Genomic DNA, 1,031,304 nt, shown 5'->3' with positions numbered 1-1,031,304 from the left:
TAAAATAGTATTAAGAGACTGCTAACATACTTTCATCAGCATTTGACAGTTAAATGTCAGCTGTAAGTATGCCTATCCAGTATCTAAAAAGAATCAAAAGGAAGATGCTGATGACAGTGAACATTTTAGGGATGCTTACTGTGTGGCAGGCACTATTCTAAGCTCTTCATGTATTATCACATTGAGTCCTCAGAACAGTCTTAAGATGTGGGGATACTATTGTCTTCATAGTCAGCATGAAATAGACTCAGCACAAAAGTAAAAAATATAATGAATGCACTTTGCTTACATTCTGAACTCTAACTTCAAGCAGTGAATATAGTTTTAAAGGGTCAGAAAACATGTAACAAATTAGTCATTTGTTGGACCTTATAAAACCTCAGTAGGCCAGGTGCAGTGGCTTACGCCTGTAATCCTAGCAATTTTGGAGGCTGAGGTGGCTGAATCACCTAAGTTCAAGACCAGCCTGGCCAACATGGTGAAACCCCGTCTCTACTAAAAATACCAAAAAAATTAGTCGGGTGTAGTGGCGCGTGCCTTTAACCCCAGCTACTCAGGAGGCTGAGGCAGGAGAATTGCTTGAACCTGGGAGGCGGAGGTTACAGTGAGCCAATATCACATCATTGCACCCCAGCCTGGGTGACAGGGCAAGCTCCATCTCAAAACAAACAAACAACAACAACAACAACTCAGTAAATCCTCTGGTCTTCTATCACCTTCTAAGAAATAATGGAGCGCATACCAAGTTCTGGACCACATGTAAAACTAGAAATAAATTACTGGGACAGACACTCTGAAATATTCCAGTTATACCTTTTTATATTGTTTGAATCTTGCACAATATGTATGTATTCTATAGTCATAAAATGACTAGTTAAAATAATAAAAAGAACTTTTTTGTGTGTGTGAGGATATAGAAACCAGCCCTAATACATCCGAAAATAAAAGGACCCTTGAGTAAGTGGGGACCTATCCCTGTAAGAATTTTGGGGTAATATATGGAGTTGAGGGAAGATCTCTTCCCCAGCCCCAAGTGATCAAAATCAGATTAGAGGCTGATTGACTCTGGGCCCTGTGCTCACATGGATCCTCTGTGTTAACTGGAATATGCAATGTTACTGCGCCCTGTGCCCTCTCTGTGGCCAGCAGGGTAAAGACTTGTGATTGCCAGTCTCACCAGATCAAGATCTAGAGGAGAAGCAGATCTGTAAGGGAGGAGGTAGTGTATAGCACAAACACCTGATGCCCACCACACGGTATGGGGTAGGGGGAGGCGGTGGTGGGGAGGGGAGAACAAAGCCAGGTGAACTCGCACAAAGGTGCAAGGCCAGAGACCATGTTATTTTAGAAGCATGCCCTGTGGCATCCAACCTGGAATTATGAGTATAATAAAAGAAACAAAGGCTAGAAATTAATCTTGCCAGAAGCTAGCCTGTGGAAAATTCTTCCTCATCTTACAGTTCATACACAAAAACAAACAAAACAAAAAACTTGAGGTTGTTTTTTAACATTTGACAAAAAGTTTAAAACTTTACATTATGTTACCAATAACAAGTTGTGAAAAAAAAACCTGTTTATCAATAATTAAAAACACCCTTTGAGTACCATCCTAGAGGAAAACTGAATAAATTTCCAATACACCATATGTAGAAAGATCGTATAAAATTGTCATATGAAGACTAATCAAATAGTGTGCAACTAAAAAAAGGTAGAAAAATAGTATAAGGGAATATTAGGTAATTCGTTAATTATGTTATTTTTCTGGATTTTTTCATGAGTGTGGGTTTTTTCAAGTTGTAATTTGTTGTGAATTTATATTCTAAATCACTTTCATATCGAATTTTGGTTTCTCATTTTCTTTTTAAAAATATTCTAAATCACTTTCATATTGAATTTTGGTTTCGCTTTTTCTTTTTTAAAATTTTTATTTATTATATTTTAAGTTCTGGGATACATGTGCAGAACGTGCAGATTTGTTGTATAGGTATACACGTGCCATGGTGGTTTGCTGCATCCATTAGCCTGTCATCTACATTAGATAAAAAGTGTTCACAGAGTTGTTTAAGATTCAAGCCCCACACATCCTAGCTCTGCCCATGCATTGAGGCCTGGCATCCCTGGCTACTTGGATGGAGTGAAGTGGAGCAGGAAGTAGCTTTTCAGCATCTCACCTTCCCTGAAGACGCTGATGCTGGGGCTGAGACCCAAAGGAGAAAGCTGGAGTATAGCTAATAGGGAAATAACTATCACCTGTTTGAGATTTTTTCAGTTTGTAGAACTAACTGAGGTTATTCCTTATTTATCCAAGAGATGATAAGTTATGTAAATTTTCTCTACCAGGACTTAGGGGTGATGAAGAGGATAAGAGGTGAGGGAGAGGGATTAATCAAATCCCAGTGAGCATAAGTAGCTGAGAAACACTGGTCTCTGAACCTGAAGCCTTTCCTTGGTGTTGGTGTACTTGGTGACCACATGGAGGATTTAATGTCCCTAAGGCAGTTGTCCTCCATGAGAGTGACACCCCTTCTTAAAGGGAATCTTCCTGTTACCAATATCATGTAACAAACCATCCCCACATTTAGTGGGTTAGAATAACAGCAATTCATGGTTGTAGTCAGATGGAGGCTGGAGCTGGAGTAGTTGGGCTAGCCAGGCATCTCTCTCCCTTCAGATCATCTCAGGGCCTCTCCATGTTGGCTGTTTGGGCTTCCTCACAGCATGGCCACCTATGGCAGTGAGACTGCTTACATGGCAGGTCCTGGCTCCAGCGTGAGTATTCCACCAAGCGAGGTGGAAATTGCATGGCTTTTTCTGACTTAGTCTCATAAGTCAAACAACTTCACTTTTCCCACATTCCATTGGTAACAAACTAGATACAAACTCACACAGATGCAAGGAGTGGGAGGACTAGGCTCCAAATCTTGACAAAGGAGCAACAGTTCTGGAAGATGGTGTGGGACAGGAGATATTCTATGGCAATCTTTGGAAAAGAGAATCTGCTACACTGTGTTTCCAAATCCTTATGGTAAAAAGGAGGGATTGGTTCTGAGAACCCTTGTCACAGCCCTGAATACATTTCAGATGGAGCCAAGCACTAATTGACAGGATTAAAATCAGAGCGCTTTACAGCAGGTCTTGCTCCGGTGCTTGACTTGCAGTTGTCATCCTGCTCCCACCTCATGTGGGCATGACAGAAATGAGGCTGCCAAATCACAAGTTAGAAACCTCTGGAGATGGACACAGGTTGGTCCCGTGTAAAAAGTCAGAGGGAAAGTTCTGGATTCTGGACTTTTTTTCTGATAACTTTTAAAGCTGTAATAATGTTCTGAGAAACCTCAGGTCTGGCTTACCATTGTTTCAGTTATTCTAAGACACACATTTTAAAAATCTCTGAAATAGGAATGAGTCTTACAATTGATGCTAGGTTTCGTTCTTGACATAGTTGGTATCTGCTGCATACAGCTTTAAAAGTTTTAGAAGAAATGTCAGCAGCTTGGGAAGAAATCCAAGAGATGAATGTGGGGAACTCTTAAGAAATGTTGCAAATCATGGCTCCTAATTGCACAGAGGATGATGTTTTATAGAAAGACATGGACAACCTATGATCTCAATTTGAAGTGATTCAAAGATATGGATGCTGTGTAGAAGTTTTAGAAATACTAAATCATTTTATTTTGCATATATTTCCTTTCTACATATGTAAAAAAGTGATCTATAATAAAAATTCATGTGTCAATATGTCTGAAAGGTCTTTTTTAATGTGCAGAAAAAATTTTAAATACCTTCTAATTGGCAAGAAAGCAACAGATATGGCCCCATGGCAGTATTTTTCTTTCTTAATGGTACCTAAAATATTAAGGCATGTTGCAAGTAATGGTTTCTCAGAGTGGGTGAAACACAGGAGGTAGGCCTCATTTTCACCTCAGAGGCAGCCGAAATCCTGAGAGACTTCTAAGAAAGAGCCCACCGTATGCAGTGATGTCTGAGAGGCCAGGAGTCAGAAATGTCCATGATGTGTACACCCATCCCCCATCTGAGAGTCCAACACCTTGTACCTTAAGATCTGTTCAAATATTGGCTTCACTACCTCATTTCTCAAACTAAGGTCTGTGGTCTGCCAATTTTTAGGACAAAGAAGCTGAATGTTTAAAACTGGACACATGGTCTCCATAGGTATCAGGCATGTTGCTCTCAGACACTACTGAGAACATGTCAGTCCTCTTTTTAGTAACATTAATCACATTAAGTGCAACTCACATGCTGTTTAGTCCTGGAATGTCCCACTTTCCCCAAGTCCCTGTAATGTCTGACTTGTCCTTCAAAATTCATAATCCCTTTAGGGCAGCTTTCGCCCCCTCTGTTCTAGGCTACCATGGCAACCGGAGTATGCCTCTGCAATAGTACATATGCCATTGCCCAGGATTCTGTCTTTAAATTGCTTTTGGCCCTACTAGAACACGACTCTGTTTCCCCAGCATCTGGTATGTTTCTTATGAAGTAAACCCAATAAGCACTCAGTAAAATGCTTATTGAACATATGCTTCATGAGAAGTCTTTGCTCTTATGGAAGTTAAAGAAGCCGCCAAATAGAAGTTCATTTGGAATGTTACTTTATATTAACCTTTGTCAAGAGTCCAGTGTGGCACACAGCACTGGACTAAGATTGAAGTCTCTTTTACAAAGTCATATGACCTTGGGTAACTTCCCTAACCTTGCTGGGGCTTGGTCTCCCCGTCTTCTGTGAACCTCTCAAGGGTAACCTATTTTCCATTATTTAGCACAGTGCCTGACACATAGAATGTGCTCAATAAATATTGACTTTAATAATGTAATCTGTAAAACAAATGAAGATATTGGACAAATTATCTCAAAGGGTGCTCTTTGGCTTCTTCATAATGCAAATAAACACTTTTCCTCCCCTCATCCAATCAAAACACTTAATAATTCTTAATTCATATGATATAGTTTAACAAAGCAAACTTATAAGGCTGCTCAGAGGTATTTCAGCAACTTATCATCATCCTAGCAACGTAATACCATTACACTCAAATGATGGGTAGAGAACACATAAATTTACCCAAGGTACATGTTGAAGTTTGGAACTTAGGCCATTCTTATTGATTACCATAAGAAACAGTAATTAGGTTTATTGGTCCCTAGAGACACTCCCCAGACCCTCTTCCACCTATTGGCTGATACCTGAAATTCTACCATTCATCTTCTTAGTGTGAAGGTCTTTCTGCTTTAAAAAAAAAACATAAAATATTCATAATTTTTTCGATAGTGCTCAATACTAGAATAAATGTCTTTATGTATTAGCTACATGGAGCTTTTAAAGATAACATTGGTGAGTTGAGAAGTAATATTGTTCCTGTTTCATGATACTATCATATATATATCATATATATAATATATCATACATATATATAATATACATACATATATATCATATATATAAAATCTATATATATACACACACATATACATATATATATATATACATATATATAAAAGATGGTCTATCTATCTATCATCTATCTATAGAGGCTCTCACTCTGTCACCCAGGCTGTGATATGATCACAGCTCACTGCAGCCTTGACCTCCCTGGGTTCAGGTGACCTATCTACCTCAGCCCCTCAAAAGTAGCTGAGACTATAGGCATTTGCCACCACACCTGGCTAATTTTTTTGTATATACATATATTTTTTGGTAGAGACACAGTTTTGCTACATTGCCCAGGCTGGTCTTGAACTCCTGTGTTCAAGCCATTCACCTGCTTCAGCCTCCCAAAGTGCTGAGTTTACAGGCATGAGCCACCACACTCAGCCCATTATAACATTTTAAGGGAATTCCACACTCGGCCCATTAAATTTAATTACCTTAAAATGTTATAATGGGCCAAGTGTGGTGGCTCATGCCTGTAATCTCAGCATGAGATAAACTAAATTAGTAAATCATCACTACAGATCTGCTAGTATGACAGCTGGTGACAGTTTGTCATACGTTGGTTGTAGTGGGCAGGTTAAGCCTGCAAGTTCATATGTTATAGCCAGTGATATAACAAAAGTCTTTGCTAAAAATCTTAGGCAGATCTTGGATGTCTAGGTATTAAGTCAGTATCACTCATTTATATCAATGAATGAAGAAAGGTCTGGAAGTGCACTCTTTAAGTGGGGAAAAAGCACAAAGTTTCAAGGATAAAAAATGGAGTGACAAAGGCATTACTAAAATGGAAACCAAATTATGTTCAGAAGGAGCCATGAGGCATACCCTGGATTTCATTAAATAACAATTATTGACACTCCATTAATTAACAATTACCACAATAATGCTCTATAACAACCACACAATCTCAGCAGTGAGAAACATAATCATCTATTTAGCTTGTGTGCCCACAACCCTCCAGCTGGCCTGGAGTTTAGCTCTTCTGGGTTGGGCTTGGCTGGGACTGACTCTGCTCCATGTGTTTCTCAACCTCCTCCTGGGACCAGAGGGCTAAATCAAGATGTTCATCTCTTGGTTACAGCAGTGAAGCAAGGAGCAATTACACAAGTGCTTTTCCAGCCGTTGGTGATACCACACTCACTAACATTCCATTGGTGAAAGCAAGTCTCATGGCTGAACCCAAAGTTAAGAGGCAGGGAAATATATTCTGCCTCTTATTAAGAGGAACTTCAAAGTCACATGGTAACAGGTGGAAACAGATACAAGGAGAGGTAGAGAATTAAAACTATTCATGCCACTGGGCACTCACGCCTGTAATTCCAGCAATTTGGGAGGTCAAGGTGGGTGGATCACTTGAGGTCGGGAGTTGGAAAGCAGCCTGATCAACATGGTGAAACCCCGACTCTACTAAAAATACAAAATTACTCAGGCATGGTGGCATACTCCCATAATCCCAGCTACTTGGGAGGCTGAGGCCAGAGAATCCCTTGAACCCAGGAAGCAGAAATTGCAGTGAGCTGAGATGGCGCCATTACAATCCATCCTGGTCAGTGAAAGTGAAACTTTGTCTCAAACAAACAAACAAACAAAAAAACTATTTATGCAATTTACCCCATATACTAAGATGTAAATTATTTACAGCAGATGTTATTTCCAGTAAATCAAGCCCATTAGAAGACTGGTGGATTTTTCAAGTATCATTAAATTTGGCTGAAAACCTCCCAGCTCTGCTTGTGATCTGCAACCTTGCCATTCCCAATTAGAACATTCTGGGCTGTCAAAAAACAGATCATTAAAAACTGGTAGAACTATCCAATTGTCCCTGTATTTTTATTTATTTTTAATTGAAATGTGGGCATCTAGGTGGTTTTGACTGAATTTCTTACTAGGAGAGGAACACCTGTTTCATAGCTTTATATCAGGAGCATGTATAAATAAATGCTGCCTACTAATTATGGAAGACCAAACAAAATGGACAGGAAGAAAAGGGTGGGTAAGTTCACTAACCAACTTCATCCCAAACTTCCTTAAACAAGCCCATCTGCTCTTTCTTGTTGACAAAGCAAGCAAGAAAACTGATCTTCTGAAGTTAACCCTGTAGAAGTATTGGCACTCACCCTTAATTTCTACTGACCCATTCACTGGCTAATGGAGGTTAAGATGTTTTGCCTGTCTGGTTGCCTCAATGATGTTGGACCTATCAGGTGGGTGCCAGATCTAATTCTGATGCTGCATGACTTTCTGAGCTGTAACTGCTTAATCACTACTCATGAAGGTAGCCATAATGACTAGAACTCCATAGCTCAAATTCAGTGCTCATGTACAAACAAGTTGCAAGTCTGGGACTCAAGTTCTACTTCCGATGTGAAGAAAAATCATTTTGCTTAAGTAAGCCTATCTCCCTTTATTATACATGCCACTACAGGGAGTTGTGCGCTAAGCTCCCTGTCACAGAATGTAGGAAATATAATATAGTTTTGGAAATGCAAACACATTTTCATTTGCTGATGGACATGTATTATGTATTATTTATGAAGTCATTGGTTGTAAGTAACAGACGATCCAATTTAAACATTTTTGTTTCATATACTGGAAAATCTCAGAGGAATATGGGTTTCAGAAGAATTTGATCTAGGAGCTTGATAATTCAGTTCTCTCTCACTAGACTAATATGTGCAGTGAGGGCTCCATTGCAAAGCTGGTTCTCCTTACTTGAATCTAAGGGAGAGTTCTTATGTTTGCAATGATGGGTCTACCCTGAACCAATCCATGTGGTCAGAGGAAGGGAATGAGCTGGTGGACTGAGACCCCGGCAACCTAAAGCAGTCACTATGCCAAGAGAAATAGGATCAAATTTCATGGCTGCCATTCAATGAGCAGGGAAAGAGAACCACAATGTCCAAATAATGGTGTTATGGAAGGCAGAACTCCGTCTCCAAATTAAGTGCATGATTTTTTTTCATATACTTATTTTCAATAAGTATTGAAGTCTAAAAGGGTCACAAATGAAGCCTGTATTGTTCTGCCTGATTTCAAACAATTCCCTGGAATTGAAGGATTTATATGAAATTGTTGGTTCTCCTTGACAGCCTCCCCTCTTCCACCCCATATGTGATAAGAGAAAGAGACCAAAGTCAGAAATGGATTGTGCAGCTTACATACTGTGGTAACTAAAAACATAGCTTTTAGTTATGTCCATAGCTTGTGCTGTGAATGCTTGGCAGAGATAAAAGGGTCAAATGGGCTCTTGTCTAGCTGGCATAACTGTTCCACTTTAAGTCAAAGCTGAATATTCAAGCATCAGCAGCCATATCTCAAATGGTCAACCTAAGAAAAAACTTCACTTCCAAATTAGCTCGTTCTTCAAAGGGTATTTCAAAACGTTTATTTGCTTAAGCAACTAAAAACTTAGTTATCTGGTTAGGACTCGAAGTAATGGGCTAGTGCAGGTTTGTCAGTTTATATGCTCCACTTGGCCACATGTTTTTTGCATTAATTTGTGTCATCCTTAAAGCCAATATGTTTTCAAGCCTTTAACAACTGACAAAGTAGCATACTTCTTCCTCGTGGGGATATGAAAGCATGTTATAAATGCTATTACCCTAGAAGCCCTTAAGATTGCATGTGTGTGTGTGTGTGTGTGTGTGTGTGTGCATGCATGCACGTGCATGTGTGCATGTGTACACATAGGTATGTACTATGTGTGGCCCCATATGAACAGATAATTGAGTGTCTATTCTGTACAAGGTATGTCATACAAATCACCTTATTTAATTTGCAGAATCACCGCATTTAATTTAAGTCCCATTGTACAGATGATAAAACTGAGTCTTGGAAAGGTTAAGTAATTTTTTCAGTAGTCATAGAGTTGCTGAGTTAGCAAAACCTGAGTTGAACTCAAATCTGACTGTGGTCACAGCTCATCTGATTCACCAACTTTCACTGCCTCAGCCCCTCTCTAAGATTTGAATTAACTCACATTTCTCATTTTGCTTTTTTGCTTTGCCTCCTTCCCTGCCCACCTCTCCCCTGCTGAACTCCATAGTCATTGACTCACTAAATATTGATTGAGTACCTCTTATATGCCAGACACTGTTTTAGGTACTAGAGATGCAACAGTGAAGAAACTAGACAAAAATCCCTGCCCTCATGGAGCTTACAATTTCAGTTGGAATGGTTCAGTCAACTGTGTCTTGATTGCCCAGATTTCCATCCTAAATACCTTTTTCTTCTGATCATTCAACAAACTTCAGACCTCTCCCCAAAATTTTACTTGTCCTGAAAGATAACTCCATATGTCAAATTCCTAAGGATGGTGGCAATTTTCCTTTATTCTGATCCAAGCCACTCTTTGCTGCCCCATTGCTTCAGCTTCAGAGAAGGTGGCCAATCTCTGCATTGACTGCTTGCCAATTTGCACCTGGATATATGGGCACTGAGGCATCCAGTGGGTCCAGAGATGGGAGTCATAGGTCCAGTTTCCAGGAGAGCAGCTTCTGAGGCTCAGATGTGCAGTCAAGGAGTTTGCTGATAAATGCTCTCAGGCACATACTGGGCAGACAGAAATGTTGAACCTACCACAGAGGCCTGGAGCTACAATAGCCTTCAGAAACATGCCCAACTGGTGTCAGAGGGTGAGGCCTTTGTACTGCCACTTCAGCTGTTAGATGTAGGCTGCCCTGGGAAGAGAATGAGTTTGGGGGAGGTAGCTCTCTCTAGCCATGAGAAACTCCCAGATAGGGTCTTACCTAAGTATTCACCATCAACACACCTAGAACCTGGAGGTCCTAGAGTGGAGTGTCCAGGAAACAAACCACAGTCTCCACTGCAAGGGGCTTCTGCACGTGTTAGCAGAGTGGCATCTCCTCCCTGCCCTCCCTAGCTAGAACATTCTTATGGGCTCCTCAAGTCTAGATATTACTTCAGCAAGATTCTGAAGAAAGTCAGAAGTCCCAAAAACATGAAATTCAAATTTCAGTACCCTTAGATTCACCACAGGAATACTACAGGAAACTGGGCAAAGCTGTAAGTTTGAGCTACCATTGATCAAATCTGCTACTTACCCCTAAACTGGCTTTTCCATTTTGGTAACACCAGAAACATTCATTTGACTGGCTTTTGTTTTATTTAGTTCCTTTTGCTCTTAAGCACTATGATAGTGTTTTGTTTAGTTATAGTTAACACTTCTTGGGTCAAACCTAAAGTTACACAGGTTATCTCATTTAATCCTCAAAACAATCCAATGAAATAAGCATCACTATTATCCCACTAAACAGATAAGGATATTGTGAGGCACAGTGAGGTTAGTTAGGGAGTTTCCACATGGTCACGCTAAGTGGCAGCTGATATAAGAACCCAAGTCTACCTGACATTGCTTGAGCTCTTCTTACCCCTGTACTTCACTGCTTCTATCCCTTTCACAGGGTTATCCTGGGTTTCCTTTAAATTTAGTATTAAGACATACTCTTGGATTGTCTATGTCCCACTGACTTATTGATTGAATCATTAAACAAACATACCATATTCTAGATAGTATCCAAGCCACTGAAGCTGTGATACACAAGACGGGCACATTTATTGCTCTCAAAAATTCTCACAGGATGGTGTGAAGCATCAGAGAAGTAAACAGGCACTCACAAGACAGAGGGATACATGATAAGCTATGTGTCTTAGTCCATTTATGTTGCTATAAAGGAATATTTGAGGCTGGGTAAGTTATTTAAAAAAAGAGGTTTATTTGACTCACAGTTCTGCAGGCTGTACAAGAAGCATGGTGCCAGCATCTGCTGTTGACAGAAGCCTGAAGCTGCTTCCACTCACGGCAGAAGGCAAAGGGGAGCCAGTGTGTCACATTGTAAGAGAGGGAGCACGAGATGGGGGAGGTAGGTGCCAGGCTCTTTTCAATGGGTTCTGATTGGAACAAAGAAGGAGGACTCACTCCCAGTGCAGATGGTATCATAAGCTGTTCATAAGGGGTCCACCCCCGTGACCCAAACACCTCCCACCAGGCTCCACCTCCAACACTGGGGATCGAATTTCAACATGAGACTTGTGGGGTCAAATAAACTACACCCAAGTCATAGCAATATGGGAAGCCCAGAGTACCGTAGGTGCACATAAGAGGGACTACACCCAGTCATGGGGAGGGACAGATGGTCAGTGAAACCTTCATGGAAAGGCTATCTAAGCAGAATCCTAAAGCAATTATCCAGGTTTATGTGTATATGTATGTGTAGGGGTGGAGCATGGAAAAAAAATGTTGCAACAAGCAAAAGAATGCAAATGCTTGGAGGCAGATCTAAGAATTGAAAGAAATTAGGATGTCTAGGGCTCCTATTTGAGAATCTGAATATGGAAAAGATGTATTGAGTAGGGACCAGATCATGCAAGCTTTCCAAGCCACATTCTAAAGACTGGATTTTATCCTAAGACAATTGGGAAACCATTGAAGAGTGTTAAATAGGGTGACATTGTCAGATTTGCATTTTATCTTGTGAATAAGTTTTTAGTTTTTAACAGCTTCATTAAAGTATACTTTGCATAAAATAAACTGCATATATTTAAAGTGTACAATTTAATAAATTTTCACATATGTATATACCTCACATATGTATATATGTACATTCTTTTCCTGCTTCAGATTGCTAATACCTTCTCACTTTAAGTTATATGTGTTATGTTTATTTAAGCTCTTGCTCTATAAGTTCCAGTCAATGTTTGTTGTCTATAGCAGGCAGTTATTTTGCCCTGGGAAATCATGTTTCTGTTTTAATCTACTATGCCTGGTAATGTGTTTTAAGCAGGAGCTGAATCCCTCCATGTGAGTTTAAGAACAGAGAAGGAATACACCCCAGAGCTGGATGCTCCAGATACCACAGAATTTGATAGGCTACTATTTTTGGTACCACTCTGCTAGGCAACTCCTGTGGGCAATAGTTGCCTAGATTAAAATCTGCCATCCTAGGGAGTTTGATGTGGAAGAGGTGGATGAGTGGATGTTAAATATCAGCTGGCCAGTCCTGTTTTAATCAACCCTCATCCCAACAGGGGTTTTGCAGTACTTTTATGCACCCTGACAACACAAGCAGCCTGGGTTGTTGCTGCCAGTTTCAATGGCAAAGGAACCAGCAAGGATTCATTTAAAGCCAGGCAGTGAAGAGGAAAAGGCAGAACCCAGAGGCCTTCCTCCATTAATCCCTCTGCCTGCTGCACCTGCCCAGCTGTCTGCCCCAGACTGCCACCACTCATCCCCCACACTCATACTCTAGACAGCCTTCTGTCTTCCCAGGACATTCTCACCCTTTTGGGTGTCACTGATAATTTCCTCAGAGCTTTGATTGCATCTGCTTCTGGAGCTAACTGGGGTAAATTCTGGAGGAAGGAACCAGCATCCCATGCTAGTATACCACCTTAACAGAAAGAGGAAGAGGCCTGAACACAAATGTTCCTGACAGATACAATGCACCTTGGAGTCTACTTCCCCCATTAAAAGAGTGATAGAGAGGGTCACCCACAGAGGCCTGGTCAAGGACCAGCACTTCTTAAAGGAGAAGAAAATATATTAAATCCTAGCCTTCTATTTTCCTCTCAAAGTAAACCTAAGTTAAAATTTTAAGGTAATGACTCAGAAACTCTGAAAAGCGTTTAATAATAGCTCTTGATGATTCATATGAATATTTTACTCTAAAGTTGCTTGTCTTGGAGGAATGTTGGTGTGAAACTTTTGCTTCTAGGAAGTATAAGTGAAAGTCTGAGTACCTATTGCTTTGTGAAGTGGTTATGATAATAGTAATTAATAGCCGTGTTTCTCTATGCACTGCCAAAGAATTGGGCATTGCAAAAACACTCTAGAATAAAGCGATAAATGAATGGAGTAGCTGAAGACATTAATTAAGCTGTTTAAAACAAAGTACTGTTTCATTCCTTTTTAACCCCCATATCTACAAACTTTACAAAAGAATCATTGAACTAATTGCTTGGGTAGATGCAAAAGATTATAATTTGCAGAACTCTATTGTTAGATAAAAATAAAACTCCAAGTTTCAAAAATGCATTTGATATCATTGCTTAAGTTTGAGACCAAACCTCTTCTAAATGGTAGAACTGAGAGGGTTCTTCACCTGGCAATCTTGCCTGGTCTACCACCAAGTGCCTGTGTGACCTAGGCCAAGTCACTTATCTCTCTCACCTGAGGGCCTTAGTTTCCTCATCTATTTCACTTCACTGAAATAGACCTCTAGGCTAGTCCACCATTGTCTTCACTTTCATGAAATCTATCCTTTCTGATATATTGCATGCTTTAGCAGATTCATCCCTGGAAAACTGTATATAAAAATTGCTTATTTTTTCCCATGGGCTGGGGCCAGAGCTTTCTGAGGGGTACCTAGCACACTGGTGAACCAGGAAAGTGATACAGATGGCAACATCATTGATGCCCTCAGTGTTCAGGGTGGCTAGGCTAGAGTCCCCAAGACACCTCAGGATCTGCAGTAACCTCACATACTGAACAAATACAATTTTTATGAGTGCTTAGGTGTGAAAAATTTTGGAAAACCCTGTCTTTGGTTTATGAAGTAAGAGAAACATCCCTCAGAGGAAGAGAAATTAAGATGTTACGGAATGATTCTTAAGATTTCAGCAAAACTTAAACAAATATGTGCATACAAGCAGTACATTTAAATAAAAACTTTCAGATAAATAAGGATAATCCTAAATATATGTTATAGTAATTCAGAAGAAAAGACTATAAGAACCCTAGTAACTTTCATGGCAGATATGGAAGAGCCAACCAGGAGTTCTTCCCCCTTACCTCTGAGTATGGCTGAAATGAAAAAAGCTGTCATGTTCCAAAAATCTTTTATAGAAACGAAGTCTACCTCTTTTTCGGTCCCTTTTCTTACCTCAAGGCCCCTCTTTCTCTCCCTTTTAAAAATAGTCTAGTCCATTTCAGAGAGGACAAGGTAACTGGCTTTGGGGTCTGGAGAGAGAGGGTCTTTTCTCAATTCTAATAACCAACAGTATAACACTGAGAAGTTATTTTAAAGGAAGAAATAAAAATTCCTATACAAATGTTTACCTTGTCCATTTCTAAATTCAAATGTTGGGGTGACTTAAGATAAAATAATCATTTTTCAGCATAATTATGGGATCTTCTTGTTTCTTTGTTTCAAGTCATGCCAACCACAGAGGTGATCAGAGAATGTGATACTTTATAGCCATCAACATCCTGAGAGTTCACCTGATTCAACGCTTTGATTTCAGACAAGAAAACAAGGTTTACAAGAGCAGGTTACCTCTAAAAAATATTTAATGAGTCCAGAATCCAGGTCTACTTAAAACTTTCACATTAGTTCCCCTTTCTCCCCAGGCTTTCCCTAGCGTAAATGGCATTTATAGTACATTTTAAAAATCTTTTGCTTTTGGTTGTCCAGCACCTGAAGTCCTTTTTTATTTGCAGGAAGCTCCCAAGTTATGGTCACCTTCCCAACAGAAGCTGAAAGTGTTAGAATAGGGCTTGCTTGCCCAGACTGCCTTGCAGCTACAGCACAGGCATGTGATCTATGCTCTGCCAATCTGATACACCAGCAAAGACTTTTACTCTGGAATAGAAGGAATCAGTTGCTTTCAGACAACATTGGCATCAGTGGCTTCCTTACCAGAACCAGTGATGAGATAGCATTTGGGATCTGCCCTTTGGCCTTGAACTTGGTCCTCCAGACAGATCAACATTTTTGTGAACTCACCAGTATCTATTCAGTAAATTCCTTAGCCAGAATCTTCTATTCCTTGCAACTAAGACCCTTAACAAGTACAACCAAGAAAATTTGTATATTTTTTCGATGCTTCTCAATCATATTTAAGTTTTTATTTTTTTTATTTTTAATTGCATTTTAGATTTTGGGGTACATGTGAAGAACATGCAAGATAGTTGCATAGGTACACATGTGGCAGTGTGATTTGCTGCCTTCCTTCCCTTCACCTATATCTGGCATTTCTCCCCATGCTATCTCTCCCCAACTCCCCACCCCCCACTGTCCCTCTCCTGTTCCCCCCAACAGACCCCAGTGCATAGTGCTCCCTCCCTGGGTCCATGTGTTCTCATTGTTCAACACCCGCCTATGAGTGAGAACATGCAGTGCTTCATTTTCTGTTCTTGTGTCAACCCTAGAAGAAAATCTAGGCAAAACCATTCAGGACATAAGAGTAGGCAAGGACTTCATGACCAAAACACCAAAAGCATTGGCAACAAAAGCCAAAATAGACAAATGGGACCTAATCAAACTCCACAGCTTCTGCACAGCCAAAGAAACCGTCATTAGAGTGAATCGACAACCAACAGAATGGGAAAAAATTTTTGCAGAAAATTTATATTTTTAAATCTCATCAAACACTTGCCATGTGCTAGATATTGCTCTAAGTACTTACAAGTATACATTCATTTAATCCTCATGATCATCCCATGAGATAGGTATCATGATTATGTCCATTTTACTGGTGAGAAAACTGAGGCACAGTGAGGGAAATAATTTCAGATTAAAAAATTTCTCAAAATTTTAAGCAATGAAGAAGGAGGGCTAGGATTTGAACCAGGCTGTTTGGATCTAACTCTGAGCTCTTAATCACTACACACACTAATTCTCCCTCATTTTTTCTGATTACATAATTAATAACTATAGAAATGTTTAAATACCATAGAAGAGCAGAAGAAAGAAAATACAAATAAACCACAATTCTACTGCTTATAGAAAACTATTGTCTATAATAGTTAAACTATTTAAGTTTAAATAGCCAGTACAGTACAATTCACTTCCTTGGTTGCACCAACCACATTCCAAGTGCTCAGCAGCTCAGCAGCCTCATGGCTACTGCTTTGGACAGTGCAGATGTAGCACATTTCCGTCCTCTTAGAAAGTGCAAGTGGATGATGCTGGAGAGTCTGCTGGCATTCTCTCTTCATAGCTCTCTGTGGCTATGTACAGACACACACATAATTTTACATAAATGGTAAAAAGCTTAGATAAAAGCGAATAAAGAAGAGCCCTACAATGAAAAAAAACAGCTTGCAAAATATTATTTCTCTTCTTTTGGGCTTTCCCCTGTCTTCTCTCTAATAAACCAAGAGGGCATGACTCCTTTGATTCATAAAAATGTTTCTTTTTATAGGCTCTTACAACTACATAAAGTCACATATTCACAGGTATAAGGCCTTGTTGTTGTTGAACAAACACTTTTAGCCTGCTTTCTTTTTTCAGTTATTAAACATTATGGAAATCATTCTAAGTTGGCCAGTACCAATCTAATTGATTAGTGTCTGTGTGGAATTCCACGGTTCAGACCTATGACAGTATTTCTAATCTTCCCTTACTGATGTGCTTCTTTCCATTTTTTCTATCATAAGCAATGCCCAATAAACATTACTGGCCATAGATCCTTGTAAACGAAGACTTCTATTTCTACAGAATTTATTCCCAGGAGTAGGATTGTTGGATTAAAAAGAATGTTTATGTTTAATTTTAATAGTTATTGCCAAATTCTATCCCAAGGGCTAGAATGATCCCCATGTCCTCCAGCAATGCCTGAGTCCACTGTATTCTGCCCTCTCTTTTCCTCTTCTGTCTCTCCCTACTCCAGACACCCCCAACTGGTCAAAACTGCATGCTATCACATCTTTCAATGACTGTCAGAATTATTAATGAACCAAATGTCTGTCAATATTAGCATACCAATGGTGGAATGGTGAGAGGAGCTGCCCAAGGTATAAACAGTAAAAGGTCACACTGTATGTAGAGGATGCAAAAACAATAATAAAACGGACTTAAAGTTGGTTTGCCTTTTATTATCACCAGATACTGGCCATGCTAAACACTGTTATTGGTAACATATCCCTCCCCTCAAAATCTTTCATTGGCCTAAATTCTAGGCAATTTCTGTGGCTACTGTTGAGTCTTAAGAGTAGACATGCGAAGCTTCAAATTCTAGTTCTGTACTTGGCCTCAAACACACATGGACTCAGCCACACATGTTTGTTTCAAGAGTAATATATGAGGTTCTCAAAAATTTTCTCTAACTTCAGCTGTGGTTTATGTATGCAGCCATTGTGGCACCTCATATTTTTGGGCTTAAACAGGATATTCAAAATAAACCATGGTAGCTGAATGTAATTTTTCTTTTCTGAGATTCAAAAAAAAACCAAAAATATTTCCAAACAGAATCAGTTTTGAATACTATACTCTGAAGATACATTAGCACCAGGCTTTAATTTTTTTTTCTTTTTTGAGAGAAGGAAAGAAAAAAAAAGGAGTGAAGGAGAGGAAGAAAGAGGAAGAAAAAGAGGGAGCGATAACGGAAATGTTGCTTTATTCTAAAAAATGGGTATTAATAATGGCCAATCAATATTTCATTTAAACCTATGAGTAGGTGTGATGTGGTATTGACAAGAATGTATATTTTGTGTATTTAAAGTGGAGAGCTCTATAAATATTTATTAAGTTTACTTGTTTTAAAGCACCAGGCTTTAAAATTGTTCCTTGAAGTTTGGTGCACAGAAATGGTGGAGAAGGCCATGAACAATGCAACAACCATAAAAAATAAGGAAATAAATAATTCCATAGAAAACATAATCAAATGTTGAAGAAGAGTGCAGGAAAAATGGTAAAATGTGCTAGTCTTGCACTTCCAAGAAATCACAAGGACAATATTTGAACACCTTGATCATTTACACCGATTTTCCAAAATGTAATAGAAACTTACAATAAATTTTCTGGCAAAAATATTTTAGTGGAAGTGTTTCGACTACAGAGACATTTGAAATCCACTGAGCTCAATCCTGAAGAAACAAAGATGTGAACAATCGTGCAATTTTGGGAATTTATTTCGAAATGTGATTTTTATTAATCTCTACATATCTTATCTTTATGGTTAAGACTTTTTCTAAAGATTTGTCTGCTGCTTTGTGTTTAAAAACTTTCAAAATTAAAAGTAATAATGGATTTTTAATGAACAGTGAGTAAAGACAGGTGGACAAATCTGGCTGTTTCTTAGCATGAATATGCAAATGTTGACCAAATCACTGACATTTACAGAAGTTAAAGCTCAAAATCAAGAAATATAACGTTTTCAGAGGAAAATGGTGGATAGGACTCAGGACTAACTTGCGGCTCTCACTCGGATAGACAGAGCAGCATGTGGAGACGCACATCGTGAACCTTTGCTCCAAGAACCACAACAGGAACATACCAGGAAAGCCAAGAGAGTCTGCAGACTCTTTGGAGGAGGTGGATTGCCACTGCAGGCTCCGTGGGACAGCCGAGGAACTCCGAAGATAAAGGAGATGATCTCTTGGGAGCTCTATGGCCCAGCACACCACCTGACCTAGGGCAAGCTTGTATCCTCCCTGTCCTCCGGCAGCTGATGCACTCTTAAAGCACCACCTCCTGGCTGGAGGCCAACTAACACAAAACCAGTGCACTTAACAAAAATACAACCAAGGACCCTCACAGAGTCCATTTCACTCCTCTGCTACCCCCACAGGAGCAGGTGCTGGTATCCACAGCTGACAGACCAGAAGACAAGTCTCATAAAAAAACTCCTTGTAGACACTTTCCAGTACCACCCTGGAACCTGGTAGTTCTGCTGAGTGGCTAGATCCAGAAGAGAAATAACAATCACTGCACTTTGGCTCTCAGGAAGCCCCATCTCTAGGGGAAGAGGGAGAGGACTACATCAAGGGAGCACCACTGTGGAGCCAAAGAATCTGTACAGCAACTCTTAAATCCCATGTCTTCCCTCTGACACAGTCTACCCAAATGAGAAGAAACCAGAAAAACAATCCTAGTAATATGATAAAACAAGGTTTTTTAACACCATCAAAAGATCACACTAGCTCACCACCAATGAATCCCTACCAAGATGAAATCTCTGAATTGCTAGAGAAAAATGCCAGAAAAAGAAATAAGAAAGTTGATTATTAAGATAATAAAGGAGGCACCAGAGAAAGGTGAAGTCCAACTTAAAGAATAAAAAAAAGTGATGCAGGATATGAATGGAAAATTCTCCAGTGAAATAGGCAGCATAAATAAAAAACAATCACAACTTCTGAAGATGAAGGACACAGAGAAATGCAAAAAGCACTGGAAAGTCTCAGCAGTAAAATCAAACAAGTAGAAGAAAGAACTTCAGAGCTCAAATACAAGGCTTTCAAATTAACCCAAACCAACAAAGACAAAGAAAAAAAAATTTTTAAAAATGAACGAAGCCTCCAAGAAGTCTGTAATCCCTCCAAGATGGGATTACATTAAATTACCAAACCTAAGAATAATATATGTTCCAAGAAAGAAGAGAAATCTTAAAGTTTAGAAAACATATTTAAGGGAATAATTTAGAAAAACATCTCTGACCTCGTTAGAGATCTAGACATCCAAAACCAAGACCCTCAAAGAATGTCTGGGAAATTCATCACAATAAAAATCCCTACCTCAGAACATAGTCATCAGATGACCTAAAGTCAAGACAAAAGAAAGAATTTTAAGAACTGTGAGGCAAAAGCTCAGGTAACCTATAAAGGAAAATCTATCAGATTAACAGCAGATCTCTCAGCAGAAACCCTACAAACTAGAAGGGATTGGGGTCCTATCTTTAGCCTTCTTAAGCAAAACAATTATCAGTCAATAATTTTGTCTCCTGTGAAACCAAGCTTCATAAATGAAGGAAAGATGCAGTCTTTTTCAGACAAGCAAGTGCTGAGAGAATTCACCACTACCAAGCCAGCAGTACAAGAACTGCTAAAAGGAGTTCTAAATCTTGAAATAAATCCTCAAAATACACTAAAATATAATCTCCTTAAAGCATAAATCTGACAGGACCTATATAACAATGACATGATGAAAAAACACAAGATATTCAGGCAACAAACAGCACAAAACAAAATAGTACCTCACATCTCAATACTAACAATGAATGTAAATGGGCTAAATGCTTTACTTAAAAGATACAGAATGCCAGAAAAAATTCGCCAACCAAGTATCTGCTGTCTTCAAGAGACTCTCCTGACACATAAGGATTCATATAAACTTAAGGTAAAGGGGTGGTAAAAGATATTCCATGAAAATGGACATCAAAAGTGAGCAGCAGTAGCTATTCTTACATCAGAGAAAACAAAATTTAAAGGAACAGCAGTTAAAAGAAGACAAAGAGGAATATTATATAATGATAAAAGGACTAGTCCAACAGAAAATATCACAATCCTAAATATATATGCACCTGACACTGACACTCTCAAATTTATAAAACAATACTAGGCCGAAGAAATGAGATAGACAGCAACACAATAATAGTGGGAAACACTATAATAGTGGGAAACACAATAATAGTGGGAAACTTTGGTACTCCACTGACAGCATGAGACAGGTCATCAAGACAGAATGTCAACAAAGAAACAATGGACTTGAACTATAACCTGAAACAAGTGAATGTAACAGATATTTACAGAACATTCTACCCAACATCTGTAGAATATACATTCAATTCATCAGCACATGGAACATTCTCCAAGACAGTCCATATCATAGGTCACAAAACAAGTCTCAACAAATTTAAGAAAATTGAAATTATATCAAGTACTCTGTCAGATCACAGGGGAATAAAATTGGAAATCAATTCCAAATGGAACCCTCAAAACCATGCAAATACATGGAAATTAAATAATCTACTTCTGAATGATTGTTGGGTCAGCAATGAAATCAAGACAGCAATTAAAATTTCTTTGAATTAAACAATATGAGTGACACAACCTATCCAAACCTCTGGGATACAGCAAAAGCAGTGCTAAGAGGAAAGTTTGTAGCATTAAATGCCTATGCCAAAAAGTCTGAAAGAGCACAAATAGAAAATCTAAGGTCACATCTCAAGAAACTACAAAAACAAGAACAAACCAGACACAAACCCAGCAGAAGAAAATAAATAGCAAAGATCAGAGCATAACTAAATGAAATTGAAACAAAAAAATTACAAAAGATAAATGAAATGAAAAGCTGGTTCTTTGTAAAGATAAATAAAGTTGATAGACCGTTCATGAGACTAACCAAAAAAGAAAAGAGAGAGAGAGAAGATCCAAATAAGCTCAGTTAGAAAAGAAATGGGAGATTTTACAACTGACACCACAGAAATACAAGAGATCACTCAAGGCTACTATGAACACCTTTACGTGCATAAACTAGAAAATCTAGAGGAGATGGATAAATTCCTGGAAATATACAACCCTCCTAGATTAAACCAGGAAGAAATAGAAACTCTGAACAGACAAATAACAAGCAGCAAGATTGAAATGGTAATTTAATAATTGCCAACAAAAAAAGTCCAGGACCAGATGGATTCACAGCTGAATTCTAACAGACATTCAAAGAAAAACTGGTACCAATCCTATTGACACTATTACAAAAGACAGAGAAGGAGGAATCCCCTTCCTAAATTATGCTATGAAGCCAGTATCACCCTAACACCAAAACCAGGAAAGGACATAACAAAACAAGAAAACTACAGGCCAATATCCCTGAGGAGCATACGTGCAAAAATCCTCAACAAAATGCTAGCTAATCGAATCTGGCAGCATAGCAAAAAAGATAATCCACCATGATCAAGTGGGTTTCATGCCAAGAATACAGGATGCTTTAACATATGCAAGTCAATAAATGTGATATACCACATAAATATAATTAAAAACAAAAATCTCATGATCATCTCAATAGATGCAGAAAAAGCTTTTGACAAAATCCAGCACCGCTTTATGATTAAAACCCTCAGCAAAATCAGCATACAAGGGACTTACCTCAATGTAATAAAAGCTATCTATGACAAACCCACAGTCAACATTAAACATAATGAGGAAAAGCTGAAAGCATTTCCCCTGAGAACTGAAACAAGACAAGGATGCCTGCTTTCACCATTTCTATTCAACATAGTACTGGAAGTCCTAGCCAGGGCAATCAGACAAGAGAAAGAAATAAAGAATAACCAAATCGGTAAAGAGGAAGTCAAACTGTCACTGTTTGCTGATGATATGATTGTATACCTAGAAAACCCTAAAGACTCATCCAAAAATCTCCTTGAACTGCTAAACGAATTCAGCAAAGTTTCAGTGTGTAAAATTAATATGCCCAGATGAGTAGCTCTGCTACACACCAACAGTGAGCAAGCTGAGAATCTGACCCCTTGAACTCAAACTGTTTTACAATAGCTGCAAAAAAAATTAAAATACTTTGGAATATACTTAATCAAGGAAGTAAAAGACTGCTACAAGAAAAACTACTAAAGAAATCATAGATAACACAAACAAATGGAAACACATTTGATGCTCATCAAATGGGTAGGGAGGGTAGAATCAATATTGTAAAAATGACCATATTGCTAAAAGCAATCTACAAATTCAATGCAATTTTCATCAAAATACCACCATCATTCTTCACAGAACTACAAAAGAAAAAATCCTAAAATTAATATGCAACCGAAAAAGAACCCACATAGCCAAAGCAAGACTAAGAAAAAGAAAAAATCTGGGGGCATCACATTATCTGATCTCAAACCATACTGTAAGGCCATTGTCACTGTTAATCCTGAGTGTCAACTTGAACGGACTGAAAGATGCAACGTAATTATCCTGGGTGCGTCTGTGAGGGTGTTGCCAAAGGAGATTAACATTTGAGTCAATGGGCTGGGAAAGGTAAACCCACCCTTAATCTGGGTAGCCAGCATCTAATCAGCTGCCAGCACAGTTAGAATATAAAGCAGGCAGAAAAACATGGAAAGACTAGACTGGTATAACCTCCCAGCCTACATCTTCCTCCCATGCTGGATGCCTCCTTCCCTTGAATACTGGACTCCAAGTTCTTCAGTTTTGGGACTCAGACTGGCTTTCTTTGCTCCTCAGCTTGCAGACTGCCTATTGTGGGACCTTGTGATGTTGTGAGCTAATACTCAATAAACTCATATATATATATATACATATACATAAAATACTCAATAAACTCATATATATATAGAATATACATAGTAACTAATAATATATATATTCTTTCTATATTATATATATAGGATATATGTATTTTATATATATATATATATTCTATATAGATATCCTATTAGTTGTGTCCCTCTAGAGAACCCTGACTAATACAGTCACCAAAGCAGCATGATACTGGTATAAAAATAGCCATATGGACCAATGGAACAGAATAGAGATCTCAGAAATAAAGCCAAATACTTACAGCTGACTGATCTTTGGCAAAGCAAACAAAAACATAAAGTGGGAAAAGGACACCCTATTCAACAAAAAATGCTGGGATAACTGGCTAGCCATATGTAGAAGAACAAAACTGGATCCCTCATCTCTCACCTTATGTAAAAGTCAACTCAGGATGGATCAGAGACTTATATCTAAGACCTGAAACCATAAAAATTCTAGAAGATAACTTTGGAGAGACCCTTCTAGCCATTGGCTTAGACAAAGACTTCATGACCAAGAACCCAAAAGCAAATGCAACAAAAACCAAGATAAATAGATGGGACTTAATTAAACTAAAAAGCTTCTGTGCAGACAAAGAAATAATCAGCAGAGTTAACAGACAACCCGAAGGGTGGGAGAAAAGCTTTGCAATCTATATATCTGACAGAGGACTAATATCCAGGATCTACCAGGACCTCAAACAAATCAGCAGGAACAAAACAAACAATGCCATCAAAAAGTGGACTAAGGACATGAATAAACAATTCTCAAAAGAAGATACGCCAATGACCAACAAACATGAAAAAATTCTCAACATCACTAATTATTACAAAAATGCAAATCAAAACCACAATGTGATATCATCTTACTCCTGCAAGAATGGCCATAATAAAAAAATCAAAAAAATGGTTGACGTTGGTGTGAATGTGGTGAAAAGGGAACGCTTTTACCCTGTTGGTGGGAATGTAAACTAGTACAACCACTATGGAAAACAGTGTGGAGATTCCTTAAAGAGCCAAAAGTAGATCTACCATTTGATCCAGCAATCCCACTACTGGGTACCTATCCACAGGAAAAGAAGTCATTATACAAAAACGATACTTGCACACAGATGTTTATGACAGCACAATTCATAATTGCAAAAATATGGAACCAGCCCAAATTCCTATCAGTCAAAGAAACTGTGGTGTATGTATATATATACACCACACCATGGATACTACTCAGCTGTAAAAAGGAAAGAAAGAATGGCATTTGCAGCAACCTGGATGGAACTGGAGACCATTTTTCTAAGTGAAGTAACTTAGAAATGGAAAACCAAACATCATATGTCCTCACCCATCTGTGGGAGATAAGCTATGAGGAAGCAAAGGCATAAGAATTATACAATGGACTTTGGGGACTTGGGGGAAAGAGTGAGAAGGTGGGTGAGGGATAAAAGACTTCACATTGGGCATAGTGTACACTGCTTGGATAATGAGTGCCAAATTTTGGAAATCACTACTAAAGAACTTACACATGTAACCAAACACTACCTGTTCCACCAAAAACAACTGAAATATGAAAATACTTTAAAAACAGAAATATAATGTTTTCATTACTGAGATAAAGTAGGTAATTTTTAAAAATCACATTAGTATAATTTTAAAACCTTAATAATTATTTTTCCTTTTTTGTAATATAGCATTTGTTTAATTTTTAAAATTTATTTTTTGGCATAATTATGCATATATAATACAATAATAGAAATATTCTCCATCTGCATTTCTTTTCTTATCTTCGTTATGATTAGTTTCATTCCATGATTATTACTGAAAATCTTTTTGCAGTAGAGAGGACAGGGTGTTATAAAACCATTAAAAAGACACACAAATGGTTTTAAACAGCTAGAATTTGCCTTGAACATTGTACTCTGTAGCACTGAGCTTTAAACTTGTTCCTTGAAGGTTGGTGCACAGAAATTGTGACACCATTGAGCACATGTCAGCATGTCTCAGCTCTAGAACTACCACAGACATCCCCGAAAGAGAAAAGTGACTGGCTAAAGGATCCATCAATGATTTAATGAGCCATTTACAGTTTCACTGTACCCGCCATGTGCACCTAGACATGCATGGCTTAATCCTTCTGACAAGCCCATTTCTTTCATTTACATTTCCCTGACTGCAGGAAAGCCGAGCATCTTTTCATGTTTTTGGACGTCTGACTGCCTGCTAGAATTCATTCGGTCCTCTCTGGGATAATGATGCCCAGCCTGCTTGGGTCAGAAATGTCTTTGAAAATATGAAGAAGCCTATGGATTTGTTCCCGAGAAAACAGCCCACATTTTCATTGGTACAGACCCTTGCACCCAAGTTCAGGGGACTCAGAAATCACCCCGTCCTCATTCTACAGTTACAGAAACTCAGGCCCATGATCTTGGACTAAAATAGAGCAAGCTCCATGCCATTTGAGACTTGTTTTTCCATCTGCAGAATAGAACAATCACACCTAACCTCATAGGATGAATGTAAGGATTAAGTGAGTTAAGATCTGAGCATACAGGCTAAACAACATAGAGTTTCTTAAAGTTTCAGTTGATTTCCAATATTTAAAAATGAAGAGATCTCACACTTTTTGAAAAATCCACATTGTTTGGCTTCTCATAGAAAGCCAGGAACCAGCAATCATGCACTTACCTTGTCATGAGCTAGCAATGGGCTGGGCTAGGAAAATTGCTGTTTCCAGAGGCAGCCTTGATTTGCAGATCCCCATTGTTCTCAGCACTCCTCGTGTTGCCTGGCAACAGTGTTGACTGCTGTTTATTCTTTTCCAAGTAGGGTGGCTTCACTCATTTACTTTACCTGCCAGGCCAGGAAGGCCCTTAGGGTGGGATTCCCGTGAACCTGTCAGTGTCAAGTCAGTCACCAAAAGGTGACAAGGCTAGATGAGGATTGAGACAGAGCTATCTTTCTCTGGGAGATTTGCATTCTATTTAGGGAAGGGTCTTCTTATAATCCTGTCACCCTGATCATGAGAAATCCTAGTAATTATTTGAGAACTGTTTTCCAACCTACTTAAAGGACTAAAGTTGAAATTGCAGTTGATTTTATCTCCAAACTCTGGCAATTCAGTTGATTTCTCTCTCTCTCTACTGTCACAACCCTAGTTCAAGCCACCATCACCTATCAGATTCTTGTGGGACCAAGAAAAAGCATTCGAATACCTTATTTTTCTTCATTTCCTTTAGATCATACTTGTTTTTGATAAACTCTCAAATTTTAGAGGTAATAAATTCACAATTGCTGATTATTTCTCTGTTGGCTCTTGTTCATTTCAGGAATGCAAGGGGCATGAAGACAAATCATTGTACAGAAGATGAGGGGTGAGGGTTCAGCTGAGCTACAATGATATTCGTCAACAAATTAGTAACCTGAAGTCAAATATTGTGGGCATTAACTTCTCAGAGAAGTAGTTTGTACCAGCAGCAAGGAGAATCAAAAGAGGAGCTTGGACAGGGATATCCCAAAGTTTGGAGCTGATACTGTCCAAACACCAGTCTTGGGAATTAGGAACTTGCAGTTTTGAAATCTGATTACTGAAAAGCCCAGCTTAACCACCATGAAAAGAAAAGAAACTATGCAAAGCCAGCTGTCTTGGGAGCACATACGTGGTTAGCAGGCTGACAGAGTCCTCTGTCTTCTGTGCCTGCAAGGTAGCACATTCCTCTCCATACATTTTCTTCTATTTTAATCAGGCACCATATGGCCTTGGTAAAACCACACAGGTATCTCTTTCTGAGGCAAATTTCTGCAATGCCCATGTCTTATTTAGTGTTACTGGATGCTTAGCAACACTTTGAGAAATAGGGATGTCCCAGTACTTCAGGTGGGGTTCTGACATGTAACAGCACACCTTGGGGTGCTGGCTGGAAATTCAGTAACCTAAGTCTCAGGCCAGGACTCCTAAATCAGAGTCTCCTACAGGGTAGGTTTGGGGACCCTGTATTTTAAACTAATCAGATCCCATATCCTCCACACTTAATATCCTCCAATCACTTTCCGTTGCTTTTAGAAAAAACAAACAAACTCTGTGTGTTTCCATGTCCTATGAGGTCCTACATGGTCTAGACCCTGCCTGTTTATCTCCCATGAGACTGCCCCTCCACTTCTGAGCTCATAACCCAAATGGCCTCTTGTCTGTCCCTCATGGCGAGCTCTCTCCTTCCACAGGACATTTTCACATGCTCTTACCCCTGTGTGAAATGAATTTTTCTTTCCATTTCACCTGGCTAGCAACAAATCATCATTTAGTTAAGTCTCAGCTTAGGAGTCTCCTGCTGGGTCATATCTCTTATTACTGCTTCTCATAATATTTGTCCCCTATTCAGTGACATGAATAAATTCCAGTAGCAAGGTCTCAAAACTGCAACTAAAAAAAAATTTATCATGGCAGGAACATTTTAACATGAGATCCAACCTCTTAACAAATGTGTTTAAAATGTACAATACAGTACTGTTAACACATACAAGACACTTCTCAATGGTAGGCTAGTGTCTATGTCTTCTTCCACTAAATCTACAAAGCTTACATTATGCCTGGCACATAGTAAGTGCTCAATTCATATTGAGTAAAAGAAACGGTGTTTCCCAGTGTGATATTATCCAGTGTCATGACTTTAAGTCCCATCTACTAGTTGGTGATTCCCAAATTTATACCTTCAACTATAACCTCAAAATGTCTAAAATTCAACTCTTAATCCAGTCTTTACCATCTTGGAAAATGGTATCATCATTTACCCAGTTGCTTAGGGTCTAAAACTTGGTATCATCCTTATCTTTCTCTCACCACATATTTGATCCATCAGCAACTCCTACAGCTTCCTTTCAAAACATTTTCAGAAACCTCCAGTTCTCCCCTGCTACCAGAAGCAAACCACCTCTCAACAAAACTTACTTCTGTAGTCCTTTTTACAGGGAAACCCTTGGGTTTGTAGAAATAAATGAAGACCACGCTAATGAAAATAAACAGAAACTATGTATTCAGAGTTGGCTATAGCAAAAGAGTCCGCCTCTGTTCCTTTTGTTTGGCACAGACTCAAAGGCAAGCAGGGGAGTGTGAATGATTTGTAGTGTGAAAAGGAAAGTCATCAAGTTTGCTGGATTGGAAATTGTTGGTATGGGGAAGCAAGCAATCGGTAACCAGAAGCAAAGCATCCTACATGATTGGGTTGGGGAGCATATTCGGCTTTCTCTGGTGAGTTCTGAGTTGGCAGCTGGCAGTCACTGACCAAGTTGTGACTATTTTAAACCAATTGCTGCAGAAGTGGTTTGGCTTTCTGGATTGGTTGCTGTGACACTGTGGATCAGAGTTCTATTTTTATATGGTGTGACCTCCCTCTGTTTGTTTATTCCATCTCTTGAATTGATGGGATCTTCTGTGGCCACTTGGGTATTCTCCCTTTAGTGGGTATCAGAGAATATTTGCCATAAGTTTTGAGCATGGGAGAGTAGACAGGTAAGACCATACAGAGGCATGTGGCTACTAAGGCAGTAAGGCTAATAATTTAGTACCCTTTTAAGTAGCCTTAAGATATGCATGCATTCAGCTGAAAGCTGGGAGATTGAGGCAGGGGTAAGGGCAGAGGTGGGAAATGCTGGAGGCAGGGCTCAGTGTCACACTTAGTGTTCCCAAACAGTTCAGCTTTGGCTCTTAAGTCCTGAGTTCCAAGGCCCACCTTCCTTAGAAGAAATCGAGTGTTTCTTGAGGGAGAGTGCAACAAAATGGCAACATATTCCTCCCATCCCAAAATGCGTGATTCTTTGCCACTCCTTCCACCAGCAGGTGGATCTGTTTCCTCCCCCTTTGAATCTGAGCTAGCTTTGTGACGTGCTTTGACCAATATAAAATGGCAGAAGTGTTGTTTATCAACTTTTGAGACTGGGCTTAAGAGACACTTCATGTTTTCCTTTGTACAATGCCCAGAGACCAACATGTAAGAAAGCCAGTCTGGCTCCAGGACCATAAACAACAACGTGGGGAGAATTGAGGTGACCCAGACAAAAGCCACTACCAAAGATGGGAAGCCATCTCTGCTTCAAAACCCAACCAAACCAGCTGATACAGCCACGTGAATGAGGCCCAGTAAGACTAGAAGAAATTTGAGAATCACCAACTAATAGAAGAGGAATTGTCCAGTCAAACCACAGAATCATGAGAAATAATAGATTTTGATGCTTTGGATCACTAAGTTTTGGGTGGTTTGTTATGTGACAATAGACAATTTGAAAGCATTTCTAAATTATGCACGTTGAGACTCAAACATCAACGAATTATCTGAGTATTTCTTTCAATCATATTCCACTTTCTCTTTGAGAGGAGTTCTAGTAAATATGTTCTTCCTACCTAGATACATAGTTATTAGCTAGATGTGCTGGCCAACTGGCCCCAACCCTTTATCTAGTTGTAGGGAAACAATGGTAGGTCTAGTGTTCAAAAGAACTGCTTTGCCTAAGGAAACTGCCTCAGAATCACAGAAGTGGTTCAGCTAGTCATTGTCTTCCCCAAGAAAGGGCAGACCCTACAGGTAGAAGAGTGTAGACTTGGAAAAACCAGCTTCTCCTAGTGCACAGAGTAGAGACTCTCACCTACAGGGCATGCCTGGCCCTGTGCTGGACTCTGAAGAGACAAGCCAACAAAGGCCCACTCTGCCTGAGGATTTCCCAGTCTTCTATCAGGAGTGTCGCTCCTTACTCGGTCCCGGGAGACTTTGGTTTGGCCTCCTCTTTTCCCAAGGCTCACGAACTTCATTGGGAAGGGAGGCCCATGTCTATTTCCTTCAAAGTTTTAACTTCATTCAATCTCTGTGTGAGGAATCTGTGGTGATTTCAAAGCATCTTTGCAAATTCTTTGACACTCCTGTTTGTAAGAGATGGACTTTAATTTCTCTCCCCTTTCAGACAGGCCTTAATGTAAAAGTGATGCTGTGTGATTTCCACGTTTAGGTCATGAAAAGTGACAGAGCTTCTGTTTGGGTCTCTCTTTGGAACATGCACCTTTGTTTCTCTCAGCCATCATGTAAAAAATAGGTCCACTCTGAAGCTGCTGTACTGGGGACCAGATGCAGATACCATGTTGAGAGCAGAGAGATGTCTGAGCAGCCCCAGCTGTCACAGCTCCCAGCTGCTTGAGTCTGCCTAATCCAGGTATCAGACATGTGGATGAAGAAACCTTTGAGACGATGCCAGCCACCATCTGAATACAAAGAAATGTATGAGAGACCCAGAGTAAGAACCACCTAGCTGAGCTTAGTGAGCCCTCAGACCTATGAAAGATCTAATAATAGTTGACAGTTTCTGTTGACACCACTAAGGTTGGGCTATTTTGTTACACAGCAATAGATGACTGCTAAAAAATCCTTAAGCACTGCTTAGATGAGGACGGCTCAGGCCAGAGGAGCTATGGAGATTGGCCACCATCTATGTGGGACCTCACTGCCAGTCATATCTGCAGCCTCGCTGAGGGGAAGGTCACTCCTCTGCCCCTGGCCTGGGAGGATCAGCCTGGCATTCTTCAAATGTAAATGTCACCAAAATATAGTACTACATTCTGATAATTAATACAAGAATAACCTTCGAATTACACATCCTAGGAAGGGAGAAATTTCAATGACATTTGGTTACATGTGGTTAAAATTCTAATTCAGTCAGAAATACTAGGTGTGGAGATTTTTTTTTTCCTTCCCTAGGAAACTATCTCATCTTTTCTTTCCTTGTGAATACAATATTTTTCAGGAATTTCTACTAGTTAGAAAAATAAGCCATGGTAAATTATGGGACCTTCAAGATTATTTAGTCCAACTCTCATTGTTACTGATAAGAAAATTGACTCTCAAAGAAGTGAAGGAATGCCCCTGAGTTAATAGATGGCAAGCAGTGGCTAGAGTTTAGGATTTTAGACTTCTAGTCCAGTGTGCATTTCAAGTCATGAATGCTGTTTTATATATGTAACAAATGCTTACACAAGCACTTATGGGCCAACACTAAGTACTGCACAAGTATTAACATATTTAATTCTCAGCATGACCCTAGGAGGTAAGTGCTATTTTTATTTGCCTTTTATAGTGAAAAGAGACAACTGAGTACAGAGAGGTAAGTAACTGGCCCAAAGTCAGTAACCCCTTTAGACTTGAACAACAGGAACCCTGGGCCCTAGGCTTTGGAGGGCCCCATTCTGGTCTCCTCTTGCCTATGTGGGATGAGGAATTAATGAGACCAAGATGCTTGCTTAACTAGAGGCTCTGTTATACTTTCTAGACCACAGCTATGTGCCCTAGAATTCCCTGCCCAAACAGCCCTGAGAACACTTCCAGGTCTTGTGCAGGCATTTTCCTCCAGGGCTGGCCTCCTGAGTGTGGACCTCCCCTCACATGTGTGTACCCTTGGGCCGGAGGGATGGCCAAGGAGCAGCTATTTTTATTGTGAGGTTTGGGGGCAGCTTGAGTGTGTAGCATGGGGAGTCCTCACGTGGTAAGGGATGAATGGGGGCAGGGTGGAAAGAGAAGGGAAATAGAGGCTGGCTCTTCCTTCACTGCCACCTAACACAAAACTCTGAAGAGCTTTAGAATTCTAAATTTAAAAATAGCACTCCAGAGCTGAGTACAACAGTGTGCACCTGTAGTCCCAGCTACTTGGGAAGCCTGAGGCAGGAGGAACCACTGAGTCCAGCTATTCCAGTGCAGCCTGGGTAATACAGTGAGACTTGGTCTCAAAAAAAAAAAAAAAAAAAAGCACCCCAGGTTATTATGAAGACATATTTGTCAAGGTAGAAGATAGAATAATTCTATGTGACAGTTTGCTAGAATAATCTATAACTTTTAAATATTTGGATGTATATATGTGAATCTTTATACACTTATTCTGAGCCCCATAAATGTTAGCAGTGAGCAGTGGTGTGCTGGTAGATGTTTAACAACCAGCTCAGTGGGGTGGCAGCAGTGTGGAGGAAGCCCTGATCTGTAGTAGGTTTCCATGATGTGAACCGACCTACTATGGCTGATGTCAATCCACCAACAGAATATCACTGAGTAGGGAGCTGGGAAAAGATATGCATAATCAGCTCTCGGGAACCAGACAAGGCAGCTCCAGCACATAATTCAGGGCAGGCCAATGTCACACAGCTAGTAAGTGGCAGAGATGGAATTTGAACAAAGGCGGTTTGGTTTCAGAATCGGGACTCCTGATTGCTATGTTGCTTCCCAGCCCTCTCTTTTCCAGACCCACATTATTAGCCCCTGTAAAGTATTGAGGATTGTTGTCCTAACCTGTACTTTGAGTCCTGGACCCAGGAGTGCGTAAGCTGATGCTAAAAATAACCACAGACAGAGAGAAGACTTTCTGCCAGAAGCAAGGAGGCCATATCTTCCCTCATTTTCAAAATCTCTTGCCTATGCTGTGTCATTCTTACCTTTGGAGTTTATTCCAGCCTCTGGGAACTCCTACTCCTGGCTCTTGCCTGATCGCCTCGCCCTAACGCCTATCTCAGCCTGATCACTCTTACTCCTTAGTCCCTGTGGCCTGCCTGACCATGACCCACTGGGCCTCTAACTGCTGAGCCTGGACTGCAGTTCCAAGCTGGGGACATTAGGTGTTAGGTTTTTTTAAAGGGACAGTTATTTTTCCATTTAATAGGTGCTCACATGGAAGCAAACATGGAAAATATTCTGACCATATAAAGAAATTCTACTTTTGGAAAATTTAAGAACTACGCCTTTTCCTTGACCACTCAGACTTTCTGACTATTCTAGGAGAATATAAAATCCAAATTCCTAAAGGATCCATTAAGTATAATGAATTGGGATACAGGGCTCTAATTTTCAAAGGTGCTACTTTTTTTTTTTTTTCTAGTTGTGACCTAAAGGCTGTCCTTGAAGTCGTAACACTAAGCGAAAGGATTTATGACTGGCCCAGTGGATCGTGCCTGTAATTCCAGCACTTTGGGAGGCCAATGCAGGTGGATTGCTTGAACACAGGAGTTTGAGACTAGCCTGGGCAACATGGCAAATCCTTGTCTCTAACATCAACAACAAAAGAAACAAAACATAAATTAGCCTGGTGTGGTGGTGCATGCCTAGTCCCAGATACTCGGGAGGCTGAGGTCAGAGGATTGCTTGAGCCTAAGAGATTCAGGCTACAGTGATCTGTGATCCTGTCACTGCACTCCAGCCTGAGTGACAGAGTGAGACCATGTCTCAAACAAACAAACAAACAAAAACAGAAAGAAAAGAAAAGAAAGGAAAACAAAAGAAAGACCATCTTGGTCAACATGGTGAAACCCCGTCTCTACTAAAAATTACAAAAAATTAGCTGGGCACGGTGGTGCGTGCCTGTAATCCCAGCTACTCGGGAGGCTGAGGCAGGAGAATTGCCTGAACACAGGAGGCGGAGGTTGCGGTGAGCCGAGATTGCGCCATTGCACTCCAGCCTGGGTCACAAGAGTGAAACTCCGTCTCAAAAAAAAAAAAAAAAGAAAGGACCAGGGAAACAGAGTGACACAACTACTTAGCCAGAAGACCCCAGTCCCAAATTCTATTAAATTCAGCTGGTTCATGGTCCATGATAATCTCTAGACTTGATTCCTGATATATATACTTTTTTTTCCCATATGTAGAGCAGTCATATTTATACCAGATAGTTATTTGGCTTTTTGGGAGAGATCTAATGAAAAGAATGCATCTGGGTTCTCAAAAACAATCCACAAGCTTTTAGGAGAAACCAAAATGTAGATCATTGGTGGGTCAGATAATTTTTGAGGTCTTTCTGATGTAAATCACAAAAATCAGAAGCCGAGCATGGAATGTTCTGATATTTTCAGCCTAAAGTTGAGCTAAGTGACATGCATGGGTTTTTGGAGTATGTGCTATATTTTCACCAGTTCTGTAAAGATGTTTGGTGGCTCTGAAGATCTGTTTCCAGTTGCTACTCTTTCTAGAGCAGTAGTTTTCAAAGCATGAACTTTGGACCAGCAGTATCGCATCACATGGAAACTTGTTACAGTTATAAATTCACCCCAGACCTGCTGAATTGGAAACTCTGGAGTATATGCTAGCAATCCGTGTTTTAACAAGTCTCCTAGGTGATGCTGACATGAATGAAGCTTGAGAACCACCGTTCTTGAGTATAACTACAAATCTGAACATGCCTCTAAGAACACCCGAACCATGGAGAGAGAAGCAGCATGCTGGAAATGGGGAAGAGAGACAAAGGGAAGTGGTAGTGGACTACCAGCTTGGTGCACAAATTAATGGGCTGTGGTGTTTCTCCAGGTGCAATTATCCACTCTGAACTGACAAGCAGTCTTCTACCAGTACAGCAGCATATAGGTGGTTAAATTTTGTCACCAATTAAAATGTCTCATGACCCACTGGGTTCCCAAATCTGTGTTCCATTCTAGTTTCCATTCCAGAGGTGATCAGATGGTTTCCTGTGATTGCTTTTCAAGCACCCCTTGGAGAGGGATATGAACCTCTCTCCTCTCTTTCCTTATTTGCATGTACGGTATCTTTTAATAAGGATGATTCAGATTTCTAGCATTTGGCCTTTCCTCCTCCCTCTGCTTCCCAGCATTGTAAACTGTATGCTAAACAGAGCTCAGAGGGAGCACATTAAATGCACAGAAGAGTAATGACATAAAGGCAAGCAGGAATCTCAACCAACCTCATCTTGCTTGTAATTGATACATTATACAATCTTAAGAAAAACTGCAGACATCTAGTTTCCTTTATGGCCAAACATTAATGAGTCCTGACTCCTGAGACCCTTCAATATATTCCAAAGCCATAATGCTAAGTCTAGGACTCCGATGGAACCCTGCAGTGTTGGAGTATAATCAGAAAAAAAAATCATCTTTGGACACACAGAGAGATGGTGGGAGAATGGAACTTGTCTTTTCTCTTTAGCTGGAGGACATACCTAGAGTTACTTAGCAGGGAGCTTCTCCAGTATTATAGTACAAGCTGTAGATGCCTCAGCCACATTCCCTCAGCACACTGATGGTTGCATGCTGCAAACACCATTGACTCTCAGCTTGAGGGTTTTTGTCTGGCCAAGGGAGTATGCTTGGCCTGTGTGCAGGGTAAGCTAGAAGTTTCAGGAGATAAGATCCCTAGAAGCAACACTCACCCAACTGGTAGATAAATACGGCCTCAGAGTCCTCACCTTTTGGTTCGGACAGCTCTGAAGAGGGTCTTGCATTACCCCCTAGATCACCCCAGTAGAACTTAGCTCCTGTTGCTCATGGTGGGAATTGGCTTAATAACATACCCCCTTTTGCCTCTTTCTTTGCCCTGACTGACTCTCCTACTCCTTTGCTGGTATATTTTTGGATAACCTCTTAAATAAACTACTTGTACTTGAATCCTTGTCTTCTGAAATAAGTCAGATTAAGACAAGGATGATAAGAAAATATTTAACGTGATACACCCAATAAGGGTAAGGAATAGCTTTCATTCTTTCTTAAAAACAAAAAGCAAATTTTTACATTTAGATAAATGGTATAATGAATTCATTCATTCATTCATTATCAATGTTTATTGGGTACCTAGTGTATGCATAATATTGGACTAGGCACTGTCCTGAAAGAATTTTAAGCATTTAAATCTAGTTTTGACTGTAAGACCAACATGAAATGTGATGAAAGGATATTCAAATCAAAGGACTGTGGGAGTAGAGAAGAGAGAATAACTCCTCATGGTCAGGGGGTATTTGATAAAAGCTTTGCAAGCAGGATGGAAGAAGATTTAACCAGAGGCCATTCTATGCAGAGAAAACAATAAGAGTAATTGTGAGGAGGTGAGAGAGTAAAAGATGTCTGAAGAATTCTGTGTGCCTGGAGCCCAGGGTAGATGTAGAGAGGCTGGCGTAGGATGGTAAGAGGACTTGAATACCAGCCATCTTGAATCCAGAGGAAGGGGCTATTGAAATGTTTTGAGCAAGGGAGTGACGTAGTCAGAGCTGGGCACTGGTAAGCTTAATCTGGTTGTATAGTATAACCTGGATGGGAAGACTGGGCTTTAGAGGCACATTACAAAAGTGCTGGAATATTTATAGTGTAGATGCTAAAGAATACTTTTCAAAAAGTTACATAAATGACTTTCATACAAGTAGAAAATGAATATGTCAAAGATTAGGAATCTCAAATTGAACTTGGAAAAGTCTCTATTTTCTTTCCTGCCCCAATACTTGGAAACAGAGCCCAATAAACTCTTTCTACCATATATGACCTGGAGAACCATAAATTTGGTGAGTTCCTATTGTCTTGATGTCTACCCAATTTTTTAAAGTTCCTGGCCTTCCAGGAAATGACCTTTCTTACCACCTGTGAGGCTGATAACTCATTAGTAAGGTAGCAGACTAGTTTCATAGGAGAGCTTTACAGACATTGGCTCATATATAAAGTCACACTCTTAATACAGGGTTTGTTGTACGTGACTGGGCACAGAAATGGTTTCCAAGTATACTGAGGTGATAATTCTTGTGCAATAAGCAATCAGTATACCTAGAAGTCATTTTTACATCCTCACATATAAAACATACCTCAAAATCCTCCACTGCATATGTAAAAGGAACTGGATAATTTGTTAATTCAAGAACAATTCTGAAATCCTACATAGCTTCACAAATAAGGAGCACTAAAGATGAAAGAAACTTTTTAGAGCTATCCATAATGATAGCAGGCTAGGCATAGTATCTCATGCTTGTAATTCCAGCACTTTGGGAGGCCAAGGCAAAAGGATTGCTTGAACTCAGGAGTTTGAAATCGGTGTGGGCAACATAGAAAGACCTCGTCTCTACAAAAAATAAAAATAAAAAATTACCCTGGTATGGTGGCACACATCTGTAGTTCCAGCTACTGAGGAGGCTGAGGTGGGAAGATTTCTTGAGCCCAGGAGATCTAGGCTGCAGTGAGCTATTATGCCACTGCACTTGAGGTTGGGCAACTGGGCAAGACCTTGCTTCAAATAAAATAAAAATAACAGAGGCAAGATAGCCAAATAGAACCTTCCAGTGTAGATCCTACAGGAATACCACATTGAACAACTATCCACACAAGAAAGCACCTCCATAAGAACCCCAATCAGGGGACTGATCAAAGTACTTGGTTTTAACATCGTATGAAGGAAACAGGCACTGAAGAGGGTAGGAAAGAGAGTCCTGAATTACTAAAACACCCCTCCTCCATGATGGGCCACAGAATGTGGAGGAGAAAATCTGTGTACTCTTGGGAGGGACAGGGCAGTGATTGTGGACTCGTATTGAAATTCAGTGCTGCCCTGTTACAGCAGAAAGCAACACAGGGCAGAATTCAGCTGGCACCCATGGAGGGAGCATTTAGACTAGTCTTAGCCAGAGGCGAATCATCTCTTCCAGCAATTGAAACCTGAGTTCTAGCTAATCCCATCACCATGGGCTAAAGTGTTCTGGGGTTCTAAATAAACTTGAAAGGTATTCTAGATCACAAGGACTGCATATTGTAATCAAGTCCTGGGGTCGCTGGGCTTTGAATCCAGTGGACTTGGGGTATGCATGCCCTAGTGGGACACCAACTGTGGCAACCAAGTGTGTGCTTGTGTCATCCCTTCCCCAACCCCTCAATGCCAGGCACTGTAACTCAGATTCTGGGACAGATGCCTTCCTTCCACTTAAGGAGAGAAGAGGGGAGAGTAAGGAGGATGTTGTCTTGCAATGTGGATACTGGCTTAACCATGGTATAATTTAGAAAACCATTCCAGTCCCTAGCTCCTGGATGACATTTCTACACACACCCTGGGCCAGAAGGGGAACCCACTGCCTTGAAGGGAAGAACCCAGTCTTGGCAAGATTCACCACCTGCTGACTAAAGAACTCTCAGCCTTGAATAAACACCAGTGGTAGCCACGTAGTACTCTCTGTGGGCCTCAGGTGAGACTTAGTGCTGTGCTGGTTTCAGGGGAGACCCAACATATTCAGACCTGTGGGGGCCACAAGGAGAGACTTCTGCTGTTTAAGGAAAGCAGAAGGAAGAATAAGAGACCTTTATCTTGCAGCTTAGGTATCAGCTTGACCCACAGTGGGATAAGCACCAAACTGGCCCCTGAGGTACCCAGTTCCAGGCCTTGGCTCTTAAACAGCATTTCTGAACTTGTCCTGGGCCAGAGGGGAGCCCATTTCCCTGAAAGCAGAGACCCAGGCCTTGTGGCATTCACCACAAGCTTATTGAAGAGTACTCAGGCCTTGAATAAACATCAGTGGTAACCAAGTAGTACTCCCCACAGGCCTGAGGTGGTGGGGGCTGTGAAGACTCCTTCAGGTTGAGGAAATGAGAGGGAAGAGTGAGAAGGACTTTGTCTTGCCACTTTGGTGCCAACTCAGCCACCTGCTGACTGAAGAGCCCGGGGCCTTGAGTGAACATCAGCACTAGCCAGGCAGAGATCACTGTGGGTTTCTGGTGAGACCCATGCTTCACTGGCTTCAAGTCTGACCCAGTGCAGACCCATTGGTGGGGGCCACAGGGGCACTTGTGTCACCTCTCCTCTAGTTCCAGCCAGCTCAACACAGAGAGAGACTCTGTTTGGGGGAAAGTAAGAGAAGAGAACAAGAGTTTTGAATCTTACCCAAGGCCACCAAGGCAGTACCTATACAAGTCTGCAAGAGTCACAGCATTACTGGGCTTGGGGTGTCTCCTAATGCAGATATACCTACAGTGACAAAAGGCTCAAATCACAATGCTCAAGTCCCTATGAATACTCAGAAAATCTTCTAAAGAAGGACAGGTACAAACAAGCCCAGACTGCAAAGACTATAATAAATATGTATCTCTTCAATGCCCAGACATCAGTGAATATCCACAAGCATTGAGCCGTCCAGAAAAACAAGACCTTACCAAACCTAATAAATAAGGCACCAGTGACCAATCCTAGAGCCACAAAGATATGTGACATTTCAGACAGAAAATTTAAAATAGCTGTTTTGAGGAAGCTCAATGAAATTCAAGGTAACACAGAGAAACATTTCAGAATCCTAGCAAATAAACTCAACAAAGAGATTGAAATAATTTTTTAAAATCAGACAGAAATTCTAGAGGTGACAAACACAATTGACATACTGAAGAATGAGTCAGGGCCTCTCAACAGCAGAATTGATCAAGTGAAAGACAGGATTAGTGAGCTTGGAGACAGGCTATTTGAAAATATACAGTGAGAGAAGACAAAAGAAAGAAAGAATAAAAGAGAAGAAACATGGCCGGGCGCAGTGACTCACTCCTGTAATCCCAGCACTTTGGGAGGCCAAGGCGGGTGGATCACGAGGTCAAGAGATCAAGACCATTCTGGTTAAGATGATGAAACCCCATCTCTACTAAAAATACAAAAAATTAGCTGGGCATGGTGGCGCGTGCCTGTAATCCAGGCTAATCAGGAGGCTGAGGTGGGAGAATTGCCTGAACCCAGGAGGCGGAGGTTGCTGTGAGCCGAGATCGTGCCATTGCACTCCAGCCTGGGTAACAAGAGTGAAACTCCATCTCAAAAAAAAAAAAAAAGAGAGAAGAAAGATGAATAGAAGATGCAGAAAACTAGAGGATAGCCTCAAAAGGGAAAATAGCCTCAAAAGGGAAAAATCTAAGAATTATTGAAACTAGAGGATATAGAAAATAGCCTCAAAATCTACGAGGTATTGGTCTTAAAGAGGAGATAAAAAGAGAGAGATCAGTGTAGAAAGTTTATTCAAACAGATAAACTTTCTAAACCTAGAGAAAGATATTAATATTTAAATCCAAGAAGTTTATAGAACACCCAGCAGATTTAAATAAAATAAGACTACCTCAAAGCACTTAATAATCAAAGTCCCAAAGATCAAAGATAAAGGAAAACCCTAAAGGCAGCAAGAGAAAAGAAATAAATAACACACAAAGGAGCTCCAAAACATCTGGCAGTGGAATTCTCAGTGGAAACCTTACAGTCCAGGAGAGAGTGGCACTTAAAGAGCTGAAGGAAACAAACTATTATTCTAGAATAGCATACCCAGTGAAAAATATCCTTTAAACATGAAGAAGAAATAAAAAATATCCCAGACAAACAAAAGCTGATGGATTTCATCAACACCAGGTCTGTCCCACAAGAATTGCTAAAGGCAGTTCTTCAATCTGAAAGAAAAAAATGTTAATGAGCCATAAGACATCATCTGAAGGTACAAAACTCACCCATAATAGTAAGTACACAGAAAAACAGACTATTATAACACTGTAATTGTAGTGTGTAAGCTACTCCTATGTTGAATAGAAAGACTAAAAGATGAACCTATCAAAAATAATAACTACAGAAACTTTTCAAGACAGTACAATAAGCCATAAATGGAAACAAACAGTTAAAAAGCAGGGGAAATGAAATTAAAGTGTAGAGTTTTTATTAATTTTCTCTCTACATCTTCATTAGTTTTTGCAGTCAATGGTAAGTTGTCATTAGTTTAAAATAACGGGTTATAAGATGTTATTTTTAAGCCTTGTGGTAACCTTAAATCAAGAAACCTATAACAGATGCAAAAAAATTTTAAAAAGCAAGACATTAAAACCTACCACCAGAGAAAAATCACCTTCACAAGAAAGGAAAGAAGGATGGAGGGAGGAAGGAAGGAAGAAAAGAAGGAGGGAAGGAAAGAAGGAAGGAAGGGAAGGAGGGAGGGAGGAAGGGAGGAAGGGAGACAAAACAACCAGAAAACACATAAGTAACTGGCTGTATAAAGTCCTTATCTATTACTAATAATATTGAATATAAATGGGCTAATCTTTCCAATCAAAAGACATAGGGTGTGGGCTAGGCACAGTGGCTCATCCCTATAATCTCAGTACTTTGGGAGGCAGAGGTGGGAGAATTGCTTGAGCCCAGAATTTTAAGACCAGCCTGGACAACATAGTGAGATCTCATCTCTACAAAAAATAAAATTAGCCAGGTGTGGTGGTGCATACTTGTAGTCCCAGCTACTCAGAAAAATGAGGTGGGAGGATTGCTTGAACCCAGCAGTTTAAGGTTACAATGAGTTATAATTGTCCGCCACTGCATGCCTGCCTGGGCAACAGAGTGAGTCCCAGTCTCTAAAAACAAACAAATGACAACAACAAAAAGAGAGTGGCTAAACTGATTAAAAATAAGACCCAACAATCTGTTGCCTGCAAGAAACATACTACACCTATAAAGACACACACAGACTAAAAATAAAGGGATAGAAAAAATTGTTCCATGAAAATGGAAGCCAAAAAGGAGTAGGAGCAGCTGTTTGAAATTTATTTCAATACAAAATTTCAAACAAAACTGTTAAATTTCAAAACAAAACTATTAAAAAGAAAAGAAGGTCATTATATGACAATAAGGTAGCCAATTCAGCAAGAAGATATTGTAAACATATATGCACCCAACACTAAGGCACCCAGATATATAAAATAAATATTATTAGAGCTAAAGAGAGAGATAGAACCCAATATAATAATAGCTGGAGACTTTAGCAGCCCACTTTCAGCATTGGACAGATCTTCAGACAGAATATCAACAAAGAAATATCGGCTTAATCTGCATTATAGATCAAATAGATCTAATAGATACTTGTAAAACATTTCAGCCAACGGCTGCAGAATATATATTCTTTTCCTCAGCACGTGGATCATTCTCAGGGATAGACCATATGTTAGGCCATAAAACAAGTCTTAATTTTTTTAAATGAAAACTTTATCAAGTATCTTCTCTGACCACAAATAAATAAAACTAGAAATGGACAACAAGAGGAAATTCAGAAACTATATAAACACATGAAAATTAAACAATATGCTCCTGAATGAGCAGTAGATCAATGAAGAAATAAAAAAGGAAAATTTTAAATGTCTTGAAACCAATGAAAATGGTAACACAACATATCAAAACATGGGACTCAGTGAAAACAGTAGTAAGGAAAAGTTTATAGCAAAAATTACCTAAATCAAAAATTTAGAAAAACTTCCAATGAACAACACAACAAGAAACTAAAAGAGCAAGAGCAAAGCAAACTCAAAATTAGTAAATGAAAATAAATATCAAGCAGAAATAAATTAATCTGAAATAAAAAAGAGAAAAGAACAACAAAATAAAAAATTGATTTTTTTTGAAAAGATAAAATTGACAAATATTTATGCTAAGAAGAAAAGACAGAACACTCAAAATCAGAGATGAAAAAGGAGACATTACAAATGGTATTGCAAAAATTCACAGGAGCATTAGAGACGACTATATGGCAGCAAACTGAAAACCTTGAAGAAACAGATGAATTCCTGGACACATACTATCTACCAAGATCGAACCATAAAAAAATCCAAAACCTCAAAAGACCAGTAGCAAGTAATGAGATCAAAGCCATAACAAAAAGTCTTCCAGCCAAGAAAAGCTTAAACCTGATGACTTTACTGCTGAATTCTACTAAGTATTTAAAGAAGAATGAAAACAAATCCTCAAACTCAAATAATAAGTGAAGGAAGGACTACTTCCAAACTCATTATATAAGGCCAGAATTACCCTGATACCCAGACCAGACTAAGTTGTATTTTAAAAAAACCAACTATAGGCTAATATCCCTCATGAATATTGATGCAAAAATCTTCAACAAAATACTAGTAAACCAAAATTAACAACATATTAAAAAAAATCATTCATCGTGACCAAGTGAGATTTATCCCAGGAATGCAAAGATAAACACACACAAATCAATAAATGTGATATATCATGTCAACAGAATAAAGGATAAAAACCATATGATCATTTCAGTTATGCTAAAAAGTATTTAGTAAAATTCAACATTTCTTCATGATAAAAACCATAAAAATCTGGGTCTAGAAGGAACATATCTCAAACAATAAAAGCCATGTATGACAGACCCACAACTAGTATCATACTGAATGGAAAAAAATGGAAAGCTTTTCCTCTAAGATCTGGAACACAACAAGGATGCCCACTGTCATCATTCTTATTCAACATAATACTGGAAGTCTTAGGGCAATTAAGCAAAGAGTTCTTGAGTAATGTCCCACAAGCACAGGCAACGAAAGCTAAAATGGAAAAAAGGGATAACATCAAGTTAAAAAGCTTCTGTGCAGTAAATCAACAAAGTGAAGAGACAACTCACAGTGTGGGAGAAAGTAGTTGCAAACTATTCATCTGACAAAGGATTAATAACTAGAATACATAAGGAGCTCAAATAACCCTTTAGGAAAAAATACGAGAATTTAAAAACGGGCAGATCTGAATAGACATTTCTCAAAAGAAGACATACAAATGGCAAACAGGTGTATGAAAAGGTGTTCAACATCACTGACCATCAGAGAAATGCAAATCAAAACTGCAATGATATATTATCTCTCTGCAGTAAAAATGGCTTTTATGCAAAGAGAGGCAATAACAAATGCTGGCAAGGATGTGGAGAAAAGGAAACCCTCATACATTGTTGGTGAGAATGTAAGTTAGTACAGCCAGTATGGAAAACAATTTGGACGTTCCTCAAAAAGCTAAAACAGAAGTACCATATGATCCAGGAATTTTACTGCTAGGTATATATCCCAAAGAAAGGAAATTAGCATATCAAAGAGATATGCACTCCTATGTTGATTGCAGCACTATTCACAATAGCCAAGATTTAGAAGCAACCTAAGTGTCCATCAACAGACAATGGATAAGGAAAAAGTAGTACATATACACAGTGGAGTATTATTCAGCCATAAAAAAGTATCAGATTTTTTCATTTGCAACAACATGGATGGAATCGGAGGACATTATGTTAAGTGAAATAAGCCAGGTACAGAAAGACAATTTAATATAGTCTCACTCATGTGTGGAAGCTAAAAATTAAAACAACTGAATTCATGGAGATAGAAAGTATTAATAGAATGATGGTTACCAGAGGCTGGAAAGGGTAGTGGGGGTGGAAAAAAAGTGGGGGTGGTTAATGGATACAAAAATATAGTTAGATAGAATTAAAAAAATCTATGTGGGAGGCTAATGCAGGCAGATCACTTGGGGTCAGGAGTTCAAGACCAGCCTGGCCAATATGATGAAACTCTGTTTCTACTAAAAATAGAAATATTAGCTGGGTATCATGGCACGTGCCTGTAATCCCAGCTAATCAGGAGGCTGAGGCAGGAGAATCTCTTGAACCTGGGAAGCAGAGGTTGCAGAGAGCCAAGATCCTGCCACTGCACTCCAGCCAAAGCAATAGAGCAAGACTCTGTCTTAAAAACAAAACAAAACAAAAAAAATGAAAAAGATCTAGTATTTGATAGCAAAACATGGTGGCTACAGACAACAGTAATTTATTGTACATTTTAAAATAACTAAAAGAGCCTAATTCAATTATTTGTAACACAAAGAAAAGTTGAATGCTTAAGGTGATGGATACCCCATTTACCCTGATGTGATTATTATATTGATTATTATATGCCTCTATCAAAAAATGTCATGTACCACATAAATATATACCTATGTGCTCATAACAATTAAAAACAAAATAAATAAAAAATAAAACAAAGCAATAAGAATTTCAATTTCAATCAGTCATGATAGAGAATATACGATCTTTCCATTTTCTCTATATACTTTCTATAAAGTAATGTTACAGAACTTTCATATGAAAAAAGAAATAAAAGAGTTTACAACCAAAAATACAGAGAAAAAAGCAGTATAGAGGTATGGTCGGCAGTTAATTAATCAAACTATCACTTTTTTTTCTGGATTTTGTGATGCATGTGGTTTTTGTTAAAACGGTTTAATTTTTCATTTGTTGCAATCTTTTTTTTTACTCTAAATATTAACACTGGTGCCTTATTCTGTGTAAATTCCTTAAAGGGAATTCTCCAGAAGTTTTGGGCCCCTAAACCTGGGTCTCTTCCTGGTGAGTGCACCACACACCTGCCCCTCTGGAGGGTCCTTTCCAAAGGTGTTGCCACAAACCAGGCTGTGGGCCTGGGCTTATAGGTCTTTCATTTTCTTCTCTGCCTCAGGGGAAGTCTCTCTCCCTGCTCCTTTTCTAGGGATTTTGTCCTCTTCTCTGCCCATCTCAGATTGAGCTCTTTGTTGAGGTCAAGTGTTTCACAGAAATCAAGATGTGCTTTCAACTGTAAGCATCTTCTATTATTTCCTCTACAAGAATCCCCAAGGCAAGGAAATAGGAACCTGAATACCAGTTTAGGACTTGAGGAGAGAGGGTTGTGGAAATCCACAAATTGATTTCTCAGTAAATGATCCTGCTGCATGAGCTAATATAATTATATTATTTTAACATTCCTATTAATGTCTGTCTTCAATAAATGTTCAAGATGACATTTATATAAAAATTAAATAATAATATAAAGCATATCTTGAGTCAATTGAGGGGAAAGAATGTTCCTCTAGAGTTGTAGAGTGACCCCAGCAATTGCACATATGAGACATTCTAGTTTTTGTTATACAGTCTGAGGAAGCAATCAGAACTTCAGCAAGTTCTGAGGCTTCTCCCACATCACTGCCATATGCTCGCAGATGGGAACATAAATAAGCAATGAAAAGGGAGTGTTGAAATGAGATATCTAATAACAGGTCATCTTTAAAGACAGAGCAAAGACTTGTAGCCATTTTCCAGCAATTTCACAACTACTACTGAAATCAGCATAACATTTGCAACCTGGCCTCTGTTAGGAAAAAAAGGTGTGTAATTAGACCATCAACAGAATTTTGGTTTGAATTCTATCTGAATGTGTGTTTATTTCTCTTTTATTCCAGCTGCATCTGTACCTACCTTGCTGTGAAACAGCATAATTAACCAGTAGGTTTCAGGGAGAGGTGATAATTTTGAGCTTATTCTAGGTCATTTTCAGTCAAAATTTTAGCTTGAAAATGCCTTTCCTTCTCCCTTCGGCAGCAGCTCTCAGATGTGGGTTTTGGTGAAGCCTTCTATTTTCATCACTGATTGCTTTATTTATGCTACAAATCACTGATTTGGTGTTTAGGAAATTGTCATGTTTGGGCAGCTAAGCTTTTTAGTTAATGGATTGAGGAGTTCTAAACTTGTTTATAAAATGCATGTATTTTTAAAAGGCCCATAAAATTCCAACTCATCATTCATTATATTCAGGATAGTGATTCACAGTAAGTTCTTTTACCATTTACTTCAACTCTTCCTGTCAAATCAACACTGAAGAATAAATTGATCTAAACTTAAGAGTATCTTGGTACTTGTCTTAATAAGTAGGTTGGATAAATCAGTCTTTTCTTTAAACAAAACTCTTAGCACTTTCTTCCCTGAACATCTAATCTTGTTGAATAGAATCCTTCAGGGAAGTAGAAAGCCTGGAAAGACAGCGTTGCTACGACACTTCCCATCTGGAAAATGACTAGGAACACCTCTATTGAAATGACAACAGTAAACGATATAGAGTAATAGATGCATAGGCCATAGGTTTTGGAATTAAGTAGAAATCAATGTTATGTGCTCGTCTTGGCTCTGCCATGACTTGGTTATGTCACTGTCTTACCTTTCATGCTTGATTAAGAAAGTTGGATTAGACTATTACTTTATAATTTGTTGTTTATAATTCTTTTGTTTTAAGCAAGAGTTTTTCAAAAGAAAATTTACTTGAAATTCAGATTTATAATGCAATATGTTGGTTTTCCATTGCTGTATAACAAATCTCCCCAAAACTTAGTACATTAAAGCAAAGGTAGTAATTTATTACTCTCTTACAGTTCCAAGGGTTGGGAAATTGAGATTGACTTCGCTATGTTACCAAAGTGACCTTGGGTCTACTTGCCCTATGTGCAGAAAAAGCCAAACACTAATATTAAGATTTATAGCAAGAGAAATCAATGCATTTATTGTAGGCTGCCAAGCAAGGAGAATCAGGCAGCTAATGCTTAAGACCTGAACTCTCCGACATCTTACAAGCAAGGGTTTTAAAAGTCAGGGGTATATTTTAAGAAAGCAGAAGTTACAGGTAAAATCATAGGTAAATACATGGAGGTTATACATTGGTTTGGCCCAAAAAGGTAGGATATCTTGAAGTGGGAACTTATAAGTCATAGGTGGATTCAGAGATTCTTTGACTTTGCAATTGGTCAAGGAAGCAAGGATTTTGCTGAAGACATAGAACATAATTTTGTTTTACATGTTTCTGTTTAAAGAAATCTAATATTTTGTTGATTCATTAATACTTAACTCATGGCCAACTGCACTGTAACTCATGCCTGAATGAAGCTCATCTAACACATGGTATTTTTTTCACATCTCAGCTTTCTTGCATTTGGGATCACTGAACACTAATTCAGCCTCATCCTTGGGGCCAGTTTAAACAGACCTTAACAAAAAGCACAAAAATGGGAAAAATGGAACACAAAATAGACTGCAAATAAAGACCCTTCTTTACAGTATGAGAGCTGAAACAAGGAAGCAGAGTAACCCCTTGTTTGATCTCAGGTATCGCTCTAGGAAGGCGTGTATCAGGAAGCTCAAATTTTTCACTGCCCTGCCTATGTCAGCAAATGACCACGAAAGCCTGTGGTCATTGATCTGGGTGTTACAAAGAAAGTTTATTGGGCATGCAAATTTGAAAATAACAGAATCCATGAATAATGAGAATCCACTGTATAAGGTCTGAGCTTCCACCTTGGACACTTTGACATCCTAATTAGCACCATTTATCCCAATAGAGCTTGAGTTTGTTTCCACAGTTTATACCATGTTCAGTCCCTTCCTCCTAATTTATTTTCCCTATAATGTCTTTGCCTTGACTGGAAGTCAGAAAACAGCTGTGAAGTGGTCAACCAAGAGCTTGGTAAGTCAGAACTCAGCTCTCCTAGATGGAGTAGGAGCACTGTGTGTAGATAATGCTGGAAGTCAGGTTTTTATTTTTGTTTTTCAGAAGAAAATATATATTCATATTTCCTGTAAGTTAAATGACTATATAGGCATAAGAAATGTCCAAGCTATAACATTAAGGGAAAAAAGAATATACAGAATGTATTAATTCACCTATCAATCCAATTAATTCATTTCACACATATTTGTTAGTGGTGCCAGGCACTCATCTAGGTACTGGGTACAATATGGGGTGAATCACAAAGACAAAGTCCTCATGGAACTAATGGGAGAAACATTCAACAGACAAGGAAACAATAACAGAACAGCTAAGTCCTGATAGTGGTAAGGGCCGTGATGAAAATAAAGGGTAAGGTGATGGACAGCCATGAGGGAGGGGCCCTTTCAGATTGGGTAGTCCGGGGTACACTCTCTACAAAAGGAGGATTTGAGACTGATAGTTCTTTCTCATTACAGCTTTCTACAACCAAGGAAAAAGGGTTGGAAGAATGACTTTGAAACCCTAACAGTGGGTGAGTGCATTAGAGCAATGGATATCTGATTTTTTTCTCTCCCTTCTTTCTCTATTTTGCAAATACTATGTAATATTTTAATTATAAACAATAACTTTATTTAAAAGAGGAAGAACTGTTAACCTAACAGTCCAGAGACTCCTTTTGGGCACACCACAGCTTTCACTCTCTGGGAGAGTTTTATACGGTTTTGTTTTTCTATTCACACTAGCCTAGCGAAGCAGCATCTCTCATAGGCTAGAAATACTTTCATTCAGTTGAAAGTTTGGTTTCCAGGTACCTGTTGGACAACACTGGAATTGGGTAAACTGAGTGATCATTTCAGAAAATAGAAGGGTTTTCTGAAAAGGTTTCAGCCCCTCGTGTTTCCAGCCTAAAAAACAGCTGCAGTGTCAACTTATTGGGCATTCGTCTGCCGCCAGCCCCCATGTTTACCTAACCAAATACTGAAGTTTGGATGGACCATGACATTTCAGGAAAGGTCACCCACCCTGAAGGCATTCCTTAAAGCTTTTCCTACTCCAAAAATGATTCTTCCCAAGAAATACTGGTTTGTAGCTGAGGGCTTCTGAGTCTATTAAAAGCCATGGACAGAGACCCTCAAAACCAAGGATAGGGCCAGGAGAAGACATATGGGAAGTATGGACAAGAGTTTGGCTGGATCAGCCTTGCTGCTCTACAGTGATTCGTCTTTCTGTGTTGGGCCCCCAGCTGTGCACTCCAGCACAGGCTGCTCACCAGCTCTCTCAAACTTTTGACCCACGGGCAAAGATGTTTCTGTTTTGCCTTCTACCTGTGCAAGAGAAAGGTGTGAATCTCCCTGATTAGTTTCCTAGGGCTGTTGTAACAAATAACCACATACCTGGTGGTTTAAACAAATAAAATTTATTCTCTCATAGTCTAGGAGGCAGAACTCTAAATAAAGATATTGACAGAACTGTGCTCCCTCTGAAAACTCTAGGAGAGAATCTATTCCTTGCCTCTTCTGGCTTCTAGGGGCTATCAGCATTCCTTGGCTTGTGGCTGTGTCACTCCAATTCTCCCTCTGTGGTCACATTGCCTTCTCCTCCTTTGTCAGCTCTCTCTCTGTCTCCCTCTTAGAAGGACACATGTGATTGCATTTAGGGCCCACCAGAATAATCCAAGGATAATCTCCCTACCTTAAGATCATTTACTTAATCACATCTGCAAAATCTTTTATTTTTTTGCATATCAGGTAACATTAATGGGTTCTAGGAATTAGGCCATGTATATCTTTTGGGGGTCATTATTCATCCAACCATGATATGGTTTGGCTGTGTTCCCACCCAGATCTCATCTTGAATTCTCACCTGATGTGGGAAGGACCTGGAGGGAGGTAATCGAATCATGGGGGCAGGTCCTTCCCGTGCTGTTCTTGTGATAGTGCGTAAGTCTCACAAGATCTGATGGTTTTGAAAAACAGGAGTCCCTCTGCACAAGCGCTCTCTCTTTGTCTGCTACCATCCACATAAGTTGTGATTAGCTCTTTCTTGCCTTCCACCATTAAACCTCTTTCTTTTGTAAATTGCCCAATCTCGGATATTTCATCTTTATCAGAAGCATGAAAACAGACGAACACAAACCATGATCTCCAAGAAAGAATTTCTGCCTATTGCTTTGTGGGAGCATTGGCACTAGATTCTCTGAAACTTTGACTTCAGCACAGAGGCTCCCCTTATTAACACTAATGATAAATTTGGGAAAAAGTTAGGTGATTGGGGAGTTCAAAGGGCATCTCTAGGGATGAGATTCTAGAATGGCCCAAAATAGGAGAAGCAAAAGATCTTTTAGGTCTTAAGAGAGATGAGAGCAGAGGACAGACTAAAGGATGAGGTAGAGAGGCTGTGGGCTGGGGAGTGGGAAGAGTCCATGCTCATTTAACAATCTGGGGTCATACCATAATGATGGTAATATTCACAGAATTGGCCACTGTGAGTATTATTATGGGAATTTTCTGTCTCTGCATGCAAAGTTAGCTGGCATTGCTTTTTTGTTAAATAAACCCCTTTGAAAATGTAACAGGGCTTATGAATAAGGTGACTCAGATTTGAGGAATGGGGGCCAGGTGCAGGCTCATGCCTGTAATCCCAACACTTTGGGATGCCGAAGTGGATGGATCTCCTGAGGTCAGGAGTTTGAGACCAGCCTGGCCAACATGGTGAAACCCTGTCTCTACTAAAAATACAAAAATTAGCCAGGTGTGATGGCAGGCACCTGTAATCCCAGCTACTTGGGAGGCTGAGACAGGAGGATTGCTTGAACCCAGGAGGCAGAGGTTGCAGTGAGCCAAGATCGCACCGCTACTCTCCAGCCTCGATAAGAAGAGCAAAACTCCATCTCAAAAAAAAAAAAAAAAAAAAATTGAGGAGTTGGGAGTAAAGAATAGTGTCCTAAAAAGAAATTTGTTACTTTGTATTCCAGAGACATTTAAATGCCACTTTCTTCCATCAGAAGCCAATGCTTCCTAAAGCGACATTCTCTACTCCTCTTAGTAGTTTTTCTTTTTTTTCTCCATCACACCTTCAGTTCCATCTCAAATTTCTCTTCCTTCCCCAGATTTTAACACTGTTCAACATCACCACCAGGAAAATTTCCTGCATCATCTGTCCTACAAGCCCCACAATATGTGTGAGCAGTTTGATACCCACCAAGTTCATGAACCTAAAGTGGTATGATTTTTCTCCAGCAATGTTCAGCAGCTGAGGCCAGGCCTGGAGAAGACAAAAAGCCAGGCTTTGCTTTCAATAAGATGAGTGCATATGAGAAAAGGCAGACGAGCTAGAACAGAAAATAGTGGTCAGAGAAAGGAGTAGATGAAATCAAGAATTTGGAGTTGTATTCAACAATTCTATGGTGAGTGGCCATTATGTGCCAGGAGAATTCTATGATTAAGTTACTTAGTTAATCTTGTCTAGCAGGAGAGAAGAGACCAAGGCTAAAGTTGGAAGTGTCGAAGAAGCAGAAGTCACTCCTATTAGCTAGAATGTGGGATGTTGGGTTATTTTTTTGATTTGGACAATGTTCATGCTTTGTGTTCAGACGTGGTAACAGAGTAGTCTTGTTTTGTTTTGATCCATCAGGGTCACAGAGGGGCCTTCCCTTATGTTGTTTTTCTGTGAAAGTGTTGTGTTTGACAGAACACCAAGGCCCACCTGATAGTACCAGGCCAGCTTCCAGGTGTCAAGGACTGCTTTTCTCTTTTGTCACCCCTTAGAATTAACCACACATTAAGAGAATGAAAACTCCAGTTTTAAATAAACTGACTTTGCTATTCTGACATTCAGGAGAAACACAAAAGGCAGGATTAACATATTCTTCAAGCTCCTGACAGTGGAATGCTTTTGAATATGAATTAAAATTTGAATTCAAAAATAACAAAATTTGCATTCAAACTATTTGAATGCAAGAGCAATGAAACCATTTGAGTTTTACTTATTATAGGTGCAGTCTAGAGACACATAGTCCCAATCTGACCTACTTTAAAACTGTGATAATCTTTGGAGAATTAACTCGTGGATGCTAAATAAGTTCCTTTTAAATTCCATTATATTTGCTGTGGTTTTAAAAATAACAACATACTTTGTATTTTCATGACCCGTATATTGGTTTTCCTTCCTCCCCCAAAACCATACCTGCTATTTTAGCAAATACATTGTCTAGAAACAATATATGATTCCCCAAATCATAATATTCAGGGGAAAATAAAATAAAATGTTAATGCTGGAAGGAAGATATCAGGATCCCAACCATCACCAAAGTCACCAAGCTAGAGCAGAAGCATAGAGTTGATCCTAAGTCTCTAGACTCCTTGCTTTTTAGTTGGACAGCCTGATATTTGGGTAAGCAATTTTCTGTCTGGTTACTATTGGATTCCCAGTGCCTAGGATATTGCTGGATAAATTATAGGTGCTCAATAGATGAATACATAACAAGTTTTGATAAATAAACAAAGCCCCTTCCTTGAAAGTCAGTGATTCGAAGCTGTAAGGTCCTTTAGATTCTGTTATTCAAAATATGCTCTGTTGGCCAGCAGCATCAGCATCACCTGCTAAATGGTTAGAAAAGTGGAATCTCAACCTCCACCCAAAATTACTGAATCGGAATCTGTATTTTGACAAGTGATAAATAGGGATGTGAAGGTTTGAGAAGTATTGCTATTAACATCATCTATGTTTCTCAATCTTGGCTGCATATCACTGTAAGGAGCTTCTAATATATACGAATACTTAGGCCCTATCTCCAAAGAATGTGATGTTCAGCCAGGTCTGAGGACCACTGCCTGTAGCCCGATATCCTGTGTAACCGAGTTGCTTAACGTTCTGTGACTGTTTTCCTATGTGTTAAATGGAGCTACCAATATCTTCTAGCCAAGACCATAGGAATAACTGTAACTAAATAGTTCCTCAGTGGCTTGCTGCAGTAAGGAAAATAGCAAAAGAGGCCATGAGGCATTTCAGAAACAATGTGCTGGGGGAAGGTTATGAACTCGTGATAGGTGACGCGGGAGAGAATTCAAAGTGTGGTTTTGCTCTGAATTGAGTGCTCTCTAGAAGTGGGAGCAATTTTATTACATCTTAATAATTTTTACATAGGAAATGAGAGGAACAGAGCAAGTGAAAGTCTGTAATTTATAAAGAACTAGTCACTCATATTAGCGAGAAGAGGGGGATATTTGGTCATTTTTAGTGGGTTAGATTGTTCTTGATTTATCTGTGGAATTTCAGAGGGACAGACATTGTTTTTGTCTTGCTCCATCATGGTCACAGAGCAGCCTAGTTGGCTGTTGGTGTATGTGAAATTGTTTGTGTCCAACGTATAATACTATAAAAATTGTTAATAAAATATTTTACTTTTTTTTTTTTTAAGGGACAGGGTCTCACTCTGTTGCTCAGGCTGGAATATGGTGACATGATCATAGCTCACTGTAACCTCAAACTCTTGGGCTAAAGTGATCCTCCCACCTCAACCTCCCAAGTAGCTAAGACTACAGGTGCATGCCCCCATGCCCAGCTTATTTATTTTTTTAGTAGAGATGGGGGTCTTGCTATATTGCCCAGGCTAGTCTTAAACTCCTGGGCTTAAGTATCCTCCCACTTTGGCTTCTAAAAGTACTGGGATTACTGGCATGAGTCATTGCACCCAGCCCTTTTTTTCCCCTTTGTGTTATTATTTAGGGTTCCTCCTTATCTCCACTAATAGTGTTTGCTTGAATTTGACATTGTCTGATTGATATCAATATTGCTACAACCAGCTTTCTTTTGTTAATACTTTATTGGAAAACATAGTTTTCCTTTCAAAATATTTTACACCTTTCTTTGTGGTTTTAGGAGAGCAATAATGACACCTAGCTGGTATTTCTTTAATCTCCCAATCTCTATCTTTTATAGGTAAATTTAATCTATTTATGTGTATTATAGTTTGTATGACTTTCTCAGTACTATATTCTGCTTTCTTAATTCTCCTTTTAGTCATCCAGAGTTTTTATTAGATATCAAGTTTTTTCATTTCTAGCATTTTAACTTCTTCATAGAAATTCATTCTTATTTCCTATCTGGCTATTTTTATTTTGTAATTCCTTGCTATGTTGAATAAAATTTAGTTTTATTTACCTCTTTGAGCACCTGCTTTAGTTCACTCCAACTGCTATAAAAATATCTCAGATTGGGTAATTTATAAAGAACAGAAATTAATTTTTTTCACAGTTCTGGAGGCTGAACAGTTCAAAATCAATATGTCTGCAGATTTGCTGTCTAGTGAGGGCTGCTCTCTGCTTCTAAGATATCACTTTTTGCTGTGTCTTCACATGGAAAAAAGGGCAAACAACTCCCTCGCACCTCTTTTATAAGGGTGCTTATCCTGTTCGTGAGGGCTTTGTTCTTATCACTTAACTCCTGAAGGTCCTACCTCTTAATATCATCACATTGGCAGCTAAGTTTCAATGTATTAATTTTAGGAGGGCATATTCAGACCATAGCAGCATCCTAAACATATTAAGATTTTTACTGAACTCTTGCATAAATTAATTTATATGGAAGACATTTGTTCTGTTGTTTTTTGTTTTGTTTTTGTTTTTTTGAGATGGAGTCTTGCTCTGTCACTCAGGCTGGCACGCAATGGGGCAATCTCTGCTCACTGCAATCTCAGCCTTCCAGGTTCAAGCTATTCTCCTGCTTCAGCCGCCTGCGTAGCTGGGATTACAGGTGCTCACCACCACACACAGCTAATTTTTGTATTTTTAGTAGAAATAGGGTTTCACCATGTTGGCCAGGCTGGTCTTGAGCTCCTGACAAGTGATCCGCCCACCTCAGTCTCCCAGAGTGCTGGGATTATAGGCATGAGCCACCGCTCCTGGCTCATATTGGCTCTTTCTTTGCATTTAATTTTTTATGTTTTAGAATCTGGCTTTTGAATAGGAGATATATTATTTCCTCTGAAAAATGTATTTTCTATTTGTCTTTTCATTTCAATGCTCATCTGTTCTTATCTGATGTTTGCATAGTTGCTTCTATCTGGCTTCTGAGCCCACAGTAAAAATGGCTTCAAGGGATCCTGACCTTTGGTTATACTTTACTTAGCCAATGAAAGTTTAATTTATCTCTTAGGGGTCATAAAATTTCAAAGGTGATCTCCCACATCCCCAGGCAAGCAAATGCCATAGGCAGCAGTACAGTTTTTCTTTCTTGTCTTCATTTGATGCAGATGGTGGAGTGGTGAAATTCCTACCAAGCCTCTGGCTTCATGCAACAAGTCTGGCTTTGGTCTCTCCTCTTGGGTGAAGCATTTTGGTCCCCTTAAATCCCACTGCTACCATTTTTCTTCTTACCTATGTTCTAAGAGTCTTGTTCTTCAGTTTATTCTCTGCTTTATGTTTTCCTTTTTGTGGTTTATCTTGTTGTGAAACATAGCTATGTCTATTTTTATATTTAATCTATCACTGCTATATTTTGAAGCAGAGGAGGTGCAAAAAAAAGAATGATCTCATTTCACTTTGTTTACCAGAAGTCCCAACTTGCCATTCTGAATATTACTCTGTTATGTAATTCCAGGAGTATATAAGCCCCTGGAGGGCAGGGGCTATGAGCTCCACATCATGGTATTCCCAGAGTTAGCACAATGTCCAGGACATGGGAGAGGCTCCTCCATTAATGCTGGAATATGTTTACTTGGTAGGTGCCATCCTTTAATCGAAGCCTCATGTTTTGAGAATCTATCACTACAGTCCTTTTTAAAAGCCTCCTCTCAGAGAGAGATGTTCATTCATTTATCTTATAGACGTAATTTTTTAGTTCTATATTTGTACATTAAATAGAAGACCAAACTAGTCCCAAACAAAGGCCTCACAACCCTAAAAGCTTTCATAAATGGTCAAAGAAGATACATTTGGAAGAAGTATGCTGTATATTTCTTTCCTTTAACTTCTAAATTTCCTTTCAAATCCTAGCTCAAGTCTCCTGGATATCTTTCCTAACCAACTCTTCTGACAATCCTTCTCTGACTTAGAATCCCTTCAGCAATGGTGGGTAAAGGTATGTTATTGTTATTATATTGTGCATGGTTCCATGGTACTTTAAAATAGTTGTTTCATCTATAAAGTTCTTTTTTTCAATTTATTTTTATTTTCTTTTTCTTTTTTACTTTAGATGCATACTATATCTGACATTTCTCCCCATGTTATCCCTCCCCACCTTCCCCACCCTCTCCAACCCCCACTGTCTTTCCCCTACCCCCCCAACTGTCCCCAGTATGTGATGCTCCTCTCCCTAAGTCCACGTGTTCTCATTGTTCAACACCCACCTATGAGTGAGAACATGTGGTGTTTGGCTTTCTGTTCTTGTGTCAGTTTGCTGAGAATGATGGTTTCCAGATTCATCCAAGTCCCTACAAAGGACATAAACTCATCGTTTTATATGGCTGCATAGTATTCCATGGTGTATATGTACCACATTTTCTTTCTCCAATCTATCATTGAGGGGCATTTGGGTTGGTTCCAGGTCTTTGCTATTGTACATAGGACTGCAGCGAACATATGTGTGCATGTGTTTTTATAGTAGAACGATATATAGTCCTTTGAGTATATACCCAGTAATGGGATTGCTGGGTCAAATGGAATTTCTATTTCTAAGGCCTTGAGGAATCGCCACACTGTCTTCCACAATGATTGAACTAATTTACACTCCCATCAACTGTGTAAAATTGTTCCTGTTTCTCCACATCCTCTCCAGCATCTGTTGTCTCCAGATTTTTTAATGATCGCCATTCTAACTGGCATGAGATAGTATCTCAATGTGGTTTTGATTTGCATTTCTCTAATGACCAGTGATGATGAGCATTTTTTCATATGTTAGTTGGCCTCATATATGTCTTCTTTTGAAAAGTGTCTGTTCATATTTTTTGCCCACTTTTGAATGGGTTTTTTTTTTTCTTGTATATCTGTTTTAGTTCTTTGTAGATTCTGGATATTAGGCCTTTGTCAGATGGGTACATTGCAAAAATTTTTTCCCATTCTCTTGATTGCCAGTTCACTCTAATGATTGTTTCTTTTGCTGTACAGAAGCTCTGAATTTTAATTAGATCCCATTTGTCTATTTTGGATTTTGTTGCCATTGCTTTTGGTGTTTTAGTCATGAAGTCCTTGCCTATACCTATGTCATGAACAGTTTTGCCTATGTTTTCTTCTAATGTTTTTATGGTGTTAGGTTTTATGTTTAAATTTTTAATCCATCTGGAGTAAATTTTAGTGTAAGGTGACAGGTAGGGGTCCAGTTTCTGCTTTCTGCACATTGCTAGCCAGTTTCCCAACATCATTTATTAAACATGGAGTCCTTTTCCCATTGCTTTTTTGTCAGGTTTATCAAAGATCACATGGTTGTAGATGTGTGGTGTTGCTTCTAGGGCCTCTGTTCTGTTCCATGAGACCAACATCATCCTGATACTAAAACCAGACAGAGACTCAACTAAAAAATAAAGCTTCAGGCCAATATCCATGATGAACACTGATGCAAAAGTCTTCAATAAAATACTGGCAAACAGATTGCAACAGCACATCAAGAAGCTTATCCGTCACGATCAAGTAGGCTTTATTCTGGGATGCAAGGCTGGTTCAACATACACAAATCCATAAATGTAATCCATCACATAAACAGAACCAAAGACAAAAACCACATGATTATCTCAATAGATGCAGAGAAGGCCTTCGACAGAATTCAACAGCCCTTCATGCTAAAAATTCTCAATAAACTAGGCATCGACGGAACATATCATAAATGATAAAAGCTATATATGACAAACCTACAGCCAATATCATACTGAATAGGCAAAAGCTGAAAGAATTCCCTTTGAAATCAGGCACTAGAAAAGGATGCCCTCTCTCACCACTCCTATTCAATATAGTACTGGAAGTTCTAGCCAGAGCAATCAGGCAAGAAAAGGAAATAAAGGGTATTCAATTAGGAAAGAAGGAAGTCAAACTCTCTCTATTTGTAGATGACATGATTGTATATCTAGAAGACCCCATCATCTCAGCTCAAAATCTTCTCAAACTCATAAGCAACTTCAGCAATACAAAACTTCACAGGATATAAAATCAATGTACAGAAATCACAAGCATTCCTATATGCCAGTAACAGACAAACAGAGAGGCAAATCAAGAGTGAACTTCCATTCGCAATTGCTACAAGAGAATAAAATACCTAGGAATACAACTAACAAAGGATGTAAAGGACCTCTTTGAGGAGAACTACAAACCACTGCTCAACGAAATGAGAGAGGACAAAAACAGATAGAAAAACATTCCATGCTCATGGTTAGGAAGAATCAATATTGTGAAAATGGCCATACTGCCCAAAGTAATCTACAGATTCAATGCTATCCCCATCAAGCTCCCCATGACCTTCTTCACAGAACTGGAAAAAACCACTTTAAACTTGATATGGAACCACAAGAGAGCTCGCATAGCCAAGACAATCCTAAGCAGAAAGAACAAAACTGGAGGCATCACACTGCCAGACTTCAAACTATACTACAAGGCTACAGTAATCAAAACAGCATGGTGCTGGTACATCTATAAAGTTCTGAGGCAAATTTTGAAGTTTTCTTTGGCACCATTCTATTACTCACTTTTGATCCCATCTGACAGCCACTTCATTATACCCCTCACTTTCCATTTCCACCCTTCCATACATGACTTGCTCTTAACAATTAGTAAAAAAGAAAAAACAATTAAATTAATTTTGAATTCAGGTATAGCACATATACATGTTTAAGTTTTAAGTGAACTCAATAAAATTTTGTGTTTAAACATATACACTCATGTAGCCATTACCAATAGAGGTACAAAGCATGTCCAACATCACAGATAGCTCCTGTGAGCGCCTTCCCAGTCAATATCCTCTCCTCTCTTTTATGGAAGTAACTTGTCAATTTCAGTTGTGATCTCTAGTATTACATATTAGTTTTGCCTATTCTTGAACTTCATATAAATGGAACCATAACTATGTATTCTTAAACTTACTTAAAAATAATTTCAAACTTCCACATAAGTTGCAATAACAGTACAGTGCATCCATATGACTTTTGCCCAGATTTACATATTGGTAATATTTTGCCTCTATTTGCTTTATTATTTACTTTACTATCTACCTACCTAACTATATATTTCTATCATCCACCTAAATATTTTTTTCTGAGCCTCTTCTTGAACATTTAAGAGTAACTAAGTTGTATATCCTATAGCTGTTGACCTCTATATACCTTCAGTGTACATTTTCTAAAAGCAAGAATTTCTCTTGTATTACCACAGTAAGGTTATCAAGTAAATTTAACATTAACACCATGTTTTTATCTAAAGTACATATTCTAGTTTTACCCATTGATTCAATACAGGATTCAGTCTAGCATCAGGGATTACATTTAGCTGCCATGGCTCTCTAATCTCTTTTAATCTGGTATATATAGTCTTTTGTTTGGTCTTTTGTGACATTTAACGTTTTTGAAGAAATTTTCCTTTTTTCTTTTAGCAGGATTTGCCTGATGTGTCTTAATGATTAGATCTGGGTTATGCATTCCCAGCTGGGATATTACATAAGTGATGTTATGTCTTTGGTTTCTCATATCCGGTGACACATGATGTTCATCTGTCCATTTGACATATTAATTTTGATCAAATGATAATCACTGTATAGTTAGAATTTTCCTCTTTCAACTAATAAGCAAGCTATGGGGAGACACTTTAAGACCATACAAATATCATGCGCCCCAACAAAATGTATTCCTCCCGAACTCCAGATTTAATGTCCATTGATAATTCTTAACCAAACCAATCTTTATCATGATGGTTGCAAAATGATAAGCTTAATAATAAAGTTGAATTTTCCAACTGACACCCTTACCATATTTATTAGTTGGTACTCAACATTCTACTGTCATTGACGGTCCTCCCTTTTCTCTTGTTTATTTATTATTATTGGTATAAACTCTGGATGCCTGTTTTCCAATAGTTTAAAATTAGTGAACTGACCTTTAAAAGTCTTTCTCTGTATTTGTTCTATTTTTTAAATCTACTTATTGTTGTGCCAGTACCACATGCACTTTGTTCATTCTTAAGACAGAGTGTATGGTTTAGAGTCTGGAAAGATAAATCTTTCCCGTATTTCATATTATTCTGGATAAATTTTAGAACCACGTTTACAAAATTATACCCCACATGCCTTTTCTACTCATGGCTCCCCTCAACACTGGTGAAATATGGCACTGTGTTGAACCTACAAATTAACTTAGAATTTTTAGGGAATATCGTGGTATGCAGTCTTTTCATCAGCAACAGCTCTGCTCTCCATTAATTAAAGTTTTAATCTGACTGACATTTCTAATAAGTGTATCTTCTGTAATATGCATAGGGAACTTGTATGTGTGATTGCTTTGTAAGATTCTAAAATGATCTTAAACTTTTATAAGAATATTACTATGGTACTGAAGTCATCCAAGAGAAGAGCAGATAAAATAATCAAGGAAATAAATGAATGGGTGCAATGTGCAGGCTGCTCCCTTCTTTAGCCTTTAACATCTTCTTAGGAGTCTGTCATCTGTTTAGAAACATCAGTCTGTGTTACTAAAAGCACTGGCAGAATCAGAGACCCTGGGATGTGACCTAGATCACTTGTCTGTCGGATTAGGCTTCAACCCTCAGATGCAAGCATCATTCATAGTGGGGAGAAATGGCTGGCATAACTGCTCTGCAGTGCTAATTCTAGCTCTAGGCTCTCTCTGTAGTTTAAAGAGATATTCCCAGGCACTACTTATTTCTCCTTCTTTTCTTCTTCCTTCCTTCCCACAAGGCAGTATTGGAAAACATGACCTCAAGTATTTTCCTAACTCCTGAATTTAAGTCTTAATAAATGAAGATTCAATGAACATCTGTCATGTCTAACTCCTGGATAAATGGAGGAAATACATTTAAGTAAACTAAAGTGGAACTTAAGACTTACAGTTCCAGGTTTAAGTCAGCCACTTGCAAAAGCCTCTGGTTGCTCTCCTTTTTTTCCTTCCCGTCTTCTTTTCTTTATTTTGAGAGAGGGTTAAAGGCACGCCACCGAGCCTGCCTTTCCACGCTTTTAAAAGGTGGTTTGATTTGCCGTAAAAGACACATATTTGACACATCTGGAGAATACATTCTCTTCTCTCGTTTTTGAGCTGTCAAGAAGGGGTCAAGGTCAGGGGGTGGGTGACTTCTGGGGATGTATGCACTTGAGGCCACTGAGGAGCATGGATAAATACATTTTTTCTTTCGGTGGGATTTGTGTAATATTTCTTAATGATTAGATCCAGGTTTATGCATTCTAAGGTGGGAAATTACATAATTAATTTTATGCTTTCAGGGCAACACACGTTCAGACACTTTTCTGCTTAATGGTAAGAGAAAGGATCACTAGATTTCTTAAAGTTGGCCAGATCAACCTAATCAGGTTGATTAGGTCAACCTAATTTATCGAGTAAAGAAGAAAAATGACTCACCCATGGATATTCTTTCTGGTCTGTCTGTCCATGAAGAGACACACAGAAGTCAAAGGTGCCTCTCTGTTCTGTCCAATGTACCTCACTACGTTTGTTAGGTGGAGAGAAAATTGGAACACCATCCTTAAAGAGCTGCAAGAACTCTCTTTAATTAAATTTTGAATCAAGCCTTAGATAACTGAGCAGTTTTGGCTTATATGACTTCTTTGATATCCTGGAAACCAAGAATATGTCTTTTAAAGAAAGTCTCGAGAAGGCCATGTGAAAACAGCCACAAGTCAAAGAAAGCCTGGAGTCCCCAAAAGCTGAAAGAGGCAATAGAGAAGCTTCCCCTAAAATCTCCAGCTGTAACTCTGTAGTACTAATAAGGAAAAATTTCCAAGATTAAAAAAATAAGTTTCACATGTTTTACTGCTCGAAGCTATTTCCAGGTCTAATCAGCATCTGTTAGGCCCAGGACCCTTGCTCAAGTTTAATTTCAGAGTTGACAGGGTAATATGACCATCTTGCTTAGCAACCTGGAGTGAAAGGGCAAATGTTTTCCTTATTGTTATCAACAGCACTCAACCCCTCCAGTACATACTCAACCCTTTTCCCCTTTGAGGATGATGAAGACAACCCTGAAAAATACACAAGTTCACTCAAATATGAATAGGAATGGCAGTACCCAGAGTTCCACTGTCCAGTAGTGAGTTAGCCCATACTCATTCAAGCTCTGGCAATCTTTCAACTGCCTTCCCAGCTCAGGTGATGGGAGAAGAGAGAAGTGGAGAACTTAAAGGATACAATGCACACTTTTTCTTTCGGATACACGGGAGAAAGTGCCTCCCAGAAAATTTGTCTACGCCATGTGGTCAGCTACAACACAGGGGAGGAGGACTCATATCTCCCCAGAGCTTAAGAGAGGGCTTATGCGGTGGCAACCAGAATGGCTAGGAAACGGGTGACGGAAGTTGGGGCTCTTCCCAGAATGAATGACTTGGAGCGCAGAGGCAACCTTTAGTTCTTGCCTTACATTAGCCACTCACTAGATATTTGACTCAGAAAAGTTACATAATCTCTGAGTCAAAGTTCTCATCTATGAAGCAAAGATAACTACCTGGCAGGGTGGTTGAGGATTAGATGAGAGACTATGTGTAAAACATGACAGTGGGTGTTCAATAAATGCCATGTAATTTTGTCTCACAACTTCAGGTATTAAGAGAGAGTGGCTCTGAGGAGGCCTGGGAAGGATTCATTGATTACTAAGTCAACCATTAGGAAGCTGCTGGTGCAACGTCACCCTATTCTCAAGATTATCCATCTCCACACCAGTTTCTCTGGAATTGCATGAAAAAATTCAGCCACAAAAAGAAAATAAGTCTCAATCTATCCCAGTTTGTAAAAACAGAAACTAAGTTAATGGATAAAATTTTCTTCATTCTCAATTTTTCCTCTCAGTACTCTTTCTTAAACCTTGATACTTGGTGCAGATGTAGGACAACCCTAACTTGAAAACTTTAGACAAGACTGACAGCTTGTTTCACTTGTGATTGTAGTTATTGATCCGAGATACTAAAGTAACACATTTCTAAAGCAACCTAAAAGAATTCATTATTTATGTGTGAGGCCAATCACAATTCATAACAGACTAAACCAAATATGTCAGTATTTTACAACATTCTTCAAAGGAAATCATGATTCTCAGGATAGAGGAAGGAATGTAGGAAAGTGTCCAGTGCCCCAATTTTGGGCTCCGCCAGCCACTTGTTTAGTGAGATCCCAAATAAGTCCTAGACTTGCACTCTGCTTTTTTTCTCAATTATAACACAGGATTGATGATATCTAACATTTGCGCATTTTTACAAGATGCCAAGCATTTTCCTAAGAGAGTATCCTTAGGAAAAACAACATAAAATATAAAATACCATACATATATAAAATATCACTTTTACATTTTTACAGAATTATCTGCAATTTGAATTGCTTTAGGGAGATGACCACTTAACTGGCCCAAGTTCCACAATCCACACATCATGTTGCCTGTCCACACATCATGTTGTTTTAGGTCGGTAGTTCTTAAACTCAGCTTATCTGCCCCTCTTCAAACAGGGGAGTTAAATATTTAACTGGGAAGCTTTAAAAACCACTGATACTGGGTCTCCTCCTCTCTCCTGCCCCCAAATTTAAAGAATATTGGACTGGGAATTTTAAAATCTCTTCTGTGAGGATCTAACATGCAGCCAGTGTGGAGAGCTACTGTGTTAGGTGAAGGTAGACTTGCCTTTGTGAGCCACTGTGAAAATTACCTGTGCCTGGCATGCCCCCTTCTTGTATTCCCTTGTGTCTGGGTGGACTTTGTCATAAATACTTACCTCAATGACTCCTGAGCCACAGAACCTTGGGCCTCCCTTTATGGCTAAGTGGTGTCTAAAAATGGGCTTTGGATCATTAAATCACAAAATTACACCTTCTTCCCATGGCAGGCATCATCACTGCTTACTGGCTAAAGAAAATTTCCACGCAAGCAGGGAGACGCCGCCTGTCCCAATATTATAGATTTTTCCTTTATTTGCTTCCTATCAGTACCTTTGTCTACTCCTTCAGCTTTATGTTTTCCCAAATATCCATTTCTTCTGTTCTGTCATTGATGATATTTTAGCAGCATGCTGGCTGTTATCAGCAATGTGCCAAACTCTAGGGGTGGGGAAGATAAGCACACCATTCCCTGACAAGGTAGGGCATCAGATTCAGTGCTTCTGTAGTTAACAGAATAAAAGGGACAGTCAGCCAACAGCTCCAATGCCATCATTGCTTCGTCATTTAAACAAATCACTATTTTAGATAAGGAAATTTATGCCATTGATTATTATTCAGACACAGTCTTGTTAATATAGCTGTCCATGCATCTTTGTCAGAACTTCTGTGATGATGTTCAGTTAGTTACTTTTGAAATAAAGCAGATTTGGTGCAGTATCAGAACTTGATAGGTGTCTTATCCTCATTTGCTCAAACCACAAACTTTCTAAATGACCTAAAATATACTTGGTGCTCATATAGTCCGCTTTTGGAGAATCAAAATCACAACTCTCATTTTCACTCTCTAGTCAAATGCCAAAAAGCAACAATTATGCACCAAGACTGTCCAGTTGAGTTAAAATCATTTTTTTGCTTTTGTGGTGCTATGAACTGCATTCATTGAGATTAATATAGCCTGTCTAACTTGAAGAGGCCACCTTATTAATCTAAAAATAATAAAAAATGTGACATGGACTGCTGTTGTTTGCAAACATTAAAAAGCAGAAAAGCAAATGATGAAATTGGGGGTGACAACCCTGCACGCTCAGGACTAGCTGTTTTCTGGAGAATGATACTGAGTCCTCTCATTCCAGGGAATTCTAGGTAATTGCCGGAGGCAAAATCTCTGATGGAAGTCTTCATTTGTCTGGTAGGGCATGCTTTGAGAGACCACCATTACTTATGGGGACAAGCTGGTGGATGCTGTGTTCTAGCAGAAATAGCAATAGAACTGAAAACTGACGAAATGTCTGTTGTTAAAGTCAACTTTATGGAAAGTCCCTGAAGAGAGTAGAAACCTTATCTGTCACTAGTAAAATAAACTCTCATGTGAAGAACTTCTTTCTATATAGAAAACAGGTAGCCATGAAGTAACATGATTATAAAGCTACTGAAGACCTTTGCCCAGGTTGGCCTCATTGCCTGGTGACTTGCTTCTGTCTGCCTGTCTTCACTCTCTTTATTCAGCAGTTCAGTAGAACAGTTATCAGCAACATGCCCGACTTCATCACTAAAGCGCTCCACTATAAAACTATTCATAAAAGCATGAAAAGCAGTGCCACAATAAGTACCATGATAGAAACATAACATTCTTCTTGCAATAATTCCTGCAAAAGTGGGGGAAACTTCCCAAGTGGTGACCTTCAGGCAAAACAGGCATATTTAGAATAACACACAACCTACCAGGGCCATAGAAAAACAAATAATGTAGCTAGTAGTAGCACATCACACTGCAGGCTAGAAAACAATTTTGCAAGACTCACTGCCACAGGAAGCCCTCACTGTGTTTCTACTCTGACAAAAATGAGGAATACGAACATTTAAATGCATTCATCCCAGAGGTCCAAATAGCAGATTCAGCGTCAGCAATCTGAATGCTGCTCTTTCCTCCCGTAATGGGTTTTCACTGTGAACAGCCAACAGTCTCTCTCTGGGCAACGGTTTAGGGTGTAGGTTCAATTTTGCTGGAATCAGGAGAGAAGTCACTCTGACACATTCTTTCTAAAAGAATGTTTTGTTTTGATTAGTAAAACAAAATTAGCTGCTGGTTGTAAGGCAAGTAATCCTGTAGCCTAACAGAATTCATTCTGCATGAGGAACCCTGAGTACGAATTCAGCTTCCATCTGTGTGACTGTGTTCTAATGCTCTTTACCCTAGAAAAACAGGCCATAGTTCTATACACATTTCTCTATATCTGCTGAAACATGGTCAAGTCTCATTTGTAAATTTACCTTTGGAAATTAGCTGTAAAAATCATCCTTATATTCCACCCCTTGGGAAAAGTTGAAAAGCATATTTGTACTTCACCATTAAAGACTGCAAAAGCACTACTGACTCTGAAATGCTTAATACTCTTGTAAAGTATATCCGTATACTTGCTGTGAGAAATACTTTCATTTATAGCTTAATGTTTGACAGCTGGCATCATCCAATCTACCCATGCCAGGGGCCACTGTGGAATTAGGACTAATTAATATTTGCATTTCAGCTTGGGCTACCCTAGCAGGTAGGGTAAAGGTCTTGGAAAGGAAAGAGGATGACTAGTAGTGTAACTCTTAAAGTACCCCTTAATCTGCTGGCCTTTCTAAGGCTTACAGAATTATACAAGGTTCAGTATTTCCTATTTTATCACTAACAGCTAGTACCAAGTATGCTGGAACAAATGTCTAATTTGAATGAAGTCTAATTCCAAAAAGTTTCTCCATTTCAAGACAAAATCTAAAACAGCAAACCAAACTCAAGCTCAACTCAAGCCTACGATGGCTCCACTGCTGAGAACTGAATTGCCAATGTTATTTGTCCAGTGGTCAGCACTGCTCAAGAGCAGTCTTCTAGTACTGCCTGGGATCCAGAGAGGTGAGCAGGCAAGTACTGGGACCACATACTCACTATTTGTAGTAGGCAGATCTCCATTTCTGAGCTGAACACTTGAGGACAGCTGCTGAGGCAAAATGCTTGCGCTGTAGCCGGAAATTGTAACCCTAGGGTTCTTGGGAAAACACATTTGGTAGTGTTGGACTAGGCAGATGTGTTTAGGAATTCCACAATTGGAGAACACGGTTCTGGCCACTTAGTTTGCCAGAATGGCGTCCACATCCTCTTCAAAGATGCACCTGTAGAAGCTGCTGGCAGTGGGGACTGGTTGGGGTTGGGGGTGAGAGTGAAAAGTTTTACTCCCTGATTCTAGAAGACAGGAATCACACTTGTAATCCCAAAAGGTGATCAGAAATGTTATTTTAAAATTCGAAAACAGATCCACAGAACACTGACTCTAGTGACAGGTGTTAGGTTTGGGGCAGGCTCTTTAAGTGGAGAAGGTTCCCTGCCTTCATCAAAACATCTTATATCTAGGCAACTGGCTGCCAAACTGCTCCTTGCTCTCCTGTCATTTGGCTACCTTCATATGCCGATTCTTTTCTTTTCACAAAGAATGCAGGAAAAATATATTATGTTCTCCCAGAAACATCTGTCCATTTGTCTCACAAGGTAACAGCTCACTGACAACACACCTAAGTTAGCCAAGAGCTCTGATGAAGATGTTCAAGAATAATGTTGTTTCTATGCCTGCTAACATATCTGTTCTGTAGTCCATGGATAAATGTGCAGTTGCGACTTTTAAACTCAAATCATTTAAGTAACAGTTGGAGATTCTGCCAAGATGGCCAAATAGGAACAGCTCTGGAGCACAGCTCCCAGTGAGAGACACAGAAGGTGAGTGATCTCCACATTTCCAACCAAGGTACCAGGTTAATTTCAGTGGGACTGGTTGGACAGTGGGTGTATCCCAGTGAGAGCAAACTGTGCCGCGGCGGGACACTCCTTCACCCAGGAAGTGAAAATGACCAGAGGACCAGGGACTTCCCCTGCCCCTGGCACTCTGGTTCAGACACTATGCTTCTCCCATGCCCTCTGCAACCCACAGACCAGGAAATCCCCACTGGGCTGAAAAGCAAAGCAAGTTGCCAACACAGATATGAGCAGTAGCTCTGGCAGACGCTAAAGGTTGTTGGCACAGATCTAGGTGAACATTTTGACTAGCACCAAGAGCGCCTGCAGGACGGAGTTACCTACTCCCCAGAAAGTGGGGAAGCTGAAAGCAGGGAGACAGGTGATATGGCTGGGCAGGTCCCACCCCCAAAAAGACCAGCAAATTGAAGCCCTCTTGCTTCAGTTTCACATCTAGCACATCAGTTCAAGCTTGACCCGTAACAACTGAGCTTGTGGGGGGAAGGGCGTCCACCATTGCTAAGCCAGGTCCAAACCTACCTGTGTAAACAAAAGCCAGAGGAAGCTTACAAAGCAGCGGAACTAAGTCTGTGACAGCCCAGCAGCACTTCTTCAAGAAAAGGGAGAGACTGCCTCCTCAAGCAGCTCACTGACCCCTGTATAACCAAAAAGATGCCTTACAAATAATGAGATTTGCTCCCACTTTCCAATTTATCTCATTACTTTTACTTGTCTTTAATGCACTGGCTAGGACATCCAAGAATACTGTTGAATATAAGTTGTAGAGGGTATCCTTGTTTGATCCATCAAAACAATTCTTCTAGCACTGTACCCTTGTATATGATGATTGCTAGAGATAACTTTAAACAAGTTAAAAATTTCTAGTTTGGTAAGTTATTTTTTTTTTAACCAAACATAGTACGGTGGTTTTAAGTGTAATCTACTTCAGCTAAAGACCATGAGTCTATTATTATCACGATTCAAACTCATTAATAACAAACAGTATGTAACAAATCAGTTTTATGTTCTACTTTAGCACCCAGGAAGCTCAAAACCAAACCATCTAAATGTAACAACTCTACACACCATAGCCTGCTCATCTATGTGACACTGACACCATTATGTCCCCCAACATACCACCGACTCTTATTTTTCTATTTTATTGAATGGACTTCCTATCAATTGCCATAAATTTTTAATGGAGTAAGATAAAGTAAGAATAAAAACTTTAAAAAAATGTAGCTGCATTTGGACTTAAAGTGAAAAATGTGATACAACCAGGATAGTATATCACATGGAGATCTAAGACTATGACTAACAAACCTCCTAGGTGATGCGAATTAAGAATCTGGTTCAGAGGAAATCAAGTATTTAAATTGAGGTTGCTTATACACATAATTAAGCTTATTTGTCATGAGTAGCCATTAGTAAATACAGGTTAATTTCATACAATTAAAAAGAAACCCCAAAAGCCATTAGCATTTTGAGTAATACATAATTAATAAAAGTTTGCTGAACATACAATCTTAGGTCCTTATAAATTCTTTTTGAAAGGTAGGTTGGGCCCAGTGGCTCACACCTGTAATCCTAACACTTCGGGAGGCCATGGAAGGTGAAAAGCTTGAGATGAGAAATTCGAGACCAGCCTGGGCAACAGAGTGGGACCCTATTTTTACAAAAAATAAAAAAAATTGGCCAGGCACAGTGGTGGGCACCTATAGTCCAAGCTACTTAGGAGGCTGAGGTGGAAAGATCACTTGAGCCCAGGAGGTCAAGGCTGCAGTGAGCCAAGATCATGCCATTGCACTTCAATCTGGGCAACAGAGAAAGATCCTGTTTCCAAAAAAAAAAAAAAATGTATCAATGAGAAATGAAAATAATCACATGGATCTTATAACTGAGTGATACAACTTAAAACGTAATCACTCCTCCCAACAAAAATGTAAACAAGATGCATAATTTATGATTTTATTGTCTTTCCTTTGGCCTTTAACATCTATGTTTCTGTAATTTAAATAAAAATCTATTTACTTTCTCCATTTTAGCAAATGGTTTCTTTACCCAAATAGGTTGCACCAAAGTCCCCATATGGTTTTCTACTGTTCCACAACCAGTTTCACAAAGATTGACCAAACTTTAATGAAAGTTAAATTTATAGGCATCTTAAGATAACTTGGGAAATATGTAGTTAAAAAGAATAAAGTCCACAAATTATGAGTATTTTGCTAATATGCCAAACACCAATTTCAGGAAATCCAATCAACTTAACTCATATGTTTAATGTGGTAATTTTTTTAACAAAATGTAATGGGGGTATAAAGGATACATTTATGCCCTTGACAAAGATGACAAGTGTGATTTTGTTGTGACTAAGGAGAGTATGATTTCTGGTGGTTATAATATCACTCCAGCTCTTCAAAGCTCAGAGAATGTGTAAGGTTCTGCCACAGCCAGTGATGTTAGGCAAATGTAATAGAAGGTTCACTGGGCTGATACACATTTTCATCATACAAATCTTCTGGTAGTTCCTCTTCGTCTGCATCAGGAAAATATGTAGGGAATGGTAGATTTTTACAGAGATCCTTATAGGCAGGCAGTTTAGAATCTCTGACCTGTGAGAGGGCAAAAATCTTATATTAGTGATGCCAGTTGTTATTTAAAGGCAGGCTTTTCAGCTATTATTCATAATCAAAGAAATATCCGATACTATATTTTCTAATGCAAATAACATAACTGTTACATTATAGAGTAAAAAGAATTCAGTCAATGCTTTCCTTTAATTCTAAAAAATAACAGAAACTCAAGCAGCTATAAGAATAAAATCACCAATTATTACTTTATATCTTAACTTATAAGCATCTGTAGGACTGCCCCACAGGATAAAATCACATTCTAAAATTACTACTTGAATATCATTTATATGATTCATTTCAAATAAAATGACCTGACAAACTAGCATTTTTGTTAGTCTTAACTCTAAGAGCACGTAATTAAAAATATCATCTCTTACTACAAAAATTAGCTCACATTTTTCTTCCCCTGCCAAAAGTGTCATTTCTCCAGCAAACAAAACAAACAAACAAGATTGTATTTCTATGTCACATAGTCAAAAAAAAAGTCTTGTATTGATGGAAGATTTAAAGACAATTATTCAGCATTTTCAAACCTGAGTGAGGGCCTTTATGTTGAGACTACTTTATATCTGGTCCTGTGTTCACCAGAATGAAAATGATCATCCTTGGTTTAGCACCCAATTACTCCCATGGCCTTAGCACATTTTCTGCTTATAGATGTAACAACCAATCCTATATTCATATACAATAAATGCAGCCCGATATATGTCAGAGCATATATTCTTATTGAGAAGTTAAAGACAGACTAGTATTTAGCAAAAACAATAAAAGACCACTGAGTCTTGATAAGAGCTCTGTTAACTCTTTATGTTCTAAAAAATTCTGTGAATTCACAGACTGAACAATTTTAGTATTGATACTGATGTGATCTAAAATGTTGATTTTTATTTTCAGAAAACATTATTGGATTCTTCAGAGCTTCTGGCTCATTCTACAGCTTTCATTCGTAAGTAAATTAAAAAAAAATTTACATGTAATTATATACACAGAACAAAATGAGGCATAATTACTTTAGCAATAAGAAGTGAATAATTTGGTTGAAATAAAGTACACAGCTGCTAGAAACAGCTTAGTACAGAAAAACAGATCTACTTTAATCCCTCTTGTTAAAATTGTTTCAAGAAATTATCAGTAAATGACCTAGAAGAAAAAAAACTTGTTTTTTTCCCCCAATCCATTAATCTTGGGTTGAACTTTAAAAAGGGAAAATGCCATATTCTTACCAATTTAAACTTACTCAGTATTTAGGATTGAAAAGAAAACCCAAGCAAAAAACCTAATAAAACTAATCACAACAAAACTTTCTGTGCTAATTTGAGATATAAAAATTTAGTCATCAATGACCCAAAGAAATAATTCTCAGTTGCTTTCATACTTTTATAGATTATAACTGAGAAATATTTTCGACAAAGAATCAACGTTTATAAAGTCTAAACATTATAATTCAAGGATGTGAAATGTAAATGACATCTCATCTCAACCATTTTTGCCTCGATAGTGCAAAAGTTGTGGGTTGCAGGCCTGTAGCCCATCTTTAACAAATGTATAAACGTATATGTATTTTTGTGTATTTAATCTCACCCCAGGTTTATTATTTTTCTGCCTGTACCATGACTCCCTCAATTATCTACCTCATTCTTTTTATGTCTACCAGCAAACCAGTTCAAATCTTTTAAGAAAATGTGGGAAAAGGACAAAAACCAGGCAAATCTGAAAATACATTATATATTACATAGGAATGAACACAAATGAACAGTATAACATGCATTTATACCTCTTATGCTGTAAACAATAGTTCTTCAGTTTTCCTTAATACATTTAGTGATTCCAAATAGCAAAACAAAAAGCTCATGTCTGTTAAACAAGTTGGTCATCTCTAAGACTACCTTTACTAACTTTAGAATATTAAAAAAATATATAATATTGGTTCCCCTGTACTCTGAGGAAACAAAAGCTCCCAAGAGGTGAGTGGATGTTAATAAAGTTGACTGCCCACTAGGGAGTGGCTCAAAGCCTGTGGGCAAGGAACGCCTAGTTTGCCTACTATGGAATCATTGGAGGAACAGAAATAATGGAGTGAAAGGACATACCAAGGTTTTATCATTTAAAACTTACAAAATGTTCCCCAAATTCACACCTTAATTAATGCCTGGGCAGATACTTATGGTTACAAAAGAAAGTTATTTAAGCACCATATTCCAAAGATTATTTTTTAAGGATGAGTTTTTTTTGAGACAGAGTCTCACTCTGTCGCCAGGCTGGAGTGCAGTGGTGTGATCTTGGCTCACTGTAATCTTCGCCTCTGGGTTCAAGTGATTCCCCTGCCTCAGCCTCTTAAGTAGGTGGGACTACAGGTATCTGCCACCACACCTGGCTAATTTTTTATATTTTAGTAGAGATAGGGTTTCACCACATTGGCCAGGATGGTCTCGATCTCCTGACCTCATGATCCACCTGTGTTGGCTTCCCAAAGTACTAGAATTACAGGCGTGAGCCACCATGGCTGGCCAGGATGAGTTCTTTTATTATCCAAAACACTTGCTGGAAATATATTCACTAGTGTGTTAATAGTTCTAAGGGGACTAGACATTGTTCTGATGCCAGTTTCTCAAAATGTATTTAGACTCCTTTTTCAGAACTCTTTGGTACACCTTCTGAGTATCTTCAGTGATGGCAAACTATTACTGGTTATGACAGTGAATAAAGTTTTTGGACGCAATCTTTTATTGAAGTAGGGGATAAACATGAGTCATAAATGTTACTGGTTATAAACTATTTATAACTACATCAGAATGTCATTGTATGTACTAGTTTTTCAAGATAACTGACTATCCCTGCTGGTGACAGGGAAGTTGTAGAAATACTTGAGAAGATGCTGTAGTAGTACTTGAGAAGTCACGGCAAACAATGGTAAGGTTTGGCTAGAAAACCAGCCTAGAATCATGTATGTTGAAAAATGGGCAGAAAAGGAGGATCTGACATTTAAAACTTAATCTGCTGTCCAGTATAATTCTAGTATAAAAAATAATCCTCCTTTATTTGGTTGTGCTATTTATAACCTGTAATCTGGAACGTGGGGTCAGGGATGTGAAGATATATTTTCATATGAATTATGAAGACAAAATATTATGAGAAGTACAATGATAATCCTCTGGTTTCAACTACCTGTCATTGTAAGTATGACTGCCTTACTAGGAGAAATCTGCAAACTTAAGGAAAAAAACAAAACTTACAAAAATTCATCAAATGCATCTTTCTTTCTCTCCTTCCCTCTCTCTCTCTCTCTCTTTCTTTCAATAGTAGCAAGGTCCCACTCTGTTGCCCAGGCTAGAATGTTGTGGTGTGATCACAGCTCACTGTACCCTCCAACTCTTGAGCCAATGTGATCCTATCCTCCCACTTCAGCGTCCTGAGTAGCTGGAATTACAGATGCAAGCCACCAGCCCTGGCTTAAATGCATTTTTTTTCTTTAAGAAAAATGAGATTAATCCAGTCAGTAAGCAAGGTGTCCCAGAAAGGTAACTTTAAAAAATAAAACTCTTATTCCTTGAAAGATTTCAAAAAATTATTCCTTATGTTAGTAATGGAACCTAGACATAAGAAAAATACATAAGAAACACTGAATTTAAAAAATCAGAGGTTTAAGTTTCAATATTTCTTTGCTGCTTTCATTGGAAAATCAATGAAGAATATACTTTGGAGAATAGCTGACATCACTTCTAATAAAAATTTATTTTCAAAATGGAAGAGTCAAAACTCAGAGGTAAGAAAATTTGCATTGCTGGAATAAACCCCAGGCAGAATGTTTATTCTGATTTTATGGAAGTTAGTCAGTTTTTGAGAACTTGAAGAGTTTTTCTTAAAATGTATCTGATCTCTCTGTACATAGTTTTTATTTTTATTTTATTTTTTAAGAAAAACACTTAAAGATGTAATCAGAGCATAGTACTAGTGATAATAAGAAAGCTCCTACTCAAATGTCTACCTTTAACCACTTTTTTTTTTATGACTCTAATTTTTACCTTATGTATTTCTGGTTTGCCAAAGTAACCCTTTTAAAAGCTAAAAAAAAATTTTGGTGGGTGGGAGCAGGGTTTACTTATAATTGACACATAATTGCAAATATATATGGTATACACTGTGATGTCTCAATACATATATATATATATTGTATAATGATCATAGGGTAATTAGCATATCCATCACTTTAAACATGTATCATTTCTTTGTGATAACATTCAAAATCCTCTCTTCTAGCTATATTCAAATATGCATTATTATTAGCTATAGTCAGTCACCCTACTATGTAATAGAACACCAGATGTATTCTTCCTGACTGTAACTCTGTGCTTGTAGACCACCTCTCCCACTCCTCCTCCCCAATATCTTCCCCCAGCCTCTGTTAAAACCATTCTCCTCTCTACTTCTATGAAATCAACTTTTTTAGATTCCACATAAAAGTGAGATCATGCAATATTTGTCTTTCTGTGTCTAACTTATTACACTTAACATAATGTCCTCCAGGTTTATCTGTGTCACCACAAACAGCAGCAATTACTTCTGCTTTATGGCTGAAGAATATTCTAGTGTGTGTGCATTCTCTAGAACATTCTTCAGCCATATATATTAAATATATATACACACATAGGCATGGTGGTACATGCCTGTAGTCCCAGCTACTTGGGAGGCTGAGACACAAGAATCACTTGAATGTGGGAGGCAGAGGTTAGCGCAAGTAGAGATTGCACCACTGCACTCCATCCTGGGTGACAGACTGCAGTACAAGACTCTGTCTCAAACACACATATACCACATTTTCTTTATCCATTCACTTGTAGATGGGGCACTTTAAAAAGCTAACATGTTCCTTTTGGAAGGACAGAGATACACTAGTATTTTGGCAATCGTTATCCAAATATATGTCTCATATTCCTGAACATCTTTCTGCTTACTGGCCTGACACGGTTTGAATTTGTGTCCCTGTCCAAATCTCATGTCAAATTGTAATCCCCAATGTTGGAAGAGGGGCCTGATGGGAAGTAAATGGATCATGAGGGCAGACTTCCCCCTTGCTGTTCTAGTGATAGTGAGTTCTCATAAGATCTTGTTGTTTAAAAGTGTGTAGCACCTCCCCCTTCCCTCTCTTCCTCCTGCTCCAGCTATGTAACACATGCCTGCCTCTCCTTCCCCTTTTCCTATGATTTTAAGTTTCCTGAGACCTCCCTAGCCATGCTCCCTGTACAACCTGTGGAACTATGAGCCAATTAAACTCCTTTTCTTTATAAATTACCTAATTTCAGGTATTTCTTTGTAGGAGTCCATCCATTCTATTAGGATGGACTAATACATGGCCTTAACCTTTTTACAGGTTCTTGGTTTTATAGGAATATAACATACGTCACCTTGTGCATGTTTTTCACTCAGGTGCTACCAAAAAGCAGACAGATTCAGAAGAGAACATATGGAAAAGCAGCCATTTATTTATAAGTCACATATATGAGTCAAAGGAGACTTTATGGTAAATATCCCCATATATGACCAACAAAAAATAATAGTAACTTGTTAGCTTGCGAGTAAGAAACCAAAAAGAAAATGGAGAAAAAAGAAGACAGTTATACTTACCTTTACTAAGCAATTTTTATGTCCAGGTACAGAGCCATTTACATAGATTATGTTGTGCTTTGTGTTTATTCTCCACACCTAAAGCATGAAAGAAAACCAAACTTTAAGAGTCAAAAATTTTAGGATATACTTGTGTTAAAACAATGTTACTAAAAGCTGAGGATGTAAATTGCTTGTAAAGTAATAATCTTATCAGTACTTCAGAAGGTCGAATAAGAATTGAAAAACTGCAAGTCCTATAGATGACTTGTAAGAGAAGACCACAACAGATGTATCTTAGGAAAGTAGTAGAAAACTCATTTTAAATAGAGATGTGACTGAATGATCAAGTCTACCTGGATATCTGAATGGACTCTGTTGGTACCATTAACAAAAACAAGCAGAAATTAATCTTATTTTTAGTTAATACTAGCCTGCTGTAACTAGAGGCTAGAGAAGCCACAACCTCACTGATTCTAATTTCTAAAGTAAGCGGGCTGAGTAGATGATCCTCAAAAGATCTTCATGTGGAGAAAAAACTTATATAAATAGGAAAAGAATGACTGGTCAAAAAATGGTATTGAGAAAATAAACTATTTAGAGAAGAAATCGAGTTTGACCCATGGCTCCTATTTAATAATGAATAATTTTAAATATTACAGAAATTGAAATCACACACAGGAAGAAAATATAGCAAACAGATGGTATCTGATGAGTAAAAATGTAATAGAACGGGTAAAAAAAATCTTAGGTCTAATTATATAAAATTAGAAAACTTCTCCTGGTCAAAATTTATATATAAAATGTATCCAGAATAGAGACTGGGAAAATATGCACCAATATGTTTCCAGTGATTGTCTTTGGGTATTGTTCTTATGGGTAGCTTACTTACTTCTCTGTGCTTTCTACACTTTAAAACATACATGCAAACAAATAAAAACATTAGCTGTTTAACAGAAATATAATTACACAGCATCCTTTACAGTATAACTCATTTTTACTTACATACATTTCTCATGGGTAGAGAATGAATTCAACTTCTCTTTTAAATATAGAAACATCTTTTTTATAAGAACGATGTATATCACGATCCTTTTGTAGTGCTATTCTGTCCTTCTATTTTGATTGTCTTCCTCTTTTTTCTTACGTACATCCACTTCTACACACACACATGATAAATAATCCAAGATAACCTGGTATATGCCCTTCCACTGTTCTGTGATTATATAATGGCACAGCAACATACATATGTAGAGAGCTTTTGTTCCATCTTTTACTCAAATAGGAGTATTACACATAATGCTCTGAATCTTACTTTTTCATGCAACTGTATCTTCTAAAAATCTAGGTCCAAGAGTAGACTACTAATTTTGTCTCTTTAATGACTGTGCTTTTCATGGCTTGGAATATACACTACCATTACTACTGCTATGACTACAGCTAGAGCATACACACACACACAATTCATATATCCTCTTTTCCTCAATAACTTTAAAGTCTATTAGAACAATGGTACACAGACACACATTAAACACATATTCTGCTGCCTTTGAATTTAAACAATTTAACTGTTCCTAGAAAGAACCACTTGTAAAACTTACTTTTAGTCCATGTACTGTCCTATCTATGTTTCCCATTTGTCCAGGCAATTTAGTTCCAGGCCAGACTCTGGCAACATCCTAAATGAGAAAACTAAAGTTAATACTTTTAAGTACTATCAATTTTAAACAGCACTGATCAAACCACAATGCAAACTAAGAATAAAAATTATTAAAATGTTTTATTTTTCCCCTATTCGGCTAGGTCCCAGTAAGGAACTAAATATGGATTTAGACATGTTTCCTCCTAGAGGATTTCCTTTCTAAATCAGACTAGACTCTTAGGATAAATACAGAATACAAAACAGATTCAGGAGAAAAACTCAGTAACAAGTGACCTAATACTGGTTAAGAACTAAAAAAGGACAAGGGTGTACAGACACAGGACACCATCATTCAAAGAAAAACACAGACTGCAGGCCTGCTTTAAACTAATCTTCTGTATTAACTAACTTCATGGACTTCATTCCTACCACTGGTGCTAGAATGGTCCTACTCTTCCTTGCTTTAGATGTTATGTTCCTTGACCAAAATTATTAAAGGACAGTTATTAAAACAGTCAGTTTGTCTAGCCCTCGTTTTCTCTGATTTACATAAATCTAACAGCTTCACACAGTCCCTGATTTTGGCTCTGATAATGGATGATAGTTCTACATGTGAAGAAGCAAATCTGAATTACAGCTAAAATAGGACATCTTACAACACATGAATTCTCAGAATATAAACCCTTTTCCATCAGCTGCTCTCACATTAACTGGTGAAACTCCTAGAGGAAGTACCGCATCATGGCATTAGATATGTTTAACATGTAACCAACAGGCTTAAAAGACAACTGTGAGGCCGGGCACGGCGGCTCAAGCCTGTAATCCCAGCACTTTGGGAGGCCGAGGCGGGTGGATTACAAGGTCAAGAGCTCGAGACCATCCTGGTCAATGTGGTGAAACCCCGTCTCTACTAAAAATACAAAAAATTAGCTGGGCATGGTGGCGCATGCCTGTAATCCCAGCTGCTCAGGAGGCTGAGGCAGGAGAATTGCCTGAACCCAGGAGGCAGAGATTGCGGTGAGCCGAGATCGCGCCATTGCACTCCAGCCTGGGTAACAAGAGTGAACCGAACCTCCGTCTCAAAAAAAAAAAAAAAAAAAAAAAGACAACTTTGAGTATTATAGACTAAATATCACTCTTATTCTTCTGCAAAAATATATTCTGTTATACATGACTACAATGTTCCAGTAGACAGAGCTGAGACATAATAAGCACACACGCACTGCTCCATTTCTGTGTGCTACATTTTTTCCTTGTGTGCATGGATGCACTCCTTTCCCTCACCAAACAGTAAATGCATACTTAAAATTTGAATTCAACACTACAGAGTTCATTTTAATTTTCCCATTTTCATATTTCAGTGCCCTTTCCCAATAGAGAGAAGCCTAGCTCCCATTATCAATATATTTACTTATCTGCTCAATCCTACGATTCACAAAAAATTATTTCAGAATTGCTAACTGATACTAATTCAAAAGACAAACCTACTAGGATTCAACATTTGCACAAAGTACATTTTAAACTTAGACTTAGGGTATATACAGCCAAACTTTAGATGCTCAACTAACGATGCGGAATATAACTAATTCTAGTGTGGCTCTGGGAAATGAGTGAGGCAAGGATCCATAAAAGGGTGACCAGTACTTGGACCCCCGCTCTGGGGTCAGACTAAAATTATGTCACTTTATATCAAGGATGGACTGAGGGCTACATGTGCAGAAGCTGAATATTTAGCACTAAAAAGAGCTTCACTAGTTATACTCACACCAGTTGAAATAGCTCCAGGTCTTCTGTGGGTTTTCGTCTGACCATGTGTAGCAGGTTGGCCTTTAAATCCCCATCTTTTCATGACACCTTGAAAACCTTTACCAATGCTGAACAAAACAAACGTTAGAATTTACATAATGAAAAGAGCATAGAATATTCCCACTTGTACACTTTCTAGTACCAAGTGTATGCTTTCTTGTTAGAGTTTTAACAAAGCTTCTTATCTAAATAACTAGAAAAGGCTATACAAGTAAAACGGCAAATAAACATTCCTTTATCTCTGCCCTGGTCTGCACCCCTTCCTGGAGTCTAATTCTATATAAAATGATTAATTCAAGATTGTGAGACACCAGTAAGCTAAGCACAGGGAATTTTATCTGAACAGGGAGTTTTATCATCCTAATCCTGTGAAGATGACACAGTAAAAATGAGAAAGCTCGAGAAGTTTCAAAGTACTTAGATATGGCAGGCAGCCATTAAGATGGAAACCAAAGACCACCACCTCCTGGTACTCAGGCTCTTGCTTAATTCCCTCCCCTTGAGTCTGGGTGAACCTAGTGCCTTGTTTCTAACGAATAAAATACGGCAAAAATGATGAGATGTCACTTCTGAGATTTGGTTACAAAGAGACTGTAACTTCCATCTTGGTACTCTCTTGCTTGCTAGGCTCTGAAGGAAGCCAACTTAGTGTAAGCTGGATGCCTCCAGCCATTAACCAAGGACCTGAGGTCTGTCAATGGCTTATTAGTGGGTAAGGTAGCAGATTCTCCTTAGAACCCTGACATGACTGTAACCCTGGCTATGCCTTGACTGCAGCCTTGGGAGAGACCCCAAGTCAGAGGCATCCAGGTAAATTATACTGGGATTTCTGAGCACAGAAACTGAGGTAATAAATTTTTGTTATTTTAAGTTATTAAGTTAGTAAGTTTTAGGCAGCAATAGATACTAGAACAATAGAGGAATAAACGGGAAAAAAATGCTTTAACCCAACTAAAAACTAAGCAAAACATCTTAACACATTCCTCAAAAGGAGACAAAGAAATGGGCAAGAAGTATACAAAAAATGTTCATAGCCACTAATTATCAGGGAAATGCAAATCAAAACCACAATAAGATACCATTTCATTCCAGTTACAATGGCTACTATCAAAATGACAAAAGAAAACACGTTGGTGAGAATGTGGACAAAAGAGAACACGTATACCATTGGCTGGGATATAAATTAGTATAGAAAACAGTATGGAAGCATCCCTCAAAACATTAAAAATACGACTACCATATGATCCAGCAATCCCACCAAAGGGTAGATAGCCAAAGGACATGAAATCAGCATGTTGAAGAAACACCTTATATTTACTGAGCACTATTCTCAATAGCCAAGATACAGAATCAACCTACGTATCCAACAACAGACAAATGGATAAAAATGTGGCACATATACACAATGGAATATGATTGTCATAAAAAATAAAATCCTGTCATTTGCAACAACATGAATGAAACTGCAGGACATTCTGTTAAGTGAAATATGCCAGACACAGAAAGACATACGGTATGATTTCACTCACACGTGGAATCTAAAAAATGCTGCTATCATAGAAGTAGAGACTATAACAGTGGTTACCCAGAAACTGGGGAAAGGATGAGGATGGGAATGAGGAGGATGGGGAGAGGTTGGTTAATGGGTATCAAACTACAATTAGATAGAAGGAATGAGTTCTGGTGTCCTATCATACAGTAGGCTATCTATGGTTAACAGTAAATTATTATATACTGTAATAGGAAGGTTTTTGAATGTTCTCACCACAAAAAAATGATAAATGCACAAAGTAACAGGTATAGTAACTACCCTGATTCGATCATTATACAATATAAACATTTCTTTTAATTTGAATATAACATTTATTTTTTTAAATTTTGACTGCTTTAACAATGAAATTTAAATTGACATATTCTTCTTTTCTATGAACTTTTTAAAAATTGTACGTTAAGTTCTGGGGTACATGTGCAGATCTTGCAGGATTGTTGCATAGGTACACACATGTAATGGTGGTTTGCTGCCTTCATTCCCCCCATCACCTACATCAGCCATTTCTCCCAATGTTATCCCTCCCCAACCTCCCCACCCCCTTCTGCCCCTCCCATAGCCTCCCATCCCTAACAGACCCCAGTGTGTGATGTTCCCCTCCACGTGCCCATGGATTCTCCTTAACACCTGCCTACGAGTTAGAACATGTGGTGTTTGGTTTTCTGTTCTTGTGTCAGTTTGCTGAGAACGATGGTTTCCAGATTCATCCATATCCCTACAAAGAATGTGAAGTCATTCTTTTTTATGGCTGCATAATATTCCATGGTGTCTATGTGCCACATTTTCCCAATCCAGTCTATCATCATTGGGCATTTGGGTTGATTCCAGGTCTTTGCTATTGTAAACAGTGCTGCAATGAATATTTGTGTGCATGTATCCTTATAGTAGAACAATTTATAGTCCTTTGGATATATACCCAGTAATGGGATTGCTGGGTCAAAAGGAATTTCTATTTCTAGATCCTTGAGGAATTGCCACACTGTCTTCCACAATGGTTGAACTAATTTATACTCCCACCAACAGTCTAAAGGTGTTCCTATTTCTCCACATCCTCTCCAGCATCTGTTGTCTCCTGATCTTTTAATGATCTCCATTCTAACTGGCGTGAGATGGTATCTCAATGTGGTTTTGATTTGCATTTCTCTAATGCCTAGTGATGTTGAGTATTTTTTCATGTTGGTTGGCCTCATAAATGTCTTCCTTTGTAAACTGTTCATATCCTTCGCCCACTTTTGAATGGGTTTGCTTGTTTTTTTCTTGTACATCTGTTTTAGTTCTTTGTAGATTCTGGATATCAGCCCTTTGTCAGATGGGTAGATTGCAAATATTTTTTCCCATTCTGTTGGTTGCTGGTTCACTCTACTGATAGTTATTTTGCTGTGCAAAACTCAGGTTTAATTAGATCCCATTTGTCTATTTTGGCTTTTGTTGTCATAGCTTTTGGTACTGCAGTCACGAAGTCCTTGCCTATGCCTATGTCCTGAATGGTTTTGCCTAGGTTTTCTTCTAGGGTTTTTATGGTGTTAGGTCTTATGTTTAAATCTTTTTTTTTTTTTTGAGACGGAGTTTCGCTCGTTACCCAGGCTGGGGTGCAATGGCGCGATCTCGGCTCACCGCAACCTCCACTTCCTGAGTTTGAACAATTCTCCTGCCTCAGCCTCCCAAGTAGCTGGGACTACAGGCACGTACCACCATGCCCAGCTAATTTTTTTGGGTGTTTTTAGTAGAGACGGGGTTTCACCATGCCAGGCTGGTCTCAATCTGTTGACCTCGTGATCCACCCACCTCGGCCTCCCAAAGTGCTGGGATTACAAGCTTGAGCCACCGCGCCCGGCCCATGTTTAAATCTTTAATCCATCTTGAGTTAGTTTTAGTGTAAGGTGTAAGGAAGGGGTCCAGTTTCAGCTTTCTGCAGATAGCTAGCCAGTTTTCCCAACACCATTTATGAAACAGGGAATCTTATCCCCATTGCTTGTTTTTGTCAGGTTTTCAAAACCTACAATCAGATGGTTGTAGATGTGTGGCATTACTTCCGAGGCCTCTGAACAATATAAACATTTTAAGACATCAACTTGTACCCCATAAATACAACTGCAATGTGTCAATTAAAAATAAAATTTGTCTTTGAATGTATCAGTACAAATGATACAATGAAAGGACTGGAAAAAATTTTAAGACTGTACTAAACTTTTTTTTTTTTTTTTAGACAGGATTTTACTTTGTCCACCAGGCTGGAGTGCAGTGGTACACTGATAACTCACTGCAGTCTTAAACTCCTGGCCTCAAGCAATCCTCCCGTCTCAGCCTCATGAGTAGTTACAACTACAGACTACAGTTGCATGCTACCACACTCAGCTAATTTTTAATTATTTTGGTAGAGACAGGGATCTTGCTTTGTTGCTTAGGCTGGTCTCGAAATTCTAGCCCTGGGTGAGCCTCCCACCTAGGCCTCCCAAAGTGTTGAGATAACAGGTATGAGCCACCATGCCAGGCATGTGACATTATTTTTATATACTCTTAAAATGAAGATTTTTTTCACCTTTCACTAGATAATAAATCAACATATTTTTAAGAGTGTTCCCTAACTCCGCCAATGTTAGCTATCATTATATAGTGTACTGCATCAGGCCATTTACTAAGAAGACAAAAAGAAAAATATAAAACCAGCTTCCACAAGGACTTGCTATGTATTTAACAAATAATTATCAGAGAGCAATGGACCGAAGAAAGCCTATATAAATAACAAAGTTTGTTTTAGATACATCAAAAATCCACTCTAAAAATAAGGATAAGGCTGAGTGTGGCGGCACATGCCTGTAATCCCAGCACTTTGGGAAGTTGATGTAGGAGGGCTGCTTGAGGTTAGGGGAGGCCAGCCCGGCCAACAGGCCAACAGTTACAAACCGCAAATTTGAAAACAAAAATTAAAACAGAATGATACATGTACAACCTAACAGCTGAATACTATCAAATTATAGGTCAAAAGTTACTTTTATAAGAATAATTCAATGTAGCTTATACCACATTCTTCACATTAAGCATGTGAACAGTGTGTATATAATTTTTTTGATGTGAAAACTCAAAATGTTTATACCCGATCAAAGGGCTAAAACATAACACATACTAAAAACTCACTAGTTATGTAAACTGTTAACATCTAAGAAGAGAACAATCAAATATTTTACTGATACTATGCTTCAGAAAGCTAACAAATGCTTCCATTTAACACTGAATTTTAGAACATAATTGGAAAGTACAGTGCTTGGCAATTTAAAAATGAAAAAGAAATACCTAAAGAGTAATTTGAATTTACCATATCATTTGGCAAACGACACTTCAAAGAAGAAAGGAGAGAGAGAGACTAGCAACACTAATCTAAATGAACACGTTACACTGGTAATTCTTGGTAGAAAGTTTATCGGTACTTCTGTGTTATTAAACTGATGATGTCTTACTTAAAAAGAGAGTGTGAGTGCATGCACCAACAGAACACATGCCAGGTGAACTACAGAAGATAATTTAGCTCATTTTAAGAGGAAATAATTATAAGATAAAAGTAGTATCCTGAAAGTGCTAATTATCTGTTGGCTAATTACAGACTGCTTTTCAATCTGGCTCTAGAATACATCATGTAGTTATACTGTGTACAACAGGAACCTCTTCAGTAACCTTTAAACAAAAGAATAAAACACAAATGACATGACAAATTATTGGCTGAATTCAGACATAGGGAGAACAGAATGTACCTGCTGATCCATGGGGGGGTACAGGTGTTTATACTACTCTCAGCCGTTACTCAACTTGAGAACAAAAATAAAACAAAAGCAAGAAATGAACTAATCTATACTTAGCACAGCCAGATACATTTCAAATATAAGGTTGCCACAGGTCACAATCCCTCACCCCTTTCTGCTACAGTTTTTAATGATGGTAGAAGAAAATCAAATAAAATAAAGCTCAAAGGGGAAAGAACATAGAGATCCCAGTTTTAGTGAGATATATTTGAAAATTAAGAAGACATAAAAGATGTATTTTATTTATAGCACCTATACTAAAATACAGAAATTCAGAAGTATCATTTAATCCAGGAAACACTAATGTCTTTGCTTCTTAGTCCATTTCCCCTTAGCACCAAGGGTAGCACCACTTTCAGTGCACCAAGGGTAGAAATTGCTTATTATTTAGCCCTAGTGCTCAGTCTAGAGAAGTCAGAGCAAAATTTGTTACTGGCTATAGCTGTGTCCTGGGAAGACAGGGGATTAAGTCTTCTTTCTTCTGTCCTATAGTTTCCCATTGTTGTATAATGGGCATGCCTTTTAGTTTGAAGAGATGGTTTGAAGAAAACGAGAGGAGAAGCTTAAAGGTACGACTAACAATCCTGCAGAAGGAAATGCACAATTTAATGTTTCATTGAATTCTATAAATCTCTAGATATTCTTACTGAGAATTTCATTCCCTTGCTATACTGTGACAAATGCCCAAACATCTACAAGCAGACACACAGGTTTTAATATAGATCCACCATATATTTCTTTACTTTGTGGGAAACTGCCTTTCATTGCATGATTCTGGATTTATTTGTCTATGGGAATAAAATGAAATGTCCGTAAGGTGAAGAGCGACCATATACCTGCTTTTAAACCCATCCATTCTGTGTCCTCTGAGAACTTCCTCTAAAATTCCCATCCCCTTAGTCTCTCTCTACCCCTTACGAAGCCACTGGATTCTCTTACCTTCTTTTCCCTTCATATCCCTCCGTCTCTTCACTAGGACCCAAACTCCTTCTCTCATCTACCATCCACCCTCTGCAATCCATCTTCCTCTCCAATCACTCTTTGGAACTCATTCTGAGGTTAACCCCCAAGTCTTTTACTAAAACAACTTTTATTATGGAAGTTTTAAGGAATATTCAGGAGCAGAGAGATTAATAACTCAATAAATCCCTATGTATCTATCACTCAGCGTTGAACAAATATTGACTTGAGGCCTATGTTTTTTCAGCTGTTCCTCTCCTGTGACGACTCCAGTAGATTATTGCAAAGCAAACTCCAAATACCCTATCACTTCATTCACAAATATTTCAGTACAGATTTCTAAACAATAAGAATACCTTAAAAGAACAAAACCACAATACCATTAACACAACCCCCAAAATTTAATTTCTTAACATCAGTGTTTAGATTTCTACAGGCTCTTTTAAAATAGAATCTCTCCACAGGGTTTTCCTCTATCCCTTCATGTCCCGCCCCTTTCCACTGTCACTATTTCCTCCCTATTTTTGTGCTTCCATAATATTCTTTCAGAAATCTCTTTCCTCTTGCTGCCTCTGATTCTCTTCTCATTAAAGTTTAAAAGCGGGGTTGGCAAACTGGCCTGTGATGGCAGTATGTTTTCATAAATAAAATTTTTATTGGAACAGTCATGCACATTCATTTACATATTGCCTAACTCTACTTTAGAGCTGCCATGTAAGAATAAGTTAGTTCTCTCATGGGCAAGAGAGAACATAATGTCTGCAAACCTAAGATATTTGCTATCCTGTAGGTTGAGAAAAAGTTTTTTTGATCCCTTATGATCCAATTGGAAGTGCCTCAGCCATTCGATTACAGTGTTTCAGAAAGAAACTATCACTCCTCCTTCAAGTTATTCTTCATAGCCACTAGAACAAAATTCCTAAGATGATAATCTAAATCACACAAATTTGTGCTGCTTTAAAAAACAAAAACAAGCAAACAAACTAAACCACAAACTTAGGTGGTTCCCCAGTAATATTTTTAGCTTTAACATATGTTTTTTTTTTTAATAACTGGATCCAACCTGACTTCCAAACACTGAAAACTCCTAGTCATAGCACATTACTCCATATAAGCCATTCTTCCATGCCTTTGTTCCTTCTGCCTCAAACGCCCTTCCTACGACACTGTCTATCTTTCCACTATTGCCATAAAAAAACAACCAAGTATTTATTATTAAGTTGCAGCACCTGTTAAAAAAAACTTTTTTTTTTTTTTTGAGACAAACTCTCACTCTGTTGACCAGGCTGGAGTACAGTAGTGTGATCTTGGCTCACTGTAACCCCTCCTCCCAGGTTCAAGCAATTCTCATGCCTCATCCTCCCAAGTAGCACCTGCTACCACGTTAAAATGCATACTCCAAGTAGAGGTTTTTCCATTAGAACCATTCCCAAATTAAGTTTTCTTTTTTTTTTTCCTTCTTCAGGGAAATGTTAAGAGTCCTGCAATTTATCTAGCCACTGATGAAGCTGGTTGGAGCTGGCAGGAACTCCTAATTATTCTTGCATACACTGTCCCCGCTGCCTGGCTATGAGCATAGTCAGGCAAGGTCTACATGTATGCCCTCCAAATTAAGTTTTAACTTTCTCTCTTCACGCTGTAAGAAGTTTAAGCGACTTGTATATGTATCACTCAAAAAACTAGTAACTGTGTACAGAATGGAGAAAGGACTCCTGCTTAAGTATACAACCAAACCAGGCTATATTTTAAAAAGTTAATAAAAAGAAGTGGGGATGGGAAGGTGAAGAAGTTACTGGTGTAAAAATCAGCTTCTGTCACAGTAAAACATTACATTTGAAAACAGGAAAATGGAGATTCACCTGGGTTTCTAGCTGAAATCAAGACTGAGCTGAAATGAATCACTAAAACACATTACAGTTATGATACAATCTTTTAACTGTGATAACGTATTACTGAATATAAAAGCAAAGTCTCTATATCAACATCAAAAGAATATCTGGTAGGATATAATAATCACTTTACTATGCTTTAGATTCAAAATATACAAATGCTCTTAGTTTTAAAGCAAACAAATTTCCAATAAGCAAAAAAGAATATTTTTTGCCCAAATATATTACACGTATATAAAAGGCTTATTATTAGCTAGTTGACAGTCTCCCTTAGGATTGGCTTTTAACTCATGATGAATTAATATGGCACAAACATTTTACTCTTTTGCTATAGGCCTCTCCTCATTTCAGCAAACTCACCCAGATGTTACCTACTTACTTACATTTCCACACAGCATCTCTACTGAAGATCCCTGTGAAGTCTTGGAGTCAATTTTTACCCAATTCAGCATTGCTGTCTAAACCTACTTGATCAGTGATGAACAGCTGCTGAGTCCACAAGTCAGTCATGGTGGAATTTTCCAGTTGCTTTGTGTTCCATTCACATATAGTTTAGAAGGTGGCATGGAGTATCAGTAGAGCTATATAACTCTTTAGGATGAATTTGTGACAGCATAACCTGAAATGCAGGTATATGATTTCTGTCTAAAAATCACAAACCTCCCATCAGTATCTGGGAACATGTTTATCAACAAGAGTGCGAGGAGTGCTTTTCTGACATCAAATCTAGCTTATTCAATAGTACAAAGAGCCAAATGTGGAGTGATTCCTTCAATTTCTCAAATGCACTAAATAAACCCAGAACACCACATTTGCTGTCCTGGGCACACTCTGTTGTTCTCAAAAAAGGAAACACAAATAACCAATTCTGCATATCATGAAAGGACATAAATTTTCTGAAGGTCTTCAGCCATATAACGTTCTTCAATAGACTAGAAAGCCAAATTGCCATGAGCTATGAATCTACTGTTGTGTATTATTTCTTAATTATTAGATAAGGGTGAGTTGTGCCACCTGGAAAACTGAGGAATTATTTTTTGGAAACAGATTTTTAGAACTGAAAGAAACCTTAGAAACCATTTAGCCTCAGACCCTCCAGGTTAAAGGTAATGAAATATAAATCCCCACAAATTAAGCCACTTGCCCAAAATCGAACTGCTAGTAAATGGAACCATCTGGTCACGCTTTCAACTCAGGTCATAGTGCCTCTTGAGAAACAGATTAGAGGAAAAATATAAAAATACTCTAGCAAATCGGAGAGGCATGAAGCCACTTCAAGGGCATTCTCATTACTCAGTAAATTCCAAATATAGTAGAAAGTATGTGATCTTAAAATCATCTAGAGTGTTTTGTAAAGCTACTTTGTTACATAAAATATGAGGCAGCAAAACTTAATGTATTAGAAAACACCAGAATTGAATTCCTAATAATGTCATGTCCTCTATTCATTTTGAAAGATACTTTCTATTCAGGAAAACATGGATCTTTCTTTTTAAAATTTAAACAAATTACAAAGCAGCAACATCAATAATAGTGATAGCAGCCAATAATCCTGAGCATTTATTATGTGCCAGGCATTGAGCTAAGAGCTTTCTATGCACTGTATTCCATCCTTCTAACATGGCTATGAAGTACATTTACAATTCTAGGTCACAGAGCTATTGAAAGGCCATGCTTTCAGCCACCACCCTAGACTGCCTGTTATTAGGCCTTAATTTTGCTGAGATTGAGTTAAAAGATGCTGCTTTGTAAATAGGGAGGCAATTATAGATGACCACTAATAAAATTTTTAAAGCAAAAAAAACAACTAAATATAACTATCAATACACCACTCTCCCAATCAGACCTTCATTTTGATAAACTGATTTAAGGGGAATTAATTTTTACAAAGATTATTTCTGTCTATATTTAATCACTCATCTTGAAAACTGTTTCACTAATACATTAAACATATTGCTTCGAATGTCTAGTATATAAAGTTACTTTTTAAAAATGAAATAAAATTGAAAGTGTATAGGACAGCACAGCAACTATATCCTGAAGGCAGCACATACCTTGCTTTCTCCTTCCAGAGTTTACAATAAACATCTACCAGTTAGAACAATGAGCCCGTGGGCAGAGTTTCTGACCATGTGTAGACATTCTTCCCTGAATAGGACATTCTTCCCTGAATAGTGTACAGGGCTAGGCATACAGCCCACAGAATCTTTACTCATTCTTTTTAAGAACCCACGTGACATTTCAAACACCTTTAGGACTCTGATAGAAAACAATACTGCTTTACACATTTTGGTATTTCAATGAAAGAATCAAACTAACTAAATCTAGTAAAGGTGCTCCAATACCTAATCTCCTCCATTCTACTCCCCTTAATTTTTATTACTAATGATAACATTATCAAGTATTTATTTTTCTGTTTGGAGACCAAAAGGTAGCAAGAATTTAAAGGGCACCAACAACTTTGAATTAGTAAGATTATTCCTGAAAACGAGTTGTTTTCATCAGTCCAGACTTGTAGACAAGATTTTTAAAGTATCCTTCTTTCAGAAAGAAAAAAATATTTTAAGTACTTGAAATCTTCTGACTTCAAATTTTAAGTAAATAAATAAATTCCAGATAGCCAGAAGAAAAATTACCTCAGGTATGCCCTGTCATGAATTCAAAGTTTAGCAAGACACCTCAAAGGAAAGGGTCTCTCCATGCCACTATGAATGCATCATTACCATCACTGCCCTTCAAGTCCTTTCAGAGAGATACCTAACACTGCTCCCTAAACAGCAAAATGCATCTTTAGTTTTCTTTTTGTTGTTTCATGCTTTTCTCATTCCTTCCTTTTTTCTTTTTTACAAGTTATAATAAGCACCACTAGAATTCAACAGAAAAAGAATGGGCTAAACATCCTACGCTGAGGATAGACTCAATAGTCATATCTCAGCTTACTATTTATACATTATCTATAGTTGTTTCCTCTTCAAAACTGAGACTGAAAGAATGGGAAAACGTCAGACTCTAAACCACCATCTATTAAAAGTTACAATGGAATATAATTGCTACTACAGAATAAGAACATAAACTTTAAAAATGTACCAGGGTAGGGGCAAGGACAAAAGACATCATTATACATGCTAGTTTAAAGATTTTATTTGGAATGAGTTACATAAATGCCATATTTTTAAGACTGGGCTTAATTATCTATTGATACCACAATAAAACTATGTAAAATTGTCGTGCTAGGCAGTTTTATTCATCAGATGTAAAAATATTTCCCATACAATCTAAATGAAATTTGTATTCTACCATCCTTTTGATGAAAAACTATTGCTGGTATTAAGAGTAAAAATTAAAATGCTTTCTGGTAAATTATATATTCACCTCACACACTATGGAAAATTTACCTATTCATCTAGAGAATTATAACAAACATCAGAATATGTAAACACAATATATCTTTAATGTAAGCAAGTTTCCTATGGCAATTTTATTTTAAAAGGAACATTTAAAAATTGTTAAGTATGTTCTCACTTGTAAGTGGGTGTTAAACAATGAGAACACATGGACACAGGGAGGGGAACATCACACAGGCCCCCTGGGGCCTGTCAGGGGGTGGGGTGCTAGAGAGGGATAACGGGGGAGAGGGGCAGGGAGGGACAGCATTAGGAGAAATACCCAATGCAGGTGACAGGGTAATGGATGCAGCAAACCACCAAGGCATGTGTATACCTACGTAACAAACCTACATGTTCTGCACATGTACCCCAGAACTTAAAGTATAATAATAATTTTTAAAAAATTGTAAGTATGTCTTCAAGAAGCTGTTACTGTTGATTACAGGTCACTTTTTAAAAAATTGTCTGCAGACAATTTCATTCCTGAGGTAGACAGATTCTACTAACAGTTTTCTTGAAATGCAGACAATGTTTGTTCCTTTTAAAAATTTTCTAGTTATTTCTAAAGCACATTTAACTCAGCAATTAAAGCTAAAGGTATAAGGTAAAAAAATATTGAAATCTAGTACTAAAAATATAAAATTATTACATCATGAGAAAAATATGAAATTAAGAGATTGAGATTTTTTTCTTTTCAAACAAAAGATAACAAAGCCAATTATAAATAGACTAGTTTTCAGTTTTATACTAACTAAAATGTAATAGGCCAACTTTTATTGGCAATGTTGTTTTAATTACATTAAATTTGTTTGCTTTGAAACAGATGTTTATATGTTATAATTCGACCAGAGTTAAGAAAGGCATTCTGAATTCTGTGCTAGGAAGAGGAGTGAGGACAAAAAGTGGTTTAACTGATGACCTTCTATTTTCCAGTCCAGTGGTTCTCAATGTGTGTTTCTGGACCAGCAGCATCTATATCATGTGGAAACTTGGTAGAAATGCAAATTCTCAGGTATTAACCCAACACCTACAGAATCAGAAGCTCCATGGGTGGGGCCCATCAATCTGTGCTCAACTAACCCTTCAGGAGAATATAAAGCCCACTCAGGCATGAGAACCACTGCTGCAGCCTGTAAATCCATGTCCTTTCATCATCCCCTTAACCATGTCACTGCACATATTTTTCCCCTAGTGTTCACACTTTTAACAGGGTTAATATCCAGAAGATAGAGCCCCAGAGTTCCAAAATGCATTAAGGAAAGAAGATAGAAGAGTTTAAAAAGGAAAAAAAGTTAAACGAATGCATGCACATGTATGTGTACATGTACACACATATGACAACACCAGGAAGTCAGTGGCAGAGAGAAGAGGCAGCAGCAACTAGGACTATATGCAGCTGGAAATACAATGCGGCACTCAGAGGAAATTCAAAACAGCTCCAGATGAGAAGGACAACGAATCCTATAAATCTACAAGCATTTAAAAGTACCTTACAGCAGTAACAACATGTCAGCTACAAGAGCTACAGTTATTGGTAACATTTAGCAAAAGGTCAAATAAAGTCCAATTCCTTCTCATGTTAAGTTGTAAATACCACATGAAGGTATGCACACACATGCAAGGTAAACTCTGTCCCACTGTTAATACAGTAAAAGTTAAACAGAATACTGTGTAGTAGCTCATATAATAGTAGTGGTGATCTTCTCAAATGGAGGTCCTCACTTCTCCAGAGTTGATGGTCACTACTTTAAATCCCAGGGCTAGTTATTCCCCCAACTCTTATCAGCTACTTAATCCTAAAGCTGGTGCATGGCTTTATACAATCTTGTTTTCTATGAAAATGATCTTATAAAAAACCAAAAAACAAGTTTTCTTCTTTTACTTTACACTTACAAGAAGGTAGCTAAAGTTTAAAAAATCACTTTTAAGAAGCCAAGGAAACCAAACAGAAGCATATGAGATGAAAGTATTTACTGAAGCTAGATAGGCATTTGAAAACTTAGGCTCTAATACAAATTAGTCACAAGTCCAGCCACAAGGCAAATGTTAATAAAGGTTTCTGACTTTGAATGGATTCTTAGAATATCCCGTTTGTTGTATAAAATACATAATGGAATTCACACATTAACTGTGTTTAAATTAGTAAAATTACTATGTGGTATTTTATATGTAATAATTCAAAAAGTAACAAAATAATCTGATTTCCAACACACATACTTCCCCAACTAACCAAATCAAGCTTTTAAGCTCCAATATTTTGAGTTCTTGCTAAAGGAAAGCAAAACAGAGTTACCAAGGAACCAGTGATTTCAGGGGTTCTTGTAACTAGGAAGGAGTCCACGATAATCAAGAAGCAGGAAAAAAAAAAGGGGGGATAGGTTTACAATCTCTTTAAGAAGAAGACCGACCTTACTACCAATCTCTATCCCACATTTCATGTCAAAATAGCGAAATAAAGGTTATTAAAGCAGCTAGCAGCTTTTACAATGGCCTATGTTTGAAACTAGAAAGAATGCATCTTAACTGTGTGAGGGAGAGTGATACTAGCACTCACCCAGTTTCTTTTGATAAAAGCTGCTCTGGGCCGGGCACGGTGGCTCATGCCTGTAATCCCAGCACTTTGGGAGGCCAAGGTGGGTGGATTACAAGATCAAGAGATCGAGACCATCCTGGTCAATATGGTGAAACCCCGCCTCTACTTAAAATACAAAAAATTAGCTGGGCACGGTGGCACGTGCCTGTAATCCCAGCTACTCGGGAGGCTGAGGCAAGAGAATTGCCTGAACCCAGGAGGTGGAGGTTGCGGTGAGCCGAGATCATTACATTGTGCTCCAGCCTGGGTAACAAGAGCGAAACTCCATCCCCCCGCTCCTCCCCCCCAAAAAAAGCTGCTCTGGCTCAGTCTCTGTGATTATAAACCTATCCCAGAGCACCTGTAAACAATGGCTTATTTTTCAGAGGATTCCCATAATCCCTGCAGCATCATCATACAACAAAAAGCAGAAAACCGAAGCATCAAGAGAAATGAAATTATCATTTATGTAGAAGAAACAAGATAAATGAACAACAGCTGATATTTGGAGTTTTGTTTAGCCTAGGTCCAATGGATTCCAATAATCTATACTGAACAGTTTCTATGTAACAAGAGCTTGGCTATTTCATTCTATACTGAGGTGACCTAAACAAGTATTTGAAAAATGACTTCTTTAAGATGTAAATGTTTTCTAGATATTACATAGCCAGTACTGAACTGACCTAGGCTATTTGATACAAATGGTGAGGTATGAAAAAGCTACAGTACCAAAATAGCACTACCCCATCTTAATATCCCCCAAGTCAGCAATTCTGATAAAGTGACAACTCAATGTTGCTTCTACCATTAAACCCTTAAGTGTTAAAAGGAAGTTTTATGGGAGAAGTCTCATTTACACAGTACTGAGAAATCATGTCATGCTACTGAAGAGAAGTAAGGTATGACATTATTTCTTATTCCAACTTCTGATAGGCTTTTTAGTGTTACAAAAACCTTTAACATTACTTTGGGGAAACCTTAAACACAACAGCCACTGTCACAAATACTATGTTTATAATTTAACTGTTACCTAGAATTAGAAAGAACAACCAATAACTAGACTACACAATAATCTCAAAAGAACGTAATCAGTATTGCTAACGTATTTTTCACTGAACTGTATGTTGTCTTTGGTCTTCAAAACAGAATTAGGTCCAACTTCTGAAGAATCTGAATAATGTGACCTTTCTTTTAGCCCCATTTCAAGAAGCATATATCTCAATTTAAAAGCTATAACCTAATGTGAACTCTTTAAATACAACTAATTTGGCACAATTTAAAATCCAGTATGGTAGGTAGCATTAAAGAGCTGAATAAAGAATGAAAAGTATATCTATCCATTATTCACTGACTTGAAAGTCTGTACTTCTTTCACTTACTCTGTTCTCTCTTAATCGAGGAAAACAAAAGGAAAAGATAACTTGCTATGAGGACCTACGTTTTGGCTGTGACGTCCACATACTGTCCAGGACGAAAATGAGCAGCATAGAGAGGAGTGCCTAATGAAAAGAAAATGAAAAATCAATATGAAATTTCACAGCACAGAAACAACTTTATTCAACATAAACTATATCCAGGAAGGCTTCTAGCTATCTGATTTCAAAAACAGTTAAGAGATTCTCTTCTGCAATTAGAAACATCCAAACAATGAAATTATTCAACAAACTTGTCTTTTGAATGACGATGTATGGGTCAGAACAATATGGCCCAGTACAAGGCACACAGTGCTAGGTCGAAGGCACCGGACCATACCTGACTGACCGACTGGTGCCTTCACAGAGACCAAAAGTGGTGCTAGTTCGAAATGAGTGATTCCCATGACAGCACAATGTTCTTGCTGTTAAACAGAAATCTGATGATTCTTGGTTGTTTTGCTGAACAACGGTATACTGAATTAAGATATATGTCTTGTTTTCACATAGGGAAAACAAAAACAACTAAAACATGTTGGGGCTTGATGAAATATCTTGCACCCATTGGAGAAACAGAAAACAATTACTTGTACCCAAGTCCCTCATATGCTGGGTAATGATCCTGGTATGTATGGCATCTATATAAAGCCTCTAGATACCAGATTTTGGGTGAACTACTTACTCATTGTACCAGTAAAATATAGTCCTCCAGTTCATGCCTAGATATTTAGAATAGCAAAAAATTGTCTTTATACTCTTAATTTTATATGGAAACATTTACAAAACTAGTTGTATGCAAATAAAGTCTTACCTTAAATGTACTTGGGAGATATTATTTTAAAAAATTTTAAATTTTGTGATAAATCAAAGCCCTTCATAATATTGTTTACATAAACTTGAAACTAACACTTATGAGAACTATTTGGCAATTCATTAGCAAACATCTATAGGACACTAACAAATATGTGGAGCTACAAATTCAAGAATGTAAGACACGGCCCCTGACAGCGAGAAATATGTTATCTTGGTGAAGAATAAACATTTACATCTTTAAATAAGATACACTTTCTTTTTAAATGCCAGAAATCAATGTAGTAGAGAATGTAACTGAAATCTGATTACAGTTATAGTTTATTTAATATAAGCAATAAAGGGCTGTAGGATTTCAGGGGGGAACCTCCTTTAATTTAGGACCCAACCTGGAATTATATAGGCAGAGAAAAACCTTGAATGAATATAGAGATTTAATCATTCCACATATTATCAAAACATCACACTATTACCCCATATGTATATATAATTATGATTTGACAATCAGAAATAGTATTAATTTTTAAAAAAGAAATTAAAAGTGACCTTTTATGAGGCTGAATTGCTGATTTCTGACTCACAAAAAAATTAACAAAAGTTAATGGGGGCTTAATTTTATCTTTATGATAAACATAAAGAGTTTAAGAAAGTTAAATGTGTTAATACCAACAAGAATATTAAAAAGTGCTTCAGAACTGTCTATATAGCCAAATATTTTAGAATTATCTCTTTATATTTAAAGTATTCCCATTATAAACTATTCTAATATACAATGAATTAAGTACCTCTACTAATTTTTATATTTAATTCCCTTTACTTTGCCTTAAAATTGCAAAACCTTAACCTCAAAGAATACTTTTAATTCTACCTTATATCAAGGCTGATCCTCTGTCACACCAATAAGAGCCTACTGCAACTATATTTTACTTTAAGCAGTTCAGTTCAGATATTAAATACCAAATCTTAAAACAGCATTCTACTACTATCTTCTTGTCAGAACTCGAGTTCAGAGATCAGGGAGCTTTTCTGAAGTTCAGACATCAAAATGTTTTATTTTGCTAATCATATGAGCCAATGTAATCATAGGACTAATCTTTACTCTTTGACATTCCTTGGATTAGGCAAAATACCTTGGAATTTTTAAGTAAGAATCTTTACATTGAGGTGTTATGGTAGGTCCTTTCTGTTGTTATATTTTCTTGAGTTCTATCTAAGCAAGAGCCTATTTTTTAGGAATGCCAGCCTGTGAACAGTAATCTTTGAATTTTAAAAGTTGGTGTATTTCTTTGAGGTGGCTTTTTAAAATGTTAAATTCTCTCTACATTAAAAACCAAAGTGGGGGCCAGGTGCAGTGGCTCACGCCTATAATCCCAACACTTTGGGAGGCCGAGGTGGGTGGATCACAAGGTCAAGAGATCGAGACCATCCTGGTCAATGTGGTGAAGCCCCATCTCTATTAAAAATACAGAAAATTAGCTGGGCATGGTGGCGCGTGCCTGTAATCCCAGCTACTCAGGAGGCTGAGGCAGAAGAATTGCCTGAACCCAGGAGGCGGAGGCAGAAGAATTGCCTGAACCCAGGAAGCGGAGGTTGCGGTGAGCTGAGATCCCGCCATTGCACTCCAGCCTGGGTAACAAGAGTGAAACTCCGTCTCAAAAACACAAAAACAAAAAACAAAAAAAACAAAACCAAAGTGTTCCTCCCTCTTTCACAGAAAGCAAAGAGTTCTCTACAGGTTTTTCTACTTAAAAAAAAAAAAGACTTGTTTGCTCCCAGTGATTAAATCAGATATGGCTTTTTTTATGTAAAAACAAGTGTTTGAGACTATGCATTTTAGATGTAGCTTTACTGAAAGGGCTGACATTAAACAAATCTCATATTTGGGTATTTTTACCTCCCTCCTCTCCTTGACCTCAGATTACCTGGTTTAAGTGCAGCATTATCTGTTATACGAAAGATTTTAACTTTCTGTTTTGGCGGCAATCCAAGTTCTCGGTAAAATTCCAATATCTGTGTAGATTTCTAGAGGAAAAGCAGCACATTGAAAATAAAGGTGGAATTGAATGCATAGAGCTCTAAACCAAGTTATTAATATCCCAGAAAATAAATCAAAGCATACCTTATTCCTTAATGAACAAAGGACACCCAATTTCCCTTGTTTATGGTAGGTGAGATTTTATAGCTATATGTTATTACATCTCCGTGAATAATCTTACTACTTAGATTTCAACCATGTACATAGTGTTCAAATATAGTACACTAGGAAAGACCTCTGTTCTGCAGAAAAATAAAGAGTTGTGCTCATATTTAAATTCCGACTGGAGACTGTCTGTATCAAGAACCTCAACCCCGAAAAACCAACTCTGCCTATTCTGCATTTATTCTCAACTGAAAGAAAATATGGTATGTTATATTTAAATGTTATGTCCACAAACTTGAGAATCTCAAATGTGGCCTGGCCAATCTACCTATCTCTGGTTAAATCATTTTCACATTCTCTAGGGAAACTATGTCACATCCTTTTCTAAAATCTTCAGCCGTTTCCTCTTCCTCCTTGAGTTCATCAAGTGAAAGAATTAAGAGAACTTCCCCACGCTCTTACCAAATCAAACTGTCTATACCAGCACTCATATATTAATACCATTATCCTCCCACCCTACTCTAGGTTACAAGAGATGCATATGAAGAGGTTTTAGAAAATGCCAATGCCAAGGGCACTCTCTTAGAGACTGTAACTTCACTGTCTGGTGTGGGGTCCAGGCATTGCTAATTTTCAAGCACCTGACATGATTTCTATGTCAAAATGGGGTTGGAAATCATGCTGCTAGATGAACTGTCCATACTTCTATTAAAAGCACTAATTCTTCAGACTGCATTCTAGCCTAGGCAATAAAGCAACACTCCTGTTCTCTCTCCCTCTTTCTCTATTTTTTTAAATTTTTCTTTCTCTCTTTCTTTTTTTTCTTAAAAATAAATAAATAAATAAATAAAAGCACTAATTCCTTCACACCTTTCAGTGGTTTCCTCCTGAAATTGTCCCCACTCTCTTCTAAAGAAATTTTCCTTTTTTCCCCTTTCTATTGGAACTTTCCTATCACTATATAAACATGTCACAATAATTCACATATTAAAACCAACTTTTTCTTGACCACATAATCTTTAGCTAATTTTTCTGCTCCCCCTTACAGCAAAGCTCCTTGAAAGACTTGATGAGTCTACTCTCTCCTCCCATTCTGTGAACCCAGTTTAATCAGGCGCTTTCAGCCCCTAGCACTCAATGGAAGTGCTTGTCATCCACCAAGGATCTCCATATGGTCAACCACACTGGTTGATACTCACTTTACTGAATCTAACAGCAATGCTTATAACACAGGTCACCCGCTATCTCTACGTAAGACTTTCTCTTGGCTTCCAGTTACCACTCTTTCAGTTCTCATATATGTGAATATCCCCACATTTCTAACTTCAATTCCAAATTCTACTTTGAACTATAATTTATATGTCCAACTGCCAAGTCATTATCTCCATTTCAATGTCATACAGAAACTTAAGCTTAACATGTCTAAAACTGAACTCAACTCCCTTCACCAAGCCAGCCCTTCCCTGGCCTTCCAAATTTCAATAAAAAAGGCAACTCTATAATGCTTCTGTTTAGGGCAAAAATTTTGTAGTCACCCTTGATTCTTTTCTTCTTCACATTCCACGTCCCATTCATCAGCAATTCCTCCAGATTATTTAAAAATACAGTCCACACCAACCACTTACCATCCCACCCAATGTCAACCCTCATCTACTGTCTTCTGCCTGGATATATATATATTTTTTGAGACGGAGTTTCACTCTTGTTACCCAGGCTGGAGTGCAATGGCGCGATCTCGGCTCACTGCAACCTCCGCCTCCTGGGTTCAGGCAATTCTCCTGCCTCAGCCTCCTGAGTAGCTGGGATTACAGGCACGCGCCACCATGCCCAGCTAATTTTTTGTATTTTTAGTAGAGACGGGGTTTCACCATGTTGACCAGGATGGTCTCGATCTGCTGACCTCGTGATCCACCTGCCTCGGCCTCCCAAAGTGCTGGGATTACAGGCTTGAGCCACCGCGCCTGGCCCTGCCTAGATAATTTAAACAGCCTCCTAACTGGTCTCCAAAATTCCAAACTCCTGACTTTCTAGTCTGTTCTCAATTCACAGGCTGGCATTATCATTTTAAAACTTGAGCTGTATCATATTTATACAGTGGCTTCTACCTCTTGCAGAATCAAGTTCTAAGTCCTTATCATGGTTTAAAAGGTTCTACACAATCTGACCTCATCTTTCACTCTACTCTTGAATCACCCTGCTTTAGAAAAAATGCACTCCCGTATTGGCCCAAGAACACATCAAACACAGGCCTCAAGACCTTTGCACATCCTATTGCCTCTGCCTAGAATGCTTTTCTGCCCTATTTTTGCATGACTAGCTCCCATACATAAATTCAGGTATCCATCAAAATATCACCTTATATAATTAATCTGAAATAGCACCATTTTTTGTCACTTATCCCCTCAAACTTATTATTTTATTAAGAAATATTACTTTATTAATATCAGTTTTTTAAGCATACCAGGAAACTTCTGAAAAGTCCTTTACATTTTTAGTACCACCCTTCAAAGCACTTATCTTCATGTCATGATACACATTTTTTACTGTTTCTATGTCTTCAATGACAGCAGTGTCCAACCTTTTTGGTACCAGGGACTGGTTTAATGGAAGACAATTTATCCACAGACCAGTGGAGGCAGCACGAAAAGTAGCTTCAGAATGAAACTGTTCCACCTCAGATTATCCGGCATTAGAGTCTCATAAGGAGCATGCAACCTAGATCCCTTTCATGCACAGTTCACAGGAGGGTTCATGCTCACATGAGAATCTAACACTGCCACTGATCTGACAGGAGGTTGAGCTCAGGTATTAACGAATGCTCACCCATCTGCCGTTCACCTCCTGCTGTGCAGTCTCCGGTTCCTAACAGGCTACAAAGCAGTCTGCAGCCCAGCAGTTGGGGACCCCTGTTCTATGCAACAGCCTCCCCATTTCACCCCCAAACTTACCTAAATGTAAACTTCCTGAAAGCAAAGACCTACTTTAGTTGCTGCTATATCCCAAGCTCCTGGTAGATCCTGCTGTCTGCTCTCCACCCCTGCCTTCTGTCCTGCTATTGTAAATATCACTACAACCAGTGTCATTAAAAACAAAACCTATGGACATCTTATTTTCTTATAATTCCTGGGTCTTCCCCCATCTTAATTCTTACGACTTGATATAGATTGCTACAGGACTTGACAAAAAAGTTATACCCCTTTATATTTCCTGATGTAAAGAGTGCCTCTTTCATCACAATATAACTAACATAGGTATATCTGTTTTCCTGCTCTTCCTTCTCTCTCTACTGTCTAACCATAAAGAAACTGCAGGCCTCCAGTGGCTATGGTACTCTATGTATGCTTACCTGGATCTATCTGCGCCACTCTCTTTAGCTGTGATTTCCTCCCTAACCCTGCATCTCCAAAGCTTCAAAGTTGAGGAAGAGGGAACAGCAGGTAGATATATCTGTGTTGGTTTTATTCTGGTGAAAGAGGCACTCTTCACATTGGGAAATATAAATGCATGTCTTTAATACTAAATTCCGTTATATTTCCTATCTAGACCCCTCTCTGAGCAGCCTTACGAGAGCACATTGCTCCTTTGTCTGTAACAACACTAGACACTGAATGTATCTCAATTATTGCCCGTATCACAAATACTTATCCACTCACATGTTGGTCAGCATGCTGACCTGTGAGCACCTAGATAGCAGAGGCTGTTTTTTATTCATCTGTGTCTCTAGCTTTATAGCTAAGTACAGTAGCAGGGACGAATGGTAAAAACAAACAGAAGATAAAGGACAGGCATCCATCTGGGTATAAAGTTTGTCTAACTCCTCCCACTTTTCTATTCTGCTGCATCAGTTCTTGGAACAAGACATTACTGTGTTTGTGGTCTCTATCTTCAGGTCTAGTTACTGTAAAATTATAAGCCTAAAATATGTATCATGACTTACTCTGAGGATGAACAAATCGGCAAGAAGCTAAACTATTAGAAAACCAAACCAACACTTACTCATAATTTTAAACCAGGAATAAAAAAACCCTAACTCACTCAAGATGACACTGATAATAACAAAGTGTCCTCCCCCCAAATTCCAATGGAGTGCTTGTATGGTCAGACTTCTTTGTAGAACATGTGAATATTCAGTAACCTTTAGTTACTTGCTCAGTTTAAAATGTAAACCATTAGTACCCCTTTATAACTTACTCAGTTGCCTATAGGTGAAAAGAAATTGGGTGGCACTGGCCTGTAAGCACAGAACTTTAATTTTTCTATCAATCTACAACTTAATAAGAATCTCCCTGGAGCTCTCCAGTGGAGCCATACAACAAATGCCAAGAAGCTCTACTTTGATGTCCACTGAAGACTATTTTATATATCATAGAGTTCTCCCAAGAAGCTAACTTTTCCTCCACAAGAGTAACACAAATTCATCCCAATCATTCTCTATGGTTTTATTTCCCACATGCTGAAATCTAACACTAACACCCAACACCACAATTACCAAGTCCCCTGCTTTTCATCTTCAATCATACTCACTTCTGCAACAACAGCAAACACAAAATTTTCATTTAAGAGTATAGATCCTTGAAATTATTTTCCTGATGTATCAATTTCAGATTTATTAAATTTTGGAATAGTCTTCAAGCTTATTTTTGACATTCACATATTCACATGATTTTAAAAGCATATTATTATTTTGTTAATGCCAAGTTTAAGAATATCTGGAGGCTTCTGAGAAAAACCCTTTACTTCTTTAGTAATACAAAACAGACAATATAAACATCTCAACCTAAGTAACTTTTTAGACTAAACCATAAAGAACCCAGGTATAACATACTTCTTAATTATCATCCAATTTCACTAATAGTGAGTACTTTTTTCTTTTAAAATCAAAATATTATAAAACTAATTAGGTCTCAGTCAGGAGGAAAACCAAATGCTCAAGTAGAGTTAAAACCAGAAGCAGTGTAAAAGGCTTTTTTTTTTCAAGCTTCTAAATACGTAAATGACTTCAAAAGGCAATTTAAAAGACTGACAGTATTGTCACACTTGGATAATCCCATCTATGAGTTTGCATTCTTTTCCCCCACTTCAAAGTTCTCTGCAATTATCCTTCCCACAATGCAAATGCCTCTGCTCCTAAGATGAATTGATTTAATCAATGTTTAGGACCACTTGACTTACTCATTCAAAAACACTATGTACCACATCAGTTTTTATTTATAATAAGGCACAAAATAAAAAAGGCAATGTAGTCTAATTCCTTGGAGGCATAAATTCTTTACAGATCAAAAAAAAAGTACTAACACTATCATAAAAAAACTGATTTAATTATTTCCAAATGTTAACATACAAAATTTTATATTCATAGGTCTTCATTTTTAAAAAAATCCTCTATAATGAATCTACTTGCATTTTCTCTGAGAGCTATAATATGGAAGTCTGTATACTTTTAGTTTCAAAAATCTTTTTCATTTTCAAACAAAAATGCTTTACTTACAAAGTAAAACTTCATTTTCACATTTCATTCTGAATAAAGGTCAGTTTATAGACAAGGCTTTTTCTTGATACTGTAATAAATGTTATCTGGACTCAGAAATTTTGTATCTTGAAGAAATCACACAAGGAGGGCCTTTGCAGTACTTTCTATGCTAGATAAGTGAAATTTATGTAAATTAAGTGGGTCAAAATCCACTGCAACATTAGAACACAACATCCAAATCACCCTGCTGTGCTATATAACCACTGAGGAGAATAAAGCTATCAGAATAAGCTAAAGAGAAAATGTATGAATGGCTTCAAATATGAAAATGTAGTACCTAACATTTCTATAATTTTTAAATTATTATTACTAAGCTATAGTAATACTGTTAAGTATTTTCATAAAATTTGATTATAACACATCTTCATCACTAAGTAAAATAGAGTAAACAGCTCCCATGTACTTTTTTCCCCCACAGTTGTTCTGGAGAATTAAAATCTTCAGAGTACCAAATGTGAGACTTTCAGAACTAAAAGATAATTTAGAGACCATCAAGTCCTATTCCCTTTTTTTATGAGTAAGAAAATAGATTTTCAAAAGGTGAGTAAAGGGGACCTAAAGGTAGAAATCAGGATTAGAACTCAACTCCTCTGATCCCACATCACTGGTTTTCTCACCAACTCATATTTCAGAGGGAGCAATCTTTACAGACCTGCTGGGAATGGATTACCCTAGCATGCTTGATTTAGAAATATCAAGGTCATGAAGTCATCAATTTACGAAACTGGTAATGAAAATGAAGATGATCACACTAGTCATCACAAAAACACAGAAGTACAGTCAATTAGAAAACAGTGGCTTCTATCAAACCAAAGAATTATTCATATGAAGGCTGGTACATATTAACACATTTTTAAAAAGTGAAACACTTGATTTTTTTTTAAAGTTCCCATAACTATCTCATTGTACTTTATAATTACTAGGGAGTTATTTGAAACCTAAGTTTGTTAGTCAATAAACTGTCAAGGATGGCAGGATAGATATTACTATAAAGCTTTAAAAAAACATAAATGGACTATACTACCATAATATTCAAAATAGCTAACTTTTCTAACACAAAACAAAATAAACCATGTCACAGATTCCAATGACTTCCACCACCACTCATTGACCAATCAATATTTCTCACCATTTATAGAACTAAGATTTCCTGTGAACACCTCAAACAACTCTTGCCTCCAAAGCTTCCCTTCTTTGTTCCTATCCCAGGGTATGGCATCGGCATTGACCTAGCTGGATCCTCCCACCCATTCCTTTCCAATCCCTGCACCTTCCACTCTCAACACAACTGGGCTTGCTTCTAAAGGTTCTTATCAACTCTCCCCTGGTCTCTTAAAACAATCTCCTAAAAAGTCTTCCCTCCTATCAGATTTTTTAAATTTTAGTTAATTAATTTAACAATTTGAACAACTTACTGACCTAGTTTAAGAATTTAGAAAGCTCCTCAAAGTCTACAAGATGAAGTATGAACTCCTTCACACACCACCTTGACAGCTGCAGCTTCACGACCCTCCCCCAGCTGGCTCAGGCCTGCACACTAAAATGCAGCCACATCACACTTCTCTTCCCAAACACACATGCTCTTGCATGTTGTCTCTGCTTTTGCAGAGGCAATTCTCTCTGGCACGCCTGTAACACCCATTTTCCTTTCTGTTCTCCCTGTGAAACCTCCTGGGATTTTCCCTAGCAGAACTGGCTGTCTCTGGTTCTATGCTCCTTGGATTTATAGTATTGTACTGGGATGGCTGGTTTATTTCCTCACTAGCCTATGAGTTCCCAGTGGGTAGATATCAAGACACCATTAAGTAAGGCTCTGAAGTCTGTCACTCTGTCTCTTCTTACCAGGGGTTGACTTTGAATGAGTTTGGTAACTGTGTTAGCCTCAGAGGCTGAAAACTTTACGTAAGGAAACAAATGAAAAAGGTCTAATGCTTATGCACCTGACATTCAATAAAAGTTAACTATGATAAGAAAGTAGAGTAGTCAGTAGGCACACAATAACAATCTGATAGTTTTGACAGTCAGAGAGTATGGGTTGTATCCTAATTTCTGCCATGTTCATTTCGTAAACAATTTACAATGACAAAAACAAGCAACGTGTTCTAGTAAACTGAAAGGTGTTTAGTGAAAACCATCACCATTTCAAGAAAGATTTTCTGGTTTTAGTTATTCAGTACAGGATACTCAATGGGCAGCTTTTCCAAACTTAAAACTACAAACTCAGTACTCTTCTCAGAAAAAAAATGCTTGATTAAAAAATCTGATGTGGGTTCATATACAGCTTTCTCTCAAAAACTGAAAGCTCCTTCTAGAATATACGAAACTAATTTCCACATGTTCTTTGTGTCAAGCATTAAGACAATTTTCCATAGGAAGAAAGTGAAATAAAACATAATAACAAAATAACCAAATCTACTGTCTACTATATTCCAGGCACATCTGAAAAGCCTAATTTAATCCTTGTGATAAACCTATTAGGGAAGTAATATTTTTATTCCCATTGTACAGATATACAAACACTACAGCTTTGAGAGGTAAAATTACCTGTTCCAGATACAGGGAGAAGTATTATAACAAACTCAAAAGTCTCCCAGACTCCTGGGCAAAATGGCTGGGCCAGACTGCCTCCCCCAAATACATAATTTACCTCACAAATAAATGCAAGTTTGTGGCTGTGGAACAATCTTGAAACATAAACTCATCCAGATTTGAAACTAATGAAAAAATGCAGTATTCTAGCTATGAAAATACGTCCTTACATGAAAACGTGATACAGTTTTTCCTCCGACAGACAGAGCTGCCATTTTTCCATCATGGTTTTCCTTTGAAATATATTTTAGGACATGACAGTCTCGTACCTAAAAATAAATAAATAAATAAACAAAGAAACAATTGTGCCAATATATATTTTAACATCACAAACCAGCCACATTGAGACCTTAGGACGAATAGGAATTCCCTACAGTTACTTACCTCATCTTTCCTCTAACACCAACCACAATCTTAAAAACATAAATCTTTAAAGGAAATGATTAAATACAACATACAGAAAAGAACATAAATATATGACAAAATGAGTATAAACAAAATGTACAATGTAACCACTACCCAGTTCAAGAATTAAAATCCCAAAAGCCGGTGTGTGTCTCTCCCCAATCACCAACTCATGTTTTTATCCCAGAGCAGGAGTTCTCAAAGTATAGTCACTAGACAAGCAGTGTTAGGATCCCCTGAAAACTTAATAAAGATGCCGATTCTCAGGCCTCAATTCAGACCTAATGAATCAGAATCTTTGTGTTTTAGAAGACCTCTAAGTGATTCTGAGGTTCACTAAAGTTTGAGAAGCACTGCCCTAGAAATAACTCTTGACATTTATGGTAACAATTTACTTTTTCAAATAATTACTATATGTGAAAGTATCGCTTAATAACACATTTAGAATTGCCTGCTTTAAACTTTATGTAAATGGAATCAGATTTTACCTACTCTTCCATGTCTTACTTCACTCAACGTATTTGTAAGGTTCATCTATACTTTGCTCTATTCTGTTCATTTTCATTGCTGTACAGCATTTCACTATGTGAATATAACATGAGTTGTTTACTTGTTCCACTGTGGACAGACACTTGGGTTATTTCCAGTTTGTTGGGATTAAGCGTGATGCTACTGTTATCTAGTAATACTTGGGAGTGGAATTGCTAGACTACAAAGCTTACCTGTCTCAATTTTGCCACATAATGCTAACATGTTTTCCAAAATGGTTTTGTACCAATTTACAATCTCACCAGCCATTCCTGAAAGCACCCCCAATTTCTTCAGAGTTCACAAAACTATTATCTTATACTTGATCATTGAGAGCCAATAATAATTTGCAAAGGGTCTACAGATTCTTTGTGCCTTTTTAGCACTCCAAAGCACTTAGGTGCGTGAGCTCTTAAATAATCATCACCTGTATCATTACTTGCCTAAGACTAAGCCCCAAGGATCAACTGAGTTGTTCAAAGTGATTTGGAAGTGATAATCTCTTATCAGTGATCTTTCTACAACAACAATAACAATAATAAAGACAATATTAGCTAATATTCAGCGGACACTTAACATTGTTTCAAGTGCCTGACATTTATCATCTTGTGCAATCTATACAACAACCTTTTGAGGTAGGTCATAATTATTTCTTTTACAGAATAGAGTATCTTTTACAGATGAGGCGCAGTATTCTAAGGAACACAGCCAGCAAGTGGCAAAATCAGGACTGCAACTCAGGTATTCTGGTCTCAGGACTCACATTCTTATCTGATAGAGTATAGCTTATTTTAGCAAACAAAATACATCTTCACCAGACAAGAGTATTATATTCTGTTAGCAAAAAGATCAAAACTGTAATTTGGAGTTAAAAGAACTCCATAAAAGAATATAAAATGGGAGTGAGATTTTTTCCTATTATAAAGTAAACAAGTGGATCTGTAAAAAGCTAGGTTATACTTAAAAAAACAATTCATTGCTCCAGTTATCCCAACACCAGTATCAGAAGGTCATTGCTCAGGCAAGGGTCAGAACACTCGTGAAACCATCGTTAAGTTCTTTAATACTACTTATGTTCAACATTACCCCTTTCTCCACCATACAGTTCCATGTTTCAGGATACAAATGCTTGTTGAGGTTTACACAAACAGATCTTGGAACACATAGATATCCCTTACATTCTTTCTTACCTGAAGTAACGTGACCACGTGCCTCTGACCATCCTTAGTCCACAAAGGCATCATGCCCAGCTTCACGGCAACAAGGCCAACTCTAGAGGAACCTGGCAATTAAAACCAAAGCAATGTGAACAAAAGCTTTGTCAACATTTGCCAACATGATGAAATCGTTTTTCCTAAAACAGGTTTCACCATGAGGAGCAGGCATGTAAGAAATACACTAATATATTCACAGAGTAAAACAGGACTGTTCTACTGGCATGACACTGGTACTCAACGAATATTTGTAAAACGAACAAATATAAATGTATGAAATAAAGAAAATAGATAAGTTAGAAATAATAGCATTCATATAGGGCATGATAAATGCATCATTTTGCTTTCCTACTATCAATTCTTATCCAACTTTATTCACTGGAAAACATCTATCACTCATACCCTAAGAAGCCAGCTGAGGCTATAGAGATGCCACAACTGGTCATATATTGCTAAAATGTCAGTCTACAACAAGACACTTAGATTTCTTGCATAAATTGGTAAAGTTGCCAAAGAAGTTTTGTTAAGTATCCAATTCAACTGTCACAATAAATCCTAACCAGGAACCACACACTCAATAGAAAAGGCCTTATTCTTCTTGGTCTGGCCACACATGGGTTTAGCAACCTACTGGACACAAAGAGCGGATTCAGGGGTTATGCTTGCCCAAGCTACAGTGCTAGAGCATCCCAACTGAACATCCAAGCAATGCATTACAATTTACATCATACTCTTCCAGCCTTTCTTTCCCGACTTATATTCTTTTCAGCTGAGGTAAACAAAAGAATGTATGCAGAATGATTCCCCTTTCACCTATAAAACAGCTTCTCAAGGAGATCTTTATTAATCACCAGACATTCACTAAAATTACACTAGGAAGTTGGAAATAAACTTGCAAAACCAAACCACAATAAAACAGACATAGCACATGAAAAATAAATTCAAGAAATGATAAATTTATCAAGCAGTCACTAGATTTTAAATGTGTCCAGCCACACAATAATTAGGAAACGAGAGCTCATCAAATACAAAATAATCACCTGGTTCCCAAGGATGTATAGGCCATGGTTCATCTTTCAGAGGACACAGTTTACTTGCTAACTGGGCTTTATCTTCATCAGAGACCAATTGCTTAATGAATGGGACATTTTCTTCAGAAAGATGCTCATCCCACCAAGTAACACTCTTTCCATGAAGACTTCTAACAAAAAGCCAGAGGTGTGTTCTACAAAAAAGGAAAAAAAAAAATAAATAACCAAACCACAATTTAAAAAGTTCCTCCATTTAATACAGAAAAGGGAAGTCACAAATTCGAAAGTGTAGTCAGGGCCTTAGGAAAGGGCTTGGATTCTGTACACCTTCTTTCCATCCTTCCAAACTCTCCCTCACCGCCCCCAACATTCCTTCTGATAAGGCTCACATTTAAACTGTTAGTGGTTACCCTGGAGAAAAAAAATTTTCTCCTCGCAGATAAACAGATGCCCCCCTCCATTTCCGCCGAAAAACCCAGTCCTACCTTCAGAAATGAGAAGCCACTGAGCCATGTGAACATGTACCTAACAGTTTTACTTTCAGTGGAGGTGGGAGGATGTGGCATACTGATCGTCGTGTAATAAGCTCACCTCCTCCCTGCAATAACACGGCCTAGGTTCAAAGAAGTGAAGAAACTGGGTGTGCAAAGTTCAAAGATACAAAAAAGGCATAACCTACGAATAGGTAAACGTACCAAGAAAGACCTTAGTGAGTGGAGGTCAGGAAGGAGTTTAATTCTTGCATGGAGGGTAAAAACAGAAGTAAAGTTTTCTGCAGTCGACTCTCCTTTTGTAGTTGGGTAAATTTAGGTTAGATTCCCAAGTTTCCACTTACTAGTTTGAGTGGCTTTTGGCGCATTAACTCCCCTCTCTAACCTTCAGTTTTATCTGTAAACCTTAGTTTGCAGACGTGAGGCTACATGAGATAAGGTACCTAATACACATAGCAAGGTGCTTAGTACCTAGCAAACACTCACTAATTGGAAGATATGATTGGTACTATTAGCATTTGTTGCTAGTGGCTGGCTCATAAGCGTTTTTCAAAAATCACCACTTCAATCCCTTAGAACGTGCTTCCTTAGATTAGCGGCCTTTACTGCTCGGTGTCCCACGTCTGAACAGAGCCCCTTCCTCCTCCACCCAAGGGAGCCCCAACTGCACCAGGCCACTCCACTGCTCCAGGACGCGGCTGTGCACGTAGGAGACTCTCACACACCTTCCTACCTGTTCCCCGGGCCCAGAGCAGCACCCAGGCCGTCCCCGACTCGACCCAACACCTGGGCGCCGACCTGCGTCAGCAGCCTCCAACCCGGCATGGACTAGCTGAGGAGGACGACTTCCAGGCGCCCAGCCGCTTTGCTTTCAGGGTGTCCCCACACCACAGCCACGCGGACGCAGCTGCCGTAGGGGAGTCGTCGCAAAGGCTGCCAGCAAATGCCCTCCGCGACGGAAAGAGAGCCTCCGAACCCACTTCCGTTCCGTTTTACAATGAACTCCGGGCACTGGAATCACTCCCCGGAAACTAGAGTTCCGCTTCCACTGTAGTCCTACTTTGGATCTGAGTTGGAGTAGGTAGGGTGGGCAGGGACTGACTTGCCTCTCCAGGGGTAAAATAAAAAAGGATGTTCAGAGTTTACATTTTAGAAGAATAAGGACAGACTTCCTGAGGACGCTAAGGAAAATGAGAACACTTCTAAATAGTGCCCATTGTGGGGCAATTCATTATGCTAAGCAACTTTTGATAATTCTGTATTTCTTAATCATAAAAAATGGTCCTGAAAGGAAGTAGTTATTTTTCTATTACAAATGAAGAAACGGACTTGGAATTTAGGTGTGGTCCAAAACAACACATCTGGCAGAGGAGCAGAGTTGGCCCTGAAACAGGGTTGGCATGTATTAGCAATAGACTACAGCCATAGAAATAATGTATGACTTCCAGGGCTGGATCATAAAACATACTGTTACTTCAGATTTTGTCTCTTGTATTGCTCCCTATGGTGAAAACTAGCCATCATTTCTTGCAGACATTTAAACAGCTCTGCAGAGAGGACCATATAAAGAGAAATCAACTAGCAGCAATGACTGAGTCATCTAGGAAGTGGATCTCCCAGCCCTAGGCAACCTTTCAAATGTCTGCAACTCATGAAGATGTTAAGAAGCCAGGCAATTTATGAATTCCTGACCAGGAGAAATTACTAGAAAAAATAAATGATTAATGTTTTTTTGAGTCATTAAACTTTATGGTAATTTGTGATGCAGCAATGGATAGCTAATACACCTTCCGTACAAACAATCTCCTATCCTGGGTTCCAGTTCCAGCCTAATCACCATGTATGAGACTAGGACATTTATTCTTCTACTAATTCCCTTATTTGTCAGATTAGTGTTTGTAGACATTTGGAAATAAGAACTTAAAAGTGTAGCTATTTGAACCCTCTCTTTTTACTAGAGGTCTGGCTATCCTGGCTTAACAGGTCTAGGCAATAGTCAATTTCTGACCATTACTTGGACTTTAGTAGGCTAAAAAGCCTTTGCTTTGCTTGTCCAATCATTCCATTCATTGCTTTTATAGTTACCTTAGACACTTTTCATTAACATTTTAGACCTTGAAGGAAAAATGACATCTCTTTATTCTAACCATGCTGCCTTTCTTCCCAGATACTTAAAGATGGCTCTTCATTGAACAAACATGTTTTGAGGTGTGCTACATGCAATAAATTGAGAATAAGAAGATTTCCATACTATTGCAAATAGCTAACATTTTTGTGCATATAGTGTGCTAGAGTATGTGCTTAGTATTGTGGAAGCCCATCAGCCAAGATTACTAGGAGAAAACGTGAACTCATACAAAGTTGAGTTTAATTAGTTCGATGCAGCAAGAGGCAGCATATGTCTGAGGATGTTTTCAAAAGAGTGACCTGGGAGGGGCTTAAAATGAAATTTGGACTTAATGCTGAGTGATTTTAAGGTGGCATCAGAGAAGCAGGAACTTGTTTTGGAATGGATGCTGTCAAGAAGAAAGGACAGTTGAGAAATTGGACATATTGACAATCTTTTTTCTGGAGAAAGGAAGAACAGAGCAGGAGTGGGCATGATGTTTGTAAGAAAGCAGCAATCACTCAGAATAAGACTGTTAGTCATTTTGCAGCAGTGGGTGTGGTCTACAGTATGGTCTGTTAGAAGAATTGTATTGATGTTCTGCTATAAAAACTGCAGTCCAGTTACTAATAGTATTCATTTTTACTCTCTCAGTATATTTTTTTACTTAATGTTTATAACAATCTGCTATGACAATACTATTATTATCTGGATTTTACAGTCGAGAAAATAGGCATACAGAGATTATATAATTTACATAAGTCACCCAGTTATTAACTGGTACAGCCAAAGACTGTGACCATAGAGCTTATGCTTTTAGACATTTGGTTTCTTTGGCTTTCTATGAGAAACATGAAATCCCTTTAAGGCTAAAGAGGAAATTGGGAAGTGAATATATCACACACAATGGTCAGTGAGGATTGAGGAGTTAGCCATATGGTCTCACCTTACCCCATAGTATCAAATATCTTCTAATCCAGAAGGAGGACCTGGACTCAATAAAACCCTCAGTGGCACCACTGCTGAACTGAATCAAAGTAAAACACGTGTCTCCTGATTGCCAGCTAGGGTTGAGCAGTGTCATACTTGATTTAGTCACTGCAGTATGCTGCTAATTGACAATTACCAGTCCCAGTTCTCAAGGGACCCAGCCTAGACTTTTCTAGGGTAGTCAGGCACTGACCTAGAGCTTCCTGTTATTTCTGATGTTATCCTTCAGAAACTGCCTTAGACTCTGAAACTGTAATGACACTTTGCCTCTCTGCACCTTCAATTTCTCATTGGAACAAAGATTATTTGCACTATCTCTTTTTAGTATTACAGTTCTATAATTCTTACTCCACTAATTCAGACCAACAGATGATATCATAAACCTTCTCCTAATAAATAAAACCTAGGAATAGATTCATTTTGAATCGCTAAAGCCATGTTCAATGTTCTGTTGCCTGCTGGAATTTTGAAAGGCCATATTGCAAAATCCACAGATACTCATTCAATAAGAATGAATTCTGCTTCAGTGTCTTTCAGTAAGGCCGAATCACAATTTGTAACTTTAATATATTGGTTTTAAAACATGACTTTTACTTGTAAATTCCCAAAGAAGCCCACAGACTGTAGGGTTCCAAGAGATGATCAGAATCAAAATACATTTGTCTTGAAGAAAGCTTAAAAAACTGTTTTAAAGGCAGTATGGCCATGTAGTAATCTGGGTTTAAAGTTTCAAAACTTAATGTAATTATACCAATGTGCGTTTTTTAAAGTTCTTTGATTACTTAGCAAAAATATTAGAAACAACATAGCACCACATTCCAGGGAAACAATCCTTTTCAAAAGGACATCTCTTCCTCCCTGGTCTTCCTCCCAATGCCAGTGGAGTTCTGGTAGCTAGAGTGTAGCTCTAGACCAGTGAATACTCTGGTCACCTAGAATCATAATCAGGATTACCCCTCTGAGCCATGCAGATACGGAATTGGAGAAATTCTAGAGACTGAGTTCATTTAGGATTTTGATTCCACTTGGAAGAGTCCGAGGGGTTCCCAGAAAAATGATAAATATTAACATTTGCATTGCTTTTGCTAAGCGGCAGACATTGTTCTAAGTGTTTTCCATATATTAACTTACTTAATCTTCCCCTGTGAAGTGGGTACTGTTAGTCTCATCCCTATTTTACAAATATGGAAACTGAGGCACAGAGAAGATGAGCAGGCATTCAAGCACACAAACTTTGCATTTGTTAAATAAATGGTGGAGCCAGGAGTTGATGCCAGGCAGGCTGTCTACAGAGTCCAAGTGCTTAATGGCTCTGCTGTACTGCCTCTTTCCCTAGAATAGAAAGCTGCATAGCACATTATTGGAACACTCAGCTCAGCATCCAGAGGTTGCCCCAGACCAGGAAAGATTGATAATGATAGTGCTAAGCTGGCTTCTTTAGGAGTCTGATCAGTCTGTAGCAGAATCAGTTTGTCTCAAGAGAAAGTGATGAGTCTGAGCTGCTTGAGATATTCAATCATTCAATTCCTGTGCAACCTCCTTGGAGGCTTTTCAGAGCCCACATGATGGTGTAGGCCAGTGATTCTCAACCCTGAATTTACCTGGGAATCTTGCTAAAATGCATAACCTGATTCATTAGGTCTAAGGTGGGATCTGAGAGTCTGATTTCTAACAAGCTCAAGATGCTGTCGATGTTGACCACATATTGGGTAGCAGCATTTTAAAGAGGGCTGTGAACTCAGAGTCAAGAGACTTGGGATTCAATCTCAGCCCTAAACTTAACTTAGTAGTGTGACACAGAGAAAATCACTTCCTCTCTCTGTCTCTTCATCTGGGTGATGGCAGAAAGCATGGTTTGTCCAGCTAAAGCCCTGTCCAGTCTTCCTTCTGGAAAGTAAAAAACAATAGTCCCATTATTCTAAATATTCATGTCCTAATCCTTGAAATCTGTAAATGTGCTTTATTATATGACAAAAGGGGCTTTGCTGCTGTAATTAAGGTTTTGAACCTTGAGATGTGGAGATTACACTAGATTATCTGGGTGGGCCCAATCTAATTACATGAGTCCTTAAAATCTGAGGACATTTCTGGGTGGTGAGAGATGTAACAATGGAGGAAGAGTAAGATAAATGCAATGTAAAAAGAATCAAACTAACAGTGTTTGCTTGGACGATGGAGGAAGGGGTCCACAAGCCAAGGAATTCAGTGACTTCTAGAAGCTAGTAAAAGCAAGGAAATAGATTCTCCCATCGGGCCTCCAGAATAGAATGCAACTGTGCAGACACCTTCATAGTAGCCCTATGAGACTTGCATAAAACTTTTGACCCCTAGAATTGTAAGATAATAAATTTGTGTTGCTTAAGCCATTTCGCTTTGGGTGCTTTGTTATAGCAGAAATAGAAAACTACTATAGGCCATTAAGCCCAAAGTTCAAAATGCTGGTAACTCATAGAACAAACAGAAATCGATTTTGAAATATTTTGAGATATAACATCAAGATTTAAAAGAAAGCTGTTGTATTTTATTTATTTTTATTTATTCATTTAGTTTGAGAGATGGAGTTTTGCTCTGTCACCTAGGCTGGAGTGCACTAACATGATATGGCTCACTGCAGCCTCAAACTTGTGAGCTCAGGTGATCCTCCTGCCTCCGCCTCCTGAGTAACTAGGACTACAGGTGTATGCTACCATGCCTGGCTAAATTTTGTAGAGACTGGGTCTTGCTGTGTTGCCCAGGCTAAAATCAAACTGCTGGCCTCATGTAATCCTCCTGCCTTAGCCTACCAAAGGGCTGGGATTACAGGTATGAGCCATCACACCCAGCCAGTATTCTATTTTCTAGTTTTTTTTTTGAGGTCTAAAAAAGTTATTAGTATTAGTAACATCCCAAAAGCAAACAAAACAAACATAAAAATAAATAAATGGGATGTAATTTAACTAAAAGGCTTCTGTACAGCAAGAAAAGTAATCATCAAAGTAAACAGACAGCGTACAGATGGGAGAAAATATTGGCAAACCATGCATCTGATAAAGGACTAATAGCCATAATCTACAAGAAACTCAAATCATCAAGAAAGAAAAAACAATGGATAATCCCATCAAAAAGTGGGCAAATGACATAAAGAGACATTTCTCAAAGGAAGATATACAAATGGCCAAAAAAAGATGAAAATATGTTTAACATCACTAATCATCAGATAAATGCAAATGAAAACCACAACAAGATATCTCCATATCCCTGCCAGAGTGGCCATTATTAAAAAGTCAAAAAACCAGTACATATTGGCATGGATATGATGAAAAGTGAATATTTATACACTACTGGTGGGAATGTAAACTAGTACAACTATGGAAAACGGTATGGAGAATTCTAAAGAACTAAAAATAGATCTACTATTTAATCCAGCAATCCCACAACTGGGTATCTACCCAAGAGAGAAGAAGTCATTATATCAATGAGACATCTGCCTGCATATGCTTATTGTGGCACAATTCACAATTGCAATTATGAACCAATGAGCGGATTAATAAAATTTAGTATATATGCACCATGAAATACTACTCAGACATTTAATAATGTCTTTTGCAGAAACTTGGATGGAGCTGTCGGTCATAATTCTAAGTGAAGTAACCCAGGAATAGAAAACCAAATACTGTATGTTCTTACTTATAAGTGGGAACTAAGCTATGGGTACACAAAGGCAGACAGAAGGTATAATGAATTTTGTGAGCTCAGAAGGGAGAGGGTGAGTCGGTGATGAGGGATAAAAAAACTACACATTGGTTAGAATGTTCACGACTCAGGGGAAGGATGTGCTAAACTCTCAGACTTTATCACTCTACAGTTTATCCACGTAACCAAAAACCACTGGTACCCCACAAGCTGTTGAAATTAAAAAAGTAATTATTGGTAAGAAGGCTTGTATCCTTTAAAAATCCAAACTCATGATCAGTTGCATTATTTTGTACATCCATATATTAAAAATATTTGATTGAATATCAACTGAAATATATAGTTCTTAGTAGTAGGTATGTAACAAATATTGTTTAAATAATCAAATGAATTTGAATCACACTTCACTCCATGTAGAAGATAAAATGACAATGATAATACCTGTTATTTATTGGACATTTTGTATGTCAGGTAATTGTCTTGGAATAGACACCATCAAAGTTTCTCCTGACAATAATGAAAGATATATTCACCATTTTACATATGTGATTGCATGTCAGATAAAGAGTAAGCAACTTACCCACTTAGCTAATAGGTAGCACAGTAGAAATTCAAAACTAGGTTTGTCTGGATCTAAAACCTCTAATCACTCTGCCATTTTTCTTCTACTCTAGAACATCAAGATAAAAACCTCAGTCCTTGAGAAACTCACAGTGTAGCAGGGAAGATAACGGAGGTAAACAGAGGAGGTAAATGCCAAAGTAGAGATGTATGCACGAAGTACCTGGACTGGAAATGCATAGGGGAGTTAACATCTCAATTATTTCTTAAGTGAAGAGTTAGACTGCCCAGGAATAGAGAAAGAGCACTAGAAATAAAAGGAACACAATTCTAGCAACTATTACTAGGTAATAAACTGCCCAAACTTTTTGGTGTGAAGAAACTGTCACTTTATTATTTGTATGGCTTCTCTTAACCAGGAATTCAGAAAGGACACAGTGAGGACAGCTGCCTCTGCCTCACGAAGTCTGAGGCCTCAGCTATGATGACATATAAACTGGGGGTGTATCAGCTGGAGGTTGAAACCACCTGCAGCCTCATTTACTCCATGCCTGCTGGTAGATGCTGGCTATGAAGTGGGACCTCAGCTGGGCTGTGAACTGGAATAACTATATGCTTGGGCTTTTTCAAAATTTGGTGATTGGGTTCCCAGGGCAAGCATGCCAAGAGAGCCAGATTACCTTTTATGTGACCTCACCTTGAAAGTCACACAGTATCACTTGACTTCAGTCCCGAGCTGGACCATATTTAAGGGGAAGAAACATAGACCCACCCCTGAATGTGAACATGGCAAAGCCACATTGTAAGAAGAACATGTGGGTGGAAGATATTGTTGCAGCTATCTCTAGAACCACAAGCACCATGTATATGTCCATGTGAAATAGTGAAGTCGCATCTAGGTAGTTGCAGGGATTGATTCATTCTGAATATCATGACAGAGTTACCTTGTGAAAAAGCTTCAGGTTATATTTCGCTGGCTTACAGGAGAAAAAAATGAGCTTTATTCCGTATTTTTCTTGTGCTACCCAGTGTAGCTTTTGGATAAATACCTAGTGTCTCCTCCATTCAAAGGCCAGGCTTGAAGAATTATGGATGCCCAAGAGGATATGAGGACTTGACTATGACTGAGCTTCAACAGCCCAGTGAGGGACAGAAGGGGAGATTTACCATCAAACAGGACCAGCTGTTGACCTTAAGCTCCTTTTCTACTTGCCACTGTGCTGTGGCCCCCAGTGGCAAGAACTGGGCAGCTGAGGTGGGTCCAGTAGAAGGAATGGACAAACTGCTAGGGGAAGAAAGGGCACTGCCAGCTTGCTCAGGGGTCATGCAGTGACAGTGGTCTTTCCATTTGTGGTATTAGACTCCAACCAGGCCTTTCACGATTGTCATGGCAACTTGCCCGTCTGTGCCGCTGAGCTGAGATGAGACAGGATTCCCTTAGTAACCAAGGAACCTGGGAGATGATGGTTAAAATAATCCTTTTTAGTCCAGCAGAAAGAAATGCCTTTGCAGTTTTAGTAACCATGAAGCATCATGGGGCATGACTTTCACTGTCCCTTTGTTTCAAAATGGAACAAAATGGCTTTTTAAAGCTGGAATTTCCAACCCAGAGCCAAATGTATCCTTGATTCACAAAGCATACATCCCACTGAAGCCAAATAAGCATCACACCTGAGCTTCTGAGATGAGCTTCTAGTCATGATTATATAAATTACCTTCAAATAGACCAGGCACTCTCTGGCTGAAATCACTGCGCTTCATCTAATCTCTTTTTTATTTTCTATTGAAGTCTCAGCCAGTCTCTCAGTAGGGCACACAGTTACACTTGGCAAGAGTTTAACACTTGAACCATTTAGCCTGAGTTCCTTGCATCTGATAGCCCTCCCTGCTTACACCACCTCTCCTATTCTACCTCATCTGCAAGGTCAGCCTTAGGACTTTCTCATAATCAATAGACCCGGCTGTTAGCTCCCCTCTTCTCTTAACAATTCCGGTGCGGGATGTGTGTGTGTGTGTAATATATATGTTTATATTCTTGCATGGTATCATTCTCTTTTATTATAAGCACTGAGAAGCCTCAAGCTTCTAAATCATGCCTTCTCATTTAAATTGCAAGCTCTTTACAGGCAGGGTCATAGGATATGGTTGCTTGGCTCTTCCAGAAACCACATATTTATAATAAGAGTTCCTGAAACACTTGGAAATCGTAGAAGTGATGGTTGCAGATGTGTGAACTTTGTGCATGTACTTACAACAGAACTGTGCATGTTGAAAGGGGGACTTTCATGCTATGTGAATGATACTTGAATAACAAAAAATTCAAAAGTATGTGGAAATCTGGTGTGTAATACTGGGCGAGTAGCCAGAATTACCAAAGCTGCAGAAGCAGAGGCAACCCCAGAACCATGGCTGGGTGAAAGAGCCTGAAATTGAGTTACCAAACATCTAGCAAAAGGAAAAGCTTCTCTTGGCCCATCTGCATGCTTCTGCCTCCTCCACCAGCAACATTAGCACAAGCAGAGGAATTAATATTGATAACTCATATAATAGCCAGGAGCATGTTTTTTAAAGAAATGTCAGGTCTGGGTTCAAATCCTGTTTCATCACTATTTCTATGCATTTAGGTGAATCCCTTAGTGTCTCTGAGCTTCCTCATCTTTAAAGTATGATAAAAACAAATTTCCTTCAGAAGGTAACCTACAGATTAAAGGAACTGATGTATGTAAAGTGTTCAAGACAGTAACTGGTACCTAGTAAGAACTAAAATAATGCTGACTATAATTATTCATAATGATATTTATAATCACTTTTGTTAGGTATTATAATTATAAAAAATCTCAATTCATCCTTTTCTAACTTTCTCATTGGTGTTTTTAGCATGAATAGTTCATCTTGATGTGATCACGCAAGACTCTTAAGAAGAAGTTAGGACACCCCAAGTCATTCTTTTGGCCGCTAGTGTCCTGTATTTCCTACTTTTGCTGACTTCCTTTTACTAATATGGAAATACAATATTATGCAAAAGTAGTGTTTTCACTGTTTAAAATCATTGCCAGCAGCATTAACAGTACCAGGAAACCGTGGCTCCTCTCTGGATGAGGCACATTTGCCTCTCTTCCTTCCATCTGTTTCTTGCTTCTTGAAGTTCACAATCAATCTCCAGTCCAGGAGCATTGCAGAGAATGCCAGGTGTGGGTCTGCAGACTTTACTTAAGAAACGACTTCCTTGGAGTGAGTTCATCGTGATGGGAACAGTAATTTGTTTGAGAGAATGTATGTTCTTTGACAAAGGAACTGCTGTTAAACCATAACAGTAGCAATAGCAGTGATAAAAATATCAATAATAAATTTATTTTTTAAGCCATTTATGTAGGGTCTGGTGTTATAGTAAATGTTTTGCAAATATTATTTTATATATATTTCCTTCCAACAACAATGTATGAGGAAAGTACAGTGGCTAGAGAGGTTAGGTAAATTGTCCAGGACAACGTATCTATCCCTCGTGAAGCCGTTTACCTAGTACAACCTGGTTTAGACCCAAGGTCTCCTAATTCACATTCTTATCATTTCCACTTTATGTGATCCTCAGCCTTTGGGCTTACTGTTTTGGGGGACTGAAAGTAGAATGAATTATTTACAAAATGTCTCCTTGCTTAAGTTTGGGCCATAAAGAAAGGGAAAATAATTTTAAAAATGAAGCATCAACTAGATTGGAAATGTTCACATGTAAAATGTCATTATGAGTAGACAAATCCTTTGCAAAAGGAAGCTTGTGACTTGGTCAGAGAAGAAAATAATACATACCAACCTTGATTCTTAGGGAAATAGACTTTGTCATCTGAATTGGACATTTACTTCCATGAGCACCAGGGAATGTGCCAACAATGGGCAATGGGAGGTCTCAGGCAGAAAAAAGTGCTGGTCATAATGGATACTTTACTGGATTTTAAAGCACAGTGGTCTTCTGAGGAGGAAGATGAAGCCAGCCTGGGCAGCAAGGAGCCATTCTCCCTCAAGCCCTCAGTTCCCCCATCAAAATTCCAGTAAATTTAGAAACCACTGTAGTCACTGTGTCCTTCCCGCTTCCAGGGATATGAGAAAAATTTTATTTTATTGCCTCCATTGTATTACGCATATAAGTGTGAATCATCTTATTCCAAATCCTGAAATAAAAAAATGTAATGAGCCATCATATAATGCACACCAGGGGAATAGTAAGGAGTGGTCAATAGAGAATACTGGGAAGAAGATACACAGTGGGTTTCCCAGAGATGGAGGAGAGGAGGGTACTATCATGGTCCATCAGCTTGCTTTATTTATTTACGTATTGCCAAGCTTTTGCCTTCTAGGCTGTACAACTTGCCTGTTATGCTATAAATAATGATTCACAGACCTATATGCCGTACACTGATATAACACTTTAAAGATATTATCTTCTTAAGTACTCACAAGCACTCTAAGAGGTAGATAATATTGTCTTCATTTTACAAATAAGAAACTTTAAGATCAGAGAGGATAACTACATTTACATTCTCTGGGGAATCTGTTTTTGCTTGACACCAAAACTCTTGCTCATAGCCATAACAATTCTGCCTTCTTTTGGAGGATCAGATCAGCTTGTTACCCATGCTTGCTAGAATAGACAAATGTTCTTTCTAGGATGGGCTGAGATCTGCAGGAAAAAAAAAAAAGACTAAATCCCATGGGCAGGGCAGCTCAGGTGGGGCAGCTCAGGTAAGCTCATTTTGATCCTGAAGATGCTAAAAACAAAACAGACAGAGAATAGGGTGGTAATTTCTGAGCTGTGGCTGTAATTTAATGATATTTTTAGTCACTTTCAATTCATGTGCTTAATATTAAAGTCTAAATGAATTAGTTTAGATTATGAAATTATTTTCTCAGCCTAATTCAGTTCCTGTGGGTGTACATATTTGTAATATCCTACACTCCATTCCACCTGGGTTTGACATTTGGGGCTCTGATTGCTTTCCATGATGCAGGGATTGCAATCCCAGTGGATCCCAGCGTTGCCAAGGATTTACCTCTGGGTTGTTAATGAATGTAGGCAAGTCCTTTTTAGCATTTTTATGTTGCTTGGAAAAAATCATTCATTATGCAAGAGGGAAGAAAAATATCTTTCTTTTGAAATACACAAAACTTTTCATCACCAATAAAAGAAATTCCTGTCTTAGAAACTCCTCTGGCAGTCAGGATGGGAACATTAATGGGGAAGAGGTGTCTGCCCACCTTAGAGTAAGCCCTGCCAAACTCAGGCATACTGTTGTTAAATTTTATAAAAGTGAAGGCTAATATATGTATACATATATATTTATATGCATGTATGTTCCATATACCTAAAAGAACCATGTATGCTATAAGATACCATTATATTTTTAAATCTTTTTTTTTCCCTCATAAATTCCTGGGCAACATTAGAGAAATATTTCAGAGCTTGAAGCCATGTTTGGTTTTTGGAAAAAGCATTTTTTGTTCTATCAACAAGGCTGCAGTTTTAGAATCCTGCTATGTTCTCAGGAGTCACAAACAGGAATGGAATGGCAGCCTAGTGCTCCTTTATGAATGCACACTGGGGTTTTAAAATTAGAAAACACTGTAAGTTTAATAAAATAAGAAATGCCTACAAAACATCAGTGCTTCTGAGTAAGCTTCATTATTATATTATACATACTAAAGACCCAAAAAGGTCAGGATCCCACACACTGTTATGAATACCAGCATTTTTTATGATGCTCCGTGTAACTGCAAATGGCAGAAGAACATTTAAATTAACAATATGAAGAAGGCTTAGATGCAATTTGACACTGAAGAAGAAAGGATATGAAATCGCAGGGATAAAACTGTGTTATTATTGACAACTAAGAAATTTTTTAAATGAAACTTTTGTAAATGTTTAATGAGATTTTTCTTTTTCTCCTGAGTTATTAAATTAGCAATATATTTTATAGCCCATGACTTCTTACAGCAAACACAGGATTCAGTCTTATGTTTATCCCTTTTGCATCATAGTTTCCTTTGTTCACTTCAAGTTTTCAGGAAAGCTTTGCTAAATACTATTTTCTGTTCTTGGTTGTACTTTGGGGGATTAAGCAAGGAAAACGTGTCCATAGCGGTGTCAGGGGTGGTGAGTGTGGGGTATGAGTTAAAGAAAAATTCAGCCATTTAGAAATGTGTTAATGTGATGCAAGGGCAGGGAGTAATTAGCAGAGGAACCTGGAACCACATCCAAAGCGAGACATGAGGATGGGTTTGGGAGGGGAACCAGATGAGTGACTGGATAGCTTGCTAATCTAATCCTCTGGGGTAGTAGAACATTTTATTGTGTGTCATTTTAGTTAATGTAAAAGTCACATAACATAACCTATATAACATAAAATTAGTCATTTCAAAGAGTACAATTTAGTGACATTTAGTACATTCAAAATGTTGTAAACCACCACCGCTATCTAGTTCCAACAAAACACAGGTGATGACATTCCTGTTGGGGTATTTTGTTGGAAGGCTGGAGAAATTTGGGGGACATCTGAATTATGTAAGTATATTACATAAACCTTGGGAAACTGGTCACATTCTCTTGTATTATAAGTTTGATGTACTTAATAATGTTTGCCTGAAAATCTTAGTGCTAAACTGAGAATTTTGCTGTAATACAAGTGAATGCACCAGAATTTGATTTGTGCTTGCCATCTATATTTCTTAAAAGACTGCACTGAGGGTCTATTGTAAGTGGTTCCCCTCCCTTCAGAAGGGCAACTCCTCTTACAGATTTATTCCTGTATGCTCTAATCATGTATTGGGCACTAAATAGGGTCTCAGTTTAAAGATAAGACAGGACTCTGCTCTCTGGGAGAAACTAAGGTACTACGTGGGGAAAAAGGTTCTGACAGAGGTATGCACAGGTTTAGGAGGGCTTCTTGGCTTCTTCTTCTTCTTTTTTTTTTTTTAGATAGAGTCTTGCTCTGTCACCCAGGCTGGAGTGCAGTGGCATGATCTTGGCTCACTGCAACCTCTGCCTTCCAGGTTCAAGCGATTTTCTCACTTCAGCCTCCTGAGTAACTGGGATTATAGGTGTGCGCCACCATGCCCAGCTAATTTTTGTATTTTTTAGTAGAGGCGGGGTTTCATCATGTTGGCCAGGCTGGTCTCGATCTCCTGCCCTCAGGTGATCTGCCTGCCTTGGCCTCCCAGAGTGCTGGGATTATAGGCTTGAGCCACTGCTCCAGGCCTAGGAGGGCTTCTGAGAGTAATTAACATGTGAGCTGCGTCTTCCAAGGTAAGTAGACATTAACTGGGTGAAGGGGTGGGATGGGGAAGCTTCAACAAGCCAATGGGAAGAGTTTATGAGCAGTGTAGGGTGGGTTGGGGTGGCTAGAAGTAGGCCGAAAAACTGTGCAGGGATCATGATGAAAGTCAGATGCATGTTATGTTCAAGGTCATATTCAAAAGTTAAGATTTCATTCTGAAGTTGGTGGGGAGCCACTGAAGTATTTTAGGCAGGGCAATGAGATGCTCAGATTTATTTCATAACTACCGCTGTGGCGGAAGTATGAATGTGGATTACAGAAACCAGTTAGGAAAATCTTTTACCTCCTAGACAAGAGGGGATAGGGTTAGAATAAGTCAGGAACAGTGGCTATACAAACAAGTTAAAAATGATGGCAATAATAGCAAAGGTCACAATATATTGAGGACTGTGCCAAACGCCAGGTGTCATAGATGCTGTGCTTTGCAACCCAGATCTCCCCTTCAGGATTCAGAATTTATTCTTGCTGAGACCCAGAAGCTCAACATTTCTGAAATTTCCTTAGTTGAAAAGAGATGTTTTGATCAAAACCAACGCTTCTTTTGAGGCATCTGCTGGCTTTATCTGTGATGGAATTTAAAGGCCAGGCCCTTGGGGATCAATTCAAAGGGCTGCCCTCTGCAAAGTTTCCTATGGGATCACAGTCTCACGTTCCCTTTCCTTCTGCAGTTCACAAGCCTGATAATACTCCCTTAATAGTCTACCACCTTCTAATTTTGATCTTAGAGTTTACTTTTCAGGGAATCCAACCTCCAGATACAGTTCTAAGGTGCTTGCAAACATCTTCAGTTCTCAAATTGTAGCAATCTATCAAAGTAGGAATTGTTCTCCCTATTCTACAGATGGGAAAGTTGAGGCTCAGAGATATCATCCCACTCTTAAGTAGCAGAGATTGAATTTGAATTCTTGTTGCTTTGGCTTGAAAACACCAGGTACTTTCACTGTACTATGCTCAAGAGGAAGGCACTGAGTCTAGACAGAATTGAAAAGCAGAATGCTTTTAAGGATGAATTTGTCTATTTCACGTGGAGGGCAAGGCAGGAAATGATGAAAAAAATAGTTGACTGGCTTGATTGTTCTCACCTGTGTCCTTACCGCTCTTCCTACACCACTACTCTATTCTCAGTGTTGGAGAATATCTTCATGAGAAAGCCCTCAGATAGTAAATGTCTTAATTGTTCAGGCATGTATGTCTAATGGGATCCCAAAGTCCTAGGATCAGAGGGCAGCTCTAGGCTGTGAGCTCCTCCAGGAGTAGGGACTATATTTTTTTTATCTCTGCCTCTCTAACTCGCATCCCCCATTTCTCACCCACGAGGTCAGTGCAAGCAAGGTTGTTGCTTAACAAGTGCTGTGTAGACTGAAAAAAGGGAGGTATTCAAGCAGATTTAGAATAAGCTCTCCTGGGCAAGGTCTAGAATCAGCAGGTATTTTTAACACCACTCCTTGACTTGGTCTATATTTTTCTTCTATTTCCATGGGAAGCCTTTTTACAGTTCTTGAACAGCCCACATTTACTTTAAGAATCATCTAGTAATGTTTTGCATTTCTTTTGTGGTAGGCAGAATGGGCCCCCAAATAAGTCCAAGCCCTAGTCCCTGGAACCCATAAACGTGTTCTGTTTAGGGGGTTATGACTTTGGCAATGTAATTACTGCTATAGAGCTTAGGATCTTGGATCGTCTGGGTTGGCCAATCTAATCATAAACCCTTGAAAGCAGAAAACTTTCTTTGGCTGGAGTCAGTGAAATACAGCAGAAAAAGAAATTAGATTCAGTGTTTGAGGAGGACACACCAGTGCTGGAGAGGGCCACATGGAGAGCATAAGATGGAACATGAGAAGCCTTTCAGAGTCAAGATTGTGTCTGCTCCCACCCCACCATCCCTGACACTGCCCTCCCCACTACTTCCTTGCTCAGCTGATCGCCAGCAAGAAAACAGGGACTTCTTCAGTTTTACAACTGAAACCAACAACCCAAGTGAGCTTGGCAGATTCTTGCTGGAGCCGTCTAGTAAGGAACACAACCCCATTGACACCTTGATTTTAGCCTTGTAAGACTTTAAGCTGAGGATGGACCTAAGTCTTCTTGAATTTCTGACCTATAGAAACACTGAGATAATATGTGTTGTTTTAAACACTAAGTTTGTGGATGTGTTATGCAGAAATAGCAAACAAATACAACTTTGGCAAGTAGCCTATGGAAAGCAGTTCTCAGACTGAGATTCCTGAGACCCTTTCAGGGAGTCTGTGAGGTAAAAACTATTTTCATAATAACATTAAAATGTTGTTCATCTTTTTCGCTATATTGACATTTGCATGAGGGGTGCAAAAGCGATGGTGGGTAAAACCGTTGGGGCCATAGCTCACATCAAGAAAGTGGCACCACATGATACTAGTGTTCCCTGAATTTTTTACCATCACACACTTGAAGAAAAAACATAGTTTCACTTAACAATGTTCCTGATGCAGTAGGAAAATTATCATTTTTATTAAATCTTGACCTGTGAGTCCACGTCTCAAATGCTGGGAGACCAATTGCAAAGCACCAGAAAGTGCTTTTGCTGCATTTAACCTAAAATGGTTGCCTCAAGGAAAAACACACATGCCACTGTGTTTGGAGCTGATTTAGCTGCTTTTCTTTCTCATAGAACATTATTTTTACTTGTAAAGAGACTGACAGATAAACCAGAGTTATTCAGACTTGGGAGATATTTTCTTAAAAATGATCGAAGTTAGCTTGTCACTTCGGGAAAAACAACTGACAGCATTTATTGGCAATGATGACATTTGAGCTTTCTAGCAAAGATGAGAGATTTGGAAAGCCTGAACCTGCCACCATAATTTGACAGATTTTCCATACTTAAAGATTGTCTGGTGAAATCAGCAGTGATACTGTATAGCAATAGAAAATGTAGGGGTTTTTTGATATTATAAAACAAACTGTGCAAGCATTTGGAACCTCTAAATAGCTGAGTGGATCAATATTTCTCAGTGATCAGTGCATGATGCTACAAAGCCATGCATGGGTAAAAGAACCATTGAAAATGCTAGGACAGTTTTATTGATAAGATTTCATATTCTACACTGCAACTATCCTTTAAAACACTACCACTTTTTGAGTTTGGATGTGGTAAAAAGAAAAAGCTAAAAATAGCTCTCCCCTTTCCAACTACACGTCCATGTGAGGCCAGGTTTCCAACATTGTACTTCAACCAAAACATTTTTCACAACACGTTGAATACAGAAGCAGATATAAGAATCTAGCAATCTTTTATTAAACAGGACCCTGGAAGATTCGAAAACATTGTAAAACAGTGCCGCTCTTCTCACTGACTATTTTTTGGTTTTGAAAATGTAGTTTGTTATGAAAGTATTTTATTTATGTTATGTAATGGGTCTATTATTGTTTATATAAATTAATAAATATATTACATTTTCAGTTTCAATTCCTAATATAGCAAATATTAATCAATATAAGCCACAGAAATAAAACCTCTTTAGGGTCTTCAGGAATTTTAAAGTGTGTATATTATCTTTTGAGACCCAGTGGAGAGCAGGCCATACACAGAAATAACTCAGTGGTTCCAAATTTGCATACAGAGCCAACATAAGCCCAGGTATTTTTCATTTGACTTGCACAGATTGGTTCTTGTAGTCTTTTTTTTTTAGACCAAGTCTTGCTCTATTATCCAGGCTGGAGTGCAGTGGTGCAATCTCAGCTCACTGCAACCTCTGCCTCATCTGCAAAGTAAGATTATTAATACTACCTAGCTCACAAGGATGTTGGGAGGAATAAATGAGATAGTACATGACAAGCACTTAGAACAGTGCCTGGCACACGGTAACCTTTTGTTATGGACTGAAAATTAGTGTCTCTCCAAAATTTATACATGAAGGCCTACATCTCAATGTGATAGTATGAAGAGGTGGGGACTTTTGGAGATAATTAGACTTAGATGAGATCATGAGGGTGGGATCCTTGTGAGGAGATTAGTGCCCTTATAAGAAGAGACCAGAAAGCCAACTCGCTCTCTCTATCATGATAGGACATAGTAAGAAGATGGCTATCTCCAAGCCAGAAGTGAGCCCTGGAGCCAAATTGACTTGTACTTTTCTTGGACTCGCCAGACTTCAGAACTGTGAAAAGTAAATATCTGTTGTTTAATCTACCCAGTTTATGGCATTTTGTTATAGCAACTTGACCTGAAAAGACACCCTTCAATAACTCGTAGGTATTGTTTTTACTATTCTTTTGAGATGAACTGTGAAAAGGAAAGTAAACTGCCTTAAGGTTCTGCCAGGCCATCCACACTCTATTCTCTCCGCCGCATCTCACAGACTCCAGGAATCCTGATGTGAGTGTAGAAATCCCAGTCGATCGTTGTGAATAAAATGGTGCATCATTTGATTGATAGATACGACACTGAACTTACCTGTTAAATCTACAATGGATTAAAGATTGATCATAAGGCATATCAACAAGTCTATTCATTCATTCATTTATTAGTCATCTCTGTATTTATTAAATGTCTATTGAGCATTCACTATGTTCCAGGTACATAGACATGGAAGTTCATGTCTTGGTTTGGGAATAGAAATAATCGCCAGATATTTCTGTAATATAGTTCCTAAATATTTTAATTTCTTGTTTATTAGAAGCAGCAATCCATGTTTCCACTGGACTATGAAAGAGCTACTTCTAATCTGAGACCACATTATCTACATAAAATAAATTACTGTTATGAAGTTGCCTTGAAAAGAGAAACAAGACCACAACTCTTAGAAGAATTCTGTAAGTACCCAATTTATTAATAAAACAATATCATTTAAATATTTATGATGTTTTTCAGTTATACAATTAAACCATCATTCTCAAAATGTTGTGCTTTTGCTTAACATGTATTTGCAAGATTAGGTTCTATAATTGCAACTATGGAAATCATACAAGGCATTTTATTTGCTTGTTAATACTGCTCCCCCCTTCAAACAAACAACAAATTTTGCCTCATGATTTACTTATTCATCTCTCTGACCAAAAATATATTCCACTTTTTGCCATTTATGCTTGCAAAAACACTTGTCTGTTTCTCTGCAAGAAGATCATACAAGTTAAACATTCATTCTTTTGGCTCCAGACTGGCCAGCTTATTATATTGAAACAAAACACCTCCACCCCAAACAATAATTCCAGGGATTTCTGCTGATAGAGTTTGCTCTCAGAAGTGATAGAAAGGAGAAAGAAGTTCCCACACTAAGCTCAAAGGTCAACATAATGGACCAGATGTCGGGAGATGTACTGCATGGCCATTTGCCATGGGTAAGTTTCTATTGTTGTGGTTCCAGTGAAGACTCTTTGAGGTCACTTCTATGGATTGACACCATCCATGCAGTGGTGTGTGATGCCACTTTGAAGAGGGCAGACACTGGCCAGGAAGAGCAAGCCCTTTCTAGTCTTGTCTAGGGAAGTGGTGTGAGTATAAAGCAGAGAGACTGATGTGAGGTGTGCAGCTTCTGGAGTCAGTCTTACTACTTTCTACCACCTCGGAGACAGGCAGGACTTTTATGCTACCGTCAGGAAGAGGTGCGGTTTTCAAGCAGACTAGAAGCTGCCCTGGTTTTGATAGTCTCCATCATGACACCCTAAAGTCTAGAACCTCACTCCTCTTGATGTAGTCCAGGGACTGCATTAACATCACCTGGGACTTTGCTAAAGATGCAAAATCTTGAGCCCCACAGAGACTTACTGGATCACAATCTGAATTTTAAAAAGACTGTCAGGTGATTTGTGTGCACAGTAACGTGTGAGAGGTACTGGGCCAGATGACTCAGACCTACTTCAAAGAGACCCACCTCAAAAAGAAGAGGTGTATAAACCTCTTCTTTAGTAGACAGACCATTCTCAGTAGGGAGGAATTAGAGATAACAACTGCAAAAACAGTGTGGGTTTTTCTTTTTTTATTTTAAACATGCAAAATACAATCCATGCATCTGCCATTTTAAAAAGTCTCTCATCCTATAGCAGATAAAACCAAGTATATTTTGGCTATCAACATTCAATAAATGTTTCAAAATGCTTTAGAGTGTAAAGATAAGAAATTTAGCAAAATTTCAACAAACCTGTATAAAAAATGGATACAGATACCATTATATTTCAAGGCAACATGCTGTAATGTAAATAGTAAGTTATTATTATCTGTATTTCTTTGTAAAAATTTAACCATACAAGGGTTTAACAGATCCAGGCCTCAGGGCTACACATGCAAAAAAAAAAAATGTCAGATAGTTAAAAATCACCAAAACGTGCTATTTTTAAATGTGTATGTGTTGTTTTCTTTTTAAAGTATAGAATTATTAAATATGAAATATTAGCAGGAGTAGTATTTCAGAACTCTGTAAAACTGTGTGGGAGTTCATGGTGCTAGTGTTCTGGAAGAATCATACATTTCTGATGAACATTTTGGTTTAATTCCTTTGCCATTGTAATAGTCCACAACTTGGTTTGGGACTTCAGCCAACACGCTCTTTGCCAGGGCAGCTGGAGATGCCTGTAGGGAAGAAGAAATCACCATGACTTTGGCTTACAGTCCAAGGAACCAGACTCAGCCCAAAAGATTTGAGTCCTGCTCGGAGCAACTAAATTTCATTCACTTTCATTCATTCATTGTTTGTCAAGGGTCTACTTCAAGCAAGAGTTATCAGATTATTGGAAAATGAACCTTTAATTTCATTAGTATCTATTTTATGCCTGTCTCAAACTATGAAACGATTTACATCTGATGATGAGTAAAAATTGGATGGAAGAATGAATTGTTCTGCAGTTTTATTTCTAATTGGCAGTCAATTTTAGGCACTTATTTATGTTCCAGGTGCCTCATTAGGGTTTAAGGGTCTATCCTACGGTTCTTGCCTCAGGAAGGTTGTAATCACATAAGGGGAGCTAGGCATGGCCATTATTAACCCCACTATGGGGTAGAATATGAAATATGCTGTAGAGCATCAGTGTCACATCACATGGGAGCTTATTAGCAATGTAGACTGTCAGACCCAACTCAGAGCTAGTGATTCATATGCCTGTTAAAATTTGAGAAGCACTTCTCTAGACAGTCACAAACAGTGAGGTCAGGGCATAAAAAGCAAAGAGACTAACTTATCTTGGAAGCTTCCAAGAGGAGGTGGCTTTTAAGCTGAGCATATTTTAACACATAGAGAAGGGGTAGGGGAATGGCATTTGACCATTCTAGTGACACGGAGTTATCTGACGGAGCTACAGGAAGTGTGTATGGTGGGTTGTGGGGGAGGGGGCTGTTGGGGAGATGCAGGGTTGGTTGGGAATTTGGTTGGAAAATTGGCTTGACACCAGGTGATGGAGAGTCTTGAATACCACACTAATTCATTTAGCTTTTTTTCTATCAGCCTTGTGGATCTACTGCATGGTTTGGGGGCAGGGGCACAGGAGGACCATGTGATTTATGGTGATTCTGCAGCAGAGAAAGGTTGAGGCTGATATCATACTTAGTACTAACTGTACAACCCCTGGGCAAGCAGCTTCAATGGCCTGAGCCTCATTATTAGCTATTATTGAAGGAATTGAAAACTTGAGGCACACTTAACAAATGTTTGAGATTCCAAAAGAAAAAGGGCTGGACTAAATACAGTGTAACCTGGTTTTCAGTTCTTTCTTTCCTGTGTGGCTTGCCACTTGGCCATTAAACTTTGCTAAAGCCCAGTGTACTTAGAGGCAAAAGAGAAAAAACGATTCACTTTATATCACAGAGTCTCAAAATAAGAGACCTATGTCTTTAAAGCAATCTGAAAACACTGTAAAGAGTTCCTTAAAGTGATCTTTCACATTTTGAAGATACCATAGCATGATGGACATTTGTGATCTACAGGTGTCCCTTAATTTTATGAACAACTTCAGGGTTGTGTGTCAGATCATGGTCCATGTGAATACTGGGGCAGATGCAAAAGTCATTTATACCTTTTCTCCCTGGCTATTTCTCATACAAAGGTTAGAAAGTCAAATCCTTGATTTTCCAGCTTCCTTTACATCTAGGGATGACCATATGACCCAATTCTATCCTTTGAGATATAAGGGAAAATTTCCTGGGGAAGGATTTTTGGAAAGCTTTTCTTTACTGGTGAAAAGTTAAGACCTTTTCCTTGTAAAAAGTCTTTAACAGTACAAGAGTTTAATAGATTCTGGCCTCAGGGCTACACATACAAAAAAATTGTCAGATAGTTAAAAATCACCAAAACATGCTATTTTTAAAGGTGTATGTGTTGTTTTTTTTAAAGTACAGGAGTAGAAGTATTAAATATGAAATATAGGAGTAATATTTTGAACTCTGTAAAAGTATGTGGCGGTCATGGTGCTAGTATTCTGGAAGATTTGTACATTTCTTTCTCTTTCTTTCTTTTTTTTGAGATGGAGTTTCACTTCTGTTGCCCAGGCTGGAATGCAGTGGCATGATCTCGGCTCACTGCAACCTCCTCCACCTCCCTGATTCAAGCGATTCTCCTGCCTTAGCCTCCCAAGTAGCCGGGATTACAGGCACCTGCCACCACATCTGGCTTTTTGTATTTTCAGTAGAGACAGGGTTTCACGATGTTGGCCAGGCTGCTCCTGAACTCCTGACCTCAGGTGATCCACTGCATTGGCCTCCTGAAGTGCTGGGATTACAGACATGAGCCACTGAGCTCGGCCTTGAAGACTTGTAAATTTGTGATGAACATTTCTCTTTAATCCCTTTGCCATTGTTGTAATAGTCCACAACTTGGTTTGGGATTTCAGCCAACATGCTCTAGACACAGTTGACTCTATGTTTCTCTCCTCTTCCTTTCTATCTTGAAAAAGAATGTGATTCCTGGAGTTATAGCAACCACTTTATCATTACATAGGAAGAGCAAAGAGAATCACAAAGGGTTGGCTCTCGCACTGTTGTATCACTGATGTCAGCAGCAGTGAGCCCCTAACTTTTAGCTACGTGAGAAAAATATGTTCTATTTGTGTATTTCAGGGTTTCTCAATCTTGACACTATTGACATTTGTGGCTAACAATTCTTTGTGTGGGGGACTGTCTGGTGCATTGTAGCAGCATCACTGGCCTCTACCCACTCTGAATAGTGCCCCATATTTGTCACCATCAAAAATGTCTTCAGATATTGGAGCATAATGTTATCCTTGGTTAAGAACCATTTATGTAATCCTTGTAAGATGGATTTACTGTTGCTTGCAGTAAAAAATATTCTTAGGCCAGGCTGTCAAATATATCTTCCTCTGATGATGGTAACATTCTATATCTGTGCTGTCTGATATGGGAGTTCTTAGCCTCATGTAACTATTGAGTCCTTGACATAAGGCAAGTCTGACTGAGAAACTGAGTTTGAAATTTTATTTTCTTTTTATGAATTTAAATGTAAATAGTTACATGTGGTTAGCGGCTACCATATTGGAAAGTATTGCTCCCAAAGGATTCCCCCATCCCCTTGCATATTTGTGCGGGCAAGGAAATAAGGCTTTTGGGACATGTATTGGGTGGGAAAGGGTCAAGAATATGAATGAAGCTGGTAACAATAGTAATAAAAACTCTATTTATTAACCACCTACATGGACCAGGCACTGTCTTAAGCTTTATGTAGACAGCACCTTATATTTGCAATGGATGTATCATTTACCTCATTTTATAGATCAAAGTCTGTGGCATGAAGAGGTTAAATAACTTGCCCAGAATCACATAGCTTAAAGCATACATAGTTTGAGTGTGTCTCCTAAATTAATGTGCTGGAAACTTAATTTTCAATGCAACAGTGTTGGGAAGTGGGGCCTAATAAGAGGTCAGTATCATGGGAGCAGGTTAGTTATCATGAAAGTGGGTTGTTGCAAAAGAGAGTCTGTCCCTTGTGCTTTCTTTCTCTCTGTGTCTTCCATGTTTGCTTGTGCCTTCCATCCTTCTGCCATGAGATGACCCTTGCAGATGCTGGTGCTCTTGGACTTCCCAGACTCCAGAACTATGAGCTAACTAGACTTCTGTTGTTTATAAATTACCCAGTCTGTGATATTCTGTTACACAAGCCAGAAAAAAAGACCGTAACTTCACTTGGGCCCTGTAAACTCTAAAGCTCTGAGTTATCATGCAGAGCAGAAAAAGAGAGGCAATTCATGAGTTAATGGCTTACATAAAATGATTTAAGCTGCTACCTTCCCTTTTATTTATGGCTCATTGAATACAAAGTAGATTAGTTTGGGTAATGAAATGGCTTTCAAGATTTAATTTGAAATCCGTGAAGATGAGATGGGTAAGTACGCTCCTGGCATTCTTCCTTGGTCATTCACAGAGCTGCCAGAGACTCTGTGTAGCACAGAGACTGTGAGCAGCACCATACTTCCTTGCTCTGCCCTGAGCATTGCTCTTGTTGCCAATGCCCCTGAAATTCCCTGCTCTTCATGGCTCTGTCTTTCCTCAAATATATAACTTAAGCTGTAAGCCTTTTTCCATGGCTACTTCTCTCTGCTTTGAAGTCCTGTAGCAACATTTTAATTCTTCTCAATCATCCACAGGTTGCTCAGCATGTGATTTTCTGCTGACACCTGTGTCCCCGTCATGCAATTCTCCAGTAAATATCTTGAGGCCTGGATCCATGGTTTTATTACTTCATTGTGGTCCTAGAGCCTAGCATGTACCTTGCACAGAACAAGCATTCTATGAGTGTTTGGGGGAAGAGGAGGAGGCTTGAGGGTAGAGGTTAGAACCTTTCATAGTTCAGTGACACTGTGTTAGCACACAAGTGTGTGTGGGGAGGTAGGGAAGTGGGGGATGCAGAGGGGAGAGACAGAGAGGGTGATTTGGAGAAATTCATGAACCTCCTAGAGTGAAGTCTTTGATCCTGCTTCACTAGGCAAAGTTATTGGTATTCAGTGATGTGGACCCATTTGTGTGGATGAAGAGAGAATAGCATTAAACTCAGGAAGAACTCCTTTCCTCTAGATTAGACACCTTGGGTGGAACTAGCTTCATTAATGAACATAACGGCAGCAAATTTAGTCTGCTCTAGCTCATCCCTCTTTGTAAAGAACACAACTTATTTTTGACTCTACTCCTTGCTGTCCATAGGCAGACAACTTGAGGGCTTAGTGCATCTCTTTCGTTAATGAGTACCTTTATTTGAAAATCTCTTCCTAGGGAAACTTGAAGATGGGATATAACAACAAAATTACCCCTTATCCACATGCATTGCCCTGGGAGCTTGTGGGAAGATTGATTGCTGCTGCTGCTGCTACTTGGAAAGTCTCTCTGTACTCAACTCTGTAGCCAAGGATTGATTTTCTGCACCTTTAATGATTTTAATTACACTGCAGCTCTCCTCAGAAGTAAAGTAGCAATTATGTGGCAGTACAGTTATGAACAATATCTCATCATCCAAGGAGCCCTGGAATGTGCAGTTTCTTCCCCATGAAGTCTGGGCAGGTCATGAAATGTAGGGTTCACCTGAGGCTGCTGAGCTGGTGATTTATCTGAATTCTCACTTGAAAGCCTGTCCAAAGAAGGTGGCAGAGCAAATAGCAATTCCTGAAGAGCATATGCTAAAGGCTCTCTCACTAGGACTGGTACCAGAATTACAGTCCGGTATGTATGGGGGTGGGAGGATGAATGGATCATTGTTTGATGATCCATTTATCTTTCCACCTCTCATCTATAATTTCCTTACACAATGTAGGTGAGATTCCAGTGTGAACTTAAATTGGGAGTCAGATGTGCCTGGACATAACTGATAAACTCACTATGAAGAATGTCAGGAAGTCATCCGAATGAAAGGTTTTGACTGGAGGAGAAAAGCTTGACCAAATAAGCTTCAAGTGGATGGGACGGCATCCTGGCTGACCTAAATAACTGATTTGAGCCCTATGGAGAAAGGGACTGCAGTGGAAGCTAATAAAGATGTTTTCCAGCAGGGATCCTTACGATGTGGAGACACAGACTTCACTGCATTAATGGCTCAAGTGACAGAGGGGACTCTGTAGCATGGAAAGGAGAGGATTCTCTTCTTTTCCAAGGAGACTGTGGATATAAGCTTCAGGGTACTGAAGATTCTGGAGATTCCCTCCTGCCAGGGCAGCTCAAGTTTAGTCACCTGCCCCAGTGAGTGGTATTGTTGGCATCTGCAGCAGTGCAGAGGGCGAGGCCTCAGAGGAAAGCAGGAGCTGGGCATATGCTCTGCTTTTGGGTGGCTTTCACAAGAAGCACAAAACAAAAAACACAAATGCTATCCAGGAATACCCAAGTTACCCCCACAGATGCCAAGACACAGTTAGGATACTCTAGAGGGGTCTTCAGGACTGCCATTAGCCCTGAGGAAGCCTCTATGAATTCAAGATGTCCTTCTGGGTGATTATAGCTCAGTAGGTGCAGGGGTTTATGGAAATTAAAAAAGTTCTCCTTCCTCCATGGACACAATATATCAAAACTTGGGAATGTGAAAAAATTGTCACTGAGCATTTTTTCCATGTCATACTGGAGCATTATCTAATGGTTCAGCCTCAAGGTTCTTGGGGAATGTAATGCTGCTTAACTGACTTACTATTTCTTATTGATATGAGCCCAAGACTAAAGTTAGGTGTTAATTTATAGAAAAGTGATAGCATGCAAACTATTTCTGTCCCAATTCAAGGATTACTTTCTTTTTAACCTTCTTGGTCATTAATCAGTTTTCAATCTACCTTAGCCAACTTATTCAGCACTTTAACTGGCTTATATACTCTTTTTTTTTTTTTTAGATGGAGTCACTCTCGTCATCCAGGCTGGAGTGCAGTGGTGCAATCTTGGCTCACTGCAACCTCTGCCTCCCCGGTTCAAGAGATTCCCCTGCCTCAGCCTCCCAAGTAGCTGGGATTAAGGCATCTGCCACCATACCCAGCTAATTTTTGTATTTTTAGTAGAGATGGAGTTTCACCATATTGGCCAGGCTGGCCTTGAACTCCTGAACTCAGGTGATCCACTTGCCTTGGCCTTCCAAAGTGCTGGGATTATAAGGGTGAGCCACCGCACCCAGCCTTATAAACTCTTTTGAACTAATTTTATTATCTTGTTTTGAAGGGGTTAAATAAACCTTTGATGCCGCTTACTATATTTTTATAGAGGATGAGGATTTAGGTTTCTATCATTTTGGAAATATACTTTGCCAAGGCAAACACAGATTTCTGCCAGGGCACATGGCTTGATAAGCAAAACACAGGCTGCTTTTCAGCTTCTCCTTGGTACTTCGGGTAGGTACCTCTGGGCAGGGAACAAGCTGCTCAACTGTATATGCCAGTCCTGGGTGCACTAGAGATCCTAAATTATATGAATTATAGGGCAAGCATCAGTGAAACTTTGCCTACAATAGTTAGCATGACTCCTGGTCTATAACTCAATTTATAATTTTTTTTCTTGAAAGAGTCATGCTCTACATATCCTCGTTGTGGGAGCTGACATTGCCCAGGAAGGGATAGCTAAGCCAGGCCATCTCCCACAGCAGGGCTATGTAGAACATAGCTGGTGTTGCTTCAAGAATAGGTAGATCACTATAAACATTGGTGGACAAATGTGGAAGGTGAGCATGCTTTGGTTCTGCTCTTCCATGGAAAGTGCCCCAGTATGTATATGCATACGTGTTTGAAGTTCCTGAAGGGCACGAACTGGACGATGTCTCGAAGAACAGGCTCTCCCTTGGGTGACCTCAGAATCCCATCATCACCATCCAGCATCTGCATGTCACTGAAGTCGGCGTTTCCGACTCCCACGATGATGACTGACATGGGGAGGTGGGAGGCGTGGACAATGGCCTCCCGGGTATCGGCCATGTCTGTGATGACACCGTCTGTCAGGATCAGCAGGATGAAGTATTGCTGCAGTCACATGATGCCCAATGACGACAGGGGATGAAGAGGTGAGGGAAGACAAGGGACAATACAATACCAGTTAGACACACAGGTAGCTTCACTGCCCACTGAGCAAAGCAACAGTGCTGACAGACATTTTTTGAGCTTCTGTGCTGACAGTCCTAAAGGCTTAGGTTTTTGGTGAATGGAGCTTAAAGGTAGGCACAGTAATTATAACTTAATTATAATAAGTACCTGACTCACAGTTACAAAGAAAGAGCAGCAGACCAAGAGTTAGGAGGACTGGCTTCAGAGCTTCATCCTGTGAGAACCTGGGACAACCCCTTAATTCCTCTGTGTCTCAGCCTCTTCATTTCTCAAAGTGGGGCTGGGACTCAACAATTTAGATAATTCCCTTTGCTTGAAGATATTTAAAAATCTAAAGCTGTACATCCAATACAATGACGGCTAGTCCCATGAGACTACTCAGCCCTTGGAAATGTGGCTTGAGCAAGTGAGGAACTCAATTTTATATTTTATTTAATTGTAATGAGTTTAAATTTAACGTTAAAAATGGATAACCAATTCAGTTATTAGAAACATTTTAAGTATATTTGGAACAACTTAAGTACATGAATCTACTTTTTCAACTATCTATGAAATCTAAACAAAGATCAAGTCTTTATGATGAAAACTTAGCATCCAAGTTGAGACGCTGTAAGTATAAAATACATGTAGGTTTTGAAGACTTAGCCCACAAAATAGAATGCAGATGATTTCATTAATAATTTTTATATGGAATACATGCTAAAATGGCAATATTTTGGTCATATTGGGTTAAATAAAATATATAATTAAAATGGCTTTCTCGGTTTTTTACTTTTTAAAACGCAGTTACTGAAGAATTTAAAATTGTGTACATAACTGGTGTTATATTTCCACTGGATGGCACTCGTCTAAAGTCCTGCTATAAGACAGTCAGGGTGCAGTCTCTCCCTCTGAAGACCATGTGCCACGAAAGTGGCAGCCCTTCTCCAGGCATTCTTGCAGAAGCTCGCAGTGCTCCTGTGGCTTCCTGCTTTAAGTCCTGACTTCTGCCTGCAGCCTGCCTGGCCCCTTTCCACCTGGAAAGCTGGAAGATGACTCAGCTGAGATGGGACTTGGAGGAAAGGTGCTATACTCAGCAGCAGAGGGAAGCCTTGGGAAGTGCTTTGGGGTGTGGAGAATGATGACCCATTGGAGGTCATCACTGTTGTTAGTCAACATGAGGGGGACCATGGTGGCCTTTACTGGTAAGAGGAGAGAGAAGCAGATTAGTCAGATGTAGCTCAGGCTAAACAGAAAAGAACTTTCAACATAATCCTTCCAGATGCCCAACATTTATGGGGATGTGAGATTAAGCCATTCCGAGTTGCCATATTTCAAAGGAGAAAGACTGGATGGAAGAGTGACATTTTGAAAACATCTCGTTTTGAGACTCATATACTTAAGGTTGCAAGTAGTTGTGTCATGCTAAAGAGTGTCACTCATTTTTTTTTTCTATGAGCCTGAAAAAATGTTTTAAACAAAAAAAAAAATATGAGCTGGAGACAGGTGAACTTCATGCTATTATGAAGATAGCCACATGTTCTGAATGCTTTTCATACAGTCTAATGTAAAGGCCAATTCTGTTCCATGTCCATTAACTAACCACTCACCCCTAGTCCTAGCTGAAACCCCAGTTTGGTTTGAAGATTCATTCAAGTTGTATATTTCCATTGATGTCTATACTTTCTGAGTTTTATATGTTCCCAGGAAGTTGGCTTGAGAGTTTAGAGAAGGATCTCAGTAGGATGAAGTGATGAAGGAGGCAGGAAGGTGCAGAGACAAGAGGCAGAAAGAGGCAACACTGGTGGTATGGGGAAGGAGGGAAGGAGTATAGAATGTACCAGAATCAAGCCCAGAGGAGCTGAAGATGATAATGAAATGCAGGGAAGGGCCAGTGGACTGAACCAAAGGCATGCAGTGACTGTCATTCTCTCCAGAGACCTTGGGAAGTCTGATCTTTTCAAGTAGAAGAGACTTCAAATTATAATTAAAACAGGAATACTTTATTTTCTGGTGTATAAGATGTGCAATATTTAAGATATACACCAATTTTACAAAAGAAAATTTAAAGCATTTTTCATCATATACATACGAAAAATAGAGTGGTTTCATATGCATTTTTTAAATAAGTATTTATTGAGTGTGCACTATGTGCATGCACTGTTTTGTGTGTTAGGGATATACTAGTGAACAAGTCTTCTTATTGTAAAGTTTCCATATAAAATAGAGAGACACGGCTGGATGCAGTGGCTCATGCCTGTAATCCCAGCACTTTGGGAGGCCGAGGCGGGCAGATCACGAGGCCAGGAGTTTGAGACTAGCCTGGCTGACATGGTGAAACTATGTCTCTATTAAAAATGCAAAAATTAGCTGGGTGTGGTGGTGGGCATCTGTAATCCCAGTTATTTGGGAGACTGAGCCAGGAGAATCACTTGAACCTGGGAGGCAGAGGTTGCAATGAGCCAAGATTGCCCCACGCACTCCAGCCTGGGTGACAGAGCAAGACTCTATCTCAAAAAAAAAAAAAAAAAAAAAAGAAAGTAGAGAGACATAAAGTTAGTAGATGCACCTAAAGTATTTCAGATGATGATAACTACTAAGAAGAAAGTAAAGCTGAGACATGGTGTGGGTGGGTGGGTTGGCTATTTTAGATAAGGTAACCAGGGGGAATTTTAGATAAGGTAACCAGGGGGAACTTTCAGAGGAGTTGAGAGTTGAGTAGAGATGTTAACACAGTCAGAGAATGGATCATATGGAGGTTTGGGTGAGAGAAACCCTGGCAGGGGAACAGTAAGTGAAAAGGCCTGGAGGTGGGAATATATTTGGTGCCTTTGTGGAACAGCAAGGAGGTCAGTGCGGCTGAAATCTAGGGAGCAAAAGAGAAACTGATAAGGATTAAGATCAGAGAGGTAGGCAGAGATTAGACCCTATAGCGTCTTCTAAGTTACATCAGGGAATTTAGTTTTTACTCCAAGTATGATAAGAAGTATTGGAGGATTCAGAACAAAGGAATGATGTGATACTAATTACATTTTTAAAAGACTAATCTGGTTTCTGCGTGGAGTGCAGATTGTAAGTGGAAAAAAGTTAAGGAAGTAGCTAAAGGGTAAAGCAGAGTCAAGGGGGAGATTTTAACTTAAGACTGGAGATATTATAGAATGAGTGTAATGGGAATGAGTCTTCAGTACAAAGGAGAACAATAGATAGAAAGGAGAACAATAGATGATAGGAGAAAGAGCAAAAATATAACTGCAGAATCGAAGTTCCTAGGTAATTCAAGAGATGTGCTCAAGTACACAGAAGAAGATGGTGATGTGAGGTAGGAGCACAGTCCTCCAGCTATTCTAACATGAAGAAAGGCCGAGAACATGCATATAGTGCAAGAGGTTAGGTGAACTGATGTCAGAATATAGTGGAGTAGTGTTTTTTTAAATAAAAACTCAGTACCCAGGATAAAATTACAGAGCAAAGTTCAGACCTTGGTAATATTCTACTAAATCTGAAAAAAATCATAAAGCTAAAAACACATGTATTCATGTTATTAAAATAAATACAGAAGTCATGATGGTAATATATTTACTTCTAGAAGATTAGAGGCAAAACTCAAACTCTGGTCTTGGTTTGCATTTTTCTTAAGAAAAGCAATAGAATGTGAAACAAATTTTTGCTGTGATGTTTTGTGCTGTTGCGCTTCACCACCAGGAGGCAGAATCATCCATTGTTTTACTTCCTTGGTGCTTTGCTTCCATCTGCAGTATGGGTACCTTGAAAAACAAGCTTATTTTTAAAACTTTTTTTTTTCTTTCCAAGGACAGGAGGTGGGTATGACACACTTTAGCGAATATAGTAGCTTCCATTGTTAAGTCGCTTTTGTGTTCAGACAACGTGGTAGACATTTGACATGTGTCCTCTCTCAGCCTCACAACCCAGCAAAGATGGTTTTGATTGTCCCCATGTTTTAGATGGCAAGACTGAGACTAGGGGGAGGTTAAGTCACTTGTTCAAATTCACACAGGTAGAAACATTGGAATTTATTGTCAGAGTGAGATGGGTGTGTTGGCCAATATCCAGATGAGGAAGAATGAGCTCCCTTTAGGAGGTAAATAGCCCCCTTCTTACCGATGCCTCCTTGGTGTTAGTTTCCTCTGACGCTGACTTGGCAACCTTCTGGATAATGGGGGCTATGTTGGTGGGACCGTAGAGTTGGAGCTTAGGAAGACAGCTCTGATAGGCTTCCACAACTCCTTGAATTCCTGAGGTGAAATTGGCAAAGATCAACAGTTCCAGACTCCCTCCAAATAGATTCATAGCCAACCCACACACAAAGGTAAAGCACTACCTTTCCCAAATAGTCCTTATCAACTCACATTTATGTTCTTAAGATAAAAAGGAACACTACATCGCTAGTGTTGCTGCCTCCTTCCCCACTGAAATCATTCTTTTCTTTAAAAGCTGAAGTCAAATGAAATAATTTCCACAAAACTTTTTCTAATATCCCGCGTTATACATAAGAATTCATTCAATCCTCATGGCATAATGAAATAGATGTTATACCCATTTTATAAGTGAAAAAACAGAGGCTTAGATCTGTTAAATGATCTGCCCTGGGTCACACAGCAAGTGTATTTAAGACTCGGGATTTAAACTTGGGTTTGCCTGGCTCTAAGCACTGTGTTCTTACCCACGAGCAAGCCGGCTTCAGTGCTGCACTTTTCCCACACCATCTCGTTGCCTCTATTAGATACTGCCTGTGCCCCTATAACAGTCAGGAGTTCCCATGACCATCTCTCCAGACGTTATACTCTCTGCGGGCAGGAATCGTGACTTACTTATTTTTTTGTATTTCCCCAAAGAGGTTGAGGCACTATCGAGCACTCACCAAGTGTGTGATGAATTAGCAGAGTGGCTGATATACTTATCTCCTGGGAGCTGAGGACAGATGAGTGATGGTTATCCTCAGGGACAACCCCTCCTTTAAAGGGGGCTTCCATTTTGAGGCCATATGAGCCCAGGAAATAGAAAAGGATGGGACTCTGCTAGGAGAGGCAGTTCTATCTGTGCAGCTTATTACAGCACTTGATACATCTTGACTGTACATTTCATGTTACCATTCTAAGCCCACAGTAATAATCTCATTACACATTACAAATGATTTTTATTCAGATGGCTCCTCTTGTCTGTGCCTGTTATCTTTTGTCTTCCCCTATTTTAGCTCTTTTTTTTTTTTTTTTTTTTTTTGAGATGGAGTCTTGCTCAGTTGCCAGGCTGGAGTGCAATAGCATCATCTTGACTCACTGCAACCTCCTCCCCCCGGGTTCAAGCGATTCTCCTGCCTCAGCCTCCCAAGTAGCTGGGACTATAGGTGCATATCACCACACCCAGCTAATTTTTATATTTTTAGTAGAGATGGGGTTTCACCATGTTGGCCAGGATGGTCTCAATCTCTTGACCTCTTAGTCTGCCCACCTCGGCCTCCCAAAGTACTGGGATTACAGGCATGAGCCACTGCATCCAGAAATTCAGCTCATCCTTCTATCCCTTTCTATTCTGAAACAGCACGGTAGTCCTATTTGGCCAGAGGGATCCACACAATCCCCTTCTGAGATTGTTCTCCATAACCACCATGCACTGCAAAATTGCTCTTGGGTATTTTGGATGAGCAAGTTCTGTTCTATTCTGCTCTTACATACATGCTTCCAATCTCATTGACAATTCTGCACCCACTTGGCCTTGCCCCAAAATCTATCATTCTAAAGACAGATGCCAAGTCATTTTGCAGTCTGGTTCTGAAGTTAAATGATGCTGAATAGAATCTTTTTTTTGGTTCTTAAGTTTTTGCCTATGATAAGCAAGTTTGATTTCCTCAGAAATATCAGGCAGATGAATTCTAAAAGTATGAAATAAGTGAATAACAGGGTTTATATTTCATTCTGCTGCAGGGGAAACCACTCTTATTGTTTCAGAATGGGGGAAGTTGGGCATGAGGAAATTCTAAACCATAATAAATTGAGGGTGGAGAATACATTAGTGGAAAAAATGGAGAAATGGAGATTGGGTCTTGGAGGTTACCATGTTCAGACTCAGTGGTATTGATACTATATTCTTGGCCATTAACTGCTAGATGCCTTATATACTCTACTGGATCTGAATGAATCCTGATTTAGCCTCCTTCCTCCTTGACAAGAAGGAAGAGAGAGAGAGGAATATTTCTAGTACAAAGAATGTCTTATGATCTTCATTGTAACATACGTATTTGGCTCTGTTACTTAGAAAACAGAAAAAAATCATTCTAGAACAAAATTTATTGTAATAAATATCACCATAGTTGCAGCATCATTATTTTGTGAAAATGCGTTGGAGAATTGTGGCTGGAAACAATGGAATGTGAACCAGAACTTTTGAGCAGGCTTTCACCGGCACAAAGCCGCAATGCTACTTGTTCAAACTCACTGAGGCCATGTCCTTGGCTAGTATGCTGAAAGTGGGAAATGATTTCCACGTTTACCCCTCTCCTTATACCTGCTCAGAGATGAAGGTGTAGATGAAAATTTGAAAAGCGGAAAGAGGGATATTGCATCACTGCCTACTAGTGAAGTTTCCTTTATTACTATTATCCCTGGATTGGGATCGATATTATTGCTGTCAACTCAAGACCTCTTCTGCATTCTGTCTTTTCCAGTTCTTATTTTCCTGCTCTGTTATGTTATCATGTCTCTCTCTTGCCTTTGGAGTAGCATGGTTTATGTGGATCCAGAAAGCCTGCTTCTCTGCTGTGGACAATTGTAACTCACATGCGACACCAGTGGAGAGAAACTAAAAGGGGAAAGGTGCGAAGGGAAGGACTGTGACACTGGCTTTTTCCCATGTTTTGCTTTACCTGCACATTCTGGGTTGTCTTCATTAAAGTTGATTGCAAAGTCATGAGAGACCTAGATACCAATTAAAATTTAAAAAACAGGAAGAAAGGAGAATTACAACTTTAATCCAGTAAGAAGGCACTGGGGTTTAGAGTTTGCAAACAAATGCCCATTACATTCATTATGTCTTAAGCAGTAGGAACCATTTCAAGCCTTTATACAGTCAATCTGAGATGGAGGGTGAATTCTAAGCTCCCTGTGGAGTTGAGGTGACAGGAAGATTTTCTAGAATCAGATAAATGCTGTCAGAAGGGGAGAGTCAGGCTTTTAAAAACTCCAAGAAAAGATTTCAGAAAGATAACTTCAAATAACTGCTAGATAGAACTGGCCACAGACTGGAGGGTTAGATTTGGCAGAGCTCTATTTGGATCCAGTGATTAAAAACAACAACAACAACAATAAAACAAAAACAAAAACTCAATAACTCAAGCTGTCTGCTCAACACAGCGATGGTTATAAAGGTTTCAGCTAAGTAGATGACACTTAAGGATTATTAACATGATATGCAGAACTACAGTGCAGTAGGATTTTCACATGCGTACAGGTCAAACAGACTGCATTCTACTTTTGGAAACATAATAAAATAATATACCTTGTAATCTTCCAGTACAAATTCCTCTACCTGGCAGAACCTATGCACCAGGTCAAATAACATATTGTTTACTTTTTTCTTTCCAAAAACCTGATAAAACAAGATGGATGTTCTGGCATCTGGACATTTTTATTGAATCATCTGGTATTTTATGGAGAATTCCATTTCAAAGGACATTTCCAAGCTCTGACTCTTTTGGATATCTGTAAAATAGGTCCCTATGTTAAAAGACATCTCCTTTCTTTGTGGGAGGTGATTAGTGATTCTCTTGGTGCTAACCTTGTATTTCTTTTCTCTTAGCAGTTCCAGGTAAGCCAGTTAACTTTCAATCATCTTATTGGCTTTAAGTTTTTTTCTGGTCTTCAGGGACTACCTTGCTTGCCCAAGTGACAAGCTAAAAGTGACTGTCAAGAGTAATCAGCAATTAACAGGAGATGATGTATACATACCCCAGCTCCCTTATCCCTTGGGGTCTGTGCTGTACATTGTCCCCTAGGGTTCTTGAGCAGAGTTAAGCACTAGTTGCCAACAGCAGTAACTGACTTGATGATATACTCTCTGCTGACTTCCACTTACCAACCTCTATTGAGGTTTCCTCTACCTTTCAAATAAACTACTTACATCCAAATCCTTATCTCAAGATCCTTTTCTGAGAAAGTACAAACTAAGACAGAGGTGCTTGTGTTTCAGTTTTAATGCATACTCTGAGATTTTGTCCTAAGAAGTAAATTGTGGCAACCTTGTAAACTCTCCGGGGACACCTGAGCTGCACAAATCATCAGTGCTTGTCGAGAAAAGGGGAAAATTAGGCATGGAAAAGGGGTATTTAAATATATTTGGGGACCAGAAATGGGGAAATATGAGAGATGCCTATTGAAACAGGAAAAGCCAGGGGATTTTGCTGACAGGAAGGATGGAGTTAGGAGATCAAGTGAGCAAGGGGACTTCAGCACACAGCCAAAGTTACTCCAGGAAAGGAACCAGGAAGATGTTGTTAATGAGAAAAAGGTATGCTGCACAGTTCTCCCCTCAGCCCTGTTGGGCCAACTTGAGGCTGGGAGACCACCTGGTGGGGATGTGATAAAAACTCAAGAATCCCTGGGTAGTCAGCAGCTCTAAGAAAGTGGACACTCACCTGTTTACATTCCAGATTTGAAGGGATCTATATCTCCTCAGCTCCAGCTTATTCTTGTATAGATTATTTTTTAATCTTAGTGTTGCCAGGCCTTTCAGGTTTTCAAGAGAAGCCAGAAATCTGACATTTCATATGAAATTGCTGAATTGGTCTTTTAAAAGTGTGTCAAATATAATACATTTGTGGCCTGTGTAATGTCTAAAGGCCACCAGTCAATAACTCTTGTTCTATATTCTTTCTCGCCACAAGCTCTGTTTCCAATAAATGCTTCTAGAATTATGTAGCTATGCCCAGCAGGAAGGCCAGTGTGGAATACAAGGCAAAAAAGAAAGAGAACAGGTCTTGGAGACATGCCATTCCGTCCACTGTTCACTCTAGGAGTGACAGGGAGATTGATTTCCTCTTTCAAAAAGGACACATAAGGGGAAAGCCCTTATGTGATGTCTCTAGTGAGGGAGCAAATGTCAGCATCTACCTCTTGACCTGTGGCTCAGATGCAGCTAGCAAAAGAGAAATTCAGGATTGGGTGGTGTGGTTTGTACTTAGCTCAGGCCTCAGAAGCACTGGTAAGGTGGAGGCTGGGCAGGTACCCTGCTGTTTCTCCAAGGCTCTCCCCACCTAGTGAGCATGAGTTCTCTGTGGAGAATGTCCTATAGGAGCATCTAGAATATCACAGTAGTGTCTTAGCCTCATCACAATGCAAATTTATCTACACACAATCTTTGACTTTTTTCTGTCACGAGAAATCATTATCAAAAACAAATAGAATTCCAATGTCATCATAAGAACATTTCAGCTTCCCAATTCTCTAAGTCATAATAGTTCTTTCTTCACAACTTTTCTGTGTCTCCCATACCAGATTTGGACTAGAAGTGTTGGGATAAGGAATCTTGTAGACTCCACTGTCATGGACTTTCCCAGTTGGCATTGCCAATAGAATTCTGTTTCCCAGGGGATATATGAATGGATAGATTCTGAGCCCCTGGAGATCAATTTCCTGAGTGTTTCCTCAGACCATGATCACATTTTTAAGAAACGAAACCATCAAATTCTTCATCTGGACCTCTGAGAAGATCCATCCAAAATACCAGGAGATAGGGTTTCATCAAGAGACAGGTTCTGGGGAGTTAATCTCACTGATTCCAAAGACCATTTCTGACTCTTTTGGTCCTACTGACATGGTTATGTTAGAGTCAAGAGAGTGAGGCTGCTGCAAAGAAAACCCAAGTTATCCTTTGACCAAAGCAAAGTGAAAGAAGATGTCATCTTTACTCACTCACCGTGTACTCTGGAGGTATCCTGGCGCCAAACCCAAAAGCAGGGAACATTTTATCACTGAAACCAAAATGAAAAAAAGAAAAAAGAAGTTGCTTCATTTATTCATTTAATGAGGAAGAAAAATCATAAACCTGCATTTCCTTGCTAGGCCATGTTGCTACGCCAGTGCTGACTCATGCTTCTTGATTATCCGTGGTGATGAGGGGTAGCAATAGCATAGATAATTGCAATCAAGAAATAACCCCCTAAGTTCATCACAGTTATTAGTCTACAACTTCTTCCTTAATTATTTTGCTAGATTCTATACGAAAGAAACTGGCTCTACAGTTTCACCAATGGCCCCCCCCACTCCAACTTTCTGTTTTTTTTGAAAAGGGACCATGAACTAGGTAACTAGGTGACTGTGTTAGAACATTTTATATGTATTATCTTTTAAAATACTTACAGTAAGAGATTGTTATTCCTCTTCTACAGGTGAGGAAATGCCTTGAAAGGTAAAGTGACTTGCCTAAGATCATGCTGCTAATTACAGCTAGAGTTCAAATACAGACAAGACTGAATCTAAGTGGATATTACAAAGCAATGGGGCCAGGTGCAGTGGCTCATGCCTGTAATTCTAGAACTTTAGGAGGCCGAGGTGGGTAGATCACTTGAAGCCCAGAGTTCAAGACCAGACCGGCCAACATGGAGAAATCCCATCTCTAATAAAAATACAACAATTAGCCAGGCATGATGGCACACTCCTGTGATCTCAGCTACTTGGGAGGCTGAGGCATAAGAATTGTTTGACCCCTAAGGTGGAGGTTGCAGTGAGCCATGATGGCGCCACTGCACTCCAGCCTGTGCAACAGAGCAAGACTCCATCTCAAAATAAAAACAAAAATAAAGCAGCAGAAAGCTTGTAAGATTGGCTAATTTGACAGAGCCTGTCCCTTTACATGACTCATTGTGCCCATCACCTCATCACATGCAGTGATAAGCTGTTTACATGTCTTGTTTTTTGAACTCAAAGAGACCCTGTCTTTTGTATTAAAATCTTTATATCTCCACTTTCCTCTGTCTCAACTGCCCCCTGCCCTATCCTTTATTATAGTACTTGTCATAGAATGTGTGCTGAATAAATAGTTAATGAATACATAATCCATGAATTTTAATTATGAAAATGTAGCCACATTCTATGAAAAGAAGGGAGAATTCTCGTGAAAACCCAAGAGTCACTTATATAGTTTTTGGTTTGAGTTATCTTATGCACACTGGAGTTTCTCTCTTAATTATTCATTCACATATTTTAGATTGTAACTCTAACTTTATTGTACTATGGTTGATAGAATGGGGATGAGAATAATTATCATTTGTTGATGCATACAATGGACAAAGCCCCTGATAAATGATGTACATACTTACTAAATTCTCACACAATCCTGGAAGCTTCACCTACTTATTATTCCCATTTTACAGGTAAATAAAACCTCAGAAAGGCTACATGGCCTGTGGTGATTACCAAGGAAAATTATGTGATTTCAAAGCCCATGCCTTTTCTGTTATGCCATTATAATTTAATGATTTTGTATAGTATTAAACGTGATTTCCTACTGTTACTTCCAGTAATCTGTCCCCCTGACTAGACAACAAATAAGATCCTCTTTAATCAAATACTGTGCTGTCAGGTGGCTATTGCCACAGGGCTCTTGGCAAAGGTATGTCCTTCTCATGTTATCTACCTTTTATTTCTTCTCCCATTAAGAACATAACTGAGATTCGTTTTACATTTTCTTCATTTCTCTGTTCTTGGTATATTCAGTCAATTCAGGTTAAGGCTCACTGTTCTAAACGTCTGTAAGCAAAAGGGGATGAGCCCCACCAATCCACAGGCTGACAGAGAAGTCAAAGCAGCAAAGCCAGATTCTCCCTTATCGCCACCTAACCGACTTAGAGGCCATTACTAGCCAATGATGGTTTTGACAAAACTTTACCAAAACATAGTCCACTGGATCAAATTTGAGGTTAGGGGTTGGGAGAAAAAAGGAAGGCAGAATTCTTTGAAATCAAAGTGTACATTCTCTAGAAAAATCACCAACTCCCGTTTCTCCTCACTGTTGGGTCAATTCAGGCTTTGTGGTGCATTGCGTCTCCAGGTATTAGAGAAGGCATTGATGTGGGTAAATAGAGACTCAACACAGCTTATGAAGGATTAGCTACAGGTAGGAGAAAATATGCTTCTGGTCCTTGGACATACTGAAATACTTTGTCTCAGCAATTCCTCCTTAAACAAAACAAGCATGGGCGGTGTGAGAAGAGATCTGTGAGGGGGATTTTAGGGTACTTTCTAGTTAAGTCTGAAATGAGGCTTTCCTGGGTGGAGGATGGATCATGGTCTCGAAGATGACTCAGAAGTCAAAATAGAGAAACTGGGAGTCTCAACATTCATTCTTTTCTTTTCTTTCTTTCTTTCTTTTTTTTTTTTTGATGAGTTTAGGAGGGGCAAGCTCTAATATCCATCCATTTCTAATCCCTATGGTGTTGTAGCGTTAATGATATTCCTTTTATACTTTCTAAGCCACCCTTGGGGATTCAAAGTTTGCTGAGCATGATGCACTGTTATGTAATTAAGTTTCAAGAGTAGGAAGGTAGGGAAAATGCCTCACCTACAAGGGGAATAATTAATGAACCAGGAGGGATAAATTGTCTGAACTTAGCCACCAGAAAGCCTCCAACTAATAAACATTCTAAAGAAAAAGCTTTAAGCCTAAGTACAATGGATTTGAACATCCATTATTTCTGTTTTAAAATAAAACTAGGCAGAGAAGAGTCTTCTTATACAACAAGCAAAAGAAGGCAAGTTGAGCACAAAAGAAAGTGTATCCTAACACTTTAAGAACTCAAGATTGGATCCACTCAGCACCCAGCAAAGGGCCATTTAGCAACTGATGGGAAAATGATTGGCAAAGATGGACAATCTGGAAAAGTAGGGGTCTGTTACCACATGGGTAAAGGCAATATTTCTTATAAACAGAATAAAATAGTATAATACACAATAAAAAAGCCCAATTTCTTCAGTGGTAATGAATAAGCTGTCCTGACCTTTTTAGGGAATGACTATTGTCAAATGACCTTCAGAGGGAAGATTGATTTTTAACCACTATTTTCTCTTTTTGCTCAGGAAGATATTAAGATTAATCAAAACATTAATAAACATAAAGAAAAATTACTATATCCACAAGGAAATGAAATTCAGAGCAATATGGCATTTCAGAGCACTTAGACGTTTAATGAAAACTGTTCTCTAAAGCAGAGGTCTTAAAACTGGGATACCTGGAAATGCAAAGCACTTCTGGGGATATGAGAACATGACTTTTTTTTTTTTTTAAAGGGAAATCAGTATTCAGGTCCTCCTCATCCATATGTATTTTTTGCTGAAACTGATCTTCTGGGAATGCCTGTGATGGAGAGACCTGTTCTCCATTCATACCTTTCCTTTCACTTATCCTTCTTTTTTACGTATTCTGAATCTTAACCATCATAGTCCATTGCTCCAGAGTGTAAAAACTCTGTAGCAACATAGACAAGAATAATTCTAAATGTGAATGTTTCACTAGGAAAAAACATCCTTTTGCAAGTCAGGTAGTTGCCAAGTTTTGCTTTAAATAAATTTTGGCAAGTGCTGATGTCAGCTGGTAGATCATTGAAGAAAACATTTTGATGATTGGCCATTATGTAACTTTTTTGGTATATAACTTGAAAGAATTGAGTAATACTGCTAGTCAAATTACTTATTTTCATATACTTATTTATAAGAACATGTTTTCTTAGAATTTACATTGATAAGAGCAAAAAATTGAGTTAGAATCGATGCTCGACTCTCCCATTCTAGCACTGGGTAGCACTTATCAGAAGCTCTATATACTAATTGGAAAAATGACCCATTGTCTGTTTCAGTAAGAGCTGATTTCTGATAGGTATTTATAGAAAAAATTTATACTGAAATTCTGTTTATGTTCTTTTGATCAATTATGCACTAGTAATAATTGTAATAAAACCCAGATATTCTTTACTTTAAATTTTTTCATCTTAGAAATTTTTAGAAACTAAAAAATTTTAAATTTAAATTTTGATTACAGAAATATACAGTGATCATAACAATGTCAAACGAAATATATTAAGATATATTAGGATAAAATTCTTAGGGGAAGGGAATGGAAATATAAGTTAGTGAAAAGGAAGGAACAATTACAATTCTCAACTCACATTGAAGAGCTTGCTCATTTTTTACAAAGTGGATGATGGTGGTTATCAAAGAGTTATGGCATTTAGATTCTACTTGACACAGTCACAAGAGTTACATAAGAGTTTTATTATTAGATGTCCAAATTTACAATACACTAGTATTTTCATTCTTTGTCACTATATAAACTCATGATGAAAAAAATGTTAGACTTTAGTAAAAAATGTGACAGCTATACATTTTTATAAAATTCTTTTTAAAAGTATGTGAGCAAAAATATTTTAAAGATCATTGGTCCAAAGTGAACTTTAGAATGGACTCTATAGTTCCATCCCCCTTTGTGTTCAGATCATTTTTGAAATATAAGTCTAGGGTATTAACAATAATAGCCCCTGTCATTTACTGAGTATTTATGAGAGATGGAACCTGTGTTAACTAGCTGCTTTATATCTAATCCTTATAACTGCTCTGCAAGGGAAGTGAGATACATCTTCAATTTACAATAAAGAAAACCAAAGTCCATAGAATGTAAATCTATGACAACAAAGGTAGCAGAGCTGGGGTCTGAACCTAGGTCTACCCGTCACCAGTTCCCCATGCTCTATCATCCCCATTGACTCTGTCCTCATAGAAGGTTTGTCTGGTAGAATTATTCAGAATAAGGAGAATAAATCCATCCACATTCTAGTAACAACAAATCTGAAGGCCAAATTCTGATCAGCCCAGAAATTATCATCCCCAGAACTCCCTCCTTGAACACCCCTCTTCCCACAAAGGATAGAGTTAGCCCTTCCCACTTTTATACAGTTCCCATCCCTATACAAGGTAACACTTCCCTGGCCATGCTGGGCTATAATTTACACAAGTTTCTCCTCAATGAGATTGTGGGCTACTTGGGGAAAAACTGTGCTTCATTAAATATTCTGTCTTTACAGCTCCCCATGAGGTGTTTGGTGCTTAAGTAGATGCGGCATTGGACCTTAGCCATTGCATCTGACCCATCTCTCACGATTTAACACTGGGTCTCAACCCTGGGTACCTAGCTGGATAAAAAAATTCTAATTTACAGGATGTACACCAACAATTTAATCAGAGATTCTGGGGTGGGGTTCAGGCATCAGTACATTTTAAAGCTTTTCAAATGGCTTCAATGTGTGGCCAAGGCTGAGAACCACTGACTGACAATAGGTGGAAAAGGTAACACTGTGATTTGAACTGTCTTCTCATCCTAAACAAGTGCTTACACTTGAAAATACCTGTCAGATTGGGTGTCAGTTCTAACTTTGTCTCCTTGTACCATAACCACCACACCATGGAGAAACCATGCTTTGGTTTCTGAAATCTGTCTCATTCTGGGGTAGACACGTCTATAAAATGGCAATTGGTATTTCCAAGAAATGTACATGGTCAGTTTCTGTACTGTCTTGACAGCAGATAGGCCATGCTTTTTATTAGAGAACATGTCAGGTTTTCACAGACTGGTATTCCTGCTGGCCCTGAAGAGAAGATGTCTCCCTTGAGCTGTCTAGGGAGACCAGGATACAGAAGCTAGAGAAGTGCTACAACTTGAACTTGTGAGGGTCTGTGTATGTGTGCATATGCATGCATGTGTGTTTTTGTGTGTGTGCACAAATAGTTATGCTAGGGTGGGTGGTCAAGGCAGAGGGAATGCGCAGTATCGTCTCTTTCAGAGGCTGAAGGATAGAACAGGCAGGCAGGCAGGCAGCTGTCTGCGGAAACTTCCCTTCAAGTCCATTCTGAGAAGAGTTTTATCCATCTCTCAAGCTGTTCTACTTCATGGATCACCTCATAATGACCTGGTAGCAATGACTGTACAAGGCAGAAAGAAAACTCTTGGCTGCTAGGGGCTGGGAGGAATTTCTAAGGCTCATGGGGATTAGAAACCTCTGTGTCACTGCAGGAGGGGGAACAATGCCTTCTGTCAGTTTTTATTCAAGTGTTTCTCTTTGAGCACCAACCTCACTGACTTTGATGTGAGAATAAATTAATTCCAGAGCCCCGACTTGAAATTTCCTGACTCTGCCTGTCTATTGTCTATCCACCCACACAAAGGAGAAACAGCGGAACCTTGTCAGTTTTCAAGCGAGCAGCTTGCAATACACATTCTTCTACGGAGCTTCTTTAAAGGAGCACTGGAGTTTTTCAGTCCTCCTTTTTCTTCCTTAAGGATTTGCCCATTTTAATGTTGAGCTGCTTTCTATATATGGAAAAAATAATTGTTCCATTGAGCTGTAGAAACTATATTTTCTTGGCCAGTTGGGAATGATAACGTCAATCTTACTCTATTAAAACATTTTCAACAATAATTTATGATTCTTCATGTAACTCCTAAGGTCTCATATCTTATTTTTATATTGAATCTGCATTTTTGAGGGAACAAAAAATGCTCCCCAGACTTCGTCTGGCTCACAGAGGGATAAAAGCTTTACAAGATATACATGTCACTCTGACTATAGTCTGCATTTTGCATGTGAGGCAATCAGGAAATGGAGATGTTCAGCAGCTTCTTTGCGATTATCCACTAAATCTGCTGCAGTAAGGGCTCTGAGGCCTAGTATCTTAATTTCTGGAAAACCCATCAGTCTTCTCTTTGCACTTTATTAGACTGCCTTCTTCCCTGCAGATTCAGAGTTGACTTTTTAATTAAGCATCTACTGTTTGAGATATGTGTTAAGTGCATTTACCTACTTTTTCTTTGCAAGCATTTTGGGATTGAAAAGTTATGAATCCTGAAGATACTCTCCTGCTTCTTGCCTCTCAACATATTCACACATTATTATACTAGATTATTAATGTGTGTTTGATACAAAGAAGGAAGAAAATTATTGGCTTTGTGTCTTGGGGAAGTTTAGAGACGTTTCCAATGTAGTGGATACAATTGGCCTATCTTTTCTCTCCCTGGTGTAAATACTCATATGACACAAACCTCTCTAGGAACCCCCCCACCACCACACCACCTGCACTGGGGCTTGAAGAAATCAGTGTTGAAATTCAAGTTATCTCAAGTTAACTCAAGGAAGTTTTTCACTGTCAATACCTCAAGATTAAGTATAAGAGGTGTTTTTCCAACAAGGTAATTTAAAATAATAATTGACTTATTTCCTAGATGTACAGGAGAGGAAGTGTCTGCAAGGGCCTGAGTGTTTAAAGCTTTTTGATTTTACTGGACCTGTTTTTTCTCGAACTGCCTTTGCACTACATTTGAGTTACTGGTGATGACCAAGCTTAATCCAGAGACACAGGCAGGCAGGAGACTGACTGCACCTTTCCCATTACCCTGTTCTATTAGTTTCTCTGTACATTCTAGTCATGAGAATGTGTCATTTCCTGTGATGTGGAGGATAACAGGTTTTATGATTATCACCAATATCATTTTGATGATATTTTTAATATCATTATGACACTAGAAGGAAAAGAAATCAAGCTATCTTACAAAATTCATCTGAAACCTAAAGGACAGAGTTGCTTTCTTTATTTTCCTTGTCTGAAATGTCAATTTGTTGCTGCTCATTACTAACTAGCTTTGGTTTACAATCACACCAGGGAGTTAACTGAGATTTACACATATTTATATTTACACTGGTTTCACTTCAAAAAGCTTTCCTTAAGAAAACATCTAAATTCCTTGAATTTATTCTAAAACTACTGGAAAGGCAGAATACATTCAGTTTAATGTAATTTATGTAAGATACTCCTTATTTTTATCATCAGGTAAAAATACATAGAATATCGATCTGATGTTAAATCACGTTTTCTATACATGCACATGCAAACATACATACTCATCTGGCTACACACATGTACCACACCCTCTGCTGAAGTTACCAATGGCTTTTGAGGTCAGTGAAGCATAGTGATTATAGACTTAAGCTTTGGAGTGGGTAGACCTGGGTTCAAGTCCTGTCTCTGGCTAAGTGATAGTGCACAAATTACTTAACCACCTGTACGGTATTCCCTTCTTCTAAGGAATACACACTATATAAGGGTTAATGTGAAGATTAGATGCGGCAATGTCTAATAGACCTGTGCTTCTACAACTCTAAAGTATACACAAATCATCTGGGGAGCTTGTTAAATGCAGTTTCAAATTCAGCAGGTCTAGAATGTTTCTAGAACAAACAACTTTGAGTAGCAAGGCACATGCTAAGACTTCACAAAATGGAAACCAAAATTGCTATCTAATTGTCTTGCAAGCCAACTAAGAGAAGAAAACTGAGAAAGGCTTTTGTTTGGTGACCAAAGTGAGCTAGGTACAAACTTAGTTTTTCTAGTATGGAGAGGATAAAGCTAGTTTTTCTAGCATGGAGAGGATGAAGCTTTTGCAGCCACTGCGTAAGAAGTTACTTGACTTAATTTCCACTTTCTGCCCATGATCAGTCAAAGACCATCTCACCCACATGAGAGATGAGAAGGCTCCAAATGCCCTGAAGTCTCTTACCTGTCATAGTCTTGGCAAATCTCCCCTACAGCTACCAAGGCTTTCAGATACTCATTGGGTTGGTAAGGGTGGATGTAATGCAAGGAACAGCTGTTTCTGGGGTCCCCATTTGAGGCAGTGAAATCTATAGCTACCTAAAAGAGAAAAATACAAGAAAAGGTAAATTTAAAGTGAATGCATCCCCTAGGAATTGTAATCAGCCATGAGAGAGACATGACCTCAGGTGAAAAATAGCACATTACATATTCTGCCAATAAAGAAAGAGCATAAATTAATTAGCTTGAAAACCTAGTTATTAATTTGGTTGAGACCATTTCTGCAGTCTTCAATCTCCCTCCCAACCAGTCCCCTATATTCTCCCTGTTTAAATAGGAACTTGAGCTTGACATATATAGATCAGAAAGCCCAGATGCTGTTGATCCATCTCACCAGGCAGCAACAGTAACAATAGAATATCTGCCCTCCAATTTCACAATTCACTAAGAAAAGACTTCTGTGCTCCCTGGGTAGAACAGTTCCATCTATGGGGCATAGGTAAGATCCCTTAAAACCAAATTCTGTGTTAAATATACAGTTTTCATAACAAAGCCATTGTTATATTTCCATGAGTGGCCAGATGCAGAGAGATTTGTTAGAGTGGTTATAACACATTTTCTGCAAGGAGCAGCTCTGCGTAAAGGCATTCATCATTTTGGTTCCCATTCAAGTAAGAACTCCTGCCTACAACAAAGCGGATGCCTGAATGTTATCGCATTGTGCGTGGAAACTGGAGAAGGGAAACCTGTCTTGTCACCAACTAGTCATTTATCCTCCAACTTCTTGAATTTCTTCTGACCCCCAGTATCATAATCATGTAAGTACAAGTTGACTCATGGAACACTTCTTTATAACAAGAAAGAACAATAAATGCTTAAGCCTGAGGATTTTAACATGAGAAGAAACACTTCTTCTAATTTCCAACATCACCACCATCTAAATAAAATTTAACCCAGCAAAAATCTCTTTAAAATGCTGCTTAAGCTTCAAGGGAAGAAGGTTAAAAAAAAAGTCATAGGGGAAGAAAGAAATGTTTGTGTTGCATAATTTCATTTCCTTCCTGGGTACGGTAGAATGCACTCATTGACTTACTATGGCTGAAAGGCTCTATTTTCTCATATGATCCTGGGGATCATAATGGGAAATGTTATTTGTAAATTCCATTATAACAAATAACTGGAATACCATTGGAAGTATGAAAGTTGGACCTTATTTCTAAAGGAACAGAGAAAACCTGCCATGTGTTTGTGCTTCTTAACATATAAGTTAATGGGGAAAGAATGTTATTCACATCTGATATTATACCCCGTAATCAAATCAGGGTGACTAGGAAAGAAAAGCATAGGCTAACTAACAGTATTTCTTTTATGACCTTTTTTATTTTCTTTCATGAAATTACTTTTTCCCATCCAAGTACTAACCAGGCCTGACCCTGCTTAGCTTCCGAGATCAGACGAAATTACTTTTTCATCTCTGTTATTTATTTATTTTTTTTCTTTTTCTTCCTTGCCTCTCCACAGGACTATGTAAAAAATAAAGTCAGTTAGGATTCAAACTCTGTTTTCAGAATACCCAGATTTTTTTTAAAATTAGGGGATGCCTACTGATAAATTCTGTTTGCAGAATACCCAGATTTTTTAAAGATCAGGGGATGCCTACTGATAAATGCTAGTACTAAGAGATGCTAAAAAAAAAAAAAAAAAAAAAGATTATGTGAAGAGAAATTGCAGTTTCTCCCTGACCCTTAGATGTCCTTACTTTGAATAACAAAGGAAAGAAGAGAGAAGTCATCTCTGTGCCAGGCACTGTGCTGTGTGTGACACAGAGGGCATGATATTACTTCATTTTCATGTGACATAGGGGAAGAGGGCCTGGAGTTGGGTTTATATTCAAGCCTATATGGTTCTTTTCTACCTTTCTCCATTCTGCCATCATACATCCAGGAGAACATGTACGTCTATGACCAAAACACCAAGACTTCTCATGGGCATAACTATTCCAATAAAAAATGGAGGAGATTTGGCCTGGACGTAGGGAGATTAGCTAGGAGGCAATCACAGTAATTCGGGGAAGAGTTTCCTTGAATAAACTCTTTGTTATCAAAAGAGTCGTAAAAGTTAAGAAAAGGAAAATTGAAATATGTGTGTATGTATGTTTGTACACACAATAGTGGGAGAATTGTTGCTGAGGATGACTGGAGGTAACCCAGGAGGACCAATAAAGTCCAGTGTCTTTTGAGATGGGTTTATCCTGAGGGTGAGAGCCAACCCACTGGAAAAAAGAAACAAAGACCTTAGGTGACATCCTTTTAATCAAGGACTATGATGAAAAGCTGGTGGGAGGGAGAAACCTATATGGATTTTCTGAATGAGAAGGAAGGGAAAAGCACCCCAGGATCTGCCCATGAGGCCTCAACAAGACAGAGATCCAAACACATGCAGATAATTCCAGGGAAATTTCTGAGAGGAGTGCTCCAGAGATGTTTGAGAGACAATGTTTGAGAAAATCATATTTTCGGGGGCCTCCTGGGTTTACCAAGCTCAACTCACAGATGCCATTCTCTGCCTTTACTCCTAATGGGACATGTTTAATGGATGATGGCACTTTGCACAGGTATAGGTAGTGTTTAAAAGGTTAAAGTAAAAATAAATAAATAAAAACAAAACAAAAAAGTAAAAGCAGTGCTGGAAAGGCCAGATATAAAGCCCCTTCTTTTCCACTGAGGAAAGCATGTTAGTACTTCAGGAATTCAAGAGAGTGTGAAGATGTTGTTATGGCGATTCCCTTGATTCTGCTTTAATTTATCTAAAACGTGAATCGCTGACAGGTGTTAATACTTTACCATTAATAACAAGCACCCCGTGGCCCACCTCACTTCTGTTCATGGTATCTTTCATCATGGATCACCACCTTCTCACCACTGTCATGCTTCTGCCTCTTGATACTGAAGTTAACAATCTCCCATGTGCTGGCTGCCTGACTGAGACTCCTAGAGTGTTAATGGTGTTCTGTGATGACAAAAACATGCTGGTGTCTTGATATAAAACCAGAAAATGAAATCAGGTTGTAACAGGCCAGAGGAAAAAAATCCATAACGAAAAATGGCTGCTCAAGAAACATTCCTAGGCACTGACAAAATACTCGACGTATGCAGGCACCCAGTGGCAGCATCTGAGCCTGAGTATATCACCTGGATGAATTTGTTATATCTAGACAAGCATGCGTAATGTCTGGACAAGCATACATAAGTTTTGGCAACAGTAATAGAAAAACACATATCATAGAGCTGGGGATGGGGTGAGGCAAAAAGAAGTACCTAGTTTGTAAAACCCAAGGAGGCACTCACTCTCAGCGGACCCTACACCTGTAAAATCCGCAGATGAGAGTCTCCTTAAATTTTGCATCCCAGGTGCTCTCTTGCTTTACCTCTGTCCTGGCCCTACTATGTCATTTTCATTCCCATCAACTCTTATCATCAGGCTTGGAATAATTTTCTTACGCTTAACTAGGGTAGGGCAGAGATGATGGTGAGAAGGGAAGAGTGACTGAAGAAAGTAAGGGTAGAAAACGAATAGGGTTTAGTAACCAGTTGAATGTGGAGTTGGATGTCAGTTAGGGAAAGGAAATGGCTAGATTTTTAGGTGACAGAGGAGGATAAGATATTTTGAAGATAATGAAACAATGTACAGGCTAATGCTAGAAGTTTAGTATTGGGCTGCCTGTTCTTGGTGGTACCATGCAAACATTCAAACATGCCCCGTGGAAATTTTACTATTTCCTTTCAGGCAGGCCTCTAGGGTTTCCACTTTTCCCATGGCAATGGTCCCTATGTCTATGAAATGAGAGAGGCCACTTCACCTCAGGAAATTCTCATATAGCTGTGGGGGTGGCCATGAACTTAAAAATTAACTGATGAAAAAGGAAATAGGCTTATGATTCTTTCTCATTCTATAGTTCTCATGGATCAACACAAAATATTTTATCATGCGACTAGAGAGCAGTGGACAGTCTTAAGTATGAGTCAGCTAAAATATTTTTATTTATTTTAAAGAAAAGTGGTGGTTTCTTTTTTTTTTTTTTTTAAGTGAGACAGAGTCCCTGGGCTGGAGTACAGTGGTGTGATCTCGGCTCACTGCAACCTTTTGTCTCCCAGGTTCAACCCTATTCTTCTGCCTCAGCCTCCTGAGTAGCTGGGATTACAGGTGTTCGCCACCATGCTCAGCCAATTTTCTGTATTTTAGTAGAGACAGGGTTTCACCGTGTTGGCCAGGCTGGTCTCAAACTCCTGACCTTGTGATTCACCTGCCTCGGCCTCCCAAAGTGCTGGGATTACAGGCGTGAGCCCCCATGCTTGACCAAAAGTGGTGGTTTCTAAAGCCTCTTTTCTGAAGCTGGAGATACATTATCTATCTTCAGGGGGTGGTCTTCCACCAAGAATTCTCTGTGTTCTTTAAAGTTAGCATTAGTGGAAAGAAAACAGAATGAAAAGTTAGGTTTATTTTAGGAAGCAACAGGGAGGCAGTGAAAGATGGAATTAAGTTGAGAAATAAAAGCAAGAAAATGACTGAAAAATGCCAGTTTGTGGAGGTGGCTACTGATGCCTGGTTTTCTGAATGCCGGCGAGCTCATAGAACCACCACATTTTCATTTCCTGATACGAAGCATTTATGGAGACCTGTGGTTCTGATATGTGCTCCAATCTTCGTGGCAGGCAGCACGAGAAGAGGCACCCAGTGCTTGTTCCTTCTGCCTAGGACGCCACTGCTCATTATTAAGCAGAGCTGTGGAGCAGCTTTGCAAAGCCTTGTAAAGTAAGAGTGCAAAATGCTCCCTCCGTGATACCAGTGTGTGGAATTGTTCCTGGGAAAAGGCTGGTTGCAAATGATGAGCATCTTTCTTTGGGCATTTTTAGATTCTTACATGAAACAACTCCGCTCCTCAGATCCCTTCCCTTCATCTGACAAATGGGTCATTTGTGAACATTGTCGACATTTTCTAAGGGAGGCTGCTGTGTAACAACCTCTGGTTAGCTGTACCTGCAGTGTACCTTTGAGATCATATTCTTGGGCAGCTTTTTTTTTCCTTTTCTTTTTAAATATCTGCATACAATTTGGGCCTATACAATGAATCTTGTAGGTGGAGATACTGTTTAGTCTGGACCATTTCTTAAATAATAGGTTACATTTTTATTCTTTTCTATTTTCAGAAAACTTTCTAAGAGTGTCCGTTAAATAGGAAAATAGGGAAAGATGCCTAAGCTTACTTGGCTCATTTTTTGGAAATGGCAAAGCATTTGGCTCTTTAACCGATTGTACCCTGGCTTTGCATAAATTCAGTAAGCAGGGCTCACTAAGTAGTAAGTAGACTCAAAGGTCTACACCAGAGTAGATCAGTGTTTAATCTGGGATGTACAATAAAGATTTAAACATATAAACTGGGCCACAGTGTGCACATAGAATGCCCTAAATGTTTTAGGGTTAGAAGAGATTTCCTGAGGCTGAGCATGGTTACTCACACTTATAATCCCAGTGCTTTGGGAGGCTGAGATGAAAGGATAGGTTGAGGCCAGGAGTTTAAGACCAGCCTGGGCAACGTCGCTAGACTCTGTCTCTACAAAAATATGTTTTAAAAAGCAGCCAGTGTGGTAGCACATGGTAGTAGTCGGAGCTACTTAGGAGGCTGAGACAAGAGCATCACTTCAGCTGAGGAGTTTAAGGTTACAGTGAGCTGCCAGAGTGCCACTGTACTCCAGACTGGGCAACAGAGTGAGTCTTTAAAAAAAAAAAAAAGAAGAAAAGATTTCCTGAGAGAACCTTTAACAAGTGATCTAAGTTTTTAGGCTTGAAGGTCATTCTGGGAGACGTTCCATTCAGCTTATTGTATTATTAAAATGTAAACAATAGTCAGAGGAAAGAAAAAGCAACCTTATCTTCAATTTTTAAAAATGACACAAAAGAAAATGTCCATTTAAACATAATAAGATAAAAAATCACTCACTGTTCTGCTAGGCTGGTAAATCATATTTTATTTTTCTTTTCCTCTTTAGGTATTTTATATATGTAGTTGTAATCATAGAGTAACTCTGCTTTATATATATATATTTTTTGAGACGGAGTTTTGCTCTTGTTACCCAGGCTGGAGTGCAATGGTGCGATCTCCGCTCACTGCAAGCTCCGCCTCCTGGGTTCAGCCAATTCTCCTGCCTCAGCCTCCTGAGTAGCTGGGATTACAGGCACGCGCCACCGTGCCCAGCTAATTTTTTGTATTTTTAGTAGAGACGGGGTTTCACCATGTTGACCAGGATGGTCTCGATCTCTTGACCTCGTGATCCACCCGCCTCGGCCTCCCAAAGTGCTGGGATTACAGGCTTGAGCCACCGCTTATAACAATATGTCATAAACATGACCTCGTGTTATGATCTAAACCTTAGAATTACAATTTAAATTGGCTTTATCATAGTCAATACTAAATACTATGATACTAAATAACATAGTATTTAAAGGAGTACTGTAATTTACATAGCCATTATCTTATTATTAGGCACTTAGGTTGCTGACAGCTTATCTGCGTAAAAATCTGTGTTACAATGAACATTTTTGAGCATACAAAAAAGCAATAACTTTCAAAAAGACCTTTGCTTTTTCTACCATTTTTTTGTTTTCCAATAGCTTACGGCATCTGTCTGTCTTACGCTATCCAGAACTTTGTATGTTGTGTGTGAAATTCTATTATCTGGTTTTATTTTTAGCTGCTCTACCATGGGCCGAACTCAATCTCTCACCCTGTGGTCTCTGTGTCACCTCCACCCACCTCCTCAAAGACTGTGATGCTACAGTTGCTCTAAGGTTCTTATGATTCAAGGATTCATGTGAGGTACAAGATTTGTCTTCAGGGGTGCCCTTGACCTCCCAAAATTGCATGCAAAATTGGATGTGTGCACTTACCAGTAAGAGGCTATAGATCATGTATCAGATTCTCAAGTGGTTCAGGTGACCAAAAAAAGAATAAGAATCACTGACTGTCTAGGACTCTTTTTAGCATCATTTATCTCTTTCCTTTCACTGGGCTATTGCCTCTGCTTATTCAGATTCTAGCCTAAAATCTCTTCTCTTTTAATCTTTAAATTGCCATCTTCCTCATACCTCCGGCCTTCCCGTCACTGTCAACTTTCTTGAATGAAGACTTATACCTGCTCTGTTCACTTCTTTACCTTCTGTTTACACTCTAACTCCTGGGTCTCACCTACTTGTTCTGCTGAAGTTGCTCTTTTGAAGATGATATACGCCTACTCATCGTGTGGTCTTCACCTTCTGACTTCTCTTTACTGTGCAAGATTGTCACCCTTGATCTTAAGCTTACCTTTTTCTTCCTGGGCAACTGAACTGCTGCCTCCTCTTGAGCCTTCCTCTCCTTTGGCATTTCTTCTCTCCACTGTTTGCCCCTCTTTCCTCTGCAGCCAGATAGAGTTCTCTACAATTTCTTGTCATCAGGCCCCTTTTCCTTCTATATTTTTCTCTTGGGACATCTCATCCAGACCTACATACATGAAGCTCCTGACTCTTTCCTGAAACCAGGTCCATATTTATAAGTACCATCTCCACTGAGATACCTGAAAGTACTGCCAACGTGTCCAAAGCCAAATTCATCATCTTGCCTGCAGCTGCTCTTGACTTGCATATTTCCTTCCCTGACCAGAACCACCATGCTCTGTCAGTCAGGCACAAAAGCTTTGATTGCTTTCAGTCTTCTCATCGTATCCCAGGCGGAGGCTTAGTGCTGTTCTTCCCACAGTACCTGTCCAGCTGCTGCCACTATTGTTTAGCCTCTTTTTACCTGGCACCAGGCCTGTGTCAATGGGTTTCCATCTTTCCTTGCTTCATCTCTCATTCTCCCTTCACCATCAAACACTCCCAGCCTTTACTCGTCTAAAGCATGTGCCTGTTGCTTCAATGCTGTCCTCATTGTCCTTTTGAACATGCATTATCCACCAAATTATCTAAAAATTCAAAGCCCTTCAAGTTCCGATTCCAACCTCGTCCCCTACACTTCCCAAAATACATCCTGCTTATTCATATTAACCTAAGTAAGGTTTTAGTATTTATAATTAGAATATAGGGATATACAAATATTTAAGTTTATGGGGGATGCTTTTTAAAGCAAAACCCCATTATCATAGTTATTTATCCAATTTGTTCTCTTTTCTAAATTTTACCTCCCTTTGAAGGTTAAGGTTTCAATTTATTACAATTCAACAGAAGTATTTTGAGCAGCTCAGCAGCTGAGGAGAAAGATGCCCCATCATTAACACTTTTGAGATTGAACAAGAAACACCAGCATCTATGGAAGATGCAAAGGCTTTCTCCCAGCCCCTGCTTATATTTTGTATTTGTCAGAGCTACTACAGGAAACAAAAATCTACCCAAAAGGTGTTTGAGCAAGTTTAACAAAGGGAAAATTTCAGAACATGTGGAAAAGATTAATGGAAACTGACCAGAAAGAGTGGGAGGGAGCAGTTACTAGAATTCAGTAAGAGGAGTATCTTCAGAACATTCTGTCAGGAACAAGGTTGCTGCCAAACCACAGCCTGGCAGGCAGACAGCTGGAGAAATAAATGTTCCAAGTTCTCTCTCCTCCTATTCTTTGATCTCTGATGGATGCCTCTCGTTGGACAAACTCAACCAAAATTTTAAGAGCTGGAGAGCTTGGATAGTGCATCTAAGGAGGCTGGCTTCCTGGGGCACAGAAGGGAGAGTGGAGGAGGATGAAAAGTGGCTCTAGGGAAGGAAATGGGGAACATCTAGAACTTTGTGTCACCTCTGGTGCTTGAAGGCCTTTCTCCAGGGAGACAAAAAGTTTGTGTTGACTAAAGCTCCTGGTTGCTCAGGAGCCAAGGGTTACATAACGTGCCAATTTGGATTTCTGCCTCTGAAAGCCTCTGAGGTGTAATTACTGCAATGAAATACCCTTTCTCTCTCTCTCCTCTGCCCATCCCCATGCCAGGAAGCCTTCCTCTCTTCACTTCTCATCTCTCTGCCACTTCCTATTCATGTTGCCAGATAATTTCAGTAAAATAACCAGGCATATAATAATCACAGACCAAATTAAATAAGACAGGATGCTTTTTCTTAACAATTTGCATTACAGCTTATAATTTACATTAAGTTGCACCACTTGAGCAATAAAAATTTATAATGAGAAAGCCAATTTAATTTTGGAAGAAAATCACAGAGAAGTGACTGGTATGTTTCCTTTGGTAGAACACTGGGAGTAGAATACCTAGCAATTCTCTTCTGAGTCTCCAACCTGAAGCCCTGTAGAAGGAAGGGCTTTGTGGAGGAACTATTGCTGGCTGCCTCCTTCTCTTTGGCTCTCATCTGTACATTCTCCTCTTCTTATTCCTGGCTCCAGACTGCTCTCCTCACTCGCACCTCCCACAGGTCTATCAGTTGACACTGCAGGGCATGGGAAGCTGCAGCTGGGGTGTTTTTGGTGACAAACACTGAAGTGGTACTCCCAGTGGGGGAAGGTCAGCAGGCTGAGACAGGAGGGGAGAACAAAGCAGGACACAAGGACATCTGAAGTCAGGATGTGGAGCTGGGAACCCTTTGGGTTGGAGTTCAGCTCCTGATTTTTGTTGGGGCAAAAATTCCTTGCAGCACAATTTGAAGGGCAAAGCAAGCCCCTGAAGGTTGAATACAGATTTGTTCAAGAGCATGGGACCTACAAAATCTAAACCAGACTGAAATCAATAGAGCTTTCCCTTGAAAAACCTCTAAATAGTTTCCTGAAATCACTTTTTTTTTTTTTGCCTAAGATCTTGGGAAACTATTTCCCATAGCTCTCCTTTATGACATTGCTTGCTTCCATACTTCCATTTGGGTATGCTCAGAGCAGCAATAAGCCTACAGGACAGCTAGAGTTAGATGTGTACCCTCAGTGAACAGCACATGCTTGTTACCTTCTGTATGTGACAGTGTGAATGTAGGAAGGCTTGCTGGCTGTGCGTCAGAGAATCTTAGACTTTAAAGAGGTGAACAAACTCTAAAATTAGCACCTGTAAGTGTTCAGAGATAAATGCACAATATCCCAAGTTTAGGCAGGACATAAGTAAACCTCCCTGAGATTAGTGCAGAGGACACTTCCCTAGTTAAGGAGAGGCTGGTTTAGTTAATGGCCATTTATCTCATTCCTTTGAGACCCCTTTGAGTCCTTTGAGTACCATATCCCTGGTTCCAGGAATATATTGGTCCTGTCTATCCTCTTGGGTCCAAAGCTGGACTAAAAACTCAAATCCATTTTCTTTTTTTTTTTCACATGACTGAGCCAGTCAGGGAGCTGAACAAGGCTGAGCTTCATTAGTACACTTCTGTAAGATGAGAAAGAAATGCTGTACAAATTGTATCTCTTTTGTTTACATCCACATTGCTTTCTAAAGGGTTCTAGCACATCTGTCTTTTGCCATCTGGAGATACTCTTTCTGGAAGTCACATTTGACCAAACCTAGGAGGATTATATTAAGTCAGTGAAAGCCAGTTGTTCCAGTGCAGATGGACTCACAACCTTGACCTATGTAGGCGTTTTAAAAAGACTCAGCCTACCCAGTCAAATATACATCAGGGGTGTGTAAATCCCAAGGGCACACAAATTACATACAGGGAATGATCCTCGATCCACCCACTGAGTCTAAACACCCACTCTACTTCTCAACCTGGACCTCGGCCTGGTCCTCCAGTCTTTGGAATTCATCTTTTTATTGCTGTATGGCTTACTCTTGGTACTGACCACTGGGTATGACACTGGTGCTTGTGGTCATATGACCACTGGTCACATGAACGTAACCATGGTATCTTCCTTGGCTCAGTGAACTTACTGCATGGCTTACTTTCTTCCACTTTTTCTCACCAGGTGATGAAATCTGAAAGGCTATACTGCTTTGTGCCTCACATAGTTACTGAAGAAGTGGGAAGCATTAGGAGGGTTCCCCAGACCACCAGAGGTTGAGTGGCATATATTTCCTGATATGATGCTGAAAACTCTACTTACTAAACAGAAGTGTGAACACATTTCAAAAACATGATACCATACAACGTTTCAACAGTGGGACTTGAACAAAGCCCACTGAAGGTTTTGCTAAGCTTTTGTCACCTTATCCCCCAAACCCAGTGCCACTCCTCATCTCTTGCTTCCTGAATAAGAACAAACATGGAAACAACTTACTGTAAACTGGATTTGGCAGCCGCCCATGATGTAGTCCAAGAAGGAGTGCATCTTGTGGATCTGCAGAGGAGGGGAGAGGAAACTGGGTTAATAACAGCACAGTCTATTTCCTGATATATCAGAGGCCTAACAGTTGGTGACTGTTAGGCTGCTAAACCAGAGGAAAGGGCAGACAGACATAGTCAGAAAATGATGGGTCATTAAGTTTGTTCTGTTAAAGGGGAGAAGGAAAGCAATATCAATACAGATGAGCCTGTGAGGGCTGCCAATATCCATCCCTTGCTCCCCTCTATTATGGTTTATACAAATTTTAATCAGCTTCTGCCGCTGAGATGAGACTAAAACTATATTTTCAAATGTCACTACTGTTTTGAAATCAATAATGTCTCACACTTGACTTCAGTCTTGCCTCCCTGTGTCTAAGTCCCAGTCCTGGTGACATCTTTAATATGCACGTGATTTTGATAGGCAGTTTGAAGAAATCATTAGCTGAGAAGGTAATCTACTAACAATTTCCAGTTAGTTAAACCCTTCCCCTGCCATGAACAACAATGACTAATCTTTATTGGGCATTGCTGAATGCCACGTACTTAGCATCTTTCATCTCATTTAATTCTCAGAGCAACCGTATGAAGGTGGTACAACTATTATTATTGTACCCTCATTATAGATGAAGAAATTAAGGTCAAGATCACAATGCTAATAAATGATAGAGTTGAGACTCAAATCATGCAAGTCTGGGTTACATACTCTATCTTTTTGACCTCTATGCTGGAAGTCAGTATGGTTGTTGCATTATGCCAACTGCCATCATCTGTGTTCTCAGGTGCCTTAGGGATTTCTGGTCTTAATTCACATTTCTTTGTGATGCTGCTTGGCTTGGCTCTTGGTGATATTCATGCATTCATTGATTCAACAATTATTTATTGAACAGTCACTATGTACTAGAATCTAGGGATATAGTAATTAGAGAAACATACAGTACTTGCAGTCATGGAGCTTACAGTCTGGATCCTTCTACCTGGATGGTCAGTAACTGTAATTTTTGACTCTCACTTCTCAGATTCCATCTATTGCTCAGGAAGCTTCTTTTTTTCAGGGGCGGGGGGATGAAGTCTCACTCTGTTGCCCAGGCTGGAGTACACTGGCACAATCTTGGCTCACTGCAACCTCTGCTTCCCGGTTTCAAGCAATTCTCTGCTTCAGCCTCCTGAGTAGCTGGGATTACAGGCACCTGCCACCATGTCCAGGTAATTTTTTTTTTTGTATTTTTAGTAAAGACAGGGTTTCACCATTTTGACCAGGCTGGTCTTGAACTCCTGACCTTGTGATCTACCCGCCTTGAACTCCTGACTTGGTGATCCACCCACCTTGGTCTCCCAAAGTGCTGGGATTACAGGTGTGAGCCACTGCACCTGGCCTCAGGAAGCTTCTTAGAGACCGATGCTAAAAATCACTGTTTGCCTCTCTAGATACCATCTCCAGGTGACACACTTCTATTGGCATACTTTTCTTAGGATTGATGTTCACTTGGCCTCTAAATAATGCTTGCTTTTGGCTTCCTGCTGGCAATGTTTTGCCTGATAGTTGGGATGCTGTGCTCCTGTGTCTGTATATCAAATAAGAACTTGAAAGTGAGCAAAATAACAGTGGTTTTTGAGTACTGTACTATAAGATCAACTCATGGAAGAACAAAAACAATTGTGTGCATAGTCGCCTTAAGGGGAAATATAACCGTTGCATCTAGATCTTTTCTCCTGTTTCTTTGGGCACAGGGATAGTCACGTGACTATTTAGAATATACCCAGGATTTGATTTGTACAGTTACAATAAGATGCTTGACATGGAGACAGCTGTCTCTGTAAGAAGAGTTTATTGCTCACAGTTCCTCAAAGGATAGGAGGCATGTTATGCCACATAGGAAGGTCACATGGGACCAGGATAGTTCAGGAAACAAAAGCAATGAGGGGAAAGCATGGGAAAAGCATTTATTGTGGTTTTTCACAGGAAGGAGTAGGTGAGGCAGGGTAAGCTGCTAAGGAGGCCTAGAGTTGGATAGTTTGAATAATTTCAGCAGGTTCTGAAATCTGTTAGAACCATAGGAATGGTTTCTAGTTAAATGATACCTGGCCTTGGGGTCATATAAGGTGGGAGAACATTGGCTTGGTGTGTGAGAGTTTGGTAAGGCAGGTGATTGGGGATTTGAACTAAAAAACGAGTGGTCTGCATATCAAAGGCACACTAGAAGGCAAGTTGTTTGCTGTCTTTAGGAACTAGCCGACATTGGGAGAGTAGTCGCTCCTGGGCTCATAAGGCCCAAAGTTGTAAAAGCATCGAAATATATTGAAAAAAAAAAAAAGATTAATACAATGACCCCAGTTGGCCAATCATAAGACATTATGCCCTAGTCCCAGTGATTGGTTTAAAAAGTAGGGATGTGACCCAAAGCAGATCAATTACTCTTTTGTTTCACTATTTTATTATGTAAGGATATGATCCTGCATATATACATATTAGGTTCCTTCTAGGAAACATATATCTATGTATGTATACACACATACACACGTGTATACATATACACAATCATGTGCCATTTAATGATGGAGATACATTCTTAGAAACACATTATTAGGTGATTTTATTATTGCATGAACATCATTGAATATACTTACACAAACCTAGATGGTATATTCCACTATACACCTAGGCTATTTGGTATAGCCTATTGTTCCTAGGCCACAAGCCTGTACATCATGTTATTGTACTGAATATTGTAAGCAATTGTAACACAATTATAAGTCTTTGTGTATCTAAACATAAAAAGGAACAATCAAAATCTGGTATAAAATATAATAAATGGCACACCTGTATAGGGAACTTTCCGTGAATGGAGCCTGCAGGACTAGAAGTTGCTCTGAGTGAGTCAGTGAGTGAGAGGTGAGTGAAGGTGAAGGCCCAGAATATTACTATACTCCATTGTAGACTTTATAAACACTTAGGCTACACTAAATTTATTTAAAAAATAAAGTAATTATGTTGCAATGTTACAATGATTACAAGTCACTAGGTGATAGGAATTTTTCACCTCCATTATAATCTTATGAGACTACCATCATATCTGTGGTCCATCATTGGCAAAATATTATTATGCAGAACATGACTATATATATATACACATATACACGTATGTACAGTGGCTTCTGGACTTACAATGAGGTTATATACTAATAGGTCCATTATAAAGTCAAAAAATTACAAATTAGGGACCATGACCCTCTCTGTGTGTGTATATACACATACACACACATATATGTATAGGTGTATCTTTTATTGTGTCTCACTTTGTTCAGCTTTGTATTTTTTACAGATCGAAGGTCTCTGACAACATTGCATTGAGCAAGACTATTGGTGCCATTTTCCAACAGCATGTGCTCGCTTTCTGTCTGTGTCACATTTTGGTAATTGTTGTAATATTTCCAGCTTTTTCATTATTATTATATCTATTACAGTGATCTGTAATCATTTATCTTTGATGTTACTACTGTAATTATTTTGGGATGCTGTGAACCAAGCCCATATAAGATGGCGAACTTAATTGATAACTGTTGTGTGTGTTCTCACTGCTCCACTGACTGGCCATTCCTTCATCTATCTTCCTCTCCTTGAGTATCCCTATCACCCGAAACACTACTCTACTGAAATGAGGCCAGTTAATAACTCTACAATGGCCTCTAAGTGTTTAAGTGGAAGGAAGAGTCACATATCTCTTACTTAAAATTAAAAGCTAGAGATGATTAAACTTAGTGAGGAAGGCATGTCTATAGCTGAGCTAGGCCCAGAGTTAGGCCTCTTGCACTGAACAGTCAAGTTGTGAATGCAAAGTAATCATTCTTGAAATTAAAACAGTGAACATACCAATGATAAGAAAGTGAAGCAGGCTTTTTGCTTATGTAAAGAAAGTTTTAGTGGTTTGGATAAAAGATCAAGTTAGATACATCATTTCCTTAAGCTAAAACCTAATCCAGTACAAGGACCTAACTCTCTTAAATCTATGAAAGCTGAGAGAGGTAAGGCAGATGCAGAAAAAAAGTTTTAAGTTAGCAGAGGAGGTTGGTTTATGAGGTGTAAGGAAAGAAGCTGTTTCCATAACATAAGTGTAAAGTAAAGCAGCAAATGCTGTTGGAGAAGTTGCCACAAGTTATCCAGAAGAGCCAGTTAAAATCATTTGATGATGGTTACTACATTAAACAACAGATTTTCATTGTAGATGAAACAGCCTTATATTGGAAGAAGATGCCATCTAGGACTTCCCTGGCTAGAGAGAAGTCACTGCCTGGCTTCCAATCTTCAAAGGGCAGGCTTACTCTCTTGTTAGGGGCCAATGCAGCTGGTGACTTTAAGTGGAAGCCAATGCTCATTTACCATTTCAAAAATTCTAGGGCCCTTAACAATTATACTAAATCTACTCTGCCTGTGCTCTATAAATGGAACAACAAAGCCTGGATGGTATCACATCTGTTTACAGCATGGTTTACTGAATATTTCAAGCCTACCGTTGAGGTTGAGACCTACTGCTCAGAAAAAAGATTCCTTTCAAAATATTACAGCTTGTCAACACTAGACCTAGTTACACAAAATCTCTGATGGAGATATGCAAGGAGTTTTATTGTTGTTTTCATGTCTGCTAACACAATATCCTAATCTGCACCCCATGCATCTAAGGGAAATTTTGACTTTCAAGTCTTCTTATTTAAGAAATATATTTCATAAGGTTATAACTATCATTACAGTAGTTTTTCTGATGCATCTGAGAAAAGTAAATTGAAAACTTTCTGGAAAAGATTCATGATTCTAGATGCCACTAAGAGCATTCATGATTCATGGGAGGAGGTCGAAATATCAAAATTAACGGGAGTTTGGGAGAAGTTCATTTTAACCCTCTAGGATGACCTTGAGTTCAGAACTTCAGTGGTGGAAGAAACTGCAGATGGGGTAGAAACAGCAAGGGAACTGGAATTATAAGTGGAGCCTGAAGATGTGTCTGAATTGCTACAATTGATAAAACTTGAATGATGAGGAGTTACTTCTCATGGATAAACAAAGAAGGTAGTTTCTTGAATCTACTCCTGGTGAAGATGCTGTGAACACTGTTGAAATGACAGCAAAGAATTTAGAACATTCCCTAAATTTAGTTGATAAAGCAGTGGCAGGGTTTGAGAGGATTAACTCCAATTTTGAAAGAAGTTCTACTGTGGGTAAAATGCTATCAGACAGCATCACATGCTACACAGAAATCTTTCATGAAAGGAGGAGTCAATTAATGAGAAACATCATTGTTGTCTTACTTTTAAAAGTTACCTCACCCACCCCAACTTTCAGCAATTACTACCCTGATCAGTCAGCAACTATCAATATCCAGATAAAATCCTCCACCAGCAAAAGGATTATTACTCAAGGCTCAGATGACTGTTGTATTCTTTTTAGCAATAAGCTATTTTTAAATTAAAGTATGTAAATTTTTAGACATAATGCCATTGCATACTTAATAGACTATTGGATAGCGTAAACATAACTTTTATATGCACTGGGAAATGAAAGAATGTGTATGACTTGCTTTATTGCATTGGTTTGGAATGGAATCCAGAATATCTCTGACATAGACCTTTGTACATACACATATATGTACATATGCCTGTACACACACACACACACACACACACACACACACTCTCTCTCTCTCTCTCAACATGAACACACATCTATCATCTGAATAGCAACTGAGTCCTGTATGATGGAGTCAGAAACACATGGGTTAAAATCTCAGCTCTTAAATTTACTACTTGTGTGATCTGAGCCAGGTACATAGCCTCAATTGAAAGTGGACATCTCAGAGTTGTGGTAAGAGTTAAAGACAGTTTATTGTAGCTATTCTTGCATAGTAAGTACTCAACTAGTGGTAGCATCACTCCCGGCTTTGCGTTAAGAAGTTTAATTATTACCACATGTGATTCTTTACAAAGCTGTAGCCCCTCTGGAAGGAATTCCTAAGACCTTTAATCTTCTGTTTTCAGATTTTTATGGTATCCTTTTAGTATGAGTAAGGTACCACATACAAAGAACTGGACAGGCCAGGCGCAGTGGCTCACACCTGTAATTCCAGCACTTTGGGAGGCTGAGACAGGTGGATCATGAGGTCAGGAGATCAAGACCATTCTGGCAAACATGGTGAAACCCTGTCTCTACTAAAAATACAAAAAATTAGAGGGGCGTGGTGGCACGTGCCTGTAGTCCCAGCTACTCAGGAGGCTGACCGAAAAGAATCGCTTGAACCCAAGAGGCAGAGGTTGCAATGAGCTGAGATGGTGCTACTGCACTCCAGCCTGGGCGACAGAGTAAGACTCTGTCTCAAATAAATAAATAAATAAATAAATAAATAAATAAATAAATAAATAAATAAATCACAACCACAACAAAAAAACCACTGGACACCATGAATGGCACATAGTAGGTGTTTTAGAAATGTTGGCTTCGCCATTTGGAGATCTCCCTCTGGCACTGCTCTGGGCAGAGAAGATCCTGAACTATCAGCAGACCTCTCTTGTCTTTGGGGCAGGATAGTCCCTGGGGAGAGGATGGTGGCACTGGGCTGCCACAGCTCCATGACAACCCATGCTTACACTTCTCATTTTATGTTCCTTAATACATGACATTTTTGATTTTTGTTTTAGAAGATCACATCTTTTTGACACTCTTTTCCTCTGACCACACCACTTGAACTCTTCCTCTCAGAAGCTAGTTCCCTAGCTTTATACTCCTGGAAGAGAGGGCTGCATACATACCTTGCACAGATTCAGAATCACCGTGCCTGAGTTCTTGTAATTCTTCTTCTTGGCTTTATACTTGGGATTGATGCACTCCCACTGCACCTGAAAGAAGGGTCACAGTATGAGAATCTGCTTAGGAAAAAGCTGAGTCATTAAATAGGGCCAAGGTCCTAAGGTGCTGAGGACAAATTGAACTGGAGAGCTGACAAATGGTCTGTAGGTGGTAACTCTTTCATTTACAGGAGCAATAAGGGGAGTGGCTGAGGGTGAGACTCTGCTGTCAGACTTCTAGGTTTGAAACCCAGCAACTCCACTTCCCTACTGTGTGACTTTTGGCAGATTACTTGTTTGCTCTATGTCTTGGATATCTCCTTTGCATAATGGAGCTTATATCTATCTCATAGCATATTGTGAAGACTGATTAATCCATGTAATAAATTTAGAATAGTACCTGGCACATATCAATGCTTACTATTAATATGGTCAAATCAAGCAGTAGAGGGAAGAAGAAATCTGCAGGAATACAGTTGAGTGACACCCAGGTACTAAGACAAACTGCCTGAGAATTGACTCAAAAGGTAGAAAAATTTAGGAATAGTGAATGCTCAGTACAGAAATTTCGTAGGGACAGTAATAAATTTACATAGAACTTAACAAAGAACTAAAATAATAGATTGACATATGTCCCAACAATGACACAATAGATCTCCAGAGGGGCCTTTTTGAGGGATAAGATCAGAGCTATAGGAGTGGCTGGATATTGAAGAGTCCGCTGAGAGCTAAAGGGCTGACTAGGAGAAAAGGTTTCCAGCCTACGGAAGATTTAATGAGACAAAATCAATTGTGAATAAAATATCCAAGAGTTGTTGCGTATTCCTCCCCACCATCCTATGAAAGATGAATCTCTGGATTTCTACTCAAGAGAAAGAATTTCCCTCCCTGAGAATTAGAAGTGTCTGAAACTGAAGTAGTTTCTGAGGCAGATGCAAATGGATAGACCGATATAGCAGTGGCCTCCAATAATCTATTCCTCTCGGTGCATTTATGTAGCTCCCTCCCACAAGGATGCGGCATTTAATCACATGACTTGTTTTGGCCAATGGGACATTAGCAAATGTGATATTAGCAGAGTCTTGAAAAGCACCTGTGTAAGCCTACAATGGTCTCCCAGAGGTTAAAAGTACACCTGGCTCGGGACGGTAGAGGCCGTGTAGCGTCGCCGTTACACCGAGGAGAGATTAGTCGGTAGAGAAGTCGAGGTTAGAGAGGACTGGGAGGCACTTTGCTGTCTTCAATCGAAGTTGAGGGTGCAAAAATGCAGAGTAATAAAACTTTTAACTTGGAGAAGCAAAACCATACTCCAAGAAAGCATCATCAACATCACCACCAGCAGCAGCACCACCAGCAGCAACAGCAGCAGCCACCACCACCGCCAATACCTGCAAATGGGCAACAGGCCAGCAGCCAAAATGAAGGCTTGACTATTGACCTGAAGAATTTTAGGAAACCAGGAGAGAAGACCTTTACCCAACAAAGCCGTCTCTTTGTGGGAAATCTTCCTCCCGACATCACTGAGGAAGAAATGAGGAAACTGTTTGAGAAATATGGAAAAGCAGGCGAAGTCTTCATTCATAAGGATAAAGGATTTGGCTTTATCTGCTTGGAAACACGAACCCTAGCGGAGATTGCCAAAGTGGAGCTGGACAATATGCCACTCCGTGGAAAGCAGCTGCGTGTGCGCTTTGCCTGCCATAGTGCATCCCTTACAGTTCGAAACCTTCCTCAGTATGTGTCCAACGAACTTCTGGAAGAAGCTTTTTCTGTGTTTGGCCAGGTGGAAAGGGCTGTAGTGATTGTGGATGATTGAGGAAGGCCCTCGGGAAAAGGCATTGTTGAGTTCTCAGGGAAGCCAGCTGCTCGGAAAGCTCTGGACGGATGCAGTGAAGGCTCCTTCCTGCTAACCACATTTCCTCGTCCTGTGACTGTGGAGCCTATGGACCAGTTAGATGATGAAGAGGGACTTCCAGAGAAGCTGGTTATAAAGAACCAGCAATTTCACAAGGAACGAGAGCAGCCACCCAGGAGCACAGCCTGGCTCCTTTGAGTATGAGTATGCCATGCGCTGGAAGGCACTCATTGAGATGGAGAAGCAGCAGCAGGACCAAGTGGACCGCAACATCAAGGAGGCTCGTGAGAAGCTAGAGATGGAGATGGAAGCTGCACGCCATGAGCATCAGGTCATGCTAATGAGACAGGATTTGATGAGGCGCCAAGAAGAACTTCGGAGGGTGGAAGAGCTGCATAACCAAGAGGTGCAAAAACGAAAGCAGCTGGAGCTCAGGCAGGAGGAAGAGCACCGTGAAGAAGAGATGCGGCGACAGCAAGAAGAAATGATGCGGCGACAGCAGGAAGGATTCAAGGGAACCTTCCCTGATGCGAGAGAGCAGGAGATTCGGATGGGTCAGATGGCTATGGGAGGTGCTATGGGCATAAACAACAGAGGTGCCATGCCCCCTGCTCCTGTGCCAGCTGGTACCCCAGCTCCTCCAAGGACCTGCCACTATGATGCCGGATGGAACTTTGGGATTGACCCCACCAACAACTGAACGCTTTGGTCAGGCTGCTACAATGGAAGGAATTGGGGCAATTGGTGGAACTCCTCCTGCATTCCACCGTGCAGCTCCTGGAGCTGAATTCGCTCCAAACAAACGTCGCAGATACTAATAAAGTTGCAGTGTCTAGTTTCTCAAAACCCTTAAAAGAGGGACCCTTTTTGGACTAGCCAGAATTCTACCCTGGAAAAGTGTTAGGGATTCCTTACAATAGTTAGATCTACCCTACCTGTACTATAGGGAGTATGCTGGGCAAGGGAGTGGTGGTATAAACAAATAATGTGTCGTATAATGTTTATTCAGTTCTGTGTGGTGCATTCCTGAAGTCTCAAATGTGATTGTTGAGCGCCTGGGGAAATCATTGCAAAGTGGATCCAGTTAGAGCTCATTAATCTTGATCATTCCGGGTTTTTTGTTTTGTTTTTGTCCATCTTGTTTCATTTGCTTGCTTCCCACCCACCCGGAGACAGAGTTTCTCTGTCACCCAGTCTGGAGTGCAGTGGTGCAATCTTGGTTCGCTGCAACCTCCGCCTCCCGAGTTCGTTTGTCCAGGCTGGTCTTGAACTCCTGACCTCGTGATCCACCTTCCTCAGCCTCCCAAAGTGCTGGGATTTCAGGCGCAAGCTACTGTGCCCAGCCTCATTTGCTTTCTTATCCTTAATACTCCCCCAGCCCCAGAGAAACTGCCACATACACCACAGAAACCAAACCTCCCCCAATGACCTTAGCCCCATTGCTCCATTCACTCCCAGGTGAGAATTCAGGCAGTCCACAAAGGTCACAGGCAACGAACATACGGTTGTGTTATATCCCATATATTACCCCTTCATGACCTAAAGAAGACATTTTCTCTTAGAGATTTTCATTTTAGTATATCTTTAAAAAAAAAAATCTTGTGTTAACTTGCCTCTATCTTTTTCTTGGGTGAGGATTCTAGGAATGACCCTTTTGTGTCTATAATGTTACTGTTCACAGTTTTTCTTGATAGGCCTAGTACAATCTTGGGAACAGGGTTGCTGTATACTGGAAGTCTGACAGTAGCTCTTAGATTTGCCTATCTTAGGTAGTCACGCTGTGCATTTTTTTCATCAGTGTACCGTGTTTGATTTGTCTGATAAATTTGGAGTTTTTCTGAGAAATGGAGCAGTAATGCAACATCAACTTATTAAAATACATTTTAAGCCTTTAAAAAAAAAAAAAGTACACCTGGAGAACTATCCTGGCCATCCTAGCTGCTGAGGCACAAATGCATGAGTGAGTTCTGTTGGCATCACGTGGAGCACTATGGGGAGCAGAGAAGATTTAAGCTAAAATTGCCAACCCAGAGAATGGTGAGTACATAGTGATTGGTGTTTTCAGCCAGGAAGTTTTGAGCGAATTTTTCACTCAGCAACCGATAACTGATACTGTAGTTTCTCATCACTGGGAAGGTGTCAGCAGGACTGGGCAACTACATAGATTTGGAAGAGGGAGGTCTTATACCAGGGAAGGGTTCTCTATGACTCCTTCCAAATATGGGATTCTTGGGTGAAAGAAAGAAAGAAGAAAACATTCAAAGCAGAATCTAAAATCAGATCCCTAACCTTGTTTTTTTCACTTAAAGGCCTAATCTCTTAATCTGTCCATAATGAATGTTGCCTTTCATTCCTCCCTTTTTCTTTTCATTTACTCTCCAGGTGGGTAGAACCTGATAAACAAGAATTACAGTGCATCTGAAAGTAGATTTAGTATTTCTAGACAAAAGAGCCCAAGTTCCTCCCAAACCCATCAAAACTGAAATCGTCTTTTCCCCCAAAACTTCCTCTAATATTTCAGTAAAACAGGTGGCTTAGGGATTTACCTAACAGTTGGAAAGAAAAGATACTAAAATTAGCTGTGCTACTTTTTGTTATTCTCAATTATTTCTGTTAATCTCAATTTCTTCCATCAGGCAGGATATACCGAGTTAAAGATTTGGAATTCTATTAAAAGTTATAGTGATCATCCATGAAAAGTCTACTTACTTCCTTCTCAGGCTAAGATGAGGAAGTCCGGTTGGCTTAATCAGGAGAGGGCTCCAAGGAAGTTGAATCAAACCTGTTGATACTTGGGGTCCTTGTGCTTGTTAGGTGGGTAGGGGGTCCTGATGGACCAGATCTAAATATTTTGCGTCTGTCTTGGAATGAAGTTGGCATATAACTATGGGCTATACACTCTGCTTTCCCAATCCCATTTAACTCTCCCCACAGCCCACTTTGACAGATGGAAGATGAGGCTCGGAGAAGAGAAGGGACTTGCCCACGTCATACAGGTAGTAATTGATAGACCTGGGATTCACACCCACATCAGTCTCATTCCTAAGCCTGGACTATTAACCACAATGCCTTCTTCTAGGAAGGTCTTGGAGTAGCTCTCCTATTCTTGCTAGCTTCCCCTTTGGCCACCCCAAACTAAGGATGCTTATAAATGTTATTCAGGAAATAATCAAGGTTAATTAAGAATTTACCCTGTACCTATAGAATCATAACTCCCACAGGAAAAGGAAAGTTGAAAGATGCTGTCTCTCTTCTCTCTGATGCTACATACTGAGTTTCCTCAGGATTTCAGTTTTCTCTATCCTTTCTTCAATCCCTTCTCCCTAGGTGTACTCATCCATTCTCTTGATTTTAAATATCCTCTCTTAGTTGATGGCTCCTAAAATACATTTACAGGTTAATGTCTCCTCTGAGTGCCAGTTTTTGAAACCAGATTTTGAAAACTTCCTCATAAACTGGACCTCCCTGCCATAATTATTCCTCATCTCAGAAAATGGCACCATCCATCCTTGAGTCGTCCTTTTGCTCCTTCCCTATATCCAAGCCTTCAACAAACCTTGTAGCTCCTAGTTCCAAAAATATGTCTTAAGTCTATCCAATTTATCTATCTCTATATTTCCTTAACCCAAGTCATTATCACCTCTTATCTAAACAGTAGCCTCCTAACAGATCTCCTGTGTCTCTCTTTAATTATCTGCACAGTAGCAAAAGTAATCTTTTTAAAAATTACAACCAATCATTCTCTAGCTAGAACCCTTTGCAGCACTGTCCAGTAGAATTTTCTCAATGATTGGAATATTCTGAATCTGGACCAGCCATATCAGAATATTGAGCATTTGAAATGTGGATAGCATGACCAAAGAACTTAATTTGTTACTTAATTTTATTTTAATTAATTTAAAAATTTAAATAGCCATATGTAGCTAGTGGCTACTGCATAGGAAAGCACAGCTTCCACATGCTCTTGGCACATTTAAAAGAATCTGCCTTTCCTGGCCTCTGGCCTTGTTTCTCACCACACCCTATGAATGGTCTCTTCACTCTCTGCTTCAGATACACTGGTCTCTTTCCAGGTCCTCCACCACACCAAGCTCATTCCTGCCTCTGCACTTTGCAATATGATTTCTTTTGGTTCAAAGGCTTTTTTCTCACTCATTACATGTTAGCTTCTTTTTAATCCTTAAGGGGCCTCAACTTAAAGGCCAGATTATCTTTTTTATATACACACTTTTAGAATTAAACTGGTTCTGTTTTGTGACAACATTTGTCACAAATTGTAGATGCATTTTCATTTTTTTGTTTATTTGTTTTCTATTCTATCCTGACTTTCACCTATCTGTAAGCTTCAGGAGACCAGGGACCATGTCAGCATTGATAATTGTAGCGCATTTAGAGCCTGGCATAGTGCTTGGGATTTAATAGGTGCTACTCGATAAATATTGTAGAATTAATAAATAAGAGACTATTTCCCACTGTATAAATAACACCAAAATGGGGCTGGGTAGTTGAACTAAAGTTTTTCTGGTATCTCAGTGATACGGAAAAGCACAATAGCATATGGTCCATTTCCTCAGTGGAACTTAAAAGATTTCTCTCTGCTTGACAGCGTTAGGTTTGGTATATTTCATTTATGGTGTGTGTTACGTTCTTATTTTTAATATACTTTGAGGAGCCTAAGATGAAATATTTCCTATATTTACTGCTTGGGGTATTTCTATTCCTAGAAGCAGATGAGGCAACGCTTTATAAAACTCTTTAGAACTCTAGCAAGTGGTATGCATGCTGTCATTGATTTATTAGCTACATAGGCCTAGTTCTGCATATCCAATGGAACAACAGTTTCTCTAGCTGTAGTCCTTGTTATCTCGGGAATGACTTTGGTTATGATTTGGTGTGGTTTTAACTGTGGCTCTGAAACTCTGCATCCTGGCTAGTGGGTGAAGGTCTCTGTGCATTTGACAAGTTTCTTGTAATGCTGAGTACCTAATAGAGCATTTACAGCAGGTTTTGCAGTAGCTAAGTAGAAAGCTGTCAGTTTCCATTGAGTTTCCAGACCAAGGGTATGTGTTCAATAAATGGTCTGATTCAGATTATGTTTCTATGTCTAAAAAAATGTTAGTTCATTTCCATCCAGTTTGATTATATCCTGACCTTACATATGAGAGAGTTGAAAAACGAGTTGGGGCATCTTTAATCAGCACTTCCGACCAGAACAGGCACAGAGTATTATCTCTAAAGAAAAAGACTTTCTCAGCCAAGTGCAGTGGCTCACACCTGTAATCTCAGCACTTTGGGAGGCTGAAGTAGGCAGATCACAAGGTTAGGAGATCTAGACCATCCTGTCCAACATGGTAAAACCCTTTCTCTACTAAAAATACAAAAATTAGTCAGGCATGGCACACACATGCAGTCCCAGCTACTCAGAAGGCGGAGGCAGAAGCATCACTTGAACCCAGGAGGTAGAAGCTGCAGTGAGCTGAGATTGTGCCACCACACTCCAGCCTATGTAACAGGGCAAGACTCTGTCTCAAAAAAAAAAAAAAAAAGAAAGAAAGAAAGAAAGAAAGAAAGAAAAGAAGAAGACTTTCTCAAAAGCACTGAGCCCTCAACTTTCACTCCTTTCTGCTCCAGAAGGAGAATGAACTCCAGAGTAAGAATGGCAGGTATCTTGGGTTGAGTTCCTCAAGAAGCAAACTTTGAGGCAAGAATATTAAAGTAAGTATTCCATCTGGGAGGTGATACCAGGAAGTATGAATAGAAGGATGGGGAATTAGATAGAGGAGGCATCCCCAAAAGGGTGCATTATCAAGTCAGTTACCACTGTGGACAACTAGGGCCTGATGGGGAACTCTGGAAAATCGTATAGAGAACATAACTCAGAGTTTTGCTAGCTGAAGGGCAAGGGAGCTGAGGTATCTATACACCAACTTCCATTAGTTATTTGTTGGGGGCTACCTCCTGGAAGGTGTTACATCTCCATCCACACTTCTAGCCTGCTTTGGGCATGGATAAAACAGGCTCCAGCAGCTAGAGAAAGCCCTCAGGCCAAGAGGTGCTGCAGCTGGACATTGGGCAAGTGAACAATAAACACGTAAAAAGAGAAGTTTCATGAATAGGGCTCAGATGACTTCTTGATCAATATATCTGCCTGCCTGCCTACCTACCTACCTACCTACCTAGATATATGATATATGATATATGATATATGATATGACATGAAAGTGTGTGTATCTGAGGAAAACACAGAAGGGGTTTGGGTTTCTGTGTGGGACAATGTGTCTTTGTGGCATGTGGTAGTGTTTAGGTACAGGTCTTGGCATCAAGCGTGTAAGAGTAAAATGATGGCACTAGAAGAAAACCTGGTACCCCTACGAAAATTTAGAGAATTCAAGTAATTTCTCTGAAGCATTAAATTGTTGTTAATGTCACCAAGTCATAGAAATATAGACCTAGAAAGAATATTACTGTTAATAGCAGATATTTTGAAAATGCTAGCTATGTGCTAGGTGCTCTGTTAGCACATAGGATTATCTCATTTATTCTTCACAAAATTCTATGAGGTAGGTGCAATTATCACTCTTATATTTTAGGTGAGAAAAATGACGCATGGAGAGATTAAGATACTTTTTCAAGGCTACACAGCTAAAGGAGATTAGAAATACTTTCATCTAACCTTTCCATTTTACTAATGGAGAAACTGTAACGTTTGGGGTCAGTGTCTTTTCCAAGGACACATAATCACTTTGGGTTGGGCTAGTTCTCGAATCTAGGAACTCACATCCCATGATGCTCCCTTCTTATCACACGTAATCATACATTGATATTTTGCCTCTCACTGTTTCCTTTGTAGCTGGGTGCTAAGATGTAACATAGAGACTGCCTGGAGGCAAAAACCCACACAAGTGGTTGACCATGTACCTGTTTCCCTTCCATTGCTCCTCTCATCTCCTTGAATGTCGAGGTGAATTCGCCAATGAAGTCATGCTTGCCATTGGAGTCCCAGTCCCATACGATACACTGTAAGAGAAAACAATGATCTTTCTTAAAAGATTAAGAATGTAGCCACAGCAGCTGAAGACATTGTAAACTTTATGACAAAGAGCTGATGAAAGATGTTTGGTCTGGAACCAAAGCCTGGGAGTCTAAGATTGGAGCATGTAGGATGTCATTCTGCTTTCTATAGCCCTTTGTTTGGACTTTTTGCCTCAATCTGCAAATGGCCCCGTGATGCAGCAGTGTCTACAGTGATGTGCCCATTTTTCAGATAAGGCCAGCAAGACCCAAAGGAGGTAAGTGGTTTGCCAAAGGGACCTTCTAGTGAATGAAAACCTGGGACTTGAAGGCAGATGTCCTGCTGTCAATTTCAGTACTTCTTTATGCATAGCAGGTAAACTCCCTGGTGTGCACTAGAATCAAATGCCTGAGTCCATGTATGTAGCTTCCACAATGGCGGCTCCTGCTTCATGATTTGAATGGGGCCATATTAATGACATTTTTCTTTTTCTATTTTTTTCTGAAGTCCAAAGAGCAGTAACAGCAAAAATTATTAAGAAGGCAAAAAAGTGAAATATTTAAATGTACCTATGTGAAAAATAGTTGGAAAATAGTGGACACACAATATCAGATATTTACCACGCTGGTAAATATTATGCACCCATTACACAAAGGTGCAACCATTCCCTTCTAACAAAAGAGCTCCTTATAATGATATTAAGGATAAATCCTGGGCTCCCAAGTGATACTTTTTAAAGTGACTAGATTGAATCAGCAGCAATCCCTCTGCTTGGTCACATGTCTAAGTGAAGAGGAAGGTCTCCATGTCTTCCCAGGGTGGAGGCTGTACTGGTGTCTTAGCTTACTTTAGATATCAGTTCTATATCTTAAGTTAAAGATTTGCAGCAAAGAATCTCAGATCTCAAATAAAATCAAGGCAGCAAAGGGGACCTTTTGCTCAAAGGTTTTCCTTGTAATATTGGGGGTCAAAGAGACAGCTTAGTCCTTCTTCAGGATGCAGATCCCACTGGCCAGTCTTGCCTGAAAAAATATGACTTGGTAATCTGCAGATGCCTCACAAATCTACAACATGATCTGTCTAAAATGAAACATAATTTCCCCCTAAATTTATTCCTACTCATTTATTTTCTGTCACAGTGAATTGCACCAACACTTATATAGTTGCTAGAAACAGAAAACTGGGCATCATTCCTGATATTCCTGTCTCCACTCACCCTCCCACATCGGGTCCTTGCCATTCTGTTTCCTAACTATGGCTTGACTCCAGCACTTCTCTCCATTCCTACTGCTCCTTCTCATCTGCATTCCTACAACAGTCTCCCAGCTTGTCTTCTTATGGCACTTATACTCTCATACTCCTTATAACCCACTAGTTATGTTAATTCCCTGCTTAAAATCAAAATGTATATAGGCTAGCAAGTTCCAAGGTCTTTCATGATCTGACTTCCTCAATACTCCCAAATTCACCCTTTATGATCCATGCTTACTGTTTTAGTCAGGGTTCTCCAGAGGGACAGAATAGGATATATGTACATACGAAAGGAAGTTTATTGAGGAGAATTGGGTCACATGATTACAAGGCGAAGTCCCAGCATGTTAGGCTGTCTGCAAGCTGGGAAGAGAGAAGCCAGTAGTGGCTCAGTCCAAGTCCGAAAGCCTCAGAACCAGGGAAGCTGACAGTGCAGCCTTTAGTCTGTGGCCGAAGGTCTGAGAGCCCTCAGGAAGGCACAAGCACAAGTCCCAGAGTCCAAAGGCCAAAGAACCTGGAGTCTGATGTCCAAGGGCAGGAAGAGTGGAAGGAAGCATCCAGCATGGGAAAAAGAAGAAAGTCAGAAGACTCGGCAAGCAAGGTTACACCGCCTCTTCCACCTACTTTGTTCTAGCTGTGCTAGCAGCTGATTGGAGAGTGCCCACCATATTGAGGGTGAGTCTTCCTCTCTTGGTCCACTGACTCAAATGTCAGTCTCCTCTGACAATACCCTCAAAGACACACCCAGAAACAAGACTTTTCCAGCCACCTAGGCATCCTTTTTTCTAATCAGGTTGACCCCCTAATATTAACCATCACACTTACATTCTGAAAGTTTCTCTAAAATGGAGTTGGTAGGAATGAAAAACATTTGCAATGACCTTTTTAAGACATAAGGAAAAACTGATTCCTTAGCTCCTGTTCTCTCTTTAAGTTTGGAGGATTTTGCAGATAATTATTTTGCCTAAGAAATATTAAGAAGCCCTTTGGTTAGGAAGGAGAATGCATTAGAATAAATAAGAATGGAAGAAATTAAGACAAAAGGAGCTAAATTTATCTGCTGAAAAAAGTAATGGTCAAGTTGAATTTTCTCTTTGACAACAACTAGAGACACTGAGGTGAGTAATTCCAAGACATGCGAATTGAGAAGAAATTAGGGTAGGTTTCCTCAGAGGGCTGAAGATGGACCCAAGTTTGGGGTAGGAGAAGGGGAGAGACAGGTAAGGATGTTTAAAAACTGTGATGTCTAATTTTCAAGGTGAGATTATTCATATATGTCAGCTTTCTATTCCCCCACTCCCAACTTGCCCTTCTTCCATAACCCCAAGATTCCAGCAAATCTGCTACCCATAACATCACTATGCTGATGATGACTTGGAGAATAAAGAAGAGGGGCTGTGTTCATATAGTTGGGGATAAAGCAGACCAGAAAGTAGTGTGAGATGGCCCACAACAATGACTGAGAACTGAGTCGGGGGCAGGACAGTGGAGAGACAGTTTGCGGAAGGTTGTTGGCTGTTCTTCCAACCTGGGTCCCTAAGTGAGGGTCGTGCAGAACTCCCAGATGACCTATGTGTAGGTAAGAAATAAACCTTTGTTGTTTTCAGCCACTGAGATTACTGTGGCATAACGTAGTCTAAGAACCATCTAAGTACTTAAAGTACTGTCACAGGAAAAGTTATGACAATTTATTTTTTCTCATTCCAAAAGTGGGATAAATGGAATTTTAAGAGGTTACAAAGAACTAACAAAGGAAGCATTTTCCAATAAACCTGTGCCAAACAAAATAATCTATTTGCAAAAAACTGTTTTATTGCTAGAAATGTTCGAGCAGAAACTGCAGGAACACATGCAAAAAATGTAGCAGAGAAAATCAAGCAGAGAGTTATGGAAAAATCGGTGGGATGTTTTTGAACTTTCTTCTAATTCAGAGATGCTAAGAATAGTCCTAGTTGCACAGGATGCAAAACGAAGTCAATGAAAGGCTTAGCTCATTCTGCTTGAAATGCTATGCAATGCAATGTAGCTTTGATAAGAGTGATGGGAACCCCTTTAATTCAAGGTAGGATGAAGTTTTACCTCATTTTTCCAATGAACAGTGGAACAAATAAATGATTCAGTCATTTGGAAAAATTGCTCAGGGTGGGCAGTGTGATCATCACAATGTGGAACACTGAATTGATCCACTGGCTGTTAGAATCAGGTGTTTTACTCTCTGTGTGCCAGCCCCTCCTTATTGACCCTGACACTCACACACTCCTCACCTGGAGAAAGGAGCAGAAGAAAGTTTGCTGGGCCTAGACATAGAAAGAAGAAGAAGGGTGGTTCCTGGGACCTTGTATTTGAGGCTCATAACTGACTGATAGTAAGTATAGCCCACTGAATGCCCGCATCTGACACTCGGATAATTACTCTCTTATCTTTGGAAGGAGCAAATAAAAAGGCAAAGGAGGCAGAAGCAAGTTAAAGAAGTGGGAGCAGCCTTTTTAGCATTCTCCTGAATTGGGAAAGAGCAGGAATCCCCTTCTTTAGAGACAGGGCACACACCCCATTCACCCCTTCTTTGCCCTCTCTTAGATTTCCCATAATGCTTTGGTGAATTGCTGTCCCCCCTTAACCTGCCAACCACAAGCCTTTAAGATGTTTGCAATGTGCTCTCTGGCTGGGGCAGAAAGGGAGTGACCACCAGGCCTCCCTGAACTGGAGGATGAGTCAGGCTCGACAGAACTCCACGGGGGGCCTCTCAGCAGCAGCAGTGCTGCTTACAGGGGCCTGTTCCTTCAATCAGCTGGTGTTCCTCATCAGGGCATTTGTAGAATTTTATTTTGACCTTTCTGAGAAGGGATTGCAAAGGAAGACACAGTGAAGCAGACAAATAAAAACACTGTCATTCCTTCTCTCTGGCATGAAGCTGGCTTATGACAGCTCTGATGCAGCTGACAGAGGAACACATCTTGGTGAAAAGTAGACAGATCAACCACCTGCAGAAAACCTGAGACAGAGGCAGAGTCTTTGGTGTGAATCAGTAAGAAGGCCTTGACACATCTGTGAGAGCATAGCACCTTCAAACTATCTACAAGTCAGAAAACCTTCTCAGGTTCTTCATCTCACAGAGCAGTTTAGGAATAAAATCTTGTAAAACATGTAAGCTTGACAGATGGCCTAGTTAACTCCTTCCTCTTACAGAAAAGAAAATGGATGGTAGATAAGTGACTTATGCAAGTTCACCCAGTGCAGGGTGGACTAAAATCCAGTTTGTGTACCTCCCTAATTTCATCACTACCACACAAGCACAAATGATAATAGCTAAAACGTATGCAGTGTATACCATGTGCCAGACATTGTTCGGAGCACTTCATACATGTTGACTCGCTTAATCCACGGAACAACTTATTGTATGCTTATTTCACAGATGAGGAAACTGAGGCACAGAAAGATGAAGGAACTTTCCGGAAACTACACAACTAACACTAGGTAATAATTGAACTAAAGGAAGTTTAGCATCATAGCTTGTCTTAACTGAGCATCTTTTATAAAGCCAGGCCATTTGTGTGTATGGTCTTAAATTCTTTACAATAACCATAGGTTAACTGCCATTCACAGGTGCCATTTACATGCTTGGAGAGGGAATGTGATTAGATACCTGGTAAGTGACAAAGGTGGAGCTGAACCCAGTATTTAATGTCACAGTTGATATTTTTTGTTACGCCATGATGCCTCTTAATAGAAGCAAGAACTTAGAATCAAGGTGAGTCTGCTCTGTGTAAAATCCCCATTATTCTGTAAACTACTAGAATTCTCTATGGTTTAGTGAGCACACTAAGCAATGCAGAGAAAGAACCTGCTCACTGCTTCCCCACAAAAGGATGCAAGGACAAGTAGTATGCGCATTGTCCCTGGGGTTCTCAGCTCTGTCTGCAGAATGCATAGATAAGTGTGTCTGAGAGATCGGGTTACTCCCTCCTACTCTTGTTTTGCAATTGCCTCGAACCCATTAAAAGAAAGGTTCTACGCCAACTTATTGTACATTAGCTTTTTGTGATGGTCAGCTTCATGCATCAACAAGGCTAACTGGCTAACAGTCCCCAGTTACTCAATCAAACAAAAATCTATTTTACAGATGTGGTTGAACAGTTTATAATCAGTTTACTTTAAAGTAAAGGAGTTTTTGTGGTTTATTTGAATTTTAGGATTGCTTTTTCCACTTTTGTAAAAAATGCCCTTGAGATTTTAATGGAGATAACTTCAAATCTATAGATTATTTTTGCAGTATGGACAGTGGAACATTAAGCCTTTCAATTCATGAACATGAAATGTCTTTCCATTCATTTGTGTCTTCTTTAATTTTGTCCATCAGTATTTTAGTAGTTTTCAGAATAGTTTTCAATTCTTTGGTTAAGTTTATCCCTAAGTATTTTACTGTTCTTGATGCTATTGTAAAAGGAAGTATTTTCTTAATTTCCTTTTCAGATCATTCATTGTAAATGTATAGAAATGTTACTAATTCTTGTATGTGGATTTTGTGTCCTGCAACTTTATTTTATCCTGAATTCCTTTATTAGATCCAACAGTTTGTTTTCGTGAAGCCTTTTGGGTTTTGTACATATAGGATTATATCATTTGTAAACAGAGATAACTTTACTTTTTCTTTCTCATTTCTTTGCCTTTTATTTCATCTTCCCTAATTGCTCTGGCTACAATTTCCAGGACAATGTTAAATGGAAATGATGAAAGTGGACATACTTGTCTTCTTGCTGATCTTAGAGAAAAGCTTTTAATTTTTCACCATTAAGTATGAAGTTAGCTGTGAGCTTGTCATAGATGGTCTTTATTATATTAAGGTACATTTCTTCTATACTTCATTTGTTGAGTGACTTTATCACGAAAATTTGTTAAATTTTGTCAACCCAGAATAGCCAGAATGATCTTGGGAAAGAAGAACAAATCTGGTGGCAGCACATTTCCTGATTTACAAATATACTACAAAGCTACAATAATTAAAATAGTGTTTATTCACATAAAGATAGGCAAATAGACAAATAGAACAGAATAAAGAGGCCAAAAACAAAACCATGTGTATATATTTGACTGAACTTTGAGAAGGGTGTCAATAATACCCAATGGGGAAATGATAGCTCTTTAACAAATTATGTTGGGAAAACTGGATATTCATATAAAAATATAATTAGACCTATACCTTATATCATATACACAAATCAGCTCAAAATGGATTAAAGACTGAACATAAAACCTGAAATTATAAAGCTCCTAGAAGAATGCATAAGGATAAAGTCTTGACATTGGTCTTGGCAGTTATTTCTTGGATATAACGATAAAAGCACAGGTTAAAAAGAAGCAAAATAGACAGGTAGGACTACATCAAACTAAAAAGCTTCTGCGCAGCAAAGGAAATAATCAACAGAATTAAAGGGCAATCTATGGAATGGGTTAAAATATTTGCAAACCAGGTATCTCATAAAGGGTTAAGTTTCTAAATAAATAAGACACTCCTACAATTTAATAGCAAAATGAACAACTCAATTAAAAATTGATATAAAACATGGATAGGCATTTCTTACAGAAGACATATAAATGGCCAAACAAGTGTATACAAAGATGCTTGGCATCATTAATTATCAGGAAAATGCAAATCAAACTCCAACAAGATACCCCCTTACACCTGCTAGAGTGGCTATTATTTTTAAAAATGCACACACACAAAAGATAACAAGTACTGGTGATGATGTGGAAAAAATGGAACCTTTGTACATTGTTAGGAATATAAAATGGTGCAGCAGCTATGGAAAACAATAAGAAGGTTCTTCCAAAAATTCAAAATAGAATTACCATTTGATCCAGCAATCCCACATCTGGGTATATATATATATATAAAAGAAGTAAAATCAGGATCTTGAACGGTATGTCTGCACTCTCATTGCATCATTGTTTACAATCACCAAGATACAGTAATAACCTAAGTATTCATTGATGAATGAATGGATAAAGAAAATGGGGTACATATACCTACAACGAAATATTATTCACCCTTAGAAAAGAAGGAAATCTTGCCATTTGTGACAACTGCAACTGTGTTAGTCTGTTTTTACATCATTATAAAGGAATATTTGAGGCTGGGTAATTTACAAAGAAAAGAGGTTTAAGTTGGCTCATGGTTCTGCAAGCTGTACAGAAAGCATGGTGCTGGCATCTGCTTCTGGTGAGGGCCTCAGGAAGCTTGCAATCATGGTGCAAGGTGAAGGGGAGCCAGCATGTAATGTGGTGAGAGCAGGCGCATGAGAGAGTGAGAGAGGAGCCAGGTTCTTAAACAAGCAGCTCTTGTATGAACTCAAGGCAAGAACTCACTCATTACAGCAAGAAGGGCACCAAGCCATTTGGGAAGACTCTACCCCCCTGACCCCAAAACCTCCCACCATGCCCCATCTGCAACATTGGGAATCACATTTCAACATGAGATTTGGAAAGGACAAATATCCAAACCATATCAGGCATGAGTGTGAATACTATGTTAATGAACTAAACCTGTCACAGAAGGACAAATACTGCATGATTCCACTTAGATGAAGCACATGCAATTGTCAAACTGATAGAAGCAGAGAATACAATAGTGGTTGCCAGGGGCTGGAAGGTGGGGAACTAGGGAGTTGTTGTTCAATAAGTACAAAGTTTTAGTCATGTTAGATGAGTAAGTTCTAGAGAGGTAATGTATAACATAGTGGTTATAATGAACAGTGTAGTATTGTGCACGTTGCAATTTGTTAATTGAGTAGATCTTATGTTCAGTTTTCTAACAAACAAACAAACAATAAGTAAATGGATACAAGGAAACTTTTGGAAGTGTTGAGTGTGTCAATCAGCTTGTGATGGTATCACAGGTATTTGCATATGTCCAAAGTAATTAAATTATGCACATTTATTACGCGCAATTCTTTATATGCCAATTATTTTTCAAAAAAGCTGTTACAAATTAAGTAAAGCAAAATTTTTCTAATAATATGGGTGGGCCTGATACAATCGGTCGAAAAGCCTTAAAAGCAGCACTGAGGCATTTCTGAAGGAGAAATTCTGCCTGTGGACAGGACCTTTAGCTCCTGCCCTAGAATTTCCAATCTGCCCTTCCTGATGGCCTAATATACAGATTTTGGACTTGCCTAGCCAGCCTCCACAATTACATTAGCCAATTCCTCACAATAAATGTCTTCATACATGTACATTCTTATGGTTCTGTTTCTTAGGTGGAACTCTGACGGTTACAACTTTCTTTACCTATTCCCTGGTTTTCATGTAGTAACATTCTGAAATGAGTCTTCAGTGACACACAATTGGTCCTCTCATACTGCAATGCCAACATTTACTGAACACCCACTTTGTCCCAGGTGTTGTTGTAAGCATTTGTCATGCTCTGACTCATTTAATCTTCACAGTAATCGTCTCAGTGAGACACTATTATTATCATTCCCACTGGATAGAGGATGAAACTAAGAAACAGAGGGGTTAACCAACTGCTGCTGTTATAGAATATCCAGGGTGTTGAAAGTATGACTACTTTGACATCAGAGTTCAAAGGTTCTGAATCTGATTCAGTTTCTGGTGGACAGAAACCAGCTGTCCAACCTGGGATCATCAAGTAACATAACTGCTGCTGATCAAGGTACAATTCTTGTAGTTAAAGGAAATGTGTTCTTTTTCTCTTGGCTTTAAAATTTTTAATGTTTTAAGGTCACAACTTGTCACTGATTTACGGGCTAATACAAGGAAAGTGAAGAAGGGCCCTTAGCTATTATTAGCTTCAAGGTTAGTACAAGCAGGAGATAACGCACAGGTGAAGTATACGGCATGATCCATGCCATGAAATAGCCAAGCGATCTGTAGAAGAACATGTCCAAAGACCTGTTTGACATTTGCAAGGAAATAATTGAAGGGCTGACTTTAAAGTGGGAGGGGAATCAGAAGTCTGCTTTACTTGATGGAACAAGGCCAAGTAAAATGCAGAACTTTCCACCAGCCTTTGTTTGAAGATCTATTTTAAATATTGGGCGTGCCACCAGGAACAGGCCCCATACATGAGTTTGTGCACAGTCATCCACCGCTCATTTTCCCTGCCCAGACTGTTCTCCCACTCTGACCCCAGCCTCTAGAGGAAATGTGGAGCATCTAGGGCATAAAATCTGCGTGGGGTGCTCTGTGCTGTTTTGGGGTTATACCACCTTCCTCGTTAGCACCATGTGTCCAGACTAATGAGGCTTCCTCTAATCCTGAAACTCAGACCTTATATTTAGTAAAAGGGGCATCTTAAAGCACAAACTTCTTTTACAGACTTTGATGGCACCATTTACCTCTATGTGCTCGTTATATCTTGCTCTCTGATTCTGGACTCTCTGGCTGTGGACTTTCCTACTTTTCTTTTTCTTTTAAATCTGTTCCCAGTTTACATTTTGCATTTGTCTCACTACATTTTCATTAATGGGGCAAAACTTCCTTTTCCAAAATCAGAGAATTGGTTAAAGAAGTCAATACTTTCAATGGGGAGTGGCTCACACCTGTAATCCCAGCACTTCGGGAGGCCGAGGCAGGCAGATCACGAGGTCAGGAGTTCAAGACCAGCCTGACCAGCATGGTAAAACCCCATCTCTACTAATAAAAACAAAATACAAAAATTAGCCAAGTGTGGTGGCATGCACCTGTAATCCCAGCTACTCAGGAAGCTGAGGCAGAAGAATTGCTTGAATTCAAGAGGCGGAGGTTGTAGTGAGCCGAGATCGTACCACTGCACTCCAATCTGGGTGACGCAGTGAGCTGAGGTCGTACCACTGTACTCCAATCTGGGTGACACAGTGAGTCTCTGTCTCAAAAAAAAAAAGTCAATACTTTCAGGAGAGAGAACACTTTGATGGTGAAAGGGAACTTGGCTGTGCCCTGGTATGGTGGAAACAGCAGCATTCTTGGGGTCATGCAGAATTCAGTTCAAATCTCCTCTGCTTGACTGGACAACTATGTAATCATCCTCATACCGCTTTGCCTTTGTCTACCCAGTTTATTCATCTTTACAGTGGGAATTAGTTTTTGTTCTATTTGCTAGGCTTTATTACACGCTATTTTTCTTTTAAAATCAACTACAATAGACTAGGAATCGAGCTGGCAATGAGGATAAAAAAATGAAAGACAGCTCCATCCCTCAAGATGTTGATGAGATAGTGCAGGTGATGGATGTGCAAATAAGTAATAGTGATGCAGTGGAGGTGGCAAAAATGGAGCGTTGCACCAAGGGTTGCCTGGGAGTGTTCACTGCAGATAGAGAGGGCTTCCAGGAGCAAGTAAAAACCAGGTAGTACCTGGCAAACAGCATATGCAAGTATAACATTTCTTTATCTTATTTATATAGAAGAACAAATTACTAATATTAGATCCTCTCCTAAGCACAAGGTAAAGAAAGGCAGAACAGAAAAATATTCTGGGAGCCTGAAGGGACAACTGATGGTGCAGAGATACTTTCTCTACTCTCTTGTTTACATGAGAGGCTGCTAAAAATTGGAATGTAATCTGTCCAGTTAAGACTCTCCTCTTCCCTCAGATTACATGCCCCAGAGACGGTGCAAGCATCTCAAAGCCCTTCTCTACAGGACTTGTGCTATGCTCTGGCAAATGTCTTATGAGATGAGGAGGATGTTGTAGAGCATCAAGGACAGACCTGGGAAGGCACAGACTTCGGTCCCAGTGTGGTCTTCAATGTTTACCAGCTGTGAGACTTTGGGCAGGTCATTCTATTCCTCTGGGCCTCAGTCTTCATCTGTTAAAACACTAATTTGCATTGGAGAAACGGCAATAAAAAGTTTTTATGTCTAAGAATTTAGTATGCCTAAGAAGAGCTTGTTAAATTTCAGATTTCCAGGCTTTACCTCTAGAGATTCTGATTAACTTGACTGGAGTGGGTTACAAGGATCTGCCTTTGAAGCAAGCAATTTGCCAATTTGGATGCATGTGGTCTCTCAACATACTCAGAGAATACCCAGGAGTCTGTGGTTTGTGACTATTGTGGCAATTATATCCTGGCTCACACTGTATTCTTCAACTTAACAACAACATAGACAGAAAACAGCAATCGAGGGCCATCCTGGTTCCTTAAGATAATTCACTTGCTATAAGTAGGAAAATACAGTCCTAAAATGTTACCACATTCATAAAAGCCAGACTCAGAAATGAACAGGAAGGGAGGGAAGGGCAATGGGTATGTTGGCTTTATCTTGTCAGTTCACACATGTCTGCTCTTCTGGATTGCAGCCAAGCTTGGGGACATTCTACAAGAAGTGTCACTCTTGGAAGCTTTCATTGGAGATTTATAGCCTTGGGAGGCTTGATTAGCTCAGATAAGACTCAGAGGCTCCCAAATGCTTGTCCAAACCTTTTTAACTTTACACCTCACTACTCTTTAGGAGGATTGAAACTCCCATGGTTGTGTGGGCAGAGTGAAGAGACAGGCTTTGACAGTGATTTATGCCCCAGGCTTTCAACGAGAACTCTATCTTCATTATCAGAGTCACTCTGCACTGGTTCAACCTGTACCACTCTCTTCTACCCAATTTACAGGTGTAAGATCTATTTGAGAACCAGATATTTTATTTGGGGACTGACGGGTGATTGGATTCAGGAAACTTTATTATGTGAATTGCAAATACGAACACAATTCCTAATAATGCACAGATACTCAATAATACAGGACAGTCCAGTTGGCTGTTGGGGTACGATACACCCTACTTTTAACATCTGATGAAACACTACTATGAAAAGTATTGAAATTATGTCTCTCATTTATCTTCTTTTGTTTTTTTATCTGTCTCTCTGTCTCTATCTCCATCTATTTCCTAGACCTCCTTTGGATGAGTTGGATCTGTTTTATAGCAGGAAGCACAAAAAGTGATTGTGAATTTTTTTCCTATTTGATGGTTTATTTTGATCCCTTATCAAGTCTTCAGTGAGTACCTAAACTGTGTTGGGGAAATGATATAGCTACAGTATACAGAACACCAAAAATTATATATAAGTGCAGTAAAACAGCAATAAAGATGGGAAGATAGACGGATTCATCTTTACCTATATAAAGCTTATAGTCTAGTCATAAAAACAGACATTAATTATGTGTGAAAAAAATATAAAATTAAAGTGGGTACCTAATAGAGACTCTGTTAAGTGTTGCTTGGATGAATGAATGAGTGAACAAAAGCAAAATATGAGGGATTTTTTAATGCAAGAATCTTGGAGCACTTTTTACAAATGCTAAGTAAGTACTAAATCTTTTCAAATGTTTTAGAGTATCAGTAGGAACTGATATAGAAAACAGTATTTTATTTAGAATTTAGGTTAGGTACACAATTTGTAACTTCATAACTTTACAACCTCAGGGTTATAAGACAGAAAGGCTGTGCTAGTTCCAGAGCTCGAGAGGTTAAGCCACAGTATCTGTCATATGTGCTATGAAAACAAACAGAAATCTGTCCACATCTCACAGTGGAGAGATACCATGAGGAGACAGGCATTTTAGAAAAACAGCATTCTGAAAAGATTTGCCTTTCAAATCCAATCAGGATTTACAAAAACAATTGTTCTGCATAGTCCTCAGTGGAAGAAGCATTGGTCAGATAATGGCCATTACCTTTTTAAAACAGGATTCTTCATCTTCCAGGAGCTAAAGTCTATCTTATCTGGAGAAAGAACTGCACTCAATTTTCCTTAAATTCTTTTCCAATTCTTAAAATGATTTAGAAATCTAAGGATTTCCCTTTTCTTCACTAGTGTCATTTTTACCTATCAGTGGGATCATATTTGGTCAACTTTGGAAGAGTAATTGCATCATATTTCTTATTAATAGAGCCCTGCACTTCCAGATTTCTGTTCTATGTCACTGCATCCATTCTAGATGGTAATGGCTCACCAAAGACAAATCTAACAGAAGGCAATTTTAGAAGGTGAACTCCAAAATCATTCATTTCTACTTAATATAGCTCTAACTCCAACAGATGTTGATCTTTCCACTGGAACATCAAACTCAACTTTTAAAATTGCAAAATCTTTATTTGATATGGGGGAAAGATTCCTAATCTTATTGAAAAAGGTGAATTCCAGTTGCATGATGAGCCCTGAGTAAATGCCTTTTGATTGACTGATTAGGGGTTGCAAGGGTTAATACGGAGTGTCAACTTGTTTGGATTGAAGGATACAAAGCATTGAATCTGGGTGTGTCTGTGAGGTGTGTCATTGATTCTGGGTGTGTCTGTTGCCAAAGGAGTTTAACATTTGAGTCAGTGGGCTGGGAAAGGCAGATCCACCCTTAGTCTGGGTGGGCACCATCTAATCGGCTGCCAGAAAATATAAAGCAGGCAGAAAAACATGAAAAGAGAGACTGGCCTAGCGTCCAAGCCTACATCTTTCTCCTATGCTGGATGCTTCCCGACCTCTTAAATTATTTCAGTGTGCCAATAAGTCATTGGCTAAGTCCTCCAAGTACATCTCATTTGATCCTAATGGTGTTGGTAACCACATTTTGAAGGACACTGAAGCCCAGTGCTAGGTAATGTTCTTGAGATTATTAAGCTAGAAAGTGTTGAAATTAGGATTTAAATCTTAGTCTTTTACATGGCCCATTTATTCTTCATTGAATGAATATTCAATAAATGTTGCCTATTACTTGAATGAATATTTTTTGAATATTAAAATGCATATATTTTATGTGACTTTCTGGGCATTGATTATATGAGGCTGAGATGGAATGAGATTTTATTATTTTTTAATAATTTCAACTTCTGATTTAGGTGCAGCTTTGTTACATGGGGTGTGAATGATTCCGTCATCCAGGTGTAAGCACGGTACCTAATACGTAGTTTTTCAGCCCTTATCCTCTTCCTTCTCTCTCGCGAGTAGTCTCCAGTGTCTATTGTTCCCATCTTTTAATCTATGTATTTCACTATTTTTATAAAGTCAATCCACTCCAGTATTTACTAAACCTTAGAGCATGAATTTACTAAACCATAGAATTCTTTGGTCAGAGTAACTCTCTGCAGGCAATTCAGTGTGAAATATTTTGAACAGAGAAATGACATGATCAGAGTAGCAATTCAGAAATATCATTCTGGCTGTTCAGTAGAGAATGAATGAAGTGGGAAGGAAATAAAAGTCCAATGAGAGGTTAAAGTAAATCTGCAACACTGGAAAGATTATAAAGATATTAAGGAAGTAGAAACTATAAGTCTCAATATCTATGTAGATGTGGGAGTTGAGGGAGAAGAAAAGGAGGAAGAAGTTAAAGATTACTCCCCAAATTTTGGTTTGTGTCATTGGGCATACCATTCACCTACATGTGAATCACAGCAAGAACAGGTTTGAGGGCAAAGGAATAGTTTAGTATTTGGCCATGAAAAGCCTCACATTCTTTAACTTCTAATAAGTACCATAATTCTCTGAATCCATGACATGTAATCATTGTTTCTTCTAGCAAAATGCCTGTGTCTCTGTCTCTAAATGAGCCATGCTGCTCATGGTGGTTTATTGATTGCTGTAATTTGATGCTGGAGGCAACTTTCCATTGGATCCCTGAAGAGGAAAAGGTGCTTGAAGACCAAAAAAGAATAGATGATTCCATTTGTATGGCTTAATCAGTCTGGAAACCACAAATAGGCAATGTGGGATTTACTGACAGATAGGCGGAAGTTTTGGCACAGCCAGGCAACTTTATTACTATGTATTTCAAACTCATTTACTTGCTTCTCTTGTTTAATTGTTGCCTAATGCAACCATCATAGGTGTTCAGGACTTGAATTTTTGTTTTAGGATAAGAGAACAATACAGATTCCAAAAGCATGGAAAAATTAGCCACTTCTAACCCATCATACAAGAATGATCCACACAAAATAGTTTTGCTACTGCTATGTCCAGGTCAATTCTGGATGTTTATAATAGATTGGACTGACCACCCTCAGACAAGGAAAAGACACTCAGGCATCCAGCCAGATTCACACACATGGTTCTGGACCTCTGTTTTATCACTACCCCTGGTCTTGGTCTCTGCTCTGGTCTAGTGTCCACAACATTTCTTTGGCTTACGTGGGCCAAATGTCTAGTTTATCCCTGAACACAAAAGCATCAGGACATTTTAGGGCCTTGCCAATCCTCGGGATTCTCTCACCCTTGGCTCTTTGGGGTAACCATCACATCTGACCTGGGTCTGGATCCTGGGTTCTCCTCACTCAGGAACCCAGTGCTGGCTGAACCTTATGTAGACTTACTCCAGCCACCCTCTAAATATCTAGAAACCAAGTTTAAGACACTACAATATTTATCTTTTTTCCTGAAATTTTGTTTAGTTATTAGTGACAGGGTCTTTCAGTCTCCAGAAGCTTATTTTCTACATCACTTAGCCTTTCTGCATAGATTCAGCCATTCCTGGCCAATGTTTTCCTCATTCAGTTATGATGCTTAATTATCTAGTGTGAGGAAAAGTGTGGAAGTTCTCGATGAAATGAGGAAACCAACAATTTGTACTAAGCTGTTAGCCTAACATTGCTACTGCTGAAATTCTGTTTGTCAAAGGGAATCAGTTCTCCTCTTTTATACAATTATTATAGACAGACTTTTGGGTGGATCACTTTCCTGGGAGATAAAATGACTTGGCTCTTTGAGTCAGCCAGGAAGATATTTTATTCCTTTCACTGAGACAGAGTCAGACACACATTTGCAAGATGGACAAGCAGAGAGCTGAGATTTTGACACTGTTAAGCAGGGCCACTGACCTATCTTATCAGGCTTATTTCCAAAGTAATTGAACTTTTCTTCTCATTTCATCCTATCACTGGACAGACCAATAGCTTTATTTGTCTTTGGAGAGATAAAACAGGACTTCTTTACCTGGAAGTGTAAACTCATCCATTCACTGATGGGAATGGCCCTCCTTTTAAAGTGGTCTCATCTTTAACTACTTTGAGAGACCAGCAACATTATTGGAAGGTAATAAGAAATTTCTTCTGGCTATCATAACATTCAATGTATTTTCAAAGGTATTTTGATAAATGGACCCATGTTTCTATCTAAATTCCATTTTCCACATCAAGGTTATCATTAGAAAAAGCAGACATCAATATATATTAATCCATGTAGTAGCAAAGCATTTTAGAAGTTCATTTAAAGGAGCATCAGTACTATGGGAGGTTAATAGGTATTAATAAAAAATTAAAAAGGGCTGAATTTTCAAATAATTTTGGATTACCCTGAGATAATAGAAGTTAAACCATTTTTGCTACTGCAGAAACCCTCAGAGCCTTTGAAATACCAAGGTGACGGGGAGGATCAAAAATGGCTGAATAGAAACACCTCCAGAGTGTGGTTCCCAGCAAGAACAATGCAGAGGGTGAGTGCCCACTGCATTTCCAAACAAATTTTCACTGCCCATAGACCAGGAGATACTCAGGCTGAAAAGCACCATGAGTTTTTAGCACAGCAGTTTCAGCTGGTGCTGGGTTGGCACACAGAAACTTACACAAATCTGGGTGGCCATTTCAACTGGCACATGGAATGCCTGGAAGACAGAGCTGCCCATTCAATTGAAAGGGAGGGGGCAGAGACAGGGAACCGGGTGATTTGGCTCAGTGGGTACCACTCCCACAAAACAAGCAATCTGAAATGCTCTGGATTAAGAGTTTTATAGCAAGCGCAGCTGGACCCAAGACGGTCCAGCTCAGTGTAGGGAAGGGTGACCACCACTACCGAGGCAGTCTGCCACTACTGAGGCAGTTCACACAGCAGCTGATCAGAGCCTGCGGCAGCTTAGCAACACCTCTGCTGGCAAACTGTGACTAGACTACTCTGGGCGGGGCATGGCATCTATGAAAAAAGGCAGCAGCATGACAGGAACTTATAAATAAAGCTGACCTTCCTAGAACAGAGCACCTGGGAAAAGAGGTGGCTATGAGTTCTGCTGCAGCAGACTTAAAAGTACCCACCCAGCACCTCTGCATGGAAAAATGGAGCTCCCAGCACAGCACTTGAGCTCCTATAAGGGACAGACTGTCTCTTCAAGCAGCTCCCCAACCCCCATATACCCAAAGAGACACCTCATAAGGGAGAGCTCAGGCCAACATGTAGAAGGTACCCTTCTGAGACAAAGATAACAAAGAAGAAACTAGCAGCAACCCTTACTGTTCTGCAGCCCCCATGACTGATCCCCAGGGAAGCAAGGTCTGGAGGGGACCTCCAGCAGTCCTGCAGCAGAGGGGCCTGATTGTTAGAAGAAAAACTAACAAACAGAAAGAAATAACTTCATCATCAACAAAAAGGACATCCACTCAGAGATGCCATCTGAAAGTCACCAACTACAAAGACCACAGGTACTAAGATGGGAAGAAACTGGCACAAAAAAAGGATAAAAACACTGAAAACCAGAATGCCTCTCCTCCAAAGGATCACAACTCCTCACCAGCTAGGGATCAAAGATAGATGGAGAATGAATCTGATGAATTAACAGAAACAGGCTTCAGAAGGTGGGTAATAACAAATTTCTCAGAGCTAAAAGAGCATGTGCTAACCCAATGCAAAGACACTAAACCTAGAAAAAAGGTTAGATGAGATGCTAACTAGAATAAACAGCCTAGAGAAGAATATAAATGACTTGATGGAGCTGAAAAACACAGCATGAGAACTTTGAGAAGCATACACAAGTTTCAATAGCCGACGACCAAGCAGAAGAAAGGATATCAGAGATGGAAGATCAACTCAATGAAATAAAGCGAGAATGCAAGAATAGAGAAAAAAGAGTGAAAAGAAATGAACGAAGCCTCCAAGAAATGTGGGATTATGTGAAAAGTCCTAATCTGTGTTTGATAGGTGCACCTGAATGTGACGGAGAGAATGAATCCAAGCTGGAAAATGCTCTTCAGGATATTATCCAGGAGAATTTCCCCAACCTAGCAAGCCAGGCCACCATTCAAATCCAGGAGATACAGAGAACACCATAAAGACATTCCTCAAGAAGAGCAACTCCAAGGCACATAATCATCAGATTCACCAGGGTTGAAATGAAGGAAAAAATGCTAAGGGCAGCCAGAGAGAAAGGGAAGCCCAGCAGACTCACAGTGGATGTCTCCACAGAAACCTTACACGCTAGAAGAGAGTGGGGGCCAATATTCAACAGCCTTAAAGAAAAGAACTTTCAACCCAGAATTTCATATCCAGCCAAACTAAGTTTCACAAGTAAAGGAGAAAGAAAATCCTTTATGGATAAGCAATTGCTGAGAGATTTCCTCACCACCAGGATATCCAGGACTTGAACACAGATCTGGACCAAGGGGACCTAACAGACATCTACAGAAATCCCCACCCCAAATCCACAGAATATACATTCTCCTCAGCACCACATTGTACTGACTCTAAAATTGACCACATAATTGGAAGTAAATCACTCCTCAGCAAATGCAAAAGAATGGAAATCATAAACAGTCTCTTAGACCACAGGACAATCAAATTAGAACTCAGAATTAAGAAACTAACTCAGAACCGCACAGCTTCATGGAAACTGAACAACTAGCTCCTGAATGTCAACTGGATAAACAATGCAATGAAGGCAGAAATAAAGATGTTCTTTGAAACCAACAAGAATGAAGACACAATGTACCAGAATCTCTGGGACACATTTAAAGTAGTGTTGAGAGAGAAATTTATAGCAGTAAATGCCCGTGTGAGAAGCAAGAAAAGATCTAAAATCGACACTCTAGCATCAAAATTGAAAGAGCTAGAAGAGCAAGATCAAAAAACTCAAAAGCTAGCAGAAGACAAGAAATAACTAAGATCAGAGTAGAACTGAAGGAGATAGAGACACAAAAAACCCTTCAAAAAAAAAATCAATAAATCCAGGAGCTGGTTTTTTGAAAAGATCAGCAAAATAGATAGACTGCTAGTCAGATTAACAAAAAAGAAAAAGGAGAAGAGTCAAATAGATGCAATGAAAAATCATAAAGGGGAAATCACCACTGATTCCACTGAAATACAAACTACAATCAGAGATTACTACAAACAACTCTATGCACATAAACCAATAAACCTGGAAGAAATGGATAAATTCATGGACACTTGCACCCTCCCAAGCCTAAACCAGGAAGAAGTTGAAACCTTGAATAGACCAACAACAAGGTCTGAAGTTGAGGCAGCAATTAATCAAAAAAAGTCCAGGTCCAGATGGGTTCACAGCCGAATTATACCAGACATACACAGAGGACCTGATACCATTCCTTCTAAAATGATTCCAAACAATTCAAAAAGAGGGAATCCTTCCCAAATCATTTTATGAGACCAACATCATCCTGATACCAAAACCCACAACAGTCAACAAAAAAAGAAAACTTCAAGCCAATATCCATGATGAACTTTGATGCAAAAATCTTCAACAAAATACTGGCAAACTGATTGCAACAGCATATCAAAAAGTTTATCCATCACAATCAAGTAGGCTTCATCCCAGGGATGCAAGGCTGGTTCAACATACAGAAGTCTATAAATGTAATAGAACCAAAGACAAAAACCATATGATTATCTCAATAGATGCAGAGAAGGCCTTCGACAAAATTCAACAGCCCTTCATGCTAAAAACTCTCAAAAAACTAGGTACCTAAGGAACATATCTCAAAACAATAAAAGCTATATATGACAAACCTACAGCCAATATCATACTGAATGGGCTAAAACTGGAAGCATTCCCTTTGAAATCTAGCACTAGACAAGGATGCCCTCTCACTACTCCTGTTCAATGTAGTATTGGAAGTTCTAGCCAGAGAAATCAGGCAAGAAAAAGACATAAAGGATATCCAATTAGGAAAGGAGGAAGTCAAATGGTCTCTATTTGCAGATGACATGATTGTATATCTAGAAGACTCCATTGTCTCAGCCCAAAATCTCCTGAAACTGATAAGCAACTTCAGCAAAGTCTTAGGATAAAAAATCAATGTGCAGAAATCACAAGCATTTCTATGCACCAATAACAGACTAACAGAGAGCTAAATCATGAGCAAACTCCCATTCAGAATTGCCACACACAGAATAAAATACTGAGGAATACAACTAACAAAGGATTTAAAGGACCTCTTCAAGGAGAACTACAAACCACTGCTAGAGGAAATAAGAGAGGACACAAACAGATGGAGAAACATTCCATGCTCATGGTTAGGAAGAATTGATATTGTGAAAATGGCCATACTGCCCAAAGTAATTTATAGATTCGGTGCTATCCCCATCAAGCTACCAATAACCTTCTTCACAGAACTGGAAAAAAACCACTTTAAACTTCATATGGAACCAAAAGAGAGCCTGCATAGTCAAGATAATCCTAAACAAAAGAACAAAGCTGGAGGCATCATGCTATCTGATTTTAAACTATACTACAAGGCTACAGTAATCAAAATGGTACTGGTACCAAAACAGAGATATAGACCAATGGAACAGAACAGAGGCCCTAGAGGCAATGCCAGACATCTACAACCATCTGATCTTTGACAAAACTGACAAAAACAGGCAATGGGGAAAGGATTCCCTGTTTAATAAATGGTCTTGGGAAAACTGGCTAGCCATCTGCAGAAAGCAGAAACTGAACCCCTTCCTGACACCTCGCACTAAAATTAACTCCAGATGGATTAAAGATTTAAACATAAGACCTAACACCATAAAAACCCTAGAAGAAAATCTAGGCAAAACCATTCAGGACATAGGCATAGGCAAGGACTTCATGACTAAAACACCAAAAGCTATGTCAACAAAAGCCAAAATAGACAAATGGGACCTAATTAATCTTCAGAGCTTCTGTACAGTAAAAGAAACAATCGTTAGAGTGAACCGGCAACCAACAGAATGGGAAAAAATTTTTACAATCTACCCATCTGACAAAGGGCTAATATCCAGAATCTACAAAGAACTAAAACATATATACAAGAAAAAAAATCCCATCCAAAAGTGGGCGAAGGATATGAACACTTTTCAAAAAAAGACATATACGAGGCCAACAAACATATGAAAAAATGCTCATCATCACTGATTATTAGAGAAATTCAAATCAAAACCACATTGAGATACCATCTCATGCCAGTTAGAACGGCGATTATTAAAAAATCTGGAGACAACAGATGCTGGAGAGAATGTGGAGAAATAGGAACAGTTTTACACAGTTGGTGGGAGTGTAAACTAGTTCAACCATTGTGGAAGACAGGGTGGTGCTTCCTCAAGGACCTAGAAATAGAAATTCCATTTGACCCAGCAATCCCATTACTGGGTATATACCCAAAGGATTATAAATCATTCTTTTATAAAGACACATGCACACGTGTGTTCATTTTTGCATTGTTTACAACAGCAAAGACCTGGAACCAACCCAAATGCCCATCAATGAAAGACTGGACAAGGCAAATGTGGCACATATACACCATGGACTACTATGCAGCCATAAAAAATGAGTTTGTGTCCTTTGTAGGGACATGGATGAATCTGCAAACCATAATTCTCAGCAAACTGATACAAGAACAGAAAATCAAACACCACAAGTTCTCACCCATTGGTGGGTGTTGAACAATGAGAACACATAGGCACAGGGAGGGGAGCATCCTACACTGGAATCTGTTGTGAGGGGCAAGGGAGGGACAGTTGGCGGGGTGGGGAGGTTGGGAGGGATAACATGGGGAGAAATGCCACATGTAGGTGTTGGAGGGATGGGGGCAGCAAACCATATTGCCATGTATGTACCTATGCAACAATCCTGCATGATCACCACATGTACCCTAGAATCTAAAGTACAATAAAAAAAAGGAAATGTCAAGGTGCAATGCCTATTACTAGAAGGAGGTAGACCAGCCACCAAGGGCACAAAATTTAGGAAAGCATTCATTCTCAGGGCATTTCAAGTGCAGGGTTGGCGCCTGCATTAGGCTGACAGCAGCTGCTTCCTTAAATTTTGAACTCTATACATCTGTTACGTTGTGAATAATTGTTAAGATTAGGGCATAATACACAATCATCCCCAACTTATTTGACCAAGAAAGGAACTTGTTTCTGTATTTAAATTTAGGTAAAACTTGTAGTGAAATTAGTGTTTTGAGAAATAATTTTTTACATTCAATTAATACTATCTTTTCAGTGCTTCAATGCTTCTATGTACCAGAAAATGAAAACAAAAATTAAAAGAATCCCTTTCTTTAAAAACTTGGAACATACTAGGGAAAATCAGTTCAGATAAACCAACTATACAATTTAATAAGTGCTATGCTAGAGGTGCATTTAATGTGGAGTATAGTGGGTATGGAGTGGATAGCATCTCACTCAGCCAGGAGTTTGAGGAAAGCCAGAGAAAAACTTTCAGTAGAACTGAGTAGGGATGCTGAGTTATGAAGGATGAATGCAATTAAGTCTGTAGTATGATAGGATGTGAGCCTTCTAGGTACAAGGAACAACAAGTGTGTTCTAAGTGTACAGAGGTATGAGAATCCAGTGTGCCTGGGGCACCGCACAGTGTTTAAATGGAGCCATGGGGAGGAAGACAACTTTCATTGAAATCAACTACCCTTAAAGAAAGGATACTCTAGGAGGTTGATGATAGTGGAGAGTTGAGAGGAAGTGCAAGAACAGTGTAGGTTTATATGAATATATGTATATAAACCACCTTCATAAACCAATGTGTGACTAGACCGGTATAGTCACACAAGAATCAACAGAACTAGGAAGACTAAAATCCCCATCACAGCTCATAGAGCCCTGAAGGTCTCTGCCTACTTCTCTAGCCTCACTCCACAACACTCCCCCCAGCCCCATGTCCCCCACTTTCCCTCTCACTCTCAGAGCTTCAACCACACAGGCATTCTTTCCTGCTTATGTCAGGGCCTTGGCACATGCTCTTCCTTCTGCCTGGAATGTTTTTCTCTCCAACTTTTTCTAGATACTCCTCAAATTTCAGATATCAGCCCAAATGTTCCTTCCTTGGGTACTCAGGCCAGGTTTAGCTTGTTACAAACTTTATTCTATCCCCGAACCTTTCCTTCATTGCACATTTGAGATCATATGTTTTCATGATTACTTGATTAATGTATATTTACCCACCAAACTGTAAGCTAGCTCCATGGGGCTGCAACCAGTTCTATTTAACTTACCATTTTATTCCTAACAGCTAACAAGGAACTTCATATATTTTAGGTGCTTTACAAGCATTTGTTGAATGACTGACATGATTGGTTAGCTATCCATCAGATATGTGCGCTCCCTTTCCACAGTGCAGAGTTGTTGATGGATGGATACATTTCCTAGCCATTTGACTAGACACCATCAAGGAAATGTGATGCGTTTCACTTCTGGACTAAAGCAGTTAAGAATGAGGTGTGCGTTCTCCATTCTCTTTTCCCATCCACCAGCTGGAGGTATGAGACTTTAAGGCTTTAGGAGAAGGTGGGATGATAAAGCCACAGGTGTATAAAACCAGCGTGCCTGAATCACTGAAGGCTGCCCATGAAAAACTTATTAGTTTTTTTGACTAAGAAACAAATCTTCATTTTACTAAGCGACTGAAAATTTAGTTTTTAAAAAATAACATGCAATTGACATATGTAAAGGAATACATGAAAGGTTAAAACATAAACTACATGTGATTGGAATGGAGCTGGTTCTTTAGCCCATACTAGTTAAGAGTTTTCAACAACATTTAAGCTGTGAATTAATATGAACGTTATTGTTGCCATATTTGTGTTTGCTCAGGTTGGCCAACAATAATGTTCATTTTCATTCCCAGCTTGTTTCGTGATTCTCCCCTCATCTAGTTGCTGTAAGAGCCCCTACTGCACTGTTACAAATGAACTCTTGGGCTGAATGGACAATATCCAACTTTGAGAGCCAAGATTTTCATGCTCTGAATAAGTAAAATAAGTTTGCATAATTCCTTTAAGAATGTTTTACCAAGATTCATTTTTGTTTGAGTGTGTAATACATTACACTAGTATAATATTTCCATCAAACCAACTTCCCCTCTCCTTTCCTTTTTCCCTCCTTTCGGGCCAGGTACTGTGCTAGTCACAGTAGATAACATGATGAACAAGGCAGTCATGGCTTTTGCCATCATGATGCCTACAATCTAGCAAGAAAGATAATTAACTAAGGAACTACAATGCAGCATGGTAAATGCTATCTTAGATGTTCAGGGAGCTACAGGAACATTGCAGGGCCAGCGTAGCAGATACTATTAATATTCCTACCCATGTCACATTGAATTACTTTACCGTTTTGAGGCACACTAGAGTTCCTGATGTCTTTTCTTTCTCCACACTCAGCACCTCTGCCTATTTGCTGGAGGACTGTCCTGAGGCTGCTAGCTTGTTCTTGAGTGTGCAGTACTGGAAGTGCTTGGAAAAATCCTTACCAGTGACTGACACACATCCAGGTTTAAATGTCTTTGATTGAGACAACTCTGAGACATGACTACACCGTTTTTAGATATCCCTGGCAGGACTGAGCCAAAATTCTCCTTGAGATTTTGCTTTATATCCTACTTTTGCCTGCCTGCTTCTCCTCTCTGGTCCTAATTGTCTACTCTCCTATCGGTTATTTCTGGAAACGCTTTCACATGAATCCTTATCTCAGGGTTGCTTCTGAAAGGTCTGACCTAAGAATGGCATCTTACTCAGTCCAGAAGGTCAGGGAAGACTTCTTGGAAGATATCTATCTAAAACGATGACTGATGGAGGAATGGAGTTATCCAAGTGTACGGGAATGGATGGAAGACAAGAGGGTTCTGGGCAGGTTGACTGGACATCTAAAGGCTCCCCCTGGAGAGGCCACAGTTAGGTGCAAGTTACCTCTTCAAAATCCATCTAAATTTTCCATTTCGGCAACTTTGATGGTGAGCTCACATTTTATTTAACCTTTATGTCTGTGATATAAAATTCCTGTTTTCTTATGATCAGCATTTATCAGGAGTCTTTTTTTAAAAAAACACAAAACAAAATATATTTGTTCTTCCTTTACTAATAGATTAATTGCCTGTAACTGTAAATAATGTGTTGGCCAAAGGAGAAAGAGATAGCCCATTACACTTATTGATATAAATTATCCTTGATGAAGAAGGTCCATCTTCATCAATACTGATATGACTGTGTCATCAATTTAATAGCCGAATGCTAAGGACCATTAAATTTATCACTATTTGCCATACCCTTATTTATAATAGTGCCCAAGAGAAATACATAATTAACTTAATAACTGATGGATAAAGTAAACTGCAGGGTAATCAGTCATATTGTATAAATGCTTGTCACTGGGCTACGTGTGGAATATGGAGGTTGATTTGTGATGTTTCAGCACTTCCCTGTCTTGATTATTGCTCTTGGCTTTTGTGAGGCCCAACACTTACAGGGACTTTAGATCTAGATTTAAGCTGGTTGCTGCACCTTGAGATTCAGTCCAATCTTGCTGTCTAGCATAATCTATTACCGATGTCCTTTGTGTGGGCATATGAAGGGCCTCTCCATTCCTCTTGATCTGGAATGTCTTTTTTTAGGTCTTCCTGATTCACAACTGTTTTCCTTTGCACACCAGCCACTGCTTTCATTTAGTCTTTCTTCTGACCTTAGTATTTAAAACTAGCAATGTGCACTCTCCTGCAATAGTTTCCTTTTACTGAAGCCATTTTGTAACTCTTTCTCCTCTCTCAGCTTGCCAGAAATGAGAAATGCCTATAAACTTCACTATGAGCGATGGTAAATGAGCCCAAATCGGGTTTTCTCTCCAAGTATGGACTGTTTTGCAATACTTACAGTGACCCAGAAGGGTCAGTTGCTTTGCCTGTGATAGCTATTTGTAACTTCAGAAACTCCAGGTTTCATGTGGCCAAAAGGAAGACTAAGACAACTGTCATAATTCATTCCAGGAAGAAAAATGGGCTGGGTGTGGTGGCTCACACCTGTAATTTCAGCACGTTGGGAGGTTGAGGTAGGCAGATTACTTGAGGTCAGGAGTTCCAGACCAGCCTGGACAACATGTGAAACCCCATCTCTGCTAGAAATACAAAATTTGGCTAGGCATGGTGGCCGGCACCTGTAATCTCAGCTACTCAGGAGGCTGAAGCAGGAGAATTGCTTGAAGCCAGAAGGTGGAGGTTGCAGAGAGCTGAGATTAAGCCACTGCACTCCAGTTTTGGCAACAGAGTGTCAAAAGAAAAAGTCTAATGGAAAGATATGCATCCCTACTAGTGTTTCTTTTGTGTGAATATTGAAGCTACTATGCAATTGTCTAACATAGTTACCCACGGAAATTGGGCCTCTGTGGTTAGGTAAGGTTCTCCCTGTAGTGGGGAGGCTTTAATTCACATATCTGTCATAGAAGAGGAGTCAGATCCATAAATTGGTGAAAGAGAAGATCCTCTACCTCTCTCAGGATCTCTCTCTTAGATCTACACAAGGATGGCAAATACCAGGCACAGGCATTGTTACTCATTCCCCCACTACTCCCTCTGTATCCTCTTATCTTCAACCATTGCAAGACATTCATAATCCATCATATAATTGCTTCACTGAGCAGAGATAAAACCTACCTTTGACTCCTCCTCAATCCAGCACGGCAGTTAGTTGCTGTCTGTTGATCACAGTTGAAATATAAGATTAAAACCCATTTCCTATTGTTGGTCCTCAGACTGCTGAGTCAGGATGCATGTGTGTCTAGAACACACTGATGGTAGGATGTGTGCTAGGAGGAAAAGAACCACCTGAACGTCATCACCTTAGTCACCTCTTCAGCAAGCCCAGAAGAGGAAGTCCTATCTTGTAAATCAGACCATTCTAGTTTCATACACTTCCTAGATTTATTTTCTCTTTGTTATCTTCTCCTGTCCTTTAGTGACATTTGGTTTGAATGATCTGGTCTTGTCACAGCGTGGCCACAGAGTACCCAGAGGAGTCCATGGTTGGATCAGAGTTAAATGGGAAGCTGAGTTACCTTGAAACAGAGTAGTACATCTGAGGCTGCTAATTAGTGAATAGCCTTATGAATTCTAGGTCTATAGTTCAGCTGCTTTTTCTTACCAGAGATTCTTCCTCCTACTGACATCCTTAGAGCCAGAGTGAGACTACCATCCCATCTCTCTTTTTCACAAAAATATGTATTTAGCATGTCAAATCCCTCTAGTTTTATATTTCACTAAAGCCCCAAGATCAAGTAGCAGGTACCAAAGTCTTCTGATGACTCAAGACCCCAACATCCTATGAATAAAATGGTGATGATTTTCTCAGCATGAGTTTCTAAGAGAGCCACAGGAATCTTGCCTTATTTTCCGTCTGTCTTAACCTAGAAGTTTAGTTCTTATGATGCCCTCTGCATCTTTGTTCTATACAGGAGCAAACTGGCAAATATGAGCCTTGCAAAATGTTGTTGATATTTGCAAATAGCCACCTGGCAGGCAGGTATGTGCTCTGTAAACCTAAGTATTGCTTTGGCATGTGTGTCAAAAGGGAATTTGTAAGCAACCTTTAGGCAGTTGCTTTTGGAGGATACGGCTTGGCACGTAACCTAGTTCAGCTGAAAAATTTGGACACCTCATCACTGCTAAACAGACCATCACTCTTCTTTGTGTCTTTCCGGTCATGTACAAATCATTTATTTGGCAGGTTCTTTCTAATTCCACTAATTGATGGCATCCAATTCATCCTTTTGGCCCCGAGTCAGGATTCTACAAGATATTTTTTTAAGCCCAAACATCAATCCAACCGAAAGAAGGGGTACTAAAGAACAGTATTTAAGATTTATTTTTTAAACTTAATTAAGAGTTTGGCGAATGGTCATTTGGCCCAGTGGCTCGCCTGGCACTTGTTTGGATTCCTTGCCAGCCCAGCATAGAGAAACATGAATCCACTTTTAGGCAAATGTGTTGTCTTGAGGATTTTATTGGTTTCATAGTCCATCAGTGGGTAAAGGGTGGATCAAAAGGCAGAGAAATAAAAGACAGTGAAACTTACTGTGAAGGTATAGGATCCATTCTGCACATGTCTATACTATTGTTTCGTGATCTCATTTATTAAACCCAACAACATGCCCCCAACATGTTCTTAGTAGGCTGTCAGGAAACATACTGTATACAAGTGAGTTTAACATCATGGTCACTGCCCTCAAGAAACTTGTCATCCAGCAGGGAAGATAAATATATGCTGGAAGAAACTGAAAACCAAAGTGAAATTATGTGATAACTTACTAGGAACTGCAGAGAAAGGTTTGAGTGAAAGCAAAGGAGAGGAGGGATTTGTTGTGCATCCTTATTGGACATGAGAACAGTGTTGGATACTCATTTGTCTCTAACTTGTGCCAGAAAAAAAAGTAGGCATTAAATAAATGTTTAATGAATGTAATTGAGAGACAATATAGACAGTTTCCTGTAGGATGTCATTTTTGAAGTAGGTTGAAAGGTAATGTGGACTTTGGGTTGACAGAAGAAGTAGGAGAAAATTCTATGCAGGAAACTGAAGATTAGAAATGAGGTGGGGTGGGGCAGCCTGCTGAAGCAGAAGGGAAGGACAGAGAATGTATATGGCATTCATCCTTAGTTTGGGCTTCCTCCCAGATTTGACCCTCACTCAGAATTAACTAGAGATACAATGATTATCTTGTTTTTAATACTTGTTCCTAATATCTTGTTCAAGATATCTTCATAGCTTGTTCTTTATACTCTTATTCTTAGCCAAGTTCTGGGTACATTGCCTTGTTCTCAGGGGAAATAGAGCCTCCCTGATGTCTTGGGAAGCTCACACCGGCACCGTACATCACTATTCTTAGACTTTAGTATGCACACAGATCACCTGGAGGGCTTGTTAAAGCACAGATTTCTGGGCCCACCCACGATGTTTGTGAATCAGTAAGTCTGGGGTAAGGCCTGAGAATCTGCATTTTGAACCATCTCAGATGATGATGATATGCTAGTTCTAGGACCATAGTTTGAGAACCACTGTCTTAGATAACTATACACTTTCCTTTCCTTCATATCTGCACTGTTTACGAAGACATGGAGAGAATCAAACACCATAAGATGGCTGTGATGAGAACCTTTAAAAATGTTTGCTGAATGCAGCTGATTCAAAGGTGCTGGCATCAGGCGATATGAGATTCATAGAGTAAAACTGCATTAATTTTCAATATTTAAATAATTATACTCCGGATGTTTCTCTGGTAAATTAGGTGTTTGAAATTCAGAACGCTATTTTCCTTAGAGAATTAACACTGCTGTAAATAGAGTTTAGGTCTCCAGCTCACATAAAAGTCCAGGTCTTGTGGAATATATCTAAAGCACTCAGTTCTACAATAGATTATCACAGAAAATAACACCATAGCAATACCACTAGTTAAATAAAATGCATCCTTGAACACACTTCACTCTAACAGATGATGCTTAGAAGTTATGTGACCACTAAATTTTCACAAATTGTATTTTAACACAATAGGAACCTCACTAACTCAAGGACCCTTAATCAACGAATAATAGAGTGGTATAGAATGCATTGTAAAATAATAACATGGTGCATAAAGTGTTCTTAAAACCTTTGTTTATGTGCTCTTTGAGTTGGAATTTATTTTTACAGATCATAGTTTTTTTATGGGAAGAGAAGTTTGGTTTATATAGGCATCTCAGGCTCTATTATGACACTGACTTTAAACACTTTACTGGGCAGTCTAGGCTTTAGAACATCTGCTGCCCCCACAGTCCCCTTCTGAGGGGTTCTCTCCATGTAACTTGCCATAATGGTCTCATGCCCATGCTCCCCTGGCCACAGACGAAAGATGAGAAGTGGGTACCTTGTTTAAGGACAGCCAAGCTGTAGGTTGACCAGAGCCTATGAGGTGACTTGGTGTAGAAGTTTTACTCATCATAAACAATGGAGATTAACAGGACCAATCAGAACTTAAGACAGAGAGAAAGAATAAAGCAATTAGCTGTGGAAGTAGGAGTACCGAATAGTGAGAACAATGTGAATAGCTGGGTTGCCATAATGGTGGGGCATGAGAATAAATGTGAACCTCTGCTGCTTAGGAGTTTAACCAGATGACCCAGTTGTTAGGGCTGCTCTGAATTCTGAAAGATTTTCTGAGTCTTGGGCTATTTAATAAGGCCTGTTAAGCCCTGGCTGTTCAGCTCTTCCTGAAATCCTTGGAGTGTGGCCAGATTTCCCTGTCTTTCCATTTTTTTTCTCCAGGTGAATGATTATAAAATATTCCCAAACTAGAGGTAACCCAAATTCCTTTTGACAAAAATAGCCCAACTAACATAAATTCCCATGAAAAGTCCCTAGTGATAGATTTGGTACATGGATGACGCTTCTTGGTCCCATTACTCTCAAACCTTCATTTCAGGTCTCTGAGCTCAATTTCGATGTGCAGAATTGGTATAGTATTTCTCTCCTCTTGTTGATTCCTCTCAACTGATGAATCAGTGTGGTAAAATCTGTACAGCTTTGAATTCATCAGAACTGAAGGCACATAAAAATTCAAGGAATTAAAGAACAGACAGAACATGAAAGAAAAAGGTATAGCGTGAGAGTCAAGGAGATCAGCCCTCACCACAAAGGAAAGCTCAAAGCCTTTGGTAAGCTGCATCTATAAATATTAGCTCTGACAATGACGGTAAGGCTTTGGCCAGGCCCATCAGGGATAATGAGGGCTAGGGACATGATGCTAACAAGCACAGCTGTAACATAGGCTCGAGGACGATGTGCCTCCAAGTCTCACTTGTATGATGTAGATTTATAGGACCTGAGCTCTATTCTGATGAATGCCCCAAGGAAGCCGGTATTCTTTGATTCGTTAAATGGGAACTTACCTTGCCTTCTCTCCATGTGGTCATAGGAATCATTATATCTTAGGTTCAGTGGTAATTTGGGGATTATTTGACTCTTACCCTCTAATTTTAAGGATCAGAAGACTGAGGTTGTGAAAGGGGAGATTATTTAACCAAGACCACACAATTTATTCATGATAGTATTGCTTTTAAAGCCTTGCTCTGCCTGCTCTTAGACCAGAGGCAGTAACATTTCATCTTCCTGACCTGTTCAATCACTTATTCTGTGGGCCTGTTTCTAATAGCTCCAGTGCTGTGTCATCTCTTTCTTCTTTGATCCTCCCAACAACCCAGGCAGATGGGTAGAGGTATTTTCATTTTACAGGTGAAGAAGCTAAAGCTCAGAGGTGGGCCCCTTTTCTGGAAACTCAGATACTCTGACCTCTAATACAGACGCCTTTTCAATAAATAATTTATTTGAAAACAATGTGTGGATTACAATTTGTGATAGAAATGCTGGTCTTTATCATAACCCTCACTTTCATCCCATGCTACATTCCCTGTGCTATAGCAGAAGTTTATCCTTAAGGACAAAGTCTTCATTGTGTCTTCAGTTTTCTGCACAACACATTGCTATTCTAGGAATTCTCTTCAAATGAAGTCATAATTTCCACTGGGTTTTACATGGGGTACATTTGGATGGTGATAACTTCCTTTATTTCCAAAAAACCATTTTCTCCATGCAGGGAAAGACTTTAATTCTGAGTCTTTGGTTGGTCACTGTAACCATTTTCTTCAGAGGGTTCTGTTTGACACCAATAGTAACTCACTACCAGTTAAGGCATTAATTAATTAACTATTTCCTATATATTCCATTTCCAGGGCAGATGTGTGACAGATACTGAGTTAAATGCCAAAGACATACAGATAAAAATATGTAGTACCTGTTTTCCAGAAACTTACAATTTAGTGTATATGGGGAGGGGAGGTCAGGGTATGGGAGACATCACTTTAGAATTAGAAGACCTGAGCTCAGAGACCTAAAATGAAGGTTTGAGAGTTATGAGACCAAGAGACATCACTTTGGAAATGGAGATGTAGAGAATGTTTCAAGGGATTCCTAGTGGGAGACTTTGGCTGACTACTCAGGGTGTGGGGGAGTGAATACTGAGGTGATTTGGGAGGGCAGAGGCAACTCTAAAAGCATAGAAATGGATGCTTAACTGATTTTAAAATGTATTTTTAATTGACAAATAATAATTGTGTACATTTATGAGGTATATTGTGATGATTTGATCTATGTATACAATGTAGAAAGATTCAAACTAAGTAACATATTCATCACCTTATGACTTTTTATGGTGAGAATGTTAAATCAATTCTTTTAGCAATTTTGAAGTATACAACACATTACTATTAGCTGTGGATGCAACTTATTTTCTTGCTTACTATCCTATGTGCTACTGGGAACTGTATTAGTCTTTCAGTTTTCTACCTGTATGTTCCATACTATTGGGGCTTTCTTGCAGCATTTCTAAAATATTTGTGGAAAGAAAGTACTGTTTAAGGTAGAATGTGTTTTCTCTGCATTTGCTCTGACCATCCAGAAACCTGTTCCATTGCCACTGGATGTTAGGTGTCCAAGCCTGAAGTATTTGTTAGAGAAGGCATTTCACAGTGCCTGGAATATCTGTAAAATCCATGTGTGTTTGTAGAGCAAACGCTGTTGAGGTAGGGGAAGCAGAAGTCCCTACTACCAAGGAGAGAGACAGCATTGGCCCATGACTGCTGGCTGACTGAGCAACATCGAGTGGTTCATATTTAAGGACTTGTGTGTAACTCAGGATTTAAGGACAACCTATATTCAGGGGGGCGTTAGTCTGCAGATATTGTGGAAGGTTTTATGGAAAGCAATAGGATGTGAGCTTTGAAGAACAGTGTGGCAGGTGAACAGGCAGAAAGCATTGTGGAAAAAGTTGTAATATTGTTACCCATAGAGTAAGAGAAAAATGACCTGGTCAGGCAGGGAGTGCTTACAAGGAAGCAATTGTTGGGGAAGGGGGTATGATTGTAGGTAAAATTGGGAGGCAGATAAGGATATCTAGTTTGAAGACCTTTGGAAAGGACAACCACAGAGGACTGGAAAAATCCTAAATCCCCGTGATACTGCACAAGGTCTCACATGACTAAGCCCACCATCAATTACCTGACAACATCACCTACCATCCTTCTCCTCATTCATTCTGTCCCATATATGGTGGCCTTCTTACTCTTCCTCGAATTTGTCTGGAATGTGCCCAAGTCAGAGACTTTGTACTTGTGTTTGCTCTGCCCAAAATGCTTTTCCCACAGATTCTGGCATGGCTTGCTCCCTTCTTTCCTTCTGGTTTGCATTAATATTTCACCTTCTTAAGAGGCCTTTCTTAACCATTCTATTGTAAACTGCATTCCTCTCTGCTTTATTTCTTTATCTTATGTGAGTTATTTTTCTTGTCACCATTGGTCATGGCATGTATTCTACTTAATTGTCTCTGTCTGTCTCTCTTACTAGAATTCAAGAATTATGAAAGGGGAAGGATTTTTGTCTGTTTTATTAACTGCTATATCCCTAGTGTTTACAAAAATGACTGTCCTTCGTATGTTTCCAACAAAAATTTGCTGATCAAAAGAAGAAAGGAAGGAAGAAAAGAGGAAAGGAAGAAAAGGAAGGAAAGAAAGAAAGAAAGAAAGAAAGAAAGAAAGAAAGAAAGAAAGAAAGAAAGAAAGAAAGAAAAAGGAAGAAAGGCAATGCTCACTTTCACATGTAAGAGAGATTAACAAGGAAAAGTCATGAGACATGAACCTCTGTGATAGAGGTTAATATGTTAATTGCTGGCAGAAAGCTACAAGGGTGAAAATTGTGATAGAGTTCAAGAGACAGAACAATGGAGAGAAGAAGGAGGAGAAAAGGGAAAGAACATTAGTTATTCCGGGAAGAATATTAGACATAATTTCTAGATTTAAGTTGAAGCTCTGTCACTCACCAGCTGTGTGACTTTTAACAAGTCACTTCATTTCTCTGGGCTCTCAATCTCCTCAACTATAAAATGAAGCCATCGTGGCCCATGTCAGGTGAGGTTTTATGGAGTACTTATGCTGATACCTTCTCTTTTATGACCTTCATAGCTCATATCAACAATCTTTCATGGAGTCTTTACTCATTAAACTTGGACTTGACCTTAGAAAATTGCTCAACATGGTAGTCAGCTATTAATGGCTAGTCCTACTGTTAATGACTCACAACTCTCACAACTGAGATGACATCACTGCTAACCTTGGCTTAGGTGATCCCTCAGGTGACTTCCAGTTTATTGAGTTCATTAAAATTCAAAGTTTGAGAGAAGTAGTGTGGAGAATGACATAGTTACTTGATGTTCATGGGGATGGGGAGAAGAAAATAAGAGGGAAAAGAGAATAAAATGAAGTAAGTTGGCATAGAGGATTTCTAAGCATTCTATAGATAGATCGGCAGTATTCTAAGCGATTAAAACTTGAATAATGGCGAGGTTGCTTTTAGGAGATGGTTGAAAGATAGAAAAAATAAATATAATGCAATAAATCTCAAACTGAATCAACTAAACCTTTAAAATGCGGATTCCTAGGCCCCAGTATATCTTGGGTTTAGCCCAAGAATTTGCATCTCTTACAAGTGTTCAGCTGATACTGGTGGTTTGGGAACCATACTTCGACAGTTTGTCAGAAGTAGGGGATGTATTAAAAAAAAGGATCACAATAGTTTGGGCAAAAATTGTCTCTAACAATATCTAGTAAAGAACCTAATTATTATTCTGAACCCACTGTCATCACATCAAGGAGAAAAAGAGGGTTGGGACAAATAGTAAAGAAAGAGGAGGATAAAATAGAGCATGAGTCACAATATACTCCCAAGATTCTTTGAAGCCACTAAAAAATAGAATTGCTTCCTAGTTCATGTTGAGCCTAAAACTGCCAAAAAGAAAATGGAGATGTCTTTAAAATTTAGCTAGTCCCACAGCAGGTGCTAAATATATACAATAGCATGCAGCATGTCACATGTGACATGAATTTCTGTGGTTGCTCTGCTGCAGGGAGAACTTGAAAGTGTTTACAGGAGCTCTCTGGCTAGCAGCATCCCTGCCCAAGATCCATTTGTAATCTCAACCTGCTGGGTAGTAAAATTGTCAAGCTTTTCTTCCCTTGGAGAATAAAAGTCAGTCACTTACTGGAGACACTTCCTAGAACACAATTGACACAGCTGTGGGGGATGATTAGCTTTCTTTGTGCAACTGGGTCCTCTGAAGAAAGGGGACATTTTCTTATGAATGAGAGGAAGCTGTGTGGCAGGGAGAGCCCTGAAAACCCATGTAATTACACGATGAAGTTGACAACTGGACAAATAGGGAAGATCCTGGCAGAGGACTTAGACAGGTGTTTCTGGTTCTTTCTGTGACATTTGCAGAGTCAGTCAGCATCTTTCAGCTGTGAAAACTGTAATATGACAGGTATTATAATAAAGCGAGAGACATGAAGAGTGGGAAGAGAAGATAATTCACAGTTATTGGACTCTGTGCTTTTTGTGCAGTGAAATGCAAACATGATTCCATTCAACTCTCCAAATAACCAATGAATTCTTCACTGTACAGGATCAGAGCAGCTAAGTAACTTTTCCAAGTTCATTGGCTTGAAAAATGTTCAAACAAAGGTGTACCTGATTTATAAACCCATCCTATTTCATCATGTCAGTCTTGCCCATCCTAGCCTAATAATAAGAGTCACTTTGGAGTATTTATTACACACTTAGTGTCCAAAGTCCCTGCCAAGATACAGAATAAGAATTTTAAGTGAGGTTCCTAGGAATCTGTGTATTTAATATACACCCTAGATGGTTAATAGGATTAAGTCATTTTGGGGAATTCCTGCAAAGTGTCACACTGCCTTGACGAAAAGCATAAGGTTGGAGAGGAAAGAAGGGAGGGATGGAGAGATTAAGGAGGTAGAATTGACAGGACTTGACTGTGATTGCAGGATAAGTGAAGTCTTTAGTCTCTGATTAGCATTTTTGTCCAAAGTTTTGTTGGTGTAAGCCCCTACCTTGCAACAAAACCCTCCTCTAATTTGGGCAAAAGTAGTGAGTGGCCATGCTCCTTTGGGTGTGAGCATCCCAGGAGAGTTTTAGCCAGGACACAGCAACATGCAAGTGCACTGCTCTGGTTGCATCTGTTGGAGATGATTTTCATAATACTCACAGGCAAAAAGAAATGCAAAAGGTCTCTGGGAGAGAAGCCAACTGTCATGTTCCTGTTTTCAGAACACAAAAATTGCTGTAATTGTTTGGTTCATTTAAAAAATAATGATGATGTATTGCAAGAAAATGACTTAAGGAGAGAGTTTCTTGGAGCAAGAAATGATGTTAAGTGTTTAAAGGTTGTAAATGGACAAACTAGGCTAGAATAAATCCTTTTACTTTTGGAACAGTGAGCCATTTTTCTTGAGCTCTTTGGGTCCTGGGTTACTCACATGTTCAGCATACATAAATGCTAATTTTTTGTTGTTCAGTGAAGACACTGCCTATGGTAGACAGAATATTGGTTCCTCAAATATGTCCATATCCTAATCCCTGGAACCTGTGAATATGTTACTTTAAATAGCAAAAGGAACTTAACAAATAGAATTAAGTATTTTGAGACAAGAAGAGAATCCCAGATTATCCAGGTGGGCCCAATATAATTACAAGAGTCCTTATAATAGGGAGCAGGTGAGTAAGAATCAAAGAAAGAGATGCAATAATGAAAGCAGAGGTCAGCATGCTATGAATGCTAGAATGAAGTCACAGGCTATGAAACGCAGGTAGCCTCTAGTAGCTAGAAAAGTCACAGAAATGGATTCTTTCCTAGAGTCTCCAGGAGTGCAGCTCTGCTGACACCATTTTAGCCTAGAGAGAAACTCAAAATTATTTGTTTCTAATCTCCAGAACGCTAAGATAATACATTTGCATGGCTTTAAGCTGACAATTTTGTGGTCATTTTGTTACAGTAGAATAGGAAACTCATAACACCATCATCAAGTGGCTTTTGTCTGTTATTTCCACCATGAGTAGAAAGGCTCTTGTATACAAAAGGGATCCTTAGCAAAAACCAGCATGGTTTTTAAATTAAAACTCTGGGAGGTAAAATTAAGACCCAAGTTCAAAGTTGATTGTGTTGACCTTGACTTAGAACCATCATTGGGCAAATAAGCCTAATTTCTTCCTTTGACTCTGAGATCCATGGAGTTTCTGTTCCTAACTACCACTGACAGTGTTCCACTGCACCGTGCCTTTCTTATGGTCATTTGCTCTTTTGCAGACAGTGTCTCTTACTGTCATCCAGGCTGGAAGGCAGTGCCACAATCATGGCTCACTGCAGCCTCAAACTCCTGGGCTCAAGTGATCCTCCTGCCTCAGCCTCTGGACTAACAGGACCACAAATGTGTACCACCATACATTGCTAATTAAAAAACATTTGTTTTTTTTTTTTTTTTTAGAGACAGGACCTTGCTATATTGCCCGGGCTGGTCTTGAACTCCTGGCCTGAAGCAATCCTCCTGCCTAAGCCTCCCAAAGCACTGGGATTACAAGCATGAGCCACCATGCTTGTAAGAAGTAAGCCCTCTCTTAATTCTCTTAATGCTACCATGTCAGATGTCCTCTAGGCCATTATCTTTCAGATATTGCAGCTTTTAGTGCCAGCTTCAGAGACTCTTCCCCATGACCTTTTTAGTCCATAAATCCTATTCTGAGGAAGTTACAATAATGTTTCCTAAAAATTATTCCATTAAATGGAATGAATGTAGGCCAGGCACGGTAGCTCACACCTGTAATTTCAGCACTTTTGGAGGCCAAGGTGGGCAGATTGCTTGAGTTCAGGAGTTCGAAACCAGCCTGGGAAGCATGGCAAAATCCCATCTCTACAAAAAGTATGAAAATCAAGGAGCTCAGCGTGGTGGTACACGCCTGTAGTTCCAGCTGCTTAGGAGGCTGAGGTGGAAGAATGGCTTGAGCCCCAGAGGCAAAGATTACAGTGAGCCAAGATTGCACCATTGCACTCCCACCTGGGCAACAGAGCCAGACCCTGTCTTTGAAAAAATAAAAAAAGGAATGTTCTTAGCTGTCACATTCCAATGCGTCTTTCCCTAATTATAATCAATCAGTTTCCCAAGCACATGCCTGCTGAGTCTCTGTAACTCAGAGGTTTATTATTTGTAAGCATTGGCCCCATATAAGGATAGACCACTGGCTGTGGTCTGTTGTCTGTTTTCATCAACCTCAGGAACCTCCTTTACCTCATTTCTTTACTCTCAATTTTGATTTTAGGAAATGAAGTTAATCACCTGCTGCAAACATGATATCATTTGCTATAATACACTAGGAAGAATAGCAACTTAAGTTTGCTTGGTTTGTCAGTAAATTAGAATCTTGATGATTCACACATGACCTTAAGATTGTTATACTATGAAACATATTGTGAATCCTATCCTAAAGTGTGCCTCATTTAAAAGTCTTGAAGGCTACGGCCTAGACTTACAAACATGAACAGATGTAGGTTGACAGCCAATAGTTGAGAGACACATACTGAAGCAGAGTAGGCACTCAATGTGAAACAGACAAGGAGCTAGAGGTACATCCTGGAAAGCTTGTTTAATATATGGGTGCCTAATTCTAGGAATACATAGGCAACACCTGCATATGGGAAAAAGACTATGTTGGCTTGTATGTATATGCATAATAGGGAATAGTCCTATAATATAGGGAAGGGGGAAATAATTTACAGGAGAGGCTGGACACTTAGAGCAGATCAAAAATGGTTTTCCTTTGCACCGTGGCAAGAAAGAGATGGCTGCAAGGCCCATACTGAAATCAAAGAGATCTCTCGCCACAGGAGTTTGCCTCTGTCCACGGTTCTGAAAGTGCTGCCCTAGAATACACAAGTTTATCATAGCTCAAGTTGGGTTGCATTAGGTTTTTTTTTTGTTTTGTTTTGTTTTGTTGCTTAATAGCCAGAGACATCAATAGGTATCTAGAAGAGACAGAAGCATGATGCAAATTTTCCTTAAATGCAGACCACATGCTATTTAGTTCATAGAGGACAGTAAGTACAAGGACTAATTTAATAGGAGACTACAAAGAGTTAATGTGATAATTCTGTATGCAATGTCTATAAAGTCTCCATTTCTACCTTTTGCTACACCATCAACTCTATTTTTATCTCATCTTTTTATGTCACTAAACTCTACTGTAGTGACATACTTAAACTGAAAAAAAAAAAAAAAACCTGAACTTTTATTTTTATGCAACAAGACAGATGGAGTGTGCTGAAATGAAATCCATCATTGGGTGATGATTTTTGTTCAGGTTATGAAAACTTGTGATGACTCCTGTGAATAAGCAATTTTAAACATTACTCCTCCCCTCCCTACTCAAAAACAAAAAAGTCCTGCATGTGCAATTCTGGCTACCCAGTTCTCCTCTTGCTGCGGTAGGAGCTGTCCGCAGTCACAAGAGAGTTTCTGAAATCAGTCCTCTTGAGAACTGTCATTCTCGGCTAGACTTCACTTCCTTACTCCTGGCAGGTGCTTTATTTATTTCTACTTGCAGTCCTCCCTCCTGAAATTGATTTATGCCTTAACAAAAAGCTAGTTCAAGCTTCTGCAACAAGGCTTTTGTCACTCAAATCCTGGTGTGGATCAGTGTGATCTATCGATCAGCAGCATAGCAGTCACAACATTATTAAAATGCATATTTCCAGGTCTAATCCCAGATTTATTGAACCAAAATCTGCATTTAAACAAAATCACCAGGTGATTTTATGCATATTAAAATTTAAGAAGCACTGGTTTAAGTGATAGCTAAACCAGTTGGCTGAACTAGGAAGGGCTGTTTCCAACTAAATCTGCTTCTTGGGCCTGTGTATTCATTCAATAGGTAATGGGTATCTACTCTGTATTAGGCATTACCCAAGGTTCTATGGGTAAAACATAAAGAGAGTACCTCGCCTTTTCTCCTTATTTGTCATGGCAGTTGTTTACCACCTTGCCCTACCCTTTGGCTCTGGAAGGTCTTAGCCTTCTCACCATCCTCCTTAGTTTTGGGTACCTGGCCTTGCTTTACTCTCTGCTCTTGTTGTCTTTCTGAGTTTTGTCGGTGAGTCTGGATATTGTTTCCTTTTGTTCTGCTATGATTCTGCCTGGGTTTTCTGAGTCTGACTTGGCTATCTTTCTGACCATTGCTTATCTCACACATCAAGTTTTCTGAGGCTGCTCAGATCCTGGCTCTCTTCCTTGTGACTGTGTCCCATTGCTACATATGCCCTTAGAACACAGCTTTCTCATTTTAGCCATGGGGTACATGTTGTCTTAAGTGCTGATATCTAGGTCCAGGTTTCTAGGAATTGTGGCTTTCACCAGAAGCTACCAGGGTCATACCTTAGGGAGAAGTAACCTGTCTTGCACCAAAAAACACAGGGCTTTATTTTCTTACCATGAAAAGTATATCCCTTTCCCCAGAGCCTTTTTGTTCCTTCCTCAATTTAACTATTTTTTTTTTTCCGAGACAGAGTTTCACTCTTGTTACCCAGGCTGGAGTGCAATGGCACGATCTTGGCTCACTGTAACCTCCACCTCCTGGGTTCAGGCAATTTTCTTGCCTCAGCCTCCTGAGCAGCTGGGATTACAGGCACGTACCACCATGCCCAGCTAATTTTTTGTATTTTTAGTAGAGACGGTGTTTCACTATGTTGACCAGGATTGTCTTGATCTCTTGACCTCGTGATCTACCCACCTTGGCCTCCCAAAGTGCTGGGATTACAGGCTTAACTCTTTTTTGTTTTTTTTTTTTTTTTACATAGAAGAACAATGAATCACAGTTGGAATAACAAATGACTATATTTTCTACAAAGCCTATTAACTTTCCATATTCTTTTCATTATCTTTTATCACTAATAGAACATACTAAACATTGAGTTTCAGCCCAAATCCAAGTAGATTCAACTAATTTGAGAGATCTAGGACCTATAAATCTTAATGTGGAGTAATTTTTTGGGAGCAAACACTGCCTGTGCTTTCTAGTTTCTTCAGTGGAATAACATTTCTCCTTAGATTGTTTCTGTTTAAAACATGCTCTTTCCCTACACTCACACAGCACTTTACCAGGCGACTTTTATCTGATTGGATGTGACAAAAACTGTAAGGTCTCATAGGGATGCATCATTGTTGCCTTGACCCCAGAGCTGCATTTCTCATGCACAGACGCTCATAGAGATATTTTCGAAATGGTGTCTTTAGCTTCTGGTCCTTACTCTGTGCAAACAGAGCTCTAGTTTGGTTCATAAAACCAGGCCATGGCAGGCGCTATTCCATCCATCTAGGTTTGCCATATTTCCTGCCAGAACTCTGACTGACACATCAATTGTTAAGCCTTTCTCTCTCTCTTTGCACCTTGGCAGTCTCATATATACCCCCTTCTCCAATTCCTCCTTTTCTCGGCTAAACAAAATTAACAGTACAGTTAACCACACTCCACCCCACAAACATCTATGGGGTCAGGGAACTACTATTCAGAAACATCTAAACTCTATGGCCCAACTGGTCCTTTCATCCCTTCTCCATTTTCTTTAAACATTTATTAGGCTTCTATTATGTATCATAAATTGTATTACCATATTTTATTGGCTTCAAGTCATTATTGATTAAAGGAAGCACCATTATTTTAGGTTCTACTATAACATTAAAAGCATCCAGAATTAGGATTTTAACAGAAGACTTCTGCCTAATTCTGGGATGTTACAGATTTACCCTTTAGGGTCAGAGTAAATGAGAAAAAAAGCTCACTCTTCAGAAAGAGGCAGTAAGAAAATGTACATATATCAACTTTGGAACTGGCTAGAGATAGAAAAAAAAATCTCTTCCAAAAATTTGAACCAAATTTGGTAGAGTAGTGCCCATTTATCCGCGAAGGATATGTTCTAAGACTTCCAGTGAATACCTGAAGCCATGGATAGTATTAAACCTTATATATGCTATGATTTTCTTTATAGGTACCTAGAGGTTAATTTATAAACAGGCACAGTAAGAGATGACCAACAATAATCAATTCAGTATACCTTGTTTTGTTTTTCTTCTCAGATACTACATTTTTTTGAAGTTGAAGGTTTGCAGCCACCCTGTTTTGATTAACTCTATCAGTGTCATTCTTCCAACAGGATGTGCTACTTCATGTCTCTGCATCACATGTTAAAAATTATTTCAATATTTCAAACTTTTCAGTTATTATTATATCTACTATGGTGATCTGTGATCAGTGATTTTTAATGCTACTATTGTAATTGTTCTGAGGCACCACAAACTGTGCCCCTATAAGACAGTGAACTTAAACAATAAATGTGTGGGTTCTGACCTCTCCATTAACTGGCCATTCCCCCTTCTGTCCCTCTCTTTGGGCCTTCCTGTTTCCTTAGATACAACAATACTGAAATTAGGTCAGTTAATAACTCTTTTTTTTTTTTTAATTGAGATGGAGTTTTGCTCTTGGTACCCAGGCTGGAGTGCAATGGCACCATCTCGGCTCACCTCAACCTCCGCCCCCTGGGTTCAGGAAATTCTCCTGCCTCAGCCTCCCGTAACACTTAAGTGTTATTAACTGTTCAAGTGAATAACAGTTCTAAATGTTCAAGTGAAAGGAAGAGTCATATGTCTCTCACTTTAAATCAAAAGCTGGAAATGATTAAATTTGGTGGGGAAGGCATGTGAAAAGCCTAAATAGGCCAATAGTTAGGTCTATTGCAACAAACGTTTAGTCAAGTTGTGAATACTTGAAGAGTATTCACAAATTCTTGAAGAAAATTAAAAGTACTACTCTAGTGAACACATCGATAAGAAAGAAAATAGGACTTTTTGCTGAGATGAAGAAAGTTTTAGTGGTTTGGATAAAAGATCAAACCAGTGACAACATTCTGTTGAGACAAAGCCTAAGTCAGAGTAAGTCTTCTAATTCTCTTCAACTCTGTGAAGGCTGAGAGAAGTGAGGAAGCTGCGTAAGAAAAGCTTGAAGCTAGCAGAATTTGGTTCATGAGGTTTAAGGAAGGAAGCTGTCTCCATAAAATAAAAGTATAAGGTAAAGCAGCAAGTGCTGATGGAGAAGCTATAGCATGTAATCCAGAAGATCCAGCTATGATCATTGATGAAGATGGCTATGCTGAACAATACATTTTCAATTTAGACAGAATAGCCTTAAATTAGAAGAAGATGCCCTCTAGGACTTCCTTGGCTATAGAGGAGAAGCAATGTCTGGCTTCAGATCTTTGAAGGACAGGCTGACTCACCTGGTGACTCTAAGTTGAAGTCCATGCTCATTGGCCACGCTGAAAATCTTAGGTCCCTTAAGAATTGTGCTAAATATACTCTATCTGTGCTCTATAAATGTAAGAATAAGGCCTGAATGGCATCATATCTGTTTTTTATAGCATAGCTTTCTGAATATTTAAAGTCCACTGTGAGAGCTGTTGTTCATACGTAGAGTCCTGTCAAGATATTACTGCTCACTGAAAATATCCCTAGTCACCCAAAAGCCCTGATGAAGATGTACAAGAAGATTCATTGTTTTTATGTCTGCTAACACAACAACCATTCTGCAGCCCATGGATCAAGGTGTAATCTTGACTTTCTGGTCCTCTTATTTAGGGAGTTCATTTTGTAAGGCTATACCTGCTGTAGATAGTGATTCCTATGATGGATCTGGGCAAAGTAAATTGAAAATAGTTTGGAAAAATTCATGACTCTAGAAACCTTAAGAACATACATGATTCATGGGAGGAGGTCAAACTACAACATTAATAGGAGTTTGGAAGTTGATTTTAATGTTCGGGGATGACTCTGAGGAATTCAAGACTTCAGTGGAGGAAGAAGTTGCAGATGTGGTAGAAAATAGATGTGGTGGAAATAGCAAGAGAACTAGAAATAGAAGTAGAGCCTGAAGATATGTTTGAATTGCCGCAATTTCATGATAAAACGAATGGATGAGGAATTATTTCTTGTGAATGATCAAATAAAGTGGTTTCTTGAGATGAAATCTACTCCTGGTGAAGATGCTGTAAACACTGTTGATATGACAACAAGGAATTTAGAATATTACATAAAATTAGTTGATAAAACAGTGACAGGGTTTGAGAGGATTAACTCCAATTTTGAAAGAAATTCAGGCACGGGTAAAATGCTGTCAAACAGCATCACATGGTACAAAAAAAAAAATCTTTCATGAAAGAAAGAGTCAACAAGGCAAACTTAATTGTTATCTTAAGAAACTGCCACAGCCACCCCAATCTTAAGCAACCACCATCATGATCATCAGCAGCCATCAACATTAAGGCAACATCCTAACACCCTCTGTATTAGTCCATATGCATGCTGCTGATAAAGATGTACCCAATACTGAGAAGAAAAAGGGGTTTAATTGGACTTACAATTTCACATGGCTGAGGCCTCAGAATCATGGCGGGAGGCAAAAGGCACTTTTTACATGGTGGTAGCAAGAGAAAATGAGAGAAAAGGAAAAGCAGAAACCCTTGATAAACCCATCAGATCTTGCGAGACTTATCCACTATCATGAGAATAGCACAGCAAGACCAGCCCCATGATTCCCCTTGGGTCCCTCCCACAACATGTGGGAATTCTGGAAGATACAATTCAAGTTTAGATTTAGGTAGGGACACAGTCAAACCATATCACCCTCCACCAGCAAAAATATATATGACTCACTGAAGGCTTACATTATTATTAGCAATTTTTAGCAAGAGTATTTTCAAATTAAGGTATATACATCTTCTTTTTAGATATGCTGTTGCACACTTAGAACAGGATAGTGTAAACATAACTTTTTTTTTTTTTTTTTGACACAGAGTCTGACTCTGTTGCCCAGGCTGGAGTGCAGTGGTGTGATCTTGGCTTGCTGCTACCCAGGTTCAAGCAGTTCTCATGCCTCAGTGTCTCAAGTAGCTGAGATCACAGGCATGTGCCACCAAATTTTTGTACTTTTAGTAGAGACAGGGTTTTACCATATTGGCTAGGCTAGTCTTGAACTTCTGGCCTCAAGTGATCTACCCACCTTGGCATCTCCAAGTGCTAGGATTACAGGTGTGAGCCACCATACCTGGTCAATAGTGTAAACATAACTTTTATATGCACTGGAAAACCCCCAAATCTATTTGACTCTCATTATGATATTCACTTTATTGCAATAGTTTGGAACCAAACCCACAACATCTCTGAAGTATGCCTATAATAGGCACTTGTGAATGTGATCCCCCCTTTCCCTCCACGTTTCAAAATATCTTATTGAACTGTACTCATCCTTCTTCTTGTGATGATGTGAGATGATAAAATTGCTGTATGATTAGATGAAGTGAGGTGAATGATGTAGGCATCATGATGTAAATGAAAAATGATAGAAAAAAAGCAATTCATAAGTTTTAAATTGCATGTGTTCTATCACATGATGAAATCTTATGCTGTCCTGCTGTGTTCCATGCCAAACACGAATCATCCCTTTTGTCTATTCCACCTGCCAGTTAGTCACTTAGTAGCCATCTTGATGATCATATTTACTGTCACAGTATCACACTGTTTTTGTTCAAGTAACTATTATTTTACTTACTCATAGTCCCAAAGGGCAAGAGTAGTGATGTAATATTTTCAGACTGTGGCTGACCAATGGCAACTGACACTCTGGAAAGAGAAACTACAGATAAGGGGGGAATTACTGTACTCAGGGCCTCAGTCTGAACTCACTACTGATGCAGTGAAGAAACGTCAAACAGAGAATTTAATTTAAAGGAGCTCAAGTTGTTCATTTCTCAGGTGAGTGGAAGAAATAAAGTTAAATGCTTCCTGTAAGAATTTGACTTGCACATGTGATGTCCATTAGGGCCACCACTAGACACATGTGGCTATTTACATTTTAAACGATGAAAATTAAATACAATTAAAAATTTACCTCTTTAGTTGCACCAACCACATTTCAAGTGCTCAAGAGACAAGTGTGGCTGGGGTGACCATATTGAATGGAACAGTGTAGAATATTTCCATCACAAAGTGTTCTTCTGGACAGACTGACCAACAGCAATAGATTCTAAGATAAAGCCTGATTTCCAAGACATAAGACAAATGCAAATAAGATGTGTGTCTTAGACTCAATGAAATATAGTAGATGTAGAGATAGGGAGATGAAAACCTCTCTTTGGGGACTCAGCAGATAGGAGAATCAGGCTGTTGATTATGAATAAATCAGGGTACCCAGAAGTTCTAAATCATGGAGAATCCGTCTCCAGCCATCTCAGCTTCAAGAGAACTCTGAAGCCACTTGGACTGCGTGCTCACTGTTTGTGACTAACTGGGGAATTAGCACAAAATCTCATTACTTGGATGACCTCCCAGGCCTTTACTTCTCTGAAAATTAGAATTGCATGCAGAATGACATATTTTCAGATATCCGTTTTCTCAGAATATGGCTACCTTTGACCTTTTAAAATTAAATCCATTTTTTATAGTCACCATAAAATCATTAAAGTTAATATAATCACTTCCTAAATCCCAAGAGAAGACAAAACCAGTTGAAATTTCAAAGTAAAATATTTTAAAGAGCAATTTTCCACTTCTCTAACTTTCCCCAGTCCCCATCCTCCAACATATCTCCAGGGATTTTTGGTTTTGATTAAAAGTTTAGTATACAGTAGTTTTACATGGGAAAGATATATGGAACTTCAATAGGCCTAGAAAACGAGCTACTGGTTTAAGTTTGCACAGTTTCAAACTGAGAAATGTCTTAATAAATAATTCAGTTTAACAACGAAATATTTAATTTAATGAGAAATTATTTTGCGACTCTGTATTTTTAAATTTCTACCTGTTTTTCTCCTAGTCCAATGTACCACCTTATACAGAAAAACTAAAATCATTAACATTTTTCTTTTTCTTCAGTTAATGATAAGGGGTCATTGAAATATGGTCCCCATCATAAAGTGTATTTTAATGAGAGAATTGTCTCCTATAATACTAAATAGTTCCTGGAATGTGATAAAACATCAAAGTATCAGTTTTTGTGTGTCGGGGGGCAGGTGGAAGTGGTTTGCAGGAGAAGAGAGATGAGATGAATGGGAGAGTTGTAGAAGGAGACTTTAGATTTTTTGAGGGCCTACTCTGTGCCAGTTCTGTGATAGGTGCTTTGCATATACATTATTCCCATTTTTTCTTTTTGTTTGTTTGGGTTTTTTTGTGTTTTTTTTGAGACAGAGTCTCGGTATGTCACCCAATGCACTCTGTTGCTCACTCGCTGGAGTGTGATGGCAGCATCTTGGCTCACTGCAGCCTCCACCTCCTGGGCTCAAGAGAGTCTCCTGCCTCAGCTTCCCAAGTAGCTGGGGTTACAGGCGCACACCACTATGCCTGGCTAATTTTTGTATTTTTAGTAGAGATGGGGTTTCACCATGTTGGCCAGGCTAGTCTCGAACTCCTGACCTCAGGTGATCTGCCCACCTCGGCTTCCCAAAGTGTTGGGATTACAGGCATGAGCCACTGCACTCCACCGCATGATTCCTATTATCTTATGCAACCCTATGAAGTAGATTATTACCTTCATCTTATGAGGGAGGAAACTAAAACTCAGAGAGGCTGAGTACCTTGCCCAAAGTCACTCAGTCAGTAACAGAGCAAGACTTTTGCCAACACCACTCTATTGAAATTACTCTTGTTAATATGGGGGTCTTTTCAATTACCCCACAATGGTAAATTCAATGAGCAATTTTCAGTCCTCATCTCTGTTGACCTATCAACAGCATTTGACAAGGCTGATCAATTCCTCCTCAATACACTCTAAATACTTGCCTTTCAGGACATAAGACTATCTTATTTTTTTCCCCAATATTACTAGAAACTTTGCATATGCTGAGCATTTATTCACTGACTTCTAATAAGTTTAGAATATATAAATGCAAAGATTGGCAAATATTTTGCCAAGGTTTACCCACAGGAAATCTAAATTAGAAATAATACTTGACTTTGAATAATTTCTTCAGGTATAGCTGTCAGAATCAATGAAGAAAGTAAGTAATCAAACACATTTATCATCACAATCCAATTTTGCAGAATGTCAGCCAGCAAAACAATTCTAGAGACAATTAAACCTAGGTCTCCAGTTTAGGGGCCAGTAATATCCAGTAACTTCATAGTCAGTTCTCATTTGCTTCCCACCATTCTTGAGATGAATATTTTAGATTGGGTAAATATGATTACTTTCACCTTGAACCTACCCAGACCTTCAATATTGTCATTCTTGAGCCTGACAATATCTCATAACTGGAAAGGAGATTAAGGGAAAAGAAGGTAAAATTTGAAGCAATGTTCTTTCAGAATTCATGTGAGAAACTGTAAAGCTTAAGAAATTTTCAGCTGTGTTTTAAGAGAGACTCTCAGAGGACTTATGTCATTACTTCATAAGCTGAAGTCATCCTAAGTGGAAAATGGGGAGATTCAGTGTCTTTCCTTTTGGCCCAGGAAATTTTCAAACACTCAAAAACATCTGAAAAAAATCAATCAATTAATAACACATCAAATGGTACTCAGATGCAGTCACACACGAACTTTTAAAATTCAAGCTCCTTCATTTGTAGCTTATCCCTTTGAAACTTGATTATGACAGGTCTTTAATCAGTGACTTATTGCTCAATCATAAGAATCAAAAATAAATTTTAATTTTTGGAATGGCTTTGCATAATTTCTGTAGAAGAACATTTGTGCTTTCCATGATTTTTCTCAAATTTGGGTTCAGTAACCTCCTCCCATTTAAAATAAATTTCCAAGAGCTGGATTTGTAAAAAGTCTCAGAAAACCTGCTGGTCATAGAATGACTGAACACCCACCATAAACAAAAGCTCCTAAATTTGTCAAACTATTCTAATAAATGATTTAGACATAATCACTTTTGGAGTGGCCCTAAAAGTACCCCACTAATTTTTATAAAGACTATCCTAGGTTATCAATCTGTAAGTTTTCAAAATACTATTCAAAAGTGTATAATTATCTTTCTACTTAATCAACTATTGGGTAAAGTATTAGATCAATATATCTATTCCTATGCTGTCTAATAGGTTAGCCACTAGCCACCTGTTGCTCTTTAAATGTAAATTCATAAAAATTAAATAAAATAAAAACTCAATTCCTCTGCTTCCACTAGCCATATTTCAAGTACTGAATAGCATCACATGTCTTGTGGATGTGCCACTATTGAACATTCTGTTGCACGCAGAATAGGACATCACAAAAGATCTACTACATAGTGTTATCTAAGATGCATCAATCTAATATCCTACGTAAAGGCTAAATTGGGGGAGAGGGATTGTGATGGCAGATAGGAAGCAGGACTAACTTGCATCTCCTGCTTGGAGGGACAGTGCAGCCTGTGGAGACTCACACCGTGAACTTTTGCTCCAAGAACTACTGTGGGAATATACCATTAAAGCCAAGAGACTCCACAGACCCTTTGAAGGAACTGGATCACTGCTGCAGGCTCCCTGAGATACCAGAGAAACTGTGACTCTGCTTGCTTATTGGCAGAGAAGCTCGTGGTCTGGAGCAAATTCTCAGCCCTGGTCACTGACTGCCTGGAAATAGACTTGGTGCTGTTGAGGATGGGGGTGCATTGTAAGAGTGAATCTGGCCTTTAGGATTGCAGGCTGCATGGAAGTAAGGTGGGGCCTGTGACTGCTGCCTTTCCCCCACTCCCCTGGTGACCTGTATGACTCAGCAGAGGCAGCCATAATCCCCCTGGGAATACAACTCCAATGGACTGGGAACCACACTTCCAATCACCCACAGCCACAGCAGAAGCCCTGCCCAAAGAGAGGCTGAACTCAGACACACCTATCCCTGCCTGCAACTGGTGGTCTTACTTTACCTGCCCTGGTAGCTGAAGACAAAGGTCATAATCTCTTGGGCGCTCTGTGGCCTGGTGTACCACCTAAGAACCCTGAATACTTAACCAGGTGTCCCTAGGGCAAGTCTGCATCCTCCCTATAGGACCACAGCTGATGTGCTCTTGAAAGTGCCACCTCTTGGCTGGGGGCCAATCAACACAAAACCAGTGCACTAAACAAAAACACAACCAAGGACCTTCATAGAGTCCACTTCTCTCCCCTGCTACCTCCACCAGAGCAGGTGCTAGTATCCATGGCTGAAAGACCTGAGGATGGATCACATCACAGGATTCTTTGCAGATACTCCCCAGTACCAGTCAAGAGCCTGGGAGCTCTGCTGGGCAGTTAGACCCAGAAAAACAAACACAATCACTATAGTTCAGCTCTCAGGAAGCTCCATTCCTAGGGGGAAGGGGGAGAACACCACATCAAGGGAGCACCCAGTGGAACAAAAGAATCTGAACAGCAGCCCTTGAATCCCACATCTTCCCTCTGACATAATCTACCCAAATGAGAAGGAACCAGGAAAACAATTCTGGCAATATGACAAAACAAGGTTCTTTAACACCCCTAACGGATCATACCAGTTCACCAGCAATGGGTTCAAACCAAGGCAAAAATCTCTGGACTGCCAGATAAAGAATTCAGAAGGTTAATTACTGAGCTAATCAAAGAGGCACCAGAGAAAGGCAAAATCAAACTTAAAGAAATAAAAAACATGATACAGGATATGAAAGGAAAATTCTTCAGTGAAATAGCATAAATAAAAAAATCACAACTTCTGGAAATCAATGGCACACTTAGAGTAAAGCAAAATGCGATAAATCTCAGCAAGAGAATCAAATGAGCAGAGGAAAGAATTTCAGAGCTCAAACACAAGGCTTTCAAACTAACCCAGTCCAACAAAGACAAAGAAAAAAATTTGTTAATGAACAAAGCCTACAAGAAGTTTGGAACTATGTTAAATGTCCAAACCCAAGAATAACTGGTGCTCCCAAGGAAGAAGAGAAATCTAAAATTTTAGAAAATGTATCTGAGGGAATCATTGAGAAAAATTTTCCAAGTTGTGCTAGAGATCTAGACATCCAAATACAAGAAACTGAGAGAACACCTGGAAAATTCATCACAAAAAGATAATCACCTAGGTACAAAGTCATCAGGTTATCTAAAGAGGTCAAGATGAAGGAAAGAATCTTAAGAGCTGAGAGGCAAAAGCGTCATATAATCTATAAAGGAAATCTTATCAGATTAAGAGCAAATTTCTCAGCAGAAACCCTACAAGCTAGAAGGGACTGGGGTCCTATTCTTAGCCTCCTTAAACAAAACAATTATCTGCCAGTAATTTTGTATCCAGTGAAACTAAGCTTAATAAATGAAGGAAAGATACAGTCTTTTCCAGACAGACAAATGCTGAACTAATTTGCCACTACGAAGCCAGCACTACAGAACTAAGGAAGTTCTAAATCTTGAAACAAATCCTTGAAATACACCAAAAAAGAAACTCCTTAAAGCATAAATCTCACAGGACCTATATAACAATAACACAATGAAAAAAATACCAAACAAGGCATTCAGGCAACAAATAGCATGATGAATAGAATAGCCCCTCACATCTCAATACTAATATTGAATATAAATTGCTCTACTTAAAAATGCAGAATGGATAAGAATTAACCAAGTTTCTGCTGTCTTCAGGAGGCTCACATAACACAGAAGGACTCCCATAAACTTAAGGTAAAGGGGTGGAAAAAGATATTCCATGCAAATTGGACACCAAAAGTGAGCAGGAGTAGCTATTCTTTTTTTTTTTTTTTTTTTTTTTGAGACGGCGTTTCACTCGTTACCCAGGCTGGAGTGCAATGGCGCGATCTCGGCTCACCGCAACCTCCGCCTCCTGGGTTCAGGCAATTCTCCTGCCTCAGCCTCCTGAGTAGCTGGGATTACAGGCACACGCCACCATGCTCAGCTAATTTTTTGTATTTTTAGTAGAGGCGGGGTTTCACCATGTTGACCAGGATGGTGTGGATCTCTTGACATCGTGATCCACCCACCTCGGCCTCCCAAAGTGCTGGGATTACAGGCTTGAGCCACCGCGCCTGTCCAGGAGTAGCTATTCTTATATCAGACAAAACAAACTTGAAAGCAGGAGCAGTTAAAAAAGACAAAGAGGGGCATTATAAAATAATAAAAGGACTAGTCTAAGAGGCAAATATCACAATCCTAAATATTTATGCACCTCACACTGGAGGTCCCAAAGTTATAAAATAATTACTTATATTAGACCTAAGAAGTGAGATAGATGGCAACATATAGTGAGGACTTCAATACTCTAAGGTGTCACTAGACAGGTCATCAAGACAGAAAGTCAACAAAGGAACAATAAACTTAAACCATACCCTGCAACAAGTATGCCTAACAGATATTTACAGAACTTTCTACCCAACAACTGCAGAGTATACGTTCCATTCATCAGCACATGGAACATTCTCCAAGATAGACCATATGATAGGCCATTAAACAAGTCTCAGTAAACTTAAGAAAATCAAAATTATATCAAGTACTTTCTCAGACCACAATGGAATAAAATAGGAAATGAACTCCAAAAGAAACTCTCAAAACCATGCAAATACATGGAGATTAAATAGCCTGTTCCTGAATGATCAACAATGAAATCAAGATGGAATTTAAAAATTCCTTGAACTGAACAATAATAGTGACACAACCTATCAAAGCCTCTGGGATACAGCAAAAGCAACGCTAAGAGGAAAGTTCATAGCATTAAATGCCTACATTGAAAAGTCTGAAAGAGTACAAATAGACAATCGAAGGTCACAGCACATGGAATTGGAGAAACAAGAACAATCCAAACCCAAACCCAGCAGAAGATAAAAAATAAGGAAAATCGAGCACAACTAAATAAAATTGAAACAAACAAAAACAATACAAAAGATAAATGAAACAAAAAGTTAGTTCTTTGAAAAGATAAATAAAACTGATAGACCATTAGTAAGATTAACCAAGAAAAGAAGAGAAAAGACCCAAATAAGCTCAATTAGAAAACAAAATGGTAGCTATTACAACTGATACCACATAAATACAAAAGATTATTCAAGGCTACTACGAACACCTTTACATGCATAAACTAGTAAAACTAGAGGATATGGATAAATTTCTGTATATATACAACCCTCCTAGATTAAACCAGGATAACATATAATCTCTGAACAGACCAATAACAAGCAGCGAGACTGAAATGGTAATAAAAAATTGCCAATAGAAAAGTCCAGGACCAGATAGATTTAGTGCTAAATTCTATCATACATCCAAAGAAGAATTGGTACCAGTACTATTGACACTATACCAATACATAGAGAAAGAAAGAATCCTCCCTAAATCATTCTATGAAGCCAGTATCACCCTAATGCCAAAACCAGGGAAGGACATAACAAAAAAGGAAGACTACGGGCCAATATCCCTGATGAACATAGATGCAAAAATCTTCAACAAAATACTAGTGAACCAAATCCAACAGCATATCAAAAAAAGATAATTCACCATGGTCAAGTGAGTTTCATACCAGGGATACAGAGATGGTTTAACATATGTAAGAAAATAAATGTGATACACCACATGAACAGAATTAAAAACAAAAATTACATGATCATCTCAATAGATGCAGAAAAAGCATTTGACAAAATTTAGCATCCCTTTATGATTAAAACCCTCAGCAAAATCAGCATAGAAGGGACATACCTCAAGGTAATATAAGCTATCTATGACAAACCCATGGCCAACATTTTACTGAACAGGGAAATGTTGAAAGCATTTTCCCTGGGAACTGAAACAAGACAAGGATGCCCACTTTCACCACTTCTATTCAACATAGCACTGGAAGTCTTAGAGCAATCAGACAAGAGAAAGAAATAAAGGGAATCCAAATCAGTAAAGAGGAAGTCAGACTGTCACTGTTTGCAGATGAGTCAAACTGTCACTATTTGCAGATGATATGATCGTATACCTAGAAAACCCTAAAGACTCGTTCAGAAAGCTCCTAGAACTGGTAAATAAATTTAACAAAGTTTCAGAATACAAAACTAATGTACAAAAATCAGTAGCTCTGCTATATACTAACAAGGACCAAGCTGAGAATCAAATAAAGCACTCAACCCCTTTCACAATAACTGGAAAAAATAAAATACTTAGGAATATACCTAACCAAGGACATGAAAGACCTCTACAAGGAAAACTACAAAACTGCTGAAAGAAATCATAGATGACACAAACAAATGGAAGCACATCCAATGCTCTTGGATGGGTAGAATCAATATTGGGAAAAGGACCATACTGCTAAAAGCAATCTATAAATTCAGTGCAATTCCCATCAAAACACCACCATCATTCTTCACAAAACTAGAAAAAACAATCCTAAAATTCATATAGAACCAAAAAAAGAGCCTGCATAGCCAAAACAAGACTAAGGGAGAAGAACAAATTGGGAGGCATCATATTAGCTGAGCTCAAAGTATACTACATGGCCATAGCCACCAAAACAGCATGGTACTGGGATTAAAAACAGGCTACATAGACCAATGGAATAGCATAGAGAACCCAGAAATAAAGCCATATATTTACAGCTAACTGATCTTTGACAAAGCAAACAAAAAACATAAAATGGGGAAAGGGCATTTTATTCAACAAATGGTGCTGGGATAATTGGCAAGCCACATATAGAAGAATGAAATTGGATTCTCCTCTCACCTTATATGAAAATCAACTCAAGATGGATTAAAGACTGAAAACTAAGACCTGAACCCATAAGGATTATAGAAGATAACACCAGGAAAACTCTTCTAGACATTGGCTTAGGTAAAGGCTTATGACCAATAACTAAAAAGCAAATGCAACAAAAACAAAGATAAATAGATGGGACTTAATTAAAGGACATATTGGCTTCCCCTTCTGCCATAATTCTAAGTTTCCTAAGGCCTCTCAAGCCCTGCAGAACTGTGAGTCAATTAAACCTCTTTCCTTATAAATTACCCAATCTTGATATTTCTTCATAGCAGTGTGACAATGGGCTAATACAGTACCCATTTAATAGCCTTTTATAATTAAGGTACATACTTTTGGCAGAGTCTGTACCATTGGGTCTCAAATTTTAGCATGCATCAGTATCACCCAGAGGGCTTGATTTTCTGCTTTGGTAGGACTTAGGTGGAGCTTGATTGACAATTTATACTTTTAACAAGTTCCCAAGTGATGCTGACACTTTGAAAAATACTACTTTATGTTCTTGCTAATAGTTCTTTTCAGCTTAGTCCATTTTCCATGTCCAGATTTTAGATGTGAATCACATTTATGCTTATACAAGAAGGGGCCATCCATACAAGAAGTGAAAAGATCACAGAATTGGGAATTAGAAGATCTTGCCTGTTATCTCAAGTCACTGATTGATTCTGTGACCTCAAGCAAGTCAGTGTCATCCTCTGGGACTTACAGGAATGGAAAAGGTCTAAGAATACTCTGGACTCTAGATAATATTAGCAGTTACATACGAGGAGCATAATCAAGGAAGGTGAAGGAAAGCTGGGCATAATCTGAAGTCCAGATGGCTTTCCAGTAGTGATCAGAAGCAAAGAAACAGCAAGCAGTTATTCCAACTGTAGAAAATTTAATTATAGGTCAACAAAAGAGTTTTCAGATAAGGAAGAGGAGAACAAGAGTAATGTCATACAAACAAAAAGCCTCTGATGAACTGGAACTAGGAATTTACTGCCAACAGAGATGCTGGAGGTACCAAACCATTGCTGCCTAGAAATGAAAAACAGGAAAAACTTGGAAGGCTAAAATGGTTCTGCAAATTGAAAGGATACAGGATGTCTTGAATTACATCTCTGTTATTGCCACTATCCATTTGTGATGTCAAGACTAACACTGTACCTACCTTGAAACGGGACTAGTCTTTTACAACAAAGAGCTGGAGTTATATATTTAGAAGACTTCATTATACCTAGTTACAGATAATATCTGCACATCTTTTATGTTTGCCTTTTTTTTTTTTCTCGGAAACTCTGACTCTCTATAGGATGGGCTGGTGCCTCAGAGAACACAAGTATGTTTCATTGAAATTTCATTTGAAATTTCAAATGAAATTTGGTTGATGTATGACCAACAAAACATCCTAATGAATTACCTGTCATAACATCTAATACAGGTCACTTTGCCCATGCTTTTTGACCGTTTATTATATGCCGAGTGTGTTGTTTTAATTTCCTCCTTTAATTCTTACAACAACTCTTTGAGACAGGTACTATTTATGCCCATTTTACTAATGATGGAGGTCCAGAGAAGGAAAGTATCTTACCCAGAGTCATATATAAATTTTAAAAGAGCCAAAGTTTCAAATACAGAGTTTTGATAAAGTAAGCAATTTATTGATTTTTTATTCTTTGAAGTCTCAAGAGCCTTTGTGGCAAATATGTGACTGCCCTGATTATGTGGCCCTGAGTCCCAATAATGGATTTCTAAAATAACAGGCCCCTGAGAGGAATCCAAAGTCCTTTTCAGATTTTCTCACTTACTCAAAAAAGGTCACTGAGAAGTGGGCGGGGGCAGGCATTACCATCTTTGTAGGTAATACAAGTTAAGCACAGGAAGGTTATTTGTCTAAAGTCACAAAGAGGAGTTTCAGAATTGTGAGTGGAACTCTCACCTTGACCTTGGAGAAAGACTCAGGAGGCTCAAGAACCTATGCATGAAAGGCCTTTCTTTTCAACAGTTTCATAGTAACCAATTTCTAATGCAGGGGTTACTTTGTTCAGAAAGTGCTTAGAATCTTACTCTGTGATTCACTAAAGACACAAACTGCTGAAAAAAAGTGACAAACTATACACAGATAGAAGGAAAATAATAGAAAATCTGTCATTTCATTCAGTATAGGACACTGGAGGGTTCTAGTTACATTTCTTTTCAAATATACAATATGCCAAGAATTAAGAGTTAGGCCAAAGGGTATGTTCCCTCCCATAGCAACATTTTTTTTTAATTTCTTCCTCTTCTGTAAAATGAATCAATATAAGAATATAATTTCCTTTTTTATAGCTTTCATTGAAATGACCTACTACTCTGTGAAACAAAGGAAATCCTTCTCCCTACATATAGGAAAGATACACACATATAGCTGAAAACTATATCGTTTTCTTACTATAGTGAGGAAAATCTCACTATATATAGCAGAAAAACACAAGGTTGAATTGTGTCCTCTGGAAACCTCAAAAAACCACCATGTTTCTAAGATCCAACACATGTTGTGAAGCTAAATTCAGAAAGATAGTCCTGCTGAGGACAGTCTCAGTGGACATTCTAAAATAAAGAATGTAATTGGAGTGTTTGTAACTCAAAGGGTAAATGCTTGAGGGGATGAATACCCCATTCTCCATGATGCGTTTATATCACACTGCATGCCTGTATCAAAATATTTCATGAACCCCATAAATATTTACACCTGCTATATACCCACAAAAATTAAAAATAAAAAACAATGCTAGAAAACTGTCTCAACTCTGGGCCTTTGGTAGTCTTTGAAATACTTTTTGGCAATTTAGAACAAAAGTAAATAAACTGGTCGAAGAAAAAGAGATACATAAGATTGTCAGGATGAGGAAAAGTTCTAGGCATCCAGTGAGTACAGGTAGGTACCATCTCTGGGCTCTGTTGCTGCTAGGGAACATCTTTGTTATCTTGGAAATCAGTACAGATCATGCAGAACATTTGCTCACAGATGGTACCATTCTGTCATTTGAACAACCAGCCTCTAGTCTTGGGGAGCAGAGCCTCAAAGAAGAGAAAGGGGAAGAGGGGCTTTCTACTGTGCCCACAGCTGTCTTATAGTTGTGCAGATTCAGAGGTAACTCTGAGGGGTAAAATAACTCCTATCCACTGTCAAGATACTGCTTTGGCCAGGGGCCACCCTAGGGTGTGAGCATCACAATTGAAGTGTAGGAAGAAAATATAAGAACCTTCATTTATATTATTTTTAACCATATCATTTTAAAATTCTATTATTGCAAAAAATGTAAAATATACATACTATATTAGTATAATAATAAATATTTCCAATTAGTAAAATGTGTCTATCTTCAAGGGTGCTTTTATTGATAGAAATGCATAGTAAAGAAAAATTGTAAACCATTTCAAACATCTTTTTCACACTTTCTCTTTCCACCTTTGCTAGTTATCCATGATATCCTGTGTCAATTACTTAATCTATGTCTCACTTTATTCATCTGTAAAATGGGAATATTAATTCCTGTGCTATTTTCTAGCTGAAGCTCTGAAGAGAAAATGTTGGGTAAGCATTAGAAAATAGATACAGTATATACAATGTAGGCAGAAAGGCAAAAGATAGTTTTTATTACTTCTGATTTTAGACTCAGAAAAGCAAGAAAGAATTGTTCAAAGGGCCTTCCCCTTTCTTCCCATACATAATTTCGCCCACATATATGCAGGGTCCTCCTGAGATATTTTAAACACTATGGGGCTCTCTGAGCTTTTATTAAAAGCTTAGAAAAACCCTTGAGCCCTCTTTTTCCAGATTGTCTACACCTAAGCACACTTCCCGTGAAATGTGTTGGGTGATACTAAGTCTCAGCAAAGCCATTATGTCTCCTCTTCCTTTATCCTTTAATCACTGAAGATGATAGATAAACAAATATACCATTTTGTTCTTCTCCTGCCTTAGGAGATCAGTTTCCTCATTTCGCCTACACGTCAGAATGGTAATTTTGAAGAAGTTAGTACGGCCTGATAGAAGAAACACACGCTTTAGGAAACCTTAGGAGAAAGGACTTTACAGTCAACCAGACCTGGGCTTCAGGTTTTTCCTTGCAATTTTGTTGTGAGGACAGAGGGGATGGAATGTGGGGTAGTACCTGGCACAGTTCCTGGCACAAAGTAGTTACACAATACTGTATTAATGCTCTTTTTCCTTCGGGAAGTCCAGATCCAAGTTTTAGTCTGGTTTCTAACAAGCTGTGTGGTCCAGGGGAAGTAATTTCTCCTTTCTGGTTCTCGGTTTATTTCCCTGGGATGATAAGGTGGTTGGAATCCCTTGAGGTCTCTATCACATGATTCTAAGGAGTACTTGGCTTTAAATCCTAACACTGCCCAATTCCACAGGATCCAGAACTTACATAGGCTTCTCCCATGTTCTCTTCTGCACTCAGATTGAGGATTGCTGTCATCATTTCTAGCTTACTGGATTTAATGAACAGTTGATGAAATCACTGGCCATGTGCTTTCTAGAGAAGTTAGGTACAGCTGCTAAATCTCAAATATGTACTTAATTGCTGTGTAGTATAGGTTGTCATTGCAGAATGAACAACACAGCAAAGTAGCATGTGATAATCTCATTTTGGAAAGCCAATAAAAATGTAGAAGGACAGCAGCCTTCTCTATTAGTTTAGTTCATATCACCAAGCAATTGTCCTATTGTAAGGTTACTTTAAGCTTAAGTAGATGCTGGTATTTAAGAGGAGTATGTCACCCAGGTACTAACCAAAGGAACCTGTAGTCTATTTCCTAATGTTGCATAATGTCACTATACAAAAATAGAATACACTTGCCCAACACTGGGAAAACTCTCTGGGACTTTAAAAAATAATTATTTCCATTTTGAATTTTTAAATAGGAACTAGAAAGGTCTAAGCAAATATAACAAATTGGCATGGATGTTAAAAATGTGTGTATGAATTTTAAACTAGTATTTTATTTTTCCTTTTGGCAATATAATACATTATTAAGGTAGAAAATTAAAAGCCTATTTTAAAAAATAAATGGCTTTATGATTTAGCTACTGAGAAGTGTATACTGTGATTAGTTTGGTGTTTTCCCTTGTAGTCACACACACATGAGTGTTTCCATGCATGTACACACACACAATTGCCATATATTTACTGACAACTCATATTTCTGTCCCAGCTCTCTCTGAGAATCAAACTTAGGCAGTCAACTGCCATGTTGCCCACTTGTTCTGGTTCACCCAGGACTGAGTGGTTTCCTGGGATGTGAGACTTTCAGTGCTAAATCTGATACAATTCTGGGCTAACTGCCCACTCTATGGTCTGTAGACACCTTAGGCTCAGAAATTACAAAACTGAATTCATCTTTCTCATCCCAAACCTGTTGTTCCTTCAGTGGTCTGATCTTAAGGTGTGGTACCATTTTTCATCCATGTGACCAACCCAAGAATTAGGGTTAAGTCTTTTGCTTCCACTCTCTATCCCCAAAAGTGATCCGGTACCAAGTTCTGGTCATCCCTGTCTAGTAATTAACTCACCTGGATTACGGATGTGACTTCTAACCAGACCTCCTGCCTCCAGTCTTGCCCTCATGCAATCCCAATTCTATGAAATAGGCAGAGTCCTAATCCCAGAAATTCAAATATGACCACATCACTCTTCTGCATAGAGGCCCTCAGTGCCTCTCATTGCTCTCAGAATAGAAATTAAAAGTCCTTAACATGCTCCAAATGTTCTGTTTACCTCACTAGCCTGTCATCTCTTATCTTGCCCTAGGGTCTTCTCCCAAACATGTTGAAATGCTGCAGCACTGAGCCTATTAACCACAAACTTCCAGGTCTTTGCACATATGTTCAAGTTCCTGGCTTAGACACCAAATTCTCCCAGGAAGCCTTCTCTGAAGCCCATAGATATTTCATGGTCTTTCTATTGTGTTTATGTAACTTACACATCAGCAGAATTTTGTGACTGAAAAAGTCTTAAGAAACACTGAGAGATCTTGTATCAGACTAGGGCTGTCTTCTTAACACCCTAAAGAAAAATCCAACGAAGGATTTAATGTTCCCAGTCTGTTAAGTTAAGCAGTGGTTTTTTCCTTTGACTGCACATTATAATCACCTTGGCAGCTCTTTAAAACATTTCTGACGTTTTGGCCTTTATACTCAGAAATTCTATTTAATAGGTCTGAGGTGGGATTTAGGAACCAGTGGTTTTTAAAGCTCCTCAAGTGATTCTAATATGAATCCAAAGTTGAGATCCACTGTCTTAGTTTTGCCACTGCAGTCTCACCTGGTATTTACATATTTCTTTAGCTATGGGCTTGCTCTCCTATTGTTTTTCTTTTTTTTAATCTTTTATTTTAGGTTCATGGGTATGGGTGTGTTTTTATATAGGCAAACTTGTGTCATGGGTTTTTTTGGTACAGATTATTTTTTCACCCAGGTACTAAGCCTAGTACCCAGTAGTTTTATTTATTTTTTATTTTTTTCTGCTCGTCTACCCTCCACCCTCAGGTAGGCCATAGTGTCTGTTGTTCCCCTCTTGTGTCCACGTGTTCTCATGATTTAGCTTCCACTTATAAGAGAGAACATGTAGTGTTTGGTTTTCTGTTCCTGTGTTAGTTTAAGGCCAGAGTTCATTCACTATTGTTAATCACAACCTAAGCATCTCCCAGGAAAAGCATTCCTACTTGTGCACTGGGGCCAGCTTTAGTAGCAGTTACATTTTATTCTGATGGCCATGTTTTTGAGTTCTCTTTTTATATCTCAACTGGCCCAAACCCAGGAAAACATGCAATGAATTTTCACCTTTAAATCCCAACAAAGAGGGAGAGAGTAAAGATACAATTGATTAGAGTTTTGGTTCTCGACAAGGTGATTTGGCAGTTTCTGGAAACATTTTTGGTTATAACCACTGAGTCGGGTGGGGGAGTGCCACTTGCAACTAGTGGACAGAAGCTCACTAAACATCCTTCAAGACCCAGTCCAGTCCCCCACTGCATACAATTATCCAACTCCAAATGTTAGTAGTGTTGATTTAAGAAGCAACAATTGAGAGATGACTCCAAAGCTTCCTTCTAGCTTTAAAATACTCTGGGAAAGAGTCTTTGAGTAATACGATGGGATTGGAGTGAAGTGGGCAGATAACCTAGTTTTCACAAAAAAGAAACAGTGGATGCAGATACAGAGAAATTTTAGGTGGAGATGGGTGAATTGAGGGAAATGTATTGTTGAAACTGCCTCTTGACTCCTATATGAGTGATTTTCTACATATGAACTCTGAACCAGCACCATCAGCATCATCTGGGAACTTGTTGGAAATGCAGATTCTTGGGCCCCACCCCAGACCTACTGAATCAGAGACTCTGGGGTTAGGACCCAACGATGTATGTTTCAACAAGCCTTCCTGGAGATTCTGATGTTGCTAAAGTTTGACAATATTATTCTAGATCATATGCTGACCTTGTCCTAAGTTCTGTTGTGCTTTGTTACATCATATGCCTTCAAGAGTCAGTTTGATTACTGGGAGTAGCAGGGGTGATTGCATTGTAAGAGAGTTTATGAAGAAGGCCAGCTGGTCTGCAGGGGAGATGAGCTGGAGGTAATTCTTCCTGACAAGTCCATTTAGTGATTTTACTCTTCCATGGGATAGCTGCCATGAAGTGTTTTAAATACCAGTGCAATCAGGCATGCTGGGTGCTCAGCACAATGTTTGAATAAAGGCTTAATTGCTACTGGCAATGAAAGCAAAGTTGGGGGGCAGATGGGTGGAGCCAAGTAGATTGTAAAAAAAGTTCTGAGGATCAGAATCCAAAGGATGCTCTTTCTCTTCTCACCCACTCTAAGATTTAATTGAATCCTGTTTGTTTCACTCACCCTACATCCCTCTCCTGATTTATTCCATTAAAAATCTCATTGCTTAAAGGTAAGGTAGGATTTATCATTGTTAGTACTAGACTTGGTCCTTGCTATTCTAGGAACTGTTCAAAGAAGCAAAGTACTATACCATAAAATATGCTGGTGAAATAAAAAGGACCTGAAATTTAGAAAATCCACAAGGCTACTTCACCATCCTTTTCTAAGATTTTAGGACTCTTTCTCCTCCAAAAGCTATGCTGTGAGAGCCAGATGTGGCCACAATACTGTTTCTTCATTTTGTGACTTGCATTCCAGCCCCTCATTCCTGAAGGACCTTTTCTCTTTTGGCTGCTTCATCCTCCAGACTCTTCCTTTCTTTCCTTTCCTTCTTCTAACTCCCTAATGGCTAGTGGAGGGAAAGATATGTTTAAATTTAAGGGAAAAACTGTTAAGAGAAAATACGGTGATAAATGAATGGCAATGGGGTTTTCTCTGAGACGTGACAATGAGGAAAGAAAACTTCCATGATGAATTTAGATGTGTTAAATTAAAGGAAGTGTCTGAGGTCATAACTGATATGATGGAAACATAAACCTAATTAACCTAATTACAAGCATCAATATATGTGGAAATAAGAGTGAGTAGATAAGAGAGTTTTTCTTGGTGTCTTTAAAAGGTGAGACCAAATAGCAAAAATCTGGTACAATGTCATAAATGGTATTGAGCTAGTGTAACTATGGGCTTCTGCGTGTATCCATCCATCTGTCCAACCATCCATCCATCCATCCATTAAGCATATATTTATTAAGAATCTACTGTACGCCAAGCACTGTTTTAGGGGCTTAGGATATAGAGGTGAATTAGATAGTCCAGCTCCTTTCTCATGGACCTTGGCACTTATATTTCAGTAGAGGACTCGAACTATAAACATATAAACAAATAAACAACATAATCACAGATGGTGGTAAGTACCATGAGGAAGATTACTATGGTGATGAGATGAAGAGTAACTGAAGGAATGTATGCATGAACAACATAGTCTGGGAAGGCATCTCTGAGTGCTTCAGTTTTGAGTTGACACCTGAAGATTAAGAACGTGCCAGCTATTCAGAGATACGGAGGCAATGAAGAAGGACAGATGGGAATTTCAGGCATATATCATGATCTTCTAGAAATCTGAACTCAGGAGCTACTTGAGTCTGTTAAGAAAAATTATCCACAACCTGAAAACAAGTCCAACAGTGTGACTGTAAGCCCTTATAATGCCCCACTTAATCATAATTTAACAGGCTTATCCAAGGATGATATATTTTCCTATAAGAATTTACCATTGTTTGTTTCTGCTGTTTACTATTTATTCTTAATAATTGAGGGTTCAGACTCTGGAAGGTTATATATGTTAAACTTTTATACGATGCAATGATTTCTTTCTGGTGTAAAGATGACCTTGAAGTTTATGGTTTATTGCCATAATGAATTTTGTATCTAGAAATCTTAGTCCTGTTTAAAGAAAAAGACTATGCAAACTATATTCCCCAAAATGCTCTTGGAGGAGTTTTATCTTTTTATTAGTTACCTTATTAATTAATGAGTTGGATGCAATTTTTGATACATATTCATTTTGATAGTTCAATGAGAGTCATACTTTTAACTTCTTGAAAATTATACATTGACAAGACATGCTGTGGCTTACTTCAGAAGCCGGGAGTCAGAGATAGCTTTAATGAGTACATGAAAGCCTAGAATTATCGGTATTTTTAAGACCAAGCACCTTATTAACTTAGCAGACTCTTCAGACATTTGAGTATTTGAGTCATAACTGCTGACCAAAGTAGACTCTCTCCAGACTCCTCATGTGTCCTCGCCTTGATTTTTCTATGCTCACCAGATAACATATTTTGGTTGCTAATTCTGCCTCATGAGTATTCAGGTATCAGGAAAGAGGTCCCCTGTATGGAGCTTGATAATTATAGTTCTTGCCAAATTTATTTTTTTTATATTTTATTAAATTTTTAATAAATTATTATGTTGGCCTCCTGATTTATGCATCTGCCTTTTGCATGAGTCAATTCTTCCAGGTCCCACTAAGTCTGAGTGATTGGACAAAGCTGAGTTTCTGTACCAGCAAAGAAGCTGGAGACTAGACCCAGTCAGATGGGGTCCCTGACTGGAGCCACACAGCATGAGGGGCCTCCACAGGCAACATGAGGAGGCATCTCTTCATCTCTAGCTGGTTTTTCTCTAAATTGCATGGATGGTGGTGGGGGTGATGGTCATTCTAACTTTCTTTTCTGCTGTTTCTTGATATTTGTTTTGTGTGCTTCACACAAAGTCCTGGCCTTCCTTAATCTTTTTGGTAAGTACAAACACTGCAGACAGGTGGAATCTTACAAGCGCCATATCTTTGAGGATATGCTGATACCGCCTCCAGTTCCTGAGAAGGAAGGCCTATGGGATTGTTCTGCCAAGCATCTAAGAAAGGGCCATTTCCCTTTGCTTCAAGGACTCTTTCTTATGAAAGCTGACCTTCTTCCTAAGAGACAGGTCTCTTCATGTTTTATTGGATGATTCTACTGACAATACTTTCCAGAAAAAAAAGCCCAGGATGGCCGCAGATTGTGATGTTTTCTTCTTTTTTAAACAACATTCTGGTTTAATGTTTAAAATGTGGGAGAGAAGTTGAATGCCCTACAGAAGCTAACTCAATGAAAAGGCCTCTTGGGATGTCAACCCAGTTTGTGAGAACCTTCCTATTGACAAGGCTAGGTTAAAAACAACATTTTCAAATGTGCAAAAATAAAAATCGACATCTTGAGGCAACTTTTTCAGTCTCTGTGTGAACAAAGTAGTGCAATAAACTACAGAGTAAGTCATATTAAAAATATTTCTAACTAAATAAACAATTAACTAAGAGCAACTAGCATAACCAGTGTTACCAGAACACAGCATTATTTAGACAGATCAGTGAGTCCCATTAGTTTGAATTCTGACACAAAATTGCATTGAGGGCTTCTCAGAATTTCTACTCAGAATAATCCTTCCCTTCATCATTAAGGAACTTTATTCAGGTCCCAGTTTTCCTCAGGTATCTTCCCAGTGACTGGTTAGCTATCCATTTTCAGTGCAGAAAGGGATGCAGATGGATTAAATAATGTGAGGAAACTACTTCCAGTTGCAGCAATTGCAATTTATTTAGATGTAACTGCTCACTAGCAGGGAAGTGTTCCCCCAGATAATAAGAGGGCCACCTCTTTACTTTCAACTAGAGACTTCATCGGGGCACTGAATAGCATTCGATGCTTTTAGTTCAGACTTGCAACATGTTTTCCAAAGATGACTTTTTTAAAAACATTTTTTTAAAAATCAAAGACAGAGCAGAACCATGGACAATTTTCCCAATAAAACAGTTTGGCCAAGTTGTGTTGCCTCTTTTTGCTTCTTCCCTCGTAATGGTTGGGCAAGGAAGGACCTCACCCTTCCCACAAAGGTTTCCAAAAGGGAGGAATTTGGGAGTCAGAAAGAATCACTTAGGAGCTGCCATACCCTCAACCCAGATTGCTGAGAGCGAGCAAGAGCCATTACAGGTAAGGTACGCCAGCTTTAGGCGAGAGTTAAACACACTTCAGTACAATAATGTCACGCAGTTGTTTCACAAGGAGCAGGTTCAAAGTCATGTGAATAGGAAAAAGATTTTTTCTAAATTTAACTTTTGTTGTGTTAAAAGATATATAACATAAAATTTGCCATTTATTTTTAAATGTACAGCTTTTTGGCATTACCTATATTCACATTGTAATGCAATGATTACCACCATCTTTGTTCAGACTTTTCTTTTTTCACCACTGAAACACTAACTCCCAAGATTCTTTTTTATGTAAGACCAGTTTATATGGTTTCTTGAAAAAAAACAAACAAACCAGCACTTGATTTGGCAAGGTAGGCTCTCTTTTTACATAGTGAGGAAATCAGACCTAATTCTCACTAATGAAAAAATTATTTTGACATTGAAGCACCAAGTGTTGACCCCATTTCTAGAAGAGCCCATTCCTTCCCATTTGGAGTCACGAAAGACTGGTCAGAGGAGGGGTCCCATTAGCAGCAGAGGCTTGACAGATGAATGGGCAAAATTTTCTCCTTGGTGGATGGGAAGAATGATGTTTTTTGAAGAAAAGGGGATGGGATACCAGAATGGGAAAACTAAAAATAAGAAGGAGGCTTGAAGAGAAGGAGAGGAGAGGTTGGGAAAGAATTGCTTTGGCCACATGTGTGTAGTGGCTACTCTTTTGAACAGTACAGTATAGAATATTTCCATTGTCACAGAAAATTTTATTAGTCTTTAGGTTCTGGTATGGCGTTTAGGTTCCAGAGTCATAAAGACTTGATTCTTTCAATGCCACTCACTAGCTCTGTGAAGTTAGGCTAGTTATTTAATCTTTATTAGTCTCAGTTTTCCCATTTGCAAAATGAGGATAATAAGAGTATCTCCCTGTGGAAGAGCCAGCCAATTCACTAAAAATCTGTTTTCTTCTATTTCTAGGCATCCTACTAGGCCACATTTCCCACTTTCTCTTGCAGTTTACTGTGGCTATGTGACTAAATTCTACTCATTGAAGACGTTGTTTTCAGTTAAAACTTTTGGAGAGAGCCCTCTTCACATTTTTCCCCTTCTGCCTGTTGGATGCAAACAAAAATAATTCCCTAAGATATGGATGTGCCACAAGATAGAAGCAACCTGAGTTATTGAATTACTTCATGAAAGAGAGGCAAACATTGATATGAAAGTTTTACTTCTGATTGTTTTGTGAGCAAGAAATTAACTTCTATTACACAGGGGCTCTTTGTTACTGTAGCATTGCTTAACCTATGATAATTACAGGGTTCAATGAGAAAATTTGATCAAAGTGTCCATTACAGTATCTGATACCTGGTAAATGCTCAGTAAATATTAGCTGTTTTTAAAATAGTGAAGAGCAGATATTATAGAGCAGAAGACACCCAGGTTTAAACTAAGGCGGTACAGACTAAGCTCTGTAAGTATAAGCAATTTGCTAAAACACAGATTCTTAATTTCCTCATCTGTAAAATAAGATGATAACATTAATGGAAAGAAAGAATTATTAAAGTTGACAGAATATGTAGTTTTTCTCTCAATTCAGAAGCCTCTTGATTCCGGCATGATTTAACACTATTTGAGCTGGCAGCTGCATTTTCATGCTGCAGTATTGATTTCCGATTTCAGTAGAGGCAGTCTGCTGTGCTCAGGGGTGCCATTTAGTTAAGTGAACTCAAGAATTCCTGTGCTATGGCTGATCCAATATAGAGACACCTTGATGAGTCTGCAATCAGGAAATTCCAGGACATTTAGGTAGAATGAACTATTGACAGGCACAAAACCAGCAGCCCTCGAGTCCAGAAGGCTATAAAGAAAGCACTTGAATCTGACCAGATCTCAAGAAAACTCAAGAGGACCATGAGCCATCCAAGGATTTTTTTTCCCTTATAAATATAAGGCATATAGAGAAGAAGGTGAGATTGCTTCCAATTGCCTAAAAATGCCAGGGTCTTTGTTCCAGGTGCTTCCAACAATACTGAACATAGAAGTGGATTTCTCAATTCCAACTGCCTGTGTTTTACACTAATAGTCATGAAATGTTTATGTAATTTAAGGGGTATCTAATGATTAAAGCCCTTTCTGTTGGTTTGGGGGAAATTAAGGGGCTAAATTGGGCCAATGTCAAGGATTCAGATCTGGGGGTTGGAACTTGTCTCTTCCTTTCCAAGCAGTAAGAGCTAGAAGGTTTGTTAGAAAAAAAAAATCAGCATGAAACAGAAAGAAAATGAACATGCAATTAATTCTAAAAGATTAGAGATAAAATAAGAGGTAAGTAGGGACCCAGGGGTTAAGAGTCACATGGGGATGGGAATAAAGGGGGAAGTCCCAAGGCAAACTCTGTGAATGGACTCAAATCCATTTGGCAGCAGTGTGTCAGTCTGGCTCAGAGAGGACAAAACAAAGGCAGTTAATTTGTGGAGAAAATACCACTTCAATTGAGATGGCCTGGTCACTCATGAAATGAGAAAGATATGAATAGTTGGATGCAATCAAAAGATGTTAAGGATTTCCTACAGAAGGAAGAACAGAATGTACCCATATACATATACATATACATATACATATACATATACATATACATATACATATACACTCAGCTTCATAGTAAGGCATCAGAAACAGTGCTTAACTACATAAGGGTAGTGCCTGTAGCGAGTCAGCTAGGTTTAGAGAATCGATAGAAAGACAGTATTTCTCTTTTTGCAATCTAACCATCTGACAAAGGGCTAATATCCAGAATCTATAAGGAACTTAAACAAATTTACAAGAGAAAAACAACCCCATCCAAAAGTGGGCAAAGGATATGAACAGACACTTCTCCCAAGAAGGCATTTATGCAGCCAACAAACATGAAAAAAAGCTCATCATCACTGCTCAGTAGAGAAATGCAAATCAAAAGCACAATGAGATACCATCTCATGCCAGTTAGAATGTGATTATTAAAAAGTCAGGAAACAACAGATGCTGGTGACATTGTGGAGAAATAGAAATGCTTTTATACTCTTGGTGGGAGTGTAAATTAGTCCAGCCATTGTGGAAGACAGTGTGGTGATTCCTCAAGGATCTCGAACCAGAAATACCATTTGACCCAGCAATCCCATTACAGGCATATACCTAAAGGATTATAAATCATTATACTACAAAGAAAGATGCACACATACATTTATCACGGGTCTATTTACAACAGCAAAAACTTGGAACCAACCCAAATGCCCATTAATGATAGACTGGATAAAGAAAATGTGGCACATTTACACCATGGAATACTATGCAGCCATTAAAAACAAAGAGTTCATGTCCTTTGCAGGGACATGAATGAATCCGGAAGCCATCATTCTCAGCAAGCTAACACAAGAACAGAAAACCAAATACCACATGTTCTCACTCGTAAGTGGGAGTGGAACAATGAGAAGACATGGACACAGGGAGGGAACGTCACCCACTGGGACCTGTTGGGAGGTGGGAGGCAAGGGGAGGGAGAGCATCAGGATAAATACCTAATGCATGTGGGGCTTAAAACCTAGATGATGGGTTGATAGGTACAGCAAACCACCATGGCACATGTATACCTATGTAACAAACCTGCATGTTCTGCACATGTATCCTAGAACTTAAAAAAAAAAATTCTCAATGTGTGCTTGGCCAATGGCTTGTACCAGCATTATTTATGAAAATTGTTAAATGAAGACTCCAGGACCCCTGAGTGTGGGATTCTGATTTAATAGAACACTTTTCTGATTGGGAATCCAACTTTGGAGGTGTGAGAAGGCAACTCAAGAACATGGGTCTTTTAAATCAACTAGGTGTGGCAGCCTAAGACAGAGAGTGCAAAGAACAAGTGAGATGAATTATGGGTGAAATGTTACTCAGCGGTTGCTTTAGACTTGTATTTGGGCCTTTCACCCCTTAGTGGGTTCCTGTGTCTTACTCATTTCTACTTGGACTTTTGGGACCTGCTTCTCCTCCTCTTCTGCTATTTCCTTTGCTGTGCCATGGCCTCAGTTAATAACCCGGGCCTCTCTCCTACATAAGGCATGGGGCGAATTGATCCAGAAACAACTGGTGCTATCACCTTAGTTTCCCCTTCAAGGCAAATAGCTCCTATCAACCATACTCTGAATGCCTGATGAACTTTGCATAGGGGAAATATCCATGTTACTTGTGTGGTCTAAAAATTAGAGAAACAGATAGAAGATGGCCCTGTAATAAAAGTGATTAAATAGTCTCAGGGTGCTTATATGGTGTTTGTCAAGATTGTTCTGGCATGACGTTTTTCCACAGTGCTAGGCATAATTGGGTTGTGAATAAGTACTCGCTGACAGTACCCTCTCACCTTTTTTCTTCCTAAACACTGTAAGAATCTATTCAGCATTGCCTCCCAAAGAAGATGTTCTGGGTATTAACCATATGTTAATCCAGTCAAAGAAAATGATTAATGCCATATTTCCTAGAATCAAAAGGCACATTCTTTCGCAAAATCATACATTGATAAGTAAGCACCATGTTATAGTTTTACTGAGACCTTCCTTTAGTGTCTCACTTTATGAAATGTTACATACAGACAAATATTACTTCTGTTAACTATTAAATAATATAAATAAATCATTCTGGTTGAAAAGGTCAAGAATTATGCTTATCAGGATGATTTACTTTCTAACAAGCATAATACAATAAAATAGAGGCAGTGCAATCTGATTAAAATGACATTGAATTTGACATTTAACAACATGGGTTTTTGAGCCCCAGTTTTCTCATCTGTAAAATGAAGACTGGAAACTGTCTCACAATGTGGTTAGAAGTAAATAAAATTATGACTTTGGTAAGGGCTTTATAAACTCTAATATGCTGTAGAAATAATATATATTGGGTCTTTTTATCCTAGAATATGACATGTCTAGGATGCCATAGAAAGTGGTAGTGTAATGTCTTTTATACTGTTCAGAAGACATTTTAACATGTTGTGGTGTTGTCTCTGGGGTTACCATAATAGTAAGAATATTATCTGAATACTTAAGGTATTTAATTGTATTCAATATCATAGGCATTTAAAGTTCAGTAGATATGGCTGAGAAAGCACTGACTATCTGATACCTTTAGAGTTACATTAAAAAATGAATCCCAGCTGGGTGCAGTGGCTCATACATGAAATCCCGGTACTTTAGGAGGCTGAGGGAGAGGACTGCTTGAGCCCAGAAGCTTGAGACCAGCTTGGGCAACATAGCAAGGCTCTGTCTCTACAAAAAAATTAATATCTGTCAAAATTAATGGAGAAACACTGTGGAATTTTCTACTATGTTCATGTATAAGACAAGGAGGCCCTCTACCTCGACTGCCATCTGTCACATTGAGGGTACTAGAAGAAAAAAAGGGGTACAGATAAAAACTATCTGCATTTTCAAGTAGTATGATTATATATTTGGGAAAAAAACAGGTTAGGCACAGTGGTTCACACCTGTAATCCCAGAACTTTGGGAGGCCGATGTGGGTGAATCACTTGAGGTCAGGAATGTGAGACCACCCTGGCCAACATGGTGAAAACACCATCTCTACTAAAAATATAAAAATTAGCTGGGCGTGGTGGCACATGCCTGTAATCCCAGCTACTTAGGAGGCCAAGGCAGGAGAATGACTTGAAACTGGGAGGCAGAGGTTGCAGCAAGCCTAGATCATGCCACTGTACTCCAGCCTGGGCGACAGGGCAAGACTCTGTCTCAGACAAAAAAAAAAAAAAAAAAAAAAAAGGAAAAGGAAAAGAAAAAAACAAAGTTAATAGAGAAATTATTATAAACAATAAGAGAACTTAAAAATAGTAGTTTAAGAAAAAATGTGATGACCTTCATATATACAGACAATAGTCAGAAGTTCTAATAGGTACATAGAAAAAAGAGAAAAAACATTAAGCACTCCTGCAGAACACAGGAGACTTGAATGAATGAAAATACGCGCCACAGTCTAGGATAGGAAGACTCAATATTATAAAGAGAAAATTCTGCCTAATTCACAAGTTAAATGCAATCTCAATAAAATATTATCAAGTTTTGGGTTTTCTTTTTCTGGTATTAAATAAGTTGTTTATAAAGCTCAATGAAAAAAACAGGTAACACATCCAGGAAAACCTTTAAAAAGACAAGAAATACAGAGGTGGGTATGGCTTGCTCTACCAGGTATTAAAATATGCTACAAAATGTAACATACAAGATATTCTGCAAAATGAGGGTAAGAGGTAAAGAGACAGGAGTGGCAGCTAATCTTTTGAGAATATACCTTGTTTAGCAGTTTTAACTTTGGAACCATGTAAACCTTTAATATAAGATAAAATTAAATTTGAAAAAAAATCTAAAAATTGAAAACAAAGTAAAACAAATGAACCTGACTGTTCCAAGGGCTAGAGGTCTGACAAGGGAGAGGGATGATTTCAAGAGACATTAAAAGATGGCTCTGCTATGTAATAAAGAAAAGGACTGTAACATTAATTTAGTTTAAGAAAAATTCATTTCAGAAAGCAAAGATGCTATTAAACATTACTAAGTTCACATTAAAATAATTCAACAGGCAACCTGAAAAAAGTTTTTATTGACCAAATATGGGACAACTTAAGATTGCAAAGGAATTATAATAACTGAAATAGATAGAAACACTCAAATATCTCAAAAATGCATACATTTTTAATAATACTGGGGCATTTTTACCAGAAAACAGACCCTGAAATCTGATCAAGTTCCAAATACCCATTTATAAGAAACACAGAAAGTGAGAAATGCTATTGGGACAAACCAGCCTGATTTCTTCGCTAAGTAAATTACAAGGGGAACAAAATAGAGGGACTGAGAACAAACTGATTAAAGGAGGCTTCAGAGACATCTCAGTCAAATGCAGTGCTCAGACCTTGTTTAAACCTTCATTTAAAAACAAACGAATAGAAACAATTGTTTAATAAATGAGAGGCTCTGGCAAATATAAACAATGACAGGATATTTGATGGCATTAAGGAAGTATAGTGCTCTCAAGAAGAATGTTTTGTAGTTTTAATAGTGGAAAGATTTATTATCTGTTAGCAATACATACTGAAATATTTCTGCTGAGATGATACGGTGTTTGGGATAGGAACACAGTGTGACTTCATGGGCCCAGGCACTTTTGCTTTCATGGGCCCCTCAACACAACAGATTTTCATGAACTCTAAAAAGTTCATTGCTTTCTGATACAAGAAAAAAAAATTAGAATATTTTAGTTAATCTTACATGTCCATTCTCTTCTTCTGATTTAAAAAAAGAATTAAAACATTTTTATAGGTCCTTGAGGGTTTAACAAGGCTCCCAGGTGACTCTAATGTATAATAAGTTTGATGTACCATACCAGTAGTTCTTAACTGGGAGTGATTTTACCCTCCAGAGAACATTTGGCAATGTCTGAATACACTTTTGGTTGTTAGACTGACACAAGAAGCAGGGGTGTGTGTGTGTGTGTGTGTGTGTGTGTGTGTGATGGGGGTGGAATACTACTGGCATCTAGTAGCTAAGGTTGCAGTTAAGGATCCTACAATGCACAGGACAGCTCCCCAAAGCAAAATCCAAATGTCAATAGTGCATGTGTGGAGAAACCCTGATCTTTCCCTCCCCACTCCCTTTCTTCTTCCCTTCTTCTTTTCTTCTATTCTTCCTTTCTCTCGTTCTCTTTCCTCTATTGTCTCTCTGTCTGCCTGTCTGTCTGTCTGTCTATCGTCTATCTGCCTCCTTAGCTCCCACGTATTTCTCTACAGGTATCAGAGCACTCAAAAAGCCACCAAGTGTTCCTTTTTGCATTTTTATTTGTTCAATTACAGATGACTCTCTCCTTTTATCTATTTAATAACTCCTCATAAAAAGTTGATATATAGCTAAAAGAACTATTATTTCTGGCCCCAAAAGGGTTAATTATCTCCATGGCAATAGGAGGGTGCTATCGAATTGTAGGTAATAACTGCCATCCTATGCCTGAAGTTACAGCTCTTGGCCATTCTGCATAGGAGCTTCCACATGAAGGACCAAATAGCCTGGAATCTTGATTTTGGCTTGAAAGTTTCCAGTGGGGTTGAGGCTTGAAAATATTTTGGTTTTTACAGGAGATATCAGGTACAACTCTGAGTTGCTTCTCAAGAACATGCAAGTGAACATGTCTGCTAAGAGTTCAACTGCAAACCTCATATATAATGGGTTTAAGCAAAGACATATAAAGCCAGCTTAAAGAGCTTGGGATTAGCCAATCAGATGGGATTCTAACCTGACTGATCATATCAATGAATCAAAAAATGATATCTGTCAGAAGGTTTGTGGGGCAAAAGTAGTGAGGAAAATGTAAAGCTACTAAGGCAAACATCATCAGTGCCCAGCTAACACTTTCCAGGGGATTGGTTGCCCAGAAAAGTCAACGTGAATGTTTAGTCTGCCTGATGGACCATTACTTCTACACTGGAGGCACTCCTGGTTTTCAGAGTCTGAAGTCATTAACTGTCTCGGTTATCCAGCTGTGATTCAGGCAATCACAGCAACCTTCTGATGACTGTCTTCTCTGTGGTTTGCCCACAAGAAAATGCCCTGGTGAAGCTGATATGACTGCCAAGTCTGCTTGATAGTTGTGTTTTTCACTGAATATTCATCAAGTGGCCTTTTAGCTTATAGGCACCAGTCGCCGGTAAATTTGCTTAGTTATCCTTAATTGGTTGAATCAACTCTGGGCCACTGACAACACAGAACTTCTAGACTTTCAAGGTAGAGGAAAGGCCAGAACATGGACTATAAAAAACATCTCCTGCAGTCTGCTTCTGGCATTCAGCCTATTGTCTTCCTTTGATTATTCTGAATATGTATTTTCTTCCAACTTTTACATTCCCAAGGTGCCCAAAAAGCCTTTGTGATAAACAGAAAAAGTGGCCACCATACTTTGCAGCTTCTCTCAGAGACATGCAGTCTATCTCCTCTCCCTTTAAATCTGCGATGACCGTGTGACTGCGGAGGAAGTGACCTATGTGAGTCCTAAGCCTAGGCTGTAAAGAGGTCTTATGGGGTTCCAGTCCTGCATTCTTTAAACCCTAAGATTCACTGTGTGTGTAAGTCCAAGCTGGCCTGCTGGATGATGATAGCCATATGGCCCCACCCCTCCTCTCATTCCAGATGACAGCCAGCCAACCCCTAGAAGAACCACTCTGCTCTTGTAGAGTAGCTGACCACAAATGCTTGAGAAGGTCCAGGCAAGACCAACAGAAGAACTACCTAGATTAGTTCAGACCAACTTGCCAGTACTCAGAATCATAAGCTAAATAAATGCTTCTTGTTTTAAGCAACTAAACTTTGCATTATTCGGCTATGCAATAGTAGATAATTGATATGACACTATTTTCATTTGTATAAGTCTCAATTATACCTTGAACTTACTGCCATAGTTTTGTCTTTCAGAAGACACAGGTTTTGCTCCTTGACATATGCAGTTGGAATTTATTTTGGACTTTCATATAAGCTTCAATGGCTCCAGCAGAAGAACTAGCCCTAGTTTCTTCCATTAAGATGGTAAAAGATGAGAGGGTTGGGTACATTGTAAAGAAAATTTGGGATTTGTCAATATTATTTTGAAAAGGAAGAGGAGGATTAAGTGCATTTTTTAAAAAAATCACATTTTTTGGACACAGATTTCTGACCTTTAGCCGGCGGTCTGGGTCTCCGCTGCATAGAGAATTTACGGATACTTTGAATGATTTCCAGGCTGGGCTTAAGTTATTCATCACAACCTGGGAAAAGAAAGAGAGGAGTGGTGAGTGGGGGAGAAATGCTTGACATTTTCACATTTCCACATTAAAACTGCTTGAGGAAACCATTGTGATGCCTATGAAAAGAACAATAGCTTGGAAAAGGTGCCTTAATAAAAACCTGATGCAGTAAATCTTTTAAGGGTGCCCACTAAGCAGGTCATTATGAGCAGAACTCCTGTGGTCACTATCCTGGCTGTTGTTTCATGAATAATGCCAATAATATTTCCCAGTATGTGGATGCTGAGAATAATCCCTTCTTTATCAAAAGGGGATGAAATTAAGGAGGTAGGGTTGCCTCTGGCCATTGATAGAGGACTCTCAGTTCTGTAGGACTGTCAGTCTTATGGTACAAATTCTCTTCTTTTGGGGTCAGCAAAGGTAAAGACTCTTAGCAGGGGTGAAGGGTACAGCAAGACAATTCTGCTGCTAAATAATTGCATGGTCTGGTAATCTGTAACCTTGGGTCACATCAGATTGCAAGTCAAAAGAAGTTTCTATAATAAAAATCCCAGGACCATACTTATACCAGCTTATTTCCAACTCGATTAGAATATCCTGGAAAGGCAGGACAGAGCAGATCTTAAGATTATAAACTATGTCTATAACATAGGAAAACCCTTTTAAAACCACTTACTAACCACAAACCTGGCTAATACTAGCCTAAGAATCTATATTAGTCAAATCTTATCCTGCTATCCCTATGGTTTGAATAATTTAATTTGGTTCAGAATGTACGAGTAGTTGCTCTGTGCCTAGCATTGTACTGTGTACTTGAGGGCAGGGGTTCCCAAAGTGTGGTTCCTGGACCAGCAGGAGCTGTATCACCTGAAAACTTCTTAAAAACACAAATTTCTAGGCTCCACCCAGACCTACTGACAGACACTCTGGAGGTAGGCCTCCTAGGTGATTCTGAGGCACAAAGTTTCAGAACCACTGCTCTAGGAGATATACAAATAAAGTTAAATGGAATTCTGTCATATTGATTTTTCTACTTAGGAAGACTTTAGTTAGTGGAAGTCCTAGAGTTATTATTGTTATTATTTTTTGAGATGGATTTTCACTCTTGTTGCTCAGGCTGGAGTGCAATGGCATGATCTCGGCTCACTGCACCCTATGCCTCCTGGGTTCAAGCAATTCTCCTGCCTTAGCCTCTGAAGTAGCTAGGGTTACAGGCATGTGCCACCATACCCAGCTAATTTTGTAGTTTTAGTAGAGATGGGATTTCACCATGTTGGTCAGGCTGGTCTTGAATTCCTGACCTCAGGTGATCCATCCACTTCAGCCTCCCAAAGTGCTGGGATTACAGGTATGAGCCACTGCGCCCAGCCGGGATGTTGAATTTTATCAAATGCTTCTTCAGTATTAATTGAAATGAACATATGAGTTTTGTCCTTTATTCTGTTAATATGATGCCTCACATTGATTGATTTGCATATATTAAACCATCCTTGCATGCCTGGTATAAATCCCACTTGGTCATGATGCATGATCTTTTAAATGTGTTGAATTCAGTTTACCAGTATTTTGATGAGGATTTTTTTCCTCAATGTTCATCAGGGATATTGGCCTGTAGTTTTCTTTTTTGATGTATCTTTGTATGGTTTTGATATCAGGGCAATATTAGACTCATAGAATGAATTTGGAAGTATTCTTTCCTCCTTTCTTTTTTGAAATAGTTCAGGTAGGATTGGTATTAGTTCTTCTTTAAATGTGTGGTAGAATTCTTATCTTTTACCCTTTCTACACAAAATATTGGTAGTTTACACGCCACAATTACAGCATTATGATATTCTGTGTTTTTCTGTGTAGTTGATATTACCAGTGTATTTTGAACCTTCTGATAACTTCTTATTACTCATTAATGTTGTGTTGTTTCAGAATTAAAGAACTTCCTTTCTTAGTAATTGTAGGATAGTTCTGGTATTAACAAAATCCCTCAGCTTTTATTTGTCTAGGAAAGTATTTCTCCTTCATATTGAATAATTATTTTGCTGAATATGCTATTCTAAGATACAAGTCTTTTCCTTCAGCACTTTACATATGTTATACCACTCTCTAGGTTTTTACTGAGCATTCTGTGGTCAGATGTGTTAGAGCTGTATTGTGTGTAATTTTTCTTTTCTCTTGTTCCTTTTAAGATTCTTTTCTTTAGACCTTTGGGTTTGATTATTAGCTGTCTTGAAGTCATCTTATTTGGGTTATATCTGCTTGTTGTTCTATAACCTTCCTGTACTTGAATGTTGTTATCTTTCTCCAAGTTTAGGATGTTCTCTCTTCCTACCCCTTCGAATAAACTTTCCACCCTTATTTCTTTTTCTCCTTCTTCTTTATGGCTGACAACTCTTAGATTTGTCCTTTTCAGGCTATTTTCTTGATCCTGTAGACATGCTTCATTTTTTAAAATTCCTTTTTCTCTGATCTCTGATTGTATATTCTCAAATAGCCTATCTTCAGGCTCACTAATTCTTTCTTCTGCTAGACCAATTCTTCTGTTAAGAGACTCTGATGCCTTACTTAGTATGGCATTTGCATTTTTCAACTCCAGAACTTCCACTTGATTTCTTACAATTATTTCAATCACTTTGTTAAATTTATTTGATAGGATTCTGAATTCCTTCTCTGTGTTATCTTGAATTTCATTAAGTTTCCTCAAAATAGCTATTTTGAATTCTCTATCTGAAAGGTCACATACCTCTTTTGTCCCAAGATTGATCGCTGGTGCCTTATTTAGTTTGTTAAGGGTGTGTTTTTGTGGATGGTTTGCTGCTTGTAGGTATTCACCAGTATCTGGGCATTGAAGAGTTATATATGTATTATAGTCTTGGCAGTCTGGGCTTGTTTGTATTCATCCTTCTTGGGAAGGCTTTCCAGGTAATCAAAGGGATTTGGGTGTTGTGGGGTGTTTTTGGTCACTGTGACTGTATCTGCATTAGGGGGCATCCCAAGCCCAGTGATGCTGAGCCCTTTCAGACTTATAGAGGTACAATGGCGGTCTTGGATAAGAACTGGAAGAATTCCCTGGATTACCAGGTGGAAATCCTTCTCCTCTTCCTTTACTTTCTCCCAAACAAATGGAGTCTCTCTGTAATAAGCTGCCTGGAGTTAAAGACACAAGCACCCCTGTGGCTGCCACTACTGGACTGTGCTGGGTCAGATGTGAAGCTTGCACAGCACTGAGTCTCACCCAAGGCCTGAGGTAACCACTGCTTGGTTACCACCTATGTTGACTCAAGGTACTCTACAGTCAGGAGGTGGCAGTACCAGCCAGGCTGTGTTCTTCCTTTCAGAGTAGTGAGTTCCTCCCAGTCCTAGGCAGGTCCAGAAATGCCATCTGGGCACCAGGGCTTGGAGTCGAAAACCTTAGAACTCCACCTCATGCTCTATTCTACTGTGCTTCAGCTAGCACCCAAGCCATAAGACAAAGTTTTTCCCACTCTTCCCTCCCCTTTCCACAAGCAGAGGAGCTTCTCCCTTGGCCACCACCACCCTAGGACCACAGCAAGTACTGCCTGCCTACCACCAATGTTCACTCAAGGCCCAAATATTCTTTAGTCAGTCTGTGGTAAGTGCTGCCAGGCCTAGGACTCTCTCTTTAGGGAAAAGGACTCCCCTCTCACCCAAAGGAAGTCCAGAAGTTCTATCCAAGAGCCAAAGCCTGTAATCAGGGATCCCAAGAGCCCAACTGCTGCTCTACCTCACTGTGGCTGAGCTGGTACCTAAGTTGCAAAACAAAACCCCCTTTACTCCTCCGTGTCCTTTGCTCAAGCAGAAAGAATATCTCCAGTAACCACCATAGCTGGGAATGCACTGTATCACATCTAAAGCCAGCATGTCTCTGTGTCTTACCCAAGGCCTGGCGAGTACTGCCTGGCTACAATTGCTGATTATTTGTGGCTCAGGAGATTTTTATTGAGCAGGTAATGGATCCTGCTTCCCTTCAAGGCAGTAGGCTTCCTTCCGGCCCAGAGTTTATTTAGAAATGTCATCTGGGAGCTAGGGCCTGGAATGGACCTCAGGACTCTGTCTGGTGCCTTATTCTATTGTGGCTAAGATGGTATCCAAGGTGCAAGACGAAGTTCTCTTTACACTTTCCTCTCCTCTCCGCAAGTGGGAGGAAGGAGTGGAGTGCCTCCTGGACCTGTATGCTGCACTGCCTGGCATGTGGGATATGCATTCCCTGGTGGTGGGGCAGGCATTCCCTTGGTGACTTTGCCTGGTGTCTCACTAGGTTCCAAGCCCACTGGCTATGCGCCCAGCAAAGCACCAGTACTTGCCCAGAAACTGCAGTATGTGGGGCTCAGACTGCCTTTCAGCTTTATTTAGGACCCCAAAGTCCTTCAGCCTGCAGTGTCAAGGCTTGCCAGAATTCAGGTTTCTGCTACTGAGATGGGTGATTCCCTCTGGCTAGGACTGGTTTAAATTCTTCCTGTATGGGCACAGGATGAGTTATGCCCAGTATTGCTTTCTGCTGAGATGAGGCAGCACTGAGTTCCAGTGCAAGGTCTCATAATCACTGCACAGTCTCTTCCCCAAGCACACAGATTCTCTATCTTCACCATGCAGCCACTGCCAAGGGGATGAGGGAGAAGTGGTTAAGCAATTCAAGACTATCTTTCCTATGGCCTTCAGTGCCTCTTTCGGTGATATGATGTTAAAACCAAGTACTGGCTTATTTACCTGATGTTTGGTTCTTATGAAGGTGCTTTTTGTGTGTGTGGAGAGTTGTTTAATTTGGTGTTCCTATGGGGAGGATGATTACAGGATGATTAGTGGAGGCTTCTATTTGGCCATCTTGCTCCACTTCCCTCAAAATAAGTTTGTTTCATCTAAGGAAACGTAATGGGTGAAAAACTCCTTTTGGTGGTGGTGATGAGATGACACTCAGGGCAACTGTGCTAGCTGCACCTCAATTTATTCTTCAGAGATTAAGTTCCAAAGAATTACACTGTTCTGTAGCATGGAATAGACATTCTGTTTATATTGAACACAATTTGTTAATTCTTTCATTAAACATATTTTATTTATTTTCAGTCAAATTTTTTCTTAAAAAAAAGCAGATAAACATTACAATTCTATAATTTAAATATGCACTTGACAATGAAGCATATCTGAGTATGGAGTGACAAAGGTTTTCCAAAAAACCATCAACTATATGATCTCCAAATACCCAAATAACAAATCACTTCTGCAGGCCTTCTGTTAAGTGGAATCATAAACAAAGAACTGAAGATTTATTGCTGTGAAAACAAATCTGTGGTACAGTAGTATGAATCTTAGGTATTAAGCATAATCAGGTGGGTCAAGAAGTTGAAAATGGGATAAGAAATTTGTGTGTGTGTATGTGCACTCATAAATCTGTAAGCCAGTTGACCCAAGAGCAACTGAAACATCTGACTTGTTCAATTGAGACCGGACATTATGTTAAATTCTGAAGGCAATTAAAAATTACAAATCCAAATTTCAGCCCAGAACCCAAACAAACAAAAAAATACTGTGGAGAGAAATTAAAACTATATTCAAAGAGTCCTTTTTTTTTTTTCAGCTCAATTTCAACACCCCGAGGAAAATAAAAGCGTCCATGACTATCACAGATGAAAACAAAATGAATGTCATAGGAATCAGTTATTTTTCCCCACTGAGGTATAAAATCTATATAGAAATTTGATACTACACTATAACAAATTTTACTTCTCATAGTTCTGTTTTAACTTCCTTTAAACCCTGTTTAATTTGTTGTTGTTGTAAAAATCTTGTTTTTGTGGTTCTGCATCTGGTTCCAGTTCCTTTATTTCAATATCAATATTTAATATACTGGCTACCAGTTCTAATCAGGAAAGAAAATCTTGGAAATCTCTTCATCATGACAGCACATTCAGCAGAAATTACTGATGTGCAAGCAAACCATAAAAGGTACAGTTCTCCAGAAAGCATATTTTGTTGATTTTTTTCATTGTCTCAATATTCTTTAGCATGATTCTTTTAATCTTGTAAACATCAGTGTGCACAGTCTCATTACTATGCAGTTTCACGTCAGTGGACAGGAAGGCTGGTTCACAGCTAGTGAAAAGCTAGAGAAGTTTAAGTTTTAATGGCTGATAAACCTTACATCCTGCAGAGGAAGAAAGCACTTTTCCTTTTTTGCTACTTAAGAATGTGGCAGAAATGTATGCTGAGGTAGCCCAGTCAATCCTTATTTCTTTTTTTGTTTTTTGTAAATTTTGTCTCAGAATATTTCTGGCAGGGTGACATTTCAAAGAAGCCACTGCTGGGACCGACTTCCATTGCAGTCTCTAATGCTGGGCACCTGGCTATCCTCTTCTGTGGCTTTACCTAGGTACTGATTACTGTTCACATGCTGCAGGGTTAATTTCACTGGGTCATACTTCCACAGTTGGTTGCCTTTTAGGGGGTGGCATTTGAGCATTGTAACTGGGCCATTAAGTTTGGAGACATCCAAGCAAAGGTCATCTGTTCTAATTTCTTTGTTGGCAATGTAAGAGAAAACCTGATTACCCCCCATAGCATGGCAATTAAAAATTCCAACTTTTTCTTTCTCTTTTCTGGTCATGTTATCTAGACACTGATTTGTTTCCACGTTTCATATCTCTCCCAATGAGAAATAGTGACATGGAATTTGAGAATCAGGGTAAATATTTTCTAGGTACCAATAAAAAGGTTTGCATTGTAGTTTGTGTCTTAGACCAACTCTTGATGATATATCTCCATAATCTACCTTTGCAACACCTGGAGAAATTATATAGAAGAAATTCTTGAATTCATCCATCCACACTTCTGCAAGTCGTCTGTTATTTTTATTGATAATCTGCCCTGTACCTCCTGGAAACGTGTAAGGTGTAGCTTTCCGAAACACATGTCCAACATGTGAGCATGTAGCAATTTCCAAAGTTCCTCCACACTGCCAAATCCTAAAGGAAATTTCTAGGTTTTCTCCTCCCCAAATATCCATTCTAGCATCATATGTTCCAATTTCCTGAAAGTAATCTCTGTCTATTGAAAAAAAGGCCTCCTGCCATGGTAGGTGTTCTGACAGGAAGAGTCTGATCACCTTTCCTTCTGTCCATTTCTCTTTGGGTAACAGGATACCAGCAAAAATTGAGCTTCCAGTTGAACCCGCCATAGGTTATATCAGAGCCTGCCATGTACTCAAAAGTATCATCACTGATCACATCGATGATAGGACACCCATTGTTTTCCTGTCATGTTTGATCCTGGCCAAGAGAGGTTCCAGCCATCCCATTGTACGCTCACAATGAGCACCCAGGAAGGTGATCACTTGGCCTTTAGAAACTGCAGCTCCTTTTAATCTAGTTCTGGTCAATCCAGAACATTGTTCCATTTGAATTACATGAACTGGTACTTTCAGTTTTTTCACATAACTCTCTGAAGACCTTTTCAAAAAGTCTCTTTCACTGGCATCACCTACTAGAACAATTTCTTCTATCATGTGTCTTGGTGAGCAATTAATGACACTATGGACAGTTTGCAGAAGTGTGCTCCAAGCCTCATTGTGGAAAACAATCACCACACCTGTTGTAGGAAGATTATCTGGCTATACCTTTGTTTTACACCCTTCTAACCTAACATCTGGTAAAGATCTATTGAGTGCAATCATCTCACTTGCCATTAAATTGAACTGATTGATTTTAAATATCTCTTTCATCTTTTCTTGATCCTCTTTAGGAATGACGACTGGTTTCCCCATTTCTCCAGGACCTTCATGAGGCTTTTGTACTGGCTCTAGACCATCCCCAGCAGGAAGTCCTCTCTCCTTTTTTTCATCACATTTGTTGCATTCACTGAAGTAAAGCAGCAGAAACATATCCAAGAGTACGCAAATCAAGGAGGTGGTTAGGACCACCTTGCAGTATGCAAATTTTCTCATGGCACTTTAAGTCAAATGCAAAATTAAAAAAATATATATATAAATATATATACACAAAGATAATGAAAATTATTCCAATCCAGTTTCATCAGAAATCACGTTCATACCCCAAAAGTGGTTTCTCAAATGAATTCATATCCCAAATCCACGTCTCACATCTCACAATAAATGGATGTATGATTTAGACCAGGGCTGTTCAACTGTAGCAGAGAACCACATTTAGCTATGAACACTTGAAATGTGGCTAGTGTGACTGAGGAGTTGAATTTTTAAATTTTAATTTTAATAGCCACAGGTGGTTAGTAGTTACCACGCTGCACAGTCCAGGTCCAGACACAGATGTGATGTAAAGAGGACTGGACTAACAAGGTCTAGGTTTGAATTCCAACTCTGCTGCTCAGCTTGTGACCTGAAAAGTTGCAACTTCTTAGGGCCTTCACTTCTTCATCTCGCTCCGGCGTGCAGTAGCGTGGCAGTAGGTGCTCTTCGGGGCCGGCCCGGGCAGTCGCGGCACCGTCCCGCGGGCCGCAGCGCGGGCGCTTAAACACATTTTATTAGGTATCAACTTTGTATCAGATGATATTCACAACTGGCCCATCCAAGACTATCTAACTTTTGTCTACCATAACAAGGATGTGAAACATTCCCCTAACAACACCTGCAACTCTGTCACTTCCAGAAACTGGATTTCCAATGTGATGCTGTGGGAACATGGTAACTACTCCATCACCTTATGAAAGTCCTGGGGGTTTCTTCTTTTTTTACTCTGCAACTGGTATGCAAGCATAACTGGATCTTCTCTCAGCTCCAAGTCATTCAGCACAAATATACCACTTCCTCCTTATCAATGTACTTTACTACTACAGAATCCCTTTACAAGTAAAATAGAATGAAAAATGGAGATTGTGGTTAGTTGTTGAATGTGTGTGTGGTAGTGGGTAATAGGGTAATAAGAGATAAAGTTGGGGCTACTTGGAGAAAGAAGAGGAATAGTGTGAAGGAGATACAGATAGACCAAGTGGCTGCTAAGAAAGGTCAGGTATTCATATGGTAGGACTGACATCAGTCCAATGTATGTACTTTCTCTAGGGAGGCAGATTGACTTCCCAAATTACCCCGAAGTTGAGTCAAACAACCTCAACTGAAACCTCAGCTCCACCCTTTGCTAGTTTTGAGACCTGGGAAAGTGACTTAACCTCCTTAAAGTTCAGTTCCTTCAATGGTAAAATGAGGGTCATCATGATCATCATGATCATCATGTATAAGGAATTTTTGTGAAAAATAAAATGATGTATGTAAATAACAGTCTAATGCTTGGCACCTAGACATCCTAATTAAATGTTAGCTATTTATACTTTTACTATGAATAAAGTCAACAATATAAATTGGGGTTAGAAAGGCTCTTCTGACAACTAAATTGAGGATTAAATGTGAAAAAAAACACCAAGCTAAAAATAGCAGAACCCTCCTGAGGACATTGAAGACTTCAGGTCTAAGTGTGTATCTATAGCCATTAAAAAATAAAAGGAGTTTCTCAAAACAGGTCAATGTATCGTCTTAGGAGACAAGATGGCACAGCTGAAGGTGACTCTTTTTTTTTTTTTTTGCAAATTTTGTCTTATTTATTTATTTTTATTGCATTTCAGGTTTTGGGGTACATGTGCAGAACATGCAAGATAGTTGCATAGGTACACATGGCAGTGTGATTCGCTGCCTTCCTCCCCTTCACCCACATCTGGCATTTCTCCCCATGCTATCCCTCCCCATGAAGGTGACTCTTCTTACCTCAGTTCGATGCACCAGCTGCTGAGTTGCATCATCATTCATACGAAAAATTTCCAGAAATGGGTCAGATTTACTGAAGAAATCCTAAAATGCATAAACATCAATGAATTGTTTTTCCTCCTGCATTTGATCTAGTCCTGATCAATAAGGAATATTTAATCAACGGGAAAACGCTCTTGATTTCCTATTGTCCCTATGTGGAAGGGAGGCCATGCTTGTCCTCTCTTGCTGCCCAATTCCACCCAAACTCTCTTCTCTTTACCTGTGATGATGTGCCTCGCCCTTTCTTTCTTTGTTCCTCATCCCTGTGATCCAGCCTTGGCTAGAGTGAACTGCATCCTAATGCTAAGTTCTTTGTAAAGTCAGTACATGGTGAGTTGAAATTCAAAGTATCATTCAAAGATCAATTCAACTTCCAGTTCTTTGAAAAATCACTGTATCTGTTGTCTTAAATAGGTTCATTATAGTTACTGTAAAGCCTCTTGAATGACTACAATGTCTGGGTCACCTACAGGTCTGTTTTTATTATCTCTTTCTTGGTTCCACCTCTTGGTATGCTTATTAATTTTTTATTAAATAGTAGACAATGTGTAATGGAGATCATGAAGGTTTTTACATCAGTCTTTAGCTTCTAGCAAGTGATTAGAATGGGAGGAATCTCCTGAATCCAATTAGGATTCAGCTATTTAGAGGTTGAGTTTCTTCAAAGGACTTTAAAGCCCCAGTCATTTTCTGATTCCCTTTACTCCTTGGGTATAATCCTTAAAGGACCCTAACTGAAAACCTGCGTGTTCATGAGAGGTGCTTTTCCTTGACAAGTGTTCAATGTCATTTTTTATTTGTGAGACTCTCAAAGGCTCTGTTTATCTATTTCTTGGCTCCAGGTTTTTATTCAGTTTGTCTCTATGCTGCTTCTGCTAAGTGAAGGTCTTGAGATGATAAGCCACTCGGACTGTTGGACTACTTCTCTGACACATCTATGAGTCTTTATCCCTTGCTCTCTCAACAGCCCTGAACTTCAGTTTTTCTTCCCAGTCTCATGAGACCACCAAAAGCTTTGGTTCTACGAAGAAGCAGAACCAAAAGAAGTTCTGCTTCTTCGTAGCTTTTTTTCTCTAGACTTCCCAGCCTTTCTATCCACACTATTTTAGGAATCAGCCTTGAGGAATTCCATTGAGTGGAAAATCTGCACAGAATGTCTTAATCCCCTCCATGGGTTTCTCTTCTGCCCAGTTTCTTGACCCGTCAAATCTTCAGTGCCTCAGGACTCTCAAATACATGTCTCTGGTATCTTTTCTAGTGTTTTGTTTGTTTTAAGAGAGAGAATGATGTAAAATAAATAAATGCCTCATTGTTGGAAACGGAACCTATCTCTATCCCTTTCAAAAACTTGATTTTTACCCCAGTAGATTATAAAGTCTCAAAGAGGAAGAACTTTATTTTCCTTTATATTTCTACTATTTCCTCAATGTTTTCCATAGTGTCTAGATTTTAGTTGTACACAATGTTTATTGAATGAATACCTGATATAGAATAGGAGGTTATCTGAGCAGTAACCGTTTTCATCACATTTTTACTGTATATGTCACCAGGTAATTTTTTATTTTCAAAAATCTAGACTTTAGCAAAGCAGAATTAAGCCGATGTTAGTCTTAAAAAAGTCATTTTTTATTCCTAAAATTTAGCAAGCCAGAGTCAAACTCATTACTTTCCTTTGGTCTCTATTTCTAAATTTTTCCTTACTGTCAATGTCTTTACCAACCATCCCAGTCTTCAGCTCAGCAAAATATTTGTAGGGCATATACTTATCATAGAGCTTTTGTGCTTGATGTTAAGATATAAGGACAGATAGAACCTGATCTCAGTCTTCCAAAGTACCATATAGATTGCTGGTAAGAAAAGTATACAAATAAATATGATTCAGGTCTAGATATAAATGAGTGAATGAATGAATAAATGAATGAAGGTACAAGGAGTATTAAGGGAAAAGAGGAAGAGTTGATGAATTTTGAACAGACATAGAGGGGGATATCCCAAGTAATTTAATTAGACTGTAGCTTAAGGAAGCACAGGGGAGGAGTTGGCAACAATGCTGGCAAAGTTGGCTCCATCATGTAAAGGGTCTTCAATGCTCATTTGAAGTCTTTGCACTGGTCTGGAGAGGCAGGGGGGAAGCACTGAAGGATTTTGAGCAGAAAAGTAAAATATAGTTGGCTCTGTAGTGAAGAATGTCAGTCTAGAATCTTTGTAGGATGAAAGAGGAGATGAGAAGTGGGAATAACTATCTTACCCTTTGCTCTCCTCCCCACCCAACCAGGAACCAAACGCCACACTCTGCAACACCCAGAGTCTGGAACATCCCCTACTATTCTATTTTTGAAGGTTATCAGATTACCACAGCCTTCATCTTGTCAAGAACCCAGAATGGTGGCTTTCATCATCATCTTGCCCTTCAAACATTATCTATCCCTCAAAATGGCCCATTTCTCTTTCAGACACCCTTCTAGCTGATTCCCACCTCTATCCATTTACTCAAGACATTTGCCCTTTAGGCCTGCTTTTGCTTCTATAGGCTTCTTAAAAATCAAAACCTCTCTCTTCTCTGTTTCCCTATGGATGTGGGCTACATTAGCTTGTTCCTATGTGCCCTTGGGCTCCTCTTGTAACTTCATGCTTTGTCTCTTTAAATAGATTGTTGGTCCCTCAGGGGATGTTCTTATGATTCTAATTGCTAACTACAATGTAAGAACTTTCTCATTTTTTTCCTTTTTACTGATAATTTAAAACTTTTGTTACCATCACTTTTATTTAAAAGTGAAAAATACAGAAAAAGAGATTACAAAAATAAAAAGAAGGAAAAAAGCCATCAATAGTATTTTGGTAAATCTTTTTCTAGACTCTAAATATACTTTTCTTTCTTTTAAAAAATGTGGTAATCATGATCTATATACAATTTAGAACTCTATTTCTTTTGCTTGTATATTTATTTGTTACATATTACAATGCTTTTTCTATTTTATTTCACATTCTTTTTAAATACCATGAATGAATTAAGCAAAACGTTATTGTCAGGAGGGCATGTAATAAAGTCAAAGAAAGAAAGGTCAGGTACAGTCTCTGTCTACAAGTAACTGAAAATCTATATGCAGCACACTGGCTTTAGCATTGCATTCAGAGCTCAACTCTACCATATATAATCTGAATAACTGTGAACAAAATATTTAATTTCTCCAGGGTTTAGTTTGCCATTCATAATGGAAGGGGTATCACCCTTTGCCTCATAGGGACATAGGAGAATTAGAGGTGCTGGTGCATGGGAAATGTTGAGTCCAGTGTCTGATACATGGTGAGGAAAAATGTTAGCTGCAAAAATCCTCAACAAAATACCAGCAACCCAAATCCAGTGGCATAACACAATTTAATCTATCACAATGAAGTATGCTTTATTCCTGGGAAGCAAGGTTGGTTCAACATACACATATCAAAACCCATATGATCATCTCAGTAGATGTAGAAAAAAAGGTTTTGATAAAATCCAACATCCCTTCATGATAAAAACCCTCAACAAACTAGGCAGTGAAAGGATATACCTGAAAATAATAAGTGCCATTTATGACAAACCAATAGCCAGGAGCAAAAGCTTGGCTTTTGGTTTGTCATAGATGGCACTTATTATTTTTTTGCCAGTACTTAAAGGGCAAAAGCTTGAAGCATTCTGCTTAAGAGCAGGAACAAGACAAGCATGTTGACTCTCATCATTCCTATTCAATATAGTACCACAAGTCCTTGCCAGTGCACCCAGGCAGGAGAAAGAAATAAAAGGCATCCAAATAGGAAAAGAAGTCCAATCATCTTTCATTGCTGATGATATCATTCTATGCCTAGAAAACCCTAAAGACTATGCCAAAAGATTCCTAGAACTGACCTTCAGCAAAGTTTGAGAATGCAAAGTCAATGTACAAAAGTCAGTAGCATTTCTGTGCAAGGTGAGAGCTCCATCAAGAACACAATCCCATTTACAATACTACAAAAAAATGAAATGTCTAGGAATACATCTAACCAAATAAGTAAAAGATCTCTGCAAGGAGAACTACAAAACTCTGGTGAAAGAAATCATAAATGACACAAACAAATGGAAAAACATTCCACGCTCATGGATCGGAAGAATCAATATCGTTAAAATGGCCATACTGCCCAAAGCAATCTACGGATTCAATGCTATTTATATCAAGCTACAAACATCATTTTTCACTGAATTAGAAAAAGCAATGTAAAATTCATATGAAACAAAAAAAGCCTGAATCGACAAAGTAATCCTAAACAGAAGGAACAAAGCCAGAGGCATCACATTACCCAACTTCAAACTACACTATAAGAATGCAATAACCAAAGCGGCATGGTACTGGTACAAAAACAGACACCTAAGACCATGGGACAGGATAGAGAACCCAGAAATAAAGCCACATACCTACTGCCATCTCATCTTCAACAAAGTTGACAAAAATAAGAAATGAAGAAAGGGCTCCCTGCTCAATAAATAATGCTGAGATAACTGGCTAGCAATATGCAGAAGAATGAAACTGGACCCTTACATTTTACCATACACAAAATTTAATTTAAGATTGAATAAAGCTTAAAGTATAACACCTCAAACTATAAAAATCCTAGAAAAGAACCTATGAAATATCCTTCTGGATGTTGGCCTTGGCAAATAATTTATGGTTAAGTACTCAAAAGCAACAAAAACAAATTGCAACAACAACAACAAAAAATACTGACAAGTAGGACCTAATTAAACTAAGGAGCTTCTGCACAGTTAAAAAAAAACAAAGCAATTATTAACAGAGTAAACAGGTGGTCTATAGAATGAGAGAAAATATTACCCAAAGATCTAATATTCAGAATCTAAAAGGAACATAAACAATTCAACAAGCAGAAAAATAAATAAATAACCCAATTAAAAATTGGGCAAAGGACATGAGCAGACACTTCTCAAAAGACAACATACCAGTGGTGAATGTACATATGAACAAATGTTCAGTGTCACTGATTGTGAGAGAAATGCAAAATCAAAACCACAATGAGATACCATCTCACACCAGTCAGAATACCTATCACTGAAAAGTCAAAAAATAGCAGATGTTGGTGAGGCTGTGGGGAAAAGGAAATACTTATATACTGTTTGTAAGAATGTAAATTAGTTCAGCCACTGTGGAAAGCAGTTTGGAGACTTCTTAAAGAACTTAAAACAGAACTACCATTCAACCCAGTCATACTATTATTACTGGTATATACCCAAAAGGAAAGAAACCATTCTGCCAAAAGGGTGTATGCACTCGTGTGTTCATCACAGCACTATTCACAATAGCAAAGGCATATAATCAATCTAGGTGCCAATCAATAGTGAATTGGATAAGGGAAATTTGGTACTTATATACCATAGAATACTACAAAGCTATAAAAAAATAATAATGTTGTTTGTAACACTGTGGATGCAGCTGAAGGCCATTATCCTAAGGAAATTAACAGAGCAACAGAAAATCAAATACCACATGTTCTCACTTGTAAGTGAGAGCTAAACATTAGGTATGCATGGACATAAAGATGGGAACAATGGACAATGGTGACAACTGGAGCAGGGAGAAAGGGAGGGGAACAAGAGCTGAAAACCTACCTATGGGGTGTTATGCTTACTACCTGGGTAGTGCGATCATTTGTACTCCAAACCTCGCTGTCATGCAATATACTCATGTAACAAACCTGCACATGTAACCCCTGAACCTAAAATAAAAGTTGAAATCTTAAAAAGAAAAAAAGTTGGCTGCTATGATGATTATCAGTAGAAGAGAAAATTCATGAAGACTCTTTGTAAAACATGATACGAGTATCATGGATGATTACTATTAAGAAGGCATCTGATTCATGGAAATGAAATAATTCATAAGCACCTCAGTATCTCAAGTGCACACTCAGAAATTCATAGCTTCAAAACACCAACTCGGGTCTAATTGTGTGGTCACATTAATGAGGAATTTTCAGCTTTGTTAACTTGATTATCAGCACTGAGATGGCCACTGGGAGAGTTCAGTGCAATAAAGATGAATGAATTGGGCATTTTACTGAAGTTTTGCTGTGGTAAAATTCTTTAATCACACAGAGACCATATCATTCTGCTTTCTTAGTTCAACATAAAAGAAATTTAGCTAAGTGAGAGGGTGATAAGCAATTAGGAAGCAATGTATATGTATAACAGTGATCTTGTAAACAGAATATTGGACCTAGAAGAAATTATCTGAAAGATGCAGGCATATCCAGGCTGTATGGCTTACTAATTTTGTGACTCTGAGAAATGTCTGAACTGAGTGTGCTTTGTCTGTAAAATAGAAATAAAGATACTAACTTTTGGGAATATGCTTATGAGTTTTGGGGATAACGTAGGTTAGACACCTGACACTTGGCACATTATAGATGCTCAATAGTTACAAGTTTTCTATCAGTAATGCAGACTAGATTACAGTTTCTAGCAGGCATACTTAAACAGTAAAATCACAGCACATTAGGGAGAGATTTTACATTGTTTTAGAGTAGGGGTCAGCAAAGTATGGCACATGAGCCAAATCTGGCTTCCTGTTTGTTTTTGTGAATCAAGTTTTACTGGAACACTGCCACACTCATTCAGTTTTGCATTGTCTATGGCTGTTTTCATGTTTTAAAGGAAGAGCTCAGTAGTGAGGACAGAGATCTCGTGTCCTGCAAAATCTTTTTACCATGTAGTCCTTTATTAAAGGTTGGATAACCTCTACTTTAGAGACAGATGTGTTTACTTATGTATATGTATGCAGCCCATCAAACTAGCATCATGAGAACACTTAAAATGCAGTCTGTAATTATTACTATTACCACAAGTGTGAGATTTAGTTCCAATGCACCAATATGAATACTTTCTCAAGAATGGGAAGAGGAAGAATCTTTTGTCAGCTTGAATGTTGCAAAGTGATTATTACATTTCTGCCTCTACTTACTTGTTAGATTAACTGCCAACTAGTTGCTAATGTAACAAATGTGTTTTAGAAGTTAGAAAGTCCCTTTCTTTCTTTTTTTTCCTTCAATTTTTTTATTGCATTTTAGGTTTTGGGATACATGTGAAGAACATGCAAGTTTGTTGCATAGGTACACACATGGCAGTGTGATGTGCTGCCTTCCTCCCCATCGCCTGTATCTGGCATTTCTCCCCATGCTATCTCTCCCCAACCCCCCAACTCCACTTTCTTTACTAAGTGAATTGCATTAACATTAGATAAATAAGTTACTTCTCACAAACCTAAGCTATTTTATGTGCTCTCATTGAAGTGTGAGGAGATGATTGCTAGTCTGCTGAAAGACAAATTAAAAATGACTATTTCTGTCAAAAAGAATGGTGCATTTCTCTGTCACTATGGTTTGCAAAAGTACTTAATGGTTTCCCATACATCCTGTAACGGGGTTCTCAAACTTTTGGTCTTAAGACCCCTTTACATTCTTAAAAATTATTGGGGCTCCCAAAGAGCTTTTGTTTATGAAGGTTACGTGTATTAATATTTATCATATTATAAAACTGTTGAATTGTTACAATATTTGTTATATTATTTTAAAGATAATAAACCTACTACATCATAACAAAAATAGTATTTTAATGGAAATATTTATCATAATTATATTTTCCAAACTTAAAAAATAATGAGAAGAATGGCATTAGTTTACATTTTTGCAAACCAATTTAATGATTAGCTTAATGGAATGCAGCAGAATCCTCATATTTGTGCTGTATTCAATCTATTGTGATATGAGGCAACATACAGCCTCTGGAAAACTCCACTGTACATGCATAAGAGAATGAGGGTGAATAACGAAAATTACGTCTGAGCATTATTATGAAAATGGTATTGACCTCATGGATTCCCTGCAAAGGTACTGGGATCATGCATCACACTTGGAGGACTGCTGCCTGACCTTCCCTCTTACCTCCCCTCTTCCTGGCTTCCTACTTCCCTGAAATACATGAAAGCATTTCCAAGTCTCTCATATTCTGAGACCAAACCACCTTCTATTCATTAACTCTCTTCTCCAAAAGACTTAGATTTTGTCAGGCAATTTGACTGAGTCCCTCTCCTGCACTGATTTCTTTTATGAGTGTGTGCCTGTGTGGCTTTCGGTAAGTCATTTTATATCTCTGAAACACAAAACTTGCATCTATAAAATAAGGCAGTTGGATCACACAGTGGCTTTTTGCCTGAAGTGTGTGGACTCCTGGGGGCTACCAGAGTTACTGCCACGGGACTGCAGATCCAGATGTCCTACAACCATTGTCTGAAGTATTATTTTCCTACATATTCATACCTTAATTTTTAAATGTATGTAGAAACTAGTTACTTTTGTGATACTCATCAATACAATAAAAATTAGGAGGATTATTTTATAGTGACTTTTAGTCATACAACAAGTTTAACTAGATACAGTAAGTTTTAATAGCTATAATAAAAATTTTTTAATGCTAAACGCTAGAAAAGAGTCCTCCTTGAGAGCATCTGGAAACTATTTTTCCAGCTGTGACATGAAATAATTGTACTATTTTATTCTATTTCTATCACAAAAATATTGTGGCAGATTGCATTTTGTAAACTTGACCACCGCAAGTTCATAGTCCATATGCTTTTTCTACAGTATGATTTTGCCACTGCCCCAGCATGGTGTGGAGTCCTAGAATCTGGGCTGGCCTTACGACTCACTTGTAACCAGAAGAATGCAGAAGTGATGACAATGACTTCCAAGGCCAGAAAGGGTGAGAAAAGGCTATGGAGCATCTCCCTCATTCTCTTGAGATGCTCTTTCTGGGAGAAGCCAGATACCCTAAGGGAAGTGTGACTACGCAGGACCACCGTGTAGGCACTCTGGTGGACTGTTCCAGCTAAGCGCAGCCAGCCATCTCATATACCAGGCCTGTGGGTAGAGCCAGTGTGGACCATCCGGATAAGCTCATCTACCAGGTGAATACGACGGAGTGACTTGCATCAACATCATAGACAGCAGAACTGCTCAATTGAACCCTGATTGAATTTCTGGCCCTCTAAATCATTCACTATAACAGAATAGCTCTTCATTTAAGTTGCCAGGTTTGAGATGGTTTACCATGCAGCAATAAAACACCAGAGTGGTAGTATTGTGTCTTTGAGTAAATCATTGTAACTTGCTGAGCCCTTGTTTCCTGAAGATGTTGTGTGAAATGGTCTTTATGGTATCATCTAACTCCTCAATTCTTTTTTTTTTTTAGATCTGATTTTTATTTATTTATTTTAATTGGATTTTAGGTTTTGGGGTACATGTGCAGATCATGCAAGATAGTTGCATAGGTACACACATGGCAGTGTGTTTTGCTGCCGTCTTCCCCTTCACCCACATTTGGCATTTGTCCCCAGGCTATCCCTCCCCCCTTCCCCCCAATAGACCCCAGTGTGTAGTACTCCCTTCCCTGTGTCCATGTGTTCTCTTTTTTTCATCACTCACCTATGAGCGAGAATATGCGGTATTTCATTTTCTGTTCTTGTGTCAGTTTGCTGAGAATGATGTTCTCCAAATTCATCCATGTCCCTACAAAGGACACAAACTCATCCTTTTTGATTGCTGCATAATATTCCATGGTGTATATGTGCCACATTTTCCCAATCCAGTCTATCGTGGATGGGCATTTGGGTTGGTTCCAGGTCTTTGCTATTGTAAACTGCTGCAATGAACATTTGTGTGCATGTGTCCTTATAGTAGAATAATTTATAATTTTTTGGATATATACCCAGTAATGGGATTGCTGGGTCAAGTGGAATTTCTATTTCTAAGGCCTTGAGGAATCGCCACGCTGTCTTCCACAATGGTTGAACTAATTTACACTCCCACCAACAGTGTCAAAGAGTTCCTATTCCTCCACATCCTCTCTAGCATCTGTTGTCTCCAAATTTTTTAATGATCTCCATTCTAACTGGCGTGAGATAGTATCTCAATGTAGTTTTGATTTGCATCTCTCTAATGACCAGTGATGATGAGCATTTTTTCATATGTTTGTTGGCCTCATGTATGTCTTCTTTTGAAAAGTATCTGTTCATATCCTTTGCCCATTTTTGAGTGGGCTTGTTTTTTTCCTGTAAATCTGTTTGAGTTCTTTGTAAATTCTGGATATCAGCCCTTTGTCAGATGGGTACACTGCAAAAATTTTTTCCCATTCTGTTGTTTGCCGATTCACTCTAGTGACTGTTTCTTTTGCTGTGCAGAAGCTGTGGAGTTTGATTAGGTCCCATTTGTCTATTTTGACTTTTGTTGCCAACGCTTTTGGTGTTTTGAAGTCATGAAGTCCTTGCCTACTCCTATGTCCTGAATGGTTTTGCCTAGATTTTCCTCTAGGGTTTTTATGGTGTCAGGTCTTATATTTAAGTCTTTAATCCATCTGGTAACTCCTCAATTCTACAGCTTTGCCCTCTTTCCATTGGAGACCATTTACCTCCCAGTCCAAACTAGAGCAAATGCCTCTGATTTGTTCTCTGAATTACTAAGGATCTGGACATGTAGCCACATTTGAAGGAACTGGGGTCTCCAGGACTGGGGAAGTGAGGCTCAGCAATGACCAGGGCCCTGGACGATCAGTACAGCCAAAAGTGGAAATAGCCATTTAGAAGCATTTTAAATGCTTCACGGGGCTTTTTCAGTTTTATGAGCAAGTGTTCATTTGACTAAAGGGAAACTGCTCAAACACTTCAAAGCTAACTGGTCCAAGAAACCTCCAAGTCCCGTTTTACCATAACATAAATCAGTTAGAGGAAAAATTAGAGGTACTTAAGAGCCTACTAAGCATAGAGAAACCATTATAAGCCATTAAGCAAGTGGCTTTAAACTGCTATACACTGACCCAAAGGCTTATAATAGCACCGGGAAGATACTACAAAGTGTTTTGTGAGTTCCCCTGAAACTTGGGGAGATGATAAAGGGGAAGGAGTACAACCGCTGTGAAAAGGTGAAGTTAAAGCTTGCTCCCAACTGACATCAATGCACACTGCAGTTTCCAGCACCTAGTTCATGCTAATGTTAAAAAGGTAGCAGTTCGTGATGGTTTCACATAATCTACTCAAGATACTTTTAAAATCCAAATATAATTAGTTTGTAAAGATAAAGTATTTCTTGTTGTCTCCAGGTAGAATAAGTTGGCCTTACTAGGACACACTATTATATATCACTTATCACATTCTATTATGGTTATGGTATTACTATATCATTGTTTTTTAGATGTATGTTTCACTTCAATGATGAATTCCAGGTTGCAGATATGAGAGTGGAATGTCTATTTTGGATATGTCTTTTTTTCCAGAACCTCGTGCATAGCAAGCACCCAGCAAAGGTTTGGAAAATGAATGACGAATGAGTGAACAAATGAACAAATATAAGAGTGAACCAGTGAATACATAAATGGGCTGAGTATTAATATCTAATAAATAGGAGCTGTACAATGAATAAATGTGATACTGCATAAAAAGGTCTTAACCCTGTACTCGGCAAACATACGTGCTTAATAAATGTCATTTTTCTTCCCTCTCACATCTTCTCCTCTCTCTTAGAATGTCCCTAGAAATGGAGTTAAATAATCTTCACCTGTGCACATCTGACCTGCGGCATTTGGAAACAGTCTTGGTGTAATAAAATTGTCTTGTTTTAATTACAGTCCCTTCCCCTTCTCATTAATCGTTTCTTAGTTTGGGGGAAACCTTACTTTGTAGACCTCTCTGAATTTTTGGATCTGTTTGATAATGTGGGTGAAAAGGAAAAAACAGCTGCAGGGGGATGTCTGATTAAACTGTGTGCTAGCTTTATTACTTCCTTCAATAAGGTTAATGCCGAACACTTTACCTTGTCATCTAATTTTCGTGCATTGAATGCAAGCTCCACGTAGTCGTCATTGCCAGATAATTCTTCAGCAATCACCTAAAGGAAAAAGCACACATCAGCTACAATACAGGGTGGATTCCTCAACTCCAAAACCCATGAGCAAATTTAGCTCCTGTTTGGTTCAAAACTCAACAGAGACAAATGTTGGGCAAGGAGTTTTTTCACAACTCTAGTGACTATAGCACAGCAATTCTAGATATTCAAGGGAACTCCCTGGAATAGACAATGTTGAATAACTAGACACCATTTATGCTGAGCATGAGAACATAAGAGATGGGACCCAAGCTGGAGGAAAAAATAGAAGAGCAGTTTGGAAGAGCTTCTTTCTTTAAAGGTCACATTATATTGGATAGTATTTCTATAATTAACTAAAATTTTTCCCCTTTGGTAAGTTATAGAGAAGGAAGAACAATAATATTTCTTTACTGTTTTGAGACCAACAAGAAATGGTGGAATAAACTAACTTCTATGTCGAACTTTTCTAATTCCTATTTTTCAAAAGACTGTCCCTGGGTTTTCTGAGATGAGGGTGTGTGTATATGTAAGGATCTAAGCCCTAATACCCAAGTACAGATCATTCCTGACAAAGATTTTGGTATAAGAAATCACTGACCAAAGGCTTTCTCATAACAGGTAAATTTCCAATACTTAATAGTCAGTGACTCTCAACAAAGTCTTGGAAGGGAAATTGGAGAAAGTCAGGAGAAAAATAATGACAACGAAAACAACAAAAATCTAGGGGTCAGTTGAGTTGCATATAAGTTAAAACCTTTATAAATAATGTTAGGATTTACCAGGTATTCTCTGGCCCTCCTTATCCTTTACCCTGAGAAGCACATGGATACACTTATCAAATTGCTTATGTCAAGAAACTGAGATTTAATTCAATTTTGCCTCTTTTCTATCTGAGCTCAACAATTCCATTACGAGTTGGGTCCATATGCTCTCAATAGTCACTGGTAGTATTCCAAATATTTTGGAAAATTTAAGTTATTTTCATCTAATCTTAAAGCCAAGATGGTTGCCTTAAGAAAGATAGACCCAAAAATGTATGGGCAACTGAGAGTAGAGAATGTGAGTCCAGGTATACAGGAAAAACTCCAGAAGTGCTTGATAACCCAAGAACTATCATATTTGTATTTTTCATTTGATCCTCTTTCATCCCTTACCACCTTAATGACTCTTTTTTTTTTTTTTTCTTAATGCCTCTTATACTTCATTTGAGTGCTGACCCTTAACTATTTTGTGGTCACAGACACCTTTGGAAAACTGATGGAAGTTCTGATTTTCTCCATCTGCAGAGACCTAGAAAATTTCACACACTTTTTCAAGTGTTTCTAGAAGCTATTAAAGCCAATGTTTTGATCTAAAGACCCAAAATTAAGGGAGTATTTAAATATTTAAAATTAAGAAGAAGATCATACTTTTCTGGGATGTGTAGAGGTAGAAAATCTCAGAGAAAATATGGCAAGATGAGATTTTGTTCTGGGAAAGAACCATAGCAAACTCATACCTGAATCTACTGGGTTTGTGGGCTTTGGGAGTGAACCCATGGGTCCACGGCTCTTTAGAGCACCATTAAGGTCTTCAAAGACCACTTGACCCATGGCTGAAGATGAAAAAGCTTTAACATGGCAGTGTCATTTAAAATATGCAAGCAATAAACTCAGGTAAGTTACTGTGAGAATGGCGACAACTTTCACTGAGAATCCTTTTGAATTTTTTCCTGTGCTTAAAAAAAAAAAAAAGTTCAGGGCCGGGTGTGGTGGCTTATGCCTGTAATCCCAGCACTTTGGGAGGCCAAGGTGGGTGGATCATGAGGTCAGGAGTTTGAGACCAGCCTGGCCAACATGGTGAAACCCCGTCTCTACTAAAAACACAAAAATTAGCTGGGTATGGTTGTGGGCATCTGCAATCCCAGTTACTCTGGAGGCTGAGGCAGGAGAATCATTTGAACCTGGGAGGTAGAGGTTGTAGTGAGCCAAAATCACATCACTGCATTCCAGCCTGGATGACAGGATGAGACTCCATCCCCCCCCAACCAAAAAAAATCAGTTTCTCTCTAGTTAAAAAGGAACGTTCAAAAAAACTCAAGAGGTTTGCTTCCTGGCATTTGCCTCTCTAGCAATTCAGAATTTCCTTGTAGTTTTTTTCTACCTTTTTTTTTTTTTTTTTTTTGCTTGTATTTTATACATCCAAATGGTTGGACCACATTCTCTACCTTTCTCAAGAGGTAGGGAATGTCTAAGACATCTCTAATAGAAGATGCCAAAGTTCCAAATACCAGGAGTTCTATTTGAAAATTTAAACTCTTATTTAGAAATACTTCTAGCATTACTCAGTAGAACATTCTGGAATTACAGAAATGTTTTATAATCAGCACTATCCCATATAGTAGCTGCTAAACACTTGTAACTATTGAGTACTTGATATATGACCAGTGCGATTAAGAAACTGAATATTTACTTTAATTTTAAATAAAATTAAAATTTTCTTTAAAATGTAATTCATCACATGTGGCTAGTGGCTACTGAATCACACAGTAAACCTCCAAACTACTATATCAAAGAGGAGAGTTAAATGTTGAGCTCTTTGTTTCTTAGGCAACAAACAAAACGTTAAAGTAAATGCCATCAAAGCAAAGTTTTAATTCTCAAAATAAATGAGAGACAAGGACAAGTATTTCTGATGATCTGGAAATGTTAGACAATTCCATATTCTTACTGTGCTTGGCAACTACATCTTGCTCCTCCACTAAAATCTGTTTTGCAATTACAGAAATACCTACTAGAATGAAATAACCTTAGTTCCAAATGCTTTTTCTTTATCATTTTTCCTAGAGGTAGAAGGATCAAAATTGTATTGTCAGGAAAGAGAAGGAAAGAAAAATAAAGGAGTGATTTCAGTAGTTCAGTAGTTATGAGACCAACTCCCAATATCAGAAAGTCAGCTTCCCAATTGTCTGGTTGGGCGGCCAGTCCGCCCAGGCTCCCCACTCAGGCAGATGGCTGCTCAGGGAGGGCTTGCTTACCGTGATGGAGGATTTTCCTGCTGTGTTCCCATGCTTCAGCAAAGATTTGGACAGCTTTCTCTGGGAAACAATCTGCCAACGAGGAAACAAAAGGTAGAGATACCAGTCATTTAACTGCAGATCTTTTTTTTTTAAACAAAACTCTGCATTCACATTTGTGTCAATTTATATTTCAAAGTTTGTCAATGAGCTTCTTCTAATACAGGTTATTCCCTTTTTCTTCATATGGTGTGTGATATAAGAGAGGGAGTGAATATGTAGTCAATTGGGAGGTGACTTAATTGTTGAAGGATTTATATCAAAATTAGACAGATAACTTTGTATATGTACGTTAAGACAAAGCAGATAAAGTTTCAAAATGATCTCAAACTTAGCATTAAGCCTCCAGGCAAAGTGGGGTATGGGATACAGGGAGGGAAAGGAACTAAAGGGCTAAATATAACCTCTAGACTTCTATTTTTAATATATTCATTAGGAAGCCATAAAGTAAGTCATTAGAAAACTGATGCTCAGACAAGCCAATAGGAGCAATTGGGGTTCTCTTCATGATTCAATGCCAATGCACCTGCGCAATGACAATTAAAATCATCATCATATTGAAAGCTATTCCGAGGAGAACATGCCCCATTCTGTTTTTCCTCTTTCTTCCTTTTTTGAAAAAGAAGTTTGACAAGGGATTGAGGCCATGATTGGTTGGCAACCCATGAGTCTCAAAGAAGAAAAGGTTAAAAGGACCAAGTTAAAGCTACGCTCATGCTTAGAGGGAACATCATCCATTGTGGCTGGAAGCTTCTATTTAACATGGTCTACAACGATCCTAGCTTCCTAGTATTCCTGCTATTGTGTAATATTCTCCCCTCGAATGTGGGATAGACCCAGTGATTTGCCTCTAAAAACTAGAATAATACAAAAGTGATGGGATATAACTTCTGAGATTAGGTTACAAAAAGACTGTGACTTCTTATCTTTTATCACTATCTTAAGTTAGATGATATTTTCTATCTTACCAATATCTCTCATTCTTTCTGTCTTTCAGAGCCTTTGCTCTGAAGGAAGCTAGCTGACAGACTGTAAGTAGTCCTATAGACAGACCCATGTGGCAAGAAACTAAAGTCTCTGGCTAACAGCCAGGAGCATAAGCCTGGAAGAAGATTCTCCTCTAAGTTGAGCCTTGAGATAACTGCATCTTGACTGCAGCTTCATGAGAGACCCTAATCCAGAGGATGCAGAAAAGCTGTACCCTGATTTCTATTATACAGAAACTGAGATAAGTATTCTGTTTTTTAAGCTCTCAAGTTTTGAGTAATTTTTTATTAGCAGAGAGCAACGATATCCATATATTATTCACAGAAAAACAGGAAAGGAGATCACCACAAGAAGCCAGTAGATAAACTCATTCTTTGAAATCTTCATATATTTTTGTCTCTGTGTTACAGCAATGAAAATACCAAGTCTTTACTTGTGCCAAATGCAAGAAGTCCAGAGAACTTCCCTAGGACAAGGAGATTTAAAGATCCTGACGTTCAGACTGCTACATTCTGAAGAGAAAATATTTCTGTAAAAAAATCACCTGGTGATGATGATGATGATGGTGATCATGATTGTGATGATGATGACAATGATGACTACAATGATGACGACAATGATGACAGCAACGTAGCAATGGAAACTCCCACTTATGGAGTACATATTATGTGGCAGATGCCTTATTCATTCCACAAATATTTATTTGGCCCCCACTGTATGCTAGACTTGGTGGTAGGCACTAAGAATAGAGTGGTAAGTAAAATCAGATGCAATGTCTAATCTCATGGAGCTTACAGTTACTCTGCAGGTTTTTTTCCCCCAGCAAGTGAAGTGGAGAACACATGAGTAAATAACAAAATAAGGGTCATCTGTAACCAGTAGCCAGGTCAACACTTGACTAAGGAAAGGCAACATATCCCATTTCCCAAACAAATCTGGTCTCAGAAATACTACTGTCCACTGTCATTGTGTTTCATCCACATTGGTCACCTACTCCCTTGACACCAGGAGACCCTAACAACCCTCTTGGCATTATACTAACCCACACATTGCATTAGCAGGTGTGGCAGACCATTTTTTACAGACAGTGTTTTATAAGATTCACAGTATCTTTATTCAAGGAAGAGAAGAGAAGACTTAGCTAAAGAGAGCCTGGATAGCCATAGTTTTTCTCCTTGCTTTTAACTTATCTAGAAATACCAATGTTTCCATTTGCAGGGAATGAAGAAAATGCTACTATATACCAGCTTATATGTTTTGCAAACACTAGGGAGATAAGCAATTTCCCAGGAAATATCCCATCTTAGGAAATGGGCATTTGGGTATACAAGTGGCTAACCAAGAATAAAAAAAAAACAACAAACTTGTTTTACAGCCTGCAGATTTCCATCTCAGCGCCAAAGAATGAGTAATAATCAGGGTTTAAAATTTTTCATTGTAATAATGATGGACAAGCAATGAGTTGCCACTGATGTTGCCATTCTCAGGATAGTTTGGCAAAAACAGCAGGGAAGCTCAGCTCAAGCAGTGATCTGTAGAGAAAAGCCTTTTTATTGCAAATCCCACTCACCATGTATACTCTGTTGCAGCTGCAACAATTGCACCCAGCTCCAAAATGCTTTAGGTGTTGACAGAAGATGAGAAAGTCAGAGTGGCAAGGACTTTGACCCTGGCTTCAGCTGACATTTGAGGCCAACAAATAGCAAGCTCTGCCCAACATCAAGGTTAAAAGGGGCGCACTTGTCAGAAGTTCCTTAATTTGATTATTTATACCCTATGATGGGGTCACAGCTGCAAACCTTAGTATTCAATAAAAGGGTGAAGTGTAGAGGCAGGAAATAGAAGTTGAAACACTGTTGAGCAAGGTTGGACCAGAGATACCTTAGTACCATTAGGTCTCTTATCTACATCCGCACATAGATCCGGGGAGAAGTGCTTCTTCTCTAGTAAAGTAGACAATGGCTTCTCACAGCATGGGTCTTCAATTTTAGAAAAATGCACTGTTTCATTAAGTGAATGGGAACAAAGCCAGGAGAATAAAAATCTGGTCAGTATTTCAACAAGTGTCTATTCAGCTGAACTTTATTCCAAAGTCTTTCAAAACAATCATTTTGGGAACTAGACAGTCATTTTTCATGAGGCTGCTTTTATTGAAAATATCTTCAGAATTATTTTTTGATATTCTTTAAAACAGTTGCAATAACAAATATGTATTGAATACTTTCTATGTACCAGTTACTATCCGTAGGCTACAATGGTGAATAGAAACAGATTAAACACATCTTACAATATAGTGAAATCTCTACTAGCCTTAATTTGATAGCCCCAAAACATGCATTATGGAACTTTTATTCCTTAAAAGGTAAATACATATTATATGAAAAACTGTTTGTGTAAGTAACACATTTATAGGATTATACAAAGTTTAACATTTCAACTTCAGGACATCAACAGAGCGTTAGTTGTGAATCCCATGAAACAAGTATTCATTACACTTGTTTGGTCCTAGAATTCTTTGGTACAACTGTGTCTCTAGTGTTTTGCAAACTACCAGCACAATAACCAGGACCAACCAGTACAAAGAACTAAGGTTTCCAGGCGTCTCACTGTAGCAGACAAGAAAAACCTTCCCAGAACTACTCAAGTCTCCCTCTTGTAGAGCTGGTCAGGCTTCCAACAGCCATGTCAGGCATCTCTTTGCCCAAAGGTTTCCTCTGGTATCCATGGTTGCCATCCACAAGCACAGAAAGATGGAAGTGGGGAGGTAGGCATCCCATGGGAGCCGATCTCAACCAATGACTGATGGCCTTTGGTACATAAATATCTCGACTCCTTTGCCTCAGTAGTGAGGGCTGATTCTGGGTGTTTGTTCATCATGGGTGCCTGACTTTTCCCAGTGAAATGAAGCTCCAGTTTCTCCCAGTGGTGATTTGTTACCTAACGCACCCTTTATTTTATTGGTCGTTTATTTAATTGGTCTCAATTCTGTTTCTCTCCTGCTGTTTCCTTTACCTCACAAATAATCTACTTACCCTCCAATGCTTGACTGTGTCTGGAGGAACACAACCAAGACACTTATTCTATGACAGATAATATGTGGAACACTTAATACAGTTATCACATTTCTTGTCATTTAATGATCAAACTCTTTCTTGTCTCTAAGCAATTGAGATGAAGGAACCAAGTCTTAGAGAAAAGGAGTTTATCTAAGGTCACTTAGTGTTATGGATGAAACTGTGTACCCAATGTTAAAGCTGTAACCCCCAGTGACATTGTATTTGGAAATAAAAGCTTTAAGGAGATAATTAAGGTCAAATGAGGTCATAAGGGTAGGGCCCCAATCTGATAGGACTGGTGTCCTTATAAGAAGAGACACCTGATCATGCACATACACTCACTCACAAACATTCTCTCTCTCACTCCCTCCCTCCCTCCCCTCTTCCCTTTCCTTCCACTTTTCCCTTCTTCCTCTACTCTTCCTCCTCACTCCCTCTTCTCTCCCTTCAACTGGAAATTTTTATTCATTTTTCAAGATCTACATTAGAAGTTTGGAATCATTGCTGTGGTAGGAGGACAGTGAAGTCACTTGTGGGACCAAGAAAAACTTTATCTTTGCTACTCACATTGCGTACCATTCCCCCATCTCATCCTCTCCAACAGCAGCAGCAAGGCTGGAGAGCTTGCTAGAAATGCTACATCCAGACCCATTTCACATGCAAGGATACACAAAGACTCAAAACAAAGGGATGGAGAAAGATTTACCAACCAAATGGAGAGCAAAAATAAATAAATATATAAAAAGCAGGAGTTGCAATTCTCATATCTGATAAAATAGATTTTAAAGCAACAAAGATATAGTGGTAAAAGGATCAATGCAACAATAAGAGCTAATGATCCTAACACCCAGATACATAGAGACTTAGACTCAATGAGACAGAAAATTAATAAGGATATCAAGGACTCGAACTCAGATCCGGAACAAGTAAACTTAATAAATATTTATAGAGCTCTCCACTTCAAATACACAAAATATACATTCTTGTCAATACCACATCACACCTACTCATAGGTTTAAATGAAAAATGATTGGCCATTATTAATACCCATTTTTTTTAGAATAAAGCAACATTTCCGTTCTCTCTCCCTCTTTTTCTTCCTCTCCCTCACTCCTTTTTTTTCTTTCCTTCTCTCAAAAAAAAAAAAGTAAAAGAAAAGAAAGGCAGAATCTCAGCCAACTGCAGACCCACTGAATCCAAATCTGCATTTTAAGGAGACCCTCAGGTGCTCTGCAGGCACATTAAACTTGAGAAACACTGAGCTAGAAAGGGAGAATTGCATGAGAAAAACAGTTTAAATATAATATGCTCAGATTTTTAAAATTTATCTTTGGAAGAGCTTTTACATTAATCTGTTTTGCTGATTTGGACTTTCATTCCTGGGTAAAAAGTTGTAGAAACAGGAAGGCACTGTGCTGATGCTTTCTTGGCCACTCTGGGCAAAGGAAGGGTGATGTGTATGTGGGTTTCTACATTTTATGCAAATTCAGTGCAATCTTCAGCTCTCTGGTGGAGACCTACAAAAGGACCAAGCTAGGGAAGATGATTCAGAACAAAAAGAACAATAGGTATTCTATTAGTCTGGGCTTCCTGTCTTAAGCTTTCTATTTCACAGTGTTCTAATTATTTCAAGTGTAATTACAGGCTTTTACCCTATCTCTGACATCATTAGCAAGGGAAGAAATGGAGGGAGGGTTTCAGAGAGAGATTTAAGGACTGCTTGTGTATTAATTATACACCTTTGCCTCATCTCTTGGGTAATGCCTCGTCATCATTACAAATGACCCAGCTCAGTCATTAGTCCTCTGACTAATAACTGCCATCTGCCCCTCACTTCACCCCCACCTCCACTTCTCATTTCCCTCCCCCAGCCATAGCAGGTAGCAGTCAGGAAAAAGAGGAAAGGACCACATTCCCTAGCACCTAATGTCCCAGCCAGAGCATTTTGTCGGGTCAAGGGCATGTGGTATCTTTTCAATTGCTGCCTTTGGTGGGTTGTGAGTTGTCCTCAGTGAGGCTGGAAACTCTAATATTAGCAGTTCATAACGCAGAAGAAGGTTGAGGAAATTCTTTGACCATTTTTAAAGTGAAAGAAGCAAACTCCAACTTTAAGATACTATAGTTAGACTAAGTATTTTTGTTATTGCCAGTTAACAGGGGAAAAGACCACAGGCTCAAAAATAACTAAGGTCACACAACTATTAAAGGGTCATAATAAACACTACTTTGAAGTCACTGATTATGTGATAGCTACAGTCATAAAATGCCTTGTGTATGTTGATTCATTTCATTCTCATGACAGCTCTGTGAGGTAAGCATTATAAGCTTACATATGGATGGGAAAATTGAGGTCCATAGAATTGTAAAACAAAAAAAAAATTCTAAGCCCCCTAACCATCTGAATGAATTCCTCCTCTTGGCCAAGGGCATTCCAAAGTTAACCTAAAAAAGAAAACTAGTTTAGGCTATGATAGGAAGGGGGAGTCAGACATGCCTCATTATATTTTCCTCCCTTTTGGAATTCAGGCCCAGGTGACCAGCATTAACAACAACACAGACTTTAAGACTGATAGAACAGACTCTTTAAGTCTGATAAGAAATATTAACAATCTTTTCTTTGAAGACTGCTACCTGGATGCTTCATCTGCATGATAAAACCTTGGTCTCAGCAACCCCTTATCATAACTCAGGCATTCTTTTCTATTGATTCCAAGTCTTTAGACAATAACTTAACTTTTTCAGCCTATTGCCAACCAGAAAGTTTTGAAACTACCTATGACCTGGATGTTCCCCATCCTACTTCCAGTAGTCACAGAGCCCCTCCTCCAGGAGCTCTGGTGGGAATTCAGGGGACAAAAGCCCTACCCGGCTTTCCCGTGCCCAGGAAGACCACCTTTTCAGACTGAACCAATGTACGTCTTTCATGTATTGGTTAATGTCTATGTCTCCCTAAAATGTTGTAGTCTGACCACCTTGGGCTAATGTTCTCAGGTTTTCCTGAAGGATGTGTCATGGGCCATTGGGCAGTCATATTTGGCTTAGAATAAATCCCTTCAAATATTTTACAGAGTTTGACTCTTTTCATTGACCAAATATATTCATTTGCTAGGACCTTCATAACAAATGACCATAAACTTTGTGTTTTAAAACAACAGAAATGTGCTCCTGGCTCTGGAGGGAAAAAGTTTGAAATCAAGGTATTGGCAGAACCACACTTTCCAGAGGCTTGAAGGGAGATTCTGCTTCTTGTCTCTTGTAGCTTCTGGTGGCTGCTATGGCTCCTTAGCTTGTGGCTGCCTCACTCTTCCCCCTTCCTCAGATGGCCCATTTCTCTTCTGTCTCTCCTCTGTGTCACTAGAATTGGGGCCCACCTGGTAATCCAGGATGACCTTCTCATCTTGATTCTTTACTTAATTAGATCTGCAAAGGCTCTTTCAAGTAAATTCACATTCACAGGATTTAGGACTCAGGGCATGGACATACCTTTTTTGGGGGGGCCACTGTTTAGCACACTACAGAGAGAGTAAGTAACTTGCTCAAGGTTCCATAGCTAGTGTTTACCAGAGCTGGGGTTTAAATCCAAACAGTACAGTTCCAGAGTTCATTCCCTTAACTAATAAACTCTCCTGTCTTTGATAAATGACAGAAGCAGGACTTGATCAGGCCCTAAGCTAAATCCTATGAAATACACAAAGTAATTCACACTTACTCTTTATCCTCAAGGAGCTTACCATTGAGGAGAGTTCCCTCTTACTCAAACCACTACAAGGGCCACTGAACCAGCCCCCTACCTTCATTCTTGCTAGATAATGGTAGAGCAAGCATCACACATAAGGCTCCAAATACTCTCCCTGCTATGGAACCTTGGTAGGTTAACCTCTCTGAGCCTCAGTTTCTTCATTTGTGAAATGGTAGTATTTTCTACTTCATGGGTTTATTGTATATCTAATGAGCATTAACAAAGTCCCAGTATCAGGCATATACAGATGCTTGGGAAATGCTATTTCCCTTTTCTTTTCTCTGCTATTCAATAAATCCCCACATAGAGATAACTATAGTCATCTATTGGCTTGAACTGGGGTCCTGGCTATGGAAGGGGTGACAAGGGGTGAATAGTAGAGATATTTGGGACACTGAATTGATGGGCCTTCATGCCCGATTGATGGGCTGTGGGGTAGAAAGTGAGTGAGAGGGATGAGGGAAGGCTCCTAGGCTCTGGGCCTCTGGGTCCTGGGAAGAAAAAGGAGCTATTGAGTGAGCAGGACACATTAGAGGATTGGGAAGTTGGCAAAGGGTGTGGAGAGGGCAAGAGGAGATGGAGAGTTTGGTTTTGGTCTGCTGAGTTTGAGATGTCTGTGAGTCATACAAATGGAATTAATATTTAGAGACTGCTGAATACATGAGTCTGGGCTCAAAGAAGAGTCCTGAGCTAAGAGTCTCCAAGTATAGATAATAAGTGGAAGAGCAGGAGCTGATGGAGGAATATATAAAGAAAGAAAATAGTGTGAGAGTGAGGAAGTCTTTCAAGCTGAGAACCATGGTGATGTCTCCTGTCTTCACTGTACCCTCAGCCTCTGGATAAACATAAACCTTCTCGGGGACCAGCCTCCAAGACCAAGGGGGAGATGAGGGATGGATGACACACTCTCCTCTGTGTCTTCTCTGCTCAGGCTGGAGCTTGCAAAGGCTCTGCGGGGAGACATTCAACTAGGACAGAGGTTCTTTCCTTGTTTTTATGTAGACAGAAGCTTCAAAAGAAAGGAAGTGAAAAGTTGGAGGTATTATTGAGGATGCCAGAAAAAAGGCACATTTGTGCACTAAAAGGGGCAGTGTAAATTGCTACAGTTTTTCTTTGAGGATATTTGGCAGTTTATAACAAGGACCTGAAAATGTATCCTCAAATATTACACTGTTACTAATTCAGTCCGAAAAATCAGTGTCTGAAGGCATAAAGACACACATACACACACACACGCATCTATATATGTGTATATATATGTGTGTGTCTGTGTGTTTATGTGTGTGTGTGTGTGTATCACACACACACACATATATGTGATATACTTTTCTGGATGTCTTTGCATGGCTTATGCCCACAATTTTACACTTTATTCTGGACTCTGCTCAGAAAGGGATTCCCTGACATTCCTACCTAAATTGGCACCCACTCCCTTCCCACCACCCTCTATTTCTTATCCCATGTGTGCTTTCTTTCATGAGAGCAGTATTCTCTGTTACTGTATCATGTAGGAACAGGTAAGCTCCATGAGGCAGGGCTTTGCCCCCTTTGTTCACAGCTGAATCTGCAGTGCCTAGAAGAGTATCTGGCACATAGTAAGTGCTAATAAGTGGATGAAAGAAGGCATACTTATTTATTTGAATAAGTGAATATATGTATATTAGCTTATTATTATTGTTAGCGTTAGATAGATGCATTATTCATTGAATAAATGAATACATATCAGTAATTTTCAGATTGTTATTACCCTTAACTGCCATATATAAAATAGATCCATGTCAAGGGAAAGATGAAAAGATGAGGTGTAACTGCTACACATTTCTTAGACCTTTTGGTCCAAGAGTATTTCAGTGGTGTGTCCATTTGCAGAAGATGTTACAGGTCTGCCTGAGCTGGGAAAAAGATTTTTTAAATATAGGAATCAATTTATCAACTTGTGAGGAAGGACACTTTTATCCTTACTCTGTGAGCAGTTATACAGTAACAGCATTTGGGAAGAACTGCTACTCTACTTTTTCAAATTTGTACAGGGTTGTGGAAATTGAAAGCGGTTTAGTAGGCAAGGTGGTATAAAAAGGCAGGTAATGAAATCAGAACAACTTAGGTCTAAAATTTCGCTCTACAACTTACTGTCAGTGTATTATTCGGTGAGTTAATTGAGCTCCTAGAGCCTAATTCATAATTTATCAAGTGGGACTGGCCTCACATAAAACAATACATGAGATATAACAAGACCCCTTGAAAATCAGTTTCTTCCCTTTTCACAACTGAGGAGGAAGTCAGAGGAAAGACCTGGGGGATTCATCAAGGGATACCAATGTTTTTCTCATTACATTTATAAAATAAAAGCTCAGAGGTAACGTAGCTTAGGGGTAAGGGAACGTAGTAGTACTCTGACTGAATCCAAATGTCGGGTGCTTTGCCACTTAGGGAGACATGTTATCTTGGCCCAGTGATGATGACGATGATGATAGTGTTGACAGCAGCACGCTCATGAACGCCTACCATGTGATCAGCTCTCAGTAAATATGAGCTATGAAAATGATTTATTATCATCGAGTGGTCATAAAATATATTATCCAAATTGGGACACTTTTGAAAGTGAAAAGGGAGAGTGTTAATAATTTAGCCATGATAGTAAGTGTAAACCAGAGTGGCAGGGGCAGACTGAGACATAAGTTACAGTCATTCTCACAATACCTGATATGTAAAAGTGAATTCCCCCTTAAAAAGTATTTAAGCAGGGCTGAGTGCAGTGGCTCACACCTGTAATCCTAGCACTTTGGGAGCCCAAGGCAGGTGGATCACAAGGTCAAGGGATCAAGACCATCCTGGTCAACATGATGAAAGCCTGTCTCTACTAAAAATACAAAAATTAGCTGGGCATGGTGGTGCGTGCCTGTAATCCCAGCTACTTGGGAGGCTGAGGCAGGAGAATCACTTGAACCCAGGAGGCGGAGGTTACAGTGAGCCAAGATCACGTGACTGACTGGACTTCAGCCTGGCAACAGAGCAAGACTCTGTCTTTAAAAAAAAAAAAAAACCAAAACCAAAACAAAACAAAAAACCAGAGTATTTAAGCATTGTTCAGGAGCACCAGAGAGCAACAGCCATACTGACTAAACTCAGCACTGCTTTTGTCTTCTCAATTTTAAACTTTTCTGATTCAGTCTTGCTGGCTGGTGCCCTGTCAGCACATTAACTGTAATACCAGTTTTCCTGGTTTGAATCTCACTGGGAAGAGAGAAATCTGGGGAACATGTGTTCCTTTGTTTCTGATAACTAGCTTGAAAACATGCACTGGCCTGAGCCTCTTGATGAGCAGATGCTGAGGAAGAGTGAGGGAAGCACGAGTAATCAGCCCACCTGGGCCTTACCTGGCGATCAGGCCCAGGAACATGCACCTTTGCTGACCTGCGCTCACACGGGAAGAGCCCTGAATGGCTCATGTTCTATGCAAAACAAAGCTAATTCATACCCGGCCTCATTTTGTCCTTCAATCTGAAACCAAGGCTCGTGGGAATGCTTTTGTAAACCAAACAGTTATTGTTTTCCTCTCCCACAACTTTATTAGGTTGATTTAAAACTATTCTCTTTCCCAAATAATGTTTGAAATAAAGAGTCTAGACTTTACAGGAATCTCAGAGCCTCGTTTTCAGTTCCAGTGATGTTCCTTAAGTTATCTTTTAAAACTATCTTTGAAATTAAATAGAGTTGCCTTCCTGGGGGATACCAGGTAGGTAGAATGATACCATCTATGACTGAATGACATCTATGACTTTGCGTGAGGTAAATACCTCATGCTAATGAGATGAGATGAGAAAGGGTAGTGGAAGGGGGAGAGATGCAGGGAGAGATGCTGAATTGCAAAAACAAAAAAAGAAAAGAGATGAATGAGAATCATTGACTATTAGAACTGGAAGGAACTTAGAGATGAATCAGTGCAAAACCTTTTTTTTTATAGATGTGGTCACTACATCAAAGAAAAGTTGAGCAAACTGCCCAAGGCCATATAGAGAGTTGATGGCAGATCAAGACAGGACTCATGCCTCCAGTCCAGGACACTAAAGAAGATTTAAAAGTATAAAAGGAAGACTCCAGAGAAAGCAGAGGGATGTTTCTAGGATCTAAAGTTATGATTCCTTGCCTGTTTAGAAGTTAGAAGAAAAGAGCAAGAATCAATTATATTCTTCCTGTAGAACCGGGGCCTTTCTCACCCACAACCACCCTATTTCAATCCCAGCTGCCTATGAGCAGAACAGACAGCACTAAAAAAAACAGCACTACTTCCCGGGGTTTCTTAGCTAGTCCATGGGAGCTGAAGTGATGTGATTACTTATGACATAATTCATCACTCACTTGGCTTCCACTTGCAGTAATTCTGCAAAGTAAGGGCAAGCTTTTCACGTGAGAAGCAGAAGGAGAATGACTTGCCTGCTGTAATGTGTAAATTTGACCTCCCAGGTCATCAGTTTTATACCAGGAGGATATTAGATGTTGTGCAACAAAATGCTAACCTGTGGAATCTTGCTGTGGGCATCACAGTGAGTTTGGATGGCACCCTCAGCATGATGGTAACAGCCAGGGTTCAGTAATCAGGCTCAGCCCAACGCTAAACCTAATACCCATTGATCAACAGCTTGTGGTCTGCCCACTCTTTCAGGGACCACTGTGGCTGACATAATCATAACATTCACTTATGTCAGGAAGGAAACCAATGGTGAATAGGTCCATTTAACTGCTTTTAATGAATAGGAGAAAAAACTTCGGTGCTGAAAATCTTTACCAAGAGCATAAATTGCAAGCTGTATGCCTTTTTCGTACTGTAAATTTTACAAAGCATTTTTTTTTCTGGTCACCAGATGTTTTCTGTGTCCTATTTAATTTTTCTAGATAATTACCCAAAACATTGGTTCCTTTCTTATTGAAACTAGTGACATAGTGTCCAAGACTCATTAGCATCCTCTTACATGAGACATTGAGGCAGGGCTTCTCAAAGTGTGATGGCTGGACCTGCAGAATAAGCATCACCTGGGAACTTAGAAAATGCAGATTACTGAATCTCTCACTAGATCTTTTGAATTGTAACTTTCGGGGTGAGACCTGGAAATGTGTATTTTAATACACCTCCTGGTGATTCTGCCACACGCTCAAGTTTGAGAACCACTGCCCTGAGGGAAGATGGTATATAATCTCTCTCATGAATAGGGATCAGAGGACTCCTGACAGCCTGAGACTTTTTCAAGGTGTCACGAATTTTTCTGCTTCACTTATGATGACAGAAAGCAGGAAGTTCTTGGATTTACCAGATGTCCTCTAAACTTTTGGGGAAGAAATACACTGAAGAACAGCCACACAACAATGAGGAAAAAATGACTTCATACAGTTGGAACTGTCCTCCAAGCCACTAAGAAGAAAAAATACCTACAAGAAAAGCAATGATGAAACCCACGTGCAACCACTAAATTTTGATAAGTGATCTTTCAATCATGGTTGAAAGTGAAAGGAAGGCCAGAGCAATGTACTTTTTGGGCGCTGAATTTATAAGATTCTGGTTTTTGGGGGTTGATGCATTGACATATTTTAAGAAACTATATCATATTTAAAGTAAATTCAGTAGACAAATCCAGAGGGAAAATGACCAAGCTTATTTTTCTGCAAAGGGTTTCCTAGTCTGTCTCTATCAGCTCTGTGTTAAGACAAATAAACTTGAAACAAGACCCTAAAAACTAGCCAGGTCAGCTCCAACGTGGCTTTGCATTCATAGATGCTACTTGGCCATTTATACTAGTTAGTGGCAAGCTATAAGAATAGATGGAAAAGATCATAAAAAGCTTTGGAGCTAAGGAGATTGACATCTTGCTGTGTGACCTTGGATAACTTACCTAGCTTTACTCAGTCTCAGTTTCCTCAGCTGTAACATGGTGATAATGGTAGTACCTACCTCCCAGAGATGTGCTGATTAAATTAAGTGCAGTATAGCAACCACATCACCCAGGGCCTACTAATAAAAGCGCCTGGAGTTAAAACAATGTTTTAAAAATTATTTTTCTTATTTATGACTCAGTTTCACTGTCTTTGGTGCATGAAGTGGGAAAACATGAGGATGAATGAATGAGTTAATAAGCAGTGAAAGAGAAAATAAAGGCATCACATGAAAGAAGGTCAGCTTGCTGTTCTAAGCAGTGAAAGATCACATCTCTCTTTGGCATACCCACTATTGGATGGAGCAGAAGAGCAGCTTAGCTCTTTGATTTCTTTTGGGCAACAGAAATCAAAGGAAGGTCTCCAAATGTACCCAAAAGAAAGCAGCTTCTGAGCACCCTATGTCCTCCTGATGCATCCCCCTCATCCATCTGTCAAGATTGGTCAATTCTGCCTTGAGTTTCCCTGAGGACCTGAGCCGTCGTTTGCTTTATTTGGCATTTTTGCTCAGCGTGAAATCACTTGCTGTGCTTGTACTCAACTTCATGACCAATGCCAGTTTCTAGCATGCTTAAAGCTGCTATTTTCCTTTCCTAAAGGCCAGGAATCCTGCTGTTTCACAAGGCAGAGTGAGAACGTGGCAAACTCAGCCAGACAGTGAGTACTACAGAAGCCTTCAGGACACAGACTCTGAATGTGTGTAACTTCCTGCATGGCTTTGGAGAAGTCACTTTATCCTTTAGGGCCTGAACTGTGGCAATCCCTGTGTTGCCACTGTTAAGCCCCAAATTATAGTAACTGTCCAAATTACTTAAATTAGAGACCTAATTTAAAACAATTTTTACTTAAAAATAGTATCAGAATAAATACACATGCCTGTGTTCACACACACAATATTCAAAATTCTTCAACTAAGTGAAATATTTCACAAACCTGAGGCAATGTAAGTTCAGTTGGACTATTATAATTGCCCAGGACATAGGTGCTCTCTCACAATGTTTATACCCTTTATGTTTCCCCCTTTGTTCTGAAAACAATGTTGGTCTCTATAAGCATTGCCTTTTCCCATCATTTCCTAGATTCATGCCACGTTAATAACAGCTTCCCCATCCCGAGTACTTCCTCCATACCAGGGACTCTGTTAAGCACTTTATGACTTTATGTGCATTTGTGAATTATTCCTTTTTTTTTTGAGATGGAGTCTTGCTCTGTTGTCAGGCTGGAGTACAATGGGATGATCTTGGCTCACTGCAACCTCAGCCTTCCAGATTCAAGCGATTCTCCTGCCTCAGCCTCCTGAGTAGCTGGGACTACAGGTGTGTGCCACCACGCCAAGCTAATTTTTGTATTTTTAGTAGAAACAGGTTTTCACCATGTTGGCCAGGATGGTCTCCATCTCTTGACCTCGTGATCTGCCTGCCCTGGCCTCCCAAAGTGCTGGGATTACAGGCGTGAGCCACCGTGCCCAGCCTTATGTGCATAATTTTACTTGATCCTGTAATATTTCTTGAAGTCAGCACTATGATTATTCTCATTTTTCAAATGAAGAAACCGAGGTTTAAGTGACTGCAGTAATTTTCCTCTCGACAAACAAGTTGAGAGCAGCTGAGCTGGGATTTGACCCCAGACCATCAGGCCCCATACCATGTGCTCATGAGCACTATGAAACAGTGCCTCAGACTCTGACCCTGCCCTGTCTGAGGGTGGCTAACATTTGCATCTAGCCATTCCCTGCCTATCTAAGCAGAACACAGGAAAAGGAATCTTCTTTTAACTCTGGAGTTTTAAAGAAGGAAAATGCTGATTTTTTTTTTTTTTTTTTCTGTTTGCTTGATCATACTGGAGAGGAGCAATTTAGCAGAAAGAGCAAAACTCTCATTCACACCAAAGTGTCACAACCTATGAACCCATGAAGGGTAAAGGAGTTCTTCCCATCCTTCACAAATCTCTTGGTACAGATGCATTTGTCTGGCATATCGCTCCACATGTAAAAAACACTCAACAGAGATTTTTTTAAAAGACAATATCAAGTTCATACTTTTATCTGAAAGATAATGGAAAGAGATGCCCTTACATATGCCTTGATGTTTTTAATCCTTTATTATTTGTTTATTTGGCATGTGTAAATTATTTATATGGCATGTTCAAAAAATTTTCTTTCAAAAATAAAGATAAAACAGCCTCTTCGAAGAATCTCATCTAGTCTAACATTAGCAGCTCTCACCTATAGGAATTAAGCTCCCAAATCTATATCGTCTATTCTATATCAGCTGCCAATTATCGTCTATTCTGTGTCAGCTGCCAATTGTCAAGCTCCTCTGAGTTCTCCACAGACATCTGCAGTTAACAGGTCAGCATCATGTTACATTCCTCACCCCACTCCTGGGCATGATTGATTTCCCCTTAAAGACAGACAAATCGCTCTCCCAGTTACCTAAGTCAGACACCTGCAAAGTCTTCCTCCCTCACCTCATTCCCAAGGCTTGTTGATTCTGCTCTTCAACAGGCTTTCTTCTGGGCCCCTTTTTTTAGTTTCCATAACTACAGCCATCTGCATTTCCTTCCTGCGATTGCACTAGTATCCTAATTGGTTTCCCTGCCATCCACCCTTTATGGAATGCCAAAGTGGTTTTTTTTTAAATGGAGTATCGCACTGTCACCCGGGCTAGAGTGCAGTAGCACAATCTCAACTCACTGCAACCTCCACCTCCTGGGTTCAAGCAATTCCCCTGCCTCACCTTCCCAAGTAGCTGGGACAACAGATGCCTGCCACCATGGCCACCATGCCCAGCTAATTTTTTTGTATTTTTAGTACAGCCGGGGTTTCACTATGTTGGCCAGGCTGGTCTCAAACTCTTGACCTTGTGATCTGCCTGCCTCGGGCTCCTACAAAGCTGGGATTACAGGCGTGAGCCACCAAGCCCAGCTGAAGTGATCTTTCTAATACACACATCCAATCTTGTCCTTCCCCCAGTTACTAGGACCTTAATGCTTCAAGTCCAGGCTCTCCAGAGTTTAGAGGAAAGCACTTAAAACCATCAGGACCAGGCCGTTTCTTTTCCGTCTGGCATCCTCTACCCTTTTCACATCCTCACTTGACTGCTCAGCCATGCTGATTCACTTAGGAGTTCTCTGTCACTCCCTTTGTGCTGCTGTGTCTTTTCATGTACCAGTCATTTTGTCCCAAGAGTCCTTATTTCTTTTCTCTGTTGGTGAATTCCTACTATCCTTAGGGATTTAGGTACAGAGTCACCTTTCTTGTGAGATTCCCCTGCTTTGCTTTAGGGAGAGGTCTTTTCCCCTACAGCTTCTGGAACATATTTCTATTGTAGTGCTTAGTAATATGCATTCTGATTACTTATTTACCAGTCTGTGTCTCTCAGATAATTAAAAGCTTTTCTGAGGCAGGCAGGGCCTCTGTCTTTCTTTTTCTTCTCTGTGTCTCCAGCATCTAGCACAAATAAACTCGGCATATCCAGGGTACTTGCTAAAATCTTGTTATGAAAGCTTGGCATGCAATTGCTATGCCATTAACATAAGAAATAAATGAATGTCTGAAACTTACAGTGTTAAAAAAGTCACCATGACTTTCCTTCAACCAATCACTGTGGCCAGACAAATATAATACTCTGAGTCATTTAAGCCAATTAGTGCCCACCCCACAAGCATGGGAAAGGCTAAGCCCACCAATTACATGGCTGACAATATAAGAGGGTGGGTGCCAATCAACATGCAAGATATCCAGAAAGGCCAGCATGCCACCTGAAAGTGGATCAGCACAACTTGGGAAACATGGTTTAGAGCCACACTGAACAAGTCACCTGCTGCTCATTGCTTCATCTAGGCCACGATCTCCAGAGTTCTAGAACAGGTAGCCTCCGCTCATTATCCTTCCCTAGGCCATGCCAAAGAAAGCTCTGGATTAAGAATCTGAAGCTCCTGACTTCTGCTTTGGGCTCTGTCAAGACATTAAATCTTTCCGATCTTCAGTTTTCTCAACTATAAAATGTACATAATGACTTCCGTCCTTCTATACTGTCAAGAGGGTCAAATGAAATAATCAGTATATAAGTTCTTTCAAAAGTATCAAAAACATCTTGAAAGGACTATTTGTAACTGCATTCTCAGTGCTCACTTCTACACATTCCTTCTTTTGAGAGATTAAGAAAATTCATCCAACACAACCCCCTAGTTTCCCTTTGTTCACCCCACTCCAGCCAGCCTTATCTTCTTTTTAGTTCCTCATATGTGCTATATCAATCATGATTATTTTAGTTCAAAGAATAAAAAATCCCATCCCAAAGAGCTTCAATGACAGGACATTTTATTCTCCCATAATAAGGCATCCATAGATAGAGTGGGTCCCAGGTAAAGAATGTTAGTTAGCCCCAAGCTTCACCTCTTTTGGCTCTGACCTCCCCTAAGGGTCGCTCTCATCCTCAGCCTTGCTGCAAGATGGCTGTTATGATTCCAGGAATCACAGGAAAAGAGGAACTGTTTCTTCATGCGTGTCTCTTATTTTAGGTTAGGAAACCTTTCCAAGAAAAATCCACAGGTCTTACTGGACACATGCCTACCTCTAAACCAAACTCTTGCAAGTGGGGGATGAGATTCATGTGATTAGCTGAAATTACTCAGGATTCACTCTTAAGATATGGATAGGGCTCTTTTCTACATGGCTACATGATATAAAATGATCAGAAAGTGATCGGGGTCAACAGCTAAAAGAGTGGGTGATAGGGTATTAAATAGGCAATCCACAGAGGCTGTCAGCACCCCGCTCATATTCCCAGGCCTTGTGATTTGAGTGCCTATCACTGACTTCGACCTCCTGCATCTGTATTTCTTTGCTTGTGAGCTCTTTGTGATATTTGAAATTTGCTACCTGCACAGTAGGCCAGAAATATCAGAGGATTAATGTTCGTTCCCACCTTAGGAATGGTTCTTAACAACTGATGTGAGTATATACACACGGGGTGTACAAATGTCCCAATTCCCTCATCCCTAGGATGAAATATCTCTAATGTTTGCATTACACTGCTCTCAGAATTTCCCAGCAGAATTAAGCTCCAGGTACCTATGGTGTAGCTACCCGGCCACTTTCCTTTGTAGACTCCTTCTTCTGTCTCACTTTTTCTCTCCACTGTGGTGTTTCCTTCACCTCCCTTGACTTCCTACCTCAGAGTTGCCTTCTTGGAAAAACTAAATGAAGATTCTCTACACCATATGCCACTCTCCTTCCTGAATGCAGAGGCTTTGTGTATAATGTTCCCATCTGCTGAGAATGTGTTTCCTCTTTCTTCTCACCTGAGGCACTCTCATTCTCTCTTCGAGTCAGTGTAAATGTCACTTCTTTTAGAAAGCCTTCTTTGATCCCTCTCCACCTGATGGCAGTCTCCCAATGCTTGCTCTCTTATTCTGCACTTCTCTGTAACAAAGCTTATAATGGTTGCCATTTAATTAACTGTTGTGTAATTATTTTCATTCCATCTTTATCCCCAACTAAACTGCTGTTAGAAGGAAAGGACTATGTTTTTGGCTCACCAAGGTGTCACTGGCACCTAGCACAATGCCTGTCTTACTTGCAAGGTAGAGGGTTAAGGACTTACTGGCTTTTAAAAGACAAGCATTGTGAGAGACTAAAGATATAGGTTTGAGGGTCATTCAAATAGACAAAATTATTAAAGCTTCGGACCAGAAAAAAAAGACCTTTTGTCCATATGGATTCCCACATGGATCTACCTTTATTTCTTGTGACAGAATATGACATTTATGTACAGGAGGGATGCCCATTGTTTAAGGGAGAATCTTCACATGGCTCACATATCTATAAAATATGCCATTTTAATCAATTTTAAGTAGAAACAGGATTTTGTCTTAAATCCACAGTGTATTCATTCATTTAATACCTACTTACTGGACATTGCATCTGGCAAGATCCTAGAACTATCTGCCATCAACTTTTCAAAAGTCATTAGAGAACATACATTAATGGAGAATATTTCAGATTCTCTCTCTGCCTTCCCTCCACTGTATTTCAATATTGGGCTTTTGACTTTCATTAAATGAATAAGAAAATTTATCACTGTATTTTCTGGAAAAGGGTAACTGAGGACACTGTCTATTTTGTCTCTTAGTGCTCACTGGGAGAAATTTATTTTAGTGATAAGTGGCATGAAACAAGGTAAGCACAATGCTTGCCATCTCTTTGTCAGGTAGACTCTTCCTGACAAATCCTTAAACCTGACCCTTACCTTGACAGGAGGTGAACCTAGGTTTTGTGAGTCTTAGACATATAATTTGAAATCTCTCTTTGAGAAAAAAGTAAAAAATAAAAATGTGACACAGAGCCTTGGAAGGGGCCCACATGAGAGACAGGATCTGAAGTTTAAACTTCATCAGTTTCACAGTAAATGAGCACCTGACCTTGACTCAGTCAGGGAGAATGGTCTCTTCCAGCTCCATACCCCTCCGCATTTGTTCTGACCCTATGAGTTGCTCATATTGCTTTCTTACTTGAAAGGCCCCCTCCTCTTTCTTCTGCAATCCCTAGACCATGTGTTTTTCAGAGTTTGGTCCCACAGTGCCTTCTTTGACTCCACCCAGTAGAGAGAAGCTCTCTCTTCCTTGAGGGTCCATCACCTTATATAGAAAGCCCAGGGTATTTTGTAATTAACTGCTCTATTTGAAGTGCATATTACTATGTCTTCTCCAGTAAGATTATCCACTATCCAGGCACAGGGACTGTTTATTTTATTTTATTTTATTTTTGTTGTTGTTCATTTAGACTCACCACATTTCTGTAGACAACAGAAAGGGAAGGAAAAAAGGAAAGGTATTATAGAAGCAAAACGATGAAGTTTAGAGCCAGGAAGGCCTAGTAGGGTCCTAACACTGCCACTTATTAGGGTGGAGTCTTCATCAAACCACTTAACCTCTCTGAGTCTCAGTTTTCCCACTGATAAAATGGATATAATAGTGATACTTATTTCACATTATTATTGGGAGAATGAAGAGCTTTATTCATCTATTTAGCCCCTGCCTTGGGCTATTTTTGGTACCAGAGATGTGGAGTAAATGTGAATGAGAAATACTTTCTGCATGGGGGTTCTCACAGCTGAGTTGGAGATGGAAATTTATAATGGAACAGGATAAGCCTATAGCAAACACATGAACAGAGCATAGAGCCGGACACATACGTGCTCAATAATAGCTGCTGAATAAATGACTGACACAGTGGGGGAATCAAGAAGAGAAAATTACCAATTTTTCAAAGTAAGAAATTGTACAGACTTGCAGAATCATCTCTACATAAACATAATGGATATGATACCACCTGGGAAGTCATAAAACGCTACATGTTAAAGAAAATACAATCAACAGGAAAAAGCAAGAATTAGATAAGGGGAGAGAGGGCAAAGGGGAAGGAAGAAAGGCCCTAAGGTGTCAAGGAAAAGGAAGGGATGTCTGTTGACCTACCTGGCCAAGTGTGCACTCCATGCCACCAAGGAAGTCGGCCTCCTTCAGCCCATTGTGGTTGCTGCTGATGTCATGGACTTCAAACCGCAGGCGCTGAACCTCCTCAAAGTAAAAGTCCACAGTAAACAGTTTCGAGTACACTGGGTTTATGCAGGTGCGAATCACCTCAGTCCTGTCAACCTGCAAGGAGAGAGAAAGAGATTAGAACTTTTTTCGATTATTACCCTTCAAGCAAATTCACCTCAGGCCGCTTCTCTTCTTCCCAACCATAAATGTTCCCCACCAAGTCATCAGGTAGGCAGTCTGAAAGTGCAAAGGACAGGCAATATCTTCAGAGAATGAGTTGAGTTTTAGGGAAGAAAATAATATTAGACATGTAAATAACTTGAAGATTTAGAGCTCATTGTATGAGTTTGTATTATACAAAATTGTATCATTATATTATTGTGTCATGTTGTTGATGAGAAAACTGAGGTCCAGGGAATTGAAATGAGTGGGTGAACATTATGCACAGTAAAAAATTTTGAGTACACTGGATTTATGCAGGTGCATAAATGATTGATTGATGCATTTCATGATTGATTCAACCTTGCCCTGCCTAATGTGCCTGAGGTCACATCTAGGCTCAGGAGGAAAGAAATCTGTAATTGATTAGTGATGTTTGATGGGCACAGTAATGGAGAAACTGCTATGTAGGTGTCTCATTTTAGGCAACTCTACCCTGAGTTTCCTCACCATGATATCCAGCATAATGAAGTAGAAAAACCGTGAGAATAGATAAGATGATAACTGCCTTTCATCTCAAGCATGCCCTTTATTAAGTGTATAGTGTTCACCCATTCATTTCAATTCCCTGGGCCTCAGTTTTCTCATCAACCCATGAAAGATTAGATTAGAGAATAAAAAGTTCCTTTCTGCTCTAACATTCAATGAGCTATGATTTCCTTTGTCTTCCGTGATAATAGTTTTTCAGTTGTCCCCCTCTCTCAGATATTTATACATCTCTGACATTTTCTGCACTATTCTGTGACATGTGAAGCTGATGTCATAGATTGATTTTCCTGGCACCCTTACGCTCTGGGTTCTGGTTGGAGTCAGCCAAATGGAGAACTTGGCAGGAGATCAGAGAATGAGGGAACAGAGAGGTGCAGGCAGGTCTCTACCCACACACACTGTGCTAGCAGACTTCCTTCTGCACAGGGAGCTTTTGCTGGGATTTGGTAACACAGTCCCTCTCTCTTGACCCTGCACATTGAGGAGTAGTAATGGCTTCCTGTTGTTGTTATCTCTGATGTCCCGGATGCCTCACTTTCTTTGTTGGCTCTTCTAACCCTGCCCATTTCCCTGTAAAGAGTTTAGCCCTTTAGGTTAAACTGTCTCGGTATGCCATTTGTTTTCTGCTAGGATCCTTATAACTAAGCTTCTTTTCCTATATACTTGTCACAAGTAAAAATATACAAAACCATTTATATTCTGTGAAGCCTTTCAAGACTAAGTTACAGCTAGCCTAAGATTCTATAGCTTCTCTGTACTGGAGATACTCATCCTTCCTATTTTACAAATCAACTGGAGCCTCTATATACTGTCAGCTTTCAAATAGAAACATGGTTTATTGGATGCTTTCTGATATTTTTTAGCACAAACGATGAAAAACATTTACCTCACTTTCATATGAGTAAAGGAAAACAGTCTCTCAATAAAGGGAGAGCAGTTCTTAACCATATTATGCGTGTCTACGTTACCTAGCAAAGAAAATTTGATATTTGTTCTAGTCACCTGACATTCTTCATTTCAGTGCTTTGTCTCCAGCCCTAGCCCTTCCTATGCAGGGATATGTGCGAGAGAAAAAAGTCCTTTAAGGAACACTGCCTGCCATTACTGGTTGGATGGAAAATATGGGTTGGAAGGAAAAGATTGTCATTCTGATTATGTCCCTGTCCAATAAATAGGTATACAGAAAACCAATCTCCAGCCCATTGCTGATTAAAAGTTCACAAGTTATTGTTCACACCAATGGTTATCTGACTGTTCCAGCTTCACAAGGAAGACCCAGCTTCCATTTGAGCTAAATTTTATATTCTTATGCAATGTTTATTCAGAGGGCGATGAGACTGATTATGCCACTGGATGATTGTACAGGTACAAGAATTCACTCTATCAGCATAATTTTTTCTGTTGTTCAGGGATAATAGTTTTGAGTAACGGAAATTCAAGATCACAGACTGGCAGTCTGCAAGCGTAAGCCGACTTGAAGGTATTTTATTTGTCCTACCCAAAGTGTTTTTCCCTGCATTTTCCCACTTAATAAGGTGGCTTTTTTATTAGCCTTCCTTTAGAAAACAATTGGGATATCTGGCAACCGTGGGCCACATTTCTTCGTGGCAACAATTGGAGACTATTCCATCCAGACAAAGCATTTACTCTTTGCTTCTCACAGCAACTTCCAGGCCCTTCTTCCTCATTGAACTTCTCTGCCTGGCCCCTAGAGGCATTTTTGCAACATCTGGTCCAAATTCATGGAATAATGAACCATATGATAAGAGGTTTAATTACATTCATTTTGTATCTTCTGATAGAGGATTTGGAAATAACCCCCAAGAAGTATGTTGTGGGTGAGTTTGACATCCTCAAGACACAGAAAAGGCACCTTCACTCCATGTTGGAAGGGAGTGCTGAGTAGGGTTAGATGATAGAAGACAGGTGATGGAAACTCTAGTCTTTGTTATTCTCCTTTCACCACCCCAAAGAGCACAAATAAGTGATGTGCACCAAATCTGGTACTTTTCTTCTCACTTCTTGATTTTCCAATGGCATTCTCTTATAGATATAAAGTCATGTTGGCATCAAGCCACACACCTCAGACACACTATGCAAGGTAAGCTGCCAGCACTGAGAGACTTGGTTTTTTGAGGGAAATGACAAGATGGAAAGACATTAAGTGATAAATATTTGCATTAGCAAGACAGATAATTTCCAAGGATAATCAGAAAGCCAGTAAGAATCCTGAATATAACTGCTCAGGAAAATGATGATAAGGGAAGTGCTTGCAATAATAAATGCATATTCAAAAGATGTTTTAGAATATTTTGCATTTCCAGTTATTATGGAAAATTATTTTTTCTGGTGGCTAAATCCAGGTTTCACATGAGCAAGAGGGCCTAGGATTGTTTGTTTCTCATTGAGAGGCATTAGGGTCAAGACAGTTTTTTCCAAAACATCATTTGCTTACCGGTGGAATGATCAGCTGGATCCTAATCAACTGGGAGAACTTTCTTTAAAATTCAGATTCCTGTTTCCTAACCCCAGGTGATTCTGATTTCATCACTATAGGGTAGGACCCAGATATCTACTTTTAAAAAAAATGTTGTAGAGAATTTCCATCTAGGGGAAATGAGGAGATGTAGGGTCTAGCTTGTGCTCTCGTGTGAGGTCAAGTTTTATTTTAATCTTGCTTATCCTCTTTTATCCAGTCTGCAAAATGTGAATGCTTATCTTATCTCTTCCCCAGTTGTAATGACGGATATATTCACATTGCTTTATAGTTTACAGAACATGCTCACATCCATTTTTAAAATTTGATTCTTATAGCAATCATGTGATGTAGATGTATACTATTTTACAAATGATAAAAGTCAAAGCTAAATATCAGCACAAGGTACTGAACGTCAGAGTGGGCACTTGAACTCATGCCTTCTGACCTAAAAGTCCGGACTACTTTCCTCAATTCATGAGCATCCTTAGAAGGAAAGGAAAAAGGCAGCTGGATTACAGTGTGATGGTGAGAGTCAATCATTGACTATTGCTTCTGATGAGAAGCTTTTAAAAAATATCATCTAAAACATTTTTAGCCTATCATAAAGTCAGTAACAACTAACACTTTTGGAAGGCCTGCTGTATCGTGGTGCTCATTTTAAAAAACAGAATTATTAAGGCACAATTGGCATATAACAAACCACATCTATTTAAAGTGTGTAATTCAATATGTTCTGACGTGTATATTTGTGAAAACACCACCACAATCAAGAGAGTGAGCCTATCTATGCACCCAAAGTTTCCTTACACTCTGTGTTACCTCATGCTCTCAACCTTCCCTCTTCCATTCCCAATAAACTACTAATCAGCTTTCTGAAACTATAGTCTAGTTTGTATTCTTCATAATGTTATATAAATGTATATTATACAATCTATGGTCTTTATTCTTTCACATAACTATTTTCATATTTATTCATGTAGTTGTATCAGTGGTTTATCCTTTTATTGTCCCCAGTCAATTACTGATGGACATTTGAATTGTTTATAGTTTTTGGCTATTACATATAAAACTGCATGATATATTCATGTACAAGCCCTTGTGTGGGAATGTATTTCCTCTCCTTTGGGGTAAATACGTAGGAGTAAAAGAGTATTTTGTTTAACTTTTTAAGTTCTAGTAGGTGTGGTCTCTCATTGTGGTTTCAATTTTCATTTTCCTAAAACTAATGATGCTGAGGCTCTTTTTGTACACTTACTTGCCACCTGTGTATCTTCTTTGATGAAGTAGCTTTTCAAATCTTTTGACAAGCACTCTCTTTTCATTCTTATGGTAACACTATGAGGTAGGTACTGTTATTATTCCCTCTTAGTGGGAGATACAGAGACCCCCATAACTTTTCCAATTTTATACAACTTGCAGGGAGCAGAGGTGGGATGTGAACCGATGTAGTTAAGCTCCAGAGTCTGCATGTTTTACCTCTATGCTACATAGTTATGTAAATTTGAAGCTTTTTTTTTTTCATAAATCCTGTTGCTGAAAGTAATGCATCAGCCAGACAACCAACATATAATGTGAAACCACTAGGGAGTCAATGATTGAGACTGCAGTTGTGTCTCTGGAGATCTGGTTTATGCACTGAACATATTCAAGATGCAGTGGGGCCCCTGAATACTGTCCATAGAAATTGGATTGTGTGGGGGACAAGGTCAATTGTCATCAACAAACAATTCAAGACTATTTGTGCAATGGCCATCTATTCTGTGGGACTTCCAAGGGCTGGAACTGCCACAGGCAAAGTTGCAGGAGAGGTGAGAGCTAAATTGTGTGATGCTTCCAGTGGCAAGGAGGTGAAGGCAGGAGCCCAGATTATTGCCAGTCACTGAATGCTCTAAGGTTTCCTGGAGAAATCCAGGCTCTTATCATCCCATGGGTAATAGGTCTTGGTAAAGAATACATCATAGGCCAGAAAGAGACAAGACGGCCTCAGGGCAGGCTTATAATTAGGTATTCCTTCAAACTGATATTATTTAAATATTTTCTCTAATATTTTAAACTAATTTTCTCTGAATAAAGAATGGCTAATTTTCTTTATGTTTAAAAATAAAGAATTTATTACAGGCAATTTTTCAAACCATATAATTTCTAAGGAAACATATTAAACCACATGAAAGTTAGATAATAAAATGAATCACCAAGCCACCAGAAATAGCATTATTCAATTTCAGGATTTCAGCTGCTTGTGACTGCTGATTTCAAGTGACTGGCCTCAGAGTTAGTGGCTTGCCCTGTAGCTGTGACAAACAAGTTGTGGGTCTCAAAATCACTCAACAGAGACAGGTTGGTGCTGATGAGACATGGTTTTAATTTTCAATTTAAATGGCTTTTCTGCTTTGATAGGATTAAAACTCTTTAACAGTTTGCTGATTGTGTGAAGAGTCACATGTGGAAACTTGAATTGACTTGTGCCATTTCTGTGTGATATGTCTACATACTGAGGTTGCATCATTTCTGGCTGTCTGGCTGACCTGTCACATGGACCAGGGGTTCCTGCTCACTAGTTCTAGGACTAAAATATGCCTGAGTCTTTGACAGCCTTTGTTTCTCCTTAACAACTTGGGTGGAAGCTGACTCCTGTCTAGTAAATTATTAAATTCCTTCTTGAAATGGATGGCAAATCACGTGTTGACCGACAGTGACGGTAACTTTTCTGCTCAGGCAGAAAGCACTTGCGTGTTATCTTCTTCAAGCCTTACCCTCAACAACTTTAAAACACTTTCATTCCACAGTTCGATATGTTTGAGATTGGCATGCGTGTTTTAACTAATGATATGCCATTGTTGAATCGGAATATCTCTGAAAGTGAAATGCATGTTATAATTAATGACATGCCATTGTTTAATTGGAATATCTCTGAAATTGGGATGCATGTTATAATTGATGACACACCATTGTTTAATTTGAATATCTTTTAAATTGGGGTGCATATTATAATTGATGATATGCCATTGTATAATAGGAAACAATTTTTTCTTTCCTAGGGATACATAAAGTAATGGTTTATTTCAACACTGATTTATCATTTTACAAATGATCCTATTAAATAAATCATTCTAATGTTGGAAATGATAAAATAAAACTGTGCATCAGAAAAGTAGTGGCAAAAGTAAGACTCAAATCTAGTCTTTTTCACTCTAGAATATATGCTCTTTCTACTATATATCCATCATTTGTTATAGGTAAGTTTTGTCCCTCAAAATTCATATACCAGCATCTAAGAATGTGACTTCATATGGAAATAGGATTGAGGCAGAAGGAATTAAGTTAGGATAAGGTCATACTGAAGTATCTATCGTAGGCTCCTGATTTGATATGACTAATGTCCTTATAAAAGTAGAAATTTTGACACAGACATGAACACAGACATGAATGCCATGTGAACACAAAGGAAGAGATCAGAGTAGCGAAATCTCTTGTTCCTCATCACCAGCCAAGAAATGCCAAAGATTTCCAGCAAAACTACCAAAAGCCAGGAGGGGGCGTTAAGCAATTTTTTCTAGTAACCTCAGAGACAACCAACCCTGCGACATGCTGACATCTTGATCTTGGACTTCTACTTTCCAGAACTGTGAAGGAATACATTTCTGTTGTTTAAGCCACCCCATTTGTGGTCCTTTGCTATGGCAATGCTAGCAAACAAATACAACATCCTACCTCTCTTAAGAAACATTGAGACTGGCAGCACCACTTAATGGATATATCTTCAAAAAAGCACTCTTCACCCACCAACCAATAAATCCTTCTAACACTCTAGATTAAACTGAACAAGTGATCCAGCATGACAAGCATCTTCCTCCCACTCTCAATCCATTGAACCCTCCTTCCTCCTGCCATGCACTTATTCTGGTTCTCAAGTAACAGGCCCTCTGGTGCACACTGGGTCCTGTTTATGGAGCCCTGGGGGATGAACATGCTGGAGGACCTAGAGCTAGACTTTTCTTTCATGAGTAGACATAGCCTGGTACTTATGCTATTCAAAGCAGACAGCAGGGTTGCATCACTTTGCTCAGGAATGTGGCTCAGAAGTAAAAGAAGTGAGTATCACCCTGTAGGCACCATCAGAGAGGTCTCAAGCGCTAATGTTGTGATCTGGGTCTTCCTCTTCCTTGGTTGCCCTTTTCAGTCCCTCCAATGTACTGGCTCCATCCACACAGAGGCTGAGCCAATCCTGCCTGGTTTGCCAAACAAGCATAGATCTCAGATACGTCTTCCAGTGCCAAATGCCTCATGTCCACCATAGCTGTTCCCTTTCCCCAGTGTGAGTGCCCAGTTTGTGGGGCTCAGTTTTCTGGTTTCTCAGTTTTTATGCCTCATTGTCTTTTGCCCCAGTCCACTTAGCTTGAGGGGCTAGTCACTGTCCATGTGGACAGTACTGCTCTAGCCTGTGCCAGCTCTGTCTCCCTGTAGATTAGTGAAATCCTGTATGATACACATTTAATTGGTCTGGAGATTCCCAGGTGATGTCAACATATATACTAGTAATTCTCAAATTTTTCGTGCATTGAAACCACCTGGGGATCTCCAAACCAATTAATTTGAAAACTGCGGTCATGGGGGAACCTAAGCATCAGCCATTTAAAAATCTACCCAGGTGATTCCAATGCAAAGTTAAGTTTTAGAACCAATGATATTATATTCCAACTGTTATGGCTCAGCTGCAAAGTGGATGACGACCAGGAACCAGGACTATTGTGTGATCTGCTCTGAATACCACACCTCAGCCTCTGGATCAGACTTTGTATGTTAACACTTTTTTGCTTCTTTGGAAGCTGCCATTTGACTGCTGCTTCTGTCACTACAGGACATGAGGACTGAGTGAAAGAAATAATCACATCATGGGGAAAGTTGGCTTATTTGGATGTTTTATCCAATCGAGCACTCCATTAACTGACACATTCCCTATTCGTTAAACAAGAGTTAGTGAATATGGTATCCATTCTCCTTTACATCCCCAGGTCTCTCTGCTCTGCTGTGTCCCAGGACACCAGCCCACATGTGGATTGTTTCATTCAGGTTTCTTTGCCAGCTCGCCTTCTTTCAGCCAGTGGGAAGCACCAGTAGGAGACTGGAAGACAGGAGGAACCCATGGTGTACCCTCTGCCTGGCTGCCTTTTCTGCAAAGCTCCAGCTCTCCCTGGGTTCCAGTAACACTGCCACCTCTGCCTGCTCACCAATTCTGTCTAATAGTAGCTTCCGATCATTGCTAGTCCCAGGGCATCTCACAATTTATTGCTGGTTCCTTTAACCTCGCCCACACATCTCAAAGGGGTCCCTCCATGAATATCTCTTTTTCCACTGAAACTTTGGCTCCTTGATGCTCTTAAAAATGTCTCCAGATATTACAGAACCTGGAAGAGCTTCTAAATCTCAAGGGCAGGTGAAACTTTGTCCATTCTGGTGGTTCATGATTAATGAATTATGGGCTTTTAAAACTAAAAACCGGTTATCCATGTGATTCTTGTGGTAACTTCCCATTAGCGACAACACCATAGTTCCCAATGTTATTCAACAAGGGATCACAAGAAGCATTTGCTGAGCAACAGGTGTGCACCAAGCGTTATTTGAACAACCTTACATACCTTATTCCACTTAATCATTCCAACAACCACATATTACTACTTACCGTTTTACACATGAGGAAACTTAGAATCAAAAAGGTTAACTTGCCTAAGATCACACAGCTGTTGAGTGATGGAACTACTTGAAATTTCCCTTAAAGCTGTTTCCCTTGACATAGCACTTTTCTTGAAGAAGACGAATCTGTTCAGGTACCACAACCATAGCAATTTTTCAAGTAGGGCCATTCTGAATGCTCAGTGCTCCAAACACCGTCGTTGGGATGACAAACCCTGAAAAGTCTCTTCAGTGTGACTGTTGAATGTCTACTATACTGAGCACAGTGTTTCCCAATCTTCAAATGTTTTCTTCCTCCTCTTGTTACATTTTGCTCTTCAAGTTCCTTCCACTTAGCTAAAGCCCCTCTAGAAGAGCTCAGGAGAAATCAAAATATTCTAGGCCAGAGGACAAGATATGATTCTATGACATAAAAGACACTTTTCAGTCCTAAATCAACCGTCTTATACCCCCCCACTCCAGCTGTAAGCTGGCACATAAATATCAAGCAATTAGAAACTGCCTCACAAAATTCATACCGGTCTGCTAAAAGCAGGCAGAGCCTGCCAAGATTGGGAGCAGGAAGGTGTTGGATTGCAGTCACTCGAAGTTGCAGTGACTGTCAGATCCTCAGTTTATAGAAGCTTGGAGACTAATCCCATACAAGTGTAAAGCAATTTTCACTTCACTCAGATGTTGGTTATTAACAGGATGTTCCCACCATCTCATTTCTGTCACAGCTGTGGAGTCCTCCAGAGAGGTCATCCAAGGATGGAGAGCCTTGGTTTTCTTATTAATTGATGTTTGAAAATAGTGAAGAGAAAGTCATCTGTGGGATGCTGCATATGCACCCCAAGTCTGACATGCTCAGCAGACAGCAGATTGGGAAGGTGGCCTTGCTGAGGCCTGCCTCAACCCTCCTCACGACAGGTGTTCTAAGGCAGGGTGAAGTGATGGGGGTTGCCCTGCAGCTTGGGATCAGCTTCCCTGGGTTCCAACTCCCCCTCCACACCAACTCCTTTAAAATAATAAATATTTGTCCTGCTTCTTAGTCAATTCCCAATTGCCCAAGATGTGAATTAGTCCGCTGATCCAAGTGGACCTTCTCCAAATGCCACTGGTTAGGGAGGAGCCCATCACCCTTATGCTCACTGCTCTTTCCCTTGGCACTCTGTTGTAAATCCGGAGGCACTCACCCCTTCCTAATACTCTGTTCTTACAATGGAAAAGATAGGATTGTAAATGTATATTGTTGATAGCAGTAACCTTGGATCTTAAATTCTTAGAATTCATTAAGGATGGGAATGGCGGTGGGTTTCATCCTGTCTTTCAATTCTGAGGGATTGGTGGAAATGTGGTATGGGGAACATATCTGAAGCTGTCTCTGAATTTAGGGAGAAAAATGATCACTTAGCATTACCCGCCTTGAATATAGAAGTAGGAGTCTCTCCTATGTCACACATATGTCATTCTTCATCTATTCCTATGGTTTAATTTTTAGTAAAGGAAACTGAGGTCCATAGATATTAAAATGACACTCTCAGTCCAGGATCACACCTGTAATCCCAGTACTTTGAGAGGAAGGCAGGCAGATTCCTTGAACCCAGAAGTTTAAGACCAGCCTGGGCAAATAGTAAGACCTTGTCTCTACTAGAAATGTGATATGGAAAATTAGCCAGGCATGGTGGCACACTTTTGTAGTCCCAGCTACTCAGGAGGCTGAGGTGGAAGAATCACCTGAGCCCAGGAAGTTGAGGCTGCAGTGAGCCATGAACGCACTGTAGCACTCCAGCCTAGGTGATGAGAGTGAAACCCTGTCCCTTCCTAAGCCCGCCCCCCCCGAAAAAAGACACTCTCAGATTTCTGTAACTATACTGTAGCAGTGAAGCTATGAACCCAGCTACATCACCTGACTCCTGGTGCAATTCTCATCTCACCACACCAAACTGCTTCACAGCTTCTTGAACATGGTGCCTACGAGGTCTAGGGCGCAACACTTCAGCATCAAGGTTTAAACATAAACATACACATACACACATTCAGCCTTTCATTGTGGTTTTGTCAGTAAGGCCTATCCCTCACAACGTCTGAAACAAGATCTAAAAAAAAAAGTTTCCTAAAAAAGCAACCCTATGGAACTAGGCCACGCCAGGAAATGAAGTAGAGCTCAGGAACCCTACTGCACAAACGTCAGTCAGAGAGGACCTCACACCTTTCCAGATGGAGTCGGTGGGCTCACATAGCAGAGCATCATCATCAGATGTTGATGGCCTCTAAATGGGATGATTAATACTTTACAGCAGTATTTCCTGAAGTGTGTCTCATGAACACTAGCTCTACAGGCAGCTCCAGAAAATAAATTGTTCTGCAATCCTATAAGGTTTGAGAACGCTTCCCACTAGACCCTTTCCTTAATAACTCATCATGCAGAACACATTTTAAAGGGTATCAGAGAGTTCTGTGGCAAATAAATGTGTTAAGTTTTCTAATATTTTCCAAACTTACTTAGCCCTCTCTTTCTCTCTCATGAAATACATATATTAATATCCAGCCAAAGGCATTTTAAGATGCTTGCATTGAGCATTAAGAAAATAGACATCTCTATTATAAGTCTTAGAGGCATTTTCTCTAAGAGCAAAGAAGTAAAACACAAGTAGGGCAAGTTGACTTCATACTCCATACTTGGTAAAGTGCCAACAACATACTGTTTGCTCAGGATTTATTATTATATTAAATTAATAAACAAGACACCTATGAATGCATTTGGCACTTTGCACAATTTCCATAGGCCCTCCCTCTATTCTTCTCTGATGTCACTCTCAACCAGCTTCTCTCCCCTACCTCCTCATAACATGTTAAGCCTCTATCTGAAGCCAAATCCAAGTTATTACAAATTCTTATCATCATGAAGCCGGCTCAGAAGTTAGAGAGGCAGAGACATCTGTGTTTCTGCACAGCCTGGGGCACATTTCAATATGTGCCACAGGTCCCCCTGCCTCCTCCCCACAGTCAAGTAAGGCCACACAGCTTTGTTCAGGCATGAGTCTCAGGCCCTGCCCAGTGACAAATCCAGGGTAGTGCCTGTGTGGCAGTAACTAACTTCATACCTGGACTTTTTTTCCACAGTAGCCTACTAACTGCCATCCACTCCTGTCCCATTTTCATATATATCACTTTTTGTTTTACTAGTTTCTGAAAGACTGCCTCCTGAAATCAAAGAGTTTGCAACATTTTACTACAGTTGTTAATGTAAGAGTTAAAGTTGCTTACGCAAGGGTTGACAGAAAGTAGGGTGAGGTGGACACCCAGAGTTTAGGGATCATATTCTCTCTTTGAACCCGGAGTGTCTGGGCCTTGTCTCTGCCCTGCCATAGGATGAGTACTAGAATGTTCTAGACTGTAACAGATGATATCAACTTCTTTTCTACCCTGGAAGATTCAAGCTACTTCCCATACCACAAAGCTCTCCAAATGCAGATTTTTTTCCTCCTATTTCTGTTTTTGATAAATAAAAAGGATTGGTAACCAGGAAATTAATCTCAATGAATCTTCAATTCACTACCAACCACTTGGGTTGAATGAATCATTATGGAAATTACCCTAAGACGGTTGCCAGGTAATTTCTTTATCAGAAGAGCTACAAATCCTTGTCTTCCTTTTCTCCTTCCCATTCTAAAACTTCTGCTTCCCCTGTCTTTAAGTACATACAATGGTTCTTTTTATGAAGTATCATGTCTCTTTTAGAGGCACCTCCCACTAATGCTCTGGCATCACTCTTACTCACTTGTCATTAATTATGTTGATACAATGAAGAGATGACATTGTCGTGTCCTTCATACGGTGAAAGAAATATTAGTGAGTGGGGCCAGATCTTAAGTGATTTTCCCATCACACTATCATCACTGTCCGCATCATTAAAATGATCAAGTTATTGATGTTTATTGCATGCCTACATTTTATAAGCACAGGGCTGGGCACTCTCAGGACCACAAAGAAGCAGCAAATCAACAATAGATAGAGGGCTTCAAGAGTTTATCATGAGCTCTGTGCTAAGTCCCCAGTGTTCATTATCTTTCGAAGCTACATAATAGTCCTTCTATGCTGGCCCCTTGCTTAACAGGGTAGAAGGCTGAGGAAATGTAACCCAAAGTATACTGTTTTCTTATGACAACATCAATCATTTCAGTGCATAAATTCAGCCTCCTAGAGGACTTTAAAAAAAATAACAACCAAAACCTTCTTTTAAAATGTCTTACCTATTCACCTAAAGCAAATTCTTTCAAAATGATTCCAATTAGCAATTTTTACTCAATTCCATGCATTTACTCAAAGACGATTGAATGAGTGCATATGATTTTTTCAGCACTGGGACCTAGGGATTCAGCATTAAGCCAGATACATCTCCAGCCATCCTAAAGCAAAGGTCGCATTCATTCTGCTGAAATCCTTGAATGCACAGGAAAGATATTCTATGTGGCAGCAGTTATTGGCCACACTCTGTGGTGTCTTGCAGTGGAGGCATTCCTGCCCCAACTCAAAGAAAGGCAGAGAATAAATTATCATAAGTAGCATCTTCGGCTATACAGTACATGTGACAAATACAAGTGGCTCTTCGTTGTGGTAGTAAGAGCAGTTCTGCAATCCCATTACACACATCTTATCTGATCTGGCAGTTATGCTTGTTGCTGAGCTGAATGTTTTTTGTATTTATACAGCAAGACATCAGGCTTCCAAGAATAAACAAGCGGGCGACCAAAGGATGCACATTTTGGCCTCATAAAGAGAAGGCCATTCATACTATCAGAAAAACCCAAAGATACCACTTAATAGGCATGAAGAAAAAAAATTAAGCAACAGATGGGGGAAGGGAGGAGGAATGAACTAATTCTTAAGGTTTCTTCCAACCCTGGAATTCTAATTCTATGCCTAGTTTTAAATATGGGGTTTTTGTTGTTGTTGTTTTTTAAACTGGCTTTGATAGCCTGAGACTGGATAGCTTTTAATTACCTAGAGGATATGTGTAGTGGTTATGGATTATCCATGGTTCATTTGCAATTTCTTGATTTTGCTTAATCCAATGAGGTCATTTTTCATGATTCAATGCAAATGCACAAACATGTAAACAAAACAGAATGTGGACATATGCATCATTTCCTCCCTCTCTCCCTCCTTCCTTCCGATGGAGTTTTGCTCTCATCACCTATGCTGGAGTGCAATGGCACAATCTCGGCTCACTGCAAACTCTTCTCCCCAGGGTCAAGCAATTCTCCTGCCTCAGCCTCCCAAGAAGCTGGGATTACAGGTGCCCGCCACCACACAAGGCTAATTTTTCTATTTTTAGTAGAGACAGGGTTTTACCATGTTGACCAGGCTGCTTTTTTATTTTCTATATTTTTATACTTTCAAGTCATGGAACCTGCTAACCCTGGAGGGCTCAGTCCTCTGGAAGCTAGTTAATTCTTGGAGATAGTAAAAGCTCACCTGCAGAGACTTTCGTACACAAACAAACTAGTCCAGAGCCCCTGCCTTCAACCATCTTTTTTACTCAGTTTTTATACTCTGGGCCATTCCCCTGCCCTAATCACCAAGTACAGCTAGAGACAGTTCTTCTGCCTCAGAGGCTACTGAAATGAAACTGCCAATCCTACACCCGCCTATCCTTCCTTGCCACTTCTTGCTCACAGAGAAAAGGCTCTTGTCTACATTTTTCCCTCACTCCCTCTGCCTCCTGACCAATGCCACTGTTTCCCCTGTGGCTGTGCCTCCTGTTTCTAAGGAACTGTGAGTATAAACGTCTTCTTCCAGGACAGTCATTTCTGTGTCTGCACATCTTACCATACCTGATTAAAACAAATCCTGGGTAACCTTAAAACAGTATGACCACAGGAAAGTAGACAGTTTGGTAGAGAAGAAACAACTGACATGGAAATTTAAGGATTATTTTGTGGATTTAAACAGCTTCTCCCTGGCCACTATGTTCAGTAAAGGAAAGAAGATGACATTTCCTGAATATCTACTTGCTATTGAACTTACACACCACCAGCATTGCAAGGTTGATACAATCAATATCGTCTCTTTATAGGTGAGGAAACTGACACCTGAGGAAGTTTAGTAACTTGTCCAAGATCACACATTTTGCCCCTGGCAATGCTGAACACAAAGCCAGGTTTTCTGTTCCAGGTTTTTACTTGTTTGATTTTATTTGCTTTTTTTTCCCCACATCATGTCCCAGTTACCTCTCTCTATACCATACATGAATGTCAAAGCAACTTGCCCTGATTCTTCTGCAAGAATAGCAAGCACAGAATGGGAAGAAATACTTCCTATCTTTTACCCACAGAACCAATTGGTTTCTTGAGACAATGCATACACTAGACCTCAAGGATGAAAGAAGCAAGTTTATAACCAGGTAAGATGGGTATGGGATATGGTTTTATATAAGGCACTAAGGCTCAAACTGTCACTGTGCCTTCAGATGGAGCTGGCCTGTGGCTGACAGAGCTGGGTATTTCCTAGTCTTGTCTCAGGTAGGAACTCCTTATCTATGCATAAGGAAATGTCTGTGCTTAGTATTGTCGTGATCAAAGGCTTAATTCTCTAGACTGGCTCCCTAGGTCATCTTACACAATCTCATGGTTTTAAATAAAATATATAAACAGATATCTCAGGCCCAGATGTCTCCCCTGAACATTTTTGAGGCAGCTCAAACTTTGCATGTCTATGGAGTTCCTAATAACTACTTCCCTCCCATGCCGTTCTTCTAGATGCTCAAGCAAAAACCTTAGGGTCATACCAAATGCATCCTTTCCTCATATTCTCATAACCAACACACCAGCAAAGCCTGTTATCTTACCTTTAAAATAGATACTGGATCTCACTGCTTCTCAACCTTCCCAACTGTGGCCACTTTACGTTAAGCCACTGTTCTCTCTTCTCTTGGATTATTAGGATACTGTCTTAACTAGTTCTTCGTCACCTCCCTTGTCCTCTTTAATCTAGTCTCAATGGAGAAATCATATTACAATGCAAGTTAGATGATACAATTCCTCTGCTAAAAACCTTCCAAAAACTCCCCATTTCACTCAAAGTTTTCATTGTAATCTTTAAAGTCTGACTCCCTGCCCACAAGCACTTCATTACCATTCTTATCTCATATAATACCACTCCACCCTTTACTCTGGCCTCTCTGCTCTTCCTTTAAACATCCTAGGCATATTCTTATGTCAGGGCCTTTGCCTTTGCTGTCACCTCTGCCAGAATGCTCTTCCTGTAAATATCCACATGGCTCTTTCTCTTTTTTCCTTTTGTCTGTACTTAAATGTCTTCTCACTGAATCTTTTATTGCACCCTATCTATAACATTAATAACTCCCTCTAACATTACCTATTTCCATTTGCTGCTTTTTCTCCTTAGCACTTTTTACTGTCTAACGTACTATAAATTGTACTCTGTTTTCCTGGTTCATTATTTGTTTATCCCAGTAGAATGTAAAGTACATGACAATAGTATTTAAAATATTTAACAACTGATTCAGTGAAGGCGTCATCCAAGCAGAGCAAATGCAGGCCTGGTCAGCATGGAAGATTGTTGTAAACAGCCAACATAGGTATACCAGTATGAACTGACTACTTATCAGGTCCACGATGATATCTAATGAGATAAAGCTAGACAGTCTGAGAATGTGCTGGGAAAGGACTCTCTAATAGAAGGGCCAATCTGTTAAGGGAATTCTCATGATAGTCTAGAATTAAAAATAATAAGCCACCTCAGAAAAACCTAATGATGGAATGGAATGGGGTAGGGTGAGAATTGGGGGCAAGGTGTTTCAAAGTTCTCATATGAAGTAGAAAGAAAAAGTCAGAGAAATAAGTTTTCTGAAAAAATCTTATGTTACTGAAACAGGGGACACAGAAAGCACCTTGGCGCAGGAGAGAGTTGGTACTTTGATTATAATTATAATACTAGAGAAAGAAATGTCTTGCTATGAAAGCAGGAAAGAGGTTTGGCAGACAGCTTTGCCAAAACAGCTGTGACAGACACAACCATTTTATCATTCTCCTTACTAGTGAGCCAACCATAGAGGCTGAAAATGCCAGAAGCTCACTATCTTGGCCTCCCCTGTAGCCAGAGTCTGCTCATGTAGCCTAATTCCCATCCTGGCCAATGCAATTAGAGAAAATAGCTATTGAAAGCATCTAGAAATATATGTGTCCTTCCCTCATGAAAAGAAATGTGCAGGAATGAACATCTTTGCCCTCTATTCCTTCTTTTTCACATTGTCTTTGTCATGCGAGGATGTGATGTCTGAAGTTGAAGGGCCTCTCTTGCAACCCATCTTGCAACCATGAAGGGTGTGATGTTTAATTTTATGTGTCAAGTTAACTGGGCTAGATATTTGCTCAGATATTTGGTTAAATGTTATCCTGGGTGTGTCTGTGGGGGTAAGTAAAGCCAATTGCCTTCTCCAGTGGGGGCAGGCCTTATTCAACTCATTGAAGGCCTGAATACAACAATAAGGCTGGGTAAGGGAAAATTTACTCTCTCTGCCTGTCTTGAATCTGGGACACTGGTCTTCTCCTGGCTTTGGACTAAGACATCGACTGTAATTTACACCATTGGCTCTCCTTTGTCTAAGGCCTTTAGACTGGGATTGGAAGTATACCATCAGCTCTCCTGGGTTTCCAGCTGCCAACTGCAGATCTTTAGGACTTCTTAGGCTCCATAGTTGCATGAGCCAATTCTTAATAAGTCTTTCTGTGCATGTGTGTGTACACATATATACATATATACGCATATATAATTGCATGTATACATGTATGTAAACCTTACTTTCATTGAGTGGGAGACTATGCTTTTTTCTCTTATGTCTATGGAACATTTATGTAAATTGGCTTAATAATTAGTCAATAAGTAAACATCAGTAAAGTTAAAACCAGACACAATACTTGCTCTGAACAAAATCCAATAAAAATAAAAATAAAGAATTAAAAGTGACTAAAAATCCTGTTTACTTTGAAATTTAAAGACAAAATTCCTAGAAATTCTTGTATTAAAAGAGAAATAAAAATAGATATTTCAAACACCTGAGGAAGCAACTGAAAAAACACTTCCCACCAAAACCTATGGGAATCAGTGATATTTTTATTATTTGGGAGAAGTATATCCTTAAATGCCTTTACTACTAAAGGAGGAAGACTAAAAATATAGAAACTTAATATTCATCTTAAGAAACAAGAAAAATAATAAATCAGAAGAAACTAGAAAGATAAATTAGCAAAGATAAAGATGCACATCAACAAAACTGAAGACAAAAAAATATTAGAATAAGTAAGTTCAGGAGGCGTTTCTTTAAAAAAATTAAAAAGACCAACCACTAGCACTCTGATTATAGGTACAAGAGAAGTAATAATCACAGATTCAGGAAGGATTAAAATAATATCATATGTATTTCTTTTACCAGGAGAAATAAATTTTTAGCAAAATATGAATGACTCAAAGTTATCTAAGAGGCAGTGGAAAACTTGAATAGAAAAAAACTGTGGGCCATCCTGTGAAGGTATTAGATCTACCATTGAAAAGGGCACTAGGACCAGATGGGTTCACAGCTGAGATTTATCTAACCTTTACAAAATAGATAATTATGATGTAACTTCAACTGTTCCAGGCTACAAAGAAAGCTAGACAGCTCACCAATTTATTTCATGGTACAAGCATAAATTTAATACCAAAACCCAATAAAGCAGAAAAATAGAAAAGTACATACCAAACTCATTTAAGAATGTAAATGTGAAAATTCTAAGTAAAACTTTGGCAAAAGAATACAGCAGTGCACACAAAAATACACTAAGATCCATTAGTTTATTCCAGTGATGCAAAGAGAGTTAACTATCGGGAAATTCATCAACATAATTAATCACATCAATACATTAAAAGAGGGAAACACATGATTATATTTATAGTTGCTAAAAACAATACTAAGTAAAATAGGAATGCCTGGAAATTGTTTAAAATAACTATAAGCAAAAAATAATTATAAGCAAATAAAATCTAAATAGAATAAATAAAACAATAAAAGCATTACAACTAAAATCAGTAATTACCCAAAATTTTCCATTATTATCATTTAATATTATCTGAAAGGTTGTTTGAATGCAATATAAGAAAAATTTTAAGATTTGCAATACATTTTTTAAAATAGCTAAAATGACTCTTATTTTTGCTAATTAAATGATTGCATATTTATAAAGAACCAAGACATTCAAATAAAATCTATCAGTCTTAATAAGAGGATTTGGTAAGATGCTTGAAAACAAAATAAAGAATACAGAAATTTATTAAAAAGTGATTCACTTTTCTCTATTTTAATAAGTACTCAGAAATGGGAAGCCGTCTACTTATAACAATGATAAAAGACTTCTTAAAATCTTGCAACTAAATTTACTTTTTAGTTAACTTTTTATTTTGTGTCCATTGTAGATTCACATTCAATTGTCAGAAATAATGCAGAGACCCCTTTGTACCCTTTATTGCGGTTCCCCCGATGGTTACATCCTACAATGCTATAGCACAATATCATACCAAGATACTGACACTGATATAGAATATTTCCATCCCCACAAGGATCCCTCATGTTGCCCTTCTATAGTGACAACCACTTCTCTCATGCCTTCACCTACCTCTAAACTGCTGGCATCCATTAATGTGTTTTCTATTTCTATCATTTTGTCAATTCAATAATGTTATGTAAATGAACTCATATAGTATGTAAGCTCTTGAGATTGGCTTTTATTACTCACCGTAATTCTCTGAAGATTCATCCAAGTGACTGTGTGCATCAGTAATTTGTTCCTCTTTACTGCTAAGTACAATTCCATGACATAGATGCACCACAGTTTGTTTAAGTACTCACCTATTGAAGAACATCTATTTCCAGTTTGGGGTTATTACAGATACAGATGTTATAAACATTTGTTTATAACAATGTTACTTTCTTATTATCATAAATCTTAATTTCTTTGGGATACAGGCCCAAGAGCGCAATTGCTGAGTTGTATGGTAGTTGCATGTTAATTTTTAAAGAAAGTGACAGACTGTTTTAAAGAATGGCTATACCAATTTACATCCCCATTAGCAAAGCATGAGTGATTCAGTTTCTCCAAATCTCCAAAAGCATTTGCTGTATCATTATTTATTATTTCAGTCATTCTAATAGGTATGTAATGATATCTCATTGTTGTTTTAATTTTCATAATAGCTTAATGATGTCAAACACCTTTTCATGTACTTATTTGCTGTCTTATATCCTCTTTGATGAAATGTCTCTTCATGTCTTTTACACATGGAATTGCTTGTGTTTAGAGATTTTTAAATATATTCCAGACACTAGTCCTCTGTTAGATATATGGTTTGTAAATATTTTCTCATAGTCTGTAGTTTGCCTTTTCACCCTTGTAAAAAGGGTCTTTTGCAGACCGAAGCTTTTGATTTTGAGAAATTTTAATTCATCAATTTTTGCTGTTGTAGATTATTCTGTAGGTGTCAAGTCTAAGAACTTTTTGCATAACCCTAGAGCCCCCGAATTTTCTCTTAATATTTTCTGAAAGTGTTATAGTTTAATGCTTTACATTTAAGTCTGTGATTCATTTTGGGTTATTTTTTCCTAATAATGTATGAAACTTAAATCAAGGTTTTTCTTTATCTATAAATGCCCAACTACTTCAGCACCATTTTTTGGATTTCTTTTGTACCTTTGTCAAAAATCAATTTGGCATAATTCTATGGGTATATTTCCGGGTTCTCTGTTGTTCTATTACATTGGTCTATGGGTATACCCCTCTGCAAGTTCCACACAGTCTTGATTATGGTTGCTATGTGGTAAGTCTTGAAATAAAGCAGACTAATTTCTTCCATTTTAATCTTCTTTTACAGAGTTGATTTAGCTATTCTAGTTCTTTCGTTATTTAGAACAACCTTGTCTATATCTAAAATATGTCTTGCTCATATTTTGATAGAAATTGTGTAAAACCTGTTTATAAATTTGGGGAGAACTGACATCATTGTTATTTTGAGTATTTGAATCCATGAACATGGCATGTGTCTCTATTTACTTAGATCTTTCATTTCTTTCATTCATATTATGTAGTTTTCAGCATTAAAGATCTGTACAGGTTTTGTTAGATTTATACCTTAATATTTCAGGCTTTAAAAAATTATGACCAACAGACATTTCAGTTGTACATACATATGGGGTAAAACATGATGCTTAGATACACATATATATTGTGTAATGATCAAACCAGGGTAATTAGCATGTTCACCATCTTAAATATTTATCACTTCCCTGTGATTAGAACATTAAAATCTCTCTCTCTTAGGTATTTTAAAATATGCACTACCAACCAAAAAAAGTCCAGGTCCAGACGGGTTCAGAATTCCAGCTGAATTCTACCAGAAGTGCAAAGAAGAGCTGGTACAGCTCTTTCTGAAACTATTCCAAACAATACAAAGAGAGGGAATCCTTTCCAAATAATTTTATGAGACCAACATCATCCTGATACCAAAACCCACAACAATCAACAAAAAAGAAAACTTCAGGCCAATATCCATGATGAACATAAATGCAAAAATCTTCAATAAAATATTGTCAAACTGATTGCAACAGCACATCAAAAAGTTTATCCACCATGATCAAGTAGGCTTCATCCTAGGGATGCAAGGCTGGTTCAACATATGCAAGTTTATAAACATAATCCACCACATAAACAGAACCAAAGACAAAAACCATATGATTATCTCAATAGATACAGAGAAGGCCTTTAACAAAATTCAACAGCTTTCATGCTAAAAACTCTCAATAAACTAGGTATCGATGGAACGTATCTCAAAATAATAAAAGCTATTTACAACAAACCCACAGGCAATATCATACTGAATGGGCAAAAACTGGAAGCATTCCCTTTGAAATCTGGCACTAGACAAGGATGCCCTCTCTCACTGCTTATTTTCAATATAGTATTGGAAGTTCTAGCCAGAGCAATCAGGCAAGAAAAAGAAATAAACAGTATTCAATTAGGAAAGGAGGAAGTCAAATTGCCTCTATTTGCAGATGACATGATTGTATATTTAGAAGACCCCATCATCTCAGCCCCAAATCTCCTGAAACTGATAAGCAACTTCAGCAAAGTCTCAGGATACAAAATCAATGTGCAGAAATCACAAGCATTGCTATACACCAGTAAGAAACTAACAGAGAGCCAAATCAAGAGTGAACTGCCATTCACAATTGCTACAAAGAGAGTAAAAGACCTAGGAATACAACTAACAAAGGATGTAAAGGACCTCTTCAAGGAGAAATATGAACCACTGCTCAAGGAAATAAGAGAGGATACAAACAGATGGAAAAACATTCCACGCTCACAGTTAGGAAGAATCAATATCATGAAAATGGCCATAATGCCCAAAGTAATTTATAGATTCAATGCTCTCCCCATCAAGCTACCAATGACCTTCTTCACAGAACTGGAAAAAAACCATCTTAAACTTCATATGGAACCAAAAGGGAGCCTGCATAGTCAAGACAATCCTGAGCAAAAAGAACAAAGCTGGAGGCATCACACTACCTGACTCAAACTATACTACAAGGCTACAGTAATCAAAACAGCATGATACTGGTACCAACACAGATATAGACTAATGGAACAGAACAGAGGCCTCAGAGGCAATGCCACTCATCTACAACCCTATGATCTTTGACAAACCTGACAAAAACAAGCAATGGGGAAAGTATTCCCTATTTAATAAATGGTGTTGGGAATACTGGCTAGCCATGGGCAGAAAGCTGAAACTGGACCCCCTTCCCAACACCTTACACTAAAATTAACTCTAGATGGATTAAAGACTTAAACATAAGACCTAACACCATCAAAACCCTAGAAGAAAACCTAGGCAAAACCATTTAGGACATAGGCATAGGCAAGGACTTCAAGACTAAAACACCAAAAGCATTGGTAACAAAAGACAAAATAGACAAATGGGATCTAATTAAACTCCAGAGCTTCTGTACAGCAACATAAACAATCATTAGAGTGAACCAGCAACCAATAGAATGGGAAAAAATTTTTGCAATTTACCCATCTGAAAAATGGCTAATACCCAGAATCTATAAAGAACTAAAACAGATTTACCAAATAAATAAATAAATAAATAAATAAATAAACAAACTCATTCAAAAGTGGGCAAAGGATATGAACAGACACTTTTCAAAGGAAGACATAGATGAGGCCAACAAACATGAAAAAATGCTCATCATCACTGGTCATTAGAGAAATGCCAATCAAAACCACATTGAGATACCATCTCATGCCAGTTAGAATGGCGATCATTAAAATATCTAGAGACTACAGATGCTGAAGAGGATGTGGAGAAATAGGAACAATTTTACACTATTGGTGGGAGTGTCTTCAGCCATTGTGGAAGACAGTGTGGCGATTCCTCAAGGATTTAGAAATAGAAATTCCATTTGACCCAGGATTCCCATTACTGGGTTTATACCGAAAGGATTATAAATTGTTATATTGTAAAGACACACGCACACGTATATTCATTGAGACACTGTTTACAATAGCAACTACCTGGAACCAACCCAATTGGTCATTGAGGATAGACTGGACAAGGAAAATGTGGCACATATACCCCATGGAATACTATCCAGCCATAAAAAATGATGAGTTCATGTCCTTTGTTGGGGCATGGATGAATCTGCAAACCATCATTCTCAGCAAACTGACACAAGAACAGAAAATCAAACACTGCTTGTTCTTACTCAGAGGCTGGAATTAAATAATGAGAACACATGGACACAGGGAGGGGAGCATCACACACTGGGGTCTGTTGGGAGGGATAGGGGAGGGATGGCAGGGGATGGAGAGGTTGGGAAGAGATAACATGGGGAGAAATGTCAGATATAGGTCAGAGGGGGATGGAGGCAGCAAACCACCTTGCCATGTGTATGCCTAGGCAACAATCCTGCATGATCAGCACATGTACCCCAGAACCTAAAGTACAATTAAAAAAAAAATATATATATATATATATATGTGTGTGTGTGTGTGTGTGTGTGTGTGTGTGTGTATTACATTGTTGTCAACTCTAGACATTCTACTGTGAAATAAAACACCAGAACTTATTTCTTCCATCTAACTGTAACTTTGTACTTGGTGATCAATCTCTCTTCAAGGGCTTCTCTTCCCTCTTCTCCCCATCCTCTGGTAACAACAAATCTACTCTATACCTCCATGAGAACAACTTATTAGATTTCACATATGTGTGTGATAATGCTACCATATTATCTGTCTTTCTGTGCCGGGCTTATTTCACATAACATAGTGTCTTCCGGTTCCTTCCATGTTGTCACAAATGACAGAAATTCATTCTTTTTGTGGCTGAATAGCATTCCATTGTGTGTATATACAGCACCTTTTCTTTATCCATTTATCTGCTGGTGGACATTTAGGCTTCTTCCATATCTTGGCTACTGTGAATAGTATTGCAATAGAGATAGGAGTACAGATATCTCTTTCACATATTGATTTTATTCCCTTTGGTTATATGCCCAGCAACGGGATTGTAGGATTATACTGTAGTTCTATTTTTAATTTTCAAGAGACCTCCAAACTATTTCCCATAATGGTTATTATTAACTTACATTCTCAACAGCAATGTATAAGGGTTTCCTTTCCTCCACATCCTCACAAACACTCATATCTCTTGATTTTTGGTAGTAGCCATTCTAACTGGAATGAATGAGTAGATAACTTATTTTAGTTTTGAGTTGCATTTCTTGGATGATTAGTGATATAGAATGTTTTTTCATATATCTGTTGGCCATTTGTTTATTTTCTTTTGAAATCAGGTTATTTTTCTGTTGTTGTTGAGTTTTTTAAAAATACATTTTGGATATAAATCCCTTATCAGATGCATAGTTTGCAACTATTTTCTCCCATTCTACGGATTGTCTCTTTGTTCTGTTGATTGATTCCTTTTGTGTGCAGAAGCTTTTTAGTTGGATATAATCCTATTTGTCTATCTTTACTTTTGTGTCTGTGCTTTTAAGGTTTTATTAAAAAAATTATTTCCTAGACACAGAATAAAGTTTTTCCTTGATGATTTCCTCTAGTAGTTTTATGGTTTTGGGTCTTACATTTAAGTTCTTAATCCATTTTCAGTTGATTTTTGTATAAGAAAGTTTTTGTTTATTTTTTAGCAATTGTAAATGTTGGTTTTCACTTTATATTAATTTTAAAATGCCAAATAAAATACCAAATTTTAAAATTTTAGCATTTTAAAATTTGGTTTCCACTTAAAAAAAAATTTGAGACAGGGTCTCACTATGCTTCCCAGACTGATCTCAAACCCCTGTGCTCAAGTTATTCTCTTGCCTTAGCCTGCTGAGTAGCTGGGATTGCAGGCCAGTACCACTATGCCAGCTGGTTTCCACATATTAATTGTTGGTATATAGAAATGCAACTGAGTTTTGTGACTTTGCTGAAATTTACTTACTCATTCTAGAAATTTTTTTGGTAGATTCTTTAAAGTTTTCTATACAGGCATTCCTTTCATGCATAAATAGAAACAGTTTTATTTCTCACTTTCGTATCTTTGTGCCTATTTCCTTTTCTTACCTTATTGCCCTGGCTAGATGCTCTAGCACAGTATGGAAAAACAGTAGTGACAGCAGACATCCTTGCTTCGCTACCTAATTTGGGGGAAAGTATTCAGTCTTTTATCATTAAGTATAATATTAGTTGTAAGATTTCTATAGATGTTCTTTATCAAGCTGAAGAAGTTCTCCAGATTTTTCTGGGAGTTTTGTCATACATGGGTATTAAATTTTCTCGAATGCCTTTTTTGGCATTGATATGATCATGTAATTTTCTTTTTTAGCCTGTTAGTATTAATATAATGGATTACCATATTATGGTAATGTGATAGATTGATTGGTTTTTAAATTTTAAACCAATCTTATATCCCTGGAATAAACCCCACTTAGTCATAGCGTACAATTCTGTTTATATAGTGCTGAATTCTATTTGCTAATGGTAAGAATTTTTGCATCTGTATCATGAGAAATACTGGTCTGTTTTTGTTTTTTACTTATTTTGTCTGGGGTTGGTATCAGAATTATAAAAGCTTTAAATTTAGAAGTGTTTAGAAGTGTTCTGACTTCCATTTTCTAGAAGAAGATGGTGTAAATTGGGATTAATTCTTCTTTAATCATTGGGCAGAATTCTCCAGTGAAACCATCTAGGCTGGGAGATCCCCTTTTGGAAGTATTAAATCACAAATTAAATTTCCTTAATTGTGAAAAAACTAGTCAAATTATCTACTTCATTTTGGCTTAATTGTTGTAGTATGTGTTTTTGATAAAGTCATATTGTCAAATGCCAAACGTCAAATACTGATAAATTCGATATTTTTTTCTAAATATCAAATTTATGTGTGTAAAGTTGTATTATTATTTTATTATCCTTTTGATATCTGCAGGATGTGTGGCAATATCCTGGGTGTCATTTCTAATACTGATAACTTGTGTCTTCTTTTTTTGTTTGCCAGGTATGGGATTTGCCAATTTTATTGATCTTTTCAAACAAACAATACTTTGCCTCACTGATTTCTCTATTGTTTTTCTATTTTTAATTTTGTGTATTTTTGCTCCTATCTTTACTCTTTCCTTCTTTCTTCTTGCTTTGGATTTGCTTTGCTATTATTTTTCTGTTATTGATTTAAGGTGTTTCCTCTTTTCTAATATAAGCATTTAGTGTGCTCTCAGCACTTCTTTAACTGCACACCACAAATTTTGATGTTGTATCTGTATTTTCATTTACTTCAATGTATTTTTCAATTTCCCTTGAGACTGGTTTTGGATCAGGGTAATACAAGCTTCACCCATGGATTATGTAGAAATCTGTTGTTTATTTTTCAAGTGAAGATTTTTCCTGTTAAGTTTCTGCTCTTGACTTCTAGTTTAATTCTATTATGGCTAGAGAATCCATCCAATATTATTTCAATTATTCTAAATTTGTAGAAGTTTGCTTTGAGGCCCAGGATATGACCCATCTTAATACATGTTCTGTGGGTGCTGGCAAAGAATGTATACATTGCTGGTTTGGAGTGAAGTGTTCCATAAATTAATAAGATTGTGTTTCTTGATAATGTTTTTGAGTTCTATGTCCTTGATGATTTTCTGTCAAGTTGTTTTATCAATTGCTGAGAGAGGGGTGTTGAAGTCTCCAGTTTTGATTGTGAATTTGTGCATTACTTCTTTCAGTTGTTTATGATTTGTTTATTGTTATTTGAAACTGTTGTTTTATGTATACACATTTAAGACTGTGTCTTCTTAATGGATCAATACTTTTATCATTATATAAGATTTCTTTCTTTTTTGGCAATTTTCTTTACTGTAAAGTTTAATTTATTTGATATTCATTGAGGCACGTCTGCTTTCATTTGATTAATATTTGCATATATCTTTTTTCATCCTTTTACTTTTAACCGACAGTGTTAATCCATTTTCTATTGCTGTAACAGAATACCAGAGACTGGGTGATTTATAATAAACAGAAATTTATTTAGTTCACAGTTTTGGAGGATTGAAAGTCCAAGAGCATAGCCCCAGCATCTGGTGAGGGCCTTCCTGCTGTGCCATGACATTGTGGGAGGCATTACATGCTGAGACAGAGCAACCATACTAGCATAGGTCTCTCTTACTCTTCTTACAAAGCCACCAGTCTCATCATGGGGTCTCACCTGAGTGACCTTATCTAATTCTAGTTCTCTCCCAAAAGTCCCACCTTCAATTAGTATATGAATTTGGAAATTAAATTTCTAACACCTGACATTTGGGGGACACATTCAAACCATAGCACCTATCTGTATTTTTATACTCTAAGTAAGTTTCTTGTAGAGAGCATATAACTGGGTCATGTTTATTAATCCAACTTTTCAAGCTTTGTCTTTCAATTGGTATGTTTAAATCATTTAAATCTGTTGTAATTATTGATATGTTATAATTTAAGGATACCATTTTCTTGTTTTTGTTTGTTCTCTGCTTTATTTTTCCTGTTCTCCTAGGGGTTACTTGAACATTTTTAATAATTCATTTTGATTTACATAGTGTTTTTTAGTGTATCTTGTTGAATATTATTTTTAGTAGTTGCTCTAGTTATTACATTGAATATACCTAACTTATTACAGTCTATTGGTATCATCATTATATCTGATCAAGCGCCATAATAAAAACTTTACTTTCCTCAATGTCCTTTTATTATCTCTGTTTATAATAGAATTGTCTTAAATGTTTTCTCTACATGAACTTAAGACCCATATCAGACAGGGTTATAATTTTTGCCTCAAATATCAAACATAATGCAAAATTCAAGAGGAGAAAAACTGCCTATTGTTTTTCTATATATTTGTGTACTGTTTTTTCTTCCTTTCTTGATGCTCCAAGGTTCTTTGTATCAATTCCTTTCTGTTTAAAGAACTTCGTCTCATCATTCTTTTAGGGTGGGTTTGCTGGTGACAAATTTTCTTACTTTTCTCTTATTTGAGAATGTTTTGATTTCTCTTTCATTCCTGAAGGATGTATTCACCAGGTATAGGATTCTGAGTTGACAGTTCTTTTCTTTCAGAACTGGAAACATAATATGCCACTTACTTATTTCTTCTGTCTTTTGATGAGAAATCTGCTGTCATTCAAATTGTTTTTGCCCTATAGTCAAAGTGCAATTTTTCTTCATCTGGTTTTAGATTTTTTTCTTTGTCCTTAGTTTTCAAAAGATTAATTATGGTGCAACTTGGCATGGATTTTCTTGGGTTTACCCTGCTTGAAGTTTCACTCATCTTGTGGAAGCTGTAGGCTTATGTCTTGCCAAATTTTGTAAGTTTTCTGCCATTGTTCTTGAAGTACTTTTTTAGTTCTGCCTTACTTCACCCTTCCTTCTTGGACTATGACAACATGAATATTCCATCATAGAGTTCCACAGGTATCTGAAGGATTATTCATTTTTTCCAATCTACTTTTTCTCAGTTGATCAGATTGGGTATTTTTATTTTCTGTTTTCCAATGTACTGATTTTTTCCTCTATCTCTTCCATTCTGTTATTAAACATATCTGTGAGCTTTTTAATATCAGTTATTATATATTCTAGTTCTAAAATTGGTTCTTTTTTATATTTTCTATTTCTTTTCTGAGGCTTTCATTTTATTTTCATTTGTTTTAAGTGTGTTAGTAATTGCTCTTTGAAGCATTTTAATTATGGCTCCTTTAAAATATTTATTGGATAATTTTAACATCTCTGTTATCTTAAACTTGGAATATAATGATTGTCTTTTCTCATTTGGTTTGAGATATTCTTGGTTTTTGGTATGACAAGTTAAATCTAGACATTTTTTGTATTATGTTATGTTATGAGACACTGGATCTTATTTAAATCTTCTGTTTTAGCTGTTTTTTTTTTTTGTTTGTTTGTTTGTGTTTTTTTTGATACTTCATTGGCAGGGAAAGCAGGGTAATTGCCTCATTACTGCAGGTGAAGATAGAAATCCAAATTTCCTACCTGGCCTCCATTGACAGCTAAAGCTGAAGGCTCCTTATTATTGCTGGGCAGGAATGGGAGTCCTGTTTCCCTAGCTGGTCTCTCCAGACAGCATGGTGGGGATGGCCTCATCACTAGTAGGCAATGATTAGAGTCCTGACTTTGGACTAGGCCTCTTCTAACACCACCCCAGTGAGGTGTGGGAAGGATGCCTTGTTACTACCAGGTGGGAGTCAAAGCCCACACTTAACATGTGATCTATTCTGCTTGAGATATAGCATCAAAGATTACTTACACATTATTGGTGGAAATGTGGATATTATAGACTTTGGGGCTAGCTATTAGCAACATCTACTTTAAATTTTTGAAAAGTGTCTGTTCATATCCTTTGTCCACTTTTGAATGAGTTTGTTTGTTTGTTTCTTGTAAATCTGTTTTAGTTCTTTGTAAATTCTGGATATTAGCCCTTTGTCAGATGGGTAGATTGCAAAAATTTTTTCCCATTCTGTTGGTTGCACATTTTTTTAATCCAGTGTATCACTGATTTGCATTTGGGTTGGTTCCAACTTTTTGCTATTATGAACAGTACTGCAATAAACATACGTGTGGCATGTGTTTTTATAATAGAATGATTTATAACTTATTTTTTATGAAAAAAAGCAAGGTATAAGAAATGGATAGGTACTGTGTTTCCATCATGTAGATCAATAACTGGTGTCCATATTATTTTATGTGTCAATATCTGTATAAGATTACAAAGGCAAAGAGAAAACCCAAAAAAGTTATATCACAAGTTATTTACATTTGAATAAGAATATATGTTGAAAGAGAAAGAAGAGGGTAGACCCAAGCAAAAAAGTATAAGGAAAATAAAAACATTGCTCTTTTAAAAGGTGATGACAAGATCACACTTATATATTTATGTAAAATGATATGTGTGTGTGACTACCATGTATTTGAAAAACGTTTAAAAGTTAAAAATACACCTTAAGTTACACACCATATATAGAGAGACTATCTCTCAAGTCCAAAACAACTAACTTTTCCCCCTGTGTTGGAATAGATTCTGATTCTTTGTATGTGGGTAAGTTGAATTAGTTGATATGCATTTAGGGACTATGTTGTATTAAAATTATGTAACACTGAACATAAGAATAGCTTCCAGCAGCAAGAGAATATAGGTGAAGTTGTATAAATTATGTGCTCCTGTGCCACGAAGCTGTGGGCCATGGCTCCAAACTTGGTATACCAAGGCACCTCTGGGCATCACTGAGCTTAGGGATAACACCAGATGTTTTCAAGAGAAGCACAGAGGTATTTTGTATTTGATGAATACCCTGTTAAATACTATCTTTAAGTAGTTTATGTTTTCATGTTAAGTTATTCTACTACGTTCTTTTCAATGTCAAGATGTCTCTGTGAAACTAGAGTTTTGGCAGTTTGCTTAAACATGGAACAGGAAAGGAGGGTGATGGGGGTCCAATATGATTTCAAGATATGATAAATTGTGCATATTTAAAAGTTGAATACATTCCTATTTTATAATATTATCAATATGATTATTAAAGAGCAATATTTAAGTTATTTTTTTCTTAAATTTATATGCATTACTTTTTCAAATGACTTGCTCAGTTCCTTGGACCTAACTACCTAATAAATTGAACAGGCAAGTTTGTTTGTTTCTTTTTTAGCTAGATACATTGTAAGAAAATAATTGAGCCACTAAGGGAGCTGTGAGTGTATTATCTGCTATAGAATGGTATAAACCAAGCTATTGGCTGAATAAAAAAAGGCAGCCCAAATCTCCACAGGAGAGGAGACAATGGTTGCAACTATTATAAAAACAGCCATATGAACCTGTGACAAGTGACCACTGCTGAAATACAATAAACTTCCTCCTCAGATGTTAAAAAAATTACATTTGAAAAGTGCTACCACTGACTTTACTCATATTTACACCAAGAAGTTAATTGATATTCTATTCACTGCCTCTATTATAACCTGCAGGTATGAAAGAATACAAAACAATTACAAATCAATTACTGTTACATTGGGTTTTCAGAAACTGTAAGTCTGACAGCTGTTTTGCAGGGAAACACAGTAAGTTTGACAAGTTTCTTAATATTCAGAAGCCAGGCATCAGATCTGGTCAGAATTCACACATTCTAGTGTTGATTATTTCCTTTGTGTGTTTTGTAATGGGATTTGTTAAATACAAAGGCCACATGTCTACCTTATTACATTACTGTTACATAAATCGTATTAGGATTCATCTATCCCATCACATTAGGCATTTTTATTCTGGAAACTATCAGGGTTGCTAGTATTTTGAAGCACTTTCCAGAGAGACTCTCCAACAATTTCAAAACGCAAACCATTCCTGGCATATCCAAGATAAATTTTTGACTGTGTTCTTCCATAAAGTTTCTATTTTCTTCTGAGAGAATGTCAATAAAATTATTTAATTCCTCCTGATCCAATTATTATCAACCACCAAGAATGTGTCGAGGGCAGTGAACATATCAGGGCAAGTGTTAAGCTAGGGTTTATTCAGTATCTATAAAGAAACAGTGAGTAAAAACTGACAAAAAGCCTTGGTGTTTAAAACACTTTTATACCTCTCTTGCCAAACTCAAGAAGTCTTGATAGTCTTGGTAATTAGGCCTCTAAATCTTGATAAGTGCTAAAATATTAGTGACCCTTATAAAATGCCCATTGATGATAGACTGCACAAGGAAAATGTGGCACACATGGAATACTATGCAGCCATAAAAAACAATGAGTTAATGTCCTTTGCAGGGACATGGATAAATCTGGAAACCATCATTCTCTACAAACTGACACAAGAACAGAAAATCAAAAACTGCATGTTCTCACTCATAGGTGGGTGTTGAACAATGAGAACACATGGACACAGGGAGGGGAGCATCACATGCTGGGGTCTGTTGGTGGGGACTAGGGGAGGAACAGCAGGGGGTAGGGAGTTGGGGAGGGATAACATGGGGAGAAATGCCAGATATAGGTGATGGGGATGGAGGCAGCAAACCACATTGCCATGTATGTATCTATGTGACAATCCTGTATGTTCTGCACATGTACCCCAGAACCTAAAGTGCAATAAAATATATTTTAAAAAAATTAACAGCCATAAACTGCACCTGTTTAGTCCCCCCTTATCAGATACTGAGAAAAGGCTAGGTCTTTCTCAAGAGCTCTCGTTATTGTTAGCTCAGGCTTCCAATTTTACTGTATGAGTTCTAAAGTTTCAGGGTCTACTATATGCATACAGGAGTCTTCCTGGATGAATATCTCATCTAGAGCCTGAATCTGAAAATACCATTATAGGGCAGAGCTTCTCTTACTTTGAAGCCACTCCAGTCATTCCAAAGTGCCTTTATCTAGAAAGATACCTTGCATTATCATTCATCCATGCTTTACCTTGGGATGGGAAAAATGAATGGCAGAAGATAGTTGATCTGCCACAGTGGCCAGCTTTGGCCAGGATATGGCAGGAGAGAACCATCCCAGTGGACATAGCCAACACCTAAGGGGCTCCAGTTGGCACTGGGCCATTAGTGACAGTTCTCAGGGATTCAGCAATTCAAAAGCGAAGGCTTGAGTTGGAGGCCCAGGGTCGGTAGTTGAAGCATGTTGATATGGTTTGGCTGCATCTCCACCCAAATCTCAACTTGGATTGTATCTCTCAGAATTCCCTTGTGTTGTTGGAGGGATGTAGAGGGAGACAGTTGAATCATGGGGGCTGGTCTTTCCCATGCTATTCTCGTGATAGTGAATAAGTCTCACGAGATCAGATAGTTTTATCAGGGGTTTCCACTTTTGCTTCTTCCTCATTTTCTCTTGCCACTGCCATATAATAAGTGCCTTTCACCTCCCACCATAATTCTGAGGCCTCCCCAGCCATGTAGAACTATAAGTCCAATTAAACTTGTTTTTCTTTCCAGTCTCAGATATGTCTTTATCTGCAGCATGAAAACAGATTAATACAGTAAAGTGGTACCAGTGAAGTGGAGTGTTGCTGAAAAGATACCTGAAAATGTGGAATGACTTTGGATCTGGGTCACAGACAGAGATTGGAACAGTTTGAAGGGCTCAGAAGAAGAAAAAAAAATGTGAGAAAGTTTGAAATTTACTAGAGACTTGTTGAATGGCTTTGCCCAAAATGCTGATAACAATATGGACAATAAAATACAGGCTGAGGTGGTCTCTCAGCTGGAGATGAGGAACTTTTTCGGAACTGGAGCAAAGGTGACTCTTGTTATGTTTTAGCAAAGAGACTGGTGGCATTTTGCCTCTGCCCTAGAGATCTGTGGAACTTTGAATTTGAGAGAGATGATTTAGGGTACCTGGCAACAGAAATTTCTAAGCAGTAATACATTTTAGATGTAACATGGGTGCTGTTAAAGGCATTCAGTTTTATAAGGGAAGCAGAACATAAAAGTTCAGAAAATTCACACTTGACAATGCCATAGAAAAGAAAATCCTATTTTCTGAGGAGAAATTCAAGCCAACTGCAGAAATTTGCATAAATAGCAAGGAGCCCAATGTTAATCCCAAGACCATGGGGAACATGTCTCCAGGCCATGTCAGAGACGCTCACAGCAGCTCCACCCATCACAGACCCAGAGGCCCAGGAGGAAAAAGTGGTTTTATGGACTGGCCCCAGGGTCTTCATGCTGTATGCAATTTAGGGACTTGGTGACCTCTATCTCAGCCACTCCAGCTATGGCTGAAAGGGGCCAATGTACAGCTTAGGCTGTGGCTTCAGAAGGTTGGAACCCCCAAGCCTTGGGAGTTTCCACATGGTGTTGAGCCTGCAGTTGCACAGAAGTCAAGAACTGAGGTTTGGTCCCTCTGCCTAGATTTCAGAAGATGTATGGAAATGCCTGGATGCCCAGGCAAAGGTTTACTGCAGGTGTGGGGCCCTCACAGAGAACCTCTGCTGGGGCAGTGCAGAAGGGAAATTTGCAGTCAGAGCCTCCACACAGAGTCCCTACTGGGGCACTGCATAGTGGAGCTGTGATAAGAGGATCACTGTCCTCCAGATCCCAGAAGGGGAGATCCACCAACAGCTTGCACCGTGTACCTGAAAAGCTGCAGACACTCAATGCCATCCCATAAAGGCAGCCAGGAGGGAAGCTATACCCTGCAAAGCCACAGGGGTGGAGCTGCCCAAGACCATGGGAACCCACTTCTTGCATCAATGTGATCCGGATATGAAATCTGGAGTCAAAGGAGTCATTTTGGAGCTTTAAAATTTGACTGTCCTGCTGGATTTGGGGCTTGCATGGAGCCCTGTAACCCCTTTGTTTTGGCCAATTTCTCCCATTTGGAATGGCTGTATTTACCCAATACCTGTACCCACACTGTATCTAGGAAGTAACTAGCTTGCTTTTGATTTTATAGGCTCATAGGCAGAAGAGATTTGCCTTGTCTCAGATGAGACTCAAGACTGTGGAATTTTGGGTTAATGCTGATATAAATTAAGACTTTGTGGGAGTGTTGGGAAGGCATGATTAATTTTGAACAGTGAGGATATGAGATTTGGAGGGGCCAGAGGTGGAATGATATGGTTTGCCTGTGTCCCTACCCAAATCTAATCTTGAATTTTATCTTCCAGAATTCCCACATGTTGTGGGAGAGACCCAGGGAAAGGTAATTGAATCATGGGGGCTGGTCTTTCCCATGATATTCTCGTGATAGTGAATAAGTTTCAAGAGAGCTGATGGCTTTATCAGGTGTTTCCAGTTTTGCTTCTTCCTCATTTTCTCTTGCCACCACCATGTAAGAAATGCCTTTTGCCTCCTGCTATGATCCTGAGGTCTCCCCAGTCATGTGGAACTGTAAGTCCAATTAAACTTCCTTTCCTTCTCGGTCTCAGGTATATATTCATCAGCAGAGTGAAAACATACTAATACATATGGCTAAGTCACAGAGAGAGTCAAACAGGTTAGGATACCAAAGGGAATCTTGCCTAGCCTTAGTCAGATGATGAGGATGCCAGAAAGTAGAAGAAGCCAACCAAGCAAGAAGGATGGAACAAATCAGGATCATGCCTTACACAGGTCATTGGGCAACAAGGAATAAGCCAGATGGATGCTGAAAAGCCACTGAGGTTGGCAGGATCTAGGGGTAACCAATTGGTTTCTGAAGTATAGGATGAAGCCACCATTCATGTATTGGGGAAGGTTTGATATCCTACAACTCTCTGCCAATGTGAGCTCTCATCAGAATGCTCATCAGCTTACTTCAGGAAACTTGTCACTACAAGCCAAGAAATTTGAGTCCTTGACATCTTCTATTCTTTCATTTACTGGGACCAAGCCAAGATTACCAAGTTCTTCTCTCTCCCCAAAGCTCAACTCTGGTTTATAAAGTGGAGTTCCTAATACTCATCTAATGGTAGCATCACTGTCCTTCCCCTGTCACTCAAGCAAATAAATGGACAAGGAGCCCTTAGGCCAAACAAGAAAGAAGTTGGATCCCATCCCAGCAAAGGCATCTTACAATAAAAAAAAAGTGTAGTGGGGAGAGAAATATAGAACTACAATCAAGTACTGATGTTGTCATACTTACCAGACTTTTCAACCACTGTATGATTCTTAAGATAATGAATAGAAAATTGCATAAGGGTTTAAAGAAAGTTTATAGGTTCTTTAAAACCAATCTTCTGGGAAGTTCTTTAAAGTAGTAATTAGCATAATAAGAAATGAGAAAATTTCAGCACTATTCTTTCTGCAAATGTGAATGAATCTATTAGGCACCTCAAGAGCTATTCTAAAGACAGAACTCTAATGTGCCTTAAGTGCTGTGGAGGGCAGAAGGTCATCAATATTATAAAGTTATCTGGCATCCATTTTATAGGATCAGCTCCAGGTGGTTGCCACTTCTGAAATAGTACTTTCTCTACTATAAAGAAAATTCTTTGCCATTGTGACCTACTATGATACTCACTTATGTAAAAATCTTAAAAACTTTGAAGCACATTGTCAGAGTACAAATAGTGTGGATTTTTTTTAAAGAGTCAATTCCATCATTACTGAAATGCCATTGTAGTTGTAATTTAAGAACAAATTTATTTTTCATTATCTTGAATGCAGTACTCTCAGGACTGGCTGAGTTATAACTGTAGGAGTTTGAGCTATGAGAAGAAAGAGGACTGACATTTCTCGAGACTTTATATGTTTATGTAACTTAATCCTCACAGCATCTCTGTGAAGTAAAGTGGGCGTCCTTGCTGCAATTTGATAGATGAAGAAAGGGAGGCTCAGGGAGGATTTTTAACTGGCCTCAGGATGCATAACTATTGAATTGCAGATTTGGTATTTGAATCTGACCTCCTCCTTAAAGTAATTTGTTTGAGGAAAAAAATATATTTCCAGTTTCCCATTTACTAATCAAACTCAGATTCCCATGTGACATGTGTCTATGCCTTACTTTAGGAGGTCATCTTAGCTCCAAATGTAGCAGAAAACCTGAGCTTTTTCCCATTTTCTTTTCCCAAAAAGAGAGTCACCCTCATGGTACAGGGTTCATGCCCATTTGCATTTTCATTAGATGAGATAAATCATTTGGCTATTGAGGATGGTCTGCCCCGCAAGTCTTTGGAAGTTCTCATTTGCACTCTATGAGTAACCAGATACTTCATTCTCCAAAAAGCTTAAATATGTGACAATTTTTATTTTTAAAAGGGCAATTTGGAAACAAATTAACGTCAGCTCTTCTTCACAAAATGAGAACACCAGTTCTGTCTTTTCTTGTGTCTTCGGTGGTCATTGGGTCAAAGGGATGGTAAATGAGATGGGTGATATGAGCTCAGCCAAAGCAAGAGAAGACGATTCAAAGAGATGATTTGATTTTCTTAGTGGCCGCATAAAGAATTCCCTGAGGGAAGAAACACACTTTCCTTGTTGAGAAGATGCCTAGATAAATTCACCTTACAGTAGAATCTTAGCCTTCAGGGCCTGAATGAGGACTGAAGTGTTTAGCTTGAGACCCGGGGTCTCAATGAGGATTTGCTTTTTCCTCTCAGGAGGAAGGAGACAGTACGGTAGAGGAATACGTTTGAAGAGGGAAAGCGATGAAATAAGAAAAGTCTTCCATCTTACTTCCTGTACAGTGGCATAATCATAGATCACTGTAGTCTAGAATTCCTGGGCTCAGGTCATCTTATCAGTCTCCTTAATAGCTGAGACTACAGCCATGACCATTGTGCCTAGCACTACCCTCATTCTTAATCAGATAATAAAAGTCACAAAACACTTGAGAAAAATGGAATTTTTAAAATCAAAATTTATTGAAAAGGCTTGGCATGTTGTCTGGAATGACAAATTGGTAGTACAGGAAGAAAAGGAGGTTATAGAGGTAGAGACCTACAAAAAGTATGCTTCTGGGAGCTTTTATCAATTGGTAGGGGTTGAGGTTTGCTCCAGACTCCTACAGGCCATTACATGGTTTGGGTCAAGCTTAACCAGATGCCCAAGGCAGCTAACACCTGCACTTAGTAGCTTTACAATTCTGTGCTCTTGCTGTTTCTCAGTTCATTTGCTTCTCTTGGGACCCTAGAGCTTTTACCACCCAACAATGATGTATTGGATTAACTCTCAATAACAGTGTGAAGAAAAAAGAAAAAACCAGATGTGGAAATGGAAGCAGGTAGGATATCAGGGCGTTTCTCAAAAATTATAATCCTCTGGCAAGAAGGGATAAAACCCTGCACTAGCATTGCTTTAATGTTCAAATGAACAAATTAGGAGGCCTTTTTGAGAGGAAGTAAATGACTATATTACTGTTTATAGTCAATCAATTAGGGAGCAAATGATAGCACTCGAATGAGGTTTCCCTGCTTGGGGAAATGTAAATAGTGACCCCCCATGATGCTCATTTTATTAAGGATCTAACAACTTTGATGTTCACTTCAAAAGGAAACACGTTTTTAAAATACATGACTCTTGCCCCTTCTATCAAATCCTCATTCTCTTTATAGTTAAGTTCACTTATCCTAGGTAAGGAAGCCTTAGCTGGTGAGAAGGCGACAAATTCTATCTCTTTATATGTCACAATATTAAGGGGCACCCAGGAAGACAGTGTCTAAATCTATATGACATTTCTGAAATCTACTTAAGATCACCTTGTGGTCACTCAAATTAATAGCTACTATTTGCCAAGTTCTGCATTAAATATTTGATATACCAGACTTCATCCAATCCTCATAGTAGCCCTAGAATGCAGGTAGTTTTATTTCCATTTTGTGGATGAAGAAACTGAGAGTCATAGTGGTTAACTTACCCATTGTTATTCATTTGTTTGTTCATCCATTCATTCTTTCAGTACCTATTTATGGAGTGCCTATTCTATACCGTACACCATTCTCTTTGCTGAAGATAGAACAGTGAATGTAAGAGAGAGAGAAAAAAAGACATCCTAGGTTCATGGAATTCATATCTGACTGGGAAATATAGATAATAAAGGAAATATGTCAGGTATAAAATATATTAAGGGATTATGTTATTATAAAGAAAAATAAAGCAAGAGTAAGAGATAGGAAGCATTAGGAGGATTACAGTTTTAAATAGGATAGATAGGGAAGATCTTACTGAGACGTGGATCAAAGACAGCTCTTTGTCAAAGACAATTCTTTGACACTCCTCCTACTAAAAGAAATAATCTATTTTCACACATAACCTTGAATCTGGGCTATTACATGTTTTCTTTAACAAAGAGCATTTAGCAGAAATTATGCAATGAATAGTCTCCAGCCTAGCTTTAAGAGGACTGGCAACTTCCACTTCCACTTTGGTCTCTTGGAGCTCTTAGCTGCTATGCAAGAAGTTTTACTACTTTGAGGATGCCATGCTGTGAGGAAGCCCAAGCTATACACAGTAAAACTTAAAGGAAGAAACAGAAAGAATCCCAGTCATCCTGAGCTGTTGCTGTCTCTACCTATTCACATCATCCCAGCTGAGGCCCCAGACATCAGGGTACAAAGGGAAACTCTCCTCTCTGTGTCCTGTCTGATTTCCTGGCCCACAGAGCCATAAGCCATAACAATAAGAAGTTGTCGTTATTTAAACCACTGATTTTTAAGGTGGTTTGTTATATAGTGTTAGATAACTAGAACAGAAGGAGGCTCCTGAGTAACGGCAAAGTAGTAGTTAGGAAGGAAGCTGTCTTAGAAAGAGCATTCTGGGCAGAGGGAATAAATAGCACTTTCTAAGGCCCTGAATGGCTTTGGAGGGCTTAACAAATGGTGAGGAGGCTAGTATGTTTAGAACACTTGAGTCCAGAAGAAAGTAGCATGAAGTAGGATTAGAGAGAGAAAGTATGAGGCACATCATGTATGACTTCATAGATCATTGTAAGAACTTTGAGTTAAAAGGGGGGTGGAAATTGGAAGGTTCCATTAAAGGAATGGCACGGTATCACATATATGTAATTATTATTTCTTAAGTATCTGTAAGCTAACAGAGGTTAAATATATATGCAATATTTATATGGGAAGAATCTTGGCTTGGGGCTATGGTTTTTTTTGAAACATTAGCTGGCAAGATACTCTGGTAAAAAAACAAAAGTGCCTGTATGGCAATGTTTTGTGTGGAGGTATGTATAAAGAGGGAATTATGCTGAATAAGCTGGAAACTGTATATGTTATGCCTCCTTCTTAATGATCCACAATACTAATTAGCAAATTAAAGACCTTGATAAGTAATGTAAAGTACTGGGAGACTGTATGTCACTAAAACACCTATGGTCTTTGTAATCTCAGTGGTATAGTTAATGATCTGCCAAATCAGGATGTGCATTTACCTCGGTGTTGTGAGTTGAGGTTAAAGCATTGATCATATATCAGCTTGTCTAGTCTATAGTTGATGCTCAGTATATGGGAGTGTCAGTCAGTATCTTGTTTCATCCCTTCCCTTGCTAGTTTAAATTAAAACATGCTCAGTTTTCTAGGTCTTTGTTTCTTGAATAATAATAGGAGTGAATAATACTTGTTTTGAACACTATAAATGTCAGAGGGATTTATTTTGTGTTGCTCACCTTTCCATCTGCATGGTTTGGAGAGGAAATGTATCACAGATGGAGGTTAGCCCGCTATCACATATAGGCCAAGAGCTGCAATCTCTTTTCCAGAGCAACTTAAGAGGGATAGTATGGTGAGATGTATGTTCTAACTATTTTTTCAGGGATCAACAACTTAATAGACAAGCATGTGACTTGAAAGAGCATAACCAGAATAGGAGACAGCTGATATCTGAGCAATATTAAGAACTCTGTAACTGCTCCTTGAAATAGAAAGATTTGTTATGTAAAATTTCATTGCTTTCTGCAGGAATCTTGGATAGCAACATAAAAACATTACTTTTATAGATAGCATCATTATTTTATGATTATCATGATATTTTTATAAATATCATGAGTATCAGCAAAGGATTATTATGGTTTTTTTCAATACTACAATTAAAGATTATATATATCAAAAGCCACATACACACACAAAAGTAACTAGACCAACCCCACTGAGATTCCCATGGGGAAGGAGGCAAGGCAGGAAAGAATGTATATACCACAAAATAATTTCTTTTAGGAAAAAAACCCACTCTTTTCTATACAAGATATGACCATTTAGAGTATCTTCCATATAGTAATTTATATTTTCCCTAAGAAGTTCTGAGTTGCTGCAGGTGTCCTTAATTATGATAAAGCAGCCAGCATTTTGTCCTCTTGCACAATGAGCTTTTCCTTTTTAATACAGACAAGTATTAAAGTCTTATGATGAATGTGATTTAGCAACTGACTTAATAACTGAGATAGTGTGAATCACAGCTGCCACATTCAAGTAGCCTTTCTTTGATGCAGCTGATCTGCAGTACACCCTTCATGAGCCTGCGTTATGATAAACCTGTCCACTGCTATTGTGTACCTGTAATAACTTAGGTTGTTCTTCCTCTAACTCTTCCATGTATTTCTGGAGACATCTCAGTGTAATTTAGCTCAAGTTAATGATAGCCCTCGATGCAATATTACCAGTTATTATTTTTCAGTTTAAAATAGTATGTAAGTGGCTAATGTTCCCTGGTATAGATGAAGTCCTAGGCCAGCTAATGAGGAGATTATAATGGACAGAACAAAGAGGTCACAGAAAATTGTGCCTCAGGTTTACCTCCCAGATTTCACATGTCTTAGGAAGGCAAAGGACTGAAAGGAAGTTGTTTGCTAATATCAAGGAGTAAATAGTATTCTCCTACTCTGTATGGGATATACTTTTTGGAAGAAAATTCAGCAATATATAGCAAAAGCCTTAACTATGTATGTGTTATTTAATCAAGTAACTTAATACTTAGAAATTTATTTTAAGAAATATTCAAAGCAGAATTTTCTGTAATATAAGCAAAACAGAAATATCCGATAATATGGCTTTGATTAAATAATTATGGTGTATCCAATATTGTTTTTAGCCTATGAGCCAGGCTCTCTGAGCATGTAAAATTTTAATTTATTTAATTTCCATAACAAGCCTATCAGGTAACATTTTATGATCCCTGTTTCACTGATGAATGAACTGAGCCGAAGGATTTAATCACTTGCCCAAAGCCATGGCTGCTAAATATCTGACCAGGCATTTGAACCCTGCATTTGGACTCCAAACTCGCTGTTCTTAACCTCTATTTACGTCTTCTCACAACAACGACATATCTTTGTGGAAAAAGTTCAAAATATGCAGGTGGGTGAGTGAAAAAAAGCAGGTTACAAAATAGGATGAACAGCATGACCCCGTTTTATAGGAAAAAAAAGAGAGAATATATCTATAAAAAGAAACCTTAAAGGTCTATCAAGATATTTCAAACTAATAACAGTGGTTATTTGGGGATGACATCTTTACGTGCTTCTGAAATTTTCTTTTTGCTTCTCTCTTAGTTCGAATCATTGTTACAAAAAAAATTGTATTCAAATATTAAGCCCCTTAGAAATGAAAGAATTGGAAATCTGAATATAAGAAATAATATTATAATTAAATTGTAACATACATAACATAAAATCTATTTCTAGTTATATAGTGGTGAAAATTGTACATTCCTACATTGCTGCTATCAGCATAAATTGTTTCAATACTCTATAGAAAGTAATGTGGCAATTTAAATTGAGAACTATGAAAATGTTCATTTCCTGTTAATCCGTGGTCCTGCTTCTGGAAATTACCATATGATCACAGTGCAAAAGAAGAAGACTGCTTTGTGCTTTTAGCAAGAAATATATGACTGAAATATTTAATTTGTGTTACTGGTAGAACCCTAAGAGTCTGAGCAGGCTACCAAGATTTCTATTTGAACATCTTCCCAACAGGCTTATGAAGGAAAACAACGACTAGACACATTGAAGAGCTCTGAGATTGTTTAATAAAGGCTTCCTGTCAGCACCCTGGGTGTCACTCCAGCCAGGAGCACTCAGAAAAGCACAGGCTAGATCTAAACCCAGTATACCAGGGGATTTTAGGAGGCAGTAATCTTGAGTATGATGCCTTGTGTTGTCACTGGTATTATCTTCCTTTCAAGAAGACTTGGTTCAAGTTTCTAGCATGAGGGCCTGTGAAAAGTGGAAAGAGTAAACCACATAAAAGAACTGTGACACTAGAGTTGTTATGAGAAGCAACAGGATCAAAGTTTCCTTCCTGTTTAGGAGCTCATAAGCATTAGTCTCTTCTTCCTGGGAACTGAAAATATTATACTTCCCTCTCTGTGAGAAGCAATGCTGGGACCAAGCATTTCTTTCTTTCTGTGCTAAATGTTACTTGGAACAACCGGAAGTCATTTAGTTAATTACTCTAGGACATACTATACATGCATTTGGAAGATGAGGCCATGAGACAACCTAACAGCTAATTTATGAAGACTAATGGCTTTGCTTATCAAGAATTGCTTTAGGCCGCTCACCTTACTGGGCCCACCAGCTAAAAGCTGTTAACATCATAAATACTTCCCAGTCCCAACCAGTTCCCTGTCTTCTAAAACCTGCCTTAAATTCCTAGCCCAGACCCTAAAACCCTTAAAGATTATCCCTTCACTTCCCCCAATCTTAGACACCATGAGGACTTTGTCAAGGTCCTTTACTATAGTCTAATCATCTTTGCTTGATCAGTAGGTTTTCTGGTGGTCTTTGAGAGGCAGCAGTTAACTTCTCTCAGATTAAGGAACAAAACATGAATGTGAAAATGGCCATACTGCTCAAGGTAATTTATAGATTCAATGCTATCCCCATCAAGCTACCATTGACCTTCTTCATAGAACTGGAAAAAAAACACCTTAAACTTCATATGGAACCAAAAAAGAGCCTGCATAGCCAAGACAATCCTAAACAAAAAGGACAAAGCTGGAGGCATCACGCTACCTGACTTCAAACTATACTACAAGGCTACAGTAATCACAGCAGCATGATACTGGTATCAAAACAGAGATATAGACCAATGGAACAGAACAGAGGCCTCGGAAGTAACACCACACATCTACAACCATCTGATCTTTGACAAACCTGACAAAAACAAGCAATGGGGAAAGGATTCCCTGTTTAATAAATGGTGTTGGGAAAACTGGTTAGCCATATGCAGAAAGCTGAAACTGATCTCCTTCCTTACACCTTATACAAAAATTAACTCTAGATGGATTAAAGATTTAAACATAAGACCTAACACCACGAAAACCCTAGAAGAAAATCTAGGCAATACTATTCAGGACATAGGCATAGACAAGGACTTCATAACTAAGACACCAACAGCAATGGCAACAAAAGGCAAATTAGACGAATGGGATCTAATTAAACTCCAGAGCTTCTGCACAGCAAAAGAAATTATCATAGAGTGAACCAGCAACCAACAGAATGGGAAAAAATTTTTGCAATCTACCCATCTGACAAAGGGCTAATATCAGAATCTACAAAATACTTTTAAACAAATTTACAAGAAAAAACAACCCCATCAAAAAGTGGGCAAAGGATATGAAAAGACACTTTTCAAAAGAAGACATTTAAGTAGCCAACAAACATATGAAAAATAATTCATCATCACTGGTCGTTAGACTAATGCAAATCAAAACAACATTGAGATACCATCTCATGCCAGTTAGAATGGTGATCATTAAAAAAGCTGGAAACAAGATGCTGGAGAGGATGTGGAGAAATAGGAATGCTTTTATACTGTTGGTGGGAGTGTAAATTAGTTTGACCATTATGGAAGACAGTGTGGCAATTCCTCAAAAATATAGAAATAGAAATACCCTTTGACCCAGCAAACCCATTACTGGGTATGTACTCAAAGGATTATAAATCTTTCTACAATAAAGACACATTCACACATACGTTCATTCCAGCACTGTTTACAATGGCAAAGGCTTGGAACCAACCCAAATTCCCATCAATGATTGACTAGATGAAGAATATGTGGCACATATGTACCATGAAATACTATGCAGCCATAAAAAAGGATGAGTTCATGTCCTTTGCAGGGACATGGATGAATCTAGAAACCATAATTCTCAGCAAACTGACACAAGGACAGAAAACCAAACACTGCATGTTCTCATTAGTAAGTGGGTGTTAAACAATGAGAACACATGGACACAGGGAGGGGAACATCACACACTGGGGCCTGTTTTGGGAGTGGCTAGGGGAGGGATAGCAGGGGGTGAGGAGATTGGGGAGGGATAACATTAGGAGAAATACCTAATATAGATGACAGGGGATGGATGCAGGAAACCACCATGTCATGTGCATACCTATATAACAATCCTGCATGATCTGCACATGTACCCCAGAACTTAAAGTATAATAATAAAAACAAAGAAAGACAGAGAAATCTATGTGCTGATGGGAGTGACATTGCCGAAGCAGAGGCAAATCTAGAACCCTGTGAAGAATTGCTACATCCCTAGGAAGACTGCAAGGAAGAACTTATGATGAAGGAGAGCTAAAGACATCCGATGAATGGGAAGCCTTAACTTACTATTGGAACCAATTGGTGCAGGGAAAAGAATGGGCACCCTAAGTGGGTCTGGCAGTAGCAGCTTCAGACTGTCAAGCATCAGGCAGAATATGTGAATCCTACTGGGCTTATGATAGGGAAGGTAGGCCTTGAAATTGATAGGCTGGGGAAGCAGAGGGTCCATTTGTTGGTGCTCAGAGCTAGAGTTCTGGGAATATTACTGATTGCACTGTGGTTCAAGGAATAACCTCTGGCACCAGATTGCCTGCATTTCAGACTCTGGCCTGCCACTTATTAGCTGTGTGGTTTTGGACAAGCTACTTGAGTTTTGTCCAATTACTCTAAGCCTCAGTTTTCTCATCTGTAAAATGAAAGTGCAAATAACAATGCCTAGTTTGTAGGGTTGTTTCACAGATTAAATAAAAGCTTTACACAGTATCTGGCACATGGTAGGTACTTAAGAAGTGTTAGATTTTGTTTATTATTACTTTATTATTATCCCCTTGGTGGAATTCTTCCAGGTGCCAGAAGGAAAAAACGCTGAGAGGCTTAGTCAAATAGGTCATTACGGTATTATTTATGACAGAAATAAGTAGTGTGGTGCTGGTAAGTTTGTAACATTTGCCAATTTTCAAGGTGTAAATACCTGCATCCTAGCTAATTTCTAGCTACCAATTTGAAGTCACTGAACTCAGAATAGAGAAGAGATGGGCACAATTGACTCCCAAAAGCTGGTACAAGCCAGCTCAAGCACAGCACTAGGAAGAGGCTTAAATATCCGCTAAAGTCGCATGTCCAATATGATGTCCCTTGATAACATAATTTAAGGTTATAAAAATTAGAATTCTAAAATCTAGATACAGCCCTGACAAATGCTGATGTTAGAAAAGCAGATAAAAATCACATATGCAATGAAATGGCAAGTCACATGCTCCCTCAATTCTAAGATGCACAGTTTCGTTCATTTTCTATGTTCATAATATATTTTACCGTCATATATAATGTTTCATTTTTTCATCCTGAACATCTGCTAATAAATCAGTGATGCTCATCACAAGCAATGCTGCTGTAAACTCAAAGATAAATGGGAAATAAAACGTTGCTAACATTGGGATGGAAACAGGAAAGAAACAGAACAAAATGAAAACAGATTTGTTGTTGAGGCAGGGTTTTAAGTAAATTTTTTCACCTTATGTAGATGTCTGTTAATGTTGTAACAGACATATTAAAATCTAAACCTAGGCATTGATATATATGTTCAAGGAAGGGGAAAAGACTCTCTCTCTCTCTCTCTTTGATTTTGGTCTTTAGTCTGTAACTTATCTATGACGTTCTAATTAAGGGATAGTAACGGCACACCACAGTGTATAGAAGGTGCTAAGTGTGAGCATTTGCATGTGTGTGTAATCTATGTTTAGATATTTAGGAAAAGGTCTTTCATCACTTGCCTTGCCCTCTATCTAGGAGGGACAAACCACATTGAGACATCTATTTAGAGTGGCCGTTTAACAAAAACTGAAGAAAACCAGTTCCGATTGATTATAAAACAAGCAGGACTCAATAAAGAAGGGCTGGAACTGTCTGAACCCTGTAAGTGGCACCTTTTCATATTACCAGACCAGTTGGCTCCCTTCAGCCTGACTAGGGCACAGCTGAGAGGTTGGGGAAATAGTCATGACGCTTTTTCCCTTTGGGCAAGGAGAGGACACTGTTCATGCTTTGTCATACTCGAAAAAAAAAAAAAAAAAAAGCCAGAGCCACAATGTTTTCATCTGCTGCTTCAGTGAATATTTCTTCAAAACAACAGCTTCGGACCCAATCTGCTTACCATAAGGATAATGTTGAGCCAGAAAGATTTAAGTTCCCCAAATCCCTGCTTCCCAAATATCCACACTCAGATTATATGTTTATTTAAATTGGAAAAACACATTTTGAGTGTTTGCATCCTTAAAGTTAAGCACCCTTACCAAACAGAGCCTATACTCTATTATTCTATTTGAAAAACGAGTATCTGCTTCTGAACTGTCTGGATCTTAGGTTTTTCTGGTGTCTTGCCACTTTATTTTTCTACTCAAGTCTAGTTAAGAGCAAACTAGAGAAAACAAAAAGTAGCTCAATGCAGCCATTGACTAGTATATCTGGAATCCCAATACCTAATGGAAGAGGAGGCTGAGATTTAGGATTGTAATGAGGCTTAGGCAATTTTTCATGCATCAGAAGTGTCAGCGCTCTCTTATTTCCACCTTTCCTGTAGAAAACCAAGAGCTGGTTTTCAGGAACATTTGCACTCACTCATTCTAGAGCTGGTTCTGACTTCTGATGGCTTGTACAGGTCACTAAGGCAGCCCAGAAAGCTTCTATCAGAGCCCAGGAATTTCAGTTTCTTTTATTGCAAGAACTGGAAATAAAAACTGACCACTAGACAAGTTATACTGACTACAGCAGAGACTTGAAAAAAATTCTATCAGCAATGTAATATCCTGAGCCCAGAATGACTCTATCCATTGGGAGAGAAATTGAATCAGAATTCTCCTTTGTGTTAATGCCCTTCATGTTGATCTTTTCTTTCCACCCAGTGCTGTTTTGGTATCAAATAGAATCTTTCAATTTTAAGAAAGTGTAGCACTTAAAGGACCTCGAACTGGTGGAGATTTGGCTAAGGCTATGCAAAAGCTGCTTTAATCAGAGGAGTCCTGGGGGATGTCTGCTGAACAGCTTCATCTCAAGCAGGATGGGAATGGCTGCCTCTGTTCAGCCGTTGAAAGATTTTGAAAAAACTGAATTTATTCTTTTCTGCTGTCATGATGATTTTGCCTTGTTTTTCATCCTCTGCACCACAAACTCAATGCCACACTTCCCTGCCGTGCAACCAGATTGAACATGAATACAGAATGAGTCCCCTGGAAAGAAACTCAAGCCCCAAACTAGGCCATGATTTAAGAGAAAGCCTATCTCCAACTCTCTGAAAGTGATTTGCTTATTGAAGGAAAATTCTAAGTTCTTTGCATCTTACATATGCTAGAAAAAGATGTTTTAAATATTTCATTGGCCTGAGAACTAGACAGTTGTAATTATATCATAATCCACATCTGGCATGAGGATGTAGAGCTACATCAAATGTCTGCAAGCCTTGACCTCATTCCAGCTTGTGTTCCTCCATTGGTACCATCAGAAATACCTGTATTTTGTTGCCTATGCAGTTTTCCTGTGCTTGTGGATTCCCTAGTATTAGGCGAGATAATTTATTTACTGCACTGTTCCTCTCCTTGAATACACTTCATTCATCAGAGGTCAAGCTCGGGGATCGGGTTGGGAAGCTCTAAAATCAATTTGCTACACAAGTGAAAATAGGAACTACTACTGGTGGGTGTTCCTCTCAAGGTTGTGAGAGGCATGAAGAAAACTCAAGTGTCAGCTTCCCTTCCTCTGAAAAATGATGACACATGTCCAGCTGTAAATGAAGGTGTATGTTTGAGTGAAGATTGAACTGAATAAAACCTAACAGTTACTTTTCCAGACAAGATGGCTACCAGCTGATTAGTCTGCACTGAAAAGGAAAGATTCAAACATTTTCTTTTAAGTTAGTAAGGAGCTTAGCTATGAGTTATGTCCAGAAAGAAAATGATTACTTTGACACCCCAAGTTGCAGCGATGATAATCTGTATAGGAGGCAGGTATAAAATGCTGCCTTTAACAAGTGGTCGTGGAATAACTAAAAGGAACAAGGGCCAGCAATACTGTGTGTATGTGCAGAAAACCTCTTTCCTCATTCCTGTTTGCTCACTTCCTCCTGCCCTTCCTTCCTGGAAGACCAGTTTTGATGGTCTTAGAATTTACATACTGTTAACGGAGGGAAAGAGCATCTTCCCTCCTTTATTTTGGGTTGAACTATGAGTAATTTCTTGTTTATCCCACCTTTGAAATTGCCCATTATAAGTCTAATAATTGAGTTGCATTATGAGAAAACATAACTTATTTTCTCATATCTACATTTTTTGGCTAATAGGACAGAGTTGAAGCTACAATTTATTCTCAGAATTAAACTACTCTTGGTCTGAGCCCCAAAACACTCAAGATTAGTTTGCACAGTTCATGATGCATTCACTTCAGTAAAAAAAAGCAAGAACCTCAACCTTGAAATGTCTTCGAGTTTTGTCATTTCTGTATATAAGGGTTTTGGGTGTTTGTGTGTGTGTGTGTGTGTGTGTGTGTGTGTGTGTATATTTTCACAGCACAAAATGTATTCTGTGCCCTCACTCACCCAGCATGTCTTCACAAGAAATAGCAATTGCTTTCTATATTTGTGTTAGTATATTGCAAATTTGAAAGAATTTTGAATGGGGCTTTTCCTGTTGTTCTGGAATTTACTCCACAGTTTAAAAAAAAGAATAAATCAGGAGACAGATATCCTCCTCTGAGAAGACAATCAACAATAACCATCACTGCCTTCAATAAAAGCTTAAGGTTAGAGAGGAGAGAAGGGAAGGCCAAGAAATACTGAAGTTGTACTTCCAGTCTAATTGGGAGTATAGTGACTTCCCTTTCTCCCCTAAAGGTGAGTAGAGCTTCATCGCTCCACAAATTCAATGAGGCAGGTGAGCTGCAGGGGAGCGCTCACCAGAGATAGGTGGAGCTAGCAAAAAGGGGAGACAAGTATCATGAGCCTTGGTTGAGCACCTGCTTATGCAATGAGCTTGCTAATATTTCCTTGGTACTTATTTGAACAGTAAAAGGAGAGAGTTGAAGAGGGCCAGAGAATCAAGGATGTTCACCACTGGACAAAGATGGTGCAAAGATGAGTGGCTTTTCTGTTGGTTAAATGGCTATCCTAGAAGGCAGACAGCATTGAGCTGTCTTTCAATGTGTCCCATTCTTGAGGGCCAACACATAGAGGAAGCTCCAGGAGGCCAGGGTATTATGGGGCATTCTTCTAAAGCCCAGAGTGAGGGTCTGAGATAGTTCAAGGAAGGCTCAGATCCTTTCCTCAGTGCTTATAACCACCTGCTTGTCTGTAAGCCTGCAAAGGAATTTCTAAAGCTGATATTCTGAGATTTCTGCAGACTTAGGTCCAGAGTAAACTGTGGTTTTGCCACCAAAAATTCTCATCTCAGGAAGCCTCCCTGACTTACCTATCTCACTGGGTTAAATGTCATGACTTGGATCCCTGAATCTAAACTGCTGAAGACTTCACACCACTCAAAAGCTATGTGCTAGTTATTTGCCTGAAAAATAAGGAGACATTACATATCTTTTTCAGAAGCTGAGTATTTCATTTTATTGACCAAGCCAGAAGACATGAAAATCTGTTTATAAAAGTCATGGCTAAAAGCAGTGTCTGATGACCATCATAGTCCTTATCTTGATTACAGTTTCATATTTATATATGCTTATTTGTTAAAGTTTTGTTCTCAACAAGTCTTAAGCTCCATGAAAATAAGAAGCATGCCTGACTTCTTTAATGCTATATCCTCAGTATCTAATGAAGAGACTGAAACATAAAAGATGTGTGATCAATAGATGTTGAAGAAATAAATAGATCATTAATTTTTTTTTTAGACAGAGTCTTACTTTGTCACCAATCCAGCATGTTTTTCTTTTAGTCACTGTTATAGTTGGTGTGTTTGACCCTCCAAACCCCATGTTGAAACTCGATCTGAATGTTGAGGGTGGGACCTAAAGTGAGTTGCTTTGGTCATGGGGGCAGATCCCTTATGGATAGATTAATGCCCATTCTCAGTGAAAGGTGAGGAGTAATAGAGTTGCCACTCTCCTACTTCCCACAAAAGCTGACTGTTAAAAGGCCTGGCACCTCACCCTCCGCTCTTGCTTCCTCTCTCACCACATTATTTGCACATGCCCAGTCCCCTTTGTCTTCCACCAGAAATGGAAGTAGCCTGAGCCCTCGTCAGAAGCAGATACTGGTGCCATCCTTCTTGTGCAGCCTGTAGAATCACGAGCCAAATAAACCTCTTTTATTCATAAGTTACCCAGCCTCAGGTATTCCCTTATAGCAACACACAAACATATTAAGACAGCCAGTGACAAAGAAATTTGGATACAGAATCCATATTGATCTTTCAAAATCCCCATTCTGATTAGGTTGACACTATCTGAAAATGGCTTCACGTGCTCCTTGTTCCATGTCAGACTCCTGCTACACAGTTAGAGGTTGGAGCTAGGTTTAAAAATTTGTTTTTTGTTTGAGCACATATCCAGATACAGTCATCCTTGCCCATATATTCACATTGAATTCAATTAATTTTAAGAGAGTTACGGCCCTTTTTGGAGCCATCACAACACTTACTATCCATTTGCAAATGAACAGGCAATGAACAGAGTGAGGCTACAGTGAAGTTCATGAAGGGAGGTGTCTCAGGAGATTTAACAGGTTTATCATTCCTCGAAGCAGGAGTTGGGCTGTTACAGGTGGCGGCATCCCAAGGCGAGGCTACAGTGAAGGCTTCCTCTTCAGTGCCATTGAGAGGAAGGAATGACAAAGAAAAGAAGGCTGCTTAACCTACACCATGCCAAGAAAGTGCCTACCATGTAGCAGATGTTAAAAAAAATCATGTTAAGTGAATAAACAGAATGAATGCATTTTATTATAACCACTGATTGGTATGAGTAAGGAACTACAGAGTGAGATCTCAATAGTGTTGCCACAGTAAATGTGATTATAGAACCTCCGTCAGACAGTGCGTACGAGTGTGTGAACTATGAGGCAGCATCCCCACATTAGTCACATGTAAGGGAGTTTCACTTAGGGATTCTTGACAGTATTTGAATCCCTAGATGCGTCTCCTCAGAGAGCCAAAGTGTAAGAAGCCATAATTTCCCTGAAGCATAAATTACCTGTCTTTCTACTCAGATTTGTGAAACACAGATGGCCTGGTAACGCTCTGTCAATTGGAAGAAATGAGTTCAGTGGGGTGGGATGTTTATCTACCCTAGATCTCACAGCATGCCATTTAATATTAGCACATTTCTTCCATTTGTGTTTCTGTTGGTGTTTTGTTCCTTCTGAGAGCTTGTGATTTATAGACTACATCATGAATGTGCCTGGAGAGCGCCTGGACATAGAGTTGCCCAGTGAGCATGGTTTACTGAAGTGCCCCTGGGCTGATGTGCTTGCTGCCTATATATAGCATTAACAGACACACCACGGGAGACGGTGTTTCCTTAAGAACTAGCAAGTGATCACGTATCCAATAATGTATTTACACCTTTTTAGAAGGTATTGACTCTTTTGGACTGAACAATCACTTAGGTAAATGACAAAGGGATAGAGTTAGTTAAGCACTTTCTTGGGCATCTAGTACATATTAGGCAGTACAGAATGTCATCAAATCCAGCATAGGCAAGACACCCTTGACTCTCAATTTGGAATCTCACAACCTGCCAAATGGGGCAGCATAATAGAGGAAAAACTAGCCATGGTTTGTTAGGGCAGCATTTGCATCTCTATAAAGAGGAGCATAAGGAATTTAAGGAAAGATTTAGCTACCATCAGCAAGGACATATCTGTTTTAATAAATGTACAAATTAATGTTTGTTTTTAAAATGATAATATGTGATTAATAAAGATTTATTTATTTTTAATTTATTTTATTTGAGATGGAGTCTTGCTCTGTCACGCAGGCTTGAGTACAGTGGCATGATCTCAGTTTGCTTCACACTCTGCCTCCTAGGTTCAAGCGATTTTCCTGCCTCAGCCTCCCAAGTAGCTGGGACACAGGTGTGCGCCACCACGCCCAGCTAATTTTTGTATTTTTAGTAGAGACAGGGTTTCGCCATGTTGGTCAGGCTGGTCTCAAACTCCTGACCTCAAGTGATCCACCTGTGTTGGTCTCCCAGAGTATTTACATTACAAGTGGGAGTCACTATTCCTGGCCAATGAAGATTTAAATAGGACTTAAATGTAAAAACAAAAACAAAAAACATCACCCATTATCTAATAATGTACATATAGTCACCATAGAATTTTGGTATCTTTTGTATCATCTATTTTTAAAAATCCCCTATCCAGAGTATTTTGTTTAGGTCTTAACTTTTAATAACTGTGAAATCTTACATCCTGTTTTTTTTTAACCTCATGTTCTACTGTAAATATTTTAACCTGTTATAACAACTCTTTACAAATATTTTAAATGGTTACATAATATTGTATTAAGTTTCTTAACCAAACTTACTTAACCATTTCCTATTGCTGGACATTTTCAGTGCTATCCAAATGTCTGTGCTTTTAAGATAGCAGGGCGATACATACCTTTGTGCTCAATGTTTTAAAACATATATTTTGAGACTATTTCATTAACAAAACTGAGGCTTAGGATTACTAGACACTTGATTGCCTGTTCAATAGTCATTACTCCCTTTTTCCTTGCTAACAGAGCTCTAGCTTTATCCAGAAGGTAGGGCCCTCATAGAAGCTGGGCACCTACCCAGAGATAAACCATGATTAGGCAAAACTACAAGGGCCTTTTGCTGGTGACTGATTTAGAAATGAGGCTCTATCTAGTTCCAGCCAAAAACACAACAGGGAAAGTCTGCTGAGGGACTTCTGCAATGTATTTTCTACCCTGAGAAAAAAGAAAAGGTAAGGCCAGGTGCAGTGGCTCATGCCTGTAATCTCAGCACTTTGGTAGGTCAAGGAGGGTGGATCACAATGTCAGTAGTTCAAGACCAGCCTGGTCAAAACAGTGAAACCTGTCTCTACTAAAAATACAAAAATCAGCTGGGCATGGTGGCAGGAGCCTGTAATCCCAGCTACTTGGGAGGCTGAGGCAAAGAACTGCTTTAACCCAGGAGGTGGAAGTTGCAGTGAGCCAAGATCACGCCACTGTACTACAGCCTGGGCGACAGACCGAGACTCCATCTCAGAAAAAAAAAAAAAGTAAGCAAGGAAGAAAGGACCTCTTTCTTGTAGACACAGGAGAATAAGGACATAATGTCTTGTGCTGTGGCTACCATCTTACTATAAGGTGAGACCACCCTGAATGTGAAAGCCAACATGCTTTAGATAAAGGAGCAAAAGGATGAAATAACCTGGGTTCATAGTAACATTAATAATAATTATTGATAAATAGCTGCATAATTCATTACTTGAAATCAAAAGCATTTTAGCTGGCAGAATAATAGAAAATTTAAACCGAGGCCTGACTGACCATCAAGCTCACAAAATTACCAAGGCAATGCAATATGATGTCCCTTGCAGTCCTCCTCTTTGGTGCTTCAGGGGCTCCTACCAAGAACTAGAGGAAAGCTAACCTGGAGAGACCCATGCTACCTTCTACTTCCCTGCCTCTCAGCCACTATCTCTGCTGCAATTCACAGAGGTTCTGAGTTAGATATGGTTCTTAAAATGCTTCTGATTACAACAAATCTGAAATTATAGCGCCATACTATGTAGCCTCTTTGAAAATGGACTTTTTTCAAGCCAACTGTTAACCAGCAGTTTCTTTTCCTTGAGAGGGCCTCTCTTAAAATCTTGGTCTAACATTTGCCTCAATTATTTTGGCTCATAAGAGATGAAGCAAACAGGAAGGGAAAATAACCCAAAAGCAGTTCAGAAACTGTCCTTTAACTGATCTGGTCTAATTTCTTCTTTCTTACCTAGACCTCTTTTCCCCAAGGCTAGTAAATTAAATAGCCAAACCAGCATCTATTCTAGCTTTCAAAAATTTTTGTCTTTTCCTTTTTTTCACCTCCAAAAAAGACCCTGTGAAATGGACCTGCATCCTACAGAAGGAGGGAAGAAAAGGGGAGAAGTATCTGGGGCTATGAGGCAGTAGAATTTGAATATTTTATGACAAAGAACCCAAAGCATAAATTCTTTAAAATATTTGACTTTTTTTTTTGAGACATGTTTCAGTGATCATTTTCTTTTGTTCCAGGAAATTAACATCTTTGGTGGGGTAGAATTTTAGTTGGTACATGATACATGTCCTCAAGATGCTAGAGAGAGAAAGAGAATGGGGATAGATAATACACATGTCTCTTCTCTTCTCCCAGATTTCATCTTGAATTGTAGCTCCCATAATTCCCATGTGTTGGGGAGTGACCTGGTGGGATGTAATTGAATCATGGGGGTGGGTCTTTTCCGTGCTATTCTTGGGATAGTGAATAAATATCATGAGATCTGATAGTTTTATAAAGGGGAGTTTCCCTGCACAAGTTCTCTTCTCTTGTCTGCCACCATGTGAGGTGTGCCTTTCACCTTCTGCCATGATTGTGAGGCATTGCCAGCCACATGGAACTCTGAGTCCATTATACCAATTGCTTTTGTAAATTGCCCAGTCTTGGGTATGACTTTATCAGCAGCATGAAAACAGACTAATAGACCAGACTTCAAAACTCAAAGACAAAGGAAACAGTGTAAACGTCATGGCTTCTCTGCATTTGGGAGAAAATCACAATGTGCTGCTAAGAGAAGACTTAGAGACCAAAGCACATCATGAAGATAAAGGTACAAGAAATGCACCAGTTTAAACAGGTCTCTGACTTCCTAAGCCCTCATGCATAAATGTGATCCAGAGGTAGATAGTTGTGAAGTGGCAGAGAGTTACTCTCACATTCAGGCTCTGGGCCCAGATGTTCTCTTCCAGGCTTGAATATCCCTTTTCATATGTACCTCTTCTCTCCTCTCTGGCTTACCCTGGAGTACCTTCTGACCTGATCACTGTCTCACTCCTACCCCAACTTATCACTAGTTTCCAGTAAGCCTCTCAAACCAATGAATCATCTTACTTAGCTGATAGTGATAGATCACCTACTAATATATTTGTTATGAATCTGATGTCAATATCTCCTTCAATAAGATTATGTCCCTTCTCATAGACCAGGAAGCCAAGGGTCAAGGATTTCAAGAAACTTTCTCAGAGTTTCACTTATAGCAAGTGGTAGACCAGGATTCCAATTTGAGTCTAGCACCTATGTTCCTTTCCCTGTCTGAGGAACTTTCAACATCCTGATGGGAGGCTTTGAGAAATCAGAGCATTCAATGGGAGATGGAGGAAGCTGGCAGCATCTTTGCTGAACATTCACCTTGGCATCCTGTCACCACCCACAAGGGATAAGAAGAGAGTGTGATGGTGGGAACTTTATTTCACACAAAACTTCCAGTCAGCTTCAAATTGATGTACTGAGGCCAAGCGAGAATAATACCTCTGGCAATAAAGCAGATGACAATTTGGGAAAAGCAGCAAACAAAAGCACTTAGATTGTAAACAGTAAGCATCTCCAAAACCAATATTTTTCCCCAAACCATCAAAAATGTGGCTGCCTTGCCTAATACACCATATTTATTGCACATTGTTGGATGATGTCTTTTGTTCATCAAGAGCTGACAGTTGATTAAGGACCTTTCTTTAGGAAGAAAGTAACTCCCTCATCTTCCATCTGCTACATGGATATTTAGGGAGACCTGACAAACATTAAGAAGCACAATTGAAGCAAGTATATATAGATTGAATTAAGGTATGACAGGGCAATTCATTATGTTGTGTATCAGTTACTGCTACTCCTGTGCCCTAGTAGCTCAGGAAAGTTGGCTAGTGGCTGCTGTATTTTCACATTTTCTAGCTGGAGATGCATGGTCCTCTTGCTCTCAAAGGTACAGCTGTTGGACTATACCCCACCCACAGATTTTGCCTCATTCAAGATGCAATCTAAAATGCACATATTAATCTTCCTGAAAGGGGGGTTATCTTATTGTTAAAATGCATCTTGAATGCAAAGGTGTTAGTATAGTGACTCATGCATCTTTCTTTCCCTTGTATTGATTTGAACCTAACCTCTCCTGAGTACTCATTTGGGAGAAAAGCTTTCAATGCACCCTGGCCTGAAGCAGGGCTATAACTATATAATGCATACAGAAAGGGATGTGAGATGTGTTCAGCTTTGGAACTGTAAGGTGATTTTAAATCAGAGAAAATAGCATTTCAAGGTTTTAAGTTTCAAGAATTAAGGAATTTCAAACAACAAAAACAAAGCTTATTATAAATAGTAGATTTGGGGAGGAATGACTGAAGAATAAGAATACCTCCCCAAAGGGTAGATGAAGGTTGTCCTGCTAGAGGATGGATCACATTGGAGAAAGAAGCTCAGAGGATCCCAGGAGAAGATTAAGTGCCTTTCTAGGGAGCCCTGTTCATCAGGAGGTATGGTGACTGCCTTCCCTGGAGAGGATGCCTCATCAACAGCAGCCATAGAGACTCCAATATATAGCCCAAGAGTTTATACAATCCCACTTTATTGCATTACACTTTCAACATTTCAAGAGAATCTTTAGCCACTCCCGCCACCATGACCAAGCATGGTCCTTGTGCATGTAGGAGTGGTAAGGATGTAGAATGGAAAGCAGCCAGCACCTAATCTTGTGTGTGGCTGAAAGGAATCACATGGAGATGATCTCTTGAGCATGCCTAGAGGTGAAACATTCCCTTTATTACTGCTGTTGGTTAATGATACAGCTCTGGCATCAGGTAGGGTACTCACATGGGTTCTGTATGATTCTGACTCCGTTGTCAAAACCTAGTCTCCCAACAGGACTGTGCCTTGCTCCCTGGTGACTGTGTTCTCCATTTGCACAAACTACTGTTTGCTCTGGAAGCCTGCCTTGGTCTTGCCCTTGTCCTCCAAGATTGGCATTTGACTCTAAACTCCAATATCAGGCCCATTCCCTGGAAATCAATGGCAGATTTCCTTTTGTCCATTGGAGTGCCTTGTATTGCCTATTTCTATTCTTCTGCCCTTAGAACACTGCACTGACTCACGCTGTGTACACATTCAAAAGGCCAGCTCCTTGCCTGACCCACTCCATAAGTACCACTGCCCCTCCTCCTATTGGATATCCATCCCAGGAGTGTATGTTTAGCTCAAGCCTTGGAGAAGCAGCCTGTCCTGGACAGAGTATAGATTTGGAGTAAGGTTCAAATTCTGGTCTGGCGCTTACAAGTGATGTGACATTGGGCAAGGCACAAACCCTCCTTTAACCTCAGCTTCCTCATCTGTAGAGTGGGAATGATCTTCATTACCACCACAGGAAACACATGTAAAATACAGCTTCTAGCATAAAGTAGAGGGTATAAATGGTAGACCTTACCTACTCCCTCCATAGTCTATCTCTTTGTTTCAGCTCTACTATGTGACAGATCAGAAACTCTGTTTCTTTTAGAGAGTGAGTGTGCCTAAGAGCAAGCTGGGAAAATTCCAGGAGTGGCCCAGACACTGTGAACAGCAAGGTAGAAACTTTTTCTTTCCTTCCTGTCCCATGCTTTTTCTCAGGAATGAGAGTACAGCAGAGGAGACTAGGCTGGCAAGTTATAGAACTGGAGGGTCATACAAAACCGGTGCCACCACTCCTATTCAACATAGTACTAGAAGTCCTAGACAGAATAATCAAGAAAGAGAAGGAAGAGCATCCAGATCAGAAGAGAGGAAGTCAAACTATCTCTCTTCACATACTGTAAGATACTATACCTAGAAAAACCCCATAGTCTCTGCCAAAAGGTTCCTGGATCTATTAAACAACTTCAACAAAGTTTTATGAGACGGAATCAATGTAAACAAATAAGTAGCATTTCTATAAACTACCAACATCAAAGCTGAGACCCAAAACAAGAATGCAATCTCATGAACAATAGCCACAAAAAGAATAAAATACCTAGGAATACAGCTAACAAGGGAGGTAAAATATCTCTACAATGGGAATTACAAAACACTGCTGAAAGAAATCAGAGGCTACACAAACAAATGGAAAAATATTCCACATTCATGGATAGGAAGAATAGCAAGCAATGGGGAAAGCACTTCCTATTCAATAAATGGTTGTGGGATAACTGGCTAGCCATATGCAGAAGGTTGAAACTGAGTCCTCACCTGTCACCATATATAAAAATCAACTCAAGATGGATCAAAGACTTACATGTAAAATTGAAAACCATAAAAACCCTAGAAGAAAACCTAGGAAATCCATTCGGACATTAACCTGAACAAAGACTTCATGATAAAAATTCCAAAAGCAATCACAAAAAAACCAAAAATTGATAAATGGGACATAATGAAACTAAAGAACTTCTGCACAACAAAGAAACTATCAACAGCATAAACAGATAACCCATAAAATGGGAGAAAATATTTGCAAACTATGTATCTGACAAGGGTCTAATATCCAGAATCTATAAGAAACTTGTCAACAAGAAAAAATAACCCCTATTAAAAAATGGGCAAAGGAGATAAGAACAGACACTTCTCAAAATAAAACATACACAAAGCTAACAGGCATATGAAAAAATGCTCAATATCACTAATCATTAGAGGAATGCAAATCAAAAACAATGAGATATCATCTCACATCGGTCATAATGGCTATTATTAAAATGTCAAAAATAACAGATGCTGGCAAGGTTGTAGGAAAAAGGGACACTTATACACTGCTGGCGGGAATGTAAATTAGTTCAGTCACTGTAGAAAGCAGTCTGGATATTTCTCAAGGAACTTAACATAGAACTACCATTCAATCTAGCAATCCTATTACTGGGTATATACTCAAAGGAATATAAATGGTTCTACCATAAAGACACATGCATGCATGTCCATTATGGCACTATTCACAATAGCAAAGACATGGAAAAATCTATATGCCTATCAGTTGTGGACTGGGTAAAGAAAATGTGGTATATACATACCATGTAATACTACACAGCCATAAAAAATACAATGATCATGGTCTTTGCAGCAACACGGATGGAGCTGGAGGCCATTATCTTAAGCAAATTAATGAAGGAACAGAAAACCAAATACTGCATTTATAAGTGGGAGCTAAACATTGAGTATACACATGGACACAAAGAAAGGAACTATAGACACTGGGGCTTATTTGAGAGTGGAGGGTGGGAGGAAGGTGAGGATTCAAAACTATCTGTTGGTTGTTATGTTGATTACCTGAGTGACAAAATTACCTGTATATTTTGTCAAATGTCCAAACCCCCATAACATGCACTTTACCCATGTAACAATCCTGTACACATACCCCTTGAACCTAAAATAGAAGTTGGAGAAAAAACAAACAAACAGTGCTGAAGGAGGAGCATCAAGGGACAAGCTGGGAAAGCTAAACCTCTCAGCAGATCCGTAGGGGGAGGTTTGGAAACAGCACCTAGAGCACAGCCTGTGGTCCATGAGGATGGACAGGAGGCCAGTGGAGGTCTGGAAGTAGAAATGGTTATGAACCTCCGCCATGGCGAAAACCAGTTTGCACAGGGGTCTCCTCATGAATGAAGCTGGCTGAATGTTTTAATGAGGTGGATGTTAGGAAAAAAACACTTCCCCCAAATCAATTCATCCCTGCCTGTCAGTAAACCCAGGTATGGGTAAGATAAAATTGAGTCTAACTTTGGTCCCACTCATAGCAAGAACTCTAAGTTCGAGCGAGCAGCAAAGACATTTCCCCTGGTATTTTACATTAATGCTCTAGCTATGGCTGGAAGCAGGCAGTTATCAGGAATAAATATGCTAAAAGAGCAGAAAACCTGTTGCAAGACACATTACTGTCCTGCCTTTCCATAAGGATGATGATGTCCTAAATCTGGTCCCCATCTCATGTTTATCAGAATCAATGGTTCAAATTTTATTCCAGTCATTTAAATATTAAAAATGAAGAAACCAGGAATGAACAAATAATAAATATGCAAAGGCCCTTCAGAATATCAGTAGCAGAGTGATGTATAGTGCCTGTCTTGAGCCCAGGAGTTCGGGACCTGCCTGGGCAATATAGTGAGACCCCATTCTCCACAAAAAGGAAAAAATCAAAAAGACAATGACAACAACAAAAAATACTGAAACATGATTGCAATTTAGTGTTTGCAGCTAAGATATGCAGACAAGTTCAAACTCAAGTTGGAGGAAGTTAAAAAAAAAAGAAGAAAGAAAAACACCCATTGGGTGAGGCCACAAAAGTGTAAACTCATTGGGTCAAAAATCAATATTTTCGGTTTATATTCTAAGTGAGACCCATCTGTATTAAATACACTATCTTACAAACTTTGGGGTTTCTCATTTAAGCCAGAAAGCTTGGTTAATGTTTCAGCCCTTTCAGATACTAATGACTTGTTTCCTTGAGTAAGTGGCTTCACCTTTTTGAGTCTTCTTTTCTTCATTATCTGGGACACACACAAAAACCTCACCACCCATGTCCTACTATGGCAATTTCTTGAAACACAGACGAACTTCTCAGATTGCCACCTCTAAGTGTCTACTGCTGATTTTATCACAGACGGGGTGCTGTGAAATGTTTGAGTTAGTGAATGAATGAATGAGAATATGAGATAATTAATAAGAAAGTGCTTTGAACTTGTTACATTTTAAAAATACCACTACTTTTATATTTCTGCCTTTCTTTATCTATTCCATTCAGTATGCTCTTAAGTATCTTCAAAGCTCTAAAGACTTCTTACAAAGGAGGTCAAACTTTGTAGTATGTAAAGGTAATAATCAATTTGGCCAATTCTGAAGATGACAGTATCTAAAATTCAAAATTAAAATATGGTATCTTAGTGAAAGGAAACAGTCAATGCAAAGGATTTCTATTTACTATTACTGTCTCACTCTGTTCAAACAGATTCAATGTTCACTAACAGGTCATATGTTCTGAACACTTCAGAATTTTATTGAAGAATTTAATAACTTAATTCATACCTTAACACATGTGATGCGCTTTAGACATATATGAATACATTCAGTTGTTTATTTCATCAATTTAAAGTAATACACATGCACACACATGCATACACACACACACACACACGCATACACAGTAGAGGACATGGCTCCTAGTTATTTTGAGAAGATTAGTCTTATTTCAGAGGGGCCATACATGATTTATGGAACTAGCAACTAGATTTAAAATGTTCTTATAAGGAATATAATATATGGTGAAAGAGATGGCAACAGAAGGGTGGAGATTCTAGGTTTCCTTGGTAGGGAATGATGATGAATAGAAACGTAGATCTACCATTTTCTGTAGATGTAGAAACTTGTATTTTCTGCACTTGTGATTTTATGCAATGCTAAACTTTCACCTAGAATAAAATAAAACTCATCTCTTCTCAGTGAAGTGAACCCTAATAGATTTTATGAGGCATATGCGCCTCCTGGCTTGGAGGCTGCCAGGTGTTTGGCCCCATGCTGCTGACCTTAGATAAATAGGCAGTAATAAGCAAGAACCTTGTGGCCAGCTCTGAGAGGGGCTCAATTATAGTTGTCAAGGAGACAATCTGCTTATCATGATCTAAGAATCCTGGCTGGGAGAGGAAACCATAATGATTTTGTGAACAGCTTAGCTCCAGCCATCTTCAGTGATGGCAATGTCATCAGTGTGAGTACCCACAAAAAGAAGAAAGAAACCATTTCACTAATGCTGATAAAAATTCAAATGACAAATGCAGCCCTCGGAAAAGCATTTTGGCTTTTCTTCTAATCTCTATGTCCTCTTAAGATAAAGTCTAGAACCTCCACTATAATAAGCAAGTACTAATTTTTAGTGTTTATAATATCCTATCTGATCCTCTTAGTAACCCCATGAGATATACTAGTAGTGAATAATGGGCATTATTTTTGGCTGTCCCATGTTGAGCTCCCCTTCTGTGTTAGTTACCTATAAATCTTGATGGTGGATTTTCCAGCTTCTCTTGAATGTTAAAGCAGGTATAATACTTGAGTTCTGCCATCAGATAACCTGGGCTAGATTTTGACTTAGGTTAAAACAGAGCTCCCTTTTCTCTGGAGGTGGTGGTCATCGTAATTGTCACGAAATGAAATTCCCAGCACAGAACTAGCAATGATGCAAGCTTTAGTATCTAATGCTTAGTGACTTTGATTTTTTTTTTATGATACCATTTTTATAGCCTGGTTATATGATTCAAGCCTGATTCTCCAGTTCTCCTAAGTTCACCGGGGGATATTGATACTCTCTTATTAAATTCATTTTCTGCTTTAGTCAAAGCCAGCACCATCTGACTTCAAAATCTGTGTCCTTATATCTATTGTATGGGGCCAGGAAAGGGGGGCAAGGCTGTGATGGAAGGCAATCTAGTGTAATTCAGCAGGGACATCTCCTATTGTTTCTCCACACTGACCAGACATTCTGGTCAAAGGACAGGAGAGCTGAGTCCAGTGATCTACGCCACAGACTGCCTAGGGGATAACATAAGTGACATTCTATTTCAGGTTTTCCAGGATCATTTATTTAGCTGACGTATGGTAAGAAGTGCTGGAGTTCTGACACCATAGTAAAGTAATTTGAACTTCTCAGAGAAATTTTGCTTAGCAAATATGCAATACAGTTTTAGGGTTTTTAACTTTCATATGTGCTGACATTTCATGACAAGTAGCGTGTATTTAATAAACAAAGTCAAGACTCTCAGGGTTGGAGTGTTCTTAAAAGCTAGCTGGTCCACCTGTCTGACCAATGAGCCTCCACACCTGGCACTTTCTATGCAGGACGATATTACTTCCTAGCCCTTTGATCTATCTTTGAATGTTTCTGATTATCACAAAATTTTCCTCTAAGTAAATCAATATAGGTCTCTAGGCGATTCCTTCTCTTTGGTTCCTGACCTGGTACCTAATATAAATTAGAATAATTTATAGCACCCTCACTTCTGCCCCAACCCACCTCTGATTCCTGCAGTAGCTGTGGTCGACAGCCATAAGCCTTCGCATCTCTTTGCTTCTCAGCCTCTGAATTTTCTCTGACACTGTGGAAATTCAGATGGAAGGCAGCCGGCAACTGTGGGTGAATTATCACACATAGGGGTGATCCTGAACCCATGAGATTCCGAAATTGAAGTGTTAATGTCCAGCATCTCTGCCTTTGGAGGAAAAATTCTGAAGTACAGTCTGCACAGCTCCTCAAAAAGTCTCCGGCGTGATTGGCCTCAGTTGCCCACAGTAGCAACAGTTTTCCACAATCTTTTTTTTCCTGTCCCTGTCTCACTTTCCCCATTTCTTAATTCTTGCTTCCTGACATCACCTCCCAAATAACATACCTGCATTCTAATATTTGCCTTAGGCTCGCCTTTGGGGGGAACCAAAACTAAGATGGAGTCTATTACTGAAATATCTGGTTCAAGTTAATTTAAAAAATGGAATTAGAACCAATATCCTACTGTACATCCATCACTGCATTTGGCTATCTCACGTGAAGACTATAGAAATAATTTGGGCTTTAGAGACAAATGGGCTTGTGTTTAAATCCCAGTTGTACCTCTCACTATTTTTGTGGTCAATATCTTCAACTTCTTGAAGGCTCAGTGTCCTTGTGTGTAAAATGGAATATTAAGACCTAACTCAGAGGCTTGCTGTGAGAACATAGCAGACATAAAGGATCTAGAGCAGTACTGTCCCATAGACATGGCTCCTTTGCTTACATTATTTAATCCCTGCAACTCTGCAAAGTAAATATTCCCCACTTTACAGCTGAGTAAACTGAGGCCTGAGGAGATCAAGTAACTGAACTCTCTTCCTTGGTCACACCTTTCAGCTATACTGTCCCCTTTGCTATCCTCAAACATCCCAGCTATCGTCCTGCCTTGAAGGCTTCCTTTGTTTTTAACATGTGTAACTCTCTTCTCCCAGTTACCTGCTTGACTAGCTCCCTCACCTCCTTCATGTTTCTGCTTATTTTCCATCTTCCCCATGAGGCCTACCATGATCCTATGACCACTTGATTTCTTTCAATCTTCTACTCCATAGTTCCCCCAATCTCCAGAACTTCTATTTCCATTCTTTCTTACTTTTTGGTTTTTCTCCTCTTGGCTTACTGCATATTTTAAAAATACTTATTTTGAAGTTAATTTCAGATTGTGTTATGACTTCTAGCTCTTCAGGCAAAAATGTGACAGTTTGTTACATCTGCCAGCTCGTTCATGCGTGCGCGCGCACACATGCTTGCTCGCTCTCTCTCTCTCTCTCTCTCTCTCTCTCTCTCTCCCTCTCTCTCTCTCGGTGACTTATTCCCAGGTGTTTTGTAATTTTGTCTGTGAGCTCATCTTCAGCAGGAATTATATTCCTTGTAAGTCTGGGTGCTTGGGGTTTGAAGTTGTCCCTAATGGATGGGTTTTATATTTGCTTATGCCAAGACCTTAAGGAAGCCATAAGTTCTAGGCTACATGTTTTACATATTGTTATCTTGATTTGGGCTTTTGCATATTCAGATAGTGTACATCAGAACTGTGTTAAGTACTCCCAGGTGTCTCTATTTATATTTGTGACTTTACATATGTGACCAGCTTTCATGATGTTTTCTTTGGCAGGTTTGTTTGTTTCCTCATTCCCTAATCAGAGTAATTTCCACATCTATCGAGGGGCTTAATTGTAAGGCCCAAAGCCTCTTCTCTTGTTCTACATGAAGGTAGGCATTGGGGATTAAAGCACCAGCTCTCCAGATCTGAGGGCTAATTGTTAGATCTTATACCTTTATGATCTGCTTATCAACAGCGTCTGCCCAGAAATCTGGCTTTGTTCTTCTTCCTCATTTCTGGCACTGAGAATTGCTTTGTCTTACTTTCAAACTCAGCTTTGTGTTTACTTTATACATTTTATTTTATCTTGTCTAGTATTTTTTTGTGTTTAGATGACAGAGATATTTATATGTCAGATGAATTTGCCAGACTGACTGGAAGTTTCTAAGTACTTTCCATGTGTGATCCCTTATTAGAAATAAAACATACTTCAGACAATATGGAAATTCATGTAGGATATCTACAAATAACACTGACATTGACAACTGACAATTGTAGAGTTTACTTTGTGACAGATAAAATTTTAGGGGCTCTACATTACCATATCTAATGTAATCATACAAATAACTCCATGAAATAAACACTATTGTGTCTATTTTTGAGAAGCAGAAGTAGAGTAACTTTCGAAGGTCACACAGCTGGTTAGTGGCTAAGACACCTAGGCTAAAGTAGTATTTAGGCTGATGAGGTTAACTTTCTTGCCCCACCACTTTCAGTTTTTATGACTTTGGGAAATATAATTAAACTTTCTAAGAAAAATAGGAATGGTATGAATAATGTACAGTATGAAGATTATGAGAGAATATCCTTAAAAAGTACATGGCAGAGTGCTTGGCACACAGTATGCTCTGTAAATGTTAAGTGTTATTACACAGCAACCATTTAGAAATCATATTTGTGTTGTCTGGGGGAAATAAAAAATTTTCTCTTTAAATATGAAGGAATGATGGTATCCTTCTTTAATCACATTCTGAGAAGTCAGCACCAGCACATGCTCTCTCTGACTGCCAGGAGGTTTCCTGCACACCTTCTGTGAGCACATTGGTTATTATCGGCTTGAACTTTTGCCTCTCTATTTGTATCTTCCCACATTTTAAATTCAAATTACTTGCTAATTGATGCACCCATCATGCTTCAATTCATTTCCTAGTACACCAAAGTCATTTGTAAGATTTCTCCTGAGTCTCCAGCGTTAAGTTTCTATAGACACCATGGAAGGGGTGATTGCCAACTTGGTCCAGAGCACTACAAGGGGAGGGAGATCAGGGTGTCACAGATTGACTCCTCCAGAAGCAGATGTTGAAGTAGATTTAGGGGTTTGAATGTGTATTAGGGATTAGCATCTATGGAAGAAACAGGAAGTAACAGGATTCAGCAGAGGGAGAAGATGAACTGCAATTCGGGGTTGATGAAGCCTTGGCCAATCTGGTTGGGAGCTCTGGAGCAAATACGCTCTGTCAGAATTGCTCTGTGTTAGCCTGCATGACCAGGCTTTTTATATCCCAGCCCCACTAATTTACTGAATGATGCCCTGGAAAGGGCACGTACTTGGGTGAGGCGTTCTTCTGCAACCCAGGCAGACCCTGATGGATCTGGCAGCTGAAGCCTCACTGATATCATCCTTGCTAAAGCTGGGCATAAACTTTTCTTGAAGGAGGATATGGGTGGTACATCTCTGAGTAACACGTGAGAGTAACTAGCCATAGTGATGAAAGAAGTGCAGTTTCATTACTCTTGTGATGGAAACTTTAGGCAATTACCAAGATACCTGCCATCTCTCTTCCTTCCATCTTGTGTAAGAGTTAATTTGGTAGCTTGACTTTCCCATACTTGATGATGAGTTCCTGAAAGGCAGAATCTGGAAACTACAAATCTGAAGACTGCACAGGATGTATCACAGTGCCCTTTATCTTATGAAGGTGGTGCAGATGTTTGTTCAATAAAACACTAGGAGAGAACTGTCTAAGAACCACAGGAAAAAGGAATGTTCAATATATCATTTTTGAATAATTATTGAGAGAAAAAGATTTTTAATTAGCACTTGTATCATACAATGCATCCGAATGAATGGGAAATGCACTAAACTTTTAAATATAAAAATTAAAACCTTAAGTCTAAGAAAATATAGGTAAATATGATTCTGATTTTGAGGTATTCAAATTTTAGAAGCAAATGAGGAAACTACAAAAGAAATTCACAGTTTTCAGATATAATTTTTAAATCCCTAAATGCAAGAAAAAATTGTTTAAATTTAAAGACAACGAGCACTTGGAATTTAAAAAAACAAAAGACAAATGAACAATTGAAAATACTTTTACCACATCAAGTCATATTCTTAATAAATAAAGAAGTTATGCATGCTGATTAGAATAATAAAGAATACTTTAAGGGAAAAAATGACAAATGATGTTGAATGTTCAAAAAGAAAAAATACAAATGATGAAGAGCTAAACAGAAAAAAAATTTAGCTTCTTTAATAATAAATGAGTTACAATGTATTTTATTTTATTTTTTTGAGATGGAGTCTCACTCTGTCACCCAGGCTGGAGTGTAGTGGCATGATCTTAGCTCACTGCAACTTCTGCCGCCTGGTTCAGACGATTCTCTTGCCTCAGCCTCTTGAGTGGCTGGAATTACAGGCACCTGCCACCGTGCCTGGCTAATTTTTGTATTTTTAGTAGAGACTAAAATAGGGTTAGTAGGGTTTCACCATCTTGGCCAGGCTGGTCTTGAATTCCTGACCTCGTGATCCACCCACCTCAAACTCCCAAAGTACTGGGATTACAGGTGTGAGCCACCACTCCCAGCTTCAATGAATTATGCTTTTAAAACTGAGGGGAAAGTTTTTCAGGGACCAAAGTGACAGATTTTTAAAAGATAATACTCAATGCTGACAAAGGTTGGGGAGATGGAATTTTCTTACAGATCTGGTGGCAGAATAAATTTATACGACTTTTCTTGAGGACACTTTGTCTACATGCATAAAGTCTTCAATCCAACCCATCTACTTTTAAACATTTTTCCTAAATAAATTAAGATGTAAACAGTGATAAATATCCAATAATAAGGGCATTAGGAATAAATAAATTGTGATCTATCCAATTACTGCACAGCTATTAAAAATCACATAATTGAAGAATTGTTAATGAAATTAGAAAATTCTGAGGCTATAACGTTAAGTGTAAAAAAGTCAAATATAACCTGCAAATTTAAATTTATTTAATGTATTTATACATACACACATATACATAATGCTAAACAGAAATTATTAGCAATGATTATGTCAGGATGGTAGGATGGCAATTATATCTTTCCCACATTCTTTTCTTTATTGTCAAAATTTTCTGTGCACATATTAATTTGATATTCAGAGAACTCAACCACAACCCCACACACACACACACACACACACACACACACACACACACACACAGAGAGAGAGAGAGAAAGAGAGAGAGAGAGAGAAAGAGAGAGAGAGAGACTTTTATATAAGAGGCTAATGATAAAGGAAGCTTCCACCTGGTCCTGGGGTGTTTACCAGCAACCATCTTAGGCTACTCATCCTTCACTTTCCTCAGTCAAAATATTTAAGATAATTGTTCCTGTTCTGGGGGTGTATGAATTGCTCAAACTGCTCTAGAGTATAATAAACGTGGAACTGCACGTGTTTGAATCTAAATCCCAGACTTGTCAATTACTAGCTGTGTGTCTTGGGTGACTGACACCCTTGTGCTCTCAGAGACTCACATTCTTCCTTTGCAAAAGGAGGTTATAAATACCTACCTAATAGTAGTGTGACAAAACAGTGTGGTATCGCAACAATTGAAAGCAGAGACTTGGGAGCCAGACTGCCTAGGTTCAAATTTTAGCTCTGTTACACTAGTTGTGAAACCCCGGCCAAATTATTTAACCTTTGTGTCACTTGATGTCCCTCTATTTAATGGGAGATCAAAATAGTGCCCACTTTACAGAGTTTTAGAATCATTCAGGTTAATGAGTACGTAGAGCAATACTAGTACATGCTGCACATTATATCAGTGTTTGCTATGATTATTCAATGAGGCATTTAATGTAAAACACCACTGAAGAAATAAAATTCAGTTAATTAAGCATTTGAGTGCCTAATATGCAAAGCCCTGTGTTAGGCGTCCAGACTTTTAGAATATATAACCTCTGTTTTATAGAAAGTCTTGATTTTGAGGGGGGAGATACACAAGGAAAAAAATTCCAGCAGAATAGCGGAAACCAAATTCTGCACAGGCAACCTTAGAAACACAAAGAGCCCTACATCTAGCCCAGGAGTTCATAGATGATATTGAGCTGAAGTTTAAAGCATGTAAGTAGCCACTCAATCTATGTCAGTTTTCTTCCTCTAATTTCATTTTCCTTCTACACACCTACGCTTGTCAGATCATTAACTGACACTGGGTGACACGAAATCAGAGAGGAAATCAAGGAGAATCACATTTCTTCTCCCTAATACCACCTACCCATTCCAACTACCCATTTCAGGCAGCCTGGCAGTATAATACCAACTTGCATTCATATACACATTTCTGAAAATTCAAGATCCTGTCTCCTGCTAGCCAGGTGTGGGACTTATAGACTTCTCCCTGGGTTGGTTTGACCTTTAGTGAAAGACTATGCTAACTCCCATGCTCACAAAGCAGTAAATACTCAAGTCTTCCTGTCACAGAGTTTTAGGAACACAGGGACATCTGAAAATTGACTAAGCTGCTTAGCCAAAGCTCACCTTCCCCACGGGTGCTTCTTTGTTCTGCAGGCCAACTGGGACCTGTCTGCATACCCTCTACCCCAACATAGCTCATTTTGTTTGCCAGTCACTCCTTGCCTGGCGCTAAGAGGACCTTTCTTAAGAGTCTAATTGAAAAATGAAAATTTGTCTATACAGGCTCACCAAGCCAAGCCTGGTGAGAGCTATTTGGGAAAGCCGGATACCCTGCCCCTGTCTAGAAATCTTGCCCTTCTTTTCTTCATCCTGCTAATTCCTGCTTGTCTTCTGAGACTCAGCTGTGGCATCACCTCATCTGAAACTCTTTCTTGACTCCTTCCCAGCTCATTTAGGTGCTCCTCAGCTGTCATTTAAAGAGCGATAATTTGATGCCATAGTGATTTAATGTATCATCTATTTGAAAAACACAAAAACCCCACCAATTTGTATACACAAATACCAAAACCCACAAATTTGTATACACAAATACCAAAACACACAAATTTGTCTTTTTTTTTTTTTGAGATGAAGTCTCACTCTCACCCAGGCAGGAATGCAGTGGTGCAATCTCGGCTGAGTACAACCTCTGCCTCCCGGATTCAAGTGATTCTCCTGCCTCGGCCTCCCGAGTAGCTGGGACTACAGGCGCATGCCACCACATCTGGCTAATTTTTTGTATTTTTAGTAGAGATGGGGTTTCACCATGTTAGCCAAGATGATCTCATTCTCCTGACCTCGTGATCCACGCACCTTGGCCTCCCAAAGTGCTGGCATGAGCCACCACACCTGGCCAAATTTGTCTTTGTTAACACATTTTGTAACCTTCCTTCTTCCCCTTCACAGAGTATTTCCATTTTATTTTCCTCATAGAATTTTAGCCTAATGAAATATAATTTTATGCTTTAACATGTTTTATTGTGCAGTCTTTAGCAATCTTTACCAAAAAATGTTCCATAACTCAGTGTTATTTTTGTTTGGATTGAATTATCATTACAATTACAAATACAACATTGATCAAAACAATAACTTATTTTCTACATTTTGATAATGACTGGATTTAAAATTATAATTCAAAATGCAGCTTCTAATGAGATGAATGGCTACTCCTGCCACAATTACTTCTGTATCCATGGATAAATATAACCAACCACTAGGATAAATGAGATTCAGCCTCACGTACATTCCTATTTTTCATTTTAATAAATGCTTACAACTTAGAAACTTTTTCTTATAAATAAATTGACATGAATGAAGTTTGTAATAGCTTTGCCACTCATTTTTTTGCACTTTTTCCAAGTTGTATATCAAAACCACTGTTATTTATCATCAAAAATTATTTTCAATTATCCAACAACTGACAAGTCAATTAGGTCTACCCTCAATTTTGTAGCAAGAAAAGAACTGGAAAACCTGACTTTCAGAAAGATTTGTTGATTACTTAATCAGGACAGTCATCCATTTTCTCAAAACCTAAACTAATATTTCAGATGGCCCCTTGTTTAGCACTTGGAAGGTTTCAGTAAACACTATAGACAGTGTCTCACTGCGGTCAAGTTTGCTTTATTTGAGAAAGTGCAAGAAGTATGAGTTCTTAGGCAGTTCATTTTAGGAAACAGTACAGATCCAACCAGAAGATCTGCAAATTAAGTCCTGACTGTGTACTCTTTGGAAAATCATCACTTTGCCCCAGGGGTGGTGTTTCCCCAGATTTGAGGACTGCTGCTTAGGTGAACCAATTAACAGACCATATAAGATTGGGAAAGCAGGTAAATTACTGATATACTTGTAAGATGGAGAAATTCCTGACGATTTCTGGGACGCCTCAACCCCATGGCCATGTTGATGGAGGACTCATTTCATTATTTAGTCTGGCATTAAGGCTGCCAGGAGACATCATTAAGTTATTTCAGATATTGGACTATGATTACTCAGTCACAGAACTGGCAATTTTCTGCTTACATCAGAATTTAAGGAAACTAGGACCAGAAAATGCCTAGGCATTTCCTGGCAGAGAGGACCAGAATGGGAAGAGATATGAGATCAGAATAGGTTGCAATGATTCTCTTTGGTAGATTTGGCTGCTATAACATGAAAGGATCCAGGGCTGTTGTCACTGAAAAGTTATTCTTGCTACCATCTCATATATGTTTCCATCCCATTTCTTTTATAAGAGAAAAATCAATCAGCAAAGTTTATATATAATAAACTCTTTAGTTCCATTTTCTTCCACTTCAGATTCCTCTTCATTTTCAGGAAAGATATTTTAATACCAGTATAAGGGTGTTCTGCACAGAGTATTTATACTCAATTTTAATTTCACCCAAAAATTGCTTACTTGCCTTGGATGCCCTAAACATTGCCATATCCCAAAATTACGTCCACATGCACTCTTGAGAAAATCTCAACCTATGGCATGAAGTCCCATCTATATACCATACAAACTCAAATGTTTATACATAGACCTGATCTCTCTTCTAAGTTCCCAGTGTGAATATCCCAATGTGTATCTGCCGACCAGATACCTACACTGGAAATCTCACATATATATATGAGATATATATATACACACACACCTATATATACAAACATACATGCATATACATACATATGTATATACATATACATATATCACATATATATCATATATATGTAGGGGTGTGTATGTATATACACACATATATACACACACAGCTATATATATGAACACCTATATATACAAACATACATGTATATATACATACACACCCATACATATATATGTATATATTTACAGTGTAGGTATTTCTAGTGTGTGTGCATGTGCATGCATACACACACACACACACACACACATACACACCTCCAACAAAACATGCCAAAACCATAATTGATTATTCCATTCCCTTCTCCCATGTGTACCCACAGTGTCTTTTGTTTCTATAAGTGGCACCACAAGGCACTGAGTTGCTTAAATCAAAATTCTGTTGGCCATTTGTCTTTCCCATGCCTCAAAAATCTAATCCAATCCATCAGCAAATAAACATTTTAGGTAAAGCTGTGAAGGACAACTACTTGATAACATTTCTCATAGCTGTCCACTTTTTTCTCCACTAGACCAAGAGAAACTTCATGGATATTTGCCACTGCCTACTCACAGTTTTCCTCATTCTTATCACCCTTTACCCTTTCAATCCATCCTCTACATAGGATCAAGAGTGAAATTTTAAACCTGGATTATATCACATCACTTAAACATGGATTATATCACATCACTCTCCTGCTTAAAATTTGTTGTGGTTTTTCTATAGTTCTTAAAAGCCAAACTTCTTACCATAGCCTGTAAACTGTACATCAGTTATGTTAAATCCTGTGATTAGAATCACCAGAAGAACCTAAAATAACAAGAGCAGCAACAGCAGCAGCAGTAACAATGAAAAAGCCCAAACACCAATGCCTGGGTGCCACCCCAGACTAGTTGATTTAGAATTTCTGTGGGTGGAGTGCCTGCATTTCTGAGACATAGTCACTCTCTCTCTCACTCACTAACTTCCGAATATACAAATCTATTTCTTTCTTTAAACACACGAAATTTGTACCTGCCTATGGACTTTTGCACTGGCTATTTCCTCTTTCTGGAATGCTTAATACTCAGATTGGCACGTTGGCTGGCTCCTTCTCATCAACCAGGTCTCTGCTCAAATGTGACCTCTTTAAATGGAAGAGAGTCAGGAAAGAGGGCAACAGTCTTGTAAACCTTCATGTTTGTATACATGAGATTAGAGTCCTCATGTCGGGAGTTACTCCCTGCATTCTCCAGTCACTCACGTATCACATGCCCTAATTCTATGAGCTTGTCAGTGGTTGCTCTTCCATTTCCTTCACTATGGTGTGTAGTCATTCTAAGAAGCAATGGAATTGTCAAGTTAGTTTTTAACCCATTTTTACATGCATATTTATTCAAATAATTACAATTCAGTGGGACAGTGACTGTAAGAATGTATGCATATGTATACAGGATTATCAAGGTCTTAACATGTCTTGCAAGCAGGAGTCATCTCTGACTGCCTCTGAGGACTGACACTTCTCCTTGGGATGTATCCTGACATACAGACCTTTATGATCATTCTTTAGAGAACTTTCTCAAGAAATACTCATTAAAAAATCCAGTTCAATTTTGGAAACTACTTCTTTAGGGATGTGGTTGACTTTGGTATAAAGCCCTTGGTGGTAGAATGAATTTCAACTTAGATACCCAAGCACAATTTTGCTACAAAGGATCTTCCTGTAGTCCTCTAGTTTCAGTATCTTAATAGGACATACATTGATAAGGAGTGCTAAAACATACAAAGCACTTTTATAGTAGAGGTTCTTCCTTGTTTTCCCTTAACTCCCTGGGTAGTCGAGGCTTGAGTTGAGTACTAGATAATTGAGTACCAGAGTTCCTACGTTTGAATGTGTAGCTTGTGTGCTATAAAAGCATGCCTGCATGAAAGCTTGGGGAATGAAGCTCAGTCCCTCACCAAGTCAGTGCCTCCCACCCCCACCAGGGGAAAGTCAGCCCAGAGGAAATGGTGTCCTTCTCATATTCAACCACCAGAGGGAACATTTTTCTTATTTCTGCAAGGCGGCCATCTGTCGTGACTTAGCCATGGTAGTACTATTATTTCTGTTGTTTATTGCTTTATTTTCTAGATGAAAACTCTGCTATTCAGAGAGGTGAAGTATCCCATCTAAGCAGAAAATATTCCAGTGAGTCAAATATCTGCTAGTGAGTTGACAAAAACACTCTGAAGCTCTTTCCATCAGCACTTGGAAATACTCTTATTCTTACTGTGGGATGATAACTGGTTTGTAGACAATGCCCATAGGGCAATCGTTGGGTTCAGAATTACAGAATGAGAGGCATAATCATCAGAGCACAGAGAAGCATATTAATAAAAGCTTCTGAGAAATAAAAATGCGACCCCAAATTCCCCAACTGACTGAACAGAACCTCTCTTGGCCAAGGGGATCTCAGAGGAATCTTGAAAACTAAGTTCTCAGTCACAATAGTATATGAGGTCCGGTATTCCTTGTAATCACCATTCTCTTGATAATCACCATTAAGCTTTCTTCCCTAGGGCCAAACAGAAACCAGCCCTGTACAGAGACTCTATCACTGATACCAACCAACCAATAACAACTGCCTCTTCCTTTTGCAGTTTTAGCAAAACAACCAACCAGCATTTCTTCCTGATAAGAGACCGCTGACTATGAAGTGGTTTCGTCCAGTCTATGGAGGATGTGCATTAGGGGTTTTCATGTCCTGTGCTTCACCTTTTGTTATTAGAGGGCTGAAAACACCACCCTCAAACCATACTAATGAGGCCATATTTTTAACATGGGTCCCATGGAGAATTCTGAAGCTCAATCGTGCATGTGTGTTTCTCCTTTTAAAAATATTCATGACTCCTCTTATAGCTTATTAAATATGTAAATTGACCATCTCTGCACACATTCCTGTTCCCTTTTCTCCTCTTTCAAAGAGTCTGCTTCTGGGTCTAGCCAGAGGCTCACTTCCCAGTCTAAATAAAGCTCTCCTTGCCACATTTATGAACCTTGTCATTCTTCAGTTGACATCTCCAATTCCATGGGAGTCATTTAACTTATCAGTGTTCTTTTCTCTGTTTTAGAAATTGAAAGGGTGGACTCAGCACCAAATAAGTTTCCTTTGGGCTCTAATATCTTTGGCTAGAGGAGATGGCAGAGTTTTTTATAAAAGGAGCAATTTCTTTGCTCTTTCATCACAGCTGTCCAAGGTTACCTGAATCAGCCATCTTGTGAGAAGACTTCTGCCACATGAAGCCATTTTGGAACCATCTTCAGCCTCATTAATGACTTAGGGGGGTTAGTTTGGTCACTATTGACCTCCCTTTTTATCAGACTTGCTGTTGAACTGAGTCTCTAATTTGGATGAAGTCAGGTGTCTCATCCCCAGGAGTTAAATTACAGACACATTCATTGATTCTGGGCCTGCTCCCTCAGGTCAAGAGCACACAAAAACCCCACAGCTTTCTGCAAAGAGGACATGTTGTTTAAGTCTTATGCTTGCAGTCTTTGGAGGAAATGATGAAAGTTGGAGAAAGGAAGCAAATAAATACATTTTCTCTAAGTCAATTCAAACTAGAATAAGTCACTGCCACACACCATCTGCCCCCTTCTCCCCAGGGTCCCCCTTCCCCTGGACCCTCCATCAGTAAATGAATTTAACCTCATTTGCTGCTCTCTAGGGAGAATGCATTCAACCACAAGCTTCCCAAGGTGCTTCCTGTTCCTGGTACAAAAAGCTGAAAATGTCATCGCATTTGCAAATGAACAGAAACTTCCCACTGAAAGAGCATCAGTGCCACTGTGGCTCACTGAAGCAGCTGGCAGGAGCCTTCCTCTCACTGCCATTGCTTTGTGGTTAGAATAATACACACATATTCTTTTCATCTAATGACGTTGGCAAGTTTAACTTTCTTTGCAAAAGTAACAACGGTTTGCTTTCAACCAGTAGTTTGTTCTCTCTTTCTTTGGACAAGGGCAGAATGGTTTCTATTTACTCCTAATAGGGTCAGTCACCGGTAACCTCTAGACATGTCTTCACTTCAGCTTGACCCCATGCTGTATAAACCCCATAGGTCACAGTGCCTTTGATATTCTTCAGTTATAAAAGTCTGAATTACGGATTGAGATGCTGGCCCCATCAAACCCATTTTTCTTGGCATTCTCATTTGTCAAGGACGGATGGGCTCAAAGCAGAATACTTCACATCCCTTGTGATTTGCAATGACCTACCTTCGATCTTTTCTCAGATTTAATATTTTCTGAGCAAGGGGCCCTGAACTCTGATAAGAGGTGGCTTCTGAGTAAAGGCAGTACAGGACAATCTCCAACTTACTGGGGCTCTTTCCATCATTTTTGAAGCATGAAGGGACCATCATGGTGACTGGTTTCACACCACTGACTAAGCTTAACTCACCAGTTCATTTTGCCACAAAGAACTCTGGAGTGTGGCCAAAAGTTCACTAGAGATTCTACTAGAAACTTTGCCTTTAGATTGTATTGCAAGCTTGCCAAATGTACATCCTAGAAGAGTCTGACACTCAAGACATTTCATAACATGTTTCCATCCTATTCTGCAGGAACTGGAAACATGGAAATGAGAAATTCTAGGTTCTAGGTATAAACTTTACTGACACTTCAAATACAATAGATACGCAAGGCGGGATTAAGTATTATACTCCATATAGCAATGGCAATCCAGTTGGTAATGGTGCACTAACACCAAGGTAGATGTTCTGAGATATATTAGCAATCCTGTTCAGACATAACACATCGATGCCTTTTACATGAAAACTCACTGAATGAGCTGTGTAGAGGCCTGTCTACAAGTGCACTCAGTGAATAAAATTACCCAGTGCATTAGTCAGCTCAAGTTGCCATAATAAAATACCGCAGACTGGGTGGTTTAAATAAAAATTTACACATACTCTGGAGGCTGGCAAGTACAAGACAAAGGCACCCACCAGTTCGGTTCCTAGTGAGGGTTCTCTTCCTGGTTTGCACACAACTGCTGTCTTGCTATGTCCTCAAATGACTGAGAAAGAGACCTCTGGCAGCTCTTCCTTTCTTACAAGGGCACCAGCCCTATCAGATTAGGGTCCCACCATTATGACCTCCTTTAACATTTATAACTTCCTCAGAGGCCTTATCTTCAAATACCATCACTTTGGGGGTTAGGACTTCAATATATGTATTTGGGACGGGGAACACATTCAGTTTATAACACCCACTAATAGCCAATTCTTGGACATAGGACCTCAGGTGCTCTATCATTGAACCTCTGCTGTAATTATGAAATGAACATGCTTCAGAGGCCTCACTCACAGATATCTGCCAACTAAGATGTATCTGTGGAGATGCAGGCAATGCTCACCCAGTCTCCACCAAGGGCCTACTCTGTTTCATGACCTGTACAAGACAATGGGAAGATAAATAGGATATGGTTTCTACCATTAAGATTATCATAAGAGAGTTAGGGAACATATAAAATCAGATAATTACAAATGCAAAAAGACGGTCCAAGTCTGATGTTAAAGGTATACCTAGAGTGATATGAAAATTCACACCTAGGAACATCATCTGACCTAGTTAATGAGGTGGTGATGGAAAAAATCTTCCTGAAAGAAGTGATCTTTGAGTCTGATGTGATAGTTTTGTAGGATATTTGAGAGTCCATAAAGGAAGTGTTTCAACCTTCCCATTTTTTCTCAACTAGGCAAGTGTTATAAGCAAGAAAGAAATGACTTCTTATTCTCTTTTCAGCCTGATCAAATAATCAATCAGCTGAATTAGGACACCTCGATGTATATCACATGGTAGAAAATGGTTTCTATTTTGTTAATATGGTATTACTGCAAATGGCATCCATAACTCAAATTTTGCCAAGAAAAGTGATTATTTGGAAGCTTTTATTTTTCCATCTTCACTTTTTTTTAAAACCACAAATCCAAAAGAAACCAATAAGATAAAATCATGAGAAGTTGAACTTCATTACACTTTGAAATGAAATTGAACTTGCATGTCCCATAGTTTAAATTAAAGATACTTTTTTTCTAAACTCTCCTGACAAGGAACTTCCAAAGAGCTTAAGTTGTATTTATTCACTTTGTAGAGTTTTGAGAACTGGCTTTGTAAGAAAAAATGTATAAAAACATTATTGTGGATATGTTTTTAAGTTATCCCATGAGAGACCGAATATAATTGAGTTAGAAAAGACACAAATGTCTGGGTAAGGACGTTTTCCTGAAGTAAAAATAGACTCATTAAAGGTTCAGCTCTGGGCAGCATCATTAAGATCAAGGCAAGGAGTAGAGCTGTGATACCAAATGTTACCACTGTCACACTCTCATTTAAGACATGGCACCCAAGGAATTGGGTTAGGCTCAGAATTCTCCTCCATGAGCCTGCAAGAGTGTATTTCATTTTACCTCACTGAGCCCACCCTATAGGCAAGAGTGGTTCACAGAATTAGGATTATACTGAAAAACATAATTAATTTCTGCCTGCTCTGGTGTTTTGTATTGTCTTTAATTTTGTTTTTTAAAATTTTGTTGTTACCCCCAGTCTCTGATTTTTTTTTTTGTAAAACTGTCATAGTAATAATGTCCTCATACCAAAAGTTAATTTTGATCCTTGAAAGGTAAAAATTTGCGTGCTCTGTGTGTGTCAGTGTTCTTGGCAATCTAATTGAGCAGTTTTTCCCCAGACCATCATTATAAATCTGACAAATTTGGCAGACCTATAGGAACTATTGAGCTGCAATTCTGATTGTGCTTGTAAGATTCTGTGCTTACCACTGATTTTAGTTCTTTATTATGGAGAACTCAGAAAGAACAGGCAATGCATTTGAAGAAATCAGAGACAAAGTAATTCTTTTTTTTTCTTTAGAAAGGAAAGAAGAAAAGAAAGAAAAAAAGGAGTGAAGAAGAGGAAGAAAGAGGAAGAAAAAGAGGGAGAGAGAACAGGAATATTGCTTTATTCTAAAAATGGGTATTAATAATGGCTGATCAATATTTTGTGTATTTAAAGTAGAGAATGTATATTTTGTGTATTTAAAATGGAGAGCTCTATAAATATTTATTAGGTTTACTTGTTCTGGATCTGCGTTCAAGTCCTGGTTGTCCTCATCAATTTTCTCTCACTGAGTCTAAATCTCTTTATGGGTCTTATGTATCTGGGTGTTAGGATTGTTAGCTCTTGTTGTTGCATTGATCCTTTTACCACTGTATCTTTGTTGCTTTGAAATCTATTTTATCAAATGCGAGAATTACAACTCCTGCTTTTTATTTATTTATTTTTGCTCTCCATTTGGTTGGTAATTCTTTCTCCATCCCTTTGTTTTGAGTCTTTGTGTATCTTTGGATGTGAAATGGGTCTGGATGCAGCATACCGTTAGGTTTTGGCTGTATCTTTTGATTGGGGGATTTAGTCAACTTAAATTTAGGGTTACTGCCATTTGATGTTAACTGGCTATTTTATCCATTCGTTTATATAAATTCTTCTTTATGTTGATGCTCTTTACTTTTTGGTATATTTTTCGAAAGGGTAATACTGGTTGTTCCTTTCTATGTATAATGCTTCTTTCAGAAGCTCTTGCAAAGCAGGCCTGGTGGTAATAAAATCTCTGAGTACTTGCTTGTTCATAAAAGATTTTATTTTTCCTTCAATTGTGAAGCTTAGTTTGGCAGGATATGAAATTCTGGGCTGAAAGTTCTGTTCTTTAAGGATGTTGAATATTGGCCCTCATAATCATCAGATTTACCAGGGTTGAAATGAAGGAGTAAATACTAAGGGCTGCCAGAGAGAAAGTCAGGTTACCCACAAAGGGAAGCCTATTAGACTTACAGCAGATCTCTCAGCAGAAACCCTACAAGCCAGAAGAGAGTAGGGGTCAGTCTCTGAATTTACCTATTAAATAAACTGAAGTAATATTCTTTCACAACTCCTTTTCTACATTCCTCAGCAACTGTGAATGAGGAATCACTAAATTTGGGGCCACATACAATCACTGTTTTAAATAGCAGCCTGGATCCCCTTCAGCCACTGCAATCACTGGCAAGACACCCTACCTGACAATTCAGTGGCCTGCATGTGCAGATTATCCTAGGGTTAGTAAAGAAGTGGCCAGTGTCAGCAGCTAGACTTACTGCCATCTCTATCATCAAAGAACAAGGGTGATAGAGCAGGCTTCAGTCTCCGAGATCCTTAAACATTAGGTCTGTCTTCATGTGAACTGTCTTTTTGTTGTGGGGAGTGTGTGTGTGTGTGTGTGTGTGTGTGTGTGTGTGTGGTGTTGATTTTACACATCTCTTCCTCCCACAAGCCTTTTCTTTTTCTTTCTAATTTTAGATTCAGAGGGTACATATGCAGGTCTGTTACATGGGTATATTGTGTGATGGTAAGGTTTGGGTCTTTAATGATCCTGTCACCCAAGTAGTGAACGTAGTACCAGATGGGTAGTTTTTCAACACTTGTCCCCTTCCTCTGTTTTGTAAGTCCCAGTGTTCATTTTTGCCGTCTTTGTGTCTATGTGTATCCAATGTCTACCTCTCACAAGTGAGAATATGTGGTACTCGAAAACCTTTCCTAACCATGCCAAGTGCCTAACACTTGAGTAGTTGCTCACTAAATATTTGTTGATGATTAGATGGGTGGATAAATGGCCATCTAAGCCATTGGATCTGAGCTATTACTTGCCAAAATATTTAACGGGTGAGACAAGTAGGGACTCTCTCAATTCTGTTTAGTGCAGTAAGTTTTGTGGGAATAATAACCCTATGTGAGGCCCTCATACTGCTCCTGATATTGTATATGTACAGGCTGGGGAGGCCAGGTTGGAGAAAACTCAAAAAAGGAAGATTGGGATTATAATTGTGGAGGCTTTGAATGTCATCCTAAGGGTGTTGCCTTAAATCCATGGTGAAGGTTTGGAATAAGTGAGTGACATGATTAGGTATCTAATATAGATATACTATATATCTAATTGGATATGTGTCTAATTAGATATACTAATTGAGACCTACTTTGGTAGCAATGGAAGAAGGCCAGGCCAAAGGCAGACATGCCTAACAGGCAACTTCTTAATTTTCTATGAGAAATGCTAAGAACGCTTCAGTGTGGATGAAAAGAAGAAAGGACATGGGATTAAGAACTATGTTAGAGGTAAACTTACCAGGTCATCATAGCAAAGATTCATCTAGAAAAATTTTCGAATGTTTCCCATGTTGGTTATAAAGAAAAAGGTAGAGCTGAGAAAAAGGACAGAGCTTAAAATACCAGTAGGGACTTACATCAAGTAGAGTAAGTATCCAGAACCCTGTATTGTGGTACATAAATATATATTTTCTCAGATTACACTCATGGGTAGCCTCCATCATTTTTTCAAAGGGCCCAGGAGAAATAAATTGTTTCTATTAGTAATGCCCACAGCAGGGCAATCAATCAGTACTCAGACAGTACCTGGAATTTTCTAAAAAGCTTATGCTGCTTTCCAGATTAAAAAAAAGGTCAGCTTTGTTTTTGCGCTTTATTGGATTTCCCAAAAAATTTATGTCTAGGCACTGGAAATCATATATGTATATATATGGATGACTGCTGAAGAGTTGAATTTATAAGATCAGGGCAAAAAAAGTTGCCTTGTGATCCTAAATAGAAACAATAGTGGAATCAAACTCAGGTGTCCTAGTGGTCTCTGCCAAAGTAATATGTCAGTCGATAAAAGAGAAATTGGGCAGGTTGGAGAGTTATGGGTCGTTACTTATTACTGAAGACATGATGCAACTGTGGGTGTTTTCAAAAACAGGGCATCACAGCACAAAACATTCCAGAGTATAAACTGCAGTGCACTCAGTTAGTATTTTTGCAGGCTTCTGAGTGCTGATAAGTATTCAGTAAATGCTCAACTGCAGGACTCAGTCCGGGTATATTGCCTAGCGGCAATGACTCCAAGCCATGCTAGGACTGGAAAAGAACTAAGCCAAATGCCAACAAGAACGTAGACAGGGGCACTACTAGGGTAATAGCAATAATAATAAAAATGGTTTAATCAGATGAACTGATCTTCCAGGTCAAGGAAAAAAGGTGGAGGAAGTTCAGGGAAAAGATAAATTCAGGGTGAGTTTCATGCCAAATCAGGATATGCATCTAAAGACAGAAAGACTAATGCAGAACACGATCCAGAAGGATTTTGGTGAGAATCAGGTTCTTATCACCTGATCAAAGTAGAGTGCAAGACCTCCTTTCCAACAGGCATCAGAGATTCGAGGCCGCTGAAACACGAAAGAGGGAATGGACTAAGTAAGTCAACCACGTCTACTCTGTCCAGTCTCATGTCACTATTCTGTAGTTACACTAGTAGAGCATTTCCTCATCTGGGAAGTCTGCAATTTTAAGTCTGTGGGAAATTTTCAATTTATTCTAACAAGGTACTTCATATAGAAAAAGGGGAAGAAAACTAGGAACCATCATTCGAAAGCCTCAGACCTCTGCTCTGGGGTATAGAATAGTAGACTATTACAAAGTCTTCTGGTTTGCACACAATGTTGACACACAAAATGTTGACAAACTGCCCACCTGCACTTTCTGTGTTACAAAATTGAAGTAGGAGGAAGCAGTCAGCAGATACTGGCTATACATTGCACTTAGCCTAGGATGGGGTCAGGACTGGACTGACACCATTTAATGGAAAGACCTATGTCACAATGCACTGAATTTCTCACAGCGAGGCTGTAAATGACATCAAAATAGAGACATCTAAGCTGAGACTCTTAACATCATCCTCAAAGTACAAAATGTTCACAGAGGGAAACCCTGGAATCTCCCCCCAAAACCTGTTAATGTGTCTGAGAGCTCAAAGCTGAATAAATGAAGACAGTATGTTTTGTGGATCTAGAGAAAGATGCTGCTTTTCTCCTGACAATCTTCGAAGAGGGACCAGGTCACAATAATGCAAAGCTGAAAGTCACTGCAGAGCAGGTCAGCAAACCACAGAGACAATCTTCCCTAAATAGACACTTTATGCCTTGGGTTTTAGCATCCTGCCCTCAGATGGAAAACTTGTATAGACACAGGACTGGAATTAGAAGTTTTTAAGTTTAGTTGGAGCATTTTCTAAGTTATACATCCAAATCAGTTTCCAGGGAGGTAGTGAAAGGTTAAAAAAGTAAATAAAAAGATGAAGAAATGCTTCGAAGCCAGAAAAGTTTGAATTAAAATCCTGGCTCTATTAGCCAGGTGGATAACCTTTGAATTAGATGAATTATACAATGTCCAAAAGGCATACATTTTCATTTGAATGTGGGCATAAATGCACCCACTTCTGTGAGGATGACATGAAATGTTGCCAGTATCATACTTAGCACCATGCTTGGCATACAGCAGATAACAGGAAATGCAAACTCTCTCTCCCTTCTCTGTCCATCTTTCTAATACAGTCAGTCCCCCTCATTTAGTTTGTTATCTCTTTCTAGAGAACAAAAGTAAAAGGAAGTTTTGCCAGTAACTGTCTCTATCAAGTTTTCCCATATTGAAGACAAACTGTGTATGTGATTTGTTCTTCTCAAAGGAGACATTTAGGTAGGAATACACTGAAGACATAGACATCTGGGAATCTTTCCTGAGTAAAGAATTTAAAATACGAGGAAAACTATCTGTAGGGAAGATATTTTAAAATGCTGTTAGGCACTACTTTATGCCAGGCACTGTTCTAGGCACTAAAAACCCATACTTTAGACAACTCTCTGCCCTTATGAAGCTCAGACCCAAGCTGAGGAGAACATGCTGCGCCCAGAAATGTCTATTGCAGCACTGTTTGTAGCTACAAGACAGTATTAGTATTTAACAACAGGAAAATGGTTAAGCAAATTACATACTTCTAATAGCTGGAACATGAAGCAGTGATCAAAATGGTGATTAGGAAGAGGGGACAACCATAAATAAATACTAATCTCTTACTAGATGAGAAATTAAAGTTCTTATTAAGGTTTGACTCTATCTCTGAGCAGCTGAGTTTATAAAATCTAGTTACAAGCACAATAAATCAATAAATCTTAATTATTTTTCTCACCTTATCTCTTGTGTGCCTATCAATATCTAGAGTTAGTTAGTCTCTCTCTCTCTGTCTCTCATACAGAAATCATTACTGATTAATCCAGCCCATCAGAGTTACAGGGATTGATTGAAATTCTCTTTTACCACTAAATATTTGTAATTCTCTGATTCAACTATCATCAGGTAGAAGTCCTGAGACATTTCTCTTCCCTATTCATTCACACTTGTTTAATCATTACCAACATTTATATCTCTATGGAACTCAGTTTGTCTGCTATAGCAGAACCCATGTGATTTCAGACACATGAAATTGGGACTACCGGGAAAATGTTAATGTCAAGCAGCTGGCAAGTATTACAAAAATTCAAATTATAAATATCTATAGAATATGTGAACTACTCACAAACCTAGTAATGTCTTCCCCAAATATGACTCAAGACTTGTAAATAAATACCTAGCATCCAGCTGTTTTTACTTCATATTAGACTGCTTTATATAACCTGATCTGTAGAATTAGCACAACAGTCAACAAATGATGACAAAAGTGGCTTTCTTTCACGTTTGCCTGTGTTCAGCATCCTTTACAATGTGACTTTCAACTAATCTAATGAAAAGCTATCGTATTTTTCCCCATCTCTTGTATTTGGCTTGCCTTGTAACTTGCTTCAGCCAATGGGATGAGGTACAAGTGACAGTGTGCCAGCTCTAAACTAAGGCCAGAAGGGGGGGAAGTGCTTCTGCTCTTTCTCTTTGAACTATTCCACTGCCATGTGCCTAATTGTTCTCCCATGTGCCATTGTTCTCAGGATAACCTGCTAAAGAACAAGGGACGTGTGGCCCAGTCATCCCATTTTCCCTTGTCATCAGTCAGACCTTATCGGCGGTTAGGCACAGACATATGAGAAAGTCCATCTGAGACCAGAAGAACTGCCTAACTAAGCACAGCATAAACTGCTGGCTCACATAATAGTGAGTTAAATAAATGGTGTTTTTAAGCCAATAGGTTTGAATAGTTTATTATTTAAGGGAAATATTCACAAGCAGACTAAATTCCAAAATAAGCAGAATCCTGAGAACTTCCAGATTTATTTGACTTGAGTCAAGCCAACAGAAGTCTTATTGCCCATTCTATGATTTTTCTCTCCTCATTCCCGTCCAATCAGCCCATGTGTGAATCATATACTACCTGCCGCAAAACTGAAAAATGTGTTTTTTCCCTGGGAAGGCCATTGCTTGCTCTCCTTGGTGCCTTGGGAAGAAGATACTGGATAGCTAGTGTAAAGTAGAATTTTGCAGATGTATGTGATAGGGAGCACTCATGCTTTCCAAATATTTATGAAGATACAGAAATGGATGGAAAAGTTTATTATCAGTGACACCACAATCAAGTGATTTCAACAATTTTGACACTTCTAATTCAGGGTTGTTTTTATCCTTGGTCCAATGTGCTATTCTAGGTATAGCTGTCTACAAAACAACAAATGTAATGGTATTAAACAAATCCAATCCTCATTTATTATTATCTCATGCATTCTGGGTATTGGATAGTCTCAGCTAAATAATTCTCACTAGAAGTTAACAGAGGCTGGAGTCACCTTGAAGACTGCCTCCCTCACATGTCTGGTGCATGATGCTGGCTGTCAGCCAGGACACCTATAAATGGTCTTTTCATGTGGCCTGGGATTCCTCACAGCTGGGTGTGAGGTGGTAGTGACTGGGTACCAAAAGCAAGTGTTCTAAGACAGATCTAGGGAGAAGGTGCAGCTCCTTCATTGTCTCAGGAGTTATATAGTGCCACTTCCATTGTACCCTCTTGGTTGAGGCAAGTCACAAAGTTATGCCCAGGTGCAAGAAAAAGGGACACAGACACTGGCTCTCATACCTATGAATGTGGAAAGGTCACATTTTAAGAAGATCATGTGGAATAAAATATATTACTGCAGTCTTCTTTGGGAAATAAAATCTTCCAGATGTACATATAAATAATAGGAAATCATGAAATTCCAGAGTCGCTTTACTTTTGACATGCAGCTAGAATCACACTGGCGAATATCTTAGACATTAAAGACTGTGCAGCCATATTCAGGCAGGTCTTGAATATAACTGGATACTTGAAACTTTATCTGAGTCTTCCTAAAAGCACCTTGGAAGTTAATGAGAACGCTTTTCTTGGCTGGAAGTCATCCTTCCACATACAACTAAGTGCTATTTAATTTAAAATATAAACTTTGCCTTAAAATATTAACTAGAACATAAAATTAAAATATTAATCAGAACAATTTTTATAGCCTGGAGCAAGAAAACACAAGTTTGGTCAGCAGATGTTAAGACACAGGGGTAAGAAACGTGAAACTTTTATTTACAAATATCTCTTAGGCATTTTCAGAAGCCACAAACTGCAACAAAGCTATTTGCTCATTCTCTTGCTCTGGTTTCTAACATGTGGTCACTCCATGTCCCTTGTCTCTGGATAAAGAGGTGGTAGCATGAAAGGAAGAACGAATGTCACAAAAGTCTTCCCGGATTTGTTTCCAAAAACCTAAAATCCATTCTGAAAGGCGGTTAAGAAGGGAGGAAGTTTGAAGTTTTTGAACTTCTCAAAATTGCTTAAACAAAAGCAGGAAGCAAAGCGAAGCTTCTCTTATTCACACTAGAGGTTTTCCAGAATTAGGAGAAAGAGACAAGAGAAAGAGAAAGGTATGCATAACACCAGGGCAAGGAAACTGCATTCATGGTAAGGCCACCAATTATTAGATAATTCAGAGAGTTCAGAGGTCAGGAACCAGTACTCTATGCTGCCAGTGCCTGGCGGGGGTGGTGAGGAAGGGAAGGGGACACAGTGACCCTCTAGAGGGGAAAGACTATGATGGGTGTCAGTGTAGGCATCAGGGAAAGGGACACTTGAACAAAAGATTCCTTGCATCCCTGGGATGAATCCTACTTGATCATGATGAATAAGTTTTTTGATTTGCTGTTGCAATCGGCTTGCCAATATTTTATTGAAGATTTTTGCATCTATGTTCATCATGGATATTGGCCTGAAGTTTTCTTTTCTCGTTGGGTCTCTGCCGGGTTTTGGTATCAGGATGATGTTGGTCTCAAAAAATGATTTGGGAAGGATTCCCTCTTTTTGGATTGTTTGAAATAGTTTTAGAAGGAATGGTACCAGCTCCTCCTTGTGTGTCTGGTAGAATTCGGCTGTGAACCCGTCTGGACCTGGGCTTTTTTTGTGTGGTAGGCTCTTAATTGCTGCCTCAACTTCAGACCTTGTTATTGGTCTATTCATAGTTTCAGCTTCCTCCTGGTTTAGGCTTGGGAGGACACAGGAGTCCAGGAATTTATCCATTTCTTCCAGGTTTACTAGTTTATGCGCATAGAGTTGTTTGTAATATTCTCTGATGATGGTTTGAATTTCTGTGGAATCTGTGGTGATTTCCCCTTTATCATTTTTTATTGCATCTATTTGGTTGTTCTCTCTTTTATTTTTAATCAGTCTGGCTAGTGGTCTGTCTATTTTGTTGATCTTTTCAAAAAACCAGCTCTTGGATTTATTGATTTTTTGAAGGGTTTTTCGTGTCTCAATCCCCTTCAGCTCAGCTCTGATCTTAGTAATTTCTTGTCTTCTGCTGGGTTTTGAGTTTTTTTGATCTTGCTCCTCTAGCTCTTTCAATTTTGATGATAGGGTGTCAATTTTGGATCTCTCCATTCTCCTCATATGGGCACTTATTGCTATATACTTTCCTCTAGAGACTGCTTTAAATGTGTCCCAGAGGTTCTGGCACGTTGTGTCTTCGTTCTCATTGGTTTCGAAGAACTTCTTTATTTCTGCTTTCATTTCGTTGTTTACCCAGTCAACATTCAAGAGCCAGTTGTCCAGTTTCCATGAAGCTGTGTGTTTCTGGGTCGGTTTCTGAATTCTGAGTTCTAACTTGATTGCACTATGGTCTGAGAGGCTGTTTGTTATGATTTCTGTTGTTTTGCATTTGTTGAGCAGTGCTTTACTTCCAATTATGTGATCAATTTTAGAGTAGGTGTGATGTGGTGCTGAGAAGAATGTGTATTCTGTGGATTTGGGGTGGAGAGTTCTGTAAATGTCCACCAGGTTTGCTTGCTCCAGGTCTGAGTTCAAGCCCTGGGTATCCTTGTTGATTTTCTGTCTGGTTGATCTGTCTAGTATTGACAGTGGAGTGTTAAAGTCTCCCACTATTATTGTGTGGGAGTCTAAGTCCTTTTGTAAGTCATTAAGAACTTGCCTTATGTATCTGGGTGCTCCTGTGTTGGGTCCATATATGTTTAGGATCGTTAGCTCTTCTTGTTGTATCGATCCTTTTACCATTATGTAATGGCCTTCTTTGTCTCTTTTGATCTTTGTTACTTTAAAGTCTATTTTATCAGAGATGAGAATTGCAACTCCTGCTTTTTTTTGCTTTCCATTAGCTTGGTAAATATTCCTCCATCCCTTTATTTTGAGCCTTTGTGTATCCTTGCATGTGAGATGGGTTTCCTGTATACAGCACACTGATGGGTTTTGGATTTTTATCCAATTTGCCAGTCTGTGTCTTTTGATTGGTGCATTTAGTCCATTTACATTTAGGGTTAGTATTGTTATGTGTGAATTTGATACTGCCATTTTGATGCTAAGTGGCTGTTTTGCCTGTTAGTTGTTGTAGATTCTTCATTATGTTGAAGCTCTTTAGCATTCAGTGTGATTTTGGAATGGCTGGTACTGGTTGATCCTTTCTATGTGTAGTGCCTCTTTTAGGAGCTCTTGTAAAGCAGGCCTGGTGGTGACAAAATCTCTGAGTACTTGCTTGTTCGCAAAGGATTTTATTCTTCCTTCACTTCTGAAGCTCAGTTTGGCTGGATATGAAATTCTGGGTTGAAAGTTCTTTTCTTTAAGGATGTTGAATATTGGCCCCCACTCTCTTCTGGCTTGTAGTGTTTCTGCCGAGAGATCTGCTGTGAGTCTGATGGGCTTCCCTTTGTGGGTGACCCGACCTTTCTCTCTGGCTGCCCTTAGTATTCTCTCCTTTATTTCAACCCTGTTGAATCTGACGATTATGTGCCTTGGGGTTGCTCTTCTTGCGGAATATCTTTGTGGTGTTCTCTGTATTTCCTGCAATTGAGTGTTGGCTTGTCTTGCTAGGTGGGGGAAATTTTCCTGGATGATGTCCTGAAGAGTATTTTCCAGCTGGGATTCATTCTCTTCATCCCCTCTAGTAGCTGTGGCACAGCGAGGGATGCTACCAGTTTCTTTTTCTGCTCTCTTTGTCCCAGGATGACGCCTGCCTAATGTCAGTCTTTTGGATATAGAGGGGTCAGGGAGCTGCTTGAGGAGACAGTTTGTACTTTATAGGGGTTTAATTGCTGAGCTGTGCACTCTGTTGTTCATTCAGGGCTGTTAGGCTGCTATGTTTGATTCTGCTGCAACTGAGCTCATTAAAAACCCCCCTTTTTTTTTTTTCTCAAATGCTCTGTGTTGAGGGGTTTGGGCTTTATTTTTGGATGTCCGATCATGTGTCCTGCCCAGCTAGAAGGCAGACTAGCCACTGTTTGGCTGCCGAGGCTCCGCCCTGCTGTTGTGTGATTCGCGCTGTTCCTTCCGGCTCTGCTGTGGTCTCCGCCACGCCCTGTGGCGGAGTCTCTTTGTTGTAGCGTGTTGCCTCAGCAACGGCAGGCTGCATCAGCAGTGGGCGTGTATCTCAGTAGGGACGGGTTGCCTCGGCAACGGCTGGCTGCATCAGCAATGGGCGTGTATCTCTGTTGGGGCGGGTTGCCTCGGCAACGGCTGGCTGCGTCAGCAGTGGGCGTGTATCTCAGTTGGGGTGGGTTGCCTCGGTAGTGGTGGACGCCCCTCCCCCACAGAGCGTCTCGGACCGTCTACTCGGGATAGTTTGAAATCGCGGTTTTGTTCGTCCCACTGGGTATCCCAATTTCTGCAATCCCCTGGGCTGGGCTACTGTCCAAGTCTCATTCAGTCTCAAGTCCAGCCCTCTCAAGTCTCAGGTTGCCGGTTCAACAGGGCACCCGGACAAGCGCGCCCTGTGGGGATTGCTGGGTAGGGCCGGCCGCCGCCGCCCCGGCTGCCGGCTTCGCCAGGCAGACCTACTGCCTGGCGTCCCGTGTCTTTTTTATACTTGGGAGTTTCCCCATTCTGTGGGCAACAAAGATCAGTCTGGAAATGCAGCACTGACTCACCGTTTGCAGATTCAACGAGAAGAGCTCCAATCCTGGGTTGTTCTTACAGCGCCATCTTGAGTCCTCCCCTCAATTTTGTACTTTTAAAAAAATTTTTTCTTTGGAAATACTTGGGTCATTACATATAGATCTACTCTATTATACCTGCTGCATGTTACTTCATAGTGTGAGCATGAACTAGGATATATTCTCCTATTAATGGACATCTATTTTTCCCCCTGTTTTTCTCTAAAACAATGTAGCAGTGAATGTCCCAGTGGAAGCCTCCATGTAAACGTGTACACTTCTTTCTCTAGATTAAAGAAAGAGAAGTGAAATCCCTGGGTCATGGGATACACTTTAAAATATACAATTCAGTTAGGCCTACTTATCTCCTAAAATGAGCATGGCCATTAATATCTCAATCTGAAAAATATGCAGTAAGTTATTTTTCCACATTCTCACCTGTATATTTATTATTTTAAAATTATAATGCATTTTAAAAGCAAAATAGGCCAGGTGTGGTGGCTCATGCCTGTAATCCCAGCACTTTGGGAGACTGAGGCAGGCAGATCATGAGGTCAAGAGATGGAGACCATCCTGGCCAACATGGTAAAACCCCGTCTCTACTAAAAATAATTATCTCCCATTAGCTGGGCATGGTGGCATGTGCCTGTTAGTTCCAGCTACTGAGGAAGCTGAGGCAGAAGAATCACTTAAACCCAGGAGGCAGAAGTTGCATTGAGCTGAGGTTGTGCCACTGCACTCCAGCTTGGCAACAGAGCGAGATTCCATCTCAAAAATAAGTAAGCAAATAAATAAATAAATGAAAATAAATAGTAGAAAATGTTCAAATATATTCTCCATGATAGCAAGAACATTGCCCATCTTCTTTATTTTTATATAATTAGAACAGTGCCTAGAAAATAATAGAAGACATTTAATCATTATTAGTTGGATGAATAAACAAATGACAAAGGTGAATGGAAGGAGACATTGAGAAAACTCTCTGGCATGAAGTATAAGATAATGCTAGAGGAATTTGAAGCCAGTGTTGAACTGAAAGTAACCACAACAGCAACACTGAAACTCAGCTCAACTCCTGGCTAGTTTGACTCAAGTCCCCACACTAACATCAGAGCAATTTAAGAGCCATGTCCACTTTCAGGTGTAAGGACTCTACCCCAGAGTCTACTGTCCTAAACACAATGTCCACCATTCAATCAGACATTACAAAACACATAAAAAATGCAAGAAAAATCTCACTCACTGTTGGGACAAATTAATTGACAGAACCCAACTGAAAAATGGCTCCATGTTAGAACTCTCAGACAGAGGATTTAAAATTAACAATTGACTGATATTTTAAAGGCTCTAGTGAACAAAAGTGGGCAACATGCATAAAAGAGGAATTTATGGGAACTATAAGAAAGAGTCAAACGGAAATGTTATAAATAAAAACCACAGTCACTATAGTGAAGAAATACTTTGATAAGGTGTCAGTGAACTAAAAAGTCAATCAGTAGAAACTAGTTAAACTAAAACTCAGAGAAAAAAAAAGATGGAAGATAATTATTTTTTAAGAATGATGACCAAAATGTAGCAACAAGTTTGCCTTACTCTTCATCATTTGAATTTTCAAAAAATAAGCTCATTATACAATCTTTAAAATATTTTGAATAGAATTATTTCATATGTCAGTTGTGAAAATTAGGGGAAAAACAGTAAAGAAACATTCTGTGAGAAAATCTGTCTAATAAATCTAGTATTAATGTTCTTAGAATATAGAAAAAGAAAGAAATGTGGTGATTTGCCAGTTTCCATTATATAATTGAAAAGAAGAAAATTATTCTTCACCCACTGTTTTCAGAAGAATTTATTGTACTGAAAGGGATTTTTGTAAAAGGTAAACTAACCACTGTAATATAAGCAAGTAATTTTTTCCAGAAGTGAAGATACTTCACCCAAAGCATCTTAATGGACAGAACATAAATCTTTGGTAAAAAGTAGCCTGTGGTCTTCTTAATGATACAGAACATCCTTTTATATAGTGTAGACATATATGCATATGTGAGTGTGAGCATCTGTGTGTGTACACCTGTGAATATATTAGTTATATAGGAATGGGGAACTCAAGTTGTAGATGGTAATTAGGCTGCTAATCAGCTGACCTTAATATAGGGAGATTTTCTTAAATTGTCCTGTAGGTCCAATGTAATCACTGGTTCTAAAAAGTAGAAGAGGGAAGCTGAAGAGTAGGTCAGAGTGATGTGATATGAGAACAACCCTAAGCATCATTACTGGTTTAAAGATGAGGGGATAGGGTTATAAACCAAGACATGCAGGTGACTCTAAGAAATGGAAAAGATGAGAAAATGAATTCTCCCTTAGATCCTCCAGAGGGAACACAGATCTGTTAACACTATTTTTTTTTTTTTTTTTGAGAGGGTGTTTTGCTCTGGTTACCCAGGCTAGGGTGCCATGGGGTGATTTCGGCTCACTGCAACCTCCACCTCCTGGGTTCAAGCGAGTCTTCTGCCTCAGCCTCCAGAGTGCCTGGGATTACAGGCATGTGCCACCACACCTGGCTCATTTTTTGTATTTTTTTCAGTAAAGACAGGGTTTCTCCCTGTTGATCAGGCTGGTCTCGGACTCCTGACCTCAGGTGATCTGCCCTGCTTGGCCTCCCAAAGTGCTGAGATTACACCTGTGAGCCATTGCGCCTGGCCAATGTTTTTATTTTAGTCAGTGAAATCTGTATCAGACTTAAAACACAAAGAATGTAAGATAATAAATTTGTGTTGCTTCAAGCCTCTAAATTTGCAGTAATTTGTTATAAGATCAATAGAAAGTGAATACACCTTCCTCCTTTATCCAAAAAGCTTTAATAAATATCTAGGAAAAAAGTGAGAGGTCCAAATATGAAGGCTCAAACACAATTGTGTGGTAATAAATATTAGATAAGATTGACAATCACCTGGGTATATGTTGACAGGCAATCAAATGTGGACAAACAAATCGTAAGCGTCAATGGTTACCTAATATGAATGAGAAAAGGTAATAATCACCTGATAGATGAGAGATTTGCAAATTTAACACAAAAAGGCAATAAATACTTCCAAGGGTACCAGACTAAAAAAGCAGACAGTATTTCTTAAGGGTCATCAATTATCTGAAATAGGTTTAAGTAATCAGCAAACCCACTTCTGGGTATACATCCGAAATAATTGAAATTACGATCTGGAAGAAATATCTGTACTGCTCTGTTCACTGTAGCATTATTCACAGTAGCCAAGATATGTAAACAACCTAAACATTCATTGTAGATGTGTGGATAAAGAAAATGTGGTATACACATACAATAGAATATTATTCAGCCTTAAAGAAGAAAATCATGCCATTTGTGACAATCTTGACAGACCTGAAGAGGATTATGCTGAGAATAGAAATATACTGTATGATCTCACTTATATATAGAAACTAAAATTGTCAAACTCATAGAGAAGAGAGTAGAATGGTAGTTACCTGGAAAGGGGAACATGGGGAAGTGATGATTAGAGGTTACAAAGTTTTAGTTACACAAGATAAATAAGCTCTGAAGATCTATTATACAGTATAATGCTTATAGCTAACAATACTGTGTTGAATACTTGAAGTGTATATAAGAGGGTAGATATTATCCTGTGTTCTTAACACACACACACACACACACACACACACACACACACACAAATTAATAATAAAGGAGATGGAAAAAAACTTTAGGAGATGATGCATATATTGTTGGTCTTAATGGTGGTGATGGTTTTATGGGTATATATGTCTCCTCAAACTCATGGAATTGTATACTTTAAATATGTGCAGCTTTTTATATGTAAATTGTACCTCAATAAAATGGTTAAATATATATATAAGATGTTCTTATATAAAAATAACTTAAATATGTTGGGTTGGAACTTTAGAACATAGTAAGAGAAATGGCAGAAGAGCAATTCAGTGAATGGTTTGCATCCAACAGAAAAGTCACCTACTACAAACTGAAGCCTCTACTATGTATTCAAACTGCTGTCCATGGGAGTTGACCCTTCCACATTTTCTTTCTGTCCCAACCCTGCCTCTAAGTCGCTCTCTGAGAATATTATTCAAATTAGCCCGTATATGAAAGTTCTTAGTCCTCTAAGTGTCCCAGAGGGAGGTCATTATGTAGATTTTCTTAAGTTAACAATTAGTATAGTTAATCAGGTTGAAACATACAAAAATAAAGAGGACATCAATACGTAGGAAGCATGGATATTGTGTCAGGCACTGTGTTAAGGAGTTTAAATATTAAGTGCATCATCTGACTTAACTCCTTTATCTTTATGTGATAGCTATAAATATCCTGTTAGGAAACAGTCTTAAAGAGTTAAGCATCTTGCTCAAGGTCACACACCTAAGTGGCAAGAAAGAACATGACTTCTCAGAGAAGCACTGTTTAAAGGTATTGCTTGATATTTAAGCATGGGAGAGTGAGCTGCCCATGAAGGAAGGCTTGGAAATCAATACTCCTCACTAGAAATTTTAGTGTGCTGCCTGCCTGGGTGTCTTCAGGTCTATAAAGAAAAATTAGAGAATTTTTATCCTATGCCCTAATTTATAGTCTAGGATTACAAATAGACTCCAGTGTTTATGGTTCCCCAAGAAAAAATAAGGAAGATGGAAATTAAGTTGGTAAATTGGAAGGAAAAAAAAAACATGAAGTATTTACATAAAAACAATTCTGGCCATGCATGGTGGCTCAGGCCTATAATCCCAGCACTTTGGGAGGCCAAGATGGGCAGATCATGAGGTCAGGAGATGGAGAGCATCCTGGCCAACATTGTGAAACCCTGTCTCTACTAAAAATACAAAAATAGCTGGGCCTGGTGGTGCATGCCTGTAATCCCAGCTACTCGGGAGGCTGAAGCAGGAGAATCACTTGACCCAGGGAGTTGGAGGTTGCAGTGAGCCAAGATCGCACCACTGCACTCCAACCTGGCAACAGGGTGAAACTCTGTCTCAAAAAAAAATTATATTAAGAGAATCAATAAAGTTACAGACATTAAGATGAAAGCAAAGCAAAGAGAATGAACTTGGAGAGTGGTGGGCAGGCACAAAATGAGTGCTCAGGAAGGGGGAAATGTCAAAGACAAATATTTAGTACATTATGATGCCAAGAAAGGTGAACATCCAGTCAAGGTAGCAACCAGGGCTGAGGGACAAACACAAAGATACTGGAGCCTGCTGGCTGTCAATTACCTCAAAGCACACTTCCCACCTCTTTGAATAAAACAAAAGAATCTGAGCATTTCAGAGCTCTGCCTTGAGACCAAGAGCTTTACTGCTAAATATCAAATATCACATGCACATGCTGTGTGCCAGAGAGCATGCACAACCATTTACTCATTCCATTTCATAACACATATTGACAACTTACTGTGTTCCATGCACCTTTAGCAACACAGATGACTTTCAGGAAAGTAAGGTACAGCTGAGAGGCCAGTAAAGGCAGACTTGTAGACTGAAACTTTTGAGAGCCATGGAAGAGTTAGGGCTGCAAAATATGTACAGTGCTGTGGGGAGCAGGGAGAACATTGAATGTCTTCACAAAAAGAGAAACTTTGAGTTGGAGGTCAAAGGATACACAGAAGTTCACTAGAGAGGAATACAGGGAAGAATAACATTTTAGGTAGTAATCCTGTATCTGGGAATATACACTAAGAAAGTAGTTATTTAAATTAATAAATAAGGATATTTAAAGAAGACTTACTCTGAGGTTAAAATATGAAAAGAATCAGCTTGTTCAACCACTAAAGAATAGTTAAGAAAATTGTATTATATTGACTTAATAGTCTTTTCAACTATTTTTGACCTGTAAAGGGCAATTTCACATCATTTAATCCAACAGAATTTCAGTCTAATGAAACTTATTCCGATGAAAATGGAAGAAAATCTGGGAAGACTATGTTAAAATAAAGAAAAGAATCCATAAAATAATGGCAGATGAAATACAAAGAACAAAATTTCTATGTGTAATATAAATTTAAGAATGTAAAATATGTTTCCATAATGATAAAGATTGAAAAGAGAGAAATGAGAGTAGTTGTAATAGAATAGAAGGAGTTAAAATATTAAAAAGCCATTCATGTTGTTTAAATACAGACATACAATATAGAAAAATGTATACTTTAAAAACATATTTTAAATGATACATTAAAATATCTTTTTAAAATATACATTTTTCTATATTGTTTGTAATGTATACATACACGTATACATACACACATTTAAAATGTGAACCAAGAGAATGTTAAATTACCTTCAAAATCTTTTAAAAAAGTAGTTATCTAAAACATTCCATTTTATCTAAGTCTGAAAGAAACATGTTACCCACTTTTTCTAGGGGAAAAAGAATTTCATTGATTTCATTTTTAAATAGAAATATCAAATGGCACCAGCTGAAAGAGTAATTTGTGTGCTGTGAAGCATTGGGTTCTGGGAGGAAAAGTCCCAGAACACATATTTATTCCTGCTGCTGTCACAGTATTTGAGTCCAAGATGCAATGTGCTTAATTATACCAAACACGACTTAGAAATTCTTGTGTTAAAGATTTGGGAGATATCTTGTTTTTCTGGATCTTGGGTATCTGTGTCTTTGGCAAGAGGTTCAAAATGTGTTACCTCTTCTGGACTGATTTCTGTCTGACTGATACATGGCAAGGGTCTATGTAAAGGCATTAATTTTATATGGTGTAGGATTCAGCAAAGATTTGCCATGTTCACATATTCAAAACTGTATTATAACAGGCTGCTGAGTGTAACATAGGCACCTACATACGTGGGGACACCTAAGGGTATCTGCTAGAGTTGTATCAGTTAAGATAATTTAGGTAATTCTCCAATAACAGACATCTCCCCAGTTTCAGAAGCTTAAAATGACAAAAGGATATTCCTGTTCTTGTTACATGCACAATATAGCTTGGCATAAGAGTTTCTCTTATTGTAGCAACTCGGAATAAGACTAACAGAGCAGCCACTATCTCAAACATTGGCAGTCACCATTCTACAGAGCAAACAGCACTCTAGAGGGTCTTTCATGTTCTGGAAGTGATTCATTACTCATAACTCACTTGCCAGTCACAAGCCCCTACCAATCATAAGGGCCCAGAAATGTATTCCTACTGTGTGTACAGAAGGGTGAAAACTAGAAATAGTTGACAAACATCATTAATGACTACCACAAGACTCTTTCTGTATTGCTTAGTTTTAATGGAAGTATAAAATATTGAAATGTAATTTTAAGAGTGCCTTCAAATGCTATCTCAGAGAGACGATCTGCAGGGTCACAGGGCATCAACAATCAAGAAGAGGTCTAAAGAAGGGCAACACAATTTTAAGAGACCGGTAGGTCTGGTAGATAAATAAAGACTGGAAGAATTAAATACGTGTAGTTTAGCTGGGCAGACCCAGTAGGGAGCAACAGCAGGTGGTAGACATGAATGTGGTAGCAATCTAAAAATATCTGTAAGATGTAAAGGATTAGAAGGAAGTATTATTTAACATGCAAATCAGAAAGTATCACTAGATATTTTAAAGAAGGATATGAAGAATTACACTCTGAGATCATAAAATTGGACAAACTGATATAAATAAAGTGAAAAAGAAAGCAGCATTCTTGAATACTCTTTACTTGAAAAGATGGGAATAAGAAAATCCTTTGGATAAGAATTGACAAAGGGGTTAACTTTAGGAGACATCCAAGAGCACCTGAAGTAAATATGAGCTCTCGTATTCACACTCAAGATTCATATTTGCTAGCTAAACTCCAGTGTGAAAGAGCAGGATGCAGGCAGATACATCCTCTTGATGACATTTAGAGCAACGGAAGTTTTAGTATGTCATGGAGTGCTTCACAAGGAACCTGCCATCTATTTCAGTATGGGAAGATTTCAGAACCTGCCTATATATGTAAATAGGTCCAAGCTTGTACCACTTGCCACCTGGCAGCCAGTAAGTAGAGAGACAAGGTGTTGGAATAAAGAAGGTGACTTCATTCTGGAGAGCCAGCAAAGCAAGAGGATGGTGGACTTATGTCCTAAAGAACTATATGAAAAGACATGACTCTCAAGCTTCTTTTTATACTGGGGAAAGGGGAACAAACAAGGGGTTGAGGTCACGAGGCAACTGGTGAACACAGACATCTGGGTATCGGCAGAGGTCCAAGGATTTTATAGAACTTCTTCGTCCTTGGTTAGTTCACAATGTTCCTATAAATCTTTAGCATAGCATTGCTACATGTGTGTACACCCTCCTTATCTCCTCCGGAGTTGATTTCGGGAAGGGACTATCAACCTTACACTAAAGTTGAATTAATTATAAACAAAGTTTTTATAGTTAACTTGGCCTACGTACATAGGTGAGCAAAGGCAGTTAGCTTGTGAGGTTAGAGGCAAGATGGAGTCAGCTATGTTAGATTTCTTTCACCGTTACATTTAGAGTACTTGGAGTATGGAAAAAGATCATAAAACCCACTATAATTATAGCTACTTAATTATATGTGCTTCTATGAGCATTTTAAAGACTTTTTAAAGTTTAGGACAATAGGTTTTAATAAGCCCAGGGCTAACACTGACACTCAGGTACTGATGTGTTTTTCTCAAACCTTCCATGCTATCATGGGAAGTGTTTCAGAGGCAATGGAATTTAGATTTATATCTTCTTTTTCTTGTTGCTACTTTCCTTGACTGTCCTTTCTCACATCAGAGACTTGCCTGACTCATTCTGAAACATTTAAAATGGAAACTTTGGGGGAGATTTATTAACATAAGAAGAGACCAATCATTTACTTTTTCCTAGCTTGTTCTTCAAACAGGAATTATGAGCAGTTTTTTTTCTCAGATGAAAATTGCATTTTTCTGCATTAGATTCTAATCCCCACCTCTTTTAGGATTGAAATGGAATCAACTTACTTGAGAACAAGATACGACTAAACTGATCTGAAATCTTCTAGTTTCTAAGAGTAACTACAAACAAGAGCCAACAGGGACAAAGCAAATGAGCTTAACACCCAGGGATTGGCTCTAGTCACTCAAAGCCAGAGGGAGTGTTTTGCGTTATATAATTTTTTTTACTGATCTCTTTGTCCACACTATTTCCCAGGAAGAAATTTACCTTCCTAAATGCCAACTTCTACCCCTACTCTATAGTATCAGCCTACCCTATACCTACACCATGACCCAAGGTTGATGGTTATATCCTCTTTTGAAAAATCAACTTTATTGTTATATTTTACATACAGTAAACTGCATCCACTTAAAGTATATTTTGTTGAGTTTTGACAAATGTGTGTACTTGTATAGCTATGGTCAAAATTAAGACACAGAGCGGCCTTGACTTTTCTTTAGGAAGAAGTATTTCTGCTGTTTCTGAAGACTTATATTTGCCTAATGTGGGCGTAAAGGGCATTTTCAGCACAAATCAGCAATGTTGGGAAAGGATGAGGAGGTGCAAATGCTGCAGTTCATTGCATGTGAAAAGGTTACAAGCACTATGGAGAAAAGAGAAAGCAAAGCAGCATTAGAGGAATTTGGAGTGTGGGAGTGGGAGTAGCCATGATGTGCAGTTTGCTATGTTAAGTGAATAGTCAGGGAAGGCTTCATTGCGAAGGTAAGGCTTAAAGAAGAGGAGGGAGTTACCAAGGCTGCTATGGAGGGGTTGGGAGTGGGGACAGTTCTAGGCAAAGGAAAACAACCTAAACAAAGGCCCTAAAGCAGGAATACACCTGGTATATTCAAGAAACAGCAAGGAAGTCTATGTGACTGGAGTGTAGTAAATGAGTGAACAGTAGGACAGGCAATCAGAGAGGTTAAAAAGGAGTCAAAACATGTTGGGCCAAGACAGCCATCGGAAGACTTTGGCAATCATTGTTTTTCCACCATGTCCTATGGAGATGTGGATGAAGGAAAGCCTGAGGCCAAAAGAAGAGTGGTAGGTGCATGCTAGTCTCAGTTCAAGATGCAAAAAGACAGAGTGGCAAAGGCCAGCAAGGGATAAATGATTAAAAAGAGCAGTCCAGAACAACACAGAAATTCCTGGAAAGAAGCCAGGAACCCATGAAACATAAAATTATGTTACTGATGTTGATGGCAGAAGTTACACTGAGTATTCTCCTGAATGACTGAAAAGGGATACAGAAAAGTCTTTTCCTACCCTTCTTGAGTAAGCAGCATTTTACCACCTCTCCTAAATAAAAAGAGTATAAATAAAAGAAACACCGCCTACCCACATCTGAAAGGTTGCCAACTCTTGTTTTGTAAGAATCCCAGGATCTCTTAAGCAAGGGGCTGCATTCCCCTTAAGGGCTGCACAGTCTTTAGAGAGTGCACCTTGTAGCCTTGTGCAATTTCAAACACTTAGGTCTCAAAAGCTTTTGACCCACAGCTCAATTTTCAAAGGAACACCCTAAATCCATTTTTTAAAAATGGTCATCTGATGAGTCAATCAACAGGTGTAAATTTCTCAATGCTTTACTGTCAGTGTCAAGAAATTGGTTTATTTTCAGTAAAATCAAAAATTGCTTTATTAGTTGAGTATATAAAAACACCACAGGATTTATATTCTTTTCTTAATACATGCTTGGGTAACTCCCATTAGGAGCAGCAGGAGTTGCAACAGCCCACACAGGGAAAAATAGAAGCTTTACAGGGTACAGCTACAATATGCAGCAGAGATATCCCGTGGAGTCATCTTAACATCATAGGATCTGCTTGTCCATGCCTTACTTTCTCTATGTCACTAATGGGTGTGAATTTTTGTGCTCTTCTGTTCAAAAGGTATAGGATAAAGACTAATTAAGGGCCAACACAGTTGCAAATGCATTGACCTCATGTATGTGCCCAGCATTACTTAAATTCTCACTATTCCATGTGTGGTCCATGGACCAGCAACATTGACATCAACTGGGAGCCTGTTAGAAATGAAAAACCTTAGACTCTATCCCTAACCTGTTGAATCATAATCTATATTTTAGCAGGATCTTGATCTTGCATATTAAAGTTTGAAAAGCAAGAAACACAATGTTTTTGTTTAAAACCTGATTTAATCTTCGTGACAATTCTGTGTAGTAGATAATATCATCCCCATTTTATGAAGTTGTTGAGACTGAATCCTGGCTTGACCTGCCATAAGTTAAGTAAATGGTAAAACCAGGATTCGGACTCAGGAGCGTATGTGATTCCAAAAGTATGCATCCAGTAATACTTCACTACTCATGATACAGGTGACCAAGAGAACAACACCGAGGGAAGAAATAGAGGAAATCATTCTGCTTTACCAAACTATAATGTTCAAAATAAAAGAGGTCACCATTAGCATGTAGGAAAAGCCATTTGGATGAATAAGAGAACAATTTGATCTCAATACAAGCAGACTTAGTAGGAGAAATTGTAATTAAGGAGGATAAATAAGTCTATGGAAGATCACCAACCAAGACCAAGACCCTTCCCCAGTGTGCCTTTTACAGTAAAGGAATACCCATGCTCACACAGACAGACAGACACACACACACACACACACACACACACACACACGCGGTTTCCTTAAAACCAATCCTGCTTGGCATGAATATGTATAATTAGATGTTCCCTAGGAGTGAGAAGTAGTAATTAATTCAGTGTTAAACATCACAATCTATTACTTGAACTCCATAGCAACCACAGTTGCCAACAGAGGGAAAACAAAATTTTGGAGCCTATTTTTAAATAATTACATTGAAATTTTTGAAAATGTGTAAAAGCCGACACTTGCTAATTTTAGGCTAAAACAATAGGCATTAAGTCAGGGAGGAGAGAAGAATGCCAAGGAATAAAGGCAAAAAGGAAATCTCATCTGAACCAACCTAAACAGTGATGTGGAAAGTCTGATTTTAACCCTGTCCGAAGCACAGAGCCCAGCTGCTCACTCTGGAGGATAAAATAGTTCTTTCAGGCTAAGAAGAGATATATTAATAATTTCCGGAAAGAGCTGGTTTTTGGAATCCAACCAAACTACATTTGAATCCCAGTGTTGTCACTTAATGTGTTTTCTTAGACAATTTGCTTACGTCCCTGAGTCTCAATTCTCTCATTTGTTACAATGAGAAAAATAATAGGTCTATCTCAGAATGTTCCAGAAACAATCCACTGATAATTCAACGTATTAATTGATAAAGTGTAATGTAATTTGAGACAAGCTTAAAATGAAGGCTAGATAAGTTAGAATTTCTTAGATGTAAGCAATAGAAACTAGCTGTGGCTAACTTACAGAAAAGGGCATATGTTAGGGAATACTGGGAGTTTAGAGAATCCACAGAAGGCTGGGAGAATGAGTTTGGCGATTGGATGGACCCCTGAAGGCTAAGAAACAGAAGGCAGCAGTCTCCTTATTGTGAGAAGCCTAGACAGATGCTGTCCATTCTGCTGATGTAGCTGCTGCAATGTATGACCTCCAAATATTCCTCTACCCTTCATTATTCATTCAAGATGGAAGGCCTGGAGAAAATATTTTTTCAGACTGGCTGCCACAGCTGTATCAGGAAGAGGACAGAAAGGGTGTGATGCATTGGTTTCCACTGTAGGTGAGAACACATGGAATTTTCCTCCCATCAAGACTACACAAACTGGGGAGTAATTCACTTCACAAAAGGAAATGAGGATGTATTAGGAAGGAGGAATGTAGCTGTGTACTACAATATAAATTTCCACATGTATAACTGCAACTCATTTATTCTTGTGCCTACAAATAAAATCATCTTACTTTTTGTATTCTCATGCTGTCCAAATCCTTTCCTGCTTCCTAGACCTCTGAGTCTCCTCAGGGGTCCTTATGCCTCCCATTTATATTTGATAAACTCCTTTGAACAATAGGAAACTTGACAAAATCCACCCTGAATAATTCTTCAAGGGACTGCCTATTCCTAATTACCAGTAGCAGTATAATGTTAAATACCACTTCCAGGAGGTAAGAAGGATTTGGTAAACACTCAATAATCTGGGGAGATTGCTTACATATACTCCTAATCACCAAGGTAGATAAAATAATTAATTCCCAAATTTGGTAAATTCAGTGCAACTAGATTTACAATAGACAGTAAAAGGTAATAGAGCTAATGCACAGGCCAACTGTGTAGAATAAAACTTCTTTTCAAGTTTGAAAGGAAATTACATAGATTTTTAAAATCTTCAGCCTACAATAAAAGGTATTTGGTTATTTTGAGACGAGCCTGCTTTTATAGGATTTGAAATTTGGTTCTTTGTCAAAAAAATCACAAAGAGAAATTTGCATGTGTTTCTTAAGCCAGTTTCCCTTATTTTCAGATTAAGATTGACTAACCCTAGCCTTCACTCAAATCAACCACTTTCCAAAGTGATAAATGAACAAGGGTTAGAAAATAACCAGTTCCTCCCTTTTCTCCTTTAATATACACCCCAATTTACTATCCCTATGTAATTCAGAATTCTTAAGAAGGAGAAGAGAACCTGATTACAAGTTTGCTCTTCAGCTCTTAAAGTTGATGCCCTTGTCTGCTTTGGAAAGTTGACTGGCTTTCATAACTGTACAGGGAGCCAAATACCCAGACACAATTTTACAGAGTCAGCATGTACTTACTTCATAAATGTACACATATCCAGATTATTGTCTCACTCTTGCAGTCACAGAATAATCCATATACCATTTATACCAAAAGAGACCATTTGAGAAGTATTCCTGTTTCATATATTTAAATGTGTTATTTTTTTCTAGTACTAGATCTTGAAAATGGTTTCCTTATTTCTCAGCAAGGAGGCAGAAATAAGTGACATTGTACACTTATTTCTTATCACAAGTTTTCTTATGCAAAAAAAGAGGGGGAAACTAATATTTATTGAAAGTATACTATATGCCATGCATTGTGCTAGATGCTTCACATACTATTCAGTCCTCATTGCAAGCTTGCAGGATGTAGTGTTACAGGTTGCTGTGTAATTTTCACCAAATGAATGTGTGGAAAGGTTAGCAAATTGCTTAAGGTCCCCTGTATTTGACACTGACTGCAACACTCCTGAGCCTTCTACTACAGAAGTGCCAGCAGGCCACAAACTTGGCAATGTCACAGTTCAGAAATCATCTTCTTGGAGATTGCCACCTCCCATCACCATGAGTTGATGGGATTGAAATGTGCCATATGTTCTGAACATAGACAGAGTCAGAACTTTCATTTTCACTGAGCAGGTGGAAATTAAATACCTTACTGAAAGCAAATGATGGAGGATGAACTTTGGAGCATCTCTGAGGCAACCTCTAATAAATGTGAAAATAACCGGAGTTGCCAAGTTGTGTTGCAACCACAGTCTCCTTAAAGGTTAGGTATGAAGGCCAAGTTGCTTTCATCAGACACATTGCAAAATATTTAAAGATAAGCATATACTGCAGAGTTTAAATAATCATATATCAAAACAATATTGTTTTCACTCTAATATTGAGTGTTACAAGACAGATATTTCTTATTTTATTAAAATGAAAAAAAATAGAGTTATTAGTGTATACACTGAAACTTGTAACCAGACTGCAAGATTTGGGTACAGCAAATATTTCATAATTCTTTGCAGCTCCTTTAACACCCAGCACAGAGATTACAAGGAATTATTGTTAAATGAATGAATGAATGAATGAATGGAGGGCTTGTTTTCTGATTTGGAGAGCAGAAGACAGAATCTAAAAAAGAGTCTTGAACATACTAAACACTCAGGAAATAACACTGATCTAGAAGACTGAATATCTAAACACTAATGAATTGAAGAAGTCATTTAAACTTTCTAGCCTATAATACTTTTATTTATCAAATGAAAGGTTTGAGAAGCCCCATCAAAAACTGTGACTCCACGATTCTTTTAAATCAAAACCCAGTTATCCAGATTAAACATGACCTCTGATATCTTTCTTGTTATTTAATTACACAGGATTTGGCAAAAATGTGGCTTAAAAAGAAATACAGAACTCAAAGATTAAAAAATTCTAACTATCCAGCCCCAGCCTACCAGGGACACTCGAGTATATAATCAAGATGAAATTTTAATGGGACATCAGCAACCTTTTCAAATGCAACATGATCTGGTGCCGAGCTTTATCCTGTGGTTGAATATGGAGGGAAAGAGGGTGGAACTGCAGAAGTTTATACCAGTCAGGGGTTTACTGGTCTTTTAATGTATCTGGGTCTCAGTTATGTTCATATTTAAGCAAGTAAGCCTATGTAAACTTCTCTCAGAGGAAAATTAGCAAGTTGTATAAGTGCAAGCAGATAAGTCATCTGAACCCCTTCAGAAGAAAAGTTAGTTGGGGTATCTGCTGTTTTGTGTGCATCTGAGCTAGGAAAGCGAGACACACTAGAGAGGGGTAAAAAGTGTCCTTCTGCTTGCTGCTGGAGCACCTTTGACCAGCGAAGTACCTTTGCATGGAGGCCTGCAGTGGACAGCAAATTGGGGAGCAGGAAGCAAGACAGGCTTGATATTCCTGAACATTCTTCATAGCAGCATGGAATCTTGAAGTCTTAGAGGAACCATTCAAGTGGGACCTCTAGTCCTATTCTCATAAAACGTAATACTTGAATTTCCACCATCAATGGAGTAGAAATGAGTTGACTGATTTTGCCAAAGCAGGACCCTTTGAAGGACCTAGAAGCTTCAGAGTCCCACAAGGGATCTATTGGGAGATTCTTTAGCAGCTTTTGGTATCATAGTAATGAATTTTCCAGATGCAAGTAATACTGAGAAAGGGGGTCTACATGAGTGGCTTTTGCAGCAAATCCTTAAAGTGAGCCTCAGAGCAGCAAATAAAAAAGTGGTAACTTACGTGAGTCACCATCTTTTAGTGAAGAGCAACACAAATGATTAAAGATACAAACCATTCCCCATGAAGACAGTTAGCTGGATTGGAAAATAGATGGGTTGAGGATCGTTTCAAACTGAAAAAGATTTGAGCCACAGTTTAAGTAAGTCAGAGTGGGCTGAAAGGAAATTTATAAAAGCCTTATTTTTTTCTCTATAGACAAGGGCCAGGAGACAAGATCAGGTCTTCCAACTCTGTTCAGTGACTTTTGAACATTCTGAGTTGCCTCTACACTTCAGATCTTTAATAAGGCTCCTTTTCATCCATTCTCTTATACCACACAGGTTAGAATAAAAGGAAAACAGCAAGGTAGAGTTGGAAGTAATTTTCCACATTCTTAGAAAAATTTCCCAACAGCGTTTATATTCACTATGCCCTTGGGTTTCTATAGGCCCCCTGTTGGATGCGATTCCTTGTACCAGGTCACTCAGAATTGAGAGATTAAGTAAATGAAGAAATTTATGTCACTTGCTCTTTAAGCTAACATTCTTCCCTAAACTTCATCATAAACATTGTCTTCTTTCAATATGACTATTTATGGAGCTCTTAAGAGCACCCCTCACCCTGGAAATATAGGCATATAGATGAACTATGTACTCTAAAACATCAGGACTTCTGGATGTCTTTTTCTTTCCTGCTTTTTGTTTTTTGAAACAGAGTCCCACTGTGTTGCCCAGGCTGGAGGGCAGTGGTACAATCTTGGCTAACTGCATCCCCTCCACCCACCAGGCTCAAGCAATCCACCTCTACCTCCTGAGTAGCTGGGACCATAGGCGTGTGCCACCATGGCTGGTTAATTTAAAAAGAAATTTTTTAAAAGATGAGATCTTACTATATTGCCCAAGTTGCTCGCAAACCCCTGGGCTCAAGCAATCCTCCTGCCTCAGCCTGTCAAAATGTGGAGATTTCAGGCATGAGCCACTGGGCCCGGCCAGGATGTCTTTTTCTTAGTCACCAGAATCCATTGAGCTCTGTGTCTTCACAGACAGCCTATTTTTTTTTGCTGTTAATTCCTGATCATCCCTATTCTTTGAAGATTGCTCTATTTTGAAGTTGTTACGTGTATTATGTCTCTTCTTCAAAGGGACTAATTTGAATTAACCTCAGAAATAGTCTTATGGGATTCAAGAAGAATGTATTTAAAATTTCAATCTCAGGTCAGGCACAGTGACTTATATCTGTAATCCCAACATTTTGGGAGGCTGAGGTGAGAGGATTACTAGAAGCCAAGAGTTTGAGACTAGCTTGGGCAATATAGCAAGACCTGATTTCTTAAAAATAATATTTAAAAATTAGCCAGGTGTGGTGCTGCACACCTTTACTGCTAGCCCCCGGGAGTCCGAGGTGAGAAGATCTCTAGAGGCCAGGAATTTGAGGCGGCAGTAAGCTTCTATGATTGCATCACTGCACTCCATCTTGGGTGACAGTAAGACCTGACTCTAAAAACAAAATAAAACAACTTCAGTCTCAGAGACAGGTACTATTTCAGAGAAGGATAATGTCTCAGAGGATAATCACTTTAAACGAAACACCATTAAGCCCTTTCAGCTCAGTTCTCAGTTGCTTTTATGCCCAACCAAAGACACCGAATAACCTAAAATGTGTTCCGCTATGAAATCAAACTTTGCATTGCAAAAATGAGCCACTTATTCCAAAATTTCCTTAGCCTGGCCATTAATGAAAAGCTGCCTCACTGCACACATGACTTTAATGTATATATATTCAAGAATGAAAGAAGCAAGATCGTGGTAAACCAGGTAGACACAGTGATTCATGGCTACTCATGGGCATCCAGTCCCATGGACTCACTGACAGTGGTAGCCTTTCACCTTATATCACTTGTATTTGTTGAAGAAAAGCAGCCATGGACAAATAAGATATAGCTGCTAGTAGAGTAAGATGTAAAACATTTTATGACCTAAACACAATAACCCGTAATGCAAAAAACCCCTACAAAATAGAGCAGAGTGAATCAAATTCACTAGAGAATTCCTTTATTTTTACCACAATGGCTGTTATGCTTTAGAATACTTCTGATCTTGACCCTTAATTATATCATAAGAAAAGGTATTGAATTGGGACTGAAATATAGGAAAGTATGCTTTTTAAGTTGGACTTGTAATAAAAACAAATGAGAAACTAGTAAGAAAAATATGAGAGAATTAAACATGGAGCAGATCCAGATGGGGCAAGACATAAATATAGAGCAGTTATAGAGCAAACCTTACAAGATACCAGTACGGTACCTTGTATGATTTTCCTAGGCTGAAGACCTGATAGATTATTTTTAAAAATACCCTTATGACATGCATTATGCTCTTCACAAAGAGCGTATCTGAGCTCTTTACAAAACTCCTTCCTCCAAACAGCTCATATTTCAATGAGGGAGAAAGAAACAGAAAAACAAAATTTAAATAGCCTAATACAGTATGTCATCTACATGGCAGCAGTATCCCTATTGTCTAGAGAAAGACACTATAACACTGTATTGCTTAGAGTCTAAATATATTTAATGTAATTTTCTGATTGCTTGATCCCCAAATTTTATTCGCTTCACTGCTCTTTTTTTTCAGAGTCTAATTTACCTATAGTAAAAGGCACAGGTTTTAAGAGCACAGTTCAATGAGTTTTGACAAATGTATATACTCATGTAATCAATACGATAATCAAGATATAGAATATTTTAATCAAACAAGAAAGTATCTCCCTAATTTAGAGATACCTTATCTAGTTTTGCTTATTGCTGGTTCATGTAAATAGAATTGTACAGTATGTATCTTTTAATATTTGACTCCCATTAGTCAAGAAGTTATCCATGAAATTTATCCATGCTATTATAAGCATTAGATTTTTTTCTTTTTATTGATGAGTATTGTCCCATTGTATGAATATACCACCATTTGTTTATCCATTCTCAAGTTGAAGGACATTTGAATTATTTCTGGTTTGAGCTACTGCAAAGAAAGTTGCTCTGAACAATGTTGGACAAGTCATTGTGTGGTTATATTTCTTTATCTTGGATGAATATTTAGAAGGGTAACTGTTGAATTCACACATTATATTCTTGAACTCTTATTTTGACTTATCTCTTGTTGATCCACATTGCATCTTTGAATACTGAATTAGTCTGTTTTCATGCTGCTGATAAAGACATACCTGAGACTGGGAAATTTACAAAAGAAAGAGGTTTATTGGACTTAAGGTTCCACATGGATGGGGATGCATCACAATCAAGGGGAAGGCAAAGAGGAGCAAATCATGTCTTACATGGATGGCAGCAAGCAAAGAGAGTGCTCGTGCAGGAAAACTTGCACTTTTAAAACCATCAGATCTTGTGAGACTCGTTTACTATCACAAGAACAGCACAGGAAAGACTCGCCCCCATAATTCTATCACCTCCCACAGAGTTCTTCCCATGACGTGGAATACTGGGAGATACAATTCAAGATGAGATTTGGGTGAGAACACAGCAACCCATATCAAATACTTTTGCTGGAATTTGGTTAATGGTATGTTTCCTGAGAAATGGTGTATTTTTAGAATACTTAAATAGAATATCTTTGTTTTCTGTGTACACAAATAATATACTTTTGAAACCCATCTCTTTCTTCCTCATTCACTATTACTGTCACTGCTCTAGAATAGACCTTATCATCATTCACCTGGAATCCTGCACCTTGAAGTAGGGACAGTATCTTTAAACCATTATGATCCTAGTGCCTGGCCCATGGCCAAAGATTAGTAAATACTCAAATAATACATGTGCCTCTGCTGAATTACCCAAACTGATATTTCACTGGTGCAGTTTAGTTACTCTCTTTTATCTGCAACCCAACATCATCAGCCTATGATTACTTAACAACAAATTAAGGGGCAAAGAGCCCAATGGGACACTGCTTAACTAATGTTGATGACACTAAGCTAGAATAAATCAGAAGGGACAGCTCTTCACAAGAGGATGGGGAAACATTGGTTGGATTATGTATCGTCTGTTCCTGGGATACCTTCATACACATCACAATTCATACATACTTCACACACATCAGGACTGTTTACCAGCAGAATACAGAGTTGCAATTCAATTAAGTCATCGGTGATAGATTTTAGAGATAAAAATTAATAAAATCCTGTGTTCATACAAATACATACATACATGAACACCTTCAAAAGTCAATCCCATGGAAGATTATAGCAAGAACTGGTGGTCATAGTTTGGATCTATTTGGTCCTAGAGGCAAAAGCCACGCACATGACATATTTTTCCTTTTAAATTAACCTTTTTGATCTTAGAAGATTCAATTAAAATCTGGCTGCCCATTAGCCAAATACCTAGTGTAAATTTATGCCTGTGTTACAGTGACAGTGATTCATCCCCAGACAGTCCATCCTGCACTGTCCTCTTGTTCTTACATACTCTATAGCCAATTCATCCAGAAATTGTTTGCCTATAAAATATATCCAGAATATGACCACTTTTCTCCACCTACACTTTGGTCCAAGTTACCGTCATCTCTTGCCTGTATTATTATAATACCCTTCTATCTTGCCCCCTGCTTTCATTCCTATTTCTCTTTGCTTATTGTCAATCAGCTGACAGTGTGATATTCTGAAAAGATAAGATAGATCATTGTTATTTTATCTCCTTCCTGACACTTTACCTTCCACCACTCCACTCCTTTAGATCCTACATTACAACTACTGAGACCTCCTTAATATTTTTTGAACCTGCCAGGGATATTTCTCTCTTTCGACTGTGCTGGTACTTTCCTCTCCCTACTGTCTCACCACCTTCAAGTCTTTTCCCTAATGTCACCTTCAATGAAGCCTGCTCAGACAACCTGCATCTCAGTACCCTCCTGCCTTCCAATCTTTCTTATTTCAAAGCACCTACTACATTCCTTTTTACTAATTCATTATATATTATTATTTTTTCTCTTCTCCAACTAGTTTCTACCAAGGCAAGCTCCATAAAATCATTTCTATTTTGTTCACTGATACATCCCAGGGATCCAGTGCTTAGCACATAGTTGGTACTGAATAAATATTTATTGAAGTAGTAAATAAATTTGCATTAGATGCTTCTGAAAATAAAGTTCTTCCTTGAGGTTAACTTCAGTATGGAAAGTTTAGAAAATTTATTAAAATATACTGTTGGAATAATGATTCTAAGTAAATTTTTGAATTTTATGTAGGACTCCAGGTAAAAGTTATTTTACCTAAGAGTGGAGTACTGTTTTTGAAGGAGAACAAATTCTACAATTTTTCTAGGTAGGTCATCTAGTATATAACATTGCTAAAAATTCTTCAAATTTGAAATAACAAGCTTTTCTTTACCATGCAAGGAAAACATTGTCATGTTCTGGGATCAATATTTTTAAAATTCAGTTGTCTATGGCACAGGATGAATATTGAGAAATCTTAGAGGAAATTACACATCATATTGTTCAAGCACTGTTCTTGACATTGTTCTAAAAATTTCTAGCATCATGTCTAAAACAAAATATGTGCTTCCCACACATCAGTCTTTCAAGCATCACTATTATTTATATTTAGCTATTGTTTTTTCTTTAAATTGACACATTAGAAATTAAATCTAAACATTGGAGCTTTGTATTACTGCCACTAATGGAAAAATCAGTATCAAATAGCATAAATGAGAAAAATCAAAATATATATTATGAAAACAAAAACATTTATCAAATTCTAGCAAGGCACTATTGCTAGCCTAATGCTCAGAGTCTGAGGTCTTTCTCCTCTATGTAGAAAATGAAGAACACAAATATGTTAAAAGATACAGAAACACATGCTGTAATATAAAACCAAAATTTTCCTTTGACATCATCAGGATTAAAAAAATTTTAAGGGATAATTATCTCATTTTGAGATCCAATATATCCAGATTTCATGTTTAAAATAATCTCTTGTGTCACTAGTGCCCAAGGGTGGTTACTGTGGACTTTGTCATTCCATATTCGGATTTTATTGCTGACCTCATCACTTACTGACACTGCAGCCTTGAGCTAGAGACATAATTTCTCTAAGTTTTATTTTCTTTCATCCATAAAATAGAGCAAATAGTGTCTATTTTGCTAATATGAGATATGACAGTTATATAGTATAATGTACAAATGCAAAAATCAAGTGTTTTAAATGTTAATTTCCTTCTTGGTCAAAAAGATTCTTAGCTTTTCATATCAATGACCAAAACTCTCTCTGTTTATTCAGGTCAACATGAGTCCTCATTGTCAAAGTTTCAAAGTTCTATTCAATGAGTTTATGGCTTATACTTTGTAATTGACATTAATATTAAAATGTCATTATAGCTTTAGAAGAGTTTGTTACAGAAGTCTTATACAGCAACTACTATAGACTGAATGTTTGTAAACTCCCAAAACTTTTATGTTGAAATCTTAATCCCTAATTTGATGGAGATGGAAAGGAATAAGGGAAAACTATCAGATTTACTAGATTTCACAGGAGAACCATAGACCTAGTGCACTATTATTCAAGACAATAGAAAAATGAACACAAAGGAGATTCAGTGATCATCTACCTCATGGTTTCAAAAGGTGGGGACCATTGCCTTTCTTTCAAGGACTAGACAGTCTCTGCCAGAACCTTGCAGGGAGACTGCCAGGTAGACTCCTGGTGACACACTTAATGGGCCTGAAGGTCAAGACATCAAGCCAGAGAGGGTCACTCTTGAGCCTTAAAATCTCATGGATTTTTACCTTGCAGTATGGACTTACTTGGGGTCCATTATTCTTTTCTTCTTTCTTCCTTTTGGAATGGAAATGTCTATCTTACGTCTGTCACACTATTGTATTTTGGAAGCACATACCTTGTTCGATTTCAAAGATTCACAGATGGAGAGCAATTTGCCTCAGGATAAATTGTTCCTTCAGTCTTACCATATATGATTTAGATGACATTTAAATGAGACTTGGATTTTAGACTTTAGAGTTGATACTGGAAAGAGTTGAGACTTTTGTGGCTGTTAGGATGTAATAAATATATTTTGCATGAGAAGTACACAAATTTTGGAGGACCGGGGCAAAATGTTATAGACTGGCTGCTATAGAATAACTATTATGCCCAAAATTTATATATTGAAATCCTAATCCTCAATGTGATACTATTAGGGAGTGAGGCCATTGGTAGGTGTTTTAAGAGGGCAAAGCCCTTATGAGTAGGATCGGTGCCTATAAAGGAGACCCCAGAGCCTTGTACATATCGCCAAGTGAGGACATAGAAAGAAGGTGCTGTCTATGAATCAGGAAGTGGGCTATCACTAGACACCAAACCTGCTGACACCTTGACCTTAGATTTTCCAGTCTCCAGAACTGTGAGAAATGTTTATGCTGTTTATTAGCCACCTAGTTTATAATATTTTGTTACAGCAGCCCAAATAGATTAAGACAGCAAGCCTAGCCAGTTTCGAATGGAGAATAACCATAAATGATAGGGATAAGTGAGAGTTCTCTGGAAACAGGATACTCTCTCAGTGACTATAGCTAAACATTTCATTTATATCAGAAGAGGGCTGGCGCAAAGTATCATATAAAATCTGCTTGGGTCTGGGAGCAGTAATCCACTCCTGTAATCCCAGAACTTTGAGAGACCAATGTGGGCAGATCACTTGAGCCCAGGAGTTTGAGACCAGCCTGGGCAGCACAGTGAAACTCCACCTTTACTAGAAATACAAAAATTAGCTTGGGTGTGGTGGTATGTGTCAGTAGTCCCAGCTACTGATCGGCAGGAGAATCACCTGAGCCCAGGAGGTCAAGGCTACATTGAGCTATGACTGTGCCACTGTACTCAGCCTGAGTGACAGAGTGAGACCCTGTCTCAAAATAATAAAAAAATAAAATCTGCTTGGACTAATTTGCTCAAGGACAATTCCTCAAAATTGGAGAAATTTGCAAAGGTCACCACCAACTCATCAAGAATGTCTCACATATTCAATTATCTTGTGTATCCCATATTTCATCATGCTTTCTTCTACTGTGAGAGCCACATACACTGCTGCAAGAGGAAATTGACATTTGGGATATATTTCCTCCTTCTGTACAAAAGCCAGAGCAACTGAGGGTGAAGATTTGTCTTTATATTTATATAGCTTTTATAGTAGCTGGTTAAAATTATTTGAATAATTCAAAAAAATAAGCAGGAAAACATGAAATATCTGTAAACTGAGAAAGATATAATCACTTATTTATGAAACACCAATTTTAATTTTATAGTTTGAAAATATAAGATAGCAATAAATATTTATATCTTTCCTATTTTGTTAAAGGCAAAAGCTAGGGAGAAAAATGCAGACTACAGTGAAAGCTTGTGGTTTAAATTCTCTTGTTAGATTTTATAATAACCTCTATCTTCCTGCATTTTCTTCCTTTATTAGTACTATGGAACAGCCAGACTTAATTATCTCCTTTTAATTTATGTTTCTTATTTCTTTTGTTTGGCTCATGCACTTGTTTATTCCTTTAGATGTGGATTGGTGAGGGAAGGGTAGAAGAATGAAGACAAGTAGATTCTATGTCAACTTTTATAAGAGAAGACAGATTTTAGTTTCTTATTTAAATTTTAATAGACTATTTGTTAGGCTTAAAGCTGTGGGTGGTGAAGAAATTCTTCTTTGAAGAAAAAGTTTATTCATTTGGTAATTATATCTGTTAGTAGGAAAAGAAAGAATCCCTAAGTAAACAAGAGTGGGGCAATAACTATTTGGAGGGAAAAAAAATCAAGTTACCACAACTTTTCATGAAAAATAAAAAAAATTCAAGATAAACTATGATTTAAAGGTAACACAAATATATGAAACTGAAGACTTAACTGATTATATGATCTTAGGAGGTAAAAATAATAAATCATAGCAGAAAACAATTATAGATTTATAAAAAATAATGAAAATGAAAAGAAAAACCTAGAGAAATTACTTGACAACAGATAAAGTTACTGTAAACAGATAGTCTATAAAGTAAATACATACAATTTTGGTATTAAATTTAATATCAAATTTAATTTTTAATGAGATCAAAAAAACATTTAGATCTCATTTGAAATTGGCCAAAGGACATGAGCAAGTAATTAAAAGAAATAAAAATTAATTACAAACAAAGAAAACAAATTCTATCTCACTAGTAATAGAAATAGAATAATAGCTTCTAGTTCCAGTTAGGATTGAATAAGCACATCCCACCCTACTCCTGCTAATTTCAACAAACACCCTGGATCCACTTAAGCACTTATCCAGAAGATTTTGGAAGATGGATTCAAGAAGATGGTTGGGCTAGTAGTGATGAAGGAAGGCTTGACTGTGAGTTCCTGATATATTTTTTTCTCATCTATATCTTCGTCTGTGTGCTAGAGAAGCCTGCAACTTAGACAACAAAAGAGTACAAAAAAAAGTCTCAGGGGCTGGCACAGTGGCTCATGCCTGTAATCCCAGAACTTTGGCATGCTGAGGTGGGGGCATCACCTGAGGTTAGGAGTTTGAGACCAGCCTGGCCAATGTGGTGAAACACTGTCTGCACTAAAAATATAAAAATTAGCTGGGTGTGGTGGCATGCACCTGTAGCCACAGCTACTCGGGAGGTTGAGGCAGGAGAATTGCTTGAAGCCAGGAGGTGAAGGTTAGAGTGAGCCGAGATCACGCCACTACACTCCAGCCTGGGCAACAGAGCGAGACTCTGTCTCAAAAACAAAAAACAAAAAACAAAAACAAAAACAAGTCCTAGGAAAAACCCGCTCCCTCTATCCAGAGGACTGAGAAGAGCAAGTCTTTGCAAGACAGACCCCTTTTCCCTACCTACCCTAATAAAACCACCAAGGAAGCAGTCCCCTTCTCACTCCCCACAAGCCTAGCTGTGACATAGAGGTAGTGACACCCCTTTTTCTGCATCTCCCCAGTAAGTTTATTTTCCAAAGGGTCTGTGTAATGGAGCCCTAGTAACTCACCCCTTCCTGAGGTGGGCACATGTCAATGAAGAGGTGGTGACCCTCCTCCTCCCCAAGCATGACTGCTGCATATACAGTAGAGCACTGTAGAACTATTCCAGTTCCTCACTAAGCAAAGGTAAGCAGAGGCAGCATCCCTCTACCTCTCCCCATTCCCACAGTTGGAGAGGATTACTAAGAAGAAAGAGGTAGGAAAGGGATCCTTTCAATCTGTGTATGAAGTCCTTACCCTGAAGTGACCTATGCAGGAGACTGACCACAATCAACATAGCAAAGCCTTTGAGAACTGAATGAATTATGGCATAAAAATATGGTTTGAGGTTGGCCTCTGGGTAGCAGTGCACAAGTGGAGCAGATCAGAATAGCATTTTAAAGGCTTTAAAAAATGAAATTGACATTTTAAAAAATGTCAATTTAAAAATAAGCATGCTGAACCATGCTTATGGTTGACAGTTGAACAGTTGAACTTATGATCATAGATCCAAAAATTCTCAACAAAATGTAAATACTTAAAAGGAATAAGACACCTATACCATGATGAAGTGGGGCTCATTCTAGGATGCAAAGTTGGTTCAATACTCAAAAATTATAACGCAATCTCCCATATTTACCATCTAAAAGAAAAATGTGTATGATTATGTTAATTTAAACAGAAAAGCGTCTGATAAAATTTAACACCCATTAGGACAAAAAACTCTGAGTAACATAGAAACAGAAGGGAACTTCCTCAGCATGATAAAGAGAATCTACGAAATAACCTATAGCTAACATTATGCTTAACGGTGACAGACTGAATTCTTTCTCTCAAAGATCAGGAACAAGGCAAGCATGTGTAGTCTCACCACTGCTTTTCAACATAGCACTAGTGCAACCAGGCAAGTAAAAGAAATATAGTTTGAAAATGAAGAAATAAAATCTTTCTCTGCATCATCAGGGATAAGGCAAAGAGTTCCTAGACATGAAATCAAAATGATCCATAATAGAAAGTTGGTAAGTTAGAGTTTATCAAAATGAAAAATTTGTTATTTTTTCATTTTGAAAAGGCACTGTTATGAGAATGAAAACACAAGCTACAGATTGGGAAAAAATATTTACAAGTCATATGTCCAACAAAAGACTTGTATAACCAGAATATATAAAGAACTCTCTAAACTCAACAGCAAGAAAACAAACCATCCAATTAAAAAAATGGATAAAATACTTAAGAATATACTTCACCAAAGATATACAGATGGCAAATAAGCATATGAAGAGATGTTCAACATTGCTAAATATTAGGAATATACAAATTAAAGCTACAATGAAATACCACCATACATCTATTAGAATTGCTAAAATAATGGCTGGTTAGAAAGCAGAACAACAGAATCTCTCGTATTGGTGGGAATGTAAAATGGTACCACCACTTTGAGAAACAATGTGATAGTTTCTTATAAACTGACACATATGACTGAACAACCCCATTCCTGAGTGTTTGCACTAGAAAAATGAAAACGTATACTTACACAAAACCTGTACACAAATGTTCATCACTTTGAACTGGAAAAAATACAAATGTCCTGCACCAGTTGAATAAACGATTGGACATCCATATCATGAGATATTACACAGCAACAAAAAGGGGCAAACTATTGATACCCAACAAGGATGGCTCTCAAGACATCTTTCTTTCTTCCTTTCCTTTCCTACTTTCACTTTATTACACCTGTGTAGATTGTGCAGCTTTGTTACATAGGTATACAAGTGCCATGGTAGTGGTTTGCTGCATCCATTGCCCCATCATCTACATTAGGTGTTTCTCCTAATGCTATCCCTCCCCGATACTCCTACCCCCTGATATCTGTCCCCAGTCCCCCCCACCACCTGCTATTCCTCCCCTTCCCCCTACCCCCCAGGCCCCAGTGTGTGATGTTCCCCTCCCTGTGTCCATGTGTTCTCATTGTTCAACACCCATTTATGAGTAAGAACATAGAGTTTTTGGTTTTCTGTTCTTGTGTCAGTTTGCTAAGAATGATGGTTTCCAGTTTTAGCCATGTTCTTGCAAAGGACATGAACTCATCCTTTTTTATGGCTGCATAGTATTCCATGGTGTATATGTGCCCCATTTTCTTCATCCAGTCTATTATTGATTGGCATTTGGGTTGGTTCCAAGTCTTTGCTATTGTGAACAGTGCCACAATAAACATACATGTACATGCGTTTTTATAATAGAATGATTTATAATTTTGGGGGTATATACTCAGTAATGGGATTGCTGGGTCAAATGGTATTTCTATTTTTAGATCCTTGAGGAATCACCACACTGTCTTCCACAATGGTTGAATCAATTTACACTCCCCCCAATAGTATAAAAGTGTTCCTATTTCTCCATATCCTCTCCAGCATCTGTTGTGGAAAAAAATCCTGAGTTTTTAATGATCACCATTCTAACTGGCATGAGGTGGTATCTCATTGTGGTTTTGATTTGCATTTCTCTAATGACCAGTGATGATGAGCTTTTTTTCATGTGTTTGTTGGCTGCATAAATGTCTTCTTTTGAAAAGTGTCTGTTCATATCCTTTGGCTACTATAATCAAAACAGCATGGTACTGGTACCAAAACAGAGATATAGACCAATGGAACAGAACAGAGGCCTCAGAAGGAATGCCACACAACTACAACCATCTGATCTTTCACAAACCTGAGAAAAACAAGCAACAGGGAAAGGTTTCTCTATTTAATAAATGGTGTTGGGAAAACTGACGAGCCATATGCAGAAAGCTGAAATTCGATCCCTTCCTTACACCTTATACAAAAATTAACTCTAGATGGATTAAAGATTTAAACATGAGGCCTAACACCATAAAAACTCTAGAAGAAAACCTAGGCAATACCATCCAGGACATAGGTATAGGCAATGACTTCATGACTAAAACACCAAGAGCAATGGCAACAAAAGCCAAAACAGACAAGTGGGATTAAATTAAACTTAAAAGCTTCTGCACAGCAAAAGAAACTATCGTTAGAGTGAACTGGCAACCAACAGAATGGGAAAAAATGTTTGTAATCTACCCATCAGAAAAGGGCTAATATCCAGAATCTATGGAGATTTGAAACAATTTTACAAAAAAAAAACCAAACAATTTCATTAAAAAGGGGGCAAAAGATATGAACAGACACTTTTCTTAAGATATTATTCTAATGTAAAAAATCCAGTCTCAAATAGTTACACAATGTGTGATTTTACTTTATATAAGATTGTCAAATGACAAAATTATAGTGATGGAGGATGGATTAATGTTGTCAAAGTTGTGGATGGGGAAATAAATGACTATAAAGGGATAGCACAGGAAGATTTTTTTTTGGGGCGGGGGAGTGATAGAAGAGATAGTGGTGATGGTTATACAAAGCTACACATGTAATAAAATTCATAGAACCAGATACTACCCCACCATCAAAAGAAAAAAAATTAAGGGAGAAAGTACATGGAAAAACTGGTGAAATCTAAATATCTGTCATTGAGGTAATACTATTGTACCAAATGACAGAAATATCTGTCATTGAGGTAATACTATTGTACCAAAGACAAATTCAGTCTTGATCGTTGTACTAAGGTTATTATATATGATATTCTTTTGTGGGAAGCAGGATACAGGGTACAGGTGAATTTTCTGTACTGTATTTTTAAGAGCTTTATTAAAGTATCATATACATAATACTAAAGTCACTCATTTTAAGTGTATAATTGAACAGTTTTTACTAAGTTTAAAGAGTTGCAAAACCATCACCACTATTTTTAGAGTATTTTCATCACCGTCAAAAGAAACCTTAGAATTATTTGCAGTCACCCTAGTTCCCATCCTCAGCTCTAGGCAATTTTGTCTCTATAGATATGATTTTCCTAGTCTCTGTACAATTTTTGCAACTTCTATGTTAGCCTAAAATTATTTCAAAATAAAATGTTAAAAAATAATTTTGAAAACTTATGATCTTAAAATTTCTTTTACTAATAAATGTGACAAAATTATCAGATATTCATGTTGACTCTAGGCAAATGGATATTTTAAAGACTTCATATACAATGTATATTAGAAAAAATATAAATAACAAGATTAAGATGTAGTTCTGTTAGTCAGTGCTTAGATGCACTAGTCTTATAAGAACATCCAAGATAATACAACAGAGAACAGCTATTATTGCTGACAAATTCACCCCACAGAGACCAGTAAGAAACACACAGGTAGGCAAAGCACTTGACTAGCTTATTTCTGTTGGTGATATAATATGATATTTAAAAATAAACCCTATGAATTCTGAAAATCAATAGTAAAGGAAAAAACATGAAAATTTCAGATTAAAATAATAATAATAATGATGTTGATGAATATTAAAGTATTCCTTAAAGACTTTTACCAAAAGAAAATTTTGACAGAGAATAAAAGTAGTATGAGAATATCATAGAACTTCAAAACAGAATTATACCTTCTGTATTATACTATAAAAGTACTTATACTTTTTTATAGCATAAAGTACTTTATAGTATAATAAAGTACTTATAGTATTTATACTATGAAAGTACTTCTTTTTATTTTTAAAGCAATAAACTCAGGTGACAGGTCATTATTTTAAAAGTACTTCAATGCTTTCAGTAAATTCTAGTTACTATACGTATGTTCATATACATGCATATATATGGTATACATGCATACATGTGAATGATTGTACATATATGTGACTTACAATGACTTAAAATTTCTGAGTTGTAAGTTTACTCAGACAAAATAAATAAAATATATTCTTAGTTTCCAGAAAATAAAAAATGCCTTTTAAAATAAATCAATTTTAATATGACGTCTTATTCAAAACAGTCAAATAATACTGGAGGACAGACTAGTGTAAGAGTTATAGGAAACAATCTTGTAATATGTATCAAAAGCCTTAAAATAATTTATTATCTGGTTTTAGAAATCACCTTTGTAAAAAAATATAAGGTGAGGACAAGAATTATGTGCAATGATACCCTCCATATCTTTGCATTTTAATGATGAAAGATTTTTTGAAAGAAAATACTTGCCTTATAATAGTGAACATTTTGAATAATTAAAAAATCTACATAATAGAGAATAAGTCAAAAAATTGTATAAAATCTACACAATGGACTTTTAAAGGTAATCTTTAAAGATCATACTGATGTAAAAAAAAGGGCAGATTCAAGATGGCATGGTAAGAACAACTCAGGATTGCAGCTCTCAGTGAACGCGCAGAGGGTGAGTCAAAGCCACATTTCCAGACGGATCTTTGTTGCCCACAGAACAGGGAAATTTCCACGTGTACGAGAGACATGGGACACAAGCACAGCCGTTTTGGCTGTTGCAGCCGCTTCGGCCGGCACTGCAGCACAGCGGCATTCAGCAACACTCCGCACAAAACACACTGGTCCGGGTGCCCTGCTAAACTGGCAACCTGAGATTTGGGAGGGCAGATTAGCATATCCATCTGATTAAATGGGACTTGGACAGTGAGCCAGACCAGGAGATTCCTGGAAAGTGGGGTTTGAGCCAGCGCAGTGGCTCGCTGCACGGGAAATCACACAGATCCCGGTGCCCTAACAGCGGGCAACTGAAACACCTGGGAGAGAGCCATCCATTCAACTTAAAAAAAAAAAAAAGAAAGAAAGGCACTCTGAGGCAGGGAGCCAGGCAAGCAGGCTCGGTGGATTTCACCCCCACAGGGACAAACAAAACGGCAATTCGAAATGCTCTGGGTGGAGAGTTTCACTGCGGGCACAGCTGAACCCAGAATGGTGCAGCTCAGTGGGTGAGGGGCGTCTGCCATTACCGAGGCAATCTGCCCCCACTGAGGTACACTCCCATTGCTGATGCAGCCTGCAATAACAGAGAGACTCCGCGCAGAGCAGAGCCCACAGCAATAGGGCAGACCCCACATCAGCAGGCTGGAGCCTCAGCAGGCAAATAGTGACTAGACTGCCTTCTAGCTGGGCAGGATAGTGCAATGGACCCTCGTAAAGAAAGCCCCAACTCCCCAACACAGAGCATCTGAGGAAAAAAAGGGGATTTTAAGAGTTCCGCTGCAGCAGACATAAACGTAGCAGCCTAACAGCCCTGAATGAACAACGTAGCTCACAGCTCAGCACTTGAGCTCCTATAAAGTATAGACCATCTCCTCAAGCAGCTCCCTGACCCCTGTATATCCAGAGTCACCTCAAAAAGGACTGATGAGACTGACATTAAGCGGGCATCATTCTGGGACAAAGATAGCAGCAGAAGAAACTGGTAGCATCCCTCACTGTTCTGCAGCTGCTACAGGTGTACCCCAGACAAGCAGAGCCTGGAGTGGACCCCAGCAGCTGTACAGAAGAGGGGCTAGACTGGTAGAAGAAAAGTCAAGTAACAGAAATACCTCATCATCAACAATCTGGGGGGGAGGATTCAAGATGACACGGTAAGAACAACTCAGGATCGCAGCTCTCAGTGAACACTCAGAGGCTGCTACAGGTGTACCCCAGACAAGCAGGGCCTGGAGTGGACCTCAGCAGTCATACAGTGGAGGGACTAGACTGGTAGAAGGAAAACCAAGTAACAGAAATATCTCATCATCAACAATCCGGGCATCCACTCAGAGACTGAATCGAAAAGTCAGCAACTACTCAGATGACAGGTGGATAAACCCACAAAGATGGGAAGAAACCAGCGCATAAAGGAGGAAAACACACGAAACCAGAACACCTCACCTCGTCCAAAGGACCAAAACTCCTCACCAGCAAGGGAACAAAGCTGGACAAAGAATGACTGTGATGAAATGACAGAATCAGACTTCAGAAGGTGGGTAATGAGAAACTTCTGTGAGCTAAAAGAACATGTTCTAAATCAATGCAAAGAAACTAAGAACCTTGAAAAAAGATTCAAGGAAATGATAACCAGATTGGATAACTTAGAGAGGAATATGAATGAATTGAAGGAGCTGAAAAACACAACACGAGAACTTCACGAAGCATGCACACATTTCAACAGCTGAATAGACCAAGCAGAAGAAAGAATAACAGAAGTCGAAGAACAACTCAATGAAATAAAAACCAAGATCAGAGAAAAAAGCGCAAAAAGGAATGAACAAAGTCTCCAAGAAATGTGGGACTATGTGAAGAGACCTAACCTACATTTGATAGGTGTACCAGAAGGGGATGAAGAGAACGAATTCAAGCTGAAAAATACTCTTCAGGATATTATCCAGGAAAATTTCCCCCACCTAGCAAGGCAGGCCAACACCGAAAGCCAGGAAATACAGAGAACACCACAAAGATATTCCTCAAGAAGAGCAACCCCAAGGCACATAATCGTCAGATTCACGAGGGTTGAAATGAAGGAGAAAATACAAAGGGCAGCCAGAGAGAAAGGTTGGGTCACCCACAAAGGGAAGCCCATCAGACTCACAGCAGATCTCTCGGAAGAAACTGTACAAGCCAGAAGAGAGTGGGGGCCAATATTCAACATCCTTAAAAAAAAGAACTTTCAACCCAGAATTACATATCCAGCCAAACAGAGCTTCGTAAGTGAAGGAAAATTAAAATCCTTTGCGAACAAGCAAGTACTCAGAGATTTTGTCACCACCAGGCCTGCTTTACAAGAGCTCCTGAAAGAGGCACTATACATAGAAAGGAACAACCAGTACCAGCCATTCCAAAATCACACTAAATGCTAAAGAGCATCAACAAAATGAAGAATCTTCATCAACTAGCGGGCAAAACAGCCAGCTAGCATCAAAATGGCAGTATCAAATTCACACATAACAATACTAACCCTAAATGTAAATGGGCTAAATGCACCAATCAAAAGACACAGACTGGCAAATTGGATAAAAAATCAAAACCCATCAGTGTGCTGTGTACAGGAAACCCATCTCCAATGCAAGGATACACAAAGGCTCAAAATAAAGGGATGGAGGAAGATTTACCAAGAAAATGGAGAGCAAAAAAAAAAAGCAGGAGTTGCAATTCTCATCTCTGATAAAATCGACTTTAAAGCAACAAAGATCAAAAGAGACAAAGAAGGCCATTACATAATGGTAAAAGGATCGATAAAACAAGAAGAGCTAACGATCCTAAATATATATAGACCCAATATAGGAGCACCCAGTTATATAAGGCAAGTTCTTAATAACTTACAAAGAGACTTAGACTCCCACACAATAATAGTGGGAGACTTTAACACTCCACTGTCAATATCAGACAGATCAACCAGACAGAAAATTAACAAGGATATCCAGGGCTTGAACTCAGACCTAGAACAAGCAAACCTGATGGACATTTACAGAACTCTCCACCCGAAATCCACAGAATATACATTCTTCTCAGCACCACATCACACCTACTCTAAAATTGACCACATAATTGGAAGTAAATCACTCCTCAGCAAATGCAAAACAACTGAAATCATAACAAACAGTCTTTCCGACCATAGTGCAATCAAGTTAGAACTCAGAATTCAGAAACTAACCCAGAATCACACAGCTTCATGGAAACTGAACAACTGGCTCTTGAATGTTGACCTGATAAACAATGAAATGAAGCCAGAAATAAAAAGTTCTTCGAAACCAATGAGAACGAAGACACAACATGCCAGAATCCCTGGGACACATTTAAAGCAGTCTCTAGAGGAAAATATATAGCAATAAGTGCCCATATGAGAAGAGTGGAGAAATCCAAAATTGACATCCTATCGTCAAAACTGAAAGAGCTAGAGGAGCAAGATCAAAAAAACTCAAAACCCAGCAGAAGACAAGAAATAACTAAGATCAGAGCAGAACTGAAGGAGATAGAGACACGAAAAACCCCTCAAAAAATCAATAAATCCAAGAGCTGGTTTTTTGGAAAGATCAACAAAATAGACAGACCACTAGCCAGATTGATTAAAAATAAAAGAGAGAACAACCAAATAGATGCAATAAAAAAGATAAAGGGGAAATCACCACAGATTCCACAGAAATTCAAACCATCATCAGAGAATATTACAAACAACTCTATGCACATAAACTAGTAAACCTGGAAGAAATGGATAAATTCCTGGACACCTGTGACCTCCCAAGCCTAAACCAGGAGGAAGCTGAAACTATGAATAGACCAATAACAAGGTCTGAAGTTGAGGCAGCAATTAAGAGCATACCACACAAAAAAAGTCCAGGTCCAGATGGGTTCACAGCTGAATTCTACCAGACACACAAAGAGGAGCTGGTACCATTCCTTCTAAAACTATTTCAAATAATCCAAAAAGAGGGAATGCTTCCCAAATCATTTTATGAGACCGACATCATCCTGTTACCAAAACCCGGCAGAGACCCAACAAGAAAAGAAAACTTCAGGCCAATATCCATGATGAACATAGATGCAAAAATCTTCAATAAAATATTGGCAAGCCGATTGCAACAGCACATCAAAAAACTTATACATCATGATCAAGTAGGATTCATCCCGGGGATGCAAGGCTGGTTAAACACACGCAAGTCTATAAATGTAATTCACCACATAAACAGAACCAAAAATAAAAACCACATGATTATCTCAATCGATGCAGAGAAGGCATTTGACAGAATTCAAAAGCCTTTTATGCTAAAAACCCTCAATAAACTCAGGATCGATGGAACATATCTCAAAGTAATAAAAGCTATTTATGACAAACCAACAGCCAATATCATACTGAATGGGCAAAAACTGGAAGCATTCCTTTTGAAATCTGGCACTAGAAAAGGATGCCCTCTCTCACCACTCCTATTCAATATAGTACTGGAAGTTCTAGCCATAGCAATCGGGCAAGAAAAAGAAATAAAGGGTATTCAAATAGGAAAGGTGAAAGCCAAATTGTCACTATTTGCAGATGACATGATAGTATACCTGGAAGACCCCATCGCCTCAGCCCAAAAACTCCTGAAACTGATAAGCAACTTCAGCAAAGTCTCAGGATATAAAATCAATGTGCAAAAATCACAAGCATTCCTATACACCAATAACAGACTTAAAGAGAACCAAACCAAGAACGAACTGCCATTCACAATTGCTACAAAAAGAATAAAATACCTAGGAATACAACTCACAAGGAACGTAAGGGACCTCTTCAAGGAGAACTACAAACCACTGCTCAACGAAATCAGAGAGGACACAAACAGATGGAGAAACATTCCATGTTCATGGTTAGGAAGAATTAATATTGTGAAAATGGCTATACTGCCCAAAGTAATTTACAGAATCAATGCTATCCCCATCAAGCTACCATTGACTTTGTTCACAGAACTGGAAAAAAACACCATGAACTTCAAATGGAACCAAAAGAGAGCCCACATAGCCAAGTCAATTCTCAGCAAGAAGAACACAGTGGGGGGCATCACACTACCAGATTTCAAACTATACTACAAGGCTACAGTAATCAAAACAGCATGGTAGTGGTACCAAAACAGAGATATAGACCAATGGAACAGAACAGAGGCATCACAGGCAACACAACATATCTATAACCATACAATCTTTGATAAACCTGACAAAAACAAGCAATGGGGAAAGGATTCCCTGTTTAATAAATGGTGTTGGGAAAACTGGCTAGCCATGTGCAGAAAGCAGAAACTGGACCCCTTCCTGACACCTTACACTAAAATTAACTCCAGATGGATTAAAGACTTAAACATAAGACCTGGCACCATAAAAATCCTAGAAGAAAATCTAGGCAAAACCATTCAGGACATAGGAGTAGGTAAGGACTTCATGACCAAAACACCAAAAACATTGGCAACAAAAGCCAAAATAGACAAATGAGACCTAATCAAATTCCACAGCTTCTGCATGGCAAAAGAAACAGGCACTAGAGTGAATTGGAAACCAACAGAATGGGAAAAAATTTTTGCAGTCTACCCATCTGACAAAGGGCTGATATCCAGAATTTACAAAGAACTCAAACAGATTTACAGGAAAAAAACAAACAAGCCCATTTAAAAATGGGCAAAAGAAGACATAAAAGAGGCCAACAAACATATGAAAAAATGCTCATCATCACTGGTCATTAGAGAGATGCAAATCAAAACTACATTGAGATACCATCCCACGCCAGTTAGAATGGCGATCATTAAAAAATCTGGAGACAACAGATGCTGGAGAGGATATGGAGAAATGGGAACACTTTTACACTGTTGGTGGGAGTGTAAACTAGTTCAGCCATTGTGGAAGACAGTGTGGTGATTCCTCAAGACCTTAGAAATAGAAATTCCAATTGACCCAGCAATCCCATTACTGGGTATATATCCAAAGGACTATAAATCATTCTACTATAAGGACACATGCACACGAATGTTCATTGCAGCATTGTTTACAATAGCAAAGACCTGGAACCAACCCAAATGCCCATCGATGATAGACTGGATTGGGAAAATGTGGCACATATACACCATGGAATATTATGCAGCAATCAAAAATGATGAGTTGTGTTGTTTGTAGGGATATGGATGAATCTGGAGAACATCATTCTCAGCAAACTGACACAAGAACAGAAAATGAAATACCGCATATTCTCACTCATAGGTGGGTGATGAAAGATGAGAATGCAGGGAAGGAAATACCAAACACTGGGGTCTACAGGAGGGAAGAGGGGAGGGACAGCACGGGGGGAGCTGGGGAGGGATAGCCTTGGGAGAAATGCCAAATGTGGGTGAAAGGGAGGAAGGCAGCAAAACACACTGTCATGTGTGTACCTATGCAAATGTCTTGCATGTTCTACACATGTACCCCAAAACCTAAAATGCAATTAAAAAAAAAAAGATCATACTGATGGAGACAATATAATACTGTGGAAGTTGCTTATAATAGAATGTAAAATTAATTTTAAAATCGAGGTACAAAAGTATATATGTCATACATTATATTAAAATATATTTATATTTATCTATGTCAAATTATATATTTAATTAATAAAGTGTTAACATGTTTATTTATATTTAACAGAGATTATAATTTACATATACATTTTATTTTTACATATTACATGTTTATTTTATACACATATATTTATACATATGTAATACAGTATTGATAGTGATTATTCTGAGTGGTGGGTTTATAGGATGCATTTATTTTGTACTTTATATTTTTGTCACTAATGGGTTTGTCATAGCATATGTATGTGTAACATGTGATTATGTAATAATGTTATAATCAGAAAAAAGACTTGGTTTGAAAGTGAAGAAAACTGCCACCTAGTTACTATGTTGCCACTACCAAGTAACTGGGGACAGATTGTTAAAACATTCTAGTTCTCAATTCTATCACCTGTTAAGGATAGATATATTAGCTCTGTTCTTTTGCAGTTCAATTACCTAGCATGTATGAGGCACTATACAAGGCAATATAAGATGGATGAAGTGCACTTAACTTCAAGGACTTTAATGTCGAGTTAGGAGGAAACAATCATGAATATACATACATACATTCATATCGCATGAGGGCGAATGTGCTGAGTGCCATGAGGGGTTAGTAAAGGGAAAAGCCACATCTGGCAGGGTGAGTAGAAACACTTTAATGAAGGAGTTAACATAATCAGCCTTATCTCTTCTAATCCAAGTTCAGCTGATTTTCTCCTCTATAATTTTCTCAATTGGTTTCCAATTTTATTCCATTAGTCGTTTGGATCATTATTAGTTTTTTATGTCAATTTCCTCTGCAGTGAGCCCTGTCAGCAGCCAAAGAGTGACACAGAACTAGTGAATTGGAATCCAAAAGAACAAATCGCGGCTCAGTTAACAAATATGTTGGCTAAATGCCAGCCTCAGTAGGAAACAGTCAGTCAAAATATTTATCAACAGGATTTTAATTCTACAGTTTGATTTAAATTTCTGCTCAGCTGAATGTGTGGTATATCTAGCTGGTTAACTCTAGAATTCGAATCAAAGGACTGTCAAAGCAGCAAGACAAATATTTGTGTTAGTGCTGCAGTTGCTAACTTCAGATGAGGTGGTGTGGCTGTTGAACACATTCAGATGCCACCCTGAGTCCTTGGCAGCTCTTTGAGGAGACCTTTATGGTGTTTATTAACTAGCTTTTAGTACCATACCAGTTGTATGTCCCCACATCCCCATTTGGGCTTCTAGAATACAGATTCTGGCTTGTTAATAATCCAACCTTGGTAGAAAATGCACTTGGAGTTGTTTTCTGGTAGTTATTTTGTAAATAGGCATTCACACCATCTCAGGGCAGCCTTAGGTGTGATCATTTATCTGGATGTGGGGCCACCTGCTGTGTCATCTTCTTGGGGAAACTTCCAAAGGAGTGGTGTGGCTTCCTTTTAACCTTTTCTTCTCTTTCTGCTCTCTCTTTCTCCTGCCTGCACCCACACATTTCTCTAGGGAAAAACGGAGTTCATCCCCACTTCATCACTTCTTAAGTGAGAGAAAAGTTGTTCTGGTTCTTCAAATAAGTGTAGCCTATCACCATACTAAGCTCGAATGGTTAGACGGGAACCACCAAGCTACTTCAGGTAGAGGGGAGTTACACAGGAAGTATCAGGTCCTCATGTTTCAACCTCTTATTGGGAGAAAAAAGGAAAGGGAATCATTGTCCCCTAAGGAAGTGATTATTCTCTTCCAAAGAAGTATAAACTGCCTCTCATTTCATTGTCATGAGGCAAAGAAATTGCTAAATAGTAAAAGAGCATAGAGAATTCAGATGTGAACACAGGTATATAGAAAAGCAAAATTACATCACTAAGCATGCATAGAAATCATTACACAGGGGTCCCCAACCCCCGGGCCATGGACCAGTGGCCTGTTAGGAACCAGGCTGCAGGGCAGGAGGTGAGCAGAGGGCAAATAAGCATTTAGCTCTGCCTCCTGTCAGATCAGTGGCAGCATTAGATTTCCATAGGAGCACAAACTGTGAACTGCACATGTGAGATCTAGGTTACATGCTCCTTATGAGAATCTAATGCCTGATGATCTGAGTCTGAAGCAGAACAGTTTTATCTTAAAATCATCTCCTTCTTTCCCCACCCCACATCCATGGAAAAACTGTCTTCCACAAAACCAGTCCCTGATCCCAAAAAGGTTAGGGACAGCCGATATACCACTTTAACGAACATGGAGATGAACCACTGTATCTTCCTTCATGCTTGTTGCAGCTGGGAGTACAGTTAGCAAGTAGTCCTCAGCTATCAGCCTCTTTGGAGATCACCTCAGTTGCAAAGTTTACTATAAACAATAAATAAGGAAATATCATGATATAAAATTGAAGGTGGTTTTCTGTCATATTGGGAAGAGATAAAAGTTATGCCTGAGTTAGCGATGCCTAGAGAGGGGGTGTGTGTGTGTGTGTGTGTGTGTGTGTGTGTGTGTGTGTGTGTGAGAGAGAGAGAGAGAGAGAGAGAGAGAGAGAGAGAGAGAAACAGTGGTACTGAAACACAAGTTGAGACCTGCCATCTGCCTCCTTTTTTAGGAATAGATGGAATAGAAATTGTAGATGGACTTAGGCTTGAGTTCTTCCTAGAGTCCCTTGGTCAACCTATCTACCACAAAAAACCCCAGAAATTGTAGAATGTCATTTTGAACAAGAGGAGAGGGATGAGAAAGCATATTTCAGTTTTCCAGTGCCTGAATGGATTTGCAGAAGTTTCTCTAAATATGGAATGGGCTAAAGGACCAAAAAGCTGAAAGAAACCTATGCTTTGAATGAGGAGCGGTTACAGAGGAAATTGGCAGGGACCATGAATCATCAGCAGGACCCAGAGCTTCATCAATGACCAACTGGATCAATTTCCAAGAGCACTTAGCATGGTGGATATAGACATCGACTTCACAAGTAGCCAGCAGGGATTCAGATGACTGTGTGAGAACTGGACTCTCGTCCTCTGTGTTGCATAGTTATACAAGTGCCTACTCTGAACCCAGACAACATATTGGAAAGAGTACAGGAAGAGGAAATTCCTTGAGAGGGGAGAATCACTTTGGTAAGAAGTTTGGATTTTGAACGATTTAAATCCTCAATTGACTGTTTACACCAACATGACTGGATTATCCTGGACAAGACTGCAGTGAACTGGAAGTGACAGTTTCCTCCAACAGGCAAGCTAGGGGTCCCATCACCACCAATCAGAAATGAGAGCTCAGAAGCAAGTTAGGTTCTGTTGTATAAAAACAAAGCCATATCTCTTCACATCTGAATAGCTACTAAAAATATTAAGCCACCTATGTATATTTAAAAGTAACATGAAACACTTGATTCCACCAGACATATATCTGAAAAGCATCCCACGAGAGGAAGAATCAAAATAATACACTGCATTTACCCAAAAGACAAATAGGGCACACAAAAAGAAGCTACAGAACCCATATCCCGAGTCCTGCACCAGTGCTCTAACGGCTCACTCCTAATCTCAACCCTTCTGCTATTAGGCAAGCAGAAGGGGCCTGGGGCTGCCTTTAACCATCTCTGCATCTCAATTTTCCCAAAGTAAAAATATGTAAAACCCAGCAATATTCGTCATAAAACACTGAGCAAATGCTAAATGACAACAATTAAAATTCAGAAAACACAAATCTTATTCCTATTACTCCTATCTCTGTACGCCATGCCGGATATGATTCTGAGAGACTTCTGGAAGGCAGTGAGGAGGGGAGGAGGCAGTTGTTGGCAGAAATTCAGAGAATCTGCAAGTTACTTACGCATAAACTGAGTGGGCCAGGGCCTGCTATTTGAATTATGCATGCTTCTGTTTTATCAAACCCATTCCTCACCCACACATATTAGAGGAGCTGTCATCTCTATTTACACACTACAGGGTACGTTGCTCAAATAAAGAGGGCAAAGCGAGATAAAGCACATAGAAAAGAGAGTGTGCACACTGGAAGTATGAGTATTTATTAAGCAATTCGACACATTTTAGATACATTTTTAAAAGATTAAGCAATGTGCATTGACAGTGTCCATGCTGAAGAGGGTTATTTTCTCCCCCAATATTCAGCAGGCTGTTTGAACAGGTAGTGCCTTATTTCTAGGTTGTTGTTTACAATTGTCCTAATTTTGGCTTTATAAAAATTTCCGTGAGGGTCAGTTTTCTTGTTTGTGAAGTGGGAATAAGGAAATCTGCCCTGCAGGATCACTGTGAGGATGAAATGATACACCATGCATCAAGCACTGGAAGTATGAGTCTGGCACACTGTAGGGACCTTGTCCCCTTTATCCCTGGGTCAAAATGTGCCCCTCTGTTCTGGTTTCCTTAGCCTCATATTGAGAGAGGAGATTGACGGGATGTATCAACATGAAATATTTACAAAGAGCATGGATCATTTTTCCCTGACCTCGTCTGAATACGGCCATAACAGACACAACCAAAGTCCCTTGGATAGAGCTGCTAGAAGATGTGGGAAGCATGGGGAAGGCGAGCAGCAAAAAACAACAGAAAGATGGAGAGGAGAAATTACAAAGAATATGTTTGTCCCCTCCATTTCCTTATCTGTGGTAACCACTCTGCACACACCTCATCCTTGTCCCCTCTTTGGCCCCAGTCTGTGTTCCAGTTACAGCATACATAAATGTCTGCTCACTCTCTAAGGTCATTGTTACATTTTGCTTGAGTTCCTTAGACAGGAAAAAGCACTCTTTATGAATTAGCCCAAGAATCTCTCTCTGTTCTTTTTTTTTTTTCTGAGATGGAGTCTTACTCTGTCACCCAGGCTGGAGTGCAGTGGCGCGATCTAAGCTCTATGCAACCTCTGCCTCTCAGGTTCAAGTGATCCTCCTGCCTCAGCCTCCTGACTAGCCAGGACTAAAGGTGCCCACCACCATGACTGGCTGATTTTTCTATTTTTTAGTAGAGATGAAATTTTACCATGTTGGCCAGACTGGTCTCAAACTCCTGACCTCAGGTAATCTGCCCACCTTGGCCTCCCAAAGTGCTCAGCCACTGTGCCAGGTCCATCTCTGTATGTTCTTATATGCGATGCTTTCATCGCTTATTTCAAATCCAGTGCGTTCACCAGATTGTGAGCTCCTTGAAGTAAATTGTTATTGTAATAATTATTAACACATAATTACCAGTTACCAAATAGTTTTAGTAGATATTAGCTCATAAAATATTCATAACAGCCATCAGTTTAGGTGTTGTTAATCATTTTCTCTCCCATCCCATTTTTAATTTTTAAGTTGCTGAACCTTTGTGCATAACCACATTGCATCTTTCCTTGCCTCAACCTTCTTTCTCTTTTGAAGTTCTTCAAAACTTCGGGGCTCCCACATGGCATTTAAGCATACTCTGTACACTCACAAGCTAATACTCTTCAAAAAGCACAATTACTGTGAGCCATGAGTTTTATCTCATCTGCTACTTCCAGTTTATACCTTTGTTATTTAATAATCCTTGCTTTCCTCGTTATTTCATACCATATTTCAACATCAGGGGAGATAAAATGATTTGTGAAATCACCTAACAAAGTGAAAAATAGACTCAATGTTTTGATTCCATTTATGTGTATTCACTGGATTTAAGTCCTGCTTAAAAGCCTTAGAAAACGGATTTAAAATACTGACGTCTGATTATATATGACAGTTGCATCATCGTAAGTCTCCACCATCAACTTACATTGAACAGTGATTCTATGCCAGCTGTCTTGTTCTACCACTTAAATATATTCTCTCATTTAATCTTCACAACATCACTATGCACACCCTACTTCACAACAGGAAGTAAGTGCTTGAAAAAGATTAATGCTTTACCTGATGTTACATCCAAACAGCAAACCCAAGACTCAAACCCAATTCTCTCTGATACCAGAGTTTCTGTTCTTTACTATGCAGTCTGCCTTCCAGAATTTATACTACTCACCCATTTAATTATAGTCACTCTTCTGAAGGCTTAAAGTTAACTGTAACAGAAACCCGTTCATCTGCTTTACTTCATTATGAGAAACATGCCATACCTTTGAGAACCCACGACAGTAAAGAGGCACAGAGATTGAATGTGGCCCAAGGCAGTTCAAATATGTCTAAGGCTATTTTTCAGCTACTTTCACTCACTGCCTTTAACATAATAGGCACTTAATAAACATGCTGATTGATTGATTGAATAAATTAAAATATCGGAACAACCCAGGATTGAAGCTCTCGCTGGATGTGTGGAGATGGTGAGTCGGGGACGCATTTCCAGACAGATCTTAGTTGCCCACAGAACGGGGAAATTCCCAGGTATAAAAGAGACGCGGATGCCAGGCAGAGGTCTCGGCTGGTGTAGCCGGCACTGGTGCGGCTCCGGCCCACACCGGAGCGCAGAGGCGCTCCACAGTGCTCCATACAAAAGTGCACTGTTACGGGTGCCCTGTTGAACAGGCAAACTGAGACCTGGGAGGGCTAAACTTGAGACTGAACGGGACTTGGGCAGTGAGCCAGCCCAGGAAATCCCAGGGACAAAGCGTTTGGGCTAGCGCAGGGCGACAAACAAAACGGCGATTCCAAACCCTCCCGGTGAGAAGGTTTTCTTAAAGCGCAGCTCTGCAGGGTAGGGGTGTCCACCATTACCTAGGCAATCAGGCCCCACTGAGGTACATGCCCATTGCTGACGTAGCCTGCCATTGCCGAAGCAACCCGGTACAACAGAGAGACTCTGCTACAGGGCGTAGCCCGTGGCAACATGGCGGAGACCACAGCAGAAGGGCAGAGCCTGCAGCAACAGGGCGAACCTCACACCAGCAGGGTGGAGCCTCGGCAGGAAAATAGTGATTTGACTGCCTCCTAGATGGGCAGGACAGCAAGGCGGACACTCACAAGGAAAGCCTCAACGCCCCCCCCAGACGGAGCATCTGAGGAAAAAAGGGTTTTTTTCAGCCTATCAGCCCTGAATAAACAACAGAGCTCACAGCTAAGCAATTGAGCTCCAACAAAGTACAGATTGTCTCCTCAAGCAGCTCCCTGACCCCTCTATATCCAAAAGACTGACATTTGGCAGGCATCATTCTGGGACAAAGATAGCAGAAAGAGAAACTGGTAGCATCCCTCGCTTTTCCGCAGCTGCTATAGGTGCACCCCAGACAAGCAGGGCCTGGAGTGGACCTCAGCAGTCGTACAGCAAAGGGGCTAGACCGGTAGAAGGAAAACCAAGTAACAGAAATACTTCATCACCAACAACCTGGGTATCCACTCAGAGACCCAATCGAACAGTCAGCAACTACGCAGACGACAAGTGGATAAATCCAAAAAGATGGGAAGAAACCAGGACAAAAAGTAGGAAAACACCCGAAACCAGAACACCTCGCCTCCTAGAAAGGAACAAAACTCCTCACCAGCAAGAGAACAAAGCTGGACGGAGAATGACTGTGATGAAATGATGGAATTAGACTTCAGAAGGTGGATAATGAGAAACTTTTGTGAGCTAAAAGAACATGTATTAAATCAATGCAAAGAAACTAAGAACCTTGAAAAAAGATATGAAAAAAGATTTGAGGAGATGATAACAAGAATGGATAACTTAGAGAGGAATATGAATGAATTAAAGGAGCTGAAAAACACAATACGAGAATTTTGTGAAGCATGCACAAGAATCAATAGCCGAATTGACAAAGCAGAAGAAAGAATATCTGAAGTCGAAGATCAACTCAATGAAATAAAATGAGAAACCAAGATCAGAGAAAAAAGCGCAAAAAGGAATGAACAAAGTCTCCAAGAAATGTGGGACTATGTGAAGAGACCTAACCTACATTTGATAGGTGTACCAGAAGGGGATGAAGAGAATGAATCCAAGCTGGAAAATACTCTTCAGGACATCATCCAGGAAAATTTCCCTCACCTAGCAAAAAAGGCCAACACTCAAATGCAGGAAATACAGAGAACACCACAAAGATATTCCACAAGAAGAGCAACCCCAAGGCACATAATCGTCAGATTCAACAAGGTTGAAATAAAGGAGAAAATACTAAGGGCAAGCAGAGAGAAAGGTCGGGTCACCCACAAAGGGAAGCCCATCAGACTCACAGCAGATCTCTCGGCAGAAACACTACAAGCCAGAAGAGAGTGGGGGCCAATATTCAACATCCTTAAAGAAAAGAACATTTAACCCAGAATTTCATATCCAGTCAAACTGAGCTTCAGAAGTGAAGAAAAGATAAAATCCTTTGTGAACAAGCAAGTACTCAGAGATTTTGTCACCACCAGCCCTGCTTTACAAGAGCTCCTGAAAGAGGCACTACACATAGAAAGGAACATCCAGCACCAGCCATTCCAATATCATACTAAATGCTAAAGAGCATCAACATAATGAAGAATTTACAACAACTAAAGGGCAAAACAGCCACTTAGCATCAAAATGGCAGTATCAAATTAACACATAACAATATTAACCCTAAATGTAAATGGACTAAATGCACCAATCAAAAGACACAGACTGGCAAATTGGATAAAAATCCAAAACCCATCAGTGTGCTGTATCCAGGAAACCCATCTCACATGCAAGGATACACAAGGCTCAAAATAAAGGGACGGAGGAAGATTTACCAAGAAAACGGAGAGCAAAAGAAAGCAGGAGTTGCAATCCTCATCTCTGATAAAATAGACTTTAAAGCAACAAAGATCAAAGAGACAAAGAAGGTCATTACATAATGCTAAAAGGATCGATACAACAAGAAGAGCTAACGATCCTAAACATATATGGGCCCAATGCAGGAGCACCCAGATACATAAGGCAAGTTCTTAACGACTTACAAAGAGACTTAGACTCCCACACAATAATAGTGGGAGACTTTAACACTCCACTGTCAATATTAGACAGATCAACCAGACAGAATATCAACAAGGATATCCAGGGCTTGAACTCAGACCTGGAGCAAGCAAACCTGATAGACATTTACAGAACTCTCCACCCGAAATCCACAGAATATACATTCTTCTCAGCACCACATCACACCTACTCTAAAATTGACCACATAATTGGAAGTAAAGCATTCCTCAGCAAATGCAAAACAACTGAAATCATAACAAACAGCCTCTCAGACCACAGTGCAATCAAGTTAGAACTCAGAATTCAGAAACCAACCCAGAACCACACAGCTTCATGGAAACTGAACAACTGGCTCTTGAATGTTGACTGGGTAAACAATGAAATGAAAGCAGAAATAAAGAAGTTCTTCGAAACCAATGAGAACGAAGACACAACATGCCAGAGTCTCTGGGACACATTTAAAGCAGTCTCTAGAGGAAAATATATAGCAATAAGTGCCCATATGAGGAGAATGGAGAGATCCAAAATTGACACCCTATCCTCAAAATTGAAAGAGCTAGAGGAGCAAGATCAAAAAAACTCAAAACCCAGCAGAAGACAAGAAATAACTCAGATCAGAGCTGAACTGAAGGAGACAGAGACACGAAAAACCCTCAAAAAAATCAATAAATCCAAGAGCTGTTTTTTTTGAAAAGATCAACAAAATAGACAGACCACTAGCCAGATTGATTAAAAATAAAAGAGAGAACAAGAAAATAGATGCAATAAAAAATGATAAAGGGGAAATCACCACAGATTCCACAGAAATTCAAACCATCATCAGAGAATATTACAAACAACTCTATGCACATAAACTAGTAAACCTGGAAGAAATGGATAAATTCCTGGACTCCTGTGTCCTCCCAAGCCTAAACCAGGAGGAAGCTGAAACTATGAATAGACCAATAACAAGGTCAGAAGTCGAGGCAGCAATTAAGAGCCTACCACACAAAAAAAGCCCAGGTCCAGATGGGTTCACAGGCGAATTCTACCAGACACACAAAGAGGAGCTGGTACCATTCCTTCTAAAACTATTCCAAATAATCCAAAAAGAGGGAATCCTTCCCAAATCATTTTATGAGACCAACATCATCCTGATACCAAAACCCGGCAGAGACCCAACAAGAAAAGAAAACTTCAGGCCAATATACATGATGAACATAGCTGCAAAAATCTTCAATAAAATATTGGCAAGCCGATTGCAACAGCAAATCAAAAAACTTATTCATCATGATCAAGTAGGATTCATCCCGGGGATGCAAGGCTGGTTCAACATACGCAAGTCTATAAACGTAATTCACCACTTAAACAGAACCAAAAACAAAAACCACATGATTATCTCAATTGGTGCAGAGAAGGCATTTGACAGAATTCAACAGCCCTTTATGCTAAAAACCCTCAATAAACTCAGTATTGACGGAACATATCTCAAAGTAATAAAAGCTATTTATGACAAACCAACAGCCAATATCATACCGAATGGGCAAAAACTGGAAGCATTCCCTTTGAAATCCAGCACTAGACAAGGATGCCCTCTTTCACCACTCCTATTCAATATAGTACTGGAAGTTCTAGCCAGAGCAATCAGGCAAGAAAAAGAAATAAAGGGTATTCAAATAGGAAAGGTGGAAGCCAAATTGTCTCTATTTGCAGATGACATGATAGTATACCTGGAAGACCCCATCGCCTCAGCCCAAAAACTCCGGAAACTGATAAGCAACTTCAGCAAAGTCTCAGGATATAAAATCAATGTGCAAAAATCACAAGCATTCCTATACACCAGTAACAGACTTAAAGAAAGCCAAATCAAGAACGAACTGCCATTCACAATTGCTACAAAAAGAATAAAATACCTTGGAATACAACTCACAAGGAACGTAAGGGACCTCTTCAAGGAGAACTACAAACCACTGCTCAACGAAATCAGAGAGGACACAAACAGATGGAGAAATATTCCATGTTCATGGTTAGGAAGAATTAATATTGTGAAAATGGCTATAATGCCCAAAGTAATTTACAGAATCAATGCTATCCCCATCAAGCTACCATTGACTTTCTTCACAGAACTGGGAAAAACCACCATGAACTTCATATGGAACCAAAAGAGAGCATGCATAGCCACGTCAATTCTAAGCAAAAAGAACACAGCGGGGGCATCACACTACTGGATTTCAAACTATACTACAAGGCTACAGTAATCAAAACAGCATGGTAGTGGTACCAAAACAGAGATATAGACCAATGGAACAAAACAGAGGCACCGGGGGCAACATAACATATCTACAACTATACAATCTTTGATAAACCTGACAAAAACAAGCAATGGGGAAAGGATTCCCTGTTTAACAAATGGTGTTGGGAAAACTGGCTAGTCATGTGTAGAAAGCAGAAACTGGACCCCTTCCTGACACCTTACACTAAAATTAACTCCAGATGGATTAAAGACTTAAACATAAGGCCCGGCACCATAAAAACCCTAGAAGGAAATCTACGCAAAACTATCCAGGACATAGGAGTAGGCAAGGACTTCATGAACAAAACACCAAAACCATTGGCAACAAAAGCCAAAATAGACAAATGGGACCTAATCAAACTCCACAGCTTCTGCATGGCAAAAGAAACAGTCACTAGAGCGGATCGGCAACCAACAGAATGGGAAAAAATGTTTGCAGTTTACCCATCTGACAAAGGGCTGATATCCAGAATTTACAAAGAACTCAAACAGATTTACAGGAAAAAAAACAAACAAGCCCATTCAAAAGTGGGCAAAGGATATGAACAGACACTTTATGAAAGAAGACATATATGAGACCAACAGTCATATGAAAAAATGCTCATCATCACTGGTCATCAGAGAGATGCAAATCAAAACCACATTGAGATACCATCTCACGCCAGTTAGAATGGCGATCATTAAAAAATCTGGAGACAACAGATGCTGGAGAGGATGTGGAGAACAAGGAACACTTTTACACCGTTGGTGGGAGTGTAAATTAGTTCAACCATTGTGGAAGACAGTGTGGCAATTCCTCAAGGCCTTAGAAACAGAAATTCCATTTGACCCAGCAATCCCATTACTGGGTATATATCCAAAGGACTATAAATCGTTCTAGTATAAGGACACATGTACACGAATGTTCATTGCAGCACTGTTTACAATAGCAAAGACCTGGAACCAACCCAAATGCCCATCAATGATAGACTGGATTGGGAAAATGTGGCACATATACACCATGGAATATTATGCAGCAATCAGAAATGATGAGTTCGTGTCGTTTGTAGGGACATGGATGAATCTGGAGAACATCATTCTCAGCAAACTGACACAAGAACAGAAAATGAAACACCACATATTCTCACTCATAGGTGGGTGATGAAAAATGAGAACACATGGACACAGGGAGGGGAGTACTAAACATTGGGATTTACTGGGGGGAAAAGGGGAAGGCCAGTGGGAGGGGGAGGTGAGGAGGGATAGCCTGGGGAGAAATGCCAAATATGGGTCAAGGGGAGAAAGGAAGCAAAACACACTGCCATGTGTGTACCTACGCAGCTGTCTTGCATGTTCTGCTCATGTACCCCAAAACCTAAAATGCAATAAAAAATAAAAAATAAATAAAATAAAATATCAATAAAAGCAGCTTGACGAGGTCTAAAATTGTTAGTACATAATTTTTCTGGCCTAAAGTTTATGTAGATGGTGTTCCACTATCCTCTAGCATTTAATGTGGCAGAGATTGGATACTAGCTTGATTTTGGTTCCCTTTAAAAGAAAAAATTTCTGGATATTTACTTGCTTAGTATTGTGACAGAAAACGAGTCACAATGAATTGAGGATTGAGTTTCTATTGTTTTTTTACTGAAAAGGTGTAAACATTTTCAGTTTGCATCCTTGCTTTTATTCTCAATTCTTCAAAGTTAACTGCAATTAAATTAAGCATTTAAAGCCTAATATCATAGAGGTCAATAGCACAGGGAGTGAAGCCAGACTGCCAACATTCACATTTTTACAAGCTGAGCAATTTTGTGCAAGATACTTAACAATTCTGTGCCTATTTCCTATATGTAAAACTTCCTATATGGAAAAATAGTTAGCTCATGGAGTTATTGTGATGAGTTAATATATGTAAATCCCCTAGAAGTTCTTGGCACTTAGTAAGTATGTATTCGTCAAGAACATCTAGTACAATTTCCAGGATCCAAGAGGCATTCATTTAGCACAGATTCTCCGGAATTGCTGATATCTTCTCTCTTTACTGCCTGTATTTCCAGCACTCTTGAGGGAATGAATTGACAAATTCCCTGCATGTCCAACTACCTCGGTTCTTTCCCCCTCATTCACTGTCCTTTCTTGTCAGATCTCTATCTGTAGAAACCCATGGCATCATTCCAGTTTCCCCAGCACAGCCTGCTTCCATTTATTCCCATTCTTTGCCTGTTGATAGAAAAAACTGTCTTAGCATAGATGTAGTAAGAGTGGTGCTAAGGGTTTGGGCTTGTTCAGGAAGTGGATAAAGGTAATGGATCAGAGAGAACTTAATAGAAATATTTACAGAAACATGGCAAAAATAGAATAAACTGGCTGCTTTGTGAACTCCTACCCACACAGTAAGGAGACGACTGTTCAGTTTTCCAGTTCAGACCTGATTAGGGAAATGAGAAAGTATTTCCCTACGTCTCTTCCACTGGTAAACGGCTTCAGATGGCAGGCTGAGCATTGAGATTTTACAGTCACCTCCATAAGCTGAACCTACATGTGACTGCTAGGGCTTCCTTGCAGCATGACAGCTGCTAATTCCAAGAGTGAACACTCCCAAAACACTAAGCAAAAGCTCTATCTCCTTCCATGATCTTTGCTTCAGAACTCATGTAGTATCACAAGCTCAACTACAGCCCACATCTTGAAGGGAGAGAAGTCAAAATCATATTGTAGGAAAAGCATGATGGATGGTTACACCATCTGCCCCATTTCCCCTCAGACGCTGACTAATTGGCCTAATGGTCTCTCTCAGGCATAATGTCATCTCATGGCTGGCTCCTCATAGCTGTGTGTTCCTGCCATTCCTCTCCCGGATGCAGGTATCCTAAGGCTTCTGTCTTACCTTCCCTCCATGGCTAGGCTGTGGGTCCACTTGCTCACATATGCTTGGCTTTGCTCACCACCACTATGCCCACTAAGTGTCAGCTTTGTCTGACATGTTTTATACATATGCCCTTTACCTCTCTGTCTCTCCTCCAATAAAGAAGGGAATTCCCTGTGTTTTAATATCCTTAGTCTTAGCTACTATAACTAGTTCTGGAAACTAATGTTCTGAATAATTTATCTTCCTGCAATCCTGGGCATATATGATTAAGCATAAATGAATGCATTATTGGCCCTGTCTGCTCAGAGAGTAAATCTGCTTATTTTCCAACTTGAGGCAGAACTGGAAAGAGAACGGGGGTGAGCAAGTAGTTGAATTCAGGGTTGCTGCTAATTAGGTTTTAAAAATATAAAAATGCAGATCGAGACCATCCTGGTCAACATGGTGAAACCCCGTCTCTACTAAAAATTACAAAAAATTAGCTGGGCATGGTGGCGCATGCCTGTAATCCCAGCTACTCAGGAGGCTGAGGCAGGAGAATTGCCTGAACCCAGGGGGCGGAGGTTGCGGTGAGCCAAGATTGCGCCATTGCACTCCAGCCTGGGTAACAAGAGCGAAACGCATCTCAAAAAAAAAGTAAAAATGAGGTTCATTGAAATCCTACAGAGCCTAGATTTGTCCGGTTGGATGCAGTGAGGGTTAGGGGTCAGCAGAGGAGTACGGAGATTATATGTCCATTTTAGAGACCCAGTTGTTTAGGAACTGACACTATATCAAGAGCCTACCAAAGCATTCAAATGGTGAGAAACACACATGTAACTGCAGCAGACGGGCTATTAGACAAGTTGTAAGAAAGAAAGTGATGGTCATGGCCTTAAGGATAGAATTTTACTTTATTATTGAAGATCACTTGCAATATATCACCAAGAAAAAACTTAAAACCTCCCATTTACTCATAACCCACAGATAAATGATACATATATTTTAGTAAACTAGTTTCTGTTATTTTTTGCATCTAATTATATTTTTTCACAATTTGAACAGAAATGGGATCATATTACCCCTACAGTTAACTATTCTTTTTAAACAGCATTTTTGGGCCAGGCATGGTGGCTCACGCCTGTAATCCCAGCACTTTGGGAGGCTGAGCTGGGTGAATCACAGATCTTAATTATGAGTGAAAAAAAATGTTGAGGCATTTCATAGGGTCTTTGAGAAGGCTTGGAATCCAATCCTAAGGCTAAGCAGTCAGGGAAAATGACTACCATCTCCCTTTTCAACTGATTTTCGTGAAGAAATTATTGCCCCAATGGCAACTGCCACCAGAGAAAGAGAGAGAGCCCGTTTTCCCTTGTTTTCTTAGTTAACTGGCTTTTGAGTCAAAGTCTACCACTGGCATGGCCAATCTGAGACCAATGAGAGGGAGGGAGTTTTTGCTCCTTCCCAAAACCTACATGACAGAAATTTCCTAACCATAGAAAGAGGTTTAGAAAAGGCCAGGAAGCTAATACAAATGTAAAGTTTCACTCTGCTTTAGAGTCGGGACCTCTTCTCTCTCTTTGTCCTTGGTTTGACCCACAGTAATAAGATGAAACAAACTGTGATAATATGAACATATGTAGAGATCATCCTAAGATAAAATCATCCCTCAGTGACACCTGCAAGGATGATGTTATTTATGCCTCATTGTAACTATTAATTAATTGGAAGTTCCTCACAGGCAGCCCTGCCTGTATTCTCCACAGCTCTTAGAATGGTGTCTTGCATATGCTCCTCATGGGATGGATTAATTAAGACTTCCAAGTCTAAGGAAACAGTGTTATGAATGCTCCTTTTCAGGAAGTTTTCAGACTAAACTTTCTCAGCCATGTAGGCCAGCAGGCCAGGCTAAGTCAGTCAGCCGCAGGCCAGATGTTCACAGCTGAGAGCCCACATTCATGCTGTTGATAGTCATTTGGTCTCAGTTTTTTAATTTAATGAAACAGGAGATCCACTGGAAACAAAAGTTTACAGCATAATCAATCCACCACATGGTTTTCTTGTTCTCTCCTTCTGTTGTCAATTCTTATAATTTTATGTTTCCTTTGTATTCATTTTGAATACAAGCTTAACTTAGAAACAGGGCTCAGTCCCTCTTGAAAGTTTTCAGTTCTATCTACACTACACCCAAATGGCTCAAGCCAATGATCAGAGATTAGAATTTAAAGACATCTACCCTACCTAGCGACTTGGCTTCCTACTTTCATGCAGCTTCCTTTAAAGACACTATCAGGGCATTTGGCTGCAAACTTAGGGACCCACAACCCTATTCCCTTACATATACTGCTAGTTTCTTTCTTTCTTTCTCTTTCTCTCTCTCTCTCTCTCTCTCTCTCTCTCTCTCGCTCTCTCTCTCTCGCTCTCTGCCTGACTCTTCATTCCTGCCTCTCATAACCCTGGGATGGAGGACTGCCCTCCTGACTCACTGTACTCTCCTTGACTGGTATCTATAATAAACATCTTTGAATTCAATTCTCATGGAAGTGTTTTAAATTTGTGTCTTCCATCTAAAGAATGAGGGGCTGACCCATGCCAGGTTTTCCCCAGGATTCCAGAGAGAGAACAAAGTCGCACTCCCAGGACCAGAGTGATGGTCAAGCAGGCATAAGCCAGACTGAGTCAGACAAGAGCCACAAGGCCATCTCCCAGTATATGCAAGTTTTCTGTGTAAGGAACCTCCTGGCCATGGATCAGACAACTAGGCATTAGGCCACTGGCCAGGTAAGAGAAGTATCCTGTGAAAGGCACACTGCAAACACCCATGTCCAGCTCCCCTTTATTTCTCCTTCGGGCAGGGTTGCAAGCTGCCCTGGGACGGAAACCCCCATTTAGCTGGGGGCTCTCAGAACACCTTTCCTCACAATGACCTCTACTGCCTAGAGTCCTACTGCTACAGTGTCAATGGCTTCTCAGGTTTCAATCACCTCAAGCTTTCATAACTAGAGTATTAATGCAACAGACACTTCCTGGGAACCTCCTGTGTCTATATCCACTTGAGCTACTCTCCAAGGCTTTCCAAATCTAGGTTACTGCTGAGCATGTTATGTTCTACCTAAAATGTGTGCTGCTTAGATGATCCAACTAATTCCAGCTAAAGAACTCAAAATTGTGGGGGAGATTCTCTCCTCCGGGGCCACTGTCTACTCTTCTCCATTCGGCTCTCTGCCCCAAAGCTAGATCTTGTCCTTTGGCTTTGCCTTCTACCTGGGCTTGGTCAAAAGGGAGCACCAGGAGGGAACTGGAGTAAGAAAGGAGGGTGATGTCAGTGTTTCTTCACTCACTTCCCTCCCTGCATTTCCCCTGCCAGGCAGCCCCTCCACCCAGCTCTGTCTCCGGCTCAAGCGAACACTTTTTTTCTTTGCCCCTCCAGGTCCCTGGGTGCTTGACCATGGACACTTCACCATTCCTCTCTTTGTAAACTCTACTCAAATTGCCCAGTTTGACACACCATCTTTCTTGCCATGGCCCTCACTCATATACCAACTAATAATACAAGAGTATTATTTGGTTCAAAGAAATATTAATTTACATTTTAAAAATTCTATTTCCATGTCTGTAATTTATTTTGAAATGAGTTTTTAAAAGGTGAATCGAGGGATAGAAATGTGATGAAGCAAATGTGGTAAAATGTAAGTGGTAGAATCTTCATGGTAAATATTTGGTTATTTCTCATAATGTTTTTTTCAGTATTTTCTGTAAAAATTTTCACAATAAAATGTTAAGAAAAAATTCTATGGGAGAATTGTTTTCCAATGCTGTGGAGACTTAAGAAATTACAAAGGAACGAATGTGACAAGCTTGATGAAATATACTATTGGTGGAAAAATATGAAGCACCAAAGCTGTAAGATATATCATTGCAATATTCTAATAACTATTAAATAAGTTGATGAAGTTCTCAGATGTTACCCCTGAAGCATACTAGATCTTTATGGTCTTATGAGTAAGCTGTTTAAGGCACTGACAGAATTGATATACCTGATATTATATAATCAATACAATTTTTGCCTGCATTTTCATTATTTCTTTGGTGAACCCTCCCAGAAGTAGAATGACTCGTTTGAAATGTACAAAAATGTTTCTGTATCTCAGATCTCTTGACTGACTTATAGTGGACATAACTAGCAATGTATTATCGCTTGCGTAACTTACTCCTGTCCTGAGGCCAACCCACTCTATAGGACCCATATGTCCCCTGGGATTGCAGGCATGCCATATCAGCTCCTCTCAGTATCATCTTGCAAAGCAAAACACTGGTATACATTTTTAACACTTGTTGTGATATCTATTGCTAATTTGAGAGAAAAATGACCTGTAAAGAAAGGTTGCTAATGAAAAATTACAGTTGAAAGAAAGGCACCTCATGAAGAATTAGAATTCAGAGAGCATTACTCTAGATTACCCAGTAGTAGAGGAATGCTTTATAGACCTACTTCCTAAAATAAAGGGGTTAAATAGAGAGAATTGTCTCTTGAATTGTCAATTCTTCTTTAAAACTTTTGATCTTATAGGGTAAGACATTTTTCAAATACTCCCAAGTTTAATCCCTCTAGGGAGACTTTTAACAACTGTACATATTTTATTCATTGAATGCTTAGATTTTAGTACTACATGAGTTTCCAGGAAAGAGAACTGAGAAAAGTGGAAAAAGCATGTTCAGAGAATGAGTGACACAAAAAGACAAAAAGTTTCAAAGCTCTCATATGATGGCAGAAACTGCCAGGCCACAGTCTTTGTAAGGAACAGTGACAATAGTCTAGGAGGGACTCGGGCCTCACAGCACTTAGCACTTAAAGATAGCATGCCTGTGCCAAAATGTCACCAAAGTCACTATCAGCTAACATGAGGGTGGCTCCACAGCAGTGTCACCACTGCTGTTGTTTAGAACATAAGTGGGAAGCCTTAGGCCCAAGGTCTTGATAACAATCATAAATGTGAGCCTGCACTATGTGTCTCTAGGGGAGGTGCATGGACATGGGACTCATTACCCTCTTCCTTGCCATAGCCGAGGACCAAGCAGAGCACAGGAGCCAGCCTTGGGGAGCACATGTGTTAGTAAAGAGCAGGTGCACCGATGGCTGGAAAGGAATAATCCCCAAGTAATTACAAGAGAAGAGGCAAGCAAAGCAAGGGACAACAGAAATGCTGGGAGGAGGAAACAGGAAGGGGAATGCGCGCTGTTGTGGTCTCAACATGTAAGCATACATTTGGGGAAAGTATCAAATATAGAACGTAAAGCACATAAACTTCGGAGTTAAGTCTGGGTTAGAATGCCAGTGTGGTCACTGAGTAATCATGTTACATTGGACAAGTTGTTTGTACGTAAGCGTTTCATGTTGTTTTTTTTTTTTCTTCCCTGAGTCAGTCTCATTCGGCCACCCAGGCTGGAGTGTGGTAGTACAATCTCGGCTCACTGCAACCTCCGCCTCCTGGGTTCAAGCAATTGTCCTGCCTCAGCCACCTGAGTAGCTGGGATTGCAGGCATGCAACATTACACCTAGATAATTTTTATATTTTTAGTAGAGATGGGCCTTGGCCATGTGGCCAGGCTGGTCTCAAACTTCTGGCCTCCAGAGATCCCTCTGCTTCAGCCTCCCAAAGTGCTAGGATTACAGGCAAAAGCTACTGCACCTGGCCTGTAAGTAGGCCTTTCTGAGCCTCTCGTTTCTCATCTGGAAACTGAAATGCCACCACCCAAATCACAGTTTTTCTACAAAGGTTATTTAAAATAATATTTTAAGTGCCCATACAATGCCTGGCACATAAAAGATGCCCAAATACTTGATATCTACTATCACTCAGATATCAGCTGGGGTCTCTCACTTGCCCATTAAAGATTTAGGGCTCCAACTTAACACACCATGGAACTCTAAGGATCTTTGTATTTTTTAAATTCTCAGAAACATGTGCGTGGATGTATGCATGCACAAATGTGTGTGTGCATGTGTCTGTGCTTGTGTGTTTGAGTACTAAGGTGAATGGCAGAGAGGACATTTAACTCAATAAATCAGATTATAAAAATGTAACTTCTCTTATTTTCTTAATTTAAAACTCTTGTTGTCTCATCTTTTTCTCGACTTTGGAAGAAGATATGTACATCCCAATAAAAAGTAACGCTCTTTGCATTAAAAGATGCTTTCTAGTTCTTTACCCTCCTTTAGGTTAGTACTCTGTCAACTCCAGCATCAAATTCCTTGTCAAGGCTGGTTTTTTTGTTTGTTTGTTTGTTTTTCTTAAAGTCTCCCCACCCCTCCCACTTTTCTATGATCATGTCTGGGAGCAGGGGGAGGCTTGAATGCTCCTGGAAGCAGTGGAGGACTGTCTCGTCCTGTGTTGTTCTTCTTTGTGGTCCCTGCTGAACTTGAGGCTGAGAGTAGTTTCTCTCACCCTGGATTTAGGAAGTAGGCCTCTGACCTCAGTGCACCTGTGGCTCTGCACAACTGGGGTCGCCTGTGGCACCTTAGACTTAAACACTGTCCTAAACAACTCTCCTTCCTCATTCTGCAGAAGTCTTCTTTGTCCACTTTTCATCAGATTGTACCTCTCTTCTGCTCATAGTGTGGGCCTTCTCTATACCAGCATAGAACAAAATTCTCTGATCATTGCCAGATAGGGTTGAGTCTTATGTAAGGGGAGCTTCTGCAACTCAGGAAATCCTTTTAGTCTTCAAAACAATCAAAAGCTGCACATTAACTCTCTGCTATTGTTTCATGGCTTCCTCTCTTGAGGCCAAGGCCTCCTCTAGTTGAATGTGGAGGTCGCAAGCAAATACAAAAGAGAAAAATATATTAATATATTCTAAAACATTCTCTTTGTTTCTATCTCTTAACTGTCTCTAATCCCATTCATTTCCCACTCTTCTTTTCTTGCTACTTTATCTCATCACACTAGTCCCCACCCCAGAATTATAATTTTCATTTAAAAGAGCATTCCTTTGACACCAACTTCCTTCATTTCTGCAACCTGTGAGCAAAAGTGACAAAACACAGAAGCGAAGACTACTTGTTGTTAAATATAAGAAAGGGAGGGGGAAAAGTACCAAGTCATTGAGTTGGAGTTTGCCAGGGAGGCTTCTAAATTTATTCTGCTGTGAATTCTAACTGGGGCATTGGGAACTTCATATCCTGGATGCTTTCTTAGGTGATTAGTAATTAAATGTGCATCCAAAAAAAAAAAAAAAAAACCTTGAAGATTTGCCCTCAACCCCAATTTGGTTCATCTGAACACAGGAGCACTTCAGAAATGCAAAATTCTTTAATCACTCCAAATTGCCGAGGCACAAACCAGGCCAAGAGCGTCAATTGCTTCTAAAATAAGATGCAGGTGTTCTGAAAAATCTACAAGCAGCCTCCTCATTTTAAATTACTCTTCACTCCATGTGCCCATAGGGGAGGGAGGATTGAAGAAGGCATTTTCCATCACAGCTTCACTAGTGGAATGACAGTGACAATTATTTTTTTTAAAAAAAGAAACAAACAAACAGAGATATCATCTACCACCTCTTTCTGTTTTACCTGCCCAACCAGAGTTGGTAGAGCAAATACATTTCATAAGGGAACCTTTTGATTACAATCCTAATGATAGATTTCATCATTGGTTCCAATTTTTCACCTGTTCTGAATTACACCCTTTGCTAAGCAATCCAGAAGAGCCTTTCACTACAACCACATAGTATATTTCTCCACATCTTGACTTTGGCCTTGTGCATGTCACTTTCTTTGACATGAATAGAGCAGAAGAAGGACTAAAACACTGTCCCTTCTCCTATATTCTATTCCATAGAATTCTGTATTCTATGCCTGCTTCCCCTTCCGCCACGATTGAACATTTCCTGAGGCCTCTCCAGCCGTGCTTACCGTAAAGCCTGAGGAACTGTGAGCCGATTAAATCTCTTCTGTATAAATTACTCCGTTTCAGGTATTCATTTATAGCAGTGCAAGAAAGGACTAATATTAATACTAATTCCATAGAATATAGCAGAAGAGACAGTGTATTAGTCCTTTCTTGCACTGCTATAAATGAATACCTGAAACGGAGTAATTTATACAGAAGAGATTTAATCGGCTCACAGTTCCTCAGGCTTTACGGTAAGCACGGCTGGAGAGGCCTCAGGAAATGTTCAATCGTGGCGGAAGGGGAAGCAGGCATGTTTTACACGGCCATAACAGGAAGAACAGATAGAAGGAAGTGGTGCCACACACTTTCAAACAAGCAGATCTTACAAGAACTCAGGATTACGAGACCAGCAAGGGGGAAATCTGCGCACATGATCCAATTACCTCCCACCAAGCCCCTCTTCCAGCACTGGGTATTACAACTGGACATGAGATTTGGGCAGGGCCACAAATCCAAACCATATCAGACTGTGTGTCAGTTCTGAGCCCAAGCCTTAAGAACCTTTGTTTGATTATTCTTGCTCTCTGGGACTTTTGCCATTACCATGAGTAGAACATGGCCTGGCTAGCCCTTTGGTCCTAGGAGGAAAATGAAAAATTTATGGAACAGAGCTGCCCCAACCAAATAGAATGAGAAAGAGCCAAGCCTAAATCATCTGGCTGTCTGAGCTAAATAATGTACTATTCCTGTGCACAGGGTTTCTGTGGTTCTTTGTTCCACAGCATCACTGTAGCCATGGCAAACTGACACAATACCAAACCCAGGCATAAAGAGCTAGGAGGATCCCCCTCTTGGTGTGTGCTGTAAACCTACTTTTCATTGTGAGTGTAGATGCTATATTCTATCATGGATAAAATTTGCAGTATTCATGACTATTGCCCCCTTAATACTGGAGTATTACTTTGGCTTCAGCAGTCTACACAATTCATCATTTCCATTTCTCTGATTTTTAAAACATTTTAAAAAATTTTTGCTAAGATCCGGAAGTTTTCTCAACTTAAGGTTGAGTAGATTTTAAGATAGTGCCTTCTCTCTCTCTTTTTTTTTTTTTTAAATGCTTTCTAAGGGTTCTTGATACGGGGTTGTGACATCCCCAGAAAAAACATACCTTCTTCTATGCGGATGACTCCTATAAGAAATGAAGGCATTCTGCTGTCTGCCCTGGGAATGTATAAGAAAGCAGACAACACCAACTTTCAATTCAAATTTACTAGCTGTGTGGGTTTGGACAAGTTACTTCTCTGAGCCCCAATTATTTCAACTGTAAAGTAGGACCTCAGAGGGCACTTAAATTAAGTAGGATATGCAGAACACCCAGCATGGTGCCTGATGTATGCCAGCAGAAGATACTCAATAAATGCTTCTTTTCAAGCCTGACTCCACTTCTCATCTTATGCGAGGAACTATTACAGCTATGTAAAAAAATAGCCATTTAGGTAAGAAACTAAGATTGTTCAATAAGAATTCAGTAACATCCTAACATGTACCAAGTATAGGGACACAGTATCAGTAAGACATGGTGCTTGGCTTCAGTGAACTGATAGTGGAGGACACGCTGGGTACTATTTTAAGCATTTCACACATATTACTTCATTTAACCCCCATAACAATCCTATGAGATTTTATCCACATTTTGTAGGGTGGTTAACCAGGCCCAAATCATACATCTAGTAAGTAACAGAGTGGGAATTTAAACCTGGGTAATGTGATTTTAGAGCCATGCTCTTAACCATTTTGCTAAGATAATACAATTAAACATGTACATGCTGCATGAGGCGGCAATTCTACCCGTCACGTCTCCCACACTTGTGTACAAGACAACGTAAGAACCTTCACTGCAGAACTATCTATTACATTGACAAAGCAAAACGACACAATGAGGGAATGTGCTGAAAAAAATATGTATTGCATGATAGCATTTATCTCACACTTTAGATTCCATCAGGTACATGTATATATGTAAATACATAAGAAAATTCACCAAATGGATAACCTCTTGGGAGGTGACTGGGGAAAAGAGTGATTTAGAAGGAGTTGGGCATTATCTACAATGTTTGAAGTTTAAAAAATGAGACTATATTTGTATCTTACTTGTTCAATTAAAAATTAATATTTTTAATCTCCTCTCAACAAAAACTCAGGGAGAAAGTCCAAAGGCTAATTTGAAGAATATTCTATGAGCCTGGCACCAGCTGTGTAACATTTGGGCACAGGAAACATAACATGCTGAAAACAATCAGGATTAGACAATTATAAAACATAGATAGGACCATTACCCTCCAAATGAACAGAAAGGTTCTAAGGGGAGAGTAACATGACAGTAAATAAGGGTTTGACTTCCATGCTTCCATTTATACAGACTGGTGTAACCAACTTTATAGAGTCACTTTACAGAAGTTGGTGATGATAGCGAAGGAGAACAGGTTTTCCCTGTGCTGAACAATTTTAGTAAGCCTCCAAACAACCAGCATGAAAGAGTCAGTAGAAAGAGGAAGGCAGAGCAATGCAGTGGAGGAAACAGCTATCTTGGCCTGAGGAGACCTGGTTTCTATTCCTGGCTTTCCCTTAGTTCAGTTACCACCTCTAGATATATAGAATTTTATACACAAAAGGGGTCTTTCAGACCATTAAGCCTCGTTACTTTATAGAAGAAGAAACAGAGACATGGGCAGAAGTAGATTTCCTGTCAGCAGGAGATCCCAAACTAGAATTCCAGTCCTTTCCTGATCACTGCACAGTCTCATGAATGACCCCTTTATTCACGGGTGAGAATGGAGCCACAGTGACACACCAGTATACACTGTAGGCAGCTGTAACGACACACATCTGTATAAGGCACTCTGTCCTATGCAAGGTCAAGCCTGAAGTTTTTATTAAGCAAAACCTACTTTTGAAAGAGGCATAAGAAAACAAAGGCATATACATTAATTTTTTCACTCATGAATGTTTTATTCTTAAAATATTCTCTGTACTTACTGGGTGTTATGAGTATAGTACAGTAATAGGCCCTTTCAAAGATAAAAAATAAATTTCCTTCCAGGAAATAAATCTAGTAAGAGAATATGATGGTTGTGTGTCACTGCAATATTAGCATATGTAAGCAATGTAAAAAACCCATCAATATATAAGAAGAATAACACATTATAACTAAGTGGAGTTCACCTCAGAAACACAGAGTTGGTTTAGCATTTGTAAATGAATCAATATAATTCAACACATTAAGGAATAAGGGAGAAAAGCATACTGTCATCACAAGAGTTGCAGAAAAGTTATTTGTCAAAATTTTAAATCCTAGTCATGTTAAAACCTCCCAGAATACTAGAAAATAAGCTTCCAGAGTGTGATAAAGCACATCGATGACAAACCTGGAACTGACACCATATTTTATGCTGAAACAATAAACACCTTTTCTGAAGATCAGAATAACGTAAAGATTTCTACTCTCACTTCTTTTCAATAGTGTACTAGATGTTTCAGCCAGTCCAGCAGACAAAAAAAAAAAATTACATAAGGAATGATATATCATTACACACATGCAATATTATTTTGTACTGATAAAGTCCTATAGAATCTAAAAAATAAATAAAACTGATAAATGAATTAGCAAAGTCAAAGGATACAATTTCAATATACAAATATCAATTGTATTGTTTTTAATACAAAAATATAATAATTTAAAATAAAAATAAATACTTGGGGATAATTTTAGCGAAGCATGTGCAAACTATATGGTGAAAACTATAAATAATTGTTAAGAGAAATTTTTAAAATATTTTAAAGAAAGATGTAACATGTTAAGACATACATGTTAAGATGTCAATTTTCCCCACATTGATAAATATTCAGAGCAATCCCAATTAAAATGCCAGCAGAATTTTCTGAGGAATTGACTGGTTGATCCTAAAATTTCTGTGAAAATTCATGTGATATGGAAGAACCAAAGCAATTTGAAAAATAAGAATATTGGAGAGCTCAGATTATGTGAAGTCATAAATCATAAAAATATAGTAATCAAAAAAGTGTGATACTGATATAAGGATAAACAAATAGAAAAGTGAAAAAGGATGGAGTTTAGAAATGAATCTATACAAACACTGTACTTTCATTTTTTTCTAACAAAAGCACTAAAGCAAATCAATGTGAAAAAAGTATAAAAATATTTTAACAAGTGGCACTGAAACAACTTGATACTTTGTGTGTGCATGTGTGTGTGTCTGTGTGTGTGTGTGTGTGTGTGTATACCCTCAAATCTTATCCTATAAGCAAAATTAATTTGAGAAGGATTATACGCTAAAATAAAACCTAGAAACATAAAATGTCAAGGAGAAAATACAGTAGAATATTTCCATGGATTTGAGAAAGACGATTATTTTTTAGATAAGACACAATATGCAATAAACATAAAATAAAAAATAGTATATTGGATTAATCAAAGTTTAACAAAACCTTTTCTTCCTCTTAAAGGCACTGTTAGAAAATGAAAAGGCGGGAGGACTCAAGATGGCGCTGTGAGAACAACCCAGGATTGAAGCTCTCGCTGGACGCACGGAGAGGGTGAGTCGGGGAAGCATTTCCAGATGGATCTTAGTTGCCCACAGAACGGGGAAATTCCCAGGTATAAAAGAGACGCGGGATGCCAGGCAGAGGTCTCCGCTGGCATAGCCAGCAGCCAGTGCGGCTCCGCGCCGGAGCCCAGAGGCACACCACAGCGCTCCATACAAAAGCGCACTGTTACTGGTGCCCTGTTGAACCGGCAAACTAAGACCCGTGAGGGCTGAACTTAAGACTGAATGGGTCTTGAACTGTGACCCAGCCCAGGAAATCCCAGGGACTCAGCGTTTGGGAAAGCGCAGTGGGACAAACAAAACAGCGATTCCAAACGCTCCTGGTGAAAAGGTTTTTTTAAAGCGCAGCTCCCCGGCAGAGGGGCGTCAGCCATTACCAAGGCAATCAGCCCCTACTGAGGTACACGCCCATTGCTGACGCAGCCTGCCGTTGCCTAGGCAACCCGGTACAACAGAGAGACTCCACCGCAGGGCGTAGCCCGTGGCAACAGGGCGGAGACCACAGCAGAAGGGCAGAGCCTGCAGCAAAAGGGTGAACCTCACACCAGCAGGGCGGAGCCTCGGCAGGCAAAAAGTGACTAGAGCCCTGTTGAACCGGCAAACTGAGACCCGAGAGGGCTGAACTTGAGACTGAATGGATCTTGAACTGTGACCCAGCCCAGGAAATCCCAGGGACTCAGCGTTTGGGGGAGCGCAGTGCAACAAACAAAACCGCGATTCCAAACGCTCCCGGTGAATAGGTTTTTTTTTAAAGCGCAGCTCCGCGGGGGAGGGGTGTCAGCCATTACCGAGGCAATCAGCCCCTACTGAGGTACACGCCCATTGCTGACGCAGCCTGCCATTGCCGAAGCAACCCGGTACAACAGAGAGACTCCACGGCAGGGAGTAGCCCATGGCAACAGGGCGGAGACCACAGAAGAAGGGTGGAGCCTGCAGCAAAAGGGCGAACCACACACCAGCAGGGCGGAGCCTCGGCAGGCAAAAAGTGACTAGACTGCCTCCTAGCTGGGCAGGACAGTGAGGTGGACACTCACAAGGAAAGCCCCAACCCCCCCCCGACAGAGCATCTGAGGGAAAAAAGGGGTTTTCTTATGCGTTAGGTTGCAGCAGAACTAAACATAGCAGCCTAGCAGCCCTGAATGAACAACAGAGCTCACAGCTCAGCACTTGAGCTCCTACAAAGTACAGACTGTCTCCTCAAGCAACTCCCTGACCCCTCTATATCCATAAGACTGACATTTGGCAGACATTATCCTGGGACAAAGATAGCAGAAAAAGAAACTGGTAGCATCCCTCGCTGTTCCGCAGCCGCTACAGGTGCAACCCAGACAAGCAGGGCCTGGAGTAGACCTCAGCAGTTGTACAGCGAAGGAACTAGACTGGTAGAAGGAAAACCAAGTAACAGAAATACTCCATCATCAACAATCTGGGTGTCCACTCAGAGACCCAATTGAAAAGTCAGCAACTACACAGATGACAGGTGGATAAATCCACAAAGATGGGAAGAAACCAGCGCAAAAAGGAGGAAAACACCTGAAACCAGAACACCTCACAACCTAGAAAAGACCAAAACTCCTCACCAGCAAGGGAACAAAGCTGGATGGAGAATGACTGTGACGAAATGACGGAATTAGACTTCAGAAGGTGGATAATGAGAAACTTTTGTGAGCTAAAAGAACATGTTTTAAATCAATGCAAAGAAACTAAGAACCATCAAAAAAGATATGAGGAAATGATAACAAGAATGGATACCTTAGAGAGGAATATGAATGAATTAAAGGAGCTGAAAAACACAATACGAGAACTTTGCGAAACATGCACAAGTTTCAATAGCCGAATGGACCAAGCAGAAGAAAGAATATCTGAAGTCGAGGATCAACTCAATGAAATAAAACGAGAAACCAAGATCAGAGAAAAAAGTGCAAAAAGGAATGAACAAAGTCCCCAAGAAATCTGGGACTATGTGAAGAGACTTAATCTACGTTTGATAGGTGTACCAGAATGTGATGAAGAGAATGAATCCAAGCTGGAAAACACTCTTCAGGACATTATCCAGGAAAATTTCCCTCACCTAGCAAGACGGGCCAACACTCTATTGCAGGAAATACAGAGAACACCACAGAGATATTCTGCAAGAAGAGCAACCCCAAGGCACATAATCGTCAGATTCAACAAGGTTGAAATAAAGGAGAAAATACTAAGGGCAGCCAGAGAGAAAGGTCGGGTCACCCACAAAGGGAAGCCCATCAGACTCACAGCAGATCTCTCAGCAGAAACTCTAAAAGCCAGAAGAGAGTGGGGGCCAATATTCAACATCCTTAAAGAAAAGAACTTTCAACCCAGAATTTCATATCCAGCCAAACTGAGCTTCAGAAGTGAAGGAAAAATAAAATCCTTTGTGAACAAGCAAGTACTCAGAGATTTTGTCACCACCAGGCCTGCTTTACAAGAGCTCCTGAAAGAGGCACTACACATAGAAAGGAACAACCAGTACCAGCCATTCCAAAATCACACTACATGCTAAAGAGCATCAACATAATGAAGAATCTACAACAACTAACGGGCAAAACAGCCAGCTAGCATCAAAATGGCAGTGTCAAATTCACACATAACAATAATAACCCTAAATGTAAATGGACTAAATGCACCAATCAAAAGACACAGACTGGCAAATAGGATAAAAAGCCAAAACCCATCAGTGTGCTGTATCCAGGAAACCCATCTCACATGCAAGGATACACAAAGGCTCAAAATAAAGGGATGGAGGAAGATTTACCAAGCAAATGGAGAGCAAAAGAAAGCAGGAGTTGCAATCCTCATCTCTGATTAAATAGACTTTAAAGCAACAAAGATCAAAAGAGACAAAGAAGGCCATTACATAATGGTAATAGGATCGATACAACAAGAAGAGCTAACGATCCTAAACATATATGGACTCAATACAGGAGCACCCAGATACATAAGGCAAGGTCTTAACGACTTACAAAGAGACTTAGACTCCCACACAATAATAGTGGGAGACTTTAACACTCCACTGTCAATATTAGACAGATCAACCGGACAGAAAATCAACAAGGATATCCAGGGCTTGAACTCAGACCTGGAGCAAGCAAACCTGATAGACATTTACAGAACTCTCCACCCCAAGTCCACAGAATATACATTCTTCTCAGCACCACATCATACCTACTCTAAAATTGACCACATAATTGGAAGTAAAGCACTGCTCAGCAAATGCAAAACAACTGAAATCATAACAAACAGCCTCTCAGACCATAGTGCAATCAAGTTAGAACTCAGAATTCAGAAACCAACCCAGAACCGCACAGCTTCATGGAAACTGAACAACTGGCTCCTGAATGTTGACTGGATAAACAACGAAATGAAGGCAGAAATAAAGAAGTTCTTCAAAACCAATGAGAACGAAGACACAACATGCCAGAATCTCTGGGACACATTTAACACAGTCTCTAGAGGAAAGTATATAGCAGTAAGTGCCCATATGAGAAGAATGGAGAGATCAAAAATTGACAACCTATTGTCAAAATTGAAAGAGCTAGAGGAGCAAGATCAAAAAAACTCAAAACCCAGTAGAAGACAAGAAATAACTAAGATCAGAGCTGAACTGAAGGAGATTGAGACACGAAAAACCCTCCATAAAATCAATAAATCCAAGAGCTGGTTTTTTGAAAAGATCAAAAAATAGACCGCTAGCCAGAATGATTAAAAAGAAAAGAGAGAACAACCAAATAGATGCAATAAAAAAATGATAAAGGGGAAATCACCACAGATTCCACAGAAATTCAAACCATCATCAGAGAATATTACAAACAACTCTATGCACATAAACTAGTAAACCTGGAAGAAATGGATAAATTCCTGGACTCCTGTGTCCTCCCAAGCCTAAACCAGGAAGAAGCTGAAACTACGAATAGACCAATAACAAGGGCAGAAGTCAAGGCAGCAATTAAGAGCCTACCACACAAAAAAAGCCCAGGTCCAGATGGGTTCACAGCCGAATTCTACCAGACACACAAACAGGAGCTGGTACCATTTCTTCTGAAACTATTCCAAATAATCCAAAAAGAAGGAATCCTACCCAAATCATTCTACGAGACCAATATCATCCTGATACCAAAACCCGGCAGAGACCCAACAAGAAAAGAAAACTTCAGGCCAATATCCATGATGAACATAGATGCAAAAATCTTCAATAAAATATTGGCAAGCCGATTGCAACAGCAAATCAAAAAACTTATTCATCATGATCAAGTAGGATTCATCCCGGGGATGCAAGGCTGGTTCAACATACGCAAGTCTATCAACGTAATTCACCACATAAACAGAACCAAAAACAAAAACCACATGATTATCTCAATTGATGCAGAGAAGGCATTTGACAAAATTCAACAGCCCTTTATGCTAAAAACCCTCAATAAACTCGGTATCGATGGAACGTATCTCAAAGTAATAAAAGCTATTTATGACAAACCAACAGCCAATATCATACTGAATGGGCAAAAACTGGAAGCATTCCCTTTGAAATCCGGCACTAGACAAGGATGCCCTCTCTCACCACTCCTATTCAATATAGTACTGGAAGTTCTAGCCAGAGCAATCAGGCAAGAAAAAGAAATAAAGTGTATTCAAATAGGAAAGGTGGAAGCCAAATTGTCTCTATTTGCAGACGACATGATAGTATACCTAGAAGACCCCATTGCCTCAGCCCAAAAACTCCTGAAACTGATAAGCAACTTCAGCAAAGTCTCAGGATATAAAATCGATGTGCAAAAATCACAAGTGTTCCTCTACACCAATAACAGACTTAAAGAGAGCCAAATCAAGAACGAACTGCCATTCACAATTGCTACAAAAAGAATAAAATACCTTGGAATACAACTCACAAGGAACGTAAGGGACCTCTTCAGGGAAAACTACAAACCACTGCTCAACGAAATCAGAGAGGACACAAACAGGTGGAGAAACATTCCATGTTCATGGTTAGGAAGAATTAATATTGTGAAAATGGCTATACTGCCCAAAGTAATTTACAGAATCAACGCTATCCCCATCAAACTACCATTGACTTTCTTCACAGAACTGGAAAAAACCACCATGAACTTCATATCGAACCAAAAGAGAGCCCGAATAGCCAAGTCAATGCTAAGCAAAAAGAACACAGCGGGGGGCATCACACTACCGGATTTCAAACTATACTAGAAGGCTACAGTAATCAAAACAGCATGGTACTGGTACCAAAACAGAGATATAGATCAATGGAACAGAACAGAGGCATCAGAGGCAACACAACATAGCTACAACCATACAATCTTTGATAAACCTGACAAAAACAAGCAAGGGGGAAAGGATTCCCTGTTCAACAAATGGTGCTGGAAAAAACTGGCTAGCCATGTGCAGAAAGCAGAAACTGGACCCCTTCCTGACACCTTACACCAAAATTAACTCCAGATGGATTAAAGACTTAAACATAAGACCCGGCACCATAAAAACCCTAGAAGGAAATCTACGCAAAACTATCCAGGACATAGGAGTAGGCAAGGACTTCATGAACAAAACACCAAAAGCATTGGCAACAAAAGCCAAAATAGACAAATGGGACCTAATCAAACTCCACAGCTTCTGCGCAGCAAAAGAAACAGTCTCTAGTGTGAATTGGCCACCAACAGAATGGGAAAAAATGTTTGCAGTTTACCCATCTGACAAAGGGCTGATATCCAGAATTTACAAAGAACTCAAACAGATTTACAGGTAAAAAACAAACAAGCCCATTCAAAAGTGGGCAAAGGATATGAGCAGACACTTTACGAAAGAAGACATATATGAAGCCAACAATCTTATGAAAAAATGTTCATCGTCACTGGTCATCAGAGAGATGCAAATCAAAACCACATTGAGATACCATCTCACGCCAGTTAGAATGGCGATCATTAAAAAATCTGGAGACAACAGATGCTGGAGAGGATGTGGAGAACAAGGAACACTTTTACACTGTTGGTGGGAGTGTAAATTAGTCCAACTATTGTGGAAGACGGTGTGGCGATTCCTCAAGACCTTAGAAATAGAAATCCCATTTGACCCAGCAATCCCATTACTGGGTATATATCCAAAGGAGTATAAATTGTTCTACTACAAGGACACATGCACACGAATGTTCATTGCAGCACTGTTTACAATAGCAAAGACCTGGAATCAACCCAAATGCCCACCGATGATAGACTGGATTGGGAAAATGTGGCACATATACACCATGGAATATTATGCAGCAATCAGAAATGATGAGTTCGTGTCGTTTGTAGGGACATGGATGAATCTGGAGAACATCATTCTCAGCAAACTGACACAAGAACAGAAAATGAAACACCACATATTCTCACTCATAGGCGGGTGATGAAAAATGAGAACACATGGACACAGAGAGGGGAGTACTAAACACTGGGGTCTATAGGGGGTAAAGCGGAGGGCCAGTGGGAGTGGGAGGTGGGGAGGGATTGCCAGGGGAGAAATACCAAATGTGGGTGAAGGGGAGAAAGCAAACAAAACACACTGCCATGTGTGTACCTATGCAACTGTATTGCATGCTTTGCACATCTACCCCAAAACCTAAAATGCAATAAAAAAAAAAAAGAAAATGAAAAGACAGGCCTGAAAATAACAGTTGCAAAACCAATATTCATAGCATAGGAAGACCTACAAATCAATAAAAGTACAAACAACCCAATTTTTAAACATATGGTTGAAGATGTGAACAGATGCTTCATAAAGGAAGATGTATAGTAGCCGATAAGTACATAAAGACACCCAAGAGTATTTAGTCATCAAGGAATACAATTTGAACCACAGTAACATTTCATGCCCACTAAAATGGCTAAAATAAAAAAGACTGAGAATACCAAATGTTGGCAAGCATGTAGAGCAACTGGAAATCTCATTCACTTTTGCTGGGAGTGTCAAATAGCAACCACTTTAGAAGACTGGAGTTTCTTATAAAGTTAAATATGCATTTACTACACGACCTAGCCATTTCATTTTTATTTATTTTCCCAAAAGAAGCAAAAACATTTGTTCACTTGAACACCTGTATAAAAATCTTCCTCATAGCTTTATTCACAATAGCTAAAGACTGATAATACTACAAATGTCCATAATGGGAGAATGAATAAAAAATATTTTACTATATTTCAATAATGGAATACTACCTGGGCTACACTGTGGATATTTAAAACAACACAGATAAATCTCTAAAACATGACTTTGAGAAAGAGAGAGTAGCCAGGCAAAAACAGTGTACATTTAAGTTCAAGAACATGCAAAACTAATCTATGGGAATAGAAATCTGAGTAGTGGTCATCTTCTTGAGGAAGAGGAGCTCATAAGGGGAAAAGGGCATGAAAAGACTTTCCTGGGTGATGAAACTATTCTATATATTGTTTTGGGTGATTTTTATATAAGTGTATATAAGATGTCAAAAGACTGTGCATTGAACATCAAACTGAATCAATTTCTGCCCCTGGACAAAATATGTATATGCATATTTACTTCAGTTTTTAAAAAATAGGTTAAAAATGGTTCCCAAAATTCCAAAAAGGAAAAATTCCATGTCAGGATAAAGAACCGACATTTGCACTGCCATCCAATGTAAAGCATTGACACTATCCATTCTATTACCAAAATAGAAAATTACTCAACAACTTCAGGCAGAGACTGTGTGTCTGTGATTCTTTTATTTGCTCTCTCTTCTATTTTTATTCTTTTCTTTCCTTCTTCCTCTATCTCCTCTCCTGTTTCATTTCTCCCCACTCTCTTCGTCTTCCTTCTCTCTCCCCTTTCATTTCCCCTTCCTTTCCTTCTTTTTCTTTTAAGGATCCCTAGAAAATTGGAAAAGATTATTTGGAGAGTATAATTTCACATAATCCAATAATTTAAATTATATGCATCTATAGCATAATAAACAAATGTTTGCCTATCAAACCTTTCTCCATGGGCCTGCACAAGCCTACAACCAAGGCATGATATTTCTGTAAGTTTTTTTAAACAAGAAACCAGTGAAAAGCAACATTCAAGAGAAAGTATAATAGCTTTTGTTTTATGTCAGCGTATTACTTACATGCCTCTTTCTGGGTTTGATTTCCCAATGTTCAAGAAAGTATGATGGGTGCTTGATCTCAACTGATTCATTTTGCATTTGTTAGGTCTCTCTCCTTTGGGCCCCACAATACACATTGCTCTGTGATTGGACAAAGTCTGAGATCCCCCACTTGGGCATTGGCTAGCATATGTGAAGGCATGGAAACTTGGTTCTGGCCCTAATCACTTATAGCTGCAGCAGCAATGGGTTTGTGCCCACTAAGGTTGGACCCAATGAGTTGACAAAGAGAGATGACAAAAGCTTAAGACTGCCCATCTACAATTTCTACACATAAGCAGGTATTTTTAGCTCTTGCCTTTCCAGTAATTGTTCCATCTTTCACAGCACTCTAATTGTAAAGTAGTTTCTATGTTTCATGAAGGTGGCTTCAGATTTTTTCTTTAAAAGAATTCTTTTCCCTTGGCAGCTTTACCCTCTTGGATTGGTTTAGAAAACATCAGTTCCATTGTCTATCTCACACTCATTCCTTGCACAATTAGGTAAAGCATGGGCTCTTGAGTTTCTGTTTTGATCTAAGTAGTCATTTTTCTCCTAACTGTGCCTTGTGAGGGTGTGTGTGTGTGTGTGATGAAAATGCAGCCATTTAATTTTGAAGAATTTGTTTGGGTATGTGCTTATAAAGACGTCTACTTTCAGACATTGCTCAGCAAAATCCATCATCATATATCTGGTTATATTTATCATCATTATCTCTGCAGCCAAGTCTGTTTCTAATAAACAGATTTTGAGTTAATATAAAACAAAATTTATTGTAAGTTTATTTCTGCACTTGGTCTCATATGTCTGCCTTTCTGAGTTCTCTCCTGGATGAATAACCACTGAAACCAGAAATATGTCTGAGATTTAAACCAACAGGTAATTTGCTTAGACTGGTTCTCCTATTTGCCAAGATATTTTGCTTTCTCAGTATTTTCTAAATATCTCACCCCAAAACACAGGCCAGGAACCTCTGATAATATCACCTGATACAAATAAAAGGAAAATCACCAACATCAAGATTCTATCTATTAAGTCTATTCAAGTTACCAAAAATCCACTCTGTGTAGAACCTAGAAAAACATAAACATTTCCCTTTACATGGTTTCTATATAGTCATCTCTTGATATCCCAGCCTCAGGCAATCGTCCTGCCTCAGCCTCCTAAAGTGCTGGGATTACAAGTATGAGTCATCATACCTGTAATCCAGCTAGTCATCTCTTTTGTAGCGATCACATATTCACTCTGTCAAAGTTCAGATGTTTTATAAAAAGAATCATTGTGAATGAAATCAAATATATCATACATTCTAACATTCTACAGTTGTACAGAATGTAACAAATATTTGCTCTTGTCTAGAAGATGGGATGTTCACCTCCCACTTCTGCACTAAGGTGCTGGAAGAGAATAGAACATACATGTGAATGGGAAACATGGTAAGTAGAAAGGTTAAATCTACTGCAAAATGATGGAACCTTAGAAACATTGTCCACAAAAGGACTTTCCAAGCATAATCTTTCCTGGCTAACATCAACAATTGTTAATATTTTTTGAATGCTTACAATACGTAGCAGGCACTATTCTAAAGCTTTATGCCTTAAAGCATTTAATCCTCCCATGAGGTAATTGTTACTGTCACCATTTTACAGTTGAGTAAAATTAAGCACAGAAAACTTACCCAATGTCACAGAGCTAATAAATAGCAAAGCTGGGATTTGAACCCTGTCAGGTTGTTGAGCCCATACTCTTCTCCATGACGATAAATGATTTCATTCATTCAGTGGAATAAAAGGATATATTTTTTATTAATTATCTCTGTTTATAAGAGATAGTGCTTCAAGTATATACATTAGCTTCCCTGACTTACATCATATATACATACCACCTGGGAGCATGTGTCAAATCCTTGCTTCAAGGATTGTGCAATAAGAGAAACAAAGATTAGAAGTCATGTTCTTCTATCCTTTCCATATTCATTAAACAACACCTTATTGAAAGATACTCTGCATTAATACCAGTGTAAGATTCTAGTGTTTTAAAAGTGTACTCAAGGAAATTATCCTGTAGACAATGGGTATCATGTATTTTTAGCATCAAAACTGATTGTAGTTGCTTTCTTCACTCTGAAAATCTTAAATAGTACCCTGCCATATAAATTAGGTAAACGTGAAGAGTGGGTTCCCTGCAGCAGGTTAATCATTCACTGTTTGACAGGAAATGCTTACTTATTTGTGAAGTTCCCAGAACATATCAGTGGAGCCCTGAGGTTGGTAAACGTTTGGCTGAACAGTAGGATGGAGTGAAATTAGCAATGAACTGAGAACTACTAAACTTGATTAGCTTGACTTTTGGGGGCTATTTTTCAGTCTCCCTAAGCCTTATTTTCATTTTAGAGACAAGATTTGGGTTCTGGAAATTCTGTAAGGCCTCAGATATGACATTCTACAGTTATAGATAATTGGTGCTGGTTGGTTCCAGGATGGGATGTTCTTTCTAATGTGTACTTTCGGGTGAAGGGTCAGTGAAAGAAATACTCTGTGGAATAGCAGAGGGAAACCCTGTTACGACCCTTCATGCCTCTCTACCTCCCATCCTTTCTGCTGCTCAACCAAGTACACCTGGACTAATTACGTTGTAGAATCCCCTGAGAAATCCAATATAACCCTAATTTCTCCTAACAACGCGGCTATTTCCAGCAGGTGTTAGGTGGTTAAAAAAATTAGAGAAACTTCACACCACATGTAGCCCATATAAATAGTACCACACAGGTGCTGGGAAAGGGAAAAGGTTCTCTAAATTATGCAAATAAGTCTTCTTGACAACTCAATTTCTTAAAATAGCTATATATTTCTTTAGAGATTTTTTATTAATTTAAAAATATCAATGATCCATATTTGCAAGTTAATTTACACAATTATATCTTCAAACTTCTCTCAAAGTCTTAAAGCCGAGAGAATTAAAGCTTTGACCATGATTTGTTCTCTGAGAACATGAGTGGAAAAAGGTTGAATCAATTGCATTGAACAGGTAATGCAACAGCATCATTTCAATTCCAGCTTCCTAACTTCCTGTCATTCAATCCTATCACCAGATTCATTAATTAAAACAGTTGAGTTAGTTTTTTCCTTGTGTATTTTATTCTCTATTCTAATGAACTATAATTAACTACCATAGATAGGCGGCCCCAGATAAAAGATAACAGAGCACAGATCATCTACATAGAACCTTGGATAAGAAAAGTTGGTGACATTCACGAGTGTTTGACATTTACTGTAAACACAAAGAGACATGCTTTTATTTTACTTATCATCCAAAGTGGCCCTTTTAGATATGGGCATGAAAGATATCTTAGGTATCATGACATTCTAAAAGTTTTACAAAACTTTTTAGACATTTTCCCTTGAGGGTCATCACACCAGTGAAACATTTGGAAATGATCACTCTCAAAACTCTTCCCAAGGTTATGGCAACTTAAATACTATGAGTGCCAAAACCATTACGTAGTGGTTACATAATTTTAACAGCAAATGGGGAAGCACACCTAGGCATTGTGGCTATAAGGCAATATGGTGCATTATACAAACCACCAAAACTAACCTTAACAATATTGGAATTTGACATCAGGCAACTCTCTACAAGGAGATGCAAATATTTTGAGCTTGAACAACTCCTTCCCTCTTAAGCAGTGCTTTTAGGAAACTTTAAAAGAGAAAGAGTAATGTCTGAACTCTACTCACCAAAATCTGAATCTCCTGAGAATGAGGACCAGCTATTTGTACTAAAGTTGAGAATTACTGCCTAAAGAAGCCATGGAGCTATGGGAATATTATTAGAGTTCAAAAACATCAATTATATTTTTCTTAACTTATAAAGGACATGCTTACACAAGCCAAATGATGTAAGTGTCAAAAGTCATAAATGAGACCCATGCTAAGAAAGTCCATGCATTGCAGTCGGTCCAAGAGAATCCTGATGTATACCTGTTGGTTCAGTGTAATTATTAATAGCACTTCATTTTATTTCTAAAACATGAGAATTTATATAGTAACCTCATTCATGAAGCTCACCAAGAAAGCCAGCCACAAATCCTGTCTGGACTCCTTACCTCGTTCTCATGTGATGGCAACTCACTATTCCTCAAGATGCTCTTCTCTACTCAATACTTATTATTATAAACCACCTACAGTTGACTTCTTTTTGGCTACTTTTGCAACCCAATCTAGGCTTTTCCTTTGTTCCTGTTTCAATTGCTTTCCCTCAAATTTAGCATCTATCTCAGCTACACATTAGAAACTTCTTGGGGGTAGGTGGTGGGTCTGGGAGGGCTAAATATTCCAACACCCAGGCCATGCTCCAGGCCAATAAAAGCAGAATCTCTGGGGATGAAACTTATGCATCAGCATTTTTAAAGGTTCATAAATAATTTGCATTATAGTCAAGACTGAACACCAATGCTGCCCACAAAATTCCAATAAATAGCTAGTGTTGCCAACCATTGAATTACATCCATTGCAGATGACAAGGGTCCCTGGATTCAGTCTATAATTCTGCTGATACCCAAATGTCTTTAGTTTCTCAAGAACCTTATGCTAGAAAGAATCTCTTATGTCATATTCTGATGGGAAAACATGCAGACACATTCACATTACTTAAATAAATTGTACTAATACTAACCCAATAGATCACAGGCCAGAAAATAATTAAAACAGAAAATATCAGTGCAAATCCATCCACAGAATGATTCTATCACTCCATACTCTTAAAACTGAGCAATAATCTCCAATATTCCTTTTTTCTTAGCCCCAACAAATCACCTTATCCTGGATTTTGTTTATCTTATCCATACATAGAATTATGACAACTCCAAAGTCATTATTTAGACAAACTAAGGCACTTTGGTCTTTAACTGCCATCAGTCAGCCATTCTGTGTCTGTAAAGTTCTGTTGGTGCATCACACAGCAAAGCATAAAAGCAAATGCCTCCCCCTAATATATGTTTGGGAGACTATGATGGTGACAGTAAAGACATAATCCACCAGAGTTAGTAGTTTAGTTATTGTTACTAAGGGACAATGATAACATTTTAGAAACGACTCATACATTAATTGAGGGTTATTGACTATGTAGAACCCAAGGAGAGGAGAAGGACAAGACGTGAAAAATACAAAAAACTAATTGAGCTCATTTTAATTATATCTATAAATTACATCAAAGAAATGACAGATACTGGAATGGAAAATAGTTGAGACAAAGTCTAGACAGTCTTCAGATTTTCTTGCCCCTGAGATGTATAATACATAACTCAGAGAATTAAGACATCTGTGAACTGTATTTACTTCCTCTCATTGAAGCTCTATACCTGTTTTAATAAGGCATTTAATGGAAGCAGTGTAGACATGTTTGCGAGCATACAGGGGCTTAGGTTAGACTTTATTTGGAGTCTAGGTTTCAGTTACATGATTAAATTAATCAAAATCCAAGAGTCTTGGTTTCTTCATCTGGTAATAGGGGTTATATTGCTTATGCCACAGATGCTAGAAAAGTAAAGTACTATTATCTGTGTGCCAATCAATGCAAACAAACAGCAATGACACAATAAACCACAGTGTTAGTACACAGAAGATACAACTGACAGCTGAGTTTGGCTTTGTATAAAGACCTGATCTGTGAGTTTGACTTTAACCCCTGAGAAAAAAGGTGCTCTGTCCAATTTCGGGATGTCAGTGTAAATGCTACTTTTCTAAGCCATACCCCATGTCTAGTACATCTTACTTCTTCTGTCATCACTGACTTTCTATCCACCTCATATAAAGATGAGTTTGGGTTTTATTCTTAAGTACAATCACACATATGTTAATATTTTCATTATATATATATATGTATGAAATATATATATGTATGAAACATACATATATATATAATCAACCTTTACAGAAAACCACATATTTGGAGTCAGTAGAGACTGTCAAAATCCTTTACCAAAGACATTCTTATAGGCTTGGTTCAGTTCCATTTGATTCAATTCAACATAAAGTAATTTATTGTTTACTGCTCACCAAAAAGTTGTGCTTTCAAAAAGTTTATAGGATAAGTGCTCAGGACTGAGTTTGAATCTGCTGTAGAAAACTCACCTGATTCAAGGATTAAGAATTTGAAGTAGAAAAATTCCTACTGTTTTCTGTACAAGCCAGTCATCTTATGACTCTGAGTTTAGGATATCTCATTTTATTTTTTATTTATTATACTTTAAGTTCTGGGACACATATACAGAAAATGAAGGATTGTTACATAGTTATACACATGCCATGGTGGTTTGCTGCATCCATCCCCCTGTCATCTACATTAGATATGTCTCCTAATGTTATCCCTCCCGATTCCCCCATCCCCTGCTATCCCTTCCTTAGTCCCCCCACCCTCCATCAGGCCCAGGTGTGTGATGTTCCCATTTGATCCAGCAATCCCATTACTGGGTATATACCCAAAGGATTTTTTTCTTTTTTTGAGACAGAGTCTCGCTGGAGTGCAATGTTGTGATACCATCTCATCGCAACCTCCACCTCCCAGGTTCAAGCAATTATCCTGCCTCAGGCTCCCGAGTAGCTGAGATTACAGGTGCCCACCCCCATGCCCAGTCATTTTTTTTTATTTTTAGTAGAGACAGGGTTTCACTGTGTTGGCTAGGCTGGTCTTGAACTCCTGAACTTAGGCCATCCACCAGCCTCGGCCTTCAAACGCTGGGATTTCAGGCATGAGCCACCACTCGCAGCCTAGAAAATCTCATCTTTTTAAAGGAGAAATAAGAGGACATTAAAAGTTGTTAGACTTGAGAACACTAATGGGACATTTCCTTTAATACAATAACAAGGGCATTCAGGAGCATAAAAAAGGGGCAAGCTTTGGCCAGAAAATGCACAAAAGATAAAGCCATAAAGCTAGTCTACAATTTTCTAGAATAGTAAAAGAGGGAGTTATACTTCATGCCAATGAAGAGAAGTGAGGACACCAATACTGAGACATCATCTCCCTACTCACAATTAAGCAATATTTATTCAAGTTCCAGTAGACAGATGTTTCCCAGGGGCTCTTTCCTTTGCAAGTTTTTTCATATTCTATATCCTTTCTTTGAACAACATCAAAGAGATGCAAAGCTTCAAGTAACACAAACATATTGGTACATTATAAACCTATATTTGCAGTCCAGAGACATTTCTGTGTTTTAGAAATCTAGTTCAAGTTATCTTCTTGATGTCTTCGATATCTCAAATCTCATATTTCCTATCCTGACTTTTGAGAGTACCACGACAATATTTCCTTGTATAAAATTCTTAGTCATCTTGTCTCCACCTTCTTCTTCACCACCCATATAAGCCAGAGTCCTAGCCTTGATAATTCTTCCATAAAATTTCTTAAATCTGTCACATCCTCATTGTACCCACAGTCCCTGCTGTAGCTCAATATCTCATCTTCTATTGCCAAAATATCCTACCAGATTCTTCAGTGGTTTCCTCACCTTTGGTTTCTCCCACATCTAATCTATCTCTTACATGGCCACTAATTGATCTTTCAAAAATCCTAAAATTCTCATATAACATTCATTTTGATCCAAACAGATGTAAATGGTTTCCTGAAGACTTGTATACTGCCAGGTACTATCTGGCCTCAATTCACCTATCTAGGCCTCATCTCCCCTCCTACCAGAAAATCATATGTTTTTCATTCATGCCATTTTCTTTCAGCCTCTGGTATTTTTCCAATGCATATTTGTCCTTTTCAAAAGGCCCTTCACCTCCTACTTTTTGTGGTAAACACCATCATATTCTTCAAGACCACTCCCAAACCTCACATTCCTTATGAGGCCTTCTGTGTGTGTCCCAGGTGGTTTTTCAACCTGTCCCATATATTTGTATATAATCACCCCTATAAGGTAGCCGTCACCCTACAAGGTAGTTATTTGTTTATGTGCCTGACTCCTCCAGTAAAGCTACTTCTGAATAAGGACTGCGTCTTAGCCATCTTTGTGCTCCTGACCTCCACCAACAACAACAATCAAGGCATAGCAGACTGCCTGGCATTGAGTAGCATGCCATATGCATCTGTAGACTGAAAAGCAATTTAGCAGGTATTACAGGTTGGGTTATCTAAGAAGCAGATCTGGAGACAGATCCTAGTGTACAGGTATTTATTAAGGTGTGCCTTTGGGACCAGTACCTGTGGATGGGAAGAAGAGAAATCAGGAGTGGGCAGAGGGGTAGACAGAGGGAAAAGTTAAGCTGTGATGTGGGCTCAGTGAAAAGCCACTGACACTTCTATGGGAAGCTATAAATAGATGTTTGGCATTGTCCCAAGTTGGGCTATGGCCAGGCCTTTACAGGCTCACACATCATTTATTGCATGTGAGCCACTCCAGGAAGGTGCATGAGTTTGGGTAAGGAAGCTCTCTGGAGTGAGGTAATCCCCGAAAGGGCTAACTGCTGAAGCCTGTCTGCAGAGAATACTGCCAAAGACTAAGGCAACAAATTTTTCCATGCACAGGATCTGGGTGGCACATCACAGTGCCCAAAACAAAGGCTGAACTTATTTAGTTATAAGCTGATCACTTAAGAATTGCAATTAGCTGAGAGTGAGACAGTATACCACAACAGTGATGCAAACTCATCAGAGGCTTTTTCTTTTAACAGGAATTCTGAAGCAAGGAAGTTATTGGCATCCACTAAGTGCACCACAATGCTAGGGCTGAGCTGAGGTCTGCAGGATCTTCTGGGCCTTTTTCATGGCTGAAAAACGACAGTGGCAGCTTCATTCCTTGTGTCAAGTTCCAGAGAGCAGGAATGAGAAAGGAGCAAGAAGAAAGTGCTGACATCTATGGGAAGCGAAACTCTTTCAGGAATCCCCTGCTCAGGTTTGCTTAGGCTTCTGTTTGATATCCTACTGGTAAGAGCACTATTGCATGGCCAGCCCTAGATTCAAAGGATGCTGGAAACTGTAATTTTATAGCTGAATACAACGGCCTCTCTCTCACATGCCCTCAATGCAGAGTTCTGTCAGTGAAAAAAGAAATAATAGAATCGAGTAGGCACGAGAAATTTCTGCTACATAAACTCCGGCTGAAGAACTCAGGTTCGAAAGAAAAATAAGTGACATGTAAAAAGAGCGGATAACGTGGAAACAGGGCAGATTCCTAAGGTAATTGCTATTGTGTAAAGGGACTGTTTGCCACTTAGCACAGCAAAATTACATGAATTAATAAAGGCTGCCAGAGGAGATTAAGGAAAGAGAAAGGCATATAACCTGACACAGCAGAAAACAGATTGCCGGGACAAAGAATCAAAGTCATCTTAAATTAAAGAGGGCACAGAAGAGAATAACAGAGAAAAGGCCAAAACAGAAACAAGACACCACCTGGCATTAAAACAAAACACCAAGCATAAAACACAAAGACTACAATAACTAGTGAGCAGCACTCCTTAGAAATTCAAGCAAGAAATCAACAAGGCAGCTGGTGGGGCTGCAAGTGTGTTAAAAGTTTGTTGCCAGTGTTCATAAAAGAAGTTAAAGGTTACATTTTGAAGATAGAAATAGGTTTTCCTAATGTGAGGAAAAAGGTGTAAAGAGGGCTATGACACACAGAAGGAACTGCTTTCCACCATCTGCTATTTGGGGCACAGCTGTTCAGAGCAGGTCACAAAAGCTAAGATGACAAAAAAGACCAGGAAGTAATAAACTGAGAATCCCTGGATCCAGAATGCAGCAAAAAAGAATGAACAAAACGTTAAACAGATTTTAAGAATTGTATAACAATTGAATCAAGGTATAGTCAAAGGATGGCCAATATTAACTCTATGATTAAGAAGGAAAGGACACAGAGGCAATGCTGAATAAGCCACTGTGAATTTTAACTCCAGTCCTCAAGGAAGGCATGGGGGTGGGAGTCACCTTGAGAGGTCAAGTCGTCCAGGCCTCCATGCAAATGTCAGTCATTCCCTTGTGTTTTCAGAAAATGCTAGCAACTTTTCTACCACCACTGCCTTTGATACTTTAATCATGCCTCACATTGTAATTTCTATTTGGGGGAGGTAGGGCACATGCAATAGACAGGATATTGAATATTCTGTCAGGGGTCCTGAGTTTTAATTTTGGTTCTGCCGCTAACCAATTTTACAACCTTGGAAAAATAACACCCTCTTGTGGATCTGATTTCCTCATCTGTAAAATGAAATACATCTATCTCTTCTCCCTCTTGATCCTCTAGGTTGATGGATAATGAATGATATATTTTCCTTACAATAATCCTTCATAAAACAGATCTCAACAATAACTCACCGGAATGACACTTTGCCTAACAATTGCTGTTTGAGAAATGGACAACCCTAGTTTCTTCAGTCTTTATTTTTTTCTGCATGATATTCTAATAATGAAAAGTCCCAAAAATACAGGTTTTAACAATTTGTAAAATTAATTTTATAAATCATCTCACTAAATAGTCACAACGTTCAGGTGATGAAGGTAGCAAAGATCCCTGATGTCATTCCTTTTCTCTTTGGAGAAATAGGTCTATCATTTTTTTTGACCCTTGAAGACATATTTAATATAGTGGAATATTATTCAGTCTTAAAAAAATATCTTGTGACATTTAAAGATATATTTTGAGAATATATTTCAAGTGAAATAAGCCAGTAACAAAATGATGGATGTTATGATTTCACTTATATGAGATATAAAATAGTCACATTCATAAAAACAGAATGTGAAATGGTGTTTGTCAAGGGCTCAAGGCAGCATAAAATGAGTAAATGTTATTTAACGCATATTGAGTTTTAGTTTTACAAGAGGTAAAATTTCAGAAGTGTTTTGTATAATGAGGTGAATGTAGTTGGCATGCCTGAAATACAGAGTTTTGTTGGTTTTATTGTTTTTCTGTTTTTGTTTTTTTGTTTTTTTGAGATGGAGTTTCGCTCTTGTTATCCAGGCTGGAGTGCAATTGCGCGATCTCGGCTCACCGCAACCTCCGCCTCCCAGGCTCAGGCAATTCTCCTGCCACAGCCTCCTGAGTAGCTGGGATTACAGGCACGTGTCACCATGCCCAGCTGATTTTTTGTATTTTTAGTATAGATGGGGTTTCACCATGTTGACCAGGACGGTCTCGATCTCTTGACTTCGTGATCCACCCGCCTCAGCCTCCCAAAGTGCTGGGATCACAGGCGTGAGCCACCGCGCCCAGCCGTTTTTCTGTTTTTTTTTTTTTTTTTTTTTTTTTTGAGACAGGGTCTCAATCTGTCACCCAAGTTTGAGTGCAATGGCACAATTATGGCTCACTTCAGCCTCACACTCCCAGGCTCAAACAATCCTGCCCCTCAATCTCTCAAGTAGCTGGGACCACAGGTGCACACCACGATGCCTGGCCATTTCTTATAAAAAAATGATTGTAGAGAGAATGTTTCCATATTTTGCCTAGGCTGTTTTCAAACTTTTGGACTCAAGCAATCCTCCTGTCTTGGCCTCTCAAAATCCTGGTTTTACAGATGTGACCCACCACCATGTCTTCTCCTGACATGTACATTTAAATAGATTTAAGAAGGAAATTACATATCTTTACAGTTATTTTTTTTTAAAAACATGAAAAAATACAGAATTATAAATGTTTTTTAAAATTACCTTTAAATCGCCGGATGTGGTGGCTCATGCCTGTAATCCCAACACTGGGAAGCTGAGGTGGGTGTGGATCATGAGGTCAGGAGTTCGAGACCATCCTGGCTAACACAGAGAAACCCTCGTCTCTACTAAAAATGCAAAAATTAGCTGGGGGTGGTAGCATGTGCCTATAGTCCCAGCTACTCGGGAGGCCGAGGCAGAAGAATTGCTCGAACCCAGGAGGCGGAGGCTGCAGTGAGCCGAGGTCTATCATTTTTTATATTGATCCATGACCATCTAAAGTAAAGCCTATCTTTCCCAGCCCCCAACTACAGTTAGGCATGACACCTCTCTATGTTCTGGCAGAAACACTGTTACAATTTCCAGAAAGGCCATTAAAGAGAGGCAGGCATGCACATCTTTCCTCTTTCCTTTTTCTTTCTGGCTGAAGTACAGACTGACATGTGGAGTTCAGGTAGATCTTGAAGCACAGGGGAGAACTGCAGATGGAGACTAGAGAAGCAACAGGATAAAGAACTTGATTCCTAGTGACTCCATGAATCTGCTTTAGCAGGCTCTGGACTTCTTTAATGTGAAAAAAAATACATTTCCGTTTGATTTAAATAACTAGTACTTTTATTAACTTTACTTGCAACCCAAAAAATTCTAACTGGCACAAGTATAGAAATTATTACTTTTATTTTATAGAATTAATAATTTCCTGAAAACTTCAGTGGTGCTAAAATTTGAACACAGGGCAGTCTTGACACCTAAGCCCAACACACTTCCCACTTCACTCTAAATAGGTGAATGTAACCATTGGCAGGTGTAAGCTGAAAGACAAACCATCATGGAACATCCATCCATGATTAGAACATTGTAGGAGTAGCTCGCGTTGTCCTCCACATAGAAAAACATTCCTATAACAAATTAAAGTGAACGACCATCTCTTTAGAATTAAGTAGGGGATTTTGGAAACCATTTCTGCAAAGGACTCATATTCTCCCCAAAGAATCTAGGTAAGGACTAGGAGGAAGTGAGGACACAGTATCAGAGATAATAGATAAATGAACAAAAAGTACCACACTTTACCAAGGTTGCTGTAAGGTGCATTTCAAAGGCTTTCAGAAGTAAGCCTAGACTTCAAGAGGAAATTTTTAGGAAACAGAAAAAGAAGCCATTATTTCTCCTCCTATACCCCATTCCCTCAACCCCTTCATATCAGCTCTAGTTCTTTTGTATCTTTTTTTTTTTTTTTTTTTAAACCTGGATAAGCCTTATCACTTTCAGAAAATGAAGGGCTGGGGAACTCCATCTTGCTTTTCACTGTGTTGAGTGAGCCCCAAGACACCACATCATTGGCTTACCTTGTAGTGTTGTGGTCTGACAGCCCTTAGCAGCTGAAGCATAAAGAATAGAAATATTATTCCAGGATTTTATTAGGACTATTAATTTTTTTCTTTTGTAGATAAAACTCTTCAATGTTTCTATCAGTAATAATATTCTCTTAATACCTGAATGGCACCTATATGCTCAAACAGCTCCAACAGCTCATTCACAATGAACAGCAGACATGGCTGAAGCCCATTAGTTAGCTCAGCTTTTTATAACTTAAGAAAGACCTGCCAGCCATGTATGCCCCACTTCTGCATATTTTATAATAATGGAACATTTTTAGATAAAATCATAAATAAAAGCTGCTGCTGAGTTTCTGAACAATGCATTATATTTTTTCTATTTCACTGTGATTTTATCTTTTTGCAGCATAATCATAACTACATAGATGATTACAGTTGTCTATTGGGAGAAAAAAGAAGAGAGAAGACTAAGACTCATAGGAAAAAGTCCTGCTTTTATTAATCATTCACATATATTTTTATTTATATGTTTTGAAAGCCAACAACATATCAGGCTATCTGTTTGGCACTGGAAGTACCATGAAAGCATAATACATATGAGCCTTTCTCTCATGGGGCCTGTAGCTTGAAGGCCCTATAATTATCAATTATTAAGATAATTAATAATTAAAGAGTAAAATACATCATTGTCTATGACACAAGACATACAAGGAAACATATTTAGGGTTCCTTAATTTTGTTAAGAAGGAAGGGAGAACAAATTTGATGGGGGGTAAACAGGGAAGCTTCCTCAAGGAAATGACAACTAAGTTATGACCTGGGTATGTTAAAAAGAGGGTCTTCAGAAGAACACACAGCATGGGCAACTTTCCAGGAGCATCTTAATGGAATCACAACAGGATACCATTCTAGGGCCCACATGGGTTCCTTACCCAAAACAGGCAAAATGCTTCCACTTAGTAATAATTTGTTTAACAACTCAGTTATGAAATATTCGCTCAGCATCTAATTTGTGCCACCCACTGTTCTAAAATTTTAGAGCTAAAAGGATGAATAGGATATGGTTCCTACCTTCAAGGAACAACCAGTTTTATCTACAGAAGCAATACTTACACAGATTTATGATCTGAGGGCTTTAGCAGCTAATTATTAGGCACAAACAGGGCACAATGTATTCATTAAAAGACAAGTAGTTACAATTTTGAGGTGAAAGGACAAGAAGTTAGTGGGTGAGGGGATCAAAGGACAGGAAAAGGAAGTCAAGGAGAAAAATCCGATAACCTCTGCATGAACAAGCACACGGCAGGGCTACACCACTTCTTCCTCCTCTTGTCCTCCCTCCTCCTTTTCTCCCCTCCTCCCCGCTTCCTCCGCCTTCTTTTTTAAACAGCCAACTTCCAATTTCATTAGTTTTGTTGGTACATGTTATTCCCCCTAAACCAGCTTCTTTTAGATGTTCCAAGAAAGGATGCTAATTAATGATGGTGCTACCAGAAGGTTTCTATTTGGAATTCACTAGACTCAGGATAGCAGATATCACACTAAGCCATGTCAGAGATGCACATAGAGCCACCATCTGGCAGGAGAGCGGGTAGTAACATTACTCAGCCTGAAGAAGAGAAGGCTGAGAAGTAATTCAATAACTGTCTTCGAAGAGAACACATGCTTTTGTTGAACACCCTCCATGAAGAGGTCCTATTGATGTTTAGTGTGATAAGAGGTGGGGAAAGACAATCGTTTGGGAAACCAGTTATTAAGCCACTTTAGTAGACCGAGGAGAAAGTTCCAACAGTTTATAGTAGAGGAGAAAAGAGATATGAAGGAATGAACGAAGGAAACATATTACAGAGGTATAAAGTAATCCCTGGATAAAATAGGGAGGGTAAAGGAGAAAGAACCAGAAACAGAAAAGTATTTATATTCCAAGCTGATGGTGGCCAACTGTCTTACAATTCTATCAGCTGAAGATGGAAGAGGAGAGTGATTTCCTGTGCGCTGGAATGTAATTTTGGTTAAAAGATAAGAATCAGTGGGATCCACCCTGATTAGAAGTTGCTGGAAATTGAAATCAGATATTCTAAGGATGACTGAGGAGTCTCCTTGGAGATCTTTAAGAACAGGACTGTGTCATCAGATTTCAGCACCGAGAATGCTCTTTAGAATGCTGAAAACAGCTAGCTGAGCAGAGTTGCTGACATCTTAACATCATTTTCCTCACCTTTTTATGCTCATGCCCTGGAAGCAGGCACTGTCCTGCTTCACTGGGGAATGAAGTATATCAACATCTCCTGTGGGTCCAGATAGAGCAGGAAGTAGGAGAACAGTGGGTGAACTAGTCTCAAAATAACATTCCCTCATTTCTTTCAACAGTAGTATCTTCAATCTGATTGGTATCAACCTTGGTTTTCTTGTGGAAAAAACAAAAATGTGGTAAGTTCAGACCCTTACCATTCAAGGAAACCAAACATACTGAACTAGGGGTAATCTTCTAGACATAAATCCACCTACTACCTCTGGGACTATGACTGGCTTTACCTTTTACCTGAAATTATCTTCTTCTCTTTTTCATTGACCAGCTCCTGCTGGGCATTCAGAATCCAGCAAGAACACTATCGCATCTATGAACTCCATGCAAGCCCAGGCTGAGTAAAATGTTGTGGTAGATTACATTTTCCAAAGATGGCTACACCAAGATATAACCTGCCCCACATATTCTTCTTATATCATGACACTAACACGTCATCAAGAGATAAGATCCTTGTTGCCCTACCTTGACCTGGGTGAACCTTGGTAACTGCCTCAAACAACAGTGTGACAGCCTGCATTATCTCTGAGATGTATTTGACAGGGTTCTTGAGAGTAACAGAATCTATAGGATGTATGTGTGTGTGTGTGTGTGTATGTATGTGTGGAGAGAGAAGTTGAGAGAGAGAAAGAGAGAAAGAGAGGAAAAAAATGAGAAAGAGAGATTTACTATAAGGAATTAGCTTGGCCAGGTGCAGTAGCTCATGCCTGTAATCCCAGCACTTTGGGAGACTAAGGCGGGTGGATCACAAGGTTAGGAGATCGAGACCATCCTGGCCAACATGGTGAAACCCTGTCTCTACTAAATACAAAAAAATTAGCTGGACGTGGTGGTGCAAACCTGTAGTCCCAGCTACTCAGGAGGCTGAAGAACGGGAATCGTTTGAACTCAGGTGGCGGAGGATGCCGTGAGCTGAGATCGTGCCACTGCACTACAGCTTGGGCAACAGAGTAAGACTTCATCTCAAAAAAAAAAAAAAAAAAAGAATTAGCTCACAGCTCACATGATTATGGAGACTGATAGTTCCCAAGATCTGCAAAGGTGAGTCAGCAAGCTGGAGACCCAGGAGAGTCAATGGTATAGTTCCAGTGTGAGGGCCAGCAGGTCCAAGAACCAGGGGGACTCAATGTTTCAGTTCAAGTCCAAAGGCAGGTTAAAGATATATCCTGGTTTGAACGCCATTAGGCAGGAGGAATTCTCTTTTACCTGGGTGAGGGTCAGCCTTTTTGCTCTGCCCAGACTTTCAGCTGGTGGATAAGGTCCACCCACATTAGGAAGGGCAATCTGCTTTACTCAGTCCACCAACTTAAATGTTAATCTCATCCAAAAACATTCTCATAAAAATAATTAGTCACCCTGTGACCTAGTCAAGTTGACACATAAAATTGAACATCACATAAGACTAAGTATAAAAAGCAGTATGACTTCTGTCTAGTGTCTCTCTCTCTCTCTCTCTCTCTCAGGATAATTAACTTGAGAAACCAAATATCATGTTGTAAGGAAGTTCTGGCCATATAAAAAGGCCACATCAAGATATTCTCAGCAACAACTTTAGCTAGGCCCCCAGTGAATATGTTACACATGTGAGTGAATGAGCCTTCAGATAATTTCATCCCTCAGCCCTCCAATTTTCTGGAGTTGCTATCTTTTTGATACCTTAGTGTCTCCTATTTGCCTTTTAACAGCCTTAATTTCCAGTGAATGATTCTTTATACTAAATTCTCTCTCTCTCTCTCTCTCTCTCTCTCTCTCTCTCTATATATATATATATATATATATATATATATATATATATATATATATATATAGTCCTTAAAATAACATGTGGTTTTCTTTCTTCTGACTAGACCCTGATTGATATGATGGAGATGGAAATTATTTCTGTAGCAAAGCTAGGTTCTGAGATTTTGTCAGAGAAACCTATCTACAGGATGCTGAATTACTTCCCTACTTCTTCTTAGATTTGATTACTTATCTGAATATTCTGATCTTTGAGATCAAGCTCTACCCCACTGGCTCTATAATTAGACCCCGAGGCCACTCTGAGGAACCTGGTGTTCTTGGGAATTGTTTAGAGAAGATAAAATTCTGTTGCATGGGAAACACTCATGCCTAGTTCACATTCACAAATATCTGTGAAATCCTGACTTTCAGGATATTTGCTGAGAATTCAGTAATGACTAATGCCCAGTCCCTGCCCCTGAGAAGTCCACCGTCTAGCAGGATGACTGACCCATAAATGGACCTTATCACTCTCAGAGTATGATGAGAGATGCATTGAGCCCCAGGGACGCTGAAAGGTGATAGGAGATCCTGTGTGCTCTCTCCCTGGTTCCTTCGCTTCACTACCTGTCCTCTTGTCTCCTTTCTCAGGCCATTCCTAAGAGAAAAGCTGTGGGAAGAGGGGTGGAAAACCAGATACCCTGCACCTCCACCTCCAAATCATTTTTGTCTATCTATGCTTCAACATCCACAGTAAGTGTTTGTTCAATGTGGAATGTGCCATTCGAACATTTCATCTCAATTTTAAAACAACTTCAGTGCCTTAGGGTCTGGGATTTATTTATTCCTTCATTCAGTTGTTTCTTTGACAAATATTTATTGAGTACCTACCACCTACCAGACACTGGGCCAAACACAAGGATTAAAACAGGGAATGAGATACCACCCAGCGCCGAAAAGCCCCTTTGTTGGTTGTATGACCTTCGTAAAATCACAGTCTCTGAGTTTTGGCCTCTTCACTGGATATGAAGGTAACACCACTGACTTCACAGCTTTGCCAAAGAGATTAAATGAATTTATGTATTTGAAAATTCTGCATATAAACTGAGCTGAATTTAAAAGAAAACAATGCTACTTCATATTCATTGTTATATTTAATATATTCATTTCATTTAAAAACCTGTTTCACTGAAATCACTTAATTACAACTGTAGGTAAAAAATTAAATTTAAATATTCAAATCTGGAGTTTCTTATGACAATGGGAAATGTTGGAAGTTTTTTGACAAAGTCAAATTAATTCTTAAAAAAGGAAAATCGCGTGTATATTATTGATGAGTCTGTCACATACCTATCTACATCTCAGACTCAAACTCTCTATAGAATATAAGATCTCTACCCTGATTTAAAGCCTATGCAATCTGGCCTTGATTAAGGAGATCTGATAACATGATACCCTTTAATTGTCATAATAAATCTTTGAAACAGGCATTACTACTGTTGTACAAATCAGATATCTGTAGGCCGAGATACTGAGCAACTTTCCTAGCCCTACTCAGTATGTAGTAAAAGATTTTGGATTTTATCTTTAATTTTTAAACTCTGAAATCCATGAATTTTCTTTATAGCATGAGGCATCTAATCACAGAAGTCACTAAATACATATATTATCACAAAAAAAAGACTAAATTTTTGGATGTTGAAAAAAGATAATCTGCAAGGCATGGTGGCTCACGCCTGTAATCCAAGCACTTTGGATGCCAAGGCGGGCAGATCACCTGAGGTCGGGAGTTCAAGAAAAAAGATAATCTATGTAAGAAAACATTTAGCCATTTGTCATCAACAATTTCACAGGGGTTTTGAAAACAAACAAGTTTCTTAGGCTTTCGTTGGTTGGAATTTTCACTGTAAATACTCATTAGTGCAGTTAAAATAGAAACAAGCCACTTTTCTAGAGGTAAAGTTCCTGTATTTACCTATAAAAAACAGAAACACATAATATTTATCTAGTTTATAAAAAACTACAAGGTCAGGTGTGGTGGCACATGCCTGCAGTTCCAGCTACCTGGAAAGCTGAGGCACAAGAATGACTTGAACCCAGGAGACGGAGGTTGCAGAAAGCCAAGATGGCACCCCTGCACTCCAGTCTGGGCAACAGAGTGAAACTTGGTCTCAAAATAATAATAATAATAATAATAATAAATTTAAAACTACAAATACAACCAAATGAAAGGCATACTCTATATGTTTTGTGAGAGTGACTTATTATAAGACATTCTTTTTCTCTATTTCATTGAGTGTGTGCACCTGTGTGCATTATCATCAATTTTTCTAAAGGTTAATCTACATGGTAACTGACAAAAAATGGCAGAGCCTAATGAAGTGTGAGTACATCACTAACCAGAAGACCTGCTAGGGAACACATAGCAAGTGCTCCCTAAATCACAGTGAGTGCCACATAGAAGGTGCACCAGCACCAGCACAGGGAATTATCTGTTTTTCAAAAACCATTCCAGTGCTATTTTCCTCAAGGCTAAAAATAAGTTGATTCTGCCTGATGTTTGTAGTTTCTGTCCTCTAACAATCTACAGCAGATACCGTATGTTGTTTTCCCCTGACACCAACCAGTATCCTTCTCCCTTGCCTTCATCTGCTTTAGGAGTTTCAATGACGACAATTTGTTTTCCAGCCTCCCTTGCATCTAGTAGTAACCAGTGACTCACTGGCCATAAAATGACCATTGAGATATAAGCAGAAATCAACTGATTAGTGTCGTGGGGACAATATTTTGTCAATTAAAAAAAGGATTCCAGACACACAGTGTACAGCCTTCTTCCCATTATAATTTTTCCTGCCTAAAATGTTGATATATTTGGCAAGTCAGACAAATTCTGTGTCCAGGGCAAGAACTATGAAGACAAAAATGCAGAAAGCTCTCTAGGGAGAGGGGAAAAAAGGTGAGAAATAATCTGGGCTCCCGGTGGTGATATGGAGCAGCTGATGCAAACAAGAAACTTCTTGTTATATAAGAAAAATCAACCCTATTCGTTTAAGATCCTCTAGCCTAGTTTTCTGATACAGCTGAAAGTATTCTTAGCTGGTACAGGGATATAATGTGGATTGCTATGAAGCCTATGACATAAATATGTATGATGATTATTATTAAAAAGAGTCAACAATAGCATTTTGAATAAAAAGATGTCACGAATCATATAAGTAATAATTATAACAGTGTAAAGTAGCACAATACAAGAATAGTGAAAAAAAATGACTGTAATAGCTAAGAATTAATAGGCCATTGGCTACCATTACAATAATGACTGTAGGAGTGAATTGAAAACAGGTTACGAGAAACTGCTGAGGTTGGGGACACATATACAGAATGAACATGCAGTTGGACTTTAAATGAAATGTTTATTACACAGAGGTATGTCACAAAATAGGACACCCATATACCCAGTAAATATATGAAACTGTCCATCTTATTATTCATAAAAGGTATGCAGATTAAAATCCCAATGAGATACTACTACATATTGACCAGGATGGCTAAGGTGAAAAAGACAGGCAATATAACATGTTGGAGAAGATGTGGAACAATCAGAACTCCTGCAGCCTACTGCTGAGAGTGCATATTGGTACAAGCATTTTAGAAAACTATTTGAAAATCTCTACTAAAGCTAAACATAGTCTTGCCTATCACATTCCTAGGTATTTATTCAAAAGAAATGTATCCATATGCTCACTGAAACTATCTACAAGAATGGTTACAGCAGCATAATTCTTTTTTTTTATATTTTACTTTAGTGTATACTATATCCAGCATTTCTCCCCATATTATCACTCCCTCCCCTCCCCACCCCCTGTTGTCCCTCCCCTACCCCCCCAACTGCCCCCAGTGTGATGCTCCTCTCCCTGAGTCCACGTGTTCTCCTTGTTCAACACCCACCTATAAGTGAGAACATGCGGTATTTGATTTTCTGTTCTTGTGTCAGTTTGCTGAGAATGATGGCTTCCAGATTCATCTAAGTCCCTACAAAGGACACAAACTCATCATTTTTTATGGCTGTGTAGTATTCCATGGTATATATGTGCTACATTTTCTTTGTCCAGTCTATCATTGATGGGCATTTGGGTTGGTTCCAGGTCTTTGCTATTGTACACAGGGCTATAGCAGCATAATTCTTAATAGCCTTAAATTGGAAGCAACCCCTATGTTTAATCAGCAGAGGGATGGATAAATCAATTGTGGTATTAGCCATACAATGGAACAGCATACAGCAATAATGAATGAATGACTACATGCAACACCATGAGTCGCACAAATATAATGTTAGATGAAAGAAGACAGTAAAGCACACATGTGCTATAATATATATGTGCATAAAAGTCAAAGACAGTAAAAATAATCTACACTGATAGACGTCAGAAGAGTGGTTACTCCTGGCACAGAATGAGGGGCAGTAAGCAGAAGTGGCAGAAGAAGAATTTTGGAAGTGCTGTTGGTGTTCTGTTTCTTCATCTGGATGCTGGTTTTACAGTTGTGTTCATTTTTTGGAAATGTATTTAGCTATACAGTTAGTATTTAAAAAATAAAAATAATTAATCTGAAAAATCTATCAGAGAACATTCCTCCAAAGAAAGACTTGGGCAAAATCTCACACCAATTAGCTGATTCAAACAAAAAGAAGACATTCTTAACCCATTTGCTCTCAGGAAATAAGATATTTCATTAAGAATGGATACGCTACAAGTAGATGGGGTATGCTTATCTCTATAATAGACCTTCCAAACAATCAAATACAGCAAGAGAGAACCTCATTCACTCATGCAGTGAAATAATTATTTAGTGTCAAGCAGGTGCCTGGCTTTGTTCTAGGTTCTTGAGATCCAGTGACAGTTCTCACCTTCATGACACTTACCTTTCCCTACCTTTAGTTCTTGAATAAAGAACTTGTAGGAAATGGATTTGTTTAGTTTAGAAGATTCCATGGAAAGTACAACTGACATCATCTGCTTTTGCATTGATTTCTTGGGTCTGTTTCATTTGGTAAGCCTACTAACTTAACTATTAGTGAACTGAATCTAAACGTGCATAAGGGTGTGTGTGTGTGTGTGTGTGTGTGCTAGAAAGAGACATACAATATTTGTTAGTCAGTAAGTGCAAATCACGTGGAGTGTATGAGATTGTCTAAGAGACAAAACTGCGATTAAGTAAAATGAATGAAAGGAGCGTGCAACTCTATAGGAGATATTTGAATAAGGGTATACATCACAATGCTGAAATCATGCAATTAATACGGGTGTTTCCATTAATGACTTTCTTCCTAAGCTTCTCCTCTCCTAAAATCTCAAGATGTAAAAAAGTCAGCTGTTTTGACATTAACATATTCTGTCTCCTGTGATAAATTCATAGGAAAATGCTGGCACATAAGCAATCTAATTCAGGCTTAAGGCTGTATCAGGGTTATTCTCTTTTCAAAGGATTAAACCCTCAAAAACTGGCCCCTACCCCTCCTGAAACATCCCTTCCTCCCCCCACTGAGCACTATGGAACACCATCTGTGCTAGAAAGTTTCCATAATTCAAAGCCCATCTGCCCCCTACGATGATTGCAGACTCCCCTTCTCAAAAGGTCTTTTAAAAATAGAAGAGATATTACCTTCTGGAGGTATGGCTTAGGCAGAGCTCTAGCCAAGAAGATGATGACCCCTTTATAAGGTCCTACCAAGAACCATTCTCATTAGAATTTTCAAGATTTGGAGACTGGGGATTCCCCTGTTGAGGTCAGACCTTTGCACAAAGCATAATTTCCCCTTTCTAGGCAATGTTATTTTCTACCTTCTATAGCTGGCAGACTCAGCTACTTCAAAGTCATATCATCTCTATAAAACTTTCTTGGGCTCCTCTTCCCAATACAGAGTTGAGTATGCTTTCCCCTGAATCCCTTACCCAAATCTTTAAAAAAAACATTGATTCATACATCTCTCTGTCTCTTTTAGAATACGAGCTTCATGAGTACAGGGATCATAACCGTTAATTCTCATATCTCATGACAAAGAGGGTTCATGGCACATGGTAGATATTTAACTACTATTTATTAAATGAATGTCAGTGACCAGGTGATGCTTTCAAGATGAAACTTTTGGAAAATGATGACTTTCCCCAAATCACAACTAAGTGGAAGCTGAAACGAAGCCATCCAACTGCCTTTTTAAACATGAGGTACATTCTCCTGGCCAAACACCTTGTGAAAACTCATGCCCTGTCTGATAGACTCAGAGTGTTTCTTAAAAACCTTTCTATAGGAGAGATGAGTAGAAACCTGAATGTCTTCAAAAGAGCTTCTGGGAATTTTACCTCTAACTGATCAAGGAGATAGAGAAAAAGTAGAAGTCAAATTTAGGTTAAAGAGAAAAATAAACTTACAGAATGCATGTACACTGCATTCATGAAATACCGTTCTTTGGAGAGAGCTGAGAAATAGGTTGCTTTGAACACAAGTTGTATTGTAATAGATCTTTCTTTCCTTAGCCAACGTTAACCCATTGTTAAGAAGACGTTTTTGAAGTATAACAGCTTAATTTCTAGGTTGCACTCTAAGCAAGAAAAAAGTAGCCTCTGCTATCTGTGAGCTAACTTGGTGCTATCAGCCTGGACTTGTACTACTTGAAATTGGCCTGGTACTCACAGCTGAGCTTTAGTGTTTCCTATTGAATAAAGAAAATTTTCACAGAGCATCAACATAAGGCAAGGTCACTCCATCCCCATGACGGAGCAAGACAAAAACTAGACTGTTCCATAATCATGCTGGAGCCAAACGAAAACATAAATGCTGTCCAAAACACAAAAATCACCCAACATCTCCCGGTCCTGGTTAAAATTGCTGCTTCTTTATCAATTATAGCTCGAGTTTTAGCCTTGGCCTATTCACCCCTTCTTCTAAATAAGACTTATTAAGGTACTCAATCATAGAATAGTCCCGGCCTCTTGACAATTTCTAATCCAGAATAAAGCTGTCTTTTGTCAAACCTTCCCTAAACCACTAACTCAAATTCTTTAAGTTCTTTTCTAAACTTTTTGACTAAGATACTTCACGGTTCCCCATGAGGTGTATTCTTCCTGTGGTAATGAGCAGTAAACCCAGCATGTTCAATTGTAGGTGTGTTCTGGTGGTCTTTGGCTGGAAGGTATTGACAATTCTCTAATATTCTTAGTCATTAACCCACAATCTGGCTTCTCCAGGATGCCAGAGTTTAACACTAAGGTATTAAACTCTTTTGTTTGAACTGTACAAGTCTGTCATATTATTATATTTTGTTGTTCTTTCCCACCTCAGTTAAATATTTCAGAGATCCCCAGAGAAAATGACGGAATAAGTCATTTTAAGGAATGAGACAAAGGGTAAAAACAATTGGAGTTTCTATTTCCTTACCCCCCTTATGTAAGAGAGGGAAATTGCCTTCTATGGTTGTGGTAAAGTGGTCAAATTTATTCCATGAAAGCAATGTATTTTCTAACATCCTTAACTCATCACCATAATTTCTACCAGTTCTCTGTACACAAAGATTTCTCCATGGCGCTGTCACAATATTTTTCTTTCTACTAAGAATACCAGAGTGCTTTTTCTTCTCAAGTTCTTCTTGTGTTGTATAATGTGACAGGTTATTAAATCAATTTCTCTTCCTCTCTTTAAATAAGGCACAGCGTCAAGTACAGCGATCCTTCAGAATTAACACTGACAACCTAGAGATGCTTGGATTCATTCTTCAGTTCTAATTCATGCACACACAACCCACATCACTCTCACAAACTCACAATACTGTATATTAATATTAATTAATTATGGTTTAATATTAATATTTTATATGTGTCATGTTATATAATTAATAAACTTCTTAACATAAAGATAATTTTGGAAAAAATAAACAAATGCAATTAGAATCACTTAAGTGAGCTCAAATCACGCCAAACCAAGGAAGCATTTATTGTATGACTGGGGCTATGGGAGATGGTAAAGAGTTGGGGAGTCTAATATTAAACTATAAATATTTAAAATTTTGTTTAAAGAACTGCCCTCTTTGCATTTCTGGTAGTAACACATTGGTGTGATCATTCCAGATAGGCAGATGGGTAATTTGTAAAGCTTACACAATATGAACATCCTTTGAACCAGCACTTTCTAAGAAAACAATCATGTTTCACATAAATATATTAATAATAATATTGATGCCTAACAGCTGTGCAATGGTAAGTGCTAGGCACTATTGTGCATTAAATTGTTATAGCAACTCTACAATGTAGGTATTTTTATTGTTCTCATTATATATTAGGTTGGTGCAAAAGTTCCATGTTGCAGTTTTGCTTTACCTTTGACGGCAAAAACCACAGTAATTTTTGTACCAACCTAAATAGATAGGAAAATGGAGGATCTTCAAGATCTTATAGCCTATAAATAATAGAGTTGGAATTCAAATATAGAGAGTTTGTGACTGAAGTTACATGGTGCTAGTACTCCATATTGTTTCTCAACATTAGAAGCATGTTTGTGGTAGAATTATTGATGCAACCTCAATCTGGAAACAACCTGCTCCTCCCCCAGTGTTACCCAACATCATCCATCCAATTGCTCATACCTATGGAATGAATCTTGACTCCTCACTTTTTCTCATACCTTACTTTCAATTCATTAGCAAAGTCTATGGGGTGTGCTTTTACAATGCAACTCATTTTCAACCACTCTTATCTTTTCCATGGTTATTACCTGACCCAAACTACCACTGCTTTCACCTGGACAAATGCAGTGGTTTTCCGAGTCATCTCCAACATCCACTTCTGTCTCTTTACACCATCTATCACAAGCAGTTATACTTTCTTAAATAAAAATTTCTTAAAATACAAATAACTTCTATGTTCTACATCCTCCAAATGGCCTCCCATTACATATGGAATAAAACTCCAAACTGCTACCACTGCCTAAAAGGCCTTACATAACATGGACCACAGCTGCCTCTACAAGATCATTTTCTCTCACTCTTGCCTTCTTAAACCAGTGCCTCCCAACTGCCCTGCCTCCTTGCTACTCCTTTTTTATTACTGTGGTAAGAACACTTTAGGTCTACCCTCCTCACAAAATTTTAAATGCACAATACAGTATTGTTATCCATAGGTATAATATTGCACAGAAGATCTCTAGAACTTACTCAGCTTGCATAACTGAAACTTGATTCCTTATATATGCTACATAAATACCAGTGTTATGGCCTCTGCCATTTCTTCTGCTGGAATACTCTGTCCTTATGTCTAAATGGCTCACCCCTTATTCATTCGGATTTCTGTGCAGATATTCCTCAGGTGAGTCTTTCCTGGTCATAGTTTTTAAACAAGCCCCCCTATCATTCACTACCCCATTTCCTGCTTTATTTTTGTTTCAATTACCATTATTTACCAATGTACTATACATTTATTGCGTATTTTCTATTCTACCTACTAGCACAAAAGCTGGGACAATTTATTGTTCCCTTCTCTATCCTAAGCCCTTAGCAAAGTGCCTGGTAAATAATAGGAATTCAATAAATGTTTACTGAATGAGTCAAAGAATGAATCACTTACATGTGCACCACTACGGACTAGTAGGTGAATCATGGTTCATCCACAGGATGAACTGCTTCTGGCAATTGAATTGTAGGAAATATTTATTAGAATTATAAAACGTAATTGGAAAAATCTCAAGTAGCAGGTGGAGAGTGGACAACAAAATGACCAATTGTCAGAGATGAATATGCTTGTTTAGAAGTGGGTATCTCCTACACAGCAATGTACACTAGTCTCTAGGAAGTAGGCAGAATTAGGCATGGTGGGCACCAGCAGGAGAGGACTCACAGTGTGACCAAAGGATCTGAAATCTGAAGTCAGAGGATTTCAGAGAGCAGGTTCTACTCAGACTGACTATATGATCTTGGAAACTGATATGGTTTGGCTCTGTGTCCCTACCCAAATTTCATCTTGAATGATACTCCCATAATTCCTATGTGTTGTAGGAGAGATCTATAGGGAGATAATCGAATCATGGAGGACTTCCTCCATACTGTTTTTATGGGATATGATGGTTTTATCAGGGATTTCTGCTTTTGTATCTTCCTCTCCTCTCTTTGCCTGCTGCCATCCATGTAAGATGTGAATTACTCCTCCTTGCCTTCCACCATTATTGTGAGGCTTCTCCAGCCATGTGGAACTGTAAGTTCTATTAAATGTCTTTCTTTTGTAAATGGTCCAGTCTTTGGCATGTCTCTATCTGCAGTATGAAAATGGAGTGATACAGTAAATTGGTACCCACAGAGTGGGGTGTTGCTGAAAAGATACCCAAAAATGTGGAAGCAACTTTGGAACTGGGTAACAGGCAGAGGTTGGAAGTCTCAGAAGAAGACAGGAAAATGTGGGAAAGTTTAGAACTTTCTAGAGACTTGTTGAATGGCTTTGACAAAAAAGCTGATAGTGATATGAACAATAAGGTCCAGGCTGAGGCAGTCTCAGATGGAGATGAGGAACTTGTTGGGAACTGGAGCAAAGGTGCCTCCTGTTATGTTTTAGCAAAAAGACTGGTGGTGTTTTGCCCTTGCCCTAGAGATTTGTGAAACTCTGAATGTGAGAGACATGATTTAGGGTATCTGGCAGAAGAAATGTCTAAGTAGCAAAGCATTCAAAAGATGACTTGGGTGCAGTTAAAAGCATTCAGTTTTAAAAGGGAATGAGAACATAAAAGTTTGAAAAATTTGCAGCCTGATGATCTGATAGAAAAGAAAACCCCATTTTTTGAAGAGAAATTCAGGCCTGCTGCAGAAATTTGCATAAGTAACAAGGAGCTGAATGTTAATCCCCAAGACAGTGACAAAAATGTCTCCAGGTATGTCAGAGGTCTTCAGATAGCCCCTCCCATCACAGGCTCAGAGGCCTAGAAGGAAAAACAGGCCCAGGGTCTTTAAGCTGAGCTGTGTGAAGCCTAGGAACTTGGTGCCCTGCATTGCAGATGCTCCAGCCATGGCTGAAAGGTGCCAATGTAGCACTTGGGCTGTGGCTTCATATGGTGCAAGCCCCAAGCCTTGGCAGCTTCCATGTGGTGTTGAGCCTGCAGGTGCACAGAAATCAAGAATTGAGGTTTGGAAACCTCTGCCTAGAGAAGTCATATGGAAATGCCCAGGTGTATGTATTTTAGAAGATGTATGAAAATGCCCAGGCAGAAGTTTGCAGCAGGGGTGGGGCTCTCATGGAGAACTTCTGTTAGGGCAATGCAGAAGGAAAATGTGGGGTCAGAGCCCCCACACAGATTCTCTACTGGGGCACCACCCAGTGGAGCTGTGAAAAGAAGGCTGCCATCCTCCAACTCCAGAATGGTAGATCCACTGACAGTGTACTATGCTCCTGGAAAAGTCACAGACACTCAAAGCCAGCCTGTGATAGCAGCTGGGAGAGAGTCTCTATGCTGCAAAGCCACAGGGGCAGAGCTGCCCAAGACCATGGGAACCTACCTCTTGCACCAGTATGACCTGGATGTGAGACATGGAGTCAAAGGAGATAATTTTGGAGCTTTAAGATGTGACTGCACTATTGGATTTTGGACTTCCGTGGGCCCTGTAGCCCCTGTGTTTTGGCCAATTTCTCCAATGCTGTATTTACCCAATGTCTGTACCCCTGTTGTATCTAGGAATAACTAGCTTTCTTTTGATGTTACAGGCTCATAGGCAGAAGGGACTTGCATTGTCTCAGATAAGACTTTGGACTGTGGACTTTTGAGTTAATACTGAAATGAGTTAAGACTTCGGGGGACTGCTGGGAAGGCATGACTGGTTTTGAAATGCGAGGACATGAGATTTGGAGTGGCCAGGGGTAAAACGATATAGTTTTAGCTCTGTGTCCCCACTCAAATCTCATCTTGAATTGTACTCCCGTAATTCCCACATGTTGTGAAAGTAACCTGGTGGGAGATAATTTAATAATGGGGGCAGTTTCCCCCATACTGTTCTCATGGTAGTGAATAAGTCTCACAAGATCTGATGGTTTTATCAGGGGTTTCCACTTTTGCGTCTTCCTCATTCTCTCTTTGCCTGCCACCATCTATGTAAGACATGACTTTCTCCTCCTTGCCTTCCGCCATGATTGTGAGGCTTCCCCAGCCACATGGAACTGTAAGTCCAATTAAACCTATTTCTTTTGTAAATTATCCAGTGTCGGGTATGTCTTTATCAGCAGTGTGAAAATGGACTAACACAGAAATGTTATTATGACATCTCTGAATCTCAGTTCTCTTATCTGTAGATTGGCAATGAAAATAACAACACTGACCTCAGTAGGCTGTATTGTGAGGAATCAGTGAAAAAACAAATGTGGAAGGGCTATGCAGATACTAGCTGTTGTTATGCCTTTTTAGTCTCTATTATGTCCAGAGGTGATAGACGTCACTTTGCATTTTCTTCTGGTTGTACTTTTTTCAGGCTACGCATTTTCTAAGTTTCATGTTCAGTACAGAAAGTCCTTCCTTCTACAAGTCCTGCATTTGCACCTTTCAAGTTTCTAGGAAAGCTCCCTAAATAAAAACCGGAATATAAATGTGCCTGTATTCCTCCTAACTGCAGCCTTCAAAGTAATTCTAGAACCCGCGACAATAAGATGGGCTCCTTAGCTAACTAACATTTCCAGGTATATTCCATGGTTTAATTATGTGGCAAAATGTTGACACTCTTCTTATTAAGATAAAGGGTCTACGTCCTCCCCCTGAGATTGCCATGTAGATAAGTTCACTTGTAGGTGCTCCAACTGGAAGTCCTAGCCTGATACTCGGGTGAAGATGCCTTCACATGATCTGAAACTTCAGCCAGTAAAGTATCTCCAGCCTTCTACTTCTCTCAACTGAGGTCCTAGATACTGCAGAAAAGGAATAAATCATCCCAACTATGTACTGCCTAAAGTCCTGAAGCACAGAATTCATGAGCTTAATGCAATGGTCGCTTCAACCTATTACATTTCAGGGTAACTCTCATAAAACAGTAGTAATTGGAAGAAACTAGATGAAGCAAATCTTCCACTGAAGTAGGCTAAAACAGGTTCCCCAATTACAAATCCTAGTTTCTCAGAAGTCAATTTGAAAAGACTAACATTGACCAAAGTAGGGAAAAATATATCAACTCTTTTTCCTTTGATACACTGTTTCAAAACTGTAATCTTTCAACAGAAACTAGTCTTTGGGTTTTTTTTTTTTAAAGAAAAGTCTTTAGAACTAACTTCTCAGATGAAAAGGCACTCTTGAAATACCAAATATTTGAAAACAGACTATCCAAGGTAGGGAGCTGAACATTTCTGATCTTAAATCAAGATAAAATATGTAATTAGCCTATCAACTGACCCCAAGAACATCTGGAGTTTCCAGAAGGGAAGAATTTTCTTGTCACTTCTCTTCTAAAACTGACAAACAGTGGGGGATGATGTTGGCGCAGAAGCAAAGATGGGAACAGAAGGTTATCAGTATGGCTTCTCCGAGATTTTGAGTCCATAGATTAGAAAACACAGACAAGTGGAATAAAGTTGCTCCAAGTCTATTCATCTTCTTCAAAATGCAGAGAGTGGAGGGGATAAGGAGACTCAGATAATATCCCACTAGGAAAGTCGAAACAGATCAATTAAAGTGGTTAGTAAGAGACTTGGCAGACATGTAGAGGACTGTTAAATTTTCTTACTAAAAGTTCTCTTGTCTCACACAGATGAATATATCCAAGAATACTTGGATTGACCAGCAGAACAAAAACTTATCTCTGCCATTAAACATATGTCAACAAAAGTATTGTCTGTATTGTCTGAAAATACCTTTTATAAACTGAGAACTAAGTGATCTACTGCTCACATTAGTTTTACATGCATTATCTCTTTTAAACATATAAATATTGAATATCTATTAAGTGTTCACTAGGCACCAGCTACTATATTAAGTAATTCATAAGCATCATCTCAATATATCCTTATAATAAACCCATGGAATAGGTTCTATTGTTGTTACCTTCATTTTACAAGTGATCAAATGCAGGCAGAGGGAAGTTGAGACATTTACATAAGGTCACACCGATAACCCAAGCAGTGTGATTCCAGGGCCTAGAGCATCAGCCCCTTCACTATCCTGCCAGCCAGTTATTTAATCTTGACAACCATTCAGAGATGCTGTAGTATGAAAGGCTCAGAGATGTTAAGTGGCTTTCCCAAGGTCACACAGTTAACCTGTGGTGAATCTCTGCCTTGTTTCCAGACTGACCTCAGATCAAGCTAGGCTGCTACAACAGCTTCCTAAGCCGTCCAGCAACGTAATTGCAGATTGAACAAAAACCTGGTGGATCACCCTACAAATAGTTAAGTTTGATTCTGAGATAAGCCAGCCAGAGTTTGTTTTTCTTCTTAGGGCACTCTTTCTGACTTTCAAATATTTTTTTTAGCAGTGAAACCATATTTCCCCTCTTTAAACAAAAATCGTACACAGAACCCCAACATGTTTAATAGTTTAAAGTGATATTTTAGCATGACTGGAAACTTCTGTCATTTATTGTAATGTCAATCAATGGGAACACAAGCTGAGGATTAGGCATCTTCACTTTAAAGCCGTCTATACCTTTAAGTATATGTGTTGTCACATTCACAGTTAGCTGATCTTTGATAAGGGTGCCAAAGGCACACAATAGAGAAGGATAGTCTGTTCAATAAATGATGTTGGGAAAGCCAGATGTCCACGTGCAGAAGGAAATTGAGCTCTTATCTCACACCATAACAAAAATCAACTAATAATGACTTAAACATAGGCCTGAAACTGAAAAATTACAAAAAGAAATATAGAAAAAAAACTTCTCAAACTTGATCTGTACAATAACTTTTTTGAATATGATACCAAAAGCATAAGCACCAAAAGTAAAAATTTACAAGTGAGATCGCGTCGAGCCAAAAAGCTTATGCACAACAAAGGAAACAATCAATAGACTGAAAAGGCAACCTATAATATGTGCTAAAATATTTGTAAATTATATATCTAAAAAGAATTAATTTCTAAAATATATAAGAACCTCATAAAACACAATAGTAAAAACACAAATAACCTGATTTTTTAAATAGGCAAAGGACCTGAATAGGCATTTCTCCAAAGAAGACATAAAAATGGCCAACAGGTAGTGGGAGTGTAAATTAGTGGAAGACAGTATGGTAATTCCTCAAGGATCTAGAACTAGAAATATCATTTGACCCAGCAATCCCATTGCTGGGTATATACTCAAAAAACTATAAATTATTCTACTATAAAGACACACACATTTATGTTTATTGTGGTGCTGTTCACAATAGCAAAGACTTGGAACCAACCCAAATGCCCATCAATGACAGACTGAATAAAGAAAATGTGGCACATAATACACCATGGAATACTATGCAGCCATAAAAAAGGATGAATTCATGTCCTTTGCAGGGACGTGGATGAAGCTGGAAAGCATCATTCTCAGTAAACTAATACTGCATGTTCTCACTCACAAGTTTGAGTTGAACAATAGGAACACATGGACACAGGGAGGGGAATATCACACATGGGGGCCTGTCGGGAGGTTGGGGGAAGAGGGAGGGAATAGCATTAGGAGAAATACCTAATGTAACTGATGGGTTGATGGGTGCAGCAAACCGCCATGTATCTATGTAATAAACCTGCAAATTCTGCACATGTACCCCGGAACTTAAAGTATAATTTTTTAAAATGGCCAACGGGTACATAAAAAGGTACTAAACATCACTCATCATCAGGGAAATGAAGATTAAAACCACAGTGAGCTATCGCCCTACTCCTGTAAGCATAGCCATTATTATTATCTATTTTTTAGAAAAAGAAAACAACTAGGGTTAGTGAGGTTGTGGAGAAATTAGAACCTTTACACACTGTTAGTGGGAATGTAAAATGCTGCAGCCATCATGGAAAACTATGGCAGTTCTTCAAAAAATTAAAAAGAAAACTACCACCTTGTTAGTCAATCTCACTTTGGGGTATATATCCAAAAGAATTGAAATCAGGCTCTTGAAGAAATACCGGTACTCCCATGTTCACTGCAACATTATTCACAATAGCTAAAATATAGAAACAATCCAAATGTTTACCAACAGATGAATAAGCAAGGAAATGTTGTATAAACATACAATGAAATATTACCTAAACATTAAAAAGTAATAAATGTCTATTATTTGCAATCTGCAGTCGTTGCAAAATTACAATAATTTCGAGAGATATGCTGTGCCACCTCATGCCTATAGTTAACAATAAGGTATTGTGTACTTAAATATTTATTAAGAGGACAGATGTTAAGGGTTCTTACCGAAAAAATTAACAAACAAAAATCCAAAGAGACAGAAGGAAACTTTTGAAGATGATGGATATATTTTTTATCTGGATTGTGGTGATACCAATAGGAGGGCATACATATGTCTAAACTTGCCAAATTGTATACGTTAATTTTATGAAGTTTTTGTATAGCAATTAAACACCTTAATAAAGCTGGAGAAAATGAAATGTAGGTATGTGGGTTGGTTTCTGTTATATATTAAATATTATATTTTAGAAAATATTCTATATCATAATTGGAATATTAGTCACATAGGTACATACATTAATCAAAATTCTCAAGCTGAGAGTTCTTTTTTTTTAATTTTTGAGTTCAGGGGTACATGTGCAGGTTTGCTACATTGTGTCACAGGGAATTTTGTACAGATTATTTTGTCATGCAGGTATTAAGCCTAGTACCTATTAGTTATTTTTCCTGATCCTCTCCCTCCTCCTACCTTTCACCTCCAATAGGCCCCGGTGTGTGCTGTTCCCTGCAATGTGTGTATGTGTTCTAATTATTTAGCTCCCATCTATAAGTGAGAACATGTGGATTTTGTTTTCTGTTCTTGTGTTAGTTTGCTAAGGATAACAGCCTCCAGCTTTATCCATGCTTCTGCAAAGGACATAATCTCTTTCCTTTCATGAGTGCCTACATAGTATTTCATGATGCATGTGTACCACATATTCTTTATCCAGTCTATCATTGATGGGCATTTGATTCCATGTCTTGAGCAAGACTAATGGCTGACTAGAATTACCTGGTTCTCACATCACCTCCACAAAAAGGGACAAAAACAACGAATAAACAACTACTTTTCAACTAGAGTAAATGAAGAAGTACACTGAAGGGAACCATAGGAATGGTTAAAAAATCCCTGTGGAGTATAAAAACCCAGGATAAAACTACAGAGAGGGAAGCAAGGATTTTCACCTCTACCACACTGTCGCTCCTGCCAAGACTGGCTCAGAGTTCAGGGAACTTTATCTTATAGGAAAAAAGTTAAGCTAGAGATCCCCAGCAGTAGCCATTGCCACAGTAAATGCCAGCAATCCTTGCTATAGGAGAGACCCCGAATCCTCACACGTCCCAAATTCAGTTTGCAGAGTATCCAATATTTGCATAGCTACATTGCCTCAGAGGTGGAGGCCACCTTAACTACTCTCTACCCCCATGATCTACGCTGCTCCAACTCAGTGCCATCTTGAAACCAGACCCAAATGCTATTCTTTAGAAATAAAGGGAAAATACAGACCTTCCCAGACAAGTAAATGTTGAGGGAATTCATCACCAGTAGACTAGCCTTAGAAGAAATACTTAAGGGTGTGCTCCAACTGGAAATAAAAAATAAGTACTATCATGAAAACACACGCAAGTATAAAACTCACCAGTAGAGGTCGCTTTAAAAATCAAACTCAGAATACCCTAGCGATACAAGGATGCGATATAAATCTCTTAATCCTCTAGTCTATAGGTTTACAGCCAAAATAGTCAAAAACAACAACAGCTACATTTAGTGACTAAGGAACACTTAATAGGTTTTTAAAGGTAAATTAAGGCAACAAAAACATAAATGGAGAGCAGAGAAAAAAGTCTACAGTATCTTTATGCAACCAAAGTTAAATTGTGATCTGCTTAAAATATAGAAATTACAGCAGATACACAAATGAGAAAGAGAACAGAAATAAAGTTCAGCACTCAGAAAAACAACAAACCAAATATGAACAATAGAGAAAGAAAGGAAAAAAATAATTTAAAAAACAATCAGAAAACAATTAAAAATAGCAGGAATAACTCCTTATTAATGACCTTGAATGTAAATAAATTAAATTCTTCATTTAAAATGTAAACACGACTGAATACATCAAGAGACAAAAAACAAGACTCAACTACATGCTGCCTATAGGAGATTTACCTCATTATTAAAGGCAAACATCCCCTCCCACATGGTGGGAGCCCCCTCCGGGATTTCCCCTCTAGAATCCCCTTCCACACTCTTCGTGGAAGCCTTTCTCTTATTCTCCTTTCCTTCTCTTTCTCTACCTAAATAAAATCATCTTTCTGCAAAAAAAATAAAATAAAAAATAAAAATAAAGGCAAACATAGACTAAAAATGAAGGGATGAAAAAAGATGTTCCATGCAGAAACCAAAAGTGAGTAGCCATACTTAGACAAAGTAGACTTTAAGTAGAAAAGTGTACAAGGAGACAAAGAAGGATATTCTGTGATAATAAAGGAATCAATTCAACAAAGAATATGGCGATTGTAAATATATAGGCACCCAATGTCAGAGCAACCAGATATATAAAGCAAATATTATTAGACCCAAAGAGAGAGGTAGGCAGCAATACAGTAATGGTAGGAGACGTCAACACCCCACTTTCAATAACGTACAGGTCATCAAGACAAACAATTTGACAAATAAATATCAGACTTAAACTGCTCAATAAACCAAAAGGACCTAACCGACATTTGTAGAACATTTTATCTAACAGCTGAAGAATACACTTTATTATCTACTTCACATGAAATTTCTCCAGGATATATCACGTTAGGCCACAGAACAAGTCTTGGGCTGGGCTCAGTGGCTCATGCCTACAATCCCCGCACTTTGGGAGGCTGAGGTGGGTGGATCATGAGATCAGGAGTTTGAGACCAGCTTGAGCAACATGGTGAAACCCAGTCTCTACTAAAAATACAAAATTGGCAGGGCGTGATGGTGCATGCCTGTAATCTCAGCTACTCAGGAGGCTGAGGCCAGAAAATCACTTGAACAGGGGAAGCAGAGTTTCCAGTGAGCCGAGATTGTGCCACTGCACTTGAGCCTGGGGACAGAGTGAGACTTCATCTCAAAAACAAAAACAAAAACAAACAAACAAACAAAAACAAGTCTTAAGCATATAAACATCACATCAGGTATCCTTTCTGACCACAATGTTATAAAACTAGAAACCAACAAGAAAAGCTTTGGAAACTATACAAATATATGGAAATTAAACAGCAGCTCCTAAACAACCAATAGGTCAATGAAGAAATTAAAAGGGAAATTAAAATTTGTATTGGGATAAATAAAAATGGAAATGCATCAGACCAAAACCTGTGGAACACAGCAAATTCAGTTCTAAAAGGGTCATTTACAGTAATAAACACATCAAAAAGAAGAAAGATTTCCAATAAACAACCTAATGGTGCACGGCAAGAAACTAAGAGAAACAAGAACAAACTAAACCCAAAATTGATATTAGAAGGGAAATAATAAAGCTCAGAGCAGAAATAAACAATATAGAGACTACAAAAAAAAAAAAGATTCAAAAAATCAGTTAAATGAAGTTACTTTTAAAAAGATAAAATTGACAAAACCTTTAGATAGTCTGAACTATTAGTAACAACTGTACACCAACAAATTTGGCAACATAGAAGAAATAGACAAATTCTTAGACACATACCTACCTAGATTAAATTATGAAGAAATAGAAAATCTGAACAGACCGATAATGAATGAAGAAATTGAATCAGTAATGAAAAGATATCATCTATCAAAGAAAAGTTTAGGACCTGAAGGCTTCACTGCTGAATCTTACCAAACCTTTAAGAAGAATTAATATCAATTCTCCTTAAACTAGTCCAGAAGGTTGACCTCAAAAGCACAAACAAAAAAGCAAAAATAGACAAATGGACTTACACCAACCTAAAAAGTTTTGCACAGCAAAGGAAACTACTAACAGAGTAAAGAGACAACTTACAGAATGGGGGAAAATATTTGCAAACTATACACCTAACTAAAGGTTAATATTTATTCAGAGTATATAAGGAACTTTTTTTAAAAAAATCCTAAATAACCTGATTTAAAAATGAACAAAGACTTAATACACATTTCTCAAAAGAAGATATTTTTAAAATATTCAATATTACTGTCAGGAAATTGTAAACAAAAACCACAATGAGATACCACCTCACCCAGTTAAAATGGCTATTATCAAGAAGACAAAAGATAAGTGTTGGCAAAGATATAAAGAAAAGGGAACACTTACATGTTATTGGTGGGACTTTAAATTCATACAGTGGGCTGGGCGCGGTGGCTCAAGCCTGTAAGCCCAGCACTTTGGGAGGCCGAGGCGGGTGGATCACGAGGTCAAGAGATCGAGACCATCCTGGTCAACATGGTGAAACCCCGTCTCTACTAAAAACACAAAAAATTAGCTGGGCATGGGGCGCGTGCCTGTAATCCCAGCTACTCGCTGGGGCAGGAGAATTGCCTGAACCCAGGAGGCGGAGGTTGTGGTGAGCCGAGATCGCACCATTGCACTCCAGTCTGGGTAACAAGAGCGAAACTCCATCTCAAAAAAAAAAAAAAAAAAAAAAATTCATACAGCTACTATGAAAAAGAGTGCAAGTTTCTCAAAAAATTAAAAATACAACTATTATATTATGCAGCAATTCCACTACCGGGCATATATCCAAAGGAAATGAAATCAGTATGTTGAAGAGATATCTGCACTCTGATGTTTATTACAGCATTATTTACAATAGCCAAGATATGGAATCAATATAAATGTCCAACAATAAATGAATGGATAAGATAGCATGACATATGTGCACAACAGAATACGATAGAGCCATAAAAAATGTGAATGCTTGTTATTTGTGCCAACATGGATGAACCTGGAGAACATCATATTAAATGAAACAAGCCAAACACCGAAAGACATATAATCTCACTTATATGTGGAATCTTGTTTCTAAAAAGTTGATATCATAGAAACAGAGAGTAGGGCAGTGATACTAGAGGCTGAGAAGGGGAGGAGAGAGGAGTGGAGGAGGAGATGCTGCTCAATGGGTACAAAGTTACAATTAGAAGGAATATTTCTTGGTATAACAATGGTTAATAGTAAAATACTGTATCTTACAAAATAACTAGAGGGGAGGCTTTTGAAAATTCTAACCACAAAATAAATGATAAATCCATGAGGTGATTGCATATACTACTGACTGATAACTGTATAAAACATGAAATTGTCCCCCATAAAAATGTTCCATCACAATGTGTCAATTAAAAATAATTTCTTAAAATAACCATCCTATAAAATAATTTTATATTCATTTTTCATCTTATTCCTGAGCTAATTTTATTTAATTTGTTTTGTTTTTCACAAACCAGATATAAAAATTTATACTAACAAATTGAACTACAAGTGAATCCATTTGGAAAAAAAAACCTCATCAAGCTGAACATCTAAAATGAATGCATTTTGATGTATTTTATATATAAATTATCCTACTACAGTTGATAAAAAGCAAGAAATTGTATTTATATTTCAAACAAATAATTGCAGTACCTCTAAAGTAATTAGGTCACCCCAGAACACTATTAGTAAACCTTGAAATTCAAGCTAACTTTCAGTGTCTCAGAATGAAGAAGTTGAGAGCTGTTGTGTCCCAAGGTTCAAATTATATAATGAAGAACTTCAACCCTCATTCCAGGAATTTCAATAGCTAAAAAACTTATCTGATCCCCAGGAGCCAGCAAGAAAATTTTGCTACCCTGTTTATATTCAGTTGCCTTTGAAGGAGACAGAAGCAAAAATCAGGTGGATTTTTAGGAAATAATTCACTTTGTTTTCTATATAATCTCAGTGAGATACCCAAGGAAGGAGGATAAACTCCAGTAGAGACCTGGAGTGGGGGAGAGAAGAGACCAAGTCTCAAACACTGACCATAGCTACAGCACTCTCCCTGCCTTACACGGAGAGAAATAAAGAGGAGCATGAAGAAATTTTGCAAACAAAATTAAGGCTAACAGAGCCATATTAGGAACTACTCCATTTTCTTCATCCTCAAATACCAGGAAATATGCTTCAAGCATCCTCTCACAACCCCATGAAACAGTTACTACTAATGCATATACAGTTTACACACCAACACATAAACACAAACTCTTTTAGATCAAACTTCTTGTTTCAGGCACCAGTAATCCTACTTACATGTGAAAGGGTTAAGCCTAATGGTGTAGCTGAGTTCTAATGAGTTGAGTTCTTCTGCTAAATGAGAAGAGTATGGTTCTCAAAAATCCAAGTGTCTTTGGAGAGGAAATATGGAGAAAAGGACCACAGAAACGAAATCCATCTAACCAATCAATTACAAGCATCCACTGTGCCAAGGACTGTGATAAGTTACGGCAATAAAAATCAAGAAAGTAGTCACAGTTTCAGTATCCCAGAATCACTTCCCCAGTGACCTTTAGACCCATCTCTGCTGCTCTGCCTCTAGCCATGGGACACTTTTAATTACTTTACTTCTCAGAAAAGCTAGGGACTGAAAAAGCATATCTTTATTTACAAAGCATTTTTCTCAACGAATGACACATGAGCAATAATACGTTCGAGAATAACGCATAGTGAGCACTCACACCGTACCAGGCACTCTTCTAAGCACTCTATGTGTATTAACTCATTTAACCCTCACAGTGACCCTAATGACATTGGTACCATTATGGTACCCATTTTGCAGATGAGAAAACCAAGGCATAGAAAGGTTTGAGCAATTAGCCCATTCTCACAGCTTATGATGGCTGGTCCAGGACTTCAGCTTAAACGGTCTGTCTCCATAGTCTGAGTTTTCAAATACTACTATGGTATGCACCCCTGGGAACCTTTGGGAGGTCAGGCTAAAACCATATAACTTACAGATAAGAGGGATATTTCAAATATTCCCCAAAGCAGATTTAATTTCTACAAAAAATTCTAACAGTTTTAAATGAATCAAAAAAAGCTAAGCAATGGCTGGGGTATTTCCATACATGTCAGTGGAGCTTGCACTGTTACTACCCTCTAATAAAGCATTCTGGCAATTTCAGTCAGAACGCTTAAGAATGTTCCTACTCTGTATCACAGTAATTTTAGTTCTAGGAAAAAAAGTCCCAAATACAGGGTGATGGAAGCAGATGTCCCTTATATATAAGAAATGTAACTTGTAACTATTCATAATAGTGAAGCTTTGAAAATTCATATCCAATAATGGAAACCTGGTTAAACCAACTGTGGCAGTTTTCTACATGAAATATTACACAATCATTTAAAACGATGTTTATGACTAACTTTGATAATATACATATATATGTACACACACATATAGGGGCTTTATCATGAAATGGAAAATAGGGCATGATACAAATCATAAAGATTATATGGGCTTCACTCTCATTACTATCATATCAACACAACAAACAAAAATTCTATGTTTAACAGATATTCTTTAAACCAATATTAAATGAAGCCAAACAAATAGCACAAACCTGAGAGACTTAAGTAACACAAAAGATGAGAAATTGAGGCGCAAACAATGTCAGTAAGTCTCCTACGAATCACAAGGTGAACTCTAATAGGGAAAATATGTATGTAAAGAGTAAAAAAAATAATTGTGCACCAGTATCAAATAGCAAAGTCTTGTCTTGGCACAGTTTGCATAGAAAATATTTGAGTTTTAATTCATCACAAACCACATGACCATTCTAAATGGAGTTATAGAAGGTATTAATAGAAGTGAAGAGTGCAGGTCCCTGATGTCACTGCTCCATTGTCTTCTCCCTTGATAAAAGCCTCCATTTTCCTTGATAGCTCCCGGTACCACATTTTAAGAGGCGTAGATGCCTTACCTTATTTTATCATCCCGAGACCAGGGACCATCAGCACCATGACCTTTACCTCATTATCTTAGACATTAAACATAGTTTTTTCTCTACAAAATGTTCAGGAATATGCACTCTAAAATCCATGGCCAGAAAAATAAGTGTTTAATTTTGGCAATGATTAAGAGTTTGGTTTAAAGATAGGCTTAATAGAAGCAAATCTGGATACAAAAGAGGGCAGACTCCTAATGGGCAGGAATATCTCTACCACATACTCCAGATCAACATGAAACACATGGTTTTAGATGACAACATCGATGAAAGGAATAATTTGGATACTTAGAACCAAAGGAGATAAAAGCATATTAATTTTATAGACTAGTGATAATTCATTGGGTTATTCTGCCTCCACAGAGAGCCCAATGAGAGAGGAGCAGTATCATGAAGACAACGTGGATACTGGAGACACAAAGATCTGAGTTCAAACCCTAATACCACTTCTCACTGCTCTCGTGATCTTGAACATATACATTTCCTATGTGTCAGCTTTCTCTCCTGTAAAATGGGTTATCACGGTCCCTATCTTATAATACTGTCATGAGGATTATATGAACAGGCATGTAATGACTTAGCATATGGTATATAGCAAACACTCTGGTACTCATTATTCTGAGAGAAGGACAGTGAAGGATAGTAGGGAGCACAGTTCTGAAGTCAGATAGACTGGGTTCAATTTCTCATAGCTCCTTCACTTACCACTTATGTGACCTGGTGCAAGTTACTTAACACCTCTGTGCCTCTACACTATATACAATTTTTTTTGTCTACTATACCTCAATAAAGATGGAAAAAATAGGCTGTGCACAGTGGCTCACACCTGTAATCCCAGTACTTTGGGAGGCCAAGGTAGGAGGATTGCTAAAGGCCAGGAGTTTGAGACCAGCTAAGCAACATAATGAAATTCCAACTCTACAAAAAATAAAATTAGCCAGGTGTGGTGGCATGTGCCTACAGTCCTAGCTAGTTGGGAGGCTGAGATAGACAGATCCTTTGAGCCCAGAAATTTGAGGCTGCAGTGAGCTATGAGTGCACTATTGCACTCCAACCTGGGCAACAGAGAGAGATACTCTGTCTCTTAAAAAAAAAAAAAGGATGGAAAAAAATAAAATATAAATGGAGCCCAATTTGCAGGATTGTTTTGATAATTAAATATAATAATATATATAAAGCGCTTAGGAGAGTATCTGATATATCATATAAGTACTCTCAATGTATTTAAGGTATTATAAATGAATCACCATTATCATTAATAAAAAGATAAAATAGATTGAAATTACAAAAGAAAAATGATTTTGAAGAAAATAATTATCAATAGTGAGTCTAGTTAAACATGCAAATAGGACCCAGGAAAGGTGTCAAAAACACCTCCTTTGAAATGTTGAAGGTGATTCCATCTAGAAGCAGAGGACTCCTAATCGTACATGACCTCTCAAACTCTTTCTTCAATCTGAAATTCCATCGTTCAAACGACTAGCATGGGACTCAAGGTAAACTATAAAAACTGCTGGCAAACAATGCTCCGTTTGAATGTCCAGAATGTGGCTTGCCAGTTCTTCAGGCTAAGGAGGGGAGTGAGGCTAATGTCATGGTGTTTTTCTCTATCCAGGAAGCCAGATGTTATTCTTCTGGCAGATAAAATTATCTTCGGGGAATTCAGAGAATTAATTGAAAGCCAACACAGATTTCAACTCAAATAATTTTTGCTCATCTGTCACCTGAATTTCCCATTTGTGTAATTATTTTTCAGACATTATGACATTGAAAATTTTGAGATTTTAATTATAAGGAATCCAATTAGTCACACATACAATCCAGTAATCTTATTTTCCTACATCTAATTGCATCACTTAAAGACTGAACATCATGGAACCGTCAGCCTCTGGACACAAGGACGTGACCTCAGACAACATAGAGGAAATATTTTCTGCTGTTAATATTTCATTTGTTTTATTTACTATTCAACGCTCAGGGTAAGAGTTCTAATATCACCAGGATCATCTTTTTTCTTTTTTTCTTTTAAAGAAATTATTCTTATCAAGAATGTGTTAAGGGGGAGGTAGAAGGCAACATTAAAATTTTCCCAAATGGGAGTCTCATGCAAAATCACAGTGGAAACTTTGTGAACAAGTGAAGAAAACTGTTGTTTTTTATCATCTGTCATGCAATGAAAAATGTTGCAAGTCAACAAAGTGTGAACAGAAAATATTTCGAGAAAGAAGCTTGCCTGTGATATCCAGAGGGAAGGTTTTAATTGACTTAATTTTCATTTTCTAGCTCTTATCTATGTCCACAACTGGGAGGTTAACAGTGATGAGAGACCTAGCCAAGGGAGTGTGGGAGTATAGTCTAAACTCAAACACCTTTAGGGCCCACTTTTGTAGGGCAAGCGAGTGAAGCAGGCTGGCTAGCAGGAGACACAAACGCAAACCTCATATTTTGTTAAGGAGGGAAGATGCTAATTATCACCAGGGCATTGTTGCCATAGGATTCAAGACCCCACATTGCCAGATTTTCTGGCTGCTTGAAAGGAACCAGAAATCTGGAATTTTATGAGAAATCTCATGATCTTTAAGTTTTGGCAACCACTACAAAGCTTGTTAGAACACTGAAGACCAGATAAAACATGTCTGCGGGCAACAGAGAGGCCATCAGATTCAAATTTGCAACCTTTAATAAAGTAGAAATAACATGGGTTTTGAAATCGACCAGATTCCAGCTTTACTATTTACTCATTGTATGACCCTGGGCAATTTATTAATTCTCAAGCCTTAGCTATTTTTTCTAGTCAGTAAAGCTTTTGTTGGAGAGTAATTGTGAGAATAGATGTAAAATAACTAATACATAATTGGCATCAACACATATTGATGGCTACTTTAATTCATCACATAAATGTTAATATTGCTTGTCCCATTTTCATAAAATTTCTAGGCTTTGGGACAATGGAAAGTTGAATATCTTAGGTACAGGTAAAATTGCTATTTTGAGCTTTATCTTCATGGTTTAATACACAGAAGGGTGCTAGCCCACTATTACCCCAAGCATGAAAGATATCTGTTTTGTAGAGTTTCTCCATGAGCCTTCTAGCTAAGAAAGCTCCACAGCCCACTTATCTGGGCAAGCTCAAAAACACGGGCACACATTATCCCTTCCATGCTGCTAACAAGGATGCTAGGTCATATGGTGACCAAAGCCTACATCTGGGTTACTGTGGTGGGGAGTGGGAAGAGAAAATGAAGAACAATGGAGGGATTGAGGTTAATCACAAGAATTATAAAGAGCTCAAACAACTCTATAAGAAATATATGATAATCTCACCAAAAATTGGCAAAAGATATGAGTAGACATTTGTCAGATAAAGACATACAAATGGCCAACAGGCATATGAGAAAGTGCTCAATATCACTGATCATCAGACAAATCCAAATCAAAACTATAATGAGATATATCCTCATCCCAGTTAAAATGGCTTGTATCCAAAGACAGGCAATAACAAATGGTGGCGAGGATGTGGAGAAAAGGAGAAGCTTTTACACTGTTGGTGGGGATGTAAATTAGTACAACCACTATGGCATGATTTACTTTTGGTCCCCCTCACATAGAGGTAACCTAGGCATCCTTGAGATGGTCTTCCCACCACACATTTAGGGAAAGTAAAAGATTTAAATGGCTTTGTCGCTTTTTCACAGAGCTATTATCAGCAGAAAATAGTATAAGTAGATACAAATATTTTATATTTGTGAATATAAAATACTATATGGATATATTATTCCTACAAAAAATAATCTTGTAGTAGAGTCCACTGATAATTGATGTGTTACATATAACCACACTAGTCATCACTAACACTTACCAACAACTCACCAAACCCCATGATTCATCACAACATGTTTCCATATGGAATTGATCCAAAGGTAGTCTTCAGAATTACTTAGAACTTCTAAGAAAGATCTCAATAATTGTGTATTAAAATTAAATGAAAAACGGTGGCTTACGCCTGTAATCCCAGCACTTTGGGAGGCCGAGGCGGGTGGATCACGAGGTCAAGAGATCAAGACCATCCTGGTCAACATGGTGAAACCCCGTTTCTACTAAAAATACAAAAAAATAGCTGGGCACGGTGGCGCGTGCCTATAATCCCAGCTACTCAGGAGTATGAGGTAGGAGAATTGCCTGAACCCAGGAGGCGGAGGTAGCGGTGAGCCGAGATCGCGCCATTGCACTCCAGCCTGGGTAACAAGAGCAAAACTCCGTCTCAAAAAAAAAAAAAAAAAAAAAAAAATTAAATGAAAAATGAATTAATGGTGATTGAAGTAATCTCCTAGAAGTTTGGAGTCTAATTTGGGTGTTTTCAGTTAGAACAAGTACTCTGCCAATCATAGGGTCACTACCAAGGGCCACACAGTCATGAGCTTGTTCTACCCAGGCACGCCCAGGAATAGAGCATATGCTCCAGTGAACTGAATGTAAGTCTTTAGTTGACAAGAGTCCTTGCCTTCTGACTCTCTGAGAAGTGTTTGTTTGTACTACTTGATTATGTGGCTTAGTTCCAGGAGACAGAGAACACATTAGGACTCACCAGAAAGCAGGAAGATGTTATTCTACTACTGAATGGAAGATGAAAAGCATCTTAAATTATCATTACACTTAACTGTCACCATATACTGCCATCATTACATAGCCAGGAGTTGATAAAGAGGGATTTTTTTAAAGGATATAATTCTAAATTAGGAAAATGAAAGGGTATGAAACGAAACTCTCAGTTTGGAATGCATTTCAAAGTCACAAGTTTCTTACTTCCTTTCTGTCAATAAAAATCATGGCAATTATTAAAGATTTACTGAAAGTTTTCACTTAATAAAAACATTTCCATATTTTGGAAGGAAAACAAAAGCATGTTCTCTGATTCTCAAACCTTAGACATATATCCCAACACTGCTGGTCTGCAAAGTGTTGAACATTTCTGAACGGATTTCCAATCTATAAAAAATATACCAACTCATTCTCATTGAACTTTAATATTACTAACAGCAACAAAAGGTCAGATTATAGATCTTTAAGTCTAAAAATCAAGCTTACACTTTTATGATCCACTTTAGAGGTCAAACATTCTCTTCCACTGTGAACAGGCTAGAGTCTATCAAAAGAGCTGATATTTCCACTTCATGTGGGATGCCAGTCTGAAGGTGGTTATAACTATTGTAGTAACTACTCTGAGCTGTAAACTAGGGCATCACAGGGCCATTTGTCTGTGGGAATTACATTAGAAAAAGTACAGTGGAGCAATCACAGGTAACAAAAAAGAAATGTTAATTTCTAGTTACATCCCCATCTCCCCAAATTAATTGTCTATGGTAACAATTTTTTTTAAGAGAAGGGGTCTCACTACATTGCCCAGGATGTCCTTGAACTCCTGGGCTCAAGCAATCCTGCTGCCTCAGCCTCCCATGTAGCTGGGATTACGTGCTTATGCCAGCACATCTAACTCATGGTAACATTTTTACAAATCCCCTTTACTCTCCTCCCCATCTTAGCCAAATTCTCTAGCACACCAAAGATGCTCTTGTGTTACACTAGCTATTTACATTTTAATTAATTGAAATTAAATAATGAACAGCTTTTCAGATACAATAGCCACTTTCATGTGTTCAATAGCCACATGTGGCTAGTGTCTATGCTATTAGACAGCGCAGATCTAAGGACATCTATTGTTGGGCATTCTATTGGATAGAGCTTATCTAGATAAAGTTTCTCTTTTGCCGAACTTTAAAATCCTCTCTGAAATATAAGCTTACCTTGCCTTTCTCTCTCTTTCATCCTGACATTCTTCAACAATCTCTCCATTATACAAATTAGTTTAGCCTCTCTTCTTTTTTTCTACACTTAGTCAATTGCCAGATTCTCCATTATGAAGGTCCCAGGAAACTGACACAACCAGCATGAATTCTCCTACACAAGGCTTTCTTTTGATTCTATAACTCTATACATATGGAAATCAAGACACTTTCCAGGGGTTGTATACAGGAAAATGTACACATCAAAAAATGATGTTTGTGTGCGCTCCTCATATACATTAGCCTTAACTAAACATAAATACTGGCAGCAAAGTGGTTCAAATAGACTGTCAGCTGCTTCTTTATTTTTAGCATAGGTATGGAGTGATACCACTCATTGAACCTGTACAGAAAGTAGGTATTGGTACTAAATTAACATGAACTACTTGATAACCGAGTGAATGATTCTCCAAGTCACCATGAGTTGTTGGAAGATTTATATGTTGGTCATTTACCTTTTTGTTCTCAAATGCATTCTATATCCATTCCCTGCAAACTGTGTCAACTGGCTTCCAGCAAGATTTGCCCATTGGAAGGCGCTGATGGGAGATCAGAGAACAGTTGAAAGGGAGATGCCAGGGTATCTCCTCCCTTCGAGGCAGCCTTTCCAGCCCTTCCTGCAACTCCTTTATTTTTCCTTCTCCTACCAGATGGGTCCTCCAGCCATGTCCAGCTTCTGCTAGATGGCCCAGCTGTTTGGTTCTGGGACTACTATCTTCTCTTTTTGTCCCTCTCACCCAGAGGAGTGCTGGCTCCCTTAGGGGGTTGGGGAAAGGGCAGAAGCCTTGATGTGAAATACTCGCCAGTGTCTGTGGTGCAAAAACACCCTGACTTGCAAAATTCCTGAATATGTAACAGTGTACTCTCAGGAGACTATGTAAGCTGACTCCAGCACATGACTACTCCATCCCTAAGTAGAGTTCCTGTTGGTTTCTTCACAGCCCCTGTTTAGTTTCACAATATTTTCAGCTTCTTTATTACTAATTATCTAAATTATTTCTCTTAGCCACCTGGCATGGTCTTTATTTTCTTGATTATAACCTTACTGTATATTGTTAAGAGAGCAAAATTTGTTCAACTACTTCTCAAGTACCGGAATATAAATGAACCATATGACTAAGCATGCTAGAAATTAAGCTGATATTACTGGTTACAGAGTGAGACTTTCTAGATAAAGGAAGCCATGAATCAATTTAACTGTAGCACAAGGTTCTTATCACTGTGCACGGGAGGCAAAGTTTGTGGTAGCTGTGTGCTATAGAACACTGTAATAGCACACTCTGGAAAAGCTATTTGACAATATGTGTCAAAAGCCTCAAAAGCTTCCTATTTTTTTGTCCTGCCAGTTCTACTTTAACGGAATCTCTTATAGGAATTCATGCAAAAAGAAGGGAAAATCCTCATGCACAAAGACGTTTATTGCAGTATTACTTAAAATAGGGTAAATTTGGAAGCAATTTCAAAGTGAAAAAATTGGCAAATATAAATCCATTTGATGAGATATTGTGCACCTTTGAAATTACAATGACCAATATTGTAGAAATGCAAGGAAAAGCACATACTACTAAGCAATAAAATTAGGAAAGAAAATTTTGCAAGCATGATAATAAACATATGAGAATAAACATGCCAGCAAAAAAGGACTAAAAGAAATATATACAAATAATGATTGAATTATGTTAGGGGTTATAAGTAGATGAATTTCTTACCTCTAATTTCCAAGGAGTTATTTTTTATAATGTAGGCATTTCATTTAGTTTTGTTAAATAAAAAATGATGAGACCTACTGACATAGTCAATGAGAATATTTAGAAGGAAAAAAAAGATACTATGCATTAAGACACCCCTGAATACTGTTTGATATTTACATTCTAAGCCTTTGATAGGCCTGAAGTTAAATTATGATCCCCAATCTGCCTGTCCGCATTCATTTTCTATGTATGTTGCCTCCTCACCTAAATTTTACCTGCTAACTGCTATCAAGCCTCTTTTTCAAAGAAGTAGCTGGTATCGCATATCTACATACAACTAAACATGGTGTCTCTCAGGTCTTTTCAATCTTCTTTCTACTAAACATTAGAAGACTGTCTCTTATAGGGGCACCTCCTGGCTGTCTATAAACAGGTGAGAGAAGTATCTAAGGCTTAAAGAATTTGGTCCATGGGACCCAAAACAGGTCTATTTATTGCCCTGATCAGCATGGATTCAAATCCCTTATTCCGAATACTTGAGTTTCTTAGAATAAGAACTCCTTCCCCTACTACATCCTCTTCCCCTCCCTATTTCCATTCACCTCAGCTAGATCTTTAAAAACAAGGCTTACTTAGACCAGGTACCTAGATGCAAAAAAGAAAAAAAAAACAACTTAAAATCAGTCCCCATCCAATTTGTTTTGAATTTAAAATAAACAAACAAAACCTAGCTTCAGAATTCAACCTGCAATGTTGCCACACAAACCTCCAAAGACTGATACCAGTGTCCGACATAACTGTAAAATAACAGCCAAGATCTCAGATTCTGGAGTGCCAATGTATGGGTTTCAATATTTGCTTTTCCACTTACAAGCTGACTGCTCTTGGGAAAATCCTTAATCTTTTTGTCTTTCTGTTTCCTTGTCTATGAAATGGGAATAGTATCTCACAGAATTTTGAAAGCACTAAATTGGTAATTTCATGTAACGCACTTAGACTAGTGTTTGGCACTTAAAAAGTACCCAACAAAGTTTAGGTCATCCTGTTTTAGGTTCTTGCTCCAAAAAATAAATACATCCCCTACTAGGTCCATGATCAGTTAGAGTGTAGCAGGCACAAAAATGAGTAAATCCTTCCCAGAATAAACTATTAAAAAACCCAAGTCATCTCTCAACAACTTGGGGGTCCATCACTCTTTGAAGAATGACTCACAGAAATGCCATTCCATTCACACTACTGCCAAGGGAACAGCCGCCTTGCACAAGCACAGCAAACTGTGTGTGTCAGGAAACATTCTAAGTGGATATTTTACGCATGAGTTTTTGGGAATGTCCGAATGTGATTTTGCCACCTTTCAAAGTTAGTTAAACTGCATGCTGGCCTTTTGAACTTACAGGCCCCCAGCTTTTTCCTCCTATTTCTGCCATCCCCATCTCCTTCCTGATGAATCTACTCATGACTTCCACATGTAGGATTCATCTTTCTCCAGTCCTCAACCAAGTCAGACTGAGGTAACCATCCCACTCAGCCCCATTAACCCATGGGGCTTAGAATGGGTCACGTCTTCAGTCCTGAGGACTGGTTTCATTACCATTATTGGGTTTCCATGTGGCTCTCTTGGGTCTGCAACACTTTCTAGAATTTATGTTTCTGTATAGACTGTGACTTGTCCTGTGTCAGCTCCATCTAACAGTCACCCTTTTTTGGGCTTGGTCAGAGAACTGGACTTCATGAGTCTTGGTCCCTACTTCCCAGTTATGGCCAGCTACCCTGGATAATAAGTAGCCCAGCCCAGCTCCAAAAACTGGAGCTGGCCCCTCTACCGCGGACCGAGACTTCATGGGACTGACTTGCTCATAACTGTTCTCTTGGTTCCCTCTCTCAATTCAGGACCTATGGATAGGACTCTCAGCTAATGAACTCATTCCAACTGAGTAGTCACTTCTCTCTCAACCCCCTAAAACTTGTTTCCTTGGAGCTACCAGCCCCAAAATTCTAATTAAGTCTAATCTGAACTCTGCCTTGACCACAAGACTTAGTCTGTGAAACCAGTTTTCAGAACTTTCTCATCACAACCTATTCTGGGGTCTGGGTTCATGTCTGTTCCTGGTCCTCTTGCTACCTATGTGTTGCCAATGAGTGGGCATAGGATGAAGAGTATATTGTGAATATTTCTTGATAATTAACAAAAACACCATAAAAGTCTTAGGCAAATTAAGAGTAAATGTCAAAAAACCCACAGCATCAACACAGCAACATCAAAACATCATGATAGAAATATGATGATATTCACTTCTGAAATGTTCTAGCTCATCAAAATAAACCACCTGAAGATATAAAATTTCAAAACATTTTTGAGCCAATCATCCAGCCATGCCTCTGTCCATTTCCTTGGACATGCCTACCTCAAACCACTGCCCGTGAGACTGCATCTTGAGGATGACACAGGGATCTGGTTTGGAAAGTGCATCTCTGTCAGAAATGCCTTTGCACGCCACACGCAGCTCAACTTTGGTCAGGCAGGGGCTGTTAAAGATTCCCAGTGTGTTGGCAGCTGACTCATAAATGTTGCTCATCTTCTTCATTCTGTTTTAGGCAAGTAAAAGAAGAAAAAAGATGTGCCAATCACCGCAATATTTGTCAAAGGAGAAAGCCTCCCAATCACCCTTCAGAAAATTTGACACACAGTTTCAAACATTGAAGGTATTTATCTCACTTTCCAACCCAGTGACACAGTTCCAGTGAAGCAAATCAAAACAAACAAACAAAGAAAACACAGGTGCTGGTGCACTTGGCTAAGAATAATATTTTCTTGAATGATTTGCATACATTTGCATAGTAAAATTTTTGGTCTGTGAAATACAATTAATGAATTAGTTCAATAGACTGCAAACTGTAATCCAGCTCTATAGTAAGTGCATGGATTGTGTGAAATTTTACAGATTTGTTGGTTCATCAATTTAATCGCAGTTCAAGTTTTCAAGACTAAATATCCAGCTTAACTCCTATGTGATGGCATGGAAAAGTACATTGTTCTTTCTGAAGAAACAGCCAAATTTCCCATCCCTAAAGCTTTGCCCATCTCTCAAAATGCCATCAGCAAGCCAGCTCCAAGACAGAGGCCCAGCATCTGAGTCCCTGTCCCCAAATTCATGATCCCATTCTCACCTTTCCCTTTACCACTCCCACTTGCCATATCAGAACTCAGAATCAAAATGGGGAAAGTGACGGGGAGGAAAAGCACAAAGCTCCTATTCTGAACTTGTAGAAACAGCAGCTACATTTAAGCACTGCAGGCCACCTCTCCATCTCCATGTGATACCCTTTATAAAAACACTTTGCATTCCACAGCCCCAGTGATCCACCAGAGGCCATCAATGCTCTCCTTCTCTGAGAGGACTAGACCTATAAGATTCTCTTAGGAGCAAAATTCAATACCTTGCTTATGGGATTCTGTGTCCTTGTAGATTCATTAGGGAAAATTACAACCTCACATGGCACTGGTGGTCTGCAGTGGAATTTCTTCATCTATAAAATGGGAATAATTCCTCTCTCTCCTTCCCTTCTTTCACAAATATTTAGTGAGCTTCCCCTTTGTAGCAGCACTACACTAGGTTCAACTGAGTACACCATACATTACGCACACACACACACGCACGCATGTACGCACGCACCAAGAATGTTTTATTGGAACACAGGCATGCTCATTTATGTAGTTATCTGCGGTTCCTTTCACCACGATGGCAGAATTGAATAGTTGCAATAGAGATTGCATGGCCCACAAAGCCTGAAATATTTATTTATTTTTGAGACGGAATTTCGCTCGTTACCCAGGTTGGAGTGCAATGGCGCGATCTTGGCTCACCGCAACCTCCGCCTCCTGGGTTCAGGCAATTCTCCTGCCTCAGCCTCCTGAGTAGCTGGGATTACAGGCACGCATCACCATGCCCAGCTAATTTTTTGTATTTTTAGTAGAGACGGGGTTTCACCATGTTGACCAGGATGGTCTCGATATCTTGACCTCGTGATCCACCCGCCTCGACCTCCCAAAGTGCTGGGATTAAAGGCTTGAGCCACCGGCCTGAAATATTTATTATGTGGTCCTCTTTAGAAAATGTTTACCAACCTCTGCTCTAAAATATTAGGTAAGGGAAATTTGTGGTTTTGAAGAGTTGCAATTCTGGTTTTAATATGTGTTGAAAAATTGGTTTTAGGGTGAGAGCTGCTCTATCTTCTACCAGAGTGAACAATAATAGGAATTTTGGGACATTTGTTTTTTACATATGAGAAAATTCAAGCTCAGAGAGGACTGGCAGCTTGCCCATATTGTGCAATTATTCTAATGCAGAGCTGGGGCTGGAGTACCAGTTTTCTATCTCCCAGCCCAAAGCTATTTTTTTTTTTTAACCACAGGTAAAACCTTTAGCTGGAGAACTATTCAGATGTACCAAGGAACAGTGGATACAACAAATAACCTTGATTTATTTCAACCTCTGTACAGAATCATACATCCCTTCTATTTGTAAACAAATTCTATTTGAATACAGGAAATGCACAGATTATAAGTCTATAGCTTCATAAACTATTTTCCTCTATTTCTACAAGTTGTGAGCAGATCATTCACTACAGCAACAAAGGTGACAGAGTATACAGAAAATGAAATGTACGAAAAAGCAATGGGAGGGAAAGAATCAGCTGGTGGAAAGATGGCTTTGTTCAGACAGGTTTGTAAGTATGTTGCAGACGCTATTTATCAACTGTTTGATAAAAGCAGCTTATTCTTCAATCAATATCTTCCTGAATTCTGCTTTCCCAATGCATTAACTGGCTCCTTGGAATCTTTATATATGAGAAAATCCTCATCTGTAGCCTTCACTGGCCTCTCCCATCTCTAAGAGCCATCACTGTCCCTTCTAACTTTCCCTATCCTTGTAGGCTCATGCCGTGTTCATCTCTTCCAAATCCACAGTTTAAATATGTGTTAGAAAATACATATTGTATGTAAAATACTATGTGAGCTATGATAAAATGGGACATCTCTAATACCAGTCTTGATTGTGAGGTATAATACAAAAAGACTGTGTCAAGGAGACACATAATTCCAAATTCGAATCTTGACTCCTCCATTCACTGACCTTGTGTCCTTGGGCAGGGTATTTCATCTCTCAGATGGTAATACCTATCTTGAAAAGTTGCTGTAAAGAACAGATTAAATAATATACACAATGTGATTACCACAATACCAGCTATATTGTGAATGCTCCAAAGGTGGTAGCTATTATTACTGTGTTCTGACTTATCTTCAGATAAAATCATCCATGCTTTTACTACCAACCGAAAACCTTTTAGATGACTCACTATTAAGACCAAACTTCTAAAAGCCCATTTAAATGTCTTCTCTATTTGAAATCTGCATAAACTGAGCATACTACCCTCCATCTAAGAGCACATAGTCATTCTTCAAATCAGTTTATTGAGGATTCATACACATGAACCAATAACTCTCACAGGTTCACAAGTCAGACAGTAAAACAATGGTGACAGCTCTTCTAATATTGTGAGGCTGCTTTATAAACTTCCTGAGACAGACAATTTATTCTTCAATCAGTGTTCTTGCCAAAGCACCGGCTGGCTCTATGGGAACCCTATATTCCATAAAGTCCCTCTCTTGGTCCATATAAAAGTTAGTCACATGTTTTGTGCAATTCACAAGACATCTGATGGGAATGACAGGATTCCCACAATGCAGAGATTCAACTGTCTCATCCTCCCTCATTTATTCATTTGCAGGTTGTTACAACAGTTTTGGTTCACATAGGCCTGATTAAGTGAATTTCAGATGACAATATTTAGTTTTAACTACCCCTACCTCCCCAATGAATTACTGCAAGGAAATCTTATTAAATATAAAAAAATACTGTAGGCAACCAAACACCACGAAATAGCAGAGGTGACATATTTCTCTTAGTCTGGGGTTCCTGTTGGCCATCATACTTTCTTAAATTGGTGGCAATCTTATCACACATGTTAATAGTTGCTCAAGATAATAAAAAAGTATCAAGGCTTCTTGAAATATGGATTGACATACACAATCACTGATAGGATATTCTATACCAAGTGAATGCTCTTCTTGCTCTGAGTTATTAATGATAGTAAATTTAAGTAGTTTATAAAGGAATAAATATATGAACTGGAGGCACATGTTTAGAGTTTTTTTGATAAATGGAATAAATGATTCCAAAATTTTATGGATCACTTCGTCAAGCAATGGGAAACAAAAGATTTGCAGCTATGAAATGGGCACAATCAAATAAATATTTGATAAAGATCAGTCTAGTACTAATATGATGGTTGGACTGCCGGAGAGAAAAACATTTGTGATTATATGAGGCTGTTTTGCTGGTCACTTCTATTCCTACTTTTCCCATTGTTTCTACTTTTTTCCCTCGGCTCAGGGCTCTAAAAGGCTTACTCTGTTGACTGCCAGCCCATTGTTGGCAAGTGTTATATTGGGTTTCACTAAAAGGATGCAGTTTTGGGGAAGGGAGGAGAGAGAGAACAGCATATTTCTTCCCAACTCCTACCTGATCTTTAGCAGTAGCCAAGCAAATGACCATAGCTCTATCGGCAAACCTTCAGATTTCACTGGCCTTGGTAACACTGTTTCTTCCCCTTACTCCTTTAGGCTTAGGGGTAGTAACGTTTTCTTGCCAGTCGTATTAAAGTGGACATCCTAGAAGCAAATCCTGAAACAAGGATTCAGAAGCACTTAATTTCCTTCTCTCAGAGGAGGGAAGAAAAGTACAGGAAGCAAAGAGGTGGTCTCAGCTGGAGTCCAGCTTCAATTTGATTCCATGGGAGCTCTGGGACATGAATTGTACCCTTGAGGAAAGAGGTTCAGCCTATTTTAACTCCATGTGAGAGTGTCATGCTAGGGATGGGGGGTTGGGGTGGGACATAAACTCTTAGATTTGTTGCTTCCTTCCCATGGCTTAAAGCAATCAGGTATTCCCCAGAAAAGGGGAAGCTGTGAGCCGTTATCAGTCAACACTTGTAGTCCTTGAGGGAGGGATGCACAACTGGATAAAGGGCATCTAGGCAGAATGTCATCAGGGTCTATTTTACCACAATGACTGCTCTCTGGGAACCTCCCTATACATTCCTTTATCTTTCATCACATAACTGTAAATGTTCTTCTCATTAAAATCTCTTGAATCAATATAGATGATTCTGTTTCCTATCTGGAACACAACTAAACTAGAACAGTACCACTGGAACAAAAATTAGGAGTGGGGTGGCAGACAAAGGCTAAGATGGCCACCTCCTGGTATTTATGCCCTGTGTGATACCCTCACGCCTTGAGTGTAAGTGAGATCAGTGACTTAGTTTTAACCATTAAAATATGGCAAAAGCAATGGAATATCACCTCTGCCATTACGATGTGCATCAGATAATGACACCTCTTGCTAAGGGCTCTCTACCTTGTTGGCTTTAATGATGTGGCCATGTTGGGAGGCAAAGGACTGAGGGTAACCTTCATCCAATAGCTAGCCAGAAACTGAGACTCTCAGTCCAACACACTGCAAAGAAATGAATTCTGCCAGCAACCATGTGAGCTTGGAAGTAGATCATTCTCCAGTTGAACCTCAGATGTCAAAGCAGCCCTGACTGACACCTTGATTGCAGACTTGCGAGACTTGGAAACAGTGAATCCAAATAACCTGCAACAGTAGTTCTGACCTATGGACACTGTAAAATAATTAATGTGCACTGTTTCGAGCTGCTAAATTTGTGGTAATACTATCTAGCAACAAATAATTATTAATAATACAGATCAAGGGGTGCTCCAAGGTGTGTGTGTGTGTGTGTGTGTGTAAACTCCTTTAGATCCGGGACTACTTATACTTTACTGCATCCCCTGTAGTGCTCATCTTAGTCATATTTGTGGTCTAGTGATGAAGCCAACATAAACCTTCATCTCTAGAGGGATAGGGTACAGGAAAGCAATATGGAGACACTAAAGACAAAATTCCCAACTTTTCACAATTACACTCAGGGTCCATAGCTTACCTCCCTCTGCCTGCACAAATGAAAGCCCTGACAAAATATACTGGAGTTCATGAATTCTTGTGCCTGACCTTGACTTTGGAGGTGGTACACGGGACAGTGAAATCAAATTGTTTGACTTTGGTCCAGCTGAAGCTCACTGCTGAAAGGGGATCACAAAATCCGGCTCTGTCAACGAGTGATCAGCTACCTCTAGGCCCAGATAAGAGGAGTAAACAAGTAATTTCACACTCTGCTAGAGAACAGGATTAATATAGCCAGATTATCAATACATTCTCCGTGCCGATTTAAATCCTCTTTGTTGCCTTTCATACAATACCTTCGTTTTAGGGAGACTAATGTCTCTGCTGAGAATTATTTTGATGAAAGTTGACTTTTGGCCAATTTTAGAAGCAAATTATAATTGTCCTTCCACTCAGATAATTTAAGTTATTAAAAACGACCACCTCAGCATATTCACATTCTCTAACAGGACAAACTGATCCTGAAACTTAATTAGTTTCTGAATGAAGTGCAAACACTGCAAAGACAATAGAGAACTCAAGAGGGAAGGGAATCAGCTTGAGTTCACAGGGGAACCAGTTGAGCAGAGGTTGTCTCAAGACTGTGTTAAGAATAAGTGCATAATCGCTGTTCTGCTTGCCTTGGTGTTATTCAGCCTTTTAAAATGTCATAGTACATCTGGGGAAGGCTGGGGTGCCGGAGGTCTCTATCTCACAATATTTACATCACAATACAAGAAATATGTATGAGGGATCTGCCATGTGCCTAATGCTGTGCTGAATGCTGGAGGCACCAAACATCCCCTCGCTCAACCAGAGAATAACACAGCATTATTTCCCTCAGATTTGTCAATCTATTTCCTAGTCAACATTACTTAGCTCAAGAGGAGATGTGTCTTGGACTTACCCATTGGTGGCAAGCACTGTGCCGGACACTGTAAGGGATGAAGGCATAAATGACAGTCTACCTGCCTGAAGTTTTATATTCTGGAGCAGTGCATCTCAGACTTCACCATGATCACAAATCGCCTGGGAAGCTGGTTAAAATGTAGTTTCTGTTTCAAGAGTTTTGAGTAGGGCCTGAGATTCTGCTCCCAGATGACGTTGATCCTGCTAGCCTGCAGACTGCACCTTGAGTAACAAGGTTGTCAAGTACAAACCAAGCATCTATAAAACAAGGCAAACTTCCCCCAGAGATTGCTTATCTTAGTAACAGACATTCATATATAGGATGCAGGATGACATAGGGGATAAGAATATAGATCTAGTATTGGAGCATCTGGGTTTGAATCACAGTTCTCCTACTGTTAAAGTAGGTATCTAGTCAGGCATGAGCAGAATAAGAGAGGGCTCCCCCCGACTCCATCAGGAATGTCAGGCAACCATCAGGTGATGGTCAGGCAGTTGTCACATGTCTCTCTAAAATAACTGATCACAGCCAATGCCAGGGAAAGGCAGTCTCCATAGATAAAAACACCTGAAATTGGTTATCAGCAGCTTCCAGATAAGATTTCAACAGTTGGGTGAGAAGGCTCAAGCATGTATATTAACAGGCAAAATGGTGGTGTTTAACTGGCATATGATCATCACGAACATTCCACTGGTAAGGGGAGAATGCCTCAAATGAACATGCATACAACTCCAGTAAACACACGGCACATGCTCCCCTCCCAAGGGCTGGCAGACTGCTGTGCAGGTAGACAGTGCACCCCAAGGGAAGAATCAGAGAAGCAGGGATGCAAGACCCCAGAAGTATGTCAGTATATAAAACCCCAACTCAAAAGGTCAAACCACACACTTGCCTTTCAAGTTGCCTGCTTGGCCCTCTTCCAAGTGTATGTTCTTTCCTTTTGCTCCTGCTCTAAAGCTTTTTAATAAACTTGCACTTCTGCTCTAAACCTTGCCTTGGCCTCTCCTTCTGCATTATGCCTCCTTGGTCGAATTCTTTCTTCTGAAGGGGCAAGAATAGCAGACTTGTGTGGATCCACTACAAGTAACACTATTTACTTGTGTGACCTTGAGTAATTTACTTGAATTCTGTATATCTGTTTTACTATCTTTAAAATGGTGATAATATTTTCCTACTTTGTAGAGTTACGCTTAGAATTAAGTGAATTAATCGACATAAAGACCTCAGAAGAGTACCTGGGCCCTAATGAGCGGTCAATAAATGTAAATTACTATTATCGTGCTGTTTTTTTTAAAATTGGCCACTAGGTTCATAGAATGTTCTTTAAGCCCTTATATATCTTCCCAGCATTCAACAATAGGTCATCAGATCCTCAGGACAATCTTCCATTGGATCCTCAGGATAATCCTTTTGTAGCTCATATTAGGATACCAATTTCATAGGCAAGAAATTGCACCCTAGAAAAAAGCAAGGATTTGAACCCAAGACTTCCAAGTACAGAACTTATGTCCTTAACCACATTGCTATATTGCCTCCTTGTGTGTTAGCTGCTTAAGAAGACTCTCAAAAAAGTGACAGATGGGGATTTATACCACAGAACATCTACCAAAATTCTCGTGGCCCATCTAGCTTCCCTGAATGTCACCTGGTGTCTGTCCCTCCCTCTCTGTCCTTTAGACTTTTAGATTCTTTTAAAGAATCTCCTCCCTTTCTCTCTCAGTCCTTTAGACTTTTAGATTCTTTTTTCCCCCTATTTCATAGCGAGTCCTTTATTTTCTAAATTAATCTGGGCTTTGGGTTTCTTTCCTCTCATGACTTTAATCATTACTCACTCTGCTCACTGCTCACCGCCCCATGCTCCCATTTTGGCAGTACAAACCCCGACTCTTCCCAAGAGGGTGGGAAAAGGAGAAAAGCTGTGAATATTTATACTTTTTGTCCTCATCAAACATACAATGTTCTATAATTCTCTTTTAAAAATAACTTGCTTTCCTAGCTATTCATATTAACTACTGTAATAAACCACACTATTTTATTTATTCCTTGAGAAAACTTCTTGAGATCAGTATTGTCAGCCCCATTTTATAGATGTGGTGGTTAAATAACTTGTCCCAATGCCATAGTAAGTGACAGAGCCAGGAATTAAACCTGGGTCTAGCAGACTCTAAAGTGTGTGTTTTCTACCATTTCTCATTAAATGATTTATAATTTGCTTAACAATTGCTTTCTTTTTAGACCATGCAATGGCAAACTTCAACCCTATTCCAATCTTAATAAATCTCTAAGGCATAGTGAGTGTATTAATGAGATTGTGCTCTAGAAGTCCTTAAAATTCACTTTCTTTCATTCCTTTATTCCCAAGGCTGCTCAAGTCACCCCATTCACAATGGTAGTTTCATCAGCAAGTTGAGGGATCTAAGAACTTAGTGTCCTACTCTGATTATTTCACTGAGCGTTTGAGGCGTTATAGATGGTGGAGGTACAACACCCAGCAAACACAGATACAAACCACGTGAAACACAAAAGGCCATGGTTTTAATAAATGACAGTATGAGTACATGAGTTGACAATATGTCATATGCATTCAAAATTGACAAAATGCATACATGACTGTTTTTCCGGAATATACCATACCAAATTACTCGAATGCAATAAATAATTATTTCAATCATTTCCTGAGCTTTATAATTTGAGACAACAGCAAGACCAAAAGAAAAAATTCAGCAGAGATCCCATTTTCTGAAAAACAACTTTCTTGGGGAAATGTGCATATAGCATCAGATACACAAATGCTCTCAGGAACTTCTGGGCTTACAATTTTGACTCTAACAATGATTCATAAAGGTGAGACTTCTCTAGAAAGTAACTACGTTTATTGCATCACATTTATATTCACCTTATAGCACTCAAATGTTTCCCATCTTGGGGAAAATAATTTGATGTATAAATGTAACCGAATAACTTTAAGTGCTGACAGAAACTTTTAAGAGTTAAACTTGAACCAAATCTCAAGAGAAATAGTATAAATGACTATATTCTCCCTGTCACAGCCCCTCCTTTTCCCAGCATACCAAAGGCAACTATAGTTCCTGAACAAGAGAGAAAAAGCAAATTTAAATAATGTTTTATTATTTTGGCACTGAAATAATTTGCTCTTGTTTCTCAGGCAACTAAATTTACCAAGTAGAAAGATCAAATCTCCATCTTCTTTTGTTGAGCTATTTCCCCTTCTTAATAAAATAATAGGTTGGATTCTTCCATTAGAGTCACATTAATAGGAAGCTGGAGGGCTCATGAAGTAGATTTTGTGTTTCCAGTTTAAAAAAAAAAAGGATTCTTCTTCTTTTTTTTTTGAGGTGGAGTCTTTCTCTGTCACCAAGCTGGAGTGCAGTGGCGCAATCTTGGCTCAGTGCAACCTCCACCTCCTGGGTTCAAGGTTCAAGTGATTCTTTCGCCTCAGCCCCCCAAGTAGCTGGGACCAGCTACTGGCAGCGTGTGCTGCCATGCCCAGCTAATTTTTTTTGTATTTTTAGTAGAGACAGGGTTTTACCATGTTGGCCAGGATGGTCTTGATCTCTTGACATTGTGATCCACCCACCTCAGACTCCCAAAGTGCTGGGATCACAGGCATGAGTCACCGCGCCCGGCCAGGATTATTCTTATGTTCAACAGGAGAAACTACAAACAACATATGAAGCCAGAAGCCACTTTCTTTGAGAAAGCATGATAATTGATCTTCTTATGGGTCTTGTTCTGCTTCCGTGCTGTCTCCTTTAAGAATCGCTTTATGAACTTTTAATTACACACTAGCATTGGCATGCTTTTGCTTAGTTGGCAGAGGACAACATGGTATGTTCTTGGAAAGAAGAGGGGGTTGAATAGATAACTAAGTATAAAAAGAAATACCTTTTCAGGCTAAAGAGCACAATCTCTAGTTCAGCATTGCCCAGCAGAAATATGTGTAATGATGGAAACATTCTGTATTGGTGATAGACAATACAATGGCTACTAGCCACAGGTGACTATTAAGCCCTTGAACTTTGGCTGGAGAAACTGGGGAGATAAATTTTTAATTAACTTAACTAAATCTAAATAGCAACTTGTGGCTAGTGACAGGCACTGGACATACTGAACTACAGTTAGTTTGATTTTCTTTGTATTTCCTGAGGAACAAAACAACTCATGAAAACAGGAATCTTATAAGAGAAGTCTGTCATTGCCCTATTTGGTGGAGACTGGATGCAGAAGTGCTCAAAAGACTTACTAGACCCAAGTTTAGCTCCTAGGCTTTTCTTCATCTGCCAGTGCCTGTTGATTGGTGGTGACTGCCCACGGAACTTGAGGAGATAGCATGAGAACAAATGGCATGATTCACTAGTAATGGCTGCATCCACATGCATGGAGGACTGAAGCGGCAGCTCATGAGGAAAGACCTTGGGGACAATACTGGAGCAAAGCTCTCCTTAGAATTTCTTTCTAACGTGGAGTCCCTTCATGTCTAATGTGTAATAATGTTTCTGCTAAAAGTCTCTAAGTGGGACAACATGAGCTTTGTGGGAAATGACCTTGCTAGTGTTGCTATGGATGAAGACAAAGAAGAGACTAGAATTTAGGGAGAAGTAGCATGTGAGCTGAGTGTGTTTTTGAAGTTGGAGAGGGATGTTTGAAAGGGAGGACATGTTGGAGAATAGCATCATGTTTGTTGCTGCAATCAGATTTGTGACCAGCTATCACAGACACTTGAGTGGTATTTTGGGGATGAGGAAAGCCACTACAGACACAGAGGAGTGGTGTCTGCATGTCAGCATTCATACACAGACACACACACATAATTGTATGTTCTCACTCTCTCTCTTTACTAGTGAGGCTTCTTGAGTCCAAATACCAGGTGGGATTGCTTTTATGTAACAATGTGAGAAATGCATATTCACTGAAGGAGTTTGACAGGAATAGGTAGAAAAAGAAAGAAACAATGTCTCCTCACTAGCACAGAGAAACTTCAGGGGCCTCCGGATGCAGAAGGGAACATTGGCTGAATTGATCAGGTCAGTGGACCGGGGCAAGACTGTGGAAGACATTATCAGATGAGAAAGAAATCTAGCAGATGCTTTGTGTGTGGCAGCTGAGAAGTCTGTGGATTTCCAGTCCTCATTGAATGTGAAAAGAACTCGAGTACAGGAAAACCTGAAGTTCCCAGCGTGGGTAGAGAAAGGCTAGAGAAATAAGCGCCAGATGTAGAATACTCACGGGCAACAATAATACTCGCGGGCAAGCATTTTTGGATACTCATGTGTCTGTGCCAGTGCTTCCCATTATGCTATCACATTTAATCCTTTCAAGAATTATGGAAGGTAGCTATTGATATTATTTCCATTTTGCAGATGAGAAAATTGAGATTCAGAAAATCTAAATAAATTGCTAGATTGCACAACCAAAAACTGGAGGAAGCAGAATTCAGTCAGATTTTTTAAACTCAAAAGTGCAGGAACTTGTATAATGTTATTCTTCCTCCCCTCACATACCTCAAGATCTAGGTTCATTTTCCAGTTCAATTTGAGTCCCTTAATGCTGGAAGTCCCAGAATGTGATATCACACTCATTTAGACACAAAATATTTATCTAATACTTCAAGTATGTGCTGAGAATCATGCTAGATACTAGCAGATACAACGATGAAAAGACAAGGATTCTATCTTCACAGAGTTTCTAGGCTGATGGAGAAATGGACAGGCAAATAAATATTTACAAAACACTAAGTTTGTTTGTTATGTCACGTGCTGTATTTCTATTAAAATAGCCATACAGAGACTTGTAAGCTAACACCTGTACTAGAAAGGAAAAAAACAAAAAACAATCACAAAACACAGGTGAGTTTCCTCTGGCTGTTTTCTACAGAGCTGTGTGCTATGTTACTGTTATTCTATGAGGTGCTAATCTTAAAACAGATAATCTTAAAAGGAACGATGGTAAACTTTATAACATAAAACAGGTTTTTTATAACAGAACATTTCAGAGTCATTAGTATGTTAATTTGTTCTGTGAAGCTCCAAAAAGAAGATATGGTGTATAATATTTCCCAAATTATTTAATCACAAAAACACATTAGAAGACAAATGAAACACATTAGAAGACAAATGACTAACAGAGAAGAAGAAACATTTAAAAATGCTAGAGGCTAAAGAGTAACAGGTAGAGGCATATTGCATTTGGAAATATTTTATTTCCTATGAAAAGTGTTGTAGAGAGCTGAAGAGAGAATGTCCAGGAAACAGTGCAGTGTAGGAGATGCTGACTTTCATGTACTAAACTGGGTGCTGAGCTTGTGGTTAAGTCAGAGTTCCAGACCTAACCTGCAAGGTCTACTTTCAGTAAATGCCTGCTGGTCTCATGTATATCAAGGTGACCTTCAGATATTCAACCGAGAAGTAGCAAATGCTAGCACTAACTGGATAATGAAGAGGATTGATGACACTTCCCTTAATCTGTCCACTGGCAAATACCAGCTGGATAGATTTATTTCCTATCCTGAATGGGTAAATTAGAAATAACAACAGGAACACGCAGCCTAAGTAAAGGATGGGGAATAACTAGATTGTGGTCAGTTCATAAAATGGAATGCCATATAGCAATGAAAATGAGGACCATTTTATATGCATGCCAGCATGGATAAATCTAGACATAATGTTGAACAAAACAGGCCAAATACAAAACAGTACATGCTGTACGATCCCAATTTTGTGAAGTTCAAAACCAAGCCAAAATTAATTATAACAATAACAGGCAGAATAATGGTTACCTTTTGTGAATGCAATGACGGGAAGGATACAGGAAAGGCTTCTGGGGTGCAGAAATAACCCACATCTCGATTTAGGTGGGTTTGCTTTGTAAAATTCACCCAGCTGTATATTTACAATGTGTGCACTCTTCTGTTTGTTGTACTCAGATAAAATTTTACTTAAAAAGTAAATAGGCTGGGCGTGGTGGCTCATGCCCATAATCCCAGCACTTAGGGAGGCCGAGGTAGGCAGATTGTGAGGTCAGGAGTTCGAGACCAGCCTGGTTAATATGGTGAAAACCGATCTCTACTAAAAATACAAAAATTAGCCCCAAGTGTGGTGGCACACGCATGTAATCGCAGCTACTTGGGAGGCTGACGGAGAAGAATCACTTGAACCTGGAAGGCAGAGGTTGCAGTGAGCTGAGATTGCACCACTGCACTCCAGCCTAGCCAACAGAGTGAGACTCTGTCTCAAAAAAAAAAAAAAAAAAAGTAATAGGTGGCAGAAATAAAGTCAACCTATCTAACATGTTATTGACCAAATAGACGTAAACTCTCTTACTAAAGACCAACATCCTATTAGATTATCTTTAATGTCTAACTAGGTGATACTTGTAAAGAAAACTATAATAAACAAGTGAATGAGTAAATACATGAACTTTTAAAAATAGACAAAATTTAATTAAAAGAAAAAAGGAATAGAAACAAGGTGAAAGCTAAGAAGACAAATCTCAGATGAGTCAGAGAATCACTTCTCTCATTCTCCCCAACCTGGATCCATTGTCATTATTCCTCATTGCAATCGGCAGGAAGGAATTGCTTAGGGATGTTTGCCAAATTGTTAAACTCAAATCTGATCAGGTCACTCCCCTGTCCAACATCTTTTTGTGGACACCTAAATGCTACAGGCCAAAGCCTACACATTTCTTAGCCTAGAATCACTAATTTTTCCTACCTTTATTGATGAGGCACACAATTCCCCAGACACTTTAGATTGCTCTATTCTCATTTTCTTTCTCATACTTTCAAGTCCTAGAAGGCCTATGGAATTATATGTAGATTTATTTGCATGAAAAAAATGTTTACTTACTTATTTCTCTTTCTTGGCCCAATTTTAATCCCCTGACAAAATTTTCATGACCTCCCCTTTGCCTTTGTTAGTCACTCAATAATCTGTGTTCCTACAGTTCCGGTTTAGCATCCTCTCACACTAATTATCACATGCAGGATATAGCTTTTAGTTTACATGGCTGCAAAGTCCTAGTGGATAAGGATCAAGGACTGTTTGACAAATATTCAAAGCAGGACAGACTGGAAGTGGAGCCTCCTAAACCGACTCATGACAGATATCTTGAGTGTGGAGGTATTTTAAAATCAGTGGCTCCAGACGCTGATAAGAAAAAAATTTCCAGAACCAGGAACTAGGCACTTAAAATGTCAGTTGACCTAGAAATAAAACAAATATGATCTATGGTGTCATCTCAGAACCAAATGTTCTGAAACAAATGTTCGTCATTTGTTCGTCACATCTCAGAACCAAATGTTCATGGGTGAAAGACTCCAAGCATTTCATCCAGAAGGGTACTGCTCTTCTTCAATTCTCCTTCCCTCCCTCTCCCCAAATTGAGCTTCTCACTGATAACTGCCTCAAAGACAGATTTACATGGTAAATGGTTGAAGCTAAAGAAAATATCTGATGTTCTAGTATCCTTACAGTGATATGTAATAACCAGAAGTTAACCCGAGGAGTAGAACAAAGGCTTACTGTCCATGCCTGATGGGCTGACAACATTGCTCCCACACAGTAGACACTGGGCTGCACCAAATGGTGGTGACAAGAGCGACAACCTCCCTCTGCATCTCAGAAACTCAATTCTCCCAAGAAGAAATGATGTCACTTTTGGGCAAAGAGCACCAAACTATTCCTACTTCCACCAGCAACTGGATTAGAACATCAGAGTACACTCTATAACCCTCAGGTCTCTCAGACTCCAGTCTTCATGTTTGTCTATTTCACTGGAGGTGAACAGTCTAAGCAGCAAATGTGGCAGGTTCTCATAATTTCACAGATCCCTGGAAAGAGATGTTCATGGTCAGAGAGACACTCCCTTTATCCCTAAGACCCCTAAAATTCAACTTAATTATTGAGCCCCACCATGTGCCCAATACTCAATTGTGTGCCATGAGGAGCTCTGAAATAATAAAATGTGGTCACCATCTTTGGAAAATTTTTAGTGATCAAGTATGTGAAATATTTATTCAGGGAAGGCACCAGAGTATGATATTTAAATGTGTAGGTTGTTAAATCAGATATCTGAGTTCACATTCTGCCTCCATGACTTACTAGCCATAGCAATAGGCAAGGTGTACTTTGGTTTTCTCATCTGCAAAATGGAACTAATAACAAGATCCACCTTAGCACTGTTGTGAGGATTCAGTGAGCAATAATGCAAATATAGAGCACAGAGTAAGTGTTAAACAATCATTATGTTACCAGGGTTAATATGAAAGAGAACTCTGCAAGTAGGCATATGATCGTCAAAGTAATTAGCAAAGACCAAGTCAGTGATCATAAAGCCGAGAGAAGACAGAGATGCTTTGGTCCAAACTAGAGAGAAGAGAGAAGAAAGGTAATATTTATCAAGCAGGCTTCTTTTTTATTGATTTCAACTTTTATTTTAGATGCAGGGGCACGTGCAGGTTTGTTATCTGGATATACTGCATGATGCTAAGGTTCAGGGTGGGATTGACCTCATCATCCATCCACACTCTGAGCATAGTACTCAATAGTCAGCTATTCAACCCTTGCCCCCAGTTTGTAGTCTCCAGTTTCTATTGTTACATGAGTACCCAATGTTTACCTCCCATTTAGAAGTGAGGTCATGTGGTATTAGGTTTTCTGTTCCTACATTAATTTGTTCAGGATAATGGCCTCCAGCTGCATTCATGTTGCTGCAAAGAATATAATTTTGTTCTTTTTAATGGCTGTGTAGTATTCCATGGTGTATACGCACCACACTTTCTTTATTGAATCCACTGTTGGTGGGCACCTAGGTTGATTCCATGCCTTCACCACTGTGAAGAGTGCAAGCAGCCTTCTTCATGCCAGAACTCATTTAGTGGCTTTACACCGAAATATCACTACCTCATCTATAAACTAGAAGAGACAGGTCTTAAGCTAAACCCAAGAGCCTGATCTAAATTCAAAGAGGCTAAGAAAAGAAGACAGGAAATGCCCACCTCTATGACCAGTTATCAAAGAAAAGCAAAAACACAGAAACAGCATGTTGCATCTAGAGGCCATGAGATGCTCAAATGGATGAGTATCACTTGGGTGCTACATAACATATGGTCAAAAGTGCTTTGGAAACCCACGGGCATTAATTTGTGTTAAACATTCTCTAGTTGTAACACAACTTCTCTGTGCCTCAGTTTTCTCATTCTAAAAATAAAGATAATAATAGCTACTTTCCAAAACTATTGTGAGAATCAGAGGAGAGAACAGACATAAAAGAAGTAAGCATAATAACAAATACAGTAGATCGTCTAAAAATCTTATGTCTGTTTCTATTTCTCCTGTCCTGTGGTCCAGAATATATGAATAGCAAATGCCCAAGTGCCCACACTTAAAGCTCAGATAATTTGAAAGAACTGTAATTTCAAGATAATTATTATAGATCAAGACTGTAAATTAAAATGGTTCATGTTAAAAGTTATTTGTATATTTTGATTTGAACCAAAACCTTTAAAACAAATAGGTTTAATTATAAGCTAGACTGGTTCATTGAACCTGTGGGACACTTTGACAGTTCTCTAAAGAAATTAGTTTTGGGGGTTTTAAAAATAAATTAACTTCATTTTTACTTGAAAGTCAGAGTTTAGTTCAATGAAAAAGCCTGCTACAAATAAGTTTTGGTTTATCACAGTCCTCTTTTGTGCCCATAGTAGGACCAAAGAAGCAGAGGGAAGAATGTGAATGTGTGTTTGTATGTATGTATGTAGATAATCTTGTTACTAAACATTCAATCTGCTCCCTAAGGACTCTTGCACTGTGCAGAGAGATCTCACTACTTCTGAGAATGTGGAGCAGGGACTATAAGGCCTGTGAGAAGCTAGGGGACATGCAGAAAATCCAACAGAACTGGCCCGGTACAGTGGCTCACACCTGTAATTCCAGCACTTTGGGAGGCCAAGGCGGGTGGATCACTTGAGGTCAGAAGTTCGAGACCAGCCTGGCCAATATGATGAAACCCTGTCTTTACTAAAAATACAAAAATGAGCTGGGCATGGTGACGCATGCCTGTAACCCCAGCTACTTGGGAGACCAAGGCAGGAGAATCACTTGAGCCTGGGAGGTGAAGGTTGCAGTGAGCCAAGATTGCGCCATTGTACTCCAACCTGGGTGACAGAGCTAAACTCTGTCTAAAAAAAAAAATAATAATTTTTTTAAAAATCCAACAGAATCAAAGAGGGGTCTAAGGAAAAAGATGCCTCATGTGGGCTAGTGGTTCATGTCAGCTAAGCCTCAGGCCCTAAGGAAAATTATTCCATTTCACCCCAAGATTTTTCTTTCTAATCTTCCTCTCTCCACCAAAAGTAAGACCCAGAAGGAGAGACTAAAGAGACCAAGGGGCCAGTGGCTGCCTTATTCTTCTCTCAATCCAAAAGACCAAAGGGACCCTCCTGATTCTTAGGGGGCTCAGCTTAATTCAACAGAATAGGAGACTAAAGAGAGATTTGGGTCAATGGCTCACCTTGTGATAGTGGCTACTTGCAGGTTCTTCCAGACATTACATGTCCCCTGGGGACTCATCACTGACACTGAAAGAACAAAAATTCTGAAGGCTTCTTGTCAGAGGTATAGCTAACAATAGGTACCTATCTTGTCTCCCTTACAGCTGCTAAGTCCTTATTTGTTTTCTTCCTTGGATAGGTATTCATCTGCACCATCCATTCCAAATTCCAACCTTATCAGATAGGGCAGTGAAGAAGGAGTGGGAGGAACAAGGCAAGAGAAGCAGAAACCTGATTCATTCCACTCAGTTCAGCCATGCACTTAGCTCAAGCACTTCACTAAATATCATAGACATCATCATAGAAATGATTTAGTGTAAATCACAAAAACAACCAAACAGGAGAGTAAAAGCACACAGAAGGCAAAGAAAATACTAAATTATCTTGAAACGTGTAGGGCAGTGGTTCCATAACTTGGCTGTACCCAGGAATCATGTGGAGATCTTTAAAACAAAAATACCGACACCTGAGTTTTATCTCAGCTATTCTAATTTAAATGGAGTAAGGCTTGAATGTTGGGATTTTAAATAAATTCCCTGGGCTATTCTAATATGGATCAAAACTTGAACACCACTAGTATAGAGGTATGTCTAGACCAGTAATAGTATTTTCAGTCCCTAGAAAGGATGTAATAGAAACAATGGTGACATAAATTGTACTTTTTGGCTATAAAGGTAATTAAATCTTTAAACTAATCAGTGTAAATGTGGGTGTTATCAACCAGTTGACAGAATGACTTGCTGACTTACATGTCCCTGGGACTCAAACAGCAAGATCACAAATGCAACATGCTCTTTGTTCTCCTTCAGCTCCCACCTCACGTCCCCCTTCTTTGGCTTTTCCAGATGGTACTATAACCTTGTTAGTAGAAACCCTGAAGCATGGTTTAAGCTAGGACAGATCCTGTTTCTCTGGCACAAGCACTAATTGCAAGACTTTTCTCTTCACATTGAATTTTTCTGTGAATTCATCTTCATAAAGAAATTTCACTCTCAAAACCTGAGGATTCCATTCTTTGGTCATTTGAGATTACTAAAAGTATCTCTCTCTCTCTTTCTCTCTCATTCTCTTTCTCTTTCATTCTCATTCTCTCTCTCTCTCTCGTTCTCTCTTTCATTCTCATTCTCTCTCTCTCTCTCTCTCTGGTTCTCTCTCTCTTTCATTCCCATTCTCTCTCTATCTCATAATTATGTACTTTCCTTTTGCTGTGGATGCCCTTCTATCCCCCCTTGCACTCTACACACACAAAAACCCATACAACATACTACATTTCAGCTCAAATATCTGGGCGGCTAGGGAGCCAGAGCCATCCAGAGTCGTTCCTAGGCTGAGTTGGCTGTCCCACTTCAGTGATCTCATAACACCCCGGAATCACCATGATGCCAGGAGAGTTAGCTCATCAAATTCATCGAGTAACTTGTGCCTGCTTTCTCCACAAAACCATAACCTCCGTGAGGGTATAGGTCCTCCATCTTTCCATCTGTGAATTCCCATCAACTAGTATATGACATAAAAAATAAATGAACTTACCATTGTGCTCAAAACGTTCTGCTTGAACAAGTGGGAAAAAAAAGATTTTTACCCTTAAGCCTGAATGACAAAATTGGGTTTGGGGATGGGGGAGAGAAAATAGAAAGAGAAAGAAGAGAAAATATATCAATGTATTCTTATGAAGTGGCCAACACTATTCTAAAATACATATATATTAAATGTCTTGAATTCTTCCACCAACCCTCTGTAGGATGCACTAAGACGCTCCTACTCTAGAAAGTATTAAGTCTCTGACTGGGCAACCTTCCCAGGGCTACACATCAAATGAACACTTGAGAAATAAACATAGGCATTCTGACTTTTGGTGACTAGTCACCATATTATCCTGCATTTATTGAGAATTTCAGGAAATCTAAGGACATGAGACACATTTTCCACTTTCCTGGACAGGAGAGTGAGAAAGTCAGAAACAGTTAATTCTTTCCTGTCTGCAGATGGAATAAAGAAACTAATAGACACACACACACACACACACACACACACATACACACACATCCCATTTAAAGCTTACTATACACAAGTTAAATGAAATAAAGTGGAATTTTTTAAGGTAATTAATAAGATGGCCAATGAACATAAGCTGCTGGGCTCTCTCCAATAGAATTAACCATGGAGAACTTACAGGAAGAGGAGGCAGGTGTGAACAGAGGGATTAACCAAAAAAATTATGAGAAACCCCAAGGAGATGGAGTGCTGGCAGTGAAAACATAGGATGGACAAAAATTTTTAACTGACTTTGCTGCCTTCCTTCCAGTTAGCCTGAGACAAGCACAATAAAAAAACAAAGACAATTCAACAATAAACATTTGTTGATTGAAACAGAATTACTAGCACAGTAATTCTTATAATTACTAGCACTAAGAATTTAAGATGAAAAATAATACTTGTAACAAATATATTTGAAAATAAAGATATGAACAACATGAAATAAGAAAACAATTATAATGAAAATAAACATGTGGAGATATAGGAGGATATAGGAGAATTAAAATGTCAGTAAAACAAGAAGTTTTTTGAGAAGGGGAAGGAGGAGTAGAACCCAGAGATGAAAGCTGATATCCCTGAGTCAGGTGCCAATCCATAAACCTTATTCCAGAGGAACACACTCTGATGGTAGGTTCAGCTGTTTTAAGTGGAAATGAACTATTTTGAAGTTGGTACCTGCAAACCTCATTAAGCAAAATGTCAGAGACTGATAATCCCACCCTTTGAAACTCAATCTCCCAAGGAGTGAGTAATTTGCCATTTCTCATCTGTCTCCAAAATTCCTTTAATATCCTAGAGAATTTAAGTCATGTCTTGAAGGATGGACTGTAGTTTTAAAGCAGGCAATAGAAAGAGAAAAAAGACTACTGGAGAGATGGAACAGCTTGGGCGAAGAAGTAGGGGTCTGAGATTGGGGTGATTAGAGAGGGGTACAGAATTGAGCTATAGGTATGGTTAGAAATCAGGGTGTGGGAGAGATTAGGGAGCAAGTACAAGAAAGAACAAGCTGGACTAAAGGACCTGCTTGCCTTGCAACTAAAACAATAACTAGTGCCATTTACTGGCCATCTATTAAGTTTCGGTGAGTTTTCTTTATAATTTACTATTATATTTAAAACTCATAACAACCTTGAAAAAAGTCATCATTATTTCCATTTTACAGATGGACAAATTAAGATTCAAAGAATATTTTTTGTTTGCTTGCTTGCTTTTTGGTTGGTTTTGCTTTGCTTTTCAGAGAGTCATGCAGCTCTCTGATGTCAAAATCTTGTTTGTTTCCAACTGTGCTGGCTAAAATACAAAAGTGATCATTTAACTCCCCCTATGATCTTTCAGTGGGTCCCAGGCACTTTCAGGATTACAAGCAAACTCCCTAGTGCAGCACACAGAGCCCTTCTTCCATCACATCTCCATGTTTCTTTCCCTTCTACCACTACAAATGACTTGTCTTCCACACATTCGTGTGGCTCAATTACTACTGTCATGATACCTCATCGTCATTGCAGAGTTATTTATCTGATCCGTACTCCAGACGGGGTGTTCTTGGAGGTCAAGGGTATATCTTATTTGTATTTTTACCCCATTGCCAAGTACAGTGCCTGGCTCAAATTAAGAAGCCAATCAGTGATTGTTAATTGATGAATGAATTAATCAATCAAAAAAAATCATATTTTTGTCCCCCTATGTAAAACAATTACCCAAATACATTCAGCAGAACAGTTTATCCTCTGATCTTAGTACTAACCAGTGTTTCATGTTTCTCTCTGCCTGCCTCTACTTCCCACATCAACACCATGTTTTCTTGCTTTGTCTTCATAGCAGAACATGGAAGTACCTGGACTGTGCTTGAGCTAACACTCATTCAAAGGCGACCTTAGAAATAGGCAAGAAAAGTATTTTCGATATTTTTTCCATTTGTATTATTGATGTCATTACTTATGTGTGAAAAACACCCAAAAATACTAGATATATGCATGAGATAAAAGCCTAGAGAAAAATACACAATATTAATGTTAATTTATTTCACAGTCATGGGATTATAGGTAAATTTAATTTTTAGTTTTCTGTATTTTGGTATTTTCTAAGTTGTAGATAAAATTGTCTAAGTTTTTAATGAATATACATGTATTACTTTTATGACAGAGAAAAAAGAGGATTATGTTTTAAAGCATTAAGCAAACTATAAACAAGAGTTCTGACAATGATATTGCTGTTCAGAATCCAGAATAAGCATGTATTAATTATACCATAATTAATGTATGCCATATCTATGAATTAAAGTATAGGGTATTTAAAATTTATAACAGTCTTCTTTTCTTTAAGTAAAAAATCCAGATATGATTAGGATTGTATTTAACACAAAAGCTTTGTAATTCCTGCTTTAAATCTACTTGGCTATAAAAATCTTAAGGGAATTTTACTATGAAACCATCTCAAATCTATTCAAAGAAGCAAGCCTTTCAAGCCAGTGACCCCCAATGCCTTTTATTCTTTGCCATTCAATAATACAAATCGCCCTTCTATTACAAACAGGAACCTGAAAAAGCAACAACATCCTGGCAGTGATTAGCCTTAAAAAGCATTCCCAAGTCTACCTCCAGACCTGAAGCTGTATTCAAGTGAATGTGCCTGAGGTGTGATCACCACAAGGAAACGGAATGGTGTCCTGTCCATGCCTATTCTTGGCCATGCTTCTTACAGCAAACATCCTGAAGTAACCGCTTGCTGCCCACACCCCAGCCAGGCCAGACTGGTATAGATGGGAGAGTGTCAGGCCTCCAGGCACATGCTAGGGGAATTTGCCATTTGAGATGGTTTTGTTTCCCTGACACCTCTGTCAGGACATGAAAAATGGAAGGGAATGAGCAGCAGCTGGCTGCTTTTGCATTGAAGCCTGGCTTCTGGTATTTACCATGAGTGACAAGGCTCTGGATGGTGACCAGTGGAGAGAGACAGTCCTAGGACCACCTGAGGAAAAGCAGATCTAGACAGTCTTCTACAGCTGCAAAGAAGACATACTGATCTCTAGATCCAGGCCCCTCTCCATCAAGGAGGCCTTAAAAAAAGAGAAATGCCCCTGCTTCTGGTCTGGTTAAGATTTCTCAGCACAGTCACATTTAAATTTTATATACCCTGTCATCTTCTTCTCTTCTCCTTTCTTTATCAATCACCAGTCCCCAATTTGTCCTCATCAAAAAAAAAAAAAAAAAAAAAAAAAAGGATTTTCAGATCTTCTGTGTTAGAAAACACCAATCACTTGATGGCTGCACTTACTTGCTGCTTATTCATCTATGCCCAATAAGAAGCACAGATACCACCTTATTACAGACAATGAGTCCACTAGGGACCAGAGATCCCAGGTGAAGACCAAAATCTGAATGATCTTTGGTACATCCCCTCCAAAAATTTTCACCCTTCTTATTCTTTCATGGGGACCCTCTCTAGTTTGAGACTCACTCTTGTAAATCTGTCTGCTTCGGGCTTCTCTTCTGTTGGAAAAAATATAGAAAATCAGCAGTCTCATGTCTGATTAATGCCCCTTCTCCATGTCTTCACATTGCCTCCGTTAGACAGTGGCCCTGGCCTCCAAGGGCTCCCTCACAGTAGCACATGACCTGCACAGCTCTGCCCCTGAAAACAGCAAAGCTCCAAACGCGATTTTTTTTTTTTTTTGCACATTCTCCCTCCCTTATACAAATTCACTCCTTTCTGTGTCCCATTCTTTTCCTAGCTCTATTTTTGGAAAGCTCACCAACTAATTATCCATTCTGTCAAAAGTGAATACTCCTGTCAGGGGTTTTTAGTGTTTAAAGGAGCTCCCCTGCAGATGCAAAGCCTTACTGCTATTGAATGAATCTACATTGGTGGTATTGGCTGCCTGACAAGATTCTGGGAGCAGAGGACACTTTTCATGGGAACAATTCTATTGTGTATAAATGGGCAATCACTTGAGCACCATCTATAAGATCCACGTCCAGGACAGGTCCTCTTTTCTGTAAGTGCTATTACAAATGTGCTGTGGAGATTTTGCAAGTAGGCATTTAAGATGCATCCTCTGGAGGTCTTGCCAGCAGCCAGTGACTTCATTTAACTCAACAGATAATCATGTTAAAGTATTGGCACTTTCCAGTGGGTGTTAACAAGAGGTAGTGGAAAGTGACATAAGTTTCTAATCAGAAAGGGTTCATCCTGCTGAGTCAAGGTTCCCATAGGAAACAGATGGCACCCTGAAATTAGGATGAATGTGATACAGTGGACCATCAAGAGATACTGCAGTAACACGTATGTACGAAGGGAAAATAGGAGACAGGGCCCAGAGGAAAAGGGTTATACAGAAGAGGCTGTCTTTAGAAGACCAGTAATACAACCAGCTCAGGGTGACCTTGCAGAGAAAGGAGCAAGGAAACACACATCCTGACCTCATTCTTTCTTCTAACCTTCTACTTGGACTTCCAATTTAAAACCCAACTGGAAGCCAAAGGACTCATTTATTGGTGTGGTTATCTATGGGACAGATGTATAATTGGGATAATAAATGTAAGAATACCTAATTGCACAACTGTCCTTGGTACATTTTATACCAACTGCAATGGAGTCCTGTAATATGGTAACTCTATTAAGCACTTAGTACAGGGTCTGCTACATACTAATTGCTCAGTGAATAGTAACTCCCTTCCTTGTTTCAATTGGAACAGACTCAGTTGAAAAGTTCCCAATTATATGTAGTTCTTTTTGGGCCCTTACATATGGTAGCCTAAAAAAAAATGCTGCCAGCCCGTAGGTGGCTTCTTTCCCTTAAGTAGCAAAGGACTTACTGAATGGTGGGGAGCTCTCACACTTGATTCCTATAATTATAGGAGGTTCAGAAACAGGTGATCTAAAAAATTTCTACCTCTCTTCACAGGTCTGTGCCTCTCATAAGGTGAGATGAGACAAGACAGATGAACTTTTGCAAAGTGAGAAAGAATGAGCTCACACATGGGATGTAAGGGTGTTGATTAGAAATATTTCTAATCAATGCATAGGTGGATACTTCATACAGGAAATAACACTACCTGATATTTTAGCAAAGACAACTTACACTTATTCATTCCTCATAAATTTCAGGGAAGTTTCAGTCTTGATAGGAAATACAGCCAACAAACTTGCTCTCCCAATTAGACTGCCAGGATCTTTTGCAATATTGCTCTTGAAACCCAACTACCACTGAACAAAATCCAGCCTCCACGTGCAAATAATGCAAAAATGTCTCAAGACAGGAAATAAAAACGATTTCAGAGAAGAAAAAGTTGGTAAACCCATTTTATTAAAAAGTGAAGAAACAGCTGAGCTCTCAGAAAGGAGAAGAATTAATCTCATTTTCACCAGCAACACTCTTTTTCCAAGAGAACTGTGTCCGCAAGAGAACAACATTCATAACTAATTATCTTAATAGTAAGCATCATAATCATGGGTTTGGAGACTCTGTTTTAGGACTTCCTTCAAAGTTTATGATCATATGACTTCTGAGAACCCCTTATATGTACCAAAAACAGTTGTGTAATTAGGTGTCCTCACATTTGTTATCACAACTACAATCACAATTTTGAGAGACAAAAAATGAAGTCTTCCTCTTATATCACAAAGAACATTTATATCCCCTCCCCCATTTCATCCCTATCTTCGTTTTGCTCTAACTCTTTACCACTCAGAAAAAATTCCAAAAAAATAAGCCTAAAGTCAGCTGGCACATTTTTTGTCACTAAGACAAATGCAGGGTGTAGTGAAGAAAGGGGTCACACAACTGTTCTTGGAGAGATTGCTTTATGTCTGTGGGCTTCAATTTCTTGCTTGTACAATAAAGGTCTGGATTAGTGCTAAAAGGTACCACTAGTTTTGACATATTATTCTAAGAAAGAGAAAACAATCTCTTTGGTTTATTGACCTTCAAAATACTTCCTTTTCCCACTTCTAGTGTGGCACCATGATATAAGTCAGCACCAACCAAATATGGCTATACTACCACAGTGAAAAGGCAATGTTTTGTATGACACAGCAGTCAGGGGACAGGAAAATTCATGGGCTTTCCTGAATAAAGCGGCTGGCTGTGAGTATCAGAAAGATCTCACATGTCAACTAACGGGTTTGGACAGAAGGACTGGAGGTCTCCAAACCAAAGGTCAACAGTGTAAACAGAAGTATGCACATGCTGACAATTTGAAAGGCCTCATTACCATAAGATCAGCTGGTTCAGTGCCAAGGTCACAGTATAAAATCCTGAAAGGAAACCTGGCTATCTGATATATGCCAGATTATGCCATTAAATACCTCTGCATCAAAGTGAGGCCCAGCCTGGATTCCTTTTCAATCATCCAGTCAACAAATATCAAACGAGTGGCTGCTTTATATCATGTTCTATACTAAGTGCTCACAATTAAGTGGAATGCAACACTGACCTGGACTCTCATGGAAGAGACAGACATTAAATAAATAAATGTACAAATATATTCCTACATAACTGGATAAAGGCCATGAAGAAAGGGTAAACAGCATGATGAGATATTATAATAGGGATACCCTTAGGGGTCAGAAAATAATTTTCTGAGGAAGGAACATTTAAGTTGAATTTGGTGTATGAGTAGGAGTCAGCCAAATAATTGATAAAACATTTCCAGCAGAAAGAATAGCATGCATTGGGAGGCCAAGGCGGGAAGATCATCTGAGGTCAGGAGTTCAAAATCAGCCTGGCCAATGTGGTGAAACACCGCCTTTACTAAGAATACAAAAAAATTAGCCAGGCGTGGTGGTGGGTGCCTGTAATCCCAGCTACTCAGGAGGCTGAGCCAGAAGAATCACTTGAACCTTGGAGGTAGAGGTTGCAATGAGCCGAGATTGTGCCACTGGGCAACAGGGTGAGACTTGGTCTCAAAGGAAAATAATAGCATGCAAAGTCTTCAAGTCAACATGACTGAGATGCTGAGAAGAGGAGGCATTTGAAGCTTGAGAGGCAGTCAAGGGTTAGATGGTGCCTTGTGGACTATGTTGAAGATTCTGGATTTTAAAGGCAGTGGTGGATGACTTGCATCATGTAAGTTCACAATGAATCACGCTGGAACAGTGCAAAAAATGGATCGGGAAAGAGGATGGTTGGAATAGAAGAGAACAGAGAGGAGTTCATTATAGCAGTCAAGTCAGAAACTGATAAAATCTTGGATGGAAGCAGTGGCAAAGGAAAAGGAGGAAAGGGAAGTACATTTGAAAAGCATTCTAGGAGAAAATTTGAGAGGCTTTGTGAAGAGTGTAATATGTATGTGCAGAAAAGAACACCCTTGTACTCTGTTGGTGATAACGTAAATTAGAACCACCATTATGGAAAATGGTATGTAGGTTCTTCATAAAGCCAAAAGTAAAATTACCACATAATCCAGCAATCCAACTTCTAGATACAAATCCTAAGGACTTGAAATCAGTATTTCTAAGAGCTATCTATGTTTTCATGTTCACTGTAGCATTATTTACAGTACCAAGCTATGGAATTAAGCTAGGTGCTCATCAATGGATGAATAAATAAAGAAAATGTGATACACACACACACACACACAATAAAATGCTATTCATCTTTTAAAAAGAAGGAAATTGTGACAATATTAATGAACCTGGAGGACATTATGCTAAGTGAAAGAAGCCAGGTACAGAAAAAGAAAGAAACAAAAACACACACGTTCTCACTCATGTGTGAACTCTAAAATAATCAAACTTGTAGAAGCAGAAAGTAAAATTGTGGTTACCAGAGGCTAAGGGATAAGACAAATAGGATATTGGTCAAAGGGTACAAAGTCACAGTTAGAAACAAGAAATAAATGATGAGTATTTTTTTAAAGAAAGAAAAAGTGGTTATATGAATAGAAGATGAGAAAGATGAAAAAATATGCCAATATTGATAGCATGAGCAACTAGATGTTTGGAGGTACCTTTTTCTGAGAAGGGAGGTACTGTAAAGGGAGAGATTTAGGGTACGGAGATGGAAATCAAGAGTTCTGTTTTGATAGGACTATGTTAAATGCTGTTATGAGTTATTCAAAACAAAGATTTAAAAGTGACTATTTGAATCTAGGAAGCCCATTGTTGACTTTTGCAAGATCAGTTTAGGTGGAGTTAACAGGTGAGGAATTTAGATTGGAGTGAATAAAAAAGTAAATGAGAGATGAGAAAATAGAAGCAGCATCTGTACAAAAACGTTTTAGGAAGTTTGTTATAAATTGTCATTAAAAGATGCAAGATCAAGGGAAAGTATTTTAAAGATAAGGTATGACAGATCAAGGGAAAGCATTTTGAAGATAAAGTATGATGTGACAGGGACACAGGCTGCTAAAATAACCCAGGTGGGGAGCAGAGACAAAGCTGTAGGAGCTAGATGGAATACCTACTAAAGCAGGGGACATAGGTGATATCTGGAGCACATAAAAAGGCAGTGGCTGCTGATCAGAAAAGGGATGATTCTTTCATTTATCATCAAGGAAGAAAATGCAGGTAATTCTTTCCATATGGTGGTGGGAAAAGGGAGATTTCCTATTTGATGGCTTCTATTTCTTCTGTGAACAGAAAGATGTCATCTGATGAAGGTTGGGAGAAGTGTAGAGATTTTAGGAGGATAAAGGAGATGTAAAATATTAATTATTTGGTGATAAATACAAATCTCAATAAAGAAATTAAATATTTTGGCATTGTTGAGGGCCCAGATGTTTGTTGATGTTTATGAATCGACTATGATACCATCCTTCCCCCATGTGTGATTTTCTCCAGAGGTCTTGAGCTAGCTCTTTGGATGTGAGCAAGAGGTTGGACTCAGTTGGGCTGGGGTCAGGCAGTTGCAATGGATTGAGAATACTTGCAAGACAGAGATTAAAGTGAAGGCCTTGGTATATTTTCTGCATAGAATAGAAATGAAACAGGAAGGGGCTGGTAGAATTAAAGCTATCAATAACTTACAAGGTAACAGAATCATTGTATAGAGATATTTGAGTAAGTGATCTGGAAAGTGGAATGTTTTAATTAGCAATATTGGAGGTAAGGCTTTGTATTGATGACCAAAGCCAAGAGTAGATAGGATAAATGGGGTAGAGGAGAGAAAAAGTCTAAGGAAAGAAAGGAGCTAAGACAACGTGAGACCCGAGTCCTTTTGGGAATGTTCAATTAAATGAAATATTGTCTGGGATAACATCAGAAGGCAGAAGGCTAAGGAAGACTGAACTAGGCCTTCAATGATCAAAAGTGTATGGCCAGAGGTAAGGGGAGAAGATAGTATGCCTTGATAATGTGGCTTTGAGAAATAGCTTCTGCTTGAGGAGGCACAAGGGAAAGGGATTATCTTAGGAGTTCAACCAAACATCAACTTAGAAAGCTGGAAGACAAAATATTTACAGAAGTTAAAGAGTTAGAGGTTCATTTTTAGAAAATTCTAGAAAGCATCAACTATAGGCTTCTTGCAGGGGAGAGGGCAGTGTATGGGGTCTATATAGAAGACATGTGGATTCATAGAGGGATATGAAGTCCCCTTTATGCATTAAGAAAACCCAGGAATAACTTAAGGTAGGGACAGCCAATGTACAGTTCAGGAACATAGACCTCCTGTTTTGCTTTGTTTGTATTTTGGTAGAAATAGTCTTCAGGAGTTCTGACATGCTCATGGCTGCATAAATCAACACTTTTGTTCTTCTCATGAAAATCATATAAAAGTAATAAACAATTTTTTAAAATTCAAACTCTATTTTCAGTGGGACCAGGAGATGAATTTAAGCTACAGAGTCTCAAAACATATAAAAGAGCTGCCAAAAGCAGCTCAGAGCAAGCAAAAGATATCCTTGGAGGGGAAAAAATGAATAAGTAGACTTATGAAGGAACTCAGCACTGATGGATTTCCTCATTTGTAAGTGAAGGCTTTACCTGAAGCACAAAAGACATGTCCCTTTTTTGCAATGGCGGATGAAGACGGGAGGTGAGCAGAGCTGGTAGCAGAAGCCCTGCTGTACTAAGTCTGGTTAAGAAAAGATGAGAAGACAGTGCACAGAAGCACTAAGATGGGTCTGTCTGTGCAGCAGCAGCAAAGGAGAGAACCCTTAAGTATACTCTGGACTCTCACCACCTCAAAGACAAATTTCCTGTGCATAACTAGTTCAGGAAAATCTAACTTCTGCTCACTAAAGAGCAATAAAATGTGAACTGGCACAGTCATGATTCAGAGAAAATATTTTTAAAATGTGGAAAAGTGCAAAAAAAAATCTTACTGACAAAGCATAATCCTTAGAAAATGTCATGGACATATGAAAATTGTGATGAACACATCTTACCATTAGTTTTAAAATTTTAATGAAACAATCCCCCTCGCTAAGTAAGACCACAGAGCAGAAATACAAAAATTCAGACAAGAGGTCAAAAAACAAGAAGAAGAAAAGAGTTGATAGAAACCAGGAAACAAGCTGGAAGAAAAAAAATCACAGACAAAGATGAAATTTTAAAAGACACCAGAAGAGTAGATATGACAGTACAATAAAGAACAAAAAGACTAAAAATTAGAAAAGCAAAAAAAAAAAAAGGCACATAAAGATAATTAAAGATTAGAGAGACAATGAAACATACAAGAAACACAAAGAACCAACCTATGCATAATCAGTTTCCAATGAACACAACTAAATGAAATTATGAAACAGAAAATTGAAAATATATAATTGAGAAATAATAAATCATTCTAAAATAAAAGCATTGATTAAAAAGTTACCACGTGTACCAAGAAATGTATACAGAAGCAGTCAATACTGAGACATGCCTTAGTAAAGTTTATCATACACTCTAAAGAACTGTCTGGCAACCATGCAAAACTATGGAATATAAATCGGACTTGCATCTGATTTTTCTACAGAGAAATTCTGTACTGAAATACAATATAGCAACACTTACAAACTTTTTAAAGAATGAAATTAAGAGCTAATGATTTTAAATATAGCCAAACTGTTTTTTAGTTATAAAGGTCACTGTAAATAGGTATTACAGATATATTGCACTTTGGAGTCTTTCTTAAGAAAATACTAGAAGACAATTATGAGATGACTGAGGAAAGTATGGCAAACAAACAGTGCACTGAATACATTTAACTCTTCAAATAAGACCAAAATAAATGGTCAGTATTAGGGTACCTGGACAGAACCAGCACCCTAATGCTGATATGTTAATATCTTGACCATGTGCAAATAAGAGAAATTGGATAGGGAAAGGAGGAAAGGAGTTTAAAAATGGAGTAAGATTGCTGATTTTCCATATATAGCATCTGGCAGTCAAACCATTTCATTTGAAATTGATAAATCAAATAATAAAATATTGTCACATTTAACAGCACAAAGTTAACCAATAAGAAAGGTAATATTTTTTTTTAACCAGGTAGAAAGAGAGAGGAAGTAGAAGAGGGAAAAAAGTCAACATGCTTCCCTGTGACTAATAATTGATCCTGGTAAGATAAATAAAGGACTAAGAATATTAATTTATAATTATCAAGATACTACTAGAATCAAAATACAGATTTTCCAAAAGAAAGAGCTGCATTGTAAAAGTGTTTTTAAAACTTGATAAAAGTTCAGGTATGGTGGTTTACATTTATAATCCCAGCACTTTGAAAGGACAAAGTTGGGGATCACTTGAGCCCTGGAATTGGAGACCAGCCTGAGCAAGATGGCGAAACCGTGTTTCTACAAAACATAAACAAAATTAGCTGGGCATGGTGGTGTGCAACTGTAGTCCCAGTTACTCTGGAGGCTGAGGTAGAAGGATCACCAGAACCTGGGAGGTCAAAGCTGCAGTGAGCCGTGACAGTGCCACTGCTCTCCAGCCTGCATGACGGAGTGAGATCCTGTCTCAAAATAATAATAATAATACGTTAAATTAGAAAATTTTTTAAAATTAAAAAACTTGATAAAATATCCAACAATTAGGAATATATAAAGATGTAATATAATTAAAAAAGTCTTAAACAATAATGTATTAGTGTTTTTACACTGCTGTAAAGATACTACCTGAGACTGGGTAATTTATAAACAAAAGAGGTTGAATTACCTCATGGTTCTGCATGGGTGGGGAAGCCTCAGGAAACTCACAATCATGGCAGAAGGCAAAGGGGAAGCAGGCACTTTCTTCACAAGGCAACTGTGCTGGGGGTGGGGGGTGGGGCTGTTGGGGGGAAACTGCCAAACACTTTTCAAACCAACAGATCCTGTGAGAACTCCCTCACTATCAGGAGACCAGCATGGGAGAAAATGCCCCATGATCCAATCACCTCCCACCAGATTCCTCCCTTAACACACAAGAATTACAATTTGAGATGAGATTTGGGTGGGAACATAGAGCCAAACCATATCAAATAGATCAGGCTTATGGGGAAACTCAAAGAACATATAGCTAAAGTCAGAAATAAGACATTGATAGTTACCATTGCAACTACTTTGTAGCAGATTATTAAGTTCAAACTATACTGAAATAACTGTCAACTTCCAAATCAAAACAAAAACTTTTCAATATAGCCTGCTGTGGATGCTATGGGGAAATAGGCACTCTCCTACACCACTAATGGAAATGCAAATTGGTACAAGGCTTATTTATGCTGGGAGACTTGGCAATACCATTCAAAACTGTAAAGGCGTATACCCTCTGATCCAGCAATTCTACTTCTTCTCACACCTATGTACAATAATATTCATCTCAGCAACATTTGAGGCAGCTGCATATTGTAAACCATCTAAAATCCAACAATGCAGAGTTGGTTAAATAAGGTAATAGTATATCCAAACAATGGAATACAATGCAGCTGTCAACAGCAACAAAAAAACAGTAAGAATGGCAGTTTGTGTTGCTACGAAGTGATCTCCAGGATATATTATTGTTGAGTGAAAAACTGAATCTGCAAACGATGCACAGTGAATGTTATCTTTTATGTAAAAAGGAAGAAAGTTTTTAAAAATGTATGTATGTTTGCTTGCACATTTATGAAGAAAAGGAGAAGTTTTAAGAAACTATTAATAGGGTATATTCTGGGAAGCTGGGAGAGCTGGGTGGATGTGTAGAGTGGAATATGTGTCTCAGTGTATCTAAGATTATCATTATTTTCCCCAGACAGTCCTGGTTTGCACCTGTTGTTCAAAAGCAAAGCATTACACTTACACTCTCAAAACTTTCTCAGTTTGGATGATAAGTTAACCATTAACTTGTACATGAACTGAAGCCAGTGACAGCACTTACAAAGTACTTACTGTGTATCACACACAGTTCTAAACACTGTCCCCACAGTTCATCCTCTGACCACTGCTGCTCTAGTCAGTGGCTCATCTTATTCTGGTTTCAAGCTGGCAGGATTGGGCCAGTCAAAACTGAACATATTAGCTCTCTTTCATAAGGCACTTCCTGCATCCTAAGCACTTTCAGATAGGTATTGATAGTATTCTCACTTTACATGTGAGAGAACTGAGCACAAGTTGGGGCTGGACACAGTGGCTCATGCCTGTAATCCTAGCACTTTGGGAGGCCAAGGTGGGTGAATCATGAGGTCAGGAGTTCGAGACCAGCCTGGCCAATGTGGTGAAACCCCATCTGTACTAAAAATACAAAAAAAAATAGCTGGATGTAGTGTCAGTCGCCTGTAATTTCAGCTACTCGGGAGGCCGAGGCAGGAGGATTTCTTCAACCTGGGAGGTGGAGGTTACAGTGAGCCAAGATCATGCCAGTCTAGCAACAAGAGCAAAACCCTGTCTCAAAAAAAAAAAAAAAAAAAGAGTCGAAGTAACTTGCTCTAAGGCACACAGCCAGACAAGTAACAAAGCTGGAGTTTGCACCCTTGTTTGCCTGTCCCCAAAGTGCACGTTTTGTGTTATCTGTGTGTGTGCATTTGTGTGTATGTGTCTTAACTCTGTCCTTGAAACTCAGTGTACATAGTAATATTATTTTGAATTGGCAAGTTTGATTCCTCATAACTAAGTCATGAAATTAAGGCCTTATAATTTATAGAAAAAAGAAAAACAGGTTTGTGCATTTAATGAAACTTTGTTTTCAACAATGCTCATACATAATGTATGAATCTTCTAGATTAATCATGGCTATTAAAAAGTATCCCTACTGAATACTAAACTGGAAACATAGTATGATGCCAATTATATAACTTGCACACACAGGGGAAAGAAATATTAGTGGCCTTCTCTGAGTTGCAGTGTTATTAGTAACTGGTTTTGTCCTTATATTTATCAGTATTATTTCACGGTTTTTACACTGAGCATGTTTTACCTTTTGTGCATAAAAAGCACAATAAAGTATATTTTAAAGAAAACTACATAAATTCTGATACATATGGGCTTCTAATAACATGGCTAATAGCTGAAAATAAATAAAGCAAAAAGTGACTCCAAAAAATTAGTATAGTGTATATTGTTTCCAATATACAGGTGGAAATACCTCCCAGAACTCTCACCTGAAGCTGAATAAAGTAACAGATATGATTTTCTTATGAGGCAACTCTCTCTCCTAGGCCAGTTGTAGGCTAAAGAAAATTAAGAATTATTGATCCAGAATAAAAAAGGGGGCAGTGAATAACAGGAACATATATTTATAAGGTAGATGAATATGTCGGTGTTTCTTCTTTATAGTCAAGCTCACCCTTTTTAGGAGAATACGGGTAAGTAAGTCCTGCTCACCAGTTTTTCTGAATATTCAAAATAGTGCATGAAGCTATTTTGTCTTTGGAATTGGTGTTAAAACTAAAGATGCTATCATGGACACTGGGGAGGAGGATAGAGCTTAATAAAACATGAAGAAAGAGGAACCAAAATGAAGCTTTACTTAAGACCTATGATCCTCCAAGACACGATTAGGGATTTTAAAATTAATGATTCCTTTTAATCTTTGTAGCACCTAGTGAGTGGAATGCCGGAGCTGGCTTGCGCTGGCTCCAAAGCATCAACTATTAAATTTTCAGAAATTTTGCAAGCTGGTTGTTAAATACAACCATCATTAATAATTAAACTGCAAAATCTTAATATTATATTAAGAACTAAGGTAATAAATACCCAAAGCTCATTACTTTCTATTTTATTGTATTTTACTGTTATCTATGCTAAAATAATTTACATGTGTTGTATATGTAGTAAAGAAAAACTATATATAATAATGCTTTAATGTTATGCTGAAATCAGCCATAGTGGGAATAGTTACACCACAGAGTGAGGAAACACTGCAAATTTGAGTTTTTCTCTCCCTTTCTCTATCTTCCTTTGAGAGCTGATTGTTAAACATTTAACAGCACACTTCTATGAAATACATCTTATTATCTACAGCTACCAATGAGAAAACTAACGCCCAAAGAAAGGTTGTATTTGAAAAAAATCATGCCACGTGGCATATCTGTTGTAATTTATTGTTACTTTAATCCAAACTATTATAAAGGTGATTCCATAAAAGCCTAAAGAAAGTTAAAACTTGAGGTTCAGAGAATACATATTTTAAAACCTGAAATTAAGCCAACCACTTTCTCAGAGTGCCCTAATCATCCTTGCATGAATTCACTGCTTAATAAAACACATTGCCTTCTGTGGTTTACAGATGTCTTATTGTTTAATCTTAAAGAGTATAAAATATCATAACCCTTTACAATATAAGACTTTAGTTCTTATATTAAAACCTAATACAGGTAAAATTAGGTTTTAATTAGCTTTCAAAGAATGCCTAAATTCTCTCAGATTACTAGAATGTTTATTACATTAGTATTGTTTTATTTTTACCAAACAATCCATTATGACATAGAAATATGTTTATTCCTTTTAAATGTTATTACAATAAACAAATAAATTTATCAAAAAACTATAGCTAAAACATGAAAAATATTTTGTAAAATATAAAATAACTCCAAGTACTTAAAAATGTTACTTTTAAACTTCCTGGTATTCATGTGCAATTAGCGAGAAGCATAAGTCTATTAATTGAGAAAATCAACAAATATTTACCATCTCCTATTTACAAGGCACTTATTGCTTTTGCTGTCTTTAAAATATGTAATTTATCATTTTAAAAAATTAAAAGCATACTACCTAAGAGTGACTCTTGTGAAAAACCTGGAAAGCTTTAAGAATCAAAACTAAAATCATCTATAATCTTGCTACCCAAAGTCTACCACTGTTAATATTTTGACAGTTTCTTCTAGCTTCCTCACGTGTGTGCACATATACGTGTACATATGTGTGTGGGGGGGTGTTTGGGCATACATGCATGTGTCACATCATTTTATTTTGCTAGGTTGCACTCATTCCAGTGCCTTTGATCTGGCACCCCATGACATTGGGCAGCTCTTGCTTCTCACCTTTACCTGATGAATCTGACACACCTGGCCACCAATCTCCAACCCCAGAAATTTCCTCCATCGCCCTGTCCAATCTTTCCTTCTGGACAAAGGACACATTTGAGTAAACTTGGTAAGGAAATTCTTCCTCTCTTCTAATCTTTTTAAAGAAAGGCATTGCCATAACCAGAAGCTACTTAAAAAGAAACATCAGTTGCCTCATCTGTAAAATAATCTCCAATATCTCTTCCTGCCAACTTAAACAGACAGTGCAGAAATGGTTCAAAGCTCAGGCTCTCCAGTCCAAAAAACCTGGGTTCCCATCCCAGTTCTGTCACCAACTAGTTGTATGTCTCTGGACAAATTGCTTAATCTCTCTATGCCTCCATTTCCACAGTCATAAATGAAAGCTATAGGCTCACAATTCCTCATCTGAAACCCCTGGTGTTAGATGTGTTATGGAAATCCAGAAGCTTTGGAATTTACAAAAGTAATAAAGTGGATATAAAGTATAATTTCTAACACCCACAGAGGGCATTATATCACCTCTTGCACATTTGGTAATATAGCCAGGAGGGTCTGGAGCAGCACCTTGCAATCAAACACATTTATATTTCTACAGCAAAAATGTGTGGTAACATAAATAAAGCCTAGCTAGCCTCCTGTCATTTCACGTCAGATTTTTTTTTCACTAAGTGAATTCAGAAGTTTGGTCAAGTTTTACTGCAAATGGGTTTGAAGAAAGTTTTTCGTTTCAGGATTTAAAATATTTTAGAATGATGGATCAGGAATTGCAGTCCTGTAATACATCATTGGGTTGTTGTAAATGAAGAGTGCTTACCTATCACAGGACCTGATACAGATCTGAGAGCTCAATAAACGTTACTGCAGCAACAACAGCAACTAATCATCATTACTACTACTTGCGTTGCTACAACTTATTGCTATTATTACTTCTTATTCAAAAGCTCTGGACATCTACCCCCCTCCTTGCCAGTGCCACTGCCGTTTGCATTAATTCTGATCTTCCTTTCTTACCTGGCTTCCTGTAATCTGCTTCTTAATCAATCTCCCAGCCTCTAGCCCTTCTCTTGCAGCATCCATCTTCTGTTAGCACAAGAGTGTTCTAAAAACACTAACGTGACCTCATATCTCCCCTAATTTCTTACTATCCTCCACTAACCTTGTAAAATCTAAGTTGTTTAGAATGACATACAAAACCACTCCCTCCTTGCACATTACACTCTAGCAATTCTTAGAGTCTTCTCAAACATACCACACTGATTTCCATCCCCTGCCTTTGCAGAGGGCCTCAGATATCCCATCACACACATGCCCCACACCATTGCTCTGTCTTCTCTGCAACATACCTTTCTTAATTTTATCACTACACTTATTATGGTGGATTGGAACTTGTTTGCTTCCAAATGTCCCTCTTTGAAGACAAGAACTATTTTTTTCAAACTCCAAATCTCAAGCACCTAGCCATCATTATCATTAAAAATGTTTCTTGAACTAAATCCCTTGTCTAACAGTCTTGCAAGGTTAACTGGGTACCAAATGTTTATCTCCTAAACATTGCAAAGGTGAAGCTCTCTCTTTTTTTTTTTTTTTTTCCAGAAAAGAATACATGCAGGAAAAGGCTGGAGCAGTTTCGTTTCATCCCTTCCACAGTGGAAGCTGAGAAATGACTTCATGGTGTGGACAATTTGGGGTAGGGAGAGAGGGGCTGCTGTGTTCTTAAATAACATCCAGAAGAGCTAGTGAAGCAAGACAATGGCAGAGAGGCTACAGGTGCTGTGTGACTGTAAGGTCTTCATGCACATAGGTTGCTCCTGGCTATTAGTACTATTAATATTTCATTCTCCACAATAGCAGTAGCAGCAGGAGAAATGTAATGGCCAGGGCTCTCCTCAGGCCCTCAGCTGGTTACCTGCCATGACACCAAAGCCCCAGATGAGGAGCAGCTACTATTCCTCTCTCTCCCTACAGATGACATGGGAGAAGAAGAGCCATTTCCAGTCTGGCTGTTTTAACTTGGTGTGTTTGTGTAGTGGAAGTGGTAAAATTTAAATAAAATCAATTTACATCTTAATTTTTTTCCTTCTAAGATACTGTTTTTCAAAGATGAATATTTCAGTGCTAGAAGTGTCTAATCATTCAAAAGTCTCCAAGTGCCAATATGCATCTAATGATGAGAGAAGATGGTTGGCACGTCTCTGAGATGTGCCAGTAGAAAATGAGACGTAAGGAAATTAAGTAAAATCCACATATGTGCACACCTCAGTGCTGGCAGATGTTTCTCCATGGACAGCTTTATATAATATGGAGGGTTCATGCAGTCCCTAGTTCCAAAAATTGGGCATAAATTTTTAGATAATTATGTGCTTAAATGTAGTATATGTAGGACATTGGGTCAAGCTGGGTTTTAATCTTGTACCTGGCATTTACTAGCCATGTGGCCTTTGGGAAGGTTGTTTTCTGTCTCCGAGCCACAGTTTGCTCATATATGTTAAGGGAAAAAGAATTATAGTCAGCCATTAATATTTCACATACTATACCAGATACTTTTTACTTATGTTATCTTATTTAGTCCTCTCAAAACCTGTTAATAAAAATGACATTAACTCTGTTCTGCAAATGCAGTTCAGAGAGATTATAAAACATTTCCAGTGTCACACTCTAATGACCATGGGCATATGCTGCTCAAATCTTCATGCAAAAAGAACCCACTGGCAAAAGTGTAGTTAGTGGACATCCTCCAGCTGCCACACCAGCATTAATCGCTGAGGCTACATTCTCTCAGAGTTAGTCTCAGCCAGTTACAACGAATGCTTCAGGAACTAGAGATGGGCAATTCCAGCCTAATGCGGAACTCCTTTGATGAGCAGTCTTCGCTCTAGAGCTCCTCATTTCCTGGGTAAGACTTTCTCAGGGCTGAACTTAACTGTAAAGCCCTTCCTACCCAACCCTTCTTCCTTCCTTTCTCTTTTCACAAGTGTAGAAACTGCATCATAGTCTGAAAGCTCTTTCTACCTACTCTGTTCTCTTCCCACTTTATGTTTTGTAGTCATTTCCCCCAAATAAATACCTTGCTTGTCTACTTCTCTCCTGGCATCTTCTTCTTAGAGGACCTAACCTGATACATACATAGTGAATATGATACACTGAGTCAAGTTCTATAAGGATAAAATGAAGATAGAAATAGGATAATGAGAAAATGATTGTGAAAGATTCCAGGACACTGCTTGCATAGAGGCCAGCAGTTCACAACCCTTGCTGCACATCTGAACTGTGTGTGCTATCTTTCAAGAATAGACAAGTTGCTACCCATCTCAAACCTACTAGAAGCTCTGGTCATTAGCCATAATTTTTTTAGAAATAACTTACTGGGTGAAATTCACATTACATAAAAACCATTTTAAAGAAAATAATTCAGTGGGATTCAGTACATTCACAATCTTACGCAACTACCACCTCTATCTAGTTGCAAAGCGTTTCCATCACTTCTAAGTAAAATCCCTTACCATTAAGCAGTTTCTCCCCATCCTTCAACTTCCCCAACCCCTGACAACCACCAATCTGCATTCTGTCTCTGTGGATTTCTCCATTCTGAATATTTCATATTAATGGAGTTACACAATGTTTGTCCTTTTGTGTCTGGTGTCTTGTACATAAAATATTAAAATACATAATATTTTAAAGGTTCATTCCCATTGTACCATATATCAGTACTTTATTCCTCTTTATGGCTCTGTGTCCCCACCCAAATCTCACCTTGAATAGTAATCCCCATAGTCCCCACATGTCAAGGGCAGGACCAGGTGGAGGTAACTGGATCATGGGGGCAGTTTCCCCTATGCTGTCGTTGTGACAGTGAGTTCTCATGAGATCTGATGGTTTTATAAGCATCTAGCATTTGCCCTGCTTCCATTCACTCTGTCCTGCCATCCTGTGAAGAAGGTGCCTGCTTCTCCTTTGCCTCAGATTGTACATTTCCTGAGGCCTCCCCAGCAATGCAGAACTATGAGTCAATTAAAACTCTTTTCTTTATAAATTACCCAGTCTCAGGTATTTCTTCATAGCAGTGTGAGAACAGACTAATACAGATGTTATTGTAAGTGAAATTGTTAATTTCTTTTTTGGATTACTCATTGATAATGCAGAGAAGCACAACTGTGTGTAATTTTTCTGTGTTTATCTTACATAATACAACTTTACTAAATTTGTTTATTAGTTCTAGAGTTTTCTTAATAGATTCTCAGGATTTTCTACATGTAAGATCATGTTATCTGCAAATAAAGATAGTTTTACTTTCCCCTTTCCAATTTGGATTACTTTTGTTTTTCCTTTTCTTGCCTGATTGTTCTGGCTAGAACTTTATATAACAATGTTAAACAGCAGTGGTAAAAGTAAGCACTCTTACCTTGTTCCTGATCTTAGGGGGGAAACTTTCAATCTTTCTCCACTGAGTATAGTTTTACCTCTCAGTTTTTTTCAGATATATTTTTTTTATCGTGTTGAGAAGGTCACTTTTTTGGGAAAAGCATTAAAAACAATTCATGTAGTAGCTCAATAAGTGTTTATTAAATTGAAAACAGTACGTGGTTTTCCCAGTCTGCTGCTATGCTTTAGTACAGAGAGACTGAATATAAAATTCTATGTGAGAAAAAAACATACAAAAAATATAAATAGGCCATTCTAAAGACACTGATTATGACTTTGGGAACCAGTACCATTATGTGAAGAAAAGAGACCAAGTTTTGGTGTCAGATTAACTGGGTAGGAAAGCCAGCTCTACTATGGTTCAGGTTGCATGACATTGAGACATTCACAAAACGTCTTTAATTTTTTTTTTTCTGTAAAGTAGAGATAATATAAACCTTGTAGAATGTGGTTATAATTATATGTAAAGGACTGAGCCTTGTACCTAGAGAGTAATCACTGCTGAATAAATGGTAGTACCCTTTGTTAGGCCATCTCTATGGTTTGCAGGGCCCAATACAAAAGAGCAAAAAGAAGTTCATTTGTTAAATATTTAGTTATTTGAAAATTACAAATCAAGACAAATAAGGTACTCCCTTCACCCTCTCGGTTTCTTCGTTAATTCGATTTTAAAAACATTCATTGAGCATCGATTCATATCAATATGATGTTCCACTTAAATTAAAATATCAATCATGGACATCCAGTGAAGAATGGAGGCAAGCAGACAGTATCTAAGACACGGTTTCCAAGATTCCAATTAAAACACTCAATGAAACGCAAAAAGATATGCAAAGTTTAAAAAGTGCCAAAATGTGAGAGTATTGATCAATAGCTAAAATTATATTTAAAGATGAAACATGAAGGCAGTCATTAGTAAACATTTACTTACTACCTACTATTTGCTAGATTCTGAGTCAAGAATAAAATGGGAACATCTTCTATTACTATTTAATAAATTCAGTAAGTCCTACCTTATGAAATAAGAAGAGAAGATCAAATTACTATTATTTATACCTTTCCAAAGAAGCATTCCTTGACCACCCTATTTAAAATTTCAAAGTACACCACTCCCCAGGACTCAATCGATATCCCATTCTCTGCCTAATTTTCCTCTATAATGCCTACTGCCTTTTAAAATATTATATATGTTGCATAGTTATTTTGTTTATTATATGTCCCTCCATTAAAATGCTAGTACTTTGAGGGTATTCCCTTGGATGCATATAACACAATCTATTCATCCATTCCCTTCATGAAGGACATTAGGATTGTTGTTGATGTCACCATTACAAACAATGAATATATACATGTCTTCTGGAGCATGTGTGAGAGTTTCTTATGATATATATAATTAGTTATTGTTATTTATAGTAGTTATGTCATATAAGGTCACTGTGAACACTGAATAAGCTAATATTCAGTCGAGGGGAAATATAGGGTTAGGCCCCTGTAAACTTCTGGTCACAGTATTTTTGTCAATCAATCAATGAACAACCTCGCTTTATGTGCGAGTTTCTTTTTAAAGTCAACTAATTTCATATATATTGCTGACATATTAACATTGGAACTCACAGCCACTGTACTGTAACTCATGCTTGCATGAAGATTAGCTGGCACACCTATTTTCTCAGTAACCCGCATCACAGCTTTCTCATATTTCGGATCACTAGATAACACTTCAGTACTACTCTTAGGGGCCATTTTTAATAGTAAAATCATCAAATAAAAGCATAGACATTTAAAAATTATGACACTAAGTCAAACATAGAAAGCAAATTTGTTTAAAGTATGACAAATGAGAAAAGAAGGCAGAGTTTTGCCTTGTTCAGCCTCAGCTGGGAACATGCATGTCAAGTGACTCAAATTTTTCACAGCTCTGCATGTCTACAGGTGGCTGCAAAAGCACCATGAATATCAATTTGAGGGTTACAGATAAGTTTTCAAAAGCAGGCAAACTCACAAATACAGAATCTGTGAATAATGAGGATTGACTATACTTAGAAGTAGTATTCCTGGATATTAAAATATCACCATCATCAATTTTATTAGATGTAAGCAAATTGTTATTCAAAATATTTGTACGTATTTCACTTCTACCATAAGTTTCACTCCACATAAAATGGCAACTTGTGGTTATTTGTTTACATTTGTATCTATTAGATTACTAGAGAGACTGAGCATCTCATAAAGGATTTTCTTCCTTTGCTCCTGTTAATGTTCTTTGTTCATTTCCTGTTGTTTCTTGATTGGTTTGTCTTGACTATCCTTGGTCACCTACTTCTACATATAAATTCAGGAGTAAGTTTCCTCAGTTTTATGAAAAATTATATTGAATAATTTATTAGAATTATACCAATATTACAGGTTAATTTGTGGATAATTAACATCATTAAAAGAATTACTGTCTTCTATATGTTTAAGAGATGTTTTGTGATTTTCTTTGTGAGAATATTGTACATTTGGAAGTTAAATTGATATCTAGCTATTATCTAGTTTTTTGTTATTATAATTTATGTGCTTATCCATAACGCTTTCTAACTGATTACTATTTGCATAGGCTTCACTACTAATATTTTATGTCAATGTTTTATCTTGAAATCCTCTAAACTCCCTTATTATTTTTAATAATTGTTCGTGGGTTCTGTTGGGGTTTTTTTCTCATATAGATGTGGCAGAAACTAATTACAGTCCAGAACCTATTTGCCACATTTTCCTTTTGCCTAGAGATACTCCCCCTCCCCCTGGTATTCCTTCTACACAGATACACACATCAATTTCAGCTGAGCACATAACCACCAGCTGGAAATCACATGTTCCATCTCCCCTGTAACCATATGGTTAAGTTTTGCTTTTTTTTTTTTTTTCTTTTTCTTTTGTTGTTTTGTTTTGTTCTTAGTGGGAAGGCCTACGATTTTCAGTACAAGTTAGAATAGTAGCAGTGGAGATGCGCATCCTTGTCTTATATGAAACAGTACTATGTCTAAATGCTTACTAATATACCATTTGTAATTGCTTTTGGATGCCCTCCTTCACTGCTACTGAGGCATTTTGTCATATTATGTAATTTCCCATTCTTTCTTAGTTAGTTTAGAGGCTTTCTTTTTATTTATTTATTTTTCTCAAAAATAAGTGTTAAATTACATGCAATGCCTTCTCTGTGTGGTATTGTATGCAAGTTTGTTTGTTTTTGTTGTTGTTTTCGTATGCCTTCTACATTCCCTCAGCTGCCTCCTCCTCTCTCGGCTGGTAGTCTGAACTGCTGAATCTCTCCTCCACTTCTGGACTTAGCAGAAATGCCACACAACAGGGCTTGGGAACTGGCTTCTTGAGTAGCTACCAAGTTGCCAAATGTATAGATGTATTAGGTCTCTGTGGCATAAAATTTGACAAACAGGAAACAAAAGTCAGGAGGGAACCAGACAGTACATTTCTTGGAAGTGGTGGCCAGCACAACAACACAATTGCCGTACATCTTTCTTTGATTCACATTACCCATTTTCCTCAATCATTGCTTGGATTTACACCTGTCAAAGTGTCAACCTTATAATCTGTGCATCAGGCTCTGCTTTCCAGCAGATGCAGCCTACAATACTCAGGCTAAAATCTATAATACCTATTAGGACAATGTTAATATTTTCTCTTTTAATCTCTTAGATATTAATGTAGTGATAGATAGATATTGATACACAGATCTATCTTTTACTCCTTCATTCCTGAAATAAATTTTCTTGTGTTTTAAAAATACTAGATTTTTTATATGCTAGCATTTTATTTAGGAATTATTCATTTATGATCTTAAATAAGATCAGTCATTAGAATTATTTTATTGTCAGTATCTGGTCTCAGTATCAAAGTAATACTTATCTAAATTAGAGTTGATTCCTTTTTTTCTTTTTGTGTGCTCTGAAATACGGTAATTACCAGTTCGTTGAAGCTTGATGTAACTTACATTCAAATTTTATTGGCTTGATGTATTTCTTATATTTGAGAGAGGTGGGATTGGATGTTGGTTAACTGAGGTTTTCTATAACTCCCTCAGTCAATAACATTTTAAATATGAGAACAATTTACAATAAAAATCTAGCTGGACATTTATGAAACAGAAGAGCATACTCATGACTTGCAATATGGTAAAGTTCTACTTTTATGTATTTTTAAGCTGAAATTATCACAAATGTACAGAAAAATGTATATCCATAGATGAAAGTTCAATACAGCATTTATTATAATGCTGGTAACTTGGAAACTGTATAAATATCCAAAAATAACTGAGATTGATTTATAAGTGTGTTCTATCCATCCCATTTATTTCCTCATAGCCAATGAAAGTTATAGTCTTGAATCTTGGAGACTAAATAGAGATTATGAGAAAATACTTTGTGTTGGCAAGTGAGACATAGCAGTATATTCTATCACTTAACTTTGCTTTACAATGGAGAAAGAGAATTAAAAACTAGCAGAATTAATGCCCAAGTTTTAGCCTTGGTATAGTCTTCATTAAATTTTTTTATACATTTTATCATAATGTGATAAGACTTTTGTCATCAGGAACGAAACACATCATAAAATATCTTTTAAAATCACCATTGTTTTCTACATGTGTTATAGCCACACTAATCCAGGATTGAGGTGTTAGAGCATCTTGCATATGAGGCAACCTCTTCCACTTCAATGCCGTGTCCTACTTAGAATGAATTGGGATGCAAAATAACCCCACACTAGGACTCAGTGGAAACTGCTGACATCTATACTGTTATCATAGCAGGTCCCACTGGAGCCCCACTCTTGTCAGAATACATCTAGGGCATCCTCCAGACTGCAAAAATAACAGCCCTTATCAAAGGATAATAGTGTCTCCATGCCCATCAGCCTGATCCTTGAGCAAAAATAATAGCTTCTTGAATTGAACCAAGGGGATTTTGAAAAAATATTTCCACAGTGTACACAAGCACGGTTTGTGTTTCATTCAGCACCAGGTACCCAGGAAGGAGACCCTTGTTATAAAGAGAGCTAAAGAGAAACATGCACTGAACCTCTGGCTATCAGCATTGTTATCAAACTGTTGGATAAGAAATCATCTGACCAGGGGAGTGTACAGAGGGTAAGTGAAAAGGCATAGAATTAAAATTTCTGAATTCTGATGTAAGCCTTTCACTGAGGAAAATAAATCCCATAATGGCAATACAATCCACACCGGCTGGTAAAGCTCTTCTGACCTCATGTCTTCCAATTCCCTCTTAGCCATTCAATCACCAGGTATGCGTTCAGATCCTGCTAACTGTAGGAGGCATTTTTGCTTTAAAGGAGGGCAAAAATTTGTTGTACAGAGCCTCTGTCTTCAAGGAGCTTATTCTCTAAGGGAATTTCTAAAGTAGAACAATTCTACTGCTGCATTTTCTGTGCCAGAAAGTGAACGAGACACAGAACAGCTGTAAATAATTAAAGTTGAGGCAAAAATCACAAAGCCAGAGGTCTGGAAGTTTTATTCTTTCCAGGGTGGTTGTGAAAACCTAAACACTGAATTTTTGGTTGGGAAGGCAGGGAGAGAAGGATGTAAGTTAGAGACAGTAGTTGTGGAAGAGGGAGAAAAAGAATACCTGAGAGTCTGATAGAAAACAACCTGTGAGAGAGAGGCAAATAATGGGACATTGAAATAGAACATACGTCTCAGAGCATGAGAAAGACTAGCTAAGTCCTGGCAGTGTAACGTAATAATAAAGATGACAATAGGTAACTTTACAGAGTTACTTCTAAATTCCAGGCATTCGATTAGGCATTTGAAATGCCTTATGTTGTGTTTCAACTCTGTGAAGCAGGTATAGATGAGCAAGAAACAGCTCAGGGATAAAGTGACTTTTCCCCAGTTCTTGACCTTAGTGGAGCCAGTATTTGAATCCAGGCAGCCTGATTCCAGCAATTTCATTTTTATACATCACACCAATGGTCTCAATGTGGTTCTTAAACCAGCTGCATCAGCATCACATAGGAACATGCTAGAAACTCAAATTTCCAGGTGCCCATCCCAGACCTGCTGATTTAGAAACTGTGGCTATGGAGCCCCGGAAGTAGCAAGACCCCTAGGCAGTTCTGATGCAGCTGATGTTTGAGAAACACTGTACCATCTCAGACTTTTTAAAATCAGAGATCTGGAGTCAAATTCACACTCTACTGCATCTCAGCTATCTGACCTTTAGCAATTGATACACCTTTCTAAGCTTCGATTATCCTATATAGAGAGTTAATAATAAGGACCCCTGCATTCCCCAATTCTGGAAGGTTTTATGATGAATAAAATGGGATAAATACAAACAAAATGTGTAGAGTACAGTTCAAACAGTGTACTTACAGAACAGATTATCAGTCACCCAGACCAATATGCCTGAGCTGGACATAGTGTTAGAGATAGCACCAAAGTTGAGACACCAATTTCGCAAACATTCTCATCTAGAGACCACTGTGGGACTCTGTTGAAAATGCCATCACATTGTGGAAATTGAGAAAATAAAGAAACACAATTAAAAAATATATATTTATCTTCCACGCAGTCTAGCTTACTTGTATAACTGCCTACAACACTGAAACACAGTCGTGCCTCTCTGGAAAACAAGGGAACAGTGTACCAACTCTCAGCTGCCCTTTAGGATGATCTGTTTTGCTCCCCTTACCCACCCCACCCCCTGAGCTGCCCACTCACACAAAGCCACCTAAATTAAAATGTAATATAATGCCCGGAATTACAGTGATGCTAAGCTATGAATATAAATGCCTAACAGAACCTCGTTTCTTTTGAATAACTAACTCCATTATTTAAAAAAAATATCATCTGAGTACTAAAACGCTACTGCAAATTCAAGTAATATGTCATACTTCTGTGTGTTTCTAAATACTCAGGTCATTAAAAAGATGAAACCATCCTTGAAAATAATTGTGAGCCCTAACATACACTGTATGAGCCATATGGACATGAGAGAGACAGAGTGAGATGAGAGGGAAAGAGGGAGGGTGGAGAGGGAGGGAGGGAGGAGAGAGAGGGTGAAGAGGCAGGGAGGAGAGGGAGGGAGATATTCAGGCTGACTAGTACAAAGGGGATTTATAATAATATTACTTCAGAAACTGTTATTACTTGAAAAATGCCGGTAATATCTTCTGACAATCTTTATTTTTATGATATGTTTGATTTACTTTCCAATCCACACAGTTTATTTCATATAAAAGATATGTCTCATTGCCATAATTTATATCAGAAGAACAAAGAATATAAGTAATTATAGCTAACCAAAACTTTAGAGATAGATGGTAAAACTGTCCCTATCGACTTTATAAAGTTAATCAGAGAAGAAGCAAGAGGGAGAACTGAAAATAAAGCAGATTTGCAGCACATTCAGCATTAGTCATGAGGTCAGCTTTCTCTCTGACCTGCTTCACCATAGTCGTCTATTGTCCAAGAATCATATAGGCCCTGTTACAAAATTATAGTTCCCCTTGACTGTTCTATAGATAAGAACTTGAACATTATAAAGTGTTAAGTTTTTTCCTTTGAGATATTCCCTCGGGTCCTGCATGCTGATGAAACTACTGACTCAGCTGGTCTGAAGAACCTCACTGATGCCAGCTGGTTTGAAGAGCTGGATTCCCAAACAATGCAGTTTCCACATCCCGATTATTTCATCCCACTTGCCCTGACCAATGAACAAGCCCAATTTTTCAGCCCTTTACCCTCCATAATCCCTTTAAAACCCCAGTCCAGAACTCATCAAGGAGATAGAGTTGAGTGTCTTCTCCCATCTTCTCACTTGATGATCTGCAATCATGAAACTTTTTCTCCACTGCAAACCCTGCTGTCTCAGTGTAGATGGTCTGTTACGACGCAGCAGGCATACAAACTTGGTCCTGTAACAATGGTATAACCTCAGAGATATGTCACAAGAAAAAGAGGTACAGAAATATTCAAAGCTTTCTCTACGACCAGAGAGGTAGTTAGGGGCAGAACCAAGACTAAAATCCTGATCCCGTGGTTCTTTATTCAGGGCATTTTCCTCCATGTGAACATGCTTTTGTAGAGAAAGTTAAAAAGAAGAAGAAAGAGAAAACAATCTTATTTAGAGTGACTCCCTCATAGAATCAGGGTCTTTTTTTTTTTCTTAAGGAATTATTAGTGCAGAATTAGAATTTAAATCTTATTATATCTTAAGTGATTCCATTTCAGTTGCAGCTCTGTGACCCTAGGCAGGTAAGTGAATCACCCTGAGCCGGTTTTATCACTGGTTAAAGAGCAGTAACTCTGGTTCCCGCCCAGTGTTGCTAACACCTGGAGCTCATCAAAAGTAATGCTCAACAAATAAGCATTATCATGAATCCCGGGAATAGGAGTTGAGCCCCACACAGGGTAAGTATGCTAAGCTACAGCCTTTTCCACGACCTGAATGATCAGCCAGGATGTGTGGTTGAAAGGAACAGCCATGGAAAAATTCATTCAATATATTACCCCCTTTACAAACAAGCATGTTATGTTTCTCCAAAAGTACTTTCTTATCCCTGCTCTGTTGTCTATTCCTGACTTTAAGATCCATACCTAGAGGATTAAAGGTAAAACACACAGGATTGAAGGGGGCTCTTGGTCCCACATTACAATCCTCAAGAAATGGCCTTGAAAAAAGACTAGCAGGTGAAAGGGTAGAGACAACATAGGTGACATGACCAAGAGTCACACATACAAATTATCGAAAACCAATTTTCCATTTATCTCTCTCCCTTCTCCCTTTTCCCTACTCAGATCCAGATCTGTCACTGCATACGTATCACCAAGTCATACCCATTCTACTTCCAAAATGTTTCTCAACTTTATCTCCTTTCCAGCTGGCCATATCTAGATTATCTCATTTAATGGTCATTCATGCATTCACCCAGCCAACATCTTTGAGAGCCTCTTATATTAAAAGTATGATAGTGAATACCAACATTGAGGGGATGGTTTATGGAAGGATAACCTTGGCTCCTTGGGAGATCCTCACATTGGCTACTTACCCAACAGGTCTTCCATTCTCATCAGTATTATTCGTCCTCTATGAAAGACATTATTACCTCTTAACTTGAAAGAAAAAAAAGTACTAGATTGTTTGAAGTGCTCAGAATTCCATGCATATTCAGTTGCCCAGGCCTTTGCTGTTCCCCTTTGAGTAGACTCCCCTTCTAACCTGGCAAACTCCTATTTACGCCTCAAGGCCTGCCTTTTTCTATGATCCCATAGGTTTCCCATGTTTCCATTTTGACTAATATCCATTTCCTCAGTGACTAACAAGTGCCTACTGTTCAGCAGGTGCTAAGTCAAGAGTAGATGAAGAAATATGTTTTCTTGTCCCTTGGAATCGGTAGTTTCAGGAGCCAGTCTAACAGTCAGATCTGACAGTTATAATCAGACCATTGCTTTATTTTCATTCAGTATTTGATCTTCTCTCAATTATTCTAGGCTCAGTTCACATGCAGTGCATAACAGAAAAATGTGTTCAGATGCCCCAGAACAAAACAAAGACCATTCTTCTCAGTCACAGCCATACATAAAAAGCACAGACTGAACTCCTTGCAGAATTAAAGAAGACTGGAACTATATCTCAAATGTTTCTTCCTCCCCTTTCCATTCATTCATTAATTCTTTCAACAACATTTGTTGAGCACTTAATATGTGGCAAGAGCTGTTACAAGAACTTAGACATTTATAATTGAATATTTATCTAAACCATGAAATCCTAAACAAATAGATTCACTTCCAGCAGGGAAATGCATCTGTGGAAACCCAGAAACTGTAAAAAAAAAAAAAAAAAAAAAAATACAGCAGTAAATACCTTTTCCTGGGAGAGAGAATGGCTTTATGTAGATTTTCAAACAGTCACTGATTCCAAAAAGAAAAAAAAGTTTGTTCTATATTGCTCTACAACCTGCTTTGAATAATAAATATTTATACCTGAAAAAGTTATTTTACTACTTACTATATAAAAGGAAAATAATGGCAAAGTTTTTGGACTCCTGGCAAGATGGTCAAATAGGAACAGCTCTGGTCTGTAGCTTCCAGCAAGACCAACACAGAAGACAGGTGATTTCTGCATTTCCAACTGAGGTACCCAGTTCATCTCATTAGAATTGGTTAGACAGTGGGTGCAGCCCACAGAGGGCGAGCAGAAGCAGGATGGGGCATTGCCTCACCTGGGAAAAAAAAGGAGCAGGGGAGCCTCCCTCCCTCAGCCAAAGGGAAGCCATGAGGGACTGTGCTATCTGGTGTGGATACTATGCTTCTCCCACAGTTTCTGCAACCTGCAGACCAAGGGATTCCCTCGTGTGCCAACACCACCAGGGCCCTGGGTTTCAAGCATAAAACTAGGCTACTGTTTAGGCAGACACTGAGCTAGCTACAGGGTTTTTTTCTTACCCCAGTGGCACCTGGAACCCCAGCAAGATGAAACCATTCACTCCCCTAGAAAGGGAGCTGAAGCCAGAGAGCCAAGTGGTCTCACTCAGGGGGTCCTACTCCCATAGAGCCCAGCAAGCTAATAACAACTGATTTGAAACTCTTGCTGCCAGCAAGTCAACCTGGGACGTTTGAGCTTGGTGAAGGTGGGGGCATCTGCCATTACTGAGTCTTGAGTAGGTGGTTTTCCCCTCACAATGTTAAGTAAGCTGCCAGGAATTTTAGCAAAACTCACCACAACATGGCAAAGCAGCTATATAGCCATACTGCCTCTCTAGATTTGTCCTCACTGGGCAGGGAATCTGTGAAAGGCAGCAGCCCCAGTCAGGGCTTATAGATAAAACTCTCACCTCCCTGGGACAGAGCACCTGGGGAAAGGGGTGGCTGTGGGCACACTTGAACAGACTTAAATGTTCCTGCCTGCCAGCTCTGAAGACAGCAGAGGATCTCCTGGCACAGCTCTGCTAAGGGACATATTGTCTCCTCAAGTGCGTCCTTGATCCCCATGCCTCCTGACTGGGAGACACCTCCCAGCAGGTGTTGACAGACACTCCATACAGGAGAGTTCCGGACGGCATCAGGCAGGTGACCCTCTGGGGTGAAGCCTCAAGAGGAAGGAACGTGCAGCAATCTTTGCTTTTCTGCAGCCTTCACTGATGACACCCAGGAAAACAGGGTCTCGAATGGACCCTCAGTGAACCCCAGCAGACCTGAAGAAGAGGGTCCTGACTGTTATAAGGAAAACTAACAAACAGAAAGCAATAACATTGACATCAACAACAACAACAAAAGAAATGCCCACTCAAAACCCCCATCCAAAGGCCATCATCATAAAAAATCAAAGGTACATAAATCCACAAAAATGAGGAAAAACCATCACAAAAAGGCTGAAAATTCCAAAAACAGAATGCCTCTTCTCCTGCAAATGATTGCAACTTCTCTCCAGCAAGTGCACAAAACTGGATGGAGAATGAGTTTGATGAATTGCCAGAAGTAGCCTTCAGAAGGTGGCTAATAACAAACTCCTCTGAGCTAAAAGAGCATGTTCTAGCCCAAGCAGAGACCAAGAACCTCGATTAAAGGTTACATGAACTGTTAACTGGATAATCAGTTTAGAGAAGAACATAAATGACCTGACAGAGCTGAAAAACACAGCATGAGAACTTCGTGAAGCATATCATGCATCAATAGCTGAATCCATCAAGTGGAAGAAAGGATATCAGAGACTGAAGATCAACTTAGTGAAATAAAGCATGAAGACAAGATTAGAGAAAGAAGAATGAAAAGGAATGAGCAAAGCCTCCAAGAAATATGGGACTACATGAAAAGACCAAATCTATGATTGATTGGTGAACCTGAAAGTGACAGGGAGACTGAAACCAAGTTGTAAAACATACTTCAGGATATTAACTAGGAGAACCTCCCTGACATAGCAGGACAGACCAACATTCACATTCAAAAAATACCGAGAACACCACTAAGATACTCCTTGAGAAAGTAACCATAAGATACATAGTCATCAGATTCTCCAAGGTTGAAACAAAGAACAAAACGTTAAGGGAAGCCAGACAGAAAGGTCAGGTTACCTACAAAGAGAAGCCCATAAGACTAACAGCAGAGACCCTACAAGCCAGAGGAGAGTGGGAGCCAATATTCGACATTCTTAAAGAAAAGAATTTTTAATCCAGAATTTCATATCCAGCCCAACTAAGCTTCATAAGCAAAGGAGAAATAAAATCCTCTACAGACAAGCAAATGCTGAGGGATTTTGTCACCATCAGACCTCCCTTATAAGGAAAGCTAAATATGGGAAAAAAGGAAGCACTAAATATGGGGAAAAAATACCAATACCAGCCACTGCAAAAGCATGCCAAAATATAAAGATCAATGACACTATGAAAAAACTGCATCAACTAACATGCAAAATAACCAACTAGCATCATGATGACAGGATCAAATTCACACATAACAATATTAACCTTAAATGTAAATGGGCTAAATGCCCCAATTAAAAGACACAGACTGGAAAATTGGATAGTGAGTCAAGAACTGTTGGTGTGCTGTATTCAGGAGACCCATCTCATGTGCAAAGATATACATAGGCTCAAAATAAAGGGATGGAGGAATATTTACTAAGCAAATGAAAAACTAAATAAAAAGCCAGGGGTTGCAATCCTAGTCTCTGATGAAACAGACTTAGGGCCAGCAAAGATCAAAAGAGACAAAGAAGGACATTACATAATGGTTAAAGGGATCAATGCAACAAGAAGAGCTAACTATCCTAAATATATATGCACCCAATACAGGAGCACCCAGATTCATAAAGCAAGTTCTTAGAGACCTATAAAGAGATGCAGATGCCCACATAATAATAGTGGGAGACTTTAACTCCCCACTGTCAATATTAGACAGATCAATGAGACAGAAAATTAACAAGGATATTCAGAACTTGAACTCAGCTCTGGACCAATCAGATCTAATAGACACCTACAGAACTCTTCACCCCAAATCAACAGAATATACATTCTTCTTAGCACCTCATAGCACTTATTACAAAATCAACCACATAATTGGAAGTAAAACACTCCTCAGCAAATGCAAAAGAATGGAAATCATAGCAAACAGTCTCTCAGACCATAGTGCAATCAAATTAGAACTCAGGATTAAGAAACTCAATCAACACCACACAACTGCAGGGAAACTGAACAACCTGCTCCTGAATGACTACTTTAAGGGAGAAATAAGTAAGTTCTTTAAAACCAATGAGAACAAAGACACAACATACCAGAATCTCTGGGACATAGCTAAAGCAGTCTGTAGAGGGAAATTTATAGCACTAAATGCCCATATCAGAAAGTGGGAAAGATCTAAAATTGACACCTTAACATCACAATTAAAAGAACTAGCAAAGCAAGAGCAAACAAATTCAAAAGCCAGCAGAAGAAAACAAATAACTAAGACAAATAACTAAGAGCAGAACTGAAGGAGATAGAGGCACGAAAAACCCTTCAAAAAATCAATGAACCCAGGAGCTAGTTTTTTGAAAAGATTAACAAAATATATAGACCACTAGCCAGACCAATAAAGAAGAAAAGAGAGAAGAATCAAATAGACACAATAAAAAATGATAAAGGGAATATCACCACTGATCCAACAGAAATACAAACTACCATCAGAGAATACTATAAGCACCTCTATGCAAATAGTATATTTGATAGAACATGCAGGCAAGAAATATATAATTATAGTTTTTTCAAAAATTAAACTTCTATTTAAAGGCAACTTAAGGGGGTGGGGGTTATAATCTTCCCTTATGCTGTACTTTCTAGGTCCTCTGGAGTTACTGCTCTTTATGACTTTTTCCACTTCTAGTGAATTTCACCAGTCAAAGAAGATTAGTAAAGGGCATCCAGCTCACAAGGAAGGAATGTAATTTCGTGACTCAATGAGAGTGCCAGCAAAGCATTTGCAACCGTCTTTATTATACCATAGAACCACATCCTCTTGAATGCTTCTCTGATCCCCTAAGGTATTATTAGGTCCAAAAACTCCAGTCACTACATTAAAATTTGATGGGCAAAAAGTAATTCCTTTAAAAGTTTAAATGCCTTCCTTTTTGTCCCAGAGGGTTATCTAAACTCATTTACAAAACCCTACTATGCTCAATATATTTTTTGTCCCTGCAATTGCACACTCTACCTTTGCTATATTCCCTGAAAGTCTGGCCTCTGAGGGCTACCTCAGTGGATCCCTTGCCCTTAGGTTTCCAACTGGGGGCAGTCAATGGGGGACACTGGCAAGGAAGTAAAGACAAAGAGGAGAGTGAGCAAGTGCATTTCCCTTCAGCTTCCAAGTCACTGTAGTTGATCCCATTCCTCTAGCTGAGCTAAGGCCAAGACCCCTGGCAGTCAGGACCCTTTAGAATGACAGCTATTTCCTCTAGTCCCAACAATTTCCTTCTCCTTTTGTCCCTTCAGACTTACATATGATTTGCCTTTATTTCTCTTGCATTTAGCTCAGTGTCTGGCACTTGGGAGGTGTTTAACAAATGTTTGGAGAAAGAACGGTTGGATGAATGGGTAAATGAGAGAATGGCAAAGAATGTACATTTAAGAGAAGAAAATATTCATGGCAACTGAGCATCAGGATTAGGATTATGAAACTTCTTATCTTCCTCTCCTCTAGAGAGAGGAAAAAGAAAAAAAGAAAAATCAAAAAGAAATGCCTGTCCTCTCGGAAGACAGTAAATGCTGTTCTTTCATAGACTTTGAAGCCAACAAAAATACTAAGGGTTACACATCAACACTTCCTTAGCACATAGAGGTCTCACCGGTAGCAGCAAGTATACACCTCCATATGATTGAAAGTCTATAGTTCTTTGCCTGATGAATTCCTCAAGTTCAGCTGGCCAACTTGGAGCCTCACGATAGCACTTACAAGCAGAGTTTCTTTGTATGAGGTAAAGTGCAGAGAGCTAGAGTAAGTGCCAATCCCCAGTGATCTTTTGTCCCCTTTCAAACAAACTGATGGCATTACTGGGAACATGGAATGCTGGTCTTTCCTGCTGGAAATCCAAAAGAGAAACACTGAACCCCCAAGGAAGCTGCTGCTCTCATGGAACAAAGGGTGCCCCGTCACATCTGAAAAGAATCATTCAACAGTGTGAAGGGGCTAAAAACCCTTCCTACAGCTCACAGCAGGACCCAGCTGAAAGCAAAAAGGGAGAAGACCAAATGGTACAGAGCTCTAAATGGGTCTGTTTTGAAGGTAGTTCTGAACTGGGCCAGAAGTGATCTGAGCTCTCATCCTGCATTTATTCTTCCCTACCTAACTAACCTCGGGCAAGCTACTCTTATTTCTAGGGTTCTACTTCCTCCTCCATAATGGGAAGGCTGGAACAGATGTTCCCAATGAATGTATCTCAGCTCTACCGTTCTGAAATCACAAGTCTCAAATAAAACCTGGCAACAAAGCACTAATACAATGGGTTTTACTCCTAATCTTTCTCTGAAATCCCAGTTTTCTCATATATTTTTTAAAAAGAGAATTGGAGCATACAAACTTCTACAACTAGTTTGTCTCATCTTTTTTTCATCAATATACACAACCCCCCTAAACTCACCTTTTTAGCCCTAAAAATCCCAACTAGTTGTAACAGCTGAGTGTGATTTAGCATAAACTCATAGTGTGTCTCCTGACCTGGAGAAAAGTTATTCTGTACAACTAATTTGCGGTATCATAGCCATCTTAAAAGATAACAAAACCTGAGTTTAGAAGAAGAAGAGAAAGGCTAAAGATTCTCAGCTGTGTTCAAGAAGATTTTTAGGTGATCTTGAAAAAATTCCTGTCATTTCAAACTTCTACCAAGCCTCTGTTCTATGAACTATTCCTTCTCCCCAGAGTCCATCTATGGAAAAAAAAAAGTCGATTTTTTCCCAAGAAGAATCAATGTAGTAATAATAATAGAAATATGTGATGATGATGATATTGGACATTTATATGGCCTCTGGTATGGATCAGGTATGATTCTAAGTGTCTTATATATATTAATTAACTTATTTTCAGAACAGCTTTTAATGATAGATACTATTATCATCTCCACTGGCAAATAAGAAAGCTGAGGATCAAAAAGCTTAAGTAATTTTCTTAAGGTCTTCCAGCAGAGCTGGTGGCAGCACTGGTATTTGAACCCAGGCAATTTCATACCAGTATTAATGCTTTCAACTCACTATACTGAATGGCTTCTCCCACATCAGAATGTATCATTCCAAAGAAATCTGGAAAGAATGTTTTGAACAGTTAACAGTGGAAGAATGGGCATTAATTTTTATCTTTAAGGTCAATTTAATTTGTATACCTACTTAACTATTACCCAGGAAGAATAGGAATAATGTCAAAGGCATTTATCTTGTCAAAAAAATAATTGGTTTGCCAAGGGGAACGTTGATTATTTTTTACCCTAAGAATTGAGCACAGATTGTCAAGCCACAAACTCTGCATTCCTGGGCTCCTTTACCCTATTTGAAATATGTTATCCCAAACTGCAGTCCCAGACCAGTTCCTTTGAATCACCATGGCAACCAGAGTCAGCAGACATGCCCCCATGTAAATTTACAGGGGAAGGGCTGTCATTAAAATCCTATTTGTGGTAGGAAGGAGGTATGTGGATAGAATCTGTCCCACCAGAGACTTTTCATTCTAAAACAGGAAATGCTCTTGCTTTTGTCAGAACTTTCTGTTGTCAGGTCTTAATACATTAATTTCTTTTTCTCTCCCTGGAAGAGGTTAATGAAAATCCTTAATTTCTGTTTTCCTTCACAACTGTAATTGTAAAATTTCTTGTGCACATATATATGTGTGCATATGTGTTATGTGCATATGCCTGCATCTGTACACACATATGTGCCTATATGTATATACACATATATAGCAAACACACATGTATATACACACAATGTGCACATAAACACACACCTAACACATGTATGCACATATGTACTGACTCCCCAACTCTCCTTGTCATAGCACTCTCAGCTTAAATGACTCTGACAGATGACCTGCTTGTCTGGAAGTAGATTCAGCTGAGAAGAGATTCCAAGCAGCATCTACCTTCTCTGTCTGTAATGAGAAAAGGGCCCACTCAAATCTGATCTGATTCATTAAGGTTATCATTGACACAGTCCCTGCTTGCTCCTCCCTGCCTCCCATACTCTGTCAACAGGGCCAAGCCTATCTGCCCATTGTTTCTCTTTCCACCTCAGACTGTTCAAAAAGGATTAAAGAAAAAGAGGTGGGCTAGGCACAGTGGCTCATGCATGTAATCCTAACACTTCGGGAGGCTGAGGTGGATTGCTTGATCTCAGGAGTTCAAGGCCAGCCTGGGAAACATGATGAAACTTTGACTCTACAAACAGTACAAAAATTAGCCCAGTGTGGTGGTGCACGCCTGTAATCCCAGCTATTCAGGAGGCTGAGGTGGAAGTATGGCTTGAGCCTGGGAGGTAGAGGTTGCCATGAGCCAAGATTGCACTCCAGCTGGGTGACAGAGCCAGACCTTGTCTCAAAAAAAACAAAGAAATAAATGAATAAAGAGAGATAAAGACAGAGAATCATCAAATTTTTTCAAAATGTATATCATTCATTTTTTAACAACGGCTTTAAAACCATCATCAAACTGAGACTGTGGCCTCAGAGGAATTGGCAAAACCTATCCTGCAAGAGAGAACTGCCTGTCAAATTTTAACTAGGTTCTGGGGCTTTTAAATGTCCCTTTCAACACTGAATCTGCAAGTTAAGAGAACCCAAAGTCATGAGGAGAAATAGTAGGCAATAGGAAAGTCAGCCTGCAGGAAACATAGGACAAAAGCACAGGTTTCGTGGTGTGATATAAAAGCCCTGGATGGCAACTTGAGTGAGTTACCTGGGCATGAGAATGACTTCTCCTAGATGCCTAGTCCTTCTACTTTGAGAATGGGGGTAGGGGATTGAATTCATTTATCCAAGGCTTCTCCCATTGCTACCAGCTTACGTTTCCATGCAAACGTTCTAGAACTATGACAAGGCCTGGGTGCGGCTGGCTCCAACCTCTTCAGCGTAGTTCACCTCATATCCTGGAAAATCTACTCATGCTGCTTCTGCAGGCCTTGAGTGGCTACACTGCAGAAATAAACACTCTGACATCTACAAATGAAAGGTGACCCTGGAAAGAATGAGGTAATTTTGTACCAGTTGCTATCCCAAGGGACTTTGTAAGTTAGATAAATTGGAATATAGGCGTTCTTAGTACTTCTGTTTGTGTATTTGAATTATAAACATATATATGCACATGTAGATAGGTATGCCTAGTATACACAGAACTTAACCAACAAATACATCAGGTTATGAGGAAATGACATGCAAACAAGAATGAACATCACATCATGGGTTGTAACAGTAAAGTAAACAAACATAATAAACAGTAATTAATTTACATATCCACTCATACACTACAGGTAAAATAGATAACATATCCATACTATGAGGTTTTGACAAAGATTAAAGTAGATTTGTGGATGCTGATATTTAAAAAAAAACTCCAAGTTTTTTTTTTTTGAGATGGAGTCTCACTCTGTTGCCCAGGCTGGAGTGCAGTGGTACAATCTCAGCTCACTGCAACCTCCGCCTCCCAGGTTCAAGCAATTCTCCTGTCTCAGTCTCCCAAGTAGCTGGGACTACACACATGCGCCAGCACACCCAGCCAATTTTTGTATTTTTTAGTGGAAATGGGGTTTCACAGTATTGGACAGTCTGGTCTTGAACTCCTGACCTTGTGATCCACCCACCTCACAAGGTCAAGAGTTCAAGACCAGACTGTCCAATAGGGTGAAATCTCATTTCCACTAAAAGGGCTAGGATTATAAGTGTGAGCCACCGCGCCTGGCTATTTTTAAAACTTAATTATCTGTCACTATTTTTTTTGCCTTTAAAGAATGCTCTCTCATTCTTTTCTCCCTCCCCCAACCTCCTGTGTAACATTCTATCCTTAAAGTGTTTCTAGAAGGGTCGAAGTAGTATTAGTGGTTGTATATGGGGAAGAAGGCTTAGGATCAGAAGCCTGTGCTAGGAGGGAGACTTACTTTTGTAGGGTTAATTTTTTTTTTAATACTAAGACCATGACTTATTTTTCCAATAAAAAAAAAAAGGTTTGCTTCATATAAAAACAAACAAATGAAAACACAACAGCAACAAAAAACTTGGATAAAGTTCACCAAAGCTATTTTCCCTTTATGAGATCACTATGTGGCAATTTGGGTCTGAGACTCTCTAGAAGAAAAAGGCTTTGATTTTTATTATTTTAAAGAGAGTGAAGATTTTTTAAAAAATTGAAGAAGAGGGGAATAGAGGGAAAGAGAGAAAAGTCTCCTCCTGAGGTGAATGTCAAAAAATTATACCCAGTATCAATACCCACGAGGAAAAGCAATTAAGGGAAGCTAAGTGGGGGGAAGTCATAAAAAAAGATCAAGGAAGTTACTTCTGAGTTAAAGTCAAAGGCAATGACCCAGTTGTATAATGGCTGGGAAGGATCTGGCAGTTGGCTTTTACATAACTGAAAGGAATAAACAATTAACACTAAAAACACTCTACACTAAAAAATTAATAGGTGATAAAGGAAAAACAGTTTCATTCTTAATAAACCCACTTTAAGTAAAATTCCCTCATTCTTTTTCCCTAGAGTCTTTGTAAAGATGAAAATCAAATATCAACTCATTCTGAGAAACAATATTCAAGCATCTTGAAGTAAATTTTTAGATAAAGGAGCCACAGTGAGAGGGCTCCAAAGTCGCACTTAAATTGTTTCATAAGTGGACCAAGCCACTTAGAAGAAATCTTTACCACAAAGTTGTGATTAGTCCAAGCAAGACACCATTTTGTTGTCACAGTAATAAAGAAGATACAGTAATTAGCTGTGACAACACCTTCTCCTTTCAGAGTTGTGAAAAGTAGCACAAGAGACACTCACACCTCAGCTAGAGCCTACAACTAAAGTTGCAACCTATGCTTAATATTCAGTGAATTTATATTTAACAATCACCTAAAAAAAAGAAACTAACCACGTCCCATACCATGCAAACACATACACGCACATACACACACACTCCAACACAAACACATACAATAGAAACCACTGTCTGGCTATTCAGTTTCAAGCATCTCCTCTATATAGCTCTTTTCATTTTTAATTTTCCTACATCATTAAAGATTTTTATTAAAAAAATTTTCCATAAGTTACTGAGGTACAGGTGGTATTTGGCTACATAAGTTCTTTTGTGGTAATTTGTGAAATTTTGGTGCACCCATCACCCGAGCAGTATACACCACACCATTTGTAGTCTTTTATCCCTCACTCCCTCCCACTCATCTCCCCAAGTCCCCAAAGTCCATTATATCATTCTTATGCCTTTGCATCCTCAGCTTATCAGTGAGAACATATGATGTTTGGTTTTCCATTCCTGAGTTACTTCACTTAGAACAATAGTCTCCAATCTCATCCGAGTCACTGCAATGCTGTTAATTCATTCCTTTTTACTGCTGTGTAGTAATTCATCATATATATTTTTATGACTGTGTAGAATTCCATCATATATGTGTGCGTGTGTGTGTGTGTGTGTGTGTGTGTGTATGCACCAGTTTCTTTATCCACTCTCCTCTTTCCTTGGTTAATGTCACCAATGGTCTATTAATTTTATTTATCTTTTCAAAGAACCAGCTTTTGTTTCATTTATCCTTTGTAATTCTTTTTGTTTCAATTTCATGTAGTTCTGCTCTGATCTTGGTTATTTCCTTTCTTCCACTGGGTTTGGGTTTGGAGCCCAGTTTGGGTTTGTGCTTCTGTCTCACAACTCTTTGTTCTTGTTTCTCTAGTTCCTTGAGGTATGACCTTAGTGTGTCCGTTTGTGCTCTTTGATTTTTTTGTGTAGGCTTTTAGGGCTATAAACTTTTCTCTTAGCACTGCCTTTGCTGTATCCCAGAGGTTTTGACAGGTGGTGTCATTACTGTTGTTCAGTTCAAAGAATGTTTTAATTTTCATCTTGACTTTGTTTTTGATCCAGTGCTCATTCAGGAGCAGGTTATTTGATTTCCATGTATTTGCATGGTTTTGAAGATTCCCTTTTGGAGTTGATTTCCAATTTTATTCCATTGTGTTCTGAGAGAGTGCTTGATATAATTTCAATCTTTTTTATTGAGGTTCATTTTATGGCCTTTCATATGGTCTATCTTAGAGAAAGTTCTATTCACTGTTGAATAGAATGTGTATTCTGTGGTTGTTGGATGAAATGTTCTGAATATATCTGTTAAGTCTATTTGTTCCAAAGTACAGTTTAAATTCATTGTTTCTTTGTTGACTTGTCTTGATGACCTGTCTAGCGCTGTCAATGGAGTATGGAAGTCCCCCACTATTATTGTGTTGCTCTCTATCTCATTTCCTAGGTCTATTAGTAATTGTTTTATAAATTTGGGAGCTCCAGTGTTAGGGGCATATCTGTTTAGGGTTGTGATATTTTCCTGTTGGACAAGGCTCTTACCATCATATAATGCCCCTCTTTGTCTCTTTTAATGGCTGTAGCCTTAAAGTTTGTTTTGTCTGATATAAGAATAGTCACTCCTGCTCACTTTTAGTGTCCATTTACATGAAATGCCTTTTTCCACCTCTTTAAATTTATGTGAGTCCTCATATGTTAAGTGAGTCTCCTGAAGGCAGCACATATTTGGTTGGTGAGTTCTAATCCATTTTGTGGTTCTGTATCTTTTAAGTGGCACTTTTAGGCCATTTATATTCAGTGTTAGTATTAAAATGTGAGGTACCATTGCATTCATCGAGCTATTAGTTACCTGTGTATTTTTTTTTTTTTTATTGTTGTTGTTATTTTATTTTTGTTTTGCTTTTTAACTTGTGTTTTTGTTTAATAGGTCCTGTGTGATTTATGCTTTAAAGAGATTGTGTTTTGGTGTGTTTCCAGGATTTGTTTCAAGATTTAGAGCTCCTTTTAGCAGTTCTTGTAGTGGTGGCTTGGTTATGAAACTCTGAAAAACACTGAATCTTTCCTTCATATATGATGCTTAGTTTTCCTACATACAAAATTCTGGGCTGATAATTGTTTAGTTTGAAGAGGCAGAAGGTAGGGCCTCAATCCCTTCTGGCTTGTACAGTTTCTGCTGAAAAATCTGCTGTTAATCTGATAGGTTTTCCTTTATTGGTTACCTGGTGCTTCCGTCTCACAACTCTTTAGATTGTTTCCTTCGTTTTAACTTTGGAAAACTTGAGGAAAATGTGCTTAGATGAATATCTTTTTGGATGAATTTCCCAAATGTTCTTTGTGCTTCTTGTATTTGGATGTTTGTGTCTCTAGCAAGACTGGGGAAGTTTTCCTCAATTATTCCCCCAAATATGTTTTCCAAGCTTTTAGATTTCTCTTCTTTCTTAGAAACACCCATTATTCTTAGGTTTGGTTGTTTAACATAATTCCAGACTTCTTGGAGATTTTGTGCATATTTTCTTATTCTTTTTTGTCTTTGTTGGATTGGGTTAATTTGAAGACCTTGTCTTCAAGCTCTAAATTTCTTTCTTCTACTTGTTCAATTCTATTGCTGAGACTTCCAGAGCATTTTGCATTTCTAAAAGTGCATTCGAAGTTCCTGAATTTTTTATTGTTTTCTTAAGCTATTTCCTTAAATATTTCTCCCTTTACTTCTTGTATCATTTTTTGGATTTCCTTGCATTAGGCTTTGCCTGTCTCTGGTCCCTCCCTGATTAGCTTAATAACTAACCTCTTGAATTTTGTTTTTCAGATTAATCAGGGATTTCTTCTTGGTTTGGATCCATTGCCAGTGAACTAGTGTGATTTTGTGGGGTGTTGAGGAGCCTTGTTTAGTCACATTACCAGGGTCAGTTTTCTGTTTCCTTCTCATTTGGATAAACTCTGTCAGAGGGAAGGGCTAGGACTGAAGGCTGTTGTTCAGATTCTTTTGTCCCACATGGTGTTCCCTTGATGTAGTACTCTTTTCCCTTTCCTATAGATGTGGCTTTCTGTGAGCCAAACTGCATTGATGGTTGTCTCCCTTCCGGGTCTAGACACCCAGAAAGTCTACCCAATTCCAGGCTGTTACTAGGGGTTGTCTGCAGAGTTCTGTGATATGAACCATCTATGGGTCTCTCAGTGGTGGATACCAGTGCCTGTTCCCGTGGAGGTGGTAGGGATTCAATGGACTCTGTAAAGATTCTTAACTTTAGTGATTCAATGCTTTGTGTTGTTTGGCCTTCTGCCAGGAGGTGGTGCTTTCCAGAGCACATCAGCTATGGTAGTATGGGGAGGAACCGGTGGTAGGTGGGACCCTAGAACTCCCCAGATTATATTCCACTTGTCTTCTGCTACCAGGGTGGGTAGGAAAGGACCATCAGGTGGGGGCAGGGCTAGGCATGTTTGAGCTTACTCTATCCTTAGCCAGGTCTTGCTGTGACTGCTATGGGAGTGAGATTCCCATGTCACTGGATTTGTGTACCTAGGAGGATTATGGCTGCCTCTGCTGAGTCATGCAGGTTGTCAGGGAAGTGGAGAAAAGCTGGCAGTTACAGGCTTTACCCAGCTCCCACACAAACTGAAGGGTCAGTCTCACTCCCACCATGCCCCTCCTGAGTTTGTTACAGCCCCTAGTTTGTTATAAGGCAGAGAGCAATATGGGTTTAAAAACCTGCCCCAGGCTACCTGCCTCCTAGCTGTGAAAGAAAAGGGCTTGGTTCTTCCCCCATCTGCGCCCTCCCCTGAGTTCTGGCCAGAAGGCTTCTCACCCAGAATTTCTAAATTGTTACAATTTCTAATTTCTAAATTATACAAATCAGCTATAGATTTTCTTCTCCCTATGTAGTTTTGCCCCATGCTCCTTTCCCACTGGATGCCTATGGTTCCAGGCAGGAGTGGCCTGCTAGGGGACTCAGGGAGCTCCCAGGGACTTTCTGCTCCTTCCTCTACCCCTGTATTTCGCTCAGCTCTCCAAATTGACTCAGCTCCGGGTAAAGTTGAAAACTTCTCCCACAAATCGACCTTCAGCTTCAGAGTGTGTTTGAGAGAGGAAGGTCTCCTTTTCCCACTTCCGTGGTTGGAGCATTCAGTTTTGGGGTATCTCCCGGGTCTTGCAGGTGCAGTCCACTTCTTTCAGAGGGTCCGTGGGTACTCTCAAGATTGTTGGTTTGTTCTTGCAGTCCTTCTGGAGCTAAAATTCACAATATGAGCCACCGCACTCTGCTCTGTCCAGAGCTGTGATCTAGTCCTGCCTCCCATCCATCATGACGATCCAACCTCTTCTCTATGTGGTTCTTTAAATGTTCATTCTATGATCACTGAAAGCTCTGGAACCTTGGTACATCTACATTGCTTGACTACATTTACCAAGGTAAATGATCTTACCACTAAAACTTTATCCATTCAGATCTCTTCACAGATGAGGCATTTTAAAGTAGTTACAAAATGTAGGTATATAATTTAGTAAAAACAGTTGCAAAGACATAAATGCATTTGTCATAAGTTAATGAAAATATCACAATTCTTAAGAGCCCAATTAATCTGCAGTTATTCATTGCACACCTTCTGTGCACTGGATGCAAACATATTCAGGTCCTTTATTGCAAAAATGAAGTGCTAGACTGAGAAACTGAAGCCATATAAAAGGAGTAACTGGCTTCTCAAATATAGTTATTTTGTGCTGAATTATTATAAACAATCTCTCATGCCCTTCACCAGGATTAGTGTTTATAGTTAATGGAAAGTCACAACTTTTACTTTATTATTTGTGTGTTTTATTGCCAGTCATTGGTGGTGTACTATTGCTATTTGCATGTATGAATTTTTTGTTTACACATAAGAAAGTACATGTTGATTTCTTTTAAAAGATCAAGATGTATTATTAAGCATATGAAATAGTCAGGAAACTTTAAATTGGCTTATGATAAATTACATTATATGAAATACTATCTAGAAATAGTTTGCCTACATTATCATTATGGATGCTCTAACGTTTATGCATCTATTAAAGTGATAGATAACACTGACTTGAGCAAACAAAATCTTCTTAAAGGAGAAAAAAATGAGACAATTATCTTTTAGTACATTTAATTACTTCATCATTTTTATTTTTCCATCATGTTACCAAAATTTTTGTGTAAAAATTGAAACTAAAAAATACCATAAGCCCACTACTATTGAATATATTTGTAAATTTTAGACTTTCTGATTAACAACCACTACCCTGGAAATATCTAAGTTCTCAGGTACTTAACTTTAGGGTCTTGGGAGTTAACTCTGTTTAATTCCACATTTATCTAAATTTATTGAAAATTGACGCAATTATTTCTCTCTTACAGTAGGACTCATCCTTAAAATGTATATAGTTTTACACTACAATTTAAAATACAGAACCTGGGAAGACTCATTTACATTTACATCCCACTGAGACTGTGTAATTGCTAGAATACCACACGCATCTTTAAAATACATACATATTATAAATTCCTTGCTGTGATATGGAGCTGCACAAGACTCATTTTGGATATCTAATTAATACAAAAAGATCACTTTAAAGTGCATAACTTTAAAGGCACTAACTTCAAGAAATGCCAAAGTCTTCCAGTTAAGCACTTTCCTAGTTATAATTAGTTCCCAAATTCAAAACCAATACTTTGTATGAGGGCATAATTCATAAAGTGGAAGGCACACTGTAGGCAAAGACATATTTGACTCCCAAAATATTGGCATGATTATCACTTGGATTTGAGAACAAGCAAAGATGAAATTACATAAACATTTTCCATAAATTATTTTCCTTCATTACTGTGGAACCAGAGGAATATTCCAAGATATCAGAGACTGATATTAACAATTTTCCAGGAGGAAACTGAAACAGACAGTTGCAGCCACACTCTCCATTGAAGGCAACTGCTGCACAGAATCCTTGGAATCAGTTGATCTACATCAATGTGCCTAATGTGCCCCAAGAGAGTCACTGTGTCTTCAAATCACAAATTACTTCAGTGCTGTAGATACAGGAGAAGCACAAGGTAATCATCAAGCCTTACAGCAAATTCAGGAATCCTGTCAAAAGCGACCAGAAACACTTTGCTCTGTTGACTGATAGAAGATGGCTGCTTCTATTAAAATAATTCCTATTCAAATCACTGTTTCATGTGCTCTCACCATAACACATTAGCGAGGCAGGTAATTTTTTCCCTTTCAGGCGAGACTCAGAGATGCTTACTCCTTTCAGAAGCCACACAAATGGTAAGTGACTGAGCAAAGACTCCACAAACATCTAGTAACTCTTTAGCCTGTGGTCTTTCCATTGAGCGGCACTGCCTCTAGATAAATCAGTCCTTTATATTAGAGTTTAATGGTTACAACAGTACCATTTCCCATTATTAAAAATAAAACGGCATGGGGGTTTCTTATGATTTTAATTTACCCAAAACGGCAGTGCTTGTGCATACAGAAAGAAATATGCCATGAGATATTTGTAAATATTAGAGCTGGGATGAACTTTAGGAGATGAACTAATGCTCATTTAACTATTCTCCTCCACTTCTAACATAGTAGTTGATGTGTAAACAAGACTCTGGCATAAAAAAACCCTCCCATATATAGCTACTGCTACCAAGTGTTTACTGAGCTACTGTAGATGTCAGTGCCCTATGTCCCTTTTACCCTCAATGATTTTCACACATGCTGGCCCACCTTCCAACTGTACCACCTACATCTCTTTCCTTGAGGGCTTGCTCTGGTCACTGGATCCTTCTCTGCTCATATACATGGAAGGTTGTAGTGCCAGAGAATTAAGAATCTCTGATAGGAATTGGTAGATTAATACCTCAGTTTTTTCTGTTTTCTAGGGAGATACCTTGGAGGACCATCTTCCACATTGGTTCTCAGCATTCCCCAGTAAGATTAAACTCCAATTACTCACATTGCAAATGTGTGTGGTAATGCACTTCTTACTGGCTTTCTTCTCTTTCTTGTCTCACTTCTCTACCCACCTACCACATTTCCTGAGGTGACCTCTGTCTTACATTGGGCTGCTATGACAAATTTTCATAGACTGCATGACTTATAAACAACAGAAATTTACTTCTCAAAGTTCTGGATACTGAAAGTTTATGATCAGGATGCCAACATGGTGAGGGCTCCCTTCCAAGTTGCAGTGTCAACTTTTCATTGTGTCCTTACATGGCAGAAAGAGTTAGAGAGCCCTGTAAGGTGTCTTTTGTAAGGACGCTAATCCCATTCATGAAGACACTATGCTCTTGACGTAAATTACCTCCCAAAGGTCCTATCTTCTAACACCATCACATTGGGGATTAAGATTTCAACATCTCAGTGTTTTTGGAGAGGGACACGTCAGTCCATAACAACCTCTCAAACTACTTGCACCCAAATCCTTGTCTTGGACTCTGTTCCTGGTGAACCAATCTAAGATAGTAAGTATTTTACTATAGGTCACTTTTGAAGCTTAGTGCATTTTTGTTTTATGTTAATTAATCCTCAGGATAATCCTGCAAGATTTTTTTTTTTTTTAGACTTGAGTCTCACTCTGTCACCAGGCTGGAGTTCAGTGGTACAATCTCGGTTCACTGTAACTTCTGCCTCCCAGGTTCAAGTGATTCCCTTGCCTCAGCCTGCCAAGTAGCTGGGACTACAGTTGTGTGCCACCACACCTAGCTAGTCTTTGTATTTTTAGTAGAAATGGGGTTTCACCATGTTGGCCAGGATGGTCTCGATCTCCTGACCTCATGATCCTCCCGCTTAGGCCTCCCAAAGTGCTGGGATTACAGGTGTGAGCCACCGTGCCCGACCCACAACCTATTTTTAATACCCATTTTAAAGATGAGAAACATGGAACTTACATGCATTGTAACTTGCCCATGATTTCCCAATAGGAGTAGAAGAGCCAAGATGCATAAACAGCTTTATCTGACTCCAGATCTTATTTTAACCACTAAGAATCATAAGTTCTTTTTCAGTGCTGCCCCACAGGTTTACATACAAAATAAAAACCATCTTGGATCACGTTGTAATCAGTGGAATTCAATGACCAATTGAAACCAATTAAGTCATATGCCCATCAACTCCAAGAGAATGAAAAACCTTAAGTGAGATTCAGTGGTAAAAGCTATCACTGATTTCTGCTACTTAGTCCATTAACTGAGCATAATGCTGAGGATGGGATGGTCATCTGGTCTCGTTTAGGCCATCATCCTGTTATGTTTACCCACAAACTGAGCATAATGGTATGATGGCCTAAACAAAATCAGACAATAGTGACTACTAAAAATAATCCTAAGGTTTTCAACCAAGATGGATGGGAAAATATGACAATTATGTTTGTCTTTTCATATTTCCCAAAGGACTAGATGTACTGACAACATTATTTAAACATATTAGTAAGTGCTAAATGGTAAATTCGAGGTTAGGAAAAGTCAAAGCTTGAGAGGACTACTGAAATATCACTTTACAACAGCTTGAAACAGATCAAGCCCTCCTCCTTAGCAGTATTTACCTATAGCGAATGTGTGATGGCAAACCAGCTCTCTAGGAGGAGGTGAGGGAGGAAGCAGAACCCAACTGGTAGTGTTTGCCAGTTTCTATTGTGTAAACACTCCTACCATGGCCAAGTTCAAGCTACCAACATGATGCCATTGAATAATTAGAATGACATCATATATAGTTGAAAGCAAACAATCTGCCCTCACAATCAGTAGGAGTCAGCTCCAGCACACCATTGCTCCCACGGGATGAGAGCAACAACCCATGCCTTAAGTGCATCTCCTTTAGGTTCTAGGGAAGGTAAGAGACGAGAAATGCAGCAAACAAACAAAAAAGCAGGCAAATCTGCTCCAGGCAAGATCTGCTTTACTCTAAGAGGTAACTACTGTTCTTTCTTAGCATGGATCAGAGAGAGAAGGAGTTGTGCAATATAGAACTTAAGGATTGACACAACAGTGTTTTTCAATGTGGGCTGCATATTATAATCCCCTAAGAATTTTCAGAACGTCCTGATGCTGAGTCCTCATTCAAGGCCAATTAAATCAGAATCTCTGAAAGTGGTACTTAGGCATCAGTTGATATGGATGTGCAGCCAGGAGTGAGAATGAATCCTCCATAGCAAACCTTCTCAAATTTGGATGTGCACACAACTAACCTGGGTGATTTGTGAACATACAGATTCTGAAAATATTAAGTAAGAAATAGTGGTATTTTATAAGTTCAAGAACATGAAAATTAGTAAGCTAGTTAATGATAGTAGAAGTAAAACCATTGGTTGCCTCTGGGAGAATATTGACTAAAAAGAAGAAGGAAAACCTCTTTGGTACTGGAAATGTTCTACGTTTGATCTGGGAAAAGGTGTCTAACAGGTGACGCATTAAGTTGTATGCTTTAGGTTAGTACACTTTAACATATAGTTGCACAGTTGGGGATTTTTTATTTTTTGGGGTTTTTTGAGACAGAGTGTTGCTCTTGTCACCCAGGCTGCAGTGAAATGGCATGATCTCGGCTTGGCTCACTGCAACCTCTGTCCCCCAGATTCAAGTGCATCTACTGCCTCAGCCTCTGAAGTAGCGGGGATTAAAGACATGCACCACTGCACCCAGCTAATTTTTTGTATTTTTAGTAGAGATGGGGTTTCACCATGTTGGCTAGGTTAGTCTCAAACTCCTGACCTCAGGTGATCAACCCACCTTAGCCTCCAAAAGTGCTGGGATTAGAATAAGTCCAGGCACCACACCCAGCCTGTTGTATACTTTTAGATTAGTATACTTTACACAACAAAATAGTGGTACTGGGGGGAAAATGCAGGACATGTGTGGGTTCTGAGGGTCTGAATTTCTAACATGTTCCCAAGCAATGCTGATGCTCAACAGCATCTGATCCTACTTTGAGTCTCAAGGCTGTAGACTAGTGTCAGGAGTGACTTACAAGTCAAACGTATACCCAGTGCTTATAATGTGCCAAGCAGGGCTGGGCCCAGTAGGTGTTGAATATTAAAGTACATGAATAAGTGTTAGGCTTCCTTAAGGAAGCCAAAGTCTACTGAGGGCAAATCGTTAGCGTGGTAAATTTATTCATTAATTACAAATACCACAGTAAGTCTCTGCCATGCACTATAAGTAGGTGACATAGACAGGAACAAGTCAGAGAAAATGCCTGTTCCCCTTCCCCCAGGATTTATGGATATTAGACCATAAAATACACATATATTTACTAATCCCAAATGAGATCAGTGCTATAAGAACAGGGTGAAATTGAGTTGTTGAAAGAAGACCAATGTGGTTGGAAAGTGAGAAGTGATGATTAGCAGTAAACACTGAGGTTACCGATCCACACAGGGGCCAGAGAAAGCAGGTCTTGGTAAGCCAGGTTAAGTATTCTGGTCTTTATCTTAAGAGCAATGGGAAGCCTTTGAAAGAGTTTAAGCAGGAGGATGGCATAATCAGATTTGCATTTTTTAAAAGATCACTCTAACTGCATTGTGATGAGCCAGTTGGAGAGGGGCTAGAAAGAAAGTCAGTCTAGTAGACCAAAAGAGAGATTACATTAACTTGGATAAGGGCAATAGTTTTGGAGACAGGAATGGGCCTAGTTTATAGATCATTATGTAGGAACATAGACAAATCCTGATCACTGATTAACTACAAAGCTATCAAAGGACTTTGAGTCTTCTCATTTGCATACCTGCAAAAATCAGGGTGTCATGCCCAAAAATGGGAGGAATGCTGTTCTATTGTTTCCATATTCCCCAGACTTACCAGAATAATCCCAATTTTATATAAATTAATTTTTTAGTTAATATAATTTTCCAAATGTAAGATTTATAAATAAATCCACAAATTAAAAAAAAATGTTTGACAATGATAACTCTTTTCCCATGGTCAGCATAGCTGTAGAAGAAGTAGATTCACATAAACCAGGATCACTGTAATGCCAGACCCACTTACATTTCACGGTGGACATAAAGGCCTCAAAGCTCAAAGTCAAATACAAATTATTCTGTGTTTCCCCTCTTCCTCTTTAGGACTCATAAACTAAGAGTTGACTATGTTATATAGATACATGCTTAGGAAACTTCTTATAATTGTAGGTACTGATGTTTTGCCATGTGCTGATTTTACTTTTCAGAGTAATGCATTTTAAAGGTGCACTCAAAGCCCACCCACCTGAATGACTCTCAGGTGCCACACAAAGGGTGGCAGATGACGAACATGACCTCTAGGAGATAAGCAGCAGACCTGGATGCATTACTGCACTATTTTCCTTCTAAAAGAAAGAAAACCTTTTGGTGGCCATTGAGATCAGATTCAACACCAAAAAAAAAATAGGAGTTTAGAGTTTACTGGAGTCTCTGTAGGTCAACTAAGTGCCTCTAAAACTTTCAGGTAGCATAGACTGTTTCAGGCATAAAATGCCACTTTGGAATATAAAACATTAAGCTCTCATCGAACACAGTGGGTGGGTGACCAGAGGCTTTAACTACAAAGAAAATTTACTTCTTGAGCACTAACAATGGCCAAAGCATTGTGCAAGTTTGAGAACTCATAAACCAAGAGTCCTACCCTCATGGTGCTGTATTCCACCAGGAAAACAGATATGAGAAGAACCAAAGAACGTTCATGACAGAATGAAATTAGTGCTGAAAAGAGAGAAAAGCAACTTTGTGAAAGGCAAAGGAATGACATATTTTCTCTCACTGGAAGGCAAGAAAGGGCTCATTAAAACAATGAATTTGAGGGGGTGATAGCTGAGAAATAAATAAAATTTTATGAGTGGAGAAAGTATGTCCAGCCCAAGATAACACCATGTCAAAAATACCAAGAAGCAAAATTGCTTTTTGATTCTGGGAAATAGGTAGTAGTCTGGAGAGAACAACGTTCTGGTAAGACCAGGGTGAGCAAGCTCAGAACCAAGCATGAAGGGCCCAGAATCCTGGACTAAAGAGATATAATGTAATGCATGGACTCTGGGAAGCCACTGAAGGCAGGAGGCTCCATTTGGAGCAGATATGTTGCTGGACTTTGGGCATAATGAAAATAATGGATTATTGTGAATTTGCAGCCAAAGCCTATATTCTCTTCAGATGAATTGCAATGCCCATTGTTTCACTGGCAACTATATAAATCAGAGACATTTAAAATAGCATATCTTCATTTATCATTTTCATGCAAGTCTCTGTAGACTTATATTACCACATCTCCAAGATAGAAAGCTTTATCTATATTTAATTTTCTAAAAGAAAAGATACAATCAGTAAGTTTAGTTTTGTGAAAGAATAATCTTCACTATACAAATTATGATTGTGCATGCTATAGGTTATTTTACTAAAAAAAATCATTGTTTTGGCTGGGCATGGTGGCTCACACCTGTAATCCTAGCAATTCGGGAGGCCGAGGCAGGTGGATCACAAGGTCAGGAGTTCGAGACCAACCTGACCAACATGGTGAAATCCCATCTCTACCAAAAATACACACAAAAAAATTAGCCAGGCATGGTGATGTGCACCTGTAAGCCCAGCTACTCGGGAGACTAAGGCAGGAGAATCACATGAACCCAGAAGACTAAGATTGCAGTGAGCCAAGTCATGCCACTGCACTCCAGCCTTGGTGGCAGAGAGAGACTCTGTCTCAAAAAAAAAAAAATTAAAAAGTATTGGTTCAAGGACTGAGTTGAGTTTTGAGTTCTAGCCAACTTTTTGGTGCCTAAGTCCAAATGACTATTGTTATGTAGAGGTGGAATAAAAGTTTTATGGGTTTGTTACGTGTAGAATAAATGTTGTTTTAGGTTTTTTTCTTTTTAAATACCACCCCCTGCTCCCAATAAACACAATAACAATTATGCTGTATGAAGCATTTCAAGGACATATTCAATAAAATATGTAACAGAGATGTTACTTGATTTGACAACATAATACAAGTATAGAATAAAATATGAAAAGACTTGGATTATTTTCATTACCTTGATTTTTTACAATAAAACAAATACCCAATTTGGAAATGCATACTTCAAAAACTGATTGGAATAATTGTTGGTGTTCCTTTCTCTTTCTGTCCCAGTGTAACTTATTTGCCCAGGATATCCAGGAAAAAAAGGAGAATTAATATGGTTTGGCTGTGTCCCCATCCAAATCTCATCTTGAATTATAGTTCCCATTATCCTCATGTGTCATAGGAGGGACCCGGTGGGAGGTAACTGAATCATGGGGAAGTTACTCCCCTGCCTTTCCTGTGATAGTGAGTTCTCATGAGATCTAATGGTTTTATAAGGGGCTTTTCCCCCTTTGCTTGGCACTTCTTCCTGCTGCCATGTGAAGAAAAACATGTTTGCTTCCCCTTCCACTGTGACTGTAAGTTTCCTGAGGCCTACCCTGCCATGCTGAACTGTGAATCAATTAAACTTATTTCTTTTATAAATTACTTAGTCTCTGGTATGTCTTTACGAGCAGTGTGAGAATGAACTAATACAGTAAATTGGTATCAAAGGAGTAGGGCGCTGCTGTAAGGATACCTGAAAATGTGGAAGCAACTTTGGAACTGGGTAACAGGCAGAGGTTGAAACAATTTGGCAAGCTCAGAAGATATAAAAATGTGGAAAAGTTCAGAACTTCCTAGAGAATTGGAGAACTCAAAAGACAGGAAAATGTGGGAAAGTTCGGAACTTCCTAGAGACTTGTTGAATAGCTTTGACCAAAATGCTGATAATGATATGGACAATGAAATCCAGGGTAAGGTGGTCTAAGATGGAGATGAGGAACTATTGGGAACTGGAGCAAGCATGACTCTTTCTATGGTTTAGCAAAGAGACTGGCAGCATTTTACGTTACCCTAGAGATTTGTGGAACTTCAGACTTGAGAGAAATGATTTAGGATATCTGCTGGAAGAGATTTCCAAGTGGCAGAGCATTCAAGAGAAAGCAGAGCACAAAAGTTTGGAAAGTTTGCAACCTGACAATGCAATAGAAAAGAAAAACCCATTTTCTGGGGAGAAATTGGAGCCCAGTGCAGAAATTTGAGTAAGTAATCACCATGACAAAGAGAAAATGTCTCCAGGGCATGTCAGAGATCTTCATGGCAGCCACTCCCATCATAGGCCCAGAGATCTAGGAGGGAAAAATGGTTTCCTGAGCAGGGCCCTCTGCACTGTACAGCCTGAGGACATGCTGCCCCGCCATGTCTCAGCTGCTTCAGCTCCAGCTGTGGCTAAAAGGGACCAAAGTACAGCTTAGGCTGTGGCTTCAGTGGGTGAAAGTCCCAAGCCTTTGCAGCTTCCATGTGGTATTTGTCCTTCAGGTACATAGAAGACAAGAATTGAGATATGGGAATCCCTGCCTAGCTTTTAAAGGATGTATGAAAATACCTAGATGTCTAGGCAGAAGTTTGCAGCAGGGGTAGACCCCTCATGGAGAACCTCTGCTAGGACAGTGAGAAAGGGAAATGTGGGATTGGAACCCATACACTGAGTCCTCACTGGGGCACTGCATAGTGAAGCTATGAGAAAAGAGCCACCATCCTTTAGACTCCAGAATGGTAGATCCATTGACAGCTTGTACTGAGCACCTCAAAAAGCCTCAGACACTCAATACAAGCTGTGAAAGCAGCTCAAAGGGAGTTTTACCCTGCAAAGCCACAGAAACAGAGCTGCCCAAAACCATGGGAGCCCACCTATTGCATCAGCATGACCTGGATATGAGATATGGAGTCAAAGGGGAGATCACTTTGGAACTTTAAGGTTTAATAACTGCCCTATTAGATTTTGGACTTGTGTGGGGCTGGTAGCCCTTTTGTTTTGGCCAATTTCTGTCATTTGGATTGTTTCCAATGCTTGCAACTCCATTGTATCTAGGAAGTAATTAACTTGCTTTTGATTTTACAAGCTCATAGGTGGAAGGGACTTGCCTTCTCTTAGGTGAGACTTTGGACTTGAACTTTTGGGTTAATGCTAGCATGAGCTAAGACACGAGGGATTGTTGGAAAGGCATGATTGTGTTTTGAAACATGAGGACATAGATTTGGGAGGGTCCAGGGGCAGAATGATATGGTTTGGCTGTGTTCCCACCCAAATCTCATCTTAAACTGTAGTTCCCATAATCCTCATGTGTTGTGGGATGGACCTGGTGGGAGGTAATTTAATCATGGGGGTAGTTACTCCCATGCCATTCTTGTGATAGTCAGTGAGTTCTCACAAGATCTAATGGTTTTATAAGAGGCTTTTCCTCCTTTGCTTGGCACTTCTGCTACCTGCTGCCATGTGAAGAAGGATACATTTGCTTCCACTTCTGCCATGATTTTTAGTTTCCTGAGGCCTCCCTAGCCATATTGAACTGTGAGTCAATTAAACCTCTTTCCTTGATAAATTACCCGGTCTTGGGTATATCTTCATTAGCAGTGTGAGAATGGACTAATACAAAGATAATGGAGGTTGAAGAGATAATGGAGGATAAAGCACATGGTAGAGCTGTTACCCTTTCCTTTTCAGCAGACCTAGAGAATGAAGAATTGCATTACCTTGTAATAAGGAGGTAGGTCCATAAAAAATTATTATGTTCTCTGTCACTCCACTTGTGAAAGTATCACGAATGACACTAATGTTGAAGGAAGAACATTTTGATGTATTCTTTTGCTATGAAGTTAAGTAGATTGATCAATGCTGTCCAGGTTTAGGACCTTTAAAAAGGACAAAGGAAACTTGCCATTTTAATTTCATGACCAGAATTTTTTGAAAAAGCAGAAGAAGGTAATGGAGAAATATCATTACACAAAACTATTCAAGTCTGGGTCACCCAAGCAGAAAACACCCTGATTTTGTATGCAGGAGTGGCAAAAAAAGTTTATCTTTAGAAACTAAAGTTCTTGCGTTCACTCACTTTCACGACTTTGTGAAACCATGGGTTCTGAGTAAGCCCAACATCCTAAAATATGGCAGAAGCAGAAACAAAGCCCTTGGTAGAAGATGAGGTCTAGAAAGTTTTCTAACCCACAGGAAAAATTCCCTTTTGCACCATTGTAATTATGAATAAAAAATACCCAAAGATATGTTAATGGGTGATGCTCTCGATTTAAGACACTACCTTTATATTTCTCTAATTATTGTATAGAATAGTATCCCAAGTTTTAAAAGAGCCAGTAAGATGGTCCTATTCAATATCATAGTAGAGATCTTTACTAGTGCCAAAATAAAAGAAAATGGCATATAGATTAGGAAGAAACAATGCTGTCTCTGTCCTCAGATAAAATGATTATTTACATGGAAAAGGCCATTAGAACAAAGCAAGCTTAGTAAAGTTGTACTCTATGAAGATAATATACAAAAAGTAATGACATTTCCATATATTACCTATGGAATGGAAAATTTGCATTTTGCAAAAGTACTATTTATAATGATATAAAATGTGAGATCTAGATCAGCATGAAAGATGAAGATCTACATCTAGCAAGATATGTACAAGATTCACATGCTATAAAAACTATAAAATATTAATAAAAAAATTAAAGACCAAAATAAATGAAGATGTATAACTCAACTTCACGGATTGGAAGATTTAATATTGTATAGAATCAATGCAGTTCCAATCAAAAATATCAGTAAGGTTAATTTTGTGGTTAAATTTTGTAAAATATAACCTTACATAAGAAAAATTAAAGATACCCCAAACTTCAAGTACAATGAAATTATACTTTGAAATGTCAGCTCCTTGATTCTCAAAGTAAGGTTCATGGACCACCAGCAGCAGCTGCACCATCTGGCAGCTGCTCAAGACCTGCTGAGGGAGAATCTGCATTTTAATAAAATCCCTAGGCAATTCAATTTATATTCACATTAAAGTTAGAGAAGTTCTATGTTAGTACGATTTTTCACTTACAGGCAAAATTCAGGTAATACAAATTAATTAAATTCTTTTGAAGCTTTGTGTATTTCTCTGGGAGAGCCCCATACACTGTGGGCCCTGAAACCATCTCTAAGGTCTGAATAAGTTAGAGCAAGTAAGTAATTAGCTGAAAATAGCACCCACTTCTCCCAAAGAACCTACACTTTTAGAGAGTGGCATATACACTGGGGAGGTGGATTGAAAAGATTTTTAAAAACTTTTTCTATAATGAAACTCTCACTTGTACAGAACAGCATTTGACTGTTAAAGAGAAGTAACCAAAAGCATATGCTTTCAAATACTCTTCATTTTAGAGACAGGGTCTTGAATCTTTGCTATGCCAAATAATTTTTTAATAAAAATGTGTTGCTCTCATTACTGTTCAACTTTTAAGGTGTCCCTCTTCCTTAACTCCTACCTCTAGGAGGTATCATAAAGGGTTTTGTGGTTTGTTTTTTTGTTTTTATGGAGAGGGGATCTCGCCATGTTGCCCAGGCTGGTCCCAAACTCCTCAGCTCAAGCAATCCTCCCACCTCTGCCTCCCGAATTGCTGTGACTACAGGCATGAGCTACTATGCCAAGCCATAGAGTTTTAATTTTATCCATTCTCAAAGCAGAATACACACATGCACACACACACACTCTCTCTCTCTCTCACACACACACACACACACACAGTCACACACCTGTTCATTTAAGGAAGTTCCAACACATACCTATTTCATGGGTTGAGCCAGGCCTAAGATATTTCTGTAACATTATCTCTTTAAGTTTGTGTATGTTTATTCTTTCTAAACCCGCTATCCAGGCCTTTTCTTCTCATGTTTTTCTAAATGATACCCTCCCCTTCAAGGTTCTGTGGAGGCCTTTTGCCTCCGAATACTCAAGTTGAGAATGCTTTTTCACCATTCTTCAGAAACTCCATTCACAGAACATTGCAGCTGACCGTAACAGCAGATCCTGAAACCTGCACGCACTTGGCCACTACCTGAGCAAGACGCCTAAGTGTAAGAAAAGATACCATGAAATAAGACCACTCTGAAAGGAAACCAGCTAGTCCTTGGAAAGCCTGAAAAACAGTAAAATGAAGAAAGCCAGCAGGAACCATTTAGCTTGAACATTCCAGCAGCTTGACGTCATGGAAATCTTCCCAACCTTCTTTGTGGACTGCCTATTCCTGGGAAATCATCTACATGGAACATGTTGACTGCTTTCTGAGCACTTACTACTAAAGTCTCACAAGTCTATTGTCTCGATGGGGTCTCTAAGAGAATCTCTATTCCCTGATTTGTCAACCAGATGATTTCTAATAAATAAATTGCCATTGCAGCACATTTAGCAAGGAAGAGCTCGGAACTTGCAGTATTTCATTACGTCAAAGAAACACTATCTAGAAAACAATGCCCCTTGGTCAGTGAACTCTATCACTATCACACGCATCACAATTAGGACTCCATGGCTCATGCTGCTGAATTTGGAAGTGTCATTCCTGTGCAATATCTGACATTCATTAGCACACTCCATTTAAAAAAAAAATGCTGTTGATCAGGCCAAACCTCAGCTTTCTTCCCTCTTGAAGTAATTGGCTGTGACTCATCCATTTGCACAGGACACCATAAAATGCTCTCTGTGTTTTGAAGAAATTAAGTGCCTGATTTAATCTATGTGTCTTCCTTTGGAGATTTAATTATTCATTTCACCATGAGAGCAAAAGGTTGGATGCCTTGGGTTATTTATAGCTGGGGGATTGTGGAAGAGCAGGAAGAGTAGGAGGAGAAAGAAGAGAACCAGGGGAGAAACTCTATTAAAAATAAAGTGAACTCAGGCAGGAAGGCTGGAGATGAAAAAGTCAACAAATAGGAGGGAAAAGAGTCATTGCCCACAGTGAAGGCAGAGAAAGAGGAGAACTAGAAGGAAACACTCAATAATGTCAGAGTAAAATAGAGAAAGTAATAAAAAAAGGAAAGAAAGGGGAAAGAGAGCCCACAACAGAACAGAAAAAAATCCTTACACCATACCACCAAGCCTAGGGGAGCAGCAGTGAGGGTACTCAATGCAGTCCAGCACTCATTGGGTCCCTCTACTCAGATATCATCTACTTGCAGAGTCCAGATGTGATTGGATCAGATTCTCCTGACAGGTTATGAGCTAGAGCATAGGTCTACAGTTTGTGCAGAGTCCTCAGACTCATGGGATTGCACTGGCATGATTCTGTACGGCATGATCCGATTTGAGTTAGGAGAAGATAATGAGAAAATGGCCACGTCACTTTGAAAAAGAACCTTTCTTTCCAGAAATGGAGCCGTCCAGAGTTTCAGACCTAGAAAGTTTGCACCGGCATTTTTGAAACATTCCAAAATGTACAGAACATCTGCTCTAAGTATTATGAGGACCTGGCTGGGCGCAGTGGCTCATGCCTGTAATCCTAGCACTTTGGGAGGCCGAGGTGGGTGGATCACCTGAGGTCAGGAGTTCAAGACCAGCCTCGCCATCATGGTGAAACCCCATCTTTATATAAAAAATAAATAAATAAAAGAAAAAAAAGAATTATGAGGACCTACATATCAATGAGAGTAACTGGACTACACCAAGAACTCTTACATGGCAATAAAAATTTAACAACAGGCCTGGAGTGGAGGGGCCATGTAAGTGCCAGCACTAGCATTATTACTAGAAACACCTCCCCCTAACTCCAGTACAGTAAAAGTCCTCTCTCAACCATGGTTTTGATGTAACCTATAGTCATACAAAGGTCCAGAGATTACAGCATCTCTGCAACTCTCTAAATTGGCTGACTGAAAAAAATATTTCCCAGGATATTAAAAGTCTGTCTGTAACTCAACAATGGAAAGAGCAGAACTCTCAGGAATTAAATTTTCAGATATTCCAACAGCTACTGTTATCCTAAACACAGAAACAAATTTTGCAGGTCAGCTTCAGCCAAAATAGTCCATCTCCTCCCCGTTGTAGAGACTGGCCTTCACAGCTGAAGCTGCTAATGCTGCAAGCAGCAACAAGAAAGGAGACTCAAGAGAAATGGTTTACTTAAGGGTTCAGTATCTAATATTCAGTTAATTTTCCTCAGTCCTGGCTCTGCTATCTGGAAGCTATGTGATGTTGATAAGCCCATAAATTCCTTTGTGCGTATTTTTCGTTATGTGAATAAAATGAAAGGGCTGGCCTAGAAGAGAGAAAAAGAGATACGTTTTATAGATAACAGTAGCTTCGTGGATCCATAGGTAGTGTTAATGTAACTAATGTACAGTCTCATAGCTTTGATTGCAGTCATAGAACCAGAGCTGCTTCTATTAGGTGCAATATGGAGAACATTTTTAAAGGTATGTGAAAGCCATTTTAGGTGGAAGACTCAGTATAGTCACAGGTATGAACATTTAAAAACTTAGGTTGATGGCAATAAAGTGGCCAGATTTGGCAGAGACCTGAATGCCAGGCCATGGTGTAAATGTGATCTTGCAAGCAGCAGAGAAAGGTAGAAAATTTCTGAGTAGGAGAGTGGCATAATGAAAATGCTGTTTTATGACGGCTACGTTTTCTTTTATAATTGCCTCCTCCCATGATAATGACATTGATCCACTGAAGAGGGCAGAGCCCTTATGACTTAATCACCTCTTATTAGGCCCCACCTCTCAATACTGTGGCATTGGGGATTAAATTTCCAACACATGAACTTTGGGGACACATTCAAACCATAGCATTTAGCTAGATTGAGAAAGGAAGGACCTGGATGTAGATATCAGCAGCATTCTTTCTCTCTTGTCCAGCTCTACCACACCAGGGATTTATTTTTATTTTTATTATACTTTAAGTTATGGGGTACGTGTGCAGAATGTGCAGGTTTGTTACATAAGTATACACGTGCCTTGGAGATTTGCCGCATTCATCTTCCTGTCATCTACATAGGTATTTCTCCTAATGTTATCCCTCCCCAGTTACCCCACCCCTGTTATCACTTCCCATAGCCACCCCACCCCTTGACAGGCCCCAGTGTGTGATATTCCCTCCCTGTGTCCATGTGTTCTCATTGTTCAACACCCACTTCTGAGTGAGAACATGCGATATTTGGTTTTCTGTTCTTGTGTCAGTTTGCTGAGAATGTGTCAGTTTGCTTCATCCATCTTCCTGCAAAGGGCATGAACTCATCCTTTTTTATGGCTGAATAGTATTTCAGGGTGTACATGTGACACATCTTCCTTATCCAGTCTATCTTTGATGGGCATTTGGGTTGGTTCCAAGTCTTGCTAATGTAAACAGTGCCACAATAAACACACATGTGCATGTGTCTTTATAATAGAATGTTTTATAATCCTTTGGATATATACCCAATAAAAACCCAATGGGATTTCTGGGTCAAATGGTATTTCTATTTCTAGATCCTTGAGGAACTGCCACACTGTCTTCTTCAATGGTTCAACTAATTTACACTCCCACTAACAGTGTAAAAGTGTTCCTATTTCTCTATATCCTCTTCAGCATCTGTTGTCTCCTGAATTTTTAATGATCACCATTCAAACTGTCATGAGATGGTATCTCATTGTGGTTTTGATTTGCATTTCTCAAATGACCAGTGATGATGAGCTTTTTTTTCACAAGTTTGTTGGCTGCATAAATGTCTTCTTTTGAAGAGTGTCTGTTCATATTCTTTCCCACTTTTTGATGGAGTCATTTGTTTTTTTCTTGTAAATGTGTTTAAGTTCTTTGTAGATTCTGGTTATTAGCCCTTTGTCAGACAAGTCTCAGGATACAAAATCAATGTGCAAAAATCACAAGCATTTCTATACACCAAAAACAGACAAACAGCCAAATCATGAGTGAACTCCCATTCACAATTGCTACAAACATAATAAAATACTTAGGAATACAACTACCAAGGGGTGTGAAGGACCTCTTCAAAGAGAACTACAAACCACTGCTCAAGGAAATAAGAGAGGGCACAAACAGATGGAAAAACATTCCATGCTCATGGTTAGGAAGAAATAATATCGTGAAAATGGCCGATACTGCCCAAAGTAATTTATAGATTCAATGCTATCCCCATTAAGCTATGATTGACTTTCTTCACAGAACTGGAAAAAACTACCTTAAACTTTATATGGAACCAAAAGAGAGCCCACAAACCCAAGACAATCCTTAGCAAGAAAAACAAAGCTGGAGGCATCACACTACCTGAATTCAAACTATACTACAAGGCTACAATAATCAAAACAGTATAGTATTGGTACTAAAACAGAAATACAGGTCAACAGAACAGAACAGAGGCCTCAGAAGTGATGCTACACATCTACAACCATCTGACTTTTGACAAACCTGAGGGAAACAAGCAATGGGGAAAGGATTCCCTTTTTAATAAATGGTGTTGGGAAAACTGGCTAGCCATATGAAGAAAGCTGAAACTGGATCGCTTCCTTACACATTATACAAATATTAACTCAGATGGATTAAAGATGGTATAAGACCTAATACCATAAAAACTCTAGAAGAAAACCTAGGCAATACTATTTAGGACATAGGCATGGGCAAGGACTTCACAACTAAAACACCAAAAGCAATGGCAACAAAAGCCAAAATACACAAATGGGATCTGATTAAACTTAAGAGCTTCTGCACAGCAAAAGATTCTATCAATAGAGTGAACAGGCAACCAACAGAATGGGAAAACATTTTTGCAATCTACCCATCCCACACCAGGAATTTTGAAGGCATAGAAATGCTAACATTCCTACCTTTGAACTTCAAAGATCCCCTGCTGCTGTGGCTGCAGGCATCCTGGATAACAATCCATGAGCAGGACAGAAAACCATGTCCAATTGCTGACATCATGTGTGTACTAACTACCCTGTAAGGTAAGCACTTCCTTCTTCATCCTTACCTTCTTAATTAGAATGACTACAAGAAACCAAATCTACAAATATACTTTATCACCAGTAAACATCAGATTAATGAGCCAGTCTGTTCACATGAGCTTAATAATGTGTTTTCCAGTTTGCCTCTAGCAATTTCTTTCTGAGCATCAGGCCCATGTAAGATGGATGCTGCAAATCCCCAGCTGTGACCCATTTTAACCCAGGTATTGAATGTGTTTGAGAAATTGGATTAACTGCCTTCATATGACAAGACAGGAAAGAAAACATTTTTCAAAGTTGCCTTTTCTTAAGTGTTTCTGACCCACTGAGAAACTGTTCCTATTTATTCATCTATCAAATTTATAGTGGGCACTTACTATGTGTTAGGTACTAAGGATACAGAAATGAAAAAGATGGATAAGATTTTAGCAATTGAGATTTTATTTATTCATTTCATTATTTACTTCCTTGTCCTATGATTATTGAGTACCTACTCCATATCATGCTATTTTTCACCACACAATAGTCTAAGCTGTTTAAAACTAGCTATTGAAGACCATTTTAGATTATAGAATGACAGTAGTAAAGCAGACAGGTCCTATCTCTAGCCTATATTATAATAAGAGAAAACAAAGTTACCAGATGATAAGAAATGCTATGCAGCTAATTAACATAGAGTCATGTGCTTAAGGGGGACTGTGATTACTTAAGAATGGGTGGGCAGGGGAGGCTAAGATTTGAGGGACATAAAAGAGGCAGTTACATGATATAAGTGGCAAATTATTTCACAGACAGAGAAGAGCATTCCAGACAAAGAACAGAGCTACTGCAGAGTAGTGTAAGCCTGGAAATGTTTGGTATGTTTCAGGAGAAAAAGGAAGGGTGGTGCACGCTCTGACTCAGAAATCTCAATTATAGATATTTATCAAGGTAAAAAGAAAAAGCCTTTGTATACAAATGTACACGAATAGTAGCCTTAGTTATAATATCCATCAACTGGTGCAAGGAAAATCTAACTCTGGAACATTCGCACCATGGATATAATTAAATCTAGCAATTAAAAGGAATAAGCATGTAACAACACAGAGGAATCTCAAGAATACTATTTAGTGAATGAGCCTTATGCAAAAGAGAGTATATACTATATGTTTCCATTTATACCAAGTTCTAAAAGAGACCAAATAATTTTATGATGGAAAAGAATCAGAAAGATTGTTGCAATATCAAGCTCTATTTCAATACATGCTGATGTAATTAGGAAGAAATGTATTAATGTCTGCAATTTGCTTTGAAATGCACCAAAATATAGGATGGATTAAAAGACAGATGAAAGGATGGGTAGATGGAGAGATATATGATAAAACATTTTAAAATTTTAGTGGTACAACTGGCAAGTGCACAGGTGTTCTCTGTAAAATTCTTTAAACTTTTCACATTTAAATTTTTTTCATAGTTAAAATGGAAAAGAAAAGAAGGCCAGTGCAGCTAGAGCATAGTAATGCATTGGAGACAAACACTGGGCAAACAATTCACACAGGTAAATGCATTTTCCTAACTTGTTTTTCATTAAAAATGATTATTTCTTTTCCTCTATTCAATTGTTTATATGGCTTCTAGTTAATTAAATGATAAATCCTGCAGTCATTTAATATTTCCTCAATGCAGATTGACTTAGCAACAACATTGAATGTACATCCACTCTGCCCCTATACTGAAGGAAATAGGCCAAAAAAAAAAAGATGAGTCATTCATTCCTGCTAACAAGAAGCTTGCAAAAATAGTTGGGAAGATTGGACCAACTCATATGAACTAATTTGAGAACAAGATAGGATAGATAAAAGGATAATGCTATCACAAAAATGGGATTTAAGGAGAGAAGACACTGTCAAGAATAATGCTGAGTGGGCCCAGAAAGATAGATAAAATGGGGTTCAGCTATAGAATTTAGACACTAAACGGAGGGAAGGCGTTATAAGATCTCCCAGTCACAATGTGACGCTTAACAGGTACTTACTGTGTGCCAAGCACATTACATTAACTTAACAAATATTTATTTTCTCCCCAGGTGCCAGGAATAAAACAGAGCACAACATTTCTTGACCTCATGATCTACTTTGGGGAGAGGAACAATCAATAAACAATAAATAAGAAATAAATAAATGAATAAATAAAATATCCAATATAATTAGATACCAGTAAGAGTTAAGGACAAACAATAAACAAGGAAGAAGGCTATAAAGTGCTAAGGAAGAGATACAATTTTAGAAAAGGAAAATTCTTATTGAGAAGGAAATTCTAGGGTAAAAACCTGAAGGAATTAAAGAGCTGACAATTTGGGTATCAGGAGAAAAGCATTGCAGGTAGACAGAATAAATAAGTACAAAAGTCTTACAACAGTAGCATTTTAAGGAGACATCAAAAAATGAATGATACAATGCACTATCATCATGTCATTGTCCTTTAGCCTGAGAAACAGAGATCCTGTTTCAAAAAAAAGGGAAGGAAAATGAATACATTATATCTTACTTAATATTCACAACCAGCGATCCTATGAGTTGTGTACTATAATCAACCACATTTTACAGATGAGAAAACTAAGACACAGAAATGTTAAGGAGCTTGCCTAGATCCACTCAGAACAAGCCTTCAATAAAACTAGTCATGACCATGACCATGCCAAAACAAAGTGGCTTTAATGTCCAGTTTTGGCCTCTCTATTCTTCACATTGTAGATGGAAGAGTTACAAGGAGCGAAAAGGAGAAGGTTCTGAATATTATCATCAATCAAAAAAGCAAGGCGAATTCAAGGAAGTCCTGACTACCAAATGATTTAGTTTGCTGGCTAGAGGATAAAGGTCAGCTAGGACAGCCAAAGGATTACTTGATTTGAACAGCTGAAGAACCAAAATAAAACACTTCCTTAAAGGGGCAAAGGATAACTCTTAACCAACTATGATGAGTAGATAATGTCAGCAGGGTGGCTGTTTTTAATCACTATATGACCAATGAAATATGATAAAGAAAATCTGGCTGCAAATGGATCATATAAATGCATCACAAATATGTGTAGCAACTGTTTCCAGCAGAAAGTCAAAGCCTACTGCTCTGGATCATAAGAAATGCCAGGAGTCTTTTAATTCTCAGCGAGAGAGAGAGAGAGAGAGAGAGAGAGAGAGAGAAAGAGAGAAAGAGAGAAAGAAAGAAAGAAAGAAAGAAAGAAAGAAAGAAGAAAATGAAGAGGAAGAGGAAAAGGAAGAAGAGGAAGAAGAGGGAAAAAATTCCATTTATACTGAGTATGTGATTCAAAGCAACAAATCTTACAAATGTCTTCATGTCTGCATGAGGTGGATGTAAGATAGCCCTTCAGCCTTTCTCCTTCTATCCACCTGATAAATAAGGAGAATATCCAGAGACCCAAGGGCTGAATTAAGGCTAAAATCCATATCCACCGAGTCCCTCCAAATTACAGCAGCTTATTTAATGTTTGCTCAGTGTAGTAAGTCATTTGACATTAAGTCTGGTGACCAATATACAACCAAATTCATTTATCTAACTTCCCTAGATCAGTTGCTGCTGAGTAGTTTTTTTTTTCTATTTATGATCCTTTCCAAACACTTTTATTTTTCTTAACCAGGTTATGTTGTTCCCAGTGAGTCCCAGGCTCCTTTCTGAAGGATGATATCATCATCACAGACACAGCAGTGCCAGCTAATGAAAATCTGTTAGGCTGCCAATCTTATCATCACCTCTAGCACCCACACCCACTACGGTGATAGCCCCCATGTCTGCTTACTTGACTCCTCTTATTTGCCCCATTTATCATCTCAATAGTACACCATGGCATTCAGAATAATCTCAAAAGGTCAAAGACCGATTGCTGCAGAGATGGAGACATTAAATTAAACTCATGTCTTGGCAGAAAGCCTCAGTGGAAGAAAAGGCCAGTGACAGGAACTAAGGCTCTCGTTAAGGTGTTGCTGACTTGTCACTTTTATGAAACTCTTGTAAGGAGCTGAACTCTAATTTCTACAATACAAGGCAGTGAAGTTCCAGAGGATTTTTCTGCAATTTTTCTTACCACATCTTACTCAAATGCATTTCTTCTTTTTTCCCCAAGTTCATCCAAAAAGATAGCACTAAAAGAATGTGGAGAATAATGAGAAAGTCTTTATTTGAACGTTTGTCTGCCTGAGGCATTGACACGTGTCCTCAGGAAGCTTGCAGTTTGTGAAAATATGGTGCAGGGTTATGTGAGGAGGCATGTTTCTGCTACATCTGCAGAAAATTAGTTGATGATGTCCGTTTGGACATTTCTGTTCTTGATATAAAAAACAAAAACCAAAAAACCATGAGTTAATTCCCTAGAGTTATTTACATATCAAAGTGCATATTTAAACAAGTATCCTCTGTAATAAGTAAAAATTTAAATAGAAGAATGCATCAAAAAGGCAAGCTTTGCCAACACCCATCTGATAGGCTGATAATCCCAGTGAAGACAACAGCTGTCAGTTTAGTGCTTACTACTCAAAGTGTGGTCCTTAGATCAGCAGCCTCAGCAGTACCTGGAATCTTACTAGAAATGCAGAAGCTCGGGCCCCATTCCAGACCTACTGAGTCAGAATTTGCATTTTAACAAGATCTCCAGATGATTCCTATGCACTTTAGGGTACAAGAAAAACAGTTAAATGAATTAACTGTGAGTTCTGAATGAAACACATTGTCACAGACACAATCTGCTTGTTTACTCATCATTGGCAGATATAAGCTGATATGGCATACATGTGCATTAAACATACACACTACATTCACATGTATGTGAATTCACATGGATTGCACAGATGACATCATGGCTGCCACTTTAGGGAAACTATTCAGTTAAGGGGTTAAGTGAGAGAAGACAGGGTTATTTGTCACAGAGAGCAACTCCTCAGCCTATATTACATGATGCTCTTTTGTCAGAGAGCCTTTAAGCTGTAGGCCTAATCAGCTTTTCCAAAAAGCCCCCATCAGTCTACTCATACTCTGCTGACCCCAGGACCTTGCCTAGATAATTTATTCCTAAGGAGCAGTCTAGCAGACCTCTGATCTCCTTCCTCTCATGATTCAGACGGCAGAGTGTATGATGCCCTTTACAGCTGAGGGCCCTTCTCATCTCCTACTTCTATAAAAAGCCATCTTCACCACCTGTTTCTTGGTGACAGACCTTCTGATCATCTTGGCTCTACAATGGGTGAGGAGTCAGTGGGAATCAGACCTCAGCAAGCACACTGTCCATGAATTATGTTACACAAACCATCATAATGCCATATTTTTAGTAAGCTTCCTGAAAAGCAAATGATTAAATTAAAATTCAGCTAATGTCTCTCTTCTCCATCCAAGTTTACTGGGATCTGGTAATGTAAAAGTTACTTGATAGAAGGGAGCAATATAGATCCTGATTAAAAAGACAAGGCTGCTGACAGCTAGGGGTCATGGAAGCTGAGATGCTGAAACTTGCCAGCACCAGCATTTTAATTGCAAGATGGCATTCATCAGAAGATGCCCCAAATTAACTAACCTGAAAGAGCAGGAGGGGAGAGCAATGCAGAGGCTGGCTGACCCTGACTAAATTGGATTTCATGATGGAAATGATGGTCTCCTCATTTCTGAATGGCATCTCCCTTCCATCCTGCTCTCCACACCCTTCAGTCAGCCTTGTCTCCAAGTTCTAAATTGTTTCAAAAAGGCAATAAAGCAGACAGGTAATCTAAAATGAGCATCATTTAATTCTCTTCTGTGAAAATTACAAAAAAAAATAGATATGTTTAAAAAATCCATTCTAAATCTATGTCTGTATAAAATGTATCTTCTGATTGTAACACATTTAAGCAAAACAAAAGTGAATTTTTTGGTTTGTGGTTTTTTTTTTTTTTTTTTGAGATGGAGGCTCACTCTATTGCCCAGGCTGGAGCACAGTGGCACAATCTCGGCTCACTGCAAACTCTGCCACCTGAGTTCAAGCAATTCTCCTGCCTCAGCCTCTCGAGTAGCTGGGATTGAAGGAGCCTGCCATGGTGCCCAGCTAATTTTTGTATTTTTAGTAGAGACTAGGTTTCACCATCTTGGCCAGGCTGGTCTTGAACTTCTGACCTCATGATCCACCCGCCTCGGCCTCCCAAAGTGCTAGGATTACAAGTGTAAGGCACCACGCCCAGCCTTCAGTATTTTTTTTTAATTTAGGAAAGCATATAGAGAAAAAAATCAAAATAACCCTTAAGCTCAGAGATAACTGACATTAATATTTAGGTGTATTAATTTCCAGTACAGGAGGCATGTATGTCTATATGTGTGTATATGTATGTGTGGAGAGACAGAGACAGAAAGATGCAGACAACAATTGTCAGAAAGACAGAAACTTGGGATCATAATGGATATAGTTTATATTCTGCTAAGTTTACTGAGCATTGTATCTTGAAGAATTTAACAATCTGATGAAAAATATTTTCATACTGACATTAAAATAAGCAAGAACTCAAGTTAAGCCAGTCTTTGAAACAATATTAAGAAAGAAAATTAAACAATTTCCTGAACGAAAACATTCCTGATGGTTTATAGGAAACATCTTACCCTTCGAAAAGTACAGCTACTGCTACAACCAACATCTAGAAATTTCAAATGGCCAGAGTTGGACATGAGCCACTGTGGTTACGCATATGGAGATGAATGTAAGAGTACACTGCCAGTGGAACTGCAATACCATGAAGCTTTCTGAAGAAATCTCATGGTAGTATAGCCATTACCTCAAATCATTTCTATGACTCAGAGGTAGAAAAAAAATAAACCGCCAACACCACCAGAATAGAGTCTCCTGTAGCTCACTTATATCCAATTTTTCTCTCCTTCTGGGCACAAAAGATAATTCCCCTTCTCCACCTTCTTAATGGACTACTGGGACCATGTGACAAATTTCAGCCAATAAGATGTGACCAGAACTGATGTGTGGCTCTTCAATAACAGGTACAAAATAGAATTAGCGCCCAGTTGCTCTCTTTGGTGACTATGAAGAAACCCTTGTGTTGAAATGGCAAAGCCAAAGATCAAAGCAATCTCTTGAATCACTAATACCAGAGGACAACTGCCCTGGAGAGCCACTCAATTGTATTAAGCCCCTGGGGTTATCTGTCAAGTTAGCAGGACCTATCCTATCCTGACTAATGTATCCTCTCCTGACTGTGTACATCATCGCTGTAGGTTACTATACTTTACAAAAGGAAGACAACAATCTACTAACATACCCTTTTTCTCCATCTCTTCACCTAATTATAGAGGGTTGATCAACATGTGTGAAAGGATCCAAAGCACAGATCAGGGAGGGCAGAATTCAGGTCCATTTGACACTCATCTATTCAAATGTTTACTAAGGACCTACCACAAGAAAACCACTTTGCAGGGGGTTTTTAAGATAAGGAAATTACAGTCATTCCCCAGTATTTTCAGGGGATTGGTTCCAGGACCCCTACATATACCCAAATCCACATATATGCAAGTTTCCCAGTGGGTCCTCTGGAACCTACGTATAAAAAAGACAGCCCTCCATAAGTGCAGGTTTTGCATTCTGCATTTAATTGAAAAAAATCCACTTCTAAAAGCCCTCACAGTTCAAACCCATATTGTTCAAGGGTCAATTGTAATAAGAAACAGTCCTTGCCCCCTAAAGTTTAAAGTCTAACAGAGAAGACAAAACAGTACTACAAAGATAGGGTACCTTTTTAACAGCTGTATGATCCTGAGAGATCATTAACATCTCTAAGCTTGTGTCAAATGGGCATGAAAACAGCACCTTCTTTGCTGAAGTGCTGTGAGAATATAACATGCAGTATACTGTCTGACACAGAATAATTACTAATCACAACCTATTCTTGTTTTATTTACCTCAAGGGATATTACTATTGCTAACACAGAACTTGTTACTCTTTCTGTTTACGGAAACTGGCCCCTCACTGACTGTCAAAACATATGATATCATGGAAAAAAGCATGGCTATGCAGGAATCGGTCCAGAGATGAAAAAACCTGGACACATCGCCATGGGCTGAAAGACTTCTGAAGAGTTCAGTTTCCTCATCAATAAAATTGAGATAATAATTTCTTCCTCTTACAATCATTGAGAAGAAATCAAGCATATAACTCAAAAATATAAATCTTTCTTACTCTTTCCTCACTCGCCTTAATAAAAATTAACAGTATAGAAGTCGTGAAGCCTGTTTACAACTTAGGCTGTCTCTAAGTATCTACAGACTCTGATATTTTGAGAGAAGTTTACAGCATAACAAGCAAGATGTTTCCAAATCCAATCTCCTGCATTCCTCTTCCAAAGTCATATAACTTGAAATCCTCTGTTGCCTGAAACTTTAAAATTGTGTTCATTGTTATTCACAATATTTCTTTAACCTGACACAAACCTTTCTTTTTTTTTTTTTTTTTTTTTTAGTTCTCTGGGCTGAGCTGTTATGTTAAAAAGTTGATTGAGAATTAAATTGCCCTTAGAAGCAATGAGCAATCAGAAGCAACTGGATTTCTAGGGTCACAATGGGGCACGACATGCCCAGACCGCAGAGGGGCAGTGTGGAGCAGGACTTGTTATTTCACAAGCAACTAGATGTGAGAAGACACCAACCTGACATTGTTATTATCTCATTTGCTGCTGATTCAAGAATGAGGTTATATCAAAAATGAGTTCTAAAAGAAACAGCACATCAGAGTTGAATATAACGCCTCTGCTGAGAAGCTGATTCTCTGCTATAATAACAGCTCCTACAATGACAGCTTCTCACTTCTGCTGGTCCAGGGCTGTTATCCTTTATTTTTTGTTAATAATGACTGTGATATGCTCGGCACCTCTACCAGGTGGATTTTTCTAGAATCTCTGTTCTATTCTTCTCTTGAAGAAAGAAGGAAGAAGAGCTAAGAGTATGTTGTTATAGTGATAAAAACAGGGCAAAGTCTTGCAGAGTTCGTGACTTGAAGCCCAAAACCTGGAAAAGTAATCATTTCCATGTCCTCACTTCTTTTTGACCCCAGTAACCTAAGAATTTGGTTCAAAGATGAGACATGACTCAAATTATCAAGTTTAATCTTCAAGGGACTGTTTTCTCCTAATCTCCAAGCAACAACTCTGGAGTCAGGTATGTCTGCTTGCCAATGAAGAGTACCCCCACTTTACAAACCTTACTGAATCCCAAATTCCGTGACTTCAAAATGAAGAAAACACGAATTAAGTAGTAAATTGTTGGAAGTATCAAATGACACGTGTGTGTGAAATGTTTGGCAGAGTTGCTGCTCATGCACGTTGCACAGTGACAGTCTCCACAATTTAAATGGTATGCGCTGGAGCTCAGTGTGAAACCTGCACAACCATACACAGAAGCCTCTGTTTAATTCATTCAACAGTTCATTCATTACTTTAATGAATCCTCGGTTCACATACTATGCTTCCAAGCACTGTATTCAACTTTCTTTAGTAAGCCTTAATGAATTATTCATCATAAATTTATTCTAAACCAATTCTTGGATTGCCATGACACCTGTCATGATTTTGTATTTTCTGTCTCACAGAACACTTGCTCATGTGTCAGTTACCCAACACACCCACCATCATTGCCATATTCCAAGGTTTCTGTTCATCACTGCACTCGTCTTCCCTAAGCAGTCAGTACAGAGTGTGGCACAAAGTTTGTTCACAATGGATATATCCAATGTTAAATGGCACGTTTCTTAATTGGAGGTGTGGCTAGAGTACACTGTGCATGTAACTGCCTAGAAAGCAGGGGCTTTGTCTCTGTTTTCACTGTGGAATTCCCAGCCCCTAGATCAGCGTCTGGTACACACTAGGTGCTTAATAAATGTGGAATGAGGCCAGGCACAGTGGTTCACGTCTATAATTGCAGCACTTGTGAGGCTGAGGCAGACAGATAACCTGGGGTCAGGAGTTCAAGACCAGCCTGACCAACATGGTGAAACCCCATCTCCACTAAAAATACAAAATTTAGCTGGGTGTGGTGGTGCATTCCTATAATCTCAGCTACGCAGGAGGCTGAGGCAGGAGAATCACTTGAACCTGGGAGGCAGAGATTGCGGTGAGCTGAAATAGTGCCATTACACTCCAGCCTGGGCAACAAGAGCAAAACTCCATCTCAAATAAATAGGAATGAGTGAAAAGCTGGAGACTTGAAGATATTATAGGGAAATAATTTGGTTTCTTGGAATACGACATTATTTCTTATTGAATGAGGATTGAATGAAGATATATAAAATGAAAAATATTCACACTCAGTCTCGAGAGTGAAATGGAATGAATATGAGGTGTAACAGCCTAACTATTGAAGAGTCATCTAAAAATATCAATTCTAGAGAAGATTTGGTATCTGTTTTATTTAAGGTTCATAACAAGACATTGTGTTGATAATAATAATAATATCTTTTAACAAGTACCTTCTATGCTTTGCAACTTCAAATACATTATTCAACTTCTAATACATTATTTCTAACCTTAATAACAATGCCATAGTGTAGCTATTATTCCTATCTAAGGACAGGGAAACAAGCTCAAAGACCTTCAGCAACTCATCCAGGCTTTACATGCAGGAAGTGACTGAGCTGGAATTTAAACAGGCTCATCTGGCCGAAAGCCCCATGATCTTCCCATATGAAGAAAGAGTGTATGTGCACATTTGTGAATATGGGCATGAATGTGCACAGACGTGTGTACATTTTACACTGTCAGCTATGGGTTCTATCAGATATGCCCATAAATTCATTTATAAAGAAGAGCTCACTGAACTTCTAATAATTTTTTTCCTGGTGGTTTTATTTACCTCCAAAAACATACGATTTTTTTTTAATTCCATAAAAATATGTATTATCAATACATCACCTTGATGACATCACTCAGGAAGGAGTCATCTCACACTAAGGAATACTATAAAAATTCACAGTCTACTTTTCTAGAAAAATATGCCAGCGACCTTTCTAGTTCTTTGCATCCTGTGATTATTGAACCAAGCTGCTGAGCAGCCTTGACACCTGCTCTGTGACCAATACTCCAGGCTGTTTATTTTGGCCTAGAGCTCTCAAAGTTGATGGGCCCTGCTCTCACGAGAAAGGCTGTGCACACAGAATGCAGTAGGTCACTGTGGAGCCGCCCACATCCTCTTACCTAATAGAAGGTGGACTTCAGCAGAATATCTGTCTGTAGTCAGAGGTAAGAGCTGGCACTGGGTCACATGGTTTCTCTGTCTCTGTGGCAGATGCCAGGGTCTGCAACGTGTTTTATTAAAGGAACAAAATGCAATAGCTTCAAGGCACTAGCTCTCTTTCCCACAAATCCTCAGTCTATGTGGAGTCAAGATCCCTGAGGAATCTCTGCTCCTGGGGGAGGGGAAGTCCTGTTCTATAAGCCTCCAGGCTCACCACAGCTTGTCCCCATCCCTCCACGCTTGTTAAACACCCAGCATGGTTTTCAGAGGCCATGTTGATGCCTTATGTTCATACCACTGAAGCATTTTACTGCCTAAGCAGAGGCACTTAGCACAGGGAAGAGCACATTGTTTTCCTAGCTGGTTGTCTCTTAATACTTCCCCAGGAGGCTCCAGGCTCAAAGAGAGGGTGTCTGAGAAATTTGGGAAGATGCCAGCAAGGTGAAGGTTTTCAGAGACACACTCCAAGATGTCAGTCAGGCAGGGAGAATGACCCAAGTCATTAATAACAGAATTTGTGTACAAAAGAGGAGAAAAAGGGGTGCTGGTAAAAAAAAAAATTATATATGCAGAGATTTTTTTCTTTAACAGCAGGTAAATATTTAGTTATGTGAGTGACTCTCACTTAATCAGGACCAATTTTGCCCCCCAGGGGTATTTGGCAAAACCTGGAGATGTTTTAAGTTGTTAACTGAGTTGGGGAAGGATAGGGAAGCTGCTATTGGGACCAAGTAGGTAAAGGCCAGGCATGCTGCTAAAATTCCTGTAATGCACAGGATAGCCACAACAAATGATTCTAGGGCCCAAAATGTCAATGGTGCTGACGTTGAGAAACCTTGGGTTATGTTAACTCTAAACAGATCAGGAAGTGCTCTCTTCGCCTGCAGCCTCATTGCACCAACAATTAAATTCGCCACATTCAAGGTAGTACAGGGAGGCACGGGACATGGCTTTGAAAAGTATTATCACCTGGCTGTAAGTTCTGAGTTTGAAACTTAGATGCAGAACTTTCTAGCTCTATGGCCTTGGGCAGATTGCCTAACTTCAGTGAGTCTCAGTTTCCTCTTTGGCCAAATGTAGACAGAACCAGCTACATCTAACCTGGCGTGAAGTTTAAATTACATGGGATTACAAAGCATTTAGCACCCTCTCTACACACAGCCACAAATAACTAAGCACTGATTATTATGGCCCAACAAAGTGGGAGGAAAAAAGAACAAAATATGGTTTTGAAGAGAAATCTACCAAAGGCTTCAGTAATCTGAAGAAATTTGCTTAAATTTGACAGAAATCTCAAGAATGCTCAGAGCTGTGGCCTCTTTCTTGAAAGGGTTCCTTGACTCCAGCAATGTAAGCCTTATCACTGTGTACTCACAGCTCACAGGACACCTCACTGACACTTATTATTGTTGCTTCGCTCACCCCAGGTATCTGGATGCTTTTGTGCCCAGGTCTCCATTTTCAGTGGCAACATAACCCAGGCCTGGTCAGGGAGAAAAGATTGTTGCTACATGATACTTAGGCAAATGTTCTCACAGTGTATGAGGTCAGAGGGACCATGACCTCTCTTCATTGCTCCAAAGCTGAGCAAAATCAGGCCAGACATAGCCACATTTGCCTTTGATCTGACACCCCCCTCTCCCTTTATAGCAAATATCTGCCTTAATGCTATTACCTCTAGTTATTAGAGTCTTGTCCTTAGAGGAACTCAAGAGCTTCCTTTTTCCAAGCCCCAAGAACTTCCTGGCACATAGCTTTTCCTGATAGCTTCAAAGGCACCCCAGTAGGGGAACACCACAGAGCATAAAGAGAGCTGCTTACCCAACCCACACAGATTGTCTCAAAGGACCTCCATATCAAAGCTCCAAGGCTAGAAAATACCTTGGAAACCATCTCCTCTGTTTCCCTTAGCTGGTGAAACTGAAGCTCAGAAACAGGAAGGGATAGGCCAGCTGCTAGCCCAAAGGGCGACTTTGTGCAAATTAGCAAAGGCACCCTACATAGATGGAGGCACTCCTGAGCCACAGTGAACAGCCTGCTGAGTAGAGAGTCCCAGAGCTCAGGCCCACAGACAGACCCCCTTGTGCATTAGAAAGGGGTTTGCTCAAAATCACAGAAACGAGCTGGCAGAGAACTGGGATCAGATCGACAACCTCTTTGTACAGATAGGATTAACTACACATGGAAAACAAGTAGTTCCTGAGCTCTTGCACAGGATTTCTTGGTCAAAAAGTTTGGATTTCACACTCCATTGCTAAGTCTTCCTTGTGGCCTCTTCAATGATGGAAAGGGGAATGGCAAACAATTGCCACATGTACATTCCTTAGAGACATTTCACACATAGCTGGTGGTCCAGAAAAACCTAGTACCCAGGAGGAGGTTCTGGTAGCCGGGGAAGGGGAAACCCTAATCACCTAGTTCAGAATCATTATTTAAGAAAGCAAGGTCAAATCCCAAAGGTTAGTTTTGTCCTGAAATTGTAAACAGCCAGCATGGAATAGCTATGAGCGAATAGGACATCATTTTAAAGCAACTCATAACGTTTTTCACCACTGTAATACTGCATGTGACTTCTGTGATGAAATAAACATGGCATATTATGAGGGGCAATTTCAGTTGGGATTAGAAGAAACATATACCACAATTTAAGCAACAGGAGACTGTGTCAAAAGTGATTCAGGTAATACATCATCCCCTTTGTTCTATAGGCAGCTTTATTACTCTCATCTTCTCCTTTCATATTCTGAATTTCCCTTTCTACAGAACCTTGGTGATTTCTGCCCTCTGTATTGCCTTGGGAAGACTTCTTGCTGTCCCCTTATGGGATTGGCATGTCTAACCTTTAGGTCGCAGGTCAGCAAACTTTTTCATAAAGGGACAGACAGCACATTTTTTAGGCTTTGGGGCCCATATGGTCCCTGTCACAACTACTCAACTCTGCCACTGTAGCACAAAAGCATCCGCAGACAATATATAAAGTCATGGTTCTATATGCTTGTATTCCAATAAAGCTTTCTTTTTCTTTGTTGTTTTTTAGACAATCTCTCTCTGTCTCTCAGGCTGGAGTTCAGTGGTGCGATCTCTGCTCACTGCAACTTCTGTCTCCCGAGTTTAAGAGATTCTCCTGCCTCAAACGCCTCAGTAGCTAAAATTACAAGCATGTGCCACCAAGCCTGGCTAATTTTTATAATTTTAGTAGAGATGGGGTTTCACTATATTGGCCAGGCTGGTCTCAAACTCCTGGCTTCGAGCAATCTGCCCACCTCAGCCTCCCAATGTGCTGGGATTACAGGTGTGAGCTACCTCATAATCACCCAGCCAGTCTTCTTTATAAAATGGTGGTACTAGATTTGGCTGATCCTTGATCTAGGTGATACTGGGCATCAGTGGGCAGAACCTGAGCTCAACTTACAGACACAAGCTGAGAAAGCCACCAAGAGGCTCCTTAGCAAACAGAAATTAGAAGGTAAGATAGCAGTGGTGGGAAGTCCCTCCTCTGATTCTTCCCTTGACATCATCAAGTTAATAAGAAAATTAAACTGAGAAGATTGATGTTATGCATAAGAAAATGACTTACCTGGAGTATGGATGCTTCATTCTAAGGTACATCCAGCACACTAACTCCCACGGCATCTGAGTACTATGACGTTAATAAACAGATATAAGAGTCTGCTAGTCAGGGTGGTCTCCTTTACATTTTTCTGGTATACAGCCACCAAAGAGAAGGTCCTAATAACAGAAGCATATTTAAGATTTCATGTATCTTGGCTGGGCATGGTGGCTCATGCCTGTAATTCCAGCACTTTGGGAGGCTGAAGCAGGTGGATCAACTGCAGACAAGCAACCTGGAAAACATGGTGAAACCCCGTCTCTACTAAAAATACAAAAATTAGCCAGGCATGGTCGTAGATGCCTGTCATTCCAGCTACTCAGGAGGCTGAGGCAGGAGAATTACTTGAACCCCAGAGGCAGAGACTGCAGTGAACTGAGATCAATCACATCATTGTACTCCAGGCTGGGAGAAAGAGCAAGATTGCATCTCAAAAAAAAATTTTTTTGTAATCATGTATCTTGCATTTATTTAGGCAATTCCATTGAATTATACTTGAATAGCCAGAAGTTTTGTTTTGTATTTTGTTGTTGTTTTTAGGAATGAATAAAACACAAGGAGGATTTCTCAGAGGGCTAGGGTCTGGAAGACATTACACTGACTACTTGCTTCACCCTTTATTGGGAAACAGGAAGCCTCTGCTCCATTCCTGACCAACAGACAGCAGCAGTAAGGCATGATAACATAACCTCAGCCATCACAACTCTTTATTTGCTAATTATCAGAGCCCAAAGTCAGCTTTTTTCTTCATAATTAAAAAATGTTCAGTTTCGGCCAGGCGCGGTGGCTCAAGCCTATAATCCCAGCACTTTGGGAGGCCGAGGCGGGTGGATCACGAGGTCAAGAGATCGAGACCATCCTGGTCAATTTGGTGAAACCCCGTCTCTACTAAAAATGCAAAAAATTAGCTGGGCATGGTGGCGCGTGCCTGTAATCCCAGCTACTCAGGAGGCTGAGGCAGGAGAATTGCCTGAACCCAGGAGGCGGAGGTTGCGGTGAGCCGAGATCGCGCCATTGCACTCCAGCCTGGGTAACAAGAGCGAAACTCCGTCTCAAAAAAAAAAAAAAAAAAGTTCAGTTTCTCAGATTAGGCCATAATTCCTCCAAAGTAAAGTTGGTATTGTATACTTCTTCGTATTATTACACCTTTCCAAGTGTACCTAGAGGTTAAAATAATATAATTGCTAACATCTTGGCAACAATTATTCAATGCCAGGAACTATTCAAAAAGTCGTTCCTCATTTAATAACCTCACAACAACCGATGAGTTGGGAGCTAGTATTATTATTATTCCATATTGACAGATAGTGGCACTGGGGCATAAAGAGGTTGTATAACTTGTCCAAGGTCATGCAGCTAGAGGTGGTGGATCCCAGATTTGAATCCAGGCATCCCAGCCCCAGAGCTTGTGATCTTAACTTCTATATAATGCTGCTTACAATAATGCAACCAATATAGGTAATCAGGAAGTATTTGAGATTGATGTCAGTAGTGACTCTGAGAGGAAAGGAAATAAAACAAAATAATAAGATCTGAGTTGAAAGCTCGGCCAAATTGTGCATAATTGTGAGTAAACTCCTGCTCACTCTCCCCTGAGGTAGAGAAAGTTATACTTTGAGGGCTCCTAAAGGGAGCTGAGCTCTAAGAGTGGCAGCTGCCAGTGAAGAGCTGCAGGAAGAGATGTCTGCAGCTCTGTTAAAAAAAAAAAGCCCCTCCTTCAATAGCTGCAGGCTGGAAGGCCCTGGGAATATGCCTACAGCTGGGAATAGAGCATCCTCTCAGAGCCTTCCCTGAGGGGACAAGGGTAGAACAAATGGCCCCTGGGCCAGCCTCCTCCTCCCCAGTGCTCCTCCCACCCTCACTCATCATTTTTTCATCTCTTCAAGATCCTGCTTCTGAGAAAGGCAGGGAACAAGCACCCTTACTTTCCTGGTGACTGAGGTAAGGGATAGGGTCACCAGAGAAGAAGGAGGGAGGAAAGAGGCACTACCAAGCTTGGCTAGAAATTATGACTTTGTTCATTAGACCACTTGATTTTTCCCTCCTCAGTATCCAGATTATTTCCATTTCCTTTTCCTTTTTCTTTCTTTTGTTGTTAAAATGTCCTAAATTCTATACAGTATTTTCACCTCTCTCTTTGTTCTTTTCTAACATTGACATTTGGGAGGAGACAATGTAGTCTAATTAGAGTTTTAGACTGGTGTATATAAGTTCCATGGTGTATATAAGGAGGGTTATATTTCTATTGTCTGTTTAATTTCTATTGTCTTTTAATTGTGCTTCTGTCATTCAGAAACATAATTATATAATGTTTGTGAGTAATTGGACAGCTTTTAATTATTTTAGTATTATATACCTCCAAAATCATTATATCATGCTAGGAGAAAGTCGTGCGGAAAAAATCTGACTTTTGTTTGACCAAGAATATTTTAAATGGATCCTATTATTTTTGTAAAATCTCTCTGTATTCTTAAAAATAATTTTATCCCTTATTTTTAAAACTTTTTTAACATCTGTTAAATCACTTCCAATGAAATATAGAAAAAAACAGCTTGATTTATTCTGCTGCTCAAATATATAATTTATTTATCATTGCATTCTTTGCCTAACATATTTTTATAATAATAGGATGCAAAGATTCTCTACATCTAATTATTTCAGAGAGTCAAAAAAGCCACACTCTGATCCTGGTTTATCTTTAATCTGCTGCAAAGATAATTTGGCTCTAATTATTGCACATCTCTGGGCTTAGGTTTTTCTTTTTTATAACATAGGGAGTTAAATAAAATAATATTAAAATTTTCTGGAATTCAAGGAATATTTACAGCGAGGCTTATATTTACCAGCAGGCATAACTTTGCCCTTCATTTCTGCTAGAAGGTAACCCTTTCAACCGAGTTTCACATGATAAAAGAAGGGAAGGAAAGCTCTGATAGATTCTAGGAATCAACTGCTGTCCTTAGAAGGAAAAGGAGTCCTTTCTTCTAATCCCTTAGACATACACACTCACACATACCCACCCCAATGCATATATTGTATACAATACAATGTCAGAATGTAAACTTCAACCAATTAAGAAATGTGTATCTTAAGCCACTGGCAAATACTTGATTAAAGGATTGTTTTCTTTACTTAAGGGCAAAAATCCAAAGGCCACAAGCAGAGGGGACCTCAACAACCTATATCTCCCAAGCATTGCTGCTGAGTAGGCTAAGCCATTGAAGGGATCAAATGGAACCGTCACAGAGAAATGCCAGCCTCAGAGGGAATAAACAGCATCTTCAAATTCTACAGCTAGGTTGACAACACAGCATCTCAGCTGGATTTTATGCAAGTCATTTCCACAAAAGACTCAGACATAAGCCTACAATTGGGGCTTCTCAGGCACCCGAAAATAAGATATTTCTCCATGGATTTGGGATATTGAAACAATATGATTTGAATTGGTTTCAGCTTATAACCACACATTTACTAAGAAAACCTCCAAGAACACAGGTTAAGTGTACATATCAATGAATAAGAAAACGGGAGACTTGTCCAGACCTATATAATTGGACCATGTAAAAGGCAAGATAAGTTCTAAGATTCTTTCAACCCTGAGTTGTGCACTAAAAAGAAAGCAAAAATTCACTAGCATGCCAGGTATACCCTGGATTGAACTTGATCATATTAGACCACTTAATCTAGAAATTCAAAACAAAATTCTTGACTCCTGGTTGTATATCTCAACATTCTCTCTTCAACTTAGCTTTCCACTGCCAGCAGGTTTTTGCCTGCAGTATAAAGTGACCAATCTACTGATCAAGAATGAGTCTGAGATAAACTAGATGATTCCCCTGAGCTCATCACCAGCTGAAGAGAAATGGCATTCAGGGGAAACTGAAGCGGAGATGGCAGTGTCCAGGAGTGGAGAAGAAGTCAGAGCAAACAAGTTCCCCTGGAACTTTACCTTGGAAAGCTGAGGTAACAAAAATAAAGACCACTGCACTTTTACTTACATCCATTCCTGGACTGAAATTTTCTCTCCTCTCTGAATATTAAAATCCTATTCGGAAACCTAGTTCACATTCCTTCTCTAAAAGACTTCTCAAACCCACCCATTTCACAAATTGGTTCATTCTCAGAACTCAAAATCTTCTCCTTGCGCTCATCTAGCAGTAATGTTCACACTGTCTTGCACCATCTCTCATTCCTGTTTTGTGACACATGTAACTGTTACCCTATTATTGCCTTTTCACGTATGTGTACCTCAATTCCTAAATTTAATTTTAACCTTCCTGAGGGTAAAGTCCATCATTACTTTGGATTTTTTTCTCTAAGGCAGTAAATTGCATGCGGTGGGTGGTCAATGTATGTCAGCCGATTACATGATTAAGGAACACAAGCAAGGAAGAAAGAAGGAGCTGGGGAAAGGTAATGCAGGACAAAAATATCCCTTAGTAGCATGAAGGTAGACCTTCATTGTGAAAGAAAGGGAATCAAAATTCCATGCAAACTAATAAGAAACAGTAGCCGGTAAACAACTGAGAATGTCTGTTGAATTGAAGAACGGCAGTAACGAAAGAGCAGATGGATACAAAAGATGAAAAGACTAAAGGAAATGATAAAAGAGAAGAAAGTGGAAAAAAGAAGGGGAGAGTGAGAGAATATGGGAGAAGGGGAGAGAGGAGGAGGAGAGAACAATAGAAGAAAGGCAGGATGGAAAGGAAAACAGAAGGAAAGATAAAGGAGTAGAAGGAGGGATGAAAAGAAGAGTAGGGAGAATGGAAAAAAAGAGGAAAAGAAGGAATAAAGGACAAGTCTTACCCTTGTATTTCTGGATCTTCCATTTTTATATGCTTGTTCCCTTTCTGTTTCCAAAATGGCTCTTGGTGTCTTAGACGGCACCCAGCACCTAGTTCCAGGCTCGTTCATGCACCTGCATAAAGCTGTGTGTGAACCACATTCACGGCTGATGTGGTGCTTTACTGGCCAGCAACCACCATCTCCTGCAAGTACAGCACCACCAATCCTGGGAACTCAGCCCCAGAAAAGCTGCATTTCAAGGCTCAGGGTGTAGAATTCAAGGACATTTGGGTAAAAGCCTGGGGTGCCACTGGCCCTCCACCAGGAGTAACAGTGGGAGGCCTTCTCCTCTTATTAGTGCCAAGTTATCACATGACATGCTCAGCCCACTAGCTTCCTGGGCAGCCCATCAGAGAATCAGGGCTCAGAGGTTCCACGGGGCAGGGGCAGGGGAGAACCTTTAAGGATACTCATTGGCACACAGCCATGCCTCCCTCACTGCCAACTCCCTGAGGCGCTGCTATCACTCCTCCTCCATACACCCCTGAAGACCCAGATGCTCAACTCAGAGTGTGCCCTAGACAACACAGGAAGGTTGGATGCCCAAATCTTGGCAAATGCACAACTCTTTGTGGTAATCTTAAAAAAAGAGCCTACCCAAAACTTGCCCGTTTTCTCCCTTTTCTCTCTAACAGAAATGCCACAGTGTGCAAATGTTAATGGATATATTTTTTTAAAAAGAAGTTTGCCACATAGAAGATGTCTATTGATGAGATGAAGAAAGGGTCCTTGATGGAAAAAGAAGGTTTATGCTTTAGGGATGTCCATAAACCCCCAAAATCAGATGCACACAATTATGTGGGTTTGATTTTCAGGTGAGAGAGTCCAGAGATTCTCCAAGGGAACTGTGGCATGAACAATATTTTAAAACTGCTAACCTGTACCCCTGAGGAGAAGCAAAGCATGTTGTCAGAAGATTGCTAATCAGGAAAAGAGTGACTGGTTAATTTACCAAAGACAACTGAGTTTCATGAAAATGTATTTTCTAGAATTAACCTATTTTGCTAGAATTACAACTGAATTTTGAAGTAGGGACTTTCTTCCCCTAGCCCCTCTCATCTTTATGTCTCTGTCTGTGTCCACCAGCTCTACAGCCTGTGTCTGCTAGGAAAGGCCATTTAAACTTGTAACACTTCATTAAGCACATTTCCACCACCATCACAGCTCTCTAAATTAAAGCAAACCAGTTCCAAACAGGCAGGCCTTGGAAATGCTCTCACATCTGCCTATCCAAACTCATGCCACAGAAATAAAATGAGCAGCTTTAGAGGAGATTATGGTTTTAATATACCACATCATTGTCATGAAATTGAAAATATCACTGAAAGAATAACCAGGGATATATGTGAAATACTTAAGCAAGCCCCAATACAGCTCTGCTGGGACGTGAAGAGTGATCTGATTGCTACAGAATAAAATGAAGCTTAGAAAAATCAGGGTGATGCACTTGAGAAACCACCAAAATGAGAAATAATGGGAAACTCTGCTTTACCAAGAAAGTTTTAAAAAGCTGTTTGCAGACTCTGCAGCTGTTAATCACTCTTCACATATGGCATGGCTGTCACCTTTATGAATCATGTTTTATCTTGAAAAGATTTTCCTTTATTACCTTTCCATTTGCACCTTCCTAAGGAGTTGTGAAACAAACAAACAAAAATAGGAAAAGCTCTGAAGTTCTCAAAGCCAGGACCAATATTTACAAATAAAACAAGCAAGAAAGCATGTTAGTTTTAAATTATCTCCAATTTTCTGAGACCAAATATTAGCATCTTCACTTCCAAACTGCAAAAACAGTCTCATCTCTTATTTAAGAAAAAAAAAAAAAAAAACTTCTACTCTTAAGACTTGACCTTGATTGCACCTGAAATCTAACCCTATGTTGGCGAGTAAGAGAATAGTCATATAGCTATTGTTTTAGATGAAAATTTAAACAAATTTGATTCAAGTTAGTGAGTACAGTAGAGCATCAATCTGTGACAAAATGCACCTCAAAAATTAATTTGACGAATGAAGATATACACTATTGAGACATATAAAGATATACATACACAGGAATAAGAAAGGATTACAATCATGTGCTTATAATTTGTCCATTTACTTTTAAAAACAGAATAATAAAGTCACTGTTTAAAAACTCAGCATTCAGGAAAATTTGCCATAATGCTCTCCCTTGACCCAATGATGCCACTTTACTGAAATGTAATATTAACCAAATTTATGGTTCCGATTCACAGATCAAAAAGCAATCCCTCTGCTTTTTTTTTTAATAATAGTTCTCAAAAGTGCTGATAAGAATTAGAATTGTCAGAAACAAAATGTCTAAAAAGGAACAAAGGCTTCCGCTCAGCCAAGAGGACCAGGCAAAATCTATTCATGCAACAATCCTGTGTCAATCTGTCTGTGCCCACTAGCCCTACAGCCTGTGTCTGCTGGGAAAGGCCATTTAAACATGTGACACTTGGTTAAACACATTCTCTCCACCATCATGGCTCTCGAAATTAAAGTCAAACCAATTCCAAATTGGAACTCAAAGATACAAGAGTCAGAACGTGACACAAACTGCGTCATGCCAGTGTCAGTGCCATCCTGTCCCTCTTACCCTTCACTTCCCAAATGGGAAAAACTGTGACCTGTGTCCTACACATGGGAATCAAGAACTTGTGAAGGAGGTTTCCCCCTCCTCAACCCCAGGCTGCTCACTGCCTGCCTGCTCTCAGCCATCCCATCCTGCCATAGAGAAGTCACTTACCACAGATGGGAGGCAGGCAGGGCTGCTCCATCTGGACCCCAGCACTCCGGAAGCTGGAGTGTCTGAAAGGAAATCTCTGGGTGCAGCCTCAGATTCTGATGTGGTGGGTGAGGGTGGGGCTCTGCTTCCATCTCAGCAGAGCCAGCGTGCCTCCCTCCAAAATGTCTGAATTAATAAATGATAACCGCATGGTCAAATCTGTGAAGCGGAGCTGACAGAAACCCTGCTGTCTTCTCAGGAAAGGGGGGCAGTGGGAACTCAGTTCCTAAAGGGTGGCATAGTATATGCTTTGAATTGGGAGTCAACTACCCTAATCACATCACAGAGCTTGAACATTTCTTTCAAGATCATGGAAGGAGGACAATAAGAGGTAGGTGATTGCCATCGTCTCTGCCCCACCAAGTAATTAATCCATAGCTCTCCAACTCCCTAAAGAGTAATTCTGGAAACTAGTGGAAGTGTGATTTCCACCTATAATTTGGTACGTGAGTGAAGGCACTCATAGCAGGTCATCGCAGGTGCTGTTAACCCTATCCCTGCACATCTGGAACATTCCCAAGATTGCACCCACACATGAGGAAATCTCAAATGCTGCTGAACACAAGTAATAAACAATATGTTCTTCAACCCCATCTCCATAAGCCAAATCAGAACAAGCACCAAGCATAATTTTGATGCTCTCAACTCTTAAATCCCCTTGTTTCTCTTCAGGTAAGATTCTTGATAACACTGTGACAGCAGATGGTCATGCTTTTTGTACCTGCCTAATCATTCCAGCTGAGGCTAAATGAATTTGACTGATGGGAATTCAAGAGACTGTGGCTGTCACGTTGGCGCACTGAGATGCAGAGAATCAAAGGTGTTTATGTTTGCCTTAACACCTGTCTTTCTAATATTATGTAGAATGATCGTGCAAAGAATTTTATTTAATCCTTAGTGATTAAATAAAATACTTTGATTTTTATAAGTAGGTAAATGGAACCCACACCATAAGTCATTCATCTAGAAATATATAATCATTCACACCACAAGTACCTACTATGTGCAAGATCCTCACGATGCATAGCAACAAATGTTCTACTACTTAGCTATTTGGCCCATAGTTCCTATTTCAGAATAATAACCCTTGGATTTTTTGAAGCCTATATATGTTTTCTATATAGGTTCCTGGAGATGGCCAAATAAAAATATCCTCCAAGTGCAGAGGTTGGCAAACATTTTCTATTGGGAATCTGACAGTAGGCAGTGCACATCACATCGTCACTATTTCGACTATTCAGCTCTGGCATTAGAGGGTGAAAGAAGCTACATGCAATAACAGGTATGACAGTATTTCTACAAAATTCTATTTACAAAGAAAAAAAGTGTGCATGCTGGGATTGAGACACGTGCTGCAGATTGCTGCTCCCTACCCTATTGGATCTTATTTGACAACAACCTTTTTTGGGCTGCACATTTCAAGTTTGCCTTAATCAGATCTTATTTTACCTCAAACCTCCCCATTCATAGAAGTTAAAAATGTATGTATGAAAGAAAGAAATCACAGGACAAGGAGCTCAGAAAGTGAACTTTTTAACCAGCTACTAGATTTGCTCATAAAACACAGGAAGGGAATCAGAATCACAAACAGAACATCAAAGCAAAGTGGAATAGAAGTTTCCATTTAAGTAATCAAGCCCGAAGTCCCCCAAATTGGGTATTATCCCTTCTTTCCAGCACAGGGACGATGATATTCCTTTAGTAATAGGCAGGTCCCTATTATTCCATCCTATAGAAAATAACTCTCAACCAATACTGCTGGAGACAGCAAGTCTATTTCTGGTCTGCTTAGCTTGGTTGTCAAGTCAAATGCAGGGCAGACATGGACGTGTAGGGTCAGAAGGCAGGTCTGGTCTTCCCTGAGCCCATTCCCTGGGAAGGGGTGGATGAGTAAGGAACAAGGAGACCCACCTGTTTTCCCTGTTTTTGCCTGATTTAGAGAAAAGGAGTTCTTAAAAATAGCCCTAGCAATCTGCAAAACCAACAGGGTTCATCATTCAGAGTGAGAATCTACACTGTTCACACCGGACTGCTGAGGCAAAATCTGAGAATTATCCACAAGAAGCTCACAACTTTATAAAGTATAAGAAACTCAGGTAAAAGGGTTCCCAGGAGGTGGCCCCTCACGGAACAGCACAGATTCCTGCTTGATGTGACGTAAAAAACAGGTACAACTTGCCAGTACAGTCACTGATGCTTGGATCTTCCTGCAAGTGCTTCTCTCCGGAAATGTATTTCTGGTACACAAAGATGCTATACCAAAAAAACTCCATGCTGCCTGAGGTCAGCTGGCAGAGACGCTTCACAGTGAATTTCAGCTTACAATTAAATGACAAATGATCATCTGCACTTTTTGACTTGTTTGGTGATGAGTTGTGCCTGATGTCAAACATCTGGATAGAAACGTTAAAAGTTGTTCAGTGAACCGTGATCTAAGTGTTTGGCATCAAAAAGATCAGTCAGATAACTGTCTGATTCCCTGTTTCCTAACTTCTTATCCAAGGATCTACTACATCCAAATTATCACACTAACCTTACTGCAGCAGCCCTCTTCTTTCATTTGTTTCCATAAAAATAAAAGGAAATCTGTGTTCATTGATCACCGATTGAGAACCACATTGAGTTATGTCAGCTCCGATTCGGTTGATTCTAATCAGTTAAACTTAATGATGCTATAATGCATTCAGAGTCAGCCAGAGCATCTAAGTGTCTGAACAAACACGGACCATTACACACCAAAGGAAAATATCTACTAGAACTTCTCATTCCCATTAGATAACGAATCACAATGAGGGGAAAGGGCAGTATTTCAGTCATTAGCCCACAATTAAGCTGCCAACATTATATAAAAGCCTCAAGCGCTCAAGTCCAATCATTCATCTTTTTTTCCTCTTGCTTCAACGAGGCAGCAGAAGGGATCTCTGCCTGCTTTCTGGGGCTTCTCTTGCAGTGCCACGCACCCAGAGGAACTCAAACACAAGGCTGCTCCCAAACTTCCATGAGCTGTTATCTTACAAAATGCCCTCAGTTACATCCTTCAAGGAATAATAGAGCTACTACATCTTAGTTTGGGCTGTGGTTGATACCTTAATTGTTGCTTTTCCTTTAAATAAATAAAGATTTAAACATTTCAAAAGGTAATTCCAAAGCAGATCAGCATTTTATTTAGCAAGTCACTATCACAAGACATACAGGCTACCGTTTAAAAGAAGTCCTCGGGTTAAAAAAAAAATGTTTAGGAAGAGATGAGAAGTTTCTCATCTCTGATGACTACAAACATAATTAAAAGAGTCTAGAAAAAAATGTTACTATTTGTAGTGTGGGTATAGTACAGCAGTTCTTAAAGAGTAACCTGCTTTATTTTAATTTATAATATCGTAAATATGGATAGATTAAAAACACATGAACAAAAGCTCTTTGGGGTATTCAGTAATTTTTTTTTTTTTTTTTTTTTGCGATGGAGTCTTGAGCTGTTGCTCAGGCTGGAGTGCCTTGGCATGATCTGAGCTCACTGCAACCTCTGCCTTCTGTCTTCAAGAGGTTCTCCTGCCTCAGCTACCCGAGTGGCTGGAATTACAGGCACATGCCACCACACCAGGCTAATTTTCATATTTTTAGTAGAGAAGGGGTTTCACTATGTTGCCAGGCTGGTCTCCAACTCCTAACCTCAAGTGATCCATCCACCTCGACCTCCCAAAGTGTTAGGATTACAAGTGTGAGGCACTGTGCCCCACTCTGGGGTCTTCAATAATTATTAAGAGTGTAAAGCAGCCCCAAGGATCAAGTTTGAGCACCTTTGTTTTAGTGAAAGCACTGTACATTTTGGAGCAAAATGGTCAAGGTTTATTTTATTTTGGCTCTTCTGTCTCCCGCTTGCTGTGTAATCACAGCCAATTTACTTAGTGTCTCTGGTCTTCTATTTTTTATATATCAGATTAATCACGTCTATAATGATTTGCTCAAGCATGTCTTCTTTGCTGAAACATAACATCCAGAAGGTCAGGATTATGTCTGTTTTGTCCATCCTCCATCACCAAAGCCTGGCACAGCACGTTACATGGTACATGATAGGGTCTCAATAAATAATCATAAACTGATTGACAGGGTGGTTGTGAGGCTTAATTAGAATAATGTGTATAAAGTGCTCCATAAGGTACCTGGCAGTTGGCAAATGTCATAGGTGCTCAGTAAATGCCAGATCCCTTTCTTCACCACTAATACTGTTCTCAGCTGTACCACATAGGAGAGAAAATTCATAGCTTGTCTATATGAAGTAAATATTTGTGGCATTGTTTCCCTAAGTGTGGTATCCACACTAATAGCATCAATAGCACCTAGGAAATTGTTAGAAATCAAATTGTTTTGCTCCTACCCTAGACCCACTGAGTAAGAAATTCTACAGGAAGGGTCCATCACTCTGGGTTTTAACAAACCCTCCAGGAGATTCTGAGATTCTGATTCATTCTCAAGTTTGAGAACCATGGCTTGAAGACAGGATTTTATGCTAGTAATATTTTAGATTTTCGCAACAAAGAGATGCCCAATACATTATCTAAGGCTGGCAACCTAAGATCCTTTTGGGAAAAGGGCAGGGGAAACAAAGTCAGATACAATAAATTTCTGCTGCTGGTCTTGGAGGGGGGAATGATTGATTTTGTATTCTGGTTGTGTTCCTGGGGCCAGTACTAAACATACCTTGCATTTGAAATAAAGCTGGAACCATCAGAAACAGAGGAAGTTTTATCTTAGAGAAACTCCAGCATAATTCTTGAGTCACCTTTTGTGGCTGGGCATAAAATTTTGTGAGTGAGAACAGAGGGAGAGGAGGGGAGGAAAGGGAGAAGGATCAATGATTCAGTAGTTATGAAAAGCATACATTTTTGTTGCTGATATCTACCATACTTTCATAAACACATTCCTAATTTTCACAATTCCCCTGCAACATAGCAAACCACTACCAATAGGTGAATTAACTACTAATAAGCCTCTAGTTTGTGAGAGATGCCACCAGGAAATAGTAGTTGCAATTTGCACAATTTCCAAGTGACAGCAAGATTCACAACCATCTTATTACATAGATACAACCACCGATCTCATTTTATATCTGTGAAAACTGAGCTTTAACAGGTTAAGCAGAACAGAAATTCAAACCTAGGAATTCCTGACTTAATATTTATGCCATTCACCAATAAATGATCCTACCTACCTATAAACAACACACAGAATAGTCTTGCAAATATAATGGAGCATATTTGAGGTGAGGGCTATGATTTAAAGTCAATGCATAAAGTACAACACACAGACAGTCAAAATAATCCTTGAAAAAAATCTTATACATGTTTCACGAAGTACAATGTATGTTGTATTACAGATAAAACTGTGCGGTGGTAACATGTCTACATAACTTCATATGCTAATTTAGATTATATGATAAGGAGTCAATAATCAAAATACAATAAGAATATTTTGAATAAATGAGAGCAGGTGTAGAATCTATTTTGAGTAACTTCAAGGCATACTTTGCCTGGATGCAGGCTATTTGCTAAGGGAATGGAGATGCACCCAGAGTGACAGATGGAGTATACTAAAAAGTTCTAGGTTCTCTGGAGTCACATCAAGAAGTGCAATATACAGCTGCTACTTGGAAAAGTTTGCAACATGCTACAGACATGGGTACACCTATGAATACCCATGTTACAATGCACACAACACAGGGGTTGAAGCATAGACAGGCCATAAGTGGGTATGATAAGGGGAATCAACTTTAACTTGGAGAATCCAAGCCTAAGAAACAAAGATATATGAAGCATGAACTTGATAAATGTGCCCTGGTCTTGGAATAGGGATAGAGATCCCTATTTAGATTCCCAACCTAAATTTGTTTCCTCTTCCTCCCCAGTTGCCAGTGCTTTGTCATTGATCAAATTATTTAAAAAACAGTACTAATAATATCTAGCTCACAGAATATATACTTCTATTGACTGTGTATATATTTATATAATTAAATAATTTTTTCTGCAAGATAAGCATATTATGTGAAAGAAATTAACATTGCTTTTTTTTTTTTTAAGTACTATATCCTACTTTAAGTCTTCTCTGGAAGGACAGAGAGCAAGGCTGGAAAAGTAGGAAAAAAAATTAGTGCATACATGTGGTGAGTCAAGGCCTCTTTTCTACCTTATATATATAGCTTAATCTCCATTTTTACAAATGAGGAAATAAGGCACAGAGAAGTTTAGTAATTTTCCCAAAGCAAAACAGCTATTAAGTGGCAGAGCCAGGGTTCAAACTAAGTATATTTACTTTTAAAGCTTAAGCCCTTTCCGTAATAAAACTTAACAAATATTTGTCTTTATCAAACTGCATTGCAACCCAGTGATTTTTTGGCACATTTCCTGATATGAGTGAGGAAGAAAGAAAAAGCTTAGTTCATTCAGTCAACCAAAAGGTTTTTAGCAACTACTAGGTACCTAGCACTGTTTGGGGTTCAGTTGTGAGCAAGACAGAGAGAGCCCTGATCCCCTGAAGCATGAAGTGGAGAGGAGAAGGGAGTGTGGAGTGGCATGGGCCAAAGAAAAACACAGGACCAGGAGTGAGGAAGCCTTTATCTCACTACTGTAACTTGGCCACCAACAAGCTTGAGCAAGTCACTTCACCTTGCTGAGTCTCTGGTTTCTCAAATGGAAAATGGGAGAGGTGTGCATAATTTTATGGGATTGCCAAGCTCTCACATTCTCTGATTCCATAAGAGACACTTCTTTTCCCGTCTTTTTAAAATTAAATCAGGTTAGGAGCTATAATGAGCGTTATTCATTGACAAAAAATCAACTATTTCCACTCTCTTCCTCTTATCATGCCTTTGCTCCAAAATGATTCACAATCAGTCAAGTCACGGAATATAAAGTGCACCAAGCAAAAGAAGTCTGACCGTGGCTTCTCAGGAGCTGTGCAGTCTGCCTGGCCAGATAACGTTAACATAGAGGATCAAAGGAGCTTATCCATCTCTGGTTTCACATTTGCACGATGTCAGGTGCGAAACTCCTTGACTTTTCCATTTTGACACTGAAATTTATGTCTCTAAGTTACTTGTTGAATCAACTGCTTCAAAGTTAACAAAGACATCACCTCAGTCATCTCATGGCTAAGATATTAAAAGCCTTCTTTATCTTTAATGATAAAGCATTGTTTTGGCCATTCTATTGCACTTACTATTTTTCATTTTTATGGATTTTTCATTTTTATATTTCATTTTGTATGAAATACACCTTTCAATATTTTAAAAACAGAATTCTTATCTAGATGGTTTCAGAACCGTAACTTAATGGTAAAGGTTCCTAGTGATGGTTGTTAGATTTCTATTACATTTCCTTCAAAATCATTTTCTGTTTAAATGAATTAAGCCAATTATTTAGGCATTTATTATGATCTTGATGAAACTGGTACATGCAAGGCATGGCATGGGTTGATTAGAGTTGAGAATACTATTAGCACTGTTAAGAATATATGTAATGCAAAACGCCTGACACCCCCTCCACTTCTCCCTCAAAATTACCTTCTGTCCACCTCGTTCTTTGAAATACAGGGAGAGGAAAAACACCTTAGCATAACAGGACTTGTAAAGGAACACTGCCCAGGTCCTTTGAGACAAACCAAATGTCTCTATCTCTTATCCAGCACCATTTGTTCATCTCTCTCCTCACACTTAACACCATGGTTTCAATGTTTCTTTTCACCAGTCAGCCTGCCCCTCAGGTCTTCGTGTTTATCCCCAGTGCCTGGCACAGCTTTTGACATAAATGCTGTGACAAATTATTGTTCAACAGATGGATGAATGAGACCCTTCTGCTCAGGGGGAAGGGGTAAGAGATGGGGTAAGAGACCCATTTAAAAATAAAATGGTGATAGCTAATAATAATCACAGTGAACCTGTATTAAGCTCCTATTGTATGCCAAGCACTATATATATATGGTTGCTAACCTTTAACAAAAAGGAAAAATGGCGAAAGTCATTTTATTTTCTCTTCTTATAGATCTGCACTGTTTTAGTAAAGTGACCACTAGCCACATAGGAGCATTAAGCACTTCAAATGTGACAAATCTGAATTAAAATGTGCTATAAGTATAAAACTATATGCTAGATTTCAAAGATTTAGTATTAGGAAAAAGAATGTAAAATATCTCAATAATCCCTATATTGACTGCATGTTGATTTTTTAAATATTGTGTTAAGACATTATTATTATTATTTAAAAGGGTGAGGTTTGGGGAGAACTCCCAAGAGAATGGACACAAGAACTAGCATTTACCTACCCACTAAAATGTCAGAAAACACCTCACATTTACAATTACCAGCTCCATTTTCCAGATCCTAATACTCAGGTTAAGTGATTTACCCAAATGCCGGTATCTTGAAACCTATAGCCCAGATTTAAACCAGGTATTTCTGGATCCAGAGTTGTTCTGATAACAGGACCAAGTGTAAGGAAACAAAGGGCAATCAAACCCCAAAGAGGCCTGTCACCAGGAGTTCTGAGAGCAGTCAGACTGTCCAGCCACGGAGCAACTTAACCAGGCACTAGAAGAGATCACCAGATGCTCAGGGCAAAAAAACCTTTTGTCCCCTCTCAGCATCGAGGCAATCCAGGTTGGAGGGAAAGATGCACCTGGGAAAACCAATACCCCCAGGCATATCTTGGGGTTGGGTCAAACTCCATTCCTTAACCTAGAAGCCCTGCTTATGGGTCTCGGAGGTGGACTCCACTGGTGCTCCGGCGCCCTCTAGCGATTGTCCATTCTAATGCTAGTTCTCTCTAGTCAGTCTTTCTAGACTCACCAACTCCTAGGGCTTGCCCTACCCTGGACCACTGCCAGCCTGGTTTTATTCCTCCTCTACCTCAAGGTGTAATGAATTGCCCTGCAGAGGTTTGGGATATATTGGGTAAAAAAAGGTCTTCTGGTCAATATACCTTAAACCTGAGGTTTCTAGGGTTAATCCGAAATACTGTATTTCCCCGCTGACGTTTCCAAGGAGAAATGTATCTAGTTTCCTAAGTAATAAGAAAAACAAAGTTAGAAATACTATGTTCTGAGCCAAAGATGTAAAAGCAACATTTAAGAAAGTTTTTTCTTTCAGAATGAAGCCTTAATAAAGAATAAAGTATTCCCCCGTGTGTTCCTGGAACTGTAAACACTCATAAAGTCTCTTTGTTTACTTTATTTACTCAATTGTGACATTTTAAATAGATAGCTAAGTCTACGCATGAGCAATTTTTCACAGAACATGCACATTAACAGAGATGGCTGCAGACAATGACTTTGTACAATTCAATCACATTTATTTGGTAAATACTGCACTGGCTCCAGGAGACAGCAATGTAATAAGTCCCAAGCCTACTCCTCCTAACACTCTAATGGCAGTGGGAGACACCCCCGCAATCATCCTAACTCACACTCAATAAAGATCAGCTGTGCACATGGTGCTAGAGATTGGCGCCACCGCTGTAATTATCTCCAGGGAACATGAGTTTCCTTACGAGGGGAGTAATCAGAAGGGTTGTTAAATGAGTCCCCTGATTTTGAGAAGTCTCTTATTTGAGTTTTAGTTCCACATTTGTCAAATTAAATAGCTAGAGTCAGTAGACGATTCCCAAGCTCTCTTCCAGTTTTGAGAGCCATAGATTCAAAGCAATAAAGTTGCTGTTCACAGTTTAGAGATAAGTCCATCATAGATCAGCTTAAATGTGCTCTCCTTCCAGCCCTATAACTAAAATCATAGGACTAGAATAATTTTCCCAAAGAAGGCATCCTTATCACTTTCTTATTTTCGAGACTTGCCTTCCAACCCCCAGTATTTACTGAGCTAAAAAGCTGATAGTTCTCAAGAGGGTTTCCAAAGAAGATAGCAGAGAAATAAAAGACTTCCTAGGATGTGCCAATTTAGGAGAAAATATACATGATATTTAATATATATTTAGTAGTTCATACAGCAAACAGCTTCCACATAACTGCACTTTCTAGTACAGGGGAAAAAAACCCGAAAGTATATGCAGTCACTAGTTTAGAAGATATTCACTGGTTGACTTTAAAACTAATTGAGCCCTTACTATACCCTATTTCAAATAACATAGAAAACATAATACATCTTACCTGACCCATTTATTGTGCTTGATTTTTGGATTTACCATCAACTTTTACATAAATACTTTATCCAAAAAATGGATGTGTAACCCCAACCTAAATTATTTTCATAATATGCTTCCCTCAAAATAAAATATTGTAAGTTTTGGGGGACATCTCAGAAAGAATTTAAATCAGTATTTTTTGTCATCTACATTCAATCAGGAGAAAGGCAACTCTATTATTGTATGTTGAAAGATCAGTTTTAATGCACCAAGGAATGGTCTTGAACTACATGACATTTCATTTTGAATGCATTTAAATTTTTCTATCTTGATATTTTGTAAATCTAGTGTACTGGCTACTGTTGCCAAGGAAATATGACTTTGGGTTACTGCATGGATCTGCAGGGGTTTTTGTTTTTCTTTTAAAATATTAACAAGACAAAAATGGAAAGATCAAATATGGAAAATAAATTTAGCCCTTTCTCTCTTCAAAGTACATGGAATACAGATCTTGCACATCACTGATTAAAAAATACAAAGATTCATGAAGTGATTTTTCCCAACTAGTGTAGAGACTTTTTGCCCAATTAGTCAAGTTGATATCATCAGAATACTAGTCTCACTCTTTGTTCTGGATTCAGACCTCTCTGAAAGTGTGGGGCATTGATTACACACAACACTGGCTGCTCGTGGTCAATAAGTTCATCTCTAAATGAAAAGGTCCTTTCTTTATATGGGTAAAGGTAACATCATGATCTAGGGTGTTACAGTTCAAAGGATTTTCAAAGTGAAGTCAGAAGAAGGCTTAGTGCAAACCTTATAAATGCATTCAGTATTAATTCCAAAAGATTCAGATGCATCTGAAAATGAAAATTCCACCACTAACCCATTTTTTTTGTCTGTGATTGTTTCTTATAGTGAATATAACCTCAAGATTTTCAATCATAATAATGGACTTAAATCATCTAATTATTAAAAAGAATCAAAGCTTTTTTCTAATTTTTTTTTGGAATATTACATAAAACTCTATAAACAGATAACATCTTTACTTCCTAACTGAAATGAGGTGTTTTAAATTAGAAATCCACAAGCAGATTGATATACTTTAGAACAAACACCTTTTAATTAAAACCTCTAAAAACAGAGTCCCCTTAAGACAAACCAGTAATTCAACCAACATGTCATGTTGCTACTGGAAACCTGGAGATAAACAGGAAGTCTTTTAATTTCTTTTTACAGTTAAGAAACAACTCAGAGCAACTATTTTCAAAGAAATATTTGGAAATTCCTGTAAAGAAATTATCTCACATTGGGAAGTCACTGTACCCCATCTGTGCCTTCTCCCAGTCAAATATGCTGGACCTGTGTCTGGGAGAATAAAAGGAAGGCAGACCACTCACAGGAAAGGCATAGGTTTGATGGTCTTAGGAGTGTTCACTTGTTAACACATAGGTAGAGCTTTGGTTCAATTATAGGAACTCTCTTCTCAATCATGCAAAACTGCCCAGGATTAAACATCTACTATTGCTATAGATCAATATATTCTTTCATGCAATGTTAATGGAAAATCATCTCATTCCGATGTGTTTTGAGTTTCATCCTCTAAAACCGTAAGAATCTTCCCATGAGAGATAAATGAGAAAATGTTGGCCTTTATCAGGATGCACTACTAACACAGGTGTTCTGACTGTATTTTCCAACCCTCCCTCTATTTTTAGGCACCTCTCTACCTGTGAGAACCTTTGACTTACTCTGGGTCCTGACCTGATAGAGTAACTTTGTCAGTCTCTTTTTAAAAACGGGCAGGTGAATAAAATGAGCTCAGCTTGGAAGCAGCAGCTCAGTAAGGGAAATGAAAATATCAGAAGTTATCTAATCACAGCCATAGCCATGCTGAGCTTCATCTTATCTCTTGGTTAATAAAAAGAAATGGGACCTTCCTAAACTTGAAGGGCATCAAATTAAGTTTTTGCTTGCCTCTGGCTTTTGGAAGGGATATACTATGTGGTTTAACCAGTGTCTGCTGACTACAAAAAATGGCATGGATTCAAAACACCTATGTTATGGGAAAGTTTTTGGTGTTTCATTTTTTGTTTATTTTAATACAACGCAGAAAACAAAACACAAAGGCCTTTGAGAACAGGGATTGTTAAGCGAATATAAGGGAGAAAAGAACACTTTATTTGAAGTTAAGGTAATAGTATCTGTGTGTGTGCATCTGTGAATGAGCTGGGTTGTTTCATTTAAAGAGAATACATTGAAGTACCTTGGACAGTTGAAAAGTGCTGTTCAGGAAACAAAACCAAGTGAGCCAAAGGAAAATCAGAGCAATGCTTTCAAAATCCCTGGCAAAGCAGCAAGAGGATGAAGAATTGGTTTTGCATAGTTTTGAACCCAGGGCGTAAAGGTGTGGAGGCATCTTTTTCCACAAGGCACTGAAATCCTGTGAGTGAGTGTGAGAGTGAGTGTGTCTGTGTGTTTGTAGAGGGAGAGGTTCCCAGACGTTTCTCTTGCAAAGCTTCTCAGGCACTCTCCCTTCCCCAGCCCCTCCCCCCTCACTCTGCTCACCTTTCCCCCACCTCCGCCTCCCAATCCCTGATATCAAACCCTTCATAAGTTTGCCTCCCTTGGATCATCTCTGCCCCTGTGATTTTCCCTGGAGCCTGACAGGTTCTGGGGCTGAAAGCCAGTCGGCCAAGACGCCCCGGAAGCGCGGTCAGATTTGGAAAATAGAACGGGAAATAGAGCCTTAAAGCCCACCAACTCCAAGATGAACGGGGAGCATTTTTCATCATGGTTCAGCCTGCTCCTCACGGATGGTAATCAGCACTCACTTGACTTGGCTTGGCCCAACTCCTAATTGACTCATTAACAGTTCTCGTGTCTCCGTGATACCACGCGGGGTCGTGATCTCCTTACTCAGCTGTGGCTTGGCTTCAGAGGTCCCTCATGTCCCGTGCCCCGTCCCCTTTTCCCTCCGGCTACTTTACTCCACAGAGGAAGCAGGGCTGAAGGACTGGCTTGAATCAAGGCACTTGCAAGCCTATGGATTAGTTTTTAACGCTGAGAGCCCCTGAGGCAACTAAATATTATCAGAAGCTCACTGTAAGAAGTGTGGGGGAGGAGGTTGAGAGGCTGAATCCAACCGCAGGCAGGTCAAGTCATTGGATGGGACTACACTGTCCCACAGCTTTCTCACTGTCAGAGAGGAAGCTGCAACTTCATCCAGGGTTCCCTACCCCCCCTCCCCGTTTTGAAAACTGTACCCCTTCTTCCGCCTTCGGGACGTCTCCTCCCCTCCACGGTCTTCCTCCCCAACTCCATTACCCCCACCCCACCAGGGCGAGTTGGGTGGACGTCAGCAGGCGAGAGGTAGGGGATGAAAGTTCCTTCAGATTAAAGACGACGCTTGCAGCTGCTTTTTAAAAACAACAACAGCAACGATACGCGAGCAAATGTGAGCGAGAATCCGTGCATCTCAAAAGTTGGTCGTGCTACGCAGCAGCCCCAACAGACTTTGCAATCACAGCGCCCCAGGAACACAGGAATGAAGAGTTGGCATTGACTTACCTGGGTGTGCCAACCTGGAGGAGTGGAGAGAGAATTCAGCCCGGGACGAGGTCTGTCCCGCCCCCAGGACGCAAAATCCGGCTTTGGAGTGGGGGCGGTTGTGCTGTAGTTACGTGGCGGTGTGAGGGGCGTCGCACCTCCTTCCCCTCGCGTCTTCCGAGGCCAGTTTAGCAACAGCGGCTGGGAAAGGTGCTGAGGGCAGAGTTTGGTCTCACCGGAAACCCTGACTCCATTCTCGGTGAGGGGGGTGGGGGAAGAGGGTGAAAACGTTGGAGATGGCAGGTCGGCTCTCAGTTAACTCAGAGAGTAAAGAGGAGGGTACTGAGGAAAGAGGGAGGGGCGGAGAGGAGCGAGGCAGGGAGGAAAGGAGGACGGCAGGAAAAGAAGGGGATGAGCGGGTGGCGGGGAGATGGCAGCTTCTCACAGAGATTTCCACCTTCTGACGAAACCCATGCACCCAGCAACCCGGCAAGAGACTAGTTCGGAAACCTCCGCGCGAGCGCCCCCTGGGGTTTGCTGGCGGAGACGAGCATTGCCCCGGGAACCCGAGCCCAGGGCCCCGCCCAGGCCTTGGCGGCGGCGCTCTCCGTGGTCCTGCCGCGCCCACAGTCCGGGCTTTCTGCTCAGCTTCGTCCCTCCACTGGGCTCCTGGGGACACTTGATTTAGATCTCCAAGTGTTTGGTCTTCATCTCTACTCCAGGGTGGAGCTGTAGTATCGCGGCGGGGGTGCGAGGGGAATGGGAGTTACACTTTTTTTGCACACATTAAAGAAAACTTCTTAGATGGGTGCTTAACTCTCACCAGAAATGGAGGTGTTGCTCACCTCTGTATCCGCCATGTCTACAAAAGCATCAGGCGTATGGTAATTATTTTTAGCAAGTAAATGCATGAGTAAATTGATAAAGAGTATTTTCTTCGTCTCATAACGCGTTTCTGAATACATCTACCTCACAAATAAGATAAAGAAATACTTAGGGAGTACCCATGCTTAAAGATAGATACTGATATGCTGTCTTATGTAAGGTGTAACCACTTCCACATGTTATAAAGCACTTTAGAGGGAAAGCATGGCCTTCCTCTTTCAAACTTATTCAAATGCAGTCAAATGAACTTCTTCAAATACAGGGCAGGGCATTGTTTCTGATTATGTCTGCTACCATAGACAAACAAGAAAACTAAATACTCTCTGCACATTGGTATTGTCAGACTCACAAATTGGACTTTGGAATTAATGAAGTAAAGTGAATGACAGTCTCTTTCTGACATTGGGATGGCATAGAGTGCATTACATCTAACATGGAGAGGAGATGGAAGGTCTTCCTTCTCACCCTATTAAGGTGCTAACAAAGCCTCTCTTCAGGTTGGAGGGAATATCAGCCAAAATCGTTTCGCTAACCATAGAATTCTCAATTTCAAAGTCCAGAGAAGGAGAAACAATAGGGTAAGGAGCAGGACTCCCTCTTGTTCTGTAGAAGTAGTCAGAAAGATCTTTGATAAGCAGAGAGACAACCTTTCAGAAAGAATACAAATAATATTTTTCTTCCTTCAGTCACCTCTAAAGCCTTTCTGAAATAGGATAACACTAAACATGGAACCTGGAAAGGACCTCAGGGAGCTTCTCTATACACTGAAACTACTACATAAATCCTTGGATTTGCTTTGATTGCAAAAACTTGGGTCACCTTTTTATACATAAGTCAATCATTGTGACCTTTGGATATGGAATTACACTAATGGGCCAGGCCTTCCACAATGTCTGGGAGTATGTGATGTCTTCTACAGCACTCCTGAAGCCAGGATGGATCCCCACCTGATCTACACTCATTAAGAGTAAGACACAGAGACAATTCTCCAAGGGATATTCAGGGTCCTACTACCAGGAAAGGGGAGATAGATGCTAAGCAGGTAAAACCAGCATTATGATTACTAAATATGAAAATGTTAAGTCCAAAAACATTACTTCCCGGTTTTGTTAAGAGGTAGCCTCAGAGATAAGCTCAAAGTTTGAGTTGGATTGAACTCACAAAGATGAAGGGAAAAGAAGGAAAGGTCATTATGCATTTCCTTGCATGTTAATTGTATCCTCTAAAATTTAATTTCCATGAAGGTGAGTAATGTGTCTGTTTTGTCATCTTGTTCATGATTATAACCCCAATGCCTAGGAAGGTGTCTACCACTTAGTAGGCAGTGAACAAACATTTATAAAATTAAAAATAATGTAAATATCTTAGGGACCATTCAGCATAAACTTCTTGTATTATAATTGAGAGAAAAGGAATTAAGATGTGCTGAGCATGTACTATTTCCAGGCAATCTGTTAGGTACTCTACTTACCATCTCATTTAATTTTTACAACAACCTGCCCAAGAAGGTTTTACTATCTACAAAAATAAATCCAGAGTTTGGGTGGTCGAAATGACCAGACCAGGGAACACAATTAGTTCATGGGAGTATAGAGGTTTTTCACTGAGGCAATCTCTGAAGGGACAGCTAAGAATGGCTGAACACATGGACCACAGAGAAGTTATAGAATCAAAGCTCATAGGGGAAAAGAAAAACAACATGGTTATCTTTGGCCCTACACATTAAAATCACAGATACACAAACTAAACACAATTCCACTACTTGTGACAAATAGGGTTTCCTTTGCCAGCAGGCTTCAGCTCCCTAATTAGAAACAAACAGTTGCCTGCACACCAGTGTGCAGAAAACATGTGCAGCTTTATGCCAGAAACTTGGAATTTTTTCTCAAGACATGACACTGAAGGTAAATTCAAAGAGGCTTTTTACAGGGCACATAAAGCAGAAGTTACTCCCATCTGTTACATGAAATCAACAGCTCATCTGTACAAATGAAGATGTGTAACCAGCTAATAATCCATGTTTTCAATCACTGCTCCCACAGCAAGTTGACCACCAGCCACAGTCCCCTCAACAATTGTAACATCAAAATCCCCTTGTCTGTATCACTTACCTCCTCCCAACTCTCCTTTTAATGGATTCTGAGCTGCTGGGTTCTACAGCCATGGTCAAATTGATCTAAAGACAAGCCAAGGAGCCACTGTGACACTGGTGTTCCCAAGTTACAAAGGAGCATCAGCTCTGGGTAGATTCACTCACTGGGTCTCTGTTTGATAAGATAAGGGAAAGCATCCGCTCAGTGTCTTATGCCAATATGAAAGGCATCTCACCCATCAGTGTGACAAGTGAAATTCTGGAATGGAGCCAGGGAACAAAAGGGAAAAAATGTGGATTCTTACCAGTGCAGTTGATACCATTTTTGGAGAGCAGATGATGAAGGGGAAAAACAGGCAGAGAGTCAGTGCCCTGCATCAAAACCCTTGGATGCTTCCCTGAATGAGTCAGGGTTTGCATTTTGTTTTGAAATTGAATTTCTGTTTTCTTTTTCTTTTGAGCTGTGAGATGGTTACATATTCAATTACTCAAGGGAATTGCTGTAAATAACAGGATATATTTTTGAGGCTATGGATCATATAAGAACCTTGAATCTCACCCTAGGGCTATTTATGGCTTCAAAATTTGTTCTTTTTTCTATTTCAAATGATTTTTGAGAATTGACTGATACGTCTTCCTCTGGTGTTTGTGTATATGCCTGAGGTGTGATGCATTGCTGGAAAGCAGAAACGAACACTCTAAGAAAGCACTTCTTCAAAGATGCTAAGAGTCAAGGGAAAACTAACATACATGTTCCAAGCTGATACAGGAATTAAATATTCCACTGTCTGTCATTTTTTATTTTGTGGGAACCCTATACCACCTGTGGTGCCTCTAACACTGAGTAACAACCTTTGCAATGAAAGGGCTCTTTATATTTTTGTCTACCAATAGGTGGCATCAAAATCTCTCTAGCTTTTCATTCCTGTATTTTAAAAACCATAGGCAGAGGGCATTTTCTTTCAGAGATTTTACATTTTATCATAAGTGATATTATAAAGGCCACCAAATAGCTCTATATTATTTCAGAGCAGATTTTCCTATTGCTTTATTAATGAGGTTTCTCAGTCGTCCCTCTGAGACACACTTTTCTCATCATAAAAAAAAAGTATTTGAATTGAACTCCAGCTCCAAGATTTTGCTTTTCAGCTACATAATATCTTCCCAGACACACCATTTTCTCATGCCTGTGATAAACCCATTAGGACTCCGTTCCCCTGGGCTTAAGGAATATTAACAAGCAGCTATCCCTTGGTTGCAGGGGCTGCTGTTTGCCCAGCCTATATCCATTTTTGTTTGTTTTTCCTTACTAAGAAAAACATAATTTTGTGGAAGGTAGCAATGTGCTCAGCTCCAAACCTACATTTTCCAGCTTTTCTTGCAGATGGGGTAGTGAAGTGATTAAGGTCTAGCCCTGCACTATTTATTATGGTAGCCACTAGACACATGTATCCATTTAAATTTAAATTTTTCAAAATTAAGTAAAATTAAAAGTTATTTTTGTCAGTTCCAAAAGTGACACTGTAAATGCTAAACAGTCATAAGTGGCTAGTAGCTAACATCTTGGATTGTTCAGATATGGAACATTTGTATCATCGCAGCAAGTTTTGTTGTATAGCACTGATCTAGCCATTGAGATGTCAGTAGAAGTTATAGGGCAGTTTCCACAAGAATTTTCAAAGGGAAGGAGACACTGAGTCAGCTGGAATGTACCTTTATCTCTTTACCTCTTCCTTTCTTTCTACGTGAAGGTTACAGTAAGTCAGCCATCGTGTGACCATGAAGTGGCAAGCATTTGCCAAGGCAAGTTAAGCAGAAAGACAAAAGGAACCTGGGTCTTTGATATCATAAAGGCAACCACGTTATTGTCAGCTGTATTATGAGAAAAATAAAATCTTCGATTGATTCAAGCCACTGTTTTCAGCTTTTTATTACGAATAGCTAAATATATTTCCAACTGAGGTACCATCAGAAACTTACCTGGACAACTTTCTATTAATGACTGAAAAAGCATGTGTCTTTCCAGTTTCCTTTACTTTGGTTAGAGTTGAAGACCCGACTCCGGCTATAAAGAAACAAAACAATGTATACACCTCAAAGTGCTGAGTATTAATCATTCATTTCAATATGCCCAATGGACCAAAAAAGGGGCAGATGAGTATGAATGATTCCCAAAATAAATAACCCTTATTTTATAATTTGGCTAAAGAGTAGCTTTGTATTTTCCCAGAAAAGAAGTTGGTGGGAAAAAAAAGATAATATTTGAATCTGTACTATAAGCTAGAAACTTGGCTGAACAATCTGACATTTTCATATTTAATGTTCATGAAAATCCAATAATGTAACCATTCATATCTCCCTTTTTTGCAGATAAGAAACTGAGGCTCAGAGAAATCAAATATCTTGTCAAAATCTACATCATTGAAGAGATGGGTTTTAAATCCAGGTCTGCTTGGCCCTTGCCACGACTTCATAATGAAATTCCATGGGTGAGGGTTACCAGTTTCTGGTCCATCCTTGCTTTTTTCAAGGGTCTCATCATCCCATCCACTGTATCACTTCTTTTTGTTGTTGTTACAGGTTTTACTCTTTCCTATCATGGAAAAGACTCATGATATTTTCTACTTCATAGGCTTGGAAATATTCTCAATCACCATAAAATTCAGCCTTCCTCTGGTAACTCTGGAGACCCTCAGAGTTTTTCTTATTTCCAGAGACAGGCGGTTTGGATGAGAATTATTCTCTATTTTCACACAAATTGTCCAGATGACATCTTTACTGGTATCTGAAATAGAAACAGAAAACAACTTGGAGGACACAAAATGTGAAGGTTGGAGAAAAAGCTTTGAATTCAAACTGAAATTAAATTATTTCTTTTGTTAAAAATCACAGAGAAAACTAGTTTCCTAAAAAACTTAAGACTTTTATTCATAAGATAATTCTAAGATAATAAAGAAGCCATGTAAATAAAATCTATAAAATTCAAAGAGAAAATGAGAGAAAAACAATATCATTGCAGATCTTTAAATCACATTCTGCAAAAATCAAAAATGACCATGGCTGTAAACACAGAGCATTGCCACAGAGGGCAAGAAAGTGATGTTAATGGTAACCTGAATTGTTAAGAGGAAGTTAAGTGTATTTTGAGTTTTTGATTAAGAAATCAAAAAATACCTTTTATAAATAATCTTTCCAAAAGAAGATTAAATTATTTCTAAATCAACCTGTCACTAAGATCAGCCTAGATTCAAGGGAAGGAAACATAGACCCACCCCTTGGTGAGAGAAATATCTAATGAGTTTCAGTTTTGAACCACCATATCCTGTCCTAAAAATGCTCAATCCTTTTCAGCTACCTATTTCTAATGCCCTCAGTATATTAAAAGTATATGAGATGTATATGAAAACAAAGTGTTCTACACAGAAGTATAACTCTTAATAGCAGTTTCGAGATTAAGCCCAAGTTTCTATCTGGTCTCTTTCACTAGTCAACTGAGTTCCAAGCTCTCCTTGTGCTCAGTCAGTGCAATGCAGATTCCTACAACAGGCTTTGTCCTAGGTCTACACCCTATCCTGGCTATGATAGAGTATCAATCTATCATCAAGAAGAATAACAGAGTCTTTCCCCAGAAGGCTTAAAACATAAGATACCCTCAATTCCATTTGCTCCTCTTCCCCTTGAACTTCACTAGGGGCAGAATGCACTCCCAGTCCCCATCTATTGCTTCAGTCACCTAGGGTGGCAGAGAGAAACCTAAAATTCTCATGCTTTTTCCTAATTGTTGTCTTTCTTATTTCATTTGTGTTACTTTAACAAAATGCCACAGACTAGGTAATTTTTTTTTTTTTGAGATGGAGTCTTGCCAGGCTGGAGTGCAGTGGCATGATTTCAGCTCCCTGCAACCTCCACCTCCTGGGTTCAAGCAATTCTCCTGCCTCAGCTTCCTGAGTAGCTAGGATTACAGGCGCATGCGACGACGTCCAACTAATTTTTGTACTTTTAGTAGGGACGGGGTTTTGCCATGCCAGGCTGGTCTCTAACTTCTGACCCCAGGTGATCTGCCTGCCTCAGCCTCCCAAAGTGCTGAGATTGAGGCGTGAGCCTCTGCACCCAGCCCCTAGTCAGTCTTACAAGGTCCTTTGTGAGTTATTTATTCACAATTCACAATAGGAATTTATTTCTGACAGTTCTAGAGGCTGGGAGGTCCAAGATCAAGGCATTAGTGGTTTTAGTATTTGATGAGGGCCTGGTCTCTCTGCTTCCAAGATAACACCTTGTTGCTGCATCCTCCAGAGGGGAGGAACACAGTGTCCTCACATGGCAGAAAAGAAGGAAGGGCAAAAAGGGCCAAACTTGGTGTAAAGTTTCTTTCATAAAGGCCTTAATTCTACTTACAGGGGAGGAGCCTTCATGACCTAATCATCTGCTAAAGGCCCCACATCTTATGCTATTGCACTGGGGATTAAATTAAATTTTAGAGGACACACTCAGACCATAACAATAGCCAACATCTAGCACATTGCACAGCAGTACCTCAGTGAAAAGACCTAGTCTTTTTCTTCACTGAGTTTATGTATAATTAGGGGACAAGAAATAAACAACTTCAACCCAACATGGCTATTGCAAATATGAGGTAAGCCATGAGGAAATAGAGGGAGAAAACCTATATGTGGCCAGGAGAGTCAGGACAGACCTCTGAAAGCAGACGATGCAGAAACTAAGACCTGTGGAAATTAACCAGGCAGCTTAGAGAAAAAGGCTCTCCACCCAAGGAAGCAACATAGACAAAGCCTCCAAGTCAAGAACAGACATGGCATAATCAAAGAACCTCAAGCAATTAAATAACTGAGGCAAATAAGCAGACAGGGGCATAAATACAAAGGACCTTGTAAGATTGACTTGAGATCTTATTTCATCCCATGAATTACTTATTCCAAAATACTGAGTGGGAATTCAGATTTTTCCTTAATCCATGGTGAAATAGGAAAAACAGGAAGCATTTTATATAGCTAAATTAATTGTTTGGGAGTGTTTCTTCATATTTTCATGTTAATATTAGTCACTGCATTCTTGTCAGTAATTTTCATGTGGCTTTCACATTTTTAAAAACATTCTTACTTGGTAGAAGAAAAGTACTGTGAGCCAAGAGCAACCCAAGAAATGTGTTTCGATTTGCTTTGTGAAATCTAAACATTTGGGCACATCAGCCAGAGGTCATGGGAAGACATTAAAGAATTCTGAGTAGCAACTGTGATTAACGTTAAACTGGGAAAGGGTTGAAGGGGAAAGTAGAGTTAGAGAAATGAGTAAGTTACCTCCACTAGATTCATTCAATAGATATTGAGCTGATGTTAGGGATACAATGATGGACTAGCTAGGTAAGGTCTCTGCCTCACAGAGTTATCACTCAAGCCATGAAGACAAAAAATGAGCAAAGAAAGAGAGACAAATAGGTTGGGAGACACAGAGAGGGGAGAATGAGAGAGAGAAAGATAGTAAAAGAAATAACATCTATAGATTAGAATAAGTTCTGTGAGGGAAATAAAAAGGCTAATGATAAAAGAGGTCACTGGGAAATGCCTCTTTAGATAGCATGGTCAACAGGCTTCTGTAAGGAGAGAGCATTTGAGTAGAGAACTAACAGATGAGAATGAGCTAGCACACAAAGACCAGAGGGAAGAGCACTCCAGGCACAGCCAAGAGCATTTACGAAGGCCCCGAGGTGAGAGAAGTTCTCAATGATCAGTTTAATAGTTTGGATAAGAGAGGATGAGGCAGTTTGAGCACTCCAAACTCCTTAAAGGGGAAAAGAGGAATGGAGGATGAAGAGGATGAAGGGAGGCTTTAATATTACAGAAGATTTGTGTTGTTAATTTCATTAAACACCACCCAAGGTGCTGGCATTGACAAAATATTGTCCTTGTTCTTCAGGAGATTATTGTTTAGTGCAAACCACTGCATAGAAATTAATGCCAGAGGAATAACCCACAGGAGCCCCCTGTTTGGGGATTTACTTCCATCTGTAGGCTAGAGACAAGGTCAGCTCCCATTCGACATCAGTGGAAAGGAAAAATCTCTGGATTGCACACCCAGGCTACCAACAGCAGAGAATTATTTCCGGAGAAGTGAGTCTACATTGATTTAAAAGAAAGATGTAAAGCAAGCATAGAATTTACCTCAGCAGATTCTGTCCTCCCCCACAGGACCCACTGTCCCCATCACTTCTGTTTTCTTGATGATTCTTCAGGCTTAGTCAGCATCTATAGTCACCTTCAGCATTCTATAGTTACCTTGAGCTAAATAATTTCATATGTATTATTTGGTTATATGTTATCTTGTTTATTCCTTGCAATAAATTTAGGAGACTTCATTAGTCCCATTGTCTTTGTGAACTCCTTCTGATGGGCAGGATTTTTCAGATGTGTGCAGTTTGTCCCAGGAAGAAAAACTTCTTCCTAGGTCACAGGGTCCATCTCTATGGAGCAACGGGCCTTGACTCCTATGGAAACAAAGTACACTGCTATAACGGGGTGGGCCAGGCCACGGGACACTCCCAGGCAGGCACCAGGATGAAAATATCTTCTTCACAGGGTTGACATAAGGCAGTATGCTGAGTTTTTAAACCACATTTACATATAGATATTTTTAAATTATTAAATGAAATCTTACTATATATTCTTAGGCAAGCAGCCTTTTTATGTCTATATTAATCTACATCATAATTTATAACAGCTAGCAAATATCCCAATGTGTGAATGTAACAAGATATATGCCAAACTTAATCCCCTATTGTTGAGCATTTGTTGCTAATGTTTTACTGTTGTACACAATGCTTCCATGAGCATGGTTTATATTATGCTCTCCTGATTAGACCCTAGTCTAACTTGGCCAAACCTAAAGAATCATCAAGAAAACAGAAGTGGAGCCAGGCACGGTGGCTCACACCTATAATCCCAGCACTTTGGGAAGCCAATCAGTTGAGGTCAGGAGTTCCAGACTGGCCTGGGCAACACGGCGAAACCCCATCTCTATAAAAAATACCAAAATTATCTGGGCATGATGGCACATACCTGTAAATCCAGCTACTCAGGAGGCTGAGGCTAGAGAATCACTTGAACCCAGGAGACAGAGGTTGCAGTGAGCAGAGATCACGCCATTGCACTTCAGCCTGGGTGACAGACCCTGAGAAGGAAGGAAGGAAGGAGGGAGGGAGGGAGGGAGGGAGGGAAGGAAGGAAGGAAGGAAGGAAGGAAGGAAGGAAGGAAGGAAGGAAGGAAGGAAGGAAGGAAAGAAGGAAGGAAGGGGAAGGGAAAGGAAGGGAAGGGAAGGAAGGAAGTGCTGAGGCAGAAGGAAGGAAGGAGGGAAGGAAGGAAGGAGGGAAGGGAAGGGAAGGGAAGGGAAGGGAAGGGAAGGGAAGGGAAGGGAAGGGAAGGGAAGGGAAGGGAAGGGAAGGGAGGAAGTGCTGAGGCAAATCCTATTCTTGTTTTACATCTCTTCCTTTAAATCAATATGGACTCACTTCTCTAGAAACGACCCTTTGCTGTTGGTAGCCTGGGTATGGTCCAGAGGACTTCCTTTGTCAATGAGAGCTGACCTTGTCTCTAGCCTACAGATGGAAGTAAATTCCCAACGAGGGGACTCCTGTGGGTTACCCCTCTGGGGTCTCCAGCAGAATTGCCTTTAAGTGCATTACCAGTGATCAAAGCAGATCAAAGTAATACACTATTTCTCCAAAAAAGAGAAGGTGAAGTCCTGTCATTCTGAGACTATTCTTTGGAGGGTGGGGAAGAAATAATGAGAAACAAACCCAAATTGAGGGGCATTCTATAAAATACCCCACTAGTACTCCTTAAAACTGTAATATCACTAAGAACAAGGAAAGACTGAGAAACTGTTGGAGACCAGAGGACACCAGGAAGACATGAAAAATAAATACAATATGATCCCCTAGCTTGGATCCCAGAATAGAAGAAAGACATTCATGGGAAAACTGGTGAAATTCAAATAAAGCCTGGAGTTTGCTTAATGGTAATATACCAGTGTTGGCTTCTGAGTTATGACAAATGTTCCAATGCAATGTATTCTGTTTACATTATGGAAAAATGGATGAAAAGTATATGGGTATGTTCTGTACTCTATTCCCAACTTTTTCATAAATATAAAATTATCACAAATTCAAACTTTGTTCTTAAAAATCACTTTTCTGTTTGTTACCTTATGGTAAAATTAAAATAGTTGAGTCAAAGGCTTTTCATAATTTGCAAGTTTTTTGGTACAATCTGTAAAATCATCAGGATAGTAATTTAATTTAATCCATTATTTTTGCTTACTTCTGAAGTAAAAACCCTACTGTATCTGCTTGGCATATGTAAGTCAAATGTCTCCTCGGCAAATTACACAGGAATACACTCTCCAGTTAACTCCTGGCAGAACTGAGAGAGAATATTGATGAGAACTGCCAGAGAAACAGGACTCTGCCTACCCTTCTCAGCCTAGCATATTCTCTACATGCAAAAGAATTAAGAAGTGACTCAAAAAAAAATTGGCAGGAATCAAGGACAGAGTCAGAGGAAGCCATTTTTATATAGTCATTTTTCTGATTGCAACTCTTTCTGCTTTTTTCAAGCAACCCTGCCTTTAAAGTGAATCACCCATGATCAAAAGCAGACCAAAATAACACATTGTTCCTCTAGAGAAGAGAAGGTGAAGTCCTATCATTCTGAGGGTATTCTTGGGAGAAAGAAAAAGAAGAGCAAGAGAGAAACCACATTGCCTACATTTTCTAAAAGTAAGACCTGTATTTTTGCTCTTTTGAAAATCTTTTTAGAAAACACTTGCCTATTGAAAAGGCATAAGTAATGCTGAAGCATGTATTAATCTGTTCTGTTTCTATCACCTCTTCCTACTGTGATGTGCAGTGGATGATCTACAGTGCTTCTGGTCATGCTGTTAGTATGTATAGAGGGAGAAATTAACAGGTGTCAAACATCTGTGAGTGAGACACAGTTCTAGGAAGCTTCAAGATGTTCTCATCAAACTCTCCCAATAATGCAGGGTAACAGTGTGGAAGGCTTCAAAAATTATTATTGTTATTCTCCCCACCCAACATATCCATGTCTCTTCTAATGTGCCTTTGTGGCTCTTCCCGTCAAGTAGAATAGTCTATTTTTACACCCACTTGAATCTGCGCTAGACTCGTGAATTGTTTTTGTTAACAGAATGCAGCAGAAGTGATGCTCTGCCAGTACTGAGCCTAAATCTGTAGGAGATCTAGCATACTTCCATGCATCCGCCATGAGAACAAGCCCAGGCTCTCTTCTTGGGGTATGAACGAGATGGGCTATAAATGAGCCATTGTGGCTGAAGCCCAAACCTGTGAGACAGCCCAGGCAAGATCAGCACACCAGTCCCCAGTCAACCCTCAATTGGCCATAAATACGTTAGTGAGCCATGCCCAAAACAGCTGAGCCAGAGCAGAACTATGAACTAATAAGCATTTGTTATTTTAAACCACTGAGTTTGGGAGCTGGTGTGTCATACAACAATAGCTAATTGATACAAGATGATAGTCTTATTTCTTTTTAAGATAGAATAAAATTAAGGCATAAAGAGATTAAATAATTTATCCAAGGCTGCACAGCTAGTAAGTGAGGAAACACAAGATTCAATCCAAGGACTAAATAAATCTAAGGTTTCCTCTTCCACTTCAACCTCTGCCGGTAGAATGGAAACAAGAAGAAAAAATAACACAACCAAATGTCATAGCTATTTAAATATGATAAAACTAAAATCACTTCCCCAGCTGTCTTCTGGATAGTATGTAATGTGTGTGCATCTGTATATGTTTGTAAAGAACAATCTATTCAATGGAGAGAATGAGCTAGGTTTTTTTAACTTCAATAACATAATCTAAAATGCATTCATCTTGGTGTAAATTGGTTCATGATGACAACTGGACTGTTTTTGACAAACTGATTTGCTTCTCTCTTAAAAGCAAGGTCACTTGAGACAACCACTCAGCCCTCCTTTTCTTTCTCTCTATAAGGCTCTGTCCTTATCTTCCATTGTTTGGAGTCTCTCCCTTTTATCTCCTTTTGCTTATTCTCTGACTTTCTCTGTCTGTCAAATCCGGTTTAATCACAGCTTAGTTAATCCCTGATAGGCTTATTGCCCCCTGACTTCTGCATTCTTGACAACTTATTTTCTGGTCTTGAATGTGTCTGTCCCTAGTTTGTTACTTGCAAATTGCCTTCCTTTGGATCAGCAACAAAGTGAATTAGATCATGCCATTTTTCTGTCTAATACCCTTTGGTACTTTCCTGTTGTTCCTAGGTCTTAGCCTGGCCTGCAAGGTCCTGCATGATCCAGTCCTTTCTACTTTTTCTGCCTCGTCTCATACTATGACCCTCTCTAGTTCCCCAACGTCTGTGCTCTAGCCAGACAAATTTCTTTACTTCTTTACTTATTTATTTATTCATGCCTTCTCTTCTTCTTTTTTTAAAGAAAGGAGAGAAGGAAAGAAAGAAAAAAAAAGGAGTGAAGGAGAGGAAGAAAGAGGAAGAAAAAGAGGGAGAGAGAACAGGAATGTAGCTTTATTCTAAAAATGGGTATTGAAAACCTCTTTTATGCCAATAATTGTGCTTAATAATGGCCGATCAATATTTCATTTAAACCTATGAGTAGGTGTGATGTGGTACTGACAAGGATGTATATTTTGTGTATTTAGAGTGGAGAGCTCTATAAATGTTTATTAAGTTTACTTGTTCCCACACAATAATAGAGACTTCAACATCAATATTAGATAGATCAACGAGATAGAAAATTAATAAGGATATCCAGGACTTGAACTCACATCCAGAACAAGTAATCTTCTTCTTTTTTAAATTAGAGTCACTGTTTCCCTATGTCACCAGGCTGGAGTACAGTGGTGCCATCATGACTCCCTGCAGCCTTGAGCTCCTGGGCTCAAGCAATCCTCCTGCCTCAGCCTCTGTAGGTGCTGAGACTACAGGCATGAGTCACCCTGCCTAGCTCTTAAATTTGTTTCAGGTATTTCAACCTTGGTTTCCAAGCCTTCCCACATGCTGTTTCCTCTCTGGGAATGCCCTTTATGTGCGTGTGCATACACACACACACACACACACACACACACACAAACACTTTTTGGCCTTTATTTAAAGTATTTGAAGAAATTTCCCTTCTGCTGAAAGCTTCCCTTGAATCTCCTAAATGATAATCTGCTCTTGTTATATCCCTACAAGTAGTTTATACTTATGCTACTATAGTATTTACTGCCTTGTATTGTATTTGTTGGCTTAATTATCTGTACTCCTTAACTTACCACCTATTACATTTGCCATTCTATACCCAAGGCTAGAATGGAGCTTTGTAGACAGTAGATTTTCAATAAATATTTATTGAATTAATAAATAATATGCTGTTACTCTTCTTGCATGCTTTAACCTCAAAATGAATTTTCATAATTTTTAGTACTAGTATACAAGAAAGCAGGTTGGAATATTTTTGGTTATAAGGAGCAATGAACACAAACTAGCTTAAACAATCAAGGATTAGTTGGCTCATGTAGCTAGAAGACTCCAGAGGCAAGGTAATTATCAAAAATGGTCTTATCCAGTAACTCTGGTTCTGTCTTCTCTGGTATACTGTGAAATAGCTGCAACTGCTCAGGCTTAAGCTTCCCACTCCCCAAATAATTGGGCTGTGCAGGGATATATGGCTTACTGAATACAACTTGGAATATCATTAAGAAGAGAGATATGGGTGCTGGCTATATCTAATAATGACTCTGCATTTGTCACTACATAGCTTTTCATGACTAAATTCATAGTGATGTACAGGGCATATGTTGTATACCCAGATATGCTGAGATGGTATGAGACAGAGGCAAGATACTACCTCTGCCCAATAAGAATGTAAGTTCCAGATGGCATAACTCTTCTGCTACCCATCATTTCAGATGCAAACAGAAGTTGATTTAGGATTCTAGAAGAGTGGAGAGGAGGAATTACTTATATAGCTTTGCATATTTGAGGATTCGACATCTTGATAACACTTGGTTTTTGTGTATATGTATTTTTTTAATGCTGGGATTTTATAAAGATAATAGAATATTTATTAGAGTATATCTGAATCCCTACTGGAAGATGAGATCTGTCTATGTTTCACTATATGACTAACTGCAGTATAAAAAATATATATTCCTACTATCATGTTTGAGTTCTATTACCTCTGCTGTGATTTAACTGTCCTCTCCAAAATCCATGTTGAAATTTAATGGCCAATTTAACAGTTTTGGAGATGGGGCCTCTAAGAGGTGATTAGGTCACGAGGGTGAGTGAAGCCCTCATAAATGTATTAATTGTTATGGAAGTGGATTAGTTATCCCAGGACGGAGTTTCTTGTATCAGGAACCCTCTCCTGGAATAACTAACCACTTTGACCCCTTTCTCTCTCTGTCTCACATACTTCCTTGCCTTTCCACCATGTTATAATGCAGTAAAAAAGCCCTCACCAAATGCAGGCTCTGGATCTTGGACTTTCCAGCCTCCAGAACTGTCAGCCAAGGAAATCTCTGTTCTTTAAAAATAACTCAGTTTGTAGTCTTCTGTAATAGCAGAGGTAAATGGTCTAAGACAGCCTTCTTCTCAGAAACTGCAAACATCCTAAGCAACAGTCCCAGGCATGGAAGTAGGCATGATCAAGCCCATTTTCTTCAGTGTAGTCTGGCCTGAATTTGCTATCTTCTTACATTATGTGAGCTCTAATGAGCTCCTTCTCAGCATCATTCTGTGACGTAACAGTCCTCATAGCATGGCTGCTATACCATGACTGGCAGAACATTTTTATTGTCTTGATTAATAATCACTCAAAGTCACATTTCTTAATGCAGAGTCTTTACTATTTTTAAGAGCAGTTATTCAAACATGCTCTACTAAATCCAAATGCAGTTGCTCATTGCCTTGGGAATGGCTTCTCTGTCTTTGACCTAGTTTTCTATTCCTATATTTCTCTAACTAGAAGTCTCTTTATTTCACCTATTTTGCATCAGTGAAAGAACATTTAACATTCTGCTCTTTCTGAACAGAAAGGGTAGCTCTCAGATTAGTCCTGAATTGAAAAAAGTTATCTGCCTTAGGCAGAAACTTGATTCTTTCTAAACTGACCACAGAAACATTCTTTCTGGCTTTATCATCTCAGAGATTTTACTATTCTTACCCCAGACTACCAATATTAGCCAGGTTTATGATTAAAGTCACCTCAAGTAGGAAAATAAAAGATAGTGGCCAGGTCATGTAACAGGGTGGTTCAGGCTACAGATTTGTAGGAAGTGATTCAACACATCATAATACTTTTGCTTCTTACAGATATCAAATCAACTAGACATCAAGCCCCATTTGTATTTGCTAAGTACTCTTTCATCCATAAAAAAAAAACAAGGTACAGTAGTGCACAGACGCTACAATTCACAGCCTCCAATTAAAATTGTCACAAGTAGCAAGTTAATTTATTTGAGGTTCATTTATTCTTCCTGAATGCCTCCTTTGGGGAATTATAGAAGCATTGAATCAAAAATAAATGTTGAACATTGTTCATTCACTCGACAAATATACACTGAGCACCTGCTATGTGTCAAGTACTCTGTTAGTCACTGAAGATATAAAGCAAAAAATAGATAGACTGATATCTTCATGGGTGGCAGACATGAAATAGATAGCTCTACTAACATGTGGTCAAATTATGACAGAGAATTCGTAGGATGCCATGGCAGCTTAAGTCTGGGGGAGTTAACAAGGCCTAGGGATAAGAAAAAGTTCCTGTAGAAATCATATTTGTGCTTAGACAGGAAGAGTCAGTAAGAGGCAGTCAGAAAAATGGGGGTGAGGGAGAAGGAAAGGGTAAAGGAAGGATTGTGTGCATAAAAATCCAGAAGTAGAGATGGTTGAGAGAGAGATGGAAGAGAGAGGCATAGGGAGGGTTGAGGTGACTCTGGAGATGGAAAGAGAGATTGGTTGACACAGTGGCATAAGTCTGGTGGTTATCATAAGAGGGAAGAGACAGGAAGGAGGCAGGTCATGGAAGAGAAGAATTCAAGGAGTCATTAGAGATTTTTAAAAGAGGACTGGTGTGACTTCATTTCCACTTCAGAAAGCCCCCTCTAGCAGCTGGGTGGAGAACTGATTGATGATGAGCAAGACTGGAGGCAGGGATGGATGATGATCTGGGTGAAAGATGATGGTAGCCAAAACCCATGTGACGACAGTGAGGATGGATGAACTAGGTGATTTCAGATATTCATAAGGCCAAAATCCATGTGACTTGGGGATCACTTAGTGTGAATTCAAAAATACCTAGACAGTTCAAATGTACAGCATAATTTTACTATGGATTTTACCTAACTGTAGCAAATGTTGTTGGTATCCTCCCTTCCCACCCCTCACCAAGCTTCTTCTGCCCAAATTTGAGACCACCTGTGGACAGTCATTATACAGAGATAACTGCCTACATTTGTGTCAGCATCATCCTCTGAACAGCAGCATGGAGCAGACCAAAACATGAGCAAGTCAATGCCACCGAGAGTGACTCTCAACCCAGGGGGAATGGAAATTGGTGTATAAATATTCCAACTTCCTTGCCCTTTCATGGGACAACTCTAAGATGTGTTCTAGGTAGTCTCTCCAAGGCTCCTCATTGCGACTGAGCCCTATGTGCCCATAGTGATCACTCACTCATTTAAAAATCTCTATTGGATTTCTGACCTTCCCTGGGGTCTCCTGCCCTGTCCCCAACTTCTGCTTCCTGGGATCAACTTCCAAATAAATCACTTAACAAAAATCCTTGCCTTAGGGTAAACTTTCAGGGGGACCCAAATTGAGCATTATATTATTTTTACATTTATGAACTGAAAGAGAATGTTTTAAAGACACATTTTAAAGTCTTTAAATTTCATACTCACTTAACTGATGAAATTTTACTCTCCCACTTCTTCAACAGTATGATTTAGTCTTCCATCATATTAGTGTCTGATGATCAGTTTTTAATTTAAAAATGAAAAGGTCTGAAAGTAGGGTTTTAAAGTGTAACTACAAATATTATTCTTTAAACCCTCATTGTTCTGATGTTCTCTGCTATTATTAACAAAAAATAAGATTCATAGAAAGCTGCCTACTTTCCTGATAAAAAGTAGTATAAATATTATCAAGTCATTTGCAGGAAGTTGATAGTTAAAGCAACACATTTTATAAAAACTGAAATTCTCTCTCACCTTAATTACAACTAACCAGAAACTTCATATATTATAATTCCCTCCCGCCATTCAATCTCACTCCCATTGATATTCTCATTTAGTCATGGGAAGAAAGGGACAGAGTTTAGAATGGATGCTAGAGAGACAGATGAGATGAAAGAAGAAGAAAAGAAGACAGAGTCAGAGAAGTTAGTATTAAGGGAAAAACTGCAAAGTGCAAGTATTAGCTTCCCAGGGATGCTGTAACAGTGCGAAGCCATAAGTTTGAGATCAGGGTGTCAGCAGAGTTGGTTCCCTCTGAAAACTGTGGGGGAAGTATCTGTTTCAGAACCCTTTCCCTGGCTTGTAGACGGCCATCTTCTCCCGGTGTCTTCACATCATCTTCAGTCTGTATGCATGTGTCCGTGCCCAGCTTTCCTCTTCTTAGAAGAAAGAACAGCAACCATATTGGATTACAGCCCAGCATAAAGACCTCATTTTAACTCAATTACCTATCTCTAAATATAGTCACATTCTGACTGGGGGTTAGCACTTCACCATATGAGTTGTGGGAGGACACAAAGAAGCCCACAACTTAAGAAGGACAACATATTTCTAAGGGTGTGTTCTGAGCCCAGTAGGGTTTCCTTTAAAACTTGTCACTTTTAACAATCTCAATGCTGAGAACGTTTCTTCAGAATGAATTAAGAACAAAATCCTCGGCCGGGCACGGTGGCTCAAGCCTGTAATCCCAGCACTTTGGGAGGCCGAGGTGGGTGGATCACGAGGTCAAAAGATCGAGACCATTTTGGTCAACCTGGTGAAACCCCGTCTCTACTAAAAATGCAAAAAAATAGCTGGGCATGGTGGCGCGTGCCTGTAATCCCAGCTACTCAGGAGGCTGAGGCAGGAGAATTGCCTGAACCCAGGAGGCGGAGGTTGCGGTGAGCCGAGATCGAGCCATTGCACTTCAGCCTGGGTAACAAGGGCGAAACTCCGTCTCAAAAACAAAAAACAAAAAACAAAAAACAAAAACAAAACAAAACAAAAGAACCAAATCCTCAATGCAAATGTTATTATGTACAGAGTGACATAATTATGGAAGCAATGAAACACATAATTAGGTCACTTTTTTTTTTTTTTTTTTTTTTTTTTTTTTTTTCTTTACAATCTTTTCTGGCAAAGTTTTCTTTTTTTTAAATTAACTTTTAGGTTCAGGGTGCATGTGAACCCTGTTCCAGTTTGTTAAATAGGTGAACTCATGCCACAGGGGGTTGTTGTACAGATAATTTCATCAGCCAGTTATTAAGCCCAGTAGCCAGTACTTATCTTTTCTTCTTCTCTCCCTCCTCCCACCCTCCACCCTCAAGTAGACTTCGGTGTCATTGTTTCCTTCTTTGTGTTCATGAGTTCTCATCATTTAGCTCCCATGTATAAGTCACAATATGAGATATTTGATTTTCTGCTCTTGTGTTATTTTGCTAAGCATAATAACCTCCAGCTCCATTCATGTTCCCATAAAAGACATGATTTCATTCTTTTTATGGCTGCATAGCATTCCCTGGTGTATATGTATCACATTTTCTTTGTCCAAGTTGTCATTGATGACTGTTTAGGTTGTTTCCATGTCTTTGCTATTATGAACAATGCTGGAATGAACATTTGCATGCATGTGTCTTTATGATAGAATGATTTATATTCCTTGAAGCATATGCCCAGTAATGGGATTGCTGGGTCAAATGGTCATTCTGCTTTTAGCTCTCTGAGGAATTGCCATACTGCTTTCCACAATGGTTGAACTAATTTACACTCCCACCAACAGTATATAAGTGTTCCCTTTTTTCCATAACCTCAGCATCATCTGTTATTTTTTTACTTTTTAATAGTAGCCATTTTGACTGGTGTGAGATGGTATCTCATTGTGGTTTTGATATGCATTTCTGTAATAATTAGTGATATTGAGCTTTTTTATATATACTTGTTGGCTGTATATATATGTATCTTATTTTGAAAAGTGTCTGTTCATGTCTTTTGCCCACTTTTTAATGGGGTTGTTTGTTTCTCTCTTGTAAATTTGAGTTGCTTATGGATACTGGATATTTGTCAGATACATAGCTTGCAAATATTTTCTCCCATTCTGTAGGTTGTCTATTTACTCTGTTGATAGCTTATTTTGCTGTGCAGAAGCTCTTAAGTTAAATTATATCCAACTTGTCAATTTTTGCTTTTTTTGCAATTGTTTTTGGTGTCTTTCTCATAAAATCTTTGCTCATTCCAATGTCCAAGATGGTATTGCCTTCCAGGGTTTTTATAGTTTTGGGTTTTATCTTTAAGTCTTTAATCCATCTTGAGTTGATGTTTCTATATGGTATAAGAAAGGGGTCCACATTCAACCTTCTGCATATGGCTAGCCATTTATCCCAGCACCCTTTATTCAACAGGGAGTCCTTTCCCTGTTGCTTGTTTTTGTCAGCTTTGTTGAAGATCAGATGGTGTAAGTGCATGGCCTTATTTCTGGCCTCTTTATTCTGCTCCATTTGTCTATGTACCTGTTTTTGTACCAGTGTTGTGCTGTTTTGGTTACTGTAGCCCTGTAATATAGTTTGAAGTGGGTAACACTTCAACTGAAGTGCCTTCAGCTTTGTTCTTTTTTCTTAGGATTGCCTTGGCTATTCAGCCTCTTTTTTGTTCCATATAAATTTTAAAATAGTTTCTTTTCTGGTTTTATGAAGAATGTCTTTGGTAGTTTGATAGGAATAGCACTGAATCTGTAAATTGCTTTGGTCAGTATGGCCATTTTAATAATATTGATTATTCCTGTTCATGAGCATGGCATGTTTTTCCATTTGTTAGTATCTTCTCTGATTTATTTGAGCAGTGTTTTGTAATTCTCATTATAGAGATCTTTCACCTCCCTGATTAGCTGTGTTCCTAGGTATTTCATCATTTTTGTGGCAATTGTGAATGGAATTGCCTTTCTGATTTGGCTCTTGGCTTGGCTGTTGTTTGTGTATATGAATGCTATTGATTTTTGTACATTGATTTTGTATCCTGAAACTTGAAGTTGTTTATTAGCTCAAGGATCTTTTGGGCTGAAGCTGACTTCTCAGAACCACCCAGATCTAACCATCCCCAACAATAATAGGGATTTAACAGAGCATGACAAAAACAAACAAACAAACCCAAATGTGTTTTTAGGGTATAGAAGGGGATGCATTTAGAACAGAGGAAGACTCACTTCTCTCTTCAGTACTATGAATGAGGAATGAAATCTTCAGATACTATTTAATTTTAATTTAGGAAACAAAGGGTTTTCTAGATATAGAATTATATTGTCTGCAGACAGAGACAGCTTGACTTCCTCTCTTCCTATTTGGATGCCTTTTCTTTCTTTCTTGGATGGCTCTGGCTAGGACTTCCAACTATATTGAATAGGAGTGGTGAGAGAGGGCATCCTTGTCTTGTGCTGGCTTTCAAGGGGAATGCTTCCGGCTTTTGCTCATTCATTATAATGTTGGCTGTGAGTTTGTCATAGATGGCTCTTATTACTTTAAGGTATGTTCCTTCATCACCTAATTTATTTAGTAGGAAACATATAATTTGTACGGAATCAAATTTTGAAAGCAAATAGAGATATTTGGTGATCCACTGGCTAATCAGAAGTGTAATTAGATAGGGCCTATCTCTCATTACACATTGTATTAATGAAAGTGTCAATTTGCAGTGGCTTGTTATTACCTGGAAACAGTGGGTCCTTCCCAAGATTTCCAGATCATTTCTGCAAAAAAAGCAAAAGTGGCTACACAGTGAGAGCATTTTCTACACATTTGGTTCAATTTCATAATCCCACAAAGGGAGTGGCAGTCATGTTTCTGCTATAACTTATCTCTGATTGTCTCTGCAGACACAAGCTGCATGGCATGCCAGCTCATCCATCCCTCTTTGAGCTTTTCGAGCTCTCTCTCTCACTCAGTGGAAATAACCATGGCCATAATACACAGAGGGGCACTTCTCAAGCTGACATTCAAGTGGAACATTAGGATCTAATTCAGACACACCCCATCCTCCCCCACAATGCTTGTCAGTCCAGTTTTCTGTGTGACACTTCCTTTTCCTCATGTATGGCTGGGGGCAAACAGAGGGAATTATGCCCACTGCAATGATCTAAAATGAAATGCCTCAGCCTTATGTACCTACATTTTATTAATAAGTATTCACTCTTACTGGGCCTTGTCAAGGGCCCTTGCTGGGAGAACAATGAGTTTAGTATATAATCACTTTTTATGACTTCCTGGATTTCACACAAATTCCATTTTAATGGAAAATATAACCTTTTATATAGGGATGTATCAGAAAGCAAATACTTTACCACCTGCCAACCATTTGATCTCACCTCATAATCTTTATGTTAAAGAAGATCATGTTATAAAGTGGGAAAAGAATCTATGAAAGGTAAGATGTATATCAGGTTCCCAGACTTATTTCCTCATTGAGCAAGTGGTCTCTACCCTATTAGCTCAGATTAGGTGGCCATATCTGCAAATCACAAAGGACAATGGGGTAGGGTAGACAGTTTGGGAGAAACAAAGACAGAAACTACTATTTCCCAGCACCCAAGTATTACTGGATACTAGACTGGATGCTTTGAATGCACATGCCATCTCATTTAATCCTCCCCGTAAGTCTGTATAATAAGGGACACCATTTCCTTTTACAGATAAGGAATTGGAATCCTAAAGAGGTTTAAGAACTTGGCCAAAATCACCCATCTGTGTGAAGTTGAGGCTGAGCCTATTTGGGGGGAAAAAGCTTATGGTTTTGCCACTATACCCTTTTGATTTTAAGCCATTTTTACTGTTTCATATTCCCCAAAGTCAGAAAAGCGTTTCCTGGGGGAATTTTCTGTCAGGACATTTCCTAGCATCTGGGCAGACCCCAGAGGACTATATCAGGAACACTAATGTTAAACAACCTTACTTCCCTCAATCCAATTTTTTTGTAATATCATTAAACTGTCACTGTTGCTATAAACACCCATCTAGAAGCACCTCTAAAATTAATAAAAACAATGATTTGTAGCAAGAGGAGTGTTCTGGCAGGTCATAGGTTTCCCTCTTCCCAAGACATAATCATAATAACAACAGTAACACCTTATTAAAAAGTTAAAAGAGCTACCTACAGTCAACATTATTATATAAACTTATAAAAATGGCAACTAAGCTAAGGAATCTCCAGAGAAGAACATTCTAGTGCAGCTTAGCAGAATAAGTGCTGAGTGAAAAAAATCAATTAGCAAACCTGAGTATTATCACTAACACCCTCCAAGTGAGCACAGTCAGCAATTTGGGGGAAGGCATAGTAAAGCTCTCAACACCTGTGCCTATCACCACAGCAACTCTAAGGAATGGGAGGAATTCCTAGCACTTCACACATTCCACTTGGAGATCCCCAAACTGAGAGAAGCAAGAAGAAGAAAGTCAAAGTGGTCTTGACCACCCAGATCTAACCATCCCCAATAATAATAGGGATTTAATGAAGCATGAAAAAAAAAAAAACCCAAAAACCTGTTTTTAGGATGTGGAAGGAGATACACTGAGAACAACAGAGGAAGACTCACTTCTCCCCTCAGAACTATGAATGAGGAATGAAGTCTTCAGATACTATTTTATTTTTATTCTTCTACTGGTGGGAATCGAAATGGCTATGAGAAAAGACAGGTGAGTAGAAATGGCAATGTGAAACACCCACGATGATGTAAGTAAGTTCCACACTGACTTGGAAGGCATAACTAAAGTAAGATGATATCCCTGCCCTGTCTCCCCTCCACAAGAATAGAAAACAGCTCCAGCCAAGGGCAGCGAGTCCTGATTTATTGTTAAATGACAAGTTTGTTTGTCAAATGTCTTGTTAAAACAAAGTCTCAGAATAAAGAGAAGTTCTAGGTCCTTTTAAGGCCACATGTTAGCCGAGCAAAACTCTCCAAAAATCTCTCCCACTGCTCCAGGCTACGTTTGTAATGAATAGAACTCAATATCCACACCTCAAAGCAGCTCAGAAAAGGTATACAAAGGGGTCACTGATAGAGTGAGAAAAGAGTCAAGAAGAATCAGTTCACATTATTAGAACAAATGGAAACTCTGGGTAGAGTTGCATGGAAGATGGAGAGAAAGGGTGTGCCATTAAGAGAATATACTACAGCCAAATGAGAGAGTGAGAAAGCAAGACAGAAGATAGAGAGAAATGCCAAAGATTGTTTAAAAAAAACTAACCTGGAAGAAAATACTCCAAAGTACTTCATGTAGTAGTCTTTCTAAAGGTTTCTATAGAAAATGAAATCAGTAAAATCTGACCACCAACAAAAGAATTTTTTTAATTGGATGAGATGAAAATTGAGAGTGCAAAGATAAGGAAACAAGCCGAGGACCAAAACAACCCATCATGGAACAAGGACTATAATAGACACAGCTGAAAACAATTACAAATATATAAGGAAGACTTAATCACAGTAAACACAGAGTGAGAAAAGATAAACAGCCCAGAACAATAAGACAAAAATAATAGATGCAAAGAACAGAACAACAACAACAACAACAAAAAAAAAAAAAACAAAGGCCCAACATAAGGCATATTATTGTTCCAGAAATAGAAAATTCAATTAATGGGACAGAAAATGTATTAAAAGTTATCGTAGAAAAGATTCTCCTTGAAACAAAGAAAATTACATACTGAAAGGATACAAAATGTTCCAGGAGAAATTAATAATTGTGAGAGAATTATTAAAACAATAAGTTATTGAACTCTGAGGCTAAAAGAAAATTTTTCAGATATTTAGTAAAGAAAAAAGCAAGTCATGAGAGTGAAAAATAAAGGTTGACTCAGAGTCTTCACAGTAAAATTAAATTACAGAAGTGAATGACCAATGTCTACAAAGTTATGAGTTCAAGAAACCCTGACCCAACACTACCTTGAAAACTAGTGTTTTACAAGTATAGAGGAGAAAAAGTTATTAACCATGAAAAGTTATCCATGAAAGAGTGAAATAATTATGACATCTGAGGGCCTTTATTGAAAAAAATGCCTCAATTTTTTTGGAATCTCTTAGAATAAGCCTATGAGACATTTTTATAAAATAGTAACATCATTGATGACACCAATAATAAACTGTGCAGTTCAGAAACACAATTTATCATCCTATATTTTTGTTTCTCAGAATGACCCCCAAAAATGTGTTTGAAGGTCATCATAGTCTTCAATTATGTCAGCATCTGAAATTAGTGATTTAGCTCAAACACCATTCAGTTCCCCTAATAACGTTGAAGGAAGACTTTGCCAAATAAATGCATCTATTTCCTTGCAGAGAAACAGTTTCAGCTCTACTATTTCCTGTTACAAATCTCATATGTTTACTGCCTGCTGCATGAAATCACGCCTTTTTTTTTTTTTAGTGATTCTTCCAATTTCTTAGAAGATTTTGGTGAACAAATTCATATTAAGATTTTCTACATCCTTCATGATTTTATCCTGTCTCAGACTTACAAAAGATGCTTCATGAGTTTTCTCACTCCTTGCCCTGAGACCCAAATCCACCCTTATTCATTTTCATTCTCCTTCTCTGGGTATGTTTTTACAATACCTTATATTGTTGTACACATTTACCTGTTAAATAAAGGAAAACCTCCCACAGGGCCCATTAATATTTCGTTGATGACTTCAGAGCTGGAAATGAAAATAACAAAAAACAAAAATAGAACATTACCAATCATGAGCTGTCAAATGATATCTCAACTTCATAACCACCTTCCATTAGTAAAGAAAATATAGACAATGTAACCACCACTGAAATGGGAGTAAAGAAAACACCAATAGCAGCAAGTCACTGTACCCCAAATCTGGTGGTTATTAAAGGATTAGCAAAGCCAATGCCCAATTAGAGCAATCTTAAAAAACAAAAAAGGGGGATTTATAATATAATCATGAGATGACTCCAAGTTTGATCTCTCAGTTGTGAAACAGGATAAGGTATGACATCATTATCCATATATATGACTCTAACTCTTAATAGGCTGTGGATCATTCCAACTCTGATGTTTTCTGAGTCTTTGATTCTGCATCCCTCCCTCTTCCTCAAAACCAGGGTGTCTGAGAACATGTTCTGCCAAGAGCTTCAGCTGTCTCCCTCAGCCATGTTCATTACTCAGCCAGTTACTAGCAGTCATCATCGTTTAAAAGACCTCAAGCTGCTTTCTGCTGGGTATTGGTTCCCACCAAGAAACAGGAGGATGAGAGCTGTATCTGAGAGAGTGGACTATCTTTGTTGTCAGTCTTTCTGAAGTCTGATATAATGTTCCTTACACTTCCTTTTCTTCTGGCCCTGAACTTTCTGAACTTCACGAAGTAGTCAATCTTCCACAGTTATCTTTACCTGTTTGCTATGCTGCTGTGAGCAAGAAGAGTTGACTTAGATTTTTGCGTGTACCTCTAGCATCTCAGCTTCCCCTGTTGACCTTGTCCCCATTATTGTTTGATTCTAGAAGCTTTATTATGACTTTTCCTAATTAATGTAACCCGGCAGTTTACAAACGGAGGCCTGTAGACCTCTACTCTCTTCTTTGACATCTTATGAATGTCATCATTTTCATAGACTTTTTCTAAGTTCGTTTGCTACTGAGTCTACCAACCTTGATGAACCAAAGGAGGTTCATATAAAGAGTGTTTCATATGGTATTTACCAAGTTTTCTAAGTAGGAGCAGCACGTTGCATGCTGCGTTTGGAATCAAAAGACCTGGATCCTAGTACTGTTTTTCACTGCTAAGTAGTTGTATTGCCTTAGGGATACAGGTAGAGCCTGAGTATAACCAAATGGGCTTCAGCTTTGGAATCTGTTGAATGCAAAGGAGAGCACGGAAGCCATGCCCTCACAGGACAGTGAAGAAGTTAAAGCAAGACAGTGAACGCAGAGTGCTTCAGTATCCCAAAATCCCTCTGGAAGTAAAAAAATGTACGTTGTGGTAGCAGACTGAAGAACAGTTTGTTAGTGACTCTATTCTCCCCCTTTCTGCCTTTAGACTCTTTTATATTAAAGAAAGAAAGTTGGGAGGAAAATAGGTAGAGAGAATGACCTTGCGACTTTACTTTGAATAACAAGAATTTTATTCATTTAACATTAATTGAGCATCTATTGTGTCTTAGTCTGTTCAGGCTGCTATAACAAACTACCATAGACTGGGTGGCTTGTAAGCAGCAGAAATGTATTTCTCATAGTTATGGGGCCCAGAATGTCATAAATCAAAGCACCAGCAGATTTGTTCTGGCCAGAGAACCCATTTCCTAGTGTATAAATGGCTGTCTTCTTGCTATGTCCTTATATTGCAGAAGAGGTAAGGGAGATCTCTGAGTCTTCTTCAATGAGGGCACTAATTTCTTTTTTTTCTTTTTCTTATTTTTTGAGACAGAGTTTTGCTCTTGTTACCCAGGCTGGAGTGCAATGGCGCCATCTCAACTCACCACAACCTCCGCCTCCTGGGTTCAGGCGATTCTCCTGCCTCAGCCTCCTGAGTAGCTGGGATTACAGGCACGCGCCACCATGCCCAGCTAATTTTTTGTATTTTTAGTAGAGACGGGGTTTCACCATGTTGACCGGGATGGTCTCGATCTCTTGAGTTCATGATCCACCCACCTCGGCCTCCCAAAGTGCTGGGATTACAGGCTTGAGCCACCGCGCCTGGCCCAAGGGCACTAATTTCATTCGCACAGGCCCAGCCCTCATGACTTCATCACCTCTCAAAGACCCCACCACCAAATATCATTACATTAGGGATTAGCAACTGAATTTTGGTGGGACACCAACCTTTAGTTTATCGTATATTGTGAATGCATTGCTATGTGCAATAGATTCATATCTGATTTTGACTTTGATCCTCTCACAAAAAATGGAAAATTTAATGAGAGATGCAGATTGGAAAACAGATGTAAGTAAAATATCGTGATCAAAATATGAATAGAATACTATTAGCCTAGACCTAACCTGAAAGGTAGACTGAAAGAAGACTTCTTAGAGGGTTAACCCTGAGGCAAGTCTTCTTTACCAGCAACAACCCCAGTGTACATCCCCATTCCCAGAATAATTAGCACAGCTCCCTATGACTAGCAAGAATGTCACAGCTCAAACAGTAATATAGTCATGGGTATATACTTTTCCTTGTTCTGTACAAAGAGAAGATGAGGTAGTGTGGTAAATCCAGAACTCTTTTGGTAGTTATGGATTTTATTTATGAAATAAAGTTCTATTGACTGCCTATTCTGTCGATCCTCTGAAAAGTACCTACAACAGGACCAGATAATACATGCATCATCCAGCCTTTCATTCCCAAAGCAGGCAGCACTGACTGATTGTGGCAGTCCCATACTGAGTCAACTGAAACAACCCCACCATTTTTCTCAACATACTGCTCTAGGCAGCCACTACCAGTCATAAATCTCTGTCCTCCCAACCTGAGAGTGTAAATAAAGTACGGCTCTTTCTCACCAAGACTCATACCTTAGCTGGGAAGATCAAGTTGCAATATATGTAATTCTAGAGTAAATCTGCCTGTGATAAGTAGTGCAAACAATCTATATGATAAGAGTTCCTCTAAGAAAATTTTCATTTTCCAAGCCTCCCATAAAATAATAGCTTTATTTCCCTGAAGAAAAACACAAGAACTTGCCAATTGAATACATCGTCTAGTGTTTCATAGTATCTTTTCTTAGAATTTGAGATTGAAATATGTTACTTGGTGATGACAGAATAATTGAGTCTAAAGATTTGACCTGTCAATAAGAATATTCTGAAGACACGTTGTGCAAAGAGCACTGAAATAAGATTTGCAAAAAGACACAAAATAAGTAAAATAGAAAGAAAACTGATGATAAGCTCAAGTATTTTTACCTTCAAGATTTTGGTCCCCCACTAGCCGACACACACACAACTTCCGAGCTGACTCAAGGCTGATGGCAGCTCCTCATTCCTAACTTTGACCACGTACACACAAAAGCACGAGTCTACAGAGCAGCGCTGCAAAGGAATCTATAGCACAGTTGTAGAATGAAAAGAAGAATGTAATTGACCCTCTTTTATAAAAGGATTGTAAGTTTATCTACAAAATTAGTTTACCCTGACCTGACATATTGTGTTGCCAATTTGGATTGCATCTAATGCATCAATATGGGATAGTTTACTGTGTTGGGGCTCAGAACATGCTATACAAAAGTATGACACCTTGACATGCTGAGAAAGTCTCTCTGACCTCCTCCTGCCCTCCTGTTTCCCAACCCTCTTCCTTCCCCAAAATGAGCCATAGAAACCAGAATTCCTCTTCTATAAGATAGGTAATAGAAATTAGAACACCTCTCCCCAAAAGCAACCCATACGTAAAACCTAGAAGTGTAATTTTCTCCCTTCTCCCTTGAAGAACCTTATTCCAGAGAGATCCTGCCCCTTGGTGGGGAGTGGTTATGGGAGGGGGAAGAATGCTACAGACAAAGGCCAAGAACAATCTGAACAGACAGGCCTTACTGTATTTCCCTACTCAGTCTATTACCATACCATCATGCCCTTTCATCAGTCACATCTTTAGATGGCTCTTCATTGTTCATTGAACTTGAGCATAAACACAGACAGTCATCCCTGAGTCTCTGAGTGTTCATTGCTGAAAGGTCCCATGTCATATGAAACTTAGATTAAATAAATGTTATGCTTTTCTCTTGATAACCTACCTTTTTTTTTTTTGAGACGGAGTTTCACTCGTGCTACCCAGGCTGGAGTGCAATGGCGCGATCTCGGCTCACCACAACCTCCGCCTCCTGGGTTCAGGCAATTCTCCTGCCTCAGCCTCCTGAGTAGCTGGGATTACAGGCACGCGCCACCATGCCCAGCTAATTTTTTTTTTTGTATTTTTAGTAGAGACGGGGTTTCACCATGTTGACCAGGATGGTCTCGATCTCTTGACCTCGTGATCCACCCGCCTCGGCCTCCCAAAGTGCTGGGACTACAGGCGTGAGCCACCGCGCCCGGCCCAATAACCTACCTTGTTTTATAGGAGTGTTGGCCGTGATGGACCTTTCTGCCCCTACAACTGTCAAGAAGCACATATCGAGGCTTTGAACACTCTTTCAGCCTTGGGGCTTATACAAAATAGCTCTCTCAAGTGTGAAATAATAAGTGTGGGAAAGGTGTCAGTATTTGTTAATTGCCTTACCCAAGTATTCCACCCTACACACACACACACACACACACACACACACACACACACACAGCCGCACAGCTGCTGCCTTTGGGGGACCTTCTAGGAATTACATGTCCATAAATTTTCAACTAGAATTGCCAGAGCCTCTACCCTTTCCTTGGAAAGTTCAACAACACACTGTTCCTCTCCTCAGTGTCCCTTGCAATGTTTCTGAGGGTTGCCATAGAGTTTTAACCTGTTCCATGGTACTCTCATTTTATGATCAAGTTTCCAGCTTCTTCTGAGTCCTCAATCTCCACTTTGCCACTTCCTCCTGTAACTGCTCTGTTCTTCCTGCACATCATGAGCCCTTTGGGAATCCAGTCTTATCCTTCACACAAAGCACCATAAACAGTGTCTGTGTAACCCAACATTACTTGGGGTTCAAAGCAACAGAATGGGGGCATAACTTAAGAAAAACCCTCTTGATGTTGAAAAGTAAGATGTTTTTCTCTGAGATGCATCCTTCCCTCTCACAGTCTCTTGCTGGCTGTGTTCCCTGCTTAGGCACTGGCTCCCTGCCAACTTAGGCGCCTCTGATTCTCTGGAGCATCCTCTCACCTGTCTCTCTTCTTCTAGCTCCCTTGCCTCTCACATACACAATCACTTCCTTGGCAGGCCTTAGAAATTCAGAATTTCCTTCAATGTATCAGGTTTATTATGCAGAAGAACCCTGCTGTTTCCTATCTACCACCCTCTCTTTTGAGATGATGCCCTGGGAGAAAGGGAGCTCAATTTTTACCCTCAAAGAGGGCATCAAGATAGATTCCTAATTCTCTACCTCCTTTGATGTAAAATAAAATCCTCCTTAGCCTGCAAAAGTGGCTACATTCAATTTTCTGCTTTTTAAAATGGTAATTTTTCTTCCTGTTGTGAAAAAAAAAAAACCCGAGAAATTTGTTTGACTAGTCCTATAGCATGCTTCCATTCTATACACATTGTGATGTAGGGAATTATCAGAAAGAGAAGCATTAAAAAAATCTACATTTTAATGGAGCAGTACTACACATACCTGAAAATAGCTGCATGTTTCTTATGCCGCAAATACACATTTCTGAGTAGGGATTTTTTTTAACCTCTTTATCAGTGTTATTGTTTATTCTCTTCTCTTGCGATTAAAAAAAAAAACTGAGTCCCAATTATACCAGTATCTAAAGAAAACAGAGTATGAAAAATTGGCACGCAGAGCTGTAATTTGGAACCGGGTGTTGTCTTTAGATTGCTGTAGGTGTGTTGGGGGAGGTGTGTTTGGCTTTGCATCATGATCTGAAGCTAGAGCAAGAAAAGGATAAAATTAGGACATGTTTCTTCCTTTGTAAAATGGAGGATTTCCAGATTCTACCACCTCATCTTTATCCCACCCCTTTCCTGTTTCACCACCAGCCCCATCTCATTCTCACTCTCCAAGCCCAGCAAAACAGAATAAGCCTTATGCAGAATTTCCAGAAACATTGCAGCCTACTTCCGGGGAATGGCTTAGCAAATCTAACCGAGAGAGGCCTAACAATGTAGGTTAAAACAGAGACAAGGTTCTCGTTGACTTGAAATGTAGTGTCAGGTCACTGGGAATAGGGACAGTATTTTGAGGACATTTTGAAACTCAGGATTTCTGAGTTGTGGTGTGTCACCATGGGGACAAAGAAGAATGGAATAGGTTTGGGGCTCAAGGACTGTTTTTCCCCTGTCTTCTCCACTCATTAGACAGGTAATAAATTTTAGCTAGCCTGTACCCACTTGCCATTTGCCAAGCTCTGTGCTGTTTTCTTGTATCATGTCATTTATCCTTTACAATGAAGCCATGAGACAGGTGCTGTTAGGTATTATTATTATCTCTGTTAGCTTGAAGACAATTGGATACATATCCAAGTGATTTTAAAACACTCTAAACCTAAATAGTGGTTGTGGATAGAGGGTGTTGTCCAGGGAAAATTCACCAAAGGAAGCCTGAAGAAGGAAGGGAGACATCGAGAAGAACTAACATTTGGTGAGTACCTACTTCATCTCAGGCAACTGTTAAATGTTTTCTCCCTTTATTCCACAAGATCCCATATGGTTATTATTACCAACATTTTATAGATGAAGAAACTGCTGAGTCTTAACCACGTTGGCAGTGAAAACTAGTTTGTGGATTTGGATTAAAGACTGTCTGATTCTATTGTACCAAATGTCTGGAAATCGAGTTGAAGAGCAGCCATAATTCAACATCTAGAGTTTCCAAGTCCTATTTTAGGCAAGACCCAATATTTACCTGTGGAAAAGTCAAAGAATTTTGGATCTACTTCTATATACACATACTTGGTTTAAACTATACAGATCTAGACTAATAAATACCCCAGTAAGGGACTTATACTCATATACCTTGATTCCAATTGCCTGGACCACCAGAGAGCTGACTAAGTCTATTCTGCTTCTTTGACTCCTGCCTTTATTGGAATAAATGAAACATCCCAAAAACTCAGTGATGGGACCTCACTCTTCTCGACCATCCTCATAAGATAATAGCATGAAGTTACAGAGGTGGGATCAGAGCTAAGAGATCAGAAAGTCTGCACTAAGATGACAACAGAGTCTTACCATCTGAAGTCCTATCCCTGATTTCTACTCCCCAGAGGACTCTTTCTGTGGGGGTGTCCTGGTTCTCCTCTCCCTTTGGACTTACCAGTCATCATTAACTCCTAAGTCAACATGTAGACAGCAGCTTGTAAGGTACCAAAACTGATTTCCCAAGTGGTATCATAAATAGCTGAGGGAGAAACAATCAGGTTTTTACTTTTTCATTACGTGGTTAAAAAAAAAAAGCGTAGCTCTGAGATCTTGGGGAAGGGATGCCTGTGTATATGTGCATTTATGTGTATGATTGTGTGCATGTCTATGTGTATGCATGCATGTGGTTATATACCTTGGTCCCTTGAATTTCTGCTCTGTTTTGAACAGATCTCAGGATTCACTTAGCATATGGTCTGCCAAGAGCCTGATAGAGCCTAACTTCCCACGTTAAATGTTTATGGAGCTGCTGATCAGGGGTGGGGGCATGGGTAAGATGAGCAACTCAAAAAACCCCAGAAAACGATCAAGCCCTTTTTATTTGAAATATCACATATTTATTTCTAGTGCTTTATAGTTTACAAAATGCTGTCACATTCCCCAACACACTTGACCTTTTCAATCACCTTTTGATGTATGCAATTATTTCAATTTTATACATAAGGCAAATGAGGCTCAGAGAGTAGAAAAGATAGTTCAAGCTCATATAGTTCCTATGTGTAGAAGAGAGGGTTTCCTCGCCTCACAGTCATCTCACTTTAAGTTTCATATCCTTTTACCATCCCACCACACTGCTTACTACTGTCTTTCCAAGAGGCATGATGAAACTAGTGAAAGGGACATGCAGTCATCCTCGATAGGACTCTCTCTTCCAAAGCTTTCCATACACACTTCTAAAAATTAGAATATGCTGGCATTCTTCCCATGCAGCAACATTTTTTTCTTTGCTCTCAAACCATTTTTTTAATACCAAGGACACCTATAATAGAATAAATATGTAGAAGCAGAGCAGCACAAAATATAACAGGCCTATTCGTCAAAGGTTTTAGGAATGCATCTCTCCCCAGTCAGGGTACAGCATGAAGTTAAATGTTTGTAAATGAAAAGCTCTAAGATGACCCTTCTACCAATGCATGAAACTTTACACTGATGTTTACATGCATGTGAGTGGCGAAGATTAGAAAACTGACTGTAGATGTGTAGAGTGTTTTATTAGTTTGCAGTTGTTTTATAAAGGATAGCTGTATATTTATTCTCAATGTATTTAATGAAAGAGTGAAGACAGGAACAGGTTTCATTCAGCAACTATTTTTATTTGTGCAACACTTTCTCTCTACAAAGAAATTCCAGTTGAATTATACTGACTGATGCAAAGCAATCCCAGAAGCAGGTAAGGCAAATATGGTATGAATAGGGAAACAGGGTCAGTTTCAGCTAACAAGCAGTGGAACTGGAATTCAAGCCTAGGTCTGTTTGGTCCCCAAGGTCCATGCTCTGTTCACTGCATGATATTATAGATGCTTTAAAGAGGAGACAGGTTTTGACCAGAGTAGAGAGAAAACTGCGTTTCCATGTTTCTTAAACTGAGTTTCTTAAACTCAGAGTTATTTTCCCCAACCTCTGCTTGCACAAAACTTTTCTAACTTGTTATGAACATAGTAAATGCTAAGTGTGCTATGACGGAAGACTGCTCTGGCATCATAAATCACTTTTTAAAGAACACCTTAGTGGAGATAAGATGGATGGGCTCTCCCCACAGCCTTCATCTGCCTCCCTCCTGACAGGTAGGATAGTAAAAGAAGTTTTATGCACTTTCCTTCTCAGGCCTCTCATTTCATCCTCCTCAATAGGAGGTTGCTGATTGGCTTCTGAAAAATAGATGAGGAAAGAGAAAGTAAAAGAAATGAATGAAAAATTGTCATAATGTAGTCTATACATTCAAAATACAGGATGCTGTGCTAATACCAAACAGGGACAAAAGCATGAATTGCATTGTCTGTGCTTTCTTCCCGGTCTAGAGTCAGGCCTGCCTTGTCCCTATCCAAGAACAATTGCTTCATCCCACAGCAGGCCCTTTTGATTCCTCAATTGCCAGCTTGTCCTAGGGCCAAGCCAGTTCTGAACTGGGAGATTATCTAAAGCTCTTACCCATCATTCCATTACCCAACTTTGTTACCTGGGTTTTAAAGTAGCTCTGGCCATTAATTCTGTTATAGAACTCACCTTTTCTTTTTTTAATATATATATAATTTCAACTTTTATCTTATATTCTGGAAGTACATGTGCAGGTTTGTTACATGGGTATATTGTGGGATGCTGAGGTTTGGGGTAGAAATGATCACATTACCCAGGTAGTAAACATACTACTCAACAGTTTTTCAACCTTTACTCCCCACCCTGCTTTAGTCATCCCCAATATCTATTGCTGCCATCCTTATGTCTGTGAGTACCCAATGTTTAGCTCCCACTTACAAGTGAGAACCTGAAATATTTGGTTTTCTGTTCCTGCACTAATTTGCTTAGGATGATGGCCTCCAGTTACATCCATGTTGCTGCAAAGGACATGATCTAATTTTTTTTTGGCTGTGTAGTATTTCATAGGCATTAATGGGCACCTAGGTGGATTCCCTAATGTTTTTCTTATGATAGTACTGCAATGAACATATAAATGCAAGTGACTTTTTGGTAAAACAATGTATTTTCCTTTGGGTATATACCCAGTAATAGGACTGCTGGGTTAAATGGCTGTTCTATTTTTAGTTTATTGAGAAATCTCTAAATGGCTTTCCATAGGGGCTACTACAAATTTGCATCCCACCAACAGTGTGTGAGCATCCCCTTTTCTCTATAACCTCATCAATTATTTTTTGACTTTTTAATAACAGCCATTCTGACTGCTGTGAGATGGTGTCTCATTTGATTTGCACCTCTCTGATGATTAGTGATGTTGAGCATGTTTTCGTATGTTTATAGGCTGTTTATACATCTTTTGAGAACTCATCTTTTCTAAATGAAGTGACAACCTCACACCCTGATCTCTGTAAACTGGCCTTCTCCTCCATAGCCTGCCTAGGATTCAATCTCTGCAGGTTTTTCAACTACTTTATTCTTTTCATGTAGAAAGGAACTAGAGCCTTGGCCCTATATTAACAATGTCTAGATACATAAAATCTTCTAAAAGACTTCCCTAAAATTACAATCACCTTGGTTAAATCACTAGAGTCATCTGTTTTCACAGTGTGTTGTGCCTACCTGTTAGGCCATCTTCATTATTTTCGGGTGACACCCACCACTAAGACCATCCAGTGTTATTACATTAGTTAGTGTTTGTTGCCATATTATTTGGACACAACATTATATATCCAAGCCGCACCTTTTCTAGCTTCCACAATTAGTTCTGTTCCCCAGATTTCTAGAGTATCTCAGTAAAGAGACAATCATAGCTGTGGTCCCATTTCAGTCAAACTTACTTGCCTGTCCTCAGCCTGACTGTGTAAAATCACCCAGCATAGAAAAGCAACCTTTGCCATTAAAGAAGTCTTTGCCAATCTTCAGGGAGCTGAGAAATCTTACTTCATTAATTTCATATTCTCTTCTTTGCTTAAAATATTTCTTTGAATTAATTTTCATATTAAATTATATTTAATCACCTCTGAAAAAATCTCATGAAACCCCTGAATATAACTGATGTCATCTGTAGGTGTGTCAAAACTAGAGTTGGGACTCTCTTCATGAGGTCAATATTAAGTCAGGGTCAAAATGCTGAGCAGATAAGAAAGTCTGAGCGACCTTTCCTTTCCCAGATCCTAATCAGCAGATCCAAGTCGTATCATATCCCCAAGTACATTCTGACTTCTTTCTCCGCCAGAAGGAGAAGAGAAAAATCAGCATGTCATCAAGACAAGTGTTCTGAGCAGGTGAGAGTAAAGAACAGGAATCATTGATAATGTCTCTGGCAGCAAGATGAAGTCACATCAGAGAACATAGAAATTAATGATGGCTTTCTGGACACCTGATTCACTCTCTTCAACCTTCTCAGGGACATAATTCAGAAAGGGGCAATAAGCATTCAAATTTAGCAAGAAGCTCTTCTTCATCTTCAATAGGTAACTCAGTAACTAATTCAATAGCAGAAAAATTGTTTATACAGTTTGACAATTATTTGTATACATCACTGATGGGGTACATTTTGGTACTTTCAGCCTGAGAAACAAAAACTTTTATAGTATGGATCAAAACCCTTAAAAAGTTAAAAGCCCTAAGCTGAGCATTTCATCTAAAAAACCTGTCTAAAAGAATAATCAGAAGTGCAAAGATTATTTATGAGACAATACTCAGAAAAAAGAAAAATCAAAATCAATAGAAAAAATGATTAAAGATGCAACCAAATAATGGAATGTATATAGCCATTAAAATTATATTCTAAACATATTTAATGATGTGGGAAAGTTTTCAAGATACAGTGTTAGTGGAAAAGCCTGACAGAAATGTTATATATGCATTTATAAAGTCTTATTTTGTACACAAGATTATATCTGTAAATTAGATTATAAACCATGTGAAATTCTGTTTTAGACTTTTCTGTATTTTCTGATATAGAGAATGGCTCAGACACTGACCAAGCCAAGGGACATATTAATATTGAGTGTCAACTTGATTGGATTGAAGAATGCCAAGTATTGTTCCTGGCTGTGTCTGTGAGGGTGCTGCTAAAGGACATTAACATTGAGTCAGTGGAATGGGAGAGGCAGACCCACCCTCAATCTAGGTGGGTACCATCTAATCAGCTGCCAATGCAGCTAGAAGAAAGGAGGCAGAAAAAAGTTGGAAAGAGCAGACTTGCTGAGTCTTCCGGCCTTCATCTTTCTCCCCTGCTGGGTGCTTCCTGCCCTCGAACATCACACTCCGAGTTCTTCAGCTTTTCGACTCTGGGACCGACACCAGTGGTTTGCCAGGGGCTGGCAGGCCTTTGGCCACAGACTGAAGGCTGCAGTGGCGTCAGCTTCCCTACTTTTGCGGTTTTGGATCCACCGCTGGCTTCCTTGCTCCTTAACTTGCAGACGGCCTATTGTGGGACTCTACCTTGTGATCATGGAGTAAATTATCCTTAATAAACTCCCTTCCATATATACATCTATCCAATTAGTTCTACCCCTCTAGAGAACCCTGACTAATACAGGCCTGTATATAGTGTGTAGCTCCATAGAATTAGGAACCCCTCTGTCACTCATTCTCACTGGCCTGGCAAAGCCTGGAATTTAGAAGCAAGCTGCTGTGGGAAAGCATGCAGAAGGAAGCCCCAGGACAAATCTTAAGTTTATCCTTTATATCCATGTGGTCTATAAGCACAGTGCCTTGTTCTCAGTCAATACTCAGGGGAGGATTGCTGGGGATTGTGTATTTGTTTGTTTGCAATATTATAATGTTAACTACAACCCAGAGAACAACCACCCAACAACCTAAATGTTTCTCTTTTTTTGACACAGAACCTCACTCTGTCACCCAGGCTGGAGTGCAGTGGTGCAATCTCAGCTCACTGCAACCTCCGCCTCCCAGGATCAAGCCATTCTCCTGCCTGAGCTGAGACTGGGATTATAGGCATAGGCCACCATGCCCAGTTAATTTTTGTATTTTTAGTAGAGATGGGGTTTCACCATATCGGCCAGGCTGGTCTAAAACACCTGCCTCAGACTCCCAAAGTGCTGGGATTACAGACATGAGCCACTGCACCCAGCCTTTTTTTTTTAAGAAACTGCATCTTGCTTTGCCACACAGGCTATAGTCCAGCATCATCATAGTTCACAGTAGCCTATCTCAGTCTCCCTTTATTTCATCTTTGAATCAATATATGCCTGGTGGGGAATTAGTTGGGGACATACTTAACTTGGAAATGCAGAATTAACAGAACCTCAGTCAGCCACGGAGACACAGTACTCTCTCTCCCCAAGTGTCTCATGAGCCATATGGTCTCTCTCTGTCTCTATCTATCTAGCTAGCTAGCTCTAACTCTGTATCTCCCTTCTCTCTCCCTCCCTTCCTCTCAAGTTTCTCTCTAGCATTTAGTCTCTTCCTCTTGCTTGACTAACCAATTTTCCTCCATCAAGACTGTCCACATCCTTGTAACTCTGAAGTGCCATCACATCCTCTTCAGGTCCTCTCCACTCCTGCTCCTGTTGCTAAGTTGGTTTTCTCTCTCTCTCTCCTGATTCCCACAGCAAAGATCTGCTGTGTCCAGTTCATCTTTGGGACCTAGGGGCCTAGGCCATGACATAACTCTCTGGCAAGACTATGGATTAACTGAAAAAGGAGCAAACTAATACCTACCTTGTAGGATGATTGTGAGGATTAAACAAGGTGAAGATGTTTAAATGTAATCTAGCATATCTTGGGCATACAGATACTTAAAAAGTTGCTTTCTTTTCCCTTTTTCTCTTTCTATACTCAGCCAAAGTAAGATTTAAGTCTGGATTTTCCTCAGAAAATAATTTCTAGTCCCTAGCTATTTAGTGATATTTATAATTGCTGATCTCATCCACATTCCTTTTTAGGTGAAATTGCCCATCTAAAAGCCCATGAAATCCCCCTCTGCATTTTCACAGATGTGTAGACCATGACAAATACTGTTCCTTTTATGGATGAGGAAATTTAGGCACAGTGAGGTTAAGTGAATTTTCTCACTGTCAGTAAGTGGCAGAGTTTAGATCCAACTAAGCCAAAATCTCTGCTATTTTAACTGTACCATGAATAACTGTCTTGAACAATGATCAAATGCGAATAGTAGAGAGAAAGAGAACTTTCATTTATCCTGGCACAAAAGAAACAAACCAAAATAATCAAAATCTCTAGTTAATAGAAATTTAAATTTGTACCCAGAGATTCCTTCTGACAGGATGCTGCGGATCAAGGGAAATCCTCCAGGAGAAAGTTACTGCCTGAGGCCCATGAAGAAAAACCATAAAACCGTGTGATAACAGAAATAGGTTCAAACTGATGGTTTGAGTTGTTAAATCATATCTAGTTCACCTTCTGGAATTCCAGCATTTAACAAGCATATTTTTTAAGGCAGAGTGGTTTAGAGAAGGGATGAAACAACTTACAAGAAAATTGACTTAAAAGGTTCAAAGGTATTCTTCTACTTATATTTTGAAGGCATATACAGCTTAATTGAACAATCAAATTAATCATCAACTCTCACATTTTCCATCAAATTGATATGCCATAGGTTAGTATAAACTCAGTTTTTTTTTTTTTCCTTTTTCAAGGTTGTTTCCTAACCTGGGAGAACAATAACACAAATTTTGGATTATCTGTAATCTTGGAGAACAATAACATACTAATTTTGGATTATCTGTAATCTAGTCTAAGCGGGTTTTTAAACAATTATTATTTGAGATTTTCTTAATCTAGTAATCTGATCATTGTGGCTGGAGAAAGCCAGTCACTCTAGCATAACAGATCTTTAGATAAGTCCAGAAAAAGAATGCCCAACGTGCCAGTAGCCCTTGGATTGCACCCACTGGTTCAAGTTCCTGTCAAATAGGATGCAAATAATACCCACTGATCCTCTGCCACTGCTGCCTGAGGGACCAGACTGTGATGAAATAGACTGAATTTACAGGACAAAGGCTTTGAGAAGACAAGAAATGACTCATCATTGAGAAGAAAAGGAGATGGATACAGCATATGCCTAGTATATCTAGTGACTCTGGAGAAGAGCTCATTGCCAGCAGAAAGGATGTTACTCTCACCAAGTGATTTAAGAGGAAATCCTGGACATTCCATTGCTTTTACCAATTAAAGTTTATCCAATATTTGACTGAACAAATAAGAAGCTATGCATTGTTATCATATTGAAAGAGTGATATAAATGACAAGAAAGCTGTAAACAGATGTAAGAAAAGAATGAAGTTTGGGGTTGCGTAGGGGATGACCATTCATTAAGATCTGGGTATTACATATCACATGCAATAATTAGCAATATAAAATTTTTCAGCTTCAGAACTATTGACATTTGGGGCCGGATACAGTTTTGTTTTGGGGAGCTGTTCTGTACACTGTAGGATGCATTGTGGGATCCTTGGTATCAATTCAATGGCTGTCAGTAGCACTGTTCCCCAATTTAAACAACCAAAAATATCTCTAGACATTGCTAAATGTTCCTTGAGTGGGGAACTCTCCATTGGTTGAAACTGTGACTTTACAATAATAGTAATAGTTAACATTTATTAAAAGTTTATTAGACATCAAGTGTTGACTTAAATCCTTTCATTTATGTTTACTGATTTACTGTCAACTCTATAACTCATAAAAATAGTGCAGGAAACAAAATGTCTAGCTTGATGATTTATCAAGTAGGGAACACCCATATAAACACCAACCAAGTTAGGGGAAAAAAGGGGCATTGCCATCTTTAGAAGCTTCCATTGTACCCCCTGCCAAATCTCTAAAAACTATCTGCCCCACAAGGTAACCACTATCCTAAACTTTCTTGTCTTACTTTATAATTTTGCTACTTAAACTTGTATCTCTAAAGCTATAGTTTACCTGTCATGCAACCATTCTTAGGCATTTACAGTTGGATGTGTTCCATCAAAACAAAAAGCAACCCAAAAAGAAAATGACTTGCAGTTTAAGGAATGGAGAAAACAACACCAGAATCCTCAAGGTGATGGCAGGGTAATTCCAGAACGGCAGCTGGCACCTAACACAAAAGGAGCTGGCACCGACTAGCCCACACTGGAGCACACTGCCTCAGGATAGATTTCTTCAAGGAAATGTCATCAGTAGAAGTCCCTGATGCATCTGAATGTACCAAGAGGTGATTTGGACAGCTGGTGGATATTTTTGGCTTAACTTAGAGAAAGGTGCATAGGAAATTAAGTGAACAAACAAATAAAGGCCAAATTAACAAATTAAGTGAACAAACAAAGCGAACAATTTCACTATGAAAAACACAACAGTACAAAAAAGTTATCCTAGTACACTACATGACTCAACTGTAAATTATTTACACCATCATAGTGTAAACGCTGAGTAATGCTCTACCTGACATTATGATATAAGTATATTCATGTACAGGATAAGGGAAAGTGTGGTGATGGGATGGAGAGGTATATGAAAGTTGAGGGAATTAAATCCTCCCAAGTTAGGAAGTCAATAGATAATACCTAACAGAAGCATGTTTTTTAGAGATATGGTGGTAAATATCAAAAGTATTCCCTAAAAGAAATGAAAATAGTTGCCTTAAGAGGGAGAAATGGGCCTACTGTTTTTCATATCAAACTTTGTAACACAATTTGACTCTTAAATCATGTGCATGCAAATTTTAAATGAAAATGAATCCTTTAAACCTGACATTAAAAGAGGTAATTATGATAGAGGTTAATCCATAAGTAGTGCTTGAAGCAAAATAAATAGAAATAAGTAGGTATTCATAAACCAAGTTTAACATACTTTTCCTAACTGATCATTTGCAGATAGGTAATAAAGTTGTTTGAGATGATCCAGAAATAAAATGAAATGGCAGTAAACTCACCTCATCCCATTCAAGCAAATATGTTAAGGGATGTGTCTGTAAGATACAAAGCACCACAGTACAGTTGGCCCCTTGTATCCACAGAGCCAACCGACCACAGACCGGAAATTCTCAATAAATCAATAAATAACAACCATAAAAATAATACAATTTTCTAAAAATACAGTATAACAGTCATTCACATAGCATTTACCTTGCATTAGGTATTGTAGGCAATTGAGATACTGAAAGCATATGGGAGGATACACATTGGCCATATGCAAATACAGCATTATTTTATATAACAGACTTGAACATCTGTAGATTTTGGTATCCTTGGGGTTCTGGACCCAATCTCCTATGCATACCAAGGGATGACTGTACAGGGAAATTTAAATGCTCAGGAAGAAAGCTCTTCTTCCCAGTGAAATAAGTATTCACTCACCTTCTACATTTTAACATAATTCTTGCTTTCTAGATCATGCCAGTTACAAGGAGAATTATCAAGAATTTGGCTACTATTTCAATTATTTCAGCCTGAGAAATACTAGCTCCTCAAACTCCAAATCCTTTATGTTCCCAAGGAGGAGGCTGAGATGCTCAGTGACCACTGAAAGTTTCCTAGAGAGGACACAGGAAGTGGTGGAGCGAGCACAGGCATGTGTGTCAGGTCTATTTTGGTTCAAATCCCAGTTCTATTCTTAATAGGTGTCTGATCTTGGTAAAATTATTTAATATCTCTCTCCCTCTCTCTCTGTTTTTGAGACACAGACTCTCTCTGTTGCCCAGGTTGGAGTACAGTGGCGCCATCTCAGCTCACTGCAAACTCCACCTCCTGGCTTTAAGTAATTCTCCTGCCTCAGCCTCTTGAGCAGCTGAAACTACAGGCACATGCCACCATGCCGGTTAATTTTTTTGTATTTTAGTAGAGACGGGGTTTCACAGTGTTGCCCAGGCTGGTCTCGAACTCCTGAGCTCAAGCAATCTGCTAGCCTCAGCCTTCCAATGGGCTAGGATTACAGGCATGAGCCACCGCACAGGCCTATTTAAATCTCTCTTAATCACAGTTTTGACATCTAAAAATATAAAGATAATAATGCCCACATTGCCTGATGTTTCTCAAAATCAAAGAGATAATTTCTATAAAGTTCTTGGCACATAGATGGTTCTCTAGCAAATTTAGCTAATGTTCTAATTATTGTCATCATTATAATTATAATAATAATAATGATTATTACTACTGCTGTTGCCAATGGTATTACATCCAATCCACTGCACAGAACCTTTATAAAGCAGTTGCTGCTTCATTTTTTCCCCCTTTCATGGATTCCAATTTTGCTGAGGCCACTGGGTTTTGGCTGTTTTTTACAGTTTTTGGTTTTTGGTTTTTTTGAGAGAGTCTTGCTCTTTCACCCATACTGGAGTACAGTGGCACAATCATGACTCACTGCAGCCTTGACTGCCTGGGTTAAAGCAACCTTCCCACCTCAGCCTCCTAAGTCACTAGACACACAAGCACACATCACCATCCTCAGCATTTTTTTTCTTTATGAGACAGTCTTGCTCTGTCACGAGGCTGGACTGCAGTGACACCAACTTGGTTCACTGCAACCTCCACCTCCTGGGTTCAAGCAATTCTCCTGCCTCAGCCTCCTGAGTAGATGGGACTACAAGTGCGTGCCACCACCCCCAGCTAATTTTTTTAATTTTAGTAAAGACAGGGTTTCACCACATTGGCCAGGATGGTCTCGATCTCTTGACCTCGTTATTCACCTTCCTTGGCCTCCCAAAGTCCTGGGATTATAGGCGTGAGCCACACTGCCTGGCTGCTCAGCTTATTTTTTTATTTTTTATTTTTTGTACAGGCAGGGGTCTCACTATATTGCCCCCCTTACTTTGGGAGACTGAGCGGGGAGGATTGCTTGAGACCAGGCTGGTCTCAAACTCCTTGGAGGAAGATGATTTCAGGGAGAATTAAGGGACTTCCTATATAGGCCAATAATTTTGGAACCCGAAGTGTAAGGAGTGGGATTTTCTACAAGTTGAGCGGAGAATCACAATCCTTATTTAAAAACTCAAAATCAGCTGTGACAGAGAGAGACATGAGCAAAGACAGAGGAGTAAGATTGGGAACTAGAAGATGTTCTGGCAGAGGACCCCTTCTGTTAGAAAAATCAGAAGGGGCTAATTCTTCTGTTTTTTCCTTGGGCATTGCAAAACGTCAAATTTAGCTTACGGTTTAACATTTTCCTTTCAACTCTTCAGTAAAGTGTAACACCTACAAACAACTATGAACAGTGTATGTTAAGGGTAGTGTCACTGGGGCTGGGCATTAAAGGGTTTGTTACTTGTTCCACATCCACTTTCTGATGGACCCACAGTGAGGGAGCCTCGTCCCATCAAGCAGACTGTGCCATGGAATTCTAAAAGTGACCAATGGCAAAGCAAGAGAGGAGCCACACCAATTTGTCATGATGCGGTATTGAATGGGCAGCTAGTAATGTGGTGAAATCTATGCTTGAAAAGAGTGCACATTCAACAGGGCACATAACCACAAGCAGCTCTGTGGGTTGCTGGCAAATAGGATGCTGCTGTTATGGCACCATCTCTATTATAAATGTGTTATTTGCTAATTTTAAAAAACTACCTCCCTTAAAAATGTAAGTAGTTCTTATCTGAATCTCTAAACTGCATTTCATTCTAACTAGAGCTATGCATCTACCTTCAGCCAGCCTGAAATATTGTGAGCAACGTTAGACCTCTCAATCAGTAAAACTATGTGAACACACTAAGGGAGAAGTTAAAGGAGAGGCCAATGGAATGAAAATAAGGGTCGCGGTGATGCGCTGGAAAAGAGCAAAAACAACCAACCTCATATCGTTTGAAATAACCCTCGGAGGCCAGGCGCAGTGGTTCAAGCCTGTAATCCCAGCACTTTGGGAGGCCGAGGCGGGTGGATCACGAGGTCAAGAGATCGAGACCATCCTGGTCAACATGGTGAAACCCCGTCTCTACTAAAAATACAAAAAATTAGCTGGGCATCCTGTAATCGCAGCTACTTAGGAGGCTGAGGCAGGAGAATTGCCTGAACCCAGGAGGCAGAGGTTGCGGTGAGCCGAGATCGTGCCATTGCACTCCAGCCTGGGTAATGAGCGAAACTCCGTCTCAAAAAAAAAAAAAAAAAAACCAGAAAGAAATAACCCTTGGAATTTTTAGAAAAGATATAAAGATATAAAACTATTTAGAATGGAATACCTAGCTGTTCCATCTCCTATGAAGTTTTCAGTTTTCTGCTTGTAATTACAACAATCTGTAAATTATATTATATATTTTTCTATCTTAGGTCCCTATGAATAAAGACAATCCCCAATCCATATTACATTTTCCAAGCATCTATGAGATGTTGAGAATCCTTGAAAAAATACTAATAATTTTTTAGCTTATTCAATGATGAGCTGAGTAGACTTGGACGTATCCTGCAAACACTATATTATAACAAAATGTTTTTAATCTAGTTCTGAGAAATAATCTAAATCAAATTTTTAGCCAACAGCTCATGAGAACCGTCTCCTTGAATAATGAAATTTGAGAAGCTGTGTGTGGGAGTAAGGCAAACTCCGTTTCACTGCTGAATTTGGATTACTGTTCTCCTGCAGAAAACTCAATGGCACCGTGATTGTCCGTTTCGAACCATCCATCGTCACCTGCCAGAAACAGTCTTGGAGACTGTGGATGGACTTGATGCCAAGCTTACTCATTTATGATAGTGACTTGATACCAGGATGTCTCTCCTATGGAGTTTTAATAAGAAAAAATGTTGTCCTTCCAGTTACAGATAATGAAAATAGATAAACAAATTGAGCAGTGTTTGGTGTGTTGTAGACATGGAAGAGCAAACAGAGGAAGGCAGGAAGGGAGGGAGGGAAGGAGGGAGGGAGGAAGGAAGGAAGGAAGGAAGGGAGGAAGAGAGGGAGGAAGGCAGGAAGGAAGGAAAGAAGGAAGAAAGGAAGGGAGGAAGATAGGTATGAAGGAAGGAAGGAAAGAAGGAAGGAAGGAAGGAAGGAAGGAAGGAAGGAAGGAAGGAAGGAAGGCAAGAAGGCAGGAAGGAAGGAAGGCAGGGATGGATGGAGGGAGGGAGGCAGGAAAGAAGGCAGGAAGGCAGGAAGGAAGGAAAGAAGGAAGGCAGGAAGGAAGGAAAGAAGAAAAGCAAGAAGGAAGGCAGGCAGGAAGAAAGGAAGGGAGGGAGGGAGGGAGGGAGGGAGGGAGGGAGGGAGGGAGGGAGGGAGGGAGGGAAGGGTTGATTACTATATATTCCTAGTCCATTTATTTCATTTTCCTATTCCTTCAAAAGACTACCTTACACCTTTTTTCCTCAAGCCTCCAAAATCCCTCCCACATTATTACTCTCAGCCAATTCTCATGTTCTTTGTGGAGAAATTTGAAATAACACAAAAGAAGTTTGGTGTTCTCTACTCTCTCTTCCACTCACCTACTATCTTCAAGGTCACATACTCCATTTCACACCTGCTAACACATGAATTAACCACACTCCTGTCTAAAGACAGTTTCTTTGTATTTGATCATCTCCTCTGGCCTACTGATGGATATCTTTCTAGCAATCGTTTCTTCCCTCACCCTCTACTAAATCATCCTCTGCAGTTTACAGACAGGTTTCTCCTCCCATCAAAACAAACAAGCAAACAAACCTCTCTAGAAGTTTTCACTTTTCCGCTAGTTGCCATTCAATTTCTTTCATTTCTTTGCAGCAAACCGCTTTGAAGGTGCCATATATACACACCATCTACAATTTTTTTCTCCCATTCTCACATAAATCCAATCCAACCTACCTTTCTCCACCACTATTCCACCAATACTACTCTTAAAAAGATCCACTGTGCTCTCATTGTTCATCACCCGCCTATGAGTGAGAATATGCGGTATTTCATTTTCTGTTCTTGTGTCAGTTTGCTGAGAATGATGTTCTCCAGATTCATCCATGTCTGTACAAAGGACACGAACACATGGACACAGGGAAGGGAGCACTACACACTGGGATCTATTGGGAGGAATAGGGGAGGGACCGTGTGGGGAGGGGAGCTGGGGAGGGATAGCATGGGGAGAAATGCCAAATGTGGGTGAAGGGGAGGAAGGCAGCAAAACACACTGCCACGTGTGTACCTATGCAACTATCTTGCATGTTCTGCACATGTACCCCAAAACCTAAAATGCAAAAAAAAAGGGGGGAAAATATCTACTGTGTATGGCTAAATCCAATGGTAAGTTTTCAGTCCTCATCTTCCTTGATCCATTGGCAGATCTTAACACAGTTCCTCACTCCCTCCTTCTTAGTGCACTTTCTTCACTTGGGTTCCAGGACACCACATTCTGCTGGCGTTTCTCCTACCTCTGTGAGAATGTCTTCTTAGTCTACTTTCTTCTATTTTCTCCTTTTTTTCCTGACCTCACAATGTTGAGGTGCCCAGGGTTGAGTCCTTGGTCATGTCTTCTTTATTTATAGACATTCAAACAAAAAGTTTTAGTCTCATAGATTTAAACATCATATACAATGGCTACTTCCAAATTTACATCTTGACCCCAGAGTTTTCTCCTAAAGTTCAGATATCAACATCCAGCCACCTATTTATTCCCAATTGAGTGTCCAACAGGCATCTCAAATTCAGCATGTCCAAAATTAAACAGATTTTCCTTCTTAAACCTGCTCCATATAAGACTTAACCATTTCAATCGATGTCTCCATTTTTTCTATCATTTAGGTCTGGAGTTCTCCATGACTCTTCTGTTTCTCTCCCGTCACAATTCAATCTAAAAGCAAACAATGCTGGCTCTACGTGGAAAACATACCCAGAATATCTTTCCATTTCTTTGCCTGAGCTCTGAGCAAAGAACCCTGGGCTCCCTGCTTCCTCCCTTGCCCTCTTACAGTGTATGCTCAAACAGCACACAGGACTTTTATTTGTAAAATATAAATCAAATCTTATTATTCCTTGCTCAAAATCCTCCAATGATTCTCTACTTTAATTAGAATAAAAGTCCCAATTCCTTCACAATTATTTACAAAGTAATTATAAACTTGCTACTTCTCTTATCTCATTTCCTGCTTTCCACTCGTCATTTATTCCACTCCAGTCTAACCTCTCTCTAACCATTCCTCAGGCACACTAGACATACTGCCACCTCAGGACCTTTGCACCAGCTGCTCTCTCTACCTAGATTACTCTTCCTCCAGGCACCCACAGAGTAGACTCTTATTGCCTTCAAGCTTTTGCTCAAATATCACCTTTTCAATAAATCCTGCCCTGACCACCATATTTAAAACTGAATTCTCCCCTTCCTCCACCCACAGAATTCCCATTCTGAATTCTTTTCCATAGTACTTATCACGTTCTATCACATTGTATAATTTATCTCTCATGTCTGTCTTCTCATTAGGATCTATGAAGACAGGAGTCTTTCACTGTTTGATTCACTGACATATCCCAATTGCCTAGAAGAATACTGGAACACAGTAGATATTTAATAAATATATGCAGAAGGAAGGAAAGGAAGGATGGGAGAAAGAGAGGAGAGGAAGGAAAGTGGAGAGTGAAGCATTTTGGCTATTCTCAAACCACTCAGTTGCCCTCCTTTGTTCTCAGTGTTCACCTTAAAATGAAAGTGTTGAAGCAGATAAACTCAAAGATCCCTTCCACTTCTACATGCAATGATTCTATAAACTATGTGAATCCAAAGGGGTTCAAGGAAGATGTAAAGAGCATTTGGACCTCATTATGATGCAAAAACTCAGGACAAGTAGGAGGCCTGGTAGACTACTGCCAGCCTCCTTCCCTTTTATTCCCAGCCTGCCATGAGGCTTTCCTGGATGAGTCACTTCAGCCCTCCTCCAGATGACACTGATCCTGGAAAATCTGGAGTGTCTATCCCACGCCACCCCCTGAAGTACAGGCTACACAACCAAAGGCTTCTCCATGAGATCCCACGACATATGTCTCTTCCAAATTTAACTAGAAACTACCACTTGATGTCCACTGGTTAGATTATGAAAGTCACCCTTCTGCCTTTGATCCTATTCTCCTGTTCCCCTTCGGTTTGTGGTATCATGGCAAAGCCACTGCTCTGCTCCATGGAATTGCCCCTGCTCTGCTCTATGGAATTGTCAAGACTGGTCGACCATAGGCTTCTCTGATGATGGCCTGCATCATCAAAGGGACTTACAAATATCTCTGTTCTTGGATACAGAGTCCCTGGTAAAGAAGCCTATGCTCCTGCTTTTCCCCAACAGGAAAAATGCTATTTCCTGAGAGAAGGATAAATGCTGATCTATAGGAAACATGGGATCTTAGCCCTGTGGGACACTTGAAGATGCATAAAAATAAGATCAGCTTCTGCTGGCTGATTCCATTGCAGAGGCAAGTGGAGAATTGTCAGGGAGAGCCCAAATCATGGAGAAATCAGGAAAATACTGTATCACGGTATGGTGTGCAGATGTGTCAGGGAAGTTTCTTAGCTGTCACCCAGGGAACTAAATCTTTCTGTAACAGTATGGCCAAAGCCTAGGTCTTGCTTCCTTTCTCAAACCTGAACCTCCGCTGCTCCACAACAGACCAAATTACAAAAGTCATTTGGTTTAGTGAGTCAAGACAAAGCATCAAAAACTAGGGGATGTATATTCTCTATCCGAGAGAAAGGAAGCATTTTTTCCTGAGAATAAGTGACTTATTTGCAAAAGACCCACCAAACAGACCCAGAAAATGACCTCAAAACATTCTTAAAGGCTTGTCAAGGGTCTAAACTGATATGGACAATGAAGATGCAGCTGGTGCTAATTACAATGTCCTACCACTAACTCCTGTGAAAGGAGGGCGGATCATTTTGCATGAAACGTTTTCCACCTGCTTTTCTACCTAGAAAACTCCTACTCAACCTTCAAGACCCAGGTAAATTTTCCTTTATGAACATTTTTCCAATCCTCCCCTGCTTGAAATATATAAACACACATCAGTATCAATACATCATTACCTTCTCTATAATACCTCATTAATTTGTTTATAATTTGATTAGTCAGTCTACAAACACTTCGGAGAAATAGACCTATACTAAAAATGTTTACCTGTGATACTTTCTTATCTCATTAACTGAATATATATTAGAAATTTTAATTCCATATTTTGATTATCTATAGTTATAGTAGTAAGAGTGATAAAAACATTTCCAGAGCCAGCAATAGCTAATATACAAACACACAGCCATTTCTTTTATGTCTTCAAAATTAGAAATTCTCACTTTCTTTTACACGAGGACTTTTATTCTCTTTCACAAGAAATAACTGGAAATAAAAGCCAGAGAGTGTAATGTAAGGTGACATAGCCTTACAAATTTTTCCCCTTACTTTACCTGATGAAAATTGCTTTCCTCCTTAGCAATGTTCAACTTTACCTTAAACAGAAGCTGCCCACACTTAGGAATATAGATATCAGAGCTAGAGATGACAGCCAAGTCAATGTTGAATTCTTACTCAAAGTCAGTTTTCAAGCTTGAAATCTCATCTTAAGTCACTCCATTTTGAAGATGGGAGAGAAGAAAAATGCTAGACTGTTCAGTCCAGTTGGTAGGGGAATAATGAGACAGCTAGTCTCTGCAGCAAACTCAATGTATCCCTTTCAAACCAACAGACATTTGGTAGCGATCTGTCAATAGACCTTCATTAGACTCTGTGGATTCAAGCAATTCTTAAGTTGGTTTTCTCTATTCTGGTCTTTACAGAAGGTAGAATAGTTGCTTCTTGCAAAAGATGCTTCTGGCCGGGCGCAGCAGCTCATGCCTGTAATCCCAGCTCCTCAGGAAGCTGAGGCAGGAGAATTGCTTCAACCCGGACAGCAGAGGTTGCAGTGAGCCGAGATTGCGCTACTGCAAAACCCAACTGGGGAGTGTTCCTCTAAGCCAGGGATTGAAAAACTTTTCTTTAAAGAGCCGTATACTAAGTATTTTCAGTTTTGTAAGACATATATTCATCTTAGAAACTACTCAACCTGCCATTATAGCACAAAAGCAGCCAAAACAATATAAAAATAAATAGACCCAGCAGTGTCCCAATATAACTGCGTATACAGACAGTCAGCCAAAATTTGTTGCCCCCTGCTCTAAGATAATCTTTCCCCAAAGTGTTATAGACATAACACCATGAGTACAGGGGTATACTGATTGATTTTAGGTGGCTCACAAAGAGATATCTTAAATTTTAAGTTACGTTTGTGATTTAATATTTGGTGGAAACATATAACTGTTTTATCAAACATGATCTCATAGATATTATTACTTAGTATAAGGCTACATTTATGTTTAAGTGAAAAGAGACATAATTTAAAGAAAAGAAAGTAGCTAACAAGAGCATATTGACAATGCAAAAGTCTTTTAGGTAGTAAATGAATGGCCAAATCCCGGAAATACAGCTCTAAGATGTACTTCCATCCTACCCACCAGACCATAAGACCTCACTTCATCTATCACTGTTGTTATTATTATACTGGGCCAGTCGAAAGGTCACTAAGAGGTCACTTAAAATCTCTGGGCTGGATTTTCTGTCTTAAAATGGTCAGTTCTCACAAATTGGTTCATGAGATACAGTTTGCTGTCTTAGCCTTTCAGCTATTACATGACCACACCCAAAATTCTATTCAGAATAAATTTTTGATCTTTTTAAAGTTAAAGAAAAATAGACCCCCTTTCAAGTAATTTTTTTTAATATTCACTTTATTAAATCACAGAACATTCACTCCATGGAAAATTAGAAATAATTATGTTAATAGCTATTGAGGGGTCTGATGGGAATAGCTTTTTGTTGATGTTTTTGGCCCCAAGTATGCCACTTACGAAACTCGTGTTTCAGAACATGATATGTCTCAAGTCATAGAGAGTAATAAAAGGTCAAAATCTGTAACATTTTTTTCTCTCACCTCTTTTTCTGGATATTTGAGCCTTTTGACAATTTATTCTCAAACTCTGAGGGTTTCTGGGTAGAGGCTTAATTCTTAGGTGACTTAAGTGCTGTGATGAAAGTTCAGCACAGGTATCAATCCCACTGTATATTCTCAATGGCCATTGTTACATAGATTTCTATATCAGTATGGGACAAGGAATATGGAGAAACATCTAGACTTAGGAATCAGACACAGCTAGATTCAAATTCCTACTTCATTGTTTGTCTTTTGTAGTCTTGTGATAAATATTTTAGATAAACAATGTGAAGTACCTACCTGATTTCTTTTTTTATTTTTTGAGATGGAATCTCACTCTGTCACTGGCTCTGGAGTGCAGTGGCATGATCTTGGCTCACTGCAACCTCTACCTCCCAGGTTCAAGTGATTCTCCTGCCTCAGCTTCCCAAATAACTGGGATTACAGGTGCCTGCCACCATGCCCAACTATTTTTTTATATTTTATTATTTATGTATTTATTTTTGAGATGGAGTCTTTCTCTGTCATCCAGGCTGGAGTGCAGTGGTGGATCTCAGCTCACTGCAACCCCCGCCTCCTGGGTTCAAGCAATTCTCCTGCCTCAGCCTCCCGACTAGTTGGGACTACAGATGCCCACCACCATGCCTGGCTAATTTTTGTATTTTTCATGGAGACGGGGTTTCACCACATTGTCCAGGTGATTGACCTCATGATCTGCCTGCTTCAGCCTCCCAAAGTGCTGGTATTACAGGTGTGAGCCACCGCACCTGGCCTAGTTTTTATATTTTTAGTAGAGATGAGGGTTCATCATGTTGGCCAGGATGGTCTCGAACTCCTGACCTCAAATGATGTGCCTGCCTCAAGCCTCCCAAAGTGCAGGGATTACAGGCATGAGACAGAGCGCCCAGCCTTTTTTATTCAGACATGACATGTGACCATTTCTAGGTACAGCATTAAAAAACAAAAATAAAACATCTCTGCTTCCTTCAGTATGGCTAATAAATGTTCTGGAAAGCCCACTCAAAATATAACTAGATCCTCAATGAATTACACAATTAATCTTTTCAAAGCATTGCTGAGCTTTTGAGAAAGTAAGACATGTCACCACATAGGTCATGTTAGGAGGAGGTAGAGGGAGGGAGGGAAAGAGACAATAAGCTGTAGCCAGAATGATGAACAATAAGGAAGAGCAAAAGAAGGCATTTTTATTCTAGGGCAAATGTCAAAACCTGTATTAGAAAGCAGGGATTAAACCTAAAACAAAGGAAGAACCTAAACCTAAGTCCTTTGCGTTAGGCTTTCTCAAATGATGTTAAAGTGGTGCCAGATTAGTAGAAGCACTGGCTCCTTGTAGAAACATGCAAATCTTTTGTCGTGACAGCAACTCCAATTTAGACTCCCAGTGTCTCACAGAATAAAATTGATTAAATATCATCTCATAATATGAAATTACCAATATACATGGAAACAAACCACTATGAACAAAAGTAGCAGAAATTAGTAAAACCACTATAGAGAAAAATTTGGAGTTTCCTCAAAAAAACTAAAAACAGAGCTACCATATCAACCAGCAATCCCACTGCTGGGTATATCCCCAAAAGAAAGGAAATAAGTATATCAAAGAGGTATCTGCATTTACAAGTTTGTTGCAGCACTGTTCATAGTAACCAAGATTTGGAAGCAACCTAAGTGTCCATCAACAGATGAATGGATAATGTAGTACTTCTATACGATGGAGTATTATTCAGCCATAAAAAAGGAATGGGATCCTATCATTTGCAGCAACATGGATAAAGCTAGAGATCATTACATTAAGTGAAATAAGCCAAGCAAAGAAAGACAAACCTCACATGTTCACTCATTTGTGAGATCTAAAAATCAGAACAATTGGACATAGAGAGTAGAATGATAATTACCAGGGACTGGGAAGGGTAGTGAGGGGTTGGGTGGGGAGTTGGGCATGGTTAATGGGTACAAAAAAAATAGAATCAATAAAACCTACTATTTGATAGCACAACAGGGTGACTAAAGTCAACAATAACTTAATTGTACATATTAAAATAACGAAAAGAGTGTAAGCAGATTGTTTGCAACACAAAGAATAAATGCTTGAGGGAATGGATAATGCATTCTTCAGGATGTAATTATTATGCATTGCATGCCATAACAAAGCTTCCTATGTACCCCATAAATATATGAACATACTATCTACCCACAAAAATTAAAAATAAAAAAAGTTAATGCAGCTATATATGTTTTACAGCTGAAATTTAAAGAAATCTTTAAACAACAACAAATAAAGATGATACACTTTTAAAATATGTACTATATTATTGGATACACAATATAAAACAATATGAATGAAATGTTTAAAGAAATAAAAAACTAATAATGAGCAAATAAAAAGAGCCTATCAAAAAGACCTTGTAAAATCAAAAATTAAATCAAAGTTTCAGAAATGAAAAATAGCTAAAAATAAAGCTCAATAAAAATGTTAAAGATAAAGTTATTTAATATAACAAGAAATATTGGTGAACTAAATAATAAATGATGTTGGGAAAATTGGACATCCATATGAAAAACAAAAACCTTGACCCATACCTTACATATTATATGAAAATTAACTCAAACTGGTTAATATACCTAAAGGTAAAATCTAAAATTATAAAACTTCTCAAAGAAAATATAAAAGAAAATTTTGTGACATTGGGTTAGACAAACATTTTCTAACTACAACACCAAAAGCACAATTGATAACAGGAAAAAAATGGTTAATCAGACTTAATCGAAATGGGTAATTTCTGTTCTATGAAAGACACTGTTAAGAAAATGAAAAGATAAACCATACACTTATAAAAGATATTTGCAACTTACACTTTTGACATAGAACTTGTAGCCCAAATAAAGAACTTTTGCAACTCAATAATAATAAAATAAGCAACACTAGGAAAGAGACGAAAGACTTAAACAGACACTTCACCCAAAAAAGACACAGAAATCAAATGTTATTAGTCATTAGAAATCACTACACAAAACTACTCATCATTAGGAAAGTGAAAATTAAAATTACAATAAGATACTACTTCACACACAATAAAATGGATAAAATACAAAATAATGACATTACCAAGTGTGAGTGACAATACAGGGCAATTGCAAATCTCATACATTGCTGACAGAAATTCAGGATGGTGAAGCCACTTTGGAAACTGTTCAGTAGTCTCTTACAAAGATAAGCACATGCATATTATATGACCCAACAATTCTACTTCCAGGAATTTCCTAAAAAAATAAAAACTTATGTTCACAAAAACATTCTAAACATTACTGTTTATACCACTTCATTTATAATCACCAGAAACAACCCAAATGTCCTTCACTTGAAAAATACATAAATAAAATATAGTACATCCATTGAATAGAATTGTAGCAAAAAGAACTACTGACACAAAAACATATATAAATTCCAAATGCATTATGCATCATTTATTTTTAAATGATCCTTTTTCCATTGAATTTATTTTGCACCTCTATTAGAAATCAGTTGGCTGGACTTCCGTGCATGTTTCTGAACTCTCTATTGTTGTATTAGTCCATGTGACAATCCCGCTGTGAAGTTCACACTGTTTTTTATTACTGTAGTTATACAGTAAATCTTAAAATCAGGTTGCATTACCCTTCCAATGTTGTTATTCTTTTTCAAAATTGTTTCAGTTATTCTAGTTCCTTTAACTTTTTACAACAATTTTAGAATAAGCTTGTTGATATCCACTGAAAATCCATTTTAATAGAAATTTAAATGAGATCTGAACAGAAATGGAATTAAATAATTAAATCACTGTGGGGAGAATTGACATCTTTTTATGTTGAGTTCTCCAATTCATGAACATTGTATGTCTCTATTTGCTTAGGTCTCTGACTCTCTCTTTTTTTTTTTTTTTTTTTCGAGATGGAGTCTCGGTCTTTGTTTTTTATTGAAATTTTACTGTCTTCTGTAGACAGATCTATTTTGAGGACTATTGTAAATGGTATGTTTTAAATTTTGATTTTCATTTGGGTTGTTTATTACTAGCATGTAGAAATATAATTAATTTTTCTTCATAGTGACATTTTGCTAAACTCATTTGTAAGCTCTAGGAGTTTGTTAGTAGGTTCCTTGTCATCATTACCTGTAAAGACTATTTTTCATCTAAAAATAAAAACAGACATCTTTTTTCTCCCTTCCTCTTATGCCATTTTTCTTTCCTTCTTGCATTGGACTGGACTTTAAGCATTATGTTGAATATAAGAGTGACAGCTGGCATCATTTCCTTGTTCCCCACATAAAGGGGAAAACATTCAGTCTGTAAACATTTAGTATTATGTTAGGTTTTATTTAGATGTTGTTTATCAGGTTGGGGAAGTAACCTTTAAGTTTTAGTTCACTGAGATTTTGTATCATGAGTGGGTGTTGAATTTTGTCAAGTGCTATTTCTGCACCAGTTGATTTAATAATGTAGTTCTTATTCTTTATTGTAATTTGCATTGATTGATTATAATTATTAAGCGTTGAACCAGCCTTGCATTCCTGAAATAAACTCCACTTGGGCATATTATATTATTCTTTTCATATATTAATGGATTCTATTTTTAGTATTTTGTTAATGGTTGGGTTTTTTTTAATCTACATTCAAAAAGAATATTGTTCTGTAGGTTTCCTTTCTTGTACTATCTCTGGTTTAGGTATCAGGATAGTTGCCTTCACCATATGAGTTGGGAAGTGTTGTTGCTTCTTCTATTTGATGAAAGAAAGTGCTCAGAATTGGTATTATTGCTTCTTTAAATATTTTGTAAAATTCATCACTGCAAGTGCCTGGGCCTGGAAATTTCTTTGTCAGGTTTTTATAAAACTATTAAAGAGTATCTGTTTCATCTTTGCTTTGATAATTTGTAGATTTTGAGCAGTTAGTCTATTTCATCTAAATGGTCAAATTTGTGTGCATAGAGTTGCTCATAGTATTCCCTTATTATTTATCCTCTGCAAGTTACATCCTGTTTCACTCTCGATATTGGTAATTTGTGCCTTCTCTCTTTTCTCTCTTTGTCAATACTGCTAGAGGCAATTTTGTTTATTCAATTTTATGACCATGTATAAAAAATATAGTGTATATATAGGATATAGATAAAGATATAACAATAAACTACAAACTATAGCAGTATATACTCTATTGTTAGCAATATGCATTATATTCTATCATTTTTATTTTTTCAGCTTCAGCTATTATTTTTATGATTTTTCTCTCCCTCTTGCTTTGGCTTCCTTTGCTCTTTATCTAGTTTATTGATTTAGAAACTCATTGATTTGAGATTTTTCTTCTTTTCTGTTTTTTTTTTAATTTTAAAATTTGCAATAGGGTCTCATTCTGTCACCCGGACTGGAATGATCTTAGCTCACTACAGCCTCAACCTCCTGGCGTCAAGCAATCCTCCCACCTCAGCCTCCTGAATAGCTGGGACAACAGGTGACACCACCATGCCTGGCTAACTATTTTTTTATTTTCTGTAGAGAGAGGGTCTTGCCATTTTCCCAAGGCTTTTCTCAAACTCCTGGGTCCCACCTATGCTCCTTCTTCAGCCTCTCAAAGTGCTGGGATTACAGGTGTGAGCCATCACACCTGGCGTCTGTTTGTAATATAAGCATTTATTTGCTGCTGAAAATTTTGCTGTAAGCACTATTTTAGTTGTATATCACAGATTTTGTTATGTTACATTTTCATTATTTTTAGTTCAATACATTTTTTATTTCCCTTGAAACATTCTCATTACACTTTAGACTATTTAAAGAGTGTTGCTTAATTTCCAAATATTTGGTTATTTTCCTGTTATGTCTTTGGTATTCATTCTAGTATGATTTTATTATGGTCATAAAACATATTTTATATGATTTAAATTATTTTAAGTTTTTTGGAGTTTGTTTTATGGCCTAGTATATAGTCTATCTTGGTGATTTTTCATGTGCCTTTGAACAGAAGTATATTCTGCTATGGTTGAGTAGATGGTTGTGACTATGCTAATTAAATCTTGCTGATGATGGAATTGTTTACTTCTTCTCTATCATTACTAATTGTCTGCCTAAATAGTTTATAAATTACTGGGAGAAGGGTGTTAAAGTCTCTAAGTGAAACTGTGTATTTCTCAATTTCTTATTCATTCCTGTCAGCTTTTACATAGTATCTGCTGTTTGATATATACACATTGAAGATTGTTATGTCTTATTGGTAAAGTGACCATTTATTTTATTATTATATAATGATCATCTTTTTTCTAGTAATTTTCTTTATTATGATGTTTCCCAGGTGTTATATTAATATATCCATCCCAGTTTTATTTTGATTGGTATTTACATGCTATACCTTTTCCCACCATTTTTCTTTTATTCTACCTACATCACTGTATTTTAAGTGAATTTCTTATAGACAATATATAGATGGGTGATGCTTTTATTCATTCTGATAATCTTTGTCTTTCAATTGCTATCTTTAGACCAAAGGTTGGACTCTTCTGTAAATGACTTGATAGTAAGTATTTTAGGCTGTTCATGCCATTTATGGTCTTTGTTTTATAGTCTTTGTTTTGTTTAAACAATCCTTTACATGTAAAAATGAAAAAACTCCGAGCAAACTAAGAATATAGGGAACTTACTGAACTTCATAAGGAGCATCCATAAAAAACCTGTAGCTAACATGATTCTTACTGGTGAAAATCTTTCCCTTTAACTTCAAGATCAAAGCAAGGATGTCCCATTCTCAGCACTTGTATTCCATGTAGTAATGGAAATTGCTGCCATTGCAATAAAAAATAACATATTTGAAAGGAAGAAATAAAACTGTTCCTATTTGCAGATGATCTAAGTGTTAAAATCTCATGGAATTTCCAATGAAACAAATTATAGCAAGGACTCATATCTGAATGATTTCAGATATTTGAGTTTTTCACTCTGAATTAAAGGAATTTTGAATACTTTCCTCTAATAATAATATCTACAAGAGTAGTTTCCAACTATCTTTACTATTTTTTTCCATATTTGCCTAATCCAGGAGCCCCTTTTCCTACCTCTTTTCTACTAGGACTCATATGACTGGGCTAAGAGAACATGTGTCATTAATCTAACAATTGATACCAAATATTCTTAGTCACCCATTCAGATATACCTTTCTAATTCCTACATATTAAAATAAAATGTAAAAATACAATTATTTTTTTCCTCAAGATTTTTATGCCTTATTTTTATGACTAAATTATTTTATTTTTGGATTATCTAGGTTTTTCAATACTGCTTTCATAAATCGATTATGCAATTTATAGCTTCTTGTGGTAGTTTTTTCTTTCATTACAGTCCATATTCAATTTTTTTCTTCTACTTTAATATTATATTCTTTCTAGGGGTACATTTGCAAGTTTATTACATGGGTAAATTGCATGTCACTGAAGCTTGGTATATAAATAACCCCAACAACCAGGTAGTGAGCATAGTACCCAAGAGGAAGCCTTCCAACCCATAGCCCTCTGCACCCTTACTGGTCAACTATTGCCCAGTGTCTTTTTTCATATTTATGTCCATGTATATTCAATATTTCACTTCTACTTATAAGTGAGAATCAGTGGTATTTGGCTTTCTGTTCCTGTACTAGTTTGCTTAGGATAATGGCCTCCAGCTGCATCCATGTTGCTGCAAAGGATATAATTTCATTCCTTTTAACGGCTGCATAGTATTCCATTGTGTGTATAGTCCACATTTTCTTTATCCAATCCACTGTTGATGAGCATCTTGGTTGATTCCATGTCTTTGCTATGTGTACAGTACTGAAATGAACATGCAAGTACATGTGTCTTTTTGGTAGAATGATTTAATTTCCTTGGATATATAACCAGTCCTGAGATTGCTGGGTCAAATGATAGTTCTATTTTGAGTTATTTGAGAAATCTCCACACAGGTTTTCACAATAGCTAAACTAATTCACATGTTCACCAGCCGTGTATAATTGCTCCCTTTTCTCCAAAACCTCACCAGTATGTCTTTTGACTTTTTAATAATAGTGATTCTGACTGGTATGAGATGGTATCCCACAGTGGTTATGATTTGCATTTCTCAATGAGTAGCAGTGATAAGCATTTTTTTTCATATATTTGTTCGCAGCATGTTCATCTTCTTTTGAAAAGTGTCTATTTATCTCCTTTGCCCACTTTTTAAGGGAGGTATTTGGTTTTTTTGTTTGTTGAATTAAGTTTCTTATAATTTCTGGATATTGGACCTTTATTGGTGCTATGGTTTGGCTGTGTCCCCACCCAAATCTCATCTAGAATTGTAATTCCCATAATCCCCAGGTATTATAGGAGAGACCAGTGGGAGATAATTGAATCATGGGGGTGGTTACCCCATGCTGCTGTTCTCATAATAGTGAGTGAGATCTCATGAGATCTGATTGTTTTATAAGGGGCTTTCCCCGCTTTGCTCAGCATGAGAAGAAAAACGTGTTTTCTTCCTCTCCTGCCATGATTGTAAGTTTTCTGAGGTCTCCCCAGCCCTGTGGAACTCTGAGTAATTAAACCTCTTGCCTTTATAAATTACCCGGTCTCGGGAATGTCCTTATAACAGTGTGAGAATGGACTAATGCAGCTGGATACAGTTTCTGAATATTTTCTCCCATTTTGTAGGCTGTCTGATTACTCTAGTGATGGTTCCATTTACTGTGCAGAAGCACTTTAGTTTAATTAAGTCCCACTTTTCAATTTTTGTTTCTTTTGCAATTACTTTTGGAGACTTAGTCATAAATTATTTACCAAGACTGATACCCAGAATGGTACTTCCTAGGTTTTCTTCAATGGTTTTATTTTTGCTTTTGTGAGACATAGTAGGTGTATATATTTATGGGATATACAAGATATTTTGATACAGGCATATAATGTATAATAATCACATTCAGATAAATGATACATACATCATCTCAAGCATTTGTCCTTTGTGTTGAAATCTAATTATACTCTTTTGGTTATTTTTAAATGTACAATTAAATTATTATTGAGTATAGTTATCCTATTGTGCTGTCAAGTACTAGTTCCTTTTCATTCTTTCTATTTTTTATATCCACTAAACATCCCCACTTCCTATCACCCCAATCAACTACCTTTTCTAGCCTCTGGTAATCATCATCCTATTCTCTATTTCTATGAGTTCAATTGTTTTCATTTTTGCCTCCCACAGGTAAATAAGAATATTCAAAGATGAGTTCACTGTATGTGTATGGATCTGTTGTTAGGTTTTCTATTCTGTCCCATTGGTCTATGTGTCTATTTTTATTCCAGTTCCATGCTGTTTTGGTTACTGCAGCTCCACAGTATAATTTGAAGACAGGTAATGTGATTCCTCCAGTCTCGTTCAAAGCTATTCTGGGTCTTTTGTGGCTCCATATTAATTTTAGGATTGTTTTCTCAATTTCTGTGAAAAATGCCATTGGTATTTTCATAGGGACTGCAGTGAATCTTTGGATTGTTTTGGGTCCTATGGACATTTAAACAATATTGGTTCTTCCAATTCATGAACATGGAATATTTTTTTCACTGTTTTGTGTTTCTTTCATCAATGTGATACGGTTTTTATTGTATACATCTTTCACTTATTTGGTTAATTTATACATCTTTCACTTATTTGGTTAATTTCTAGGTATTTAATTTTATTTGTAGGTATTGTAAATAGGATTACTTTATATAAGGTAATACTGATTTTATGCAATGAGTTTGGAAATATTTCCTCATTCTCTAGTTTCTGGAATAGTTTGAGTAGGATTAGTATTAGTTCTTCTTTAAATGTTTGGTAGAATTCAGCAGTGAAGACATCAGTTCCCAGGCTTTTCTTTGCTAAAAGGCTTTTTATCATGGCTTCGACCTCATTACTTGTTGCTAGTCTGTTCAGGTTTTGGATTTCTTCATGGCTCAATCTTGGTAGGCTGTATATGTCTAGAAATTTATCCATTTATTCTGTATTTTTTCAATTTATTGGCACACCATTGCTTATAGTTGCCAGTAATTATGCTTTGAATTTCTGCAGTATCAGGTGTAATGTCTCTTTTTTAATCTGATTTTATTTGAGTCTTCACCTTTTTTCTTTGTTTGGCTAAAGATTTGTCAGTTTTATTTATCTTTTCAAAAAAAAACAATTTTTTGCTTTATTGACCTCTTGTATTATTTTCTCAATTTCATTTATTTTTGCTCTCATCTTTATTATTTCCTCTACTAATCTTGTGTTTTGTTTGTTCTTCTGTTTCTAGTTCTTTAAGATGCTAGTTCTTCTTTTTCTAGTTAGGTTGTTTATGTGAAGTTTTTTTTCTATTTTGATGTAGGCACTTAGAGTTATATAATTCTCTCTCAGTATTGCTTTCATTGTATCCCATAGGTTTTGATATGCCATGTTTCCATTAACATTGGTTTATGAATTTTTTCAAATTCCTACTTAACTTTTTCATTGACCCACTGGTCATTCAGGACCATGAATATTGTTGAATATTCATGCTTTTACATAGTTTCCAAAATTTCTTGTTATTGAATTCTAGTTTTATTCCATTGTGGTTAGAGAAGACGCTTGATATTGTTTCAACCTTTTTGAATGTTTTAAAACTTGTTTTGTGACCTAACAAATAATCTATCTTTGAGAATTATCCACTTGCTGAGGGGGGAAAAATGTGTATTCTGTAGCTGTTGGGTGAAATTTTCTGTAAATATATATTAGGTCCATTTGGTCTATAGTGCAGATTAAGTCCGGAGTTTGTTGATTTTCTGTCTGGAAGATCCGTCCAATTCTGAAAGTGGGCATTGAAGTCTCCAGCTATTATTATATTGGGGCCTATCTCTCTCTTTAGCCCTAATAATATATGCTTTATATATCTGAGTGCTCCAGTGTTGGGTGCATATATATTTTCAGTTGTTTTATCCTCTTGCTGAATTGACCCCTTTATCATTATATAGTGATATTTTTTGTATCTTCTCATAGTTTTTTTTCTTGCAGTCTATTTTGTCTGACATAAGCAGAGCAATTTCTGCTTTTTTTGATTTCCATTGGCATGAAATCTCTTTTTCCATCCCTTTGTTTTCAATCTATGTGTGTTGTTTTAAGTGAAGTATGTTTCTTGTAGGTCATTGGGTCTTGCTTTTTATCCATTAAGCCACTCAATATCTTTGTATTGGAGAGTTTAGTTTATTTACATTCAACATTATTATTGGTAAGTAATGACTTATTACTGCCATTTTGTTACTTGTTTTGTGGTCTTCTCTTCCTTTTTTCCTTCCTTCCTGTCTTCCTTCTAGTGAAGCCAAATTTCTCTGGTGATATACTGTAATTTCTTGCTTTTCATTTTTTGTATATCTGCTGTATGATTTTTAATTTAAGGTTACCATAAAGTTTGCAAATGCTCCTTTATAACTCATTTTTAAGCTAAACAACTTAACATTGTTTGCACAAAGAATCAAACAAGCAAAAAAAATAACAATAACTCTATGCTTTAACTTCATCCCCATGCTTTTTAACTTTTTCTTGTTTCTATTTATATCTTAGTGTACTATAAATGTCTTGAAAAGTTTTTAGGTTTACTATTTTTATTCGTTCATTATTTAGTCCTTCTACTTAAGAGTATATTATCCACCACAGTTACAGTGTTATAATATTCCATGTTTCTCTGTGTACTTATTATTACCAGTGAGTTTTGTACTTTCAGATGATTCCTCAGTAACATTTTTTTTTATTTCTGATTAAAGTACTATCTCTAGAATTTCCTGTAAGACAGGTCTGGTGTTGATTATATCCCTCAGCTTTTGTTTGTCGAGGAGAATTGCTATTTTTCTTTCATGTTTAAAGGATATTTTCATTTGATATACTATTCTAGGATAAAAGATTTTCTTTCCTTTAGCACTTTAAACATGTCATACCATATTTATTTATTTTTCTTTTATTATTATACTTTAAGTTCTGGGGTACCCATGCAGATTGTGCAAGTTTGTTACATAGGTATATATATGCCATGGTGGTGGTTTGCTGCATCCATCGCTGGTCATTTACATTAGGTATTTCTCCTAATACTATTCCTCCCCAATCCCCCCACCCTCTCCTATTCCTCCCCTAACCCTCAAACCCCCAGGTCCCAGTGTGTAATGTTCCCCTCCCTGTGTCCTTGTGTTCTCATTGTTCAACACCCACTTATAAGTGAGAACATGTGGTGTTTGGCTTTCTATTCTTGTGTCAGTTTGCTGCAATTGATAGTTTCCAGTTTCATACATGTCCCTGCAAAGGATACGAACTCATCCTTTTTCAGGGCCGCATAGTATTCCATGGTATCTATGTGCCACATCTTCTTTATTGAGTCTATCATTTATGGGCATTTTGGTTGGTTCCTACAAGTCTTTGCTATTGTGAACAGTGCCACAGTAAACATACATGTGCATGTGTCTTTATAATAGAATGACTTATAATCCTTTGGGTATATACCCAGTAACGGGATTTCTGGGTCAAATGGTATTTACATTTCTAGATCCTTGATGAATTGCCACACTGTATTCCACAATGGTTGAATTAATTTATACTCCCACCAACAGTGTAAAAGTGTTCCTATTTCTTCACATCCTCTCCAGCATCTTTGGTCTCCTGACTTTTTTAATGATTGCCATTCTAACTAGTGTGAGGTGATATCTCAATGTGGTTTTGATTTGCATTTCTCTAATGACCAGTGATGATGAGCTTTTTTTCATATGTTTGTTTGCTGCATAAATGTCTTCTTTTGAAAACTGTCTGATTATAACCTTTGCCCATTTTTGATGGGGTTGTTTGATTTTTTTCTTATAAATTTGTTTAAGTTCTCTGTAGATTTTGGATAGTAGCCCTTTGTCAGATGGGTAGATTGCAAAAGGCCTTCTCTGCCTCTATTGAGATAATCATATGGTTTTTTTCTTTGGTTCCATTTATGTGATGGATTACATTTCCAGATTTGCAGATGTTGAACCAGCCTTGCATCCCTGGGATGAAGCCAACTTGATCATGATGAATAAACTTTTTGATGTGCTGTTAAATTTGGTTTGCCCGTATTTTATTGAAGATTTTTGTATCAATATTCATCATGGATAGTGGCCTGAAATTTTCTTTTTTAGTTGTGTCTCTGTCAGGTTTTGGTATCAGGATGATGTTGGTCTCATAAAATGAGTTAGGGAGGATTCCCTCTTTTTGTATTGTTTGGAGTAGTTTCAGAAGGAATGGTACCAGCTCCTCTTTGTACTTCTGGTAGAATTTGGCTGTAGCCCCGTCTGGTCCTGGACTTTTTTTTGGGGGGGGGGTGGTTGATAGGCTATTAATTGCTGCCTCAACTTCAGACCTTGTTATTGGTCTATTCAGGAATTCAGCTTCTTCCTGGTTTAGTCTTGGGAGGGTGTAAGTGTCCAGGAATTTATCCATTTCTTCTAGATTTAACAGAGAGGTATTTGTAGTAATCTCTGATGATAGTTTGTATTTCTGTGGGATCAGCGGTGATATCCCCTTTATCATTTTTTATTGCATCGATTTGATTCTTCTCTTTTCTTTTTTATTAGTCTGGCTAGTGGTCTATTTTGTTGATCATTTCAAACAAAACAGCTCCTGGCTTTGTTGATTTTTTGAAGGACTTTTTGTGTCTCTATTTCCTTCAGTTCTGCTCTTATCTTAGTTATTTCTTGTCTTCTACTAGCTTTTGAATTTGTCTGATCTTGCTCCTCTAGTTCTTTTAATTGTGATATTAGGGTGTCGATTTTAGATCTTTCCTCGCTTCTCATGTGGGCATTTAGTGCTATAAATTTCCCTCTAGACACTGCCTGAAATGTGTCCCAGAGATTCTGGTACATTGTGTCTTCATTTTTACTGGTTTTGAAGAACATCTTTATTTCTGCCTTTATTTCATTATTTACCCAGTAGTCATTCAGGAGCAGGTTGTTCAGTTTCCATGTAGTTGTGTGGTTTTGAGTGAGTTTCTTAATTCTGAGTTCTAATTTCATTGTACTGTGGTCTGAGAGACTGTTTGTTATGATTTCTGTTCTTTTGCATTTGCTGAGGAGTGATTTACTTCCAATTATGTAGTCAATTTTAGAATACGTGTGATGTGGTGCTGAGAAGAATGTATATTCTGTGGATTTGGGGTGGAGAGTTCTGTAGATGCCTATTAAGGTCCGCTACTAGATAGATCAACAAGACAAAAAATTAACAAGGATATCCAGGACTTGAACTCAGATCTGGACCAAAACTGTCATACCATATTTAAAGTGCTGAAAGGAAAAAAAGAGCCTTTTACATGTAAGGTTTCCACTGTGAAGTCTGCTGCCAGATGCGTTAGAGCCCCATTGTATATTATTTGTTTCTTTTCTCTTGCTGTTTTCAGGATCCTTGACCTCTGGGAGTTTGATTAAATGCCTTGAGGTAGTCTTCGGATTAAATCTTGGTTTTCTATAACCTTCTTGTACTTGAATATTGACATATTTGAGTCAATACTGCTGACCCTCCTAGGTTTGGGGAGTTCTCTGTTATTATCCCCTTGATGAACTTTCTACCCCAAACTCTTTCTCTACCTCCTCTTTGAGGCCAATAACTCTTAGATTTACCCTTTTGAGGCTAATTTCTAGATCCTGTAAGCATGCTTTACTCTTTAATTCTTTTCTTTTTTCCTCAGACTGTGTATTTTTAGAACACCTGTTTTCAACTTAGAAATTTTTAATTCTGCTTGATCAATCCTGTTTTTTAAAATCTATGGATCATTCTTCAGTATGCCAATTGCATTTTTCAATTCCAAGATCTCTGCTTGAATCTTTTTAAGTATTTTAATATCTTTGTTGAGTTTATCTGAGAATATTCTAAATTTCTTTTCTGTGTTTTCTCTGAGTGTCCTCAACACAGCTATTTTGAATTCTGTCTGAAAGGTCTCATGTCTTTGTTGTTCCAGAATTGGGACCTGGTGCTTTGTTTAGGTTATTTGGTGAGGTCATGTTTTCCTGGATGGTCTTGATACATGTGGATGCTTGTCAGTGTCTGGGCATTAAAAAGTTAATTATTTATTGCAGTATCTATCTGATAATCCAGAAAATTCTCCTGGGTCTTATCCATGCCCATCAAGTTGGTACCTTTATGTCTCTTTAGGAACTACAGCATTTCTGGGCTGGGGTAGGAGTGACACAAGCCCTTGTGTGGCCACCACCACTGGAACTGTGCTTGCAACAGACCTAAACCCAGCACAGAACTGGGTCTTGCCCAAGGCCTTCTAGAACCACTATCTGGCTACTGCCTATACTCGCTCAAGGCCCTAGGGCTCTACAATCAACAGGTGGCAAGGCCAGCAAGTTTTGTGTTCTTCCCTTCAAGACAATGAGTTCTCCTGGGCCTCAGACAGATCCGGATATGTTATCCATGAGCCAGGGCCTAAAGTTGAAACCTTAGAAATCTACCTGGTATTCTAGTCTATTGCAGCTAAGCTGGCACTGAAACCACAAGACAAAGTCCTTCCCACTCTTAGCTCCTTTTTGTCCAGACAGAGGAGTCTCTCCTCATGTCCACTACTACCACAGGTCCATGGGGGGTATTGCCAGGATATCACCAATTTTTATTTATGTCCCAAAGGCTCTTTGATTAGCTTGTGGTAGATTTTGCAGGCCTGGGACTCACCCTTCAGGAGAGTAGGCTCTCCTCTGGCCAAGTAGGTCCACAAGAGCCAAGTCCTGAAATTGGGGACCCCAAGAGCCTATTTGGTGCTCTTCTCTACTGTGGTCAAGCTGGTATCTACGCTGCTGAACAAAGTCTTCTTTACTCTTCCTCTGCTTTTTTCAAGCAGAAAACGTCTCTTCTCATAGCCTTCACAGCTGTGGCTATGCTAGGTCACACCTGAAAACAGCACATCTCAGAGTCTCAGCCAAGGCCCACATTGTGTGCCACCATGCCTGCAATGAGGGCCTCACCACTCTGCTTGGTGCCCTATCTTACTGTGGCTAAACTGGTATTCAAGTTGGAAAACAAAGTCCGCTTTATTCCTTTTTCTTCTTTCCTCAAGCAGATGGAAGAGGCCTCTTTAGGAGTTATAGGCTGCACAGCCTGGGGTTGGGGGAAGGATGACACAAGCATTCCTTTAGCCACCCCAGCTGATGTTTCACTAGAGTCACATGCCCCCAAAGCTACTGACTCCAAGCCCAATATAGTAGTTGGACTTGCCTTGAAGTTGCAGTTTGTGGCCTAGACTGCCATCGAAGTTTATTTAGGACCCCAGAGCCCTTTAGTCCATAGTGGTTAGGCTCGCTGAAACTCAAGTTGCAACCACTGGCATGGGTAATTCCCCTTGATCTAGGGCTCATCTAAATGCTCCCTCTATGGGCATGGCTGAGTTCTGTCTGGTGTTTGCTGCTGTAACCGGGCAGCACTGAGTTCCAATGCAAAGTCTCACAAATGCTGTGCCCTACTTCCCCCAAGCACACAGTGTCTCTTTCTGTGCCATATGGCCACTGCCAGGTGATGAGGGAGGGATTATGTTGATAATTTAAGATTGTCTTTCCTATCCTCTTCAGTGTCTCTTTCAGCAATATGAAGTTAAAACCAAGTACTGTGATCACTCACCTGATTTTTGGTTCTTATGAGGGTTTTTGTTTTGTTTTGTTTTGTTTTGCCTGTGTGCAAATAGTTGTCAAATTTGGTGTTCCTATGGGGAGGATGATTAATGGAAGCTTCTGTTTGGCCATATTGCTTTGCCTCCTTCTCTTCTAGGGTTAGTAATGTTTTAGGACTTACCTTTAAGTCTTTAATCCATCTTCAGTTAACTTTTGTATATAGTGAAAGGTAGGCATCCAGTTTCATTCTTCTGCATATAGCTAGCCAATTGTCCCAGCACCATTTATTGAATAGGTAGTCCTTTGCCCATTGTTTGTTATTGTTGAATTTGTTGAATATCAGGCTGTTGTAGGTGTGTGGCTTTATTTCTGGGTTGTCTATTCTGTTCCACTGTTCTATGTGTCTGTTTTTGTACCAGTACCATCATAAATTATACTACTGTAGCCTTATTGTATAATTTGAAGTCAGATAGTGTGATGCTTCTGAATTTGTTCTGTCGGCTTAGGATTGTTCCAGTAATTCAGGCTCCTTTTTTTGCTTCATATAAATTTTAGATTCGTTTTTCTAATCCTGTGAAAAATGCCACTGGTCGTTTGATAGAATAGTGAATCTCTTTGAAAAGTATGACCATCTTAACAATATTGATTTTTCTAATCCATGTGCATGGAATGTTTTTACATCTGTTTGTGTCATCTCTGATTTCTTTTATCAGTATTTCGTATTTCTAATTAGAGATATTGCACTTCCTTGGTGAGCTGTATTCCTAGGTATTTTGTTCCTTTTGTGGCTATTGCAAATGGGATTCGGTTTTTGATTTGGCTCTCAGCTTGGGTTTTATTTGTGTATAGAAATACTACTAATTTTTGTACATTGATTTTGTATCCTGAAACTTTACATATCAATATTGACATATGAGGATTTGATTCTATCATTGTGCTGTTAGATAGTTGTTAAATAGAACCTAATTCTATAGTTGTGTTATAGTGTCAATAGTATATGTACTGAAGTGTGGTTTTTGTGGTGGCATATATCTTTATTTCCCATGTTAACACTCCCTTTAGGACCTCTTTCAAGGTAGATCTAATGGTAACAAATTCCCTTAGCATTTGCTTATTTGAAAAGAATCTTATTTCTTCTTTGCTTGTGAAGCTTAGTTTGACAGGATATGAAATCCTTGATTTGAATTTCCTTTATTTAAGGATGTTGAAAATACGCCCCCCGTCTTTTCTGGCTTATAAGGTTTGTGCTGAAATGTTGCCCACTTTTAGCCTGATGATGTCCCTTTGTAATCGACCTGCCCCTTCTCTCTAGCTGCCTTTCTGAATTTTTTTCTTTTGCATTGACCTTAGAGAATCTGATGGCTATGTCCCTTGGAGATGGTTACCTTATATAGTATCTTAAAAGGATTCTTTGAATTTCTTGAATATGCATCCTGACCTCTCAAGCAAGACTGGGAACATTTTCATGGACTATATTCTCAAATATGTTTCCATGTTGCTTCCTCTCTCTCCTTCCCCTTTAGGAACACCAATAAGTTGTACGTTTGGTCTCTTTGTAGAATCCCATGTTTCTCAGAGGTTTTGTTCATTCTTCTAAATTCTGTTTTATTTTTGTCTGCCTGTGTTTCTTTGATGGAGAGGTTTTCAAGTTCTGAGATTGTTTCCTCAGCTTGGCCTGTTCTGTTGGTCATGCTTCCAATTGTATTTTGAAATCCCTGTAGTAAATTTTCTATTTCTAGAGGTTCAGTTTGATTCTTTTATAAAAGGTTATGTCATCTTTCAATCCTTGGATCATTTTACTGTTTGCCTTAGACTGAGTTTTAATCTTCTATCTCAATGAACTTCCTCACCATAGATTCTGAATTCTATGTCTGATATTTTAGCCATTTCAAAATCTGGTTAAGAACCATTGTTGGGGAGCTAGTATGATCATTTAGACATAAGAAGATACCTTTGCCAGTGTTTTTGCACCAGTTCTTTCTCATCTGTGAGGACTGATGTTCCTTTATCCATTGAAGTTGGATAAAAAGTCCTTTGGGATTATAAATCATTCTATTATAAAGATACATGCACACGTATGTTCATTGCAACACTGTTTACAATAGCAAAGACCTGGAACCAACCCAACTGCCCATCAGTGATAGACAGGATAAAGAAAATGTGGCACATATACACCATGGAATGCTATGCAAACATAAAAAAGGATGAGTTAATGTCCTTTGTAGGGATATGGATGAATCTGGAAACCATTATTCTCAGCAAACTGACACAAGAAGAGAAAACCAAATACTGCATGTTCCCACTTATAGGCAGGTGTTGAACAATGAGAACATATGGTCACGGGAAGGGGAACATCACACACTGGGGTCTGTTGGGGTGTGGGAGCTAGGGGAGGGACAGTGGTTGTGGGGAGGTTGGGCAGGGATAACATTGGGAGAAATGCCTGATGTAGGTGATGGGGGAATGGAAGCAGAAAACCACCATGGCATGTGTGTACCTATGCAGCAATCTTGCAAGATCTGCACATGTACCCCAGAACTTAAAGTACAATTAAAAACAAAGTCCTTTGGATAGTGCTTTTTGTTTTTCTATTTTTTATTGCCCTTGAGGGTTTGACTCTGCAGAAAGTTGGGTATAGTTGAATGGCTTCATCTCTGGATGCTTTCAGAGGACCAAGGCTCAACTCTGCACTCCTGGTCTGCATGCTTTAACCTTGGGTGGCTGGGACTGTGCCCTTGACTTTGTCCTCTAATTTCTCCAGGTCAAGAACCAGCTTGGCTGAAGGGGCTAAGGTGTTCCCAGACCACTGGCAATGGCAATCTACCTAGGGCAGTGGTTGGGTGGGGGGGGGGGTGGGCAGGAGTAAGAAGCACTCTGGTGGGAGGCTGCCAGCAAAAGCACTCCAGTGGGGTTGTGGTGGGGGGGCTCCAAAGAAAGTGCTATGGCAGTGCTTACTGGCAAAAGCACCCTGGTGGGGTAGCTTAGGCTGTACTGCATTCTGGCATGCCAGACAGGGGCGCTGGAAGGAGCTGGTGGACAGGGAGGTACATAGCTCTGACATGCCCTGGTCATATAGGAAACACAGCTTGGCTCTATCCAGGTCCAGTAATTATACTATGCCTCATTTTAGACCTGATATAATTCTCTTAAGATCCTAGACATATAACAAGTGCTAATGTATCTGGGCCACATATGCTATAACTGAAAACTATTTGAGAGTTTTAAGTGAGAAGATTCTTTTCTTCTCACTTTCTTGAGTGTTCAGAAAGATTTTTATTAAACTTGTTAAAATTATGTCTTTTCATAAGACTCTTAGAATAGACATTTGTTTCCCCCAAATGGTCTTCTTGTGAGATTATGATTGCTCTCATGATAATCCATGATCTGATTATTTTCCTATAAGATTCCAAATGAAGTTAGAAGAAAACAAGGGAATAGGAAGTAAATTATGGCAAAAATCTAGGCACTGGTACACAGCAGTAGTTACCACGGGAAACAAAATATTTTTGCCCCATTTTATGGATGAGAAAACCAAGGCTTAGACGATGAAATAAATTTCCCCAAAGACTCGCAAACAGTAAATGGCAGAACCAGAATTTAGAAATGTAAATTCTTAGGCCTCATTACAGACCTTCTGAAACTCTTGGGTAGGTCATAGCAGTCTATGTTTTAGTAAACTTTTTTTTAAAGACAGTCTCAATCTGTCGCCTAGGCTGGAGTGCAGTGGCACAATTGCAACTCACTGCAACCTCTGCCTTCAGGGTTCAAGTGATCCTCCCACTTCAGCCTCCCAAGGATTACAAGCTTGCACCACCACAACCAGCTAATTTTTGTATTTTTAGTAGAGACAGGGTTTCACCATGTTGGCCAAGCTGGTCTCGAACTCCTGACATCAGGTGATCCACCTGCCTCAGCTTCCCAAAGTGCTGGGATTACAGGCATGAGTCACCACGCCCAGCCATTGTTTTAATAAACTTTTAAGTGGCTCTGATGCACACTCAAATTTGAAGACTGCTATGTCAGACCAATTCACAAAAATGGAAGACATAGGCCTAGGGTTTAAAAGAGGCAAAGCATGGAACAGGGCTGGCTCTAAAAAGAGATCTAATGCATAGCATTGTGACTATACTTAATGATACTGTATCATTACTTGAAATTTGCTGAGGGAGTAGACTAAGTGTTCTCATCACATATGCAAAACAAGGTAACTATGTGAGATGATGGATGTGTTAATTAATTTAACTGTGGCAATAATTTCACAAGGTATATACATAGCAAAACATCATATTGTCGCCTTGATTAAATATAATTTTTATTTGCCAATTATACCTCAATAAGGCTGAAAAAAGGGAGACAGAGACAAGATTATGAGTGGTCTCTAGTTTGTACTCTTGGGAATAACCCAGGAGAGTGACTCCTACTTACAAACACACTTTGGGAATGAATGAGACTTAGAGGAAAATGAAACAGGCATACCCGATGCCCTAAAGAGAGAGAGAATAATTTAGCTGTTTTCTCTTTTAGCATCTTAAAGCTGTAAAACCCCTGATAGCAAGACTACTTACAAGACTCAGAAAGGTGAACTGATTTGCTCAAAATCACACAACTAGTTGGTTGCCAGCAGAGCTGGAAATAGAGTCTAAGTTCTAGAGGCCAATATCTAGTTTGTGCTTATACTGGGGGCCTCCATTCTTTTCCTCTTCACATTTTTCCAATTCTCTTTTTGACCCTAACCTTTAGATATAGCACTGCATTTTTCTCTTCCAGGTAACAACTTGCAGTCTAAGATGATTTAACTTTGAAATATTGAAAATAATTTTAATTTTTTTATTCATCTTTTCTACTTCCTGGCTCTGGGCCAAGGAAGCTGGCCACCTTTTCTTAATCTACTCTTATCAGCTGGAAAACAACTAAGTGAGAGATGCCAACAGTAACCTGGCCGAGAAATAGGACATGGGGCTCCATGTTAAGGAAGCCACAGTCCACAGGGAAATTGTGGGACAGCTGGGAGGCAGACATGTATTAGGGATATGTAATTAGGGATAAAGATGTAACAAGTTGCTGATGTGATCAGGAATTTTTTTCCTTCCTAGGTTTCCCTCCATGTTATATTATAGTTTCTTGGAAGAGGTACAATAGAGAAATTAGAAATTAGATAAGAGGGACCAGCAATATTTTTGCCAGTGACGGGAGTATGGAGGACAGAGATAGAAAACAGGTCTAAAGTATCAGGAAGCAATTAACTATAACCCTGATTAGCTAGGCCTCTCGTCAAAAAAGGTGGAAAAACAGAAGTCAAGTAGATATACAGGTTTTGCAGACATGTAAAGGATATAGAATAAGAAACAAAGCTCAAGCAAATTTTAAGAACTATTAGGACACTGAGAAAGAGAGAGAAAGCTATTTTGTAACTGCAAAGAAAAAGCAAAAGAATGAATCTGACTTCCTGATTTGGAGGTGAGGAAGATACTGCAGGAAATCAATGATAGGCTTGATAAACCAATGATAATGTAAGACGCCATGCCAGTCTGATACATTACTCTTTATTACAGAATATTAAAATTTGAAAGGGAAGTAATACTCTGGTTATGATTTTATTCTAAACAGAGCTATGTTTTGGCTGGTAAATTTGTATAAAGATGATGAGGCAAATTGATAACACAGGAAGCAGCATGACTTGTTCCACCATAATGGGCAGCACAAGTGGCCTTGGGCAAGGCAGCATGAGTGTGAGTGGACCTCACCAGGGCAACGAGTGGGGGCATGTCAAACAAGCAACCATATTGAAACCAGGCACAAGATCAAGGAGGGAGTTGAAAATGATCCCAATTATTGTCACATTAGGAAAGTGTGCAGAATAATAAATAGGGACTCAGAGAAAAGGTGAATAAAACAGGAGATGAGCACCAAACCACCAAAAATGCTAGAAAGCTAGCATTTGTGGCTTTATAAATCAAGTGGGAGCTGATTCCTTAGTGGGTTTTCAAATTTGCATCAGAATTTGGGCAAGTACACGCTAAGAATTCAGCCTAAACCAAGTTCTACTCTTTCAGCATCAGTCTTCTTATGTACAGAGAAAATTAAATTTGGTTGGTGCAAAAGTCATTGCAGTCTTTGCCATTACTTTTTTCTTTATTATTTTACTTTAAGTTCTGGGCTACATGTGCAGAACGTGCAGGTTTGTTACACAGGTATACGTGTGTCATCGTGGTTTGCCGCACCTATTAACCCACCCTCTAGGTTCCCTCCCCTCTCCCCGAACTCCTCAACAGGCCCCAGAGTGTGTTATTTCCTTCCCTGTGTATATGTGTTCTCACTCCCACTTATGAGAAAGAACATGCAGTGTTTAGTTTTCTGTTCCTGTGTTAGTTTGCTGAGGATGATGGCTTCCAGCTCCATCATGTCCCTGCAAAGGACATAATCTCATTCCTTTTTATGGCTGCATAGTGCTCCATAGTGTATATGTACCACATTAAGTTCCTTGTAGATTCTGGATATTAGACCTTTGTTAGATGGGTAGATTGCAAAAAATTTCTCTTATTCTGTAGATTGCCTGTTCACTGAGATGACAGTTTCTTTAGCTGTGCAGAAGCTCTTTAGTTTAATTAGATCTCATTTGTCAATTTTAGCTTTTGTTGCAATTACTTTTGGTATTTTCATCATGAAATCTTTGCTCATGCCTATGTCCTGAATGGTATTTGTCTGGGTTTTCTTCTATGGTTTTTATGGTTTTGGGTTTTACATTTAAGTCTTTAATCTATCTTTAGTTAATTTGTATAAGGTGTAAAAAAGGAGTCCAGTTTCAGTTTTCCACATATGGCTAGCTAGTTTTCCTAGCACCATTTATTGAACAGGAAATCCTTTCCCTATTGCTTGTTTTTATCAGATTTGTTGAAGATCAGATGATTGTAGATGTGTGGTGTCCTTTCTGAGGTCTCTATTCTGTTCCATTGGTCTATATGTCTGTTTCGGTACCAGTACCATGCTGTTTAGGATACTGTAGCCTTGCAGTATAGTTTGAAATCAGGTAATGTGATGCCTCCAGCTTTGTTCTTTTTGCTTAGAATTTTCTTGGCTATATAAGCTCCTCTTAAAGAATGAAACAGACACAATAAAAAATGATAAAGGGGATATCACCACTCACTCCACAGAAATACAAACTACCATCATAAAATACTATAAACACCTCTACTCAAATAAACTAGAAAACCTTGAAGAAATTGATAGATTCCTGGAAATATATCCTCTCTCAAGATTAAACAAGGAAGAAGTCAAATCCCCGAATAGACCAAGAACAAGTTCTGAAAGTGACGTAGTAATTAAAAACCTACCAACCAAAAAAAGCACAAAACTACACAGATTCACAGGCAAATACTACCAGATGTACAAAAAGGATCTGGCACCAGTCCTTCTGAAACTATTCCAAATAATTGAAAATGAGGGTCTCCTCCCTAACTCACTTTATGAAGCCAGCATCATCCTGATACCAAAACCTGGTAGAGACACAACAACAAAAAAACCTTAGGCCAATATCCCTGATTAACTTCTATGCGAAAATTCTCAATAAAATACTGGCAAATCAAATTCAGAAGCATATCTAAAAACTTATCCACCATGATCAAATAAGCTTCATCCCTGAGCTGCAAAGCTGGTTCAACATACACAAATCAATAAACATAATCCATCATGTAAACAGAACCAAAGACAAAAAACACATGATTATCTCAATAGATGCAGAAAAGGCCTTTAATAAAATTCCAATAATTTTCAATTATTTGGAATAGTTTCAGAAGGACTGGTGCCACCTCCTTTTTGTACATCTGGTAGTATTTGCCTGTGAATCTGTGTAGTTCTGTTCATTCTCTTCATGTTAAAAAATCTCATTAAGCTAGGTATTGAAGGAACATATCTAAAAATAATAAGAGCTATTTATGACAAACCCACAAACAACATCATACTGAATGGGCAAAAACTGGAAGGATTCCCCTTAAAAACTGGTATAAGGATGCCCTCTCTCACCACTCCTATTCAACATAGTATTGGAAGTTCTGACCAGGGCCATCAGGCAAGAAAAAGAAATAAAGCGTATTCAATAGGAAGAGAGAAAATCAAATATCTTTGTTGGCAGACGACATGATTTTCTATTTAGAAAACCCCATTGTCTCAGCCCTAAAACTCCTTAAGCTGATGAGCAACTTCAGCAAAGTCTCAGGACATAATATCAGTGTGCAAAAATCACCAGCATTCCTGTACATCAACAATCGACAAGCAGAGGCCAAATTATGACTGAACTCCCATTCACAATTGCTACAAAGAGAACAAAATTCCTAAGAATACAGCTAACAAGAGATGTGAAGGACCTCTTTAAGGAGAACTACAAACCCCTACTCAAGAAAATAAGAGAGGACACAAACAAATGGAAAAATATTCCATTCTAAGGGATAGGAAGAATCAATGTGAAAATGGCCACACTGTCCAAAGTAATTTATAGATTCAATGCTATTCACATCAAACTACTGTTGATATTCTCCATTACAATAGAAACTTGTTGCTTCTGATGCTGTACCTGACTCTCTAAACAGTGATTGTAGAAATCAAACTAAAGTGGATGTATGCAGAAAAGGCTATGAAACACAAATGCAAGATGATGATATTATGATGTCATTTCTCTAACTCTATTATATTGGTTTAACAAGAGGCGTGGTGTATTTGTGAGCTGCAAAGACAAAAAAAAAAACCTTAAGAATGATACTCTTGGTGAGAGTACTCAAGATGGCGCTGTGAGAACAACCCAGGATTGGAATTCTCATTGTGTCCACTGAGAGGTGAGTCTGAGCTGCATTTCCAGACTGATCTTTGTTGCCCACCGAACAGGGAAATTCCCAAGTGAAGAGGAGATGTGGGACGCCAGGCAGAACCTCCGCCTGGCGAAGCCAGCAGCCGGGGTGGCGGCGGCCGGCCCTTCCCAGCGCTCCCCACAGGGCGCGCTTGTCCGGGTGCCCCATTGAACCGGCAACCGGAGACGTGAGAGGGCTGGACTTGAGACTGAGCTAGACTTGGACAGTGGGCCAGCCCAGGGGATCGCAGGGACAGAGCGTTAGGGTTGGCCCAGTGGGACGAACAAAACCGCGATTTCAAACAAGCCCCGTGCAGACGGCCCTAGACGCTCTGAGGGGGAGGGGCGTCCACCATTACCTAGGCAACCCGCCCCAACTGAGATACACGCCCATTGCTGATGCAGCCAGCCGTTGCCGAGGCAACCCGTCCCTACTGATACACGCCCACTGCTGACACAGCCTGCCATTGCCAAGGCAACCCGTCCCTACTGAGATACACGCCCACTGCTGACACAGCCTGCCATTGCCGAGGCAACCCGTCCCTACTGAGATACACGCCCACTGCTGACGCAGCCTGCCGTTGCCGAGGCAACCTGTCCCTACGGAGATACACGCGCACTGCTGACGCAGCCTGCCATTGCCGTGGCAACCCGCTACAACAGAGAGACTCTGCAGCAGGGCGTGGCGGAGACCACAGCAGAGCCTGCAGGAACAGGGCGAATCACACAACAGCAGGGCGGAGCCTCGGCAGCCATACAGTGGCTAGTCTGCGTCCTAGCTGGGCAGGTCCTCAACGGACATCCAAAAATAAAGCCCAAACCCCTCAACACAGAGCACTTGAGAAAAAAAAAGGGTTTTTTAATGAGCTCTGTTGCAGCAGAATCAAACATAGCAGCCTAACAGCCCTGAATGAACAACAGAGCTCACAGCTCAGCAATTAAGCCCCTATAAAGTACAAACTGTCTCCTCAAGCAGCTCCCTGACCCCTCTATATCCAAAAGACTGACATTAGGAAGGCATCATCCTGGGACAAAGATAGCATAAAAAGAAACTGGTAGCATCCCTCGCTGTGCCACAGCTGCTAGAGGTGCACCCAAGACAAGCAGGGTCTGGAGCGGACCTCAGCAGTCGTACAGCGAAGGGGCTAGACTGGTAGAAGGAAAACCAAGCAACAGAAATACTTCATCATCAACATTCTGGGTGTCCACTCAGAGACCCAATCAAAAAGTCAGCAACTATGCAGACGACCAGCGGACAGATCCACAAAGAAGGGAAGAAACCAGCGCAAAAAGGAGGAAAACACCTGAAACCAGAACACCTCACCTCCTAGAAAGGACCAAAACTCCTCACCAGCAAGGGAACAAAGCTGGACGGAGAATGACTGTGACGAAATGATGGAATTAGACTTCAGAAGATGGACAATGAGAAACTTTTGTGAGCTAAAAGATCATGTATTAAATCAATGGAAAGAAACGAAGAACCTTGAAAAAAGATTTGAAAAAAGATTCGAGGAAATGATAACAAGAATGGATACCTTAGAGAGGAATATGAATGAATTAAAGGAGCTGAAAAACACAATACGAGAACTTCGCGAAGCAAACACAAGTTTCAATAGCCGAATGGACCAAGCAGAAGAAAGAATATCTGAAGTTGAAGACCAACTCAATGAAATAAAACGAGAAACCAAGATTAGAGAAAAAAGCGCAAAAAGGAATGAACAAAGTCTCCAAGAAATGTGAGACTATGTGAAAAGACCTAACCTATGTTTGATAGGTGTACCAGAAGGGGACGAAGAGAATGAATCCAAGCTGGAAAATACTCTTCAGGACATCATCCAGGAAAATTTCCCCCACCTAGCAAGACAGGCCAACACGCAATTGCAGGAAATACAGAGAACACCACAAAGATATTCCGCAAGAAGAGCAACCCCAAGGCACATAATCGTCAGATTCAACAGGGTTGAAATAAAGGAGAGAATACTAAGGGCAGCCAGAGAGAAAGGTCGGGTCACCCACAAAGGGAAGCCCATCAGACTCACAGCAGATCTCTCGGCAGAAACACTACAAGCCAGAAGAGAGTGGGGGCCAATATTCAACATCCTTAAAGAAAAGAACTTTCAACCCAGAATTTCATATCCAGCCAAACTGAGCTTCAGAAGTGAAGGAAAAATAAAATCCTTTGCAAACAAGCAAGTACTCAGAGATTTTGTCACCACCAGACCTGCTTTACAAGAGCTCCTAAAAGAGGCACTACACATAGAAAGGAACAACCAGTACCAGCCATTCCAAAATCACACTGAATGCTAAAGAGCATCAACATAATGAAGAATCTACAACAACTAACAGGCAAAACAGCCACTTAGCATCAAAATGGCAGTATCAAATTCACACATAACAATATTAACCCTAAATGTAAATGGACTAAATGCACCAATCAAAAGACACAGACTGGCAAATTGGATAAAAATTCAAAACCCATCAGTGTGCTGTATCCAGGAAACCCATCTCACATGCAAGGATACACAAAGGCTCAAAATAAAGGGATGGAGGAAGATTTACCAAGCTAATGGAAAGCAAAAAAAAGCAGGAGTTGCAATTCTCATCTCTGATAAAATAGACTTTAAAGCAACAAAGATCAAAAGAGACAAAGAAGGCCATTACATAATGGTAAAAGGATCGATACAACAAGAAGAGCTAACGATCCTAAACATGTATGGACCCAATGCAGGAGCACCCAGATACATAAGGCAAGTTCTTAATGACTTACAAAAGGACCTAGACTCCCACACAATAATAGTGGGAGACTTTAACACTCCACTGTCAATACTAGACAGATCAACCAGACAGAAAATCAACAAGGATATCCAGGGCTTGAACTCAGACCTGGAGCAAGCAAACCTGATAGACATTTACAGAACTCTCCACCCCAAATCCACAGAATACACATTCTTCTCAGCACCACATCACACCTACTCTAAAATTGACCACATAATTGGAAGTAAAGCATTGCTCAACAAATGCAAAACAACTGAAATCATAACAAACAGCCTCTCAGACCATAGTGCAATCAAGTTAGAACTCAGAATTCAGAAACCGACCCAGAACCGCACAGCTTCATGGAAACTGAACAACTGGCTCTTGAATGTTGACTGGGTAAACAACGAAATGAAGGCAGAAATAAAGAAGTTCTTCGAAACCAATGAGAACGAAGACACAACGTGCCAGAACCTCTGGGACACATTTAAAGCAGTCTCTAGAGGAAAGTATATAGCAATAAGTGCCCATATGAGGAGAATGGAGAGATCCAAAATTGACACCCTATCGTCAAAATTGAAAGAGCTAGAGGAGCAAGATCAAAAAAACTCAAAACCCAGCAGAAGACAAGAAATAACTAAGATCAGAGCTGAGCTGAAGGAGATTGAGACACAAAAAACCCTTCAAAAAATCAATAAATCCAAGAGCTGGTTTTTTGAAAAGGTCAACAAAATAGACAGACCACTAGCCAGATTGATTAAAAATAAAAGAGAGAACAAGAAAATAGATGCAATAAAAAATGATAAAGGGGAAATCACCACAGATTTCACAGAAATTCAAACCATTATCAGAGAATATTACAAACAACTCTATGCGCATAAATTAGTAAACCTGGAAGAAATGGATAAATTCCTGGACTCCTGTGTCCTCCCAAGCCTAAACCAGGAGGAAGCTGAAATTATGAATAGACCAATAACAAGGTCTGAAGTTGAGGCAGCAATTAAGAGCCTACCACACAAAAAAAGCCCAGGTCCAAATGGGTTCACAGCCAAATTCTACCAGACACACAAGGAGGAGCTGGTACCATTCCTTCTAAAACTATTTCAAACAATCCAAAAAGAGGGAATCCTTCCCAAATCATTTTATGAAACCAACATCATCCTGATACCAAAACCCGGCAGAGACCCAACGAGAAAAGAAAACTTCAGGCCAATATCCATGATGAACATAGATGCAAAAATCTTCAATAAAATATTGGCAAGCCGATTGCAACAGCAAATCAAAAAACTTATTCATCATGATCAAGTAGGATTCATCCCAGGGATGCAAGGCTGGTTCAACATACGCAAGTCTATCAACGTAATTCACCACATAAACAGAACCAAAAACAAAAACCACATGATTATCTCAATTGATGCAGAGAAGGCATTTGACAAAATTCAACAGCCCTTTAAGCTAAAAACCCTCAATAAACTCGGTATCGATGGAACGTATCTCAAAGTAATAAAAGCTATTTATGACAAACCAACAGCCAATATCATACTGAATGGGCAAAAACTGGAAGCATTCCCTTTGAAATCTGGTACTAGACAAGGATGCCCTCTCTCACCACTCCTATTCAATATAGTACTGGAAGTTCTAGCCAGAGCAATCAGGCAAGAAAAAGAAATAAAGGGTATTCAAATAGGAAAGGTGGAAGCCAAACTGTCTCTATTTGCAGACGACATGATAGTATACCTAGAAGACCCCATCGCCTCAGCCCAAAAGCTCCTGAAACTGATAAGCAATTTCAGCAAAGTCTCAGGATATAAAATCAATGTGCAAAAATCACAAGCATTCGTCTACACCAATAACAGACTTAAAGAAAGCCAAATCAAGAGCGAACTGCCATTCACAATTGCTACAAAAAGAATAAAATACCTTGGAATACAACTCACAAGGAACGTAAGGGACCTCTTCAAGGAGAACTACAAACCACTGCTCAACGAAATCAGAGAGGACACAAACAGATGGAGAAACATTCCATGTTCATGGTTAGGAAGAATTAATATCGTGAAAATGGCTATACTGCCCAAAGTAATTACAGAATCAACGCTATCCCCATCAAGCTACCATTGACTTTCTTCACAGAACTGGAAAAAACCACCATGAACTTCATATGGAACCAAAAGAGAGCCCACATAGCCAAGTCAATTCTAAGCAAAAAGAACACAGCGGGGGGCATCACACTACCGGATTTCAAACTATACTACAAGGCTACAGTAATCAAAACAGCATGGTACTGGTACCAAAACAGAGATATAGACCAATGGAACAAAACAGAGGCACCGGAGGCAACACAACATACATACAACTATACAATCTTTGATAAACCTGACAAAAACAAGCAATGGGGAAAGGATTCCATGTTTAACAAATGGTGTTGGGAAAACTGGCTAGCCATGTGCAGAAAGCAGAAACTGGACCCCTTCCTGACACCTTACACTAAAATTAACTCCAGATGGATTAAAGACTTAAACATAAGACCTGGCACCATAAAAACCCTAGAAGGAAATCTAGGCAAAACTATCCAGGACATAGGAGTAAGCAAGGACTTCATGAACAAAACACCAAGAGCATTGGCAACAAAAGCCAAAATAGACAAATGGGACCTAATGAAACTCCACAGCTTCTGCACGGCAAAAGAAACAGTCACTAGAGTGGATCGGCAACCAACAGAATGGGAAAAAATTTTCGCAGTCTACCCACCTGACAAAGGGCTGATATCCAGAATTTACAAAGAACTCAAACAGATTTACAGGAAAAACACAAACAAGCCCATTCAAACGTGGGCTAAGGATATGAACAGATACTTTACGAAAGAAGACATATATGAGGCCAACAATCATATGAAAAAATGCTCATCATCACTGGTCATCAGAGAGATGCAAATCAAAACCACATTGAGATACCATCTCATGCCAGTTAGAATGGCGATCATTAAAAGATCTGGAGACAACAGATGCTGGAGAGGATGTGGAGAAAAAGGAACACTTTTACACTGTTGGTGGGAGTGTAAATTAGTTCAACCATTGTGGAAGACAGTGTGGCGATTCCTCAAGGCCTTAGAAATAGAGATTCCATTTGACCCAGCAATCCCATTACTGGGTATATATCCAAAAGACTATAAATCGTTCTACTATAAGGACACATGTACACTAATGTTCATTGCAGCACTGTTTACAATAGCAAAGACCTGGAATCAACCAAAATGCCCATTGATAATAGACTGGATTGGAAAAATGTGGCACATATACACCATGGAATATTATGCAGCAATCAGAAATGATGAGTTCGTGTCGTTTGTAGGGACATGGATGAATCTGGAGAACGTCATCCTCAGCAAACTGACACAAGAACAGAAAATGAAACATCGCATATTCTCACTCATAGGTGGGTGATAAAAAATGAGAACACATGGACACAGAAAGGGGAGTACTAAACAGTGGGGTCTATTGGGGGGAAAAGGGGAGGGCCAGTGGGAGGGGGAGGTGGGGAGGGATAGCCTGGGGAGAAATGCCAAATGTGGGTGAAGGGGAGAAGAAAAGCAAAGCACACTGCCATGTGTGTACCTACGCAACTGTCTTGCATGCTCTGCTCATGTACCCCAAAACCTAAAATCCAATAAAAATTAAAAAAAAAAAAAAAAAAGAATGATACTCTTAGCAGAGGCTACATTCAGGCAAACAATACAGTGAGACTTTATCTGGACAGGATTTATACAGTCATTTGCAAAGCCACAACTATTAAATTAATGGTTCTCTATTTTTTTTCCACGGCAACAACAGGGGGGTTGATTCTTATCTGCAAGATGTAGCATGCATGCATCCCAATTACAGTGTCTGACACTACCGAATAAATGAATATCTCATACTCAAGGACTCTGTTATTCTTAAAGGCAGATAAACAGAGTCTAGCATACCTCCAGGACCCTTTTCTGATGCTATCCTTTGGGTTATAAACTCTGAAGGCAGGAACAGGTGTGCCTTGTTTCTGTCTGTATATGCATAAAGCAAGGGCAGTTCCTAGGATGAGTCTTAAGTGCAATATGCCCACTCAGCAACAGAGGTAGTACTAGAATACACATTTATTCTACATTTTTGAAACTTCTATTAGTTGTTATCTAATATACACAGCAGACTTTGAAACCTGAGCAAAAGTAGAGAACTTGTCATTAAAATTACATGATGGATGAATTTCTGATATAGATACTGCTAATTGTCTACTCAATAGCCATTTTTCCTTCTTCATTCCTTCCTTACTAACCTGATTTGTTCAGGGTAGCAACAGAGCCATCTAAAAATATGTAACTTCCCAACCTCCCTTATAAACAGTGATGCAATGGCACATATATAGCTAATGAAACATAGGCAAAATCCCTGAGGTAGGTGCCTCTTCCTAGATAAAAAAGCCAGGCCCTAATTAAAAAAAAAAAAAAAAAAAAAAAAGACACTCCTCCACCATTCACCATTCTTTCTACTTATAATGCAATCATAAGGCCTAGAGATGTAGTCACCATCTTTGACTTTGAGGTGACAAGCATGAGGTTGAAGAGCTACCCAGTGGGGATGCAGAATGGAAAAATGGAGCCCTACTTCCTAGGTGCATCACTGGGCAGCTGCAGCAGTTTTGTAGCCTGCCTTTATCCCTTTTATGAAGTGAGAAAAGGAAATCTCCTACTTAAACTTCTCTCACTTGGTCTCTCTTTTATTTTCAGCAGAACATATACCCAAGTGACAAGAGAAACTTTTCAGAGAGATAATGGGACTTATGAGCCGTAACAGTTCATGGGAGCCATTTACCAGGAAGCTATCAGTGACGTCAGTTTGCAGGCAAATAAGAATGATAAGGAAATTCTAAAGAAATGACATAGAGAGGCTGATGCTTACCTGATATATGTTCTGGCATAAGTAGAAAAAGCTAATGGCATTTTAAAGGCAGCAAACTATGGACATGACTCTTCTAGGATTATTCAGTGTGTTAGCTTATAAATATTTATTGAGCCCATTTTGTGGCCACTGTCCTCCTCCTCCTCCTCCTCCTCTTTCATTTGTTTCATTATTTGGAACTCCAAGATTCTTCACTGGTAGAAAATAAACCTCTCCTCCAAGGGTCTTAAAATGCTTCAGCAATATCTTTAGGGAGAAATGTCATGCACGGATTACTGGGAACTTTCTCTAAGTATCACTCACTCAACGAAAAATGTAGTAATATAATACATACCTATTCTACCTTTTTTGAAACTTCTATTCATCATTACCTAATGTGGTCTAGAAACTTTGAAAGATGAGCAAAACTGAGATGAGTTTCTAATCCTGATAGAATAATACATCAATGCTAACCATAATCATGTTATATTGCTTGATAATTTTATCTAAATGATTTATGATATACATGAGTGAGGTGATTACTTGTATATTAACAAGAAACTTTTTCTTTCTCCTCACTTTGTTGGTTTCTCAGTGTCTAGAATTAGCAGCAAAACCCATGGAATTATTATTTTAGTATCATCATGTACACACCCACATATACAGCAAGAAAAGTACATTAAATACCCAGGCCTTCTCCCACCAAAAGGCAAGTGCCCCCTGCTTTTGCCTTGCCCATCCTTTATTACTTGCCTAAACTCTGTCCACACTTGGTAAGTAATTCCTTCATTAAACTATATTCTTATGTGCGTGCAAAGAGCCACCTAAATTTTGGTTGCATTTTTTTACCAAAATCTATTGAACATCTTTAATCAAGGGATTCAATGAACAAAGAACCAAAATATTTAAACTTTTAATCAAATGTAATAACTGAAATAAAGTATGAAGATGGGAGTCATTAAAACATTGGTACAAACACAGAGAGAAAACAAACAAAATACATGATGAGAAATCAGATAAATAGATATAAACTCTCTACTCCTAAAATGCTAAAGTTTGTTATCTATTTTCTTACAGATCCATACCTATACAAATGTTCATATAACAAGACTCCTCTGTGGTCAGAGGGTGGTCCTGAGGAGAGAACACACCATAGGGTCACCAAGCTCCACATCCCTAGCTTCAACCCTGTTCCTCAAAGTACATTAATGGAATGGAGACCGAGAGCCTCTTAAAAATATTAAAAGCATCAACATGGCAGGAAGAGATAATCATTACAAATGTATATGTATCTAATTACAAACATCCAAAGTGTAGGGTTAATCACTGTGGTTCTCTTTATGTTACATGCTAATAAAATTATTTTTAAAGAATAAAAGTATATGAAGCAAAAATTGATAGAACTAAAGAAAGATAGACAAATAAGCAATCGCAGCTGGAGATTTAAACATTCCTCTCTCAAAACTGGTATAATGACTAGACTAAAAATCAGTGAAGATATAGAAGGTCTGAAGAACTGCCTCCTTTTCTGTCACACCATTGCCCACAATACCTATACCAGGAGACAAACCTACTATTGTTATTTAGAGATAAAATGGTTTTTAAATGCTAGCACACTGGTGTATATCAGTTAAATTCCCAATAAGATATGAAATCTCTTAAGGAGGATGCAAAACACAGAGGGCGCCTTATGATAGAAAGTCATAGAAAGGGGAACTTCAGAGAATGAAGAATCCACATAAAAGAGAGATTCCACACTCAAAAGATAGAACCTGATATATGATTCACGTATATAAAGTTCTAAATGTCATCAGTAGGGCTAGAAGTCAGAATAGTGGCTACTTTTTGAGAAATAACTAGAATGAACTTATAGGATAGCGGTCATATTCTGTAAGCCAATCTTGGTGCTGGTTATACTCCTGCGGTCAATTTGTGGAAATTCCTTAAGATATATGCTTATAATTTGTGCAATTTTTGGATTGTGTATTATTCTTCAAGAGCAAAACAAAACATTGTAAAAAGACAAACTCCATGAACTCCACACTTTATTTTCAATTCTTGGCTTAGCTTTGTGAATGTTAATTGGAACAGAGAGTACATACAGATATTTCATATCCCATTGTGCCTGGCAGATGTGCATTTGAGGAAGACCTCATCCCTCATTACAGAACTACAAACCAACAAATAACCCACAAAGTAAATAAGAAGATATTTAATAAAATAGAAATTTCATAAATTTAGGTCTCCTTGTTCATTTATGGCCAGGTTACCAGCCCCAGTTCTTCACTCTCCCTATATTTAGGCCCTATGCTATGATGCTTTGAAAAAAAGAAATTTTTCCTGCCTTCATTGATGGACTACACTTCCCAAATATTCACCTTTGCGATTGATTTTATGACTTTCTCTGGCCAAGTATGTATAGATGGGTAGGAGGGAAAGTATACCAGTTCCAAGCCTCGGCATTCACAGGCCTCACACATTTTTGTTTGCTGTTTTGTGCCTTTGTCATTGCCTTAAAAAGCATGTTCTCAAGGTAGCAGCTGTCCCTTCATCCTGAACCTCAGAATAAAACAAATAAAACAGACTTGAGCCACCTGGACCTTCAGCTTAAAGCAGAAATACCCCAAGTGACTCACAGATATGTGAGATAAATAAATACTTACTGTATACAACTAATATCTTCCTAGTTATTTGTTACATGACAATAGCTAACCAATGCACTAACCACAAGTTAGAAATATATACTGAAGCAAGTTGCACAATTCTGCCTGATTCCTTCAAGCTATAAAACCTACTTACACACAGCAGAGCCTGCACCAGTTTTTAAATAAAAATTACTATTATAATAATAATCATGTTGGTTAATTTCATGTGTCAACTTGCCTGGGCTAAGGAATGTTCTGATAGCTGGTAAAACATTATTTCTGTTGTGTCTGTAAGAATGTTTTCAGTAGACTGGATAAGTATTTTCCCTCACCAATGTGCACAGGCATCAGTGAATTTATTCTCTCTTCTTGAGCCAGGATATCCATCCTCTACTGCCCTCAGACATTACAGTCCCCAGTTCTCAGACCTTCGGACTCAGACCAGGACTTACACCATTTGCTCCCCTGGTTCTCAGGTTTGAGACTCAGACTTAATTATAACATTGGCTTTCCTGGTTCTGTAGCTTGCAGACAGCAGATGATGAGACATCTTGGCCCTACAATCCAGTGAGCCAATGTCTGTAATGAATCTTCATATATTTTTATTATTTATGTTATTTTCTATGAGCTCTATTTCTCTGAAGAAACCTTGCTAACACTATTATTATTATTATATTATTACAGGCTTTTGATAGTCATGCATGGTTTATTGTCTTAGAGCAGTCAAGGGCAAAGCCCAGGTCAAAGCTAGAGAATAGTGCTAATATCAGATGAGAGATGCAAAGGAAATTTGCAAATAGACCACAAAGTTCCTGAGTTCCCCATTCTTGCATTGTGTTCTATTTACAGATTTCTGCCTTCTGCAGTCCTGGGTAAAGACCTTTAGTATCCAACTAAGTCAGACATTCCTTGATACAGGCCTAATGTTTCTCCTTTCCACCCTTGAGTCACGCCCTAGCTGTGGATGCTGCAGCCTGGCACATGGATCCTAGGCAAATTAAGCAGAAAGAACCCCTCAATACTGGCAAAGTAGGTCACTTTTTTTTATGTCATGCTAATGAGGGAGTTAGCACTTCCCTCTCCCCAGGCTGTTATTTATTCTCCTTCCGCAAAACTTTGTGCTCCAAACCCATGGTATTAGAACTCCAGCACAGATCTGTAACCCAGAGCCAGTGAATAAGTCACTCACTCAACCTCTTCTCAGTCCTTATCTCCAGTCATTTCTCTCAAGCTGCAATGAGAAAGCGTGTGCTCTGCCTTGGCAAACTCTTGAAGCTCTTTGGTTTTAAAATCTTAAAAGGTACTCTTGAGAGCTTGAGCAGCAAAGGCAATAGATAGCACATTAATAGTCTGGCGGAAGTGCTGTCTTCCTGACATTCAGCAGCTCTTGAGAAGGCTTCATTTGCATATTGGCATGGTCACAGGACTAAACCCTGCAAATAGAGAGTCTAGCATCTGTCAAAATAAGAAAGCAGTTTAGAGTACCTGATAGGAATCTGAGAAGGATGCTCAATTTGGAATCACACACTGACACATGTGGTTTTCAACTCACAGAGCAACCCACTTTTTCTTGAATCAGAAAGGATGTAAAATTTACTAAAACCTACAATGGCTGGCAAAGTACTTAGGATTTAATTGCATTGTCTCATTTAATCTTTATACAGCCCTGCAAGGTCAGTATATAATTTTTCCTTTTATAAATGAGGAAATGGAGGCTCAAAGAGATTAAATGACTTGTTCAAGGTCATATGGCTAGCAAAAATGAGAATGCAACTTTGAACCTGGGTCTATTCCAATGCATTCTTAGAACCCAAAATATGAATGTGACTTTAGAAGAGCTTAAACAGGACATAAGAAAGATATCAATGACAGATATTTCTCAAACATCCACAATTGCTTTATTTGAATAGTAAAGGCAGGGTACAAATCTGTCCCTACAATCCAAGGTCAACCTTTCATTTTCTATCAGTCATAGATGCCATAGTTAGGAATACTATGTTGAATGGACTTACATCAGACAGAAACAGAGTTCTCTCCCTATAGGTTTCTGGAATCCCTCAGGTCATGCTGTAACCACCTAAATTAGCAAAGTGGCTATCACACAGACTAATAACACTGTCAAGACGTTATGAGTAAAGCAGAGAGCAATTGTGGAGTCTCACCAAGGCATAACTAAACACCATGATCACAATCTTATAATACTCACGTGCATTCTGTCTCTCTGGATTTTATTTTATTTTTTTCATTCACCACTGATCAGAAGACAAGCCTTTCTGGATTTCAGCTTAGATAAGGGCTATTCTATGAAGCTCAATATGATTTTGAAATGAATTGGGATTGCAACATAAGCGATATTTGCAAGTATTAATTGTGTGCCCATCACTGGGCTAGAGCCTTCACTTGTCTTTGCTCATTGCTACCAAATGTATGAGAAAGGCATGATTACTGCCTGAAATGTTAAGTATCTTGCACAGTGCCACATAGATAAGAGTGGCAAAGCTGGATTTTAACTCAGCTCTCTTGAAGCTGAATTCTTAGTCCCAAACTGATGACCTAGGTTATAATCGCTTAGAATTTTTGATAACTATAAAGTAGTAAGAGTCCCACAATATTTTGAACAAGTATAGTATCTCTGGAGAAAAGACACAACCTTCAAAGGTGGGAACATTAAGTGATAACTAGACTGTATCTAAGGGCAGAATCCATATCTAATTCTTCTTAACAAATATTCTTAAATGAATGCAATTTTTGAGAGAAACAAAAATGTCTTATTCTAACAGCATTGCCTACTTTGTAGACACTTGGTGTGGGCTTATAAGGCCTTTCCTTTATGAAGCAATACTTTGTCAAATAATCAGCCCTAAAGATCCCTAAATCCATGAAAAAATACTCTAGGTTTTAAAAGAGTTGTGTTTTAATTTCCTTTAGGGAAGCACATTCCTAGAAGTTCTTAGAGGTGTGCCATTAATGTTCTATCCACACTTTAAAATGCCAATGGAAATGCTATGTTTTTTTGAAAATGGCCATATAGACCAACAGATATCTCAAGTTCATTTTAGCTGGAATTATATTAGCTCATTGATTATAAGTGCTAATAGGCAGCCATGGTCAGCAGGTAGAAAGATAGATACATGGGTGCACACTAAAATTGGAAAACTAATTATTATTTATTAATATATATTTTGCAATAAGACATGGTTTGATGGAAAAGACAAGAAAACTATTAAAAACAAAACTTAAGCAAAAAAATAAGATAATTCACAAAAAAAGACATTTGAAAAGCTAACATTACTAGTAATCAGAGAAATGCAAGTAAAAATGATAAGATGCCACTTAATACCCATCACACTAGTAGAAGTTAGAAGGTCAAATTATACCAAGTATTGGTAAGGTTATGCAGAAATGGAAGACTTCATGCACTGCTACTGAGACTGTGAGCCTGTGCAGCCATTTTAGAAAGAAATCTAAAATAAATCTAGCTGTAGGTAGTGAAGATAAGAGTGTGTGTCCTTGAAATCCCAGAACTCCTACTCCTATATGTATTCCCTAAAGAAATCCTTGTCCAGGTCCAAAAGGAGTCAAGGCTATTTATCAAATTTCTGTTTGTGGAAGCAGGGAAGTGGAGGCAGCTGATTTATCCATCACTAAGGAAATGGAAAAATAAAATGTAGATTCAAACTGTGAAAAATCCTGCTGGAATTAGCAGCAATGAACTAGATGTGAATAGAAAAACATGGCTAAGTCTCAAAAAGTTAGTGTTGAGTAATAAAAATCAAAATCAGAATAAAGACTGTAATGCAATACCATATGTGCCAACTTAAAAATGCACACACATGGTATATTTTTGAGAATTCACACATACTCAAGGATATATGTCTGAAATATTAGTGAGGGTACATGAGGAGGTATAAGGCTGTGGATACAGAAAAGGAATGAGGATAAGGCATTAATGAGGAAATAAAAATAAAACAAAAGAGGGAACTGTATTGATAGTGCTCTATGAATTGAGAAGAATGTCAATAGCAATTCTATGCCCATGAGACCCAAATAAATAAAGTATACATACATGGGATGGGGGGAAGAAGTAAAATAAAGAGAGAGAAACCATTGAGATTAATAATGATGGTCAACTCTTACAGTCAAGTTCTCGTCATTGAATGAAATCTTCAGGGCTACAGGAAGCATTGATAGTGTGTCCTCTAGCCCTTTTCATCTGTCACTGCTAAAGGGTGCAAAGCCACACCAGGTGTCCAGTGGGACCCAATACAAAGTACTGTTATGGTTACATCTGAACTTGTACCCCAATTTAGTAAAAAATAAATGGCTTTGCTATATACAGAAAGTAGGAAGAGAAACCCTGGCTTTTCGTGTAGAGGAAAGCATAGCATTTCTCCTTGGCCATCAATGCTAACCCATTGCTCTACCTTTGCCACCAAAGTTGAAAACTGTTTAGCAGTGGCTCTGTTGTGGCTTCCAAGTTATCCCTAGAATCGGTTAAGAAATTCTAGGAAATAGCAAGTCAGGAAGAGATACACATCCTCAGAAACATAATTGGAGATAATTTGCTTCCTAGATAAACATCCAGACTGTAGGCTCCCCTTTGTCTTAATAAACAAACAAGCAAGAAAGTAAACAAAGAAATCAGAAGCAGTTATATTTGCTGCCAGAGAGCACTAAAAAATAATAATAATTTCAACAGGCAAGCAATATTTTATAGAACAAGAGACAAAACAACAATCGAGGAATTTTGTTGACGTGTGCAAACTTATTTAAATACAAATCAGATGAAAATTCTATCACAGAGTATAGAGGGTACAAGAAGATTAAGAAATACATTACAACAAGAACTTCAGAGGTTAAATAATTACTAGCATCCAATTTCATATCTAAAATAAAGCTCCAGACATTCATTTAGTTGACACATACAGTTAAATGGCGGCCAAAAGAAAATCTAATTGCCATGGTTAGAACATTTACAAATGTCATATGAGAAAGTCATTTTTCAGGCAACATATTATACATTTTTAAATATTAAAAAAGTGAGGTCTGGAGTTAAACAAAACTGAATCAAATGAAAATTCAGGGTCAATGCTTAAAGCTATTGTTGAATTTTAAATATCTAGGAAAGTTTCAAGATTCCTGGGGTTTAAAGGGTAGGGTGATAAATAATTTCTAAATAATCCAGAAGTTTAGGAGATCCTATACAACATATGTTACTTTATGAAGTATTCTTTTTGTAACTGGAAACTTCCTTCTTAAACTACTCTCATCCCCAAATCCCCACCGATACCTCCTTAGCCTTGTCTCATGTGACTGTATCAAAAAATCAGAGATAATTTATACTATTTTCTGATATCTTTTTATCCCTTAGATAGCAGTGGGTTCTAACACTTTGCAACCAGTCTTCTCTACTACCCTTCTAGCAACATTTCAATGTGATATAATATGTGATTATTATGCCTTTCCAATTCTCTATGTAAACTAGAAGTGAAATGAAATCAAAGTGAATTCTGCTCTACTGAAAGGGAGAGGGGGGACTCCTGTGCCTTCAGTTAGCTTAGAATACAAAGGAGAAGAGTACACTACAGAGTTTTAAATAACATGACAGCAATAATTACAGGACTATATTGGGAATATACTTGGGAAGAGGGGGAAGTAAGGTCAGAGATAGCTGCCTAGAGGAAATGATGCCTAAGCCAAAACCAGAAAGGCATGCAAGAGGTAGGCAAGGAAAGAGCAATATACACTGAGTCATCATCTCAATTTTCTACACCTAAATGTTTCAATATCCTGGAATGTCTAAGTTCTACTTAAATCTAAGTGGAACTTTATAACAGCAGGCCAATAACTTCAAAGTGTTAATGTTGCACATCTACTCAACCAATGCCAGGAGACCTCCACGCAGTTTATTTCATAGCCCCTCAAGTGATGCCATATGGGCCATCACTGATTTTTAGAATCAACCTTCTGGAAATCTCACTTTGCTTTGCTCTAAGAAGATATAGTGGGTCCCTGTTCCCTGCACCCACAGCCTCTTCCCTCCATTAGAATCTAGAAAAGATAATGTCGGCAATTACACTGTTTTCTCTATCCACAATTTCAGACACAGCCTTATTTCATAAAAGGAAGTATACTTGATAGAAATATTCAAAAACTGGGTTGTGGTGGTATTGGCACATTTTCTATCAATTTACTAAAACGACTTATTGTACTCTTACAATGCATAAATTTTGAGGTTATGTAAATTATACCTCAATAAAGTGCACCTAAATGTTGATCTTTTACATTTTATATATTATTTATTTTTCAAAATCTTAGGGCCTTGCATTTTTCATGGATTTCTATATACATTATTTATTTATAGAGGCATCAGCCACACTTCTGTTTCCTGGTTCCTACCCCAACCTCTGTGACCTCAGCAAGCAGGATAACCTCTCTGAAACTCAATTTCCTCACATTTGTAAATGAGTTTTTATATTATTTACAAACCTACCTCATAGGGCAGGTTTCAGGCTACATGAGAAAGTGCAAGTTCAATGCCAAGAAGGGTCCTAGTATTTAATAAAGGCTCAATAAATATTCATTTTCTTCTTTTCTTCTCTTCCTTGAAGTATAACATTTGGTCATGAATTTGCTCATGGCAGCAATAACACCCCTTCCACCAAGGGATTTGTATCCCTGCCTAAGAAGCTGTTAGTATTCTACAGCAGTAACTCGACCTACACAGTCTTGGCAGAATACATCCTTCTACCTTTCTGGTCAATAACCTGCCTGGCCTGTGATCCCTGGCTTCCTGAGAAGCACCAAGTCCTCCCAGCTTTCCCCCTTGCCAGTGGCCTTCTGAAAGTGATACCATTCTGTTTGCATCTTTCATTTAAGAGACAAAAGCTGGTCCCAGGTCATAGAAGGCTTTCAAAAACACCTCCAGGATTCTTAATAGGTCATGAGAGAGATAATTGCCACCCAGAAAAGAAAGAAGCAACTAGCATGCTTCTTTCCTAGTGGCACACAGAGTTCATCAGCAACCCCGGACTGTGTAGTATACTTCACCCAGGGAACAAGGGGGAATTAAGATGTCTGGAATGAGAAGCAGCTGAGAACGGGAAGCTTTGGCCCTGGAGCCAACTGTAGCTTGGACTCAACCTGCCAATGTGTATTTCTCTTTCCGTGACTCATTTTGGGCAAGTGCTAATAAGTACCAGTCACTCTCCTCCCCTGAACAGCCTCATGAGGGTCTGGGATCATGACTGCAGCCTCCCACTATGCAAGCAGCTCAAAGCTACTCTCTCTCTGTGGGGATTAAATGCAGGCAAGGTTGCTGCCTTCAGGATGAATCTTTGGTTTCTTCTCTTTAACCTTCTAGGCCTGCAACCCCCTTGTTCTCTTGGTCTGGTAACTCTCCTCCTGAGACCTTATGAAAGCCAGCATGCTTTCCAAAGAAAAGTGATGTTTTATATCACTGCTTTCTCTCCTTCTTCTCCGTCACTGAGAGTGGTCAAAAACCCACAATTCCACTGAAAGACCTTCATTCCTTAAGGCTAAGGATCCCATTCTCAAAATATAACTGTCCTCATTTAATAATATATGTTCATAGTCTTTAAAACCTTCAGTGTATCACCCCTACTGCAAGAATTTAGCCTGAAAAACCAGAAACATGCAACAAGATTTCTGTACAAAGATGCTTATTGCAGTATTGTTCATATCAAAAATGAAGCCAGCATAACTGCTCCCAAATTAAAATATAAAATAAATTATGGCATAACCACAAAGCAATATTAAAAACCATGTTTGCAAATCACATGCTAATAGTTCATAAAAAGGTAGGAAAAACTATATAGTGAGTCTGATCAAAGCAATGCACACACACCTACACACCCCACACAATATAACACATAGAGAAAATTCTGGTTGAAATGCTTTAAAATATGGACAGTGTTTTTCTTCAGGTGGTGGGACTATGAGTGACTTTTTAAACTTTTTTCTATTGTTCTACTTATTTTTTCCTTAATGAGCATATGTTACTTTCTTAATTAAAATAAACAACTTTTAAAAATAAAAGGGGCCAGGTACATTGGCTCACACCTGTAATCCCAGCACTTTGGGAGGCTGAGGTGGACAGATCATGAGGTCGGAGTTTGAGACCAGACTGGCCAATATGGTGAAACCCAGTCTCTACTAAAAATACAAAAATTAGCTGGTCATGGTGGCACACGCATGTAGTCCCAACTACTCGGGAGGTTGAGGCAGGAGAACTGCTTGAACCTGGGAGATGGAGGTTGCAGTGAACTGAGATTGCACCACTACACTCCAGCCTGGGCAACAGAGTGAGACTCTGTTTTGAAATTAAATAAATAAATATTCCACAGTCTTGTAGAAAATATGACATTTTGTTATCTCCTTCTTACAGTGGGTCTCTGGGAGTATCATCTATCATTTACATTCAAGGTACATCAGTTTCAAATCTTCTAGGGGAACAGGTATTGATGGAGAGAGAAGACTTAGAGCATTGAGTATTGAGTACTGAAGAAGGAGGGGGTATGATGTGGGTGGTCTGGGGGTGAGGCTGGAGGCAAACTTGTGAAACATCACTCCCTCCACTCATATTGCCCCTTCTCAGAAACCTGCAAATCCCAACACAGTGATGAGCAGACTGCACCCAGGCAAGGTAGTGTCATGCAATGTAGTACAGTAGAAGAATACTGAATAAGAAGTATCAAGAGCTTTGAGAAAGAAAAAACCAGCCCTGCCTGACAGCTGTCACATGTTAGCTGAATGGCAGTCACAAGTACACCTCAGTGTTTCACAGAAAGTCAGTATTAGACAAGATTATTCCGGAAACATTATGGAGAAATACAAAAACAAGGTCTCTCAAAACTAGTGTGCAAACCGACAAAAATGACCAAATTTTTTCCCACCATAGCTAAAATGAGTGGCTGCTGCTTCTTTATCAATTATAGCTTTATTCCAACTCCATTCCTCCCACCTCCTAAGATAAAAACTATTTAAAATGGCTGATTGTAGAATTGCCCTGATTCCTAATAGCCTTCCCGAAATTTTCTGATTCTGAATCCAGAATAAAGCCATGCTTCCTTGAAGCCTTCCCCAAATCACCTAATCCAAGTCCAATCCAAGCTTCTCCTACAGAAATGCCCTCATGATTCCCCTTGGTATGTGCCTTCCCTTGCTGAAACGATTATCAATAAATCCAATTTGTTTGACCTTAGGCATGTTCCCAGGTCTTTGGCTGATGAGCATGGACATCCTTTTCTCTCTCTTTGTTCTGTGTATCATCAGGCAGATCAATTATCTTTACTGAGCCTTCTTTTTCATGTTCTTAAAATGGGTACACTAATTCCTATCCCTCTTACCTCTCAGGAATTTTTGCATTAAGCTGCCAAAAACAGCACCCAATCAAACAAAAGTATGAAGTTTTGGCTCAAAGCAAACTCAAAAAACAATTAACAGTATGATGCAGGTTTTAAAAAGCTAATTCTGTTTAGTGTGGCATCCTGGATGCTCCACCTGCTTCTTGTATGATGTTAGGCAAATCGATTTAATCTCTCTGAATGTCATCTATAGGAAAATGATGATGATAATACATCTACCTCATAGGGTCTTTGTGAAGCATATGAGAGAATTGTCAGAGACAGTTCAATGCCTGGGACATAATAAACAATACATGTAGATAAAAAGACATATAGAGTCCAAGCCTAAAGTTCATTCATGTTGGTTTTCCAGTGCTTCACAGTAGACATGAAATTAATATTTTGAAATGATTGTAGGTGAGTGAATTATATTTTGAATTCTTTTATTCACTGAAAAAAAAATCTGAGCACTTATTATATGACATGGTACCATAACCTGAGAATGCAGTGACCAACCAAACAGTTACTATCCCTTTTAGTCTGGTGAGAGAGATAGACATTAAATGAACATGCCATTAAGCCATATTCACAGGTTGCGATAAATGTTAGAGCAGGGTTTCTCAGCACAATTGGCATTAGGGGTCAGGTAATCCTTTGATGTGAGGGGCCAGTCTGTGCATCATAGGATGTTTAGCAGCATCTCTCTACCTGCTACATGCCAATAGTACCTGCTCCCTGTCAAGTTGTGACCATCAGAAAAAATTTCAGACATTGCCATATGTTCTTTGGGGTCAAAATTCGCCTCTCCACTTCATGTTGAGAACCACTGCTGTGAAGGAAAAAAGAAGAGGATTCCCTGAGACTGCTGAATAAAGGGGCCAAATTTAGGCTTCCAGTTCAGAGAAAATCTTTTTAAAGAGTAAATCCTAAAGTTGAGACACAAAACATGGTTAGGATTTCACTTGGCAAATAGGAGGAGGAAGAGTGTTCAGCCAGGAGTCAGAGCCCATGCAAATTCCGTGAGCCTGGAGTTCTAGAGGAATTAGAAGTCTGGTGCAGCTGGAGTATGATGTGGGAGATGAGACTGGAAGGGGAAGGCCGTTCATGTGGTCTGTAAAATAGGACAGTTAGGATACCTGGTTTCCTCTGTGGATCCACCTACTTGCTGTATGCAAACATTCTTTTTCTTATCTTCAGTTTGTCTCTGTGTTTCACTATCTCTACAAGGAATTACAGAAAAGACTGCCAGGCCTGCCTCAAAATCCAAGCTCTCCTCTTCTTCTTGTGCAAACAGCCAAATACAGTGGACCAGCCTCCTCTGCAGTAGGTGTGGCCAAATGGCTGAGTTCTGGCTAAAGGAATGTGATTAGAAGTGATATGCACAAATCCATACCCAGCCTTGAGATATTGCCATGCATGATCTTTCTTTCCCTGATCTGTTCTCTGGTTAGATGCCAGTGGTCAGGGGAAATTATGGGAGGAACATACTGAAGATGGCAACTTCTTGATCAGCCTGGTCCTTCAGTGACTGCTCATAGTGCATGGAGCAGATACGCATTCACTCACACACCGCCCCGTCAGGAATAGCCACATTGGATGGTAACATAAGATAGAAATAAACTATTTGTATCAAACCCTAAAATGTGGATGTTTCTTTGTTAGTGAAGCTGGTATTGCCCTAACAAATAAAAGCAAGACCTCAGAAACAGCTCACTATGGATGGAGGACATGTTTCCCTTAGCCAGCTGCTTAACGCCAAGAAGGAAAACATCTTTCAGCCTTCTTGAGGAGCCGTAGAGCATACTCCCGGGCAGCTCAAACCATAAAAAAGGTAGTTTTAGCTTTAAGTTTTTAATGTGAAGAATATACTGAAAATGAACAGAAAAGTTCTCTCTTCTTTTTAAAATAGGATGTGGAGAATTTATGTTGCAAACATTGTCATTAGTTAAAAGAGAAAATCTCCTGAGAATACAAAGTTCTAAATTCAAATGTGGCATAGCTAATAAATTTCAAAACTTTCTGAAAAGTTTCTGAAAAACTATAACTACTATTAGCAATTTGAAAATTAATTGATATTCCTTCTCTAAAGGTATTTTATGTCTTGAATGTCCTTTTTCTCCCTACCAGAGTTTTCCATCTAAGCTTATGAATCTAAATGTCAATGACTAGAAATGATTTCCACTTTTCAGCAATCACACACTTAGCAATCAACCAAGTAAGATGAACAATCTGCTGTATATTTATTCAAATGTACAACTCTAAATCTACATAAAATATAAGGAGGGGAATGTAAATAGATTGTCCCAGGGAAGAATTATAGAAGCATAAGCCAGAACAGATATGCTTTCAGCTTCAATTATGAGAAAATCTGACTGTCAACGGGCTTAATATATGGAACAGGATATTTTCATCACTAAATAATAAATCTATATTAAGTTATAAAAATCTATTTAAGATTGCAAAATAGTATATATGTGTGTATATATGTATACACAGATGCATGTAGTTATGTGTATAATACTTAAACAAAAGTTCAATGAAACAAAATATACCAGATGCAATGTATTCTGATATTTTCTATCTGTTCTATTTAGTTTCATTTTTAAAAGCTATCAGCGATGAAAAAAATGATTGAAAAATAGGTAAAATATCTGAACAGATACTTCACAACAGAATATATACTAAGGGAGAGATCCAACATTGCCAAATAGGAACCGCTCTGGAGTGCAGTTTCCAGCAAAAAGAATGCAGAGGGTGAGTGATCACCGCATTTCCAAACGAGTTTTTACTGCCCACAGACCAGGTGATTCCCAGGCTGAAAACCACCACAAGTTTCCAGCATGGCTGTTTCAGCCAATGCTGCAGGTCTCTGCACAAAAATTTACACAAATCCAGAGAGCTGTTTCAACAGACACCTGGAATGCCTGGGATACAGAGTCACCCATTCAACTGAAAAAAAAAGGGGGCTGAAACAGGGAGCCAGGTGATCTGGCTCAGTGGGTCCCACCCCGCACAAAGACCAGCAATCTGAAACGCTCTCGATTGAGAGTTTCGCAGCAAGCACAGCTGGACCCAGTACAGTCCAGCTCGGTGGGGGGAAGGGCATTAGTGATTACTGAGGCAGTCCACTACTACTGATGCAGTCTGCCATTACTAAGGCAGTCTGCCATTACTGAGGCAGACCACCATAACCAAGGCAGTTCTAACAGGAAGTTCACACAGCAGCTGGGCAGAGCCCATAGCAGCTTAGTAACACCTATACTGGCAGACTGTGGCTAGACTATCACCTTATTGGGCAAGGCATCTCTGAAAAATGGCAGCAGCACATCAGGAACTTGTAAATAAAGTCCAACCTTCCCAGGACAGAGTACCTGGGGAAAAAGGCATTTATGAGCTCCACTGCAGCAGACTTAAATGTACCTACCCAGAAGCTCTGAACAGAAGAACAGAGCTCCCAGCTCAGCACTTGAAGAGACAGACTGTCTCCTCAAACAGCTCCCTGACCCCTGTATATCCAAAGAGATACCTCATAAAGGAGAGCTCAGGCTGACATCTGGTGGGTACCCTTCTGGGATGAAGATAACAGAAGAAGAAACTGGCAGCAACAGTTAGTTACTGTTCTACAGCCACTGCAGGTGATACCCAAGCAAGCAGAGTCTGGAGTGGATCTCCAGCAGTCCTACAGCAGAGAGGCCTGTTAGAAGGAAAAATAAAAAACAGAAGAAATAACTTCATCATCACCAAAAAGGATGTCTACTCAGAGACCCTATCTGAAAGTCACCAACTACAAAGACCACAGGTAGATAAATCCGCAAAGATGAGAAGAAATGAGTGCAAAAAGGATGAAAACACCCCAAATCAGAATGCCTCTGCTCCTCCAAGGGATCACAACTCCATACCAGAAAGGGATCAAAGTTGAATGGAGAATGAGTCTGATGAATTGACATAAACAGGCTACAGAAGGTGGGTAATAAGAAACTTCTCTGAGCTAAAAGAACATGTGCTAACCCAATGCAAAGAAACTAAGAACCTTGAAAAAATGTAAGATGAAATGCTAACAAGAATAAACAGATTAGAGAATATAAAAGACCTGATGGAGCTGAAAAACACAACATGAGAACTTCATGAAGCATACACAAGTTTCAATAGCCAAATCAACCAAGCAGAAGAAATTATATCAGAGATTAAAGATTAACTCAATAAAATAAAAAAGAAGGCAAAATTAGAGAAAAATAGTGAAAAGAAATGAACAAAGCCTTCAAGAAATATGGGATTATGTGAAAAGACCTAATCTACATTTGATAGGTGTATCTGAATGCGACGGAGAGAATGAATCCAAACTGGAAAACATTCTTCAGGATATTATCCAGGAGAACTTCCCCAACCTAGCAAGGCAGGCCAACACTCAAGTCCAGGAAATACAGAGAATACCACAAAGATATTCCTCAAGAAGAGCAACCCCAAGGCACATAATGGTCAGATTCACCAGGGTTGAAATGAAGGAAAAAATGCTAAGGGCAGCCAGAGAGAAAGGTCGGGTTACCCACAAAGGGAAGCCCATCAGACTCACAGTGGATCTCTCGACAGAAAGCCTACAAGCCTGAAGAGAGTGGGGGCCAATATTTAACATCCTTAAAGAAAAGAACTTTCAAACTAGAATTTCATATCCACCCAAACTAAGCTTCATAAGTGAAGGAGAAATAAAATCCTTTATGGACAAGCAATTGCTGAGAGATTTCTTCAGCACCAGGCCTGCCTTACAAGAGTTCCTGAAAGAAGCACTAAACACAGAAGGGAACAACCAGTACCAGCCACTCCAAAAACATACCAAATGGTAAAGAGCATCAACACAATAAGGAAACTGCATCAACTAACAGGCAAAACAAATAGCTAGCATGAAAATGGCAGGATCAAATTCACACATAACAGTATTAACCTTAAATGTATATGGGCTAAATGCCCCAATCAAAAGTCACAGACTGGCAAATTGGATAAAAAGTCAAAACCCTTAGGTGTGGCTATATTCAGGAAACCCACCTCACATGCAAGGACACACATAGGTTCAAAATAAAGGGATGGAGGAAGATTTACCAAGCAAATGGAGAACAAAAAAAAAAAAAAAAAAAAAAGCAGGAGGTGCAATCCTAGTCTCTGATCAAATTGACTTTTAACCAGCAAAGATCAAAAGAGACAAAGAAGGACATTACATGATAGTAAAAAGATCAATGCAACAAGAAGAGCTAAGAATCCTAAATATATACACAGCCAATACAGGAGCACCCAGATACACGAAGCAAGTTCTTAATGACCTACAAAGAGACTTAGACTCCCATACAATAATAGTGTGGGCCGGGCGCAGTGGCTCAAGCCTGTAATCCCAGCACTTTGGGAGGCCGAGGCTGGTGGATCATGAGGTCAAGAGATCGAGACCATCCTGGTCAACATGGTGAAACCCTGTCTCTACTAAAAATACAGAAAAATTAGCTGGGCATAGTGGCACATGCCTGTAATCTCAGCTACTCAGGAGGCTGAGGCAGGAGAATTGCCTGAACCCAGGAGGCGGAGGTTGCAGTGAGCCGAGATTGCGCCATTGCACTCCAGCCTGGGTAACAAGAGCAAAACTCCATCTCAAAAAATAATAATAATAATAATAGTGTGAGACTTTAACACTCCACTGTCAATATTAGAAAAATCAACCAGAAAATTAACAAGGATATCCAGGACTTGAATGCAGATCTGGACCAAGCAAACCTAATAGACATCTGTATAACTCTCCACCCCAAATCCACAGAATATATATTCTTCTCAGCACCACATGGCATCTACTCTAAAATTGACCACACAATTGGAAGTTAATCACTCCTCAGCAAATGCAAAAGAAAGGAAATCATAACAGTCTCTCAGACCGCAGTGCAACCAAATTAGAACTCAGCATTAAGAAACTAACTCAGACCTGTACAACTTCATGGAAACTGAAAACTGGCTCTTGAATGTTGACTGGATAAACAATGAAATGAAGGCCGAAATAAAGATGTTCTTCAAAACCAACGAGACTAAATACACAATGTACCAGAATCCCTGGGACAAATTTAAAGCAGTACTTAGAGGAAAATTTATAGCAATAAATGCCCACATGAGAAACAAGGAAAGATCTAAAATCAACAGACTATCATCAAAATTGAAAGAGCTAGAGGAGCAAGATCAAAAAACTCAAAAGCTAGCAGAAGACAAGAAATAACTAAGATCAGAGCAGAAATGAAGAAGATAGAGACACAAACCCTTCAAAGAAATCAATAAAGCCAGGAGCTGGTTTTTTTAAAAGATCAACAAAATAGACAGGCTGCTAGCCAGATAAATAAAAAAGAAAAGAGAGAAGAATCAAATAGATACAATAAAAAACGATAAAGGCGATATCACCACTGATTCCATAGAAATACAAACTACCATGAGAGATTATTACAAACAACTCTATGCACATAAGCCAGTAAACCTGGAAGAAATGGATAAATCCATGGACACTTGCACCCTCCCAAGCCTAAACCAGAAGTGAAAACTCTGAATAAACCAATAACAAGGGCAGAAGTTGAGGCAGCAATTTAATAGCCTACCAGCCAAAAAAAGCCCAGGTCCAGATGGGTTCACAGCCAAATTCGACCACACATACAAAGAGGAGCTGGTACCACCCCCCTTCTGAAACATTTCAAACAATCTGAAAAGAGGGAATCCTTCCCAAATCGTTTTATGACACCAACATCATCCTGATACCAAAACTGGGCAGAGACTCAACCAAAAAAAGAAAACTTCAGGCCAATATCCATAATGAACATAGATGCAAAAATCTTCAATAAAATGCTGGCAAATCAATTGCAACAGCACATTAAAAAGCTTATCCATCATGATCAAGTAGGCTTCATCCTGGTGATGCAAGGCTGGTTCAACATACACATGTCTATAAATGTAATCCACCACATAAACAGAACCAAAGACAAAAACCATATGATCATCTCAATAGATGCAGAGAAGGCTGTTGACAAAATACAACAGCGCTTTATGCTAAAAACTCTCAGTACACTAGGTATCGAAAGAACATATCTCAAAACAATAAAAGCTATTTACAACAAACCCACAGCCAATATCTAAATGGGCAAAAACTAGGAAGCATTCCTTTTGATATCTGGCACTAGACAAGGATGCCCTCTCTCACCACTCCTATTCAATATAGTATTGGAAATTCTAGTCAGAGCAATCAGGCAAGAAAAAAGAAATAAACAGTATTCAATTAGGAAAGGAGAAAGCCAAATTGTCTCTATTAGCAGATGACATGATTGTATATTTAGAAGACCCTATCATCTCACCCTACAATCTCCTTAAGCTGTTAAGCAACTTCAGCAAAGTCTCAGGATACAAAATCAATGTGGAGAAATCACAAGCATTCCTATGCACCAATAACAGACTAAAAGAGAACCAAATCAAGAGCGAGCTCCCTTTCACAATTGCTACAAAAAGAATAAAATACTAGGAATACAACTAACAAAGGATGTAAAGGACCTCTTCAAGAACTACAAACCACTGCTCAATGAAATAAGAGAGGACACAAACAGATGGAAAAACATTCCATGCTCCTGGTTAGGAAGAATCAATATTGTGAAAATGGCCATACTGCCCAAAGTAATTTACAGATTCAATGCTATCCCCATCAAGCTACCTATGACCCTCTTCACAGAACTGGAAAAAAACAACTTAAACTTCATATGGAACCAAAAGACAGCCCACATGGCCAAGACAATCCTTAGCAAAAAGAACAAAGCTGGAGGCATCACACTACCTGACTTCAAACTATACTACAAGGCTACCATAATCAAAACAGATTGGTACTGGTACCAAAACAGAGATATAGACCAACGGAACAGAACAGAGGCTTTGGATGCAATGCCACACATCTACAACCATCTGATCTTTGACAAACCTGACAAAAACAAGCCATGGGGAAAGGATTCCCTGTTTAATAAATGGTGTTGGGATAGCTGGCTAGCCATGTGCAGAAAGCAGAAATTGGACCTTACACTAAAATTGACTCCAGATGGATCAAAGACTTAAACATAAGACCTAACACCATAACAACCCTAGAAGAAAACCTAGGCAAAACCATTCAGGACATAGGCATAGGCAAGGACTTCATGACTAAAACACCAAAAGCATTGGCAACAAAAGCCAAAATAGACAAATGGGATCTAATTCAACTCCAGAGCTTCTGTACAGCAACATAAACAATCATTTGAGTGAACCAGCAACCAACAGAATGGGAAAAATTTTTTGCAAGCTACCCATTTGACAAAGGGCTAATATCCAGAATCTTCAAAGAACTAAAACTGATTTGCAAGAAAAACAAACAAACAAACCTATTCAAAAGTGGGTGAAGGATATGAACAGACACTTCACAAAAGAAGACATACATGAGGCCAACAAACATATGAAAAAATGCTCATCATCACTGGTCATTAGAGAGATGCAAATCAAAACCACATTGAGATGCTATCTCATGCCAGTTAGAATGGCGATCATTAAAAAATCTGGAAACAACAGATGCTGGAGAGGATGTGGAGAAATAGGAATACTTTTACACTGTTGGTGGGAGTGTAAATTAGTTCAACCATTGTGGAAGACAGTGTGGCTATTCTTCAAGGACATAGAAATAGAAATTCCATTTAATTCTGCAATCCCATTACTGGGTATATACCCAAAGGATTATAAATTGTTCTATTATAAAGACACATGCACACGTATGTTCATTGCAGCACTGTTTACAATAGCAAAGACCTGGAACCAACCCAAATGCCCATCGATGATAGACTGGACAAGGAAAATGTGGCACATATACACCATGGAATACTATGCAGCCATAAAATATGATGAGTTCATGTCCTTTGTAGGGACAGGGATGAATCTGGAAACCATCATTCTCAGTAAACTGACACAAGAACAGAAAATCAAACCACATGTTCTCACTCATAGGCGGGTGTTCAACAATGAGAACACATGGACACAGGGAGGGGAGCATCACAAACTGGGGTCTGTTGCGGGGGTACTAAGGGAGGGACAGTGGGAGGTAGGGAGGTTGGGGAGGGATAACATGGGGAGAAATGCCAGATATAGGTGACAGGGGGATGGAGGCAACAAACTACATTGCCATGTATGTACCTATGCAACAGTTCTGCATGATCTGCACATGTACCCCAGAATCTAAAGTACAATAAAACATACATTTAAAAAAAGAAAAAGAAAAATATGACAGAACATGCAGCCTGCAGCCAATGAAAGATAACATAGTGAAGCTAGTCAGGATGTTCCTTGGCTGATTTGGGAAGGAAGGCTGACTCTAGTGTTACTTTAGGGTTCAAACTGACCGAAAATTAGTCTGTTATTTGTGCATAGGAATGCTTCTAGGTCCTTGAAGAATTGCCACACTGTCTTCCACAATGGTTGAACTAATTTACACTCCCACCAACAGTGTAAAAGTTTTCCTATTTCTCCACATCCTCTCCAGCATCTCTTGTCAGTTTTTGTACAGAAAAATTTAAATAAACAGATTTAAATATATATATATATATATATATATATATACACACACACACACACACACACAAATGGTCAATTAACACATTAAAATATATTTATCAGAGAAATGCAAATAAAATCCACAATGAGATATCACTAATGCATACTAGAGTGACTAAAATTTAAAACTGACAAGATAATGTGGAGCAATTGGAGCTCATATACACTGCAGACAAGAAAGCAAAATTTTGGAAAACAGTTTAGCAGCTTGTTATTAAAGTAAATTTACACTAACCACAAGACCCAGCCATTCATAGAATTTATCCAAGAAATATAAACATATGTTCTCATAAAGTCTTATACATAAATGTTCATTGCAATTTTACTCATAATCCCCCCAAAGATGGAAGCAACGATCTCCTGCCCTTAATAGGTGACTAAATAAACAAACTGTGTGCACTCTAACAAAAACATACTACTCAGCAACAGAGAGGAACTACTGATTCACACACATGGATGAACCTCACAGGCATTATAATGAGTGAAAGAAGATGCAAATAGCATATACTGTAGGATCCCATTTATATAACTGTACATATAAGAGAAACTTTTTTTTTGAGATGGAGTCTCGCTCTGTTACCCAGGCTGGAGTGCAGTAGCACAATCTCAGTTCACTGAAACATCTGCCTTCTGGGTTCAAGAAATTCTTCTGCCTCAGCCTCCTGAGTAGCTGGGACTACAGGCGCATGCCACACGCCTGGCTAATATTTATATCTTTAGTAGAGACTGAGGTTTCACCATAATGGTCAGGCTGGTCTCAAACTCCAGCCTCATGATCTGCCTGCCTCATCCTCCCGAAGTGCTGAGATTACAGGCATGAGCCACTGCACCTGGCCAAGAGAAACTATTCTTAATGACCAAAATAGAGATCCATGGTACCTGGGATCTGGAGGAGAGTACTGACTATAAACAGGCTCAAGGGAACTTTCTGTGGTAATAGAAATATTATCTATCTTGATTACATGGGTCTTTACATTTGTCAAAACTCATAAACTGTACACTTTAGAATAAGTCAACTAGTTTTCAGTGCACCAATGGGTAACGATTTACCATTTGAAAAGCACAAATTTGTTACTCAAATTATTTAGACTCAAATATCAAAGGGCTTTCTAGAATCCAAATTGTTGGTAGGCTATCATGTTACTCATGAGTATATTAAATATGGCAAGACAATTGTGAGACCTGGTACCTAACACTTCCAATTAGCACAAGCTTTCAAAAAACTTTCATCCTTACTAATTCTATGACTAATAAAGTACTTCAGTAAAAATCACTGTACTCTTTGGAGAGAACTTTCTCTTCCATTTTATGTGACCCAAGCAATAGTCGAGCAAGGCATTTATTTTTATTCCTCTTTAAAGTTGAGTAATTAAAGTTTAGAGTCAAAGAAACAGTAAATACAGAGATGGACTAAAATCCTTTTGTATCTGAGTCTGTTTCCCATTATATCACAGATACCCTTCAGAGCACTGAATCATGGGATCCTGACTTTTGATTTTAGTTTCTTTGTTATTAGGACGTCCAAGAACCAGAAGACATATTAGGTACATCTTATTTGCTTTCACAAAATAGAGTTTAGTTCTGTTGCTATCATTCCAACCCACAGATCTATACTTTATGGGTTCTATAAGATCAAATGGAAGTAACCTAACGATGCAGCTTTAAAAAAAGATGTCCTTTACCTAAGCATTTTCATTTTTCTTCCTCCAAAGAGTTGAATCCTTTTTCCTCAATAGATTTGGCTAGTTAATCAAAAAGAAGAAACCATCTGAAGAAGGAAATCCATGACCTCTTCGTCAAGGAAAGTCAGATTATTCAATGCCAAGAAAGGCTATTTTTACTTTCATCTCATGGTCTGTGGGATTTTTTTAAAGGTCAACACCATGGAAGTAAAAGAAGCAACGTTTAAGAGGAGCTCACATAAATCTCCCTCTTCTTAACAGCCTCGACACTGACCCTGCATTATTGGTGGCCAGTTGGCTTGGGTAGTTAGAACTTGGTTATATAACAAGGAAAAGTGAGTAGCTCTGTGCCTGGAGAGGTCACTAAAGTAGCTTCAACATGTTTCAGAGCCACTCAACCCACCACTGACACCAGTAGCCACAATGTGAGCCCCCCAAAATGTAGGTGGATCCCCCTTAATTCATGCTGGTACTGGAAGAACAGGTCAGCAGCATCCTTCAGGCAGCTAAACAAAGGTAGAGTATTTGTTATTCACTGGCTCCTTACAGCATGCCCATGAGGGCCATGCCTTAGGTAAAAAGGATGGGACATGTTTAGGCAACATAATGCGATCAGTCTAAGCTGTAGCAAAGAAAATCCTGAAAACCCCATTCATTAACTCTGTGACTCTGGAAGAACCAGCTCATTTCTCTGAACATCAGTGTCTTTATCTAGAAAGATAACAACAGTCATTCCTACTTCAGGAAGTTGTTGTGAAGTTTAAATGGGATAAATGTGGAAGAGCTGCAGGAATTGTGAAAAGCTCCATAAGGATTCATGGCCGTTCTGATCTTTATCAGGATCTGCTTTTTGTGAGAGAAAATTAGTTTTTGCTCAGTATCTTTGTTGATTAATTCAACAAAGGTTTGTTGAGTGCCTACTATGTGCCAGACAATGCGCTGTGTGTAAGAAGTACAGAGAAAACATACTAAGATCCTGATGTTCATGTAGGTCTGGGAAAGATAATCATAAAGGGAGGCGCAGAGTGGCACATGCTGTGATATGGCACTCTGATCCCTCTCTGGTGTGAAAGGTCTTATTCCCCCACATGCTGGAAGTGCTATGAGCCTCTTAGAAGGAATACCTGGGCTGAAGAAAGTCACCTTGCCCAAGGCCACACCCTTTTTCTGGATATGGGGATTTCATATCCAGTAACTCATTGACATGGCCATAAAAAGGCCCAATCCTTTTCCCCCAACTGCAACAAATGTGAACTGTCACTTCTCTGCAGAATTTCTCATAGATTTGGCTGACATTGGGACTGTATCACAGCTCAGCTTCCCCTCTGCCCAGTACTGCTCCCTTCCCTTCCTTTCCCTTCCTCAAATATTGGCCCTGGAGAACTCTAATATCTATCTCACAGCCGACTTCTATAATACTTAATTTTATGTGTCCATTTGTCTACGTTATGGTACCCAGTTTTGGGTCAAACATCAGTCTAAATGTTGCTGTGAAGGTATTTTTTAAGTGTGATTAACATTTAAGATGGTAGAATTTGAATAAAGCAGATTACCCTCCACAATATGAGTGGGTTCATCCAACCAGTTGAAGGCTTTACAAAAAAAGGCTGAGGTTTCCCAAAGAAGAAAGAATTCTACCTCTAGATTGTCTTCAGCCTTAAGACTGCAAAATCAAGTCTTCCCTGGCTCTCCAACCTGTTGGCCTGCTCTGCAGATTTTGAACTTGCAAGCCCCAACCCCACAATCACATAAGCCCATTCCTTGGAAAAAAGTCTACCCCCTGTACCTCCATGCTTGCTCTCTCTTCTGTGCGTTTGTGTGTGTCCTATTTGTTCTGTTTCCCTGGAGAATCCTGACTAATACAACTTCCTAGCAACTCAACCATGACATCTGGCATTTATGATACAGTGATAAATTATCTGAGTTAGCACCAGGGCTGGTGTCACAGGTATGCCATCTGTGCAGTCAAAAAGGGCCCCACACTAAGAGAACCCTGATTATATGCAGTTATTGACTTGAAAATCTTAGTAATTTTATCTTCAAACTTGCATTTCATAAAAGAGCATGTGTTTTACCAGAGGAGATACATGTGACACACATGTTCACTGTTTCTTGCCACACAATTTGCAGGTAGCATTTACGATGCTCTGTAACCAAATAATTCCATGGGACCCACAGTGCATGAGAGCTCAGTGAGGCTCAAAATGAGTACAAGATAAGAGAGTTACTTCCTTATGTGCTTTAGAGGGGAGAGGGACAGCTGACAGCCCAAGAGGCCACACTTAATGTTCAAACCAGAACTTGTTTCAAACACAGAAGGAAAGCAATGGTATTCTAACAAACATGTATGACCAAGAAACACTATTATATTGTTTGTTTAAAGTTTGTATCACTTTCTCATATTAGCCAACCACTTATGTTAAAAATGATGACACAGAAAGAAAGGAAAATATAGGGCAACTCATAGTCCTTTTTGTTTCATTCCTTCCGTATTCATCAGTAAGCTGGAGGTAGGAAGTATTAGTGAAATCTTTCTTCATCAATAAATGAAATTTTAAAATGTTGTTAGTTTTGTGCATATTTTTCACTGTCTGTGAAGAACAAAATATTGCATGTACAAGCTATGAAACAAGAATTCTATTATTTAGCTGATTCTACATATGAGATTAATGCTCTTAACTGGCATTTCACAATATAGAGGTGAATGGTAAAATTCATGCTAACAATTTAACATTTTAATTTTTCTTTACTTAGGATGACATTAAATAGCAAATAAATATACAAGTCAAGAGAGAGATCATGGAAGAAAGGATGAAGTTTTTATTTTAGTATCTTTAATAGACTTTTTCCCCTACTGTTGAACAAGGGCCTGCCATTTTATTTCACACTAGCTCCTGAAAGTTATGTAACCAAAACTAGTTAGCAGCGTGTCTTATGGGTACACAGAGTTGGGTTTGATGAATGCTTTTCAAAAGCTACAGCCCAAGAGACTGTTCAGAATAGCTGAGGAAAGTATAGTTGAGGGAAGCAAAAAATCGATTCCAGGTAGAAGGAATAGGACTTGCTAAGTCTTCTAGCTTAGAGAGAGCATGTTTCCTACAGAATGCAAGATACCATTGGTTTAGTTGGATCTTATATCAAGGCATCTGAGTCAGGGGATGTGAAAGGAGATGAATCTGAACAGTGTTGCCCTCTGAATCCTGCACTATCTAATCTGGTCATTGACTTGCCTTTCACCCAAACAAGTTATTTTTTAGAGTAATGATCGAATGTAGTCTTCTCCTTTACCCTTCCAAGGTCATTTTTCGAAGTGCAAAGTAAATTCACTGGAGAAAGAACAGTCTTGCTAGCAAATGGTATTGCAATGATTGGATATGCTAGGAAAATAAATTTTAATCTGTACTTTTTACTATACACAAGAATGAATTAAAATGAATTCTGAACCTAAATGGAAAATCTAACATGATACAAATTACAAAATAAGACATAGCAGAAAATCTTCATGATTTTAAGTTAGGCAAAGATATCTTAGATATAATACCAAAAGTATGATTCATAAGAGAAAAAAGTAATAAATTAAACTTTATTAAAATTAAAATGCTTCCTCTTCAAAGGACACAATTAAGAGAATAAAATACAAGCCACAGACTGGAAGAAATATTTGCAAAGTATGTATCTGATAAATAATTGAATCCAAATCTATAACAATTAAAAGTAAATAGTAAAAAAAATAATTTTTTAATGGGCAAAAGATTTGAATACACAATTTATGAAAGAAGATATATGGATGTCAGATAAACACATAGAAAGATATTCAGCATGATTCATCATTATAAGACTGAAAATAAGTATCACAATGAATTAACAGCATGTACCCATTAGAATGGCTAAAATTTTAAAAGCTGATGATACCAAATGTTGGTGAAGATATCAAGGAGCTCATTCATTGGGACTGTAAAATGGTATCATCACTTTGGGTTTGTTTGTGTTTTATTTTTTGAGACAGTCACTCTGTCACCCAGGCTGGAGTGCAGTGGCACAATCTTGGCTCACCGTAACCTCTGCCTCCTAGGTTCAAGCGATTCTCCTGTCTCAGCCTCCCAAGTAGCTGGAATTACAGGTGCCAGCCACCATGTCCAGCTAATTTTTTATTTTTTGTAGAGACGAGGTTTTACCATGTTGGCCAGGCTGGTCTCGAACCCCTGACCTGAGGTGATCCACCCACCTCTGCCTCCCAAAGTGCTGGGATTACAGGCATGAGCCACCACGCCTGGCCGGTATCATCACTTTGGAAGACAGTTTGGCAGTTTCTTAAAAAGTTAACATACTCTTAACATGTGATTCAGTTATTCCACTCCTGTATTGATCCAAGAGAAAAGAAAGCATACATCCCCACAATGACTTGTGCTCAAATATTCATAGCAACTTGAATAGCCAAAACCTGGAAACAATGCAAATGATCATCAGTAGGTAAATGTACAAACACACTTTGGCATATTCATACAATGGAATACTACTTATCAGTAAAAAAGAAATGAGCCAGACACATGAAACAACATGGATGTATCTCAAAATAATTATGCTTGGTGAAACAAATTAGACGTTAAAATGAGTACACACTGTCTGATTTCATTTATATAAAACTCTTTAAAACGTAAGCTAACTTATAGTGACAGAGAGCAGATCGCAGTTGCCTGCAGACAGTGAGAAGAGGGATGTAGAAGAGGAGAATAGACCATAGGGAGTTGCCAGAGAAAGAGATGACAAAGGGGTCTGAGATAATGTGAGGGGGAGGGTAACAAACATGTTCATTATCTTGACTATTGATGGTTTCACAATTGTGTGTGTGTGTCAAAATTTTTAATTGTACACTTTAAGTATGTACAAAAGTTATTGCACATTGTACATCAATAAAGCTTTTTGAAAATCATCATCTGGAGATCCATTACACTAATTTGCCCACTTTTATATGTGTTTAAAATATTCCAGAATAAAAGGTTGAAAAGAAACATTTTTGCCTTTTTGGTGCAGTATAATCAGAGTCATGGAAATAGAAGTGACCTCAAAATGACATTATATCAATTCCCTTTCCTCACTGGGAAGGTCCACAAGTGATTTCGATGTTTGTGTATGTTATAACCTAGGCTGTGTTGCTAGAGTTTTCAGAAGCATGCTAGGCTTGCACAAATTTAATTTGACCCCTAAAATGAAATTCTTCTATTCTCCCCACTCTCACTGCTCCCCACTCCCTGCATCAGGGCAATAACCAATCTGTCTATCGCTGCTGGCAGTTAACATCTCACTGTGGCTTCTGACTCCCATGAGAACAAATAGAGGTGTAGAGAATACCAATGTAAATGCAAAACATAAATCTGATTGCTCAATCAATTGCTTTCTCTCGGGAGCTGTGGCTGATTTGAAGTCAGGCAGGGGCTGAAATGACAATGAGACCTGATTTTCATCTGAGCTCCACTGTTAACTAATAGACAACCTTGGGCAAGTCACTTCCCCTCTCTACACTCAGTTCCCATCTCTGAAATATGAGGAGCTTGGTCTTTAAATTCTCTCTAAGATTCATTAAAGGACAAAATATTTACAACTTGTCTTCTGTTTTCTACATCCTCAGAGAATAATAAGTTGCAGGCTGAGACGCATTAAGGATTTTACAACGTGGGCACCAGGCTGTGACTGGTGAGGACTGGGTGGAGAATTTTTCTGAGTTGGGTGAGTGCTACCTGAATTATAATATTGAGTTCACTGTATATGAGGTTGGAATATACATCTTGGTCAGGGATGATTTGTTGAAAAGGATAGAATCTCATTTGTACATCTCAAGCAAATAGGAAATTCTCTGGAAATGGCAGGGATGTCTTAGAACTAAAGTGGATGAAGCCCAGCAGGTATTACAAAAGGCTGAAACCAGAGACCATAAAATCATAAGCAATGTCATTCACCCCACCTTCCTCACTATTGTGCTCTTGCCTTTTCTCTCACCCAGGTGATTGCTCTACACACACACACACACACACACACACACACACACCATGGACTCTGTCTTCACAAAGGCCTTACTCCTGTCTTTCTGCAAAGCACCCTTCTAGCATCGGTGGCATATGGTAGGAAATGGCTCAACACACCACCCACTCCAACACTGAGCCCCACCTAATTTGCCTCTCATTGGCAATTTCAGATTCCTTAGTACAAGTAGCTGTACTGGTAGGGGGTGGGGTGGTGGGTCAAGAAGCACATAGAACTGCTCTTGCCAGGGCCAGAGCAAGGAGATGTCCTTTTAGAAGGACAGCATGAAACGATAGGCATAAAGACCACCTTGGATGGGGTTTGGGAATCTAGCTTAATGCCCAAGGAGCAAGTTTCTTTCCCTATTAATAAGAGCAGTGATCTTAATATCTTAGACCCCTAAAACTTTGTAATTGAGGAGCTGAGGTTCAGCTAGTTATGGCAGAGCTGGATCTAGAATTCCAGCTACTCAATCTCCAGCCTAGCATTCTCTTTTAGAATGAGCTCTGTCAAAGGTTTCTCCTCGTGTCCAGGATGATGCCAATGTGGTGAGAGTCTAGTGCCAGGAAGGATGCTAGTTATGATGACCCCAGACATTGAATCATTAAAAAAGGAATGGGCTTTTGTGATAGGCTGTGTTTTCCAAAGACAGTCACACCATCCTTCATCCAATATGTGACCCAGATATTCCTCCAGTGAGTCGTGGGGTCTACGTCCCTTCCACTTAAATCTTGGCAGAATTTTGTGGCTTCCTCAATAGAACAGAAGTGATGCTATGTGAATTTTGAGCCTAGATTAGCAAATGCCCTTCATATTCACCATGTTCTCTTGGTATGCTTGCTCTTGGAACCTAACCCAAACCAGGCCCAATGGAGAGGCCATATGTAGGTGTTTAAGCTGAGAGCTCAGCTGAGGTCTGATCAACTGTCAAACATATGAGAGAAAAAGCCTCCAGATGATTCTAGCCTCCAAGCCATTGAGAAACCCCCAGACTTGAAAAATGAGGCCCCAGACCTCAAGGAGCCATCTTTGCTATCTCCTGCTTGGATTACTGACCCACAGAATCTGTGCCACTGAGTTTGGGGGCTAGTTTGCTATTCAACAATAACTAGAACCACACTGGTAAATCATTTTAAATCACCTATCACCAAAACCTTTAGGTCTTAGGGACAATTTTTCTTGGGTATTTTTATCCTATCCATCATTTGAAGGAGAAAGCCTCCCATTGCATTACTATTACTACTGATTAAAACAGCAATAGCAATAGCAACATATGCATTAAACTCAAAGTCCTGTATTTGTGAACATTTATTACTCATTGCTATAGTGAATTTATAGTCAGTGTCTATCATTATATGATAGGGCAGAATACCCTCATGACATATAGAAGCAGCCTAAAGATTATCTATTCCCTACATTGTATTCCATCTTAGAATATTTTCTTTTCAGTAAATGCTAACTTTTCCCCCAGCTGTGGCAAAGCTGGGAGATTCCAGGTGTTTCCTTCTCTCAGTTCTTGAGAGAAGCAGCATCAATTCTGGTTTTAGCAATTTCTGGAGCATGTCAGTGTCCAATCCCAACAGGTTGAGAAAGCTGAGCTCTGGCAGCTTTCCTCCTCACTCCATACCCAACCCCCACTCTGATAGGCATGGAACTTCTGGCTTTGGCATTCACTGGCATTTTTCTGTGGTCCTCAGCCATGCCTCCATTTCATATTTGCTCCCTGATATGGTCTGAATGTACCCCCAACATTCATGTGTTGGAAATTTAATCCCTAATACAGTGTAGGGAGGTGGGGCCTTTGGGGAAGTATTTAGGTTGTGAGAGCTCCACCTTCATGAATTAATTAATGCCACTAGAAAAAAATCTTGTGGGAGTGAATTTGCTTTCACTTGCCCTTCGGCCTTCCCCATATGCAGCAAGAAGGCCCACACCAGATGCCAGAGATTGATCTGGAACTTCCCAGGCCCCATAACAGTAAGAAATAAACCTATCATCTTTATAAATGACTCAGCCTATGGTATTCTGTTACAGCAGCACAAATAGACTAAGACACGCCACATCAGTTCAGTCATGTTCTAATAGTTACACGTTGACAGAGCCCTAGTGTGCTTGCAGAATAATGCTTGATTATATCTCCAACATGAATATTTGTCATGTGCTGGGTGCTGTGCTGAGTAGTTGGGATACAAAGATTAAGGAGATGTCAGGCAGGTCTATAAGAGGCTCCCAGTCATTGCACAGAGCTCACATCTCCTCCTCCATCAGCTGCCTACAGAGTCTGCTGCTGTCCCCATTCACTTTCCCACCCTCCAATCACTGATTTTCAAGGTTAAACAAAAGCAAAGCTTCCACTAACAGTGAGACTTGGGAACATTTTTTAACATTACTGAATCTCCATTTCTTCATGTATAAACTGGGAATGGTACTACCTGGTACATAGGTTATGGGAAAAATAAAATACAATGTCAAATGAGGAGTTCAAAACTTAGCATATCAGAGGAATTCAGCAAATGTTACTATTCTTTCCTGCTCTAATGATTTCCTATCCCAAATGATTCTGTTTTATACTTTAAAAGCCCGTTTTACGTCTTGTTCCTCTGGCTGCCTGCCCCATTCTATAATTTTGGAAGAATTTCTGTGAAAAAGAAAAGAGGCAGAGTAAATCATAAAGACTATATAAATTTCAAGTTCAATATGTGCCATGCCGATAGTATTTTAACAGTCATCCAACCTCACCCCCTCATTTTACAGAGGTAATTTTATCTCTTGGGTTTTTTTCCTTTCATTTATTTATCTAAACCATCCTCCTCACACACACTGTAAACCCAGCCTCTATGTCTCTATTTTGGTCAGGTGGAAAAATCACTCCTTGCATTCTGTCCAAATTCTAAGTCCTCTTCCAAAGCAGTGGATTATTAACTGGAACATATAGGTGAATGATATGTGAAGGGAGGATGGCAGAAGGTGCCACAGTTATAAAAATGGGAAGGAAAGACGTGTAGCATGAAACACTTTTAACATTTTAATAAAAGACCATATTTTAAATTTTAAGGTTATCTCTTTAGAACAAAACAAAACCCTGTAATCAATCTTTTTCAAGAATGGCCACCATTCTTCATGTATCCACGTTTTGCAATGTGACTTTGCAGCTTCTCGCATCAAGAGGTGATGTTTATTTTCTCACCCCTTGGATTTTAATTGGTTTTGATGATCTTCAGGTTTCAAGTCTAGGTCTCAAGGGCTTTGCACACTTCTGCTCATTCTCTTAGAAACTGTCACTACCATATGAACAAACTGGATCTTACCTACTGAAGGACAAGAGACCACATAGAGCAGAGTTCAGTTGTTTTAAATGAAGCCACCCTAGACTGGCCCACAACTAGCTAATACCCAAATATGTGAGCAAACCCAGGCATGATCAACTAAGTGGCCACCCAACCCACAGCTGAGCACAGCTGCATAAGTGGGTCCAGCTGAGACCAGAATAAACACCCAGCCAACTCATAGACAGGTGAGCAAAAATCCGTGTTTTATTGCTGCAGCTACTCTGAGTGGTTTTGCTGTAATAGCTAACTGATACAAAACGTATAGAAAACTAAAACAAAAAAATGTTAGTGGTGGTTCTCAAAGCAGCAAGTGAAGTATAAATGTCCAAATTCATGGGGTTTGGGAAGAATGAGGTTTTGATATTCTTCGTTTTCTTCCAAAAGGAACATCACTTACAAAGACAGAAACACTTCTTTTGAGTTATAAAGCCTCACATGTCCTGAACACTGCGCAAAGAACCTGATTAACAGTTCAGTGTGTATTCACCTTTAAACTAACATCTGACATTGGAAATAATTAGAAAATGAAGCTAGGACTAGGGGGATAAAAAGGAAGATCAGGGTAAGCATTTATTTGCATTGCCTTTTTATCCTGCTCCTGCTTCTGGGAATTGCTGTTTGGATCATGTAGTTTAAATAGGAGTTGCCAGCTTTCTACCTTGCCTCCTTGGTAGTAATGATTGATCCAGAAATTGGCATACAACTCCAGCAGACTCAGAATCATTTCTTGAGATTTTAAACACTAGAACCAAACAGAGAGATACAGCCATTTTTCTTCTCTGTTGGCAGAAGCAGAGAGGTAAGTGCAGGGCAGCTATTATTTCTGGCACTCTCAAGGAAGCCCATCACACTAAGAGAAGCAGAGACAAGAGGCAGCAACCATCTTGGGAACATCTGAGTTTCTGATTTTGAGTCATTTCTGGCCTTCCCATGGTTTGATGACATAAGCAATAAATTTGCCTTTTCTCTTAAGCAAGTTCAACTTGCTCTCAAACACTTGCAACCAAGGAGAGTCTGTAGATGAAATCAATAGCAGAGAACATCTTGCAAAGCTTGCTTTCACAATGCAGCTTTGAGGAAAAAAAATTGAACTGGAGAAAGATAAGTTACACGTGGCAGACATGGAGAAGAACTACTCAGATCTTTCAAGAAAGAGCTCACAGCCCAGCTGGAGAGAATGTGGTTACCTAACAGCCTCCAGCTATGAGCACCCTCCTGGTCTGCCTCCACTTTCAAAGGCACACTATTTCAGGGGCAGCCACAAACCAGTGACTAAGCAAGACCCCTTGTAAAAGAACTAGGCATTTCCACCCAATGCAGGATGCCTAGAGCAGGCAATTTTCCCTCCAAATTCCCCCATTTGGCTGGCAGACACTTTGCCAGTTTGGAAACACACTCTAGACTCTCCTTCATACTCCCATTCCTTCCTTTTTTTTTTTCAAAGATGTTATTCCTTAATAAAGCTTTTTTATTTCTCAGTGTCCAACATTTTGGAAAGCCCTAAATTTAGTGTTTAATGGCCTTTTCCAGCAAATTTAAAATAATTCAACCCAAACCATAAACATTTTCATGGACATCTTGTCTAGAATAGGAAGAAAGAAAGGATCTTCTCTAGGAGCCACGAGCAGGTACAGATGATAACTGTCTCCCTCTTTCCCCTTTATCCCACACATCTTCCCATCATTACATGGGCCACATGGCAATGGTGTAGGCAAATCAAAACCATAGATTAGGAAAGCTTTCCTGGGCCATCTGATTTACCTGTGGTACCTGTGGACTTGCCTCCAACTACCTGCCCTCCTCTCCTGCCACAGCTCTTCATTTGCCCCACCTCCTGCATCATCTGTGGAGAAGGAGGTTAATTAGTGAAACATCAGTTTGAATGCTGCAGACCGTGCATACTTCTCAGCTTTTTTTTTTTTTTTGCATGCTTTCCATTATATTTAACCTTGAAGCTTCCAAAGATGTGATAGGTAGCTGGAAATGATTCTGAACCCAGTTCTTCATTTTGTTTTCTGCTAGTATACTTGAAAACAATTAGAAACAGGAAGAAATTTCAGCATATTCACACCTGACTTAGGTAGTTACTGGCAGGATGACTTACCTTCAGCCCAGCAGAATTCCTAGCAGAACTTAATATTTCTTTAACCTGATTAGCATAGTGCACATTCACCTGATATGCAAGAATCAAACATTTAAGCTCCACTTGTTTATTAGAAGTTTGACAGATACCATTTCTTTAACTTAACTCAAAGATACATTTTTTAAAATATACAATTACTGTATAAATAGTCTGCAAAGATGAACATCAACCATTTCTGAGTCCTTTTGTCATTCCCTCCAACCTGGGGTGGCCCTGAAAGTGTTTTGACCCAAGAACATGTGCAGAAAGTGATATCTGGGATTACTTCAGGATTCAGGCCTTAAGAGTACTGGCAGCTTCTGCTTCCTCTCCAGGAACCCAGCTGCTATTCTGTCCAAGCCACATGGAGGAGACAGCAGCACCATTGGCAGCCATGTGAACGAGCCAGCTCAGTCATTCCAGCCCAATTGAGTCCCCCAGATAGCAGCAACCTCTGCCAATACCACAAGGAACAGAACTTCCCAGCTGAGTTAATAAAGCTAAGAACTCAAGAGAAATAGTATAATGGTTGTTGGGGATGGTTTATTACACAGCAACAGATAAGCAATGATTTTCAGATATTCCTACTCAAGAAGTAATATAAAAGTATGGAAAATGAACTCTCTTACACAAAGCTGGTGGGAGTATTAAGTTCATATAGTTAATTTGAGGGGCAATTTGGCAGTATTTTCAAGCATTTTAAATGTATATCCCCTATAATTCAGCAATTCCACTTCTCAGTATCTATTCCAAAAAAAATCACCTTCACATGTGCCAAGGAGCAGGTACAAATATTCTTATTTCAGTTTATTTGAGAAAGAGAGAGAGAGGGGGAGAATATTTATCAATGTAGAAATGGCTTATATGTCTAACACGGAATATTTTGTATCTGCTAAAAGATCTAAAAGGTAGATCTATATGAGCCAAATAACACATATGTTCAATACATTATTGAGCAAAAATAATAAATAATAAATTACAATATAGTATATATAGTAAAAAAGCATTTGTGCCAAAAATATTCATGGCAATACTATGTATTTGCAATTCCCTATATACCAACATGCATAGAAAGTCTGATGGAATTAACTACATATTTAGGATAGATAGTCTATGCTGTGATAATAAGCAACTCTAAGATTTCAACAGCTTAACATGATAAAAGGTTTTGGTTTTTTATCCTCACAAAAATTGTAATATAGATTGGGTGACTTACTGTAGTCTCATTTTTGAGACACTTACACAATTTCCATTTGTTACCACTGTAGACAATACTGTACTGCACATACACATGAGAAATTCAACATCTCTTTACACATGTGTATCACTTTAAAGTTTTCAAACAGTTTTCACATTTATTTCCGTTTAAGCTGCATAAAAATCCCATGTGCTAAACAAGGTAGCACATGACAAGATTACTCAGCAACTGAAAGAAGATACCTCCAATGTGATTCTCCATCAAATGGTGACTTAGAAATCCGGGTGACCAACCTCGTGCATGTATTTACACCATCTGGGGTGTGGCCTTCAGGGTCTCTGCACCAGGGGGAGGGAGGGATGAAAGGGGGACATTGGCTCTTAAATGCCACAGCCTAGAACTAGCAACATGTTACTGTTGCTCATGGTCCCTTGACTAGAGCTAGTTATATGGCCCAAAACTTACTGCAGTCTCATTTTTGAGACATTTACATAATTTCTATTATTTGTCACCATTACAGACAATACTGTGCTACACATACACGAGAAGCTAAACATCTCTTCACTCATGTGTATCACTTTAAAGTTTTCAAACATTTTTCACATTTATTATTTCAGGTTAAGCCACATAAAAATTCCATGTGCTAAACAAGCTAGGTATGATTCTGCTTCATTTTACAAACAGGGAAATTGAGGCCCAAAGAACCTTGACTAAGGTTTCATGGCTATAAAAGAGCAGAGACTTAAAATGAACTCTGTGATGCTCTGAGTCCATTTCTCCTTTCTTTAGGGATATGCCAACAGCTTTCTGCCTTATATGATATCATTTAAGATGGCCTCACTATGCGTAAATGAAAGAACTTAGCCAGAGAATAGATAAGGATTTTAAGGACATGAAAGAAATTGCTGTTCCAGGAATCTGAGTCAGAGTGATTTTGAAAAATGTTTGTTTTCATGTCTGTCTCCTTAACTAGAGTATGACTTTCTAAATGAGATTAGGCCACATTTGCCTCTATAATCCCATTGTCTGGCACAGGGCCTGACCCATATTGAGCACTAGATAAATATTCATGGAAAGGATGGATGGATGGATGGATGGATGGATGGATGGATGGATATGTTCTCTATCATAAAGTCATAGCATTTTAGATCATGAATAAATCTAAATCCTTGCTACTCAACTGTGGTCCTTGAAGCAGAAGTATCAAAATCACTGGGAAATTGTTAGAAATGAAAAACCTCAGAACCCACTCCAGACCTACTAAGTCAGAATCCTCATGTTAACAAAATCTGAAGATGAATTATAAGCATTTTAAAGTTTGAGTAAACTCACATGCACTGGTCTTGAATTAACTCTTCCTATTGTATACATAGGAAAGTTATGTAGATCATTGACAATCTCCAAGATGCCTCAAGCATTGGATGGAAGCCAATCTGGAAGCAGTTTCACCTCTCTGCCCTCATTAATTTCATGCTTCCTTACATCATAACCTGTTTTCAACATAGAAGAAATGCACACTAAGTGGAGTTTGCTTAAGTTCAATGCATTTAGTGTCTGTGAAGAGGGCGTAGGGGAGATAGTCTTTAATGATAAAATTAATACATTATACTTGTAACACAGGAGATTTAGTGGCCTACAGGAAGTAGAACCTCAGTGATACAAATAAGTCTTCCTTTTCTCACCTATGATAGAATTCCCTTTTATCCTCCGAGACACCCTTACCAAGGATGATCATGGTTCTCATCTTTACCACCATTGTGTTCAGGGCAGAGCATGCTAAGAACAGTTTGGGATTATATTCTACAGGAGGAAACAAAACTAATACTGACTCAGATATTTTCACAAAGACGACCTCCATTAATCCTTATACTATCCAATGAAGCTGGTATTACATGCATTTCACAGAAAAAGGAAACTAACCTCAAAGAAGGTGAGCAACTTGTATTAGTCACTCTGTAAATGCAGAATCTTCTGTCACAAAGTCTAAGATGCTCTGATATCAACCCTCCTAGACTGACTCAGGTGAAAAATACTCAGTGTAAACAATAATATCCATTTCCCCAGTTTAAGATGATGCAGTGAGGCCAGAGGTCCACTGGGTGCCTTTGAAAAAGCTGGCAGAGCTGCTCTGTTCTTAGTCTCCTGGCCACACTCCAGCCACACTCAGGCACAGGGCCCTGAAAGATTGCTCTAAACCCTTGAGACTGCAGATAGCTCTTCCTCTGCTGTGGAGATATAACTGCTCTCCATAACATCAACTCAGATACACAACAAGCATCACCACTTGCCCAGCATTATCAGCACAGGTGAGAAAGTTGCCAGGAAGCCAGGAGCCTCTAAAGTGCCCTGCGATTCTAACTGCATCTAGATCTGGCAATATTTTCAAACATTGGGTCCCCAAAATTTCTGTTCCTTGATACACAAAACTGGAAGATGATTTCAAGTGAGAACACGCGGAAGTCAAAGACCTTTATGCCTCCAAGTAGAAATGTCTCATGATTTGATAAGAAACATGATAGAGGGATAGCATTAGGAGAAATGCCTAATGTAGATGATGGGGGATGGATGCAGCAAACCACCATGGCACATGTATACCTATGTAACAAACCTGCACATTCTGCACATGTACTCCAGAACTTAAAGTATATAAAAATAATTAAATTTAAACATTTTTTAAAAAGCAAATAAATTCTTTTTTTTTTTTGAGACGGAGTTTCACTCTTGTTACCCAGACTGGAGGGCAATGGCGCGATCTCGGCTCACTGCAACCTCCGTCTCCTGGGTTCAGGCAATTCTCCTGCCTCAGCCTCCTGAGTAGCTGGGATTACAGGCACGCACCACCATGCCCAGCCAATTTTTTGTATTTTTAGTAGAGACGGGGTTTCACCCTGCTGACCAGGATAGTCTCGATCTCCTGACCTCGTGATCCACCCTCCTTGGCCTCCCAAAGTGCTGGCATTACAGGCTTGAGCCACCGCGCCTAGCATAAATTCTTTTAAAAAAAAAAAAACCATACAGGAAAAGCAACCACTGTTCAAATCAGATGCTAAAAGTAATAAATTTTCAAAAATTTCTAAAATCAGGGCACTGAGGACGTAAAAAGTCCTCACCAAGGCTATGTAGCTGCCAAGATGCCAGGAAAGCATTAGAACTTTGATCCAACTAATACTTTTCTCATTTTGTGAGATGATCTTTACTATGTTTATACCCACTTGGTAGCCCTCTCCTCTTTTCTGTCAATGTTATTGCCCTCAGTGATCTCTTCTAGTACCAGGGCTATGAAAATACCTATATGCTACAAACTTCAAATTCATATTTCTGATTCTGATACCACTCTGACTGTCAAAAGTATGTACAGCTAACTTGACGTCTTCACTTAGATGTCTAACAGGCACTCCAAACTTAATTTGCCCAAAACAGAACTCTCCATCCACATCCCCTGACCAAACTTGTTCTACCCTTAGTTTTCTTTAGTTAGATAAACACGCCGCCCTCCACTTAGTTGCTCAATTCAAAACTTTAAGAGTCATGTTTAATCCTCTTTTTCCTTCACTCCTACTCTAATCTACTAGCATGCCTCATGGGCCATAACTCTAAAAGTGTCCCAGGTCGACTCACTTCCATCATCACCACTGCTCTAATCCCCCTTCACTTGGAATCCTCCTAATCAGCCTCCTTGCTTCCCCTCCTGCTCACCTCCCACCCACTTCCTAACACTCAGAATGGTCTTTGAAACATGCATCATCAGGTCATGTCACTACCAACTTCAAGCCCTCCAAAGGCTTCCCAGTGTGTTTAGAATCAATCCAAATGCTGAATGGTGGCCTCTAAGGACCCATTGATCTGGCTACTGATGACCTGGTTGACATTACTGCCTATCACTCTTCCTCTCACTGCCTTCACCTCAAACAAATAGATCTCTTTTCTGCACCTTGAACATGCCAACCTAATACCAGACCAGGCCTTTGCTCTTGCTGCTCTCTTAGCTCCCATGATCTTTCTCCAGATCTCTTTATGTACGTCCCCTCCACTCAGATATGCCTTTGCACATGTAACTCCCTCAGCAAGGCCTCTCTGATCATACAATCTTAAGTTCTCCTCCATCTCCTACTCAATCTCTAGCACATCATTCTGCTTCATTTACTTTCTAGCACTTAGCAGTATATTTGCTCACATGTTTATTGTCTCTCTCTCCAGCACCATATCATCTTTCAAAAATGCTGGCTGATTAAGGTAATGGGCCAGTCTCTCTCCATTATTAAGAAAAGAGGTGGAGGAGGGGACTCAAGATGGCGCTGTGAGAACAACCCAGGATTGGAGCCCGCGTTGAATTCGCAAACGGTGAGTCAGTGCTGCATTTCCAGACTGATCTTTGTTGCCCACAGAACGGGGAAACTCCCAAGTATAAAAAGACACGGGACGCCAGGCAGTAGGTCTGCCTGGCGAAGCCGGCAGCCGGGGCGGCGGCGGCCGGCCCTACCCAGCAATCCCCACAGGGCGCGCTTGTCCGGGTGCCTTGTTGAACCGGCAACCTGAGACTTGAGAGGGCTGGACTTGAGACTGAACGAGACTTGCACAGTAGCCCAGCCCAGGGGATTGCAGGGACAGATCGTTTGGGATACCCAGTGGGACGAACAAAACCGCGATTTCAAACTATCCCGGGCAGACGGTCCGAGACGCTCTGTGGGGGAGGGGCGTCCACCACTACGGAGGCAACCTGCCCCAACTGATATACACGCCCACTGCTGAGGCAGCCAGCCGTTGCCGAGGCAACCCGCCCCAACTGAGATACACGCCCACTGCTGACGCAGCCAGCCGTTGCCGAGGCAACCCGTCCCTACTGAGATACACGCCCACTGCTGACGCAGCCTGCCGTTGCTGAGGCAACACGCTACAACGAAGAGACTCCGCCGCAGGGCGTGGCGGAGACCACAGCAGAGCCGGCAGGAACAGCGCGAATCACACAACAGCTGGGCGGAGCCTCGGCAGCCAAACAGTGGCTAGTCTGCCTTTGAGCTGGGCAGGACACCTGATCGGACATCCAAAAATAAAGCCCAAACCCCTCAACACAGAGCATTTGAGAAAAAAAAAAGGGTTGTTTAATGAGCTGTGTTGCAGCAGAATCAAACATAGCAGCCTAACAGCCCTGAATGAACAACAGATGCACAGCTCAGCAATTAAACCCCTATAAAGTACAAACTGTCTCCTCAAGCAGCTCCCTGACCCCTCTATATCCAAAAGACTGTCATTAGGCAGGCATCATCCTGGGACAAAGAGAGCAGAAAAAGAAACTGGTAGCATCCCTCGCTGTGCCACGGCTACTAGAGGTGCACCCCAGACAAGCAGGGTCTGGAGCGGACCTCAACAGTCGTACAGCGAAGGGGCTAGACTGGTAGAAGGAAAACCAAGCAACAGAAATACTTCATCATCAACATTCTGGGTGTCCACTCAGAGACCCAAACGAAAAGTCAGCAACTACGCAGACGACCAGCGGACAAATCCACAAAGATGGGAAGAAACCAGCGCAAAAAGGAGGAAAACACCCGAAACCAGAACACATCGCCTCCTAGAAAGGACCAAGACTCCTCACCAGCAAGGGAACAAAGCTGGACGGAGAATGACTGTGACGAAATGACGGAATTAGACTTCAGAAGATGGATAATGAGAAACTTTTGTGAGCTAAAAGATCATGTATTAAATCAATGCAAAGAAACTAAGAACCTTGAAAAAAGATTTGAAAAAAGATTCGAGGAAATGATAACAAGAATGGATACCTTAGAGAGGAATATGAATGAATTAAAGGAGCTGAAAAACACAATACGAGAACTTCGCGAAGCAAACGCAAGTTTCAATAGCCGAATTGACCAAGCAGAAGAAAGAATATCTGAAGTCGAAGACCAACTCAATGAAATAAAACGAGAAACAAAGATCAAAGAAAAAAGCGCAAAAAGGAATGAACAAAGTCTCCAAGAAATGTGGGACTATGTGAAAAGACCTAACCTATGTTTGATAGGTGTACCAGAAGGGGACGAAGAGAATGAATCCCAGCTGGAAAATACTCTTCAGGACATCATCCAGGAAAATTTCCCCCACCTAGCAAGACAAGCCAACACTCAATTGCAGGAAATACAGAGAACACCACAAAGATATTCCGCAAGAAGAGCAACCCCAAGGCACATAATCGTCAGATTCAACAGGGTTGAAATAAAGGAGAGAATACTAAGGGCAGCCAGAGAGAAAGGTCGGGTCACCCACAAAGGGAAGCCCATCAGACTCACAGCAGATCTCTCGGCAGAAACACTACAAGCCAGAAGAGAGTGGGGGCCAATATTCAACATTCTTAAAGAAAAGAATTTTCAACCCAGAATTTCATATCCAGCCAAACTGAGCTTCAGAAGTGAAGGAAGAATAAAATCCTTTGCGAACAAGCAAGTACTCAGAGATTTTGTCACCACCAGGCCTGCTTTACAAGAGCTCCTAAAAGAGGCACTACACATAGAAAGGATCAATCAATACCAGCCATTCCAAAATCACACTGAATGCTAAAGAGCTTCAACATAATGAAGAATCTACAACAACTAACAGGCAAAACAGCCACTTAGAATCAAAATGGCAGTATCAAATTCACACATAACAATATTAACCCTAAATGTAAATGGACTAAATGCACCAATCAAAAGACACAGACTGGCAAATTGGATAAAAATCCAAAACCCATCAGTGTGCTGTATCCAGGAAACCCATCTCACATGCAAGGATACACAAAGGCTCAAAATAAAGGGATGGAGGAAGATTTACCAAGCAAATGGAGAGCAAAAAAAAGCAGGAGTTGCAATTCTCATCTCTGATAAAATAGACTTTAAAGCAACAAAGATCAAAAGAGACAAAGAAGGCCATTACATAATGGTAAAAGGATCGATACAACAAGAAGAGCTAATGATCCTAAACATATATGGACCCAACACAGGAGCACCCAGATACATAAGGCAAGTTCTTAATGACTTACAGAAGGACTTAGACTCCCACACAATAATAGTGGGAGACTTTAACACTCCACTGTCAATACTAGACAGATCAACCAGACAGAAAATCAACAAGGATACCCAGGGCTTGAACTCAGACCTGGAGCAAGCAAACCTGGTGGACATTTACAGAACTCTCCACCCCAAATCCACAGAATACACATTCTTCTCAGCACCACATCACACCTACTCTAAAATTGACCACATAATTGGAAGTAAAGCACTGCTCAACAAATGCAAAACAACTGAAATCATAACAAACAGCCTCTCAGACCATAGTGCAATCAAGTTAGAACTCAGAATTCAGAAACCGACCCAGAACCACACAGCTTCATGGAAACTGAACAACTGGCTCTTGAATGTTGACTGGGTAAACAACGAAATGAAGGCAGAAATAAAGAAGTTCTTCGAAACCAATGAGAATGAAGACACAACGTGCCAGAACCTCTGGGACACATTTAAAGCAGTCTCTAGAGGAAAGTATATAGCAATAAGTGCCCATATGAGGAGAATGGAGAGATCCAAAATTGACACCCTATCGTCAAAATTGAAAGAGCTAGAGGAGCAAGATCAAAAAAACTCAAAACCCAGCAGAAGACAAGAAATTACTAAGATCAGAGCTGAGCTGAAGGAGATTGAGACACGAAAAACCCTTCAAAAAATCAATAAATCCAAGAGCTGGTTTTTTGAAAAGATCAACAAAATAGACAGACCACTAGCCAGATTGATTAAAAATAAAAGAGAGAACAACCAAATAGATGCAATAAAAATGATAAAGGGGAAATCACCACAGATTCCACAGAAATTCAAACCATCATCAGAGAATATTACAAACAACTCTATGCACATAAACTAGTAAACCTGGAAGAAATGGATAAATTCCTGGACTCCTGTGTCCTCCCAAGCCTAAACCAGGAGGAAGCTGAAACTATGAATAGACCAATAACAAGGTCTGAAGTTGAGGCAGCAATTAAGAGCCTACCTCACAAAAAAAGCCCAGGTCCAGATGGGTTCACAGCCGAATTCTACCAGACACACAAGGAGGAGCTGGTACCATTCCTTCTAAAACTATTTCAAACAATCCAAAAAGAGGGAATCCTTCCCAAATCATTTTATGAGACCAACATCATCCTGATACCAAAACCCGGTAGAGACCCAACGAGAAAAGAAAACTTCAGGCCAATATCCATGATGAACATAGATGCAAAAATCTTCAATAAAATATTGGCAAGCCGATTGCAACAGCAAATCAAAAAACTTATTCATCATGATCAAGTAGGATTCATCCCAGGGATTCAAGGCTGGTTCAACATACGCAAGTCTATCAACGTAATTCACCACATAAACAGAACCAAAAACAAAAACCACATGATTATCTCAATTGACGCAGAGAAGGCATTTGACAAAATTCAACAGCCCTTTATGCTAAAAACCCTCAATAAACTCGGTATCGATGGAACGTATCTCAAAGTAATAAAAGCTATTTATGACAAACCAACAGCCAATATCATACTGAATGGGCAAAAACTGGAAGCATTCCCTTTGAAATCTGGTACTAGACAAGGATGCCCTCTCTCACCACTCCTATTCAATATAGTACTGGAAGTTCTAGCCAGAGCAATCAGGCAAGAAAAAGAAATAAAGGGTATTTAAATAGGAAAGGTGGAAGCCAAATTGTCTCTATTTGCAGACGACATGATAGTATACCTAGAAGACCCCATCGCCTCAGCCCAAAAACTCCTGAAACTGATAAACAACTTCAGCAAAGTCTCAGGATATAAAATCAATGTGCAAAAATCACAAGCATTCGTCTACACCAATAACAGACTTAAAGAAAGCCAAATCAAGAGCGAACTGCCATTCGCAATTGCTACAAAAAGAATAAAATACCTTGGAATACAACTCACAAGGAACGTAAGGGACCTCTTCAAGGAGAACTACAAACCACTGCTCAACGAAATCAGAGAGGACACAAACAGATGGAGAAACATTCCATGTTCATGGTTAGGAAGAATTAATATCATGAAAATGGCTATACTGCCCAAAGTAATTTACAGAATCAACGCTATCCCCATCAAGCTACCATTGACTTTCTTCACAGAACTGGAAAAAACCACCATGAACTTCATATGGAACCAAAAGAGAGCCCGCACAGCCAAGTCAATTCTAAGCAAAAAGAACACAGCGGGGGGCATCACACTACCGGATTTCAAACTATACTACAAGGCTACAGTAATCAAAACAGCATGGTACTGGTACCAAAACAGAGATATAGACCAATGGAACAAAACAGAGGCACCGGAGGCAACACAACATACATACAACTATACAATCTTTGATAAACCTGACAAAAACAAGCAATGGGGAAAGGATTCCATGTTTAACAAATGGTGTTGGGAAAACTGGCTAGCCATGTGCAGAAAGCAGAAACTGGACCCCTTCCTGACACCTTACACTAAAATTAACTCCAGATGGATTAAAGACTTAAACATAAGACCTGGCACCATAAAAACCCTAGATGGAAATTTAGGCAAAACTATCCAGGACATAGGAGTAGGCAAGGACTTCATGAACAAAACACCAAGAGCATTGGCAACAAAAGCCAAAATAGACAAATGGGACCTAATGAAACTCCACAGCTTCTGCACGGCAAAAGAAACAGTCACTAGAGTGGATCGGCAACCAACAGAATGGGAAAAAATTTTCGCAGTCTACCCATCTGACAAAGGGCTGATATCCAGAATTTACAAACAACTCAAGCAGATTTACAGGAAAAAAACAAGCCCATTCAAAAGTGGGCAAAGGATATGAACAGATACTTTACGAAAGAAGACATATATGAGGCCAACAATCATATGAAAAAATGCTCATCGTCACTGGTCATCAGAGAGATGCAAATCAAAACCACATTGAGATACCATCTCACGCCAGTTAGAATGGCGATCATTAAAAAATCTGGAGACAACAGATGCTGGAGAGGATGTGGAGAAAAAGGAACACTTTTACACTGTTGGTGGGAGTGTAAATTAGTTCAACCATTGTGGAAGACAGTGTGGCGATTCCTCAAGGCCTTAGAAATAGAAATTCCATTTGACCCAGCAATCCCATTACTGGGTATATATCCAAAAGACTATAAATCGTTCTACTATAAGGACACATGTACACGAATGTTCATTGCAGCACTGTTTACAATAGCAAAGACCTGGAATCAACCCAAATGCCCATTGATAATAGACTGGATTGGAAAAATGTGGCACATATACACCATGGAATATTATGCAGCAATCAGAAATGATGAGTTCGTGTCGTTTGTAGGGACATGGATGAATCTGGAAAACATCATCCTCAGCAAACTGACACAAGAACAGAAAATGAAACACCGCATATTCTCACTCATAGGTGGGTGATGAAAAATGAGAACACATGGACACAGAAAGGGGAGTACTAAATACTGGGGTCTATTGGGGGGAAAAGGGGAGGGCCAGTGGGAGGGGGAGGTGGGGAGGGATAGCCTGGGGAGAAATGCCAAATGTGGGTGAAGGGGAGAAGAAAAGCAAAGCACACTGCCATGTGTGTACCTACGCAACTGTCTTGCATGCTCTGCTCATGTACCCCAAAACCTATAATCCAATAAAAAATTAAAAAAATAAATAAATAAATAAATAAATAAATACATAAAAAAAAAAAAAAGAAAAGAGGTTCACAAACTCTTTCTATAAAGGGCTTTGCAAGTCATATAATCTCTGTTGCAACTATTCACCTCTGCCATTGTAGCATGAAAGCAGCCAAATGATATGTAAGCACATAAGCATGGCTGTTTTCCAATAAAACTTGGATGAGCTAGATTTTGCCCACAGGACATCATTTTCCAGCCTCTTATCTATATAAGTATTTGTCATGTAAAAATTCTCAGTAAGGATGTATCAAATGCATAAATGAGTGAAAGATCTTAAAACTCTAGGAGAAAACACTAAAATAGGAAAATAAATAGTAGAATGGTTCTTATATGCATCTGGCAATAGCTTATTATTATCAGAGACTCATTGTCTCTTATGTACTTACCACTATAACTTGATATTTCTATTCCTCTGAGACTTACCCAAAAACTAATAATATGTTTTGTAATAAGATCAGATTGTTCTTTTGGACCCAAAGGTCTTGGGAGACACTTGTGAACCCTACTGAAAGACCCCTTCTCTGTTTAGAACAGACAAGGCCTGAATATAAAAAGAACAATGTGTCCCATCAGTCAGCTGATGATAACAATGACCCATGGTTTCTAAAAGATTTTTAGGCAATTCACCACCACTAATGTTTTCATCTGACTCTGCTACCCTCTGAACTATATTCTTAACCCTTTTCCACATTAATTTTCCCCCATATAAATTTTATAAAGGATAAAAATTATTATGAAACACTATAATTTATCATAGGACTGCATCTGCTGAAGACAGGATTACTCAACAACTGAAAGTAGATACAAACACAACTGGAAACTTGAGTTTGAGATAAAACAGTTTCTGGTTGGAAAATGGGATTTCCAAAGTCCTGGATAAGGAGGAGGCTAAGATTTGCTCCTGGGAGGGTAACTACCCATCTTCATCCTTTTAAGAATAACAGAGTGTACAGGCTCTTGAGATCCCCCTCTATAGAGCAGGATAACAAAGAGATAACACTGTTGTCCAAAGAATAATTTAGGTCTCTATAACTCCACTGAAAGAATTCAGAATTCATTCTCCATAGAAACAATGGTGTACTTGGTGCTTAGATTTTATTTTATTTTTTTAGATTTTATTAAAATAGTGCTGAGATGCTGAACTTTAGGCACAACAAAGGTTGGGAAGGCATTTCTGGACATTTCACCATCATTCCCGAGAAAACTAATTTCAAGTAAAAGGAGACTTTGAATAACAAGCAAATGACCTCCAAATAAAACTCTTAGGGGCACGATGCGTTCAGAGAGGAGAGGAGGATACACTCAGATCCTCGAAGTGAGAAGAATCATTCCTTGTTCATTCAGTGTTTTTCCCCCGTCTCTCTCTCCACTCTAAGCCATGGAAGATACCAGAGTTAACAAAAAAAATTATAAACTAAAGAAAGCAACTTTATAATCTAAAAGAAGGCAACTTTCCCTCCCGCCTTTTGCATTCTTATTCCTGAAAGAATGGATATTGAATCAGGAGATGAGCAATATTCTTTACAGAGCTCTAGTCTTTCAAAAGTCTCTAAACTCAAACGAAATCTTTTTAAAGTAGTTTTGTAAAAGCTCAAGCTTTGCCTTTTCCAGACAGTTGCCGATGAGCACCATCTACTGGGAATTACCCAAACTCTGTCACACATTTAACAATGAAATTCAGGAATTGCACAATGAAAGAAACAACTGGAAACCCAGGCAGCCTCTTGGACTCATCTGGAAATCCTGTCCTGGTCTCTGGCACAGGTACTGAGATGGAGTTAGAGGTTCTATTTCCAGTGGAAAAGATACACAATGGGTCCCTCAGGAAATAAAAGTCCTCAGAACATCTGTATAAGATGTTTCTTAGGACAGAAAACTAATCTGGGAGGGAATGCTGTCCAAGCCTCCCTCCCTCTTCCTTTCCCTACCTTCAGGTAGATGGAAAGAAAGGTTCAGTCAACTGAGAGAATATCAGATTGTCCTTGAACTTTTTTTTCTCTATTGCCAAAGCAAAGTCATGAATGAATATTTAGTCTGATTAGATCTTCCACCTGACAATAACTGTTATTACCTGGCTAACAAAATAATACACATCTGTGTATGTGAAACTACAATGGCTGATGTTTCAAATTCTTAATACATTATAATCTGATTGGATCAGCAGGCTAACGATGCCACAATCCTATGAAGTAAACAGAACATTCATCTCTGGATTTCCTCACCTCAGAGCTAAGCATCTCCTGCCCATGCAGTACTGAAGATTTTGCACCATCACTTCTGTTTTTCTCATAAACTCTTTATGAGGCTATTAGTCTCTAGGGTGCTTCTGAAACCTGAAGGAAATTTGGCACACATACACACACACACATACACACAAAGTTGCCATGCAAAAGAAAGTGAAAGACAGTGGGTGGTGGAAGATGGAGTTTCACTGAGAATAGGACAGCAACATGATGGAAAGAACATGAACTTGAATTTCACTTCTATCACTTACTAGGAAGATGCCTTTGAGCAAGTCTCAATTTCTGAATCTTCATTTTTTGCTCTATAAAGTGGGGTTATATTATTTCACAAAATTGTTATAATTAAAATGAGATCTTGTTTTCTAAGTCACCTGACATATACTGTGTGAAATCTTTTTTTTTTTTTCTCATTTTCTTTTTTATAAAGCTCTTATAATTAGCAGATGTGAGAATTCTTCCCAGGATGTCTCATCAGAATTCAGAGAGTTGCCTTTGCTGGAATGAATATTCCAGGAAGACCTGCAGTGTATTATTGCAGAGTCAGCTCGTGAAGTATGCATGAACTCTCTCCAAACTAGTGCTTTTACCCAAGAAATAAACCACTTCACTGTAGGTGTCTGCGAATCAAAAGGGAAGCTTCCCATCGTACTTTTGCATGTACCAAATCTATACATATGCATTTTTCAAGGGAAATTGCTGAAAAGATATTAAGAGAAAAACTTCTCTATACAGATAAGTCAAAAATCCACAAATGCCACCCTAACAGAATCAATATTTTTATAAAATTGACAAAAGTTTGAAAAGAGTTTGTTTTTCCTACAGCTTTCCTTTCCTTGATTCACGAATTGCAGCATCTAAGAACTTAAACCAGCCAATACACAAAACTGCTGTTGTCACATTGATTGGTGGTTGGTTAGATAAAGCAAATAAACTTAGCTTTTAGTATCAACATGTTGAAATTGCAATAGCAGTGAAATGCCATCCATTGTTCATTCATTTATTGATTCATAAAATACTTATTGAATGCCTAAGTTGGGCCAGGCGGTGTTCCAGGTACTGGGAATAAAACAATGAATAGACAGGAAGTCATTCCTGCATTAATGGAGTTTAACAGTCCAGTGAGGAAAGAGATAATAAACATGTAAACAAATGCATAAATGATATAATTTCAGAGAATAAATACTGTGAGAAAATAGAACAAGATAATGCAGTTCCCCAGAAGTCAGCACTCAGACATTCTGAGATAATATTGCTTGAACAGAAAATCTGAAGGACAAAATAGAGCCATGAAAAAATGAAAAGACTGAGCAGTGAGCCAACTGGAATATCGAATGTCAAGGCCATAAGGCAGGAGCCAGATAAGCATGTTTAGGGCAAAAAGAAGGCTACTATACCTGGGCAATAAGGTCAGAGAGGTTGTGGGCTGTGCTTCTCAAACCCGACTGTGAATAAAAATCACCTGGGGATCTTGTTAAACTGCAGAATCAACCTAATGGGGGTGCGATACTGAGACTCTACGTTTATAAAAAGCTCCCAGGTGATGCTGACACTGCTAGTTCATAGAGCTCACTTTGAGTAGCAAGAACATAGGGCCTTGCACACCATGGGAAAATGAATTTCCTGCTAGTTGCAATAGAAAGCCACACTTATCTGATGCCTTTACATCTATAGAGCCCTTCTCAGTTACACAAAGTTCTCATACCCCTTTGGTATTCCCACATAACCACTACAAAACTAAGTACTTGGTAAATGCACCATAAATGCCTGCATTAAATGATAAGGCTAATGATCTAGACCCCGCTTTGCAGTTTGCCCAGTATTAGAAAGAGTAACAAAAATAATGTTGGAATGGGGTGAAGCAAGAAATGGTGAGTGAATGGAAAGACTTTATATGAACTTTGAATCATATTTCTGGATTCAAATCCTACAGTACAATCCACAAGATCTTTGGCAAATTGTTCAACTTCTCTGAGCCTTGATTTTCTTATTTAAAAATAGAAATAATAATCACTTCATCAGGGAGATGTGAAAATCAATGCAACAGTAAAGTGGAAGTTTCTTGCAAGAGTAGATGCTCAATAAATGTTTATTCTCTTTTTCTCTTCTTTCCAAGGTCCACCTGACCGTCAACATCATGACATTTGTATCAAACAGTATCATGAATCTGTGAATTTTGTAGCGCACAGCTGATTTCCAAGTTAGGAACTCAGAGCCCACATCCATGTGATGTAACTGATTATTCCTTTAACACTTGCTTATTGCTGCTTTAAAGCAAACCTAGATTCTAGCCCTTGTTCTATTACTGACTTGCCGGACAATCTTTGGTAAGTCCCTTGTCCACCTATAGGCCTTAGTTCATCTGTTAAATGAAAGAGTTGGAGTAGATGGTCCTACCCAACCTTGGCATCTTCTGACTGTGATTACCTTAGCGAGAGTTCTGAAAGTGGATTTGTCTTCCAGAAAACATAGCAGGAGTCTTGTAGCTGAAGATAGTTGGGTGTTGAGATTCAAATTCACAAAGAAGACAGGATGAAACCCTCAAAGATTAACCATGGCCAACAAATATTCTTATTCCCTTCTTTCCAATCCCATTATTCCAGGAACTAGAGTGCCAAAAATATTATCTCATTCTCACTGGATGTTTAATATTTTTAAAAGCAACTGACATCACAGGGAAAACTCAAGAATGAGACTAAATGGAATCAAATGTCTACTTCTCTGTTATTTTATTTTGTCACATAATAATGTTAAACCCTTTATTTTCAAAAATATCTTTGAGATGAAAACAAATCTATAAAAGTGCTAGTATTTTTAAAACTTGAAAAATTTTAAGGAGGATATTTACGGCTTTATATCTGTTTCAACCACCTATTTCTTCACTCCTCCCTCATCTCAGTTTGGGTTTTTATAGTTTTTTATTTGTTTGTCTGCTTTGTTTTTATTGTTGTTTTTACAATTAAATAAAATACTAATTAAAACAACTCCAACAGCAAATATATTCAGATGCCAGAGGATTACAACTGCTGAGAGGCTTAGGTTGAAAAAGGAACTAATGCATCTTGTCTAAAGGTGTGTATTTGAGATAAATGATTTTCCAATGGAAACGTAAAAATAAGCAGAGATTATTTCTTAAAAGGTTGGGTGCTTCATCTCAACAGAACGTTTTTCCACCTCTTTCAGAGGAGACCACTTACTTTCAGATACATCAACAAAAGTGTCCCTTCCCTTAGACCTAGCCAAAATGAAGAATCTCTTTTTAGCTTTATTTACTCTCTGCTTTTGAGAGTTTTGCTGTTTGCCTTCTTTATCCTGATGCTTTGAAGGCTTGGAATATTGAATAAATGGAGCAAAGATCTAAGAACCAAGTAATGGTGACACACAGTGCAGTTTCAGAGAGCTCGTGGCAGCCACAGAACACGGGATGATTACAAGATTAAATTACGTGTACCAAAGGTAGACACTAAGTCCTTCAACTTGTGTGTGTTTCCCAAATCCATGGGTCTACAGAGCTGGCAAAGGAGCAGGTGCTGCTTACCCAAAATATTAGCTCCTTCAGCATCATCTGTGCTCTTTCCTGGCCAAGGGCACCCATAATTACCTCCTGTAAGCTGAACTCTCAACCCTGCCTCACTCCACACATACCCCCTGCTGAAAATTGTATTGGCAATTAATTTGTCAGGAAAATGCTAGGGGATGTGAACACTGGTAATTTTATACCACAGATATTCAAATTAAACCTCGAGCCTGAGTATTTTCAGTGTCAAATTGCAGCACAGTTGCAGGAGAAGAAAGAAACACCAACTTCCTCTTGCTATCTCCTGACTAGAGGTGAAAAAGAATGTTCCTCGTAGATGTGATAACCTTGGATCCAATCTGTAGGCTTGACTTGGGAATATTAAAAACAAAAACACACTAATTATGGGTGACACCTTTTGTGGTCCTCTTTGAGTGAAAGGAGAGGGGGTGGTTATTTGTTCTGCACCATTCCTCAGGTGACAATAATCATTGTAATGATCAATAGTGTCAGATGCCAATAACTTGTAGACACCCACTCCAATTCTGCACCTAATTCTTCTGAGATTACTGTGGTGTATAGACCCTTGGTCAATTGACAGCCATGAAAATAGCATAAGACAAAAGAGCACTAGCATAACACCAAACAGAAGGTCCCCCAAACTATCTCATGTACACAAGGAAAGCCTCCGGAAACAGTGGAGCTGAATCAAGATGAAGAGCCTAAAGCTTCGGATTCTCCTGAGGTTACTGTTTTAAACATTCGTTTTATTAATTAGTTTGAAAGAAGAAAGAAAACTAACATTGACAGCCTACTTCAGTTCAAAAACTATGCATCCATTATATCATTTAATCTTTATATCACACTCATTAGAAGCTGGGTGCAGGGGGTCATGCTTATAATCAAAATGATCTGGGAGACTGAGGCAAGAGGACAATCTGAGGCCAGGAATTTGAGACAAGCCTGAGAAACATAGCAAGACGCTCATCTGCAAAAATATGTATTTTTTTATTTGTTTGCACGTGTGTGTGTGTGTGTGTGTGTGTGTGTGTATGAAAGCATGCATCCTCTTTGTTTCCACCCCAGACTGAGGGCAACAGGGGTGGGAACAGATATATACATATATATACATTATATATATATATATATATATATATATATATATATATATATATATGTATCTGTTTGTCTGTATACATATACATATATATATATGTATACAGACAAACAGATACATATAAACTTAGCTGGGCATGGTGGTATATGCCTATAGTCCCAGCAACTCAGCAGGCTGAGATGGGAGGACTGCTTGAGCCCAGGAGTTGGAGATAGAAGTGAGCTATGATCAGGCTTTTGCCCTCCAGCTCAGTGACAGAGTGAGATTATATATATGAAGATGGCTGCTAGCTGCTCCTACAGAGAAGAAACAAACGTGAGTGAACACTGGCTCTTCAAGTGGATATTCTAAGAGATCACATTGCGATTCACCAAAGAAGCAATGGGACCCAGAGAACAAAAAATAACAAAGTGAATGAGAGCCCCTGGGAATACACACTGCCCCCACAAACCCTTTGCAATCCTGGGCCCAGAAGAACTTCCCTGACCCATCCGGGCCTCCAGACCAACATGAAGAACCATCTGGAGTCCATACAGAGGCAACTCTCAAGCCCACATGGAGCCCCACAAGCATGGGATTCTGGAGCAGTCTGACACCAGCTGCCAATGTGCCACCAGCAAGGGAAGACAGGCAAGACAGGCTTTTTTTCCTAGTGCCTAGGATAGCTGCTACAGCCATAGTACTGAGGAGCAGACCAGCTGCAGATCACACCTCTGCTGCTCCTCGCCAGGCAGGGACCACCATCTGAGGCTCCCAGCAAGCTGCCCCTGCCTGAATGCTACAGAAAGTTGCAGCTCTGGGATCCTATGGGATGGAATTCCAAGAGATATAACAGAAAAACCCTCTGCCCCCGCCCCTGTGGTTCTCAGGTTGAGGTGGAAGCAAAGAGACTGAATGCTTTCACACATCTCCAGAAAGGACACCACTGCCCAGTTATGAAGAACTGGGCAGACTGCACACCCCGCAGCTCCCTGCCTCTGCTGCTTCCTGCCAAATGAGGCTTGCCACCTTCTGGCACCCAGTGCAAGCCTTCTGCTGCCACATGAGCATTTCAGCTGCAGCCCAGAGTCCTGAAATCACTCCCCTACAGGCCTACACTCTTCCACTCAAGCATTCTACCTGTCCCTGCCTGAGAGTTCATCCAGTGACTCAGGGACCAGCCTGCCCCACTCCATCACAGGCAGCACCTGAACCCTGGGCTAGCCTGATCTGGGTCCAGACCCTTCAGGACTCATACATGCTGTTCAGCAGGTCTAGGGGCCTGGAAACTGAGAAACTACCTACCTCATTCAAATTCTGCTGGCACCTGACCACTTCTCACACAAGCCCAAAGGCATAGCACAAAACAGCAGTGCTATCACATCAGAGAACACCCGTGCCATAAAGCTATTTGATTCAGGCTAAGCGATTACGTTGCCCCAAACCACTTTCATGGAGAGTCACAAAAGAGGTGTTTTCTGAGACTCTCAGCATATTGGTCTAGACATAGACTACAATTTGTGTCTGAATGAGGAGTCATCAGCCCCAGAACAGGGGCATGATAGGAAAATAGACCCTGTTCCTACCTATCAATGATGGGGAGCCAGTGCAGCCCCCTCACCAGCCCATTGCCCCACCCTAGAGATCTCAGTACATTTCACCAGGAGCTCCTCCCAGCCACTTTTGACAGGGCCAGTGCTGGCACTTACCATAGGGGTATTCATGGGCAAGCCAAGGGTTCAAGCTCTGCCTACCTGTGTCTCTCCATCCCCACAGAACAGGAAGCACAGGGCACCAGGCATTCCACTGTCCAGCCTATCACCTAAAACAACGGAGAGCACCTCACAGTAAACAATGGTACAGACCCGTCTGTTTGTGCCAATGGCTCGTACCTGTAAGCACCATCTGTTGGCCTGTAAGTTGAATCACACCCAATATAAAACCTGCCCACAAAAGTGCATAGGGTTATAGAAGCAAAGCCAAAAGGCAATACCCAACATACTCTACAGTCACATCATCCTCTAGAGAGGGGGAGAAAGGGAAATAAGTATATATATAGGGAAAGAAAAAAAATTCTATCAGCATAAAAATAAATACAAAAATTAGTAGCACCAGCCTCTCCAGATGAGAAGGAACCAGCATAAGAATTCTGGCACCATGAAAAATCTGCACATCGTGACACCACCATAGGATCATACTAGCTCTTCAGCAGTAATCCCTGACCAAAATGGAAATTCAGAAATAACAAAGAATTCAAACATGGAGCAATCAACAAGAGCCAAGACAAAGTTGAAAATCAACACAAAGAAACTCCTAAAGAAATCTAGGAAATGAAGGAAGAGAGAAACATCTTAAATCAATCAGAGCTTCTGGAATCACTTAAGGAATTTTAAAATACAACGGAAAGCTTATCAATAGACTAGGCCAAGCAGAAGAAAGAATGTCAGAGCTTGAAGACTATTCTTTTGAACTAATCCAGTCAGATAAAAATAAGGAAAAAATAATGTTTAAAAAAGAACAGTCTTCAAGAAATATGAAATTATGTAAAGCAACCAAACCTATGAATTAAGGCATTCCTGAGAGAAAAGGAGAAAACATGAACAACATAGAAAACATTTTGAGGGAATAATTCAAGAAAAATTCCCTAATCTTGTTACAGAGGTAGACATCCAGACACAAGAAACCAAGAGATCACCTGCAAGATACTACACAAAATGAACTTCACCTTTCTCAAAGAGCTTAAAACAGAGCTACCATTTGAACCATGATTAATATACCCAAAGGAATATAGATTATACCAGAAAGATACATGTTCTTGTATGCCCATTGCCACACTATTCACAATAGCAAAGTCATGGAATCAACATAGGTGTCCATCAGTGGTGGATTGGATAAAGAAAATGTGGTGCATATACACCATGGAATACTACACAGCTATCAAAAGAACAAAATCATGTTCTTGACAGCAACATGGAGGCAGTTGGAAGCTATCATCCCAAGAAAATTAGTGCAAGAACAGAAAACTAAATACTGCATGTTCTCACTTATAAGTGAACACTGGGTACACATGGGAACAATAGATACTTAGGACTAGAAGGGGGAAGGAGATAGTAGGGGCAAGGCCTGAAAAATTACCTACTGGATACTATGCTAATTACCTAGATGACAGGATAAATTGTACTCCAAACCTCGGTATTACACTATACACCCATGAAATAAACCTGCACATGTACCCTCTGAATCTGAAATAAAAGTATATCTAATATATATGCATCATCATCTTTTTACAGAAACTGCGACTTATGGGTTAAGTAACTATACAACTCAACCAGTGTGCATGATTTATATAATTCAAACTCAAGTCTTCTGGGCTTCTCCCTATTCCAAAAAATTCAAATTTCTGTCAAGAACCCCTTGGGGTAGGGAGGAGGACACATGAAATGGGTTAGCATATGAAATTATTTTATGATGTCTTTTAATCTACTATATGTTGGTTAAATACATAATATATTTCAAGCATATATACACCAAGACCTTGGAATGTTCAGAAGTGCTGTTGGGACTAATGAAATCTAGATATGTGTGTTACTGAACTCATAGCATCTTATTATTCCATATGTTTTTCGATCAGATGATACCAAAAGTGTAATATTATGATATAGATAAATGAACATTTTTGGATTATACTCAAGAACTACCACTGTTTGCCATACAGCTTCCTGAATCTACTCTTTAACATGTAATGCAAGCAGAGCACCACAGAATTAAATTATTGTACCATGTGGCTCACTTACATGACAAATGAAAGCCATCATACTTGAGTTTAGGCTCAAGAGAGAAATTTTTCACCCGAGTGTGGCAACCATTTAGCAACTTATAACCTAAGAAATATGAGGGACTTGATTTTTAAAAAATCATATTCCCAAGCATCGCCTCAGACCTATTAAGTCAAACTCTCTGGAGATGGGACCCACAAAATCATACTTAAAAAAAACTCCTTAGGAAATTCTGTTACCCATAAAGTCTGAGAATCACCAGTGAAAATGGATACCATGAAACAAGTGCTGACTATATAACACTGCATCTAAAGAAGATTCAAGGGATTAGCATAAAAGTACATAGGATGTAAGGCTTTGAACATAGTGGATTTTGTCCCTGAGGAGAACAGACTATGAACTGCTAACATGTTATTAACCAAGCAGGCTTCTTTTTCCCTACACTGAGATGTGAGGATGCTCTTCCAGACCAAATTTAAGATTTTTTAAATAAATTCTCTATCTCTCCTACTTAATATAGCATAGAACAAACATCCTTCATTAATATTGATAAAGCCTTTGTCCTTATTGTTACTGTTTGTTGTATTTTATTTCATTTGTTTTCACATTCGGTCATTCATTTCTTGACATATGTTGACAATTGGATATGGGAGTTTATCCTGTTGAGTCTGTCAAGATAATCATCATCATGAAAAACTAATTGGACTTAGAAGCTGTTGAGAAAATGGAAATCTCAATGCGATTAACAATGTGGAACCTTGAATTTTCACCATCCTGGATCAGCAAGAAGCTTCCACCTTTAAGGTCAACTTCAGGTGATTCGCCTCCTGCGCACTGTGTTGAGAAAGATTCTGAGACCACATCTAAACCTAGACCAAGAGAAAAGAGTAGTGGGATTGATTATGAGCAAGGTGGCAGCAAAGTGCCAGGCATTTGCTATTCTTACTCTTAGAAGTTCAATATTTTCAGTGGAAATGTGTTCCAGGTTACATAGAACTAAAAGTCAGAATTCTGAAAATTTCTCTTTCATATGTGACATTTAATGTAAAGAAGCAGGATCCAATAAGGACAAATTTTCAAAGCTACATAACTACTTGACAATGCAAACCAAAGCTAGAACCATTTCACACCCATAAAATGTCTCACAGTGTGACAAGTTCCCTTTAATCTTAGTCATATCTGTTACATAGCTTCTGGAAAGAAAACTGAAAACATTTCCACTGTGCCAAATCAGCAGGCAGTTCTCCTGAGCAGTGTGTCATGACGCCCTATCCCTCATATCCAGTTGACCCACAAACCATCAAAAAATAGTCTAGAATAGTCCAACCCCAAAGGAACCAAACCAGATAATGACTGGTTTTGATCTCTTAAACAAAAAAATGCATTTCCAGAAAAGGTGGGGAGAAGGGAGGGTTATCTGAGATAAAGTCAGCTCTATGAAACAGAACAGGCTGAGTGAATGCCACATGTTGTGATGTGCTTTCTTCCCTGGAACCTACTGAGTTGAGGGATGGAGGATAGGCCTACAGGGGTGTGGTTATAGATTCTCCTTCCCAAATGCACTTTGAAATGCAACATCATCGAATCAGTAATTAGAGAACTGCATTTTTCCTGATGGACTTTCACACACAGAGATGCTCACAGCTTTATAGATCTCTCACATCCCTAACAGTCAGATACCATTCAACTCCAGACAACTGGGACTAAAAGGCAAATTAACATCATAAGCATTTCCACACCTTCCTTCTCTTAGAGCCACTAGATAGTGCCCTTTCATTTGTCTGCTCTTTCCTTTTAATGGTTTTAAATTGATTTCTTAAAAAACAAATACTGTACAGAATGTTCCTCCAATCTGTATAGATATACACAATTGGTGCCCATAAAGAAACTGATGCTCCATACAAGCAGCTTAACAGACTCATCCTGGAGTGCAGGCATTGTCTACAGATGATTGCAGAAGGAAAGGGAATGAGAGCAGAGTGCAAGGACTGAGGCAAGCTGGGGGTGGTCCCTGCCGCTGTATCCTGTGATGCTTGGCAACAGGAAATGAGATTAAAGTAGTATATCTCATTTCCCCAAACATGAGGCTTTTCCAACTTACAACATCTTCTCTATACCTGGCCAGGTGTGATTCACTACAAAGATAAGGGGTGAGAGGAAAGGAGCAAGAAGCTGCAACTAGATCCTTCTGCTAGGTTTACCAGGCGGACTCCGCTAGCAGCACAGATGCTAGCTTATTTGGGGACCTCAAGCAAACTAGAAAAAGGAAACCTTTGCTCAAAACACTTTACTGCCATCTGCTGGAAAGTTGTCAAAATAACTATTTATATGTAGAGTCACTACAAGAAAATGTCATCCCCCGGAGTTGTGCCCTGATGCTGTACAACCCCAAAAAATTGTAAATTGAGGCTGCCTCGGGAGGAAATCTAGTCTGGCAGGCAGGTGGAACAGGAAATACCAAGACTGTACAAGCATGGTTTTGGGCCAGTCTACAGCAGGAGACTACAACATGTAAACCAAGCTAGGGCGTAAGCCATGATGAAGCGCTCCAGAGGGAGCCCAGGCTCAGGAAGCCAGTGGAGTCATTGCCTCTGCAGTGAGGCTGATCACACCAGTTGCTGATGGAGGCAGAAGAAGTTCAACAAGTCCAAGATGGGCCCTAGCACCCACCAGACCGCGAGTCACGCAGACTGCAGTGCACAGAATCAGACACACATCTTCAGAAAATGAGCATAATTGCAAGTAAATAAGTAATTGCAACACAGGCTGTATAATCACCCCACCATAGAAGTTAGCCCATAGAGCTGTAGGAGTACAAAAGAGGTGCACATAACCCCATCTTGGAGAACCTGAAAGGGTTCCAGAAGAAGCAATAACTAAGGTATGACCCACATAGATCACGGTTCCTGCCCTCAAGTTTAGAGAATGGGTCTGACCTATCTAATACAGTAGCCAGTAGCCACATGTAGCTATTGAGCACTCGAAATGTGGCCAGTGCAATGGAGGAACTATAATTTTAATTAATTTTCATTTTAAAACTGAAGCAATCCAAAATAGTTTTCCCATTAAACACAACTGTACTGTTTGGTAGGATTACATTTCACTCTAACCATTGCATTGAATAAGATATTATTATTGTATTATAATGTATGTGTATTTTTTTCCTTTTGTAAAAATTATATATGTTACTCTCATATTTCTATTAGTTAGCACTGCTTTACACCAAAGAGATAGTCATACAATGTGAAAAGTAAAGTAAGCATTCATTATAATGCTGGGACAGCAAGAGCCTCACCTACTACTCACTGTTACCTGGAAATTTCAATTTTTTTTTCTTTTTTTCCTTTTTTTCCTTACATTAAATACATTGGTAAATCAGCAGTTGCATTCTGTTACCACGATTGTTATGTTGGGAGAGGAAGAAAGGCAAATACTTTCTTAGAAGCAAAACAAAAGCAAAAACCCACAATACCCCCCCCCTTTAAAAAACTGACCAGAAGAAAAAAATGAGCTGGGAAATAAAAAAAAAAAAACCCTAAGATCCCCAAGCCCAACAGAGCTCAAAGGAAGGCAGAAGAGCTGGTAGGAAGTAGAGGAAAGGCAGCCGGTAGGCCCAGAAGCTAAGGCCAAATCCTGTTCCTATGGGGGTGGGGGAGGGAGAAGCCTGGGAAAATGGTTTCCCAGCCCCAAGACAATGAACATCTTCACTCCTACTCCATGGGGGAAAGCTGCAGAGAGAAAGAACTTCGTTTCTAGGAGACTTTAGAAAGCCAACCTAGTTCTTCCACTTATAAAAAGGATGCACTGGGTGCTTTGGCGGGCCAGTGGCTTCTGGGAAAGGAAGGAGGAAATGTGTGTGTTTCAGGGCCATGGGAACTAAGGCTGCCCCTGTGGAAAAGGAAGGGAATTGAGGCCTAAGTGGAAGAACCTAAGCTGGGTCCTTCAGAATCTCAGCTTCATAGATTTCTCAGCTGTTCTGGGATAGAAGGTAGTCTGCAAGCAAAAAGGGCAGAAAGGTTCCAATCCTAGGTCACTGTGACCTTCCTTTTCTTTCTTTCTTTCCCAAAACTCTGGGCTGGAACAAGGAACTTAAAGTTCTCTTTTGCCTTGATGGCTTCCAGATAAATCTTAAAACACCCAATGAGGGATATGAAGAGAGGCTAAAGATTTAGAAAGGACCAAGGTCCTCTGATAATATGAACCAGTTATAAGGTACCTTCGGTGCCGGTCATTCCCTGTCCACAGGAACAGGTGGTATGATATGAGGGTGCCACAAGGAGGCCTCTGTGGTACTAGCCCCTAGGGCTACATGGATTAAACCACTAGTTACATGGTGGAAAGAAATGGGGGATCAAGAATGGAGGGACTAAATTCAAGATGTTAACAAATGAAAAAGGAAACAGGGCCTGGTGGGAGGCAGAGATCCTAGATGGCAGAGAAAAATAACACATATTAAAAGCAAATTAATGTAAGCTGAATTTATAAAAAAATGGATGGCACATACTCAGGCAGAGAATAAAAGCAATATATTTTAGAGAAATACCTCACAATCTGGACAGAGACTGGTCCTTACCATGGGGTAGGGTCCATGGCTGTTACAGATGTGGAAATATAAGGTTCACTTATATTACATCAGTCAGTGTGCCTTAGGCTGCAAATAATAAAAAGTCTAACAGCCAGTAGTTTAAACTTTAGAAGACATCTATGGTTTACTGTTTAAAAACCCAGAGGTTAAAAAAAAAATCTATGGGTGGCTCAGTAGCTCAAATGTATCTTCAGAAATTCAGCAATTGCTATCCTTCTCTCCACCTTCCTAAGGAGTTAGTGTTTTGTCTTAAACTTGTACCTGAAGGTCCCAAGACAAGAAGCAATAGGAGTGGGAACAGCCAAGGTAGAGAATCTTTCCTTCAGTTCATTGACATTCCAGTTCTATCCTCAGCTTCCAAGGAGGCAGAGATAGCAACAATCATCTGGCAAAGGAGAGCCAGAAAGCCAAAACATGTTTACATGAATCATAAAGTGTTCCATCGAAACTGGACATATTGCTGCAGGAATTATACTGGGGTCCTATTATCAAGGACTAAGGAATTTAATGCATAATGTCGACCACATTCAATAATCCTGGGGTCCTTGTTTCATGATATTTAAATATCCTATATTCTGATTCTTAGCAGATAATTGGCTAAAAGACACTCTCTTAAATGAGAAAACATAAATTTTTTATAATCATATATGAAGGAGTAGAGCTATGAAAGCTCTAGCCTACACTTCTCTTATTCTCATTCAGGAAAAGCAATGTCATCTCAGTCCATTATCTTCACTGAGAAGGACAAGTATGGCATTCACAATGACTGAACTGAAAAACTTGTTTTTACTGAGAAAAAGGAATTGTTTTTAGTATTCTTATAAAGGGATGAGAAAACTGTAAATTGCTCAGTATTAATGAGCCAAGAACAAGTTATTTTTCAAATTTCTCCAAGTAACAAGCGTTGTAAATTGAACCCTGTATTCAGTGATTTTTAAGACACATTTCTTAGAAAAATATTCTATTAAGAGCTATAAATCAAAGACTAAGAGTGGGAAGCAAAAATAAATATCAATAATCTTGGACACTGAGGAAATGGAATCTCTACGTGATAATCACATGGAAATTAAAATGTGCCTTCATGATGTACTTCATAGTATGTTTGAAAACCACTACATGGACTGCCTTGCCACCAGGAGAGGCCACACAGCTCATCCTCTGCAAGGATGTGTCAGCCCACAGAAAAGAATGACGCAGACATAAATCAAATGAAACTGAATTATGTTTAATAATTAGAAGTACATGTGAGCCTTTCATTTCTAAAGGTATTTATTCCATTTCTATTTGGTTCTAGATGCTGAAGTAGGTCCTGGCAATCCAGAAGCGAAAGCACCAGGTCCTACCCAGAATCTCTTCATAGTCTAATGGGAGAGACAAATGGGAAAACAAATGCCATTCATTAGAATAACGTGTCTTTCATTAATAAAGACAAGAGGCTATAACAATGTCTCACAGAGGAGGTGATACTTGAGGGTTTTTAAATGAATAAACATTTTCCATGGAGCCAATGAGATAAAGGAGAGTTCTGGATGAGAACCTAAAGGCAGCATTTGATAAGCAGAATGGTGGTTGGAGAACTAGGCAAATTGTTTCACAATGAGTATAATAAAGAGGAATCCATGGCTCTTCGGAACAGAAAGAAAAAGGCAGAGAAGACATGCAAAGAGCCTTGTACTGTAATACAGTGAAGTAGTAAATACAGAGTTCTGCAGTTGAAAAGACCTAAAATTGTGTCCCAGCCCCTTCACTACCAGCCATGTGATTTTCAATAAGACATTTCCATTTTCTGAGGCTCAAGTCTTCTCTTCAGCTATAAAATGTGGGTTAAAAATACTTCCCAGGGCTCTTGCGTGGATGAGATAAGATAATGATATAAAATAAATGATTTTAAAAGTGATTATAATAGCACTTGGATAAACTATGATTATAAAAGTACTTGGTAAACTGCAAAGCAGTGTATCAGCATCCATTATGCTTATCAATATACATGCATTGTTGTTAAGCTGGATAGAAAAGCGTGACAACCTGTATTCATGGTACAATCCAGGAACAATAATAGTGCTGCTGTTTCCCAGTGAATTAGTGGAGGCAAAAGGGGCAGCAAACTAGCTTCAGTTGAGAGAAGTTATCTAATGGTTAAAACAATGCTACTTAACTGTATCGTGACTCTAGTGGCAAAGAGCCCCTAAAGACTACTTCAGGAAGTGCTGAAAACTTAGTAGATGGGCCTGTTGATGTAATTCAGTGGTAGTTTTATAGGTACCTTTAATGGAGCTGTTTCATTTCCATCTGAACCTATTAGCTACTGAGCACACCCCAATCCTTTCTCACGGAAAAATAAGGCAGTTGTGTTATTAGGAGCAAGGGTCAAATGTAGTGTTTACAGCTTCGCCACCACTACCAGCATCCCATTCCAATTGTGGCCGTGGAACCTGGTTACCATGGCGACCATTTACAAACTCTTCAAAAGGTCTTTCTAAGAAGTTCTTCTGGAGTATAAGGTGCAACCAAAGCCAGGGTTGGCTCCAATAAGTAATCTGAGCTCTAGCTTCAGCTATATTCCTGAGTATTCCTAAGGTTTGAGAAATGATCTCAACTTATTAGGCTTTGATTGCTCCTTACCCAGAGAAAGAAGGTTAGTCTTCATCTTTATGAGGCTACGTGAGCACTGTCCTTCAGATGGGTAATCACTGAGAGCCCACGCCATAACAGGTACTTTACGAATGGAGCCTGCATGGTTGTATCTTTTTATCTACCAAAGCATAATGGTTTCTTTCAGTCTCATTTCTCTTTTCTGAGCCATCCAAGTGACCTTCTCCACCAAAGGTGAGCCTTTTTAGAAAGATGCAGTTACTCTTTCAAAAACTTACATCTTTATAAATAAATGGCATGCCTTTGTAATATTCCTTAAAGAGTGCATCTGGCTGTCAAAGTCATCTCATAGACTTTCCAAGGAGCTCTGGTGCAGGAGCTCATGAGACCAAGGCCCCAGGGAAGCAATGTACTGATATGCATAAGAACCTCAACATCATTTGGTGCACTTAAAGTAAAAGGAAAGATAAACTTTTCATAGGAAGATCTAGGTTTAAAGCTCTAATTCTCTCATCCATTATCTGCGTAACCTTGGATAAGTCACTTGATTTCTCATCCACTGTGGTCGAATCTGAAAATAGTAAGACTATCTCTCAAGCTTGTTGTTAGACTCAAATAAAATACAGTATATGTGAAAATTATTTAAGAGCATTTGTTATTACTTTCTCAGATCTGACCTGTCCTCTACACTGACTAATTCTGAAATGGTACATGACAAATGTTGAGCTAAGGTCTAAGGACTGGTCAGACAGCCAGAACCAGATGAGGAAACAAAATAAGAATGACTACTCTGAAAAAAATAGATGACTTGTGACTAGTATTTAGGGAGGAAGAGACTTCTGTCTTCAAACTCTTGAAAGATTATCATGGGAAAGCAGGAAAAGATTTGTGAAGGAAGGCGAATGTAGCATTAGCTGATCAAAAAAAAACACAGTATGGTAATGTGGCTAATTGACTTTGATATCAGAACTTGGGTTGATACAGTTCTGCCGCTCTTTTTGGATGACCTTGGGCAGTTAACTTCTCTAAGCTTCTATTCTTTCATCATTATAATGGAATTAATAATAGTAATGACCTCATATGGTTGTTGTAAGGATTAAACAAGATTAGAGACACAAGTCTTAAGAGAGCCAATGGCTCATGGAAATGTTTCTGTAAATATTGACTGCTTTTATTAAATGATGAGAGGTTGAGTAGGAAGAATAGGAAGATAGTCTAATGGGTGGAAGTTTCTGGGAGACAGATTCAATTACATAAGAGGGAAGCATTTCCAGGGATAAATGCCATTTGACAATGGAGAGGGTACCCTGTCCTAGTTCCTCTTTCTGAGCAGGATCACTGGATTCTGCCTTAAGCCATGGTCCCTACCTATAAAACTCGGCCCAGGGGTCAATCAGTATCTTTCCCTAATTTGAGAGCTGAAATATTTGAGCAACTAGGGGGCAGTAGTGCCTTGGGAATTAACTAATTCAAAATCCCAGAAGACCATGCTAATACATTATCAAAAGAGAGAGGATCATGGAGAGAGGCCAGCAAGGAAGAGGGAGTAAGGGAGAACTTGGAGTTAATCCTCACCAACAAAGCAGCAGCTGCTGGGTGTGTGTGTGTGTGTGTGTGTGTGTGTGTGTGTGTGTGCGCGCGCATGCAGCTATCCAGTGGGGGATTGTTGGAGCAAATGAATACCCAGCCACGGGCAGACACCCTCTTAAGGCACTAAGTTTTCAGTCACTAAATATTTTCCTATAGAAGCCAGGAGCCCTCTAATAGGAAACCACAGATGGTGTTCTACCTCTAGTAGAAAACTTGGTCTGCACATATGACTTCTACATATATATTTCCAAATCTAACAGTTATTGTTCTCAATGGGTTATAAGGCCCCATATAAGATTCCTATATAGTCACCTTCTTTCCTCCACCCCTTTCCATACATTTAGTCAACCATATTTATTGAGTAACTACTATGTAGCAGACATGATGCTAGTTACTGAGGAAACATGTTTCCTGTCATCGGGAAGCTTATAGCCTACCAGTGTTGTCCAGTAGCTATGTAATGTGAGCCACATGTATAATTTAACATTCTCTGGAAGCCACAGTAAAAAAAAAAAAAAATAGACTTAATACTATGTGTGTGTGTGTGTGTGTGTGTGTGTGTGTGTGTGTGTGTGTTTTGGTTTTTTTTTTAAGATGGAGTTTCACTTTGTCATCCAGACTGAAGTGCAGTGGCGCCATCTCGGCTCACTTCAATCTCCACCTCCGAGGTTCAAGCGATTCTACTGCCTCAGCCTCCTGAGTAGCTGGAATTACAGGTACACACCACCACACCCAGCTAATATTTTTGTATTTTTAGTAGAGACAGGATTTCACCATGTTGACCAGGATGGTCTCGATCTCCTAACCTCCTGATCAGCCCGCCTCAGGCTCCCAAAGTGCTAGGATTACAGGTGTGAGCCACCACGCCCTGCCAATACTGTATCTTATTTAACTAAGGATATCCTATTGGGTATTTAGTTAAATAAGATACAGTATTTATCTTAACATGTTATTAACATTTTAAAAATTCTTAATGAACTATTCTGCATTTTTTGTATTAAGTCTTTGAAAATCCAGTACATTTTTTACACTTACATCACATCTCAATTTGGACTAGCCATGTTTCAAGTGTTCAATGGACATATGTGCCTATTGCTCCCATATTGAACAGTGCAAGTTTAGTAGAGAAAAGACTGATTTTAGAAAATAATAACTATGTAGACTGAGAGCGGAGATAAGCCTGGTTTTGTGGGTTAGCAATGGCGTATTGGTAATTGTTTAAAAACTGGCTTGAGAGCGTAAATAATTTATAATATTTGCAGATTTCCATGATGCCTTAATCTAAATATTGGGCCAACAGGAATAACACCTTCTTCTGGGATCATAAAATTGTTCTTTAGGGGGTGAAGAAACAAACTTCCCTCCTTTAGAAAGTAGGCACAAAAGTAAGTGAGAGCCATCAGAGAACGTGGCCTGGTCTCAATCAGGTGATCTAAACTCTGATCCTAAAAGTTTAATTATCTTCAGAAAGTCCTCACACTTTAGCTCATCTGTGCAGCAGGATTATGGTAATTGCTATGAAGCCACAAAGTGATACAGTGCAGGAAGGAGCATGCAAGGACCCAAACAAATTTTTATTATTTACTCTTGCAAACTTCCATCAATGAGGTTTTCAAACTATTTATCTTCTAATTGACCAATGAAGAGTATATACATTTATGGTATATAACATCATATTTTGATTAATGTATTTATTTTGAACTGGCTAAATCAAGCATTAGTTTGATTATAACAAGTTAATTGATTACATTTTAATATTATGTAATACATGTAATTATAACATGTATTACATACTTATTTTTGTGTTAAAAACAATATTTACTGTGTAAAAATTTCCAAGTACACAATATAGATTATTAACTATAATCACATCTATTGTACTGTTGTACAACAGATCTCTTAAACTTACTCCTTCTGTCTAACTAAAACGTGTCTTTTAGCCAATATCTCCCTAACCATACCCCTAAGAGTTCTTATTAATTATTCTAGCTTGCCTACTTAGGAGGTACTGTTACTATGGGAAGGCAGATGGCCACTTAAAGGCCCCAGGGAAGCTCCAAACTGTCATGTTCCTAGGAAAGATGAGGAGCAATTGCCAGGACTAAAGCTGGCCAGCCCCCTCCCAACATATTCCTGCTGCCCAGGAAAAGTAGCTTCCTAGAGAGATAATTAAGACATGGTGGCAATTTCTGCATGTCTCTGTGGCTCTTATTATTAATGAAAAGGGGTAGGGAAGAGCATGATTTACTTGTGTAATATCACCAAGTAATACAGCTTCTCAAATAAATATTGTCAATTAATTGCCATCAATCCTCAAAAGCCCAGCTGTGATGTTGTGATTAATGGGCATATCTATCAAAGCTTCTCACACAGCAGAACTAGAACAGATGGCTACAGGTGATCAACAGATCTAGGTGATATAGGGGCAAATATTAATAGCTATCACTATTTATCAAATGTTTCCTGGGGCTGGCTTCAGCCACAAAAGCAGGTGCTGTATATTCTGAGCTGTCCATTTAAGCACTAAGAATTATGATGATGCTCAATGTTTAAGCCTGGTCAAAGCCCTCCAGCCAGCATCTCCTCATCTATTAAGCAGAGCAGCCTCATAAACCACACTCCAGAGTTGAGTTTAGAAGGCTTTGCTTTTCCTTGTCATGATGCATGAATCCAGGTAATTGTTACTGATCTTTTGATGTGGACATGGGAGACACATCAAATCATCAAGACATCTGGTAAAATGTCCAGAGCAGAAAGTCATGTGGTGCCAGAATCTCCCCAGGGGAGAAAGAAGGGTCAGAGTTGCCAGGTGAAATACAGGACGCCCATGCAACATTGGGGGAATATTTACTTTAACAGATTATTTGATGTTTCCCTGTAATGGGAAACATCAAATATTTACAGATTTCCCTGTAAATCTCACTTGGTGGCCTGTATTTTTAATCTGCTGCACCTGGCAACCCTAAGATGGGTACCTCCCAGGTGAAAGGTACAGCAGCTAGTGAATTCATCCTACCTTAAATAGTAATATCCTCCTCACATTCCTTGTACTAGGAAAATGAATTGCTTGTGACAAATATTAATTAAAAGCCAAAATTTTACCTTTTGAAGTATACTTGTGGTATCCCATTTTCTGTCTTTCCTTTGAATTTACAGAAATAATAAAGTCCTCCCTCTTTACTATAGGCTAAAATGGTCTTTCTTTGTCTTCTTTTGAGTTATTTCAAGGCCTCAGGGCCACATTTATTATGGGCCATATTCTCTAACACACATTTCACAGATAGCAATTAGTGCTCACAACCAGCCCAAAAAGAATGTATTTAAAAAAAAAAAAAAGGAAGAAGAAGAAAAAGAAGAAGTAGAAAAATGTCAAGGTTATCAGAACCTAGGAAACTCCAAAACACTGCCACAGCCAAGAGGAGCCTAGAGAGACATCACAACCTAAATGTGATGCAGTATCTTGGATTGGATCCTAAAGTAGAAAAGGGACATTAGGGAAAAACTAAGGAAATAAAATTATGGACTTTACTTAATAATAATGTATCAATATGGATTCATTAATTATGACAAATGTATCATCCTCATACAAGATATTGATAATAGGGAAAATGGTGTGGGGTATGTGGGAACCTACACTGCCTCCTCCACTTTTCTGTAAATCTAAAACTGTTCTCAAAAATAGTCTATTGTATATAAAACCGAGAAAATCTATAAAACAATAGTTTTCAGACACTAAAGAATAGAAAAGATTTCTTAATCTCTATTTTACAGATAAATAAATTAAATTCCATAGAACTTAAGCACCTTTCCCAGATTGTACAGGTAAATCAATGCAGACATAGGATTCAATCCCAGGTAGACTCCAGAACCCATGGTGAGATGCATTTTTGTAAATTCAATCCAGGGGTACACTGTTTGGGAACCTTCCTCTCAGGGAATTCTAAGAATCTATTGGAATTAGAAACTGTGTCAACTTCTTTGTAAGGTGGGTTGTTTTTCAAATAAAACAGATCTGCTTGACTTTTAAATTTAATTACCAACTGAGGCTTCACTAATCGAGTTGCAAGGGTCTAAGAGTAATCCCAAATTGTATTCACCTTGAGATTTAGGCTGTCAGGACAAGTCTGAAGGATACTAGGGCCCAGGGGAAGTGGTGGGGTGGGTATGATTCAAGGACAGGGGCCCAGGCTTAGAGGGGTGGACGTACCCAGAGAATAAGATGTCACTCTCTCTCAGATTGTTCCCTAACCTCTCTAGACTGGAGTCTGAATGATGGAGAAAGAGAGCTGCAATGAACAAGTCAGTAAATATAGCTTTGTTTGTTTGTTTATGATGTCTCTGGGCCATTAAGGGGACATTAGCAGTAGCAGGTTCTAAGGTGACATGACAGGACACACGAGGTCAGTGCCAGCAGCCTGTGGATGGGCATAACAGCCTTCAACAGTAACCACTCCATCAGGCAGTGGCAGGGCAGGGCTGTAAGAAATCTCCACAGCAGATCGGAGCCTGAGAGGATAGAGACTAAATGCAGGTTTGGCAGGGGAGCGGAGAGCATGTGTAAGATCTGCTGCAGAGACTTTCAGGACCCTTTTGGAGGAAACCAAGATCCCACCAGGGAGGTGCGGGCAGAGGTAAGAACAAACTGATTTCTGGTTATTTTTATAAACTATTCTTAATCCCTGGCTTTCTCTGGAATAATTAGGGTACATGAAAAACAATGGGAACCTCACTCTTTTTACATGGCTTTCAAATTCAAAAATAGTCTCTGTTAATTCTAACAAGATAATTAACAAGAAAATGTAAGAAATAATTACTATGAATTATCTTGAAATGTACATTCTAGAATGTCTATCAACATGTAATAAACCTATGGTCTATAGCTACTTTAAGTTTTTCTTATGTCATTAAGAAGTATTAATTTCACAGCATGCCTAATTTAAGGTTCCACCCCAAAAAATGTATTTTTAACCCTGCTAAGCAATTTATAACCCTTTATAGGAGTCAGTTATTCAAAATGCTTTTACATATATCTACTGCTTTTCTCATATTTCTTTGAAAATCATGAATGCAGTTATTACCAGGAATTTTCCCCTTGCACTGTTTTGGTGCCTTGCAGATTACAAAAAGCCTACAGGATCACTTTCTAACTTCAATTCATTTAAATTCTATGGTGTGTGCAGGGTAGCATGAGTTGGTTGTAGTGGTAAGTCATCATTTATTGAGTCCCATTAAGAGTCAGGCAGTGTAAAAGTGATGAATTATAATGGTTAACTATTGTTGAGGGTTTATTACCTCCCAGGCACTGTTATAAGCTCTTCCTATGAATTTTTTTAATTCAATAAGCTTCTGGTTCAGACCACAAAGCCAGACATTGCCACTGATATATTCTGTTTATTGGGGTCAAGAGCCTCTTAAAGATGGATCATTTTCCTGAGAAATGGCTGGATCTAGCCATATGCTTCCACATCTCACTGTAGCCCCTGTGGCACCCATTCCTTGACCTAGTGCTACCAGACAGATCCTGGATGGGAGCTGATGCAGGACACCAGATGGCCCATGATATAAAGAAATCCATATAGCTACTGATTAACTTATGTGCAATAAGAGGCATGATGGAGTAGAATCTAGCCCCCTGTGTTTCTTGGGTGGCCAAAGCATTTCTTAATCCAGGGAGGTAATAAAAAGAGACAGCATCTTCAGCTGTACAGGGTCTAATCCTCTGAGGCCCAGGCCAAAAGATAGAAATAGATCCACTATCTTGGGTTTAATCTCATCAGGATTCTCCAGAGGGGTAATTCACAGATGGGATTCCAAGACCAAATTGAACTGGTGACTTAGCTAGCCAGGATGCAAGGGATGAGTTGTAAACCAGAGACTGAAGGTGTAGGGCTGGGGACCAAGAAGCAGATTATATTAATCATGTTTTTTATTTTCTCTATTTTTATGAGGCTTTGACATCTCGTGGATCTGGGAGGGACTGCCCCTTCCAGAGTTAGCTAATTCTTAAAGATAACAAACTTCCTGAGAGCATGCCCTTGATATGCAAACCAACCAGTTCTCCCCCTTTTATCAGGCTACTTCAGTCTCTACTATTCTAATCTATAATAGTCTAGTGCAGACTATACTACTTCCCTACCCTGGTTATCACAGGGTCAGTTACCAGCCAAGTAGGAGCAGGCCCTATGCTCCAGAGCTTGCTGAAATTATTCAAATAGCTAATCCTAAAATGATCTTCATGACCCTGTCTCACCCATTCCTTCCCATGAAAACCAAAATAAACCCTGTCACCCATGCTTTCCCCCTACACCCTCTGCCTCCTTATCGACATTGGTACTTCTCCATGGAGTTTGGATAATAATCCCAAAAGACACAATCCTGAATGCCATAATCTGAATGTTGAAATCCCAAAAGACCAAAATCCCTGATGTCTAAATCCCTACAGTCTAAAATTCCTAATGTCTAATTGAATCCCAAATCAAAATGACAGAGTCGGAGTTACATACGATCAAGGCTTCTGAAAGAGAATTCAAGATGTTACCAATAAAATTTGTTTTCTTTCCATTCAGTGCAATGCATTTGACAGAAAGTCCCGAAGAGTGGATTGGCCATGTGATATGGCAAAGACGAAAACTTCAGTTTACAAACGTGTCATTTGTTTGCATTGGTATTCCTTCCAACTGATGAAATTCCAGGAGCTTTTATGAGTTAAAGCCAGATTTGCCTGAAGAAGCTTAATGAAGTTACAGACTGGTTCAAAAATAATTATATGCACAGAAGAATAAGAAGACACACAAAAATAAATAAAAAAATAAATAAACAAACAAATAAATAAATAAAAGAAGACACACAACAGTGTTGCTGTCCATCGCCAATATTGTTTCTGCCAAATTTTTGGTCTGTATATGAGTGCATGGGAAATGAATTTCCACATGTCCAAAACAACATGGAAGCATGGCAGGAAGATGAGAAATTTTAATAGAAAATGCTCATGTCGGGGTACAGCAAATCACAGAATTTCGAAAAGAGCAACACTACAGTGAACACTTTCTTTAAGGAGGGTTATGCCCTGTAAGAAAAAATGCAGCTATGCCTCACTGTGGAAGGCTTCAAATATCGTCAATGATTGTGAAAATCAGCCAGCTCTTATGGACTATCTCCATGCAATTGCCCATAAACTATTTCTGCCATGTACTTTTTCATACATCAAATTTTCTTTTTCATTTCTTGGGGGGCTTTCTGGGGTTATTTTTTCCTTTTTCAGTTTTTCCCCACTATTTTAAATTGTCAGCATTATGTTTTACAATTTGCTATGCTAAGTATCTCATATTTGTATCATTTTCAATACTGAAGATATAAATTGCATAGAGACTTTTAGAGAGTTCCAACTCATTTTATGTATTTTTTGACAGATCTGACTCCATATAAGTGCATTATCAAAAGGTTGACTTTGTGTGGAAGTATTGTGTGTGTACATAACAACATTGAAACTTCCTCAGTAAATGAAGACAGGTCATTTGTTACATCTTCATTTGTGAAAGATAAATTCTCTCCAGATCTCAATTACTGGGGAGACTGCATATGCAGTGGTGACCCATGGTGGGTTTTGATCAAATATCAAAAGACTTGGGTTATTTGTCAGTGTTTCAGATGAGAGAAGTTATAAAGCTGGTGCACACAATTACCAGCCATAGCAATATACATTTGTATATTTCCATTTTTGACCTTTTTTAATAAATAACAGTTCATCTGCTTATGATTGTTATATGTGCATGACTCATTACCATACCTGAGTGTTTATGTTTGCAAAAAGATGTTATTGTATATTTTACTGTGTACAGTGGCCTATGAAATGTTCTATCATGCTTTTATATATTTCTCAAATAAATATTTTAAAAACATAAATAAATGTCTTTTAAATAATGTCCTTTAGTGGCCAGGTGTGGTGACTCACACTTGTAATCCCAGCATCTTGAGAGGCTGAGGTGGGAGGATCACTTGAGACCAGGAGTCAAGACCAGCCTGGGAAACATAGCAAGTCTTTGTCTCTACAAACATTAATATATAAAAAAGGAAAAAAATAGTGTTTTTTGTTATTTTTCCAGAATTATATTTTCAGGATCTTTCAGGATTATGATCAGCTCCCAGTTTGGAGAACTCACTTAAGAAAACCTGCTTTCCACACATGGAATTTAGCAAAGAATTGGCATTCAGCAAACACTTACTGAGCTGGCAAAAGAAGTGCCTCTATTGCTTGAGTAAAAGATTTCTTAGTTTGGATTCCCTCAGAAGCAAACCCTGAATCTGCCAAAAGTGGTACTGAATGCAAGCAGTTATTCATGAGGTGAAGAAAATACCAATAGGAGAGAGGAGGAGTGAGACAGAGAAAACAAAGGCAGCATATTACAGTTGCATTATCAAGCCAGCTACTACAGTAGGAAACCGTGGCTCAGTCTCACTGAAAAACCTTTGGAGGCTATGTGCCTCAAAGTGACCCTCCCAGAGGGGTAAGGGAGCTGGAGTGCACACCCACCACATTGGCAAGGACTTCTCTCAGGTGATGTCAATGCTCTAGCACTTCCGTCTCACCCAGTGCATGGCAAAGCAGACTCTAGTGACTTGAGAAGGCCCTCAGGCAAAGAAATGCAAGTGCTATCAGTTGGATGGGTGTCCAGTGGGCTACGGGTGTGGTATATGGAACATCTCCTACAGAAGAGATCATTGGCAGTTTCTGAAAATTCCAACAAAGATCTCCTAGACCTCATTCTCCAAAACCAAGAAAGGAGAAATGTCAGTTGATTCCTATATTAAATATACACTGTCTGTTTTCACATGTGCCAATGGTACAATCTAGTAGAGACAAAAAAAGAGACAAGATGATAAAACGGAAGAACTGTGGGGAAGGTAGTGTATCTATTCACATGGTTAAAATGCATGATTACTTTGAAAGAGCCCCAGGCCCAGAGAGGCTTGCTCTATAATTTTCATGCCATTTTAAGGAGAATTCATAACAGGGACTGACCTCATGATCAAATCCCAGCATTCAGACAATGCTATATCAACATCCTTTAATGGGTAAGTTTGCCTATTCACTTTGTGCTGTCATAACTCTACTTTTGTCAGTGGAACTATGACAATGACCACATACCACAAAGCGAAACATTTCATTGTATCAAACACAGAAGAATTCTAGGGATGACATGGAGTACCTTAAGGCATGCCCCAGACAGGATTTACCTGGCTGATTCCTCCCTTTTCTACATTGGAGGAGGAAGCACATGGAATTCTAAAATCATACTGACCTGGCTAAAGATCCCATTCATCCTTTTGCTAGCAGTAGGACTGAATCATGTAGAGTCCTTGAGCTTCAGAATTCTCAAGTGTAAAGTGGTGATAAAAATACCTTCTTGGGCCGGGCGTGGTAGCTCATGCCTGTAATCCCAGCACTTTGGGAGGCCAAGGCAGGTGGATCCCAAGGTCAAGAGATCGAGACCATCCTGGTCAACATGGTGAAACCCCGTCTCTACTAAAAATACAAAAAATTAGCTGGGCATGGTTGCGCGTGCCTGTAATCCCAGCTACTCAGGAGGCTGAGGCAGGAGAATTGCCTGAACCCAGGAGGCGGAGGTTGCAGTGAGCCAAGATCGCACCATTGCACTCCAGCCTGGGTAACAAGAGCAAAACTCAGTCTCAAAAACAAAAAAAAACCCTTCTTTACAGGCTTGTTGTGACTACGCAATGAGATATGGGTATAAACAAGCTTCCCTAAGTGTAAAATGTTGCATCAGTGTTAGTAGTTGTCTTATGCTTCACAGACCATGACAACCTTGGCCACTAGTCCAAGAAGAACAAAACAATCAATCACAAAGGATAAGAAGAAAGGGGTTTCCTTTTATCTCTACTTCTAGGGAAGGGAAAACCAACCTGTCTTGAGCTTCCAATATTTTATTATACTTTAAAAAGTAAAAGGTATACTTCAAAGCACACCCCTCCCATTTCAGAGTGAATCATGTTGCTAATCACCAATAGTGACATCAAGCTCAAAAGGAGAAATGTTTAGTTTATTTTTTCAGCATTTGAAAGATGAAGCACTTAATTATGCATTCTGTAATTAGTTTGTAATTCCCACAAAAGGCGCAAGAGGAATGTTAATGGTGGCTGCATGCCCTGTGAAGAGGGAGCAACGTATCTGGTATTCAAGCACCATCCCCTAAACCGGGTTCACTAAGTATACTTGGGGCCATCACCAGCTTTGTTCAACTACAAAGAAATCCTAAAGACAGCTCCTATCAGCACAGTGACAATGAAGGAGGAAGGCAAAATTCTTCACATGTTAAGGTCTGCCAAGGCCATCACCTAGGGAGTTGACTGCTTAATTACTTCAGCTTTGTGGGACTGCTGGTCATCTCCTGCGAAGGAGATGAGGGAGTAGAGTTGAGATGACATTTTGTGTTGGATGTTCCCAGAAGTCACAGGGCTTGATTGCCTCTTTTGTATTGTTCATTTCTGCTACTGTTATACATTCCTCCCAGAGCTGGTTCCCTTGGGCAGCAAGTAATTACCAAAAGCATTTCAAATTCGAAGGACTACAGAGTACATTCAAGGTAATCAAGAGCAAGAAGCCTGTTCTCCAGGCCTAAGACCAAGCAATGGGGATGTAATCACTGAGCTGCCACCAATTCACTCAGCAGGTGCCTGGACCGACATGCCCCTTGGGAAGAGAAGTAGATTTTCTGTGCAAACCACAAAGTGTGACTTACATTCCAATTTGTTGGGCTCTACCTGCTCATAGAAGCAGAAGGCAATTGGGTGAATTGTTTGCAAAAGTGGCCCCAATTATTCACTTCCCTGCCTCTAACACCTGTCTGCAATGTGATTTTGAAGTTCTTCCCACCAAAAGTCTGTTTCCTAATCCCTTTGAGTCTGACCTAGCCTCATGACTTATTTTGGCCAACACAGTGTAGCAGAAATGACATTGTGCCGGTTCCAAGCCTATGCCTGAAGAGACCTTGTACTCTTTTTCCTGGAACCCTGTCCAGCCACTATGTCAACATGAACAAGCCCAGGCTAGCCTGCTAGCTAATGAGAGATACATGGCCCAGTCATCCCATTGCCTCAGCCAGCAGCCAGACTAGCCCCAGAAGTAGAGCGTCCTACCTGACCCACAGCTGATCACAGATACATCAGCCCAGCCCTACCCACCTAACCCATAAAATTGTGAGTTAAATTAATGGTGGTAGTTTTAAACCGTTAAATATCAGGGTGGCTTACTGTGTAGAAAAAGCTCTGTAGAGAGACATATCCCATAGCCTATTCTGGTGGCAGACGTCAGGCACGATGATGCCAGAGAAACAAAGTGTTTGGCTTCTCAGGAACAAGTACGAATGCTAGTCACAGGTCAGTTCTAGAAAGATTCCACACCAGAACTGTCTGTACAGCTCCACCCCCTATAACAAGACTTGGTCGGCCCACTTGAACAACTACAAACACCAGCCTCTGGGTGTTGCTCTGCATCTCTGCAAATAAGCTCAACTCCAGTTCTAACCCACCATTCCTTGTGCTCAATTTCTGTTTCTTGGCCTAGTTTTGCCCCCTACCTTGGTTCCCACCATCTACCTACCCACATTTATCTTGAACATCTATCTGTCTGAGCTCAGCAAGATTCTCCCACTCCTTCCTCAGCTCCTCTTCATGCTCCTGCTTTCTGACTTCTGTCCCTATCACTGGATCAGAACTGCTCACCCCAAGGTCACTAATGGCCTCAACTCAACATCTTACTTCCTCTTACTCAGCATCACTGCAGTATTTGACACTATTCTCTGTGACCTGCTTTTAAGAGAGCGTACTTATAAAAGTTTCCAAAGAACCTCATTTGAAAGAATCCTTTTATTCTAGTAAGTCTCAAGGCTTGAACACGATCATAGTGAGGAACTTACATAGTCAGATGCATTTTCCAATGACAGAAGTATTTCCAATGTTAATAAGAAAGATGGCTGCAATGTTTAAAAAAATGGGAAAGATATGCTGAGTATGATTCTTCATGTTCTTAGCTTGTCCCAAGACAAGTCTATTTTTAAGGACCTTGTTATACCCAAAAAGATAGAAGGTGAACTCAAAAGAACACTGGACAAGGCGTCAGGAGTTCAGAACTAGTCCCAGTTCTGCCATTTATCAGCAGTCCATCTTTGTAAGCTACTTAATGTCTCTGAACCACAATCTGTCATCTATGAAGTAGAAACAATTGCCAGACTGTAAACTACTTGAGGGTAGGGATTCTTTACATACTTCTTTTTACCCACACAGCCTAGCCACATTGCCTACAACACAGCAGGTGTTCAATAAAAGCCTAACTGTTTGTTGGCTGAATTTAAAATCATGAAAGACCTGCACTTTATATGCACAAAATCATAAACTCTAATGGGATCACTACCATTTCTAAATTGCCAAATCCACCAGAATGTAAGTCCCTCATTGTGATTTTATCCCTCTACAGAATTCTTTCTGATGGCCATTCATTTTCCTCTGAATGGAGTTGACAGCAATGGAACAAAAGATAAGCTAAATGACTGGTCCTCAAGCTTTTGTGTTATCAGAATTACTAGAAAAACCTTTCTGAACAAAGCCCAGATTTTTGCATCCCATTCTCAGAATCTGATTTGGAAGGATTGAGTTGGAGCCCAGGTGTCTTTTGTAAAAAGTCAGTCTCTCCAAGCGATTCTGATGTAGTTGATTTTTCTCATGATTTGGGAAATGCTGCCTTCACCCTTCAAGATGCTCACATTGTGTCCTGAACCTTCCTTCCCATCTGCCCTACAGAGGACTCCTGGATGGTTATTCATAATGAGAGTCTCACATTTTTAACTGTCTCAGTCCAGATCCAAGATTTCAAATGCCACCAATTGTACTGCTACACAAAGGGAAATGGCCTCTGGCCTTGGAGAGCGGCTGGGTTCTGCCCCAAAATACTAATTCAGAGTTTATGGAGGAGATTTAGCGAGACAGCTTCAGTCCCCTATGAATTTATGACTCAGAACATCTTTTTCTGTCTTGAAAGTGATTAACAAAGCAGAATGGAGTCTTTGAAATGTTATTATCCTCCATAACAAAGAGATAAGCATGCATCTATTTAAGTTAGGACCGTTGTTATAGAAACTACCTATTTTAAGTGCATAATAAAGAAGCACCACATACTCCACTGAAATGAACACGCTCTTACGAGAACTTGGGAAGTCTTCTTTGTTTTAAACGCACATCTTGGCTGACTGGGCATTCAGATGTGTTTGCCTCTCACCATGGAGACTGAGCAATGGCTCCTCTCCTTACCTCTAACATGTGCCTCAGGGTTCCAGGATATCCCAAACCCTTTATTTCACAGGCCCTGTTTAAATGCAAGAGACACTAAGTTAAGCAACTCTTTTACAGCAGCAAATGAGTTTTAAAGTATGAACATATAAGTCTCTTATGTATCACATTGCTCTGGTAAAAATAATTTTGGACTTCCTTCTTTGCCCATCACATAAAGGAAAGAAAACCCTTAGCCAACCTTGCAAGTCTTCTCAGTGGAATCCTCAAGAGGGTACTTCCTTATGCCTAAACAACTTGAGGCAGATTTTCCGCTGTGACCTACTGCCAGAGCAGAAATATTGCCCTTCCTGCACACTTTCCCCTGTCTACGGGCCCAGTATTTGGAAAGTGCCACCAAAACCCTTGGAAAAGATGCTCTGGATTGGGCTGATTTCTATATCAGGTGTCTATAGTAAATCTTTTGTTAAAGTGCCAGATAGTAAATATTTCAGACACAACCATTCAACTCTGCCCTTCTAGTAAGAAAGCAGCCATATACAATATTTCAGTGAATAAGCATGGTTATGGTCCATAAAACCATATTTGCTAAAATACATGAAAGGCTGCATGTGGCCCATGAGCCACAGTCTGCCAAACTCTGCCATAGCAGATTCTATTGTGTTGCTACCCAGATTCTCTCCTCCAGAACTAATGTAGTCATAGCTCTAGATGCTAGAAATTGTGGATGCTGAAGTCTCTTAGCTGAATACCTCTTAGCTGAAGAGAGCAACCTTGATAAACTCTGTCTTCTCAAGGGCAGCCCACATCCAGTGATTTGGTTATAGGGGACTGTAGAGGCCCAGTGCTTCGGCCCAATCCAGCACAACTCTGAAAGACCATCCCAGACCCAGAGCTCCCTCTAAGTTGACTGAAGCTTTTTTGTTCTTCATTTCAGTTCAACTATCTTTCTTCCCAGTCTTGCTTCCTTCATTCTCACACGGGTTGATCCAGAGAGCACTGGCCATAAACTTTCTGCATTTAAATCTCAGAGCCTTCTTCCCAGAGAATGCAATCTGAGACGACCACTGCCCCTCTCCTTCTAATCCGGCTTCTCTTTAACCATGGCCCACACTGATGGGCTTACTTACCTCCTAAGCCCCATCGCTCTGTGTGGGCCGCTGTGCACAGGGCTGGCCAGCAGAATTTCTAGGTATTGTCCCGCCTGAAACACACTTTTATCATTTTGCTCAGGCCACAGCCACTGCCACTAGCATGGGTGCTGCTACTACTGCCCACTCTGGAGAGCTGCGCACAGATAAGTCTCAGATGGGACCCTGTGTAAAATACAGATTCCAGGGCCTCACCCTACAAATTGTGTTACAGTACATCTATGATGGAGCCAAGGAATCTATATATTTAACATGCATTCGCAAGCACCACAGGTGATTCTAAAATTGGTGGTTTATGAACCATTCATTTAGAAAGGTTATACTATGCTAGCACATAGTAGCTACTTCATAAATATTGATTCAAGACATATTTCTAAGTACCTATCTTGCTACCTATATAAACCGATTGTTGTATGTATATATATGGGATATGCAAAGAGTAAATTAAGACCAATTGAATCAGCATATGAATTATCTGAATTAGACATAGAACTTTATAACTATATCTTCCTTGAGGATAAGAGTCACTAATAATACCTAACTGAGAACAGGATTAGACTGGGTAAGCTTGGGAAGACGTTACCAGCTCACATAGGAATACTGAACTGACATATAAGGTAAAGGCATGACAGAGCTAGATGCCAGAGAGTGGGAAAGAGAGAGGCTGCAGCATACCCTCTCCAAAGGGGGCAACTGAAACTTTTATCCATCAGTTGTGACATGTAAAAATGGGGAAACAGTATTTCCAGGTCACCTAACTTTCAAGAGTAGACTAACACTGAATACTTAACAATATAAAATCCATAGGTTTTTAAACACTGGCTCATGTTTACTGTTTCTTGAGGCTGTAAACTCAATTAGGCCCTCAGGTATTCTGCAGTAGCTAAAGTATTCTGAGGGTAGCAAGTAGGGTAACTGTTCTATTTGTGAAAAAGAAATATTCCAGAATTCCCAAGGATTGTGGTCAGAGGAGTTCTGGGGGCCATCTTTGCAGAAAAACACCACAAACATTCTTTAATGAGTCAGAAGGGAACAAAAGCAGAAGTTTATAAGGAGAACCAGAGTTCAAAATGTATGTAAACATTGCTGGAATGAGAGTACAAGGGTCAGAAGGAAGTATCACTGAAGATCAGACTCTGCATCAACCCTGGGGATGACCAGGGGCTCAGTCAAAACAGAGAAGGCAACTGCCTTAACAGAGGCCGTCTCCCGGAGATGCAGAATAGGGGCTCAGCTTCACAGGTCACAGAACTTAGGCTGGTTAGAAGTCACTGTGAGAACTGGGTTCAAAATCAAGTTACCCTGCCAGCGGGAAGGATGTACTTTTGAGGCAGCAGAGGTCAGGGTATTACAGGCCTATCATAGAGCCATGAGACTATATTTTCAGTCACAGATTAATAAGCCAATGGCTTGTTCCAGTCACTCTTATTTTTGTTTATTTTAGTTGGCAAGCTAGCTATGATTGTATTATAGAAGATAAATGTATGTAAGAACTGACATGAAAACTGGCATATTAAAGGTTAATAATTTTAAAAGATTAAACAACTTCCTTAAAGATATCACATCTCCTAATGATGTATATAGTTCTTAATTTAAAGTTAGGAAAGGAAGGAGACCCAGAGGTTAGATGTACTTCCACCACTACCAGACTATGTGACAGGTGCCCACCCTGGCTTACTCCTTCTATAAAATAAGAAGTCAAAGGGGATAAACCTCAGGTTCCTTTCAGCATGAACAGTGGTCATACAGATCTGAATATTTAGGCCTTGTTTGCCTGCAAGTAACAGAAAACATAACCCAATGTGGCTTAAGCAAGAAGGGAAATCATGATCTTATGTAATTTAAAATTCTTTCGGGGGGGGAATCAGATATGAATTAATCAGGGCTTGAAGGATGTTCCCAGAAACCTTTATTTATTGGCTTTGTCTTCTAAGTATTAGCCCTAGTCTCAGCATTCACACGAGAGCAACATGCTGCAACAATGCCAAGATCTATGTTTTCTTCAATTCAAACCCAGTGGAAAGACTGCTTCTTTCCATCCCATGTCTCAGTGACAGTCCAAACATATATCAGTGGCTTAGTAATGAACTTACCACCCAATCAAAATTCATCTTTGTAGCCAGAAGGCATGCAATGTGTTGATTGGCTTAGGTAACATGTTCTTTTCTGAAGATGGAGAATAAAATTTTACCAATAAAATTCCCAAAGAACTGATACTAAAAGTGAGATAGACACGCTGAATGCCCAAAAGAAAGGCAAACAAAATCTGACCCTGTGACTTCATTAGATACATTCATTAGATATATTCATAAATAAACTGCTTTTCACAACACAGCCCTTCTGATAGGCTCATTACGTCATACAAGGTATCACTTTCACAAAGACGTCACAGAAGAAATAGTTACCGTAATCTACCTCATGTTGGTGTTTGGGTCATTGACAGAGTCCTTCACATATTGAATAGACTCTACTTCGTTGTTGCTGTTGTTTTATCAAAAAACCTGCCAGTTTTAGATGCTGAAATCAAGAACTAATCTGAAGAAAATATACCCCTGCTACTGCTCTGGGTTCTTTGGGAAGAGAGTTACTCACATTCTTCTAGTTGAGACTGTTACCTGTGGTTTTTCACCCTGGAAATGGTTTCATAGACCTCAAGAAAACCAGCTGATAAGTATGAATCTGATCCCACTCATTAGGCATTGAAATGAGAAGATTCAAGGGCACCTAAGTTCTGGGGAGAAGATCAGACAGAAAATTATGTAATTATATTTCATAGTTAAGAGCAAATAGGGTAAAATTTAAGATAGAGATTTTTTTAATTAGTGCCAGAATTCTCTGCTTGTATTATTCATACTCCCCCAGTAGCTAGAGAGACTGCTCAATGTGGAACTAAGCCACAGGTTCCTAGGCCCTCTTTGCCTTTCCTCGTCTGAAATGAGGCCACTGGAAAGGCAGAAAAGTGCAGCCATATGCTGGCATCAGTCAGATCCTTCCCCTTGATTCTGGCTGTTTTTTTAGAAAAGTTTTGGGGTTACCTGATGAGTGATCTAGCAAAGCTGGCAATTAAGTGTATTGTGAACAGCAGGAAAGACTTCTTGTGCAACTCTCTATTTCAGCTTCTTTAACACACTATCTGAAGTTAGCCTATAAGAAGTAGTAATGGCACAAAACTCGGAAATCTAGGCCATGTTTTGAGGTAGTGTCATTAAAATGAAACGTACAGAAATGCAGGAGTGCTATTGTACAGATGATGTGGGTTTCATTGGCGTAGAGTTGAATTCGTAGTTATCCCTACTGCCCTATCCCAAAGCCAAATATGCTGACCGTCCTTCTAAAGCATAAGCAATACACCAGTGTCCTACATCTCAGTGATGGTTATCTTACTAATTTAACTGCCTTTTTTTTTTGTTGCAGTTAATCTAGGTGTAATATTTAATTTGCTGCATTTTTTTTTGCTATTGCTTTCCAACGTCCTCTCTTTTGTAGGAAATTTAAAAGGGCATTTGCAAAATAGGGGAAATTATTATGGGTCAAGCTCACCTCACAAGAACATCACAAGTTCATTTGTGTCCTATCTGTGAAAAAGAAAAAGATAGAGAAAAGTGACATAAACCCAGGATCTGGAAATCCAACACTTTGTACCATAGGTTCATAAGTAAGATATACACAGGGAAATCTCAGAAAAATGTGTTTTCTTTACAGTGAACTTCGGTGAGCTGAAAGCCCAGCAGTATGTTAGCTGCAAGAAATTATCATCCAAAGAAGCAAACTCTGGCCCATGGGCCAAATCCTGCCCGCTGCCTATTTTTATAAGTAAAGTTTTAGTGGAGCTCAACCACGCTCATTCAAGAATTATCCATGGCTGCCTTCACACTACAACAACAGAGATAAGGAGTTGTAATACAGATTGTACTACCTACAACACCTAAACTATGTACTATTCTGGCCCTAGAAAAACAGAAAAAGTTCTTCCAAACTGTGTCCCAAAGGCTAGAAGCAAGTGCATTTTATGGTCTCCTGATCTTAGTTAGCATCTGCGTTTTATCACACCAATGAAAAGAGTGAGAAGGAAAGAGAGACCCAAGAACATGTGTACCCAGGAAGAAAATTTAATATTTCTCCTTGAGACCTCTGGCAGAGCAGGACAAGGTTTTCCACCCTAGGCCTTCCAAATGCAGAAGTCTCCTTTCAATGAGGCGACAGTTCCATTATAGCCCTCATAAGAGAAAGTGATGCACTTGATAAACTTACAAAGAAAACACACACAGTGACTAGCAGGCATGGGAATTAGTTGGGTTATTTTATTGTCACACCTCATAGTTCCATTCTTACATGCCTCACAGCTAGGTATATTCTTTGCCTCAGAGAGATTATGTGCATTTTCCACTTAATACTGTTCATTGTAGCCATGACTTAAAGAATAAATATCTGATATGGATATTTTAACAGCTATGTGTATGAAGATAAAATGTGGAGTAATCTCAAAATTTTCACCTTTCCCTCTTCACACCCCAAACTATTCTTTCTAACCTGTGACCCAATAGCTATCTGCCTTGAAAGCCATTATATTAGCAGTCCTTCTCAGAATGAACTTCCATGAGTGTGCTACACTGGGAGGTTGCTGAGGGAAGAGAGGGTCAATTACCCTTCCCCTAGGGGCTAACTCTAGTTATAGCTCTGCCTGCTTTGGTAGGATGTGTGGTTCTGAAGAATAAGGATCCAGTGGGAAATGCCTTTCCTTCTCTGACCATCTTAATAATTTGCCATGTACTTTGCACACTAAAGTCTTTAAGAAATAATATCATGAGAAGTCTGTTTAACTTTGCTTAACCCAGTATAAAACTTCATGGCTTACAGTAAACATTTGTTCTAACACTTACAAATCTGCTCGTTACAATAATTTGGCTGATTTAGGCTGCTTCATGCTGAAAGTTGGTTGGGCTTGACTTTGAGCTGTCAGTTGGGCTCAGGTCAGCTTCTGGGGCCCAGCCTAGAGTGGCAGCAACTACACAGAGGAAGTTCTTGCACAAGCATATGTCAAGCCTCTGCTCACATCTCACTGACCAAGGAAAGACATACAACCAAGCCCGAGTCCAGAGGCAGGAGAATATATCCCACCCACCACAAGGCCATGGCGTGAGCGTGGGTGGGTGATTCAACCACTCTGACAACCCATTGGCTTTCTTGCATTTCTTCTATCCCACCTTAACCCCACAAATATTCCAACTAACGTCTCCAGCAGTTCCCAACTTTTTTTGACCACAGGACTTTCTTCTAATATTTATGAAAACTAGTTCCATGAACATACTTCCCGTGCATCTACATACAACTGTATGCATTCCTATGGAGTGAGGATCAATTTTCAAATACAAGATTCTTTATACTGTAAGAGAAAAAGAAGAAAAAAATCTCTCTCAGACCCATACTTTCTAAACATGTATGTGCCTCATGTGTAGAATACTACTGGAAAGAATCTGAAATTGCAAGACTGGCCTCACACTGAATTTAAAAATTTTTCCAAGACTATGCCAGCTGTCAGGCGATAATTACTGACTCGTTAAGATATATTGACTTCAATAATTGTCCAGCTTTCCTCCCATTCAGCAGGATTTCAGGAATCTGGCTTGGGAGGCTGAGCTGGGTTATGGGTGGAAGACATTAGCTTCTTTATCACCTGTGTGGTTCTCAATTTCAAGGAGATTTAAGAGGTAGCATCTTGGGTGAGACCAAGTCAGAAGGCAAGCAATCAGTGGTGTCAACTGAATAGAATGAGGAGATAGGCAAAAAAAAAAAAAAAACAAGAACCAGATACAAATCATCTAAGACACAGCAGCTGGGTCCAGGACTAGGGAAGGCAGGGGTGGTTGCATTGCTTCAGGAGAGTTCAGTAGACCCTATAGCCCCTCGACTTTGCTGAGAAGTGAAAAGAATCTTGGGTCAGTCTGGACCAGTTATGAGTTGCCAAGTGGAACGTGGGGACGCCACAAGTTAGACTTAGCAATCATTTCATAGTTAATAGAAGGGTTTTTAGAATATTCTAAAACACGTTTCAGAAAACACAAGTTATGTGGTATGCTAATGGATATTATATGAAACAGGATTCTATGGTCAAATGAGTTTTGGAAATGGGTAAATAAGTTTAGAGTGATTTCTTGGCAGGACTTTGCAGAATCTTTATAACGATAATGTTTACTGCCAATCTTCAAGAGGAATATATCATTTACAGCATTTTCCAAATGAATTTGATTATGAAATCTCCCTTTTTAGAGCATTTTGGTGAAATACACTTTAAGATGCATGGATATAATGACACACGTGTTATTAACACAGTTGTTAGCTTTCTACTAACAAACTGCACTGTATCAGCATTAAAATATGAAAAAAACTAAGTATAACAAATAATATTAACAACCATTTTATTCCTCTCATTATTTTCTTCTCTTTTTTAAAAATAAGACTATTTTAATCTAAAAGTAATTTTCTCTTTTGCATTTCCTCATACTGAACTTCCTGTAGTCTACCAGAAACATCTATTTCCCTTAATATGGTTAACAATTATTACAGCAATTGTGCAAGAAGAAAAACAGTTAATATTCAGCTTCAAAAGTTCAAAATACGATTTTGTAGCAACTTAATGGTTTATAAAAGCCAGCTTTTTCCAGAGGAAAAGGATTTCCTAAGTCTTTTTGACTCTCATCAGCTTACTGAGTCCTAAGCCTAAGTAAGCTAGATAATACAGTTTCTTCTACACCTGCGCTCCTCAACATTTAATATGCCTAGAGGTCACCTGTGGATTTTGTTTAAAAATGCAAATTCTGATCCATCTCAGGCCAGGTGGAGCCTGAGATTCTGCATTTCTAATAAGCTTCCAGGTGCTACGGTTGCTGTTGGCCCAAGGACCACAGGTTGAGTGAGGATACATGTCAGGGAAGCTACTCCTTGTATATGTATTTGATGGTTCACCATGAGGTTTGCCAGCCCAGGCAGAAAGAATATAAAATGTAGAGAAAATGGAAAGCCCCAAATTGTTCACTTTCAACCTGAGAGATGGTATAATTAACAAAGGAGGTAGAGGAAGGCAAGATGTATCTCAGTCTCACCTCTTTGGCTTAGAGTCCCAGAGATTAGAGTTACATTAAAAGGGAGTTGAGGGAATTTCCAAGAAGGAAAAGACTTCTGTTCAAAGTGGTAGTGGTTGCCAGCACTACCAGAAAAGCACTCCTCAATCTGCTCTTGCACCAGGGTGAGCACTTGGCCTCAAATCAAATTTGATGAGAAACAATTAGGCAGAGAAAAGACCTCAGTTCACTCTCCAAAGCTGCCTTCTGATCCCCTAAGTGGGAGGGAACCCAGCCAGACTTCATGGTTACCCACAGCACAGCAAGAACCAAGGCAGAGGCTAAGTTAACAGGGAAACCTGTTGCAATAAGAGAGGCCAGATCATTGGAGTTCAGAAGCAGAAATCAGCAGAACACCCCTCTGATGGAACTAGTTGGCCTTAGAGTTCTCCAAGCCAAGGAACAGCCCAGCTCAGACCTTCTGCCAGAGAGATCACAGTGATTCCAGAAAACAACCCACAGTTCAAGAATGTCACTCCCCCACCACCAACGACAACGACCAGCCAAGGTCACATAAGCCACACACCCCCAATGCACCCACCACCACTTTGAAGAGGCACATTGAGTGAGGACAAGCAGAGAGTGGATAATCTATTCAAAAGAAAATAAGCATAAACTATTGGCCTGGACTCACTAAAGCTGTGTTCACCTGTGATTTGGTTTGTTAATTACTTTTAATAACTCTCTACCATTTGGAGGCCATCAAGTGGTTAATTTCTTTTCATATAAGTTATGCTTCTTGTTTCATGTAGCTTCAAACAACTGACCCTAACCTTTTTTATCTTCCTCAAATAATTTTCCTTGGATGTCCTGAGACACTGAGGAATGTCTTAAAAGGAAATACCTTCTTGAAAGAATGCATATCCCAATATTGGGCATTAAGTGATTAAATATATGAGCTCCCTCTAAACAGGTTGCCAGGAAGAAATATAGAAGTGTTGTCCAATAACCATCCTGGCATCCTCGGTACCGCCCAATGAGGAATGTGCCTTCATGTTAGATGTCAAATGGGAAGTGATTTAGCTCACCAAAGGGATTCACCAAAAGGCTTTAAAACATCCTGCCCAAACCAACAGCAGAAAGAGACACACAAATTTCTGCAAGGCATCTATGATTATACACATACGTACAACACAGTATCCTGAATCCTGAAGTTATAGCAATGCTCCTTAGCTAAAAGTCCCTCAAGGAGAGGAGAAAAGCATTTCTCAAAATCTCTGTGGTGTGCCCCTTGGTGATGGATAACATGTTCTTTCATATGTCACCACAACCCCATCTCCATTCCTATAAGAATCACTACCAAAGACAGCCACTGCTACAAATGGAAAAGAGGTTAGTCTTTCAAATTGCTCAGACCAAAAATAATGGTAATAATAATAAAGTTGAGAAACACTCTACATTGGAGAAACAAGAGCTGCTGTGTCACCAACCTGAATACAAGGTAGTGCTTTAAAACAGGAGCCCCTATTTTAAAGGTACGGTAACAGTTCATGGCCTGTTAGGAACCAGGCAGCACAGCAGGAGGTGAGTGGTGAGCAAGGGAGCATCACCACCTGAGCTCCACCTCCTGCCAGATCAGCAGCAGCCCTAGGTTCCCATAGGAGCACACACCCTATTTTGAACTTCACAGGCAAGGGATCTATGTTGTACACGCCTTGGGAGAATCTACTGCCTCCAAAACCATCCCCGCCCCCACCTTCTGTGGAAAAACTATATTCTACAAAACTGGTCCCTGGTGCCTTAAAGGTTGGAGCCTGCCGCTTTAAAGACTTATAGTGGAAGGGCATGACAACTCTTATTTTAAAAAGTTGAAAAGTGGGAGTTTTACAGTGAGGACACATGGACACAGTGGGGAAACATCACACACCAGGGCCTGTTGCAGGGTGGGGGGATAAGAGAGAGATAGCATTAGGAGAAACACCTAATGTAGATGATGGGTTGATGGGTGCAGCAAACCCACCATGGCACGTGTATACCTATGTAACAAACCTGCACATTCGGCACATGTATCCCAGAAGTTAAAGTATAATAAAAAATAAAATAAAATTTAAAAACATTGTAAAGGACATATTCCAGACAAATGCATAAGGAAAAGCCAAAAACGATCCATCAATTATTGAGAGAGGATATACGAGAAAATCTACCTACTGAGTCATAACTAATTTCTAGACCACAATTACAATGATAGTCACCAGCCCATTCGCGGGTAGAAATGTATCATTTGTGTCCTTAATTGTAAAAATTCATAGTTCACTGTACCTGGTTCTCATTACAGTATTCTCAGCAAAACTTTCATCATCTTTTATACATCCAGACAAGAACTGAGCACATTCTAGCTACTCAGAGTCAAGACTATAATGCCCCAGCTGGAAGGAATGAGGCATTATATCCTCCCTAGCAAACTATCTAATTGGAAGCTGACTACATCAGATGCAAGTGGCATCAATGCTCACTGCCTCAAGTGAATGATACACTCCTGGTGCTTAAGGAAGCTGGACTCTTGCTTCAGAACTTGTTGTAAACCATCCAAACAAAACCAACCTTATCAAAGGTCAAACTAATGTCTTTATGCCCCACCCATAGCATACTCAAGGCACTCTGGAAACAGATGTGTGGCCTCCTCACAAGCCAACAAACAGACTGAGCTTTTCTCCCTTGTGTCACTGAGTGTCCCCCATGCCTAAGTCATACTCATCACATTCCACTTCCTGAAAGACGTCCTCCTTGGCCACTCAAAGCTTCATTGGTCTCCCCTTTCACTGAAATTTTTGAGCAAGTATTGATTGCACCATAATTGCAGTCTTTAACCATATAATGTCTTGTCTTGTTTTTAATACTAAGGCATTTTCTGAAAATAATTTTAAAATCTCACTACTGCAGGGTTTTTCAAACAAGGGGTTGGGTTCCTGGTTTTTAAATAACATGGTTATGGTTTTAATTTATGGTTCTTTGTCAGAAGCCCAACTGTTTCCTGATCTTACCAGGACAATTACCCCTTAGAATACTGTGAATCAGGATAACTACCTCCAAAGCAGCTGGTACTCCCTGGCAGCCCACTAGCTATCCCACTCTGACACACTCACCACTTACCCCTGCTCCTCACTTGCCAGCTTGCCTTCCCGATTTCAGCTTCTCTCTTCCACTCACTAGCCCGGACATTGCCTTTTCTCGTGGGGGTAGGTAACTGCCTCTGTTTCAGGCTCAGCCCTCCTCATTTAAGGCTAACTTTCAGCCTGCTCAAATTAGGTGTGTCCTCAGCCAGGGTAGCCAGCTCTTGGCTGCTGTTCTAACCTCCTCCTGATTGATAACCTTGGTTCACCTGGCATCTACGGACCATTTGGCAGCTCTCTGCTGTCCCCTCCTGGCCATTTGTGGCACAATGTCATTTCTTTCAAGGAACTCGGCCGGCTGTCTTAACTCTAGTTAAATCCTGTGGACTTGGCATTTCTGGTGACAAACAGTTGCTTAATATCACATGAGGGGAGATGTTTTAAGTTTAACTACTATTTCTTTAGCACTCACTTGCCTATTCCATATTCAGCAACTCATAAGCAGCTACCCCTGCCTTTATTAGATACTAGTAGATATAAGTTTCTCTTAAAAAGCCAGCTATCTATACCAGACTAATATATACATATCCATGTATATAATAAAACAAAATGGGAAATGTCACTCTATGTGAGGCACTGCAAGTCATTATACTACTCTCTTTTTCTGAGTCCTAATTCATATAATAACAATGGTTAGGTCTGATGGTATACAATAATTCTCAAAGATTAGTTTATATGAGAATTGTCTGATAAGCATGTTATAAGTTAAAATTCTTGGTTATTGCCCCTAGAGACTAATTTTCCCGGTGGGGCCCAGAGATCTACATTTTTTGAGGCAGGGGTGACAGAGTCTTTCTATGTCATCCAGGCTGGAGTGCAATGGCACAATCTCAGCTCACTGAAACCTCTGCCTCCCAGGTTCAAGCAATTCTCCTGCCTCAGCCTCCCAAAGTAGTTGGGATTACAGGTGCGTGTCACCAGGCTTGGCTAATTTTTGTAATTTTAGTAGAGATGGGGTTTCACTATGCTGGCCAGGCTGGTCTCAAACTCCTGACCTCATGATTCACCCACCTTGGCCTCTTAAAGTGCTGAGTTTACAGGTGAGAGCCATAACATCCAACCGAGAGCTACATTTTCAACCAGCACCAGGTAATCCTAATGCAAGTGGTCCATAATAAACATTAGTCTACTAGCCATCTTCTAGTCTATTATCCTATTCCTTGATTCAGCCAAAACTACACACTCTGAGGTTTAGCAATGGAGTAATAGCCTAACAAGGACCTGAGGCAAAAACAAACTTCTATAAATAAGCATCTTTTATAAGCACAATAACTAGGAAAGATCCTCTGCTTGCTGTGCAAGGATTGCAGTGCCCAAAATATGCCTAACACTATCATCTGATGTAAGAGCATTGTAATAACTCTCTCCTCCATAATTTATCACACTGGAACTTGCTGCACACAGAGATGAGAAATAACTGAGTCAGCAAACATTTTAGCTCTCAGCAGACAAGTAACTGCTGTTTAAAATACACTGTAGTGTCCTTTGTTAGACCTAGAGACATGAATTTGGGGAGGTTCATGGTTTTCTTGATTATTTTATTTGCTTAGCCAAATGACTTATCAGACTAACTAGGCCCCCTAATATTGTTGGAGAAAAGACCTAAAAAGAAGATATTTCAGCCAGCTTCACAGCTGCTGAAAACATAGTTTCACTGCATTTCACCTATAGTGTTTGGTTAGTAATGATTCTCAAACTTTCAGGTGCATCTGGATCAATAGGTCTCTTGTTAAAATATAAATTCTCCTTCGGCAGGTCTAGTGTGGAGGTTGAGACTCTGCATTTTCAACAGATTCCTGGGTGACCCCAGTGCTGCTACTCCACAGAACATATTTAGAGTAGCAAAGCTTTCTTGAGGTTTCTGCTGTAGAGACAGGCTGCTTGCCTTGTAGTCCTGGGGTTACCACTTATTAACCATCTGACTTGGGGCAAGTTGTACTTTGAGCCTTGGTTTTTTAAATATGTAAAACAGCACCTCCCTCAAAGGGTTATTGTGAAATTTAAAGAAGGAATGGCTGTAAAACTCCTGGCAAGTGGAAACCTCATAAATGTTTATCCTTACTGCCATATAACCCCACAACTTCGTGTGACACCAGCGGCAGATTATGATCACTGTTTCCCAATATTATTCCCACCCTCCTTCCTGGATCATCTTTCACCTTGTGTCTACACTCAGCACAATGCACAACAGATACCTTGAGGCCTGAACAGGCTGCCAGAGTTAGGGGAAGTCACAAACCCCAGGAACAGCCCCGAACAGTCTTCACTTACTGGCACAATAGGAGAAAGAGAAGGCAATGTGTTGAAAGCAGAGAGATTTGAAGATACTGTGCTGCTGGCTGTAATGATGGAGGAAGGGGCCATGAGCCAAGAAATTAAGCTCCAGAAGCTGGAAAAGACAAAGAGATTCTCCCGGAGTCTCTGGAGAGAGTGTGACCTGCCAACACCTTGCCTTTAGCCTAGTGGAAGTGACGTGGGATTTTTGGCCTCCAGAACTATGAGAGAAAAATACAGGTTATTATTTGACTTTGACTCATCATTCTATTTTTTCTATTTTTCTATTTCTGGGCCCTACCTAGAGTGCCCCTTTTTATTCACCTCACTAAAATATAAATTCCATAAGGACAATGGCCCTGTCTATGTTATTACCTCTAGTGGCTTGAACAGCACCTGGCGAGTACCATGTGCTCTGTAGGTAGTTGTTGAATGAATAGATCGTAGCCACCTTCTCGTCATTCCCTGACTTCAAGAGTCTGAGTCTAGTTCGTTAAGCTCAGCATTATTCTTGTTGACCGAAAACTCTACAGTAGTAATGAAATTGGATTCCAAGAGTGATTTCAGGATCTGTGAATACAGGCAAAACCATTTCTGACTCGCCACTAACAAAACAAAATGAAGGAAAAGGGACCTCTTGCTCTTAAAAGCAGCAAATCATTACCGGAAAGGAGGAAGAAATGAATAGTTTTTGATCATAGATGAGGAAACTAAATCTGAGAGAGCACAGAATAAGGATTCTTCTCTTCTTCAGGTTTGCAGTTTTTATTATCTAAATGGTTCCTCTCACGTGTACTTTCTGAACTACCAACAACACATCACCAAGAAAGGTGTGGAAATGCAAATTCTTCAGCCCTGCCAAGACCTACTAACCAAAAACTCTGGGTGTGAGGCTAAGAATCTGTGTTTTAATAAGCCCTCCAAGCCAGGAAAGGTGGCTTACACCCATAATCCCAGGATTTGGGGAGGCCAAAGCAGGAGGATTGCTTGAGGCCAGTAGTTTGAGAACAGCCTCTACAAAAAGTTACCAAAATTAGCCAGATGTGATGTCGTGAGCCTGTGGTCCCAGCTACTTGGGAGGCTGAGATGGGAGGATAACCTGAGCCCAGGTGGTCGAGACTGAAGTGAGCCAAGATCACACTACTGCACTCCAACCTGGGTAATGGGAGTGAGACAGCAACCAAAAAAAAAAAAAAAAAAAAAAAAGAGGCCGCTCAGGCAATTCTGTGTACATTAAAGTTTGAGAACAAACATACTCTACCATGCCGCTCTCGACATCTTCATACCTACTTTTAGAAATGTTTAAATAGTTAATTCACAGAACCCACTAATTACTCTGGAAATTACAGACTAGGTGTAAGAAGATAAAAAGATTAGTTTCTTTCATAGGATGGAAATTTGACAGAAAGCCCAAAATGGTGGTCCTGGTTCCATTCCCAACCCCATGTTGATGTCCTACCCCTCCTCCGCCCGCTCATTTCCCTTTCCCTTCCCACCTCAGCCTCCATGGAGGACTCAGCACAATGTGAACAGATACCTCAAGGCCTAAACAGGCTGCCAGAGTTAGGAGAAGTCACAAACCACAGGAACATCCAAAGGGGAAAAAGCAAGGAATATTATCTTGTGAAGGGAGATAATACTTTTATATTTACTTTTTCATGAAGGGAAATAGAGATGAAAAGCGAAAGCTTGGCAACAGAAGAGACAGATGTTATCGTTGAATGTTTGTGTCCCCCAATGTCATATATTAAAATCTAATCTCCTGTGTGGTGGTTTTAATAGGTGGGGCCTCTGGGAGGTGACCAGGTCTTGAGGGTAGAGCTCTAATCAATGGGATTAATGCCATTATAAAAGAGGCCTGAGGGAATTTGTTTGCCCCTTCCACCTGTGAGGACTCAGACGGAAGACACCATCTAGAAGAACAGGCCATCACCAAAGGTGCTGGTACTTTGGTCTTAAACTTCCCAGCCTTCAGAACTCTGAGCGATAATTTTCCATTGTTTATAAGTTTAAAAGGTCTTTTATTAATAACATCCCAAAGAGACTAAGACAATATACTTTAGAACAGAAAAGGAAACATAAAATTAAAGGAAACATAGTATCTAAGTGTGACACACAAAATTTGGGATTTTCTTAAAAATACTCCTGTAAAATAAAGGTAGTAGAGAGAATATATCAAATAAGATAAACAAAATGTTGGTGAATGTTCAAGCAAGGTAATAAACATTTATTATCATTCTTTCCACATTTGTGTGCATTTGAAATTTTTTCATAATAAAAAGTTTATTGGCCAGGCGTGGTGGCTCATGCCTGTAATTTCAGCACTTTGGGAGGCCAAGGTGGGTGGATTACTTGAGGTCAGGAGTTTGAGACCACCCTGGCCAACACTGTGAAATCCTGTCTCTACTATAAATACAAAAATCAGCCAGGTGTGGTGGTGCACACCTGTAGTCTCAGCGACTCAGGAGACCGAGGCAGGAGAATTGCTTGACCCTGGGAGGTGGAGGCTGTAGTGAGCCAAGATCACACCACTGAACTCCAGCCTGGGCAATAAAGTGAGACTCTGTCTCAAAACCAAAATAAAAAGTTTGCTATTTTTCCATAATAAAAATATATATACATAAAATATATTAAAATATGTCATATATTTATATTTTAACTAATTGTATACATAAATATTTTATATATAACATATTTGCTACTAATGAAACAACATAAAGAAAAAGTGATCTCCTCAGGCATATTTATAATATATATATGTATTATACAGAAAATCTATATAGATGTATTATAATACGTGTATATTTTATATAAATATACACATATTATATATACATTTTATATATTGTATACATATATTAAATGACTATATACAGTATAGTCATAGTGCTTAAATGAGAGGTAAGAAAGAACATGTGACTACTTCAGCCTGCTAAGGGCATCTGTTGAAATAAGGAAGAGGCTATATGTTCCAGGAACTTATAATGCAACTATCCTGCGGTCTTATCACATTATTAATAACTGCAGTTTGTATCACCTATAGGTTCCAGGATGCTAACACAATAACCCATTGACCCTAGAAGAGAAAAATCCCCATATTCTCACATTTAGCATTGCCATGTAATATTTAAATGAGATGTACTTATATTTAGAAAGTATTTATTCTCTAAAATTTAAATTTAGTTGGGTGTTCTGTATTTTCATTTGTTAAATCTGGTACCCCTACCGATATTCTGTTACCCAACCAAAATTTGAAATCATGGTCACAGGTTGATCCAAGTATATTTTCTGAGTCAATTGATGTTGTTTCCCTCTCTTCTGCTTACCTTCTCTCTGTCTTTCCTCTTCCTTCCTTTACTTTCCTTTTCTTCCCTGGTGTCTGTATCTTCTTGTTGTTAATTTCTTCCATACTAAGTCTACTTAACTCACACAAATCAATGGAATATTTTCTCAAAATGATAGCAATTGGTGACAAACCTAGAATCAAAAGAAATAAGTAAAGTTGACAGCTCACTGGTGCTGGCATTTTCTGAATAACTGCATGTCTTTCCAGTACCAGAAACCCAAAAGTCAAGAATTTAGAAAGATTGAGGAAGAAAAGTAAAACAACAGAAAAGAGAGACCCAGTCAAGCCCTAAATCCTCTCACCTCCCATCAGAGGGAGAATTATTTTTGTTTAGCTGTTTACACCTTGAGAAGTGAGTCTAGATAATTAGTCATTTTTTAAAAAACAATTTTTATTTTGTAAAGAGGAAATTAAAAAGAAGGCAGGAGAATCAAGAGTAACAGATATGAATGTACAGAGCCTTTTTGCTAACATTTTACTAAAACAAGAGACTTCACAAGTGTTCTTAATTAGTCCTCAACCTCTGTAGCTGGTGGGTGGCATAACTTATTACCAGAGATTCACAAAGAGAGTAACAAGTTCAGCAGTATGAAGGAACTAAATGGAATTCTGATATTAATATTTAGAATGTAAGAAAACTGGACTTTGGTGCTAAGCATAGGACTCGGGCCTTACTGGACCTCTGTAATTACTGGAGCAGCTTGGTGTCAAGATGCATCAGCTGGGAATCGTTTGTTTGCAAGTCACAGAAAACATGAAAAACAAGGAATTTACTGGGTCTCACAAATGAAAAGTCCAGGAGTGACTCGCTCTGGGGACTGAAACCATGTCACCAGGTCTTGAGTATTTTTCTCTCTGTCTCTCGTCTGTAACATCCTCTGTACTGGCAGCTGAACAGATTGCCCCTTATGGTTTTTAGTTGATAGCAAAAGCTCCGGCTTCACATACTTTCAAGTTCAAGGCCTGCAGGAAATAAACAGACAAAAGAAAAGATCCCTCTCCCCCCCAAAAATCAGATAAACCTCTTTGAGAAACACTGGCCACACTTGAATTGTGACTCGGTTTCCTATTCAATTACTGAAGAAAGAGAAATGCAATTGTCTGATTGGCTTAGGGCCCTGGGACAAGTATGAATCATCCCAAAGCCTATGGCTCAAAACAGGGTAAACTCCTCAAGTGACTTGAACTCCTCGATTGCACTTGCTTTGTAATTAAATTTTTGGATACTGAGAAGTGGCGCCACCAACTAGAATTTCTTAGAGCACCAGAGTTTTAAGCTTCCTTCTAGCCTTTTCTCAGGTAGGTCAATCTACCACACATATATAAGTAGAAAAATACTCTTTGGACTCCCTTCAGAAGAGTCAGTACCTGTGATATCAGCTAGCAGTCCTCAGAAACTAACCAGCATAAGAAGGCAAAATGGAAGACTGGTGATATCAAGAAATAACACCCAAAGCATACCATTCTTCAACCCAGACTGCAATATACAGCTGGGAACCCTGACTGAGAACTCAGTTTCCCCTCTGCAATTCTACTCTGCAGTGACTAGTTACACCAACATGTGAATCCAGTGATTGAGTGTACAGAAAATACAATTTTTTTAATCCATCCAAGATCTATCTCCTTCTTTCTCTGATTAAAAAAAAAAATCCAACCTTTCCTTAGATAACTACCAACTCCCAATCTTAGTGATTTGAATGAGGTGGAACCAACTCCCAAAGTCTAGAAATACACAAAGAATGAAAGTCCAGCTGAATAGAGAATTTCATGGTCAATGCCACAATGACTTGTTCAGAAACCAGACCAGTGAGACTTAATTACAAGACTTCTGCTAGAACTATCCAGAAGACAAACTTCCTTTTGTCCTAGGATTGCCAAAAGGTCAGTGAGTAAACCTGGCCAACTTGCCACCACATGCAGGGAATTTTCCTCAAAACAATGTTAAAACAGAGAAAACAGATCCAAGAGGAGAGAAACAGGTTCCTGATAACATGACTTGGATGGATGGATCCAGCCATATTTAAAGCCAATACAAAGCCTAGGTTTGTCAGTTAAGCTACTTTTTTTCTAAAACCAGTTTCAGTTGAGTTTCTGTCATGTGCAACTGAAAGAAACACAACCAGGGCCACTGTTAGCCTATTCACACCTATAAGAGAATCAGAAGAAAAAAAAAGGTCCTAGTTGTGTACAGCCCTGTGGGCTTAAGGCTCAGCAAATTGATGGAACATTTGTGCTATCAACCTGAAATAATCAAAAAAGGATTAGAAACCATTTTTAAAGAGTTTATTCAAGTGAAAAGCTGGTTATGGTCATTGGGTAAACACAGACTCCAGAGAAATGAGGTCAGTGCTCTGAAGTTAAAACTTAGGGTTTTATTTGCATAGAAAGAAAACAAAGAAATTTAACGGGATTACATTTTTTTATACAAGGCTTGTTTATGAGTTGCAACAATTGAATTAGTGACAGTTTGTTTTCTTTTCCATATAGCTTGTTTTATTTCCTTTTCAATTAAATTAAAAGTATAATTAATATTTTGTCTTAGACAATGTGATAACCATGAAGTCTTTGTATGAGATGTAAGAGGAAAGCTAATCTGTAATGAAGATAAACAGTAAGAGGGAAGGGGTCTGCCCTGGTGCCCGGTAGCTAGTTCTAACATTTTACAAAACAATATAGGTAAGGAAGAAGACCAGTCTATAATTGGAGAAACAAAGATTAAAGCTACCTGGGTTACAGCTGCTGTTACTCAGGCCCCATAATCACATAAGACTCAAAATAATTTAAAGTTCCAGCAGTTAAGATTTTTATTTATTTTCACAGTTCTCATTAGAAGAAAGGTTCTCTTTCTTCTAAGCACACGCAACCCAACGAGGGCTGTGGCTTACAGAGTATGGGCTGGATTTTAGCCACTACGGACCCTCAGCTGGGCAGCTTTGTATATGCGGCAGCCTGGAACCTGGTTAGCATACAAAAAAACTCAAACGTATTAACTCAAATTATTATCTTATTGACAAAGGCATTTACTGTTAGGACATGTCACATTCACCACGTTAAAAACAGGCAATAAGGGAATGACCAAATGTACCGATTGTCAACCCCTGCAGTAGGTGCTCAATAAATGGCTGAATTTTATAATTAATATAAGGTTCACTGAATATCAATTCAACATGGATTAAGTACTGAAAAGAAATAAAAAGGGCTATTCATCTGGTATAGAGTGCAGTATACCTGGTCAAGGACAAAGGTCAGCCTCTAAAATCTGCCAGAAATGGGCCAGCAAAGCACAGCATCTTAAGAAATAAGTGATATGACAGGCAACTTTCTCCAAAGACTGTGGTATTTTGAAAATATGCCTGTAGGCTGAGCACAGTGGCTCACGCCTGTAATCCTAGCACTTTGGAACGCTAAGGCAGGCGGATCACAAGGTCAAGAGATCAAGACTATCCTGGCCAACATGGTGAAACCCCATCTCTACCAAAAATACAAAAATTAGCTGGGCATGGTGGCGTGAACCTGTAGTATTGAGTTGGCGTATATACTCCAAAACAGAGTAGAAAAGGGCACTGTATATTTTTTCTGACAGATTATATCCAGAGCAATTTTGCTTTTAACATTGGGGTACCTAGATAATATTTATATTTTTTTCTATTCGTGTAAAATTAGAATTTCGGTATTTTACATGAGAGAGCATATTGAGTTGGTTTATATACTTCAAAAGTATGTAGAAAAAGGCATTTTATATTTTTTCTAACAGATTATCTTCATAGCAATTTTGCTTTTAACATTGGGCTACATAGATGATATTTATATGTTTTTGTAACCGCGTAAATTTTGAATTTCAATATTTTACATGAGAGAGCATATTGAGTTGGTTTATATACTACATAAGAGAGTATAAAATGGCATTGTATATTTTTTCTGACAGATTATCTTCAGAACAATCTTGCTTTTAACATTTGGGTACATAGATAATATTTATATTTTTTTCTATTCGTGTAAAATTAAAATTTCGGTATTTTACATGAGAGATAATATTGAGATGGTGTATATACTCCAAAAGAATGTAGAAAAGGGCATTGTATATTTTTTCTAACAGATTATCTTTAGAGCAATTTTGCTTTTAACATTGGAGTACATAGATAATATTTATATTTTATTGTAATCGTGAAAATTTAGAATTTAAATATTTTAAATGAGAGAGCATATTGTGATTTATATTCAATGTAGAAAATGGCAGTGTTTATTTTTTCTGACAGATTATCTTCAGAGCAATTTTGCTCTTAACATTGGAATACATAGATAATATTTATATTCTTTTTAACCGCGTAAATTTAGAATTTTAATATTTTACAAGAGAGAGCATATTGAGTTAGTTTATATACTCCAAAAGAGAGTAGAAAAAGGCATTGTATATTTTTTCTAACAGATTATCTTCATAGCAATTTTGCTTTTAACATTGGGGTACTTAGATAACATTTATATTTTCTTCTATTTGCGTAAAATTAGAATTTCGGTATTTTTCATCAGAGAATATTGAGATATTGTATATACTCCAAAAGAATGTAGAAGAAGGCATTGTATATTTTTTCTAACAGATTCTCTTCAGAGCAATTTTGCTTTTAACATCGGGGTACATACATAATATTTATATTTTTTTGTAATCGCATTAATTTAGAATTTCAATATTTTACATGAGAGAGCATATTGAGATGAGGTATATACTCCAAAAGAGAGTAGGAATGTCATTGTATATTCTTTCTAACAGATTATCTTCAGAGCAATTTTGCTTTTAATATTGGGGTACATAGATTATATTTTTATTTTTTTGTAACTCCGTAAATTAATATTTCAATATTTTACATGAGAGAGCATATTGAGTTGGTGTATATACTGCAAAAAAGAGTAGAAAGGGTCATTGTATATTTTTTCTAACAAACTATCTTCAGAGCAATTTAGCTTTAAACATTGGGGTACATACATAATATTTTTATTTTTTTGTAACCACATAAATTTAGAATTTCAATATTTTACATGAGAGAGCATATTGAGTTGGCGTACATACGCCAAAAGAGAGTAAAATAGGGCATTGTATTTTTCTCTAACACACTATATTATGTGCAATTTTGCTTTTAACGTTGGTGTACATAGAATATATTTATATTTTTTGTAACCACGTAAATTCAGAATTTAAATATTTTACATGAGAGAGCATATTGAGATGGTGTATATACTCCAAAAGAGAGTAGAAAAGGGCATTGTATATTTTTTCGAACAGATTTTTTTCAGAGCAATTTTGCTTTTAACATTGTGGTACATAGATAATATTTATATATTTTTTTAACTGCGTAAATTTAGAATTTTAATATTTTACATGAGAGAGCATATTGATTTGGTGTATATACTCCAAAAGAGAGTAGAAAAGGGCATTGTATATTTTTTCTAACAGATTATCATCAGAGCAATTTTGCTTTCAACATTGGGGTACCTAGATAATATTTATATGTTTTTCTATTCACGTAAATTTCGAATTTTGGTATTTTACATGAGAGAGAATATTGAGATGGTGTATATACTCCAAAACAGAGTAGAAAAGGGCACTGTATATTTTTTCTATCAGATTATCTTCCGAGCAATTTTGCTTATAACATTGGGATACATAGAGGATATTTATATTTTTTTCTAACAGCGTAAAATTAGATTTTCAGTATTTTACATGAGAGAGAATATTGAGATGGTATATATACACCATAAGAGAGTAGAAAAGAGCATTGTACAGTTTTTCTAACAGAGTATCTTCCACGCAATTTTTTTTTACATTGGGGTGCATAGAGAATATTAATATTTGTGTCTAACCATGTAAATTTAGAATTTTGGTATTTTACATGTGAGAGAATATTGAGATTGTGTATATACTATAAAAGATAGTAAAAAAAAGCATTGTGTATTTTTTCTAACAGAGTGTCTTTAGAGTAATTTGGTTTTTAACATTGAAGTCAAAAGGTAATACTTACATTTTCTCTAACCACGTAATAATAGAATTTCCATGTTTTATAAGAGGGAATATGGAGATGGTGTATATACTTTAAAACAGAATAGAAAAGGGCATTGTATATTTTTTCTAACAGAGTATCATCAGAGCAATTTTGTTTTTAATGTTGGGGTACAAAGAGAATATTTATATTTTTAGTAATTTTGTGTTTAGCATTTGTGTTAAAATGAGTATGTATATATTCTGTAACCGCATAAAATTAGAATTTCCATATTTTACAAGATAGAGAATATTGAGTCGGTGCATATACTTTAAAACACAGTAGAAAATTTCATTGTATATTTTCTATCAGAGTGTTTTCAGAGTAATTTTTTTTAACATTTGGGTTAAATTAGAGTATTTATATTTTCTGTAACTGCGTAAAAATAGAATTTTTGTATTTTACAAGACAGCGAATATTGAGACGGTGTATATACTTTAAAATAGTGTAGAAAGGGGCCTTGTATATTTTTTCTAACACAGTATCTTCAGAGTAATTTACATTGTGTGTGGGGAGCAAATTCCTCAAATCCCTTTGAACATATTCTCCCTCTCCCCTGTTTTTCTCTTTGCTCACTACTGAATCATTTTCAGGTGTCTTGATTTCTTATCTTTTCCCGATGAGCATTTTAGCTTCTGTCCACTTCTACTTTCAGAATTCTCCAGCTACCAAGACCCACCTCCTCAGAGAGTTGCTGGAGATTTTAGTAACAAAAATTTTCTCTGTCACATTTAGGAGACGTGCTTCCTTATCTTTATTCTATCAAGCTGGGTGAAATTACACAAAATACTTTATATCTTAGAACCAGTTTCCTCTCTGTAGAATATAGCTAACCTCTATTCTGTGGTCACAAGGATCATCAAAATAAAAAATAATCATAGTTAAAATGTGTGTCTTACTAACCATGTTCTAGAAACCATGTCAAGTGCTTTCTGTAGATGGTTCCACATTTTTTTTTTTAAATTTTTTATTGGATTTTAGGTTTTGGGGTACATGAGCAGAGCATGTAAGACAGTTGCGTAGGAACACACATGGCAGTGTGCTTTTCTTTCCTTCTCCCCTTCACCCACATTTGGCATTTCTCCCCAGGCTATCCCTCCCCACCTCCCCCTCCCACTGGCCCTCCCCTTTTCCCCCCAATAGACCCCAGTGTGTAGTACTCCCCTTTCTGTGTCCATGTGTTCTCATTTTTCATCACCCGCCTATGAGTGAGAATATGCGGTGTTTCATTTTCTGTTCTTGCATCAGTTTGCTGAGGATGACGTTCTCCAGATTCATCCATGTCCCTACAAACGACACAAACTCATCATTTCTGATTGCTGCATAATATTCCATGGTGTATATGTGCCACGTTTTTCCAATCCAGTCTATTATCAATGGGCATTTTGGTTGATTCCAGGTCTTTGCTATTGTAAACAGTGCTGCAATGAACATTCGTGTACATGTGTCCTTATAGTAGAACGATTTATAGTCTTTTGGATATATACCCAGTAATGGGATTGCTGGGTCAAATGGAATTTCTATTTCTAAGGCCTTGAGGAATCGCCACACCGTCTTCCACAATGGTTGAACTAATTTACACTCCCACCAACAGTGTAAAAGTGTTCCTTTTTCTCCACATCCTCTCCAGCATCTGTTGTCTCCAGATTTTTTAATGATCGCCATTCTAACTGGCGTGAGATGGTATCTCAATGTGGTTTTGATTTGCATCTCTCTGATGACCAGTGACGATGAGCATTTTTTCATATGATTGTTGGCCTCATATATGTCTTCTTTCGTAGAGTGTCTGTTCATATCCTTTGCCCGCTTTTGAATGGGCTTGTTTGTTTTTTTCCTGCAAATTTGTTTGAGTTCTTTGTAAATTCTGGATATCAGCCCTTTGTCAGATGGGTAGACTGCGAAATTTTTTTCCCATTCTGTTGGTTGCCGATCCACTCTAGTGATGGTTTCTTTTGCCGTGCAGAAGCTGTGGAGTTTCATTAGGTCCCATTTTTCTATTTTGGCTTTTGTTGCCAATGCTTTTGGTGTTTTGTTCATAAAGTCCTTGCCTACTCCTCTGTCCTGGATAGTTTTGCCTAGATTTCCTTCTAGGGTTTTTATGGTGCCGGGTCTTATGTTTAAGTCTTTAATCCATCTGGAGTTAATTTTAGTGTAAGGTGTCAGGAAGGGGTCCAGTTTCTGCTGTCTGCACATGGCTAGCCAGTTTTCCCAACACCATTTGTTAAACAGGGAATCCTTTCCCCCTTGCTTGTTTTTGTCAGGTTTATCAAAGATTGTATAGTTGTAGATATGTTGTGTTGCCTCCGGTGCCTCTGTTTTGTTCCATTGGTCTATATCTCTGTTTTGGTACCAGTACCATGCTGTTTTGATTACTGTAGCCTTGTAGTATAGTTTGAAATCCGGTAGTGTGATGCCCCCCGCTGTGTTCTTTTTGCTTAGAATTGACTTGGCTGTGCGGGCTCTCTTTTGGTTCCATATGAAGTTCATGGTGGTTTTTTCTAGTTCTGTGAAGAAAGTCAATGGTAGCTTGATGGGGATAGCGTTGATTCTGTAAATTACTTTGGGCAGTATAGCCATTTTCATGATGTTAATTCTTCCTAACCATGAACATGGAATGTTTCTCCATCTGTTTGTGTCTTCTCTGATTTCATTGAGTAGTGGTTTGTAGTTCTCCTTGAAGAGGTTCCATACGTTCCTTGTGAGTTGTATTCCAAGGTATTTTATTCTTTTTGTAGCAATTGTGAATGGCAGTTTGTTCTTGATTTGGCTTTCTTTAAGTCTGTTATTGGTGTAGACGAATGCTTGTGATTTTTGCACATTGATTTTATATCCTGAGACTTTGCTGAAGTTGCTTATCAGTTTCAGGAGTTTTTGGGCTGAGGTGATGGGGTCTTCTAGGTATACTATCATGTCGTCTGCAAATAGAGACAATTTGGCTTCCACCTTTCCTATTTGAATACCCTTTATTTCTTTTTCTTGCCTGATTGCTCTAGACCTGGCACGATAAAAACCCTAGAAGGAAATCTAGGCAAAACTATCCAGGACATAGGAGTAGGCAAGGACTTCATGAACAAAACACCAAAAGCATTGGCAACAAAAGCCAAAATAGACAAATGGGACCTAATGAAACTCCACAGCTTCTGCACGGCAAAAGAAACCATCACTAGAGTGGATCGGCAACCAACAGAATGGGAAAAAATTTTTGCAGTTTACCCATCTGACAAAGGGCTGATATCCAGAATTTACAAAGAACTCAAACAGATTTACAGGAAAGAAACAAACAAGCCCATTCAAAAGTGGGCAAAGGATATGAACAGACACTTTACGAAAGAAGACATATATGAGGCCAACAATCATATGAAAAAAAGCTCATCGTCACTGGTCATCAGAGATGCAAATCAAAACCACATTGAGATACCATCTCACGCCAGTTAGAATGGCGATCATTAAAAAATCTGGAGACAACAGATGCTGGAGAGGATGTGGAGAAAAAGGAACACTTTTACACTGTTGGTGGGAGTGTAAATTAGTTCAACCATTGTGGAAGACGGTGTGGCGATTCCTCAAGGCCTTAGAAATAGAAATTCCATTTGACCCAGCAATCCCATTACTGGGTATATATCCAAAAGACTATAAATCGTTCTACTATAAGGACACATGTACACGAATGTTCATTGCAGCACTGTTTACAATAGCAAAGACCTGGAATCAACCAAAATGCCCATTGATAATAGACTGGATTGGAAAAATGTGGCACATATACACCATGGAATATTATGCAGCAATCAGAAATGATGAGTTTGTGTCGTTTGTAGGGACATGGATGAATCTGGAGAACGTCATCCTCAGCAAACTGATGCAAGAACAGAAAATGAAACACCGCATATTCTCACTCATAGGCGGGTGATGAAAAATGAGAACACATGGACACAGAAAGGGGAGTACTACACACTGGGGTCTATTGGGGGGAAAAGGGGAGGGCCAGTGGGAGGGGGAGGTGGGGAGGGATAGCCTGGGGAGAAATGCCTAATGTGGTGAAGGGGAGAAGGAAAGAAAAGCACACTGCCATGTGTGTTCCTACACAACTGTCTTGCATGCTCTGCTCATGTACCCCAAAACCTAAAATCCAATAAAAAAATTAAAAAAAAAAAAGAAAAGGGCATTGTATATATTTTTTGACAGATTATACTCAAAACAATTTTGCTTTTAACATTGGGGTACCTACAGAATATTTAGATTTTTTTCTATTGGCGTAACATTAGAATTTCGGTATTTTACTGAGAGAGCATATTGCGTTGGTGTATATACTCCAAAACAGAGTAGAAAAGGGCATTGTATATTTTTTCTGACAGATTATACTCGTAGCAATTTTGCTTTTAACATTGGGGTACCTAGATACTATTTAGATTTTTTTCTATTCGCGTAAAATTAGAATTTCGGTATTTTACTGAGAGAGCATATTGATTTGGTGTATATACTCCAAAACAGAGTAGAAAAGGGCATTCTAAACTTTTTCTGACAGATTGTACTCAGTGCAATTTTGCTTTTAACATTGGGGTACCTAGATAATATTTACATTTTTTTCTATTCGTGTAAAATTAGAATTTCGGTATTTTACATGAGAGAGCATATTGACTTGGTGTATATACTCCTAAACAGAGTAGAAAATAGCATTTTATATTTTTTCTGACGGATTATTCTCAGAGCAATTTTGCTTTTAATATTGGGGTACCTAGATAATACTTAGATTTTTTTCTATTCCAATACAATCTGAAATTCAGTATTTTACTGAGAGAGCATATTGAGTTGGTGTATATACTCCAAAACAGAGTAGAAAAGGGCATTGTATATATTTTCTGACAGATTATACTCAAAGCAATTTTGCTTTTAACATTGGGGTACCTAAATCATATTTATATTTTTTTCTATTCGTGTAAAATTAGAATTTCGGTATTTTACTGAGAGAGCATACTGAGTTGGTGTATATATTCCAAAACTGAGTAGAAAAGGGCCTTGTATATTTTTTCTGACAGATTATACTCAGAGCAATTTTGCTTTTAACATTGGGGTACCTAGATATTATTTAGATTTTTTGATATTCACGTTAAATTAGAATTTTGGTATTTTACGTGAGAGAGCATATTGAGTTGGTGTATATACCCCAAAACAGAGTAGAAAAGGGCATTGTATATTTTTTATGACACATTATACTCAGCGCAATTTTGCTTTTAACATTGGGGTACCTAGATACTATTTAGATTTTTTTCTATTCGCGTAACATTAGAATTTCGGTATTTTTGCTGAGAGAGCATATTGAGTTGGTGTATATACTCCAAAACAGAATAGAAAAGGGCATTGTATATTTTTTCTGACAGATTATACTCAGAGCAATTTTGCTTTTAACATTTGGGTAGCTAGATAATATTTAGATTTTTTTCTATTCTTCTAAAATTAGAATTACGGTATTTTACAGAGAGAGCATACTGAGTTGGTGAATATATTCCAAAACAAAGTAGAAAAGGGCATTGTATATTTATTCTGACAGATTATACTCAGAGCAATTTTGCTTTTAACATTGGGGTACCTAGATACTATTTAGATATTTTTCTATTCGCGTAAAATTAGAATTTCGGTATTTTACATGAGAGAGCATATTGAGTTGGTGTATATACCCCAAAACAAACTAGAGAAGGGCATTGTATATTTTTTCTGACAGATTATACTAAGAGCAATTTTGCTTTTAACATTGGGGTACCTAGATACTATTTAGATTTTTTTCTATTAGCGTAAAATTAGAATTTCTGTATTTTACTGACAGAGCATATTGAGTTGGTGTATATACTGGAAAACAAAGTAGAAAAGGGCACTGTATATATTTTCTGACAGATTGTACTCAGAGCAATTTTGCTTTTAACATTGGGGTAAATAGATAATATTTAGATTTTTTTCGATTTGCGTAAAATTAGAATTTCGGTATTTTACTGGGAGAGCATATTGAGTTGGTGTATATACTCCAAAACAGAGTAGAAAAGGGCATTGTATATTTTTTATGACAGATTGAACTCAGAGCAATTTTGCTTTTAACATTGGGGTACCTAGATAATATTTCGATTTTTTTCTATTCGCGTAAAATTAGAATTTCGGTATTTTACTGAGAGAGCATAATGAGTTGGTGTATATACCCCAAAACAGAGTAGAGAAGGGCATTGTATATTTTGTCTGACAGATTATACTCAGAGCAATTTTGCTTTTAACATTGGGGTTCCTAGATGCTACTTAGATAGTTTTCTATTCACGTAAAATTAGAATTTCGGTATTTTACATGAGAGAGCATATTGAGTTGGTGTATATACCCCAAAACAAAGTAGAAAAGGGCATTGTATATTTTTTCTGACAGATTATACTCATAGCAATTTTGCTTTTAACATTGGGGTACCTAGATACTATTTAGATGTTATTCTATTCGCGTAAAATTAGAATTTCGGTATTTTTAATGAGAGAGCATATTGAGTTGGTGTATATACCCCAAAACAGAGTAGAAAAGGGCATTGTATATTTTTTCTGACACATTATACTCAGTGCAATTTTGCTTTTAACATTGGGGTACCTAGATAATACTTAGATTATTTTCTATTCGCGTAACATTAGAATTTCGGTATTTTACAGAGAAAGCATATTGAGTTGGTGTATATACTCAAAAACAGAGTAGAAAAGGGTATTGTATATTTTATCTGACAGATTAGACTTAGCGCAATTTTCCTTTTAACATTGGGGTACTTAGATAATATTTAGATTTTTTTCTATTCGCGTAACATTAGAATTTCGGTATCTTACTAAGAGAGCATATTGAGTTTGTGTATATACTACAAAACAGAGTAGAAAAGGGCATTGTATATTTTTGCTGACAGATTATACTCAGAACAATTTTGCTTTTAATATTGGGCTACATAGATACTATTTAGACTTTTTTCTATTCGCGTAAAATTAGAATTTTGGTATTTTACGTGAGAGAGCATATTGAGTTGGTGTATATACTCCAAAACAGAGTAGAAAAGGGCATTGTATATTTTTTCTTACAAAGTATTCTCAGAGCAATTATGCTTTTACCATTGGGGTACCTAGATAATATTTAGATTTTTTTCTATTCACGTAAAATTAGAATTTCGGTATTTTACTGAGAGAGCAGAATGAGTTTGTGTATATACTCCAAAACAAAGTAGAAAAGGGCACTGAATATTTTTTCTGACACATTATACTCAGAGCAATTTAGCTTTTAACATTGGGGTACATAGATACTATTTAGATTTTTTTCTATTCGCGTAAAATTAGAATTTTGGTATTTTACATGAGAGAGCATATTGAGTTGGTGTATATACCCCAAAACAGAGTAGAAAAGGGCATTGTATATTTTGTCTGACAGATTATACTAAGATCAATTTTGCTTTTAACATTGGGGTACCTAGATAATATTTAGATTTTTATTTATTCGTGTAAAAATAGAATTACGGTATTTTACTGACAGCATATTGAGTTGGTGTATATACTCCAAAACAGAATAGAAAAGGGCATTGTATTTTTTTTCTGACAGATTATACTCAGAGCAATTTTGCTTTCATCATTGGGGTACCTAGATTCTATTTAGATCTTTTTCTATTCGCGTAAAATTAGAATTTCGGTATTTTACATGTGAGAGCATATTGAGTTGGTTTATATACTCCAAAACAAAGTAGAAAATGGCATTGTTTATTTTTTCTGACAGATTATATTCAGAGCAATTTTGCTTTTAACATTGGGGTACCTAGATAATATTTATATTTTTTTCTATTCTCGTAAAATTAGAATTTCGGTATTTTACAGCAGAGAGCAGATTGAGTTGGTGTATATACTAGAAAGCAGAGTAGAAAAGGGCATTCTATATTTTTTCTGACAGATCATATTCAGAGCAATTTTGCTTTTAACATTGGGTTACTTAGATAATATTTATATTTTTTTCTCTTCGAGGAAAATTAGAATTTCGGTATTTTACATGAGAGAGCATATTGAGTTGGTGTATATACTCCAAAACAGAGTAGAAAAGGGCATTGGATATTTTCTCTGACAGATTATATTCAGAGCAATTTTGCTTTTAACACTGGGGTACCTAGATAATATTTATATTTTTTTCTATTGGCGTAAAATTAGAATTTCGGTATTTTACATGAGAGAGCTTATTGAGTTGGTGTATATACTCCAAAACAGAGTAGAAAAGGGCATTGTATATTTTTTCTGAAAGATTATATTTAGAAAAATTTTGCTTTTACCATTTGAGTACCTAGATAATATTTATATTTTTTTCTATTCGCGTAAAATTAGAATTTCGGTATTTTACTTGAGACAGCATATTGAGTTGGTGTATATACTCCAAAACAGAGTAGAAGAGGGCATTGTATATTTTTTCTTACAGATTATAGTCATAGAAATTTTGCTTTTAACATTGATGTACCTAGATAATATTTATATTTTTTTCTATTCGCGTATATTTAGAATTTCGGTATTTTACATGAGAGAGCATATTGATTTGGTGTATATACTCCAAAAGAGAATAAAAAGGGGCATTGTGTATTTTCTCTAACACACTATATTACGTGCAATTTTGCTTTTAACATTGGTGTACATAGAAAATGTTTATATTTTTTGTAACCACGTAAATTCAGAATTTAAATATTTTACATAAGAGAGCATATTGAGATGGTGTATACACTCCAAAAGAGAGTAGAAAAGGGCATTGTATATTTTTTGGAACAGATTTTTTTTCAGAGAAATTTTGCTTTTAACATTGTGGTACATAGATAATATTTATATGGTTTTTTAACCGCGTAAATTTAAAATTTTAATGTTTTACATGAGAGAGCATATTGATTTGGTGTATATACTCCAAAAGAGAGTAGAAAAGGGCATTGTGGAGAATGATCCAAGATGGCCGATCGCTAACATCCCAGGATTGCAGCTCTCAGGGAAGGCGCGGAGAACTAGAGGTCGCCACACTTTCAGACAAAGTCTGGTCGCTCACGGAGCAGAAGATCCCCCAGTGGTGGAAACACACGGGTGGCCAGCGCGACTCTTGTGGTCGGTGCAGCGGTTCCGCCGGCACCTCGGCGCAGCAGCTCTTGGAGCAGAGTAAACGGGACCGCTTCCCCTTCTGACCGAGGTTTGGAGCCCCGGGAAGGCAGAGTCGCCTACTACGGAAACAAGAAGGAAGCCCGACAGGAGAATCCTGGGCAGAAAAGCACCATCAGTTTTAACGCTGCTGCTCTGGCCCTGGGAACTAACAACCTGGACGTCCACTCAAGAGACCTAATCTGAAAGTTGGTAATTTCAAAGACGAGAGGAGGATAAATTTACAATGACGGGAAGAAACCAGCGTAAAAAAGCTGAGAATACTCAAAGTCAGAATGCCTCTCCCTCTAAAGATGATCACAGTTCCACATCAACAATGGAACAAGGCTTGATGGAGAACGAGTGCCTCCTGATGACAGAATCACTCTTCAAGGAATGGATAATAACAAACTTCAGTGAGTTAAAAGAACATGTTGTAGCCCAACGTAAAGAAACTAGGAACTTTGACAAAAGGCTTGATGAAATCCTATTGAGAATAGACAACTTAGAGAGGAGTATGAGTGAATTAATGGAACTGAAGAATACAATACAGGAACTCCAAGAAGTATGCACAGGTTTAAACACTCGAATTGTTCAAGCAGAAGAAGGGATATCAGAGGTCAAAGTCCAAATTAATGAAATAAAACATGAAGAAAAGATTAGAGAAAAAAGGATAAAAAGGAATGAGCAAAGTCTCCAAGAAATGTGGGACTATGTGAAAAGACCAAATTTACGTTTGATAGGTGTACCTGAATGCGACGGAGAGAATGAATCCAAGCTGGAAAATACCCTTCAGGATATTATTCAGGAAAATTTTCCTAAACTAGCAAAGCAGGTCAACATTCAACCCCAGGTAATACAGAGAACACCACAAAGATATTCCTCAAGAAGACCAACCCCAAGGCACATAATCGTTAGATTCACCAGGGTTGAAACGAAGGAGAGGATACTAAGGGCAGCCAGAGAGAAAGGTCGGATAACCCACAAAGGCCAGCCTATCAGACTTACAGCAGATCTCTCGGCAGAAACTCTACAGGCCAGAAGAGAGTGGGGGCCAATATTCAACATCCTCAAAGAACAGAACCTTCAGCCCAGAATTTCATATCCAGCCAAACTAAGCTTCACAACTGAAGGAAAAATAAAATCTTTTATGAACAAGCAAGAACTCAGAGATTTTATTACCACCAGGCCTGCTTTACAAGAGCTTCTGAAAGAAGCATTACACACAGAAAGAAACAACCAGTATTAGCCTTTCTAAAAATACACCAAAAAGTAAAGAGCACCAACATAAAGAAGAATTTACACCAACACATGGATAAAACAGCCAGTCAACATCAAATGGCAGTAACCCTAAATTTAAATTGACTAAATTCCCAATCAAAAGACACAGCCAAAACCCACTGGCATGTTACATCCAGACCTGTTTCACATGCAAGGATACACAAAGACTCAAAACAAAGGGATGGAGAAAGATTTACCAACCAAATGGAGAGCAAAAATAAATAATAAATAAATAAAAAGCAGGAGTTGCAATTCTTGTATCGGATAAAATAGATTTTAAAGCAACAAAGATATAGTGGTAAAAGGATCAATGCAACAACAAGAGCTAACGATCCTAACACCCAGATAGGAGACTTAGATTCAATGAGACGGAAAATTAATAAGGATATCAAGGACTCGAACTCAGATCCAGAACAAGTAAACTTAATAAATATTTATAGAGCTCTCCACTTCAAATACACAAAATATACATTCTTGTCAATACCACATCACACCTACCCATTAGTTTAAATGAAACATTGATTGGCCATTATTAATACCCAATTTTTTTCAAAATAAAGCAATATTTCCATTTACTCTCCCTCTTTCTCTTCCTCTTTCTTCCTCTCCTTTATTTTTTTTTTCTTTCCTTCTCTCAAAAAAAAAAAAAAAGAAAAGGGCATTGTATATTTTTTCTAACAGATTATCATCAGAGCAATTTTGCTTTCAACGTTGGGGTACATAATAATATTTTTATGTTTTTCTATTCACGTAAATTTCGAATTTTGGTATTTTACATGAGAGAGAATATTGCGATGGTGTATATACTCCAAAAGAATGTAGAAGAGGGCATTGTATATTTTTTCTATCAGATTATCTTCCGAGCAATTTTGCTTATAACATTGGGATACATAGAGGATATTTATATTTTTTTCTAACAGCGTATAATTAGATTTTCAGTATTTTACATGAGAGAGAATATTGAGATGGTATATATACACCATAAGAGAGTAGAAAAGAGCATTGTATATTTTTTCTAACAGAGTATCTTCCTCGCAATTTTTTTTTTACATTGGGGTGCATATAGAATATTTATATTTGTGTCTATTCACGTAAATTTAGAATTTTGGTATTTTACATGTGAGAGAATATTGAGATAGTGTATATAATAAAAAAGATAATAAAAAAAAGTATTGTGTATTTTTTCTAACAGAGTGTCTTTAGAGTAATTTGGTTTTTAACATTGATGTCAAAAGGAAATACTTACATTTTCTCTAACCACATAATAATAGAATTTCCATGTTTTACAAGAGGGAATATGGAGATGGTGTATATACTTTAAAACAGAATAGAAAAGGGCATTGTATATTTTTTCTAACAGAGTATCGTCAGAGCAATTTTGTTTTTAACGTTGGGGTACAAAGAGAATATTTATATTTTTAGTAATTTTGTGTTTAGCATTTCTGTTAAAATGAGTATGTATATACACTGTAACCGCATAAAATTAGAATTTCTATATTTTACAAGATAGAGAATATTGAGTCGGTGCATATACTTTAAAACACAGTAGAAAATTTCATTGTATATTTTCTATCAGAGTGTTTTCAGAGTAATTTTTTTTAACATTTGGGTTAAATTAGAGTATTTATATTTTCTGTAACTGCGTAAAAATAGAATTTTTGTATTTTACAAGACAGCGAATATTGAGACGGTGTATGTACTTTAAAATAGTGTAGAAAGGGGCCTTGTATATTTTTTCTAACGCAGTATCTTCAGAGTAATTTACATTGTGTGTGGGGAGCAAATTCCTCAAATCCCTTTGAACATATTCTCCCTCTCCCCTGTTTTTCTCTTTGCTCACTACTGAATCATTTTCAGGTGTCTTGATTTCTTATTTTTTCCCGATGAGCATTTTAGCTTCTGTCCACTTCTACTTTCAGAATTCTCCAGCTACCAAGACCCACCTCCTCAGAGAGTTGCTGGAGATTTTAGTAACAAAAATTTTCTCTGTCACATTTAGGAGACGTGCTTCCTTATCTTTATTCTATCAAGCTGGGTGAAATTACACAAAATACTTTATATCTTAGAACCAGTTTCCTCTCTGTAGAATGTAGCTAACCTCTATTCTGTGGTCACAAGGATCATCAAAATAAAAAATAATCATAGTTAAAATGTGTGTCTTACTAACCATGTTCTAGAAACCATGTCAAGTGCTTTCTGCAGATGGTTCCACTTTTATTATACTATTGGAACTATCGTCAACCCTACTTCACAGACTACTAAATTTGAGTGTCTGAGCTGCTAAGCCACTTGTCCAATGATATACAGCCAGTAAGTAACAGAATGAGGATCAGCATTTGAGATAGAAATATTCTACACAAAATGTACTGTTACAGTGAAACTAGAGTGGTATCATCTCAGGTAAGGGTTCATGCCTGTTCGCTTATCGAATCGGCCGAATACATTAAATGCATTCAGGAGATTGGGAGACATTGTTTAAATTTTCCCCAAAACCCAGAAGAACTCAAAAGTACTCATTGTCTTGGCCATATTGGTATTTGACTATGAATACAATAGATCCCACAGAAGCAAGTCTAGTAGAGTGGCCTTGGAAAAAGGCTAGGATTTAGGAGCAGGTTTAGGCAACTCAAGCCTTCTCGGCTTCCATTTTCTCATCTGTACTTTCATAATTCTGATTTTTAAGAGCACCTTTGTTGAAAGTAAAGGTTCAGTGAAACAGCACAGATGAAGTCCTTCATATTTGGTCTGGCAGGTAGTAATTGCTCAACACGTCTTGTCTATTAATGACGACCACAATGATAATAGTGGACTAATAATGAATTGATAAAATATGATTATGTAAGTTCAAATGAGTTTTGATCTTGCCCCTCTCCTCTGTTTCAGAGGCTGTATGGTTTTTATGTGCTACATTGTATGGCTTAATGTTGGCAGGTGGGGGATTTTGATAGACACATGATAAAATCAGAAGCCCCAAGACTTGTATTTTCATCACAGAAATGTATTACTTCCTTGAGTTGTGACCTGGAGAAAGTTACTTTGTCCAAGTTAACCTTACTTGTAAAAATGATCATAAATATACCTGCCCTTTCTCATCATCTCAGCCTCTCCACAGTCAGTGTGAGGTACCATTGATATAGTGTATATGAAGGAGTTTGCAAGCTCTCGAGTGCTGTATGTATGCTATTTTGCCTCTTCAATTGTGAGTGGTGTTTTCCCATTCTCCTTAAATGACCCAACACTACGCTCTTGGTAAAATAAATGCATTTGTGCATGAACATTTGGCAAATAATAAGAGCTGCATTTGCAAGATTTTTTCCCTTGAACAGACAAGTGAGCCACTATGAGCTGCACTGTAGCAGTGACATTTACAATAATTTGTTCAGAAGAGCAATTTCCAACTTGCCTATTTGACTAGTATGGAGTACTATACATTGTTTAGGGTGATGAGATCAGTAAACCAGCAATTTGGTAGAGCCATCAGAGAAGAGGATGAAAAGAAATGAATATCTGAGATCCTGAGTTTCCAATCTGATCAAGAAAAAGAAGCCTATGAGAATAGGTCCCATTTATTTGGGGGAGAAACATACACCACTTTGTATGAAGGCTTCATTTTCTAGGAATATTTTCTAATGCTTTCAAAAACATTGTGATATATGTAGGACTATTCCCATTTTACAGATGAGAAAACTGAGGCTATGAGGTTTAAGTCACTAGTCTGCTCCTTCTTACATTCTGGTTTTTAGAAAATGGTGCCACCACCTATCCAGTCACACAAGCCAAAGTCCTATGAGTGAGCTCTGGTTTATCCCTTTCTCTCTCACTTCTCATATCCAACTTACCTTTCAGGCCTGCTGATTTTAGTTCTTAAATATCCCTTAGCTTCTGTTTTTTCTTTCCATTAAAATTCTCATTGCAGCCCTTCTGTGGATTACCTCCTGGCCTTCCACCTGTGTGTCTGTGTCCATGTTGTCTCCAGTCTGTCCTCCACATAAGTCAGACCATGCCCTATACCTCCCAGTCCTTCTTAGAATGAGGACAAACCTCCTCACCATGGCCACAGTCTTCTTTTCATTTCTCTGTCCTCATGGCGTGCCCCTCCTCTCTGCTCTGCACTGCAAAGACTCAGCATCTTGTACTGGCCAAGGTCCAGGTCCCCCTGCACCACATATTTGCCAGGAATGCCAGATCATTTTTACTTTGCCCACTTACTGCCCACTCATGCTTCTGATCTCAGTCCCTCCCTAGGGGAAACCTTTCTTGACTTTTGTAACTAAAGCAAAGCCTTCTCCTGGGTGCTCTCATTGTTCCAGAGACCTGCCTGCACAGCACTTGTACCAGTTAAACCTTCACATTAACTGGAGTGACAGATATGTTAGTGTCCACTGCTGCCTCGCAGGAATAAAGCCAGAAAAGGTAAGGCCCTATCTGTGTGCATTTCTACAGTCTAGTGTGCTTAGTAAGATATTGTTTAATAAGAATGAGTTGGACATGACAGCATGGCTAGAAAGTGATGGACTGAGGATTTAAACATACTTCTTTCTGGTTCTAGAGAGTTGGCTGCTAACACTATTCACTTTGGGGCAGTGTCATTTTAGGACTGATAAGGGTACTTTTTGCTAAGATCAAATATATTTTGGGTCCATCAGATGAAGTTTGATAAAAGTGGGTTATTAAGAACCCACTGATAAGCAGAGCCGCCTGACCAAGATTTCCAGATTTTGCATCAAAGAGAAAAGTAATGAAAGTGGGCTGATGGGAGGGGAAGGAGGGCTGAAAAGTGAAGCAGGAACAGCTATTTCTATAGTGCCCTTGACCCTGCCTTTCTCTGTTCTTCACTCTGGCTGAAATTGACCACCCTGAGTGCGTTCAGATAATGATAAATTATCTCTGTCACACTGTGTTTGTGTGTGTGTGTGTGTGTGTGTGTGTGTGTGTGTGTGTGTGTGTGTTTGGCTATGTACAAAAGAGGCAGTTTCTGTGAATAAATGAAGCCTTGTAATTAAGGAATTTGTTGTAAATGGCAAGATGCATTGGTGCTTGGTCCTTAGTACTCCTCGCTGAGGCCACATTTCCTTGAACTGGCTTGTATTTGCCACTGACACTACTAGCAGCAGGATGGAGGGGAGGAAGGGAGACACCAGGTGTTGCAATGCTTAGCGCCTGCTTTCAGCTTTGCTACAAACTAAAACACTGACTGACTTTGGTTAACCCCCTAACCTCTTTGAGCCTCAGTTTTTTCATCTGAAAAAATCAATGATGGTTTGAATTTCTTCCGAATATGACATTCAGTTATCTCTCTCTCATTGTGGAAGCACTGGGAGCTATTGCTCTACTGTCTCTGGTGGCCGTTATGACTTCTGCATTATCAAGGGGCCCTCTCTAACCTAAATAACACCCCAAAGAAATTAAGTTTGTAATCATTTCTGCCTGGTAAGCGAAATGACAAGAGAAAAGAGCTAGTTGTCAATAGCCCTGTGGATGGCAAATTAATGGGATCCGTGCAAACAGTTGCTTATATAGCCATCATTTGCCTTTCGTTTTCCTTTGCAACTCAGAAAAAAGTGAATAATTTTCAAAGAGCCTCTCATTGAACATATTTTTAAAAAACATGTCATTGGCAAAAGGGGTGCTTGGTTGCTTGATTGCCATATATCTCTGAGTATGTGGAACAGTTATTTTTAGCTGGGGGTAATTAGCTGAGAAGAGAGCTGCAGCATCTTGGAGGCAGAAGAATCTTTGTATGTCTTATGTTGGCATGGAGAAAGCAAAGCGAAAGGGCAGAGTATAAAAGGTTGTTAAATAACTAGATAAGGGGTCAGCTGCATTTCCTCTGGCTGCTCAGAGGTGAGGCTCTAAAGCAATGGAGACAACATTGCGGGTGGGAATGTGTTTGCAGGGTCTAATTAGTTTACCCAAGAAAAGCAAAAAAGAGAAAGGGCTAAAAATATGTAGATTGTAAAATTCATGGCTTCATTTGCTCTTCTTTGCCTTTGAAACCTTTTTAAAACCTTATAGTAGAACAATTTATAATCCTTAAAGCCTTTTTGCTACCACTCTTGTCAGCTTGTCTAAGGCCACCGTAACTTATCAGCTACTGGGGAAAGTTGTTTAAACTCTCTAAGCTTCCTTTTTTCCCACTGGTTCACTTAGGGGCACTAATTCCTAATTTTTCTGCCTGAGTTATTGTTTTTCAGATCCCATAATTGTTTGCATATGTGCTCTATAAGATGCGTCACCTAGCACACGTTGTGGGCAACCTCAGGCGTAGAAGTTAGGACATCTTTGTGCCTGGATTTGGCTGTTACTAACAAGACAGAAAGGGGAGGAAGGGCAGAGTAGACAACTGTAGAATTTTTCTTGATTCTTTTGGTTTCTCCAGAAAATGATACTGTTCTTATATTTAAAGATAACTATCTGCCTAGGCATATTGAAATTCTAAGGTTGACACCACTTTGCATTGATCCTAGTGCAGGGTTTCAGGATTGCTGGAGCAGCATCATCCTTTTACAGTATAGATTTCAGTCAGCAGGCTGGTCATGGCCTCCTCAGTGTGCAAGAATCTTCTTACTGATGGTGGGCGTCAGTGGGCTGGACTCACAGTTTCCATCTTTTAGGCTGGGCAGGCCCATGGTGGCAATGGTAAAAATTTAATGGGAACATACATCAGAAGTAATAAGAAATCCATCTTCTTAAAGCCTTCATAGGAGATTTCCTGAAGATTTATAAAAGGCACTTCATTAATCAAATGACTCTGATGTTTCCCCTCACTGGAAGAAATTCAGGTCACCAGCCCACTTAAAATCATTGTGTTCTCCTTTTGCAGTAACCTCTGCTCATATAATTTCTTTATGGCATATTATATACTATTTAACTTAATATCCTGATTAGTGGAGCTAGCAAACACTCAGTATCACTATAAACTGCAGTATCATAACTGACTTCCTTTAAAAATTATCTAATGTTTCTTTAAAATCACTGGTGCTTTTGTAAAGTAGTTCATATTTAGGAATATGAACATTTTATAATGCTAGAAAATTATTTGAATTCCTTTTCATTTAAAACCTATAGCTTTCTATTTAATCTAGCTTTCACAAATATTTTATTTTCCCACTATAGAAAAATCGAGTTTAGAGATAAATGTAAAGTCACCCATAGCTCCATCCAAAAGTCAACAACTCTTAATATCATTATTTTTGTTCTTGTTCTCAGTATTTTTGCTGAATCTATGTTTCGTAGAGTTTCATCATATGTCAAAAAAACTGCATATATATGAGTTTTAAAATAATACATTTTTATTGTCATAAATGAAATACACATTTAATATGGTATGACTAGGACATATAGAGAGATATAACAAAGAAAATTAAAGTCATTTAAAATCTTACCAAATCTGATAACCATAAACCTTTCGATGTATTTTCTCAGAATACTTTTTCCTATGCCTTTTATATTTTCTTTATTATCAAGTACTTCAAGCGTATAGAAAAGACAGAAAATAATATAAGCAGCAATGGAAAATTTTAAAATATGGGTATTTTTCTGCATGTGTTTCAGGTTGTTTAGTTTTTGTTGTCCTTTGCCCTCCCCACGTGTCCCTTTATTTTCCTGGCAAAACAAAGCATTACAGATATAGTTGCAGCTTCCTATACTCCATTTTATTTTTCTTAAACTTATTGATATTGAAATGTCTACCTCTGGTCTACTTACTTTCCCTGCTGAATAATACTTTACCTATGGAAATACCACGATGTACAATTACATGCATAGTGCCATATACATTTGTTTACAGGTTTCTTGGGAAGAAGCTCTCTTACTGTGTTCCCAGAAGAGGAATTGGTAAATTGTAGGGGAGGCTTGTCTTCATTTTTACTATGAATTTCCAATTGTTTAAAGTAGTTGTAACAATTTGTATTCCCACAGGAAATGTGGGGAAACTTGTTTTGTGTTTGGCTTCACTTGATATTCCTAGGCTTTTACTTTTTGTTTGTCAATCTTATGAATGTAAAATGGTATGTTTTCATTTATATTGTGCACAGACTTTATTATTCGGGACACATGTAACCTTTCTCATGCACAACTGTCATGGATTTGTTTTCAATTTAACTCATTTATTAAGCACGGAAAATTGTGAAGTTTCTCAAAGATGGCGATGAGAACTGCTGATGGATTTGCTGCATTAGATCCACCCTCTCCAGCTCTGGCCCTCTAGTGTCAGTATTTCTGCCTTCCATTTATAGTGCTTCCTCTTTTCAGGTTCTGGGAACATTCTGGCTGTAGAAATCAGTTGCAGTAATTGGAAGGACTTTTATTAAAGTGACTTACTTGTCTTCTTACCTAGTAATTATGCAGACTGTAAAATATATTTATGAAAAAATTCAAGTTATATACAAAACCAGACACCACCGAAGCATATACAAAGTTCATGATCCCTTTTATTTTTCTCTTCTTCCTCTTCCAATATATAACCACTTGTAGAGAGCCCCTCCTATTTTCTTTTTATTTATGTTTATGTCCAAATGCAATAGATATTCTCTAACATATCTCCTGGGATCCATGAGAAGAAGGTGAATGTAATTTTTAAAAATGAATATTATATATCTACATCAGCACAGTATTGCATTATACGGAAATAAGAGAAAGAATCTAACTCTTCCATGGACATTCAGGTTGCTTGTAGTTTTCTATTATTTTAAACAGTGTTGTGGAAAACATTCTTGTAAATGTCTTTGGACATCGATGTGAAAATTGTCTTAGGAGATATTTGTAGAAATGCTATTTACATGGTATTTTTTGCCTACTTTATTAATTTTTATTTAGAACATTTTATAGAACTTTAGGAATTGGTGACTTCTAAGTAGGTGTAAAACACAGTACCAGGCCAGGCATGGTGGCTCACACCTGTAATCCCAGCACTTCGGGAGGCTGAGGCAGGTGGATCACAAGGTCAAGAGATCGAGACCATCCTGGTCAACATGGTGAAACCCCATCTCTACTAAAGATACAAAAAATTAGCTGGGCATGGTGGTGCGTTCCTGTAGTCCCAGCTACTTGGGAGGCTGAGGCACGAGAATTGCCTGAACCCAGAAGGCGGAGCTTGCAGTGAGCCGAGATCACGCCATTGCACTTCAGCCTGGGTGGCATGAGCGAAACTCCGTCTCAAAAAAAAACACAGTACCTGGATTCTCTGAGCTTTATGTTCTGTTTGAAGCAGGGGAAGTGATAGTAACTACCTGTTAGGGTGATTTTGAGGATTAAATGAGATACTGTGTAAAAAGTTTATAGCATGGGTTTTGGATCACAGCAGAGACTAGAAAGTTCAGTTTTGCCTCCTCTTAGTCGGTCCCGAATCCAAATATACTTTTAAATATTTTTTCAGCACAGATTTTAAAGTTTGATAGAAATAGAATTATATTGTAATCACTCCATATGTAAGGTTTCTTTTAGTCAAGAAAATGTTTTTGATATTCAGCCATGTTGTTGCACATGTCAATAGTTCTTTCCTTTTTTATCCTCCTATCTCAGGTCTTAGAAAAGGAATACTGCAAAAAAAAAATGAAACAATATTTCCACTTGTATTCGGTTTTGGTCTACAGTTGACATTGTTCTCAAGTATCACTAACAGGTTCCCATGGAGAGAAAAATTTATTTTCTGTCCACAACATACCAGGAATTATAACAGATGCAGAAGGCCTGCTAGCCCTGTGTGAAAATCATCATGTTGACTATATTTCTCAAAAGTTAAACTCAGGTGTAGGGGCAGCTGTCAGTCTTTGTTTCCTCACTATCAATCCCACCACTTTTATTTTTTCATTTGGGGAAAAATAATAATGACTGTAATAACAATGAAAAAATAATAAAAGGACAGTAAAAAGGTTGAATGCACCGGCTGTGGCAGGGAGCAATCAGAAATGGTTTGTTATTTCCCTTCACTTTATCAAAGTTGCTACGTGGACTCATTCTTACCCACCTGTTGGGTAGAATCTTTGATATTTTCTATTTCACTGAGCACTTTAAGATATTAAGAAATTCTGTCTAGTTTAAAACAGGAGCAGAAAACCAAGCACCACACTTTCTCACTCATAATTGGGAGTCGAACAGTGAGAACACATGGACACAGGGAGGGAACAACACACATTGGGGCCAGTTGGGGGTTGGGGGAGGGTGAGACAGGGAGACCATTAGGACAAATAGCTAGTGCATGTGAAGCTTAAAACCTAGATGAATGGTTGATAGGTGCAGCAAAGCACCATGGTACACATATACCTATATAATAAACCTACACATTCTGCACCTGTATCCTGGAACTTAAGAAAAATCCTGTTTAGTTTAATTTCCAAACTCAAAAATCTCATTCAGCTGAAAACTTAACCCTTTTTTACATATTTTAACACATAAAATAATCAACAATGAAAACAGGTAGAGGTTGAGCATCTCTGATCCATAAACCCCAAAATCCAAAATATTCCAAGATCTGAAATTCATCCACATCGATGGCTGAGATAGCAATATGTGTGTTTTCTGATGGTTCAATGTATACAAACTTTGATTCGTGCACAAAATTGCTAAAAATATGTAAAATTTTATTTGCGTTATGTGTATGAGGTGTACATAAACATAGGTGAATTTGTGTTTAGACTTCAGTCATATCTTTAAGAGATCTCTTTATGTATATGTAAATGTTCCAAAATATGAAAAAAATTTAAAATCCAAAACACTTCTAGTCCCAAGGAATTCAGATAAGGAATATTCAACCACTACATCTAATAAGTCATGGATACTTTAAAATGAAATTTTAAAAGTATTTAAAGAGTCCAAAAGACATCAGGAGAAAAGGGACAGGACAAAAAGTGGGGAAGGGGATGCAAACGAAAACAAACACAATAATGAAACAAATCATTAAATTGTAAGCTTGAATCCAATTACATCATTCAACCACTAATAAATCTATATTTAATAACGTTAAATGTTAATGAATCATACCACATACTCCAATTAAAGTGCAGAGATTGCCAGAATTGATTTAGAAAACCCACAAGACCCAGTGCTGTATATGAAATACACACTTTGAATAGAAAAAAAAAGACAAATATACGTAGGTCTAAATAAGTACATTTGATTTTTTTTTTAGACAGTGTCCTACTCTATCTCCCAGGCTGGAGTACAGTGGTGCAATCTCTGCTCACTGTAAACTCCGCCTCCTGGGTTCGAGCAATTCTCCTGCCTCAGCCTTTTGAGTAGCCGGGATTACAGAAACCTGCCACCACACCTAGCTAAATGTGGGGGTATTTTTAATAAAGCTGGGGTTTCACTGCATTGGATAGGCTTGTCCTAAACTTTTGACCTCAAGTGATCTACCTGCCTCAGCCTCCCAAAGTGCTGGGATTGCAGGTGTGAGCCACTGTACCTGACCCTAAATGAGTACATTTAAAATGATATACTATGCAAACAGTCAGTAATGGAAGTGTGAAGAAGCTATATTAATACCAAATAAAATATGCTTAAGTCAAAACAGTATTTCCAAAGATAAAGAGGGATAGTTCATGATTACAGAAGAGTCATTTCATCAAAAAAATGGATTAAAAATAATTTGTGCGTCAATTTGCACAAAACAAAATTGAACTAAAGGAATAAACAAAAAATCCACAATTTTTATTGGTGATTTTAATACCCAACTCCCAAGCAATTGATAGATAAACTAGACAAAATCTTAGTCAAGATGCAGATGACCTGAACAACACTCTCCACCATCTTAAACAAACCAATGGAAGACGACACCCAATAACCACAGAATACTGTATGTTTCAAGTACATGTAGTGTTCACTAGGATAGGTCACATGCTAGGTTGTAAAACAAGACTGAATAGATTAAATCAAATTGAATTCATGCAGTGTATGTTACCTGACCACAATAGGATTAAAACAGAAATTAACAATAAGAGAACTAGGAAAGCTCCAAGTACTTGGAGATTAAATATAATACACAAGCCCAAGAAGAAATCAAAAGGTAGAATATAAAATATTTTATTCTAAGGGATAATCAAAATACAACATACCAACACTTATGAATTACAGCTATGGGAGTTCCCAGAGGGAAGTATAGCTGTACATGCTTATACTGCAATAGAAGAAAAAGAGCAAGGTCTAAAATCAATGACGTAAATGTTCACCTAAAGAAGATTGAAAACACACACACACACACACACACACACAGAGCAAAGAAAACTCCAATGAAGTAGTAAGAAGGAAACAATAAAGGTAAAAGTGCAGAGATAAACCAAATTGAAGACAGACAAAATAATAGAGAAAACTAACAAAGCAAAGAAGCTGGTTGTTTTAAAATATCAACATTAATAAACCTTAAGCTACTCTGATCATGAAAAAAAGAGAGGAAACACAAATGGTCAGTATCAATATCAGAAGTGAAAGTGAAGTGAATCTATCACTACAGATCCTGCAGACGTGAAAAGGATAATAAGAGACTATCATAAACAACATCATGGTGACAAATTCTGCAACTTAGATGAAATGAACAAATTATCTGAAAAATACAACAAAAACTAACACAAATTTTGCAGAAAATGTGTCTGGGAAAATTAAAAGATACATTAAACAAAAGAATATGCAAGCCACAGCCTGACAGAAAATGGTCATAAATCTATTTTCAGTAAAGAGCCTTATTTCCAGAATATATAAAGCAGTTTTATAACCTGAAAATAAGGCTGGGCACAGTGGCTCACACCTGTAGTGCCCGTACTTTGGGAGGCCGAGGAGGATAAATGGCTTAAGGCCAGGAGTTTGAGACTAGTCTGGGCAACATGGTGAGACCCTGACACCTAGTATAAGTACAAAAAATTAGCCTTGTATGTTGGCTAATATCAATACAAAAAGTTAGCCTGGTATCAGCTAATTGGGAGACTGAGGTGGGAGGATCACTTGAGCCCAGGAAGCAGAGGCTGTAGTGAGCCAAGATTGCACCATTGCCTTCCAGCCTGGATGACAGAACAACTAAAAGAAAAAAAGGTAACAATTACTGTTTAGAAGGGGAAAAAATTTGAGGAGCCACTTTGCAAAGATAATATACAAGTGGGACAAAATGGTTAACATCAAGGAAATGCAGATTAAAACCACAGTGAGATACTACTACACACCCCACAAAATAACTAGGTTGGGAAAGACTAAACACCAAATGTTGGCAAGAATACAGCACAACTATAACTATTGCTAATGGGACTATAAAACAGTACAACTACTTTGTCAAATTTCTGGAATTTTCTTATAGAACGAATATACATCTCATCTATAATAAATTTCTGAGTTAGGAATTTACCCCAATTAGTGAAAATACATGTTAATAAAAATACTTATAGAAGACCACAATAGCTTTACTCATAATAATCAAAAGTTGAAAATATTTCTGGTGACCACAAATAGAGGATCAGGTAGCGAACTACGTTATTTCATAGCATGAAATACTACTCAGCAATAAAAATGAAAGAGATACTGATATGTGTAACCTGACTGATAAATATAAAAATTATTTTGTGGACTGAAGGGAGCCTTATATATAGGGTTATCACAACATGATTCAATTTACGTGGAATTTCTAAAGTTGGCAAACTTAGTCTACAATGAAAAAAATCCAAGGGTACAGAGCTGGAGACTGAGACAGGTCATCAGGAAACTTTCTGGGATTGTATTAGTCCATTTTTCCACTGCTGATAAAGACATACCTGATACTGAGTACTTTATTCAAAAAAGGTTTAAGGGACTCACAGTTGCACCTGGCTGGGGAGGCCTCATAATCATGGCAGAAAGTCAAAGGGACATCTTACATGGTGGCAGACAAGAGAGAAATGAGAAACAAGCAAAAGGGCTTTCCTCTTATAGAACCATCAGCTCTTGTGAGACTTATTCACTATCACAAGAACAGTATGGGGGAAACTGTCACCATGATTAAATTCTCTCCCACCAGGTCCCTCCCACAACACGTGGGAATTCTGGGAGCTACAATTGAAGAAGAGATTTGGGTGAGGACACAGCCAAACCATATCAGGGATTATAGTAATGTTCTTTATTTGATAGAGTTTTGGGTCACACATATGTATTCTTTTGTCAAAATTCGGTAAATACATACTTAAAATTTTTGCATTTCATCATTTGTAAACTTTACACCAAAAGGAAAAAAAAAGGTACCAAATTCTAGTCAATGCACGTTGAGTTACTGACATCTGCAATTTACTTTAAAATGCCTAAAAACTATAATGGATTACTGGATGGATAGAAAGATGGATCTATGGATGGACATGAGATAAAACAAGACTCCAAGTTGGTAAAGATACAGTTAAAGTGTTCACTGTAAAGTTGAAAAACTTTGCTGTACGTTCATAAATGTTCATAATAAAATATCAATGAAAACAATTTTCATCCCTCCTCCTCTGTGACAGCCTCAGCCTGAGAAACCCACAGTGGGAAGGGAAAGGAGGGCAGTGTGTTTGGTTATGACCATCCACCCTCACTTCTTAGCAGTGCTTTCTGGCTCTTCTAGGGTTGGATAGGGGCAGGGAGAAAGGAGAGACAGAGGAACAGATAGGGCCTTATTGAATAGTTCAGCTGTATTATGGTGTCACATTTTAGGAGCAGGCATGCAGTTTTGGGCCCTTTCTCATGCGTTCCTGAAAAATTCTCCTGGTAGGGATCTCTGACAGCAGTTCACTACCTCAGGTAATACAGTTTCTAGGAAGCCACTAAGAGCCCTCCTACCACCTGCCTCTGGGGGTCCTGGGCAGCCTCTTCCTTACCCCTGGCAGGAAGATTTTCAGGGCAGCGTCCTCCTTAAAATCAATGGTTTTCTCTATTATGGAATTCCTATTTGGCCCACATAAAACATGCAAACACCTTTGTTTGGCTTAACTTGAAGTACGGGCCACTCCCAGCTCCAGTCTTTATCGCTTCTATCTGCCCCATTATTTCAACTTGACCACAGCCTTTTGCCTTTGGATTTTATTCATATGGGATAGCAGTTCCCGAGTTTTCCAGCCTTCAGGGACGTGAGCTAATCAGTTTGAATGGTTAATTAGAAGTTCCTGTTCAGGCAGCTCATTAGTTTTAAAATGAAGCAGAAGCATTTTTCCATCCATGAGAATTGGGTGAGGAGGGAGTTCATACAGCACACAACCCTTTCAAAAGTCTTCAGTGTAATTAAAAAAAAAAAATGCCCAGTGTGGTGGCTCACATCTGTAATCCCAGTACTTTGGGCAGCTCAGGTAGGCAGATCATGAGGTCAGGCTTTGGAGACTACCCTGGCAAACATGGGGAGACCCTGTCTCTACTAAAAAGTCAAAAATTAGCTGAGTGTAGTGGTGGGCCCCTGTAATTCCAGCTACTCAGGAGGCTTAGGCAGGAAAATCACTTCAACCTGAGAGGCAGAAGTTGTAGTGAGCCGAGATCATGCCACTGCACTCCAGCCTCGGGAACAGAGCAAGACTCTGTCTTAAAAAAGAGAATTTTTAGTCCTGTCCTATAAAGGTAAGAGGTAGATAATAACCTATTCTGGCAAAACTGGTTCTTGCCCACACCATTTGAAAAGTCTAGAACCTGATTGTAAATGAAAGGATTCTTGACAACTACTGTTTGGCGCTTGATCTTTGACTCCAATGCCAAACTTGGAGAAGACAGCATGTTTCCACTGTTCTGAAAACAGTAGCTAATCTGTGCCTCCCTTTGCTGTCTCGAGTATAGTAAAACATTTATGAGGTACAGAGGCTTGCAGAAAAGTATTTTAGAAGTGGAGTCAGAACTCTACTGTGGAAAGGGGGCTGAGAGAATCAAGAATCCTATTCCTTCTCTTGCCAGAGGAGACTCAGATTTGTGATGTGGTTTCTCTGGGTAAACATGAGTAAGTAACAGAAGAGATCAGTAAAACTCTGGTCCACTGCTTAGAAATTAGTGTTTTATGACCTCCCCTCTGCCAGGGAAATAAGCATGAAGACAGCGCTTTTCCTCCCACTATTTTTAAAACTCAGATGAGCAGGTGTTCTATTGCTCCACGTGGTGCGCTTTTGAACTGAGAGGGACTGAGCACGGAGAAGCCAGAGTAGCACTGCCCCCACCCCGGGCCACCTGAAACTCATCATGCTGCTTTCTTTGGAGCGGCTGCCCATTTAAAAGAAGACTTAAGGGGTTTCATTTGGCTCTGTGATTCTGCTGGAAGGAGGCCTGAGCAAGGTTGAGCTGAGGTTGCAGAGGAAAGGGGCCGTTTGTCCTACAACCTGAACAAAACAGAACTATGATGAAGCAGCATTGTCCATCTGAGGTAATACCCAAGGTACGTTGCTTCATGTCAAGAAAATCAAGGACGTGAATACACATGGAGTGAGGTTAAGAATGGAGGTTTTACAGGCAAAAGAAGGAAAGAGAACATCTCTCTCTTCTGCAGAGAGAGAGAGGGGCTTCTGAGTGTGTTTTCTGGTGAACTGCACAAGGTTTTATAGACTTGTTGAGGAGGTGGTGTTTGATTTACATAATATGGGTTGGACCAGGTGAGAGCTTTACATAGCTCGTGAAGAAGCTGGCTATCCACCCTAATCTTCTTATGCATATAGGTTTTCTACTTGGCCAGTGCATGTTGTCTGTTCCTTACTGCACTTGTGGTTGATAAAGAAAAAGGAAGATGGAGCCATCAGGTTGAGCATGCCTGGCACCCAGGTAGCCTTCTATTGTTACAGCTGCTGGCATTCGCCTGTGCAAGCTTCCAGCTTGCTTGTCTATGTCTGCAGCTCGATTTTACAGGCCACTCTTTGTTAGAAATGGTTTTGGGGCTCCTTTTTATTCAAAGGGAAACCTTACCAAAGACTTCCTTACCCTCAATCTCTGACTAATTTCTTTAAAACTCCTGTATCAATGGGACTTCTGGGTTACAGTTGAAGTAGTTTTGGCTGATCATCAACTCTGCCTCCACTTAATAGTGAATGCTTTTATTTTCTATGTTTCAAGGAGTGTCTCTTTGCTTCTTGCCCTTCTTCAGAATAGCAGTGTGGAAATTGCATTTAGAACACCTGTTGGGCACAGTGGCTCACACCTGTAATCCTAGAAATTTAGGAGGCTAATATGGGAAAATTGCTTCAGGCCAGGAATTTGAGAGCAGTCTGGGCAACATAGCGGTACCCCATCTCTCAAAAAAAAAAAAATTACTGGGTGTGGGGATGCACACCTGCTGCCCTGTTGGCCCAGCTGCTGTCAGGAGGCCATGGCAGAAAGGTCACTTGAGCTCAGGAGTTTGGGGCTGCAGTGAGCTATGTTCATGCCACTGTACTCCAGCCTGGGTGACCCCATCTCTTAAAAAACACAACAAAAACCAACAAAAGCCCACTTCCTATCTGGAATGGGAACTGGTAGAGCCTTATGACAGTGAGTGACTCAGAGGCAGAGGAAACGTTTGGCCACAGCTTTAATGGTGCAATTTGAACCTTGTGTTTGTCCTACTGACCAAGGCTGTGGCTGTCTTAGGGTCCTCCATATGGTCTGGCCTTGGAGGAGAAGAAACTGTTCTTGTTCAACACTTTCTGTTTGTGGAGCCCAAGATAAGAACTTTATGTTTGTTTCACAGATGAGAGGGTGCTAAATAGCTTGCTTAGAATCACACAAGTCAGAGGTAGGAGGGCCACGTTCTGTAACCAGTTTGTGAGTAGATGTCTTCCCAAGAACGTACAGCTGATGGCATAATGCTGACCTTAAGCCTAGGTTAATCAAATTGATGTTTAATGAAAAGCAATAGATTTTCTCCTGTAGCCCAAGAAAGAGCCACTTGACTACAGCTAATCAGTGAGAGAAATACCTCTATCAAAGGAATAGGTGATCAGAATTCATGGGCAGCAATGGGACATAGGAATGTGGAAATGAGAGGTGTGGGCTCCAGGGATGCTGGAGAAAACTCCTCCTCCAGTATTCCCTAACTCTCGAATGCTGCTGTCTTTTCAATACAAATACAAACCCACTCTGTTGTTTTGCACTGCCCCGTGCCCTGAATCTCTTGTTTGTGGACTGTATCCTCCAGTAACTTATTCAAGCAAGGATACACTGAAGCAAATTGTTCTGAAATATGACTTTATTTCTTCTTACACTTACATGACTGGTGGGGCATAGAATTTTGATTGAAAATAATTTCCCATTCAAGTTTTGAAGATACTACTCCATTATTTCCCAGCTTCTGGTAGTGCTGTTGAGAAGCCTGAAATCATTCTGATTTTTGATTCTTTGTAAATACTGTTTTTTAAAAAACTTTTCTGAAAACTTAGGAGAGCTGTTTTCCTTTGTCATATATTGCAGATTTTCAAGACGATGTTCCTTGGTGTGAGTTTGTGTTCATGTGTTTAAACCTAGGAGGTTATGTTATTCAACTTGAGAAGTTGCCTTTTTTTTTTTTAACTTTTATTTAAGTTCAAAGGTTCAAGCACAGGTTTGTTATTTAGGTAAAGTCTGTCATGAGGTTTGTTGTACAGATCATTTCATTACTCCAGTATTAAGCCTAGTCCCATTTAGTTGTTTTTCATGATCTTCTTCCTTCTCTCATTCTCCACTCTCTGAAAGGCTCTAGTGTGTGTTGTTCTTCCGCCTGTTGTATGTCCCTGTGTTCTCATCATTTTGCTCCCACTTGCAAGTGAAAATATCTGGTATTTGGATTTTGTGTTCCTGCATTAGTTTGCTAAGAATAATAGTCTCCAGCTCCATCTATGTCCCCGAAGAGAACATGATCGCATTCTTTTGTGGCTGCCCAGTGTTTTTTGGTGTATATATACCACATTTTCTTTATCCAGTCTACCATTGATGGGCATTTAGCTTGATTCCATATTTTTGCTATTGTGAACAGTGCTGCCATGGACATATGCGTGCACATGTCTCTATAACAGAAGGATTTATATTCCTTTCGGTACATACCTAGTAACCCATTACTAGGTTTGCTGAATCAAATGGTATTTCACTCTTTAGGTCTTTGAGGAATCATGACACTTTTTCACAATGGCAGAACTAAATTGCATTCCAGAATACACAGTGTGTAAGTGTTGTTTTTCTCTCTAACCTTGCCAGTATGTGGTTTTTTGTTAACTTTAATAATTGCCATTATGACTGGTGTGAGATGGTATCTCATTATAATTTTCATTTGCATTTCTCTAATAATCAGTGACATTGAGCTTTTTTAATATAATTGCTTGTTGCATATATGTCTTCTTTTGAAAAGTGTCTGTTTATGTTCTTTGCCCACCTTTTTATGGGTTGTTTGTTTTCCTCTTGTAAATTTAATTTCCCTACCGATGTTTGATATTAGACTTTTGTGGAATGCATAGTTTACAAACATTTTCTCACATTCTGTAGGTTGTCAGTTTTCTCTGTTGATAGTTTATTTTGCTGTGTGAAAGTTTCTCATTTTAATTTGACCCCAGTTTTCAATTTTGCTTTTGTTACCTTTTCTTTTGGCATGTTCATGATGAAATCTTTGCCTGTGCTTATGTCCTGAATGGCATTGTCTCGTGTCTTGCAGAGCTTTTATAGTTTTTGGTTTTACATATCAGTGTTTAATCTATCTTGAGCAAATTTTTGTATGTAATGTAAAGAAGGGGTCTAGTTTCAGTCTTTTGCATATGGCTATCCAGTTATCCTGGCATCGTTTATTGAATAAGGAGAATCTTTTCCCCCTTGCTTGTTTTTGTTAAGTTTGCCAAAGATCAGATAGTTGTAGAAGCTTGGTTTTGTTTCTGGATTCTCTATTCTGTTCCATTAGTCTATGTGTTTGCTTTTGTACCAGTACTATGCTGTTGTTTCCTGTAGCCCTGTAATGCAGTTTGAAGTCTGGTAGCATGTCGCCTCTAGCTTTGCTCTTCTTGCTTAGGATTGCCTTGGCTGTTTTTGGTTCCACATAAATTTTTCAAAAGCTGGTTTTCTGAAAAAAATAATAAAACTCAACCTACTTCTTAACATTTTTCAAGAACCCAAATGAAATCATGACTGCTCTTGGAGATGGCACTCTGTATGTTTCAATTTACTACCCAGTAACTGGTCTATTAAAATCATACTGGTTAAAAAATAATAAACTTGAAGCTAGACCAATGAAGGAGAAAGGGAGGAGATTCAAATAACCACCATCAAAAACAATAAGAGCAATATTACCACTGACCCCACAGAAATACATACCACCCTCAGAGAATATTATGTACAACTGTAGGCACTTCTTTTTCTTTAATTTTGAGATGGAGTTTGTGCTTGTTGCTCAGGCTGGAGGACAATGGTGAGATCTCGGCTTAGTGCAACCTCTGCCTCCTGAGTTCAAGCGATTCTCCTGCCTCAGCTTCCTGAGTAGCTGGGATTACATGCATGTGCCACCATGTCTGGTTAATTTTGTATTTTTAGTAGACATGGGGTTTCTCCATGTTGATCCAGCTGGTCTTGAACTCCCAATCTCAGGTGATCAACCCACCTTGACCTCCCAAAGTTCTGGGATTGCAGATGTGAGCCACTGAACCTGAAAAAATTGAGAAATCTAGAAGAAACTGATAAATTCCTGGTCACAACCACCCTCCCTGAGATGCAAGTTTGGTTTAACATATGCAAATTGATAAATGTCATCGTCACATAAACAGAACTAAAGAAAAAAATTACCCACATGATTATCTCAATGGATGCAAAAACAGCTTTTGATAAAATTCAACTTTCATGTGTGTTAAAAACTCTCAATAAACCAGGTATTGAAGGAACATACCTCAAAATAATAAGAGCCACATGTGACAAACCCACAGCCAGCATCATACGGAATGGACAAAAGCTGAAAGCATTCCCCTTAAAAATTGGCACAAGATAAAGATGCCTTCTCTCCCCACTCCCATTCAGCATAGCTTGGAGGGTGTTCTTTGCTCTTGGATTTCTAATTCTTTTAATTGTGATGTTGGGTAGTTAACTTGAGATCTCAATTTTGTTTTTGAGATGGAGTGGTGTTCTCTCAACAAGGCTGGAGTGCAGTGGTGTGATATGGGCTCACTGCAACATTTATCTCCTGGGTTCAAGCAGTTCTCCTGCCTCAGCCTCCTGAGTACCTGGGATTACAGGTATGTGCCACAACACCAGCTAATTTTTGTATTTTTTAGTAGAATGGGGTTTCACCATGTTGGTCAGGCTGGTCTCAAACTCCTGACCTTGTAATCTGCCCGCCTTGGCCTCCAAAAGTGCTGGGATGACAAGAGTGAGTCACCGCAGCTGTCCCGAGTTCTCACTTCTTTATGTGAGCATTTAGTACTATAAATTTCTCTCAACACTACTTGACTAGCTGCATCCCAGAAACTCTGGTAAGTTGTATCTTTGTTCTCATTACTTTCAAAGAACTTCTTAAACTTCTTGATTTCTGCCTTAATGTCATTATTTACCCAGGAGTCATTCAGGAGCAAGTTACTCAGTTTCCATGTAAGTGTATGGTTTTGAATGAATTTCTTAGTCCTGATTTCAAATGTGATTGCATTTGCTTTGTGACCTAAGGTATCTTCTATACTTATGAATAATCTATGTGTTGAGTTGAAAAATGTGTATTCTGCAGTCATTGGATGAAATGTTTCTTGAATATCAGTTCCATTTGGTCTGTAGTAAAGATTAAATTTAATGTTGATTGGTTGGTTTTCTGTCTGGAAGATCTGTCCAGTGCTGAAAGTTGGGTGTTGTAGTCTCCAGCAATTACTGTGTTAGGGTTTATCTCTCTCTTTCTTATTTGCTGCGTGTGTCTGTTCTTTTTTCTCTCTCTCTGTCTGTCTCTATTTCTATCTTTGGAATTCTGATCATTTTAGTGTTGAACCTGTTCAAATTTTCTTCCGGATTTCAACTTTTTTCTTATCGCTATTTCTGGAAGACATAAGGTTCATCTACTCAACTTTGTTGTCTTACTATTCTAACAAGAATTTTTCACAAGTTCTGCTGTCATATTTTCAATTTCTAAGCGTTTACTTTTTCTTTAAATTTGGTTCTTGTTTCATGAAAACGGTAACACTTTTATCTCTTCGAGAACATTCATATGGGTTTCAGAAGGTCTTATGTCCTAGCACAGTCCTCATTCAGGCTGCATTTATGTGTCTTCTTGCTCTGGTCTCTGCCATTCATGTTAGAAGCTTTGCTCAGATGCCTGGTGACCCTTAGCTGTCTGTGTCTGCTAGAAAAAAATGGAGCACTGAAAAGCTAAAAGCTGATGGAAGTTCTGTGATTGTAACATTTTGTGGGCGGTGGTCTTGCTGGGTCAGACCTTTTCTTCTTGAGCAAGAGAGATTCTCTCTAGAGAAAAATCATCTTAACTTCTGACCAAGTATCTGCCACCCTCATTGGAACTAAGTGGTAGGAAAACCTGGAGGATCTCAGTGTTCAGTGTGTACATTTAAGCACTTGTGTCTAGAGAGCTCCTGCCTAGAGACACGAAATTTTACCCTATAGAGAGGAAACCTCCACCCTGCCACCACCGTGGGATGCAGTCACCCATTCTAGGGAGAGGATCTAGGATCTACCTACTACTGAAACATAAATTCCCTAGGTAAATTTAGCCAACTCTTGAACCCTTGGGGATCCTGGTTGCCTTCCTGCCACTGGCTTGGGATTTAGCATCCCTGGGTCTACTGTCAGGTGTCACTGACAGCTTCTGCTTGCCAGTTTTCTATATGCTGAAGGGCTTGTCTTTATTTTCTTTTTATCTTTGTTGGTTTATTTATTTTTAATCATCCCGTGTTAATGTGGTTTAATGATGGAGTGAAGGCATATGCAGGTATTCAACCAAACATCTTAGCTGAAGTCTGTGTATTTCTCTTGTAGCAAAATCTTAATCATTCTATGTTTCAGTTAATCAAATTTTTATATATGCATTCTGATTTGGGAATGATGTGAGGGAAGAGAGAAAGAAAGAAAGAGAGACTCAGATGGACAGAGACAGGGTGAGAGAGAGAGGCTACTGTGACAAATCTGTGGGTCTGTGTATTTGGAAGTCAATAGGAATTTAGCCCTGTTTTCTGTCTAAAAAGCAGGAGTGTCCAGACAATGAATCTTGAACTAGGCTAAGAATCTTTGAGGCAATGGCGCAGATCCAGTTGTGTTCAATTTTTAGTCCTTAGGCTGAAAGGGAAAATAACGTAAAACACATTTTTAAAAATTTCTGGCTGGGCGCGGTGGCTCAAGCCTGTAATCCCAGCACTTTGGGAGGCCGAGGTGGGTGGATCACAAGATCAAGAGATCGAGACCATCCTGGTCAACATTGTGAAACCCTGTCTCTGCTAAAAATACAAAAAAATTAGCTGGGCATGGTGGCGCGTGCTTGTAATCCCAGCTACTCAGGAGGCTGAGGAAGAAGAATTGCCTGAACCCAAAAGGCGGAGGCTGCAGTGAGCCGAGATTGTGCCCTTGCACTCCAGCTTGGGCAATAAGAGCGAAACTTCATTTCTAAAAAAAAAAAAAAATTTTCTGAAAGTGGTGTTTTCTGATTTGCCCTCAGATAATTAGATATAGAAGGTAGCCATACATTTTTGGCTAACTCAGCATTCATTGCTCCATTCAGCGAATTCATCTTTATATTCATGTTCTTTCTCTCCAGCTTAATATCCAAAATTTAAAAGTGAGGAATGCAGAATAGTTGAACTAAAAGAAACAAATCAACCACAACCTGCCTCTTCTTCCTCTCACCCAAAGAAAACCATTGTTAACATTTTGCTATATTCTCTTTATGTACTTTTTTCAGGTACTTTTATTTGAATATATTTTTGATCATAAAATTGTCTTAGACAATAAGTTGTCAGAGAAGAACACCCACTCTTTTTACACTCCAGGCTTCCAGCTTGAAGGTGACTGACTTGGGAATCCTGTATTTTAACAAGATATGATGTTGATATGGAATCTTTTATTTGACTGTTCTGAGGTGTTCTCTTTTTAGCATACTCTCCTTCATCCCCTTCTTCCCTGCTATACACACACATACACATTCACACATACACGCACTCTTTCTCTCTCACATGCACATTCTCATACGCAAATACAAGCATGCTCATACACATGTGCACACACACACAGACACGTGCATGCACACACTCACACTCATATGAGCCAACATGCACATACACACTCTCCTTCATCTCCTTCCTCCCTGCTACACACACATACTCTAACACTCATATGCACATGTGCACACACACATATGTACAACATGCAATGTGTCAGAAGGCCATGTAGAAAATGATTGTTACTCTCCAAAAGGAAGGACACCCACACTTGCAATGGAAAAAAACAGCTCTGTTTTTGTAAAAAAATGAATTTTCTATTAGGCCTAGAAAGAAACTTAAAAAGTGTTTCTTCTTTTATCTAATCGGAACTTGTGTATGTGCACACACCCGTGTGACAGAAAGAGCCAGGGAGAGAGGGAGGGAGAGGAGGTGAAGGCAAGAAGAGAGAGAGCGATTAAAAAGCAAGTGCACTGTGGCAAGCTCGTCTGGACTAAGCGAGAAGCAGGCGGTTGTGGTGATGAGATAGGAGCTCGGAATGCTTCCTGGTACCAAGACTGTCATAAGTGGCTTTTGGGGTCTGAAAAAGTGACAGCAAAATTCAGCGTTCCTTTGACAACCACTCAGAAAATAGAATGTGAGGAAGCAGGAGGAAGGGAAGGTGTGGGGTTAGCCATGAGAATGCACCCCACTGCTCCACGGATGCCTAGAAATGCTGGTCACTTATAGGGCACAGGTGAGGGGAAGTCTGGACTGGTGGCAGTAGTGCTGCCAAGCCATGTAGCCTGCTCTCTCAAGGGTGAATGTTCTTGCATAAGTAGTGGGGAAGATTATTCCCTAGTTTATATAGGCTCCATTTGTCCTAGACACAGATTTCAATGTTCTCAGGTGATCGCTTGCTTGATTGTCTGTGTAAAAGATCAGCAATCCCTTTTTTTTTTTTTCTGGAAAGGTCTAGGCAGTAAATATTTTAGGCTTGGCAGCCCATATGGTCTCTGTCATAGCTACTCATCTCTGTGGTTGTGGTGTGAAAGCAGCCATAGAAATGGGTAATAAAGGAGTGGGGCTGAGTTCCAAAGTACTTTTATGAGAACTGAAAATTGCATTTTATATAATTGTTGACATGTCCCAAAATATTGTTACTTTTATGAATTCTTTCACATTCGTGGCTCATGAGCTGTATGACAAGAGACGACAGGCAGGAATTGGTGGATGGGCCATGGTTTCCCAAACCCTGTGTCCAAATCATGGCGTTGTACAAGCAGAAGGGATCTCTGACCCTCTCTTTTTTTCCGCTTTCCTTCTTTTCAGTTTCTCATTGTGCTGATTTGGAAACCAGAAATCGAAAGCTCTGGGAAGTGAACTCTTTCTGACTTAACCTGTTAGTGGCAGTGTTAGGATAAAATTTCAGGTCTCAAGGAGCACTTCTTAGAGCCCAGATCAGACTAAATGCTGCTTTTTTGATTGCAGAAGGCATACCATCCTCTGGTACACTAGCTCCTTAGGGTCACCCTGAATCTGAAACTTAGTTCTTCATAAAGTCTTTTGTTCTATGATTCCTCAGTGCATCATTTGCTAATTTGCGCCAGTTATTCTGTTTAACACAACTGAGATATAGACATAAGCAAAGTTCCTACCCTTTAGAAACTCACTTCTTCAGGGCCTGGTTTTGATAATCCAGACAAAGCTACTTAAATGTAGTTTTATCCTTAAAAGCAAAATCGGCTGCACTTATGTAAGTTACAATAATAATTAGAATTTAGAAAAAATCCATTCTTAAAACAAGAAGGCAAAGAGAATAAAAAATAAACATCCAAGTCACCCTCTAACTGTGTGTTGGTTTTAAAACAACAAGACTATTATTTTAAGTGAACAGAAGGAAAATTTTGCTACCAAGCGAGTACAATTTCTAACAGGTGATACATCGACTCCTCTGATTCCAGACATTTCCAAAAGTGCCCTTACTACCTACATTACTTCCTTCTGTAAAGCTCTACTGATTAAGACTTTATCTTTTGTGGTTGGATTTTTGCTTTTGGAATTACAACCTGCTTTTCAAGTCACATTTTGTAAATTAGTTGAGGTATCTTGCTGAGTGATAAAGTCTGAGTCAAAAACTTCCTGAAAAGTGCCTCATGAACCCGTGAGGCATCATGGCAAAGATCCCAATTGTTGGACTGAGGCAGAGAGGTAGAAAGAAGAACACAGACTTTAAGGTCTGACAGATGTAAGTATAGGTCCCACCTCCACCACGTATTAGATGTGTGATGTTAAATGAGCTACTATACCTCCTTGAGCCTCAGCTTTCCTCTCTGTAAAAAGATGTTAACCCTTTCCTTGCACTATTGTTGTAGGGATTAGAGATGATGTAAATAAAAATGTTTCCAGCATGCTCGGTATTCAACGTACCTTGGATAGACTTATTTGGCCAGTTCACTGCAAAGGGTAATATACACGAGTAAGATTTTTTTCTTTTCTTCAAAATAGACTTTTTGGGATTAAACTCTAAAAAAGTGTTAAATAAATGAATCAAGATATTTTTCATTTCTGTTGTTGAAGTATTTGCCTTCTTACGTTTGGTAATGTTAGGATTTTCCACAGAAGAAGTTGACACTTTCCTTCTTAATCATACTGGCAATACCATGTTTCAACACTAGTGACTATTTTCTTTTCGAAAAGTGTCATTTGTCTAGCTTCCCTTGAAAGATCAGCTAAATGTCACATTATCCCTGCTTCTGCTAATCTTTCAAAATGCTCACCACCATAGTCATAACATTTTCTTCATGCTCAAGTTTATTTAAAAAATGTTCTAAAGACAGTGTTGCTGAATTTTTATTTGTTTAATAAAAATTAGGCTTTTAAATATAAAAATATAGATTTATTATAAAGCCTCTAGAAAGCAAAGAAAAATAGATTTGAAAAATACCTTGTTTAATCACATAAAGCTAGGCAGAGTTAAATTACTGTTTCCATTTTGGTACATTTTATTTTAATCTTTTCACTATTTTAATGTCCTTCTTTATATCCATTATGGTGATAACATGATGTATATATGAACATGTATATATTATATAAATATATAAAATACATAAATTTATCTTTTAAAAATGGTATCTGTAGGCCGGGCACGGTGGCTCAAGCCTGTTATCCCAGCATTTTGGGAGGCCGAGGCGGGTGGATCACGAGGTCAAGAGATCGAGACCATCCTGGTCAACATGGTGAAACCCCGTCTCTACTAAAAATACAAAAAATTAGCTGGGCATGGTGGCGCATGCCTGTAATCCCAGCTCCTCAGGAGGCTGAGTCAGGAGAATTGCCTGAACCCAGGAGGCGGAGGTTGCAGTGAGCCGAGATCGCGCCATTGCACTCCAGCCTGGTAAACAAGAGTGAAACTCCATCTCAAAAAAAAAATAAATAAATAATAAAAAATAAAAATGGTATCTGTTTATTATATATAAGTATATATCTAATGACTATATATCTACATATCTACTTATATATCTATATATCTCCATGATAGAAGTTGGAAAATACTGAAAACTGTAGAGGAGTTCGGAGAAACAACCTATAATCTCATTATACAGAAATAATTTTCTTCCCTTTTTCTTCTCCACATTTTGGCTTAGATCAAATTTAGAAATGATTTTCTTAACGTTTTTGGTATTGTGTCTTTAGAGTATCAAGATGTTGCTGCATATTCTGATTTTTATGTATAGTTGTGACAGGAACACCCACAAAAATAATTGTTCTAGAAAAGAATTTGTTAACAAATATTTTCTTCCAGGAAGTGGTGTATTAGCGTTTTAAAAGAAACGTTTCTGGACGTCAAAGTAGACATTGGGTTTATATCAACAGCTCAATCTTTTTTAAAATACACTTTATTTTTAGAGCAGTTTAAAGTTAATAGTGAGGCATAGTGGAAAATACAGAGAGTTCCTACATTCCCACCTCCCCAAATGCACAGCCTCCTCCACTATCAGCCTTCCTCACTAGAGAGGTACATTTGTTACAATGGATGAACCAACATTGACTTATCACTGTCACCCATAGTTTATAATTGACATTAGGGACCATTCTTGCTGTTGTATATTCAGTGAGTTTTTACAAGGGTGTAATGGCATGTGTCTACCATTATAGTAACACACAGAGTAGTTTCATTGCCCTAAACATCCTCTATGCTCTGCCCATTTATCCTTCCCCACTTTTCAACCCCCAGCAATCACTGAACGTTTTGATGTCTCTATAGTTTTGCCTTTTCCAGAATGTCATATAGTTGGATTCGTATAGTAAGTGGTCATTTGAGATTGGTTTCTTTCACTTAGTAGTATGTATTTGAGTTTCCTCTATGTCTTTTAATGGCTTCATAGCTCACATGCCTTTTTTCTGCAACAAAAGCCACATTCAAAGATTATTGCTTTCATTGCTGAATAATATTCCACTGTGTAGATGTACAGGTTTGTTTATCCAGGCACTTACGAGTCTATAGTAACCAGTGTGGAGCCTGGGGAAGCCATAAATGGCCTGGTTGTGGCAAAGGCCTGGAGCCTATGTTGATAGGAGCCATGGAGGTTGGAGGCATTAGATCTTAGAGCCATAGGGGAAGGCCTAAAGCTTGGGTTGACAGGGTTTGTCCCATAGCCTGTGGCTATAGGAACCTGCCTGGTGTTGAGTTCACTGAATTGTGCCTGGCATTGGAGTTGATGTTGAAGTCAGGTGTTACATTTACTCTCCTCTCTGCACATACATAGTATCTCTTTCCATGCTGCACTACCCAGGTTTAGGGGCGGGGTAATGCAGATAATAGAAAACTGTCTTTTATACTCTATTTTATGCATTTTTCTTACTTTTCTACTCCACAAACGTGCTATAACCTCTCACCTGGATTCCTTGTCTCTTTTGAAGACACTTTGATGCACGGATGGCTGTTCAAATTGATGTTTCTATGAAGGAATAAGTGCTGAAAAGTTCTGTTTTGCCATTTTGTCCATGGCATTCTTCTCTGTTAACTGAAAAAATATTTTTACTGAATAACATATTGTTAAAAATTGTCAGACCCTTGGTTTAGCTCTGGAGGTTTCTCCTTTAGAGCAAGTTCCTTTCATAGTTCTCTATAGAAAGACTATAGTTGTAAAATGTTGGTAGAGATGATATTTTGTGTGTAGAATTAAGGACTGATTACACATAAATGTTTAGTGGACAGTAAACATTTGTGAGTAATCTGTTCTTACACACAAAAAGAAGGTCTATAGCTTTAGGAAAGGGAAAATTATCAAGGTTATTCAGACAATATAAAATGAGTTGAGAAAATTGAAGGGAGTGTTTATACTTGAATGAGACCTCATGGAGAAAGACAAAATAAGGAAGACATGGGAGAATATTTGCATTCTCGGAACCACAAAAGTGAGGAAAGCCAAGAGCACAGCTGGAGTTGCACCAGATCAAGTAGACATTCCATCAGAGCCTGAACTGAGAATGCACCATTCCTAGTCACCTTGTTAACAGCCCCATTTTCTGTTAATAATACTCTATGAGAAAAATCTTGCAAAAATAATCAGAAAAGGCAGAGTCACATGCGGTTCAGTGTGTTCCACCTTGGCAGACGGTCTTAGGAGGAGTTTTGGAAGGATCGTGCTGCAGGCAATGGATGAGATAATGATAAGAAATTTTCCAGCTCTGTATAAAAGGGCAAGCGAAATATATGCTTGTGAATTTTTGGCTGCTTTTCCATGCTGTATTTTCAGATCAATTTTATCCCAGTTAATGTGAATATAAACTCTGATTGTTATGGTTATCTCTCGTGGGGTGTCTATTATTTTGTCAGAAATTGTATCAGGAATTTTATAGAAATCACTAAATTACACATTTCCAAGCTGCATATGAATTAGGTATTACTATGATCATTTTACAGATGAAGAAGATGAGACTCAGAGCAATACATAAGTTGCCCAAGGTCAGAGAGCAAGTAAGTACCAGAAATAAAAGCCAGATAAATCTAATTCCCATATCCTTGCTCTTTCAATGATGTTTCAAAGTTGATTACAAAAAGAACCGTTCTGTGTGCTCAGGATAATTTACTACCTACTAAATTTAACCATAGGGCAGTCTTATAAACAGGGTAGAGTATGCAGTTAAGATAAAATTTGAGAGGAAAAAATTAAAATAGTACATAACCAATGATCAGAATATTCTCTCAGTATTTTATAAATTTATGTAAGAATAAACTAGATACTGATAAAAAAATTCACATTCTTTATGCACAAATCTTGTAAGTAGCTACTGTTAAAGAGAGGATATTATTTACCTAGAAGAAAGTGGGGTTGTCAACCACTATAGAACCATTTGCGGGGTGAATGTCTTTTTTATTTTAGGCCTCTGGCTGATGGATCCAAGAGGTAGATACGTGATGTCAAAATATTCTCTTTTATAGGTTATTACAATTTACAATGGAAGATACAGAGGCCACAAGGTAGTAGAGTTGAGTTATATTAACAGAAAACCTTGTTAGAGAAAAAAACCACCTCTCACTATCATGTTCAATGGCAAAGATTAATAGAAGGTACAGCAAAATGGACACACATGCGAGTATACCCACATTGATATTGGAAGTAATTTTTTTCTTATATACTATAAATCATATCCCAGAATATACTCATAATGTGTACACTTATTGGGATATTACAATCAACGTACAAAATATGTACCAAATGTACATTGACTGTGATGTACATATGTGCACACAATACAGATGTACAAAAAATGTACATAATCTGTACAATATGTACATTTATATGTACATAATGTGTACAATATGTAAATATATTGTAATATTACAATGATTTCATATAATCACAACAGCATATATAATCACAATACACATATAATATCAATATAAATGTACATATTGCACACATATTTACATTTATTGTGATGTACTACACATGTACATCATGCACACGTGAAGATTTGCGGTATATACACGTGTACATAAGTGTGCACAGTATGTACATATGTACACTACACATATGTTCATATAATGTAGATATGTACCTTCTGTACAGGAGTACACAGTATGTACAATATGTACACGTATATACTAGGTACACATATAGGTGTATACCCACTTTGGTAATGAGAGATTTCTATCTAATATACTAAATATAAAATTCCAGAATGTAGTCATAGTGTGTACATTTATTGTCGTATTGCGATAAATGTATTAAATAGGCACAATCTGTACATGTACTCTGCTGTACATAGGTGTACACAATGCACATGTACAAAAAATGTACATAATCTGTAAAATATGTACCTATATATTTCTATAATGTGTACACAATGCATAGGTACATAATGTGTGCACTATGTACATTTCTTAAAATATCAGTGATAAAATATATATAATCACAGTAAGATATATAATCACACTAATACATATATATCGTGTAATATCACCAAAAAGTACGTATTGTACACATTAGGTATGTATTAGGTACATATGTATAGTGCACATATTATGAAAATATATATGTATCATGATAACACCGTATGTACACGTATACAAATATGTGCCTACTATTTAAACAATGTACACATGCAGAAATAGGTGCAAACTACATACCTATGCACAGCAGGCTATTACTACAGTTCCGCTCATAGCAGCCTCGATGCCCACCCTGGCTGCTTAAAGACCCTCTGGCTAGAGGGCTGTACCCACAGCCCCTGCCAGAGGGCCCATAACAGCTACCAGGCCCACGCTGGCTGCTTAGGGACCCCCTGCCTAGGGCGCTGTGCACACAGCTGTTGGGGCCCAGCTATTTTGAAAATGTGGTGTAATATGATACTGGCAACCATATCACACAGAAATGATAATGTTATTGTGGTTCTTTACATATTAGGCAATAGTTCTAGTTACACCTCTGCCATATTGACAAAAATGTCATCCTCACCCCATTGACATTATAATTGAAAGCATAGGAGGGTTTCACCCCTTGCAATGTTTAATTCAATATAATTGTTTTCTTGTTTACATTAGTGATCATATCAGAGCACGGTGTACACCTCTTGCAGTATTCAGAGTATTTCTCTATGGGCAGCAACATTTTTCTCTCCTTATCTGTATATTAGAAAGAATATCACAGGACCGGCTTACAGCGCCAGTCACATTGTGAGCAATGTCATCTGTAATCCCCTAGTTATTAAGAACAATGTAACGGGGGTTTGTGTGCTTCTGGAGATATTTGGAGTAATATCCTTTTAGTTTCTGGATATTAGAAACAATACTACAGTGGTGGTGTACACTTCCTGTGATATTAAGAGTATACTCATCCTTTGTCCCTGGGATATTAGGAACTACATCACTGAAGCGTTGCACTTTGCCTATAATATTGGAACAATCACAGAGTGTACACCTTCTTTCATTGTGAGAGAAATACCTACTTAGGATATGATGGATAATATCACAAAATGGACACACATGGGTATATACCCACTGTGATATTGGACGTCATTTTTATCTAATATACTAAAAGTCATAACCCAGAAAAAACTCATAATGTGTACACTTATTGGGATATTACACTCAATGTACAGAATATGTAACATATGTACATTGACTGTGATGTACATACATGTACACAATACAGATGTACAATAAATGTACATAAACTGTATAATTTGTACGAATATATGTACAAAATGTGCACACAATAGGTATGCACATAATGTGTACAATATATACATTTATTGTAATATCACAATATTATATAATCACAACTGCATATAAAAATCACAATATACATGTAATATGTAATATCAATATAAATGTACATATTGCAAACATGTACATTTACACTTATTGTGATATGATATGTAAACATGTACATCATGTACCCATTATGTACAGATGCACAATATATGCAAGTGTACATATGTGGGTACAGTATGTACATATGTACACTACACATGTGTACATATAATGTAAATATGTACCTTCTGTACCCGAGTACATTCTATGCACGATATGTACACATATAAACTATGTACACACCTGGGTGTACAACCACTTTGGTAACCGGAGAAATTTCTATCTAATATACAAAATATAATAATTCAGAATGTAGTAATAGTGTGTACATTTATTGGCATATTGCAATAAATGCATAAAATAGGTACAATCTGCACATTTACCCTGCTGTACATATGTGTACACAATGCACATGTACAAAAAAGTACATACTCTGTAAAATATGTACCTACATATTTCTATAATGTGTAAACAATGTATAGGTACATAATGTGTACACTATGCACATTCCTTAAAATATCAGTGATAAAATATATATAATCAAAATAACGCATATAATCACAGTAATATATATATATCATGTAATATCACAAAAAAGTACATATTGTACACAGTAGGTACGCATTAGGTCTATATGTATTGTGCACATATGTACATATATATTTATCATAACACCATGTGTACACTTATACAAATAAGTGTTCATTATTAAAACTATGTACCTGTGCAGAACAGGCTATTACCACAGCCCCCCTCGTAGCAGCCCCAAGGCCCACCCTGGCTGCTTAAAGACCCCCTGGCTAGGGGGCTGCAACCACATTCCCCGCCAGAGGGCCTGTAACAGCTCCCAGGCTGACGCTGGCTGCTTAGGGACCCCCTGGCTAGGGCGCTGTGCCCGGCTATTTTGAAAATGTGGTGTAATATGATGCTGGCGACCATATCATATGGAAATGATGTTATTCTGGTTTTTTATATACTAGGCAATAGTTCTAGTTACACCTCTGCCATATTGACAAAAATGTCATCCTCACACCCCTGGACATTAGAATTGAAATCATAAGGGGGTTTCACCCCTTGCAATGTTAAATTCAATATAATTGTTTCCTTGTTTACATTAGTGACCATATCAGAGCACAGTGTACTCCTCTTGCCATACTCAGAGGATTTGCCTATGGGCAGCAACATTATTCTCTCGTTCTCTGGATATTAGGAACAATATCACAGGACCGGCGGACAGCCCCAGTCATATCGTGAGTAATGTCATCTGTAATCCCCTAGTTATTAGAAAAAATATCACGGGGGTCTTGTGTGCTTTATCAGATACTTGGAGTAATATCTTTTCCGTTTTTGGATATTAGACACGATACTACAGTGGTGGTGTACACTTCCTGTGATATTCAGGGTATAACAATCTTTTGTCCCCAGGATATTAGGTAGTACATTAAAGAAGCCTTGTACTTTGCCTGTGATATTGGAACAATCACAGAGTGAACACTTGCTTTCAAAATGAGAGTAACACCTACTTAAAATATGATGGATAATATCAAAAAATGGACACACATGGGTGTATACCCACTTTGATATAGAAAGAAATTTTTAATATACTAAAAATCATATATCACAATATACTCAATGTGTACACTTATTGAGATGTTACAATCAATGTGCAGAATACGTACCATATGTACATAGAGTGTTATGTACATATGTGTACACAATACAGATGTACCAAAAATGTACATAATCTGTACAATATGTGCAATTACAGGTACATAATGTGTACACAATAGGTATGTATGAAATGTGTGCAATATGTACATTTATTGTAATATTACAATGATATCATATAATCACAACAGCATATAAAATCACAATACACAAGTAATACATAATATAAATGTACATATTGCACACATCATGTACATTTACATTTATTGTGGTATCACGGTGTGTACACATGCACATCATGTACCCATTATGTACACATGTACAAAATATGCACATGTACATATGTGTGCACAGTATGTACATTTGTACACTATGTACACATAAAAACATATAATGTTGACATGTACATTTTGTACATGAGTACCTAATATGCACAATATGTACACGTATAAACTATGTACACACCTGGGTGTACACCCACTTTGGTCAATGGAGTAATTTCTAATATGGTAAAAATTATATTTTAGAATGTACTCATAATGTGTACATTTATTGGCATATCACAAGAAATGTATAAAATAGGTACAGTCTGTACATTTACTCTGCTGTGCATAGGTGTACACAATACACATGTAGAAAAAGTGTACATAATCTGTAAAATATATACCTATATATTTCTATATTGTGTACACAATATATAGGTATATAATGTGTACACTATGCACATTCCTTAAAATATTAGTGATAAAATATATTTAATCACAATAAGATATATAATCACAGTAATATATATTGTCTAATATTACAAAAAAGTACATATTGTACACATTAGGTATGCATTAGGTACATATGTATTTTGCACATATTATGTAAATATAAATTTATCATGATAACACCATATGTATGCATGTACATATATATGCCCGATATTAAAACTATTTACACATGTAGAAATAGGTGCAAACTATGTACCGATGCACAGCACGCTATTACCAAAGCCCCACTTGTAGCAGCCCCCAGGCCCAGCCTGGCTGCTTAAAGACCCCCTGGCAATTGGGCTGTGCCCACAAACACTGCTCGAATGCCTGTAGCAGCCCCCATGCCCACCCTGGCTGCTTAGGGACCCCCTGACTAGGTGTCTGTGCCCATAGCCCATGCCAAAGTGCCCGTAGTAGCCCCCAGGCCAACCATGGCTGCTCAGGGACCCCTGGCTGGGTCAGTGTGCTCACAGACCCCACCAAAAAGCCCAGAGCAGCCCCCAGGCCCACCCTGGCTGCCTAGGGGTCCCCTCGCTTGTGGGCTCTGCCCACAGCTGCTGAGGCCCAGCTATTTTGCAAATCAGGTGTAATATGATACTGGCAACCATATTATATAAAAATGATAATCTTATTCTGTTTTTTTGTATATTAGGCAATAGCTCCAGTTACACCTCTGCCATATTGACAAAAATGTCATCCTCAGCCCCATTGACATTAGAATTAAAATCATAGGGGAGTTTCATTCCTTGCAATGCTTAATTCAATATAATTGTTTTCTTGCTTACATTAGTGACCATATCAAAGCATGGTGTACACCTCTTGCCGTATTAAGAGTATTTCCCTATGGGCAGCAACATTTTCCTCTCCTTCTCTGGATACTAGGAACAATATTCCAGGACCGGAGTACAGCCCCAGTCACGTCATGGGTAATGTCATCTGTAATTCTCTAGTTATTAGAAACAATATCACAGGGGGCTTGTGTGCTTTCTGAGATATTTGGAGTAATATCCTTTCCATTTTTGAACATTAGAAACAATACTACAGTGGTGGTGTACGCTTCCTGCGATATTCAGGGTATGGTCATCCTTTGTCCTCAGGATATTATTAACTACATCACAGACGAGTTTTAGTTTGCCTTGATATTGGAGCAATCCGAGAGTGTAAACCTGCTTTCACAATGAGAGAAATACCTACTCAGGATATGATGGATAATATCACGAAACGGACACACATAAGTGTATACCCACTTTGATATTGAAAGTAATTTTTATCTAATATACTAAAAATCATATCCCAGAATATACTTATAATGTGTACTCTTACTGAAATATTACAAACAATGCACAGAATATGTACCATATGTACCTTGACTGTGATGTACATATGTGTACACCATACAGATGTACAATAAATATACATAATCTGTACAATATGTACATTTATGTGTACATAATATGTACACAATAGGTGTACATAATGTGTACAATATGTACATTTGTAATATCACAATGATATCAGAACAGCATATACAATCACAATACACATGTAATACATAATATCAATGTACGTATTTCACACATTATGTACATTTACATTTATTGTGGTATGACGATGTGTTTACATGTACAGCATGGACCCATTATGTACGGATGTACAATAAATGCACGTGTAGATATATGTACATAGTATGTACATATGTACGCTATGTACACATACGTACATATAATGTAGATATTTACCTTCTGTACACAAGTACATAATATGCACAGTATGTACATGTACAAAGTATGTGCACACATAAGTTTACACCCACTTTGGTAACCAGAGTAATTTCTATCTTATATTCTAAATGTAATATCACAGAATGTACTCATAATGTGTACATTTATTGGCATATCACAATAAATGTATAAAGTAGGTACAATCTGTACATTTACTCTGCTGTACATATGTGTACCCAATACACAAGTAAATAAAATGTACATAATCTGTAAAATATGTTTCTTTATATTTCTATAATCTGTGCACAATGCATAGGTACATAATGTGTATAATATGTACATGTGTAATGTCACAATGATATCATATCACAACAGCATATATAATCACAATAAACGTAATACATAATGTAAATGTACATATTGCAAACATGTATATGTACATTTATTGTGATATGTGTACACATGTACATCATGTACCCATTATGTACAGATGTACAATATATGCACGTGTACATATGTGTGCACAGTATGTACATATGTATGCTACGTACACCTATGTATATATAATGTAGACATGTACATTCTGTACATGAGTACATAATATGCACAACATGTACATGTATAAACTATGTGCACACCTGGGTGTAAACCCACTTTGGTCACCAGTGTAATTCCTATCTAATATGCTAAAAATTATATCCCAGAATGTACTCATAATGGGTACATTTATTGACATATCACAATAAAGGTATAAAATGGGTATAGTCTGTACATTTACTCTGCTGTACATATGTGTACAAAATACACGTAGAAAAAATGTACATAATCTGTAAAATATGTACCTATTTATTTCTATAATGTGTACACAATGCATAGGTACATAAAGTGTACTCTATGCGCATTTCTTAAAATTTCAGTGGTAACATACATATTATCACAATAAGATATATAATCAATAATATGTAGATATCACATATCACCAAAAAGTACATATTGTTTATATTAGGTACGTATAAAGTACATATTTATTGTGCACATATTATGTACATATGTTTATCGTGATAACATATGTACATGTGTACAAATATGTGCCCATTATGTAAACGATCTACACATGTAGAAATAGGTGCAAACTGTGTACCTGTGAAGAGCAGGGTATCCCCACACCTCCCGCCAAAGGGCCTATAGCAGCTTCCAGCCCCACCCTGGCTATGTAGGGACCCCCTGGTTAGGTGGCTGTGCCCATAGCCCCTGCCAGAGTGTCAGTAGCAGCCGCCAGGCCCTCCCTGGATGCTGAGGGACCCTCTGGCTATGTGGCTGTTACCACAGCCACCGCCAGAGGGCCCGTAGCAGCCCCCAGACAAACCACAAAGGGCCCCTAGCAGCCCCATTGTCCAACCTGGTTGCATAGGGACACCCTTGCTTGGCTGCTATGCCCACAGCTGCTGGGGCCCAGCTATTTTGAAAATGTGGTGTAATATGATACTGGCAACCATATCATATGTAAATGATAATTTTATTCTTTTTTATTATATAGTAGGCAATAGCTGTAGTTACACCTCCGCCATTTTGACAAAAATATCCTCCTCACACCCCTTGAAATTAGAATGAAAATCATAGGGGGGGTTAACACCTTGCAATATTTAATTCAATATAATTGTTTTCTTGTTTACATTAGTGACCATATCACAGCACGGTGTACTCCTCTTGCCGTATTCAGAGGATTTGCCTATGGGCAGAAACATTCTCCTCTCCTTCTCTGGATATTAGAAACAATATCACAGGACCGGCAAACAGCCGCAGTCATATCGTGAGTAATGTCATCTGTAATCCCCTAGTTATTAAAAACAACATCACAGGGGTCTTGTGCGCTTTATGAGACACTTAGAGTAATATCCTTTCCGTTTTTGGATATTAGAAACGATACTACAGTGGTGGGGTACACTTCCTGTGATATTCAGGGTATAATCATTTTTGTCCCAGGATAATAGGAAGTACATCACAGAAGCCTTGTACTTTGCCTGTGATATTGGAACAATCACAGAGTGTACACTTGCTTTCAAAATGAGAGAAATACCTACTTAGGATATGATGGATGATATCACAAGATGGACACACATGGGTGTATACCAACTTTCATATAGAAAGTAATTTTAATCTAATATGCTACAAGAAATATCCCAGAATGTACTCATAATGTGTACATTTATTGGCATACCACAATAAATGTATAAAATAGGTAAAATCTGTACATTTACTCTGCTGTACATATGTGTACCCAATACACAAGTAGAAAAAATGTACATAATTTATAAAATATGTTCCTTTATATTTCTGTAATGTGTACACAATGCATAGGAACATAACGTGTACAATATGTATATTTATTGTAATATAAAAATGGTATATCTCAACAGCATGTATAATCACAATAAACATGTAAAATATATCAATATAAATGTACATATTGCAAACATGTACATTTACATTTATTATCATATGTGTACACATGTACATCATGTACCCATTATGTACAGATGTGCAATATATGCACGTGTACATATGTGTGCACAGTATGTACATTCTGTACACGAGTACATAATATGCACAATATGTACACGTACAAAATATGTACACACTTGGGTGTACACCCACTTTGATAACCGGAGAAATTTCTAATATGCTAAAAATATCCCAGACTGTACTCATAATGTGTACATTTATTGGCATATTGCAATAAATGTATAAAATAGGTATAGTCTGTACATTTGCTTTGCTGTACATATGTGTACACAATGCACATGTACAAAAAATGTACATAATCTGCAAAATACTTACGTTTATATTTCTATAATGTGTACACAATGCATAGGTAAATAATGTGTGCACTATGCACATTCCTTAAAATATCAGTAATAAAATATATATAATGACAATAAGATATATAATCACAGTAATATATACATATTGTGTACTATCACAGAAGCGTACATATTGCACACATTACATATGCATTAGGTACATATGTATTGTGCACATATTATGTACATATATATATCTATCAAGAAAACACCATATGGACACATGTAAAAATATGTGCCCACTATATAAACTATGTACACATGTAGAAATAGGTGCAAACTAAGTACCTATGCACAGCACGCTATTACCACAGCCCCCCTTGTAGCAGCCCCCAGGACCACCATGGCTGCTTAAAGACACCCTGGCTATGGGGTTGTGAACACAGCCCCCGCCAGAGGTTCGATAGAAGCCCCCAGGCCCACCCTGACGTCTGAGGGACCCCTTGGGTAGGGGGCTTTGTCCAAGGCCCTGCCAGAGAGCACCTAGCAACCCCCAGGCCCATCCTGCAGCTTACAGACACCCTGACAGGGTGACTCTGCCTAGAACCACACCCAGAAGGCCCGTAGTTGACCCCAGGCCCACCATGGCTGCTTAAGGACACCCTGGCTAAGAGGCTGTACACACAGCCTCAGCCAGAGTGCCCATAACAGCCCACAGGCCCACCATGGCTGCCTCGGGACAACCTGATTAGGGCGCTGTGACCACAGCTCCCACCAACGGGCCCATAGAAGGCCCCAGGCACCCACCCTGGTTGATCAGGGAACCCCTGGCTTGGCGGCTATGCACACAGCTGCTGGGGCCCAGCTATTTTGAAAATGTAATGTAATATGATACTGGTGACCATATCATACAGAAATGATAATGCTATTCTGTTTTTTTATATATTAAACAATAATTCGAATTACACCTCTGCCATATTGAAAAGAATGTCATCCTCACCCCCCTTGACATTAGAATTGAAAGCATAGAGGTGTTTCACCCCTTGCAATGTTTAACTCAATACAATTGTTTTCTTGTTTACATTAGTGACTCTATCAGAGTATGGTATATGCCTCTTGCCATATTCAGAGTATTTCCCTATGGGCAGCAACATTTTCCTCTCCTTCTCTGGATATTAGGAACAATATCCCAGGAACAGCGTACAGCCCCAGTCACATCATGAGTAATGTCATCTGTAATCCACTAGTTATTAGGAACAATATCAAGGGGGCTTGTGCGCTCTGTGAGATATTTAGAGTAATATCCTTTAAGTTTTTGAATATTAGAAACAATACTACAGTGAGTGGTGGTGTACACTTCCTGCGATATTCAGGGTATGGTCATCCTTAGTCCCTCGGATATGATCAACCACATCACAGAAGCGTTTTACTTTGCCTGTGATATTGGAACAATCACAGAGTGTACATTTGCTTTCACAATGAGAGTAATACCTACTAAGGATATGATAGATAATATCACGAAATGGACACACGTGTGTATACCCACTTTAATATTAAAAGTAATTTTTATCTAATATACTAAAAATCACATTCCAGAATATAATCATGATGTGTACACTTATTGGGATAGTACAAACTATGCACAGAATATGTACCATGTGTACATGGACTGTGATGGACATATGTGTACACAATACAGATATACAATAAATGGACATAATCTGTACAATATAAACAATGATATGTACACAATGTGTACACAATAGGTATCTACATGTGTACAATTATATGTACACAATGTGTACACAATAGGTATGTACATAATGTGTACAATATGTACATTTATTGTAATACCAAAATGATATTATATAATCACAGCATATAGTCACAATGAACATGTAATACATATCAAAATAAATGTACAAATTGCAAACATTATTTACATTTACATTTATTGTAATATTACGATATGCACCTATGAACATCATGTACACATTATGTTCACCTGTACATCATGTACCCAGTACGTACACATGTACATTATGTACCCCCATTATTTACACATGTATATCATGTACCCATGATGTACAGATGTACAATATATGCACGGGTGCATATGTGTGCACAGTATGCACATGTGTAAACTACATACCCATACGTACATATAATGTACATATGTACATTCTGTACATGAGTATATAATATGCTCACGTAAAATATGTACACACATGGGTGTTCACCCACTTTGGTAACTGGAGTTATTTGTAATATGCTAAAAATAATATCCCAGATATTATTCATAATGTGTACATTTATTGGCATATCACAATAAATGTATTAAATAAGTACAGTCTGTACATCTCTGCTGTACATAAGTGTATACAATGCATATGTACAAAACATGTACATAATCTGTAAAATATGTACCTATATGTTTCTATAATGTGTACACGATGCATAGGTACATAATGTGTGCACGATGCACATTCCTTAAAATATCAGTGATAAAATATATAATCACAATAAGATATATAATCACAGTAATATATACATATAATGTAGTATCACAAAACAGTTCATATTGCACACATTAGGTATGCATTAGGTACGTATGTATTATGCACATATTATGTACATATATATTTATCGTGATAACAGCCTATGTACACATGTACAAATATGTGCCCACTATATAAACTATGTACACATGTAGAAATAGGTGCAAACTATGTACCTATGCATAGCATGCTATTACCACAGCCCACCTCGTAGCAGCCCCCAGGCCCACCCTGGCTGCTTAAAGACACTCTGTCATAGGGGCTGTGACCACCCCCCCAGCCAGAGGGCCCATAACAGCTCCCAGGCCCACCCTGGCTTCTTAAGAATCCCCTGGCTAAAAAGCTGTGCCCACAGCCACATCAGAGGTCCCATAGCAGCCCCCAGGTCCACCCTGGCATCTTAGGGGCACCCTGGCTAGGGGACTATGTCCAAGACCCTGCCAGAGGGCACGTAGCAACCCCCAGGCCCACCCTGCTGCTTACGGACACCCTGACTAGGTAACTGTGCCCACAGTTCCCCCCAGAAAGCCTGTAGTCAACCCCAGGCACACCATGGCTTCTTAGAGACACCCTGGCTATGTGGCTGTACCCACAGTCCCCACCACAGTGCTTGCAGCAGCTCGATGGCCCACCATGGCTGCTTAGGGACTCCCTGGCTAGGGCACTGTGCCCACAGCCCGCACCGTCAGGCCCGTAGCAGGCCCCAGGACACCCAGGTTCTTAGGGAGCCCTTCGCTTGGCAGCTATGGACACAGCTGTTGGGGCCCAGTTATTTTGAAAATTTGGTGTAATATGATACTGGCGACCATATCATATGGAAATGACAATGTTATTCTGTTTTTCTATATATTAGGCAACAGCTCTAGATACACCTCTGCCATATTGAAAAAAAAGTCATCCTCACATCCCTTGACATTAGAATTGAAAGCATAGGGGGGTTTCACCCCTTGCAATGTTTAATTCAATATAATTGTTTTCTTGTTTACATTAGTGACCATATCAGAGCATGGTGTACCTCTTGCCATATTCAGAGTATTTCCCTATGGGCAGCAACATTTTCCTCTCCTCCTCTGGATATTAGGAACAATATCCCAGGACCGGGGTACAGCCGCAGTCACATCATGAGTAATGTCATCTGTAATCCCCTAGTTATTAACAACAATATCATGGGGGGCTTGGCGCTCTCTGAGATATTTGAAGTAATATGTTTAAGTTTTTGAATATTAGAAACAATACTACAGTGCTGGTGTACACTTCCTGCGATATTCAGAGTATGGTTATCTTTTGTCCCCAGGATATGATTAACTACAACACAGAAGCGTTTTACTTTGCCTGTGATATTGGAACACAGAGTGTACACTTGATATCACAATAAGAGTAATATCTACTTAGGATACGATGGATAATATCACGAAATGGACACACATGTGTGTATACCCACTTTGATCTTGGAAGTAATTATTATCTAATATACTAAAAATCATATCCCAGAATATACTCATGATGTGTACACTTATAGGGATATTACAAGCAATGCACAGAATATGTACCATATGACCATTGCCTGTGATGGACATATGTGTACACAATACAGATGTACAATAAATGTACATAATCTGTGCAATATGTACAATTATATGTAGACAATGTGTACACAATAGGTATGTACAAAATGTGTACAATATGTACATTTATTGTAATACAATGATATAATCACAACAGCATATAAAATCACAATACACGTGTAATATATATCAATTTAAATGTAAAGATTGCAAAAATTATGTGCATTTACTTTTATGGTAATATTACAATATGTACACAAGAACATCATGTACACATCATGTTCACATGTACATCATTTACCCAGTATGTACACATGTACATCATGTACCCATGATGTACAGATGTACAATATATGCACGAATTCATATGTGTGCACAGTATGTATATTCTTTACACGAGTATATAATATACACAATATGTACATGTATAAAATATGTACACACATGGGTGTACACCCACTTTGGTAACCAGAGGAATTTCTATGCTAAAACTAATATCCGAGATTGTACTCATAAAGTGTGCATTCAATGGCATATTGCAATAGATGTATAAAATGCAGTCTGTACATTTACTCTGCTGTACATATGTGTACACAATGCACATGTACATAATCTGTAAAATATGTTCCTATATTTTTCTATAATGTGTGCACAATGCATAGGTACATAATGTGTGCACTATGTACATTCCTTAAAATATCAGTAATAAAATATATATAATCACAATAAGATATATAATCACAGAATAAATACATATTGTGTACTGTCACAAAAGAGTACATAATGCACACATTTGGTATGCATTAGGTACATATGTATTGTGCACATATTATGCACATATATATTTATCATAATAACACTATATGTATATGTGTACAAATAAGTGCCCACTATTTAAAATGTGTACACATGCAGATATAGGTGCAAACTATGTACCTAAGCACAGCACGCTATTACAACAGCCCCCCTTGTAGCATCCCCCACGCACACCCTGGCTGCTGAAAGACACCCTGGCTAGGGGACTCTGCCCACAGCCCCTGCCAGAGAGCCCATAACAGCTCCCAGGCCCACCCTGGCTGCTTACAGACTCTCTGGCTAAAAGGCTGTGCCCACAGCCATGCAAGAGGTCCCTAAGCAGCCCGCAGGTTCACCCTGGCATCTTAGGGACCCCCTGGCTAGGGGGCTTTGTCCAAGGCCCTGCCAGAGGACATGTAGCAGCCCCCAGGCCCACCCTGTTGCTTAGGAACACCCTGACTGGGTGACTGTGCCTAGACCCTCCCCCCCGAGGGCCCGTAGTAGACCCCAGGCCCACCATGGTTGCTTAGGGACACAATAGCTTGGCAGCTATACCCACATTTGCTGGGGCCCAGCTATTTTGAAAATGTGGTGTAATATGACACTGGTGACCATATCATACGGGAGTGAAAATGTTACTCTGTTTTCTTATATATTAGGCAATAGCTCTAGTTACACCTCTGCCATATTGACAAAAATGTCATTCTCACCACCCTTGACATTAGAATTGGAAGCATAGGGGAGTTTCACCTTTTGCAATGACTATTTCAGTATAATTGTTTTTTTTTTTTTTTAATTATTTTCAAAGAATTAGCGGGACAGAATCTTTATTTTTTTTTTTAAAGAAAAAAGGAGTTAAGGAGAGAAAGAGGAAGAAAAAGAGGGAGAGAGAATGGAAATATTGCTTTATTCTAAAAATGGGTATTAATAATGGCCGATCAATATTTGGTGTATTTAAGGTGGAGAATGTATATTTTGTTTATTTAAAATGGAGAGCTCTATAAATATTTATTGAGTTTACTTGTTCCGGATCTGAGTTCAAGTCCTGGATATCCTTATTAATTTTCTGTCTCGTTGACTCTAAATCTCTTTATGAGTCTTATGTATCTGGGTGTTAAAATCGTTAGCTCTTATTGTTGCATTGATCGTTTTACCACTATATCTTTGTTGCTTTGAAACCTATTTTACCAAATGCAAGAATTGCAACTCCTGCTTTTATTTATTTATTTATTTTGCTCTCCATTTGGTTGGTAAATCTTTCTCCATCCCTTTGTTTTAAGTCTTTGTATATCTTTGGATGTAAAATGGGTCTGTAGGTAGCATATCATTAGGTTTTGGCTCTATCTTTTGTTTGGGGGATTAGTCGACTTAAATTTAGGGTTACTGCCATTTGATGTAATTGTTTTCTTGTTTACATTAGTGACCATATCAGAGCATGGTGTACACCTCTTGCCGTATTCAGAGTATTTCCCTATGGGCAGCAACATTTTCCTCTTCTTCTCTGGATATTAGGAACAATATCCCAGGACTGGTGTACAGCCCCAGTCACATCGTGAGTAATGTCATCTGTAATCCGCTAGTTATTAGGAACAATATCACGGGGGGCTTGTTCACTCTGTGAAATATTTAAAGTAATATCCTTTAAGTTTTTGAATATAGAAACAATACTACAGTGGTTGTGCACACTTCCTGAGATATTCAGGGCATGGTCATCCTTTGTCCCCAGGATATTATTAACTACATCACAGAAGGGTTTTACTTTGCCTGTAATATTGGAACCATCACAGAGTGTATACTTACTTTCACAATGAGAGTAATACCTACTTAGAATATGATGGATAATATCACAAAATGAACACACATGAGTGTATACACACTTTGATATTGGAAGTAATTTTTATCTAATATACTAAAAATTATATCTCAGAATATACTCATGATGTGTACACTTATTGGTATATTAGAAGAAATTAACAGAATATGTACCACATGTTAATTGACTATGATGAGCATAGGTTTACACAATACAGATGTACAATAAATTTACATAATCTATACAATATGGACAGTTATATGTATACAATGTATACACAAGAGATATGTAGAAAATGTGTACAATATGTACATTTATTCTAACACCACAACGATATCATATAATCGCAACAGCTTATAAAATCACAATGCACAGGTAATACATAATATAAATGTACATATTGCACACATTATGTACATTTACATTTATTGTGATATTATGATATGTACACAGGTACATCATGTACCAATTAGGTACGAATGTGCAATATATGCACGTGTAGATATGTGGGCACAGTATGTACATATGTACACTCTACAAATACGTACATATAATGTAAACATGTACCTTCTGTACACAAGTACATAATATGCACAGTATGTACAGGTGTAAACTATGTACACACATGCGTGTACACAAACTTTGGTAACTGAAGTAATTTCTATTAAATGTGCTAAAAGTAATATCCCAGAATGTACTCATAATGTGTACATTTATTGACATATCACAATAAATGTATAAAATAGGTGCAGTCTGTACTTTTACTCTGCTGTACATATGAGTACCCAATACACAAGTAGAACAAATGTACGAAATCTGTCAAATATGTTCCTCTCTCTTTCTATAATGTGTACACAATGCATAGGAACATAATGTATACTTTACGTACATTTATTGCAATATCACAATGATATTATATCAACAGCATATGTAATCAAAAATGTAATACATAATATCAATATAAACATACATATTGCAAACATTATGTACATTTACACTTATTGTGATATGACAATGTGTACACATGTACATCATGCATGCATTATGTAGAGATGTACAATATATGCAAATGTACATATGTGTGCACACTACATATAATGTAGATGTATACATTCTGTACATGAGTACATAATATGCACAATATGTACATGTATAAAATATGTACACACATGGATGTACACCCCCTTTGGTCACTGGAGTAATTTCTAATATGCTAAAAGTTATATCCCAGAATGGACTCATAATGTGTAAATTTATTGGCATATCGCAAAAAATGTTTAAAATAGGTACAGTAAATACATTTATTCAGCTGTATGTATTTGTACACAATACAGATCAACAATAAGAGTACATAATCTGTACAAAATGTACATTTATTATGTGTGCATAATGTATACTAAATAGGTATGTACATATTGTGTACAATATGTTCATTTATTGTAATATCACATTGACATCGTATAATGACAACATATAAAATTACAAAACACATGTAATATATAATATGAATATAAATGTACAGACTGTAAGCATTATGTACATTTCTATTCATTGTAAGATTCCGATATGTACACATAAATATGTACACATGTTCACATGTAAATCATGTACCCAGTACGTACACAAATAAATCAGGTACCCATTATTTACACATGTACATCGTGTACCCATGATGTACAGATGTACAATACATGCAGATGTACAATTGTGTGCACAGTATGTACATTCTTTACATGAGTATATAATATGCACAATATGTTCATGTATAAAATATGAACACACATGGGTGTACACCCACTTTGGTAACCAGAGAAATTTCTAATATGCTAAAATTCATATCCCAGATTGTCTCATAATGTGTACATTTATTGGCATATTGCAATAAATGTATAAAATAGTTACAGTCTGTACATTTACTTTGCTGTACATATGTGTACACAACACACATGTACCAAAATGTACATAATCTGTAAAATATGTACCGATATATTTCTAAAATGTGTACACCATGCATAGGTACATAATTTGTGCACTATGAACAGTGAAATATCAGTGATAAAATATATATAATCACAGTAAGATATTATGATCACAGTAATATATACATATCGTGTAGTATCACAAAAGAGTACATATTGCACACATTAGGTATGCATTAGGTACGTATGTGTTTTGCACATATTGTGTACATACAGATTTATCATGTTAACATTATAAGTACACGCGTACAAATATGTGCTCACTATTTAAACTATGTACACATGAAGATATAGGTGCAAACTCTGTACCTACGCACAGCATGCTATTACCACAGCCCACATCGTAGCCTCCCCTACACCCCCTCTGGCTGCTTAAAGACACCCTGGCTATGAGGCTGTACCCACAGCCCCCACCAGAGAGCCCATAACAGCTCCCAGGCTCACCCTGGCTACTTATGGATGCCCTGGCTAGAAAGCTGTGCCCACAGCCCCACCAGAGGTCCTGTAGCAGCCCCCTGGCCCACCCTAGCACCTTAGGGACACCCTGGCTTAAGGGCTTTGTCCAACGTTCTGCCAGAGAGCACGTAGCAACCCCAGGCCAACCCTGCAGCTTAGGGACACACTAACAAGGTGACTGTGCCCAGAGCCCCTACCAGAGGGCCCAAAGTAGACCCCAGGTGCGCCAGGGCTGCTTAGGAACACCCTGGGTATGTGGCTGTACTTACAGCCTCTGCCAGAATGCCCGTAGCAGCCCAGTGGCCCAGAATGGCTGCTTAGGGACACCCTGGAGAGAGCACTGTGCCCACAGCCCCCACCAACGAGCCCGTAGCTGGCCCCAGGCACACCCTGGTTGCTTTGGGACCCCATCGCTTGGTGGCTATGCCTACAGCTGCTGGGGCCCAGCTATTTTGAAAATGTGGTTTCATATGATACTGGCGACCATATCATACAGAAATAATAATGTTATTCTGTTTTACTATTTATTAGGCAGTAGCTATAATTACACCTCTGCTATATTGACAAAAATGTCATCCTCACATCCCTTGACATTAGAATTGAAAGCATAGGGGGGTTTCACACCTTGCGATGTTTAATTCAATATAATTGTATTCTTGTTTACATTAGTGACACTATCAGAGCATGGTGTACACCTCTTGCCATATTCAGAGTACTTCCCTATAAGCAGCAACAGTTTCCTCTCCTCCTCTGGATGTTAGGAACAATATCCAGGACCGGCGTTCAACCCCAGTCACATCGTGAGTAATGTCATCTATAATCCCCTAGTTATTAGGAACAATATCACGCAGGGCTTGTGCTCTCTCTGAGATATTTGGAGTAATATCTTTTAAGTGTTTGAATATTAGAAACGATACTACAGTGGTGGTGTATACTGCCTTCGATATTCAGTGTATGTTAATTTTTTGTCCCTCGGGCATGATTAACTACACCACAGAAGCGTTTTAATTTGCCTGTGATATTAGAACAATCGCAGAGTGTACACTTGCTATCACAATGAGAGTAATACCTACTTAGAATATGATGGATAATATCACGAAATGGACACACATATGTGTATACCCACTTTGATATTAAAAGAAACTTTAATATACAAAAAATATCTCAGAATATACCCATGATGTGTACACTTATTGGTATATTACAAACAATTAACAGAATATATACCACATGTAAATTGACTGTGATGGGAATATGTGTACACAATACAGATGTACAATAAATTTAATCTATAAAATATAAACAATTATATGTATACAAAGTGTACACAATAGATATGTAGAAAATGTGTAAAATATGTACATTTATTCAAACACCAAAATGATATCATATAATCATAACAGCTTATAAAATCACAATGCGAAGGTAATATATAATATAAATGTAAATGAGATGGTGTATATACTCGAAAAGAAAGTAGAAAAGAGCATTGTATATTTTTTCTAACACAGTATCTCCAGAGCAATTTTGTTTTTAACATTGGGATACAAAAAGAATATTTATATTTTTTCTAACCGTGTAGAGTGAGAATTTCGGTATTTTATATGAGAAAGACAATTGAGATGGTGCATATACTCCAAAAGAGAGTACAAAAGGGCATTGAATATTTTTTCTAACAGATTATCTTCAAAGCATTTTGCTTTTAACATTGGGGTACATAGATAATATTTATATATATTTGTAAACGCGTAAATTTAGGATTTCAATATTTTACATGAGAGAGCATATTGAGATGGTGTATATACTCCAAAAGAAAGTAGAAAAGGGCATTGTATATTTTTTTAACAGATTATCTTCAGAGCAATTTTGCTTTTAACATTGGGGTATATAGATAATATTTATATTTTTTTGTAATGGCGTAAATTTAGAATTTCAATATTTTACATGAGAGAGCATATTGAGTTGGTGTATATACTCCAAAACAGAGTAAAAAGGGCATTGTATATTTTTTCTGACAGACTATATTCAGAGCAATTTTACTTTTAACATTGGGGTACCTAGATAATATTTATACTTTTTTCTATTCGCGTAAAATTAGAATTTCGGTATTTTACATGAGAGAGCATATTGAGTTGGTTTATATACTCCAAAAAAATGTAGAGAAGGGCATTGTATATTTTTTCTAACAGATTATCTTCATAGCATTTTGCTTTTAACATTGGGGTACCTAGATAATATTTATATTTTTTTCTATTCGCATAAAATTAGAATTTCGGTATTTTACATGTGAGAGCATACTGAGTTGGTGTATATACTCCAAAAAATTGTAGCAAAGGGCACTGTATATTTTTTCTGACAGATTATATTCAGAGCAATTTTGGTTTTAACATTGGGGTACATACATAATATTTATATTTTTATCTATTCGTGTAAAATTAGAATTTCGGTATTTTACATGAGAGGAATATTGAGATGGTGTATATACTCCAAAAGAATGTAGAAAAGGGCATTGTATATTTTTTCTCAGAGATTATCTTCAGAGCCATTTTGCTTTTAACATTGGGGTACATAGATAATTTTTATATTTTTTTGTTATGGCATAAATTTATAATTTAAATATTTTACATGAGAGAGCATATTGAGTTGGTGTATATACTCCGAAACAGAGTAGAAAGGGGCATTGTATATTTTTTCTGACAGATTATATTCAGAGCAATTTTGCTTTTAACATTGGCGTACATAGATAATATTTATATTATTTTGTAACGGCGTAAATTTAGAATTTCGATATTTTACATGAGAGAGCATATTGAGTTGGTGTATATACTCCAAAACAGAGTAGAAAAGGGCATTGTATATTTTTTCTGACAGATTATATTCAGAGCAATTTTGTTTCTAACATTGGAATACATAGATAATATTTATATTTTTATCTATTTGCATAAAATTAGAATTTCGATATTTTACATGAGAGAAAATATTGAGATGGTGTATATACTCCAAAAGAATGTAGAAAAGGGCATTGTATATTTTTTCTAACAGATTATCTTCAGAGCATTTTGCTTTTAACATTGGGGTACATAGATAATATTTATATTTTTTTGTAACCACGTAAATTTAGAATTTCAATATTTTACATGAGTGAGCATATTGAGATGGTGTATATACTCCAAAAGAGAGTAGAAAAATATACAATGCTCTTTTTTACTCTCTTAAGATAAGCCTGATGCATGTTTATTCCAATTTCTCAATATTCTTTCTCATGTAAAATATTGAAATTCTAAATTTAAGCGGTTACAAAAAATGTAAATATTATCTATGTACCCCAATGTTAAAAGCAAAATTGCTCTGAACATAATCTGTTTCAAAAAATATGCAATGCCCTCTTCTACTCTCTTGTGGAGTATATACACCATCTCAATATGCTCTCTCATGTAAAATATTGAAATTCTAAATTTATGTGGTTACAAAAAAATAAAAATATTATGTATGTACCCCAATGTTTAAAGCTAAATTGCTCTGAAGATAGTTTGTTAGAAAAAATATACAATGCCCTTTTCTACTCTTTTTTGCAGTATATACATCAACTCAATATGCTCTCTCATGTAAAATATTGAAATATTAATTTACGGAGTTACAAAAAAATAAAAATATAATCTATGTACCCCAATATTAAAAGCAAAATTGCTCTGAAGGTAATCTGTTAGAAAGAATATACAATGACATTCCTACTCTTTTGGAGTATATACCTCATCTCAATATGCTCTCATGTAAAATATTGAAATTCTAAATTAACGCGGTTACAAAAAAATATAAATATTATGTATGTACCCCAATGTTAAAAGCAAAATTGTGGGGTTACTGCGATAAACAAACCTACTTTGCTGCCAGGTATATGAAAGTATAGCACATACAATTATGTACAGTCCATAATACTTCATAATGACAAAGCACTATGTTACTGGTGTATGTATTAACTATACTATTTATTGTTATTTTATTGTGTACTCCTACATATGAAAAAAAAGTTAACTATGAAACAGCCTCAGCCAGGCCCTTCAGGAGGAATTTCAGAAGAAGGTATTGTTATCACAGGCGATGACAACTCCATGCGTGTTATTGTCCCTGAAGACCTTCCAGTGGGATAAGATGTGGAGCAAGAAAACAGTGATATTGACAATCCTGACCCTGTGTAGGCCTAGGCTAATGTGTGTGTTTGGATCTTAGTAACAACAACAACAAAAAAGATTAAAATGTAAAAAAACAAACTGACTCTGTGTGGTGGCTCACACCTGTAACCCCAGCACTTTGGGAAGCCAAGGCAGAAGGATCTCTTGAGCCCAGTTCAAGACCAGCCTGGGCAACATAGTGAGACTCGGTCTCTATTTTTTTTAAATTAAAAATTGTAAAAAATTTTAAAAGCTTATTGGATAAGGATAAAAAGAAAGAAATAATATTCTGCATCTGTACAATGTGTTTACATTTTAAGCTAAGTATTATTACAAAGAGCCAAAAAGTTTAAAAAACTTTTTTAAGTTTACAAAGTAAAAAAGTTACAGCAGCTAAAGTTGGTTTATTATTGAAAAAAATGAAATTTTAAAGTAAGTTTACTGTAGCCCAAGTATATAGTGTTTCTAAAGTCTACAGTAGTATACAGAATGGCGTGGGCCTTCATATTCACTTACACTCACTCTGACTTCCTACCCAGAACAACTTCCAGTCCTGCATGCTCCATTCATGGTTAGGTGCCCTATTCAAGAGAAGCATTTTAACCTTTTATATAGTATTTTTACTCTATCTTTCTTGTCATGCTTAGATACAAGAACACTTACCAGTGTGTTATAATTGCCTACAGTGTTCAGTACAGTAACATGCTGTACAGGTTTGTAACATAGGAGCAATAGGCTTTACCATAGAGCCTAGGTATGTAGTAGGTTTGTGTAAGTACATTGCTATGATGTTTGCTATGAATAAGTCACCTAATGACACATTTCTTAGAACATAGCCTTGCTGTTAAGTGTTGCATGACTGTATATCTTGTGAAAGAAAAACAACATCTCAGAACTCCAAACTCGCTATGTCAAAGGGAAAAGTTAAGCTTGGAAACTGAGTCATGCAAAACTGTCTCCCATTTTTGTCTCTAAATAGACAGCTCCGAAGATAGAAGTTCACATAGCACCCTAGGAGGCCTCCTTTACAATTTGCTCAGAAGGAAATTCCTTCTGGGTCCCAAAATCTTTCCCTTAAAACAGAGTTCTATGGAATTTCACTCTGATGATGTATAAATCAGCATTGTCCTGTATTATCACAGGTACAGAACAAAGATTGGACTAGAAGTCATCCCTCTGCTCACCTGAGACAAATGCATATTTGGCTGCTTCCTCTGCTCTGTTTATCTTATGTAAAAATTCATATTGATGGAGCAGGAGATGAATGCAGGATTGACTATTTCTCTACCCACTCTTCTCACGTGTAAAATGTGAATTCAGTGAACCCTGCTCAAAGCCTCAAAAGGAATGCCACCACTTGCCTCTTATCTACTCTCCTTCCTTTTTTCTGTCCTCCTTCCCCTTCTGCCTGCTCTTTCCCCTTTAAATATTGAAGGCCCTAAACCCTTTTTGGAAACAGCACAGATCACAGATGTTGCTGCGATTTTGTGTTCCTTTTGCACATCCTCAACCTTGGCCAAATAAATCTCAAAATTGATTGAGACTCACCTCAGTCATTTTGTATCCTCAGCAATTTTCAAGTGTACAATACATTATTATTAACTATAACCATGATGTTGTACAATAGACCTCTTGAGCTTTCCTTCAGTCTAGGTGAGATTTTGTATCCTTTGACCAACATCTCCACAACCTACCCCACCAAACTACTCTCAGCTTCTAGATACATACACTTTCTTTTTTTATCCTTTAACTTAATTTTTTTAGATGGAATCTTACTCTGTCACCCAGGCTGGAGTGCAGTGGTGTGATCTCAGCTCACTGCAACCTCTGCCTCCCAGGTTCAAGGGATTCTCCTGCCTCAGTCTCCTGAGTAGCTCAAACTACAGGAGTGCACCCCCATACCAGGCTAATTTTGTATTTTTCATAGAGACAGATTTTGCCATGTTAGCCAGGCTGGTCTCTAACTCCTGAACTCAAGTGATTGGCTCCCCTTGGCCCCCCAAAGTGCTGAGATTACAGGCATGAGCCACTGCACCTGGCCCTCAATTTTAAGTTCCAGGATACCTGTGCAGGACATGCAGGACATAGGTAAATATGTGCTATGGTGATTTGCTGCACCTGCCAACCCACCACCTGGGTATTAAGCCCCACATGCATTAGCTATTTATCCTGATGCTCTTCCCTTCACCCTGATAGGCCCTGATGTGTGATGTTCCCCTCCCTGCATCCATGTGTTCTCATTGTTCAGCTCCCACTTAGAAGTGAGAACATACAGTATTTGGTTTTCTGTTCTTGTGTTAGTTTACTGGGGAAAATGGCTTCCAGCTCCCTCCATTCCCTGTGAAGGACATGATCTCATTCCTTTTTTATGGCTGGATAGTATTCCATGATGTATATGTACCACATTTTCTTTATCCAGTCTATCATTGATGGGCATTTGGGTTGATTCTGTATCTTTGCTATTGTGAATAGTGCTATAATGAGCATACGTGTAAACACATACACTTTCAATACTAAGTCATAACACTGAAATGGAAGACCAGATTTCACTAGAGTCTACTATTTCTGTAGACCCTTTTCTTGGTCTGGGATCCACTAAAACCTGACAGTCTTATGGGTTATTGTTATCTGGTAAATATATGAGAGAAGCACATCAAAATATATTGCCACCGGCCGGGCGCGGTGGCTCAAGCCTGTAATCCCAGCACTTTGCAAGGCCCAGGTGGGTGGATCACAAGGTCAAGAGATCGAGACCATCCTGGTCAACATGGTGAAACCCCGTCTCTACTAAAAATACAAACAATTAGCTGGGCATGGTGGCGCCTGCCTGTAATCCCAGCTACTCAGGAGGCTGAGGCAGGAGAATTGCCTGAACCCAGGAGGCGGAGGTTGCGGTTAGCCGAGATCGCGCCATTGCACTCCAGCCTGGGTAACAAGAGTGAAACTCCGTCTCAAAAAAAAAAAAAAAAAAATATATAGCCACCAAAATCCAAATTGGCTCACCAAGCAATGGGTCTTGTTCTGTGTGGTGAGCAGTGTAAGGCACAGCCACATATTTCACTTTAGAAGGCATATCCTGACATGCCCCAGATTCTGGAGTCCTAAAAGTTTTACCTTTCATTGCTGCAGCATTATCTTGCATCCTTGATGTGATGAGAGAAAAATGGCACATTATCCTTGTGACAGTTTTCCTAAAAATTCACAACCCCAGTCTAATAATGACAAATCCAAAGTGAGGGCATTCTGCAAAATATTTAACCAGTATTTTTCATAAATGTCAAGGTTAAAAGAAAAATGACAAAAACAGGAAAAGACTGAAAAACTGTCACAGTCTGAAGAAGACTAAGGAGACGTTACAATGATAGCAAATAAATGCAACATGGTATCCTGGATTGAATCCTGGAGCAGGAAAAAAAAATAGCAGAAAAAAAATTAACTGGTGAATAATCTGTCATTTGGTTAATGGTGTGGCACGATTGCATGACTGTATCAAAATATCTCATGTAACCCATAAATATATACATCTAATCTGTACTGACAAAAAGTAAAAATAAAAATAAACAGTGTTGCACCAGCATTTATTTCATAGGTTCTTTTCTTTCATTGTTACCTGTAATAGACACATAATAATTGTGATACAGTGTGATATCTTGATAAATGTACAGTGTATAATGATCATATTGGGGGTAATTAGCATATCCATCACCTCAAACTTTTCATAGTTTTAATAAATATACCATTATTTTGTAAAATGTTAACATATTACAAGGTAGGTAAAGGGCATACAAAACCTCTCTATTGCTATCTTAATTCTGTAAATCTAAAACTTACAGAATTTACAAACTCTTCCATGAAATCTAAAATAAATAAAAAACTTGAAGAAAGGGAGATAAAAAGTGCCTGGTTAATAAGATTGAATATACAGGAAAGAAGAGATAAAGACACATGTAAGAAAGCACGTGTGTGTGCATGTGTCAGGGCTTATGACTGTGTTTGTGTGTGCACATTCGAGGAAGGGTGAGTTTATGTGAGATGGTAGCTCTGCTATAAGACAACTAATGAGCCAAGGCACTTGCATGAACCTGATTGAAAGCATCTTCTTAAATTTTGAGCCTTATGCACCTTGCTTGCCTTATGCTATTCCAGGACTTCTAATGAAGCTGCCAAGAAGAGCAAAAGCATGGTACAGGGGGCACCTGGATTTGAACCAGGGACCTCTTGATCTGCAGTCAAATGCTCTACCACTGAGCTACACCCCCTTGACAGTAGTAGACTTCAAATAAACATTTAGTCCATTTTTATGACCTGCAAAACACCTCATAAATACCTTTGGTGTCTAAGATTCCTTTTGAATTTAAGCTCATCCCCAATTTCCTCCTAGCCATACCATCTCTTGTTTTTCCTAGAGCATGTATACTCATTCTCTTCCCAGCACCTGAAGCTCAGTGCTGTATCCTCAGTCTAATATTCCAGCTTTAAAAATATACCACCAACTGCCCATTGATTGCTGGGCACATCAATAAATGTTTTGAGCATCAAAGGATACTAACAAGTATTGGACATGGAGGGGATCTTACCCGGGTATCCACAAGTGGATTTCAGATGTTCACGTTCAATTTTGAAATTATAAGCAGATACTATGTATTTGCACATACTGTATATTGTGCATATTTTCATCAGATTTTCAATGGAGACCTCATCCAGGACCAACCGTCTCACTTCAGAATTTTAAAAATAAATCACCAAAGAGAAAAACAAAACACACTGGATATTCCAAAGCCCAAAATTCAATTTTGAACACCTCTGATTCCTATTCCAATCTGAGAACTCAATCTTGTGCATCTCCAAGATTGAACAAAAGGTCAAGAAAATTTTTGTCAGTGCAACAAATTTTCCCTGGTGAGGTCTGTCAGCTACCATGGGACCAGGGAACACACATCAGTCAGAGCTCCAGCTCACAAGCTGTCTGAAGGCCCCAGACACCCACTCCCAGCACCCCTCAATCTGATGTCTAACAAGAGCCTCAGATTTCAAATCCAGTACACCTAAACCTAAGCTTATCATCTTCTTGCCCAAACCTGCCTCTCCACCTATTTCGCTTTGTACTAATAATAGCTCACATATGTTGGGCATTTTCAATATGTTACGCATGGTACTAAAAGTTCTATGCACAACCTCCCATGTAATTGTTACAAAAATCCTATAAAATAAACAGTAGTAGTAGTATACAAGTTGGAAACTGAGGCATCAATTGATTGGAACATCTAGCCCTAAGTCTCACAGCTAGCAGGTGGTGGGGCCAGATTCCAGCACAGGTTCAGACTGTGTGAAGAGTCTGCTTGCTTAACCAGCTGAGTAGTCTCCTTCCTATTTTGGCTGGAGATGCCACCACCCTGTCTGTACTCAGTCATCTAAACAAAAACACTTAAGGCACTCTAGGCTCCTCCCACCCTCCTCCCCAGTTGCAGTGAATCACCAGGTGCTATTGATTTTACCTCTGACATTGCTCAAGTCCATCTCCACCCTGCACTGTCAGTGCCACCACCTCCTAAATACCCTCCCGGCCTCCACCCCCGACATCTACCCTGTACTGCTTCCAGAGCAGCCTGTTTGAAAACTAAGTCCATCTAGATCACTGCCCTTTAAATGCCTTCATAATAAACTTCAAGTCTCTTAGCACAACATGCAAATCTTCTCATCTGATTTTTACCTGCCTCCTCAGCTTCAATGTTATCTTTTGACACTCCCCATATCACATTTTGTGCTCCAGCTGCCTCCAACTGCATCTACCTGGCTCCAGCCTCTGCTCAGCTGTTTTCTATGCCTGGAATTGCAACCCCCACCCCTCCACAACCCCACCTCCATTCCACCCTCCATGTGTGAGATATTATCCATCTTTGAAACCCTGATTGCCCATCAGCTCCTCCAGAAGCTTGCCTTCACCTCCCCTCCCCTGGACAGATGTAATCACTACCTCTTCTGTATTACTGCACCTACCACAGCTAGGTACAGCTCATCCACTCTATTTCCTTATTTTATATGCCTACACCCTGAATGAGGGCAGGAGTTAATGTCTTATTCAACTCTGGGTTCACACTTTTCATGTTTCTGGTATATAGTAGGTGCCCAGTGTATGTTGTTCGGACTGATCTAAAAACAAAGCATTGCCTGTATTGTGGGTGGGAGTTACACCTGACTTCTGGCTCCATGCCTGGGTCCTGAATCAAGTTACCCAATGAGGGGGTACTTGGCTGTAGGAAATGAACAGGGGATGGAAGGTAATAGAAATCATTAAGCTTTAAAGAGGAAAAAGTGCAGTTCCTTAAACTTCAGCCCAGTTCTTATTTACACTCCTGCTAAAGTGTTCAATGGATAAAACTCTATTCCTTTGCTTTTCCCTGGGCAATGCAAAGTATGGGCACAGTCACTAAGTCCCTGGCTTTCCTGGTAGCTAACAGGTTCTAAAACTCTATGGGCAATCACAGGACTGTGGAAACATTGCCTAGTAGAATTTTGTCACAAAGCTTTTGACATTAGGAGAGCAGTATGTGTAGTATACTTAAGTCAGTGAGAGTGTGTGCTCTGAGTTCAAATCCTGAATCTGCCCTTTATAGCATTTTGACCTTGAGTGAATTACTGAGTATCTCCAAGTCTCAGCCTCCTCATGTAAAATGGAAATACATACAAACAAATATGTATCTTATAAAACTGTGGTCAGACGTAGAGGAGAACCAATGTAAAGACCTAGACTAGCATGTATTAAGAATGGAAGCAAGGGACATTAGTTATTATCCAATCAGCCATGAGCCATAGAAGATAAGAAGTCAAAGTCAATCCATCTTCTTCTGAAACAAAAACAGAAATACATAGGGGGCACCTGGATTTGAACCAGGGACCTCTTGATCTGCAGTCAAATGCTCTACCCCTGAGCTATACCCCCATACTGGTAAACCTGCTTTTATAGCCTATCTCTCTCTCACTTGCTCTCTCAACATTCTGGTTCTAAAAACCTCCAATGACTCAGGGGAGCTATAATTAGAATGTCGTCTGAAGGAAGTCTGGGCATTACAAGCTTTAGAAGAGGTTTATTATAAAAGACAGAACTTAGTTCTCAGGAGCCAAGAAACTCTTCTTAGACTGGCCAGTACCCAGAGCCTTATTCCTGTCCACCATATCTCACATAAAGCAAACCTCAGTTCCAAGTAAAAATAATGAGATTCTGCACAAATGGCAACATCAATATAATGTGGATGACTGGATTCCTGTCTAGCTTCTCTTAGCCAAGGCTCCTAGCAACTGAGATTCTTATTCCTCTTCATGATTTCACAGAATTGAGCTCAAAACTGGCACTCTAGATATTTGTTGCATTAAATTGACTCTGGAAAAAATATGTATAAATAACAATTTGTGTGAGATAGCTTTTCCAAGCCACAACTGTAAGATTATTTTAGTCACACAAAAACAGATGGTCAGTGACTTACACTCTTGTGTAACATAACTTGCCTGAAATGTGGAATATTGTCAACTTTGAAAGGTTATTTGATAAAGAGAAACGAGATTCCAGATGAGGGTCTCTTAATCAACCAAGTAGATAATTTACCCCAGTCCTACCACCAAAGATTCATTTTCAGCTCCTAAACGCAACCACAATTACAGCAACCTGTATTTCCTTACCTCATAAAAATCTTCTCTCACCCTAATAAATTGTGCAGGTGCTTCTTATGTAAATCTTGCATGTTTGAGCCTATTGAGAAGTCTCTCTTCTGCCAATTTCCTAGGCCACATAACATTACTCAGGCAGTTCCAAGGGGTCCTACATTTGGGATGATCATTTTGCGTCAGGGTTTTGGTTGGTTGGAAGCATAGAAGAGGTTCCCCTGCCTCAGGCTGGACTTGAGAGCTAAGAAAAGAATCACAGTGCATGCTTTGCTCATTGTTTGTCTCTCCTGCTGGCCATCCGTGGGTGTTAAGAGTTTAACAGTAGCAGATGTACCCTGTGCTTCATCTCAAAGAACTCCAGCGCTGGAAGCGTTTTAGGGATCATTGTTTCAACCACTGCTATACTCTAAGAAACACAGGTTGAGAGAAGTCAAAGAGCCTTGCTTAAAATCACAAGCATTCAGTGGCAGGATCTGGACTGGGGTCCACTCTACTTACAGCCTGTTATAAGCAGGGATCCTTTGGAAGCTCCCACTGCCTGGAACAATACAAATATTCAAAAAAATGTTTATGGGATAAATGTCAGGCTGTAGTTGAATACAGGGTGACCAACCATCCTAATTTACTGGGAACTCACCAAGTTTTAGTACTAAATGTTCTACATCCCAGGAAAGTTTCAGTTCCAGGAAATTCCTCAGAAAAGTGGGTATTTTCTAAATGTTATCACTTACTTCTTCCATTGTCACAGTTTTAATCATTTCCACATACCTCCTGTAGTAGCATTTACTTAATATTTGTCTTGAAATCAACTTACTGTTTTTTACTTAGCCTCATCCTGTCCAAAAATATCCTTGAAATTATGCTAGGTATATTTCTTTTTACTGGACATCAAAATAAACCGATAACTACTAAAATATGTTAAAATCATATTTAACATGTTACATTTACAACTTGCCATGCATGCTTCTAAGCACTTTACAAACACTAACTCATTTAATCCTCAAGATGACCCAGTGAGGAAAGAAATGCTATTATCTTTACCTTGCAAATGAGAAAACTGAGTCACAGTGTAGTTAAATAACTTGCCCAAGGTCACACAACTAGTCGACTTGTCCATATGTCCCCAAAGTCATCCTGAAAACCCTCAGTGGTAACCATAGTATATTTATTAATTTAATAGTTTAACCTGACTGGTCCACAGGGTGCCCAGATACTTGTTTAAACGTTATTCTGAGTGTCTGTGAAGGTATTTCTGGTTGAGATTAACATAAGAATTACTAGACTGAGTAGTGCAGATTGCCCTCACTAATGTAGGTGGGCTTCCCCCAATCAAGTTGAGACCCAAATAGAGCAAAAACACTGAGTAAGAGGGAACTCCTCCTGCCTGACTGCTTTGAGCTGGGACATGTCTTTTCCAGCCTCTGGACTCAAAATGAAATGTCAGCTTTTCTTGGGTCTTGAGCCTGCTGGCTTTCAACCTAAAACGATACCATCAGCAATCCTGGGTCTCCAGCTTACTAACTAGAGATCTTAGAATTTCTCAGCCTATATAATCATATGAGCCAATTCCTCATAATAAATCTCTTTCTATATGTATATGTGTCTATGTGTGTGTGCATGCATATACATATATACATATATGTGTATGTATATGTGTGTATGTATATAAATATATATATTTGTGTGTGTATTTGATTCTTTTTCTCTAGAGAATGCTGACTAATACACACAGCATACTCTGGAAAGTATAGTCAGGCCTGCACTAGTTTTGAGGATCCTATTCATATTTGTTGAGATTGTATAAACCCCATGAGGCCCAGAACAGCACCTGCCACAAGGTAAAAGCTGAACTGATCTGCTCTTACAACCCCAACCCTCTGCCGACATGAGGTCACATACATGAATTTGCTCTCAGTGCTCTGAAAACATAAGCAAAAGTAAAAATTAATGTTTGTTTTAATTATAAGGTATATAAGCCAGACAGTCTGGTCTGAATTCCAAAGCCTAGCCCTCAAAGATTTTCATCAGAGCCACAAAAGAGGAGGGGATTACAAAACAAAACATCTTGCAGAGAACTCCGAAAATTTGTAGTAATTATTCAAAATACATTCAACCACAGGGTTTTAGAAACTGAAACCTCCTAATATTTCTAGATCCCATAAAACTATTTAGTAATGGAAAAGAGAATTTAAGTTTTTCAAAGTTTCTACACAGCAAATGAGACAATTAAAAAATGAAAAGGTAACTTACAGAATGGGATAAAGTATTTCCAAACCACATATCTGACAAGGGGTTAATATTCAAAATATGTAAAAAATTTACATAATTCAACAGAAAAAAAAAACAAATAGTCCAATTAAAAAGTGGGCAAAGGACACAAATAGACATTTTCTCAAAGATGACATACAAACAGTCATCAATTACACTTAAAAAAGTTCTCAACATCATTAATCCATCACAGAAATGCAAATCAAAACCACAGTGAAATATAACTTCATGCCTGTTAGGATGATTATTATCAAAAAGACAAGAGACAACAAGTGTTAGCAAGGATGTGAAGAAAACCTCAGGATCCTCAGGGAACTCTTGTGAACTATTGGTGGAAATGTAAATTGGTATGACCATTATGGAAAAGGGTAGGAAAGTTCCTCAAAAAAAAAAAAAATAAGAATATCAGCTGGGTGCAGTGGCTCACGTCTGTAATCTCAGCACTTTGGGAGGCCGAGGTGGGCAGATCACCTGAGGTCAGGAGTTTGAGACCAGCTTGTCCAACATGGTGAAACTCCATTGCTACTAAAAATACAAAAATTAGGTGGGCGTGTGGCACAAACCTGTAGTCCCAGCTACTTGGGAGGTTGAGGTAGGAGAATCACTTGAACTCAGGAGGCAAAGGTTGCAATGAGCCAAGATCATGCCACTGCACTTCAGCCTGGTGACAGAGCAAGACTCCATCTCAAAGAAAAAAAAAGGTTCTCACCATTTTAAAAACTAGTAACTATGTAAGGTAATGGAAGTGTTAACTTGATTGTAATAATCATTTCACAATGTATATGTATATAAAATTATAACATTTTATATCTTAAATATACACAATTTTGTCAATTATATGGCAATGAAGCTAGGAAAAAATTAAAATTTTCAGTAATTAGAAATATTTTCCCCTGATATCAAGATATTGCTAAGTTGAATTTTTTTCACTTTTTAATCCACAGTTTACTCAACTGTAAAATGCAGATGTTGCAATTAGAAGATCTACTAAATTCTTCCTAATCCTGACAATTAATGACTCACAAACTCAAATATTACCTTCTCATGGAGGACCAAGTCAGAAAGTACAAGTATGGCCAAACAATGGCGGAACAAAATGACTGCACCCTGTGAGAGGTTTCAACACACTCCCACATTAAAAAGAAAATGTGTTCTTACCGTGGCCACAAGATTCTCCATCAATCTTACCACCTTAATTCTCCCTGTATTATTTTGTACAAAGTATTTGTTCTTATAAATGCCTATGTCCTATGAAAAGATGCTCAACATCCCTAATTACAAGTAATGCAAATCAAAACTGCAATGAGACGTCGCCTCACACCCATTCAGATAGCCACTATCAAAAGAACAAAAGAATAAGGGTTGGTGAGGATGTGGAGAAATTGAAACTCTTGTGCACTATTGGTGAGAATGTGCAATTATTGTGGAAAATAACATGGAGGTTTCTCAAAAAGTTAAAAACAAGATTACTATGTGATCCAACAATTCCACTTCTAGGTGTTATCCAAAAGAATTCAAAGCATCTCCAGAGGTAGTTCATATCTGCATTCATTGTAGCATTATTCACAGAGCCAAGAGGTGGAAACCACCCAAATGTCCATCAACAGAAGAATGAATAAAGAAAATGTGGAGTATATACACAAGGGAATATTACTCAGCCTTTAAAAGGAAGGAAATTCTGTTCCATGCCTCATCATGGGTGAACCTCAAGTTATGCCAGGTGAAAATTGAAACCTGGGAAAACCTGGATCAACTTGAGAGAAAGAAAGAAAGAGGAAGGGGAAAAGAGAAGAGAGAGAATGAGTTTGAGAGTGAATTTTAGAGTAAAACATAGCACACTGTATGACCTCCAGGCTACAATAGAGTAGATAATCTCTCCTTAAGGCTTTTGAGAGGTAAACAGCAAAGCTATTGAGCTATACACTTAAAAAATGGCTAATATGGTAAATTTAATACTATATGATTTTTTACCACAATAAAAAAAAAACCTATGGTCTAATATTAGGAAGAATTTGTGTAATGAGGTAAACCATCTCAAGAAAGCAACTGCGTGCCTATTGTGGAAATGGCAAGCCCAGGCACGTGTTATCTCACTTGAGGGTAAGCTACTCTGCAACCTCTAACTTAGAGAACAGGTTGTGCCTGATTCACAGACCAAGACAAATTCTTCCTTTAACTCAATAGCAAACTCAAATGCTTCTCTCTGCCCGCAACAGGGCATACCACCACCTGGCATTCTTTATTTCCCAGATGGTCATTGTGTCCTTTAGCCCTTTTCATTAGTCACTTAACACCAAAACAAAATGCAGCTAATAATATTCGCCTATTTTTCTGCTCTTGGGGAAGTAGCCCTGGACTTAGGCCCTGTGCCCGGATTTCCCACTCCATTGGCACTGTGGTCTAGGGAAGTCTTTCAAGGTTTTGTTAAGCCTTCAGCCAGGTGAAAGGTCTATGTTAGTTTTTTTGTTTTGTTTCGTTTTTAATTTTTTAAAAGAAGAAAAAGGAATGTCCCAGTCAAAGGGCACCAAACTAAATTGTCATGAGAAAATTGGCCAAATGATATATTTAATCAATGCTTTGCAGTTTACATCTCAAAAGCCTTCAAGGGAGACTGCTTTATTATACCTGGAGGTCATACAATGTGCTATGTTTCACTCTAAAATTCACTCTCAAACTCACTCTCTCTCTCTTCTCTCTTCCTCCTTCCTCTTTCTGTCTCTCGGGTTGATCCAGGTCTTCCCAGGGTTCAAGTTATTTTCTGAATGAAACAAAAGCCCTTTTACAAGGTGCATTCAAGCTGTTCAGATTCTTTGTTCTAGTCCAGCAGTTACGATTTCCAGTTGAGATGTGCCTTGTTTTATGAGAAAGCTTTGTTCCTTAAAGTTAATGTGTGACCATCATATCAGTGTGTCCTTCCATGAATGCCTCTGCTACTCTGTTTCATGAAATGTCTCTTTTTCTCATATACGCTCCCTCTCTAGGCTTTCCTAAGAATTAAAAAAAAAAAATAGCAAGCTTACCAACCCTTTGGCTAGTGCACTGAATATGATTATTGGGAGAATAATTTAATTCATGGATGTGGTGGCTTGTATGAAATCAACTTAGTTAAGCTGGAAATTCATCTCCCAGAATTCCCTTCTCTGTGTGGTTGTCTATCAGAGTTGCCCACAAAAAAATGTGCAGATGTGAAGGTGGAAGTGAAGCAGCATCATGTTTACAATGAGATGGAGGTGTAGAAGCAGCTGCTGTTGCAGTCTGCCCATAGTCACTGATCTTGTGGCTCACTTTGTCCATCAGGGCAGTTGCAGGCCTCTAGTTCCTCCACTTCCTACTGGATCTTCTCTTTAGCCTCTTTGAATCCTGGGCCAAGTTTGTGAACAGCTTTGGGGTGAAATGAGCCAGGCATTCCGCAAATCCCAACATTGGAGTCGGAGGTTTGGAGGCAGTGAGAGACTGATGTGGATTCCAATTTATCCTTTCTCTCCCCCACTTCATATTAATCTTCCTTTCCAGACTGCTGGCCTTGCTGACTTCAGGACCAGCACTAGACATAGAAGCAACAGACTTACCTATACTCTCACCAAGGTCCTACAGTTGTGTGAGATCTCATCCCTATCAGTATTTTATATCATTTATATGGTTCTGCTTCTCTGATTGAGTTCTAATTCCTTGGAAATAAGTCAGCAAATGACATGCAAGACTGAAATTCTTTGATCTGACCAAATCCTACAAGGACCAATGATCAACAGATGACAAGCTTTTACAAATCTCCAGCTTCACTTGGTAGTGTTCCCAAGCCAGATACAATTGCCTCAGACCCTTCTCCAGGCAATCCAGTATTCCCTATCAGGAGGGGAGTGCAGCCAGCAACAACTTCCTGGTCAGTAGCTACCGCTCCTTCTACACACTCAGTCTTCTTTGGACCTGAGATCTCAAGCCTTCAAAGAAGTGAGATGTTCTCCTTCTACTAAAATGCCATCTGGCACACAGCCCCTAGGCCTCTGCTCTCTACTTCCTTCTGCCAAGCAATGCCATCAACACTCTTCTTACTGAAAGGCCATGTGTTACACGGTACTACAATAATCCTCAAGGTAATGAAAGTAATGCCAAGTGGAAGACCAGGAGGGTGGGTGGAGGGCTGATGGGCTGGACAAAATAGCCACTCGGTTGCTGGTTCATAAAAGATGTGGCAGAAACTCATTTTCTGGCTGTAGATTGTGGATGTCACATCTTTGAATCAGGTGGCAAGGCATCTGTGAAGGGCAATGTGGCATCCCAGGCAGTGGGTGGTGAGATCAGGAAGAAAAAATGGAAATCAACAGATGGTGGATCCTACAGCTGAGAACTGATTCTTCAGTTTGACATGGTTGGCATACACATTTTAAATGGAGCTTGGTAAAGATCAGGTTATTTTACCATTGACCAAGCCCTTGGCTTCTAGAAGGTCTTAAATTTTTATTTGCATTGCTTTCACAAATGTTTCTCTGCTTTTCAGGAACTTCAGGAAAAGAGGTTAAGTAGTGGAGGGAAGAAAGAGGCAGGGGTTGGCGGATCAAACACAGGACTTAAAAGTCCTAGATCTAAACCTTAAAATCCCCAAATATTTTAAGTTATAAAAAGATGTCCCACTTTCGTAATCCAGTTCTGTAAATAGTTTTCCGAAGTCGGGGGACTTGCAAAGATTTAATTTGCCTGACAAAAATTTTCATTGGCATTTTCTATATTTCCTAGTACCACCCTCTATGGTTTTCAATCCCTAAACATCTAAATTAATGTGGACATCTGCTTCTAGCAAATATAGTCAGAACTGCCCTGACACTGCCAATTTGCAATCATAAAATCATAGAAATGAAAGGAAGAGGAAGTTAAACAGGACAACTCAGCCCAGCATCCCGGAAATAGGGCGTTTTGTAACTTGCTCCCCTCCTCCTACCTTGTATCCTGCCCCCTCCCACCATGTTCCAATCTAATGTCATCATTTCAACTGCCAAATATGCATAATAGGAAACATAAACCACAATCCTATTTGTGCTGTAATCATTCAAACATCACCAAGTTTTTGTCAGGACAGAAAATGAAAACTATGTGAATAAATATTGCATTCAATGAATCTTTACCCCCCCCCCCAGCCATTTAAGCCACAAGCTTAAAATGAGGAGAATCTCACATTTTCTGGAAAGGCTGGCACCTGGCTCCTGGCCTGATGGTCATTATGTCTCCCCGACTTGGCTCCAGCTCCAGGCCAGCACCGTCCAGTGGAAATGGAATGTGGACTATGAATGCAAGCTACCCATGCCATTTTAAATTTCCTAGCAGCCACAGTCAAAAAGGAAAAAGAAACAGACAACATTAATCTTAATGACACTTTTTGATTTTTTGGTTTTTGCAATTTTAGAGCAGGTACTGTTTATTAACTGGCCAGATTAGAAAAAATAATTGTGGTAGGCACGTTCATTCTAATAAACCTGTTGATCTGGTCTTGCCTGTTGTCAGCATCTCCACCTTCTACAAAATGGGTGGTCTTTTTCTTCATTCCACCTTGTCGAGAGGATAATACAAAGGGCCACAAGAAGTTATTTGCTTCTTTGAAGCGTTACCAACAGTTTAGATCTCATAAATCAGATTCTCCATGCAGACGATGCCATATTTACCAAGAGATTGAGCAATTAAAGTCTTATCTGTCAGAGCAATTCGCTTCTGGCTGATTTTGTTACAACACACTTGTAGATTCGTTTATTTACTGACTTCAGATTTGGGTATGCCCATGCAATATATGGTTCTGCAATCCTCAGCATGTTAACTGAAGCCTTGTTGAGCTTCACAAAGTTTCTATTAAAGATTTGATGAAGGCAAAGAAGTTGCAACACCTTTCGGACATTTGGGCTCACCCAGTTGATACGTCTGATCCTGGACAAACACCAGTTGGGTTCTGCAGGTACATGCAGCTTGTCAGCTTTTCTTGCCATCCTCACCGTTTGGATTTCAGTTCTGCACATCAGCCTATACTCCCTGTGATACTACTTCACTTTTTCATTGACAAGCTTCCTCCTTACCTTTGGAAGCATCTTTTGGGCAAACTTCTTTCTCAGGCACTTGATCTTCAGCTCTGCCAAATTCCTTTGCTTTTTCTTAAGGGTTTCTGGCACAGCAGGAACCTTCTTCTCTTTGACACCCTCCACAGTTCCAGCTGGAAAAGGGAGTTAATAATACTTTTTAACCCAGTACATCCAAAATCATTTCAGCATATAGCCCATATAAAAAAAAATATTGAGACATCTTATAGTCTTTTTCACACAAGTTCTTTAAAGCCCAGTGTGAATTTACACAATCCAGACTATTCCCATTTCAGGTCTTCGATAGGTGGCTAGTGACTAGCTTAATAGATAGCACAGGTATATGCAGATAAGCCTGTTCTTATTTGTATGGCAATGTAAGTTTTTTTCTAAAAGAAAATGTCCCTTCTGAGTTAGGCAACTGGAAGTGGGAATTCCTTTTCCTTAAAGTACACTTGCCAGATACAACACAAGACACCTACTTAAATTTGAATTTCAGATAAATAACAATTTTTTTAGTATAACTATGTCCTAGTATTGCGTGGAACATACTCATGCTATAAAAATTACTCAATGTTTATCTTAAATTCAGATTTAACTGGGCTTCCTTTATTTTTATTTGGTAAATTTAGCAACCTTACCTGAATTCAACTCAAGTAAGAAATGGAGGGGGAGGAGGAAAATATGGCCGCTGCTAAAGGCAGCAGCAGATGATGGTGCACGAGGAAGTCAGAGGCAGATCTACCCGGAGAGCCACTGTAAGAACCACCAGCATTGGCTGGGCGCAGTGGCTCACGCCTGTAATCCCTTAGCACTTTGGGAGGCTGAAGCGGGTGAATTGCCTGAGCTCAGGAGTTCCGGACCAGCCTGGGCAACACAGTGAAACCTCATCTCTACTAAAATACAAAAAAAATTAGCTGGGCATGGCGGCATGCATCTGTTATTCCGGTTGCTTGGGAGTCTGAGGCAGGAGAATTGCTTAAACCCGGGAGGCGGAGGTTGCAGTGAGCCAAGATGGCACCATTGCACTCCAGCCTGGGTGACAGAGTGAGACTCCGTCTCAAAAAAATAAAAATAAAATAAAAAATAAGAACCACCATCATTAAGGGTGAGTAATGGAAGCACCTGCCAGGAAGGCACACAGGCTGAGCAGCAGGTGTCGCTGCCTCTCTGGAGCCTGTACCTGTCCACCTTGTTTTCTCTTTCTCTTTCCATGAATTTTACAAAGATATCTGCACATCCTGCAAGTATACGCATTTTGCAAGACCTCGGTCTCAACATGGCATCTGAAGTTTTACAATTTGCTATGGATTTTTCATGCTAATAAAAAAATTTTTTAGGGCCCAGGCACAGTGGCTCACACCTGTCATCCTAGCACTTTGGGAGATCAAGACAGTCAAATCACCTGAGGTCAGGAGTTCAAGACCAGCCTGACCAATGTGGTGAAACCCCATCTCTACTAAAAATGAAAAAATCAGTTGGGCATGGTGGTGTACGCCTGTAATCCCTGCTACTCGGGAGGCTGAGGCAGGAGAATCGCCTGAACCCAAGAGGTAGACATTGCAGTGAGCCGAGGTCACACCACTGTACTCCAGCCTAAGTGACAGAACAAGATTCCGTCTCAAAAAAAAAAGAAAAAAAAATTTTTTTGGCCAGGCGCAGTGACTCACGCCTGTAATCCCAACAATTTGGGAGACTGAGGAGGGCTGATCACCTGAGGTCAGGAGTTTGAGACCAGCCTGGCCAACATGGTGAAACCCCAACTCTACTAAAAACACCAAAAAAAAAAAAAACTTAGCTGGGCATTGTAGCAGGCACCTGTAACCAAAGCTACTTGGGAGGCTGAGGTGGGACAATTGCTTGAACCCGGGAGGTGGAGGTTGCAGTGAGTCAAGATGGCACCACTGCACTCCAGTATGGGCAACAAAGTGAGACTCCATCTCAAAAAAAAAACAAAGAAAAGAAAAAAGTATGTATATACTACTAACAGCTCATGCCATGGGTGAAGAGACAGAACTATTGAGTTTGTTCTATGTACTAGATATTCCTTTGTGTGTTCCAAGTGAGAGGTGGGAGACATGCCGAAAATATTTTCCTAAAATTCCTAAAAATTTCAAAACAGTAACCTAGTTAGAGCTAAGGGGCAGGAATTACAGACCTTTTGGGAAAACATTGCCTTCACATGGCTAATGCTCTCAGCTAAGATCCAGAGAGACTGATGTAGTAGGTCAGGGATCTAACAATTTCCCAAGTGATACTAATACTGCCTGTCCAGGAAACATGCTTTGTAAACCACTGTTTTAGATTCTGAGAGTGTTTCCATGGGGATATATATAGCACTTGTTAAGACTTTTTGTTTTGTTCTATGCAGTTTCCTCAAATTAAAGACTCAGAGAAGATAAACTGCCTCAGCAGCGGTCCTGCAGGGCCAGCAGCCTCTGTTGTTGCTGTTGATCATGCAGGTGAAGGATACTGGTTTTCACCTCATGAGTCAGAAGGCTTATGTGCAACACTGCAGGTTGGGGAAAGAAGTGACTCAATGGTGATCCTTTGAGAACGGGTATCCCAAGCTAGACTCTTCCCATTTCTTGGTCACCTCTGCCCCTTCCACCCTCTATTCATTGTGCTTCCTTCTAGTCAGCCCTGAATTTCTCTAGTTTGTCCTTCTGCCTCAGCCTCCAGCCAATCCTATGCTGGGTCATGGGAGGGTGACCCTAGCCAAACCCCAAGGCTACCATTACCCAGAAAGTTTTGCCTCACTAGCTCAGTGGTAGTTAGGAGGCCCACTTGGTAACAATGTCATCAAGTTCCCAGAATGACTAGGTAGTTACTTCCTGTCCAGGAGGAGAGAGCTCAGACATAGAGAGGTCCCAGGCAAATAAGGAAGATAGACTTTTATAACAATGAGCCTCCGTGAGATTATCAGCATTTACAAAAGGCATTTCACTGTTTTACCTTTTCTGAGTCAATACCTTATCTCTAGACACCTTCCATCAGACTTCCTTTCCAGCAGGCTTCTGAAAGGCCACGTTGTTCTTCTCCCTCTTTTATGGATTTCCTTCCTTAGCATTCTCTCCAAGACTTCCCTTTCCCCAGGCCCCCCTCGCCCAGCCATCCATCCAATAAGGACCACAGAGTACTCATTTAAGGACTTTACAACTAAATTAAATAGAGTTATAAACAATATCCAGATCAAACGTATGGAAGCCCCAGAGGTTCAAAACACCTTACCACATTCTCCTAGCCTTTGTCTCTCTTCTGTTCCAAGAAGCCCTGTTACCCTTTCTCCTCTCTTTTATCCCCAAGGATACAAAACATCAACCACACCAGCCACCTTGTGCCCTGCTTGCTGAGAGGAGCTCTTCTTCCATGAAAATCCCTAATGCAGAGCCCTTCATTTTGCTAAAAAAGAAAGTTTAGAGCAGATCAATCATAGTGACCTAGGAGGATATTGAGCTTCCCCTTTATCTCGAGTGAGAAACATTCCTCAGAGGAACTTAAAAAGGGTCTTTGAGAACTGATGGAGAGGCAGCATGCTGGCTGCAACGAAGACCTAATTTTCACTAAGTGTCTGCTTAGAATTTCACCCAGAGCTGTGGCTAGACAAACCCTAGCCTTGTCTCCAATTTATAGAAATAAACAAATTATTGTTAATAAACATATGTTGCAAATTAAATAAATCTTAAAGTGCAAGCAAATTATTTCCCTCTTACTGTTCTTAATGAGGTCAGCTTATTTCCACATGTAATAGCCAATGTCTGAAATCCATTTACCATTTGCATTAGATGAAAATTTCTCTGGAAATCAAAACTAATATTCACTTTGCATATTTCTTTTCTTCTTTTGAAAGGGAAGTGACTAGAAAGTCTTCATATGGCCTGACTTCTTTCTTTCCCATTTCATTGTTCTAATAAACTAGTATTTCTCCAACTGTGGTCGGTGGGGTCACTTTCATAAGAAACACCTAGCATGGTTGTTAAAAATGCAAATTATTGGCCTCATCCCAAACCTACTTGAGTGGAGTGGGGACTTGCCCAGAAAAATCTCTTCTAACAAGCTCCTTAGGTGATTCTTATGCTCACTAAATTTTGAGACCCACTATAGTAAGTACCGTTTTAAAGGCACCAGTGTCCCTAGAAGGCGGGGTTTGACAAAGCTACTTCCCCTCTGAAGCTTCAGTTACTCTGCTAGTTTAATTATGGAAAAAAGCACAAATGTTATTCTACATGGGACTCAACATTGGGTCAAATGCTTCTTTGTTTTTTCCTGCTGTACTTTGCCCTTTATTACTTCCTCCCCACTTCCCAAACTTAGCATGCCAGTATCCCCAATTCATTTCATACTTATTATTCAAGATTCAATCTTCATACAATGACTTCTGTGATTCTATGACATTATGATTCTATGACATTATCTCAGCTGACATTTGTAATCCTGACAACCTAACTCATCCTCCAGGTCAACAACATCAGTGCTTGTAGTACAGCTCACCCCTTTTTTCCTTAAGCCCAGAAACCACCTTGTTTATTCCTTTTTACAGTAGCCCGGGCTGAATTGGTCCTTGTGAGTAAATCATCCTAGGTCTTCATTTCTCCAATTACATTGCCATACTGCCCTTGCCCACACATACTTCAAATACCAACTCCCACCTTCAAGGTAGAGATAGTTTATTAAGCCTTCCTTTGTACTGACCACATACTATAAACACATTTCAATTATTATAACTATCTCACTGCAGTGTAATATTTGTTTACCTGTGTGTTTCCCCTACTAGATCTAAACTACTCCTAGGCAGGCATTCAGTTCATCACTCTGCTATCTCTAGTACTTAGCCTAGTATCTGGCACATAGTGGGCATTTAATATTAACGTTGAGCTAAACTACTCTCAAACTTTTATGGGCAGAGATACTATCTCATTTAATGCTGTCCCTTAAAATGCTGACTTGTTACGCCACTGTTTATTCTCATAAATATTATGACCATATATAATGCATACAGTAATATTTACAGTATGTATTATATATGTAAATGTAATGTACAGTATATACAGTTCATCTGTTCAGTGAATTTAATATATGTTTTTCTTATGGCCAGACTGCTGGTAGAGTCTAAAGCAACACTGTCTCCTAGAGTTCTCATTAATGAAGATAATATTCTATGTCTACACTGTCCAGTATGGTAGCCACTACTTACATAGCACTAATGAACTCTTACAATGTGTCTGAGGAAGTGAATTTTTAATATTATTTTATTTTCATTGATATCACTGTAAACAGTCACATGTGGCTAGTGGCTACCTTATTTGACAATGCAGATCTAGTGTATGGTATTTTAATGCTGTCACCAGAAAGTACTAATGAACTCAACTGAGCTTCCTTCACTGTGTACAGAACCTGGAAGTGTTGGCTCAGCAGTGGTGTTTCCAGAGCCCCAGCAGATGGGAACAGTCAGCTGAGGTACAGAGATTTGTATCACTGACATCATTTAGAATTGCTGGTGCTCAATGATAACAAAGCAGACCAATTTTTTGTCTGATTACTGTTTTTAAGCTCTTTACAGACAATGTGCCCACTCATTGCTTGCACCCACAGGGGACTGCTCCTACCAACACTACCCTTGTTACACCAGTATCTTTGGTCACTTTGTCTCTTCCAGCCCTCATGCCATGTTCCAGTGAAGGTTCTTGACTCCTGATGGATAACAAAAAGTTTGCAAGTAATTGTGCTGAAAATGACTCAAAAGAGGCGAGGAAGACTGTCACACTGAGCATGAAAACACTACTTTTAAAGCAGCTCAAGATGCCTTCAGAGAAATGGCATGTCAAAAGTAGCCAGGGCATTGCCACTGCAGCTTGGGAAGAATGACCACAACTGAGGGAATCCTAGCCTAAAAAACTGGCCTGAGATATCTCCTAAATTTAGGCGATTTTAAAAGAATTCAAAGTAGTTAAGAGCTCAGTTACAGAAGAGCGCCTTCAGAGAGGTTATGTTCTGCCGACACCACCTCTTGCTCATCTGGCTCATTTGGTTGGTCTCCCAGATCCAGAAATTCATCCCATACCTAAACAAGGCATGCCTACACTTCTCTATCAACCAGCTTCCTAAACTCTGAATGCCAATCTATAAAGGATAAGCTGTATGAAAAATTAAATCCAATGTATAGAAGCAATGGATATGGCTGGCTGGGTGGAAATTCAGTTGTAATATGGGCCTTGTCTTCTATAGTAGCCTGTGTGCTTACAAATTGGCCTTGAAAATAAGGTACTTTTTAATGTATAAGTCTATGTGTTGCCATGGAAATAAATTTATTATATATTTAAGGGGAAAAAGCTTACAATATAGCATGTGCAATGTAATCCTGATGTGTGTATGTGTGTGTATGCATGTGTGATAGCCACTAACTACACAGTGTATGTGTCTATGTGGAACACATGGTACATGTGCAAATATGTACTGTCCATATACAATCAGTGAACAACATACAGAGGATGACAGAGAATGTAACCAAAAAGTAGCAGTCAATATGTCCATAGAGTAAAATAACAAGCAGTTTATTCCCAAATTCTACAATAAATGCAACCAAATAAGAAATAAGGAAAACTATTATCTTTAAGTGGCAGTATATTCAAATCCTTTAGTTATCAGATATATCTCGCAGGTTACCACCTTATCTGACAGCCCTCGAATTCTCAGATTTAGGTCCTCGTGTTTGTTTGTTTGTTTGGCTTGATTTGGTTTGATTTGTAGAATTCACTCTGATATCTATCTGCTGAGTACAGCTAAAAGTTGTTTGTCTTGGCCAGTATCACGATTTATGCTCAGGTTTCTCCTAAACAGCTTTTGGTCAATGAACGTTTGCCTAATGATGTCAGTAAAGCCATGGATTGGAGGAATTTCCTCTTTACACAAGTGCTCTGGAATCTTGTATTTTATTTAGGATGATCTGAAACCATGGTTCTCAAATCTTTTTGAACTCAGGGACAAGACAAAGTCTCTATAGACACCTGCCTCATCTGTTTCTGCTCATCACTTTTAGAAACCAGACACTTGGCATTGCTTTCGTGTAGAGACCAATACGGTAAAAAGTTTTAAGAAACCATCTATCAAATAATATTATGATTTTATCCACCAAACCAAAACATAGATACTGTCATAATACTAAATGCAATAGAGAGCTGCCTAAGAGAGCCAACTCAGTGAACCTCAGGCATCATCCTCACCCAGACACCAATGAAAATTCTGATACTCGGAGAGGGCCTGTGTAAGAGGAGGGATGGATGGTAAGACCAGATACGGCCTACGCTGTAAATTGAGAGCTAATGCAAATAAGGCAGATCTTTGGATTTTAAATCAGATATAAAGTTGTTTCCCCATATAAGCAATTCTAAGGCAATTAGAAACTAAGCCTGCCTGGTTGGATGGTTGGACTTGAACAACAAAATAATCTCAACAAACTAGAGCTCTGAATGAGGCAATTCTGGACATCTGCGTTGCGGTGCCAGCTCCTCCACTGATTGGCTGTTTGCTCTGGGCAAGCTAGTCAGTCTCTGAGACTTATAGCTTCCTCAGCTAAAAAGTAGCCATCACTGCCTAACTCTCGGATTTGTTGTAAAATTCAAGTGAGTGTACGTGAAAGTAGAAATATGTTATTATGTTCAATATTTCTATTTCCATTCATTCACACAGAATTTGGGAAGGGAGGACAATATAGAACAGGTATGCTCTGTCAGCCACCTTGAACAGGCAGATTCATTGTTAGTATTATTATCAACAGGTAAGAAAAAATGTTGTGGAAAATGAGAGCCACCTATTTAGGCTTTTCCTGAGATGTAAATTATTGTTTGGGAGTCTTTTTGAATCACCTACTGATTCACCACTGCTGATCTGCTCAAAGTGAGCCTTCTAAACTCAGTAAGGAATTCACTCTAGACGTCTTCCTGAAGGAAAGGATCAGAGGAAGACAGGGGGATGGACAAATGGAGCAAATGAAGTGGGGAGAAAACTGAGAAACAGCTTATCTGCAGGATAAAAGTAGAAGATAAAAAGTTTCAGGGCTCCTGAAGAGCCAGTCAAGAAGGGCAACCCAGACAACAGACAAGGAAATCGGGACAAAAATGTCTCAGTACTTTAGTATTTGTGTTAGCCCTTGTCTATTTCCCTGGAGAAATGAGCAGTACAAACCTTCAGTTATTACTGAAATGAATACAACTGAATTTAAATGTTTAAGTTTAAAACCTTAATTTACTACTAAAATAAAAGCAACAACAAAAATCTTTGTTCTCAAAGCAGCAGAGGACTGAGGAGTGCTGTTCAGCTCCACCTAGAGGAGGTCAGAGACACCAAGTGTCTCCTAGCATACAGAAAGGGGTAAACAGGACAGCAGCATGCAGTGTGGGAGAGAAGAGAGTGTGAGAGTAATTCAGACTCAAATCCAGGCTGTGCCACTTCCATGTTATGAGATTTGGGGGTGGACACTGGAATTCTCCAAGTCTTCACTCTATCACTGGCCCAAAAAAGGGGGGATACTGATGATAATACTGTTATGGGCTGAATGGTATCTCCCAAAAAATTCTTATATTAAGGCCCTAACCCTCAGTACCTCTGAATGTTGCTTCTAAAGAGGTAATTAAGATGAAATGAGATCACTGAGGTGGGCCCTAATCCAATAGGACGGGTGTCCTTTTAGGAAAAAGAGATTAGAACACAGAAACACATAAAGGGAAGACCATGCGAAGATAGATGGGGAAAATGGCCATTTACAAGCCACAGAGAAAGGCCTTCAGAAGAAACCAATCCCACCAATAGCTTGATCTTGAACTTGTAGCCTCCAGAACTGAGAGGAAATAAATGTCTGTTGCGGAAGCCACCCAGTCTGTGGTACTCTGTTATGGTAGCCCCAGCACACTAATATCAATACCAATGTTACAGAGTGTTTGTGAGGATTACATGAGAAAATGTTACAAAGCAGGAGAAAACAGACACTCAGTGGTTATCTTTCCATCCCTTTCTTGGTTAAAATGGTGCTTAATCTGCAAGTTGGCTATTTGGGCAGAAGAGGATCAAATCAACAAGGGCTCATAGACAACAAAAGTTCAGCCCATGAGGCTCTGAACTCCAGAAGCTATCGTTGTTACAGATTCTGAGTAACCTACGAAACATATTAGCGCAGAGATGATTTCATAAAAACGTTCTTTTCTATTGTCAGAAGTTATAATAGAATTGCTGTGACCCTCCAAACTGCTGATTTTCTAAGATCTCTCAAAAAAAAGCTTATGTATGCTATTCATTTCTATAGATGACTACCTGACTGAGACATGAAAAGTTCATATTTCATACCTATACCCAACCTTCTGACTCGAAAGTAGAAGCAGGCCCGTCCGTTGCCCATAGTTTGGTCCTTCAAAGTAACTGAGCCAAGAGTTTCGCTTCTTAGCTACTGTGCATCATACTTAGGATTCAGCAAGTTTTCCTCTCTTAAAGGACAGTTCCCACAGACGACTGATAGATGGCACTAGGTGGCTACAAGAAATAAAGTTTCTTTAAAAAAAATACTTTGTACTATAGAAATCTTCAAGCAAATAACAAAACCAGAGATAATATGATAATGACCTCCCATGTACCTATCAGCCAGTGTCAACGGTTATCCTGCCACTGGATTATTTTGAATCAAATCTCACACATCTTAATGTCATCTGTAAATACTTTTTAATAATTTGATAAAAATCAAGAGCAAGATGAGCACCTTGATCAGGATGTTATCTGTCAGAATTTTCATGTTTTATTTTAAATCTCAAAAGTTTAGTTCACAAAGAATTTTTTAAATGAGCAATTTATACTACTTCATTTCGGTGGCTCTTAACTCAAAGTACGACAATTCATTGTTTTTTAGTTCCTCACTGAACATCCCCTTTTAACTCCCAGCCCTTGCTTCTTCCACCTCTACCTTTTTCCTATCCTCAGGCTCCTTAAGCGATCATAAAGTGAAAACTTTACTTTTTTTTAAACTGATTTTGTTTAAGTAACTTGGAGTTTTGTCAAAGTTTTATTACGTCAAGTTTGCCTGTTATTTATAAGGAGGAGCATTAAGAAACAGGTCTATGAAACAATTATATTTCAAACTAAACTATACATTTTGTTCATGGGAAGTTTTTTCAAGTTTGTCTGTTATTTATAATGAGGAGCATTAAGAAATAGGTCAGTGGAACAATTATATTTCCAACTAAACTACAGATTTTGTGCGTGGGAAGTTTTTAGGTGAGTCTTGTGTTTAAAAGACTTTGTTGTTATAATGATAATTATTCATCCTAAGGGCATTATGATGTACTCTCCATAATTAACTGGGTTCTGACTCAATTTCACATTTACCACAAACCCTGACCACACATTCAGGCTAGAGAAGCAGGGGCTGTAAAACAGCAAACCTCAAAGAGCAGCATTGGGTGGGAAAAACTGGACTTCGAGAAGATATAACTTGGGCCTTTGATCCTACCACCTATCACTACAGGACCTTGGATGAGTCACTTCGCCTCTCTGTGCCTCAGTTTCCTCTTCTGCACTAAGGGAATAATCATACCTGCTCAACTTATCTAACACAATTACAGTAGAGATGGAGGGAGATGATTGTGAAAGCACGTTCCCATTAATAACATGCTGCATGCCCTCACGAAGTTAGGCATCATGGTGGTGCAGAGTAGGGGTTCAGGTGTCAGACCGATCCTGATGTGAACCCTGGTGATGCGTGATCTTGGGCAGGTGGCTTTACCTTTATGAACCTCTTTCACCACCTATAAAATAAGGATAATTACAGAACATGTATCCTAGAGTTATTTTACAGATTAAAAAACACGTGCAGGTAAAGCAGTTAGCAGAGTGCTTGACACATTTCTAAGATGAAGAACCTCAGAATTATAGGAGCCACATGGACTTGAGAATGTTTCCTAAGAGAACCCTTTAGGGCTGCTCATTCAAGTTCACATCTGTTTCCTGGCATCAAACTCACCCCTGAGCTTCCCTACTTCTCAACTGGCTAGCCAGTGTAGGCTTTCTGGGTTTCTTTAAACCAGGCCTCATCTCCTTGAGGGAGGTTTTAGTTAGAGCTGTACTTCTGAAGCTAAAACAAAGACAAATTGAGCTCCTGGAATGAAGGTCAGGGAATTCGTGTTCTTTCCTCAGCCTTCTTGTTATCGCACGGGTAACTTGACGCAGTCATGGCCAGCTGTTGCTTAAGGAAAATGACTATTGCTGCTCTCTCACAGACAGTGATGAGTTATGATGCCAAAATGCGGTGACTCACTTGCGTCCTAATAGCATTCACCTATGTGCTGCTCTATCCATCTCTAGGGAGGCTACAGCTGCGTGACTGGGGGTTTCCCCAAGCAATTTGCCTCCTCAGTTCCAAGTGGGAGGGACATGGGAAGAAGCAGCTGCCTTAGAGTAAGCCTGGTCTCAGTTCTCACAAAAGTCTGTGGGATTCGCAGTAAGGGAATTAACATCAATCTGATCTTATTACCTCATCTGCCATTTTAAAATCAGCCTCCCACTCAAGTGTGATACTTTATACTGTTGATGCTCTTAAAATTGGGAAAAGCTTGCAACAGATGCATGACTACTGTTCAAATCATCGCTGAGGCACTCAGAGACCCAGAAAAGATCTTATGTTTGCTTTGTAGTGTTTCTAAGAGCAGTGGAATGAGGGAGGGTTTCTTTGCAAATTTCCTGTAAAGCTCCGTGTAAACAAACTTACACCAGTAAACACAGCCCCCTTCTCATCTTTCCTGATAGCAGCCAAAACTATTAACCATAGTCAGGGCTTTTGATATTCATACAAAACCTAAATGTGACATGTAAACAGGAAGAGAGAAATATAGAGAGGTAATCACCCTCTTATAAGGGGAGGAAAAGCAGAAAGGTGGTCACCAGGAATAGCATCTCTCTCCCACTTACAGAAGAAACCCTAGCATTTCCCAAACCTATCTGACCAAATGATACAATAAGTTAATAAATTATGTAATAAATGACAAATGACATAGCATGTTAACACCAAGAGGGGACTCCTTCATAAAAAAAAATAATAAATTCAAGAAATATTGGGCCAGGCACAATGGTTCATACCTGTAATCCCAGCACTTTGGGAGGCCAAGGCAGGCAGATCATGAGGTCAGGAGTTTGAAACTAGCCTGAGAAACAAAGTGAAACCCCTTCTATACTAGAAATACAAAAATTAGCCAGGCATGGTGGTGCGTGCCGGTAATCCCATTACTCAGGAAGCTGAGGCAGGATAATCACTTGAAGCCAGGAGACAGAGGTTGCACTGAGCCAAGATCTCTCCACTGCACTCCAACCTGGGCAACAGAGCAAGACTCTGTCTCAGAAAAAAAAAAAAAAGAAAGAAACATTGGATTAAAGAAGTCACTTCACTGCAAGATTTATCAGAGCCTCTAATGTATCACTGTGTCTTAATAACATTCCAAGAAAGCAAAGCGTGTCTGAAGCATTTCCTAAGCATATTTTACTATGAAATGCTTTGTGCACAGATTATATAAGAAATCAGGAAAAGTTCCCTAGACCTAATATGTTCTAAAATCCTATATATTCAAAGTGTTGCATTTTCCCACAATAGGTAAAAATTCAAACATGGAAATAAGCAAACCTGTTTTAGGTGAAAGAGCTTGCATTCTGGATCTACCACCTGCTAGCTAAGTGTCTCTTGGCACCTGTTCCTTTAAAACACACACAGTCATGAACCTGCCACCCCTCTCATCCAGCTGCCACTAAAGGCAGTAGTCTATAGCCCTCTGTGATGGGTTGAATTGTGTCCCTCTAAAATTCATGTGTAGAAGTCCTAACCTGCAGTACCTAAGAATGTGGCACTGTTTGGAGACAGGGCTTTTACAGAGGAAATCAAGTTAAAATATCATCAGGCTGAGGTCTAAACCAATATGACTCTTCTCCTCATAAAAAGGGGAAATTTTAATATACAGACATGGTTAGAAAAAAATCAATGTGAATAGAAAAAGAGAAGACAGCTGTCTACAACCCAAGGAGAGAGTCCTGGAACAGATCCTTCCCTCACAGTTCTCAGAAAGAACCAACCCTGCCGATAGATAACTTGATCCTGGACTTCCAGTCTCCAGAATTGTGAAGACAACAAATTTCTGTTGTTTAAGCCACCCAATATGTGGCACTTTGTTACTGCAGCTCTAGCAAACTAATGTACCATCTTTACAATCAGCTTTCACTGCATCTATTCATTCATCAAATACTTATTGAAAGCTTTCTAATTTCCAAGACTGTTCTGGGTACTGGAGACACAATGGTGAACAGCTGCAGGCATCTTCCCTGCCATTGTGGATCTTACAGTCTAATGAGAAACAGATGTCAAATCAAATCACTTTTTGTAAGATTACAAAAAGAAAGCAACTATGAAAATAACTAAAAAGAGACAATGAGGATTCTAAAGCATTCACATACGCAGGTGCCTGATCTCATCTGGGGTGTCAAGAAAACTTCCTTGAGGCAATGATATAGGAACCAGGACTTGAAAGATTAGCAGGAATTGGTAACATGAAAGGAGGTTGTGAAGGTTTCTGGTGGGGCGCAGTGGCTGACACCTGTAATCCCAGCACTTTGGGAGGCTGAGGTAGGCAGTCACCTGAGGTCAGGAGTTTGATACCAGCCTGACAAACATGGAGAAACCCAGTCTCTATTAATAATACAAAAATTAGCTGAACTTGGTGGTGCATGCCTGTAATTCCAGCTGCTCGGGAGGCTGAGGCACGAGGATCTCTTGAACCCGGGAGGCAGAGGTTATGGTGAGCCGAGATCACGCCATTGTACTCCAGCCAGGGCAACAAAAGTGAAATTCTGTTTCAAAGAAAAAGAAAGGAAAACTGTTCCCAGCAGAGGGAGCAGCAGTACAGGGATAAGAGGGCAAGCTGAAGTGGGTGGAAAGAAGCCAGGGGGATTGAAATCATCAAGGTTGCAGATCAGCTCTCAAGCAAGTCCTTGCAATCCAATTTTAGAATTTAGATATTTTTCTTAAGACACTCTTATATGACCTCAGATGAGTAAGGAATTCCATGTCTAAGTACATACCCAAGAGAAGTGAAGACATAGGTTCACCCAAAAACATGTTTACAAATGTTCATTGCAACATTATTCATAATAGACAAAAAATAGACAACATTATTCATAATAGACAAAAAGTAGAAAAAACTCAAATGTGCATCAACTGATGAATGGATACACAAAACATAGTGTCTCCGTACAATGGAATATTATTCAGCCATTAAAATGGATGGATTAATGATATATGCTACAACATGGATGAGCTCTGAAAACATGATGTTAAATAAAAAAAGCCAGTTACAAAAGACTAACATATTGTGTGGTTCCACTTATGTTAAATGTCCAGAATAGGCAAATCCACAAAAACAGAAAGTCAACTAGCGGTTGCCAAGAACTGGGGGAAGGGGAAATAAAGAGTGATTGCTAACAAGTACAGTTTCTTCTGGTGATGATGAAACTGTTTCCATTCAGGTAATGGTGATGTTTACATAACTTTGTGCATACACTAAAAAGCACTTTAAAAGAGTAAATGTGGCTGGGCGCGGTGGCTCACACCTGTAATCCTATCACTTTGGGAGGCCAAGGCAGGCAGATCACCTGAGGCCAGGAGTTCAAGACCAGCCTGACCAATATGGAGAAACCCCATCTCTACTAATAATAAAAAATCAGCTGGGCATGGTGGTGCATGCTATAATCCCAGGTACTCAGGAGGCTGAGGCAGGAGAATTGCTTGAACCCAGGAGGCGGAAGTTGTGGTGAGCCGAGATCACACCATTGCACTCCAGCCTAGGCAACAGAGTGAGACTTCTTCTAAAAAAAATTAAAACATAAAAGACTGAAAGTTATGCTATGTGAATTATATCTCAATTTTTAAATGTATGAATGAGAAGCACTTCTTTTTTTGGCAGTATGGCAGACTGAATCCATTAGCACTCCCACTGAAAACAAAATGATTCCACTGAAATATTCAAAATATCTTTTCAATATATTGATAAGCTTGCAGGAAACAAATGAATAGTTAGAGGCCAAAATAAAAATGAAAAGAAGTAAACTGAATATTAAAGTTGGCTCTTACCTTGAAGTCATTTGCCCGGTCAAGTTACTGATGTTCTGTTTACATACCCTCACAGAATATGGAGGAGAGGTGACAAAACCCACAGCCCAACCAACATGGATCATCCTAGAGCAAACACTTCTATCTAAAGCTGGAATTTCCCAAAGGTATCCAATTTGAGCATAAGGGTAGACAATTAGGTCGAGCTGTAAGAAATTGCCAATATCTGATTATTTTTGACTTATGAAAAACAATTGCATATGTTTCTTTTTTTTTTTTTTTTTTTTTGGAATGGAGTTTTGCTCTTGTTACCCAGGCTGGAGTGCAATGGCGTGATCTCGGCTCACCGCAACCTCCACCTCCTGGTGGAGGCAATTCTCCTACCTCAGCCTCCTGAGGCACCTCCTGGGTTCAGGAAATTCTCCTACCTCAGCCTCCTGAGTAGCTGGGATTACAGGCATGCGCCACCATGCCTAGCTAATTTTTTGTATTTTTAGTAGAGACGGGGTTTCACCATGTTGACCAGTATGGTCTCGATCTCTTAACCTCGTGATCCACCCACCTAGGCCTCCCAAAGTGCTGGGATTACAGGTGTGAATTTCATATGGTTTCAATCTACATCTTAGCCCTCAGTGATCCGCCTATCCAAATTCCCAGAAATTGCAAGGAAAATTGCACTTTAAAACTTGGAAATGGGTAAAGAGAAAAATAATCCCCTTGAGGAATAAATGTTCACTCAGAATTACATGCTAAGGAAAGACATTTTTGAAAAACAGAAACAAGTAAAGACGTTTTCAAATGCCTAACAGATGGCCCAACAGATTCTCACTAAAGAAATTTTTAATGAATGTTCATCCTACAGAAGAAAAGTGAATCCAGATGAAAGAGCCAAGAAGAAAAGAAATGTCACTATATTAACCAAAATAAAGCTAGTAGAGCTACATTATTGTCCATCGAGATAGACTTTAGACAAAAAGAAAAACAAAAGATTATCAGCACATATAAAACGGTGCATTCTCCAGGAAGAAATACTGGCTAAATTCTTTCTAATAAAATATTTTTCAAATATATTAGCAAAGGTTGACAGAAAACAAGAGAAATGAAAAAAATCTATCATCATGACAGTTTTTAATACACCTCTCTCTGTAACTGATAGATTAAGAAGACAAAAATCAGTAAAGACATAGAAAACTTGAATAAACCATAAGAAGCTTGATCTATTGAGGACTAACTGATGTATGCAGAATGCCACAACCAAAATACCCAATCTTTTAAAAATCCCAGAGAATCTTTATGTGTTGTTAGACTAGAAAGAAAGTCTCAAAAAATTTCCAGGAATTAGTGTCAAACACACTATCTCAGATCACAATGTGATTAAGTTAGAAATAAATACCAAACAGACAAAACCCCTTATGTACGGAAATAAATATACATCTAAATACTTCCCAAGTTATAGAAGTAATCTTCATAAGACTTACAAAATATTCAGCAATGAACAATAATGAACTACCTCATTTTTATAATTTATGAAATGCAGCTAAAATGATAATCAAAAGGAAATACATAGCCTTACATATGTCAATTAGAGGATGGGAGAGACTGAAATAAATGAGCTAAGTCTCTCTGCTGATCACTTCTAGTGTACTGCTCTAGATCTACTGGTTGCCCTTCTGTCTGTGGTTCTGTGCTTCCAAAAGGCTTACCTATAAAGACTACATCATCCCAGCTACTTTCCTGCTGACTTCCAATTGGGTTACTCAGTGGGTGATACTGACAAGACATCAGAGGTTAGAAAGAGAGATAAGATTTTTTATTATATCTGCTCCCTCCTTACTGAGCCATGGTTTTAACAGAGGCCTAAGGTCATAGCTTTTTAAAGCAGCCCCTCTATTAAAGTTCTGGAAAGAGTCCACCTTCCCCTCACAATTTAGGTGTAATACTACTATTAATAATAATAATACTGTTGCTAGTTCTGGGTAGCTCATCTCTTATTGGTTTCTTTAATCCTGACACATCTATGCAAATACTCTCCTCATTAAACTCTCTGAAGTCTTCCTTTGAATGTGCCATCTATTTCTTGCCAGGATCCTGGCGGACACAGCGTCCAACTTTAGAAATTAGGAAAGGAAAAACAGAATAAACCCAGCAAAGGTGGATGGCAGAAAAGATAAAGATAGGTAGAAATTAATGGAATATAAAGCACATATACAGTAGAGACGACCAAAGACAAAAGATGACAAACTACTCACATGATTGAGCAAGAAAAAAAGACAAACCCGAATACTGTTAAAAATGTAAAGGACGTAGCTAGATACAGTGTAGAGATTTAAAAGATACCAAGAGAATAGTATAATTTTATGCCAATAAATTTGAAAACAAAGAAATGAATAAATTTGTAGAAAATATAATGCAATTTCAAATAAAAATCCAGAAGATACAGCCCTATAAGTGAGTGTCATGTAGCCATCTCACATAGAAATCCAGGAGTCAATTATTAAGTCAATTATTAAGGAATTTGGGGAGCTGATTGTTAGACTGTTGGTAGCTTGATGTTGGCCAGGGTGGGAGTACTCACACTACAAAAGTGAGTGAACATTACAACAATTACAGAATTTGAGTCACTAGTTAAAAATATGCCAACAATAAAAACTTCAGACTTCAAAGGTTTAACCAGAAAGCTCTATGAAACATTCATAAAACAAGTAATTCCAATCTTCTATAAACTCTTTCATGTAAACAGAGAATTGTTTGATGAGTTTAGTATGACTTTGATGTCCAATCTGATGAAGTATGAATGAGAAAAATCACAGGACAATCTTACTTATTACTAACCAAGAAAAAAAAACATGCTGAACACAAAGCAAAGCAAATCCAATGATGTGTATAAAATATAACATGAATAAAATGGATTTTTCCCAGGCTTTTATTAGAAGGAGTAACACTAGAAAATCTTTTAATGCTCCACTTAATAATGTCATAATCTCAACAGATTAAAAACAACCTCAATAATATTCATCATTTTAAAAAAGAAGAAAAACTCCTAACATATCAAGAATAGGGGATAATTTCTTTAACCTAATGAAGAGTAACCCCCACAAACCCCTCGTCCCCAGCAAAAAAATTTGATAACACATTGAATCCACTTTTTGTAAAGTCAGAAGCAAATCATGGGCACTCAACCACTTTCTCTACTTCTACGCAACATTGTGCTAAGGGTTCTACCTAGCATTTTAAGGCATGAAAAAGAAATAACCTGAATAAAATAACAAGGCTTATTACAAAATGTAGCATGGGTGAAGGTAGCTGTCACCATTCTCAAGGAAGAAGTTTAAAACCAATATCTATACTACAACAAAACTTGAAAGTAAGGAGAAATTTACAGAAAAAGACCCAAGAAGCTAGAACAAGCTTCCCTCCTTCTTATTCCATAATGATTTTTTCTGGCAGGTGAAGCCGCCGCCACCACTACTATCAGGGAAATTTTTTTTTTTTTTTGAGATGGAGTTTCACTCTTGTTGCCCAGGCTAGCAGTGCAATGTAGTGATCTCGGCTCACCACAACCTCCACCTCCTGGGTTCAAGTGATTCTCCTGTCTCAGCCTCCTGAGTAGCTGGGATTACAGGCATACAATGCCATGCCCAGCTAATTTTGTATTTCTAGTAGAGATGAGGTTTCCCCCTGTTGGTCGGTCTGGTCTCAAACTCCCGACCTCAGGTGATCTGCTTGCCTCCCAAAGTGCTTGGATTGCAGTCCAGAACCAGTGTGCCGGGCCCCACCAGGGAATTATTAAAGAGCCCTGAGATCTCACCAGGTGCCATAGAATCTGGAAGCACAATGAGCAAGAAACCTCATTCCATCAGGTCCATCCTAGCCACCAGTAGCCATCCCAGGGTAAAGCAATTGCTCCTTCCCTCCTGGGACAATGAATCCCCCATTCTCTGCCCTCCTTGCATGGCTGGTGGTTTCAGATATGAGTGTGCTGCAATGCTGTTCAGAGTGTAGTCCAAAGACTGCTGTAGTTCTACTCTTTGTTACTGGCCACTAACAAGAAAAGCACAGAAATGGAGTCAGCAAACAGAACCTGAATAGCAACTTGACACAGTCATTTCACATCTGTTGAATCTAACAATAATTTTTTTAAATTGTAGCTTATATTTGCAAGTCTTTTTTCTCAATTTTATTTTTCCATTAATTTATTTTTTATTTTTTTTTAATCAAGAAGGGATTTAAAAATTTAAAACAAAACAACCAAACAAAACAAAACTGATCCCTCATCTGGGCACTTTTTAAATTCTCAGTGCCCCGCCCACACCCTATGCCTACACCTCTTGCATCAGAATCTCTGGGTGGCACCAGACTTCAATATTTCTTTATAATCCAGGTTATTCTAGTGTGCAAACAGGGTGAAGTCTTCCTTTCCAAAGGTGCCTGTAGACCAACAGCATTGGTGTCACCCAGAACTCATTAGAACTACAGAAACTCATACCCCACCCAGACCTATGGAATCATAATTGCATTTCAACAAGAAGATTGTATGCCCACCAAGTCTGAAAAGTTTGCATTTGGAGGATCATATCACAGGTATTGGTCTGCTTGTCAAGGCCCCAAGAGCACAGACATTTTTCTGGAGAGACAGTGTGAGGTGGTTTATCACCAGCCCTAATATTACCACAAGGACTCCCTAACTGACTATCCTTCCCACTGCTGGCAGGGTGACCTTCCCTAAAGAAACCTGTTACTGCTCTCCAGTGGCCTACAAGATGAAGTCCAAACCCCTGACTGCACAGGACACTCACCACCCCTTGTGCCATCCCCAGAATTTTGTCCCCTTCTTATCTGCTCAACCGCCTTCACACACACACACAATCCACATACATATCACACCCACTCACACATACCACACACACACCATGCACACACTCCCATACATACTGCATATACTCTACATACATACACATCATATACACACACCACACACACACCACGTATGCCACACACACCAACACATCCACAGATACCACATCTACTCACACACAAACACATACCACACAGGTATACACCACACATATACTACATATACACCACAAACACCCTACATACATATCACACACACACACACAATACACATACATATCACACCCACTCACACATACCACACACACACCACGCACACACTCCCATACATACCGCATATACTCTACATACATACACAACATATACACACACCACACACACACCACGTATGCCACACACACCAACATATCCACAGATACCACACCTACTCACACACACACAAACACATACCACACACATACCACACAGGTATACACCACACATATACTACATACACACCACAAACACCCTACATACATATCACACACACACACACAATACACATACATATCACACCCACTCACACATACCACACACACACCACGCACACACTCCCATACATACCGCATATACTCTACATACATACACATTATATACACACACCACACACACACCACGTATGCCATATACACCAACACATATCACACACACATACACACCACAGATACCACACCTACTCACACACACAAACACATATCACACAGGTATACACCACACATACACTACACACACACCACACGCACCCTACATACATATCTCACACACACACACATACACACACTCACACACTCTGGACACAACCCTATTCCTCTGCTAATTCTCCTCTCTCTACCTGCAATTCTACCCCCTCTCAACCCTCAATTAACCTCACCCTCTTGCCTACCTAAAGGTGTCTTTCCTCTGGTGGCTCACACCTGTAATTCCAGCATTTTAGGATGCACGAGAATCACTTGAGCCCAAGAGTTTGAGACCAGCCTGGACAACATAGAAACTCCCTGTCTCTCCAAAAATAGTTCTATATCTATATCTAACTGGTGGGCTGAGAGCACTAACAAACCAGAAGAGATGCAAACCACATTATTTAAGGTCCTGGGGACTCCTGATGTGCCAGGCAAGAACACCTTGGTTGCAGACTGCTGGGTCATGTGGAGCTCTAGCGAGAGTCCAAAGGAAGAGCTAGGCAGCTGGGATGGCATGGGGACAGCAGCTATTTACCAACCCATTAGGGAAGAATTGCAATATCTTGTATTAATCACTTTAACTAAACTGGCCCTTTCTGATACCAAAGTAATACCAGGCTGAGAAGTTCCAAATTTCTCCTGTTACTCATTATTTTATAAATCTGTTTGACCCGTTCACACTGAAAATTTTATTACCCCTCATCCAAAAAGAAAACCTAATTGTATCTTAAAAAACGGAACCCTCCAGATGCTGAAATGATTTTAATAGCAGTCTGTTGGTACTAGCAAATTGATTACGTTTCATGTGGTCCCACCCCCAGTCTTCATGGACAAGAACAGAGTCTTCTCTGCAGAAACTGCAGTGTTGTCCAAATTTGCAACATTGCCAGTTCAACATAGTGTCACACAAATGCTGAGGGAAGTGGAAGGAACAACCTGTTACCTTACTTCTACTTCAGTGCCTTGATGATTGAGATGGGAGGAGTCGTAGACTGGCTCTGGCTCAATACTCTTCAAGGTATAATTTAGTCTGGAGCAGTGCTTCACAAAATACATTGTGCTTACAAATCACATGGGAATCTTGGTAAAGTGCAAACACTGATTTAGTAGGTTTGGACTGAGGCCTAAGACTTTACATTTCTTTTCTTTTCTTTTTTTTTTTTTTTTTTTTTTTGAGACAGAGTTTCGTTCTTGTTACCCAGACTGGAGTGCAACGGCAGGATCTCGGCTCACCGCAACCTCTGCCTTCTGGGTTCAGGTAATTCTCCTGCCTCAGCCTCCTGAGTAGCTGGGATTACAGGCGCGCGTCACCATGCCCAGCTAATTTTTGCATTTTTAGTAGAGACAGGGTTTCACCTTGTTTACCAGGATGGTCTCTATCTCTTGACCTCGTGATCCACCGGCCTCGTCCTCCCAAAATGCTGGGATTATAGGCGTGAGCCACCGCGCCCGGCCCTGAGACTTTTCATTTCTAACAAGCTCCCAGAGACTGCTGCTGGTCCAGAGACCACACTGTGCGTATCAAGGGTCAAAACTGGAGCAGTTGTTCTCAGTCATACTTGGGCACGAATCAGAATCACAGAGAGAAAACCTGTGAAAGCATAGGTTGCTGCCCCGCCCTACCCCAGAGTTTCAGATTCAGTAGCTCTGACTTGGGCCTAATAATTTGCCTTTTTACCAAATTCCCAAGTGACAATAATGCTGCAAGTATGGGGATGGCATGTTGGGAATGACTGATCTAGACCAGTGAGACAAACCCTTAGAACCATGTGTCCTCCAGCATTTCCATAGACATCAAAATGCTAGCCTTTCATCATGTTGACAAAGAACTTAGATTTCCATAAAAGATAGAACTCTAGGGCCAGGCGCAGTGGCTCACGCCTGTAATCCCAGCACTTTGGGAGGCCAAGGTGGTGGATCACCTGAGGTTCAAAGCTCGAGACAGCCTGACCAACATGGTGAAAACCTGTCTCTTTAAAAAAAAAAAAGAAAGAAAAAAAAAAAAAAAACAAGATAGAACTCTAGTGATGAAGTTCCCAAGGACAGGGACCACGTCTTATATTCATTTGGTACAATATGAATATAGTACTCAATGAAGCCAAGGACTTCCCAGGTGTTGGTGAACTGCCTGTGACTCCCCCCGCCACCCCGCCCCGACTCCTCGGGGAAATGAGTTGATTGCTGGGCTAGATGTTTTAGCCATGGTTCTGCCTCTGTTTTATTTAGAACGTGCATTTGTCCTTGACCTTGTTATGTATGAAATATCTGTATCACGGGTATACGGAGAGAAATAAAGGTGAGAGCGCTCACACAAAAAAAAAAGAAAGAAAGAAAAAAAGCTGTCCCCAGTTTCCCAGCACCAGTTTGCCCACACTCTAGACACGCCTTCGCTCCAATCCATTCTGGCACCTAGCCTCAGTCTCCACCCTCCTCCTCTCCTCCACAGGCTCCTTCCCCCAGCCCTCCAAGGCAGCACCGCCACACCACAGATGGGGGAGGGGAGGGAAGACAGCGAAACAGGCAGAAGCTGGGGAAAGGGGAGCCAGTGTTGGCTCCAAGCTTCTTTACAATATGAATATAGTAAGAGCAATTCATACAATCTAGATTTATGGTAATTAAATAATGAATTTTACTATCTGATGGGACCTTTTACCCTTTTAGTGCTTTCTGTCCCAACTAAGGCAAAGCTAATCACTAGGTGCCAACTCTTGCTCTTCATTCATTTTTAAAAATTTCAAAGTCTCTTGCTTTCTCCTCAGGCAGCAGCAACGCGGAGGAAACCAGAGTGAACCGAGAGCTTAGCGACCAGCATGAACCTCCTCAACAAGCCCTAGAGTGAGATGACCCTGGAGGAGCTGCAGAGGCCAGAGGAGGAGAAATTTTTTTTTTTTTTTTTTTTTTTTGAGACGGAGTTTCGCTCTTGTTACCCAGGCTGGAGTGCAATGGCGTGATCTCGGCTCACCGCAACCTCCGCCTCCTGGGTTCAGGCAATTCTCCTGCCTCAGCCTCCCGAGTAGCTGGGATTACAGGCACGCGCCACCATGCCCAGCTAATTTTTTGTATTTTTAGTAGAGACGGGGTTTCACCATGTTGACCAGGATGGTCTCGATCTCTTGACTTCGTGATCCACCCGTCTCGGCCTCCCAAAGTGCTGGGATTACAGGCTTGAGCCACCGCGCCCGGCCAGGAGGAGGAATTTAACACGGGTCCACTCTCTGTGCTCACTCAGTCCATCAAAAACAACACCCAAGTGCTCATCAACTGCTGCAACAATAAGAAACTCCTGGGCGACGTGAAGGCCTTCGATAGGCACTGCAACATGGTGCTGGAGAACGTGAAGGAGATGTGGAGTGAGGTACCCAAGAGCGGCAAGGGCAAGAAGAAGTCCAAGCCAGTCAACAAAGACCGCTACATCTCCAAGATGTTCCTGCGTGGGGACTCAGTCATCGTGGTCCTGCGGAACCCGCTTATCGCTGGCAAGTAGGAGCCACCTATCCCTGTCAGTCAACAGAACTCACTCCCCTGTCCTACAGAGCCGCTGATGCTGAGAATAATAAAGCTCTGTGTTTTTTTCTAGTGGTTAAAAAACAAATAAACAAACAAACAAAGTCTCTCTTTTCTCTCCCCTTTTTTCCAAATGAAAAGCCCTAGAAAAAAAGCAACTGGGAATCAGGGGGTTATGGCTCCCTCACTTTGTATCCCTTATGCCTAAAAAAGACCTGTCAAAATGTAAGTGCTCAACAAATACTTGAGGAAAGGGAAGGAAAAAAAAGAGGGAAAGAAAAAAGGGAGGAAGGAAAGAACAGAGGGAGGGAGGGAGAAGGGAGAGAAAGAAAGAAGGAGGAAAAAAACAGGGAGGAGACATATATTCTTAGCTCCAGTTGTAGTTTGCCATTGGCATGTCTTGAAAATGATTGAGCTGAATAGCTTTCCAAAGGTAGAATTTTGTTTCATTTCAGTTGGGCCTTTATTCTAGATGAAGTCCTTCCGGCAATAAAAATTCAAATGACTTCTTAATAATAATAATGATAATAAGTTTTCTAAGTCAAAGTGTTATGATACTGTTAGCTTATACAATGCAGTTGGCAACTAGGTCACCATGTGTAAGCATTATCTATAACATTCTCTTTTTTCTAACTAACTGATATATCAGCAAATCGATTTCCCCTGTAAAAAAGATGGCACCTGCCAACCAGACACAATCACAGTCTATTTACCCTGCTAAATAATTAAGGCCAGATATTTGCCCACAGCAAGTCAACTGTCCCTTAACTAAGATGTTCCAAGAACTGATGAGGCTTTGCTGCCTGCCCTGATGATGAGACCAAGGTCTACAAGCTTTACAGGAGCCTACTGCATGCTGGTGATCTCTGGGAGTCGGGGGGAGGGGAGATTAAAGGAGAATCAGATGCAGCCTATAGCCCTAGTAATTGGCAGTTTCTCTAGAGAGAAGAGCAGGTAAATAAGTAACCGTATTTTAAGAGAGGTGTGTACAAAGGCTATGGGATGGAGGAGATAGTGTCAAAATAACTTTTTGGGAGACTCAGGAAAGACTTGGGAAAGGGTGACATTCATTCTGGCTGTAAAAGAAGCTATAAAAGTGAACTTAGAGCTGAGAGTCAAGACACAGTGTTTTCTAGGCAGAGAACAGACATGCAGACATATTGTAAGTACATTCTTAGAGAAAAACAAACGTCATTAAACCCGGGAGGAGAGGGAGCTATCTTATATCTCAGCATTGAGCATCTGTCACCTGGGTTCACCCAGGCCGATACTTGTAGGTACAGTTTAATTCAGAGCTTGATGACAGCAGCAAACAATTCCTTAAGAGTGACTATGAGGCCAGGCACCGTGGCTCATGCCTATAATCCCAGCACTTTGGGAGGCCAAGGTGGGCAGATCACTTCTGTCTCAAAAAACCAAACAACAACAACAAGAGCGACTGTGGCGTGAAAATCACGTGGAGTTTACTGCACAGCTCCAGTAGCATGTACACAGCTCCATATCTACTGAGATGGGTTTGGCATTTATTTCTAGTTTCTCATCACCAAGGAACTGGTAAATGTCCTTAGCCACTGGGACTGTTATAACAGATTTCAAATCTTCTTTCACTGTTTACAATCTGCTGATCCACTCTATTGAGTCTTCTGCTGTTTTTATCCCAATACAATCTGCCCTGTTTTCTTGGACCAGAACCTGTACTTTCAGTGCCTGTTTCAACATATACTCTAGGGGCACTTTCATAACAGAGACTTCGCCAATAGTTTTGCCATGAAGAATTCTCCCACTTACTATGTGCATTGTTGGCCCACAGATGGCTTCTCTCTTCAGTGACAAAGTCCCCCAGCTTTCTCTCCCCGTTTCATATTTAAACATTTACTTTCCAGAGCCTGCTTGTTCTTAGTGATTAGCAGTCTCCTGTGGTGAAACAGGAGAAAAACATGACATATCTTGTGGCTTTTTGGTGAAAGAAATACTTTCTTGAATGGATTTGAGCTGAAAATGGGTCCCCCTTGTGGGTGAAATTTTCTGCTAGGGGAGAAAAAAAACACATGGATTCACTCATTCAACAATATTTACGAAGCATCTGCTCTGTGTCAGGCAGTATCCCAGGTGTTAAGACACACTTGTAAGCAAAACAGATTTAAAAATCCTTGCCTGTCTGAACTACATGATGCCCCTGTGTAATTTTGTAGGAGCTCAAGCTTGCACCTTTAAACCATTCCAAGATGACTATCACGTAGGCTATACAAAGAAGTGAAGAAATACAAGAGCAGAATGCATTCAAGGAGCTGCAGAAAACCATGCCTGTTATTTCTGTGCTTCTTGGTTCTAACGCAAGTGCCTGGTATAATTTATTATTTTAATATACATTTTAACCTGGAGATCTTATTAAAATTCAAATTTTGATTCATTTGATGTGAGAGTGGGGTTGGCTGTGGGGTGCAGGGGCTTGGATTTTGCATTTCTAACAGCCTTCCAAGTGATGCCCATGTTGCTGGTTCATGATCACACTTTGATACCATCACCTAACTGCAAGACAGGTAAGTTAACAATTAGAAAATAGTAAGTTGAGGCCAGGTGCAGTGGCTCACACCTGTAGTCCCAACACTTTGGGAGGCTGAGGTGGGCCAAACACTTGAGGTCAGGATGTTTGAGACCAGCCAGGCCAATATGGTGAAACCCTGTCTCTAGAAAAATACAACAATAAGCTGGGAGCAGTGGAGTGGACCTGTAGTCCCAGCTACTCAGGAGGCTGAGGCAGGAGAATTGCATGAACCCAGGAGACAGAGGCAGAGGTTGCAGTGAACAAAGATCTCACCACTGTATTCCAGCCTGGGTGACAGAGTGATACTCTTTTTAAAAAAAAGAAAGGAGGGGACAAGGACGCAGGGGTGAGGAAGGTCAGGTTCAGGAACTCTAACTCCTTGCCACTCAAGAAATGTTCTCCCTTTCAGAATATGCCTTGCGCATGTCTCGTCTCAGTGCTCGGCTATTTGGTGAAGTCGCCAGGCCTACTGATTCCAAGTCTATGAAAGTGGTGAAACTGTTCAGTGAACTGCCCTTGGCCAAGAAGAAGGAGACTTACGATTGGTATCCAGATCACCACATTTACTCTGGACTCGTGCGGACACTCCGACTTCTGGGACTCTACAGAGATGAGCATCAGGATTTTATGGATGAGCAAAAACGACTAAAGAACCTTCGTGGAAAGGGGAAACCAAAGAAAGGAGAAGGGAAAAGAGCAGCAAAAAAGAAGTAATGTTGGTCCCTCAAGAGGGAGAATTTCTTCCTCAGTGACAGAGAGAAAAAGTGCATTTATTGTCTTTCCACATATTGGAGGAATGTCATCTTCCTAAATGAAGGTTATTTGGAGGAACACAGTCGTATCCTTGTTGAAATCTAATCCAGTTAAATTGTAGCTGGTTTCTTGAACACATTCTAACTGTGCAAAATTATTTTGTCCTTGGTCATGTTATGTGATGTTTACCTAGTTCTCTAATGAAATGAATAAATAAGTTATTGTTTGATGAAAAAAAAAAAAGAAAGAAAGGAGAGAGAGAGAGAATAGAAAATCAATATATAGAAAACACAGGATAGCAGGAAAACTAGAAGAGAATTCAGAGTAAGAACTAAAGATAGAGATAATGGGATGAAATTGGTCTCCTGAAATATAACTCTGAGTTCAGTATGAAGGGTAATAAGGGAGAGACTGAAGACATAAGCTAATACACCAATAAGGACATTTATTGAGTATTTACATCATGCTAAGCATTGTGCAAAGTACTTTATAGGCTAAAACTCACTGAATCCTCTCAATTGCCCTGTGAGATAGATACCTATGGTAGACAGAATAATGTCCCCCAAAGATGCTTATGTCCTAATCCCTGGAAACTATAGACATGCAAAAGGGAATTAAAGTTGTGTAGGAAATGAAGTTTACTTGTTGTTGGAAACAAATGCTTGGGTGCCACAAAGAACTAGCACTCAGGCAAAAAGTTTTCTCAGCAAAGCAATTTACTTCTGCAGAAGGGTGCTGCCTGCATCAGTCACAATCACGAGAGCACAATAAACAAAGGAGAGAAGAGATTTTTATCCCTAACGCAGTTCCTGTCCCTGTGTCCTTCTCCTATTGGCTAGGGTTGGACCACACAATCTAAGCTGATCCCAGTTGGCTAAGGCTTAAACTTTTCTAAATATGGTTAGCACACAATTTGTAAGAGAAGGAGGGGATGGGAGTCATCTGTCCAATTATGGTACAAGGCATGTCTGGACATGTCTGGGCATGTTAGGGCGTAACTAGAGCAGAAGGGTGGTTTTCAGGCTGGAAGCAAGAGTGTATAAGGAGGTTGGACTTCTGAGCAAAGGATAAGAATGTTACACAATTAAACTTTTTGAAGAGGAATTTATTATTCCTAACATTGCCATCTGATTTTAAGCTATGGAGAGTATCCTGGATTACCCAGGTAGGCCCAATGAAACCATAAGGCTCCTTACAGTGAAAGAGGGAAGCCAAAGAAGAGTCTGTACTCATGTGATGCCATGTGAGAAAGGCTCAACCAGCCACTGCTAGCTTTAAGGACAGAAAGGGGCCATGAACCATGGAATACAGGCAGCCTGTATTATAGTGATGATAATAGCATTCCCTCTGATAACCCAATGAGACTCAGGAGTAAGCCCAATGATTCTGACCTCTAAAATCATTAGATAATAAATTTGTGGGTTTTTTCATTTTTAATTTTTAGGGGTACATAGTGAGTATGTGTATTTATAGGATACATGAGACCAATACAAGCATACAATGTGTAATCATCACATCAGCGTAAATGGGGTATTCATCACCTCAAGCATTTATCATTTCTTTGTATTACAAACATTCCAATTACACTCATTTAGTTTTGTTTTGTTTTGTTTTATTTTTGAGATGGAATCTTGCTCTGTTGCCCAGACTGGAGTGCAATGGTGTGATCTTGGCTCACTACAATCTCCACCTCCCAGGTTCAAGTGATTCTCCTGCCTCAGCCTCCTGAGTAGCTGAGATTACAGGTACCTGCCACCATACCTGTTGAATGTTTGTGTTTTTAGTAGAGACTGGATTTCACCATGTTGATCAGGCTGGTCTCGAACTCCTGACCTCAGGTGATCCACCCACCTTGGTCTCCCAAAGTGCTGGGATTACAGGCAAAAGCCACCACATGTGGCTCTTTTAGTTATTTTTAAATGTACAATAAATTATTGTTGACTGTAGTCACCCTTTGGTGCTCTCAAATACTAGATGTTATTCATCGAAATTGTATTGTTTTAAGCCACCAGGGTTGGGGTAATTTCTTACAGCAGTCATTGGAAACTACTACAGTATTCTTTAAAGATACGGTAATGAATGCACAAAGGTTCATACTAGTAAGTAGCTAGTTTGTGGTCTGAACTCTGGACTCACATTAACTACACCATAGCAGACTCTGGATCTAAGAAACAGGACTTGACAGGATTTGGAATCTAGTATGCAAGGATTCAGAAAATGAGGAAATCTAGGACACCACCACGGTTTCTAGTTTAAACCACTGTTGGGGAAATGACACCACTCATTGATGGAAATATAAGAAACAATTTTGCAATTAGTAATTATGGGAGATGCTTAAAACATATTTGTATTTAAATTGTGCACTCAAATCCAGATTCTGCCAGTAGTCAAGCTAAACTATGGTAATTATCCTGAGACATAATATCCTCAATCTGATCTCTCTGGCTCCTCATTCAAGTTCAACAGATGCAGAGTTGGGATGAGGAGATGCTAAAAACATCATGTGAGAGATATCGTCAAACAGGGTCAGCCTTTATCTTTCAAAAGAGGACATCTCTGTGGCGTGAGAATTATTATTCGATTGGCACTTCTCTTCGATGTCATCAACTTCCCTCAAGATCAACTTAGGAAATAGCTGCCTATCAAACACTCCTAATTCCCTCTGCTTCAACCCACAACACAATACAAAGATTTGAGGAACCTCCTTTGAAAGATATTTTTTAGTTTTAAGTTCAGAGGAAAATGTCCTACTGCCTAAGACAGCTAAAACTCCTTGCCTGAGAAAAGCTCTGTTGTATAAGCAGGAACTCATAGGCTTTGAAGTTACAGTGACTTGGGTTTTAATGTTGGTTCTGCTGCTTACTATCTGTGTGATCTTGGACAAGTTACTTAACCTCTCTGAGCTTTCTTTCCTCATTTTGCAAAATGAAATATAATTTCCATCTTTTGAGGCTACTATGAGGATTAAATGAGACACACGTGTAAAATGCCTGGTATAGGAAAGGCACTTAACATTTCCCTTAACTTTCAAATCAGAAAAATCTATGGTAAAAAAAAAAAGAGAGGAAAAATGTAATGTACCATTACCTATTATGGGAAGCCACCTTTACACAGTACATTTTTATCACCTCTAAAATTTGCCTCAGTCTTGGCAGCTACTTACCAAGTAAAATGGAGATCTGTGATATCTATCATTTTAACTCAGCTGATTTATTACCCAGGTTCAAATTCTGAGCTTCCGAGCTCTGCAGGGCTGCTGGAATGACAACTTCACTTATACACAAAGACCTCATATCAAATTTCCCCTGGTCTTCTAGGGTCACTCAACCCAATCAACTCATCAGGTGTAACCAGGTAAAAAGCAGGTCCCCATGAAGTCCATTCTCAAACCACAGTTGTACCAAAGACCTAAAGTTCACCAGGAAGATAAAATAGAAGAATCAAATATTTTCCTCTCTTTTCTAGATTCTCTCTCCACCACAACTACTCACAGCTATGCTATTCTCTCAGAAAGTCATACTTTACTCCCTGACTTTATTCAGGTTTCCGCTCAAGTGTCACCTGTTCAAAGACACCTCTCTGATATCTCTACCTAAGCATCGTTTGTTTATCCTATTTAATGTTTCTTCATAGAACTTGTTAGTATCTAAAACTATATCATAGATTTATGTTTGACTATTGTCTGCCTCTTCCACTCTCATATAAGCTCTAGGAAGACAAGGTCTTTGTCTCTTTTGTTATAATTGTCATAATCATCACGATTGGCTGCTGTATACCTAGCACTTAAAACTAGTCTAGGCACATAACAGATGCCCAATAAATTTTTGTTAGCTGAATATCAAAGGATCAGTGTTCTTATATCATGGATATGTAACTCAAGTAAAGGGGCAAAGAACAAACATGCTCCAGAAAGGACAGTGTTCTTTTAACCTGATCAGAAGAGCCAACAGAGATTGACCATATAAGGGTCTATTTGGGAACAAGAGAAACACCATCTCCAAACAACCTGCTTTGTTCTTTTCCAAAAGGCATACAGTACAGATTATTGCTCAGAAAAGTGAGTTCATACTGACAGCAGAGGGAGTAGACAGCAAACAATAGTTCATGTGAAGGTAAGAAGTGAGTGGCTGGAACGAAAGTTGGTACAAAAGCACAAAAGCTTACGGTCACATGAGGAAAGTAATTTCAAGTTCTGGGTTGGCTTTCCTTAAGAGGACATAGTTTTTCGGAGAACAAGAAGGTCTATGAAGCTCAGGGCAAGACAAACAGAGCTAATTTCTTTCTTTTCTGCACACTTCGGGCACACACAAGTTGGGTAATGATTAGTTTAACTGATTTCACTTGCCTCACTCTGAAATATTTCCCAAGAGTGAATGTGCTTGTTTTTCTCTATATCACCAGCTTCTACTTCAGTGCCTGGTATTATTGAGGCTCAGAAGACAAATGAAGGCCTCAGAATCAAAAGATTTTGTCTGGTCTTCTCCTGCTCTCCTGTCTATCAGCTCCATTCTGCCCCAAGGTGGGCCATAGAAATTAGAATCCCTCTTCCCCAAGGCAGTTCATAGAAACCAGAACCCCCTTTCCCCAATGACAGCCAAAAAACCTAAAAATATTACTCTAATTTTCCCTCTGTTTTTATTTGTAAAAACTGGCCATAGAGAAATTATCTGACTTGCTTTGTTTGACTGCAGGTCATGTAACCACCCAATGGGGGTCACCTTGCCCTGCCTAGACAGAGTCAATTTATCAAGATGAGAATTGCAGTGGAGAAAGAGTAATTCACACAGAGTCAGCTGTGCGGAAGACCGGAGTTGTATTATTCCTCACATCAGTCTCCCTGAGCATTCGGGTATCAGAGTTCATGCTGGGCACAGTGGCTCATGCCTGTAATCCCAGCACTTCAGGAGGCCAAGGCAGGCAGATCACCAGAGGTCCAGAGTTTGAGACCAGACTGACCAACATGGAGAAACCCTATCTCTACTAAAAATACAAAATTAGCTGGGTGTGGTGGCACATGCCTGTAATCTCAGCTACTCGAGAGGCTGAGGCAGGAGAATTGCTTGAACCTGGGAGGCGGAGGTTGTAGTGAGCCAAGATCGTGCCATTGCACTCCAGCCTGGGCAACGAGAGTAAAACTCTTGTTTCAGCAAAAAAGAGAGAGAGAGAGAGAGAGAGAGGGAGTCTTGCTCTGTTACCCAGGCTGGTCTCCAATGCCTGGGCTTAAGTGATCCTTTTCTGCCTCAGTCTCCAGAGTAGCCAAGACAATAGGAATGAACCACCAATGCTTGGCTAATTTAAAAAAAGGTTTTTTTTAGAAACAGGGTCTTGCTATGTTACCCAGGCTGGTCTCCAAATCCTGGGCTTGAGCGATCCTCCTGGCTTGACCTCTCAAAGCGCCAGCATTACAGGCCTGAGCTGCTGTGCCCACCATCCTCTGTACTCTTTATTGCATCATCATACAAAATTAACACTTAAGTATACACACAACTTCAAATCTCCTCCATCCACCTCCCAGTTTTCAGCTCCTTTTCTTAGCGAATTTTTTCCAAAGAGTTCTTGGCGGTTACTGCTTTAACATCTTCAGCTCCCACTCCTTTTTCAATCAGTCGTGATTGTACCTCCATCTCGACTGCTCCACAGGCCCTGCTTCCATCAGAGTCAACATGACCTCATCTTGCCAAATCCAGTGGTCACTTCTCTGTCCTTGTCTTTCTTCAGCAAACACTCAGGGCTTTCAAAAAAACTGACCACTTCCTCATTGAAATACTCTCTGCATCAACACTACACTCTCCTGTTTCCTTTCCAAGTTCTGCCTTCAGGTTTTCAGGCCCCTCCTCCTCTGTTTCAACTCTAGATACCAGAGGACCAGAGGGCTGTTCTCTTGGTCCTTTTTTTAGTGATTTTTTTAGTTGTGTTACCAAACCAAACCGACGTATGGTCACTCAGTGCAGTAAAGCTGAACATCCACACTAAGGTTTTGCAGCAGGTGGGAAAAAGGCATTTATTTGCAGGGCACCAACCAAGGAGAATCGGGCAGCTCACACTTAAGACCGATCCTCCGCAATAGCTTACAAGCAAGAGTTTTTAAATGCAGGGGTAAATTTCAGAGAAGCAAAAGTTACAGGCAAAATTAGGTTGGATACTGTAGGCTCACGCCTGTAATCCCAGCACTTTGGGAGGCTGAGGAGGGCAGATTACTTGAGGTCAGGAGTTCGAGACCAGGCTGGCCAACATGGTGAAACCCCGTTTCTGCTAAAATACAAAAAATAGCCAGGCATGGTGGTGCATACCTGTAATCCCAGCTACTTGAGAGGTGGACGTAGGAGAATCGCTTGAACCTGGGAGGTGGAGGTTACAGAGAGCAGAGATCATGCCATTGCACTCCAGCCTGGGCAACAAGAGTGAAACTCTGTCTTAAAAAAAAAAAAAAAAAAAGGTTACAGGCAAAATTTTAAGGGATATATGAAGGTTATACAGTGATTTGGCCTAAAAAGGCAGTATATATTGAGTCAGGAACTTACAGGTCATAGATGAATTCAAAGATTTTCTGATTTGCAATTGGTTAAGGAAGGGAAACTTTGTCTAAAAACTTGGGATCAGCAGAAAGGAATGTTAAGTCTGGCCCTTGGGTGTAACATCCTTTAGGATCCTAAGGAAGAAATTTAGAAAAAAGAATGGGGCAGGGCACCATGACTCACACCTGTAATCCCAGCACTTTGTGAGGCCAAGGCCAACACAAAGAAACCCCATCTCTACTAAAATACAAAATTAGCTGGGCATGGTGGCACATGCCTGAATCCTAGCTACCCGGGAGGCTGAGACAGGAGAATCACTTGAACCCAGGAGGCAGAGGTTGTAGTGAGCCAAGATCGTGCCATTGCACTCCAAGCTGGGCAACAAGAATGAAACTCTGTCTCAAAAAATAAAAAATAAAGCCCTCTCTGATCACTCATCTAAAGTACCCCCCACCTCAAGTCACTCACTGTCATGTCACCTTATTAGATTGTCTTCAGTGTAGTCCTCATTGTTATAGGGCCAATGGGTTTGTATGCCTGCTGTGCAGTATCACACTGATAAACTGAGGCAGCAGGGTTTACAGCAGAGAGTTTAATGATTGCAAAGTGGCCAAGAAAAAGATAGGAGGAGACCCTCAAAAATTCATCTCCCCAAGGTGTTCTGGGTTAGAGATTTTAAGGGGATCATAGAGGACAAGGGCCAGAAAATTGGGGTCATTGACTGGTCAGGTAAGGGTGACAAAATCATCAGGATGCGGAAATTGCATTCCTTGTTAAGTCAACTTTTCATGGGGCATCAGTGAGGTCCTTCAGACCAGTTGACATCATTAGTTTCACTGGTGTGCAGGACCTGAAAGAATATCTCAAATGGAAAACAACATTTCACAATGTTTAAGTAGTTATCTACCAAACAGTTAAGGAGTGACAGGTCTGCGTGATTCTGGGGAAATTGGCCGTGAATAACTATTAGCAGGCACTTCAGAGAGAAAGCTGACCTATGATGTAATGCTGAATGTGCGGCAAGCTTGCTTGATTTTTATTTCTCCCACTCCCTTCTCCTCTGATTAACTTTCTAAAGTTATAGGGATTGTTTAATCATTATCTGAAATTATCCTGTTTATTTATTTGGTTACTCATGTATTATCTCTCTCCCGCTAAAATATATTTCATTTTAAAAAGAAACTTATCTATTTCGTTCACTTCAGCATTCTAAGAACCTTGAACAGTGCCTGACACATGTAGGCACTCCATAAATATTTTTTTGAATGAATGAATATGAGGCAATAGGCATGGAAACAAAACCAGATCAGTTAGATTCATCCCCAGGTTTTCTGAACTGAAGTTGAAGGAGAAGAGCCCTTTCTTGTTACGTGACGCTTAGAGTAGCTTTGGCCCTAGTTTCAATTCGAAAGATACGTGGTTTAAGAAATAGAAGCCAAATTAGGAGAGAAGAAGAATAGAATAGATGAACATCAGTGGCAGTTTTGTTCCAAGTTCCCATTGATCTTTTCCCTTACTTTTGTTCAGTAACGTGAAGCAAATCATTATTTTCCTTGCCTAAAACACATCAGATTACATTAGATTTCTGTTACTTGCCTCCAAAGGAATCCTGAATACTATAGTGGACAACAGGCTTCAAAGAAAGTTCCAACATCAGAGGCTGAGAAGGGGACTCTGGTCAGGAGACAGTTACCTAGACTGAGACCCCACTGTTCCTCCCACCAATGCCAAGCCAAGAATATGCAAAATGCTCCCAGAAGCAACCAGGGAGACGTGATCCTCAGATCTGCTTTCAAAGCAAACTTGCCCGTAGTTGCAAGGAGAGCAGTTAGCTAACATCCTTCAGTTGCAGTGCCTTTGGGATCTGTGGCCTGAGGTCACAGTCTTTTCCAGCAGCCCCAGATGACTGAACATGGAAGGGGTACCGAGCCTGAGTGTTTTTTGCCCAACTCAAGACTCCTCTATTGCACTGGAGCCCCAGTTTTGCAGGCTGTCTTTCTCAGGGTTACACTATTCTGAGGCTTTCCCTACGCAATCCTCCTTTCCACTCTCCTTTCCCAGTTATTGGACCTGCATTATAGTCTGAAGGATTCCCCGCCCTACTCCTTTATCAGCCATTATTCCCAATACATTGTGTGTTCTTCAGACTCTGTCTTGGCATTTGCCTTTAGGAGGAGCCAACCAACACACTAACCAAGTACAGTAAGGCCAACAGCTCTCATGCTATCTGGGGGTGGTGTGAGGAAGAAAGCATGAGATACAGCTACAGTAGAAGGAGGGGAGTCTCCTGGAAGATCAGTAATTTATGGGTCCACAGCAATAACCTGTTTGTGTCTACAGAAGGAAAAACAGAGAGAAGAAGCTAAAGAAGACCATTAATAGCATCTCTGATTGAAATAAAGCAGAGAGAAGAAACATCTCCCTGGGAACTTTCCTCCTCCTTTCTTGCTGGAACTTTGTATAGACCACCATAAATCAGATGTTTATGGCTCGGAATTCATGCACTTTACTTATAATATATTTCTTTAACTGTGGCACTGATCCCTGTGATGCTGAAGATACATTCACATAGCACTTGGCATTTCCTGAAAAAGGAGAGAAGATTCTCTTTCATTATAAGAGGATGTTCTCTCTGTTGATGGCCATGGACATTCCGCTTAAGAAGCTCTCTCAGAATGCTGAAGACTGCCTTGTCCAGGAGCTACTTTCCCGGCTCCAATACACTGTGATCTTGTGCTGTTGGTGACATCCCCCTAACCTTCATATTTGTCTCTTTGGTTTCTGTTTCCAGATATCACTATTCCACTCTCCTGTAAACTTTCTTGCTTTGTATGGTAACATAAAAAGAATAAAGATTTTGGCTGTGCATGATGGCTCATGCCTGTAATCCCAGCACTTTGGAAGGCTGAGGTGGGTGGATCACCTGAGGCTGGGAGTTCAAGACCAGCCTGGCCAACATGGTGAAACCCCATCTCTACTAAAAATACAAAAATTAGCTGGGCATGATGACAGGTGCCTGTAATCCCAGCTACATGAGAGGCTGAGGTAGGAGAATTGCTTGAACCCAGGAGACGGAGGTTGCAGTGAGCTGAGATTGAGCTGTTGCACTCCAGTCTGGGCAACTGAGTGAAACTCCATCTCAAAAAAATTAAAAAAAAAAAAAAAGAATAAGGATTTTGGAGTCAGACAGATGTAAGTTTGTGTTCTTGCACTGTGCTACTTAGCTATCTGCCTTTCAAGTATGTTGTCAGGATTAGATGAAATTCAATGTGCCATGAGACTGGCACATGCACAGCATACAGCAGGCACTCCATAAATGTTAGTGACCTCTCTTCCTCTCTTTCTCTTCTAAGGAGAAATACCTGGTGTTCACTCTCTGACCTTGCCTTCATAATTGCTATTCTGGACCTTTCTGCTGAAGCCCTTGCACAACTTCCTCTGCCCACTTCATCTCCCACCCACATCATCTCATAACCACACCCATGACTGGAGTTTTACAATTACCCTCCTGTCTTTCCGTTAGGATGTCCCATATTCCTCCTCCTCCAAAATGAGGAAACTGTAGTAAGACCATAATTAACAATGTAGTACTAATGATATAGCAGATCCAGTGGTGTCCTGGGGCCAGTTTATACTGGTTTACAAGAACCAACTGTTAAACTTTCAGTAATTTTGCCAACTGGTTGTTAAATGCAGCCATTATCAAAAATTAAATTATATGTTGAAATAAATTATATTTAAAACTAAGGTAAGAATACTCAAAACTCATCACTTACAAATTATTTTACTATATTTTATTATCTATGCTCTTGAGGTTATTTACACTTGGGTCTGTATAATGGGAATGTTGTATAATGGTGTGCTTGTCTCTTTCCAACACCATGTAAGTCACATCACGTTGGTAGCTTCAAGTCAGCCATAGTAGGAGTATTTTTACCATGGAAATTGAAAAATGCTGCAAATTATAGAAAATTATAACTTTTTTTCAGAGCCAGTTGTTAAACATTTACAACATAGCACTCAGTGGATCCTTTTAAATATGATCCATTAATAATGATAACAGCAACAGTAACAGCAAAATGACCAACAATAGATAAAGAAATGAGCTATCATTTAAAGAAATTAATCACCATCAAGATACCCCCATCAAACCATTTGCAATTCCCTAGACACATCGTCTCCTTCATTCCCTCATGTCTTTTCCACTGATCTAACTACCAGGTTAATAAATGATTAAATGAATGTTTCTCTTCTCAGCAACCATAATATTCTGTGCTTGTTTTGTTGGGTTTATCTCATAGTCGTTTATCGTTTCCTACAACCTAGTATTCTCCTTGAGGCAGGAGAATACTATGTCTCTCAACTTTGGCATTCCCAAGGACTGCACATTGTAGAAAATCAACAAATGTTTGTTGAATAAATAAAACATTTGAATCATTAGCTTATCTATAGTAATAGTTCTCAAACATTTAGTTTCCAGACCCCCTTATACTTTTTTAAATTATTGAGGATCCTTAAGATTTTTAGTTAATATGGGTTGTATCTTTTGATATTTACAATATTCAAAATTAAAACTGAGAAAATTTTCAAACACAAGAATACATAAGCACACATTCAGCTTGTTGTGAGAGTAATGATGTCATCACATCACATAACTTCTGGGAAACTCCAATGAATCTTCATGAGAGAATGAGAATAAAAATGAAAATAATATTTTAGTGTTGGTGTGAAAATATTTTGACTCCTCAAGACCTCTGACTAGATCTCAGAAATTCCCTGAAAGAGTCTCAGGGGCCCTCTGAAGGCTCTCAGGATCCCCAAACCACACTTTGAAAATCACTGCCTTATAGTAATTCTTCAACTAAATAGACTAACTCAGAAAAAACTATTCCACAGAGTCAAGTAGAGTAAATTGGATGATTTAGGATTGAGCACAGTAACTCTATCACATAGGGAACCTGGAGAAAGGTGGACTGGTAGTCATTTGATGTGAATCATTGTTTTGTGGGTTAAATAATTTTGTAAAGTGAAAACGTGGTACTAAGCATGTTCATCAATTACATATTTTTGATAGACCTTCTATAGGTTGATAGACCTTCTAAGGCTGAGGTATTTTTTAAATCAAGTAATTGGCATAGTTTAGCAACTGATATTTCAGGGTGTATTTTATGACTCTTGACCTTAGTTTTTCATACTGCTAGAAGCAGCACTAACTTTAAAATTCTCCAGCTACAGAACCCTAGTCTTCCATCAGGCTTGCTGAGACTGAGAAGAAGTGGTCAATAGTGATTCCTGTGGTTTCCCTTGGAATGAGACTTTTCTGATTGAAACAACTATGTAGCTTTATAATCTGATGTGATTAGTCCATTCTCACACTGCTGTAAAGAAATACCTGAAACTGGATAACTTATAAAGAGCTTTAATTGACTTACAGTTCCATAGGCTGTACAGGAAGCATAACTGAGGATGTCTCAGGAAATTTACAATCATGCAGAAGTCAAAGAAGAAGCAGGCATATCTTACATGGCGGGAGAAGAAGAAAGAGAGTCAGGGGGAAGGTGTTATACACTTTTAAAACACTAGATCTCGTGAGAACTCACTCACTATCATGAGAGCAACAACAGGGAAGTTGCATCTCCAGGATCCAATCACCTCCCACCAGGCCCCTTCTCCAACATTGAGGATTACAATTCAGATGTGAGATTTGGGCGAGAAAACAAGTGAAAACCATATCACTAATCAAATCACTAATATCAAATCCACTCATGTCTGTACATTACCACAATAATTATTATTTAATTATTTAATTTTATACAGATAAGAAAAGAAAGCCACTACTTCATTTTCAAAAATTGAGACTACAAAAATCTTTTTCTTTCTTGTATCTATATAATATCCAAAATTGTGTTAGGGAAGTATTTTTGTTTTTCTCATGCTAAGAATAATGGTTCTGTCTTCCACATTATTTCTAATAAGCAGTTTTAGATAAAGAGTATGAATGTCAAGTTACTCAGTTTCCACTCTTGTCAGACTCTGTTAAGTTTATTATGTAAAAATAAATAAAATGAGATAAAATGGATATATTTAGGATGTTTTGGGTGCCAAAACATTACTCATTTTACTATGACATAACAGGGATGCCCTAATGCCTTATCACAAAGCTTTTCCCATTAAGAAGGGGCCCATTTTTTCTTACAGTGATTCCCCTTTGAGGATAATATATTGCCATACTTCCAAAAGGAGGGTGTATTTATCTTAGATGGCACATTCAGTTGTGTGGGGGGGTGGAGTAACATCATCATAGAGTATGTACATAAGTAATTTAAAATTTTATTTATATTAAAATAAACACATATATCAAATGAAGACATGTTAATTTTTCTGATGAAATATGGAGTTCAAAAATGTCTCTCCTTCAGCAGATTAATTCTCCCAGAACACACACCAATTGACAGAAAATAGCAGGGAGTCTAGGCTCAGCAGTCAAATTACTGAAAAAAACTTAGAAAATCACAAAGCTTTGAAAGTCACAGAACCAGAAGACAAAGATTGGCATGACTATTTATCCAAAGCAAGTCATCCAAGCAGATAAAGTGCCCATCCTTCTGGTAACAGGATAAACAGATAAATACCATAGAGATATTACAAGGAAATCTCAAAACATGTTGTGATATATGTATATATCACAAAATATATATGATTGTTATATATACAATATGTGTATATATACATATATGCATATTTTGTTTGATTTGATTTGTTGTAAATAAAGGGTTGATAAGTAAGGTTACTCATACTAAAAATTTTTTCATTCATTCAACAAATATCTACTGAGCCCCGACTATGTGTCAGGTATTGTTCTATGAAATGAGGACAAAATAGTAAACAAAACAAGTTCCTGCTTTCATGGAGTTGCACTCTTATGGGGGAGACAAACAATAAACAAGCAAAAAATAAGTATCTAACATAATGTCTGATATTTAAAGCACTATAACAAAAATAAAACAGGATGGTATGATAGAGATTGCTGGGGAAGCTGCTCACCTAACCGGGGTGCTCCAGGAAAGCCACCTAAAGAGGTGAAGTGAGAGAATCAGCCCAACTGGGGAAGAGTGTTCCAGACAGAGGGAACATTCAATGCAAGGTGCATCAAGTGGAAGCACATGTAGCTCATTTGAGACCTAAGGGATCAGTGTGGCTGCAATGGAGTGAACAAAAGAAGCCTGATGAGAGGTGAGTTGAAGAGGTCATAGGAGCCAGATTAAGCAGAGCTTATATACCATGGAGGGCTTTGGATTTTATCCTAAGTGTGGTGAAATATGTTTAATAGGCTGTTGACCTGGTTTGATTTGAGAAATTCTTAAGGACAAACAGGACTTTCTAAATAGTTACTGTGTTTTCTTGTGCTTTCATTCTACTACAAGAAGTTATCTGTTTAAAATAAGACATATCAAACAAAGAGGAGGGGGCAGGGTCAGAAACTGGAACAGAAGAAAGAAGAAGTTTTCTCTTCAATGGCTTAGGAATTGCCCCATGTGAAGACAGGTGAATAGCGCTAGGAAGTGAATTTCTTTCTAGGTCTACCTTCTATAACTCTGATACCCACTCAAATGAGAATTATGAAGTTAATGCTAGATATTTTACAATTTGTTTTCTGATTTTAATCAAAATATCTATTCATTATAAGAAAGGCAGAAGGAAGCAAATTAAAACACCTATAATCCCATCAATCCCCACCCCCAAAAATCACCATTAAAAATATTGGCACATCTCTATTCAGTCTTTGCTTCAATACACCTTTATACAAAATGAGATTACATCATATGTTTGTAAGTTCATTCTGTAAGCCTGTATTAAGGGTGAAATAGCAATAGGCCAACATTTGCCTCCTGACTGTGAGAAAAGCAGCTTTATTACACACAGGAAGCGTGAGTAGGGCTGGCTCTATGCAAGTCACGACAGTCTAAGGAGTAGCTGGAGGTCAACTCTGTTTGGTCTAATAGATGAAAAGTCCTGACCCCCATTCAGTCCTGCGTGCCTCAGTACAGTCAGCCAAAGCTGGGTTCATCTCATCCAAGCCTGCATTTGCTTGTAGAGAGAATCAGAGAAAGTTAGATCATTTTATCGCAAAAGGAAAAAGTATGTTATCTCCAGCCTTCCAATTCTTAGAGTCATGGCTGGGAATTAGAGTGAGGTGAGTGAGGCACTCATCTTGGGCACAACACTTAAGGTGTACCAAAAGCCCTGTAAGCAAAAGAAGGAATATTTTAAGGCAAATTTTTAAAATATAAAAATTAATGTTAAACAATTGTTGATAAACAACATTTCGGAACTTCTTGTAATGAGAGGATTGATATTAATGATCTCTGCCTTTTGCCTTAGGCACCACTACGTCCTAGCAGGACACTGTTCCTCATCTTACCTGAATCCACTGAATCAGAATTTCTGGGAGTGAGGCCAGGAGTCTATTTTACGAAGCTTTCCGGGAAATTCTTACAGATGGTAAATTTTATGAAGTCCTGGAAAGATGATCTCTGAAGTTTCTCTGTTGCCTTAGCTTGCATGCTCTGATGATTTAAACAGGCCTGTTGGAGGGACCCAGGTAGCAAGGAACTGAAGGCAGCCTCCACACTGCAGCCAGCAATTTAGGAGCTGGGGCCCTCAAACAGCTTGCAAGGAACTGATTCCTGCCAACAACTACAGGAGCTAGTAGAGGATCCCAGGCCTGGCTAACACCTTATGAAAAACCCTAAACAGAAAGGTCTTTTACGTTATACATAGACTCCTGACTCAGGAAAAAGATAAGAAATTGTGTGTTGTTTTAAGCCACTAAGTTTGTATTAATTTGTTTCACAGAAATAGATAAGTTTAATACTCCAAGTTTATATATATATTATATTTTATAATTAATATTAATTTAGTAATGTTCAAACTGGTTCAATCATGGACTCCATCAGTGTTACAGGTGATAGATATGTGTTTGTTTATTAAGGATATACTTCTATTGCCATTTTTATATCAAACATTAGAATATTAATTTTGTGGTAAATTGTTTAGATAACAGCTTTATTGAGATATAATTCAGATGTCATAAAAATTATTCCTTTAAAGTGTACAATTCAATGGTTTTTAGTATATTCAGAGTTGTACAAGTATTATTACAATCAATTTTAGAGTATTTTTATCAGCCCAAAAAGAGACCCATATCCCTTAGCCATCACCCTCCGCCTTCTTTTTCCCCATCCTAGGCAATCTTAAAAAAGTCTTAGGCTGTTTCCTAAGATTTTTCTATTCTGAACATTTAATATAAGTGGCATCATACAAATATGTAGTCTACTTAGAAGCAATGTTAGACTAATATTTTAAAGGTTCATCCATGGTGTAGTAGCAGGTATCAGTTCTTGGATCCCTTTTTAATGGCCATATAATAGTCCATTTTAAAGCAGTCTCTTGTGAATAAATTTCCATTATAAATCTTTTCTTTCTTTCTTAGGTAAAAAAGAAACAGAAATAAGAGTTTTAATGACACTTTTTTTTTTTTTTTACCTTTTAAAGTGTTAGACCATTTCATGAATCCCCTTGGTACTTGCACCTGACTTTGATGACATTCTTATGATACAGTCTTTGGTTTTATGGGGGGATGTATGTCTAAATATCAAACAATAAAATGGCTATTGTATGTCAAGGTCAACAAAAAATTCCACAAAATGATGGTTTGAGAGGAGGAGAATGTTTATTCTAAAGCCATCTTAATAAATGTTGCCTCAAAGCAATTCACATTGTAACAGGCTCTGATGCAATCATTTGCCTTTATATTGACAGTTGGTCAATCAATATTATTGAGTGCCCAATAGTTCATAAGGCCCCAAGAATCATATAATACAATTATGAAGGCCGTAAGAAGCCAGGTTAAACATAGTCTTCCCTGTGGATGCTGGTGAACAGCCATATACTTACTGATGGATCTCACCTCCAACTCAGACTCTTTCTGTCAGAGGCATATTTAGTGCTTTCATAGGCTGTGGTCTACTAAGAATCACAAATTTTTTTCCTATAAGTGTTTGTCATCATAGCATCTATGGTACACTGCCCAAGTTCTTCCCCATGAACTGAAGGATTCACTGCTCCCAGCTCTTGGAAATTTGTTTGCACATCACTCAGCTAGCAACCCCTTTGGGAATTATTTTGTCAGAGAGAGTCTACTTTTGCCTTATCCATGGTCATACTCCCTATCAGGGGCAGACTGCATTCAATGACTGACTAATAAAAAAGGTCTGGCAACCCTGAAAGGCCCTCTGATCTTCAGAACTCACAACAGAGTCAGCTAAGTTCTTCAATAATATTGCATTACAAATCAACTTCTCCCTCTTCCCAACCTGGCTTATTTCTCTTCCCCGCACTGCTGTTAATCCTGAGTGCACGCCCTAATAAACTTCCTCCATGCAAATGTTTATGCAAATCTCTATCTGGGTGTCTGCTTTTCAAAAATCCTAACCTGCTCCATTTATGGAACTTTATAACACTGTTCATTAGAGCAACTTATTAGAAGTTGAACACTTGACATATAAAGAAGGACAACAAGAGAACACAAGTGATTTAGTCAGTAAATCGTACTAATCATGGAAAATTATTGATACCCTTCACTCTTACATAAAGACTTCCCAGTGTTTTTCCAAATATCACTTTTGATGTTACTATGATACGGTTTTGCTGTGTCCCCACCCAAATCTCATCTTGAGTTATAGCTCCCATAATCCCCCTGCATCATGAAAGATAGCTGGTGGGAGGTAATTGAATCATGGGGGAGGGCTTTTCCCACGCTATTCTTGTGATAGTGAATAAGTCTTGTGAAATCTGATGGTTTTATAAAGGGCATCTGCCCTGCACTGCTCAGATGTGCCTTTGCTTCTCCTTCACCTTCCACCATGATTGTGAGGCCTCCCCAGCCATGTGGAACTCTGAGTCCATTAAAGTTCTTTATAAATTACCTAGTCTTAAGTATTTCTTCATACTTAAGTGGACTAATCCATACTATACCCATATATTTATCCCAGATGACCTTTCTGTCTTTGCAAAGACTTTGTTGAGTTCAAAGTTCAAGGGGCCACAGAACATTCTAAAACAGGTTTCATCTGAGTTGAAGATCTTTTAGACTCAATTTCATGGTGTTCAGGTTTTTCAAGACTCTACATTTACAATTTTGAATACTTCTCCTCCCCTTATAACCTGATAATCAAAGTGGAAGTAAGGGTGATGACTGAGATAGAAGTATAAACTTGGATTAAGTTTGAGTTGAGATGTATTTAACTCAAAGGAGCCCAGAGGAGGTACCATAGAAAAATTAGGATTTGGGTCAGGAAGAGGGTTTATCCAACCAGTGCAACATGGCATAGGTAGATTAAAGAATCAGTCATCATCAGGAAGGTCTAAGGCTATTGCTAAAATAGTTCCAGGCACCAATCTAAGAGCGAGACAATGAAGGAGACAGAAGAACAAGGACCCAGGAAGCCAGCTGAAAAAATAAGACATTCAATAGAATCAAGCGTCTGGAACAATTTAAGAAATGTGGTTTAGAACTTCGCCTGTGAATGGTAAGTAGGTGCTGGAGCTTCCTTTCTCAGATTGCCTGGTGCACCGCAGGGATTAATGTATCAACTTCATGAATTCCCTGGACTGGAAAACCTCCAAACTTTTATTTCCTTTTCCTTGCACTCATTTCCTCAAAATCTTACCCACTAAAATTGACAGTGTGGACTGGCAGGTGGAGAATGTAATGGCAAAGAGAAGGTTGCAAGTTCCCTTGAATGTCTAATCCTAATCACACATGCATTTATTATTTGCACTTTTTAATTTTATGAGACAGAGTCTCATTCTATCATCCAGGCTAGAGTACAGTGATGTGATCTTGGCTCGCTGCCACCTCAGCCTCCCAAGTTCAAGCGATTCTCCTGCCTCAGCCTCCCAGGTAGCTGGCATTACAGGTGCCCACTGCCATGCCTGGCTAATTTTTGTATTTTTAGTAGAGACAGAGTTTCACCATGTTGGCCAGGTTGGTCTTGCACTCTTGACCTCAAGTGATCTGCCCACCTCAGCCTCCCAAAGTGCTGGTATTACAGGCGTAAGGCACCACATCCAGCCTATTTGCACATATTTCCTTGTATCAGAAGAAGCAACACCTCTCCCATGTACCACATTCCAGGGCATCCTATGATCGCATAAGAACACAATCCTCCTGTCACAGGTAAGCACAGTGTACCAGGAAACAACTTGTGGGTAAACCATTGTACTCCCTCTGTAATTAGGGTAAAATTATCATGACAGGCAGCTCTGCCCCCTAATCTTGCAAAATCTCAATGTGCACCTCAAGTTTGTATTGTTTTAGCCTATGATGGAACTGACAGTTGGGAAAAATGGAAATCAAAGTTCATCAGTCTAGATAGTCTTTTGTGGCATCCCCAAAGAGATCATATAGCTGGAGAGGCAAGGATGTAATTCACTCAGAATGTAAGGCTTATGGCCAAAGTTGATGACTAATTACATAGAGTCGTAGGTTTGGGCATTTTGCTTTCTTAAAAAATTCTATCAGTTTGGAAAGGGACCTTCATTCCTAATTTTTAGATGCCATAGGTAATCTCCAATTGTCTTAAGGTGTGACTAAAATTTTTCAAAATAAACTTGCTCTTACTTTTTTTCTTTAATTTAAAAATACCTCTATAGGCTACATGAGAGTTTTTGAAAAAGGAGTCATGGAAATATGCCTGAAATATGTCAATAACTGTATTTCCTTCCAGATTTCACTTCCTACAACTTTGACTCCCAAAAGATTAAGAATCTAAGGTTTCGAAAGTCAGGGAAGATCCCTTCCCCAAGTGACAGCCACAAAGCCAACGCTGTATCATACTCCGTCTAAAGAAAAGATAAAAGTAAACTGAAAACAAGACTAGATAGATATGTCTACTAACATGCTCTGTGACCTTGAGCAACAGCTTTCTCCACTCTTGGCCTTGGTGTCCTAACTTAAATGAAGGAAACTGTGATCTCTCTCAGCTCAAAAATTACATGGCATTATTTACATACCAAACCTGCCCTACGCTTCCTGGAAACTTTACTGCTTATGAGTGTGGCTCCTCCTTCCCTTTCAATCCCTTAATTAAATAGCTTACCCCCTACAGGCTTTTGAAGTGGTAGCAGTTCCTCCTACCTCCTGCCAGAAACAGAGCTCCTCAGCATGAGAGCTGTGCCCCTCCTCGTGGCCAGGGCAGCAAGCCTTAGCCTTGGCTTCTTGCTTCTGCTTTTTCTCTGGCTAGACCAAGGTGTACTAGCCAAGGAGCTGAAGTTTGTGACTTTGGTAAGTAGACTTTTCTCATTGCTTTTTCCTTAAAATTGTGTTCCCAGCAGAGACTGATAAGGCAAGTGTCAGGTTTCATTTTACCCTTGGATCGTTCCCCCGGAGACCAGGCTCTGCTCAGACTCAGAAAGTGAATAATCCAGTTTTTCAAGTTCCTCTTAATGAAGACCTAACGTGTCCTAACAAAAAGGTCTATTTTTTTGGTCGCTGTTTTTTTAGGGGCTGCTTTTCATTTGCTTTTCCTAATGTTATTTATTTACTTACTTTAAATTGCCTTGAATTCAGATTCCTTTTGACAGCCATACCAGTCACGAAGAAGCCACAGCTGGTGCTGTTTATGTACTAAGAGCTAAGCTGGCTTCATTCAATTTACTGATTGTTTGCTTGTAAGCCAAAAAAACAGTTATTTTCTGAATTAAGTAGTCCCTTCACCTTTGTTTATCAGGAAATTAGAACAAATATTTGTGAACATGTTTGAAGCATAAAGTGAATCTAAATTTGGAATTTTAGGATGACTTCCTGATATATAGATTTAGTTGATGATTAAAATCATTGGTACGTGTGACCAGTTATGAACAAAAGTGGAGGGGGAGGCTGATGTCAGGAAAAGAGAATATACTATTGACATTGTTTGAAAATAGATGGAAAGAGGGTTTGCAAAGTGAAGGGATTCATCATGTTACCTAAGAGTCTGATTTTCTGTTTCTGTATCTTTTTTCCATTTCACTCATTCTCTGCCTCTAAGCTGCTTCTTGTCTTTCCTCTCTTTTCTTTCTCTTCCCTACATTTTTTTATTTGAGATAATGAAAGTGGGCTGATAAGTAGGTACATTTTCTTTCTATAAGTATACTCAAGTTATTTTTTAAATTTGGAGGAAAGTCACTTCTTCCTTAAAAATTAAAGTTCCATTTTTTTCAGCATGGGATATTCATAACTTTTTACTTTCTACAAAATATGTGATAGCCATGTGCTTATCTGAATCATGACTCTTATAGTCCAGCAAATCTTTACTAGGTCATGAGTCAACAATGACAGAAAACCAGAGAAACATACTATTAATTTATTTACAAATGATTCATCAATTGTCAGACTTCTGCACTAAAAAATATATACATATATAATATTGTGTGTCTTCTTTAGGAAAACCCATGTGAGCTAGGCTTGTACTTCTATCAATAGTTTTCTTGCTAATGTGTACATGAAGGAAGTGTAGGGACTGTAGAAATTGTACTGTATCTGCCATGCTTGTAATACTGCAAACCTGTGACAAGCTGTCTGAGTGGCAATCCTCTGAGAATTCCAAGTTACTCCAAGTTCACTGTACATGGTGTATTCCCTCCTCCATATTTTACCCAAGTTAGCCCAGGCTAACTCCCCTTGACTCCCAAATTGTTTTGGGTTTCCTGTATTCAGGGACTACAAGCTAATTATTTCCTAAGGAAAATCAAAATACAAAGCTAGCTCTTTTAGAACTAAAAAAAAAAAGTAATTAATATTTCACAAAGCTGATGTTAACTATTTTTTCCTACCACGGCTTTCTTTCATTAATGATAGATGAAGGGCAACTTAATACATCTTTCTTGGTCCTTATAAAACAACTTCCATCTAAGTACTTAAGCCAGAAAACATCAGTTTCTTATTTTTATTGACTGAAGAGAGTATTTGATTATAAGTGGTTAAATTATACAAATGAGAAAAGTCTTAGAAAATTATTAGGAGAACCAGAATTTTTTAAAAAGATGTTCATGATTAAAGTAGTCATATTAATAATAACCAATAGTCAATTGAGTGCTTACTGCATACAAGGCACTGTTCTGAGTGTTTAGTATGAATTGTATCACATAAGCCTCTCAACAATCCTCTAAAGTAAAGTTGTTAAATAAAGTATGGGATGATCATTTGAATTTGAACTTCAGATAAATAGCAAATAATTTTTTAGTATAAGTATGTCCCATGCAATATTTTGGCATCCTATATTTTTATTTGCCAAATCTGGCAACCATTCTATAAAGTTTTGTAAAATGTATTATTCCTATTTTATAGATGAAGAAATTGAGGCACAAAAAGGTTAAGCGACTTGCCCATGGTCACACAGATGGAATGGTGGAGACAGGATTTGACCCCAGGCTATCTGACCCCGGATGCCTTTCCTTTTATCATTGGACACGGTCTTTTCCTGCTGTGTATGTATAACCCAGCACCCAGAGCCGGTCTGAGACACCCCTGTAAGGTTTGTTGGATTCGCTTGACTCTGAATCAGCAGGTGGTTCCCTTGCTTTTCCTCTGTGATCCAAGAAAAATAAATCTTCCCCAATTCTGAAAAGCTGTTCTTGGCAGACAGAGCAGGAAACTGTCCTTGGTTCTTGTTCTCTCTTGTGAACAGTCACACCATGATCTTTTAAAACAGACTAACTGAAGTGCCTTGTCCCATGAAATGCTAGTTTGACAAGTTGTTAACAGGTGTGCGTAGGAAAAAATCAGTCTCTATAGTCAAGTTAGCTTTGGGAATAGAAATGGGTTAAACTGTGTTTAAAAGGTCTCTTTAATGAAGTACTCCTCAGTCTCTAATATGCTAATACACACTGTGACTTTCAAGGAGAAAAAATCTAGTGTTTCCCAAACAGTGCTTTCAAAACTTTAATTGTAGCATTCACCTCCCTCTTTTTTTTCACAGTGTCCTACAGAAAACACTGAGAAAATGTTTTTTAACTTTATATAGAAAGAATAATAAGTATGGTGAATCTGGATGTATACATCAACTAGCTTCAAAAACTATCACCCATGCAATCTTGATTCATCTATATACCCACTCGTTTCCCACACACACCCACTTGAGTTTGTTGTTGTTGTTGTTGTTTTGAGACGGAGTTTCACTCGTTACCCAGGCTGGAGTGCAATGGCGCGATCTCGGCTCACCGCAACCTCCGCCTCCTGGGTTCAGGCAATTCTCCTGCCTCAGCCTCCCGAGTAGCTGGGATTACAGGCACGCGCCACTATGCCCAGCTAATTTTTTGTAGTTTTAGTAGAGACGGGGTTTCACCATGTTGGCCAGGATGGTCTCGATCTCTTGACCTCGTGATCCACCCACCTCGGCTTCCCAAAGTGCTGGGATTACAGGCGTGAGCCACCGCGCCCGGCCTTTTTTTTTGAGACAGAGTCTTGCTCTGTTGCCAGGCTGGAGTACAGTGGCGCAATCTTGGCTCACTGCAACCTCCACCTCCTGGGTTCAAGCGATTCCGCTGCCTCAGCCTCCCGAGTAGCTGGGACCACAGGCGTATGCCACCACGCCCGGCTAATTTTTGTATTTTTAGTAGAGACGGGGTTTCGCCATGGCCAGGATGGTCTGAATCTCTTGACCTCGTGATCCTCCCACCTCAGCCTCCCAAAGTGCTGGGATTACAGGCGTGAGCCACTGCGCCCGGCTGGTTTGTTTTTTTTTTTCTCTTTGAGATCGAGTTTCGCTCGTTGCTCAAGCTGGCGTGCAGTGGTGCCATCTCAGCTCACCGCAACTTCTGCCTCCCAGGTTCAAACGATTTTCCTACCTCAGCCTCCCGAGTAGCTGGGATTACAGGCATCTGCCACCACATCTGGCTAATTTTTTGTATTTTTAGTAGAGACAGTGTTACTCCATGTTGGTCAAGCTGGTCTCAGGACTCCCGACCTCAGGTGATCCACCTGCCTCAGCCTCCCAAAGTGCTGGGATTACAGGCATGAGCCACCACTCCCGGCCACAACTTGAGTTTTTTAAGTTATTTCATGCATTACATTATGTCATCTAGAAATAGAAAAATGTCATTTCAAAACATCCTCTCTCCTTTAAGCCAGAGAAAAACCACAAGTTCGGCTGATCTAAGGCAGAAAAATTCCATCTCATTTCACTGGTGTTTTACAAAGAAAGGGATGATGAGTTACAAGGTCTACACTCTTCTCATTCTTCATGGTTGACTTTCTTCATGCAGAATTCTTAATCAAGTAATATGATATTCTTGATGAAAGTAGCCTCCAAATTCTCAGCACATAATCTATCCACTGGAATGGGTAACTTTCACATCATGGTGGGGCAAATTCAAATGGCACCAGCCAGAACACATTTTCAGGGACAGCAGTCCTTCAGGTTCTCTCCTACTCTCACTCTTCAGGCTGGAAATCCAATCCTATACACCAATAACAGACAAATAGAGAGGCAAATTATGAGTGAATTTCCATTCACAATTACTACAAAGAGAATAAAATACCTAGGAATACAACTCACAAGGGACGTGAAGGACCTCTTCAAGGAGAACTGCAAAGCACTGCTCAAGGAAACGAGAGGACACAAACCAATAGAAAAAAATCCCATGCTCGTAGATAGAAAGAATCAATATAGTGAAATTGGCCATATTGCTCAAAGTAATTTATAGATTCAATGCTATTCCCATCGAGCTATCATTGACTTTCTTCACAGAATTAGAAAAAACTTATTTAAATTTCATATGGAACCATAAAAGAGCCTGTATAGCCAAGAAAATCCTATGCAAAAAGAACAAAGCTGGAGAAATAGTAGATACTATACTAGAAGGCTATGGTAACCAAAACAGCGAGGTACTCGTACCTAAACAGATATATATACCAATGGAACAGAACAGAGGCCTTAGAAATAACACCACATATCTACAACTATCTGATCTTCGACAAACCTGACAAAAAGAAGCAATGGGGGAAGGATTCCTTATTTAATAGGAATAAGGAATGGGGAAAGGATTCCTTACTTAATAAACGGTGTTGGGAAAACTGGCTAGCCATATGCAGAAAACAGAAACTGGACCCCTTCTTTATACCTTATGCAAAAATTAACTCAAGATGGATTAAAGACTTAACCATAAAACCTAAAACCATAAAAACCCTAGAAGAAAACCGAGGCAATACCGTTCAAGAAATAGACCTGTTATTAAATTTCTAATGCTGTTTGCTAGAATAGAAGCTGAAAGTCACATCTAGGAAAGCACTGACTTTTCACTAAGTCAAGCTCCAGTACCATTGACCAGGTTTTGCCACAGGCAGGTCATTTAATCCAGCTGAGTTTCAAGTTCCCCAAAAATAAAGTTGAGGATAAGGATCATAACTATGCTTCCCACTTTATAGAGTTGTCTTTAGGATGAAATAACATGATATAATATAAACATGTGAACCATGATACAAATGCCAGAAGTCATCAGTCTAAAATGGAAGCTTTCCAACTTTTTGTATAAAATCTAGATGATTGTTAATATTTCTTTTCTGTTAAATTATAGTAAAATACACATAACATAAAATTTACCATCTTAACCATTTTTCAGTGTACATTTCAATGGCATTGAGTATATTTACATTTTCATGTTGTTATCGCCACCATTCATTTCTAAAACTCCTTTCATCTTGTAAAATCAAAACTCCATGCCCATTAAACAATAGCTCCCAATTTCTCCCTTCCCCAGTCCCTTGCAATCACCATTCTACCTTCTGTCTCTATGCATTTGACTATTCTAGGCATGCCACATAAGTGGAATCATACAGTAGTTGTTCTTTTGTAACTGGCTACTTAGCATAATATCGTCAAGTTTCTAGATTATCCTTTATTATTCTTGAGCTTATACATTTAATAGGTGCACATGTATAATTTGAAGGGAGCAAAGAAAGGAAAAGAGATATTAAATAGTTATCATTTCTGCTAGAGCCTTAGGTTAACTACATAGCCTGTTTGTACTTAAGTCTTCCCCATATGTAAATTCTAACCTGCTTTCTCTTAGATAAACACATTTCTATGTGTCAAGTATGGCTTGAGGGGTAGGGCTGGAGGTGAGAACGCTGAGGGACTACTAACACAGTTTAGGCAAAGCATAATGAAAACCTGAGTTGGGTCAGAATGCAGTAGAATTGGAGAAAAAGGATAATTTTTTAAAAATGTGTGAAGCCAGAATCCCTGTGGACTGAATGTATTAAGGAAGAGAGAAAAGCCAAATGACCTTGAGTTTTCTAATTTGGGTTACTGGAAAGACAATAATGCCATGGAAATAGAATACATAAAAGTCACTAAACAGTTGAAATTATTAAAAGGGATTTTGATAATATTCTGTACTACACAATATTATATAGCACAAATGCAGGCTCATGAACCAGACCACCTGGGTTTGAATGCCAGCTCAGCCCCTTACTATCTGTGATTTTGGATGAGTAACTTTACCTATTTGTGCCTCTGTTTTATCATCAGTAAAACAAAGATAACAGTATCTAATGAAGTTATTGTGAGGCTTAATTGAGTTAATATGAAGAAAGTACTCATAAGTCTCTCTGGGAAATGCTGCAAACATTGTTAACTATTATTAACATAAATATACTCACACAATTACCCCGTGTGTGTTTTATAATGTTCATATAACCAGTTAATTAAAATGTCAGATTGTTTTTAAATTTATTCCCTCTATCCTCAAAAGGATGAAGTCTTGACACATCTCTGTTAAGTTTAATGAGCTTTCTTTCCAGCATCAGGCCCTTGGCCCAATAAAAACTGGAGAACTATATGTTCAAAATGTGACTCCAAGAATGAATTGGATTTAACTCATTGATTTACTGGTCCATCAATGTACTGCTCCTTTACTTCATTTTGACTGGAATAAACTACTCCTACTACCTTTTATGTGACTTCTTCATCACTGTTCATGTTTAAACAATACCTTTGAGCACAGGCATGAATTTCTTAAGCCCTGTAAACCATTTCACTTCTATTGAAGTGGATATTGCAATTATAGCTATCACAATTTGAGTATCCACCAGATGTCAGGCTCTTTACTTTTCACATTTTGAATCCCCCAAATTACCCATAAGGCATATAATATTGCCTTGATGATTACATAAGAGTCATAAAAAAGGAGCTGGGGCCAGGTGTGGTGGCTCATGCCTATAGTCTCAACACTTTGGGAGGCCAAGGTGGGAGGATAGCTTGAGGCCAAGAGTTCAAGATCAGTGTGGGCAACATTGCAAGACCCTGTCTTTACCACTTTTCTTTTAATTAGTGTACTATGGTGGCCTGAACCTGTAGTCCTAGCTGCTAGGGAAGTTGAGGCTAGAGAATCACTTGAGCACAGGAGTCTGAGGCTACACTGAGCTAGGATCACACCATTGCACTCCAGCCTGAACAACAGGGAAAGACCCTGTTGGCTTATAAAAAGATGTACCAGAGGCTGGATGCAGCAACTCACATCTGTAATCCCAGCACTTTGGAAGGCTGAGACAGGAGAATTGCTTGAGGCCAGGACTTCAAGACTGGCCTGGTAAACATAGCAAGACTTCATCTCTACAAAAAAGAAAAAAAAAGATGGACCAAATAAAACTCTCCACTGAAAAGCAAAAATCAGGTCTCCTCCCTCAGTTCATAAACAGCCTTGCATACAATCTCTCTCTTTTGCTGTATGGGTCCCTAATCACTACAGCCAAGGAACAGCCAAGCTGTCTGGAGACCACAGGTTTTCAAAGACATTTGCCAGGGACAGCACCATGCGCTGAGAGTTGGTGCTGAGCCAACTCAGTTCAGTTTGCTTACATGAGCTTCTTCCCAGATTTACACCAATACATTTCACAAATTTTCAGGGTGCATTTGACCAAGACATTCCGGTCAACCAGGTTATTCCTGTGGGTGCTTCAAAGTGTCCTACGAATAATTAATTATTCCTCTCAGCCAAGGAAATAAAAGTAAACAGAGATGATTAGAAATTAACAAAGGTATGTTTTGAAGGAGAGGGCTATGTTTCCCATTGCTCAGTAGGTAGTGCTCATTTGCCCTATATGCCACAAACTATTGCCAGCAGGAAAGAAAGTATATACGGTCTCTAAGTTAAATGTTATCATAATAACAAAAATAATTATAACAAATATAATAAATCCATGTATCAAATGCATCCTTTGTGCTCAGTATTACACTGATGGCTTTATATATATTACATATTTAATTCTCCTGATGCTTCTGCATGAGAAATAATGCTTTTTGTGTTTTACAGAGAGAGAAATTGAGACATGCAGAATATTAAGTTAAATCATTTTCCTAAGGTCACCCAGCTATTTGTTGACAAAGCAGGAGTTTGAACCCAGGTCAAACCAACTGAAAACCCAGACCTTTTCTGATATATCATACATCTTCTACACAACATAATGCACAGTTTTTGCAGCTTCCATTTTTGTAGGCCTCTGTGTTCTTCCCGGTCTCTAGATCAAAGTCTTATTAGTCTTGTCCTGATTTCTTCATGGGGCGGACAGAACATATTCCCATGCTGATTTCTTTCAAGGTCAGTCAGCTTTCCTTCTAACCAGTGAAATGACACTCATTTACATTACTCAGTTATTTCTGCCCAGCCTATTTTATTTTTAATTTTCTTTACCAATGGATTTATTTCTCAGGTCCTAAAAGAAGAAAATGAAATAAGCTTCTATTTATAGTTATCTTTGTGCATTGACAGATTTTCACAACTTAGAGTACACCCTAATAAAATAAGGAGAAGAATTTAATGTCAAGAGCTAAGGTTCCTTTTAGGATTTCCAGAATCATCCCAAAGTTATATGTTGTGTCTTGAATTCCAAACCTGAAAGGAGAACATGATGGTTTATGATACTTCAATCCAGTCCGGAAGCAGACTCACTGTTCTAGAAGCAAAGTACAAATGAATAGAATAGAGAGGGCTGTAATTTGAATATTTGTCCCCTCCAAAACTTACATTGAAACAATCCCAATGTAACAGCATTAAGAGGTGGGGCCGTTAAGAGGTGATTGGGCCATGAGGCTCTGCTCTCCTGATGGATTAATGGATTAATAGCTTAATGGATTAATAAATTATCACAGAAGTAGGTTAGTTATCATGTCAGAGACTCTATCATAAAAACCAGTTTGGCTTTTAGTGTGCCCTTTCTTGTCCTGTCATGCCTTCTGCGATATTATGACATATCACAAGGCCCTCACCAGAAGCTGACCAGATGCAACTGCCTGATCTTGGACTTAACCAACCTCTAGTATTGTGAGTGAAATAAACCTCTTTCCTTTATAAATTATCCAGTCTCAGGTATTCTGTTAAAGCAACAGAAAATGGGCTAAGACAGACGGGAAAGACAAGAAGATGAAAGAAAGGAAGAAAAAAGCACATATAGCATACCTTGCTGATAAATAAGGATGACAATCAAAACCCTCATGAAATGAAAAGATTGGAAAGAAATCTTTAATGTACCTGGAAGAAATAGACCCAAACCAACATTCACCTAATCATCAAAACAGGCTTTTTTTGTGTGTTATTATTGTTCCAGACACTGCTTTGAGGTTATAGCAGTTCTTGTGACAGCAAGGATTCTGCTTTCAAGGAGTTTACGGGGAGAGGGGGAGCCAGATGTTTTAAAGTTTTAGTAAAAAATAAAAAATATCAGAAATATTTCTTCAAAATAAAACAGTGAGATACACTAGAGATTGACTGAGAGTTATAATGATGGTCAAGGGATGTCTCTCTGTAAAGGTCAAATTTTCAGGACAGACCTGAAATTAGTGAGTGGTGTGTATGCTGACAGAAGAAGCAAACTTGAGGCATTCAAAGCAGACACGACATCAAGAACAAAGGCCCTGAGACTTGAGCAAACTAAATATATTCCATGTAATACCAGGGGGCCCATGTGGGTAAGCTGAGGACATCAAGGCGAGGATATCAAGGTGAGTAGGGGCCAGATCAGGTAAGATCTTGTGAGCCCCTTGTAAGGACTTTGAGTTTATGCAAAGAGCAACAGAACATGATATAATGTCTAAAAGTCATGCAGATATAAAAGAAACAGGAATAGCCACATACAAGTTGATAACTGGTGGAGCCAGTGGTGGGCTCATGATAAAAATCTCCACTTTTGTATCCCTTTACATTTTCCACAGAAGAATGTTTAATACAATGAAAGAACATTCAAGGGTTCTAGGCAATTAAGTGACTTCTGATTGACATTTTATAAAAGCACATGTGACTGCTGAATGGAGAGAGGGACTGGATATAGCCTCGACTGTACTCACCAGGTCTTCCACACCCTAAGCCACGTCCCAGATTTGTTTAGCAGATTCAGTGGAACAGGGTCATTCATGGGGGCACCAAACCAAAAGTCCTTTTAAAACAGTTATCTGTGATTTAAAAGGGTGAAGTGATTGTGGTGCAATGGGGAAACAGTGGGCCAACTATCACGAGAATTAGGAGAGCTAGACAGTAACACGATCTCTCGATTGTGTCGTTTTCTTACTTTCTCAACGCAGCAGTAGTACCAACCTGTCCTCACAGGGCGATGTAATAATTAAGAGATAGCAGGGGAAAATTCTACAAACCATGGACGGTTGTGCAAAGGTAAGGAATCGTTATTATCTTAAATGTCTTTCTATTTTTTTTTGAGACGGAGTTTCACTCTTGTTACCCAGGCTGGAGTGCAATGGCGCGATCTGGGCTCACCGCAACCTCCACCTCCTGGGTTTAGGCGATTCTCCTGCCTCAGCGTCCAGAGTAGCTGGGATTTACAGAGTAATCCCAGCTACTCTGGGGGCACTCTGTAAATCCCAGCTAATTTTTTGTATTTTTAGTAGAGACGGGATTTCACCATGTTGCCCAGGATGGTCTCAATCTCTCGACCGCGTGATCCACCCGCCTCAGCCTCCCAAAGTGCTGGGATTACAGGCGTGAGCCACCGCGCCCGGCCAAATGTCTTTCTATTACAGTTACCACTACTACTGCAAATAATCCTAATTGCTAACAAGGTGTGTTAGGTTTTTAAAAGATTTCATAGAATATGATTGCCGGACTGAGAACAGAGGTAATAATTGATAGAGCAGCAATTAAGAAGATTGCTCTACCACAGATTTAAAAGAATGCCTTGGCATACTCTGGTTTCTCTTCAAATCCCATAAATCTTTCACCTTTTCCTAAAAGATTGCCTTGGCATAGTCCAAGGACTCCAGCTGAATTTTGAAACTTCAAAAGCTCAAGGAATACCAGCTTCACATTTGACTGGGGGAGAGGTGTGTGCACACATTTTGATTTCCAGCCCCAGAGGTGAGGAATGGTTTATTAAGTGTTTCTCTGCGACATCCCTTCCAAAGAGTTCATAGCATGTTTGAGCAACACTTAAACACTTAGGAAACACTTAAAACCTACTGAAATGTAGGGGAATACAATTATTTATGAGTATGCGCCAGAGTGAGAAAGCTTGCCCAAGACTCATGATTATGTTCCGGTTCTCTGCTCTTTAAAACACACTCAGCTAAGGTGACCACACTTGTTTCTCTCTCTCAGGCTATTCCGTCATTTAGTTGCATAACCTCGGTTCTGTTCTTTCAATAATATACATAGTTCATGGTGCCTTCGGGGTAGTTTCTGTATCAAAGTTTTGTTTTTTTCTGATAGAAAGCGCGCGCGCGCACACACACGCACACACGCGGGCGCACACACACACACACACACACACACACACACCTCTTCCAATCCTAGAGGAAAAGACTATATTGAGTAGAATTAACAAAGAAGCGTTAGATCCCAGACCATACAGATTTAGCTGGTGCGACTGAGGAGTGTGACCATACAGAAGTGAACCTGTCACAGGTGGTTAAGTATGCTGGTGTTGGAGGAATCGCCTGTGTTTGAATATCAGCTCTACCACTTACATGCTGTGTGAGATTAGACAGGTCACTTAACTAAGGTAAACGTCATCATTTGTGAAATGGAAATAATAATAGTAACTGCTTTGTGGAACTAATGAGAAGATTAATTCTATGAGAAGCCTAGATTTTAGAACAAAGTTTCCCGCACAGTTTCCAGAACAAAGCAAGTGTTCAAAAAATGTTAAGGAGTTACCGTTGTGGTTAAACCATTGTAAATTATTTTATTACAATGTCTCTCATCTGACTTCTCTTTGGCTAACTCAGTGGCCCTAAACTTGGGGTGATTTTCTGCCCCCAAGGGCAGAAAATTTGCCCTTTTCAGCTGTCACAGCTGGGGAATGCTACTGGCATCTGGTGGGTAAAGGCTATGGATGCTGCTAGACATTCTACAATGCACAGGACAGCCCCCACAACAAAGAATTATCCAGCCCCAAATGTCAAAAATGCTAAGGTTGAAAAGTCCTAGAAACTAAACAATGTGGGGTTTGTAATTTATTGAAACCATGTAACAACTTTAGTTATTCAAAGACACATTTACCTAGGATCTAAAAAGTCTAAAATGTACTTCAGTTGTGGAAAGAGGCATCAATGATTAACCAGAGTCATTTCTGATCATGACCAAGTCGCCCCTAGAGACTAGTAACTGCAGGTGCTCACAAAAAAATATGCAGCTGCTCTTCCTGTCTTCAGGGGATCATTCATGACAGTAATTGCTCACCTGACCAAAATGATTGCTTAAGATTTATTGCATCATTGCCCCTGTTTCTGTAGACTGTTCTACTGGAGTTTTAATTTCTCACTGGTTTAGGGGGCCATAAGATCTGTTTTCCTCAGATACTATATACACAATCCAAGCATCTCCCACTTTCTTGGAATTTCTTCTCAAAAATGATTAAAATCTGACATTGTTTTCTTATTCAATGTCTATTAAACTGTTTTACAGAATTTCAGAAGCGCAGGCTCTTGGCTTACTTTTCAATGGAACATCTTAGCCAGGTAGTATAAGTGACAGGTACAGGTAATCTCAGATGAATCAAGGTGTTATGCAGCCTTCTCTATATTAAAAATATTTGCTGACATCAGTGTAGATTTCATCTTGTACTTCTTGAGTGTTTTCTTTCCTTACCTTTTGCTCATAAGATAGCTTTGTGTTTGGTTTGATATTCTACTGAGAAAGCATATTAGAATCAAAGCACCGAGATTTCAAAAGTCCAGACTATTCTTCCCAAAGAGAAATGTGCAATCACAATAGCATGACCTGGGTACAAATAGAGAAGAATGTTATGGAAGTATTGAGATTAGCTTTCCTAACTTCCCTACCTGCAATCTTTCACTCCTAACCTCCAAAAAATAAACCAATCATTGGCTCAGAATGGTCACAAATTGTAAGCGGTATTAAAAATCTATTATTTTTGTTATGTATAAAATGTTATAATGGCTGGGCACGGTGGCTCACACTTGTAATCCCAGCACTTCAGGAGGCCGAAGTAGGTAGATCACCTGAGGTTAGGAGTTTGAGACCAGGCTGGCCAACATGATGAAACCCCTTCTCTACTAAAAATATAAAAATTAGCTGGGCATCGTGGCGTGCACCTGTAGTCCCAGCTACTTGGGAAGCTGAGGTGGGAGAATTCACTTGAACCTGGGATTCACCATTGCACTCCATCCTGGGCAACAGAACCAGACTTGGTATCAAAAAAAAAAAGTTATACCATTATTACTGTAATCATACTTAAGGGAGAAATACTTCTCATCAGAGTTTGTCTGCAGTACTCTTTATGTTCCTTTCTGTCCTATTTATATACAAACTGATCTCCATATATGTATCACCTGCCTTCTAAGCGCTGATCATCTTGATTCTAACGTTACCTGAAGCACAGTGAAAGTGTTAGTGAGCTTAGAACAGTGGTTCTTAACCAGAGATTTACCCAGGGAGATGTTTTAAATCCTGATGTCCTGGCCACATCCCAGACTAATTAAATAAAAATCACTAAGGTTGAGAGCCAGTCCTCAGAATCTTTTAAAATGCCTTAGGTGATTACAATGGGAAGCCAAAGGTGAAAGCCAATGATTTGGGGGAAGAAAAATCTATTATAATGAGCAGAAGCAAAACACCCAAGTGACGTTTAAAACATCACTGTCTCACATCTATTTTCAGGTGTTTCGGCACGGAGACCGAAGTCCCATCAACACCTTTCCCACTGACCCCATAAAGGAATCCTCATGGCCACAAGGATTTGGCCAACTCACCCAGGTTGGTGGGACTTTTAGCTAAAGATTGTTGATGAGGCCAGTTGTGGTGGCTCATGCCTGTAATCCCAACACTTTGGGAGGCCAAGGCAGGTGGATCACCTGAGGTCAGGAGTTCCAGACCAGCCTGGCCAACATGGTGAAACCCTGTCTCTACTAAAATTACAAAAATTAGCCAGGCATCGTGGCAGGTGCCTGTAATTCCAGCTACTCAGGAGCCTGAAGCAGGGGAATCACTTGAACTTGGTAAGCGGAGATTGCAGTGAGCCGAGATTACATCATTGCACTCCAGCCTGGGCAACAAGAGCAAACTCCATCTCAAAAAAAAAAAAGATTGTTGATGAGTCTCAAGGGGAAATGTATATAGGATTGTTTGTTTTGATTTTTTTTTAACCCTTCTGACTTTATTTAAGTGTAAGAGATGTGCATGAACAAAGACTACATGAGCTTAGAAATGCTGAAGAACACCAAGTGGTAATTATAATCAATAAGCTGAATCAACAGCATTGGGAAACATGATTCCCCAAAGTGCTGATATTAGAATATGATTTCTCGTCAGCTGGATATATTGGGATTTGACCTTATAAGTGGTCAGATAAACACAGGGAGACTTTCTGAAGAGCATCTCTAAGGAGAAGGTGAATTGGGGAGCAAAGCCATCTTGAGTCACTGTTCCAAAGCCCTATTCCCTTTGCTTATAAGATTGAAAGATTCTTCTGTTTGGAGCCACAAGGCCAGGCGCATTGCTTCTGCCCTGACCTGTTTAAATGTATTAAGAAAATGTCAAAGAATCTTTAGGGTAGAATGTCACCAAAATTAATGGGTCTTAATCCTGCCCAAACATTGGAATTATCTGGAAAGGTTTAAAAAATATATTGATGTCTTCCTGGGAGGTTCTTATTTAATTGGTATAGTAAGTGTCCTGGGCACTGGGACTTTTAGAAGCTCTTTGGAGATCAGTTCACTCTAATATGTAGCCAAGGCTGAGTATTACTGTCCTGACATATTTCATGGAGAAGAAAACTCCAACAGGCTATTTGAGGCCAGCATCTTCTGTCTCCCAGGTCAGAGCTCTTCTCACCATAGCTTACCCATCTTCTGTCTCTTTGAATGAGAGAGAGGTTACATAAATTCAGGTTTGTTTTTTAATACCTATGGCTCTGTATAGACTCCTGTTCTGCTGTTATATTTTTCCATTAAAAACAAAAGGCGCGGTGACTCATGCCTATAATCCCAGCACTTTGGGAGGCTGAGGCAGGTGGATCACGAGGTCAAGAGATTGAGACCATCCTGATCAACAAGGTGAAACCCCGTCTCTACTAAAACTACAAAAATTAGCTGGGCATGGTGGTGCATGCCTGTAATCCCAGCTACTCAGGAGGCTGAGGCAGGAGAATTGTTGAACTCAGAAGGCGGATGTTGCAGTGAGCCGAGATCGTGCCATTGCACTCCAGTCTGGGTAACAACAGTGAAACTCCGTCTCAAAAAAAAAAAGATTCTTCTAGGCTGCAGGATCTGAGTTCTTCTGAAGAACCTTGATTATCCAAGAATCTGTTCTATTAGGGAAGTATTTCTCAAGTTTCTATGTGCAAGTGAATCACTTGGGAATCTTTTCAAAATGCAGATTATATTCAGCAGGTCTGATGTGGAACCTGAGATTCTGCATGTCTAATGTACTCCCAAGGATGACAATGGTACTGCTACATGGACCGTGTTTGAGGTGACAAGGTTCTAGGGCTCAGATTCCTACCCTTGTCTAGGTACTTTTTTTTTTTTTTGAGATAGAGTCTCGCTCTGTCCCTGCAGGCTGGACTACAGTGGCTCGATCTCAGCTCATTGCAGCAGCTTGATCTCAGCTCATTGCAGCCTCCGTCTCCCAGGTTCAAGTGATTCTCATGCCTCAGCCTCCCAAGTAGCTGGAACTACAGGTGAGCACCACCATGCCTGGCTAATTTTATGTATTTTTAGTAGAGACAGGGTTTGGCCATGTTGCCCAGACTGGTCTCAAACTCCTGAGCTCAGGCAATCCTCCCGTCTCAGCCTCCCAAAGTGCTAGAATTACAGGCATAAGCCACTCCACCAGCCTTGTCTAGGTACTTTTAATCTGCATAATCATAAGGTGACAGCTCTCTGATCAGTGATTTCAAAGTGTGCTCCCTGGACCAGCAGCATCACCATCATGTGGGCACTTGTCAGTAATATAAATTCTCTGGCTTCACCCAATACCCAGTGAACCATAAACTTTGTAATTAAAGCCCAGGAATCTGTGTTTTAATGAGTCCTCTCCTCCAGGTGATTCTGTGCATGCTAAAGTGTGAAAATCACTGCTTTATGCAGATGACTATTTAAACTGTAAGTTAGAGCACAATTAGACCTAAAGTACCTCCTTCTCCGCTACTCAGGTCATGGTACATTATTCTTTTCCCACCTCATCCCCATCCTAGATGGGAGATGATTATAGAGGTGCTCAAGCAAATGACAAGAGTGACAAGTAAATGACAAGTGGGACCAAGACCAAGCAGCAACCACAGTGACAACCTCCTCTCCAGCACCCAGAGCTCTAATAAGTCCCTGGATTAAAGGCAAACTTGAATGCTGGGTTTCCAAAGCATGGTGGCCTACTATCAGCATGTGAGTCACTTGGGAGACCTATTAAAATGCAGATGTCAGGGCCCCACTCAGGAACTAATGAACTGGAATCTCTGATGGACATGCTGAGGAATCTGCATTTCAACATGCACCGCCAGATAATTTTGTTTCTGATGCACAGTAATGGTTGTGAACCACTGAGCTAATGCAATGCATCTTAGTGATTACTGTCCATCAGAAGCTTGTTTAAAAAAGATTATTGTGCTCCACCCCCAAAGGTTCTGGTTCAGTAGATCAAGGGTGGGGCCCAAGAATTTGATTTCTATCAAGTGATTTCTATCAATTTGATTTCTATCAAGTGATTTCTTTCAAGTGAAGTGAATACAGACCACACTTAGAGTAACATGCTCTAATTTTTTATGAACCAGGAATTAATACACTGTGCAGATAATAAACCCTTGCACACAGAATTTGAGACTTTGAGATTCATCAAGCCTAACCTCATCAGATGGTTGAACTTATTCCACAAAACCCCCACCAAATGGGTCTCTTTGAATGCTCTACCAACAAGAATCCCACTACACCAGAGATGGACTTAGATCAATCACCCAATGATCAACTAATCACTTACTATGTGCAAATCTCTATGTTAAGTGCTAATGAAGACAAATGAGTTTTCTCAGAGAGTCAGGGAACTGTAAAGATTACTACAGCTCTCTTGTTTTATTTAAATATGTGTCATTATTGTGGAACTGTGAAAGCATACCATTGTTCATTCTACACATATATGAAAAAAGTCAATGAATTTTTATGATCATGTGAATCATAGCACTTACTTTCATTAATTTTTGCTTTTATTTTCTTTCCTATAGCTGGGCATGGAGCAGCATTATGAACTTGGAGAGTACATAAGAAAGAGATACAGAAAATTCTTGAATGAGTCCTATAAACATGAACAGGCAAGTTGGGGAGCCAAGAGTGGGAACTTTGTTCTTTGAAAGAATTAAAATAAATCTGCATATATAAAAGTGCTTTGCCTGTTTTCCGAGAAACTTTTACAAGTCAGAGATCTTGTTTACAAATATATTCTTCTTTATGCTACTTTTTCTTACTAAAAATCTGTGAATATGAGTCAAGAGTTTATAAACACTTGAATAAATACTTTGGCTTGACAAGTAGCAAGGGCTTAATCTCATTTGTCAATTCAACTATTGGCCAACCAGGTTGCTTTGTACCATGATCATAATATTGCTCATTCCTTAACAAGTATTATGATTCTGATGTTACCACAATGTCTGTCATATTTCACTGTGGATGTCCTGTTCTTTCTCTAATACCTTGGCAGCTCTGCAGAAAAAACCTCATGTTCCCTTTATGTTCACTTCTGCTTCGATTTTCCTACTCTAGGTTTATATTCGAAGCACAGATGTTGACCGGACTTTGATGAGTGCTATGACAAACCTGGCAGCCCTGTTTCCCCCAGAGGGTCACAGCATCTGGAATCCCACCCTACCCTGGCAGCCCATCCCGGTGCACACAGTCCCTCTTTCTGAAGATCAGGTCAGTATTCGGGAAAACCAAGAGAGTTCAGATAGACCTAGAATGAGGAAGGCAGGCTATCCAGTAGCTGTGGATTTGGGAATCCAGACACTCCTTGAGCTGTGAAGTTTTAATTCTTTCTTGAATAAAGACACAAAGGACAATTTAGGACATGGAAAGCCCTAGAGAGCAGGAACCAAATTTCTCTTTGGATCTGTATGATCCACTTTGTTTTGCCACTCTTACAACTCTTGGTAATTTGCCCCTCATTGTCACACACACACACACAAACACACATACACACACACACACGGAGGTGGACGGGGGAGAAAGAAAGCAAGAGACTCCCAGTGTTCTGCCTTCAATTTCCAGGCTTTTGGTGCCCCACACAGGTTTCTCCTCTCTCCATATTATCCAAAGATCTCTACACTGCCAAACACTCCTCTGCTCATGAAAATCCACATTCCCAGGTAGAAGAAAAAAGAAAGATTTGAGTGCATAATTATTGCCCAACATTTTATAGGAGTCATTGTTTTACCTTTCATAACAACTCTGAATGGACAATATTCTTGTTCTCCTTTTATAGTGAGGGAAATAAGTGCTTGGAGAGGTTAAATAACAAACAAATTGGTCCAAAGTCACACTGCTAGCAAGCATCACTCTGGGATTAAAACAGGCCTATTTCAATCCAGAGCAATTTTCTTCCATACGAAATTGTGATTCTCAGGCTTAGCTGCATATTAGAATTACTTGGGGATTTTTTTAAAAAATCCCAATGCCCAGGGCACTCCCCATAAGAAATCAGAGTGTCTGAAGGTCGACCCATGCATCAGTTTTTAAATAATAATCTCCCTCGATGATTCCAGTGGGGAGCCAGGTTTAAGAACCCAGTATTATAAACCAAGCTGCCTGAATGGGGCTATTTGGGAGAAACTCTCAAATGTATTTGTGCAAGGTGGGACCAATCAAGCACTCTTTAGCCTTTTCAGAGGAACTGATATTTTTAAAGTAGTAATAAATATATCTAATCTTCCAGGTGTGGAACTTAAGGCTATATGAAAGAAATAGTTTGGGACAAAGAATCCATTCCTAATTTTCCTGCAGTCCCACCATAGGCATGACCATCTCATCTCGCTATGGCTGAAGCTTAGCCTGATTGCTGGACCCAGACTCTTGCCCAGTGACCTCTGGGATAGGTTACTATCCTCTTTGCCCTGCCAGTACCCCTAGAAATTTGACTTAATTGCTGCATCTAGTGACTTAAGGATTTTTTCCCAAATGCTTTGTAGAAAGTCACTGGAGGTAAATCGACTCCAACCCCTTTTCTGCTGTTTCTTGAAAACACAGGATGATTTATTTATAGCTTTCCCTTCACAGCATCAGGAGGGAAGTATTATTACCAGTGTTCTTAAGCATTTATGAATATTTTATTCCAAAAAGAAAAAACAATCACTTTTACCAGCCTTTTCTGCAGAGATGAAGACTAGATAGCAGCATCAAAATTCAGCAAAACATAGACCACAGCAGCTATTTAACCCTTAACCCTGAATAATAGTAATTAAGGTACACAGAAAGAAAATGCATGTGCTAGTAGAAGAGAAGGAAAGAAACAGGGTGATGGAGGGAGAGAAAGAGGGAAGCAGGGAACATTATCTACCTATGGCTTCCATCTATCTGATTCACTAAGGTCAAAAAAATTCTCTCATATCAACTAAGAAATCTAATGAAACTAATCAACACTAGCTTACTCCCAGCATTTAGCTGTGCTGAATGCTGTAGAGCAATATGAGGTCAAGTTTTTCTAATTTATAATTTATTTGATGAAAACAAATTAGCATGTGCAAAATGTGTAGAAGATATTATAAGACAGCAGGCAATAATTTCAAGTACAAGCCACATATGCTGGGTGAAGTCAGAGAATGAGACATACATGCAGTTACCATAGGACAGTCATTCAGGTCTTCATAAGAGAGTGAGAACTTGAACCAGACCTCAGAGCAAAGGGAGGAAAGGAGAGGATGGCAGCACAAAAACATGGCTGTGAGTGAATATGTAGATACTTGTTCTTCTGTGCCCCAAGTTCCTATTTAGAAAGAGAAGGAAAATAAAATTGATTATATTGAATTATATTGGACAAAGATTAGAGTCTAATCTAAATTTAATAGCCAGAAGGAATCTTGAGTTGAAAGGCAGTGTGACGTTAGAAGAAGGGCTGGATTTGAAGTTGGAAAACCTAAGTCTGAGAGCCAACTGCCACTTCAGTTATATGAGCTTGAGTAACCTCTCTAAACCTCAGTTTCCTTTCTGGAAAATGGGAAAACAGCACCCGCCTAACTTCTTCTTAGGGATTTGTAAGAATCAAGTTAGTTAAAAAACATATATATGGAAAACACACTGTAAACTGCAAAATTCTAGACAGATGTCTTGGTGATTATTCTGTTTATTTTCAGCCTGACTCAATTTTTGGAAGAGAAAATTAACATCCAGAAAGTAATTAATTAAAATCTAGGCCTTTAATGAACAGTCGTGTGCTTTTTCTCTCAACAATATAATTCCTCCTATGAAAAAATTTGAAAGCCACGCATGCAAATTTAGACTTAAAGCAATAGACATGAGAGAAACCTGTATACATTCTTCAGTATTATGCACATGTGGTGATTGGTACTCTTGGGCACCTGCCTGACAATAGCTTGGAAGAAAAAGACACTGGAGCCTCAGAGAATAACTATTGAAGCAATTTGGGAATTAAGAAATGAGGCCTGAAATGAGATGGTAAAAGATGTTAGAGGAAGAGAAGCAAGGTAAGACAAGGTGCCACACAGAATCAGAAATGATGGACAGGAAACAACTTTTTAAAATAAGTGTTTTCCGAGTAGCTACCAAGATGGCTGGGCTGGGCACTGACAAACCAGCAGTGAACAGGACAGACACGATCCTGACTCTCATCAAGTTTACATTTTATAGGAAATAGATGATAAAGAAGTAAATGCAGCCGGGCACGGTGGCTCATGCATGTAATCCCAGCAGTTTGGGGAGGCTGAGGCTCGTGGATCATGAGGTCAAGAGATCAAGACCACCCTGGCCAACATGGTGAAACCCGGTCTTTACTAAAAATACAAAAATTAGCTGGGGGTGGTGCATGCCTGTAGTCCCAGCTACTCAGGAGGCTGAGGCAGGAGAACTGCTCGAACCCAGGAGGTGGAGGTTGCAGTGAGTCGAGATCACACCAATACACTCCAGCCTGGGCAGCAGAGCAAGACTCCATCTCAAAAAAAAAAGTAAATAAAATAATGCCACATGGTGATGAGTTCCTGGAAATAAATGAAACAGGTTAATATCTTAGAGCCTGGTGCAGGTGGCTAGAAGAGGGGTTGAAGTCAATTAGGGAGTGTTCAAGGCAGGAAACAGTTAATGCAGAGCTCTTAAGCCAGTGCCTTCAGGGACAGCAAAAAGGCCCACAGTGCTGCCGGAGAGGAGTGACAAGGGACAGTAACAGGAGAGGAGGGCAGTGCAGTTCCTAGAGGCCAACTCATGCAGACTCTTGATGTGGTCTGTGTGGTAGTGAGTTTGGATTTAATTTTAGGTAAAATGGAAAGCCAATGAAGGTCATGAACTACAAAATGACATGATGTGATTGATACTTTAAAAAGAGTTATGCTTAAAAAATAATAATAATAAAAGATATTAGTGTAACTGCTGTGTGAAGAATGAATTAGGATGGTTGAAAGAGTGAATGCTGATTTACCAAATGAAAAGCTCTCACAGGAGCTGAAACACAAGTTATGGTGGCCAGGACTGGGAGGGGACCATGAAGATAAAGTGATTATGAAGTAGGTTGATACATTCTGTCATTGGCAAAAGCAGGGAAAATTACAAAGAGGGAAGGGTTAAAAATGAAGTTGAATTCGTCATAAAGATATAGTTGGAGAACGATGGCTAGATGAGGAGCAGAAGTCATTCGGGGAGTGTTCAAGGCAGGGAACAGTTTTATGCAGAGATCCTAAGCCTGTGGCTTCAGGGACAGGCAGAATGCTCTTGTAACACATCCAAGTTTAGCCCTATACATGTAAAATTTAAGGAAAAAGAGAAACATCCAAATTAATTAAAATCCAGGCCTGTAATGAATCCAGGCCAGTCTTGTGCTTTTTCTCTCAACAGTGTAATTTCTCCTACGGAAACATTTGAATGCCATGCATGCAAATTTAGACTTAAAGCAATGGACATAAAAGAAACCTGTATACATTCTTCACTGTTATGTGCATGTGATTAAGTGGTACTTTCAGGCACTGGCCTGACAATAGTTTGCCTGTACTTCTACCAAGGGCTAGAAATACAGGACTAGCCACAGATGGAAAGTAAGGGCAACAAAATAAACTTGAGAGCCGCAAACCTGTGGCTTATAGTTTAAATTACAAAACACTGTCAAATTTGCACTAATTCTAGGACGACAACTTTGTCCTCACCATAGGTTTTTGAAGTATGTTTTTCTAAGTATTTAACATGTACTCTTATTTTAACAGTCTGCAAATTTGCAAAAACTGAAGTCAATGAGTAGTTAATTGACTTAAGATTTTTTCCAGAATCAAATTCATTTCCCCATATGTATATGTGTTGCGGGGAAGGTGGTGTGCATGTGTTCAGATACGCACTTAGTGCAAGAAATGAAAGGGATTGGGAAGAAAGTAAGATAACAGTTATTCGCACGGAAGGTCGAGAAGAGAAGTGTAAATATTTACCAACAGCACAGTCCTATTACGGCAAGTTTATGAAAGGAAAAAAAAGGATTTTCAGTTCTGAATACATATCCTACTATTTTAAGACCTACAGATCATTTCATTCTTTTTCCTCAATTTTGGAATTTCCACTCGTCTCAAACACATGTGAATCTTTTATTAAGGTTGCTTTGGACCTAATGAGGCTTAAAATATTGCTGCAGCATCTTTAGCAAAGTTCTTCTGACTCATAAAGGTTTTATGATTTTTCTCTTTCCTCAGTTGCTATACCTGCCTTTCAGGAACTGCCCTCGTTTTCAAGAACTTGAGAATGAGACTTTGAAATCGGAAGAATTTCAGAAGAGGCTGCACCCTTACAAGGTTAAAAGCTAGTTTTGTTTAGTGGTGTACTTGAGCATGAGGGCCAAGACACAAGATGAAGCTTTGGCTTCTGAAAAGTATGGGATGAATGCATCTGTCAGTGGCTGGTTATAGCAATGGGTTAGAATATTTAATGAGGGAAGTCATCACTTCTGGCTTTCACTCCCTGTACAGGGTTCACAAACCAATAGACAAGCCAGTCCTTTTGAATCCTTTACCCAGTGTCTTGAAAGGAACTGTATTTGGATGAGAACAAATACAAATCTAAAATCACTTGCCTTATTCAGGTTGAGGGGCTGGGACTATTGTCTTCATATACAAAGGACAGTCTCTTTTGTTTCTATGTTTCTATTTTGCAAAATACCCATTTTGAGCACAATACGAAAGATAGATAAAATGCTGTGTACTTTTTAAAATAATCTTTTCAATGAATAATACATTCATACTGTCCAAAAATTAGAAAATACAAAAAGTAATACAGTGGAAGTCTCCATGGCCCCACAGGAAACCACTAGCATTATTTTCTTATGTAGTCTTCCAATTTTCTTATGCATATACAAACACAGAAATATATTCTGATAGTTTTTCCTTTTGTTACATGAAAGTGGTATACTATTCATAGGGCTGAACACCTTGGTTTTGTTTTGTTTTTTTCCATTTAACAAAATATCTTGGAAATATTTCTATGTCTATATGCAAAGAGTTTCCTCCTTTTCTTTCTTTTCCTTTTTTTAACAAATGTGTAATATTTATATTTATGGCATAATTTATTTAACCAGCTCCTAGTGATAGAAATATGGGTCATATTTCAATCTTTCATTTTTACAAAGAGCATATATGAATACCTTGTGCATCTAAATAGTTTCACAAGAATACTTGTGGTGCCGGGCGCGGTGGCTCAAGCCTGTAATCCCAGCACTTTGGGAGGCCCAGGCGGGTGGATTACAAGGTCAAGAGATCGAGACCATCCTGGTCAACATGGTGAAACCCCGTCTCTACTAAAAATACAAAAACTTAGCTGGGCATGGTGGTGCGTGCCTGCAATCCCAGCTACTCAGGAGGCTGAGGCAGGAGAATTGCCTGAACCCAGGAGGCAGAGGTTGCGGTGAGCCGAGATCGCGCCATTGCACTCCAGCCTGGGTAACAAGAGCGAAACTCCATCTCAAAAAAAAAGAATACTTGTGGGATAATATCCCAGAAGTAGACATTTGGGCCAATTTGAAATATTAAGTTATCTTCCAAAGAGATTTTACTACTTTCTACTTATATCAGCACTGCATGCAAGTGCCCATTTCTCCACAACCTTACCAACAGTATGTGGACCACTCGGGGGATTTTTGCAAATCTGATAAGTGGAAAATGATATTACTAGAAGCATCCCTCTAAAATTAGAAATAAGACAAGGAAGCTCACTATCATAACTATTATGCAACATTATACTATAGTACTTTTTCTTGTGATGAGTGAATTTGAGTATCTTCTAGTTAAATGCCATTTTTTGTTTTTTTTGGGGGGGTTATTCCTTTTTTAACTTTTATTTTAAGTTTGAGGTACAAGCACAGCTTTGTTATATAGGTGAACTGTGTCATAGGGGTTTGTTGTTCAGATTATTTCATCACCCAGGTATTAAGCCTAGTACCCACTGATTATTTTTCCTGACCCTTTCCCTCCTCCCACCCTCCACCCTCTCAGAGGCCCCAGTGTGTGCTGTTCCCCTCTATATGTCCATGTGTTCTCCTCAGTTAAATGCCATTTGTATTTCCTTTTATATCAATATCCCTTGACTATTTTTCTTTTAGATGATTGATTTTCCTTTTACTATAAGTTTTTAGAAGCTTTTTATATATATTTTAACAATTTTGTCTGTGATATTTTGTGTGTGAAAAACATACTCAACATGCTTTTTCCTATTTTTTTCGTTCAACACCAATCAACACAAACAGAAGACTTCTGTGACCAAATATGGGGGATTTCTTCCCACTAACAGGCAGCTAGTTCCGTAGTGCACACCAGCTGGCTGTCCTCCAATTCAGTTTTGACCCCATCTATCTGGAAACAGCATCAGATCCCACAGGTTGAGGGCTCAGGCCCCTAAACTGGCCACCCCCAATCTGCCACCTCAGACACTAGACGCAAGTCCAGACCTCCAAACTTCTGGCAGACTGGCTTTAAGTTGGGGGTTCTCACAACTTCCTCTTTGGGTTCGATTAATTTTGCAGGGGCAGCCCATAGAACTCGGGGAAACACAGTTACAGGTTTATTACAAAGGATATTACAAGGAGCTTGCCTGACTTCTTCGAGACCACCACATTCCAGGAATCTCTATGTGTTCAGCTGTCTGAAGGCTCTCTGAACCCTGTCCTTTGGCCTTTATATGGAGATTTCATTGCATAGCCATGATTGATTAAGACAGAGGCTATTGGCTATCAACTTAACTTTTAACTCCCTCTCCTCCCCAGAGGTTCTGAAGTAGGAGGGAAAGTCCCAACCCTCTAATCCTGGCCTTGGCTTTCTGGTGACCAGCCCTCATCTTGAAGCTGGCCAGGGACTGCCAGCCATCAATCAGTTATTAGCAGGCAAAAAATCCATACTTTGGAGACTCTAAGGATTTTAGGAGTTGTATGGCAGAAAATGGAGATGAACACCAAATATATATATCACAATATCACAGATAATGAATGGCATTAAAAAAATGTTCTATTGACTTTGCTTACTGTGTTCTTGCAATATAGGTTCTGTATCAATTTATTCTTATGTGGCTCCTATATTTTGAGTAATATTTAGAAAAGCTTTCCCTACCCTAGGTTATAAAGAAGTCTGTAATTCTTTCTTCTAATTCCACTCTAGCTTCATTTCCACATTTATATATTGAATTCATTTACAGTTCATACTGGTAGGAAGTATGAAGTATGTATCCTGCTTAATTTTTTTCCCAGAATATTATCTAATTGCCCCATCATTATTTACTGAATAGTTCATATTTCCCATTTATTTAAGCTATTATATATTAAAATCCCCATATGTGTGGGGTCTACTTATGTGATTTTTATTCTGTTTAATTTATTAGCCAAAATTTGGGTTTTAATTAAGACTTTATAATATGCTTTAATATCTAAAGGGCTAGTCATCCGTCATTGCTCTACTTTTTCTGAGCTTCCATAACTATGTTTTAATTTTCTTTGTGAACTTTAGAGTCAGCTTGTCTAGTTCCAAAAGTATTTTTTAATTTTTAGTATTTTCATTAGGATCATATTAAATTCATTTAACTTAGGGAGAATTTGCAACTTTATACTGTCAAATCTTCCTTTCTAAGAATATGGTACATATTCCTACTTGTTTTATTTTAAAGATTATTTTAGGGTTTTCTTCATATATGTCTTTACATTTTTATTAAGTCTGTTTCAGGTTGATAGCATCCGCAAATAATAATGGTGTATCTCCAGTTTTCAAAACTGTGTGCCTCTAATTTCTTTCTTTGGCCTATGTGCATTGCCCTCTGCTTACAGTATAATGTTATGGGCAGTGTTGGTAGTGGGTATTCTTGTCTTATTTCTGATTTCAGAGGAGTTTTCCTAATAAGCATACTGGCTTTTGAACCAAAATAGATATATTTTTATCAAGTTAAGGAAATACCCACCTTTCTTATTTTCTTGAGTGGTTTTTTTAATCAATATAGGTTGTTTAATCTCCTGAATGATTATTTTAACATTTTCAAATATAATAAAATTATTTTTCTCCTTGGATCAATTACAATGATTGATTACATTCATAGATTTACCGTTATTGAACAATCTTTACATTTCTCAAATCAAACCCATTTCCTTTTATGTGACATTGAATTTACTTCCTATTATTTTACTTAGGACTTTCCCATTGATATTTACAAGTGGCATTGAACTAATAGTTTTATTTTAGGGGCAATCTTTGTCAGTATCAATGTTACACTTAGTTCATAAGAAGTTTTTGAAAGTTTTCTTTCATCTTCTATGCTCCAGAACAGTTGAAATGACATTAGAATAATTCACTTTTGAAAAGCCTGGTAGAATTCCTCTGTGATAGTCATGTAGCCCTGGAGCTTTTATGTTTGAGGAAATGGCAATAGGAGCTCTATAATAATAATTACTATTTATTTTATGAAAATCTATTGGGATTAATATTGGCAAATTGTAGTTCCCTAGCAATTTCATCCATCAGACAGACAATATCTTCCAACAGGATTTCCAGAAATGGCTGCCAATTTCAGCAGTCAGACAGCCGAACATTGGGTCTCATTATTGCGACAATCCAAGAATCATACAGAACCTAGCAAAAGATTTGCATTCCATCCAATTTTTATATGTATAGCCAAAGACCAAGTCCTATTTCTGTTGAATTTTCCTGGATGCATTGGCCTGAAATATGCCTTTGTCACCTGGAGGTATTTACATGTGAGTTACACTTTACCCACTTCTAAAAAGAATCTGAGGCAGTACACTTCAATCCAATTCCAGCACAAACCAGGAACATGTGGCAGTCAGCCAGCATCTATCTACATTTTAAAAGTAATAATAAGGAATATTCAATTCGTGTTTGTAAAATTCTTTGGAACGGCATCGTCTTAACCAGTATTACTGGTGCATTTTTCTGTGAAGAACAGCGTTTCTTAACAGGGGCACATTTGCCTCACAGGGAACATTTGGCAATGTCTGGAGACAGTCTGGGTTGCACAAGTGGGAGATTAGGAGTGCCATTGGCATCTAGTGGATAGAGGCCAGGATACTGTGAAACAACCTGTAATGTACAGGACAACTCCCCACAACAAAGAATTGTCCAGCCCAAAATATCAATAGTGCTGAATCTGAGAAACCTGTGTAGGAATTTTCCTTTCTCTGTTTGTGTTTCAGGATTTTATAGCTACCTTGCCAAAACTTTCAGGATTCCATGGCCAGGACCTTTTTGGAATTTGGAGTAAAGTCTACGACCCTTTGTATTGTGAGGTAAAAGACAAAAAAATCAAAGGTTAACTTGCGATCTGATTTTATGATTGATGCTGATTTTGAAACAGATGAGTATCTTTTGTTCTACTTCTTATGAATATATTATTTATGCTTCTTTTGACATTGAAACATAATTCACAACTTTCTTATATTAACTTAAAATTCCTGACTTCTCTTTTCTCTCTAGTATTATTTATGTTTGCGTCCTTTAGAAAAGTACAAGCAAAAGTGCTTTTCTTCTATGAGTTTCCACTTTGGTTTTTTCCCCCTTGGATTCAGTAGGAGCTTATTTATTTTGCAGCCACTCAAAAATGCTGGGTTCCTGTCCTGGGTCTTAATGAACAGGCAATGTTGTTATAAAGAAAGATGGGGGAGGCTGAGTGCAGTGGCTTATGCCAGTAATCCTAGCACTTTGGGAGGCCAAGGCGGGCAGATCGCAGGGTCAGGAGTTTAAGATCAGCCTAGCCAACATGGTGAAACCACATCTCTACTAAAAAGACAAAAGTTAGCCAGGCATGGTGGTAGGCACCTGTAGTCCCAGATACTTAGGAGGCTAAGACAGGAGAATCCCTTGAACCCGGGAGGTGGAGGTTGCGGTGAGCAGAGATCGTGCCACTGCACTCCAGCCTGGGCAACAGAGCGAGACTCTGTCTCTAAATAAACAAATGAATTAATGAAATGAAGAAAGGAAGGGAGGGAGGGAGGGAGGGAGGAAGGAAGGAAGGAAGGAAGGAAGGAAGGAAGGAAGGAAGGAAGGGCGGAAATTACCTGATTTCTGAATGTAGAAATAAGCAAACTACAAGCCAGTCTATTTGTATTTGCTTAGCAAGAAAGAATTTCTTTCTTGCTTTGCAATGCATTTTAAGTATCCTTTGTGGCCAGATAAATTATTATTGTTTTTCAAGGTTACACGGTGTTTTTCAATCACTATGCTCCACCTTCTGGCCAAAAGGAGTACTCTCTATTCCTGTTTTCCCAACTAGTTCACTAAATACTGGGCAAGATTGTTACTACCCACCCACCTAGTTCATATTGACTTCTAACTTTGAGGTCATCATAAGAGTCTAGGGGGCAGCAATCAATTCCATAGTTCTATCTTAATAACAGATGACACAGTTTGCCTCCATCCATCCTAGAGTTAATTGACCCAATCACATGCTACTTTCCCATATTTTCACTTTATCATCAGTATCTATTTCAGTGAAAATTCACTGGCCTTGCAAAAGACTCTTCAGTTAAAACAAGAGCCCACATTTTTATTCCAGTCTTGATTTTTTTTCTTCCTTGACACAGTTTGAACTGAGATATTCCAAAACGTGGCCATATTATGTGATCTCTTTTCCAAATCTCTCTCACTTATTTCCTCTGTAGGTCACTTCACTCTGGTCTCCTATTTCACGAACTCACTTTCTCTCTCTCTCGATCCTGCCCTTGAAACTGGGGGACTCCTAATCGACTCTTCCTAATGGGTAATAAATATTGGCACAAGGTCTCTACCTGCCCTGTTTGTACTTATACATTAATTTAACACATATTTACCAAGTACCTACTCTGTGTAAGGTGCAGGCTTTCGTCAAGAGTTAGTGAACTACAGCCAGGTGTGGAGGCTCCTGCCTGTAATCCCAGCACTTTTGGGAGGCTGAGTCTGGAAGATCATTGAGGCTACAAGCTCAAGATGGGCCTGGGCAGCATAACAAGGCCCTGCCTCTACAAAACACTTAAAACTTAGCCACGTGTGGCCAGGTGCGGTGGCTCATGCCTATAATCCCAGCACTTTGGGAGGCTGAGGCGGATGGATTGCCTGAGCTCAGGAGTTCCAGACCAGCCTGGCTAACATGATGAAACACCATCTCTACTAAAAATACAAAAATTGGCCAGGTGTGGTGGCCCATGCCTGTAATCGCAGCTACTCGAGAGGCTGAGGCAGGAGAATCACTTGAACCCAGAAGGCGGAGGTTGCAGTGAGCAGAAATCATGCCACTGCACTCCAGCCTGGGCAACAGAGCAAGACTCTCTCAAAAAAAAAAAAAATTTAGCCACTTGTGGTGGCATGCACCTGTAGTCCCAACTACTCAGGAGGCTGAAGTGGGAGGATTGCTTGAGCCCTGAAGTTAGAAGTTACAGTGAGCTGTATGGTTACTGCATTCCAGCCTTGGTGACAGAGCAAGACCCTGTCTCTGAAAAAAAAAAAAGTCAGAAAACTAGACTCTGATGGGGGTAGGAGGGAATATATTACTGAAGGCTCCAGAAATATATTGCCTTTCCTAACTGGCCTCTCAGGCACCTCATTCACCTTTTTTGGAAGGACGGAGTCTTGCTCTGTCGCCTAGGCTGGAATGCAGTGGCAGTGGTGCAATCTCAGCTTACTGCAACTTCTGCCTCCTGGGTTCAAGTGATTTTCAATGCCTCAGCCTCCCAAGTAGCTGGGACTACACACACACGCCACCACACCGGGCTAATTTTTTGTATTTTTAGTAGAGACGGGATTTCACTGTGTTAGCCAGGATGGTCTTGATTCCCTGACCTTGCGATCTGCCTGCCTCAGTCTCCCAAAGCGTTGGGATTACAGGCATGAGCCACCGTGCCTGGCAGCTCATTCAGCTTTTAAGAAAACATTTAACTCTGTCAGGTTCATAGAAATATTTCTAACCCTTTTATAAAGGAATGAGATATTATTTCCATACTGCACCCTAACTCTACAAAATATGAGCCACCCACTTATCCAGAGTTAAACCAAAAGCTATGGACTGGGTAGGAGAGGGCAAATTAATTTATATAAGCTTCTCTTCTGAAAGGCAATACCACTACTTATCATAATATGAAATTCTCTTAGAAAGAAATGGCAGGACAAGAAAGTCTAGCCCTACTAGTTCTTGTGAGGTGAGAAAGGATAAAATAAGTCAACAAAGAGGACAGTCATAAGCAAAACTACACATACATTTTTCTTCCTTTTTCTTTCCTACAGAGTGTTCACAATTTCACTTTACCCTCCTGGGCCACTAAGGACACCATGACTAAGTTGAAAGAATTGTCAGAATTGTCCCTCCTGTCCCTCTATGGAATTCACAAGCAGAAAGAGAAATCCAGGCTCCAGGGGGGTAAGTATTAAAAAATGAGAGGAGTATATTGGATTTGTGGTTGAATGATCCGGGTCTAAGTCCCAGTCCCTCCACTCAACAACTGTGTGACCTCAGGCAGTTCACTTAATCACTCTTGTACCAGCTTCCATTCTGCAAAATGGGGATATTAATGATTCCTACTTCATATGCAGTGAGGATTAAAATAAACGTATGTATTCAAAGGACTTAGAACAAACAGCACCTGGTATATAATACACTGTCAATAAACATCATATGTTATTATAATGATGACTATTACTCACTTGGGCCCTTAGTTTTCTATCTGGAAAATGAAAGCTAAAGCTAAATGATCCTTTCCATCCCTTCGAGATCAAAGAATCAAGGATCTATGTCTGATCCCCATGAAAATCAACTGTGTCTTGTGGCCCATAGGAGAATCTCTCAAGTGTGAAGTATAAAAGTGGCCTGTTTTCCTAAAACCCTGAGATGGTCCAAGTCAGGTTAACACACAGACTCTATGCATTTTGAGATTAATACAATCGCATCATGATTCCTGCCATTATAGTATCTGCCAAACCAGATACTATTCATCACAGTATCAGAACAAATTCATCAAAATCCTGAGAATGCATAGAGGTAAAGCCTACTAGGCCTGGACCAAACTGGGAGAATATTCACTAAGGCTACTTAACTAGGGAAAGAATTCAAATCACTGACCAGTAAAGGAGTCAATTATAGCTAGAAAAGCAGGGCCGCACACCAGGTACAAAGAGTGAGGCAAGCTGTAACCAGAGAATTAGGTATGAAACCAGGATGGTCAGGAGCAAATTCGTGTAGATGAATAAAGATGTATTCATGGTAAAGAAGCATTCATGGAGATGAATAAAGTAGGTGGGGGCAAAAAATTTAAGACAGTAGCCATTAATGACATGAGGATGTTATGGACCTGCTATTACAGAAATCCTGATTGTGTGGCACAGAGACAGACATGGTAGAAATGTGTAAGTCCTTACTTCACATTAAACACATGAGCAATGAGATCTAGCCCTTGAGGAAGGGAGAGGCTCCAGAGAGGAGTCTTAGATGGAACATGGAGTGTTGGAAAAAATTACCAGGCAGGATACTGGTTGTGTGTATGGGCAGAACCCAGGAAGAAGCTCAATCGTAACAACAAAAGATGTAGAGGGTGAGCCTTGGAAGCCACATAAGCACTCAGCCTCATTTCGAGCCCACCAGGTGCCAGCAGTGTAACTCAGTCCCAAGCCCCATCAGATGGTGGAAGTGGACTCTTGATTTATATCCCCCAACCTGGTTATGGTGGAATCAGGCATCTAGCCCCTTACGACTCAAAGTGCAGCCTACTTTGCAGCATCGGCATCAACTACCACCTGACTAGAAATATAGAACCAGGCCCCACCCCCAAGTGAGTTGAATCAGGATCTGCATTGGAATAAATTCCCAAGAAGCTTTATGCCAGATGAGAGTTGACAGTAGTCTAATACTAGATGTAGGGATGTGTATATATGAATAAGAAATGAAATTGCTCCATTTTCCTCTTGTTTCTTCTTTTATTCCCCTTTGGCTACCAGAAGATTACATTTGAGAGAAGCCACTTTCCCTCTCTGGATCTCTGTTTTACTCCCCGATGAGGAGATTAAACTAGACTCTGTAAGAGTCCTTCTCTGAGATGTTCTCTGATCTTGGATTCTAAAGGCTGGCACTTGTATGAAACCAGCTGTCCTACTTTCTGGAAAAAGTCCAGCGCCATTGTTAAGCAGCACATTTTTTCCTGTGTGGTCCTGCCAGAACACAAGCTCAGACTATTGTTCAGATCTGGCTACGCAAAAGAGATTTGTCAGCTACATGCTTGCTGAATGATGACACAGCTGAACACAGTCCTGCACAGAGAACCCACATTGTCTGGGTGACAAAGACTGGTGTGGAAACATCGGGGCCATCTTCTGACCTTTGCAGGTTTTCTTTGTCAGTTTGTTTTGTTTTTGTTTCTTTCTATTTTTTGTTTGTTTGTTTGTATGCTTGTTTTTGAGACAGGGTCTCGCTCTGTCCTCCAGGCTTGCAGCGGCATGATGATGGCTCACTGTAGCCTTGACCTCCCAGGCTCAAGCAATCCTCCCACCTCAGCCTCCCAAATAGCTGGGACTATAGGCGTGTACCACCATGCCCAGCTAAATTTTTCTTTAATTTTTTGCAAAGACAGAGTCTTCCTATGTTGCCCAGGCTAGTCTTAAACTTCTGGGTTCAAGCGATCCTCCCACCTTGGCCTCCCAAAGTGCCAGCATTACAGGCATGAACTAGTATTCCCAGTCTGGAATTTTTATTTCATCATTTAACTTCAGGGATGACACTGTTCAGTAACACACACACACACACACACACACACACACACACACACCCCACTCTAAAAAAGTCCCTGAGGCAAATTTAGGACCATATGGCTGGTTATATCAGTGAAAAGAGAGCTCTTTTCGCTCTAGGCCGGAGGTTGACAAACTACTGCCTGTATGCCAAATCCAGCCCACTACCTGGTTTTGTAAATAAAGTTTTATTGAAATACAGCCACACTCATTCATTTCTGTATTGTCCATTGCTGCTTTCACACTATCACCGCAGAGTTGAGTAGCTGCAAGAGATTTTATAACCCACAAAGCCTAAGACATTTACTCTCTGGTCTTTTACAGAAAAAGTTTGCCAACCTCTGCTGTAGACTAGAAGTGAAGGAAGCAAAGTTTATATCTTCAGATCAATGATATGTTGTCTAGTTTATGAAGATTTAATAAAGGATACAACACATAACTTCAAGGCTAGCTTTCCACTATAGTGTGGTCTAATGTTTACAAATAAGGGTTTTGAAGCAGGACATGCTAGATTTAAAGCCCTCCTTATCTGCTTACAAGTTGTATAATCTGATTAAGTTGCTGAGCCCCTCAGAGCCTCAGGATATTGGTATGCCAGAGCCTGAGGAGAATCATGATAGTCACCCCTAATCAATCCTGCGATAAGGGGGTAATCATCCCAGAATCAAGAATTGATATATTCATTACCAGAACTGCAGCCTGAACAAAAGGCACTTGTTGACAAAGGGCAAGTTGCTGATTGTCGTTGTCTGTCATGGCTCCCAAGAGCTTGGCCACAGAGTTTAGCACCAACATGGCATGCTAATCAAGCTAAAGTCCCTAATGCATTCCACAGGGCAACCTTCTCTGAGATGAAGGGATTTAGACCTGTTAGACATGTACATCAGATTTTTCTGTTCATCCTCAAGGAAATTCCAGCATCTACAGAAAAAGCAGATCACCTACCTCCTTAATTAACCCTTTTTTATGCTTACTGGTGTACAGACCTGTCTCTTCTTACTATGTTATGAGTTTTTAGAGGGCAGGGACCAGGTCTGATTCCCTAGCATAGTATCTGGCCCATCATAGATGCTCAGTATGTGTTTGCTGAGTGAACTATAGAACCTGAGATTATAGTCCATCTATTAATATCAGTGTCCTGCTCATTACAAAACACACATACCATACACACACACACACACACACACACACTCTCTCTCTCGCTCTCTCTTTCTCTCTCTCTCTCTCTCTCCCCCTCCCCCTGCACTGGTCATTCTAAAGCCAGGAGAGCACATGCAGGGTAAAGAGACCAACAGACACACTGGATGGTTATAGACATCTCTGAAGCAACATGTCCTTAAAACAGGATCTGTTTTGGCACCACAAGGTACCTTACTGCCTTCAGTGCCTACAAGTAGGATAAAGTCCGCAAGCTCTGCATCTGCCTTTCACCACCTCAGAAGCAACAGCAGTTAGGTGTTCAGATGTGAAGTGTGAAGAGCAAAACATTTCCTCTACTGAAGACAGACAGAACTTCAAATGAAAGCTAAAGATGCTGGCTGGCTCCCCAGTAGTGACATCTAGGGTAACTTGGGGAAATGGTCCACAGAGAATAGTCCATGACCTGTACAAACATCCAGAGAGCTGCTTTCTCCCATGGCCTCCCTCAGGTCTGACTGCCAGAGAGTAGAAGCAAGAGGGGTGAAAACAGAGGTGTACCTGCCGTGCTGTCATTTCAGGTCTGCTCTGGAGAAGAACATGGGCTAAAAATTCTCCTTTATGATCTGAAAAAGCCATCTGAAGTTCCATCCAAGCTTATCAGCCTCCTAACCAGACCTTTAGCAAAACCGGATATGGTAGAGTCCTAGTGTGCCAATCCAGCTTTCCTTACCTGGCTGTGTGAGTCACTTAATATCTCTGAACTTAAGATTCCTTACCTATAAATGAGGGTTGAGATGTAGGATTCAGTTAAAGAAAAAAGTATGTAAATCACACCATCTAACACAGAGCAGATGCTCAACAAAATTAGATCTTTGCCCCTCTTCTGAAGTCATGGTGGGGAGAGTGCCCAACTATGAATTGACAAAAAGCTAATGGACCAAAATAGAAGCTTATGTTTGCTTCAGCTTGGTTATTGATTTATCTCCTTTAAGGTGTCCTGGTCAATGAAATCCTCAATCACATGAAGAGAGCAACTGAGATGCCAAACTACAAAAAACTTATCATGTATTCTGCAGTAAGTATTTCTGTCTTCATTTAACATCTATTTGTTCAAGTGTGAGATCTCTTGGAGCATGGGACCTCACCTTCTTTATCTTCATTTTCCCATCACCTTGTATGTGGTAGGCACTTACACAAAGCTTTCAGAATTAAATGCATCATTCCAGCCTTTAAGGGATTTATAATCGAATACTAACAAGAAGACAAATATAAACATCATACAAAACAGGATGGAAATGCCATTCAGCCAAGTGCTTTGGCACCTCAGAGAAGCTAGCCATCCCTTGTGTTCTGAGAGGGTGGAGAAGAGAAACAGAAAAGCTTCTGGGACAAGGTAGCACTTCCAACACTTCAAGATGAAAGGGGCTAGTAAGCGCTCCTCACTAGTGTATAGGACAAAGAAAGTGAATTATTAGGACAGAGGTGGAAGGTCAGCAATGTTGCTTGGAAAAGGTGGTACCAAATTAGTGGATGCTAACTGTGCTGCTCAATATGGAACCCAGTAACCACAAGTAGCTATTTACATTTAAATTCATCATGATTAAGTAGAATGAAAAATTAAGTCCCTCAGTTATGTTAGCCACATTTCAGGTGTTCAATGGCCACACATAGTCAGTGGCTACTGAATTAGACAGCACAGATATACAACATTCCATCATTACAGAAAGTTTTTAGACAGCCTCTATATAAAGTGTCAGAAGTTTATGCTGGATGGCAGCTGTAGGGCCATCTTGTCCTGTTGCTTTGTTTAGTCGTAGAAAGAAGCAAGGAAGCTAGGGAGAACCCCCTGCCAGTGTTTGCTCAGGGAAGGCAGGGCAGGGGTAACAGGATAGGAGCAGCATTTTGGAAATTAATTATTTTGGAGCATGACTGGATGTTGGGAACAGGATATGGTGTAGAAAGCTTTTGTGATTGTCTAGAAAAATGGGGGTGTGGCCTAAAAAATTACCTGAAATTAGAGAATCAAGAGAAGAGGAAAAGAGGTGAGTCGGGTTACAAGAAAAGCTGGGTGTGCATTCTCAGTGATGAATTGGAAGTAGGTGGAGGGCAATGATGGGAAGGTGAAGCCCCAGATGAAGGCACGTTTTCAGTTCTCAATGGCAGGAAGGAGGTGGTCTTGGACCAGATAAATGTACTGACTTGACAATGGGTTTGAAAAACCATGGGGCATCCAAGCAGAAAACTCCAGATGGCAAAGGGAATAGAAGGAGGAAAGGGAAGAAGGACTGCAACTCAAAGTTAGAGCTACATTTTGGAGTAGAAATAAAAGAGAGCAAGAGATCTTAGAATGGGCTTTCATCTTGGAGAATGCAGGAAGGGACACAGTGGTGGGGGAAAATTCTACAATTGTATTATACATTCAAAGAGCTGCCCATGGAGTCTGGGATGAGCAGGGAAACAGGACATAGCATGATGACTCCTCTCACTCATGTCTTTATGATAAAATGTTTCTCAGCTGTGGCTGGAGAAAGAAAGCCATGTTTTCATTTATGCAAGAAGGTAAAAGAGGTGACTGAAGATACAGAGAAGTTTGTCTATTATCAGGAGGCCTAAATGGTATGGACTAGGGAAATAGCCTCAGGTAGGCCTGGAATTAGTCAATTCTGCCAGTTTTTCTAGTGGTTAATCTGATCTCTAGTTTTAACTTGTGGTGTGATTTCCAGCATGTCATATCCATAGCTCCTTTTTTTTTCCTCTATTAGTTTACTTCTAGGCCCTTTTGAATATGTGCACACACAGTTCGGGCAGCCAAATGTTATCCCAATTTTGTAGATATGGAAGTTGAGGACTGCCTAAGATTAGATCACTAATCGGTAGCAGAAAGGAGACTGAAAACCACTCCCCTGTACCTTCCAGCCACACGGGGGTAAACATTTAGCCTTACAATTATTTTTAGATTGTACCCTATACTTCCTGGTATTTTATCTTCCCTAAAACCTCGTGTATTCTTCCACAACTTTAAATCACAGATGATGCTAATCTATAGAAAAAGATAATCTAGCATCAATGTATTTCAAAATATTTCAAAAAGGCACAGCACTTAACGAAACTTGATTCAAATGTACATTCTTCCATTTTGGGGTTATATGACATTAAGCAAGTTGCTTGATTTCCCTGGGTCTCAACTTCTTCATCTTTTATTATTTTTTAAATTTTTTTTATTTTATTCAGATAGAATCTTGCTCTGTTGCCCTCTGAGTGCAGTGGTGCCATCTCAGCTCACTGCAGCCTCTGCCTCCTGGGATTCTCCTGCCTCAGCCTCCAGAGTAGCTGGGATTACAGGTCTGCACCACCATGCCCACCTTTTTCTTTTTTTTTTTTAAGTAGAGATGGAGTTTCACTATGTTGGTCATGCTGGTCTCAAACTCCTGACCTCAAGTGATCCACCCACCTCAGGCTCCCAAAGTGCTGAGATTACAGTCATGAATCACCACACCTGACCAATTTATTCATTTTTAAATGGACATAATGATACAGATCTAAATCATACTGCCTCGCATACAGCTGATGCTCAGCCAAAATTAGTTATTTCTTTCTCTACTCATTAAGCCATGGCGGGGTGCATGGGAAATGTAATTGAATTAGAAGCCATCATGGTGCTCTACAAGTGCTTCATACCTATTGAATGTGAATCTGAACAGGTGATAAAATGATTTGTTTCAAATCTCTATAGCATGACACTACTGTGAGTGGCCTACAGATGGCACTAGATACTTACAACGGATTCCTTCCTCCCTATGCTTCTTGCCACTTGATGGAATTGTACTTTGAGAAGGGGTAAGTGACGAAGTGCCTTTCAAAACCAGTATCACTGGACCTTAGGTTTCATTATTATTATTTTGGGTTAAGGGTTGTATGCCTGTTTGTCTTTGATTTGGTATATTCAAAGGGAAGAATGATAGTAATAGGATGCTAGTCATGTCTCTTTTTTCTTTTTCATGAAGACTTATTGGAAAATAACATACACAGTAGATGAAAAATTTGAAAAATAGCGTACGCAACAGAAATTACATTTTTTAAAAGGTTAAGGTATTCTAAGAAGTATGCATGTATTGCACATATATTTGGCAAGAGAAAAATTTATTGATGGTTATATAATTTTTTCAATTAAATAATTCAAGCATATTCATTCAACTTCTGATGATTCATGTACACAAGTCAAGATTATTAAAGTACAACTTCTAACTGGTGTTTGCCTCTTTGTAACCCAGTGTGGCCCTCCCCAGATGACCACGGCTTAGCTTGAACCCATAAAAGGGTCAAAGCTAGAGTGGCCAAATTCCCAGTTCACCCAGAACTGACTGATGAAATCTGGTGTTCTCAGAACATGTGAATTTCATTGTTAAAACCAGGAATGTCCTGGAAAAACTGGAAAGAATTGATTATCACAGCCAAAAATGTTTATCTGCAGTGACAATGGCATTCTCATTGGGAGGAGGAGAAGGAGGTATTTGGGACAAGTTGGTTGCCAGACTTCATGGGATATTATTAGTGGGATAAGAGCAGAGAAAGGGCTGAGTTAAGGCAATGACCCCAGAGTTTGTTTCAGGGTTGATCAGGGAGCTCTATTTTGCCCTTCTCTCAAGGCATTCAGAATAGCTGCACACCAACCTGACATGGGGATCTGTGCTCAAAGGAGCCCATGCTGGTTTTAATGATCTGCTGTTGCCATCTTTAAATCGTAGTAGTTTTTTAACAATGGGCTCTGTGTTTCATTTTGCAAATTTTGTAGTCTGGGATGTAGCTTTCTGGCCCCTGAATTTGTAAAGTAAAAAAGTAACAGCAGAGAGACCTCATTCTCAACCAATATCTTCACTGCTTACAAAGAAAGTGAGTTCTGCACAGCTAGGGAAGGGGAGATACATCCTTTACTGAACCTCTAACTGGGTGCCAGGCACAGTGAACTAGAACTAAAATGTGGTCTTAGTTAACCTTGCTGTCAAATATCTAGAGTCAGAGTGGAGAGGCGAGACCCACGAAATGGAGATTGACCAAATAGAGCAGAAAATGGGAATGAAAGGACTAGAGACATAAAACCCTCTCTTAATAACAAGCCCAGCACAAGTCTGCCCTTCAGAAGGCCAACTCTGGGCACAGAGTTAATAGTCAACCAAATTCCAGGATCAGCTCCAGTGGCAGGCACTGTCTCCTTTGGGATAAGACAAGAGAAGCTACTGACTCTACTTGTACCTCCCTGTTCTCTGGTTTCTGGACCCCAGGGTTCTGGAGCTTGCTTTCTTACTGCACAGAATCATTTTCTCCCACTGAATTCCTTCTCTTAACACCCTGAGTTAAATCTATATTACAAATCAACTATGGAGTATTTCTTCAAATGAAAGGCAGTGACATACAGAAAAAATTAACCAAGGGCCACGTAAAGGTTAATTCCAATTTGTTATATTAGGATTTCTTTTATTGGCACTCCAGGGAAATATCAAAGGTTAAACTTGGTTGCTTTTAAATTAGAAACAAGGAGGCTACAAGTTAACAAATTCTGTCTAAGCCTGCTTATGAGGTGATCCTGACTGTGAGGTGGCCTCACATTTTCTCATGAGAAGATATGGAGAGAGACCGAAAGAAAGAATATTTTAGACTCCCAACCATCTTAAATATGTAAACTGTTCAGGTTGTAGAAAACCTAGCCATAAATATTCTTTAAAGATTTAATTTTGGGTTAGATACAGAGATTTAAAATTGTAGACCATATAAAATAATTCATTAATATTGCTTTGTTTCACTTTTACATTTTATAAAACGTTTTTATCTAAACTCTGTATGCATCTTTAGCTTGTGTCTTCAACACTAAAGCCAATTTTGAGTCTTTTAAAAATTGTTTCCCAGAGATATTCTCTAATAAGGGTAATTTTGTCTTCTATACAGATGAACCTCAGATTCTTGAAGGCTTAACTCAGTGAAAATTAATTTCACACTTACCTAACAGTACAGTGCAGGTGTCCTTGGTCAACAGATGTGATTCACACGTGGTCATTCCCTACAGTTTCAAGAGTGCTGTGCTCACTTGAAGGCAGCTTGTAGAAAGGAATGAAAGGGTGGAGGCAGCAACCTGCTTATCAACTACTTCAGCCTAAAAGGGACACATCATTTCTGTTCACTTTCTGTTGGTTGAAATTGGTGACTTTGTCCCACCTAGGTATAAGGGAGTCTTGGAAATGTGGTCACTTCTGAAACATAATTCAGTTCTATGGGAACTCAGCTCCCTGCAACCATCACTTCCCACCACCTCCTCTGATCTAGCATTCTGGTGCCTACCTCCTATGTCCCTATCCCTAACAAACCAGCCCTCCCATTCCACCCTGCAAATCTGTCCTGCCTGCCCCAGTGTCCCCATTTACACACCTAAATTGACTAAAATCTCCTAGTTCCCCTAAGTTTTTCTATTAGTCCCTCAACCAGCATGTAATAGTCCAGGTGGAAAGAAATTCAGTGGCAGTTCAACAACACAGAACTAACAGAGCTTTCTCCTCTACCTTTCTCTGCCAGGGAGTACTTTGTGGAGATGTACTATCGGAATGAGACGCAGCACGAGCCATATCCCCTAATCCTACCTGGTTGCAGCCCCAGCTGTCCTCTGGAGAGGTTTGCTGAGCTGGTTGCCCCTGTGATCCCTCAAGACTGGTCCACGGAGTGTATGATAACAAGCAGCCATCAAGGTACTGAGGACAGTACAGATTAGTGTGCAGAGAGATCTCTGCAGAAAGACTAGCTGCCCTTTCCCAGGGCAGATCACGCTTTGAGAATGTACTTTGGCCATTATCCCCAACTTTGAGGAAAATGGGCTTTGGGTGATAATTGTATGTTTTATGGACCCCCAACTTCAGGCAATTCCTACCTCTTCACCTGGCCCTGCCTCCACTTGCCATAAAACTAAGCTCAGTATTTTGTTGTTGTTGTTCAGTGTTAATGTAAAGGGGTATCAGTGCCAAAATATAATGAGAGATAAAACTTAGGTCAAAGTTCATGGACTGGCCACATAGGACCATTTTTATCTAAGGACTCTGAGATTTTGCTTGAGCAGTATTAGGTGAGGCTGTTCTTTAAATGTCTGAAGTGGAACAGATTTCAAAAAAAAAACCCACAATCTAGGGTGGAAGCAAGGAAGGAAAGATGTGAATAGGCTAATGAGCAAATTTACCCATCAGTTCCAGCATTCTCTCAAGGAGAGGCAAAGAAAGGAGACACAATGGAGACATATGGAAAGTGTTCTTCACTGGAAAACTGCTACTATGTGTATTTATAGTTCTGTTAAAATATACAAGACTACAGAACTAAAAATGAAAAACCTTTTTGTGTCCCTTGGTCCTGGAACATTTATGTTCCTTTTAAAGAAACAGTAATCAAACTTTACAGAAAGATTTGATGCACGTAATACATATAGCAGCTCTTGAAGTATGTACATCATAGCAAATATGTCATCTGATGAGAACAAGATATTTGGTCACAACACATCAGGGAAGAGAGCACTACATGATGGAGTTTTCTAGAGGCTCCAGTGATAAGAGATGTAGACTCTAAAGTTGACTTAAGGACAGGCATAGTGGCTCATGCCTATAATCTCAGCATTTTGGGAGGCCAAGGCAGGCAGATGACTTGAGCTCAGGAGGTCAAGATCAGCCCGAGCAACATGGTGAAACCTTGTATCTACATAAAATATAAAAAATTAGATGGACATGGTGGTGTGTGCCTGTAGTCCCACTATTTGGTGGACAGGAGGATCACTTGAGCCCCAGAGGTGGAGGCTACAGTGAACCAAGAGTGTATCACTGTACTCCAGCCTGGGCAAAGAGCGAGACCCTGTCTCAAAAAAGTAATAAATAAACAAATAAAAATAAAGTTGATGTAAGAAAGGAAGTATAGGCCAGGCACAGTGGCTCACACCTGTAATCCCTGCACTTTGGAAGGCTCAGGCAGCACAATCACTTTAGGCCTAGTGTGTTGAACACCAGCCTGGTCAACATAGTGAGACCCTGTCTCTAACAAAAAGGAAAGAAGGAAGTGTTACATATCAGACTGAAACAAAATTAAAAATGTAATTATGTGCTAAGTGCCTCCAAGTTCAAAACTTATTGGAATGTTAAGAGTGTGGTTATGAAATCTGTTAGGAGGACAAAAGGAATGTGTAAATCTTTCATGCTGGTATCTTCAGAAAACCTAAGCAAACTTACAGGTCCTGCTGAAACTGCTCACTTTGCAAGAAAAAAAATCATGTTCAAATGGTATTCTTAAGAGTCCTATAGCTTTGCCATGTGGCAGATCTACACGTCTAGACAACACCGTGCTCTATTACCATTATGGATAAAGATGAGATGGTTTCTAGAGATGGTTTTTACTGGACGCCAGAATCTAGAGCAAAGCTGTCCCTGCTCCTGATTGGTCACAGAATGACTGAGAAAGACATCAATTGATACGATTCTTTGTGTTATTTCCTTCCCAAGTAAATGTTTGTCCTTGGATCCATTGTCTACGCTTGTAACTGTCTTCTAGCAGTGAGCCAAATGTAAAACAGGGAATAAAGTCATTATTAGGAAGTTCAAAAGTATTGCCTTTATAATGAACTTTGAAAAACGTATGTGTGTGTTTAATTAGAATAAAATTCCTCTAGGCAGATTTCAGGAGCTCCCTTTGTGTTGGGGTTTTTGTTTTAATATAACAAGAGGGAAAATGTTAATATAAAGCAAAATAATTTGACTGGCTTCAATGAACATTTTACATTGAAAATATAGTTTGGACTTTTCCACTTCAGATAAAGGAAAAGCTGTGGATGGCTCTGCCTCATCTATTTACAATGGGATTTGCTGAGGAAACACCCTCAGGAAGTACACAATATGCTAGGAAAGTAAAGAGATACATACTGTATAACACAGAAAAACCAGGGCTATGTCTTATGACTACACAGGTTGCTGTGGGAACAAGAGTTACCCAGATTTGAAGTGGGGAAGTAAGGTAGGTCAGGGAAGGCTTTCTGCAGAAGGTAGCAACTGCACCATGTAAAATCAGTTTGAGGCCAGGCACAGTGGTCAAGAGCCCTTGACCTCTGTTTCCAGCACAGTTGCTTCGTCATTCTCATGTTCCACCATTGCTATTAAGAGCCCTTGTTCAGTGATGTCCCATCCATTGCTCCTCCCTCAAAGATGAGGCCATCTGATTATGACTCCTGTAATCCTAACACTTTGGGAGACTGAGACAGGAAGATCACCTGAGATGAGGGATTCAAGACCAGCCTGGTCATCACGTCCAAACCCCATCTATACTAAAAATACAAAAATTAGCTGGATGTGGTGGTGCATGCTTGTAATCTCAGATACTTGGGAGGTTGAAGCAGGAGAATTGCTTGAATTCAGGAGGTGGAGGTTGCAGTGAGCTGAGATCGCACCACTGCACTCCACCCTGGGCAACAGAGTGAGACTTCATCTCAAGAAAAAAAAAAATCAGTTTGGATGGAGGACTTTAATGGTGTAGTCCAAGGCACTAGAAAGACATTTATCAAATGTCCTATGGCTTGAAGCTGGAAAGAAGAAGAGTTACTCATCAAAAAGTTCAGACTCCAAAGAGAGTCCCACAGAGAGTGATTCAAGGGGCCATTTCTAAAAAGAGAAAGTATCAGCGCCACAAGGATTTTATCTGATGTGTTCTCTGCTCTATCTGTCCTCAATACCTAGAAGTGTCTGTGCCAGGGATGGACTAGTGCTCAATAAATATTTGCCCAATTAATATATATATTTGTTACCTTTTCTCCCTTAAGCTACTCTTACCTAGCCTGTTGAACAGCAATACCTAGTAAGTTAGGAGTTATTTTTTACCCTACTCTCTCCTTCATTCTCCATAGTCTCTTCCTCCTCTTGTCAATCTACCTGTGGTATATATGTAGAATTCTTTCCCTCAAAACACAAGTAACAACTTAATATTCAGGTAGAATGAACTATGATTAAGCAGCAAAAAATTTTAATAAAAAGAAACACGTAAGGGTTGATACGCTGCAATCTGCCCATCCAGATCTCAAGAGTGAAATGTGCACATCGGTTCCCAGCTCTCAGTTCAGCAACTTCACTTGGGCAGCTCCAATGCAGCAGAAGTATTTTCACCAAAGAAATTAAATGGTACAAATCTTACCAGCATACCACTGGTTTGGGCTCATTAAAAGCTTGTTAAGAATCTATGACATGAGGTGGCCTCTAATGCAGTAAGTTCAATATCTGAACTTCTGTAAAGTAAAGGATTACATTTATTCAGTATGATCTTAAAGAGGGATGCTTGGGGCCACAGGTAAAAATTTTAGGGAGACAGATTGTCACTCAGTGTTGGGAAACTCCTGAGGTAAGAGTGCCTGTTAGGCTGGATAGTCACTTACCTTAGAAGAGAGATACTACAGAGAAGGCTGAAACATGGAAGATTGTAGGGTTTGGGTGGCTCACCAAATCTAGCAAATAAAAGTACAGGATGCCTAGATAAATTTGACAAATGGCTCTAACTGCCAAATTTCTGTAATTCACTGAAAAAACAAAAAACAGAATACAGGACACTTAGGATGTTCTGAAAAAGGCAATATAGGAAGCAGGGCAAAATCATTAAATATAGGATATGTCCTGTACATACAAGATACTTCACAACACTACTCCTTAGAGTAGGGAGTTCCACCATGAAATTCTACCCATAACTGTAAGCAGTGTTTTTAGCTGGTGCTAGTAGACTCACTTAGCCAGATTCCACATCCTATCAATTAAATTCACCAGAGTCTTTGCTGGAAAATGCGTAAGTCTAAGGCCATAGCATGTTATTTGAAAATAACAAAATTTGTCTAACTGCTTCTTTAATTCCAAAATTTTACTAGCACATTCAGACTTTCTTCACTAGTGCTCTCCCACCCTGTCACCATGGCCAACTCTTAATTGTTTCACAAGAAGGAAACTTAACAGTGGGAAGTTCCAGTTTTCTCTCATTATCTTTGTAAAACTGAGAATCTACAGTACAAATACATATCCCCAAGATTCAACCTTGAGTTTCTTAAAGGCAGGATCCATACATTTTTCCTCTTTAACTCTTCAGCCAGTAGACAATGCCTAAAACCTTGTGCCTTCAATCAATATTTCCTAACTGAATACATGTTCAGCCCTGCATACCTAGCCTGACTTCCTTGTGGCTGGGCTCAGATGTCAGAAGCCTGAAACTCAGCTGACTTATAACTAAGAGAGAGAAGCTATGAATGAGCCTCAAAAGTATACAGAGACCTAATCACTGGCCATATACACATTTGTATGTGCCAACATGTCTGTATTATTTGACCTCTGTTTTCAGCATAGTTGTTTTGGCATTCTCATGTTCCTCCATTGCTATTAAAAGCCCTTGCTCAGTGATGTCCCATCCAGCACCACTCCTCTCTCAGAGATGAGGCCATCTGACTATAACACCTGTTTCCTCATTCTTATTGCCATTATCTTCCGTTTCTCAGGATATATCTCATCATTTGCTAAAGACATTGGCAACTTGCTTTGGTATGTTCCGATTTGCTCCTCACTGCACTCCTGCCCTAAATCTAGGCAATTCTGACAGCCATAATGCTGACCTATCCCATACACTGACCACCACACCAATATCTAAGCCTCTATCAAGTCAATCATGTGGTTTTTGAATCCTGATCTGTGAGTACAGCTGAAGCAAACAAAAATCCAAGCCTATTGTCACCGTTTCAAATGATGAATGTTGACATTTCATTCCACCCTCACTGGGTCTCTCAACGTTTCGTGGTAAATGTATTCACCCCTACTTTTCCTACTCTCTGCAGGAAGGCCTATTTTCCCAAATGTCTTATTCCATTTTGTTTTTTTCATTCTTACAAGCAAGATAATCCATTGATAACTCCTTTAAGTTCTACTCTCACAACCTCAAAAGTATCTCAGTAGCTCAAACCTTCCTTTGCTGCTGTCCCTCAGGAAATCACATTCCCCCCATGTGGGCTGACCTCACTGTGTGTGTGAGTCCATCTCCACAGTTTCCTCAGGACCTCAGTGAATCTCTTGGCTAACTTCACTCTCTTCCTCTGCACTGGCTCCTTCCCTTCTACTATGAAAATGCCCAAATATCCTCTCATCAAAACACCCTCAAGGGCTTATTTCACCTCACTCTCCTCAATATCAATTTTCTTGAACTAATGATTTATATGTTCTTATACTATTTTCTCACATCCTTCTTATGTCTTAATTATTCTGTAAAGTATGTCTACCCTTCTGTCATCTCTTTTTTTTTTTTTTTTTGAAACTTCTCTTTCAAAACCCATCAGTGTCTAATTCAGTGGCCTTTCTTTCCTTGTGAAGCAGCTATTAACATCCCCAATTTGCAGAGAAGAAAACTGAAGCTCAGACTAATAGGGTCAGGATTCAAGCCACAAGTAATAGGGTCAGGATTCAAGCCTAACACTTTCCAACACCCTGTTTCTACCATCATACTCACTTTCATTCCACAGTGTCTTACATAGTATTTTCTTAGACCAATTTCCAAAAATAGGGTTGGTGGGTCAAGATACCTGAATATTTAATTAGCAATAGATATATTGAGAACCTATTATGTACTCAATATTTTCCTAAGTATCAAGCATTAAGCTTGCCGAGTAAATAGCAGCAGATGAGAAGACTGTCCCCATGTGGCTTGCGGACCTTGTAGGGGAAGGAGGGATGGACAAGGAGATAAATAATTAAATCAGCCCTAAGAGCAAAGTACAGTGAATTCTACGATGAAGGGCATACAGGAGAAAACACAGCAGAGACAATTAGCCTAATGGGTCAGAGAAGGCTTCTTGGAGGAATGATGTTCAAACTGGAACCTGAAGGAGAAAAGGTACTAAGCAGGTGAATGAAGGTGATGAGAGAGGAGGATGTTACAGACAAAAGAGGAGAATGTATAAAGGCCAAGAGGCTAAAGGCAGCATAGAGCACTTTGGGAAATGGAAAAAGTTTAGTGAATGTGAGGAGAGCTGAGGCCACAGAGGCAAGCATTAAGTGCTCCATAGGTCAGGCTGAGCAGTTGTGATCACGGAAAGGTTTTAGGCAGAGGACAGATGCTGTAATTGGCTTTTTGTCTTAAGAAGATTCTTTTCAGTCATTATCTGTACTAGATCTCTTTGTAGTAAGATAGAATTGATCATGCTATCTTTTCTCAGTGTTTAGGACACTGCTCTGCCAAGCTTCTGAAATATTTTATAGTACAAAGGAGCATATCATTTAAAAATAAATAAATAAATATCACAGGGGGAGAAAGCACGTGCACTCTCCTGAGTCTTTCTGTTGTTCTTGGGTTCCTCATTCTACACTCAGTATGAGCCAGTATACCCAGGCCTCTGTCTTCTATGTCTACAATCCTTATTTCCACACCTAACTGTAGAATTCTTAACCTGTTTTGTCAAGCTGCCTACTGATAGTCTCTGTTAGGATAATAACCTGTCTCAATCCCACAGTAGAGACAAAATATATTATCGTCTCGACTCCAATTCTTTTTCGTAGTCCCAAACACAATTTATCTTCTCAGTTACCCAAACAAAAAGCCATGAGATTGCCTTCGCCACAGCTCCTCCCTCACCAGTCTATGCAGTCTGTTACCAAAGCCTGTTAATTCCACTGCAGGAGCATCTCCTGAATTCCCTCCTCTGCATTTCCAGGGCCACAATTCCAGTTCTAAGTCCCCGATGTCTTATCAAAGGCATTTTCAATAGCTCTCTATCAGGCCTAATGTATTTCCACCATCCTATCTTTTCCACGGTTTTTGTTTTGTTTAAACAGAGTGGGTGTATCATTTCCGTATGAAATAATTGCTGATGACTGCCATTTGTCCCATGTCAAACGAAGCATTCTAAAAACTGGACCCTGGCCAGGCACAGTGGCTCATGCCTATAATCTCAGCATCTTCAGAGGCCAAGATGGGAGGATCTCTTGAGCCTAAGAGTTTGGGACCAGCCTGGGTAACATAGTGAGGCTCCATGTCTACAAAAAATACAAAAAAAATTAGCCAAGCATGGTGGCGCATACCTGTGGTCCCAGCTACCCCTGGAAACTGAGGTGGGAGGATCACCTGGGCTCAGGAGATTGAGGCTGCAGTGAGAAGTGATTGCATCACTGCACTTCTAGCCTGAGCAACAGAGTGACACCCTATCTCAAAAAAACAAACCAAAAAAACTGGGTCCCCATTTACACATATGATTTCACCTCCCGGAAGCCTGTGCTCTAGTCATGTGTAACTTCTCATTATGTCCCAAACATGCCCTTTAAAAACTCTTCTGTCTCATGGCAAAGTCTTACTTGCCTTGCAGGCCAGCTCAATTTTCAGAAGACTTTCCAAACTCTTTCTCTTTCAAATCAAATACACTCTGTTGACTGCAACTTTCTCTTTGTTCCAATAGCATTTCTTTTGCACCCACATTTTAGTAGTTATCGAATTATCTCATAATTATCTATCTGGTTCTCCTGCTAGATGTTGGGCAGAGATTATGAAGCTCAGCACCCAGTACAGCCTACCTGGTACATGTGCGCTCACCACATGTCTTAGTTTTAATGACTTAGAACTTATAGGTTCCCAACTCTTACTCCAGTATTTTCTCATGATGCCAGGATGCTTCTTAGCATCATGATAAGGTGATTGAAAGTTATACCCTGAGAGATATTGTCATTAGAACTGCAGATGGATTTAATATAAGTTTAAGGAAACTAAATGAAATTGAAGAAGGTAAGAAAGGACTCAATGGAAATGAGGAAGGCAGATACTAGTGATTCCTAAAAATCTATTTTCATGGCTGACTCTCTGTATTTAGAAATTTATTTTTAGTTATTTTTATGGGCTGTGTTGTCATAGCAGTCCTATGGAACATGCTTTTCTGCTTTTCACTTTGGTAGGTGGAGGTGGTGGTGGGCAGATCACCTGAGGTCAGGAGTTCATGACCAGCCTGGCCAACATAATGAAACCCCATCTCTACTAAAAATACAAAAAATAATTAGCCAGACATTGTGGTGCAGCTACTTGGGAGGCTGAGGCGGGAGAATCCCTTGAACCTGGAAGGCAGAAAAAAAAGGACTGTGGCCAGGTGTGGTAGCCCACGCCTATAATCCTAGCACTTTAGGCACTTTAGGAGGCCAAGGCAGATGGATGACTTGAACTCAGGAGTTCGAGACCAGCCCAGGCAACATGACAAAACTTCATCTCTAAAAATAATACAAAAATTAGCCAGGCATGGTGGTATGTGCCTATAGTTATAGTTACTTGGGAGGGTGAGGTGGGAGGATCACTACTTGAGCCTGGGTGATCAAGGCTGCATGAGCCATGATCATGCCACTGCACTCCAGCCTGGGTGACAGAGTGAGACTCTGTAAAAAAAAAAAAAAAAAGGTTAGAAACAAGGGAACAAGTTAGGAGGCCACTGTAGTGATCCCAGCAAAAGATGATGGTGGTTCAAAGCAGGGTGGTGACAGTGAGGAAAAAAAGTCAGTGTTGGGATGTATTTTTTGGTAGGACCAGTAGGATTCCCTGATAGTGTAAGGTGTGAGAAAAATAAATGAGTTAAAAAAGACTCTAAGAGTTTTATCCTAAGCCAACAGAAGGGAGTTTCCATCAACTGAAATGAGGGAAGGCTCTGGGAAGAGCAGATTTGGTGTGGGGGAGGAGGATGGGAAGATCAGGAGTTCAGTTTTGGACTTGAGATTGAAAAGCCCATTAGATATCTAAAGAAACATATCAAGCATACAATTGGATATAAGAGTCTAGCACTTAAGATAGATGTCAGAGCTGGAGATCGATATTTGGAAGTAATCGCCCAATAGATGGTTTTTAAAATCATGGGACTGATAAGATTCCAACCCCAACACAATTATCTGATTAACCTTAACCAGATTATCTAATTGCTCTGCTTCTTATTCTCCTCATTTTCACAGTGATAATGTCAGATGAAATCTATGATTTTCACCTGTGTTCTATGGTGCACTACGGTTCTACAGAAAGAGCTGATGGGATCAGAGAGATGCTTGCTCTCCCAATGCCTAGGCCAATAAGAAACCTTATATTTTTACAATGAAGACACATACATTTAGAGATGGTATAAACTGGCATTTATGATGTGTATATTATAGTGGACTAGGGTGTGTGTGTAGGAGAGTAACTTTCCAGATGAAATAATGAATTAGCATCTTATTAAAAATTGGCCCCAAATATCTGCTTTTACTCATCAGCTATCAAAGGAATATGTGTGAATAAAGTTACATATTAGCAATAGCACACAGTTATGCTAAAAATGTTTGTCATAGTCAAAATGTGCTCAAGATCTCCTCCTAACAAATATTTACCTAAAAATCAAATTTAAAAATCGGAAGATTTCATTTCTTTTAGATCCAACGGATTGCAGTTGAGCATTCAGAATTTCCTTTGACCCTGAGAACATGAGTAATTGGTAATTTAACTATAGGAAAATGCATAAAGTTAGTGCTATAAGAGGACTTAGAAATACTTAGGTCAATTACCCTTCCTTTTCAGTGGGGAGCTGAATCCCAAGGGTCAAAGGTCATGCTGGAACTGGAACCTAGGTCATCTCCTGACTCCTAGTCCTGTGTTCTTTTTACCACACACACAATGCTGATTTCAAGGCCTTTTCAGAAACACTTCTGAAATTTGCAATTAAGGCAGAAAGCAACACTCATGTGATCCTCATATTTAACTAATGCATTAATTTTACATTAATACTTTTCCTATTTTCCCACAGTTCTAAAGTTCATCTTTGCTGTTGCCTTTTGCCTGATATCTGCTGTCCTAATGGTACTGCTGGTTATCCACATTCGCCATGGACTCTGCTGGAAGAGAGACTCCTATGGGAACATCTGAACAGACGGCTGGACAAGCCAGGCCAATCTCCTGTGACACAGCATCTCTTAGTGGTGCCACATCTAAAGGACAGGCTTTTGTCATGTGGGCATTGCCCTCCTGACACCCTGCCTCTTGAATCTGCCTAGAGCAAAGTCTGAGCTCACAGTGACCCACAGGCAGCTGCTGGACTTACAGATGAACAAACACTCAGGTTACCTAGGTCTTCTTATCATGGAGTGGTAGTGCAGGCTGCTCATTCAACTAGAAGGAGGCTTTTATGATGGGATGGTTTTATTCTCTGACACAGTTGTCCAGAAAGAAATAAGAAGCCAAATTCCAATCAGCGTTTTACCTGCAAGGAGCAAAGGCGAAGAAGGTGGACAAAGACATAGATTAGAAAAACACTGGATATTGGGGGAAGTTAGACTAGAAGTAGTATTATACAGGGTGATTCTTATGAAAGAAGACCCAATCATAAATTACAAATAAACTTTTGATTTAGCTATTAAGTTGATTTAATACACACACATACATGCATATGCACACACACATACACACACACACACACACACACCTCTGAAAAGAAATTTCTACCCAATGTTTGATAGCAGAAAGATTTCTGTATGTGTGTCTGTATATTAACACATGTACATACACATATCCACATTTAAAATGCCTTCAGAATAGGTATTTAATTCTCAGAAACTGTAATATCACCTACTTTATACATGACTCAGGTCATCTGCTTACAATTTCTATAGTGTGGAGTAACTGGAAAATCCACATAGCTACGGTTCTTTTTTTACCTCCACTATCAGATCTGGATATTTTTAAAGTTTGCATTTTTATTGCATTTTTAAATTGTAAGATCTTACTTTGATAAGGGATATTCAGAGCCCTAATAAAATGATAAGGTATTCTAATTGCCAAAAATATGTCTCAATTTTACAGGTAGTGGAGCAGAAAAAAAGTAGACTGAAATTTACAAGTAGTGAGGTAGAAAGAAAAGTGTATGAGGGTTGACAACCCACTGTCTCAGTCCTACACTGGCTTTGGGCTCATGATTTGGAACAAGTTTTTTATATATATATATATTTTTTTTTTTTCAGAGACACAGTCTTGAGTCACCCAATCTTGAGTGTAGTGGCATGATCGTAGCTCACTGCAACCTCTAACTCCTGGGCTCAAGCAATCCTCCCACCTTAGCCTCCCAAGTAGCTAGGACCACAGGTGCACACCACCATATCCAGCTAATTTAAAAAAATTTTTTGTAGAGACAGGATCTCACTATGTTGCCCAGGCTGGTCTTAAACTCCTAGCCTCAAGCAAACTTCCTACCTTGGCCTTCCAAAACACCAAGATTACAGGCATGAGCCATCACACCTGGCCTCGTTTTTTTTTAATATATTTTACCTCGGTCTCCTAATCTAAAAATGAAGAATCTGGATTAGATGAACATAGAAGTCACAGCTAGCTCTCCCATCTTGTGAATAATTTTTCATTGTATGCTCTAGATGAGTCATTGACCAAGCAAGCCCTGTCAAGGATGGTACTATTGTGGCAAGCTAAAAATTTACACTAAACAATTTTAATCTGCCCTGAACCCCCAGCCATCCAGTTGGTGAGACATTCAATCTCACTCAGTAGCGTTCTCTGCCTCCTCAGGTTCAACTAAAGGTCCAGAGTCCCAGAGTGTAGCTGGTGGGAGGGGTCAGAGTCACAGAAGGGTCCTCTAGACCTCTGTCCATGCTGGTCTCTGTTAAGTTCACCATCCCTGCCCACATGGTCTTCTGAAGGTAGGCAGGGGATATCTGTGCCATTGCTCCCAGGACTATATTCTTGGAGTCCACCAGCCTGAGACTGTCTAATCCTGGGGTGATACTTTTGCCCAGCACAGAATCACCCACCACCACCTCCCAGAACCCAAGTCCATCTGTTAGTCTCAGGAATCTTCCTCTCCCCTTGGGTCCCACAGCTTCTATCTGTTAAGTTTCAAGCACTTACTTTCTGCATAACTCTCACTGAGCCAAGGTTATTGCAAACAAAAGACTAAGAAGGAGTCATCTTCTCTTGCTTGGCAATGTCTGCTTCCTGATGCAACACAAAAACCCTCTAGGTAAAAACAAAAACAAAAAACACAAGATGTGGCTACCTTCTTAGCTTGGGAATGTAAAAAGATCTCTACAGCAGCAAGAATAAAGGACAAATTACTGCCTTGATAAAGTAGCTAGCCACATCAGTACATAAGCCACAATATTTTATGCTAATTCAACAAACATGGATGAGGAAACTACTATTTGCTAATTACTGACCTAGATGCTAAATTATCCACCCCAATTGTGATTTTTAATTGCTTGGCTCCAACACTGACCTTATAGAGGGTTGGTAGAATGTAGGAGTAAGAGCTTTCATAACACTTTTCCGTATTTTTATTTTATTTTTTATTTTTATTTTATTTATTTATTTATTTGAGAGAGAGTCTTGCTCTATTGCTCAGGCTAGAGTGCAGTGGCATTATCTCGGCTCACTGCAACCTCTGCCTCCTGGGTTCAAGCAATTCTCCTGCCTCAGCCTCTGGAGTAGCTGGGATCACAGGTCCATGCCACCACACCCAGCTAATTTTTGTATTTTTAGTAGAGACAAGGTTTCACCATATTGGACAGGCTGGTCTCGAACTCCTGGCCTCAGGTGATCTGCCCACCTCAGCCTCCCAAAGTGTTGGGATTACAGGTGTGAGCCACTTCACCTGGCCCATATCATCTTTTAATATTGCTGTCAGAGACATTTTGAGCGAGGGCTAAGAAAATGAGACTGGGATTTGCTGGGCTGCCTTCCCAGAAAGTTAGGTTTTCCTAGCCTCTGGATGTTTACAGTTAAAGGAACAAATTTATAATGTTTACTAAACAGACCGAGACTTGGGATTGTCCAGATATCCTGATATCTGGAGAACAAAGGCATTTATAATTTTGCTTTAAAGATAATATTAATTCTTGCAAAATATAGTAATTGGAAAATTAATTCTTTTATCATAAAGCCTTGTAGCAGAGCACATCTCTCAATATATACAAGCATTGTGCCTAGGGTGGACACATTCCTCCTCTTACTTTTGGGAACATCCTACTCTGGCTATGGAGTAGCTGTGCTTTCACTTCTTTACTTTCTTTATAAACTTGCTTTCACTTGCACTGTAGACTTGCCCTGAACTCTTTCTTGTGTGAGATCCAAGAAACCTCTCTTGGGTCTTGATTGGGATCCCTTTCCTGTATATATTTCTGGCGATCACAGAAGGGACTATAGTGCAGAAACCCCTAGTAAGTGGTGGGGTCCTGTAACACTGCCAGTGGCTAAAAGAACCTCTACTTTTTGTTAGTTCTGACGGCTTTTTTTTTTTTTCTGATACGGAATTTCGCTCTTGTTGCCCAGGGGAGTACAATGGTGCGATCTCAGCTCACTGCAACCTCTGTCTCCTGGGTTCAAGCGATTCTCCTGCCCCAGCCTACCGAGTGAAGCTGGAATTACAAGCATGCGCCACCACACCTGGCTAATTTTGTGGTTTTTTTTAGTAGAGATGGGGTTTCTACATGTTGGTCAGGCTGGTCTCGAACTCCCAACCTCAGGTGATCTCCCTGCCTCAACCTCTCAAAGTGCTGGGATTACAGGTGTGAGCCACCGTGCCCAGCCTTGAAAATCATTTTCTACAAAAATGTTGAAAGCAGTATTCTGCTGTCTTCCAGCATACAGGATTGCTGACGAGATATCTATCAGTCTGATTATAATTCCAATGTAAGTAATGTTTTGTTTTTCCTAATTCTTTTAAGATATTCTCTTTATACTGAGAGTTCTGAAATTTGACCAGGATGTGTTTCAGCATGGATATTTGGGTTTTTGTTTTCTGTCTAATTCTATATGGCTGACATGATTTTTTTTCCATCTAAAGACACTTGCCTTTCTCCAACTAAGAAAAATTGTGTTCTGGATCTTGAATTTCTTGGGTCTATCCTCCATGCCTCAACATTTCTCTCATATTTTCCACCATTTATTTTCTTTCTCTACATTCTAATAAATTTCACTTTCCAGAACATCAATTTGGTCTTCAGCAAATCTATTATTCTTTTTTTACTTCCATGTAGACTTTTCTTTGATATTTACTGTTGTTCTTCTTCACAGTAGCCTGTTTTTTGTTTGTCTGTTTTCAGAGATGGGGTCTCACTCTGTTGCCCCAGTTGGAATGCAATGGCACAATCACAACTCACTGCAGCCTCAAACTCTTGGACTTAGGGGATCCTCCTGCCTCAGTCCCCTAAACAGCTAAAATTACAGGCATATGCCACCGCACCTGGCAGCCTCATTATTTTATCAGTGCAATCTCCTCTTGAATATCTTTAAGGATACTACCAATTTTTTCAAGTTTTCCTCTGCTCCCTAAATTATCTGTTTTCTCTGGGCCCAGTTGGTTAGATTTATTAATCTGTTTAATGCTATGGTTTTTTTTCTCAAATTCTTATAAATGATAATCCACAAATGAAGAGCTTTGAGGATTAATGGAGACAGCTGGTGTTGGTTTCCTTTTGGCCGGGTATGTGTTTCCTCAACAAAAGTTCTTGAATAGCTGCTGTAAAATTCTCACATGCTAATTGCAATATCTTAGTCATTTCAGAACCAGTCTTCATTGTCTTTTCTCATATGGGTTCTGTTTTTCCTGTTTCCTTTCATGTAGATCAATTCGGGATTGTGTCTTAGACATTGTGAATAATATGTTGTAGAGACTCTGGATGCTATTCTATCATGTTCCTTGGAAAACTTTTTTTTTAAGCTGGCAGTAAAATTGATTGAAAAAGCAATAAACTGTAATGAACAGCAACTCAAATCTCAGTCCAATTGTTTCAGTCTTTAGTTATGCTGCTTGGAATCTTCACTGTGTATGGTTAGTTCAAAGTGTGGAGGTCAGCCACAGTATTTAGGTAGATTTTATATACAGAGTTTGGGGTTCCTTTTCTTTGGCTTTCAATTTTGGGGAATTTCCTTCTTACTTTTCAGAGGCAATGGATGCCCCCAAACTCTGTCCTCTGGTATCTCAAGCCAGTAAGATAATGGACTTGTTTTTATTATTTATTTATTTATTTGTTTATTTTTAAAGATGGGGTTTCACCATGATGGCCAGGCTGGTTTTGAACTCCTGACCTCAGGTGATCCACCCACCTTGGCCTCCCAAAGTGCTAGGATTACAGGCATGAGCCACCATGCCCTGCCGATAATGGATTTTTTTCAACTGGGTTTTTAGTCATCTGTCCCCACCCTCTACCCCTGTATGACACAGATGAGCCTGGCCTCCGGCCAAAAGCACCATTCCCTTTTGCCAAATGTTGACTCCCTACCAGTACCTTCTTTGAATTGCTTTCAACTACTCTCAACTTGCTGTATTCTATATTTTTCCCAAAGTTTACAGTTACCTGTGGAAATGTTAGTCTAAAGAAGGTACAAGACCGTTGTCTGAAGTGGATGCTCTCACTTTGAGGTTGCATATAAGGGCGGGAGTTACAGCAGCAGGTGCCCTGTGGTGTCTGTGAGCAGGGAAGTGGTATGGCAGCTGGGAACGTATCAAAAAATAAAAAGAAGCTTTTATTTGTAAAATAAAAGCTTGTAGCTGAGGTGTGTGTTTCTGTGTAAATATCTACCGGGTGGAGTGATTGTAACCTTTTAAAATTTCCCTTCCACATCTGTGATACGAATCCTGCAATGTCTGCTCTGCTTCCTCTTCAAGGTACAGCAGCCATACTTGGAGGCCTCCCCCTAAAACAGCACCCCTTTTCCACAGAGAGCACTCCTCCAGATTTTTTCTTGAAGGAGGCTACCCTGTATCTATGGAGGAAGGTGGGGGATGACCAGCTGATAGGGAGTGCACCCTTTAATTGGCTACTCTGACAAGTATTCCATAGTTCCCTAGTGTACAGATGAGCCAAGCTCCAAGTTTCCCCAAGGTTTCCTTGGGCATTCATCTGTAGTGGGTCTGACTTCGATTCCCCTGTTTTCACTTCTTCATTGGCTTGATCACATCTGGTTATCTTTGAAGAATTTATCAAAATATCTGACCTGTTGATGTCCTTCTCTCTAGCACTGTTAGGATTTCATTCTTATTATAACCATTTTTCTATTATTTCAGTAAAAGATTGGGAGGAAAGGAAGTTCAGTACAATAGGGTTTTTTTTACCCTAAATAGATGTTGTGTCAAATCCCTATTGACTCCTTTTGGTAGAATGACTTATTCTCCTTCGGGTGTATACCCAGTCATTGGATTGCGGGGTTGCGTGGTAGTTCTATTTTTAGTTCTTTCACTAATCATCAGAGAAATGTAAATCAAAACCACAATGAGACAACCTCTCACACCAGTCAGAATGGCTATTATTAAAAAGTAAAAAAAAAAATAACAGATGTTGGTGAGGCTGCAAAGAAAAGGAAATGCTTATGCCCTGTTGGTGGGAATGTAATTTAGTTCAGCCACTAAATTACACTAAATCTTCAGAAGCAGCTGGAGATTTACTGCAAAGCTGAAAGCAGGGTTTCTTAAAGCAAGGTCAGGAGCTGCCTACAGTGGAATTATGTGTGATACCTGTTAAAAAGGCAGATTGCTGGATCCACTGTAGGCTTGCTGAATCAAAATTTCTGGGATTGAGGCCTGGGAATCCGAATTGAACACACATCCTAGGGATTCTGCCTGCTCCATGGAGCAGGATAGCCAGGTCAGCAGCCACACTTTGAGCGGCTGCAGCTGTAACCAGAAGAGTGGGTCTCCTGCCTTCTGCCTGCTCTGTGGAGCAAAAGGCCCAGTTCCACAGCCAAAACTTGGGTGGCTGCAGCTGTGCCTGGGGGAGGGGGTGGATGTCCTGACTGCTCACAGGCTGCAAGAGCACAGAGATGCCCAGAGCTGCAACTGTGGCTTGGGTGGCTGCAGAGACACCCAAGGAGCTCTCACCCTAACTCAGAAGGGGCAGGGCTTCCACTTATCCCCAGCTCCCACAGGCTCTATGGAGCATGCAGCCCTAGGGCTGCACCTTCCTGCTGCAGCTGGCATTAGGGCTGCAGCCATTCCATATAGCCTGCCGCTGCCATCAATGGTGTCCATCAACAGTGAATTAAATAAAGAAAATGTGGCATATATACACCATATCATAGAATACTATGCAGCCATAAAAAATGAATGAAATCATGTCTTTTGCAGCAACATGGATACAGCTGGAAACCATTATCCTAACCAAGTTAATGCAGGAACAGAAAACCAAATACCACCTATTCTCACTTATAGTGGGAGCTAAGCATTGGGTACACATGGACATAAAGATGGGAACAATAGGCACTGAGGACTACTAGTTAGCAGAGGGAAAGAGGAGGGTGAGGGCTGAAAAACTACCTGTTAGGTACTATGCTTACTACCTGGGTGATGGGATCATTGATACCTCAAACCTCAGCATCACACACAATATCCATGTAACAAACCTGCACAGATCCCCCATGAATCTAAATAAAAGATGAAATTTAATAAAAAAAGAAAAACTATGCAATAACCCCTAAGGTGAGTAGAACATACAGGCTGGTCCACTTAATCAAGATTCTGTGAAGTAATTCAGAGATCTAAAACTATCTTAATTATGTAGGCATTAGGGTGTGTGTGTGGGGGGGGTTTCTTTCTTTCTTTTTTTTGAGACAGAGTCTTGCTCTGTTGCCAGGCACCAGGCTGGAGTGCAGTGGCGCAATCTTGGCTCACTGCAACCTCCAGCTCCTAGGTTCAAGCAATTCTCCTGCCTAAGCCTCCCAAGTAGCTGGGACCACAGGGGCGCACCAACACACCCAGCTAATTTTCGTACTTTTTAGTAGAGTCGGGGTTTCACCATGGTCTCAATCTCTTGACCTCATGATCTGCCCGCCTCAGCCTCCCAAAATGCTGAGATTATAGGCATGAGCCACCGTGCCCGGCCTATGTGTGTTTTAAAAAAAGGAATCATAGAAGTTGGAAATTAGCTCAAATTTTTAAAGTAATCTTAATAAGTGTCACCTGAAGAGCAAAGGCACTCAAAGAATTAGGCCTGTTTTCAAGTGGTGGTTTGGAGAACAAAGAGTGATGCCTCCTTAAGAAAACTGACCATTCAAAATTGTGGTTCCCAAAAGTCATTTTATTATTAAATGAATAGCTGTATGTTTACTGTGATCATATTTGCCAAGTCCAAACATGGGAAAATAAATTTTAAAAATCCATAACAAATAGAAGCATTTGGCATAGCCTAGAAAATTTAAAGCCAAATTTTAATATGTGACCCTTTGTTGTTCGAACATCCAAAGCTACTCACCATCACCACTTCTCTGTTCCACCCCTCTTACAAAGGTTATACAAAAGAAATCATATTTGTTCATTTTTTTTTTTTTAAGACGGGGTTTCACCATGTTGGTCAGGCTGGTCTTGAACTCCCAACCTCAGGTGATCCACCTGCCTTGGCCTCCAAAGTACTTGGATTACAGGCGTGAGCCACCACACCTGGCCTAAGAAATCATATTTGAAGTAAAGAAAATGAATGGGGGAAAATAAAACTTCTATACCACCCCTTCAATCTTAAAAAAAAAAAGTATTTTTGTTTCCTTTTTTCCTTACTTTTTCTGGCAGTATCTTTTTACATAGGTCTGATCCACCTATAATTAAATTTTAAAATTTTATAAAAGAGGGCCAAGTCTTTTAAATCAATTTTTTGCCAAGTACTTTTGTGTTAAAAGTAACTATTCTTAGTGAAGTGGAAACATACAGAGAAAACAGAAAAGGATAAAGTAGTGGAGCCAAACAGCATGAGTTCAAATCCCAGCTCTGCCACTTACTGGCCATATGATCCTAGGCAAGTTACCTGACTTCTCTATGCCTCAATTTCCTCACTTATAAAATGTGGATAATAATAGTACTTACCTCAAAAAAATGTGATGAAGAATAAAGGAGTTAAGATTTGTGAACTCCATAGTAAACCCCATACTAACTGATTGACTTCAAGCAGGTCTGGCCATTCCCATGAAGTCAGACTATAAAGCAGGTTTCCCAGGATGGAAAAACATGCATTCTCCCTCCCACAAGCCAACAGAAAATAGTGAATGGCCTTTTCTCAAAGGACACAAATCTTGAGTACAGTGGGCTAGAAAATTTTCCAAGTTACTTAAAGTCACTTTTTCATCTCCTTTCTCCTTCAAACACAGATATTCTTGCTGGCCTCTTGAGAGCACCATTCAGTCTAGGATATTTTTAATGCACAAAAGTACCACCCTTGGTCTTCTGAAAGACTGACAGGGACAGACTGAGATGAGAAAAGAATGGATTTCCTGTTTAGGATGAAGTTCAAAACATTAAACATATAAACACATAAAACAATTAGAGAAACCATACATAGTGGTACAATCTAATATTGAGTACTGTGGCACAGGCTGTAAGCATTATAGATTTCTTCTTCCTGATAGTACGATTCAATTCAACATGCCACTTTTTTGAATAATTATTACCACTTGTGTACCTGAGTGTAACCATGAACACAAGAGGAATTTTTTTTTAAACTCAAACGGTAGAACATTTTTAAGAAATTTCAGAACACGTTGGGCATGGAAAGCATTGTGAAAGACTCCAGAGGGGGAACACTATGTCCTACAAAGGAAAAAGGATGTAATTTCTTATTAGAACACCTAGATGCTAAAACTTCAACTTTCTGAGAAAAATAATTATGGACCTAACATTCTACACTCAGTAAAAATGTCAATCAAGTAAGAAAGTGAGAGGGGGGAGAGGGAGGACTCAAGATGGCGCTGTGAGAACAACCCAGGATTGGAGCTCTCGTTGAATCCGCAAATGGTGAGTCGGAGTTGCATTTCCAGGTTGATCTTTGTTGCCCACAGAATGGGGAAACTCCCAAGTATAAAAAAGACACGGGACGCCAGGCAGTAGGTCTGCCTGACGAAGCCGGCAGCCGGGGCGGCGGCGGCCGGAACTACCCAGCAATCCCCACAGGGTGCACTTGTCCGGGTGCCCTGTTGAACCAGCAAGCTGAGGCTTGAGAGGGCTGGACTTGAGACTGAACGAGACTTGGACAGTAGGCCAGCCCAGGGGATTGCAGGGACAGATCGTTTGGGACACCCAGTGGGACGAACAAAACCACGATTTCAAACTATCCCGAGCAGACAGTCCGAGACGCTCTGTGGGGGAGGGGCGTCCACCACTACCGAGGCAACCTGCCCCAACCGAGATACACGCCCACTGCTGACACAGCCAGCTGTTGCCGAGGCAACATGCTACAACGAAGAGACTCCGCCGCAGGGCGTGGCAGAGACCACAGCAGAGCCTGCAGGAACAGGGCGAATCACACAACAGCAGGGCGGAGACTCAGCAGCCAAACAGTGGCTAGTCTGCCTTCTAGCTGGGCAGGACACCTCATCGGACATCGAAAAATAAAGCCCGAACCCCCCAACACAGAGCACTTGAGAAAAAAAGGGTTTTTTTTAATGAGCTCTGTTGCAGCAGAATGAAACATAGCAGCCTAACAGCCCTGAATGAACAACAGAGCTCACAGCTCAGCAATTGAGCTCCAAAAAAGTACAGACTGTCTCCTCAAGCAGCTCCCTGACCCCTCTATATCCAAAAGACTGACATTTGGCAGGCATCATCCTGGGACAAAGATAGCAGAAAAAGAAACGGGTAGCATCCCTCACTGTGCCACAGCTGCTAGAGGTGCACCCCAGACAAGCAGGGCCTGGAGTGGACCTCAGCAGTCGTACAGTGAAGGGGCTAGGCTGGTAGAAGGAAAACCAAGTAACAGAAATACTTCATCATCAACAATCTGGGTGTCCACTCAGAGACCCAATCGAAAAGTCAGCAACTATGCAGACGACAAGCGGATAAACCCACAAAGATGGGAAGAAACCAGCGCAAAAAGGAGGAAAACACCCGAAACCAGAACACCTCGCCTCCTAGAAAGGACCAAAACTCCTCACCAGCAAGGGAGCAAAGCTGGACGGAGAATGACTGTGACGAAATGATGGAATTAGACTTCAGAAGGTGGATAATGAGAAACTTTAGTGAGCTAAAAGAACATGTATTAAATCAATGCAAATAAACTAAGGAACTTAAAAAAAGATATGAGGAAATGATAACAAGAATGGATAACTTAGAGAGGAATATGAATGAATTAAAGGAGCTGAAAAACACAATACGAGAACTTTGAAAAGCATGCACAAATTTCAATAGCCGAATCAACCAAGCAGAAGAAAGAATATCTGAAGTCGAAGACCAACTCAATGAAATAAAACGAGAAACCAAGATTAGAGAAAAAAGCGCAAAAAGGAATGAACAAAGTCTCCAAGATGTGTGGGACTATGTGAAAAGACGTAATCTACGTTTGATAGGTGTACCAGAAGGGGATGAAGAGAATGAATCCAAGCTGGAAAATACTCTTCAGGACATCATCCAGGAAAACTTCCCCCACCTAGCAAGACAGGCCAACACTCAAATGCAGGAAATACAGAGAACACCACAAAGATATTCTGCAAGAAGAGCAACCCCAAGGCACATAATCATCAGATTCAACAAGGTTGAAATAAAGGAGAAAATACTAAGGGCAGCCAGAAAGAAAGGTCGAGTTGCCCACAAAGGGAAGCCCATCAGACTCACAGCAGATCTCTTGGCAGAAACACTACAAGCCAGAAGAGAGTGGGGGCCAATATTCAACATTCTTAAAGAAAAGAACTTTCAACCCAGAATTTCATATCCAGCCAAACTGAGCTTCAGAAGTGAAGGAAAAATAAAATCCTTTGCGAACAAGCAAGTACTCAGACATTTTGTCACCACCAGGCCTGCTTTATGAGAGCTCCTAAAATAGGCACTACACATAGAAAGGATCAACCAGTACCAGCAATTCCAAAATCACACTAAATGCTAAAGAGCTTCAACATAATGAAGAATCTACAACAACTAACAGGCAAAACAGCCACTTAGCATCAAAATGGCAGTATCAAATTCACACATAACAATATTAACCCTAAATGTAAATGGACTAAATGCACCAATCAAAAGACACAGACTGGCAAATTGGATAAAAAGCCAAAACCCATCAGTGTGCTGTATCCAGGAAACCCATCTCACATGCAAGGATACACAAAGGCTCAAAATAAAGGGATGGAGGAAGATTTACCAAGCAAATAGAGAGCAAAAAAAAGCAGGAGTTGCAATTCTCATCTCTGATAAAATAGACTTTAAAGCAACAAAGATCAAAAGAGACAAAGAAGGCCATTATATACTGGTAAAAGGATTGATAAAACAAGAAGAGCTAACGATCCTAAATATATATGGACCCAATGCAGGAGCACTGAGATACATAAGGCAAGTTCTTAATGACTTACAAAGAGACTTAGACTCCCACACAATAATAGTGGGAGACTTTAACACTCCACTGTCAATATTAGACAGATCAACCAGACAGAAAATCAACAAGGATATCCAGGGCTTGAACTCAGACCTGGAGCAAGCAAACCTGATAGACATTTACAGAACTCTCCACCCCAAATCCACAGAATATACACTCTTCTCAGCACCACATCACACCTACTCAAAAATGGACCACATAATTGGAAGTAAAGCACTGCTCAACAAATGCAAAACAACTGAAATCATAACAAACAGCCTCTCAGACCATAGTGCAATCAAGTTAGAACTCAGAATACAGAAACCGACCCAGAACCGCACAGCTTCATGGAGACTGAACAACTGGCTCTTGAATGTTGACTGGGTAAACAATGAAATGAAGTCAGAAATAAAGAAGTGCTTCGAAACCAATGAGAACGAAGACACAACATGCCAGAACCTCTGGGACACATTTAAAGCAGTCTCTAGAGGAAAGTATATAGCAATAAGTGCCCATATGAAGAGAATGAAGAGATCTAAAATTGACACCCTATCATCAAAATTGAAAGAGCTAGAGGAGCAAGATCAAAAAAACTCAAAACCCAGCAGAAGACAAGAAATAACTAAGATCAGAGCTGAACTGAAGGAGATTGAGATACGAAAAACCCTTCAAAAAATCAATAAATCCAAGAGCTGGTTTTTTGAAAAGATCAACAAAATAGACAGTCCACTAGCCAGATTGATTAAAAATAAAAGAGAGAACAACCAAATAGATGCAACAAAAAATGATAAAGGGGAAATCACCACAGATTCCACAGAAATTCAAACCATCATCAGAGAATATTACAAACAACTCTATGCACATAAACTAGTAAACCTGGAAGAAATGGATAAATTCCTGGACTCCTGTGTCCTCCCAAGCCTAAACCAGGAGGAAGCTGAAACTATGAATAGACCAATAACAAGGTCAGAAGTCGAGGCAGCAATTAAGAGCCTACCACACAAAAAAAGCCCAGGTCCAGACGGGTTCACAGCCGAATTCTACCAGACACACAAAGAGGAGCTGGTACCATTCCTTCTAAAACTATTTCAAACAATCCAAAAAGAGGGAATCCTTCCCAAATCATTTTACGAGACCAACATCATCCTGATACCAAAACCCGGCAGAGACCCAACAAGAAAAGAAAACTTCAGGCCAATATCCATGATGAACATAGATGCAAAAATCTTCAATAAAATATTGGCAAGCCGAATGCAACAGCAAATCAAAAAACTTATTCACCATGATCAAGTAGGATTCATCCCGGGGATGCAAGGCTGGTTCAACATACGCAAGTCTATCAACGTAATTCACCACATAAACAGAACCAAAAACAAAAACCACATGATTATCTCAATTGACACAGAGAAGGCATTTGACAAAATTCAACAGCCCTTTATGCTAAAAACCCTCAATAAACTCGGTATCGATGGAATGTATCTCAAAGTAATAAAAGCTATTTATGACAAACCAACAGCCAATATCATACTGAATGGGCAAAAACTGGAAGCATTCCCTTTGAAATCTGGCACTAGACAAGGATGCCCTCTCTCACCACTCCTATTCAATATAGTTCTGGAAGTTCTAGCCAGAGCAATCGGGCAAGAAAAAGAAATAAAGGGTATTCAAATAGGAAAGGTGGAAGCCAAATTGTCTCTATTTGCAGATGACATGATAGTATACCTAGAAGACCCCATCACCTCAGCCTAAAAACCCCTGAAACTGATAAGCAACTTCAGCAAAGTCTCAGGATATAAAATCAATGTGCAAAAATCACAAGCATTCCTATACACCAATCACAGACTTAAAGAAAGCCAAATCAAGAACGAACTGCCATTCACAATTGCTACAAAAAGAATAAAATACCTTGGAATACAACTCACAAGGAACGTAAGGGACCTCTTCAAGGAGAACTACAAACCACTCCTCAACGAAATCAGAGAGGACACAAACAGATGGAGAAACATTCCATGTTCATGGTTAGGAAGAATTAATATCGTGAAAATGGCTATACTGCCCAAAGTAATTTACAGAATCAACGCTATCCCCATCAAGCTACCATTGACTTTCTTCACAGAACTGGAAAAAACCACCATGAACTTCATATGGAACCAAAAGAGAGCCCGCATAGCCAAGTCAATTCTAAGCAAAAAGAACACAGCGGGGGGCATCACACTACCGGATTTCAAACTATACTACAAGGCTACAGTAATCAAAACAGCATGGTACTGGTACCAAAACAGAGATATAGACCAATGGAACAAAACAGAGGCACCGGAGGCAACACAACATATCTACAACTATACAATCTTTGATAAACCTGACAAAAACAAGCAAGGGGGAAAGGATTCCCTGTTTAACAAATGGTGTTGGGAAAACTGGCTAGCCATGTGCAGAAAGCAGAAACTGGACCCCTTCCTGACACCTTACACTAAAATTAACTCCAGATGGATTAAAGACTTAAACATAAGACCTGGCACCATAAAAACCCTAGAAGGAAATCTAGGCAAAACTATCCAGGACATAGGAGTAGGCAAGGACTTCATGAACAAAACACCAAAAGCATTGGCAACAAAAGCCAAAATAGACAAATGGGACCTAATCAAACTCCACAGTTTCTGCACAGCAAAAGAAACAGTCACTAGAGTGGATCGGCAACCAACAGAATGGGAAAAAATTTTTGCAGTTTCCCCATCTGACAAAGGGCTGATATCCAGAATTTACAAAAAACTCAAACGGATTTACAGGAAAAAACCAAACAAGCCCATTCAAAAGTGGGCAAAGGATATGAATAGACACTTTACGAAAGAAGACATATATGAGGCCAACAATCATATGAAAAAATGCTCATTGTCACTGGTCATCAGAGAGATGCAAATCAAAACCACATTGAGATACCATCTCACGCCAGTTAGAATGGCGATCATTAAAAAATCTGGAGACAACAGATGCTGGAGAGGATGTGGAGAAAACGGAACACTTTTACACTGTTGGTGGGAGTGTAAATTAGTTCAACCATTGTGGAAGACAGTGTGGCGATTCCTCAAGGCCTTAGAAATAGAAATTCCATTTGACCCAGCAATCCCATTACTGGGTATATATCCAAAAGACTATAAATTGTTCTACTATAAGGACACATGTACACGAATGTTCATTGCAGCACTGTTTACAATAGCAAAGACCTGGAATCAACCCAAATGCCCATTGATAATAGACTGGATTGGAAAAATGTGGCACATATACACCATGGAATATTATGCAGCAATCAGAAATGATGAGTTTGTGTTGTTTGTAGGGACATGGATGAATCTGGAGAACGTCATCCTCAGCAAACTGACACAAGAACAGAAAATGAAACACCGCATATTCTCACTCATAGGTGGGTGATGAAAAATGAGAACACATGGACACAGAAAGGGGAGTACTAAACACTGGGGTCTATTGGGGGGAAAAGGGGAGGGCCAGTGGGAGGGGGAGGTGGGGAGGGATAGCCTGGGGAAAAATGCCAAATGTGGGTGAAGGGGAGAAGGAAAGCAAAGCACACTGCCATGTGTGTTCCTACGCAACTGTCTTACATGCTCTGCTCATGTACCCCAAAACCTAAAATCCAATAAAAAATTAAAAAAAAAAAAAGGGAAAGAAAGTGAGAGGGAAAAAATAAAGTCACTTTCCAGCATGCAAAAACTCAGCAAGTTGATTTCTCATGCACCCTTTCGAGAAAATTATTTGAAAAGGTTCTCCAGCCAGAACAAGAATTAAATCCAAGAAATATAAAACCTTGAGATCCCAGAACACTGACTCCAACCCAGGACTTGGGTGAAAAACAGCCAGGATGACAATTTGGCAACCAGCCCAGAGAGCAGCTGGTCCAGATTGTTATAAGAAGTCAGACGGTTCTGGGAACTCCATCTTCAACAATTACATTACATTCCTTATCACAGATGGAATATGTTTAAGGAAGACAGATAATCTTAGTGATTTGATGAAGACATACAATAAAACATTTAAAAAGACTCTTTAAAACCATAAGATAGTGAACAATGGTAACACAGTCACAATAATAGAAATACTGTGTATTGATATTTTTGATTTTAGATTCAACCAATGAATAAAGTATGCAAGGATTAATTATGATTACAGAAGAGATGACAAAAGCTGGGGGGGGTGGAAGAACAGTGCACAAAGAAGAGTGAGAAAATGAGTAGAGGGAAGGAGTCCTAATTTACTCTTGTTACTAATAATAGCTACTATTGGGTTCTTAACCATGTACTCATTCAGAGATAAACATGAATTAATTCAGCTAATCTCCCAAAATGAGAAAACTGAGATGTATCAGTCAGGGTTCTCTAGGAGGACAGAACTAACAGGATATGTATAAAGGGGAGTTTATTAAGTATTAACTCACACAATCACAAGATCCCACAATAGGCTGTCTGCAGTCTGAGGCACAAGGAGAGCCAGTCCAAGTCCCATAATGGAAGAACGTGAAGTCCAATGTTCAAGGGCAGGAAGCATCCAGCACGGGGAAAGATGTAGGCTGGGAGGCTAGGCCCGTCTCTTGGCTTTACATGTTTTTGCCTGCTTTATATTCGCTGGTGGCTGAAGAGATAGTGCCCAGCAGATGAAGGGTGGGTCTGCCTTCCCCAGTCCACTGACTCAAATATTAATCTCCTTTGGCAACACCCTCACAGACATACCCAAGATCAGTATTGCATCCTTCAATCCAATTATGTTGAGTCTCATTATTAACCATCACATGAGACATAGAGCAGTACCTTACTTTCTATAATCTGTTGCCTTGTACTTCATAGAAAGTCAAAGAGATACAAAAGATAGTTTGTGATAGATCAGTAAACTAAGATTTGTATATGTTATTTATTTATTTATTTTGAGATGGAGTCTCACTCTGTTGCCCAGGCTGGAGTGCAGTGGCGAAATCTCAGCTCACTACAGCCTCTGCCTTCCAGGTTCAAGCAATCATCCTGCCTCAGCCTCCCAAGTAGTAGCTGGGACTACAGGTGCATGCTGCCACGCCTGGCTAATTTTTGTATTTTAGTAGAGACAGGATTTCACCATGTTGGGCAGGCTGGTCTCGAACTCCTGAGCTCAGGCAACCTGCCCACCTTGGCCTTCCAAAGTGCTAGGATTAGAGGTGTGAGCCACTGCACCTGGCCTGTATATATTATTTCTAAAATCATTATATATCTACTAAAGACATAATGGCATAAAACAGTAAGTATATGATCTTGGTGACTTTTTAATACTACAGTAATTAAATCAGTTTTGTGCAGGCTTATCAATAAACAAAGCAATGAAGGGAAAATAATATAAATTTTAGAAACGTATTTAAATGCATGTAGAAAAATTAATATACGCTAAAGGTAGTATTTCAGTGAAGACAAGATGGAGTTAGGCAACCAGGATCTCTACAAAAAACTAGTTTTTAGATGAATCATATATTTATATTTTTAAATGAAATGATATACACTATGCCAAGAAAACATATGTATGTATATATATAATTTTGGAGTACAAAAAGCTTCTTAAAATCTTTTTTAAACTTAGAAGTTATAATTGATAAGATAATAAAACTACATATGTATTAAAAATTAGAGCATGGAAGCTGGGCGCAGTGGCTCATGCCTATAATCCCAGCACTTTGGGAGGCTGAGGAGGGTGGATCACGAGGTCAAGAGATCAAGACCATCCTGGTCAACAAGGTGAAACCCCATCTCTACTAAAAATACAAAAAATTAGCTGGGCATGGTGGTGCGTGCCTGTAATCCCAGCTACTCGGGAGGCTGAGGCAGGAGAATTGCTTGAACCCAGGAGGCGGAGGTTGCGGTGAGCTGAGATGGTGCCATTGCACTCCAGCCTGGGTAACAACAGCGAAACTCCATCTCAAAAAAAAAAAATAATAAATTAGAGCATGGAACAAAACACTATAAACAAAGGTAACAGAAGAATGATAAACCAAGAAAAAAACTGAAACATATATGACAGTGGACTCTTTCTTTCATTACAGATAAGAAGCTATTGAAGTTAATAAGAAGTAGGCCAGCAACCCAATAAAAAACCAGCCAGGGATAGTACACAGAGAAGAGAATAGAAGTCCCTTCTGAATAGAAATCTTGTTTGCAGTATGAAATGCAGAAGAACTATTCAGGGAATCAGCAACTTTTTGTGTGCATTAGATGTGGCAGCTAAACCAATATTAACAACCCTCCTGAAAGCACCTTCAATGGTTTGGAAGGAGAAAGCAAGAATCATTGGGATGATAAACTAATGGAGCACAAGAAAGAAAACCCGGCCAGGCACGGTGGTGCACACCTGTAATTCCAGCCTTTTGGGAGGCCAAGGTGGGTGGATCACAAGGTCAGGAGTTCAAGACCAGCCTGGCCAATATGATGAAACCCCATCTCTACTAAAAATAGAAAAATTAGCTGGGCTTGATGGATCTTGGATACCAGCACAACCACAGCAAGATAGGGCCCTGGTCAGAGTTCCAGGCCTTGGCTCCCAGGTGACATTTCTAGACACATCTTGGGCCCAAAGGGAACCCACAGTATTGAAGGAAAGGACCCAGGGCTGGCAGCATTCATCACCTGCTAACTGAAGAGCCCTTGGGCCCCAAATAACCAGCAGCAATACCCAGGAACTACATTGAGTGCCTTGGGTGATTGTCTTAGACTTGTTGGCTTCAGGTGAGACTCAGCAAATTACCAGCTGTGGTAGCTACAGGACAAAACTCTTCTGCCTGAGAAAAGAGGAGAGAAAAGTAACAGGGACTTTGTCTTGCACCTTAGGTACCAGCACAGTCACAGAGGAGTAGAGTACCAAGTGGGCTCTTGGAGTCCCCAATTCCTTGACTCTTAGATGACATTTCTGGATCTTCCCTGGGCCAGAGAGGAGCACAATGCCCTGAAGGGTGAGTCCTAGGCCAGGCAGCATTTACTATAAACAGACTTAAGAGACCTTGAACCCTAAGGGAACATCTGCGGTAGTCTGACAGTATGCCTCGTGGCCTGTGGTGGTAGTGGCTATGAAGTGAGACTCCTCTACCTTTGAAAAGGAAAGGGAAAAGTGGGAAGGACTGCATCTTGTGGGATGAGTGCCAGCTCAGCCCCAGTACAATAGAACACCAGATGGACTTCTAAGGTCTTTGACTCTAGTTTCTGATTCTGAGGTGGCATCTCTGGACACACCCAAGGCCTGAGGGACCTCACCACCCTGAAGGGTAGGACATAGATCTAGCTGACTTTGCCAGTGGCTGATTTTAGAGCCCCAGGGCCTTGAATGAACATAGGCAGTAGCCATGGAATGGTTACAGCAGGCCTTAGGCAGGACCCAGTGCTCTGCTGGCTTCAGGTCTGACCCAGCGTAGTCACAGTTGTGGTGTCCACAGGCGTGCTTGTGTTGCTCCACCCCCATCTTTCAGTGGCTGAGAACAGCTTTAAGTGGCTCCATTTGTTTGGAGGAAAGAGAAGACAACAAGAGTGCTCTGCCTGGTAATCCAGATAATTCTCCTGGATCTTGTCCAGGATCATCAAGGCGGTACTTTTATGAGTCTGCAAAAACCATGGCGTCACTGGGCTCGGGGTGCCCTCTAAAGCTGCTTGACAAAATTCAACATCCCTTCATTATTAAAAAGTTCAGAAAATGGGGATAGAAAGAGCATATCTTGACATAAAAAAAAGCCATATATGACAGATGCACAGCTAGTATCATACTGAATGGGGAAGAACTGAAAGCCTTTCCTCTAAGATCTGGAATTCAACAAGAATGCTGTCACCGCTGCTATTCAACATAGTACTGGGATTTCTAGCTAGAGCAATCAAACAAGAGAAAGATATAAAGGGCATCCAAATTGGAAAGGAAGAAGTCAAATTAACCTTGTTTGCAGGTGACATAATTTCATATTTGGAAAAACCTAAAGACTCCACAATAAAACTATTAGAACTGATAAACAAATTGAGTAAAGTTGCAGGACAGAAAATCAATATCCAAAAATCAATTGCATTCTATACGCAAACAGCAAACAATGTGAAAAACAACTTTAAAAAGTAATCCCATTTACAATAGCCACACAAAAAAATTAAATATTTAGTAACTAAACCAAAGAAGTGAAATATCTCTGTAATGAATACTATAAAATACTGATGAAAGAAATTGAAGAAGACATCAAAAAATGGAAATATTTAATGTTCATGGATTGGAAGAATCAATATTATTAAAATGTCCACACTACCCAGATTGTAAAAGTAATCTACAGATTCAATGCAATCCCTACCAAAACCAATGACATTCTTCACAAAAATAAATAAATCATTTATAAAATTTATATAGAACCACCAGAAGAGCCAAAGCTATCCTAAGCAAAAAGAACAAAACTGGAGGAATCATATTACTTGACTTCAAATTATACCATAAAGCTATAATAAACAAGACAGCATGGCACTGGCATAAAAACAAACACATACATGAATGGAACAGGACAGAGAACCCTGAAACAAAGTCACACACCTACAGTGAACCCATTTTCAACAAAGGTGCCAAGAACATACACTGGAGTTCAGTCTCTTCAATAAATAATGCTGGGAAAATTGGGTATCTATACACAGAAGAATGAAGCTAGACCCCTACCTCTTTCCATATATAAAAATCAAATCAAAATGGATTAAAGACTTAAATTTAAGACCTCAAATTATAAAACTACTATAAGATAACATTGGGGAAACTCTCTAGGACATTGGTCTGAGCAAAAATTTCTTGAGCAATACCCCACAAGCACAGGCAACCAAAGTAAAAATGGACAAATGGGATCACATCATGTTAAAAAGCTTCTGCACAGCAAAGGATACAATCAACAAAGTGAAAACACAACCTATAGAATGGGAGAAAATATTTGCAAACTACCCATCCAACAAAGGAGTAATAACCAGAATATATAAGGAGCTCAAACTCTATAAAAAAAATCTAATAATTTTATTTAAAAAATAGGCAAAGATTTGAGCAGACATTTCTCAAAAGAAGACATACAAATGGCAAACAGGCATATGAAAAGATGCTCAACATCATTGATCATCAAAGAAATGTGAATCAAAACCACAATGAGATGTCATCTCACCCCAGTTAAAATGGCTTATATCCAAAGATAGGCAATAGCACATGCTGACAAGGATGTGGAGAAAGGGAAACTTTTGTATACTAATGGTGGGAATGCAAATTAGTACAACAACTGTAAAGAACAGTTTGGAGGTTCCTCAAAAACTAAAAATTGAGCTACCATATGAACCAGCAATCCCACTGTTGGGTATATATTCAAAAGAAAGGAAATCAATATACCAAAGAGATATCTGTACTTCTGTTTGTTGCAGCCCTATCTACAATAGGTAAAATTTGAAAGCGACCTAAGTAGCCATCAACAAATGAATAAAAAAAGGAAATGTGGTACATATATACAATTGCGTACTATTCAGTCAGGAAAAGAAAGAGATCCCATCATCTGCAAACAACATGGAAGGAACTGGAGATTATTAAGTGAAATAAGCCAGGCACAGAAAGACATACATTGTATGTTCTTACTTATTTGAGAGATCTAAAAATCAAAATGATTGAACTCAAAAACGTAGAGAGCAGAAAGATGGTTACCCAAGGCTGGGAAGGGTAGTCGAGGGTGGGAGAGAGGTGGGGATTGTTAGCGAGGGCATAAAAATTAGAAAGAATGAATAAGACCCACTATTTGATAATACAACAGGGTGACTATAGTTGACAATAAATTAATTGTACATTTTAAAATAACTTAAAGAGTGTAACGATTTTTCGTTACTCAAAGGATAAATTCTTCAGCGGATGGATATCCCATTCTCCATGATGTGCTTACTTCACATTGCATGCCTGTATCAATACATCTTATGAACCTCATAAATATAGACACCTACTGTGTACTCACCAATATTAAAAATTTTTTAAATATAAAGTTTAAAAAAAGGGAAGAGGCTGACATTAAGAAAGTCAAATTATTAGTTGTGAATTTCAAGCTGGGCAAGGAGAAAAGAGAAGTGGAAGGAATGTGAGGCTGACACAAAGGGGAAGATGGACAGAATAGTCCGATCAGAGGTTTTTATGAGGTTAAACGGAGTTTTGGCATGCGAAAGCCAAACGAAGGAAAGATTTGGTCAGTTACTGGAACAGTTACTGCACTTTGATTTCTAAGATGATTCAAACTCCCATTCACAAAGTGTAACGCAATGAACGGGTAACTGAATTGAAGTGAAAACAGTCGTTGGAGTTGAATTCAAGCAATAATAATATTTTGGATGGATCAACTAGTACACCATTAGAAGTCTACAGGGTAATAGTAGCAACTGAGGAGCTTAAAGAACTAAGACCCAACAGCTAACATCATCAGAGAGGTCAACAGATGACACAGAGAAGGCATTTTTAGCAAGGTATACTTCTTGGAGAAGAGCAGAAGTAAGGATCCTGAGCTTTGCAAGATTACGATGTCTAGGATATCAGAGCTGGAATTAAACTTCAAATGTTCAAGTTTCTGGTAGTTAATAGATCTATTTACAACATCTCTTTCATAAGGTTCTTGTGACGATCCAGTTAGATGACATATAAATAACCTAGAGCAGTGGTAGCTAGTATTACAATTAGTATAATTCACCTTTTTATGAACTCCTGGGAGTAGAGAGGAAACATATCATTAATCACATCCCACATTTTCATTTGGGAGATAGGATGCTGGAAAACAGACTAAGGGACCCACTGAATCATGTCACCATTCCGTGATAGGTCTAGATTCTAAAACTGATTCCTTATTCCCAACACTGAATTTAGTTTATTCTGAACAAGACAAGTTGCATTTGCTTAAAAGAAAAAACTTCCTAAATGCATATAGGTAAAGAGAAATAAATCTGCCTTGAGCTTTACATGGGCAAGAGAACATAACAGCTTAAGGAATAAAACAAATAAAACAAAATAAGTCCTTAAAAAGTTTTAAGAAATATAGTATAGAGCTATAAGACAGGATGCTATAGCTCAAAATTGTTTTATTGGTCAATTTTACCATCTTGATACAAAATGTACTACTAGAAGCTTAAAAAGAGCATGTCTTTTGAATTTTAATGAATTTTTGTGAAATTTAATTACAGATTGAAGTTAGATAAATGGGTTGGTGGAATACAGGTCTAAATACTCATTATGTGTCCATTAATTAAACTACTTATTATTAAATTAACTTGATTAATTACAATTAAAATTTTTTCATTTTGTGATAGACCTAGTTCATGGTCCCAGTTGTATATGATACAGGTGAATACTAATTCATAGCTGAACAACTATCATTTACTCTTTAAAGCATAAGTGTATATTATTCAATGATGTGTCTATAAAAGAATTTGTCTTAGACTCACTCAATGGCTATCTTTTGATGCAATAAGGCAGAGACCTGAGCAAAAGTTGATCACTGTGATTGAGGGAGTGGATAATTTGGCTCCTTTTCTTCAAGAGCATCTTTTTTCTTCAACCTCCTCCTTTTCTTCAAGGGCTTTTTGAAGAAAATCACTTTTATATTATTAGTTGAAAAATCACTTTTACATTATTCTTTAATTTTAGAAAATTTGGGTTTTTTTTCTTTTTGTGTACAGTTCTCTAAATTTTAACACATGTATAGATTCCTGTATCTACAATCATAATCAGGACATAAAACAGTTCCATCACCCC

General features: G+C 38.9%; 4 protein-coding genes, 1 long non-coding RNA gene, 3 other non-coding genes and 2 pseudogenes across 17 annotated transcripts; 4 read left to right on the top strand and 6 right to left on the bottom strand.

The window, feature by feature from the left end:
* Positions 1–70,113: 70,113 nt before the first annotated feature.
* On the bottom strand, positions 70,114–110,803 carry MRPL3 (mitochondrial ribosomal protein L3). 2 transcript variants are annotated; one of them, XM_002759617.6, is made up of 10 exons: positions 110,568–110,803; positions 109,353–109,537; positions 108,289–108,380; positions 106,336–106,434; positions 97,829–97,928; positions 95,123–95,183; positions 79,494–79,602; positions 77,688–77,765; positions 76,108–76,185; positions 70,114–70,464 (listed from the first exon to the last, which is right to left on the bottom strand). In XM_002759617.6, exons 1-10 carry the CDS (start codon positions 110,657–110,659, stop codon positions 70,312–70,314), a joined length of 1,047 nt encoding a protein of 348 aa, XP_002759663.1. In that variant the 5' UTR covers positions 110,660–110,803; the 3' UTR covers positions 70,114–70,311. The 2 variants fall into 2 exon arrangements, with proteins under 2 accessions (XP_002759663.1, XP_008982087.1); XM_008983839.5 differs by lacking the exon at positions 106,336–106,434.
* On the bottom strand, positions 87,305–87,441 carry LOC118149061 (small nucleolar RNA SNORA58). The gene has a single exon (XR_004736227.1). It is a non-coding gene; the product is annotated as a small nucleolar RNA SNORA58 (small nucleolar RNA).
* An 18,461-nt stretch (positions 110,804–129,264) lies between the features above and the next one.
* CPNE4 (copine 4) lies at positions 129,265–643,852 on the bottom strand. Of its 5 annotated transcripts, none has more exons than XM_035278318.3 (16): positions 643,650–643,852; positions 520,751–520,931; positions 306,059–306,238; positions 284,834–284,905; positions 281,764–281,838; positions 269,845–269,928; positions 260,046–260,135; positions 183,935–184,033; positions 175,126–175,212; positions 168,287–168,346; positions 157,034–157,167; positions 148,355–148,409; positions 145,308–145,359; positions 142,550–142,683; positions 138,134–138,370; positions 129,265–131,030 (listed from the first exon to the last, which is right to left on the bottom strand). In XM_035278318.3, the coding sequence occupies exons 1-16, from the start codon at positions 643,700–643,702 to the stop codon at positions 130,896–130,898; spliced, it is 1,728 nt and encodes a 575-aa protein (XP_035134209.1). In that variant the 5' UTR covers positions 643,703–643,852; the 3' UTR covers positions 129,265–130,895. The 5 variants fall into 5 exon arrangements, with proteins under 5 accessions (XP_035134209.1, XP_078211117.1, XP_054103131.1 ...); XM_078354991.1 differs by lacking the exon at positions 643,650–643,852 and adding an exon at positions 640,675–641,118; XM_054247156.2 differs by lacking the exon at positions 643,650–643,852 and adding an exon at positions 626,945–627,008.
* LOC100386528 (non-POU domain-containing octamer-binding protein) lies at positions 176,304–177,982 on the top strand. Its single transcript, XM_008983837.5, is given in 3 exon segments — positions 176,304–177,192; positions 177,194–177,659; positions 177,661–177,982. Coding segments are annotated over 3 exon segments (1,407 nt in total). The 5' UTR covers positions 176,304–176,425; the 3' UTR covers positions 177,835–177,982.
* LOC118148903 (polypeptide N-acetylgalactosaminyltransferase 1 pseudogene) lies at positions 266,350–268,122 on the bottom strand (annotated as a pseudogene).
* A 146,799-nt stretch (positions 643,853–790,651) lies between the features above and the next one.
* Positions 790,652–800,354, top strand: LOC128929963 (uncharacterized). Its single transcript, XR_008477340.2, has 3 exons — positions 790,652–790,885; positions 792,950–793,071; positions 798,922–800,354. It is a non-coding gene; the product is annotated as an uncharacterized LOC128929963 (long non-coding RNA).
* Positions 800,355–896,367: 96,013 nt separating this feature from the next.
* Positions 896,368–896,439, bottom strand: TRNAC-GCA (transfer RNA cysteine (anticodon GCA)). The gene has a single exon. It is a non-coding gene; the product is annotated as a tRNA-Cys (tRNA).
* Positions 896,440–899,048: 2,609 nt separating this feature from the next.
* TRNAC-GCA (transfer RNA cysteine (anticodon GCA)) lies at positions 899,049–899,120 on the bottom strand. Its single transcript has one exon. It is a non-coding gene; the product is annotated as a tRNA-Cys (tRNA).
* Positions 899,121–935,246: 36,126 nt separating this feature from the next.
* Positions 935,247–935,907, top strand: LOC100408228 (small ribosomal subunit protein mS33 pseudogene; annotated as a pseudogene). Its single transcript, XR_013528905.1, has one exon. The product of XR_013528905.1 is annotated as a small ribosomal subunit protein mS33 pseudogene (transcript).
* A 19,442-nt stretch (positions 935,908–955,349) lies between these two features.
* Positions 955,350–1,007,637, top strand: ACP3 (acid phosphatase 3). 4 transcript variants are annotated; one of them, XM_008983833.5, is made up of 12 exons: positions 955,350–955,519; positions 957,563–957,749; positions 969,340–969,435; positions 972,893–972,979; positions 973,428–973,580; positions 978,554–978,652; positions 983,536–983,628; positions 986,594–986,726; positions 991,216–991,298; positions 993,957–994,060; positions 996,785–996,954; positions 1,007,028–1,007,637. In XM_008983833.5, exons 2-12 carry the CDS (start codon positions 957,603–957,605, stop codon positions 1,007,144–1,007,146), a joined length of 1,284 nt encoding a protein of 427 aa, XP_008982081.3. In that variant the 5' UTR covers positions 955,350–955,519; positions 957,563–957,602; the 3' UTR covers positions 1,007,147–1,007,637. The 4 variants fall into 4 exon arrangements, with proteins under 4 accessions (XP_008982081.3, XP_002759657.3, XP_008982083.3 ...); XM_002759611.7 differs by lacking the exon at positions 957,563–957,749; XM_054246879.1 differs by lacking the exons at positions 955,350–955,519; positions 957,563–957,749 and adding an exon at positions 971,238–971,359.
* Positions 1,007,638–1,031,304: the final 23,667 nt, after the last annotated feature.

This window comes from Callithrix jacchus, chromosome 17 (assembly GCF_049354715.1).
Source record: "Callithrix jacchus isolate 240 chromosome 17, calJac240_pri, whole genome shotgun sequence".
NCBI classification, from domain to species: domain Eukaryota; kingdom Metazoa; phylum Chordata; class Mammalia; order Primates; family Cebidae; genus Callithrix; species Callithrix jacchus.
This window is presented reverse-complemented; position numbering and strand designations above follow the sequence as displayed.

Excerpts from the sequence above, each read along its gene's own strand:
- MRPL3 (XM_002759617.6), bottom strand. The coding sequence starts at position 110,659 with ATGCCGGGTTGGAGGCTGCTGACGCAGGTCGGCGCCCAGGTGTTGGGT. Across the intron at positions 79,603-95,122 it reads GTGGACGTCACAGCCAAAAC|CATTGGTAAAGGTTTTCAAG; the intron begins GTAGGTCCTCAT and ends TGTTTTGTTCAG. Across the intron at positions 70,465-76,107 it reads ATAAAAATTGCTTAGTAAAG|GTCAGAGATTCTAAACTGCC; the intron begins GTAAGTATAACT and ends GCCCTCTCACAG.
- CPNE4 (XM_035278318.3), bottom strand. The coding sequence starts at position 643,702 with ATGGCTGTAGAACCCAGCAGCTCAGAATCCATTAAAAGGAGAGTTGGG. Across the intron at positions 281,839-284,833 it reads CAGGAAAATCCTCCATCACG|GTGATTGCTGAAGAATTATC; the intron begins GTAAGCAAGCCC and ends TTTTTCCTTTAG. Across the intron at positions 157,168-168,286 it reads GCTGCCAAATCCAGTTTACA|GTAGCTATAGATTTCACTGC; the intron begins GTAAGTTGTTTC and ends TTTCTCTTTTAG.
- ACP3 (XM_008983833.5), top strand. The coding sequence starts at position 957,603 with ATGGTCACACAGATGGAATGGTGGAGACAGGATTTGACCCCAGGCTAT. Across the intron at positions 983,629-986,593 it reads ACGACCCTTTGTATTGTGAG|AGTGTTCACAATTTCACTTT; the intron begins GTAAAAGACAAA and ends TCTTTCCTACAG. Across the intron at positions 991,299-993,956 it reads AACTTATCATGTATTCTGCA|CATGACACTACTGTGAGTGG; the intron begins GTAAGTATTTCT and ends AAATCTCTATAG.